At 39.1% G+C, this 1,003,890-nt stretch overlaps 2 protein-coding genes and 6 long non-coding RNA genes across 11 annotated transcripts; 6 read left to right on the forward strand and 2 right to left on the reverse strand.

The window, feature by feature from the left end:
- Positions 1 to 9,198: 9,198 nt before the first annotated feature.
- On the forward strand, positions 9,199 to 33,477 carry LOC145523303 (uncharacterized). Its single transcript, XR_014066475.1, has 7 exons — positions 9,199 to 9,434; positions 23,330 to 23,515; positions 24,437 to 24,627; positions 29,254 to 29,739; positions 30,489 to 30,603; positions 31,055 to 31,373; positions 31,587 to 33,477. It is a non-coding gene; the product is annotated as an uncharacterized LOC145523303 (long non-coding RNA).
- A 578-nt stretch (positions 33,478 to 34,055) lies between these two features.
- Positions 34,056 to 133,045, forward strand: LOC145523304 (uncharacterized). Its single transcript, XR_014066476.1, has 3 exons — positions 34,056 to 34,331; positions 48,291 to 48,373; positions 129,614 to 133,045. It is a non-coding gene; the product is annotated as an uncharacterized LOC145523304 (long non-coding RNA).
- A 2,836-nt stretch (positions 133,046 to 135,881) lies between these two features.
- Positions 135,882 to 759,698, reverse strand: GRM5 (glutamate metabotropic receptor 5). The gene is made up of 10 exons (XM_081533344.1): positions 757,697 to 759,698; positions 743,105 to 743,965; positions 535,243 to 535,492; positions 311,606 to 311,841; positions 247,003 to 247,249; positions 242,206 to 242,374; positions 237,313 to 237,439; positions 207,900 to 208,839; positions 155,648 to 155,743; positions 135,882 to 137,618 (listed from the first exon to the last, which is right to left on the reverse strand). Exons 2-10 carry the CDS (start codon positions 743,763 to 743,765, stop codon positions 136,787 to 136,789), a joined length of 3,558 nt encoding a protein of 1,185 aa, XP_081389470.1. The 5' UTR covers positions 743,766 to 743,965; positions 757,697 to 759,698; the 3' UTR covers positions 135,882 to 136,786.
- On the forward strand, positions 289,809 to 299,879 carry LOC145523311 (uncharacterized). Its single transcript, XR_014066483.1, has 2 exons — positions 289,809 to 289,892; positions 298,041 to 299,879. It is a non-coding gene; the product is annotated as an uncharacterized LOC145523311 (long non-coding RNA).
- On the forward strand, positions 375,585 to 385,819 carry LOC145523310 (uncharacterized). Its single transcript, XR_014066482.1, has 2 exons — positions 375,585 to 375,618; positions 381,948 to 385,819. It is a non-coding gene; the product is annotated as an uncharacterized LOC145523310 (long non-coding RNA).
- Positions 705,928 to 708,008, forward strand: LOC145523309 (uncharacterized). The gene is made up of 2 exons (XR_014066481.1): positions 705,928 to 706,015; positions 707,461 to 708,008. It is a non-coding gene; the product is annotated as an uncharacterized LOC145523309 (long non-coding RNA).
- Positions 759,699 to 782,344: 22,646 nt separating the features above from the next.
- LOC145523312 (uncharacterized) lies at positions 782,345 to 805,713 on the reverse strand. The gene is made up of 6 exons (XR_014066484.1): positions 805,655 to 805,713; positions 797,454 to 798,256; positions 790,612 to 790,784; positions 789,260 to 789,409; positions 787,976 to 788,066; positions 782,345 to 782,489 (listed from the first exon to the last, which is right to left on the reverse strand). It is a non-coding gene; the product is annotated as an uncharacterized LOC145523312 (long non-coding RNA).
- A 54,187-nt stretch (positions 805,714 to 859,900) lies between these two features.
- Positions 859,901 to 980,111, forward strand: TYR (tyrosinase). 4 transcript variants are annotated; one of them, XR_014066485.1, is made up of 6 exons: positions 859,901 to 860,880; positions 874,334 to 874,550; positions 909,648 to 909,795; positions 961,715 to 961,896; positions 978,271 to 978,452; positions 979,478 to 980,111. XR_014066485.1 is itself a non-coding variant. In XM_081533346.1 (5 exons), exons 1-5 carry the CDS (start codon positions 860,062 to 860,064, stop codon positions 979,702 to 979,704), a joined length of 1,593 nt encoding a protein of 530 aa, XP_081389472.1. In that variant the 5' UTR covers positions 859,901 to 860,061; the 3' UTR covers positions 979,705 to 980,111. The 4 variants fall into 4 exon arrangements, 2 of the variants coding, with proteins under 2 accessions (XP_081389472.1, XP_081389473.1); XR_014066486.1 differs by lacking the exons at positions 909,648 to 909,795; positions 961,715 to 961,896; positions 978,271 to 978,452; positions 979,478 to 980,111 and adding exons at positions 877,518 to 877,647; positions 879,428 to 879,706; positions 880,562 to 881,214; XM_081533346.1 differs by lacking the exon at positions 978,271 to 978,452.
- The last annotated feature ends 23,779 nt before the right edge of the window (positions 980,112 to 1,003,890 follow it).

A 1,003,890-nucleotide genomic window follows, 5' to 3' on the forward strand; every position in this document is an offset into this window, starting at 1 on the left:
GAAAACAGAAATACATTAAAAATTGATATAGAAAAATACACATAAATGCACAAACTGAACATGCCGACCTTAAGAAACACATCATCATCATCATCATAGAATGAGGAGCTAAGAGCTCCTCTCTAAAGATTATTTGTAATACCAGTTGGTAGTATCTGCCTTCTAAAGTCATCTAAAGTATAGATATGAATTATCTTACTTATCTTCTTCATCAGACTGTGACAAACATTAGCCAGGGAGTGGTCTTTTTCTCCTTGCATTTGTGTTATACTATTCCAATGGCTCATAGTAGGTTTCTGTAGGAGTTTGTTGAGCTGTGAGTCAACTGAAAGACCCCGGAGCCCAAACATCTGTCTAATGAGGAGTCCCAGAAAAATCCCATTTCCAGGTCACATCTCAGTTTCTGAGTTTATTTCTCAGATTGAGCTCTTTAGGTGTACACAGCAGAGCTCTTAGGAAAGAGCATATTCTAAATTTAGTCTCTCTGGTTGAACATTAAAATATTGGAGTGGAAGAGTGATGGTAGCAAAAGGGGTTAATTAGCATTTTGTGTACATTAGATAACAGCTGCTTCCAATTCAATGGCCAACATCAGAGGTTCTCTAGAAATATGTTCCATGGAAATTCCCATTTATGCTTGCTTAAGTGGGGTATTGAGAGTTAGGTAAGCAAATTGCATCATTGGGGATAAAATGGAGACAAACACCAACAAAGAATTTAACTCAAGTGCTTGCTGGATGGCCAAATAGTTGTGGGAAAAATCAGGGCAGGATCAGTTTTCTGGCAAGCAGCCCCTTTATTCAGTTCCCTGTCTTTCTTTCACTGGATTATAGCAAAGATCTTGGTGTATGGCTATTTCCTTTGCATACCCTTGTCTTTAGCTTAGATATACCTCTGATCATTTCAAATTATCCTGCCAGTGCTGTGTTGAAATGCTACTGAGCACCAACCAAAAGAGATCAGACTGTTTTATAAGATGGGGGTCCAGCAAGCCATGAAGAAAGGGTGCACTAGTCAGTCTGGAAGTATCTGTAGGAGTTACCAGATGTTTTAACTAGAAGAGAATCACAGGCTGAGTGAACAATGGAAAGAGATAAATGATTGGATGACTCATCTCTAAGGAGATGAGAACATGAATGCTCATGGATTTTCCCTTTTTTTAAACACTGTGGTTGGATTAGGTGTTTGAAATCAACTCCTTTATGCCCTATATATTTTTAAACTCTTTTTTTTTTTTTTTTGTGGGGGGAGGAGATTCATGAGTCCTAGTCAAGGATCACTGTCTTTGCCTAGCAGGTTTCTGGTACCTGGATTGGAAGACTCAAGGCAAGGCCATGCCTCTATGTAGGCTGATGCCATGGTGGTGTGATTTCAAGGCCACCAGGAGAGACTTCACTGACATTTCTTTCTCCATGAAGTTCATAATCTCGCCATGAAGGATTCCTTTTCTTCAAAATCAATCAGTATCTCAAACTTTGTTTTAAAATGTACATTCTGGTATAAGGATTTTTATTAAAAGATAAAATTCTGTCTGAATCTCTCAGGGCCTGAGAAAAAGTTGTAGTGACATGCGTCATTGATTCCTGAGAACGCAGCCCATCAGAGTCTTCCCTGATTCCAGATTTTGAAAATCTAGCAGCAAGCAGAAAAAGGGCTTTTAGAAGGGCTTTTGTGCATGTGTGCTAAGTTGCTTCAGCTGTGTCTGACTCTTTGCAACCGCATGGACTGTAACCCAGCAGACTCCTCTGTCTATGGGATTCTCCAGGCAAGAATTCTGGAGTGCGTTGCCATGTCCTCCTCCAAGGGATCTTCCCAACCCAGGGATCGAACTCACATCTATTGTCTCTTGCATTGGCAGGTGGGTTCTTAACCACTAGGGCCACCTGGGAAGCCCTTTGAGGTAGATAGGAAGAAGTAAAAAGAAAGATAAGGGCTCAGAAAGGGAAGGAGATAAGATGAGTAGAGAAGGTCAATTTGGGGTTTTGAACTGATGATTTGACCTTTTTAAGCCTCAGTTTCTTCATCTGTAAAATGGAGCCAATACCATTTTTTTTGGAGATTCTTGGTCAGTGATCAGGGGAGACTCTCTTTCCTTTGTCAGATTAATTAATTAATTTGTTTTTATACAAAACTGTAAAATTCAGAATCTCAAGTGATATATTATATATCGTCAAAATAATCGTTTCCAATATCTCCTGTATTTGTTTCTTGGCTCTCCCTGGTAAGAATTATTTACTTCTTTTAAAGGTATATTGAAAGGATACTCATATCATCTTAGATTAGGGACTGAAGTTGGCCCAAGTTCACAGTTCATGGACATGATTTGATCAGTAATTTGAAAAGACAAGATGATTTTATGCTTTTGTTCTCTTTCCTTGTTATTTAAGTAATTTGGGGGCAAAGTCTTTTTAGATATTGTACTCCAGATTGCTCCCCTAATAACAATTGAAAAAAGCCCAAATTTTTCCTGAAAAGGGAGAGTGGTTTCATGTCAAATGTTCATCAGTCTTGGCCCTACAAGCCTCTAGGAACAGCTCAGGATCATGCGCATTACATCTGCAGGTGGATGAGAAAAGTAAACACTACATTATATGTAAAGTGCCTAGCAGAGAGACAACATTCAATATGTATTCGTAACAACCTCCATACTAAACAATTTTAAGAGGTGCTTTCCTAGGTTTGGGGAGACCACTGTATTTTATGCTGCAAAATTGGTTGCCCTTCTTCAATCATTGAATAAATAAAAGATGAACTGACAGGAAATTCAAATTTCAGGACACATTATATTTGTTTCCATGGGCACCCAGAACTGTTGTTACTACTGAATTATCAGTACATTGGATATTAACGTATTAAAGTCCAGCTTATCTGTTTAAAATAAAACAAATCAAAACTGCGTGATTGGCTGACTGGAGACATTGGGATATCATACATTTTTTTTTCATTACCAGTTGGCACAGAATCATTTCCATGTATCGATTTAGACTTTATCGGAAGCCGTTTTTCAATCTGTAGCACTTTTTTAGGTAATGACTTTCAGAAGCTTGCTTCTTGGTGTGTGGACTAGGTCTTCTCTTCTTTTTCTTTCTCCTCTTCCTCCTTTGCTCCTTCCTCCTCCTCCTTTATTTTCTTCTTTTTGTAGTAAAATTAACTGTCAAGCTTAAGTTAGCATTTCCTAGAGCTGATAGATTGAAATTTCCAAATTATGTTCACCTATCAATACGATCAGATTCGGGGAGTATTTTTAAGCATTTTGGTTGTCATCATCTATAGGCTGTTCACAAATATCACATTTCTTATCCTTTCTGTCACGTAGAGAAATTTTACTCCCCACCTACTTTAATATTGGGCATGTGTGTGTGCTAAGTCGCTTGGGTCATGTCTGACTCTTTGCAATCTTGTAGACTGTAGCCTGCCAGGCTCCTCTGTCCATGGGATTCTTCAGACAAGAACACTGGAGTGGGCTGCCACTTACTTCTCCAGGGGATCTTCCCAACCCAGGGATCAAGCCAGCGTCTCTTATGTCTCCTGCATTGGCAGGCGGGTTCTTTACCACTAGTGCCACCTGGGAAGCCAAGGATTGGGGATAGCCACATGATTTACTCTTCCCAGTGAAATCTGAATGAAAGTGGCATATGGGAACTTCTGAGCAGAAATTTTAAGAGCCATGCTCTATTTGCCCCGTCTTTTCTCCTATCAAAGTAATTGAAGATTAAACCCCTATCAGAGTGGGTCCCTGAGGGAATAGTATGAGCAGTGATGACCTGAATGGAAATATACAATGAAGAGAGGAATAAGTCAGCAGTTAAGACTTAGAGATTCAGAAGTTGGTTGTTACTGCAGCATAATCTAGCCTATTGCAATAAAATGCAACCACATTATAGATTTTTAGTCTTATCTTCTCAGACTGAAAAGTTAGTTTCTAAAGATAGTCTTCAAGTCAATGCAAACACATGCCATAAGTTCATTACAAAATCTTCTTGTACTCTTGGCTAGTGAAATCCTGGCTTGAATCCATTTATTTTTTCATCAGAATCCGTATTACCAATCATGTACGGAACAGTAAATTATAGACTCTTAAAGGATAAAATAAGCTATCTAACAGTCTTATTACAGAAAGGAGAAACTTCAGATTTTTGAAGATAAGAAATTTATCTGGGAACATCCAGGTAGTTTTCTTTTAAATTTTTTACCTGTAATATTTTTCTAGGTCTTTGTACTTTGTAACCTACTCCATTCATTTATTCATTCAATTTTTTAGGTTAAAATTTAACAAGTGAATATTTGGTGGTTAGTCTTAATGATTTTTACTAAAGATCAGTGCTGTTTCTAAGCGTGTTCGTTTGCTAGGGCTGCCATAACAAAATACCACAGTCTGGATGGCTTAAACAGAAATCCATTCTCTCATAGTTTTGGAGGCTGGAAGTCCTCAAGCTGTCAGCAGCGTTGGCTTCTTCTGAAGCCGCTGTCCCTGGTGTGCAGATGGTCATGTTCATGTGTGTTCTCACATGGTGCTTCCCCTGTGCACATGCTTCCCTGGTGTCTCTTTGCGTGTCCAAGTTTTCTTTTCTTATGAGGATATCAGTCAGATTGGATTATGAGCCCCCCTCAGAGCCTCTTTTTACCTTGTTGTTGTTGGTTGCTAAGTTGTGTCTGGATTATGGGTTACATGTTTGCACACACACATATAGGTAAATGTAATATTGAACTATATTATGAGGATTATTTTCATCAATAACTCCATAAAAATAAATGTGTGTGTGTGCATGTATCTGCATGCACAGTTGTGTCTGATTCTTTGTAACCCATCAGGCTCCTCTGTCCATGGGATTCTCCAGGCAAGAATACTGGAGTGGGCTGCCATTCCCTTCTCCAGGGGATCTTCCCAGACCCAGGGATTGAACCCACATCTCCTGCATTGCAGGCAGACTCTTTACCACTGAGCCACCTACCTTAATCAGTTCTTTAAAAGTCCTGTCCCCAAGTACAGTCACATTTTGAAGTATTCAGGGTAACAACTTGAACACATCATTTGGGAGACGGGACACAGTTCAACCGATAACACAAAGATATGACAAATTGAAAGCACTTTACATTAAAACAAAATAAAAGAAACCATGATTAGAATCCCATCATGGTCTTCAGCAGCAGTGGTGCACACGGAGTATGAGGTTGGCATAAAATATCTACCAGAGTTTCTTATTATTTGTCCATCTTACCAAACACATTTAATCCCAGTGCCTAGACCATACCCAGCTTGGTACAGCTGACAGCTGAGATCCTTGTGCTAGTTCAGTTCAGTTCAGTTGCTCAGTCGTGTCCGACTCTTTGCAACCCCACAGACTGCAGCACGCCAGGCTTTCCTGTGCATCACCAACTCCTGGAGTTTACTCAAACTCATGTCCATCGCATCGATGATGCCATCCAACCATCTCATCCTCTGTTGTCCCCTTTTCCTCCTGCCTTGTGCTAACCCATCCACAAACTATTCATTTGACTACACCTCTGAAGGGGTATTCTCCCAGTTGCTAAATCAAAGCCACTGTGTAGAATAATCTCACTCCCACGAATGATAGTCATAATAGTTTCTTTTCTCTCTCTTCTCCCCCCTCCTCCCTTTCCTTTTCTTTCATAAAACTCCTGTGAGTACCCTGCCAGTTTCTGTTTCCTATGCTAGGAACTGAGTTTTGGTAAACCATAACCCTGCCATGGTCAGGTCTAGGACAGCAGACAGACAAGTAATTGCATGATCGTAATATAATGTAGTATGTATGATGCTGTAGACTCTATTAAAGCATGGGAGAGGATTTTCTAAGTCACAGTTGGGGTGGGAGAAGAATCTTAAACCCTAAATTTCTACAACTCTTTCTTTTTCAAGGGTATTCCACCATTCTATCCCAGGATGGAGATGGAGCATGTAGTACGAGGCACAACTGCAAAGCCTGGAACTAATGTTCTAACTAATGAACTGGGAAATATGCTGCAAAACAAGATTGCCTTTTTAAAGTCACCCCCTTGAGAGGCTTTGCACTAATTCCAAAGATGCTGCCTTTCATTAAAGCATCTTGAATTTATATTTGGTCGGACTGTGAACTCGCCTAGAGCAGAACAAAGAATATATGATGCATGATTAAGGTTTATAGAACAAGTAAATTAATCCAGAGATAGAGGCACATTTGAAATACCTTGACTGGTGGAGAATACTTGTTCCTGGTTGTTTTGGGTGTCTAGAGATTTACAACAACCACATACAACAAAATCATGATGTATGTTTGGAGTTCATGGTGAAGCATGGCTGTACAGTAACAGAACTGGATTTATTGCAAACCAGCTCCAAAGAAAACGAGAACAAAAGTAAGAATTAAAAAAAGCAGGGTTTGATGAATAGTAATGTCATCCTCAAATGTGAAGAGTGCTGGGTGTAATGTAGGGGGAGATTGCTATATAAAACCATGAGGACTTTCTAAGAAAAGCAGATTGTATTAGAAGTGTAATTTTTCTTGGGAACAAAAGCATCATCCCAGGGCTACTCAGACCCTGTAGGCTTTTGAATAAGCAAAAGAAATCTAGAGCTGAATTTGGGGAGTGGGACTTGATATCACTACATTATTCTCCAAAGGATTTGGAGTTCCTAGGAGCAAGCCAGGAGGCCCATCTGAAAGGAGAAGTGAGTGGGAAAGGGGAAGGGACGCCACCAAGATGAAGAAAGAGCATATGACACCACTGTGTCCTGTGGCAAAAGAACAGAGGTGTCCTGGTTCAAATGGGTCATGGTTTCACACAGGGCTTTTGTTCTTTGCTCCTTACACTGTTGTTACAAGTATGAGAATGATACCAGCATGATTTTGTTGGTGATATTTATTCAGTTCAGTCGCTCAGTTGTGTCCGACTCTTTGTGACCCCGTGGACTACAGCATGCCAGGCTTCCCCCTGTCCATCACCAACTCCCGGAGCTTGCTCAAACTTCTGTCCATCGAGTTGGCGATGCCATCCAACCATCTCATCCTCTGTCATCCCCTTCTCATCCTGCCTTCAATCTTTCCCAGCATCAGGGTCTTTTCCAATGAATCAGTTCTTCACATCAGGTGGTCAAAGTATTGGAGTTTCATCTTCAGCATCAGTCCTTCCAATGAATATTGAGGACTGATTTCCTTTAGGATGGACTGGTTTGATCTCCTTGCTGTCAAGGGACTCTGAAGAGTCTTCTCCAACACCACAGTTCAAAAGCATCAATTCTTCAGCACTCAGTTTTCTTTATAGTCCAACTCTCACATCCATACATGACTACTGGAAAAACCATAGTTTTGACTAGATGGACCTTTGTCAACAAAATATTAATGTCTCTGCTTTTTAATATGCTGTCTAGGTTGGTCATAGCTTTTCTTCCAAGGAGCAAATGTCTTTTAATTTCATGGCTACAGTCACCATCTGCACTGATTTGGGGGCCCAAAAGTTCAAGGAAAAGATTTTATTAAGGTCAAGGAAAACGTCTGAAGCCCTATACCTGAGTCAAAGTGTAATTGGAGGCATTATGCAAGGAAAATGAAATAATCCTTCAACAGAGCTGATTTGTTGGAGCAGGAGCTCAGAGCTAGACATGACATTGGACACCTGAGTCCGCCAGGGGTTCATGGAACTCTTAGAAACAGCTCTGATTGTGGCAGTGGAGTTCTGAGTAATCTTAGTTCAAGACAAAGCATTACCCCAGTTGACTTATGGGTATTATGTAAATGATAACACTAGATGGGCTTTTTTTTTTAAGAATACTTGATTTGAACAAATAGAAACATTTACTCTCCTTTTAATCCTTCTGTTTATTTTGTACAATTTGTTTCCGAGGATCTGTGGTATAATTTGACCCTGGTAGAGGATGTGATGTCATTTGCAGAAAACATGGGACAAGCTTGACATAAAATCTGAGCACCTCAGTTTTGATTATAGAAAGGTGATCTTAAAGTGTTTTTTCCCCAGAAACTTCCTATTCTTTCTTTCTTTTGCTTTATTAAGAAAATTTCCCACCCAGCTACTACCATCATTGCAAAGTTGATCACAGTGTCTGCTGATTGTTCCGATCCCATTGTATTCTCTAGAAATGTCCATTTTAGCACATGTAAAATTTTAAACAGTTTATATCATTACATACACTTTTCTATCCCTTTAGGTTGTGAGTTACTTGAGGGCAAGGAATATGTCTTATTTATACCTGTTTACTCTGAATCTATTGTTCATATCAAATATTCAGTAAATGTCTGTTGTATAAAAGAATGAATTAGTGATTAAACATATATATTTATAATAAGTAAATAAATGATATGAGTATTTATTCTCATAGAATTTATCATCTGAACATAGGAAATTTTAAATAACAAAATTCCAGTGAGGGATCAAATCAAACTGAAATCTTTCAATTGTCAAAAGGAGTTTTGGTGGACTTCTTTTCTAGAGACTGTTTCAGGTTGTTTATTTTAAATATAATTCATTTCCATGTCTTGTTCCTAAAATTTCTGTAAGCCATCACCATCCAAAAAAAAAAAAAACAACCCAAAAGACAAACAAAAAAACTTTTCTCTGAGAAACAAAAGAGGAAATAAGTGAAGTCAGTTTGCATGTCTTGATGAATTTTTAGGATGAAAGAGTAACCTGGAAGCACTTCCTCTTGCACTCAGCTGAACCATTTTTCCATCTACATGTGAAAGTCACTTAGTCATGTCTGACTGTTTGCGACCCCATGTACTGTACAGTCCATGGAATTCTCCAGGCCAGAATACTGGAGTGGGTAGCTTTTCCCTTCTCCAGGGGATCTTCCCAACCTAGGAATCGAACCCAGGTCTCCTGCATTGCAGGCAGGTTCTTTACTAGCTGAGCCACAAGGGAAGCCCAAGAACACTGGAGTGGGTATCCTATCCCTTCTCCAGCAGATCTTCCCCACCCGGGAATTGAACTGGAGTCTCCTTCATTGCAGGGCTGATTCTTTACCAACTGAGCTATGAGGGAATGACCAACTACCTAATTACAAGCTTGAAATATGGTTAGGAATGGAGCAAAATCCAAAGAACCAATTACATCCCCAATCAGGGTTACTGGCAACTTGTTTAGCAGCTTGTGAGAATAAAGAGGAAGTTGCTAAACCAAAAGATGTAGTCAGTCTGTTGATCATGTGAGGAGAAGACCATAATCTTTCCTACTGCTAGTCTCACAGAGGCTCCGTATCACTCAGACAGAGACAAGGGTCTTTTATAAAGAGATCAAAGGTGATAACAGGAGTCCATATGTAAACCTGAACCCTGGAGATGGATTGTTGGGAGAAAACTAGAAGCAACAACTTGCCCTGTTCCCGGCTTCTTCTGAGACCTGTTTTGAAAGCTGGCCAGCAGGAGTCAACTATTGTTGCTTTGCGGTGGACCAGAACACAGTCAATTACTGGAGCGAAAATGGTACCTGTGGGAGGGAGAGCAGCTCTCTTTTGTGGGCCCTGGATTGTCGCAGCACAACAGAGGACCCTGACAAAAGGAAACTAGCTAGATTCAGCTGCTTTTTTTTAAAAAAAAAAAAGGAGAATGCTTGATTTGAACAAGCAGCTCTGTAGCCTCCCTTAAATCCTGCTGTTTATTTTGTACAGTTGGTTTCCAAGGATCTGTGGTAAAATTTTGATCCTGGTGAGGGAAGTGATGTCATGTGAGCTGAAAAAAGCTGATATTAAGACATCATTTTAAGACTGAAAAAGAAATGGAGGCAGGAAGAAGGAGAGGATGTGGCTTAGTGGCGAGGAGAAAGGAGGATGTGTTAGGGGAGGGCCATGTGACATGTGAGATCTAGGAGACAGGAGATCTGCTTGGGGAGGGAAGGGAAGGCTGTTTGTGTAGAGAGCAGCACGGGGAAGCCACTGTGGGGAAGGGGGCAATTACAGCTGTGGGCAGGGGACCGCTGCAGCCTACGAAACCTGAGCTGAGAGCCACGGAGACACTGGCTTCATTGTTGGTTTTAATAGCTGGTGCACGGCTGTGCCCATCTAAGGATGCTGTGAGTAGCATCCTGTTTCTGACAAGTTCCCCTCCCTGGTATATATCAGAATTATTGTTATTATTATTAATTTTTATTTTTAGTTGGAGGATACTTGCTTTCCAGTGTTGTGTTGGTTTCTGCCATACAACAACGTGATATATGTATATAAGCATACATATATCATCTTCCCCTTGAGCTTCCCTCCCACCACCCCTCACCCTCCAACGTCTCTAGGTTGTCACCGAGCACCGGGCCGGGTTCCCTATAGAGCAGCTTCCCACTAGCTATCTGTTTCACACATGCGAGTGTATAGATTTCAGGGCTACTCGGTCAACTCGTCCCACCCTCTCCTTCCCCAGTTCTGTCCACAAGTCCGTTCTCTACGTCTGCATGCATCTCTATTCCTGCCCTGCAGATTGATTCATCAATAGCATTTTTGTAGATCCCATGTGTATGCGTAATACATGGCCAAGGCCCTGACAGTGTATAAAGTCCTCTAGGCAATTTTACTGTGCTTCATGATAGCGGAAGCACCCATTCTGTCTTGTAAAACCCCCAACAGTATTTCTCTACTTCTTCAGCTCTAATGACAATCTGTGGTGTAGTCACCTGCTGCTACATCTGCCTCCCCAAACAGTGGCTTTCTATTTTAAGGTGCTTAGGAATTTCAAGGGTATCTTGTAAAAGAATTTTTTTTTTTTTTTTATAAATTTATTTATTTTAGTTGGGGGCCAATCACTTCACAACATTGCAATAGTTTTTGCCATACATTGACATGAATCAGCCATGGGTTTACATGTGTTCCCCCTCCTGGACCCCCCACCCACCTCCCTCCCCATCCCATCCTTCTGGATCATCCCATTGCCCCGGCCCTGAGCCCTTGTCTCATGCATCGAACATGGAATGGTGTTCTGTTTCACATATGATAATATACATGTTTCAATGCTATTCTCCCAGAACGTCCCACCCTCACCTTCTCCCTCAGAGTCCATAAAATTGTTCCATGCATCTGTGTCTCTTATTCTGTCTCGCATATAGGGTTATCGTTACCATCTTTCAAATTCCATATATATGCATTAGTATACTGTATTGTTGTTTTTCTTTCTGGCTTACTTCACTCTGTATAATGGGCTCCAGTTTCATCCATCTCAGTAGAACCGATTCAAATGTATTTTTTTTAATGGCTGAGTAATATTCCATTGTGTATATGTACCACAGCTTCCTTATCCATTCGTCTGCTGATGGACATCTAGGTTGCTTCCATGTCCTGGCTATTGTAAACAGTGCTGCGATGAACATTGGGGTACACGCGTCTCTTTCAATTCTGGTTTCCTCGGTGTATATGCCCAGCAGTGGGATTGCTGGGTCATATGGCAGTTCTATTCCCAGTTTTTTAAGGAATCTCCACACTGTTCTCCATAGTGGCTGTACTAGTTTGCATTCCCACCAACAGTGTAAGAGGGTTCCCTTTTCTCCACACCCTCTCCAGCATTTATTGCTTGTAGACTTTTGGATAGCAGCCATTCTGACTGGTGTGAAATGATACCTCATTGTGGTTTTGATTTGCATTTCTCTAATAATGAGTGATGTTGAGCATCTTTTCATGTGTTTGTTAGCCATCTGTATGTCTTCTTTGGAGAAATGTCTGTTTAGTTCTTTGGCCCATTTTTTGATTGGGTCGTTTATTTTTCGGGAATTCAGCTGCAGAAGTTGCTTGTATATTTTTGAGATTAATTGTTTGTCTGTTGCTTCATTTGCTATTATTTTCTCCCATTCTGAAGGCTGTCTTTTCACCTTGTTTATAGTTTCCTTTGTTGTGCAAAAGCTTTTAATTTTAATTAGGTCCCATTTGTTTATTTTTGCTTTTATTTCCAATATTCTAGGAGGTGGGTCATGGAGGATCCTGCTGTGATTTATGTCGGAGAGTGTTTTGCCTATGTTTTCCTCTAGGAGTTTTATTGTTTCTGGTCTTACATTTAGATCTTTAATCCATTTTGAGTTTATTTTTGTGTACGGTGTTAGGAAATGTTCTAGTTTCATTCTTTTACAAGTGGTTGACCAGTTTTCCCAGCACCACTTGTTAAAGAGATTGTCTTTTCTCCATTGAATATTCTTGCCTCCTTTGTCGAAGATAAGGTGTCCATAGGTGCGTGGGTTTATCTCTGGGCTTTCTATTTTGTTCCATTGATCTATATTTCTATCTTTGTGCCAGTACCATACTGTCTTGATGACTGTGGCTTTGTAGTAGAGCCTGAAGTCAGGCAGGTTGATTCCTCCAGTTCCATTCTTCTTCCTCAAGATTGCTTTGGCTATTCGAGGTTTCTTATATTTCCATACAAATTGTGAAATGATTTGTTCTAGTTCTGTGAAAAATACCATTGGTAGCTTGATAGGGATTGCATTGAATCTATAGATTGCTTTGGGTAGTATACTCATTTTCACTATATTAATTCTTCCAATCCATGAACACGGTATATTTCTCCATCTGTTTGTGTCCTCTTTGATTTCTTTCATCAGTGTTTTATAGTTTTCTATATATAAGTCTTTTGTTTCTTTAGGTAGATATATTCCTAAGTATTTTATTCTTTTTGATGCAATGGTGAATGGTATTGTTTCCTTAATTTCTCTTTCTGTTTTCTCATTATTGGAGTATAGGAATGCAAGGGATTTCTGTGTGTTAATTTTATATCCTGCAACTTTACTATATTCATTGATCAACTCTAGTAATTTTCTAGTAGAGTCTTTAGGGTTTTCTATGTAGAGAATCATGTCGTCTGCAAACAGTGAGAGTTTTACTTCTTCTTTTCCTATCTGTATTCCTTTTATTTCTTTTTCAGCTCTGATTGCTGTGGCCAAAACTTCCAAAACTATGTTGAATAGTAGTGGTGAAAGTGGGCATCCTTGCCTTGCTCCTGACTTTAGGGGAAATGCTTTCAATTTTTCACCATTGAGGATAATGTTTGCTGTGGGTTTGTCATATATAGCTTTTATTATGTTGAGATATGTTCCTTCTATTCCTGCTTTCTGGAGGGTTTTAATCATAAATGGATGCTGAATTTTGTCAAAGGCTTTTTCTGCATCTATTGAGATAACCATATGGTTTTTTTCTTTCAATTTGTTAATGTGGTGTATTACATTGATTGATTTGCGGATGTTAAAAAAACCTTGCATTCCTGGGATAAAGCCCACTTGGTCATGATGTAGGATCTTTTTAATATGATGTTGGATTCTGTTTGCTAGAATTTTATTAAGGATTTTTGCATCTATGTTCATCAGTGATATTGGCCTGTAGTTTTCCTTTTTTGTGACATCTTTGTCTGGTTTTGGAATTAGGGTGATGGTGGCCTCATAGAATGAGTTTGGAAGTTTACCATCTTCTGCAATTTTCTGGAAGAGTTTGAGTAGGATAGGTGTTAGCTCTTCTCTAAAGTTTTGGTAGAATTCCGCTGTGAAGCCGTCTGGTCCTGGGCTTTTGTTTGCTGGAAGATTTCTGATTACAGTTTCGATTTCCGTGCTTGTGATGGGTCTGTTAAGATCTTCTATTTCTTCATGGTTCAGTTTTGGAAAGTTATACTTTTCTAAGAATTTGTCCATTTCTTCCAAGTTGTCCATTTTATTGGCATATAGCTGTTGGTAGTAGTCTCTTATGATCCTTTGTATTTCTGTGGAGTCTGTTGTGATCTCTCCATTTTCATTTCTAATTTTGTTGATCTGATTCTTCTCCCTTTGTTTCTTGATGAGTCTGGCTAATGGCTTATCAATTTTGTTTATCTTCTCGAAAAACCAGCTTTTAGTTTTGTTGATTTTTGCTATGGTCTCTTTTGTTTCTTTTGCATTTATTTCTGCCCTAATTTTTAAGATTTCTTTCCTTCTACTGACCCTGGGGTTTTTCATTTCTTCCTTCTCTAGTTGCTTTAGGTGTAGAGTTAGTTGATTTATTTGATTTTTTTCTTGTTTCTTGAGGTACGCCTGTATTGCTATGAACCTTCCCCTTAGTATTGCTTTTACAGTGTCCCATAGGTTTTGGGTTGTTGTGTTTTCATTTTCATTCGTTTCCATGCATAATTTTATTTCTTTTTTGATTTCTTCTGTGATTTGTTGGTTATTCAGAAGCGTGTTGTTTAGCCTCCATATGTTGGAACTTTTAATAGTTTTTTTCCTGTAATTGAGGTCTAATCTTACTGCATTGTGGTCAGAGAAGATGACTGGGATGATTTCAGTTTTTTTGAATTTACCAAGGCTAGATTTATGGCCCAGGATGTGATCTATCCTGGAGAAAGTTCCATGTGCACTTGAGAAAAAGGTAAAATTGATTGTTTTGGGGTGGAAACTCCTGTAAATATCAATTAAATCTAATTTGTCTATTGTATCATTTAAAGTTTGTGTTTCCTTGTTAATTTTCTGTTTAGTTGATCTATCCATATGCGTGAGTGGAGTATTAAAGTCTCCCACTATTATTGTGTTATTGTTAATTTCCCCTTTCATACTTGTTAGTATTTGCCTTATATATTGTGGTGCTCCTATGTTGGGTGCATATATATTTATGATTGTTACGTCTTCTTCTTGAATTGATCCTTTGATCTTTATGTAGTGTCCTTCTTTGTCCCTTTTCACATCCTTTATTTTAAAGTCTATTTTATCTGAAATGAGTATTGCGACTCCTGCTTTCTTTTGGTCTCCGTTTGCATGGAATATGTTTTTCCATCCTTTCACTTTCAGCCTGTGTGTGTCTCTAGTTTTGAGGTGGGTCTCTTGTAGACAGCATATATAGGGGTCTTGTTTTTGTATCCATTCAGCAACCCTTTGTCTTTTGGTTGGGGCATTCAACCCATTTACATTTAAGGTAATTATTGATAAGTATGATCCCGTTGCCATTTACTTTGTTGTTTTGAGTTCGTGTTGAAACATCCTTTCTGTGTTTCCTGTTTAGAGAAGATCCTTTAGCATTTGCTGGAGAGCTGGTTTGGTGGTGCTGAATTCCCTCAGCTCTTGCTTGTCTGTAAAGCTTTTGAATTCTCCTTCATATCTGAATGAAATCCTTGCTGGGTACAGTAATCTGGGTTGTAGATTCTTCTCTTTCATTACTTTAAGTATGTCCTGCCATTCCCTTCTAGCCTGAAGGGTTTCTATTGAAAGATCAGCTGTTATCCTTATGGGGATCCCCTTGTGTGTTATTTGTTGTTTTTCCCTTGCTGCTTTTAATATTTGTTCTTTGTGTTTGATCTTTGTTAATTTGATTAATATGTGTCTTGGGGTGTTTCGCCTTGGGTTTATCCTGTTTGGAACTCTCTGGGTTTCTTGGACTTCTGTGACTATTTCTTTCCTCAATTTAGGGAAATTCTCAACTATTATCTCCTCGAGTATTTTTTCATGGCCTTTCCTTTTATCTTCTTCTTCTGGGACTCCTATGATTCGAATGTTGGGGCGTTTCATATTGTCCCAGAGGTCCCGGAGGTTTTCCTCATTTCTTTTGATTCTTTTTTCTTTTTTCCTCTCTGCTTCATTTATTTCCATCATTCTATCTTCTACCTCACTTATCCTATCTTCTGCCTCCGTTATTCTACTGTTGGTTCCCTCCAGAGTGTCTTTTATCTCCTTTATTTCATTATTCATTCTATATTGATTCCTTTTTATTTCTTCTAAGTCCTTGATAAACATTTCTTGCATCTTCTCAATCTTTGTCTCCAGGCTATTTATCTGTAACTCCATTTTGCTTTCAAGATTTTGGATCATTTTTATTATCCTTATTCTAAATTCTTTTTCAGATAGATTCCCTATCTCCTCCTCTTTTGTTTGGCTTTGTGGGCATTTCTCATTGTCCTTTACTTGCTGAGTATTTCTCTGTCTTTTCATCTTGTTTAGATTGCTGTGTTAGGCGTGGCCCTTCTGTATTCTGGTAGTATGAAGTTCCTCTTTGTTGTGGAGGTTCCTCACTGCGGTTGGGGTTGGACAGGTGGCTTGTCAAGGCTTCCTGGTTGGGGGAGCTTGTGTCGGTGTTCTGGTGGGTGGAGCTGGATTTCTGCTCTCTAGAGTGTAATGGAGTGACCAGTATTAATTTTTGAGATGTCTATGGATTTGGTGTGCCTCTGGGCAGCCTGTATATTGATGCTCAGGTCTATGTTCCTGCGTTGCTGGAGAATTTGCGTGGTATGTCTTGCTCTGGAACTTATTGTCTCTTGGGTGGAGCTTGGTTTCAGTGAATTTATGGAGGCTATTGGATGGTCTCTTATTAATTAATGTTTCCCCTGGCTTTCAGTCTTATTCTTGCAGTAGCCTCAAGACTTCTCCTTCCATACAGCCTCAATAATAAAACTTTTAGGTTAATGGTGAAAAGATTCTCCACAGTGAGGGATGCCCAGAAAGGTTCACTGAGTTACATGGAGAGATGAGGTGGGGGGGGGGGGGGTTGAGGTGACCAGGAGGGGAAGAGGGGAATTCAAATGTAGAGAGAGCAATCTAGCCAGTAAGCACTTCCCTCTGTGCTTTCCACAGTTTGGAACCCTCAGAGTGATTCACAGAGATACATAGAGAGGGGGGAGGAAGGTAACAGAGGTAAGCATGAGTAGAAAGGGAGGAATTAAGAGGGGAGAGAGAGATCTGGGCAGTATCCTGTTCCTGAAGTGTTCTCCGGTACCCAGAACACCCTCAGAGATTCACAGAATTGGGTTGAGAAGAGAAGGAGGAGGGTGGGAGATAGAGGTTCCCTGAGGGAGAAGAAAGAGCATCAATAGGTGGAGAGAGTGATCAGGCCAGTGATCACACTCCTGAGTAAGAGTGGGTCCTAAAGATTGGGTTCTTAAATGTACAAAGTTGATATCAAATATGTAATAAAACTTACAATCTAAAAAAAAAAAGAAAAAGAAAAAAGGAAACAGTGTAAAAAGAAAAAAAAACAGTAAAACAGTAAAAAAAGAAACAGTAAAAAAATGTAGAACAGGAAAAAAAACATTAAAAAAAGAAAACACAAAAGGTATAAGATATATGTATGTAGTTTGCTTCAAAAATAGGGTTTTTTTTTTTTGCAAGTTAATAGTGGGTTATGAAAATGAAAGTTAAAGGTGTAATAGAGGACTTGAAGAAAAAGGAAAGAAGAGAAAAAAAAAATTTTTTTTTTTTTAATTAAAAAAAAAAAATTAAAAAAAAAAATAGTAAAAAATATATATATCCCGGACTTTCTCTGGAGCTGTTGTGAGCAGTGTGGGATCTGCTCAGTTTTAGATAGATCCTTATTCCTGCTTATACTTTTCAAGATCTATAGGTCCTTTTCAATGCAGTCGGTATTAACTACAGGGATCTTAATCTGTTGGCCTGTCCCTTCCAAAGCGCTTCCCTCTGTTTATTTGGCTTCTGTTTGGAGATCTCTTCAGTATCTAATTTCCGCCCTGCAACAAAGCGGTGGAGGTGATCTCTTTAGGTTCGCTTGTTCAATCGTGCTGTGGGGAGGAAGGAACACTGCAATTCTGGCGTGCGTGTGGTAAGCTCGCAGTGTCTCGGCCGCACTGGGTTCGCCCCCGCTCACGGCGTGTGTGCTTTCCCTGTCTACCCTGCTCAGGCTTCAGGTTACTCGGCCGGGGAGCGGGCCCTGAGCTGCGTGCACTTCCCAGGTCTAAGCCGCTCAGGTTCAGGCTCCCGGTTACTCCACAAAGGCGCAGACTCGGTTTCGCCCGCGGCTTGTGCCGTTCCCGGTCTGAGCTGCCCAGGCGGCCAGGAGTTTGGCGAGGGCGCTCTTCCCTGTTGGGGCGGTGCGGCTTATCACCTCCCTGGTCCTCGCCTCGGTTTACGGGCGCGCCCGGCTCCGGTGTGCTTTGTGTCGGTTCTGGGGAGCTGGTCTCTGGCTGCGACCCTCCCGGCGGCTGTCGACCCTCCGGGATCTCAGGCAGTCTTTGCTTAGAAACTGGGAGCCTGTTTGCAGTTTGGTAGGGGGTGCCCTCTCTGGAGCCGAGTTTGCCCCTTTCCGGCTCTGGCGGGCCCCGCCTGCCCGCTGTGTCCGGCGGGGGATGGGGCGGTCCACAGCCGGCTAGCTCTCCTCTGGTATCGCTCAGTCCTTTGTTCTGTGAGCGGGCCGGCAGTGCCTTAGAGTTGGGCTTTTCGCGGGATAGTTCTTTCTCTCTCGCTGTCCCACAGTTTAGGTTACTATCTCACGTTAGCTCCCTCAGATTGCCCTCGGGGCACTCGGGCCCGGTCCTTACCCTAGGCAATGCCTCCCGCTCCTCTCCGTTCAGCCCCCACTTGCTGGTGGCGGATGATGCGAGCGTCTGGGGTTCTTTGCTGGGAGTTGCTTTAGGCACGTAATCTGTGGATTTTATTTATTTTTTCCTCCCAGTTACGTTGCCCTCCGAGATAAAAAATCCTCCCCCACACCCGCCGGTGAGAGGGTTTCCTGGTGCTTGGAAATTCCTCCTCTTTTACGACTCCCTCCCCGGGACGGGTCTCCGTCCCTAACTCTTTTGTCTCTCTTTTTATCTTTTATAATTTCTCCTACCTCTTTTGAAGATAATGCGCAGTTTTTGTGGAAGCCTGAAGTCCTCAGCCAGCCTTCAGAAGTAGTTTTGTGAAGTTTGGTCAGCGTTTAGATGTTCTTTCGATACATTTGTGGAGGAGAGAGTGGTCTCCCCGTCCTATTCCTCCGCCATCTTATCCCCCGAGTCCTGTAAAAGAATTTTTAAAAGACAGATTTTGACTTTGTGAATCTGGAGTGGGACCTGCAATGTCAACATTCCAAGAGGTTCCCCTTCTGAACACACAGAGGAGCAAGGGCTTACCCTCCACCTACCCGTGGCCTCGTTCTTGGTTCAATTTTCGTGTCGTTTTTCAGAGTCCAGGCTGTAAGCTCAGACCACATTGGCTTATATTTTGTATCTGCTATTGAGTCTGGACACGTTTATTCACCTTATTACCAGTTTCTTCACCTCTGACAAGAGAAATCAACGCTAGGGCAGTGGTCCCCAATACTTTTGGCACCAGAGACCAGTTTTGTGGAGAACAATTTTTCCACAGACTCGAGGAGGGGATTGTTTTGGAATGATTCAAACTTATCACGTTTACTGTGCACTCTATTTCTATTATTATTACATCAGCTGCACCTGAGCTCTCCAGCATTAGATCCCAGAGGCTGGGGACCCCTGCCTAGGGAATTCCTTAGTGATCCAGGGGATGGGACTCTGCACTCGTACTGCTGAGGACCAAGGTTCAATCGCTGGTCAGGGAACTAAGATGCCACAAGCCGTGTTATATGGCCACAAAGAAAAAAAGAAAGAGAGAGAAATAAACAATAAAGCAAGCCAGCAGCTAGCTTTTTTCTGATTTCTGTGGTATAAATATACCCATTATGGCCAATTTCAAGCTAGCAATATGACATCACTGAACAAGGAGTTCGGAAGAAATGTGCATATCCATAAACAGTGTTTCCACCACAGAGATACAATCAAGGAAAATAACCTCAAGAGAAAAGAGTGAATAGGTAAATGATAAATAGGAATGATGAGTCTGATTATCTACTACCTCTTAAAAATAAAATTTGTTTGATTATATATTTTCATTTTTTTAATAATATGTATGGTTAGCCTCCGGATTACAGAATGTCTGAACAGGTAGTGATAGGCTCTTGTTAGTTGATATAGGCTAGCTCTAGCACATCACTGACTTCTGAAATAGGTGCAGTCACTGCCCTCATGAAGCGTATAGTCCAGAAGTGAATGGGCATGGTTCCTGTGAGGAACTAAGCCAAAGGGGTGACCAGTGGGGTAGACAGAAATTTGACCCCCATAACCTTCACCCTCTGGTTGTTATGCCGATGAATATGTTATGATATATGGTAAAGGGACTTTGTAGATCTCATTGGTTTTATAAAACAGAAGACCAGGAATTCCCTGGTGGTCAAGTGGTTAGGACTTTATACTTTTACTGTCAGGGGCTCAGGTTCAATCCCTGATTGGGGGACTAAGACCCAGCAAGTCATGGCGAGGCCAGAAAACTTTAAAAAAAAGAGTTTTAATTAGATGACCTTTAGACAGAGAGGTTATCCTTGGTTATCCAAGTGTGTGCAATGTAATCACATGAACCCTTAAAACAGAAAAGGGAGGCAGAAGCAGAAACCACAGAGGTTCAAAGCACAGAAAAGATTTGATGCACTGTTGTTTGTTTGAGGAGGAGGGGAATCATGTCACAGGGAAATGGCAACCACTGTTCACTAACCACCAGAAACTGAATTCTGTCAATAAGCAGTAAGCCTGAAAGAGGAACCTCAGCTGCCAGTGAGAACCCAGTCCTGGCCAATACTTTGATTTTAACCCAGTGAGACCTTAAGAGGAGAACCAAGCCACACCATTCCAGACATCTGACCTAGAGAAACAGTGAGGCTTGTGTAAAACTGCTACATGTGTGATAATTTGTTACACATCAACAAAAAGGTAATAGAGTCAGTAAAGACAGGATCAAAGTAATAGTTACTAAAGAAGAGCAGAGGAAGAATATGCCAACACTTTCAGGGATTTAGAGGTGTTTGGAATGTACAAGGGAGCTTCCCCAGTGGCTCAGTCTGTAAAGAATTTGCCTGCAATTCAGGAGACTGGGGTTCCATCCCTGGGTCTGGAAGATTCCCCAGAGAGAGAAATGGAATATATGAGAAGTGAGAAGAGATGTGAAAATGAGATGAGGTGAGGCTGATCCTGAAGAGCCTTTTAAGCCAGGAGAATATTTTCCGAGGGCAAAGGGAGCCAGTGAACTGAACAGAGCTTGCGTTTAAGGAACATGAGGAACGTGTCACAGACTGGGAGCAGGCATTTAGGATCCCCTGCTTTGTCAGTCAGGGAAGCCGGTGAGGAGGAAGAAGGGTGGCGTGAGGGTGCCGAACCCCAGACGCTGACCCGCATATGCTGTTTGTTCTTTCTCATCCCCACTCCTCAGTCACTCGCTGAGCACCAGCCACGTGCAGGGCACCTCGCCAGGGGGCAGGGACACCCACTGCTCCGAGCTCCCAGGCCTCAGCAGGGCCTTTGGTATTGCTTTTGCTTTTCCAGAAGTCATGTGGAGTAAGATAAATATAGTTTATGGATTCCCACAACTAGTTCTGCCACTTATTAAGCACACAAGCCAGGGCAAGTCACTTAACCTTTCTGAGTTTCCCTTCCCTGGTTTGTAAATAACTATTATAGCTACTTCAGAAGGCTATTGCAGTAATCAGAGACAAAGTATATAAAAACTTTAAACGTCATGAAAGCCCTGTTCAGGTGATTGACTTTCCTCTCTGTCTCTCTACCATCCATGTGCTCTAGTTCTTCTCATATTCTTTTTTTTTCTCTCTCCCTTCATTGTTTTCTTTATTAAATTAGTCCAACAAATATTTCTTGCGAGCCTGTGCTGTTTATTCATCTAAATGTCTGTCCATGTTTGCTTTACACACACACATTCCCGTCATGGAGCTTACTCTATGAACACTTAAGGATATATAACAAAGCTCATAATGTATTTTTAAGTGGAAAATAAAAGTGATTACAAAATATGTTAGATTGACAAGCAGGTGTTTTTGTGTATGTGTGTGCGGTGTGAAAGGGAGCAAGAGAGAAAATATATGAATATGTTCATAGAGCCAAAGATTGGAAAATATACTTCAAAACATTAGTAGAGTACCCTTACATGCTTTCATTTGGCTTTGTTTTCCCATTTTCCTGTATTTTTCAAATTTTCTGCAAGAAATACATTTTATAAATAGTAAAGCAGCCCAACATGTTTTAAGAAAAATATAAAATGTCAAATGCTATGAATAAGTTATACATAGGATGTTATGGGAATGGATGTTTCTGAATTAAATGTTGACTGGGTAGAATCTCTATGCTTGGCTTTGAAGGATAAAAAGCTCTTTAGGAAAGACCTTAGTGAATGACATTCAGGAGAAGGACCCAAGGTGTGCAGACCCTGGAGTGGTTAGGAAACAATGTTATGTGTGCAGCTCCTGTCACCTGAAGTGTGTCCTGGGCTGCACTAGGAGATGGGAATTAGATGCCATGCTATGAATCTTAGCTTTTATCCTTTAAGTACAGAGGCATTTAAGCAGAGGATTCATATAGTCAGACCTTCATTTCTATAGATTACAGTGGGTGGCAGTGTGAAATGCATAGTGTAAAGCAGTTAGAAGCAGACAGGAAACACGGAAATTTGTCAGGACACTAGTGTCCAAGTAAAAGACGATAAAGGTCTGGACCAGAACAATGTAGTGAGAATGGAGAGAAATATTTTAGGGATAATTAAGAATTGTTTAAGGCTTATTTCTCATTCTGCCTATGTTATACTATATTGTTAAATTAGCAACACCACAACTTATATAAGAGAGTATACTTAGGTGCCTATATAATATGCCTGAATAATTTTCCAACTGGAAGAAAAGTATTGAAGGGCATGGGAAGGTTAAGACCCAAAGACCTTGGAAGATTTCTTAATTTGGCTTGGGTCTCACTTCTGCGAGCCGAGAGGAGACAGTCAGAGTCAGAAACTGCTTTCCTCTGGCCCAAAACTAAGCTGCGGAGAAACGGGAAACAGCAGAGGGCCTGAGAGACTCTGGAGGAGGACCACCAACGTTAATGGCAGACAAGACCAGATGAGCAACTGTGGTCTCGTGGGCAGTCAGAGAGCAGGCTGTGCAGTGACATGACTTGGAAAGAGAGAGGAGGGTTGTGTGTGTGTGTGTGTGTGCGTGTTTGGCTTTTTCTGAGTCACGTTTAGATTTTATAACAGCAGAGTTTCCAACTGGCATAAAGACAGTCAAGAGTTAAGAGAAAAAGCAAAGCGCCTAAGTGTGTCATGACAGCAGGATGCCAGCACAAGTTTTCTGGCAGTCAGAAGTAGCTTGGCTGTCCGTGCTAAGGAGGGACACGGGTACAGGGAGGAATAAATTCCCGAACTCTTCTTTGGCCCATGTTTTTACCTTGTTGACTTAAAAAATAATCGCAACCTAAAAACTGAGAGTTATGTTTTATTTGGTAGGAATTTTTAGGACTTCAAGCCCAATAGACAGCATCTCAAGGAATCCTGAGAGAATTGCTCCGAGGAGGGAGGGAAGTAAGGGGTCAGGTTATATAGAAGTTTGTAACAAAGGGCTGGTAGCCAGAACATCAAGAGATTGTTGTGAATTAAAGAAAACTAGATCTCTCAAGTTAAGGAGTTTAGCACTTTTTTATGTGTGAAAAGAGAAGGCAATGGCACCCCACTCCAGTACTCTTGCCTGGAAAATCCCATGGTCAGAGGGGCCTGGTGGGCTACAGTCCATGGGGTCGCTAAGAGTCGGACACGACTGAGCGACTTCACTTTCACTTTTCCCTTTCATGCACTGGAGAAAGAAATGGCAACCCACTCCAGTATTCTTGCCTGGAGAATCCCAGGGACGCCGGAGCCTGGTGGGCTGCCGTCTATGGGGTCACACAGAGTCGGACACGACTGAAGCGACTTAGCAGCAGCAGCATGTGTGAAAAGATGCAGGCGTCTGCTCACTGAAATCATTGCCTTCATCATCTCAGCCGGGGTGAGTATCCAGCGATTTTTCACATCCTGAGTGCTTCAGGACGCCCCACAGGGAGTGGCTGCAGCCTTACAGCTGCCAGATCTGTGCAGATATTCTTCTCCTTCCTGAGTGCCCTGGAGGGCGGGAATCCCTGATGACTGTGACCTCCTTGCTTATTGATCTGATAAGAAATACTCCATTTCTCAATCTCATCCAAGTTCTGCTTTATGTTTGCACCAAGTGAGTAAATGCTTTCCTAATGAAATTTTGAGGCTTTTTCTTAAACCCCTCTTTCGAATCATATTCATGGGACGTGTCTAAAATCCTCCAAGTAAGGGACAAATCTTCTTTCATGAACAAAGTGAATATTGATATTGAAATCCAAGACAAGTTTCAGGTGCTCTCAGCCCTCTGGCTGAATGTAGGCGGGGACAACGGAAGCCTTAAGACAAGGAGTCAGGAACACAAGGAGGCTTCATGGTAGAGTGCACAGAGCTGAGTTTGGAGGTCTGGAGCCCTGACGTCACGCCCAGAGAGGGTCACAGCATCTTTTCTCTGAGCTCAGCTGCTTGGGGAAGTCAGGCTGCTAGTCAGGTCAGGAGGGGTTGGACAACCTCAGGGAATCCCTAAGGGTCTTTTCATTTGTATATTTAGATTCCATGGACCAGGAGGACTTAAAATAACAATTATTTGCAGCTTTGCAGAAAATTAGAGAAAAGCGTAAGAGTGAGCTTTCTGCAACAAGATAACAGAGGATTTAAACTGAACCAGCACAGAGAGCCGGAGGTAGAACTCAGAGGAATACTTTTTACAGTGAGATCTGTTCCGACTTTCAAAGGGATATGTCCCCCTCTATCCCTATATTAAAATATACTTGGGGTTTGGGAGGGTGCTGTCTTTGTGTGTTGACTTCTTTTAATGATAGCGAAAATTCTTTCTTAGGCAAAAAAGTCCCAGAGCACAGGAAATATAAGGAGATGGCAGTGGGCGGTGGGGGTGGGGTGACAGCTGTCGTCAGATTGGATACCAGGAAACAACCTGTCACATGACCTCCAAGAACCTGAAGACTGGAGGAATCACTTTTCTGAGAAGACTTGTCCAGCAAACGCCTCACCCACAGCTTCCTCTATCCTGTAAGTCCTAAAGCTCACGGGTTAGCAGGGCAAGAGCATCTACCTTGATCTCTCCTGCCCCGGAGTCCTGCCCTCCAAAATGGCTCAGAGAAGCCAGCAGTTTCCTTTTCTGGTGTTCCTTTCCCCTTTTCTATTGCATTCTACTTCACAGGCAATAGAATTATCGCCTATGAAATAGAATGAAGCTTACCTTATAGTTCTAATTCTGGTTAGGCTCACAGAGACATACAATAACACTTCTCTTGCCTTTTCTTTTTTTAAAGTATATGGGCTGCACTTCTATGAGCTAGGGCTTGTTCTGGGAGTGGCTGAAATTGCCTGAGGGAGGGTGTGTGGGTGGAGTAAGAAAATCTGAGTAGGATTCCTGCCTTGATGAGCAGGTAAAAATTCTGAGTGTGTGTGTGTGTGTGTGTGTCTGTCTGTCTGTCTGTCTGTCTAATCCTTAGAAAAAGTTAATTATATTTCTAAGTACCCAAAGCAGAATGGATGATACACTAAACAATTTTAACATTGCATTTTGATCTTCTATTTGAAATTTCCTTGAAACAATGGCTCTAGGTCTGGTTTCTACAGTGCCTCTGAGGGTCCCCTTTTGTGAAATGCTAAGGGCTGGACAGACTTGAAATCCTCAGATTACTTCCACTCCCCCACCTCCCTGCATTATCATTTCCCTACCATATTCTACAGAGAAATAATGTCATCTAACTTTTTGAGAAAGACACCTGGCAAAATATACCTCTTTCCTTCTCTGGGTTAGAGGCAGATTCTGAGATCCTTCTTTATGTCAAAATGATACCTATATTTCAAAACACAGACAACATACATTGTGAAGCCTCCTCTAATTCTTCCAAACCCAAAACTAAATGAAACAAACTATATGTATATATATGGCTTCCATGGTGTCTCAGTGATAAAGAATCGGCCTGTCAATTCAGAAGGCAGGGTTTGATCCCTGGGTTGGGTTGGGAAAATCCCCTGGAGAAGGAAATGGCAACTCACTCCAGTATTCTTGCCTGGGAAATCCCATGGAAAGAAGAGCCTGGCAGGCTATAGTCCAAAGGGCGCAAAAGAATTGGACACGACTTAGCAACTAAATAACAACAACAACTATATATATATATAAGGTTTCCCTCTCTTAAACTTCTGAGAGAGTCAATTCCTAGGTAGGTTGAGAAGAAGTCCAGGGGTTCCCAAGAGGAGAGGGGTCTGGAATTCTCAAGGAAAGGACAAACTTTTTTTTCCTTTACATTCCTTAGTCTTAGTCACATAAAACGTTTTCATCTTTAAGCCTGGAACTGATGATTACACAACTAACAACTTGGTTTGGACTCTGTACTAAGGATTATATAGCGGTGATGTATCCTGCTTGAGGACAGTCTCTGGGAAAAACCTTCTGACTAATCCTGTTATCCTGAAATGTAAATTATGGGAGTGGGTCTTGTGAGGTCTTTACAACCTCCAGACATTCTTTTGATTCACTGTAATAACTAATTGGAGAGTATATAACTCCATTGCTAACACTAGCGAGGGGGTACTCTTTCTGCCCCCTTCTGATGTCTGTGTCAGAAGCTTTCTCTATCTCCTTTATACTTGAATAAAACTTTATTACACAAAAGCTCTGAGCAATCAAGCCTCGTCTCTGGCCCTGGATTGAATTCTCTTCCAGAGGGGAAGAATCCTGGGTCTTTCGTGGTTCAGCAACAACCTTTCACTTCCAAGTGCATTTACTATTACATAGTTGTGTTTTGTTAATCTATGATGAGAATTTAGTCTATGTCAGGTGCTAGGTTAAGCATTTTACATGTATTAACATTGTAGGTAAATGCAACTTTTGACTCCATCTCGTATCTGAACAAAGAGACCATGTGACTTGCCCACAGCCACTGGAAAATGGTAGTCATTTATTTCCTGTATTGATAGATAGTACTCCATCTTTTGCTAGGTTTTATCATGTTTTATCTACCTTTTGCTTACAACAATAATTGACATTTGTAAGGAGATTAACATTTTACCCATTCATCAGCTCATTAATGTCAAAAATACTTTTGTGATGTTGTTATTACTATTTTCCTCTTTTTCTCAATGAATTTGACTCCCCACATTTCACAGGAGGTATATGGCAGAAATAGTATTCAGCCAGGTGATATTTCACCCTACCTCAGGCCACTGAACTCCCTTGCCTGGCCTTCTGCAAAGTCAGCTTGGTGTTTTCATTGCTTTTGTAGGGCTTGAACTTTCCCTTCACCACAGCTACCAAAAGTCTAAGTTATGGTACCAGGGCAGAGCTACGCAAAGGAGAGAGTGCTCAGATCTTTCTCAAGTTGTCCAGGAGGTCATTTGTATCTGCAAGTTTTGCATCCACAGATTTGGAGAGCTGTCTTCATGGTACTATGCTATTTTATATAAGGGCCTTAAGCGTCCATGAATGTTGGTATCAGTAGAGGTCCTGGAACCAGTCCCTCCCAGGGATAATGAGAAGTGAGCTCTAATAGAATTGTAGTTTCCCTTTATATTGGACTATTATAGGAGAATCATAGAATATAAGCAGCCAGGTCAACATGACCAGTGGCTTTGTATGACCAGATCAATATATCCAGTGGCTTTTATCAGCTGAAATCTTCATACTGGTTTATAGAATGGGTCCTGCTCTTCTCTGAGAATAGAATGAAGATTCAGGTCCATTTGGCCAGCACATACTGAGAAAACCTAAATTGGGTTAAAGAGTCCCTTAACTGAATCCCTGTATAAAGGGCATGTTACAGTTCATTTACCCTTTTAATGAGAAAATAATGAGCACTTACTATATACCAAAATCGATGTGCATATTAGAGCTTTAGAAGTACAACAATTGACCAAGAATTTTTTCACACCTTTGGGATTTTGTCAGTCTAAATAAAGAAGTAAACTGGAACAAGTTCCAATGACCAGAAGTTGAGTTTATTTGGAGATAGCAGATGAATTGCAATTCAGAAAACATGTGCTAATTATGATTGGACTTTTCTGCAGAATATCTAGGCAGGAGACCTGAATCTGCTTGCCAAAAAGAAGAAAAAGTTAAAAAAAAAAAAAAAACAGAAAACATGGGCTGTAGCAAGTTACAGGTGAGTCCATGAGGATCTGGGAAGGCTCTGTGGGTGAAAGCGGGAAGAGGGAGAAGTCCAGTGCGAGTCCAGGCAGGAAGTTCACCAGTTTGAGGATGGGAGAGATTCTTAGCAAATATTCATTGGTCAGGCGGTAAGTCTTAGTTTTTAGTAAAGCAGGCATGTACAGAAATCAGTCTCAGCTCTTAAGTTCCATTCTTTTGAGGGCACATGTATAAGATTTTCCATTTTGTATCATCTGGTTTCATTTTGAATTGGAATCCTTTCATGATTCCATAATCATATGAGAGAAAGATGCAAAAAGGCAGTTACTGTGCAATGTGATGGTCACTCTCAATGACAGAAGCAGGGGTCTGCGCAATCAGAAGAGGATCATTTATACTGTAGGGAGTTGGATAAGGAAGAAGGTGATGATGGAGGGGAGGATAAGGAAGAAGGTGATGATGGAGGGGAGGAATATGATGGAAGGAGTGAGATTCGGGGGAGATACTCCTGGTGAAAGGATGAGTGTGAACAAAATAAGGAGAGAAACTAGAACACAGCCAGGCTGGAGAGGCGGCAGGAGGAGTTTGGCATTCTTGAAATGCACTGGTATACAGCAGGTCTGACTCTGTGCGACCCTGTGGGCTGCAGCCCACCAGACCCCTCCTTCCATGGGATCCTTCAGGCAAGAACACTGGAGTGGGTTTCCATGCCCTCCTCCAGGGGACCTTCCCAACCCAGGGATCAAACCTGCATCTCTTACATCTCTTGCATTGGCAGGCAGGTTCTTTACCACTAGGTTCTTTACCACCTCTGGGATCCAGTCTCCTTTCTGAAGATAGAGCAACAGCTGGTCTTTGAGGGTTATACTGCTTGTCAATGTACTCACCTAACAACATGTTAAAAATCATTTATGTTCAAAGTGCCTACCTAGTGCCTCGCTTCAGAAATAAATCAATGGAGAAGAGTGTTCTGGTAACTATACTGTGTAAGAAACTGTTCTAAAGGTAGTGACTTAAAATGACAATTGTTTTGTTTATGTGGGTCAGGAGCTCATACTAGGTGTTGAGGAAGCCTGTCACACATGCATGTCCGAAGGCTATCTCCTGTTGAGTACAGAATCTGTCTTTGGTAGACCACTTGTCTGTGTAGCGTGCACGGGGCAAGCCAAGGGGCACATAAATCTTCTGGGAGGCAGACTTCTCCTCTAGTTTCCTTGGTTCAGCCAATTCAGCTTGGCCTCCCGTGACCTTCCAGTAGCAGAGCTCCTGCTTGGCACCAGGTGGCATGCCTGGGTCTTTATTCTCCCTCTAAACAAGGCCTTATAAATGGACTTTTGTGAATGGACTGATCTCCTGAGGCCACAGTGGCCCCTCCTGACCACCTTTTTAATCCTGTTTGTTCTCATCTCTTTCCTTCAGCTCAGAACTAAGCATGAGTTGAGATGCCCTGGTACTTTCACAGAAACTGTAGTCTAGGTCCTTGTTAGATTCTTGATTGTTCTCAAACATCTGTTTTTTCTTTTTCTTTTCTTCCACTTCAGCATAATTTGAAGAAGCTTATCAAGCTTTTCAAGTCAAAGCTATGGTTTTTCCAGTAGTCATGTACAGATGTCAGAATTGGACCATAAAGAAGGCTGAGTGCTAAAGAATCAATGCTTTTGAACTGTGGCACTAGAAAAGACTCTTGAGAGTCCCTTGGACTGCAAGGAGATCAAACCAGTCAATCCTAAAGGAAATAAACCCTGAATATTCATTGGAAGGACTGATGCTGAAGCTGAAGCTCCAGCATTTTGGCCACCTGATGCAAAGAACTGACTCATTGGAAAAGACCCTGATTCTGGGAAAGATTGAAGGCAGAAGGGGGTGACAGAGGATGAGATGGTTGGATGGCATCATCGACTCAATGGACATGAGTTTGAGCAAGCTCCAGGAGATAGTGAAGGGCAGGGAAGCCTGGTATACTGTGTTTCATGGGGTCACAAAGAATTGGACATGATCGAGCAACTGAACAACAACAAAAATCAAAGGTAAGAGTATAACTATGTCTTATAGATTTCTTTTTATAATTTTCACTTAAAAATGATTTACTTATTTTTTTTTGAATATGCAATTCATTCACAAAGATCAGAATTCTAAGATGAAAGTAGATAAATACCAAGAATCCCTTCCACGTTATCATGTTCCTCATAAATCTCTCCAGTTTTGCTAGTGTAGGATCTCAAAATTGTCACTGAATTTTAACTGTCAAGTTCCTAGCTGAGTACACTTAGCACATAAGATGGATTTACTGTGCTAAGTGTCAGGAACCCTCCCTTGCTTGGGCCCTGTCTTAGCCTGTTCAGGCTGCTGTAACAAACTACCGTAGACTGGGTGACTTATAAACAATAGAAATTTCTCCTAGTTCTGGATGCTAAAAAATCTGAGCCTAAGATGCCAGCAGGTTTGATGTCTGCTAAATCCTGCTTCCTGGTTCACAGTTGTCTTTTCACTGTGTTCTTACCTGCAACAGGGGGAAGGAAACTCTCTGGGGTCTCTTTTATAATGTTACGGACCACATTCATGCACCGTGATGACCCAATGATCTTCCAAAGGCTCCACATCCTAACACCATTATATTGGGAGCTAGAATTTAACATATGAATTTGGGGAGACATAAACATTCAGTCTATAGCAGGCCACTTCCAGGTCATCTTCTAGGAGCATTATTTTTTTCTTCAGTAATGAATTTTATTTTTAAATTTTTATTTATTTTTTATTATTTTTTTGACTGCCTCAGGTCCTCGTTGCATCATGCAGGATCTTTCACTGTGGTGTGTGGAGTCTCTAGCTGTGGCACGTGGACTCAGTAGTTGCAACACACAGGCTTAGTTGCAACACTCAGTTCCTCTGAGGTATGTGGGACCTTACTTCCCCCACCTGGGATTGAACCCAAGTCCCCTGCATCACAAGGCAGATTCTTAACCACTGAACCACTAGGGAAGTCCCCTAGGTGCACTATTAACATGTTGATATGCCTTGTTAAACTCACAGTCCTAATACATTTTAACCACATGAGTTGCTTATTGCCTTTTTAAGCTCCAGAACCTACAGGACCAGAGTTATTTGCTATATAAAAGTGCTCCATATAAGGCACAAGTAATAGGACATACATATGGAGGAAATAAAGCATTATTGTGGTGGAAGAGACAGTCTATTAATAAGAATATTATGCTATTTTTCTAGGTTTTGTGATGGCTGTATCTGTCATTGCTTTTACATTTGTCATTTTCCCATTTCTTTTGCCATTTTCTAAATACTTGGTAACATGTTTTTAATTTGTTATTTTGTGTTCTGTTTTCTTAGGAACCACACATTAGGAGAACTTTTGGTCCCACAAAACTTTGAGCCTCTGCTCTATAAATAGCCCAGCAGGTGTCTCACTACTTTGATTTACTTGTGGTTTGCCCATCTGTCCAGCGTGAATGACCCAAACAACAGAAGGACAGGCCTTGTTTCTCACTATATGGTCTTGGCAATTTCTTGGCCCTGTTCAAGTCACCAGATACAATCTCCATCATTACCATTAACAACAATCGGTTAAAAATGCAACCATTAAAAATCATCTATGCCAGCGCCTGAGCTGATGAGAGAAGAGGACAAAAAGGAGAAATCTAAAGGCAAGGTGAGGTGGGGGTGGGAAACAGCTTCTCCTTTTTTGCCCTTTCTCCGAAAACTTCCCTAGTTTTATTTCCCATTTGCTCAGCCGTGTATTCTCACACTGTCCTTTACCCTGAGAGCTGACTGTTAGACACGCACAAGAGAAGAACATGAAGGCCTCCAGATAAAGCAGACACTGACACAACACAGAGTCCAAGTCATTTGTTTTCTCTGACAGGGCTTCCCAGGCTGGATGGAAGAAGAAAAGACCAGCAGGGAAGCACGTGGCTCAGGTGGAGTTATAAATCAGCTAGGTCTTCTTCCGAGGATTTATATTCAACTGAAGACGTGTCCAGTGCAGGACCTTATGGGTTTCTGCTTTCTTTTTGCCTACATGGAAAAATAACAGTTAATATGGTCAACTATCCCAAGGCAGAAGAGTATTATTAAAAAATAATACTTTGCAACATTATTGATTTCTCAAGAGACTGTCAGATATTTTAAGATTTGGATTTAATAAACTATAATATGATTTCTTTTATGAGATTTTTATGTTTTCCCAATCTCCATCACCCTTGTGTTTCTTAGTTCATAATGAAAGTATCTACTAAGATCAACTGAACAAATCCTGATCTGAGTTATAAAAACCTTTATGGCCACATTGTCATTTTCTTCCACTTAGCTCTTTCTGTAAGCAGATTTGTGGGGCGGGGGTTGTCCCTGGAGAAAGAGACCCAGACATGGCTTTCTTGACATAAGAGAAGCCATTTTTGGCCCAAGCCCTTTGTGATCTCAGCCTGGCCATAATGCTTGAGCGTGAACAGATCTCAGTGATAAACGGTCTCAAGGGAACAAAAGAATGCATAAACAACGGACTCTTAACGGGCAAGAGAAGTAACAAGAGCAAAAATATTAGATCTGTCGCAAAGACTCTCAGTTCTCTTTTGATGGTAAAGACTAGCCTAAAGCACCGTCTTGAGCCATTTTGCAGAATTTAAACACCAACAACTAGATCAACTGGAATCTAAAGGATAATGGTGTTGACCTCTTCTGACCCTCTTGATTTCAATCAGCTGAAGCTTGGACTCTGCCTACCATCCAGGCCCCTTCATGAATATACATGTACCAATAGCTTAAACTTCCCCAGTTTTGCTGTTCAGAGACACACTGCTTTGGGAAAGATCCCTGGTGTTCTCCTCACTTGTAGCAAGTAATAAGACCTTCTGCAATTTGGCTTTTATATCTTTTGGCTGCTGCTGCTGCTGCTAAGTCGCTTCAGTCGTGTCCGACTCTGTGCAACCCCATAGATGGCAGCCCACCAGGCTCTGCCATCCCTGGGATTCTCCAGGCAAGAACACTGGAGTGGGTTGCCATTTCCTTCTCCAATGCATGAAAGTGAAAAGTGAAAGTGAAGCCGCTGAGTCGTGTCTGACTCTTCGCGACCCCATGGACTGCAGCCCACCAGTCTCCTCCGTCCATGGGATTTTCCAGGCAAGAGTACTGGAGTGGGGTGCCATTGCCTTCTCCATTTCTTTTGGCAATACCACCAAAAGGCAAACCCAAAGTTTAGGTAACAATTCGAAATGATTGAGCCTTCTTTATACTTATTCATATTTTTCTATATACACAGCATTTATTATATATACCCAGTATAATATGATACAGTGTGTAAGAGGAAAGATTGGAGTAGCAAGGATTCCTAAGCTGGTTTGGGGAGTGGGTAAAGAAAACTTGGTCTTCCCTGATAGCACAGATGGTGAAGAATCTGCCTGAATTCAGGAGACCAGGGTTCAATCCCTGGGATGGGAAGATCACCTAGAGAAGGGAATGGGAACCCAGTCCAGTATTCTTGCCTGGAGAAATCCATGGACAGAAGAGTCTGGTGGGCTCCAGTCCATGAGGTTGCAAACAGTTGGACACAACTAAACAACTAACACATACACACAAAGAAAACTTAGAGAGTCATCTGAGCTGGACTGCAATACTCTTTAAAGAAGGACGATGTCTCTTTGTTCTCCACTCTCTACCTAACACATGGGAGCTCCTCTGGTATGGAAGAGGATGTGGAAATGGAAAAAAGAAATTTTGGGGGGTAGAAATAATAGACGTTGTTGTTATTATGTCTCCAAGTCGTGTCTGATTCTTTTGCGACCCCGTGGACTATAGACTGAGTGGTTCCTCTGTCTGTGGGGTTCTCCAGGCAAGAATACTAGAGTGGGTATCCATTTACTTCTCCAGGACATCTTCTTGACTCAGGGATTGAACCTGCCTCTCCTACATTGGCAGGAGGTTTCTTTACCACTGAGCCCCCAGGGAAGTGCAGAAATTATTAACAGACCATCCTCAAAGGAGGAGGAATGACAGAGATTAACATTTACTTTTTATTAAGGCCCTAAAATGTGCTAAAAATGCACAGATTAAAGATAAATTTGAGGAGTGGCAATTAGTTGGTAAGTATGTCCACACCTGGCAGCTTTACAGTTTTCCGTTATATTCAAAAAGAGGTCATTTACTTGGAAAGAAGCAGATAGTTGGCAACATAATTGGGCTACAGCTGAAGCCCTCAAACCTCTAAACTCAATCTGTATGAGGAAATAAATTCCCTTTGTTATTTAAGCCAGTTTCTGTTATTTGCAACTGAAAGCAGCTGAGCTTTATGTCAGATAAGATAAAGGTTAAAAGCAGAAAAAAGTGACAAGGTCTCCCTGTTCTGCTCTCATGAGGTCTAAAGAATGGTAGCATCACCTTAGAACTTGTTAGAAAAGCAAATTCTTGGGCCCCATCCCAGACTTCCTAAATCTGAACCACTGCAGTCCGGAGGGGCACCTGACGTGCATTTCTAACAAGCCACAAGTGTAGCTGATGCCCTTGGAAGGCAGACCCGCCTTTGAGTAGCTCCTCTGAAATACTCCCCTGGGTGGACAATGAGGCTAAGACTGCAGAGCTTTGAGGGATGAACACTAAGTTTTTCTCCTTACCAGAGGTAAGCTCTAACTAATTGTGAACTAATTCAAGCCAATTTCTTTCCAAAAGAGGAGATGAAGCAACTGGGAGAATATTTCTTCTTTGTATCAGCATATCAGTGATAAAGAAAAGTATATTCTGTTGTTGTCAAAAGTGGGGTCTGTTTGCTCTCAGCTCTAAAATCAATAAAGGGGCAAGGGGCAAGGAGGGCAGACGCCTGTCCAAAGGCAGTGTTTCTCCTCCCAACAAGCAGCCAGAGCTTTTAAATGGGATTTTAGGGGTGTATAGGTGGAGGGAGGGGGCTACGTGCAGAGAGAGCACAGTCAGCTCTGATAGTGACTTGAAATTGCTCACGCGGCGGTCTGACCAGCATCATCTTAGTTGTTTTTAGTACAGTTAATCTTCAAGTCCAGGGCTTGTTTGTTTGCATTTCTTTGAGGCCTGTTCTCGGAATTGCTGCAGCTTATATTATGGCTACAGTCTTGTCATTATGTAGTTAATTTCTTCCACTTGGTGAGGGTTTCAGTATCTACAAAACTGCTCAAAAATATGACTCGGAATATTATCTATGGCCTTGGAAGGGGTACTGAAAGCCCTTGACTTTTCTTAATGTTATGATTAAGAAACTATTATTATTCAAACTGTTATTATTTTTTTCTTGTCTGACTGCTTTCCTTGGCTTCTGCATGTTCTTACTTCTCTGATTAAACTCATTCTTTGGCTCATGTTTTTCTACATACTAAATGCAGACTGAGGACATGGTGGGGGAAGAACCACAGGTTCCTTGGCTATTTGCAGGTACAGGTCTCTAAAGATTTTAAATTAGGAGAATAGTTAGTGGACAGATTCTGCAGAGAGGAATCAGGGCAGCTTGTAGCATCAGCAATGTGTGACTGTTGAGTGCTGCCACCAGATGAAGCCCTTACAACTGTCTCATGCTCTTGTGTGCCTTCACACAAGTGCATAAGTGTGTCATTCCCAAAAGAGAAGACAGATTGGCCTAGCTTTGAGCCCCCTGGTCACCGTGTGTTCCGGAGAGAAGGGAACTCGTAAATAGCAGATTCATTAAAAATCACATGAATGGAGTGGGTGAGATTCTGTTCTTCCAAAGGAAGAGTTACCAAACTACAGAAACACAAATGTCCACAATAATGTTTCTAATACAGAAAAATAAAGAAAAAGAAGTATATTCAGAATTAAAGTTTCTATAAGAAAGCCAAAAGCTGAGTTATGCGTGTAGTTAAAAAAAATGCCGCCTGCCCCATCAGTAAACAAAGGATGTGGAGGCCATCAAGACATCAGTCACTGCGCCCCCCACTGTGCAGCCCAAGGGATTCAGGATGAAGGAAACAGGATACTGGCCCCAGAAAGTTAGGGTGCAAATTGAAGAAATTATTTCAAGCAGCTCAGACTCTTGAATCTTCCCATATATGCTGCTGCTGCTAAGTCGCTTCAGTTGTCTCCAACTCTGTGCGACCCCATAGGTGGCAGCCCACCAGGCTCTCCCGTCCCTGGGAGTCTCCAGGCAAGAGCACTGGAGTGGGTTGCCATTTCCTTCTCCAATGCATGAAAGTGAAAAGTGAAAGTGAGGTCGCTCAGTTGTGTCCGACTCTTCGCGACCCCATGGACTGCAGCCCACCAGTCTCCTCCGTCCATGGGATTTTCCAGGCAAGAGTACTAGAGTGGGATGGCATTGCCTTCTCTGCTTCCTGTATATAGAAAAGTACTAAGTTGATTAATTTGAGATGTCTGGTTTTCTTTAATTAGCAGCTATCTTTGATCTTCAACTACCCGACTTTTTGTTTATCTGTTTGAACTCCTGTATATCTTGGCTCCTGTCTTACCTCTTTGGAGCAGCCCCTCAAAGTTAGCTGAGAGGCTGTCTTCTGGGCTTCAGTCCTCAGTGAGTCCATTGAGTAAAACATAATTAGGTTGTGCATTTTTTTTTCAGTTGATGTAAGAACAAAATTTGAGAAGCTATAATACTGATCTAATGGGATATATATACTTAATAACAAAAAATTTTAAAGAGCACATGATAGTTATTGTGTATTCACGGCAAGTGTGAGGCTTGTTTTATATAGCAGAGTTTCTCAGGATCAGTATAACTTATATTTATTGGCTGTGCATTGTAAAGTATTTAGCAACATCCTGGCCTCTACCTAACAGGTGCTAGTAGCACTCCCAGCTCCATTCATGACAATTACAAATGTCTCCAGACATTGCCAATGTACCCTGGGTCAAAATTGCAGTTGTTGGGGGCAGGGCTAAGAGGGCAGAGGAATAGGACGGGGAGACCACTCTCTCCCCCACAAATTTATCGAAAGAACATCTGAACGCTGAGCAAACTTCACAAAACAATTTCTGAACACTGGCAGAGGACATCAGGCATCCAGAAAAACAGCCCATTATCTTCAAAAGGAGGTAGGACAAAATATAAAAGATAAAAAGAGAGACAAAAGAGTTAGGGACGGAGACCCGTCCCAGGGAGGGAGTCGTAAAAGAGGAGAAGTTTCCAAACACCAGGAAACCCTCTCACCGACGGGTTTGGGGGAAGATTTCGAATCTCGGAGGGCAACGTAACCAGGAAAAAAAATAAATAAAACCCACAGATTACGTGCCTAAAGGCAACTCCCAGCAAAGAACCCCAGACGCTCGCTTCCACCACCAGCAAGTGGGGGCTGAACGGAGAGGAGCGGGCGGCACTGCTTGGGGTAAGGACTGGGCCCGAATGCCCTGAGGGCAATCTGAGGGAGCCAACGTGAGATAGCAACCTAAACTGTGGGACAGCCAGAGAGAGAACTATCCCGTGAAAAGCCCAAATCTAAGGCACTGCCGGCCTGCTCACAGAACAAAGGACTGAGCAATACCAGAGGAGAGCTAGCTGGCTGTGGACCGCCCCATCCCCCGCCAGACACAGCGGGCAGGCGGTGCCAGCCAGAGCTGGAAAGGGGCAAACTCGGCCCCAGAGAGGGCACCCCCTACCAAACTGCAAACAGGCTTCCAGTTTCTAAGCAAAGACTGCCTGAGATCCCAGAGGGTCGCAGCCAGAGACCAGCTCTCCAGAACTGACACAAAGCACGCCGGAGCCAGGCGCGCCGGTAAACCGAGGCGGGGACCAGGGAGGTGATAAGCCGCACCGCCCCAACAGGGGAGAGTGCGCTCGCCAAACTCCTGGCTGCCTGAGCTGCTGCGACCGGGGATTGGCACAAACCGCGGGCCCAGCCGAGTCTGAGCCTTTGTGGAGTACCCGGGAACCTGAACCTGAGCAGCTTAGACCTGGAAAGTGCACACATCTCAGGGCCCACTCCCCGGCAGAGTAACCTGAAGCCTGAGCAGGGTAGACTGGGAAAGCACACACGCCGTGAGTTGGGGCAAACCCAGTGCGGCCGAGACACTGCGAGCTCTCCACACACACGCCAGTGATATTGGTTTGCAGTGTTCCTCCCTCCCCACAGCACGACTGAACAAGCGAACCTAAAGAGACCACCTCTGCCCCTTTGTGGCAGGGCGGAAATTGGACACTGAAAAGACCTGCAAACAGAAGCCAAATAAACAAGAGGGAAGTGTTTTGGAAGTGACAGGCCAACAGATTAAAATCCCTGTGGTTAACACCGACTACATTGAAAGGGGCCTATAGATCTTGAAAAGTATAAGCAGGAACAAGGATCTATCTGAAACTGAACAGACCCCACACTGCTCACAACAGCTCCAGAAAAAGTCCTGGATATATTTTTACTATTATAATTTTTTTTTAATTTAAAAATTCTTTTTTCTTTTTTCTTTAAGTTCTCTATTACACCTTTAATTTTCATTTTTATAACTCACTATTACCTTGCACAAAAAAAAACCCTATTTTTAAAGCAAACTGCATACATATATCTTATACTTTTTGTGATTTTCTTTTTTTATATTGTATTTTTTTAAGAGTCTAACCTCTACTCTAGATTTTTAATCTTTGTTTTACATATTTGATATCAATTTTGTACATTTAAGAACCCAATCTTTAGTACCCATTTTTATTCAGGAGTGGGATTACTGGCTTGATTACTCTCTCCCCCTATTGATGTTCTTTCTTCTCCCCCAGGGAACCTCTATCTCCCACCCTCCTCCTTCTCTTCTCAACCCAATTCTGTGAATCTCTGAGGGTGTTCTGGGCACCGGAGAACACTTTGGAAACAGAATACAGCCCAGATCTCTCTCTCCTCTCTTGATTCCTCCCTTTCTACTCATGCTCACCTCTATTACCTTCCTCCCCGCTCTCTATGTATCTCTGTGAACCTCTCTGAGGGTTCCAGACTGTGGAGAGCACAGAGGGAAGTGCTTACTGGCTAGACTGCTCTCTCCACGTTTGAGTCCCCCTCTTCTCCTCCTGGTCACCTCAACACCCCCCCCCCCCCCATTTCACCTCTCCATGTAACTCAGTGAACCTCTCTGGGTATCCCTCACTGTGGAGAATCTTTTCACCATTAACCTCAAAGTTTTATTATCGATGCTGTATGGATGGAGAAGTCTTGAGGCTACTGCAAGAATAAGACTGAAAGCCAGAGGAAACATTAATTAATAAGAGATCATCCAAAAGCCTCCACATATACACTGAAACCAAACTCTACCCAAGAGTCAATAAGTTCCAGAGCAAGACATACCACGCAAATTCTCCAGCAACGCAGGAGCATAGACCTGAGCATCAATACACAGGCTGCCCAGAGGCACACCAAATCCATAGACATTTCAAAACTCAATACTGGACACTCCATTGCACTCTAGAGAGAAGAAATCCAGCTCCACCCACCAGAACACCGACACAAGCTCCCCCAACCAGGAAACCTTGACAAGCCACCCGTCCAACCCCACCCACAGTGAGGAACCTCCACAATAAAGAGGAACTTCAAACTACCAGAATACAGAAAGGCCATGCCAAACACAGCAATCTAAACAAGATGAAAAGGCAGAGAAATACTCAGCAAGTAAAGAAAAATGAGAAATGCCCACCAAACCAAACAAAAGAGGAGGAGATAGGGAATCTATCTGAAAAAGAATTTAGAATAATGATAATAAAAATGATCCAAAATCTTGAAAGCAAAATGGAGTTACAGATAAATAGCCCGGAGACAAGGATTGAGAAGATGCAAGAAATGTTTATCAAGGACCTAGAAGAAATAAAAAGGAGTCAATATATAATGAATAATGAAATAAAGGAGATAAAAGACACTCTGGAGGGAACCAACAGTAGAATAACGGAGGCAGAAGATAGGATAAGTGAGGTAGAAGATAGAATGATGGAAATAAATGAAGCAGAGAGGAAAAAAGAAAAAAGAATCAAAAGAAATGAGGAAAACCTCAAGGACCTCTGGGACAATATGTAACGCCCCAACATTCGAATCATAGGAGTCCCAGAAGAAGAAGATAAAAGGAAGGGTCATGAAAAAATATTCGAGGAGATAATAGTTGAACATTTCCCTAAAATGGGGAAGGAAATAGTCACAGAAGTCCAAGAAACCCAGAGTGTCCCAAACAGGATAAACCCAAGGTGAAACACCGCCAAGACACATATTAATCAAATTAACAAAGATCAAACACAAAGAACAAATATTAAAAGCAGCAAGGGAAAAACAACAAATAACACACCAGGGGATCCCCATAAGGATAACAGCTGATCTTTCAATAGAAAATCTTCAGGCTAGAAGGGAATGGCAGGACATACTTAAAGTAATGAAAGAGAATAATCTACAACCCAGATTATTGTACCCAGCAAGGATCTCATTCAGATATGCTGCTGCTGCTGCTGCTAAGTCGCTTCAGTCGTGTCCGACTCTGTGTGACCCCATAGACGGCAGCCCACCGGGCTCCCCCATCCCTGGGATTCTCCAGGCAAGAATACTGGAGTGGGCTGCCATTTCCTTCTCCAATGCATGAAAGTGAAAAGTGAAAGTGAAGCCGCTCAGTCGTGTCCGACCCCTAGCAACCCCATAGACTGCAGCCTACTAGGCTCCTCCGTCCATGGGATTTTCCAGGCAAGAGTACTGGAGTGGGGTGCCATTGCCTTCTCCGCATTCAGATATGAAGGAGAATTCAAAAGCTTTACAGACAAGCAAAAGCTGAGGGAATTCAGCACCACCAAACCAGCTCTCCAACAAATGCTAAAGGATCTTCTCTAAACAGGAAACACAGAAAGGATGTTTAAACACGAACTCAAAACAGCAAAGTAAATGGCAACGGGACCATACTTATCAATAATTACCTTACATGTAAATGGGTTGAATGCCCCAACCAAAAGACAAAGACTGGTTGAATGGATACAAAAACAAGACCCCTATATATGCTGTCTTCAAGAGACCCACCTCAAAATGAGGGACACATACAGACTGAAAGTCAAGGGATGGAAAAACATATTTCATGCAAACGGAGACCAAAAGAAAGTAGGAGTCGCAATACTCATTTCAGATAAAATAGACTTTAAAATAAAACCTGTGAAAAGAGACAAAAAGGACACTACATAATGATCAAAGGATCAATCCAAGAAGAAGATATAACAATTATAAATATATATGCACCCAACATAGGAGCACCACAATATGTAAGGCAAATACTAACAAGTATGAAAGGGGAAATTAACAATAACACAATAATAGTGGGAGACTTTAATACTCCACTCACACATATGGATAGATCAACTAAACAGAAAATTAACAAGGAAACACAAACTTTAAATGATACAATAGACAAGTTAGATTTAATTGATATTACAGGACTTTCCACCCCCAAACAATCAATTTCACCTTTTTCTCAAGTGCACACGGAACTTTCTCCAGGATAGATCACATCCTGGGCCATAAATCTAGCCTTGGTAAATTCAAAAAAACTGAAATCATCCCAGTCATCTTCTCTGACCACAATGCAGTAAGATTAGACCTCAGTTACAGGGAAAAAACTATTAAAAATTCCAACATATGGAGGCTAAACAACACGCTTCTGAATAACCAACAAATCACAGAAGAAATCAAAATATGCATAGAAATGAATGAAAATGAAAACACAACAACCCAAAACCTATGGGACACTGTAAAAGTAATGCTAAGGGGAAGGTTCATAGCAATACAGGCGTACCTCAAGAAACAAGAAAAAATCAAATAAATAACCTAATTCTACACCTAAAGCAACTAGAGAAGGAAGAAATGAAGAACCCCAGGGTTAGTAGAAGGAAAGAAATCTTTAAAATTAGGGCAGAAATAAATGCAAAAGAAACAAAAGAGACCATAGCAAAAATCAACAAAACTAAAAGCTGGTTTTTCGAGAAGATAAACAAAATTGAGAAACCATTAGCCAGACTCATCAAGAAACAAAGGGAGAAGAATCAGATCAACAGAATTAGAAATGAAAATGGAGAGATCACAACAGACTACACAGAAATACAAAGGATCATAAGAGACTACTACCAACAGCTATATGCCAATAAAATGGACAACTTGGAAGAAATGGACAAATTCTTAGAAAAGTATAACTTTCCAAAACTGAACCAGGAAGAAATAGAAGATCTTAACAGACCCATCACAAGCATGGAAATCGAAACTGTAATCAGAAATCTTCCAGCAAACAAAAGCCCAGGACCATACGGCTTCACAGCTGAATTCTACCAAAAATTTAGAGAAGAGCTAACACCTATCCTACTCAAACTCTTCCAGAAAATTGCAGAAGATGGTAAACTTCCAAACTCATTCTATGAGGCCACCATCACCCTAATTCCAAAACCAGGCAAAGATGCCACAAAAAAAGAAAACTACAGGCCAATATCACTGATGAACATAGATGCAAAAATCCTTAATAAAATTCTAGCAAACAGAATCCAACATCATATTAAAAAGATCCTACATCATGACCAAGTGGGCTTTATCCCAGGAATGCAAGGTTTCTTTAACATCTGCAAATCAATCAATGTAATACACCACATTAACAAATTGAAAGATAAAAACCATATGATCAGCTCAATAGATGCAGAAAAAGTTTTTGACAAAATTCAACATCCATTTATGATAAAAACCCTCCAGAAAGCAGGAATAGAAGGAACATACCTCAACATAATAAAAGCTATATATGACAAACCCACAGCAAACATTATCCTCAATGGTGAAAAATTGAAAGCATTTCCCCTAAAGTCAGGAACAAGGCAAGGGTGCCCACTTTCACCACTACTATTCAACATAGTTTTGGAAGTTTTGGCCACAGCAATCAGAGCTGAAAAAGAAATAAAAGGATTACAGATAGAAAAAGAAGAAGTAAAACTCTCACTGTTTGCAGATGACGTGATCCTCTACATAGAAAACCCTAAAGATTCTACCAGAAAATTACTAGAGCTAATCAATGAATAGAGTAAAGTTGCAGGATATAAAATTAAAACACAGAAATCCCTTGCATTCCTATACTCCAATAATGAGAAAACAGAAAGAGAAATTAAGGAAACAATACCATTCACCATTGCAACAAAAAGAATAAAATACTTAGGAATATATGTACCTAAAGAAATAAAAGACTTATATATAGAAAACTATAAAACACTGATAAAAGAAATCAAAGAGGACACAAACAGATGGAGAAATATATCGTGTTCATGGATTGGAAGAATTAATATAGTGAAAATGAGTATACTACCCAAAGCAATCTATAGATTCAATGCAATCCCTATCAAGCTACCAATGGTATTTTTCACAGAACTAGAACAAATCATTTCACAATTTGTATGGAAATATAAGAAACCTCGAATAGCCAAAGCAATCTTGAGGAAGAAGAATGGAACTGGAGGAATCAATCTGCCTGACTTCAGGCTCTACTACAAAGCCACAGTCATCAAGACAGTATGGTACTGGCACAAAGATAGAAATATAGATCAATGGAACAAAATAGAAAGCCCAGAGTTAGATCCACGCACCTATGGACACCTTATCTTTGACAAAGGAGGCAAGAATATACCTTGGAGAAAAGACAATCTCTTTAACAAGTGGTGCTGGGAAAACTGGTCATTCACGTGTAAAGGAATGAAACCAGAACACTTTCTAACACCAAACACAAAAATAAACTCAAAATGGATTAAAGATGTAAACGTAAGACCAGAAACTATAAAACTTCTAGAAGAAAACATAGGCAAACACTCTCCAACATAAATCACAGCAGGATCCTCCATGACCCACCTCCCAGAATATCAGAAATAACAGCAAAAATAAACAAATGGGACCTAATTAAACTTAAAAGCTTTTGCACAACAAAGGAAACTATAAGCAAGGTGAAAAGACAGCCTTCAGAATGGGAGAAAATAATAGCAAACGAAGCAACAGACAAACAATTAATCTCAAAAATATACAAGCAACTCCTGCAGTGCAATTCCAGAAAAATAAACGACCCAATCAAAAAGTGGGCCAAAGAACTAAACAGACATTTCTCCAAAGAAGGCATACAGATGGCTAACAAACACATGAAAAGATGCTCAACATCACTCATTATTAGAGAAATGCAAATCAAAACCACAATGAGGTACCATTTCACGCTAGTCAGATTGGCTGCTATCCAAAAGTCTACAAGCAATAAATGCTGGAGAGGGTGTGGAGAAAAGGGAACCCTCTTACACTGTTGGTGGGAATGCAAACTAGTACAGACACTATGGAGAACAGTGTGGAGATTCCTTAAAAAACTGGAAATAGAACTCCCATATGACCCAGCAATCCCTCTGCTAGACATACACACCAAGGAAACCAGAACTGAAAGAGACACGTGTACCCCAATGTTCATTGCAGCACTGTTTACAATAGCCAGGACATGGAAGCAACCTAGATGCCCATCAGCAGACGAATGGATAAGGCAGCCGTGGTACATATACACAATGAAATATTACTCAGCCATTAAAAAGAATTTATTTGAATCAGTTCTACTGAGATGGATGAAACTGGAGCCCATTATACAGAGTGAAGTAAGCCAGAAAGAAAAACACCAATACAGGATACTAATGCATATATATGGAATTTGAAAGATGGTAACGATAACCCTGTATGCGAGACAGAATAAGAGACACAGATGCATAGAACAGTCTTATGGACTCTGAGGGAGAAGATGAGGGTGGGACGTTCTGAGAGAATAGCATTGAAACATGTATATTGTCATATGTGAAACAGAACACCATTCCAGGTTCGATGCATGAGACAAATGCTCAGGGCTGGGGCAATGGGATGACCCAGAGGGATTGGATGGGGAGGGAGGTAGGACGGGGGTTCAGGATGGTGAACACATGTAAACCCATGGGTGATTCATGTCAATGTATGGCAAAAACCACTACAATATTGTAAAGTAATTAGCCCCCAACTAAAATAAATAAATTTATTTTAAAAAAAATTGCAGTTGTTTTGGTACCACTGACTTAGAGATTTCAGATCTTTTGGAAAAGACATGATCCAGTATGATTTTCAAGCACTGTTGGGAAAAGAAAAGCTTGACATTGATCACAGGAGGCATGGAAAAGTTGGCATGGCTGTTGGTAACTTTCTACTGATTCATTTAGATGCAGATGAATGTAAATATCCTCATAATTTAGGAGATGTGTTGTTTTTCCAAAGCATGTATCATATAAGGGAAGAATAACTTTAGCAAGATGGCTAACTATTTCTCACTCTTGCTGACTTATCTCAGGATTAAAGACATTTGAAAATAGGACTCTCTCTGAAATGTTGGGTAGGATGTCAACGGAAGGTAAGGGGCTATGGATGCTAAATGCTATTTTCAACATATTTTTCTATCCATAAGATTTTAGAAGAGAAAAACTGTCTTGAAGTCAAACATTTGGCTACACAGATGGTATTGGCAATCATCGGAATTTCTGGAGAATAGCTTAAGATGTTGGAATAATGGACTCTTGGATAATGTAGCCTGTCTCAGTAAAGGAGGAATATTTCTTTTTTTGGTCTGGAATAGTACTTCTCAAAGGGTAGTCTGCGTCAAAATTATTGCCTAGAATAGCAATTCATGGGCCCAACCATAAACCTATGGATTCCATTGTGAAAGGGGGATTAGATACCATTGAATCTGCAACTCTAAATTCATCCTACAGGTGCTTGTTACATTCTGTGGGCTTTGAGAATTCATGGTCTATTAGATAGTTTATCTGTCAATTAAATAGCACCAAACCAGGGAGTCAGTGAGTGAAAATACATTGAGGTATAGTGAAGAAAGGAAAAACTATCAAGTATCTGTCAATTCTTAAAAAAAAAAAAAGTAGTAAACAAGATAAGACCATGTATACGTATTGATTAAATTATGAAATTAAGATTATTACCTGAGATAGTAAATACTAATCTTATAAGGATTATTGAGACTTGCTGAGTTAAAGCTCAAGATTGGAATATGGTGATTTAAGTGTGAGTCTTATCTTTTTAAATGCTTCTTTTAACCTGGGATTTGGAGTTCTGTATATCAAGAGTGTAGACAATGTGGAAATCTGCACACTAGACTTTAGAGCGTATTTTCATGAGGATGGAAGGAGAGAAACAAAGGTGGCATCACAGTGGGTGCCCACTGTGAGGATGAGGAACCAGCTGCGGAAAAGAGCAACACACCGTCAGCAAGAAATACACAGAGCTAGCACGGAGCATCTGTCAAGGCGCTCCTCCGGCTCAGAGAAGAGTTTCTCACACTTTCTTCACTGTCCTTTAGATAAGTTCATCTGCAGAAGAAGATAAAATGTCTCAGGGAACTGATATTTGGGGCCTCACCGTAGAAGGAAAGGAAGGAGACTGGCCTTGGGGTAGAAGCTGCCGTGTTTGCTAGTTGATCTCAGAGCCAGAGAAAGAAAGACCGAGCCAGGAAGTTCAGAGAGAAAAGCAGTCATGACACAGCATCTGAAACATCTGGAAGGGAAGTCTACTAGAAAGATTGCAGTTTTAAAAAAGAAAAGCAGTTCACTTTGTACAGTTGCAAGTAGCCTCAATGAAGAACAACAGGACATGATTTAAAAAATCAGGGGCATTGTATACAGTGCTGAAGTGACCAGTTTTTTTTTTTTTTTTTTTAAGGAGCATGTGTGTGACAGAATAATTTATCAAACTATTAATTTTTCACTTATTTTTCCACTTCCCATTTCAAAAAAAAGGTCAAGATAATTCATTTCCTCATGAATTTTTCTAAATTGGGAGACAGAAAACAATTTTTCTAAATTGGTCTCATGGTTCATGGTCTCATGTCCAACTAATTACAACTTTCTAGGAAGTTCCCCTGATCACAGAGAGAATAGTAAAGAATATCTATATATCTAAATATGAGATATGTTTCATGTCTCTATAAGTTATCCAAGAATCTCTAACATTTTATCATGTAATACTTTTTTCATTTGTTTGTTTTTAATTTATTTTTTTATTGAAGGATAATTGCTTTATAGAATTTTGTTGTTTTTTGTCGAACCTCAACGTGAATATAGGTGTACATACATCCCCTCCCTTCTGAAACTCCCTCCCATCTCCCTCCCCATCTCACCCCTCTAGGTGGATACAGAGCCCATGTTTGAGATTCCTGAGCCACACAGCACATTCCTGTTGGCTATCTATTTTACATATGATAATATAGGTTTCCATGTTACTCTTTCCATACATCTCACCCTCTTCTCCCCTCTCCCCAATGTAATAGTTTTTTTGTTTGCCTCAAGAAGATTTGGTATATAATCATTAATTTTAAAAAATGGAATAAAAGAAAAAAAGCAATATGCCTTTTCTTTTGTCCTGCCCATCCATCTTGGGCAAAATAACCCAGACTTTTTTTTCATGTTTTAGGCCTTTGTTAATATGTGCTGATAATAATTCCTCATTTAAGTCTAAATTATAATCATGAAGTAATTCACATAGATAGCTCTAAAGAAAAACACTATGGGCTTCTTATTTCTTTTCATTAGAAAATAATTTCATTTCTCGGTAGAATAGTACTAATGATGGCAAAGATAATAATAACAATGATAATAACAAATTCTTATGGAATGGTCTAGTCAAAGCTATGGTTTTTCCAGTAGTCATGTATGGATGTGAGAGTTGGACTATAAAGAAAGCTGAGTGCTGAAGAATTGATGCTTTTGAACTGTGGTGTTGGAGAAGACTCTTGAGAGTTCCTTGGATTGCAAGGAGATCCAACCCGTCCATCCTAAAGGAAATCAGTCCTGAATATTCATTGGAAGGACTGATGCTGAAGCTGAAACTCCAATACTTTGGCCACCCGATGCAAAGAACTTACTCATTGGAAAAGACCCTGATGCTGAGAAAAATTGAAGGTGGGAGGAGAAGGGGAAGACAGAGGATGAGATGGTTGGATGGCATCACCGACTCAATAGACATGAGTTTGAGTAAACTCCAGGATTTGGTGATAGAGAGGGAGGCCTGGCGTGCTGCAGTCCATGGGGTCGCAAAGAATCGGACATGACTGAGTGACTGAACTGAACTGAATGGAATGGTCACTGTGTGTCAGACACTATTTTAAGCAATTTGTGTATATAGATTCATTTAATCCTCACAAAAATCCTCTGAATTAGGCACTACTCAACTCCCAAATGAACAAACTATGGTTGCCAGGTCAAATGTTAATCTTGCACAGAAGTAGATGTTAAAAGCATTTAGAAGAAATAAATTTGAATTTAAAAAGAACCATACTACTAAGACATATTCAGGAATTCAAGTGACCAAATGACCAAAGCCATAGAGGGACTTTTAACGGGAACTCCAATACTATTTCACACCTCCCAATGTTTTTATATTGCAAAATACAAGTCTAATTTGATCAGTGCTTGCCACTTTTCACTGGCTATTGCCACATGACAACATTAATTACTGTAAAGCTGTATCAGAAAGCACTCACTTTGGTTACCTTGAAATATGGTACTTAGCCCTGATGATATTTCCTTGGGGCTGTTTCAGTGCAAAAGCAAATGCAGTTTTTGGATTTTTTTTTTTTTTATTGTACCGTGCAGCATGTGAGATCTTCTTTCCCACCGAGGATGGAATGCACACCTCCTGCAGTGAAAGCATAGAGTCTTAACCACTGGATCACCAGGTAAGTCCCTGGACTTTTTTTTTTTCAGTTTGATTCACTGATGCTTAAATTATGTAGATTTTTTTTTTAATCTTCAGATGATGCTAATTTCAAAGACAGTACCCATGCCTGATGACTGAAACAGTCTTTTCTAATGTGGACTAATCATTTCTTGTTTGGTCACTAAGTCATGTCGGATTCTGCGACCCTGTGGACTGTAGCCTGCCAGGCTCCTCCCATGGGGTTTCCCAGGCAAGAATACTGGAGTGGGTTGCCATTTCTTTCTCCAAGGGATCTTCCCGACCCAGGGATCAAACTCATGTCTTTTGCATTGGCAGGTGGATTATTTACTACTGAGTTCCCTGGGAAGCCTGACTAATAATAAGAGCTACTAATTATTGAGTGACTACTCTGCAAAACACAACAGTGCCAGATATCTTACATACTTTGTCTCATTTCTTCCTTAAAACAGCCACACAAATTAGTCTTTATACTACTCCTTTCATAGATGAGGAAAATTAGGTTTGAAGAAGTTTTGTAACTGATCCAAATTTATATGTTTTCTGAGTGACTAAGCTGGGATTCAAAGACTCTGAAATTAGGGAGTCTCCCACACTACCAAACCTCTCTGATAAGGAAACAATTTGCATTTGGTTTTTAAATATTCTGTTTTTGAATTTTGCTGAAAATGTTTTCCTCTGAGGAATATGGACTTTTATATATGTAAGAAAGGAATTTACAGAACTGTATTAGAGGCTATTTGTGAGAATCTCCAAGGGAATTTGTTTCATTTGATGAAATTTCAACTTTGTCATAAAACTTCCAAAGAGAAACTGGTTAGTGAGGGACATATTTTTCTATCTCACGGGATAGATGTTTAGATGTTTTATCAATTGATTTTTCCAATCAAATTGACTAAGTTCATTTACTAGTTGTGTGACACTGGACAATTTTCTTACATTCTCTGTCTCAGATTTCTCATCTGTTAAGTGGGAACATTAACTGTACTGACTTTGTAGGTGTTTGTTAAAATAAAGTTAGGAAATACATGCAAAATCCATTGTAAAGACCTGGCACACAGTAGGTGGTCAAATAGACCTTTGCTAGCTGTTGTGTTTTTTGGCATGTAGGATCTTAGTTCCCAGACCAGGGATCAAATCCATGGCCCCTGCATTGGAAGGTGATTCGTGACCATTGGACCACCAGGGAAGTCCTGCTAGCTGTTATTTTAATGTAAAATTTCATAATGGACTCTACATAAATACAGAAAGTGTGAAAACAGAATAAAGTTGGGGCTTTGATAGCTGTCGTCACCCATCTGATTATTCTCTCCTATAGCAGACAGCATTGGCTGCCCAAGCCCATCTAGCGACTGTTTTCCTCTCCTTTTTGTTTTGAAAGCAGTGTCTGCCTCTCATGATAGATATTTGACATTCTGGATAGTCATGTTCAGCCACTCATGCACATAGAGTGTGGGCATATCTCCATTCCTAATGAATGGGACCTGAAAGCAAGTCTTCTTGGAGACCTAAAGCTAAGTTTTCCCCCGGGAGAGAAAATTTTTTTTTTTTCCTAAAAGAAAATTAGCACTCTAGGAGAAATTGTCCTTTCCTGGATGTGGCAGAATATAGTGCCTGGAACTGTAGCAGTTGTTTTGTGATTATGTGGAGGGATTGGCAAAAAGAATAAGGTTGAGGATGGCAGAGCTTCAACAATGTGTATTAATTTCCTAGTTATGAGCTACTACAACTAAGTACTGTAAACTGTGGGACTTAAAACAACAGAAACCCAAAACAGAAAAGAATGAATTTGAGTTTCTGTTGTTTAAGTCCCACAGTTTATGGTACTGAGTTGTGGCTGCTCACAACTAGGAAATTAATACACATTGTTGCAGCTCTGCCATCCTAAGCTTATTCTTTTCTCCAATCCCACCACTATGGTGTGTAAGCTGGTGGGAAGTTGCTGGTGGGAAGTTGCTGGATAGCACAGGGATCCAGTCTGGCACTCCATGATGCTCTAGAGGGGTGGAGTGAGGGGAGAGGAGGGAGGCTCAGGAGTGATGGGATATGTGTATAATTATGGACGATTCGCATTGTTGTATGGCAGAAACCAACACAGCATTGTAATAGTAAAAAATAAACAGAAACTGATTGCCTCACAATTCTAGAGGTTAGTAGTCTGAAATCAAGGTATCAGCAGGGCCATGTTGTCTCTGAAAACTGTACAGGAATCTTTCCTTGCCTGCTCCTAACTTCTGGTGATTTCTTGGCAACCTTTGGCTTTCCTTGCCTTTTAGATACATTACTCTAGTCCTCTGTCTTGATGGGTGTTTGTTTACAACATGTGTTTTCTCTATGTTTGTTTATAACATTTTCCCTCTGTGAATGTCCACTTCTGTGTCCAAATTTCCCTTTTTTTTTTAATAAGGACTCTAGTCATCTTGTATTGGAGCCCGCTTACTTTATCTTGACTCCCTCTGTTAAGGCCCTGTTTCCAAATGAAGTCACATTCTTAGGCCCTGGGGGTTATGTCTTCCACATATCATTTTTCGAGGATACAATTTAACCCACAACAGAGTGGAAAGACATGGTACTTGTTAATGTCAGTGGGTCACAGCACTAATCCTAGTACCACCTCTTTCCGTGGCTTTCTCTCTTGTGTGAGACATTTTATTACCATATGGTTTAAGCCACTTTAGATGGGTAGTCTGTTACTTTCAGCTGGAATTACCTTCCTCGATCCATGTACCTTAGTTTTAAAATTTTTATTATAGCACCAACATATATTGCACAGAATAATGGAAGATTTGAGTTGTGAGCCCAAATCTATCTGGCTCCAAAGCTAAAGCATTTAATCATTCTTCTATATTGCCTTATTCATTCATTCAAACATGACTGCATCCATCCTTGATAATTCCAACTTAGTATAGTAACTTTTATCTCAGTAGAAACCTAACAGCAATGCAGAACTGAATTTACTTAAAATGAATCCTTCTTCACGGTGAAATGTTCTCCTCATCCCAGAAAGATAATACAGCAATGAAAAAACTATCAACCTAAGACTTTTGATATTCATGTCTTTCAAGGTACTTTCTCTTCCCAAATCCATCTTTCTAGATATGTAGCCCCACATCCCAAGGGAAATATTATTGTCATATAGCGGTACTAGATCCAACTCCAGCTCCCTTTACTATTTACTCACCCTCACCCAAAGCAGGGTAAGTCACCATTCTCTGGAGGCAGCTTAAAACCTTTTCTTCACGTCAATATGGTGACAGAGACAAGTTGGAATCTACCCCATATCTTTAGAATTTTGATCTGAAGTCTGTTAGCTTCCTCTTCCTTTTCTTCTACACAGGTCTCCCTCTTATGGGCAGAGGCAAAGAACATTTTGGCATAGGTTTTAAATCAGAAGACATTCCCTGAGGTTCTGAAGTCAGAAAAATAAAAATATTTTATATAGAATTCCATTTTAGTTCTTTGGGTTCAATCAGTGAGAAAGAAGAGGGTCTTCAATGAGTCCTGGCCTCTCTGCCTTACATTTATCATATTGAATAAGACATATCCTTACTAGAAACTTACACTCTAGTGTGGACACAGCCACTTTAACAAATACTTATAGTACGCAACAAGTGATATCTCTTAGGTATGTACTAGTTCCTAACAAGACACAGAGAGGGAAAAATTAATAGTCAGAGCCTGTAGGAAGGTACACTCAGTTTTTGAAATCTCTGCCATGTCTTGAAGGTTGAGAAATAGTTTGTTAGGCAGAAGAAAGAAAAGAAAAGAAGAAAAATCCCAGGCTGCTCCAGAGTGGGGCGAGTGTGAACAGAGGCATATGAGAGACAGTGTTCTTCAGCATCCTTTTTCACCAGGGAGGAGAGCATGGATGAGGGCCAGCAGGAATTTGAGGCTGGAAAGGGCCGTGGGGGGTATCCCCTGCCTCCTCACTCTCTCTCTGTGCCAGGGCAGACAGATGGCGGCCCGGGAATGAAGAGCCCCACCCTCACCTCACCCAGTGTCCTGCAGCGTCCTTGCTACCATACTTTGTACCACTGCTGTCTGGTCTGCTTCAGAGCTTTCCAGTTGGGGCTCAGGCTTTTTCCCCTCAACCCTTCATATTTGACTCAAGGCATTTTTGCTAGTTTCTGTGCACCTCCTTTTGTACATGACTCCTGTTCTCTCTCCAGGAACATTCCTGAGCGTCCCTCAGGTAAGCACAGTTCACAGTCCTTGCAGGATTCCTCCTTGTCTCTGCCACTGGTGGCCCTTCCTGAAGGCCATATCACAGACACTTTGTGCAACTTGCTAAGGAGTCTGGATTTTATTTGAGGCCAGTGATGAATATTTTATAATCTGTGAACAAAGGAGTGACATGAGCAGATTTGTGTTTGGGGAACTATCTCTGGTTATGTAATAGAGAAGAACAAACCTGACACCATACTGATCTATTCTTTCAGCTCTAACCCTTGTGCTCTGTCGCTTGTGCTAAGAATGACTAAAAGAATGTTGCCTATAGCCTGAAATGTGTATGCTAGTCCATTCTCGAGGCTCTGACTTTTAAAGGTATAACACTTTTCCATTAATACAGAGATAAATAGTTGCAGGACAGAAAGAAGAAAGAAAGAAAGTGAAGTCGCTCAGTCGTGTCCGACTCTTTGCGACCCCATGGACTGTAGCCTACCAGGCTCCTCTGTGCATGGGATTCTCCAGGCAGGAGTACTGGAGTGGGCTGCCAACTTTTGTCTTGTTGGAGGTTTACAGTAGCTTTGTGATCAGAGCCCTGGTGGATAGGTGTTAGAACAAAGGGTTCCTGCACCAAGAAGTTCACAACAAGTGGCCACTCTCTCCTCCCCTTTAAATACTTACAAAAGAAGCCTGAATTCTAACTCAGGTAAGACGGTTCTTTGGAACACTAGTCCCCCATCTTCTTGGTCTGCTGGCTTTCCCAATAAAGTCACTATTCCTTGCCCCAGCAACCTCATCTCTCAATTTATTGGCCTGTCACACTGGGAGTAGTCTGAGCTTGTACTCATATGGTAGCAGTTGCAGTGTAGAAACAAACTGGAAGCTAATAAGAATGGAAGCAGGAAAGTTCACGGGCAAGTTCGTGATGGTTGAGACTACTAATAGTGATGGGTAGGTGATCAAAGGAGACAGGGAGGTGATTCTAGGGTCAATCAGTAGGTTCAGCATCATGTTATCACCAGTCACCATAATGGACTTAGGTCAGTTTTCTCTTTTATTTCTTAAAAGGAACTCCCAATTCCTACACAGCTACTCTTCTTTTATCCCTTAAATTTCTCTCCCCAATTAAAATAAGCAAGCAATTATTAATCCACAGAAATAAACTTTTAGGGCTGACTTTGACATCATCTAAGGCAGTTCTCGCATTAATGACCAAACGGAGGTCACATTTTGCAAGGCCACATGAAGAGATGCCCCCCTGCCCTCTGTCCACTTTTCTTGCCATTACACAACGGCTTTGATTGTTCTTTCCACTCCTTATTTTCACTTAAATAAATTCTCAAACAGAAGCATGCACTGCTTCCATAATCCACACTCTTTCTCCAGGGGGTGGGTAGGTTTGGAGAGATGTTGAGAGAGGTACAGGAAACCCATCCACAGGCAGCAATGGCCCTGCTTACCCGCTGAGCCCCATCCTAAGTCACTGGGCTGCAGTACCCTCTCCTGAGTTGTTAGGTTCTGCACTATAATCCTGCTTCCAGCCCAGTGGTTATGCCTCTCCTTGGAAAGCTCACACTTTTGTCTGTTTGGGGATGGCATTAAACGGAATATCACCCCAGTGCTGCCTTTGCGGCTTTCCATCAGCATCTCCCATTAAGTACAGCCAAGTGGGCACCTGATGGCCTGTGTGAAAGAGGCAGTTTCCCAATTATAAGGAATTCTAATGGTTTAACAGCCTTAAACCCTGTCAAACGCATCTACTGAAAGAAGATACTGTTTTTCAGCTTGTTACAGAATGTGATTCCCTTGGTATAATAGCTCTCTGTATTTCAGTATTAATCTTTAAAAGCCTGCCTGCTCCTCTCATATCACTAGCAGCTCTTGTTAAATTAAATTTCTGAGGAAAATAAACAATTTATCTTTGGGGGATTCGGACCTAAAGAGTTTTGCGAATGTCAAATCACCTTTTCTGAGGTTCACTCCAGGAAGGCTTCACATCTTTTTATCCATACTCTATAACTAATTCCATGGTATGAAGATGTTTCAAAGTTTCTGTCTTAAATATGAACAGAATATTTACAATGCTTGTATTGTCTACATTCCATTGTCCTTGATGCACTTTAGCATTTCTGTAATCTCTCCCATAGAGAAAAAAAATCCCCAGCCTTATTTTTTTTTTCTTCCTGTGAGCTTTCTCCTTTGTACAAAATGAAATGAACTTTTAAAAGGGTCTCAGTAAATAGTATTTCTCTTTCACAGCTAAATACATTTGCAGTCTTTTTTTTTTTTTTTTTTTTTATAAATTTATTTATTTTAGTTGGGGGCTAATTACTTTACAATATTGTAATAGTTTTTGCCATACATTGACATGAATCAGCCATGGGTTTACATGTGTTCCCCTTCCTGAACCCCCCACCCACCTCCCTCCCCATCCCATCCTTCTGGATCATCCCATTGCCCCGGCCCTGAGCCCTTGTCACATGCATCGAACATGGAATGGTGCTCTGTTTCACATATGACAATACACATGTCTCAATGCCATTCTCCCAGAACGTCCCACCCTCACCTTCTCCCTCAGAGTCCATAAAATTGTTCCATGCATCTGTGTCTCTTATTCTGTCTCGCATATAGGGTTATTGTTACCATCTTTCAAATTCCATATATATGCATTAGTATACTGTATTGTTGTTTTTCTTTCTGGCTTACTTCACTCTGTATAATGGGCTCCAGTTGCATCCATCTCAGTAGAACCGATTCAAATGTATTTTTTTTAATGGCTGAGTAATATTCCATTGTGTATATGTACCACAGCTTCCTTATCCATTCGTCTGCTGATGGACATCTAGGTTGCTTCCATGTCCTGGCTATTGTAAACAGTGCTGCGATGAACATTGGGGTACACGCGTCTCTTTCAATTCTGGTTTCCTCGGTGTATATGCCCAGCAGTGGGATTGCTGGGTCATATGGCAGTTCTATTCCCAGTTTTTTAAGGAATCTCCACACTGTTCTCCATAGTGGCTGTACTAGTTTGCATTCCCACCAACAGTGTAAGAGGGTTCCCTTTTCTCCACACCCTCTCCAGCATTTATTGCTTGTAGACTTTTGGATAGCAGCCATTCTGACTGGTGTGAAATGATACCTCATTGTGGTTTTGATTTGCATTTCTCTAATAATGAGTAATGTTGAGCATCTTTTCATGTGTTTGTTAGCCATCTGTATGATAAGCCATTAGCCAGACTCATCAAGAAACAAAGGGAGAAGAATCAGATCAACAAAATTAGAAATGAAAATGGAGAGATCACAACAGACTCCACAGAAATACAAAGGATCATAAGAGACTACTACCAACAGCTGTATGCCAATAAAATGGACAACTTGGAAGAAATGGACAAATTCTTAGAAAAGTATAACTTTCCAAAACTGAACCAGGAAGAAATAGAAGATCTTAACAGACCCATCACAAGCACGGAAATCGAAACTGTAATCAGAAATCTTCCAGCAAACAAAAGCCCAGGACCAGACGGCTTCACAGCGGAATTCTACCAAAAATTTAGAGAAGAGCTAACACCTATCCTACTCAAACTCTTCCAGAAAATTGCAGAAGATGGTAAACTTCCAAACTCATTCTATGAGGCCACCATCACCCTAATTCCAAAACCAGACAAAGATGTCACAAAAAAGGAAAACTACAGGCCAATATCACTGATGAACATAGATGCAAAAATCCTTAATAAAATTCTAGCAAACAGAATCCAACATCATATTAAAAAGATCATACATCATGACCAAGTGGGCTTTATCCCAGGAATGCAAGGTTTTTTTAACATCCGCAAATCAATCAATGTAATATACCACATTAACAAATTGAAAGAAAAAAACCATATGGTTATCTCAATAGATGCAGAAAAAGCCTTTGACAAAATTCAGCATCCATTTATGATTAAAACCCTCCAGAAAGCAGGAATAGAAGGAACATATCTCAACATAATAAAAGCTATATATGACAAACCCACAGCAAACATTATCCTCAATGGTGAAAAATTGAAAGCATTTCCCCTAAAGTCAGGAACAAGGCACGGATGCCCACTTTCACCACTACTATTCAACATAGTTTTGGAAGTTTTGGCCACAGCAATCAGAGCTGAAAAAGAAATAAAAGGAATACAGATAGGAAAAGAAGAAGTAAAACTCTCACTGTTTGCAGATGACATGATCCTCTACATAGAAAACCCTAAAGACTCTACTAGAAAATTACTAGAGTTGATCAATGAATATAGTAAAGTTGCAGGATATAAAATTAACACACAGAAATCCCTTGCATTCCTATACTCCAATAATGAGAAAACAGAAAGAGAAATTAAGGAAACAATACCATTCACCATTGCATCAAAAAGAATAAAATACTTAGGAATATATCTACCTAAAGAAACAAAAGACTTATATATAGAAAACTATAAAACACTGATGAAAGAAATCAAAGAGGACACAAACAGATGGAGAAATATACCGTGTTCATGGATTGGAAGAATTAATATAGTGAAAATGAGTATTCTACCCAAAGCAATCTACAGATTCAATGCAATCCCTATCAAGCTACCAATGGTATTTTTCACAGAACTAGAACAAATCATCTCACAATTTGTATGGAAATATAAGAAACCTCGAATAGCCAAAGCAATCTTGAGGAAGAAGGATGGAACTGGAGGAATCAACCTGCCTGACTTCAGGCTCTACTACAAAGCCACAGTCATCAAGACAGTATGGTATTGGCACAAAGATAGAAATATAGATCAATGGAACAAAATAGAAAGCCCAGAGATAAACCCACGCACATATGGACACCTTATCTTCGACAAAGGAGGCAAGAATATACAATGGAGAAAAGACAATCTCTTTAACAAGTGGTGCTGGGAAAACTGGTCAACCACTTGTAAAGGAATGAAACTAGAACACTTCCTAACACCGTACACAAAAATAAACTCAGAATGGATTAAAGATCTAAACGTAAGACCAGAAACAATAAAACTCCTAGAGGAAAACATAGGCAAAACACTCTCCGACATAAATCACAGCAGGATCCTCCATGACCCACCTCCCAGAATAGTGGAAATAAAAGCAAAAATAAACAAATGGGACCTAACTAAAATTAAAAGCTTTTGCACAACAAAGGAAACTATAAACAAGGTGAAAAGACAGCCTTCAGAATGGGAGAAAATAATAGCAAATGAAGCAACAGACAAACAATTAATCTCAAAAATATACAAGCAACTTCTGCAGCTGAATTCCCGAAAAATAAACGACCCAATCAAAAAATGGGCCAAAGAACTAAACAGACATTTCTCCAAAGAAGACATTTGCAGTCTTTTTAAAAAAGCAAACATTCTCAGCTATAGTGCATTTCTAGGCTTTATGATCTGGAAGGGACTTTCAAGTTTCCATTGTCTGATATTTTGCAAACCAAATCATACTGCAGACTCAGTGGTCATCATCCACCAGATAAAATATAGAATATGTGTCAGGAAGAAGGGAAATCTGAACCTTATACTCCCACAGAGATGAATGGTGAAAAAAATAATCACTCAAGGGTAAACAATTTGCTGAATTGGTCAGTGGATCATTAGAATGGAAAACAGACCTAATTTGCAGAGAATAAAATGAGATAAAGAGAGAGTAAAGACTTGCTCAAGGTCACACAGCTGCTCATTGGCTGTCTGAAGATGCAACCTTGAGACTATGGTTATGCGCTTTGTATTTTATATCATAGCTGCTACTTGGTCCATTATTTAAATCAAGTGATACTTTGTCAGTAAAAAAAAAAAAAAAAACTGAACTGCCTTTCTTTCCTTAAACACCAAACAAACATCTATGAGCGTCTGAGAGGTCTAAGTTTGAATTCTTACTTCTCTACTATGTAACTCAAGGTAATATGCGATAACAGCTTTCTAAGCTTCAATGGTAATATACTAACAGCACACATGTACCATACCAGGTTTACATAGATATTAAATGATAAGTGCATGCAAATGATTTTGTTGAAGCCTGACACTGTTGCAGGAAGAGGGACCCCTTGCAGGGCTCTTGAGTGAGCTTTTGTCTAACACTCAGAAACGAATTACTTGAGGAGACACACACGCTGACAAAGCAAGAGACTTTACTGGGAAGGGGCGCCCAGGTGGAGAGCAGGAGGGTGAGGGAGCCCAGGAGGACTGCTCTGCCATGGGACTGACGGGGGTTTTATGCTGATGGGATTAGCTCCCAGATTGTCTCTGGCCAATCATTCTGTCTCACGATCCTTCCTGGTGACTCATGCGTCACTCAGCCAAGATGGATTCCAGAGAGGGTCCTGGGAGGTGGCAGGGCACCTGGTGCCCCCTTTGGACTTTTCTGGAACTCTTCCAGTTGGTGGTGGCTTGTTAGTTCCGTGTTCCTTACCAGGACCTCCTGTCGTAAAGTGACTCACGCAAATAGTTCCTGCGGTGCCTGCGTCGTGGGCTGTCCCGGTCAGTGTTTCCTCTAGGAACACCATGCTCGACAAAAGTTGTCATGACTATTACGATGTGTAATTTGCCTGTGAAAGTGCACAGCAAATAGGCACTAAAAGCCTGTGAGTCTTGTCCTCATTTTATCTGTCTTTTAAGGTGGAAGACTTCCCTTGCTTCCTCTTCTTTCTTTGGATCCTCAACAAGTACTCCCTTTCTACTCTTGCCTTGGGACTGCCAAAAAAGCAGTCTTATTCCCTTGCGAGTCTCTGGTAATGAGAAGCCCCCACCATTTCCTACCCATCGACCATGACATTTTCCTAGAATGTAATCAAATATCACCACTCTGACAAAACATTGCCAGATGCCTACACCATCTTCTAATAATATGATCAATTGTCTTTATAATCACATTTCTGTCTTAAATATGAACAGAATAGTTACAATGCTTGGCAGGCATATTTTTACCAATTTTTCACCTTGAGCTCATCTGTCACCGAGCCTTGTTGATCAAGCCTTGAGCTCCGTTCCTTCAGAGCCATTGTCAGAGTGTTGTTGCAGTCACTGTTCCCTTTATCTCCAGTGGTTCTCCCTGGAAGTCAGGCCTTCTTCATACTGGCACCAGAGTGGCCTTCATGAAGCACAATGGTGATCTCATCATTTCCTACTTCAAATTCTTCAGAACGCATAGGATGGACTGTCTTACTGTGTGATTCACTGTAGGGTAAAAATCTAACCCTGTACCAAGACAAACCCCTTCCGTCTATAAGCCAGCCCACGGCCACCTCTGCAAACAGCCTTGTTTCCTTTCACCTCTTCTGACAGCTCCCTTCCCATCTATTCCCCCATGCCTCCATACTGTTACCAATTACATTTCCCGTGTTTGAAATGTTCTTTCACAACTCTGTTTATACCTGTGCTCCCCTCTTTGCCACTTTTGTCTTCTTTCACTTCTTTCACTCTTCACATTTTAAAATCATCACTGTGGTAGGCAGAATATTGGCCCTCAAAGATGTTCAACTATTAATCCTTGAAACCTATTGCCACAGGCATATCCTGGAAATATGGTAGATTCTGCTCCAGACCATGGCAATAAAGTGAATATCTCAATAAACAGAGTCATACAAATTTTTGGTTTCCCCATGCATATAAAAGTTATGCTTACACTATACAGTAGTCTATTAAATGTGTTATAGCATTATGTCTAATAAAGATACATACCTGATTTAAAAATCCTTTATTGCGGAACTTCCCTGGTGGCTCAGTGGTAAAGAATCCACCTGCCAATGCAGGAGTCACAGGTTCAATCCTTGGTCCAGGAAGATCCCACGTGCCAAGGAGCAACTAAGCCTGTGTATCACAACTATTGAGCCTGTGCTCTAGAGTCAAGACCCACAACTAGAGAAGCCTGTGTGCCCCAGAAACCATGCTCTGCAGCAAGAGAAGCCACCGCAGTGAGAAGCCTGCACCCTGCAACCAGAGAGTGCCCCTGCTCACCACAACTAGAGAAAAGTCTACACAGCAACGGAGACTCAGCATAACCAAAAATAAATACATAAAATTAAAAAGTATTACTTATTGCTAAAAAATGCTAACCATTATCTGAAAAATGCAGAGTTACCACAGATGCTTTTTCATTTTGTAAAAAACACAGTATCTGTGAAGCACAATCATCTAAAGTGCAATAATAGGAAGTTTGCCTGTATGTGTGATGGTTAATTTTCTGTGTCAACTAGGCCAGGTATTTGGTCAAGTATTATTTTATATATTGTAAAAGTAATTTTTACATGAAATTGACATTTAAATCAGTAGATTTTGATTATCCTCTATAATGTGAGTAGACCTTAATAGAAAAATAAAAATATGAAAACGGACCTCCACTAATGAATAAAGAAAAATATTCGTATATATGTGTATATATATATGTACATATACATCATAGATAATACACAGATTTGTGTATTTATTTACATGTATATATATGTGTGTGTGTGTATATATATATATATGTATGTATGTATGTATGTATGTATGTATGTATAACTTCCCAGGTGGTGCTAGTGGTAAAGGGCTCATCTGACATTACAGGAAACATAAGAGACACGAGTTCGATTTCTGGGTCGGGACGATCCCCTGGAGGAGGGCATGGCAACCCACTCCAGTATTCTGACTTGTAGAATCCCATGGACAGAGGAACCTGGTGGGCTACAGTCCATAGGGTTGCAAAGAGTCGGACACGACTGAACTGACTTAGCACAATGTACATATAATTGGTTTTTTTCTGCCTCTTTGGAGAATCCTGAATAATATACTATGTTACATGAGCTGACAAAGCAAAAGGAGCTTGGTGATTAAGTTAGGAATCTTGTGATGGAAAGATTACCCTGGATCATCCAGAATATCCAGCATAATCACAAGGGAGGCAGGAGCAGCAGAGTTAAAGAGAAGTTGAAGGTGCTACCTGACTGACTTTGGAAATGGAGGAAGGGGTAACAACCCAAGGAACTCAAAGAGGCCTTTAGAAGCTGTGAAAGAAAAAGAGACAGATTCTCCCCTAGAGCCTCCAGGGGAATTCAGCCCTGCCGACACCATGATTTTAATCAAACTAAATCTATTTTAGATTTATGACATTCAAAACTGTAAGATAATAAATTTGTGTTAAGCCACTGTTTGTGGCATTTTGTTGTAGAAGCAATAAGAAGCTAATATGTATTTTGGTATCTGGAAGTGAGCCACTGCTGGGTGAATGCCTAAAATACAGAACCAGTTTTAGAACTGGGCAGTAGGCAGAAGATGAAAGAATTTTTAGGCACATGATAAAAGAAGATTAGATTGTCTTGAACAGACTGTTAGTTTAAAAGTGGGCATTAACCACTCTTCTAGTGAAGACTCAGAAGAAAGTGAAAATCATGGTAAAGAAAACCTGTGTTGTCTTAGTGAACATATAAATCATTATAAACAGACTGTTGGTAGAAGTATGAGCATTAAATATATTGCTGATGAAGGATCAAAACAAAATGAGAATCATGTTGTTGGAAACTGAAGGAAAGGAGAGCCTTGCTATACAGTGGCAGAAAACCTGGCTGAACTGTACCCTACAGTTCTGTGGAAAGCAGAACCTGTAAACAGTGAAGCTGGATATTTACCCCGATACCTTTCTAAGCAGACGATTGATGGTGTAACTTGGTTCCCTCTTGCTGCTTAGTAAAATAAAAAAATAGATTGAGGGAAGAACTTTGAAGCAAAAAGGAACTGTGATTTCATGATTTTGGAACGTTCTCAACCTATCCAGATTGCAAAGGATGCAATGATTAGAAGATTCGCTGTTAGGAATCTGTGCCCTGGACAGAAAGCTAATATAGTTCAAGAGCTTTTTGTGAGTGGCTTATAAATATTTTTTTAGAAAGTCGGAGTATTGAGTCATACAGAAGGCTCTTGGAAGAGATTGGTCATGTGATTCCCTTCAGCTATCTAAATAGAAGCCAGAAATAGAGATGAGGTTACATGAGAAAGACCTGTGGAAGAACTTCTTGTTTAATGGAGTGAATTCTTGAAACACATGGTCTCCCCCCAAATTCTTGAAAATGTTATACCATCAGAAACACAGCATGGAATGAAAAAAGAAAGGGTAAAGACAAAATAAAAGAAGACTTTTAGATTCACAAAATTCTATAAGAGAAAACAGGTAAATTGGAATTTGCTAAGAGTAAAAATTTAAAGTTTTGCACCAAAAAAATATCTAAATGTGTGACGTGAAAAAATATACATAATTTTCAAATTTTAAAATGTGTCAAAGAGGAATTAAAAAAGAGAAGGTAGACACCTTTGAAACAGTTATTAGTGTTTTGGAAGAAAAAGGAGAAATGACCAAACATAATAAAATATAAGGAAATGGTGGCAATGGGAAAAAGGACTTAAAAGAAAAACCCAGAGGATTTAACTTGCTCACAATGGGACTTTTAGAAGGTAAAGTGAAAGTCACTCAGTCGTGTCCGACTCTCTGCGACCCCATGGACTGCCAGTCTCCTCTGTCCACGGAATTCTCAGGCGAGAATACTGGAGTGGGTAGCTTTTCCCTTCTCCAGGGAATCTTTCCAATCCAGGGATTTAACCCAGGTCTCCCACACTGCACGTGAATTCTTTACCATCTGAGCCACCAGGGAAGCCCAAGAATACTGGAGTGGGTAGCCTATCCCTTCTGCAGGGGATCTTCCTGACCCAGGGATCGAACTGGGTCTCCTGTATTGCAGGTGGATTCTTTACCAGCGGAGCTACCAGGGAAGCCCTTTAGAAGGTAAAGGAGCTGAAATAAGAGAGGAAATGGTTAAATGATAGAAGAAAATCTCATTGAATTTAAGAACATCTAAATCATCTTATTTAAAGTCCTTATCATATTCCAGGCAAGATTGGTAAGACAAAGGTATGCACACACAAATGTCCTGGTAAAACACCTACATTCTAAAGGTAAAGATTTTTTTAAATATTAAAAGAAAGATTAAAGTATTAATTTGAGGGGGGGGCTGGGGAAGTTTTTTTTTAATGTTTTAAAATTTTTCTTTTTTTTTTGATTGGAGGCTAATCACTCTACAATATTGTGGTGGTTTTTGCAATACATTGACGTGAATCAGCCATGGGTGTACATGTGTCCCCCATCCTGAACCCCCTCCCACCTCCCTCCTTATCCCATCCCTCTGGATTGTCCCAGGGCACCGGCTCTGAGTGCCCTGTTTCATGCATCAAACTTGGACTGGTCATCTATTTCACAGATGGTAATATGCATGTTTCAAAGCTATTCTCTCAAATCATCCCCCCTCACCTTCTCCCACAGAGCCCAAAAGTCTGTTCTTTACATCTGTGTCTCTTTTGCTATCTCGTATGTAGGGTCATCGTTACCATCTTTCTAAAGTCCATATATATGCCTTAATATACTGTATTGGTGTTTTTCTTTCTGACTTACTTCACTCTGTATAATAGGCTCTAGTTTCATCCATCTCATTAGAACTGGCTTAAATGTGTTCTTTTTAATAACTGAGTAATATTCTATTGTGTATATGCACCACAACTTTCTTATCCATTCATCTGCCAACGCACATCTAGGTTGCTTCCATGTCCTGGCTATTGTAAATAGTGCTGTGATGAACACTGGGGTACATGTGTCTCTTTCAGTTCTGGTTTCCTCAGTGTGTATGCCCAGCAGTGGGATTGCTGGGTCGTGTGGCAGTTCTATTTCCAGTTTTTTGAGGAATCTCCACACTGTTCTCCATAGTGGCTGTACTAGTTTGCATTCCCACCGACAGTGTAAGAAGGTTCCTTTTGCCCACACCTTCTCCAGCATTTATTGTTTGTAGACTTTTTGATGGCAGCCATTCTGACCAGCGTAGGATGGTACCTTATTTGATTTGCATCTCTCTAATAATGAGTGATGTTGAGCATCTTTTCATGTGTTTGTTATCCATCTGTATGTCTTCTTAGGAGAAATGTCTGTTTAGTTCTTCGGCCCATTTTTTGATTGGGTCATTCATTTTTCTGGTATTGAGCTGCATGAGCTGCTTGTATATTTTGGAGATTACTTCTTTGTCAGTTGTTTCATTTTCTATTATTTTCTCCCATTCTGAAGGCTGCCTTTCCACCTTGCTTATCGTTTCCTTTGTTGTGCAAAAGCTTTTAAGTTAATTAGGTCCCATTGGTTTATTTTTGCTTTTTTTCCCATTACTCTGGGAGGTTGGTCATAGAGGATTTTGCTGTAATTTATGTCAGAGAGTGTTTTGCCTATGTTCTCCTCTAGGAAACTATGGTTTCCTATAGTTTCTGTTCTTACATAAAATGTTAAATTTTTCTGCAGAAAAACAAGTTACTTATAAAAAAAATTAGAGTGTTATCAGATATTTCATCGGAAACAGTAGATCTAGAAGATGAAGAATGTTATCTACAGATGACAGAGAAAAGAACTACCACCCTAGACTGTTATAACCAATCAGTAGATCATTTATCTGTCAGGAAAAATGAAAATAACTTTATAGATATTGAAATATTGAGAGAATATATCTATTTGATAAAAATACTCCTGAAAGGATTCTAACAAACCAAGAAATAAAACAAACCAGAGAATCAATTTTTATTTTAGATTTTTGGGGGTTTTTTGGCCACACTCTGTAGCCTGTGGGATCTTAGTTCCTCCACCAGGGATTGAACCCATGTCTTCTGCCCTGGGAGCACTGAGCCTTACCCACTGGACTTCCAGGGAAGTCCCAAACCAGAAAATCAGGATGGGAGAAAGTGAAGTGGTTACAGATGACTCAGTCTTTCTCTCATTCTTAACCTCTATGCGTTTGTCTGTAAATGGATAGTGATAGTCTATAAATGTAGAATAAAAATTCTAAACAGGGACTCTTTATTATAGTTATACTGCAAGCAAGGGAAAACTTGACAATCATCTTTGTTTAAAATCTCTAATTTATCTTAAGGTGTTCAGAAAGTAGGTGACAAGACAGAAATCTTGAAACTTTCTAAATTTCTTATCCTGGAGTAAGCGATGAGCTAGGGAAGCAAAGTACACTAAAATATTTATCTTAACACAGTGTGAAATAAAGCAAGTAAAACAGGGAATTATAGATATAGAAAAGAGTTGGTATCATATAATATTAAGTGTATAGACTTATACATGGATATATAGATTTGAGGTTGAGGAAATGGAGGGTAGACAGTGGTTTGGAAGAACACAAATCCTTTATAATAAAAGGGAGAAATATTGAGTAAATATTTAACAAAACCAAAATAAAGTTCTTAATGAATAAAAAGGAAAATTTATGTAGTCAATACAAAGTAAAATGAGGGGAATAAAACCAAGCATATCATTTGCTACAGCAAATGTAAGAGGCCTCTTCTCTTATTGAAATACAGAGCAATGGGGAAAAGACATCTTTTTCAATAAATGCTTTAGACAATTGAGTATTTGTAGGTAAATAAATAAAAGTGGATTCTTCCCACACTTGAAACAAAAGCATTTACCTCAGAGAGTTTGTAGACCTAAATAAAAATGGAAAAAACTATAATGCTTTCAGAGTACATGAGAAAACATCACCACCAGTATCATGGAAAACTTGCTTAAGTGAAACAAAAAGGGAAAAAAGCTATATGATGAAAGATTGTCTTCGTAAGGAAAGTGAAATGAGACAAAAGACATGTGCAATGTATATATACCTGGCAAAGGGCTTGTCTGAGAATACTTTAATGTCTATAAAAACAGTAAGATAGGAAATTCAACAGAATATTAAGCAGAAGACTCAAACAATTATTCCAAGTAGGAAATGCAAATGGTTACTAGACATTAAAAACAAAAAAGACAATTGTATCTGTACTCAGAAAAGAAAAATTAAACAATACCACTATAGCAGAAAGGTAAACAAAAATAGAAGAGTTTAAGAATATTAAATGTTATCAAGGATATCAACCAAAAGATATTCTTAGTCACTGTTGGTGGTATTGCAAATTGAATCAGTTCCACAAGAAAATGGGCATGTGTGCACCAGCCTTGTTCACAATGGCCAAAACTAGAAAAAGCAAAGAAAGGCCATCAACAGGAGAATGGATAAGTTGCAGTATATTCATAAAAGAGAATTTTATACAGTTCTGAAAATAAATGACCTATGTTCAAAAAAATGAATGAATCTTACAAATATACTGCTAAGGAAAAAAAAGGAACAACTTGTGAAATAATGCATATAGCATAATTCAAAACTATGTTTGCTGTTTCCAACTTAAGGTTGGTAACAGTACCCTGTCTTGGATAGTACATTATGCCTCGCAATTTTTGTACACCTTAATTTCACATTTGCAAATAGTCTCCTGTAAACTCTTCTCAAAATTTATAACTTATGTATACCATCTCTGCTGTATTCCTCTCTGATTCAACTCTTGAAATTATGGTGTATTTAGCTTGAAAATACTGTTGTTGCTGACTGTATTTTACAAAATCAGCCATAAAAGTCTTTCCATCATATGTGCTCTTTCTACAGTAACGTTCCTTCCATAGGCAGGTGAGGGTTGTGTCCTCTCCTTTTAAACTGCCTGGGCTTGAGACAGCTGAGTGATGCTATGTGACCTCTGAAGTTAGGTCAGGAAAGGTGACACATAAGTGCATGCTAAGTCACTTTAGTTATGTTCAATTCTGTGTGATCCTACGGACTGTAGCCTGCCATGCTCTTCTGTCCATGGGATTCTCCGGGCAAGAATACTAGAGTGGGTTTCCATGCCTTCCTCCAGGGGATCTTCCCAACCCAGGAATCAAACCAGCATCTCTTACCTCTCCTGCACTGGCAGGCAGGTTCTTTACCACTAGCGCCACCTGCAAAGGTGACACTACTTCCTCATTTTTGTCTTGGGACTTTCCCTCCAGGAACCCAGTCACTATACATGCTAAAGCCTAATCAGCCATACAGAGTGGTCATTTTAGGTGTTTGTATGCAGGTATAGGTAAGGCTACGGTCTTCTCAGTGGTCACGTATGATTGTGAGAGTTGGACTGTAAAGAAGGCAGAATGCCAAAGAATTGATGCCTTCAAACTGTGGTGCTGGAGAAAATTCCTGGAAGTCCCTTGGACAGCAAGGAGATCAAACCAGTCAATCTTAAGGGAAATCAATGCTGAATACTCATTGGAGGGACTGATGCTGAAGCTGAAGCTCCATTATTTTGGTCACCTGATGCAAACGTGCAACTCATTGGAAAAGTCCCTGTTGCTGGGAAAGATTGAGGGCAGAAGGAGAAGAGGGTGATAGAGGATGAGATGGCTGGATGGCATCACCGATGCAATGGACATGAACTTGTGCAAACTTCGGGAGATGGTGAAGGACAGGGAGGCCTGGTGTGCTGCATTCCAGGGGGTCGTAAAGAGTCTGACATTACTGGGTGACTGAACAACAACAATGTAGGTATGAGGTCCCAGCTGATAACTAGCAAAATCCACCACCCACAGTAAACAGTCATTCAGATGACTCCAGATTTCACCTGTGGAGTCAACCCTAGTCACTGAGCCTTGCTATCCTATGCCCCAGACATATAGAGTAGAAACAACCTATTCTTACAGTAACATTTCTGAATCTCTGACCCACAGCATTAAGGACTACAATAAGATGATAGTTGTTTTATATCACTAGGTTTGGGGTTGTTATGCAAAAAATAGGAACTAGAAGATATTTAGGTACCAGAGGTTGTGTAGTGCTATCACAAAAACCTAAAATAATGATCATTAACTTTGTAATTATACAGTGAGTGAGAGGGCCTCAGAAAAGAGTTATTAGTGAAGCCAACAGTTTTGAGAAGGGCCATCAGTGAAGGCTTGAAGGAAAGTGAGCAACATTTATTGGTAGTGGGAGGAGAGGGGACCCTTGTTACTTAGTATAGAGAGTTTGGCAACACTGTCCCATGCAGCAGTGTGGAAAATAGGACACATATCTGATAAACTCTGTGATGTAGTCATGGAGGTTTCCAGGAAGATGAAAGTGTCATCTGAATGTCTCTCACTGCCATAATAAGTGTGAAAGGAGACTGATGAGCTAAAGGGGTGAAAAAAAAGTTACATGTAAAGGATCCAAGACTTGCTGGGTTTAGAAATACAACTGCATTTTATTCCCACCTTCTCCAGATGTTGAACAATTCTGAATTTATGAAATGAGCGCCAGTTAAAGATCAAAATTAGGATATGGCTGTGAGATCCTTTGTTAAGATACCAAAAACAGGCAAGGCAAAGTTTTATAGAAACTTTCAGATAGACAAAATTGTCTGAAAGAAGGTGCTTTGAAGATCTCCAAGAGGGTTTGTAGACTCACTGTGGTTAAGAATTTTCCCCAAGTGTGTGTTTATTTCACTGCTTTATTACATGACACTGATTTATGTTCTTTAAAAGAAATTCTCCTCATTGAAGACTGTACATATTCTTTATCTGAAACAGTAAATTTTATTTTTTTTAATTACTTTATTTTCTATTTTTTTTTAATAAATGTATTTATTTTCAGTTCAGTTCAGTCGCTCAGTCGTATCTGACTCTTTGCGACCCCATGAATTGCAGCACGCCAGGCCTCTCTGTCCATCACCAACTCCCAGAGTCTACCCAAACCCATGTCCATCGAGTCGGTGATGCCATCCAACCATCTCATCCTCTGTCGTCCCCTTCTCCTCCCACCCCCAATCCTACCCAGCATTAGGGTCTTTTCCAATGGGTCAACCCTTCGCATGAGGTGGCCAAAGTATTGGAGTTTCAGCTTCAACATCAGACCTTCCAATGAACATCCAGGATTGATCTCCTTTAGGATGGATTCATTGGATCTCCTTGCAGTCCAAGGGACTCTCAAGAGTCTTCTCCAACTCCAAAGTTCAAAAGCATCAATTCTGCGGTGCTGAGCTTTCTTCACCGTCCAACTCTCACATCCATACATGACCACTGGAAAAACCATAGCCTTGACTAGACGGACTTTTATTGGCAAAGTAATGTCTCTGCTTTTAAATATGCTATCTAGGTTGGCCATAACCTTCCTGCCAAGGAGTAAGCGTCTTTTAATTTCATGGCTGCAGTCACCATCAGCAGTGATTCTGGAGCCCAAAAAAGTAAAGTCTGACACTGTTTCCACTGTTTCCCCATCTATTTCCCATGGAGTGATGGGACCAGATGCCATGATCTTAGTTTTCTGAACGTTGAGCTTTAAGCCAACTTTTTCACTCTCCTCCTTCACCTTCATCAAGAGGCTCTTTTGTTCTTCTTCACTTTCTGCCACAAGGGTGGTGTCATCCACATATCTGAGGTTATTGATATTTCTCCTGGCAATCTTGATTCCAGCTTGTATTTCTTCCAGCCCAGCGTTTCTCATGATGTACTCTGCATATAAGTTAAATAAGCAGGGTGACAATATACAGCCTTGACCTACTCCTTTTCCTATTTGGAACCAGTCTGTTGTTCCATGTCCAGTTCTAACTCTTGCTTCCTGACCTGCATACAGGTTTCTCAAGAGACAGGTCAGATGGTCTGGTATTCCCATCTCTTTCAGAATTTTCCACAGTTTATTGTGATCCACACAGTCAAAGGCTTTGGCATAGTCAATAAAGCAGAAATAGATGTTTTTCTGGGACTCTCTTGCTTTTTCGATGATCCAGCGGATATTGGCAATTTGATCTCTGGTTCCTCTGCCTTTTCTAAAACCAGCTTGAACATCTGGAAATTCACGGTTCACGTATTGCTGAAGCCTGGCTTGGAGAATGTTGAGCATGACTTTACTAGCATGTGAGATGAGTGCAATTGTGCGGTAGTTTGAGCATTCTTTGGCATTGCCTTTCTTTGGGATTGGAACGAAAACTGACCTTTTCCAGTCCTGTGGCCACTGCTGAGTTTTCCAAATTTGCTGGCATATTGAGTGCAGCACTTTCACAGCATCACCTTTGAGGATTTGAAATAGCTCAACTGGAATTCCATCACTTCCACTAGCTTTGTTCGTAGTGATGCTTTCTAAGGCCCACTTGACTTCACATTCCAGGATGTCTGGCTCTAGGTGAGTGATCACACCATTGTGATTATCTGGGTCATGAAGATCTTTTTTGTACAGTTCTTCTGTGTATTCTTGCCATCTCTTCTTAATATCTTCTGCTTCTGTTAGGTCCATACCATTTCTGTCCTTTATTGAGCCTATCTTTGCATGAAATGTTCCTTTGGTATCTCTAATTTTCTTGAAGAGATCTCTAGTCTTTCCCAATCTGTTGTTTTCCTCTATTTCTTTGCACTGATCACTGAGGAAGGCTTTCTTATCTCTCCTTGCTATTCTTTGGAACTCTGCATTCAGATGGGAATATCTTCCCTTTTCTCCTTTGCTTTTCGCTTCTCTTCTCTTCCCAGCTATCTGTAAGGCCTCCTCAGACAGCCATTTTGCTTTTTTGCATTTCTTTTCCATGGGAATTGTCTTGATCCCTGTCTCCTGTACAATGTCACGAACCTCTGTCCATAGTTCATCAGGCACTTTGTCTATCAGGTCTAGTCCCTTAAATCTATTTGTCACTTCCACTGTATACTCATAAGGGATTTGATCTAGGTCATACCTGAATGGACTAGTGGTTTTCCCTACTTTCTTCAATTTACGTCTGAATTTGGCAATAAGCAGTTCATGATCTGAGCCACAGTCTGCTCCTGGTCTTGTTTTTGCTGACTGTATAGAGCTTCTCCATCTTTGGCTGCAAAGCATATAATCAATCTGATTTCGGTGTTGACCATCTGGTGATGTCCACGTGTAGAGTCTTCTCTTGTGTTGTTGGAATAGGGTGTTTGCTATTACCAGTGCGTTCTTGTGGCAAAACTCTATTAGCCTTTGCCCTTCTTCATTCTGTCCTCCAAGGCCAAACTTGCCTGTTACGCCAGGTGTTTCTTGACTTCCTACTTTTGCATTCCAGTCCCCTATAATGAAAAGGACATCTTTTTTGGGTGTTAGTTCTAGTAGGTCTTATAGGTCTTCATAGAACTGTTCAACTTCAGCTTCTTCAGCATTACTGGTCGGGACATAGACTTGGATTACCGTGATATTGAATGGTTTGCCTTGGAAACGAACAGAGATCATTCTGTCGTTTTTGAGATTGCATCCAAATACTGCATTTCGGACTCTTTTGTTGACCATGATGACTACTCCATTTCTTCTAAGGGATTCTTGCCCACAGTAGTAGATATAATGGTCATCTGAGTTAAATTCACCCATTCCAGTCCATCTTAGTTCGTTGATTCCTAGAATGTCGACGTTCACTCTTGCCATCTCCTGTTTGACCACTTCCAATTTCCCTTGATTCATGGACCTAATATTCCAGGTTCCTATGCAATATTGCTCTTTACAGCATCGGACTTTGCGTCTATCACCAGTCACATCCACAGCTGGGTATTGTTTTTGCTTTGGCTCCATCCCATCATTCTTTCTGGAGTTATTTCTCCACTGATCTCCATTAGCATATTGGGCACCTACTGACCTGGGGAGTTCATCTTTCAGTGTCCTATCTTTTTGCCTTTTCATACTCTTCATGGGGTTCTCAAGGCAAGAATACTGAAGTGGTTTGCCATGCCCTTCTCCAGTGGACCACTTCCTGTCAGACCTCTCCACCATGACCCATCCGTCTTGGGTGGCCCCACAAGGCATGGTTTAGTTTCATTGAGACAGACAAGGCTGTGGTCCGTGTGATCAGATTAGCTAGTTTTCTGTAATTTTAGTTTCAGTGTGTCTGCCCTCTGATGCCCTCTCACAACACTTACCGTCTTGCTTGGGTTTCTCTTACCTTGGGCCTTGGGTAATTCCTCTCGCTGCAGCCGCCGGCCCCAGCCCCCGGCCCGGCCTAGCCCCTGTCGGCCGCCGCCCCTGGCCCCCGGCCCGGCCTAGGCCCTGTCGGCCACCGCCCCCGGCCCCCAGCCCGACCTAGCCCTTCTCGGCCGCCGCCCCTGGCCCCCGGCCCGGCCTAGGCCCTGTCGGCCACCGCCCCCGGCCCCCAGCCCGACCTAGCCCTTCTCGGCCGCCGCCCCTGGCCCCCGGCCCCTGGCCCGGCCTAGCCCCTCTCGGCCGCAGCCCCCGGCTCCCGGCCCCCGGCCCAGCCTAGCTCCTCTCAGCCACGCTTCTGTGCCGAGCCGTCACAGCCACCTCGCTTCTGCTTAAAATAAACTATTTATTTTAGTTGGGGGCTAATTACTTTACAATACTGTAGCAGTTTTTGCCATACATTGACATGAACCAGCCATGGGTTTACATGTGTTCCCCTTCCTGGACCCCCCTCCCACCTCCCTCCCCATCCCATCCCTCTGGGTCATCCCATTGCCCCAGCCCTGAGCATTTGTCTCATGCATCGAACATGGAATGGTGTTCTGTTTCACATATGATAATATACATGTTTCAATGCTATTCTCCCAGAACGTCCCACCCTCAGTTTCTCCCTCAGAGTCCATAAGACTCTTCTATGCATCTGTGTCTCTTATTCTGTCTCGCATACAGGGTTATCGTTACCATCTTTCAAATTCCATATATATGCATTAGTATACTGTATTGGTGTTTTTCTTTCTGGCTTACTTCACTCTGTATAATGGGCTCCAGTTTCATCCATCTCAATAGAACCGATTCAAATGTATTTTTTTAATGGCTGAGTAATATTCCATTGTGTATATGTACCAGAGCTTCCTTATTCATTCTATTTTTTAACTTTACAATATTGTATTTGTTTTGCCATACATTGACATGAATCCACCATGGGTGTACATGTTTTCCCCTTCCAGAACCCCCCTTCCACCACCCTCCCCATCCCATCCCTCCGGGTCATCCTGGTGCACCAGCCCCGAGCAGCCTGTATCATGTGTCAAACCTGGACTGGCAATTCGTTTCACATATGATAATTTACATGCTTCAATGCCATTCTCCCATATCATCCCACCCTCGCCCTCTCCCACAGAGTCCATAATACTGTTCTATTTATCTGTGCCTCTTTTTATGTCTTGCATACAGGGTTATCTTTACCGATTAACTAAATACCATATATATGTGTTAGTATACTGTATTGGTGTTTTTCTTTTTGGCTTACTTCACTCTGTATAATTGGCTCCAGTTTCATCCACCTCATTAGAACTGATTCGAATGTATTCTTTTTAATGGCTGAGTAATATTCCATTGTATATATGTACCACAGCTTCCTTATCCATTCATCTGCTGATGGGCATCTAGGCTGCTTCCATGTCCTGGCTATTATACACAGTGCTGCGATGAACATTGGGGTACACATGTCTCTTTCAGTTCTGGTTTTCTCAGTGTGTATGCCCAGCAGTGGGATTGCTGGGTCATATGGCAGTTCTGTTTCCAGTTTTTTGAGGAATCTCCACACTGTTCTTGATAGTGGCTGTACTAGTTTGCATTCCCACCAACAGTGTAAGAGGGTTGCCTTTTCTCCACACCCTCTCCAGCATTTATTACTTGTAGTCTTTTGGATCGCAGCCATTCTGATGGGCATGAAATGGTACCTCATTGTGGTTTTGATTTGCATTTCTCTGATAATGAGTGATGTTGAGCATCTTTTCATGTGTTTGTTAGCCATCTGTATGTCTTCTTTGGAGAAGTGTCTGTTTAATTCTTTGGCCCACTTTTTGATTGGGTCGTTTATTTTTCTGGAATTGCACTGCAGGAGTTGCTTGTATATTTTTGAGATTAGTTGTTTGTCCATTGCTTCATTTGCTATTATTTTCTCCCATTCCGAAGGCTGTCTTTTCACCTTGCTTATAGTTTCATTGTGCAAAAGCTTTTAAGTTTAATTAGGTCCCATTTGTTTATTTTTGCTTTTATTTCCAATGTTCTGGGAGGTGGGTCATGGAGGATCCTGCTGTGGTTTATTTTGGAGAGTGTGTTGCCTATGTTTTCCTCTAGGAGTTTTATAGTTTCTGGTCTTACATTTAGATCTTTAATCCATTTTGAGTTGATTTTTATGTATGATGTTAGAATGTGTTCTAGTTACATTCTTTTACATGTGATTCACCAGTTTTCCCAGCACCACTTGTTAAAGAGATTGTCTTTTCTCCATTGTATATTCTTGCCTCCTTTGTCAAAGATAAGGTGTCCATAGGTGCATGGATTTATCTCTGGGCTTTCTGTTTTGTTCCATTGATCTATATTTCTGTCCTTGTGCCAGTACCATACTGTCTTGATGACTGTGGCTTTGTAGTATGGCCTGAAGTCAGGCAGGTTGATTCCTCCAGTTCTGAAACGGTAAATTTTAAACAGAACATGTGTGCCATCCTGAGTGAAACAGTAAATGCTGAGCATTTTCAATTATTTTTTTAACTTTAAAAATTGGTTTTAAATTAATTTTTATTGAGTATGGCTATTTTTACAAAGGTGTTTTGATTTCTTGCTGTACAACAAAGTGGATCAGCTATATGTATACATATATCCACTCTCTGTTTTTGGATTTCCTTTCCATTCGGGTCACTACGGTGCACTGAGTATAGAGTTCCTTGTGCTGCACATGAGGTTCTCCTTAGTTAGCTATTTTATAGAGAGTAGTATATGTATGCCAGTCCCAATCCCCCAGTTCATCCCACCGCTCTTCCCCCTTTTGGTAACCGTAAGGACCTAGAGATTGTCACACAGAGTGAAGCAAGTCAGGAAGAGAAGAACAAGCATCATATAACATTTCTTATAGATACATGTTGACTTTTCACGAAACAAAAAATTATGCTAAGTGAAAGAGGTGAAACTCAAAAGAATAAATCCTGTCTGATTGCATTTATATGAATCTTATAATTGGGAAAACTAGTGATAGAAAACAGATCAGTGATTGCCTGCACTGGAAGTTGCCTACAACTTTCAATTATTAATGATAAAATTTTTGAGAGGGTACTTGCATCCAGCTTTTATGTTACTAGCTTCAAGAAGTCACTCATATTCTTGGTTAAAACAATAAATTAGTTTTTCTTACCCAACATACAAATTAATTTGTTTTTACTTTTTTTTTTTAACTAACTTTCACATCATCAAAAAATATTCCAGGCTTTTCTAAATTTTGCACAGAATCAGAAAAATTTTTAGACTGCAGTTCATTGTTAAAGTCATTTTTTTCTCCTATACATTCAGAGTATTCATCATAGTGTAACTCAAGGATAATGATGAATTGGTACTTCACTTAAAGCACAAATTGTTTCATAAACCATCTTTGGAGGAGTCTTGCAACTAATCATGATTTAGGCCAACTGGAAGGCAGTGCTGAGTATTTCACAGATGCCACCATGATGGGAGTCCAATCCCCAAGCATCCTAAAACAAGCAGCATAAACCAGTGAAATCATAGTGTTTATCATTAATTAAGCTTGCTGTGTACCACAAGTATTATTACATTAGTTACCAAGTGGTATGAACAAATTTCAATTAAAAAAACAAGAATGGCCATTTCAATACTGAAATGGTAAAACGAATTTTTGAGAACTTAAAAACCAAGATCATATAAAGGTGGAAGCAAGTAGACTTACGTGGCTATTTTAAGAGTCCAAGCAAATAAGACAGGAAATATATTCTATATGAGATGACAATAAGTGTTGCAGTGAAAAAGAGGAAGCGGGACTGATGGGAGACATTGAGTTTGGAGTTTCCGTTTCATATGGGAAGGGATAGTCAGTGGCAGTCATTCTTTTGTAATAATCCATGTGTGTGCCTGTGCCCACACTCGGTTGTGTCCGACTCTGCGACACCATGGGCTGTAGCCCACCAGCATCCTCTGTACATGGGATTGTGATAATTTAGAGAGCTATAAACTCACAATGTGCACACTTTCCTACTTGTGTTCATTATACTTCAAAAGTTTCGTCTGTTTCACTTGTTTCAGAAATGTACTTAAAACATAAAATTCATAACTTTGAAGTTATTTTTATGGCTTATGTTGATCATGTGAACTGGAAAGGACATTATCTGAAGTGATATATCTAGTTTTATTATATGTGACAGAAGAACAGGATTATTAAAAACTTTGAAAACCTTTCTGCAGATGGTACAGTATAATACTAGAGAAAGAGATGGGAGTTTCAGCCAAGATTTTGAAAGTTTCCAGATGTTTTAGTTGGCACTGTCTCCAGATAAAAGTATCTCTTGATCTTGCAATAATTAAGAAAATCATTTCCATCGTCTTTTTTCAATAAAGTTTATACTTACTCCTAGTCAACATACAAACATCAAGGAGGATTAAATAATATGAAGAGCTAGAAACTGGAAATTGGAAGAATATAAGCCAAATTGGCCAGTTTTCCTGTTCTAGCTAGTGAAGTGGTTTGGTAATGTTATCAGGCCTCGAATACTCAATTTGCTGAAAATTGTGAAATGGATGTCATTAAAAATTTGAAGAATAAATTTTAAGCTAAATTTGGCTTTTCTAATGCTATTTTAACAAATACGCTATTTTTTTCTTTTCACTAAGATCGTTTGACAAAAAGAGACATATCAGTAATAAGCCTCATAGATTAATTCCATAAACAGTTAAAGTGACTGAATGTATAAATCAAAACAGAGAATCCATGAAAGAGAAGTGAAACTCTAGAAATGAACAAAGATAACATACCATGTGAAACAAAACAAAGTAACAATTCCTAGGGGATTAGATTGCTTAACAAGTTATAGGAAAATATGCTTAGAAGATGACTAATAACAAGTTTTGTATTTCTTATAGTTTATTGAGTTCTGAAAGTTGGCTCAATGATATCTGTAAAGTTCTGAGTAGTAAAATATACTTTAATTAAATTAGGGCAACAAATTAAATAAATAATAAATTTATTTAATAAATTTAATAAATAATCTTCATCACTTAACATAATCTAACTAATGATTTTCTATACTTAGTCAAAAGTAGAGAGATTGAACATATTAAAATCTAAAGTAGTATTAAAGATAGTAAGAACATTTTTGAAAATGAGGAAACCATATATAAAAATAATATGTGGAACTCTTTGGCCAAAAACTCCCAAACTTTCAAATCTAGAAGAAATAGATAATTAACCAACAAAATATGTTACAAAAATGACCGCACCCTCCATATGTCATTTGAATCAGTTTCCAAGAAGAGGTGTAACTAAGGTGTATCATTTTAACAAACAATAGGACTAGATGGTTTTATAGCTAAGATCTAACTTTAAAATATACATAATTCCAGTGGTCAATAGTGTGGATCATTGAAAAGGAAGGGTAATACCCCAATTCATTTTAAGCCAGGCATATCAGCTAGGGATCCTTTTAACTGCACATATTAGAAAACCTGACTACAATGGATAAAGATAAATGCAATGTCAGCCTCAAAACAAGCATGTCCAAGGCAGGGGGGTTGCTGGCCTTAGTTCCATAGGTTAGAAAGTTCAAACCAGCAACTCTCCTGTTCTATGGCTTTTCCCTCAAGATGGTTCCTGCACTTCCAGCCCCCAAAGCTTAAAGTGTGATGGTGATTAAAAAGGGCAAAAGTGCATCTCAACTAGTATTCTGCTTATGTCTCCTGGACCAGTGTGATACCACTGTTCCTCACAAGGAGTGGGGAATTGAGGTAGGCTGTTTTATAGCCTCCAGAGTAGAAATAGGTGGCAAATTAAAATTAGATGAGTCAGTCTCTTGTCATTGCTATTATAAGCATAAATAGAGAAACTGCTTGAGACTTTATAATGTAGGGCAAAGTTGCTTTTGACAGAAGAGAATTCTGTTGGAGGAAATCGTACATTTTTAAAAGGGACAAAGCAGAATTATGTAAAATAATCTAATGTCAAAATTGAGAGATCTTTGGAAAAATTTGGTTCCTGGCTGTAGTATGTTCATAAAAATCTGCCACAGAGTTCAGTTCAGTTCAGTTGCTCAGTTGTGCCCGACTCTTTGCGACCCCATGGACTGCAGCACGCCGAGCCTTCTGTCCATCACCAACTCCTGGAGTTTACTCAGACTCATGTCCATCGAGTTGGTGATGCCATTCAACCATCTCATCCTCTGTTGTCTCCTTCTCCTCCTGCCTTCAATCTTGCCCACCATCAGGGTCTTTTCAAATGAATCAGTTCTTTGCATTAGGTGGCCAAAGTGTTGGTGTTTCAGCTTCAGCATCAGTCCTTCCAATGAATATTCAGGACTGATTTCCTCTAGGATGTTCAGATATCTTAATTAAAACTAAGAATTGGGCTGGGAGTTACTGTGGGTCGATGTGCACAGATGTGTGGAGGCTCCCAAGCCTGACACCCCTCCAGAGCTTGCTGTGCCCTGCCGCCATCTCTCTCAATTCATATGTGGTTCCTGCCAAGTCTCTGCTCTAGAATACATCCAGTCTCTTCATTTTGATGATGACTTCAAACCAGACAGGATGTGCACCGTTGAAGCCCCCAAGTGCTGCTTCTTCTATAGCTCTAATTTAGATCCCAGTGGAAGAAGAGCTGATGATGAAATTGAAGTTTATTAATTATGTACATAGATACCGGATTCAAATGGATATGGATTTGACCCCCTCCCCAGTGAATTGTTAACAGTGTGGTCTTGGGTAAAAAATTTAACCTCCCTGAATCTTAGATACCACCCCTGCAAAATATCTCCTACACAGAGCAATACAAGTTAAGTAGTCAGTATATTGGTTGGCACATAGTAACTGGTTAATACACTTTAGCTAAGGCAATGGCACCCCACTCCAGTACTCTTGCCTGGAAAATCCCATGGATGGAGGAGCCTGGTAGGCTACAGTCCATGGGGTCGCTAAGAGTCGGACACGACTGAGCGACTTCACTTTCACTTCTCCCTTTCATGCACTGGAGAAGGAAATGGCAACCCACTCCAGTATTCTTGCCTGGAGAATCCTAGGGACGGTGGGTGGAGCCTGGTGAGCTGCCGTCCATGGGGTCACACAGAGTCGGACATGACTGAAGCGACTTAGCAAGACTAGCGTAAATATTATGACTAGATGATGCTTATGAACAACCAAGTATATTGTTAGGGATTTTCTCACAGCATAGTTTAAAACCATTCAGTCATTTATTCATCATCTTCTGTTGTGCTAGAAACTCTGGGACTCACCAAATGTGGACCTAACAGTTTATCACAAGTATTGATTTAAATAATACATACAGTGACCCTAATGCACTTTTCTTTCTACATAAAAAGAAGCTGAAAATCAGATCGGCTAAGTTACTCGTCCCAAACTAAAAGATCAAAAGTAGGATTACACTTCTCTATTCTATGTACACTACTTTTTTTCGAGAAGTTTCCAAAGGTGGTTGTACATCAGAATTCTCTGGGAAACTTTTTCTTTAAATATCTTTTTGAAAAAAATCAGTTTGTTTATTTGTGGCTGTGCTGGGTCATCATTGCTGTGCTTAGGCTTTCTCTCGTTGTGGTCGGGGGGCTGCTCATTGCAGCGGCTCCTCTTGTTGCAGAGCACAGGTTCTCGGTGCAGGGGCCCAGGCTCAGCAGTTGTGGTGTCCAGGCTTAGTTGCCCTGTGGCATATGGGATCTTCCAGGACTAGGGATCGGTCGCATGTCACCTGTATTGTCTGTCCCAGGCGTCTGCCCCCAGGCCGATTCTTAACCAAGAAACCACCAGGAAAGTTCCAGGAAGCCTTAAAAACACAAAGTAGAAATGCCTGAGACCCACTTACAAAGTTTTCTGATTCAGTGACTTTAAGAGCCACTGCAATACCTTTACTGTCCAGGAGCCTGCTCACTAGTCACATGTGGCTACTTATATTTGAATTAAAATCAAATCAAATTTAAATTTAGTTCCTCAGTCACACTGGCTCCATTTGAAGTGCTCAGTAGCTACATAAAACTAGTGGTTCCTGTGTTGTACCACCTGGATTGTAGAATATTCCCATTGTCACCAAAAGTTTTATTGGACACAGCACTGCCTCTCTGTCTCATCCTTCTCTCTGGGATAATCAGCCTAATTGGGAACAGAGGGAGAATGTTTGCTACCAAATATTCATGCAGGGTGTGGGAGAAGCACTATGAGTTAGTCCTCGAGAACCTGGGGGTAAGATGTTCCTCCAAGAAGAAACCTGTAGAAACAAGGTCATTTCACAGAAATGAGAGGTCTAGCAGCAGCAGCTCCCCAGCCATTGGACTTAACAATAAGATGCTTGATTATAATAACATATTAATGATGGGCTTCTAGAATGGCATTAGATCACTCACTCAAGATTAGGAAAGGAGAATCACAGAGGTACACTTTGGACCATGACCAACTAAGTACTACCCAACGTACTTTATCAAAACCTTCTTTATTATGGTACTCCTACAGTAGCTTAGAGTATAATGTCATACAGCTATAGCTTTATACTTTGCATTCTCTGTAATTCCTCATATTTTAATTCCACATGTTAAAATGATCAATATCTGACATCATTAATATCTGTCTTCTTGTGAAAGTCTGCCAAAAGAGAAAATATGATGAAAGTTCTACTTTAAGTATTTAATTCTCATTGATCGTCATGTCTTGTTATAAATTAGGACATTGGAATTCTGTTCTTTTTCCTGTTTTATTCGCTTGTGCACATGAGTCTGCCCCTGGGAAATGGATCCGTTTCCCCTCTGCTGAACCGGCAAGGCTGAGGTCAGACCTTGAGGTGCAGTAAGTGAAACACACCGAGGTGACAGTGAAACCATAAGGAGGCTTCCTGGCATCCAGGCCCACCTTCTTTGCCGAGAAACCAATGACCTACCCCACCTGGTTCCTCCTGTGTTAGCAAAACTGATCGGCAGACTATGAAATAATTTCTTCCTTCAATAGCTCACTGATTTCCATCACAGAATCACAAAGATATTTTAGTGGAATTTGATATAAGGAAATTTGAAGTTCGGAGAAATATAAAGATTTGATCCATGTCATGAAATTATTTGGATAATTTCATAAGCAAACACCAAGTTTTTCTAATCCTAGCTAAGTTATTTTTCCATTATTTCTTTCTCATTCTGTCAGAACTGAACAACTACCTACAGCCCTGTCAAACCAGAGTTCTATAGCCTTCGAAATCTGTTCTGAAAATTAACTTTTAATTGATTTATCAAGTTCATTTAATCATCACAGTGCAGTGTTGTTTATTATTTCTCTGACGTCAATGCAGTAGAATTCTCTGATGTGTCTGTAGTTTGAGTGTGCTGGAGCTCATTAAGTAGAGAATTTGTCATTGTCTTATGCCATCCAGTCGGAAAATCATCATTTGGAAATTATACTACAGGCTAGTCAAGTGTCGTAAACAGAGTATCTATCATTCATGTTTTCTTAGAATAACAGATCATTTTAAGTTGTGGGTTAAATGGATCCTTGTTAACCAGGACCAGCGTTATCCTGCCTCGCACATATTAGATATCTCTAATATATATTTATTGATGGATGCATGCACTCTATCTCCTTATACATAGAATTTTCTACCGATCACATCCCAAGCTGAAAATCACGCCCAGTGATATGTGAAACTCATGACTTGAAACTCTATACCTCTCCTTGGATTCCTGAGTCCCATATTCTGTTTCAAGTTTCCGGCTGCATATTTCATGCTAATATCCTTTCTATATCTTAAAATCCACATAGCATGAATCAGACATGTTTCATGGTGTCCCTCTACAAACCTGCTTCCCTTGTTCCTAGCTCTCATTTTAGTATCTTCTCCATTACCTGAATAGAAATATTGGAGTCATCTTTACTTTCCTGTTCTAATGGCATCAAAGCTGCCCCCTAAATGCCCCACCAACTTTATCTCTGAAATGTCCCCTTCAATCGTCACAACTTTATACTACTTTTCCAAACACATATCGTGCTTGCTATACGCAAATATTAACACATTTAACCCTCATGAGACCCCAAGGAAGATAGTTGATAGTCTTATTCTTATTTTACAAATGAAGAAATTAAAGCTGAGCTTAAGTAACTCCCTGGGATCATGCAGCTATCAAACACAGAACTGTGTGTATGCGTGTACTCAGTCATTTCTGACTCTTTGAGACTCAGAAAATTCAAATCCCCTATGGCTGATTTATGTTGATGTATTGCAGAAACCAACACAATATTGTGAAACAATTATCCTTCAACTGAAAATAAATAAATTTTTTTAAAAAATCCAAATTCAGGCAGCCTGGTCCTGGAAGCCTTCTCTTAAGGACTGGCTGCCCTGTAGGGCAGCTCTGTTGTCTGCCCGTCCCAGTGCTGGTAATTCCAGCAGGTTCTGCAATCTTCAAACTGGTCTTTCTGCATCTAGCAACTCCCCTCTTCTGAACCACTCAAGAAAGGTGAGAGGATGAGGACAAGAGAAATTCTTCTGACTTTATTTTATCTTCCTCTCACTTAAAATCTTTAAAAACTTTTGTTACCTACGCCTCTCCACCCACTCTCACAATTCTCCCAACTTACAAATTTCCTCCGTAGGATGATCCCAGCCTCCTTCTTGTTACTTTCTTCTAGGTAGCTTGCCAGTTTTGCCAGTGTGCTGTCCTGCCTCAGTGCCCATATGAGTGCTGGGGCCTGCTCTCTGGATGCCTTGATCCACATCCTGCCAGCATGCCTGGTCCTATGAGGTCTCCAAAGCCATGGTATCTTTGAAAGCTCCCCTTAGGAATCTCTTGATTCCCAAATGAAGTTACCTCCCCACCTTCTCTCTTTGTCTGTCTGTCTCTGTGTCTCCACCTCATTCTGGGAGGTGAATGAAGATAGGAAACATAAATCTAGAAAGAAAAATTTGAGGCATGATGTCCAGATGTTTGGACTATCAGCCTTAGGGATGTCACCTACTTCAAACTCCTTATTTTACTGGTACAAACATTTAAAAGATATGAGAGGAAGGGACTTCTTATGAGTTGATAGAAACTACTGATGCTGATTCCAGCATATTTAGTCACTACTATTAATAAGCCTCATCTATACATATAATGAAATGCTATGCAGACATTTCGTTATTGCAAAATTCAGGCTTCAATCAAAGAAAGTAGGGAAAACCACTAGACAATTCACGTATGACTTAAATCAAATCCCTTACAATTATACAGTGGAAGTGACAAATAGATTCAAGGGATTAGATCTGATAGAGAGAGTGCCTAAAGAACTATGGACAGAGGTTCATGACATTGTACAGGAGGCAGTGATCAAAACCATCCCCCAGAAAAATAAATGCAAAAAGGCAAAATGGTTGTCTGAGGAGGTCTTACAAATAGCTGAGAAAAGAAGAAAAGTGAAAGGCAAAGGAGAAAAGAAAAGATATACCCGTTTGAATGCAGAGTTCCAAAGAATAGCAAGGAGAGATAAGAAAGCCTTCCTCAGTGATCAATGCAAAGAAATAGAGGAAAACAACAGAATGGGAAAGACTAGAGATCTCTTCAAGAAAATTAGAGATATTAAGGGAACATTTCATGCAAAGATGAGCACAATAAAGGACAGAAGTGATATGGACCTAAGAGAAGCAGAAGATATTAAGAAGAGGTGGCAAGAATACACAGAAGAACTGTACAGAAAAGATCTTCATGACCCAGATAACCACGATGGTGCGATCACTCACCTAGAGCCAGACATCCTGGAATGCAAAGTCAAGTGGGCCTCAGGAAGCATCACCATAAATAAAGCTAGTGGAGATGATGGAATTCAAGTCGAGTTATTTCAAATCTTAAAAGATGATGCTGTTAAAGTGCTGCATTCAACATGCAAGCAAACTTGCAAAACTCAGCAGTGGCCACAGGACTGGAAAAGGTCAGTTTTCATTCCAGTCCCCCAAAAAGGCAATGCCAAAAATGTTCAGACTATCACACAATTGTACTCATCTCATGCGTTAGCAAAGTAAAGCCCCAAATTCTCCAAGCCAGGTTTCAACAGGAAGTACATGAACCAAGAATTTCCAGATGTTCAAGCTGGATTTAGTAAAGGCAGAGGAACCAGAGATCCAATTGCCAACATCCGTTGGATCATCAAAAAAGCAAGAGAATTCCTGAAAAACATCTACTTCTGCTTTATTGATTACACCAAAGCCTTTGACTGTGTAGATCACAACAAACTGGAAAACTCTTCAAGATCTGGGAATACCAGACCACCTGACCTGCCTCCTGAGAAATGTGTATACAGGTCAAGAAGCAACAGTTAGAACTGAACATGGAACAACAGACTGGTTCCAAATCCGGAAAAGGGTGTATGTTGTCACCCTGCTTATTTAACTCATATGGAGAGTACATCATGTGAAATGCTGGGCTGAATGAAGCACAACCTGGAATCAAGATTGCCTGGAGAAATATCAATAACCTCAGACATGCATATGACACCACACTTATGGCAGAAAGTGAAGAGGAACTAAAGAGCCTCTTGATGAAAGTGAAAGAGAAGAGTGAAAATGTTGGCTTAAAACGTAAAATTCAGAAAACTAAGATCATGGCATCTGGTCCCATCACTTCATGGCAAATAGATGGGGAAACAATGGAAACAGTGAGAGACTTTATTTTTTGGGGGGCTCCCAAATCACTGCAGATGGTGAGCGCAGCCATGAAATTAAAAGAAGCTTTCTCCTTGGAAGAAAAACTATGACCAAATTAGGCAGCATGTTAAAAAGCAGAGACATTACTTTGCCAACAAAGGTCCATCAAGTCAAAGCTGTGGTTTTTCCAGTAGTCATGTATGGATGCAAGAGTTGGACTATAAAGAAAGCTAAGAGCCGAAGAATTGATGCTTTTGAACTGCGGTATTGGAGAAGACTCTTGAGAGTCCCTTGGACTGCACGGAGATCCAACTAGTCCATCGTAAAGGGAATCAGTCCTGAATATTCATTGGAAGGACTGATGCTGAAGTTGAAGCTCCAATACTTTGGCCACCTCATTTGAAGAACTGACTCCCTGGAAAAGACCCTGATGCTGGGAAAGACTGAAGGCAGGAGGAGAAGGGGACGACAGAGGTTGAGATCGTTGGATGGCATCACTGACTTGATGGACATGAGTTTGAGCAAACTCCGGGAGTTGGTGATGGACAGGGAGGCCTGGCGAGCTACAGTCCATGGGTCGCAAAGAGTTAGACACAACTGAGTGACTAATCTGTACTGCACTGAAGCAGACATTTAGCATGATAATAAAAACTTGAAAAGGTATCCATGGAAGCTTGCAAAGAAGATTAATAAAATGCATATTACATGTGTATGATTCCATTTATATAGGATTATGTATATATATATATGTACGTGTGTATGTGTTCATGTGTGTGAGCACATGCATGAGAGAGACAGAGGAGGTACATGTGTACAGAGGACTGGTCATCAAGATTGCTAACCATGTTTTATGTTTAGGTTATTTTTTCTATATAATCTTGATATCCCTTAAAATAATTGTGTCAAGAATGCATTATTGCTTATGATCAGTAAAAACACAAAAAGGCTGAATTGATATTTACAGTGTAAAAGAAAATTACTCCCTATAAAGTTTGCTTAGAGATACATTTTACTAGAGAATCCCTATCGTTTTATTTCCTTCTTAAAATTTCCACTTTATGGTATTTTTAGGAAGAACTGTATGGCCTGGTAGTATACATGGTAGAACTGAGTAGTTTCTCTGCTCCTTTAAATTTAACTTAAGATAATGAAGTTGCTTTAGTGGCTTTTTTGTTGTTATTGTTTAGTCACTAAGTTGCGTGTGAGACTCTTTTGCAACCCCATGGGCTGTAACCCTCCAGGCTCCTCTGTCCATGGAATTTCCCAGGCAAGGATACAGGAGTGAATTGCCATTCTCTTTTCCAGGGGATCTTCCCAATCCAGAGACTGAACCCACTTTTCCTGCATTGGTAGGCGGGTTCTTTACTAACAGAATCCAGTTAGTAGCTTTATTCACAATTAAAAAAGAAAGAGTTATATTTCTAATAAAACATCTTTTATTAGCAAAGCTATATTTTCAGTATTCATATATGAATGTGAGAGTTGGACTATAAAGAAAGCTGAGCGCCGAAGAATTGATGCTTTTGAACTGTGGTGCTAGAGAAGACTCTTGAGAGTCCCTTGGACTGCAAGGAGATCCAACCAGTCCATCCTAAAGGAAATCAATCCTGGGTGTTCATTGGAAGGACTGATGTTGAAGCTGAAGCTCAAATACTTTGGCCACCTGATGCGAAGAGCTGACTCATTTGAAAAGACCCTGATGCTGGGAGAGATTGAGGGCAGAAGGAGAAGGGGATGACAGAGGATGAGATGGTTGGATGGTATCACCAACTCGATGGACATGAGTTTGGGTAAACTCCGGGAGTTGGTGATGGACAGGGAGGCCTGGTGTGCTGCGGTCCATGGGGTCGCAAAGAATCAGACACGACTGAGCGACTGAACTGAACTGAACTGATTCTAGGACCATATCAGCCAAAAGGGTTGAAAATCTCCTCCATGTTTCATTTAAGTAGCTGTGTGATGTTTTTATAAGTAATTTAAAAATACTTACAAAAGAGATACTAATGGACTGAAGGGTCACATTTAAATGAGGCCCCTTTTAAAGGCCACTCTCTACTAACGGTGATCTTCCTGAGATCTTGCAGCACACTGTAACTTTGAACAGCATTCTCGATTGCCTCACTAACCATATTTCACTGAGTCTCTGACTGCTTATCATTACAGGGAAATGAGGATTCTGCCGAAACAAAATGTTTTAACATTTTAAGAGCAACAGATTTTTTTCTTCATGAGCCCATCCTTTGATGGTTTGTCCTGATTTCCCCAGAGAGTACTCACTTCTGCCTAGCCCCAACATCACTCCCACCCACTTTGCACAGCTCACACCAGTCGCAACTCCATGCAGTTTTAATTTGGGCAACATCTGTTATTTCACACTGCTGTAGCAGTGCCAGGTGGTGCAGAGAGCATGGGCCTTGGAGCCAAAGAGACCTGGAACGGTGCTTTGGTCCTACTCACTGCCAAGTAGCCTTGGCTAAGATGTTTAACTTCTTCTGAGCCTCAATATCTTCATGTGAAAGTGGGAGGAATGCTAAATCCTGCTTGTTGTGAGAATTTGGTGAATCAGTGAATGTGTTTATAAAGTTCTTAGCAGTGACTGGCATACTATAGATACTCTATAATGTGTATCTATAAAAAATTGAACTAAAATCACTCTGGAACTTCCCTGATGGTTCAATGGTTGAGAATCTGCCTGCCAGTTCTGGGGACATGGGTTCGATCTCTGGTCTGGGAGGATTCCGCATGCTGCGGGACAACAGATAGCTTACAGTGAATGGTGTTGGATTCATGGTCTCCGAAGAAGAAGATTTAGCTTCGGGACCAGGGACCAGGCTTGATCATTCAAGAGCTTTTGTGTAGCAGAGTTTTTTGTTTTTTTTTTTTTTATAAATTTATTTATTTTAGTTGGGGGCTAATTACTTTACAATATTGTAATAGTTTTTGCCATACATTGACATGAATCAGCCATGGGTTTACAGCAGAGTTTTATTAAAGTATGAAAAGGGCCAGAGAAACCTTCTGACACAGACATCAGAAGGGGGACAGAGACTGTCCCCCTCACTAGTCTAAGCAAGGGAGTTATATAATTTTTTAATTAGTCATTACAATAAATCAAAAGAATGTCTCAAGGTTGTAAAAATATTACCAGACCCACTCCCACAATTTACATTTTAAGATAACAGGATTAGAATTTAACAATAGAAAGATCTGACCAGACCCATTCCCTTAATATATATTCTAAAATATCACCATTAGTCAGAAGGTTTTCAGGAAGGAGAAACTCCTCAAGCAGGATACATTGTTGTTATATAATCCCTAGTACAGAGTTTAAACTGAGTTGTTTGTTGTGTAATCAATCATCAGTGCCATGCTTACAGGAAAAAAAAAGTTTTAGGTGACTAAGACTAAGAAATATAGAGAAAAAAAGGGGTTTGTCCTCCTCCTCCTTGAGAATTCCAGACCCCTACCTCCTCTTTGAGAGCCGCAGACCCCCCCTCTCCTCCTTGGGGACCCCGGACTTCCTATCAACCTGCTTAGGAATTGCCTCTCATGCAGCTAAGCCCGTGTGCCACGACCGCTGAGCCTGCGCTCCAGAGCCCGAGCTTTGTGACAGGAGCAGCCTGCGCACCGCGCCTAGAGAGCAGCCCCACTCACCGTAACTAGAGAAAGTCCCTGCACAGCAACAAAGACCCATAGAGCGAAAAATAAATAATAAAAAAAGAAAAATAAATGCTCTGGCTTCTCCCTTAAGTGATGCCATAGTGTTTCTCTGTAGTCTTTTCTATAATAAAATGAATCATTTGGATTTTTAAAGCATTTTATTTTACAGAGAAGCTCTGCATACATAGTGTTACTACCAAAGTCTATGTGGTATATATGTAAAATACCCCCATTTAACAGATAATAGTAACGAGGCTGGAAATGTTAAGCCTTAGGTAGGAAGTTTTGTTGTTTTTCAGTTGCTCAGTCGTGTCTGAGTCTTTGTGACCCCATGCACTGCAACATGCCAGGCTTCCCTGTACTTCACTATCTCCTGGAGTTTGCTCAAACTCATGTCCATAGAGTCAATGATGCCATCCAACCAACTCATCCTCTGTCGCCCCCTTCTCCTCCTACCCTCAATCTTTCCCAGTATCAAGATAGGAAGAGGGGAGGTTAGTAATAAACCTCAAGCATTCAGAAATGAAGACAAATTTTCTTTATAGCACATTCATACTGCTTCCCTGCTTTAAGTGGTAATTTACAGTGATGGTCACAAGTCTGGAGTGAGGTTGGTCAAACAACCACAATTACCTACTTATATATTTGAAATATATATAAACTTGAGTCTCTACTGTATGTCAAGCATACTACTTGGAATTTTCACAAATATCATAATTTGTAATCTGGGTTGCAACTCTCTGGAATAGGAATCATCTCCACTTTACAGATAAGGTCAGTTGACTTGCCCATTGGCACACCATCACTAAGTGTTAGTTGGATGCAAAAGTGTTTGAAAAATATTGGGCCAAATGGTCCAGAAGTCCTAAGAAGTTCTAAACTTTAAGCTTCTTTACCTTTAAGACAATATTCATGTGAGATTCTTGTAAACTTTTTTTTCAATTTCAATATTTTATTCATATTCACAAAGTGATGTCTCTATTTTTAATATGCTATCTAGGTTTGTCAAAGCTTTCCTTCCGAGGAGCGAGCATGTTTTAATCTCATGGTTGCAGTCACCACTTTGCTGACAAAGATCCCTATAGTCAAAGTTAAGGTTTTTCCAGTAATCACGTACAGATGTGAGAGTTGGACTGCAAAGAAGGCTGAGCACCAAAAAACTGATGCTTTCAAATTGTGGTGCTTGAGACTCCTGAGTCCCGTGGACTGCAAGGAGTTCAAACCAGTCAATGCTAAAGGAAATCAATCCTGACTATTCCCTGAATGGACTGATGCTGAAGCTGAAGCTCCAATACTTGGGTCATCTACTGCAAAGAGCCAACTCTTTGGAAAAGACCCTGATGCTGGGAAAGACTAAAGGCAAAAGGAGAAGGGAGTGGCAGACGATGAAATGGTTAAATAGCATCACTTACTCAATGGACCTAAGTTTGAGCAAACTCCAGGAGATAATGAAGGACAAGGAAGCCTGGTGTGCTACAGTCCATGGAGTTACAGTCAGACATGACTCGGTGACTGAACAACAACAACAAATGGAATTATTAAAGTAATTTCTTATCAAGGATTTACTGGTACTTGCATAATTCTCATTTAAATGTTTGTTCTCATTAATACAGAACCAAAGTGTTCTGAAAGTGAAAGTCACTCAGTCGTGTCCAACTTTTTGCAACCCCATGTACTGTATAGTCCATGGAATTCTCCAGGCCAGAATACTGGAGTGGGTAGCCTTTCCCTTCTCCAGGGGATCTTCCCAACCCAGGGACTGAACCCAGGTCTTCCACACTGCAGGCGATTCTTTACCAGCTGACCCACAAGGGAAGCCCGAGAATACTGGAGTGGGTAGCCTATCCCTTCTCCAGGGGATCTTGCTGACCCAGGAATCAAATGGGGGTCTCCTGCCTTGTAGGTGGATTCTTTACCAATTGAGCTATGAGGGAAGCAAAGTGCTCTGAGGGTCATAACAGTGAGGGCAAAAAAGAAAAATTATAATAGTGGGATGAAATATGTGCTATTTCTCCAACACAGAGGAAGCTTCTAATTAATGATCTTTGAACAAGTAAATGAATACTTAAGCAGTGTGATTTCATTAATCAATTTCTAACTACTGTATAATCCACTAACTGTAAATACGTGTTTGTGTATACAATGAAATATTATTCAGCCTTCAAAAAGAAAAAAATCCTGCAACAGCATTTGGGGCAACATGGATAAACCTGGAGGACGTTATGCTAAGTGAAATAAGTCAGACACAGAAAAATAAATATGGCGTGATCTCACCTGTATGTGGAATCTAAAAGAGCTGAACTCTTAAAAGCAGAAAGTAGAATGGTGGTTGCCAGGGCTTGAGGTGGGGGGTGGAGAGAAGTCAAGATATATTGATCAAAGGGCACAAAGGTTCTGTTTGAATATACATTGTGGAGATCTAATGTCCAGCAGGATGGCTATAGTTAATACTGTATTGTATACCTGAAATTTGTTGAGAGATTTGATCTTAAGTGTTTTCACCATACACGCACACACACACACTCCCACACACAAAAAATCATAACTTTGTGAGGTGGTGGATATGTTAACTAGCTTGAGTGTGGTGATCATTTCACAATGTTTTATATAAATCAAAATACCACATTTTATACCTTAAATATATGAAATTCTTTTGTATCAAGTATACCTCAATAAAGCTGGACCAGGAAAAAGTATCACTTAAAAATTAGAAAATCTAATTATATATTAAATATTGCACTTTTGATATATGGGATTCTTCTAACCTTTGTAAGTAAAGTATTTTCATCATTTCTGAGAGCAGAAAACTAAGCAAGAGAGTGCTAAACAACAATAAGAATAACCTGCGTATGTTCCAACCACAAAAATGAATGTCACAGACACAGTGTTAACTGACAGAAGGCAGACACAAATAGTATTCACTGTTATCATCCAGCTTACACAAGTCATAGAAAGAGGCAGTCTAGAACATGAGAAGCTGAGTGTTCCTCTTTCGGGAAGGCAGAGACTAAAAGGAAGCATGAGGGTGGCTTCGAGGATGTTGGTTACACACCTGTGTGTTCAGTCTGCACTTCTGATATGTACTTTCTTATGTATTTACTATAAATACGTAAACATATAAATATGTAAAATAAAAAATAAAAAACCAAACTTCTAGAGACCCATATTCTTGAAACCACAAAGCTGACATTTCTTGGCTATTGATTTTTTCAAATATGGTTAGTTGAGTTTTAGTCTGGAGCCTCCCTTGGGTAGGCCTTTGAAACAGCACAACCCTAGGGAATCAAGTAAGGATGGACTCATTTGAATGTCTGGGGATACTGATAAAAAAAGAGAGAGAGAGAGAGGAATCTGAGCATAAAGGTGCCTTCTGCAGAGGCTCTCTATTCAAAGAGATGGTGGTAGGGAAGGGAATTCAGTGATGAGCAGGAAAGCAAGGATGCAATCAGTGATTTTCAGCAGAGCCAGGTTAGGAAGCAGATTCAGCCAATTCCAGGCACAGGCTAATAAATGTCAGGAAACAGCATCAAAGAGATTGAGGGTTCATGCTTTGGACAAATTGGTTTTGAGTCTTAGCTGCTACATCAGGAAAACTACTCTAGCTCAATAAGCTTCATCCACTTTTCTAAAACAGGAATATTAGCACAGTGGTGTTGGTGGGATTACATGAGATAAATATATTGCTGGTGAATTTAAGGTTCTTGCTTCATTGTGAAAGAATTCTGAGATGAAGTGATAGGTAAAAAGCAGATTTATTTAGAGAGAAACACACTCCATAGACAGAGTGTGGGCCATCTCAGAGGTGAGAGAGAGAGACCCTTGAAGAATGGAGTAGTTGGTTTTTATGGGCCGGGTAATTTCATAGGTTAAAAAGTGGGAGTGTTATTCCAATTATTTGGGGGCGTGGGGCGGGAATTTCCAGGAATTGTGCCACCACTCACTTTTTGACCATTTACAGTTAGCCTCAGAACTGTCAGTGGCAACCCACTCCAGTACTCTTGCCTGGAAAATCTCATGGACAGAGGAGCCTGGTAGGTTACAGTCCATGGGCTCGCAAAGCATCGGACACGACTGAGTGACTTCACTTTCCTTTTCAGAACTGTCATGGCAGTAGTGGTGTGTCATTTAGCATGCTAAGGTATCACGATGAGCATATGACAAGGCTCAAGGTCTATTGGAAGTCAAATCTTCCAACATTTTGGACCTAGTTGGTTCTAACCAATTTTTATGTCCTATGGTTATATTGGGCTTCCCAGGTAGCACTAGTGGTAAGGAACCCACCTGCCAATGCAGGAGACTTAAGAGGTACTCGTTCGATCCCTGGATTGGGAAGATCCCCTGGAGGAGGGCGTGGAAACCCACTCCAGTAGTTTTGCCTGGAGAATCCCTTGGACAGAGGAGCCTGGCGGGCTACAGCCCATAGGGTCGCACAGAGTTGTACACAAACTGAAGTGTCCAACATGCTAAGTCACTTAGCATGTACTCATGCATGGCTATATCATTCTTTAAAGGCTGTGCCTTGCCCTCTTCTCTCCTGTTTTAATTATACAAAGTATACAGCATTGTGTCTGGCAGGTGGTAAATGGCAATTCTCCCCCCTTTCCCCATGTTCACACTTCCAATTTTAAAATAAAGATTGCATGTTTATATTTGGAATCAAGATGCAAGTGTTTTCCAGGCAGCAGGAAGAACATGAACAAATACGGAAAGATGGTAAGACACAGCCTGTGTCCAGAATACAGATGAGGAATAAAGGTTGTGGGGTTGAGCTGTGGAGAATCTCAAGTAGTAAAGTTCATACTTTGCGTTTCAGTGAGCTTGGTAAGGTTTTAGCAAAGTTGCAGTTAATGGATACACTCAAGATGGAATAACGTTGGAAAACCCCTAATGATGGAGAGACCACTGTGAATAGAATTACTTACAGAATAAGAGGGAGGGCTTACTGTAAAGTGAAATATAATCACTCCCTAAACTCTGTAAACTTCTTTATGGACTCAAGATCCCACTTGAGATATGTCATCCAAAAATTTGACATCAACAGGATTGAATTTCCCCTCTTTCAACAAGATTTATTAGGTGCCAGTCACAGCCTGTCATGTTTCCCAGTTCTGTTAAAATTATTCTATTCAAAAAGTAAAATTTCACTGACAGTGAACTCCGGGGGGATGCCTACACACAGCCCTGGTTGTCCCCAGACCCTGCTTCTGGAATAGATTTTCTGGGTTAGGCTCTCTGAGAAGACACTCAACTTGCTTTCTGGTGGAAAGCAGGGTTTTTACAATAGAGATCGAAAGGAACATGGCATTACAATCTTCTCTTTTGGCCAAAGAAAGAGGCTTAAAAATTGGAAACATTTGGAGCAAGAAAGATAGTATTTTGGCAGTGAGTAAGCTCAGATGGTAAAGAATCTGCCTGGAATGCGGGAGACTTGGGGTTGATCCCTATATGGGGATGATCCCCTGGAGGAGGGCATGGCAACTCACTCCAGTATTCTTGCCTGGAGAATCCCACAGACAGAAGAGCCTGGCGGGCTACAGTGCATGGGGTCCCAAAGAATCTGACATGACTGAGCAACTAAGCACACACACACACAATACACTTTAAATTTTTATTTTTTTTTCTAGTAAGTAAGACACTTTTGATTTAATTTTTTTCTAGTAAGCAGAAATGAACTTTTCTGCCCTAGTCTGGATATACGTCCTTGATGCTGTACCCTTGTAGCATGCCTTACCCTGTAGGTGAGCAGCAAACAAATGTTTCCTTTGGGGTGGAGTAAAATGAGGCTGGCACTCATCCTAGGTAACTGGGCATTGTTCCCCACCCCTCTCACCTGCTCTGCCAGAGCCATTAGCTCAGTGTGATGGCCTCTGCTGAAAGGAGCCTGGGGTAGGAATCAATGTGCCAGTGAAAGGATCACGTGTTCCAGAGGAAACAGCCAGCTGTTCCACGCCACGCAGGGACACTTCAACTTGAGGGCAGCCTTCCTCTTAACAAGGACTTCGAAGTGCCATCTTGTCGTTCACCAAAGACGTGAAGAAGCCTGACATTAGGCCTGTTTCTTTCCTCTGCATCCACCGGAAATCCTGTACCAAAAACGAGTTCGGAAAAAAGTAGAAAGGAACAAGAAAAGAAGTGCCCTGACCCATGTCATTAATCGAGGTATAATTGGGGCTTTAAGGGCTTACTACTTCCTGTTAGCAACACACCACATTTAGGAGAATGCCCGAACACATTCTTTCATCCAATTCCTCAGTCTCTGACCAGTTACCACCTCCAGTCCTGGCAGGAAGCCCTCAGAAGCATCACGGGTTTACCCTCTCCTGTCTTCTTCCTTTAGAATATCATTCGCATCGGTTTTTTCCTCTCTGTGCTGTGCCAGCAGCCTGGACCAGGTCTCAATAATTCATGCCTAGTCTGCGGCCATATTCTTCTGGCTGGCTTCTCCTGGTCATATGTCTCAGCTCAATTCGTATTCATTAATTGCCAATTTCATCCTTGACATTTCTTGATTTAAGTGCCTCTGATAATTTTCTCTTTCCTAAAAGTCTGTGGCTTGGCTTTCAAGTTCTCTGTAACACCCACCCTCATCTCAATTTTGCATCTTCTTTTTTCTAGCACCTCTCGCCTATGTGTGCAGATTCTCCACCCATCCACTGATAAAGAATTGATGGCACACTCCTTCATATCTGCATTTCCCAGCACAGGATCTGCCACATAAGAGAAGTTCAATTAACAATAACCTATTGCATAAACGTGGAGAAGGCAATGGCACCCCACTCCAGTACTCTTGCCTGGAAAATCCCATGGATGGAGGAGCCTGGTAGGCTACAGTCCATGGGGTCGCTAAGAGTCAGACATGACTGAGTGACTTCACTTTCACTTCTCCCTTTCATGCACTGGAGAAGGAAATGGCAACCCACTCCAGTATTCTTGCCTGGAGAATCCCAGGGATGGAGGAGCCTGGTGGGCTGCTGTCTATGGGGTCGCACAGAGTCGGACACAACTGAAGTGACTTAAGCAGCAGCAGCAGCAGCATTGCATAAACGAATCTACGAATCACAGAAATCTCCCCTTTCCCACTCTTTCCTACATGGAATGGCCTTGTCATATCCCATTCTAAACACAGCAATCCTTCCATGTCTAGAGCATGGTCAGACTCCCGTGGGGAAACCTCTCCTTCCACTCTGGTCATTTGACTTCATTTTCTCCAAGTTTTTATGCTATCTGCTGTCTTCACTGTATCATAAAGTATTTTATTAGTCAACCAATTTCTCCTTTAATTCTGTTTTATGATACTCTGATCATTCAAAACAAAGCTGAAATTTTGTGCAGAAAAATAATTTGCCTTGTGCTACTTTGCCACCTTTACATAAATGCACAGTTATTCACGGTTAGGGAATGGTATTGAATAGTGTATTGTGTCTACCCAGCCACAACCTTTTTTACTAGAATTTGTTTACCCACAGTTTTGGCTGAGCAAACACTTAAATATTCTCTTGGCAAATGGCTGTCTAGGTCAGGGTTTACACCTGTATCAAAGTTTGACCCTTCAATCTGCTGCAAAAAGATAAGCTGTAGTTGAAATTTGGTTTATCCTGGACCTAGAGATTGTCATACTGAATGAAGTAAGTCAGAGAGAGAAGGAGAAATATCATATAATATCCCTTGTATGTGGCACCTAAAAAGAAATGATACAAATGAACTTACTTATAAAACAGAAAGAGACTCGCAGACTTAAGATTATGGTTGCCAGACAGAAGGGATAGTTAGGGAGTTTGGGATGGACATGTACACACTGCTATATTTAAAATGGATAAACAATAAGATCCTACTGTATAGCACAGGGAACTCTGCTCAAAATTATGTGGCAGCCTGGATGGGAGGGGAGTTTGGGGAGAATGGATACATATATATGTATGGCTGGATCCCTTTGCTGTCCACCAGAAACTATCACAATGTTATTATTTGGCTATGTTGTTGTTAAGTCACCCAGTCGTGCCAGACTCTTTGCGACCCCCTGGACTGCAGCATGCCAGGCATCCTTGTCCCTCACCATCTCCTGAAGTTTATCCAAGTTCATGTCCATTGCATTGGTGATGCCATCCAGCCACCTCATCCTCTGATGCCCTCTTCTCCTTCTGCTCTCAATCTTTTCCAGCATCAGGGACTTTTCCTATGAGTCGTCTGTTTGCATCAGGAGACCAAAATACTGGAGCTTGAGCTTTGTGAGGTTTGGAGCTTGAGCTCAGTATCAGTCCTTTCAAGAGTATTCAGGGTTGATTCCCTGAAGATTGACTGGTTTGATCTCCTTGTTGTCCAACGGACTTTCAGTAGAAAGTCCTGATTGACCTGATGACCACATCCAATTTACCTTGATTCATGGACCTAACATTTCAGGTTCCTATGCAATACTGTTTTTTGCAGCATCAGATTTTACTTTCGTCACCAGACACATCCACAAATGATTATCATTTCCGCTTTGGGCCAGCCACTTCATTCTTTCTGGGGCTGTTAGTAGTTCTCCTCTGTTCTTCCCCAGTAGCATATTGGACACCTTCTGACAATTCTGGGGGACGCATTTTTTGGTGTCATATCTTTTTGTCCTATTATTCAGTTCATGAGGTTCTCATGACAAGTATGCTGGGGTGGTTTGCCATTCCCTCCTCCAGTGAATCATGTTTTGTCAGAACTCTCCAATATGTCTGGTCCATCTTGGGTGGCCCTGCACAGCATGGCTCATAGCTTTATTGAGTTATGCGAGCCTCTTCACCATGACAAGGCAGTGATTGTGAAGGGAATTGGCTATACCAATCAGTTCAGTCGCTCAGTCATGTCCAACTCTTTGCAATCCCATGGACTGCAGCATGCCAGGCCACCCTGTCCATCACCAACTCCCAGAGTTTACTCAAACTCATGTCCATTGAGTCAGTGATGCCATCCAACTATCTCATCCTCTGTCCTCCCCTTCTCCTCCCACCTTCAATCTTTCTCAGCATCAGGATCTTTTCCAATGAATCAGTTCTTCGTGTCAGGTGGCCAAACTATTGGAGTTTCAGCTTCAACATCAGTCCTTCCAGTGGATAGTCAGGACTGATTTCCTTTGGGATGAACTGGTTGGATCTCCTTGCAGTCCAAGCGACTCTCAATACAAAATAAAAAGTTAGAGATTTTGTTTTAAAAAATTGAGTTCATCCTTCTTGGTGAAGTTTGTTGCTTGAATTTCAGGTCTCTCCATATCTCCTGGCCTCATCTCAGTTTTGCATCTTCTACTTTGTCTAGCAGATTCTCCATCCTTCCTTTCATAAAGGATGTTTGGCACACCTTTTCTGGTCTGCACATCCCAGCACAAGATCTGCCACATAAGAGAGATTCAATTAATACCTGTTGCATAAATGAATCTACGAATCAAAGAAACCTCCCATTTCCCACTCTTTCCTGCATGGAATTAGATAAATGCAGAAAAGAAAGAGGCAAAATGTGGTGGGCCTTCTGGTCAACACTCTTGCCTTTTCTCGGAGCTCCAGCCCAGCGTCCAGGTGCCCAACAGTACCTGGGGGCCTCTCCACCAGTCTTTGAGGCCCCCTGTATCCTGACAACACCCTCAGCCTTTTCTCTTCATTTGGTAGCTCTCCTGTAAATAAAAGCGTCTTGCTTACTCTTTCTTGAGGAAGCATGTTCCTCTGGGAAATGATGGAGTTCCCCTCCCCTCCCTGGCTCCCTGCCACTGTCTTTTGGCTCTCTGCTCCTTGACTCAGTCAGTCTTGCCATTTTTCTCACGCTCTCCCTTCCTTTGGTCATGGGACTTTACTCTGGAACTAGAACTGATGAGACTGAGGTCCCAAAGCAGCAATAAATCATGGAAATTTTATGAGCCATGAAACTCAATGAGACCAAAATTTCTGAGAGAGGCATCAAAACATTTATCACAAATGCCAAACACAGTGCTTCCCAAAAGACTACCATGAAATAATTTGAGCCAAAATTGAAAACATTTCTTTCCTGAAACTACACCAGAGTACAAAAAATTTGTATAAACAAAGATCCAAATGCTCAATTATATTTCAATTGTTTGATCCTCTGACCATAACACTGTTTTCTGGTATTCAAATTCCGTGGTTGAGAGTAACAACAGTCTCTTATGTCTGAGTCATGCTTTATTGATTTCTAAGTGTTTTCACATCCGTGTTAGGAGTTGTTGAGAACGTGGCCTCAAAAGGTGTATTCCATTGCTTACAGCTGTATACTTGGGCAAGTTTTTCTTCTCTGTTTCTCAATTTCTCCATTTTTGAAATGGGAATAAATCAGCCCCCATCTCATAGAGTTAATGAGAGAGTGACGTCAATAAAACGCATAAGGCTTAAAATAGTGCTTACATGTGATAAGAACTTAACTCGCTGTGCCCTAGGAGGAGGAGAAGTTGTTCTGTTTGCTCCATCACAATCAACCTGTGAGGTGGGCTGGGCAAGGATATTTATGGAGACTTTATTTTTGAGGAAATCAAGACCCAGAGAGGACAAACCACTTGTTTAATGAATTTGTATAAAGCAGATCTAAAATCAGGTCTATTAAATTTCAAGTCCAGGGATATTTGATGATAGAAAATTTTGGAACTCTCTTTACAATTTACAGTGATTGTTAAGGGATAAAATGCCTCTTATATACAGAGATGGTCCCTCAAGCCCTCCCAGACCCCAGTGACTAAACCATAATTGGGCGTCTACTCATAGTTCAATTAGAATTCTCTCTTTTTTTTTAAAATTTATTTTTGTTAAGCATTTTTTTTTATGTGGCTATTTTTGAAAGTCTGTATTGAATTTGTTGTTTCTGTTCTGTTTTGCTTTTCTGGCTAGGATGCATGTGGGATCTTTGCTCTCCCAATCACAGGTCAAACTCACACCCCTGCATTGGAAGGTGATGTCTTAACCACCGGACCAACAGGGAAGTCCCCAGTCAGAATTCTTTTGCCAAGCATTTGGCATCTAGAAAGAGAGTAAGAGTAAAAATAAGAATAAAACTAAGAGAGAAAGAGCCAGAGACCCTAGAACTCGGTCATATAAACTTGGGAACTAAGGGTGGACAGGTTCCTGCAGTATCCCCATACTCCACCAGGTGGCTATAAAAGATGTTGTTGAAAGTCACTCAGTCGTGTCTGACTCTTTGCAACCCCATGGACTATACAGTCCATGGAAGTCTCCAGGCCAGAATACCGGAGTGGGTAGCCTTTTCTTTCTGCAGGGGATCTTCCCCACCCAAGGATCAAACCCAGGTCTCCCACATTGCAGGTAGATTCTGTACCAACTGAGCCACCAGGTAAACCCATAAAAGATGAAGACCACTTTTTTTGCTATCTGTTTGCCTTCCCTATTTTCAGCCCTTCCTGAGAGCTGGCTGTATTCCTTCTGCAAAGGGGAGTATTCTGTGAGACAAGAATTAGCTGGGGTAAAGAAATGCTGACTAGAGCAAAGACTTTGGTCTAGGTTGTTTGACTTCAAATCTTACCTCTACCACTTACTGGCCATGTGACCTTGGTTAAAAGCTCTGGTGTCACTTTCCTCTTCTATAAAATGAGGATGAAAATAGTCCCCAGCTCATCAATACTATTACGGATAGGAAATAGTGCCTGGCACTATAGATGCTCAGTAACTGTTAGCTGTACTCTGCTTATAATAAACTCCCCTTGGGAACTTACACCAGGTCAAAATGGCCAGCAACTAAAGTGGTTTAGGACATCACCATTTCTCCAAACAATCTAACTTGAATATTAGAGTCATCTGCCTTCCCTTTTTCTTTAATTTTCCAAATCCAGTCAGTTACTCAGTCCTACCGATTCTAGCATTGTTTAAGTGGTTTAGAACATCATTATCTTCCAAACAATCCAATTTGAAAATCGGAGTCCTCTCCCTTCTCTTTTTCTTTGACTTTCTGAATCTAATCAGTTACTGACTCCTACTGTTTCTAGCATTGTGACGCTTGGTTACTGTCCTCCATACTCCCTCATTTCATCACAAGGCTCGTGAGATCGCAGACGTGTCTGTCTTTCACACTGCTTCCAGGGCAGGTAACTGTAGGCCCAGAACAGCACTGTAGAATGGGGCTGACCTGCCATATCTGAGTAACAAGTGATAATTATAAGTAGGGAATATGCTGTCCTATTCCCCACAGTCGTTACATAGAGGACTGTATCCAAGCTTACTAATCTAGAACCTGAAACCCTTCATGATCTGTCCCCTACACAGCATTCAGTTCTCATTTTCCAACGTATGCTTGACATCACATACACTCTACCTTCTCTAGTCTGATTATTCACTTTCCTTAAAGTCATGTGGCTCTTCCATATCTTGATAACTTGTTCCCTCTGGAATCTTTTCTGCCTGTAATAATCCTATTTATTCCTTAAGCTGGAATCACAAACTTTATGTTCCAAGAAGCCTTTCAGAATGTCCCAGGCTGACTGATGATGCTTCTGCTGTGCACCCACCTCTCATACACCCTCACCATGTCTGTTCTTAATCTCTTGGTACAGGGGTTACTTCCACATACCTCTCCCACCACTAAGCTATACCATAAGCTTAATGAGACAACTAAGCCGTCTTTCCTCCAGGAAGCCTTTCCTGACCCCCCCTTTCTAGGTTTTCTCCCCTCATCCACTCTCCCACAGTACCCTGTGTACACTTATAGCACAGACTTTTTTTGTGTACTGGACAACATCTGTTCACATGTTCACTTCTCTAAACTGTAAGCTCCCTGAGGGCAGGGAATACTTTTTTTTGTTTACCTTTGTAAACCTATGTGTGTAGCACTTACTTACCTCCGTTTGCTGATTTAACTAAACTTGAGGGGAAATATTGACGCTTTTGAGCTGTGGTGTTGGAGAAGACTCTTGAGAGTCCCTTGGACTGCAAGGAGATCCAACCAGTCCATCCTAAAGGAGATCAGTCCTGGATGTTCATTGGAAGGACTGATGTTGAAGCTGAAACTCCAATACTTTGGCCACCTGATGCAAAGAGCTGACTCATTTGAAAAGACCCTGATGCTGGGAAAGATTGAGGGCAGGAGGAGAAGGGGACGACACAGGATGAGATGGTTGGATGGCATCACCAACTCAATGGACATGGGTTTAGGTAGACTCCAGGAGTTGGTGATGGACAGGGAGGCCTGGCATGTTGCAGTCCCTGGGGTCGCAAAGAGTCTGACGCGACTGAGTGATTGAACTAAACTGAGAGGAGAGAGCCTCTCTAGACCAACTTGGCTGCTCCTTATTCAGCTACAATGAACATTAGTAGAGTCCTTAGAGCAGCATTTCCCAAAGTCTCCCAGTAAGCAGGATCAGTGTCACCTGATACAGAACTCAACAGAGATGTAAATTCTCAAGCCTCCCTCCAGATGCATTGAAACAGAAACGCAGGGGATGAAGCACAGCAATTAAAGTTTTAACAAGTCCTCTGGGTGATTCTGATTCCCACTGGAGTGTGAGAGCTACTACTATCATGTTTACAACAGCTGCCACAAACATTATTTCCATATCTGACTTTGCCTGAGTCTAGCCCCCATATCAGTTTAAACTAACTTACCCGGGAGGGCAGGGTACAGAAAGCAAGTGTCAGGGGATATTTTGATCCAGGTAATGTTTTCCAAAGGTAATTTATATCATCATCAATCTTAAGAGGGGAGAGTCAAAGTAGAATCCCCAAGGACACTTTCGGTCAAAGGCTAGAAAAATTAAATATTGAATTAAAAAGAATTAGATGGATGCAAAATCAGAAGACTCAGAAGGAAGCATAGGGGGGAAAGGTGGGATTGAGTAAAGTTAATTATCTAGAACCTACGTAACTCACAGAAAAATGCTTTTTATCATGACCCTGGTTAATCGCAGTTGGTTGTGGATAGATCCACCATTAGGTATGCAATCTTTGTATAATTATGATTTTCCCACTTTATAGATAAGAAAACTGAGGTTCAGAGTGAATGCTAGAGTAAGTACCAAAATGACTGAGACAGGCGCTCCACAGACCTGCAGGCCAAGCCTTACTATGAGACCCAGGCTATTTCCATTCCGTTCTATAGCTTCATTTGCCAATAAATAAATACGGACTCAAACTGAATGACCTGCAGAATAAAACAGCATCCTCGTCCTTAGAGAGAGTTGCTGTCTCAGAAGACTCCTCTGTGGGCAGTCTGTATTACGTCCCTCAGCATGGGGTTGATTACCTGTTATCCCATTGTTTTCTACATTTTTTTAAATGCATTTGTGGCCTCATTTTCTTGACTTGCTACAAGCTAAGAGTAATGGTACCCATCTGAATGTCAAACGTCATAAAAATTCTTTCAGTTAGGAAGTGGCCTTTGTTGCAGATAACATCAAAATAATCACTAAACAAATATTTACTGTGTGATAACTCTGGGGTTTCCCAGGTGGTGCTGGTGGTAAAGAACCCTCTGCCAGTGCAGAGATGCAAGAGACACGGGTTCGATCCCTGGGTCAGGAAGATCCCCTGGAGGAGGGAATGGCAACCCACTCCTGCGTTCTTGCATGGAGAATCCCTTGGAGAGAGGAGCCTGGCAGGCTACAGTCCACAGGGTCGCAAAGAGTCAGACATGACTGAAGCGACTTAGCACAAATAAACACACAGCTCTGTGGTAGAGTCTAAAATTACAGTGATAAGTTGATAGGCACTCACAACACACAAACAGCAAATTTCGATTGTGTTAAAGAATGAAATTTAAGAGGATGGTAGTGGTCATGTGGTTACTTTTTTACTCCATTCTACCCTAAATGCTTTGTCTTGCGGCAATAGTGGAAATAACTATAATCCCATTTCCATGCCAGTTGAGGTTTGAGGAGCCCATATGAGAACAATTCAAGCCCACTAGCTCTAAGGGAAGCCATCTGCGGGCTCTGGGAAAGGGTTATCTGCTAGAAAGAGGGCACTCCAGGAAGACACGTTCCCTTTCTTCTTCCGGCACTGGTGTATCTAGATGGGACACGTGGCACTGCTGAAGTCATCTTACTATTAATACTTACCCAAGGAGAAAATTCTCAGGGAGGAAGACGACACCTCAGAGAAGCTCACAGTCCTCTCGATGTTTTGTTGGGTGAGATCGTGCGTTTCCTTCTAGGGTAAGCCATGTGGAGCTGACACTTGCCAGTATTTGCCTTTGGCAATATCCTAATGGACCAAGGGATAGAGAGCTATGTCAGGAGTGGTGGTGATGGTTTAGTTGCTCAGTTGTGTCCAATGTGACCCTATGGACTGTAGCCTGCCAGGCTCCTCTGTCCATGGGATTCTCCAGGCAAGAATCCTGGAGTGGGTTGCCATTTCCTTAGTGAGGGTATTATATGGAAAGATGTTGAAGGATCTCACTGGCCTGATTTGTGTTCTACACCTAGTCCTCAAGGCTTGACTGGTCTGGGAATGGGATTACGGTCATTTCAATTGTTGCCTTAAAACGAAGCATGTAGAGTAAAACGAGGTTGAGCTCAGATCAACAAAAAAGCCAGTCTGGAGAGATAAAAAGTGAGGAAGGCTGAGACCTACGTTGGTATTTCTCATATGCTAAATTTAGTAATACCTAAACTGACAATCAGTACTCGTTTAGGCAACACATGTAGTAAACTGACAGTCATCTGGAGAGAATAAAACGGTGCCTAGCACTTGCCTTTCTTTTGCTGGCTTCTATATGCTCACTGGTAGGCTGTAAAACTTTCAGACGTTGGATGGGGAGACTTCATCTCTCAGGTAATATGCCTTTTATTATTTGTTTAGTTAATTGGAATAAAATTGCTTTACAGTGTTGTGCTCGTTTGCAGTACAGCGAAGTGACCCAGCTGTATATGTAAACATATATCCCTTCTCTTGGAGCCCCCCCTTCTAGGTGGCCATAGAGCCCCGAGCTGAGCTCTCTGTGCTCTGCTGCACCTTACAACTTCTGTCTATTACACACGTGATAGTGTGTATATGTCAGTCCCAATCTCCAATTCATCTCCCTACCCATGTGTCCATGACATGTTGCTGAAAGGCTCCAAACTGTAAGATTTGATTTTTTTTAAACCCCGAAACAAATTACAAAAGGAAGATGCAGAGAGATGAATGCCAGACAGTTGAAATCATGTTATTTTCTACTGGATAAAAAAACAAGGCTTTGTGTATGTTATCATCTTCAGATCAAATGCTGGTTCTCCAGAAAGAAACCATAACTCAGACATGTTGAACAAAACAGTGATTTGAAGTGAAAATGCTTCCCACAAGGCATTAAGTATGTCATGTTTGAATGACTGTCCCTTTCCATTTTCAAGAGTATGGGTCTCATTCCATTACTTAAGGTCAACAGACAGTTAGCAAACTGTCCTTGTTACATCTTGGAGAGGAAGTATTTTCTTTGTCTGTCCTTTATGTTGTGTCATGTAAATATTGTTCCTGAAATTTCAATTTTCACCCAGTCCTAGGAGGAAGATGGCATTATTATTTCCATTTTGTAGTTGATGAAACTGAGTATTAGGGGGATGAAGTAACTGGCCCAAGATTCCAATTTCAGTAACCAACACATGATATTATTGAGTTGGCCAAAACATTCTTTGGGTTTTTCTGTCTGTAAAATATTATGGAAAAACCCAAACAAACTTTTTGGCCAAGCCCATGCTAAGTGGAGGGCTTTCCTGGTGTCTCAGTGGTAAAGAACCTGCCTGTCAATGCAGGAGACGTGGGTTCGATCCCTGGGTCAGGAAGATCCCTTGGAGAAGGAAATGACAACCTGCTCCAATATTCTTGCCTGGGAAATCCCATGGACAGAGGATTCTGTCGGGCTACAGTCCATGGGGTCACAAAAGAGTCGGACATGACTTAGCAACTAAACAACGTCAACAATACTAAGTGGAAGAGCAGGGATTAGAATGTAGATGTGTCTTACTCCAAAGTATGTCTCACAGAGGTCCATCTTTGATATCTATAGTCTACTTACATCTAATATTCAGGTTCCACATTTAAAGGCCACATAATTAATACCTAAATTGGGATACTTTTGAGGGTGAAAGTGGATGCTGTCAAAGATTATGCTGAGTCAACAGGCATAAATTGGGACTGTCCTGAGGAAAATCAGGCTGTGTCATCCTAGTTATGTGTCTACTGGAGGCAAGAGAGTAGACTCAGGAAAGAAACAATCTTGGGATTCAATTCATTTTTAAAACCTTGATTTCCTCATGTCTAAAGTGATTATAATAAAATCCTTAAATGAGATATTTGTAGATCATCCAGCATCATAAAAGGGCTTCCCTGGTGGCTCAGTGGTAAAGAATCAGTCTGCCAATGCAGAAGATGCATGTCGATCCTTGGGTCAGGAAGGTCCTGGAGAAGGAAATGGCGACCCGCTCCAGTATTCTCACCTGGGAAATCCCATGGACATTGGAGCCTGGCAGGCTACCCTCTATGGGGTCACAGGGAGTCGGACCTGAGTTGTTGATTAAACAACAGCAGTAGCATCATAAAAACCCAGCATTATAACTAGTGCTCAAGGAAGCTAAGACCTTTTCTACTTTCCTCCTTTCCCATCATGTATTTTTTCCTCAATCATACATTTGCATAGGTATCCATATCGCTATTTAAATACCCTGAGGATGTGAGGTACAAAATCAGATTTACCACTCACAGCATAGGTAGGAAACTTCATTGGCACTCAGTATATATTTTATGATTTGCTTATTGGGGAAATAGATGGCATGTAAAGTTTGACAATAACTATTTTTGGAAAATGGTTTATATCTAGCCTTTCTTGTATACAAATAGATTCCTTTCCATTTCTTTTTCTATACATTTCTGGTTATTCATACGGGTCACTCCTCTACTTTGTTACATCATTAGTGTCAATGGTATTCCATCAATTTCATCACAGTGCCACGGTCAGTAAAATAATAAAATAAAAGGAGAATAATACTCAGCGATCCTTGCTGCTGCTGCTGCTTCTTAGTTGCTTCAGTCATGTCTGACTCTTTGCGACCCTATGGGCTGTAGCCCACCAGGCTCCTCTGTCCATGGAATTCTCCAGGCAAGAATACTGGAGGGGGTAGCCATTCTCTCCTCCTCGGGGTCTTTCCCAACCCAGGGATCGAACCCAGGTATCCTGTATTGCAGGCAGATTCTTTACCACTGTGCCACCGGGGAAGCCTCCAGCGATCCTTTAACCACCTAAAGTGTTCCTTCACACTGACATCCAACAGACTGCATCAGAATCACCTGGATTTCATAACAAATATGGGTTTTTTTAGTTCCATCCCTAGAGATTTTGTTTCCATATTTTTTGGAGTTAGTACATGTGGACTCAGCTTCCTTTTTCTTTCTCATTCTTTATTTCTCTCTTTCTTAAGCCCACCAGCTAATTCTGACAGATTTGCAAGTCGCTTTTTCAGAACCTTCTCATAGCTCTTCTAAATCAGCCATCCTGGTAACTCATCAACAAAGAATTACGTATCATGCGTATGGTGGGCACAAGATGTAGAGAGAGGATAAAGCTGTGAATAAGACAGATGCTGATTTCACAGCAATCAAGGACAGGGGTTTCTTTAAACACCTTAATTTCTAAAGAGCTCTAATGCTAGGGATAGAAATACTAGTTGTAGGATAGACCCTTGCTATTCACAAGGGATGAATTCAGAGATTTTCACAAATTTCCAAAGCCTTGAAGAGAGAACAACAAAGCCACGGGGAGGAAGGCTCATTCATTAGCTAAACGACAGAGACCTTCAAGTGTGTCAGGGAATAGTTGAAATCAAGAGTCAAATTTGTGGATAAAAGTTTCCATTACACTTACAACAAAATGAAAGGGTTTGTCATTGCCTCATTTCTCCAGTATCTGCTCTCTGGGTACCATGCAACCTCATTCAAGACATGAATATCTCTACAATTGAAGTGTCTCCATTAGGTTGTGTAGTAAATTGATTACTATTTGTATCACTGTACTAGAGTGACAACCGACAAGTTTCCTGTTCACCATCATATATACACAGTGTCTACCTTTATACCTTACACATAGTAGACAATCAAAACCATTTGCTGAATGATGAGTGAATGAATTTGTGAGACTCCTGCCCTAGCCATCATCCTAAAACCTTGACCTTATAAAGGATTTTAGAGCACTTCCATTAGCTCTCTTGGGAAACTTCATGCTTCTTATGATAAATCTAGCATTACCAAGTCATTTCTGGAAATCTACAGAGGCTGCTGTGCATTTCATTAGATAAATATCTTCAGTGAAAGCAAATATTTATAATTTAAGAGTGGTTTTTATTTAAAGAAAGAGTCAAAGCTCATGGCTGATAAATATTTGAAAAAATAAAAATATTTACATGGACAGTTTGGTCTGAATTCTTGGGTAAATAGTCAGTCATTGCCAAAATTCTTGCTAGAGACGCTGTGCATTTTATTTCTCCACTCTCAGTGGGACTTGTTTAATTATCTTTTGCCTAACATTAAGATTTATCATTTAAATATGTTTGCCTACATTATCCTAAATGGCTGAAAGCATTTCCCCTAAAATCAGGAACAAGACAAGGGTGCCCACTCTCACCACTACTATTCAACATAGTTTTGGAAGTTTTGGCCACAGCAATCAGAGCTGAAAAAGAAATAAAAGGAATCCAGATTGGAAAAGAAGAAGTAAAACTCTCACTGTTTGCATATGACATGATCCTCTACATAGAAAACCCTAAAGAATCCACCAGAAAATTACTAGAGCTAATCAACGAATATAGTAAAGTTGCAGGATATAAAATTAACACACAGAAATCCCTTGCATTCCTATACATTAACAACGAGAAAACAGAAAGAGAAATTAAGGAAACAATCCCATTCACCATCACAATGAAAAGAATAAAATACTTAGGAATATATCTACCTAAAGAAACAAAAGACCTATATATAGAAAACTATAAAACACACGTGAAAGAAATCAAAGAAGACACAAATAGATGGAGAAATATACTGTGTTCATGGATTGGAGGAATCAATATAGTGAAAATGAGTATACAAAGCAATCTATAGATTCAATGAACTCCCTATCAAGCTTCCAACGGTATTCTTCAGAGAACTAGAATAAATAATTTCACAATTTGTATGGAAATACAAAAAACCTTGAATAGCCAAAGCAATCTTGAGAAAGAAGAATGGAACTGGAGGAATCAACCTGCCTGACTTCAGGCTCTACTACAAAGCCACAGTCATCAAGACAGTATGGTACTGGCACAAGGACAGAAATATAGATCAATGGAACAAAATAGAAAGCCCAGAGATAAATCCACGCACCTATGGACACCTTATCTTTGACAAAGGAGGCAAGAATATACAATAGAGAAAAGACAATCTCTTTAACAAGTGGTTCTGGGAAAACTGGTCATTCACGTGTAAAAGAATGAAACTTCACTTTCTAACACCATACACAAAAATCAACTCAAAATGGATTAAAGATCTAAATGTAAGACCAGAAACTATAAAACTCCTAGAGGAAAACATAGGCAAAACACTCTCCAACATAAACCACAGCAGGATCCTCCATGACCCACCTCCCAGAATATTGGAAATAAAAGCAAAAATAAACAAATGGGACCTAATTAAAATTAAAAGCTTTTGCACAACAAAGGAAACTATAAGCAAGGTGAAAAGACAGCCTTCAGAATGGGAGAAAATAATAGCAAACGAAGCAATGGACAATTAATCTCAAAAATACACAAGCAACTCCTGCAGCTCAATTCCAGAAAAATAAACGACCCAATCAAAAAGTGGGCCAAAGAACTAAACAGACACTTCTCCAAAGAAGACGTACAGATGGCTAACAAACACATGAAAAGATGCTCAACATCACTCATTATCAGAGAAATGCAAATCAAAACCACAATGAGGTACCATTTCACGCCCGTCAGAATGGCTGCTGTCCAAAAGACTACAAGCAATAAATGCTGGAGAGGGTGTGGAGAAAAGGCAACCCTCTTACACTGTTGGTGGGAATGCAAACTAGTACAGTCACTATGGAGAACAGTGTGGAGATTCCTTAAAAAACTGGAAATAGAACTGCCATATGACCCAGCAATCCCACTGCTGGGCATACACACTGAGGAAACCAGACTTGAAAGAGACACGTGTACCCCAATGTTCATCACAGCACTGTTTATAGTAGCCAGGACATGGAAGCAACCTAGATGCCCATCAGCAGACGAATGGATAAGGAAGCTGTGGCACATATACACAATGGAATATTACTCAGCCATTAAAAAGAATACATTCGAATCAGTTCTAATGAGGTGGATGAAACTGCAGCCTATCATACAGAGTGAAGTAAGCCAGAAAGAAAAACACCAATACAGTATACTAACACATAAAAATGGTATTTAGTCAATCGGTAAAGATAACCCTGTGTGCGAGACATCAAAAGAGACACAGATAAATAGAACAGTATTATGGACTCTATGGGAGAGGGTGAGGGTGGGATGATATGGGAGAATGGCACTGAAGCATGTAAATTATCATACGTGAAACGAATCGCCAGTCCAGGTTCGACACATGATACAGGGTGCTCGGGGATGATGCACCGGGATGATCCAGAGGGATGGGATGGGGAGGGAGGTGGAAGGGGGGTTCTGGAAGGGGAAACATGTACACCCATGGTGGATTCATGTCAATGTATGGCAAAACAAATAAAAAAATAATAAAAAATAAATAAATAAATATGTTTGCTTAATGTGTTAGAAACGATTATTTATCACTGTAATGTACAATTCTTTCATTTCTCATAAAACTCAAATCTTTCATATTTGTCACTTGTATTTCTTTTAATTTTTTAAAATAATCAAATATGTTGATTTTTTTCCCTCTTTGTGATCTTTTCCTTGCTTCTAAGCTAAGAAAGTCCTGTTTTTAATCTCAAGCTTACATAAACAGGTTTTTTCTTTTTTGAAACTTCTACTACTTAATTAATTACATTTACAGTTAACACTTCAATTGTGCTTAAATATAACATGGTGTTTGGGGTTTCATAATTCTCTAGTTTCAGTTTTCACTTACCGTATTTTTATGTGGTATGTATATGTTTGTGTTGTATGGGCATTCCTTCTTTATTTAACCTTGTAATACGAAGCCGCTGCTTGGGAAAAAGAGCCTTTCTCTTTCATTTTTCATTTCTTTCCTGTGGCAGGAGAGCTATTTATTTCTATTATCCTTTATCCTGTTTGCAATGGGTCTTAAGGTTCTAATACTGCTTCCACAGCAGGAGAGTGACTTTGAAAGGAACGCCAAGGACGAGAACATGTTGGGCTTGCTTGAATCTCGTGTCTGAGTGTTCATCAAAAATGAAGAGATCACTTTCTCCCATGGAGCTGCCTGACTTGGAGAAAAGATTGGCTGTAACAGAACACCATTCCATGTTCGATGCATGAGACAAGGGCTCAGGGCCGGGGCAATGGGATGATCCAGAAGGATGGGAGGGGGAGGGAGGTGGGTGGGGGGTCCAGGAGGGGGAACACATGTAAACCCATGGCTGATTCATGTCAATGTATGGCAAAAACTATTGCAATGTGGTGAAGTGATTGGCCCCCAACTAAAATAAATAAATTAAAAAAAAAAAAAAGTGAAATTGCTGAAGAATAGAAGACCTTGATTCAACAAAGCATGGATGAGACAACGGTGAAAGACTGGAGGGGGGTAAAATCCTGAAAATGGTGGATTCTTTAGTAAACATACTTACAAGTATTAGATTTTTGTTCCACTTTAAAGATATCAAAACTGATGCTACCATAGGTGACACATTTTGGATCTGCTTTATGTGAGAATAATGATTAGTTTTCTAATCTATGGGCTTTTATTAAAAGACCTTGATCTGACTTTAAAATATGGATGAATGTATATTTTTTTGTTTTAGGTTAAAATAAAACGTTTGAGGTTAAATATTAAAAAAAAAAAAAAAAAAAGATTGGCTGTAGATTGGCATGTGCTCCCTGCTAAACTGTAGGAAAGACCTTTGGTTTACAGAGATGACCAAAAAAAAAACAAAAACAAGAAAACTAATCACCTCATTTTTAGATTCAGAGAAACCCAAGCTTAAAGAACAAACATGATAATATATCTGATAATACCTAGCACAATGCCCAGCATATAAAAAGCATCAACAGATAACTAGTTTGCTTCTTCTATACCAAACGTAAAAGCAAAATTTTCTTTTTTGGAGAGCCTATAGCATATATTCAAGAACATTGGTCTTAGAATCATACTGCCACGTGAGTAATTTCTGCTCAATACTCCCTTCAGTTCAGTCACTCAGTCATGTCCAACTCTTTGTGACCCCATGAATTGCAGCACACCAGGCCTCCCTGTCCATCACCAACTCCCAGAGTTTACCCAAACCCATGTCCATCGAGTCGGTGATGCCATCCAACCATCTCATCCTCTGTCGTCCCCTTCTCCTCCCGCCCCCAATCCTACCCCGCATTAGAGTCTTTTCCAATGAGTCAACTCTTCACATGAGGTGGCCAAAGTATTGGAGTTTCAGCTTCAACATCAGTCCTTCCAATGAACACCCAAGACTGATCTCCTTTAGGATGGACTGGTTGGATCTCCTTGCAGTCCAAGGGACTCTCAAGAGTCTTCTCCAACACCACAATTCAAAAGCATCAATTCTGCGGTGCTCAGCTTTCTTCACCATCCAACTCTCACATCCATACATGACCACTGGAAAAACCATAGCCTTGACAAGACGGACCTTTGTTGGAAAAGTAATGTCTCTGCTTTTAAATTTGCTCTCTAGGTTGGTCATAACCTTCCTTCCAAGGAGTAAGCTTCTTTTAATTTCATGGCTGCAATCACCATCAGCAGTGCTGTGTAATATCAGATAAATTATATAACCTCTCTGTTCTTGGGTTCCTAAATCTAAAATGAGAATCCAGTTCTGTACCACTTCAGATTATGTTTGACAACATAAAAATAAAATCCAGAATTATAGGGGTTTATTTCTTTCTTTTGTAAAAGAATTACAGAGGGAGACCATGCAGCTAATGTATATAGTGTCTTCTAGTATCAGGAACTCAGGTTATTTCTACGTTGCCTCCTTGACAAGTGGCTTCTATCCTTAGAGTCATTTTAGAGTCCAAGACAGCTGCTAGAGTTCCAGTCATTTTATATATACTCTAGGTATCAAGAATCTAAAATCAAATTGGGGCTCTCTTTCTAAGTTGAAAGGAGAGAACATTTAAGGTGTAGAAATCTGGTGGTATCTGCCACGTCATAACTCTTTTGCATGGTTAGTGGGATTGTTGAACAGGATAACGTATGTAAGATGCCAAGCACAATACCGGGGACTAGGAGTTGAGCATACAGGTGGTCCTGGCTAGGGACCAGTATTACAGAGCAAACTGGCCAAATTCAAGACCTGTGTCTACGTTTCCAGATCTTCCCTATTGATCAGTTCTCATGTAATCATATATTAATGGGTAAAAGGTGTTAGGGCACTTAGGGGTTTCCACCAGCTACTAATATACAGGTTTTGAATGAGGTGAAGCTATCCCAGGTCCTCTCAAAGCCTGTAAATTTTCAGGTTCAGAAACCTGATTTTGTTAACATAGTGATAACAGATGTGTCTCTTAGACAGACTCATAGTAAACAAGCCCACATAAGCTAACATAGAGTTGCTGTGTGCTCAGTTGCTCAGTTGTGTCTGAGTTTTTGCTGCCCCATGGATTGTAGCCTGCCAGGCTTCTCTGTCCATTGAATTTTGCAGGCAAGAATATTGGAGTGGGTTGCCACTTCCTACTCCAGGGGATTTTCCTGACCCAGGGATTGAACCTGCATCTCTTGAATCTCCTGCATTGGCAGGCGGATTCTTTACCACTAGCCCCACCTGGGAAGCCATATAGTTACTAGGATGTCAATTTATTAATGTATCCTGAGAAATATAACTTTCAAAGGAAAGAATATTAGAATATTTGGCCCACATGTTCGTTCCCTGTGGTGACCTAAGCCCAAACCAAAACTTTCCCCCCGCCCAAGACATATCTAAATAAATAAATTAATTTAAAAATGAAATGAGCTTCAGTTGGAAAATTGCATCATCTACCTAGATCACTTCTCTCTTGTGCCATGCTGGCATTTATCGTCCTCTTTTTTCCTCCTTAGAAATCTATTAAAATTTACCCCTAAGTTAGTTACTGCCCAACTTTGCTGATCATTTGGTGCTCAATCTTATACCTAGGTCCTGGCTCAAGCCCTTAATCTTAATTTGTACTTAATCTGAATTTCTAGGGACTTCTAGAGAAGTAGCTCAGGAGTCCAGGTATTTAAAATTTACCCCAGATGATCCTGCTGGATGACTCTCCCTGACCTGCGTTGAGGAACTGCTGGTCTGGTCTACAGTTTTCAACACCCTAATAGAGTCAGTGCATTGAAATGAGACTGGAGGAGGCAGGCTGGGGTGGGAGTTCAGGGCGGGAGGAAGGGACAACAAATTTCTCTCTGAAAAGGTATTTTACCTTGCAAAAAAGTGTGGTCTTCTCTCATCACACTTTTTTTTTTTTTGGAAGGGGACAGATGGGTAAGAAGTAGATTTATTGAGAGAGAAACATACTCCACACTCTGTGGAGTGTGGGCCATTTCAGAAGTCTCATTACCCTTGAATCTCCACTATGAAATTCTGAAAGATCGTTTCCCTCCTTGCCTTGAGAATTAATGTTACAATGAGCCAATGTTACTAATTTTGTCTTCGAGGAAAAGACAATCTATCAGTACTTGGCAGACTTACTCAGTAGTTTTAGAAGAGGAAAACTGAGAAGGAGAAATTTGGTGGGTGGGGCAAGGGGAGGAATAACCACTCTTGACTGGATAGGTTAGGCAAGGAGACAGGAAGGCAGTGTTATACAAGGTCATCCATGGCTAGTGGGTGGAATTTTGACAAGTGACAAATGAAAAACAGAAGTACTTAGACACAGAGGCCTGACACTGTAGCATGGTCTCTTTGGAGCTTAGACCAGAGGTCAACTCTGTTCTTTCCCTTGAGTTGACCGTAAGGTCATTTCCCTGAGCTTTGGAGGTATTCCATGTGGGTGCATGATGTCGCCTGTGTTGAAAGGTTGGTTTCTAGAACTTTGAGAGCCTGATCTAAAGCTACATCTTGTGATCTAACACAGAAATAATAACAGATAGGTCCCGTAGTCTGTAGCCCTGCAGGCTCCTCTGTCCATGGAATTCTCCAGACAAGAATATGGGAGGGAGTGGCCATTCCCTTCTCCAGGGGATATTCACTGACCTAGAGATTGAACCTGTGTCTCATGCATTGCAGGCAGATTCTTTACCATCTGAGCCACCAGGGAAGCCCAACAGATAGGAAACTGGCTTGAAATCTGTCCAAACTCCATGGGAGGTTAAAGTTGGAAGTGAATGGTTTCACTGCCTCTTAAGTTGGTCTTCAGAGACTGCAAATTGTTTTGACATATATGTTGTGATTTATTAGAAGGACAGCCTTAAAGGAATAAAAAGACTATGAAGGCTATTGTAAGTGTTTTAGCTTCTATTTTCAGTAAAATCAGAAGATCCCAGAAGGTTTTGAGTAGAAGAGTGTCATACTTATTTTGAAAGAAATTGGTTTGGCTATTGTGCTGAAAAAATTGGGGGTGTGGTGGGGGGGGAGCTGGGTGGGGAAGGAGGAGGGAGAGAGGCAGAGGTGAAAGCAGAGATGTGTTGAAGGCTCTTCTTGAAACTCCGACAAGAGATGGTGAGCTTTTAAACAGGGTGGAAGTAGATTGGTTTCCCTGGTGGCTCAGATGGTAAAGAATCTGCCTGCAATGCTGGAGACCTGGGTTCGATCTCTGGGTCAGGAAAATCCCCTGGAGAAGGGAAAGGCAACCCACTCCAGTATTCTTGCCTGGAGAATCCCATGGACAGAGGAGCCTGGTGGGCCACAGTCCACGGGGTCACCAAGAGTCGGGAACGACTGAGTGATTAACACACACACATACAAGTTGGTGTGAAGTGTTCTGATTCTGTATGTATTTTGAATGTAGATCAAATGACTGTTATGAAGGCATGAAAGAGGGAGGAAGGAAAAAAGAGAAGAATCAAGGGTGCAGTTTTTTCTGAACAATTAGAAGAATGGAGTAGACAGCAGATTGAGAGCAGAAACATTTTAGCATTTTAATGCCTGCTATAACAGCTAATGGCTAATCATTTTATAATTCTTTATAATGACAAGGGCATCTGTATATATTATTACATTATTTTCTCATCCAAGCAACCTTGAGATAGACTTGGCATCATTATCATCCCTGTTTTACAGAAAATGAAACCATGGCTCAGAGAAATTAAATTATTTGGCCTAAGATCTCACAGCTAGTTGGTGATGAGACTCAAATTTTTGTCCAAATCTGTTGGACCCAAATCCAGGTCACAGTCTGTCTGTTTGCCTTTCAATTTCCTGTTTATCCAATGTTTACTCAAACTAAAAGTACTTCTGTTTGCACATTGTTTTCTCATACTCCAACTTATGGGACCAAAGCAACTGACAGCTAATGCCATTCTGGGGAGATGCAGACACAGGGGAAAGGTGAGAGAGAGGAATGCTTAACTGCATGACCTTGCTTCCCTAAGAAACTGACACACTTAGCCAGGCACACTTGTGACCTGGAAATGCAACTTCTTTTGCAAATTGCCAAGGTACAGCAAGAGTTCAGTTAAAAGGAGGAGGCTTCGGGATGTCACAGAGGTAGACCTGACATCAAGACCTAAGGTTAGAAGACCTAGTTCAAGTTTTAGCATTTTATTTTTATTTTTTTTAATTTATTTATTGTAATTGGAGGCTAATTACTTTACAATATTGTAGTGGTTTTGCCATACATTAACATGGATCCATCACGGGTGTACATGTGTTCCCCTTCCTGAAAGTTTTAGCATTTTAGCTGTCTGATCATTTTCCTTTCAAAAAGCCGATACAGAGCTTATTTAGAATGGGATTTTACCTTATTAAAATTAATGCTGCTGCTTAGTAACTAAAAACTCATGACTGACATTGATCACAAATATTATTTTGCTTTAGCCGCCACTAATCCAGCAAAGGAGGATGTCTTACTGATGAGAATTCTGAGACTGTTAGTAAATAGTAAACAGAACTGAGGACACATTAAGTCCATTACTCTTTACAGAAAACTTGCCATACTTAGTATTCTGAAAACCTTGGGCCAAACTTCCATTTCTTTCATCTTCAAGAATTTTGGCTACAATTCATGAACTCTTGATCTATTGAACATTCTAAAATCAAAATGTTAGCTAAAAACTTGCTAAGTTTTATTCTTTCTTTCTTCTTCATCTCTTGCCATCCTTTGTCCAGACACAGTTTGTCACTTATGTCAGGACCAGACAGCTGGCAAGGTGTATTGATACTGAGCTGTTTGCCTGGTTCAAACAGTTGCATTTTCTCAGCACTCTGAATGTCTCTCTGGATGCTCGGCATGTCCTCCCTGAAGAGCAGTGTTCGCAAAACTGACTTAAAAAATTAATCACAGTGGTCCTGGGAGGCCAAGATGGGGTATAATGCATAATCTTGAAAGAGGACCATTTCCCCCATTCCCAGATGCCATTCTATGCAGCTTGCCTATCTGTTGGCAGAACAAATTTTTAGCATATTGTCTACAGATGGATGATGTTAGCAGTGGCTACAATCCCTTGGCCAGGACTTCTGAGCCAGAAGTGTGTCAGCCTCATCTCTGGAGAATGCTAAGGGAAACACTGCTGTATACCATGTCTCACTCCTTTGATGCTAGTTAGTGATTGCATGAGCATATGATATTCTCTAGTTAAGAAAAGTGAGAAATCATCTGGGAGCATCTTAAATTACTCTCTCTAGCAAAGAACTGGATGGAAGAAAGATTTTCAAGTCTGATCCCAATATCCTAAAATCATTTGAATCAGAGTGCCTTTATGACCTTGGCCTGCCAGCTGCTCTGTTCAGCTCCTCCAGAATCCCATCCATTTATGACTTTCAAGCCACCTGTCACCATGGTAAACAGGAGAGAGGCTGCAGCGAGGGGGCGAATTAGTTGTGAATGTCTCTGTCATTGGAAGCTAATGCGATTACATGTTGAGTAAGTAGAAGATTCAAACCAAAGAGAATGAGCATGCTGGAGCAGGAAGCCTCTGGAAAGGGAGCTAGGAAGTAGGTTCCAGTTTAATTCATCAGGGCTTTTGTGTGGATTAAATGCCACTACGTATGTTCCATGTCCAGTTACAGTCACAGAGCAGATGCTCAGTCATTCCCTTTCCTGGTCCTTGTTCATGAATTAATTGTGGCGTTGAACACATCAGCAACACAGTGGAAGAATTGCTAATAATCGAAAGAGTACACATTTAGACACTATGTTGCCAAGCACTATTCTGGGTGTTTTAACACAAATGCTTTCATTTCATCCTCAGAACGCTTATGTTTAGGCATTATCATCATGAGAGACAAAGAAGACATCCAAGGCTCTGAGAATTTTAAAAATTTGTCCAAGGTCATGCAAAATTTGAATTGACAGAATTGGACTCCAATTGATAATGTGGACTCCAATATCAAGGTCAATGAGAGAAGTGGAAATAATGCATCTCAAATTTTTCCTCATGGAAGAGGAACATGAACACATGAAGTCGCTTTACATTTTCTGTTTTTTCTTTAAAATCCATATGGACTTATTTGCATTCTACCCCACAATGTGTGTGCGATTGTTTTATTGTGAAATGAATACCTTATGGTTGTGTTTAATTTCTGTTTCTGTGTATCCCCTTTATGTGTTAGTTCCTAGACAATGTGCACATCCAGAGATGTGGTAATAATAAACTTTAGCAAGTGGTATATACTGTCCCCTTCTAATTTTAATGATTTAGAGCTTTAACTAATGTCACCGGTTGTCAGGCAGTTAGCATTGTAGAGGTGAACAGTTGTCAGTGTCACTTGGAAATGTAATGCCATCTTAATGCAAGGACAATTGGCTCAAGAGTTGTTTATGGCAGTCTCCCTCAGCTGTTGTAAGGGACAAGCTATTAGGATTGATGACCACCTTCTCCTGAGTATGTGTATCTCATGTAGTCAACTATCAGACAGTTCTAGGCAGCCCAGATGAGAAGTGTGGACAGCTTTGATTAGGGGGAACGTGGCATCGCCCAGCTCAGAAAGACCACAGTGCCTTTCAGGTGACCCTCTTGCATAGCTGCAGGTCTTCCCATTCAGGAAACCCTTTTCCCTCTTACCCTTCAGTCCTAGGAGTTATGGCCACTTCCCACTGTTACTTCTCCCTATGAATTCCTAGTTAGTTGCCTAACCCTGCTCATACCTTGATAAATATTTCCTTTGGTGATACATTTTCAATTACCTTTTGCATCAGTCACCTATTACTTGCTGTAATCCTAACTTGTTCTCTTTCCTGAGCTCTACCCCTATGGTCCACTACTATCTGAATGTGTTGACTGTCACTTCACAGTAGTCTCAACTCCCAAACAGAACCCATCAGAAACCTGCTCCTCTTGATGCATTGTCTGACTCAACAGAGATGCTACTTTATATTAGGTACCACCCCAGACACCAAGGTGTCGCCCATTTCTCTCCATCTCACATCACCCTGACCATCACTAATTTATAGCAACTCTCCTTCCTAAGGTTTCTCCAATTTACCACTTCTTCACCATGTTTACAGTTCTGTTCTCATTATGTGTCAAGTGCATTGCCTTCTAATGGGTCCATCTGCCCCCAACTCTCCTTCCCCATTTATTTTCCATTGTTTCGTCTTCTCAGAATCATACATCACAAAGACAAAAACTGTCCCTACCAAGTACTCTATAAAACCTTTAATGGCTTATTGTCACCTTAAAGATAAAGTCTAAACTTCTTAACAAAGCATGTAAGTTTGTTTTTCTTCCTTCCTTCTTTTAAAAAAAAAAAATATTTCTTTGGCTGTGTTGTGTCTTAGTTTGTCATGCAGGATCTTGTGTTGCAGTGTGTGGTTTCTCTGGTTGTGACTCGTGAGCTCAGGAGTTGCGGCCCTCAGGCCTAGTTGCCCTGTGCCATGTGGGGTCCTAGTTCCCCGGCCAGGGATCAAACCCACATCCCCTGCACTGCAAGGCGGATGCTTAACCACAGGACCACCAAGCAGGTCCCCTTCCTTCCTTCCTTCCTTGCTTTTGCTTCCTTTCTTCCTTTTCTTTTCGTTTTTTAAACTTCTTAACCATTTTCCTGGTACTTCCTCATAAGCACTCTATATTGAGGGCTGCCAAATCCTTCCATGTTTATCATAGATGGTTGAAATTCACACTCATGCATTTGTACATCTATTGCCTTTGCCAAGGCGGTCTCTGCATGGTAGTCCTTCAAGCCCTACCTCCAACATAACCCTCTCTAGGCAACCTGCCCGATAACCACAACCCCCGTGACTTGTTTGGGAGCATCTCAAGGGTTCCATTGGCCTCTGTCCCTCAGTTGATGGCATGTGCCAGGGCAAAGTGCTCTGTTCTGCTGGAGGAAATATCTTCACTTTCATAGTGACATGTAATCTCGCAACACCCCTTAGAATTAAAAAATCATACGTTTTAGGTGTGTGCATGCGGTCACTTCAGTCGTGTCCAACTCTTTGTGACTCTGTGAACTGTAGCTTGCCAGGTTCCTCTGTCTTTGGGAATTCTCCAGGCAAGAATGCTGGAGTGGATTGTCATGCCCTCCTCCAGAGGATCTTCCCAACCCAGGGATCGAACTAGTATCTCTGACCAAATTGTTTCCCAACTCAGTTAAGGGCCACTCCATCCTGGCCCAAAACCTTGGAGCTCTTCTGTACTCTCCTTTCTTTAAGGTCCAGCACCCATCCATCAGCAAAGCTTGATGAGGACTTAACACACATACACAAATTATGACCACTTCTCATGACCTCCATTGCCACCACCATGGTCTCAAAGTCACTATTATTTTGTCTGTTTATTGCAACAGTTTCTTACTAGCCTCCCTGCTTCTAATTTTACTTCCTAACAATTTATTCCAGGGCTTCCAGATTACTTCTCTTAAAATAAACCAGATGTTTCTCTTTTCCTCAAAACCTTCAGTATAAAAGCCAACTTCTTTATACCGACTTCCAAGACTTTCATGAGTTGATGCTGGACTTACTGAGATCAGCTCTGACTGCCCTACCTAAGGCTCAGTCTCTTTCAGCCACACTAGACTTGTTGCAGTTCCTAACTTTTCCAGACTTAGTCCTTCCTCAGGCTCTTTGCTTTAATTATTTTCTATGCCTGCCATATTCTGTCCCCAGATATTTTCATGGTTTGCTTCTGTATTTCCTTTAAGTCTTTGCTCAGATATCATCTAAAAGTAAAATCTTTCCTGATAAACATATTTAAAATTACTCCCCTTTCCAGAATTTTTGTCTACTTTACCCACTTTATTTTTCTCTTATCAGCACTTATCATTTCATAATGTATACTAGACCTTTCTTTTTAGTTTTTGTTTTTTTGTCTATTCTACCAACATTCATATTTACACACATAATAAAAAGTAAGGTCCATATAAACATAATTTTAGTTTTGTTCATTGATGGACTCCCTCAAATCTAGAAAACTGCCCTGGCACATGTATTGCAGACACCCAGGAAGTATTTGTTATTTGAATAAATAATATACAAAGGCAAATTTCAATTTTTTCCTATTTATCAGAAAGCTTCATGAAAATTACTCTAAATTACATTCAGAAGCGAAAATCATGTTTTGGTGACAAAAGAAGTCTTGGGATCATTTCATATGTAGTTTAGATATTGGATATAATTTAAAGGTAGGCTGAAATGACACTGGAGCTTCCCAGGTGGCTCAGTAGTAAAGAATCTGCCTACAATGTAGGAGACGTGGGTTAGATCACTGGGTTGAGAGGATCTCCTGGAGAAGAAAGTGGCAACCCCCTCCAGTATTCTTGCCTGGAGAATCCCATGGACAGAGGAGCCTGGTGGTCTATGGTCCATGGGTCCGCAAAGAGTCGATACTATACAGTGTGGCAAAAACACCTTGCTTTCATGATCTAATGTTACAAAATATATCTGGAGTTTAAAAAAATCAAATTACATAAGTGAAAGAGGAGAGTGAAAAAGTTGGCTTAAAGCTCAACATTCAGAAAACAGATCATGGCATCCAGTCCCATCACTTCATGGCAAATAGATGGAGAAACAGTGGAAACAGTGGCTGACTGTTTTTGTGGGGGGCTCCAAAAGCACTGCAGATGGTGACTGTAGCCATGAAATTAAAAGACGCTTACTCCTTGGAAGAAAAGTTATGACCAACCTAGACAGCTTATTAAAAAGCAGAGACATTATTTTGCCAACAAAGGTCCATCTGGTCAAGGCTATGGTTTTTCCAGTAGTCATGTATGGATGTGAGAGTTGGACTATAAAGAAAGCTGAGCGCCACAGAATTGATGCTTTTGAACTGTGGTGTTGGAGAAGACTCTTGAGAGTCCCTTGGATTGCAAGGAGATCCAACCAGTCCATCCTAAAGGAAATCAGTCCTGAATGTTCATTGGAAGGACTGATGCTGAAGCTGAAACTTCAATACTTTGGCCACCTGATGTGAAGAGCTGACTCATTTGAAAAGACCCTGATGCTGGGAAGGATTGGGGGCAGGAGGACAAGGGGACAACAGAGGATGAAATGGTTGGATGGCATCACTGACTCAATGGACATGAGTTTGAATAATCTCTGGGAGTTGGTGATGGACAGGGAGGCCTGGCATGCTGCAGTCCATAGGGTCGCAAAGAGTTGGACATGACTGAGCAACTGAACCGAACTGGATTGAACTGAAAATGTTCATGATTTGTTTCTAAATTAAGCCAGACATGTTTAAACCAATGTTAAGTTGAAAAATAATCAAAAGCAACTCAGTGCCTAATAGTGTTTAGTGCCTAAATGAAGATATACTGAAGCCACACGAGTCTCATTCTTAGCTGTGAATCCTCCCTAGGCTTTCTCAGTGTCCATGCCATTCTGTTGACTTCCCAACACTAGAGTAAGATTTTCTCCCAAAATGAGTATGGCTCTTGGCACCCTCTGGACTTGCCCCACATCCCAACATGAGAGAATTGTGAAACTTTTCACCAGAAAATTTCCTCCCTGGTCCTTCCCGCCTTTGTAGGTGTCCCTCTTGGTGTCTGTTACTCTGGGTTTGATTCAGGTTCACGAGATGTTCTGTTAGGCCCCAGCAGGCTTACTCTGTCTCCTGTCCAGCCTGTTTTAGTTAGACTATGTCATGGTGAGGCTGCCAGTGTTTTTGGTTGAATTCTGTGACTCTCTACCTGGCCTACCTTTGGGTGAAATCTAGATAGTAGTGTCCTCTGCATTGGTTGTTTCTTGTGGAAAAAAATTCAGTTATGCATGATGAATAAATTCTAGAGATCTGCTATACAAAAATGTTGCCTACAGTTAACAATACTGTAATGAACACTTAAAATCGTTTTAAGAGGGTGGGTTTCATGGTAAGTGTTATTACCACAATTAAAAAAAAAAAGAGACAGAGAAATTAAAATGGATGTTTATACTGGCATAAAGGCTATAGAATAACTTTGAAAATCTTGGAAATGTTGACCTAAGACAGCTGTTGCAGCTTATAGAAGAAAGAAGAAGATCTATAAAAAGAGGCTGAAGTGACTGGAGGAGGCTTCAGAACTGAAGCAGGTGCTTGGCCAAAGTTATACACAATGTACTTTGTGTATTTCTAAATCCTTTCTCTTTTTTTTTTCTCCCCAGTTTTAAATATGTCATGCCTTTGTTATATTCTCTGCATTTTTGTTATTATTGAGTATTATTTTTTTATTTTTTATTAATTACTAACCATAGGTGATTTACTAATTTACTCTTCCATTTCATCAAATTTGATTGTAAGTATCAATATCAATTTCTTTCTTGAGTTTATTGTAGTTCTGGTATTTGCTACAGCAAACAATTGTGTACATACGTGATCACGGGTGATTAGGATCCTTCTGAGTTCTGAATGGTTGAATTTAGTTGTGTTGTTAGAAAAAGATGCATATATGTTCAGGAATAAAAGTAGAATAACCAGTTTTACAAAGATGCATGATTACTCAATGGACTCAATGGACATGAGTTTGAGTAAGCTCTGGGAGTTGGTGATGGACAGGGAGGCCTGGCGTGCTGCAGTCCATGGGGTCACAAAGTCAGACACGACTGAGCAACTGAACTGAACTGAATGATTACATGTATTTTAGATTTTATATAGTATTCTGTGAGATCTAAACATCTAGCCCTGCCATTACTAAAATGACTAGTACTACTATTAAAGCAGCTAGCATAGAAGGAACATACACCGTGTGCCCAACACTGCATACTTCATGTACCTTATCTCATTTAATCCTCCCAAGGAGCTCTAGTTATTAAACTAATGCTACTTCCCTGAACACTGTATGCACTTTCTTGTGTCTGTGGATAGGCTGTTTCCTGTGCCTGACTGTTTTCCTTGCTTGTATCTATGTGGTCAGCACCTACTGACCATTTAAAATTCTATTTGGAAATCTCTTAGGGAAGTGTCCCAAGATATTGCTTTCATCTACATTCTTCCCCTTTGCTTCCTTTTCATCAAGCACACTTTACTGTATTTTTGACAATTAAAAAATCATTATTTATATCTTTAAGTTTTCCTACCACTTTAGCAGATCTTATGATGCTCATAGACTTGCCCAGAGTCATGTAGCTCATCTAGTTATTTTTCCTTTTGCTCTTTTATATCATTACGTTGACAATTTTATTTTTATTCTGTTCTGTATGATTTCACTTATTTACTTATTTTTGATTGTGCTGGGCTACATTGCTGCACCCTTTTCTCTAGTTGCCGCAAGCAGGAGTAAGTCTCCAGGTGCGGTACACAGGTTTCTCATGGTGATGGCGCCTCTTGGTGCAGAGCATGCGCTCTGGGGCACTCCGGCTTCAGTAGCTGTGGCTCCCGGGCTCTAGAGCACAGGCTCAGTAGCTGTGATGCACAAGCTTAGTTGCTCCACTGCACGTGGGAACTTGCCAGATCAGGGGTTGAACCCATGTCTCCTGCATTGGCAAGCAGACTCTTTACCACTGAGCCACCAGGGAAGCTCTAATAATTTTCTTGATCTTAATATTTTATGTTTTGATTATTTTAGATTCTATAGGTTAATGAATCTGCTGATAGTAGATTTATTTCCTTCTTCGAAGTATTAATATCTGCTTCTGCTGCTGCATCGCTTCAGTCGTGTCCGACTCTGTGTGACCCCATGGACTGCAGCCCACCAGGCTCCTCTGTCCATGGGATTCTCCAGGCAAGAGTACTAGAGGGGGCTGCCATTTCCTCCTCCAGGGGATCTTATCAACCCAGGGATTGAACCCAGGTCTCCTCCATTGCAGGCAGATTCTTTACTGCTGAGGCACCAGGGAAGCCAGTAATATCTACTTTCTTTTTCTTGACTTAGAGCTTTATCTAGAACATCAAATACCATATTAATAGTAGTGATTTCAAATGGGTCTGTGTTCTGCTTTGCCAGAACAGTGCAGGTATAAACGGTTGTCCCAAGAAAGGCCACTGTCTCAGTGCAACAAATGCTTGCACTTTATTTAATTCTCAGAAAATGTGCTGAGAAAAACTGAAAATGAAATATTTCATTGTCAGTTTAGAATTGTGGATATATGAAGTACATCTTTCATTCCTGATTTAATGGTAATTCTTCTGATATTTTTCTGTTAATATTATGTTTGCTATAGGTTTATAATAGAAATTTTTCATCTTACAAAATTTTCCTTTTATTTTTAGTTGTTTTATTTTAATAAGAAATTGTTTACTTGATCAAATGTTTCTATCTTATCTACTAGATAATTACATTTTAATGTAGCAAGCTATATTAATTGATTTCCTAATATTGAGCAACATTTAAAATCCTAGTATAAACTGTACTTAGTCATGAAGTATTATTAATTTATTAAATTTCAAAATTTGATGTATGAATAGTTTGTATGGGATTTTAAAACTGATGTTTATGGGAATAGTTTATAACTTTCTTTATGCCCTTGCTTGTCTGATTTGTGTACCAAAGTTATAAAAGCCTCATAAAATGAGCTATAGATATTTCCATGTATATCCATATTCTATATCATGATGAAACTAAAATGTTTAAGTGTATTACACTTAGAGTTAAATATTTTTAAATTCCTCTTCATGATATTCTATCATTATTGGTTTATCTGCATTTTCTACTTGTTTTTGTTTCAATTTGATAATTTATATTTTCCTAGAATATTATTTCATCTACATTTTCAAATTTATAAATCGAAAACAAAGTTTTACCTAGTGTTTTCTTTTGCATATCTTCTATATGTTTAGCTATTTCTCTTTTCTCACAGTAGTAATTGTGGTTTCTTTTTTACTTGATTAAGCTTGACAGATGTTTGTCAATGTGCTGGTCTTTACAAGTTAAAAGATTTCAGTTTTAATGATCACTTAAAATTTTTTGTTAGATGTTTGTTTTCTTGTATTAATTTCAATTTATTCAATGTTTTTTACATTTTCTTTGTTTTTTATCGTTTATTTTTCAACTTCTTCAAAGCCATATTTTAAAGCACATATTGGTTCATGCTTATTCTATACTCTGAGTATATGTTTACCAATTTAAAATTGGACATTTTAATAAATTTTAATTTGTATTACTTCTTGCCAGACATCAATATTCCTACACTACTTTTGTTTATTTTGCACTTGTCTCTCTCAGTGTTTTGCATATACCAGGGCTAGGTTAACTGATGGTGTTGCTTTAGCAAATAACATCACTGAGAAACACAACTGCATTATTCTTTCTTAGGGCCTCTCAGTTTCCTTTAATTTATTCAGACTTTTTATCTATTTATTAGCCTAGTCATTCTTACCAGAGAAGGCAATGGCACCCCACTCCAGTACTCTTGCCTGGAAAATCCCATGGAAGGAGGAGCCTGGTAGGCTGTAGTCCATTGGGTCGCTAAGAGTCGGACACGACTAAGCAACTTCACTTTCTCACTTTTCCCTTTCATGCACTGGAGAAGGAAATGGCAGTCCACTCCAGTATTCTTGCCTGGAGAATCCTAGGGACGGCAGAGCCTGGTGAGCTGCCGTCCATGGGGTCGCACAGAGTCGGACACGACTGAAGCGACTTAGCAGTAGCAGCAGTCATTCTTACTTGCATTTTTCTTGGGTTCCTAACCACCACTTTATCAGTTAGAAATGGTTATATCTCAGCCTTCTCTTATTTCTTAAAATTAAATTTGGGGGGTTTTGTTACTATGCAAAGTATAAGAAAGTATTCTTGCTCTCATACTGACTGAATAGAACTAGTCACAATAGTCCCCTGATTTTGTTGCTTATTTGTCTTGGATTATTAGGGTGGGTATTTGCAATCCCAGAGCAAGACCTTTTCTCTCTGTATACATTTAGAGGGTTTCATGCCTTCTTGAAGAGTGGGGTGAATTTAGTAGGACTAGTGATGTGACTTGAGCTCTTTAGAGAGAGAAAGCACATGACAGAGAGTACCCCCACATACAGGGAAGTAAAAGGTGGAAATCATGGCTTTGAACATGCTGGAGTAGGAACACGTTAGTATGGTACACGTGTTAGGTGTGGCCATGTAATTTTGATTACTTAGGCAAATTAGAAAACTTGTGATAAGAGTTTCCAAAATAAGTTCTGGATAATACTCCCATAGCCTTTTACTGCTCTTGGAATACAGTTCACTGGCTACTTAATATCTACTACTGCTACTATTTCATGTATAGCTTCATCTGAGGCTGGCAGAGTTAAGGAAACCATCCAACATGTTGATTGAAAAACAAAAAGTAAATCTTCTGCTTGACTGCTGGAGTAAGTTAAAGTGCTGGTAGAGCTCTGAGAAATCAGAAGACAGGAGGAAAGTGGATAATAAAATGAAGAAAGGCATTCCATGATTCAGTAGACTGGCTCTGAAAGTGATGATAGAATCTATGTTTTCTTCTCTGAAATCCTTAAGAGAGCATCATGGAAATAGCAATTAATTTTCAAGACTGAAAGAAAAAGTTGTCTACAAATTATAAATTTTATATCATAGCATTTTTGAAATTCATTCTATGAAGTTCTACTCTGAGGAGGCTACTCATAAAAAAATAAAAGTAAAAATACTTCCAAGGTTAATGTGTATTAGCATATTTAAAGAAGAGTGGAAAATTCTGAGGTAAAGGCAGCCATTAAACTTGGAGTTACTATGATTTCCAAGCATTGAAAACTCTAAAAACCATTACTACTTAGCAGTTCAGAAAAGCCAATTTATATATTAAATTATAATTTTCATGAACATATCAGTCATAAATTTATTATATAACATCTATCCTATTACAGAAACATGCTAGTTACATAAGGCTTTGCTTTATGTCAATGAGACAAAATACAAGTTATATATAAATAAGCCAAATGTGTCTGGTCTATATACCATATATTTGTATAAATGTTCATACAAAAAGACTGACATGTCATGAAAAAATAAGTGTGTTTGGTCTGGAGTTAAAGCTAATTTAAAATATTTATTCTTGTGGAGGTTCAGCTAAGTTTTCCTGTAATACTTTTTGCTTAGGTATCTAAACATGGCCAGAAAACCTGAGTCTAAAGTTTTCTTCTTAAAACTTATCTATTGAAATTATTCTTAAAAAATAATGTAGTAACTGATTTCATATTTCAAAATACTTTGAGAAAAAATATGTAGTTACTGTGTTTTTAAGGGGATAATTTCATTAATATAATCCTATTTACCTACCTACCTGGGGCTTCCCTAGTGGCTCAGCACTAAAGAATCTGCCTGCAGTGAAGGAGCTGTGGGAGACACCAGTTTGATCCCTGGGTCAGGAAGATCCCCTGGAGGTGGGCATGGCAACTCACTTCAGTATTCTTGCCTGGAGAATCCCATGGACAGAAGAGCCTGGCAGACTAAGATCCATAGCATCACAATGAGCTGGACATGAATGAAGTGACTTAGCATGCGTCTACCTATATATAGCTAGCTACCATAAAAAAGTAAATGTTTGAGAACTGTTAATTTTTACAAATTGATCATTTACATACTATACCCCAAAACTGGCCAGCATTCAGCATAGACTATAACAGAAGAAAAATGTCCTTTCTGTGATGCTTAAGATCAATTTACTAAGTCATCCTAGATGGACAGTTCCAACCTCAATAGGCTTTCCCCTGCAATGATATATGCCTTATATATCACTGAATTTGTTACCGCTCCACAAGTAATGGAAAATCCCATGGACGGAGGAGCCTGGTAGGTTGCAGTCCATGGGGTGGAGAAGAGTTGGACACGACTGAGTGACTTCACTTTTACTTCTCACTTTCATGCATTGGAGAAGGAAATGGCAACCCACTCCAGTGTTCTTGCCTGGAGAATCCCAGGGATAGAAGAGCCTTGTAGGCTGCCGTCTATGGGGTTGCACAGAGTCGGACATGACTGAAGCGACTTAGCAGCAGCAGCAGCAGCCACAAGTAATATTGGACTTAACATATCTAAGCTGCTTCCTGGATATTAACTGTATAAAAAACAGTATGTTGCCATTGATAGCTATCACCTATTAAGCATTTACCACATACCAGGAATGCTGGAAATGAAATAAATTTCACAGGTTATTGTTATTCATGTCTGCATTTAAATAAAAACGAACTGAGTTACAGAGATGTCAAGGTTATTCATCCAAGATCATATGGGACAGGACGATAGAGACTGACTTTTAATCCTATTTAATGCTATTTCTACTGCATCATCTGGTTTTATCTGACCTCCTGTGATTCTATGGAGTCTTACTAAACTCTTTTGATCTTTAGGAGATAATTTTCTGTATGTAGTCCAGGTATTTCATATCAACCTGAAGTTTACATAAACATATGCCCATTTGGATTACTTAGAAGACTGAATTAGCAAGTGTGACAAAAAAAGGTTTTCTTTTGTAAGTTCAAACATGGTTTGTATCAACTTATACATATATATTTTCATTATAGGGGACTGGACTGCAAAAGTAGGAAGTCAAGAAACACCTGGCGTAACAGGCAAGTTTGGCCTTGGAGTACAGAATGAAGAAGGGCAAAGGCTAATAGAGTTTTGCCACGAGAATGCACTGGTAATAGCAAACACCCTATTCCAACAACACAAGAGAAGACTCTACATGTGGACATCACCAGATGGTCAACATCAAAATCAGATTGATTATATGCTTTGCAGCCAAAGATGGAGAAGCTCTATAGAGTCAGCAAAAACAAGACCAGGAGCAGACTGTGGCTCAGATCATGAACTGCTTATTGCCAAATTCAGACTTCAATTGAAGAAAGTAGGGAAAACCACTAGTCCATTCAGGTATGACCTAGATCAAATCCCTTATGAGTATACAGTGGAAGTGACAAATAGATTTAAGGGACTAGACCTGATAGACAGAGTGCCTGACGAACTATGGGCAGAGGTTCGTGACATTGTACAGGAGACAGGGATCAAGACAATTCCCATGGAAAAGAAATGCAAAAAAGCAAAATGGCTCTCTGAGGAGGCCTTACAGATAGCTGGGAAGAGAAGAGAAGCGAAAAGCAAAGGAGAAAAGGAAAAATATTCCCATCTGAATGCAGAGTTCCAAAGAATAGCAAGGAGAGATAAGAAAGCCTTCCTCAGTGATCAGTGCAAAGAAATAGAGGAAAACAACAGATTGGGAAAGACTAGAGATCTCTTCAAGAAAATTAGAGATACCAAAGGAACATTTCATGCAAAGATAGGCTCGATAAAGGACAGAAATTGTATGGACCTAGCAGAAGCAGAAGATATTAAGAAGAGATGGCAAGAATACACAAAAGAACTGTACAAAAAAGATCTTCATGACCCAGATAATCACGATGGTGTGATCACTCACCTAGAGCCAGACATCCTGGAATGTGAAGTCAAGTGGGCCTTAGAAAGCATCACTACGAACAAAGCTAGTGGAGGTGATGGAATTCCAGTTGAGCTATTTCAAATCCTCAAAGGTGATGCTGTGAAAGAGCTGCACTTGATATGCCAGCAAATGTGGAAAACTCAGCAGTGGCCACAGGACTGGAAAAGGTCAGTTTTCGTTCCAATCCCAAAGAAAGGCAATGCCAAAGAATGCTCAAACTACCGCACAATTGCACTCATCTCACGTGCTAGTAAAGTAATGCTCAAAATTCTCCAAGCCAGGCTTCAGCAATACGTGAACTGTGAATTTCCAGATGTTCAAGCTGGTTTTAGAAAAGGCAGAGGAACCAGAGATCAAATTGCCAACATCCGCTGGATCATCGAAAAAGCAAGAGAGTCCCAGAAAAACATCTATTTCTGCTTTATTGACTATGCCAAAGCCTTTGACTGTGTGGATCACAATAAACTGTGGAAAATTCTGAAAGAGATGGGAATACCAGACCATCTGACCTGTCTCTTGAGAAACCTCTATGCAGGTCAGGAAGCAACAGTTAGAACTGGACATGGAACAACAGACTGGTTCCAAATAGGAAAAGGAGGACGTCAAGGCTGTATATTGTCACCCTGCTTATTTAACTTATATGCAGAGTACATCATGAGAAACCCTGGGCTAGAAGAAGCACAAGCTGGAATCAAGATTGCCGGGAGAAATATCAATAACCTCAGATATGCAGATGACACCACCCTTATGGCAGAAAGTGAAGAAGAACTAAAGAGCCTCTTGATGAAGGTGAAAGAGGAGAGTGAAAAAGTTGGCTTAAAGCTCAACGTTCAGAAAACTAAGATCATGGCATCTGGTCCCATCACTTCATGGGAAATAGATGGGGAAACAGTGTCAGACTTTATTTTTTTGGGCTCCACAATCACTGCTGATGGTGATTGCAGCCATGAAATTAAAAGACGCTTACTCCTTGGAAGGAAGGTTATGGCCAACCTAGATAGCATATTTAAAAGCAGAGACATTACTTTGCCAACAAAAGTCCGTCTAGTCAAGGCTATGGTTTTTCCAGTGGTCATGTACGGTTGTGAGAGTTGGACGGTGAAGAAAGCTGAGTGCCGAAGAATTGATGCTTTTGAATTGTGGTGTTGGAGAAGACTCTTGAGAGTCCCTTGGACTGCAAGGAGATCCAATCAATCCATCCTAAAAGAGATCAATCCTGGGTGTTCATTGGAAGGTCTGATGTTGAAGCTGAAACTCCAATACTTTGGCTACCTCATGCGAAGGGCTGACTCATTGGAAAAGACCCTAATGCTGGGTAGGATTGGGGGCGGGAGGAGAAGGGGACGACAGAGGATGAGATGGTTGGATGGCATCACCGACTGTATGGACATGGGTTTGGGTAGACTCTGGGAGTTGGTGATGGACAGAGAGGCCTGGCGTGCTGCAATTCATGGGGTCGCAAAGAGTCGGACACGACTGAGCGACTGAACTGAACTGAACTGATACATATATAAGAATAAATGTGTATATACATATTAAATGGGTACAAATAATACAAGGGAGTAGAAAGAAGATATATTTTAAATATTTACATTGTCTTTCTTTTCCATACATCATTCATCTAGTCTACATTATGCTTTTAGATTTTAGCTAATTTGTGTTCAGGGAGTGTAAATTTGCTTAAGAATCTATCAAAGTAAAAAGTGATTTAATAAGTAATTTCTTTTTCTGGAAAAATTATATAGATATGCCCATACATACACACATAAACATACACATACAAAACTATATAGATAGATTCAAAAGTCAAATATCTATGTTGATGTGTGTAAGTCTGTATACATATGCAGACACATATATGTATATATATACATACAGATAATCTATATTATTTTTGTGATGTTACTTCTATCAACACAGATAACTGTGGAACTACACCTATAATTTGTATTGGTATTTTCAGACACACAAAAGACTTTTATTCCCTACATGCTTCCTTGTTTTAATATAAGTATTTATTTATGTCTTGAAAGGTATTTGCAGGTGACTTTGGGGACAGCATCTCTGGTGGTTTTGTGCTTAGTTTACATTTACATTTTAATCTATTGTCCACAGGCTGCTTTGTAAACCCCATAACTCGAATGTTCATCATTCAGAATATAAGGTGAATTAATAGTATGGCTCTTTGGGTCACAGAAAACACTATTAAGACAACAATCTAAACATTTAAGGGGAAGAATATTAAAGTCATATCATAGTTTCTTTTTTAATATTTTTCAAAAAGTAACTGACTTCACAAATACCAGCTCTAACATGATTTAGACAACTGAGAAACAGGCAAGTATATTTTAAAGTACTAAAATAAAACACATTTATACAAGTACAAAGCAAAACAGTGCTGATAGAAATGTTAAACTTTATGAAAAAATCATTTGCAACTCACATCAAAATAATTTAACATTCTCTATCATTTTAATAGCACAAGCTGCAACAACAGAAAAAAAAGAAAAAAGAAAAACATACACACACACCATCTTAAAACCAAATCAGTTAAAGTGCAGAAAAAAGTAAGTACAAGCACTTGTAGCCCACACAAATCTTTTAGGATTGGCACCATCTCTCTAAAACATCTATATTCTATATAGATTTCTAATTACAACACCACCAGCAGCTGCCATTGAATTCTAGAAATACACACAATATACATAGTATATTTGTTCACATTGGGAAGATCAGTGAAATTCAGCCAACTATTTTATACATGCCTCATTCTTCAACAGATAGTAGAGCATCTCTCAGGCTTCAGACCCTCTTTAAAGTGAATTCCAACTTATCTTTACGGTTTTCACTGATCTGTATATTTTTTCACAGTATAAAATTGTAAATGGTAACTATAGAGATTCTGACAGCTTGAGGGTTATTAATAAGCTGTGGCTAAATGTGAACTCAGGTAATAACCTTTGAAGTCTCCGAAACACATACATTTTGCTGGGAGACTACTACAGGAAATTTTTTTTAAAGAGTTTTATTCCTGGTTTGGAAGTCACAGAATTGCAGCAGAGCCATTATACAATTCACTGACAGTCAGAAATAGTTCCTAGTCTTTCTGATCACATGCTGGTAACAGCAGAAACTTGGGAAAGACTGTTACTAACAAGGATTAGCACATTCAGGGGTCTGCTTTTTTCTCTTTGCTTCAGTCAAATCTCACATGGTTCTCCTTTCCACACTGCCTTTCTGCTCTGTTCCCCACCCCTAACCCAGAGAGGTGGGTCTGCTGCTTCCTGGTTAGGCACGGTCTTCTCAGGCGGTCCCCACCGCTTCCCACAATAGAGAATGGGTGGACTGCTTGGATAGTCTGTACAACTTGATCGAACCAGGTCTTCTCTTTTTAATCCTGGGACCAAACTGTCCTTTAGGGTGGCTTTTCTGAAACTCAGCATTTCACTGTACTTTCCCCTTCCCTTGAGTCATGCTGGTCCCACCTGAATTATCACTGGGCACCAGGAACAGATTGTTTTCTAGGAAATTCAATGAAAATAGGTACTCAAATGAAGTGTGAAGTTCATATCCTAGCCCTAGAATGAATATTCAGTTCTTTTTTGTACTGTAGATTTAACTTGGAACCTGGTATTAGAATTGGCAAAGAGACAGAGTTAGTATCATTCCAAAATAAAAGATCCCAAGAATGCATTATCAATAATATTATATATTATACAATGTATTGAATGAAGTGGCAAAGGGTTATATAAATACACAGAAAAATACCTCTTGTTCTCCTCTAATTAAATTATTTTTCTTATGTCAACTATTAATTCATATAGAATTATATGATGGCAATTTATTCACATTAAATTTTAATTTATAATGAATTTTCTCATATGGTAGTATAGTTTTAAAGGAAATATGTTACTAAAAAAATAGAAAAGAATTTGGTCATGGAGAAAGTTTTAAAAATGTCTTCCTGTTGGTCAACACAGTGAAACTTGTATTTGAGAATACAGTGGAAACCAACATAAGGGTTCTTTGAAACAAATTTAAAAACTTAGAGCATACTTAGGAAGGTTTCAATGCCTAAGAAATCAAGACAGTAACCCCCAGGTGAATGCCACCCTTTTGATGAGAATCCAAGGATATTAATATTTACTTCAAAATATTTACATTTGTTTTTCAAGTAGAGGCAGACATTTGCTTTTAGTGAAACCACAAAACTTAGCTAGATTGACTGTTTCAAGAGTCTCATAATATTTGGGATCAAGGGGCTCCAATGATGCTATTTTCAAATTTGCACAGGAGGTTTGATTTTTTTTTTAAATTATATTTTAGTAAATTAATGTTAGCTTTTAATGTTTTATATTGGGAGATTTGATTTAATATAATTTAATATGAGAATAGTTATCAGGAAAGGTAAAAGTGTTTAATAACGTTTAAAGTAGAGAATGATAAATTATGCTAATAGATTTATTTTCATTTCTCAATTCCTTCTTTTAAGTAGATGTGAAATAAAAAATACCAAATAAGGATATTGAGCAAAAAGAAAAAGGTTTTTATTTATTTTTCTCTCTGCTAAAAATATACTTCTGCCTCACAGCAAATCTTTCTCATAAGGCTATCTTTAGTATAAGGCTGGGTCAACTAGACTTTAAATTTATAGGATACCTCCTCCTTTTATTACTATCCTTATTTAAAAATCAAAAACATTTGGCACCTGAGGATAGCTGTAATGGGAGGAAGAAAGAGATGACAGTGGATGCAGGTCTTGAGCTGAATTCTATCTATAGGAGCCTATCAAAGCACAGATATGTCTATTATAACTTTAAATCTCTTTTCTGCAGTTTTTAAAAAGTGACAGTATGAAGTGCACAAAATTATATTCATAATTGTTTTAAAAAGGAAAATATTAATAATTGCTTTGCCTCTTTTTGGAATGGCTAAGAAAGATTGTGTGGTTTGTATCTGTTAAGGTTCCTCTGTTTTAGTTTTCTGTATTGCTTTGAAAAATCTACATGTGTCATAGTTCATAGCTGCCCTGTTTAAGCAGCCAAGAAAAGTTAAAATCACTGCTCACTGGCATAGCTAAATCTCTGCTAAGCCGACTTGACAGTTTAAAGTCTCCAGTGTATTAAGATTGTGTTAATTTTTTGAACAGGCCCTCCAATCACGACAGTGTCTTCATTGGGTCTACGGACCATTCTTCCAGTGGTGGGACTTGAAAAGAACAGAGGAGCTCTTTGTGCATCAGGTTCTCAAAAGAAAGGAATGAAGAAGCCCAAATGCATATTTTAAATATTTTAGCTGGCAATGCATTCATAATGAGTGGCCACATTTCATGAAAGAGATAGCCAAGCTGGAGCTCAAGAATTATTATTATTAGAAAGAGAATTTCCAGCTACACAACGCACCCCAGTGAGGGAATTACAAAACAGTATTCCAGAAAATATTTTTTGCTACTCCAGTATTGATTGGCAACATGGTGAAATAGTCAAGAAATCTTCCACTGGTTTTCTTCGTTAATGGAGGTGAACTGAAATAACTAGGTGGAGTCCAGGATGCAGGCTTTTGGAAAAGGAGGTCACGACCAAATTGGAAAGTGTCTGGTAAAAGCCCTATGTACATCAGCGCAGCCCTCATCACACAGTTGGGTGTTGCCCATGGGACACACTCCTACCAACGCCTCAGCAAATACTGGGCCCAAGTCTGCTTTCCAAGGTCTTTAAAGGAAAGGAAAAAAAAAAAAAAAGAGGAAGAGAAAGGTTGATGTTTTGGTCCCAGATTTTGAGTTTGTTAGAAAATGTACATTCATGTTTGGTGAATCAAAGAATCTTCTGGGAAAAGAATTAAAGTAAACAAACAAAAAAACTTTTTTTTTTTTACAGTTTCTTATTAACTGTGCCTTTTCAACCCTCCGTTTTGCTGTTTCACACTCCTTGCTTCCCTAGAGCAAAGCACTTGGGATGTAACTGGTTCAACAGACTCCTCGTGAGCCCTCAAAAGTAGAAGCGGTGTTTCTTAAAAGCCCATGTTTTCTAAGGCCACTAGAAGAAAATCTGCCGAAAGATTTGTGGTTGGTGTCTTCGTCGGTGGATGGTAGATAGCACTCTTGATTTCTTGTTTCCACTGCGGGTGTACGCGATGTCTTCCACCTCGGGGTCTTAAACAGGCGCCCAGGCCTGTCCTTGCTGTCTGTGGGGACACCGGAGGGTCTCGGCTCCTTGCGGGGCCGGGGGGGAGGGGACCCCAGCGTGGTTTCCCAGGACATTCACAAGGACGAGGAGCTCTGGGTGTAATCTCTGATGATGAGCGTGTCGTACTTGGGAGACGATGGGATACACAGGGCCGACTCGGACACCGGCGAGTTGGGGGTGGTGCTCCCCGAGTCCACCGAGTCCCTGAAGGGGGACGGCGGCGTGAGCGCCACCAGCTCCTCCAGGTCCGCCTTGCCGGCCGCAGCCTCGGGCCCGGCCGCCGCCGCCAAGGGGGGATCCCGGGCGGCGCTCTCCGCCGGCGGGGCCGCGCCGCCCGGGCTCTCGGCTGCGGGCGGCGGCTGGATCTCGGCGAACGTGGTCATCACGGCGGCAGGCAGCTGCATCTCCGTGGGGATCAGGTAGGCCGAGCAGAGCGCGGTGCCCGCGCCGGGCGCCCCCGGGGCGGCCAGCATCATGGAGTTGAGCTCGCTGATGTTGGCCGTGAAGCGGGTCACCACGCTGCTGATCTGCTCCAGCAACGAGCCCTGCGACGAGCTGCTGCGCGCCGCGGGCTCCGAGCGCAGCGAGCGCGCGTCCTCGTCGTCGGGGAGGCTACCCGCGCGCCGGCTCAGCGTGCTGATGGGCGACGGCGCGCGCGGCACGGCGCGGCCCTCCTCAGCCTCGGCCGCGGCGGGGCGCGCCTTGGGGCCGGCGTCCGGGAGCTCGGGCCCGCCGCCGCCCGCGCCCCCCGCGCCGCGGCCCTCCGTGCTCTTGGGGAAGGGCTTGATGACGGCCGTCTGGTTGGGGTTCTCCTTCTTGTTGATGTGCACCGACAGCCTCTGCCACAAGTGCTGCCCGCGGCTGCTCTTCTCGTTCTGCGCCCAAGTGACCGACTTGCCGTTGGAGCTGCGGGGAGAAAGCAGACAAGAGGTGACTGCGCGCTCCCCCGTGGTGGTGGTGGGGCTGGGGGGCTGTGGGACTCGGACTGGGGACAGGAGGCATCTAGGGACACCAGGGGAAGAGATCTGGGAAGGGGCTTTTTGCTGCCTTTGAGTTCAAGGCTGCTTTCTTGTCTCTGGCCTTCCGTTCATCATTACCGCGAAAGTATGTCGAAGGGGACACTAGGAAGGTTAAAGGGGTTGTTCATGGGAACCCTGGAGGAGGAAATGGCAACCCACTCCAGTATTCTTGCCCAGGAAATCCCATGGACCGAGGAGCCTGGTGGGCTGCAGACCACTGGCTCTGAAAACCATCCAAGAGGACTTGGCGACTAAACAATAATGTCAGTTCCACCGTAGTTCTAGCCTACCCTGGAGTGCGGCAGTTGGCTAAGTTGCAAATCTAGAAGCAAGGGCTTGCAGTATTGTGGTTGTATGTAGACGTGCCCAGTACAGAGTAAGAGCTTCCTAAAGTTGGGAGCCTCTGAAAGGAAACGTTACAACTAGGAGCACCCCTCAACCTGATCATCAGAGGGGACCATAGAGGTAGGAGTCGAAGGAAGGAGATAGTGGTTCCAATTCAGTTTTTATTCTGCAGGCCAGTGGTTGGTGCATTTAACTAGCATTTTCTGTAAGAACTCCTGACTTGGAACACTATTTTTCTTAGTCTGACTTTTGGGGTGGAAAATACAAATTCAGTGAACGCTTACACTGATTTGTAATTAGAACTTTTTTACCTCCTAGAAACTTTTCTCACGCATTTATTTTTAGGCCTAAAAATTGAATAACAATTCTGCCAGGGAGCATGCAGTATTATTGCCCTTGGCACCTGGCACACTACGTTCAAGTTAGGGTCTTGATGAGTAGTGCTTGATTGACATGGTTTCTTAGAGCCTTTCTCCCTCCTCTCTTTCCCAAGTAGTCCTTTCTGGTCTCCCCTCTGGGAACTGAAATCTGCTCTGGTGAAAAAAGCCTCTAATGAGTTGATACTTCAGCCTGACAGACGGCCTGTACCCTCCGTCCCTCTAAAAAAAAAAAAAGAAAAATGAGACAACTGCCTCTCAGAACACAAACTTTCTATCAAGAAGTTCACCTGTGTTCAGAGGATGTGGCCTGACCTTCATTGAGGTGATATGGAGAGATCCTGGAGTGATTTACCCCCAGGAAGGAATGTGAGAGCTCTGTAACTAGGGTGTCTGTTATGTCCAGACAGCTCTGTTCTAGGTGCTGTGGACCAAGAGATAGCCCTAGGCAGTCTCTAAACAAAGGCTTTAGCCACCCAATTTGATTATCTCAGCTGGTGGTTATTAAACTTAATAGCATATAGGACTCACCTGTGGTATTTGTCATATGCCCGGGCGAGACCTCAGTACCCGGGCGAGACCTCAGAGATTCTGATTGTCTAGATTGGGTTCCATGGATCCATGCGTTTGACAAGCACTCTGCTTCCCTAAAGTGATTCTGCAGTCGGTGTTTCACAGGCTAATAAACTAACAAGAAGTTATCCTTTTTCTCTGGGTTCCTGTTGTTCCATTGGCCTCCTAGCTGGAGGGCTGGCCGGCCTTTGCCAGGCAAGGGACCAAATTGTGTTTGGAGCCCACCTGCCTTGGGACTGCCAACTGCAACTCTGAGAGCCTCTCTTGCTTGCGATGTCCACGCCCTTGAAAACAGACCAGTGTTTACAGCCCCTATGACAAGCATACTTCCTGCCTCTCTGCCACACTGCTTCCCATGTCTTCATCTGTCCCTTTCCACTCTGTGGTCTTCCTATTTTTGCTCTTTCCACTGAAATCCCAGTCCATTTAATCTACCCTGTGTTTTGCCACCTGGTGTCCTTCAAAATTCTGGAATATGAGATATCCCCCACACCCTGCCCCAATGGACATTATTTCCAGGTATTGAGGTTTTATGCATCCCCAGTAACAGAAGGGACCCTGCTAAGCTGTAGACTTTCCAGAGAGTTTCAGGGTTTTTTGTTTTTGTTTTTTACATTTTTTGCATTAACCTGACCTGCCACCCTTTATGTTTTCAGTGCATCACTTTTCTTCTTCCCAAGTGTCCACTAACTTCTGGAACACGGCACAGGAGAAACGGGCCAAATGATGTATGGGATTTGATTGGGAACATGGTTGCCAGCAACCCCGTTTCTCTCCTGCTGGCAGGATAAGAAACATACAAGTCTGGAGGGACAGTTAGTCTTTCGGGTAGCTGAGACCACTTTTGCTACAAAGCACAGGTTAGAAGCTAGAAGTATAACTGGATTCACTCTACCAAGCTTTACTCTAGGGGAGCTCTTGCCCCCAGCACACAGAGGTTTTGATGGAACATAACCCTAACAGTGGCAGTCATGGGAATCCCAGGAAGCTGGGCTCCAAGACACGAGAGCAGGTTGAAAAACCTTTGGGTGAATGTGTGAGAAGGAAACGGTCCCAACCGAGCGTCGGGAATGAGCGAACTAGCCAGGATGGGATGGTCAGGCTCTCCCGCCCCGCCCTCTCACCGCATGTTTTGTAAATAATGGTTATGCAACAGCTGAGCTGTTAGGGCACTGTGCATGTGCCTCCTGAGGCACTCACTGCCCACAGGCTGCTTTTGTTCTGTAGGTATACAGAAAGTGAAAGTGAAGTCCTGTCCGACTCTTTGCGACCCCATAGACCGTAGCCCACCAGGCCCCTCCGTCCATGGGATTTTCCAGGCAAGAATACTGGAGTGGGTTGCCATGCCCTTCTCCAGAGGATCTTCCTGACCCAGGGATCGAACCCAGGCCTCCCGCATTGTAGGCAGACGCTTTACCGTCTGAGCCACCAGGGAAGCCCCAAGGTATGTATAAGCTCCACCTTAAAGAGCCCTTGGGGTGGTGTTAGGGCTGTGCTATGGCTACGTTAGGCTGGTGAGGCTGCGGAAGGGCTGTGTCCGCTGGGTCAACCAGGAGAGGAGAGAATACAGCACGTCTGCTGCAGCTACAGCCGCAGTGCCTGCCCCCAGAGAATAAACGTGTCTGCAATTCCTAGGGCTCCTCGCGTTTTCTTCCAGCCTCTTAACTCGCGCCTTGCTCACCATGGGTTCAGAGAACAGTGCGAACAGTGTGATCAGCGAGACAGTTGTTATGGCCGGCAGGATCGGCCAGACACCAGGCAACCTGCGCAGGGGACTGCCGCCTTTCCTGGCCATGCCTTTGCTCACAGAGTGACGCGGCCTGTGGTCACACGGGAGAGAGCGCGCCGGGCAATCTGAATAACAGTGGAAATGGACACAGGAGACGCCGGAGACACGGAGTCCTTAAATGAGCACTTCATTTCCTTTCTTGGGTCATGGAGTATTTTTTTTCCTCCAAAGCACATGGGAATTAAGAGAAAACCGACCCTAGGACATTAATCAGTTTACTAGTAGAATGTGGTTTCCATGAAGATAGGGACCTATTCTGTCTCCATCATTGGCACACTGCAAGATCTTAATAAGGGTTTGATGGAAGATTAGGATTTTTAAGCCAACAGGGCCATTGTGTGGTGTCCTGGAAAGTACAATGGACGAAGGATTCTAAAATCTGGGTTCTAATTCTGGATCTGTCATTCTGGATGCTTACAAAATAATAATCTCCTTAAGTCTCAATAAAAAAGCAGGTGGCGTAGACTTCATTTGGTAAAGACTGTTCTGAGGATTAAATGAAACAACAGAAGTAAGAAGGTATCTAAGAAGTGATTTTTTGCATTCTATGTGAATGCTAAGTTTCAAGAAACAAAAATAATATCTACAGTTGGCCCTCTGTATCTGCAGTTTCCCATCCATGGCTTCAACCCAAAGCAGTCAGGTCTGCTGTTGGTTGAATCTGTGGATGCAAAACCTGAGGATACTGAGTGCCAACTGCATTCATTTTACTGTGCCGTTTATGTCAGGAGTTTGAGTAGCTGGGCCTTTGGTCTCCATCGGGACTCCTAGAATCAATGACCAGAGGATACGGAGGGCCCACTCTTCCCTGTGCTGTCTTGAGCTCTGCTTGAGGAAGAGAGAATTCAGTGCAAAGTCAGTATTTATGGTAATGCCATAACATATTTCTGGTTGTTCCTCCTTAACCTGACCGACTGTACCCAGCTGTGGAGTTACATAGGGTTTTATCTGCCGCATGCCTTTTCTCATCCTAGCTGTCTCCTTGGGTGATCACCTCTACTCCACTAAATTCAACATTATTCCACTTTCAAAGTTTACTTCTTCCTGCTCTTTCATTTGCACTCCCTCCTCTGCCTTTTTCTTCCTTTTTGCCTAAGTAGTTCCTTTTTTTTTTTTTTTTTTGGACTTTACCTTAGTTGCTTTTCTTGAAGGGAGTTTTCCTGACACCATCCCTGATCGGGTTAGATTCCTAGAGTCCCTGCCTTAGGCACTGAGTAACTCTTGTGATATGTCCATCTCATCTGTGGGATGGAGTGTTTTCAAGACAGAGACAGAGGGTTCTTTGTTTCCTCTTATACGCATAATACCCAGTGCATTGTTGTTGTTCAGTCGCTAAGTTGTGTCAACTCTTTGCAACCCCGTGGACTGTAGCCCACCAGACTCCTCTGTTCGTGAAATTCTCCAGGCAAGAATACTACAGTGGGTTACCATTTCCTTCTCCAGTGGATCTTCCTGACCCAGGGATTAAACCTATGTCTTGTGTTTAGCAGGCAGATTCTTTTCCATGGAGCCACTGGAGAAGCTCCATTGCCTGCTTAGTAATATTTTTTGGCTCATAATTGAGTGGATAAATCCTTTCCATTCTTAAAAAGTCATACATTCATAATTATTTTTGTTAGAATTAAGTGTGAAAAATTTAATATTAATGACATTTTATTTTGTCATATGGATTCATCTTTTTATATAACTCACTGTAATTAGTACTCTGTGTAGAGAGAAAAGATTATTTCATAAATGAAGTACTAAAACACAGATCTTGATATCTACCATGAAATACACAAAGGAAGTGTTGATTTCTTTTCTGTAGTTCTGGTATCTGTTTGAGTGAAACTTCTCAGTGATGAAAGCTTATTGAGGCAGTATGAGTAGGGGACCCAGAATGTGGCTACAAGAGCTGGCCCTGATTGATGTTGTGCAAATCACTTAATACCTTTGAGCCTCTTTGCTTAGTGGTAAAAAATAGAAGAACCACTCTTCCTCATCTCACATGATTTCTGGGAGGAACCAAAAGGGTAACTATATATTAGGGTACTTTATGAAGCAGAGCACCTCTGCAAGGGGTTAGCACCATCAAACCTTCTACTCAATAGAGGTAAAATGTTGTTTATTATTAATAGTATTTAGGCTGATATATTTTATACATATGTATATATACTGTTGCAGTTCATGGAGTCACAGAGAGTCAGACATGATCTGAAGACTAAACAACAACAACTATATATATAGATAGATAGATACATATAAAGTGTCAGGATTGTACGTTTGTCCTAGCACGTGAGGTAAGAGAAAAGAATGAGTTTTTCCTTACTTGTCTATGGCACTTCACTTTCTCAGGTAATATTTTGGGCACTAGCAAAGGAGGAAGAGGAAGGAGGATTGGAGGGAGAGACAGAACCAGTGTTTTGCTGCATCTGGGAAGAACAAACTGGCCAAAAAAAGAGAAAACAAGGATCTTGCTCTTTGCAGGCCCCAGTTAGCCCTATTGCCATATGTAATACTGTTGAGTCTGTGGTCTAATGTTCTCTTTTTTTATGATGATTTGGTCTTTATCTCTGGAAAAACAAAAACAGCAATATTCAACATTTCAATAATGTTATTAGAGGGTTGGATTTTTTGTTTGCTTTCTTTTTGTTTACGTTCTGGGCCTGCCAAAATGACCCTTTCTACTTCTATTCTCAGTTTGTTCTCCCAACTTCTTCTCTTCCGTGTGGGACCCTTGAATAATTTATTCATTTCAGGCAGGCTCTTGAGTGTCAGCCCAATGACCTCTCCCGATTCCTCGATTCATCTGCCAAAACCTGCAGGAATTAGAGCACACTGCCATGGTACGCCATCATTAGGAAGCAAAAATTAATAGAGAGTTTGACTGTCAGTAAGGTCCATGGAATTTAGAATTTCTGTGTTCATTTTAAATGGCCATTGAATAATCTGATTTTTTTCCCCCTCAGAACTCATTTCGGAGAAGGCAATGGCAACCCACTCCAGTACTCTTGCCTGGAAAATCCCATGGACGGAGGAGCCTGGTAGGCTGCAGTCCATGAGGTCGCGAAGAGTCGGACACGACTGAGTGACTTCACTTTCACTTTTCACTTTCATGCATTGGAGAAGGAAATGGCAACCCACTCCAGTGTTCTTGCCTGGAGAATCCCAGGGACGGGGGAGCCTGGTGGGCTGCCGTCTATGGGGTCGCACAGAGTTGGACACAACTGAAGCGACTTAGCAGCAGCAGCAGCGGAATTCATTTAGTTTTATTAATGGTATGTAAGCAATGAAAAGTCTCAGACTACTTTACTAAATTTAAAAAACTGGGCCTTTATCCTCTCCTTTGTTATGTGGTTTATTAACACTTTCCCAAGTCACACAGTTGTAGGGCATAGGAAAAATTAAATATTGAATATATCCTCTGAAAATCCAAAAATTCTTGTTATGAAAAAATTATCATTACTGACCCTCTTGTTTGTGATTTTGAATTCAGGGGTAGCCAAGAGAGAGGTATAATAAGGTTATACTTTATATAAAAAAGAACTTCCTAATATAAAAATGTATTTAAAAAATACAAAAACCTTATAACATCGTTAGAAAATACGTCTTTAGAGTTACATTAGACAACATTAGATCAATAAAATAATTTCAGTATTATAAGCAGAAAATTTGCAATTGCAGTTCCATTTTCTGAGCATTTTCTTAAACTTTTAAAAATAAGTCTATGTTGCTTTCAATAGTTTTGAATTACAAAGTATGGAAATACAGTTTTTTAAAAATACTGAGATATCTGATATTGTTTCTATTCAGACATTGTAAATTAGATGGAAGAATTTCTTTCTGAGCTTTGCCTAAAACCTGACATCTTGATTTTGACAGTTACACTGAGAAACGCACCATAATATATAAGAAAATGGCAGAATCATCTATATAAATTTACCCAGTTACAGCGTAAATGGATGTAAATAGCTGGCTTGCTGTCAAGAGCAATTTTAATGGCCAGGATGATGTATGCATTAGAGATGCATGTATAGAGAACAACACTTGAGTAAATGGAAATGAAGTCAAGGACTAAATTACCTGATAGAGACATAATAATCAAAGCAATAACATCTATTTTCATAGTGCTTTACAAAGCACTTTTAGAAACACTGACTGTCAGAAGTTGATAGGATCACAGTCTTTATCCTCCTTCCAAAAATAAGAAAAACAAGGCTCAGTAAGATTAGGTGATTTTTCCAAGGTTACACAGAAAGTGTCAAAGTGTGGACTAATATGTCATGATTTTTCAATTCCATTTTCCATGACAGTACATTGCCAGATTTGCTTTCTGAAGGGAACTTTCCTTATTCCATGGAAGAGCAGCCTCATATGTTATCTGGTGATGATATGTTTTTAAGGAGATAAGTTATTGATTTATATTCTCTTTTATTTACCCCATATCTCTTTACTTTGCATGTATTTTGCAATTTCAAGAAAACACCCTGCATATCTCTTTGGTTGCTAACTCAAATAGCACAGGTTGATTGAGCACCTGTATTGGTCAAGGATAATGATGAAGACTTTTGAAGCTTGCAACCATATAAGTTAATATTATCAGCCTTTTTTTCATGCTGTGATTAAACAAGAGACAGTTGTCCTCTGTATGTATACATACATGCTAAGTCACTTCAGTCGTATCTGACTCTGTGTGACCCTATGGCCCATAGCCCTCCAGGCTCCTCTGTCCACGGGATTCTCCAGGCAAGAATACTGGAGTGGGTAGCCAGTCCCTCCTCCAGGTGTCCTCTCTATAGTACACTTATTTTCTCTCTGACTTATTTTGAAATACCAGTAAATGAGAGGGGTATAATGTCAGGGATAATCTTAAATCTGTGCTGTTTTGAAAATTTTGGTATTTCAATTAATATTGGTAATAAGGTCTTTGTGATATGTTTGGCAATGATTTTGATTCACCTGAGCTTTTTATTTTGTGGTTGAGAGTTCTTGATATGAGACTTCCCTCAAAGAGGGTATAACTGAATTCAAGAGAGAGCACACTTATGGAAGAAGGCTAGCACTGTGAGTTACAGGATTCTGATAGAGGTTGTTTTTCTTTTCCCTAGGACCTTGAAATGAGGAAGCAGATGGAAAGAAGGAAGGATGCTAAGGATGAGCTGAGTGAGGGATGGTGGAGCGTGGAGACAAGCGGTCAGTTTATTGAGCTATTAGAGGGTACAAATCACAAGAGGTTCAAAACCTCACAGGAGGAAGAAACCATTTCCCGTGGGAGGGGGTTGGCCAGGGAATGCTGCCTGCATACATGAGACAGTGCATCTAGGTTTTGAATAATTAGTAGGTTATGGCAAGATCCAAAGAGAGAATGCCAGGAATTGCTCTCCAGAAAGGTTTGCAGTGACTGAAGTCCAGGAGTCCACAAAGAACTTTCCAAGAGATAACCAGTTGTCCAGTTTGACTATCTGGGAATAGAGTTAAGAAGTTGAGGAATCAGAAGGTGGTGTTTAGACTTTTTGTCTGTTGTAAAAAGTCTTCTTGGCCATCCCAGACCTACAAGAACCTTCTTTCTTCTACTTTCTTTTGCTCTTTTAATAACTCAGTAGTAACCAGCCTTGAGCTTATTATTAATAGTACCTGGGATAGATGGGTGATCTGATATATTAGACCAGGGAGATGCTATCATTGTCAGTGTGAGCATGCTCAGTCTCTTCAGCTGTGTCCCATCTCTGAGAAAATGATATGTTGGGAAAGGAGGAAAGAAGAAAATGTCTTAGCTTCTTTGAGCGCTAGTTATAATGCTGGGTTTTTATGATGCTGCTGCTATTGTTTTGTCAACAACTCATGTCTGGCTCTCTGTGACCCCATGAACTGTAGCCTGCCAGGCTCCTCTGTCCATGGGATTCTCCAGGCAAGAATACTGGGGTGGGTTGCTATATCCGCCTTCAGGGGATCTTCGTGACCCAGGGGTTGAATCTGAGTCTCCTGCATTGGCAGATGGATTCTTTACCAGTGAGCCACCTGGGAAACCCCTCATTATTAGATACCCATGTAATCTACAGGATTGATCAATCAGTAAAGGAATATGTAAAGAAATACACATGGCTTTTCTGTGTTAAACTTCAACTGTAAGAATCCCCTTCTGTTCTTTAATATTTTATGCATTTGATCTTTCTTGAGCTCAACAAAAACAGCTGAACACAGGAACCATGCATGCTGTAATCTTCTTTAACCTTCACCACAGCTTCATCCATTGACCTTACTCCTCATCTGGTCCCTAGTCCTGGCCCTACTTCAGGAAAATATTCAAGCCTAACTAGTATTTAACTTAATTAGTCCTTCAGGCAATGAGAAGAAGACTGACATAAAACATAATGGTACCCAGGGTCGATTTAAGAGCTTGTTTTAAGAGGGTAGGATCCAGTGTGAAGATGCTAACAGGTGTAGCCAAAATGAGGATAGAAAGGAACATATGGATGTGAAAACTATTGTGGAAAAAAACAAAAAGACATTTGTCCTTGTGTGTTGAGTTTTTCTTGTTGGTATTAGAGGAATTCAGAGAAGAGGTTGCTCACCGGGGAAGAAGCTCAAAGAAGGATTTGCAAATAAAGTGGAGCTTACCGAGGCCTGAAAGCCTAGGGAATGTTGAAATAACATGGATAAACAAAATCCAATTAATATGCGTCATGCATATATGGCGAAGAAAACAATTGCATGTGTTTAATCCTATGCAGCCCTTCCAAGAACCCCATGGTGGACTTTTGCCTCTTTTAAAGTAGCTGGAGTGAGAGCAGTGGCTGCATGCGTCTAACATGGTTCTCTCAGAGGACATCTCTTAGTAAGCATTTAGTCCCTAATAAAACCCTGGTGGGAGGAGAAGCATTCAGCCCTATTTTAACTGTCTTTGGTTGAATAGCAGCAGGAGGCCTTTTCAGTACATCCCAGGTCCACTCAGGTGGGTTATTAAAGTGACTGATGGTCTAGTATTGCTGCTGCTTTAAAAAATATATATATATATATTTTTTTTAATTACTTTTTACCGAAGTGTAAATAGTTGATTTGCAATATTTTATGAGTTTCAGGTGAATACCAAAGTGATTCAAAATTTTTATAGATTATATTTCATTTAAAGTCACTACAAAATAATGGCTATCTTTTCCTGTACAATATAGCCTTATAGCTTATTTATTTCCCCCTTCCCTAGCTTATTTATTTTATACATAGTAGTTTATAGTATTGTTGTGACTTAACCGCAAGATTTTATAAAGAGGAAGCATCCAATGAAGGACAGGCAGGAGTGTGTGCCAAGCAGAGGCAGTTTGTTGAATGATCACAGAGTTTTCTTTCTCAAGCTGTTTCTTTTGATCCATAATTCAATAACCTGGACTCTAAACCCTCCTCATACTGAGATATAGGTTCTAGGCTTAGCTGAGGTGCTTCGGCTAAGATGAGACTTTTTTTTCCAAAATAGGAAATGATTTTTTTCCCCCTAGCAGTCACTGTAATGCCCAGATTGCAACTGAGTAGAGAACAAAAGAAGACACAGCTGTTTTGCGCCTCTGCTGCACAGTGGAGTCAGGAAGACTTTGCAGAAGAATCCAGCTTGTTTTAAGCCTTGAATAAAACATGGGCTTGGGATTGATGGCAAAGGAGAGTCCTGGAATGATAATAGCTCCCATTTGAGTAGAACTTTCTACTTCACAAGGTGTTTTTCCCTATATTGTTATATTTGACCTTCACAACAGCTGTTTGACATGCACTTAGCGATATAGCATTTTTCATGATAGGTCTGCTCCTGAACTAACCTGGAACCCTTCTGGGCAGCAACTGCATGTGTCTCCTGTGCTTAGTATGGTACCTGGTACCGAGTAGGGGGCTGGGAGTATCAAGAAAAAGTGAAGTTGCTCAGTTGTGTCTGACTCTTTGCGACCCCGTGGACTGTAGCCCACCAGGCTCCTCCTTCGTGGGGTTCTCCAGGCGAGAAGACTGGAGGGGCTGCCATTGCCTTCTCCCTTTCACTTCAAGAAGATGAAGTCAGTTCTTTCACTTTGAATGCTTGGTATAGACAGGTATTACTAACTTGTGTTATAGGTGCAAAAACTGAGGTTTATGGAACTTAACTAAATTGTCTAACTCAAAAGGCAGAACAGGACCTCAAATATGACCCTAAATGAAGATCACAGCCACCTTGCAGTATTGTCTCTGCAAAGGGCCAAGATGCATGCTGAACTGAGGGGCTGACAAGACATACCTTTGTGGAGCAGCAAGGGCAATGGCAGCACCAGAGTCTGTGTCTGTAAGATGACCTGCTGATAAGTTCCAAAGCTCTGTATCGACATTCACCTGAACATTGCAGAGATGACTCCTGAGGGACTGTAGGATAAGAGAACTTCCCTGGAATTTTACAGTGGTTGCTGAAAAACTAATTTCTTCTTCTTTTTTTTTTGGTCACTCATTGTGGCATGTAAGATCTTAATTCCCCAACCAGGGATCAAACCCATGCCGCCTGCAGTGGAAGCACAGAGTCCTAACTACTGGACTGCCAGCGAAGTCCCCAAAACAGTTTCCATTTAGACAAAAGATTCCTTTTGACCTTAGCTGAAGCACTTCAACTAATGCATGTAGCTTAAATCTGATGTATGAAGAGTACTTGAGGTTCGCGGCTTGAATCCCACTTGGACGTCTACCACTGACCTGCTTATTATTAACATCAATAAAAGAGCTCCTCATTTAAGAAAGCAATTTTTTGGATTACTTTTTCTTACTGCATAAAATGGACACATGCCACAGATGGGAGGCACTCAGTTCCAGTTCCATTCCCTTTGGGGTGCTTCATGATAAATCTCTGCAACCTTTCCTTCCTCTCTCCCTTCCTTCCTTCCTTGTATTATGGTAAGCACACTTAAAATGAGACCTACCCTCTTAAATTTTTTAGCAGACATCATGGTGTTATCACATCATACCTGTTAGGATAACTATTAAACAACAACAACAAACCTCATAAAGGATAATAAATGTTGGTAAGAATGTGGAGAAATTGGAACCCTTGCACAGTGTTGGTGGGAATGCAGAACATCTGTGGAAAACAGTATGGAAGTTTCTTAAAAAACTGAAAACACATTGCCACCTGATCCAGCAATCCTACTTCTGGGTGTGTGTATATATATATATAGATATAGAAATATATAGATATATATAGATATAAAATTGGAATTAGGATCTCAAAGAGCTATTAGTACCTCCATGTTCATTGAAGCATTATTCACAGTAGCCTAACAACCTAAATGTCCATTGATGGATAAATGAATAAAGAAAATGTGTCCTTTCTGAAGAATCATTTTTCCAAAGACATACAAATGGCCAAGAGGTGCATGAAAATGTGCTTATCATTATTAATCATCAGGGAAGTGCAAATCAAAACCACAATCATGTCATGCCTGTTAGAATGGCTACTATCAAAAAGAGAAGAAATAACAAGTCTTGACAAGGAAAGGGAGCAAAGGGAACCCTTGTTCACTTTGGTGGGAATATGAATTGATGCAGCCACTGTGGAAAACAGTTTGGAGGCTCCTCAAAAAATTAAAAAATCACACTACCATGTGAATCCAGCAGTCCCACTACTGGGTGTTAATCCCAAAGAAATGAAATCAGTATCTTGAAAAGGTATCTGTACTCCCATGTTCATTGCAGCAGTATTTACAATGGCCAAAATATGGAAGCAACGTAAGAGTCCATGGGCTTCCCAGGTGGCGCTAGCAGTAAAGAACCCACCTGCAAAAGCAAGAGGTGTAAGAGATGTGGGTTCAATCCCTGGGTTGGGAAGATGCCCTGGAGGAGGAAATGGCAACCACTCCAGTATTTTTGCCTGGAGAATCCCAAGAACAGAGGAGCCTGTTGGGCTACAATCCATAGAGTCACAGAGTCGGACACAACTGAAGTAACTTAGCACCAGCACTAAGGGTCCATTGGTGGACAAATGGATAAAGAAAATGTGGTTAAAAAATATTATTCAGCTTACTCTATTTAAAAATAGGAAATCCTGCCATTTGTGACAACATGGATGAAACTCGAAGGCATTATATTAAGTGAAATAAGCTAGAGAAAGACAAATACTGTTATGATCTCATATGTCCCATGGAAAGGAAAAATATCTTGCTTATAATGTTCTTGTGAGGACTTGATGTATAACATTTGTGAAGGGACTACTAGTGTCTGATGCATAGTAATTACAATAATGGCAGCAACTGTTATTAGTGTTATTTGTTTTAGACCATCTCTGAATATGTTAGAAGGTTACTCTGAAGTTGATGTTGGGGAGGAGTGAAGACAAGACTACTGCAGCCATCCTCACCTACTGCTTAGTGACCTGCTGGCCACTGCTATGCTGCAAAGCCGGACTCTCTCTCTCCTGTGGACTCTGAAGTTTTCTCATTGTATAGTGTCCTTCTTTATCTTTCTTCATGGCCTTTGTTGTAAGGTCTGTTTTGTCTGATATGAGTATTGGGACCCATGCTTTTTTGTTATTTCTATTTACATGAAATATTTTTTCTAACTCCTCACTTTCAATCTGTTTGTGTGCTTTGCCCCAAAGTGGGTCTCTTGTAGACCACGTATTGTAGGCTTTTCTTTTTTAAACAATCTGCCACTCTATGTCTTTTGATTGGAGCATTTTATGGACTCTGAATTTTGTATAACTGTGTGTCTAGCCATTTCTGAACATTTATTTTTATTTAGTTTCTATTACTCTTAATTCTGTTTGCACTGGCATAGGTTACTGTATATGATATTAAACAAGGAGTTAATCTGATAAATAATTATCCTATGGGGAAAGAGTTCCACATTGCTTTGCAGTGATCTGTGTTTCTTACTGTTCCTCAATGGACAGTGGATTTTCAGAGGCATTAGTCTTGACTTGGTCATCCATTCACCTTGAGTCTTGTCAGTGCTTGGCTGATGAGCATTACATGGAGGAAGAAGTAATTGAATGAATGAAAGGCAAAAGAATCCTAGCACAGATATCATGTTTTTGGGTTACTTTCAAATCTGAGTTCCTTATTCATTTAATAATGACTCTTATGACATCACTGTTACTGGATTCTTCAAGGAATTATTAAATATTTATACCCACTAAAATTAGAAGCTGCATCTACTAGGTGAAAATCAGTTAATCAACTGATTGGGGATTGATCTTTCTTTCACATAATTGATATCATGACATAGCAACAGTAAAAATCACCCCTCACCACCCTCCTTCCCTCAAGCACTGAATGGGGTCTTTAGATCTATTTCATTTGTTGAAGGAGGGTCCTTTCTCAGAGACTGGGAGACTCAGAATGGCTGTGCCTCTCCATCACGGAGTCTAACATGAGCACATCAGAATGCAGACTTAAGAAGCACAGAGGTGGAATCCCCCTGCTGAGATGGGCAGTGATGACATTCATTGTTGAGGTTCTAGCCATTCCTGAGGGTGAATCATCTCTGTATGAACTCCCATGTTACAGGGTTTAGAGAATTCCTGTTTCTCAGAGCATCTCCCTGTTTAGGACTCTCTTTCACTCCTCCTCCAATCAGGAAGACTACTCTGAAACACAGACTGTCCACTGTGAAAGTATGAACAAATGACAAATTATGCTACAGTCAGACGGAAAAAGAAAGTTCACCCAAAGGTAAAACAGTGACACAGTGTTTTGGGAAGCTGTTTTGGATACCTACAGTGTTCCGATTCCTTTCCAAGTGTGGGAGGGGGTAGGAGGAGGAGGGAGAGGGGAGGGGGTGTCTCCAGGGCCTGCCAGCGCTGCTGATAAGGTCATGCTGTTCTGGGCCGTGACTGCATGCCTTGTACAGCTGCTCCTCCTCTCCTGCTAAGCAGTGTGGCTCAGCAAGGACCTCCCCAGGCATAAATTCATAGGATCCAGTCCACTCTGTAGTTTCATCATAGAAACTGTGGGCAGTGAGATGCAGGCTGACGTTCCTGGTTTTCTGTGGTGGTTTGAGCTTCTCTGAGCCCCTCCCTGGGACTGGTTGGACTTGATGATGGCCACAGAACCACCCCAGATGTTTGCAGAGTAAATATTATGTGTGCTTGTGACTCTGGGAAGCAACTGGGGGATCGAGTGGGAGTGGATAGGAAAGAGGGCCTTATCAGCGGATATGAAAAGTATCTACCAAAGTCTCACGTAGGTGTTCTGTTTCCAGCTCTTCCATTCTGTTTCTGAGCAAGCAACTTGAGATTAACTACTCTAACCTCGTATTTGGAAATAATTTACACTGTAGTTGTCTCCCCTCTGATATCTTAATATCTTTCTCTTAATATTCACGTTAAGCTTATTTCTTCCGGATAAATATATTTGTGTGTGTATTGATATGAACAACTATAAGGACTCCTCCCATACCCTTTCTCTCTCTTTGTCAGTTTTCACTTGATGCTAAAGAAATGAGAAGAAAAAGTATGAAGGGAAGGTCATTTGTTTCTTAACTGTTCTTATCTGTGGGGCTAAGGTGTTTGCTCCAACAGAACTGCCTTTGGTGCAGCGTACACTGTTCCCCTCTGCCTGCCAGGACATAGCAGTGTAATAAGCCTCACCATTACCTTGACTGCATATAAACAAATGCTAAATGATGTCTTCCTATTGTATGGAAACAGACCATTCCAGTGTAGACACACTGCGTGGCTACCTTTGTAGATCTGGACCTGAACCAAGGAAGCTGGCGTCCCCTTACTCACACAGTCTTCTCCTCACCTGTTTTCAATCAAGGCAGCCTTGAACAAATCTAATTGCTAGGCTGATCAGACTTGAGAGTTCCAGGCGCTGACCAAACACTCTTAAGAATACTGCACGACAGAATTGAAACCTAATGTTTGCCATGAATAGCTCCACGTCATCTCCTACACAAATGGATTATTTCAAAATACAGGTTTATGGACTGACTAAACCAGAATGACCTTGGAAACTTGTTATACTACAGATTCCTGGGTTGTGCCTCAGTATACATATATTTTAAACTTTTTATTTTGTATTGAGGTAAAGCCTACTGACAACATTGTGATAGTTTCAGATAAACAGTGAAGGGACTCAGCCATACATATACATGTATCCACTCTTCCCCAGACTCCCCTCCCATCCAGGCTGCCACATAACATGGAGCAGAGTTCCATGTGCTATATACACTAGACCCGTGTTATCCATTTTTGCCTTAGTATATTTGATAGGCAGTCAGGTTTGCTAGGTTTGGGAAATCCAGTCCGAGACAGTGCTTCAAATCAGAAGTCACTTTGGACAGAGCCCCTGTGCTCATTTGGTGCAGTCTTTCACCTTTTCCTGCCAACTCTGACACTGTTTGAATGATTTTCAAGTACAGGAATTATGCCACTTCATCACATCTGAATGGAAGGACACTAGGAGCCCTGGTAGCACTCTGTTGAGTGACCCCCACAAAATGATCCACTGGGGCCTATCTTCCAGATACACTGGGATCTAAAGATGGCTGTATAAAGGGGCATAATGCCATCAGATATACCCGTGTGCACACGTACGTGCCTACACATACACATGCTCTCACTGCCTTGTGTCTGGAGCAGTGGATGAAGTCAGTCAAGCTCTTGACCAGGCTGCTAGGAACAATGGCTCGAGCCATACCTCACACAGGTCAGGACACCATTTTCACAGACTGCGATGTGAATGGCCTTCCAAAAGTTGTGCTGTGTCCTTGTAGAAACTTAGGCATTATTTTGGAAACAAAAAGAAACCCACTGCTGAGGAATCAAACAATGCTGGGGAGTGAAAGTTCAGTGGGATTGGATTCTCTCGTTGCTATGCAGCAGGATCACAGGCTCTACTCTCAGCACATGCACACATATGTGTGCACACTGCACTCTCTGCATGTCCCCTTTCCTTTAACCCAGGCTGATTTGCGAGAGCTTCCCTTCCACACCTGTGTACAACAGATGGACTGGGAAATGCTGCAGCAAATTAGGGGTGGGGAGTTAGTTCATGGTGATTAGTTTCCCAACTCAGGGCCCCTCCACCTCCTGGAACCACTTAATGCCTGCCTTGACAGTCTTTATCTCCAGAGCCCTCTTCTTTGAAACCCAGTCCCATGCAATAAGGCACGATTATTTCATGCAACACAGCTCAGTCAATGCTCATGGTTCCAAGGACCCCCGTTTCCTGGGCACAGCTAGATTGGGAAGGCCTGACAGGAAGGAACATGCATAGCGCAGCGACATGGGGTGTTCACCATCAAACACAGAGGAGGAAGGGAGCTGCAAAGCTACAGTAGCTAGAGGAGGACTAGCTTTCCTGGTGTCAATTCACAAAAAGCCTCCGGCCTCTGTGGTTTGCTTGTTTGGCCTGGCATTTGCCCTTGGCTGTGAGATGACTTTTCATTCAATGCAAGTCAGATTAATTCCAAAGCTTGTGAGATCAGGGCTGAATCTTTCCCTCCATTGCAGTCCTTCCCTCAAAACCAGTCCTAGGCTTTTGCCGTTTAATTTTTGTCAAGTGACTGGACAGTTCTGAGTTTCCTCCCATCTCTTCCACTTTGCAAACTCCACAGAAGCATTTGACCAGTAATTTAAGATCCACAGGGACACTGACTGTGAGCTAAGGCTTCAGACATGCAAAGCGCACAGCCCTGGGGAATAGCAGCGTCTGGGACAGGAGGCTCCCATCACTTCTAGTGAGGATGATGTGGGTTTTGCAAAATCAAACACACACAGAAACCCAGCGGTGGCCCAGGTTGGACACACTGCCTGGGAGGCAGGGTTGAGTGAGGACCCGGACCAGGGAGCCACCTGTTCCTGTAGCTTGCAGACACTTAGTTCACACCACCTCAGGCCACTCACGTTTTGCTTACCTGCTCATGGTTGCTCTCCCACCATTCCCCATACTCCCTTTGGGGGTGAAACACTCTATTTCCGACTTGTGCTGGGCCAGTCTCCTGTCTTTGTACCTGGTGAGCGTGAACAAGGACAGGAGCAAACAGAAAGATGTGATTGTGGGCTTCACTGGCCAGGCTGAGGGAGAGCTGGGCTCTTGAGGGTGGCCCCGCGGCTGGACAGGGCCCCTGCTTTCACTGCGGTGGCTGACCAGTGACACTGTAGATAGTTGTCATGGTATGTGGATCACACTGCGGGGCCATTTTGTTACTTCTTGGTTGAGCCACGTGTGGTCTACCCTTTTAAATTGCCTATTGATCATATTTAATAATCTATGGTAAAAGGAACATAATTTATAGCATCTAAGGAAAAGATGAACATCAGCAAGTTAGAATTTACTTAATGTTTACCATGTGTCAGCCATGATGCTGGAATTTGACCTAAATGCAGTCCTGGTAACAACTCGTGGCAGAGCCTCTGTTTTAATTATATCCATTTTACCAAAGTAGAAACCTTAGATTATAAGGATTGAGCAGACTGATCAAGGATTTGAACACAGGAAACTAAATTCAGAACCTGCACTTTTAGCTATTATAATGTGTTGCCTCCTATCATCCTTAAATGTTTAAAAAGTCATCTGTATCATTAATGAACCTTCACTGAGTGGTACTATGTCTGAGCGTTATATTGGAAACTGGTGATGCCCAAAGAGAAAAGAGATGTTCTTTCGATGTAGGAGGTTTATATAACTGTTAAACTGACGTGTGACTGAGCTGCCTGCATTGTGGAGGGTGGTTCAAACAGCTTTTACCTCAGAGTTGGCAATTCAGCACTCCTGGAAGGTACTAGAAGTTTCAACTAAAATATGTGATTTCCAACATTTGTCAGCTACGTGATGCATATAGATGAGCCCTTGTATGACAGTTTTGAGAGCCTACATGCTTTTACAGAAATAATCTCTTTTTTATTCATCAGTTTAAGCCTGTGGGGGTAATTAAAGAGGCACTGTTATCTTCATTTGCCAAATGAGGAAACAGACTTACTTAACTAACTTGACCAGAATCGCAAGCCTACCTAGTTGAGAGGAATCGTCCATAGAGCTTGTAAGTGTCCAAGACTCTTAAGATTTATTGTGTTTATTATGTTTTCCCTCCTAAATCAGGAGCCTGATCTGGTGCCATGTCATCCATGTTCCTGGTATCCAGCAGGTAGTGATAAAGTGTCTTACTTTCAGAAGATGTGTTTGCCCTTGATATAGTCACTTTTTAGAAAAGTTTCTTTTCCTTCTGTTTCAATATTAATATTAAATAAAACAAAAAGCAATAAAATTATAATCATTATTTCTCCTGGGATAAAAGCCTTCCTCATAACGTTATTTTCTTTTAAGATGTTAAAAGTATTTAGCATCTGAGTGAAAGTGAAATGGCTTATTAAGTGAAGCAAAATGGATTACTGTCTTTGGTAGATGTTAGCTGAGCATCTATTAAATTCTAGAAATTGGGCTTTGTCCTAGGGATAGAGCGATAATTAACTCACAGGTGTTGCCTCATAGAGCTCGGTGTCTCTTGGGAGAAGGAAGGAGAGAAGGCAGTATGTACTCAGTAACTTTAGGTCTAGGCCATAAAGAAGAGAGGAAAAGAACTTAAAGACCAGATTGAGCAGCCTTTAATGCACCAAAGGAAACACCTCAGAAGAGGATCCTTTGTGAAGTACCAGTCATCATGTTGCAGTAGAAAACATTTTGTATTTATTTGTGAATTGAATTACACTGAGTTACACGGCTTTAGAGAGTAATTTAAGAGAATGTTAATAGAATAATAGAATTATTCATGGTTCCTTAAAAAGAGGTCCTTAAAGTATTTTTTAATATCTTCTGTTAGGCTAATTTCCAGTTAATTTAAATATTTTAATAGATAATTTAGGACATCTACACTTCCTGTTCAAAAACTTCTGTCTTTGTTTGTCTGTCTCACTTATGTGCACACATACATACACACACACACTTCCAAGTGCCCCTGCTTATGAAACAGATCCTAAACATTCTATTCTCTCATAACCCATTCTCTTTTGGTAAAAAATTCTATAAACAATATAAAAATACAAGTCCCAACTTAATTCTAGTAAAGCAAGAGATACATTAGACTTATTTGGAACCTCCAAATAGTTCTTGTTTTCAGAGTAAGGTGAAGATGTCATTTACAGACTGGGAAGCTCATCTTTGCTATCAGATGGGACCCTCCCTCTTCCTGTCTATAACTATAATTACAGCTTAAGTATGTTTACCAGATGCCTAAATAGACCACATTTTCATTCATTCACTTATGCATTATTCCATTCAATGATAATGTACGGTTTAAAGTAGCTAATAATGCTTTTATAATCTCTGCTGCAGCTGCATAATTCTTTCTATTTGGGCTTATTTAAAAAATAAAAAAACATCAACTAAAAATAGTTGAAGCTTTTCAGAATGTATAATTAATAAAATGTCAGTGAAATTTATTTCTCTTATGTAATAAGTTCATATATCTTTTAGGCACCTACTAAAACCTAGGTACACATGCGTATATCCGTATGTATCCACACACATGTACATATTTGTGAGGACTGTTTTAAATGCTTTACAAATATTGACTCACTTTTCAAATAAAGTGCTTTGTAATTATTGTCAAGGTCACAATAAAAATAATAATAACTATATATATATGTAAATACCTTAATCACTTTGTTATACACAAGAGACTGACACAACATTGTAAATCAACTATGCTTACATTTTAAAAAGTCCTAAAAAAGAAATAAAGATAAAAGAATATTGAGTGTACCAGGTTCTTTTTGCTATATTATCCTCAGTTCTTAAAACTACCCTAAAGAGTGGGTGCTATTATCATCCTAAAGAGGCAGGCATTGAGGATGAAGATGAGTAAACCCAGGCTCACATGGTTTATGAGTGGGGAACTCAGGATGAGAATTTGTGCCTCTGATTCCTAAGCTCATCTTATTTCCATTCGACTTCCATATAGGTAACAATGTCAATAATTTTAAGAACAAGACTATGACTTATTAACTTTAAATTGTGTTCCCTTGTTTGGGTTTAATTCACAACATTCCTGTTTTCTGAATACTCTATGTGCAAGGTACTGTGATAAGGAGCATGTGGGTAACTCATTGATATGTTCACAATCTGGAGTGGGATGATGAACTGTAAACAGATAATTTTTAAAGAAAGTGAGAAGTTTTATTGTAGAAACATTCAAGAAGGACTCTTAACCTACACTAGGAGGGCTGGAAAAACTTCAGCAAGATATGATCCTACGGTATATCGTCAAAGATGAGAAGGAATACAGTATGAAGAGACAAGTAGGCAGGCAGAAAAAAAAATCAAGCATAAACACGTGAGAGGCTTAGCCACATGGTGTAGATGGGGAAACAGTGCTTTTCATTTTTTTTTCCCACTGTGATGGTGGTTTAGTTGCCAAGACCTGCCCAACTCATTTGTGACCCTCTGGGCTGTAGCTCACCAGGCTCCTCTGTCCATGGGATTTTCCAAGCAAGAATCCTGGAGTGATTGCTATCTCCTTCTCTAGGGATGTTCCCAACCCAGGGATCAAACCTGCAGCTCCATGTAAAATAAGACAAGGTAAAATGCAGAGTGTAGATGGAGAGGGATATAAAACGTAGCTAATGGATGAATTTATACTGTATGTTGTGAGATTCTACTGTGAGATCTTAAGGCTAAGGGAAAAAAAAAACATAGAGTTGACATTTAGATAAAATACTGTGGACTTGAGTATAGACTTGAGATAGACTACTTGAGATAGACTCATTCTACTGCAGTAGTCATGTGAGAGATGATGAGATAATTCCTTGGGGTAGTGATGATATGGAGAAAGAGTAGATAACAGTTGCAAGAATATATGGGAAGTAAAATGAGTAGGATTATTGATGAATTTGGGCTTCCCTTGTGGCTTAGCTGGTAAAGAATTCACCTGCAGGAGACCTGTGTTCAATCCTTGGGTTGGGAAGATCCCTTAGAGAAGGGAAAGGCTACCCACCCCAGTATTCTGGCCTGGAGAATTCCATAGACTCTATATTCCATGGGGTCGCAAAGAGTTGGACACGACTGAGCGACTTTCACTTTCACTTTTCACTGATGAAGAGAGACGTGTAGAATGCTACCTCAGTTACTGCCTTGGGTGGTGCACTTAACTAAGTTAAGAAAATAGCGGAGAGGGTATATATTTGGAGGAGGAAATAAAAAGCTTCATTGTGGAATATGGGGCTGCTGGAACATACAATTGGACACATTTAGTAGGCACGTGGATTTAAGAATCCAGAAGTTATGGGACTCTTACATAGTTGGGAGCCATCAACATACAGATGATTGCAAATACCATGAGGATGGTTGAAAGTACCCACAGAAAGCAGATAAACTATGGGATGGTCGAGGGAAGGGAATTACATACTCACTCAAGTCTACCTGTTCAAAAACTTCTATAACACTGTTTATGTAAGCATTCCTGATAAACACTTTTTGAGTACCTAGTATATGTTAGATGCTGAATTCAGGGTTCTTCAATCTGCTATTTTTTTTTTCTTCATACTCTTTAGACTTATAGATCTGTGCTCAGTATAGCTTTGACACACACTTTGGTTTCTACGCCATAACTCTGGTATGAAAAACTGTCTTAATAGTTTTTAAATATTTAAGAATGAATTGTTCTGAAATTAGCTTTAGTTACCTTCTGTAAATATTTTTTTATTGTTCCTTTTGTATCTCCTTTGTTCAGGAAGCTCTAGTTCCTCTTTTCTTAGTTCTACAAGAGACCATGTTTATCTGGTGATAAAATTAAAAAATAAAAAAATTAAAATATAAATAAAATTTTAAAATATGGGGGGGTAGTCACTCAGGAATGAATAGTAAATATAATTTGCTGATAATTATTTGAATAAAAATTCCATTTCTTTATTTCCTTTCCCCTGTTTTTATCAGTGTCTACTAGACATTGGATTACTGAAATTTCTATACAGGCTGTGTGGTTCAAAATGGGTAAATGAGATGAAAGATTAGAATAAAATGAATATATTCAAAGAAAAGTGTGTATATTAGGTGAGATAGCAGATATTGTGGGGATGATGCCTAAAGTTAAAAAGAGAGCATTTGATATTAGAAATAGCTATGTGATGGAGAGTCAAGTAATAAATTTATCAGAGGTAGAGTGACTAAAATGATAATTCTAATTGTATTAGAAGTTAATCATTACAACTGAGAAATGAGCCTACGATGATAGTTCGTCCTTTGTTGTTGTTTTGTCGCTAAAAAGTCATGCCTGACTCTTTATGACCCCATGGGCTGTAGCCCTCCAGGATCCCTGTCCTTGGAATTCTCCAGGCAAGAATACTGGAGTGGGTTGCCATTTCCTTCTCAAGGGGATCTTCCCTGACCCAGGGATTGAACCTGTGTCTCCTGCATAGGCAGATGGATCCTTTACCACTGAGTCACCTGGGAAGCCCTAGTTTGCCCTTTATATAGCCATTAGAGTAACTCAGAATGGTAGCAGAGCTTGGAGTAGACAGAAATTCTTTGCCCAGAAGTAGATAGTACTTTTAACAAAGTATAGCAGTAGATAGTACTTTTAAACAAAGTTGAAGGATAGACAGATAACTAGATGTCAGGAACCTCAAAGCAGGCGGTTTTTCACTTTTACGTTTCTACACGACATGTGGAATGTGTCTGGAGGCAGTATGGAGTTGCTAACTCCCAGCTGTGTGCCCTGAGGAATATGTGGTGCTGAAGGATAAGTAACCTTCTATGAAAGGCCTATAAGGCATGTCCTTAGATCCACCTTCAACTTCAGCCTCTTCATCAAACACATCCTTTACTCTATTTTCTTTAACTCTCAAACCACACTAGGTATCATTCAGTTTAGTGAAATCCACAGGGAGATAGTTTATCCTATGTGTAGAAACCATTGTACACATATTTTACTTTATTCTATCATCCTTTAAAATATTTAGAGGAAAAGAATCCAATGTAGTCTATCTTAGAAGTCAGTGAATTATTAATAATTCATTTATTTGATGTATATTTTCAACCCACACACTGGAACTCTTTTCCTGGTGATCTTGTGTAGTGGAGATGTTTGTTGAGTCCTCTTCATCAAAACTAATGCCTTTTAATTACATTAGCATTTTCTACTGGAAAGCATTTGTTCCATGAAAACATTTGGCATCTCTTAATTAATTTGTTGTTCAGTTGCTCAGTGGTATCTGATTCTTTGCGACCACATGGACTGCAGCACGCCAGGCTTCCCTGTGCTTCACCATCTCCCAGAGATTGCTCAAACTCATGTCCATTGAGTCGATGATGCCATCCAGCCATCTCATTGTCTGTCACCCCCTTCTCCTCCTGCCCTCAGTCTTCTTCAGCATCAAGGTCTTTTCCAATGAGTCAGCTCTTTGCATCAGGTGACCAAAGTATTAGGGCTTCAGCATCAATCCTTCCAATGACTATTCAGGACTGATTTCCTTTAGGATTGACTGGTTTGATCTCCTTGCAGTCCAAGGGACTCTGAAGAGCCTTCTCCAGCACCACAATTCGAAAGCATCAACTCTTTAGCACTCAGCCTTCCTTATGGTCAACTCTCACATCCATACATGACTATTGGAAAAACCACAACTTTGACTATATGGACATTTGTCGGAAAAGTGATGGCTCTCTTTTCAATGCACTGTCTAGGATTTCTACAGCTTTTCTTCCAAGGAGCAAGTGTCTTTTAATTTCATGGCTGCAGTCACTTTCTGCAGTGATTTTGGAGCCCAAGAAAGTAAAGTCTCTCACTGTTTCCATTGTTTCCCCATCTATTTGCCATGAAGTGATGGGGCTAGATGCCATGATCTTAGTTTTCTGAATGTTGAGTTTTAAGCCAGCTTTGTCACTCTCCTCTTTCACTTTCATCAAGAGGCTGTTTAATTCCTTTTCACTTTCTGCCATTAGGGTGGTTTCATTTGTATATCTGAGGTTATTGATAGTCCTTCCAGCAATCTTGATTCCAGCTTGTGCTTCATCCAGCCTGGCATTTCTCATGATGTACTCTGCATAGAAGTTACATAAGCAGGGTGACAATATACAGCCTTGATGTACTCCTTTCCCAATTTTGATCCAGCCCATTGTTTCATGTTCTGTCCTAATTGTTGCTTCTTGACCTGCATACAGGTTTCTCAGGAGACAGATAAGGTGTTCGGGTATTCCCATCTCTTGAAAAATTTTCCACAGTTTGTTGTGATCCACACAGTCAAAGGCTTTAGTGTGGTTAATGAAGCAGAAGTAGATGTTTTTCTGGAACTCTCTTGCTTTTTTGATGATCCAGAGGATGTTGGCAACTGGATCTCTGGTTCCTCTGCCTTTTCTAAATCCAGTTTGTATGTCTGGAATTTCCCAGTTCACACACTGTTGACTCCTAGCTTGGAGGATTTTGAGCATGACCTTGCTAGCATGTGAAATGAACCAATTGTATCGTAGTTTGAATATTCTTTGGCATTGCCTTTCTTTGGGATTGGAATGAAAACTGACCTTTTCCAGTCCTGTAGCCCCTGCCGAGTTTTCCAAATTTGCTGGCATATTGAGTGTAGCACTTTAATAGCATCATCTTTTAGGATTTGAAATAACTCAGCTGAGGAATTCCATCTCATCCACTAGCTTTGTTAGTAATAATGCTTCTTAAGGCCCACTTGACTTCACACTCCAGGATGTTTAGTTCTGGTTGAGTAACCACACCATTGTGGTTAATATGGGTCATGAAGATCTTTTTTTGTACAGTTCTTCTGTGGCATTCTGGCCACCTCTTCTTAATATCTTCTGCTTCTGTTAGGTCCATACCATTTCTATCCTTTATTGTGCTCATAATGCATGGAATGTTCCCTTGGTATTTCTAATTTTCTTGACTAGATCTCTAGTCTTTTTCATTCTACTGTTTTCCTCTATTTCTTTGCATTGATCACTTAGGAAGGCTTTCTTATCTCTCCTTGCTATTCTCTGGAACTCTGCTTTCAGTTGGGTATATCTGCTCCTTTCTCCTTTGCCTTTAGCTTCTCTTCTTTTCTCAGCTGTTTGTAAGGCCTCCTCAGATAGCCATTTTGCCTTGTTGCATTTTTTGAGGGAGGGGATGCTTTTGATCACTGCCTCCTGTACAGTGTTATGAACTTCCATCCATAGTTCTTTAGGCACTCTATCAGATCTAATCCCTTGAATCTATTTGTCACTTCCACTGGATAAGTAGATGATGTTTGATTTAGGTCATACCTGAATTGCCTAGTGGTTTACCCTATTTTCTTCAATTTAAATCTGAATTTTGCAATAAATAGCTGATTATTTGAGCCACAGTCAGCTCAGCTCTAGGCCTTAATGTTGAGTGGTTTGCTTTGGAAACAAATCAAGATCATTCTGTTGTTTTTGAGATTGCACCCAAGTACTGCATTTCAGACTCTTGTTGACTATGAGGCTACTCCATTTCTTCTAACGGATTCTTGCTCACAGTAGTAGATATAATGGCCATCTGAATTAAATTTCCCCATTCCCATCCATTTTATTTCACTGAGTTCTAAAACGTCCATGTTCACTCTTGCCATATCCTATTTGACCACTTGCGTTTAACCACTTCCTTAATAATAGTTTCCAAATGTCTTTAATCCAAAGAAAAGACTTAAAGCTTATTTCCCTGTCTTAAACACACCTGAAGAACAGGATGTGCATGTTTTAGGGATAAACTGCTTAACCATCCCTTGGTCTATTTATGTATAAGATTGCTTTTTGCAGCACATACCTTATTTTAAATGATGCACAAACTGAAGGCATTAATAAAATTAAAAAGTCAGTGAAAGGATCATGGAAAATGTTGGGAATTTCATGTATGTTTTCTGTGTAAATTCAATATGAAATGGACATCAGTGGGGCAGGAGAGGAGCACTGTACAATTAGTGTGTAGGAGGGTGTTCTTTAAGGAAATCTCTCATTTAAATGATCATAAATGCATCCCATTTACAAAGTAAATTTAAATCTTATTTTTATTCATCTGTTTTCTCTTATTCAGGATAGACATATGTATGAACTGTGCAAAATGATATGAGAGAAAAGAATCTTTTTGGCCAATAAAGTACCGAAAAAAATGAGAATTATTGAAGCAGTTATAGAACAAATCATCTCGAATGTCAGAAAACCCAATAAATGATTTTCACACCAAAATTGCTGTCAAGAAGGCAGAGTTTTGAGGCTAAGATTAAGTATAAATATGGAAAACTGGAGAATTAAAAAAAATGATCAGAGTCAATAAAACTTGTGAATGAGTAAGTGGATGAATAAATGAATAAAATGGAAAGGTAACTTGAGGGGTTATCAGATCTTCAAAGGGCTTTGTTGTTGTTCGTTTTGCTTGGTTTTGTTTTCAATAAATGGAAACTGAAGCAACTTTGTAGACTTATGTCAAGAGACCAAGGAAGAGAGAACAAATGAAAGATGTTTGGGGAAAGAGAATAACTAATATAGTGTTTTGAGATAATTACAGAAAAAAAGGAGGAAAGAACACACTGTTTTCACTTATAATTCATCATTAATCAGTTGGCATATACTGCAGGCTTCATTTTCAAAACAGAATCTGGCCATTTACTACTCTGGTCCAAGCCACTGTCAATTTTTTTATGAAAATTACAACAGTTTCCCAAACTGGTCCTGCTTCTGTCCTTACTAACCCCTTCCTCTTACTCAATCCAACCCAACTCAGCCAACCCAACCCAATCTCTACACAGCAACCTGCATAATCCTTTCAAAGCAAAAATCTTTTTATATTACTTCTCCGTGGAAAGCTCTTAACTAGGTACCCATCTCCCTGAGTAAAATCTAAATTTATTATAATGGTTTACAAAGTTCTATACAGTCTTCTCCATCCTCTATTATTTCTCTGATCCCATAACTTACTCTTTTCTCCTTTCTTGCTCACTTCTCCTTGAAGACCCTGGGCATCCTCCTACCAAAGTGCCTTTGCTGTGGCCATTTCCTCTGCCTCAGGGCTTTTCTCCCAAATATCCTGAGAGAGAATCTCTCTCAAATCTTTTCTCAAATGTTGCTTTTTCAATATAGCCCTGCCATGACTACTCAGTTTAAAAATGCTACTGTTACCTCACTCTTCCTACCATTTCCTGCTTTTCTCTTATCCAACATAATTTATATTTTTACTTATTTGTTTTATTTACTGTCTGTTTTTCCCAGCAGAATCTTCAAAAGCATGTGAACTCTATGAAGTCATGGATCTTAGACTGTTTTCTTCACTGCCATCCTTCCAGCGCTGTGACATTGATGAGCTTATTACAGGTGATTAATTTGTTCAATGAATACACGTATTCATGAATGAATGAATGAAAGGAGAGTCATATAAAGGGAAAATGTTCAGCTGGGGAGGAGGAAAGAGTAGCAAGTTCATAATAAATGACATTAAGTCTCTCAGAGTTGGAGTGATAATAAGAGTAGAGGGGTTGAATTTGAGGTTTGTGAATGTATGGGTGGAAAGGTGAAAGAGCCACTTAGGGCAGGAAGCTTATGGAGTAAGCAAAAATGTAGGGAAAATGATTGGCAGGTGAAACACCGAAGACTGTGCAAAAGATCCTTATTTTTAAAAATGTTTTTGCCTCTCTTTCACATAATCCCATTCTTCACACCAAGCTGTCCCATTCTTGCATTCAGGTTAGACTGAGATGATAATGGTAACCGATGTTACTTGTCATTGTCAGCCAGTGACCATGAGAGGAGGTATTCTGGAGATTTCTGATGATTTTTTTAGTCTTATCAATAAGACACTGGAAAACATGGCCCCTTTTGCTGTGGATGGTTGTTTGGATGTTATATCTGACAATGTTACAATATGCTGTAGGATAAAAGGAGTGAAGCCAACTTTCCAAAAAATGGCGGCATGGAAGACTAAATGAATGTAGGTCCTAAACAGTGTCTCTGAGCCACTGAATTAGCCTCTTGAACCTCAGAACTTTCTTTATGTGAAGTTAGTTTCCTTATGATGTAAGTCACTGTGAATTATGTCTTAGATACTCTGATGCCAGCACCCTCCTACCGCTTACCTTGTCTCATTACTTTCTCTACCAAGGCTCAGTTCAAAATTTCTAAGGTTGTTTATGGCATTTGCTGATGTTTAGGTATTTATTAAGGAGTGTGTTTATAAGTATTTATGAAAATCCTAAAGAAGCAAGTTACTACCAAATACTTTATTCTCACCTAATCATTTGCAATCTTTTAAATATTGTTCCTTTTTATACATATTGTTGTATATAAAAACTATGAGAGTCTTCATAGACTTATATTTGTATAGAAAACAAAAGTGGGACATAGACTGAGTAAAAACAAGTATTGTGATGTCAATAATCCAGATTTGGAAAATGCCTAAACATTTGGCCCTCGTAACCGTGGTACAAACACCACTCTTCACTTATCAGAAGCTATGCTAATTACAGTTATAACCAGTACAATATCATGATTTATAAGATTTCAGATCACCAAAATGTGTGTTTCATATATATTTGGTCTTCCTCCACTATTCCTGGCTCACAGCTCTAAAACCTCTTGGAATTTTCTAAGTATTGAGAGTGATAAATGTGTCTTCTGTGATGTTAATAGGTGACTTTTGAAACAGCTAAGGATGCGACTTGGTTGCCAGTGGACCTAACCATGTGATTAGAAGGTTAGAACTTCCAATCCCACCCTTTTGACCTCCAGAGAGGGGAAAGGGGCCGGAGATTGATTTCGATTGCCGGTTGTTAGTGATTTAATCAATCAGGCCTATATGATGAAACCTCCATAAAAATCCAAAGGATGGGTGTGGAAACTTTGGTGTCTTGTAGAGATGATGGGAGAATGCAGTGCCTGGAGAGGAAATGGAAGCTCTGTGTCTCTGACCACATACCTTGCTTTTTGCATCTCTTCTGTCTGGCTGTTCTGAGTTCTGTCCTTGTACAGTAAATTAGTGATCTAGTAAATACAGTGTTTCTCTGAGTCCTGTGAACCACTCTAGCAAATTTATCCAGCCGAGGAGGAGGTCATGTGAACCTCTGATTTATAGCCAGTCAGTGAGAAATACAGATAACAACTTGGACTTGGGACTGGCCCTGACATCCAAGGAAGGGGTCGTGGGAACCTCCAGTCTTATTGGTTGGTGATAGCTGTAGTGGGGAGGGCAGACTTGTGGGACTGAACCCTTAGCCTGTGGGATCTGATGTTATCTTCAGGTAGGTAGGGTCAGAATTGAGTTGAATTGTCGGACACCAGTTGGTGTTCAAAGAATTGCTTGTTTGTGTGGGGGGACCACCCCATAATTGGAACTGGGTCCAGAAACCCAAAATAACCAGTCACTAACTATGTATTCATTGTTGCATTCTCAAACTGCTTTAACTAGTGGAACTATCACAAGTCCAAGAACTTATAAATCCTTAGATAAAGTTTTTGGTCACATATGTTTGCAGAATTGGCATTGGCTGGCAGGTATTTTTCAAATATTTCCCTCAAATACCTTTCAAGTCACTAGACTAGGAAAGTATCAACAAACACAAAATGAAGAAAACAAAGCTTAGTGTTTCTATGTGCTTATCCCTTACCTAGTCAGTTAAACCATTCATGTAAAAGAGGGCTTGGCTTTACTCAGTGATGATTTTGGAATTCTTTTCCAAGTGTGAAAGTTGCTAACTCGTGTCCAACTCTTTGCGACCCTATGGAATAGTCCATGAATTCTCCAGGCCAGAATACTGGAGTGGGTAGCTACTCTTTTCTCTAGAAGATCTTCCCAACGCAGGGATCAAACTCAGGTCTCCTGCATTGCAGGTGGATTCTTTACCAGCTGAGCCACCAGGGAAGCCCTTTTCCAGTACCCTGTTATTTGAGCCCGATTATAGTAAGTTAAGGAGCCAGTTTTATTTCTTAGTTCTTTCACTTTGCCTCCCTGGCTTTGGACAGGATGTTTCTGCCTTTGGTCTTCAATTTTAACTTTGGTCCAGTCAATGTCCCCACTTCTCCTGTCTACAACCTTTATAACAGCTCTGGGCACATTCAGCCTTCTTCCTATGTTTTCTCCTCAACCACCAGGCTAGACCTCAGCTTTTAGACTCCAGGCAAAGTTTGGATCGATCCTACAGATATACGCTAGGTGATCTCTGTAGTGGTCACCCGGAAACACAGTTTCTACTTTTATTTTTTTTAATTTATTTATTTATTTTAAAATTTTTATTGGAGTATAGTTGCTTTATAATGTCATGTTACATTCTGCTGTACAGCATAGTGAATCAGTTATACATATATCCCCTCTTTTTTAGACTTTCCCACAGTTTCTAATTTTGAAATGAATGAGGCAGAATGTAAAACTGCATTTTATTTTTCAGATTTGTTGCCATGTTACCTTTAGGATCATCCTAATTTTGGATCCTGACAGTGATAAAGTAAGGAGAGAAACTATGATATACATTTGAATAGCATTTAAAATATTGCAGAAAGCTTTTCCTCTACCATCTAATTCTCTCAATAAAGTAAAGTCATTATTCTTCTCCTTCAGATAAGGAATCTATGGCTCAGAAAGCTTCTCCATTCTGGCCATGGCCCCATAAGTGGTAAGTCACAGAAATGGGGCTAGAAACCAGATGTCTTACCTCCAAATATCATGCTCCTTATTAACACCTCATTTTCTTCATTTTATGCTGGAAAAAATGCCCTTATCTAAATAATTTGATAACCCATTTGAGGGACTGAAAAGGTCACACATGAGAGCAACAGTGTGTACTTAGTAGAGTGAGGATTTGAGCACAATATAAACTTATTTTTCCAAAGGTCAAATTCGACTACATAGTGGCCAGGCGGCATAAATCACCCTCCAGGGCCCTGGCCATTCCTCTGACAGCAGTTTGCAGACCCAGGACTATGCAGAAGTCTCAAACCCGTGGCAGAGGCTTCTTGGAGAAGAGCATCAGTGTTGCTGTGTGGGACGCTGTGCGACAGCAGAGACAGACGGGGGGAGTGGGGGATACTGGAGAGGGCTGAAGCAAAAGCCCGAGCCATCCTTTCAGATCGCACTGATCAAGGGAGAATTCTAGACGTAAGTGGAAGGAGAGTTCTTATGAGTGAATCTTCCGAGGGGAAGGGGAAGGCCAAATCTGGCTCATTATCACCAAGTAATACTGCAGAGTAATTCGCTGCTTCAGTCTCATCCCTCTGCCCTCTGTGAGCCACTATGGAAGTAAATACTTTGGAGTGCTTTACTACGTGTTCCGGCAGATCTTGTGGTCTCCATCTGCAGAAAAGCAGCATTTGCCCAGACTTGAAATGTCAGCTTGATCCATTCAGAGATTTCAGATTAAAAACAAAAATTGAGCATGATTAATAGGCTCAGAAAAGAATGTCAGAATTGAATATGCGTTGCGAAAGTATTTGAGAAGCTGCCAGGGAGCATATGGTTCTATCCTCTATTAAATAAAAGGAAGTAGAAGTTGACAGGTGGGGAAGCAATGCAAATAAGCACTTAAAATGTAAAGAATCAGCCATCTTGACCCAGTAATTCTATTCAGAGGAATTCATTCTAAAGAAATAACTGAACAGAAGCTTGAAGGCTTCTTGCAAAGACTTCTCTCTTCAGTGATACAGAAAATGGAAAAAACAATACAAAACAAGAACAAACCACTGAAGAACAGTTTAATAAATTACAGCACAGCAACGTTATGGAAATGCGTTAAGTTTTGTATTGGGTAAAGCCTTTCATCGAACTTCCAGAGAGTTCCCAAAGGATGTATTTTAATCCCACTTACGATGAGAACTTGTTTTCAGATATGAATCATCTTAAGTCACTGCCTTTCCATTGTGTACTTTCCTTCGATGTTGCTATTTGTTTCACAATCGGTAGAAACTCAGGAAAATGCAGATTTTACAACTAATTCTAATGTGCTTTACAAGCTTACGCAACATCCTCAAGGAGGACTTTGCAAGGAGGGGCAAAATGTTGACCAGAAGGAGGGTTTTCTTAGGAAAACAGGGTCAGCCAGAAGAAACTCGCAGTAGCATTAATTTAATATTGCTGGCTGAGATCTTCAGGCTGGGCTTCCCAGGTGGTGTTACTGGTAAAGAACCCACCTGCCAATGCAGGAGACAGAAGAGACACAGGTTTAATCCCTGGGCCAAGAAGATGCCAATAGGAAATGGCATCCCATTCCAGAAGTCTTGCCTGGAAAATTCCATGGACAGAGGAGCCTGGTGGGCTATAGTCCATGGGTCACAAAGAGTTGGACATGAATTAGTGACTGAGCACATCTTCGGGTTGAAAAATTTTTAGACTAAATTATTTATTCTTTCTAAAGACAGATGAGTAACTTTCCAGCAGGAATCTTCCCTAACATTTTTGTGCATGGAAATTGGAAAAGCTTTGGAGTCAGACCAAGCTGGGTAATAATGACAGTGAGAGCCAATATTTACTGAGCACTTGTAATAGATCAGACACAGTCTATACCCACATTTTTACTGATTTAATCATTGATTATATTCTTTGCAGCCAAAGATGGAGAAGCTCTATACAGTCAGCAAAAACAAGACCGGGAGCTGACTGTAGATCAGATCATGAACTCCCTATTGCCAAATTCAGACTGAAATTGAAGGAAGTAAGGAAAACCACTAGACCATTCAGGTATGACCTAAATCAAATCCCTTATGATTATACAGTGGAAGTGAGAAATAGATTTAAGGGACTAGATCTGATAGACACAGTGCCTGATGAACTATGGACGGAGGTTCGTGACATTGTACAGGAAACAGGGATCAAGACCATCCCCATGGAAAAGAAATGCAAAAAAGCAAAATGGCTGTCTGAGGAGGCCTTACAAATAGCTGTGAAAAGAAGAGAAGTGAAAAGCAAAGGAGAAAAGGAAAGATATTCCCATTTGAATGCAGAGTTCCAAAGAATAGCAAGGAGAGATAAGAAGGCCTTCCTCAGCGATCAATGCAAAGAAATAGAGGAAAACAACAGAATGGGAAAGACTATAGATCTCGTCAAGAAAAAATTGGAGATACCAAGGGAACATTTCATGCAAAGATGGGCTCAATAAAGGACAGAAATGGTATGGACCTAACAGAAGCAGAAGATATTAAGAAGAGGTGGCAAGAATACACAGAAGAACTGTACAAAAGAGATCTTCACGACCCAGAGAATCACGATGGTGTGATCACTCACCTAGAGCCAGACATCCTGGAATGTGAAGTCAAGTGGGCCTTAGAAAGCATTACTATGAACAAAGCTAGTGGAGGTGAAGGAATACCAGTTGAGCTATTTCAAATCCTGAAAGATGATGCTGTGAAAGTGCTGCACTCGATAAGCCAGCAAATTTGGAAAACTCAGCAGTGGCCACAGGACTGGAGAAGGTCAGTTTTCGTTCCAATCCCAAAGAAAGGCAATGCCAAAGAATACTCAAACTACCATACAATTGCACTCATCTCACACGCTAGTAAAGTAATGCTCAAAATTCTCCAAGCTAGGCCTCAGGAATATGTGAACCATGAACTTCCAGATGTTCAAGCTAGTTTTAGAAAAGGCAGAGGAACCAGAGATCAAATTGCCAACATCCACTGGATCATCGAAAAAGCAAGAGAGTTCCAGAAAAACATGTATTTCTGCTTTATTGACTATGCCAAAGCCTTTGACCATGTGATCACAGTAAACTGTGGAAAATTCTGAAAGAGATGGGAATACCAGACCACCTGACCTGTCTCTTGAGAAACCTGTATGCAGGTCAGGAAGCAACAGTTAGAACTGGACGTGGAACAATAGACTGGATCCAAATAGGAAAAGGAGTACGTCAAGGCTGCATATTGTCACCCTGCTTATTTAACTTATATGCAGAGTACATCATGAGAAATGCAAGGAGGTTAGAAAACTAAGATCATGGCATTCGGTCCCATCACTTCATGGCAAATAGATGGGGAAACAGCGGAAACAGTGACAGACTTTATTTTGGGGGGTCTCCAAAATCATTGCAGATGGTGACTGCAACCTTGAAATTAAAAGACGCTTACTCCTTAGAAGAAAAGTTCTGACCATTCTAAACAGCATATTAAAAAGCAGAGACATTACCTGGAGGAGGAAATGGCAACCCACTCCAGTATTCTTGACTGGCAAATTCCATGGACATAGGAGCCTGATGGTCTACAGTCCATGGGGTCAGAAAGAGTCTAACATGACTGACCATGTGCATGCGCACATGTGTGCACACACACCACCCCCCCACAATCTATACCCATGTCTTAGAAGTCTTCCTTAATTTAAAAAGAATTTCATTAGTAATCACACTATTATACCAAATGTTAAATAGATTATTTTCAAGCACCAGGCTAAAATCCAGCTCAACAAAGGCTTACTGGATACAAACTATGTGTAAAGTTATGCCAGACTATTTAATATTAGAAGTCAATGAAAACAGAAAAGCAAGGCACAGTTCTTAAAGGGGAGGAAAGACTGGCAATATTTAATAATATTAATCTATTTTTTAATGTGAGTTGTAACATATTTTTATAACCATATATTTTGTTTCATCTGGAAAATAAGACCCAAAGTATACATAAGGCATTTTATTCTCCAATAAATATCGTGGCTACATATTAAAAAAATAAATAAATAAAAAGCAGAGACATTACTTTGTCAACAAAGGTCCATCTAGTCAAAGCTATGGTTTTTCCAGTAGTCATGTGTGGATGTGAGAGTTGGACCATAACGAAAGCTGGGTGCCATAGAATTGATGCTTTTGAACTGTGGTGTTGGAGAAGACTCTTGAGAGTCCCTTGGACTGCACGGAGATCCAACCAGTCCATCCTAAAGGAGATCAGTCCTGAATATTCATTGGAAGGACTGATGCTGAAGCTGGAACTCCAATACTTTGGCCACATCATGTGAAGAACTGACTGATTGGAAAAGGCCCTGATGCTGGGAAGGATTGAAGGTGGGAGGAGAAGGGGACAGCAGAGGATGAGATTGTTGGATGGCGTCTCTGACCCAATGGACATGAGTTTGAGTAAGTTCCGGGAGTTAGTGATGGACAGGGAGGCCTGGCATGCTGCAGTCCATGGGGTCTCAAAGAGTTGGACATGACTGAGTGACTGAACTGAACTGATAGATATTCGTATAGCTGATTCACTTTGCTGTACAGTAGAAATTAATATAACATTTTAACTATAGTACAATAAAAACTAATTGAAAAAACAAACAACCCCTCCCTCCTACCCCTAAAAGAAGCTATGTTATGTTAGGAGATTTGCTGATGCTTTCTGAGTTATCATTTCCGTATTTGTAAAATGGAAATGTAGGGAATCAGGTGAGGTAATTTATGTAAAATTCTTGATCTTAGCAGGTGCATATTAATGTTATTCTGTCGTTCTAGTAACTTCTGTGTCCAGGCAGGTTTCCCTTAGACAATTCTGATACAGAATACTTTGGCTTGTTTTCTCCACATGTTCCCCTAATACTTATGAAACCATTGACCCTTCTTCTGGGTATGACATGTATCATCTCCATTAAATCTTGTGGTTTAATAAATCTTGTTTTTTAACCCCATCCAGACCTGGTTCACATGCTCCTACATGCCCTAACTTAGGCAGCTGTGATTTAGGCTGGATTTGAAAATAATCTGGAGACAGATGATGGTCTCTTTATTGTATCTCAGCCCACCACCCCTGTTAATCTGTATTAGAACCCTATTCTCCTCCTTCATACCATCATTTCAAGTTATAAATAGATATTAGTTTGCTTATTAGTCTATGATCTATTTTTCTCATTAGCCTGTAAACTTCATGGAACCAACGGCACATCTGTTCTTTTCACAGACACCCAGCATAAGGCCAGGTGCATAGTAGCAACTCAGCAAATGCTTTTTTGCATGCAGTTAGCCATGAAGATGGTAAAGGCAAGAACATTTATTGGAGGTGAGATACTACTATTTATCCAAACGTGGCTCCATCCACACGGGCTCTCCCCTTCTGTTGTACACAGACATTCACCAGTTCTTTGTATCTCAGCAGAGTGGTTCTGTTAGTCACTCTCCTTTCCTCCTCTAGTCCTCTTCCTTCACCTTGGTTGTTCCCATCTCACATCCATACACACAATGTCCTTCTTTTTTCTCTTCCTCTTGTATGGAGGAACACACAAAGTGTTTACAAATATTGTGGAAAAAACCAATCTTAGGTCCCATTTCACTCAGGTTTAAAGATTACTTGCTTTTTGACAAAAGCAAGATGTAGTAGTGGTGGTCGAGGGAGGCTGGGGAGTTCCCAGCCCCTGTAGGAATGTGGGGCGTGAGGATGGGAGAGGCGGCAGAGTGCCGACAGCACCCGCAGAGGGAGGCAGTCTCTCTGCAAGTCCTCGGTCAGCTGAGGGTGCTCTTACATGAGCTTCAGGAGAACCATCTCTGCTCCATGTTACTGGGCACAAGATGCTAATCACAGGTCGATGGCCAGGGACTGTCTGTCCACTTCCATTCTTCATCCCATTGTTTTAATAGTATCATTTTAATAAAGGGAATAATATTTCTTCTGGTTTTAGGATAATGTCTTATGGTTTATTATAATCACATGTAATTACAACAGAAGTATTTACTCATTTTGCCCTTTCTAAGCAGGTTCCTCATTGTTCAGTGCCTAATATCACAAAAACTCTAATTGAGATTGTTTTAATTTCATAATGGTAGATGAAGAAACATTACACAGAAACGATGCTATAAGGCCTTATCTTTAGAGTTTAGTCTCTTGTATTTCTTAAGGACTTATGTACCAGATACTGAACTAGGAGTTGCATGGTGATCTAGAAATCCAGATGCTGCTGCTAAGTCGCTTCAGTCATGTCCGACTCTCTGCGACCCCATAGATGGCAGCCCACCAGGCTCCTCTGTCCCTGGGATTCTCCAGGCAAGAATACTGGAGTGGGTTGCCATGTCCTTCTCCAAGAAATTCAGATAGAATGTAATAAAATAATTTATGCTATTATACAGCATCATTATACTACATGTATAACATAATAAACATATTACACATATATACATACAAATATACATATCTTTCTATAATCAGATACAAATACACAAATGTATATATCTCCAAATATAATATATACAGATATAATATATCTCCAAATTTTTCTAAATGCACTGGGCTTGTTTGCTTGAGATGGGCTATGAATGTATGTATGTACATATGAGCATGTGTGCTCAGTCATGTCTGATTCTTTGTGACCCCAAGGAGTGGCGATTGAATGTACTGGCTTTGGAGTGAATCAGCATGGGTTTGGTTCCTAGCAATGCTACTTAATTGCTATATGATTTGGGGTAACTTATATAGCTTTTCTTAAATTTCATCTTTAAATAATGAGAGCAGTGTTTCTTAGCTCACAACACTGATGTTTTACATTGGATTTTAGCATTTATTTTCACAAAGACTATAAAGTTGGTACTGTTGTCTTCCCCATTTTACAGATAAAGAAACTGAGTCACAGAGGAGTTAAATGACTTGCTCAAAGGTCAGAGAGGGCAAAGTCAGACATATCTGGGCTGTAGAGCAATAATGTTTGTACTCTAGGGCATTAGATTAAAGAAAATAACTGAAATTGCCAAAGGGATGACTATACGAGAAAATAAAATTCAATTAAAAGAATCAAGAAGAAATCAAAGAATATGAGGAAACATGTACAAGGCACTGTTAGGAGTTTTTAGACTTTGTCTCAAACATCCTTACAACCCTGGGGTGGGGTCATGATGACCTTTTAAGAAAGAGAATTACAGTTCACAACTACAGCTGATGAAAGCTGATACTGGAATTCAATCTAGGTCCTTCGGATTATAAATGATATACTGAGATACATCTTGTGTATCTAGATACATAGCATAGTTCTGTAGTTGGCATTAGGAAAATACGTTTCACAGGCTCTGAGCTCAAGGAGCTTAGAGTCTAATGCGGATGACAGACATGGGTGCCACAAGCAAGGAAACACGACATTCATGGTGAAGATGACAACACCCATTGTGTGGGCGGCTAGGATGGGAAAGATCCTAGAATGCAAATGGAAAATGTCATGATGGACCTTGAACTTCACCTGGACCGAGAGCCCGAAGCTTGGCACATCGTGCACAATCAGTTTGTTGAATGCCTAAGTGATCAGGAGAGTTAAGAGAAAAGACATAGCTCTTTTCCTATTGCCTTTCCTCCTCACACAGGGCCTGTTAGCTTTCTCCTTCAACTCTGTAGAGGGCAGGAGGGGGGATCCCGCAGAGGCACACTCACTGCCTTGCCATTAATGCCAGGTCAGAGACCACATCTGTATCAGTGCCCTCCACAGTGAATGGAGCCTGTAGGGCTCCATGAAGAAACGTGCTGGATGAACGAATAAATGAGTGAGACAAAAAGAGATGGATTATTTCAGGGAAGACCTACAGAAATCAGAGAGGGGAGGGAAAAAAAAAATCACGACCAGGATCCATACCATTATTATCCTTTCTTTGAGGTCTCTCCCTTCCCCTCTCACGTAATTGTTTCCTTTTCTATGCTCCTGCAGTCCTCCTACAAAGACTTAAACCTCCTCCAACCCTCTACTGACATTGTTGGCTTACATCTCTGGCTCTACTAAGAGGAGAGGAGTTATCTAGAGGGAGGAAGGTATCGTATTCATCTTTATATCTCTAGTGCCTAAAATACCATCTAGCTCAGCAGACAACATGATGAATAATACATTCTCAGCAAATAATGCCTGTTTATTATTGCAGTTTGGGTGATAAACATCACTGAGTAGAGAACGTTACTTTCCTGTGATTGACTTCTGCCCAAGTCTCCTCCTGCTAACTTGTGTTTGTTGCCTGATATGCAACTTACATTTTTCTACCTCTTGTATTACTGTGTATTAAATTCACTACATTTTAATTTTGATTCCATTCTCTATAAAAGTGTGTATCGCCCCCTTGTGTCTCCTTCAGTGAAACTGCCCGCAAGGGTCCCCTTTTAGGCGTTTCTGCCCCCTCCTGAGGGACTCTGCTGCCCCCTAGGGGGCCTTGCTCACCACATACGTCTCCCGACCCGTTTGCTCTGCGCTTGACCCTCCAGTCCATGGTTGGGGTTGTTGCCCTCATGGCAGGGCTGCCGGACTCCGAGGCTCCTTACCTGCTCCTGCAGCCCCCAGTTTATAAACCTGTGGCTGTATAGTGTAATGGGCTTAGGGATATGAGCCTGGGGCATAAGCAAGCAAGGAAGCTGTCAGAGATTGAATCCCATCCCAAGTGGAGCTTGTGAGGTGGCAGCCACTGGGTCCTGGGGCTCTTGGTACCAACAGGATCCTCAGCTGTGAGTATCCCACCTGTATCTTGGAGAAGTGAAGTGAAGTGACGTCACTCAGTCGTGTCCCACTCTGCGACGCCATGAACTGTAGCCTGTCAGGCTCCTCTGTTCATGGGATTTTCCAGGCAAGAATACTGGAGTGGTTTGCCATTTGCTTCTCCAGAGGGTTTTCCCAACCCAGGGATCGAACCCCGGTCTCCTGCATTTCAGGCAGACTCCTTACTAGCTGAGCCATGAGGGAAGCATCTTGGTAGTCTGCATATTATGTCAAAGTTTATTCTTTGGAATCCAGTATCCAACTAATGAGAGTGTGCTACCTGGTAAATGAATGATGATTTCCATCTTTGCTTGGGCCTCTGTGATATAAGGAACTTCCTGAAAGAATTGCAGCTTCAGTGGTTTTTTTGGGTAAACCAAAACAACATCTGGTTACCATATCCGATGGTGATGAGTCGTAACTCTATCTAATTTGACTTCTCTGTAACACTGGAACTGTTGATCACTCCACTGTCGGATCAATCTTCCTACTTTTGTGTTATCAGTTGTGTCTAGGTCTCAGATGTACTTAATACTAATATTCAGGAATTTTTTGTCTACTCATCAGACTTTCCTTTATCTAGTCTGGGCTCTTTATCTAGAGGACCCTGACTTTTGCTTTTCCAAACTGTACTTCAGATACCAAACTCACTAGTTCTGCAGGCCAGTTTTTCCAGCAGCTTCTTGGATGTGTTCACTTTGATGTCTCTTAGGATTCTCAAATTTAACAGTTCCAAAATGAAGCTCATTTTCCTTCCAATTTTCTCTCCTTTATCTTACCATCCTTGCTCCCAAATTTCTGCTCATTTAGTCTGATTATCATCCAATGCAAATGATTCCCCCAGCCCTTTTATTTTAGTGTCCATCCTGGACTTTTCTGAGCTCATCAGACATAGTATTAATATTGACAAAACTTCACACTTCATTTTATCCTTCAAGATTCTCATCTCCAAGTCCAAACTATATAGGTCCCAGTCCCCCAATTTTGATACAGCTCAAAAATCTACGGCTTATCTTTTTCTTTGTCCTTCACATACACATAACAATGATTAAGTCCTCTTGTTGTACTTTCTATTTGAAACCATCATAATCTCTAAGCCTAGCCCATCACAATGGACATCTAGCTGATTTCTCATTTCTCTTCTTTCCACTCTACATTCTGTTCTTTCTATAGAAACCAGAAGGATCACTTTAACATATCAGTCTCATCATGTAACTTCTCAAGCCTGCCAAAGCATCCCATTATACTCAGGACAAAGTACAAAATCTGTATCTCGTGTGGTCTGATCTCCACGTGCCAGTCCACATTTTCCTCTGACCATCATCGCCCCTTCTTAGTCTACTCCACCCACAGTGGATCTTGCTTGTCCCCCAAAATGATCATCTAGCTCCTGCCTCAAAATCTTCTCACTTGCTGTTCCCTCCACCTCCCCAATCTTTATGTGTCCTGTTTTCTCACTTCATTTTACTCTCTGTTCAACTTACTCAGAGAGGCTATTCATGACACCATAATTAAAAATGTCTGAAATCACTGTCTATCCAGCACGCTCTAGTTCTTCACTTTTCTTCATTATTTTTAATAGCAATAATACCTATATAGAATTGCTTTGTTTACATTTTTTTGTTATTCTCTGTGACTGCAATTGAAGTTCTGTGAGGGTTGAGATTTTGTTTTCTTCACCATTTTATCCTCAAAGAGAGAACAATTCCTGCTACACAGCACACTTTCAGTGAATCATTGCTGGATGTAGTGGTGAGCAAATCTGGGTATTAAAATGTATGCCAAGTTCTCTGTCACATAACTTTTGCTTTATCTTCAATGGGGACTATATATATGTATATATGTATGTATATGCAATATATATATGATGTATTATGTATTAGTATAATACTTTTATTGCAGTAGTTGAATGGTATAGTTTTTATACAAATATCTTTCTAAAAGGAAGAAAATTTTATTTATACAAACTATAACCAAACTGCATTTTCTTCCTTTTAGAAAGATGTTTGCATAAAAACTATAGCATTCAAAACTAAGAATTTTTTCTATGTACTATAAAGAATTCATAAAAATTGAAGGTATGGAATAAATTTAAAATTTTTACTACAGAGATAAGATATCACACACATTATAATAGCTTAAATGATCTCTACCATATATATATATATATATATATATCTCCATATAAATGAATGGTGAAGTCATTAATAATGGGGTATATGTGTTTAGAACTTTTGTAGACTAGATGGTGAATAATGGCTTTATAAATGGCATAAGCTGGATCAATAAATATGAGTGAGGGTGAATTAATTTCGTCAGTAAATAATATATAGAAGCAGCAATGTAAAGGAAGTGTTTGTGGTCCATAGGTGATGCAACTTGATTTATGCAGAAGACTAAAGCTCAGGAAGAGCATGAAGGAAGGTTGGAAAGGGAAGAAGATAACCTGAAGACGTTCTGAAGAGCCTTGAATTGTCCCTAGTATGTTTTTCATCATATAGGAACTTAGGAACTGAAGAAACATTGACAGTTTTTGAGAAGGTCAAATGTGTTGGATTTATCACCATTGCAGTAATTCAGATGTACAGAGATAAAGTAATGGATTTGTGTAGCAGTTATGGAAATACAAATGAAGATAAAAAATGTTTGAAAAAACATTTTAAATAACATGCAATATCTCACCAGCATCTAATCTCTAATTAAATATGTTTCAGTTGAGGACAAAGACAAGTTAAGCATGGCTAACATTTTGATGGTGGCAAGTAGCACTTGTTACATTTAACAGAAACACAGAGAAAAGAAATCATTAAAGCACTTATTTGATATAAAAGAGTGAGTTTTGGTAGGTGTTGAGATGATGCTGGGTATGAAGATGGAACTATCCAGCTGCCATCTGGCTACTTACTACTTGACCTCAAGAAAGAACCCTTGAGATTTGAAGGCACGATGATAGCTGAGTTCTCTGAAGAAGAGAACACAGCGGCAAAGGAGCCAGGGACCATGGATTAACCTTCGTGACAGAGAGAGCTGGGATACAGGAAGTGGCCCCAGACAGCCCTGACCTCTGAGCCTTTGTGTCTGCTGTTCTCTCTTGTTGGAACTTCTTTCCCCACCTAAGCAACTCAGACACTTCTACTTATCTTTCTTTTCAGTGTTATCTCCTTCGTGAGTCTCTTTAGCATGTTACTGAGAGTTGAAATTCTATGACTGATTCTCCCTTTGCGGATCCACAGGAATCTTTTTCTGGCTTTGAGTAATGGAGGATATAATAAGGCATTATATATATATGTGTGTGTGTGTGTGTATAGATGTATAAAATAATATATATAATGGGAGGAATGCCAGACAAATTGTGGGGGAAATAGGGGAGCAAACGACTCAGGAAAGGTAGAGAGCTTATTTTCTCCAAGAAGTTAGAGAAAAGGACATTTTATCTTTACCAAGGGAATAGATTTGAGGGAGGAGAAGGAATTGTTAACTCATAGATGTATGCCTGAGACATACTCTTTTTCTGGTATGTTCTACAAGAGATATGACTTGCATGCCCGGATATATATGATGTAGTTAAGCCACACAGGGCTAAAATAAGAGGAACATTTCTGGATACAGAATTTTGACAAAAATGCTTAGTTTACCCCACCACCCAACAATTTATATCAGTTAATCAAAAACATTTTAATCAAATTCAAGTAGTAACAAATGAAACTACTAACATTACATGCAAATTAAAATTCACTGTAATCACAGCATTCAAAAATATCAATTCATTATACAAAGGGAGTGTTTTAGATGCAATTCACCAAAATCATCCAGACATAGTCTTTTATAGCTCCACAAATATACTTCAATTATTGCAGAGCCAAACCATTTAATTAATTATTTCAAAGCATTTCTCTTCCCCCAAATTAAACACCTGAAACACGTTATTCATAACACTATAACCCACCAGATCTAAATCTTCTTAGTATTTGCTTTTCTACATGCCCAGTGAAAGACAGAAGTACATTTAAATGGTATCTGAGACAGCGGTAGAGTGAGACTTAAAAAGTTGGCTTATTCTTTTGGAAAATGAACTACCATTGAGTGTTTATTCACTACTAGGGGAGGAACTAGGTCTTCACCAGAGACTACAAAAGTAAATTTTTGCTGCCTATTCCTCACATATTTACTGGAGAATCTGTTTAAAAGGTATTGTGTTAGTTACTGGTGATGGAGACACAGAAGTCAGTGCCTACAAGAAACTTAGTCTAGCAGGGAGAAGGAGACACAAACAACACTATAATACAACTTGAAGAGTTCCGTATGAGGAGATCCAGAAAGTCCAGGGGAAATGCAGTTTTTAAGGAGGTGTTACATTTGGGTGAGAAACTGGAGGGTAAAAAGGTGTTTTCTAGGTAAAAGGAAGAGAGGTGAACGCAGAACTTAGTAGAGGCAGAAAGAATAGAATATACACAGCAGGAGTATGCCAAACAAAGGAACGACTAAAGTGTGGAGTATTGGGAAATTATATGCAGTCTGGCCTTGCTAGGATATGTAGTATGTGTTGGGAAGAGCAATGTTGGGGTGGGGGAAAGGTTGGGTGAATTGGTGGAACAGATTGGTGACTGGGCCTCAGGTTGAGAAGATCAAGTTTTCAAGGGCCAGGTCTTAAAGGGTTTGTGAGCCATGGGCAAGAGTTTTTGATGTTTATATTTTAAGGCATGTATGCCTGCCAATTTAAAGGCTGGGTAATGTGATCAAATTTGTACTTTGGGCAGCTGTTGAGACAGTGTGTTGCATGCATGCTCAGTCACTAAGTCTTGTCCGACTCTTTGCAACCTCATGGACCGTAGCCTGCCAGGCTCCTCTATTCATGGGATTCTCCAGGCAAGAATACCAGAGTGGGTTGCCATTTCTTCCTCCAGGGGATCTTCCCGACCCAGGGATCAAACCTGTGTCTCCTGTGTCTCCTGCATTGGCAGGCTGATTCTTTACCACTGAGCCACCCGGGAAGATTGTTGGGACAGGTGTATATCAATCATAGAGATTTAGGACTTTTTTTTTATTTTTATTTTTTTTATTTTTTTTTATTTTTTTTTATTTTTTTATAAATTTATTTATTTTAGTTGGGGGCTAATTACTTTACAATATTGTAATAGTTTTTGCCATACATTGACATGAATCAGCCATGGGTTTACATGTGTTCCCCTTCCTGGACCCCCCACCCACCTCCCTCCCCATCCCATCCCTCTGGGTGGTTCAGACAGTAGTTGATGGAGTCCTGATCTACAGTCGTATCATTAAGAATACAAAAGATGAAGTAAAACAAGTAGAAAAAAATGGTTGAGGGAAGAGTCAAAAATGGCACTGGGTTGGGCAACTAGGTTGAAGGTATAGCTTTTATCTAAAGTGGAGGTATAAGAGGAAGAAGAACCTTTAATGACAACTCCTATTCTTTTTTGAGAAGTTTTCATTTTATTCATTGTCAAGTTTTTTTCTTTTTAAATATGCAAGATAATCCCAAACTTCCCATTGGAGCAATAAGAGTTAAGTATTAAACCTAGTAGCTGGAAGCTCCAGTACTGGCCACCTAATGTGAAGAGCTGATTCACTGAAAAACCCCCTGATGCTGGGAAAGATTGAGGGCAGGGGAAGAAGGGGGCAACAGAGGATGAGATGGTTGGATGGCATCACCAACTCAGTGGACATGAGTTTGAGTAAGCTCCAGGAGATAGTGAAGGACAGGGAAGCTTGGTGTGCTAGAGTCCATGGGGTCGCAAAGACTTGGACGTGACTTAATGACTGAACAACAAATTGAAACTAGCACCCAGTCTCAAGCTGCAGAAATAATAGTGAAAAGAGCCACTTTTAAGGCAGTGATAACTGCACATAGTTTCTGACAAGTTCTTTCATTTAGCACTTTCACAAGTAATGATGAAATCATTATTTAATTTCTTGGTCAAAATAATACTTTCCTCTGATTACGTGTCGTACATCTTATAATTATCCAGGATGTCAAATACACTTAATTCTAAAAATATGACTGAAATATTTGCATCAAGTAGGTGCTAAAGAAATCTCTGGTGAATTTCAACTATATCTGCTGCTGCTGCTGCTGCTGCTAAGTCGCTTCAGTCGTGTCCGACTCTGTGCGACCCTATAGACGGCAGCCCACCAGGCTCCGCCGTCCCTAGGATTCTCCAGGCAAGAATACTGGAGTGGGTTGCCATTTCCTTCTCCAGTGCATGAAAGGGAAAAGTTCAAGTGAAGTGGCTCAGTCGTGTCCGACTCTTAGCGACCCCATGGACTATAGCCTACCAGGCTCCTCCATCTAGCCATTTGTAAAAGAAACCTTCACCATTTCAAACGTTTTTAAATTGACAGCTTTAGAAATAGTCTTCATTTGAAGAATGGGAAGACAAATCATAAAAATAAATCATTTATTTTTATATTTATAAATATATTACTTATAATATACTTATATTTATTTTTATATTTATGAGTGAGTGAAGTTGCTTAGTCCTGTCCGACTCTTTGCAACCCCATGGACTGTAGCAGGCTCCTCCATCCATGGGATTTTCCAGGCAAGAATACTGGAGTGGGTTGCCATTTCTTTCTGCAGGAGATCTTCCGACCCAGAGATTGAACTTGGGTCTCCCGCATTGTAGGCAGACGCTTTACTGTATAGGGAAATCTATAAATATACATTTTTATATTTAAAAATGAATCATAACTAAGAAAAATGGAACCATGTACTTAATCTGAATCTGCCTTTAGAAGATATATCCCTTTCCTTGTAGCAATTTAGTTCAAGTCAGTGCTGTCTGCCTTATGCAGACATTTCCACCAAGACACTGAAATGTCCTTCTCTTGTGTGTTTGCTTTAATGACCAATCAAGATTGGCTCTGGGCTTTAACTGGATTAACTAGAGTGCTCTAGACCAGGGGTCCCCAGCCCCCGGGCCACAGACTGGGACCTGTGGGTGGTCTGTCAGGAGCCAGGCTGCAGGGCAGGAGGTGAGCGAGGGAACCTTCCTCTGTGTTTGTAACCACCCCCACCTGTGTTTATGGCATCCCCTCCTGAGCGGCAGCTCCTGTCAGAGCGGCGGCAGCTTTAGATTCTCATAGCAGCTCAGACCCTCCTGTAAGCCGTGCTTGCAAGGAGGCTAGGTTGAGAGCTCCTTGTGAGAACCATCCTGAAAGCATTTCCCCACCCCCATCTGTGGGAAAATTGCCTTCCTCAGAACTGGTCCCTGGTGCCAGAAAGATTGGGAACTGGTGCTCTAGACAGGGGCTTTAAGACTTCTAGAAAGAGGGTGGGTGGGAGAGAGGCTCAACAGAGAGAGAATATATATATTATATATATATATATGTGTGTGTGTGTGTGTGTGTGTGTGTGTGTATAGATATATATATATGACTGATTTGCATCGTTGTACAGCAGGAACCAACACACTGTAAAGCAATTATCCTCCAGCTAAAAAATAAAAAATAAATTAAAAAAATCAAATTACGGTGATGGTGACACATTCTCAAATGACTTTCTTGATCCTGCCCTTTCGTCAGTTCCTACTAACTCTTTACTATCCTTTCAAATACAGTCTTCATGTTTATAATTTCTGATAGTGAAGGCCACGGACTGCTTGGATTAGAATTCAAGGTTCAGCTCCTTTCCAGATATCTGTCCCTGGGTGGGGGGCTTCCCGGCTCTGTCTCTCAGTTCACTCATTGATAAAATGGGCTGCTCACGTTGCCTCCTTCAAGAGGCTGTCTCAAGGAGTCAATGAATGTTTGTGAAGAACTGATAATAGTGCCTGCAATGTGCTAAGTGTTCATAAAAGTAAGCTGTCGTCATCAGCGTCATCACTGTGATTGTCCTTCTTTCACATCCTACGCGGCACCTTCTCTTCTCTAGGTTCTGCCTGTTTAAACGTTGAGCTGGAGTGTCTCCGGCCTTGATGTCACATCGAGCAGGAGTGACTGCCTGACCCCGTCCTCAGCGTCCTTTCTCACCCCCTCCCACCCCAGACCCCATCCCCATCTCCCTTGCACTGAGCCCCAGATGTGAAGTGCTGCATACAGTACCTGACTCATTAATTTTCACTCAAGTCGAAGGCTACGACCTGTCTCTTCACCATGCTTTGTTCCTCTCCAGAAACAGTGGGACTAAGCATGTGACACAGCAGACTGGCTTATCAGGCTTTAGAGAAAGCCTTACATTTGGGGGTGTCTTAGGGCTGAAGTTCTTAACTGCAGCAACTGAGTTCAAGCCCTCAGGTAGCTGCTCACCCTGGTGGGCAAGAGTCTTTATCTCTCTAAGCCTCATTGGCATAGTGGGCATACTGATCCTCCTGAACAGGGTTGCTATAAGAAACATGTTGGATGAAATAAATCACACTCACGGGCACTTGGTGCATCGTCAGTAAATGGAAGCTCTTGAGATTCCTGAAGACTCAACACTGGTAACATGACCTATTGGATTTGAAAGGCATTTCTGGTGGCAAAGTGAGCGGCAGGAGAATATTTAGGTAAGGCTCTTCTGTGATATGTGAGAATAATAGGCATGTTATAAAAATCTAGCATTCGTATGCTAGGAAATAATGTTGATTTTTTCCCCCAGCTTTTATACGTTTTATTATTTTTGTGGGTATAGAAATATGATAACAACAATGACAAGGAAATGAGCATGTTGGTATGAGCAGTCTCCTTCAGTTGGTACAGGCAGGAGTCAGAACATCTGCTGTTAGCAGTGCTTCCACAAGAGTTAGCGTCTGGCTCCGTGCAGCAGGCTATTTGCACGAGCCCATGGTGGCAGTCCCTTATCCCTGGTGTGCAAGGTGAGAACTCCTGCGGCAGAAACACGCTGTCCCATCTTAGATGCCCAGACTCCCCCCTGGCACCTAGTGTCAGGCGAGGGACCTGGTCCTCTGACTGTGGCGGGTGGGGCGAAGGTTGCAGGGTGAGAAAGAAGGAAACAAGGGGGGCATCTGGAAGCAGCTGACACCCAGAGTCTGGTCCTTCGCCAGCCTCTCCCAGGATGGTTAGAGATGCCCTAGAGTTTAGAGGCTGTCTGCTAGCTTGCGCTCTGTCTGGCACGGTTTTCCCTGGAGAAGCAGTCACAAAGCAGTGTCTGCACAGTGAATACAATTAAACGAAAGCCTCTGGAAATGTCCAAGGGGAAATTAGATAACATGTGCCTTGATGCAGGGATCTGGAGTTTGAAGGTGAAAGAGACAGGCCAGACGCCTGAAGTCCGTGTCCGCTTGGCTCCTGTTCGGCACATTAGCATTCTGCCGAGGTGTCTTTGCAAGCTCTCCACTGAAGTCAGTGTGCTCAGGTTTTCTCAAGTATCATCAGATATTGCAAACATCCTTTAGATTAAAACAAATCCTGTAGTTAGACTTCAGTTGTGAGTGGAGGTTGGAATCGATTTTTCCTTAGATATTCATTAGTGAACTATTGAAAGGGAAAGGCGCTTGCTAGTCCGCTTGCGGGCTGGAACACTTGGTTCTCAGTGTGCTGCCCTGGCAGCCGCCAGCTCTGTGCCCGGAGGAGAAGAGCCTGCTTTTGCCCAGGTCCATTCTTCCAGTGATGGGCTGCACTCTTGGCTGTGCCCGGTGGCTGGAGAGTACCTGCGAGACGTGTCCATGGTCACTCTGGACTCAGGTCTCCCGCGCCCCTCCTCCTGCTGTTCCCGCAATGTCACCGTGTTTCTGTCTGGGTTGGAGTACACTGTCCGTGGTGCCAGGCTCTCCTAGTGAGTCAAGTGGACCCTGCTTCTGACTAGGACTCCGCTGGGATCTGGAGTACCGTGGGCAGGACATAACTTCGGGAGAGACTGAGATGGAACGGGTAGCACAGTGGGCCCTGTGGATACTCAGAGGAGCAAAGCTGGGGCTCAGTAGGGCTTGATTTCCATTTATTTCCTCTGTGACCACAATAACAATTTACCAAGTTTCTGCTAGGGGTGATGAGAAACATAGGGATTGAATAATTCAACCTAGGGATGAATAAGAAAATGGTCTTGTCTCAGTGATCTCTAGTTGTGTGTGTGTGTGTCTCACACTGAACCAGAATAAAACCTTGGAGAATGTCATGGAACCACACAGGAGTTCTGTGTAAAGATGAAAATCTCCTCTCTGTCTGCTTGAATCAAGATATCTTTTCAGGAGTGTTTATGCCCCAGATCTTACAGGAGGTGTGTGTTTTCTATTGCTTCTATAATGAATGACCACAAAGTTAATGACTTAAATTTACTATCATACAGTTCCATAGATCATGAGTCCAATAGGGCTCCCAATAAGTTAAAATCATGGTGTTAAGACGACTTCATTCCTCCTGAGCCTCTAGAGGATGATCCATTTCCTTGTCTTCCCAGCTTCTAGAGGCTGCCTTGTCCTCTAGACCCTTCCTCCATCCTCTAAGTCAGCATCTTCAGTTCGTTCTGACTCTGATATCCCTGCCTTCTGCTTGTAAGCCTGTGTACTCGGTCATGTCCAACTCTTTACGACCCCATGAACTGTAGCCCACCAGGCTCCTCTCTCCATGGGATTCTCCAGGCAAAAATACTGGAGTGGGTTGCCATGCCCTCCTCCAGGGAATCTTCCTGACCCAGGGATCGAACCAGCATCTCTTGTGCCTCCTGCATGGGCAGGCAGATGCTTTACCACCAGTTCCAATAAGGACCATTGTGATTACACTGGGCTCACTTGGATAATCCGGGATAATCTCTTCTCAAGATCCTGAACATAGGCACATCCTCAAAGTCCCTTTGCCATGGAAGATAACATACTCACAGGTTCCAGGGAATGGGGCATTACCATGTTTTGGAATCATTATTCTGCCCATCACAGCAGGCATCCATGCTGATACTGTGCCACTCTGTATCTTCCTTGTTCTACCCATGCTATCTGAGCCTGAAGAAAGTGTCTTTGCTTGTCTGCTTTTACTCCTGTTGCTCTGGCAGTGTTATGTGGTGACTACACCCTGGGATTCTGGCCAGTGTGTGTCCCGAGGCCTTTTCGCATTCCCGCTCGTTCACCATAGCCCCCAGCTGGCACTGAGGCCCTGCGTATCTAGACCTGCGTGCAGAGGAGCAGCTCCTGATCTTGGACACTGGCCCTGGGGGGGCATATGGGCAGGGCCCACAGTCAAAAGTGGGCAGAAGGAGGAAGAACATGTTAGGGTCGTTTCTGAGACTGCTGTGGCCTTTACCAGGTATGTGGAGAGCAGAGAGTATGCTGAAGAGTCCAGCCAATAGCCAGCCTCTTAGAGTTTCGTGAGTCCACAGAGCAAAAGTCCTAATGGGGGCAGACAGAAAGGGGGGGGACAGTTACCCATTTGATATGTCCTCTTCAGGACTTATCAGTGATGCTGCTGTAGAAAAAACATGGTGTTTAGACTCAGAGGACCCTGTTTGAATACCATCCATTTCCCTTAACAGCTGTGCCGTCTTGGACAAAACAACCTCTTTGCACTTGAGTTCTCTCACTTTTAAAACAGAGAATAATAATATAATACTATTGACTTCATGTGGTCGCTGTGAGCTTAGCATATGGAAGTGGGTGGTTCTCAAAGCAAGAGGCCTGTGTCAGCAGCCTGTTAATTGATACCAACCAATATTATCTCTCAAAGGTGGTTGGGACTTGCTTAACAGACGTGGATTGTACCTTTCCTTATCTTCCCCGGGAGCTTTGTTGGGTTTACCACGCTTTGTTTTCACTTATTGTCTGTTTATTGGAAGAGGAAGGTCAGTGCCCCATCTATTTGTTTCCCAACTCAGGTTCTCTCTTTTTCTCTCCCGTTAAAACAGCCACATGAATAACAGATCAGAGAAAACAGAGTGATTAGTTTGCATTTTGGGCTCTGCCATTTTAAGTCAGCAGAGAGAGTTCTCTGGCAGCTCCTGGGATATCCCACCACCTAGGGTATCCGTTGTGTGCCCCAGAGCCAGCTGGGCAGCTACCTTGTGCCCATCAGGGATGTGGTTACTCTTTCCTTCTACTGCTTTTTCTTTTTTGGTTCAACATAAATGAATAATGTGAGCATGCTGTTGCCTCACCAAACAGAGCTTCATATTATGTTATGTATAAGATTTACCACAGGGGTTTGTCATCTCGTTTCTATACATTTTGTGAAGTGGAGCTGCATATTCTAGGCCAAGTTAAAAGTCAAGTTATTTTTTTTTTCATGAAGAAGTATAAATGCATTACCAAAACCACAAGGAGAATGACCAAAACGGCTAATTCCTACAAGTCACATTGAAACTCTGAGAAAGACTTGACTTCTAAAAAAGTAGTTTAATGGAAATTTCTTAATGCACCACTTAAGAATATGATGGAAGTGTGGGGGCGGGGGGCAGGAGCCCCCAGGATATAGCAGTGATTTACCAGTAATTCAGGCCAGATTTGGGCCTCCTAGGTGGTGCTAGTGGTAAAGAACCGGCCTGCCAGTGCAGGGGACCTAAGAGACTTGGCTTCATTCTGGGGGTTGGGATGATTCCCTTGAAAAGGAAATGGTAACCCACTTCAGAATTCTTGCCTGGAGAATTCCATGGACAGACGAGCCTGGTGGGCTATACAGTCCATGGGGTCGCAAAGAGTTGGACACAGCTGAAGTGACTGAGCGCACACATACAGGCCAGATTTACATGGTCAAACATTTCAATTTCAGTAACTTTCCCAAAGAGTGATGTTATGGAGCCTCCTCATATTGTGTCCCCAGGGCTGTGTATGGGGTCGACAGGAGCTGAGATGACCCCATGATGAGGGGTCACATCTCACGAACCTGGACATGCTCCATGTCATGCTCTCAATGACCCTGTGAGCTTAATGCAGAGAGTGGTGTGTGTTATTGTCTTCACCAGCCAGAGGCTCTGGCTAAGACCCCAGCTTGGACAAGGCAGAGCCACCAGGACTGGAATCCATGTCCCTGCTGACCAGGCTCACTTCCCCACACCACATTGCTTCTGCCAAGTCGGAACATAAGTGGCACCAAAGGCTACCTCGTTGCATGACGTCACCTCAACTGATCTGTCTCTGTATCAAAAAAGGTTACCTTTGGGGTCATTTCCCTGGGTGTAAAATCAGAATCAAAATATGAATGTTGTGTGTGACAAAAATATGTTCACAGTGCCCTTATTTATGAACAACAATAACATGGGATACATGGTTGAGAAAATGAATGTTTAATTCATATTAGAATGAAAAAAAATGAAAATCTATAGACTTGGGTTTGAATCCAAAACTTACTACTTATTAAATATGCACTAAATTAAAGTAGCTTCACCTGTACACATCTCACTTTACTATGTTTTCTTACCCGTGGATGGGGATAATGCTTTCTATTATATAATATTGTGTGAAGACCCAATGAGACAATGTATGTCAAAGTGCCTGGCACAGTGTCTGTAGCAAAGTAGTTGCACAATAAGTGTTTGCTACATAAAGGATGAAGCAGGAAATCAGTCCTGAATATTCATTGGAAGGACTGATGCAGAAGCTGAAACTCCAATACTTTGGCCACCTGATGCGAAGAACCAACTCACTGGAAAAGACACTGATGCTGGGAAAGATTGAGGGCAGGAGAAGGAGACGACATACGATGAGATGGTTGGATGGCATCACTGACTCAATGGGCATGAGTTTGAGTCAGCTCTGGGAGTTGGTGGTGGATGGGAAAGCCTGGCGTGCTGCAGTACTTGGGGTCACAAAGAGCCGGCCATAACTGAGTGATTGAACTGAACTGAGATCACTAGTAATCAGTATTGTAGAAACACAAATGAATCTGTCTGTTGTCTAGCAGGGAGAAAGGGTGGGGAGGCGTCAAATTGATGTTGGAAGGTGGCTGCAAGTGTGAGGAAATTAGACATTTAAGGTGGGTGTTAGGTACTTCCCTGGTGGTCCAGTGGTTAAGAATCCACCTACCAGCACAGGGGACACAAGTTCAATCCCCGGTCTGGAAAGATCCCACATGCTGTGGGGTAACTAAGCCTGGCACCCCAACTACTGAGCCCGCACCCTAAAGCCCAGGCTCCACCACAAGAGAACCCACCACAGTGAGGAGACTGTGCACTACAGCTAGAGAGTGGCCTCCACTTCCGGCAACTAGACAAAACCCATGCACGGCAATAAAGACCCAGTGCAACCAAAAATGAAACAAGTCAATAAATAAAATTATAAAAAAAATAAATAAAGTGGGTGTTAAACAAAGAGGTTATTGGAAGGAAATCGAGAGAGCAAGGAGATGGTTGGCAGAGTGTTCCTCCGGCTAGACCTCTTCCCCGTCAGCCTCTCCAGCCCACTTCCTGTAAAGCGTTGGCCCACGTTTCATACCCTCCCAGTCCCTGCATGCACTGCTCGGCTCAAATCTCTGGGCTCTCATTCATACTCTTGCTCAGAACAGTGTACCCCTTGGTTTTCACCTAACTTGTCTCATCTTCCATCCGTCGGGATTCAACCCAGGTATCACCCTCCTAGGAAGCCTTTCTGAGACCTTCATATTGGGCAAAGTGCCCTTTTTAGTGACCTCTGCCTCCCTGTGCGTTCTTTATTACTTCATGAAAGTTAATGTGAAGCTGTGTTCCACTCTTTGCGACCCCATGGACTGTAGCCCACCAGGCTCCCCTGTCCATGGAATTCTAAAGGCAAGAGTACTGGAGTGGGTTGCCATTTCCTTCTCCAGGGGATCTTCCCAACCCAGGGAAGGTCCCTGTGGTGGGTTCTCTCCCACATTGCAAACAGATGCTTTACCATCTGAGCCACCAGGGAAGCCCCTTATTACTTCATACACTATAAAAATTAATACACAGCTACTCTGTGAGCTGCTCCTAAGGTCAGAGTTTGTGTCTTATTTATTTTTATACTCCTAGCTAGAACTCAGCAATGTGGCTGGTATTAAGGGATTACTTTAAAAACACTGGTTGGAATTAAACTGAACTGGACCTAAGTGGGAAACATCAGGATTACTTGCCTGTTTCATGCGATTTTATAGGAGATTGTGTGTGTGCATGCTCAGTCGTGGCTGACTCTTTGTGACGGTAGCCCTCCAGGCTCCTCTGTCCATGGGATTTCCCAGGCAAGAGTACTGGAGTGGATTGCCATCCCCTTCTCCAGGGGATCTTCCTGACCCGGGGATCGAACCCACATCTCCTGTATCTCCTGCATTGGCAGGTGGATGCTTTACCACTGAGCCACCTGGGAAGCCCTTATATGAGATTAGACAGAGCAAAAGAAGGAGGGGGAAGGGAGAAAGGAGGAGAGGAAGGAGAACTGTTATTATACATGAAAGTAGTATAAATCCTCGTAATTCCTAGTTATAATAAAATGATATTATTAAAAGCATAATAAGAGGTAAAAATGGGTCAGCCAGATTTTTTTTCCCTTACAAGCAGAATCTATACAGATATTTTAACTTCACCACTCATTGAGAAGATTTCAGGCAGCCGTTAAACTTCAGATTTCATCTCACAGGCCTCTGTATACATTATTCATATGTAGCATGAACGTAAATCATCTCAGGCTCAGCTGAAGGTATGACCACATCCAGAAAATACAGTTCAGTAAGGAACCAGGGAGCAGTTCTCAGGGAAACTCCTTGAAGAAGAGTCCTTCTGCACACCCATGCAGTCTTGTTTTTCCTAAGTTCAGGCCACGGTGTATAAGAGCTGGAATGGGGAATATCTGTTTAGTAGTTAACACACATGGGCTCTGAAACTAGCCTGCCTTTCTCTTAATCCTGCCTTTTCTACTTAGTCTGTATGGATACAAGCAGATAAATTCACCTCTGCTTGCCTCAGTTTCCTCATCTGTAAAATAAGGATTAAAAGAGTTACTACTTGTAAGGGGTTTAGAGCAATACCTTGCCCATAGCAAGTGCTCAATAAATGCAATTATCCACTATCTTTAGTCCTTCTTTTTTCATTGTCAAATGCCAGTGTAGCTCAGACATCATTTTTTGTTATCTGTCCACCCATCCAGCCATTCATCCATTCATTTAACAAGTGTGTTTGAGCACTGACTATGTGTCTGGTACTGTGTTGGGTGCCAACTACACAGAAAATGAGTAAGACATGGCTCATGTGCTTAGTAAATTCATGGTATTGTGTGTATGTGTGTACATGTGCACACATGCATGTGGGTAAGGGGGTCACAGTTAAGCAGGTAATAATATCAAAGATGATAAATTCTGTGTAGGGAGAAGCTCATTTGGACTGTGAAGAGAGAGACCTAATGCCCCTGTAATGTCCCAGATGGTCAGGACAGAATTTCCAGTAGAAATGATATTAAAAATGGGTCTGAGTTGGCCAAGTGAGAGCTGAAGGTGAGTGGGCCAGGTATATTTAATACCAATGGAGCCACCTTGATAGAGGCCTGAAAGCTGGAAACTTGTGAGCAGGTCGGTATGGAGAGTCAAGCAGGGAGGGATGAGATGCAAGGCTGGCCAGGGCAGGAGTTGTCATATTACCAGGGGCCTTCCCTGCCAGGAACAGAGAGCCCTTCTTTGTCCTATCTTAGCCAGTAAAGAAGGCATGAGGACATCTAAGTAGAGATTGAAATGTTTAAATAATCTTTATCATTTGAATTGATTCCTTTGAACAGTTTTGCTAATTCTTAATGTGTACAATTTACTGCTTCTACCTTTGGGCCCCTCTATACCCCTGTAGACTCTTAATAAGTATCCTGTATCCCTTTACTAAACTTCAGTCTATTCAGCTCAGTCGCTCAGTCATGTCCGACTCTTTGTGACCCCACGGACTGCAGCACGCTAGGCCTCCCTGTCCATCACCAACTCCCGGAGTTTACTCAAACTCATGTCCATCGAGTCGGTGATGCCATCCAGCCATCTCATCCTCTCTCGTTCCCTTCTCTGAGCCATCAATATTTCCCAGCATCAGGGTCTTTTCCAATGAGTCGGCTTTTCGCATGAGGTAGCCAAAGTATTAGAGTTTCAGCTTCAGCATCAGTCCTTCCAATGAATATTCAGGAAGTATTGATTTCCTTTAGGATTTGACTGGTTTGATCTCCTTGAAGTCAAAGGGATTTCCAGAAGTCTTCTCCAACACCACAGTTCAAAAGTATCAATTCTTCAGCACTCAGCTTTCTTTATAGTCCAACCCTCACATCCATACATGACTACTGGAAAAACCATAGCTTTGACTAGACAGACCTTTGTCGGCGAAGTGATCTCTGCTTTTTAATATGCTTTCTAGGTTTGTCATAGCTTTTCTTTTAATTTCATAGCTGCCAGTCATCACCCACAGTGATTTTGAAGCCAAAAAAAAAATAAAATCTGCCATTGTTACCCTTTTTCCCCTTCTGTTTTCATGAAGTGATGGGACAGGATGTCATGGTCTTAGTGTTTTGAATGTTGAGTTTTAAGGCAGCTTTTTCACTCTCCTCACCCTCATCAACAGTCTCTTTTGTTCCTCTTCAATTTTTGCCATTAGGGTAGTATCATCTGCATTTCTGAGGTTATTGATATTTCTCCCAGCAGTCATGATTCCAGCTTGGGATTCATCTAGCCTGGCATTTTGTATAATGTACTCTGCATAGAAGTTAAATAAGCATGGTGACAATATATAGCCTTGGCATATTCCTTTCCCAATTCTGAACCTGTCTGTTGTTCCATGTCTGGTTCTAACTGTTGCTTCTTGACCTGCAAACAGGTTTCTCAGGAAGCAGATAAGGTGGTCTGGTATTCCCATCTCTTGAAGAATTTTCCACAGTTTGTTGTGATCCACAGAGTCAAAGGCTTTAATGTAGTCAATGAAGCAGAAGTAGATATTATGCTGGAATTCCCTTGCTTTTTATATGATCCAGAGGATGTTGCCAATTTGATCTCTTGTTTCTCTGCCTTTTCTAAAATCCAGCTCATATATGTGAAAGTTCTTGGTTCACATACAGTGAGCTTGAAGTGTTTTGAGCATTACCTTGCTAGCATGTGAAATGAGTGTAATTGTCCGGTAGTCTGAACATTCTTTGGCATTGCCTTTCTTTAGGATTGGAATGAAAAACTGGCCTTTTCCAGTCTTGTGGCCACTGCTGAGTTTTCCATATTTGAGGGCATATTGAGTGCAGCACTTTCACAGCACCATTTTTTTTTTTTTTTAGGATTTAAAATAGCTCAGCTGGAATTCCATCACTTCCACTAGCTTTGTTTTTAGTAATGCTTCCTAAGGCCCACTTGACTTCACACTCCAGGATGTTGACTCTAGGTGAGTGACCACAACATTGTGGTTATCCATGTCATTAAGAACTTTTTTTTTTTTTTAAACAGTTCTGTGTATTCTTGCCACCTCTTCTTAATCTCTTCTTCTGTTAGGTCCTTGCTTTCTGTCCTTTATTGTCCCCATCTTTGCATGAAATATTTCCTTGGTATCTCCAATTTTCTTGAAGAAATCTCTAGTCTTTCCCATCTTATTGTTTTCCTCTATTTGCATTGTTCCCTTAAGAAGGCTTTCTGATCTCTCCTTGCTATTCTTTGGAACTCTGCATGCAGTTGGATATATCTTTCCCTTTCTTCTTTGCCTTTCACATCTCTTTTCTCAGCTATTTGTAAGGTCTCCTCTGACAACCATTTTGCCTTCTTGCATTTCTTTTTCTTTTAAATGATTCTGGTCACCGCCTTCTGTACAATGTTATGAACCTTCATCCATAGTTCTTCAGGCACTTTGTCTATCAGATCTAATCCCTTGAAACTATTTGTTACTTCTACTGTATAATCATAGTAGATTTGATTTATTTGACACATGAATGCCTTAGTGGTTTTCCCTATTTTCTTCAATTTAAGTCTGAATTTTGCAATACGGAGCTCATGATCTGAGCAACAGTCAGCTCCTAGTCTTGTTTTTGCTGACTGTATAGAGTTTCTCAATCTTCAGCTGCAAAGAATATAATCAGTCTGATTTCGGTGTTGACTGTCTCATGATGTCCATGTGTAGAGTCCATGTGTTGTTGGAAGAGGTGTTTGCTAGGACCAGTGTATTCTCTTGGCAAAATTCTGTTAGCCTTTGTCTGCTTCATGTTGTACTCCAAGGCAAAACTTGCCTGCTACTCCATGTATCTCTTGACTTCCTACTTTCGCATTCCAGTCCCCTAAGATGGAAAGGACGTCTTTTTTGGTGTTACTTCTAGAAGGTCTTGTAGGTCTTCATAGAACTGTTCAACTTCAGCTTCTTCGGTATTAGTTGTTGGGGCATAGACTTGGATTACTGTGATGTTGAATAATTTGCCTTGGAAATGCACCAATTTCATCTGTCATTTTTGAGATTGCCCCCAAGTACTGCATTTCAGACTCTTCTGTTGACTATGCAGGCTGCTCCATTTCTTCTAAGGGATTCTTGCCCACAGTAGTAGATATAATGGTCATCTGAATTACATTTGCCCAGGGCTCTCAGGTGATGCTAGTGGTAAAGAATCTCCCTGCTAATGCAGGATACATAAGAGATGTGGGTTTGACCCCTGAGTTGGGAAGATCCCCGGGAAGAGGAAATAGCAACTCACTGTAGTATCTTTGCCTGGGAAATACCATGAACAGAGAAGCCTGGTGGTCTATAGTCCATGGGGTCACAAAGAGTCCAACTGAGCAACTTAGTACACATGCATGTACCTCTTAAAAATATATATGTGTATGTTCCTTTTCAGATTCTTTTCTGTTGTAGATTATTACAAAATATTGAGTAGAGTTCCCTGTGCTATACAGTAGCTACTGGTTGGTTATCTGTTTTATATAGTGGTATATGTTAATCCAGATACTTTTAATATCTCATTAGCTAGGTTGTGAAACTATTGTGTACATACACAAAACAACCCTCACATCCCCAGGACCTAGAACAGTGCCTGGCAATCCTCAGTTCTCAGTAATTGCTTGTGAATAAATAATAAATGAAGAAGGTGTGAGGAATGCATGCTGAAAGTTCTGAGTCCAGATGAGGAAAAGTCTGTGAGGTAGTTTAATCTCACAGGGTTTCATTGAGGAACCTGGGCCTTGGAAGATAAAAAAGATCTGGAGAGAGAGAAGGAAGAGGCAGACAATTCTAGAGAGGGACAATTAGCATGCAAATCACTTCATCAAGACAAATCACCACTTAATGTAATCTAAGCAATTGGAAATCTTCAAAGCTCTAATAGTTGGATATATTGGAATTCACACAAGATAGCCAATTTTCTGGGCAGATTGTAATTCAGGGGATGAATGTGAAAGGGCTTAGCCAGTTGCTTCAGAAAATGGCCTAAAGTGGGCCTTCACGACAATGTTAATTAGACCAAAGTTAATTAGTTAATTAAAACAAAAGTAGCAAATGATAGTTTCTAAAATTAAGGTGGAGACAATGCTAATGTCTCTGCTAATGTCACCTGACCAGAATCCATGGGGAGGGTTTTACCTTCTGAGAAAATTTATCATTTAGGGCTCTAGGCCTCTGTCATTCATTTAGCCGCCAGAGGCCCACTGCTTCTCACAACCTCAGCCCCATGACCCTGGCATTTCTGACTGTTGAAGGGCCAGAACTTTAGACTCATCAAGTTCAATGCTTTATTTAGGTCAGAAGTGGCTTTATGTTCATTTGTCACTTTGCAGCTGAAGTGAAGGCCCTAAACAGAAGCATGGTATTATCTTCCTGACAGTGATTTGACGCTCACCATGTCGTGCTGGAAAATTAGGGTCTAGAACCAAAATGTTAATCACAGGGACCTCTATACATTGATGGCACAAATAATACATTTCTATATATAAAAAAAAATCTGTAGTGACTCACTCTCTTTTAAATAAAAATCTCCCCTTGCTATTTCAGTGAACTGAATGACTGACTCCAGGCACTTTTGTTTTTTTGTGCTCTAGGAGGAGCCTGTTTAACTTCTCAGGAAACTTCTTGATCTGTTAGAATTAGGCTCTGTGCTTCCCTTCGGTGCTCAGAGAACAAAAGTGATTCTCTACATGATTGGAGGTGGAATTGGCTCTTTCTAGCCTCCTCCTCACTGAAGACAGGAACTATTCTTCAGGCCCCCTGAACCATTTCTTCTTTTTTGGCTATGGTGATGGTTTCCAAAGAGGATCCTGCTTGTAGTATCAACTCTCCACAACGTTAAGAGAGTTACTTGAAAAAGTAGTGTTATGCCCAGTAAGCTTGGGAAGAAATGGAAAAGAATTAACAAATGAATGATTGGTGTATACACTGCAAGACGTCTCAGTATTTATCTCCAGTAATAGTTTTTTCAAGCTTGTTTGACCAAATAACTTTTTTTCAAGAAACGGTTGGTGACACTAGCTTACCAAAGAATGTATTCTGGGAAATGCTCTGCTCCGAAGCCAAAAAGCTAAGGCCTGAGTTAAAGGCTGCTCCATCACTTACTAGTCATGAGACTATGGGCAAGTGTCTACCCACTCTGGACCTCAAACCCTTCTTTTGAAAAATGGGAATAATTGCTGCTTCTACTTTAAATATTTTGTGTTGTTGTTGCTCAATCACTCAGTTGTGTCTGACTCTTTGCAACTCCATAGATTGCAGCACGCCAGGCTTCCCCGTCCTTCACTGTCTCCTGGAGTTTGCTCAGACTCACGTCCATTGAGTCAATGATGCCATCCAACCATCTCATCCTCTTTTGCCCCCTCTCCTCCTGCCCTCAAATCTTTCCCATTATCAGGGTCTTTTCCAGTGAGTCAGCTTTTTGCATCAGGTGGCCAAATATTCTATGATCACTAGACAATTCTATTAGTATTACTTTGTGTGTGTGTGTGTGTGTGTGTGCATGCTCAGTCACATCTGACTTTTGTGACCCCATGGATGTAGTCCACCAGGCTCCTCTGTCAGTGGGATTTCCCAGGCAAAAATATTGTAGTGGGTTGTCATTTTCTTCTCCAGGGGTATCTTCCTGACCCAGGGATTGAACCTGCATCTCCTGCATTGGCAGGTGGATTCTTTACTACTGGGCCACCTGGGAAGCCCATGAGTATTACTACTACTGCTAAACTACTAAGTGCTGCCACTGTCCATGGCAGACACTACTCTTTGCATAGTGTACTCTTTGCGTACAAACTCTTTGCATATCCAACAAGCACCTGACACCTCCTCCCTCCCTTTCAGTTTCTGTAATAGAAGATATGAAAACTAAATGAAACACATGCTTTCTTACACTCTTTTGCAGCTAGGGGTAGCTATTATATGAGACAGTCTGGGCCAATAAGACCTAAAGGCAATTCTCAGGGGACTCTGAGAAGAATACTGCTTTCCCTCATAAGGGGGTGCCATGCATGGGGCTCTTGCACATACATCAGTAAGAGGACTGAAGAAGTTGGCTCCAGCATAGGTGAGCACTGGAGGAATGCCAGGAATGGTCTATCTGCATACTTTTTGTACCACGTGGAAATGAAAAGCAAACAAGTCACAGAAGTGTCTGAAAAGCAAGTTTACTTGCAGCTGAACACTCTTCTAAAAGATTTATCTACCGTCTATTGAGTGCTTTCCTTGTGTTCCTAGGAAGCATTTAATACATATGAATTCAGCCACTCCTCACAACACTGTAATACCATTTCACAGGTGAGGAAGCAGACTCAAGTACCTTGTTCAAATTCACACAGAGGATGGACTAACCTTTGGAAATGTAGTCATTATAACCTCAGAATTTATTAATGTTTCTCACTTTAAATGAGGCAGTTAGTGTCCTCTTTTAAAACGGAGCCCTCACCATCTGCCATGAGATGTGGAAGTTCAGTTCAGTGCAGTCGCTCAGTCGTGTCCGACTCTTTGTGACCCCATGAATTGCAGCACGCCAGGCCTCTCTGTCCATCACCAACTCCCGGAGTCTATCCAAACCCATGTCCATCGAGTCGGTGATGCCATCCAACCATCTCATCCTCTGTCGTCCCCTTCTCCTCCCGCCCCCAATCCTACCCAGCATTAGGGTCTTTTCCAATGAGTCAACCCTTCACATGAGGTGGCCAAAGTATTGGAGTTTCAGCTTCAACATCAGACCTTCCAATGAACACCTCGGATTGATCTCTTTTAGGATGGATTGATTGGATCTCCTTGCAGTCCAAGGGACTCTCAAGAGTCTTCTCCAACACCACAGTTCAAAAGCATCAATTCTGCGGCGCTCAGCTTTCTTCACCGTCCAACTCTCACATCCATACATGACCATTTGAAAAACCATAGCCTTGACTAGACGGACTTTTGTTGGCAAAGTAATGTCTCTGCTTTTAAATATGCTATCTAGGTTGGCCATAACCTTCCTTCCAAGGAGTAACTGTCTTTTAATTTCATGGCTGCAGTCACCCTCAGCAGTGATTCTGGAGCCCCCCAAAATAAAGTCTGACACTGTTTCCATTGTTTCCCCATCTATTTCCCATGAAGTGATGGGACCAGATGCCATGATCTTAGTTTTCTGAATGTTGAGCTTTAAGCCAACTTTTTCACTCTCCTCTTTCACCTTCATCAAGAGGCTCTTTAGTTCTTCTTCACTTTCTGCCATAAGGGTGGTGTCATCCGCATATCTGAGGTTATTGATATTTCTCCCGGCAATCTTGATTCCACCTTGTGTTTTTTCCAGCCCAGCATTTCTCATGATGTACTCTGCATATAAGTTAAATAAGCAGGGTGACAATATACAGCCTTGACGTACTCCTTTTCCTATTTGGAACCAGTCTGTTGTTCCATGTCCAGTTCTAACTGTTGCTTCCTGACCTGCATACAGGTTTCTCAAGAGACAGGTCAGATGGTCTGGTATTCCCATCTCTTTCAGAATTTTCCACAGTTTATTGTGATCCACACAGTCAAAGGCTTTGGCATAGTCAATAAAGCAGAAATAGATGTTTTTCTGGAACTCTCTTGCTTTTTCGATGATCCAGCGGATGTAGGCAATTTGATCTCTGGTTCCTCTGCCTTTTCTAAAACCAGCTTGAACATCTGAAAGTTCACGGTTCATGTATTGCTGAAGCCTGGCTTGGAGAATTTTGAGCATTACTTTACTAGCATGTGAGATGAGTGCAATTGTGCGGTAGTTTGAGCATTCTTTGACATTGCCTTTCTTTGGGATTGGAACGAAAACTGACCTTCTCCAGTCCTGTGGCCACTGCTGAGTTTTCCAAATTTGCTGGCATATCGAATGCAGCACTTTCACAGCATCACCTTTGAGGATTTGAAATAGCTCAACTGGAATTCCATCACCTCCACCAGCTTTGTTTGTAGTGATGCTTTCTAAGGCCCACTTGACTTCACATTCCAGGATGTCTGGCTCTAGGTGAGTGATCACACCATCGTGATTATCTGGGTCGTGAAGATCTTTTTTGTACAGTTCTTCTGTGTATTCTTGCCATCTCTTCTTAATATCTTCTGCTTCTGTTAGGTCCATACCATTTCTGTCCTTTATCGAGCCTATCTTTGCACAAAATGTGGAAGAGACATGTATAATAAGCCTTTTCAGAGACAGGGCCCGCACCCACTGCAGGTTTACAGCAGCCAGTGAGGGTTTACAGCAGCCAGTGCGGGTTTACGACAGCCAGTGTGGGTTTACGGCAGCCAGTGAGGGTTTACAGCAGCCAGTGCAGCTTTATGACAGCCAGTGCGGGTTTACAGCAACCTGCTTCTGTACACACCGGATGGAGGGGAGTAGAGCCAGGCCAGGCCTAGCATGGCAGCTTCTCCCCAGAGACTGACATCCACAGACTTAGGCTACACCCTGAAGCTCACTCTAGATCCCAGTAGTGGGCTCATTGGCATATTACAGGATGCAAACCTGAGAAGCACAACTCATGAAGGTAATTGAGACTAAAATGTGAAAATATTTGGAGCACCCAAGTCCACTTGTTTGCCTTTAATTAAGCCCCAGTGTGACAGGTAAGGCAATATACACTGGCCTCTAGAAAACTATAAAAGGAGACAGAAATCTATACATAAACAGTTATGTCTACAGTGTTCTGAACTTGATTTTTGACCACAGAGAAGGAATACTTAGTTTAAGGGCTCATGGGAGATATAGAGGGATTTTTGTTGTTGTTTAGTTGCTAAGTCGTGTCTGACTCTTTGTGATCCCATGGACTGTAGCCTGCCAGGCTCCTCTGTCCATGGGATTCTCCAAGCAGGAATATTGGAGTGGGGTGCCATTCCCTTCTCCGGGGGATCTTCCTGACCCAGGAATGGAACCCGTGTCTCCTGCATTAGCAAGTGGATGCTTTACCACTGAGCCACCAGGGAAGCCCTGTAAGAAGAATTTTAATTTGTATCTAATTTATTTCTTAGAATTATAGCTTCAAAATGGGTAGCTGCTGTGGAATATAAGTGATGCAAGGGTATGCTAGCTTTCTCTGACCTTTCGTCTCCTTTATGTCAAAAACAGGTTCCAGCCTGAATATCTTGGCTAATGGCAGGAAGAAGTTTCTGTATAATCAGAGTGTAGCCTATCTCAGCTATAATCACATAGACAGACCAGCATTTGCCAAGGCTGCATATAGAAAAGCCAACACTAGCCAAAGTTCCCTCTGTAACTTTCTAATACCCAGATGTACTGACTGCAAAATCTAATCATTAATAACTACATGACCCCATAGGGGAAACAAGTTAAAATACTGCCCCAAACCTTGAGAACTCCTATTTTGCATGGACTTCCCAGGTGGCAGCGTGGTAAAGAACCTGCCTGCCAGTGCAGGAGAAGAAAGAGACATAGGTTTGATCCTTGGGTGGGGAAGATCCCCTAGAGGAGGGTATGGCAACCCATTCCAGTATTCTTGTATGCAAAATCCCATGGACAGAGGAGCCTGGCGGGCTACAATCCATGGGGTCACAAGAGTCAGATATAACTGAAGCAATTTAGCATGCATGCATGCATTAGCATTATCAGTGAATTTTGTTGCTTATGTTGCCATTATAAATGAGATAGTTGAAAACAGTAATCTAATGTTACTAGAGGAACATTAGAATTATAGCAAAACATGAGATCTATGGATGGGATTAATGATCCCAGTCTTGAGCAGAAACTGATGACCCTAGAAGTGAGTGCAAAGGGTATCTGTAATACAGATCACTGCAGGCTTGATCTTATGAAAGTTAGAACCACTTGGGGGCAGTAGTGTGCACACTTGAAGACAAGCAAAAAATAGCTACCACATTACTACCTTCTCCAATCCATTCATTCAACAGACATACCAACGAATGATTACTGAGTGTCATCTATGTGTCAAGCACCCTTCTCAGTAATTATAGGCCCAGGAGGCACAGTGATGAACAAGGAAGACAAGGCCTCCACTCCCAAGCTTACCCTGCAAAGGCTGTGCTCTTTAGTCGGGCATGCAGCTGGATGAGGTGAAACAGAGATACTTGAGCAGGCCCAGGCTATATAATCAATGTATCTACAGGTCTGTTCTGCCTTTTATGATGCTCTCTTTGTTATTAAGATCGTCCTCATTGCATACCCGACACAGAGACTATCAGGTGTAGAAAAAGACGGACAGTTGTTAAGTTAGTACACATCAGCAAAGTCACGCTCAAAATTCTCCAAGCCAAGCTTCAACAGTACATGAACCAAGAACTTCCAGATGTTCCAGCTGGATTTAGAAAAGGCAGAGGAGCCAGAGATCAAATTGCCAACATCCATTGGAACATCAAAACAGCAAGAAAATTCCAGAAAAACATCTACTTCTGCTTTATTGATTATGCGAAAGCCTTTGACTGTGTAGATCACAGCAAACTGTGGAAAATTCTGAAAGAGATGGGAATATCAGACCACCTGACCTGACTCCTGAGAAACCTGTATGCAGGTCAGGAAGCAACAGTTAGAACTGGACATGGAACAACAGACTGGTTCCAAATCAGGAAAGGAGTATGTCAAGGCTGTATATTGTCATGCTGCTTATTTAACTTATATGCAATATACATCATGCAAAATGCTGGGCTGGATGAAGCACAAGCTGCAATCAAGATTGCTGGGAGAAATATCAATAACCTCAGATATGCAGATGACACCACCCTTATGGCAGAAAGTGAAGAAGAACTAAAGAGCCTCTTGATGAAGGTAAAAGAGGAGAGTGAAAAAGTTGGCTTAAAACTCAACATTCAAAAAACTAAGATCATTGCATCTGGTCCTATCACTTCAGGGCAAATATATGGGGAAACAATGGAAACAGTGACAGACTTTATTTTGGGGGGCTCCAAAATGACTGCTGATGGTGATTGCAGCCATGATATTAAAAAACACTTGCTTCTTGGAAGAAAAGCTATAACCAACCTAGACAGCATATTAAAAAGCAGAGACATTACTTTGCCAACAAAGGTCCATCTAGTCAAAGCTATGGTTTTTCTAGTAGTCATGTATGGATGTGAGAGCTGGGCCATAAAGAAAGCTGAGCACTGAAGAATTGATGCTTTTGAACTGTGGTGTTGGAGAAGACTCTTGAGAGTCCCTTGGACTGAAAGGAGATCCAACCAGTCCATCCTAAAGGAAATCAGTCCTGAATATTCATTGGAAGGACTGATGCTGAAGCTGAAACTCTGATACTTTGGCCACCTGATGCGAAGAACTGACTCATTGGAGAAGACCTTGATGCTGGAAAAGATTGAAGGCAGGAGGAGAAGGGGACGACAGAGGATGAGATAGTTGGATGACATCACCAATTTGATGGCCGTGAGTTTGAGGAAGCTATGGGAGTTGGTGATGGACAGGGAAGCCTGGCGTGCTACAGTCCATGGGGTCGCAGAGTCGGACACGACCGAGCGACTGAATTGAATAATAATAGCAAACACTTCAGTAGTACTTGCTGTTGTCGTTTAGTCACTAAGTTGTGTCCAACTCTTCGTGACCCTATGGACTGTAGCCCAGCAGGCTCCTCTGTCCTTGGTACTTACTGTGTGGCAAGCACTTACGTATAGTTACTCATTTAGTCTTATAACCACTATATGTAATAGTGTTTCATTCATCAGAGGAGGAAATAGAGGTATAGAGAGGTCACGTAATTTGCCTATGGTTGGTTATACATACAGCTGGTCAGTGATGCTGCTGCTGGTCAATTCCATGCTGCCCAGCTCTGCACTATGCTACCTCCAGTAATGTGTCTACTGTCTGCCTGGCCTTTGCACACACTATTTCTTTCACTCTTGACAATCCTGTGAGGTAGGTGATAGGATCTCAGTATGGCAGAGGAAGAAACTAGGGCTCAGAGAGAAGAAATGGCAGTGCTAGTGTTCAAACTTAGGACAAGCTGGCTTCAAGGCCAGTGCTCTTCACCATTGCTCCACCCTCTCTCTAACGAGCCTACCCCGGTGAATTTTGGGGTACTTAGGTACAGACTCACAACTTTCCCTCCAGCAACCCATTTCTTTTATCTATCAGGATGCCCTGGAAGATTATATTTGAAGAGAGAGTTTAAAGAAAGGCTGATAAAATGAGATCTTGGAAAAATAAATTTTCTTAGACAAAATAAAAGGCTGATCATGCAGAGTTGCAGAAAAAGAATGTTTGAGAGTGGAGTCAGGAAGATAGATGGAACTTATGCTGGCAGTTAGATATGTGGAAGGTCTTCTGTGTATATACCATGGCATTTCCAGGATTTATTGAAGAAGTAGAAGAGGTTATTTTTACCAAGGCTTACAAGTTAGTTGAATACCTTTCACAGTATACATGGAAAGAGATGAGAGGCATACAGGAATCAGAAGAGAATTGAAAGAGGCAAGGATGCAAGGTAACGATGCAAATGAGTTGGGCCGTGTGGATAAACTCCAAGCATTTTGTGAAATCTGTTTTAGTCCTCAGCAGACACAGTACCTTAACCATCACTCGTCATTCAGGCTTTGAAGAATTAAGGCTGACTGGAAAGTAGGACTTTTCATGCTGGCTAAATGATGGGGTAAGAGAATTGTTCAAGGATTTGTGTTTAGCTATTTATCTTCCATTTGAAAAGTATTTCTCTCCCACGTGTCTATCTAGATTTTAGGAAAATTCTCAAATCTCTCTAAGTTACCAGATGATATTCTGACTGGTTCTTTTGAGATATATTCTTAAATATTATTCCCAGTAACAGTCTATGTAGCCTTTTTAACACCTCCAAAATGGTTCTCAAACCACTAAGATGATCTCATTGCCTTTTGAAGTGCTTTAGTCCCTCTTATGGGGGAGGGGGGACAGCCTTGGCTGTTGGCTTCAGATTCTTTTCTGATGGCAGTTGGCCAATAACTGTTAGCTGGGACACTGACCTTGGTGGGTAGGGTGGGAGAGCAGGGAGTGTGGGAAACTGGCTGCTCATTAAGGATGATTATATGCAAAGCTACTCTGTTGTTCTGCCCCTTTCAGCTCCTTAGACATGTCCCAGGAGTTTAAGTTGCCCCTTAAGAATGAAAAGACCAAGTCTACACTCTTGCATCTCTGTGGCACAGGCAGGCAAGGGTTCTTCTGGGCTCGAGAAAGAGTCAGGCCTGTGTAAGTGCAGATGTGTAAGGCTCTTGGTGCTCTGCTCTTGATACAATCTTTTCTGCTCCATTCTAGTGAATTAGAATTGAGTCCACAGTGGATCTCTGTCCCCCTCAGGACCCAGACATCCTGCCTTGCCTTAGTGACTGAGCAGTGCCCTCCCAGTTCTTCTGACCTCACTTCCCTTTTGCCCTAAGTCTTTGCTTTTTTTTCTTTATCTCAATTTTTAAGTTTCTAGGCTTAGGCTAAGTCACTAGATCCCCTATCCATTTATAGGTCTGTATCTAATTCCTTCCATAAAATCCATTCAAGGAGGATGTCCAAAACTCTTAACCAGCACCCCGCCTCCTCTAGTTTTAGTTCCTCAGCTATTTCCCGTATAAAAGCCCCAGGAAACAAAGGCCACTGCTTCGGCCACTAGGGCCAGGCCCCCCGCCCGCCACAGGCTTTACCTTAGGGTTTCCCCAGAGGAGCCCCTCCTCTTCCACAGGTTGACCAGGCTGCTGGACCTGCTGGCGGCCGAGGAGGACTTGCCGTCGCCCACGTGCATGCGTACCACGGTGGACGTGGTGAAGGCGCTGCGCACATTCCTCTCGGGTTTCGCCAGGATGATGTACACCTTGGGCACGAACATGCAGCCGAGCGCCACCGTGGCGCTGAGGCTGACAGAGAAACACATGGTGATGATCTTGTAGTTGCTGCCGAAGTAGATGGGCACAAACGCCAGCCATATGATGCAGGTGGTGTACATCGTGAAGGCGATGTACTTGGCCTCATTGAAGTTCGCCGGAACGTTTCTGGTCTTGAAGGCGTAGAAGGTACAGCTCAGGATCAGCAGCCCGTTGTATCCGAGAGGGGTGACGACCCCCAGGTTGGTGGTGTTACAGATCAGGTAGACCTCTCGAATGCTCGGGTAGTCATGCATTATATCCGGAGGCTCCATGATAAACAGGGCGACGATAATGCCCAGCTGAATGCATATGAGGATGAACGCAATCACCAGCTGGGCGCAGGCACTCATGAATCGGGGCTTTTTGGTACAGATCTTCTTCTTGCTGCCAGCCAGGATCCTCGCAATCCGATTGGTCTTGGTGACCAGAGCCGAGTAGCTCATGGCTGGGGAGAGACCAATGCCTATTCTTTGCAGGTAGCAGTAAATCTGTTTGGGCTTCGCAATGAGGCAGAAGGTACACAAGTAGCCCAGGCAGATGCCAGCAAGGATAATGTAGCAGAGTTCCCTGCTGGAGGACTTGACTACTGGCGTATCTCGGTAGATGATGAAGATCGCGGTGACAAACAGGGTGGCCAGCAGGCCAAGGCAGGCAAACACCACGGCTGCGATGGGCTCGGGGTCACCCCAGCGGAGATACTGCACTGGGATCAAGTCACAACCTGCAGAGACACAGACACACATTGAAGAAGAGGGAAGAAATGTAGATGTGGGTCACCTGTGCCTAAGGTACAAGCAAGTGCTTGTGACTCTTTCAGTTGGTCTCCAGTCGACCCTTTTATTTTTAGTATCCCTTACTGCTCCTTTCCTCAGATATTCAGTCATCAAATATTTATCTTTGGGTTATGAAATGTATACCCTGTGACAGGAGCTATTCTGGGTTCTGAAAACAAAAGGATAACGTATTCCCTGCCCTTAAACAAACAAACAAACATGGTGGGGAAGGGGCACTTTTAAAGACTTATGGGTGGGATAAGGGCCATGTTGACGCACAGCATGGATCTTGACTCCATCTGTGGGTAGTGAAGCCTCCTTCAACAGGAATGAGCAAATGCAAGCTTTGTAGTTTGGCTTCCTTTGTGGATTTGGTTGGTTTGGCAAACACAAATCAATTGTACAGAAAGAGCTTGGGGGCGTGGGAGGAGGTCACATACAGTAATGTGATGAGTAGCCTAAGATAAGCCCAAGATGTAGGCAAGAGGGGATCTTGCAGGGCAAAGAGTCTTAGATCAATGGGAAGTCATTGCAGGGGTCTATGCAGAGTAGAGGAATGAGGTGGTCAGATTTGTGTGTGTGTTTTAAACAGTCTTTGGATTGCTGTGTGGATTTTGGATGAGATAAAGGTGTAGAGAGATTTGAGAGTTATTTGAAATGATACAGACTGTTTACATGGATGAGAGGGTATGTGAAAGGTGAAGGCATCGAGGATGACCAACATTGGAACCATCTATGCTGTCTTTGACTCTGCTGCAAAAAAGCACAACAATTTGGCAACATTTGGGTCATGTGCCTTCTTTTATAATGTCTTTAGGACAGTGATTCTCAAACTTGACTACACACTGTAATCGCTTAGGTATTTTTTAAGAAAACTGTGGCTTAGGTTTCACTGCCAGAGTTTCTGATTTTCCTGGCCTGGGCATCAGGATTTTTGAAAGGCACTCCAAGGGCTTCTAAGTGTGTAGCCAGAGTTGAGAACCATTGCTCTAGAAGGATAATTCCTGTCAATTAGATGTTTAAAACATAATTGATATATCTTTATTGACTGAGTAGGAGGGGAGTTGGTTTTCCTTGGTGGCTTAGTGGTCAAGAATCTGCAGTTCAGGAGACTGGGGTTTGAATCCTGGTTTGGGAAGATCCCCTGGAGGAGAGCATGGCAACCCACTCCAGTGTTCTTACGTGGAGAATCGCGTGGACAGAGGAGAATCCCATGGACTGCTGGGCTACAGTAGTCCATGGGTTGCAGAGAGTTGGAGATGATTGAAGTGGCTAAGCAGCAGCAAGAGAGGAGTTAAGTAATCTGGAGCATTAGACAGTTCAGCAATGTAGCAGAGATTACTAACTGCCTGCAAATATCCATTCTCCCCTTCCTCCTCAGCAACATATCTCCAGTTTTATTTGAGGGGGTAAAGGATGCAACTAAAATGCCACATTTGCCAGCAGCCTTGCAGTCAGATGTGCCATGTGACTAGGTTTTAGCCAGAAAGATGTAAGTAGAGAACTCCTTAAAGGAGAGTGATTCACATAGGAAAGTACCTTTTGTGCCCTTCCCTGCTTTCTCCTTCTGTTGACTGGACTATACATGTGACGGCTAGAGCTCTAGCAGTTATCTTAGACTCTGAGGTGACATTCAAGTCAGAAAACATGTTTTGAGATTTGGAAGAGAAAAATATAGGGCGTCTGAGTCCCTGTTAACCATGGAACCACTAACTAGCTCTGGATGATGTATGTCATATTTATCTTGTGTAAACTACTTTTATTTCCCTGATATATGCAGCCAATGGAGAAGGACATGGCAACCCACTCCAGTATTCTTGCCTGGGAAATCCCAAGGCCAGAGGAGCCTGGCGGGTACAGTCCATGGGGTCATAAAAGAGTTAGACATGACTGAGTCACTAAACAACAACAGCAATGCAGCCAGACCAAATCCTAGCTGATATAGGGGTAACTTCCTATATTTCATAGTCAAAGGTGTTGTAGTAAGTGACTGAATGTCAATGGTTAATTGAAGCTAAGGGAGGCAGCAATAACAGTATGTAATGATGGTATAGGGAAGCAGAATTTGCTACCCCAAAATATGTCTCTTTGACATATTAATTATTTTAAGCTGGTTAGTTTCTAAGAAACAGCAGACAAAGGAAAAACTCTGAAAACCAAATAGGAGGAGACGTCTTTTTGTCAGAAACGTTCGCATTCATAAGGGAAATGTCTCTTTGTAAGGGGATCTCCCTCACTGTATAAAAGAGGAGGATGAACAAATCGCTAGAAATTCTAATTGGTGGAGAAGGCAAAGACTTAAATCTGCATAATGACCTTTGTTCCCCTTATTACTGTGCTTTTTCTCTGCTAGCTGACTGTCACCACCCTTAACATCTTTTGTCTTTAACTGAGGATGGTATTTAAGGTAAGGGCTTTGGCCATTTTGGTGAGTTCCTCATTTTTCCTGAGTCTCTCCCCTGTCTACAGGTTATTAAGCTGTTTGATTTCTCTTCTTAATGTCTCGTGTCAATTTAATTCCTAGACCAGCCAGAAGAACCTAGAAGGGCAGAGGAAAATTTCTTTCTCCCTGATGGTGACAAAGAAGTGTGTGTTTCTTTCAAAATATGTTTAAGGGCAGCTCTGTTGTAAAAAGGAATGGAAACATTCTTTTTCCTTTCCCTTATTTCTGACTTGCCAGTCTCTTTTTTCAAGATCTTAGGTTTCAAATAGTATCATTAGTTTATAATAAGATCCATTATGGGCTTAATAGGATTTGTGAGTTAGCTTAGGATTCCTGGAGAAGGAAATGGCAACCAACTCCAGTACTCTTGCCTAGAAAATTCCATGGATGGAGGAGCCTGATGAGCTACAGTCCATGGGGTCACAAAGAGTCGGACACGACTGAGCGACTTCACTTTCACTTTAGGATCCCCAGCACACTTTACAAAGTAGTTTCTGTGGGAAAATATATGCTTATTTAAAATATCTGTGCTTTTAACTTTAAAAAGTGTGTATGTGGATAGCCCAGAGCAAATATGACAGTTATTTTATATAGTGTATAGAATTATAAATAAATGTATATCTCATTGCTGATGAATATGTGTGTTAGTTGTTCAGTCGTGTCTGACTCTTTGTGACCCCATGGACTGTAGCCTGTCAGGCTCCTCTGTCTGTGTAATTCTCCAGGCAAGAATATTGGAATGGGCCATTCCCTTCTCCAGGGGATCTTCGGACTCAGAGATCGAACATGGATCTCCTGAATTGAAAGCAGATCTTTACCGCCTGAGCCACCAGGGATGCCCGCTAATGAATATACCTGTAGCCATAGTTTAGGCACCCATGTTCACATATGCTGCTTATATGTAGGAATTCAACTTCTGAGACTTTAGTATACCATAGGGTTTAGGTTCATATTTACAAATTTGTTTCTCATAGAGACTATTTTACAACAAGAAAATAGGGACCAATCATGCCTATCATTATTCTTCCATAACAGTTTATAATAGTGATATGACAGTGAAATTTATTGTGTACTGTAGTTAATTCTCCAGGAGTCTATTTCCCCTGCTAGGTCCTGAGCTACTAAATGACCATAGTAATTTACTTATATGGGAAAGATATTATGTGGTACATGAAGCAGAAATCCCTTCATTAGTTAAAGAGAATCATTATATATATACATTTATATATATATATACACATTTATATATATATATATACACACTCATATATATATATATATATATGATTTCCCTGGTGGCTCAGTGGTAGACTCCACCTGCTGATGAGGGAGATGCAGGTTCAATCCCTGGGTTGGGAAGATCTCCTGGAGAAGGAAACAGCAACACACTCCATTATTCTTGCCTCAGAAACCCCATGGACAAAGGACCTAGCGGGCTATAGTCCATGGACTTGCAAAGAGCTGGACACGACTTAGCCACTAAACAATAACAGCGAGGGCTTTCCCTTGACTCCCTTCTTTTTGTTACCCCATACTGTTTTACTAAATCTTAACTGTTTTTGTATAAATGTAATTAGCACACTAATTACTAAATGCTTTCTATATAAGATTCACCACTATTTTTATGTCAAATATATTCTTGAACTCTTCATGTGCAACCTATTAACATCAATGTGTGAAGCTGAAGAAAGCTCCACTAGATATGTGTTGGAAGAAATGTGTATAAGGGATGCCTCTAATATGTTGTAACTATTTTCACAAACTTGTAAGAATTTATACATTCAAATGAGTGGTTTTTTTTTCATTTGACATGAACCACTCCAAAGACTTTATGTTGAGTTTAGTGATGCTGCCATTGCACAAAATACTTTTGAAGCTATTCTCTTGGAATAGCAAATTGGATTCTGATTAGAGTGTTATAATCACTGAATCTTATAATTGGATAAGATCTTAGAGTTTCCAAAAATGAATGTGCATCATAGTCAATTGGAGAGTCTAGAAAAATACAACTCAAGAGTCTAAACTCAAGAGATTTTGAATCAGTACATAGGGGATGGGACAAAGGATTTTTTTTTTGAGTAAGAAGGCTCAATAACGGATATGAGAGTTGGGTCATAAAGAAGGCTGAGCACTGAAGAATCGATGCTTTCGGACTGGGGTGCTGGAGAAGACTCTTGAGAGTCCCTTGGACAGCAAGAAGATCAAACCAGTCAGTCCTAAAGGAAATCAACCCTGAATATTCACTGGAAGGACTGATTCTGAACCTGAAGCTCCAATACTTTGGCCACCTGATGCAAAGAGCTGATTCATTGGAAAAGATCCTCATGCTAGGAAAGATTGAGGGCAGGAGGAGAAGAGGGTAACAGAGGATGAGATGGTTGGATGGCAGCACCAACTCAGTGGACATGAAACTGAGCAAACTCTGGGAGAGAGTGAAGGACAGGGAAACCTGGCATGCTGCAGTCCATGGGGTTGCAAAGAGTGAGACACAGCTGAGCAGCTGAACAACAACAGCAAAGTTCAATGACTGTACAATTGGCCCTTGGTTGGCAGCCCAACCATAGAGATCATCAAGCTGACTTCTCATCCAGTATGTGAATGTCTTATATGATAATTCCCTAACCCTACCTAAGGATTTCCATGAACTATGGTGTCTCAAGCCAGGACTAGAAGGAGGGGGAAGATAGATTGGAAATTCAGGAGGTCTGGATGGCGGGTAGAGACTAGAGGTGAGCTAAATGGTTAGAAAGCTATCACAATAGGACTGTCAAGGGGTGATAGGGCAACAACTAAAAGGCACTGTCCTGAGAACATTCAGCTGGTAAGGATATTTCAGGGCTAGTACTGAAAGAAATGATGAGGTAGATAGACAGCAGAGTCAGGATAGAGGATTTAGGCATCATCTGTTTGTGAGCAGAAATTAGAGACATGGAAATGAGTGTAATCAACAAGGAAATTCATGGATATAGATTTAGAATTCTAGAGAGCCTACAAGTCTGATGTGACACTGACCTCAAGGAATGGCAGCGGAAGATGACATGACAGGGAAGACATAAGCTAGATCAGCTAGAAGGAAGGAAGGATGTCAGAAGCCAAAGGAAAGTGGTTCCCTGGATGACCCACCACACCCCTCCTCTAAAAATACAGTTTAATTTGTTTTCTTTTCTTTTTCCTTCTTAAATCCTCACCCAAAGAACTTGCACAGATCTTTGAGCTTCAGTTTTCCAGATCTCTTTCCTAATGGCGTATCACTCTCATATTTACCCCTTTTCCTACACATGCTCGTGCTTCAGTTGCTTCAGTTGTGCCCAACTCTTTGCATCCTGTGGACTGTAGCCCACCAGGCTCCTCTGTCCATGGAATTCTCCAGGCAAGAATACTGGAGTGGGTTGCCACTTCCTTCTCCAGGGGATCCTCTCGACCCAGGGATCAAACCTTCGTCTCTTATGTCTCCTTCATTGGCAGGTGGGTTCTTTACCTCTAGTGCCACCTGGGAAGCCCCCTGCTTTTCCTACTATTACATCTAATTACTTTGAGCAAGGAGGGGTATCCTTCCATATTGCTGTATTCCTGTCATGGAACATGTTCTATCAAATCTCAGAATCTTGAGATACTGTTAACATTATTATACATTTAGATTTTCACTGATTACTGTCCCCACTTTGCATTGGTTTACAAACATCTGAATTCCCTGTTATTCTTCCTAAATCTCTTCCTTATATTCTTTTGTGAATTACTGGGCCTTTTCTCCATTAATGGTTTTCTTTCTTTTTTATTTTAATCCCTGTTTCATTCTTAGTATAATGGTAAGTTATTGGCAGTACTCAGTGTACTGGTAAATCACAACTGGAAGGGTATGTAGAGGTTAACTAAGAATGTATGGAATGTGTACTTTATATTTTATTATAAGTTTAATTAATTTAGCATATGCTTTCATATTTTAAATTAAAGAATCTTGATCATATCAGTGAAGTTCCCTCCTAACAAGCATATTAGAGTTTCTCAGAAGATGCACAAGTATTTCCTTTCTGAAAAGCACAGGAGGCATAAATTACAAAATCAAGGCCTGTTTTCTGATGACATTTATTTAGAAAGGTCTCCATTTCTCACTCCCCACCCCGCCGCCCCCACTTTCATGCCTGATCTGTATTCTGTGATTCTCTAGTGTAATCCATCCTTTCATAGCTTACAGTGACATATACTGGAGATAACCAGAGTTTTTTCCTTTTCCATTACAGTTTATTACAAGATACTGAGTATAGTTCCTTGTTGTTTATCTGTTTCATGTATAGTAGTTTCTATCTGCTAACCCTTAAATCCTAGTTAATCCCTCCCCTACCCCCTTTCCCCTTTGGTAACTATAAATTTGTTTTCTTTGTCAATGAGTCTGTTTCTGTTTTTAAAATAAGTGCACTTGTATCATTTTTTAAGATTCCAAATATAAGTGATATCATATGATATTTGCTTTTCTCTGACATACTTCACTTAGTATGATAATCTCTAGGTCCATCCATGTTGCAGAACATGCATTATTTTATTTTTTATGGCTGAATAATATTCCATTATACATATGTACATATATATATCCATATATATGTATACATCTGTGTCACATCTTCTTTTATCCATTCATCTGTCAATGGACATTTAGGTTACTTCCATGTCTTGGCTGTTGTGAATAGTGCTGCTGTGGACATGGGTTCATGCCTCTTTTTGAATTAGAGTTTTCCCCAGATAGATACTGAGGAGTGGGATTATAGGGATCATTTGGTAACTCTATTTTTGGTTTTATAAGGAACCTCCATACTGTTCTCCATAGTGGCTGTACCAGTTTACATTCCCACCAACAGTGTAGGAGAGTTCCCTTTTCTCTATACTTTCTCCAGCAAAAAATACAAGTTTTTTTTAAGGGATAGTGAGGTGCCAAAACTGTATTATGCAAATTATCCTGTGATTCCCCTTGTGTGCTGCCCATACATCTGATGAGAGATGGATGGCTCACTGATTTCCTGGACACCTAAAAACGATTACTGCTTAGCAATAACTGGTACTCATTCTCACTGTTTGGGTGTTAGTCTTACAGGATAAATATTCCTGTAGTTAATAGTTCCTGGACTGTTGAGTTTTCAAACCCTCTTCCAAGTCTTTGTTCAGGCAGAATGAATGAGGAGTCAGAGATCCTAGACACGTGCCTAATGGTCTGCAAGTTGACTTGGCAGGAACTCCTTACTGAGCTCCACACTTCCTGTATGATTTTGGAGGAAAAGAAGATGCGCTGAGAATATCTGAGAGTCAGATTGTGTGTCCTTTGCTGTCAATCAGGGCATTTTAGGTGTACAAAACTCATGTGGGGCTCTTGTGGGACTCTCCTTTGACACATGAACAACTGATGTGCCCAGAGTGCGAGGAGCTGACTGGAACCAACACCATCACACCTGCTTTCAGTCGTGACCACTGGTCTGCCTTTTCTTCTTTCTTTACGTGTCTGGATTTGGATCTCTTGGATGCTGACTTGAGATCACAGCATGATGCTGACTCAGAATTCTTTCTGCATTGTTCATAACCCTGATCATTTAATATTTTCTCATCATTTAGCCTAAGCTGAAGTTTTTCTGCTTCGATATTTCAGAAGAATTGGAAGTGGTGTGTGTGTGTGTGTGTGTGTGTTATATTTATTGTTGTTTAGTTGCTAAGTTGTGTCCAAATCTTTGCAACCCCATGGACTATAGCCTGCCAGGCTCCTCTATCTATGGGAGTTCCCAGGCAAGAATACTGGAGAAGGTTGCCATTTCCTTCTCTAGGGGATCTTCTTGACCCAAGGATCAAACCCATGTCTCCTGCATTGGCAGACAGATTCTTTACCACTGAGCCACCTGGGAAGCCCATGTTGTATTTAGATACCTTATTTTTCTTTATATTACTATAAATACAATCTGTTTTGTGTGTATATGTGTGCATATGTGAGGGGGGGTTGAGAGAGAGGTCATATTGTTTAGGTCTATCCGCTCTACTTTACTATAAGCACCCTGATGTCAGAGACGACTTTGCCTCTTTTGCTCACAAATGGAACCCTGTACTGAGCACAGTGCCTCACTCATATGGTTAGCTTAGAATTGACAAATTAATATACAGTACCTACTATATAATCAAAGTATATAATTATCATCGTGGTATATAGATCAAGTCATTCTCAGCAAACCTTTTTGTTGCCTTTAGGAAATCCCAAGTTACAGAACTGTTATATACTGTTGTAGATAGAAATTTAAATTTGGTGTTTTACACCTGAATCTTAGAGTCGGGATTCTAAACCAGAGAGGGCAAAACTAAGTAAGCACCTAAGGGGCTTCCTTCTGCCTAGTGGCGTGATGGGTCTCACATTAGAAATGTTCCTGGTACTGACTTGGCAGTGATCAATAATTGTGCTTGACTGATTAATTCTGAGTAATTCACTGGATCTGGGAATTATGAGTAGAAGAAAGTGGGTGGCAGTCACAAAAGTCATTCTTTAACAAGTATCATTTACTATAAAGTTCAGATACACTGTTAGGCCAGAACAAAAGCCCCTAGGTCTTCTTCAGGAAAGGCATGTTCTAGAGTTGATTGATTTTTCCTTTCCCTTAGCATGAAACAAAACATATCATGAACACTCCCTCAAATAAAAATTTAGTCTCTATTCAAAATGTTAGGTAGGTTTTACAGACACTCACTCAATGGGAAGCCACTTTATTCTTGTTTATGCCAGCATTGAAAAAAGGAGAAACTGACATTTATTGAATGCCTACTAAATATCCTAGATATTTTAGGTTATTTTCATAATAAACAAGTCAGGTAAGCATCATTAACTCTATTTTACAGAGAGACAAAATGAGGTTTAATCTGACTTGGTGCTGAGATTAAAACCCTGTGAAAGTTTTTATTGATTGATTAACTGATTGACTTAGCTATTCCCTTCTCCAGGGGAATCTTCCAACCCAGGGATCAAACCCAAGTCTCCTGCATTGCAGGTAGATTCTTTACCATCTGAGCCACCAGAGAAGCTTATGTTAATCAGGGGAGCCAGACTGATCAAAGTGTTCCTTTCAAAGGGCCCCTGAGATTAATTAGTAGGAGAGAGAATCATGAATTATCAGCAGTGTCTGCCATGGGCAAGGAGGGGTTAGTGGTGACATAGGTATTTGATGTTTGTTAGTAATAGTGTTAGTCACTCAGTCATGTTCAACTCTTTGCAACCCCATGGTCTGCAGCCCCTCGGGCTCCATTGTCCATGGAATTCTCTAGGTAAGAATACTGGAGTGGGTTGCCATTCCCTTCTCCAAGGGATCTTCCAGACCCAGGGATTGAGTCCAGGTCTCCTGCATTGCAGGTAGTTTCTTTACCATCTGAGACATTGATATTTGTTATCCTGATATAAATCTATGCTCCCATCTGAGAAATCTCATTGGTTCAGAGTCTTCAGCAAGTTCCTCATCCTGGCTTATATGTTATCCTGAGGGTTGCTAACTAGACACAGATTAGTAAGTTAGTCCTTTTGTGTCCCTAAAGTTTCCTAGCGTGGACATTTTTTTCTGAATGCACATCCAGTACCTATAGCACATGGGGACAAAAATTGTTGGTAGAACACAGCTAACATTGCCACATAGGGGACTCCCAGCCACACATTTGTCATTAGATCCAGCCTATTTCACGCCCTTCAAGGTTTAGTACATATTTTTTGTTTTCAGTTCAGTTCAGTTCAGTTGCTTAGTCGTGTCTGACTCTTTGCGACCCCATAAATCACAGCAAGCCAGGCCTCCCTGTCCGTCACCAACTCCCGGAGTTTACCCAAACTCATGTCCATAGAGTCAGCGATGCCATCCAGCCATCTCATCCTCTGTCGTCCCCTTCTCCTCCTGCCTGCGATCCTTCCCAGCATCAGGGTCTTTTCCAATGAGTCAGCTCTTCGCATGAGGTGGCCAAAGTATTGGAGTTTCAGCTTCAACATCAGTCCTTCCAATGAACACCCAGGACTGATCTCCTTTAGGAGGGACTGGTTGGATCTCCTTTCAGTCCAAGGGACTCTCAAGAGTCTTCTCCAACACCACAGTTCAAAAGCATCAATTCTTTGGTGCTCAGCTTTTTTCACCGTCCAACTCTCACATCCATACATGACCACTGGAAAAACCATAGCCTTGACTAGACAGACCTTTGTTGGCAAAGTAATGTCTCTGCTTTTAAATATGCTGTCTAGGTTGATCATAACCTTCCTTCCAAGGAGTAAGTGTCTTTTAATTTCATGGCTGCAATCACCATCAGCAGTGATTTTGGAGCCCAGAAAAATAAAGTCTGACACTGTTTACACTGTTTCCCCATCTATTTCCTGAGAAGTGATGGGACCAGATGCCACGATCTTAGTTTTCTGAATGTTGAGCTTTAAGCCATCTTTTTCACTCTCCTCTCTCACTTTCCTCAAGAGGCTTTTTAGTTCTTCTTCGCTTTCTGCCATAAGGGTGGTATCATCTGCATATCTGAGGTTATTGATATTTCTCCCGGCAATCTTGATTCCAGCTTGTGCTTCTTCTAGCACAGCATTTCTCATGATGTACTCTGCATATAAGTTAAATAAGCAGGGTGACAATATACAACCTTGACGTACTCCTTTTCCTATTTGGAACCAGTCTGTTGTTCCATGTCCAGTTCTAACTCTTGCTTCCTGACCTGCATACAGGTTTCCCAAGAGGCAGGTCAGGTAGTCTGATATTCCCGTCTCTTTCAGAATTTTCCACAGTTTACTGTGATCCACATAGTCAAAGGCTTTGGTGTAGTCAATAAAGCAGAAATAGATGTTTTCTGGAACTCTCTTGCATTTTTGATGATCCAGCGGATGTTGGCACTTTGATCTCTGGTTCCTCTGCCTTTTCTAAAACCAGCCTGAACATCTGGAAGTTCACGGTTCACATACTGCTGAAGCCTGGCTTGGAGAATTTTGAGCATTACTTTACTAGTGTGTGAGATGAGTGCAATTGTGCAGTAGTTTGAGCATTCTTTAGCATTGCCTTTCTTTGGGACTGGGATGAAAACTGACCTTTTCCAGTCCTGTGGCCACTGCTGAGTTTTCCAAATTGCTGGCATATTGAGTGCAGCACTTTCACAGCATCATCTTTCAGGATTTGAAACCGCTCAACTGGAGTTCGATCACCTCCACTAGCTTTGTTCGTAGTGATGCTTTCTAACGCCCACTTGACTTCACATTCCAGGATGTCTGGCTCTAGGTGAGTGATCACACCATCGTGATTATCTCGGTCATGAAGATCTTTTTTGTACAGTTCTTTTGTGTATTCTTGCCACCTCTTCTTAATCTCTTTTGCTTCTGTTAGGACCATACGATTTCTGTCCTTTATTGAGCCCATCTTTGCATGAAATGTTCCCTTGGTATCTCTAATTTTCTTGAAGAGATCTCTAGTCTTTCCCATTCTGTTGTTTTCCTCTATTTCTTTGCATTGATCGCTGAGGAGGGCTTTCTTATCTCTTCTTGCTATTCTTTGGAACTCTGTATTCAAATGGGAATATCTTTCCTTTTCTCCTTTGCTTTTCACTTCTCTTCTTTTCACAGCTATTTGTAAGGCCTCCTCAGACAGCCATTTTGCTTTTTTGCATTTCTTTTCCATGGGGATGGTCTTGATCCCTGTCTCCTGTACAGTGTCATGAACCTCCGTCGATAGTTCATCAGGCACTCTATCAGATCTAGTCCCTTATATCTATTTCTCACTTCCACTGTATAATCATAAAGGGTTTGATTTAGGTCATACCTGAATGATCTAGTGGTTTTCCCTACTTTCTTCAATTTAAGTCTGAATTTGGTAATAATGTGTTTATGATCTGAGCCACAGTCAGCTCCTGGTCTTGTGTTTGCTGACTGTATAGAGCTTCTCCATCTTTGGCTGCAAAGAATATATAATCAGTCTGATTTTGGCGTTGACCATCTGGTGATTTCCATGTGTAGAGTCTTCTCTTGTGCCGTTGGAAGAGGGTGTTTGCTATGACTAGTGTGTTCTCTTGGCAAAACTCTGTTAGCCTTTGCCCTGCTTCATTCTGTACTCCAAGGTCAAATTTGGCTGTTACTCCAGGTGTTTCTTGACTTCCTACTTTTGTATTCCAGTCCCCTATAATGAAAAGGACATCTTTTTTTGGGTGTTAGTTCTAAAAGGCCCTATAGGTCTTCATAGAACTGTTCAATTTCAGCTTCTTCAGCGTTACTGGTTGGGGCATAGGCTTGGCTTACTGTGATATTGAATGGTTTTCCTTGGAAACGAACAGAGATCATTCTGTCGTTTTTGAGATTGCATCCAAGTACTGTGTTTCGGACTCTTTTGTTGACTATGATGGCTACTCCATTTCTTCTAAGGAATTCCTGCCCACAGTAGTTGATATAATGGTCATCTGACTTAAATTCACGCATTCCTGTCCATTTTAGTTCACTGGTTCCTAGAATGTCGACGTTAGATTCCCTTGAATAAAATTCCATCAGGGAAACAGCAACTCAGGGCTATAGTTTTTATTTATTTATTTTTTGCTGGTTTATTTTATAGGGGAATTTGAAACTGTATGCAAAGATTTATTTCACAGTTAAGACAATAAAGAACGATTTAATAGTTCTGCAGAGTGCTGAGAGGGGGGATTATCACAGATGCACAGTGGTAGGGAACAGCTTTGCAAAATATGACTTCTGGTCATACTGAAAATGAATAAGAGAGGGAAAACACAGCATATGAATTTAAATAATAATAAAATGTGCTGGCTGCGATACTTCGCTCCTTCTTTACCTTTCCTCTCTCCCTCACTAGCTGACTCATTACTCTTTCATTTTCCGGCTCCTCTTTGAGCATGGCTTTTCTGATTCTTGGAGCGACAGGTTCCTCCCATGCGGTCAGACAGATCCTCCTGCCTGTCATGTCTCTTGCACACTTTTTTCGCACATGATAGCACAACTATGATGCTCATAGTTAGCTTGTCAGTCTGTTTCATGCAGTAGGCGGAGAGACTGAGCGCAGGAGACTGCATTTTGCTCTGCTGTGCCAGGCACTGTAGCCAGCACACAACGGGCCATTAAACAGGGTGAACAAATGAATGATTCTGCCAATGGCAGGGAGACCAGCTGAGGACTCGGGAGACACACACTTCACTTCCGGCTCATGCGCAAATACTTCCTGTGATTATGGGGGTCTTCCTCTGCTCATCTGCATCTCCATTTTTCTGTACAAAAAATGGAAATAACGCAAACCTCCTTTCCCTAATGAAAATTTTAATATAGAGAAAACCTTGTAGAAGAATTTGCATATGAGAAATTTAAGACTGATTTCCTGAAAAGCCCAGTGAGGCAATTATTCAGGACTGAGAAAATAAAATACTTAAGACTGTTTTTGTATTTTACTAGAATAAAACATTGAAGTAATCAATGTTAAAACAACAGACAATGGAATTTTACAGACATGATTTGAGCTATAATGAGTGCTTTACAATTAATTTCTATTTATTTCTGTTAATTTTCTGGCTTGCCAGACTCTTTAAGGTCCCTTTCCTCTGCTTTCAGAGTCTTTTTTTTTTCACTTTTTACAAATAATCTGCATAGACAGTAAAAAGCCTTTTCCTCTTGTGATTGTTCTTCCATCCAAATTTTCAAAGGGTTTCGGATTTTGTGACTCAGAATTCTTGCTGCCACTCTCTAGATTTGATGGTACTCCTGTATTTCCATAGACCCTGTTATACTGTCTTGATTTTTTTTTTTCCTTTGTGATATATCAGACTGTTCTAGGGCTTGGGTTTACATTACATTTCCTAAGATTGGCTGCACAAATTCAGTGTATACCCTGCCATGGAGTTTTACCTCCTGTTTCTCCTCCTCAGGCTACAGTTTCTGAATTTTAAGTATTATCATATTATAAGGATTCCTCAGGTAAGCTACTGGTATATATTTAAGTAACAACAATGCTCATATTTATTATAAAATGAACATATGAGAAACAAAGCCCCCATGTGAAAGTGCACTGAAAATTGTTCACTGAGCATATCTAGTGTGTTACACTCCCCTCTTAGTTCATTCACATGATTGAGTGCCTGTTCTGCCCAAGGTCCTGAGTCTGCACTGTGTCTATATAAAGGCAGTTGTTTACTCCTTTAAACTAGTCTGCTGGCCCAGTGCGCAGGCTCTGCTCTGCTGGGCACCACCCTGAGCACTCTACACTTATTTCTTTACGATCCGCAGCCTTCTATGAAGTGGGCCCCGTTGTTTCATGCATTTTCAATCAGGGAAACTGAGGTAGTAGGACTAGAATTTAGCATTTGAAAAGGAACCACAGGAGGAAAAGAAGAGACAAAGGGGGAGAGAAAAAGAAGAAATGTAAAGGGAACAGCCAAATTTATAAGTCAGATGTACAGAGGAAGCCCTGTACAACACAGTGATAGAATGTCATGAGGGAATTATAATATTTCTGGGAATTACTACTGAGAGTTCAGGTGGGAAATCAGTAAAAGCTTTAGGAGGGAAGATAATAATACCTTCCTGCCTACATCTCAAGGATTAGAGTGAGGACCATATAAAATAACACGTGACTTCAACAGTGGTGTAATAATTATGAAGTGTGAAAAAGTGGGGAAAGAGATGCACATTCATAAAACAACACTGAGTCAACAGCTGCTAAATTGCCTGTGTGTTTTATTGGATTGTGCTATGTTTTGCTGGGGAAAAGCCAGGCCTATTTTATCTTTCTATCCTGTTTATAGCTACACGACCCAAGTAAATTGCATTGTATTGTCTTAAGTTGCTTGTAAGTACAAGGCGGCACATAGGCTCTCTGAATTTTTCACTCAAAGTGATTTTTTAAGAGGTGGCAAGATAGGAGACATTTATCTACTTCATATTACTCATGTAATACACCAGTGCTTTATGAAGCATTTTCCAAGTGGGTTAGATAATGTAGTGGTAGGCAGTGTTGTAATGTTTTATGTTCTTGGTGGGGGGTGGGGGGATGTGAGAATTTATTTTGGCTAAGCTATATTTATCAAAAGCTGAAATCAATGAAACCACAGTATTTTCTTCAGTCTGGTTATATCAGAGTGGTTTTTGACCATGATGACATTGTTTTTAGCCAGACCACAAATTTGTCATTGTGAAGAGGAACGTAATGTACATTTTTCATTGCTCAGTTTCTGGCAAGATGCAAAGTGGTTTATGTTCTCTTTGAGGACCTGTTTTGAGAAGGTCCATTGAGAGAGGGAATTTTAGCATTTATTTTTCCCAAAGGAAATGGTGTTTACATTTATAAGGATACCATCTTTTTGACTCATCTGGTGGGATACATAAGTTTATAAGTTACTGAGAAATGAGAATAGTAAGGAGGCATTTTATAGTTTATCAATATACGAGCCCTGGCACCTCACTGAAGAAAATGTTCTTTTTAGCAGTGACTGAAACAACTTCGTCAAATTCATTTATTTGAAAAAGACCACTGCACAAAATTTTTCACAGCATTTTAGAGATTCCTTTAGAGAGAATCCAGCAATTAGTGGCCATTTTCTTGTTGCCTGCAGCTTCTGATTATCAAGGATAAAAAGCATGAGTTTTCAAGGAAGATTTTCAGACTAAGGCTTGAGGCTTACTCCTGCTACTTACTGTGTGATCACAAGTATGAATATTCTACATTTTCAACCTCAGTTTTCTGTAAAATGGAGATAGTGATTCCAACTTTTCTGGATAAGACCTTTCAGTATAAGGAGGATTGGGGGCAGAACATTCCTATTATAGTGAGTGACAAGCACTCAATACATGGGGATTTGTTGCCTTTCTTCTATTCTGTAATTTATTTCTTGGCAAATATTTATTGAGTGTCTGCTGTGTTCTAGAAGCCTGTTTTTCCCAAGTGGACAAAACATGCAACCCCCACCCCCACTCTTTAGCTTGTATTCTAATTGGGGAGACTGACAATATGTGATCAGCAAAAATAAATGAACACATTAGCAACAGAATAGAATAAAAGGTTATATGTGAAGTGGGGAAAATAAGAGGTGGAAGAGGGTAAAGAGGGACAACTGGTAGTCCTAAGCAAGTTGGTCAAGGTAGATATGTGAACAAGGACTTGGAGGCAAGCGTAGTAGCAGTATGGGTGTCTAGGGTGAAGCATTCCAGGCAGAGACCCTGGGATAAGAGCCTTCCAGATATTTAACAGAAGAACAAAAGGACCAGTGTTATCTGGGGACAGAGAGAGATGAAGTGAAAGGGAAAGTAGTCCAGATACATAACAAAGGGCCAGGTCTTATAGAACATAAATGTGACTTTGAATGAGGAGTAACTATTGTGTATTCTTGGACCATGGACTAACATGATCTGGCTTACTTTTTAAAAAGGTATCTTTGCCGAGGTTATTGAGAAAGTGGCTTTAGGTCAGGGCAAGGGTAGAATCAGGATGATTAGTTAGGAGATTATTTCACTAGTAAAGGTGATTAATCATGATTACTAGGGCCCGGATCTATTTCTCCCCGGGGAGGTAGTGAGACGTGGTGGACTTCTATATTTGAAGGAAGAGTCAATGGAACTTCCTGACCAGTTGACCAAAGGATAAGAGAAAATTCAAAAGATGATTCCAAAGTTACTTGCCTGAACTACTGAAAGAATGGATTTGCCATCCCATGAAATACAGAACACTGAGGATAGAGCAGCCTTGGGGATCAGAAGGTAAAGACCTGGATTTCAGTTTTGGAAACGTAAAATGAAATATCTATTGCACATTTAAATAATTAGGTCAAGTAGGCAGTTGAATATTCAAGTCTGAAGGTTTATGAGAAGTCTGGGCTATATATTTAAATTCAGAAATTTACAGCGTATGACCGAGAATGAGACAGAGTAAGATCACCAGTGAAGCAAATGTAGATAGAAGAGGGTGAAGACTGAACCCCGGGACACTGCAGAAGTCTATCCTTAGTTCTATTTCCAACACACAGTTAGATGTAAATGTAAAAATACTGAAGGCAGTAGACGCTAGATTTCCCCTGAGAAGGTTAATTGTTTCGTCATTGAGGAAAACAGTAAAAGCGAATAATGATTCCGTTATTATCCACTGAAACCAGAAAGACTTTTGATCAGGGAGAGTGATTAAAAAAATAGCCGGGGGAAAAAAAAGAATCTAGTTTCAAGCACAAGAGGAATCAAAGCATCAGTCTTGGGAATAGATTTCAATCTGGAATGGAAGACAAAAATAGGCACATGTATGAAAATATGTTAATTTTAGTGTTCACATAATATGTTTTTAATGTACTTTGGCAAACTGGAAACAACCAACATTAACACAAAATAATAAATGTAGTTAGTTTATGTGTCCAGTTGTCAATGTACAGGCAGTGATTATTGTACTTGTCATTGATGCATTGATAATGAAATAGCAAAATATATTAATTAAAAAAAAACAGTAGAGACTGGGCACTGTAGCTGAGTTTATCAGCACTCCAGAACCTAAAAGAAATAAATAGGAAACAACAAGAAATTAAAAATAGAAAGATAGCATATGCTGTTTAGATTTGTTATAGCTCATGACTATGATATCTTTTTGGAGCTTCCAAATTGCATTAACCTTGTGTAAATCCATTCATATGGAATCAGAAATCATTTGGAATATTCTTAGATTATCTAAGGGAGGTTAAAAGAGAAGTTTATAATAGTTCAACAAATGCAAATTCATTGCCTATCCTGCGCCATTTGCTGGGCTAGACAATCATTGACTTAGAGGGTATTACTTTAAAATGTGAAAGACATTCAATAGAGGTTGGAACTTTTCCCAGATTTTGTCATTTATTTTTAAATCAGTCTATTTCTACATTCACTTTTCATTGTTTTTAAACTTAATTAACACTAGTCAATTAAGTGATGCTAGTGGTAAAGAATCCATCTGCCAGTGCAGGAGAGACAAGAGAGGCAGGTTCAGTCCCTGGGTTGGGAAGATCACCTGGAGAAGTATTCTTGCCTGGAAAATTCCACGGGCAGAGAAATGTGGCAGGGGTCACAAAGATTTGGACCCGACTTAGCAACTAAACAACCACCACCACAAAAGAGTGATAATCATTAACATAATTGAATTGTTAATAGGTACCAAACAATTTGTGTGCTATTTAATCTCTCCTGCTAAGTCGCTTCAGTTGTGTCCAACTCTGTGCGACCCCATAGACAGCAGCCCACCAGGCTCCGCTGTCCCTGGGATTCTCCAGGCAAGAATACTGGAGTGGGTTGCCATTTCCTTCTCCAGTGCATGAAAGGGAAAAGTGCAAGTGAAGTCACTCTGTCGTGTCCGACTCTTAGCAATCCCATGGATTGTAGCCTACCAGGCTCCTCCATCCATGGAATTTTCCAGGCAAGAGTACTGGAGTGGGGTGCCAATTGCCAGTAATTCTATGAACTAATTACTACTGTTACCTATATTTTTTAGGTAAGAGGAAGCTGAAGCTCAGGGAAGGGAAATTTACATTTTCTTAAAGTCACACAGCGAGTCACTGATGGAGTGTGGATTTCAACAGGGATGTGTCTGACTCCAAGCCTTTTGATTTAAACCACTGTTATTGGAAGATAATAAAGATGAATTGTTCCAGACATGTTTCACACGCAGTCAGAAATCTCAGCTATATTTTTTTATACTACATTTGTCATAAATTTCGCCTTTCTTAGATAGCACTGGTGAATCTGTGTAACAAATGTAAGGAAAATCTATTAAGAGAAAGTGCTTAGGGATCCAGGAATTCTATTATTAAAGTATTTTTTTCTTTTTTACAACTGGCCACCATTATGATGTCTGATATTCAGAAAAGGATGTTTTCCATAAACAGGCCTTGATAGGAAACTAAATGTGAAATAGTGATTCACTTTCCTCAAAATAGCTTGGTTATATTAGAAAAAAATATTTTTTAATACACATTCCTTAGAGTTTTTCTTTCTCCTTGAAAATTATTCTCTCTTTTACCTGGTCAGCTTCTCATTTGGACATGAATGGATTCCATTTCCTCCCATAAGGTACCACTGAACTTCCAAGACCTGGTTACTTTTTTCTCCTCAATGTAATCGGTGCTTACTCTCATGCAAGCAGTTTTGTTTTTCTTCCATCTTCCTTCCTTCCCTTTGTTGTTCTGCTAATTCATTCATTCTTTCCCTTATTCCTCCTCTCTCTCTTATTATTAGACAAACATTAGATTAGTTTCCATATATGCATGGCATATTTAATGTATTGAAATTGCTATTTATTTGTGTGTATGTCTGCCTAGGCTCTGGAATACTCAAGGGTAGGAATTGTGACTCCTGATCACTGTGTGTCCAGTGTCCAGTGCTTTGTTTGAGCCACATTGGAGCTATTTGCTAATGAGTATTTCTGTCCTTTGTGCCACCAATGCAAATTTAATTATTGTATGTATTATATGTTGTACTCTTAATGCAGTTATTTAAGTCAACCTTCTTCTACTGTGGACATTTGATGCATAGAAATGGAAGGTAAGGCACTTAACGTATTTATTTTAATCAAAGAACTTAGCACAGTGTTGAAAACAGTGTAGAAAGTTGATTAACAAAAAGAACTTTTGCTGAATGAATAAGTGATAGGATAGCCAGCTTGTATAGCATGTGTTTCTATTCAGATGATTACATAACTTAGAAGCCAAGAAATTAGAGGTTGCATTATGAAAAACTATTACATTTAAAATATTAACAGGAACTATTTATTACCTTTGTAATTATAAAAAATAAGTAGAACAGTATTATGAACTCTATCGGAGACGGCAAGGGCGGGATGACATGGGAGAATGGCATGGAAACATGTAAATTATCATATGTGAAACGAATTGCCAGTCCAGGTTCAATGAATGATACAGGGTGCTCGGGGCTGGTGCACCAAGATGACCTGGAGGGATGGGATGGGGAGGGAGGTGGAAGGGGGGTTCTGGAAGGGGAAAACATGTACACCCATGGTGGATTCATGTCAGTGTATGGCAAAACAAATACAATATTGTAAAGTTAAAAAATAGAAAATAAACTAATTAAAAAAAAATAAGCATATTTCTTATCTAAACTTGTAACAAATTTCCTCTAAAGAATTGGAAATACATCATAAGTGGAAAGGGTTTTTTTTTTTATCCTTTCCTCATCCAAACTGAATTGTAATAATCAAATAGGCAGCACTTTTTACAGACATTTCAAATGAAAAAATAGCTGGATTTTTTTCTCTTTCTATAATTTCCTGAAAATACGGGGCTCCAAAATGTAATTGTGAAGAGAGACATGTGGTGTAGCATAAAATGGTGGAATCGTAGTGCCTGGGCTTGATATTCCACTAGCTTTGTGACCTTGAGCAACTCATAGAATCTTCCTGGGTCTTAATTAATTCAGTTGTAAAATAATAATATGTACCTCATAGGATTCAAAAGGATAATGCTTAAGATAGTTAAAAATATTGGTGATGAAAAGCAATTCTTCCCATGTTTTTATTTACTTGTTAAAAGGTAGAAAAAAAAAGTTCCAAGAAAAGTAGGGCAAACTGAGGAACACAGATGAAGGCCACATTTGTAAAAAGAGAGTAACTAAAATGCCAGAGCTGTACAACTCGTCAGTAGTTCTGCCTCCTTGGAGCTCATCTCCCCCCCTCCACCCCACCAGGGTTCCCACTAACTCCCTTTTGTTTGACTCTGTTCTCTTTTTTACCCCTGAAGTGAAGATACAAAGGTTCCAAAGCAATTAGGTAACTTAGGGAACCACAGGACTTCCTAGAGAATGTTCCTACTGGCATTAAAATGTAGATGGGCACTGCCCTCCTTCCATTTTACAACTTTGCAGTTTAAATAAGTTATATTTCTTTATGAGTGAAAAGCAGGAAATCAGTCTTTCTGTCATAAAGCTTCCCACTGACTTACTTCTTGAAAGTCATGTTGTTGTTGTTTTTTTGCTTTTTCCTTTTACCTGGGTTTGTTGGAAGGCTGCCAGAGTTGGCATACCCACCTGAAAGGGTTTCCCTGGCTTGGCTTTGGCCTGGGCAGCTCATGATCTGCTACTTATAACCCACCCTAAATTCTTTGAAGGAAAACAAAGATGCTTTCTAGTACAATATTTGCATGTATCTGGTGGGGAGTTGTGTTCAGTGAAAAAGTTATCTTGGCAGAAAACTGAAGGGAGTTTTCTGAGTGCCTAGCCCAATTGTTGCTTTCCACTATTTCTTCATCCTTCCTCTTTCAAACCAGACCTCACTGAAGTTACATTCTTGTCTCAGGGCAACAGTGACCTCCTCCTATTGACTATAATTTCTGATCTCTTCGTTGCCCTTTATTCCCACTGCATCATCACAGTCCAAACCACCAACAGATTCACACTGTGACTTGCAACATTTCATTCCCATGGTTTTCTCTCCTCCTTCTTTCAAAGTCCCCAAATGGAGTCTTTATTTAAAAATTTTATCTGTTAATATTCAATTATTTAAATAGCTCAAATAGTATAAAGTATTTTCAACAAATTTTAAACACCCAGGGAAGTGTAGAACAAACATAAACATCTGGGTTCAACAGATATTGATATTTTATCATTTGTTTCAAATTACATACACATACAACTTACAGATATAATTAAAACTTCTCTTGTAAATCCTACCAGACTCCTTCCCATCTGTTTCCAGATGAAACCACTATTCTGAAATCAACATCCTTTCTACTCATGTTTTTAAACAATACTAACACTTTACAGTGACTATATGAATAATATTTATAAAGTAGTCCATCATAATTGCAGGTATCCCTGGTGGCTCAGTGGTAAAGAATCTTCCTGCCAATGCAGGAGACTTGGGTTCGGTCCCTGGGTCAGAAGATCCCCTGGAGAAGGAAATGGCAACCCACTCCAGTATTCTTGCCTGGAAAATTCCATGGACAGAGAAGCCTGGTGGGCTACAGTCCATAGGGTTGCAAAAGAGTCAGACAAGACTTAGTGACTAAACAACAACAGTAGCAACTATCGTGATTGCACTTCCTTTTCTTATTCAATTTTTGGATATTCCTGGAAATAATACTTGCCCTGTTTAAAACTATTCTCTCTGCGAGAATGTAAACATAAGGTCAGAGAATTTTATGTTTTGGTCAGAGAAATGTTGATATTTTCAGTACTTAGAACATTGCCTGGGATAAAGGAAGTGCTAGTTATGTAACTTGAATGAATGACTACATGACTGAATGAATATGTATAATGACTCTTAATTTCCTGTAGAATAAACTTTAAAATAGTTACCATGCCTTATGAAGCCCTGCAAGAATTGGCCTTTGCTTGGCTTACCTGTCTCATTCCCCCATATGCTCTCAGTTCCTCCTCAGTTTTTCTATTCTAGGCCCCCCACACTCTGCTCTTTCATTTGAATTTGGCCAACGTCTGTCTTTAGTTCTTACATGGATATGCAGTTCATTAGGAGGCAACTTTATCCAAGTAGCTTCCAATGATACAGGCTCCTATACCGTTCTAGTCTTCTCTGTTGACACTCAGCATCTTATTACTTGTCAGTATTTAGGATGATAATCACTATGAGGGCAGCAATCCTGTTTATCCTATTCACTGCCAACATGGATACCTGAAGATTATTAGACAAGCTACTCGCTGTCCTTAATGAAAATGATTTGAATTAGGAATATTGTCTATGTTCTGCCCTCATCCTCCATCTAAAATCTTCTTTCTTTCTTTTCTCTCTCGTTTTCCTGCCAAGTTTTCTTTCTTTCTAATTCTTGGTTCCCGGTTACTTTCAGTTTATGATGGCTATTAAAAATATTGCTAGCCTGATATTGGGGCTTCCTCAGTGGCACTAGTGGTAAAGAATCCACCTGGACCAAGAGATGTGGGTTTGATCTCTGGGTCAGGAGGATCCCCTAGAGTAGTGAATGGCAATCCACTCCAGTATTCTTACCTGCAAAATTCCATGGACAGAAAGGCCTGGTGGGCTAATAGTCCATGGGGTTGCAAAGAGTCAGACATGACTGAGGGTGCATGCACACACATACACACACACACATTTATTTTAATGGAGTTATTGATGAAAATACATTCTCATAATACAACATTATATGCATCTGTGTGTGTGTGTGCAAACAAGTAACCCACAATCCTACCTCTCATAAACATTTTTTCTTAACAATAGGTAACATTTATTTCAAACATCCTTCTGTGAATATATATAAGGAAATGGCTAAATATAATATAGACATTAATGTCAGTTGACTGCCTCTCCTAGTTGTTTTTGCAGCTATTTAATTCTAAGATCTCAAACTGGGCTAACAGTCTTACAGAGTTGTATCGGAATTAAACAAATTAACATTTATATGAGGCTTCAGCCAGTTCTGGCACACAGGAAACATGTGTATGTTAGTTGCCATTATCACAATGAGGGCACTGACCCAGTGACCTGAGCTGTCATGTTATAGGCTGAAGTGGGGCAACTGTAAGCCTAGTGGGTAGGAGAAAGACCCAGCATCTCTGTAACAAGCTTTGGAATAGCTGAAGCCATCAGAGCAGTCCTCTGGCTTAGCTAGCAGTGCCGGGTGCCAAGTGACTTTGAATCAGAGTCAATGAGATAGCTGCAAACAGCTATAAGCTCTTTGGAAAAGTGCTGTAGATCTTAATTAAAACTTAAACTCCATGTACTGTCAGTGTGGAGACCTTTCCAGGTTTAGCACTTATTCACCCTTCTCCCCTTCCACTTTCTTCCCCCTATCCCTGCATATACACACAAGCTCACACATATGCCTGTAGCAAGAGGGAGGTCATTTCATTCTTCTGCTTGAAACACTTCCCTGGCCCCACACAGTCTATAAGATTAGGTCCACACTCCTTAGTTAAAGCTGTCTTCAGAGGATGGGCCTAATACTTCCATCTTCTTTTTTAACACTCCGCATCATTTATTGCTGATTGACACACACTTACTGAGTGCCTCCTCTGTGTCAGGCATGGTATTAGATGCTAGGGATGCAAAGATGAGTGAGATACAGTTATGTCCTTGAGAAACTAAATGATTCAGTGGTGGAGGGGAGGGAAGATAAGGATACAGGACCTTAAAATCCAGTTTGAAAATGACGTAAAGAGGGAAGCAGAATTTGCTTTAGAAATACAGAATAGGGGACTTATCAGTGTCTAAGTACAGCAAAAAAAGTATCAGAGAGGTGACATCTAGGCAGAGGTGAGCAGGAATTATTCAAGTAAATAAGGCAGGGAAGGTAACACATGTACCGACATGGAGGAATAAAATAATGTTGTGTGTAGATGAGAATTATAAGCAGCCCTTGATACTAGAATATAAAATGAGAATCATAAAGTGGTGGTGAATGAAATTAGAAAGGTCATAGGAGGGTGAGGGAACTCTGTATGCCAGGTTGAAAAACTTGGATATATCCCATAGAGTTATGAAAACACTGGTAACTGTTGAGCAATTAAATAAAATGGACAGATCTGTATTTTGGATACGTTATCTACTAGCGAGATGATAAAACAGACTTAGAAGCATGTAGCATAAATTTGGGAGTAGAGAAATAACCTGGGAGATTACTGCAATAGTCAAATGTGAGATGATAACTTAGCCAAGGGAAAAGTTTTACAAATAAATGGAGAGGAGAGGAGGGATAAAAATATTTAGCAGTGCCAATAGGAGAAGTTGCTAAGTGACTGGATATGGGTGGCCAGGAAGAAGGGATAGTTTATATGACTCACTTCTTTTTGTTTAGAGAAATGAGGAGAATGATGGTGCCATTCAGAGTCTCAATGCTGCATACTCTGCATACTCTTTCCAATATAATCCTCTTCACTTTAAAATTTTTTAATTTTATTTATTTTTTCTTTTTCTTTTGTGGCCACACCATGCAGCATGTAGGATCTTAGTTCCCTGAATTAAGGGGGAATTGAACCTGTGCCCCCTGCATTTGAAGACCACTGGACTACCTGGGAGGTCCTCTTCTTCACTGTTTTAAAAGTGAACTTAAAGACAATGCCTCAAAACTAAACCTTCTAAAATTTCTCCAGGGTTAGGTGTGCCCTTCTCATAATACTTTGCTCATTCCTCCCCTATAGCACTTGGTCATGAATAAACAAATATAATTTTTTTGTCCTATGTTTTGTAAAACTATCACAATGAACATGGTCTACTTTTTCATTCAACAGAAAAGAATTTTATTATTACTATTTGAACTATAATAATGTGCTGGGAAAACTGGGGTTAAAAAACGGACATTGTTCTTATATAATTTACCATCTTTTTGGGAGAGAGATAAGACTCTTTCCCTCTCCCAGGAGAGGTGGTTATTGTTTACATGCTTTTCTCCCACTAGGTTATTAAGTTTCTTGGAAACTTAGGCTAATTTTATATTTCCAGTTTTTCTATTTTCTGTTACATTTTCTGGCACACACTAAGGTCTTGATTTGTTAAATTAATTCATACTTGAAAATCTCAAAGACATCTCCAGCTGATCTAGTCTAAAACCAAACTACTGATCTTTATCAAAGAAAGCATTTATTTCTCCAGTCCTCAAGGCAGAAAACTGGGCAGCCTTGCTTAATATCTATTGCAACTAATCATCTGTATGTCCTGTTGATTCTACTCCAAAGTATATCTGAAATCTTCCAATGCACCGTTCAGCCCAAGACACCAAGAACTTTTGGTGCCTGCAGTGGCAACAAGCGGTAACCACCCCATCTATCTCCCTGGTTCCGCTTTCCATTCATCTCCAAATTATTCTCCCCTACAGCAAACAGAATAATATTTTAGAAATATGCATCCAATCATGTTTTCTTCTTCTACTATACTCCCTGCAAAGGTTTCTCATTGCACTTAGTATTAAACACGCAAATCCTGAACCTGTTCTATAAGGCTGTATGTGAACTAGCCCCTGCTATCTTTATGATCTCTTATCACATTGTTTTTTCATTGGCTTATCCATAAATAAACCTTTTCTCTTAGCCAGAAATGCCCTTCTCATTATTTTTTGATAGCTATGTCTATATTTATCACTTAGGTCTCTGCTAATTTTCACTTCTTTAGAGAGATCTTTTATGATCACAAATTTAAATTATGTCGCCCCTACTATATTCATTTTCTAAAAAACCTTATCCTTTTGCTTCATACTCCTTAACACAATTTGTCTGTGCCTGTGTATGTGGGACAGGGGGAGGGAGGGAGAGGGAGAGAGTCCTATCTCTCTCCCAACAAGATGGTAAATTACATAAGAACCATGTCTAGTATTTAACTCCAGTTTTTTCCAGCACATTTGTCTAGTGCAAATAGTAATAATAAAATACTTTTCTATTGAATGAATGAAAAAGAAGACCATGTTTCATTATGATAGTTTTACAAAACATAGGACAAAAGTTTACACCGGTATATTCATGTTCAAGGTGCTTAGCCATGTAGATAGTTGAATCTGTGAAATTGTTGTTCAATTTAATGATAATCCATATTGAAATTAGAAGTTATAAATAGAAAAAAAGTAAAGAAATAGTATAAAGGAAAAGATCACCAATACTGATTTTTATTTCCCTCACAAGAGAACCAATCATATTTTTTTTTCTTTCTTACATTTTTACTGTATGTGTGTGTGTGCTTTATTTCATCTGTTTAGCTAAATTTAATAAACACTTTGTATTCAGCCCTGACTTGGCTCTGGGCACACGGGGATTTATGAGTATCAGAAAGCTTATCATCTATGGTGAAAATAGGACTCAAATGCTGTCACAAGGTACTTGGGTGTTTTATTAAATCAGAATTTTTATTTTATTTTTTAAGAAAAGGAAAGTTTTCTGCATAAATACCACTCACTGAAAACAAAGTCTTAATGTGAACTGGTTTCAGAGGGCCCCAAATCACAGGATTTTTAGAACCAGGCTTTTGCAATAAGCTAATACAGCTACTGTGGATAATATCTTGTCCTGTGAAGGGTTGAGTCTAACACCAATGACATTATAATCTAGCCTCTAGGAGTTTGTGTTAAATCCGTCTTAATTGTAAAATGATTAGATGACCTGACCTACCAGGTGGGCCCTCTGCCTGGAATGTCTTTTTCTCCTATTTTCCTGGAAAACTTAGTTTCACAGGTCCCCTTCTCATACTCTATGTTCACAAATCTACGTCCTTTACTTTATTGTAATCACACTTTTACTTTTCGCCTCTCCCATTAACTTCTTGACAATAGAATGGCATATCTTTATTTTTATATATTTCAGTGGTAAGCAAATAAGTGGATAATATGCTTTTACTAAAGGTTTATTGAATAAATTGGAAGGAAAGATGGAAGGGTATCCTATTCTGTTTTCATATTGTAAAGATTAGAAATAGCTATAAAATACCATCTTGAGAAGACAATGACAATAATTTCCTAACATTTTTGGAGGGAAAAACTCCTAAACCAAAGCATCACGAAAACAACGATAAAAAACAACCCTCCCAAAGTCCCTCCCAGACCAAGGAGAGACGAGTCTTACTCTGTGTTGACATTATTTGAAAACTCATTAGTTAGAGGTTTCTGGTTTAGATTAAGGGTAAGCACTAAGGGAAACAGTTTTAGACCAAAGTCCACCTAATTCTGTGCTATCCTTTGGTCCTTGGACTTGTCATGACATATTTTAGTCTCTTCCTGGCTCATGTTTCTCTCTCTACACCTCTAATCACAGTTAACTGGGGTCCTTCCTAGCAACTTCTGGGACTATCCTGAAGATGGGCTGAAAACGCCCAGCAGACAACCTAAGGATTCTGATCCCGTTTAGCGCGAAGGCAGGCATGTAGGCTGATTTCCCTCTGAGATACAGGATTTTCATGATTGGCCCAGGTGTTGGGAAAGCTTCTGTTCCCAAGGGAATTCTTTGTTGCAGAAACAGTTCCACTAAGATGAGGACTGCCTGGAGATGTACCCCCCCCGCCCCCGCCGTCTGTGTCCTGTCTGGGTTTTGAGGGAGGCGCCTGTGCTGCCGTGGTGATGCGTGTACCTGTGAGGTCATCGGTGGGCCAGGAGCCCAGCTGGCACGCCTTGCAGGTGTACTCGTCAAAGACGTACTCGTTCTCCTTACAAGGGGTGCAGGTCCAGCAGCAGCTCACTTCTCCCTTCCGGATCACCTGCGGCAAATGTTGACATTTTTGATTATTTTTTTTCTCACATAGATAAAGATACAGCAATCTTTTATTCAAAGGTACTGCTTTACAAAGCAGAAAGGGGCTTTCACATAAATTATTTCAAATGTTTTTGGTTAGGCAGTGTGAATATGCTGCTGCTGCTGCTGCTGCTGCTAAGTCGCTTCAATCGTGTCTGACTCTGTGCGACCCCATAGACGGCAGCCCACCAGGCTCCGCCGTCCATGGGATTTTCCAGGCAAGAATACTGGAGTAGGGTGCCATTGCCTTCTCCGTATGAATATGGATATTCTCATTTTATAATTAAAGAAACAGGCTGAGTTTAAGCAACCAGTCCAACATCATAAAACTTGCTGGAGACAGGGTCAAGAATGAAATTAAGTGTAAATCTCTGGATAATTAGCTTTAGCTACCTGTATTAATGAAGTGACTGTATCTGTGCTCACAAGTATATATGTATACATTTCCATACGTGTATATGTAACTGAATTTCCCCCAGAGTTTGTGCCTTTCTTTGCTTCAAATTAAGAATTTTTGCTTTCTGGATTTCCCTTGGCTTCCCACCACTAGTTGAATAATTGTTAGGGAAAAAAAGCCCCTCATCGTATGTCTGTTAAAGTTTAAAAAATCTATCTATATTGATAAACAAAGCAATTAGGAATTTGTTTTGAATTCAGAGGCGGCTGCTGCTAAGTCGCTTCAGTCGTGTCTGACTCTGTGTGACCCCATAGACGGTAGCCCACCAGGCTCCCCCGTCCCTGGGATTCTCCAGGCAAGAACACTGGAGTGGGTTGCCATTTCCTTCTCCAGTGCATGAAAGTGAAAGAGAAGATGCTTTTTCTGGAGATCACTTCTTAGACTGTTTCTACTAAAAATCTGGCTCAACAATTCATCCTATTCCTTCCTATTCTAGTAGTTTTGATTTGCTTGGGCTGAAGATGGATAAGATCACTGAGACTATTATATTCCTCTTCATCTGTTTGATGTTTTTTAAGGCAATGGAAAATAATTGAAATAATTTAACAGCTAAAAGAGTCCCAGATGTTATTCTTTAGAAATGGATCTCTTTTTTTTCCCCCACCAACTGGTACATGAATAGCCTCTGTGGAATAGAGACAGCATTCATTAAACATTCCTATAAATAATTAAATCTGTGATTAATAACTAGACACAGAAGTGATTACACTTTAGATTCCTTGTCTGAGATGCTGACTCTGTTAACGACCTTTGATAATAATGTCTGGATTTCTGTAGCCAAACACAATTGTAAGCTGGCACGCCTTTCTTTTGTTTTGTACTGTCCCTTGTGCTGACTTTTGGCACTGCAGCAATACAAGTAGGAAATGATGACAGAAGGACCTGAAACATCTTTTCCCTAAAATAACCAGATAAATGAGGCAAAATTGCTAATCAGACCTGCTTCATCTATCTAAAGCTTCCTTCATAAAAATATTGACTGTTTAAAGATAATTTAGTGCATGCCATATGGTGTCATCTCATTGAAACATTGGAATAGCTCTGTATAAGGTAGCTAGTTTTATTTTATTCATTTTGGGGGGAATGGGGAGAAAACTAAAGCTTAGAGAGTTTGCACAACACGTGGGTAAATGAGAGATCAAATAATGCCTGTTGGACTTCGAGGTCATCCCTATCTTGATATAAACCCTTATTGGTTTATATCAAGATAGGGTTCATGATATTTTGAAATAGGTGGAGGAAAGAGAATCAAGGGGTACCAAAGTTCCAGTCTTACTTATGATGTTGTTCAGTCACTCATTTGTGTCCGACTCTTTGTGACCCCACAGAACAGTAGCTCACTAGGCTCCTCTGTCCATGTGATTCTCCAGACAAGAATACAGGGTTGCCATTGCCTGCTGCAGGGGATCTTTCCAACCCAGAGTTTGAACCCAGGTCTCTTGCATTGGCAGGCACATTCTTTACCACTGAGCCACCAGGGAAGCCATCTTACTTAGAGCCACTAAATAATTGTGTAGCCTGGAGCAGTCTTCCAGCCGATCCTCTTTCTTCCAACCAAGACTAATGTTTTTGAAATAAAACCTGTGTTTAGAGTCCCCTGAGGATTAAATCCATGGAGAAGGGAGTGGCAACCCACTCCGGTATTCTTGCCTGAAAAATTCCGTGGACAGAGAAGCCTGATGGTCTATAGTCCATGGGGTTGCAAGGAGTCAAACACAGCTGAGCGAATCGAGTATCATGATGATTTGTAAACTGTGTGTTTGTTAGTCGCTCAGTTGCCTCTGAGTCTTGCGACCCCATGGACTGTAACCCGCCAGGCTCCTCTGTCCATGGAATTCTCCAGGCAAGAATTCTGGAGTGGGGAGCCATTCCCTTCTCCAGGGGATCTTCCCAACCCAGGAATGAAACCCAGGTCTCCTGCATTGCAGGCAGATTCTTTACCATCTGAGACACCAGGGAAGCCCTTGTAAACTGTAGAATACTTTTAAATATTAACTATTTTATTAGTAATATACATATAAATACCCACATAAAGATATAGATTTCATTGTCAGGGTATTTTCAACCATACTTAGTAAAAAACTATCATTGGGACAGTTACTAGATTTTGCAATGCAAGGAGGCACATTTCAAATGCTGAAGGATTCTCTCTTAGCAGCCTGGCAAACAAAAGCACTTGGATTTTTCCGCTTAGAAATATGCTGACTTTCTGTACTCGCATAGCTTTATAAATTTCAATTTTTTACCAGAATAAGCTCATGACCTTTTCCAAGATTAGTTCCAATTATAATGATCTTTTTTGAATTAATAGGGACAACTTAATGTCTTCTTCTGATCATTCAGAACTCATTTGTTTTACCTTTTTTCACTTGTTATGTATGTTCTGTTTCACACTCATTTTGAATACAAGAGGTGGTGACAATTCTCTTTCAGACTAATTTCCAATCTTTTTGAACACCCTAGAAGTAGTGTGCTTTCCTAATGAATAACAATATGTAAAATATTTGACCCTTTGCCAGACTAAGTGTCTTTTCATGGACCTTAAATTAACAAATCTGATCAATGACATCATTTAGGGAAGCTGTTCAGCAGCCACTTTAAGCTATATCAAGAAACTGTAGTCAGTTATATATTTAATGGAGTGAAAATGAGATCTGGTTAGGAAAATAGAATTTGGGATTAAAAAAGACATAAACATTGCAACAAATTACTAGTATTGAAAATATGGTAACAGGGAGTTAAGTTCTTCCACTGGGTAAGTTATTCCCAGGAGAAAGGGGTAGAAAAGCATATATAAAGAAATTTCTTGAAACAAGCATTCAACATTTTGAAGTTATAGGTTTAAACTGTGAAGGGTCAAAACAGACCACTTCCATGTGGTAATTTATACAAGCTAATCTTTATATGGGAAGGACTGGAAATTATGAACAATTGATATTTTAAGTGAGTCTAAAAAGAGTTTCACATGAAGAGTTTAATTGCAAGGTGATTGGCCAAGATGCAGATGGTCACTGAATATTAGGAGTTGGCAACCTTTTTCTGCAAAAGACCAGATAGTAAATATTTTAGGCTTATGGTTTATAGCCAGGGCTGATCAAGGCTACCTCTATAATGTTTCTTTCAAATCCCTCCTCTACCCTTTTTCTACTCTGCTTCTTCCATGATTCAGGGCCCTTGTCACCACTGTTGTAGTGTCCTTTTAACTTGTCTCTTCTTTTTTTATTCATTTTTCATAACTCTTCTCATGAATCTTCACTACTCAAATGGTAAAGAATCTGTCTGCAATGCAGCAGACCTGGGTTTGATCCCTGGGTTGGGAAGATCCCCTGGATCTCCAGTATTCTTGCCTGGAGAATCCCATGGACAGAGGAGCCTGGTGGGCCACAGTCCATGGGTTCACAAAGAGTTGGACATGCTGAGTGACTAACACTTTTGCCTTCATATGTCAGCATCTTGGACAAAATTATTTTCAGACTCCTTGTTAAAAATAATTTCAACCTGTTTAGTATGGTATCCAGAACTCTCCACAAATACGGCTTCAATCTATCATTGCAGCTTTCTCTTTCACAGTAACCATTTGGAGCACTGCACTTATTTCACTGTTATTCCAGAACAATCTGACCTCTTCTGTACCTTTCCTGTTGTTCGTTCTTCCCTCTATACAATTGATGACTTCCCTGCATCTCTCTCTGATATCATAATCCACTTTTCATGGTTCAGTGTCTGACATTTTATTGAGAAGACATTTGTTCCTTTCTTCTGTAAGAACTTATTTAAGCTCCCTTTTATTTTCTTTCTTTTAATGAAGTCATCACATTTTATATAACATTACTTCTCTGTGCCCACACTGTTTTTCCTCATCGAGACTATTAATCTTATGAGAGTAAATGTGTCTTACTTATTTTTGCCCCACTGATGTAAACTATTACATTAGAGGAGTTTGATAAATATTTGTTGTTAATTAGAAATTGATGTGAATTCCAGCTGTGAACTCTTTATTCCCAGGAAGCACGTCTTCTAAAGGCTTACATGAGTAGAGAGGGTGTAAGCATGACTCACCAATTGGTTCAGTCAGTCCAACTACTAAGACTGTTCTGGGTTTTACTACATATTGAAAGGACTTAATAAGAAAAGAATTTAAAAAAAGGTTTTTGACATTAGAAGCTTACTGTGGAAAAGGCAAAACAAATGTCTCAACTTGTTAAAAACATTCAGTGATAATGAATACTTTTGAACTTACAACAAAAATGAAAGAAACGCAGACTCTATTTTACCTTTATCTGGCCTTTTTCACATGGTTCACTGCACACAGATCTGATGATGTGGCTTTTCTTGGCCCATACTTCATCATCATCCATTTTTAATTCTCCATTGTCCCAGCTTCCAACATTGATATAATCAAAATAATCTTTTCCCATTTCTTTGAAATTCATTATTTCATACCTTAGAAACAAGAATATAATGATTATTCAGCTAAAATATAAATATTCAGCTACTAACAAACAATAGATTTCTGTCCTCCAAAATGTACCTATTGTCATATTAGTGACACTGGAATTTTCCATGACAGTACACTTAGAATAACAAAAAGCCTGTCTGTTTCACTTTCTCTTCAGGGACCTTTTTTTTTAAGCTTTCAAGCTTACACCTGAAATAGGAAATAATCCCATGTGAGAAGGTGACTTGACCTCAGCATGATGAAAGACAGTTTTGGAATAACTTCAGAAAGTTTAAAGAAGTACTTCTTTAGGCTTCTTAAAAAGACAGCAAGGTTTTCATCTCCTCTGAAATAAAATGATAAATTTCCTTTGTTAACCAAGTGAGAAATTTGGTAAATCTTTAATCTTAGCTTCAGCTTTAGAGAATGTAGAGGTAATTTGGATAGGACCTGATCCTTTCTTATTTTATCCTTTATCAATGGCTAAACTCATTGTATAAAGATACTTTAAGGAATGATGTTTACAATAGTTCTGAAAATTGATAGCTTCTAAAGTACCTTATGCAATGTAGAAATGCTGGAAGGTACTAGTACCTTGTGAATTCTCAGCCTTTAACATCTATTGTTCTTAGGCCATGCTGTCTGTTTTATATGCTTATACTTACAAACACCCACAATATAATGTTTATATTTTTGCTTTAAATAGTGAGTTGTACTTAGTCTGACATTGATTCTCCATGTCTCCTCTGCCCAGTTATGGTTATTCTCAGGCATCAGCGTGTGTGTGTGTGTATGTGTATTTGTGCATGCATGTGTATGACTCTTTGTGACCCCATGGATTGTATCCCGCCAGGCTCCACTGTCCGTAGGATTCTTCAAACAAGAATACTGGAGCGGGTTGCCATTTCCTCCCCCAGGGGATCTTCCCGACTGAGGGATTGAACTCAAGTCTACTGCCTGTGTTTCCTGCATTGGCAGGCAGATTCCTTACCACTTGAGCCACTTGGGAAGCCCCTGGTGACAACAGGGCCTCTTAAACCTTATTTGTCAATGGACTCTCTATCTATTGGGGTCAGAAAACTTTGCTATAATGGACAGACAGTAAATATTTTAGGCTTTGTGAGATGGACTCTGTTGAAACTATGCAACACTGTTAGAGCAGTGTGAAATAGCCATAGACAGTCTCTAAACAAATGAGACTTTTTGTTGTTATTTAGTTGCGAAGTTGTGTCCGATTGTTTGTAACCCCATTAGGCTCCTCTCTCCATGGAATTTTCCGTGCAGGAATATTGGAGTGGGTTGCCCTTTCCTACTCCAGGGGATCTTCCCAACCCAGGGATCAAACCTGCATCTTCTGCACCAGCAGGCAGATTCTTACCACTGAGTCACCAGGAAAGCCCAAAATAAGTAAAACTGTGTCCCAGTAAAACCTTATTTACAAAAACAGCAGACCTGATTTGGCCTATAGAGCACAGTTTGCCAACCTGTGATCTATCCTGCTGGTGATAAATAGTAAAGGTCCATATTTCTTATCTATAATTCTAAAATCCTTAGAGCTCTTAAAAACCACAAATTTTTTCATAATGCTGCTTCTGTGGCTAAGTCGCTTCAGTTATTTTCACAATGCACTTGGCAGCAAATCATGACCCATTCTGAACTTATCTAGTGACAGAATTTGACCCACAGTGTCATGAGACTTATACGTCATTTATCACACGTAACTGTGAATATGCATATGTTTTGCAGTAGAAATATTAATGCATTGTTTAAGGAGTGCTGCTCCACAGTATGCTGGAGGCATTATATGACTGTATACTTTTGTAAATCAAAAATTCAGAATTCTGTAACACACTTGGCCCAAGGGTTTCATTGAAGAACTGTATACCGATAATAGTCTAGTTATGTGAGACAAAAACAATGATTGAATTTGAGTCTCTAACAATCTGTAATTACATGTGCCAGACTAAGTTTTCACCTCTCCTAGCTTTCCCTATTTAGGATCTTCCTCTTGTGACCTCAGCATTTTAGGGGAACCCCGACTTACCCTAGTCTCCTCTGGTTTATGGCCCAGGTTGAAATGCCTTTGATCCAGCTGCAACTTTTACTCCAGAGAAATAACAACACGGTGCCTACAAATACATTTCCAGGAGAATAGGGGCTTTTTGATTTTGATCCTATAATTGGCAGGCTGTTGTATTAGGTTAGGAGTTGAAGTCCAGAAGACTGAGTTAGAATCTTGACTCTATCGTGTACTAGGCTATATTGTCGGGCAAGTCATTTAACCTTTGTAAGCCTCAGTTTGTGAGCCTTCAGCTAGAAAAGAGTATGATAATATTACTTACCTCATAGGATTAAAATGTAGAGGATTTAGCTAAGTGTTTGCCTCAGAACACACACTCAGTAAATATAAGTTGTAATTATTTTGTAACTATAACTGGATTTGTTGGAAAATCAGATTTTGCAAACCACTTTTTTCTGAGTTTGGCTTGTATGCTCAGGGGCCAATTCTGATCATTTATTAGTAGATTACTATTCTATCCAACCTTAGTAATGAATGAGAAGTCTCTAAAACCACTGTGAATTCCCAGAAATTGTTTGCAAAATTTTATGGATATTGTCCATGAGAGAATACTTATAAATCTCACTTGAGTCTTAAAGAGATTCCTGTTCCACAAATGGTTAAGGGCCAGTGTCCTAATCATCTCCCATTCCAGCATATTTGGGAGATTGTGAATGAGACAGTGATGTTCAGATATGTTAAGCTTTCCCACTAGAATAGAGCTGAGCCATCTGAGCTATTTCTTCATTGTCTGGTTTCTGGAACTGACTTAGTTACATGTCATGAAAACTATTTGAATGGATGGAGCTACAGTCAACAAAGGCTATGAACAAATCCCAAGCTGATGTCAGTGCTCCAGGGATGCCCACAGGAATCATAAATCCACGGGAAAATGTCAGAGCCCAGCCTTGACCTGAGCCTAAAGACTGAGCTCATTCATTGATCTGCCTGCCCTAAGAAGTTCTGGAGAAGGAAATGGAAACCCATTCCAGTATTCTCGCCTGGGAAGTCTCATGGACAGAAGAACCTGGCAGGCTACAGTCCATGGGGTCACAAATGACATGACTTAACAACTAAACACCAAACACCACGATGCCTTACAACAAATGTGAAGTTCTCTTTGGCCCCAAGAAAATGCTTACATTTCTGCCAAGTAGAAAACAATATATGAAAAGTCTTATCTTGGCAAACAGCTTGCATGGAGCACTACTCATCAACTCTCTAGAACAGAGAAAGTATCCAGCTTTCCTCTTGGCTGCGTGACTTGGAACTGCTGTCACGTACAAGTTCAGCTGGTAACAGCTGCATCAGGAACAAACTCCAGCTCACATCAGGCTAGACCAAGATGGCTGGTACCATGTGTGGGCACATGGCGTGTGAGTCATGGAGAGACTCATGGGACCTTCTCTTGGTAGGATCAGCTGCAAACAGTGTAAACACACCCTCTACAGGCATACCTGTCAAGCAAAAGCTGTGGCTGGAAAAATAGCAAGGGTTTTACAGTGGCCAACCCAAGGACCCTGAGTGTCCTGCTGCTGCTGCTGCTGCTGCTAAGTTGCTTCAGTCGTGTCCGACTCTGTGTGATCCCACAGACGGCAGCCCACCAGGCTCCCCCGTCCCTGGGATTCTCCAGGCAAGAACACTGGAGTGGGTTGCCATTTCCTTCTCCAATGCAGGAAAGTGAAAAGCGAAGGTGAAGTCGCTCAGTCGTGTCTGACTCTTAGCGACCCCATGGACTGCAGCCTACCAGGCTCCTCCATCCATGGGATTTTCCAGGCAAGAGTACTGGAGTTGGGGTGCCGTTGCCTTCTCCCTGACTGTCCTAATGCAGGGCAGATCAAAGACTCAGCCCTGCTATAAGTCAGAATGTCACTTCAGTGACATTATCCCTAATGGATTAAAAGTCTCATATGAAGAGTCACTTAAGAATTTAGAGTCTTAGATGTGAAAGATGGTAAGTTCTAGGTACTTAATGACTTCCCTGGAGGCTGGCCTATAATTATGAGTGACTTCATTTTTCTTAGGCTCCTCTCTATAAGTGAAAGGTAAAATTTTAGAGAGAAAGGGCATTTAGTCCTCAAGAAGGGAGAAAGTGTTCCAGCTGGAGGATTCTAAAATAAAATATGACTTGTAACTTACTGTACCTACAACAAGCAATATAATAACACCTCAGTCCTGTTTCTGGATTACCAGAAATGGAATTCTTCCTGTTTCAGAATAGTTCTGTGACCCAAGAAGAGATCAGAATATGTAGAATAACAGGGCAAATATGTACAGAGAAACCATGAGCTGGCTTTTAATTATCCACCTATACTGTGAGGCTCCTGCCTCTAAGTTTGGGTCTCTGAAGTGTGGTGATGGTTCCAAGAGCATGTTTTAGACATAAGCATCCACACTTTTTCCTGGCCACAGGAAATGGGGCTTCCTCTCTCTGCCTTTACTCACTTTGTGACGTCAGAACTAAGCAAACATGTCCGGGAAGCACAGATAACCACAAAGGAGAGAAACAGGCTCCACAGTATCAAGAGACAGATTGATTAGGCTCTCGTGTCTAGAGGAGAATTGTAACAGTACCTTCCTGGAGAGTCTCCGTTCTCATCAAATAGGATCATGTCTCCAGAAACCCCAGTAAAATTGGTTTTCATCAGAGAGTCCAAAAGTTTCCGTCCATCAATTGGCTTCATGGCATCACAGAGGCCCGCGTAGCCTGGACAGAGGGACATCTGCATGTTGTGGAGCCCATAGGCCATGGAATAGATTGCATTGATCACAAATCCCATTTTGGAGTCTTGCACATGATGTGTTCTCAGAGTCAGAGAACCTGTGGGAAAACAAATTAGGGATTAACTTTGAGATTTAATCCTATTATAGGTCTTTATGGATTCTGAATAAGTTGACAATGCATTAGAACAGTTTATAAGAATTAGAACTGGAGGAAATACCAAGAACATGTGCCAAAATAGGATTCCAAATACTATTAGTATTTCTAATTCTCTTCTATGTTCATGTTTTTGCCCAAGACCTTAAAGATCTGAATCCCCTCCAGTACCAAGATTCACTTCCTCTATTACCAAATTCTGGGGATGAATGGAGTATAGCACTCCATCAAATTCCACAAAATTTATCTTAAAGACAGATTAATCTACCAAGTACTTAGCTGTGATAATATACTTCCTTGGTTTAGATATCCTCAACAAATCTCCAGTTTCGCCAATTAATCTCCAACAAATCTCCAATTAAGTCTTAGCTGAGCAAAGTAGATACCCTGTTGTCTTGCCTCAACTTACCTAGTTGGATTTATCACCTACTACTTCCAACCTCAAAGTATATGTGCTCCATAAATTGACCTATTTGGAAATTCTGAAATACAATATTTAAGCTCCATTAATTTAGCCATTAATTAAATATTTACTGGAGTCTGAGTATACATAAAGCTCTGTGTATGGTGATCTAAGGAAAATATAAAAATGAATTGGAGATGGATTCTGCACTTAAGAGGAGACTTGTTCGGTAATAGAGATAAATTATGTAACACTGAAAGGCAGAAGGTGATAAATCTATAACAGATGTGGAGTTAAAATCTATTAAGGTCCAAAGAGGGGGAAATCCCTTCCAATGGAGGGCCCTTGGGAACATTTCATTAAAGAACTAACATTTGGGATGAATTACTGGTTAAACAAATGGAATGAGTGCCTGTCAGTTCTGACTGCTCAGAACTTGCTGAAAGTGGGGAACATAATGTAGAATAAAATAGACATGATTATTGTTTTTGTTTACTTAGAGTCTAGAGGGCAGATAAGCATCTAAGCAGGCTAAGTGCTAGGGCAGGACTGAATAGGGAGGAGCAGTAGACCAAGAAACTCACTGATGCTGAGCATTGTGGCTGAGTATCTGCTGGATGAAGAGTGGAGGAGAGCATGTTTGAAGGTTCACAGATGAGATCAAACATACTATGTTTGGGAAACTTTAAAATGGTTGGAATGTTTGGAACGCAGGGTAGGAGGTAGGAGAATGAGGAGAACTGAAATAGTAGAGGAAGGCAGGATTGCTTAAACTAGGTTAAGAGTCCTAGGATCCTTTGTTGTGTTTAAAATAGGAAGAAACATGATCAGATTTCTAATTTAGAAAGATCAATCTGACTACACTGGAGAAACATTTAAAGGGCTACAGGAGTGGAGTCATGAAGACCCATTAAGTGGTAATGCAGTGATCCCAGGGACAGGTGAAAATGCCCTTGCTGAGGGTAGAGGTCATGATTATGGACAGAAGTATTTAGGAGATGGAATCTACTACAAGGCCTGGTGATTAAGGAATGGAGAGGAATGAAACACGTAGGAAGAACATGGGTATGACATAAAAGTAACAGATGAGGTAAAGAAAGAACATTTCATATGGGGAGAAGTTTTTATTTAAGAGAGATATATAGGAACTCTCCAAAGATGACATGATTTATTATGACTTTCAAAGTGTACTGGCATAGAGGCTCCTGGGGAAGCCAGCATGGTTCATCCTGCCATAAGTATAAGATGGGTACTCTTGTTTCCATCTCAGGACAAGACACTAGCCCGAGGCTACTTTCCAACCAAATCTTACAATTTCCTTTTCTACACAGACTCTATTCACACTTTGATATTTCACCTCATACCACGGGAAATGTCATTCTTCTAGGTGCTAACTCAATACTTGGGAGTCACTTTTGACTTTTTTTCTTTCCTTCATTAATTGTCTACTTTTATTTGCTCTATCTTCAAAATATATCCAGAATTAAATTATTTGATACAGATATACTTCTGTCAGGTTCAAGATATATATCCTGTCTGGATTACAGTAGTAGTCTTTTAACTAGATTCTTTCTTTCTACCTTAAACTATTTTATACCCACTCCAGTAAATTTTTAATGCAATAACTATAAAAATATTCTTAAAATAAGAGATTATGATACTCCTCTGATCAGACTTTCTAGTGGCTCCATTATTACTGAAAGAAAAAGCCAATGTCCAAGCCATAACTTTCAAAGACAAACAGGATTTTGACTCACGGTGTTCCACCTCTTGTCCTTCTGACTTCTAATACTCTTTATTTAAATTATTCCTCCCTGAATATTTAGCAAGAAAAGGCAATGAATTACATACAATTAAGAATGTTAAAAGACAAATACTAAAATAATCTGTACCTATTAATACAATAAGGAGTTGAGGGGTACACAAAATTAAAAAATGTAAAATATGACATCAGAACCCTAAAATGGTGGGGGCTGGTGGTGGTAAAAGCATAAGCTTCTTAGAATGCATTTGAACTTATAAGATCACTAACTTAAAATAGTCATCTATAAATATAGATTGTTATATAGGAACCTCATGGTACACAAACCAAAAACCTATAATAGATACACACCAAAAGGAGAAAGGATTCTGAACATAACACAGCAGTTAAAAAATCAGAAGAGAGAAAGGAAAAAGGAACAAAAAAGAACTATGGAACAACCCCAAAACAATTAACCAAAAGACAGCGAGCTAATTGCTGTTAAGGTTTAGTTGCTAAGTTGTGTCAGACTCTTTTGTGACCCTATGGACTGTAGCCCACCTGGCTCATCTGTCCTTGGGATTTCCCAGGCAGGAATACTGGAATAAGTTGCCATTTCCTCCTTGAGGGTATCTTCCTGACCCAGGGATCAAATCCATGTCTCCTGCATTGGCAGGCAGATTCTTACCACTGAACCACCAGAGAAACCCAATAAGTGAATACTTATCAATAATTCTTTAAATGTAAAGGGACTTTAGTCCATATATGTTCCAATCTTAAGGCTTAGAATGAGTGGATGGAAATACAAGACCCATGTATACGTTGTCTATAAGAGACTCACTTCAGGTCTAAAGACACATGGAGTGAAAGTGAGCGGATGGAAAAAGATAATCCACGCAAATGAAAATGAAGAGAAAGCTGAGGTATCAATACTTATATCAGACAAAATAGACTTTAAAACAAAGACTGTAACAATAGACAAAGAAGGAGATTACTTAATGATAAAGGGATCAATCCAAGATGAAGATATAACAATTGTAAATATATATGTACTCAAAATAGAAGTATCTCAATATATAAAGTAAATAACTGACAAACACAAAAGGAGAAATTGACAGTAATTCAATAGTAGGAGAATGCTTTAAGACTTCACTTAAATCAATGGACAGATTATCCAGACAGAAAGTCAATGGACAGATTATCCAGACAGAAAGTCAGTAATTATTGGCCTTACATGATATATTAGATCAGATGGATTTAATAGCTACATATGGAACATTCCATCCAAAAGCAACATTCTTTTCAAGTGCACAGGGAATATTACTTAGGACAGAACACATACTAGGCCAGAAAACAAGGCTTAATAAATTTAATATTTATTAGATAAATAAATTCTGATCATAACAGTATGAGACTAGAAATTGACTACAAGAAAAAACTACAAAAAATACAAACAGCTGGGTCTAAAGAATATGAAAATAAACAATGGTCAATGAATATGTCAAAGAGGAAATTATACTTAGAAATAAGTGAAAAATGGAAAAACAATGATTTGATTCTAAGGAACACAGCAAAAGCAGTTCTAATAGGAAAGTTGATGGTGATACAGGCCTACAGCAGGAAAGAAGAAAACACCAAGTTAACAACCTAAATTTACACTGAAAGTAACTAGAGGAAAAGGTCAAACAAAACCCAGAATTAGTAGAAGATATAAAAGATCAGAATGAAAATAAATTAGAGACTAAGAAAAATAGGAAAGGTTAATGAAATTAAGAGGTGCTTTTTAAAAAATAAAATTGATAAAAATTTATCCAGATTAATCAAGGAAAAAAGAAGTGGTGTAAATAAATAAAATATGAATGAGTATAAGTTACAATTAACACCACAGAAATAGAAAGGATCACAAGAGATTACTATGAATAATTATATGGCAATAAAATGGACAAACTAGAAGAAATGGATAAATTTCTAGAAATGAATAATCTCCTAAAACTCAATAAAGATGAAATAGAAAATATGAGCAGACCAATTACTGGTAATGAAACTGAATCAGTGACTAAATAAAATACTCTTAAGCAACAAAAGTCTAGGACCAAATGGCTTCACAGGTGAATTCTATAAAACATTTAAAAGAAGAGTTAAAACCTATCCTTCTCAAAACTATTTCAAAAAATTTAAGAGAAAGGAACACTTCTGAACTCATTCTATGAGGCTAGTTTCACCATGATACCAAAGCTAAAGACACCACAAACACAAAAAAGAAAATTACAGACCAATATCACTAATAAACATATATGTTAAAATCCTCAATAAAATACTAGAATGTAGAATTCAAAAGTACATTAAAGGGATCATATATCATGATCAAGTGGTATTTATCCTAGGGATACAAGGGTGTTTCAGTATTCATAAAACAATGTGACAACACCACATTAACAAATTGAAGTAATATGATTGTCTCTATAGATGCAGAAAAAGCTTTTGACAAAGTTCAATATCCATTAAACTCTCCAAAAAGTGGTGTAGAGGGAATGTACCTCAACATAAGGGTAATATTGGACAAACCAATAGTCAATCTCCATTGACCATTTTATCTCCTACTGTGGGAAAGAATCCCTTAGAAGAAATGGAGTAGCCCTCATAGTCAACAAAAGAGCCCAAAATGCAGTACTTGGATGCAGTCTCAAAAACGACAGAATGATCTCTGTTCATTTCCAAGGAAAACCATTCAGTATCACAGTAATGCAAGTCTGTGCCCCAACCAGTAATGCTGAAAAAGCTGAAGTTGAACGGTTCTATGAAGACCTACAAGACGTTCGAGAACTAACACCCCAAAAATATGTCCTTTTCATTACAGGGGACTGGAATGCAAAAGTAGGAAGTCAAGAGATACCTGGAGTAACAGGCAAATTTGGCCTTGGAATGCCAAATGAGGCAGGGCAAAGGCTAACAGAGTTTTGCCAAGAGAACACACTGGTCCTAGCAAACACTGTCTTCCAACAACACAAGAGAAGACTCTACACACGGACATCACCAGATGGTCAATACAGAAATCAGATTGATTATATTCCTTGCAGCCAAAGATGGAGAAGCTCTATACAGTTGGCAAAAAGAAGACTGGGGGCTGACTGTGGCTCAGATCATGAGCTCCTTATTGCCAAATTCAGACTTAAATTGAAGAAAGTAGGGGAAACCACTAGACATTTCAGGTATGGTTTAAATCAAATCCCTTATGATTATACAGTGGAAGTGACAAATAGATTCAAGGGATTAGATCTGATAGAGTGCTTGAAGAACTGTGGATGGAGGTTTGTGACATTATAGAGGAGGCAGTGACAGAGACCATCCCCAAGAAAAAGAAATGCAAAAAGGCAAAATGGTTGTCTGAGGAGGCCTTAAAAATAGCTGAGAAAAGAAGAGAAGCGAAAGGCAAAGGAGAAGAGGAAAGATATACCCCATTTGAATGCAGAATTCCAAAGAATAGCACAGAGAGATGAGAAAGCCTTCCTCAGCGATCAATGCAAAGATAGAGGAAAACAATAGAATGGGAAAGACTAGAGATCTCTTCAAGAAAATTAGAGACACCAAGGGAACATTTCTTGCAAAGATGGGCACAATAAAGGACAGAAAAGGACCTAACAGAAGCAGAAGATATTAAGGAGAGGTGGCAAGAATACGCAGAAGAACTATACAACCAGATCTTCATGACCCAGACAATCATGATGGTGTGATCACTCACCTAGAGCCAGACATCCTGGAATGCAAAGTCAGGTAGGCCTTAGGAAGCATTACTATGAACAAAGCTAGTGGAGGTGATGGAGTTCATGTTGAGCTATTTCATATCCTAAAAGATGATACAGTGAAAGTGCTGCACTCAATATGCCAGCAAATTTGGAAAACTCAGCAGTGGCCACAGGACTGGAAAAGGTCAGTTTTCATTCCAATCCCAAAGAAAGGCAATGCCAAAGAATACTCACAATTGCACTCATCTCACAGCTAGCAAAGTAATGCTCAAAATTCTCCAAGCCAGGCTTCAGCAATACATGAACCGTGAACCTCCAGATGTTCAAGCTGGTTTTAGAAAAGGCAGAGGAACTAGAGATCAAATTGCCAACATCTGTTGGATCATTGAAAAAGCAAGAGAGTTCCAAAAAAAAAAAAAATTCTGCTTTATTGACTACACCAAAATCTTGAACTGTGTGGATCACAACAAAGTGTGGCAAATTCTTCAAGAGATGGGAATGCCAGACCACCTTACCTGCCTCCTGAGAAATCTGTATGCAGGTCAAGAAGCAATATTTAGAACTGGACATTAAACAACAGACGGCTTCCCAATTAGGAAAGGAGTATATTAAGGCTGTATATTATGACCCTGCTTATTTAACTTATATGCAAAATACATAAGGCGAAATGCTGGGCTGGATGAAGCACAAGCTGGAATCAAGAGTGCCAGAAGAAATATCAATAACCTCAAACAGGCAGATGACACCACCCTTATGGCAGAAAGTGAAGAACTCAAGAGACTCTTGATGAAAGTGAAAGAGGAGAGTGAAAAAGTTGGCTTAAAACTCAACATTCAGAAAACTAAGATCATGGCATCTGGTCCCATCACTTCATGGGAAATAGATGGAGAAACAATGGAAACAGAGACTTTTTGGGGGGGGGACTCCAAAATCACTGTAGATGGTAATTGCAGCTATGAAATTAAAAGATGCTTGCTCCTTGGAAGAAAAGCTGTGACCAACCTAGACAGCATATTAAAAAGCTGAGACATTACTTTGTCAACAAAGGTTCGTCTAGTCAAAACTATGGCTTTTCCAGGAGTCATGTATGGATGTGAGAGTTGGACTATAAAGAACACTGAGTGCTGAAGAATGGATGCTTTTGAACTGTGGTGTTGGAGAAGACTCTTGAGAGTCCCTTGGACTGCAAGGAGATCCAACCAGTCCATCCTAAAGGAAATCAGTCCTGAATATTCATTGGAAGGACTGATGCTGAAGTTGAAACTCCAATACTTTGGCCACCTGATGTGAAGGACTTACTCATTTGAAAAGTCCCTAATGCTGGGAAAGATTGAAGGCGGGAGGAGAAGGGGATGACAGCGGATGAGATGGTTGGATGGCATCACTGACTCAATGGACATGAGTTTGTGTAAGCTCTGGCAGTTGGTGATGGACCGGGAAGCCTGGCGTGCTGCAGTCCATGGGGTCACAAAGAGTCAGACACGACTGTGCCACTGAACTGATAGTCAACCTCATACTCATCAGTGAAAAACAGAAAGTATTTCTTCTAAGATCACGAAAAAACAAGAATGCCCACTCTTTCCACTTTTATTCAACATCATATTGGAAATCATAGTGACAGCAGTCCCATAAGAAAAAGAAAAGTAATCCAAAGAGGAAAGTGAATGTGAAAGTCACTCAGTCGTGTCCTACTCTTTGCGACCCCATGGACTATACAGTCTGTGGAATTCTCCAGGTCAGAATAATGGAGTGGGTAGCCTTTCCCTACTCCGGGGGATCTTTCCAACCCAGGGACTGAACTGTCTCCCCCATTGCACATGGATTCTTTACCACCTGATTCACAAAGTGGAAAAGAAGAAGTGAAACTGTCACTGTTTGAAGGTGACATGATACTATATATAGAAAACCCTAAAGACTCCACCAAAGAAACTATTAGAAGTATAAAAAGTATTCATTAAATTTGCAGGATACAATTTTTCTGGAATCTGTTGTGTTTCTGTATACTAATAACAAATGATCAGAAATAGAAATTAAGAAAACAATCTCATTTTTAATCACATCAGAAACAATAAAACAGTAGGAGTAAATCTTACCAAAGTGGTAAATATTTGTACTCAGAAAACTGTAAGATATTGATGAAACAAATTGAAGATGACACAAAGAATTGGAAAGATCCACCCTCCTCATGAATTGGAAGGGTTATCATTGTTAAAATGACCATACTCCTGAAGGAAATCTACAGCTTGAATGTAATCTCTATCAAAATTTCAATGGTATTTTTCATACAACTGGTAAAAAGAATCCTAAAGTTTGTATGGAACCACAGAAGATGCTAAATAGCTAAGGCAATCTCAAGAAAGAACAAAGATGGAAGAACTCCCTGAGTTCAAATAATAATACAAAGCTACAGTAATCCGAACAGTATGGTACTAGCACAAAAACAGACTCATGGATCGATGGTACAGAATAGAGAGCTCAGAAATAAACCTACTCTTGTATCAGCAATTAATAATCTATGACAGTGGAGTCAAGGATATACAAAAATATTTTCTTCAATAAATGGTGTTGGGAAAACTGGACAGCTACTTTGAAAAATTTTAACTGGATCTCTTTTGTACACCATATGCAAACATAAACTAAAAATGGACTAAAGACTTAAATATTAGACCTAAAAATATAAAACCCCTAGAAAACATAGGCAGTATACTCTTTGATAGTCTTAGCAACATTTTTTGTATCTGTTGCCTCAGGCAAGAGAAATAAAAGCAAAAATAAAGAAGTGGTACTATATCAAACTAAAAAGCTCTTGTGTAGAAAAGGAAAACAGTAACAAAATGAAAAGGCAGTGTATTGAATGGGGGAAGATATTTGTAAACAATGTATCTGATGAGAAGTTAATATCCAGAATATATAAAGAATTGGTATAACTCAACATCAGGGAAACAATCAAATTGGAAAGTGGTCTGAGAACCTCAGTGGACATTTTTCCAAAGCATACACATGGAGTGCCAACAGACACATGAAAAAATAATCAACATCACTAATCATCAGGGAAATGTAAATGCAAACCACAATGAGTTACTAACGCACACCTGTCAAAATAACTATCATCAAGTAATATAAACTGGTGGCAAGGATATGGAGAAAAGGGAGCTCTTGAGCATTGCTGGTGGGGTTGTAAACTGGTGCAGTCACTATGGAAAAAGAGTATGGAGGGCCCTCAAAAAAAATAAAACTCTCATGCTTTCAGCAGTTTCACTTCTAGGTGTTCAGTCAAAGAAAACAAAAACACTAACATGAAAAGATATATGCACCCCAGTGTTCATTACAGCATTGTTTATAATAACCAAGATGTGGAAGCAAGCTAAATTCCATAAGTAGATAAATGGATAGAGAAGATGTGGTACACACACACACACGCACACACACACACAAAATGGAATGTTATCCAGCCACAAAAAAGAAATCATGCCATTTGTGACAACATAGATGGATGTAGAGGGCATCATGCTAAGTGAAATAAGTTAGAAAGACAAATGCCTGCGATCTCACTTACATGTGGTATCTAAAAAACAAAGAAGTGAAACAGAACAAAAATAGGCTCATACATATAGAGAACAAGTGGGTGGTTGCCCAAGGGCAGGGTGGTGGTGGGGTGTTGGGTGAAATAGGTAGAGGAGATTAGGAGGTATAAACCTCCAGTTCTAAAATAAACAGGTCATGAGGATATAATATACAACATAAGGGATGTGGTCAAAAATATTGTATTAACTTTGTATGAGAGTAGATGGTCACTGGACCATGTGGTGACCATTTCCCGATAATTGATTTACATAAATGTTGAATCACTATGTGCCACCTCATGTGAAGAGTTGACTCATTGGAAAAGACCCTAATGCTGGGTAGGATTGGGGGCAGGAGGAGAAGGGGACAACAGAGGATGAGATGGTTGGATGGCATCACTGACTCGATGGACATGGGTTTGGGTAGGCTCCGGGAGTTGGTGATGGACAGAGAGGCCTGGCGTGCTGCAATTCATGGGGTCGCAAAGAGTCGGACACGACTGAATGACTGAACTGAACTGAACTGACACCTGAAACTAATATAATATTGTGTATTAAGTATACTTGAATAAAAATAGGTAAATCACTCAATCAGTCAATCCTCTGCAGCTACACTGTCCTCCTCCCTGATCCTCAAGCATTCTAGGCACGCTTCTGCCTCTGGGCCCTTGAATTGGGTTGGCCAAAAATTTCACTTGGGTTATAAGTGGTTCGGGAAAACCTGAACGAACTTTTTGGCCAAGCCAATACTTGCTGTACCTTCTACCTGGGGAATATCTGCCTCAGAGATGTGCAGAGCTATTCCCTCCCCAGTTCAGGTCTTTCCTCAAATATCATCTCCTCTGTGAGATTTCTCTGATATCCTGTCTAAATCTCATCTCTGTTCCACTCCCCTCTGCCCCCCCCCCCACACACTCCCTATCTCCTTTCTCAACATATTTTTTCTCCTTACCACTTCTTAGAACAGTTCCTAGAACACTTCCTGGCACATAGTAGGCCCTTGATAAATATTTGTTAAATGAATTAAAGAACCAACTTGGACTATCCCTTCTGTTTTCTTTTCTTCCCTAACCCTACTAACGCTAATCAATGTTTCAAGACTCCAAGAGCACTTCCTTCCTGAAGCCACCACAGTTTCAGATACTAAAATTAATCTTGCTCTTCTGATCTCCCTATCATTTTCTCTATACAAGCATACCTTGTTTTATTCCTCTTTGTGGATATCATGTTTTTCATAAGTTGAAAGACTGTCAGAACCCTATGTTGAGCAAGTCTATGGACACCATTTTTCCCAACAGTATTTGCTCACTTCATGTCTCTGTATCACATTTGGTAATCCTAATTTCACACTTTTTCATCATTATCATACTTGTTATAATATAATAATAATCACTGCAGATGGTGATTGCAGCCATGAAATTAAAAGACATTTACTCCTTGGAAGGAAAGTTATGACCAACCTAGACAGCATATTAAAAATCAGAGACATTACTTTGTCAACAAAAGTCCGTCTAGTCAAGGCTATGGTTTTTCCAGTAGTCATGTATGGATGTGCGAGTTGGACTATAAAGAAAGCTGAGCGCAGAAGAATTGATGCTTTTGAACTGTGGTGTTGGAGAACACTCTTTTGAGAGTCCCTTGGACTGCAAGGAGATCCAACCAGTCCATCCTGAGGGAAATCAGTCCTGGGTTGATGTTGAAGCTGAAATTCCAATATTTTGGCCACCTGATGCGAAGAGCTGACTCATTTGAAAAGCCCCTGATGTTGGGAAAGATTGAAGGCAGAAAGAAAAGGGGACGACAGAGGATGAGATGGTTAGATGGCATCACTGACTCAATGGACATGAGTTTGGGTAAACTCTGGGAGTTGGTGATAGACAGGGAGGCCTGGCGTATTGCGGTTCATGGGGTCGCAAAGAGTTGGACACGACTGAGCGACTGAACTGAACTGAACTGAACTGATGGTGATCTGTGATCAGTGTTTTTTGCTGCTACTGCTATGACTTACTAAAAGAACAGATGATGGTTGTCATGTTTTAGCAGCACAGGATTTTTGAATGAAGGTATGTACATCTTTTTTTAGACATAATGCTATTGTACTGTGTATGTATGTACTGTAGGCTACAGTACAATATCTAAACATAATTGTTATATACACTCGGAAACCTACAAGTTTGTGAGACTTGTTTTACTGTAGCATTCACTTTATTGTGATAGTCTGGAACCGAATTTGCAGCATCTGCTAGATTGGCCTATACCTCTGTCAGGTACCCTTCCCACTATGTTTTAGAAATGTGGGCATACTTAGAGCGAGGAGGATTTGAAACATCCAGTTCCCAAGTTAGTCCAGCTCCCTTCTTCCATGTAACTCCCTAATTGGAGGTAGTTACTCACCTGATTGATTCTCTTTCCAGGTAGTCTTTGAGGCCATGCTTAAGTGCTTCATATTGAGCCTAAGCCAGGTACTACAACTCAGCCTCCTAACCCACTATCAGGGTTTAGCAGTAGGTGCTTTTGTGGCTAGTAAAAGGTGGTAGGTAGGTACATTGATTCTCATTCTTTTGTTTTTTCTCTCATGAGCAGAAGAAAGGGATCTAGGTTTAAATTCAAGCTTGATGTCTTCGTAGCTCTGTGACTTGGAGAAGTTACTTGGATTCTCTTAAAATTCAGCTTATCCATCTGTTAAAAATGGTGACCTTTATCTTGAAAAGGGGATGTGAGAATGAAATGTTACCTTGCACACAGCCTGGCACAAGGTCGATGCTTCATCAAGATTAACTGTGGCAAGATGTAAATCATAATAACGTTTAGCCACTGTGTTTTGTGGTTAAGACTCTGGAGAATAAAAGCAAGCCAAAGGTCTCTCCTGATGTGATGCCCAGGAGAGCTCTCCAGCAGTCATCTTTCAGGTTCCCTTCCTGATTTTTCTTTGTGACTCCTGGACAACAGACAGCAATTGGCACAAAGGCCAGTTGGAGCCTTACTCATCTGTAAATCAAACCATAGTGCTCAGGGCCCAGTTACTGTACTGTTTGTTGAATTGAATGGAGGCAAGTATGAAAACTTGCATTTGTATGATACTTTAAAAAATAATTTTTGCATTCATTAGCTAGGTGCATCAATACTGTTTCCATCCTGTAGAGATAAAGAAGCAAAGGTGCAGACAGGTCAAGTAGGTTTCCACTTTGGGAAGTAAACAGGATTTATAATGCCAAGATCAGTGTCCTTTTTGATATATTCTATTGCTTTGCATTGGAAATATGCGCTTCGGAACAGTTTTATTGTATCACGTTTTAAAAATATTCTGATTAAGATATAAAGTTAGGGAAAAAAACTGATAACAAGCTCAGGTCTTTCCTGGAAAGTGATGTGTTTCTGTTCCCTCAAATAATGCCCATTAGTGTTGCCCAAGACCTGGGCCTGGACTATGCAGAAGGAGCTGACCAAGTGCAAGAACTTGAAACCCAAGCGATACAGTGTTCATGCACAGTCTGCCAAGTCCTTTGGTTTTGTTAGGCATCTGGGAACAACTGACCTCTTTGGGCAACATTAGAGTCTTGTAGATGTCCCGGTGACTATCTTCCCTTGTCACCCAAACATTCCAAATGATTACAAATTAAAAAAAAAAAAAAAGAAGGAAAAAATATGCCAGAAGAAAACCAATGGAAGTGTAACCTTTGTAATTTCTCCTTAAGTCGTTTTGATGCATGTAGTTTCCCACCCTCCTTCCCTGACTTGTCTCTATTTATCTGTCTATTTTTATGAAGTATAGTTAATTTACAATATTATATTAGTTTCAGATGTGAAGCATAGTGACTCAGTATTTGTGTGTGTGTGTTTTAAATAAAGATATCTTAATCTGTTTCAGCATTCAGGATGCAACAGGGGGTCAATTCAGTGCAGTTCAAGTTTGAATTTTGCTTACACTATTTCATCTACTTTCTAGTCTTATCCCTCCATTATAAGAAGCAGCCATAGATGGGCTATGAACTTCAGGTTGCTAAGAAAGCTGTGTTGAAATGTGAGCTAACAAATAAGTGCTTTAAAAACATTTAAGTATCATAAGACTCAGGGAGCTAGGAGCTATTTCCACTATAGATGAAGAAACTAAGGAAATCAAGATGACTGACAATAGTCGACAAACTTGTCTTTCTGTGGATGTAGAGGGGCATCTGATACTCATATGTAAAAGCAATTTATGCAATAGACTCAATATTTGTAGCTACTGGGGAGATATTGGCTTCTTAGGGGATTCTTATGCCTCTTATCTCTTTAGGCTTAGATCTCTGTCTATCGCCACCCCTCCCTAATGCCACATATCTGAAGGGGGTGAATCTGCATGATGTTGTCTTACTTTGTGTTAGAGGGTGCAGATCAGCTACTAAGAGCAGCAGAGTAAACAGGACGAGAGTACAGATTCTGGGACAAGGCAGCAGGTTAGAGTTACGGCTCTATTACTTACTATTAATGGTTGTGTGACTGTGGCCAAAGTCATTAGTCTCTCTGTGCCTGAAGAAAATGTGCTTAATAATAGTTTGTAACTAATAGATTTATACAAGGAATAAATGAATTTATACCTATAAAGCATTTGATAAACTGATCAATGTTACCTGGTTCCTGACCCAAGCTCTCTTACTGATGATTATTTGTCTCTTTCCATTCAAAATATAAACATCTGGGAGAAGTGTGTTGCCAAGAAGCTACTGAGTTCTTTGAGGAATATAAGAAAGGCTGAAACAGTGAGGGAGAGGAAGAGAGGCAGGATTTGAGGTATGTATGGAAGCTAGGCAGGGCTGTATGGTATAGGTTTGGGGTTTTTTTTCTTTTTATCAGAGAAAGATCATGATCTCATTTTCATTTAAAATTTTTTTTTCATTGAGGATGGAAAATAGAACAAGAGTGGAAAAAATTAGGGAATAATGAAATAGGATGCTAAGAGGTCATGGTAGCTTAATCCAGGGTAGGATTCTAATTATATATTGAAAGCAGGGAGAATAGGATATATCAGTGGATTGGATGTGAGTAGTAAAGGAAAAAGAAGAATCAGTAGTTAGTCTAGGTTTTCATTTTTAAGCAATGGATTAGAATGACATTGAATGTGAGAAATAGGTTGGTGGGGATGTCGGATCAAAAGTGCTGTTTAACCTGTTAAACAGAGAGGTCAATGTCCAAAGTGACTGAGCAGACAAGAGGTATTGGTGGCTTAGATTGGGCTGATGGCAGTTGAGATAGGGAGAAGTGTTCAGATTCAGGACATATTTGGAAAATAGAACTGACATGAGTGACTGGATCTATCTCAGACACCAGACTTCTTTTTGAGTTCCTGATCACTCCTTTAAAACAAGCAGAAATGCTAGATTAATTTTACTGGCTGTATAGTGTTCTCTTGTATGGATATATTTTTACTGGTTTCAGAATGTCTTAAAAATTCTTTGCTTGGGTTACTACAACAGCTAACTAACAGCACTGCCTCTAATCTTGCCCTGCTCAAATCTGTGTATTTCCAATGTAGATATATAGTGAGTGGTCTTTCTTAAGCACAAAAGTGATTTTGTTAGTCTTCTCTTGGAACCGTTCAGTTGATAAACAAATTATACCCTAAATATTTTATTCTGACCTTCAAGATCTTTCCTCTCCTGCCCTGTATTCACTTCTCTGCTCTGATCCATCATACACCGTGCATCAGCTGTTTGGAACTTCTTGCATCCACATAACAAACTCTTCGCTTCTGTATCTGGGCCTCTGGGCATCTCACTCCATACATCTGGAATATACTTTCTGGTAGATTTTCTACTTATTAATTTGTGTGTGTCTAGGAATCACCTCCACTTAGAAGTTGTTTAGGGTCCTCCTCCAGTTCAGAATTAAGGTTTTGCTCTGTTCTCCTCTAGCCCTGGTGCTCAGTCAACATCTGATAAACATCAGTTTATCATACACTAAACATCCTATAAGGACATTTCCTGCTTACATATCTGTCTCTAATATAGACTTAAGGTTCTGCTTCATCCTCTCGTAGCACTGGTGGTGACCTGTGGCTGATATCTAGTACACTGTGAGCTCCCTGGGGACAAGGGTCCTATGCCTTTCACAGAGGTAGCCCTTGTGCTTACCATAGCATCTGACACATAATTGTCACCATTAAAATACGTTAGGAATATGAATGAGGTCTGATGCTTGACCAGCTGTCTCAAAGCAAGTCACCAAATACCAGGTCTGGTTTTCAGATTGTCAAGTCAGTTTATTAGAGTAATCATTGCTTTGCAGAATGGCACCAAACAAAACTAAATATCAATGTCCGTTTACAATACAATCTGCCAGGTGAACCATACAATCCCAGGAAGCAATCTTCTGTGCTTTCACCATCTAATAACATTTCGTGGGAAAAAATTCTGGTCTAATCAAAGTGGAGTAAGCACTGTCCACCATGTTTCTCTCATGGAGTGTAGTTGAAAATCCTGAATGGAATGACTGGAGCAGCTTTCTGAGCATTCTGAAAAGTAAATGGTAATGAGTGGATTGGGGAAAAAACCAGAATTGAGAACACTACTGAGTCATGCATGAGATTTTTGGATCTTTTCCTTCAGAGTGTCTCCAGAGCTAGAATCAAATAAAGAAAGTGAAAGTGTTAGTTGCTCACTCATGTCCAACTCTTTGCGTCCCCATGGACTGTAGCCAGCCAGTTTTCTTTGTCCATGGAATTCTCTAGGCAAGAATACTGGAGCAGGTTGACGTTTCCTTCGCCGGAGTATCTTCCTGACCCAGGGATTGAACCAAGGTCTCCTGCATTGCAGGCAGATTCTTTACTGTCTGAGCCAGCAGACAGCCCCAAATGTGGAACTGTGTACCAGACAAAAAGAGCTCTATGAGAGGTCCTCCTTTGTGGTCTGTGGAAAGGGGCACCCTACAAGTCAAGGAGAGTGGGAGAAATTCCATTTTTGTTTTTTGTTTGTTTTCCTGTGTAAGTCCTGGAGCAGCCCTGCAGAGATGGTGATGACGAAGGCCACGGTGGCTGGGCAGGTACCTATAATTCAGGAAGGAAACCCTTCTCCATGACCTGAGGAAGTGTCCCCAAAAGTATGGGGAAACTCCCTGTTGCTTTTTTTTTTCCTTTCTCGAGCCTCTCCCCACTTGGCTCCCATGGCAGTCTAGCTGGGGAACAGGATGTGTGGGGCAGAGGTAGAAACTAAAGCCTTTGACTTTTGCCCAGAAGTCCTCCAAGAACGGGATGGAAGAGACTGGGAGCTGGGAAGTTTCAGGGAGACCGTGAACAGGGCAGATCTCAAGAAAACGGCCACATGAAATTGAACATGAACTCCTGGGCTCCCTGCTGAGCTGTGCAGGGATGGCATTGACCCTGGTCAGCACACTAGAGTCCTGAGAAGTGAACCACAGCATAGAACTCTGCCTAAATCCCAGACTCACTCAATGAGGCACACCTTCAGTAAACTCTGATCAAACTACAAAGGCTCTGAAAACTGCACTGACAATGGGACCACAGCCCACAGAAGGCAGGTATGAACTCACAGCCTAAAGCAAACCAGGCTGATTTCTAATTTTTTAAAAATCAGTATTTTCTGTAAGATAACATTATACCTGAAATATCCAGAACCATGAGATGACACTGGAGTAAAGGGACTGTCTGTGATCACTGGGGCTGCTGTGAGTGTCCCACCACCTTTCAGTGACCTTCTGTCTGTATTCCCAAACGCTCTACTTTGGTTGGCCTAGACTTTCTTTAGCTATCTTAATAGAAACTTAGAATTATATTCCATTGTTTTTTATCTTGCTGCTTAGGCCCTATAGAGAAATCCTGGCTTCTTAACTAATTTATTTGTTGACTCACTCAGAGATTAAGTTACTGATTAAACAGACATTTATTAAGCCCTTACTGTAGGTCAGATATTATGCTGCAGGTGTCCCCAACCCCTGGGCCATGGACCGGTACTGATCAGTGGCCTGTTAGGAGCCAGGGCCACACAGCAGGAGGTGAGTGATGGTCAAGCGAGCTGTATTTACAGCTGCTTCCCTTCGTTCTCCCTTCACCCCCAGGTGGAACCACCTAGTTGCAGGAAGCTCAGGGCTCCCACTGATCCTGCATTATGATTAGTTGTATCATTATTTCATCATATATTGCAATGTAATAATAATAGAAATAAAGTGCACAATAAATGTAATGCACTTGAACCATCTCGAAACCATCCCCATCACCCCTGTCTGTGAAAAAACTGTCTCCCATGAAACCGGTCCCTGGTACCAAAAAGGCTGGAGGCTACTGTTTTCCTCGATGCTGGCGATCCCAGCTTGAGTGACATAGTATCTCTCTCTTCAGAAACACTCAGCCTGTAAGGGACTGGCTCAGAGATAGAAGTGTGTGGTGGGCCTAAGAAGTTTCACCTCATTAGGGAAGGTTTAAAGTCAATTCTAAAGAAATCAACCCTGAATATTCATTGGAAGGACTGATGCTAAAGCTCCAATACTTTGGCCACCTGATGCGAAGAGCCAACTCATTGGAAAAGACCCTGATGCTGGGAAAAACTGCGGGCCGGAGGAGAAGGGGGCAACAGAGGATGAGATGCTTGGATGGTATCATTGACTCAATGGACATCAGTTTGAGCAAACTCTGGGAGACAGTGGAGGATGGGGAAGCTTGGCGTGCTGCAGTCCATGGGGTCACAAAGAGTGGGACACGACTGCACAGCTGAACAACAACAAAAAGCCCTGAGTGCTCATTTATCCAGGCTTCTTTTCTTATCCACTAAGTGGTACGGAAGAGAGGGCATGTCATTTAGTTAGCATGTTAACGCACAAAACAACTAGACTTCATTTAGCCATATTTGCTTTGCTCAAGGATGAGTTTTTAGGGTCTCCTGAAGGCCAGGCCCAGGGTCAGCATGAGGATCTGTGCAACTGCGAGCTTGCCAGCTGCTCCCCCAGGCTGGGTCTGTCCGTCAACATCCTGGAGAGGAAGAGGAGGTGGGGTAGCATGGCTCTTCCCGCTTTGTTTCTTTCTTCAGAGCTGGGTTCTCTGATTTAGAACACTTCACATTCCATCCTAATTTTACTATTGTTTAATCAAATCAGAAGGCTCCAAAGGGATAAGCAGAAACTGAAATCCTTCAATCTGTGATCACAGTTTAATTTTACAGCACTCAAAGCCTGTTCTTTAATTCATCTGGGGAACCGGAACTTTGAAGCTGCTGTTAAACAAAGGGAAATCAGACTCTTAATGCAGAATCAGAGAAGGTCTGAGATCCAAGGGACATCGACTAGAGAGCATCTATCTATTTCTGAAGCTGCAGAAAGCAAGCCCTTGGGCTGAATCTGGCCTTTAGTTATGTTTCATTGGGCCTATGTGCTTGTGTGTGGAAATTTCACATAAAAATTGAGCTTTGTACACTCTCTGAGAAAAGTCAGAAGTCATCACAATACTGGCATCAGATTCTCAAATGGCAAATGCTGACCTGTTTCTATCTCTTACATTGTTTCTTTGACCCTATACTCACTGGAGATTGGTACCTCATAATCTGGTCCAGCAAACTCACTGGAGGAAAATAAGGCCAAGAGAGGGAAAAGTACATCCCTAAAGTCATACCTGTGGTTAGTGGCAGCTGGCCCCCGACCTTTTGTGTCCAACCTCTTGGACTGAAGCTGTTTTCATATGGGAGGCAAAGGAGACCATGATTTAACACTCTCTTCAGCAAATGAATTTATGACCAGAGAGTAACGAAACCAGCAACAATTTATTTTAAAAAAATCCCAAAGTTGTTCTTTGTGTTAGCCCTTATACTAGATACTCTGGGATCATCTTCATTATTTCCTTTCTACTCACCAGTAGGAGAAAGATAGTAAAGGGAAGGAGGATATAAGGGAAGGGATTCAAAGGGGAAAAAAGTGAAAGTGTTAGTTGCTCAGTCTTGTCCAGACTCTTTGCAACTCCAGGGACCGTAGCCTGCCAGGCTCCTCTGTTCATAGCATTCTCCAGGGAAGAATGCTGGAGTTGGTTGCCATTTCCTCCTCCAGGAGATCTTCCTGACCCAGGGATCTACTCTGGGTCTCCATCATTGCAGGCAGATTCTTTACCATCTGAGCCACCAAGGATTCAAGGGAAGGAGGTCATAAATCTACAAGAGTCCGTTGGATAACATATTGTAACATTGCAGTGAAACAAATTCTCCCCACTCTCATTTATTTTCTACTCATTCCTTACGCATCTGGCAAATGGATTCCATTTATACTCAGTGGATAAGACAATAATTTGTTTACTGCCGTGACAGAAGGGCAGAGCATCCCCCTAGCCAGAATTAATCTTTTGCCATTACACGCTCCTACAGAAATGTGTTTATACCTCTATTACGACACAAAATGCTTTCTGCCATGCATTAGGATTATCTATGTGCTTGTCTGTGCCCACCACAGAGTTTGAGCATCCTGAAGACTTAAAACTGTCTTGTTTATGCTGTATCCTCCACAGTTCCTAACACAGTGGGATTGAGTGAACAATCCATTCTTTCACTTAACATTTACTAAGCACCTCTTTGGTGCAAAAGCTTCCATAAACATACCATGGGATTCAGGGATTAATTCAGAATAAGATTAGTTCAGAATAGTTCAACTTCATGCAGATTGGGCCCACACTGATTCTGCATATATTGCATTTCTTGTACCCAGAACAATGGTCATAATATAGTGGTTGGTTATATGAATGATGGACTTCCATCATTCATAGGTGGTGCAGTAGTAAAGAATCTGCCTGCCAGTGCAGGAGACATAAGAGACACTGGTTCAGTCCCTGGGTCAGGAAGATCCCCTGGAGGAGGACATGGCAACCCACTCCAGTATTCTTGCCTGGAGGATCATATGGACAGAGGAGCCTGGCAGGCTCCCGTCCATGGGGTCGCAAAGAGTGGGACACGACTGAAGTGACTTAGCACACAAATAAATGATGAATGAATATGAACAGACTTACTGTATAGTGATTCACACAGAGAAATGAATGTTATAATGAAGATGCAGATGCAGGTAAGTTCTCAGGAGTGTAGGTTAAGATTAGTAAAATAAAGAACTGGTTAGGACCAGTTAGGTGATATAGGCCTTGAACAGGGACTAGTGATGTCAAGCTGGAAGGCACAACCTACAAAAGGGTTGAAAGAAACTGATGATATCATAGAAATCATTCAGCCTTTAATCTTAACAGTATACGTGCCTCTTCTGTGTCAGGAAGCAGGGCAACATTGGGAACCCAGAGCGTAGCCATAAGCCTAGAGAGACACTGGTTTGTAATATCTGTAGCTACTCCAATTTAAACTGTGCCTGAAATACAGGCAGTTGACCCCTAAAATGCTCACATTGAAATGCAAATGAAGGCAGCATCTGCAGAGAGAAGACATGTCTTCAGGGAGCTACAGAAACTCAACAGGGATTGTACACTTCTACGTGCAAAACATCAAATTTTAAATTTAAATGATTCACCATGAAATGCAGGTTGGCAGCCCTCTGATGGATATGTTATTTCAAATAGCATATCCCTTTTAGTCACATTGCAGATTTTTGAGGAACTTCCATATGGTGTATAAATCAAGGAAGAATTTCACAGGGATATGAAAGCTGGTGGTTATGATATTATTTAAAAGACTATGTTGCAAAAAGTCCTAGCATTCCATTCTCCTTACTATACTAAGGCCAAATTCCTAGGCCAGGCCTTTCCTACTTGGCTGTACATCCTATTTGGTCCATCTTCATCACCACTATTCTTTTTCATTTTAATTGTGTTTCATAATATTTCCTGAAGACTTGACTTTCTCATTTCTATTTGATGAGCTTCCTATCATATTTTAAAACATGGTTTAATGATCACTTTAGTGTGCAGCTTTGCTAGAGTTATTCAGGTAGAATTCTTTTTCCAGGGCTTCCTCATTTGGAAAATAAAGAAAATAATACCTTCTTGTAGAGTTGTGACAATTAAAGACAATATATGTAGAAGTCAACCCTGTAACGGGTACTTGCTGTTGTTGTATATCTAGTACAATTTAATACAAGAAGTCACTAGGTTAGTGTAAGATATTGGTAAAATTAGCTCTCCCACCTTTGAAAATTTCAGAATTACTATATTTTTTATTCACAAAATGTTCCAGAGTTTATGCTTCTGAAAATAAGTGATGCTAAAAATTTAAGTTCCATTAAGACTTTTACTTCTAATTAAAAATAACAAGCATGCTAAATGAAAACCCATCTCATATAATAAGCACTAGAAGTGAAGTAGAAAATAAAAAAAAAACTACACTGCAGTGGATAAACCTGTAAATAGTTCAAACACAAATGCAGAGTTCATAAATTGTACACATGGAAGATTAATTATCATGTCTAATACAACAGACTTGATTAGGGTAGGAGGATTTGTATAAAATGATAGACATTGGATCATTTTTATCAAAATGTTTTTATGAAGCACTTTCTTTTGAGTATGCTACTTATGAGTGGCTACTACACCACTTGTACCAGCTTCTTTATTATAGAGGGTACTTTAAAATGACAATAATGTCACTTTCAAGAATGACAATGATTATTTTCTATAGATGACTTTATTTTGAAAAGTTCAAAGGCAGTCACTAAAGGAGAAGAGATGGGAGAAGAAAGTATCCCACATGTGCCAGATGCTATGTGCTTGACATTCATTACCTTATTTAACCCTCACAGCAAACATAAAAGCTCGATAAACATTGTCCTCTGCCTTGGTTTAGATGAGAAAATTTGGACTCAGAGAGTTAAAATAAAATGCCCAGTAACATAAGACTAAAACTTAGAGTAGAATTTCAAACTCAGTATCTCCCCTTTTTATAAACGTAACAAGCTTAGTTTTGTGACTATCATTTTCCTTCACTGGAAAACAAGAATAATCATCCCTACTAACTTCTGAGGACAGCACTTGACCAAATAAATGAGAGGTTATATGTGAAAGATTCTGATTAATAGTAATGGGCATATTTATTGAGAAATGACTATTATTCTAATTTAGCCATTTCAAAAGCCCTGTAAGTAGTTACTATCATTAGTCTCACTGTATTTTTTTTTTTAACAAGGAAGCTGAGTTTTGCAGACATTTAAACACTTTTTCTAAGAACTCACAGGTCAAAAGGGCTTCTCTGGTGACTCAGATGGTAAAGAACCCTCATGTAATGCAGGAGACCAGGTTCGATCCCTGGGTTAGGAAGATCCCTTGAAAAAGGAATGGCTAATCACTGCAGTATTCTTGCCTGGAGAATTCCATGGACAGAGGAGACTGGTGGGCTATAGTCGACAGGGGTCGCAGAGCCAGACACAAATGAGCCACTAACACTACTACTACAGATTGAAAACACATCAAATTGCTTGTATTTTGACTGAGCATTTTTCAAACACTGCAGCACTGTATTAACATAGAGAATCATTGAGGGGTTATAAGAAACCATTCTTTGAAATACTAACTTTTTTATCTCCTAGACTCAGTCCCAACTTAACTCTATGCCATCATGTCACCAGACATGTCATCAGAGTGCCAGACAGACACAACACAGCCCAGGTATTTTCCAATGGATTGGCATCTAATACAATGTATTGAAGTCAAAACCCAATAACATGGGAAGGACTAGAATAAATCCCCTTGAGACTACTCAATGAGAGACTGACTTTTCTTGCTTTCCATCATTCTGCAATTCCATGTTGGATTCAGTGGTGTCCCAATATTAGCAACTGGACAACCACTTGCTAATTACTGTATGTGAGTTCCAATTCAACTATTCATTTTTATAATAATTACTATTTTGGTTCTATCAAGTGTCCCATGAGTTTGTTTTGCATTTACTGAAGGCAATATGATATAATTAAAAGAATGTAATTAAAATACCATAGATTCAGATTTTAGCTCTTTGTCAGTTATATGCCCTTTCCTGGGCAAGCCAGGAAACCTCTTTGAGTTTGCTCATCTGTAAAATAACAACAATAATATCTGAGGATCAAGAGAGGGCCAGTGAATCAAAGAGAAAGAGGAACCAATGAACCATTTTTCAATTCTAATAATTTAGTGTTATTGTTTTCTAATCTATAGATCTGAGAATAAGATCTCCAAGGAAATATTTGGGCTGGCTCATTCTGGTCTGATTACTATTTACAATGAAGCAGTTCAGAACTGAGACCTTATTGTCCTTTGAAAAAAATGTCTGACTTTTTAAGTCTAATTTTTGCTTAAGTCTTAAGCAAAATTTAAGTTTCTTAAGTCTAATTATTGCAGGAGGTTAACGTGGAACCTGTCTTTGGGTATGTTAACTGTGGCTCATCCATAGATGTCTGTCCAGTGTCTAAAATATTCTTCATTTCTTAGTCTCCAGGACTGATCCATTTTTTAAAAAGTGGAGTGGAAAACCATGGAGTTAAAGCAATAAATATTCACAAAGATATTCCAACTGTATATAATCTTTTATCTAAAGAAGCCATTTTTTAAAGCATTATCATGTATAAGAAGTAATAAAGATAAGCAACTGCTTAAATACACAGTTTATTGTATCATTATGAATATACATTCATTTCATTATAACTTGGACTTCAATCCTTTTGTTTCATGGGATCACCAACTCAGCACAGGGTTCAGACTGCATACTGGGGGGAACTATGAAGGGGAGGGGACATCTGTCTCTTGACAGGTGTTCTAGTAAATATGTAATACTGTTGTTGTTCAGTAGCTAAACTGTGTCTGACTCTTTGTGGCCCCATGGACTGCAGCATGCCAGGCTTCCCTGTCCTTCACCATCTTCTAGAGTTTGCTCAAATGCATGTCCATTGAGTTGGTGATGCCATCCAACCATCTCATCCTCTGGTGTCCCCTTCTCCTCCTGCCTTCAATCTTTCCTAGCATCAGGGTATTTTCCAATGAGACACCAGGTGGCCAAAGTATTGGAGCTTCAGCGTCAGTCCTTCCAATGAATATTCAGGCTTTATTTCCTTTAGAATTGACTGGTTTGACCTCCCTGCAGTCCAAAGGACTCTCAAGAGTCTTCTCCAGCACCACAATTCAAAACCATCAATTCTTTGACACTCAGCCTTCTTTATGGTCCAACTTTCACATCCGTACACGACTACTGGAAAAACCATAGCTTTGACTAGACAGACCTTTGTCAGCAAAATGATGTCTCTGATTTTTAATATGCTGTCTAGGGCTCCAAACTCACTGCAGATGGTGACTGCAGCCATGAAATTAAAACTAAAGCTTTTCTTCTCCTTAGAAGAAGTAGTCACGTATGGATATGAGAGTTGGACCATAAAGAAAGCTGAACACCAAGAACTGATGCTTTTGAACTGTGGTGCTGGAGAAGACTCTTGAGAGTCCCTTAGGCTGCAAGGAGATCCAACCAGTCAATCCTAAAGGAAGTCAGTCCTGAATATTCATTGGAACGACTGATACTGAAGCTGAAACTCTGATATTTGACCACCTGATGCGAAGAATTGACTCATTGGAAAAGACCGTGATGCTGGGAAAGATTGAAGGCAGGAGGAGAAGGGGATGACAGGATGAGATGATTGGATGGCATCACCAACTCAATGGACATGAGCTTGAACAAACTCTGAGAGTTGGTGAGGGACAGGGAGGCCTGGCGTGCTGTAGTCCATGGGGTCGCAAAGAGTTGGACATGACTGCACAACTAAACTGAACAGAGTTTTGTCATAGCTTTTCTTTCAAGGAGCAAGTGTCTTTAATTTCATGGCTGCAGTCGCTGTCCACAGTGATTTTGGATCCCAAGAAAATAAAATCTGTCACTGTTTCCACTTTCTTCCCTTCTATTGGCCAAGTAGGGATGAGACTCGGTGTCGTGATCTTAGTTTTGTGAATGTTGAGTTTAGGCCAGCTTTTTCACTCTCCTCTTTCACCCTCATCAAGAGGCTCTTTCATTCCTTTTCACTTTCTGCCACTGGAGTGATATTGTCTTCATATTTGAGATGGTTGATATTTCTCCTGGCAATCTTAATTTCAGCCTGTGATTCATTCAGCCAAGCATTATGCATTATATAATGTAATATACATTTCTTTATTCATTCAACAAGTATTGAGCACCAACTATATACTCCAGCTGTTCAAGCCAAGTTTTCAGCAGGTACTTGTTAAGCACCTGGTGTATTTAATAATCTATAAAATTGCCTAGTGGCAGCCGAGAAATCAACTCCATGTGAGTGCACATGCTTTAACTTATTTGGAGTTACACAGCCTGAAGTTTGGTTGCTTTGCCACTTACTAGCTGTGTAATCTTGGGCAAGTCATTTAACCTCACTAAGTATTTTTTCTTCCATTTTTTTCCATAAAAGAATGCTAAAGTTAGCTATCTCATAAGATTGTTGGGAGCTTAAAATGAGACAGAGCCTAGCAAGCAAATAACTGCTTATTAAGTGTTAATTATGATCATGATGATGGTAATGAAGCCACTTATATCACTTCCAATTACTGAATTAAGCTATAGTAAACTTCACTGTTTGGTTGCCTAGAATCCAAATCCTTTCCTAATACTAATGAACTCCTCATTGTACTTAGATTCTAGAAGACCATATATTCCTTTCATTAGGGAAGCTGAAGTAGCCATTTCCTCCTGCATTCTCCATGCCCTGGTTGCCAGGTAATAGGAATGTAACCCAGGCTCAAGGAATTGGAAGTTTTTCCCAGGAATCTGGAGAAAGTGAAGCAAATCAAAGCATGGCCACTGTTTATTCAAAATAAAGTGAGTGGATAGGGTCCAAGTGCAGTTATACTCTAGCCAAACTGCTGAAAGCTGAGCTTCTTGTTTCATGGCCTTTGGGAACTGGTCCAAGTTTACCAACTTAGTCCTCCAGCTACCAGTAGATTCTGGAAGGCCACAATATTCTTCCAAATAATAGTATTTATTTACATTTATATGTATTTATTTTACTTAAGAGAGCCAAGCTAAAATTGATTTCCAGTGATTACAACCCAAATCCTGACATGTGTCAGATTCTTGTTTGGAAAAGCAACCTGTTATCAGCTGGACAACTAATGACTAATTATTTGAATTCTAATTATACTGTTAATTTTTTGTAATAATTACTGGTTTTACTCTATCTAGTATTTCATGGGTATTTATATGGGTGACTACAGTCCAAGAGAGGCAAATTATTTAATTTTATATTGAAGTAGAACCATGGACCAAAAGATTTCCGGAACTGAATTATTTGACAAAGAGAATGCGGACATCAAATTTAACTCACAATTCCTCATCTGGAATAGCAGATGTGTTGTACCCTGGAAGCTGACCTCATGATGGAGAACATTCTCCAGTTACCTGTGACTATTTGAACCAGCTAATTCAGTTTAGAAAGAATCAGCACATGACTTTTCTTCTCTCTCATCACTAACTGAGGTTTAATTAAACATTTCCTGAGAACATAAAAGGAAATCCTGGTCCATGCCTACTTCTTTACCTCCTCCAAAGAAACTAAGAGACATGGAAGGAAGAAAAAATAACATCAGATAAAGTGGGATAAGAGGCTTAAAATTTCAGGCATCAAGGGAACTCCCATGAAACAAAATTTGCCATGTGCTTTTGAGGTAGTCAGTTCAAATACCAATTTTGTTGTCCCAAATCTCCCACATGATGTCCGATTACCCTTAGTTATCCAGAATTTTAAAGAAACATCCACTTGAAGGAATTTACTAAATGCCAAATAAAGTGTTTTAGAACCATTAAATACCCTTGAATAAGGTTTTTATATTTTGCTAGAATTTCCCACGGAGAAGGTAATGGCACCCCACTCCAGTACTCATGCCTGGAAAATCCAATGGATGGAGGAGCCTGATAGGCTACAGTCTATGGGGTCGCTAAGAGTCGGACATGACTGAGTGACTTCACTTCACTTTTCCCTTTCATGCACTGGAAAAGGAAATGGCAACCCACTCCAGTGTTCTGGCCTGGAGAATCCCAGGGACGGGGGAGCCTGTCTGTGGGGTCGCAGAGAGTCAGATACAACTGAAGCAACTTAGCAGCAGCAGCAGCAGAATTTCCCAGATGCAACATATGCCAATCCAAGCAGAATCTGGAAAACATTTTGACCTGGAACATTTGTGGAAGCAAGGGTTTGTACATGGTTCATAAAGGCACAGACCTCTTGTGTTTCTACTGTACCGGGTAGAGGTGTGTGACTCATACTTGTTTGAGTTGCATTTTTCATACATTGTAAATTTTGGCAGAATTCTTAGAATCACATTCTTTTATTTTATTTTTTTTTGTTCTTAGAATCACATTCTTATATTTATTCTGAAATGCTGGAATTCGTAAGAAGCTCTATGAAATTTCTAGAGAAAAATACTGTGCAGAAGAAAATGCTACTAGTGATATGATTTTTTGAATTTTACTAAATGCTAGAGACTATGTGCTATGGACCAACTTGTGTCCCCTCAAAATTCACACGTTGTGATCCTAACTGCCGGTGTGTTGACAGGACCTTTGAGGGGTATGTGGGATGGGGACTGTGAGATCCGAGGGTGGGGCCCTCGTCATGGGATTAGAGTCCTTATAAGAAGAGACACCAGAGAGCTTGCTCTGTTTCTCTCTGCCAAGTGAGGAGGTGGCTGTCTGCAAGCCAGGAAGAGGTCCTCACCACAGCCCAACCATACTGGCACTGTGATCTTGGTCGGGCTTAAATATCCCAGCCTACAGTATTTTGTTTTGTAGCCTGAACTGAGACACTGTTAAACTTCATAGGTACTAGTGTATGTTCTTCTCATAAGACCGCTATCAAGTAGGCATTTACTATCATCCCAAACTTACAGAAGAAAGTGTGGAGGGAGCATTTCAGTAACTTGTCCAGTGTTGTTGTTTCATCAGGAAGTCGTGTCTGACTCTTGCAGCTTCATGGACTGTAGACCCACCAGACTCCTCTGTCCATGGGATTTTCTAGGCAAGAGTACTGGAGCAGGTTGCCAGTACTTCGGTACTTTCATTCTTCAGGGGATCTTCTCGATCCAGGGATCAACCCCAAGTCTCTTGCATCTCCTGCATAGGCAGGTGGATTCTTTACCAGTGCTCTGCCTGGCAAGCCTTTTGTCCAGTGTAGCAAAGCTTCTAAGCAGAAAAGTCAGGAAGCTTCTAAGCAGAAAAGTCAGGATATAAATGACTTTGGCATTTGACAGGCTAGTCCAGTGCCAGCAATTGCCTCTCTATGACGATGTCTTAACTTTCCATTTGTGCAAATTCACCACTCAAGAATCAGTCACATTTGTCATACACAATATATTTGTCACAATATATAAATTTACGTCATAGTTCTTTGTGAAACATTTTTAGGCCTCTAGTGGTCCCTGATCTTCCTGCAGTTACTGTCTGAAACAGATATTAAACAGATATTAAACAGATATTTGCCTCAAGCTTTGAGTTCTTCATGCTTCCAGGTTTCCAGTCTTCTACTGACTGTTGGTAACTTTGCTCCGGGGGCTCTCCATCAGCGCTGCATGTCACTACAGTACCGGATCCACTTCTCTCATTCGTCTTCACACGTCTGCCTGTGTAACTTCAAACTTGAAATATTTTGCGGGAAACTCATCTTCTTTACCCACCATGTCTCCCTTTTCTCTTTTCCCTATTAACAAAATTTTCTTGAGAACCTATAGTTGAAATCCTGAAGTCACCTTTGACTCCTCTTCTCCCCTCAGCCCTGCAGAACATCACCAAGGTTACACCACTCTTGTGTCATTCGACAGCAAATGCTGTTACACCCTCAAATTCCCAGTAGCTTCACGCAATAAAAGTTCATTTCTTGCTCACATCCAGTACTGACCTCTATTTCATCCAATGAGCTTCAAAGGATACTGTCAGATTAACGTTTTTAAGTGTGATTTATAGCATATAATTTTCTTGCTCAAATGTTTTTGTAAATTAAGATGTAGAAGAAAACTCCCCCTGTCATGGCTTGGCATACTTGATCCTTAAGACATCTTTTCCCACTTTCACGGCCCAGCCTTATCTGTTGTTCCATATGACACTTCCACTCTGGTGGAACCAAGTTTACCCTCCGTTATCTTAACCAGCCTTGTATTTTCTCAACTCCATTCTTCAATTTTTCTAGTCTTCCAAGCTTGGAACACTCTGCCTCAAACTCTCCCCCTCGCAGCCCAACCAAACTTCAGGACTCAACTCGAGTGCTAATCATACCGTGAAGCCCTAACGTCCCCAGACGCAAGCATTTTCTACCTTGCTAATGCCTAGAGCTCTTAAGGACCATTTCACTTAGTTTCTACTTAACATTTATAGCTTTATTATTTTTTAATTAATTAATTATTGGCCAGGCTACAGGCTTTCTCTGGCTGCTGTGAAGGGGGGCTACCCTCCAGTTGCAGTGTGCGGGGTTCTCATTGAGGTGACTTCTCTTGTTGCGGAGCACCGGCTCTAGACGCCAGCTTCAGTAGTTGCAGTGCATGCGCTTAGCTGCCCTGCAGCACATGCAGTCTTCCTGCATCAGGGATTGAACCCATGTCCCCTGCACGGGCAGGTAGACTCTCCACCAGGACCACCAGGGAAGTCCTGTGTAACCTTATTTTAAAGGTATCTCCAGATAAATTATAACGTACCTGGAAAGAAGAAAGAGATCAATTGCTAGCTAATCTTTGCATCCTCTCTTAACAACTCTTGAACGAACTCATGGGCATGTTTAATGGATGTTCAAAAAATGATAACTGGGTAAAGAAGCTATAGCAGAAGTTTAATAAATGCCCTGCACTTGGATTAATACTTTATTTCTTGGAAAAGAAATCATGTGCCTCTTCAGTCATATTTAATATCTGCTCTGATAGTCATGAAGCTTTGAATTAATCAGTAAATATGTTGGAAGCAACAGCTCCTTGGGAGTCGCCATGGAAACAGATGCATCCTCTAATTTCTGTAGTCACTTCGGAGTGGTGAAGCGTTTACGCGTCTCGATGAAAGCCTGGGAGCTGCTGCCCCTCAGCAGTTGTGGGAAGGTATTAATGTATCAAGTCAGAGTAGTAAATATACCTTCTGTGACAATCCTCAGATTTCTAACAGCTTCATAAAAGTTTATTTCTTGCTCACACAACAGTCTAACATAGATGGTGAAGCATTCTATCACACGGCTTGTGGGTTGGAATCCTGTCTTGATTGTCCCTAAACAAGTAGAAGCTCCCCTTTGTAATGGACTCTTCTACTCCAGCACTGTTTTCTCTTTGCTTGGGCTACTTTGGCCTGACCCCTCCTCTCCACTTACCCATATTACATCCAAGCTGTCCCTTCCAAGTCTCCTTGGATACCCTGATCCGTGCTCATTTCTCCTACCCGTAGACTTCCATGAGTCTTACTGATGGAGTCACACATCCCTGTAGTGTTTTAAACCTGAGAGAACTTGTGGCAGAGTGCGGACTCTGGAGTCAGACTGAATTCAATAAGTGTGGTGCAACTTATCTTAGAAAAACTAGTGAATCTGCCCAAGCTTTAGTTTCCTATTGAACAAAATAGTTATACTACTACTTGTCTCCAGGCAAGAATAGCGGGGTGGTTTGCCAAGCACTCCTCCAGGGCATCTTCCCTGGTTTGCCAGGAGGGCCTGTAGTCTTGCCTGGAGAATCCCATGGACAGAGTCTGATGGGCTGCAGTCCACGGGGTTTCAGAGTCAGACATGACTGAAGCGACTTAGCACGCACTGTCCGTAGAACTATGTGAAGAACAAATGTTAACAACTGTACTTGAACCTCCTTTCACAGTGTCTGGAGTAGAGAAGAACTCAGCAAGTGGAGGTTCCCTGTATTTGACTTTCACTAATTAAAAATACCCATTGCTTCCACTGCTACTGTGTGGATCCAAGGCATCATATCTCATCCTGCTGTTTCAGTAGTCTTCTAATTATCTCTGTGCTTTCCTTTAGGCCCATGCCTACAATCTATCCATTTTTTGTTTAAACTTTTTATTGTGTATTGGGGTATTGCCAGTTAACTATGTTGGGATAGTTTCAGATGAACAACAAAGGGGCTTAGCCATACATGTACATGTATTTGTTCTCCCCTAACTCCCCTCCCATCCAGGCTGCCACATAACACTGAGCGGAGTTCCATGTGCTGTACATCTACCATCTGTTCTTAACATAAAGTGATCTTAAAAAAAAAAAAAAAAGTCAGTGCAAGTACTTCCTTTGCCCAGTCCTCTAAATGTTTCATGTTTCATCTGAATAAAAGCCAAGGTCAATGCAGTGCCAGTCGACCCTACAAGACCTCCCCTCTATGACCTCTTTGCCATCATCTGCTAGGTTCCCTGAACTTTGCTCCAGCCACACCAACCTTCCAACTGCTTTCTCAAATATGGCAGCTCATGCCCTTCTCTGGACTTTGTACCTGTGGTTTCCCCCTCCTGGAATCATCTTCCTTCATGTCCACCTGTTTCCCCCATGTTACTCCCTCATCTCCTCCTGGAATTTACCAAGTCTCATCCTCAGTAAGATTGTCCCTGACCACTCTATTTAACTGTGCTCTGTCTCAGTTCTAAATCGCATTTCCCTAGTTTATCCTCCTCTTAGCAGTCATCATCATCTAACATAGTATAACTTACTCTACTCTATTTTTTCCTGTCTTCCTCTAACAGGGATGTTAAGCTCCATTAAGGAAGATATTAGTATTTTTGTCTGTTTTGTTTCCTGCTATAGCTCCAGAACCTAAAAATAAATGAGGGGCACATAATGGGCATTCAGTAAGTATGTGCTGAAGAGATAAACAAGTTACTAGTTTTAATAGTACATCTTTTTATTCATTTATATGGATACCCTGAAGTCAAGTACCAGAGCATGTGTTTCCCCTGGATTCTACCCTGGCATGTTGTCAGGATGCAATCACAATTTACTAATTCACATCATCTTTTAATGGTCATGTTCTTTCGCATCATTTTCTCAGTGACCGCATCTTTGATAGAAGCTCTCTTGTCACCTCAATGCCCACCACAGCTGTAGGGAACAGTAGCTTCTTTATTTAGTAGCCATATGGCCTGGGTGCCCGTTCTTGACAATTTTTAAAGGTTGTGACACCGGCAATTACTGAAATGTCAAAACTCCAGTCCAAGCATGTGGGCTGTGACAACAGTTATCCCACACATTTGCTATGGTGATGTGGATAAACTCATATATAGCATCTGACACTGAGCCATAAGGTTACAATTGAGATTTGCTTTCTATAGTGTCTCCAGGGAATGGCACTTGTTATAAGGCAGGTATACTAGACTGAAACACCTACGTTAATATGAAGACTAGGGCCACTACCAAGCAGAGGAACCCATCTGGTTTTTTATATTGTATTCTAATAATATGTGGGCTTTCCAAGTGGCAATAGTGGGAAAGAGGCCACCTTCCAATACAGGAGATAGAAGAGACGTGGGTTGAATCCCTGGGTTGGAAGGATCCCGTGGAGGTGGGCACAGCAACCCACTGCAGTATTCTTGCCTGGAGAATCCCCATGGATAGAGGAGCCTGGCAGTCTACAGTACATTAGGGTCGCAAAGAGTCAGACACGCTGAAGTGACTGAGCACACACACAGTCATCACGTGTAGCCATGAGATTATTAGAAATTATATTTAACCATACCACCTGGTATATTTCTTCTTCACAATAATGTAAGCATAAGTATTTTTTAAAGCACAATCTATTGTGATAATTTATAAGCATAAGTACAATAGAACATTCCTAGAGATCATTTTATTAGAATCTTTACCTATACCATCTTGTTTTATCTTCATAATGACTCTGAAATATAAGTATTATTTACATTGTATCATTAAAGAAGGCAAGGCTAAGTGACTGGCCCAAGGTTACAGAGTGAGTGAGTGGTGGAGCTGAATTTAACACAGCTCCTCGGTAGGCTTCTGTCTATCACTCAGCACAGCCTCCTGAGTCAGCTCCACTGGGCAGCCCAAAAAGGATGAGCTTAGGGATGAAAAGCAAGAGGGAAAAATATCTTTCTATAAAATCAATTTCTATTTGGCTCTGGGCCTCAAAATCACAAGAGATATGATAGAGAGCTTGGTTATTTGCTAAACTTCTCTGAAGCCTGAGACAAAGTCTGGGAGAAAATGATGCATTTTTATATAATATATATTTTATACCTATCCTAATATGGTATATTAATATAATTTGTATAATATATATTGTTATATAATTTTTATGTAACACTTCCCAGGTGACTCAGTGGTATCTTTTATTGAAAAGAATAGTGTTGCGTGATGGGGAAGGAAAATAAACATATAATTTATACTGCCACATGCATAATGGCACATCCTCTATTCTTCCATCACCTAGAAATCATAATTCTAGTATCCTACTCTCTGAATAGGGGCTTCCCAGGTGGTCATTGATAAAGAATCCGCCTGCCAATGCAGGAGACCACAGGTTTGATCCCTGGGTCGGGAAGATTCCCCTGGAGAAGGAAATGGCAAGCCACTCCAGTATTCTTGCCTGGGAAATCCGATGGACAGAGGAGCCTGGTGGGCTACAGTCCATGGGGTTGCAAAAGAGTCGGATACAACTTAGTGACTAAACAACAATTATCAATATATATGTACTTAAACACCCCTGCTAAGTCACTTCAGTCGTGTCTGACTCTAAAGAGCTTTATTAAGATAAAATTGGAAGCTGTGGTACATATACACAATGGAATATTACTCAGCCATTAAAAAAAATACATTTGAATCGGTTCTACTGAGATGGATGAAACTGGAGCCCATTATACAGAGTGAAGTAAGCCAGAAAGAAAAACAACAATACAGTATACTAATGCATATATATGGAATTTGAAAGATGGTAACGATAACCCTATATGCGAGACAGAATAAGAGACACAGATGCATGGAACAATTTTATGGACTCTGAGGGAGAAGGTGAGGGTGGGACGTTCTGGGAGAATAGCATTGAAACATGTATATTATCATATGTGAAACAGAACACCATTCCATGTTCGATGCATGTGACAAGGGCTCAGGGCCGGGGCAATGGGATGATCCAGAGGGGTGGGATGGGGAGGGAGGTGGGTGGGGGGTCCAGGAAGGGGAACACATGTAAACCCATGGCTGATTCATGTCAATGTATGGCAAAAACTATTACAATATTGTAAAGTAATTAGCCCCCAACTAAAATAAATAAATTTATAAAAAAAAAAAAAATTGACATACAATGCACTGCACATATTGAAATTGAGCAATTTGGTAAATATAAATTTTCATTAATGTTTTCTTTTGTGAAATCATTTCAACAAACAAGATAATGAATATATCCATCACCTCCAAGAGTTTCCTCATGGACTTTCTTAATGCCTCCCATCCCCTGATGGGATCTGATGCAACTACTAATCTGTGTTCTGTCCCTGGATATTACTTTGTATTTTTCTAAAGTTTCATAGAAACTGAATCATGCAGTGTTTATCTTCCTTTTCCTGGTTTCTTTCATTCAGCATAATTATTTTGAGATTTGCTACATAGGTATATCAATAGTGTATTGCTTTCTGTTGAGTTTCCAGTAAACTAATGGCTATCCAGATTTTCCAGTGCCATTTGTTAAAAAGCCTATCTTTGCATATGGCGGGTACGTGCTCAGTCATGTCCAACTCTTTTCAACCGCATGGACTGTAGCTCACCAGGCCCCTCTGTCCATGGAATTTTCCAGAAATAGAAAAAGAAATACTGGAGTGTGTTGGCATTTTCTTCTCTAGGGGATCCTCCTGACCCAGGGGTTGAACCATCATCCCTTGCATCCCCTGCATCGCCAGGCGGATTCTTTACCACTTGCACCACCTAGGAAGCCCAATAGTTGAATATTGAGTTCTTCTGAGTATTCTAGATACTGTGCATTTCCATAAAATATATTTAATCAGTTTTTCAATTTATGTTTCAAAAAGATTGCTAGGATTTTGATGATTAGAATTCTTCAAATCCATAGATCAATTTTGGGAGAATTGACATCTTAATGTTATCAAGTCTCATGATATGTGCACACAGTGTATCTTAAACAACAGAAAAAGTTGTTTCAGTCATCTTTAATTTTCTGAGCAATGATTTGTAGCTTTTATCGTAAAGAGCTGCATATCTATTGCTAGATATACCCTGTAGTATTTCAAAGTTTTAAGATTATTTTAAACGGTACTAATTTTTAATTTTACTTTCTGTTCACTGTTACTGTAGATAAATAGAGTAGATTTTTGTATGTTAATCTTGCAGACTTAATACACTCCCTAGAACTTTTTGTAGATACCACTGGATTTTTTTTAGGCAAGAAATCATGTAATTTGTTAATAAAGACAGTTTTATTGTTTCAAATCTGGGTGCATTTAATTTCCTTTCTTGATGTATATTTCACTGACTAGACCCTCTTGTAGTAAGAGCTAATCTCTTTGTCTAATCATAGGGGGATATCTTATTAGCTTGAGGAGATTTATATCTAATTCTAATTTTCTGAGAATTTTATCAGAAATAAATATTAGGTTTCAACACGTTTAACAGTTTTGTAGGTTTTGTGGCTCAGCTGGTAAAGAGTCTGCCTGCAATGCCAGAGACCTGGGTTCGATCCCTGGGTTGGGAAGATCCTCTGGAGAAGGGAAAGGCTACCCTCTCTGGTATTGTGGCCTGGAGAATTCCATGGACTGTAGAGCCCATGGTGTCGCAAAGAGTCGGACACAACTGAACGGCTTTCACTCATAAAATTACTTTGATGAATCTTTGACTATTTAATCAGTCTTACATGTGGGGATAAATCATACTTGTTCATGACATAATATACTTTTTACATTTGTTGGATATGATTTGCTAAAATTTTGTTTGGAATATTTATACCAATGCCTATAAAGCATATTGGTTTGTAGTTTTCTTGTCATCATCTTGGTCTGATTTTTGTACAAGGCAATGAATGCCAGCTTCATTGATCGAACTGGGAAGTATTCTTGCCTCTTTAATTTTCTGGTAGAGTTTACACAGAATTTATATCAGTTCTTCCTTAAATATTTGGTGGCATTTCACCAGTTAAACCATAAAGCTTAGGGGGATTTGTGTGTGTGTGTGTGTGAGAGAGAGAGAGATAAAATTTTTAACTACTACTACTTTATCATACTGCTACTATGATAAAGTTTTAACTAAATTAAATTTAAATTTAATTTCTTTAAGAGATACAGGACTATTTAGGCTGTCTGTTCTTCTGTGAAGTCCTGTAGTTTTTGAATTTCAAGGAACTTCTCTGTTTTATTTAAGTTAACATTTATTAGATGTTTTAAAAAATATTTCTTTATTTTCCTTTTCATATCTGTAGACACTGTAGTGATGTTACCACTTTCATGCCTGACAGTGGTAATTTGAGTTTTCTGTCTCTTCTTGATCAGTCTATGTCTTCAGTTTTATTGATCTTTTCAAAGAACCAAGCTTTAGGCTCATTGATTTGCTCTATTGTGTTTCTGTTTTATATTTCATCGACTTTTCACTCTGATTTTACTTCATTTCTTCCATTTACTTTGGGTTTAATTTTCTCTTCTTTTCCAAATTTCTTTTTTTTTTCTTAAGCTGGATCTGTGGTCACTGAGTTGAGATATTTTTCTTCTCCAATATATTCTGTTCACGCTATATGTGCTGTGTATATACTTAATTGCTCAGTTGTGTTTGACTCTTTGCAACCCCATGGACTGTAGCCCACCAGGCTCCTCTGTCCATGGGATTTTACAGGCAAGAATATTGGAGTAGTTGCCAGTTCCTTCTCCAGGGGATCCCCCCAACCCAGGGATTGAACTGTCATCCCTTGAATCTCCTGCGTTGGCAGGTGGATTCTTTACCTCTTGCGCCACCTGGGAAGCCCTTAATGCTATATAGTTTCTCTTAAGTATTGTTTCTGCCCAGTGAATTATAAGTTTTTCCATTCCAACTGCTGGGGACAGACACTGTTCTTGTCCCATATGGGTGCCAGGAGACCTGATCTCTCTATTCCTTCGGGGTGGTTCTTTCTTGGGTCTCAAGTGTTATCCTCACATGCATATAGTGATCAATACTCAGCTGACTACTCAAAAGGGAGCCTACACAGATTCCAAGTTCTCTTTACATGCCCTCTTGCCTCTTTGTTCTGTGCTCTATGAACTCTAGCTTTCATGGTCTCTCTGAACTCACAGTTCCATCTTCTCAACTCAGAGGGCTCACCTCATTTATTTCCTATGCCTTAAGAATAAACTGTCCTCCACCTCTTGATGTCCAGTATCTTGAAAACTATTGTTTTTAGTGCTTTGTCTTATTTGTTGTTGTTATTTTAAGCAGGAAAATAAATCCGGTGTCAGTTGTTTCGTTTTTGTTGGAAGCAGGCGTTTTCTTCCCACACACCATCCTATTCAATCCTGTCTCAAGTCCTGTGAGTTAGGTGTTGTTTTTAATAATCATCCCCATCTTGCATGTGAGAAACTGAGACTCGGGGAGATATAGTATCAGCTACTGGTTAAGTTTTCTTTATAGATCTTTGGAATCTAAATCCAGTGCCTCAAGTGACTGATTGAGCAAACTGGTTGGTTTATTTTAAACATCTTTAATACATCTTGGGTTTCAGTCCCAGTGTATTAAGAGTTTATAGATTTTGCAGTTTCCTAATGCAAGGACTTTCTTCAAAGGATCTCTTGGAGTACATTTTTTTTTGTTTGTTTTGCCATACATTGACATGAATCCACCATGGGTGTACATGTTTTCCCCTTCCAGAACCCCCCTTCCACCTCCCTCCCCATCCCATCCCTCCAGGTCATCCTGGCGCACCAGCCCCGAGCACCCTGTATCATGCATTGAACCTGGACTGGCGATTCACATATGTTTCACATATGATAATTTACATGCTTCCATGCCATTCTCCCGTATCATGGCTCCCTCGCCCTCTCCCACAGAGTCCATAATACTGTTCTATTTATCTGTGTCTCATTTGATGTCTCGCATACAGGGTTATCTTTACCGATTGACTAAATACCATATATATGTATCTTGGAGTACTTTTGATGGCGGGTACTCATCATGGAAAATTACATACACTAACACTTGGATGGATAATTACTCTCATTTCTTAAACTCTGGAATTGAAATAAAAAAATGTGACAGCTAATACTTCTCAAAACTTTGATGAGTTAGTATCTGAGGTCTTGATCTGGCTCTATGTTCCATTTCCTTAAAGTAGACTCCAAGACAGAAATTTTTATTTACCCTGGCAATGAGAAGTAGTGTCAAAGCATAAAAAATCCAAGAAGTATATTAAGCCAAAATTGTCGTGTCAAATTTTACTTAACTTAAATCTTTGGCTAACAGAAAGACAAACATGGACTTCTGTTCAGCACAGACCCTGATTCTGGGAAAGACTGAGTACAGGAGGAGAAGGGGGTGACAGACGATGAGATGGTTAGATAGCATCACTGAATCAATGAACGTGAGTTTGAGCAAACTCCAGGAGATGGGGAAGGTCAGGGAAGCCTGGCGTATGCAGTCCATGGGATCGCAAAGAGTTGGACACGACTGAGTAACTGAACAACAGCAGCAACAACAATAACAATACTAGTATAACGTGATGAAATTTCTTCTTCAATGTATGGTCATTAATACTGTTCTGGTATAGTCTTTCCTGAAGTAGTGCTAATCAGTATTACATAAGCAGATGAGTTCATACATAGTAAAACAAAGAAAAAGGAAGTGCTGGATTAAATAAAGACAATTTTCTTTTGGTTTTTTATAAAATTTGACCTTTTTCAATGTGTTGGTGGATTTTATGATGAGAAATCTCTAATTCAGGGGTAGCAGTGACACTTAGTTTATTTTGTTTGGCCCTCGTGATAGTTTTCCTTTAGTCCAGCTTCTCTTACCAGACAGTTCTTTCCTCTCAGCACACTGTTTTGGCTTTTCCAGTCATGCTTTCAGACTGCAAGATGCTGAAGTGTTTTGAGCAATGGGTAAACCATTAATAAGCTTTTTTAAATCAAACAAGGTGGTAGGAAAGAAATTCTGAGGAAGTATCCTGTAACTAACCACCTCAAAACCTCATGAGACATTTTTATCAGAGAAAATGTGGACAGCTCCAGCTGGAAACGTACAGTAACAGAAAGGGGAAAGAAACTCTGCCACACTAATGAAACCAGCCTTTTTAAATAAAGAAAATTGTTTTAATATCAAAAAATTCCATGCACTTCATAAATGTTATTTGTACTTTTAGTATTTTTTCTTACAGAAAACATAGTAATGAGAAATTACTGATTTCAGTCACTTAACAATTAATTTTAATTTGCTAACTGCAGCAGCTTGTGCATTAAAAATAAGGCTCATGTATGTATAAACACATACATGTTTATACAAGGAGATGCAAGGTATAATTTAGTATGCTGACAATGCTCAACCATATAAGAATTCTAGACCCAGTCAACAAGTCAACAGTGACCCCTGAAACCTGCAGCCCACAGACTGAGAAGCACTGTTTTAGATCCTCTAGCCACTGTAACCCCACCTCGGTTTGAGGGAAATAAAGCCATGTTTGTTTAGCAGTATCTTCCAAATTCTTGCCACATACAAGGCATTGTGCTAGGAATTTGGAAAGCAGAGATAAGCAAGACATTGTTTTCTCCAGAAATCTATAGTTTAATGGAGAAAAAGGAACGTGTTTATATGCTGGTGTAACAATATGAGATTTCCATTTGTGTGTTGGTGTAATTCAGTGGAAAAAATTACATTGCTGTAGTTGCATTATCCCCCGTGGGGAGGGCATCATTTTTTTCCTCTGCAGTAAATGGCCTTCTGTGTGACAGAGTAACTTATTTATTTTGGTGTGTAGAAATGCTGAGAAGAAAGGAAGGAAGAATTGCAGAGAAAGCAAGGGAGAAGAATCAGTCATCATGGTGGCAGAAATCTGGTTGGAGGCACAGGAGTGTGCAGGGGAGAGTGCTGTGAATAAAAATGTGGACTGGAAGAAATGTTAGACTGGATATAGTGGTCATAGGACTTTTATCTGGATAGAGGGTTAAGGGGAACTCTTATGAAAACATTAACACAGGAAAGTGTAAAAATCATAACCATACATTAGTTTTTCTCAAAACACACACATCTTGGCTCAAGAAATAGAGCATTATTAGAACCCTAGAAATGCCCTAAGGGCCAAAGTACTTTTTTATTGTTCTGAACCTATTTATCTCATCCTCATTTTGTTGATAGTAGTTTGGTGCACACATAGATGCCTGTGTGAGTAGTTGTGCTGTGCTGTGCTAAGTCCCTTCAGTCGTGTCCGACTGTTTGGGACCCTATGGACCATAGCCCGCCAGGCTCCTCTGCCCATGGGATTCTCCAGGCAAGAATACTGGAGTGGGTTGCCAGGGATTGAACTCGTGTCTCCTGCATCTCCTGCATTGGCAGGGGTTCTTTACCACTTGAACCGCCTGGGAAGCCTGTGTGAGTGGTTACTTGGTGGCATAAAGCTAAGGAAGCGGAGAATCTGTGTTCAGTATCTGGATTGTACGTGACAAAAAGAAGACAAACACACACAGGAAGTGAAATGTGAGGGAAACAGTTTCTTTGAGAATGGACAACTAGAGTTGTTAGAAACCAGGAGAATGTGAGCTCAGTGGAAGTGACCAATAACTCGAGGTAGGCTTTTCACTGAGCAAGACTTAGCATGTGCAGAAGCACAGGGACTTAAGTGGGTGTGCCGCTTTAAAATGCAAGAGCACAATCAGTGAAGAGGCTGGAGCACAGATTTCATGGGTTTAAGGAATTAAAGAGGAGGCATGAAACATGTAAATGATGAATTTGAAGAGTTTTGACTGGAGCAGAGGAGTTGGGATTCCTTTTTGTAGCCACTGCAGAACCAAAGATCTTTAAAAATGGAAGTAATGTGATAAAACCTGTTCTTTACATGGACAATTTAAGGACTAGTTTTCAGCATAAAAAGCAGGAGGAAAAAGCCAGTATCAATCTAGAGGAGTGGGATGGGGTGGGAGGTGGCAGGGAGGTTCATGATGGAGGGGATATATTATACCTATGGCTGATTCATGTTGATGTATGGCAGAAACCAACACAATATTGTAAAGCAATTATTCTCCAATTAAAAAGAAATAAATTTAGTTAGTTTTTTTTTTTTTTTAAAGAGAGAAGATCAATAGGGAGATTATTCTAATTCCTGAGGTGACAGATGATGAAAATCTAAACCACATCAATAGTATAAAGATTTGAATTCAGGCAGCGATGTAAAGGAGGGAACAGATGTAGAAGGTGTTCAGACAGGAGAATTCGTAGTATTTGGTCACCAGTTGGCAGTGAAGATGACATAAGGGGATACAGGAGGATCCCTTAGTCCCACATCTTAGGAGACAGAGTGGATGAGTGTATCATCTACTTAAATTGGAGAGGTGAAGAGAAGGAACTCAAACTTTGGGGCCGTGGTTGGAAAAAGTATAATGAGATTAGTTTTGGACACATAAGTTTGAGATGCTCTCAGGATATGGAGGTGAGAATGTTTGTATGTTAATGTCATAAATAACACCACTGGAAGTAGCCGGAGGTGACAGGGAGAAATCATAGCAAGGAGACAGTAAATGAATGTGAGTGGGTGACAGAGTATAACTGTAAAGGAAATAGTCCTCAAATTAGTCCCCAAATAGAACAGCATACTGTTACTAGAAAACAGTTTTATTTTAATTCTCTAGCTTTTCTTACTGGATTACTTAAGTGAAAAATTAGGAGAATTAAATTATATTCTTAATGCTTTAAATTTATTAATATTCATTTAATTTCTAATTTAACTCTGACGTAATTATGCATTTCAAGTAAAGTTTACTGAAATCAGGCTCACTGTTACCAGTAGATAAAGCTGTGTTCTGACAATACCAGAACAATACCAGTTTAAGTTTCTGAGTGCTTAAAAATAAAACAAAGTTGACAAAAGTATAAGCATTATAGACATTATAAGTTAAAGGTTTTATTTAGACATCAAAATTGGGATGGGGTGGTAGCAATTAATAAAGAGTAGAGGAGGAACTTGTGGTGTTAGGTAGAATGGAGAAGAAAGCAAATGAACACTGTTTTACTGTTATGCAGTACAATACAGTTACTGTGCAGTAATTTAAAAAGTCAAAAAATGCAAAAACCAAAAAAATTAAAGGCAGTGAAGATGTATAGAAGCAACAAAGTTAAAATGAACTAACAGAGAGGAAACCTGTGCAAGTGGATGGGAGTTGCCAGCTGCTTTACTGGCTGAGTAGACTAAGTCGCTTCAGTCATGTCCCACTCTTTGTGACCCCACAGACTGTAGCCCACAGGCCTCTCTGTCTGTGGGATTTTTCCAGGCAAGAATACTGGAGTGGGTTGCCATTTCCTCCTCTAGGGGATCTTCCCAACCCAGGGATCTGACGCACGTCTCCTAAGTCTCCTGCATTGGCAGGTGGGTTCTGTACCACTAGCTCCACCCAGGAAGCCTCTTTACTGTTGGAGGGTATCTTCAGATTCTGAACTCAGGCTGATGATCCAGCTTGGTTTAAATGAAGGGTCATTAGTTTCCTAAGTTTTCCATACAAAGTGCCACAAAATAGGTAGCTTAAAGCAACAGAAATTTATTCTCTCCCAGTTCTAGATGCTAGAAGTTTGAAATCACAGTGGGAGCAGGGCCTTACTCCTCTGAGACTCTGTAGACTCTTCCTTGCCTCTTCCTAGCTTCTGGTGGTGGCTGTTAATCCTTGGCATTCCTGAGCTTTTGGCTGCATCACTCAAGCTCCCACCGTGTCTTCCCATGCCGCTTTCCCTCGGTATCTCTCTGTGTCCCTTCTCTCTCTCTCTCTCTCTCTCTCTAAGGATTTATTTATTGGCTGCATGTGGGCTTTCTTTAGTTATGGCAAGTGGGGGCTACTTTCAAGTTTCAGTGTGAGGGCTTCTCATTGCAGTGGGCTTCTCTTGTTGGGAGCATGGGCTCTAGGATGAGCAAGCTTCAGTAGTTGCAGTGTGCTGGCTCAGTAGTTTGTCTCCCAGGCACTAGGGTGCAAGCTCAGAAGTTGTGGCACATGAGTTTAGTTGCCCCGTGGCATGTAAGATCTTAGTTCCCAGACCAGGGATTGAACCACTAACCCTTGCATTGGCAGGCAGATTCCTAATCATTGGACTACCAGGAAGTCCCTGTCCCTTCTCTTCTTTTTGTCATATTGAATTACAAGCCCATCCTCCTTCAGTCTGACCTCATTTTAACTAATTACACCTACAGTAACACTATTTCTAATGAAGTCACATTCTGAGGTTCTAGGAAAGGATATGAATTGGGGTTGGGAGAAGGGGAGGTATAATTCCACCTAGTATATGACACTGCTGCAAAAAAGAAACTCAAAAAATGTTGGGATATTGAAATGACCTGGTGTGTGAATTTGTAAATTCCAGGAGACCTAAATGCATGATAGTCATTTGACCTCATGCTTCATTTGTTGATTCTGGAAGCTGCATGAGAGGCTCATGACTTTGAAAAAGAAGACTGAAATGTTACATTGTTTTGTAATATTTTGGAAAAAAAGCACCACTTGAGGAATGAAAACTGCTCAAACTTCCATTAGGTTTTTACTCATGCTCTATTTAGAAACACTGTGGTGCAGGAGGTTAAAGGATAAAACTCAAAAATATAATAATCTAAGTCATCCATGTTAGAGGATATGTTAGCTAGTTGTTGTTGCTTAGTTGCCAAGTTGTGTCTGACTCTTGTGACCCTTTGGACTGTAGCCCACCAGGCTCCTCTGTCCAAGGGATTCTTCAGGCAAGAATACTGGAGTGGGTTGCCATGCCCTCCTCCAGGAGATCTTCCTGACCCAGGGATTGAATCTGTCTCCTGCATTGTCAGGAAGATTATTTACCACTGAGCCACCAGGGAAGCTCTCATGCTAGCCAGACTCTCAATTAAAATTCCATGCCAACTGTCCTGTAAATATGTTCTTAATCAGAAGTTGATTGCTTCTGTCTTCTGCTGCAACCTACTCTATCTCAGTTATTTTGAATCTGGAAAAGGCAAACAATCACTGGGGGAAAAGTAAAATCCAGTAGATACAGTTACTTTATATTCAATATCTGGCATTAAAAAAAAAAAACAAACCAAAACATACTGCAATGTGTCAAGAAGCATAAAAGGTGACAAGTAACTGAGAAAAATAAGTCAATAGAAGTAGACTGACAGAAGATCTTGGATGTTACAGTTTGAAGAAAAGGACCTTAAAGTATCTATAATTAATATGTCCAAGCAAATTGAGTAAAGGATTGAAAAACGAATGAGGAGAACTTCAACAGAAAATTGAAATTATAGAAAGAATTAAGTAGGCATTCTTGGATTGTAAAATGCCATATCTGAAATTAAGAAATTTTTATTATGGTTAACAGCAGACTGGACATAGGAGAAGACATGATCAGTGAAATCAAAGAAAGAAAAGCAGAAAAAAGGCAAACTGAAACACAGAGAGAAAGAAAGAGAGTCCAGAGAAAATGTCACGTGTGAGAGAGTCAAATGCAGGTGTAACTGGGTACTCTAAGGCGAGAGAGAGAAATGTGGCAGAAGGAATGTTTCAGGGAACAATATCTGGTGAATTTTCAAAACAGATGCAAGTCTTTAATCCACAGGTTTAAGAAGTTCTAGAAACCCTAAAAAAGAAATACATAATGGAAATCACAACTACTTTCATTATAGTCAACCAAAACATTTTTAAAAAGCCATCTTAAAACCCTAGAGAAAAAGACACATTTGCATCAGTGGAACAACACAAAGAATGACAGCTAATTTCTCAATGAAATCATGAACTTAAGGGAAAAAAGGAAACCTGTTTTTAAAGGAAAAAGAAAATTGAGAAAATGTAAATGAGAAAACCTACCAATATAGAATGCTATATTTAGTAAATATATCATTCAAAAAATAATACATTTTGAAATGTATCGGTTCAGTTCAGTTCAGTAGCTCAGTCGTGTCCGACTTTTTGTGACCCCATGAACTGCAGCATGCCAGGCCTCCTTGTCCATCACGAACTCCTGGAGTCCACCCAAACCCATGTCCATTGAGTTGATGATGCCATCCAACCATCTCATCCTCTGTCGTCCCCTTCTCCTCATGCCCTCAATCTTTCCCAGCATCAGGGTCTTTTCAAATGAGTCAGCTCTTCATATCAGGTGGCCAAAGTATTGGAGTTTCAACTTCAACATCAGTCCTTCCAATGAACACCCAGGACTGATGTCCTTTAGGATGGACTTGTTGGATCTCTTTGCAGTCCAAGGGACTCTCAAGAGTCTTCTCCAACACCACAGTTCAAAAGTATCAATTCTTTGGTGCTCAGCTTTCTTTATAGTCCAACTCTCACATCCATACATGACTACTGGAAAAACCATAGCCTTGACTAGACGGACTTTTGTTGACAAAGTAATGTCTCTGCTTTTTAATATGCTGTCTAGGTTGGTCATAACTTTTCTTCCAAGGAGTAAGCATCTTTTAATTTCATGGCTGCAATCACCATCAGCAGTGATTTTGGAGCCCAGAAAAATAAAGTCAGCCACTGTTTCCACTGTTTCCCCGTCTATCTGCCATGAAGTGATGGGACTGGATACCGTGATCTTAGTTTTCTGAATGTTGAGCTTTAAGCCAACTTTTTTACTTTCCTCTTTCACTTTCATCAAGAGGCCCTTTAGTTCTTCATCACTTTCTGCCATAAGAGTGGTGTCACCTGCATATCTGAGATTATTGATATTTCTCCCAGCAATCTTGATTCCAGCTTGTGTTTCTTCCAGCCCAGCGTTTCTCATGATGTACTTTGCATATAAATTAAATAAGCAGGGTGACAACATACAGCCTTGATGTACCCTTCCCCTATTTGGAACCAATCTGTTGTTTCATGTCCAGTTCTAACTGTTGCTTTCTGGCCTGCCTACAGGTTTCTCAAGAGGCAGGTCAAGTGGTCTGGTATTCCCATCTCTTTAAGAATTTTCCACAGTTTATTGTGAGCCACACAGTCAAAGGCTTTGGCATAGTCAATAAAGCAGAAGTAGATGGTTTTCTGGAACTCTCTTGCTTTTTCCATAATCCAGTGGTTGTTGGCAATTTGATCTCTGGTTCCTCTGCCTTTTCTAAAACCAGCTTGAACATCTGGAAGTTCACGGTTCATGTATTGTTGAAGCCTGGCTTGGAGAATTTTGAGCATTACTTTACTAGCGTGTGAGATGAATGCAATTGTGTGGTAGTTTGAGCATTCTTTAGCATTGCCTTTCTTTGAGATTGGAATGAAAACTGACCTTTTCCAGTCCTGTGGCCACTGCTGCGTTTTCCAAATTTGCTGGCATATTGAGTGCAGCACTTTCACAGCATCATCTTTCAGGATTTGAAATAGCTCAACTGGAATTCCATCACCTCCACTAGCTTTGTTTGTAGTGATGCTTCCTAAGGCTCACTTGACTTCACATTCCAGGATGTCTGGCTCTAGGTGAGTGATCACATCATTGTGATTATCTGGATTGTGAAGATCTTTTTTGTACAGTTCTTCTGTGTATTCTTGCCACCTCTTCTTAATATCTTCTGCTTCTGTTAGGTCTCTACCATTTCTGTTCTTTATTGAGCCCATCTCTGCATGAAATGTTCCCTTGGTATCTCTAATTTTCTTGAAGAGATCTCTATCTAGTCTTTCCCATTCTATTGTTTTCTTCTATTTTTTTTTGCATTGTTTGCTGAGGAAGGCTTTCTCATATCTCCTTGCTATTCTTTGGAAATCTGCATTCAAATGGGTATATCTTTCCTTTTCTCCTTTGCTTTTCACTTCTCTTCTTTGAAATGTATAGAAATATCAAATAACAAATATCAAGTCAAACAGATCATATTTGTGGCCAGAAGAGGGAGAGGAGGGAGGAGAGGGCTTTGGATGATGGCAGTCAAAAGGTACAAACTTACAGTTATAAGATAAATAAGTACAGGGATGTAATGTACAATATGATAAGAATTATTAATAACACTGCTCTACAGTGTAAAGGAAATCTGTTGAGAGAGTAAATCCTAAGAATTCTCATCACAAAGAGAAAAACATTTTTTTTCTATAAAGTATCTAAATGAGATGATGGATGTTCACCAAACTATTGTGGTAACCATTTCATACGGCTTCCCTGGTGGCTCAGATGGTAAATAATCTGCCTTCAATGCAGGAAACCCAGATTCAGTCCCTGGGTTGGGAATATCCCCTGGAGGAGGAAATGGCTATCCACTCCAGTATTCTTGCCTGGAGAACCCCTGGACAGAGGAGCCTGGAGGGCTACAGTCCATGGAGTTGCAGAGTCAGACACAACTGAGTGACTAACACTTTCACTTTTCATGATGTATGTAAGTCAAATCATTATGTCCTACACCGTAAATTTATGCCACACTGTATGTGAATTTTATCTCCATAAAACTTGAAAAAATAAAGGGAAAATAAACATATTCTGAGGAAAAAATATGATATAATTTGTTGACAGTACCCTACATTATTGTAGAAGGCAATGGCAACCCACTCCAGAACTCTTGCCTGAAAAATTCCATGGACAGAGGAGCCTGATAGGCTGCAGGCCATGGGGTCCTAAGGGTCGGACACAACTGAGCAACTTCACTTTCACTTTTCACTTTCATGCATTGGAGAAGGAAATGGCAACCCACTCCAGTGTTCTTGCCTGGAGAATCCCAGGGACGGGGGAGCCTGGTGGGCTGCCGCCTAGGGGGTCGCACAGAGTCAGACACGACTGACGTGACTTAGCAGCAGCAGCAGCCTACATTATAAAAATCACTAAAGGAAAATCTTCAGCCTGAAAGAATCAGAGATGAAAGCAAAGACATACCAGAGGGAATGAAGAAAAAGTATGAGTAAATCTGACTGTTGACCATTCGAGCAACAATCATGACAAATCAAATAAATCATAACAAAGTAGTATATATAATACATAAAAAATAAATTATATGGCAATAACAAAAAAACAGTGAAAGCAGATAAACAGGTATAAATATTTGTAAAATTCTTGAATGTAAACAAGAGCCAACTTAACATAGTTTGTATTAAGGACTCATTTATTGAAAACTCAAAATGAATTGTACTGAGATGAAATAAAAATGTTCATAGATGTGACAAAATAGGATAATAAAAAGTTCTTATTAATCCAAAAGAAAGTGGCAAATAGGAAAAAAAGAATTAAAAAAATTAAAGAAATATTGGACAAATATGAAAAAATAGCAAAATAAATAGCAAATGAGAGAAATAGGAAACAGTAATAAGCTACACTCCAACTGGGTGATTTTCATGGTATGTATATCTAACCAAAGACTTGCATCCATAGGATATAGGAAATTTTAAAATATATATTAAGAAGTAATCAACTCAAAGAAATATGCAAAAAACTGGAAAAGATACTTTACAAAAGAGGATACCTATATTTCCAATAAGCATTTGAAATTGAACTTAGCTTCCAAATGCATAATGGAAATGCCAATCAAAATCACAATATAATAATCCAACACTAACAAAATGTTTAAAGTGAAAAAAGATAATACCAACTATTGTGAAGGGTGCAGAGAAACTTGACCTCTTACACATTTCAGTGGAGTTTAAATTAGTTCAGTTAGTCTGGAAAACTGCTTGGTAATATCTAAGAACGCTAAACATATGCTTAGTTTATGACCTAGCAATTTACAGGTATACAGTACATTTAACAGGAATTAGAATATGTGTTTGCCAGACAGTATGTATAAGAGTGTTGATAAAAGCTTTATTTATAATACTTAAAACTGTAAATAATCCAAATTTCCATCTATAGGAGAACTGATAGATAAATTCTGCTTTATCCATACAAAGGATCACTACACAATAATAACAAAGAATAAACTACTGATATATGTAACGACAGGGATGAACCCTACAACATTATTTCGAGGGGAAAAGGCCAGACACAAAAGGTAAACAACATATGATTCCATTTATAGGATGTACAAGGGTAGGTGAAACTGATGGGCATCAAAAATTTTTATATTGGAGGAGAACAAGATGGCGGAGGAGTAGGTGGACGTGGAGTACATCTCTTTCCACCGATATATCAGGAATACACCTTCAGACACAGAAGTGCATGCAGAACGCCAGCTAAGAGTGGACAGGAGGACCTGACCAGTGTAAAAGAATATATAGAACATGCAAAACTCAGTAGGACAAAGGAACTAGGGTGAAAAACAGGAGTGTTAGTAGGACTGGACGTGCCCTCGGCGGGTGGGGGCACTGACGCAGGGGTCCGATCCCCACAGAGGGGCAATTGTCTGAGTCAGAGGAGAAACCTTTAAGGCTGAGAGTGAAACAGCTGACCTGTGGCAGCCTAAATGGAATGAGAATCAGACTGGCCTTGCCACAGCCATACATACCCTGAACAGGGATGCAGTCTCCTAGAGGGCGCAGCAGCTGGAAGCTGGAGTTTAGGGATCGCAGAGCAATTCCAGGGCGAGGGCTGCTGTTGACTGCAGAGAGAAGGGCTGAGGGGATGTGAGGGAGGAGACTGTGGTGGGAAATGCCTGTGGAGGAAAGCCAGGCAGCCATGGAAGCAAGGTGATACCGCTGAGTCATGCGTAGGAGGTGGAGCCATCACCATAGCCTCTCTTTCCCCACATGCCAGCATCAGCAGCTTAACAGTAGAGAGGCTGGGCCATCAAACGCCTGACTCACTGAACTACAGAGTAGGACCCCAGCCAGGCTGATCCTTTAAGTGCCTGATGCACTGATCTACAGAGCAGGACCCCAGCCAGGGAGCCCTCTAAGTGCCTGAATGGGCAAAGCTACAGAGAAAGACTGGCCAAAGAGGCCTTCTGATCGCCAGCTATAAGAGGTTGAAAAAAGACTCTAATAGGGCCATAACTCCTGCAAAGACGGCAGTCCGTGTCCCTGCACACTTGGTGCCACAAGGGTATCTGCAACCCAAGCAGCTGCGCCATCTTCATGCTCAACCCTCACTGGGGCAGGCCGGCCAAAGGCAAAAATAAGCTTGCGGCTATGCACACAGGGTCACTTCGGTCATGTTCAACTCTTTGCAACCCTGTGGCCTGCCAGGCTTCTCTGTTAAGGGCTTTCTCCAGTCAATAATACTGGAGTGTATTGGCCAATACTGGTTGCCATACCCTTCTGCTGCTGCTGCTGCTAAGTCGCTTCAGTCGTGTCCGACTCTGTGCGACCCCATAGATTGCAGCCCACCAGGCTACCCCGTCCCTGGGATTCTCCAGGCAAGAACACTGGAGTGGGTTCCCATTTCCTTCTCCAATGCATGAAAGTGAAAAGTGAAAGTGAAGTCGCTCAGTCGTGTCCGACTCTTTGGAACCCCATGGACTGCAGCCTACCAGGCACCTCCGTCCATGGGATTTTCCAGGCAAGAGTACTGGAGTAGGTTGCCACTGCCTTCTCGCCATACCCTTCTAGAGCACTATATTTCCTACTACCCTAGCTGCCAACCCCGCTGAGTGCTGCCAGATCCCCTGAGACCCAAGAAGCTGAACCACCTCCACACCTGGCCTCACTGGGGCAGACCCAAGTCCTCCAGGACAGCCTCGGGAGCAAACCCCAGTGGAAGACCCACATGCAGGGGTGGAAATAAAACCACAGTTGAAACCCAGGGTCAGTGTGGCTAAGGAAGAAGACTCAAAATCTTCCCCAAGCTGTACAAGCCGCAGATTAAATCCACACGATCAACTAGGCAGACTCTGTGTCTATGGAATATATAAAAGGACAATGAGAGCTCTCACAAAAGAAAACACACTACTTCTGATAGCTATGGACATTGGAGGCAAGAACACACAAGAGTAGGACCAGATTAGAATCTGAGCTGCCCCCACAGCAGGTCCAGAGACCAGTACAGCGTTGGAGGACATGCTAAGGAGGTGAGGTGGACTGTGACTCCCAGCGAGAGAAAGCTCTCTGACAGCAGTGACTCAAGAGAAACATCTATTATTCTTATGTTTTGACTTGTTCTTTAGATTATTTTGGATTTTTTTACTTTTTTCTTCTTCCTTTTCCTTTTTTTCCCTCCTGCTCCATTGTAGTTGTCAAATTTTATTGGTATGATGAACTCTAGTTAAGCTTTTGAATTTTGTTTTATTTCCACTCAGTCACATTTTTTATTGTTGTTATAAACCTCTGTCTCTACTTTGGGCTTTTGCAGTTCTGTGGAGTTTTCCTTTTTTTTTTCTTCTTCTTTCTTCTTCCTTTATCTTTTTTTAATTTTAATTTTTAGACCTATTATTATTTTTCTACATTTATTCCATTGTTTACTCTTCCTACTGTTCTTTTCCCCCTGCAGTTAATCTTTAATCTATATAAATCTTCATCTACCTCTATTTTCTTTGCATATATATTCTTTCTTTCCTTTCCTCTCCACATATTTGTTAGTTTTGTGTTCATTGCTTTATTCCCCACTTGGCACCTTGCTTTAGTTTTGTTTTCTAGTTTGTGCATTAGTTAGTTTTGTCCTTAACTGGTAGATATAATTTTTGGTTTCCTTTGTTCACTAGGTAAATCTATTGTACCTTCTTTTTGTTGAACTATTTTGATTTTACTTATGGGTGTATCTGTGTATATTCCCTTATTTTAATTATCATTTGCCTGATTTATAACTGCCATTTGTCTGGGGTTCATCTTTGGTTTCTCATTTTTGGATATCTGACTTAATCTCATTTAATGCCATAACAAACCACTTGTGGAATCTTCGTTCATGACCAGAGATCAAGTCCTGAGCCTTTGGAGTGGGAACGCTGACTCCAAGACCCTAGATTATCAGAGAATTAACCCTAGGGAGTATCAGATAGTGAAAACTCACACAAAGGAAACCACTTGAATACAAGAACTGGCACCACCCAACCACCATTAGCACACTTTGCAGGATTCCTCATCTAAACAAGAAACAAAACAAAAATACAAACCCAGTCATCAGCAGACAGGACCACCTGACTCAGCCTTGCCCATCAACAAAAACTCAGCACAAGTCTCACCCTATACGAAGCTTATACAAACCACTGGACCAAACTTAGGAGGGCAGAAACCAAGGGGAAGAAGGAACTCAATCTTGAAGCCTGGGAAAAGGAGACCTCAAACACAATAAGTAAAAAAAAAAAGAAAAAGCAGAGAAATACTACACAAATGAAAAAACAAACTAGAAACACAGAAGTCCAAATAAATGAAGAGGAAATTACCTGAAAAAGAATTCAGAATAATAATAGTAAAGATGATCAAAAGCCTAGAAAACAGAATGAAGAAAATACAAGAATCAATTAACAAAGACCTAGAAGAATTAAAGAATAAGTATACAGAGACAAACAACACAATTACTGAAATTAAAAATACTCTAGAAGGAATCAGTAGCAGACTATCTAAAGCAGAAGGATGAATCAGTGAGCTGGAAGATAAAATGGTGGAAATAACTTCTGAAGAGCAGAATAAAGTAAAAAGAATGAAAAGAACTGAGGATAGTCTCAGATACCTCTGGGACAATATCAAATGCACCAACTTTCGAATTATGGGTTCCCAGAAGAAGAAGAGATAAAGAAAGGGTATGAGAAAATTTTTGAAGAGATTATAGTTGAAAATTTCCCCAACGTGGAAAAGGAAACAATCAAGTTCAAGAGGCACAAAGAGTTCCACATAGGATAAATCCTAGGAGAAGCATGGCAAGACACATACTTATCAAACTAATGAAGACTAAACACAAAGAAAAAAATATTAAAAGCAGAAAGGGAAAGGCAACAAGTAATATCCAGGGGAAACCTCACACGTTTAACAGCTGATCTTTCAGCAGAAACTCAGCAGGCCAAAAAGGAATGGCAGGATATAAAGTACTGAAAGGGAAAAACCTACAACCAAGATTACTGTACCCAACAAGGATCTCATTCAAAATTGATGGAGAAATCAAAAGCTTTTCAGACAAGCAAAAGAAAATAATTCAGTACCACCAAACCAGCTTTACAACTAATGTTAAAGGGACTTATGTAGTCAAGAAATACAAGAGAAGAAAAAGATCTATAGAATCAAACTCCAAACAATTAAGAAAATGGCAATAGGAACATATATATCAATAATTACTTTAAATGTAAATAGATTAAATGCTCCAACCAAATTACACAGACTGGTTGAATGGATGAAAAAACAAGACCCATATATATGCTGTCTACAAGAAACCCACTTCAGACCTAAAGACACATATAGACTGAAAGTGAGAAGATGGAAAAATATATTCCATGCAAATGGGAAGCAAAAGAAAACTGGAGTAGCAATCCTCATATCAGATAAAACAGAGCTTATAATAAAGAATATTACAAAGAAGGACACTTCATAATGATTAGGGGATCAATCCAAGAGAAAGACATAACAACTGTAAATATCTATGCACTTAACATAGGAGCACCTCAATACAAAAGGCAAACACTAACAGACACAAAAGGAGAAATTGGCAGTAACACAATAATAGTAGGAGACTTTAACACCCCAGTCACACCAATGGACAGATCATCAAAACAGAAAATTAATATGGAAACACAAGTCTTAAATGATACATTAGATGAGATGGATCTCATTGATATCTTCAGGAAATTTCATGCAAATGCAGAAGAATACACCTTCTTCTTAAGTGCACATGGGACAGTCTCCAGGATAGACCACATGTTGGGTCACAAATCAAACCTCAGTAAATTTAAGAAAATTGGAATCATATCAAGCATCTTTTCCGACCACAATGCTATGAGACTAGATATCAGTTACAAGAAAAGAACTGTAAAAAAACACAAAACACATGGAGATTAAACAATATGTTTCTAAATAACCAACAGGTTACTGAAGAAATCAAAAGAGAAATCAAAAAATTTCTAGAAACAAATGCCAGTCAAAACACGACAACTCAAAACCTACAGGATGTAGCGAAAGCAGTTCTAAGAGGGAAGTTTATGGCAATACAATCCTACCTCAAGAAACAAGAAAAACATCAAATAGACAACCTAACTTTACACCTAAAGCAACTGGAAAAAGAAGAACAAAAAACTCCACAGTATTAGCAGAAGGAAAGAAATCATAAAGATCAGAGCAGAAATAAGTGAAAAGGAAATGAAAGAAACAGTAGTAAAGATTAATAATAACAAAAGCTGGTTCTTTGAGAAGATAAACAAATTTGAGAAACATTTAGCCAGACTCATCAAGAAAAAAGGAGAGAAGAATCAAATCAACAAAATTCGAAATGAAAAAGGAGAGGTTACAACAGACAATGCCAAAATACAAAGGATTATAAGAGACGCTTATGAACAAATTTATGGCAATAAAATGGATAACCTGGAAGAAATGGACAGATTCTTAGAAAAGTTCCGTCTTCCAAGACTAAACCAGGAAGAAACAGAAAGTATGAACAACCCAATTACAAGCACTGAAATTGAAGCTGTGATCAAAAATCTCCCAAAAAACAAAAGCCCAGGACCAGATGGCTTCACAGGAGAATTCTATCAATAACTAGCAAAGAGCTAATGCCTGTCCTTCTAAAACTCTTTCAAAAAATTGCAGAGGAAGGAATACTTCCAAACTCATTCTACGAGGCCACCATCACCCTGATACCAAAATCAGACAAAGACAACACAAAAAAAGAAAATTACAGGCCAATATCACTGATCAACATAGATGCAAAACTCCTCAACAAAATTTTAGCAAACAGAATTCAGCAACACATCAAAAAGCTCATACACCATGATCAAATTGGGTTTATTCCAGGGGTGCAAGGATTCTTCAGTATACACAATCAATGTGATACACCATATTAACAAATTGAAAGATAAAAACCAAATGATAATCTCAATAGATGCAGAAAAAGCTCTTGACAAAATTCAGCACCCATTTATGATTACAACCCTTAAACAAATGAGCATAGAAGGAACCTACCTCAACATAGTAAAGGCCATATACGGTAAGCCTACAGCAAACTTTATCCTCAGTGGTGAAAAACTGAAAACATTCCCCCTAGGATCAGGAACGAGACAAGGGTGTCCGCTTTCACCACTATTACTCAACATAGTTCTGGAAGTCCTAGCTACAGCAACCAGAGAAGAAAAAGAAATAAAAGGAATCTAGATCGGAGAAGAAGTAAAGCCCTCACTGTTTGCAGATGACATGTTACTGTACATAGAAAACCCTACAGATAGTATCAGAAAATTACTAGAGCTAATCAATGAATTTAGCAAAGTTGCAGGATAGAAAATCAATACACAGAGATCTTGTGCATTTCTATATACTAACAATGAAACATCAGAAAGAGAAATTAAGGAATCAATCCCATTCACCACTGCAACAAAAATAATTAAATATCTAGGAACAAACTTACCTAAGGAGACAAAAGAACTATACACAGAAAATTATAAGACACTGAGGAAAGAAACCAAAGACAACATAAACAGATGGAGAGATATTCCATGTTCCTGGATAGGAAGAATTAATATTGTGAAAATGACTATAATAACAAAAGTAATCTACAGATTCAATGCGATCCCTATCAAATCACCAATGGCATTTTTCACAGAAGTAGAACAAAAAAAAATCACAATTCATTTGGAAACCCCAAAGTACCTGAGTAGCCAAAGCAGTCTTGAGAAAGAAGAATAGAGCTGGAGGAATCAACCTTCCTGACTTCAGATTATACTACAAAGCTACAGTCATCAAGACAGTGTGGTACTGGCAAAAAAACAGAAATATAGACCAATGTAACAAGATAGAGAGTCTAGAAATAAACCCATGCACCTATGGGAACCTTAGTTTTGACAAAGGAGGCAAGAATATACAGCGGGGCAAAGACAGTCTCTTCAGTAAGTGGTGCTGGGAAAACGGGACAGCTATATGTAAAGAATGAAATTAGAACACTTCCTAACACCATACACAAAGATAAACCCAAATGGATTAAAGACCTAAATGTAAGACCAGAAACTATAAAACTCTTAAAGGAAAACATAGGCAGAACACTTGATGACATAAATCAAAGCAAAATCCTCTATGATCCACCTCCTAGAGTAATGGAAATAAAAACAAAAGTAAACAAGTGGTACCTGATTAAACTTAAAAGCTTTTGCACAGCAAAGGAAACTATAAGCAAGGTAAAAAGACAACCCTCAGAATGGGAGAAAATAATAGCAAGTGAAACAACTGACAAAGGATTAATTTCCAAAATATACAAGCAGCTCATACAACTCAATGCCAGAAAAACAAACAACCCAATAAAAAAGTGGGAAAAAGACCTAAACAACCATTTCTCTAAAGAAGACATACAAATAGCTAACAAACACATGAAAAGATGCTCAACATTGCTCATTATTAGAGAAATGCAAATCAAAACTACAATAAGTTATCACCTCACACCAGTCAGAATGGCCATCATCAAAAAGTCTACAAACAATGCTGGAGAGGGTGTGGAAAAAAGGGAATGCTCTTGCACTGTTGGTGGGAATGTAAATTGATACAGCCACTATGGATGACAGTATGGAGATTCCTTTAAAAACTCGGAATAAAACCACGACATGACCCAGCAATCCCACTCCTAGGCATATACCCTGAGAAAAACAAAATTGAAAAAGACACGTGCATCCCATTGTTCATTGTAACACTGTTTACAGTAGCTAGAACATGGAAGCAACCTAGATGTCCATTGACAGGTGAATGGATAAAGAAGTTATGGTACATATACACAATGGAATGTTATTCAGCCATAAAACGGAACACATTTGAGTCAGTTCTAATGAGGTGGATGAACCTAGAGCCTATTTTACAGAGTGAAGTAAGTCAGAAAGAGAAAGATAAATATCATATAGTAACGCATATATATGGAATCTAGAAAAATGGTACTGAAGAATTTATTTGCAGGCCAGCAATGGAAAACAGACATAGAGAATAGACTTATGGACATGGGGAAAGGGGAGGAGAGGGTGAGATGTATGTTGTGAGTAACATGGAAACTTATATTACCATATGTAAAATAGATAGCCAATGGGAATTTGCTGCATGTCTCAGGAAACTCAAACAGGGGTTCTGTATCAACCTAGAGAGGTAGGATGGGGAGGGAAATGGGAGGGGATATATGTATATCTATGGCTGATTCATGTTGAGGTTTGACAGGAAACAAAATTATGTAAAGCAATTATCCTTCAATTAAAAAATAAATTAATTAAAAACATTTTTTAATTTTATATTAATGAAGCATGTTATTGATTGGGATTGGGTGTGAGAGAACTTTCTGATATTGTTGCTTTGGATGGTATTTACAGAGATATGCACAAATATATATATAAATTTATAAAACATAAATTCACTTGAGTTGTATATTTTATATAATTACTATTAATATATATACATTATTCTATGACATACATGCACCACACACATTAAAATGAAAATGCCTCAATCATGTGTGTTGGGGGTGAAGTTTCCTTAAATAATAATTTGAAAATGTGATTTTTTTCTTTTTTGGGGGGATAAGAAATAACTTATCCTCATTCTGGAATGTTTGGAAAATACAGAAAGAAAAAGGAAGAACATTTGTATTTTTATAATTAATAATGAGCATGAACTTTTCTCAATAATGAGTGAATTTTTCTTATGTTTATTAATAATTTCTAATTGTTCTGTGAAGCATTTGCTAATATATCCATTGTACATTTGTCTGTTTTTTTATTTTTATGTTTTAAAGTTGGATGGGTTTTTCTTGTAAGAAAATAAATATCTAGACTGACATATTGGCCTTTTTTCCCTTTTAACTTTATTATGTTTTTAACACATGGAATTTAAAACTTTTTATTTAATTAAAACCACCATGGAGAAGGAAAGGGCAATCTACTCCAGTATTTTTGCCTGGGAAATCCTATGGACAGAGGAACCTGGCGGGTTACAGAACATGAGGTGGCAAAAGGGTTGAACACTAACTTAGTGAATAAACAACAGCAACATGGAAAAAAAAAACCACCAAATATTCTCAGTCTCATATATTCTATCATTCTTTTTCTGAGTAAAACCTTCCTAATCTGTATGCAGGTCAAGAAGCAACAGTTAGATCTGGACATGGAACAACAGAATGGTTCCAAATCGGGAAAGGAGTACGTCAAGGCTATATATTGTCACCCTGCTTATTTAACTTATATGCAGAGTACATCATGTGAAATGCTGGACTGGATGAAGCGCAAGCTGGAATCAAGATTGCTGGTAGAAATACCAATAACCTCAGACATGAAGATGACCCCACCCTTATGGCAGAAAGCAAAGAAGAACTCAAGAGCCTCTTAATGAAAGTGAAAGAGTAGAGTGAAAAGTTGGCTTAAAACTCAACATTCAGAAAACTTAGATCATGGCATCTGGTCCCATCACTTCATGGCAAATAGATGGGCAAACAATGGAAACAGCAATAAAATTTATTTTCTTGGGCTCCAAAATCACTGCAGATGGTGACTGCAGCCATGAAATTAAAAGATGCTTGCTCCTTGGAAGAAAAGCTATAACCAACCTAGACAGTATATTAAAAAGCAGAGACATTACTTTGCCAACAAAGTCCATCTAGTCAAAGCTATGGTTTTTCCAGTAGTCATTTATGGATGTGAGAGTTGGACTATTAAGAAAGCTGAGCACTGAAGAATTGATGCTTTTGAACTGTGGCGTTGGAGAGGACTCTTGAGGGTCCCTTGGACTGCAAGGAGATCCAACCAATCAATCCTAAAGGAAATCAGTCCTGAATATTCATTGGAAGGACTGCCACTGAAGCTGAAACTCCAATACTTTGGCCACCTGATGTGAAGAACCGCTCATTGGAAAAGACCCTGATGATGGGAAAGATTGAAGGCAGGAGGAGAAGGGGACAATTGAGATGGTTGGATGACATCACCGACATGATGGACATGAGTTTGAGTAAGCTCTGGGAGTTGGTGATGGACAGGGAAGCCTGGCGTGCTTCAGTCCATGGGGTCGCAGGAAGTCAGACACGACTGAGCGACTGATCCGAATTGAATCCTTCTACAGTGATTTCTTTTGTCTCCATAGTTTTCTTTTTCACACTTAACTATTTTGCTCATTGTGTATGTGTATACATATACAAGTGTGTGTGTATATACACTGTGGTATGAGGCCACACCAACTTTTTTTCTCTGTAGTCAGCCAGTTGTACCAATATCTGATTTCATAGGTGTTATGGCTATTTAGTGGAAGTCCTCCAGGCACTGGCATTGCGATGGCTGCCTTTCTCAAAGATTGTTGTTACATGAGTTTTCTATTGTTTTACTTTTGTTATTGATACAGTCATCAATACTTTAATGGGAAACCAGAAGAGGCTGTATGAAAGACTGCTATCCAGGTGTTACTATAAATCATTAGTTTAAAGAAAAATAAACTGTCCTTGGAAAATTGTACTAAGGTAATGTTAGTGGTTTTGCCATGAACATTGTGCTGTTAATATTAGTCACAATGGTTTTCCATCCAGATTTTTTTAAAAATCACTTAGCTTTAGTCTATTGGGAATTAATTTCTAGGAGTTGGTCTCTAAGATGGCTCTGCTACTTATTCAGTGTTAAGTGTTTTCCTTAAACTTTCTGGTTACTCAGAGCTTTTCTTTAGCTCATTCTGTATAAGGTACTGCTAATTTTAGATTCAGATTCATATACTTCTCCTAGCACTTATACTTTGCCTTTCAAGAAGTTTCTAAAAAAAAAAAAAACCAGCAGTTTTTCAGTTATGAGTATTTCGACTCTTTGTATCAAGTCATTTTGCTTTTTGAAGTATCTATTTGGGTACTATAGAGGGTGAATAAGGTGAAGATTTCTTGCCTGTCATGAATTGTAAACTGCAACTTACCTCTCCAACTCAAAAATGGCTGTCTTATGCACACTGCTTGATGAAAGTATATTAAGGAAATCACTACTCATATTCAGTAGTGTTACAGAATAAACTACCTGGGGTATTTTTGAAAATGTAGATTGGGATACTGAAAGGACATTTGAGTAAATAAGGAAATATGGTCAAAAGTAGAGATTACGGAATATTGAGGTATCTATTACTGCATTCCATAGTTATATAGAAATAATCTTAATATTTATTTTTTTTTGTATTTTTGACCTATACGTTAACTATTATAGAATGCAAATTTGATCATGATATTTAAAACTAAAATATTCTCTCTCTTTAGTGTAGCATGGACTTCCCTTGTGGCTCAGCTGGTAAAGAATCCACCTGCAATGTGGGAGACCTGGGTTCAATTCCTGGGTTGGGAAGATCTCCTGAAGAAGGGAAAGACTATCCACTTCAGTATTCTGGCCTGGAGAATTTCATGGACTGTATAGTCCACGAGATCGCAAAGAGTCGGACATAACTGAGTGTCTTTCACTTAGTGTAGCATATAGACTAAATATAAGACAAATATTTAGACAAATCTGAGTTTGATTCTCAGTTCTAGTGTTTTCCTGAGCAAGTTGTTTTGTCTCTCTAATTCTTGGTTTTGTTATGTTTAATGATAATGACAGTTCTTCTCTCATTGAGAAGAATAACAGAGGTATTACATATCTGTGTTCATCTTTATGTACAAAATGACACCTGTTGACAGATAAGATTCCACAGGGGTGGGACTAAAAGAATGCTTTTCCATAACTAGAGTGAGGAGCAGCTCCTGAACAGAGAAATCACATCAGGGTGCTCATAAGAAAGGCAGAGCTGTAGCAACAATTTCAAATGGAGAATTTTATAGAATAATTTCCACAGAAATAATGTTTCCATGGAAATCAAAGAGTTTTTCAAGACTGTATGTCAGTAGGAAAAAAAAAAAGTAAGAGAAACAAAGAATTATTTCCAGGAGAGGACATTTCAGACAAAAGGGAGTTGGGCAGGAAGAACATTAGTACAAAAGAGGGTGAAGACCAACTGGAAAAATTTACTTAGCCACACTGGTTAGGGGTTGTCAGTAACTCCTCACTAAAGAGGAACTGGAAACAAGATTGGATCTGCAGCTGACCCTCCAAAATGCCTCCAATGTAGCTCCATAGAGTTATCTGTATACAATCATAGGATCAGTGCATAGAGGCTGTATGCTCCCCAAATCTCAAGGGAAGAAAGAAGTTTGTGTCCTTCAGAAACTGGATAGACTTTTTGATGATGGCCATTCTGACTGTTGTGAGATGATACCTTGTTGTAGTTTTGATTTGCATTTCTCTAATAATGAGTGATGTTGAGCATCTTTTCATGTGTTTATTAACCATCTGTATGTCTTCTTTGGAGAAATGTCTGTTTAAGTCTTCTGCCTAGTCTTTGCTTGGATTATTTTTCTGGTATTGAGCTTCATGAACTGCTTGTATATTTTGGAAATTAGTTCTTTGTTGGTTGTTTCATTTGCTGTTACTTTCTCCCAATCTGAGGGTTTTCTTTTTACCTTGCTTTTAGTTTCCTTCATAAGCTTTCCTTGCAAAAGCTTTTAAGTTTACTAGGACACAGTTGTTTATTTTTGTTTTTATTTCCATTACTCTAGGAGGTGGGTCATAGAGGATCTTGCTGTGGTTTATGTCAAAGAGTGTTCTGCCTATGTTTTCCTCTAAGAGTTTTATAGTTTCTAGTGTTACATTTAGGTGTTTCTTTAATCCATTTTGAGTTTATTTTTGTGTATGGGGTTAGGTAGTGTTATAATTTTATTATTTTACATGTAGCTGCCCTCTTTTCCCAGCACCACTTTTTGCATTTAGGTTGGTTCTAATGTGGTGGACAAACCTAGAGCCTATTATACAAAGTGAAGTCAGAAAGAAAAAGACAAATATTGTATTTTAATGCATATATATGGAGTCTAGAAAGATGATACTGATGAACCTATCTACAGGGCAGCAGTAGATGCAGACATAGAGAACACACTTTGGACACAGTGGGGGGAGAGAGAAGGTGGGATGATTTGAGAGAGTAACATTGACACATATATATTGCCATATGTAAAGTAGCTAGCCAGTGGACGTTTGGGCTTCCCTGATGGCTCAGACGGTAAAGAGTCTGCCTGCAATATGGCAGACCTGGCTTTGATCCCTGGGTGGGGAAGAGTCCCCGGACAAGGGAATGGCAACCCACTCCAGTATTCTTGCCTGGAGAATTCCATGGATAGAGGAGCCTGGCTGACTACAGTCCATGGGGTCACAAAGAGTCAGACATGACTGAGCAACTAATGCACACAGTGAGAATTTGCTGTATGACACAGAAACCCAAAGCCAGTGCTCTGTGACTACCTAGAGGGAGGGGTGGGATGGGGTGGGAGATGGGAGGGCACTTAGGAGGAAGAGGATATATGTATACCTATGGCGGATTCATGTTGATGTATGGTGGAAACCATTACAATATTGTAAAGTAATTATCCTCCAATTAAAGGTAAAATAAAAATTAAAAAAAAATTAACAAAAGAAACTGGATAGAACTGTGAAAAATATAAACTTGGGTATAAAAATTGTGAAACAGAAGTCACAGTCCTGTGTATTCACACACATTTATTTTTTCATGAAAATAAAACATAAAAACAAAGGAAATAAATAAGCATTTGAAGATTCTGGACAATAGTTAGCAGTATTTAAAGCAGGAGAGAAGCAAATGTAGTTTTACACCAGGGTTCTGTGATTTCTGGATTTCATCGGGCAGTACCATCCCACACTCCAGCATTCCTCTCCACCATTGCTAGATTAGGAACTTACATGAGGCTGCCATGTTCTCATTTTTCCAAATACTGACATTTGAAAGTAATCACAGACCAGCACTTACTACTACATTCATTTCACAAAAGAAGGGACTGATAGAAAAAAACACAGTATGGATGTGAACTCAGGAGATGCATTATAAAAACGTCCCTACGTTGTTCCTATTTTCCTCATTTTGGTGCTGGTGACAGCTTCTCTGTAGACTGGAATTAGTTCATGGGCTAGGATTTCAACCTCAGCTTCTGCTCCAGTGCACTCTTCTGTTCCAGCATCATGATAAAGGCATTATACCACCAACTAAAACATTTCACTCCTTTGCAAACATATACGAGGTGCTTGTTACACAATGTGGGATAAATCAGTCTTAGCAAACCCTTTATTGGTTTTAACAAATCTTAACCTTTGCACTTTGACTTACAGATCGATATTGACCCTATCTGATTATTAAGAGTCAAGATTCCCTTTGGATTTGCTACAAATAAAACTGACCAAACCCTTTGTTTAAAGTTCCTGTTACGTCACTTACAACACTGAATTGCAATTTTTGTTGGCATTGTGATCTCCCTAACTAGACAGTAAATCCCTTGAGGGCAGGATCTAGTTTTCCTCATCTTGTTACTACAACTAAAGCAATATTTGTTATGCTGTGAATCCTTATAAATAATTTGAATGGCTCTGCTTAGTTTATGTCTCCTGGAACATCATAATTATACATAGCAAATCCTTGCTACTGTTTTATAGTTTACTGATGGAAGTAGGAATTGGCTCCGTCCTTCAACATTCACTCATTCATTCTTCAGACATACGTGAAACCCTTGCTACGTGCCTTCCACAGTGCTAATTGCTAAAGATAATCAAAATAACCAGAATGTAGTTCTTGCCTTCAAAGATGTCAAGAAGAGTTCCTTTCTGGAGCTCACGTTAGCTTTGTAGCACACTGCCAATATTCTGAATGATAGAAACAGTTTGAAATCTTAATAGAGTGAACATTTACTCTCTTATGTTTTCTTATCCCTCTAAGAAGCAATATCCACTCTATATAACAGCCCTCATTTCTAACAGATGACAGCCACTATCCTCATAACACAGTTTACTTAAATTGGAGCCTTAGCCTTACCCACTTTAAATGAAAGAATAAATCTGCTTACTATTGCAAGTCTTGTTGTATTTGCTGTTCTCCTGTGCAAACCCTTCAAGCCGGCACTGAAAGCGATGCTGCCAGAATTCTTGAAACCAAGGGTTTCGGAGGTTTGTTTCTGGCCGGAGCTTCAGATAATAATCATCAAACCACTTGACGTCGGGAGACTGGAGCTTGATTGTGATTCCACCAACAGCTTCTCGCTGATAGCCATCTGTCACATCATACCTGTCAGCCCAGCCGTCACTGTGGGGAAACAAAAACCCCTCAGCTCAGAACAGGTCTTGTCTGAGAAAATGATGCCGTTTGCTATCGTTTTGAAAACATTCGTCAGTAAATGGCACTCAGGCCACACTATGGTCTTACATTATACTATGTGAATATTGAGATAGCAGTTTGGTAGGATAAAAAGTGCAAAATACAGTGGAAACTTTGCGTCTAAGAATGATAGAAGATATCAGTCTGACTTACCTTGAACTGCAGAGAATAACCTTATGCTTTTGGCAGAATTTCACTGGTTGTAAAATATATTATAAGCATGAAAGCTGTATATCAACGTTCACACTATTTAATGAATGTTTAATAGCTAGGTTAAATTAATTTTAAGTATATTTCTTTTCCTTTACTTAATAATAAATCATGATAAGGATCATAAAGTAAAACTGAAAAATATTTCTAAAATATATCTAATGTTAATTTAACCATCCTATGATATTCATTTTTCCCCTACATTTTACATATAATGATGTGTGAGTGTGTGTGTGATCACTTGTGTCTGACTCTTTCTGACCCCATGGACTGTAGCCCGCCAGGCTCCTCTGTCCATGGGATTTTCCTCGGCAAGAACACTGGGAAGAGTTGCCATTTCCTACTTGAGGGTATTTTCCTGAGTGGTTAAACATGAGAAACTTTCTGATTATGGTCATTCTATTAAATATTGATTCATCAGAGCCCAAACTGAAGTCCTTATAGTCCATATCCTCTTTCCTATCCCATGGTACTTCTCTAATAAGGATACATGTAAAATACACATGTGAAATCATGTTTTATAGTATCAGTATCAGTTCAGTCACTCAGTCATGTCTGACTCTTTGTGACACTATGGACTGCAGCATGCCAGGCTTCCCTGTCCATCACCAACTCCCAGAGCCTACTCAAACTCATGTCCATCACGTTGGTGGTGCCATCCAACCATCTCATCCTCTGTCATCCTCTTCTCCTGCCTTCAATTTTTTCCAGCATCCGGGTCTTTCCTAGTGACTCAGTTCTTCGCATCAGGTGGCCGAAGTATTGGAGTTTCAGCTTCAGCATCAGTCCTTCCAATGAATATTCAGGACTGATTTCTTTTAGGATTGACTGGTTGGATCTCCTTGCAGTCCAAGGGACTCTCAAGAGTTTTCTCCAACACCACAGTTCAAAAGCATCAATTCTTCGGCACTCAGCTTTCTTTATGGTCCTACTCTCACATCCATACATGACTATTGGAAAAACTATAGCCTTGACTGCTGCTGCTGCTGCTAAATCGTTTCAGTCGTGTCCGACTCTATGCGACCTCATAGATGGCAGCCCACCAGGTTCCACTGTCCCTGGGATTCTCCAGGCAAGAACACTGGAGTGAGTTGCCATTTCCTTCTCCAATGCATGAAAGTGAAAAGTGAAAGTGAAGACGCTCAGTTGTGTCCAACGCTTAGTGACTCCATAGACTGCATCCTACCAGGCTCCTCCATCCATGGGATTTTCCAGGCAAGAGTACTGGAGTGGGTTGCCATTGCCTTCTCCTAGCTTTGACTAATGGACCTTTGTTGGTAAAGTAATGTCTCTGCTTTTTAAAATGCTGTTTAGGTTGGTCATAGCTTTTCTTCCAAGGAGCAAGCATCTTTTTACACTAGAGTCATTGAAAGAACTTCTTAATATATAGGCCATCAACAATGGTGACAGGTATCCTACTCCTCAACGTTAATATCATTCTATGTACTGATCACTCAAAGTAACCTAGGAATTTCAAAACAAGAGTTTGAAATTGGAGAGTTTCTATTATAGTAGTGTAACAGAATAAGGAAGAGTATTCTAAGCTTATTTGGAAAATACATGAGATAAATTTTTGGAAATAAAAGACATGAAAATGTGTTTCTATGAAGTCTGGACACACCTTGGGACCTTCAGGGAAAAAGTGACTGACTTCTCCCATCCTCCCTGTCATTTAGAATATGCACAGCTTATGCTGTGTATCTGCTGGGACCCAGCGGTACTAGCTGTCCTTTAAAGAGGCACATGTGCCCTTTCAGGAGAAGTAAATAAAGTCAAGGGAAATTTAACAATGAAAAAAAGGTAACAAAGAAGGAAGAGATGACATGGAGAGAGTTGAGGGGAAGAGCAGAATGGAGCCTCCTGAATGCAAGGCAGGAAAGGGTTTGGAGATAAGCTGGGTGAGGGGGAGTAGGTACTGGGAAAAGTTGAGTGAAAGGGTTTACATTAACAATCATTATTTGTTTCACCAATATCCAGGTATTTCTATTTATTGGAATGCTCATTTCTTTTTATCTTCCTCCCAGTGCATTTTTGTTTTTTATACTTTTTATTTTGGTAAGCAGAGGGCATGCTCCAATATTTTGGATATAAAAATCTGTGTATTATGTAAGGTATTATGTAAGAAATATGTAAGTAATAAATTAGAATAAGTAAAAAAAAAGCATGTACTTTTTTAAGTATGTTCTGCTATACTAACTCTGACTTAAAAATTGATAATGAGAGTTGTTCCAAAGGTCATAGATTACTCATTAAGATATCATAGGGGCTTAGGATAACTTGAGATTTTTCCAAAGGCATCAGTGGGTGAAGGAGAGAGAAGGAGGAAAAATAAACAAACAGAAAAAATAAGCAATTTCTTCTTCTTAAGTCCTCCTTGACAAGAAAAGATTTTATTAAAAATGATCTGTGTTGAAATTTCAAAAACTTTCATGGCAGATCAGGAAAAAAGTAATGGAGTATGTTTTGTCCCCATGTTGAATGTGGTTACTTCACACATTGTCTTCCCTCAGGTTTTTCATTTTCAGCTGCAGAGATTTTATTTAAAGCTGACAAGTTGAAATGAAGTGGGCTTGTTTGCTACATTTTCTTGCTCTGTTTTGGAGGGTTTATTATATCACTGATAGGAGAGTGTGGGTCTCACTGGCACTCGAGGAGATGCATGGGCGTTCTGCAAATGGGACAGGAAGCCCTGTTTGTCAGGCAGAGCAGCGTTCTCCAAGAAGGGGAAATTTAAATTGCTCCTTTTGTTAGTGCTAGCTTGCTCTTATGTAATGCTGTGATTATGAGTATTACATAAGAAATGTTAAGATTATAATGGGTCCAATTTACTCTTCACAATTCATTCACTGAATTTAATGGGGATTGTAAAAAGCCTGTCTTGATAAACTTTTCTGGAGGTAATGTTTCCATTAAAGAGAAGTCAGGACCAGTTTGTTAATTTACTCCTCTCTCATAACATTCTTCAGCTTTTTTCTTTTTTTTTTTCCAGGAATTAATTTCTACATTTAATTTAGCAAAATATGATCTTTTTTTTTTAGTAGTATACAAGTAAGGTGATTTTTAAAACCGGCTTGTTCTAAGGATTTCCATTCAGCAACAGAATAAAAATGTAACTGTAACATAGTTTGTGTGTAAACAGAAAATTCCAGTATCTGTGTGACAGAAAAGGGTTATTCTGTTTAAGCTTAGCAGGGAATATTTGCCATGTAAGTCTCAAGAAAGTTCAATCCATATTGGCTAAGTTGGATGATGCTCTATTGACTTTAGCTTATTAAATATTAACATTTTCATAAAAATGTGCTTTTAAGGTTTGCTTTAAGATGACAGGGTATGTCTAAGTAAGGAATAATGAATCCAAAAATGAACAGTCAAGAAAAACTTGAGCTTACCTTTCTACTATCTAATGCTTTCCATTGCATTGTTAGAGTGGACTCTTAGGATTCTGGCACTACTGTAATGCTTTTGGGTGACGTGTGTGTGTGTGTTCAGTCATGACTGCCTCTTTGTGACCCTGTGGACTGTAGCCCGCCAGGCTAGTCTGTCCATGGGATTCTCAAGAATACTGGAGTGGGTTGCCATTTCCTCTTCCAGAGGATGTTCCTGACCCAGGGATGGAACCCATGTCTCTTGCATCTCCTGCATTGGCAGGCAAATTTTTTACCACTGCACCACTTGGGTGACATAAATTTTACCAAGTTAGATAAAAAAGTAGGGGGAGATAAGGAAAAAAACTGAAAATGTACCACATTTAAAGCAATTTTATAGATTTAGTATCTATTCTTTCTTCCTTCCTTTCTTTCTATCTGTCCATCCATCCATCTGTCCAGTTTCTCTCTCTTCTAATTGGTGGGCATTTTAACCAGCTCCTTATAATCCATTTCATTACTTTCTTTCCAATTCTTTGATATGCAGTCATTCTTCATTTGGAGAAGGCAATGGCACCCCACTCCAGTACTCTTGCCTGGACAATCCCATGGACTGAGGAGCCTAGTAGGCTGCAGTCCGTGGGGTCGCGAAGAGTCGGACACGACTGAGCGACTTCACTTTCACTTTTCCCTTTCATGCATTGGAGAAGGAAATGGCAACCCACTCCAGTATTCTTGCCTGGAGAATCCCAGGGACGGGGGAGCCTGGTGGGCTGCCGTCTGTGGGGTCGCACAGAGTCGGACACGACTGAAGCGACTTAGCAGCAGCAGCATTCTTCATTATTTGCAGATTCTGAATTTGCAAATTCACAGGCTTCCTAAAATTTATTTGCAACCCCCATTCCAATACTCATGCCACTTTTATGGTCACTCTCAGACCTGCACAGAGCAGCAAAAAATTTGAGTCTCCTGATGTGCATGTTCACAGTGGAAGCTGGACCAGGTGAACCTCTGCTTTCTTGCTTCAGTTTTGCTACTATAAAGAAGTTTTCTTCATTGTCTATTAAGTCCCAAGTTTTTGTATTTTGTGTTTTTGGCATTGAAATATATACATTACCACATATTAAACAGATAGCCAATGGGAGTTTGATGTATGATGCAGGGCACCCAAAGCCAGTGCTCTGGGACAGCCTGGAGGGATGGAGTGGGGCGGGGGCCGAGAGAGCTGTTCAGGATCTAGGGGACACGTGTGTGCAGGGCTGAATCATGGTGATGTCTGGCAAGACCCACCGCAATACTCTAAAGTAATTAGCCTCCAATTAAACTGAATTAAAAATGGTTTTGCTGTTTAAAATAGCCCCCAAGTATATAATATATAATACTGATATGTTATCTAGAGTTCCCAATGGCAAGAAATCTGTGATATGCCTCACATACCAAGTCAGATGCATTCAGGCATGAGTACAGGGCTGTTTTTCTGTGAATTGAATATGAATTCATCAACTATATATATATATATATAATAAGTAAACTGTTTTTAGATTCGAATATCCATAAAACAAGGTTATATATTGACTCAGTTCAGTTCAGTCACTCAATCATGTCTGACTCTTTGCAACCCCATGGACTGCAGCACACCAGGCTTCCCTGTCCATGACAAACTCCAGGAGTTTACTCAAACTCATGTCCATTGAGTTGGTGATGCCATCCAACCATCTCATCCTCTGTTGTCCCCTTCTCCTCCTGCCCCCAATCCTTCTCACCATCAGAGTCTTTTCCAATGAGTCAGCTCTTCACAACAGGTGGCCAAAGTATTATGGAGCTTCAGCTTCAGCATCAGTCTTTCCAATGAATATTCAGGACTGATTTCCTTTAGGATTGATTGGTTGGATCTCCTTGCTGTCCAAGGGACTCTCAAGAGTCTTCTCCAACACCACAGTTCAAAAGCATCATTCTTCAGTGCTCAGCTTTCTTTGTAGTCCAACTCTCAGATCCATACATGACTACTAGAAAAACCATAACTTTGACTAGATGGACTTTTGTCAGCAAAGTAATGTCTCTGCTTTTTGATATGCTGTCTAGAATGGTCAGACCTTTTCTTCCAAGGAGCAAGCATCTTTTAATTTCATGGCTGCAGTCACCATCTGCAGTGATTTTGGAGCCCAAGAAAATAAAGTCTGTCATTGTTTCCATTGTTTCCCCACCTATTTGCCATGAACTGATGGGACTGGATGCCATGGTCTTTGTTTTTTGAGTGTTGAGTTTTAAATCAGCCTTTTCTCTCTCCTCTTTCACTTTCGTCAAGAGGCTCTTTAGTCCTCTTTGCTTTCTGCCAAGAAGGTGGCATCACTTGCATTTCTGAGGTTATTAATATTTCTCCTGCAATCTTGATTCCAGCTTGTGCTTCATCCAGCCCAGCATTTTACATGATGTACTCTGAATATAAGTTAAACAAGCAGGGTAACAATATACAGCCTGATGTACTCCTTTCTCAATTTGAAATCAGTCCATTGTTACATGTCTGGTTGTAACTGTTGCTTCTTGACCTGCATACAGATTTCTCAAGAGGCAGGTCGGGTGCTCTGGTATTCCCATCTCTGTAAGAATTTTCCACAGTTTGTTGTGATCCACACAGTCAAAGGTTTTAGCATAGCCAATGAAGCAGAAGTAGACATTTTTCTGGAATTTTCTTGCCTTTTCTATGATCCAACGAATGTTGGTAATTTAATCTCTGGTTCCTGTCTTTTCTAAATCCAGCTTAAACATCTGGAAGTTCTCGGTTTACATACTGTTGAAGCCTAGCTTAGAGAATTTTGAGCATTACTAGTGTGTGAGATGAGTGCAAGTGTGCAGTACTTTGAACATTCTTTGGCATTCTTTTTTTTGTAGTTCTTCTATGTATTCTTGCCACCTCTTCTTAATATCTTCTGCTTCTGTTAGTTCCATAGCGTTTCTGTCCTTTATTGTGCTCATCTTTGCATGAAATGTTCCCTTGACATCTCTAATTTTCTTGAAGAGATCTCTAGTCTTTCCCATTCTGTTGTTGTCCTCTATTTCTTTGCATTAATCACTTAGGAAGGAATTCCTATATGTCCTTGCTATTCTTTGGAACTCAGCATTCAGATAGGTATATCTTTCCTTTTCTCTTCCATAAGCTTCTTATCCTTATCCTTCAGAGGGCAGACAGAATGAAAACCACAATCAGAGAAAACCAATCAGACTGATCACATGGACCATAGCCTTGTCTAACTCAATGAAGCTATGAGCCATGCCATGTAGGGCCATCCATGATGGACTGGTTATGATGGAGAGTTCTGACAAAACATGGTCCACTGGAGAAGGGCATGGCAAACCACTTCATTATTCTTGTCTTGAGAACCCCATGAATAGCATGAAAAGGCAAAAAGATAGGACACTGAAAAATGAACTCCCCAGGTCGGTAGGTGCGTAATATGCTACTGGAGATCAGTGGAGAAACAACTCCAAAAAGATTGAAGAGACGGAGCCAAAGCAAAAACAACACCCAGTTGCAGATGTAACTGGTGATGGAAGTAATGTCCGATGCTGTGAAGAACAATATTGCATAGGAAACTGGAATGTTAGATCCATGAATCAAGGTAAATTGGAAGTGGTCAAACAGGAGGTGGCAAGTATGAACATTGACATTTTAGGAATCAGTGAACCAAAATGGACTGGAATGGGTGAATTTAATTCAGCTGACCATCATATCTACTACTCTGCACAAGAATCCCTTAGAAGAAATGGAGTAGTCATCATAGTTAACAAAAGAGTCCAAAACGCAGTACTTGGGTGCAGTCTCAAAAACAACAGAATGATCTCTGTTCGTTTCCAAGGCAAACCATTCAATATCACGGTAATCCAAGTCTATGCTCTTCCCAGTAAAGCTGAAGAAGCTGAAGTTGAATGGTTCTATGAAGACCTACAAGACCTTCTAGAACTAACACCCCAAAAAGATGTCCTTTTCATCATAGGAGACTGCAATGCAAAAATAGGAAGTCAAGAGATACCTGGAGTAACAGGAAAATTTGGCCTTGGAGTACAGAATGAAGCAGGGCAAAGGCTAATAGAGTTTTGCCAAGAAAACACACTGGTCATAGCAAACACCCTCTTCCAACAACACAAGAGAAGATACTCTACACGTGGACATCACCAGATGGTCAATACCAAAATCAGATTGATTATATTCTTTGCAGCCAAAGATGGAGAGGCTCTATACAGTCAGCAAAAGCAAGACCAGGAGTTGACTGTGGCTCAGATCATGAACTCCTTATTGTCAAATTCAGACTTAAATTGAAGAAAGTAGGGAAAAACCACTAGACCATTCAGGTTGGCCTAAATCAAATCCCTTACAATTATACAGTGGAAGTGACAAATAGATTCAAGGGATTAGATCTGAAAGACAGATTGCCTGAAGAACTATGGACAGAGGTTCATGACATTGTACAGGAGGCAGTGTTCAAGACCGTCCCCGAGAAAAAGAAATGCAAAAAGGCAAAATGGTTGTCTGAGGAAGCCTTACAAATAGCTGAGAAAAGAGAAGCTAAAGGCAAAGGAGAAAAGGAAAGATATACCCATCTGAATGCAGAGTTCCAAAGAATAGTAAGGAGAGATAGGAAAGCCTCACCTGGTAGGAGAGGTTGTAGATGAGTGCTAGAGAATCAAGTTAGAAAATACGCATCAGTGGTTAAGGAAACTAATGGACGGTTGTATTAGCAGTGGGAATGAAGAGGTTATTTGTAAGAAATTCTCAGAAATCCAAGGACTACTTATGTGGAGAATGGTGGGTAGAGGAAGATGTTTATGGTCTATGGGAAACATTAATGAACTGTAAGTGACATTGTCACTCCATATCCTACGTTAAAATATAGAAAAATAGGGTTCGAGTTTGAAAAAGGAGAAAAATGAATACAAGTAGGGGGTCTGCAATGATCCAATTTCCTTTTGTATGCTCTCCAGCACTTGGCTTCTCCTGGATTTCTGTTCTCTGCATATATAATTAATGAGTGTAAAAAAGTGCAGGTTAAAAATTTTCTTTGCTGTGGTCCAGTACCATATCAACCCACCCTATACTATTGTATTTAGCATTTTGTATGCTGAGAAACGGAGAAGGCAATGGCACCCCACTCCAGTACTCTTGCCTGGAAAATCCCATGGACAGAGAAGCCTGGTAGGCTACAGTCCATGGGGTCGCTAAGAGTCAGACACGACTGAGCGACTTCACTTTCACTTTTCCCTTTCATGCACTGGAGAAGGAAATGGCAATCCACTCCAGTGTTCTTGCCTGGAGAATCCCAGGGATGGCAGAGCCTGGTGGGCTGCCGTCTGTGGGGTTGCACAGAGTCGGACACGACTGAAGCGACTTAGCAGCAGCAGCAGCAGCAGCAGCATGCTGAGAAATAGCTGTCTGCATGCAAAAAAAGATAAAACTAATGAAAATCATAGCACTCTAAAGATCTGATGCTCTATACAATTATATCCTTATAAACATTTTAACTTTAGAATTGCTATTTTTATTATTTTTGTATTAACTAATAGATATTTAAAGCAGGTCAATGATCATGGCTGTAATATAATTACTGCAGGGTTTACAATCTGTAGACTTAATTGCAAAATATATTTCTGGAATGTTGAATCCGCTAAGGATCCATGGTAATAAAATATTATTGGAAAATTATGAAGGAGAAAGGTTTACTAATTATTGAATGTTAAACAGAGTTGCTCAATAATTTAAAAATTTGTCTTTTATCAAAATATAAATCTGTACAATGCATACAATATGCTCTTTCTTTTCTTTCCTCATTTCCTATTAATATATCTTTTTTTTTGTTTGTTTATTTTTTAAACTCCTGGGCCACAGGGGAAGTCCCCTGGCTTCTCTTTGTTTAGTCAATTAATTACTTTATTTCTATTTTTGCCTGTCTGGGTATTTGTTGCTGTGCACAGGCTTTCTCTAGTTGCACCAAGCAGGGGCTAACTTCTACTTGTGGCATGCAGGCTCAGTAGCTATGGCCGATGCGCTTAGCTACCCCATGGCATGTGGAATATTCCCAGACCAGGGATCAAACCCATGTGCCCTGAATTGGCAGGTGGATTCTTAACTACAGGACCACCAGGGAAGATCCTCAATATATGTTTAAGTTATTGCTATGGAAAACAAAAAATTGTGTAACACAGAAATTTGAGTCAAGTGATCCTCCAGTAACAGTCTCCATGTTCTTTTTATTCCAATTAATTAATCTAATAAGCATTTGAATGCATATTATGCATATTCTGTACATTCAAATTGCACAGATACTGTGGTAGCTTCCAATTCATGCCCTCAAGGAGCCGGTAGTCCATTAGACACAGCCTGCTTGAATGCTGACTTCTAGCCCCCTGGAAGTTTCCTCATTTATCCTTTAGACTGAACATCCTCTTCTCTTTTTACTCAATCTTCCTATTAACAGTACAATTCATTAGGTTCCCAGTCACTGAATCGTCACTTACTGAAAATTGCATTCCAGTCCTGCCTTCCTGAGATTTATTCTCCCATCACCTCAATTAGTATTCTGGGTGTTCCCAAACTCTTCGTTCTTACATTTATTGTCTCTTGATTTATTTACATGGAAGGCTAATCACATATAATGGGTAGGGATTTCATTAGCTGAACTCTCAAATGGCAACATGATTATTTAGTATAACTCTGCAGAGTTCTTGGGGAGACATCTGCCATGGGCAAACAACATAAATAAATCATCTCAAAATGTCAGAAGGAGCAATACCAGACCAAAAATGTAGGCATCAGAATGACTATTACTAGAAGTTGTGCTGTGCTTAGTCGCTCAGTCGTGTCCGACTCTTTGTGACCCCATGGACGTTAGCCTGCCAGACTCCTCTGTCCTTGGGGATTCTCTAGGCAAGAATACTGGAGTGGATTGCCATGCGCTCCTTCAGGGGATCTCCCCAACCCAGGGATCGAAACCTGGTCTTCTGCATTGCAAGTGGATTCTTTAATGTCTAAGCCCAAGAATATTGGCGTGGGTAGCCTATCCCTTCTCCAGGGGATCTTCCCGACCCAGGAGTTGAACGAGGGTCTCCTACATTGCAGGTGGATTCTTTATCAGCTGAGCTATCAGGGAAGCCCATTCTGAGAAGTCAGTAGTCATTAACTTTGTGTCAGGTGTGAGTGTGTGTATTAGGGAGGTGGGGGAAGGGTTGTGGGTATGCCAGGCACATACAGTTATTCTTGATCACTGAACTCTTTAGTCTTACTTAGCATGATGATATTGGTACTGCTGAGGCTGTCACACACATACTGTGTACTGGAGACACTGTACTTGATTCTTATTCCTCTAATACATCAGACTTTCACACCTCCAAGCCTTTGAGTATGCTGTTCCCTCTGCATGGAGAGTCACCCCTTCAACCCCTCACATTTTTCCTGATTTGATAAAGTCCAATTCATCTATCAAGCAGACCGACTGAACTTGAATGCAGCTTATTAAAACCTTTCTCAAGCTCCCATTGGTTTAATAGTTCCTTCCTCTCTGCTTACAAAATTCTGTGACGTTTATTTCTTATTCACTGAACAAGTATTGGGTAACTAATAACTTGTTAGATATGTGGGAACAGAGGGGTCAACCAGGAGACAAGATTTCTGCTCTCATAGAGGTAATATGTTGATGCTTTTCGTTTTGCATTTGTCATCATATTATAATTAGGTACCTTTATTTATGTTTTCTCTAAATTGACTATAAATTTCATGTTTTGGACATCTTATCCTTAATGTTTATTATAATGCCTTGAACATGCTAAATACTTAACATATGTTTAACATAACATTAGAAAATTAGACTTTAAAAAGCCAATTTCAGTTTATAGAGAATTCTTTGCAGATAACTGCCTATATTTATTTGTAACTGAGAAAACGACACTGTTGGATGTGCCTTATAAAATGACTCTGAAGGGCTGAATTCATACCCCCTCCAAACTGGTCCTCTTCTCTACCTGATGCTATTAAGGTTAATAAGTACATTCATTAGGCTGCATCTCAGCATTTTTTTTTTCAAAATCTGTTCACAGCCCACATAATTATTATGGAAACTGCTGTTCTACTCACGTGTAATCATCATCTTGCCAAATCTCTTACCAATAGCATTTTAACAGATATTTGGGGACTTTTTTCTAATCCTAGGAGTCTACTGACTGGTTCTCTGTCTTTATATAATATTCTTTGCTTCCTCCCCTGGGGGAGTAAGAGATTAGGGTCCCTAAAAAATAGTGAAAACAAAGAAAGATACTGAGCTTTTAAATGAAAGTTCTTATGAATGTACACCAGTTAACACTAATGAACTAATTCCAAAATGAACTGCAATGTAGATTTCTTGAGAAAATGGTTAGGTTATTGACTGAAAATCACCTTATCTCCAGGGCTTGTAAATATTAGTTTTTTCCCATTTCCAAGGATAAGTAGATAGGACTTGGAGGAGCTATATCGGAACATTCAAAAGAAGGAAGAAATGTCAGGAATCTAGTTTGTGGACTTGTGTAAATTAAGTGATTTCCATTATATTTGTGTTAGTCATTCAGATGTGTCTCACTCTTTGCCACCCCGTGGACTGTAGCCCACCAGGTTCCTCTGTTCATGGGATTTTCCAAGCAAGAATACTGGAGTGGGTTGCCATTTCTTTCTCCAGAGGATCTTCCTGACCCAGGGATCAAATGTGGGTCTCCTGCACTGCTGGCAGATTTTTTACCATCTGAGCCGCCAGAGAAGCCTGAAATTCATTACACTACTTTCCTAATTATCTGCAGGCCTTAGAGGTAATAATTAGCTCTAGTTTTTACCATTGAGGACATTGAAAGTGAAAGTGAAGTCACTTTAGTTGTGTCCAACTCTTTCTGACCCCATGGACTGTAGCCACCAGGCTCCTCTGTCCATGGGTTTTTCCAGGAAGGAGTACTGGAGTGGGTTGCCATTCCCTTCTCCAGGGGATCTTCCCAACCCAAGGATCAAACCTGGGTCTCCTGCATTGCAGGCAGATGCTTTACCCTCTGAGCCATATTGAGGCTCTGAGGAATTAAATAACCCACTCAAAATCCTACAAATTTTTCTCACTCCAACACTCTAGCATTTTCCATACTGCCTAGAGCCTCCAAAGTGATGACATACAGTGACAGTAGCTCTGAGAAATGTTTGTTCAGTGGATCATATTTAAGAGGCACATGACGGAGGACAGGAAGCAGAGTGCAGAGCCAGGGATACATGAGTAAGACTCTCAAGCTGGTGCAGTCACACCTTTTACTGCTTCAGTCAAAGACTAATCTAGATTGGTGCTGCTGGGAAGAGATCTTTAAAATATAATTAAGATTCCAAGAGGGCTTCCCAGGCACTTGATAATGCAGGAGACATAAGAGACATGGGTTCAATCCCTGGGTTAGGAAAATCTCCTGGAGTAGGAAATGGCAAACAGCTCCAGTATTCTTGCCTGGAGAATCCCATGGACAGAGGAGCCTGGTGGGCTACAGTCCATGGGGTCACAAAGAGTCGGACACAACTAAAGTGACTTAGCATGCAGACAAGATCTCAAGAAAAGTAGCCTTGAAATAGGGAGGTAAGTCTTAGTAGGTCTCACATAATCAGGAAAGTCCCTGAAAAGTGAATGGCTTTTCCTGACAAAAGAGATTGAAACATGAGTAGGATTTGGCAGGAGAAAGAGTTCGAGAAGGACTTCCCTGGTAGCTCAGCTGGTAAAGAATCTGCCTGCAATGCAGGAAACCCCAGTTGGATTCCTGGGCTGGGAAGATCCCCTGGAGAAGGGATAGGCTACTCACTCCAGTATTCTTGCCTGGAGAATTCTCATGGACAGAGGAGATTGATGGGCTACAGTCCATGGGGTTGCAAAGAGTTGGACAGGACTGAGCAACTAAGCACAGCACCGAGCTGCAGGAGACACTCCAGTACTGGCTCTGAAGATGGAGGGAGCTGTCCAGTAAGGAGTGCAGGTGGTGTGAGGAGCTCCGTGTGCCCCTGGGTCATGCCAGCAAAGAAATGGAGACTCAAGCTGCATCTCAAAGGAACTGAATTCATCAAAATTCGAATGAGCTTGGTAGCAGATTCTTCCAGAGAGCCTCCAGAAAGGCATGCACCTTGGTTTCAGCCTGTTTTCCTCTGATTGGAGAACCCAATTATGCTCTACATAGACTCCTGATCTCCAGAAAGTTCAATAGAATATTGAAAAATTGTTTTAAGTAGCTGAATATGTGGTAATTTGTCACACAGCAATAGAGAGTTCTTACTTACTCTCCACCTCTTTTCTATGTTTCCTCACTTGGAAGGCTTTGTTGTGGTTGTTCAGTCGCTAAGTCCTGCCCAACTCTTTGTGACCCCGTGGACTGCAGCACGCCAGGCTCCTCTGTCCTTCATCATCTCCTGGAGCTTGCTCAAATTCATGCCCATTGAGTCGGTGATGCCATCCAACCATCTCATCCTCTGCCGCCCTTCTCCTCCTGCCTTCAATCTTTCCCAGTGTCAGGGTCTTTTCCAATGAGTTGGCTCTTTGAATCAGGTGGCCAAAATATTGGAGCTTCAAATGAGTCCTTCCAAAGAACATTCAGGGTTGATTTCCTTTAGGATTGACTGGGTTTATCTCCTTGGAAGGCTAAAGCATGTTAATATCAGAAGTGATAGAATCTGACATAATTCTGGGTTTGATCTGAGGAGACCAACTTCCAGAGACTTAGGGATCACAGAAAATGATGGAAGGTATTACATACAGAATCCTTGAAACATCCATCCTGCCTTCATTTAGGATTTAAATTGAGGTAGGTATTTTCCTCTCTGGTTAAAAATTTTATCCCTCCATGGATGCTTCCTTACCATACACATCCTTCACAGAGAAGCTAAGAAAAATCATTGTAAAATAGATTGAGAATTACACAATCTATTGTTTCTCTTGTCATATTACAGCCATTTGGAGAATTGCAGAAATTGCAGCAATTGTGTAAAATGTGCAATATAGTGAGCGAAATGATTCGGTTAAATAGAGAAAGCATGTTATGAATAAGCTATTGTATCCATCACTTTACATAACCTTCTTTTTTCCTGAAAGCTTCCTTATTTAGGGTAACCTGCCAGTTTTCAGTCTTCAAACCCCTTCCCACTGAATTGAGCTAATTTCTTCTGTTACTCTATTAACTGAGCACGATGATCAGCTGGGTAGTCAATTATTAGACATCTATTCAATTCCAAGCAGTAAGGCAGACTTTATGATGATGTTGGTGATTATAATTCCCAGTGTCCAATTTGTTTTCTTCCGCTTACTCCTTATAACAGGTCACAAAGGAATTCACAATTTCAGATCTAAGATGTTTTTCTCTTACTTTCTTCAACTTCCTCCAGTATTGGATACTGTTTATTCATTTAGCTGAATCTTGTGACCAACACTGGTCATGCCAATTTTCCTGCAGAGTACTGCATAGGAAGGATCAAGAAAAGAAAAACTAGCATTCCCTACCCACTCTTGAACATTAGATTCGGGCAAACGAATACTTACAGAGTGTTAACAAGTGTGACCTTGTGAGGTAAATATTTTTACATCTTCACATTTCACTTGAGGCAACTTCAGCTTGAAAAGTAGGAGGTAACCTTGAGTTAAAGAGGATTCAGTAAATTCAGCCTGCCTAAATCTAGAAAACAAAACTGAACCAGTACAACCTATCACTGTGGTCTTTGATCCAAATCTGTATCCAAACTTTTCTGATTTTGTCCATGAAAATGTAGAGGGGGAAGTATTTTAATTTGTTACACACACACACACACACACACACACACACACACACAGAGGGGGAAGTATTTTAATTTGTTACACACACACACACACACACACACACACACACACACACACACACACACACACACACACACACACACACACACACACACACACACACACACACACACACACACACACACACACACACACACACCCTACCTTTGGAATTCATTTCTTTTTTTCCTGAGACTATAAATAAAGAATTACCTAAATCACTGCATTCATCTTCTGATAAAATGCCCATCTTTGTAGTGTTAAAATACACTGGCAGAGTTATTAAGAGTCTCTCTACTGACAAGGTAAAGGGCTATTAGCGATGCTCAGGAGACTGGTATCTGTACATAAACAGAATGAACTCTCTTCGGTTCCCATTTTGCTTGAAGGCAACATGTTCTTCACTGACCAATTATCCCCATGACAAGCACTGAAACCAAGTCCACTGTTAACTTCTCACACCTATCAGATCTGGTTTACAAATGAACACAAGCTGTAGAAGATCAATAAATAATCAAAGATTGTTCAGGGTGTGACATTAAGGTTTAGAAGTAGTCATTATGTAAGAATCCAGGTAAAAGTCACAGCCTGAAAGCCTGGAAAATTTAGATGCCACACACCCAATAATTAATCCAAATAGACTGAAATGGTAAATCACATATTAGAAACTGAACTACTTCCATTTCTAGCTACGATAGATTAGACAAACCTTCCTCTGAAGACAACTACAAGGGCTAAACTTAAATGTATTTAAACTATCAGCAAGCTATTTAGACAGCTAGAACTCAAGTGACCAAAATCCTGGGGAGGAAAAAAAAAAATGATGTACTGAGGTAAGGCATTCCCTTGAGGTATGTGACACATTTACTGAAAGACAAGAATGGCAGGTGAAGAAGTAGGATCAAAAGCAGTAGGTGAGGCTCAAGAAATTATTCTCTCATAACTGAAACTTGGTACCCATGGAGCAGTAACTGCCCATTTTTCCCTTTCCTCCTCATCTGGCAAGTACCATCTTACTTTCTACTTCTATGAACTTGACTGTTTAAGATACTTCATAGAAATGAAATTGGGCTTCCCAGGTGGTGCTAGTGGTAAAGAACCCACCTGCCAATGCAGGAGACATTAGAGGTGCAGTTTCAATCCTTCCGTTGGGAAGATCCTCTGGAGGAGGGCATGGCAACCCACTCCAGTATTCTGGCCTGGAAAATTCCATGGACAGCGGAGTTTGGTGGGCTACAGTCCAGAGTGTCCCAAAGATCTGGACATGACTGAAGCAACTTAGCATGTACATAAATGAAATCATGTGACATTTATCCCTGTGATTGGTTTATTTCACTTAGGACAATGTTTTCAAAGTTCATCCATGTTTTCACATATGGCAATAAGGTGCAACTATCATTGAACAGAGTTTGGCATTTCCTAAAACAATGAAAATATATTAACATATGATTCAGCAATCCCATTTGTGGGTATTTATCCAAAATAATTAAAATCAGGGTCTCAGCAAGATACATGCACCCATGTGTTTTAAGCCACAATCTGAAAACAACATCCATTAATGTCTATCAGTAGACGAATGGATAAAGAAAATGGAGAAAGGAAATTTGAAGTTTAATATTTTAAAATCAACCAGTTTAACTTACCATGTTAACAAAATAATGGAGGAAAATATCTGACAAATTCAACATCATTCTGATAAAAAGTCCTCAGCAAACTAGCTAAAAAAGAGAACTCCCTAAATCTGTGCATGAGTTTTTATAGTAAACATCATACACAAAAATTGCTGAAAGATTTCTTCCTGATATGGAGAACAAGTGAAGGATGTCTTCTCTTACTTTTATTCAATATTTTATTGAATCTTCTAGGCAATTAAATAAGGAAATAAAAGGAGTAAATTGTTATTATTTAAGACAAGTCGATTGTTTACATAGAAAATCTGAAATTGTATGGATAAGCTATTACAATAAGTAGTAAATGAATTTAGAAAGTTTGGTGAACATTAGTGCAGCCTACATAAATGAGCTAATTTTTATATATCTCGAACATACAATTAGAAAACTGCTTTTAAAATACTACTTAAAGGCCACCACATAGTTAGAAAAAAATCTAAGGAAGATAAATAATATTTATCCATGCATGTAAGAGCAATTATGGAAGACTTAAATGAATAAAGGAAATGCTACATTCATAAATTAGAGGAGTCAATAAAGTTCATTTTCCTGAAATTGATCTATAGATTCAATGTTATCCTAATCAAAATTCCAGCAGATTTTTTTCAGGGGAGGGAGCATTGGAGGAGACATGTGGAGGATATTTATAAAGAAATTATAAAATGTTTGTGGAATTTTAAAGGACCAAGTATAGTCAAGATAATACTGATAAAGAACAAAGTTGGGGAAATAAACTATTAGGTAGTAAGACATTATAAAGATACACAATTTGTTTATTTTCAATGATATACAATTTGTAGGGATAAACAGACTAATGGAACAGAATTCACAGGTACTTAGAGAATTGATTTTTGACAAAGATAACACTGCAAAGAAGTAGGAAAAATACTCTATTAAATAAATGATTCTGGGTAAATTTATATTTGGGCTTCCCTGGTGGCTCAGGAGGTAACAAATCTGCCTGCAACACAGGAATTCAGTTCAGTCGCTCAATCGTGTCTGACTCTTGGGACCCCGTGATTTGCAGTATGCCAGGCCTCCCTGTCCCTCACCAACTCCCGGAGTCCACCCAAACCCATGTCCATCGAGTTGGTGATGCCATCCAATCATCTCATCCTCTGTCGTCCCCTTCTTCTCCTGCGCCCAATCCTTCCCAGCATTAGGGTCTTTTCCAATGAGTCAACTCTTCACATGAGGTGGCCAAAGTATTGGAGTTTTAGCTTCAACATCAGTCCTTCCAATGAACACCCGGGAGTGATCTCCTCTAGGATGGACGGTTTGGATCTCCTTGCAGTCCAAGGGACTCTCAAGAGTCTTCTCCAACACCACACTTCAAAAGCATCAATTCTGCGGCGCTCAGGTTTTTCACTGTCCAACTCTCACATCCATACATGACCACTGGAAAAACCATAGCCTTGACTAGACAGACCTTTGTTGGCCAAGTAATGCCTCTGCTTTTAAATATGCTATCTAGGTTGGTCATAACCTTCCTTCCAAGGAGTAAGCGTCTTTTAATTTCATGGCTGCAATCACCATCAGCAGTGATTTTGGAGCCCCCCCAAATAAAGTCTGACACTGTTTCCACTGTTTTCCCATCTATTTCCCATGAAGTGATGGGACCAGATGCCATGATCTTAGTTTTCTGAACGTTGAGCTTTAAGCCAGCTTTTTCACTCTCTTCTTTCACTTTCATCAAGAGGCTCTTTAGTTCTTCTTCGTTTTCTGCCATAAGGGTGGTGTCATCTGCATATCTGAGGTTATTGATATTTCTCCCGGCAATCTTGATTCCAGCTTGTGTTTCTTCCAGCCCAGCATTTCTCATGATGTACTCTGCATATAAGTTAAATAAGCAGGGTGACAATATATAGCCTTGATGTACTCCTTTTCCTATTTGGAACCAGTCTGTTGTTCCATGTCCAGTTCTAACTGTTGCTTCCTGAACTGCATACAGGTTTCTCAAGAGGCAGGTCAGATGGTCTGGTATTCCCATCTCTTTCAGAATTTTCCACAGTTTACTGTGATCCACACAGTCAAAGGCTTTGGCATAGTCAATAAAGCAGAAATAGATGTTTTTCTGGACCTCTCTTGCTTTTTCAATGATGCAGCGGATGTTGGCAATTTGATCCTTGGTTCCTCTGCCTTTTCTAAAACCAGCTTGAACATCTGGAAGTTTACGGTTCACGTATTGCTGAAGCCTGGCTTGGAGAATTTTGAGCATTACTTTGCTAGCTGTGAGATGAGTGCAATTGTGTGGTAGTTTGAGCATTCTTTGGCATTGCCTTTCTTTGGGATTGGAATGAAAACTGACCTTTTCTAGTCCTGTTGTCACTGCTGAGTTTTCCAGATTTGCTGGCATATTGAGTGCAGCACTTTCTCAGCATCATCTTTGAGGATTTGAAATAGATCAACTGGAATTCCATCACCTCCACTAGCTTTGTTCATAGTGATGCTTCCTAAGGCCCACTTGACTTCACATTCCAGGATGTCTGGCTCTAGGTGAGTGATCACAGCATCGTGATTATCTGGGTTGTGAAGATCTTTTACACAGGATACCAGAGTTCAATACTTGGGTTTGGAAAATCCCCTGGAGAAAGGAATGGCAACCCACTCCAGTATTCTTGCCTAGAGAATTCCATGGACAGAGGAGCCTGGCAGGCTATAGTCCATGGGGTCACAAAGAGTTGGACATGACTGAGCGACTAACACTTTCACTTTCAAAGTTATATTTGGGGGAAAATACATTGATAAGAAAGGTTTCTCTAGCACATCACATAAAAGATTAAACATAAAGTCAAGATTGTTAAATGTATTTACAATAAGATTGATAACTTATTTTCATCAAGTAAGTTACAGTGTTAACAGTTAAAATATTGGTTCCTTTTGATGAGTATGTTCCAGGTTTCCCACCTTTATGGATTTCTTGTTTCGTTCCATTGCTGCATTTCTACTGTCTTAAATTCATTAAGACTTTTTATGGCCTAACATATGACCTATCCTAGAGAACATTCTGTGTACACTGAGGAAAATGTATAATATGCTGGTGATAGAGGAATGTTGTACATGTGGCTGTTAGGACCCTTTGATCTATAGTGTTGTTCAGATCTTCTGTTTCTTTATTGATTTTTCTATCTAGATGATCTATCCATTGCTAAGAGTCAGATATTAATGTCCCCAACTACTACTGTTTTGATGTTTACTTTTCCCTTGAGTTCTGTTAGTAATTGCTTTATGTATTTAGGTGCATAATACGTGCAGGTTCATGTCAGGTTCATAAATATTTAAAATTGTTATTTCTCCTGAGACTGAGCCTTTAATTATTTTATATGGAAATTCTTTGTCCTTTTTGATCATTTTTAACTTAGAATCTATTTTGTTTGATATAAGTACAGCTCTCTCTGCTTTCTTTTGGTTACCATTTGCTTGAAATATCTTTTACATGCCTTCACCCTCAGTTTATACATGCCTTTAAAGCAAAACTGAGTCCTTTGTAGGCAGTGTATATCCTTGGATTTTGTATTTTTTTTATTCATTCAACCATTCTATGTCTTTTTATTGGATGATAAGTCTCTTCAGTTGTATCCCACTCTTTGTGACCCTATGGGCTTTAGCTCGCCAGGCTCTTGTGTGTCCATGGGATTCTCTAGGCAAGAATACTGGAGTGGGTTGCCATGCCCTCCTCCAGGGAATCTTCCCAACACAGAGATAAAACCACCATCCCTTATGTCTCCTGCATTGGCAGGCAGGTTCTTTAAAACTAGCACCACCTAGGAAGTCCTTTTTATTGGATAATTTAAGCCATTTTTGTTTAAATAGTAATTGATCCATAAGGCTTTAATACTGTAGTTCTATTGTTTTCTGACTGTTTTGTAGACTTTGTTCCTTGCTTCCTCTCTTGCTATCTTCCGATGTGATTTGGTCAACTTTTGTAGTCGTATTCTTTGACCCTTTTACCATACTTTTTTGTGTATCTACTACTGATTTTTCCTTTGTGGTTACCATGAAGGCTTCCTAGGTGGTTCAGTGGTAAGGAATCTGCCTGCCAATGCAGAAGACACGGGTTCGATCCTTGGGAAGGGAAGATCCCCTGGAGAAGGGCATGGCAACTCACTCCAGTATTCTTGCCTGGAAAACCCCATGGACAGAGGAATCTGGTGGGCTACAGTCCATGGGGTCGCAAAGAGAGTTGGACGTGACTGAGCATGAATGCACAATACTATGAGACTTACATGAAATGTTACATTTATCACATCCTATTTTAAGCTGATAACAACTTTACCTTCAATAGCATACAGAAATTTTAGACCTTTAATTCTCCCCCCTTACATTTTAGGGTACTGATGTTATCATTTCCATATTTTTATATTATGCATCCAACTTCAGATCACTGTAGTTATGGTTATTTTAATGTTGGTTTTAAAGCTTTAAACCTAGAGTTGTAAGTGAACTATGCACCATCATTACAGTGTTAGAGAATCTGACTTTGACCATGTACCTAACATTACCAGGAATTTTTCACATTCATATGTTTTTACAATGTTAATTAACATCCTTTTACTTAAAGAACACCTGTTAGCATTTCTTATAAGGCAAATCTAGTGGTGATGAACTTTAGATTTTATTTGTTTTGAAAAGTCTTTATCTCTCCATTTCTGAAAGACAGCTTTGCTTCGTATTGTATTCTTGGTGGACAGTTTCCACCTCTGGTCAGAGGTCTCTGGCTGTGTTCTATGGCAGGGCAGGGTCATTGCGTGGAATCTAGACTGGACGGGGCTGTGGGCTCGACTCAACAATTTCTCCTGGTCATGTAGAATCTCAGGCTGTAATTCTCAACCATACAGTACCTCTGACTGAACTCTGTGTATGCAGGGCTTCCTATTTGTTTCCCTGCATGAGTGGGGCTTTTGAACAAGCTCCAAGGCCAGCATAACTCACTGTGACTCGAGCCAGGCCGAACTGCCCACCGGGCTGCCTGAGCAAACAGGGCGCACAGCTCAGCTCTGCAGATGGATAGAGCCTCTGGGTGGACTCTCCACGGGGGCCCAGGGCAAGGAGCAATGTGTTCTGCAGAGATCTGAGCCCTAGTCGCTTCCCTACCGTCCTTCTCGGTTTCTGTCTGATCCTCAGTGTCAAGTCCCACAGATTTCCCGGTGAGCTCTGTGAGGCAGGACCCAAGTGTCCCTGCTGGGAAGCTTCCCCCAACACTAAGGGAGCAGGACGCTCCCCCCCCCCCCGCCCCCGAGCTCCTTTCCCACTGGAGAAGCTATAGGCTCCGAGAGGCCCTCTCTCTGCGGTTCGTACTCTGCTTGTCTGCGGAAGAGGTGATGCAGTCAGAGTGTAACTGCTCCTCTTAACCTTCTGTTGGTTCCTTCACAGTCTCTGTGCTCTGGGAAGAGGGGGAGGGCTTTAGTCTCATTCCTAGGCTCTAAGATTTTCACACTGCTGTCTTACTTATGGATAGTTGCTAATTGGGCTTCTTGGAGCACAACTGAAATAAAGAACTGCCTGTGTCTCCATCCTGAGGTGATACTCTGGCCAGCAGTTTCGTTTCTATAGAAATTTTACATGAACATGATACAGTTCAATCTATAGTTTTGATAGATGATTCTTCTCTACAAATACATTTAAAGAAAGGCACGTAAACTTATTAGGAAGTCCCCACAATAACTTAGGTGAGGACTGATGAGGGTTTGAAAAAAAGAAGTGATACCAGGGTGAAAAGTAATGGACTATGATTTTCTCCAGTTAGATGTCCAGGAGTGGGATTACTGGGTCATATTGTAGTTCTATTTTCAGGTTATTAATGAACCTCCATACTGTTCTCCATAGTGTTTGTATCACTTTACATTCTCACCAACACTGAAAGAGGGTTCGCTTTTCTCCATACCCTCTGCAGCATTTACTGTTTGTAGATTCTTTTGATGATGGCCATGCTGACTGGTGTGAGGTGATACACATTATAGTTTTGATTTGTATTTCTCTAATAATTAGTGATGTTGAGCATTTTCTCATGTTCTTGTTGCCCATCTGTATGTCTTCTTTGGAGAAATGTCTATTTAGGTCTTCTGCCCATTTTTTGATTGGGTTCTTTTTTTGTTATTGAACTGCATGAACTGTTTGTATATTTTGGAGTTTAATCCCTTGTCAGTTGCTTCATTTGCAAATATTTTCTCCCATTCTAAGGGTGTCTTTTCATCTTGTTTATGGTTTCCTTTGCTATGTAAAAGCTTTTAAGTTAAATTAGGTCCCAGTTTTTGTTTGTTTTTTTTCCATTACTCTAGGAGGTAGGTCAAAAAGGATCTTGCTGTGATTTATGTCCAAGAGGGTTCTGCCTATGTTTTCCTCTAAGAGTTTTAGAATATCTTTCTTACATTTAGGTCTCTAGTCCATTTTAAGTTTCTTTTTGTGCATGATGTTACGGAGTGTTGTAATTTCATTCTTTTACATGTAGCTGTCCAGTTTTCCCAGCACTACTTACTGAAGAGACTATCTTTTCTCCATTGTATATTCTTATCCCCTTTGTCACAGATTGGTGACCTTAGGTCCATGGGTTTATCTCTGGGATTTCAATCATTTCCCATTGATGTGTATTTCTGTTTTTGTGCGAGTCTCATACAGTCTTGAGCATTTCAATTCACCCCAATAGTTCACTGCAGCACTATTTACAATTGCCAGGCAGGGAGCAATCTAAATATCCATCAACAGAAGAATGGATAAAGAAGATGTGGTATGTATTAATATATACAATATTACTCAGCCATAGAAAGGAATGAAACGGCAGTTTGCAGAGATGTGGATGGACCTAGAGACTATCTACAGAGTGAAGTGAGTCAGAAAGAGAAAAACAAATATTGTATAATATCACTTATATGTGGAATCTAGAAAAATGATACAGATGAACTTATTTGCAAAGCAGGCATAGAAACACAGAAGGAGAGAATGGATGTATAGATACTGGAGGGGGTGAGAGGGGTGGGATGAGATGGAAGAACAGGACTGACATATGTGCACGGCTGTATATAAAAGACATGACTGATAAGAGCATACAGTACAGCACTAGGAACTCTCCTCAGAGCTCAGTGGTGACCTAAATGGGAAGGAAATCCAAAAAAGAGTGGATATATATGTACATATAGCTGATTCACTTTGCTGTGCAGCAGAAACTAACACAACATTGTAAAGTAACTCTACTTCAATAATTTTTTTTTTTTTTAAAGCAGGACATTGAGGTCCTGATGTTCCGTCTCCAGTCATGAGAACAAGGGAATGAGACTGAGACAGAAAGAGACCAAGCAGGTTTATGTGTAGCCACAGAAAGAGAACTTCAGATAAGTCTTAAGATCAGTTGAAATAAATCTGACAGACGTTGAAGATGACATACTTTTGAATACATTTAGTTCAGTGGTTCAGGAATTCTAAGTAAGAACAAAATAATTAAAAAATCAAACATATTTCTAGTTGCCCATGCACAGCGGAGCTAGCAAGAGCCAGGAACTTGTGTTGTAAATGCTAACAGGTCAGAACAAGTTCAATACATTTTTTAAAACTTTGGTAAGATATAACATATACACAAAGAAATAAAAGTTGCAATGGAATAAATATTGGTAAATATATTTAAAAAAAGGAAAGTAATGGACTAAAGTAAGAATTACTATTTTAGAGGTTCAGAGAGACAGTGTTGTTGATTAATATTCTTTGGAGTGTAAGGCAGAAAAAGGAGTCTAGAATGACCAGATCTTCTTACTTGAGTGATCAGTACCATTTACTAGTGAGAAATGTGTGTTAGGGTAGTTCAGTTTTAGATATGTTGAATTTGAATAATTTGTGAGACATTCAAGTAGATTATGTCAAGAATGCAGTCACACATATAATCTGAAACTTAAAGAGAAATCTTGTCTGAGATATTTCATTTAAATGTCAACAAATCGATACTTGGTAGAACTAATAGAAGAAATGTGATCACCAGTGAGCGTGTTCTGTGTTATACGAATTAAGTCGTAAGTGTAGAAGTCCAGATAATACAAATATTTAAGGAATATGTGGAAAAGAAGATACTGTTTTAGGAACTTGATAAAGGAAAGGTGTAGAGGGAAGAGGATACCTATGGAGAATAGTGAGGGGGAGTGGAGTGCTACCACCAAGTCAAGAGAGGCAAGAGCTTTAAAAGGAACAAGACAGATGGCGATGTCAGATCTATCAGAGGACACAGGATTTAAAATTGTTTTTAGAATCTGGCAACATGATTGGGGAGTTCTGGTGAAGATGTAAGGATAGAAGCCAGATTTTACTGGAGGAGGCATTGGAAGACGTGAGGAAGAAGACAGAGCTGATGTGAATCATGATGAATAGAGCTGTATGTTTTTATCTAGTAATTCTACACAGTTTAGAAATAGGGGTGCACAGGTGAATTACAGAACAGATTTTGCTAAATGATCAGGTTTGTGAGAGATTTGATGATCTGGCTGAGAAAGTGGTTTGAATAATTAACTATGGCATAGGATCCTTAAAGTCTGACTGGCCTGGAAAAAGCTGAGATATTGGGGAAAAATGGAGAAATTGTAAAACAAGAGCATTCTCTGAGAGCAAGGGCATATGAAAAGGCAATGAAAATAAGACATAGTAAAAGCAAAATCAAGAGTTGATAAAAGGGTGCTCATTCAGAGAGTTGTTGTTTAGTCGCTAAGTTGTGTTTGACTTTTTGTGACCCCATGTATTGTAGCCTGCCAGGCTCCTCTGTCCACGGGATTTTCCAGGCAAGAATACCAGAGTGGAATTTTCTCTGCTAATTTCCTTCCCCAGAGGATCTTCCTAAGCTAGGGATCAAACCCATGTCTCCTACACTGGCAGACAGATTCTCTATCACTGAGCCACCTGGAAGCTCCTATTCAGAGAGTAGGATACTGGAATTATGATTTTTAGGTGATGGAAGAATTGAAGATGTGCCATTATGCATGGGGCAGCATGGATTGGACCCTTATTTCCTTGCCCATCATGCAACACTGTTCTTTTCAATAAAATTTCACTTCAACAAATTCTCTTAAGCACCTATAGATTATGTTAGATTAACAAAAATTTTACTTGAACAGGCATCAGTAAGCAAGATTTTAATAACAAGGAAACAATTTTGTTATTATTTTTACTTGTTCATTTGTTGAATTGTTTTAACCCAATCTGATGCTCATTTGATGGACAGAATATTTTTATCTAACCTAGTATATGACCCACTGGTCTTCTCTGCTAACCAGAAAAGCATTGATGGTATCTGTCTAGCAGAGCACTTGGGATTTTGCATGAACAATTACACACAAGCACACATATCAATACACATACTAACACACACAGACACACTTATGTGTTTGCACACACACACATGGATGTCACATACACTTTCACAAGGAAACAAAACCTGATATTTTCACCTCACTTGAGATATTATCCCTCATAGGATACTTTTGAAATGGGCAAACAGAAAATCGTTTGTTCCAAAGAGCTGGGACAACATGATGATCTTCAGTTGTGAAATTACTGGCAATGAGGACTACAACATTTTAGTCACAATTTGATACAGAAGGGTCAGCAACAACAACCATGTAATCAACATTGTGAATTGAGGCAGTTTACTCATTTTGCTCTGGACCTGTGTCTCTTATTAAAGTTGCCCTAGAGAAGCCTGGCAACTTAAAAGTAATTTATTTCTGAGAAATAGACTGATTTCTTCCTCATCTTACCAAATTCATTTATTACAGATGTCTTTTAGGTTAATGAAATCATCTTTCTACTTTGCTATTGCCCCTAAATGGTTTAAATGTACTAGCTGTGCATGCCTGAATATCCAGTTAGAGCAAAAGTCATGTTTCAGAGGTAGAAAGGGAGGAAAAAAAGCATTCAGGGAAATGTATTTTATGTTTAGTAGAAAATACGAATCAGACAATAAGAACAGAGGAGAGGTGGACAGGGCCAGATGGTTCATAGTTTAATATCTGTAATTTCAGACCAGGAAATACCACACTATTAAGACAAGGAGTGTAATTATCAAGCATCTATGTGGGACTGGGTTGCAGCGTTTGTAATAAGCAGATGTGAGGCCAGGACCATTTAGAGAGAAGCACTGAGAAGACTCAGAGAAGTACCGGGGAAGCTTGTCATTCATTTGGTGGATCTAAGAAATATCAGAGTGTAATGGAGACTCACTCTGTGCCATGTTGGGATGGGGAAGGGGTGCTGAGGGTCAGTGACCTCTGCTGCACTTTAGACAGCTGAACACTCTCTCCGTGAACACCTCTCATACTGTGCTAACATTCTCTTCGTGACCCGCTCCTCACTGCCCCCGGCCTTCTTCAACCTCTGAGCAAGTCTGTCTGCTTACACCTCCACCTTACAGATTAGTGCTCATTGAGGCTTTATCCTTTTTAAATCGAGATATAATTGACATTAGTTTCAGGTGTAGAACATAATGATTCGATACTTGTATACATTGTGAAATGATCACAATAAGTCTAGTTATGTCCGTCACCATGCATAGTTACAGAATTTAGTGTGTGTGTGATGGAAACTTTCAAGATCTACTCTCTTAGCAACTTTCAAATATGCAAAACAGTATTATAACTGTAGTCAAAATGCTATACATTCTGTATTATACCCTCTTGACTGACTGACTTTATAACTGGAAATTTGTACCATTTGACTCCCTTCACCCATTTCACCCACCCAACCCAGCCCCACCTCTGATGACCACTAGTCTGCTCTTTGTATCTATGATTTTCTTTTTAGATTCCACATTTAAGTGAGATCATATAGTACATGTCTTTCTCTGTTTGAATTATTTCACTTAGCCTAATGCCTTCACGGTTCATCCATGTTGATGAAAACAGCAAATCTCATTCTTTTTTATAGCTTAATAATGTTCTATTGTGCATGTGTATGTATATATGGATATGCATATATGTATATGCCACAATTTCTTTTGTCTTTGGTATTTTTACCTCTGCTTTTTTTTCATAATTACTTATTTTTGGTTCTGTTGGGTCTTCATTGCTGTATGGGCTTTTCTCTAGTTGTGGCGAGTGGGGACCAGTCTCTATTTGTGGTGCATGGGCTTCTCATTGTAGTGGCTTCTCTTCTTGCAGAGCACAGGCTCTGGGTTGTGCCGGCTTCAGTAGTTGCAGCACGTGGGCTCAGTAGTTGCGGCTCCTGGGGTTTAGAGCACCGGCTCAATAGTTGTGGTCCAAGAGCTTAGTTGCTCTGCTGCATGTGGGATCTTCCCGGATCAGGGATCAAACTCGTATCTCCTACATTGGTGGGTGGGTTATTTACCACTGAGCCACCAGGGGAAGCGTTATCTCTACTTGTATATAGTCTCTCATTTACATTTCATGCTGTAACTTCAACTTCTATTTTTGTCTAATTACTTCTAAATCTCTGAGTCCAACTTTGTTATTCTTCCCACTCTAAATCAGAGGATTTCACACCTATGAGATAGCTGAACCCAAGCTTCCCCCAATACAACTTCACCCAAACTAAAGTCCTCATCATTTCCCCCAACAGAAAGTGGTTGCCTTTTCCGCTGTGTGTCTCTAGATGGGTTCTACCATTATTCCTTCAATTGTTTAAACTAGAGCCTAAAGGTGTGGGTAGCATCAATCTTCCTTACCAAGGATCTTCTCCTTCCAGAGACAAAGTCATGGTGACTCCATGCCCTTACTATCTTGAGAATCTATTCCTTTTCCTATGACCATCCCAGAGATGAGTTTATTTAGGAATTCATCCTCTCTCACATGGAATAGGTGCTGCCTATCTTCCTTTGCTGTTATCAGTGAGATTTATAAAACACAAACTTAATAATACTACACCTCTATATAAACATTTTCTTTGGCTCTCTTTGCCTTTAAATAAAGTGCAGACTCCTTGACAATCACCAATCACATAAGATCTTTCATTATATTGTTCTTCCTTAGTCTCTCATCATTCTCCTGTTCTTTTTATATGCCTTGATTAAGTTCTCAGAAAACATCATGGTTTCTTACTAATTCTCCCAACAGCTAGTTTTAATAATCATTCATGGTTGCTTAGTCACATTCTTCTTTCTTCATTTTATTAACTTCTACCTGTTTTTTTAACCTCGTTTCAGAGCCTTCTCTTCTAAGCATTTTGTGACTCATCCAGTCTGAAAGAAATATGCATTTTGTACCTAAAACTCTCAGTGTTTAATTCTGATTTAACATGCATTGCATTGCATTTCATTTTTTATATGCTTTTCTTCAAGAAATGGTGAAATTCTGAAGATGGTGTTTTAGTTCCATAAGTCCAGCACATAACCCATTGCTTGTCACTAAAACAGGGACTCCATAATATTGGATAACAGGAAGGCGTGTGGCAGTTGTTAAAGAAGAAGGACATTGTTGTGAGATGGAAAAAAGAGATATGCTAGCAATTTAAATGGATAATGATTTTGGAAAATAGATTGAGGTTTAAGGCCTTTGGGGGATTAAGAGAAGAAATAATATTTTCTGTCTTCGAGAAAATTAGTCTTCTTGGTTGATACACTTTTGGTTCACAAACTAATTTAGAGCAACCTAAGGCTATCTGTTGTGCTTCCCTGGTGACTCGGATGGTAAAGATCTGCCTACAGTGCAGGAGACCCAGGTTCGATCCCTGGGTCAGGAAGATCCCCTGCAGAAGGGAATGGCAACCACTCCAGTATTCTTGCCAGGAGAATTCCATGGGCAGAGGAACCTGATAGGCTACAGTCCATGAGACTGCAAAGAACTGGACACGACTGAGCAATTAACACACACAAGGCTATCTGTAAGCAAATGACAGCTGTTATGATACACATTAAAAGAGAAGCTTAGCAATAGGGAATATTTACAGGAATAAGGATAAGTGAAGCAGGCTCTAAAGAAAAGAAAGGACTTGAACTGAGTCTTGATATATCCACAGGTTTTGTATAGGCTGAGAAAAAAATTTTTTTTCAGACAAAGGAGCTATCAGGTACAAGGAAGAAGATTTTTATGGCATGTGTGAGTAATGCTAAGAATTCCATTTTAACTATTGCATTTATGAGGATCCAGATTCTCTCCAAAGATTCTGTCCCACAATTATAACTATTTCCCTGATGGTTCTATCTAGGTGTGTCCCATCCTCATCTGAAACTCTAGATTGAAACTCATCTTCTTTTTTCCCTAGTCAGTTTCTCTGTCTTGACTTCTTTTGAGTCACCCAGACATCAGAGCAGGGACCCACTCTCACACATCCCTGACAAAGTCAAGTAATGGTTTGGGCGCATAACAGGCATTCTATAAATGCTTGTTGAATCAACAAAAGAACTGGGAGTCTAGTGTGACCACGTGAAGGTTAAACACAGGGATAATGGATTGAGTTTGGAAATGCAGAAGGAACAGCTGGTCATAACTGAGGGTCTGGACATCCTCACATGCAAGAGAATCAAACAGTGTTTGGAGAGAGAAACAGGTTCTGGAAACTACAGCTCTGCTTTCAAGAACCCTTGGATGAAAGCCCTGAGGTTAATTATAACGAAGAACTTGGCAACTGGGCTCATTAGGAAAGTCAAAGTATTTTATCCTTTAGGGAATTTACCAGTATTCCATAAAACTTAATTTAATGTCTTGAATTTTATCATAACACTCTCATAAAATTCAGTCTATCTAATTCAGTGCTTTATTCCCTTAATTGATTGGTTTTATAACCACGATTGACTGGAATTCCACTCTAATCCCCTCCAGAAGAATTGAGTGAGCTATAAAATTCTCCAAAGGACATTATTAATTCATTCTTCAATGATTATATGTAAACTTAACAAATCTTTATTAGGCACTTACTATATATCTATGCTATCATTTGAGTTACAATGACAAATAACACATTCTTTATCCTCCTTCATTCCCACCCCACCCACACTTAAGTTCTTTGGGGACAGGTATTATATCTTTTTTTTTATATTTATATCCCAGTATTTGACAAATAGTAAACAATGAATAATATATATTGAATTAACGGATGACAAATTAAGCATTATAAATACTATGATTTATATATGCACAGGATGCTATAGGAAGTATAAGAATAATGACTTTTTTATTACTTATTTTTACTTATTACCAAGAATAGTGTATTTCAGAGAGCAGATTTTCAATTTAATTGGTATTTTTTTTTGATGAGTAAGTGAATGAGACACAGTGAAATCCTCAACTCATATACTCCATTACTATGAAGCTGCTAGATAATAAATGTGATTAAAGTGGAAATTCATTAATTTAATCAACATCTATTTATTTTTTTTAGAACCTACTGTGTGCTAGGCAAAGCACTTAACGTGTGTGGCCAAATGGTGACCAAGACATGGTTATTTTTGTTGAAAGAACTCAGTGGTTAGCCATCTGAAATTATATAAAAGCAACATGTATTTGAGAAATGAAAATAATCTCTTCTCATTACCAAATTGCTTTATTTTTTTTTATCTACTTACATTAAAACTCAGCAGAACATTATTTTATTAGAGTATTAAATCCAAAGTTTCCATTACAGTTATATCCTTTAATTTTGCAAAATATAATAGGAGCACAAATCCTTGAAGAGAAATAATTTTTTTTTTAATAAATTTATTTATTTTAGTTGGGGGCTAATTACTTTACAATATTGTAATAGTTTTTGCCATACATTGACATGAATCAGCCATGGGTTTACATGTGTTCCCCGTCCTGGACCCCCCACCCACCTCCCTCCCCATCCCATCCCTCTGGGTCATCCCATTGCCCCGGCCCTGAGCCCTTGTCTCATGCATCGAACATGGAATGGTTTAAAACATACTTGAAATCTGTGGAAATGCAGTTAGAATAATTGAGATAACAAGTTGCTATGTAAATTAATTAATAACTTAAAAAAATTTTTTTGGTGGAAAACCCTTAGTTACATTTTTATTTATGCTAATGTCCAAAAGTTAATTTTACTATATGCGTTTATGTGACTAGAGGCATATGTGCAAGCATACACACACACACATACGCACACACACACACTGTCCTCTCTTTTTAGTTGTATGTTTGCAGCATTATCCAAAAGCCATAACTTATAATGAGCAGTGTTTTCTTGTCAATATTACTCCTGTACTCCCCTGTAATAAACACAACTCCAAGGCTATGTGCCTATTGGTTTCCCTTGTTGCCACAGTTATTGACTGAGGTAACCTAAGTTAATATAATTAGACTTTATATTTCTCCTTCGCTGGGAATTGTGGGATGCACACATTCTCTTTGTCCATATGGACAATGTCACATGAGATTGTAAACCTGCTAAATGTTATTCTTCCACCATGACAGAGAAACGAGCCTGATAGTGGAACTAAAATTTGAAGGGTCCCTAAGAAAGAGAGTTAGAGTCCTGGTCACACCTTACCAAATCCTGACCACCTTGGACTTCTTCATTACACAAAATAATCAATCCTCTTGAATGCTGAAGTCAGTCTATGTTGAATTATGTGCTATTTGTGTCAAAAACAAAAACATTAAATGCTACAAGTAGGTGTTAAATTGAAACGTGGCTGTTAATTCCTCATTGATCATAAGATGGTGTCTTTGTGTTTGATTTGCTATGTTAAATGTTTAATTGGAAGAAAGAGAATTTAATTTTACTGAACACTAAAATTTGGCAAATTTTTAGATTAGTGGTGCATATTATCACGTTCTGTCAGTTCAGTTCAGTCGCTCAGTCGTGTCCGACTCTTTGCAACCCCATGAATCGCAGCACGCCAGGCCTCTCTGTCCATCACCAGCTCCTGGAGTCCACCCAAACCCATGTCCATTGAGTCGGTGATGCCATCCAACCATCTCATCCTCTGTCGTCCCCTTCTCCTCCCGCCCCCAATCCTACCCAGCATTAGAGTCTTTTCCAATGAGTCAACCCTTCACATGAGGTGGCCAAAGTATTGGACTTTCAGCTTCAACATCAGCCCTTCCAATGAATACCCAGGACTGATCTCCTTTAGGATGGATTGATTGGATCTTCTTGCAGTCCGAGGGACTCTCAAGAGTCTTCTCCAACACCACAGTTCAAAAGCATCAATTCTGCAGCGCTCAGCTTTCTTCACCGTTCAACTGTCACATCCATACATGACCACTGAAAAAACCATAGCCTTGACTAGACGGAATTTTGTTGGCAAAGTAATGTCTCTGCTTTTAAATATGCTATCTAGGTTGGTCATAACCTTCCTTCCAAGGAGTTCAGTTCAGTCGCTCAGTCGTGTCCGACTCTTTGCGACCCCATGAATTGCAGCACGCAAGGCCTCCCTGCCCATCACCAACTCCCGGAGTCCACCCAAGCCCATGTTCATCGAGTCGGTGATGCCATCCAACCATCTCATCCTCTGTCGTCCCCTTCTCCTCCCGCCCCCAATCCTACCCAGCATTAGGGTCTTTTCCAATGAGTCAACCCTTCGCATGAGGTGCCCAAAGTATTGGAGCTTCAGCTTCAACATCAAACCTTCCAATGAACACCCAGGATTGATCTCTTTTAGGATGGACTGGTTGGATCTCCTTGGAGTCCAAGGGACTCTCAAGAGTCTTCTCCAACACCACAGTTCAAAAGCATCAACTCTGCGGCGCTCAGCTTTCTTCAACGTCCAACTCTCACATCCATACATGACCACTGGAAAAACCATTGCCTTGACAAGACGGACTTTTGTTGGCAAAGTAATGTCTCTGCTTTTAAACATGCTATCCAGGTTGGCCATAAACTTCGTTCCAAGGAGTAAGCGTCTTTTAATTTCATGGCTGCAATCACCATCAGCAGTGATTCTGGAGCCCAAAAACGTAAAAAGTCTGACACTGTTTCCACTGTTTTCCCATCTATTTCCCATGAAGTGATGGGACCAGATGCCATGATCTTAGTTTTCTGAACGTTGAGCTTTAAGCCAACTTTTTCACTCTCCTCTTTCACTTTCATTAAGAGGCTCTTTAGTTCTTCTTCACTTTCTGCCATAAGGGTGGTGTCATCCGCATATCTGAGGTTATTGATATTTCTCCCAGCAATCTTGATTCCAGCTTGTGTTTCTTCCAGCCCAGCGTTTCTCATGATGTACTCTGCATATAAGTTAAATAAGCAGGGTGACAATATACAGCCTTGACATACTCCTTTTCCTATTTGGAACCAGTCTGTTGTTCCATGTCCAGTTCTAATCATTGCTTCCTGACCTGCATACAGGTTTCTCAAGAGACAGGTCAGATGGCCTGGTATTCCCATCTCTTTCAGAATTTTCCACAGTTTATTGTGATCCACACAGTCAAAGGCTTTGGCATAGTCAATAAAGCAGAAATAGATGTTTTTCTGGAACTCTCTTGCTTTTTCAATGATCCAGCAGATATTGGCAATTTGATCTCTGGTTCCTCTGCCTTTTCTAAAACCAGCTTGAACATCTGGAAGTTCACAGTTCATGTATTGCTGAAGCCTAGCTTGGAGAATTTTGAGCATTACTTAATAGCATGTGAGATGAGTGCAATTGTGCGGTAGTTTGAGCATTCTTTGGCATTGCCTTTGGGATTGGAACGAAAACTGACCTCTTCCAGTCCTGTGGCCACTGCTGAGTTTTCCAAATTTGCTGGCATATCGAGTGCAGCACTTTCACAGCATCACCTTTGAGGATTTGAAATAGCTCAACTGGAATTACATCACCTCCACTAGCTTTGTTCGTAGTGATCCTTTTTAAGGCCCACTTGACTTCACATTCCAGGATGTCTGGCTCTAGGTGAGTGATCACACCTTCGTGATTATCTGGGTCGTGAAGATCTTTTTTGTACAGTTCTTCTGTGTATTCTTGCTACCTCTTCTTAATATCTTCTGCTTCTGTTAGGTCCATACCATTTCTGTCCTTTATTGAGCCTATCTTTGCATGAAATGTTCCTTTGGTATCTCTAATTTTCTTGAAGAGATCTCTAGTCTTTCCCAATCTTTTGTTTTCCTCTATTTCTTTGCACTGATCGCTGAGGAAGGCTTTCTTATCTCTCCTTGCTATTCTTTGGAACTCTGCATTCAGATGGGAATATCTTTCCTTTTCTCCTTTGCTTTTCACTTCTCTTCTCTTCCCAGCTATCTGTAAGGCCTCCTCAGACAGCCATGTTGCTTTTTTGCATTTCTTTTCCATGGGGATTTTCTTGATCCCTGTCTCCTGTACAATGTCACGAACCTCTGCCCATAGTTCGTCAGGCACTCTGTCTATCAGGTCTAGTCCCTTAAATCTATTTGTCACTTCCACTGTATACTCATAAGGGATTTGATCTAGGTCATACCTGAATGGACTAGTGGTTTTCCCTACTTTCTTCAATTGAAGTCTGAATTTGGCAATAAGCAGTTCATGATCTGAGCCACAGTCTGCTCCTGGTCTTGTTTTTGCTGACTGTATAGAGCTTCTCCATCTTTGGCTGCAAAGAATATAATCAATCTGATTTCGGTGTTGACCATCTGGTGATGTCCACGTGTAGAGTCTTCTCTTGTGTTGTTGGAATAGGGTGTTTGCTATTACCAGTGCGTTCTCGTGGCAAAACTCTATTAGCCTTTGCCCTTCTTCATTCTGTACTCCAAGGCCAAACTTGCCTGTTACGCCAGGTGTTTCTTGACTTCCTACTTTTGCATTCTAGTCCCCTATAATGAAAAGGACATCTTTTTTGGGTATTAGTTCTAGAAGGTCTTGTAGGTCTTCATAGAATCGTTCAACTTCAGCTTCTTTGGTGTTACTGGTCGGGGCATAGACTTGGATTACCGTGATATTGAATGGTTTGCCTTGGAAACGAACAGAGATCATTCTATCATTTTTGAGATTGCATCCAAGTACTGCATTTTGGACTCTTTTGTTGACCATGATGGCTACTCCATTTCTTCTAAGGGATTCTTGCCCACAGTAGTAGATATAATGGTCATCTGAGTTAAATTATCATGTTAGATGAATGTTATTACTGTTTTCAGATCATCAGTTACTGACAATTATGCTGTATATGTTTCAAACTATTAGAATTAACATATAGTATTGATAATGAACTTGCGATCTGTACTAAGTAAAAAGTACAACACACAGAAGATTGTGGACTTATGATTACAAACATGATAGTTTTTAATAGGTCTAGCAGCCCTTCCTGAACCTCTCCTTGCTTGTCCATTATAACCACACCATCCAAATTGCTGCTTCTTTAGTCTGCTGGCCATCAGCACTCATTTTCCAGCTTTTAATACATTTCAGCAATTGGCAAATTCTTTCCTTTCTATAATTTTCTCCTTTATCTAGAAATTCCTTCATTCAACACATTTATTTAGCAGCCCCTAAATGCTATGCAATGAACTTACATACGAAACACCCAATATAACAGGTAAGGTATATTTGAGGCCATAACAGTGAATACAAATATTAACATCAAGATCACATAATAATTTCTAATTACAAATTAATTGCAAGAAGGGAAAGAAGTACGATGAAGAAATATGAGAAGCTATTTGACCGTGTCTCGGGAACAGGAAGACTTCCATGAAGCCAGTGTTTAATCTGAGCTCAAAAGATGAGTGATAATTAACCATGTAATGAAATATGCCAGTAATAATTAACCAGGTAAAGCCATATCCTAGGAAGGAGTATCCTATTTGAAGTCATTATTTGAAGTCCTTAAGATAGGAAGGATCATGATTCATTCATAGAAATGAAGGATAGCCATGGCAGAGGCAGAGAATGGCACAAGGTGCCAAAAAACACATCCTAGGTCCCTCACAGGCCAGGTTAAAGATTTTAGTCTTTGTCCTAGAGACAACGAAAAGTCTTGCTATTTGCAATGATACAGTCAGATTTGCATGTTAGATTTGCATCACTCTACACACTAGTTAAAATATGAAAAAACATTAGTGGTGAGAGGTAAAAGTAGAAGATGTAGTTGCAAATGAGGATGCAGTGAGAGAGGTCACTGCAGTGTGGATGATGGTAGTGGAGATGGAGATAGAGAAAAGTGAAGGAATTTGAGAGACAATGAAGAATGGAATCATAGGATTTTCAGACTCATTGGCTATAAGAAGAGAAACAGAGGATTCTATGATTTTCAGACCTCCTGCTTAAACAACTGGAGGGCTATTTGTAGCATTCATCGAGAAAAGGTTCACAGAAAATAATCATTTTGGGAGAGAAGATTATAAATTCTATTTTAAATATGGTGACTTTCTAATATACAAGTGGAGATGTTAGAGATGCTAGTTGGAATTCCAGAGATTTTGCATTGGAGACATGAATCTGAGAGTGAGGAGTCTAGACTTTAAGGTTATTAAAAAATAAAATACAGATTAACTGTGTAAGGACAGGTATGTATGCATTTATACTAATTATTCTGTCCATCTGCCTGCCTGTCTTTGTCTACCTGATGTCTGTTGCCTTATGTTATTGAGAAGTCCACTTACAGAGTTAGCTTTATATTATCACTATAAACTGGAAAACAAATTACTTTATTAACTCCTTTAATTTAGAAGTTGGGAGGGAAGCTGGATTAAATTGGCTTGAAAGCTATGTGGACAGGGAATAAATTGAAGAACAAGTGACAGACATTATGCTGATGAACATGTCTATTGATGCCACTTAACTTCACCATACTTGATTTGCACTAATTAAATTCAGTAAAACAGAAGCTTGACCACAGATCCATTTTAAGTAAGGTAATTTTTTACTTCTGAGTTCTTAAACGTGGAACCTACTCCCTCACCTGTATATTTCATGGCACTCTCCTTACTCTTCACTTTTTCCTCGACCATTTAATAAGAAATAAACCCCCAAAAGACCTGATAATTGCTATAATTTTAATGGTTAAACTAATATTTTACTTAAACAGGCTTCCCTGAATCCTCCTGCAATGCAGGAGACCTGCGTTCGATCCCTGGGTTGAGAAGATCCCCTGGAGAAGGGCATGGCAACCCACTCCAGTATTCTTGCCTGGAGAATCCCATGGACAGAGGAACCTAGCGGGCTACAGTCCATGGTGTCACAAAGAGTCGGACATGACTGAGTGACTAACACTTTTACCTACTTACACAAACCTATCCTATTCGCTTTCTCCTGGCTTCTCCAGATGCTCTGTGGATATTCTTTCTATGAACAGTCATTTCAGTGACATTCTTAGCATTAAATAAAAAATTCCCACCTTCTTGATCTTTCATCGTGTTTACACTTCACTTCTATCATATCACCCTTACCATTTTCCTTCTTGAGCCTTCCTGAAAAGCACGAGGAAAGAGGTGTACAAGGAAGTGAAGGTGGAATGATGACATGGATTCCACTCCATCTAGAGGACTTCATGATATAAATGTCCCACTTGACTCTCAGGAGGTCCTCGAAGAGGCTACTTCTTTACACAAAAGGTTTTTTCCTAATCTAGAGTTAGACTGAGAGATCCCTTGAATGAAGAGGCCTATATAACTTAACAAAAAGGAAGAGAGTATGTTGGAACAAATTTGGAAATCATAAATCCATCATGGTGTCAAATACTATGTGATAAAGGTAGTTGAGAATTACAGATGAGATTACAACAGGAATTTTGCAAGATTCTGTAGCTTCTGTAAGATGTCATCATGACTAAGTCTAATATTCAGTGTCCTTCATTGTCTCTACATCTTAGGCCTCCCACTTCAAGACACTTGAGTGGACTTGCTCTCAGAATCCTTGTCAACATTTTAGTTTTTCTCTTTGTATTCCCTTCTTTCCTAAGATCTCCAAATTGGCAGAGGTCTCAACATTTTAAAAAGTATCCCTGCCAGTTACAACATATTATAACTTTTTATTCACTTTCAAAAATCTATTATGAAACATACTACTTTTTAAAGTCATCTTCAACTCTTCCTCCAAAAATTGTTTTGTAAAGTGAATAAATGTTGACTTTTTTGCAGTTTTTGTCCTTTTTCCCTTGTACTTCTCTGCAGTCCTTTCTTCTTGAAACTCCCTTCTCTTTAGTTTTGTGATCCAGAGCTATTTAGCTTAGAACTACTTTTCCTGACTCCTCTTCTTACTTTTCATTTGTCCCCTATATTTCCTCTCTTATTCACAAGCTAGAGGTTGAGTACTTCTCTCTTTGTTAATCATGTCACATGTTCTTTCTCTTGAGAAATATTACTGTTCTCATGAAAACTGCTTGTCCTACTCGCTGAATTATCCAAATTGTAGCCATCAAATGCTTGTCAAATATTTATCTATGAAAAATCTAGTGTTCACTAGATTACCAATATTGTGGGTGCAATTTAAAATTGATGGTTACTGTATGATTTATATTCAATAAACTGATTTAAACCAGGAGTCAGGGCCCAAAATAGATAAGTTATATCCCTATATGTCAGTACATGTCTACAGGGCTACTGGAAAGTTAGCGGAAGAGGCAGAACATGAAAGATGCAAGAGGTATCTTACAACTTTCTTGTGAATATAATATAAAAATTTAGCAAAAATCTATTTTTGGAGAATAATTATTTTAATAAAAAATTTTAATACTGAGCTTACAATTCAAATCAGTAAAAGTAAACATTGATTATAATCAGGTCTGGTGTTATATGTAATCATATGCTACAATAATATATATGACTGTGGACTACCTACTATTTAGCTCCATGGAAGCTACCCCCATAATATCTATTAGTTATTCAAAAACTAAAAAAAGATTGTGTGTGTACCATCTCTCTTTTGTATTTAGGGCTTCCTTGGTGTGGCTTAGATGGTAAAGAATCTGCCTGCAATGTAGGAGACCTGGGTTTGATCCCTGGGTTGGGAAGATCCCCTGGAGAAGGGAATGGCTGCCCACTCCAGTATTCCTGTCTGGAGAATTTTATGGACAGAGGAGCCTGACAGGCTACCATCCATGGGGATGCAAAGAGTTATTTGTCCTTTAAGGACACATTCTGGTATTAATTACTTCCTGACACTTTACACAATCCTCCCTTCTCTCTCAGTAATGAATTGATTTTTTCATGCAACTGCTTGTGATGTTTTGTTTGTATGCCTATTAATGCACTTATTTCTCATTCGAGTTGGACAGAGCACAGTCCAATGTTTACTTGTATATACTCAATAATTTGTGATCTTCGTCAGTTAAAGGAGCCTTTCTTCCTCTATCTTTCCTACTTTTCTTCCTTCCTCCCTTTCTCTCTCCTTTCATTCTTTGTTCGTATTTTCCCCATGTCTGGCTCGTTCTAGCTGCTCAATAGCTTACTTGTGTTTAAATTGAGCAGTCTTATTCATTCACTGACATATTAGGCAACCATTTTGTATCAACCTTTTCAATGATGTCAATTTCATAACTAACTTAGTTAATTTCTCAGCTCTGAAACAAAAGCAAAATACTTCCCTCCCAACTCATGTGAACATTACGTTATTCATAAAGTTTTAATCCTATGTTCAAGGTGCCTTTCCTCCCAACAGTTTCTGACAATGAGTCACAGGAGCAGTGCCACCACGGGTGGGTCTCAGGGGGTCATTGTCACCACAAGGCAGTGCATTAACGTCACACTGTGGTTTATTAATGGTATTGTCAATACCCCCTTGAGGTATGGGTGTTTGTGAATCCCTGATGTTTCCTGATTACTTGGCTTGCATTCTATTCCTTTACCAAGAATTCCTTCCCACTAAGTTGTCAACAGGAAAAACAGTGCCTAACGGCATGTTGTGTAGCTATGCACACAATCATCTTCTATTACCTTAGCATTTTATATCGTACCTGTTAATTTTATTTATTTAGTTATTTTTCTTCTGCTGGACTAAAACATGTTAATGATTTTCTAGTTATAATGTGGTAAGTTATGCGTGGAATTATCAGAATGAGTCTGTCAATTGATACTGTCCTCAAACTCATTAATACCCATTCAAAATATCTTTAATAAGTTTTATTATTTGCAAATTAGTTTTCTATATATTAATTTATAATTGGTAGTGTAAAAAGAAGAAATTGTTCTTTCAGGCAAGATTCAATAACTACGTTGGATAAATGAAAACTGACTACATAGGACAAAATCATTCAACAGTTAAAAAATATTTAATGAGACCTCTTCTATACAAAGCATTGACTTAGGCACTGGCAAATAGGAAGAAAAGAGATAAGAAGGGTGACTTCTCTTCTGGAGTGCCTTTCAGAGGGACTGGCAGAAAAAAAGAATTCAGATACACACAGATATACATATAATAACTTTAGATAGCAATGTTTGCTGTAATAAAAGAGTAGAGTGCAATGGATTAAATAATATGGTGGAAGGAACTGTGGTACTTCCGCTAGAGTGATCAGGAAAGAGCATTCTAAGTTAATGATATTTGAACTCAGACCTGAATAATGAGAAGGAAGCAGTCACACAGAAGTCTGGGAAAAGAATATTCTGGGCAGAGAAAATTCAAGGGCTTGAAATTAGCATTTTGTTCCAAGAATAGATTGAAGAACAATGTAGCTGAGGCATAATGAACAAAAGGGAGACCGGGTTAGAGATTCCTTTGAAGATGCAGAGAGAGATCCAATCGCATCGAACTTGGGGGCCATTTTGTTCTAAATGTGATGTGAAAACTTTTGGCTGTTTTAAGCAGAGGAATTACATGACTGATTTATGTTTAAAGGTGATTCCAGCTATTCTGTGGAGAATGTACTATAGGGAATCAACAGTGGAATGAGAGAGCTCATTTGGGATATCAGTATAGTCGTCCAGGTAAGAAATGATGATGATGGCTGGGGACTGAGAGGTAGAAATGTTAGTAATACCAATTACTGCCCTGGATATATATACATATATGAAGCTTAAACAGTGCAACTTGCTGTTGGACTGGATAGCAGGAGTTATAAATAGGAGTGAAGGGTAAGCTCAGAGTTTTTGATTTGGAGAATGCCTGGTAGAAACAGAATTAAAGTGGGGATGCCTGGGGGCGGAGCAAGGTTTAGAGGCACAGATTAAGTTACCTATATTAATATGCTAAATATAAAATGCCTATTAGACATTCATGATGAGAAAACAGCTCAACAGATGAATCTGGAGCTCAAATGGAGAGTTCCAGCCGGGAGACAGTAAATTTGAGAATCACCAATATATGGCCTTCAGAACCACAGGAAAAATGAGAATATGACACAGGAGCACAGGACAGCTGCACTCTACTTTGCACGAAGTCTTCCTCCCTCTCTTCCTTCCTTCCACCCTCCCAGACCCCCACCCCCTTCAAGATTGCTCAGCTAGAAGTGGTCCTTCTCCAAACTCCCTTCAATTCGTCCCTTTCCCATGTCATGGCACTCTCACGGCACTGACTAGATTTAGCTTTCAATTAATGGCAACCCACCCCAGTGTTCTTGCCTGGAGAATTCCATGGATGGGGGAGCCTGGCGGGCTACAGTCCATGGGGTCACAAAGAGTCAGACATGACTGAAGGACTAACACTTCACAGTTAGGTTTTATCTTTATTTCCTTTATGAGACCCTCAGTCAGGAGTCCCACATGGAAGCTTCTGATTTTCTGTTCAGTTTGCCTAGAAATGGTACTTCCTTTCTCCAGCCCTGCTCTTGGCCAAGCATTTTATCTAGCCTACATTTTTTCTTTGGGCAGGGCCCTTCCTTCCCCAAACTTTCCCTTACCTCCCAATCTAAACGAGGCTCTGGCACAACTCCAGACTCAGGGCTTCCCACAAAAGGAAAGCCAGATCAGATATCCATCAATAAAAAAAAAATATGCATTTCACACCTGTCTACACATGATGGTGGGAAATGAATTATATCAAAACACACTGTGCATCTAAATGTATTTCTATATAGTTTCACTAAGAAAAATGGGGATTTTTGATTCAATATGTGTATCTGTGTGGTGTTTTATATTTAGAAAAGTCCCCTCACAAACATTATTTAATTAACTTATTAGGCTTCTCATACCAGTTAACTATACAGTTCAGTTCAGTCGCTCAGTCATGTCCGACTGTTTGCGACCCCATGGACTGCAGTACGCCAGGCCTCCCTGTCCATCACCAATTCCTAGAGCTTGCTCAAACTCATGTTCATCGAGTTGGTGATGCCATCCAACCACGTCATACTCTGTCCATCCCCTTCTCCTCCCAACTTCAATCTTTCCCAGCATCAGGGTCTTTTCCAATGAGTCACTGATGCAATGATGCAAAGAGCATCAGGTAGTGAAAGTATTGGAGTTTCAGCTTCAGTCCTTCCAATGACTATTCAGGACTGATTTCCTTTAGGATAGACTGGTTGGATCTCCTTGCAGTCCAAGGGATTCTCAAGAGTATTCTCCAACACCATACTTCAAAATCATCAATTCTTCCGCACTCAGCTTCCTTTGTAGTCCAAATCTCACATCCATACATGACTACTGGAAAAATCATACCTTTGACTAGACGGACCTTTGTCAGCAAAGTAATGTCTCTGCTTTTTAATATCCTGTCTAGCTTGGTCATAGCTTTTTGTCCAAGGAGCAAGTGTCTTTTAATTTCATGGCTGCAGTCACCATCTGCAGTGATTTTGGAGCCCCAAAAATAAAGTCTATCACTGTTTCCATTGTTTCCCCATCTATTTGCCATGAAGTGATTAGACCAAATGCCATGATCTCAGTTTTCTGAATGTTTAGTTTTATGCCAACTTTTTCACTCTCTTCTTTCACTTTCATCAAGAGGCTCTTTAGTTCTTCTTCACTTTCTGCCATTAGGGTGGTGTCATCTGTGTATCTGAGGTTATTGATATTTCTCCCAGCAATCTTGATTCCAGCTTGCGCTTCATCCAGCCCAGCGTTTCTCATGATGTACTCTGCATATAAGTTAAATAAGCAGGGTGACAATATACAGCCTTGACATTCTCCTTTCCTGATTTGGAACCAGTCTGTTGTTCCATGTCTGGTTCTAACGGTTGCTTCCTGATCTTCACACAGATTTCTCAGAAGGCAGGTCAGGTGGTCTGGTATTCCCATCTCTTTCAGAATTTTCCACAGTTTATTATGATCCACACAGTCAAAGGCTTTGGCATAGTCAATAAAGCAGAAGTAGATGTTTTTCTGGAACTCTTTTGCTTTTTCTATGATCCATTGGATGTTGGCAACTGGATCTCTGGTTCCTCTGACTTTTCTAAATCCAGATTGAACATCCAGAAGTTCATAGTTCACGTACTGTTGAAGCCTGATTTGGAGAATTTTGAGCATTACTTTGTTAGCGTGTGAGATGAGTGAAACTGTGTAGTAATTTAAACATTCTTTACATTGCCCTTCTTTGGGACTGGGATGAAAACCGACCTTTTCCAGTCCTGTGGCCACTGCTGAATTTTTCAAATTTGCTGGCATATTGAGTGCAGCACTTTCATAGCATTGTCTTTTAGGATTTGAAATAGCTCAACTGGCATTCCATCACCTCCACTAGTTTTGTTCATAGTGATGTTTCCTAGGGCCCACTTGGCTTTGCATTCCAGGATATCTGGCTCTAGGTGAGTGATCACACCATGGTGGTTATCTGAGTCATAAAGATCTTTTTTGTACAGTTCTTCTGTGTATTCTTGCCACCTCTTCTTAATATCTTCTGCTTCTGTTAGTTCCATACAATTTCTGTCCTTTAGTGAGCCCATCTTTGCATGAAATGTTCCCTTGGCATTTCTAATTTTCCTGAAGAGATCTCTAGTCTTTCCCATTCTATGGTTTTCCTCTATTTCTTTGCACTGATCACTGAGGAAAGCTTTCTTATCTCTCATTGCTATTCTTTGAAACTCTGCATTCAAATGGGTATGTCTTGTCTTTTCTCCTTTGCCTTTAGCTTCTCTTCTTTTCTCAGCTATTTGTAAGGCCTACTCAGACAATCACTTTGCCTTTTTGCATTTCTTTTTTTGGGGGATCGTTTTGATCACTGCCTCTTGTTCACTGCCTCCTATGCAATTAACTGTTAGTATGGTTATACTATGGGGCTCCCCTGGTGGCTCAGTGGTAAGGAATCCACCTGCAATGACACAGGTTCGATCCCTGCATCTGAAAGTTTCCCTGAAGAAGGAAACAGCAACCCTCTCCAATATTCTTGCCTGGGAAATCCCATGGACATAGTAGCCTGTTGGGCTGCAGTCCACGGGGTTGCAAAATAGTTGGATATGACTTAGCAACTAAAACAACAACAATGATTATACTATTTATGAGAAAAATAAACATTAGGAGACTTTAAAATTTTTATCTAACTTATAAGATAGTAGCAGTACTGAGAGCCAGATCCAGAACTCTCCTACAATTGCAGTTTTCCTTCCACCCTAACAATTTGTTCAGAAGTCTCAAGTTTTCACTTTAGCCTTGATTTAATTTCTAATCTTCCTTCCTTTCACCGTGTATATTTACATTCACACCTTCACAGGTGTTTGCATATACATACTCATGAGAATAGCTACCCACTGCAGTATTCTGGCCTGGAGAATTCCAGGGACTGTATAGTCCATGGGGTCGCAAATAGTCAAACACAACTGAGCGACTTTCACTTTCACTCTTTACGTTAAGTGGTCAAACAGGCTAGACAATTTAGGAAAGTCGTGGATGAGAAGTGAGAAGGGCAGTATGACCTATAAAGTAAAGCTCTGTAAAGATCTACCTGAGGTACTGCACTCAAATATAAAAGAGTTAAATTCTGGAAATAAGATTGTGCAAGCTAAGTCACTTCAGTTGTGTCCACCTCTTTGCAACCCTAGGACATGTAGCCCTCCAGGCTCCTCTGTCCATGGGATTCTCCAGGCAAGAATACTGAAGTGGGTTGCCATGCCCTCCTCCAGGGGATCTTCCCAACCTAGGAACTGAACTCGGATCTTTTGTCTCCTGCATTGGGAGGTGTGTTCTTTACCACTAATGCCACATGGGATTAAGACCACTGGGTATTTAAATAAATGTCCTAAAGGTACTACATAGTGGGTAAAATAAATTTACATCTTAGTACCTCATTGTTACATAACCTCTTTCAAGTTTCTTTAATTGCATTTAATTTTAAATCACTGTATTCCCAGTAGGTATAATTAAGGTACAAGTAGACAACAAACAAGTTATTTTCTGATGCTCAGGTTATAGAAGACCTAAAAAAGAACTCAGAATTATATTCTCCACATTCAGTACAAATCTTAAGAGCATTCTTAAAATACTGACCAAGAGTGGGATGTCTTATATTTTAACAAATTTTATTTTATTTCAAATTAAATATTGCCTAGTGAAAGCCAGTTTTTAAGGCACATAGAAATAACCAGTTTGAAAACTTTTCAGTTACCCTGAGACTATTTTTTGTTATCTAGATGCATTCTAAAGGGAAAAAACTTACCCAGATATTTTATTCACTAGTCTCAAAGTCATAAAAAAGGGACAAGATCTCTATAATTTATCTGTTCACCAAGTAAGGGAATTATATTAATTATAACAAATATTCATAGATGCCTAGTAGAAAAAGGATTGACTCTGAAACAGAGAGCACTGAGTTTGATTTGATCTGTCCCCACAACTTATTAGAAGATGAACTTTTGAGTAGTTAACTTCCATGTAACTCACATTCATAATTTGCAAAATGAGACAAAAGCACCACTTCTAATAGTTATAGTTAAAATTAATGTTAAAATACAAAATGAACCGCACAAAATAAGACACTATAGGGAAGGGTCATTGTGTAGATAAGATTAACATTCACAATATAATGCTCACAATATCTAATATTTTACCTGGCCCCTAATAAGCCCTTGATAGATATTTGTTGAAGAAGGCAAACTGGTTGTCTAAGGAGGCCTTAAAAATGGCTAAGAAAAGAAGAGAAGCAAAAGACAAGTTAGAAAGGGAAAGATAATACCCAACTGAATGCAAAGTTTCAGAAAACAGCAAGAAGACATAAGAAAGCCTTAAGTGAAAAATGCAAAGAAATAGAGGAAAACAATAGAATGGGAAAGACTAGAGATCTCTTCAAGAAAATTAGAGATTCCAAGGGAACGTTTCATGCAAGGATGGGCATGATACAGGAGGCACAATAAAGGACAGAAACAGTAAGGACCTAACAAAGGTAGAAGAGATTAAGAAGAGGTGGCAAGAATACACAAAAGAACTATACAAAAAAGATCTTAATGAAAGGGATAACCACAACGGTGTGGTCACTCACCTAGAGCCAGATGTCCTGCAGTGTGAAGTCAAGTGAGCCTTAGGAAGCATTACTGCAAACAAAGCTAGTGGAGGTGATGGAATTCCAGCTGAACTATTTTAATCCTAAAACATGATGCTGTTAAAGTGTACTCCAATGTTCATCTCAGCACTGTTTGTAATAGCCAGGACATAGAAGCAACCTAGATGCCCATCAGCAGACGAATGGTTAAGGAAGCTGTGGTACATATACACAATGGAATATTACTCAGCCATTAAAAAGAATACATTCGAATCAGTTCTAATGAGGTGGATGAAACTGGAGCCTATTATACAGAGTGAAGTAAGCCAGAAAGAAAAACACCAATACAGTATACTAGCACATATATATGGTATTTAGTCAATTGGTAAAGATAACCCTGTATGTGAGACATCAAAAGAGACACAGATAAATAGAACAGTACTATAGACTCTGTGGGAGAGGGCGAGAGTGGGATGATATGGGAGAATGGCATGGAAGCATGTAAATTATCATATGTGAAACGAATTGCCAGTCCAGGTTCAATGCACGATACAGGGTGCTTGGGGCTGGTGCACTGGGATGACCTGGAGGGATGGGATGGGGAGGGAGGTGGAAGGGGGGTTCTGGAGGGGGAAACCATGTACACCCATGGTGGATTCATGTCCATGTATGGCAAAACAAATACAATATTGTAAAGTTAAAAAACAGAAAATAAACTAATTTTAAAAAAAAGAAACCAATTAAAAAAAAAATGCTTCATTCAGTACGCCAGCAAATTTGCAAAACTCAGTAGTGGCCACAGGATTAGAAAAGGTCAATTTTCATTCCAATCCCAAAGAAGGGCAATGCCAAAGAATGTTCAAACTATCAGACAGTTGTGCTCATTTCGCATGCTAGGAAGGTCATGTTCAAAATCCTTCAAGCTAGGCTTCAGCAGTATTTGAACCAAAAACTCCCAGATGTAGTTAGTTAGTTCAGTCGCTCAGTCGTGTCCGACTCTTTGTAACTCCATGAACCACAGAACGCCAGGCCTCCCTGTCCATCACCAACTCCCAGAGTTTACCCAAACTCATGTCCACTGAGTCAGTGATGCCATCCAACCATCTCATCCTCTGTCATCCCCTTCTCCTCCTGCCCTCAATCTTTTTCCCAGCATCAGGGTCTTTTCAAATGAGTCAGCTCTTCACATCAGGTGGCCGAAGTATTGGAGTTTCAGCTTCAACATCAGTCCTTCCAATGAACACCCAGGACTGATCTCCTTTAGGATGGACTGGTTGGATCTCCTTGCAGTCCAAGGGACTCTCAAGAGTCTTCTCCAACACCACAGTTCAAAAGCATCGATTCTTTGGTGCTCAGCTTTCTTTATATTCCAACTCTCACATCCATACATGACTACTGGAAAAACCATAGCCTTGACTAGATGGACCTATGTTGACAAAGTAATGTCTCTGTTTTTTAATATGTACAAGCTGGGTTTAGAAAAGACAAAGACACCAGAGATTAAATTGCCAATATCCATTGGATCACAGAGAAAGCAAATGAATTCCAGAAAAATATTCACTTTTGTTTCAATGACTACACGAAAGCCTTTGACTGTGTTGATCACAACACACCATGGGAAATTCTTAAAAGAGACAGGAATATCAGACCACCTTACTCTCCTCGTGAGAAATTTGTATGTGGATCAAGAAGCAACAGTTAGAACCTTACATGGAACAATGAACTGGTTCAAAATTGGGAAAGGAGAATGACAAGGTTATATATTGTCATTCTGTTTATTTAACTTCTATACAGAGTACATCATGAAAAGTATGGATGAATCCCACCAGGCTGGATGAATGCCAAGCTGGAATCAAGATTGCTGGGAGAAATACCAACAACTTCAGATATGCAGATAATACCATTCTAATGGCAGAAAGTAAAGAGAACTAAAGAGCCTCTTCATGAGGGTGAAAGAGGAGAGTGAAAAAGCTGGCTTAAAACTCAACATTTAAAAACTAATGGCATCTGGTCCCATCAGTTCAGTTCAGTCAATTCAGTCGCTCATTCATGTCTGACTCTTTGCCACTCCATGGACTGCAGCATGCCAGGCTTCCCTGTCCATCACCAACTCCCAGAGCTTTCTCAAACTCATGTCCATAGAGATGGTGATGTCATCCAACCATCTCATCCTCTGTTGTCCCCTTCTCCTCTCACCTTCAATCAATCAGAGTATCTGGGTCTTTTCCAATGAGTCAGTTCTTCACATCAGGTGGCCAAAGTATTGGAGTTTCAACTTTAGCATCAGTCCTTCCAATGAATATTCAAGACTGATTTCCTTTAGGATGGACTGGTTGGAACTCCTTGTAGTCCAAGGAGTCAAGAAGTATGTGTATCAAATGTCTGGTCTGTCTTAGGCACTGTGTGGGTACAGTAGACATGTGTAACTTTCATACAAGTTAGTAAAACAGATACCTGAATAGGCAATTTCCATACACTGTGATGAATTCAGTAAGCACAAGAATAATATGAACTTCTAGGAAGCTCCCAACTTGTTTTGAGGAATTTGTTAAGTTTTCTCCGAGAATGACTGAGATGGATGAGCCTATACAAAAATAGCAGAAGAACTGGGGTGATAAAAGCATATTATAGGTGGAGGGAACATGTAAACACTAGAGAAAACCTGCTCATTATGGGCCTGTAGAGCAACAGTGAGGAAATTATACACTGTTAAAACACTTGCTCATTTCCGTCAGTTTGTGTCACCCTCTGGGGTGAGAGCCACTATTGCTCTCACTTGCATCCGGAATGACCTTCAGCAGATCACCAGCTCTGTCTTCTACCTGCTCAGCATTGAGGTCGTGCCTATTCCTGCAAGGAGGTCAATCCAGCCCATCCTAAAGGAAATCAACCCTGAATATTCATTGGAAAGGCTGATGCTGAAGCTCCAATACTTTGGCCACCTGATGTGAAGAGCCGGCTCACTGGAAAAGACCCCGATGCTGGGAAAGACAGGGCAGGAGAAAGGGATGACAGAGGATGAGATGGTTGGATGGCATCACCAACTCAGTGGATATGAGTTTGTGCAAATTCCGGGAGATGGTGAAGGACAGTGAATCCTGGCGTGCTGCAGTCCATGGGGTCACAAAGAGTCAGACGTGACTTAGTGACTGAATAACAACGCAGACTATTCCTGCTGTTGTCTGACGTCAATTCATGACCCTTCTCTGGCTCCCTTCCTATGCACTGCTCTTGGTATGAAGACAACGGTTTGCCCGTGCAGGCTGGTGATACACTTGATCATCAGACACCATCCCAGCCTAAGCTGTGGGGGTAAAAATGGTCCTGATGCCCTTAACCTTGGAGCTTTTTTGGTTTTTTATTAATTGAGGAGATATGTTTGAAGTTCCTTTTTTATGCCAGACACCATCATAGATACTGGGGCATCAAAACAACCTGTCCTTCAGGAGCTCATTATCCAACTAGGTAAATGACATGAGAACAAATGAATAGCACAGCAAGAGAGGCACTGATGAAAATCTGTGCAAAGGTCTAATAACACAGAGACAAGTCTTATCAAGCAGTCAGTTTACTAATGCAAATAAACTAGAGTGCAGTTGAGCATCTATACCACAAATGCCTGCATCAGGCATCACGGTGTTGTTGTTTTTTGTTTATTTATAGCTAAATCAACCCTTTTATATTGCAGAATCAGTTTTGGCATGTAAGCAGCTTTCTTGAATCTGAATTTCAGATAAATGATTCAGAATATTTGATTCTAACTTAATAACTCACATTTTAATTTTTGAACTCAGTGTGTTGATTTTTTGGGGGGGAGGGAGTGGGGGTGGGTGGCAGAGAAGAGAAACTCCATCCTTGTGGGAATGCATATGATAAAACTTAAACAAAAAACTGACGTAAATCCATTCATTAAATGGATTCACTTGAAAACTAACATAAATCCATTCCTTAAAATAGGATATTGTATGCAATTTGCCAATGAAATTTTCCTTCACATTGATTTATCTTTGTAAAAAAAAAAAGTGACTTCTGGCATGAATTACAATTTATTTAAAAGAAATAGTTCCTAATTCACATGACTTGTCACCATTTGGCGCTGGTGGCTGAGTAACTAAATTCCTGTTTTGTGTTTGATGCCACCTGTGGTGCTGGTGGAAATGATATCGATGGCAGGGCCCCGTCCTCAAGGAGCTGTCAGTCTGGTCACAGAGATTGAGGTTGTTCTGGTGTGGTGTGGCAAAGGGCTCCTCTAAGTCAGGCTGGGGCCGGCAGGGTGAGGAGATCTGGAAGGTTTTCTGGCCAGAGGAGTAACCTGAATTGAGCTTTGGAAGCAAATTCTACAGTTACTGAAGCCACATTCAATGTTGACCTCATATTTGTATTCATCTCTTCGTTCAGCAGTTTGGGGTAGCTTTATAGATGGGACTGGCATATGTGGAGTTTGGAAGTGCATCAGTTTGAAACCAGGGTATGGACACATTCACCTACTCTGATGGGTGAAGGTTGTGGAACACGAAGAGGACTCTGCTCCTTTGATTCTTCTTTAAATAAGGTGCCACTACTTTTTTTTTTCCTTTCTTTCTTTATTTTTTATTTGTTTTGCCATACACTGACATGAATCCACCATGGATGTACATGTGTCCCCCTTCCAGAACCCCACTCCCACCTCCCTCCCCATCCCATCCCTCCGGGTCATCCTGGTGCACCAGCCCCGAGCACCTGTATCATGCATTGAACCTGGACTGGCAATTCGTTTCACATATGATAATTTACATGCTTCCATGCCATTCTCCCATATCATCCCACTCTCGCCCTCTCCCATAGAGTCCATAATACTGTTCTATACATCTGTGTCTCTTTTGATGTCTCACATACAGGGTTATCTTTACCGATTGACTAAATACCATATATATGTGTTAGTATACTGTATTGGTATTTTTCTTTCTGGCTTACGTCACTCTGTAAAATAGGCTCCAGTTTCATCCACCTCATTAGAACTGATTCGAATGTATTCTTTTTAATGGCTGAGTAATATTCCATTGTGTATATGTACCACTGCTTCCTTATCCATTTGTCTGCTGATGGGCATCTAGGTTGCTTCCATGTCCTGGCTATTATAAACAGTGCTGCGATGAACATTGTGGTACACGTGTCTCTTTCAATTCTGGTTTCCTCGGTGTGTATGCCCAGCAGTGGTATTGCTGGGTCATATGGCAGTTCTATTTCCAGTTTTTTGAGGAATCTCCACACTGTTCTCCATAGTGGCTGTACTAGTTTGCATTCCCACCAACAGTGTAAGAGGGTTCCCTTTTCTCCACATCCTCTCCAGCATTTATTGCTTGTAGACTTTTGGATAGTAGCCATTCTGACGGGTGTGAAATGGTACCTCATTGTGGTTTTGATTTCCATTTCTCTGATAATGAGTGATGTTGAGCATCTTTTCATGTGTTTGTTAGCCATCTGTATGTCTTTGGAGAAGTGTCTGTTTAGTTCTTTGGCCCACTTTTTGATTGGGTCATTTATTTTTCTGGAATTGAGCTGCAGGAGTTGCTTGTATATTTTTGAGATTAATTGTTTGCCCGTTGCTTCATTTGCTATTATTTTCTCCCATTCCGAAGGCTGTCTTTTTACCTTTTTTATAGTTTCCTTTGTTGTGCAAAAGCTTTTAAGTTTAATTAGGTCCCATTTGTTTATTTTTGCTTTTATTTCCAATATTCTGGGAGGTGGGTCATAGAGGATCCTGCTGTGGTTTATGTCTGAGAGTGTTTTGCCTATGTTTTCCTCTAGGAGTTTTATAGTTTCTGGTCTTACATTTAGATCTTTAATCCATTTTGAGTTTATTTTTGTGTGTGGTATTAGAAAGTGTTCTAGTTTCATTCTTTTACAAGTGGTTGACCAGTTTTCCCAGCACCACTTGTTAAAGAGATTGTCTTTTTCCATTGTATATTCTTGCCTCCTTTGTCAAAGATAAGGTTTCCATAGGTGCGTGGATTTATCTCTGGGCTTTCTATTTTGTTCCATTGATCTATATTTCTGTCCTTGTGTCACACTTCTTAACGAGAAGGTTACAAGCACAGTGCAGTTCTGCAGATAGCAGAGGTGATCGGATGGAACCAGAAGAGGATATTCTATCTCCAGTGAAGCTGAAAAGGGGCCTGGTCAAATCCTTCTCCTTTAAGCACAGTTTTTTCTTTTCTCTATTACCAGAGAAAGGATCACATTTAATATTAACGTATTTTAACTACTGTCCTTATTCATGTGATCATTTTCCTACATTCCTGAGAATAATGTGTAGATGTGTAATAATTCTGGTGTTTGGTATTTCAGAAGAATAACAGTCTTTGCTCAGCCACGTAGAAAGGAAGACCCAAGGGTGACCTGCTTATTATACTTTTAATTATAAGTAAGAAGCATCATCTGTGCAGTCAAAGCAATTAGAAATAAGGTTGCATGTAAACTAGATCCCACCTATATCCATCTGCTAGTCACTGCTGTCTCTCTATAGGGGACTATGTTATACTTCCTGACCATACTCCTCAGCTACTCGCTACCGTGTCTGCCCACCACAACTTGGATATTTCACAGACACAGCAGTCTCAACATCTGCACTTACAACTTATTGCCCCAAACTTCCTTATCATCTTATGTTTCATAATATTGTTGATAGATGCTACCATCCACCAAGGTCCTTAAGCCAGAACATTAGTAGGAGTTCCCACCTTCTCCTCTACTATCTCTACCATGACCTTTCCTATTAACTCCTAATAAAATAAGCATTGAATCAGAGCCAAGGCCTGTCATTCCGTCATAAATGTCTCTCGGATTAGTCTCTTCATCTTATTGATTCTGATTAGACAGAAATACTTCAAGCCTATCATCTAGTTCCATGGTTCCACAATTAAACTTTTATGCTGTAATTGATGACATCATCCTCCTGCTTAAGGCAGCTTCCTGTGAGCTACAGGACAAAGTCCAAAATTACTTACTTACTTAATGTGTTTTGTGCTGCTCTTCCTAACTTGGTCTCAGCTCTTAGTCCTCATCTGCTCCCCCTCTTCCCAGAGGGAAACTCCACTCTGGAAACACTGGAAGCTCTGCAGCATGTTTTCTTATCTCCGAGTACTCCCTTAAAAGCCCTCAATGTTAGCTCAGACCTGACTCCTTTAAGAAATTTTCCTGGACCCCAGGCTGGTTAGAGACCCTCTTTCATCCTCCTTTAGCACCCTTCTCTCTTAGCCAGTGTGTTCCCATACTTCCTTTTCTCATCTGTCCTTTCCTATGGGCTCCTTAAGGGCACGAGTGATGATTTGTTTTTTATCTGTCTTTAGCACCTCCTGGACTTCCCAGGTGGCATGAGTGGTAAAGAATCCACCTGCCAATGCAGGAAATGTAAGAGATGCAGGTTCGATCCCTGGGTCGGGAAGATACCCTGGAGAGGGGCATGGCAACTCACTCCAGTATATTCTTGCCTGGAGAAACCCATGGAGAGGGGAGCCTGGTGTGCTGTAGTCAATGGGGTCGCACAGAGTTGGACACTACTGAAGCGACTTAGCACACATGCATATTGGGTTTTGCACAGTAAAAGTGCTCAATATGGGCTCTTTGTGTTAAGGCATAGATGCATGAGTGGATGAATGAATGAGTAAATGAAAGAACTGGATTATGATTAGCTGTAGAATGAACTCCAAGTAAAAAATAATGCTCAGTACCCAGAATCCAACCTTCACACAAGCTCCTGATGACATCCTAAAGACTCTGTTACTGATGTTCCCTGTGACCGCTAATGAGTCACTTAATCTCTCATCTGTAAAGCTTAATTAGTGCTTCAGCAATAAGTGCAAGCCCATAAAATGCTAGGTGTTCAATTCATTGCTTTGGAAATACCATCACGCTCATATTCATTTGGAATAAAACTATTAGATGGGAAACTATACTCCATTTTCAATTAAAAATGCTAGATTCCCTCTTCCCTGAAATAAATTTAATGGCAGCTGTATCCCAGCTGTTTCTGAAGATGCCTCAGCTTCAAACATGGGGATATTACTACATCAGAGATGCAAAGGCCTTTAATTCCACAGCAAGCTTCCATGATGCCTGCATCTGGGGGCAGGTGCAGGCTAAGTAATCAGAGTGAATATGCTATGCTATGCTATGCTAAGTCGCTTCAGTCGTGTCCGACTCTGTGCGACCCCGTAGACGGCAGTTCACCAGGCTTCGCCGTCCCTAGGATTCTCCAGGCAAGAATACTGGAGCGGGTTGCCATTTCTTTCTCCAGTGCATGAAAGGGAAAAGTGAAAGTGAAGTCGCTCAGTCGTGTCCAACTCTTAGCGACCCCATGGACTGTAGCCTACCAGGCTCCTCCGCCCATGGGATTTTCCAGGCAAGAGTACTGGAGTGGGGTGCCATTGCCTTCTCCGATCAGAGTGAATGAAGGGGGGCAAATAGGCAGTTTTCCTAATGGAAGCAGTCAAGGGGCTGGCAGTCAGAAAGCCGGCAGTTTTACGGTTTCTCTACTGGACCTGATGATTCCTCTCCAATGCAGAGGAAAGAAAATGGAGTATGTACTTCCTACAACTTTTAACCAACTAGGGAATTAAGGAAAGTGTACACTATTTTTTTTTAAAGTTTAAAGCTACATATAGAGATGACATGGCACTAAAACAGTTCAGTTCCAACCAATCCAATAAGCCTGTTTTTGAGCTCCTACTGTCTACATCCTAGTGTCTACATTCAGTGCTGTGGGAGGACCACTGATGAATGGATGAGAAATAGCTCCAAGCTTCTGCAGTTTCACATAAGTAGTGGTATAAAGTGTCACTAACATAAATGAACCTGTTTTAATGGCTATATGGAAATACAAAGTATTGTAGGAAGAGCAAAGAGCAAAGTGATTTCTGACTTGAGGTGTGGGAATAGCTTTGCAGAGAGTGTAGAATCTAGTGGCCTGGGCAGGCTTCCAATCTGAACCCTTCATCCCTACCTCATTCTGAAAAACAAAAAACTGAGAAATTAACAGTGTATGGCAAACTATTGCCATAATGACTGAAGACACTAAGCTAGGAGATGAGTCTAATGGAGAGCTGTTAACGCCTCCATGGGGAGCAGGCTGCCAGGTAAGATTTGGGAACTCATGACAGCTCTTACCCTAAAAAGACAGATCACTCCCTACAGAAGAAAGGTAAAGATGAGCTGATCCTCATTATTCCTCCAAAACTTACCAATCAGAAAAGTCACACTACATCCTCAGAGAGAAGCCCAGAAACACTCTAATTAAGCTCCCTCTGAAGAAGGAATCTAGAGCCAGACATCCTGGAATGGAAAGTCAAGTGGGCCTTACTTAGGAAGCATCACTACAAACAAAGCTAGTGGACATGATGGAATTCCAGCTGAGCTATTTCAAATCGTAAAAGATGATGCTGTGAAAGTGCTGCACTCAATATGCCAGCAAATTTGGAAAACTCAGCAGTGGCCACAGGACTGGAAAAGGTCAGTTTTCATTCCAATCCTAAAGAAAGGCAATGCCAAAGAATATTCAAACTACTGCACGATTGTACTCATCTCACACGCTAGCAAAGTAATGCTCAAAATTCGCCAACCCAGGCTTTAACAGTACGTGAACTATGAACTTCCAGATGTTCAATCTGGATTTAGAAAAGGCAGAGGAACCAGAGATCAAATTGCTAACATCCCCTAGATCATGATAAAGCAAGAAGTTTCCAGAAAAACATCTACTTCTGTTTATTGACTATGCCAAAGCCTTTGACTGTGTAAATCACAACAAACTGTGGCAAATTCTTTAAGAGATGGGAATACCAGACCACCTGACCTGCCTCTTGAGAAATCTGTATGCAGGTCAGGAAGCAACAGTTAGAATTGCACATGGAACAACTGACTGGTTACAAATTGGGAAAGGAGTATGTCAAGGCTGTATATTGTCACCCTGCTTATTTAACTTATATGCAGAGTACATCATGAGAAATGCTGGACTTGATGAATCACAAGCTGGAATCAAGACTGCCAGGATTATCAACAACCTCAGATATGAGATGACACCACTCTAATGGCTGAAAGTGGAGAAGAACTAAAGACACTCTTGATGAAGGTGAAAAAGGAGAATGAAAAATCTGGCTTAAAACTTACCATTCAAAAAATTAAGATCATGACATCCAGTCTCATCACTTCATGGCAAATAGAAGGGGAAAAAGTGTAAACAGTGACAGATTTTATTTTCTTGGCCTCCAAAATCACTTCAGACAGAGACTGCAGCCATGAAATTAAAAGATGCTTACTCCTTGGAAGAAAAGCTATACAATACGTTCAACATCACTCATTATCAGAGAAATGGAAATCAAAACCACAATGAGGTACCATTTCACACCCGTCAGAATGGCTACTATCCAAAAGTCTACAAGCAATAAATGCTGGAGAGGATGTGGAGAAAAGGGAACCCTCTTACACTGTTGGTGGGAATGCAAACTAGTACAGCCACTATGGAGAACAGTGTGGAGATTCCTCAAAAAACTGGAAATAGAACTGCCATATGACCCAGCAATACCACTGCTGGGCATACACACCGAGGAAACCAGAATTGAAAGAGACACGTGTACCACAATGTTCATCGCAGCACTGTTTATAATAGCCAGGACATGGAAGCAACCTAGATGCCCATCAGCAGACAAATGGATAAGGAAGCAGTGGTACATATACACAATGGAATATTACTCAGCCATTAAAAAGAATACATTCAAATCAGTTCTAATGAGGTGGATGAAACTAGAGCCTATTTTACAGAGTGAAGTAAGCCAGAAAGAAAAACACCAATACAGTATACTAATGCATATATATGGAATGTAGTCAATCGGTAAAGATAACCCTGTATGCAAGACAGCAAAAGAGACACAGATGTATAGAACAGTATTATGGACTCTATGGGAGACGGCGAGGGTGGGATGATATGGGAGAATGGCATGGAAGCATGTAAATTATCATATGTGAAACGAATTGCCAGTCCAGGTTCGATGCATGATACAGGGTGCTCGGGGCTGGTGCACCAGGATGACCCGGAGGGATGGGATGGGGAGGGAGGTGGGAGGGGGGTTCTGGAAGGGGGACACATGTACACCCATGGTGGACTCATGTCAATGTATGGCAAAACCAATACAATATTGTAAAGTTAAAAAATAGATAAATAAACTAATTTAAAAAAAAAAGCTATTACAAACCTAGACAGCCTATTGGGCCTCCCTGGTGGCTCAGACTATAAAGAATCTGTTCACAATGTGGGAGACCTGGATTGGGAAGATCCCCTGGAGTGGGAAAGGCTACCCACTACAGTTTTCTTGCCTGGAGAATTCCATGTACAGAGGAGCCTGGCAGGCTGTAGTCCATGGGGTCACAAAGAGCTGGACATGACTGAATGACTAACACAAAAATAAGACAGCATGTTAAAAAGTTGAGACATCACTTTGCTGACAAAAGTCTGCATAATCAAAGCTATGGTTTTCTGGTAGTCATGTACAGATGTAAGAGTTGGACCATAAAGAAGGCTGAGCACTGAAGAACTGATGCTTTCAAACGGTGGTGCTGGAGAAGACTCTTGAGAGTCCCTTGGACAGCAAGGAGATGAAACCAGTCAATCCTAAAGGAAATCAACCCTGAATATTCATTGGAAGGACTGGTACTGAAGCTCCTATAATTTGGCCACCTGATACAAAGAGCCAACTCACTGGAAAAGACCTTGATGCTGGGAAAGACTGAAGGCAGGAGAAGGGGGTGACAGAGGATGCGATGGTTGGATGGCGTCAGTGACTCAATGGACATGAGTTTGAGCAAACTTGGGGGGATGTGAAGGACAGGGAAGCCTGGTGTGCTGCAGTCCATGGTGTCGCAGAGTTGGACATGATTTAGCAAATAAATGATGGCTGATTCATGTTGATTTATGGCAGAAACCAACATAATATTGTAAAGCAATTATCCTCCAATTAAAAATAAATACGTTAAAAAAAAAAAGAAAAGGCTTTCTGGAGAAGGTGATACTGCATCTCCTTGTATGTGACTTTTCCTTTAAAATATCTTTCCTTCCAAGCCTGCCAGCTGCAATTTAAGTGCTTATTTTTCCCCCATTATTTCTGGATTGGCACAGGAACTGATTTAGCATATAATTGGTGTCTCATGTGTATACAGTAGGTAGTGTATATCACTGCTATATATAGTATGTTTATAAAATGCTCATCATGGATTCAGATCCTAAATCAGCAATTCTCTTTCACGTGCAGCTGCATCCAAATGACTCTTTCCCTGGAGAAGGAAATATTTTCCCTCCAAGGCCACACAAAGACAGGGACATGAAGAGGAGCTGAGAGAAGGGAGTTTTTCTCTCAGGGAGAGCTGCCTTTTCTTGACAGTATGCTAGAGCAACCTTTGTGTTTGGTTCTGTCAGGATTGATGTACTTTTGTATGGATTCCCAGAGGGAGGAGCATTTACGCTTTGTGATTCCCTGTGAGAATTAGAATAACATTTTGCAAATGCCCACTCAATTGTTGTTATTGTTGCTTTGTTGCTAAGTCATGTCTGACTCTTGTGACCCCGTGGGCTGTAGCCTGCCCTTCAGGCTCTTCTGTCCGTGAGATTTTCCAGGCAAGAATACTGGAGAGGGTTGCCATTTCCTCCTCCAGGGGATCTTCCCGATCCAGAGATCGAACCTGGATCTCCTGTAATGGCAGGCAGATTCTTTATCACTGAGCCACCAGGGAGAAGCTGAGCCCACACACTCAACACTCATTTGTTAATCAAGTAAAATACAATAAATGGGTAACTGTAGCAGCCGTGCAAAGCCATGTTCCCTATCTTTCGACTTTGGATGGTGCAGTGTGTAATTGACACATGGAGCACACATAAAGATTTAGTATTTTTGACCTTAGATCCATGGGCTGCATAAATGCCACGTGCATTTAACTCTACATGGATGAAGCTGATCCAGAGAATACATGCAAAATTGTGAGTTTATAGGAAAGTGCTTCTGTCTGAACAGAGGTTTCATAACTTTCATCAGTTTCTTATAGAATCCACAATTCAAAATTTAAGGACCATATTCAAAACCAAAGCTCTAAATTCATAGAATTCAACTCATCAAATATTTAATGCAAGTCAACTCATCAAATATTTAATCACATTTTGCCTGGAAATGTTTACATGTGTATATCTTGGCACTACTTCCATTCAGTTATAATAACCAAAAACCTAGAAGGTCATTGTAGACATTATCTCTCCCAGATGTAATCTAGCATCAAGTGCTGTCAAGTTTACTGATTAAATCCTTTTCAAATCCATTCACTTTTCTCCAGCTCTACTAAGTCCCATCTACACTCTCATCATCTCCCATCTGAACAGCAGCAATAGCCCCATAACTCTCTCATCATCCAGTCTTGTCCCCTGCCTGTCCAGTCTCCACAGGGAAGTTAGGGGACATTTTAAAGATGCAAACCTGATTACATCCTTCCTTGATGAAGATGACTTCGTAAGTTCTCTCAAGTTAAAGACCAAAGTCCTGAACATGACCCTATATGCTCTGACCTTTGCAGTCCCTCTCTGCTAAACACTCCAACCAGAATAACCTTCTTTAGTCCTCTATATGTGCCATGTCCTCGTCTGCCAAAGGGTCTCAGCACATATTCTTCCCTCTGCCTTGAATACTCCTTTCTATTTTCTTTATCCAGTCACCTCTATTAATACTCCACTTCTCCACTCAGTAGACATTTAGCAAAATCTTCTGTGTCCTCCACGGTTAGGTCAGTTCCAGTCTATGCACCTTCATGGCACCCACCTTTTATCTATTTCAGAGCACTTAGCACAATTAGAGGGTCTTCCCCGGTGGCTCAGACAGTAAATTATACATTTTTATTTACTTTGTGGTTATTTAATAAATATGAATCCTTCCAATTAGACTATTGGCTTCTTGAAAGCAAGTACTTTTTTTTTTTTTTTTAATGTATTTGGCTGCGCTGGGTCTTAACTGCAGCATGCAGGATTTTTAGTTGTGGCATGAGGGATCTGGTTCCCTGACTAGGGGTCAAACTCAGGCCCCCTGCATTGGGAGCACAAAGTCTTAGCCATGAGACCACCAGGGAAGTCTCAAGCAAGTACTCTTTATTGTTGACTTTCCATGGCTTGGCATTCTGCCTGGTACAGAGGAGGCCTCAATAAGTTTCTACTGAATGAATGAATGGATGGTCTTTCTATTGAACTCTAAAGTTTTTAGAAGTAGAAGTTATAGCTGTATAGTAGACTGAACAAATTGAAGGATTTCTAACTATCTGCCCTAAGATCACATGCCCTCTTCCTTTACTTTCTAGCTATGTGGTCTTGGGTCCCTTTGAGCCTCTCTGTTCTACAACTAGTTACAACCTATGAGTAGGAACTACTGTTATTTCAAGATTACAGATGCAGAAAACTGAGGTTTAATAACAGCAGATAAACCATTCCTTGTATGTGTTAGTATCCTAATGTTACAAAGAAAAGAGCTGGATTAGTTACTCTCTAAGGATCATTCGTGATTATGATGTCTAAAAGCTTTGGAGATGAAAGTTTTTGCAGCTTGAGATAGTCTATTATCAACATTCAGTAAGGCACCTGGGAGAGAGAGACTTAAACCTGTAGATAGAAATAGAAGTTTTGAATCTGACTTTTTACTGAAGCTTCTTCAAGTATATAAATAAAAAACTGATCATGAAATCAGACCCCAGGCAAGATTCAGAGTTACCAAACTTCTCTCATTTCCTTGGCTTTATCTCTGTCAATATTATCTTTTAACATATGTATAGTGGTTGCAGTGAGATGCCATGAAGGTCTCTCTCCAGGACCAAGGCATTCATTCTCTCAGATGCCAGAAGTGTTGACTGCTGATGACTCACAATTGAGCCCTTTTCCAGCAGGTAGGTAGGTAGGTGGGGGTGTGTGTGTGGGTAGTCATTAAGTCATGTCTGACTCTTTTATGACCCCATGGACTGTAGCCCGCCAGGCTCCTCTGTCCATGGAATTTTCCAGGCAAGAATACTGGAGTGGGTTGCCATTTCCTAATCCAGGGGATCTTTCTGATTCAGGGATTGATCTCGTGTCTCCTGCATTAGCAAGTATATTCTTTACCACTGGGACCCTAGGGAAGCCCCCTCCAGGCAGTTGCCTCAGCCTAAGGGGCTCGGGAGCTGCCTCACCCAGCACCCAACATCCGTGGGTGCTGCCATCTTCCAGTGACTGGTGATGTGGAGGTACAAAGGCAGACCCTGTTATTCCAAATGGAGACAATTCTGGTGGGTGAAGCAGCATTCTAGTGCAAGATGAGCAAGTGGTCCATTTTGGATCAGGCACGAGCAAGGCCAGCAAGCACTTGTGTGCCAGATATGTAGCTGGTCCAGACTCCATGTCATCCACTATAATAATAAATCAGTAAAATGGCACCCCACTCCAGTACTCTTGCCTGGGAAACCCCATGGACGGAGGAGCCTGGTAGGCTGCAGCCCATGGGGTCGCAAAGAGTCAGACACGACTGAGCGACTTCACTTTCACTTTTCACTTTCATGCACTGGAGAAGGAAATGGCAACCCACTCCAATATTCTTGCCTGGAGAATCCCAGAGACGAAGGAGCCTGGTGGGCTGCCGTCTATGGGGTCGCACAGAGTCGGACACGACTGAAGCGACTTAGCAGCAGCAGCAGCAGCAATTCTCCTGAAGCTAACACCTATGGCTGCATGGAGAGTTTCTCTTGGCACAATAACAGAAGAGAAAAAACCTGAGCTTGTTTAATGGATGAGCTAGTGAATGGGTCAAAGGCAAAACTGGGCTGTTGCTACACCACAGATCTTCTCAGGGTAGCCCTGAAAAATAGTGGTGTGAGAAAATCCTCCTAGCGGGCCACAGTTTGGTGGATATCCATGTTTGTGCAAAGAAAAGGGGCCTAAAGTAGAATATATCTGGATTATTGGATGGTGTTGAATGGCTGGTTAATCAGCAACAAAGAGGTCTGTGGAAAAGACACATTCTGGACCCGTGAGAGTAGTCACAGTGTGAAGAAGTTTGTGCTGCCCGTTACAGCTCATCATAGGCACCAGACAACCGCATGATACCAACCATTCTCTGTCTGCTGACACAGAGGGCTCACAGAGAGGGGAGCTACTTATCACGCCTGTGGCTAACAGCATGGGCTCTCGTTCTCCAAGAATGGTCCAGTTACTGACAGTGTCTAAGGTTTAACCTGTAAGCAGCAGAGACCGTGTCCAAGTCCCCAGTATGGCAGTATCACTCAATGAGACCCACAAGACACTGGATGGCATGTCATCTGTGTTGTCCTTCTTCCATCTTGAAATGAGCAATTTTCACTGATATCAGCGCATAATCCATTTATGGGTTTACCTGTCCTGCCCACAGGGCCTCTGCTGACCTCACTAAATGATGATTTCACAAAACTGTCTGATTCACCAACACAGGGTCCTGCATAATCCTGCACCAGAACACGGGACTCGCTGATCAGCCAGAGAGGTATGGGAGTCACATCCATCCACTGGATTCATGGGTCCCATCACATTCCGCCCCTCCCAGATTTTGCCCCCCTTACAGAGTAATGGGGGGGGGCATCTTGAGGTATTAGCTTAGGTACACTGAGCCACCAGGGAAGCCTGAAATGAGGTCTTAGGGGCTGCTTAATCCAAATGGGCTGGTGTCCTTGTAAGAAGAAGAGATTAGGACACAGAGGGACACCTGGAGTGTGTGTGCACAGACGGACAACCGTGTGCAGAGGCAACAGTGGGTAGCCTTCCGCCACCCAGGGAGGGAGGCCTTGGAAGAAACCAACCCTGTAGCACCCTGCTCTTGGGATTCCAGCCTCCAGAATGACCCTTTCTTTGTTTAAATGGGCCATTTTTTGGTCTTTTGTTATGGCCACTCTAGCAAACTAATATATACAGGGATGTTTTCAATGAGAGGACTGCAGATCCTATTTGTTTAATCAGCAACTATTTTCTCAAGTTGGGTCAACTTAAAGTGGAGAATTCAGCCTAAAATCTTGCTGTATATAAACTCTAAATCATTAGCACATGTCTGTATCCAGGAGAAAGATCTGAGTCCCACCCCCCCACCCCCCCATCCCCCCCATCCCCCCCATCCCCCCCATAACCATTCCCTGCCACATGTTGTAACCTCTCATGGAACAATCAAGATCCCTAAAGCAAATATTTAGAGAAAGAAAGAAGCTTCTTTTCAGTCATATTTCCTGCTTATCTGATTATACTCTAAGTATGAATGGCAATCTCTTTATAAGAAACGTATCACTTTGTATACAGGATTGGACACCTGAGGAAAGGGATAGGAACACCTTGTATTACCTTAATATGAAAAACCTAGACAGAGTATTATAAAGCAGAGACATCACTTTGCTGACAAACATCCATCTAGTCAAAGCTATGGTTTTTCCAGTAGTCATGTGGATGTAAGAGTTGGACTATAAAGAACGCTGAGCACCAAAGAATTGATGCTCGTGAACTGTGGTGTAGAAGACTCTTGAGAGTCCGTTGGACAGCAGGGAGATCAAACCAGTCAATCCTAAAGGAAATCAACCTTGACTATTCATTGGAAGGACTGATGCTGAAGCTGAAATTCCATTACTTTGGCCATCTTATGCCAAGAGCTGACTCACTGGAAAAGACCCTGATGCTGGGAAATATTGAGGGCAAGAGGAAAGGGGGGCTACGCAGGATGAGACAGTTGGGTGGCATCATTGACTCAATGGACATGAGTTTGAGCAAACTCCGGGAGATAGTGAAGGACTGGGAAGCCTGGTGTGCTGCAGTCCATAGTGTTCCAAATAGTTGGACATGATTGAACAACAACAACATTACCTTAAAATGCCTGATTCCCAGTCTTTGATCATAGTGGGACCACAGGTAGGCCTATAGGGCAGGGTCTGGAGCCCGAGAAGTCCAAGATCAAGGTGCCAGCGGATTCCCTCTGGTGAGGGGCTATTTCCTGCTTTACAGAAAACAGACAACTGTTTTCTCATGCCCTTACATGGCTTTTGCTTAGTGCAGGCACAGAGAGAAAGGGGAGGGGGAGGGAAGAGAGAATGCTTCTGTCTCTTTCTCTTTTTACAAGGGCACTAATCCCATGATGGCTTCCCTTGTGGCTCAGCTGGTAAAGAATCCGCCTGCAATGTGGGAGACCTGGGTTTGATCCCTGAGTTGGGAAGATCCCCTGGAGAAGGGAAAGGCTGCCCACTGCAGTATTCTGGCCTGGAGAATTCCATGGACTGTATAGTCCATGGGGTTGCAAAGAGTCAGACACGACTGAGCGACTTTCACTAATCCCATGATGAGGAATCTATTAATACCTTCATGCTGTAATTTAATTTGAAGGCCCCACCTCCAAATACTACTATATTAGGGCCTCAACATGTCAATAGGGTTTGGGGGTAGTGTGGGACAGGGCACACAAGCACTGAGTCCATAGAAATATCCACTGTAAGGAATCTGTTGATAAAGCAGTTAAGGACTTGGCCTCAGGTCACATGAGATATAACAGGGCCTGATTTTAAATCCAGAACTTATTCTCTACTGAGGCCCCACTTTTATGCATGGAGCATCAGTGAATGTCTTCCCTACACAGAGCATCAGACCCAGGACAGGGACCACCACTGATTTCTCTCCTAAAGAAAGCTGCTTCTGGCAGAAAGAGAAAGGCTGGGATATCAGAGGAACTGAACATTTTGAAAATTATTTTCTCATCCCTGAGGCCATTCAGAAAGATGTAATAGGCCTACAAGAAAAAGTGAATGCATGACTCTGCCCGACTCTTTTGCTCTCCTTCATTCGTTCCTGTCTTCCTGTTGTTTAGTCCTTAGCAAAGGCATGGAACTAGTTTATTTGCAAAGTGCTGCCCTCCATGCTAGGGATGCAAGAGTGAACAAGACAGACACAACCGCTTGCTTTCACAGGACATTTTTTCTTATCTCTATTCTTTTCTATTCTCTCCTAATTACTTTTTCTCTGCCTACCAGAGGAAGAAACCAGTATGCATAGCTTAGTAAACCCTGTCCACCCTAGGTCACTGGAATGCATATGTGGTCTCATTTCCTTTTGTTTGCATAAATCTCTTCCTTCTTGGTTGTCTTATTTAAAATTTTTCTTTTCATGTCTTATGTATTCTCCCAGTTTCTAGCATCGGCATACATTTATTACAAAATATGATTTTATATTCAGTGTCCAAGAAGTTCTAATCTAGTTATAAATTCGTGTGTATGTGTGCACTCGTGTGCTTAGTCATGTCCAACTCTGAGCTCCCACAGACTGTAGGCTGCCAGGCTCCTCTGTCCATGGGATTCTCCAGGCAAGGATACTGGAGTGGGTTGCCATGCCCTCCTCCAGGGGATCTTCCTGACCCAGGGATCAAACCCATGTCTCCTGTTCTCTTGCACTGGCAGGTGGATTGGCATTGGCATTATTCTTTACCACTAGCACCACCTGGGAAGCCCTATAAATTCCTTAGAAACAATATTTATATATTATAGGTAAGACTGGTAATAGGAGTGCTGCCCACATTCTGAAAGAAGTCGGGGACTCACCTTCCCCGTGTGTTCAGAGGAGGGGGCTGGATGAGATCAGTGGTTGTTCTCTGTCGAGGCTGCCCATTACAGTCACCTGGGGAGCTTTGAAGACACCTCAGAGCTTGAGTCCCACTTCCAGATCCCCTTCCTTAATTGCTAAAGTGTGGGACCTGGGGATTGGTATTGTGTGGGATGTCAATAGTAGTCAGTGTAGACAACCACTGGACTGAAGGTTCTTTGCAGTTTTAACATTCAGTCACCCCTCAGCAAAACCTTTATAAAAATAGATGCAGAGGGATGGGATGGGAAGGGAGGTGGGAGGGGGGTTCAGGATGGGGAACACATGTAAACCCATGGCTGCTGCTGCTGCTGCTGCTGCTGCTAACCCATGGCTGATTCATGTCAATGTATGGCAAAAACCACTACAATATTGTAAAGTAATTACCCCAACTAAAATAAATAAATTTATTTAAAAAAATAGATGCTAAGGTATTACTTTGCAGCAAAGTATTACTGGCTCAAATTTCATCTCCACACCCCTAATTTGGTTACCAAGCTTTTGTGGTAAGGATCTGCCTCCACTGTAGTGAAGGTTTTGACATGGAGTTAGGTGATGCTGCCTAACAACCTAAACAGAACAGGGTATTCTCCTTCTTACCGCCACTCGCAATCTACTGTGATAGAACTTTTCCTTCTGCCTCCTGCTAATCTCAACTCCAGTCCATCCTCAGCAAAGGAAAGGTTGCCAAGAAAGATTAATCTTTAAAAGTCCAATCTGATCATATCACTCCTCTGTATGTCACTCCCTTCAATAATTGCCGTTTTCCTCAGGATCAAGAGCAGACTCCTTGGGTATGTCACACAAGAAATTGCTCTCCTCTCCTAACTTATATTCACATGCAGACACTCTACTTATTTCAGTCTTATTAAACTAACAACAACCAATCTTTTATAGCACTTACTAGGTATCTAGAGGTTTTTATATGCATTAAATTATTAAAGACTCACAACAACCCTAGATACCATTGATCTCCATTTTATCCATGAAGACACCAAGACTCAGAGAGGTTCAATAACCTCCTAAAGTCACACAGCTTGAATTTCACAGACCTGGTATTCAAAATCTGATACTCTGATTCCGGATTCTGTGCTTCTTGACCACTATGTGTTATATCTCTCCATCTTATCAGACTTCATTTGGTGTTTCTCTGTTCTGAAAGTTCATCTTTCAACAGATCCTCAGATACTGATTAAAATTTTTGAAACTTTAATATGCAGCTAAAGTGTTTTCTCTTTTAGAAACAGTCTCTAAGCCCTCACATTTCATGCTACCTTTAGTACCTCTTCTTTACTCTCCAGGCACCATGTCTCATCTCTATCCTGGCATCTGTTGTACTATATTATAATTTTTATGTATCTCCCTCAAAGTGGAGTGAAATACAGTTTGTGAAATCTTTTGGGGGGAGTGTCTTCCAGTCTTCCATCTGTGTATTGCTGTCACTCGTCACAGTTGAGAGTACAGTTCTGGACAGGGGTGTTTTTGGAGACAGAGTAGCTATGCCATTTATCATCCAACTCAGGACATTTTTGAGGGTGAAACGGGGCAATGTTAACAGTTGTCCAGGGATTAATGGGTATAAACCTGGATGTATAATTACATCATTTAAAAAACTGCTTCCTACAGTGATTTCCCCTATGTCTTAATAGCAAATTCTTAGACAGAATAGATAAATTGATCTGCCTTCAAGTAAATCCTTTTATTTTGCAAGAAAGCTTGTACAAATTCTCCAAGGTACAAATGCTTTTAATTTTACAACATCTATACTTTTTCTCATAGCTAAATTTAAATCAAAACTTAGTAGCTGTGTGTAGAATTGGTATCTCATTAATGGGTGTGGTATTTAGTTAGCAGTCACAAATCATTGGTGTTAAAAGCTCATGAAATTGGGGATCTTACAGTAGGAGAAATGCTGACGACCTGGTATACAGATTGCAGTGTTTGAGGATGAATGAAGTTGAACCTTCTCTCTCTTTCTCTTATTCCCACCAGATGAGGTCCAAAGAATACTTCTGCATCTCTCTGTGTTACTCCTCTCTAAGTCCCTCAAGGGGAACACCAGTGGATAGTCTGACTGATCCTAGCTCAGTAAATCACAGGATGATCACTGGTGCTTGAATGTCTGACGGTGACTCCTAGTTCTGCTGTTAGCTGTGTAATCTTGGGGAAATTAACGTGCCCGAGTTTCCTCATTTATAAAATATTAGTAGTACCTACCACATATAGTTACTATGTTAATATCTCAAAATACTCAGATCAATGGGGCTTCCCAGGTGGCGCTAGTGGTAAAGAATCCGCCTTTCAATGCAGGAGACTTAAGAGACCCCGATTCAAGCCCTGGGTCAGGGAAATCCCCTGGAGAAGGGCATGGAAACCCGCTGCAATATTCTAGCCTGAAAAATTCCATGGACAGAGTCTGGCAGGCTATGGTTCATAGGGTCACAAAGAGTTGGACACGACTGAAGTGACTTAGCATGCACATGTACTCAGATCAATGTCTGCCATTTGGTACGTTATAGATAAGTATGTGGTAGATAAAAGAGCATTGACATTGTGAATATAAAAGCCATGCACACTAGGGTACTAGTTGGCTAAGCCAACCAGCCTGTGCATCTCCAACTACTCTACTTTGTGCATATATGACACCTACCTATATATTTCCCTTTGTGTCTGGCTGAGAATGCTGGCTATTACTTCAAATTTCTGTACTGTGGGGCCTCCAGTAGGTGATGCAATCATGTGGCTCTGATGAGGTTTAGCTGAGAATAAGGAGGACATTTAGGTCTCAAACTCTAGTGGTACATCAGTGGTGCTATGGATCATGACCCAGTTAATAAATCGTAGTATTTTTCTTTGTGCGTAAGTTCTTCAGGAGTCTTTGAAAAGGAAGAACATTTGTTAGTAGGGGATTTGAACATTCTTTGTGCCTTCAAACAACCTCCATATATCTTTGAAACTATACTCCTTTACTGAGGTGATAAGAGGAGGCCGAAGAGCATTAAGTTATGGTGTGTGTGTGTCTGTGTTTGTGTTTAGTCACTCAGTCATGTCTGACTCTTTGCAACTCCTTGGACAGTAGACTGCAAGGCTCCTCTGTCCATGGAATTTTTCAGGCAATAATACTGGAATGGGTTGAAATTTCCTTCTCCAGGGGATCTTTCTAACCCAGGGATCCAACCTTCATCTCCTGCATCTCCTGTGTCTTTTGAATTGCAGGCAGATTCTTTACCCACTGAGCCATTGGGGACATCCATCAATGCAAAGGAAGTAGCCTAACTGGGTGCAATTACCTGCGCACATGTGAAGCAAAGTGAGAGTATCTATTTTATATGATCTAAAAGGACTGATTAAGAAAATGAAATGCAAAAAGGCAAAATGGTTGTCTGAGAAGGCCTGAGAAATAGCTCAGAAAAGAAGAGAAGTGAAAGGCAAAGGAGAAAAGGAAAGATATACCCATCTGAATGGAGAGTTCCAAAGAATAGAAAAGAGAGGTAAGAAAGCCTTCCTAAGTGAACATGCAAAGACATAAAGGAAAAGAATAGAATGGGAGACTAGAGATCTTTTCAAGAAAATTAAAGATTCCAAGGGAATATTTCATGCAAAGATGGGCATAATAAAGGACAGAAACAGTATGGACCTAATAGAAGCAGAACATATTAAAAAGAGGTGGCAAGAATACACAGAAGAACTATACAAAAAAGATCTCAATGACCCAGATAACCACGATGGTGTGATCACTCACCTAGAGCCAGATATCCTGGAATGCGAAGTCAAGTGGGCCTTAGGAAGCATCACTACGAGCAAAGCTAGTGGAGGTGATGGAATTCTGGCTGAGCAATTTCAAATCCTAAAAGATGATGCTGTGAAAGTGCTGCACTCAACATGCTAGCAAATTTGGAAAACCCAGCAGTGGCCGCAGCACTGGAAAAGGTCAGTTTTCATTCCAATCCCTAAGAAGGGGAATGCCAAAGAATGTTCAAACTACCGCACAATTGCACTCATTTCATACGCTAGCAAAGTAATACTTAAAATTCTTCAAGAGAGGCTTCAATAGCACATGAACCAAGAACTCCCACATGTTCAAGCTGGATTTAGAAAGGCAGAGAAACCAGAGATTTAATTGCCAACATCCACTGGATCATGGAAAAAGCAAGAGAATTCCAGAAAAAAATCTACTTCTGTTTCATTGATAATGCTAAATCTTTTGCCTGTGTGGATCACAACAAACTGTGGAAGATTCTTCAACAGATGGGAATACCGGAACACCTGACCTGCCTCCAGCGAAACCTGTACACAGGTCAAGAAGCAACAGTTAGAACTGGACATGGAACAATGGACTGGTTCCAGATTGGGAAAGGAGTACGTCAAGGCTGTATATTATCACTCTGCTTATTTAAGTTCTATGCAGAGTACATCATGTGAAATGCTGAGCTGGATGAAGCACAAGCTGAAATCAAGATTGCCAGGAGAAATATCAATAACCTCAGATATGCAGATGACACTACCCTAATGGCAGAAAGTGAAGAAGTAAAGAGCCTCTTGATGAAAGTGAAAGAGGAGTGAATAAGCTGGCTTAAAACTCAACATTCAAAAAACTAAGATTGTGATATCTGGTCCCATCACTTCATGGCAAATAGATGGGGAAACAATGCGAACAGTGGCAGATTTTATTTTCTTGGGCTCCAAAATCACTGCAGATGGTGACTGCAGCCATGAAATAATAGACACTTGCTCCTTTGAAGAAAATCTATGACAATCCTATACAGCATATTAAAAATCAGAGACATTACCTTGCTTACAAAGGCTCATCTAGTCAAAACTATGGTTTTTCCAGTAGTCATGTACGGATGTGAGATTTAAACCATAAAGAAGGCTAAGCATTGAAAAGTTGATGCTTTTGAACTGTGGTGTTTTGGAGAAGACTCTTGAGAGTCCCTTGGACAGGAAGGAGCTCAAACCAGTTCATCCTAAAGGAAATCAGTCCTGAATATTCATTGGGAGGACTGATGCTGAAGCTCCAATACTTTGGCCACCTGATGTGAAGAGCCGACTCATTAGAAAAGACACTGATGCTGGGAAAGATTGAAGTCAGGAGAAGAAGGGGATGACAGAGGACAAGATGATTGGATGGCATCACTGACTCAATGAACATGAGTTTGAGCAAGCTCCAGGAGATGGTGAAGGACAGGGAAGCCTGGCATGCTGCAGTCCATGGGGTTGCAAAGAGTTGGACACGACTGAGCAACTGAACAACAACAAAAGGATTGAATGAGAAATGGAGTAGAATGAGATTCAGACCTATTTAATGATTTTTCTTTGTATCAATCTCTTGTAGACAGCTCACATTTTGGGAACCACTGGATGGGGGAAGGAAGCTAAAATGATTTTAAGGCTAAAGACTTTGAGATGTATTGGATTTGAAATGTGTCTCTGCTACTTAACATGGTATCTTTCAAACTGTTTTCCTTTTCTGAGCGTCTTTTCATCTGTAAAATTTTGAGACCACTTCTCCACCATAGAGATTAGTGACCATCACACTAGCCTATGTATGTGAAAGATCCTCCCACACATAGCCTTGAACACTGAGGATGCTCAGGGTTGAGGAAATGGCGTGTTATTTCTAGAGTTATATAAAAACTTTTATGGGAAAACTGACTTTAACTCCCAAATTTTAGTAGTCATAAAAACCAGCTTTCTTAGATCTATTGTATATCACATCTGGACACATTAGAAATATCACCTGGTTAACTACCCATAAAATCTCACATGCTTATTAAAGAACAGCAAACAATTACCAGGATCCCAAAATGAACCAGATATAATGGTAGAAGCTACTTTATGCAAAGGATTGATAGAATAGTTACCCTCAAAAGGCCTAATGGGAGAGGCAAGAAAATTGATAACCGTATTTTAACAATTCTAGTTTCCACAAAATTTTTTAACATTTTTGTGAATTGTGAGTTTCATTTATACCTGTACATGATAAACATGGTAAGTACTGTTGTGGAAAGAAGTATAGAGTACTCTGGGAAGGGTAGGCAAGTTTAGACATCAGAGAAAGCTTCCCAAAGGAGAAGATACTTAGTTATGTGGAAGGATAAGTGAGTGGACTGAGGAAGGAGAGTGGCGAGGAAGAGAGTGGCCTGTGCAAAGACAGTCAGATTATTAACTATGTCCAGGGCCCTGCCAAGTATTGTATATATCAGCAGCATGTGAGGGAATGAAGAACTAATTGACCATGAGGCAATGGTTAGTTCTAGGTCAGGTCATATACAGCAAGATTAACTGATCTGGATTTTATCTGAACATTAAAGAATCTTTTAAACAGAGTCTCACAAGCTTGGATTTGCAATATTGATAGATTTTCAGGACTGCTGGCATAAGTAAAGCAGGCAATGACCCAAGGACTGCAGTGAGGAAGGGCATTCTTGGAAATGAAATTTAAGTCCAGGTGTCTGTAGTGAGGTACCCAAAGAAGCCTCTGGAAAAGAAGCTAGCCAAACGTCATCCTGCCTGGTCAGAGCAGAAACCTGCATGTGCTAGTTGATTTGCCTAATCAACCCTAAGTCAACAGAGGCTATATTTCCATGACCATTTCTAGGCAAGTGTGTGCTCCTGGCACCATCACCACATGCCCTGGGGACAAATTTAAATGGTCTTTGAATGTGTGAATGCCCCATTATATCTGAGTGTCTGAAAATCTTTCTCCACAAACACGAACTGTACAAAAGGCATCTGCTCTCAACAGGAAACAACTGTGCACTGGAGTTGGCAGGACAAAGTTGGAAAGAAAGCAAGTAACAGCTCTGCTGCCTACCAAGCTGCCTCTTCTAGCTTCCTGCTAAAGGCCCCTTCAGTTCTCTCTCCCCAACCAGCCAGAGGGAGAGTGCTGTGTACTCACATTCATCAATCTAAACATTTCAATTTAAACTGCCCCAGGAGTTGAATTACCTTAGCTACTGTTTCTCAGAAATGGGGCACTCTGCAATCAAGAGGTTTCAAACAAGATTCCCCGAAGACAGTCATTGTTCCTTCATCTGTTCAAAAATAAAGCACTTGCAAAGTTACAACTGTGTTCACCACAGAAAGTGTTGTTTGGTTTCATAAAAATGGTGGGTGGGAAGAACATATTGGCAAAAAGAAAAAAAGAAAAGAAAAGGTCTGGAAAAGAATAGTTTTCAGCACATCCCTAAGAAAAGTTTATTGAAACCCTTTTATTTTTAGGATCTGAGAGAAACTTTTGCTGAGCAGGTGAGTAGGACGGGCTTGCTCAAGAGCCCAAGGAAGCAGTAATAGCAGGACATGAATTCCCAGCAACTTGGGCTTATTATGGCTCTGTCACGTACTACTTGTAGCATTCTAGACTAATCACTTAAGATCCTTAGAACTCATTTTCTTCACCCTTGCAGAATAAGTGTGGATGAAAATACAGCATGTTATTATAAATCACTTTGCAAAATATAATGAGATATTATTTGACTCTAAAGGATCAAAATTATTTGCTAAATCCTTGAGGAAAGCAGTCTTTTTTGATCCCTACTCCATTAATTAATTAAAAGTTATCATTGAAATTATACGTGCTGGATAGAGACAAGATGGCAGAGTAGAAGGTCATAAGCTCACCCACCTCTTACAAAGGCACTAAAACCACAACTAATTCCACAACAGCCATTAACAACAACAAAAAATGCTGGAACCTGCCAAAAAAGTCCTATATCCAAAGACAAAGAAGAAGACACAACAGGCCAGTAGGAGGGGCACAATAAAATAAAATCACAGTAAAGTCAAATCCCATGTGAGCTACAAACTGGAAAATAATTATACCACAGAAGTTCTCCCATAAGATTGAAAGTTTCAAACCCCACCACCAGGCTCCCCAGTCTTGGGGTCTGGCAATAGGAGGAGGGTCTCCCAGAGAGTCTGGCTTTGAAGGGTAGGGGGTCTGACCTCAGGAATTCCAAAGGACTGGGGGAAATGGAAACCCCACATTTGGAGATCACACACAAGGTCTTGTGCATACTAGGACCCGGGGTAAAAAGCGGTTATCTCATGAGAAGCTAGGCCTGCTAGTATTAGAGGGTCTTCTGTGGAGGCAGGGCACAGCAGTGGCTCCCTGCAGGGACTAAGACACTGGAAGCAGTAGTTCTGGGGAGAACTTATTGGTGTGAGCCCTCCTGGAGGCTGCCACTTTCTCACCAAGACCTGGCACCACCCAGCAGCCTGTAGACTCCGATGCTGGTATGCCTCAGACCAGACAACCAACAGGGAAGAAACACAGCCCTACCCATCAGCAGACAGACCACTTAAAGCTTTTCTGACCACACAGCTGCCTGGTAAACACAGTTGTTGACATGGCCCTGCCCACCTGAGGGACAACACACAGCTCCACCCACCAGTGGGCAGAAACCAGCCACTTCCACCAGGAAGCCTGCACAAGACTCTAGATCAGCCTCATCCACCTGGGGGCAGATAGCAGAAGCAAGAACTATAACCCTGCAGCCTACAGAATAGAAACCACAATCACAGAAAATCAGACAAAATGAGACTGCAAAGGAGTATGTCCTAGATGAGGGAACAAGATAAAACCCCAAAAGAACAACTAAGTGAAGTTAAGGTATGCAATCTACATGAAAAATTCTTCAGAGTAATGACAATAAAGATGATCCAATATCTCAGAAAAAGAATGGAGGCAGAGATCAAGAAGATACAAGAAATGTTTAACAAAAACCTAAATGAACTAAAAAAAACAAACAGAGATGAACAATACAATACTGGAAAAGAAAAATACACTGGAAAGTATCAATACTAGAATAACTGAAGCAGAAGAACAGTAAGTGATATGGAAGAGAGAATGATGGAAATCACTGTCATGGTACAGAATAAAGAAAAAACAATGAAAAGACTTGAGGATCCAGAGATCTCTGTGACAATATGAAACACACTGACATTCACATTATAGGGGTTCCACTAGACGAAAAGAGAAAGAAAGGACTCAAGAAAATATATTTGAGGAGATGGTAGCTGAAAAGTTCTCTAATATGGGAGAAGAAAGTCATCTAATCCCAGGAAGCACAAAGAGTCCCATACAGGATGAATGCAAGGAACATGCTCAGACAAAGAGTAATCAAGTTGTCAAAAATTAAAGACAAAGTATTAAAAATAACAAGGTAAAAGCAGCAAATTACATACAGGGGAATTCTCATAAGGTTATCAAGTGAAGTCTCTATAGAAATTCTCCAGACCAGAAGGGAGTGTCACAATATATTTAAAGTGACAAAATGAAAGAGGCTACGACCAAGAATACTCTACCCAGCAAGGCACTCATTCAGATTCAACAGAACAAAAGCTTTACAAACAAGCAAAAGGTAAGAGAATCCAGCACCACCAGACCAACTTTGCAACAGATGTTAAAGGAACTTCTCTAAGCGAAAGAGAAAAGGCCACAACTAGACTTCCCTGGTGGCTCAGACTGTACAGAATCTGCCTGCAATGCAGGAGACTCGGGTTTGATCCCTGGGTCAGGAAGATCCCCTGGAGAAGGAAATTGCAACCCACTCCAGTATTCTTGCCTGGAGAATTCCATGGACAGAGGAGCCTGGAAACTACAGTCCATGGGGTCGCAGAAGAATTGGACACGACTGAGTGATTATCACTTTCACAGTAACAAGAAAATTACAAAACAGAAAAGCTCACCAGGAAAGGCAGACATACACTAAAGGTAGAAAATCATCCACACAGAAATATGATGTCAAAACCAGCAACTGTGAGAAGACAAGAGATAAATGCAGGATATTGGAAATGCATTTGAAATTAACTCATTATTGACCAGGGGATTTTTTGCAGAAACGAATTCCTGTGGCCAGCAATTTTTCTTTTGGCAGGCCAAGAATTAATTCTTTTATTTCACAAACACTTTGTGAGTTATCACATTCAATAGTTACAGCTCACACACCTATAAAGTCTTCTAATTTCCATGAAATGTTGTCTTCAATCCACTCTTCTGCAGAAGCACAGGAACATTCACCAGCACTGTGAGTTTCATTTTCACTTTCCTTATCAAAGTCAATCACTAAGAATTTTTATCTTTTTGTTGGTCTAATATTCACATTGTCTGAATCAGAACTATATTCTGAAGAACTGTCATCTTCTGAGACACTAGTATATATGCTATGTGGACAGTCGAAGAAAGTATATCATAAAATTCACCAAAAAATTCTTCACTCAAAATTTCATAATGTGTCATTTTTGAAAATTTTACATTTATAACATACACAAGGATGGAACAAAAGTCTAACAGAGCAAAATGTGAATGATAATGACAATCATAAGTTGTATAATTAGCCCTTGATCAGTTTTAAGCTGTAACAACTTGGCACAGTGATGGTGATATTAACAGTGTCACTGTTTAAAAATGTATTGATATATCTCTAGTCAATAATGTTAAGGTAACAAAAGAAATGAGCAAGTGGGAAGAGTCCTGAGGAATTGTGCTTAGAGGAACATGGATATTTAGAAGCAGGTGAAGTAAATGGTTTTTCCAGTGGTCATGTATGGATGTGAGAGTTGGACGGTGAAGAAAGCTGAGCACTGCAAAATTGATGCTTTTGAACTGTGGTGTTGGAGAAGATTCTTGAGAGTCCCTTGGACTGCAAGGAGATCCAATCAATCCATCCTAAAAGAGATCAATCCTGGGTGTTCATTGGAAGGACTGATGTTGAAGCTGAAACTCCAATACTTTGGCCACCTCATGCGAAGGGTTGACTCATTGGAAAAGACCCTAATGCTGGGTAGAATTGGGGGCGGGAGGAGAAGGAGACAACAGAGGATGAGATGGTTGGATGGCATCACCGACTCGATGGACATGGGTTTGGGTAGACTCCGGGACTTGGTGATGGACAGAGAGGCCTGGCGTGCTGCAATTCATGGGGTCGCAAAGAGTCGGACACGACTGAGCGACTGGACTGAACTGAACTGAAGTAAATGAGAAGAAGACTGGTAAAGAGGTTGGAGAAGAAATAGGTCTTGGAGTTTTAAAAGTCAAGAAGGAGAGAATTTCAAAGTCAAGAGAAGAACTGGTCAGAGGGAAGGCAGTAGCTTTAGAAACGATATATTTTTTAATGTATTTAAATGCTTCTATGAGAGGAACTGAGAGACACAGGTTTGATCTCTGGGTTGGCAAGATCCCCTGGAGAAGGAAATGGCAATCCACTCTAGTACTCTTGCTTGGGAAATCCTATGGACAGAGGAGCCTAGCGAGCTACAGTCCATGGGGTCACAAAGAGTCAGACTTGACGGAAGCGACTGAGCATGAGCAACAAAAGACATATTAATGTGTCTTTCATTAATATGTCTGTGGTCAATAATGTGTTAAAAGGCCAGAAACTTAAAACAATCTTGTTTATATATAGACTGTTTTATAAAAACCTCATGGTATGGTAAAAAAAAAATATCTACAGTAGATACACAAAAAATAAAGAGAAATCCAAACACAACCCTAAATTTAGTCATCAAATAACAAGAGTAGAAAACAAAAGAGGAAGAGAAGAAAACAGACCTACCAAAACAAATCCAGAGCAATTAACAATAAGGCAACAAGCACATATATGTTGATAATTACCTCAAATGTTAACAGATTAAATGCCCCAAACCAAAGAGACAAAAGACAGACTGCTGAATGGATACAAAAACAAGATCGATATAAATACTGTCTACAAGAGACCCACTTCAGATCTAGGGACAGATACAGAATGAAAGTGAGAGAATGGAAAAAGTTATTCCATGCAAATGGAAATCAAAAGAAAGCTAGAATAGAAATACTCATGTAAGAAAAAAATAGATTTTAAAATAAAGACTGTTACAGGAGACAAAGAAAGATACTATATAGTAATTAAGGGATCAAACAAAGAAGATATAACAATTGTGAATATATATGCACTTGTGCTTAGCGGTAAAGAATCCACTGAGAACAGGTGCATCTTGGTAGGAGATGCAGGTTCAATCCTTGGGTCATGAAGATCCCCTGGAGCAGGGAATGGCAACCCACTCCAGTATTCTTGCCTAGAGAATCTCATGGAAAAAGGATCCTGGCAGGCTACAGTCCATAGGGTCGCAGAGTTGGACACGACTGAAGCAACTTAGCACGTAATACAGGAGCACCTTAATGTATAAGGCAAATACTAACAGTCATAAAAGGAGAAATCAACAGTAACACAATAATAGTAGGGTACTTTAACACCCCACTTTCATCAGTGGAGAGATCATCCAGATAGAAAATCAACAAGGAACACGGCCATAAATGACATATTAGATGACATGAACTTAACTGATATTTACAGAGCATTCCATTCCAATCAAGATGGTGGAGTAGAAGGATGTGCACTCATCTTCTTCTACATAAACACCAAAATCACAACTAGCTGCTGAACAACCATCGACAGGAGAATGTTGGATCCCACCATAAAAAAAGATACCCTGCATCCAAGGGCAAAGGAGAAGCCCCAACAAGACAGTAGCAGGGGTGCAATCGTGTTTAAAATCAAATCTCAGACCCACGAGGGACGCTCAGAGGGTGCAAACAAAACCTTGTACACACCAGTACTGAGGGAAAGGAGCAGTGATCCCAAGAGACTGAGCTAGACATGCATTTGAGAGTTTGAGTGTCTCCTGCAGAGGCATGGGTCAGCAGTGACCTGCTGTGGGGACAGGGGCTCTGGCTAAAGCAGACCTGGGCGGCCTGGCAGGTGGCATAAGTCCTCTTGGAGGTGTCACCATTAGCCCCACTATAGAGCTGCCGAGCAGGCAACCCATAAACAGGAGAACAATTATACCAAAGAAGTTCTCACACTGTTGCAAAAGTTCTAGGGCCCACAACAGATTTCCCAACCTGGGGATCCAGCAAACGATGGAGCACCATGAGGGAACCAGACTCTTGGAGGCCACAACAAAACCTTGTGCGCACCAAGACCCAGGAGGAAGCAGCAGTGACTCTTTAAGTGACTGAGCCAGGCTTACCTGTGAGTGTCTCTGAGTCTCCGGCAGAGGTGTGGGTCGACAGTGGCCTGCTGCAGGGTCAAGGGCACTGACTACAACAGTCCAGGGAGCTGTGGTGTGGTGGCATATGTCCTTTGGAAGGAGGTTGCCATTATTCCATTGCCCCTACCATAGCTTGGCCTCAGGCCAAACTACAGGGAGGGAACACAGCCCCACCCATCAGCATAAAAATGAATTCCATTCCAAAGCAGCAGAATAAACATTTTTCTCATGTGCCCATGAAAAATTCTCCAGGATTGGTCACATGCTTGGCCACAATGCAAACCTGAGTAAATTTAAGAAAACTGAAATCATATGAAGCATCTTTTCCAACCACAATGCGTTAGAAATCAACTGCAGAGAAAGAAACTGTAAAAGACACAAAAATGTGGAGGCTAAACAATAAGCTACTAAATAATCAATGGATCACTGAAGAAATAAAAGAGGAATCAAAAAATACCTTAAGACAAAGGAAAATGAAAGCACAACAATCCAAAACCTATGGGATACAGCAAAAGCAGTTCTAGGAAGGAAGTTTATACCAGTCAATTTTACCTCAAGAAACAAGAAAAATCTCAGACAACCAAGCCTTACACCTCTACAACTACAGAAAGAACAAACAAAATCCAAAGTTAGTAGAATGAAAGAAAATACAAAAATCAGAACAGAAACAAATGAAATAGAAACAAAGAAAACAACAGCAAAGATCAATGACACTAAAAGTGGGTTCTTTACAAAATTGATAAACCTTTAGGGAAACTCATCAAGAAAAAAAGAGAGATGACTCAAATTAGTAAAATTAGAAATGTCAAATAACTGACTGACACCACAGAAATACAAAAGATCATAGAGACTACTACAAGCAACTATATGCCAATAAAGTGGACAACCTAGAAGACAAGGATAAGTGCTTATAAAAATACAACCTTCCAAGACTGAACCAGGAAGAAATAGAAAACATGAAGACAATCACAAAGTACTGAAATTGAAACTATGATTAAAAATATTCCAACAACAACAAAAATCTTCCAAATCAAACAAAAGTCCAGGACCAGATGGCTTCACAGGAATTCCATCAAATATTTGGATAAGAGACAACACCTATCCTTCTGAAACTGTTCCAAAAAACTGCAGAAAGAACACTATCAATTTCCTTCTATGAGGCCACTATCACCCTGATACCAAAACTGATCAAAGAGTATACACACAGAAATTATAAGCCAGTATCACTGATGAACATACACACAAAAATTGTCAAAAAATACTATCAAATTCCAACAATACATTAAAATGATCATACACCATGATCATTGAGCTTCATCCCAGAGATGGAAGGATATTTCAATATCTACAAATCAATCACTATGATACACCATGTTGACACATTGGACAATAAAAGCCATATGATCACCTCAAATGCAGAAAAATCTTTTGAAAAAATTCAGCACCAATTAATGATAAAAACTCTCCAGAAAGAGGGCATAGAGGGAGCATACTTCAACATAATAAAGGACATATATGACAGACCCACAGCTAGGATCAGATTCATTGGGAAAAGCTGACAGCATTTCCTCTAAGATCAGGAAGAAGCTCGGGATGCTCACTCCTACCACTTTAATTCAACAGAGTTTTGGAAGTCCTAATCATGGCAATCAGAGAAGAAGAAGTAAAAGGAATTCAAATTGGAAAAGAAGAAGTAAAACTGTCACTGTTTGCAAATGACATGATGCTACACACAGAAAATCTTAAATATGCTACAAGAAAACTACTAGAGCTCATCAGTGAATTCAGTAAAGTTGCAGGATACAAAATTAATATGCAGAAATCTGTTGCATTTCTACATACCAACAGCTAAAGATCACAAAGAGAAATTAAAGAAACAACCCAATTTACCACTGCATAAACAAAGAATACTCCAAAAACTCTAAGATGCTGATGAAAGAAAATGAAAATGACAGAAACAGATGGAAAGATATATCATGTTCTTGGATTGGAATAATCAATATTATTAACATGAATCTACTGCCCAAGGCAATCTATAGATTCAGTGCACTCCCTATCAAATTACCAATGCCATCTTTCACAGAACCAACACATTTTTTTTTTTTAAATTTGTATGGAGACACACAAAATGGAACAGCCAGAGCAATCTTGAGAATGAAACATGGGAGCTGGAGGAATCAGACTCCCTGACTTCAGACTATACTACAAAGCTACAGTTATATCAAAAGAATATGGTATTGGCACAAAAACAGAAATATAGATCAATAGAACAGGATAGAAAGCCTATAAATAAACCCATGCACCTATGGTCAGTTAATCTATGATAAAGGAGGCACGACTCAGCAATAGAGGCAAGATAGCCTCTTTAATAAATGGTGCTGGGCTAACCGGACAGCTACATATAAATGTAATTAGAACATTCTTTAACACCACACACAAAATAAACTTAAAATGGATTAAAGACCTAAATGTAAGTTTGGATACTATAAAACTCTTAGAGGAAAACATAGGGGGAACACTCTTTGACATAAATTGCAATAATATATTTTTCAATGTCTCCTAGAATAATGGAAATAAAAACAAAAATAAAACCTAATTAAAGTCAAAAGTTTTTCACAGTAAAGGAAATCATAAACAAAATAAAAAAATACAGCCCACAGAATGGGAGAAAATATTTGCAAACGATGTGACCAATAAGGAATTAATCTCCAAAATTTACAAACAGCTCATGAAGCTCAATATCAAAAAAAACAAACATTCCAATCAAAAAATGGACAGAAGACCTAAATGGACATTTCCACACAGAAGATATCCAGATGGTCAAGAGGCACATAAAAGATTCTCAACATCACTAATTATTAGAGAAATGTAAATCAAAACTACAATGATATATCACCTCACAACAATCAGAATGGTCATCCTCAAAAATTTTTAAAACAAAAAAATGCTGGAGAGGTTGTGGAGAAAAGAGAGCCTTCCTACTTTGTTGGTCATAATGTAAATTGGTACAGCCACTATGGAGAAGAGTATGGAGGTTCCTAAAAAACTAAAAATAGAGCTACTATATGACCTAAAATCCCTCTCCTGGGCATATACCCAGTAAGAGAGGTTTCAAAAGGATACATGCAGCCCAATGTTCATTGCAGCACTGTCTATAATAGCCAAGACATGGAAGCAACCTAAATGTCCATCAACAGATGAGTGGATAAAGGAGATGTGGTACATATATACAGTGGAATATTACTCAGTTATTAAAAAGAATGAAATAATGCCATTTGCATCAATATGGATGGACCTAGAGATTGTCATACTGAGTGAAGGAAGTCAGAGAAAGACAAATATCATATGATATCGCTTATACACAGAATCTAAAAAATGATATAAATGAACTTATTTACAAAACAGAAATAGACTCGCAGCAGAGAGAATGAATTTATGGTTGCCAGGAGAGAAGGGTTGGGGGTTGATGAGGAATAGATTGGGAGTTTGTGATTGACAGTTACACAGTGCTATATTTAAAATGGATAACCAACAAGGAACTAGTATATAACACAGGGAACTCTGACCAGTATTCTGTAATACCAATGGGAAAAGAACTTGAACAAAATAGATACACGTATATGTATAACTAAATCACTTTGCTATACACCCAAAACTAATACAACATTGTTAATCAACTATGTTCTAATATAGAATAAAATATTTTTAAAGATGTAACACTTCTTTACCACAATTTGTATAAAGAACATAAATTATATGTGGCAGGTATATTTATATAATTAGGTATAAGTGTATGTTGCAGGGAAAAGGGGGGGTAGTATAGTATTAAAAAGGCGATATTCCAGGTAGGGGGAACAGGGTATGGAATGTCCCTGCAAAAAAAAAAAAAAAAAAACACCCAGGGAAGTTTGAAGATTTGAAAAGGCCCATATTACAGGAGCACTGAAAATTGAGACGGGAAAAAAATACACTATTTAGGGTGAGTTGGGGGTCAGAGATGTTGAACTTTTTGTATCTTAGAAACCCAGTGTATTTGTCTGCATCTCAGAAGGGAACAGATGGCACACTTAGATTAGGATAATTAGAAAATTTGAGGAAGATTAATAAAGGGGCTGTTTATAAAGATGTAGTCAGGGTGTACTGAAATCATTAGCAATACTGCAGCACCGGATTCTAGTAATAGTGGGGCCCAGTTACCAACCATAAAGCAAGGGAGCAAGAGGAGAGAGTTGTGACTTTAGAGAGACCCAGGGATAAACAGGCCTGAGCAAAGATGGCCAAGGCTTTGGAAAGGATGCAGCCAATAAACCCACTGAAAAAGCGTCCACCAGGGGCATGAACAACCTGAAACCTTTCTCCTTCTTTCCGTCAACTGTTGGCTGGTGCCTCTCACTGGCTGAATCTTTCTGCAGCCAGAGGCAAAAGAGCCTAAGACATAGTCACATGCCTCAGCTCTCAGGGCATCAAGAAGAGGCAGCTATGAATCCAGAGTGATGAATGGAAGGGGTGTTCCCTACAGAGGAATGTGTTGATAACAGCAATGGAAGCTTCTGGGCTTAGAAGTTCAGTTCTGTTGCTCAGTTGTGTCGACTATTTGCTATCCCAGGGTCTGCAGCACGCCAGGCTTCCCTATCCTTTACCAACTCCCGGAGCTTGCTCAAACTCGTGTTGATCAGTTTGGTGATGCCATCCAACCATCTCATCCTCTGTTGTCCCCTTCTCCTCCTGACTTCAGTCTTTCCCAGCATCAGGGGTCATTTCCAGTGAGTCAGTTCTTCGCATCAGATGGCCAAAGTATTGGAGTTTCAGCATCAGTTCTTCCAATGAATATTTAGGGTTTATTTCCTTTAGGATGTACTGGTTGGAACTCCTTGCAGTCCAAGGGACTGTCAAGAGTCTTCTCGCACACCATAGGTCAAAAGCATCAGTTCTTTGGTGCTCAGCTTTCTTTATAGTCCAACTCTCACATCCATACATGACCACTGGAAAAAACATAGCTTTGACTAGACGGACCTTTTCTGGTATTGTCTCTGCTTTTTAATGTGCTGTCTAGGTTGGTCATAGCTTTTCTTCCAAGGAGCAAGTGTCTTTTGATTTCATGGCTGCAGTCACCATCTGCAGTGATTTTGGAACCCCCCAAAATAAAGTCTGTCACTGTTTCCATTGTTTCCCCATCTATTTGCCATGAAGTGATGGGACTGGATGTCATGATCTTCGTCTTTTGAATGTTGAGTTTTAAGCCAGCTGTTTCCCTCTCCTCTTCTGGGCTGAGAAACCTTTGCCTTATAGTTCCCAAGGGTCCTCCTTTTGCTGTGCACTCCTCCACTACAGAAGGAGTGGAGGACTGCCTGTGTCAAAACCTGTACCTTTTAGACCATGGGCAAATCATTTAATCTCTCAGTTTCCTCGTGTGTGTGTGTGTGTATGTGTGTGCACGTGCACATGAGTATGCACTCAGTCATGTTTGACTTTTTGCAACCTCATGGACTGTAGCCCACCAGGCTCCTCTGTCTGTGGAATTTCCCAAGCAAGAATACTGGAAGGGTTATGAATACAGAAAATAGGTTGCCATTTCCTACTCCAGGGGATCTTTTCAACCCAGGGATTGAACCCCCATCTTTTGCATCTCCTGCATGGGCAAGCAGATTCTTTGCTGCTGAACCATCTGGGAAGAGCCCTTTCCCACCTATAAAATGGTACTAACAATAGTAATTTTTGATTAGAACTATTGAAAGGATTTGGAGAAGGCACTGGTGACCCACTCCAGCACTCTTGCCTGGAGAATCCCATGGACAGAGGAGCCTGGTGGGCTGCAGTCCATGGGGTCGCTAAGAGTCAGACACGACTGAGCAACTTCACTTTCACTTTCATGCATTGGAGAAGGAAATGGCAACCCACTCCGGTATTCTTGCCTGGAGAATCCCAGGGACCGGGGAGCCTGGTGGGCTGCCGTCTATGGGGTCACACAGAGTTGGACACAATTGACGTGACTTAGCAGCAGCATTGAAAGGATTAAATAAAATTAAAACATGTAAAAAAAAAAAAAAACATGTAAAGCATTTAGAGCAATATCTGGCAAATAGTAGGCATTAAAAAATGCTTACTGTCCTGATTCATATTATTGACATTTCAAAGAATAAAGAATCGAAGTTTAGAGACTTTTTCAAACATTGCACAACTAGTTGGTGACAGAACCAGCGGGTAGAGATTCCACTACAACACAGCAACTCTAACAATGATGATCTAGACTTCTGCTTGTCACCCTCCCTCCCCACAAGACTGTAAATTCCTGAGGGCAAGGATTATGTTGCATTTGAAAACCCATCATAGTACATAATTTTTGCTTAATAAATGTCTGATGAATGAGTACATAGAGCACTGTGACAGAAGGTACAGAAGTAATTACTGGAGGAGAGAGGAGAGCCTGCCTTGCAAGCCTAAAAACCTTTCCTCTTGTCCTGTATAAATAATGCTATAAAAAACAAAATGTAACTTGGCTTCTTCAAGAAGGCACTGAGCTGTAGTCATAAATTATAAACAACTGACATATTGTATGCCTGCTCTGAAGTCCACAGCTTTGGTTGAAATATTTGAGTCACCATTTCTGAAGTCCTTCCCCTCCTCCATCCCATGCATCAACAGGAAGTAGAGATGCTCTGTGATTGTAGGAACCCACTAGAGCCAGCCTTCTCTGCAGTCCAGGACTTGTTTGGTGGAGGAATGATGCATTACTCAGTGTATCATTCAATGAGACATTTTCTTATTTATTTATTTATTTATTTTAATTGGAGGATAATTACTTTACAATATTGTGATGGTTTTCAATGAGACATTTTCAGTAGTCTCATTGGAGTTTTATTCATTTCATCTGGCCGTGAGGGTGGGGATAACCTGGGGCTTCTCTGGGGGAAATGAAGGCTCTAAGAGCAGAACCTTAGAATTGTGATTTAACGCCTTACTTGTTTGGGAGTAACATAGGCATCTTAAACAGATATCACTTAGTGATCCGAAGTCTTAGAATGCTCTTAGAAGGAATCCTATTCATAGTCTGACGTCAATAAATCCATAAGGAAAAACAGACTAGGAGTCAGAAGACTTTTGTCATATCATTGATTGTTGGACAGGGAAATTTCACTAAATTATAAAATGAAAATAATACCTTGCTACCATCTCAGTGATGGCATTAGAATTAGATGCAATTTTATCTGTGAACATGCTGTGAATGATAGAAAAACCAAGGCAAAACCTCAAAGTTGTTATCTTTCTTTTTGTAAAAACTTTACAATTATACAGTGATTTGGGCAGATCTTAGGAGACAGTGGCAAAATCGGGGAACAACCAGAGTCTGCCATTACGTTGCAGAAAGCACAGTGCCACCCTGTACCTATAATTCACTCTGAACATTTACTCAACATAGCAAATATTTACTGAGCATGTATAAAGAGCCACTTACTGTTAGCCAAGTGGGCTCTAAATAAATATTAACAAATGTCCTCTTTCCCAAGGGAAGTCATGGTTTATTACAGTCCAGTGCAGCAATTAGGAGCAAGAGCTTTGGGTAAGGAACTTGATCCTTTCTCTGCAAGCTTCCATTTTTGTTGTGTCATATCCCATGTCATGAGATAATAATTGTATCTATCCCTCAAGATTGCTATGAAGATGAAAGAGGTTGATAATTATGAAGCCTGAGCACAGTGTCTGTCACATAAGTGCTCAAGTAATGATGGCTTTTAAAATTTTTATTAGGAAAGACACGTAGAGAAACAGATCTTACCATGACATGTGCTACACAGTGACAAAACAGAGGTGGTGTTGTCATCTAGAGCAGGGGTCCCCAACCCTGGGCCATGGACCGATACTACCAGTCTGTGTACTACCTGTTAGGAACCAGGCCGCAGAGCAGGATGTGAGCCACAGGAGAACAAAGTTTCACCTGTATTTATAGCTGCTCTCCACTGCTTGCATTACTATCCCTCACACCCCCCAGTCTTTGGGAAAAGTTGTCTTCCATGAAACTGGTCCTTCATGCCAAAAACGTTGGGGACCACTGATCTAGAGAATCTTTGTATGTATGTGTTCAGTAGCATCTGACTCTTTGTGACCCCATTAACCATAGCCCACCAGGCTTCTCTGTCCATGGGATTTTTCATGCAAGAACACTGGAGTGGGTTGCCATTTCCTCCTCCAGGGGGTCTTCCCGATCCAGGGATTGAACCTGTGTTTACCATGTGCATTCTTTACCACTGAGCCACTGGAGAAGCCCTGTAGAAAATTTTCTACCCATTTTCTTTTTCTGTCCTAGGGTACACACCCATTTTGCTCTATACTAACGATTACGGTGTCAGAGCCATGGATGTGAGGTTGTGTACGTCCCATGGAAGAAAGAAGAATAGCCCTTTTCTCCAGTAGGAAGGATGCAGCTTTGCCTCTGCAGGCATGTGCAGCTTGGCTCAGGCACTCAGGGACATCTTTGGAGACTTTGATTGATCCAGGGGACTAAATGTTTAAAATGCTACAGGAGACAAACACTTCCCTTTGTTTCTAAAAATCCTCCAAGTTGCTGACTTTCTATAAAACTTTTAAAAAGTTACCTTTTTTCTTTCAGTTGAAAGCAGTGCATTTTTTAAGACAATACAGGAACAAGATTGACACTGTGAAATTCTAAGATTTATGAATCTTAAGAGTTATAATTAACTTATCAAAGATTTTTTTTTTTTTTAGATTTCAAATAGGTAGATATTTTTTTTGCAAAGAACATGGATTTTAGTTTTTTCTTTCAGTCATGGTTCCTAACTTGATATAGATCTAAGGGCTTTGTTTTATAACTTCAGTTAACTTTGAAAGAGCAGCACAGAGAATCAACTTTGGAGAAATTTAGCAGGTGGAGGAGCCATCGTGGGTTTCAGGAAACTATGGAAGATTTTCTAAATGATGTAGGCCATGAGCTGGGCTTTGAGGGACAATTAGAACAGTGGTGGGTAGCAGGAAAGGCATTGGAAGATTTCTCAAAGAGCCGGAAAGGCGTGCCTAATGTTAGGCATGCATGGAGATGCTGGGGTGGGAGTGTCAGCTAGCAAGTCAGCTTCGCAATGTGACATCAACATTACTGACTTTAGAAGCACTGTATTCATTCAGGGTGAAAATGGAGGGAAATTATATTGATGGAGACACTCTGGGAAACAGTGATGAAAATCTAGAGCATGTCTTATGGCTCACAGATAAGGCCATATAGCATTGAGGAGCCAGACAGTTCTATAAATCACTGTGGTGCCTTCTTCGAGATGTAGTCGCAGCCTGATCATCACCTAGATGGTCATCAGTTTCCCTCCGCTGCTTGCAAGTGTCACTTCATAAATTTCCTTGTGAACTGGAGTTTGATGAGCACAAGAATGAGAATGGATGCATGTTTCCTGTTGATGTATACTGAATGCATCTACAGTGTAGCTGCCTTGAAAACTCTGCAAAGATGTGACTGCTTGCTTGCTCTTCCCCTGGGACCAGTCAAGTTGAAAAATTCCAAAGGTGTCTATAAATTCCAGTAATCCTGCATGGAAGAAAGAGCCTAAATACAGATCAAGGGACTTTTTTTGGGGGGGGATGTTAGCATCTGCCTGATTTATCTTCAAAATTTGATGATTTTTGGCAAAGGGACATTAGGGAGAATTATTTTCTCAATGACATTTTGGGTTGTCCTATATGATCAGAAGAAAATCAAAGGCAGGGAAGAGAATTAACATTTATGATATGTTTATGAGTACATGAATCCTTTATGTACATTTCACCCTCATATTAATCCTCTGCAATAGGCATAATTATGCCTTATAGAATAAAAGCATCATGAGGGTGGTGATTATTGTCTGTTTTGTTCCCCAAGTGCTTAAAATAGCACCTTACATAATAGATGCTGAAAAAAATACCTGTAAAATAAAAATGAATTGAGTTGAATCTTGTCGTTGAAGAAATAGTGTAAAGATCGGTTAAATGCATTTCCCAGGACTTTAGAGCTACCATGGGCTAAGTGTGGGTGCAGAGAGGAAGATTTGAATGTAGGTTTATCTGACCGCATGACACATGATTTTTTAACTATGTCATAATTCCTCTCCATGACAACATTTTACATGGAAGAAAAAATACATATGATTCTCAGTAAGATAAATGTTACTAATTGAGAATTAGACTAGGAAGCAGTCGGAGCTTCTAATCCTTCTTGGATTATTGTACAATTGAATCCTTTCTGGATTCAGAATGGAGAGAGATTTTACATGAATATTTGTAAGATACCTTAAATCTTTTTTGAAACAAGGATGAGTAAGCACAATACACAAATAAGTAATTCCAAGGATATACTGTGGTTTCATATTCATTTTAACACGTATTTATTAAGTGCCAAGTATAGATTTCTGCACTGGATATGTGCTATTAGTGATCAGAGACACAATGGAAGGATACAATTCCTGCCTGAATTAGCTCATAGCCTTATTTTAGGTGGGAAGATTAGAGCAAATCAGTGTTTTCTAAACCTGGTTGTATATAAGAGTAACTCATGGAGCATATTAAACATACAGAATGCAGCTGTATGGGATTGGGATTGGGCCTGAGAATTTCTGTTTTGATCATAGCCCTAGATCATACTGATTCACAGCCAAATTTAGGAAGCACTGAATTAGATACACATTAAAATCTCTTGCCAGCTTTATAAGTCTATGATTTTCTATCATTCTAAAAGTTTCTTACAAAAATAGTGATAAAAAAGATGCATGTGGAGGCGGGGCTAAGATGGCGGAGGAATAGGACGGGGAGACCACTCTCTCCTCCACAAATTTATCGAAAGAACATCTGAACACTGAGCAAACTTCACAAAACTACTTCTGAACGCTGGCAGAGGACGTCAGGCATCCATCCACAAAGACAGCACGTTATCTTCAAAAGGAGGTAGGAGAAATTATAAAAGATAAAAAGAGAGACAAAAGAGTTAGGGACAGAGACCCGTCCCGGGGAGGGAGTCGTAAAAGAGGAAAAATTTCCAAGCACCAGGAAACCCTCTCACTGGCGGGTTTGGGGGAAGATTTCGAATCTCGGAGGGCAACATAGCTGGGGGAAGAAATAAATAAAACCCACAGATTACCTGCATAAAGGCAACTCCCAGCAAAGAACCCCAGACGCTCACATCCGCCACCAGCAAGTGGGGGCTGAACGGAGAGGAGCGGGCGGCACTGCTTAGGGTAAGGACTGGGCCCGAACGCCCTGAGGGCAATCTGAGGGAGCTAACGTGAGATAGTAACCTAAACTGTGGGACAGCCAGAGAGAGAGACCTATCCCACGAAAAGCCCAAATTTAAGGCACTGCCGGCCCGCTCACAGAACAAAGGACTGAGCGATATCAGAGGAGAGCTAGCCGGCTGCGGACTGCCCCATCCCCCGCTGGACACAGCAGGCAGGCGGGGCCAGCCAGAGCCGGAAAGGGGCAAACTCGGCCCCAGAGAGGGCACCCCCTACCAATCTGCAAACAGGCTCCCAGTTTCTAAGCAAAGACTGCCTGAGATCCCGGAGGATCGACAGCCGCCAGGAGGGTCGCAGCCAGAGACCAGCTCCCCAGAACCGACACAACGCGCACCGGAACCGGGCGCGCCCGTAAACCGAGGCGGGGACCAGGGAGGTGATAAGCCACACCGCCCCAACAGGGGAGAGTGCGTTCGCCAAACTCCTGGCTGCCTGAGCTGCTCCGACCGGGAACGGCACAAACCGCGGGCGCAACCGAGTCTGCGCCTTTGTGGAGTAACCGGGAGCCTGAACCTGATCGGCTTAGACCTGGGAAGTGCACGCATCTCAGGGCCCCTCCCCGGCCGAGTAACCTGAAGCCTGAGCAGGGTAGATGGGGAAAGCACACACGCCGTGAGAGGGGGCGAACCCAGTGCGGCCGAGACACTGCGAGCTCGCCACACACACCCCAGTGATACAGGTTTGCAGTGTTCCTCCCTCCCCACAGCACAACTGAACAAGCGAACCTAAAGAGACCACATCCGCCCCTTTGTTGCAGGGCGGAAATTAGATACTGAAGAGACCTCCAAACAGAAGCCAAATAAACAGAGGAAAGCGCGTTGGAAGTGACAGGCCAACAGATTAAAATCCCTGTAGTTAACACCGACTGCATTGAAAGGGGCCTATAGATCTTGAAAAGTATAAGCAGGAACAGGATCTATCTGAAACTGAATAGACCCCACACTACTCACAACAGCTCCAGAGAAAGTCCGGGATATGTATTTTACTATTATCTTTTTTTTTTTTTTTATTCTTAAAAAAAAATTTTTTTTTCTCTTCTTTCTTTTTTCTTTAAGTCCTCTATTACACCTTTAACTTTCATTTTCATAACCCACTATTACCTTGCAAAAAAAAAAACCCTATTTTTAAAGCAAACTGCATACATATGTCTCATACCTTTTGTGTTTTCTTTTTTTACTGTTTTTTTCCTGTTTTACTTTTTTTACTGTTTCTTTTTTTACTGTTTTACTGTTTCTTTTCTTTTTACACTGTTTCCTTTTTTCTTTTTTTTATATTGTAAGTTTTATAAGAGTTTAACCTCTACTCTAGATTTTTAATCTTTGTTTTACATATCTGATATCAATTTTATACATTTAAGAACCCAATCTTTAGGACCCATTTTTACTCAGGAGTGTGGTTACTGGCTTGATTACTCTCTCCCCCTATTGACGCTCTTTCTTCTCCCCCAGGGAACCTCTATCTCCCACCCTCCTCCTTCTCTTCTCAACCCAATTCTGTGAATCTCTGAGGGTGTTATGGGTACCGGAGAACACATCGGGAACAGAATACTGCCCAGATCTCTCTCTCCCCTCTTGATTCCTCCCTTTCTACTCATGCTCACCTCTATTACCTTCCTCCCCCCTCTCTATGTATCTCTGTGAACCACTCTGAGGGTTCCAGACTGTGGAGAGCACAGAGGGAAGTGCTTACTGGCTAGACTGCTCTCTCCACATTTGAGTCCCCCTCTTCCCCTCCTGGTCACCTCAACCCCCCCCCCCCACTTCATCTCTCCATGTAATTCAGTGAACCTTTCCGGGTATCCCTCACTGTGGAGAATCTTTTCACTATTAACCTAAAAGTTTTATTATTGATTGATGCTGTATGGATGGAGAAGTCTTGAGGCTACTGCAAGAATAAGACTGAAAGCCAGGGGAAACATCAATTAATAAGAGATCATCCAATAGCCTCCACATATACACTGAAACCAAGTTCTACCCAAGAGCCAACAAGTTCCAGAGCAAGACATACCACACAAATTCTCCAGCAACGCAGGAACATAGCCCTGAGCATCAATAGACAGGCTGCCCAGAGGCACACCAAATCCATAGACATCTCAAAACTCAATACTGGACACTCCATTGCACTCTAGAGAGCAGAAATCCAGCTCCACCCACCAGAACACCGACACAAGCTCCCCCAACCAGGAAGCCTTGACAAGCCACCCGTCCAACCCTACCCACAGTGAGGAACCTCCACAATAAAGAGGAACTTCAAACTACCAGAATACAGAAAGGCCACGCCTAACACAGCAATCTAAACAAGATGAAATGGCAGAGAAATACTCAGCAAACAAAGGAAAATGAGAAATGCCCACTAAACCAAACAAAAGAGGAGGAGATAGGGACTCTATCTGAAAAAGAATTTAGAATAATGATAATAAAAATGATCCAAAATCTTGAAAGCAAAATGGAGTTACAGATAAATAGCCTGGAGACAAGGATTGAGAAGACGCAAGAAATGTTTATCAAGGACCTAGAAGAAATAAAAAGGAGTCAATACATAATGAATAATGAAATAAAGGAGATAAAAGACACTCTGGAGGGAACCAACAGTAGAATAACGGAGGCAGAAGATAGGATAAGTGAGGTAGAAGATAGAATGGTGGAAATAAACGAAGCAGAGAGGAAAAAAGAAAAAAGAACCAAAAGAAATGAGGCAAACCTCAGGGACCTCTGGGACAATATGAAACACCCCAACATTCGAATCATAGGAGTCCCAGAAGAAGAAGATAAAAGGAAAGGCCATGAAAAAATACTCGAGGAGATAATAGTTGAACATTTCCCTAAAATGAGGAAGGAAATAGTCACAGAAGTCCAAGAAACCCAGAGAGTTCCAAACAGGATAAACCCAAGGCGAAACACCCCAAGACACATATTAATCAAATGAACAAAGATCAAACACAAAGAACAAATATTAAAAGCAGCAAGGGAAAAACAACAAATAACACACAAGGGGATCCCCATAAGGATAACAGCTGATCTTTCAATAGAAACTCTTCAGGCTAGAAGGGAATGGCAGGACATACTTAAAGTAATGAAAGAGAATAACCTACAACCCAGATTACTGTACCCAGCAAGGATCTCATTCAGATATGAAGGAGAATTCAAAAGTTTTACAGACAAGCAAGAGCTGAGGGAATTCAGCACCACCAAACCAGCTCTCCAACAAATGCTAAAGGATCTTCTCTAAACAGGAAAGACAGAAAGGATGTTTAAACACGAACTCAAAACAACAAAGTAAATGGCAACGGGATCATACTTATCAATAATTACCCATGGCTGATTCATGTCAATGTATGGCAAAAACTATTACAATATTGTAAAGTAATTAGCCCCCGACTAAAATAAATAAATTTATTTAAAAAAAAATGAAAAAAAAATAAAATAAAATAATTACCTTAAATGTAAATGGGTTGAATGCCCCAACCAAAAGACAAAGACTGGCTGAATGGATACAAAAACAAGACCCCTATATATGCTGTCTACAAGAGACCCACCTCAAAACTAGGGAAACATACAGACTGAAAGTGAAGGGATAGAAAAACATATTTCATGCAAACGGAGACCAAAAGAAAGCAGGAGTCGCAATACTCATTTCAGATAAAATAGACTTTAAAATAAAGGCTGTGAAAAGGGACAAAGAAGGACACTACATAATGATAAAAGGATCAATCTAAGAAGAAGATGTAACAATTATAAATATATATGCACCCAACATAGGAGCACCACAATATATAAGGCAGATACTAACAAGTATGAAAGGGGAAATTAACAATAACACAATAATAGTGGGAGACTTTAATACTCCACTCACACATATGGATAGATCAACTAAACAGAAAATTAACAAGGAAACACAAACTTTTAATGATACAATAGACAAATTAGTTTTAATTGATATTTACAGGACTTTCTACCCCAAAATAATCAATTTCACCTTTTTCTCAAGTGCACACGGAACTTTCTCCAGGATAGATCACATCCTGGGCCATAAATCTAGCCTTGGTAAATTCAAAAAAATTGAAATCATCCCAGCCATCTTCTCTGACCACAATGCAGTAAGATTAGGCCTCAATTACAGGAAAAAAACTATTAAAAATTCCAACATATGGAGGCTGAACAACACACTTCTGAATAACCAACAAATCACAGAAGAAATCAAAAAAGGAATCAAATTATGCATAGAAACGAATGAAAATGAAAACACAACAACCCCAAACCTATGGGACACTGTAAAAGCAATGCTAAGGGGAAAGTTCATAGCAATGCAGGCGTATCTCAAGAAACAAGAAAAAAATCAAATAAATAACCTAACTCTACACCTAAAGCAACTAGAGAAGGAAGAAATGAAGAACCCCAAGGTCAGTAGAAGGAAAGAAATCTTAAAAACTAGGGCAGAAATAAATGCAAAAGAAACAAAAGAGACCATAGCAAAAATCAACAAAACTAAAAGCTGGTTTTTCGAGAAGATAAACAAAATTGACAAGTCATTAGCCAGACTCATCAAGAAACAAAGGGAGAAGAATGAGATCAACAAAATTAGAAATGAAAATGGAGAGATCACAAGAGACTACACAGAAATACAAAGGATCATAAGAGACTACTACCAACAGCTATATGCCAATAAAATGGACAACTTGGAAGAAATGGACAAATTCTTAGAAAAGTATAACTTTCCAAAACTGAACCAGGAAGAAATAGAAGATCTTAACAGACCCATCACAAGCACGGAAATCGAAACTGTAATCAGAAATCTTCCAGCAAACAAAAGCCCAGGACCAGACGGCTTCACAGCGGAATTCTACCAAAAATTTAGAGGAGAGCTAACACCTATCCTACTCAAACTCTTCCAGAAAATTGCAGAAGATGGTAAACTTCCAAACACATTCTATGAGGCCACCATCACCCTAATTCCAAAACCAGGCAAGTTTGCCACAAAAAAAGAAAACTACAGGCCAATATCACTGATGAACATAGATGCAAAAATCCTTAATAAAATTCTAGCAAACAGAATCCAACAACATATTAAAAAGATCATACATCATGACCAAGTGGGCTTTATCCCAGGAATGCAAGGTTTCTTTAACATCCGCAATCAATCAAATCCACATTAACAAATTGAAAGATAAAAACCATATGATCATCTCAGTAGATGCAGAAAAAGCCTTTGACAAAATTCAACATCCATTTATGATAAAAAAAAACCCTCCAGAAAGCAGGAATAGAAGGAACATACCTCAACATAATATAAGCTATATATGACAAACCCACAGCAAACATTATCCTCAATGGTGAAAAATTGAAAGCATTTCCCCTAAAGTCAGGAACAAGGCAAGGATGCCCACTTTCACCACTACTATTCAACATAGTTTTGGAAGTTTTGGCCACAGCAAACAGAGCGGAAAAAGAAATAAAAGGAATACAGATAGGAAAAGAAGAAGTAAAACTCTCACTGTTTGCAGATGACATGATCCTCTACATAGAAAACCCTAAAGACTCTACTAGAAAATTACTAGAGTTAATCAATGAATATAGTAAAGTTGCAGGATATAAAATTAACACACAGAAATCCCTTTTATTCCTATACTCCAATAATGAGAAAACAGAAAGAGAAATTAAGGAAACAATACCATTCACCATTGCAACAAAAAGAATAAAATACGTAGGAATATATCTACCTAAAGAAACAAAAGATTTATATATAGAAAACTATAAAACACTGATAAAAGAAATCAAAGAGGACACAAACAGATGGAGAAATATACTGTGTTCATGGATTGGAAGAATTAATATAGTGAAAATTAGTATACTACCCAAAGCAATCTGTAGATTCAGTGCAATCCCTATCAAGCTACCAATGGTATTTTTCACAGAACTAGAACAAATCATCTCACAATTTGTATCGAAATATAAGAAACCTCGAATAGCCAAAGCAATCTTGAGGAAGAAGAATGGAACTGGAGGAATCAACCTGCCTGACTTCAGGCTCTACTACAAAGCCACAGTCATCAAGACAGTATGGTACTGGCACAAAGATAGAAATATAGATCAATGGAACAAAATAGAAAGCCCAGAGATAAACCCACGCACATATGGACACCTTATCTTCGATAAAGGAGCAAGAATATACAATGGAGAAAAGACAATCTCTTTAACAAGTGGTGCTGGGAAAACTGGTCAACCACTTGTAAAAGAATGAAACTAGAACACTTCCTAACACCATACACAAAAATCAACTCAAAATGGATTAAAGATCTAAACGTAAGACCAGAAACTATAAAACTCCTAGAGGAAAACATAGGCAAAACACTCGCCAACATAAATCACAGCAGGATCCTCCATGACCCACTTCCCAGAATATTGGAAATAAAAGCAGAAATAAACAAATGGGACCTAATTAAAATTAAAAGCTTTTGCATAACAAAGGAAACTATAAGCAAGGTGAAAAGACAGCCTTCAGAATGGGAGAAAATAATAGCAAACGAAGCAACAGACAAACAATTAATCTCAAAAATATACAAGCAACTCCTGCAGCTCAATTCCAGAAAAATAAACGACCCAATCAAAAAATGGGCCAAAGAACTAAACAGACATTTCTCCAAAGAAGAAATACAGATGGCTAACAAACACGTGAAAAGATGCTCAACATCACTCATTATTAGAGAAATGCAAATCAAAACCACAATGAGGTACCATTTCACACCCGTCAGAATGGCTGCTATCCAAAAGTCTACAAGCAATAAATGCTGGAGAGGGTGTGGAGAAAAGGGAACCCTCTAAACTGTTGGTGGGAATGCAAACCAGTACAGCCACTATGGAGAACAGTGTGGAGATTCCTTAAAAAACTGGGAATAGAACTGCCATATGACCCAGCAATCCCACTGCTGGGCATACACACCGAGGAAACCAGAATTGAAAGAGACGCGTGTACCCCAATGTTCATCGCATCACTGTTTACAATAGCCAGGACATGGAAGCAACCTAGATGTCCATCAGCAGACGAATGGATAAGGAAGCTCTGGTACATATACACAATGGAATATTACTCAGCCATTAAAAAAAATACATTTGAATCGGTTCTGTTGAGATGGATGAAACTGGAACCCGTTATACAGAGTGAAGTAAGCCAGAAAGAAAAACACCAATACAGTATACTAATGCATATATATGGAATTTGAAAGATGGTAACGATAACCCTATATGAGAGACATAATAAGAGACACAGATGCATAGAACAGTCTTATGGACTCTGAGGGAGAAGGTGAGGGTGGGACGTTCTGGGAGAATAGCATTGAAACATGTATATTATCATATGTGGAACAGAACACCATTCCATGTTCGATGCATGAGACAAATGCTCAGGGCTGGGGCAACGGGATGACCCAGAGGGATGGGTTGGGGAGGGAGGTGGGAGGGGAATACATGTAAACCCATGGCTGATTCATGTCAATGTATGGCAAAAACCACTACAGTATTGTAAAGTAATTAGCCCCCAACTAAAATAAATAAATTTATTAAAAAAAAAATGCATGTTTCTGCCAGCAGAGCATTGCTCTAAGAAGGAACATTAGGGGGAAAAAAGATTAGAGTTGTTGGTGTAAGGAGGAGAGTTTGGTTTGGAAAGTCATGGGCAGCTTGGGCAAGTGCCAGCTCTGATCCTGTGTGGCTTAGGCCAGAGGTGGATTCCCTAGACTGTTCAGGACTGGGCTTACTTGTTGTGACTTTGACTTTATGAAGAGTGAGCCAACCAGTTGCTTGTAGTTCTGCTTCTTATTTAGAAAAGTAGTAAGCCATCATGTAGGTCTGTGTCTTACTAGCCAAGCTACACAATGCAGCGGCTTCCTTTCTTTAGAGAAAAAGCACTCAGTACAAAAACAAGCTTCTGTTCCATAAACTAAGACCCTTAAATAGGAATCAGTTCTCTTTATCAGAGAAAGCCAATATAGCCAATAATGTCTATTGAGTATTTTTATATACTAATGAAAATCACGTGTTAATCTTTGTGTATATTGATTGCTTTATAGATACTGAAACATTAAGAAATAGATGTTAATGTTTTATTTCATATACTTATCAGATTTGTTGATACTGTTAACAATAGCAGTTAACTTATATTTATTGAACATTTACTGACTGCAATCACTATGCTTTGAAACCGTTTTCCACGATTTATCTAATCTTCCTAAGAAGCCTATGAACTGGATCCCTTTGTGATCTCATTTTACTGATGAGGAAATGGAGGTTTATAGAGACTGAGTTCCCTGAGACATCCAGTGGGCAGGTTCACAGCAAGGACTCAAGTGCACTTGTATTTGACTCCCCAGCCCATGTTTTTAAGCTCCAACCTAAATTATTTCCAAGTAAATAAATTATATCTTCCCATAAAACAGAATACTATTCTCTAGTCATTGTGTTTTTGAACAGTATTTAAAGATGTGGGGAAATGTCCATGGTACAATAGTAAGTTCATATTATGTACACTAAAAAACGTACACATCTAGGAAAATGTGTATCTGAGAAACATATCAAAATGTTAGCATTTTTTGTCTGTGTGGGCAAATTACAGATGTATTTGTATTCTGCCCAATACTTCAGTGTTTTTCCATAATTTCTATAATAACTATTTATAGTCAGAAGGATAATTATATGTTTCCAATTAAAATAAAATCTATTAATGTATTAAAAATATTATAAGGAAATTTATCAAAATATTGAGAAGAAGCCTGAGCCTGTTAGTACTTCCCTTGGGCCCAGTTTGCCTCTCTATCTTCCTGTTTTCCACTTAACATTTTTTGTCTCTATGTCTACATATTTCACTGCATTGCAATTATTTATTCATGACCATTTCTCCTACTCTTACATGAGGGAGAGCACAAAGTCTAATTCACTTTTTACTCTAAAGACTTAACTCATAGTGTACATTCCATAATGACTGAACAGACACAGGACTCCTTCCCCAGATAACTCACAGACTCTGGAAAAGACCTCACCCTGAAGGTGACATTGAACTAAATTCTTATCTGCTTCCAGTTGTTATTCCAAAGCCCATACACAGCAAAGCATGCCTGGCCATCCTGTTGGAATGGCTCATTCCCTCCCTCCCTTGTCCATCACTGTCTTTCCCTTCCCTGTTATATTTTTCCTCCTTAGTATTTATTGCCATCTAACATGGTATTGTTGCTGTTGTTTAGTCACTAAGTTGTAGCAACCCTTTAGCAACCCCATGAACTGTAACCCACCAGGATCCGCTGTCCATGGGATTTCCCAGGCAAGAATAGTGGAGTGGGTAAACATTCCTTCTCCAGGGGATCTTCACAACCCAGGGGTTGAACCCAAGTCTCCTGCATTGGCAGGCAGGTTCTTTACCACTGAATCACCTGGGAAGCTCGCTAACATGGTATATACATTACTAACTCATCCCTTTATTGCTTGTCTCTCCTTACTAGGATATCAGCCATATGAAGACTGAGATACTATGTCTGTTTTGTCCACTGCTTTATCGCCAGAGCCTAAAACAGGCCCTGGTATACAGGAGCTATCCAGCTGATATTTGTAGAATAAACAAATGCCATGTACAAAATTACAGCGAGATGCACAGAAGGGGAGAGCAGCATGGCTCTGCTATACAAAATTGAAGACTTTTATTGAATATTGTCTTGACAACCAAGGAGTGGCAGTGAACTCAAGATAATACTCTGAAAGAGCTATGAGCCGGAGTCTATTATACTGACTGCTGAGTGCAGATCTCATCAGAACCTTAGTTTTCCCTAGCAGACAATCAAGTGAAGAGAAGGGTGAGCATCTTTTCATTAAATGGCTGACACATGTTGATGTTTGGTAGAAACCAACACAATAGTGTAAAGCAATTATCCTTCAACTAAAAATTGATTCAAAAAATGCAGATGACCTAGTAAGAGACCACACCCAGCCTTTCATAAAAGGTACTTGCAGGAATATCTTCATAATAACCTGCCGTTCACCTTAAAAAAAACTGCTTAGACCCTGCCTCTCTCACAATCAGATGGTTAAAGAAGGCTTTAAAATTGTACCCCACAAAGCAAAGCCAAAAGTGTGTTAGTTTGACATATACTTCATGCAGATATTACCAGATACCCATTCTAGACAGGGTTCAATCTCCACAAAGCCCTTTCAGAGCATGTGGCTTCCTCCCTGCAGTCCCCCCGGATAAATGGAATGAGAAACCAACAGACTTAACTAGCTGAGTACCTGGGCAACAGCCTGGGAGCAATAACAAAAGATACATTTGTTTTAGATCATTGGCTCATCCCCTTTGTTACTTTCGGCAATAGGAAGCCAATGTAACCTATTGCTTGCTCAGACCTTTCCCAGTTTCAGTTACTAAAACCAGACTGTCTACTGTAAAAGACCACTGGGCATTCATTTCTCTGTAATGGGGAGACATACCAGTTTTGCTAAAAATGAAGCCAATACATTTTAGAAAAGCTAAAAAGAACGTTGGGGAGCATTTCTGTTCATCCTCTCTGAAAATCGTTATGTGCCCTATCTTAAGACCATTCTATGGACTTAGACTCATGCAGTTTCTGTAGGACAATCATTTCTAGGAGAGAGAGAGTGTGTGTGCGCGCACGCGTGCACATGCATGCCTGTGTGTGTGGTGAGGTGTTCCATGTGGAGTTTAAAACCCTTCTTGGCTCAAAACCAGTCCCTATGGAGAGCAACAAATGTTCAGTAATGTCTCAGGTGTTTTTTTCCATAAGGTAAAACAAATATATAGTGGTTAATATAGGTTAGCCATGATGTTGCATTTTAGTATGTGGGTTCAAATCCTGGCATTGCCATTTTACCTCCAGTGTGACCTTAAGTACGTAATTTAACCTTTTTGAAACTTTTTCTGCTTAGCTATAAATTCGATAATAAAAGAAATTCAATGTAGGATTGTTGGAAGGTTAAATGAGAGAATACATATTAGATGTTTAGCATCATGCCTGTAACACAGAAGCATACTCAGTAATGGTTCGCTATAATGGTATTTCTGTCATGGAAAGAACAACTAACTTTCCTTCTTTCTAGAAATTGAGCCTTACTTTGTTGTGAACATGGGGTTGAGAAAGGTCCATAGACCTTTGTAGTCATTATAGCATCTGTTCATTACAGCCACCTCACCAACATTTGGGAATCTGAACATAAGAATGCATTGTTTCATATTTTCTTGATCTTAATTAACTGAGGAGTAGAGAACTAGGAACTGTTCAAAAGTGGGAGCTCTCTTCCTAATTTAGAAAAATATGTTTAGTGCAAATTAGCAACTACAAGAACATAATTTAACATAGGTGTGGCACTATCTTTCATTGTATTGGCATTAATCATATATACTTCTACTTTTAAGATAAATATCAGCAATTATTCCAAACAAGAATAAACCTCCCCAGAATCATAGTGTTATAAATGCACACTTACAATTTTATCATAGTCCATCTCAGTAACTGACAGTTAGTTACTGACACCCAGCCATTGATAGTTTGAATGCAGAGCATATATGAAGCCTCTCTTTGTAATGAAAAATTTATGCTTCCAAGGTTAATGTAGATGAGAATGTCCTATTGTACCAAGATTATCAAATATATGAAAAGAAATTGACAAAGGAAAAGACAGCTCTTGTTCTTCACAAAACCATATGCAAATTTGAAAGACTGTGCCCTTTTATGAAGACACACCTCATTGCTTTCTAATTTCTTCCCAGAAAAACAGTCTGGGAATATAAGGTGTGATGGCATGACTAGTGATATCTAATTATCACAAGCTGAACACATGGCCTGCCACTGAGTATTGGGTCAATTCTCATTTCTAAATCAATTAGCTAAGCAATGAGAAGAAAGCATCAAATAACTGAATATTCTCTGGGTCCACATTTAGTCACAATTATATGGCATGGCTGAGAATCACTAACAGTTAGCACTGTGCATTTAGCTTGTAAACATATTTGACACTGTGTTTGTACCTTTCTCTGGTTTTGGCCTTTTTACTGGGGGCGGGGGCAGGGTGTGGAATTGTAGAATGATTAATAAGCCGCTCCTGTAAAACTGTGTGATAATTTGAGTTGGTGCTACCACCGAGGGCTCTGATGACCTGATGTAACATCTCCCTCTAACATTTATAGCTTCCTGGGGAATCTGCTGGGCTTTTTGACACTGCTCCATCCTGCTCCAGGGCTCTTGTTGTGACCCTCTCTTAGACACATCTCTATGCATTGAGTAGAAAGAAAACCCAGAAGTGCAAGGAATCACTTCATGGTAGCTTTCATATTTTTCAGAGACTGTAACATGCAGAACTCCAGGTACAGTTGCTTCTTACTACCTAAATCTCTCACATTTGTCCAGGAGGTACTGGCACAGTAAATCTCTCCACACTGAGACAAGGGAGAGAGCCCCGGGCAAAAAGCCAGAAATTTCCCATTGTTTGCCATATGACAGAATTCTCTGTTTAGTTTGGGCTTTCTAGCAATTCGTGGCGATGCCATGATTTATTTATATTTTTAAATTAATAGACTTTATTTTTTAGAGCAGTTTCAGATTTACGGAGAAATTTATCAGAAAGTATAGATTTCCCATATATCCTCTCTCTGCACCCCCAGTTTCCCTTATTATTAATGTACTGCATTAGCGTAGTGTACTTCTTACAACTGACAAGCCAGTGCTGATAGATTCTTATTGGCTAAAATCCACTGACGTTTTCATTAGACTTCACTGTATTGTACATTCTGTGCATTTTGACAAGTGTATAATGACATGTGTCCACTATTATAGTATCTTACAGGACAGTTTATTGCCCTAAACATCTTCCGAAGTCTATTCACCTCTGCTCCTTCACTCCATCTTCACCTACTGAAAGCATCTGCATTCCTCAGATCTGCACCAAACCCACCTTTTCCCAGGATACCTTCTCTGGCACTCTGTTCACACTGGGCTCTAAAGCTACTGGCTTCCTAGTACTCCATACTTACTCTTCATGGTATGTCTCATAATCATCATTTCATGGTAATCAATTTGAATTTATCCCACTCTCTAGACAGTATGTCTCATGAGGGTCAGATTTTGTATGCATTTTACTCACTGCTTTATGCTTAGCGCCCATCACAATGATTGGGCATTGCAGGACATCAGTAAGTATTTATTGAGTAAACGAATAGATAACAAACATATATTATATTTCCAGATAGTAACCATAAATTAAAAACAAAATCTTTATCAGTGCAATACTCCAAACAGAAACTTATATTATCCAGAACGACTGCCCTCTTTTAAATGACTCCAAAAAGTTGGTATCAGTCACACATAGCTGCATATACACACTACTATGTATAAAATAACAACATAGACCTACTGTATAGCACATGGAGCTATATTCAATATCTTGTAATCAAATATAATTGGAAATAATATGTAAAGAACACACACACATATATACATATATATATTATATCTGAATTACGTGGCTGTACACCTGAAGCTAAGACAACACTGTAAATCAACTATACTTCAATATAAATAATGTGTGTATGTATGTGTTTATATGTTTGTGCATATGAATTTGCTGACTTCCCCAACAGCTGACAGCATGTGTATCTTCTAGACTATAAACAGAGTGATATGTCCCTTTATGTCCCAGCTTCAGTCTAAGCTGACCTAGGACCACTGAATCAAGGCTCCTGTTGCTAGACACCTCACAAAAATGAGACCAAATGTAAGATTTGTCCAGGTTCTCTCGGGCTGCATCCTGATTCTTCCTTCAGTGATGACACAGTCAATATTCATCCATTTCCATTTTGAAATGTCCCTGTCTACCACCAAATTTGAGCACTCCTTCTGAGCTCCACCCCATACTGAGCATGCCACTGTCACAGCACTTACCAAGTTGTATTAAAATCGTTTGTTGAAATTGTATGTCTCTCACGTTTGACTGCAAGCTCACTGAGGGCAGGACTCTGTTCCATTAGCCTCTAAATTCCAAGCATCTATTCCATGGACATAGCAATCCATATTTTTCAAATGAATGAACCAGTAATGTACAATGACCATATGTACAATAAGTAGAGTGTAGTGTTATGAATAGGTGTTATACATATATAAAAAGCAAGAAATCCACTGGGAAAGATTGAGGGCAGAGGATAAGGGGGTGACAGAGGATGAGATGGTTTGATGGCATCATCAACTCAATGGACATGAGTTTGCGCAAACTATAAGAGATAGTGAAGGACAGGGAAGCCTCGCGTGCTGCAGTCCACGGCATCGCAGAATTGGACACAACTTAGTGACTGAACAACAACAACAAAGAAATCCACACTATTTTTATAATACCATATAATGTCCAACACTGACTCTGGGGAAGAACTGACATTTATTTGAATGTCTACTATGTGCCATGCTGGGTTCTGTCAATATTACCTTGTTTCATCTTTATAATAGCCTGTCAAAGTAGACACAGTCACCTTATTTTTCAGAAGAAGAAACAAGAATTCAGAGGATGGGGTTATACATTTAAGAAACATCTGACACTAACGTTGCCCTTCCTGCACTGAAAGACTATTATTTGAAGAGAAAAATATTCAGAATGGGAGAATCCATGGAGAAAGAAGATGAAGGGATCTCTGATTAAGAGTCAAAAGTAACCCTCCCCATGCAAAACTTTATTGGTCTCAGAACACAAAGTCTCATTCCATCCCCTTGATGGCCCCTGACGAGTCTCTCTGTATCTAAGCAAAGAGAACTCATGCCACCCTACAAACCATGGAAGGCCTGTCCTGGCAGGATTTTCCTAGGACTGCATGACAACAGAGGTGCCTTAATCTAGGATCCCTGTCAAATAATCCTTCTAAAGTGGTGATTACTTAAGTGCATTTTTTTCTGAATTTCTTGAACATTTTAATTTTAGTACAATTTATTGATCATGCCAAATAGATTTCATAGGCCAATAAAACTATTTAGCAATAACATATATAATGTGTGCGTGCTAAGATGCGCAGTCATGTCTGACTCTTTGCCATTGCATAGACTGTAGCCCGCCAGGCTCCTCTGTCCATGGGATTTCCCAGACAAGAATACTGGAGTGGGCTGCCATTTCCTTCTCCAGGGGATCTTCCCCACCCAGGGATGGAACCCATGTCTTTTATGTCTCCTGCATCGGCAGGTGGTTTTTTTTTTTTTTTACCACTAGTACCACCAGGGAAGTCCAATATATATAATAGCAGATGAAAATTTTTTAGTTTCTATAGGATCAAGCAATACTTTGCATTACATTGTGTCATTTCTCTGGGTGTTTACATATTATTTTCCTCATTATATTGTAAGCTCTTTGAAAGTAGGAACCACATTCTGCTTAGCTGTGTATCCTAAACATCTAGAAGAGTATCTTAAATATAACAGGTGTAAATAAAAGTGTTCCTGAATAATGAAAATGTATATATTAGCCTCCCATCTGTTCCTGAAGCTTCTGGAAAGCCTCATCAAAGTAACATACTTTAAGAGATTAATAATTTTTCCCATTATACACACATACACATTTGTGTGTGTGTGTTTGTAAACTGAAATTTTGTATATTGTGAGGGCTGGAACCCACATTTTCTGACTCTCAGTCCTCTCTGTTTGCAATTTAAGCATCTTGGGGGCAGCTAATGGGTGTCATATATTTGGGGGTCTTTTTTCAGAGAAAATAAGAAATGCTGCCAGCTATATATACATGGTATTCTTTGACACATTAACAAGTGAAAATTAAAAAGCTGGAAATAGCAAAGTTTTTGTGGATAGATATTAAGATTTCTGGGAGTTGACCCCACAGGACTGCAGATGTTTTTTTCTGCTTGTCTGTGTTACATAATAGCAGAGGAGCTTCTCAGGAACCAGAATAAATGTTATTATTGCAAATGTTTATGGTTCTGGGGAAGCTCAGGGGAATTAATACACTTTACAGAAGGCAACTGGCTTCTCTAAGAACAAAATGCAGTAGTGAAAGAAAAGTGCAGGAAAAAAGAGTGCCTCTAACCAATCCTCCCGACCCCTACCTTAGAGGTTTCCTCACATGCTAAATCAGCCTTCTCCTGATGCCTGTGTGCTCTGCATTTCTAAGACACTGGGTGAATAATGTTTAGCAAAGTGTAGTGTGAAGACCACTGGGAATATACAAGATAATTTTTAGGTACTTACTGATGAATACTTTTATTTCAACAATGCATTTTTTATGGTTAACCTGTGTTTACTGGATCACATCACTGACTCTATGGACTTGAGTTTGAGTAAACTCCAGGAGTTGGTGATGGACAGGGAAGCCTGGCGTGCTGCAGTCCACGGGGTCGCAAAGAGTCGGACACGACTGAGTGACTGAACTGAACTGTGTTTATTAAAATGAGTGCATTGTTCCATTTATAGAAGTGAAGCAAATTATCCTTCTAAAATCCTTATTTCAGTGTAGAAGTGGTTTGATTCAGAAACAGCAAAGAAATTATTTCTGATAAATGAAATCATCATGACTGACATTTTAAGAAACACTAGATTACAGAATAAGTTGACCAAAGTAGTCTTATCTTCCAACTTCTTTTGCAAAATAAAAGGCCCTCTCAGTTGTGTTTCCTCAACCTGCAAACCTGATTTAAATTTGAGACTATCTGGATCACTTCTGTTAGTGGCACAAATGCTAGAAACCTAAAACAAAAGTTTTGTGAGTTATTTTTCTAAAAAACCCACAACACTTGGTATCAGTTCAGTTCACTTCAGTCACTCAGTCGTGTCCAACTCTTTGCGACCCCATGAACCACAGCACGCCAGGCCTCCCTGTCCATCACCAACTCCCGGAGTCCACCCAAACCCGTGTCCATCGAGTCGGTGATGCCATCCAACCATCTCATCCTCTGTTGTCCCCTTCTTCTCCTGCCCTCAATCTTTCCCAGCATCAGGGTCTTTTCCAATGAGTCAGCTCTTCGCATCAGGTGGCCAAAGTATTGGAGTTTCAGCTTCAACATCAGTCCTTCCAATGAACACCCAGGACTGATCTCCTTTAGGATGGACTGGTTGGATCTCCTTGCAGACCAATGGACTCTCACGAGTCTTTTCCAGCACCACAGTTCAAAAGCATCAATTCTTCAGTGCTCAGCTTTCTTTGTAGTCCAACTCTCACATCCATACATGACCACTGGAAAAACAATAGCCTTGACTAGATCGACCTTTGTTGGCAAAGTAATGTCTCTGATTTTTAATATGCTGTCTAGGTTGGTCATAACTTTCCTTCCAAGGAGTAAGCGTCTTTTAATTTCATGGCTGCAGTCACCATCAGCAGTGATTTTGGAGCCCAGAAAAATAAAGTCAGCCACTGTTTCCCCATCTATCTGCCATGAAGTGATGGAACCAGATGCCATGATCTTAGTTTTCTGAATGTTGAGCTTTAAGCCAACTTTTTCACTCTCCTCTTTCACCTTCATTAAGAGGCTCTTTAGTTCTTCTTCACTTTCTGCCATAAGGGTGGTGTCATCTGCATAGCTGAGGTTATTGATATTTCTCCCAGCAATCTTGATTCCAGCTTGTGCTTCCTCCAGCCCAGTGTTTCTCATGATGTACTCTGCATATAAGTTAAATAAGCAGGGTGACAATATACAGCCTTGACGTACTCCTTTTCCTGTTTGGAACCAGTCTATTGTTCCATGTCCAGTTCTAACTGTTGCTTTCTGACCTGCATACAGGTTTCTCAAGAGGCAGGTCAGGTGGTCTGGTATTCCCATCTCTTTCAGAATTTTCCACAGCTTATTGTGATCCACACAGTCAAAGGCTTTGGCATAGTCAATAAAGCAGAAATAGATGTTTTTCTTGGTATAGTAGGTGCTAAATAAGAGCAGCCAATTATGCATTTTTAAAGAGCTCGTTCGTGTGTCATGATTTATACAGAAAACTGAAAACAGATTCCAGAGTTGTAATTGATAGTATGTGGGAACCAGATGGCTGTGCTGTGTGACCAGGGAGAGACATCATAGATGGAGTTTAGGTTCACTAAATTAAACATTTAATAAGATAACAACATGGGCTTCCTAGGTGGCCTAGTGGTACAGAATCTGCCTGCCAGTGCAGGAGATGCATGAGACACGGGTTCAATCCCTGGGTCAGGGAGATCCCCTGGAGGAGGGCATGGCTACCCACTGCAGTATTCTTGATGGGGAGATCCCATGGATCCTGGCAGGCTACAATCCACAGGGTTGCAAAGTGTCAGACATGACTGAGTGACTGAGCATGCACAGACAAGATAACAATATATGAAAATAAACTCTATAATCTACTCCTAAACTAGTCTGTTATTGAGATTCTGCATTTAATGTGCTCACTCTAAATAAACCTGTTTTAAATTATCACTGCTTTTGTAGCATGAGTTATTCACTCTAATGAAATCATCTCATTATATAACTCCAAGAAATACATTCAATTTAGTGGTAGTTTTTTAAACGTTGGTATTCACCACATTCTCACCCCTGTCTCATGGGCTTCCCCTTTATTCGCCCAAAGATAACTGTTACTTTAACAGTGAAATGAAATCTCTCAGCTTCCCTGGCACTCTATGTTCAATAAACTTAGCCTGAAAATGAGTTTTGCTGGCATTCCATTTTGCTGGAAAATGAAATAAAAACAAGTTCTCAGGATACACATCTTCCATGCCCATTAACTTGTTTAATTTCGCATGAGTAAAACTTTCACTGTGTTCCATGTCGCTTCTTACCTGTTTCTATTCACGCCTGTCAGCTTTGTTTCCACACAGCAATCTCGTTCCCCAGACCCTGAGCCAAGAAGAATCTGGACATAGGCTGCGTTTTCCTTCCCTTTGACAGATAAACAGGGTCTAAAATGTGTCTACTGTCCCCACGCCCAATATTCTGTGTATGAAGACAGCCCGGGGGTACACTGAGCTGCACCTTCACACTTGCATGCACACCCATCTATGTGTGCTTCTGTCTTTCCCCTAGTATACAACTGGAATACAGTTCATCACTTTTTCACCCTATCCTCAAATCTGCAAAGTCATGGTGTAATGCCATTCTCCATCCTTCTGACACACGACAGCCACAGACTTGGGCACTGCCTCGCAGTCCAGAAGAGGGTATGCTTGCAAAATTGTTTGATAACCAGATTCAAAAGAGACAATCATTAATTACTTTTATGCCTAAAGTAACCATAAAGGCTAGTTTTCCTGTGGTATTTCCTTTTACGCCTGTTCTCCCAGAGTAACAGTGCATTTGAGGTGCACTCAAAGTTGTACTGATTTAGACATCCATTGTGGTCACTCTATTTATGTCCTTACAAAAACCTGTTCATCTCTCTTAGCCACAACCAAAGGAACTCAACACTATGGTTTCTAAAGATCCTTCCAGTTTTAACATCCTACAAGAAATAAGGCCCACCTTAAGTATGCAGAAAAATAAACAATTTTAGAAACCAAAATCAAAACAAAACTTTCCTGAAATCTACCATTCTAAGTAATAATATGAAATTTGCTTAAATTTTGGACTCATAGACTAACTTCTCCAGGGATTTTGTGTTTTCTTGTGCAAATTAATCTTATATCTACCCAAGCTTACCTAGGTGAAGAAAGATAAGTTCTGATGGTGCTGGGAGGCTTATTTTCTCTCTGTCTCTTCCTTGGCATCACTTTGCAAGAAACTAGCTGTATGGGTCTGAGTCAGTTCAAAGACAGAACAGGCTGATTGTAGCTTCACTCTGGAGGTCTCTTTCCAGCAAGGCTATTTCCTCAACTAAGACATCTGTTACTACATAGTGGAGCTGGTGTTCCCTGCCTTCCTTTCTAGCTTTCTTACAAATATGTGAGTGTGAAGAAAGCAGGGTCCCACTTTGCTAGCATTTTCCGTGGTGCCTTCCATTTGACCCACTCAGGCATGTTTCTCTATAGGTTGTTAATGGATGGAGAAACTATAAATTGTCTAATTCTCTTTCATTAAATCCCCTTGCATGGCAACAATATAATATACCATGACAAGATTAGAATAGTCATTTCATAGTGTCAGTATCAGGGGTACAAAATTATTTATCATCAGTACACCAAGAATAAGGTATCCCCATTTAGCAAGAGTACTGGACAACTCCCGGCCCCTGCCCCAAGGCTCCCATGTTAAGGCTGTGCAACCTTGTTGTGTAGCCTCCAAATCCATCTCTTCATCTAGGAAGTATTAATAGATGCACTGGATAGATCAAACTAAATTCTGAGCTATTAAGCTACTTAAATAAATAGATTTTGAATTCAAGGATTTTAAGAAGATGCCACTAGAGAAAGAGATAATTTGAATCACAGATATTATGTCTAGATAGGAGCCTGCATCTTGAAGTTCAAGTTTTGAAAAAAACATAATGTCTACTAATAGTCAGTGCCCATAAAGTGTTGCTTCCTATGTTCAGATACAGATTTCAATGTTGATGGCTCTTTCTAACAGTGCAGTTATTAGCATTCACATCTAGGTCTCAGCCTTTTCACAGACAGAGTTAAGAGTTGATTAGATCTGCATATCCAACCTCTAGAACTAAATTGAAGTCAGGAATGGTATCTTTCTCAGGAAGCCCCAAAGTCTTATACCCAGAAGGTATCCAACACTTAAATGTTAATGAAAATTAGTGAAACTTAGAGACATGTAACATATATTGAACCTCCCTTATAAGTTAAGTTCTTTCACATCTTTTCTTTTTTCACAAAAAAAGCTGAGCCTTGGATATTTCACAATGCCTGTATGTGCTAGAGCAAGAATTACTGTTTGTAAATTGCGCATATAGTTATCTGCCCTCCATACAGATATGCCAGTACTGAGGCACATCATATGAGCATGTCAACAAGAGGAGAGCTACAAGGGAGACTTGTACAGGCTATCTTATGGTATTTTATTCCAGGTCTATGGAAAATAAGGTGTGGATGGGGCATCTTGTCATGATTTTAGTCTCTAACCTTCATATAACAGTATCGTTGTTGCTCAGTTGCTAAGTTGTGTCTGACTGTTTGTGACCTCATGGTCTGTAGCATGCCAGGCTCTTCTGTCCATGGGATTTTCCAGGCAAGAATACTGGAGTCACCACTTATTTTTCCAAGGGATTTTCCTGACCCAGGGGTTGAACCCACATCTCCTGCATTAACAAGCAGATTCTTTACCACTGAGCCACCTGGGAAGCCCTTTAGATGGGCCTGATTTTACTTGTATCTTGAAGGACTATTATGGAGATTAAAATCACTCAATAAAAATATAACACTGAATTGATATTAATAATTATTGTCAAATGATACCTGGGTATATTCTTCTAATAGAACTTACTACACTAAAAATGAACATTTTTGCCCATTTTCCACTGTAGGCTATAACCTTCTTGAGGGCAAAGATGGTTTTACTGATCTTAGTACCCAAGAGACAGCAATGATGATTTTGATTCATGGTATGTAATTAAACATGTTTTGAAAGAAAGATTAAACAAAATGTAGAGACCTTAGTTTACTTTCCTATCTTTTGTATCAATTTGCTGCACATCTTTGGAAGATTTCCTTCTCTGGATTCCAGAACAAATGTATTCATTATTTTAATAATTTCCATCAAACTGAACAATATTCATTATCAGTAATGAAAATTCAATTACACAAATGCAATATATATTTTTTGATCAGTGAAATAAACCAAATTTACTTTTAGGAACTAGAACATACATCACTTTAGAAGTGGATGCTTCTAGATACTTACTATGTTTTATTTAGAAAAGAAACTATTTACATGTAAAAGGGTATTTGTTCTAGCATTGCTTAAAACAGTAAAAATAACCTGTATCTCCAGGGGTAATAGAATGGTTAGGGTAAATATGTTTAGTGACATGAGGTAATATTTGTAGTCATTGAAATCAATGCATAAGAAAATTACATAACACACAGAAAAGTATTAAAAGTGTTAAAGTGATAAAAAGTGGAATGCCAAATTCATAATTACAATATTTTTGAAACATACATATGAAAATGAATAAACTAGGATGAAGTTGGAAAGTGAAAACAGATTTTAAAAATTCAGTTATTCAGAAAGTAGTTTAGAAGCAAAACACTGTGAGCTGTTATTAACATTTGAAATCACAAGGCATTTTTAAAATGTTTAAACGCATGTTTCTGTATTTTTACAGTTATCATTTTATTATTTGTATTTTAATATAGTTGTAAAATCTCTTCTGAATTCAAAACATAAGAATAGAATATAAAACGATTTATTATATAATGAATAGCTCGTAACCTAAGTATTATGTGCCAACATTTGTGCAATAAATGGGTATTTAGAAAATGTTATAGAAAAATCAATGGTCAAAGCCTCAGTAAAATGGTGTCCTCAGGTTTGTGAATTGCATTTGACATGCTTCCTTCCTAAATTTGCATTATAATAAGATAATATTATTTTATTTATTATTATTTTTTTTGTATTATTTTCATCTACTTTCAAGCCTTTACTTAAAACTGCCCTATCTATTGTTTGGGATAGCTGAGTAGCAAATGTGTTAGTGATAGAGTTACTCATAGATGACTCTCTTCAGTTCCACCATCTGCCTCTGTAAATGTGAAAATCTCTGAGTTTACAGTTTTTGATTGGTCAATTTGAACATGAACAACTGTTTCACAGTTAAGAGAGCGATGCTCATACTTGCAGACTACCTTTTTTCTCTGAATACTGTACCATCTGATTCTGCAATTCTACTCCTGGGCCTGTATCAGGTAAAACCATAATGTGGAAAGATAGATGCACAGCAACTTCCATGGCAGGACTGTTTACAGGAGACAGGTCACGGAGGCAAACTCAGCGTCCGTCAGCAGATGGGTGGGTAAAGATGTGATGGGGGTGATGTGATGTGTGTGTGTGTGATGGAATACTACTCAGTCATATGAAGAATGAAATAGTGCCATTTGCAGCAACATGAATGGATTTAGAAACTATCATACGAAGTGAAGTAAGCCAGACAGAGAAAAACAAACATCATATGATTTACATAGATATATATATATATAGATAAATAGATATATATATATAGCTTCCCTGGTGGCTCAGATGGTAAAGAATCTACCTGCAATGTGGGAGACCTGAGTTCGATTCCTAGGTTGGGAAGATCCCCTGGAGGAGGGCATGGAAATCCACTCTAATATTCTTGCCTGGAGAATCCCATGGACAGAGGAGCCTGAAGGGCTACAGTGCATGGGGTCACAAAGAATTGTACATGACTGAGTGACTAGGCACACACACACAAATGTATGTGTATCTATCTATATATGTGTGTGTGTATGTATATATATATATATATATATATATATAAACGGAATCACTTTGCTATACACCTGAAACTAACACAACATTGTAAATCAAATGTATTTCAATAAAAAAATTTTTAATGCGAAATAAATAATAATTCAGTCAGTGGTTTACACCATGATCTTCACTTCCACCTCAGAACACAGTCACCCATGTCCCTCTCTACTTAATGATCTTGACATCATTTGTCCAAAATCCTTCCATGGCTCCTTGTCGATAACTGTAAGAAATTATGACATTTGTCACTGTATTCAAGCCCCTTTTCAGTGAAACTCTAACACCTATGTCCCCTTATCGCCTACGAATAGCCTTGTGCCCCACACTGAGCCTCCCAGTGACACTGCCTCCTCTCGGCTCTTTGGTGATGCCATTGCTGCACCCGGACCTCACTCTTCCTCTAAGTTTGCATGTTTTGATTCCAGATGTTACTCAAAGTGCAGCTCAAATGCTGTCTCTCGTTCATGAAGTACTTTTATTGCCATTAAAAGAAAGTTCTCATAGAATTAAAGTTAAATATTTCATAGTATTTAGCACTTTTTACATTGTTATTTTAATATCTTTTACTAGACTATTAGTTTCTGGAGTATAAACCCCTATGTTTGCTTTATGTAACCATCGCTGAATTGGAACTAGTACCTTTCTTGGCATATGGCAAATAAGTTCAGATTTATAAAAATCCCACTAGCAGTACAAATGGTTCTCATGTAGCCATCAACCAGATTCCCCAAGGGCTAACAGGTAACATAAGCAAGTATAATTTTCAAGACCAGGGAACTGACTTCAATTCTAAAGTGATTACTAGTCTATTGAGTTTTTTCAATGTTTTAAAATTTCTCCACTAAAGACCTTTCTGTGGACAAGATCCAGTCTTAGGATCATATACAGCATTTAATTGACACGTCACCCAACTTTCCTTTAAGACAGATCTTCAATCTTTTATTTATTTTTCTCAGTCTTTTATTTTTGATGTCTGTCACTTTTGAAGAATACTGGCCAGTCATTCTGTAGAATATTGCTCAATCTGGGTTGGTCTGCATTTCTTCCTGATTAAATTTAGATTGCGTATTTTTGGTAAAAATGCCACAGAAGTTATTTTGAGCCCTCTGAGGGGACTATATCAAGAAGCACATGATATTGATATGTCTCATTATTAATGATGTTCATTTTGATCACTTGGCTAAGATGATTTTTGTCCAGTCTCTCTAATATCAAGTTATTATTTTCTCCTGGGTAATAGCTAAGTACATTGTAGAGAGACACTTTCAGAATATGAAAATATCCTATTTCTCATAACACACAAATTTTAATGTCTACTGATGATACATGCCCGAAACAACATTATTATGATGTTTATCAGATGATGATTTTTTTTCTATTTTCATCACTTTCACCACCACTAATTCAAATTCTGCCATCAGAAATATCTTTCCACCTCATCCCTCATTAATCGTCTAATTCTATTATTCTCTCATGAATATTGCCCACTTAATATTTTTATAGAATTAAATATATGTTGGAACATCACACATATATATATATATATATATATATATATATTTTTAGAAAATATATGGTTAGGATTCAGATGGGTACTGTTCTGAATGTTCCTATATTTCAACTCATTAATGTTCAAAGTAATCCCAAGAGGCAGGTAGTGTACCACATTCACTTTAAAGATGAGGAAATTGAGACCCAGAAAACTTATATATCTTGCCCAAGTCATTCAGAGTTTGGATTAGAACCTCAGCAGACTGGCTCCAGAGCCCAAGGTTTAAACCAAAATAAATACATTTCCTCTAAAAAGGCTTGGTGAGAATCAGAGGAGTTTTTTTCTCTCTCTTGTCCTTCGCATGTCTATAGCCATGATCAGTGAATACCTAAGTCCTGCAGGGATCTCAGACTCATGGGACCAAGAGACAGAATTTGCTCACAAGGATGAGGGACTTGGAAGTTAGAAGAGAAAATCTAGCTGTCCAGGCAGGTCCTAACAAGGATGGTAAAGCAACAGAGACACAACAGAGACTGGTCTCATTGTGTCCCAAACATTGTGTATTGGTAGCATCTTCCTGCTGCACTGTCTTCATCAAGCTCGTTGCCGTAACCGGTCAGGAGTGTGTACCTGGGTGCAGGATGGGAGAATGGCCACCCCTACGCCAGTTACTGAGTCAAATCTAGAGGACAGACCAACAGTTGAGAAACTAGGCAACAGCCACTTACACTTAAGAGGAGTTCAGTGGTAAACAACTAAAGGATATTTATGATGAAAAGAATTAAGATCCATATCTAGAAATAGGGCTAGTCAAAACCAGGTGAGATCAATGGTCTGGGATACCAGGCAAGCAATCAGGCACACTAAAGAGTAGAGAATGAAAGCAGAATTTCAGTCCCTCACTTGGCCTGGCACAGGAAAAGAAAAGGAACATTGCAACTTGGAAACCTCACAACCTTCAAGGCACCTGCTTCTGGTAGGTGTCACAGCACAGCAATTTCATGGCCAGGGCTCAGCTTGTGGTGATTGGACTTCACACTGAACTTCCTTTGGTGGGGCTGAGACTGCTGATGTGCTGATTGCATCTGCCAGGAAAATGTCTCAAGAACCGGACATAGTTGGACTTATTGATGGGGCTCTTTCATTCATTTATTCTTACATTCATGCATTCAGTCCACATCAAGTGCCTACAGAGCCATGAATAAATGCAGGAAATAGACCATGATCAAGACATGATCTACATCCTCAGAAAACTGATATTCTAGTGAGGGGATGCTCCAGGAATAAACACAGAGTGCCCACAGGAGGGAACAGAGACTCAAACCCGTGGTTGTGTGTCTGGGTAAGAGGGTTAATAGAAGATTTCACAAAGGAAACAGATTCAGCTCTGATGATAATCAAGGCAGAGAAGCTGAGACAAGCACCCACAGAAGCACATACTTGTTATAAATGCAAAGACATTAAAACAATATGAAGTGCCCAAGATGACTACCTCAGTAAAGGAACATCATCAGACCACCACCATGACCTCTGAGGAGCATGTTCAGCTATGTGAAATGGAAGGAAGGTTAGGCTGTGACAGAGGTATTTATAGAATAAAGCATGGCACCAAATGACATTTGTGTAACCCCTTTCCTAATCACAGGGATCAGAGCTGCAAAAGATCTAGGCAGTCATGGAGTTCCATCTCCGATCATTTCTAATTCTAGACAAGGTAGTATAATAATTATTTAAATTTGCATAATACTTTATAAAGCACTTTCATAACCATTTATCTCATTTCATCTTCATAACAATTTTGTGAAATAAGCAGAAACAATCTTATTAAAATCCTCCTTTCCCAGAAGAGGAAATTAAAGGAGCTAGAAGATTCAATGGCTCTAGAAGGAAAAGTTAGGAAGTAGAGCCAAGGTAGCATCAGCTTTCTAATGTCTCATCCAATATCTTCTCCATAAAATCAACTCCTCCAATGTGCCAGTTAATCAAGGGGCAGCTTATACTTTGAAATGGGGAGTATGATGTTCTGTTTTAGCAACTCCCCATCTATCTACCATCTCCCTTCAATGGAGGGTTATGAGAAGGGGGGGTAATAGCATCATACAGAGAAAGTCTTTCAAAGGGTGAGCCCTCTGGAACACCTATCTGAGCTTCTCTTCAAGAATTTATGGAATAGTTGTATTCTTATCCTTACTTCATCCTGGACATGGAGACTCTGGGGGCATGGGGAATGGATTTTCAACAAGCTCATCTGGGAATTTTGATGCACACTGAAATTTGAGAACTGCTTCTACAGAGATTTGGAAGATCTGTCCTCAGAAATCTTCTCCGCCCATCAGAAGAGATGACAGGAGAAAGGTGGGGAGGAGGCACTCAGCTTCTATTGGAGGGGCCTTGGCTCCTTCACAAATTCTATCAACTCTTGTTTTGTCTCTTGAAAACAAATTGAGGGCTTCCCTGGTGGTCCAGTGGTGAAGAATTTCCATTGTTATGCAGGGGACACGGGTTCGATCCCTGGCCCAGGAAGACCCCACGTACCTCAGAGCAGCTATGCCCACAGGCCACAACTACTGAGCCCATGCGCTGCAGCTACTGATGCCCACGTGCTCTAGAGCCTGTGCTTGGCAACAAGATTAGCCGCTTCGATGAGAAGCCCACGCACTGCAACTAGAGAGCAGCCCCCGCTTGCTGCAATTGGAGAAAGCCTGCACATAGCAACAAAGACCAGCACAGCGTAATAAAAAATACATAAAAATTAAAAAAAATTGTGATGTAACTGGCATGCAATGCTGTGTATGTTTAAGGTGTACAACATTTTAATTTGATGCATTTATATATGGTGATATGATTACCATCATTGCATTAGCTAACACCTCTATCAAGCCACATAATTATGTTTTGTAGTGAGAACCTTTAAGGAAGGGCATAACTCATTATTGTTACCTATAATCACAACGCTCTGCATTAGGGATCTTATTTTTCTTCTGACTCTAATTCTGTACCCTCTGACCATCATCTCCCCAATTTCCTCATCCCCCAGGCCCCGGTAACCACCATTCTACTCTATTTCTAAGGGTTTAGCTTTTTTTGATTCCACATATTAAGTGCCATCATATAATATTTGTCTTTCTGACTGATCTCACTTAGCATAGTGCCCTCAAGGTCCATCCATGTTGTCGCAAATGGCAGGATTTCCTTCTTTCTCATGGCTGAATAATAGTTCATCATATTATATATATATATATATATATACATACCACATGTTTTTTATCCATTCACCTGTTAACCAACATTAGGTTGTTCCCGAAGCTTGGCTATTGTGAGTAAAGCTGCAGTAAGTGTGGGGAGGCAGCTATCTTTCTGATCCTCTGTTCTTAACTCCTGAAGGGACATATAAAAATAGGACGCTTCCTATGTAACAGTGTTTTAAGAAAGGTCTCCTAGGCTCTCCTTCTAATGAGACTGCCACTCATTAAACCCTACTTTTACATAAATTCCATATTTGCTCCTGCATGGACTATGACATCATCAGACCCAAGGTTTGCAGGGAAGAGGGTGAGGAACCATCTCATCTTCCCCATGGGACTCTGATAGTAATGAAATACGCAAAGCTCTGAGGAAACCCCCAAACGAAAACATTCACCCAAGCCTCCACTGTTTGGCTCAGAATCTGGGTAACACAACAGATTTCACAATTAAAAAAAAGAAGTTTTTAGTAGCACACACAAAAGATTCTGGGGGAGAAAAGAGTAGTTGGGCAGATGATAATTTGATAACCTGAGTGTGTTAGACATTACCCCACTTTAGCTTTCAAGTATCTGGGACATGCACACTTTACCTCCCACGGAAAATGGTTTGCTACACAACTGCTAGATACTCTCATTGGAAATGCCAAAGCTTGGGTCATCCCCAGAATTTTGAACCCCAATGGCGACCTCTTCTAGTACACTGTCGTTTTCATTTTGCGGGCTCCCCCAGTCTGGGCAGGCTTGCAGGTGACAGTGAGAGATGATTACAAAGCCTTGGTAAGGCTGTGGGCCATTCTGACAGGATGCAAATTATCAGTGAACACAACAGTCTGTCTGGAAGAGGTGCGAGGCAAGGAAAATCACATTGCATCATATCAGAAGCCTAACAACAACTTTCCACAACTAATCACTAACCAAAAATGGCAGATTGTAGCCCCAGACGCAGCAGAGACTTCTAATTAGTTCTAGATGATTGACCACACACACTGATTTGAGCATACACGCTGGAAGGAACTGCCATTAATTGCCAGTGGTAATGGAGCTTATATTGACTAGTTGGGCAAATATCAAAAGTAAAATTCAAGGTGCTTCAAAGAAAGATTGAAATGATACTGAAGACTGGTGAACAAGACAGCTGCTTGCAGATCTGTCAAATGAACATTAATATGAGAAACATGCTAGTAAATTCTCTTCTATATCATAATTACAAAAGGATAATAAGCACACACCCTCCATTTACAAAGGTCTGAATTTATAAATCTAGGGCCAGAGTTAGATAAATAAATTTGCACCTCAGTCTAGCAGAAAGCCAAGTGAGAGCAATTTGATTTACATTAAATATTTCCAACTGAATAATATTAATGAAAGGCCAGAGGGGGGAAAAAAAAGGCAGGACAAGAAAAAATGATACTGAGACTTAATAGCAATGCATTACAAACAGAGAGACATTAACAGCCAGACATTCCATGCAGCAAATCATTATTTATGACAAGGTCACCTTGGCTATAAGTAGATATTCAGCAACCATTGAGTTATAGGCCAGTGGAGACCTGAAAAATTACAAAATCCATCCCCTTCATTTTCCAGCTTCTGCAACTGGATCCCAGGAATAAGGAATGGAAGAGAAAGGAAGAAACTAACAATTATTAAGTACCTATCATGGAAAAGTGCACATTTCTATGCTTTTTCCAGACCCCACTCATTCAATCCTCATATAAGCCTTGAAAGGCATGTATCCCTGTCCCAGGGCACAAAAGAGGAAACCAAGGCTTCAAAGAAGTGGTGGAGCTCCTCCTGGCACTCCACGCTGTCCTTCAGGATGCAATCACATCTGGCTCATTTGCTGAACCAGTGCCAGTGCTTGGCCTGAACTCCGGCCTCAGGAGTGTGTTCATTCTTCACCCAGGAATCAGCCCATAAAAATTCTATCAGAGATACTTTCTAGAATCTCAAAAATAGTGTCTGGGAAAATTTTTAAAGTGTGAGCATCTGACAGCCATTGGGTTTTAGGACAAAGTTGTTGTTCACTCGCTAAGTCATGTCTGACTCCCTGAGATCCCATGGACTGCAGCACACCAAGCTTCCTTATCCTTCACCATCTCCCAGAGTTTACTCAAACTCACATCCATTGGATTGGTGATACCATCCAACCATCTCATCCTCTGTTGCCCTCTTCTCCTGCCTTCAATCTTTCTCAACATCAGGGTCTTTTCCAATCAGTCAGCTCTTCACATCAGGTGGCCCAAGTATTGGAGCTTCAGCATCAGTCCTTCCAATGAATATTCAGGGTTGATTTCCTTTAGGATTGACTGGTTTGATCTCACTACTGTCCAAGGGACTCTCAAGAGTCTTCTCCAGCACCACAGTTCGAAAACACCAATTCTTCAGTGCTCAGCCTTCTTTATGGCCAATCTCTCACATCTATACATGACTACTGGAAAAACTATAGCTTTGACTAGACAGACCTTTGTCAGCAAAGCGATATCTTTGCTTTTCAATATGCTGTCTAAGTTTGTTATAGTTTTTCTTCCAAGGAGCAAGCGTCTGTTCATTTCATGACTGCATGAAAATCCATAGGGATTTTGAAGCCCCCAAAAATAAAATCTGCTACTGTTTCCATTGTTTCCCCATCTATTTGGGATGAAGTGGTGGGACTGGAGGCCATGATCTTAGCTTTTAGGACAGGGTAACTTCTTACTACTTCAGAATAGTCTCATGTCTATGGGCCAATTTAGAATAAGCAAGCCCACTCGGGTTCCTTGATTAATAATCCTGGCTCCCACCGACTGAATATCAACTATATACTTGGCTCTATAACCGCAATTTTACTTTTACTAATACCTGATAGTATAAGTATTATTAGGCCTTTTTGCAGATTAAAAAAAATCAACATATCACAGAGTGTTTAAGTGACTTGCACAAGGTCACATGGTCAAGACGTGGCAAAGCTAGATTTTATACCCTGGTCTATAGGCCCCAAAGCCCTGATTTTGCTTCTCTAACCACTCAGATCTCTTGAAATTCCCTGAATCTCCACTGAATTCCTATAGCATTCTCAGTCTGAATAATTCAATTGGATCTTGATCATGTTATATATCCTGTTACATAAACCTTTCCAAGGTTTTTCTCTGTGGCAGCCCTATGTTCCCAAGAAGATGGCAAACTCAGATACCTCTTTATATTCCCAACACCAGGGATGGTACCTCATATACTTCTGACATAGACCATAGAAATAGTGATGTGCTCAGTTGTTCAGTCCAACTCTTTGCAACCCTGTGGACTGTAGCCTGCCAGGATCCTCTGTAAATAGGATTTCCCAGGCAAGAATACTAGAGTGGGTTTCCATTTCCTACTCCAGAGGCTCTTCCTGACCCAGGGACTGAACCTGCATCTCCCATACTGGCAGTGATACCAGTGGCAAAGGGCTGCTATAGTCAAGCTCTGGGCAGAGTTCCCAGCATCTACCCTCAACTCTGGGTTTTTTATTTAGCTGATTTCCTCCCATGCTGAGAACTGCCTGAAGCATTCAAGAGAAAATCACTCTTAAAAAGTCTAGAGGAAGTGGTTCATGGGTAAACCATAGGGTCTGCTGCTGCTAAGTCGCTTCATTCGTGTCTGACTCTGTGCAACCCCATAGACAGGGCAGCCCACAAGGCTCCCCCGTCGCTGGGATTCCCCAGGAAAGAACACTGGAGTGGGCTGCCATTTCCTTCTCCAATCCATGAAAGTGAAAAGTGAAAGTGAAGTCGCTCAGTCGTGTCCGACTCTTAGCGACCCCACGGACTGCAGCCTACCAGGCTCCTCCGTCAACGGGATTTTCCAGGCAAGAGTACTGGAGTGGGGTGCCATTGCCTTCTCCGAAACCATAGGGTCTAATACTATACAGTTTACTCAGGACCTGTCTTTGCCTATAAACACCCCAACCTTTGTGGGAAAGATGGCAATAGGAGCCAAGTGACTTCAAGTGACTGAATCTCCCAAATGATCCTGTTTTAAAAAGATTTGTAACCTTTATTCATTTCCTTTCCTCTCCTCTCTCATAATCATATCACTTTTCTCTCAACTTCTTTTTTCCTTTGCAGATACTCCACAACCCAGAATCCAGTCTAGAGCAAAAGCCAGTAACAATGAGCTCTGGTCCCTGGGGAAGGCAACAGAACTTAAGAAAACACTTCAAAATGGAGAAGCCCCAGAGAGATCTTCCTCTGCTAATGAGACCAAAATGGAAAACTGTAAGTAGATAAGTACCTAATGACATCAAATCAGTGGTCTAAGAGCAAGGACCAATGACATCTAGGAATCATTTTAAATTCAGGATAAAATCAAGTTCATTTTGAGAAACAAGCTTGAATTAAGTGATGTGAAAGATTATATTCTCCTTACTTTGGTTTTCTACTACGATTAGAAGCAGAATATTTGAAGGAAATGATACTTGTCAAAAATTTTCCTTTTCCTCTTTAGTCTTGCATACAAAAATTTTGTATAATTTGACCTTGAAATATTCAAATATCATTAAAAAGTAATTGTATTTTTCTAGCCTTGATCAAAAATGGGTATTCTTAGCTCTAATATTTGATATGCTTAATGGGTTTTAATATATGTTAAATAAGACTTCAATTTACCTTGGTGAATTGAAATCTGTTGAACAGACACATACTGTTTGAGATAAAATTACCCAACTCCATCACCAGTAAGCATAAAATCTTGAAATGAAACCACTTTTAACTTTTTACTTGTAGAAAGTTTCAGACATATTCCAAGAGAGACAGGATCACATAATGAATCCCCACTTATCCACCACTAGCTTCATTACTCTTCAGAATTTTGCCAATCATCTTGTCCCGCCTAAACTATCTCTCATGTTCTAGTATTTTAAAGTGAATCCTTGACATCAAGGCATTTTACCTGCAAACACATTAGTATTTCTTTCTAAAAGATATTTTAAAAATCTATATTTCAGAATATCATAATCATACCTAATAAAGTATGAATAATCATATATTAATATTAATACTTATTTGATATTCAAAAGTTGGTAAAACCAGTTTTCATTGTGAATGTAGTTGGGACATCTCTGGTATGGTAAGATGAGGAATTATCATTAATGTGGCCAGGGATAGCCAGAGCCTGACTGACTCGACTGAGAAGCTTCTTTAGTTGGTTCCATCTGGGACAGAAAATAGCTTTCTGACTGTGTTTCCACCTTGCTTTATTCTCTGTTTTCTGAATTAATGTGTTCCTAAGTTCTAATTAACTACTGAGATTTGACTTTCTAGTTGCTGACATACACTCCTGTATGAACACTTATTCTAGATTGCTTCCTTGGTTCTAGCATTTAAGTTTACCTTGGTCCCATTTTCTGTGGAGAAAATGATCAAATGCTCAGTCTTTGGCATTAGCTTAGGTTAAACAAATTTTGGTTTCTCCCTTTACTACCTATGTGACTTTGGGAAATGTTTTTAGCCTCTCTGTGTCTCAGTTCCTTCATCTGTAAAATGAATATAATAACACTATTTATCTCAAAGAGTTGTTTGAGAATAGGAAATAACCCATTGCTGAGAGCCTGGTATACAGTAATCACTCAATAAATGTTGACCATTATGGCCTCCTTTGCTTCCAGCCTTTGCTGTGAATTTGATAATCTTCAGATTCCATCCACTCCTTTTTGGCCTCTTCAGTATGTCCCAACAGACACCTGCTTTTTCTCTAATTCTCAAAAAACACTTTGAGATAAGTATTTTTATTATATGCATTTTATTTTTTTTAATTTTTTTTTTTAATTTTAGTTGGGGGCTAATTACTTTACAATATTGTAATAGTTTTTGCCATACATTGACATGAATCAGCCATGGGTTTACATGTGTTCCCCTTCCTGGACCCCCCACCCACCTCCCTCCCCATCCCATCCCTCTGGGTCATCCCATTGCCCCGGCCCTGAGCCCTTGTCTCATGCATCGAACATGGAATGGTGTTCTGTTTCACATATGATAATATACATGTTCCAATGCTATTCTCCCAGAACGTCCCACCCTCACCTTCTCCCTCAGAGTCCATAAAATTGTTCTATGCATCTGTGTCTCTTATTCTGTCTAGCATATAGGGTTATCGTTGCCATCTTTCAAACTCCATATATATGCATTAGTATACTGTATTGTTGTTTTTCTTTCTGGCTTACTTCACTCTGTATAATGGGCTCCAGTTTCATCCATCTCAGTAGAACCTATTCAAATGTATTTTTTTTCATGGCTTTGTAATATTCCATTGTGTATATGTACCACAGCTTCCTTATCCATTCGTCTGCTGATGGACATCTAGGTTGCTTCCATGTCCTCGTTATTGTAAACAGTGCTGCGATGAACATTGGGGTACACGCGTCTCTTTCAATTCTGGTTTCCTCGGTGTATATGCCCAGCAGTGGGATTGCTGGGTCATATGGCAGTTCTATTCCCAGTTTTTTAAGGAATCTCCACACTGTTCTCCATAGTGGCTGTACTGGTTTGCATTCCCACCAACAGTGTAAGAGGGTTCCCTTTTCTCCACACCCTCTCCAGCATTTATTGCTTGTAGACTTTTGGATAGCAGCCATTCTGACTGGTGTGAAATGATACCTCATTGTGGTTTTGATTTGCATTTCTCTAATAATGAGTGATGTTGAGCATCTTTTCATGTGTTTGTTAGCCATCTGTATTTCTTCTTTGGAGAAATGTCTGTTTAGTTCTTTGGCCCATTTTTTGATTGGGTCGTTTATTTTTCTGGAATTGAGCTGCAGGAGTTGCTTGTATATTTTTGAGATTAATTGTTTGTCTGTTGCTTCGTTTGCTATTATTTTCTCCCATTCTGAAGGCTGTCTTTTCATCTTGCTTATAGTTTCCTTTGTTGTGCAAAAGCTTTTAATTTTAATTAGGTCCCATTTGTTTATTTTTGCTTTTATTTCCAATATTCTGGGAGGTGGGTCATGGAAGATCCTGCTGTGATTTATGTTGGCGAGTGTTTTGCCTATGTTTTCCTCTAGGAGTTTTATAGTTTCTGGTCTTACGTTTAGATCTTTAATCCATTTTGAGTTGATTTTTGTGTATGGTGTTAGGAAGTGTTCTAGTTTCATTCTTTTACAAGTGGTTGACCAGTTTTCCCAGCACCACTTGTTAAAGAGATTGTCTTTTTTGCATTGTATATTCTTGCTCCTTTATCGAAGATAAGGTGTCCATATGTGCGTGGGTTTATCTCTGGGCTTTCTATTTTGTTCCATTGATCTATATTTCTATCTTTGTGCCAGTACCATACTGTCTTGATGACTGTGGCTTTGTAGTAGAGCCTGAAGTCAGGCAGGTTGATTCCTCCAGTTCCATTCTTCTTCCTCAAGATTGCTTTGGCTATTCGAGGTTTCTTACATTTCCATACAAATTGTGAGGTGATTTGTTCTAGTTCTGTGAAAAATACCATTGGTAGCTTGATAGGGATTGCACTGAATCTACAGATTGCTTTGGGTAGTGTACTCATTTTCACTATATTAATTCTTCCAATCCATGAACACGGTATATTTCTCCATCTGTTTGTGTCCTCTTTGATTTCTTTCATCAGTGTTTTATAGTTTTCTATATATAAGTCTTTTGTTTCTTTAGGTAGATATATTCCTAAGTATTTTATTCTTTTTGTTGCAATGGTGAATGGTATTGTTTCCTTAATTTCTCTTTCTGTTTTCTCATTCTTGGAGTATAGGAATGCAAGGGATTTCTGTGTGTTAATTTTATATCCTGCAACTTTACTATATTCATTGATTAACTCTAGTAATTTTCTAGTAGAGTCTTTAGGGTTTTCTATGTAGAGGATCATGTCATCTGCAAACAGTGAGAGTTTTACTTCTTCTTTTCCTATCTGTATTCCTTTTATTTCTTTTTCAGCTCTGATTGCTGTGGCCAAAACTTCCAAAACTATGTTGAATAGTAGTGGTGAAAGTGGGCATCCTTGCCTTGTTCCTGACTTTAGGGGAAATGCTTTCAATTTTTCACCATTGAGGATAATGTTTGCTGTGGGTTTGTCATATATAGCTTTTATTATGTTGAGATATGTTCCTTCTATTCCTGCTTTCTGGAGGGTTTTTATCATAAATGGATGCTGAATTTTGTCAAAGGCTTTTTCTGCATCTATTGAGATAACCACATGGTTTTTTTCTTTCAATTTGTTAATGTGGTGTATTACATTGATTGATTTGCGGATGTTAAAGAAACCTTGCATTCCTGGGATAAAGCCCACTTGGTCATGATGTATGATCTTTTTAATATGATGTTGGATTCTGTTTGCTAGAATTTTATTAAGGATTTTTGCATCTATGTTCATCAGTGATATTGGCCTGTAGTTTTCCTTTTTTGTGACATCTTTGTCTGGTTTTGGAATTAGGGTGATGGTGGCCTCATAGAATGAGTTTGGAAGTTTACCATCTTCTGCAATTTTCTGGAAGAGTTTGAGTAGGATAGGTGTTAGCTCTTCTCTAAAGTTTTGGTAGAATTCCGCTGTGAAGCCGTCTGGTCCTGGGCTTTTGTTTGCTGGAAGATTTCTGATTACAGTTTCGATTTCCGTGCTTGTGATGGGTCTGTTAAGATCTATTTCTTCCTGGTTCAGTTTTGGAAAGTTATACTTTTCTAAGAATTTGTCCATTTCTTCCAAGTTGTCCATTTTATCGGCATATAGCTGTTGGTAGTAGTCTCTTATGATCCTTTGTTTTTCTGTGGAGTCTCTTGTGATCTCTCCATTTTCATTTCTAATTTTGTTGGTCTGATTCTTCTCCCTTTGTTTCTTGATGAGTCTGGCTAATGGCTTGTCAATTTTGTTTATCTTCTCGAAAAACCAGCTTTTAGTTTTGTTGATTTTTGCTATGGTCTCTTTTGTTTCTTTTGCATTTATTTCTGCCCTAATTTTTAAGATTTATTTCCTTCTACTGACCCTGGGGTTCTTCATTTCTTCCTTCTCTAGTTGCTTTAGGTGTAGAGTTAGTTGATTTATTTGATTTTTTTCTTGTTTCTTGAGGTACGCCTGTATTGCTATGAACCTTCCCCTTAGTATTGCTTTTACACTGTCCCATAGGTTTTGGGTTGTTGTGTTTTCATTTTCATTCGTTTCCCTGCATAATTTGATTTCTTTTTTGATTTCTTCTGTGATTTGTTGGTTATTCAGAAGCGTGTTGTTTAGCCTCCATATGTTGGAATTTTTAATAGTTTTTTTCCTGTAATTGAGGTCTAATCTTACTGCAGTGTGGTCAGAGAAGATGGCTGGGATGATTTCAATATTTTTGGATTTACCAAGGCTAGATTTATGGCCCAGGATGTGATCTATCCTGGAGAAAGTTCCATGTGCACTTGAGAAAAAGATAAAATTGATTGCTTTGGGGTGGAAAGTCCTGTAAATATCAATTAAATCTAATTTGTCTATTGTATCATTTAAAGTTTGTGTTTCCTTGTTAATTTTCTGTTTAGTTGATGTATCCATATGCGTGAGTAGAGTATTAAACTCTCCCACTATTATTGTGTTATTTTTAACTTCCCCTTTCATACTTGTTAGTATTTGCCTTATATATTGTGGTGCTCCTATGTTGGGTGCATATATATTTATGATTGTTACATCTTCTTCTTGGATTGATCCTTTGATCTTTATGTAGTGTCCTTCTTTGTCCCTTTTCACATCCTTTATTTTAAAGTCTATTTTATCTGAAATGAGTATTGCGACTCCTGCTTTCTTTTGGTCTCCGTTTGCATGAAATATGTTTTTCCATCCCTTCACTTTCAGCCTGTGTGTGTCCCAAGTTTTGAGGTGGGTCTCTTGTACACAGCATATATAGAGGTCTTGTTTTTGTATCCATTCAGCAACCCTTTGTCTTTTGGTTGGGGCATTCAACCCATTTACATTTAAGGTAATTATTGACAAGTATGATCCCGTTGCCATTTACTTTGTTGTTTTGAGTTCGTGTTGAAACATCCTTTCTGTGTTTCCTGTTTAGAGAAGATCCTTTAGCATTTGTTGGAGAGCTGGTTTGGTGGTGCTGAATTCCCTCAGCTCTTGCTTGTCTGTAAAGCTTTTGAATTCTCCTTCATATCTGAATGAGATCCTTGCTGGGTACAGTAATCTGGGTTGTAGATTATTCTCTTTCATTACTTTAAGTATGTCCTGCCATTCCCTTCTAGCCTGAAGGGTTTCTGTTGAAAGATCAGCTGTTATCCTTATGGGGATCCCCTTGTGTGTTATTTGTTGTTTTTCCCTTGCTGCTTTTAATATTTGTTCTTTGTGTTTGATCTTTGTTCATTTGATTAATATGTGTCTTGGGGTGTTTCGCCTTGGGTTTATCCTGTTTGGAACTCTCTGGGTTTCTTGGACTTCTGTGACTATTTCCTTCCTCATTTTAGGGAAATGTTCAACTATTATCTCCTCGAGTATTTTTTCATGGCCTTTCCTTTTATCTTCTTCTGGGACTCCTATGATTCGAATGTTGGGGCATTTCATATTGTCCCAGAGGTCCCTGAGGTTTTCCTCATTTCTTTTGATTCTTTTTTCTTTTTTCCTCTCTGCTTCGTTTATTTCCATCATTCTATCTTCTACCTCACTTATCCTATCTTCTGCCTCCGTTATTCTACTGTTGGTTCCCTCCAGAGTGTCTTTTATCTCCTTTATTTCATTATTCATTCTATATTGACTCCTTTTTATTTCTTCTAAGTCCTTGATAAACATTTCTTGCATCTTCTCAATCCTTGTCTCCAGGCTATTTATCTGTAACTCCATTTTGCTTTCAAGAGTTTGGATCATTTTTATTATCATTATTCTAAATTGTTTTTCAGATAGATTCCCTATCTCCTCCTCTTTTGTTTGGTTTTGTGGGCATTTCTCATTTTCCTTTACTTGCTGAGTATTTCTCTGCCTTTTCATCTTGTTTAGATTGCTGTGTTAGGCGTGGCCCTTCTGTATTCTGGTAGTATGAAGTTCCTCTTTATTGTGGAGGTCCCTCACTGTGGTTGGGGTTGGACAGGTGGCTTGTCAAGGCTTCCTGGTTGCGGGAGCTTGTGTCGATGTTCTGGTGGGTGGAGCTGGATTTCTGCTCTCTAGAGTGCAATGGAGTGACCAGTATTAATTTTTGAGATGTCTATGGATTTGGTGTGCCTCTGGGCAGCCTGTCTATTGATGCTCAGGGCTATGTTCCTGCATTGCTGGAGAATTTGCGTGGTATGTCTTGCTCTGGAACTTATTGGCTCTTGGGTGGAGCTTGGTTTCAGTGTATATGTGGAGGCTATTAGATGGTCTCTTATTAATTAATGTTTCCCCTGGCTTTCAGTCTTATTCTTGCAGTAGCCTCAAGACTTCTCCTTCCATACAGCATCAATAATAAAACTTTTAGGTTAATGGTGAAAAGATTCTCCACAGTGAGGGATACCCAGAAAGGTTCACTGAGTTACATGGAGAGATGAGGTGGGGGGGGGGAGGTGAGGTGACCAGTAGGGGAAGAGGGGAATTCAAATGTGGAGAGAGCAATCTAGCCAGTAAGCACTTCCCTCTGTGCTTTCCACAGTTTGGAACCCTCAGAGTGGTTCACAGAGATACATAGAGAGGGGGGAGGAAGGTAATAGAGGTGAGCATGAGTAGAAAGGGAGGAATCAAGAGGGGAGAGAGAGATCTGGGCAGTATCCTGTTCCCGGAGTGTTGTCCGCTACCCAGAACACCCTCAGAGATTCACAGAATTGGGTTGAGAAGAGAAGGAGGAGGGTGGGAGATAGAGGTTCCCTGGGGGAGAAGAAAGAGCATCAATAGGGGGAGAGAGTAATCAGGCCAGTGATCACACTCCTGAGTAAAAATGGGTCCTAAAGATTGGGTTCTTAAATGTACAAAATTGATATCAAATATGTAAAACAAAGATTAAAAATCTAGAGTAGAGGTTAGACTCTTATAAAACTTACAATATAAAAAAAAAGAATAAAGGAAACTGTGTAGAAGAAAAAAAACAGTAAAACAGTAAAAAAAGAAACAGTAAAAAAAGTAAAACAGGAAAAAACTTTAAAAAAAGAAAACACAAAAGGTATAAGATATATGTATGCAGTTTGCTTCAAAAATAGGGTGTTTTTTTTGCAAGTTAATAGTGGGTTATGGAAATGAAAGTTAAAGGTGTAATAGAGGACTTGAAGAAAAAGGAAAGAAGAGAAAAAAAATTTTTTAATTAAAAAAAAATTAATAATAATAATAGTAAAAAAATATATATCCTGGACTTTCTCTGGAGCTGTTGTGAGCAGTGTGGGGTCTGCTCAGTTTCAGATAGATCCTTGTTCCTGATTATACTTTTCAAGATCTATAGGTCCTTTTCAATGCAGTCGGTATTAACTACAGGGATTTTAATCTGTTGGCCTGTCACTTCCAAAGCGCTTCCCTCTGTTTATTTGGCTTCTGTTTGGAGGTCTCTTCAGTATCTAATTTCCGCCCTGCAACAAAGGGGTGGAGGTGGTCTCTTTAGGTTCGCTTGTTCAATCGTGCTGTGGGGAGGAAGGAACACTGCAAACCTGGCGTGTGTGGGAGAGCTCGCAGTGTCTCTCTCGGCCGCACTGGGTTCGCCCCCACTCACGGTGTGTGTGCTTTCCCCGTCTACCCTGCTCAGGCTTCAGGTTACTCAGCAGGGGAGTGGGCCGGGGAGTGGGCCCTGAGATGCATGCACTTCCCAGGCCTAATCCGCTCAGGTTCAGGCTCCCGGTTACTCCACAAAGGCGCAGACTCGGTTTCGCCCACGGCTTGTGCCGTTCCTGGTCGGAGCTGCTCAGGCGGCCAGGAGTTTGGCGAGCGCACTCTCCCCTGTTGGGGCGGTGCGGCTTATCACCTCCCTGGTCCCCGCCTCGGTTTGCGGGCGCGCCCGGCTCTGGTGTGCTTTGTGTTGGTTCTGGGGAGCTGGTCTCTGGCTGCGACCCTCCCGGCAGCTGTCGACCCTCCGGGATCTCAGGCAGTCTTTGCTTAGAAACTGGGAGCCTGTTTGCAGTTTGGTAGGGGCTGCCCTCTCTGGGGCCGAGTTTGCCCCTTTCCCGCTCTGGCGGGCCCCGCCTGCCCGCTGTGTCCGGCGGGGGATGGGGCGGTCCGCAGCCGGCTAGCTCTCCTCTGGTATCGCTCAGTCCTTTGTTCTGTGAGCGGGCCGGCAGTGCCTTAGAGTTGGGCTTTTCGCAGGATAGTTCTCTCTCTCTGGCTGTCCCACAGTTGAGGTTACTATCTCACGTTAGCTCCCTCAGATTGCCCTCAGGGCACTCGGGCCCGGTCCTTACCCTAGGCAGTGCCGCCCGCTCCTCTCCGTTCAGCCCCCACTTGCTGGTGGCGGATGATGCGAGCGTCTGGGGTTCTTTGCTGGGAGTTGCTTTAGGCACGTAATCTGTGGGTTTTATTTATTTTTTCCTCCCAGTTATGTTGCCCTCCGAGATAAGAAATCTTCCCCCACACCCGCCGGTGAGAGGGTTTCCTGGTGCTTGGAAATTTCTCCTCTTTTACGACTCCCTCCCCGGGACGGGTCTCCGTCCCTAACTCTTTTGTCTCTCTTTTTATCTTTTATAATTTCTCCTACCTCTTTTGAAGATAATGCGCTGTCTTTGTGGAAGCCTGACGTCCTCTGCAACCTTCAGAAGTAGTTTTGTGAAGTTTGCTCAGCGTTCAGATGTTCTTTTGATAAATTTGTGGAGGAGAGAGTGGCCTCCCCGTCCTATCCCTCCGCCATCTTAGCCCCGCCTCCCTCGAGCAGCCTTTATTATATGCATTTTAAAATAAGTTTTCAAAATTCCAGAATTCTTGTTATAGCCAGAGAGAGTTTCTATTATGGCTAAAATAACCATTCACATATCAATGCTAATTTCAAGCAGAAAAATATATTTAGCATGTCAGCATTTGAGAATGAAGAATGATTGTTCCTGTTGCCATAATAAAAAATTTTAAATGATAATTAAGTCAAGAAATCTAGCCAGAAAAATGCGAACTTTGCTAATCATGTGTGTTAGAACCTATATTTTCCCTGGAATTTTCAGGCACAGAGATTATCCAATTTATTTTTTTTAATGCTATATATTTTTTGAAATTTAGAAATTAAAGTTTTTTTTAATAGCAAATGTACAATCAGTATCACACTGTGATTCCATAAGCCAGATACCCTCTTTAATATTTTAAATGAGAAAATCCCATCTGTGTTCACTTTCTGTTTCTCCATGAAACCATAGGCCCCTAAATTGGTTTCCCATTTCTTGACAGTGAAAAGGTAAGACATCAAAACTCTTTCCAAGAGAATAGGAACATTGTAGAATACAGCATCAAATGTTTCCCATACATATGTCCAAGAAGAAGTCTTAGGGAAGTAATTTTTTAAATGAAAATGAAACAGTAAAATTTGTAGTAGGCAGCAAAAGCAGACCTTAGAATGGAGTTAACAGCACTGAATGCTCATACTAGAAAAGAAGAACTATTTAAAATCAATAGTCTAAACCTTTACCTTCAGATACCAAAGAAAGGAGAGAATTTAATCTAAAGAAAGGAGAAGAAAAGAGGTAATAAAAATTTTGCACATTTCAGTGAAACTGAAAGCAAGACTCACTAGAGAAAACAAATGAAACCAAAAAGCTGATTCTTAGAAAAGACAATAACAATTATAAACAAGTATTCAAGCTAACCAATAAAAGATAAAGACACGTCTTACTAACATCAGAAATGAAACAGGGATGATAACTGCTGATACCACAGATATTAAAAGGTAATAAAGGAATATTATGAACAGCTGTGTGCCCACAAATCTGATACCAAAGGGAATAGAAACAATTCTTTGAAAGATACAAACAACCAAAATTCACAGAAGTTTATAGAAGAAGATGTACTTCTGAATAGGTTTATGACTACTTAGGAAATCGAATCAATAATTAATAATATTACCCCTAGAAAAGAATTTACCCAGCCAGATGATTTTCATGTATGCAAGGCTGCTATGTAATTCATCACATCAATAGACTATGGAAGAAAAACTCATGTCATCACATTAATCGATGCATAAAAAAACTTATAATAGTTGTTATAAAATATAGTTGTTATGTTTTCATGATTAATTGACCCTTTTGTTATTGCATGATAACCTTCTCTGTCTCTTGTGATAGCTTTTCACTTAAAGCCTATTATATCTGACGTAAGTATAGCCAACTCTGCTCACTTTTGCTTACCATTTACATGGAATATTTTTGTGTCCCTTTGATTTTAGATTCTGTATGAAAGCTCATGACCCACATAACAAAAATGGTGTGATCACTCACCTAGAGCCAGACATGCTGGAATGCAAAGTCAAGTGGGCCTTAGGAAGTATCACTACGAACAAAGCTAGTGGAGGCAACGGAATTCCAGTTGAGCTCTTTCAAATCCTAAAAGATGATGCTGTGAAAGTGCTGCACTCAACTTACCAGCAAATTTGGAAAACTCAGCAGTGGCCATGGGACTGGAAAAGGTGTTTTCATTCCAGTCCCAAAGAAAGGCAATGCCAAAGAATGTTCAAACTACTGCACCATTGCACTCATCTCACATGCTAGCAAAGTAATGCTCAAAATTCTCCAACCCAGGCTTCAACAGAACATGAACTATGAAATTCCAGATGTTCAAGCTGGATTTAGAAAAGCCAGAGGAACCAGAGTTCCAATTGCCAACTTCCACTGGATCATTGAAAAGGCAAGATAATTCCAGAAAAAGATCTTCTTCTGCTTTATTGACCATCACTTATGGCAAATAGATAGGGAAACAATGGAAACAGTAACAGACTTTATTTGGGGTGGCTCCAAAATCACTGCGGATGGTGACTGCAGCCATGAAATTAAAGGATGCTTGCTCCTTGGAAGAAAAGCTATGACCAATCTAGATAGCATATTAAAAAGCAGAGACATTACTTTGCCAACAAAGGTCCATCTAGTCAAAGTTATGGTTTTTCCAGTGGTCATGTATGGATGTGAGAGTTGGACTATAAAGAAAGCTGAGCGCCGAAGAACTGATGCTTTTGAACTGTGGTGTTGGAGAAGACTCTTGAGAGTCCCTTGGACTTTAAGGAGATCCAACCTGTCCATCCTAAAGGAAATCAGTCCTGAATATTCATTGGAAGGACTGATGCTGAAGCTGAAACTCCAATCCTTTGGCCACCTGATGCGAGAAAAGACCCTGATGCTGGGAAATATTGAAGGCAGGAGGAGAAGGGGACGACAGAGTATGAGATGGCTGGATAGCATCACCAACTTGATTGACATGAGTTTGAGCAAGCTCCAGGAGTTGGTGATGGATAGGGAAGCCTGGCGTGCTGCAGTCCATGGGTTCACAAAGAATCGGACACGACTGAGCTACTGAACTGAACTGAATAAGGCAAAAGGAATGACACAGAAGTACTGTGCTGTAGTCAGTGAAGTTGTTTACTGTGGGGATGTTACAAGTATGATGATACGGATGTAGAAGTATTCCTCAACTGAAGAATAAAGTAAATGGATAGCAGATCATGGAAGCCAGATTTCTTACTGTTGGGCTGAGATTACATAGATCAGCAATGTGATTACCATTCTCCATCAATAGTAACAAGGGCTGCTTGGAAACATGGCTGATTCTAGGTGCAGAAAATATGTAAAGATGAGCCTAAATCATCCTATAGTATCATCATAAAGTAAGGAAGTGTTGACAGACACACACATAGACACAAATTGATGGGGATATATCAAAGGGGCAGTTTCAGTTGGCTTCCAACTGAAAGGACTCCCAATGGACAAAGCAAGACAATCTGAATCAAAAAAAAAAAAGTATTATTAGATTATAATCTAAAGTATAGAATAAAGAGCCACAAGTTCATAATGATACAGTATACATAAATAATTGAACAATAAGTACCAACAAATCTCCTCTACAAAATAATTCCAAATAAATTATGTTAAGTATTCCATCATAAAGGAGGGGGAGCAAAACTCTACAATCTTAAAGTAAGAGTGTGCTGAGTGACTTTCTTCCCCAAAGAGTAAAGTGTGGAAGTCGGGGAGGGGACAGTAACTTTACAGTAGGGAAATCTGATAAACACTCCTTCAGCCAGGTGATCAAGGTCCAGATCAAGAGTCATAAATTGAATTGTGTTGACAGTTTGCATCCTTCATGTGATGTGATTAAAATGGCACTTTGCCTCTGTGTTCTACTTTCCAAAAATCTATAACCCCAGTTAACCATGAGAAAAACATCAGTCAAATCTCAATTTGGGAATATTTTACAAAAGACCTGACCAATACTCACTGAAATTCTCAAAGTCATCAAAAACAAGGAAAGTTTTGAGAAACCATCACAGCCATGAAGAGCCTAAGAAGACGTGATGACTAAATGTAATGTAGCATCCTGTATGGAATCCGAGAACAGTAAAAGGACATTAGGCAAAACCCAAGGAAATCTTAATATATGGACTTTACTTAATAATGATATATCTATGTTTTAATTAAAAGAATATACCATATTAATTTAAAATTAATGTATTATTTAAAGATGTTCAGAGGGGAAATTGTGTATTTAGATGGTAATAAAGAATTCTACCATTAACTCATTTTTTTCTATAAATATAAAAATTCTGAAACATAGCCTATTTATAAGGAAATCTATTGAAAAAAATTCCTTGCTTTTAACTAATGGGTGAAAATTCCAAATGTGTTAACATGGAAATCAGAGATTGTGTAGGCTTGGTTATGGATTTGTTTTATTACTTGGTGATTGATAGTTTGTGTCACTAAAGCTGAACAGAATTTTATCACATGAAAGAGTAACAAGAATATGCTTCCGGCAAAGAATGTATTCTTGACAGAAATTGATAAGGGTTACAGTTCTGGGGCATCTAATGATTTAAATCATTTACAACATATGTATTAGTAGAATCTGGCAGAGTGTTAATTTAAATATAATCATTTTATAATGTATTCAGTTCTAAAAAGAATAACAGAGGGACATTTGTCACTTAGTCTCAGAATGGATTCCTGGACAGATATGACCATATTGCCACTCAGCAGTTGCTAAGCAATTTAAATATCCTTTTCTCATTTTTAACTCAGTGAAATCAGAATTTCCTCCCTTGCACCATGGTAAACCCATGTGCCCATGAAAAATAATATTCAGTAATAATAATTTTAAAAAGTGGCTACATATGTAGTTAATACCACAGAATGAGAGATTTTTAGAGATAATCTAGCCCTGAGCTGTCCAGAATGGTAGTCACTGGGCATATGACTTGTCACTGGTGGTTGAATTAAGATGTGCTGAAAGTGTAAAACACACTCATGACTTTGGAGACTTAGTACTAAAAAAGAGAAAGCAAAATAACTTGATACTTTTTATACTGATTACATGTTGAAATGATAATATTTTAGGTATATTAAATATAATATTAAAATTTTCCCTTTCACTTTTATAATGTTTTCCTTAGAAAGTGTAAAATTATACATGTGGTTCTGCTGGACATCTTGTCTTTTATATAAGGGAAGAGACTATGACCCACAGAACCTAAGTATGATCAATTCAAGGTCCTGTTCTTAGTCAGCTGGATATTTTTAAACAGAGATGTTTCTCTGTTAAAATGGGGGAAAGATTTGTTTCAAATCATGTGTCATTTAGGATACTTTCACTTAGCTTTCATGAAGCTTAAATATATTTTATATAACACATCCACTGCTCTCTACTGAGGCAAGATATTATCTGCTGCTCTTCTGGGTTAAATAAAATGAGCTACCATTTACTGAAGGCCTACTCTATCTAGACCAGGGCTGTGTTTTGTATAATAAATAACTTGCAGAATTTATGGAGTTTAATTCTTGCCAGAATCCTTGATGGGTGAAGAATTTAATGCTCAGAGAGCCACTGAAGGGACCATCCTAGTCAGAAAGTGGTGGACAGGGTATTCAAATGGAGGTGTTCAGTTTCAGGTTGTGTACCATCCACTGTTTTCAACTGCATCCTAGAGACAAGAAGTGTCTATCTAAGACGTTGGAACTGTAAACGAGCCCTACAAGGATATTTTAGCCTTTCACGGATATTTGGGAGTAGAAGAGAAGTTGAGATTCCTTCAACCTCATCTGGCTGAATCTAGCCACAGTGGCATTTGCTCTGAAGAAAATAAGCGTCCCGTGTTTTGTTCTCTGGTGTCTTAAATCTGTCAGTGTGTGCTGGGGATAAGGGTTCATGCTGTCACAGGGGATAAGGAAACAGAAGAACCGCTTTGAATTGGACTGGTGTTCAACTCTCCTGCTATTTAGAAAACCCCCAATTATCTGAAGGTTTCAATAATAGCCTTTTGTTCTGTGCTCTTTCAGAAGAAAGAAGAAATGACATCAGAGCTTTCTAATTTCAGAATTAAAGAAATTAATATCCTCACACACCCACCTTCTTGCCCACCCACACATATAGCTCTGGAGAAGTTTCTTCATTCTTGAAACTGCTCCTCCTCCTAACTTGTATATTGCAGTTACAAACTTTATTTGGTGCTTAATCAACAAAAAGCAAAAGCCACATCTCATTTGCCACAACTCATCTTCCACGGCTTCGCATCAACCTCCTTCACTCTACAGGTTAACGCTGTCCATAATTACCAACTCCACAGCGTCTCGTTTGCCTCTCCTCTCTCTTCTTGGGCATCAGGACCACCCTAGTCATGGCCCTCATTACCTCTTTCTAGACTAGTGCTACAGTGCTTCTGCCTCTTGCTCTCCATTTCTAGTCACCCTGCGGTTTTCATTTCCTGGAAAATGAGCTGCTGCTCCCTATGCCTGGAATGTCCTCCCTACCCCTTCTTTCTCTACCGAAGTCTCACCCTTTCTCCAGGTTTCCATTTTTCTGCAGAATCCTTTCTTGCAGAAATAAGGGCGATTAGGAAAGTCTTATTTGAATAGACTCTCATGGCATCCTGTGTGTTTTCTTCATAGCATTTGTAACAATTAATTGTCCAGTTATATTTTAGCACTCATCTTGCTTGCTGGAATGTGCTTAAATATCATGCTAGGCTGCTTCTCCACGCTAGTATGTGGCTTTTTCTAATAAAGGGCTTCTTCTACTATTTCCATCTTTGAAAATTTCCAAAACATGAGTAAAAGTATTAAGTGTTTTAGAATTCTTAAACTACTACTACAGATGGCTGTTAGCATCGTTTAGACTACTTATGACTTTAGACTCCTTTTCTTAGTCTGGATAGCATTGACCAAACTACTTTCCAGTCACATCATACTGAGAAGTTGTCTTAACTTCTTGGTGTTTTGGTTTGCTCATCTGGAAAATGGGGACACTAATAGCACTGAATCTATTTTAGAGTGAATTCAGGTAATATATTCAGGTACATACATAATGTCCATCAATGCTATCCAATATCCAAAATGTCTGAATTTTCAGAATATCTATATATTTAGGAGGTATAAATATACCCCAGATCAGTTCTTAGAGACACAGAAAACCTGGCAAGCTCTCAAAAATAAACTGCCATTGCTGCTGGAAGCAAATCTCAAGAGTGAGAAACATTTACATCATTCTTTGAGCTATTCACACATCTCATTTCTGCAGTCATTAAAACCTGGAGTTTTTGTTTTTCACTAGGAAATCTTAAAACTTCTTGGAAAATCACTTTAGGCTGATCCTGTTATTTCTAAGGAGTTGTGTATGGCATGAAGATTTGAAAAAACAAATTAATGGGATAGTAGAGAAGCAATCAAGCTATTGCGTTCTGTATTTCTAAGCCTTTTGTGCAAGGCTTATTTTGAAGAGTCTGTTGGGGGTAGGGGTAGTTAAGAAAGGAAGCATGAGGGGAAGAAAAGATTCAACATTTTTAAGATCTGTCTCTCTGACTATCAGCACTATTTGCATCTAATGCCAAAGAATCCGCGAATGGGTTCTGAACATTGGCAGCAGAAAACTGAAAACACTACGTTAACAGAGATGAACGTCACAAGATATATATGAGTATTTACCGTATACGCAGGGCTTCCCAAGTGGTGCAGTGGTAAAGAATCCTCCTGCCAATGGCAAAGACGCAAGGGATGTGGGTTTGATCCCTGGGTTGGGAAGATCTGGAGTAGGAAATGGCAATCTGCTCCAGTATTTGTGCCTGCGAAATCCCATAGACAGAGGAGCTGTGGGGCTACAGTCAATGGGGTCACAAAGAATTGGACACAGCTGAGCACCCAGCACTGTATAGGCTCACAGTTCATTTGTTCCCAGATACATGCAGAACTCAAACCATTCCATTCGTACTTCTACACACACACAGTATGCTGCATGTACAGTTAAGTGACATAAAGGTATATATCCCTTGGAATTTCCAAGTAGGTTGGATTTTCCCAGCTGTGATTCCAGCCATCATAACTACAGACTCTCACAGATGGTCCCCTGGTTGCTTCCAACCAGGCCCATTTGTCAGGCAAATAGTGAACACGTTCTGCTGCCCAGCGACTTTCAGAAGGGTCCCTGGATTCCTGCCAAGTGTGAACATAGAAAGGAGCCTTCAAGGTGCTGAGCATACCACAACCCAGGCATGGCATTCTGCCTCACAGGGGAACCAGCATCCTGGGTCTAATCGCTTCTTCGCTCATTGACACCTGTTGAAACTGACAGGTCGACAGAGCTGAGATCCCATGCTGTGTGGAGGAATTAGGGACACTCCTAGCTGCCAACAACATTGCTCCAAGACAGCAGAAGCCTGAGAATCACATCGACATGGTACTGGATTTACAGATGTCATTTCTAAGTCTTCTTCGTATGCTATCTCTCTCGGATAAAAATTTTGCTTTTATGCCCTGACAAAATATTGTGATCCATAAAATTATAATTTTATTTGCTTAGATTTTTTACATATTTTCTCCTTATATCACACGGTATTTATTAAATGTATTACTAGGTTTAATTTTCCCCCCAAACTAAGAAGAAACTGGTATTTTAAATAAGAAAACATCAATAATACTTGCAGGACACATGTGCTCAGTTGTGTCTGACTTTGCAACATGATGGACTGTAGCCCACCAGGCTCCTCTGTCCACAAGATTCTCCAGGCAAGAATCCTGGAGTGGAGTGCCATTTCCTCCTCCAGGGGATGTTCTCAAGCCAGGGATCTAACCCACACCTACTGTGTCTCTTGCTCTGACAGGGAGATTCTTTACCACTGAGCCACTTGGGAAGCCCAATACTTGCAGTAGTAGTGGTAACAGTGGTAGCAGCAGTAATAGCGACGTAATAGTAATGATACATATTTTGTGCCAGACACTTCCCTGTGATTTTTAAATGTATTGGCTCATTTAAGATTGTTTTTATTATAAATGCGGCTGTACCTCACTATGCTCTGGGTACTGGAAAATGTTAGGTTTCACTATGTTATGGGGGAGAAATTGTTTTTATTACCATAATGCCCAAATAATTAAAATGTCAATTCAGATGATTCAAGACTGACCAATTTTGGTTCCAACAGCTTCCAAGGAAACATCAGTAGTGACACTGGCAGCACACACTCATGGACCACTCACTAAGTAGGCCAGGCCAAGTGCTGAGCCTTTGACAGACCTTGTTGGTTTTTATCTTTGAAACAAATTTATTAGTTAAAAATTAATATTGTTTTCATTTTGCAGATGACAATTGAGGTTTGAAGATATTTACTTGGGATCACCATGCTTGACTGTGACAGAGCAGAGACTGAAACTAAAGTCTTTCTGACTCCAAAGACTGGACACTAAATCATGATGCTGACTCATACACAAACTATTTTCTAAATATTATGTTTGTTTGCACACTTTCCATATTACAGTGAGGGCATCTTTACATACAGTTAAGATATGGATGCTGTCTTTTAGATTTAATGAAGTTTAACCATCCTTTTACAATAATCTTCAAAGCTATCTTCAAATTAAACTCAATGTAATAGACTTAGTTCAAATGATTTGCTCACTAGAATCATCCTTGAGTCTTCAGGATCCTGTAAACAGTGGGGCTTCCCAAATGGCACTAATGGTAAAGAACACACTTGCCACTGCAGGAAATGTAAGAGATTAAGAGATGTTGGTTTGATCCCTGAGTCAGAAAGATCCCCTGGAGGAGGGCACGGCAATCCACTCCAGTATTCTTGCCTGGAGAGTCTCATGGACAGAGGAGCCTGGTGGGCTACAGCCCATAAGGTCACAGAGTTGGACACGACTGAAGTGACTTAGCATACATGAGTGCACACACACACATTCACACACAACCCAGCATTAAATATTGGGTCACTTCCTCATTGTTCGTATACATTATGACTGAGCTTCTATTATATAACAGTCGTCCATTACCCCAGATGATGTCTGTATGTCAGTACAAGTTGACTATTTAAACTTCTCCAGGCTCTAGAACACCACAATAAGAAGGAAATAAGAATGCATGTAGGTAGGTGGGTCTCAGCAGAAATCAGAGTAGAAAGCAAAGATGAAGGAAGTGATGAAACAGGATAGAAGTTTAAGCAGTATGTCTATCCCAGAATTAGGTCTGAAGTGAAAGTGAAAGTTGCACAGTCGTGTCCAACTCTTTGTGACCCCATGGACTGTAGCCTGCCAGGCTCCTTTGTTCATGGAATTCTCCAGGCCAGAATACTGGAGTGGGTCGCCATGCCCTCCTCCAGGGGATCTTCCCAACCCAGGGACTGAACCCAGGTCTCCCGCATTGCAGGCAGATTCTTTATCAGCTGAGCCACCAGGGAAGCCCACCCAGAATTAGGTCTACTACAGAATAACCATGACTTTCCAGAAACCTGACTTCTAATTTTTCTTTCCTTTTCCTCTCTCTGAGTAAGGAGGACAACTCTACCCACGTTCATCTTGAATACTAGAACACACTTATGACTGAGGCAGCAGTTGATGTATTATGACAGAATCAAAAGAGCACTTCTAGGTCATATTTTTTCATTTGCACTTAGAATATATCTTAACCTTCGTTCTCTTATCTCTAAAATGTATAAAAACGCCCCTTTTACAGGGTTTGAGGAGGATTAGATGGGCTAGTACTTGCAAAACACCTTACATGCTGGGCACGTAGGAAACACTATGTGATTCCTTTTACATTCTATCTTTTCATCCCATAAATCTGGTAGCAGTGAAGCCTTCCATACACAAAGGAAAAAATAATTCCCCATAATCAGTGAAGTGCTGTGCCAGCCTCATGCCAGTTTACAGAAGCCCATTTTGGTGCACATTTCTTCTCAAGTTCTTATAATGTTACAAACTGAGTTCCCTCCACGTTTTTCTCCCAGAAATCCATTTGTTACACATTCACCAGTACAACACACAATTTACCTTCCACGTCGTTCTATCTAGGAAATCATATAGCAGCAGGCAGGGTAGAAAGCAACTACTAGGAAGCAAGTAAGCAGATATCCTGTTTGGGTTCACAACAATCTCATGCTCTGCTTAGGTGTCAAAGATAATGCAGTGTCACCAAATCATATACCAATCCATTAGACAGGGTGCCCAGGCACTCAGTGTAAAAGTCTACTCATTCAGAACCCCCCATAGGAGCATATGTCTACTCGCCACTTTCACGTCCACTGGAGGGCTCTTTCCACTAAGCCCACTTTTACTTAGGTGCCAGATTTTGTGAATGCAAATCACCTTTAATTATGACAGTGAGATTACTATCATAGAGCCATAGAGATTACCCTCCACTAAATGCAGAGGAGGAAAATTGAATTCAGCGAGACTGAGGGAATAACCCAATGTCACAGAACTTGACTGGTGAGAACACAGGTCGTCAGGCTCCAGAGCTGGTACTTTTTATCGCTGTTATTATACCCTCTCCCATCCTGCTGAATCACAACTCTGTTGACATGGGTAGGTGTTATTCATAACACGAGTGAGGATAACAGAGGCATTAGAAATGAGAGTTTTTAAAAAAAAATGATCCCATAAATGCAGAATGTCATTTGTCCTTTCAGAATTATCCAAAATACAAGTCCATAAACCCGATTAGCAGATAAAGGGCTGTCCATCTTGGGGAATGTTAATCTCTGGTCACATGCTGCAAATATTTAACTGTTACCACCATCACATAATCCCTTTTGGCAATTTTATCTTCAAACATTTTTACAGCTCCCTCTGTGACACATAATTTACAAGAAAAGACCCAGCCTAAGCTAACACGTTGAAACCATTCTCAAGAGATCTTCAGATGTAAAATTCTATATTCAATTTATCACACTGTGGTAACTAACACACTGAAAAAGCAGAACATTTTGATTACTGGCATTAAACAGAGCTCTTAAAAGATTCCAAATGCATTCTGCAGAGGGTTGTCAGTGGAGGTGGAGTGTATGGGATTATCATTCTATCTCAACTGAAATGATTCCATGGTTAGCATGTGGTTACTTAGTAACATTAAAATTGCAATTATGTTCCCTTATAATTAACGACCTTCAAATAAATAGTTTTGTGAACAAATTACACACTTCACCAGAATTTTATTCTTTCTGTATTGGGTAGCTATTTCACTCAATCGCTAAATGTAGAGAGCATGATCTTCTCTAAAGGTTTTTCTACATTCTGAAGAAGAAAGGTTAGCTTATGCTAAAGCTCAAAGTGGAGATGAATAGAGTGAAGGGAAACAGACTAAAAAAAAAATGAATTGAGAAAGATGGAATGAAGGTTTACACTGTAGTATTCCCTGTGACTTCAAAACACCTACACTTTAAGAAAAAGTTAAGCACTTAAGGCAGCTGGATAATCGTGTCTAAGAATATCGTGTGTGTAGTTATGTGACGAAAAACACGTTTGGCAAATGATATATAATCCTCATCCACATGACATTATGCAGTCAAGGCATTCAGCTGCTTGACCTAATTAGTCACTTTCACTAATGATATTTGCAAATAATACATGTCTAGGGAAGTCTTGCTATAACTGATGAAGTGAAGCCTCAAGTTATTTATTTATTTTTGTCTTCATTTATCTATTTGGCTGCACCAGGTCATAGTTGAGGCATGTGGGATCTAGTTCCCTGGGAGCCCCCTGCTTTGGAACTTTGGAGTCTTAGCCCCTGGACCACCAGAGAAGTCCGGAAGCTTCAGATTTTTATTGACAATTTTAGCGGTAAATAAATTAACAAGAAAAGAGTATCTGTATTTTTGTCTTTTTTTTTTTTTTGACATGGCTAGCAACAGTGATGGGAGAAGGCAATGGCACCCCACTCCAGTACTCTTGCCTAGAAAATCCCATTGACGGAGGAGCCTGGTAGGCTACAGTCCATGGGATTGCTACGAGTTGGACACGACTGAGCAAGTTCCCTTTCACTTTTCACTTTCATACATCGGAGAAGGAAATGGCAACCCACTCCAGTATTCTTGCCGGGAGAATCCCAGGGACGGGAGCCTGGTGGGCTTCCGTCTATGGGGTCACACAGTGTCGGACACGACTGACGTGACTTAGCAGCAGCAACAGTGATAGTGACTGTGAACCATTTGGCTGCAGGTGGGGTGAAAGATAACTACTGGAAAGAAAAGTGAATATCGTGCTTTTATTGGCAGCACCCTGGTGCTCTTCTCAGGTTCAATAATAATTAGTATCATCTAAACCTATATTGATATGTTAGATGAGATGCTCGATCACTTAGTTTGAAAATCTGCTAGTTCAGCAGCATCAAGAGCAAGCATTCATTTCCTAATCTCCATTAATGGCTATCTGTCCAAGAGACATCAAGTATTTGCCATACACTACACCAGGTTTTGAATATACAGACATGAATGTGACTTGGTCTCCAGCACCAAGAAGCTCATGGCCGGAAGCAGATTATAAACACATGGCATAATGAAATGAGAGTATATATAAGATATAGTGGCAGCATGAGGCCACACTTGGGGTGTGATTGGAAGGATGGGTAGGAGCTTGATAGATAAAAGAACATCATCTCAGCTACCATTTCCTCCAGGAACTCTCTGCTGCCTCTGGCCATCCTGAACCATCCAGAATGATTTGAGATGATACCCCTGGGCTCCCAGAATGATTAATGTATTGTGCTGCCATGATTTGTTATAATTAGGTACCACTACAAAATTCTCTCAGGGCCTCCTATGTTTTTTAAAAATAAAAGCCAAAGTGCTCACGATTCTTTCCTTATTCAGTCCACTAGCTGTAGGTTTTTGTACTTCCCCCTTTCAGCTCTTCAGATCATCCATGCCACGTCAGCCATCCTGGGTTTCTCACTGCTACTGACATATGAGGAGCATCTCTACTTCTGGGCCCCTGTTTGTGTGCCCTCAGCCTAGACAGCTCTCCCTACAGGTACCAGCACGACTCCCTCCCACCAGTCCTTTAAGTCTCCTCAAATATCACCCTCTCAGTAGTCAGTCCTGACTGCCTTGTTAAAAATACCGCTGTCACATGAGTCTCCAAATGTCCTTTTCCTGCTCTGTTTTACTCGTATCATATACTTTGCTTTTTGTGTTTATCATCTATCTCCCCTCCCTACTGTTAGTTGGGGCAGTGATATGGATAAGCAAATCAAATTTTATCCAATAATTCCATTTACCATAAATTAGAATGTAATTTCCATGAAGGACTTTTGTTTTGCTAATTGCTGGATCTCCATGGGTCATGAAGAGTTTTGGACACATGGAGCACACTCTACAAATGTTTATAGGATAAATTAAAATGAAAATCATGCATTTATTTATTGAAAATACATATTAAGCCCGTACAATATTTCACATGCCCATTAGAGATGACCTTTAGATGGAAGAGACTGACAATATACATTGGAATCAATACAATCAAGGACATAGTTATTTACATAAAAATATAGTGCATGTGTGTGTGTTGATTGGGGCAAGAATCACTCTTGGAGGAGATGATGTTTTAACTGAGATCTGCTGTCTAAGATGGAACATAGAGCTGGTGAGCAGGGATCAGTAGCAATCAAAATAAGGGATGAGACAAATATAAATGTCCAGGGAGCAAAGGGCTGCAAAAAAATTTTAAATGTCAGGACAGCTGAAAAGACGAAGGTGGATGACAGGAGGATGAGTAAGGCTATTGGTGGAGGCCACATCAGGCAGGGCTTTGGGAGACATGATAATGCACTGGGGTTTTTTAAAGGTGTCAAATGGTTTCAATTAAGATGGTATGATCTCTTAGTAGTTTTAAAATAAGTCTTCTGGATTCTTTGGGGTGAGTAAATGGGACTGCTGCAAGGATGGAGCTAGAAGGCTCCTACAGCAGTTCAGGTGGATCCAACTGTTTGGGTTTGAAGGAGAGCAGAAACAAAGGTAAGAAGTTAAGTATATTTAAGATCTACTTTAATGATAAATTAGCAGGTGTTGCTGGTGGATTGAATTTGAGAGTTGAAGAAAAGAGATGACCTTTCATTTTCTGGCCTTCGTCATGAAATAATATTATTTAGTAAAATGGGGACTCTGACCCCATTTAGGAGGAGAGGAATGGAAATCTAGTTGTTTTGTTTGTTTGTTTGTTGATTTGTTTGTTTTGACATTTTAAGTTTGAAAGGCCTGTGTAATGTCCAAGTGGAGATGTCAAGTAAATGGGTGGATATGTAGGTTCCAGCTATGCCTGTCTTCACCATTAAGCTGTGAGTTTTTCAAGGGAAGACAGTTTACTTTATTCATCTCTGTGGCAAAGTGGGTGTTTTGTATGTTGTTGCAAAAACTATTCTCTTTATATCCTGCTTTTAGCAGCTCAGGCGACTGAATATTAGGTCTGAAAGAACCAATTTCATTATAAATACGAATCAACAATCAAAACTCTCCAGACATGAGAACAAAGATGAAAACAGAACAACAGCACAACTGACCTACGATGAAAAGAAAGTTTAAAAAAAATCCTTAAAATTATACTTAGTATCTTTAGAGAGATTCAAGAAGATATTCATTTATAAATAATAATAATATTAGTTATAATAAATAGAGACCCCAATACTACTAAAGACTTCATTAAATAAGGAGCCCTTAGAAACTAAAAATGTTATTACCTAAATTGTTTTTTGTGTTTTTAATTTATTTTTAATTGAAGTATAATTGCTTTACAGAATTCTGTTTTTGTCAAACCTCAACATGAATCAGCCATAGGTATACATACATCCCCTCCCTTTTGAACCTCCCTCCCCATCCCACCTTTCTAGGTTGATACAGAGCCCCTATTTGAGTTTCTTGAGCCATACAGCAAATTCCCGGTGGCTATCTATTTTATTTATGGTAATGTAAGTTTCCATGTTACTCTTTCCATACATCTCACCCTCTCCTCCCCTCTCCCCATGTCCATAAGTCTATTCTCTATGTCTATTCCTCCACTGCTGCCCTGTAAATAAATTCTTCAGTACCATTTTTCTAGATTCTGTATATACGCGTTAGAATACGGTATTTATCTTTCTCTTTCTGACTTACTTCACTCTGTATAATAGGTTCTAGGTTCATCCACCTCATTAGAACTGACTCAAATGCCTTTCTTTTTATGGCTGAATAACATTCCATTGTGTATATGTACCTCAACTTCTTTATCCATTCATTTGTCGATGGACATCTAGGTTTCTTCCATGTACTAGCTACTGTAAATAGTCCTGCAATGAACAATGGGATACATGTGTCTTTTTCAATGTTGTTTTTCTCAGGGTATATGCCTAGGAGTGGGATTGCTGGGTCATATGGTGGTTTTATTCCTAGTTTTTTAAGTAATCTCCATACTATCTTCCATAGTGGCTGTGTCAATTTACATTCCCACCAACAGTGCACGAGTGTTCCCTTTTCTCCACACCCTCTCCAGCATTTATTGTTTGCATACTTTTTGATGAGGGCCATTCTGACTGGTATGAGGTGATTATCTTATTATAGTTTTGATTTGCATTTCTCTAATAATGAGCGATGTTGAGAATCTTTTCATGTGTTTGTCAGCCCTCTGTATGTCTTCTTTGGAGAAATGTCTGTTTAGGTCTTTTTCCACTTTTTGATTGGGTTGTTTGTTTTTCTGGCATTGAGTTGTATGAGCTGCTTGTATATTTTGGAAATTAATCCTTTGTCAGTTGTTTCATTTGCTATTATTTTCTCCCATTCGGAGGGTTGTCTTTTTACCTTGCTTATAGTTTCCTTTGCTGTGTAAAAGCTTTTAAGTTTAATCAGGTCCCACTTGCTTTCTTTTGTTCTTATTTCCCTTACTCTAGGAGATGGGTCATGGAGAAGGCAATGGCAACCCACTCCAGTACTCTTGCCTGGAAAATCCCATGGACGGAGGAACCTGGTAGGCTGCAATCCATGGGATCGCTAAGAGTCGGACACGACTGAGCGACTTCACTTTCACTTTTCACTTTCCTGCATTGGAGAAGGAAATGGCAACCGACTCCAGTGTTCTTGCCTGGAGAATCCCAGGGACGGGGGAGCCTGGTGGGCTGCCGTCTATGGGGTCATACAAGAATTGGACACGACTGAGGTGACTTAGCAGCAGCAGCAGCAGCAGCAGGAGGTGGGTCATAGAGGATCTTGCTTTGATTTATATCATCGAGTGTTCTGCCTATGTTTTCCTCTAATAATTTTATAGTTTCTGGTCTTAGATTTAGGTCTTTAATCCATTTTGAGTTTATCTTTGTGTATGGTGTTAGGCAGTGTTCTAATTTCATTCTTTTACATGTAGCTGTCCCGTTTTCCTAACACCATTTATTGCAGAGGCTGTCTTTGCCTCATTGTATGTTCTTGCCTCCTTCATCAAAAATAAGGTAACAATAGATGCATGGGTTTAATTCTGGGTTTTCTGTCTTGTTCCATTGGTCTATATTTCTGCTTTTGTGACAGTACCATACTGTCTTGATAACTGTAGCTTTGTAGTATAATCTGAAGTCAGTAAGGTTGATTCCTCCAGCTCTATTCTTCTTTCTCAAGACTGCTTTAGCTATCCGGGGTCACTTGTGTTTCCATATGAATTGTGAAATTGTTTGTCCTAGTTCTGTGAAAAATGCCAATGGTAATTTGATAGGGATTGAACTGAATCTGTAGATTGCATTTGGTAGTATAGTCATTTTACAATATTGATTCTTCCTATCCAGGAACATGTAATATCTCTCCATCTCTTTATGTCATCTTTGATTTGTTTCATTAGTGTCTTATAATTTTCTGTGTACAATTCTTTTGTCTTCTTCAGTTCAGTTCAGTCACTCAGTCGTGTCCCACTCTTTGCGACCCCATGAATTGCAGCATGCCAGGCCTCTCTGTCCATCACCAAATCCCGGAGTCTACCCAAACCCATGTCCATCGAGTCGGTGATGCCATCCAACCATCTCATCCTCTGTTGTCTCTTTCTCCTCCCGCCCCCAATCCTACCCAGCATTAGGGTCTTTTCCAATGAGTCAACCCTTCGCATGAGGTGGCCAAAGTATTGGAGTTTCAGCTTCAACATCAGACCTTCCAATGAACACCCAGGATTGATCTCTTTTAGGATGGACTGGTTGGATCTCCTTGCAGTCCAAGGGACTCTCAAGAGTCTTCTCCAACACCACAGTTCAAAAACATCAATTCTGCGGTGCTCAGCTTTCTTCACTGTCCAACTCTCACATCCATACATGACCACTGGAAAAACCATAGCCTTGACTAGACGGACTTTTGTTGGCAAAGTAATGTCTCTGCTTTTAAATGTGCTATCTAGGTTGGTCATAACCTTCCTTCCAAGGAGTAAGCGTCTTTTAATTTCATGGCTGCAGTCACCATCAGCAGTGATTCTGGAGCCCCAAAAAATAAAGTCTGACACTGTTTCCACTGTTTCCGCATCTATTTCCCATGGAGTGATGGGACCAGATGCCATGATCTTAGTTTTCTGAACGTTGAGTTTTAAGCCAACTTTTTCACTCACCTCTTTCACCTTCATCAAGCAGCTCTTTAGTTCTTCTTCACCTTATGCCATAAGGGTGGTGTCATCTGCATATCTGAGGTTATTGACATTTCTCCCGGCAATCTTGATTCCAGCTTGTGTTTCTTCCAGCCCAGCGTTTCTCATGATGTACTCTGCATATAAGTTAAATAAGCAGGGTGACAATATACAGCCTTCCTTAGGTAAGTTTATTCCTAGATATTTAATTCTTTTTGTTGCCATGGTGAATGGGGTTGATTCCTTTATTTCTCCAATTTTTCATTGGTAGTATACAGAAATGCAAGTGATTTCTGATTTTGTATCCTGCAACTTTGCTAAATTCACTGATTAGCTCTAGTAATGTTCTGATACTATCTTTAGGGTTTTCTATATACATTGTCATGTCATCTGCAAACAGTGAGAGCTTTACTTCTTCTTTTCTAATCTGGATTCCTTTTATTTCTTTTTGTTCTCTGATTGCTGTAGCTAGGACTTCCAGAACTGTGTTGAATAATAGTGGTGAAAGTGGACACCCTTGTCTTGTTCCTGATCTTAGGGGGAATGCTTTCAGTTTTGCACCATTGAGAATAATGTTTGCTGTAGGCTTATCATATATGGCCTTTACTATGCTGAGATAGGTTCCTTCTATGCCCATTTATTGAGGAGTTTTAATCATAAATGGCAGCTGAATTTTGTCAAAGACTTTTTCTGCATCTATTGAGATGATCATATGGTTTTTATCTTTCAATTTGTTAATATGGTGTATCACACTGATTGATTTGCATATATTGAAGAATCCTTGCATCCCTAGATTAATCCAACTTGATCATGGTATATGAGCTTTTGGATGTGTTGTTGAATTCTGTTTGCTAAAATTTTCCTGAGGAGTTTTGTATCTATAGCTCATCAGTGATATTGGCCTGTAGTTTTCTTTTTTTGTGTTGTCTTTGTCTGGTGTTGGTATCAAGGTGATGGTGGCCTCGTAGAATGAGTTTGGAAGTGTTCCTTCCTCTGCAATTTTTTGAAAGAGTTTTAGGATAGGCAGTAGCTCTTCTCTGAATGTTTGATAGAATTCTCCTGTGAAGCCATCTGGTCCTAGGCTTTTGGGTTTTGGGAGATGTTTGATCACAGCTTCAATTTCAGTGCTTGTAATTGGGTTGTTCATAATTTCTATTTCTTCCTGGTTCATTCTTGGAAGGTGGAATTTTTCTAAGAATCTGTCCATTTCTTCCAGGTCATCCATTTTATTGCCATAAATTTGTTCATAATAGTCTCTTATAATCCTTTGTATTTCTGCATTGTCTTTGTAACCTCTCCTTTTTCATTTCTAATTTTGTTGATTTGATTCTTCTCTCTTTTTTTCCCAATGAGTCTGGCTAAAGTTTTGTCAATATTGTTTAACTTCTCAAAGAATCAGCTTTTATTTTTGTTAATCTTTACTACTGTTTCTTTCATTTCTTTCTCATTTATTTCTGCTCAGATCATTATGATTTCTTTCCTTCTACTAATTTTGTTTTTTTTTTATTCTTCTTTATCCAGTTGTTTTAGGTGTAAAGTTAGGTTGTCTATTCAATGTTTTTCTTGTTTCTTAAGGTAGGATTGTATTGCTATAAACTTCCCTCTTAGAACTGCTTTTGCTACATCCCATAGGTTTTGAGTTGTTGTGTTTTAATTGTCACTTGTTTCTAGAAATTTTTTGATTTCCCTTTTGATTTCTTCAGTAACCTGTTGGATATTTAGAAATGTATTGTTTACTCTTCATGTGTTTTGTGTTTTTTTACAGTTCTTTTCTTGTAACTGATATCTAGTCTCATAGTGTTGTGGTCACAGAAAATGACTGATACAATTTCAATGTTCTTAAATTTACTGAGGTTTGATTTGTGACCCAAGATATGGTCTATCCTGGAGAATGTTCCATGTGCACTTGAAAAGAAGGTGTATTCTTCTGCATTTGGATGGAATTTCCTGAAGATATCAATGAGATCCATCTCATCTAATGTATCACTTAAGACTTGTGATTCCTTATTAATCTTCTGTTTTGATGATCTGTCCATTGGTGTGAGTGGGGTGTTAAAGTCTCCTACTATTATTGTGTTACTGTCAATTTCTCCTTTTATGTCTGTTAGTGTTTGTCTTATGTTTTGAGGTGTTTCTATGTTGAGTGCAGAGATATTTACAATTGTGCTGTCTTCCTCTTGGATTGATTCCTTGATCATTATGCAGTGTCCTTCCTTATCTCTTGTAATATTCTTTATTATAAGGTCTGTTTTGTCTGATATGAGGATTGATACTCCAGCTTTCTTTTGCTTCCCATTGAAATGGAATATATTTTTTCATCTTCTCACTTTCAGTCTATATGTGTCTTTAGGTCTGAAGTGGGTTTCTTGTAGACAGCATATATATGGGTCTTGTTTTTGTATCCATTCAGCCAGTCTTGTCTTTTGGTTGGAAAATTTAATCCATTTACATTTAAAGTAGCTATTGACATATATGTTCCTACTGCCATTTTCTTAATTGTTTGGGGTTGATTTTGTAGATCTTTTTCTTCTCTTGTATTTCTTGACTATGTAAGTCCCTTTAACATTTGTTGTAAAGCTGGTTTGGTGATATTGAATTCTTAACTTTTGCTTGTCTGAAAAGCTTTTCATTTCTCCAACAATTTTGAATGAGATCCTTTCCAGGTACAGTGATCTTGGTTGTAGATTTTTCCTTTCAGTAGTATAAATATATCCTGCCATTCCCTTCTGGCCTGCAGAGTTTCTGCTGAAAGATCAGCTGTTAAGCATATGGGGTTTCTCTTGTATGTCATTTGTTTCTTTTCCTTTGTTGCTTTTAATATTCTTCGTGTTTAGTCTTTGTTAGTTTGATTAGTATGTGTCTTGGTGTGTTTCTCCTTGGGTTTATCCTGTATGGGACTCTTTGCATCTCTTGAACTTGATTGACTATTTCCTATTCTATGTTGGGGAAATTTTCAACTATAATCTCTTCAAAAATTTTCTTATATCCTTTCTTTTTCTCTTCTTCTGGGAACCCTATAATTTGAATGTTGGTGCATTTTATATTGTCCCAGAGGTCTCTGAGACTATCATCAGTTCTTTTCATTCTTTTTACTTTATTCTGCTCTTCAGAAGCTATTTCCATCATTTTATCTTCCAGTTCACTGATTCGTTCTTCTACTTCAGATACTCTGCTATTGATTCTTTCTGGCACAACTGTGTTGTTTGTCTCTGTGTGTTTATTCTTTAATTCTTCTAGGTCTTTGTTAATTGATTTTTGCATTTTTTCCATTCTGTTTTCAAGGTTTTTGATCATCTTTACTATCATTATTCTGAACTCTTTTTCAGGTAGTTTGCCTATTTCCTCTTCATTTATTTGGACTTCCGTGATTCGAGTTTGTTCCTTCATTTGTGTAGTATTTCTCTGTCTTTTCATTATTTATTTTTTTTAACATATTATGTTTGAGGTCTCCTTTTCCTAGGCCTCAAGATTGAGTTCTTTTTTCCTTTTGGTTCTGCCCTTCTAAGCCTGGTCCAGTTGTTTTAGGGTGAGATTTGTGTTGAGTTTTTGTTCGTTTGTTTGTTTTTCCTCTGATGGGCAAGGCTGAGTGAGGTGGTAATCCTGTCTGCTGATGATTGGGTTTGTATTTTTTGTTTGTTGTTTGGATGAGTCGTCCTGCACAGGGTGCTACTCGTGGTTGGTTGGTGGCCTTATATTTAAGTGGTTTCCTTTGTGTGAGTTCTCACTATTTGATACTCCCTAGGGTTAGTTCTCTGGTAGTCTAGGGTCTTGGAGTCAGTGCTCTCACTCCAATGGCTCAGGGCTTGATCTCTGAAAAGTTCCACTCTGTGGTTTAAATTCTGTTCTTGGGCCTTCTCAGGAGTCTTTCCTTCTCTTAGCTCTAGCTTCTCTCTGTGTTGTTTCCACTTATGGCAGGTCCTCCAGTTAGGTAGACAGAAGGCTGCTGACAGCACTAGACTCATGTTTCATCCTCTCAGCAAATCCAGCTATTTTATTAGTCTTATCTTAGTTTGAACTTTTTGTATTCAGGAATGTCCAGTAATATTAGAAGTCCCACTTCCCCTAGCTTTGCAGAACTCCATGTACATCCACGCCCCTAGTGTGTTTCTGCAATTTCCAATTTTCTTTCATTTTAACCCTGCAATACCAGTGGCTAGATCACTGAATTCAGGCTCTCTCAGATGTAAAAGGGATTACAGCATGCTGCTCCAGCCGTGATGCTGACTCTTTTTCTACACTGCAGCCTTCCCAGGTTTCTGCCTAAAATTTTTTATTTAATGGACAGCCTGAGAAAAATTTTGAGGAAGTCTTCCAGAACACAAGGAGAAAAAAAGATGCAAAATAAAGTAAAATATTGTGCTAAGAGACATAAAGGCATAGTGCATGAGATTCAAAGTCCATCTAATAAAATATCCCCAAATGAGAATAAAATATGCAAATGAGGAAATAAACAAGAAATAAAGAAACTTCATCTTGATACATGCAGGACAAGCATGCAATAAAATCCAACACTTTTCAATGATTTTTAAACTAATATATTAATGAAAACTTTTTTAACACAATAAAGGCTATATCTATCCAAAAATAAAAAAAGAAACATCGCCTTACTCTTCTTTACTCCTTAGATCAGAATACTTTTAAAAAAAGTTTTCTTTGTTTTGTAAAGTAAACCTGATGGGCCTTTGGTAATGCCAAATAAATCTGATGATAAATTTTTAGGAGAAACAAAGCAGATCAAACACAGAAGTATAATTGTATGCACGAATATTTGAAGAATTTTGGATGAGAGGATCTAACACTGAACAAAAAAGAGTGAGAATAAAGAGGAGAGAGACCACGGACAATTCCAGACAGTAAAGTGTATTTAAAATGTTGGGGTGGTGGCAAGGATATTTATCAATAAAGAAGTCATATTTATCTAATAATTCTATCACCAAAAATACTGAAATGACAATTTTATATTGTGTCCATGGGAGATATCTTGTGTTTCACAAGATATCTCTTCTAATAGTGAACAAGACAGACATGGTCGAACTTAGCTATAAAAGTAGTAAGAGTAAATTACTAAAAATATGTTTACATTATTTGAGATCTCAGAAAATGTGTCTATGATAGGAACAGGTTAATTTTTTTTTTCTTATTTTCCAGTTCTGTTTAAAGAAACTGTGTAGTTTTCAAATTCAGTCAGTTGCTAGGGAAACTGGAAAGGGGGCTATTAAATTGTAAATGGAAAGCTATATGATTGCTAAATACAAGTGGAGATGTAAGCAGCTAGATATAACTTTTTAGAATCAATAAAATGCATTATAGCCTAAAGGAATGATGAAAGATCCTATATAATCAAGACACACTGGCTTATAATGTTACATAAGTTTCATACATACAGTATTTTATTTTGACTTCTGTCTGACTGAGAAGTTTCTCCATCTCCTCCATCGCTTTTCCATGCTTCTTTGATGTTATTGTCAACATCACTCGCACAGCAGCCTTCACATGTTCCTTGATCCTGTCCTTGTTCTTTAGAATCATGCTGATAGTTGAATGATTCATGTTATAAGAATGAGCTCCACTCTCAATTATTTTCACTTTTGTTTCCATTGTTATTGTTTGACACTTAGCAGTACCAGCTACATCACCACAGCTTTTATGCTTACTTCCAGACATCCTGGGCTGGAAATAAAGATACTGTACTACTGTATATCATAATGTACCGTAAAGGACACAAAAGCACAACTACTTGTAGAGGATGCACACTCGTGACAATGTATACCAGACACATGAACTTACATGACTGGACATGTGAATGCACGTTCGTATCTCTAAAGTTGGCAACCTGATGGTTTGTATGTAGGGGACTTGCTGTATATATATACACACACCATATCTTTACTCATTCATCCTTCAATGGGCACTTAGGTTGTTTCCTTATCTTGCTTACTGTAAATAATGCCATCATGAATGTAGAAGCACATACATCTTTTTGCATTAGTGTTTTTGTATTCTTCAGATAAATACCTCGTAATGGAGTAGCTGCATCATCTGGTTGAAGTATCTTAATTTTTTGAGGAACATCCATACTGTTTCCCATAATGGCTGTGCCAATTTACATTCCTACCAACAGTGTAAAGGGTTTACCCTTTTCTGAATATCCTTTACAATACTTGATATTTGTTGTCTTTCTGATAATAGCCATCTAACAGGTGTGAAGTAACATCTCTTTGCATTTTTGACTATTTCCCTAATAGTCAGTGGTGTTGAACATTTTTTCATGTGCCTGTTGGCAATCTGCCTTTTCTGGAAAAGCATCTATCACAATACTCTGCCCATTTTTTGATTAGGTTGTTTATGGAGTTCTTTATGTGTTTTGGGTATTAATGCCTTATAAGATACATGGCTTGCAGATATCTCCTCCCATTCATTAGGTTGTTTTTTCATACTACTGATGGTTTCCTTTGCTGTGTAGGAGCTTTTTAGTTTGCTGTGTATCAAAATTGACATTCTGGTGGAGATTCTACGGCACCTTTACCATAAACTATCAGTATTTTTGTGGGCATCCATCTTCTTATTGGCCTCTTGGGGAGGGTGATTAATTTAGAAGAAAAGCCAGGATCTTCTTGGATTAACAGTACTACTAGAGGAAAGATCATTGAATTAGAACCATGCTACAAACCAGGCCCAGATGTGAAATTAGTAAAGTTAGTTATCCTCTCTGGTCTTCAATTACAACATCTGGATAATAATGAATACAGGACAAATAACTGCCAACCTTCCTTCTAGCTATAATAATCTATGATTGACAGGTGAACGTCAACCTAAAAAGTAAAGAAGGATAGTATCCTTAATAAGAAGGAAATTGTGGGTAGTAAGATAAACTGTCAGAATTTGGAGGCAAAGTTCAATTTAAGTAGCAGAGTAGCCAAAAAATATCTGTAAGTAAAAATTTAAGAATGAGTTATTTAGAAAAAGTTTACCTGTTAGTTAAGCTATCTGCCAAATATAATACTTTTCATTTTGTGTCATAAATTGAAACACCAAGTTTACTATATTTAGCCATTTAAAATATTTTTTAAATGAACAAGATAATTTATAAACATTTATAAAATATTGTCATGAGTTCTATCTTTTGGGGTGATAGAAAACTCTTAACTACCTCCTTCTGTACAAAATCAAAGACACAAGGGAAATTTTCAAAGTCTTCAAACCACATACCTGTGGGGTTCCCTACTCTACAGAATAGCTATTAGACAAAATTAAAAGTTCACCAGATCCAGAGATCTTTATTTCACTTCTCCCTGTAGTAAATTCTATGCTGGAGTGATGTCAAAGTACTTACTGCTTCCCAAATAAACAAAGCTTAATTTTTTTTAATTCCCTCATGGTTTTGCACATAAAATTGCTCTGGCCTACAATTTCTTTCCTTGTATTTCTACCCAAACTGTACATATTCTTCAAAGTTTAGTTGTTATCACATACCAAAAAAAGTCTTCCTTGATGCTATTAAAAATCACTCACCAATCAACTGAAATCATTAAACCAATTCATCTCACAATTATTTCAGACCATTGCCAGGTAACTTCTATGTGTTCTTGCAGACCTGCTATGTGCTTTTTTCACTATATTTTATTTTCCCATCTATATACACATTCAGTTCAGTCGCTCAGTTGTGTCCAACTCTTTGTGACCCCATGGACTGCAGCACGCCAGGCCTCCCTGTCCATCACCAACACCCAGAGTCTGCTCAAACTCATGTCCATCGAGTCAGTGATAAAATCCAACCATCTCATCCTTTATCATCCCCTTCTCCTCCTGCCTTCAATCTTTCCCGGCATCAGGGTCTCTTCCAATGAGTCAGTTCTTCGCATCAGGTGGCCAAAGTATTGGAGTTTCAGCTTCAACATCAATCCTTCTAATGAATATTCAGGACTGATTTCCTTTAGGATTGACTGGTTGAATCTCCTTGCAGTCCAAGGGACTCTCAAGAGTCTTCTCCAATACCACAGTTCAAAAGCATCAATTTTTCTGCGCTCAGCTTTCTTTATTTATAGTCCAACTCTCACATCCATATATGACTACTGGAAAAATCATAATTTGACTAGATGGATCTTTGTTGGCAAAGTAATGTCTCTGCTTTTTAATGTGCTGTCTAGGTTGGTCATTCCTTTTCTTCCAAGGAGCAAGCCTCTTTTAATTTCGTGGCTGCAGTCACCATCTTCAGTGAGTTTGAAGCCCAAGAAAATAAAGTCTCTGTTTCCATTGTTTCCCCATCTATTTGCCATGAAGTTATGGGACCGGATGCCATGATCATAGTTTTTTGAATGTCGAGTTTTAAGCCAGCTTTTTCACTCTCCTTTTTCACTTTCATCAAGAGACTCTTTAGTCTTCTGTTCACTTTCTGCCATAAGGGTGGTATCATCTGCATATCTGAGGCTATTGATATTTCTCCTAGCCATCTTGATTCCAGCTCATGCTTCATCCAGCACCCATATACCCATTGCTGTTGCTACTGCTAAGTCTCTTCAGTCATGTCCAACTCTGTGCGACCCCATATTAGTTCACTCATAATATATGATTCATATTATTTGCACACATGTGACAAACAGCACACTGTACTGTACTTACCAATTTATCTGACTGTTTTCCCCATCAAATTCTAAATTCGTTCACTACCTAGATTCTGTCTTACACATCTTTATTGAATAAGCAAATAAACAATAAACCTATATGTGAAATAATTTTTTTTTTACCACATCCTGTGGCATGCAGAACTTCCCTGACCAGAGATCAAACATGAGGCCTCTGCAGTGGAAACTCAGAGTCTTAACCACTGGACCACCAGAGAAGTCCACATGAAATAATTTTAAATATTATTATTCTGTAACAGCCACAATGATCAGCAATATTTGCTCCACTAAAACCTTACCCTATGAGATTTATAACTTCAGATGAAGCATGAAACTTTCTCTTTTAAAATATTTTTTAAAAAATCAATGGGAGATAAGGTGTAATAAGTCGTTTTCAAAACACACTTGTGTGTGTGTGTTAGTCACTCAGTTGTGTCCGACTCTTTGCGACCCTATGAACTGTAGCCCTCCAGGCTCCTGTGTCTATGAGATAAGTCATTTTCAAAACATCCATATGGGGTTAAATGTCTATGACATGGAAACAGACTTGCAAGATATGGGATGGGGAGGTGGGAGGGGGGTTCAGGATGGGGAACACATCATGTCAATGTATGGCAAAAACCACTACAATATTGTAAAGTAAGCCCCCAACTAAAATAAATACATTTATTAAAAAAAAAAAAAAGATATAATGAGAAGACGGGATACCTAAGATGGAATAGAGAGAAAAATCATAAAGTAAAAATGAAGAATAAAGATAAAGGGAAAGGTCATTTTAGGTAACAGAGGTAATGATACAGATGTAGGGAATAATCTGATATACTCTGAAAAAGTGAAGTTGGAGTATGTGACAGCAAGAGTAAACATAGCAAACAATGGGTTAGAGAGGGTGGCAAGGGCTAGACTGTGCAGACCTCTAAGTGCCGTGATAGATAATTGGAACTTTGGCAATGGGGGAGCCTCTGGAAATTGAGCAGCAGAGTTAAATTTTAGAAAGATCACTTTGGCAGCAACAAAGAAGATGAATTGCAAGGGTGGTGGATGGAATGCAGGAAGACCAAATTCGAAACAACAACAATGGCCAGAGGTGATGAAGGTCTGAAAGCAGCAGGAGTATAAAAGCAGAAAAATGAACATACAGGAATGAATTAGACATTAGGGTTAAGGTTTTTAAAAAAAGTTTCTACAATGATTCTCATTTTTCAAGACCGAAACGTCCAAAGAAGGCAGGTGGAGCTTTAGATGTTGATAACTTTGCTTTACTCTAGCTGAATTTGAGGTCCCTGAGAAAAATGAATTTAAAATTGCATGTGGGTGAAGATCTAGAAGAGAATTGTGGGTTGAAAACACAGATGTGGGAAAACATAAGATGCTTCATAAGAGCAACTTTGTCTTATTTTCTCTGTATTTTTAATTTAAAATCTAAAGCCTAGAACTTTCAACAAATGCTAAGCTGCTTTCATTAATGTTGAGCTAATAACATTACCGACCTCCAAGTTCTCTTGATTAGCTAGGTAATAGATGCAATCTCCTGTTACAAAGTAGGAGCTCAAGAAATGGCTATAATCATAGATAACTTGGACAGCTGAGTTTTTTCCTATTATCTCAGTTTATGAAATATCAATATAATAATGGCCATCATCACAATATGCACTGAAGTATATAGGGGAATAATACTAATAAACAAAGAAGAGCTAAATTATTTTAAATTTAAATTTAAATCTGAACAAGGAAATGGCAACCCACTTCAGTGTTCTTGCCTGGAAAATCCCATGGATAGAGGAGCCTGATGGGTTACAGTCCATGGGATCACAAAGAGTTGGACATGACTGAGCAAATTCACTTTCTTTTCTTTATATCAATCATTTAAAAGCTTACAATTTAGGGGACTTCACTGATGGTCCAGCGACTAAGAATCCACCTGCCAATGCAGGAGACACAGGCTCCATCCCAGGTGGAGGAAGATTCCACGTACTAGGAGCCAACGAAGCCCGTGTGCCGCAATTACTGAGCCTGCAGGCCTTACCACCTGTGCTCTGCAACAAGAGAAGCCACCACAATGAGAAGTCCATGCACCGCAACTACACAAAGCCTGTATGCAGCAATGAAGATCCAGCATAGCCAAAGATAAAATAGTAATAAGAAAAATAAAACAAACTTTAAAAAGCTGACAATTTTGTGGGATGGTTAGAAACGGAATTGACACTAATTCACGTTTAGTCTATGGATAGAAATTTGTATTCCTTCAGTTAATTCATGTTTACTTTGTGCTCTTGTAAACTCATTTGTTTTTCTCTGAGCTTTTCTGTCAGTTATTTCCTACGAAATTCTTTGTAACAACCCGTTTTAGCTTCGCTGGAAGGACAGTAAAGTCGATTAGAAGGCATTAATCAGGATACTACCTGATCATTTGCAAACTAGGCAGAAGGACATCTGTGGAAATCAAAGGAAGTTGGGAGAATAAGTCAGGTAGAATGGAGAATCCCAGGAGCAAGCTGACATTTAGGCTGCTTCATCTCAGCACCCAATTTCATTACCAAAAACCTGATTTTTTTCTTCTTATTCTTGTGGAGGCATTAGAGGGTTGAGTCCTGCAGTCAAACCAATAGCACTATTTACTTAGTGGGAGCCTGATAAATCTCACAGATGTTTATATACTAGACATAGTCTATCTCATCCTTAGAGGAAGCTGCATGTATGAGTCTTACCTGGGCACAATCAGTCATGGGAAATTGAGACAATTGTTTCATTATTCTAATTTGAGCTATTTATGGGCCAGAATTACCATAATTGATGCCACGTCTCAAAGAAGAAAAGAAATAAAGAAATGTGGAGGTCAGGGAAACTATTCTTTTTATGACTTGCCATTAACATACTGTATTCAAAGAAAGCAAAATATGCCTATGTCAGAACTTCTATAATTTCTGGTACTGAGCAGATGAGAGTGACATTGAAAGGGGAATTTTTAGATATCAGACTGATAGAGCTCCAACTCACATCTCTGTTGTAAGAAGGAAATTTGAAAGTCAAGAATTTCAACAACTCTCAACAACTCAATCACCACTTAGCTGGTAACTAATATTTAGCCTGCCCTACCTGATTTTTCTGATACTTTAGAAAAGGTAAGTAAGTTCTAAGACATGGTTTTGATCATAAACTACTGCCATCTGATAGTATTTTCTTGAAAAAGAGTTTTTTAGTGGTCTCATAGGGAATCATACCACCTTGCATGAGAACTAAAAAAAATTCTCATAAACTTAAGAATATATGCGCTCAGTCGCGTCCGACTCTTTGCGACCCCAGGGACAGCAGAACCAGGCTTTTCTGTCCATGGAATTTTCCAGGCAAGAATACTGGAGTGGGCTGCCACTTCCCTTTGGCAGGCAGATTCTTTACCACTAGCGCCACCTGGGAAACCTCTAAGAATATATGGATGAATTGTTTAAAATCCTTAAAAACTTCAAACTGTCAATCATGGTATGGAGATAAAAATTAGCATATATTTCTGAGTAAGGCCTAGAATCTCTATTTTATTATATAGTCATTGTCTAATATTTCAGGATCAGAGTTTAGACAAAACTACGAGGAGGGTCAACCATGTTCACTCACTTTGGAATAGAGATGCATTCAGGCAGTGAGGCCAAAATGAAGGAACCAAACTCATCAGGAACAGGTGGAGAAAGAACAGAGAAGGAAGAATAACTAACCTTGGAATTTTCACTCTGTCTGGAGCATGTCCATTTTTATGTGTTCATATCTGTACTAGCCTCCTTTAGGGAACAAGCATCTCTCTTAGATTGATATAATAACCTCCCAAATGGCTTATCTGCCTCTCATATTACTCAGTCTTTCTCTTTTCTATATCAGGCTATTCTTTGCACTGAAATTAAAACCACCTTTTTAATAAAGCTATTTTATCTCCTTCTCCCCTTCTTTAAAACTCTTCTGTTGATACTTTTTTTTTTTCTTCTCATTTTAAGTCAAAATTATTTACCATGGCTTAAAATTTCTGGGCAATCTGGGATAGTGTGGTGAGCCTGGGGCATCAGGCTGGGGCCAGATCAAAGACTTTTGGATGAATGATATTTTGAGAGGAATATTCTGCTAGAACTTTAGAAGATGAATCAAGGTGAAGACCCTCTGAGCTGAAATTAGCAGTGAAAAATGGATTACAATGAGATGTTAAGAACCTGAAGCAAAGGGAAGCAGTGGGAATGGATGTGAGAAGCATCATGGAGGTAAACTCAGTCAGACTTGAAAACAAAACATATGGATATTCCAGGAGATTCAAGCCTGAACATTGAAGAGGATGATGGCGCTATGAAGAGTATTAAGGTTTGGAGTCACATCCTGTCACTGTAGGGTCATTGTGCCTTGTCTATTTACACAAATAAATGGGCCAAAAAGTACATTTTTATCCTCATGGACCTGCTGTCTGCAGGGTCTACACGAAGAGTCCACATTTTCCATAAGTCCTGAGCCCCGTTGGTAAGACAGCTAGGACCACTGTGGATGTAAAGCCCAGAGAACTCGGATAGGGCCTGATTGCCACCCACAACGTGCATTACCTGAGAAATCACTTCAGTTATGTAGCTCTAGTGATGAAAACAATGACCAAAGACCAAACTGCCTTGAGTAGAATTTATAAAAATTTCAGATCAGAATAAGTAAGAGTATTTTAATACTCAGAGCTGGAGCATGTGGAAAGAGGGTAGGGTCCCCTCAACCCCTGTTAGAGGAATAGGAGAAGGAAAGGGATGGGGAGCCCCAACTGTAGAATATCACAAGAGAGATAGCAGCAGGTTGGAGCTAAAGGGGCCTTTACTTCACAAGAGAAAGCAGCATCCCAGGGAAGAAGTGACTTGGCCAGGGTTATATGGCTGCTGACTGTAGCAAATCCAATGAGATGCACACCCCCACGCCCTCCATACGACATAACAGTGGGTGCTCAAGTTCAAGCAGCAGTGTGATCCCAGAGAACACAGAGGGGAGGCTTGAGCAGGACAATGCAGCTGGAAAAGAAGGGGAAGTAACTTGACCATGAACATAGATTGTCTATTAAGATGGAATATGCCATGTGTGTGCTCAGTCCCTCAGTCATGTCCGACTCTTTGCAACCTCAGGGACTGTAGCCCACCCCGCCTCTCTATCCATGGGGCTTCCCGGGTAAGAATACTGGAGTGGGTTGCCATTTTCTACTCCAGGGTATCTTCCTAACCCAGGGATTAAACCCATGTCTCTTGCGTCTCCTGAATTGGCAGCTGAGTTCTTTACTGCTGCGCCACCTGGGACTCCCTGGAATATATAATAGAGAAAGGTAAATAATGCTTTTCATGGTATTACTATCAAGAAATCTGTGAAGTCATTAGAAATAACTAATTACTGGTAATAATAACAATGATAATAATGATAGTATCTATAGTATTATACACTTATTTTGTGCAAGGCACTCTGATGTGTTCTTAGCCTGGATATTATTCTATCTTTACAGCATTCTTATCAGTTACATACATTTATTACTCCTTGTTTTACAAATGAGTAAACAAAGGCTTAAAGAGATTATGAAATGAAAAGAATGAAAGTAAAATTGCTCAGTCATGTCTGACTCTTTGCGACCCCATGGGCTGTAGCCTACCAGGCTCCTCTGTCCATGGGATTTTCCAAGCAAGAATACTGGAGTGGATTGCCATTTCCCTCTCCAGGAGATCTTCCCAACCTAGGGATTGAACCTGGGTCTCCCACATTGTAGGCAGACACTTTACCGTCTGAGTCACCAAGGAAGTCCAAAAAAGAGATTATGTGACTTTCTCAAAATAATTTCTCTAGTAAGTGCATGAACTGAGACTTGGAATTCAGTCCATGTTTTAGCCACTTTGCGATACTGCCAGTGTGCTTACCATGGTGGGTCTCTTAGCCTGAGAAAAAATATTTCGTACTGTCACATGTCCCGACTGCAGAGAAGGGCCCTAGAGAGCCATTTCAAAAGCTCTCTTGGTAAAAAACAAAAACAATTAGCCAGTCTTCAGAATTGTTACTTATTTAATGAAATGTATTAGTAATTTGAAATGGACTACAATGAATTACTCAGAGAAAATGGGTTCAACTAATTGGTCCAGAAAATCATCTCAAGGATATAATTAAATTGCCTAGTGTACTATTACTGCTAACATAAACACTGTTACTGATCTTCAGGACTGCTTGCATTTCCAGCATAATTAAAAATAAGTGGTGGGAAAGACAAGATCCATGAGCAAAATGTGGTTCAAGGAATCAGTCCTGCGGTTAGCTAATGAAAGCAAAGCAAGGTCATTATTTGAATTGTTTCCAGCAGTTGGGTTTCCTGCTATATATTTTAGTTCTTAGGAATCATCCATTTAAAATAATCATCAAACTCTAAGGATTTTTTCTTATGAGGGTTACCATCTTTTTGAAGACCATACTTCTGAGTCCTAGGATGTTGTTGGAATCAAAGTTGTTTAATAAACATATTTCAATAAAGTAATTTGATTTTTTTAAAGAAATATTTTCTTCCAAATTTTATGGAATACACAATTTAAAATACATATATGGTACTTACCATATTCATTAGTGAATTTAAGCTGCTTCATGCTGATGATAAAGAATTGGATCAGAAAATCACATATGGCTTTAATTCAATATTGTCACTTCTATAGAAATGCATGGTGATTAAAAAAAAGAAGTCAGGTAACTAATAGTAAGGAATGCAACTATTTTTTTAAGCACCCAGATGTTTTTCATGACTTATTTCCATTGTACATAAGAGCTCACTAAAGAGAGACCAATCGTGTCTGCCATGGGTCCTCCATTATACGTGCCTGAGTCTCTGCCTCTCTGTGTGCATGCTCAGTCATGTCTGACGCTGCGCAACCTCACGGACTGTATCTCATCAGGCTCCTCTGTCCACGGGATTCTCCAGGCAAGAATACTGGAGTGGGTTGCCATTTCCTACTTCAGGGACTCTTCCTGACACAGGGATTGAACCCGAGTCTCCTGTGTCTCTTGCCAGCAATTCTTTACCACTAGTGCCACCTGGGAAGCATCTGCCTGATTCATAGCCGAAAAAAATTGAACTTGGTAGATAGAAAACAATATCCTTGAGCTTTTAGTTATGGTCATACAAGTTTCTCCTTTATCACACGTTATCTTCTGTGAGGGCCCATGAAACACGGAAAAGATGCAGAATATAACAGGTGCCTGCATCGCTTTTCCTGATGACTTAGGTGGAAAGAGAGTATACCTATACATTTAGGAAAGGGGTATAATTTTATTACACTCTTAGAATCTTGATTATTTCTTGGTACAGAGTAGGCAACCAGAAAATGTTTTCTATTGAATTAATGAATGCCAAGTTAATTCCAGTGGCGTGAACATCATTTCTGCAAAATGTAGGTGTTCAACATGAGAAGAGGGAGGTTTTCATTATAAAGTCAGTTAAAAAAAAAATCAAAGATCTAATTCCTGAGAAATGCCAAATATAACAAGTGTGTCTTAAGTGATCTAAGCAGTCCAGAGGGTCTTACCATTGAATTCTTTTAAGATTTGTTTGAGACCATATCCAAAACACTGTGATCCACCAAATCTAAAACCTAATAAATCAAGCAATACTAATTTCACAACGCTGATAAGAGACTCTTCCGTTTGGTTTTTAAAGTAGGTTTTACATGTTCTTGATTCTCCCGCTTGATACAGTGCAGGAACCTAGTATGGTATAAGACATTTGAGCCACATGTTCAGTTCAGTTCAGTCGCTCAGTCATGTCCGACTCTTTGCGACCCCATGAATTGCAGCACGCCAGGCCTCTCTGTCCATCACCAACTCCCGGAGTCTACCCAAACCCATGTCCATCCAGTCAGTGATGCCATCCAACCATCTCATCCTCTGTCGTCCCCTTCTCCTCCTGCCCCCAATCCTACCCAGCATTAGGGTCTTTTCCAATGAGTCAACCCTTCACATGAGGTGGCCAAAATATTGGAGTTTCAGCTTCAACATCAGTCCTTCCAATGAACACCCAGGATTTATCTCCTTTAGGATGGATTGATTTGATCTCCTTGCAGTCCAAGGGACTCTCAAGAGTCTTCTCCAACACCACAGTTCAAAAGCATCAATTCTGCAGCGCTCAGCTTTCTTCATCATCCAACTCTCACATCCATGTTAGGATACCTATATTCCTATCTTGATTTTAAAAGTATAAATTACAGTATATACTTAAATGAATAGTTTCATGAAATGCTGTTGTTAACATAAACATACAGGCATGCTCTCTTCCTCGCCTTGCCCATGGCCCAACTTATCTTTTAATTTAATTGGTGATATGACTTAAGTATAGAAAATAATAAACCTAAAATATCATGGTATATGATAAAATGCCATGCTGTTCTTTCCTTCTATGAATTTTATAATATGGGGTTGGCCAAAAACTGCATTAGGGTTTTTTCATAACTTTTTATCCTGTGCTTATGGTTTTTTACCCTGTGCTTCTCTCACTCACTGAAATCCCATTTCCTTTCTTGCCTGCTCTTTCCTCTCTCACTTAGCAAATCACAAACTCTTATTTAGGCCTTACATCCCAGGTCCATATCAATTTCTGATGGAATTTTTTTTCTGCCACCTAAATGCTCTCTTTCCATTAAATTAGTATCAGGTGGCTTTCCACTCTACTCTCAATCTTATCATTGACTATGACATCATTTAATTAACTTTTTTTCCTTCAGTTCTTATCAACTGTCTGAAAAATCATTTGAGGTAGGTACTATGTCTTACTATATTCTATCCACTCATTTCAAAGACTTTTACTGAACATTTATTATGTACAAGGTACTGTATATGGAGCTAGAAATTCTTGATCTTAAATTTAGTATGTTACACAGAATGTAGTGTAGTTATATGGAGTGAATGAGTAGGAAACTGTAGTAAATCAAGAACATTTTAAAATGCAGTTCACTTTAAAGAAAAACTTAAATGGAAAGTTAGTCATTACAGGGTGACTGTCCAGGTAGGATAGAAAACAGCACTCTTCACCTCACATCATTAAATCCATTCTCTGTTCAACAAAAGTGAACTTTTTATCTTTAAATGTCACACCTTTCCTACAATTTTAGTAACACTGGTACAGAAATAAATGAGAAAGTAAATATGCAAGTTTTTAAAAAGCATACAGTGTTGTAAAGTATTAACATGGTCCCATCATTTCATGGCAAATAGATGGGGAAAAATGGAAACGGTGACAGACTTTATTTTCTTGGGCTCCAAAATCACTGCTGATGGTGACTGCAGCCATGAAATTAAAAGATGATTGCTCCTTGGAAGAAAAGCTATGACAAACCTAGACAGGATACTAAAAAGCAGAGACATCATTTTGCCAACAAAGGACCATACAGTCAAAGCTATAATTTTTCCAGTAGTCATGTATGGTTGTGAGAGTTAGACTATAAAAAAAGCTGAGTGCTAAAGAACTAATGGTTTTGAATTGTGGTGTTGGAGAAGGCTCTTAAGAGTCCCTTGGACAGCAAGTAGATAAAAAACAGTCAATCCTAAAGGAAATCAGTCCTGAATATTCATTGGAAGGACTGGTGCTGAAGCTGAAGCTCCAATACTTCGGCTACCTGATGCAAAGAGCCAACTAACAGGAAAAGACCCTGATGCTGGGAAAGACTGAGGGCAGGAGGAGAAGGGGCAACAGAGGATGAGACAGTTGGATGGCATCATAGACTCAATGGACATGATTTTGAGCAATCTCTGGGAGATACTGAAGGACAGGGAGACCTGGCGTGCTGCAGTCCATGGGGTTGCACAGAGTTGGACATGACTGAGCAACAGAACAACAATTGTTTTATAGATAGGGATGTTTATGAAAGAGCTGGGATTTAAAATCCTGGCTTTTCAGTCAAAGTTGTGATTCAGTGCTCTTTCTTAATCTTACAAAATCATGAAAAAATATAATGTGGAACCTATCCTGTATGAAAAGCTCAAGAAAACTCAAAAGGAATCAAAGGTTCAATCTTAACACTTGTTCTAAGATAGCTCTGCATGTATAGTAAATGAGAAAGACATAAATGTTAAAAAAAAAAAAAAAGGCAGCTTTATTTTTCACTAAAATTAATTGCTGTTCAGTATCCAGTGTAAACAAAGATGTGAAAACAGAGACTTAACTGTCCTTTTTTAGGGCATATTGGTAATGTGCATATGAGTTCTAAAAAGTAAGTAGTCTTTAATTCAGTATGCTATTATAAACTGGTCTTCAAACTGTCTGCATCTTTTCATATGAGAGTATTCATTAGGTTTATGTTTACAATTTGATGCAACCTATATTTTCATATTGACTTCCTAAATTCTTTGTGAAGATTTAAAGTGAACATTTAAAACTAACCATTTACCATGGAAACTCTTCAGCAGTAATTAGGAACTACAGAGCAGTGTATTTTAGTGCTATCTCATTTTCATAAAAGTTTATGTGAATGTATATTTCAAGGGAATTATGTATATTACATATATGATAAACAATGGTATTCATATGTATGTACATGGGAAATTCTTAAGTATAAGATCCAAATTATCAGTCCTATTTCTTTTTTTTTTTTTTCTTTTAGGCCATGTAGGATCTTAATACCCCACCCAGGGATTGAATCCCCGTCTCTGGCAGTTGAACCACAGAGACTTAACCACTGGACTGCCAGGGAAGTCCCTAGTCCTATTTTTTTCTTTTTTTGAGGGAGTGAGGTTATGGATAATATGGATAAACAGAAAGTGAAATAAATAATTAGAAGTGCATACCATAAAGACATTCCAAACATAAAATACAACACTCAGCACCTTTAATGGAAAACAGATATAATTTCAGTCTCAGTTTGTATATGGACATACATATATGGCCACCTGCCCTGGGTTTCTCAGGAGCATTGTTGGCTCTCTTGTACCTATAATCACAGTAGTTCTAGGATAATAGAAGTCAAAAGATCTCTCAATCCACATTTTATTATCCTTTACCCACAGAATGAGAATGGCAAGAACAGTTTAGAAAGTGCCCAGCTCAAACCGAATACTGGATAATACAGTGAAGTCAGTATCGGTAATCGCAACTGAAACTGTCTGGGCTTTGGTCCCAGACCTCCTGGCAAACAACAGACTCTGTGGGTCGAGAGACAATGGGAATCAGAGCCAACCTCCCAGTGAAAAGAGACACTGACATCATGAATGAGTTCCTACTTGAAAAAAACCTAAGAAGCAATTTCTGAAAACAGCCCTACAGAGAGTTTATGCACATCTGTGAGAAAAGCAAAATAGATAAAATAAAATAAAACCTTGGGGGCAGGAAAGTAACTTACCAATCATTTAACTTAATCCTTTCATTTCACAGATGAAGAAATTGAGTCCCCAAAGAGGAAAAAGTTGTCAAACTCACTCTGTAAATTAGTTCTTTAAAATCAAATCTCCTAATCCCCAAATTAGTACAGTTTGTATCTAATAGGACTCCTAAACTAAAGCACTGCTGGTTCTGTGGGTCATGTAATTATCTGGACAAAAGGAGATTATGTCACATCAAATCCTTTTCAGATCATCCCAGGCAGAGTTATGCAATATTTTGTTGTCATAATGTCCTCTTTTTAAAACTTTTGTTACATTACTTGCAAAACACAATCACTTATTTATTTAACTGTCATTGAAAAGTAGGTGTTCCTTGAGGATAAGGATCATATTTTATTCACCTTGAATCCCCAGTGCCAATAACACTGTCCAGAATATAGCAGGCACTCAGTAAATAGTTCATAAATGAAGGGATGCTTTTTCTCTATTATAGCTGGTGATGAGAGGAATGCTGAATTGATTAACTAAGGGATATCATGATATGATGGAGTCACCTCTCATAGTTGAGAGCCCTGGATTTAAGTCTCATCTGTACCACTTCCTGAGTGCAAGATTTTAGGCAAGACTCTTAAGTACCCTGAGCAACATATTCCTCACGTATAAACTTGACGAAATGATACCTGCTGGCCATCTGATGTGAAGAGCCAACTCATTGGAAAAGACCTTGATGCCAGGAAATATTGAGGGCATGAGAAGAAGTGGGTGACAGAGGATGAGATGGTTGGATGGCATCACCAACTCAATGGACATGAGTTTGAGCAAGCTCCGAGAGATATTGAAGAACAGGGGAGCCTGGTACAGTGCAGTCCATAGGGTCACAAAGATTTGGACATGACTTAGTGACTGAACAACAATTCTACTTCCCAATTTAGCCGTGAGGATCACATGTGAAACATCTGAAATTAAAAATGCTGAGCTGTGTTGTGTTTAGTTGCTCAGTCGCTCAGTTGCGACCCCACAGACTGTAGCCTGGCAGGCTGCTCTGTCCATGCGGATTGTCCAGGCAAGAATACTAGAATGGGTTGCCATGCCCTCCTCCAGGGGATCTTTCCAACCCAGGGATCAAACCCAGGTCTCCCATATTGCAGGCAGATTCTTTACCATCTGAATCAACAGGGAAGGCTGGAATTAAAAATACTTTTATTAAGAGCAAATTGTTACATGAATGGAAGGGATGTGGGTATTGGCAGGGGGCTTTTAACCATGGTCTAGCTTTTAAAGGACATGTCATTCAGATATGATATCCACTGTATATAAAATTCAATATTTAAGACTGCTTCTACTGGTATATGTCTCAAGTATGCTCTGCTGTACAAGGTTCATGACATTGTACAAGAGGCAGTGATCAAGATGATCCTCAAGAAAAATGAAAAAGAAATAAAATCCCCAAGAAAAAGAAATGCAAAAAGGCAAAATGGTTGTCTGAGAAGGCCTTACAAATAGCTGAGAAAAGAAAAGAAGTGAAAGGCAAAGGAGAAAAGGAAAGGTATACCCATTTGAATGCAGAGTTCCAAAGAATAGCAAGGAGAGATAAGAAAGCCTTCCTCAGTGATCAGTGCAAAGAGATAGAGGAAAACAATACAATGGGAAAGACTAGAGATCTCTTCAAGAAAATTAGAGATACCAAGGGAACATTTCATGCAAAGATGGGCACAGTAAAGGAAAGAAATGGTATGGATCTAACAGAAGCAGAAGAGATTAAGAAGGGGTAGCAAGAATACACAGAAGAACTATACAAAAAAGATCTTCATGATCCAGATAATCACAATGGTGTGATCACTCATCTAGAGCCAGACATCCTGGAGTCTGAAGTCAAGTAGGCCTTAGGAAGCATCACTATGAACAAAACTAGTGGAGGAGATGGAATTCCAGTTGAACTCTTCCAAATCCTAAAGGCTGATGCTGTGAAAGTGCTACACTCAATATGCCAGCAAATATGGAAAACTCAGCACTGGCCACAGGGCTGGAAAAAGTCAGTTTTCATTCCAATTCCAAAGAAAGGCAATGCCAAAGAGTCTTCAAAGTACTGCACAACTGCACTCATCTCACATGCTAGCAAAATAATGCTCAAAATTCTCCAAGCCAGGCTTCAATAGTAGACGAACCGTGAACTTCCAGATGTTCGAGGTGGATTTAGAAAAGGCAGAGGAACCAGAGATCAAATTACCAACATTCGTTGGATCATCGAAAAAGCAAGAGAAAACATCTACTTCTGCTTTATTAACTATGCCAAAGCCTTTGACTGTGTGGATCACAACAAACTGCAAAATTCTAAAAGAGATGAGAATGCCAACACCTGACCTGCCTCCTGAGGTATCTGTATGGAGGTCAAGAAGGATCAGTTAGAACTGGACATGGAACAACAGACTGGTTCCAAATCAAGGCTGTATATTGTCACCCTGCTTATTTATCTTATATGCAGAGTACATCATGCAAAATACCAGGCTGGATGAAGGACAAGCTGGAATCAAGGTTGCCGGGAGAAATATCAATAACCTCAGATATGCAGATGACACCACCTTTATGGCAGAAAGCAAAGAAGAACTAAAGAGCCTCTGGATGAAAGTGAAAGAGGAGAGTGAAAAAGTTGGCTTAAAACTCAACATTCAGAAAACTAAGATCATGGCATCCGGTCCCATCACTTCATGGCAAATAGATGGGGAAATGATGGAAGCTGTGAGAGACTTTATTTTTCTGGGCTCAAAAATCACTGCAGATGGTGACTGCAGCCATGAAATAAAAGACGCTTGCTCCCTGGAAGAAAAACTATGACCAAACTAGACAGCATATAAAAAGCAGAGACATTACTTTGCCAATATAGTTCCATCTAGTCAAAGCTATGGTTTTTCCAGTAGTCGTTTATGGATATGAGAGTTGGACTGTAAAGAAACCTGAGCGCCAAAGAATTGATGCTTTTGAACTATGGTGTTAGAGAAGACTCTTGAGAGTCCCTTAGACTGCAAGGAGATCCAACCAGTCTATCCTAAAGGAAATCAGTCCTGAATATTCACTGGAAGGACTGATGCTAAAGCTGAAACTCCAATACTTTGGCCACCTGATGGGAAGAACTGACTCATTGGAAAAGACCCTGATGCTGGGAAAGATTGAAGTTGGGAGGAGAAGGGGATAACAGAGGATGAGATGGTTGGATGGTATTACTGAATCGATGGACATAAGTTTGAATAAGCTCTGGGATTTGGTGATGGACTGGGAAGCCTGGCGTGATACAGTCCATGGGGTTGCAAAGAGTTGGACATGACTGAGCAACTGAACTGAACCAATGCTCTGTTGAGAAATCCAAAGGTACTTGTTATACAGTCCTGTGAGAATGGCAGTTCAAGGCTTATCTGTCAACTCTGACATTTGAGAGTGATACATCCACAGATTTTGGGTTTCCCAGAAACTTTAAAGACTTTAAATTCTATTTTTTTTCCTAAAACACATAATATTGGCAAGTGGAGGATAAGAAAAGATGTTATGCAGATAGCTGGCAACTGGCAAAAGGACTTTTTCCTCTATAACTTTGGATTAAGTACTCCTACTTGTATCTCAGTACAGCAGTAAACTACTCCATATTGCAGACTGCTGGGTCCCTTTTTTCATAGAGGACATTGCACACGTTAAATTCAAGAACTTCAACATCACATGGTTAAAACAGAGACCAACGTAGTTCTTTGGAGCAAAGGAATCCGCTGTAAATAATCATTCATCCAGGTCCTATTGGAAGTAAAATTAGGGCTCTCTAAGTATACCAACCAACCTAAATTCTGTGAATTGATCTCTAAAGCCTCATTGGTTTTTTCTTAAATACCAAAGGTGGGTAGCAAGCAGATAATGGGGGGAAGAGTAAGGTGTAGCCCCAAAACCCATATATCAAAAATAGGAAAATTAGATTTCTTTCACACAGAGAGTAAGTGTAGCAAAATAAAAGGCACACTGGCTATGGAGACAGACATTCCCAGCTCTGGACTTAAATTCCAGTCCTGCCACTTACTAGATATATGTGTATGTGTGCTAAGTCACTTCAGTTGAGTCTGACTCTTTGCGACCCTACAAACCATAGCTGCCAGGCTCCTCAGTCCATGGGATTCTCTAGGCAAGAATACTGGAGTGGGTTGCTCTTCTCCAACCCAGGGATCTTCCCAACCCAGGGATCAAACTCGTGTCCCTTATGGCTCCTGCATTGGCAGGCAGGTTCTTTACCACTATCACCACCTGAGAAGCCCACTAGATATACAGTTGATTCAGGTTATAAAAGTCAACTAGATATACAGTCCAGCTGAATTTTATAACCTGCACGAGAAGAAAAGCTCACATAGGCCATGCTGAAAGGAGCCAGAGATTTTGGTATCAGAGCAGAGGTTAAATCCTTCCCTGGTTGCTTCCATGTGCATGATGCAGTAAGGTCCAGGAATATTCTCAGGCTGCAGAAAACCTCTTCTCTTGGTTGGCCAAGCATGGACAATTGTGGGGAAAAGAAAAGTAGGGGATGATTAAGGATAATTCTTCTAAGCTTCCAGGAGACAAATTCTCTCTCTTTTCCTTGGTTTCCTTGAATTTTTTTTTTTTCCAACTTTTGCAATGAGAGGGATGAGATCATGGATCAAGACTTAAGACTACAGACATAGAAAAAGGACCAAGAATAACATTTTTTCTGCATTTAGTCTAGGTTTTTAGCCTAGGTTTTAAGGCTCTATGACATGGAGCTCAGCTCATTAAAAAACAGACATTCCGAATTGAAGCTGATGCTGAAAGCTCAATTGCAATAAATTCAGTATTTTTTTTTCTTTGTCCAGTGTCTTCCCTGTAAATGCATGCAGTGGAGGCCTAATGGGGACCATTGCAACCATTGGTAGGTGGCTTATTAAGAAACTGGAGCCTGAAGCTCTCTTTTTATTTCACAAGCTTTTGGATGTATCAGCTCATAAATGCTGGCATTTCTCTCTATACTGATAGAAAATAGAAAATTCTGCTGCTGTTTAATACACTCAGTGTTAGTTTCCAGAAAAATTGGGCAGGTTAACCACCTGCATAGTTTGATTCACACAAAAGAGAGACTTCAAGGGAAATCAAATATTATTGATATATCAATCTTCACACTTCCAGTAAAAAAAATTTTTATTAAAAATAACAACTCTAAAACCCCAGAGAGGAAAGCCTAGGTAGGCTTCACCACTTGCCTTCTCCTTTCTCTTGTTCTCAGGAATCAACACATAATAAATGCTCAATAATGTTTATTACAGGCTTCTCTCGTGGCTCAGTGGTAAAGAATCTGCCTGACAATGCAGGAGATGCAAGTTCGATCCCTGGGTCGGGAAGATCCCCTGCAGAAGAAATGGCAACCCACTCCATATTCTTGCCTGGGAAATCCCATGGACAGATAACCCCGATAGGCTACAGTCCACTAGGTCACAAAAGAGTCTGACATGCCTTAACGACTAAACAAAAGCAACAACAAAATGTTTATTGCATGAGGGAATCCATCTCTCTACCTTGTTTTGTTCTAGTTAAGGAATCTTTGAAATGTTGGGAGTAGTCTATTCTCTTTGCTTTCCTGCATTATTGCCACTGCCATTTTAAATTTCTGATCAGAGTTTTTATTCTGTCATTAGCTTTGATTTGCTAGTTCTTCCCCATGTCTCTAGAGATGAAGTCCTTCAGAGGCAGCTGTTAAGTACTGCCAAGAGCACTGAAAAGAAAAATAACAATTTAAATCCCAGCTCTATCATTTATTAGCTGTATGACCTTGAACAATGTACTTAATCCTTCTGGACCTCAGTTTCCTCATCTGTGCAATATAGACAATGAATTTTGATGGTGGTTCTTAACCAGGAAGGCACCCTGAAATCACCTGTGGTACTCTATTAACATACACAAGTCCAGGTACTTCCACAGGGATTCTGAATCTGTAGGTTTAAGGAGAGAGTATTTCTAAGACGATCCACAAAGTTCTTTCAAAAGTAAGTTTGAGGTCCTAGAATGTTCAGATTTTTCAATCATGTGTTCAACAAGATTACTATAAATAACTGTATTTCTAAGATGATCCACAAACTTCTTTCAAATTTAAATTTGAAGTCCTAGGATTTCCAGAATTCTCAATCATGTATTCAACAAGGATTTATGAAACAGGAATAGTGTTCTCTGTATTATTCTAAATTTTCTGGAGGGAATGCATTGGCTGTTTCAACATTAATCCAACCATTAATTTTAATTATCCTATTAATCATTAATTTTAATGGTCAATTTAATTATTAACAGATGAGTTCTCATTTATTTGGTCGCTGCCTCTAGCTAATTATGTTCTGGAGCCAAGGATGCCATACGCAATGTACACTCTCATTGCAGTTGGCTTCCATTGTGAACAGTAACTAGCTCCCGGGAATCGACTGATGATGGAGAGAATGCAGCTCTGCGGTTAGTACTACTCAGCTTACTTTAGGTGGAGTTGAATATATGCCTACTTATGATGTGGGTCAAATCCATCCACTCTGACTCCCTCTGTTACCTTCAACACTCTTGTCCTGAGTTTCCACAAGGAAATAAGTGTCGCAGGCTACCTGTCTAGTGTCCTATGACACTTGACCCAAATTCTTAGACCTGTATCGATTTAACATGTTATGGTCCTAATAAATCAACGGTTCTGCAGGGTCATTAATGGCTAGTACTATTCCCTGTCCTTCTCCTACCCTAAACTGTATCCTAGGGGGCTTCCCCAATGACTCAGCAGGTAAAGAATCCACCTGTAATGCAGGAGACACAGGAAACATGGGCTCGATCCCTGGGTCAGGAAGACCCCCTGGAGAAGGCAATGGCAACGTACTCCAGTATTCTTGCTTGAAAAATCCCATGGACACAGGAGCCTGGTGGGCTACAGTCCATGAGGTCACAAAGAGTTGGACATGACTGAGTGACGAAGCACGCATGCACATACCCTGACTGTAAATCTTAAAGGAACTTCACATCAAGACTTTTTTCAAATATTACTTCAGCGAAGTCTTCCCTGACTTGGCTTAGCAAACCAAAGTTCTGTTTCCTCTGAGCCGCCTCTGCATTTTATATGTTGTATTAATTATCTGCTGACATTGATTTCTCCCTTGACTGTAAGTCTCTCAATGTTAAAGACATTGCCTTTCTATCTCTGTATCTGTAGGGGCTTCCCTGGTGGCTCAGAGAGTAAAGAATCTGCCTGCCAATGCAGGAGACACAGGAGATTTGGGTTCCATCCCTGTAGGGGGAAGATCCCCTGGAGGAGGGCATGGCAACCTACTCCAGTATTCTTGCCTGGAGAAGCCCATGGACAGAGGAGCCTGGAGAGCTACAGTCGATGGGGTCACAAGAGTCGGACACAACTAAGCAAGTAACACTTTCACTTTTATGTCCCTGCATTACCAATCATAATTTTGGAACAGAGTCAGCATTCAAAAATTGCCAGTTGAACAAATGAATGAATGGATAAAATGAGACTTGCAGACAGCTTTTACAAACTTTCCTAAAACTCCAGGCACCCTTTAAAAGGGCAATGGGATGATCCAGAAGGATGGGATGGGGAGGGAGGTGGGTGGGGGGGTCCAGGAAGGGGAACACATGTAAACCCATGGCTGATTCATGTCAATGTATGGCAAAAACTATCACAATATTGTAAAGTAATTAGCCCCCAACTAAAATAAATAAATTTATTAAAAAAAAATAAAATAAAATAAAAGGGAACATTGAAAATCCCCTTACAATGGAGCATGTTGGTAAATCTGTACTCCACATTTTCTGAAAGAAAGAAATTATATCATCAAATGACTGGATTGTTTAGGTAAAGACACAGCATCCATTCATTCATGCCTTTTTTTTATCCAGGCCAACTGCATCTGCAATCCCATTCAAGACAGGCACTGTAAGATGCAGAGATGAGTCCGAAGTAAATTCTCCTTTCAAGTAATTTATGGTCTAGTGGGAAGAATAAAACACATAAATGAATAATGGTAATACAAAGTTGTAATTCAGGTACAGAGAATGTCTTACAATGATTTGGAGAAACCGATTAACAAAGGAATTGAAGGAAAAGTGAACTTGGATCCTGAAATAATGTAATATTTGAATAAGCAGAGAATTGGCAAGGTTATTACAAGCTGAGAGAATACATATACAAAAGCGAGGGAAGCAAAACACATATGGGGTTCATACATATTTCCAGAGGTGGAGAAGGGTTTGAAAAGGTGTAGAATGAAGGCAGATCGTGTATAGCTCTGAGGGTGTGCAACTGAGTTTGAATTCTGTCTTCCTGCATCAGTGGGAAACCACTGGACTTCTCATCAGGAGAAATGACATTATCAGAAAGAGAAAAACCTATCACATAAGACAAACCTAAATTCAATGATCAGCTCTGCCATTTTTTAGAGTCATTTGCACAAGCGAAGTTACTGAAACACTCTGAGAGCCAGCTCATAACCTGCTTTGTTAGTTACTGTAAGGATTAAAGAAGCAATCCCTTTAAAGCACAAAATACTGTGCTTAGCTTCTAATATTCACTCAATAAAATCTTGTCGGTGTATTTTATTTTAGAAAGATTGTCCTGTTTACAGTGAGGATGTTATTTTGAAATACAAAGAGATAGGAAAAGGAAACTGTTTAGAGGACTTCTGCTCAAATAGGAGGTAATTAAGGCTGGGCTAGTGCTCTAGGGGAGCAAGACAAGGACAAAGGTACCCCAGTACTTAGTACCTGGGAAGACAATTATGGCACTGTTCTGCTATTGTTATGTGAAACACTTCCCTGCTCTGCCAAGGGATAATGTGACATTTACCATCAATCAAACCCACGACCAGAGAATACACTACTCCAGTGAGCACTCACTGCCAGGCTCCTGAGCCAGATCTGATTGACGCCTGACATCTTTTTGAGAAACCTGCAAACTGCAGGTAGTCATTGGCCATCAGGCTGTTAAGCAATTGTGTTGCCGAATGAGAGATCTGATATGTAAATTCTATGTAGTGTGTCCCAAAATAGAGAGTAAGCAGAAAGTTTCTCTTAGTTTTTAAGAATTCAAAAGTTAGGAAATGCATACACTTGTGCTAAGAAGTTAAATGGTATCTACTATCCAATTTACAAGTCATGTCTGACTTGCCATGCAGTTCTTACAACAGGTTAGAACATTTATTTCTCAGTATTTGTTATCATTTGTTGAGTTCTGATATTAATCCAAAAAAGGCATATTGGACATTTTGTGTCATATATTTTGGTAAAATATTCAATTATAAATTTCTAGATTTGGGTTATTTATCCTATAATATGCATATCATTGCCTAATATATATTATTTATTTATATTGGTTGTTACAGTATATACACTATATACTGGCATTTACATTGCATAGACAGATTTACAGAACATATATATATATATATATATATAGTGGCTCAGTTAGTAAAGAATCTGCCTGCAATACAGGAGACTTGGGTTCAATCCCTGGGTAGGGAAGATACACTGGAAAAGGAAATGGCAACCCACTCCAATATTCTTGCCTGGAGAATTCCATGGACAGAGGAGCTGGGCAGGCTACAATCCATGGGGTTGCAAAGAGGTGAACACGACTAAGTGACTTTCACATTTTTCATATATAAATATGGAATGCACTTGGACATACATATTAAAACCCTGTTTTCTAATATCTGATATTTGAATTTTCTACTGGAAAATAAATTTTGGAATGATATCATTTTCTAATTTCTAATTATAATACTAAAATTAACAACATATGAGAAAATCTGTCATTAGACACTGTATATATTCTTTGAGATGTAGCTATATATCTCAATACTTTATGGTCATAGAATTTTAGATGTGCTACATAAAGTGAGTATTCACTATGGGCAAACAGCTTTTTGAAAGAGCATATAGGCACACAAAGAATCGAATGGAAAACATACTAAAATTACATGCTGTATTTGCGGTATTTTAATTTCTCCACTTTAAAAGGGAGAGAAAAACAGAATGGCATGAATTTTTAAAGTCCAATAGCTTTTATAAAGTAAAAAGTAAGTTTTCCTACACTTTATTAAGAGGTGACTGACTTCTAAAAACACATTTCAACATAATGACTGTGGAAAATGACACTCCTAGGTGTCAGCGTGATACGCTGGAATCTAAAATATGACTACAAGAATACTACTAATAGTAACAGTATCAAAATTAACTATTTTAACATCTCCTTTTCTTAATCTCTCAATCTTCCTGGATGAACCGCTGGCTTGGCAGAAATCACTGAATTCTGTTCTAGCCCTGTTCACTAATACTAATCAAGTTCCCTGAAGTATGATCCTCGAACATGAATTCATTCTACTTGCCAGGACGCAGTTTTGTTTTTCACATTTCATGAAGGTTTATGAGAAACAGTTCTGTGGCATTTATTGGCATCAGTGTTTTACTAATTAATGTTCTTGTGTATCCATGGAGGAGAATGGACACAGACTTACAATATACTTCCTTTATCTCTGAATAGCCTGTTTGTTCCTGTGTAAAGACTGTTAATTAGTTTAACCCAAAACTCCCTAACAACATTGTTTTTAAAATTCTCAAGTCACTGAAAAGAAACTCTCAAATTAAGAACATTATTTCATATATTTCTTATAACTGGGGAACTACATGTAAAATAGTCTCACCATGAAGGTAGTGGAATATCCAACAGGAGGATAGAAGGTGATGAGTATATGTATTTTCTTCACATCGGACTCTCTCCCTGCAGGGCACGTTACAAAAAGTCTTTGTAACCAGCTGACTCAAGTTTAAGTTCCCAGTTTCCCTGTGTGTTGGCTCTGTGATCTTAAGCAAGCTAATTAGGGTGACGGCAGAGGAGTGTAGAAGCTACAAGTTTCATTTCATCATTTGTTTGCTTTTGTCTGTCAGGGAGTTTGTTTTATGTAGTTCATCCCATTTAATCTTTGAAACCACTCATCAAAGTGCTGTGCTTAGTCTCTCAGTCATGTCCAACTCTTTGCAACCCCATGGACCACAGCCCGCCAGGCTCCTCAGTCCATGGGATTTGCCAGGCAAGAATACTGGACTGGGTTACTATGCCCTCCTCCTGGGGATCTTTTCAACCCAGGGAATGAACCCAGGTCTCCCTCATCGTAGGCGGATTCTTTACTGTCTGAGCCACCAAGGAAGCCCAAGAATACTAGAGTGGGTAGCCCATCCTTTTTCCAGGGCATCTTCCTGACCCAGGAATCGAACTGAGGTCTTGTGCACTGCAGACAGATTTTTTACCAGCTGAGCTACCAGGAAAGTCCAATGTTTCTCTAACCCCTAAGGTTTAGTGCCTCCCACGAATATTTATTGCTTTAAATATAGAAAATATCACTCACGAAAGTAAACAAATGTTATTTTTTGCTTAAAATATTCTTTTCCCAATCATAAAGGAAACTGAATATACAATTTTTAAAAGGAACTTTCTAAGGAAAAAGAATACAGTGATTGAGTGGGAATGGAGAAAATAAATAAGCTTATGTCGGCAACTGATTTTATAGCATAAACCCCCTAAAACAGAACTGAAACTGCATATTCATCAAAGAAGTTGTAATTAACTCTGTTATAAACTAGAAAATTGAAACCAGGAGAGAATAAACAAGTTAATAAGTGGTAAAGATAGTAACCATACACCTGGACAACTCTGAGGAACCAATAAGGTAATAAGCGTGCTTTGAAAACAATGCAACATTACTGACATGTAAAGTACTGCATCAGATAAGGTCACTGAATCAAGATTGATTGAGACCAGGTATCATGCAGTTAATATGTCAAAAATGTTGGGAGCGATACAATTGCCAGATTTAGCAAATAAAAATACAGGGGCTTAAATCTGAATGTCATTAAAATGACAATTTTTTTTTAAGTGTAAGTATTTCCCAGGAACTATCTGGCATTTTGTTGTTGTTCAGTTGCTAAGTCATGTCCAACTCTTTGTGACCCCAGGCCTCACTGACCCTCACTATCTCATAGAGTTTCCCCAAATTCATGTCCATTTAATCAGTGATACTATCCAATCATTTCATCTTCTACCGCCCTCTTCTCCTTTTGCCCTCAATCTTTCCCAGCATCAGGGTCTTTCCCAATAAGTCAGCTCTTCACATCAGGTGGCCAAAGTATTGGAGCTTCAGCTGCATCAGTACATCCAATGAATATTCAGGATTGATTTCCATTAGGATTGACTGGTTTGATCTATCTCCTTGCTGTCCAAGGGACTGTCAAGAGTCCTCCAGCAGCACATAGTTGATATTAAACAAATGTTGGGTTTTTTTTAATCTGACATTCAAAATAAAGTGAGTATCATATTTTATCCACCAGCCCTACTCAGGGCACTTCACCTACAAGAAATAAAGGCTAACAAGAACTTTGCTAGTGAGGACAGAAACTCCAGGAGGAGCTTATATGATTCCTATGTTTGGGTTAGACCTCTGATATGATGACCATCAATCTTAGAAAAGAGGCCCTAAGTATGAAGAAGATTTCAGAACAAAACATTTGGATAAATCTATGTGGATAAAACTGCAGTTTAGATCAGCGTGTCTGAGTTAATGGACAAGTACTATGTGTGGTTGAAACTGAAACTCCAATAATTTGGCCACCTGATGCGAAGAGCTGACTCATTTGAAAAGACCCTGATGCTGGGAAAGATTTAGGGTGGGAAAAGGGGACGACAGAGGATGAGATGGTTAGATGGCATCACCGACGTGATGGACATGAGTTTGAGTCAACTCCAGGAGTTGGTGATGGACAGGGAGGCCTGGCGTGCTGCAGTTCACGGGGTCGCAAAGAGTCGGACACGACTGAGCGACTGAACTGAACTAAGTGTGGTGGTCTCACCGGGATCCAGGAAAGTCAGTAATTATGAGGTGAGGGTAGTTGAGAAAGGCTTTGTGCAGAATCCTGAATGATGAGTAGGATTTAGGAATCTGAAGAGATATAAAGCAGGATCAGGCTCTCCCTGAAGTATTAACAAAAATCAAAATATGAGACTGAGTATTAAACATCAATGCTATACTAATACCTTGGTAGCTCTGTAGGAAGAAACAGCTGAGAGGAAATGCCCATAAATAATAAACAAGCTAGAGGAGGGCTTTTGAAAAACAGGGATTGAATCAGGAAAGAAGATTCAAAAGATAATTCAGGGACTGTTAGAGTAAGCATACTGCAGAAGGCATCACTGACAAAATGAGTCTTCCTCATCTCTCCAACAGAGACTGAACAGGAAGAAAAGAAACAACTTTTACTGACAGCTTATATGTGTGTCAGTACTTTTACATGTTGTCATAATGAAGTTCCTAAAGCAAAATCAGTGTGACCAGGATTGCTGTATATGAGTTTTTCCTAATCCATTTGTCACCAAGCAGCCAACCACATTCAAGAAAGAAGTCTATACTGACAGATGCTCTCCTTGTCCTTGAAGAGTTTACAAAATTATCTCAGCATTTAAGAGAATCAGAACTAGAGTCTGAAAACTTGACTCTGCAACTAACATATTAACAGTTTTTTTCCCTATAACATGGGAATAAAATTACTTCAAGAAAGATCATGAAGATTAAATTAAACATGGTTTGAGCAAAAATTACCTGAGCTCTAATATTCTGGGTTTACTCCTTTGGAAAAGCCATTGATCTAGAAATGACTTTACTGTTCTTTCCAAACTATGATTTTCTGAGCAATTAGGACAATTTAAAAGTTAGAACACCTAGAAGGACAACAATTCAATTATCCAAATGTGTCTCCAGCAGAACAAAGACTAAGCTGGTGTCTTAAGGACAAATAATGAAAGATCTTTTCCAAAAAATATTCCAAGTAAGTTTTAGTTGATTTTATGACACACTGAAGAAAGAGGTTAGATAGAATAAAAGGCTTAAAATGAAATCTAGAATATAAAGAAACAAGGACGTTGATAAACTGAATAAGGAAACATAAATTCAAGTTTGAATATTTTATAAGAAAACAAGATCTTTTATGGAACCTGCAGCATTTTCTAGTATTCAGTTGTTGTTGTTCCATCACTAAGTCATGTCCAACTCTTTGTGACCCCATGAACTGCAGCACACCACGCTTCCCTGACCTTCACTATCTCCCAGAGTTTGCTCAAACTTCTGTCCATCGAGTCAGTAATGCCATCCAACCATCTCATCCTCTGTTGCCCCCTTATCCTCCTGCCCTCAATTTTCCCAGCATCAGGGTTTTTCCACCTCTTTGCATCAGATGGCCAGAGTAGTGGAACTTCAGCTTCAGCATCAGTCCTTTCAATGAATATTCAGGGTTAGTTTCCTTCAGGATTGTCTGGTTTGATCTCCGGGTGGTCCAAGGACTCTCAAGAATCTTCTCCAGCACCACAGTCCAAAAGCACAAATTCTTCAGCACTCAGCCTTCTTTATGGTCCAACTATCACATTCATACATGACTACTGGAAAAAGCATAGCTTTGACTATACAGACCTTTGTCGGCAAAGTGATGTTTCTACTTTTATTACACTGACTAGGTTTGTCATAGCTTTTCTTCCAAGAAGCAAGTGTCTTTTAATTTTGTGGCTGAAGTCATCATCCACAGTGATTTTGGAGGTCAAGAAAATGAAATCTGACACTGTTTCCACTTTTTCCCCATCTGTTTGCCATGAAGTGATGGGACTGGATGCCAAGATCTTCATTTTCTGAATGTTGAGTTTTAAGCCAGTTTTTTCCCCTCTCCTCTTTCACCTTCATCAAGAGGCTCTTTAGTTCCTCTTCACTACACATAGCAAATTCTGACTTCTGATCCTTCCAAACATAGAGAGAAGACAGGATTCCTGGAGGGCTCTCTGAGAGACACAGAAGAAAATGGTTTTGTCTGACGTCAGCTATGGTGTACATCTGAAGATCAAATGGGCCTACTCTGCCTTGAAAAGTGAAAGTAGAATGGATTTTTCAGAGTTAGAGAGATTTACATCTCTAACAAAATACAGGCTTGGGAAGTTGGGGGAGTAACAATAGAAAATATATATGTATGTGTGTATGTATGTTTGTGTTAGTAGATCAGTTATGTTCGACGCTATGCAACTCCATGGACTGTAGCCCACCAGGCTCCTCTGTCCATGGAATTCTCCAGGCAAGAACACTGGAGTGAGTAGCCATTCCCTTCTGCACTGATCTTCCTGACCCAGGTATCAAACCTGGGTGTCCTGCATTGCAGGTATACTCTTTACCATCTGAGCCACTCGAAAGCCCACAATGTATATTTACTTTCATATTATTGAGTGAGTTATCTTAAACAAAGCATACCACAGGCACACAATAAATGATGATTTCCTTCCTCCTCCAATCAAATCTGTCCTTCAAGTCCCAACGTCCATGCCCTTCCCAGGGTATAACATGCAAACAAAAAACAACAACAAAAAACCCAGTACCCAGTGGTACAAACTTACAAATTCTCAGAGATACTGGTTAGGAATGACATGATTTGTTTCTGAAGAAAGTCTTTTTTCCAGAGTTTAGAGAAAGAATTAGGTTAGTTATATAAGACTCAACGTTAAATGTGCACATTCTAAGCCACTTTTAGGAAATATCTAGGTGATACAGCTATGTGGTAATAAGAGGAAGGTTAAGTTAATTTCCTTTGCTTCAGAAGTTATATGTTTTGTAACCCTGAAGAGTGCAATATTATAATGTTAACCTACATAAAATCTTAACCATTTTCTGCCAAAAGAAACACTATATTTCAATAGTATTTCCATAAATATCCAAGAGAAATTGTCCCAATATTCATACATACTGCAGTTGGCTCAGCAGGAAGAGCCATTTCAGTGATGCAGCTCTGAAGTGTCCCCACAAACTTGAGATAATTACATGTGATACATCAACTACCAAAAGCACATTGGTGAGAGCCGCTCAATTATGTATGAATAAGAATCTTAGAATTTTTGAATGCTCTCGTTGAAGAGGATCACTCTCCAATTGGAGAGATAAGACAACTGCTACCCGGAGATTGTTCAGGGTTGTCCTATAAGTGGAAGAATTGGTCCTGAACCAGCTCTCGACATATTCTTGAGCCACTAGGGAAGCCCCATTCTTTCCAGTAATAAACTATTATTGATAATACAAATACATATGATTCTTTGTCTCTACTTTGAAGTTATTTAGAAGAAGATGAAACAAAAAACCCTACTAAACACTTTCAATAATAAAAGCCAAAATTACATTCTCCCTCAAATCTAGGTTTTAACACAGAAAGCTTTGAATTCTAGGAAGTAAAATATTCCTTTTGAAGATAGAATAGAAAAATATACACCCAGTTTTTCATAGGGAGAAATGGAAACATGAATATTTTAAATGTTTTGAACATATTTTCACATCCAGAGATGACTTGAATCAAGGGTTTCTTAATTTCAGTCTCTGCATTTTATAGTCATCATTTATATACTTCCTTACCTAACTGCTGGAAAAGTCCTACTTTCCCGTTCTACCTCTTTATTGTCCTCACCCCCAATTTAATATATTTATATTCAACATTTTGTTTTAGCCACAGTGTAAGACTTTATGTTTATCTCACTTTAATATGTCATTTTTTTTTCTTGATTCAGTACACTGCATTAGCATTCTCAGTTCAGTTGACTTCAGTCGCTCAGTTGTGTCCGACTCTTTGCGACCCCATGGACTACAGCATGCCAGGCTTCCCTGTCCATCACCAACTCCCGGAGCGTACTCAAACTCATGTCCATTGAGTCAGTGATACCATCCAACCATCTCATCTTCTGTCATCCCCTTCTCCTCCCACCTTCAATCTTTCCCAGCATCAGGGTCTTTTCAAATGAGTCAGTCCTTCGCATCAGGTAGCCAAAGCATTAGAGTTTAAGTTTCAGCATCAGTCCTTCCAATGAATATCCAGGACTGATTTCCTTTAGGATGGATTGGTTGGATCTCCTTGCAGTCCAAGAGACTCTCAAGAGTCTTCTCCAACACCACAGTTCAAAAGCATCAATTCTTTGGCACTCAGTGTTCTTTATAGTCCAACTCTCACATCCATACATAACTACTGGAAAAACCATAGCTTTGACTAGATGGACCTTTCTCAGCAATGTCTCTGCTTTTTAATATGCTGTCTAGGTTGGTCATAGCTTTTCTTCCAAGGAGCAAGTGTCTTTTAATTTCATGGCTGAAGTCACCATCTGCAGTGATTTTGGAGCCCAATAAATAAAGTCTCTCACTGTTTCCACTGTTTCCCCATCTATCTGCCATGAAGTGATGGGACCAGATGCCATGATCTTAGTTTTCTGAATGTTCAGTTTTAAACCAATTTTTTCACTCTCCTCTCTTTCATCAAGAGTCTCTTTAGTTTTTTGCTTTCTGCCATAAGTGTGGTGTCATCTGCATATCTGACATTATTGATATTTCTCCCAGCAATCTTAATTCCAGTTTGTCCTTCATCCAGCCCAGCATTTCGCATGATGTACTCTGCATATAAGTTAAACAAGCAGGGTGACAATATACAGCCTTGACGTACTCCTTTCCCGATATGGAACCAGTCTGTTGTTCATGTCCAGTTCTAACTGTTGCTTCTTGACCTGCACACAGATTTCTCAGGAGGCAAGTCAGGTGTTGGTATTCTCATCTCTTTTAGAATTTTCCAGTTTGTTGTGATCCACACAGTCAAAGGCTTTGGCATAGTTAATAAAGCAGAAGTAGATGTTTTCTCTTGCTTTTTCGATGATCCAACAAATGCTGGTAATTTGATCGCTGGTTCCTCTGCCTTTTCTAAATTCAGCTTGAACAACTGGAAGTTCATGGTTCACGTACTGCTGAAGCCTGGCCTAGAGAATTTTGAGCATTACTTTGCTAGCATGTGAGATGAGTGCAACTGTGCGGTAGTTTGAACATTCTTTGGCATTGCCTTTCTTTGGGATTGGAATTGAAGCTGACCTTTTCCAGTCCTGTGACCACTGCTGAGTTTTCCAAATTTGCTGGCATATTGAGTGCAGCACTTTCACAGCATCATCTTTTAGGATCTGAAATAGCTTAACTGAAATTCTATCACCTCCACTAGCTTTGTTCATGTGATGCTTCTTCCTAGGTCCCACTTGACTTCACATTCTAGGATGCCTGGCTCTAGGTGAGTGATCACATGATCATGGTTATCTGGGTGATAAAGATATTTTTATATAGTTCTTCTGTGTATTCTTGCCACCTCTTCTTAATATCTTCTGCTTCTGTTAGGTCCATACCATTTCTGTCCTTTATTGTGCCCATCTTGGCGTGAAATGCTCCCTTGGTATCTCCAATTTTCTTGAAGAGATCTCTAGTCTTTCCCATTCTAGTGTTTTCCTCTATTTTTTTGCATTGATTGCTGAAGAAGCCTTTCTTATCTCTCCTTGCTATTCTTTATAACTCTGCATTCAAATGGGTATATCTTTCCTTTTTTCCTTTGCTTTTAGCTTCTCTTCTTTTCTCAGTTATTTGTAAGGCCTCCTCAGACAGCCATTTTGCCTTTTCGCATTTCTTTTTCTTGGCAATGGTCATGATCACTGCCTCGTGTACAACGTCACGAACCTCCCTCCATAATTCTTCAAGTACTCTGTCTATCAAATCTGATCCCTTGAATCTATTTTTCACTTCCAGTGAATAGCCCTGCCTAACAAATTTATAAACCAAGACCAGTAAGGATCAAGCTTCTTTCAACTAACTGAACTTTATCCCCAAATAATAATGAATACCACAAAGAAAAAAAAAAAAAAACGTATGGAGGACAGATAGAAAAACAGGCACCCAGCACAAAGAGAAAATTTACATTACCTGTATTCCAATAAAAAGAGTTACCAGGCATGCATGATAGTAGGAAAATGAAATCCATACAGAAATAAAAAGATTAATCAATAAAATCAGACCCAGAATTGAAAAAGTATTATACTATATCAAAGTGTCAGTTGGACAAGTGGACACAATAATCCTAAACATCTAAGCACCAAATAACAGGACTTCAAAATACATGAAGTGAAAATCAATGGAACTGAAGAAAAGACACAGAAGAATTTATAACTATAGTCAAGTCAAAATTTCAAAACCCCTTTATCAATCACTGAAAGAATAAGTTGATTGAAAAATACTAAAGGTAGAGAAGACATGAACTGAGTTAACCAACATGAACTAGTTGAAACTTATAGAACATTCTACCAAAAAATAGAATTAAGAGAATTAGCATTATTTTAAAGTATGCATGGAACATGTACAGAAACAGACCATATACTTGGCCATAAAACAAACCTTGAGGGGGGAGGGCAACACAGGGATGGGCAAGTGGGAGGTATAAACTATTGGGTGTGAGATGGACTACAAGGATTACACAATATGAGGAATACAGCCAATATCCTGTAATAACTATAAATGGAGTGCAGCCTTTAAAATTGTATAAAAATTTTAAAACTCAACAAATTAATTTTAAATAATTTAAGCCACACAAAGTATAAGTGAAGTCACTCAGTTGTGTCCGACTCTTTGCAACCCCATGGACTGTAGCCTACCAGGCTACTCAGTCCATAGAATTTTCCAGCCAAGAGTACTGGAGTGGGTTGCCATTTCCTTCTCCAAGGGATCTTCCCAACCCAGGGATTGAACCCTGGTCTCCCGCATTGCAGGCAGACGCGTTACCATCTGAGCCACCAGGGAAGTATATTTTTGACCAAAACCGAATTAATTTAGAAATCAATATAGAAGGATATTGGGAAAATCCTTCTTTATTTGAAAACCAAGTAACACACTTAAAACAATGCACCAAAGAAGAAATAATAGAAATTAGAAAATATTTTGAAATAAATGAAAATAAGAATACAGCATGAGAAATTTGTGGATTTCAGTAGAGAACTATTACATAAGGGGAAATTTAGGGCATTACATGGCTGTATTAGAAAAGGGGTCACAATCTAAGACCTTATCTTCCACCTTAAGAAGTTAGAAAAAACAAATGAAACTAAAAGTAAACAGGAAAAAGTAATAAGAAAGCAGAAATCAATACAAGGGAAAGCAGAAAAATGCCTGAGAAAATCAGTGAAACAAAACCTTTTTATTAGAGATCAATAAAATTGATAAATCTTTGGCCAGACTGATCAAGGAAAAACAAGAGCAAGAAAAGACACAAACTACAAATTTGAGATATAAGAAGTCACATCATTGTGGATTCTACAGACATTAAAAGGTAATAAAGAAGCATTATTAATAACTCTATTCTAATGATGTTGACAAAATAGATGAGATGGAAAAATTCCTTCATATCTCATTCAAGAAGAAATAGATTAACTCAAGCAGATGTAGTGATTTAAAAATGCATTTGTAATTTAAGACTTTTTCAGTAAACAAATAAAAAACAGCTCATTGCCTCACTGCTGGAGCTTATTACAGTAACTTGAGATTAGTTTAACATACAAAAATCAACTCATTTTATAGTATATATTAACACATTGAAAAAATATGATTATTTAAATAGACACAATAAAGGTATTTGACAGTATCTAGCATCCATTCCTGATTAATTATCTCAGTAAACTAGGAATAGAAAGCCTCTTATTCAACCTGATAAAGGGAATTTGCAAGAAAATTAAAGCCAATATCATATTTATTAGTGAAAGACTGAATGCTTTCCTCCTAAGATGAGGAAGAAGAAAAGTATACCTTCTGTCCACATACCTACTCAGCATTATAGTAGAGGTTCTATCCAATAAAATAAGAAAAGAAATTAAAGGCATGTAGATTGGATTACGGAGAAGGCAATGGCACCCCACTCCAGTACTCTTGCCTAGAAAATCCCATGGATGGAGGAGCCTGGTAGGCTACAGTCCATGGGGTCGCTAAGAGTCGGACACGACTGAGCGACTTCACTTTCACTTTTCCCTTTCATGCACTGGAGAGGGAAATGGCAACCCACTCCAGTATTCTTGCCTGGAGAATCCCAGGGATGGCAGAGCCTGGTGGGCTGCCATCTATGGGGTCGCACAGGGTCGGACACGACTGAAGCGACTTAGCAGCAGCAGCAGATTGGATTAAAGATATGCTCATTTGTATATTTTAAAATGTCCAGTTAATTGTATGTCAACTATACTTCAGTAAAGCCATTAACAAATATTACCAGGAAACATATCCATGTGTGTATACAAAATAAATTAATGCCTATGAAATAAAAGAACAAACTACACAACCAAATTATCAAGACAAAATTTGTCTCTGTAATGCTCTGCAGCTGTAGTTCACATAGATTGGTCCTAAGGATTGGAAGTGTATAGTAGAAAAACAGGTGGGAATTTTCCACAAATAATTTTGAATATATTTGCTTAGTTCTGCCACTGAAGTGTAGCCAGGGTACAAAATGTCCTCTTGATTTAAGAAAGTTTAATATTATTAAGTAATTTTTCTCCCTTTTTTACGCATGTTTTTTTTCTTGCTAAATGGTCTTAAACTTGTGACCTACCCAGCTTTCAGCTGTACTTAAAAACAATTCCCAAACCCTGAAGAACTAATTGGTGTCATTATATCAACTCAAAAGTATGAATATTTTACCATATTAAAAATTTTACATTGGATTCTAATTACGTTATTGATGTTATCATCATAAGCATCCATGAGCACAATGGAACAAGTGGTTCACTGACATTTCCACTACTTAAACAGATAAAAACCTCAATTCCTCTTCATTTTGCAAAGGAAGATTGCTTCTGAAACATAAACATACAGCCTACAACAGGGGTCCCCAACCTCCAGGCCACGGACCACTACCTCATGTCGGATCAGCAGCAGCATTTGAGTAGAAATAAAGTGCATAATAAATGTAACACACTTAAACCATCCCCAAACCACCACCCCCCAAATTGGTCCATGGGAAAAACTGGTCCTGGTACCAAAAAGATTGGGGACCGCTGGTCTAAAGGATCTGTAATAGTCCTATCTTGATGATGCCTTGGAAGACATAGACTCCTGCACATCTAAGTTGGAAGAGCATATTTAGTTTACCTGCCATCATTATCTCTAGCTTTATTCAGCAATAGGTTGTACTTGAGGTATTGACAGGGAAAAAAAAATTGGCCTTTGACATTCTATAAATGCCTCTACTTTATGCAGAAGTATGGTGTACCTATATTTTGAAAGTATGTTCATGAATGATGAATGTATCTTTCAAATGTGATTAAGTCATACTCTTTGTGGTAACAGGATTAGACATAAATGTATGGCTACTTCGATATTCATACAATTTGCTCATTGCTGTTAAACATTCATTATGTAGGAATTATTGTTTCACGAATTGTAACAGAATGAAATATTCAATCTGTATGTAGGCAGTAGGTGTTATTCAACCCTAAGTTGTTCTACATTAAGTTCTCAAATTTCTCTCCTCAAAGTAGCTATAATCACTCAATTCATTTTAAGAACAAAGCTGACTAATAATCATATCTCTCTAAATCATGGTTTCCTATACAAATGTTCAATAAAAGCAGCAAAGTAGATATCAAAAGTATTAAACAAATAAAGATTTCAATTCTATAAAGTAGGAAAGGAAATAAAGACAAAGTATTAATTATATTACCAAAAAATTCTTATAGTTGTGCATAGGAACTTCAAGGTCACTGACTCCATTAATTGAGCCTAATTACTAGAGTTTATATTTACCTCTACTAAATTGCATCTGTCTAAGTTCAACTTCTCAGTCAGGAAGGTTTTCTCCTTCAGTTGTGGATTCTGTCATTAGTTACATTAGTTGAAACTTGCAGCTCTATGTGAAGGACAAATTTGATAAGCAACACTTTTGTGACTTCATACAAATCACTAATACAAATGTTTCCAAAGAAAGAAAGGCAGTCTATGTAGACAGAAAAGAACATAGATCTTGGAATCAAAATAACTAGGTTTGAGGCTTGATGCCATAATTTCTGAGCTTGTGACCTTGGATAAAATGTATAACATTGTGAGTCATAGCCTTTTTCTCTGACATAGAGATAATGTGAAAAAAATATGAAAATACCTCATCAACTGCAAATGACTATATAAATGTACAGATGGTGTTCATATCATACAGTAGGTATATCACTGAAGACATCTCTTAAATTGATAATAATCTATAAACATTATTTTAAAAATGAATTCATCTAAATTCATATTTACCAACTCATCTAAATCTATACTTTTATATCATTATTAATAATATTTGTACAGATATTTACCAGATATCTTGCTAAATTCAGTATGTAAATTGCCCTTTTTTGAAAGAATGATTGAAATAATGTATGTTGTTAATGGCAAAATCATTGAAAATGTAAGAAAAAAATGATTACTTTTGTTTAAGTCATTCTTAGTGATTATATGTGATTCCTGTGCATCACGTAATTCCTTTATATAGGCCCAAAGCCAAATTTTTGAAAATAAGCCAAAATAAACATAATCAGCAGATTTAATGTTCCTATAATTTCTACTCTTCTCAACCATCTTCCTTTCAAAAATGAGGCATTTACTGGTCCATTGACTCATTTGCAGTTAGTTTGTAGGGAAAGAAGTTTGGAATTTGAAAAACTATGATCTAAACCTGACTCTGATATTTATTATCCATGCAAGTAGCCTGGCTTTTCTTAGAATTGGCTTCTTCATCCATAGAAATGCATAGCATTTTAACTTTCATTGTTCTGCATGAAAATTAAATAAATGTGCATTCAGTTGTACTTAATATCTGAGCCATACCAAATGTTACCCACCTTACATTCCCTCCTCCTTCCCCCCTCTTCCCTGAAAGAAATGAGATATTGCTGGGTATATGGTTTGGAGGCATGGTTTCCTAAATATATATTCTAACTAGGAAATACAGTGAACACTAAGGGAATGACTTTTCTAAAATTTGCATAAGCCAACAAAAGCACCAAAATTGGTATTGTCAACAGCCTTTTTCCTTGGGGCACCAGACAATTTAGCCTCATACAGGATAGGCAAAATTCTCTTTGTTCAGACATGTAGGATCTCATTTGAGAAATATATACAAATAGAGGGTACTGCCTGCAGACACGCATCACTGAAGTCAGGAAGTTTGTCAGCAAAGGTAATGATCCAACGGCCTCAGCTGAGTTCCCAAAAGGTCTCTACATCAGTGCTAAAATGGCCATAAATAACAAGATAATTAAGCATCTGTCCTGAAAATCCATCTGAAAAGGGCTGCTCTAAGCTTCTGAGAGTAAGTCATCAAAAGGAGAGAAGTGAAAGCACACAGTTTGGGCTCTTAAATTTCCTGGCTTCCTGTTTCCTATTTTAAAAGATGCTCGTAAGTCTTTCAAGTTGATTGCATCTTTGGGAATTTTCCTGAGGAGACAGAAAGAAAGGGAAGAATAAAGCAAGGGGCGATCAGGCACAGGGCTGAACTGGTAACCACCTGAGCAGGTAGCCCTCAGTTCCATGATCAGCCCCAGACAGGAAGAAGCTCAGTTTTCACTGCTACCTCCCTTCATGCTGCACAGCTATGATACATAGTTTCTCTGCTCTCCCCTTATTAATACTATACCTCAGGCCCTTAGCAGATCCTGAATTACTGCAATGGTATTCCCGCTGATTATTCCCATCTGTGGAGTCTGGCTCCCATTCTGATTCCCTTCCATTTCACTGTTGGAATGATCCTTAAGATACCAAAACTGCTCCTGTATTTCCCCTGCTTAAAATGTCCCATAAGTCCACTGCCTTCAGGATGAAGTTCAACCTTCGGGGAAAAAAAGAACTTTAATTTTCAACTTAGTATATGTTTCCAGAATCTTTTGCAGCCACAGGGAAATTTGGACTTGAAAAGGCAGGCCCTTAAAAACTGGTAGTATTATGGAGAGGGAGCTTCCCAGGTGGCTCAGTGGTAAAGAATCCACCTGCCTGTGCAGGAGATGTGGGTTTGATCCCTGGTCTGGCAAGATCCCCTGGAGAAGGAAATGGGAACCCACTCCAATATTCTTGCCTGGAGAACCCCATGGCCAGAGAAGCCTGACAGACTACAGTCCATGGGATTGCAAAGAGTCGGATATGACTTAGCAACTGAACAACAGCAACAAAACAGTGTCCTCAGTAAAAAAGCAGTAAGGGAAGCAAAAATGAGCAACAGAAACCACTATTATAGTGGGCTTGATATGATTTAAGACTCTTAGGGTGACTTTAAAGGGTAGAGAAACTACATTAACTAAGATGAACGATGAGAAAATTCCAAGGCATGAAGGACATTCAGATATGATTCTGAAGGAAGTAGAAAGAGAGGTAGAGTCTGCATGAAATGACCATAGCATTTACCCACATACTTCACTTCTTTCCCACCAGGAAATCACTTGTCCTTCTTGGATATGACGCATGATAAGTCTATAAGAAATACTTGGCCATCAAAAGATGAATGGATAAAGAAGATGTGTCATATTTACATACACACAATGGAGTTTTACTCAGCCATAAAAAATAAAATAATGTCATCTGCAGCAACATGGTTGGACCCAGAGATTATCATACTAAGTGAAGTAAACCAGATGGAGGAAAACAAATATCACATGATATTGTTTATATGTAGAATCTTTTTAAAAAGATATAAATGAACTTATTTACCAGTCAGAAGTAGAATCACAGATATAGAAAACAAACTTATGGTTACCAAACGGGAAGGAGGAGAGGAGAGAGATAAATTAGGAGGATGGGATTAGCATATACACACTATATAAAATAGATAAACAACAAAGACTTACTGTATAGCACAGGGAAATATACTCAATATTTTGTAATACCCTAAAAGGGAAAAGATTCTCAAAAGAGAATATTTATATATATTCACTGTGCTGTATACCTGAAACTAACACAGCATTGCAAATCAACTTTACTTCAATTTAAAAAAGAAATACTTGGTGAAGAATGAGTTACTGAATAGTAGATTTCCTCTTATTTGATACACAAATTTTATTATGAAGCAGCTTGTACCTAATGCTTTACAGAGAAGCTTACCTTTTTGATGCCTCTTCTCATGGAAAACAATTTCAGTGGAAGTTGTTATTCAGGTATCTTTTGATAATTCCTCTCAGATTGTTTTTGGATCAAGTATTTAAGTGACTTCATATAACATATATTCTTTGATTAACTACTAAATGCCAGGCACTGAAAATGCATGGTAAACCACACAGACCTAATACATGCCCCATGGAATTTATGTCTTGCTTGGAAGGAAGATTACAAAAATAGGTAATTTCAGCAAGGATGATTCATGATTTGATAGAGAACCATAATTTGTTAGGTGGTCCTAGCCATGGTACTAGGTTTAGTGGAGATAATCTTGTGAATAAACCTGAAGATAAAAATGCCAATTAATATATAATTACAAATCATACAAATGCAGTGATTAAAAACTGCAGGATTTTATATTAATAAAATCATGCAACAAGGATGGAGTTATTTTAGGTAATAAGGTAAAAATTCATTGATGAAGTGACATCTGTATTGACATGTGATGTATGTGTAGGAGCTAGCTGAGATGAAAACTATGAGAAGAACATTCAGATTGAAAGAACAGCATATGCCAGCATTCTGAGGCTTATTATATTTTAAGAACTCAAGCAATTATAGCTCAGCTAGTACATGGTTAAAAAGCAAGGTAGCAGACAGAGTTGGAGTAGAATTACCATCTTAACAATATCGACTCTTCCAATTTCTGAATGTGGCATATCCCCGCATTTCTTTATGTTTAAATATTTCTCAGTGATTCCTAATTCCTAATTCTTTAGATTTTTCTTTCCTCCCCCACTTTCCTCCACTCTTTCAACTCCCTTTGGAAACGATATATCTTCTCATTTTCTTTCCCCACTTACCAGAAATTTGACAAAAACATACCTCAATATCAGAAGAGAAGGGAGGGATCCCCACCCATTGTGCTATTCAGAGGGCATTTCAGTCCTGAAATTCATGTTCTTTAGTTCTGGGAAATTTTCTTGAAATATAGATTTAACGATAGAAAGAAAGAAAGTGAAGTCACTCAGTCGTGTCCGACTCTTTGCAACCCCATGGACTGTAACCCACCAGGCTCTTCCATCCATGGAATTTTCTAGGCAAGAGTACTGGAGTGGGTTGCCATTTCCTTCTTCAGGGGATCTTCCTGACCCAGGGATCAAACCCGGGTCTCCTGCATTGCAGGCCGACACTTTACTGGTAATCCTTTTGTCTATTCTTTCTCAAACTTTTCTTATTTAAATGTTGGGGCATCCAGGATCAGTCATATAGTTTTCTTTTATGTTCTCGCCTATATCATCATTCCTTTCGCCTTTTTGTTTTACATTTTCATAAAACATACATTTATTCATACATTTGTATTGTTTATTTCTATTATTGCATATGCTTTTTTGCTTCAGAGTCTCTTATTCTATTCCTTTGTGCAGTATTTTCTTTTATTTTCAAGGATGCAATATTTTACCATGCCTTTGAAGATACTATGGTTCTCTATCTGAACTTGTCATCTCCCTGAAGAGTCCCTATCTCCTCTAAATGACCTTTTATGTTGACTGGGTCTGTGCTCTGTCTTCCTTGTTAGAGGCTTTTCTCAGATGTTCAGGAGTGTACAATGGTCTTTTCATATTTAACGGTGGGACATCAAAAAAAAAAAAAGTTGGAGACTCTGTGTCTGAGGCTGTCTAGAAAGATTGCAGATAATAGTTGAGTTTTTTTAAAAACTGAATTCTAATTGACATACAATACTATTTTAGTTTCAGATGTACAACATCGTGATATAATACTCATCAAAAACATCAGGAACTAAAGGGCTAGATTATATGAGGGGTCTTTTCATCTCTTTGAACCTCTATATGCCTTGCCCTTCCCTGCGCCAATCCATTTGTTGTTTAGTCACTAAGTCATGTCCAACTCTTTGCAACCCCATGAACTGCAGCACCCCAGGTTTCCCTGTCCTTCACTATCTCCCAGAATTTGTGAAGGTCAAACTCATGTCCTTTTAGTCAGAGGTGGCTTATTTTGTTGTTGTTTAGTCATTAGTCACATTCAACTCTTTTGCAACCCCATGGACTGTAGCCCGCCAGGCTCCTCTGTCCATGGGATTTCCCAGGCAAGAATACTGGAGTGGGTTGCCATTTCCTTCTCCTGGGATCTTCCTGATCCAGGGATCAAATTCACCTCTCCTGCATTGCAGGTGGATTCTTTACCAGTAAGTCACCTGGGAAGCCCAATGGTTTATTTAGAAAGCTCTAAATCATTAACCAGCTTCAGCATGTATGTTTAGTTGGGTATACATGTGCATATGTTAAACTTAATATCCTTAATTACCCTTATCCTTCAGGAGTCATATATTTTTATTGTATCTCATTTTCAGTTATAGATATTACATGCATAACCATATGTGTAAAAATTATATATGTTTTAATCTTTGATATATAAATACTTGGATTAATAAGTTCATGTGAAAACGACCATTTCTGACTATGAATGCAGTCAGAAATTTTGTACCCTACACAATTCTTACTGCCTTAGTCTGAAGTGTTTGTTTTTCCTTATATTTTCATCTGCAACTTTTTATTTTTATTACCTTTCTATTAGTTATTCAATTCACTTTCAGGATATTTGCATACTTTCAACTAACAGGATAAAGATCAATGAAATTGGATTTTTAATCCTTTGTTTGAGTTAAGGTATGTTCTTTTCTTAATTATTGCTGAGTTTCTTCTTTCTTGACTTACTTTGTTTGTACCAGTGATAACAAGGTAAATACCACCCAAACGAGGCTGAGAGGTTTTTGTTATGTATGTTATCAGATGTCTTTAGCTTTTCCATCCAGAGGTATTATATTAGCACTAGCCCAACCAGTTCAAGAATACTAGAAGCAGTCTTATTTGCTTTATTTACCACTCTGTCATCATAATTATATTAATTCAGAAATGAGTTATGTCTTAAATCAGCAAATCAACCTTTCCTGTGACTTCTTTCAAGATGAAGACTGGATATCATTTGACATAGAGCCATGGGTATCTCTCATAATACCTCAATGATCCTTATAAAATGAGATTGACAACATAAATCATAAGCAGGGTGCAATGAATGTGAGACATCTGAAAAAGCTGCTTTGTGTTTTAAATAAGAATAAATCACTCAAAATGTGAATGTAGAAAGACAAGCTGGACTGGAATGATGACAGTTTTTGGAATTAAGATTAATTAGGGCAAATGCTAGCTCTAGCCAATAGAGAGATTATTACAATTTTTATACATCTGAGTGCTATAGAATTTGATGCTTTTGAACTGTGGTGCTGGAGAAGACTCTTGAGAGTCCCTTGGACAGAAGGAGATCAAACCAGTCAATCCTAAAGGAAATCAACCTTGAATATTCATTGGAAGGGCTGATGCTGAAGCATCAATACTTTGGCCACCTGATACAAACAGCTGACTCATTGGAAAAGACCCTGATGCTGGGAAAGATTGAAGGTGGGAGGAGAAGGGGACATCAGAGGATGAGATGGCTGGATGGCATCACTGACTCAATGGACATGAGTTTGAGTAAGCTCAGGAGTTGGTAACGGTTAGGGAGGGCTGGCATGCTGTGGTCCATGGGGTCACAAAGAGCTGGACACTTGGCGACTGAACAACAACAACAAATATATATTTGAAGGAACACGGAAAGAAATTAAGGCAGCTTGGGTTTTAGTGTGAATGACACTACATGCTTTCTTTGGTATTTTCATTCATCCTAATGTTATTTCACTTTTAACATTGTATGACTTAAACACTATTATAAACGCAAACCATACTCTGCATTTTAATATAGAACACAAATATGTTGTATTTTGTAGAGAGTTACTGGATTATACTTAAGAAGTAGCAATTACATTCATGTAAAATAAAAGAACAAGTCACACATAAGTTTCCAAGCTGGATCTCAACTCATCACTACTCCCTCTGGAATAATATCTTCAGCGGTATATGCACATTACTGGCAGCCTTGAATGGGGGTTCACAAATACCATTGTGATTATAAATTATTTTAGAGCTAACAGAACACTGGCAATTCAATTTTCTATTTGGAAACCTTTCAGCAAATTACCATTAATTATCATCATCACTTAATATAAAAATATTCTATTTCCAAAAAATTTAAAAAAAGATTTGCTCACTGTACTTATTAAACTTTGATTCTGGACAGCAAAAAAAAAAAAAATCAACATATTGAAAAGGCATCATATGGAATGGGAGAAAATATCTGGACGTCATCTCTCTGGTAAGGGGTTAATGTCGAACAGACATTTCTCCAAAGAAAACATACAAATGGACAACAGTTATAAGAAAAGATGCCCAGCATCACTAATCATTAAGAAAATGCACATCAAAATCAAAATTAGATATCACCTCATACCTGTTAGAATGGCTATTATCAAAAAACAAAGAATAATAAATATTGGCGAGGATGTGGAAGAATTGGAACCCCATATATTGTTGATAGAAATGTAAATTGATGCAGCCACAAGGGAAAACAGTATAGAGGTTTCTCTAAAAGATAAAAACAGAAGCACCATATGACTCAGCAACCCCACTTCTGAGTATATACCCAAGCTTACTGAAATCAGGATCTTGAATAGGTCTCCGTGCTCTCATGTTCACTGAAGCATTATTCACAATAATTAAGATATGAATGAATGAATGAAAGTTGCTCAGTCATGTCTGACTCTTTGCAACCCCATGGACTTTAGCTGCCAGGCTCCTCTGACCATGGAATACTCTAGGCCAGAATACTGGAGTGGGTAGCTATTCCCTTTCTCCAGGGAATCTTCCCAACCCAGGGATCGAGCCTGGGTCTCCTGCATTGCAGGAGGACTCTTTACCATCTGAGCCACCAGGGAAGCCCAATCAAGATATGGAAAACCTCAAATTTAATTTAATGCAGTATTATTCAGTCTTAAAACAGAAGGAAATTCTGCCAATTATGACAATATGGATGAACCTAGAGAACTTTATGTTAAGTGAAATAAGCCAATCACTGAAGGACAAATGCTGCATAATTCCATTCAAAGTCATAAAAATAAAGAAAAAATGCTGGTTGCCAGGGCCTATGAGATGGAGAAATGGGGTATTTTTTTTCAATGGGTATAAAATTTTAGTTACGCAAGATGAACGGGTCTAGAGATTTGCTGTAGGCACAGTATATATTGTTAACAATACAATATTGTGTACTTTAAAATATGTTAAAAGGGTAGTTTTCTTACCAAATCACACACACACACACACATAAGAACACAAGGACATTTTTGCAGATGATAGATGTTTAGTACTTTGGTTGTGGTGATGGTATCACAGGTTAGGTATATGTACAAAGTCATTAAGAAGGACTGATGTTGAAGCTGAAACTCCAATACTTTGGCCACCTGATGCAAAGAGCTGACTCATTTGAAAAAGACCCTGATGCTGGGAAAGATTGAAGGCAGGAGGAGATGAGGATGACAGAGGATGAGATGGTTGGATGGCATCACTGACTCAATGGACATGAGTTTGAGTAAACTCCGGGAGTTGGTGATGGACTGGGAGGCCTGGAGTGCTGCAGTCCATGGGGTTGCAAAGTGTAGGACACGACTGAGTGACTGAACTGAACTAGTTATGACTTACATACTGAATATGTGCAATTTTTCATATATCCCTCCATAAAGCTAAAAATCAAAGAATTAAATAATTAGTTCTTATTTTTTGCTTACTTAAACCTTAAGCTGCAGAAGGACAGGATCATATTGGTCATTTCTGCTCTATCATATTTAGTGTATAGTGGTGGGGAAGATCCCCTTCAGGAGGAAATGGCAACCTGCTCCAGTATTCCTGCCTGGAAAACTCCAAGGACAGGGGAGCCTGGAGGGCTACAGCCCATGGGGTCGCAAAGAGTTGGACACAACTGACCATATGCACTCACACCTATAATGTATTACCAAATAAATACTTGAAGAAATAAATGAAAATATTTTTTAGAAAAGTAACAGCAGCCAGTAACTATACACATTCACATGTATATGTACAGATAATTGTCTGTTTATATATTTATTTATCCATTTATCTCTTTAATTTCATTTTGGACCTTTGAAACTTTCATTAAAGCTTTCTAAGGGCCTATAAGTCTGTATTTGGTAGGCACTAGTCTAGTGTTTATTTGGGTGGCTGATGTCCAATTCGGCCATCTGGACATATTTTCACTGATGACTATCATGCATTTACTGAACAAGGAGGATTAAATGGAGTAATGCATATAAATGCATTTGTAATCTGTAGAGCACTACAGAAATATAAGGTATTAGCATTTCTGTGGTTATGATATTGCCTCAAAATGCACAGCAGTAAAGTCTAAGCTAAAAAAAAAAATCCTCCTGTGTACTTAGAAATCAAGATTATGTAGCATTTTTAGAAATGAAATTTTCCCACAGGAGTTTCCACCACTGTCTTTTTTTCAATTGTTTTGCCACATAATCTAGCCTACTATAGAAACTGCAAAAATATAAAAATGGAATTGTCAAGCTATAACCATCTCTTGAGATTACCACAGTAAAGGTAGATACATCTTTAAAAGTTTTGGGGCATATCATGTAAACTAAGATCCTGTTACAGGGAACAAAATGCTTTTCTGTAATGAATTTAAAAAAAATAATGCTCTTCTTCTCAGGCTAAGTGATTTGTACAATTGTCAAATGTCTTTTTTTTTTTAATTATTTGTTTGGAGTATGAAAATTCTTAATACTAAAAACAGTGTCAGTCACTCAGTCGCATGACTCTTTTGTGACCCCATGGACTGACTGTAGCCTGCTAGTCTGCTATGTCCATGGGATTTTCCAGGCAAGAATGCAGCAATGGGTAGCCATTCCCTTCTCCTTGGGGATCTTCCTGACCCAGGCATTGAACCCAGGTCTGCTGTATTACAGGCAGATTTTTTACTATCTGAGCCACCAGGGAAGACCAAAAACACAGAAACAGCAAATTTTATGCAGATAACTTAATCAGTGACCTATTAGCAACATGAATACATGAATTAAACATGAATACATCTCTACATTAATTCAGTCACTCTTTCCTAGGGCCAAGTCTTGGGCCATGACCTGGACACTGCTCCACACCAGCCCTGTTACATTTTCGTACCCTAATCTTCATAGACTCACACAATTCATCTCCACGCACATCCTCATATTTCATGGAGATCTCTAGCACTCTTAATTTTTAACTTTCTCTTAACTATATCAGCCCCCTCTTCCTAGCTAAGGCTTGTTTGGGGACAAAGGAAGATTCATATGGTCAAAGAGAGTTTGGGTGAGATGAGGATGGTGGAAACAAGAGAACTAGCTGAACTTTTTTGAAATCATAAAACTACACACTTGCCTGGGGATGTGAAACTTGCTTCTTCTCCCCACTCCACTATCTCTCATCTCAGCTCATTCAGGATTTTAGCCTGGAAAAAGTTTTTTAAAAAATCTTGCCTGCTAACATAGGGGTTAAAAGTTTTCCAGCTGCTTATTTTATTAAGTGCTTGTTATATACCAAGTATTTTTCCAGAGACAGAGGAGAGAGCAACAAACAGATAAAAATTTCTACCCTCCTGGAGTTTATCTTTTAGGACAGACTACAGTGACAATAAATTGAGTGAATAAGAAAATTACATAGTGCATTAGAAGGTAATGTGTATTGTTGACAAATATAAAGTAGGTAGGTAGTGAGACGTGTAGGTGGGAGTGCATGCTTCATGTTTAAAGGTAGTGTTTCAGGAAGTTTCACTGGGAAGGTAATGTGTGAGTGAAGACTTCATGATAAAGAATCCAGGGAGGAGGTATCTGCAGGAAGATTGTTTCAGGCTATGGAAATAGTAAACGCACTGGCCCTTAGGTGGAAATGGGACTACAATTTTTTGAGAAGACCATTGTGGCTGGACTATAGTGAAAGAGGAGAGGGGCAATAGGACACGGGTGGGAGGGGGAAGTAATATACTTGGGAGTCCAGAAAAATACTGTAAAGATTGGCTTTTACTTTAAAGGAAATGGCAGGTTAATGGATTTCTGAAGCAGGAGCACAGGTAATGTGCGTGTTTGGGTTGCCACCTTAAGCCAGAATCAAATTAATTTTTAAAAGAATTCTTAGTGATAGAGCAAATTATAAACACACCACTTAAGCTTTTAACTTCATATCCAATTTTGTTTATTCTTGTTTGAGTGTGTGTGTGTGTGTGTGTGTGTGTGTATTTGGATCTGAAGATATGAACACCCAGCATGACTAAAATAACAATGTAAGAAGAAGAAAATAAGCAAATACTAAGGACAAAAATAGAATATTTCATTCTAAATAGTAAAACAATGAACTAATCTCATTAAAATCAAGTACAGAAAGGGATACTTATTATCACTATAATTACTAAACAATGTCTTAGAGATTTTAGTCAATGTCATAAATTCAGGAAATGGCATAATTAGTATAAGTAAAGCAGAGGAAGTGACTCAGCTAATTTGCCTTGATAAAATTATTGCATATCTACAAAATCCAAAACTTCTGGAAAAAGCTATAAATAATTAAAAAGGAATTTGAATTATAAAAATGTTAAGTTGCTGTTCTCTATATTAGCAACAACTAGCTAGAAATTAAAAAATATGCTAAGAAAAACTACAAAGCACAGTAATAATTGAAAAAATACACAATCTTTATAAAGCAATCTATCTTTACTGAAAGATGCAAATATGTGAGTAAAACTCATTTCCAATTTTTGGATTGAACATTTAATATCATTAAATTTCAATTTTCTAAAATTAGTACTTAGAAAACTAATTTTATAATTAGAAAAGAATATTGTCTTTATAGACAAAAATATTTTAATAAAATAATAAAATTGTGGATATAAGAATAATTAGGGTGACATACCTTACCAGTTATTAAAGTATTCTAGAAAGACAGTGTAATTAAAACACTATGCTTCTAGCATTAGAAAAAACAAATAGAACAATGACATCAAAAAAAGACTCTGAAATTACATACTGGTATACAGAAAATATGCAATTTTTAAAAGGTAAAATTTAATATATGAAATATTGTTATTTCAGTGTGAAAGGAGTACTTATTTAATAAATCACTCACTACAGTATTCTTGTTGGAAAAAGTCTATGGACAGAGGAGCCCAGTGGGCTATAGTCCAGGGGGTTGCAAAGAGTTGAACATGACCAAGTATGCATGCATGCACGATGGTTGATGCAGGCACATCTATCTTACAGAAAGTAATGTTGGCTTTCTCCTTTATGAATTTAATTTAAAAACTTCTGGTTGGATTAGATGAATAAAGGTAAAAAACAAACAGTACTCTCCTGGTTTCAGAGATCAAGGAAAAAATCCCAGAAGCTATAAAAGAACCATATTTAATTATGGATACAAAAACAAGTTACAAAATCTAACATAATCAGAGTCAAAATCCCCCTAAATTGGAGGGAAATATGTATGTCAATGATTATAAGACCAAGAAGAAATGTGAGAAGAAAACAGCCAAGATATTCATGATGGTTACAGGATAGGGCTCAGGTAGAGGAAAAGAAGGGAGTGAGGTAGGGTGAGAAGAAAGATGTAAGAAAAAAAAAGAAATACTGGAAAAACAGGGAAATAAGTATTAGTGTAATGTCTACTTACATGTCTACTTACTACTACACATTAAGATCAATGAGCACATTTCAAAGCCTCAAATTTGAAAAAGTAAATGAATAAAAACAGATATTTGATTTTGAGACTGGATTTCAGAAAATATTCAGAAAGGGTGAATTTTTAATCCGTGTCATCAGTCCATGACAGCAAATGAAAGGAGTAAACATAACTATACTAGAAAGACTAACATTTATACCCAAACAGTACATTCCTTGTTAAATTTATTTTAGATAAAGTTAAATAATTCAAAACTGAGTGGGTATTCAAAGGAGGTATTTCCAATGCACTGTATGTTCCAATTGCTTCGGACATTATATTTCAAGATAATCAGGAAAGCTCCTTTATTCTTGGTCTCCTCTCCACTGTTTTGTTTTTTTAATTGGAGTTATGATTGCTTTACAATGTTGTGTTAGTTTCTGCTGGACAGTGAAGTGAATAGGCAATATCCTGACTCAACCAACAGTTCTATAATTTTCTGATCCCATGACCCAGCAGCCGCCATTAAACCTCAAGGAGAATTGAAAAGGAAGTGGAATGTATGTAGAAATCATGAATGCTGCTGAATAAATATCCAAAGCCTAAGTCCTAATAAGCTGTGTAAGTAAGGAAAGCCAGATTCACAAAAAATAAATAAATAAAAAATAAACTCTCTAGATTAGGGGTCAATAAATAAATAAATAAATAAAAAATAAACTCTCTAGATTAGGGGCCAGACAGTAAATATTTTAAACTTTATGACACATACAGTCTCTGTTGCAATTACTCAACTGTATTATTGTAGCTCCAAAACAGTCATAGACATTGTATAAATGAGTGTGGCAGTTTTTCAATAAAACTTTATTTACAAAAATAGGAGGAAAACTGGATTTAGCCAATGGCCCTTAGTTTGCCAGCCACTGATTTAGAATGATTTATCAGTGTCCTCCAATTAACAGAAACATGTACACAAGATGGTCATTCTACCAAAACATTTTAGTCTTCTGGAAAACACTGGAAGAACAAATGAATTTCTACCTGGTTTCACCACAGAATAACATTTGATGTTTGCCTTCATTTCTGCACAGATGTTTGATCATTTTTATAAACAACTTTAAACTTTTCTCTTTCCTGAAAGCTAAATTTTACTAGAGTGTTTTCCTAATAAGTTGTGCATGAAAAAATAGTCACGCAGATTGAACAGCCCATCTCAGTTCAGTTCAATCGATCAGTCGTGTCTGACTCGTGTCACGTCAGGCCTCCCTGTCCATCACCAACTCCCAGAGTTTACCCAAACTCATGTCCATTGAGTCGGTGATGCCATCCAACCATCTCACCTTCTATTGTCCCCTTTTTCTCCTGCCCTCAATCTTTCCCAGCATCAGGGTCAGCTTCAACATCAGTCCTTCCAATGAAAACCCAGGACTGATCTCCTTTAGGATGGACTGGTTGGATCTCCTTGCGGTCCAAGGGAACAGCCCATCTAATCATTGAATTTTTCTCATTTACAGAAGGTTAGATTGCTCCAGGCTTTATTTATCTTACTTAAAAAAAGAAATCTTTCTTTTAGAATCACCTTTAATTGCTATTATTTTTTTATTAAAGATGGAGAAAAATATTTTATATCACATGAATCAAACATATACTGACATTAAGAATTGTCAAAGATCTAGATAGTTTAGCACAGGGGTTAAGCATACAGTGCGCTCTCTGCCACTTCCTGCCTTGTGATTTTGCAAAAATTCATTGTCTCTCTGTGTTACAGTTTCTTCAGGAATAAACTCATGTTAATAACACTAACTTTCAAATTGGAATGTTATGAAAAGTCAATAAACACATGAAAACCAACCACTTAGAACAGTGTTTGCCACACAGAGAACACCTCATGAAGAGCTACTATTACCATCCAATTATTTTAAAAATTCATCTAAACAAAATTTTAGAAGAGCAATCAGCCTTAAAGCTACCAGACCCCTTTGGGTTGCAGATGCCTCCAAAGCACAAGCCCAAGTACTGGAAGAGCCTTTGAAGACATCGGTTAGTTTCATCTCTTACAGAAGAATTCTTCTCTGTGGAATAATACAAAGACCTTCTGTTCTCCTTCTGGGCATTTCCACTTGTCATATTGATAGCACCTTACAAAACAACTGGTTTTATTTAAATTTCAGATGGTGACATTGATGAGACAAGGGATGTCTCTGAGCATCATAGTCTTCATCTGAAAGCAAAGTTAATATTATCTATCTGCTTCAGAAGGAGAATAAATCTCATTCTTTACACTTCAAAAAGGAGTATTTCAGAGGACTTTCCCACTCGGCAGGGGTTAAAAAAAAAAATCACACAGAATGAAGACACACAGATTTTCTCCTCTATTACCCTCTCTTCTGCACGAGAGAATGACTGACATCTGTTTGGTGAGACTGGACCAAGTGTTGACCACTCAGTCTCTTCTTTTTCGAAGCAAACTATCCCTCTGAGCCTGAGCATTTTCCTATCATCATCCTTAAGGCCGTTTCTAGAGGAGGGAAGTTCTGTGCTGTCCAGCCGTGCCAGGGCTCCTTTTGTCGTTCAGTCATGTCCGACTCTGCGACCCCAGGGACTGCAGCTCAGCAAGCTTCCCTGTCCTTCAGTACGTAGGAGGGAGGTCTATTTGGTCACAGGCTTAAGACTTGGTCTCTAGTTAGTGAAGATACATGAATCTCCATGACTTGCTCCTCTTGGTTTTTAATTTGAGATCAAGGCTGTTGTTCAATCAACCTTTAAAACCCTAACAGAGAGAATTCATTACAATACTTGATATGACCACACATGTACAAATGTTAAATTTGTGGTTATTGTAAGAACGTGTCTTCATTACAGTATAACCAATCTTCTTCTATTATTCATAACAAATGGAGTAAGAAAATGTAAAGATAATATACAAAACGATTTATCAAAAGTACTGTTTTCTTTTTCTCCTATCTCCAGTGACAACTCCTCAGATCACAGGCACAAAGCCCTCCTAACACACACACGCTCTCTCTCTCTCCCCCTTCTTGCCTCTGAATTTACAAAGGAAAGAGGGATTACTAAATGAGTTTCCTATTTTCAAACTTTTAAACATACCTACCTTTGCCCCTGACATAAATTCTTTCTGTTCCAAATCTGGAGCTGACCTTCTCAGCTTCCTCCCTCTTACTTTACCCACACTGTAAATGTCACTCATTTGCACATTTTTACAGATTTGATACTATAAATTGTCCCCCCATTGATTATATCCTCCTATTCTACCTGGATCCTAAAGTTAAACAACCCATTAAGAAAATCTCTGTGACAGGCCTCTGCATGCAATATACAAATTGCAAGAGTCATAGAAGAAAAATGTGAAAAAATAGCTAAAGTATAAAGTTTGGTATTGTTCCAAATGCCGTAAGTAAAGTCAAATTAAATTACAAGACAGAAAATATCTGCTACACATGTCAATAATCTACTTGCCTTAATTTATAAAGAACTTTTATATAAACCAATAAGCAAAAATAAACAAAAGAATAGACTCGGTGCATGATTAGGTAGCTTGCAAAAAAATATAAACATATATTACCTATTGACTAAAATACGAAAGATGTACAATCTCATTCATAATTAAGGAATTAGGAATTAAAACATGATGATGCTAAATTTCACCTATAACATTAGTAAACATCAAAACATTTAATAATGCACTGTGTTGCTACGGATGTGAAACTAAATGCTTTTAATTGTATAGCTTGTTCACTGTTTAAAATACTTTTCATGATCATAAACTACAGTTTTGGAGAAAAAGTAATATATTATGTTAAAAACCTCTCTCTTGACCTCATTTTCTCTCAATATATAGTTCTATCATTCTTCATTCCTTAGTTTCACTTTCCAAAGCAGTGGCTTGTATGCTCTGGGTTTGTTTTCTCACCTCCTACTCACTTCTTAGCTACTTCATTATGACTGTTTTTATTTCTCCATTCACTCAACACTTGCTAAATCATCAATTACTTCCACTTAAAATAAGGTCCTCTCAAAATTATTTGCACTGGTCTCCTAGAATCATTTGACACTGGTGGCCTCTACTTTAAACATGCTCTTCCACTGGCCACAGCACTGTCAGGGTTTTCCTCCCCAATCTCTGAATTTGCTTTTTCTCTATCTCCTTTGTTGAGTTCATCTTTCTTCCAATCATTCAATGTTGAGGTCCCTCAAAGACAATTTCTTAGACTTTCTGTTTTAATTCTACATATCCACATCTTCCATTAATAAAGCTAAATTTTTCAGATGCATTGCTTATTTTATTTACAGCCTATATATCTCTTTTGGGGTTTCCCAGGTGGTGCTGTTGGTAAAGAATCTGCCTGCCAATATAGGAGATGAAAGATACATGTGGTTTCAATCCCTGGGTCGGGAAGATCCCCTGGAGTATGAAATGGCACCCCATTACAGTATTCTTGCGTGGAGAATTCCATTTGCAGAGGAGACTAGCTGGCTATGGGCCACAGGGCCGCAAACAGTCAGAAATGACTGACTGAGTACACATATTTCTCTTTTGAGCTCCAGATTTACAAATTCTTTTGCTTTCTTGGCTATTTCTATGTTTGAAATGCACATTAGATCACCTTATCCAAACTGAACTCATGATCTGCTCTCCACCTCATACCTGGTTCTTATCCACTTGTCTTCATCTCAATAAAAGTACCATCATCTATCTTGTTATACACTTAATAATCTAGAAATCAGCAAGCGAAGAAGAACTAAAGAGCCTCTTGGTGAAAGTTAAAGAGGAGAGTGCAAAAGCTGGCTTAAAACTCAACATTCAGAAAACTAAGATCATGGCATCTGGTGTCTGCTGCTGCTGCTGCTGCTGCTAAGTCGCTTCAGTCGTGTCCGAATCTGTGCAACGCCATAGATGGCAGCCCATCAGGCTCCACCGTCCCTGGGATTCTCCAGGCAAGAATACTGGAGAGGATTGCCATTTCCCTCGCCAGTGCATGAAAGGGAAAAGTGAAAGTGAAGTCGCTCAGTCGTGTCCGACTCTTAGCGACCCCATGGACTGTAGCCTACCAGGCTCCTCCGTCCATGGGATTTTCCAGGCAAGAGTACTGGAGTGGGGTGCCATTGCCTTCTCCAGCTGGTGTCATCACTTCACAGCAAATAGATGGGGAAACAACGGAAACCATGAGAGGCTTTATTTTCTTGGGCTCCAAAATCATTGCAGATGGTGACTGCAGCCGTGAAATAAAAACACACTTGCTTCTTGGAAGAAAAGCTATGACCAACCTAGACAGCATATTAAAAAGGAGAGATGTTACTTTACCAACAAAGATCCGTCTAGTCAAAGCTATGGTTTTCCCAGTAGGCATGTATGGATGTGTGAGTTGAACCATAAAAAAAGCCAAGTGCCAAAGAATTGATACTTTTGAACCTTGGTGTTGGAGAAGACTCTTCGGAGTCCCTTGGACTGCAAGGAGATCCAACCAGTCCATCCTAAAGGAAATCAGTCCTGAATATTCATTGGAAGGACTGACACTGAAGCTGAAATTCCAATCCTTTGGCCACCTGATGCGAAGAACTGATTCATTTGAAAAGACCCTGATGCTGGGAAAGATTGAAGGCAAGAAGAGAAGGGGATGACAGAGGATGAGATGGTTGGATGGCATCATTGACTCAATGGACATGGGTTTGGGTAAACTCCAGGAGTTGGTGATGGACAGGGAGGCCTGGTGTGCTGCAGTCCATGGGATCGCAAAGAGTCAGACATGACTGATCAACTGAACTGAATCTAGAAAACACCCTTGACATCTCCCTACACTCCTTATTATCCAACACATCAGCAGCTCCTACATACTTTTTCAACTTCATTGAGTTGTGCATGATATACAAAATGTTGCACATATTGGATGTATACATCTTGGTGAGCTTGGACACAGACATATATTCCTGATGCTATCATCACAAACAAGGCAATATGCATATTTTAATTAGTAAGGAGGGCATGGTCTGTTGCCTTTTCATCATACACATTGCCGTGGTCCTCAATAGTGTAATTTTCATTAGAGATACTGTTCCTCTACATGCATCTGACTTCGTCTAATTCATAAGCCATATCCTGGGATTATCTTTTGGAAAATAACACCTATCATATTCTCATATTCCTAAAAAAAGCCTTCTCCAATGATGGAATAAATATCAAAATACTACAAGGCTGAAAATACTGTCTCCTAGGTTGCTCTCCAAATTTCTTCACACATACTCAGTGCTCAACCCATATGGTTCAGAGAGTTTTTCATATGATCGGAGGCACATGCATCTAAACAATGGGCTGATTATAGACCGAACATAATGTAATTCATCTGGTCTTTCCAACTCAAATGAAGATAAGGAGTAAAACAACTCCAGGCAAAGTAGGACATAGTTTGCCTGACTTTACTTGCATTACAAATTCATCACAAAATTTACAACAAGTTTTAAGGTATTTAAATTCACTAGGCTTATTTAATTTCCAGAGGATAACCTAAAAGAACAAAAACAAAGCTGAATCAAAATTAGATTGAAGTTATCATGTGCTGTGTGATTGGTTACTCAGTCATGTTCGATTCTTTGTGACCCCATGGACTGTAACCCTCCAGGCTCCTCTGTCCATGGGGATTCTACAGGCAAGAATACTGAAGTGGGTTTCCATGCCCTTCTCCAGGGGATCTTTCCCACCCAGGGATCAAACCCAGGTCTCCAGCATTACAGGTGGATTCTTTACTGTCTGAACCACCTATAACCAGGAAAAGTGAAGTCGCTCAGTCATGTCCGACTCGTTGAGACCCCATGAACTGTAGTCTACCAGGCTCCTCTTTCCATGGGATTATCCAGGCAAGAATACTGGAGTGGGTTGCCATTTCCTTCTCCAGGGGATCTTCCCAACCCAGGGATCGAACCCAGGTCTCCCACATTGCAGGCAGATGCTTTAACCTCTGAGCCACCAGGGAAGCCCCATAACCAGAGAAGTTATCATAAATATACAAACACTTCTGTTACTAAAAGACTTCTCTCTTTGTGATACTTAGAACAGCCACTAGGATAAACTAGTGTGACCTTGTCCAGTCATTTAACTACAGTGAGTAATCAACTGTCCATCAACAGATGAATGTTTAAATGGAATACTATACATAAAAACAATGAAATAATGCCATTTGCAGCAACATAGATGGATCTAGAGATTATTTAAGCAAAGTAAGTCAAAAAAAGAAATACCATATGATATCACATATATGCTGAATATAAAATATGACACAAATTAACTATAAAATGGGGATATTAACAAGAATTGATGGTTTTGAACTGTGGTGTTGGAGAAGACTCTTGAGAGTCCCTTAGACAGCAAGGAGATCAAACCACTCAATGCTAAAGGAAATCAACCCTGAATAGTCATTGTAAACACTGATGCTGAAACTGAAGCTCCAATACTGTGGCCACCTGGTACGAAGAGCTGACTCATTAGAAAAGACCCTGATGCTGGGAAAGATTGAGGGCAGGAGGAGAAAGGGATGACAGAGGATGAGATGGTTTGATGTCATCCCTGACTCAATAGACATGAGTTTGAGCAAGCTCCGGGAGTTGTTGATGGACAGGGAAGTCTGGCGTGCTGCAGTCCATGGGGTCACAAAGAGTCAGACACAACTGAGGGACTGAACAACAACAACAAATTACCAAACTTAAAGGCATCTAAAACTTGAAATATGCAACGCTGCTTAGAACATTAAATTTCCACTCCCCCCTCTTTCCTCTCCTGCTGACCTCCTCTCCTTCCCACTCTCTTTGTCTTCTAACACATAACAGGAACTCAATGAAAACAACACTTTTACCTAATAAAAGATAGACAAAAGATGAATAGAGATAGTTCACTAAGAAGTATGTTTGTACTTTAGCATAAGAAAACAAAGATTAACCTTGTGCAGAAAAAAATAAATTCAAATTATATTACATGGAGATATCATTTTTTCAGTATCAGATTTACAAATGAAAAGCTTGATACATATCCTGTCAGACAAGTTGAGGGGAAATAGCTACTTTCCATACATCACTGAAGGGAAAATAAAATTGTTTAACAGGAATTTGACACTATCTAATAGAAGTACATACGTATTTATCTTTTGATCTAGCCAATCCCACTTCTGAGAATCTACCGTGAAGATTCATCACTGTAAATGTGAAACAGCACATGCCCGTGATTGTACATTACAACATGTGCGTGTATGCATGCTTGCTCAGTCGCTCAGTCATGTCTCTTTGTTTGCAACCCCATGAACTGTAGCCCAGCAGGCTCCTCTATCAGTGGGATTTTCCAGGCAAGAATACTGGAGTGGGTTGCCATTTCCTCTTCCAGGGGATCTTTCCGACCCAGGGATAGAATCTATGTTTCCTGCATTGGCAGGCAGATTCTTTATCGCTGAGCCACCTGGGAAGCCCTATACATTACAACCTACTTTATAATAATAAAAGACTGGAAACAACCAAAATATCCATGGAAAGGGGGAATGGCTGAGTAAACCGTGATACATTCTGTGGTAAAGTGTTAGCCAAGCCCTTTTCCCTTCTTCTGTATGAGTGTTTAAGTTCTGCCTAACTATTGAGCACTGTACTTCTGTTAATATGGTAAAAGTAGAATTTCAACTATATCCCAGCATTATCACCTCTGATGAAAATAACCTCTGCATCTGGATTGAGAGGAATTGTAAATAAATTATAAATATTTCCCAAAACACAACTTTTTTCACACTACAATTAAATCACACTAAATGACCCAATGGAAATCAAGTATACTTATTTACAAATATAATAAATACTCTGGTGAGATACAAGTATAAAGACTAATGTCTACTTCTACATAATAGCTACTATCTTAGTTTTACTAGAACAATAGTGTATAATTCTATCCACAAAGATGTTTACTAAAGTGAGCTCTTATCTTTTCTATCTTGAGAAATATTGATGCAGCATGACCTCCTATGAGAAATACTGACAAACATCTCATACAATAACAAAAGAACAAACAACCCAATCAAAAAATGGGCAGAGGACCCTCAATAGACAATTCTCCAAAGAACACATACAGATGGCCAACAGATACAGGAGAAGATGCTCAACATCTTTAATTATTAGAGAAATGTAAATCAAAACTGTAGTGAGATATCACCTCACATTGGTCAGAATGGTCACCATTAAAATGTCTACAAGTAGCAAATACTGGAGAAAGTGTAGAGAAAAGTGAACCCTCCTACACTGTTGGTGGGAATGTAGTTGGTGCAGCAATTATGGAAAGCTGTATGGAGGTTCCTCAGAAAAGTGAAAATAGAGTTGCCATATGATCTAGCAATCCAACTCCTGGGTATATATCTGGATAAAACTGTAATTCATACATGCACCCCTATGTCTGCACCAGTACTATTCATAATAATCAAAACATGGAAACAACTTAACTGTCAGTCAACAGATGAATGGGTTAAGAAGATGTGGTATATACACACACACACACACACACACACACACACACACACACAATGTAGTATTACCCACACATAAAAAAGAATGTAATGATGTCATTGGCAGCAACACAGATAGACCTAGAGATATCATACTAAGTAAGGTAAGTTAGAAAAAGGAAGACAAACACTGTATGATATCGCATCTATGTTGGATCAAAAATGTGACACAAATGAACTCATCTGTGGAACAGACTCACAGACACAGTGAACAGATACCTGATTGCCAAGAGACAGGAGAGGAAGGGAAGGATAAAGTGGGAGTCTGGGGTTAGCAGATGCAAACCAGTACAGAGAGGATGAATAAATGACTATATTCAAATACTGAGATAAACCAAAATGGAAAAAATATGGAAAAAGTATATATATATATATATATATATATATATATATATATATAACTGAATAATTTTGCTATACAGCAGAAATTAACACAACATTGTAAATCAACTATACTTCAATTTAAAAAAATTAAAAGCTAAAAACAGTAGCTTGAAATCAATAACCTCTGGGGGAAAAAAACACTGGTAATAATTCCAATGAGTCTTGAAATTTAAATACATTCCCTCTTGTGTCCTGGTAACAATCAAATCCTTAATTCAAATAGCTAAATAGTTTTAGCTAATCATAGACAAGGTAAAAAATAATCTTTAAATTATTAATTTGTTGAAAACTGGTCCTTGTTTCCAAGTTAACATTTAGGTTTTACAAGTTGTAAATAATACATCTCAAACAATATTTTCCCAAGTCAAGATCTAAAACACTGTATCCATTCTAGAAAAAAAGCCCCTTTGTTTCTGTTCAGATTACTGATCTCATCCTGCTGTCAAGGCTAAGGTGTTTAGCGAGACTATTTCCGGGACCTAGACAGGACATTTTTCTTGGCAATGAGACAACAGATTATCCAGAGCTCAAACGAGAAGACCCAGTGGCCAGGTCCATATCACTCTAACATTCTACAGATGAGCAGCACAGATGGTGAGATATACTGATTGATGAGGTTGTCTTGGAGGCAGAGTTATCTTAGACCTGCCTAACATTTTAGTTGAATAACCTATTAAACATGCCTGTCCCAAGGCAGCTGGATAGATTTTTAAGTAACTATAGTGGTTAAATGTGGAGCCCTGTAGGAAGTTCTAAATATAGTCTTTTCTCTTAATTTTGACTTCTTGTGTCTAAGATCCATTTGAATTGGGGGTAAGGAGCATAAAGAGAGACCAGGGAAGTATATGTAAACAGAATTACCTTAAAATACTAGGAGTTATACGGTGAGCTGAATGGGAGTTTTTAGGAGGGAACGTTAATATAAAAATGCTATTTTCAATCGGAATCATCTAGGGTAGTAGGGTAGTTTTTTTTTTTTCTTACACCAAGGATCTATGAAGAACCAGGAATCTGCTATCAATTTATAACTTTTCGCCTTTTCCTATTCTATAGGTGACAGTAGAAAAAAGTACAAGATTTTGAGTCAAGTAATTGGGTTCTTGTGGGACTTTGACCATGTCATTCACACACTCGGGTTATCCGTTTCCTCATTTATAAAATGAGAGTGAATAGATGATCTAAATTCTCTTTGTTGTTGTTTGTTGCTGGAAGTAGTAGAACACAGTGCTGACTGCTCAGTCTCTAGAGTTACACAGGCATTTGAAATTCTGCCTTCAAAGCATACATCTATCTATGAAGACCTACAAGACCTTTTAGAACTAACACCCAAAAAAGATGTCCTTTTCATTATAGGGGACTGGAATGCAAAAGAAGGAAGTCAGGAAACACCTGGTGTAACAGGCAAATTTGGCCTTGGAGTACAGAATGAAGCAGGGCAAAGGCTGATAGAGTTTTGCCACGAGAACGCACTGGTCATAGCAAACACCCTCTTCCAACAACACAAGAGAAGACTCTACACATGGACATCACCAGATGGTCAACACCGAAATCTAATATTCTTTGCAGCCAAACATGGAGAAGCTCTATACAGTCAGCAAAAACAACACCGGAAACAGACTGTGGCTCAGATCATGAACTCCTTATTGCCAAATTCAGACTTAAATTGAAGAAAGTAGGGAAAACCACTAGACCATTCAGGTATGACCTAAATCAAATCCCTTATGATTATACAGTGGAAGTGACAAACAGATTTAAGGGACTAGATCTGATAGAGTGCCTGATGAACTATGGACAGAGGTTCGTGACACTGTACAGGAGACAGGGATCAAGACCATCAAGCAAAAATGGCTGTCTGAGGAGGCCTTACAAATAGCTGGGAAAAGAAGAGAAGCGAAAAGCAAAGGGGGAAAGGAAAGATATTCCCATCTGAATGCAGAGTTCCAAAGAATAGCAAGAAGAGATAAGAAAGCCTTCCTCAGCAATCAATGCAAAGAAATAGAGGAAAACAACAGAATGGGAAAGACTAGAAATCTCTTCAAGAAAATTAAAGATATCAAGGGAACATTCCATGCAAAGATGGGCTCGATAAAGGACAGAAATGGTATGGACCTAACAGAAGCAGAAGATATTAAGAAGAGGTGACAAGAATACACAGAAGAACTGTACAAAAAAGATCTTCATGACAGAGATAATCCAAATGGTGTGATCACTCACCTAGAGCCAGACATCCTGGAATGTGAAGTCAAGTGGGTCTTAGAAAGTATCACTACCAACAAAGCTAGTGGAGGTGATGGAATTCCAGTTGAGCTATTTCAAATCCTCAAAAATAATGCTGTGAAAGTGCTGCACTCGATATGCCAGCAAATCTGGAAAACTCAGCAGTGGCCACAGGACTGGAAAAGTTCAGTTTTCATTCCAACCCCAAAGAAAGGCAATGCCAAAGAATGTTCAAACTACCGCACAATTGCACCCATCTCACACGCTAGCAAAGTAATGCTCAAAATTCTCCAAGCCAGGCTTCGGCAATATGTGAATCATGAACTTCCAGATGTTCAAGCTGGTTTTAGAAAAGGCAGAGGAACCAGAGATCAAATTGCCAACATCCGCTGGATCATCAAAAAAGCAAGCGAGTTCCAGAAAAACATCTATTTCTGCTCTATTGACTATGCCAAAGCCGTTGACTGTGTGGATCACAATAAACTGTGGAAAATTCTGAAAGAGATGGGAATACCAGACCATCTGACCTGTCTCTTGAGAAACCTTTATGCAGGTCAGGAAGCAACAGTTAGAACTGGACATGGAACAACAGACTGGTTCCAAATAGGAAAAGGAGTACGTCAAGGCTGTATATTGTCACCCTGTTTATTTAACTTATATGCAAAGTACATCAAGAGAAATGCTGGGCTGGAAGAAACACAAGCTGGAATCAAGATTGCTTGGAGAAATATCAATAACCTCAGATATGTGGATGACACCATCCTTATGGCAGAAAGAGAAGAAGAACTAAAGAGTCTCTGGATGAAAGTGAAAGAGGAGAGTAAAAAAGTTAGCTTAAAACACAACGTTCAGAAAAATAAGATCATGGCATCTGGTCCCATCACTTCATGGCAAATAGATGGGGAAACAGTGGAAACAGTATCAGACTTTATTTTTTTGGGCTCCAAAATCACTGCTGATGGTGATTGCAGCCATGAAATTAAAAGACGCTTACTCCTTGGAAGGAAGGTTATGACCAACCTAGACAGCATATTTAAAAGCAGAGACATTACTTTGCCAACAATGGTCTGTCTAGTCAAGGCTATGGTTTTTCCAGTGGTCATGTATGGATGTGAGAGTTGGACAGTGAAGAAGGCTGAGTGCCGAAGAATTGATGCTTTTGAACTGTGGTGTTGGAGAAGACTCTTGAGAGTCCCTTGGACTGCAAGGAGATCCAACCAGTCCATCCTAAAGGAGATCAGTCCTGGGTGTTCATCGGAAGGACTGATGTTGAAGTTGAAACTCCAATACTTTGGCCACTCATGCAAAGAGTTGACTCATTGGAAAAGACCCTAATGCTGGGAAGGATTGGGGGTGGGAGGAGAAAGGGACGACATAGGATGAGATGGTTGGATGGCATCACCGACTCGAAGGACATGGGTTTTGGTAAACTCTGGGAGTTGGTGATGGACAGGGAGGCCTGGCGTGCTGGGATTCACGGGGGCGCAAGGAGTCAGACATGACTGAGCAATTGAACTGATCTGAAAGTCCTTGTCTGTAAAATAGAGATGAGAATGGTATTCATCATGCAAGTTTTTCTTAGATTTTTTTCACAGCACTTATTAACTTCTATCTAACTTATCATCTTTACAGTCCACAAGGGTAGTGATTATTCTCTATTTTCTTCACTAATATGGTCCAAGCACCTTAATAGATACTATGTCTAGTGGCTTCGACTTGTCCGACTCCTTGCAACCCATGGACTGTAGCCTGCCAGGCTCCTCTGTCCATGGGATTCTCCAGGCAAGAATAGTGGAGTGGGTTGCCATTTCCTTCTCCAGAGGATCTTCCAGACCCAGGGATTGAACCCGGGTCTCCTGTAATGCAGGCAGATTCTTTACCATCTGAGCTATAGGGAAGTCTCTAGCAACTTAATATTTGTCAAATTAATAATTAAATGAAACAATGCACTTAAATGGTTAATGAAGAAACTGGCATACAGCAGCTGATAAATGATCCTATAATTGGTCCTGATAAATGGTGAGGACCCAAAGTGCCTTTTCAGTATGAGTAAATAGGAATGGAGGAAGTAGGGATTTCCAAGGGAAGATGAAAGGGCTTAAGAACCGGACTATGGTTTCCAGATATTTGAAAGAGTATAGCATATTACTTTCAAAGAGAAGAATATGATCCAATATGTAGAAACTACAGAGAGATGCTTTTAAAATTCAGAGAAAGGAAGATTTTTGTAACAGAACTGCTCAAGATGAACTGGTGCTCAAGTAAATGTCGTATTATTATTAGCCAATCAATGAGAGAACTAAGAGATCTAGTTCGGAGAAGGCAATGGCACCCCACTCCAGTACTCTTGCCTGGAAAATCCCATGGACGGAGGAGCCTAGTAGGCTACAGTCCATGGGGTCGCTAAGAGTCGGACACGACTGAGCGACTTCACTTTCACTTTACCCTTTCATGCACTGGAGAAGGAAATGGCAACCCACTCCAGTATTCTTGCCTGGAGAATCTCAAGGACGGCAAAGCCTGGTGGGCTGCCGTCTATGGGGTCGCACAGATTCGGACATGACTGAAGCGACTTAGCAGCAGCAGCAGCAGCAGCAGCAGCAGCAAGACATCTAGTTAAGGCTATGGATTTATTATTTCATGAAAGAAATGATTTGAAAAGCTTCTTATCAACAGCACATACAGAATAAATTTTAAAATATACAACATATTGCATTTTGGCATTTGATACTATTGGCAAAAAAATATAGATGGAAAATGGCAAATATAGCACTTACCAACCTATTTTTCTTGGTTATATGTGATCAGAATACATTTGTTTGTTGACATAACATATGGCTGATAAGCAAGTGCTTCGGATTTGTCTTATTTATGTTGGCAAAGCAGCAGACAGGAGCTGCAGAATCCCTTGTCTGTCTCCCTCCCCATAAAGAAAAACAGGACTGTTTAAAGCCAGCTTCTTTCTTGTTCTTTTCATCCCACTATTAACACTGTACTTTGGAACATCAGAATATTGGCAGTGAGGACATTCCTGAATGGTATGAAACTAACTGATGCGTCACTCTTTACAACAAGGGATGATTTTAAACAAAACGTATGACACCGATGAGAAAGGAATCTCACTCCTATCATTTTTATGAAGGATGGTTGGCCTCATATAAAACAGTCCCATCAATCTACTGCCATCAGCTCAGACAGAAAAGAATTAGGTACATAAACCTGCTGTCATAAAATGGAGCCAAGCAGGATCTAAGTCTCATCACAGAAGGTCAGTTAAGCATTTGGAAAATAAAGGAAGTATGTTTTCTCTAATGAGCCATCAAAAGCTAGTAACAAGTTAGCTGGCTTTTAATTTGGACAGTGACACTAAGAAAGATGGAGTGGTTCTAAAGGTTTTCTCTCTTCTTTAAATTGGCTACCTAGTGAGAAAAGATTTGATAATATGATGAATTTTTAAAGGTCTGAAATGGTAAGCTATGTTCACCTTTTCAAACTATGGTGTTGACTTGGATTGTGATGGATAATTTTACGTGACATCTTGATTGGGCCTTAGGGTGCTGAAACATTTGACCCAATATTATTCTGTCTACAAGGATATTTCTGGATGAGAATAACACTTGTATGGGTAGACTGAGTAATGAAGCTTCTTCTCTAAGGTGGGTGGGCCTCATCCAATCAATGGAAAACCTGAAAAGGGTTGAGTCAGAGGGAACTCCTCCTTCAAGACTGCTTGAGTTGGGATATTAGTCTTTTCTGGACTTCAGACTGAAACTGAAGCATTCGATTTTCTTGAGTATCACACCTGCCAGTTTTTGGCCCACAGCTGTAACTGTGATTCTCCTGGGTGTCTCTTTTCATAGATACACATTGTGGTCTCTGTTTCGATGCAAAACACTAACTAATATACCAATTCAACAAGATCAGGAGGAAATGAGATGAGTTGTGCCAATCAAGTATATCATCTGGATAATTAACATCAGTCTCTGTAGAAGTTAATCTTTCAGAAACTCATCTGGTAACAATGTGAGTGATCAGGCAATGTGATAACACTTGCAAAATAAAATAATGAGCCAAATTACCAATGCCTTAAAATTAGTTCTAAAAGCAATTCCTCCCATTCCAGCCCCAAATTCTAAAATGCTATGTTATAAAGCAAGCTTACACAGCCATTCTTAGAATCAATTTCAGAAGAGACTGCATAAAGTTTGACATGTGTTTACTTACCAAGGGGGATTATGCAAGTTATTTTAAACGCCTTCTCATTTCCTTACAATTCTTTTTTGGGGACTTAAGGATTCCTCATTTTCATATGTTGATTTCTGTTGTCATCAGTAATCAGCACATGGCCTATCTACTTATTTTCTGTGATAATTTTCAGGCTCTGGTGTTTATGATTTTTAAGCTCTACTTGCACTACAACAGGTTAAGCTTCCAAAGCAAAAAGTACCCTCTGAAGCTGTCAAATTCCTGACATTGTTACATGCAGGTGAACTGTCTCCTTGGCACTTACCTGCCCAGAAGCAGGAACTCTCCGGCCAGACCCAGGCGCCTCATGGCCATCAGCAGCCCTCTCACGGTCATGCCCTCGCAGAAGCAGGCCACCACCCGAGCCTTGGGCAAGTGACTGGTGAGCTTCTTGAGCAGTTTATCGAAGCTCTGCTCCCCAGCATTGCTATAGATTTTGTAAGAATGTGCGATGCAAATCCCTTCCTTGGCTGACATATCTTTGAAAGCTTCCATCCCACTTTCTCCATAGTTGCCTGTATGGAAACAGAGAAGCAGAGGAGAGAGTGTTGGAGTCACTGGGTAGAGCTGGAATGCGGTGGGGCTGGGAGTGGGCAGGTCGCCTGGGAGTGCTGGATTTGGAACTTGGAAGACCTGAGTGAGATTTTGTTCTTTCACTGATTTGCTTATTTGGGCAATATACAATCAAACTACAGTAGGCATACACACATTGATATTTTAAAACTTTTCCACTGAGAGAATATCACAAACAGTACTAACAATCTGACTCCTCCTTTGATTCCAAAAAGCTAGTATGTGATGATAGAAAATATTTACCTGCTGTTTTTTCATTCTGTCACACTTTCTCATCTCTGGTCTCATTAGATGATCCTCTCACCCCACTGATTCAGATTTTTGTGTTTAAAGCCATAATATACAGATGCAAAACATATACTTTATGTAGAATAGATGTACAAATATCTTACTATTTTACAGACTGTTAGCCATATATTTTATTACTAACCATGAGAGTTTATGGTCTTATTGCAAGTGAAAATTCCAGATACTTGATTGAAATTTTAGTCTTGTCACAGATGAAAGTATAAACACATTTAAAACATTTTAAGTTTTATACACCATTGGAAAGTTACTGATATGGGGGGAATAACTCCAAAGTATTTAGCAAAGTTCTGGGGTTAAGGACTGATGGTGATCTTTTAAAATTACAGAACATGGGGATCAATATTAATGACCATTTATCAGCCAGGAAGTGTATGAAGATATATGTGACCTCATTTAACTTTCAGAATAATATATTTAGCATATATTATGACCTCCTTCCACAGATAAGAAAACAGATGAGGCAGTTAGGTTTACAGTTGCCCAGAGTTACTATCCCCAGGAGGTGGAAAGCTGCATTCCATTCACAGATCTGTCCAAGACTGAAGATTCTACCCCCTCCACTCTTCTACCACTGACTTTTAGGAAACTCAGAAGTCCAATTATATCTGCATTCCTCTTTCCAATTTAAAGGTCATGATGCTTCAATTTCAGGTATTTTTGGAGTTGTTTGAGGCCCTATAAATCATGACAGGTTCATTTTTTGAGTTTTCTAAGGTGGGGAAGGGCAATTAATTTGAAAAATACAGGAGACAATTACAAGGCAACTGAGCTGTGGGACCAAGCTGTGGGATGGAAATGGCCTAGCAGTCAGGAGATGGAATTTCACAAGGAGGGGTTGATCTCAAAGGAATAAATGCATACAAGTCATTCACCTGCATACATTTCACTATAAGATGATAAGAGAGATAAATTGTAAATAACTATACCTTGTAACATTTTGATTTATGGAAAGTTAATTCATACATTTGAGCTCAATGTCCCTTACATAAACTCTGTGATAAAGGTACTATTATCTTCTTTTTGCAGCTGATGCAACTGGAACTTGGAATTAGCAGGTAGATGCAGAGTCTGGGTTTGAACATCTATCTTCTCTCTCCTAGCCCTATGTATGCTCCATCATAGCATGGGTGCCTTGCTGCAAATAACAGCCTCAGACATTGAGGGTGGGTTTTTGTGTAGTTTCATCCTTATGAACAAACTGTAAAGGGAAAAGCAGAACTAGTCCCTTTGTAGCAGCTTGAGCCCCAGCCAAAAAACACTAGTAGGCCATCTGCAAGGAGAAGCCTCTATGATGATAGCAGGTAGGCAATTTGGTTATTTTTCAATTAACAAAGTTTAAAGGGCTCTTCCTGAAAAATGTGCCAAGGGGGCTACATTATTAGTCTTACACTAACCTGAGTAATCTATTTTTCTCTGATCATTTTTAGCCAACTCTACTTTTCAATTGACAATCTTGCACTTGGTTGAATTAATGCTGGGATGTAAGGAAGCATTTAACAGGAGGCTTCCTGTATGCTGTTTTTAGTCTTGCATAAATCCTTTGTTCCTCATTAGCACCTGAATGCAGATGCTAGAGGAGCTGCACTCGGTTCTGGAACAATAGGAATTTATGTATCTTGTTCGTATGAAAAGTAGCCTTTCCATACAGTGAAAAGTAGCCATTTACAACTCTCTTCCCTTCTGATATGGAAAGTAACTTTTACAATCCCCTCTCTTGAAAATGATTCTAGCCTCAGGCTTCCTGGATAACTTGTAAGATTTTTGATCCCTATCTCTGCTAAAAAAGCTGTCTTGTAAGACAGTACATATATGCCCACAAGATGTTGAATGAACGCCTTTGTTCCATCAGAACACTGGTCCCCATGTCTTTCTTCATCTTTCTCTCTCTCTCTCTGTGTCCCCTTCAGGCTGCTCAGCCTGTTTTCTTCCTTTTTTCACTTTCTCATCATTGACTCTGTATCCCCAAGTTCCGGTCCATTAAAGGAACACAACACTGGGGACATTTTTGCAAAAATAATTTGATATTAGTGCCTAATGATTGTGATGGCAATAATGAAAATTCTCAATATATTCACAGTTAAATGGAAAAAATACCTTTACAAAGTAATAATCTTTAGCACCCCTTCTAACAGCCCTGTTTAAACATCATGTGTTTACACAGTAAGTTATATAGAAGCAGCCTGTAATAGAGAACTGTGTAATTAGATCTGGGTTCTAATTTAGCTTTTATCGTCTCTAAGTCCCAGTTTTATCACCTGAAAATCACAGATAACACTGCCTAATATATGGGTTTTTGTATATCGTAATTTATGAATGTAAAATATATTATGGGCTTCTTTGGTGGCTCAGTGGTAAAGAATCTGCCTGCCATACAGGAAATGCTGGTTCTATCCCTGGATTGGAAACATCCCCTGGAGAAGGAAATGGCAACTTACTCTAGTATTCTTTCCTGGGATATCCATGGACAGAAGAGACTGGCAGGCCACAGTCCAGAGGGTTGCAAAAGGGCAGGACATGACTTAATGACTAAACAACAGCAAAATATCTTATAGGCAGCCTGAACCTAATAACACTGCATGTGTGCTGAGTCGCTTCAGTCATGTCTGACTCTTTCAGACCCTACGGACTGTATCCTGCCAGGCTCCTCTGTCAATGGGGATTCTCCAGGCAAGGATACCGGAAAGGGTTGCCATTTCCTCCTCCAGGGGATCGTCCCGACTCAGGGATCAAACCCTTGTCTCTTGTGGCTCCTACACTGCAGGCAGATTCTTTACCCTGAACCACCAGGGAAGCCCCAATAATTGCATACATAGGGGTTATAAAGAATATTCTAGTATAGTTGAGATGCTCTCTCTTGGAGCAACTAAAATAAATCATGGAGCAAATGGCATTAATCCTGAATACTAGGCTAAAAAATAAACTTAAACTAGTGAGGGAAATATGATTTTCTCAGAGCAAAGTTCAAGCAGTATTCTTTAAAATTAAAATAGAAAAGAGTTGTAGTGTATGCTTAACATAAAAATTCTGCAGAATACTAATTTTAAGTTCATAAAAGAAACCTACTGTACGCTTGGAATTTACAAATGGGAGTATATGCACCAATGAAATTGGAAAGCTTGAAGTGTTTAGATTTTTCAGCAGTTGATATAATGACTATATTTTGGAATTGTACACTTAAAAATAAAGGAGAAACTAAAAAATTTAATAGGCTTCTTGAAGAAAATGAAATTGATTTCAAGTAGGGTACAGAATGAGAAAAAAGGTGAGGAAGCAAAGATTTATTTTTCCAAAAAGGAAACAAAGGTGATGGAGAAAGGAAGATGTGGTGTAAAATAAGCAACTAGTCTGTGGCTGCATTTCAAGCCACTGGTTAAATGAAGAAAGAATCCATTTGACATTTTTCTTCAAGTAGCAGAGGCCCTGTGGCTTGGAATTATAAGAAAATGTAATCATAGTCCAGTTTACTTTCAGTCCACATTAGTTATAGTTGTAATGATGCAAATATCAGTTATTGATTTTCCAACCATATAAATCCACACATACACAAAGTTCAGTTCAATTCAGTTCAGTTGCTCAGTCATGTCCGACTCTTTGTGACCCATGGACTGCAGCACACCAGGCTTCCCTGTCCATCACCAACTCCCGGAGTTTGCTCAAGCTCAAGTCCTCGAATCGGTGATGCCATCCAACCATCTCATCCTCTGTTGTCCCCTTCTCCTCCCACCTTCAATCTTTCCCAGAATCAGGGTCTTTTCAAATGAATCAGTTCCTTGCATCAGGTGGCGAAAGTATTGGAGTTTCAGCTTCAACACTACACAAGGTAGAAAACATATTATGTAATAGAAAATACTATGTAAGCAATCTTTCCATTGAAAATTAAGGAGAAAGATTATAGGTTGAGCTGTGGAGGTAGGGAGAACTGACCAGAAAGGGAAGGGTATTCAAATACTCCACTCACTGTTGGTGGGAATGCAAACTAGTACAGCCACTATGGAGAACAGTGTGGAGATTCCTTAAAAAACTGGAAATAGAACTGCCATATGACCCAGCGATCCCACTGCTGGGCATACACACTGAGGAAACCAGAATTGAAAGAGACACATGTACCCCAATGTTCATCACAGCACTGTTTATAAAAGCCAGGACGTGGAAGCAGCCTAGATGCCCATCAGCAGACGAACGGATAAGGAAGCTGTAGTATATATACACAATGGAATATCACTCAGCCATTAAAAAGAATACATTCAAATCAGTTCTAATGAGGTGAATGAAACTGGAGCCTATTATACAGAGTGAAGTAAGCCAGAAAGAAAAACACCAATACAGTATACTAATGCATATATATGGTATTTAGTTAATCAGTAAAGATAACCCTGTATGCGAGACATCAGAAGAGACACAGATAAATAGAACAGTGTTATGGACTCTATGGGTGAGGGCAAGGGTGGGATGATATGGGAGAATGGCATTGAAGCATGTAAATTATATGTGAGACGAATCGCCAGTCCAGGTTCGATGCATGATACAGGGTGCTCAGGGCTGGTGCACCGGGATGACCCAGAGGGATGAGATGGGGAGGGAGGTGGGAGGGGGATTCTGGAAGGGGAAAACATGTACACCCATGGTGGATTCATGGCAATGTATGGCAAAACAAATACAATATTGTAAAGTTAAAAAATAGATAAATAAACTAATTAAAAAGATAATAAAGTTATGGGAAGACTAAAAAAAAAAATACTCCACTCACTATTTGGAAGTCAAGATTCACAGAAAACAAAAGAGAGATGATTAACAGAATTATCTGAATCTTAATAAATGAGATTAATAATATAATTATACTAAGATGAAATAATATATGTGAATTAGTAGATGTCTTATGCTGAAGCTCCAATACTTTGGCCACCTGATGCAAAGAATGGACTCATTGGAAAAGATCTTGATGCTGGGAAAGACTGAGGGTAGGAGGAGAAGGGGGTGACAGAGAATGAGATGGTTGGATGGCATCACCGACGCAATGGACATGAGTCTGAGCAATTTCCAGGAGACACTGAAGGACAGCGAAGTCTGGCGTGCTCCTTTTCATGGGGTCGCAAAGAGTCAGACATGACTTAGCGACTGAGCAACAACAACAAAGGATGTGTATTTTCCATAAATTAAAAAGTAGGCTTTAAAAAGCAAGGATATATTCATACTGCTTAGAAATATGAAGGTGAAAAAACAGAAAAAAAAACCCTAAAATTTTCTTTCTTACTTTAAGCCATTCTGCACAATATGATTTTGAAAAATATTAAAGTACAAGTTTGATGAAAAAATTTAAATAACATACTTAAAAGTTACTGAAATAGGAGAGTAGATATGGACAGTTTTAAATGGAATGCCAAGTGAATATAACTGAATAAAGAAAATCATCCTGCTGATAGGATAAAATTTTTTCTATAATTCCTTTGAATCAAACATAAAATAGTAAAGATTAATTATAACTTTTAGATAACCTGGCTTATTTCTGATAAGAGACACTCATATGAAATTATTATAAAACAATCTCAATAATAAAAATAACTTGAGAATTTAGGGGAAGCTAATTTTGTAAACAGTATTATTACAGAGAAAAACTGATCCGAATCAAACGTCATCTCAAACAACTGCTTAGATATCATCTTATTTAGGTTCTATGTTTCTATCACATTAGTTAGATTTTGCTACATTGTTTTTCAAAACTTTAATTGGTATGCATTTTTTTCCATTTCAACCACAGAATGAGAACCTAATGAACGAAAATGTAAAATAGGATCAAGGTTATTCTTTTTCTTATATCAAGAAAGATACCAATTCTGAAGCCACGGCAGAATGCTTAATTCACATATATTCTAAGAGCAGTTGCTCTACTTAAAATCAAATGAGTCATTTCACCTCTAGTATGCCAGAAAAACTTTACAATGGAGATGTTTTCCACAAGATGTTGTACATCAAAATTAAAATAGGAAAGTCCAGTTAATTTGTCTCCCTCCTGTCAAATGATCTCTACTTACTGTTGGTATCTGCTTATTTTAATATTAAGCTCAAGGAATTCTTCTGTAAATTCTTCCCAACCTATGTATCCCTGCATACATTCTTCATTCAGTCTTTCAATAGAGAATTGGTTTTACTTGTCTTTGCTCCAGTAAGACTATATACCTTCAGGACATGAATATTATTCTCTTTTGTATTCTTAAGTCCTTAAAGGTGCCTGGATGATAGCTAGCACAAGCAGAATAAAAAAAATAAGTGAATGAATGAGCAGGTACAAAGTTATCAACATTAAGAGGAAATCTGCCAGATGAAAATATTTGTACAATTAATTATCCTACCTGAAATCAGAATTGCAACAGTTGTGTCTAGAATGTATCACACTATTGAATGATTATATATTATTCCACTAAAAACCTGAAGGACAGAATTGTACCACAGTCAAAACATCTAGATTATTTCCCAATGGCTTTGATATTCAGATAATAAGAGATTCTAATATTTCACACTTGAATGTCATTTAAAGCTAGATGGTTTCACTCGTACTATTTGACTCATACTGTTTCAGGTAGGATTTGGAAGCATCTGCCTCCATTTGTGCCTATAAAGTACACAGTGAAAACAAGACTTGCTAAAGAATGACTTTAAATCTTTCTTTTAACCTAAGAGAGATTATTTATTTGAAATTTATAATTTCAAATTTGTGTTTAAAAGCATAGGCACGGAACAATTTTTTAGTATGCAATGCATAACCACAGATAACTACTATTTCAGGAGGCACCAATTCACTATTGGTAAAGACTGTGCTACTGTGGCTCAAACATGCTTCAGGATAGATAATAAAGTATGGTGACATTGATAAGCTATATCTGATAAATGAGTTTTTTTCTGGCAAAATGTCCATTGGAGGTATGATTCAAATAATAAATCTGTGTGTTAGAGAAACTGATCATAAAAGTTAAACTAAATAGAATCATACTAAAGAGATACAAATAATTTTCTCTGACAGTTATTTCCTTTTTTCCATTGTACTTTTACTTCTCCCACCATAATCAGACCCTCATTATTACTTACTTGGTAGCATAATCTCTTATCATCTCCTATCTTTCATTTTGGGGGTCTTACTTCTTATTATGTTCCTTCATATGGAACATACCTCACATCTTCCTACTTATTTAATTTTATTCATGATGCTCTTTCTACTTGGAATACCTATTTCCCATTTCGCTATGCTGAAATCTTACTGTTTCTCTATGTTGAATTCTTTCTGTTCCAACTCAACTGCCCAGGGTGTAACTTAAGATGTAGACCACATCTCCCTAGTGCCATCCAGCAAATGCTTGTGGAACAAAACTGACCTGCTCCATCATGCTTTCCAAGGATCTCCCTAGAGGGATAGTATAGCCTAGATATTCATTTGACAAATATTAATTAATTAATTACATACAAGTATAATACTAGGCACATGGTAGACTCTATATATTAACACATTGGAGCCTGTTGATCTATTTTATAACACTGAAGTGCATAATTTTTGCTATTTGTAATTACTAGAAAAGTTTATAATTGTATTTCCTTCACTTTTTTCCGTTGCGGGGGAGACTACACCATGCAGCATGTGGGATCTCACTTCCCCACACAGGATCTTAGTTTCCAACCAGGGATGAAATATATGCCCCCTGCATTAGAAGCACAGAGTCTTAACTACTGGACTGCCAGGGAAGTCCCACTCAAGGATATTTTGAACAGAAAGATAAAATTGTGGAAGAGTACATTTATTTGTTCAAATATAATCATCAAGTGGATACTAAAAAAATGTAAAAACTGGACTTCCCTGGTGGTCCAGTGGTTAAGAATCCGACTGCCAGTGCAGGGGACGTGGTTTCAATCCCTGGTCAGGTAAGATCCCACATATGGTGGAACAGGGAGGCCTAGGCACCACAACTATCGAAATCTGCAAGCTCTAGAGTAACTAGTAACTCACTGCAACTAGAGAGTGACCTCTGCTCCCCGCAACCAGAGAAAGCCCACGAAGACTCAGTGCCACCAGAGATACATAATTTTATTTTAAAAAATGTAAATCTATTCTTTCAGAAAGTATTCACTTTAGGAAATGTAATTCACTTTAAAAAAAATACTGAGCTTGGCCTTCCACATTAAGAGATTATTTTTCCCCTTTTATTTGACCCAAATTATTTTTTTTCAAAAAGGAAATGAACATTTTCAATATAAATAATAATTTATAAATACATTCCAAGTGGTTTTTACTCCTAATTTCCTGTTGCTATTATAAACAGTATATTTTGTTGGCAACTACTGGTGAAGGAAAACGCTGCCATTTTTCATGGGAGTTATTGCCTGGCATGATACCATCCTCCAAAATATGTGTGGGCAGGATTAATCAGTGGCGCCTAATCACCACTTCCCCTCGGTTCATGGGGCCATAAGCATTCATCAAGCGATCTTAGACAAAACTGCCCATATTGAGTGGGCGGTGTCTTGGGTAAGCTGGTGATTAATTAAACAACCGGGAGCAAGAAAAGCCGGAGAGATAAACACTTCTTCGTATTTCATTACCATCTCCTTTTGAAGTTGTTCCCCTTTTCAAAAATGTATGTCTCTTCCCATTACAGCCCCATACACAATAAGCAGAGCAATTTCAAACTCTCTATTGTACTCGTTTGTTTCTGTTTACCTTCTGGCACAAGACAACAAAGTTCTTCAAGGTAGATGTTTCTCTCCTCAGAACAAAACAATGTGACATATACTCTCATCGAGACCCCACAAATTATGGCAAATGCCTTTGCTATGAAAACCTTTGCTAACAGATTTCCAAGTTTTGGCCACTTACTTCAAATCTTACCCTGGAGTCTGTCTATGACATGACCCATAGAGCAGATTATTCACTGTGAGGCAGGACATTATTGAATCTCATCCAAGACATTTTATGATTGGAAATACTAGAAGGATTTCATTCAGCAAATTCACTGGAGACATTATACTAGGCATGGAGTATATGAGCCATATTTAAGCAATACTCCAATAGATAATTCAGAAAAATAAAGCTAGTATAGCATAACAGTAATTTGGATTTTGAAATACACACAGAAATAATAATTATGAAATCCTAACCAGGGATATTAGAATTTGTCACAAAAGTATGAGCCAAGTGCATTGCTGAGTAGTATAATGTGTTGCTGAACATTTTTTTTTTTTTTGGCTACCAGGCATGGTGCTAGAAAAAGAAATTTGATCTTCAGAACAAAGGTACAAGTTGACCATACAAATCCATATATGGCAGGTGTCATGAAATCAAATAAATGAAATAAAAATATATGGGAGCTGACTTGTGTAAAAATCACACATCAATTATAGCCCATGTGAGTGCCATCTTGGGTTCTGTAATGTGGGTTCCTGTGGGTTGGAATAAAAAATTGTGATAACTAGCCCTTCCAGTAACTCTAGTTCATACAATTGGGTTGAACTGAGATAGACAAAACTGCAAGAGAATCCAAGTTAGAAAAAGTATCAAGTTTTAGAATTTATTTTAAATTTATTTTAAAATTTCTGCTAAGTAGAAATGCCAAATCGGAAATTGAATAAGGACATTCTGGCTCAGAAAACAGAAGTTAAAATTGGAACTATTTGAGATCATCAGAATATGGCCAGCAATAGTAATAGATGAACGTGTAGGATGCAAAAAGAAAAGAGCTCTGATTACACCCTAAAGAATTCAAATATTTATGCATTAACTGAAATGGCAAAGCTATCAAAGACAAAGGAAAAGAAACCAAGAGAATGTACGTCTATGGGAATGAAGCTAACAGTGTGTTTTACTTTCTTCCGGACATTAACAGTGTGACTACTAAAATGAGATGCATAGTGGAAAAAATTCACTGATTTTGTCAACACAGTCAAAGCCATAAAGGAGTAGACTGTGAGTAAATGGGAGTCAGAGAGTGAAAACAGTATATACAACTTTTTTGAGAGATGCTTGGCAGTGAAGAAGAGCTAAGAAGTATGATGACAATAGGAAGAGAATGTGGAAGCCCAAGGAGGGATTTTATTTCTAGATATGGGTACCTTGTGTGTGTGTGCTAGGTTGTTCAGTCATGTCCGACTCTTTGCAGCTCCATGGGCTGCAGACTACCAGGCTTCTCTGCCCATAGAATTTTCCAGGCAAGGATACTGGAGTGGGTTGCCATTTCCTACTCCAGGGGATCTTCCTGATCTAGGGATCAAACCCACGTCTCCTGCATCTCCTGCCTTACCACTAGAGTCACCTGGGAAGCCCACAGAGTACCTTAGGGAAAGTTATTAGACCAGAACATGGGGCAAAGTAAGCACTCACAGTATATGACGGTTTTAATCATCATTATCAACAACATTTACCTAGATCCCGTGGAATTAGCTGGTAAAAGGTTAATAGTATGTACCAAATACTGCACTAGTCACTTCAAATTAAACTAGTAATAATAACTGTTACTGCTACTATTTAAACCAACCAATTCTACGAGGTAGCTATTATTTCCCACATTTATATTACAGAGCATTTATGCTGAAATAATTTGACAAATAATTGATATCTAGTGAGTGGAAGAGCTCGAATTTCACCGTTCATCTGTTAAATTTCAAAGTCATGCTCCTTTCCTACAGTACATTACTGCCCTTAAAGCACTGAGCGAGAATTGCTCAATTTAGTTCTGTGGCTCTTCCAAAGGCATTCACCCACCACTAAATGTTTCATCTGAATCCAATTCCAGATACTATCAAATAGAATTCATCTCAGCAAACATGTTATTTAACAAACAGAGCTCTTTTGCCCAATTTCTAGATATATTATAGACATGTATTATTTAGTACTAAATGACCCAATCCATATCATTACTGAGAACTGGTGTTTAAATATCAAAGTCTTCCTACAAAATACGCAATGCTTAACTATAGCTTTTCTATAGAAAAGGCCAGGCAAATAAGAAGAGGCTTTTGGAAATAGACACGCCATCACACTTATTATTAAATACTTAACTAAATCTTTGTTGCAGAGGAAGGAAGGACTTCAGCGGCACAGTGGGAACAGAAAAACCTGGTTCTGACGTTTAAAGGAATACAGTATTTTAATTGTTACCTTGCTGCTGCTGCTATTGTTTTAGTCAATGCCCTATCTGTACTCTTTTGCAACCCCACGGACTGTAGCCCACCAGGCTCTTCTGTCTATGGGATTCTCCAGGCAAGAATACCGGAGTGGGCTGCCATTTCCTTCTTCAGGGATCGAACCCAAGTCTCCTGCATTAGCAGTTGGATCTTTTTCCACTAAGCCACCAGGGAAGCCCCAATTATCTGGTTAGTATAATTTAAACTGAGATTTGAAAATGAAAACATATCAGTTTATTAATCTTCTGAAAAAATAACAGTGTTTTTGCCTTTGTTCTTTTTCTGGTTATTCTTCCTAGAGGAAAAGGAAAAGTTGAGACAGAAGCTATGACCCAGATTCCCACCGTAACCCTGCAGAACTCAACTGCCTTCTGCTTTCCTTGTAAGCTGTCAACTTCCCAGCTGAAACCTGCAGTACATGTCTCATTAAGAGTGATTCCATTTCCACAGAAAGGACACATCTCTATACGGAACTGTGTGTCAGTGGGTTGGGTGGGTTGGTGAGCTATTCACTGTGCCTCTGTTTTAGCTCACTAGTCACCTCTGATCCTCGATTCTAACTGGATCTAATGACAACCCAGAAATTCTCCCATCGCCAGATGAAGGCAGAAAATCCTCTGCAGCACAGCCAAAACCGTTCAAGCTTGACAGCCTTTGCTGAAAAGAAGAAACCTCTTTGACAGCAGCTCCCTGGCCTCTACCACCTTCTCCAGTGCAGATCTGTACTGTGTGGGTTCTGTGGTCGCCAGTTCCCCTCTGGAAGGACTCAGTGACTCCCACGGTACTCAGAGGAGGAGCTCAGTTTGGAAATGTCTGTCTGTACCATCATTCATGGCAGGATTCAGAAATGAGTAGAAAGAACTGAAATGCTGTGTAATGGCTGCGCTGCTGCTGTTGTTGCTGTTGCTAAATTCTAAGGTCCATTCAGGAGGGGGTCAACCATGCTGTATTCTGGGATTATGGCCCTGGTGATTATCATCTCAAGTTGAGATCTTTGCTGTCCAGTATCATAGCCACTGGCCACATGTGGCAAATAAGCATTTGAGAAGTAGCTAATTCACACTAAGGCACTGTCAGCATAAAACAAAATAGATTTGACAGACAGTATAAAAAAAAAGACAGTGTAAAATATAATATTGATTACATGTTGAAATGATAAATTTTTGGATGTATTCAGTTAAATAAAATATAGTTTAGACACTAATTTCACTTCTTTTTACCTTTTCTTAAAACCATACACATGGCTAGCATTATTATCTTTATTAGAGAGTAATGAATTGTGTATATAAAGAGATTTATATCCTATACATTTCAGTGTAGAATCTAAATTTTTTCAGATACTCTGTGACATCCAGGAGTTTTTATTATCTAGCATCTAGCCTTTTTCTCCAGTCTTACTGCTTTTCTTTTCTTTATGTATACACACATACTTCAGCCATACCAAAGAATATATAGACCACCAAATACACCGTGCTTTGTCCCATCTCTGATTTCACAACACTCCTTGTTATTGCAATATTCCTCTGTTTAATTCCTGTTCATACTTCAAAACTCAGCTGAAAGGGACAGAATTCTTGAGTGCTTCAATTCAAAATAAATAACCTCTACTAAAGACCCTGGTGCTGGGAAAGATTGAAGGCGGGAGGAGAAGGGGACGACAGAGGATGAGATGGTTGGATGGACATGAGTTTGAGTAGGCTCCGGGAGTTGGTGATGGACAGAGAAGCTTGGCATGCTTCAGTCCATAGAGTTGCAGAGTTGGACATGACTGAGTGACTGAACTGAACTGATGCTTCAATGGGGGTCGCAAAGAGTAGGACACGATTGAGCAACTAACACTTTCCCTTTCACTATGCCTTCATTGCTGACCCCCACTTCAATGTCACAAGATTTTTCACGTTTTATTGAAATTATGTTTTTGTTTGACTTTCTAAGATGCTGTGAGTTATTCAACAAAAAGGATTACATCTTAATTACCCATTTTTCTCCAGAGCCTTGGCAGCCTTAAGTATGTGCTGAATAAATGCATTTTGGAAAATGAGTATTGAGTTTTCCACCAGCTTTATAGAGATATAATTGACATATAACACTGTCTAAATCTTTAAGGTGTGAATATGATGATCCTACATACGTATTTAATGCGAAATGACTACCACAATAAGGTTAGTTAACATATCCATCACTTCACATATTTACCAGGATTTTTTTTTTTGGTGAGAATGTTTATCTCACCAAAAGATCTAGTCTCTTAGCAACTTTCATGTGTACAATACAGCATTGATAACTACAGTCACTATATTGTACATTATATTCTGAGAACTTATTCATCTTATAAGATAAAGTTTGTATCTTGACCAACATCTCCCCATTTCCCCTCCTCACCCAGCCACGGGCAACCCCTAGTTTACTCTTTGTGTCTATGGCTTTTTTTCTTTTTTTTCACAAGTAACTAAGATCACACAATATTTGCGTTTTTCTCTGCTTGACTTATTTCACTTAGTGTTATGCCCTCGAGGTTCAAGGACTTTCCATTCATAAATTATTATTGAGCATTGACTATGAATAGCTGTGCAAAGCATCTCTGGTATTGAAGCTAATATGCATTCATTGTGATCCAAAAGGGCTAGAGTTGGACTTAGATCTATGAGGAAGGGCAGCACCATTCAGTAACCTGTACCTTGGACAGAGTGAGGAGATAGTGTCTGAAATCTTGTTCTTCAACATACCACCCACATGGTCTCTGTATAATATGATATGTATAAGGTCCACAGAGTGGGATTTTAAATCTGCCTCCTACATTGTTTTATGAAGTTGCAATGATTATAAAGAGAATTTCACTTTTTCTTACACTTTCTTCACATTTTTATAACATTTACTTGCTTAAATTTCAATTTTCCATTTCTCAATATCTACTCCATTTCAAATTCCATTTTCCATTTTTCAATATACATTCCATTCTGCATTTCATTTTCCATTGTTCAATATATATCTTGAGGCTTGTGGGTAATTTGTAAGCTAAGTTTGCTTTGTAAAATTAAATGTTTCCAGAGTCAAAAATTCTACCTAAAGCAGAGTTACTAGAAAGGTGTCTAGTAACATTAAGAAAACTACCATTCATTGAAGTGGGAAATTTTGTAACTTATGTAACTACTCTTCATTCAATTATTTGTTCTACCTAATTTCTCAGACACTGAATAAAGTATTTGTTCGTCTTTTGAGACATTCTACCTTTTATAAGATCCACTTAGTATGATAAAGATTTTATTTTCCTACTCCATGGACTCATGTCAATTTGTTCAGTGAGTCCAACAATGGCAATAATTTTTCACCAGACACATGACATGCATTTTCCCTATATAAAGCCAAAGAAAATAAAACTCAGTATATACATTTCTAAAAGAATTATAATTTTTGCTGATAATAATTGGAACCTTGTTAGGAAGAAATGTACATTTACTTGTAAATCAGATTCACCAGCTAGTGTTTGTTTTCGTTGCTGTTGTTTGTTTTTTGTTTGTTTGTTTGTTTTAATACCAATAGCTCAGACAATAAAGAATCTGCCCGCAATGCAGGAGACCTGGATTCAATACCTGGGTCAGAAGTATGACATGGCAACCCACTCCAGTATACTTGCCTGGAGAAGTCTAAGGACAGAGGAGCCTGGCGGGCTATAGTCCATGGGGTTGCAGAGTTGGATAGGGCTGAGCGACTTTTTCATCTGTTCTAAAGCAAGGGGAGTATCTCCCAGCCTGGGTCCATAAAGGTTGTGATTTGGGCTCTCTTCTAGAAAGAAGCCCAATTTCAAGCATTTGTGTATTGACTCCAGGGTTTTATATACTTTAAAATGCCACTAAAATTCTTGCTTAATCTAGGGGAAAAATGGAATAGCTGGAGGAAGATTGATCAGTTTACTAGTTTCCTGACCTTAGGTAGTTTCCATTGATCTCAGATTCACATTTAAGAGGAATCTCAGTCAATACCCAAGCACTTATTGAAATGAATAAAACAATAAAAACCATATGAGGCTGCAGGGTGGGTATGTACATAAATCTTTGTTCATATAATATTAATAAGCATATAGAGAGAGTTGGTATAAGAAAGTCCATATACATTATAATGATAGGTATTTTATATATGTCTACATATTATGAAAGATATTCATATTCAAATATGATATACACACATATGTACATATGTATACATATATATGTATATACCATAATAAAGGTTCAAAATACTGGGTGGATATAGGTGTTAGAATTCAAAGGAAGGAAAAATTACTTCTAACTGGACACATCAGGTGATGAAACCTACACTATATACCTTTTGCATCTTCTGTTTCCCTCTTCAATGATGTCTGGGTAATCTTAATGTTTATATTTGCCACGGCAAATAGCTTAGTTACACCCTATTTCAAAGGATCAGTTCATTCAGGTGAAGCAGATGTTATCAAGCTTTTCTCCATCTGTCCCACACGATTATGAAGAGTCCCATAGCCTCAGTCCTCCGTAACACAAGGCTAAGGGAAATCAAGAGACACAGGGAAGCAGAGGAAGTCAGTACAAAAGTGGATTACTGAGGCTGCTTGATTGTTCATTTCATGGGACCATCTTTCAAGAGGCCATTAAGACTGCAACTCAAGGCTGTGTTGAGGAGGAAGAGAGAAGAGTATGTCCTCAGTCTCTTAACTGCCAATGGTTACAGACTGCCTCCATAGAACATTGATTCCCTGGTTCTTCCTTCTTATCATTAGTTGGCTTCCAACTGTCTTAGCAAGGTATTAAGGTAACTCCTGAGCTTCCCTGGTGGCTCAGACAGTAAAGAATCCACTGGCAATGCAAGAGACCCAGGTTCAACCTCTGGGTCAGGAATATCGCCTGGAGAAGGGAATGGCAACCCACTCCAGTATTCTTCTGTCTGAAGAATCCTATGGACAGAGGATCCTGGCAGGCTACAGTCCAAGGAGTCAAAGTCAGACACGACTGAGCAACTAAGCACACACACATCACACATGCAGAGTAGAGAGAGAGGAAGCAAGACATTACTGAGTCATACCCATGACTCGAGTCCATGGAAAGTTGGTCACTGCAATATTGCTGTTCAGTCAATCAACTGTGTCCGACTCTCTGTGACCCCATGTACTGCACCACGACAGGCTTCCATGTCCTTCACCATCTTCCAGAGCTTGCTAAAGCTCATGTCCATTGAATTGGTGATGCCATCCAGCCATCTCATTCTGAGGCCTTCTCGTCCTCCTGCTTTCAATCTTTCCCAGTATCAGCGTCTTTTCCAAAGAGTCGGATCTTTGCATCAGGTGGCCAAAGTATTGGAGCTTCAGCATCAGTCCTTCCAATGAATCTTCAGGGTTGATTTCCTTTAGGATTGACTGGTTTGATCTCCGTGCTGTCCGAGGGAATCTCAAGAGTCTTGAAGGCATGAATTCTTTGACACTCAGCCTTTTTTATTGTCCAGCTCTCACATCCATATATGACTACTGGAAAAACCATAGCTTAGACTACAGGAACATTTGTTGGCAAAGTAATGTCTCTACTTTTTAATATACTGTCTAGGTTTGTCAAGCTTTTCTTCCAAGGAGCAAGCATCTTTTAATTTCATGGCTTAAGTCACCATCCGCAGTGATTTTGGAGCCCAAGAAAATAAAGTCTGTCACTGTTTCCACTGTTTCCCCATCTATTTGCCATGAAGTGATGGGACTGGATATTATGATTTTTGTTTTTTGAATGTTGAGTTTTAAGCTAGCTTTTTCACTCTCCTTCAATCCTTCATCAGGAGACTCTTTAATTCCTCTCTGCTTTCTGCCATAAGAGTGGTGTCATCTGCATATCTAAGGTTACTGATATTTCTCCCCACAATCTTGATTCCAGCTTGTGCTTCTACCAGCCTGGTATTTCACATGATGCACTCTGCATATAAGTTAAATAAGCAGGGTGACAATATGTAACCTTGAAGGACTCCTTTCCCAATTTGGAACCAGTCCGTTGTTCCATGTCTGGTTCTAACTGTTGCTTCTTGACCTGCATACAGGTTTCGCAGGAGGCAGGTAAGGTGTTTTGGTATTCCCGTCTCCTCAAGAATTTTCCACAGTTTGTTGTGATCTACACAGTCAAAGGCTTCAGTGTCGTCAATGAAGCAGAAGTAGATGTTTTTCTGGAACTCTCTTGCTTTTTCTATGATCCAACAGAATGTGGCATTTTGACCTTTTGTTCCTTCTGCTTTTCTAAATCCAGCATGAACATCTGGAAATATGTTGAAGCCTAGCTTGGAGAATTTTGAGCATTATTTTGCTGGCATATGAAATAAGCACAAAGGTGTGGCAGTTTGAGCATTCTTTGGCATTGCCTTTCTTTGGTATTGGAATGAAAATTGACCTTTTCCAGTCCTGTGGCCACTGCTGAGTTTTCCAAATTAGCTGGCATATTGAGTGCAGCACTTTAACAGCATCATCTTTTAGGATTTGAAATAGCTCAACTGGAATTCCATCACCTCCACTAGCTTTGTTCGTAGTGATGCTCTCTAAGGCACACTTGAAGTCACACTCCAAGATGTCTGCTCTAGGTGAGTGATCACACCATTGTGGTTATCTGGGTCATGAAGATCTTTTTTGTATAGTTGTTCTGCGTATTCTTGCCACTTCTGATTCTGTTAGGTCCATACTGTTTCTGTTCTTTATTATGCCTATCTCTGCAGGAAATGTTCCCTTAGTATCTACATTGGCTGGGAGTGAAAGGTCCAGAAATAAGTAAAGTCAAGGTCTGAAGTGGCATGTTAAATAACATCTGTAAAGATGAGGGGAAAACATTGGAGTCATTTATACTATCTGCAAATATCTCTGTTTCATAGCTTTTGACGGAGTTTCCTTGACTCCCAGAATATGAGGGACATCTGGTGGTAAATGTTTAACAACTTCTCTAGAAGGGTGTGTGTGTGTGATATTAATTCTACTAATTATGAAATAAATGTAGCACATAATTTAGAAATAATAATAAAATACACAATCCTCTTTTTATAAAATTCCTTCACTGAATTTCGACAAAATCTCATGTTAGTAATCAATGTATGGTTACAATGGACTAATCAGTGTATTTCTGACATGGATGGTGACTGAAAGTTTTATGCTAAGATATTTGATGAAAGGGAAACCAAATAAGTTGTATATGAGATCTTTGCTCACCAATCCATGACACAAGTAACTCCTGTGCTAAATTGGAAAACAGTTTCAAAAAGTATAATATTCTTTTACATTCTTATATTGTGCTATTGTCAATATGATGGTTATAGACATGACACACTTAACATTTAATCTGAATTGTTAACAATTTCTTCATCACTTTCTTAAGTGCAAACAATAAAAATCAAGCCTCAAGTTTTTAGCAATATTCTTACTATGACTAATTTCAAGCTACCAACATTACATGATTGAATATTGAGCTGGAAATGGATGCATAGTAGCATCCCAATATATAGTATACTGACCATATAAATACTATGGCTGTAAACAGCTTAAAAAGTATAGAAAACAATAAAATGTTGTCAAGTAATTAGCAGTTATTTGTTTTTAATTAGAATTTCCTGATATTTTACTTCTTTAAAATAATTTATTTAATAAAATTTAATGTTTAATTATGATCATGCTTAACAAAAGACTTGAAAATTTAACAGTTCTCTTGTGCATATTTCCATGAGCTATTGCCAGCACCAACACTGGACTACACCAATAGAATCTTCTAAGATTTTTCTCATCAATATCTGTCATATTTTCAGTTACTTCAGGACTTTGAAAGAGCCATTTTGCTTACAGTGATTACAGTAGAGACTTTCTTTGTAAGAAAATACAATACAATAAAGGTGAAATTTTGGTGGTGGAGAGAGGAAGATTATATAACTTCTGTTTGACTATGTCAGGAAAATGTCTGCCCATAAACAGAATTTTAGTTGGGCCTTGCAGAAGGAGTGGATTTTGACAATAAGGAGATGGTATTCCAGGGACTTCCCATGGAGTCCAGTGGTTAGGCCTCAGTGCTTTCATTGGTGTGGTCCTGGGTTCAATACCTGGTTGAGGAACTGAGACCTGCAAGCTACATGGTGCAGCCAAGAAAAAAAAAGTCCAGGTTTTTCGGACTTCCTGCTGGTCCAGTGGCTAAGATGCTGTGCGGGGAGCTGGGGTTTGATCCCTGGTCAGGGAACCAGACCCCACATGCCACAACTCAGAGTTTGCATTCTGCAACTAAAAGTTCCCCACACCGCAACTTAAGATCCCACATGCCACAGCAAGGATCCAAGATCCTGCACGCCACAGTGAGACCCAGCATGGCAAATCAATGAATAAATATTTAAAAATATACTTTGAAAAGAAAAGGAGATAGTGTTCCAGAAGGAGCAAACAGAATGACACAGGCAGGCTGGGGTGGGTAAGTGTGTGGTGAAGATCCGGTTTTCCCACCGCAGAGGTTACAAGCTGGGAGGACCAGAAGGAAGCTAGGACCACAACGCGGAGGCCCTAACTTCTTAGACAAAGAGGTACAAGAGAAGGGGTTTGAGAGAACAGGTGATTTTATGTGAACTGCACTTAAGAAAGAGAACACTAAGCGATAATGAGACAAGAGAGTAGAGTAATGGTCCAGAGAGAAACAATAGGGTTTTATAATTACAAAACTTAGAAGTAATAAGGGACTGAATTAGGATGGGGACAATGGAAACAAAGACATGGCAATATGTGGGGCCACTTGGTAATATTGCTCACAGGGTGTTGACATTCACATGGAACGCAAAGTGAATGATGGTATTTGGAATTATGCTTTGTGATTGTTTAAGAAAAAACACTGACATCACGTGAGATTAGATAAGAGAGAAAGCAGGAAGCTTAGTTTGGAGGTTAATGCAGCAGTCAGGTGAGCGATGATGGTACCTTGAAAGTGGTGGCAGTGGACATTACACCCTACATGGGCTATTTAGTTTTGGTCTTGATCCTAGAGCACTGTTTGCCCAAGTTATAGGTTGAATTGTATGTTCTTCAAGCTTATATGTTGTGATTCTAACCTCTAGTACCTCAGAATGTTAATGTATATGGAGATAGGACCTTTGAAGAGGTACTTAAGATAACATGAGGTCATATGGCTGACCCCCAAATTCACTATGATCAGTATTATTTTAAGAAGAGGTGATCAGGACACAGATATGCACAGAGTAAAAACTATAAGACGACCCAGGGAGAAGATGACCATCCACAAGTCAAGGAGTAAGGCCCTATGAAAGAACCAACAATGCTAACACACTGATCTTAGACTTTTAGTCTGCAGAGCTGTGAAGAAATAAATTTCTGTTGTTTCAGCCACTCAGTTTATGGTTCTTTGTTACTGCTGTCCAAGCAAATTAATATGGTCCTCTGCAGCTTACCAAAACTTCCAGTCACCAAAGGTATTCAAATTCTTAGGCAAAATAAACATGAATACAATTTTGTTGTCACAGGCATCATGATATTTGGAAAGGACAGTGGCTTTTGTAACATACAAAGTCTGAATCTTGCATCTGCAAATAGATAGATGAGCCTAGATAACTTATCTAAATGTCTCTGAGCTTCAGTTTTCAAAATCACCTCAGATACGGTAGGACAACCACCAGCCCAATGCTTGGCACAAAATACATACTCAACGAAGGTTAGTTCATGTCCTAGCTATCTTAGTTTTTCTATTCCAAAGAGGCAGCCACAAAATTGGCCTAAAAATGTCTCTAAAATTAGATTAAGTTTAAATTTCATATGAATTAATCAAACCTGGCTCCATCACTCATTTCAGCGTTTGTGCATCTTGGTTAGACTTTCTAAGCCTTTGTTTCCTTATCTAGTAAATTCTCATAAAGTGGTTACAAAGGTTAAATGTGATTTTTGCATGTAAAATGCTTAGAACAATGTCTGGTACATTAAAAAAGTCTCAACAAGTATAGCTATTATTAATCATACCCATATTTTTATAGGTTCTTTTTGCTCATTCTATTTGCCATCACTGTCTATGACTGACTCTTAGTAGAAACTCTCCCTGCATTGTTGCTTCTATTCTCAACTCTTTGGCTAACACTTACAGCTCTCAATTTATACTCCAGGTAGATACCTGGAATATGTTCATTCAACTACTGCCAAGCATTCTTCCAGAAAATGGAAAACTAAAGCTGCTCATTAGATAGGGTAGTACACTGAGTGTAATGTTGTTAAAAAGTAACAACATTTTAATGTTTCTTAAAAACATGATCACTACTCCTGTTACTTAGGTAGGCACCTCAAAAAGCAAATTAGAATAGACATAACTTCTGTCAACAGGGAACTTAATAGCTAATGTATCTTGATTGGATTCACCCAGCGTTTTCATAATCACTCATGGTCCAATTCTCTTGTCCTCATTTTGCAGCTAATGAAATCCCAGGATAGTACTGAAGTGTTGGCTTTTTTCACTCTGTTGCACTAATGTCTGCTCTTTTCCCCACACTCTAATCCTTTAATCATACCTTTGGGATACTACAGTGTAGTAAACCATTAGGGATTACCTAACACACAGAAATTGCAAAGTCTCCTCTGAAGCATATGGAGGCTGTCCATGTGCTTCGTTCCTCCCTCTCCCTAAGGATATCTATGATTCTTCCCGGGTCTGCAGGGGGCACTTCTGGCTGAGAAAAGTCCCTGATACGGGAGTCCTTTCTACTCCTAATGTTGCACTAAAAAGGCAAGTCAGTTTTAGAAACAATCCTAGGATTCAAGATTATGTTGGGTCATGAACTTACGGCATTGTAGGCCACCTATGGAGAAAAGGAAATGACTGTGGTCATGCTTTAAGTTTAATAAGAACTCATTCTTATTGATACCATCATAGTATTGGTCCTGCTTCCATGTATGGGCATAGCCCCTTTTCCTAGCAATAGACTCCCCTACCTCGCTGTTTATTTGAGATGAGTGTATGGTCTAATTGACATTCATAGCTCTTTAGCCCCCCTGGCCTCAATAATTAGCCTAAAGAGGTGAAATGTTACTTCAGATTCTTTTTGGTTGTATTTTTTTAACTCAAGCTAACATAGCAAATCTCTTTATTCTCTGCAATAATGTAAGCCAAGTGTAGTCAGCAACTATGGTTTTAGACTCATGAAGAAATGAAAACAAAAACAATGTTCCAATGAAAAAGAGAAATTAAGAGGTGAATGGAGTAGATATGTCAATATTGGGCCCCTAGTTTTATGTTAGTTTCCTATACTGCATTCCTGGCTTTCATAATTACGCAAAGAAATAAATAAATTACCTTTACTGGTTAAGCTAATTTGAATTCAATTTCTATCCACTTACAATGATAGCTTCCTGACTGGTGTTCTAGTCAAAGTCAGAAATAAGAATAAGATAAAGGAATAAATGATTTCATAGAGGTGTTAGAACTTTAGTTAAGCCACAGAGAAAGGGTAGTAGAGAAAGTAAATAGTAGGTTTCAGAGAATTCCACATTTGAAACAGAACCTTATATGAAGTTGAGGGGAGGGATAACAGACATGAATTTTATTTGTAGTTGTCATCAGGCTTTTCTGAATCACAGAGTCTATGTGAGTTAACAGTGGGAAAAAGCCCTAAAATACAGAAAGGTATCAAAGCCAGGTAGAGAGCTTCAATCTAATGCAGCAGATGACAAAACCATTTATACATCAAGCAGGAAAGTTCCAGAACAAACATTGTATTAATTTGGGGGGGAAGAGGTTTGTAGCAATGACTGGAGGAAAGAACAGTGAGAGATCACATGAGAAGTTACTGAAGGAATCAACTACAAGATGACAAGAGCCTGAAACAGGACACAGGCCACAGAAACGGAGAAGAATGAGGCATCTGTAAGGAAAAAATGGTGTTTGGCATGATAAAGACTGGTGGAAAACAGATTAGACTTCAGAGTACACAGGTAAGATGAGAAACGGGAGGTACAGAGAATCTTTTTAAAATTTTTTATTAATTTTTCAATTGGTAGAAAATTGCTTTACAACTCTGTGTTGGTTTCTGCCGTACAGCAACATGAATCAGTCATCATTCCCTCCCTCAACTCTCTCTCCTCCCCCCATACCACCCCTCTATGGACTGAAAATTCTAGTACATGGGGATGAAGGAAAGGTGGTAAGCAACCTACATTAGGTAAATCAACGCTATCAAGAAAGTTACTAGCATATTAGGGAACCTTTCATCCCTGTAATATTTTCATTCTTCAGAGTAATATAAAATGCTATTTACTAAAAAAGACTTAACAGAGATTAAACCAAGGGCTAAAATGTTAAACTAAATGACTTCACCTGCATTTTGCTAGCAGGTCAAGATATAGGAAACAAGGCACAAACACGATGTGATAAGAGAAATTCAGTCATTCAAGAATTATAATATAGCATTGAAACATGTATATTATCATATGTGAAACAGAACACCATTCCAGGTTCGATGCCTGAGACAAATGCTCAGGGCTGGGGCAATGGGATGACCCAGAGGGATGGGATGGGGAGGGAGGTGGGAGGGGGGTTTAGGATGGGGAACACATGTAAACCCATGGCTGATTAATGTCAATGTATGGCAAAAACCACTACAATATTGTAAAGTAATTAGCCCCCAACTAAAATAAATAAATTTATTTAAAAAAAAAAGAATTATAATACAGTGAAATGAAAGAAAGCAGGGATAATTTAAAATCTATACTGTGTGGTGTGGGAGTGACTGTGAGGAGGTACCTCACGTCCAAGAGCAAAGGAGAAGCCCCAGCAAGATGGTAAGAGGGGCAAAATCGCATTTAGAGGCAAACCCCATTCCCGCCAGAGATGCTCAGAGGGCTCAAACAAACCTTGTGCACATCAGGACCCAGAGACCCCATAGAGACTGAGACAGAACTGTGCCTGAGTGTCTCCTGCGGAGGTACGGGTTAGCAGTGGACTGGGTGCAGCAGAGCTGGGTGTGACATAAGCCCTCAGGAGGAGGTCGCCATTAACCCCAAGAGCTGCCAAAACTTACACAGAACTGGGGAAATAGACTCTCGGAGGGCACAAACAGAACCTTCAGTGTACCAGGACCCAGGAGAAAGGAGCAGTGACCCCACAAGAGACTGACCAAGACTTGCCTGTGAGTGTACAGGAGACTCCAGTGGAGGTGTGGGTCGGCAGTGGGCTGCTGCACAGTCAGGGGTACTGAGTGTAGCAGTACATGCATGGGACCTTTGGAAGGAAGTCACCATTATCCTCATTACCTCCACCGGAGTTTGGTCCCAGGTAAATAGCAGGGAGGGAACACAGTCCCACCCATCAACAGAAAATTCCATTAAAGATTTACTGACCATGGACCAGACCATCAGAAAAAGACCCAACTTCCCCCTCAGTCAATCTCTCCCACCAGGAAACTTCCATAAGCCTCTTATCCTTATCCATCAGAGGGCAGGCAGACTGAAAACCACAATCACAGAAAACTAACCAATAAATCACGTGGACAACAGCCTTGTCTAACTCAATGAAACTATGAGCCATACCATGAAGGGCCACCCAAGACAGATGGGTCATGGTGGAGAGTTCTGACAAAACATGGTCTACTGGAGAAGGGAATGGCAAACCACTTGAGTATTCTTGCCTTGAGAACCCCATGAACAGCATGAAAAGGCAAAAAGATGGGACATTACCAGGACGGTAGGTGCCCAACATGCTACTGGAGATCAGGGAAGAAATAACTCCAGAAAGAATGAAGAGACAGACTCAAAGCAAAAACAACACCCAGTAGCGGATCTGACTGGTGATAGAAGTAAAGCCTGATGCTGTAAGAACAATATTGCATAGGAACCTGGAAGGTTAGGTCCATGAATCAAGGCAAATTGGAATTGGTCAAACAGGAGATGGCAAGAGTGAACGTCAACATATTAGGAATCAGTGAACTAAAATGGACTGGAATGGGTGAATTTAACTCAAATGACCATTATATCTACTACTGTGGGCAAGAATCCCTTAGAAGAAATGGAGTAACCATCGTAGTCAACAAAAGAGGCCGAAATGCAGTACTTGGATGCAACTTCAAAAATGCCAGAATGATCTCTGTTCGTTTCCAAGGCAAACCATCCAATATCACAGTAATCCAAGTCTATGCCCCGACAGGTAATGCTGAAGAATCTGAGGTTGAACAGTTCTATGAAGACCTACAAGACCTTCTAGAACCCACACCCAAAAAAGATGTCTTTTTCATCATAGGGGACTGGAATGAAAAAGTAGGAAGTCAAGAAATAAATGGAGTAACAGGCAAATTTGGCTTAGGAGTACAGAATGAAACAGGGCAAAGGCTAACAGAGTTTTGCTAAGAGAATGCACTGGTCATAGAAAATATCCTCTTCCAACAACACAAGAGAAGTCTCTACACATGGACATCACCAGATAGTCAATACCAAAATCAGATTGATTATATTCTTTGCAGACAAAGACGGAGAAGCTCTATACAGTCATCAAAAACAAGAACGGGAGCTGACTGTGGCCCAGACCATGAACTCTTTATTGCCAAATTCAGGCTGAAATTGAAGAAAGTAGGGAAAACCACTAGACCATTCAGGCATCACCTAAATCAAATCCCTTACGATTCTACAGTGGAAGTGACAAATAGATTCAAGGGATTAGATCTGAGACACAGAGTGCATGAAGAACTATGGATGGAAGTTCATGACATTGTACAGGAGGCAGTGATCAAGACCATCCCCAAGGAAAAGAAATGCAAAACGGCCAGATAGTTGTCTGAGGAGGTCTTACATGTAGCTGAGAAAAGAAGAGAAGCAAAAGGCAAAGGAGAAAAGTAAAGATACACCCAATTGAATGCAGAGTTCCAAAGAATAGCAAGGAAAGATAAGAAAGCCTTCCTCAGTGATCAATACAAAGAGATGGAGAAAAACAATAAAATGGGAAAGACTAGAGATCCCTTCAAGAAAATCAGACATACTAAGGGAACATTTCATGCAAAGATGAGCACAATAAAGGACAGAAATCGTATGGACCTAACAGAAACAAAAGATATTAAGAAGAGGTGGCAAGAATACACAGAAGAACTACACATTAAAGATCTTCATGACCCAGATAACCACAATGGTGTGATCACTCACCTAGAGCCAGACATCCTGGAATGTGAAGTCAAGTGGGCCTTAGGAAGCATCACTACAAACAAAGCTAGTGGAGGTGATGGAATTCCAGATGAACTATTTCAAATCCTAAAAGATGATACTGTGAAAGTGTTTCACTCAATATGCCAGCTAATTTGGAAAACTCAGCAGTGGCCACAGGACTGGAAAACATCAGTTTTTATTCCAATCCCAAAGAAAGGCAATGCCAAAGAAAGTTCAAACTACCGCACAATTACACTCATCTCCCACGCTAGTAAGTAATGCTCAAAATTCTCCAAGTCAGGCTTCAACAGTACGTAACTGTGAACTTCCAGATGTTGAAGCTGGATTAAGAAAAGGAAGAAGAACCAGAGATCAATTTGCCAACATCCGCTGGATCATCGAGAAAGCAAGAGAGTTGCAGAAAAACATCTGCTTTAGTGACTATGCCAAAGTCTTTGACTGTGTGGATCATAACAATCTCTGGAAAATTCAAGAGATGGGAACACCAGATCACCTGACCTGCTTCTTGAGAAATCTGTATGCAAGTCAGGAAGCAACAGTTAGAACTGGACATGGAACAACAGACTGGTTCCAAATCTGGAAAGGAGTACGTCAAGGCAGTATATTGTCACCCTGCTTATTTAACTTATATTCAAGGTATACCATAAGAAATGCTAGGCTGGATGAAGCACAAGTTGGAAGCAAGTTTTCTGGGAGAAATATCAGTAACCTCAGATACACAGATGGCATGACCCTTATGGCAGAAAGCAAAGAAGAACTAAAGAACCTCTTGATGAAAGTGAAAGAGGAGAGTGAAAAAGTTGGCTTAAAATTCAACATTCAGAAAACTAAGATCATGGCCTCTGTTCCCATCACTTCATGGCAAATAGATGGGGAAACAGTGGAAACAGACACAGACTTCATTTTTTTGGACTCCAAAATCACTGCAGATGGTGACTACAGCCATGAAATTAAAATACACTTTCTCCTTGGTAGAGAAGTTATGACCAACCTAGACAGCGTATTAAAAAGCAGAGACATTACTTTGCCAACAAAGGTCCACCTAGTCAAGGCTATGGTTTTTCCAGTAGTCATATCTGGATGTGAGAGTTGGACTATAAAGAAAGTTGAGCGCCGAAGAATTGATGCTTTTGAACTGTGGTGTTGGAGAAGACTCTTGTGAGTCCCTTGGACAGCAAAGAGATCCAACCAGTCCATCCTAAAGGAAATCATCCCTGAATATTCATGGGAAGAGCTGATGCTGAAGCTGAAACTCCACTACTTTGGCCACCTGATGCAAAGAACTGACTCATTTGAAAAGACCCTGATGCTAGGAATTATTGAAGTAAGAGGTGAAGGGGATAACAGAGGATGAGATGGTTGGATGGCATCACTGACTCAATGGACTTGAGTTTGAGTAAGCTCTGGGAGTTGGTGAAGGACAGGGAAGCCTGACATGCTGCAGTGCATGAGGTTGCAAAGAGTCGGACACGACTGAGCAAATGAACTGAACTGATACCTTATCAAAATAAGTGTTCTAAATAGTAAACTCTCTTTCAAAACCTCTGTATTTTATAAAACCAGAAATCATGAAAGTCCTAGAATAAAACATAAGCAGTATACTCTTGGACATTAGTCTTAGCAATATTTTTTTTTTTGTAAATGTCTCCTCACAAAAGTGAAATAAAAGAAAAAATAAACAAATAAGACCTCATCAAACTAAGGAGCTTGTGCCCAGTGAAGGAAACTATCAATAGAACAAAAAGGCTGCCTGTTGAATACAAAGACTTATTTGCAAATGAAACATCCTACAAGGAGTTGATATCAATTATACAAAGAACTCAAGCTCACACAATTCAATCTCAAAAAATGAACGATCTGATTAAAAAATGGTCAAAGGACTAGAATAGATGTTTTTCTAAGGAAGATATATAGATAACCAACAGATACATGGAAAGATGTTCAACATCACTCATCATCAGGGAAATGAAATAAAAATCGCAATGGAATATCATCTCACACCTGTCAGGATGGCTGCTATCAAAAAGACAAGAAATAATAAGTGCTTGCTAGTTTATGGAGACAAGGGTATGCTCATGTGCTATTGGTGGGATTATAAATTAGTACAGCCACTGGGGAAAACAGTATGGAGGTTCCTCAAAAAATTAAAAATAGAATTACCAGATGATCTACCCAATTCTGATTCTGGGTACTTATCTGAAGAAAACAACACCAAAAAATAATTCAGAAAGATATATGCACCTCTATGTTTGTTGCAACAGCATTTACAACAGCCAAGTCATGGAAGCATTCTAAGTGTCCATCTCCAGATGAATGGATAAAAGAAGGCACAGGGCATATGCAGGCACACTAGCTGAAATACTACTCAGCCATAATGAAGAATGAAAAATTACCATTTGTGACAACATGGACAGATCTAGAGGGTATTATGCTAAGTGAAATAAATCAGAGAAAGACAAAATCATATGATGTCACTTATATGTGGAATTTAAAAAGCAAAATAAATGAACAAACAAAACAAGGGAGAAATAGATTTATAGATACAGAGAAAAACTAATGGTTGTCAGAGGAGAGGCAGTGGGATATTGGGCTAAATAGGTGAAGGGGATTAAGAGGTAGAAACTTCTAGTTAAAAACTAAATAAGTCATGGGGATATAATGTATAGTACAGAGAATACAGTCATAATATTGTACTAACTTTTTACGGTGACAGATGGTTAGTAGATGTGTTGTGTTGATCAGTCTGTAATGTTGTCAACATATTATCCCCAGTGGTACTTTATATCAACTATACTTCAATTTAAATGAAATAAAAAACCTCTATATTTTAAAGAGGGAGCTTTTAGAATACATAAAAATAATTTCATATGGCAATTATATTCTGAGTATTAATGAAAGCAAAATAGACCATATAAAATGTTCTACGGTAATCAAATCTACCTTCATAGGGTAAGGCATGCAATTACAGTGCTTTGAAGACATCCATTAAATGACAATAAACTGAAAGATGAAATGATCAAAAACTAAACAGTAAGTATTTATTGAGCATTTATATTGGGAGGCCCTGGGCACTGAGATGGGTATACAGAATGCTGAGATAGTCCATGACTTTGAGAAGCCTACATTACACTAAAAAAAAAAAAAATGCCCACTTAAAAATAGAAATAACAATTCAATACAATATATGATAAAAGAAGCAGGCTGCAGATTTGGATACTAATTCATAAAACTTCAAGTTCAAGAAAGAAGGCACTGCATATGAAAGGAGAGAGACACAAAGATGAAGGGGTATAAGCTTATTTTCAGTCAATAATGTGTTATCTAGTTTGGCTTAATGTGAAATAATGCCATAACACAAGAGAAGGTTATCAGACTGAAAATACAACTTAAAGGCAAATTACAGAGGATGTTGAGTATGTGTTGAGTAAATTAGCCCCAGACCAACTAGTCTGAGAATCTTTTTCCCTAATAGCCAGTTGTCACTTATATGTACATTGACCATTGAGAAGTAAAGAGATGTGTTCTGTCTACTCTGCCTTTACAGGGTTTCTTACCTGGTCTCCATAGCCTCAAAGAGTCTACAGGTAGAATTCATTACATTCATGAATTTGGTTAGGCAAAATTTTATGAAATATACCAAAACTGTAGAATGAAGCATATCAGTGTTTAGAAGGAAACTGATAGCAATAAATCCTTAAACTTGAAATGAAAAAAGTCTTAAATCAATAATCAAACCTTCAACCTTAAAAAAATAAGCTATGTTCCAAACTTAATAAGCTAGAAAAAGAGTGAACAAGTTAATTCCAAAGCAAACAGATGGAAGGAAATAACATACATAAGGACAGATTTTAATAAAAGCTAAAACAGAAAAACCATTGACAAAATAAACAAACCCAAAGTTGAACCACCTAGCCATACTGACCATGATTAAAAGGGGGTGAGGCAAATCGCAAATAACCAGGGATGAAACAAGGAGATCACTAAATACCCTACAGGTATTAAAAGTATACTAATAGCTCTGAACAAAAATTTGACAACTTCGATGAAATGTAATAATGGATAATTCCTATAGTGTTATTTTTGGTAAAATAGTAAGTCAATATTTAAAATTCCTCCAAAAATAAAGCTCCAGGCTCAGATCATTTTACTACTGAATTCTTCCAAACATTTAAGTTGGATATAATACCATTTCCATACAGTCTCTTTCAGAAACTAGGATAAGAGAAAGCAATTCACAATTCATTTTATAAAGCCAGAAATATCCTGAACCAAAGTGTGAAAAGATATTATAAGAAAACTACAGACCTATACTCCTAATGAGCATAGACAAGAAAAACCCTGAATAAAATGTTAATGAATTCCATCAATATATTAAAAACACCACAGACTATGACTTCTTACTCTAGGAATGCAAGACTAGTTCAATATTCAAAAGTCAAGTAATATAAACCACCAAATTAACAGAATAATGAAGAAATATAACATGGTCCTCACAATATTTGCAGAAAAACTTCAGGTAAGATTCAATATCCACTCATAATAAAACCTCTCAGAATATTAGAAATAAAATGAAATTTATCTTCAAGTAATTAGCTGGAATGAGTGTTTGAAAAGGAGATTTGAATTTTTATGGTCTTCAAGAATAAAGCTGGGATACAGAGATGGAATGCATAAGAAAGGATTTTTTTCTTCATTCACTACTGTCATTCAGAAACAGCTCTTTCTGAGCTATTCAGAAAGAGTGTATCCGATTTCACGAGATCATAAAAAAAAAAAATGAAATTTAATCAACATGATAAAGGACATTTACTTAAAATATACAGATAACACAATGTTTCCTGTAAAAGACTGAATGCTGCTAAGTCACTTCAGTCGTGTCCGACTCTGTGCGACCCCAGAGACGGCAGCCTAGCGGGCTCCTCCATCGCTGGGATTCTCCAGGCAAGAACACTGGAGTGGGCTGCCATTTCCTTCTCCAATACATTTAAGTGAAAAGTGAAAGTGAAGTCGCTCAGTCGTGTCTGACTCTTCGCGAGCCCTTGGACTGAAGCCTACCATGCTCGTCCGTCCATGGGATTTTCCAGGCAAGAGTACTGGATTGGGATGCCATTGCCTTCTCTGAAAGACTGAATACTTTCCCTCTAAATCAAAAACAATGAAAGTGTGCCCTTTCTTATCATTATGATTCAACATCATACTGGAAAGTACTAACCAGTGCAGTAAGACAGGAAGGTAAATAAAATAAATTTAGATTGGAAATAAAAAATAAAAAAAAAATATCTCCTCTCACAGACATTGTTTCAACATAATAGTCTAGGCAAAATATCCTTAAGAGTCTACAAAGATACCCCCTAGATTAAAAGTCTAGCAAGATCACAAAATATAGGATCATTTTACATAAGAAATCACATTAAGTATTAGCAATGAATAACTAGAATGCAGTTTAAAAAACAATGACATTTACAATAGCACCCCACACAAATTAAATACTTAGATACAAATTACACCTGAGCAAACCAGTGTTGGATTTGTATACTGAAAACTATAAAAACTGGATGAAAGAAATCATGGGAGGACGGATCAAGAGTGAGTGTACATCCGTATACCTACGGCTGATTCATGTTGACATATGGCAGAAGCCACCATGGTATTTTAAAGCAATCAGCCTCCAATTAAAAATAAAAATGTAAGTTTTAAAAAAAATGAACATGGAAAAATATTTAAACAATTAAACATATATACGTAGAAAAATGTTTATGAATTGGAAAACTTCCCTGTGGCTCAGATGGTAAAGAGTCTGCCTGCAGTGCAAGAGACACACATTCAACACCAGGGTTGGAAAGATCCCATGGAGAAGGCAACTGTAACCCACTCCAGTATTCTTGCCTAGAAAACACCATGGAGGAAGAAGTCTAACGAGCTACAGTCCATGGGGTTGCAAAGTCAGACACGACTGAGCAACTTTCACTACTACTATGTTTATGAAATTGAAAACTCAATATTTTTAATATGTCAATTTCCCCCAACTTTACCCAGAGATTCAACAAAATCACCGTCAAAATTCAAGATATTTTTGTAGATAGTGACAAGTTCATTTTAAAATTTATACAGAAAGGCAAAAGTGAAAGTGAAGGTGTTAGTTGCTCAGTCATGCTCTACTCTTTACAATCCCATGGACTGCAACCCACCAGGCTCCTCTATCTATGGGATTTTTCCAGACAAGGATACTAGAGTAATTTGCCATTTCCTTCTCCAGAGGATCTTCCTGACCCAGGGATTGAACCCAGGTCTCCTGTACTGCAGGAAGATTCCTTACCAACTGAGTTACCAGGGAATAGTCAAAACGTTTTTTTTTTTTAAATGGAGTACTCACACTGCCTGATATCAAGGCTTACTATAAAGCTACACTGATCAAGTGTATGGTGAAAACACAGATATACAGATCAATAAATCAGAGAAGAACATACTGGTCATAGCAAACACCCTCTTCCAACAACACAACAGAAGACTCTACACATGGACATCACCAGATGGTCAATACTGAAATCAGATTGATTATATTCTTTGCAGCCAGCGATGGAGAAGCTCTATACAGACAGCAAAAACAAGACAAAGAAATGACTGTGGCTCAAACCATGAACTCCTTATTGCCAAATTCAGACTGAAACTGAAGAAAGTAGGGAAAACTACTAGACCATTCAGGTATGACCTAAATCAAATCCCTTACGATTATACAGTTCAGTTCAGTCACTCAGTCGTGTCTGACTCTTTGTCACCCCATGAACCACAGCACGCCAGGCCTCCCTGTCCATCACCAACTCCTGGAGCCTAACCAAACCCATGTCCATTGAGACGGTGATGCCATCTAACCATCTCATCCTCTGTCGTCCCCTTCTCCTCCTGCCCTCAATCTTTCCCAGCATCAGGGTCTTTTCAAATGAGTCAGCTCTTTGTACCAGGTGGCTAAAGTACTGGAGTTTCAGCTTTAACATCAGTCCTTCCAATGAACACCCAGGACTGTCTATCACTGTATAGTCATAGGGGATTTGATTTAGGTCATACCTGAATGGTCTAGTGGTTTTCCCTACTTTCTTCAATTTAAGTTGATTATACAGTGGAAGTGACAAATAGATGCAAGAGATCAGACCTGATAGACAGAGTGCCTGAAGAAGTATGGACACAGGTTTGCAACACTGTACAGGAGGCAGTGATCAAGACCATCCACAAGAAACAGAAATGCAAAAAGGCAAAATGGTTGCCAGAAGAGACCTTACAAACAGCTGAGAAAAAAAGAGAAGGTAAAGGCAAAGGAGAAAAGCAAAGATACACCCATCTGCATGCAGAGTTCCAAAGAATAGCAAGGAGAGATAAGAAAGCCTTCCTCATGGATCAATGCAAAGAGATGGAGAAAAACAATAGAATGGGAAAGACTAGAGATCTCGTCAAGAAAATTAGAGATACCAAGGGAACATTTCATGTAAAGATGGGTGCAATAAAGGACAGAAATGGTATGGACCAAACAGAAGCAGAAGAGATTAAGAAGGGGTGGCAAGAATACACAGAAGAACTATACAAAAAATATCTTCATGACCCAGATAACCACGATGGTGTGATCGCTCACCCAGAGCCAGACATCCTAGAATGCAAAGTCAAGTCAGCCTTAGGAAGCATCACCACAAACAAAGCTAGTGGAGGTGATAGAATTTCAGTTGAGCTATTTCAAATCCTAAAAGATGATGCTGTGAAAGTGCTGCACTCAACATGCCAGCAAATATGGAAAACTCAGCAGTGGCCACAGGACTGGAAAAGGTCAGTTTTTATTCCAATCCCAAAGAAAGGCAATGTCAAAGAATGTTCAAACTGCCACACAATTGCACTCATCTCACAAGCTAGCAAAGTAATGCTCAAAATTTTCCAAGCCAGGCTTTAATAGTACATGAACCCTGAACTTCCAGATGTTCAAGCTGGATTTAGAAAAGGCAGAGGAACCAGAGATCAAATTGCCAACATCTGTTGGATCATCAAAAAAGTGAGAGAGTTCCAGAAAAACATCTACTTTTGCATTATTGACTATGCCAAAGCCTTTGATTGTGTGGATCACAGCAAACTGGAAAATTCTTAAAGAGATGAGAATACCAGACCACTTGGCCTGCCTCCTGAGAAATCTGTATGCAGGTCAGGGAGCAACAGTTAGAACTGGACATGGAACAACAGACTGGTTCCAAATTGGGAAAGGAGCATGTCAAGGCTGTATGTTGTCACCATGCTTATTTAACTTATATGCAGAGCACATCCAAAGAAGGCAATGGCAACCCACTCCAGTACTCTTGCCTGGAAAATCCCATGGACGGAGGAGCCTGAGGGGATGCCATCTATGGAGTCACACAGAGTCAGACACGACTGAAGCGACTGAACAGCAGCAGCAGCAGAGTACATCATGCGAAATGCTGGGCTGGGTGAAGCACAAGCTGGAATCAAGACTGCCAGGAGAAATATCAATAACCTCAGATATGCAGATGACACCACCCTTATGGCAGAAAGCGAAGAAGAACTAAAGAGTCTCTTGATGAAAGTGAAAGAGGAGAGTGAAAAAGTTGGCTTAAAACTCAACATTCAGAAAATTAAGACCATGGCATTTGGTCCCATCACTTCATGGAAAATAGATGGGGAAACAATGGAAACAGTGACAGACTTTATTCTTTTGGGCTCCAAAATCACTGCAGATGGTGACTGCAGCCATGAAATTAAAAGACGCTTGCTCCTTGGAAGAAAGGCTATGACCAGCCTGGACAATGTGTTGAAAAGCAGAGACGTTATTTTGTCAACAAAGGTCCATCTTGTCAAGGCTACAGTTTTTCCATTAGTCATGTACAGGTGTGAGAGTTGGACTATAAAGAAAGCTGAGTGCTGAAGAATTGATGCTTTTGAACTGTGGTGTTGGAGAAGACTCTTTAGAGTCCCTTGGACTGCAAGGACATCCAACCAGTCCATCCTAAAGGAAATCAGTCCTGAATATTCATTGGAAGGACTGATGCTAAAGCTGAAACTCCAATACTTTGGCCACCTGATGCAAAGAACCAACTCATTGGAAAAGACCCTGATGCTGGGAATGATTGAAGGTGGGAGGAGAAGGCCATGACAGTGGATGAGATGGTTGGCTGGTATCACCGACTCTATGAACATGAGTTTGAGTAAACTCCAGGAGTTGGTGGTGGACGGGGGGGCCTGGCGTGCTGCAGTACATGGGGTTGCAAAAATTCAGACACGACTGAGCAACTGAACAGACTGAAATCAGAAAAGTCTAGAAACAGACCCAAAGATATATGGTAAACTGATGTTTGACTTCATTGCAAATGCAATTTAAAGGAGAAAGGACAGTATTTAACAAATGTTGCTGGAACAATTGGGCATCGATATGTAAAGAAATGGACCTCTAACCAAAACTCATACCTTATTAAAAAAATAACTCAAATGGGTCATTAAACACACAACCTAAACCTGTAAATCTTCTTAAAGAAAGAAGGGAGCATCTTTGTGATTATGAGTATATAAATAATTCTTATGTGCCTTATCTGAGTATGATTCAAAAAAATTAAAGCAACATTGATATACTGGGTTTCAGCAAAATGAAATATCTTTGGATGTGAAAGATATTCTCAGAAGTTAAAGAAGAGCCATTGACAGGGATAAAGTATTTGCTAATCATAAGTCTGACAAAGGATTTGTATTTAAATGTGGAGAAAACTTTCAAACCTCAACAACAGGAAAAGAAATAATACCATTTTTAAAAATACACAAAATAATTTAATTTGTAACTTACCAAAGAAGATATGTGAATAGTAAATTAGCACATGAAAAGATGTTCAGTATCATTAGTCATTAGGGGAATTTAATTAAAAACAAAGAGAATTTCACATAAATATTAGAAAGGCTGAAATAAAACAAAAAAACAGTAAGTGTTAGCAAAAATGTGAAGCAAGAAGAATTCTCATATATTGCTGATGGGAATACAAAATGTAGTATAACCACTGTGAAAAGATGTCTGTCAGTTTATTATCAAGAAACACACCATGTAACCCAGGAACCCTACTGTCTTTACCCAATATAATTGATATTCATGTTCATGCAAAATTTACATAATGTTTGCTCTCACCAAGTATATATAAATGTTAAATTTTGAAATAACACAAATATTCTTCAACACGTGAACTAGGCCATGCATCTACATAGTGGAAGACCAATCATTGATAAAATAGATCCAATAATGAATACATGAAATGACTTGGATGGATCTTGAATATATTATATTAAGCAAGAAAACAAATTCAAAATGCTTCACATTATATGATTCGTTAAGACTTGCTGGGAAAGATAAAGCTGTGAGGATGGAAATCAGATCAGTGTTTGTGAGGGACAAGGGAATGTGGTCACAAGCCAATGAGGCAAATTTTAGGGAGTGAAGAAACTTTTCTGTTTTAATTTTCGTTATGAAAGTCTGTGTATTTTTCAAAATTTATAGATTGATTTTTATCAAAATGAATATATTTACTGGATATAAATTTAGAAGATAGTATAGGATTTTATAATTGGAAAATTTTTTGAATATATACACCAAAAAGTTTAAACCTTTAACTTTAAAATGTACATCAATTCATTAGAAAAAATGTCCATGACAGTAGAAACGTAGAAGTGAAAAATGACAAATCTGTTGTTTAGTCTCTAAGTTGTGTTCGATTCTTTTGAGGCCCCATGGACTCTAAACCGCCAGGCTCTTCTGTCTGTGGGATTTCCCAGACGAGAACACTGGAGTGGGTTGCCATTTCCTACTCCAGGGAGTCTTCCCAATCCAGGGGTTAATCTGTGCCTTCTGCACTGGCAGTATGGTTCTTTACCACTGAGCCCCAGGGAAGCCCAATAACAAGTTACAAAAGATAAATTGAGAGTAATAAATAAATGTAAAAAAAAAAAAAAAACCACTGCAGTTTTGTTGACTGTCTAACAAATATAAAAGTAAAGCAATACTGAGACATATCCTTTTCTTTGTAAATTGGTCAAGACTTTAATAAATTTGAAATTATTTTTCAATATTTTTAATATTTTATACCTTTTTCTTTGACTAGTAATCCCACTTCAAAAATTACTGTTAGGTTTTTCTGTATTTATAGGCATGTCAAGGATTTCTTTCTGATGTCCGAATAATATTTTGTGTGTGTGTATCACATCTTTATCCATTTACCCACTGAAGAGCACTTAGCTTGTTTCTGTAACTTGGATATTGTCAATAATTCCCAGCTGGCTCAATGGTGGGTTCGATCCCTGGGTCAGGAAGAGCCCCTGGAGAAGAGAATGGCAACCCACTTCAGTATTCTTGCCCAGAAAATTCCATGGACAGAGGAGCCTAGTGTGCTACTGTCTATGGAGTTGCAAAGAGTGAGACACGACTGAGCACACACACATGCACATGCAAATATTCTAATTGTCAACAACACTGCACTAAACATAGGGCTGCAAACATCTCTTTGATATCTTGTTTTCATTTCCTTTCGTTACATACCCAGATATGAAATTATTGGATATTTTAATTTTTTGAGAAACCTCCATACTGTTTTTCATAGTGGCTACACCCAATACATTTCCTGCAACAGTGCACAAGGGTTCTCTTTTCTCTACTTTTTTGCCAACACTTGCTATACCTTATTGCGAGTAGAACACACTTTGATAAGGAATGGATCTAATCTTATATTTTTTCATCCCTACTTACTCCTTGGAAGGAAGGTTATGGCCAACCTAGATAGCATATTTAAAAGCAGAGACATTACTTTGCCAACAAAAGTCCATCTAGTCAAGGCTATGGTTTTTCCAGTGGTCATGTATGGATGTGAGAGTTGGATAGTGAAGAAAGCTGAGCACCGCAGAACTGATGCTTTTGAACTGTGGTGTTGGAGAAGACTCTTGAGAGTCCCTTGGACTGCAGGGAGATCCAATCAATCCATCCTAAAAGAGATCAATTCTGGGTGTTCATTGGAAGGACTGATGTTGAAGCTGAAACTCCAATACTTTGGCCACCTCATACAAAGAGTTAACTCATTGGAAAAGACCCTAATGCTGGGTAGGATTGGGGGCAGGAGGAGAAGGGGACGACAGAGGATGAGATGGTTGGATGGCATCACCAACTTGATGGACATGGGTTTGGGTAGACTCCGGGAGTCGGTGATGGACAGAGAGGCCTGGCGTGCTGCAATTCATGGGGTCGCAATGAGTCAGACACGACTGAGCGACTGAACTGATATAAGCACAGGACTTTGCAGAGTGCCTTGTATATAATGCTACTCAGTAAAATATATATGACTGAACAGGGGCTTAAGTATTCGAAAATAAAACTTCGGTATTTTAAAAAAGGATAAATGATCATTAAAGACTTCTGTGTTGTCAGAGAGTTGTAAGTTCTTTGAGAACAAATGTTGGGCCTTATTATTCACTTTTGAATAATAAGATTTAGGGCACATTAAAGAAACGCATAGCATGTTCAGGACTATAAAAGATGTGAATGCAAACACACACACACACACACACACATATATATATAGATATATATATACCTATAAGTGGGAGATTAACCCAAGCAGATAACTATATTTTTTTAAGTCAGATTAAATTTGTCATGAAGGGAAACTCATTATTAACAAATTATATTTAATGAAAAGAAATTATCAAATTATATTAACTATAAAATTGTAAAAACTGGTTGAGAACACTTAAAACTAAAATATTACAATGAAGTAAACATCTGCATGTTAAAAAAATTCAAATGACATTCTTCAAAATGTTTCTTGGATAAAAAGTAAATTCTTTATATTCAAATTACATTATCACTTCTATGTCAGACAGTTATTCTAATATATGATAAAAATGGGATGCTTAAAATAAACATTTCATATAAATATGGATGCACCAAAATGTTAGAATTTCTGGATGTTCGTAACGGTAAAGAATCAGCTTTTACTGGAGAAATTTGACATAATAAAATTTGAGATTTGCCCTTGTGATTAAGTATGTAGAGTCAGTATTTTGATAAAAAAATTTATTTTGAAAAAAGATATCAGATAATTGGCAGGTTAAGGTAGTCATTAAGGAAAAATTGTTTAGCTTTAGCCATCATGTTTGAATTGATGTCACATCTTAGACTTCAGTAGCACTAGCTGGTTCAGTTCAGTCGCTCAGTCGTGTCTGACTCTTTGTGACCCCCATGGACTGTAGTATGCCAGGCTTCCCTGTCCATCACCAATTCCCGGAGTTTATACAAACTCACGTCCATTGAGTCAGTGATGCCATCCAACCATCTCATCCGCTGTCATCCCCTTCTCCTCCCGCCTTCAATCTTTCCCAGCATTAGGGACTTTTCAAATGAGTCAGTCCTTCACATCAGGTGGCCAAAGTATTGGAGTTTCAGCTTCAACATTAGTCCTTCCAATGAATATTCAGGACTGATTTCCTTTAGGATGGACTGGTTGGATCTCCTTGCAGTCCAAGGGACTCTAAAGAGTCTTCTCCAACACCACAGTTCAAAAGCATCAATTCTTCAGTGCTCAGCTTTCTTTATAGTCCAACTCTCACATCCACACATGACTAATGGAAAAACCATAGCCTTGACTAGACGGGTCTCTGTTGGCAAAGCAATGTTGTCTCTGCTTTTTAATATGCTGCCTAGGTTGGTCATAACTTTTCTTCCAAGGAGCAAGGGTGTTTTAATTTCATGGCTGCAGTCACCATCTGCAGTGATTTGGGGGCCCCCCAAAACTGTCACCATTTCCATTGTTTCCCCATCAACTTGAAGTGATGGTACCAAATGCCATGGTCTTAATTTTCTGAATGTTGAGTTTTAAGCCAACTTTTCACTCTCCTCTTTCACTTTCATCAAGAGGCTTTTTAGTTCTTCTTTGCCTTCTGCCATAAGGGTGGTGTCATCTGCGTATCTGAGGTTATTGATGTTTCTCCCAGCAATCTTGATTTCAGTTTGTGCTTCATCCAGTCCAGCATTTAAATATAATTTAAATATATATATATACCCTGTATTTTATTTAAATAAAATACACCCTGCATATAATTAAAATATACAGCCTTGACATACTCCTTGCCCGACTTGAAACTAGTCTGTTGTTTCATGTCCAGTTCTAACTGTTGCTTCCTGACCTGCATACAGGTTTCTCAAGAGGCAGGTCAGGTGGTCTGGTATGCCCATCTCTTTCAGAATTTTCTACAGTTTATTGTGATCCACACAGTCAAAGGCTTTGGCATAGTCAATAAAGCAGAAATAAATGTTTCTCTGGAACTCTCTTGCTTTTTCGATGATCCAGTGGGTGTTGGCAATTTGATCTCTGGTTCCCCTGCCTTTTCTAAAACCAGCTTGAACATCTGGAATTTCACGGTTCACGTATTGCTGAAGCCTGACTTGGAGAATTTTGAGCATTACTTTACTGGCATGTGAGATGAGTGCAATTGTGCGGTAGTTTGAGCATTCTTTGTCATTGCTTTTCTTTGGGATTGGAATGAAAACTGACTTTTTCCAGTCCTGTGGCCACTGTTGAGTTTTCAAAATGTGCTAGTTCAGTTGATCAGATAATGGTTTACTGGAGCTCAGATTCTCTGTGATCTGATGATTTTTCCTTTTAGAATTTTCAGGAAGGTTTAAAACACTTCTTTGAGTATTGCCTTATTCCTTTGGATATGCCTGTGGTTCAATGCACACATTCTGGAGTCAGACAAGCTTAGGGTTTAACCTTGGCTTATCATCTGCTGGGACAAGGCAATGGCAACCCACTCAAGTACTCTTGCCTGGAAAATCCCATGGACGGAGGAACTTGGTAGGCTGCAGTCCATGGGATCGCGAAGAGTAGGACACGACTGAGTGACTTCACTTTCACTTTTCACTTTCATGCATTGGAGAAGGAAATGGCAACCCACTCCAGTATTCTTGCCTGGAGAATCCCAGGGATGGGGAAGCCTGGCGGGCTGCTGTCTGTGGGGTCGCATGGAGTCGGACAAAACTGAAGTGATTTAGCAGCAGCATCTACTAGCCGTAGTTACTTGCTCAAATTCCTTAAACTCTCTGAATTCGCATTTCTTATCTACGAATTTGGAGTAGTCCTTGTCTAAGCAATGCTTTATATGTAAAACTCCCTGTACATTGTAGATACTCTAACAAGCAGTTGGTAATATACTTTAAGACATCTTTGCTACTTTTTTTGCCTAGAGAATCCCGATTCATCCCTGAAGTCAAATTTTAATGTTACCCTAATATTTCTCAATTTTAGTTCTATTTCCTTCACAAGTCTATGGATAGAGGCATACCATTTTAACCTCTACACCCCCTGGATCTAGCATAGTGCCTGACAGATGCAGTAAATATTGCTGAATTATATTTGATCACACAGACCACCTACACATGGTTTCTATAATAGATGTGAGAGATACATTATTTGTAGTACATGCCATTGAGCAGCAAATATTTTCACAGCAGAGGCAATTTATAATAGTTCAGAATGTTGACATTGTTATTAATTAAAGGTTAGCATGGATGCCAAGAAAGCAAGTAAAACCATACATTTTTTCCTCAGACTTGTCTCTGTCTATTTTTGCCCTGGATAATAGGCAGAGTAGCTTGCATAAAAGTAATAATGGTGAATAGTGATTATTTTATATTCTTTATAGCTCAAAAATGCTTGTAAAATCCAATTATAATAGTCAAAATATACAGCTACCTATCCAAAATTCTTTAACAGATTATTTTTATTTGATCCTCATGATATAACTAAGAGATGGGTACAATTATCATCCAATTTGCTGTAAAAGGTCTGTCTAGTCAAAGCTAGGTTTTTCCAGTAGTCAGGTATGGATGTGAGAGCTGGACTATAAAGAAAGCTGAACACCAAAGAATTGATACTTTTGAATGGTGATGTTGGAGAAGACTCTTGAGAGTCCCTTGGACTGCAAGGAGATCCAACCAGTCCATCCTAAAGGAGATCAGTCCTGAATATTCATTGGAAGGACTGATGTTGAAGCTGAAACTCCAATACTTTGGCCACCTGGTATGAAGAACTGACTCATTGGGAAAGACCCTGATGCTGGAAAAGACTGAAGTCAGGAGAAGAAGGGGACAATAGAGGATGAGATGGATGGATGTCATTACCAACTCAATGTATATGAGTTTGAGCAAACTCTGGGAGATGGTGAAGGACAGGGAAGCCTGGCGTGCTGCAGTCCATGGGGTTGCAAAAAGTCAGACACGACTGAGCGACTGAACTGAATTGAACTGATCATCCCATTTTTACAATGAAAGAAACAGCCATACTGAAGTTAAATAATATACTCAAGGTTACAACATTGCAGGTTGTGATTCAAAATTCCAGTCTGGCTATTGCCAAAACTCATTCAAGTTCATGCCTCCTACAACTTAACTGAGAAGTAGTTTTCAGGAAATCTGAACTTTATAGATTAAAATACATCATAGAGTTTATCTGATAATTCTGCAGTATAAATTTCCCCAATCTAAAATCACTGGCATCTGCAAAGAATAAATCAACTCAGTTTTTCTTTTAAATATTTTTGTGAGTTTTTTTTTTTAGTGGTTCCTGTAAGGCTTGCAATACACACCTTAACTCATCAGAATCAACTTCAAATTTATATTAACTATTTCCATAAGACATAGAAACTTTCCTCCCAACATTATTGTCCACATTTATTTGGCTTTCAAATAAATATTATTTCACTTCAATTTTGGTTTGAAGTTTCACAACTCAAATCTGGAGAAATTAGAAAACACTTCTTTCACCTCTGTATTTGAGTTCGCACTTAAACTTATATTCTGCCTGTGAAAGGCAGAATAACGGCCCTCAAATATGTTTATGCTGTAATCCTCGTATCCAAGAAATGTTACCTTACTTGGGGAAAGAAACTTTGCGGGTATGATTAAGGCTAAACACCTTGAAATGGGGCACTTATTCTGGACTATTCAGATGTCTCAGTCAAATCACATGAGTCCTTAAAAGTGGAGAACCTTTCCCATGTTTGCAACAAACCAAATAGATAACAAAAAAAGAAATAAATGTATGTTCTAATTGTTCACATTGCTATCACAATGCCCAGAACAAGCTACATATCTTATCAAATGCTCAAAAATGTAATAAAGATTAATGTTTTAAAAACTGTAATTTTTCCTATAGAAGACAAATATAAAAATAAAACTTTATTCTTCAAATATTGATGAAAAATCAATATAATTAAGATGTCTTTTTCCTCTGTAGCTTAATATATTAAGATATATTTCATATTGTTAAAAGAACAACACCCACTAGGGTAGTAATTAAGAATAGAGTTTGTGATAATTTCTTCATCTATAAATTTATTTATATGTTAATTAAGCATGACTATTGCTAAATATTTGTATTTTAAAGAAAGACAAAAAATAAATCAAAATTCCAAAACATAAGCATATATGTGTGGTATTTTGTTTTTTATGTAAGGCATAGTATTAGTACAATGTTTGGGAATTCTAAAATTGTGCGTATGCATTTCTATACATAATTATTATATATTTCTTTGTATGGTCCCATAGAAGATTTTTTAGAGTCTTCATATATGATTTTAAAATTTCTTCTGTTTTGGGATATGAAACTGAGTAGAAGCATTTGGCTTTATCTAATTATCAACAATAATAAAGGGGAAGAAATTCTTCCCTTTCTCAGAACAATAAATCCTATACTTTTTTCAGGACATTGAACACAAGCACACCAATGATAAAAATTTTCTAGACTAGTTTCCCCACAATCAACATGGGTTTTAAATTTCACTGTTAGACTCTGAATAGGAAAATGAAATATATAGGTAGAGTCTGAAAATATTTGAGAAGTGCTCAGTAAAACGTGGAGAGGAAACCAGGTGTATCCTTACAAGGCAGGATGAAGTTGTCAAAATTGTGGCATCGGGCAATAAGTACTTGAGTGCTGAGTGTCAGGGAGCTATGACTGCCTGGAACGATCAGAAAATATCTTGTTTTTAAGCTCTACCATCCTGCACACAAGGCAACTGAGACCCCCATCTTCATGAATTTAAAAACAAAACCAAACAACAACTCCAGGGGCTAACAGCCATGTTAGCTACTTGCTCAAATTAAACAGAGATCCTCAAAGACTCCTTAAGACAGAGCTAATTTTATAGCTGGAATCATTTTCAAAGCCTTTAGATTTAGCGTGAACTCACAGAGTTTTCTAATACAAGAAAGCACTTTCTTTACTTTTCCACCTTAAACTCATCCTTAAGGATGTGGGTAAAAATCACTTCCTCTGTGTAGGAGGAAACGTGGGCTTTGGAGCCAGAAAAGGATGATTGTGAGTCACTACTTACTAGCCTTATGTTTTTGCCCAGCTTTATTAGTTTCCTAGGTTGCCATAACAAAGTATCACACACTGAGTGGCTTAGTTTAACAGAAAGTTACTGTCTCACAGTAGGCTAGTAGCCCAAAACTTCGGGGCCCTGATCTGCTGAAACGGGCAATTTCAGTATGAAATCCAGGCCTATATCGAGCTTCCAGTGCTTTGACAGCAAACTTTGGCATTTCCTTTTCAAATAAATGCATTACTCCAGTCCCCTATCTGACATGTCTGTCTTCTCATTGTCTTCCTTCTGTGTATACTTGCCTCTGTATTCAAATTTCTTCCATTTATAAGAGTACCAGTCATACTGAATTAGGGCTGACCCTAATAGCCTATGTTTAACGTGATTGCCTCTGTACAGACTATTTCCATATGGTCACATTCTGAGATGCTTGGTGTTAGGATGTCAACATATCCTGTAGAAAGGACAAATTTGACCCAAACATCAACTTAGCTATTTTCCTTAGCTCCAGTTTCTTTGCCTGTAAAATGGAAATAATACTGTCTGCAGTATTATTGAGAAGAGCGGAAGAAATAAGCTGGAGGAAACCAACTAGCATAACAGCTGGTGTATCACAGGTGCTCAAATATATAGAATTTTCCCTTTTCATTTGCATTTCTCCCAGATATTTATATCTCCTAAGCATTCACACAAAGCATGATGCAATTTTATTCCCAAGTATTACATTCTATTGAAAGTGCATATCTATTTGTCTAACTTGGTACTATTTTTGAGCTTAGAGACTGTCACAGTAATTTTTAGATACTTAATATACAACTTAGTCTACTCATTAAGGATTCATTGATTAAACAGAAGGAGGAATGAACAAATAGATGGATAGATGAAACATGCCTAGACTTTACCAAAATTATTTCCTTTCAATCTTAATTTCTCTTAGTGGGTCAGAGTTTAGGCAGTTTCAAAGTAATCTTTGGAATATACATATTTTGCTTTGTTACTGCTTTCCTTATGTTTTCTTATCTCCTGTTAGTTTGCTAGCTTACTAACTGAAACCTTTAGATCTTTTCACTACTCCAGGAGCTTAGATTTTTAAAATCCTAATGGTATCCACTGCAGTTTCCTGGGAGTTTCCTTTTAGAATATCTGCCCAAACAATTAATTGTTCTCTCAGGTTATTTCATTTTCAAATACATCAACACCCTGTGCAGGAGTGTATATGGGGAGAAATCTCATAAGTAATGTTCTTGGTTATAATTCAGACATCTATCACAGTTAAATGTTATCTAACACACTTGGAAAAGGCAGAGATATGGAACCAATTTACATTTTGCAATAAAAATTATTTCTTTCCCATTTACTATATTTGGAAGAAAAATCTATTAGCTTCACTGATTATTTATGAGTAAAAGGACTGAGAACAGTATTGTAATAGAATTTTAAAACACACCCATATTCTTGAAGTAACGACAGAGGAAATGGACTGATTTATCACTAAAGACAGATTTATAATAAAGACCTGCAGTTCAAAATCCAGGCTTCATTTAGGGACATGAACAAATTATTCTTAATACTGGAATAGCCTGAAATAATCTGGCTGCATACAAATCAGAAATTAAGGGGGAAAAATCCACCCCTTTCCCATGTAAAAGGGTATAAAACAATCAGAGCCTTATACTTCCCCCCAAAATCCAAACACCTTAATTCCACATATTTTGGTCCAAATGAACAAGACCAAGAAAAGGTTTCATCAGGCTAATTAAATTCATCTATACTTTTAGCAATATCCCTGTATTCTAGTTTCACAAAGTTTTTTTTTTTTTTTGCCCAGTTCACTAAACTTTGATCTACTCACAAAGCTAATCCTCTCAACTACTATTTAATAAACCTAAGCAACTTTAAAAGGTAAACTAGGAAAAGACCAAGGTAGACATATAGCCTGTTTCCATATTAATTCACTATTTATTTTATGGGTGTCTGTTATAAATGCAAATAACTCTGCTGGGAATTATTTACAGGCATCTAGGTGGTATAAAGAATGAAATGGACACAGAAAATTATACACAGCTTTTACTTTAGATAGATAAAACATTGAACGCAAAACTACACAAATCATAGTGGATTTAGAATCTCATATGCAGTGATATTCTGATAAAGGTATAACAACCTGCTTTCTGGAAAATAAAAAACCCTGATATATAGCATTTGTTGATTTCCATGGCATAAAATATTCCCACTGTTGTCAATTTCAAGCTGTCAACATGAAGCTGCTGAACACTGAGTTGTGAAGAGAAGCACAACTTGTGAGTTGTGAGTGGGCCTTGTGAGTTGATGGGAACAAACTGCAATGCACTGCTGCTTAGACATAAATGTGTAGAGCAAATGATTATTTTGCTAGATATAATATTAAGGAATCTACGTGAACTTCAACTAAGACAATAAGTTCTATGCATCCAAAAGAATGGTGGTCAAGATTATAATTTTGAATATTTACATTTGCACGTGCATGCATGTGTGCTCAGTCATGTCCAACTCTTTGGGATCCCATGGACTGTAGCCCACCAAGATCCTCTGTCCATAGGATTTCTCAGGCAAGAGTACTAGAGTGGGTTGCCATTTCCTTCCTCAGGCGATCTTCCCAAGCCAGGGAATCAGCCCACGTCTCCTGCGTCTCCCACACTAGCAGGCAGATTCTTTACCACTGAGCCACATGGGAACAGTCATCCTTTTAACTGATGTTATTAAATAAAACAAAGTAATGACATTCTCTATGGAAGATATTAGGTTATTTTCAATTATATAGAAAACATACTATGTTTCTGACACCATTACTATGAACAAGTGATTCAGAGACAAGCTGGGCATTGCATCTGCCCTGACATTCTAGAGAGGGCCACTGGTGAGAAAAGCAGTTCCAGTAGGTCACGGAACAGGTAGTAACGTGGAGGTGATCACCGGTTCTGCAGTGCTGAGAGGGATATTTAGCCTAGTCTGGTTCAGGACGGCTTTCTGGGAAAAGAGTGCCATCAGAGTCGCATTATGAAACAGATTCTTTTATTTTAGAGTCATTCTAGTATCGCCACCCACACTCAGCCCTCAGACTTGAAGTGATCTCTGAAGACTTCCTTGAAGATGAAGCAAGTCCATGATTTTGTGAGGATGATAAACAGAAGCTGAAAATCGAATAGAAATTTAGGTCATTTATAGATCCTTAATGATCCTAAAGCCATAAGGGGTGATGGCGAGATGGAGAGACCTGGTGGTAGGTTGGTGGACCAGGAAGTTAATGAATTCCATGTATCGGCTTAGTCATTTTCCCCTTACCTGTTTCCTTATCAGTGAAATAAATAGTTTGGGCTGGATAATAACAAAATAATAGCTGTTTTTTATTGTGTGATTTTGATGGTGTTAAGTCCATCAATGCATTAATTCTATCCACAGACCCATAAGTGGCTATCTTTATTTCCCTTTTTATATTCAAGAAATTTGAGATCATTGTAAGCTACATAAAATCCCCAAATTAAAAATGGATGGAAGTAGAATTCCAATCTAGTTCTTCCTGACTCAAATCTGTCAGACATCTCCTGAGGTAGTTCCTAGGGTTAACTTTTTTTTTGTTTTAAATCTCAGAGCTGCCCTGGGACGTTCTCTTAATTGCTGTACTGGCAATACAGCAAAGCCAGGGGTAACCAAGGAGCCAGGCTGTGCTCCATCAGGTATATGTATCTTGGTGAATAAGCTTGATGGCAGGGAATTTTGCCATCAAGTCTTCACATTAACTTTTCAGCAATATTCCCCAGTTCACTAATTAGAAGGGAGGTCTGTCTTCTCCTTGGCCTTTGAAAAAATGATCATCTGCTTGATTGCTCTCATCAGAGATCTTCCCATTGCTTCTGATATTTTCTTTTCATCTCTTCTGGGTTGTTTATTTTTAATTACTTAACATTTTTGAAACCTCCTTTTCTGAATGCATCTCAAACGTAGGGCTAAACAAGCCAAATGCTTCAATTTGTTCCCCCATTTTCTATGCAAACAGCCAAAATGAATTCTGCAAATGAGCTATGTTTTCCCACAACTCTGGAATTATGCAGGCTTTGTCCACTTCTGGGAGTGGTCCTATCCTTTTGCTCTTTTTTTCCCATAGTTTATTCTCTTTATTCTGTGTGGTTTCAATGATCCTATGAGAGGCTCCCAAAGGATCCCCGTTTTGACTCTGTTTTAACCCTTATCCTATTGTATTACATGCAGCTTTCTCCTCTCATAAAGCTATCGGCTGCCTAAAAGCAGAGAAGGGTTTTTATTAAATAAAAACAGTTTGGCTCCTGCACCTGGTAGAAGGCGAGTGATGGTGGGGAATATACGTGGGGAATATTAGGAGGAGAGAGTGGGCATGAGAGTGTGATAGACATTTCAGGCTTGTTGGCCAGGTAAGAACTGTGGATTCCATTCTGAGTGAGATGGAGAGCCATTTCAGAGTTTGGAGAGAGATTATGACATGAACTAACAATGCTTCAGTTGAGAATAAAATAAATAACTGGGAAGAAGGGCAGTCAAAGTGTCTAGTAGCCAGATGATAAAAAGGAGGCATTAAAATAGATGAAGTTTAGGAAATGATGAATTGATGAATGAGATATTAACAGTAAAAGTAGACTGAACTTGTGCGAAGGAACCTGTGTGAAGGAAAATTAAGACAAAAACACTGTGATGAATCTAAGGCTGTAAGTGTATGTATACATGCTTGGGTTTAGTTATCAAGTCTCAAGAACCTTTGACCATTTATTTTATTTTGCTTTAGGAGCTCATACTTTAAAACATTCTATTCACCAAAAAGAACTTATAATCAATTCATCTTACCATATGTTATTCACCAAAGCCATAAGCAACCATCGATTTGAACTTCTGACTGTTGGGAGCAAACCAATGTCATCTTCTCCCAGAATCACCATTCTAGCCAAGAGCAAATCCAAGCAAGAGCAAATGAATCTCTGATTTTCATCAACCTGTGTTACTTTATTGCAAACATCATATGCTATCTCTTGGGTTCTTTTAAATATTGAAAATAACTTTATAGACCGGTTATTTCTTTGGTGGAATCCTAGGAATCTATGAGCCATAGATTTGAGACTAAACACTCATGCAAACCGGCAAATATATATATATATATATATATATATGTATACCTATATTTATATAAACATATATAAAGTTCTGTCTTGCATAAGGCACTATATATCTTAATAAATCATATGTATGTATATAATACACTGTATTTCTAAAGCATATGTACATATTGTGTATATGATGCTTCCAAAAAAGGTAACATTCACAGGCCCTGGGGGTTAGGATGTGGAATATATTTTGGGCACCACTTCTCAACTCCTACTGATATATATATACATATGTGTATGTGTATACACACACAAACACACACACACACACACACACACACATATATATATATATGTATAGCTTCCAAAAGATAGACAGACAGATGTGGACAGCCACTGGAAAAATGGAATGGAAAGGAGAACTATCAAGCGGCATTAACTGTTAAGCATCTATAACTATTAGGTTAATAATGTCACTTTTGTTAGTATATGATTATTTGACTGAATCACAGGTTCCACAGGGACCATGAAAGTATCATACACACATCTGCATCCAATCAGAAGATGCAGGCCTGTTGTGTTTATATACTTTTATCCATCGATCTTACAAAAACTCTGTGGGGGAAGAAGAATGTTACCATTGCAGATAAATGATTTTCAGTTGGGAGAATGATTAGAAGGTAAAAAAGAGTGGGAAAATTATGTCTGAGTATATATTCCCAAAGACAGGGCAATATTTATTAATAAATTTGGCCTGACAGCAGACCATGTCAGAAAGCAAAAGACATGCCACAAGAACCAAGAAGACAATGTACTAAAGAGGTTCGGATCTCATTAGATTGGTTCTCCCAGAAGCCTGTCTTAATGTTGTCTGTCTTTGAGTGCTGGGCTCCTTTACTATCTCTCAAAAGCTCACTCCAAGAGGCATTCATTAGAAACCTAGTAAATGCCAGATATTGAGATGATCAAATGAACACAATAAAGTTTCTTGCTCTGCTTGAGTATTAGGTTGCTTCAGTTGTTTCTGATTCTTTGCAACTCTAGGGACTGTAACCTGCCAGCTCCTCTGTCCATGGGATTCTCCAGGCAAGAATACTGGAGTGGGTTGTCATGCCCTCCTCCAGGGGATCTTCGTGACCCAGGGATCGAACCTGTGTCTTTTACATCTCCTGCATTGGCAGGCAGGTTCTTTACCACTAGCACCCCCTGGGAACCTCTAGAGTAACATAAAGCTTGGAGTAGGCAGGGTTGTAGGGGATGGTGGGGCCTTGGGGAGATACATACACGTTGACTGCATTCAAGAAATACAGTGCATCATATACATACATATGATTTAGTAAGATATATAATCTTAGCATACTTTAATTTTTTCAGCATATCAAAAAGAAAAAGAAGGGAAGTAGAAACAAAGAACATAATCTAAATACTGCTAAGAAGTTCAAAAATACATTCAAAATTCTGAAGAACCCTTAAATCTACTTAATATACAAAAGAGTAGAAAATGAATTATACTGGCCGTCCATGTTTGCTAAACATGAATTAATTTGAAAGCATCTCTGTAAGGCAGATAAAATAATTGATATTTATTCACAATTAAATCAAAGATATTTAAAATTATTAGCTTGTTAATTTCAGATACTCTTGCCTCTGAAATTCAAGTTTCCAGCATTAATACTGGGCCATTTTGATGAAAAAAATCAGGGCAGTGCAACAAGAGTGTCTCTCAAGTCATTGTTCTAGCAGGTGAGACATATTTCATTACTTTATTTGCTATTCCCAAATTTTGAGGAATAAATCCAAGAGTTATCTTCAAGAAATGATCTCAGTAGATATAGTGCTGGGGTACAGGCAGCACTATGAAATACTGCTTTTCATTTGGGAAAAAAACCTTCATAGAAGCTTTTTCTGTCTGTTTTCATTTTACTTTCTAGGCAGAAGTGAACCTACATTCCTATGAAGAGCAGATGTCAGTAAGTTTTCAAGAAATAAATATATGCCAAAATACTGGAAATTACCTTGGTTAAAAATGACCACAATCAGGGTATAATGACTATAGCATCTGACTTGGAGTTGGGAAATGGGGCATAAATTTTGAGCTTTGTCACATATTAGCAATGTGACCTTGTGCAAATCACTTAATCCTACTTAAACAGCTTCTTCCGCTGCTCAAAACTGAGTGCATCATCACAGCACAGTTAGATGGATTAAAACACACTGCCACTTCTGCAAGTGGAAAGGAATCCACACCAGAACAGGTTAAGGTTTAGGAGATGATCAGTTACTATTCTTCATGAAAAGAAGCAGTAAGTAATTCCAGGTTCTCATTACTATTTTGAACACTTATAACTGCCAGTAACTACCTTTATTTTGTCTGTCTGTTCTAATAATTTAAGAGTTACTTTGAGGAGTTGCGGTAGTTCGGCTAATGTGAGGAGAATGCTGGATTGGAAGCAGATGTAAGAGTTCAAGTTCTAGCTGTTCCATTTTTCTGGTTATGAGACTTTGCACAGGTTATTCGGCTCTTCTGTACTATAATGACCTCAGCTATATAATAGGGATGCTTGTGAGAATTAAGTAACTACACTTACAGGCTTGTCTGGCCTATAGTTGTTGTTGCTTAGTTGCTAAGTCATGTCTGACTCTTTTGTGACCCCATGGACTGCTGCCTGCCAAGCTCCTCTGTCTATGGAATTTTCCAGGCAAGAATACTGGAGTGGGTTGCCATTTACTTCTCCAGGGGATCTTCCTGACCCAGGGGTTGAACCTGCATCTCCTCTTGGCAGGCAGATTCTTTTATCACTGAACCACCTGGGAAATCCAGTAGTCACGGGAGAGTTAAACTAAAACCGTGCTAACCACTGGGAGGTCACAGGTGGTCACAGGGCAGCATTCCACAAAAGCCCCACAGGGAACTCCTCTGCCTTCTGGGTTCCGATTCCATCCAGGGCCTGCGGCTTCTGCCACACATGGACACTGAGAGCCACTGGGAGAGAGAAGACCAAGAGAGAGAGAAAGGTGGAAACAGAAAAAATGCTATTTCATTACACTAGAAGGCAGAGCACTGGGCCACAGCTCCAGACCTGGCCTCTAGTGCCCCATTTTACTGCTAAATGTTCGCGTGACTAGAAAATGTCACAAGTTCTCTGCAGCTGTTCTCATTCAGCCATATATCTGAAATTATTCTAATTACATGGAATGTTTGTAGGTTTTACCATTAGGTTTTACCATGTAGGTTTTACTAGAGCTTTGGAATCAAACAGATATGGATTAAATCCCAGTTCTGCCATCTATTCCCTGTGTAATCTGGGAGATTCACTTAAATTCTCTATGCCCCAGTATCTTCATTTGGAGAGTAGTAATTATGACGTGTTCCTCATGGAATTAGTCAAGATATAAAGAAACGTCTCTAGGCACATATACATAGTTACAGTAGCAGAAAATTTGGCAGTGGTGGTCCTCACAGCTCCCAAAGCATTTGACATATTCTGTCTGTTGTGACTTGTACCGTCCTCACATGATCCCACTACTACTAGAATAACTATTATCTGAGCTAAAAGCAAAGTAAGACACTATTGATGAAAGTGTATTATGTAACAATAGCACACATATACACAAAATAGAATATGTCCTAAAATACTAACCATAGCTATCAACATGAGATTAAAATTTGGGGGCAATGTTTCTTATTTACACTTTTTACATATTTTGTCACCTTTCTATAAATACTCTATTTTCAGTATTTGAGCAAATGGCATGTGCAATACAAATAATTGTGAACAGAGTCCCACATGAACACTGCCCATTTTTCAGTGCTGTTCAGCGTTGAGTAAACTTTCTGTTCCCTGCCTTCTGCCTGGTAGCTGCAACAGGAGGGGTTTCACCTGAAATGCCTAAGATGGCATGATCGGGTTTGAAAGTAATAGTCATGATTCATCATCTCTCCTTACATGATGAAATAAAAAGCCAATTATTAGACTCTTTCCTAGTAACATGAATAACAATGATCATTTCGGGTCTGGTCAGTAGTAACCACGCTTCCCTGATAGCTCAGTTGGTAAAGAATCTGCCTGCAGTTCAGGAGACCCTGGTTCGATTTCTGGGTCAGGAAGATCCACTGGGGAAGGGATAGGGCTCCAGTATTCCTGAGCTTCCCTGGTAGCTCAGCTGGTAAAGAATCCACCTGCAATGCAAGAGACTTGGGTTCAATCCCTGGGTTGGGAAGATCCCCAGGAGAAAGGAAAGGCTACCCACTCTAGTATTGTGACCCGGAGAATTCCATGTATCGTATAGTTCATGGAGTTGCAAAGAGTCGGACACAACTGAGCAGCTTTCACTTTCACTTTTTTCACTTCAGTAGTGACTGCATCCTTGCTACCCTTCCTGCCATAGTCTCGTTCCTCTTTCATCTTTCACATATAACCCCCAGATGAGGCAATTATTTTCCTCTGAATTTGAAAATGATAGCCCAAAGCATAAAAGCTAAGGAGGGTAATTCTGGGGTCTATTTTTCAAAAGAAACATGACTTAAATTCCATTTTCAGCTTATCTTACTATACTTTCTTCTATGATCATATTCGATTTTCTAGGTATATATACATAAACCTTTGGTCATCTACTCCTTCTGACTGGTATACGTTATTCTTCTATTATTTGCCTGTGAAAATCCTTTACATATCTCAGATTAATCTAACATGCCCCCATAGAGTAGATTCTAAACTGATTTAGATGTAGGTCAGATTTCAGGACACCCACTGCACAGGTTGCAATAGCAAAGAGTAAAGTCACTGCAAAGCATGCAGTTGTCCCTTCTCTCCACTCCTCACATAATCCTATCAGCCTAGTTTTCTTTGCCTTTTCTTACTCCCTTGGTGCTCAGGAACTCTCATCACTCTAAACTTGGCAGCCAGAATTGGTTTGGTACGACCAGGACTTTGATGTAGGAAGCTTAGCTTGGGAGTATTGAGAGTAATTCACATATTCTAATCCAGTTTTTTCAACAAGTTTCATTGGCAGTTGTAGGCACTAGCTTAAGTAAAATTAAAGTGGAACTTTGATTTCTCATTATTCATTGTTCATTGAGGATATAATTACCTTGGAAGCCTCAAGGGAAATAGATTATTTATAAGACATGGTTCGAGCAATCCTGAGCTCTTCTGGCCAAATACAATTTAATAGAAATCTAAAATTCATCTTACACTTAACATATTACTGAAGCTGGCATCTTGCTCTTCCTCATCTGCCTCCTCTCTCAATGTGGATAGTGTGTGAGGTACACTGAGTCTCATGGTCCATTTCTATTATTATTCTTTCTTTATTACTTGCCACTACCATGTGGCTGAATGGCTAAAGTACCTTGCCATTCTTATTTCCTCTGATTCTGCGTTTTCTATGACTTTTCCTTTTACTCTGAACCATACATTTCCCTTTCATGCACTGGAGAAAGAAATGGCAACCCACTCCAGTATTCTTGCCTGGAGAATCCTAGGGATGGCAGAGCCTGGTGAGCTGCCGTCTATGGGGTCGCACAGAGTCGGACACGACTGAAGCGACTTAGCATAGCATATAGCATATTAGCATACATTTCTTAAGAAAGAGAAACTTGCTCCATCCTCATCCCCCCAGTACACACATGGACAACACAAACACGCTCTATTTCCATCCCCTGTTTCTCTCCTTAATGGCAATTACTGCAACTTATATTTTTCTCTTTTTGTCTCTGTTTGCTTATTGTTTCTCAGCCTTCCCCACTGGTACATAAGCTCCAAGAGGGCAGAAGGTGAGTCCTATCTTATCATCTCTGCAACCAGAGCCTCCCTAGCAATGCCTCACATAGATAAGGAGCATGATAATAATCAATACATTTTCACTTTGTATCTGGCATCCAGAGCCCTGCAGTGGGCAGCCACAGATATTTCACTCACAGTCATTTTGCAGGCAAATAAGATTTTCCCTAGTATTTCCTTTCTTACTCCTCTAGAGATGTTGGATATACTTCATTCTTTTCTAAACTGTGATATTTTTCATTAATTACATGTACAGTGTTGTATAGCCATCCTCACCATCACCAAAATCTTTTGACCCCAAACAAACTCTCAACTATTAAACAACAATTTCCCATTCCCCCTTCCCTGTCCTTGGTAACCACTAATCTACTTTCTGTCTCTATCAATAGGCCTATTCTAGATTTTTCATAAAAGTAGAATCACGCAACATTTGACTTTTTGTGTCTAGTTTATTTCTCTTAATGTTTTCAAGGTTCATCCATGTTGTAGCATGCATCAAAGCTTCATTTTTATGGCTGAGTAACATTACATTGGATGGCTATATTCCACATTTGTTTATCCATTCACTTGTCCATGGACACTTGAGTTGTTTACACCTTTTGGCTATTGTAAGATGATGAGTTTACAAATGTGGTGTGCAAGGATCTTTGTGAGTCCCTGTTTTCATTACTTCAGGTACATACCTAAAAATGCCATATTTGGGTCATATGGGAACTCTACATTTAACCTTTTGAGGTACCCCAAACTGTTTTCCATGGCAGTTGCACCATTTTACATTCTGGTGGGTGTAATTTCAATTGTTTTTCCCTTTAACTGAGATTGTGAGGAGGGGATGGATTAGACAAAAGCTTAATATATTTTCTCATATATATGTCTAAAATTGTCAAGCAGTTAAGACAAAGAGAAATATTGTCACTTATGGCATTTGAATCAGTAGCTGTTACAAGCAAAACTATGAAAAACAGCTGAGGTATTGAAAATCTAATTTAAGCAGGAACTCAGTAGCTGAAATATCCATTCACAGGACATATATATATATATATATATATATATGCCTATGTGCTAGGTTGCTTCAGTCATATCCAACTGTTTGATCCCATGGACTGTAGCCTATCAGGCTTCTCCATCTATGGAATTCTCCACGCAAGAATACTGCAGTAGGTAGACATTCCCTCCTCCAGGGGATCTTCCTGACTCATGATCGAACCCACATCTGTTATGTCTCTCTCATTGATTGGCAGGTGGGTTCTTTACCACTAGTGCTATCTGGGGAAGTACACACACACACACACACACACACACACACAGACACACACACACATATATACACAGCAGAACATTTTATTTCAGTTTCAAATAAAAGTTCTAAAATTCCATGCCACTCGAAATCTAACAAATGCTTAGGAATTCCTGGTTTCTGTCCTTTTTGATGGCTATGAAATGGAAAGGGAAAGGAAATTCAAATTTCTCTCACACTCTGAAGTATTAAATCTTCTACTGGTATGAATATACACCCTAAACTAACAAGTAAGCGATGTTATATTGGAAACAAAATGGTTTCTTTATAAATAGGAACATTATTTTTTTTTCCCTAGCTACTTCATGATTTTTCCACCTACTCCCAAAGAGACGAAAAATATTAAAAAGAGATGAAAGATTAAAAAGAGATGGAAAAGATTAAAATCCACAATATAGAGTCTAACAACAATAAAAGTGACTGGCCATTTTGTGCACAGCTGAATTCCGGGTATAGGGATAACTGGGCTGAACTCTCTGGAGACACATAAAAATAAAAAAACCGATTCACTTTTAACAAGTCATTCGCCTACTCAGTACTGTAATTGCGTAGCTTGTGTAGGTGTCTATATCTTTATTTATTTATCTATCCTGTTTCCTGCTCATTCCCTACTGAAAGAAAAAAAGAATGATGGCATCAGCAAGGTGAAACTAACATAAGCAAATTAGAAGGCATGTAGATACGAGTACTCAAAGGCGAAGTTTTCTCTCTCTGTTAAAACACTCCAGACTTTTCTATTGGTATGATTGACAGTCGGAGTAGTTCTCCATGTACCAACAAAACTTTAGACCAGGCAGCATACTATACTCAAAAAAGCACTGAGGTTCACAGCCTTGGTTTTTATGCTGATTGTGTTTCTAATGAGCTGTGTGATATTGAATGAGCCACCAAATCTCTCTGAGCTGTGTTTTTTATTGGTAAGCTAAAGAGGTTGAACTAGATTGTTGATTTAAATGTTGGGTTATCTCAGAAGTTAAAATTAGATGTGAAGTGTTGGTAAACTGGTGAGGCTCTGGGCTCTTTTTCTTCACTTCAAACATAGTGGTTTTACTTTTATTTTTCTCATACTTCTAGAGTCTGGGACAATTTTGTTTGAAAAGAAGAAAAAGTTCTCTTATTGGAGGCAGTAATGGGGAAACTACAAATATGAACTAGTCAGTAATAATAAAGTATCTGTTATCTAAATATGAACTTCTTTTAATAAATAAGTTTATTTCTGTATATTAAGTTTAAGTAAGTGTTAGTCACTCAGTCGTGTCGGACTCTTTGTGATCCCATAGACGGTAGCCCCGTATGGTCCTCTTTCCATGGAATTCTCCAAGCAGGAATACTGGAGGGGGGGGTGCCATTCACTTCTACAGGGGATCTGCCCAAACCAGGAATCAAACCCCAATCTCTTGTATTGCAGGCAGGTTCTTTCCATTTAAGGAAGTCCTTATTAAGTTGAATTTAATTTAGTTTATTATGTTAATAAAAACTTAATAAATACAAACCAGCTAAAATGACAGCATCAGCCATTTGGGGGTGCTGATGAACAGTAAGTTTTAAGCTATGCTGTAAGTGTGCAAAGTTAGGTTCAGAGAAACATGTTTCTACATAACATCCTAAAATAGCCAGAATGATGAGTTGAAGATGGCTCAAAATTTAAGACTGTAGAATATAGGTTAAATTTCTAATTTTCAATAGTTTGGGGTCTTTTCTATATCAAGGTAACACATTTTAAATTTACTTTAGTATAACTAAATGATAATGTTATATTGACAATTAACTGTCTTCAAACAAATCCATGTTTATTATTTTCAAAAAGGAACTTCTTTGCTCCTCATATTTTGTGGGAATAACTATACACTGGGAATCAAGCTGCTATGATTCTGAATTTGGGTCCCTAAACTAACTTTAGAGTCAAATGCTGGCATTCACTCTCCAAACAATTATCCTGTATTTCTGTATATTGTCACTTTTTTGTCACACTGTAACAATACAAACAATATAAATGAAGAGACGGACCCAAAGCAAAAACAACACCCAGTTGTGGATGTGACTGGTAATGGAAGTAAAGTGTGATGCTATAAAGAACAATATTGCATAGGAACTTGGAATGTTAGGTCCATGAATCAAGACAAATTGGAAGTGGTCAAACAGGAGATGGCAAGAGTGAACCTTGACATTTTAGGAAATCAGTGAACCAAAATAGACAAGCATTGGTGAATTTAACTCAGATGACCATTATACCTACTACTGTGGGCAAGAACCTCAGAAGAAATGGAATAGCCATCATAGTCAATAAAAGAGTCCAAAACGCAGTACTTGAGTACAATCTCAAAAACAATAGAATGGTCTCTGTTTGTTTCCAAGGCAAACCATTCAATTTCACAGTAATCGAAGTCTATGCCACAACCACTAACACAGAGGAAGCTGAAGGTGAACGGTTCCATGAAGACCTACAAGACCTTCTAGAACTAACACCCAAAAAAGTTGTCCTTTTCATTATAGGGGACTGGAATGCAAAAGTAGGAAGTCAAGAAATACCTGGAGTCACACGCAAATTTGCCCTTGGAGTACAAAATGAAGCAGGGCAAAGGCTAACAGAGTTTTACCAAGAGAACACTCTGGTCATAGCAAGCACCCTCTTCTAACAACACAAGAGAAGACTCTACACATGTACATCACCAGATGGTTGATACTGAAATCAGACTGATTATATTCTTTGCAGCCAAAAAAGGAGAAGCTCTATATAGTCAGCAAAAACAAGACTGGGAGCTGACTGAGGCTCACATCATGAACTCCTTATTGCCAAATTAAGATTTAAATTGAAGAAAGTAGGGAAAACCACTGGACAATTCAGGTATGACCTAAATCAAATCCCTTACGATTCTATAGTGGAAGTGACAAATAGATTCAAAGGATTAGATCTGATAGACAGAGTGCCTGAAGAACAATGGATGGAGGTTCGTGACATTGTACAGGAGGCAGTGATCAAGACGAGCCTCAAGAAAAAGAAATGCAAACGGCAATATGGTTGTCTGACGAGGCCTTACAAACAGCTGAGAAAAGAATAGAAGCTAAAGGCAAAGGAGAAAAGGAAAGATATACCCATTGAATGCAGAGTTCCAAACAATAGCACAAAGAGATAAGAAAGCCTTCCTAAGTGATCAATGCAAAGAGAGAGAGGAAAACAACAGAACAGGAAAAACTAGAGATCTTTTCAAGAAAATTAGAGATACCAAGGGAACATTTCATGCAAAGATGGGCACAATAAAGGACAGAAATAGTATGGACCTAACAGAAGCAGAAGATATGAAGAAGAGGGTACAAGAATACACAGAAAAACTATACAAAAAAGATCTTCATGACTCAGATAACAATGATGGTAGGATCACTCACCTAGAGCCAGACATCTTGGAATGTGAAGTCAAGTGGGCCACAGGAAGAGGTACCACTACGAATAAAGCTAGTGGAGGTGATGGAATTCCATCTGAGCTATTTCAAATCCTAAAGATGATGCTGTCAAAGTGCTGCACTCAATATGCCAGCTATTTTGGAAAACTCAGCAGTGGCCACAGAACTGGAAAAGGTCAGTTTTCATTCCAATCCCAAAGAAAGGCAATGCCAAAGAATGTTCAAACTACCACACAATTGCACTCATCTCACATGCTAGCAAAGTAATGCTCAAAATTCTCCAAGTGAGGCTTCAACAATACGTGAACTGAGAACTTTCAGATGTTCAAGCTGGATTTAGAAAAGGCAGAGGAACCAGAGATCCAATTGCCAACATCTGCTGGATCATCGAAAAAGCAAGAGAGTTCCAGAAAAACACGTACTTCTGCTTTATTGACTACGCCAAAGCCTTTGACTGTGTAGATCACAACAAACTGTGAAAAATTCTAAAGAGATCAGAATACCAGAATACCTGACTTGCCTGCTGAGAAATCTGTATTCAGGTCAAGAAGCAACAGTGAGAACCAGACATGGAACAACAGACTCATTCCAAATAGGGAAGGGAGTACATCAAGGTTGTATATTGTCACCCTGCTTATTTAACTTATATTCAGAGTATATCATGTGAAACAAGCTATAATCAAGATTGCCTAGAGAAATATCAATAACCTGTGATATGCAGATGACACCACCCTTATGGCAGAAAGTGAAGAAGACCTAAACAGCCTCTTGATGAAAGTGAAAGAGGAGAGTGAAAAAGTTGGCTTGAAATTCAACATTCAGAAAACTAAGATGATGGCAGCTGGTCCCATCACTTCATGCCAAATAAGATGGGGAAACAATGGAAACAGTGACAGACTTTACTTTTGGGGCTCCAAAATCACTGCAGATTGTGACTGCAGCCATGAAATTAAAAGATGCTTGCTCCTTGGAAGAAAAGCTATCACCAATCTAGACAGCATATTAAAAAGCAGAGACATTACTTTGCCAAAAAAGGTCCATCTAGTCAAAGCTATGGTTTTTCCAGTAGTCATGTATGGATGTGAGAGTTGGACTATAAAGAAAGCTGAGCACCGAGGATTTCTTGCTTTTGAACTGTGGTGTTGAAGATGACTCTTGAGACTCCTTTGGACTGCAAGGAGATCCAACCAGTCAATCCTAAAAGAAATCAGTCCTGAATATTCATTGGAAGGACTGATGCTGAAGCTGAAACTCCACTACTCTGGCCACCTGATGTGAAAAACTGACTCACTGGAAAAGACCCTGATGCTGGGAAAGATGGCAGGCAGGAAAAGGGGACGAGAGAGGATCAGATGGTTGGATGACTTCACCAGATCAATGGACATGAGTTTGAGCAAGCTTCTGGAGCTGGTGATGGACAGGGAAGCCTGGCGTGCTGCAGTCCACGGGGTCACAAAGAGTCAGACAGTACTGAGGGACTGAACTGAACTGAACAATATAAATATGGTAAGTCAGAACAACTATAATAATGTGAAAGCAAATGTCTAAACTATTGGCATCATGACTATATATAAAAAAGACCTACAAGACCTCTACATACAAAAAGACCACTAAAAGCATACCTCATTGCTAACATTTATCTACCTACCTATATCAACCTCAAATTAGTCCTCTCTAATTAGAATAATACATCATTTCCTGATAAAATTTTCACCAAAAAATGTTAATCTATAATCCTTAGTGTTGGAAACATTCATATCGTTCAACATTTTACTTAATCCTTTCCATAACATCTCTGACAGATTGTAGCTAAATTCAGCACAGGCAATTCCAGCTTATAGGAAAGATCTTCTGGTGTTAAACAGATCAACTTAAAAAAAAAAAACCCAAGAACACCAAACAAAGAATATTTGATAAAATGCTCTACCTTGGATCTGGGTTGTACCATCTTAAGATACATACTAAGCTTTACCTGTTGACCCCATCATCCACATGCCAGTTCTTCAAATGTTTGATGGAGTTAACATGTTCCCAGGGCTGCCTACATGGGCATACAATCTGGGAGCATGATTTAGAATGGCAACATGCTTGGTTTAATCCTCTGATGTCACTGTCCTGACAGGTTTAATGATTTTTGAACACTGAGCCCACAACTTCATTTTCCAGTGGGTCTTGCAAATTATATAGCCAATTCTGTATGTTTTCTCAAATCATGTATTCTGAAACTCAATAACCCCAGTTCCTACATTCACAATGACTTACATGAAATAGCTTGTATGACCATGTAAAATAGTGCCCAGAAAAAGCACAGCGTCCCAGGTATGGCCTGATCACTGAGAAAATCAGAAGTATAATTCTGTTGTACGGTGCATATCCACTGGGTCTCCCTGTTTCCCTTCACTGGCACTTCACTGGAGTGCAAGGCCCAGTCTCTACACTTCTCTGCCCTGCTCTATGGTCTAGGCCCAAGAAGGCTGACCCCTAAAGGGGGCAGTGGTAGGTGTCCCTTTTTGCCTGGCTTTTAGTTGGGTTTGGCTAATGGGAGGCAATAGGGGAGGGGGTGTAGAAGAGAGTTTAGCATATTTTTCTCTCCTCCCTTCCCCTTTCAGAGTCGCATCTCTGAGAGAAGCGACATTCCTTCCTTAGTAGACTTCCCATTGGAGGCCCTTCTTCTACAGCTTCCTATCTCCCTGGACTCATATTACTAGTTCTCTCTCCTTGATCACAGCTCTTGTGGGTAGTATTGGTCTCCTGTTGTTGCTGGTTCCCAGCCTTAATCACACTTCAGTATGGAGTCCTTTCATTAAAGTACTTTCTCTTGAACCTTATGGGGTAAGTTCTTCCAAGACCCTAAATGATCAACCTTATGGCAGGAGAAGACCATGTATCAATTAATGCAACAAGTTTACATATTTTTTTTGAAAATTTCTCTGGAAGGCTGAAGTTGACTTTCTTTGATTCACCCAATAACTGATCTGTCTTCTTCCATGTTTTCGATCACTGTCTGCATGCTGATAATACTCAAAGCACTAGCCTTCGAACAAATGCTTCCAGAATTCATTCATTTAAACAAATGTGAAGAAGCAGTTATCATATGTCAAGGATTCTTCCAAAAGCTGGGGATATAGTAATGACCAAGCACATACAATACACTCATCCTAACGGAGCTTATATTCTTTCGAGGAGTGACAGGTAATAAACCAGAGGACTCTAAGAGGCTAAATGATATGACTAACACAATTTAGAAGAACTATTCAGGCTGCTGTATTGAGAACAGACTGCCAGAAACCAGGGGCAGAAGCAGGAAGGACAGTTAGAAAAATCCCGGGTGAAAGGTCAGGCAGCTCAGGCCAAGGTAAGGGCAGCAGGATCGCTAAGGCTGATCCTAGACCTCAGCATCCCTCTTCCTGCCTCTACTGCCTTGTTCCACTGAATCCTAAGGTAGGGTCCCTATCCCATCTGCACGTCACTTGTTTACTTCACACAAGGTATGAAAAGTGAAAATATTAGTCACTCAGTTGTGTCTGACTCTTTGCAACCCCATGGACTGTAGCCTGCCAGGCTCCTCTGTCCATGGGATTCTCCAGGCAAGAATACTGGACTAGATTGCCATTTCTTTCTCCAAGGGATCTTCCTGACCCAGGGATCAAACCTGGGTCTCCTACACTGCAGGCAGATTCTTTACCATCTGAGCCACCATGGAACAAGGTATGAATAACTGCATAATGGATTAAAGGTCGATAATGCACACTTCAGAAGGACAAGGAAAGTAATTTCCCTTTTTCTTAGCAATATTTATGACTTTGTCTCTTCTCAAACATGAGAAAATGAAATTATAACTAGCTGCCTAAGGGCCATGACAAAATTAAAAATAAAAGGCAAATGAAAGACCTTTTATTGAATTAGTCATTGAACATTGTCTAAAACGAAATAAAAAGAAGCTTATCATCTTTAATTGGTCTCAATGGTCAGATAAGACAAAGAAAATATTCAGATAAAGTTTCTTCAATAAGATTTATAATATCTTTTCAAAAACCAACTTTTAAGAAAAAGAGAGTGTCCATATTTTTCAGGGGATAGAATAATTGATAATGATAATACATAGAACATTGAGTACGAATAGTACCACATACTCTTTATAAAATAAAAAATTTAATCTTGAATTATGTTGCAAGCAAAAGAAATGTAAAAGAAAAAGAGGGAGGGGAAGGAAGAGTAGGAAAAGAAATATCAATTGCTCTTCTTTGAAGCAGTTCTCCAAACTGCCTTGTAAAGCTTTTCTCAAGTAACCTCAGGTTGTGGCTTCACACATAAATCATAGAGGAATTCACTCCTTAAGGGACCTCAATCTTGAGCCCACAAAAACATAAGTTCTATGAGGACAGCTCCATGCTCTGTTCACAGTTGATCCCAAGTCAAGAATGGATTTTCACCTCTGCAAATACTATATATACAAGGAATAAGAGCACCTAGCCTCTCTGTTTGAAATAACTATTTAGCACTTATATTTCAACTATGCTATGCTATGCTATGCAAAGTCGCTTCAGTCGTGTCCGACTCTGTGCGACCCCATAGACGGCAGCTCACCAGGCTCTGCCGTCCCTAGGATTCTCCAGGCAAGAATACTGGAGTGGGTTGCCATTTCTTTCTCCAGTGCATGAAAGGAAAAAGTGAAAGTGAAGTCGCTCAGTCGTGTCCGACTCTTAGCGACCCCATGGACTGTAGCCTACCAGGCTCCTCCATCCATGGGATTTTCCAGGCAAGAGTACTGGAGTGGGATGCCATTGCCTTCTTCGATATTTCAACTACTTAATATTTAATTAACAGTTAAGTATAATGAGGTAGCTATTTACATATTGAAACCATTTACACTAAAATGGTATGAACTACTGCTTTCCTATTTCATGAAGCTTTTTTAGCCTTTCTTTTCGGAAGGCTAGAACCTTAAGGCATATCATACTAATTGATTTTCAGGCTCATGATGTTTTGAATAAAGAAAGCCCTCTTTATCAATCACTGGTTTGGAAGAGCTTAGCTGAGTCCACCAGGACAGAGGATGTACCAGAAGGAAGGAAGTCAGTATAGTGGTTCAGGAAGCTCTGGCCTCCTCTTGGCCCTCCCCCAGTTCTACTAGTTCTTTGCACAAAGCCAAATACCCCAGAATTGAAAATTCAAGACTTCAAAATTTTGGCAGCGTGAGTGTATTCTAGAAGTAAGACTTCAGTGTTAGGTTGTTTTGACTGTCTGGGAGAAAGCACCATTATTTAGAATTTTCAATGTGAATGCTGACCCAAAAAAAAACACAAAACCAAACAACCAGGCAAAAGGAAAAAAGCACCCTCAATTTGAAAGCTGCCCATATTTGTCATCATTTAGAAAGATAATTAAATTTTAAAAGGCCTAAATGTTTTAAGTAGAATTTTTCTGCCACAAAAGACAGCATTTTATCATAAATCTGGCATTTATCAGACCACTGAACATAATTTAACTGGGCCAAACTTTGTCTCTTGGCAACCAGAATCCACATGAATTGGTAGGCACTGTCTCTGGAGGAAGATCATGCTCCTCAATATTTATGAGCTACAGTAGTAACTCCTCTACCTTTTCTCAAACTAAAGGCTGTCGTTACTATTGAAACACCACAAAGTCAAGCCACCAATATAGTCAGGAAGGATTTTCACTCTCTGTTTTCTCTTGTTTTCTTTGCTTATTTTGTTTGTGTGTGTGCTCAATTAATTTCAGTGAAATAAGAGTGAGATTTTAATTCCTTAAAGACATTCTCCAGGATGCTATTTACAGCTCAAATGAAGCCTCTAATAAATGCATATTATATCAAGTGCTCCCTTTTAACAATCAAGGGAAAATATACTTTAAAATATAGTTTTGCAGCCTTCAGAATGGGAGAAAATAATAGCGATTGAAACTGACAAAGAATTAATCTCCAAAATATACAAGCAGCTCAATACCAGAAAAACGAACAGCCCAATCAAAAAGTGGGCAAAAGAACTAATCAGACATTTCTCCAAAGAAGACACACAGATGGCTAATAAACACATGAAAAGATACTCAACATCACTCATTATTAGAGAAATACAAATCAAAACCACAATGAGGTATCATCTCACGCCAATCAGAATCAGTTCAGTTCAGTTCAGTTTCTCAGTCGTGTCTGACTCTTTGCGACCCCATGGACTGCAGCACACCAGGCTTCCCTGTCCATCACCAACTCCCGGAGTTTACTCAAACTCATATCCATTGCGTTGGTGATGCCATCCAACCATCTCATCCTCTGTCGTCCCCTTCTCCTCCCACCTTCGATCTTTCCCAGCATCAGGGTCTTTTCCAATGAGCCAGTTCTTTGCATCAGGTGGCCAAAGTATTGGAGTTTCAGCTTCAACATCAGTCCTTCCAATGAGTATTCAGGATAGATTTCTTTTAGGATGGACTGGTTGGATCTCCTTGCAGTCCAAAGGACTCTCAAGAGTCTTCTCCAACACCACAGTTCAAAAGCATCAATTCTTTGGCCAGTCAGAATGGCTATCATTAAAAAGTCTACAAACAATAAATGCTGGAGAGGGTATGGGGAAAAGGGAACCCTCTTACACTGTTGGTGGGAATGCAAACTAGTACAGCCACTATGGAGAACAGTGTGGTGATTAGTAACACACAGAAACATTTAAAAGCATCCCTCAATTCATTATAGTTTTTGATCAACCAATACTACTGAAAAAAAAAAATGACAGTTAAGTGTGGGCTATGTCAAAACATACTGAAAGGGCTAGTCCAGATAACCACTTATCAGTAAGCATTTTATGACCTGGTAAAGTTGACCTATATTTATCAATGAGACTTCACAGTTTTGTGTGAAAAAATAGGGTCAACTGATAACAAATTAAATGTGTTTATCATTTTCTAGTGCTATAAATGTCTTCTAAATAAATATACATGATCTGATCAAAAGTATAAAAAAGAACTAAATTGAGAACAGATTTCCCCAGTTCATTTGGACTGAATCACTATGTACATAAGTGATATATGCATTATTCTCATCCACTTCTGTTGTGCTTAAATACACCCAAGATCTTAGTTTGCTTTATTACCTGAGTTTTTCTAAAAATATCACTGGGTCAGACTTGTATTACAAAGACATAAATTAATACATAAATAGTTGAGTGAAGTTGTTAGATACAAAGAAGAAACTCATCTCCAAACTTTACTGCTGTCAATGTTTATCAACCCCTCCCCACCTCAAAATAAGGCATGCCAAAGAAAGTTTGTCTGTGTTAATTTAGGAAAAGATAATCTGGCGCATTACACAAAGGAAAAGAAACTCGACTTGGATTATATGACCTTCAAATATGGTTTCATGTCATATTCCTACTCCTTGAAGGTAGAGAACAAAAGGAAGTAGACAGGTAGACATAAGAACTATTTCAATTATAGGTAAAATAGTGGTAGCTTTTGCTTAAAAAAAATGGTGAAGGAGTGTGGTTTCTGATTTAATTATTTCTAGCTGTGAAAATTTAGGTCAAGTACATATTAATAAAAGTATATAACACTATTCTAATGACAGAATGAAAAAAATGCTATTATATATGCTACAGATATGTAGACGTGGTATTATAATAAAGAGATGCTTTTCTTTGAAAATAGTCAAAGAAAAATTTGAAAAATTTTCGTGAAAACAATTCAGTTAAGAAAAATCAAAAACTTTAGAATATTACAGGCTATAAAAATAAGCATTATAAATAAATGGTATATCTTATTCATTCAATAAATTTTCCACATTTTATTATTTTATGGTTGATTTACAGTGTTAATTTCTGCTGTACAGCAAAGTGATTCAGTTGTACATATATGTTTATTATTTTCAGATTAATTCCCATTATGATTTGTCACTGTGCTACGTGTTGTTTATCCAATCTACTTACAAAAGTTTGCATCTGCTAATCCTAAACTCCCAATCCATCCCTTCCCCAACACCTCCCTCTTGGCAAGCAGAAATCTGTTTTCTATGTCTGTGAATTTATTACTATTTTGTAGATAAGTTCATTATTCAACAAATATTTTTAAGTATGTGCTTTGTCAGGCAAAGTTCTGGATATATTGCAAATGTGAATAAGATAGATTCTACTTCCAGTGTCAGTAAGGATGTAGGGAAATACGTGTCATGAACTACTAATGGGAGTGTAAACTGGTATGAGATTACTGGATGATAATTTATCAATCCTATCAAAACCTCACTATTTTTATATCTTTCTGATACAATAATAAAATAATGCTGTTTCAATGGAATATGTGTTTTGACTCAGTTCTGCTTCTGACAACTTATCCCAAAGTAATGATTTAAGGTGTATGAAAGATCTGATTACAAAAAGTCATCTTATGTATATGCTGGATATGCATCTATAAATGATATATGTGTATCACAATAAATTTAGAAATAAAATAAATACCTAGAGATAGCTGTGACAGAGTCATCTGTACCATGCTGACATATTCTTACTACAGATATTAATTTACAATGTATATGCCTATAATAAAGGATATGGAAATATTCATGATATGTGCAAGTGGTGCTTAGCATAGTTCCTTGCATACAGTGAGCATTTGATCCTGCTTAGCTATTGTTACTTTTCTATTAGCAACAAGATGTAAAATATATAAACAGCAAGAAGCAAGCTTTATATCTGTATATACAGAATGATCATAGAAAGATAAATGGTCATATAAATAACAATATGTTAGGTGTTGTTATATTTAGGTCATGATATTACAGGGATGTAATAATCATTCTTTGTTTTACAAATAGCTGGTACTCTCTATTTTTCTAAGGTTATGAATATATTTAATTCACATTGGCTGACTTCAGATTGAAATCCAATCTAGAAAAAACTGTTTCATGGAAGTTTCAGTGCCTTGTTGATTCCTTTAAAAGCTGATGTTACCAAAATGCCAGGTAGGCTTTTCTTAAAGACCTCCTAAATTGTTAACATTTAATTTGCAATTACTTATCTACTTGCCTGACCCATGTACCTCTAAGTCATGTAGATGACCTTTTTATAAATCAATTTTATTTGGAAAAACATACTCTTTGAAATTCCTTTAAGTTGTCTCAGAGACAAGCCTTCCAAATGGGCAATTCAGAAAGGTCATTCATAGGTAATTAACATTTAAACTTTACATATTACTTCCTATCTTTAAATAAACTAGAAAACTTGGGAGATTTTCAGAAAATATCTCAACCCTTAAATTCAAATGTTTTTGGCCATTCTTTTTGCTAAGCATATGCTTTGATTTGCCAGTTGAAAAGAAATGTGTCTTCTTTTCCCTCAACTAACATCTAACTAAATGTGGACTCAAGATAAAAAATTAAATAACAGAAATGAATGCTGAAGTAAAAGTCCACAAGCTGGTGTTTTTCTATTTGTTAAATGTCTTTGCTACCTTATCTGTGACTTTCCCATCTCACTGTTCATTCCCAAACTTCTTTTTCAACTGTTCATACTTTCTCATTTCTCAAAATCCATGAACATGCTATTCTTTGGACATTTTCCTTCACTTTTAAAATTGTAAATACTTTCATTTATATTCTCATTTATCATCCCATGTCATATAGTCAATTCATTCTCACTTGTTCAATCTTGGGTCTTAAAAATCAATCCAACACCACACAATCGCCTATGTCAAATTTGACATTTTTCCTAATCCCATTCATTACTTACTCTTGCATTAGATTCAAATCATGAGAACCTAGAAATCATACATGCTTAAAAATATTATTTAATTCATTCATTTCCTTATACATAGGCTGCCTAAACTGCTCCTGGGAAATAGGAGTGAAGCAGCTTTGAAAATATTCTTCAGAGATTTAAATCACTACTTCCTTCAGTAAATGACTTGGAACATCTATTACATATGCTAGGCATTAAAGGGAATATAAAAGTGAACCAGACCTGGACCCATTAAAATAAAAATGTACCCTGAGATACGAAAAAAGGAAAGCGTTCTTCAGGTCTAGGGTAATAAGATTGATTTTTATCTTACTGATAATTTTCTTTTTCTTCTTTCAAGAGGGGGCTTAACATAATAAAAGTCTTGTTTCTTTCAGCATGACTAAAAAAAAAACAAACCAAAAGAAAACCAAAATCCTTTACTTTACACTGCCTTGCAACTTGCTTCTTGTCTATTTTTTCCTATCTTAATAACATCATCAAAACAACTACGAAAGGCTTTATTTTTTATTCTTGTAATAGTCTTTGAATAAGGAAGAATTTTCAAACAGTGATCTGCTATTCTTTGATAACAGGGCTCATAATGAAGTCAAACTTTGTCAGTTGATTTCAAAGATAACCCAAAGAAATCAATAGCTCTTATTTTCTGGATAATTAATAGCCAAATACTATTGGGCACTTCAGTGGTCAAGCCACATCTAATTATTTACTGTGCGTTTTTTTGAGGGAAAAAAGGTGACACACAATATGTAGATAATGCATTTGTAAAAGTTAATGTTAAATCATACTTTGACCAAATGCACAAACAAAAGATTTGGATAGTTAAAGAAAGGTAACAGGAGACTTGAGCTATAATACACAACAATGAGATAGAATCATGCTAAATACAAAATTATATTCAATGTTAAACTCATTTAAACTCATGTAGCACACTATGATTTAATTTCAGAAAAATAGCATCATCAACCAATATAAATGAATGACTTTATTTGAATTTTATTGGCTGTTAATTCATTTAAGCTTTATTTGGAAATCTGCTCCACTTATAATTGGATAGGCATTATAAACATTAGCATTTAATTCATAATGTACTGCTTTTGTATTTTAAATATTGCTAATACAATTTTTTTAAAATGTAAGTCAGTTTTCATTCCAATCCTAAAGAAAGGCAATGCCAAATAATGTTCAAACTACTGCGCAATTGCACTCATCTCACACGCAAGTAAAGTAATGCTCAAAATTCTCCAAACCAGGCTTCAACAGTATGTGGACTGTGAACTTCCAGATGTTCAAGCTGGTTTTACAAAAGGCACAGGAACCAGAGATTAAATTGCCAACATCCGCTGGATCATTGAAAAAGAAAGAGAGTTCCAGAAAAACATCTATTTCTGCTTTATTGACTATGCCAAAGCCTTTAACTATGTAGATTACCACAAATTGTGGAAAATTCTTAAAGAGATGAGAATACCAGACCACCTGATCGGCCTCTTGAAAAATCTGTACACGGGTCAGGAAGCAACAGTTAGAACTGGACATGGAACAACAGACTGGTTCCAAATTAGGAAAGGAGTACGTTAAGGCTGTATATTGTCACCCTGCTTATTTAACTTATACGCAGAATGCATAATGAGAAATGCTGGGCTGGGTGAAGCATAAGCTGGAATCAAGATTGCCAGGAGAAATAACAATAACCTCAGATATGTAGATGACAGAAAGAGTCATCTACATAGGTAGATGACATTATGGCAGAAAGTGAAGAACTAAAGAACCTCTTGATGAAAGTGAAAGAGGAGAGTGAAAAAGTTGGCTTAAAGCTCAACACTCAGAAAACTAAGATCATGGCATCTGGTCCTATCACTTCATTGCAAATAGATGGGGAAACAGTGGTAGACTCTATTTTTTGGGCTCCAAAATCACTGCAGATGGTGACTGCAGCCATGAAATTAAAACACACTTATTCCTTGGAAGAAAAGCTATGACCAACCTAGACAACATATTAGAAAGCAGAGACATTACTTTGCCAACAAAGATCTGTCTAGTCAAGGCGATGGTTTTTCCAGCAGTCATGTATAGATGTGAGAGTTGGACTATAAACAAAGCTGAGTGCCGAAGAATTGATGCTTTTGAACTGTGGTGTTGGAGAAGACTCTTGAGAGTCCTTTGGACTGCAAGGAGATCCAACCAGTCCATCCTAAAGGAAATCAGTCCTGAATATTCATTGGAAGGACTGATGTTGAAGCTGAAACTCCAATACTTTGGCCACCTCATGCGAAGAACTGACTCTTTGGAAAAGACCCTGATGCTGGGAATGACTGAAGGCCGAAGGAGAAGGGGACGACAGAGGATGAGATGGTTGGATGGCATCACCGACTCAATGGACACGAATTTGAGTAAACTCCGGGAGTTGGTGATGGACATGGAAGCCTGGCGTGCTGCAGCCCATGGGGTCACACGACTGAGCAACTGAACTGAACTGAAGTCAGTGGCAAGGTTCCACTCTTCTTCTTAATGCTTTCCCTCTTAAAGGAGCTGAAACTTAAGTATGAAAAACACTGGGCTACAATAACAGACATCAGTGTGCAAGATGCTTTGCCAAACTCTACAATTTAAAGCTCTGAGGAAGGAAAGGGGAGTGGCAAACTAACATATTTCAATTGTCAATTGTAGGCCTACTCTATGCCCAACACAGTGCTAATTTCTACTGTAATTAACAACTTCATTTAATGTTCACATCAACAATGTACAATTGTAATTATTAATATCCCCATATGACAAAAGAGAAATTTGGAGTACAGAAAGACTACATGAGTTCACCAAGGTCCCAACTTAGGAGATGACAGAGCTAAGATTCAGATTTTGATTTTATTTTTTACAACCCCATATTTGATTCTTAAGGAACTGTGATGGCTGTCAATTTTCAGATGAGACGATGCCAAAAATAAAATAAATGTATATGATGACAGGTGTGAATAGAAGAGTGGAGAGAGATGATGACATAGATGATAAGAAATTATATATACATTTGAAGTGAAAAAGTGAAGTCGCTCAGTCGTGTCCGACTCTTTGCAACCCCGTGGGCTGTAACCCGCCAGGCTCCTCCGTCCATGGGGTTCTCCAGGCCAGAATACTGGAGTGGGTAGCCTCTCTCTTCTCCAGGGGATCTTCCCAACCCAGGGATCGAACCCAGGTCTCCTGCATTGCAGGCAGAGGCTTCAACCTCTGAGCCACCAGGGAAGCCCCAATTTATGTATATAAAAATGTATACATACATTTATATAAGCACAAATTGTCATTCATCCAATCCTTGTAATGACTTCCCATTTTGCAAATAAGGAAACAAGGCTGAAAAAGCTACATGGTTTTAAGACTTAGAGTTGTAATTACTAATCACACTTATCTAGATCTAAAGTGCGGAGAAGGCAATGGCACCCCACTCCAGTACTCTTGCCTGGAAAATCCCATGGACGGAGGAGCCTGGTAGGCTACAGTCCATGGGGTTGCTAAGAGTCGGACACGACTGAGCGACTTCACTTTCACTTTTCCCTTTCATGCACTGGAGAAGGAAGTGGCAGTCCACTCCAGTATTCTTGCCTGGAGAATCCCAGGGACGGTGGAGCCTGATGGGCTGCTGTCTATGGGGTCGCACAAAGTCGGACACGACTGAAGCGACTTTGCAGCAGCAGCAGCAGATCTAAAGTGACACTCTAGTTATTATCAGCAAGTGAAAGTGATAGTTGCTCAATCCTTGTCCGACTTTGCAACCTCATGGACTATAGCCTGCCAGGCTCCTCTGTCCATGGAATTCTCTAGGCAAGAATACTGGAGTGGGTTGCCATACCCCTCTCCAGGGGATCTTCCTGACCCAAGGATCGAACCTGGGTCTCCTGCATTGCATGCAGATTCCTTACCATCTGAGCTACCAGGGAAGCATATGCTTCCAAATAAACAGGAAGGAATTCTGCCAACTGTCAATGGGGTTTAGGCATTAAGTTCACCCATTACTAAGGTGTGAGGGGCAGATGACCCTCCCCAAGAGCAAAGAGTAGATGGGTCTCAAGCCTCACTCCTTCACTGGAACAATGGCAGGGAAGATGCTCTATTCAAAAACATTCAAAGAAATAGAAATTTTATAGAATGAATAACCTTTACAAGTAAACGATAAGTTTCATGTTTTTCATATGCTATTTTCTGTTCATTATACTTTTTCTAAAAAGTCTTTAAATTGTACTTTTCCTAAAAAGTGTTTTCTTTAAAAAAACACATTCTATGATTCCTGCAAAGATACGACTGGCTGATTAGTGTAGTATATTTTGGGATAGGGATAATTAAAAACAAAAATAAACTCCAACTAATCCTGATCTCTTTTGACAATATTTAGCTGACACAAAGATTACATCTATTTTAAGGTTTTGTTACATCTTCCTCCTTAAAGTGTACCCCACATTTCCTTTTTCTGATTATTGGCAGTTGGGAGGAACTGCTGATTATTAATGGATACAAACAGAAAGAGTGCAGGCAGCTATAGAAAGAGTTATAAGAAAGATGAAAGACCAGTGTTCAAATCCTATCTCAACTACCTAGTAGCTCTGTGACTTGATTACTTTATTTAAACTCTGTAGGGTCTAATTTCCTCATCCAAATAGCCATCCAAGTCCTCCTTGCAGGGTGATTGCAGAGATTCAAAATGACATATGTAAAGTACTTAACCAAGTGCCCGGAATTGGCAAAAAGTCAACATATAGTGACTACTGTTATTGCTCAGGAGACCATTATTTTAAGCATAAGTCAAAACTTAATGATGAAAGCCCTTGTGGAAGGTAGCGGAGGCTTGGCTATCAAGGACAGTAGCAATAAGACACATCTGAGTCACCCAGATCTTTCTCATTATTGTTCTCACACTTTCTTCTGTTTACTATCTTGTCAAAGGAAGAAATGAAAGTTGGGAAAATATGAAAAACAATGTGAAATAAAGTGGCATTTAACATACAACCAAGGAAAGCTGACAGATTAACTAGATAAGACATGTGGTAAGAACAAGTACTTTATACAAAGGGTGAAAATGTGGATTTTTAGCCTTTATGGATATTAAAACTAGAGTTAAAGATCCCACATGTAATATTTTAATTTGCTAATTTTAAACCATAATTATGAATGGTGCAGAAATATCATTAATCCATTTGTTCACAATTAACAAGGCACAGGGCACCTAAAGAGCTCAATCACTTCCTTCAGTCAGTTAGTTTCATTTGAACCAACTAGACTTTTAAAATTTAAACCTACCATTGAGAGAAGGAGGTAGCTCAGATACAATTTATTAAACATTAGTCAGTTTGATCATTACGGTACATGTACCTCTTCTAGCATTTGAAGTATTGGTAGAGGGAGTTGGAAAAGTTAGAATCAGGAATACTAGTAAAGAAAGAGTGGGTCCAATCTTGGTCATACTATAATTCATAATTTATTACAGAAGATAATATATAAATGACATTGGTGTGAGTGGTTAAACACATTCACACACATACACAGACACATGCAGTGTATCACTCAAAGTCAGTCTAAAGAGAAGAATGTTTATTTGGGACTGGAATCTGTAAGAAAGAAGGTAAGTACTCAGCTTAATTTGAGCACAGAGGAACCAAGCTGTCTTGACCTTCACGCATGGAGATGTCATCAGGATTTCTTGTACTAAAGATGTTTTTTCTCATATAGACTTGCCTTTAAGGTGCTTAATATCAAAGAGTAAATGACATTATCATGATAGTCTCTGAGAACAAATGGAACATGAAAGTAATCTGAGGATCAGATAAAGCAATATTTACATTTGTTATTCTTTCTTTTAAATTTATTTTTAAATGGAGTATAATTGCTTTACAATGCTGTGCCGGTCTCTGCCATATATCAACGTGAATCAGCTATAAGTATACCTATATCCTCTCCCTCATGAGTCTCCCTCCCACACCCCCGTTCCACTCCTCTAGGTCATACACTTGCTGTTAACAGTTCTCTCCTTTCATCATTTATAATGACCTGGAAACCTGATAGATTGCTCATGTTTGACACGGACAGTGACAGCAGGGCCTTCTTTATTTCTGATATCAATTCATATATCACAATGTATCAGTATATAATAAATGAACAGTAGGATAAGAAATGAACCAAATGAAAATAATTATAGTAATGCTTCTTTTATCTAGCATTCCTATGTCTCAAACTCTAAAATAAAGGAAATACACTCAGTAACTAGAAAAAAAAAAAGATTTCTAAACAAATTCTGTGCCACAAAATCCTTCGACTCTGTACATCTCTTTCAAGAGAATGTCCAGGACTCACTTTAAGTATATGTCCTCTTATTTTATAAGCAGATCTTAAAGCAAACCCAGTCTAAGAATACTGTGGAATAGAAGCAAAAAATTAAAAGAGAAGATTGTTAGAGTCATACATTAAACCAATAAGCAAAGTAAATGAATATATGGGAAAAAAAATGGAAAATAATGAATAAAACTCTATGACATACAATCAGTGTCATTTACAATAGGGACAAACAGTTGCAGTGCTTCAAAAAAATTACACATTATGGCTTTAATAAAACAAAAATGTAATTACAAATAATCATAACAATGAGATTTATGAATAAGATTTTAGCCTTTACTCTTTTTATTCATTTTAGGAAGATAGGCAAGTTTCAAATATGATCTTTTGTTTTCTAAAAATAGATTATTATTTAAATGGTGAAAACTTATTTTTATACTTTTAATCTTTGAACATCCTTCATTTAGAAAATGTACCTAAAGAGCCTGATCTTCAACAAGAAAAATGATCATCACTAGGCATGTATTATATTACAGGTTTTATACAAATGCTTTTCACAAAACTTCTGATATAATTCATACAATATTATTGTGAGAGAATTTTTATTATTCCTTTTTTTAAAAGAAAAAAATCATGCCTCAGAGAAGTCAAGTAATTTGTCTAATTCAGTAAGTTTGTGGTTCAGTCAGTAAGGCATGTCCAACTCTTTTGCGACCCCCATGGACTGCAGCCCATCAGGCTCCTCTATTCACTGGATGGCCCAGGCAAGAATACTGGAGTGGGTTACCATTTCCTTCTCCAGGGATCTTCCCAACCCAGTGAATGAACCTGCATCTCCTTCATTGGCAGGTGGATTCTTTACTGCTGAGCCACCAGAGAAGCCCTTAATTCATTCTGACTCTCAAGTACCTCTATAAAAAAACTCACACTTACTGTTTCTTATCTCACCCATTCTTAAAGAGATGGGAATACCAGACCACCTGACCTGCCTCTTGAGAAATCTGTATATAGGACAAAAAGCAACAGTTACAACCGACATGGACCAACAGAATGGTGCAAAATTGGGAAAGGAGTGCATCAAGGCTGTATATTGTTACCCTGCTTATTTAACTTATACGTAGAGTACACATGTGAAATGCCTGGCTGAAACACAAGCTGGAATCAAGATTGCTGGGAGAAACATCAATAACCTCAGATATGCAGATGGCACCACCCTTGTGGCAGAAAGTGAAGAGGAACTAAAGAGCTTCTTGATGAAAGTGAAAGAAGAGAGTGAAAAAGTTGCTTTAAAATTCAACATTCAAAAAACTAAGATCATGGCAGCTGGTCCCATCACTTCATGGCGTATAGGTGGGAAAACAATGGAAACAGTGACAGACTTTATTTCCTTGGGCTCCAAAATCACTGCAGATGGTGACTCCAGCCACGAAATTAAAAGATGCTTGTTCCTTGGAAGAAAGCTATGACCAACCTAGACAGCATATTAAAAAGCAGAGACATTACTTTGCCGACAAATGTCCATCTAGCCAAAGGTATGGTTTTTCCAGTAGTCATGTATGGATGTGAGAGTTGGACCATAAAGAAGGTCGAGCACCAAAGAATAGATGATTTTGAACTGTGGTGTTGGAGAAGACTCTTGAGAGTTCCTTGGACTGCATGGAGATAAAACCAGTTAATCCTAAAGGAAATCAACCCTGAATATTCATCAGTCCCATACTGAGGGACTGATGCTAAGCTGCAATATTTTGGCCACCTTATGGAAGAGCTGATTCATTGGAAAAGACGCTGATGCTGGAAAAGATTGAAGGCGGAAGGAGAAGGGGATGACAGAGGATGAGATGGTTGGATGGCATCACCAACTCTATGGACATGACTTTGAGCAAGCTCCGGGAGATGGTGATGGACAGGGAAGCCTGGCGTGCTGCAGTCCCTGGGGTTGCAAAGTCAGACATGTCTGCGTGACTGAACAACAATCCTACCTGAAGCAAAACAGTGTGGCCATCTGAATGTGATTTATCAACCAACTTTAAACTTTGGTTATATTTTTACACATGTGTGTTGGTATCAAATATATAGTTGAAGCTATTTTTGATTTCCTAAGCTATACTGGCTTTTCATCTTAAAAACAAACCATCCCCATCAATACATCCCAACACAGATTCTAGTCCATATTCTCTTTTATCCTCATAACTTGGAATTTGTGCTGTGTTTGCTATCCTACTGATACTTGCCTAAAAATGCCTGATTGCACTATATTATAAATTCACAATTGCTCTATTTTTCATCTCCTGCAATAATTTTCCTTGCATATTCTATATTTTTAGTTGATGACTAATTCATCTGTGGATGACTCAAGAATTCCTTTTTATTCTGGCACATCTGACATAATCTCTCTCCTCCTGAGATCACCACAACATGTATCCCAATGCCAACTGAGTGACACCCAATGCCACTGCTAAGGGCTGAACTGTTTACTCAATTTTATTTTGCTTTGTTTTTAATCACCCAGAACCTTGCCACCAGGTCTACCTACTTTAAAATAATCTCTTTAGAATACAAAACAACTAATTTTCACAGCAAAAAGTCAAGGTTACCCATATTAATTGCATTTTCATGAAGCTCAAACAAGTAAGATGGACCAATATTATGCTATCATGGCTCATGGGGATAGGTCTAGAGAAAAATAGGCCAAAAATGAATCAAAGGAAACTGAAGCTAAGGACATTTGAAACTTGTAATTTGTGCATTTTATCTCCACATGCAAGCTACAAAGGAAGAAACCATGATCATTCCTCTTTGGTAATTTATACTTGGTTATTTAACAAAAAATTATTGGACACCCCCAAGTGTTAGCATTTTGCTAGACCATTAAGGCCAGTCCTCAAAGAGCTCACAGTTTAGGACAAATAAACAAACATTAAACAAACTTACAACAATTGTGAGTATGTCTGTCTTTGGTGAAATGAAAGGAGCACACCTGGCATTTAGTAGGCACAGGTAAACACATGCTGAGAGACAGGAAGGAAACAAAATATCTGCTGTCTTGTATTTAAATTAGTAGCTCGCCAGTTGAAAATAGTATATGTATTCTAAGCAATGGACAAAAGCAGAGACATGAGAAATAAAAGGGTGTATGCAAGGACCAGGACACATGTCGGAGTGGCTTAATGGAAAGAACAAGTAAGATAATGTGAAGAGTCAAAATGCAGAAATAGGAGCCAGATCGTAGATGGTCTGGTATATTTTGATGGTCAAATTGACTTGGTCAAATACCATTCAACGGGGTTTAGTAATTTCTCCCAGATCTGGGTGCCCTAGTTTTAAACTTGGAACTTCTTAACACAAAATTAAATAAGCCTGTCTGTACACATCAGAACAGGCCCTATTAGTGGCTCAAGCCTTAGCTGATACACTCCAAAATTCTCCAGAATAAACCGATGGTGATTTTCTTTCTTCTTTGTGCTTTAGCTTCAACATGCAACATTATTTGAATGGCCCTATTTTTTCTGATCTGACATCTCCCCACGCACTGTGACCTTGTCCCAGGTTTCTATCTTTTTGGATGAACTTTAAAAGCATTTTGACCTCCAGGGAGAATCAGGGATTATTTTTTACTTCACTTGCTTGGGAAAAAGGAGAATGTTTTTTATTGGAATAAGGGTAGGAATAAAAAACAGTTCCCTGAGTTTATAATTTTATGTAGCTGTAACTTTAGAATAATGGAAAGGATCTAATGATATGGGAGAATGGCATTGAAGCATGTAAACTATCATTTGTGAAATGAATCGCCAGTCCGGGTTCAATGCATGATACAGGGTGCTCGGGGCTGGCGCACCGGGATGACCCAGAGGAATGGGATAGGAAGGGAGGTGGGAGGGGGGTTCGGGAAGGGGAACACAGGTACACCCATGGCGGATTCCTGTCAATGTATGGCAAAACCAATACAATATTGTAAAGTAAAAAATAGATAAATAAATAAATTTTTAAAAAAGACAAAAATATAGTACATATATTAGGGAAACAATGGCTGTAAAACCTATCTGAAATGTAACACAAGGATAAAAAGAACTGGAAAACGACCTTAAAGTTTGTTTAGATGATTTAAATTGTAGTGGAGTTGGCGGTCTAATCTGAAACCTTTTTGGGAACATTGTGAGATTATAAATATGAGTAAACATGGTTATTTTGGGAAGCAAGACTATTAGTGTAGGAGAGAAACATAAACATCAAAGGGAGGAAGGGGAGAAAAAACCCTGTGGCATTGAATTTCAGTGTGAACTATCAGTAAAAACACATTAATGCTTGTGCTCATGTGCATACATGTGTGTACACGTTTGTCCCCAACTGAACCCTTGAAAGGGCCCCAAAGCTATAACACACCAAAGTAAATAAACATCCAGAACTTAGATCTTTGTTTCTTTAATCATCATTTTCTAATAATAAAACCAGAGCTTCTTGGAGAAATGGCTGATTCCACTCTGGGGCAGAAAAAGGACAATATGAGCCTGGAACATCTTGTTGTGCCAGAAAACTAGGAGATGCTCAAAGTCTAATGGAGAAACAACAAAAGGACAAGGACGTCAGTTTAAAGGAGATCCCACCACCAAAACTGGGACAAACTGAATGGCAAAAAGAATAATGATGATAATGGAATAAACCATATTCTAATTGAAAACAGAAAGATACCACGTGTACACAGGAGTGAATGAGAGACAGGCAGAGAGAGAGAGAGAAAAGAAAAAGGAGATGAGAAGGGAAGAGACTGAAGTTCTTATACAGAAAAATGACAATATTACAAATGTTAAAACAATGTACTAGTAATAATGACTTTAGACAAGATCACTACACCATAGATTGAACTGCTACTAGGGAACAAGATATCAATTTTCATTTTATCAATACAAAATGGAAAAACTACCTCTGCAATGAAGGTATCTATAGATCCTCATCTTAACCAAGTAGGGGTACATCTTGTGCCTGCACCATGCCGTGAGAGATGCAACGTCACCAATAGTGTTCTTGCTTGAAATGTTTGCCATTAAGTTTACTCATGAGGAAAAATAATCAGGCGTACCCGGACTATGAAGTATTCGAAGGACAACTGGCCTGGAGTTTTTTTTAGTAATTCAGTGATATGGAGAAATGATGTGACTGAAAGAGACTGTTGCTTGATCAAGAGAGACTGATGAGAGACAGAGGAACACTGTGGTTGCCAAGGGGAAGCAGGGTGGAGGAGGGATGGATGGGGAGTTTAAGGTTTTCAGATGCAAATCACTATATGCAGGATGGATAAACTACAAGTTCATACTGTACAGCTCAGGGAACTATATTCAATGTCCTGTAATAAACCATAATGGAAAAGAATATTAAAAGAACATATATGTATAACTGCATCATTTTGTTGTTTGGCAGAGATTAACAAAACATTGTAAATCAACAATACATCAATAAAATAAAAAAATACAATAGACTGAACAGAAAAGTGATGAGAAATAATGTGAATATATGAAACTCAATGGAATATTATACATGAAAACAAAAGAGAAAAAAAACACAAGTTTATAAAAGCAAAAACTATAGCCATAAAGAAGAGTTCTTAGATGGAGAAATTTGTACAGACTGTGTATGGGTGATGTTATTGAATTAAGGTTGATTTCCTTAGTTGTTTAAAGGTGCTGTTGGCTGAAGTTGCTCATTCTTGAAAGATGCATGCAGAAGTACTTAGGGGTACTAAGAAATGTTATGACATCTGTAGACATTTTCAAGCGGTTTGACAAAAGAGAAGTACAAGGTAAGATGTTAACAGATGTTGAATTTGGTGAGAGGTATATGAGTATATATAGTACCAACTTTCAACATTTTTTTAGCTAGATATATTTTTAAGCGAAAAGATAACAAGTTAAAGACACTAATTGAACATTCACTTCATCCTAATCCCAGAGTATATACTCATTATCTATTTCCTTCTCAAAGCTAACTGCACTAGAGGCTGGCTGCTCCTCTCCCCCACAACCAGTTTCTTACATCCCTCAAAGGTTCTCTCAGGATTATACATTCATAAATTAAATCTGAACACATCACTAAACTAGTTAAAACACTTGAAGTACTTCCATTGCCCTACTGGACAACTTTTAAGGTTAGCACAGCATACAAGAGCTTCCATTTGAAGATCTGATGACCTAGATATCTCATTTGTACTTTAAAAGGACAGTACTGAAATTCAAAAATATAACATGACACTGCTGAACTTTGAAATTACTTTGATGCTTTGAGTTTGGCTTTCATAATATGTCATTTCCTCTTTTAATATCTCAACAAATGGGTTTCAACATCATTGTCATCCCAGGCCTCTCATTTTTTTGCTCTAATAAATTTCAGGATGCAAAGTAGAAACCTGTCAAAAGTTTTAGATTAATGCATGTATCAGGCAAGTAACTCCAATTGTGCTATTCAAATGGCACCATTTCGTGAATCCTTACAACCCCCTAGGAAGCAAGGAGCAAGTGGTCTCATATGAGCACATTATGGCTGTTGTTACTAATAACTGATATTACTTTGAGGTTTAGAAGGATTAAGTATTCTGATATGTCTTCCCATAGGAGTCATTAGTAAAGAATTCAAACTCTATGATCAACATTATCCCTCCTCTCATATATTAGGTAATCACTTTGATTCTGTACAGCTTAAAAATTTATAGTAGTCATTTGATACAACTTAACTTTCATTTGTGAAAATTAAATGATGTGAAAATTTATCTGGACAACTAGATATCAACACAGAATGGATCTGGGTCTCTCTTCTCTATATTACCTTCAGAGTTAGCAGCAGTTGGATAATCTCATCCATTTCTTCCAGCACATAAATGCATGATGGTGGTGGAGACAGTTGCACAACTCTGTGAATATATCAGAATGTGTGCATGCACGCTAAGTGATATGAGTCATGTCCAACTCCGTGTGACCCCATGGACTGTAGCCTGCCAGGCTCCTCTCTCCATGGAATTCTCCAGGCAAGAATACTGGAGTGGGTTGTCCTTCCCTTCTCCAGGAGATCTTCCCGACCCAGGGATCGAACCCATGTCTCTCACGTCTCCTCATTGGCAGCTGGGTTCTTTACCAGTAGCGCCATCAGGGAAGCACTAAATGGATAAATGCTACTAATTCTGAGTTCTGAGTATGGCTAATTTTCTATTGTCTGTATCCATCTCAACAATAGTATGCAATATTGCTATTGTTAGGTGCGGGCTCAGTCATGTCCAACTCTTTGCAACCCCATGGACCGTAGCCCTGTCAGGCTCCTCTGTCCATGGAATTTTCCAGGCAAGAATACTAGAGTGGGTTGCCATTTCCTCCTCCAGGGGATCTTCCCAACCCAGGGATCAAACCTGCCTCTCTTTGTGTCTCCTGCATTGGCAACCAGATTCTTTGCCACTGTGCCACCTGGGAAGCCACAATGCTATCCCTCACTGATATGATAATATTTCAAAATAAACATAAAGATTATTTTCTTCCCATGAAAATATTCTATGTTCTGTGATATTTTCATCAACAAATGATGTTTCACCGGCCTTCCAAGTGAGAACTCTTTGATGCCCTCTGCCTCTCTCTTGCCCATTATGAGTGTAGAGGAAATAGCAAAATAATAGATATTGATAGATCCGGAATCGTGTCAATAAATATGCATTCAAATTCTGTTGCATCTTGAACTGAGACCATACCCTCACTTGTTTTGGGTCTCAGATTTCTCTTTTCTAAAAGGGACATGACAAACCTTATTCAAGAAGTTGTTGTGAATAATAACTCTAAATAATCAGTGTCAAATGCTTGACACTTTGAGAGTGTTAGCCAGAGAACAGATGTTCCTAAAGTTGTGTGACCTAAAGCAAGACATATGTGAAGGTTAAACTGACCATTGCTGTGACCTCTTGAAAAGGCTTTTTTTTTTTTTGAGAGGGGCACTGTTTCATCCTTACAGGTTTATCTTATGACAGGATGAGCAAGAAGTTTGCTTTGATAGGTGCAAAAGGTGCAGGGACACAGAGGCAAAGCTGAAGCTGGAAAGACAGGGAGAGGCCAGATTGTAAAGGAACTATGACAAACTCAGGATTTTGGATGATCTAGAACAAGTGAAGTTTTATAAGGGGAAGAAACACAATCAAGTTGGGTACATCTGTGTGTGTGTGCATGTGTGTCTTGGGTCAGAGGGGGAGAATAAATTGTTTAATCATTCCTTTATGGTTTAAAAGAAGACAGCTGTGTGTAGCTTGTAGCTACACTTCTATTCTAACAATTTTATAATTCTTATTAGCTATTTTGACCCAATTTCTAGGTAGAAAATGTGCTGGATCATAAAGAGCTAAAAACAAAGACTGCAATTCACAAGGATGTTTGGAATTTATAAATTATCAGTTAACTAAATACAAACACCAAGTGGATGTGTAATGGTTTCCTTAAGTCTTCCATGTCATCTATTCTGGTTTTGTCTATGCAAACAAAGTAATCAATTATCTGAGGCACCAAACTGTCATGAACTTTTCAAAAAATATCATTATGATTGTTTTAGGTTAGTTATTCAACCTGGCTCCTCTACAGGGCTCTGGGAGCAGATGAGAGCGGGATGGCATTCAAACTGCTGATGGACTGCCAATCAATGAAATATTATCACCTGGAGCATTCTTAATCTAACTACTTTATTACTTCCTGTGCTTTAACAGGAGTGAGAATGTTTACCAACGGGAAAAATCTATGCACAGGTAGACTCACTGAAAAATCTTACAACTCCATCAATAAAATGCTCTTTGGCTTTAAAAACGGGTTGAACATACTGAGTTTTTTAAAAAGAAATGGGAAACACATTACTGATAAGACTTTTAATAGGATAACTAAATGAGAGATTATAACTAGAATTCTGAAAAGTGAGTCCCTGTGATTGCATCACTTGTGAAGCCTCAAGTATGACTTAAATATACAGCGTTTATTATCCTATCTCCTGCATTAATGGCTTCCCTGATGGCTCAGTGGTAGAGAATCCACTGACAAGGCAGGAGATACAGGTTTGATCCCCTGGAGAAGGAAATGGCAACCCACTCCAGTATTCTTGCCTGGGAAGTCTCATTGGACAGAGGAGCCTAGTGGGCTACAGTCCATGGGGTCGCAAAGAGTCAGACATGACTTAGCAACTAAACAACAACCCAACAACTTACATTAATATTTTGATGTTCTTGCCTATTAAAATTGATAGAAATCTCTATTTTGAGTATGCTTGTTCTTTCTGTTGAAAATGTTTGCTGAGTGAATATTGGTAAAGAAAACTTTCTCAAAAAAAAATTGTATTTACTCATATGCCAGTGCCTCCCATACAGAGATAAATGTAAACTCCTCCTTAGGACAATGAAGTCACTCACAGGTCTTTCCTCCTGACTGAATTCCTGTATTGATCAATGCACATGCACGCCAAAGAGCTTCAGCCATGTATAATGTGTTATTTTTACCTCTGTGCCCTTGGAATGGTTATTCCCTTTTCCTAGTACCTCTTCCACACTCTTCCCTGGGTGAACTCACCTTTCAAGTCTCTGCTTTAACTTTAAAACACCATCTCTTGTTTTCAAGTTAGCTTCCCATTCTGCTGTTTTGTGTGGTTCTGGTGAACAGATACATTAATATCAACCATCAGTAATGCAGGAAAAGATTTGCTTTTTGCTGGATAGTGAGGGTGGGACACGAGGATTCATCATCTCTTTCTGAACAACCTTGTTCAGAGCTGAGGAAAGAGCAGCAAATGAACAGTCTACTACAAACCTCATTCGTATCCAAAAACTACCAACAAGAATATCAATAATTTGCATAAGTGTCAAGATGTCCCTTGGAAATGACTATAATGTTAAGGGCTAACCTCTGGAGCCAGAACCAAAAAATTAGATTGTGCAGCCCTTGGCTTTCAAATGAAGAAGAAATCTTGATTCTGTGCAAAAGCTCAGATGTGACTGGGAGACTGGGAGGAGGAAGAAGCCCAAAAAGGGAAGGAGAGGAGAAAGGAGGTGGCCTGTGGCAACCCGATTCCAGATTCCACCTCACGCAGAGCTGTTTGATATGCTGACTTTCAGTGTAAGAATCCCTCTCTAAAATGAAAGAAAAGGAGAAAACTGCTGGTTTTTCTTTAATTTTGAAAATCACTGGTATTAACATTCTGCCTTCCCGTATTAGTGGTTCAAAGCATGAGGAACTTTATTCCCCAATTAATGAATCAGGTATTGGTATTCAAAGAAGTCTGAGACAGGGGCCAGTTTCTCTAATTAAGCTCCCAGTGTGGTTCACAAAAGCCAGATGGCTACAGTTTCAGTGCTTTGGTTAAAGATGACACAGTGCTTCCAGTCTACACAATTCTCCAATGACCAGAAACGAAATTTTACCTATGACAGTACAAAAATGAAACCTTATTCTTTCCTTCTTTTACACATTAATGAAATTCACCTGACAAGGCAGAAAGCATCATGTTTCTTGGTTAACTTAAGAATAACCTGGCTGGACACAGAATTCAAGTCTCGAAGATCTCATATAAAGTTCCTAGAAGTTTTGAGTCTATAATACATGGAGCAAATATTTTTTCAAAACTATGATTCACCCCATACCCTTTTGCTGCTCTTGCCTGTTAAGATTCATAGAAATCTTTATTTTGAGTATATTTGTTGTTCAAATACTAATATGCACACACACTTTTCATTATAATTATTAGTAATAGAGTAATTTCCAAAAGACAGGATGAATTCAAGAAATACTTATTGGTCTCCTATTATAATATATGGAAAATAACAGATCTCAAAGAGATGAGAGTTAATCATGTAAACCATTCAAAGAGCAGAATTAAAGGGGAAATAAGATTTGAACTTAATACAAAAGAGAAAGAAGAGTAATAAAAGCAAAGTACAAATAAAATGAAAAGTGAGTAAAAAGAACAATTGCTTTCAACTGGGGCAAGTGATGCGAAATGAAACACAGCCACCTTCCCATTTGTATACCTAGAATAACATTACTTTTGCTCCCAAACTAAACATCAAGACCAGAATGAGTTTTCTTCACTCCTTCATTACTGTTTGGATGATGACACTTTTCCTGGCTGTCCCTTGAAGCTATCCCTCCTAGGATATACAAGCAATCTCAGCCTACTATAATTATGGTTTTATAATAAAAATAACATGGATCAACCATCAGACCTTAGTTTAAATCTGAGTGATGTCCACAGGGAACTCACCTTCTCTCATGCATGAGGTCACATTCTTCTCATTGTTTTCCCTTCCCGTTGCCCTCTTCTATCTTTGTGCTCCTTCAGCTCTGAATTTCTTCCATCAATAAAATCAACACACTAGTCTATCTGGTGGTTTACTATGTCTCTTCCATTACCATAAACACGATGAGGAAAATATTAGGTTCTAGTTAATTTTCATTACATCCCCAGTGTGTACCCCAACTTCTGAACTGTATTAGGTAATATACTAGCTAAACATTTGTTAGATGAACAAATTTTACCATAGAAAGTATAATCATGAAATATTATTCTAACTGAAGAAAAATTTCAAGCAACTGATCAGATCAATGGTTGAGCCTGAGGCACTGTAACATGGACAATTCATAAAGTGCCAGTTAGATATTATAAGATACTAGACATATAAATAGTAAGACACACACTTTCACTTTTAAGAAACTTAAGGCTAACCTTAAGGAAACCTTTGAAATGTATTACTTTAAAAATAACTGTGGATGTGTTATAAAAGATATAAATGTGTTATATCCTTATCTGTAAGGATATTCATTGCAACATTTAAAAAACAGCAATATATATGTGTGTATATATATATATATACACACATATATATATCTAATATATATACCCCTACAACAACAGTATGTAACCATCAGAAGCAATATTTTAGAAACCTAAAATGGTGACTATATTACTTATGATTAAGTATTTCTTCTGTTTGTTATTGACTGGACTCCATTAGAATAACTACTCTTTCTCATTTATAACTGTAACTCTTCAGCAAAACTCCTGGTGCCCAATAGTAACTCACTTGAATCTATGCAGTACTGTCAATTGCAAAAATAACAAAATATTTATAAAAAGAACCTATTAAGAGAGTATGTGATAAATGATGGGTGTACATAGAGAGCTATGTATGTATACTATGTAAGTCTGTGTGTGTATATAATGTGCATAGATACAGAGACAAAGGGAAACAGAGAAGGGGGAGACAAAGTAATAATGAAAGAGACAATAGCATAATTGTCCCTGGAGAAACTTTATTATTTTAATCAGAAATACCTTCTAAATTTCCTGCAATGAATATATTAAGTTTAAGAAAAAAATTAAATACAAACTTTGAAACTAGTATTAGTGTTTATAAGGTGATATGCTTTTACATGGGACAATCTTTTGTTAGAATGGCAAATAGAAGTACAAGACTAAGAAATCAGAAAAATACTAAGAAAAGCTATTGGGGATTCTACTATATAGTCAAAAATACCATCCTGTCCTATTACAAGAAAATTCTTCTTTTGGCATTATTCTCTTTGATCTTCAGAGTACCTATCTAAAAAGCTACTTTGTAGCAAACCTCGTTCTATTGTGATCACTGAAGAGAATTTTCACCTCTCAAGTCTAACTCACATTCGATTCACAGGTCTATTGTTAAGATCAAAGGAGATGCTACTTGTGAAAGAAGCTGGAAATACCTAAGTGTACAAATGCACCCATGAATAACATGCCAGCTATTTGCCCATCACTGCTGGCAAAGAGACAGGACTGAAACCAGAAAATGAATTTCTTTACTACAGAAAATTGGTCTAGGAATTTCTGTTCCACAATTTCTCCTCCTCAAATGGCAGACACATTTGCGCCCGTGTGTGTGAATAAGACAGACACAGAACGAGTTTATCTCATTTTTTAAACCAGTGAATAGATTCGTATCTCTCTCTTTTCTCCTTTGCAGGTAAACTGGGTTGAATCCAAACCAGAGAGTGATAATGTTAGCAGCATCAATTCCATTTCCAGAACTGCTTCAGCTTTCAAACATTTTATTGAAGAACGATGAGGTAAGAGCTAAGGTTTGAATGTAAGAAAATTATCTCTGGGTTAACTGGAGTATTGATAAATCAGATTTTGAGAAGCATGAGAAATTAAAGGGAAAGAGCTTTCACCTTGCTCAGAAACCCAGGTCTCCCTGGATTAAACTGCATGTCTCTGCCCCTTACTAGGCTGATCCCTCTCTTCAGTGTGTTGGGAGGTAAAAACTGACTCATGCTGTGTTTGCTTTTCTAATCTAACAAACCTCAGTAGTGGTTCATGTTGGTTCTCCTGGTCAACACTTAAATAGAGAAGGACTATGCTGTATGGTTGACACAGGATGGGTGTTTAGTGAAGAGAGCCCTGTGTTATTCACTGAACAGAGAGGCCTGGGAAAGAGGCTCTGTCAGCGTCAGTATTTTCTGGACTATAAACAGGGATGTCTACACTGCAGGAATTTGGAGAGGCTAAAGATATTCTATGAGCAATTGCTAGTATACATATTAAATGCTCAGTAACTAAGTGCTGTTATGATTACTGATGACAAATTCTGACCTAAATATGTCAGTATGTGTCTGTATTTACTCATCATTAAACAGACTATGTGTTACTGCATCTTCCAAACGTGGTGGGTTCATTCAGTCCATTCAAATGTGATTGCTCTGTACAGACTCTTCCTATCAGTGTTCAGTCGAGGAATAACAGAAGACACTTCTGGCAAAATGGTCTTTCTAAAACGCAATTCTCTTCCTGCCACTCCCCTCATTAGAACTCACGGAACTCTCCCAACTTTCTTTGCATGCCTTTTCGATAAGGTGATCCACCTTCATGGGAGGGCCTTTCGGTTACACTTTGCCAGTATCTTCACTATAGGCTCTCAGCACAATCCACTGGTCTTCAACCACCACACACACACACTCACACACACACACACTCACACACACGTGGAATGCACCACATTCTCTGCTTTTCCTTTGAGCTCACTCACACTATCTTCTCTTCCTGGAACACCAATCTCTGTTCCTTCTCTGAAAATCTGTTCATTTTTCAAATTTCTTCACTGAAGGCTTTTCTGACCTCCTAGGTTCTTTAAGGGCCTAGACAGTTCCTGGATGTCTATTGTCTCTGCAGTATCATCGGCTATACTAGATTATAACTGCGTGTTTAACTACATGTCTCGTACACAAGCCTTTAACCTGGACAAGAGCAGAGATTTTTCTCCCTCACCCACCATCTAACTGCCAGTGAATTATACAGGCTCCTTCAGGGATCACAGCCTTGTCATGGCGAAGGGGCTTGAATAACTCAATGAAGCTATGAGTCATGCCATACAGGGCCACCCAGAACAAATGGGTCATATTGGTGAGTTCTGAAAAATTGTGGTGCATTGGGGAAGGTAATAAATGGCAACCCACTCCAGTATTTTTGCCCAGAGAACCTCATGGACAAACCGCATGACCAAAACCATTCCAAAGAAAAAGAAATGCAGGAAAGCAAAGTGGTTATCTGAGGAGACTTCGCAAATAACTGAGGAAAGAAGAAAAGCAAAAGGCAGGGGAGCAAGGGAAAGATATACCTAACTGATAACAGAATTCCAGAGAATAACAAGGAGAGTAAACAATGCAAAGAAATAGAGGAAAACAATAGAATGGGAAAGACTAGAGATCTCTTCAAGAAAACTGGAGATATCAAGAGAATATTTCACATTAGGTGGGCACAATAAAGAACAGAAAATGATAAAGACCTAACAGAAACAGAAGATATTAAGAAGAGGTGCCAAGAATACACAGAAGAACTAGACAAGAAAGGTCTCAATGATCTGCATAACCACAATGGTGTGATCACTCATCTAGAGTCAGACATCCTGGAGTTTGAAGTCAAGTGGGTCTTAGGAAGGATTACTATGAACAAAGCTATTGAAGGTGATGGAGTTCCAGCTGAGCTATTTCAAATCCTAAAAGACGATGCTGTTAAAGTGCTGTACTCAATACATCAGCAAATTTGGAAATCTCAGCAGTGGCCACAGGACTGGAAAAGGTCAGTTTTCATTCCAATCCCAAAGAAGGGTAATGCCAAAGAATGTTCAAACTACTGTACAATTGTGCTCATTTCACATGCTAGCAAGTTCATGCTCAAAATCCTTCAAGCTAATCTTCAGCAGTACATGATCTGAGGACTTTCAGATATATAAGCTGGGTTTCAAAGAGGCAGAGAAACCAGAGATCAAATTGCCAATATTCGTTGGATCAGGAAGAAAGGAAGGAAGTTCCAGAAAAACATCTACTTCCAACTGAGAAATACTGAAGATAGAATGGGAAGGGGCAGCAGAGGATGAGATGGTTAGATAGCATCACTGACTCAATGGACATGAATCTGAGCAAACTCTGGGAGACAGTGAAGCACAGGGAAGCCTGGCATGCTGCAGTCCATGGGGTCACCAAGAGTCAGAATTGAACAACAACAATTTAAAACGTATATTGATAGGAAATGAGGAAAGGAGGCAAAGAGCATATTGTCTGCATCGTATAGATTTAGATTGAGAAGACAGAGGAGCCTGGTAGCTATAGTCCATGAAGTCGCAAAGAGTTGGACACTACTTAGCAACTGAACAATGGCAACAAACTGTACACAGAATGGCACTTGGCATACACTCAATGAATATTGGTTGAATGGTTGAACAAATACTCTAATACACAATTTATATTCCAAAATGTGGTAAAAACTTCTACCATCAACTTCTCAGTCAACGACCTCCTCTAAATTTCACAGTAAGTGGGAAAAGGACCACTGGAGATAGAGAGCTCTTCTGACCAGCAATTCTAGTCTGAGAAGGAACAGGGGCGCAGGTGCTGTCCGATTGTCTACTGCCCTATCACTGCATATGGCTAGAGGAAAACAGACATGGGTATTTTTTCCAAAAAATAGATCAGAACAATTTTTTTTTTGGTTGTCTATTTATTTTACTGTTTTAAAATTTATTACTATTTTTTAATCTATTTTTCAATTGAAGGATAATTGCTTTACAGAATTTTGCTGTTTTCTGTCAAACCTCACCATGAATCAGCCATCAGTATACATATGTCCCCTCCCTTTTGAACTTCCTTCCCATCTCCCTCCCCATCCCACCCCTCTAGGTTGATACAGAGCCCCTGTTTGAGTTTCCTGAGCCATACAGCAAATTCCTGTTGGCTATCTATTTTACATATGGTAATGTAAGTTTCCATGTTACTCTTTCCATATATCTCACCAGAACAACTTCTCTCCAGTCTTGGGCATCTGTTTCCATTTCTTACATGAGAATAATAATAAAACAGAGGAACAGGTATCTATTTCTATCCATTACCCCATGATTGTTTTTATATGTAAAACATCTCTTAATATGAATGGAGAGAAGATGGAAAGAAAATATAATTGTAGGGGTCACTGAATTTGAGTGTTAGGACTATGGATGACTTTTTCTTCTGTTTTCTAAAGTTCCTATAATCTTAAATTGTCTTTATGGTTATGGTGAAAAATGAGAGTGAAAGTCGCTCAGTCGTGTCCAATTCTTTGCTACCCCATGGACCATACAGTCCATGGAATTCTCCAGGCCAGAATACTGGAGTGGTAGCTTTCCCCTTGTCCAGGAGATCTTCCCAATCCAGGTCTCCCACATTATGGTTATAGATAAAATGGATAGAAAGCACAGAATACACCCAGGTTTCCAAACTGCCATTTCCCCTGTTAGAAATAAAATAAAACCCCTAGATGTTATAGATAAAATTCATTGCAGACCATTAGAGCACCTTGCAGTTGGCAGAAGTCTCGTGTTTACTGATTGAACGTTATGAAAAAAGAGGAAGGATCAAGAAACGAATAGCAACATACCAGTTTCTAAACTAATTTTATTCATTCATTGTGATGTATACACACACACAAACACAAACACACACACACATCACTGCAAGTAGATTAAAATTTCCTCGCTTAAAACTGGGCAGAGAATAAGTTCTCAAATGACAACTAAAGAAGAAACTAACCTGTTTTTTTAAATGGCAAAAGCCTATTATATCATATGTTTCTTCACTAATAGAGTATCTTCAAAGAAGTACAAGAAAGTGTGTTAAGCAGAGATATAACCTGGATGTATATATTCTGATGGTTCCTTAAAGTCACATGTTCTGATCGCTCATAAGTCATTAGACTACATGAACCTGCCCCTTTCATTTGCTTCCCTGTCCCTTTGTTAATGGGGTATTATTGCAGGGCTCCATGGGATGTTCTGGACCCTGAATAAATGTTGCCAGTCAGCCTCCATCAGGCAAGCACAATACTCACAGAATCCTTAGTATCTACAGCATCAGCACTGCCTAACATGGCAATTAGATTCCAAATCTTTGCTGCTTAGTCATGTAAGTTATAGGAAAAAAATACAAAAAAAATGTCATTTTATGGAGAAAGAAAAAGGTATGAATTCGGAGCAAGGCAGAAAATTATATAATTGAACGTTTCATGCTACTAAAGATATTTCAGCAGAGATTTGCATATGACCTTTGTAATGTGGCTTCCTGCCTTGCAAGGTTTCAAGAGTGTTTCACCTAAATGTGTGTGTCACATAGCAGAGGCTTATGTAAACACCTCTGAAAGAAACACACTCTTCTTCATGTTAACTCAGTCCTTAGGGTCACAAATAGTATAGACAAAGTTAGTATTCAGATAACATAGTTATCAACATGCTGTTTGACTTTGTTAGGGTAGGATCACATTTCAGCCATTTTTCAGCAGTTTTATTCAAAGTATGAATCTGTAGTTTAGCTAAAATGCTTTCCCTTCTCAGCTGAAGACTGAATAAAATACAATAGTCAACCATGTTTTCCCTTTCATATTAACTGTATCAAAAATCTTCCATGTAAGATGCAATGATATACTAAAAAAAATGCACTAAAAAGAAATCAGTGCTAGACTCAAAAATCTGCCATCAAACCCATGAGTCCCCCCACATGATACAGTTATACCTGACACTTTAGAATGGTATTTAATACAATGTTGAAAGGGACTTTAGCTAATATTTCTTTGTATTCCCCCTCAGGTCATTAAAGCCAGTGTCATTATTTTATCATAATGTTACATAAAGAGAAGTGATGCTCAGAGAGAAAAGATAATTGATAAGTAATTATTTAACAACTTAGTACCCCAGGCAGGCCTAAGGTTAGAGTATAACACTGTCCAACACAACTTTCTTCAATGATGGAGATGTTCTGTAAACCTGAGCTGTCTAGTATCAGTGAGCACTCAAAATGTGGCTAGTACCAACAAAAGAACTGGATTTTTTATTTATTCAGTTTTAATTAATTTAAGTTTAAACAGCCACATGTGACTCATAGCTACTGTCTTGGATAGCACAGTGCTGTCCAATCCTCTCTTTGATCAGTCCCATTATCGGCAAGATGGTTCTGATACCACTGTTGGGAACTCGGCTTGCTTGCAATGATGGTTCTTCAGCCTGAAGAAAGCTCTGGTGATGAAGGAAAGTTGGGATGGCAAAACTGAGGGATCAAAATTTAACAGGGTGAAGAGTAAGGATCCTTGAGTCCATTATCCCTTCCAAAATTGTATGCCTTTTCCATTCACCAAGCTTCTGAAAATGGATGTGGACAAATTTTATAATGATTTATGACCTTCCGCACTGGACATCAAACCAGTCAATACTAAAGGAAATCCATCCTGAATATTCATTGAAAGGACTGATGCTGAAGCTGAAGCTCCAATATTTTGGCCACCTGATGTGAAAAGATCCCGATGCTGGGAAAGATTGAGGGCAGGAGGAGAAGGGGGCAACAGAAGATGAGATGATTGGATGGTATCACCAACTCAATGGACATGAGCTTGAGCCCTGGTGGAGGACAAGGAAGCCTGGTGTGCCGCAGTCCATAGGGTCGAAAAGAGTTGGACATGACTTAGTGACTGAACAACAACCACACTTTATTTGCACATTAACAACAACAGTAACAAGTCTATAAGAAAGTAATTTTGTATTGCCTTCATACACATGTAAACAAAAGCTAAGCTAAGGGTCCTTGTTCAGGGATGTAACCATGAGGGGTACAATATCATGAGTCTTCAAGAATAAGAAGGATGGTGAAAAGTCTTTAAAAACTAACTCTACAAAAAGTTTTGAACAATGCAGCATATGTTTTACAGTTGTATTGGGTTGGCCAAAAAGTTCATTTGGGTTGCTGTTAAGATCTTACTGGAAAAACCTGAATGAACTTTTTGGCCACCCCAATACATTGATCATTCCTGTGCATAAATGATGATACTGAGAAATCTCATGCCAAGTATTCAAGTTTCATAAGAACAGTATGTATGTTTAATTATTCTATCCTGAAAATCAGTAAATTTTGTATGCCACATATACTGCCTCCTGATAACTAAAACTATATAATATGTAATTATAAAAATTTAAAATATCTGCATTTTCTGAGCACATAAGAAATTATCTGCCACTCTTCTTCCTCTCCCCTCAACTTCATTAGTTTAAAAGCCTATCTTCTTTCTATCACATTTCTTCACATCACACCTACTCTCTAAACACACCCTGTTCCTCTCCATGTTCCAAATTTACCCTGAACATTTTTTGCTTTTCTACCATTATATATGGAGTTTCCTTCCCACCTGCCATCCACCTACAAAATCTTACATTTTTCAGCACCTAGATCAGATGCCTCCCACTAAGAGCAAGTCTTCTCCTTCATCAGAATTCATCACTCCCTCTTCAGTGTTTCCTTAGCAATTCTGACCTCAACATCATGTTTTGCACGATAGATAAATGTCTGAATGCATTTGTTACTAGTTAGTAGTTGAAAAGCACCTTGCGGTGAAGACTGTTTGAATGCCTGCCTATAAAATTGATTCTTACATCAGTTGTAAGGAATCTTTTAAAAATCAAGAAGTGAAAACAGCACTCGAGATTCACTTGTTTTTGTCTTACTGACTCTAGAACATCAGTTTCACAAAACAGCATCAAAGGAAATTCAAAACCTCTACTCAAGCATTCTTGATACTACTCATAAATGAGAACATGGAAGTGCAAGGCTTAGCGTAGCAAGTTGACATAGGATCCCCTCAGTTTGATAAATCTTTCAGAATAAATAATCACTTAATACTTTGCTTTAACAAGCCTTGCACATAAAAACTAGAGTGTTCAGAATACAACTCTCTTAACAGAATTCTTAAGTAAAGCAAAGAATAAAATAAATCTTGGTGATAGGTGACATTTATCATAAAACTTATTCTAATTAGTGAGTTTCTTGGCTGCCCAGTTACTATCCTAAAAAAAAAAAAAACCGTTATTTAGCAGGACTTTCTTCATTTCTTTCATAAACACTTTCTTCGTTTATTCCACAAATATTCATTAAGCATATATTTATATGGTAGGCACTCTGCTAGGCTAGAGATTGATTATAAATATTACATTGTCCTTATTCTTAAGAACTCAAAGTCTGGTAGGGGAACAAAATCACATAATAGTTCAAAACATAACCTTAAGTACACTGACTTCCATTTATTTCCTGGCTTGATCAACTAATCATTTAATTTGGGGAAATTCCCTTTGCTCTTCTCCAGCCTTCTTTATACTAAAAGAACAACCCTTGTTGGGTTGTTATCTGAAATAAGCCAAAGTATATCAATATATAAAATACTTCCTCCAATGTTTGGAATTTAATAAGTGCAATTAGTAATAATAATTGTAATTCAAGGCAAAAAGTGCTATGATCAAAGAATACAGAGTCTGCTATGCAAATGTGAAAACACAAGGATCTCATTCTGTCAGAGTTGAGTGGAAGAAGCCTTCTCAGAGGGAGTGATGTTGAAAGTTAAGACTTGAAAGATGAGTAGGAATTTTCCAGGAGACATCACTGGGAAAGAGATGGCTGTTTTCCTTTAAGGAAACATACACAGGAGACTATATTCAGAGATCTGTGAGCAGCACAGAGTAGCTGGAGTGGAAGGCATGTGGAAAAAGAACCGTCAAACATGGCAAAGGGATATGGTAACGAATTTCCATTTTACAAAGATCGGTATGGCCACACTTCACACACTTTAGGGAGCTGATGCTTTAAATTAGAAAATAAGTTGGAAGGTCACAAGCCATCTATGACAAAACATCAAATTTCGTTACATAGTTAGAGGTAAGGGAGAGATGCTGCTGCTGCTGCTGCTGCTGCTGCTGCTGCTGCGTCGCTTCAGTCGTGTCTGACTCTGTGTGACCCCATAGACGGCAGCCCACCAGGCTCCCCCATCCCTGGGATTCTCCAGGCAAGAACACTGGAGTGGGTTGCCATTTCCTTCTCCAAGGCATGAAAGTAAAAAGTGAAAGTGAAGTCGCTCAGTCGTGTCGACTCTTAGTGACCCCATGGACTGCAGCCTACCAGGCTCCTCCATCCATGGGCTTTTCCAGGCAAGAGTACTGGCTGGAGTGGGGTGCCATGGGGAAGAGTCAAATGATGGTAACAGGAGTTGAGACATCACCACGCTGGAAGAAAGTATATTCCTTAAGTGAGCTATTTTTCACCCATTTGCTATAATGAAAATGTACACACAAATGCTTGAATGGTAATTACTAATAGTAAGTAGTATAATTCAATCTTTGCCTGGGACCTAACTGCCTGTCCTCAGTCACTCAGTCGTGCCTGATTCTTTGTGATCCCATGGACTGTAGCCCACCAGGCTCCTCTGTCTGGGATTTCCCAGGGAAGAATAGTTCAGTAGATTGCCATTTCCTTCTTCAGGGGATATTCCAATCCAGGGATCGAACCCACATCTCTTGCATCTCCTGCCCTGGCAGGCAGATTGTTTACCACTGTGCCCCTCCCCGGGAAGCCTCTTGAGACCTAACTGGATCATATTAGAAATGGTGGGGAGAATTTAGTCCAACAAGATGTGTGCTATTCTGATCAGGTTACTATGTATGCTGCTGCATGAGAATTTTCTCAAGTATTATATCTAACAATAAGACATATTTCTGGGTTACAAGGACATACATACTAAAAGTAACAAAACATTAACTAAGATTACTCAAAATAAAAATAAAAAGCAATACCATCCCCATGGGGGGAAATCTGTTAAAGCATTATCTAGTCCTGTAATACTCTTCTATTTTCTGATAAGCATTTATTTAAGAATCTATTTATGAACTGAGAGAATTTGGTGTAGTGGAAAGTGCATGATTTGGAGGTTTGAATATGTCAGTGATTAGGAGGCCTTTGGGGATGTCACCTACCCTTTTCGTTCATTCATATAGAAATTGAGGATAATAATACTGAAATGCTTAGATGGTTAAGAGGCCACAATAACCTGCAAATTTAAAGTAACTGGCATAGTCTGGCTATGTATTAGGTGCTAAATAAATGTAAGGCCCTTTCCTAGTACCATCCATTATAGAGATAATAGGTATTTCAGTTTCCTCAAAATTGTCCTAGTTTATCCTTGTTATCCTGGTGTCCTTGGTTTAGTTATTCCTCTTGGATTTTTTGCTTTTAATTAAAGTATTATTTTAATGATTGCATTAAAACCTCAAGGAAAATATTGTAGGGGCTCTTGGGCATAGTTATGCATAAAGTAAGATATTTAATTTAATACAGTTCTGAGACCTGGCTAGTGAGAATTCTTCTTTCCTTTGACAATGTAATTCATATCACTAGCACAATCTTGGTTTCAAGTAGTGAGTTTGTGGTATCTTCCCCATTACATTTCCTAGCCTATATTTCTTAATCTTACTTGCAGCTATGGGTATCCATGACTATCGTCTTTCAAATGGAATACAAGCAGAAAAGAGGTACAGAGCTTCAGTATTACCTCTTAAGAGGAAACTGCTTGCCCTACACTTTTTTCTTTTCCCTTTCTGTTCAAATGTGAATGGTGATCATCAGCCAGCTTCAAGCATGAGATGAAGGCAACACCCTAAGAGACTGGAGGGCAACCAGACAGGTGAAACCTATGGCCCTCAGTAATCTGACAGAGCAGAGCCCCCTGCTTGCTCCAGACTGAAACATCCTTCTCATTTTGGAAAAAAGCCTATATTAAAGGAGTTGAGATTATTTGTTTTATTAACTTTTTTATTTTATATTGGAGGATAGTTGATTAACAATGTTGTGATATTTTCAGATGTACAACAAAGTGATTCAGTTTTATATGTATATGCACTTTTTCAAATTCTTTTCCCATTTAGGTTGACACATAATATTGAGTAGAGTTCCCTTTGCTATAGAGTAGGACCTCGTTGGTTATCCATTTTAAATACAGCAGTGTGTACATGTCAGTCCCAAACACCCTAACTATTCCTTCCCCTTCCCCTTTCCCCCTGGTAACCAGAAGTTTGTTCTCTAAGCCTGGAAGTCTCTTTCTATTTTGTAAATAAGTTCATTTGTATCATTTCTTTTTAGCTTCTGCATATAAGTGGTATCAAATGGTATTTCTCTTTTTCTGGGATGGTTTTGACAGACCTCTATTTTGTACTTCTACCTTTGTCCAAAATCTCATCTAGTGAAGTGTTTAAAAAAACATGCAATTAACAGTTTCCACTTAACAGATGGTTAAATAAGAAAGAAACTAGTTATTTTCTCCTCTGATGACTTTTCAGATACAATATAACTAACTTTCTTTCAAGGGCAGCACACAGGAGCCTTGCTGACAACCCACAGCATTTTTTGACATGAGTAGCTAGGGACAGGTAACTTTTTCCAGTCTGTGTTCCTAGCGGATATGTTTGATGCTAGTCTAGTATGTGTTGTTCCATACAGTCAGCTGCATCAAGGAAAGTGGAAAATGAATAAGTTAAGTGTATGTGGAATATGTTTAGTAAACAGAGGTCAAGCAGTCAATGAGTCTGAGAGAGTAATTTGAACTCTTTTACTGCAGTAGTTTGGTCACTTGAGGATGGGATCAATCTGCAACTATGCACACATTTGATTACACTGTAATGCTTTTTTATTTCATAAATAAACTGTTTCAGTAGAAATGACCTAAAAAATAGAGGTGCATGTTTAATTAAAAGTTACCATTCCCATTTCTATGGAAATTGATGTATAATATAAACAAACTTTTGCTTGGATGCTTATCGTCCAGCATGACAGTCATATCACTGATCAGATGAAAACTTGATGACAGAAACTTTCTAAAGAAGCCAGCATCTGCTTCTCAGGTTAGTCATTCATTTTAGAACACTATGTCCAAGACAATAATGCAACCCACATATAGACACAGAAGCTGCATGAATTTTCATTTAGATCAAATAACTGTGTTCTGTAGTAATTTTGCCCATTTTCATTTCAAGCTGTCTTGTGTCGATAAGAAAAATAAAAGCATGGTAAACAGGTTAACTGCAATAGTTTAATGACACAGTTCACAACAGAAGCATTAGAGGCTTCTTAATTTTTTCTTCCACTTCATGGAATAAACTTTTTGAAATGCTTTCCACTGAAGGTAAAATATCTGGCAGTATGGTGAATGAGATAATAAGTTCAGTTTAAAAGATAAGAATTTGAAGATAAAATGACTTGTTTCTTTAACACAAATGAAGTTCTAATTTTTATGGAGCACAGTACCATGGAAAAATAGTATTCATACTATATAAGAAAAGGACCAGAAATCTACTTGCAAGTTGTTGTGATACACACATAAATTATGAAAGCATGAAAACAAGCTGCTATATTCTACCAATTCAAGTACATATCTATAGTTGTCATAAGTACAACTACATATTCAAATGGTAACTGAACTCTGAAATATTTATAATGTAGCTGAGAGTGAGGGGAACATTTTTAAGGACTTCTATTTTAATTTTGGAAATTTATATTTTATAACACAAAGGATTGACTGAATTTGACAAAATATAGAACTCTTCAGAATCTAAAATTGTTAAAATAATTTAAAAAATCATAGAAACAATTTGTTTGATGAATTCACTTTACAAAATTTTTTTAAAGATCATACCTATAAGATTATTTCAACTTAAATATGTATGCACCTCTATATAATAAAACTGAACATGTCCTTCACTTAGTAGAATTTATTCTGATGTCTACAGGGTATACTATTGAGTAACAAGAACGGCTTTTGTTTATGTGGGTGATATATTGATATTTACGAAATTAGGAATTTAAACAATATATTTACTTATTAATTTACTTAAAATAATAATAAAACTATTACATGTTACCACAAATATTTTGACAAAGATTGGAATATTTCTATATAAAATTCTGGTAAGAAAAGTGGCTTCTTTTTTTACATTTTCCTTTTATATAGTATCTGATATACAGAAGACAGCTGGATTTTCTTATTTGCTTCTGATTCAGCCTATTGTGATACCATATCAAGAAGCCTATAGAAAATTCTACCATGTATTTATGAGGAAATGAAAACCAAAAAGGTAATGATACATATATATTGATATATATGTGTGTGTGTGGTTTTGATGTCATGGACTCCATGAAAAGATTTTTGAGACTCCTCTGAAGTTTTCAGACTATATTTTGGTAATTGCTGCTCTTCATCGAAAAGTCAATTGAAGATATCACAACTTAAACTTTAGCAACCTGAAATGCAGTTTTGAGATGATTGTAGCAATTTTACAGAAAACTTAAAAACTGACATCGGACTGAAATAAATATATTCAGAAAAATATCAGTGATTCTATTAAAGACAGATATAACAGAGACTGATAAAATTATATAAAATGTTACCACTAATAATTATTCAACTTACATAATTTTTAACATTCAAGTACTCAATATAAACAGTTTTTAAAATTAGCTTTAACGCATATTTGCTGTTTGCTAAGTAGTTTCAGTCATGTCTGACTCCGTGCGACCCTATGGTGTGTAACCTTCCAGACTCCTCTGTCCACGGGATTTTCCAGTCAAGAATACTGGAGCAGGTTGCCATTTCCTCCCTCAGAGTATCTTCCTGACCCAGGGATCCAACCTGCGTCTCCTGTGTCTCCTGCATTGCAGGCAGATTCTTTACCAGCTGAGCCATTTTTAGAAATAATTTTACATTTCACATACATTTGAAATTCTAATTTTAAAATGTTAAGTCCCAGAGAAAATACAGTTTTACAGCTATGAATTGCAATTGCAATACAGATACTCATTTCAAAACTGTAGTTTCTTACAGCAGTTTTGAGAAATTCTTATTTTGGGAATGGATCAAAAGTCTAAACCCCACCCCCCAACATGCACACACAGAAACGCATAAACACACACAAGGTTTACCTCTTATTTGGGAGAGTGTTGAGGTACTGACCATGGTTGAGTCAGCCAGAGACACAGAGCTCTGGGTTAGCACCACTGCCCAGCCAACAAGGAGGAAATGTGATAAGAGGTCAGTGTACAGCTATTCATCATAATACGGACCTCTAAGCTTAGACGAGATGTGGTGGAATAAATCATGAAAGCAAATGAAGTCTTCTTGATGGGAAAAAAATACAGTTGGAACTTGGAAAGATCTTCTTCTCTTATTTTATGTAGAACATGTTCAACTCAAAATACAGTGTTCAACAAAGGCTATCATTAATGATAGTTGAGTAAACATCTGAAGGAGGAGAGAGAGGAAACGAAGCAGGCTGAGACAAAGTCTGTTGTAGGCAGAGGAAACTTCACTTGCAAAGGATTTGAGGCAGACTTGTGCTTGGAGTTTTTGAGGAAGATCAAGTAGACTAATTTACCTTAACGGGTGAATGAGTGTAGTAAGGGCATGAGGTCAGAGAAGTACAGAGGATCAGAATGTGTGAGTTGATTTACACTTACTATGAGTGAGTTTGGGAAATGCTGAGAGACTGTAAACAGAGCAGAGATATTATCCAATAATTAACATACAACAATTACTATGTGTTAGGTAGGGCTTCCCAGGAGGTAACAGTGGTAAAGAATCCACCCGCCAATGCAAGAGACACATGAGACGTAGGTTCGATCCCTGGGTCAGGAAGATCCCCTGGAGGAGGAAATGAAGACCCACTCCAGTGTTCTTGCCTGGGAAAGCCCATGGACAGAGAAGCCTGGTGGGCTACAGTCCATGGGGTTACAAAGAGTCAGACACTCCTAATCACGCGTGCGTGCACATACACACACACACATGTTAGGCAGTATTCTAAATACTTTATGTAAGCTTATCTAATTCTCACAACAACCCTAAGAAAGAGGTACAATAACAATATTGATAAATTACTGCAACTTGTTTGCTAAGAGAGTAGAATTCAGATGCTCCTATCATCATAAAAGAGGTAACTATGTTAGGAGATTTGTTAATTATCTGGACTTTAGTAATAATACATATATATATAATCATTTTGTACATATATATTGTACATCTTGTACATATATTATATATATATAAATCATCTTGTACATCTTAAGTATGTACAACTTTTATTACAAAAGAATATTGCTAAATACCAAAACTGCTTTCTAAACTATCTATAGACCAAGGAAGTTTCCTAGAAAGGAATGTCCACTGCTAACTGAAGTTGATTTTTGGTTAATGCTTCAGTGAAACAGAACTAATTTCTAATGTAAAAGGACCATGCTGCATGCTGAGAATAAACAATGACAGAAAAAATGTGGAAGCAAGAAATTTGGTAAACAATATTCAAGAATTTGGGGATAATCAGGAAACTGAGAGATAAAAATGTTTTGGTTGATTTATCTTGGATTCTTCATCACTGCTGGAGATCTAATAGAGTTAGCTGCATTTGATAGCACAGGACAAATAGAGCAGTAATGGAATCCAGGAGATCTAAAGATCTAAATACAAGTACCCAGATCCAAAATCCAATCTAGAACCCAGACCTACAACCAATCCTACAGGTTTTAGTTAGTATAAATGGTATGCGCAGAGTGGATGGAGGTAAAGTCACCTTTTATTTATGATTCCATTGGTGTATGGAAAATAAATATTCTAGACCCATCAGAGTAAGTGAGTCAACAGGTACAGGCATTTCTGTGATACTGAAAAAGATACTGATAAGGCTCAGAGAGATTAGGCAGTATATACTAAAGGACACATATCAAACAACTTATAAAATTTTGATTTGAATCCCTTTGGGTTAGACTTCAGGGCCTAAAATTACTGTTATATTAGATCATTAACCCCTTTATTTATAGTTGCAGGAGCCTCTGAATCTCTGGGTGAGAACTTTTTCAGGAATAACCTAAGTAAATAAATCAACTTAACCTAGAATCCTTGACCAGAGACAGGAGGTATAAAAGAACACTGAAACTAGGCAACATACCTGAATTTATTGTTTTAGAATATTGTTCTTATTCAATATTTAGGATATTGCCCTTGTGGACAAGTAAGTAAACAAATGGGTACAATGGATAAGCATCTCAGCTGTTCTCAATGATTAACGTTTTTAAGTCAAAACAATTCCATCAAGTTGTCCTCCGAGATGTTACAGCATTAAAAAAATATTTTGCTTACTTTTGAGAAAACTGGCAAGTCCAATGAGACGCAGCAGCCAAGAACTGAGGTTGCCATTTGCAACTGCGCCAGGGTCAAAGTCACTGTCTGTCCTTGGGCTATTCATTCAACTACTGAGACCTCACTTTTTTTTTTTAAAGTTAAATGAAACTCCTGCTACTTATTTATTTTTACTGTTAGATTCTTGAGATAAGTGGCAATATAATGAGAAGTATGGGCAAGATGTTATCATCTGCTCTTGCTAATTTAATCCTACTTCTCATTACCTCCCAAACTCTGACATAACATTCCAAGACTCGCTTGACTTTTAATGATCTTTCTCTTTTTTCAGTTCCTCATTAATTTGTCATCTGGCACTGAGCGTTCCCCTCGTCTTAACAGTGGTTATACTTTAATACATATGTCCAATCTACTCAGAGTAACTGGGAGATCCTAGATGGCAGAGCCAAAATTATATATACGTGTCCACGTTGGAGAAGGCAATGGCACCCCACTTCAGTACTCTTGCCTGGAAAATCCCATGGATGGAGGAGCCTGGTAGGCTGCAGTCCATGGGGTCACTAAGGGTTGGACATGACTGAGCGACTTCACTTTCACTTTTCCCTTTCATGCATTGGAGAAGGAAATGGCAACCCACTCCAGTGTTCTTGCCTGGAGAATCCCAGGGACGGGGGAGCCTGATGGGCTGCCATCTATGGGGTCGCACAGAGTCGGACATGACTGAAGTGACTTAGCAGCAGTCCACATACGTGCAGGCATCAGTCAGACACTGTGCGGGAAACAGGAGCTGACTAAGTATTTGATGATGATGATAATGATGACTGTAATAGCGACTACTGCTTACGGAACATATGCTTTGCATCAATCACATTAGATAGTGCCTTATTTCCCCTTCACAAAATACTTTCAAGGGACCTAATATAATTTGATTTCAGAGAGGAGGAAATTGAGATGCATGAAGTTTAAGTAACAGAAGAAGCAAAGAGAAAGTGGCAGAGGTGTGATCAAAATCCAGGCTGACTTTTCTATCTCCCAAAATGATCCAGTATGGCAGAAGGGTCAATTCAGATGTGTATTGTGAAATGTTGTGCTTAGTCACTCAGTTGTGTCTGACTATTTGCAACCCCTGGGCTGTAGTCTGCCAGGCTCTTCTGTTCATGGGGATTCTCCAGGTAAGAATACTGGAGTGGATTGCCATGCTCTCCTTCAGGAGATCTTCTCAACCCAGGAATGAAACTCAGGTCTCCTGAATTACAGGAGGATTCTTTACCATCTGAGCCACCAGGGAAGCTCTTACATATGTATATGTGTGCATGTGTGTTTATATCTATATACATATACATATGTATATGTACAGAGAGAGATGCATATAGATGTATATATATATATAGCTATATCTATGATTCATTCACTATTCACTCACCAATACATGTATGTATATGTATCCATTTATGCATCAGTGATTCATCCATTCACCCACTTTCCCATCTATCCATTCATCCATTCATACATCCACTCATTCTGTCATTCATTCATTCACTCTCATACCAACCAATCATGTAACCCATCCATTCATCTAACCATTTATGCACACACTAAATAATTCATTAATTCATCAATCTTCTCACCCATCCAATTATTCCCTAACTCACTCATCAATTTCACCACTCATCTTTATATCAAAGCTCTTGAAAATCTGTCCATTTATTCAGTCACCCATTCATGTATTAAGTTACTTATTTCTAATCTATTCATTCACTCACTCACTCACATCTTCATCTACTAATTAAAAATACATTCATGCACTACCATTATTAAACTCATTTACAGCATACGTTTGCTAGACACATAGAATACCACAATGAGTAAGACACATTTCTGCTCTAATTTAAAGAATCTAGAAAAAGTATTAGGTGGCAGAGGAGAAAACTATGCAAAGAGAGACAAGGTAGCTTAATAAAAAAAAAATTTTCAAACTAGGTGACATACAAATGCAGTTTCAAAAGAAATATGAGTTGACAAGTTGGAAAACAAGGGAAACAATCATCTCAGGCAATGGGAAATATGAAGCCTGGGTAAATAGTTAAGTGAAATCAAATTTAAATTTTCCAACCTCTTTTGGGCAGTTAAACATTGCCACTTTTATAAATTTTGATCATGGAATGTGAGCAGGAGTGATGTGTGCAATATCTATATTATGTTTTAAGTGGAAAGAATCATATCTTTCTCTTTGTCTTCCTTTTGGCTGGAATGCCATTGTACTATTGAACCATCTTGAATCACGCAGATAAAAGCAATCTGCTAGAGATGGCAGAGTAATAGGAGAGGAAAATCCAGGGCCTCTGAGGACTTTGTGCTTTTGAACATCCCCTATCTTGGGCTTTTACCTTTTATCTCATACCACATGCAATCTATTAACTCCGATTTTTTAAAGGTATGTGAAACTGTATTCTAAACGGTTTATAGTTTGGTACCATATTATGAAATGTTCTCTAACAGAATATAAAATATGTGGTATTGTCTTTGAGGTAGTTGAACAGGCTGTGAGTGCACAGGTAATATATTCTGGAAACTTGATAACTCTCAGTATGTTGTGACAAGTATTTGGTGAAACTTGTCCCAATACCTAGAAGGAAGACCACTTTCTGCAAGTCTGTGCTGAAGAGGAAATGACTGGAAGTATTTAAATACTGGTATTTATTGGGCTCTGATTTAATATTTTAGTAAAGGCCCAAGAGAGATGGATGACACTAGGCTGGAGCTAAACAACCCAGATTGATGACTATACAGATATGCTGAGGCACTCTGTTGATGCAGCTTACAATCTGACTTGATAGAAAATCTAGTAACTTGTGTCCTAAGGGGTTGGAAAGGTGAACTGATATTTTTATCTTAAACAGTCACATTAGGAAGTTTTATAGGATGGGATGGGGAGGGAGGTGGGTGGGGGGTCCAGGAAGGGGAACACATGTAAACCCATGGCTGATTCATGTCAATGTATGGCAAAAACTATTACAATATTGTAAAGTAATTAGCCCCCAACTAAAATAAATAAATTTATAAAAAAAAAAAAAAAAAAAATCTAAATCTGGAAAAAAAAAAAAAAAGGAAGTTTTAAAAAAGCACCTTAGTGGAGAAAAAAATGTGGCACCAGATTTTTTTAATTAAAAAAGTGTGACACACTGGAGCCACTACAGTAGTAAAAGTCAAATTAAGGGATTTGTTTTCCCATCCAAATCTGTTATTCCAGATGACTCTGGGATAGCTGCACCATTTTAAGGAAGAGTACAATAGATAGAATTTATAGAGGATTTTAAAAATGCCAAATTTTCCAGATTTACAACTATACTAAGTTCCATATTTTGTTCAAGGATGTTGAGGGCCAGAACGTGTGCAACTCCCAATCTAACCACAAGAAAAAGCCAGGCAAACAACAAGTTCACAAATTCTGTTGAGCTCATCAAAGTGCTATAAGGAACCAACTGTCCCAAAAACTACAAACAGAGAGATACCTGCAGAGATAAGTGAAACATAATAATTGTCCAAAATTATTGATAGAAGACAAATCACGAATCCAGGGAGCTCAGAATAAGCAGGATAACTACCAAAAATATCATATTTAGGCACATAGTATTCAAGCTTCGGAAAACCGTGGACAATTTCTTCAAGGTACGCAAAGAACAAAGTCAAATTATATTCAGTGGAATAAGAATAAGAATTATAGACATATCTTCAGAAACCAGGCAAGCTGGAAGATGATGAAGTGACATCTTCAAAGTGCTGAAAGAAAACTGAAAATTCTCTTTAAAAACAGTGCAGTTAACCCAAGAGGAGTCAGAAAAAGAAGAAAAATCAAGCAAAGAACAGATGGAACAAATAGAAAACAACTAGCAGATGTGTAGATTTTAATTCAACCATATTAATAAAGATAATATTAAGTGGGAATAGTCTAAAAACATCAGTTAAAATGTTGTCAGATTAGATAAAAATTCTAAGGCTATGACTATACTATCTATAAGAAGCTCATGTTAAATATAAAGCTTTCTATATGGCAAAGCATATAAGACAGTCCAAAATACAAGGATAAAAATGCTTTTTACAGAAAGAAGAAATAGACAAATCTGCAACTGTGGTTAGAGACTTCAATACTCTTTTCAATAGTTTATAGAACAAGTAAGCAAAAAATCAGGACACTCGTAAAAGAACTCAAAAACACTGTAACCTACTTGACCTAATTTACACATCATAGAGTGCTCTACCCTCAAACAGGAGAATACTCATTGTTCAAATACACACATGGAGTCTTCACCAATATAGACCACAAACTGAGAAATTCAAGAAACCTTAAATTTACAAAAGTAGAAATCATATACTTTTATTATTGAACCCTAATAGAATCCAATTAGAAATAAATAGCAGGAAGATATCTGGGAAATGCTCAAATATTTGAAAGTAAACATCATGCTTCTAAATAACACACTTTGACAAAGAGAAAGTCTCCAGAGAAAAAAATTAACTGAATCAATATGTAAATAAGATACATCACAGTTTGTAAGATGAAGTTAAACAAATTTTAGAGTGATTGCATTAAATGCTTACCTTATGAAATAATAAAGATCTTAGATCAGTAATCCAACTTGCAACTTGAGAATTTAGAGTATGAAGAGAGAATTAAACTCAGGATAAGCAGAAATAAGGAAATAATAAAGTTATAAGTAGAAATCACTGAATCTGAAAACAAACAATGAAAAAAATAAATTTAAACAAAAGCAGCATATTTGAAAAAAAGTTTTAATTGATTAAACTCTAGTCAACTGGTAACCGAAAAAGAGAAAAGATGCATATCAGAAATAGAATAAGAAATATCACTATATACCCTCAGACACCGTAAAGAACAATACGGAAAAACTGAGCAAATTAGCGTCCATAAATGTGAAACATTAGACGGCAGTGTTGCTGTAGCTGTCCCGCCCCTGGTCCGATGCTGCACTTTGTGTATGTTAGGGGGTCACTGGCTCACAAAGATCCACAGCTAGACCTGCTAGAGTCGAGTGCTCATAACCTCGAGATCATGAACTTCAAGCCAGGTGTAGTAACGGGATGAGCTTCTGAAGTTGTCTTTGTTGGGTGTAAGATGGATGACATAGGAGGAAGGGTGCACAAATGCACGTGGGTGCCTGAGCAGTGCACTGGGCCAGTAACGCCGGCCATCCTTTCATTTGTGGTGTCCTCTTCTTTCATAGAATAAGAGCCATGATTTTTAGTCGTGTGCATGGCCAGTCAAAATAATAACTATTCCCCACCATCTTTTACAGCTAACTGTGCCCATGAAATTAGGCCAACAGAAGTGAAAAAATGATGTGCGCAATTCAGTATCATGTTCTCTATCAGGCATAGGTCAGCTATTAACACAGAGACCAGTCTGTTTTAATCAGAAGTGTCTTATGGAATAAATTTGTTGCATAATGGTAAAACATCTGGGAAGCCAAACACAAGCGATTTCCTTAAAAATCACAAACTATCCAAACTCACTAAAGGAGATATAAGATGAATAGTCATACTACTGTGAAAGATTAGTGGTAGAAGGACACCACCACAACTCACGAGGATAAAAGGATAACAGGAAGACAGCAGAAACCAGAGCTTCCTATTGACAGCTGTGTGGGAACCGAGAGAAACGGCAGAGATGGTGGTGAACCTTGAGTTATGGAGTCCAGGTCATCTAAAACCAGGGGTGAGAGGAAGTACAGCTGCTGTGGATGCCACTCAAGGCAGACAGGGACAGGAGAGCTGCCTGCCTGCAAAGTCATTGCCTGGGTTACAGGCAGAACAGGAAAAGTAAGACATGCATCTTACAGCATTAAATGAAAGAAAGAAAAAGGAAAGAAAGTGAAGTTGCTCAGTTGTGTCCAAGTCTTTGCGACTCCATGGACTGTAGCCTACCGGGCTCCTCCATCCATGGAATTTTCCAGGCAAGAATATGGGTTGCCATTTCCTTCTCCAGGAAGTCTTTCCGACCCAGGGATCGAACCCAGGCCTTCCGCATTGCAGGCAGATGCTTTACCATCTGAGTCACCAGGGAAGTCCACAGCATTAAATTAATGACCAACAAATACACATTGAAAGGATAGCTGGTCTAGCCCTTCCTTTGGGTTGGAATCTGGATGTGATAGAAAGTTATCTGTTGATGGTAGAACAGGAAGAGAGAAAGAGCCTGAGCTAGTGAAAGCTTAATCAAGGCTTTTATGTAAAAAAATAAAATAAAAAAGCCCAGGTTTTTATAAGAAAAGGAAATACATATATGTCTTATTAATCCATGGTTAATTTTGAATGCCTCATTCAATATTCAGTCTATATTAACATGGTGTTGTGTTACAATCAAAACTGCATAGATGGAAAGGAGGGTTTGAGAGATGGAGTATGAAAAAATGGGAGTTTAAAAGCAGACAGGGACATATTGTCTGGAATCCTATGCAATGACCAGAATTAGTAAATCTCCAGAGAAATAAAGTAGATTAGTGACTTCCAGAGACCAGGAGGACTGACTGCTAATAGGTTCAAGGTTTCAGTGATAGAAATGTTCTGGCATTGGTATGTAATGATTGTACAACTTTGTGAATATATCAAAACTCACTAAATTATACACTTAAAAATTTAAAATAAACTGAAAACCAAGTAGGCAAGAGGCATGTAATCAAAGGGCTTTTATGCTATGCCAATAAATATTAAATTTCTTCTATAGGGTATGATTAGCCTTTGCAGGGGTTTTTAGAGGTAGTAACAGTCAGATCAGATATTTAAAAAGAAAACTCTAGCATCTATGTGGAAAGCATAAGACAATCTAAGAGGCAAGGTAGTTGGTTAGCCCAAGTGGGAAAAATGAGAACCTAAATTAGGGTAGCCAATATATCCAGTGGGGAAGACAATGAACTCAAGACCAAGCTTTCTGTGGTCATAGTGAGGAGTTTGGTAACACAGAGACAAGATTGATGAAATGAGTAAATTCAATAAGGATAATAGAAGACCAATTTCTCACTACTGAAAATCAGATTTCTGAATATGGAAAAGAGATGATGTTGGAAAGCAATTGGAAGCATCAATGTGAAATATGATCTAATATGGTATAGCCCCATTCAAAATTAAGGTAAGATATAGAAATATATAGATACATGCAAACAAACATATAATTTACAGATTTTTCTTATCTCAGTCTGTTGCAAAGGTATAGACACAATGACATTCTAGTCACAAATAGAATATAGAGTGTCCAAGTATTTATTTATAATTGCCAAGGATGAAGAGTTTCCGAAAGGAGTATCATTGACTTCAGGGCTGAAGCAGGAAAAATACAAGATAATCTGAGAACATCGTGTTGTGCCAGAAATACTCAATGGACATATCAAAAGGACACAGGGACCAGCAACTCCCACAAGCCAAGCCTGGGACAATTTGAACATCAAATAAATACTGATGATGACAGGTTGTAATCTTTTGAGTTAAATAAGAACCCATGAGACTGTATTAATATAAAAACATAAATGGGTACACATATAAATGGGAGAGCACAGAATACTTCCATGCCAACTAATAAACCTAAAGTGAATTATGTAATTGGAAGGTTTGAATATCATTTGACAGTCATCATAGTGATAACTGATTTGGGCAAGTATCATCAGTGGATGCTAAATCTGGTGTGTGAGATTTAGGCTGATGAGAGAGGATACTGACCTGCTTTCAAAGTAACTTCTCAGAAGATACATTTTGGTTGTTTATTCATTAATAAATATCACATGGTTATTAATGGATTTCCTAGTGAGAAAATTTGACAGGTCTCACTAACCTAATGATAAATGTTGATGTCATTGACAATGACACCTATCAACATCGTGTGCCTTCAGATATGGAACACGGAGCCCAGCATCACTCTTGGGGTATTCTCACACAGAATATGCAAACTCTTTCATCATAGCAAACATCAGACAAGCCCAAATGGCAGGACATCCCACACAGTAACTGGACTACATGCTTTAAAAACAATAAGACCATGAAAGGTAAGAAAAGACAAAGGAACTATTTCAAATTGAAGGGCATTAAAGAGATATTATAATGAAGAATACTTGATCCTGGATTTGCTGACAGACTTTAAAAAGGATATATGTGGTATTACAAAAATCTGAACAGGGTCTGTGGTCTAAGTAATATTACTGAACCAATATTTACTTCTTCATTTTGATGGATATATTATGCCTATGTGACAAAATGTTCTTATAAATAGGAAACATATATTAGAGAATCAAGGGCTATGGTAAATGCAGAGAAGAAGGGAAGTGGCTCAGTCATGTCCGATTCTCTGTGACCCTATGGACTGTAGCCCGCCAGGCTCCTCTGTCCATGGGATTTTCCAGGCAAGAATACTGGAGTGGGTTGCCATTCCCTTCTCCAGAGGATCTTCCCAACTCAGGGACTGAACCCTGGTCTCTTGCATTGCAGGCACATTCCTTACCAGCTAAGTCATGAGGGAAGTTCATGGTAAACAGAATAATGATCTAAAGGAGTCAAGGGCCTGGTACCTACAACATGTAAGTATCACCTTATAAAAGGGTTTTTTGTAGATGTGACTAAATTAATTATATTGAGATAGGGAGATTATTTTGTATTATACAGGTGGCCCCTGAAATAAGATTACAGATGCTCAGAGAGGAAAGGGGAAATCTGACACAGAAAAGACAGTGTGAAGATAGAGGCATTTACTGGAGCAATGCGGACACAGGCCAAAGGAAGCTGGCCCCACAGCTGCTGGAAGAGGTGAGGAAGTGATCTCCGCTAGGGCCTCTGGAGGGAGCACAATTCCACTAACATCTTGATGCTGGCACAGTAGTACTAACTTTGGACTTCTGGCCTCTGGAAATGTGAAGGAAAAATTTCTGGCTTCTGGAAATGTGAAGGAATAAACTTCTGTTGTGTTAAGCTACCAAGTTTGTGGTGATTAGTTATGGGGCCCACAGACAGGGATAAGAGGGCATCATATCTAAAACTTGTTCTCAAGCTTTTCAGAGTAGGAGAAATGCTAACAAAAAATCTAGGTTAAGAAATATATAGGAGCACTATATACCTTTCTAATTTTTTAATAAATTTTAAGTTGTTTTAAAATAAAAAAAAACACTTTAAAAATTAGATGACTAATTTGGTATAGGTTAAAAGCTATGACTCAAGTAACATGAAAATTGAGGAAGATAAAAATTCTAGAGACACCCAGACTTCTAAATTTCTACCATTTCATCCTCAGAATCTTTAACTGTATCCTAAACTCTTTACTTCCTCTTTATAAGGTAGTTGTAATACTCACAAATAACACATTTGCCTTCAAGATCAGCAGTGACATAGAAGAGGAAAAAGGATCATCCCAGTTGAATCTATTCTTTTTATCAAAAAGCAGAACTTTTAGAGCTATCCATAAAAAATTTCCGTTTCAATCTCAATAGCTAGAACTGTATCCAGCTGAAGAGTCTGTGGATGTGAGCACTGACATTCCCAGTTTCCTGAGTGGAAATCACAATGGAGGAAAGACTGAAAATGTCAGCTGAGTTAGCTAATAAACCATATGCCTTACATGTAGTTGTTTATCTCCCCTTCTAGACTGTCAGCTCCTTGAAAGATCTGTGGTTAAAGATCCTGCCATAATGCTTTAAATATGTGCTCATTAATTGCTTATAGAATTAACTCGTGCATGTATGAATGATATGTGAATGAACAGATTAATGAAGCTAATACTTCAAGAATGTTAACAATGTGAATAAATGTTAACAGTGTTAACATGTTAGTGTTAAAAATGTTAACAATGTGAATAAATATCAGCTTTACTAGAACACAGTCCGCAATGCAGAATCATTTAAAAAGCATCAGTATTTTAGAATACTTGAATACCTATGCTGTCATTTGCCTTTTATCATGTAAGTTTTATATTGCGTCATGACAATTTGTCTGTAGATTCACTTTTTGTGCCCGCTATAATGGTATAGACTAAAACTGTATTAAATTCTTGCCTGAATTGTTGAAATAGTCTCTTAGCTTTACTTTCTCAATGTCTTGTGTCTTACCCCATTAAATGAGGCAAGTAATGAGACACATAAAGAAGAGGGGAAAATGGGAAAGGTAAATCTTGGGAAATGTTAAGTATAAGGGGTTGTTAATAAGGTACTCAATAAATATTCTGAAGATCCTGTCCTTGATAACTAAGTGGATGGGAATACCAAACACAGGAAAAGAGATTAATTGATAAGAAACAGATTATGTAAAATTGATGAATGATGTTTAGGCATAAAGTATGATTTGCTTGTGGGATATCCTTCTGCAAATGAATAGTTAAGAATTAGACATCTGAACCTTAAACTAAGAGAAGTTAGAACATGAGATAAAAATTTGGCATTTTTCTGCATGAAAGTGATAGCTGAAGCTTGTGAACAGAGAAGACCAAGAAACCATGTAAAATATATATATGTATGACTCAGTCAATTGCTGTCCACCTGAAACTATCACAACACTATTAATCAGCTATACTCCAAAACAAAAAAAGTTAAAAAGATAAAAATTTAAAAAGGAAACCATGTAGAATGTGAAAAGAAAACTATGAATAAAACTCTAAAGATTCACAAAGCCTAATGACAGCTAGAGAATTGAAAGAAAAATTATAAGGAATTGTTACTATAACAAGAGCCACCATTTACTACTACGTGCAAAGCACCACTCCAGAACTCTTGCCTGGAAAATCCCATGAACGGAGGAGCCTGGCGGGCTGCAGTCCATGGGGTCACTGAGTCGGACACGACTGAGCAACTCCACTTTCACTTTTCACTTTCATGCCCTGGAGAAGGAAATGGCAACCCACTCCAGCAACCCACTCCAGCAACCCACTTGCCTGGAGAATCCCAGGGACGGCAAAGCCTGGTGGGCTGCCGTCTATGGGGTCGCACAGAGTCGGACACGACTGACGCGACTTAGCAGCAGCAGCAGCAGCAAAGCACCATGATGCTAGGTACAGATCCTTTATATAGGTATAGATCCTTTATATACTGTACAAGATTACTGTCATTGTCTCTACAAGTAAGGAAACAGAAGCCAGAAAGTTAAGTTACTTGTCCCTGATTAGCAACAGAGTTGAGAGTCTACCAGCCAATGTTACTTGAACAAAAGGAACACTAAAACAGAAAAAGAGCTTAGGACTTCTTAACCAATCAATGGTGTGAGGATGGTTCACAGGTTAAGGATGAAAAAGAGACCTTGGATCTGAAATTTGGAAATCATTGGTGATATTTGCCCATGAAATGTCGGCTGAAAATATGTGAAGAAGGGGTTTTATAAGCTCTAAAAGGAATTTAAATGATTTCAGTTTTGAATGGGAGGAGAAGATGTAATGAATGGTCACAGATTTGACTGTGAAATATATTAGTTGGAACAATGATATATGATAGATGAGAAAAATAGAGACAGGGAGACGTTTTGTGGGAGTGGAAATAAGGAGTAAGGAGATGCCTTAGGAAGAGAAAAGGCATGTGCCAAAATTCAGTTCAGCATGTTTTTTCAAGAAAATACTATTGCACGCTAACTAAAATATTTCCAAATCAAATAAAGCCCATCACTGGAAATAAGTATGTAGGTTCTGGTGAATGTGAATTTTTCTTTCTGGGTACCTGGCTATATTAAAAATGAGGATACAGCAAAATAATGTCATGGTGAAATTTACAGGGTCAGAATGTAATTCAAGAAGAGAATTAGCTTGTAATATATATGTTGTCCTTACTGTGATCAGTAAGAGAACTGAGGGTTCTGAAATGATAAGAGATTTAAATCCTAGATAAATATTTCAGGTAAGAAGAGCTAGCACTTTCTGAAAGTTTATCATGTGCCACACTTTGTTAAAACCCTCCTATGGCTCATTTTCTATGGCCTTCAGAGCATCCTTTGACTGATTACTCTTCTCAAGCCTATGAACAGATGAAGAAATTGATGCTGACAGTTATATAATAACTTGCCCATGTTACATAGCTTGTAAGTAGAAGAACTTTGATTCTAACTCTGGCCTGACTGGCTCTTCATAATATATTCTTAATTACTCAGCAATACAACCTGCTGTTTATATTGGGACCTCATCAACATCTCTCAGAAGATAATAATCATAGATCAAAGTATGCACTTCCCTGAAGATGGGGGGAAACAGCATAAGCAGGAGAAAGAAGTGCAGATACTATAAAGCAGAACCTAGAATTTCAGGGACATAGGAAATCACCTATTTTCAGCTTTCTTTCAAAGCAAAATCTCCTCAATGATATACATTCTCAGAGCATCTAACCTGAGCTTGAAGAACACCCCACTTAACAGGCAAGCCCGTTTAATTTTTGGTCAGTCATCCCTCATTTTTGTTTTAATTACTCTCTGAACCACAATTTACCTCCCTCCAACTTGGCCCCAGTTTTATATCAGTTTTTAAATATTCATTATCTTTAATCAGCCAGCATCTGCACACACTCAATGTATGTATTTTAAGTTGTAATTACCTAGGAATCAATTTATTTCCCTCCTCTTGAGGTTCAAATCAATAATCATTAGCTGGAATCATTTCACTTACAGCATCATTAAATTTACCAAATTAACTAATCAAATAGGTGGAACCAACATAACAAATAAGCAATTTCACAAGCAGTTCTGCAGTAGCTGCATCTTGAATATTCATGTAAAAATGAATGTCAGACTGTTCAAAGGGAGCTAGGCACATTACAGTCACAGCATTACTTCATTTTTAGAATAACCAAGAGAGGATGCTATGAAAAGTCCCCATTTTATCCATGCAGAAACTATGGCTAGTGGAAGCTCAATTCACTCCTGCATATTTGACTTCAAATCCTAATTTTTCACCCCACAGTAAGCTGGATTTAAAAGAAGATCAATACTGCCATTTCAACAGATGAGAAAACTGAAGTCCTGTTCAGTTGAGCAATACCGTCTAGATTGCAGTGCTTGTCAAACTTTAATGCCCTTATGAATCACCTGGAGATAATGTGAGACTGCTGTTTCTGACTCAGAAGACCTGGGCCGGAGCCTAAGATTTCACATTTCTAACTAGCGTCCAGGGGACGAGGTTGCTGGCCCTTGGGCCACATTTTGAGGAAGCTAATTCAATTAGAGTCTTGAGATTTAAAGTTTGTTTCAGAAGGTGGATCAAAGTGATCTCTGAGACTTTCTTAGAAATTCAAGCTCTCTGACCCACTGAATTAGAATATCTGGGCATGGGACCTGGAAATCCATGCTTTACCAGTGCTACAAGGTAATTCATGTTCACACTAAAACTCAAGAAGCATTAACTTTGCACGTTGAATAGTATCAGAACATGAAACTTTGCCGCCTCAGTTTTCTGAGCAGTGCTTTTTCCTATCTACCAGACTCTTCCTCCCAAAGCTGGAATTAGCTGCACTAATCAAGCCATATTGGTCTACAAATGTTTCTCCCTAAAGTTGACCATGTGGTGGTTTTAAAATTAGGTCAGCAAATTTTTTGATGGGCTTCCCAGGTGGCACAAGTGGTAAAAGAACCTGCTGGCCAATGCAAGAGACATAAGAGACGTGGGTTCTATCACTGGGTCAGGAAGATTCCCTGGAGGAAGGCATGGCAACCCACTCCAGCATTCTTGCTTGGAAAATTCCATGGACAGAGGAGGCTGACGGGCTACAGTCCATGGGGTTGCAGAGGCAGATATGACTGACAAGACTTAGCATGCATACACACACACCCTCTGCTTCAATGCTGACTGGGTGACTGGGATGACTAACTAACAAGTAGAATGCAGCAGAAGCGATGATCTATCATTTCCGTGATTAAGATATAAAAAGGTTAAAGCTCCCAACTTGGGCACTCTGTCTCCGGAAAACTAGCTAACATGTTCTGAGGACATTCAGGTAGCCCATGGAGAGGCTCATGTTGTAGGAAACTAGAATCTCCAGGCACCAGTCATTAAAAAACAGGAAAACAAAACCAAATATATATTAACACATATATATGGAATCTAGAAAATGGTACAGATGAACCTATTTGCAGGGAAGGAGTAGAGATGCAGACACAGAGAACAGATATGTGGACATGGTTGGGGGAGAGGCAAGAGATGAACTGGGAGGTGAGGTGACCTATATATACTTGTTGTTTAGCCACTCAGTCAAGTCCAACTATAGCCCGCCAGGCTCCTCTGTCCACGGGACTTCCCAAGAAATAATACTGCAGTGGGCTGCCATTTACTTCTCCAGGGAATCTTCCCAACTGAGGGATCGAACCCGCGTCTCTTACATCGCCTGCATTAGCAGGCCGGTTCGTTACTGCTGAGCCACAAGGGAAGCCCCCATATATACTGCGCGTGGGTGCTAAGTCGCTTCAGTTGTGTCCCTACCATGTGTAACATAGATTTCTAGTCGGAAGCTCCTGCACAGGGCAGGATGCTCAGCTGGTGCTCTGTGGTGACCTCAAAGACGGAATGGGGGGTTGGGTGGGAGGGAGGCTCAAGAGGGAGGGGATAGAGGGAGGGGATATATGTATACACATAGCTGACCCACCTCATTTTACAGCAGAAACTAACACAGTAATGTAAAGCAACTATACCCCAATTAAAAAAAGGAAACAGAGCTTTCAAGAAACATGAGTGGGCCTGGGAGAGCCCGCTCCCTGTGTCAAGCCTTCACACGAGACTCACGAGAGGCCCTTGCACCCGAACCACGCAGCTGAGCTTCTCTCAGATTCCTGACCTACAGAAACTCAGAGGAAAGATATATTTTTTAAGTTGCAAAATCAGAGGTAATTCACTACAGAGCAATAGAAAACTAATATAGAAAGCTCAGCAGTTGGTTTTCTTTGAAGGGATCATGATAACACATAACTCTTAAAACTTTCTATATTTTGAGCATTTCTTGAAGAAATAATCCATAGGACTTTTCCCCTCTTGCCGCTTTTAGTCTTCACTTTTTACATCAATTGCCTCAAAACATGATCATATTTTAAGAGTCATTCAAAAAGCTGAATTCTGAATCTCTTAACCCTGAGGAATTAGTCATATAAGGTTACAAGCCTTTTGCCTACTAGTATTATCAAAGCAAAACGTATTATGCAAAACACCCCTCAGAAGTTAACAACTCTCTGCCACACTAATTAACAGATTTATGGCACTGAATACATTACAGGATAGATCAGCACACTACCAGGGCAATGATGAGAGTCACCCACCTTGACTTCCCCGTTGTCTAGCAAGGAACAGTCAGAGAGGAATATGGCTGGACTGAGCCATAAAGGATGCTATCACTGGAAACACCATGCTGTTTTGCTCCTACAAAGTTGGAAGTGAATTTTTATGTTGTCTCACTCTCTACTTTATTCTTGTCAGATGATCAGATCCTGTGTAAACACTTCAAGTGCTGTTACCCTAAGGCCTCTCATTCCATGTTTTGTCATTTTACCTGCTCAAAGATCGAAATAGTTTACATCTAAACACAGCTTCTCTGAAGGTTCCCATCATCAGGTAAAACACATAAAAGATGTGCACAGGTTGAGATAACGGTCTTAAAAGGATAGTGTCTAGGAGAGGCTTTGCTCTAGGCATCTGGAAGACTGTGCAGCCGGAGCCAAGAGCAGAGGCCAGCTAAGGAACACAGGTCTGATGAAGATCACAAGGGTAAACCTGCCAGGGGTCACATCAGAAAAAGTACTCGAGAGCTGGGAGAGCTAGCTTGTTCTAGATCTAGTGGATTGACAAGCTTCAGGGTCTCATGAGGAAAGGGAGTTAGTAAACATGCTGGAAGAAATGCTAAACAAAGTTGACCGTAACTCAGTAACTGTTTGCCTTCACTCGCCTCCTCAACTTTTATATTGCTTGAAGGAACTCCTGTTGTTGTTGTTTGGTCACTAAGTCATGCCTGACTCTTTATGACCCCACGGACTGTAGCCAGCCAGGCTCCTCTGTCCATGGGATTTCCCAGGCAAGAATACTGGGGTGGGTTTACATTTCCTTCTTCAGGGAACCTTCCTGAACCAGGGATTGAACTCACATCTCCTACATCTCCTACACTGCAGGCAGATTCTTTACCACTGGGCCACCAGGGAAGCCCCTGAAGAAACTGAGGATAAAGCTAATAATAGAGAAATGCTCAAAGGTCTGATGGGTGAAGTCTGCCACTCCTTAAGGCAGGGGCCTTAAGGATTACTAATGATTACAAGATTATTAGTATTAATGGTCACTGATGATTACAAGATTAATTACTGTATACATTGTATTTATACCTGTATACATTGTATACAATTACTTTATACATTGTATACAATGTATTACTAAATACATTACTAATGTCCTCTTTGAAGGACAAGTTACTGAGTGGATACTGCTGAACCCAAGGGTCTCACACTCATCAAATGTAATCTAGAAAGTTTCCTAAATTTTTTTGTTTTATGAGATTCAGTCACAGCCACTACCTAGAGTATGCATTGGCTTTTTTGTTTCAAGGATAAATATGTTCTTTAATAACCTGTATATAAAATTTACAATATTAGATTATCCTTATGCCTCAGTTGAGGTTTTGAAATGAGTTTTACCAGGATTTCAAAATGAATCTATTTTAGTTTTAAAATATAGAAGGGATTGCTGTGCAAAATTTGTATTTTAATAATTCACTGCTATCCTCCATAAACTCAAGCTGATCAAACACTACAATTTTATTCTAGACATGCTTCTAGTATGTGTATTTGTGTGCACATGTGAGTATATATGTGTGGTAATGTAAATACTGTATGTAAATGTGTATAAATTTTCAGACGGAAAGTAACAGGAAGTAAGGCCATCTCTCCAATGCTTATTTACCCTCAAACTTTTCCTGTATTTTTGACAGTCATCTGCTATCTGCCTGAATGTTTCCAGTAATGAGAAGCTCGGTACCTTATGGGAGAAGGCAATGGCAACCCACTCCAGTACTCTTGCCTGGAAAATCCCACGGACGGAGGAGCCTGGTAGGCTGCAGTTAATGCGGTCACTAAGAGTCAGACACGACTGAGCAACTTCACTTTCACTTTTCACTTTCAGGCATTGGAGAAAGGAAATGGCAACCCACTCCAGTGTTCTTGCCTGGAGAATCCCAGGGACGGCGGAGCCTGGTGAGCTGCCCTCTACAGGGTCGCACAGAGTCGGACACGACTGAAGCAACTTAGCAGCAGCAGCAGCAGTACCTCATGAGACAGTTTATTCCAATTCTCCAATCTTTCTTAATAATCTGAAACTGAATTAACTTACTAATGTTTCTGAGTCTCTCTCACAGCGCTGTACGTATCTTATGATACCCATTAATCAATTCTTCTTTAAGCCAAATATCTCTAATTTCTTCAATCTTACCTAAGCGGCATAGTATTGAAACCTGTCAAGTTGCTCTTTTGTGAGACATTATCAGCTTGTTTCAGTCCTTCTTAAATACGAGCCCCTGAACTCAAAATGAAATACAATTACACTGGCTGCTCAGGACAAAAAACCATCATCATTATCAACATCACTACCATTTATTAATTGTCTCCCATGAACCCAGGCATAAGGTGGACAGATCCTTTACAGAGTACATCCATTGTATTATCACTCCTAGAGCCTTCTGTGGTTATCATGAAATGACCACCATATTATTGATTCATGTTTAATTTCCAATAAATTAAAGTCTTTATGGTTGCTTTAATGAGAACTTCAGGAAGTCACAGATACCTTATTCTGTTCTTACTCAAGGATAGTATGTTTTAACCCAAAATTAAAAATAAATTATTTATACTTATAAAATTCCATCTCATTACGGACAGTAAAATGTAACAGAAAGACCTGAGCTTTGGTGCAAAGTAGATGAAGCAGATCTGGGCCTTTGTTCCCCAGGACTGCTATGATCTGGCTGTTTGACTGAAAGTCATTTTCTTGACCCTGTGTTTGTACTTGCTAAGTCACTTCAGTTGTGTCCGACTTTTGGTGACCCTATGACCCCACCAGGCTCTTTTGTCCAAGGGATTCTCGAGGCAGGAATACTGGAGTGGGTTGCTATGCTCTCCTCCAGGGGATCTTCCCAATCCAAGGATCGATGGATCCCAAGTCTCTCACGTCTCCTGAACCGACAGGCAGGTTCTTTACCATTAGCGCAACCTGGGAAAGACTGAAGGAGGAGAAGGGGATGACAGAGGGTGAGATGGCATCACTGATTCAATGGACATGAGTTTGAGCAAACTCCGGGAGATGGTGAAGAACAGGGAAGCCTGGCATGCTACAGTCCATAGGGTCACAAAGAGTCAGACACAATTGAGCAACTAAACAACAACGCCACCTGGGAAGCCATGGACCTCTCAGTGCCTTAAATCCTTCATGGGTAAAAGGAGGAAAATAATGCATACTCTTCTATGTTACTGTGATAACTACAGGTAATGCATAAGAAGCATCTGACATATAATTGGGGCTCAGCAAATGATACTATACTTTAATTTTTATTGTTAGTATTGTGTCTAATATGTCAGTGACAATATCTCAAAGGTTGGAATGATTTCAAGTTTCATCAGGACTCTATCTCTGCCAGTATTCAAATCAATAAGGCATATGTCCAGCAGGACATGCCTGAGATTAGAGTTGATGATATATAATTTGATAACTTCCAGGTTGTCCTAGATTATTTAATTTATCATAGTAAAATCTAAGACAAATGTGTGACAGCTGTTCAATAAGGGAGGTACCATAATGACCGTACAAAGAAACAGGCACAGTAAGGAGGGCATATATGAATCTAGAACCCAAACTCTGAACCACCACAAAATCTACATGTTTATTAGCATCAGAAAACAAGTTATAAATCTACCAGAACCCTCTTTCTCATATTAGATGTCAGACTACTCTATCTTATTAAATTCCTTGCCAAAATCCAGATATAATGTGCCTATAGATTCTCATAACTTTGTATTTCTAAACTTTCCATTAAAAAAGGATATGAGCTTTATTGAAACTTTATTATTGTTTCATTACTGTTTCCCTTTCAGAACTCTCAGATTGTCTTGAATAATAAGCTCTAAATCCCTGTTGAAATTTAATTCAGTCTTATGAGTCTTACAAATCTACTATTATCTCTCTTTTCTTAAACTCTATTTAAAAAAAAAAATAGGACTTGGCTAACCTGAATCTTATTTTTCAAAGACTTGGTTTCTTTATCTAATAAATAGGGATAATAACATCTAATAAATTAGGTTATTATAAGAAGTACACTTAAAAATCCAAGGGCTGAACACCAGGTTTGGCACAAAAGGAATCAATAATAGCTGTTATTATATAAAACTTACCCACAATAGATCTGTGAAGAAGTTGATGATGCTAAGTTTTCAACACTATATTATACATAGAAGCAACCCAATAATTGTTTGCTGACTCTTAATTCAAAGTTTTTATATTGTACCAGTGCAATTTAGCAGTAAATTGAAAAACATAAATTTCCCTTTATTCAGACATAAAAATGAAAGTTCCTTTAGTGAACTGCAAGTGAAGACTTCTCAATGAAGTTTTCCTACAAATACATTTAAAACGTTTAGGCATTCTAATTTTTCCTCTAGGCTTAGCATATTTTTCTTGAATTATCCTGCTTAGAAGAGTAAATGTATAATTGCATCTCTAGTAAAGCAGTCACTGTTGGAGCACTTAGTTTAATTTTCTCATAGATTGAATGAAATATTATTTCTGGGGTGCCTAGAAGGAAAGCCCAGCAAAACTGTATTTTCAAACAACAGATTCATCTGAAAATGTTAAAAATTCCCCAGTGGCTCAGATGGTAAAGAATCTGCCTGCAATTCAGGAGACAGTAATTCGATCTCTGGGTCGGGAAGATCCTCTGGAGAAGGGAAAGGCTACCCACTCCAGTATCCTTGCCTGGAGAATCCGATGGACAGAGGAGTCTGGTGGGCTACAGCCCAGGGGGTCGCAGAGTCAGACACAGCTGAGCGACTAACACTTTCATTTTCTTTGCCAAGTGAAAAAACATTTAAAAAAATAAATGAGCTGGTGAAATTCATCCCAGATGCTTTCAGTGTAAGACACCTTTAAATAACAGATAATTAATGATAGCTTAAGTCTTTAAAAGAAAAAAACTGGCTTTTTTTTTTTTCAATAAGTTCAACCCAGAATGTACAAGTTTCAGTTTCAAGGGTATTATCTCCTTGTTATCAGATATGAAGGTCTTGACTATCTGAAGCAGTGCTGGAGGTTGATACTAGCTCTAGCAAATGACCACAGCAGGTAAGAAGGACACTCTCCGCAGCTGCAAGATGCAGAGATTAATTTAAGCTATCACATTGTGTCACCTTCAGAGTTTAAGGATAGGCCATTTGTTATGGAGAAAAATATTGAACAGGATGACATTTAATATGCATAGAATTCCCTCAACTCTTAGGTTCTATATCAGCATTTGATAGGAGTGTTATTTGACTTCAAAATGCCCTGGTAATGATGGACAGAGAGGCTTGCTTTCTCTTGCCCATAGATGCAACTTCACTGCCAAGGCATTCAATCTCACAGAAATCTTGCAAAGAATTTTTAACTTCCCCTGACATTTATCATTTCTGCTTATAAATAGTTAGATTTATAACAATTTAAATTTGCTTTATCTATCACCGTACAGAAAATTCTGCACATTTTCATTTGTAGCAGCTCTTTTTATTTGCACATATTTGCATAAATTTGTTTGCGTATTATTGGGACTTCCCTGTTGGCTCAGATGGTAAAGAATCTACCTGCAATGTGGGATACCCAGGTTTGATCCCTGGATTGGGAAGATCCCCTGGAGAAAGGAATGGCTACCCACTCCAGTATTCTTGCCTAGAGAATCCCATGAACAGAGGAGCCTGGTGGGCTATAGTCAATGGGGTCACAAAGAGTCTGACGAGACTGAGTGACTAACAAACACAGTTGCGTATTATTATTATAGTTGATATGAAAGTTTCAGACATTTTCTTTAATGTTGTTTTAAGTTTTTATTGGAGTATTGTTAATTCATCATGCTGTGTTAGTTTTGGGTACACAGCAAAATAAGTCAGTTAAACATATGCATATATCCACCCAATTTTAGATTCTTTTTCCCATATAGGCCATTACAGAGTATTGAGCAGAGTTCCCCGTGGTATACAGCAGGTCCTCATTAGTCATCTCTTTTACACAGAGTGGTGAGTATGTCAATCCCAAGCTCACAATTTATCCCTCCCTGCCTCTTTTCCTCCTGTAACCATCAGTGTGTTTTCTACATCTGTGATTCTATTTTGTAAATAGGTTCATTTCTATCCTTTTATTAGATTCCACATATAAGCACTATCATGTGATATCTGTCTTTCTCTGTCTTACTTCACTCAGTATGACAATCTCTAGATACATCCATGTTATTGCAATGACATTATTTCATTCTTTTAACGGCTGAGTAATAGTTCATTGTATACAGGTACCACATATTCTTTATCTATTCCTCTGGTGTTGGACATTTAGGTTACCTGCATGTCCTGGCTATTGTAAACAGCACAGCAATGAACATCGCGGTGCATTTATCTTTTTTAAAAATCATTTTTATCTGAGTATGGTTGCTTTACAATGTTGTGTTGGTTTCCACTGTACGGCAAAGTGAATCAGTTAAATGAAACATATATCCCCTCTTACTCTACTCAATTAAGTTCCTTCATTTATAGCAGATCAATCTTCTTCACAGTTAGTCTGCCCTAAAAGACTGACGGTGGAGAGAATAAAGAGCTAATACCGTGAGTGTCTCCTACGTGTCAGCTTCCACATGAGGAACTGCAGAGCTGTTACATCCTGGAATTCTCTCATCCTCTATTAGGAGTATATTATCTCCATTTTACTGGTGAGAAAAGTGAGGCAAAGAATGAGTAAACAACTTGTCGAAAGCTGCCAACCCAGTGAATGGAAGTTGAGATTCAATGTGTGATTCCTAACTTCAATTTACAGGCCTTTAAAACTGCAAGACCTTTACTGCTTTAGAGAAGGCATAACCTTAATAGGGTGTCTCAAGGTCCTTCATGCACCTCCTGGTTTCTCTAAAAGAGTCCCAGTTCTAATAAAAATCCATTTTGCAAAGACCCAAAAGAAATTCATTTTCTTGCTCAGCAATGCAATTTCATCCCCGATGCAGCTAGTAACTCTTTCATAATCTAAACCTAATGAATGGCTTTCCTAAGGTGCAGGAATCATAGGCGGGTGACAACAGGAAGGCCCTGGAGTTCTGTGATGAATGCTTAGCTAACCCTGAGAGCAAACTGACTGTTAGAGCAACAGAAGCCTCCAGTGTCATGGAGAGTCAAACATCTCACCATTGTGTTGTCACACCACCTGGAGGATCTAACTCTTGATTCCAACAAATAAACTGAATAATTTCTTGAGATACAGGAACCAACCATTTGCTGGAATAAGGAGCTAAACACTTATTATTTAACTTCATTATGAATATACACATCAAACATAAATGTTCTGTGAGTCTGATATAAATTTCCAAACCATTTCCTTACAGATATTTGAAAAAATGATAGTCCTTGCTAGGATATATTTGTATTGGGTTGACATTCATTTTTATACATGTCTGATCATTGCCAGTGATCTCTTGAGATCCCCGTGCCACTTATACTGTCTGAGGGACTTTCCTATTATTGCAGAAAGGCCTTCAGGTTTGCTAAGAGTTGTCTTCTGGTTCATCTGCTAAACACTCTGGCTGCCCTTCTTTGTGTTCAACTCTGATGCTTCTGTGTATTCCTGTCTGTTGCTGTCATGCACTACAGTATAGAGGAGTCATTTTAAACTCCCTTTGTGGGAAAACTCACTTCCTGATAGGAGTCTGGGGTGAAACTGATGGGTAACCAAGAAGACACACGGAGGTTTGTAACAAATATGAATGTATTTTCCAATCCAACATCTTACTGTGGAGCCCATAACAGCTTATCCATAGCAAAAAGCTCAAAAATCAAAGGCATTCTATTGCATGAGTTACAGCGTAGAAAGATGCTCCTCCCGTGTAGAGGTGAGTCCTGCACACCTGTTACACTGACTAAAGCTTCTGTGCACATTTTGGTAATTACTTCCTGCTTTATATCTTTAAAAAAAAACTAAAAAACACTGGAAACATTAATGACAAATATAATATGTCAATTGCCCACTCAATTGGAATAGTTACAAGCAAGAATTTAAATTTAGGTAAATATTGTCTGGTTAACTAACTAGATCTAAATTATATTTAAACAAGTGATGTAACTGAGAGGATTCTTACTGAATTCGTTTTCTGAACATTGAGTGGGGCAGAAAAGTCTTGACTAAACTGAAATAGCTGCTGGATGTGGATGAAAAATGAAAGTCTACAAAACACATCCCCAAAGGGTTATGTTGATAAAAGTAAAGCATTCTTGCCTTTCCTAGTAGTTCCTACATTATAAAAATGATATGACCAGTAGTAGTTTAGTTAAAAATCCTGTACAATGCTCTTTCATTGTTTTGACAAATGTAAGAAGCTAATATTAGGGGAAACTGGGTGAAAAGTATGCCAGAATTTTATGTACTATCCTTGCAAATCTTTTTGTAAATCTAAAACTATTCCCAAATAAATGAGCTTTATTTTTCTTAATCTATGAGTAGTAACTATCCCTTACCCCTATTCTTTCCTCAAAGATTAAGCTTTTTGTTTAGGAATACAAAGTAATCTGGGTTTCCCTGGTGGCTCAGAAGGTAAAGAATCTGACCACAATGTCAGAGACCTGGGTTCAATCCCTGGGTCGGGAAGATCCCTTGGAGGAGGGAATGGCAACCCACTGCAGTATTCTTGCCTGGAGAATTCTATGGATAGAGGAGACTTGTGAGCTACAGTCCATGAGGTCACAAAGAGTCAGACACGACTGAGCAACTAACACACACACACCCCCACACACACACCCCCACACACACACACCCCAACCCGCCTCGGGATCCAGCTTCTACTTTCTTTTCAGCTCAATCTCGTGTCAGTGGCTGCATGCTTTTTTTCCTAGTCAATGTGATGCAAGTGTGGATTCTATGCCCTTCACTTCATTAACATTTTAGATATACCATCTCATTAAAAATTTCTAAGAACCTTATTATTAGCTGTATTTTACAGATATATTCAGTAAAGCATTAACATGTGTAAGTCTATATAAGTTCAAATCCTAGATTCGAAACTGTCCATCTTGAAATGGTAATGAACCAGCATATCTTAAAGTTGAATTGTAAAAATGGCATATATTTCATATGAAAGATTATTCTAGTTAATAATGATCTTTTACCATTTACAAACAAAACACTGGAATACATTATCAAAGGATTGCTTTCCAAATAATGAACCAAGATAGTCATTTGTTCCGAATGATTTAGACATTTATTATTCTCAAACAGTATGTAGAACTAAAAACTTTCTCAAGTCACTGTGCCACCATATGCACACCACATTATTTTAAGGTTACAGAAAGAAGAATTAAGAGAAGTTCTTATTTCCTAAGTGGTTAAATGAGATAAGGCAGGTAAAATGTTTAGAGAGAAACTGGTACCTGGAAGGGCTTCCCAGGTAGTGCTGCTGCTGTTGCTAAGTTGCTTCGGTTGTGTCCAACTCTGTGAGACCCCATGGACCGCAGCCCACCAGGTTCCCCCGTCCCTGGGATTCCCCAGGCAAGAACACTGGAGCGGGGTGCCATTGCCTTCTCCTCCAGGTGGTGCTAGTGGTAAAGAATCTGGCCTGCCTATGCAGGAGACACAAGAGACATGAGTTCGATCCCTGGGTCAGAAAGATCCCCTGAGAAGGGAATGGCAACCACTCCACTATTCTTGCCTGGAGAATTCCATGAACAGAGGAGCCTGGTGGGCTACAGTCCATGGGGCCACAAAGAGCCAGACACAACTGAGCGACTGGCATCTGGAAGGTCAAATTAAGTCTAAAAATGAGCTACTTTCTACTATTGATCAGACATGCTGGTTTCTTATTCCCCTTAGCACTCGTAAAATGCAAGACACATAGCATTTTTTCTCCTGAATTTACCATGATATATTGCCCCAAGATGTAAAACCTTGGGGAAAGCAAGTAAAATAGCATTTCAAAATCGTGGCATTGGTACTGGGGAATCAGTACTTTAGCAAATCAAATGGATTATAATTCTCTGCTTTTATCAAAACTGAAGGAAGATTTATCAGGTCAGTTGGTCATTAAATACTTCCTTATGTTCATCATGTGGTTTTGGCAAATAATTCAGAAGGAGTTCAAAGAATTTACTGTCATTTGAATAACAGAACTTCTCTGAGCCCATCTCTTTATTTATGTAAACAGTATTTCATGGTCCATACATTTATAAAATTAAAAAATAAGAAAAAAGTGACACATAAATCTTTTGCTAACCTAAGTCTCAATCCTAACATTAAGTAATATTTAGCCCTGGGTTTGTGAATAATAAGGGGGAAAAAGCTTCATCCATCTTATAAATTAACATTTCCAATAAATAATTCTTTTATATGTGTAATAATTATATTTCATAATTTATATTATATTCATAATGTTTTATAACATTTTGATAAATTGAATACTAAAATATTTATGAGAATAACTCAAATCTGGATAATTTTAATCACAGGAAACACACACATAATTTGTCTGCATTTCCTGTTGTTGTTTTAGGAATATACAATAGATTAGAAATAAAAATATATTAAGATAAAACTAAAAATTTTTATGTTAAGATAAAGTTTTGTGAAGGAAATAGAATGGAAATACAAATTCAAGAAGAACTAACAGCAATATTAATTTTATGGACATTAATAAAAATATGTACCTGTATTTTTAAATGGCTCAATGCTGTATATTAAATCACTATATGTTTTAGATTTCACTGATTACATTTAAATCAAAGATGTTATGGTTTATCTTTTATCATTATAGATAAGTTTTTTTCTTTTTTAAATTTTATTTTATATTGGGGTATAGCCTATTAACAATGTAATAGTTTCAGGTGAACAGTGAAGGGACTCAGCCATACATATATACATGTATCCATTCTCCCCAAACTCCCCTCCTATCTAGACTGGCACACTGTTATGGTTTATTTTAAAATGTAAATACAATATAGTAGCAATTGCATCCTTTGCACTCTTAAAATTTATAATTAAACATTTCAGAGAACAACATAAACATGTTCAAAGGTGCGTGTATACATATACATATATATTGTGTGTGTGCATGTGTAATTCTTTTAGGGTCTATGTGAGCAAGAGTTTGAAAACAAATGAGATAGCACTTCACTGGTGCAATATGCTGGTTTTAAGTAAATAGTTCTGGGGCAATTTGGAAGAGTAAAGACTCATGAGGCTACAGGGGAAGGACTCTGAAGACAGAAACTAAATCCATCTTACTTGCTATTCTATCCCTTGAGTAATGCCTAGAACACAGTAGGTACTCAATAAATCACTTTAGAATGAATGAATAATTTATTGTAGAGTTCATGTTAATCCACACAGCTTTAGGACATAGTTCTTCAATATCTTTCCCTGTTGATTTTCTTCTTCCAGAGAAGTAAAACTGTAGCTAACCTACAGTTAGCTACGTGGTTATCCTGCTTTTTCAATTCTTCTTTTGCAAAGCATTCATATTTACATTTTTCAGGTTATGCTGTTAACAGTAACTCTGCATTCAAATGGGTATATCTTTCCTTTTCTCCTTTGCTTTTCACTTCTCTTCTTTTCACAGCTATTTGTAAGGCCTCCTCAGACAACCATTTTGCCTTTTCACATTTATTTTTCTTGGGGATGGTCTTGATCACTGCCTCCTGTACAATGTCATGAACCTCCGTCCATAGTTCTTCAGGCACTGTATCAGATCTAATCCCTTGAATTTATTTGTCACTTCCACTGTATAATCGTAAGGGATTTGATTTAGGTCATACCTGATGGTCTAGTGGTTTTCCCTACTTTCTTCAATGTAAGTCTGAATTTGGTAATGAGGAATTCATGATCTGAGCCACAGTCAGCTCCCGGTCTTGTTTTTGCTGACTATACAGAGCTTCTCCATCTTAGGCTACAAAGAATATAATCAATCTGATTTTGGTGTTGACCATCTGGTGATGTCCATGTGTAGAGTCTTCTCTTGTGTTGCTGGAAGAGGGTGTTTGCTATGACCAGTGTGTTCTCTTGGCAAAACTCTATTAGCCTTTGCCCTGCTTCATTCTGTATGCCAAGGCCAAATTTGCCTGTTACTCCAGGTATGTATTGACTTCCTACTTTTTCATTCCAGTCCCCTATAATGAAAAGGACATCTTTTTTGGTGTTAGTTCTAGAAGGTCTTGTAGGTCTTCATAGAACTATTCAACTTCAGCTTCTTCAGCATTACTGGTCGAGGCTTAGACTTGGATTACTGTGATATTGAATGGTTTGCCTTGGAAACGAATAGGGATCATTCTATATTTGAGATTGCATCCAAGTACTGCATTTTGGACTCTTTTGTTGACTATGATGGCTATTGCACTTCTTCTAAGGGATTCTTGCCCAAAGTAGTGGATATAATGGTCATCTGAGTTAAATTCACTCATTCCAGTCCATTTTAGTTTGCTGATTCCTAAAATGTCGATGTTCACTCTTGCCATCTCCTGTTTGACCACTTCCAATTTGCCTTGATTCATGGACCTAACATTCCAGGTTCCTATGCAATATTGCTCTTTACAGCAACAGAGCTTCCTTCCATCACCAGTCATATCCACAACTGGGTGTTGTTTTTGCTTTGGCTATTTCTCTTCATTCTTTCTGGAGTTGTTTCTCCACTCTTCTCCAGTAGCATACTGGGCACCTACCGACCTGGGGAGTTCATCTTTCAGTGTCATATCTTTTTGCCTTTTCATACTGTTCATGGGATTCTCAAGGCAAGAACACTGAAGTGGTTTGCCATTCCCTTCTCCAGTGGACTATGTTTTGTCAGAATTCTCCACCATGACCCGTCTGTCTTCGATGGTCCTACACAGCATGGCTCATAATTTCATTGAGTTAGATAAGGCTGAGGTCCATGTAATCAGATTGGTTAGTTTTCTGTGATTGTGGTTTTCAGTCTGTCTGCCCTCTGAAAGAGAAGGATAAGAGGCTTATGGAAGTTTCCTGATGGGAGAGACTGACTGAGGGGGAAATTGGGTCTTGTTCTGATCTGGAAGCCCTGCTCAGCAAATCTTTAACCCAATTTTCTATTGATGGGTGGAGCAGTGTTCTCTCCTGTTGCTTGACCTGAGGCCAAACTGTGGTGGAGGAAATGGAGATAATGGCGACCTCCTTCAAAAGGTCCCAACTTCAAGCCCCCCCTCCCCCCTAAAAAAAGGAGGTCAAAAAAAAAAAAAAAAGGTCCCAATGGCACACTCAGTGCCCCTGACCCTGCAGCAGGCCACTACCAACCCACGCCTCCACCAGAGACTCCTGGACACTCACGGGCAAGTCTGGGTCGGTCTCTTGTGGGGTCACTGCTCCTTTCTCCTGGGTCCTGGTGAACAAGGTTCTGTTTGTGGCCTCCCAGAGTCTTATTTCCCAGTCCTGTTTAAATTCTGGTGGTTCTTTGATGGGGTTAAAGGCGACCTCCTCCAAGAGAGCTTATGCCACACCCAGTCCACTGATGACCCGAACCTCTGCAGGAGATACTCAGACACAGTTCTGGCTCAGTCTCTGTCGGTTGGGCATGTGTTTTGTGCCCTTCCCAGGTCTGAGCAGCTCAGGTGACCAGGTGCTTGGAGAGCACACTGTCCCAGGTGGTCCGTGCATCTTAATTACCTCCCTGGCCCCGATGCTTGGTTTCCCGGGTGCCCCGCAGGAGCGCTGTCTCAGGTGTGCCGTGTATCTCCTCTGGGGGGCTGATGTCAAGCTGTGACCTTCCTGGCAGATGTCAACCATCCAGGATCGCAGGAAGTCCTGGTTAGCAGCTGGGAGTCTGCTCACAGTTTGGTGGAGGATGCCTTCTCCGGGGGAGAAGGCAATGGCACCCCACTCCAGTACTCTTGCCTGGACAATCCCATGGACGGAGGAGCCTGGTAGGCTGCGGTCCGTGGGGTCACTAAGAGTTGGACATGACTGAGCGTCTTCACTTTCACTTTCATGCATTGGAGAAGGAAATGAAAACCCACTCCAGTGTTCTTGCCTGGAGAATCCCAGGGACAGGGGAGCCTGGTGGGCTGCCGTCTATGGGGTAGCACAGAGTTGGACACGACTGAAGCGACTTAGCAGCAGCAGCAGCAGCAGCCTTCTCTGGGGCTGAGACTGCAGCAGCACCTCACCTGCAGCCTCTAGCTGTCTCAAGCCTGCTTCTCTGCCTCTGGGAGAGGAGGGGCCGGTACACAGCCTGCTAGCTCTTCTTTGGTATTCTCTCAATCCTCTGTTCTGTGAGCCAGCCAGGCTGTGCCTTAGGTTGTTAGGTTAGAGCCTTTCACAGGAAGGTTCTCTTTTCTGCAGTTGCAGTTAGGCATGTATTCTGGATTTAGAAAAGGCAGAGGAACCAGAGATCATATTGCCAACATCCCCTGGATCATCGAAAAAGCAAGAGCGTTCTGATAGCTTACGGTGAACAATGTTGGATTCGTGATCTCCAAAGAAGAAGATTTAGCTTCGGGACCAGGGACCAGGCTTCACCACTCAAGAGCTTCTGTGTAGCAGAGTTTTATTAAAATAAGAAAAGGGCCAGAGAAAGCTTCTGACACAGACATCAGAAGGGGGATGGAGAATGCCCCCCTTGCTGGTGTTAGCAAAGGGGTTATAGACTGTTTTAATTGGTTATTACAATTAATCGAAAGAATGTATCGAGGTTGTAAAAATTTTACCAGACCCACTGCCACAATTTACATTTTAGGATAACAGGATTAGAACTAAACAATAGAAAGATCCTTCCAGACCCACTCCCATAATATACATTCGAAAATATCAGGATTAGTCAGGTTTTCAGGAAGGTGAAACTGTCAGCAAGCAGGATACATTGTTGTTATATAATCCCCAGTACACAGTTTAAACTGAGTTGTTTGTTGTGTAATCATCAGTTCCAGGCTTAAAGAAAAAAAACCTTTTATGTGACTAAGATTAAGGAATGTCGAGGAAAAAAAAGTTTGTCCTTTCCTCCTCCTTGAGAACCCCAACCCCTCTCTCCTCCTAGGGGACACTGGACTTCTAATCAATCTGCCTAGGAATTGGCTCTCTCAGTTCCAGAAGAACATCTACTTTTGCTTTATTGACTATGCCAAAGCCTTTGTGTTGATCACAACAAACTGTGAGAAAATCTTAAAGAGATGGGAATACCAGACTACCTGACCTGCCTCCTAAGAAATCTGTATGCAGGTCAAGAAGCAACAGTTAGAACCAGACATGGAACAATAGACTGGTTCCAAATCAGGAAAGAAGTACGTCAAGGCTGTATACTGTCACCCTTTTATTTAACTTCTATGCAGAGTACATCATGCGAAATGTCGGGCAGGATGAAGCACAAGCTGGAATCAAGATTGCTGGGAGAAATATCAATAACCTCAGATACGCAGATGATGCCACCCTTAGGGCAGAAAGTGAAGAACTAAAGAGCCTCTTGATGAAAGTGAAAGAGGAGAGTGAAAATGCTGACTTCAAACTCAACGTTCAAAAAACTAAAATCATGGCATCATCTCCAAAGTCACTGCTGATGGTGACTGCAGCCATGAAATTAAAAGATGCTTACTCCTTGGAAGAAAAGCTATGACCAACCTAGACAGTATATTAAAAAGCAGAGACATTACTTTGCCAACAAAGGTACATCTAGTCAAAGCTATGGCTTTTCCAGTAGTCATGTATGGATGTGAGTGTTGGACTCTTAAGAAAGCTGAGCACCAAAGAATTGATGCTTTTGAACTGTGGTGTTGGAGAAGACTCTTGAGAATCCCTTGGACTGCAAGGAGATTCAACCAATCCATCCTAAGGGAGATCAGTCATGAATATTCATTGGAATGACTGATGTTGAAGCTGAAACTCCAATACTTTGGCCACCTGATGCGAAAAACTGACTCATTGGAAAACACCTTGATGCTGGGAAAGATTGAAGGCAGGAGGAGAAAGGGACAACAGAGGATGAGACGGTTGGATGGCATCACCAACTCAGTGGACATGAGTTTGAGTAAACTCTGGGAGTTGGTGATGGACATGGAAGCTTGGTGTGCTGCAGTCCATGGGGTCACAAAGAATCAGACATAACTGAGCGACTGAACTGACTGACTGTAACAGTAACAGGTCAGTCTTTGCAATGTGAGCATAATAACTTTTAAATCCATCCATTACAAACTTCTCTCTGATAGCAATTCTCTGCCTAGTTTAAACGGACACATGAATAAAACTATCTCCTCCTTGGCTGTTTTCCCAAAGGATTTTAATTAGCAACTAAAGCTTCCATGTGTAAAGCAACTATATATATATTATGCAACTAATTAGCAATATCTTTATTCTCTTTAAGAAAGTTACTTCTCTAAACTTAAAGAAAGATCATAAAACCCAGCTAAATGAAGTTCACTTTACACTTGTAAGATATATATTTTTTTAATCTAAAGGGTTTAAAATCTATTGAATGCCTAGATGGTTTATTAAAAGCACCAAGAGAAAGGAAGGCTAAGATTTGAATTGCAGTATTACTGGGAAAACCTAAAGACAGCCTTGAGGCACTTTTACTTGCCAGGCATAGCATCTCAAGGAAACATTCCATTTCATTTCTTTAAATCTAGGAACTTGCCTGATGATATCATGAAAAGAAAATCTTTTATTTTTATCTAAGATTTTCTGTTAAACTGCCACTTGAACAATTTGAGTCATTTTCTTTCTGATTGTATGATTATTTGTAACTTAAACACTGGTATTCAATTTGACTCAATTCAACTTAATTATTGCGTGCTTTTGACATTATACCCTAAGGATGTACACAAAGAGTCATATACGCTACTCTCCAGGAAGAAGGTCTGCTATTCCAACTCTCACCCTCAGTTCTCTTAGCCGCACATGTTTTTTTAAGACGTGGTTGCAGTGTTATCATTCTTCTGGAAATTATTTTCTGACTACCCACGTGCTCACAATTTCCAAAAGTTAAGTGCTCCATCTCATGCCACCACAGCAACACAAGACTCTTTTTACTTGTTCATGTATCCCCAGAGTCTGGCAAATTGTAGGTACATAATAAACATCTTTTACATTATTTCATCTTAATAATGATTATGGGACTAGATAAAACATTAACAGTAAGTGAATATCCAAACACAAACTGAGGCAGTTCTTTAAGACAATTAAGAAAATTAAAGCTATAACTCATTTTAACAGGGGAGTTTTGTGGGTCTCAGTAAAACCCCATCCCCAGCAATGCACACTTGGGACAACTATTTAATAAACAAAGTTTCCTGATACAAAGTAAATTCAAATTCTAATCTTAATCAAATTCTAATCATACTAAGAACACCAACAGAAAGTTCTCCTGTTTTATATCATGCTTTAATTCAACAGTTAATGACCAAGCACCCTGGGGGTCCTGAAGACTCTTTCAGAGGATTCACAATATTGAAATTATTTTCATAATATTACTAAGGTGCTGTTTGTGTTTTTTCACTATATGGATACTTCCACTGATGGTACAAAAGCAATGGCTGGTAAAACTCCTGGGGCATTAATATGAATCAAGACAATAGTGTGAAACTGGAAATGTTTGTTTTTTTACCATCACACACTTTAATAAAAAATTAAAAGAAAATTACAGTTTTACTCACGTCAACCCTTTTCAATACACATCTTTGAAATATTCTGTATGATGAGTATAACTGAGTCACTTTGCTGTACAGCAGAGATTGGCACAACATTGTAAATCAACTATATTTTAATAAAAAAGAAAAAATATTCTATATAATGAAGTGACAGATATTAATAAGACACGTTGCTGCATATCAAAGCAGGGTGGTTATCTCCAGGAACAGCCTTTGTGAGACTGAAATGGGAAATGAACTAGCCACATTTTTCATGGAAGTACAACTTTCTTTGAAAGAATGACTGACATACAAGTGATGGTTTTTAGATTCAGATATCTAGTGGGTATTTTATCCAAGTTTTATTAAGTAACTTCATCATTTCAAAGAAAACAGCTGTCTCTATTTTATGCCAGTAATAAAACTTGAGATTAGAAGGAAAAAACAATTTTGGAAAACTTTTACCCACTACTATGAACTTAATTTCTCAATACTTAAATACTATTCTAATGTGATCAATAGTGATATTAACAAATGAGCTATTTGAATGTATATAACAAAATATTTGTAAACATTTTGAAAATGTCCACAACTCATGAACAAAAATTTTCCAAATGATGAATGGATGGAGTTACAAAAGTTGCAAGGGTAAAGATTCATTCAAAGTCCAAAACTGGCCAATGGATTTAATGCCAAAGAGCATAAAATTTTCATTGCTAAACCTATCAGATGCTACACTGCAACTAACCTTTCAGCAGTTGCTACTTGCAACCTTTCATTGCAGAAGCAATGAGGAATATCTACAATTATTTGAAAGACTATGAAATATTCCTCTCTTTTTCATTTATATATCTGCGTGATGCTAGAATTTCTTCAAATACTTAGATCAAAACGATATATTAAAAAGACAATTCTGAAGGAGTTATGAGAAATGAGATGTCTTCTCTTAAGCCAGATATTTGAAAGGTTTGCAAGTATGTTAACAAACACCACTCTTTTCAATAATTATTTTGTTTTGGAAATTAATATTATTTTTAAAATTGTTATTGATATAACATAATTGTTAAATTATTGTTCTAAAATTAACTTATAGAATACTTAAAACATTTCTGTGTTAATTTTAATATGGTGAATATCAATAAATAAAAGCCATATAAAAGCTTTCTGGGGACCTGTTATTTTTTAAGACTATAAGGAAGCATGGAAATAGAAAAATGTGATAAATGCTTTATTAATTTATCTTACTTTATTTTAGTCCCCCAGTGATATATATGTTAAGGAAACAGATCTACAGAGCTTAAGTGAAATGATAAAAATCATACAGCCAGAAAGTAAAGAAGCAGAATTCAATCTGGAGTTTTAGAATTAGTAAAAATCACTTGCCTTTGGTGTGAATTCATAATACAAGGCACAAGAAGAAAATAAAGATGGTTTTTGCTTTATCTCTTCAAAAATCTATGTGTAATGATATTCATATCTACTATTTAATTACAGTAATCAAGACAAAGTGGTATTGGTGGAAGGAGACATGTACAGATCTTTAAAATAGAATGTTCAGAAATAGAACCACACAAATATGTCCAATAAATTTTTGACAGAAATGCAAAAGCAATTCAGTAGAGGAAGGATGACCTTTTTACAAATGATGTTGGAGTAAACAGACATTCATAAGCAGAAGAATGAACATCAACCTAAACCGTTTCCTTAAACAGAAATGAATTCAACAGATAAGAGGCCTACATGTGAAACATGAAATTATAAAACTCTAGGAAAAAAACCAAGAGCAGATGAGAAAATCTTCAGTATCTAGGACTAGACAGAGTTAGATTAGACTTGATACCAAAAGGATCATCCATAAAATCAAAATTGATAAATAGTACAGTGGAAACAGTGTCAGACTTTATTTATTAGGAGCTCCAAAATCACTGCTGATGGTGACTGCAGCCATGAAATTAAAAGACGCTTCTCCTTGGAAGGAAAGTTATGACCAACTTAGACAGCATATTAAAAAGCAGAGACATTACTTTGTCAACAACGGTCCATCTAGTCAAGGCTATGGTTTTTCCAGCGGTCATGTATGGATGTGAGAGTTGGACTATAAAGAAAGCTTAGCACTGAAGAATTGATGCTTTTGAACTGTGGTGTTGGAGAAGACTCTTGAGAGTCCCTTGGACTGCAAGAAGATCCAACCAGTCCATCCTAAAGGAGATCAGTCCTGAGTGTTCATTGAAAGGGCTGATGTTGAAGCCGAAACTCCAATACTTTGGCTACCTGATGTGAAGAGCTGACTCATTGGAAAAGATCCTGATGTTGGGTAAGATTGAAAGCAGGAGGAGAAGGGGATGACAGAGGATGAGATGGTTGGATGGCATCACTGACTCAATGGACATGAGTTTGGGTAAACTCCAGGAGTTGGTGATGGACAGGGAGCCCTGGCATGCTGTGGTCCATAGCGAGTGAACTGAACTGAAGCTAAGTCGCCACAGTCATGTCTGATTCTTTGTGACTCTAAGGACTGTAGCCCACCAGGCTCCTCTATCCATGGGATTCTCTATGCAAGAATACTAGAGGGGTTTCTGTGTCCTCCTCCAGGGGATCTTCCCAACCCAAGGATCAAACCCATGTCTCAGGTCTCCTGCAATGGCAGACAGGTTCTTTACCACTAGCACCACCTGGGAAGCCCAGGAGGAAGCACAGGTTTTAGATTAAAATACACCTGAATTTGAGTTTCTCCTACACATATTTTAACTCTGTAACCAGAGGTATGACACTTAACTCTGAGCCTTGATGTTGTCTTCTATTAGAGAAAAAAAAGGACTATCATTATTACTTTATAGCTTTTCTGTGAAATTAAATGAGAGGAAATACCTCAAGCATCTGGTAAGATGCCTGACACAAAAACTCAATTATGCTATTATTAATTTTTATTGTTACTTTTAAATTATTGTCACTATTACATATTTTAATAATGTTTAAGTACTGGTCTGAAAGAAAACCTGAAAAAGCTGGCTTAAAACTTTCATTCAAAAAACTAAGATCATGGTACCTGGTCCCATTACTTCATGGCAAATAGAAGGGGGAAAAGTGGGAGCAGTAACAGATTTTATTTTCTTGGGCTCCAAAATCACTGGGAATGATGGCAGCCATGAAATTAAGAGATGCTATCTCCTTGGAAGAAAAGCTATGACAAACATAGCCAGCATATTAAAAAGCAGAGACATCACTTTGATGAAAAGTTCCATCTAGTCAAAGCTATGGTTTTTCCAGCAGTCATTTATAGATGTGAGAGTTGAACCATAAAGAAGGCTGAATGCCAAAGAACTGATGCTTTTGAACTGTGGTGTCGGAGAAGACTCCTGAGAGTCTCTTGGACTGCAAGGAGATCCAACCAGTCAATCTTAAAGGAAATCAACCCTGAATATTCACTGGAAGGGCTGCTGCTGAAGCTGAAGCTCCAGTACTTTGGCCGCCTGACATGAAGAGATGACTCAATGGAAAAGACCCCTGAGGCTGGGAAAGATTGAAAGCAAAGGGAGAAGGGGGTGGCAGAGGATGAAATGGTTAGATAGCATCACTGATTCAGGAGACATGAATTTGAGCATACTCCAGGAGATAGTGGAGGACAAAGGAGTCTGGTGTGCTGCAGTCCATGGAGCCCCAAAGATCAGACACAACTTAGCAACGGAAAAACAACAACATTGATAAGAAAATAATTTTGACATTATACATCCTATGAAAGGGTCTTTACCCTTCAGGTGTCCATGGTCATGAGATCAAAAAGAAAATCATATAAAACAAGGAAACACTCTGTTGATGTTCTTGCTATGATTAGGATTCAATTAACACTAGGACTTGTATTTACTTTGCTGGCAAGGCAGTGTTCAGCTGAGAGCCACAAAGCTCCCCAGCTACAATGAGTTATGACTTAAGTTATCTTAATTATCCTGGGAAATACTTCACCAATAACTTGCCTCTTAATTATACTTAGAACCTTGACCTACTTTTTCATGTATTCCCATAACCATTGTTAATATTAATATTAAATCATTTAAAGGATATTATGTACCCATAAGTTGCCAGACTACGGAAATACAGAAATGAACCAAACTAATTCTGTCTACCTATAGGCCACCTAAACTTTAAGAATTGTGGGTCTGAGGATAAACAAAATTTCTCAGAAGATGAGAAAACTACAATCAAGATTTTTAAAACTTGGGAGAGATTTGGGAGTCAGAGTGGAACAGCAGGTCTTTAAGCAGAAAGAATAGAAAATAATTGGCACTTACACAGGAAAGGACCTAAAATGGGAGAACCGAGAAATGGCTGGACAGGCAAAGGCTATGTGAAAACATGTGACTTAAAATAAGGCCAGGGAAGTACACAGTGCAAAGCATGGAAAGAGTGTGTATACTACATGTTGTAGAAGATGTTATAATGCATTAATGCTGTGGGACATAGTTCAGTCAGGAACAATTTAACCTGAAGACTGGTTTGGGCTTCCCTAACGGCTCAGAGAGTAAAGAATCTGCCTGCAATGCAGAAGACCCGGGTTTGATCCCTGGGTTGAGAAGATCCCCTGGAGAAAGAAATGGTAACCCACTCAAGGATTCTTTCCTGGGAAATCGTATGGACAGAGGAGCCTGGCAGGCTACAATCCATAGTGTCGCAGAGTCTGACATGACTGAGTGACTAACACTTTCATTTTACTGGCTCGGTTAAAAACTATGATGGCTACTGAAATACCAATATAACAGGGTGCAAATCATTTGACATGTCTCTAAACACAGTTCTCATTTCTAATAATATGACTGAAAAGTAATTTATAAGGTTTATCAAACAGGGAGGGGTTCCCATCAAGTTCTAGATCTTGAAATTCCAAGTGATAAAACATGTATAAGTGCCTAGTAGTAGTAGTTCAGTTGCTAAGTCATGTCCAACTCTCGCAATCCCACGGAATGTAGCCCACCATGTTCCTCTGTCCATGGGATTCTCCAGGCAAGAATACTGGAGGTTGTTGCCATTTCTTTCTCCAGAGGATCTTTCCAACTCAGGAATTAAACCCCAGTCTCTTGCATTGCAGGCAGATTCTTTATCGACTGAGCTACGAGGGAAGCCCACAAGTGGATAAAGAGTGATCATAAACTGAAGCCTTGGGCATGGAATAGGGAGGAATCATATGATTGCTTTCCTCACCTGAATTCTTCATCCAGAGATTTTCCAGAAATTGACAGCTACTTCAGACATGATCTTTAAAACCAGAGACAAAAAAAAAAAAAAGAACAAACCTCACAGATCAGAGGGACAATTACACATATTTGTTAGAAAAAATACACACTTGTGTGAGAGCTTACAGCCTCACATTTCCCAGGGAAATTTTAATTATCATTCAATTTATTAACTTCATAGTTCAATTCAGCATGAAAAACCCTGTGGGAGATTTTTACTACAAAATGGCATATTTTCTATGCACAAAATTTGATTACAACTATGTCTGTCTCTGAAGTCCACGAGAAAAGCTATCTCCATTTGGAAAGACATACTTCATCTTCAAAAACAAAAGGAAAAATGCTGATGAGCTTCTCAAGGACTCCTTTGAATGCCTCTGAAGAGAAGAAATGATGGTTTTTGGTGAAGCTGGGCTTTACAAACCATGCAGGATATTCAAGTTGAAACAACACGCACTTAACACACATAAGCACATGCATACAGACACACATACATACAGACACTGTGTGTGACTAGAACTAATTTCTGAACAAACGTGCATGGTAATAACGGTTCCCAAGTGCCATAAATAGATGCTCTCTTTTTACCTTTGCAATTAAAGACGAAAACAATAAATGGAAACTTCTACCCTTAAAAAAATATGAATCTTTACCCCTTATCCTTCCTCAATTGCTCTATTTGTCTATTTCAAGTTACCTGGGGAGTGTCAGATACATAACAGAAACTAATTCAGGACAGGGGCTCCATTGAGACATGTGGAATGTCAAAAACTAAGAACATTATCACAGGTCACACATGAAAGTAAAGATGTTAGAAGCCAGGATAGATTCCACATGGTATCAAACCAGCAGGTGCCAGAGACAGATATTAAAGCTGGGATCTGAGTATATGGCCAGTAGTGAGATCAGGAGTAACATTTATACACTGCTGCGGCTGCAAAATTGCTTCAGTCGTGTCCGACTCTGTGTGACCCCATAGACGGCAGCCCACCAGGCTCCCCCGTCCCTGGGATTCTCCAGGCAAGAATACTGGAGTGGGTTGCCATTTCCTTCTCCAATGCATGAAAGTAGAAAGTGAAAGTGAAGTCACTCAGTTGTGTCCAACTCATAGCAACTCCATGGACTGCAGCCTACCAGGCTCCTCTGTCCCTGGGATTTTCCAAGCAAGAGTACTGAAGTGGGGTGCATTTATACATTACCATGTGTAAAATAGAGAGTTGGTGGGAACCTCCTGTATAGCACAGGAGGTCAACTCGGTGCTCTGGGATGACCTAGAGGGCGTGGGATGGGGAGGGTAGGAGGGAGGCTCAAGAGGGAGGGGGTATAAGCATACTTACAGCTGACTCACTCCATTGTACAGCAAACACTAGAACTATTAACCACACAACACTGTAAAGCAATTATACTCCAATAAAAAATTATATCTCCCCCAAATAAATTTAAAAAATAATACACCTAGCATCTATTAAACATTAAAAAAAAAAAAAAAGCTTGGGTCTGAAGCAAGATTCAGGACCAGGTTGAAAGAAACAAAATGCTATTGAGAATGGAAGCACAGGACAAAGGGAGGAAAGGTTAGTGTAGCATCTAAGAGAACTGTCCAGTAGAGTCACTATGGTTTAAACACGGCATTCAGGAATGTGTGGTATATGGCTTAAAGCTGTGACTTGCAACTTCATTGACCGATGGAAAGAAACATATTTTAAAACATATCCATCATGTGTGTATTTAGAACAAAAATTATGAAATATATTTATTTTTACTACATTGAATGTACTCTGATATTTGTATGTTGTTCTGTCCTATAGTTTTGCAGTTCATTAAAAAAATTCTGGTTTTGTTCACAAAATTGTTTCCAAACCCACTAATGGGCCTCACCTAGCATAGCTAAAAAAAATAAGAGCAAATTGAATATCCAAATGTAACAAATAAATGTGGTTTTCTAGAGGAAAAAGAGGAAATGGAGTAGATAAAGTGTATATTATTTGTATTTCTTTTAGAATGTGAAATCTACAATTGGCCTTAAGAATTATCTAATTAAAGCCTTGGTTTGACAGATGAAAAAAAGTCACTAAATTAAGTCACTTGTCCAAGTTCTCACAGATAATGCCAGTGAAAGTGAAAGTTGCACAGTCGTGTCCAACTCTTTGTGACCCCATGGACTCTACAGTCTATGGAATTCTCCAGGCCAGAATACTGGAGTGGGTAGCCCTCCCTTCTCCAGGGGAATCTTCCCAACACAAGGATGGTACCCACATCTCCCGCATTTCCAGGGGATTCTTTACCAACTGAGCTATCAAGGGAGTTCAGTTCAGTTCAGTTGCTCAGTCGTGTCCAACTCTTTGTGACCCCATGAATCGCAGCACGCCAGGCCTCCCTGTCCATCACCAACTCCCTGAGTCCACCCAAACCCATGTCCGTCAAGTCGGTGATGCCATCCAACCATCTCATCCTCTGTCGTCACCTTCTCCTCCTGCCACCAATCCTTCCCAGCATTAGGGTCTTTTCCAATGAGTCAACTCTTCACATGAGGTGGCCAAAGTATTGGAGTTTCAGCTTCAACATCAGTCCTTCCAGTGAACATCTAGGACTGATCACCTTTAGGATGGACTGGTTGGATCTCCTTGCAGTCCAAGGGACTCTCAAGAGTCTTCTCCAACACCACAGTGCAAAAGCATCAATTCTGCGGCGCTCAACTTTCTTCACCGTCCAACTCTCACATCCATACATGACCACTGGAAAAACCATAGCCTAGACTAGACAGACCTTTGTTGGCAAAGTAATGTCTCTGCTTTTAAATATGCTATCTAGGTTGGTCATAACCTGCCTTCCAAGGAAGAGAGCTGCATGTAAAACTCAAATTGACTGTCTTCTGGAACTCTTTCCATTTTAGGTATATATGTAAGTTTTTCTAAGAAGCTTTATAGAGAAGCAAGGAAGGATGTACTGGAATTATATCTAAAAGGTCACAGAATTCCAGGTTAAAGTATGCTGAACTCAATCTTGTGGGTAATGGCAAGTCATTAAAGTTATTATCAGGAAAATTAAATGCAAAATGTGTTTATGAGATGCATGTGCAATTTCACATGGGTAGACTGACAGAGCAACAAGACTGCTGCTGCTGCTGCTGCTGCTAAAAGTCGCTTCAGTCGTGTCCGACTCTGTGACCCCATAGATGGCAGCCCACCAGACTTCCCCGTCCCTGGGATTCTCCAGGCAAGAACACTGGAGTGGGTTGCCATTTCCTTCTCCAATGCATGAAAGGGAAAAGTGAAGTGAAGTTGTTCAGTCATGTCCAACTCTTACAACCCCATGGACTGCAGCCCACCAGGCTCCTCCATCCATGGGATTTTCCAGGCAAGAGTACTGGAGTGGGGTGCCATTTCCTTCTCCAAGCAACAAGACAGAAAGACCAATTAGGCAATTATAGTATTCCAAGAACAAGCAATTAGGGACACAGGTTACACTGACAAAAATAGAATAACAAAGGAAAACAAAGATGACAGAGCATCATGAATAAAAAACTGGCAAAACTTGCTCCATAATGAGGTACAAAGGGTGAGAGAAAGAGTTGAATTAGGTTTGATTGATATTAAGTCTCAGTGGGAGTGGTAAAGTGGTATCTATGACATTGAAGTTGGATCAGGAAAAGAAATGTGTGGTTTTTAATAAAGAGATTACTGATTAAGTATTATGATGTGAAGATTTAGGGGTGATGACAGATACCTAAGGTATGCCCTTTTAACAGCTTTCTTGAGGTATAATTAATAGAAAAATAACTGCAAGACTTGATGAGTTTGGACACATGCAAAACCTACGATACTATTGCAGCAAAGTAAAGGACAGACCCAAAACTTCCCAGAGTTTTCTTATGTCTCTTTTGTTTTGTTTGTTTGGTTATTGCAATAAGAGCACTTAACATGAGACTTACCCTCCTAACAAAATTGAAGTACAAAATGCTAACTACAGGACATGTTGTATAGCAGAACTCTAGAATTTATTCATCTTGGATAACTGAAATCTTAAACCCGCTGAACAACAATTCCCCATTTCTCCCAACCCTCAGCCCCTGGAAACAACTATTAGATTCTTTGCCTCTGGGAGTTTGACTATTTTAGATATAAAAGTAGAATTATGTAGTATCTGTCGTTCTGTGACTTAGATCATGTCCTCCATATTTTCATAATATACGTCTTATAATTGAAAGCCTAGAAATAGAAGAGAAGCTGGGATGGGTTTGAACACTTGAGAGGGATCAAAATGAATAAGATCTCTTTGAAAATAAGTGTTTTAGAAGAAACCCAGCACACCAGCCGAAACAGGCAAATACCTGCAAGCAGAGGTCAAAGGCAGGGCCTAAATAATCAGCAAAGAAGCTTATTATTATTGAATTATGTTTTTTTTTTTGAGCAGCTAGTATATTCAAGAGATTATATTAGATAACTAGGGTCAAAAAATAGTGAAAGATGAAGTAGAGTAGGGCTTCCCTGGAGCCTCGCTTGGTAAAGACTCTGCCTGCAATGCAGGAGACCCAGGTTCCATCCCTGGGTTGGGAAGATCCCCTGGAGAAGGAAATGGCAACCCACTCCAGTATCTTGCCTGGGGGATTTCATGGACAGAGGAATTGCAGTCCATGGTATTAAAAGAGTTGGACACAAGTTAGCAACTAAACCACCACCACCATCAGATACAACAGGATAATGCTTCATAAAGGAAGTGCTTCAAGAAGAAAATTGATATGCAAATTTAAAAGTATTCTCCTCAAAAAAAAAAAAAAAACCAATAAAAAAGTTTCCAAATGGTGTCTTCCCGCAGATCATATAAACTATTGTCTTACCAGTTATGAGAACACAACTCTCAATTCTTAATTCACCAACTTGCATCTTCCCAGTCAAATGAAATTCTCCACTCTACATATGAAATTAATGTATAAGATAACAAAGATTTATATTTTCCTAAATGATTCAACTGTCAAAATTTTCAAAACTGTCAAAATTTTCAAAACCAAGTCCCAACTTTTGTTTCTGGGAAGATGGAATGAATGTACTTTTTCTTACTCACCTCACTAGGTAAAACTAAAATTTTATGTATTACATAAAAAACAAGTATTAAAACATCTTAAGAGTAGAAAGAGGGAGAAAGCATGCCTATGAATACCAAGACTTAAAGAAGAACATGACATTGAGTTTCCCGAGTTTACTTTTCGCCTCATGTATCCCAGATTTGGATCTAAAGAAGGTGGCAACCTAGAAATACCAGGGTGCCCAATCAAAACAGCCTTAACAAAAGCCTGCTCCCTCTAGCCACTGGATCAGAAAAGGAGTAGCCTGACAAAAAAGAAAACTTTTAGATAATAATCCCTCTACTCAACCTAAAAATCGACAGCAAAACCGCTCCCCTCTCCTCCATTTATGCTAGCAAAGGCTACGCCAGAGACTACACCTCCAACCTTGTCAAGGAGTAAGGAAGGACCCAATTTCCCTGTCATTCACATCAATGGAGAGAAAGAGGGTAGAGCAGAGAAAGTACTGGAATAAACAATGACTTGAAACTTCCCAAATATGGCAAGAAACAGCCGACAGATTCAAGAAGCCCACATATCAGTAAGAGATTTGTGATCTCCACTAATAGGGTACCTCACTGGAGCAAACTCTAAGCATTACAAACCCAATGATATCCATTTAAATGAAACCTGTAACACAGAGATAAAAACCCTTAAAACAGTAAGACTGAAAGGCCTCTTTACCTAAGAGGAAAAATAATCTGATTGACAGTAGATTTCTTGTTGGAAACTAAGGAAACCAGAAAGAATTAACAAAGTATTTTTCAAAGCCTGAAAGAAAAGAACTCTGAATCCAAAACAAAACAAAACAATTATCAGAGATAGGGCAGGACATTAGATAACAATAAAGAGGGTAATCTAATCTAAATATGCATGCAACAAACAATAAAGCTACTGATTAGCACTAACACTAAGTCCTGTCTGACTCTTGCAATATCATGAACTGTAGCCTGCCAGGCTCCTCTGTCCATGGGATTCTCCAGGCAAGAATACTGGAGTGGACTGACATTTATGTGAATCAAAAACTGATAGAATTGAAAGGAGCATTTGACAAACCCACAATTTTAGTAGGAAACTTCAACACTCTGCCCTCAACAATTTTGACAGAAAAACCAGACAGAAAAGCAGTAAGGATAAAAAACAAATGAACAATACCATAACATAACAAGAACCTAATGAACATTTATAGAACATTCCATGCAAAAACAGCAGAAAAAAGCTTTTCTTTTTCAGGTGCCCTTGGAACACACATCAGGATAGACCTTAATCTGGTCCATAAAACAAACCTCAACATAAGGGATTTGAAATCATGCACAGTTTATTGTTTTATTATAAAGAAATCAAGCTATAATCAACAACAGAAAGATAACAGGAAAATCTCCAAACACTTAGAAACTGAGTAACAAATTTTTAAATAATCTAAGGGCCAAAAAGAAGTCTCAATAAAAATTTTAAAATACACTGAAAATAAAATAGGGAATATAACAAATCAAAATTTTTGGGGCACAGTTAATGGAATTCTGAGACATGTATAGCACTTAAAAGCTTACATTAGAAAAGCAGAAGTCTCAAATAAATCATTTAAACCCCCACCTTGAAAAAGAAGTGTAGAGGAAATCTAAAGCAAGCTAAAGGAAGAAAATAATAAAATAATAGCGGAAATCAATGAAACTGAAAATAGAAACAAATCAAGAAAATCAATGCAGCAAAGAATTAGGTCTTTTAAAAAAAGATCAATAAAATTGACAGATCTCTAAGAAGGCTGATATGAGACGATGCAAATTATCAATACCATAAATGAAATATTGGATCTCAACACAAAACCTGAAAATATGCAAAGGGTCACAATGGAATACTATGAACAACTTTATAAACATAAATTTAACAGCTTAGATGAAATGGAGCAATTCCTCAAAAAACCACAACTCCCCCAATTGGAAATAGATAATTTGAATACTCTATATTTATCAATGAAAATGAAAGAGGAGAGTGAAAAGGTTGGCTTAAAGCTCAACATTCAGAAAACTAAGATCATGGCATCTGGTCCCATCACTTCATGGGAAATAGACGGGGAAACAGTGGAAACAGTGTCAGATTTTATTTTTTGGGGCTCCAAAATCACTGCTGATGGTGATTGCAGCCATGAAATTAAAAGACGCTTACTCCTTGGAAGGAAGGTTATGACCAACCTAGACAGCATATTTAAAAGCAGAGACATTACTTTGTCAACAAAGGTCCGTCTAGTCAAGGCTATGGTTTTTCCAGTAGTCACGTATGGATGTGAGAGTTGGACGGTGAAGAAAGTTGAGCGCCGAAGAATTGATGCTTTTGAACTGTGGTGTTGGAGAAGACTCTTGAGAGTCCCTTGGACTGCAAGGAGATCCAACCAGTCCATCCTAAAGGAGATCAGTCCTGGGTGTTCATTGGAAGGACTCACGTTGAAGCTGAAACTACAATACTTTGGCCACCTCATGCGAAGAGTTGACTCATTGGAAAAGACCCTAATGCTGGGAAGGATTGGGGGCAGGAGGAGAAGGGGACGACAGAGGATGACATGGTTGGATGGCATCACCGACTTGATGGACATGGGTTTGGGTGGACTCAGGGAGTTGGTGATGGACAGGGAGGCCTGGCGTGCTGCGATTCATGGGGTCACAAAGAGTTGGACACAACTGAGCGACTGGAATGAACTGAACTGAACTGATATTTATCAAAGACATTAAAGTCATAATTTAGAATTCAAAATAAAGAAATCTCCAGGTTCAGAGGGTTTCATTACAGAATTCTACCAAAAATTTAAGGAAGAATTAAAACATGGTCTATACGATTTCTTCCAAAAAAAAGAAGAGGAAGATTCCTTTCCCAATTTAGTTTAGGAATCCAGTAATCTATGATACCCAAGCTAGAGAAAGTAGTCCTCTGACACCAAAACCAGTGCCAAAATTAAAAAAGAAAGAAAGAAGCCACTGAAGATCAATATTCCTAATGAATATACATGTAAAATATTTACACAAAATTCTAGCATATGGAATTCAGCAATATATAAAAGGAATCAAGCACCATGACCAAATGGTGTTTATTCATGGATACAAAGCTAGTACAATATTTGAAAATCAAAGTAACACACCATATTATATGATCATGCCAGTCAGTACAGAAAGATCATCTGGCAAAATTCAACATTAATTAATTAAAAAGAAAAAAAAAAAACTCTGGAAAACAGGGGAATTTCCTCATCTTTGTAAAGAGCACCTATAGAAAAACAACACCTACTGTTATATTAATGGGGAAAGATTCAATGCTTTTCTGTAAGGTTGGTCATAAAGCAAAATGCCCAATCTTCCCATTTTTATTCAACACAGAGTTGTTCTAACCAATGCAATAGGTAATAAAAGTAAATAAAAGATATAAAGATTTTAAAGGAATAAATAAAATTATTCCTATTTGAAGATGACATGATTGTCTAAATACAAAATCCCAAAGAATCTACAAACATATGCCTAAACTATTAAGTGAGTTCAGCAAAGCTACAGTATATAAGACAAACATATAAAAATCAATTGTATTTTTATACACTAGCAAATAAACATGTGGCTATAAAAAGGAAAAATACTATATCAAATATAATCAGTCAAAAAATGAAGTACTTGGGTATAGATCTAACAAAACATGCACAAATTTTTGTAGACACAGGAAAGATAACTGTAAAATTTATATTGAGAAGTAAAGAAACTAGAATAGCTAAAACAATTTTGGAGAGGAAGAATAAAGTCAGTCTACCTGGATTCATGATCAGAGAACTCAGAAATGAACCCACACAAACACAAATATGCCAACTGATCTGTGAGAAAGGAGTAAAGTAATTCAATGGAGGAAATAGAGCTTTTTCAATAAATGATGATGGATAAGTCATCACCCATAGGCCAAAAAAAGGAGGGGGGTGGAGAAGAAGAAGAGCACCCACCTAAACTCACATCTCATACAAAAAATAATTCAAGATAGATCATGAAGTTAAAGAAAAACCTGAAACTACAAATTTTTTTAAAACTATGAAAAAATTTTCATACCTTAGTGTTAGGCAAAAAGTGCTTAAATTTAAAGTAGAAAGCATTCAAGGAAACATGATAAATGGTACTTCATCAAATTCAAAACTGTGCTCTGCCGAGACCCCATTAAAAGGGTTTGTTCAAAGGACAGCTATAGAAAATATTTGTAAAATATTTCTTGGAGAGGGAGAATAAAGTCAGTCTACCTGGAGAAAACATTTGTAAACCACATAGCCAACAAAGGAATACTATCTAGAATATATACAGAACTATTGAACTCAACAGTCAAATAAAATATTCCAATTAGAATATGGGTAAAAGTCCTGCTGAGATATTTCACTGAGAGGATATGCTGACGACAAGCATATAAAAAGATGTTCAACATCAACAGCCATCAGGGAAATGCTTATTAAATATTAAAACATCACTACACACTTCAGAGTGGCTTAAATTGAAAAAAATGAATAATGACACAATCAATTATTTATGTGTTACTAGCAGGAATGTAAAATGGGTACAGCCACCTGGAAAATCAGTTTGGAGGTTTCTTGGGGCAAAAACAAAAGACCAAACTTTCCACTATCTTACAACTGAGCAATTGCATCTCTGGGCATTTATCCTAGAGAAATGAAAACTTATGTTGACACCAAATCTGTACTGGAATGTTTGTGGCAGTCTTATTAATCATTGCCAAAATCTGGAATCAGATCAGATGTCCTTCAATGGGTGAATGGTTAAATGAACTTGATGTACCTATACCATGGAATATGGCCATCAGTAAAAAGGAACACTCTGCTGACACATTCAACAATCTACATAAATCTCCAGAGAATTATGCTAAATTAAAAAAAAAAAAAAAAAGCTAGTCCCAAAGGATCACATACTGTATGGTTCTATTTTTATAACATTCTTAAAATGACAAAATTACAGAAATAGAGAACAGCTTAGCAGTTGTCAGGGGCCACATGGTGGAAGTGCGAAGGCAGGTAGATGCAGCTAGAAAAAAAAAAAGGCATGAGAGATTTTTGCAGTGGTGGAGCTTCACTGTATCTTGACTGCATCACCATCATTATTACTACCACTATGCCATGCTGCACAGCATGCAGGAACTTAATTCCCTAACCAGGGATTGAACCTGTATCCCCTGCAGTGGAAGCATCGAGTCCTAACCACTGCCTTGTGAGGGAATTCCCTTGACTGCATGAAAATCACTATTCTGGTGATGTCTGCAAAACGTCTCCAGTGGAGGAAACCGCATAAAGACCGCAGGAGATCTCCCTGTATATTTATATTTCTCACAACTGCATGGGAGTCAGTGATTATCCCCAAATTATAACAAAGCCCCTAACATCACCATCTGACTTTATTAAAAAAATAAATCATGCAAAGACTACAAATAACATCACACTAATCATAATAATATCAACTATATATATATATATATATATTCTTTTTTTAAGGCAGATTGTCATTATTGAAACAAAAATGCCACCTCTATTCATTCTTCATGTTCTCACTTCAGTGCAACTCTTACTTATATTAAATCAAGGAGCACCTATATTTCCTGGAACTCGAGCTATCTTTGCCCCCAGGAGAGTTCTGGAAATGTGGTGATAACATTTTAAAAGACATGTGGACATAAAACAAGTGGATGGTATGCATGTCCTCTTCTAAACTTCTTGGCTTCAATGCATTGACTTCTATTTCAAGTGTATCTATTTTTGGCTTGTTATTTTTTAAAACTGGATCTAGGTTAAGAATAACGTAAGATGCTAAAGTAGGGACCATTAAGAATTCCAAAAGATTATACTTTATATAAACTCATAATAAGGAACTGAAGTTTATAAAAATGCGTGTTATTTGCATCAAGGAAAGAGCTGATGGATATATTTAGATGGCCGGATGTGCATTGATCTTGCCATTTAAGAACATTAGGTAAAGTAGGCAGAAAATCCTGTCTTGGAATCCTTATTTCCTAAAAAACACTGAAAAATGAGAAGCTGCAAATGCTAATAAGTAGATTTGTTGCCTCTAATTCTTACATAAACCCATAACACTTTTTCAATGAATTCTGGTAGATTGGCCCCTTGGTAACCTCTCATTCAAGTTCATTATCTCCTTTATTCATCAAGTATATGATGTGTGTATCTGGTGAATGTATTCACCAAATGTATTATTTGCAACAAGAGCAACCTTGTTTTGCATGTGTCCAGCATCAGTAAAATACACAGAAGCAACAGAAATTGGTATTTAATAAAACAAACTATTGGACACTTTTACAATCAGTAAATACAATACTGTATTTTCATTTATATAAATGCATATATATAAATATACATATTTATATAAGTATATATGTATAAGTATATATTTTAGCATAAATCAGATCATCTCAAGCTTCTGTTAGAAGCCCTCTAAAGGTTTCCCATCACTACCAAGGATCCTGCACTTTTCTCCACTTTTCAGAATTCTCCTCCCTAGATAGCCACAAGCTCTCACCCCCTTGAACTCAAGAGTCCAAAGCCCTCTTCCCAGTAAGGCTTGCTCTGGGAACCTTATCTAATGTTTGATCTGGCCAATCCCACGCTAATGTACATCAACATTCATTTATTACCTTTATTATCCATCTTTACCCACTAACATACAAGCTCCAAAGAGCAGGCTTTTTTTTTTTTTTTTTTTTGCTTTTTCCACTGCTCTATCTTCAATACTATTTTCATAACTAGGAACAGATCACGTCCTTGAAAAAATGTGTTAAATAAATGGAAGAATTTAGGTTCCTCCTGCCCTGCTGTATTTCCACCAACATTTGCTTAGTATTTATTACGTTCCCAGCATCATACTAGCACTGGAAGCAACTATGTGCTTGACACAGCCTTTGCCCTCGGGGTTCATACTATGGAAGAATAAGTTGGAGCTGGGTGAGGAGCAGGTACTGAAAACAGACAGACAACTGCAGCACTTCCGCTCAGCATGTGCCATAGTGCCAGGCTTCTTCCTCTCGTTAAATCCTGGGATATAAAGACAAACAGAGCACATCACGGCCTTCAATATCCTTACCCTTAGGGATCAAAGTGTCTACTGTGTAATGGTGTAAAGAGAGAGGGAGGTGTAAAGAGAGAGGTTGGGAGGAAGGAAAAACAAAGGAAGAAACAACACTGTGTGCATTAATATGAACGCAAAAACTGGGGATTCTTGGAGCTTGGAGGAAGGCCTGTTGAGATGGCATGGGTAACTCTAAAAGTAACACTTGAACTGGGCCTTAAAGGATTAATGATACATTTTTACTAGTGCTTTGCAAATTGTAAAGCTAGAGTGAGCTGCCAAGGGAAGCTGCTGAGACACTCTCCTTGAACATTTAAACAACTTGTTATTGGGATGGATCAGTCAGGGCAGCCACGCCGCACGTGCGAGTGGCGACACCATGGTGAGCCCAAGTGAATGCCTCTGTCCGTGCTCCCCATCCGGTTAGTGCAGGGCACGGTCCACACAGCTGACCGTGGAGCCTTGGTGCCGACAGAGCAGATGAATTTTCATGCTTTTATGTTTCATAATTTGCAAAACACATTAACATTTGTTATTTCATTAAATCTTACAATATGGGCAATAGATATTACTGCCTCCTTTCTTAAAAGATAAGGAAGTGAGGTTTAAAATATTTACTTTTACCTAGTTCCAAACTTCATAGTGAAAGCTATGGTTTTCCCAGTAGCCATGTACAAATGTGAGAGTTGGACCATAAAGAAGGTTGAGGGTCAAAGAATAGATTCTTTCTGATTGCGGTGCCGGAGAAGACTCCTGAGAGTGCCTTAGGCTGCAAGGAGATCAAATCAGTCAATCCTAAAGGAAATCAACCCTGAATATTCACTGGAAGGGCTGCTGCTAAAGCTGAAGCTCCAGTACTTTGGCCACCTGATACGAAGAGCCAACTCATTGGAAAAGACCCTGATGTTGGGAATGATTGAAAGGAGGAGAAGAAGGGGGCAATAGAGGATGAGATGGTCAGATAGCATCAGTGACTCAATGGACGTGAGTTTGAGCAAACTCCAGGAGATACTGAAGGATAGGGAAGCCTGGCACATCCACGGGGTTGCAAAGAGTCAGATACAATTTAGCAGCTGAACAATAGCAATGTCCAAAGTTATATAGCTAGCTGATGACAGATGGAGAACTTGTGCCCAACTTTTCTGACATCAAGTCACACAAAGTCATCTTTTTAAAACCTACCATTCTCAATAGCTGATACATTTCATGAGGAGAGGACCCATGTGCCTAGACCCGTAATCCTTAAGACCTTGTGTGCTATTAATCTATTAAAACAGAAGGGAAAGCAAAATCCACGGGTAGAAAACCAGAAGGTTTGATGGATGTGTTGCTGAGTGAATTAAGATTTCTCCTGATTTTTTCCACTTTCTCAGTGAAATAAGAATCAAGGACATTACTCAGCATAAAGAGAAAGAGAAACAGTACATTTTCCAGAAGAGAGAAACAGGTGTGAAATAGTAAACCAGGATGGTGGGAGAGTGAATTGACTAACAAAACGTAGTTGCAGGACTGACAGGCAGTAAATTGAAACCACATAAGGTTTATGATCACAAATTAAAGTGAAACCAATCAGTATCATTGTGTGTTTACTCCAGCCCTGTTCAGCAGTTCTGGGGCATGTGTTAAATGGGAAAAATTGGGATTAACAAAGCTGGAGTCATGCCAGGGAAGTTACAGAGGCAGGAATGATGTATAGGGGAAAATTAAGATCTGCCAATGAGTGATTATAAAGTTGAACTCGAAATATAGGTTAAAGAAAATGGAAATGAAGACTTGAGAAGGATAATGGACATTAAAAGGTAAGTAAGGTCATGAGTTGTAGGTCCTCACAGAACCAAAGAATAATTGGAGCTGGGCATACTAAAGGAACACAAGTAAAAAGACGGAAAGAATCAGTTTTTGTTTAGCTGCTAAGCTGTGTCCAGCTCTTTCAACACTATGGACTGGAGCCTGCCAGGCTCCTCTGTCCATGGGATTTTCCAGGCAAGAATACTAGAGTAGATTACCATTTCCTTCTCCAGGGGATCTTCCTAACCCAGCGATTGAACCTGTGTCTCCTGCATTGGCAGCAGCTCTTTACCAGAGAGCCACCAGGGAAGTCCAGGAGGTATCAGAGGTCCTGGCAAATGAGTAGGTGCTAAATGCTATATTTTATGGATAAGTTCACCACAATTTTCTCCTAAATGCCAGAGGTTGGACCAAATGATCTATTATCCCTTATGTTAAATTGCAAGAGAGATTTCTAAGGCAGGTTTCTCATTTCACTCAGGAAGAAAATATGTTTTGTAATCTTTTGACATATGATTGTATCAGGGGTAGATTATTAAATGCAAAGAAGCCTGAAAAAGTCTCTAATATTGACATTTACATTCTGCAACTTAAATAAAATTGAATTTCTCATATTATTTTACATTTCTACTTTTGATTGTCTCTCTAAAGAATCTATTGCACTTGGATTGAAGGGCTATCATTCTCCCCACCCTCCTTGGTTAACCAAGACTGGGACTACTGGTGAGGATGGTACAAAGACACATCATGCAAAGAAAAATTACAGGCTATGGGGATATTTAACCTGAAACCAAACGGGAAAATACAACAGTGCTAAGATACTAAAGGAAAGCTTGTATAGGACAAGGGCTTAATGTTTAAAAGCTTAGGCTCTGTGTATGGTGTTAGGATAAACTCAAAATGGATTAAAGATCTAAACGTAAGACCAGAAACTATAAAACTCATAGAGGAAAACATAGGCAAAACACTCTCCGACATAAATCACAGCAGGATCCTCCATGACCCACCTCCCAGAATATTGGAAATAAAAGCAAAAATAAACAAATGGGACCTAATTAAAATTAAAAGCTTTTGCACAACAAAGGAAACTATAAGCAAGGTGAAAAGACAGCCTTCAGAATGGGAGAAAATAATAGCAAATGAAGCAACAGACAAACAATTAATCTCAAAAATATACAAGCAACTTCTGTAGCTGAATTCCAGAAAAATAAACGACCCAATCAAAAAATGGGCCAAAGAACTAAACAGACATTTCTCCAAAGAAGACATACAGATGGCTAACAAACACATGAAAAGATGCTCAACATCACTCATTATTAGAGAAATGCAAATCAAAACCACAATGAGTACTGGAGTGGGTTGCCATTTCCTTCTCCAGGGGATCTTCCCGACCCAAGGATCAAACCTGGGTCTCCTGCATTGCAGGCAGACGCTTTACCCTCTGAGGCACCAGGTAAGCCCTTTATAAACTACTAAAGAGAGAAATAAGGAGTCAGCAGGGAAGCAAAACGTGCTATGAAATCATAAAGCGCAGATATTACCAAAGACTAGGAACATGAAGCAGCAAATGGTTGGAGAAGACTTTCAGGATTTCACTGCATGGAACAGTATTGTAATGTGAGAAAACAGTAAATGAAAAGTTACAGCAATGTGAGAAACCCAGCACGGCAGAATATGGAAAAACAGTAGCATGGCTGACAAAGAATATGATTTAGAATTAAGGGACCTGGATTCTGTGGCTTGACTATGCCAACGTTCCTATGGGACTAAGTAAATTTACATAACTTTGAAGCCTCAATTGATTGATCTGTATAATGGGTTTTATAAGATCAACTTCCTAGCATGGTTGTGAGGCTTAAATGAGATCATACATTTTACTCCAGAAATATATCTCTTTTTATACTGACCATTGGCAAACTAGCATAAGTATAAACTGATGTCCTCTTTGCTGGACTCTAGCCATTAACTGTAACTCTCCCCTCCATCCAAATGGACCCTTGCTTCTAACTAATTCTCTATTATGCAGAAGAAGAGTCTTTCAAAATAAATATCAAAGTTACACTTTCATTGTTATTGTTCAGTCGCCCAGTCATGTCTGACTCTTTGTTACCCCATGAACTGCAGCACGTCAGGCTTCCCTGTCCTTCACCATCTCCCAGAGCTGGCTCAAACTTGTGTCTATTGAGTTGGTGATGCCATCCAACCATCTCATCCTCTGTCGTTCCTTTCTCCTCCTGCCTTCAATCTTCCCCAGCATCAGGGTCTTTTCTAATGAGTCGGTTCTTCACATTAGGTGGCCAAAGTATTTCATTGAAAAACCCCAAATGACTTCCTAGTGAAGTTGATCAGTTGTGTCCGACTCTTTGCAACCCCATGGACTGTAGCCTGCCAAGCTGTTCTCTCCATGGGAGTTTCCAAGCAAGAATACTGGAGTGAGTAGCCATTTCATTCTCCAGGGGATCTTCCTAACCCAGGGATCAAACCCAAGTCTCCTGCATTGCAGGCAGACTCCTTACTCTCTGAGCCACCAGGGAAGTAATGACTTCCTATTGCCCCTCAAACCCAATTATTAATGATAAGCTCACTGGTTCTGCATGCTTTGTTCCCTGTCATGCTGAAGTCCCTTTCATGAAATCTCTTTCCCTATTCTGTGTTCTAGCCACTCCAGCCTTCTTTGAGTTCACACATATCTATTCCCCCTCCAACTCCATACTTTGCATATTACTTCTACATTGCACACCTATACCTCCCACTCTGCCTACACAATTTCTAATCATTCTTCAACTCTTGTATTAAATGTACCTTCCCCATCCTCTCTGATTAGTCACATGCCCCATCACAGAGTCTCCTAGGACTTGCACCCAAAAGAAATGAAACTTTTCATTTGCTTGAATCATAACATTATCTCGCCACCCTCTGATTCCCAAGACTGCAACTCCAAGAGGGAAGGGAATGTGCTTGCTGTTGCTTGACCTATACGACTAGTATTCTTTGCTTGCCTATGGATACCTCTGCAAAGTATAATGCCAAGAATGCCGTAGGCATTCAGGAATTAATTCCTGATTAGATAAATAATGAAAACACCAAATCCAGTGTTCAATCACACAGCTGGTAATGAATCAATGGGCAGGGTTTTGTTACTATTATTGTTCTGCTGTTATTTCACGTTTAGGTTTTTTATGAAAAACAAAGATGTGAGGCAATGAAGAAGGAAAAATAATGCCTGAGGTAGTAGGACAGGAATAGGTAATGGAGCATTTGTATGCCTTGCTAAGTAATATGGGTTTTATCCAGGCGTGTGCTGCTGCTGCTGCTAAGTCGCTTCAGTCGTGTCCGACTCTGTGCGACCCCATAGACGGCAGCCCACCAGGCTCCGCCATCCCTGGGATTCTCCAGGCAAGAACACTGGAGTGGGATGCCATTTCCTTCTCCAGTGCATGAAAGGGAAAAGTGGAAGTGAAGTCGCTCAGTCGTGTCTGACTCTTAGCGACCTCATGGACTGTAGCCTACCAGGTTCCTCCGTCCATGGGATTTTCCAGGCAAGAGTACTGGAGTGGGGTGCCATAAGAGGAAGCAATTAAGGGGTTAAAGAAGAAGACTGTTGTGAGTAGATCAGTGTTTAAGAACTTTCTAGGCTCAGACTACAAAACTGCTTGGAAGGACAAAGGGAAGGCAGGGGAGTGATTTAAAAATCTCCTCTGTCATCAAAGTGAGAGTAGAAGAAGCTACTGAACAAGCCTGAGGGTCCTGAGTTCCTCAATTCTCCAATCTACCTAGATCCACTGCTGTGTCATTAATAACTGCTCTTGGATGGCTGAAGCGGCAATCCCTAATCAATTACGCCATTACCTACAATAGTAAAGGATCTATAACCTCAAATGAACAAAAGCAGTCCCAGGACCATTCAGAAAACAGAATTCCAAACTTTAGTATGATCAGTACATACTCGGAAAATACTTATCTTTGCTATTAGATACAGAATAAAATTATGTTTTTCTTTTTGTTGAGTCTTGATTAAAAAGGAATCCATAGAAAAATAACACTGTTTAGAAGTACTAAGAGAAAAAGAAGTCTCTTTGGATCGAAATTTATTCTTTGATATTCTATGTTGCAAAAATGGCTTACCTAGCACAGATAAGTAAACAAATATTTACTACTTAAGCTGTTGATTTTACTAAAATAAGAGCTAATAGTCAGCTGGATAATTACGCAAATGTTCCAAGTAAAATTAGAGTATGCTGAGATTTCTATCTTAAGTTCATAAGTAACACATTTTCTCTTTTATTTCTCTCCATTATATGTGAATAAACAAGAACTATTTTCCGGTAAAACTGTTCTACTACACAGTCTATAGTCAAACATCTAAATGTTATTCCTCAAGGCTATGGTTGTATAGACATCAAGACTGCAAAAGATTTATTTCTGATAATAGCATATACTTTGAACTAAGGCTAGCGTAGACATGATAATTCATAAATAGCTAGACTTTTCAGTGGTAACTGAACTCAAAAAGCATAATAGTTTTGTTGTTATTGGTTTAATTCTAAACTTAAATTCTCTAGTTTCACACAATAAAAATTTCATTGTAACATCTGATGCTGGAGAAAACAGTTTGACCTATTCCACTCTCTTGTATTTCCTAGTTTAAGTTTAAAGATGTCTCATTTTATTTCTGATTCAAACTCAAGACATATTTTGTTTCTCCACATTACACAGTGAGTTATGATTTGCAGCTGCTCACATATAAGTAGGGGTTTCAGTAAAAGCAATCAAGAGAAAGTACACTTAGGAGATGGAAGGAATAAATGTACACAGGTTAAAACTGCTGCACTTTCATTTGCTTCTGGTATTTCTTTGTTTCCCAATTAAAGACACTGGCATATTTTTTTAGGTAAATGACAAAGGATACCTCTGTACTTATCAGTAATGAACAGTCTAAACTATCTTTAACTCTATCATTTAAAACACTGTATAAAAGAGACTGTCAATGACTAATCTCCCTCATGCATCTTTTCTTCTTTGCAGCCCTCAACCAAAAGCAAATTACAAAGAAAAGCTAAAATTTAGAGGATAATTTCAGTATTAATAATTCATTTTATGAACTTGAAATCAAACTAATTCATCAATGAAAGGTAAACTGACATGTTAACATACAAGATGAAAGACATTAAATTGTAAATCAAATAATTACAGTCTTTATTCTTAACTCGTTTCATTCTTTTATATTTGACTTTTCAAGCTGAATGAATTTGAATTTTGTAAAAAAATTCAAGAGTCAAGAATCAGATTATATATGGCCTCATTTTAATTACTAATTAACCTAAGTTTCCTTGAATGAGAAAGAGCAGTCCATTAAGAAAACTATAAGCTTGGAGAAATGCAAGAATTTACCCAAACTCATGTAACTTAATAGGTAACAAAACTTGGACTCAAACCACAGCCATTGTGTGTGAAGTGATGAGTGTGTTAATTAACTAGATCAAAGGAATCCTTTCACAATGTATATGTATATCAAATCATCATGATATACACTTCAACTCTCTTATAATTTTAATTGTCAATTATACTTCAACAAAGCTGGGAAAAAAACATAGCCATTGTATCCACTGGTAACAATAAGACATATATAAAATTGTTGAGACTACCAAAAGTGCAAAAGACCTAAACAAAAACAATTATCCTCTCTAAGCCGTGCAGGCTTCCCTAGTGGCTCAGTTGATAAAGAATCTGCCTGCAATGCAGGACACCCAGGTTTGATCCCTGGGTAGGGAAGATCCCCTGGAGAAGGAAATAGCAACCCACTCAGTACTCTTGACTGTAGAATTCCATGGACAGAGGAGATACCCAGGCTACAGACCATGGGATTGCAAAGAGTCGGACACGACTGAGAGACTTTTACTTTCAAGCCATGAAAATCTGCAAACTAAAACATACACCAAGTAATTAGTTATAACTCTCTGTATATACAAACACAAGACATATCACATATATCTGTACACTTACATGCATGCTTATATTAAGGTGATAACAAATTTCTTTTTAAAACTCAAATCTCAGAATTATAAAATACAAAAATGTTTTCACATCTTTAGCAACAGAAAACTTCTTAAAATATGGAATGTAACTGTATTAAACTATGAATGTTATTTTGAGAAAAGCATGTACATGTAAGGATGTCCAGGGCTTACAAATGTCTTAAGATGGCTTTGACATGTATTATTATTACTCCTGTTTAAAAATTCAGAGCTACTGTGAGCACACCATATCATAGTTCACACCATGATCCAAAAACAGAAAGTGATGATTTGAGGATAACTTAGAATGAGCTGAAAGAAGACCAAGATTAAAGACAGGAAGAGAGAAGGGGAAAGAAAATGCAAGGCTAACCAAAGCAAGCACATTCTTAGATTTGAGAGGGGATCACTTGTTAGGGATTGAGGTCAGTACTGGGCAAATACTTTTAAAAATTTTTTACACTTCAAGATCACAAACCATTAGATTTTTTACAGTGAAAATAGGCTCACAGAGTACTTTCCCTTAAACTTGCTGAGTGACTATGTGAAGGAACCAGAATTTGGACAGATCTGATTCTGAAGGCCAAGATTTTTCTACAACTACATTATCCTAGGAAGACAACCCAGAGAAACTATGAAACTTGCCCAAATCTCACAGTGAATCCAAAGCTAGAAGAAGTACAAAATAGACATACCTGAGTCTCAAAATTCTTTACTAGAGCATTTGTACAAACATTTTTCCACTAGACCCTAAAAAGCTAAGTTATTTGACAGAAAAATTTTAAATGCCCAAGGATCACAGAATTAAGAAGTTATGATGGACAACAGCATCACCTAGAGTAACAGTTCATAGCCTAAGGTCAATACAGATGTATGAGCTTTAAGGAAGTATGGAATTATTGAAACTCTACATAGGTATATTTCATAAGATTTGTACACCTCTGGCATGAAAATTCATGGGTTCCATGGTATTATCAAAGGGGGTATTGATTAAAGACATTGAAGAACTAGTCATATAAAACAGCTGCAGCATATAAAACAAACAAATTTTTATGGATAAACTGGAGACACTGAGAGCTAAAGTGACTTCTGGTGACATAACAGCTGGACAATAGAAGAACGGTACTAGAGCACAGGTCTCTTCCTTCTATTTCCAATACCCTTTCCCATATTATAGGGTCACATGTAATAACCCACAACTCGAAGCTGGTATCTGCAGAAGATGGCACATAAATATGAGAAAGTAAGAAGATTCAGTGGTGTTAAGGATTCCTAGAGTGATCCTTCGGAGAAGGCAATGGCACCCCACTCCAGTACTCTTGCCTGGAAAATCCCATGGATGGAGGAGCCTGGTAGGCTGCAGTCCATGGGGTCTCGAAGAGTCAGACACGACTGAGCGACTTGACTTTCACTTTTCACTTTCGTGCATTGGAGAAGGAAATGGCAACCCACTCCAGTGTTCTTGCCTGGAGAATCCCAGGGACAAGGGAGCTTGGTGGGTTGCCGTCTATGGGGTCGCACAGAGTCAGACACGACTGAAACGACTTAGCAGCAGCAGCAGAATGATCCTTTCTTTCTTTGTCCCTCCTTTCTTTGCTTCTCAAGAGGTTAATAACAAAATCTGCATTCAGTTTCACGTGGTTCAATGTGTAGACAGAAACAGTATCTTCTGCTTTATAAATTATGGTGCAGGACTAACTATGGCCATTTTCTAAGAAAGCTCAATGACTTAGAACCTGCTAACCTCAGTAAACAAAACCTCAGTGTGCTGTAATTAATGTTCATGGTGCCTCTCCTTAATTTTCCTAATCTATTAGTCTTTTTCCTCATTTTAAAGCTCCTGTAATTCTTCATTAGCTTTATTTTCAGTAGTTTACAGTCAGGTTTCTTATCTTATTGTAACGTTATAGTGCAATGTTATTCTGGATGTTTGTTTTTGAGGATAGAGGGATGAAAAAAGCAATTTTAAAAGACATATAGTCATGAAGGTCTTCAGGCTAACATAGTCATAGATTTTATAGGAATAACTTAAAGGAGAGATGACATCTCCATTATCAGTTCAGTGGTGTTGAGTATTGCGAATTGCAAAGAAATTGGCAGGAGCTGCTCAGTTTATTCATGTGTAAAAATTAGTCCTAAGTCATTAGTGAAAACTAAAACTTTACACATCACTTTTCAGTCATGATGGCGTCCCAATGCTGATGACCTGAACTTTGCAACACACTTTCAAAGGGTACTAGAAAGCACTAGGAAGCACTAAAAAGCACAATTTTCCACTGTTCCTCCCACCACCAACACTACCACCAGAGCAGCAACAGCAGGCCCAGCATCTTACTGTCACCCAGCCTGCTAGATGCATTGCATACATCATTCTATGTCCTGTTCATGACATTGCTATTACATGGATGCTATTACTCCTATTAATATGTATATAATAACACTGCCATTTCATAGATAATTTCATAGATGAGAAAAGTGTTAGTCACTCTGCCATGTCTGGCTCTCTGTGACCCCATGGACTGTAGCCCGCCAGGCTCCTCCGTCCATGGGATTCTCCAGGCACGAATACTGGAGTGGGGTGCCTTTCCCTTCTCCAGATAGATGAGGAAACTTGCATCTAATGAGGTTAAATGATTAGTCCCTTCCCACATAACTGGTAAGGAACAGAGTCTGGATTTGATTTCAAATTACTTTGATTCCAAAGTTAGCTCTATTAATCACCAAGTTATTTTTTTTTCTTCCACATTCCATATATGATAGCAATAATGCGCAGGTTAATGAATGTAATTTTCATATTGATTAGAAAAGACAAAAGGGAGGGAGGAAGGAAGACAGATTATCATAACTTTTAAGTAAGTAAGGCAGGACATCAATGATCAAAGGAGAAGGAGCTGCAGATGAAACAAAGAGCAGAGTAAGAGTAGACTTTTATTGCAATGGAATTTGGGACAAAAGAAGGCAAATATGCCTGCAAATAATACTTGCAATTGAATATATGTAGTGGTAGCAGGAATCTAATAAACTAGCTCACATTCTTTAGGTCAGAGAATTCAGATCCAGCCAAAGAGCTCTGGCATCAAATTACCATAAGCAAAGTCTGGACCATTTAAGTCTGGACCATTTAACCTAGCATGCTAAGAGAATTAATTTGGTTATTCTGCTCATTGCAAATTGGGGCCTATTTGGTAAAAGCTATGACAAAGGAACCTAGTGGGCTACAGTCCATGGGGTCACAAGAGTTGGACATGACTTAGTGACTAATCCACCACACCATGGTAACGGGAAAGTTATAAGTGCCTTATAATTCCACCTTGAGTACACACAGAATTCTATCTCCAGGACTATGTCTACTAAGAAGCAAAAGCTGCTACTGCAAAGAAGCTTCTGACAACCCACAACCTAATATTAAAAACAAAGAAGTGCATAGGAGACAAGCACTCAAAGCATACACAAAACTGAACAGAACTGAAGACCCTACATAGACAAAACATTAAAATTTTAAAAAGCTTTCAGCGCAAAAGCATGCTAGCCAGCCCAAGCGGTCAAAGAGCCAGAGAGCAATGCTCAAGAACAACTTTAAGAAATCATCCCACACTGCTTGAATAATTTCACAAATTCATTTGGTATTCTATTATTCGCCAAAGCACTGAGAACTTGTTTGCTATTACAGATGGTGGAGAATTTCTAGTCTGCATAAAAATCAACATCCCATGAAATCTTGGGAAAAAAAACAAACATATGTTTGCAGATGATTACCCAAAGATAGCATCAGAACATTCATTATTCATTAGCTGCATCATTACAAATGTAATATGATCCATTCTCCATATTTCAGTGAATCTAAGTCCTTATGGACCAAGTTGCTACATGCAGTTTTATTTTCCTTTTCAGTTCAGATCAGATCAGCCTTTAGGATGACATGTGTGCTCGCCTTATGTGAGAATTTTGTAAATGTGGTAAGATAAATGAAAAACGTAAGAAGTAAAACAGCCACTTGTCATTTCTCTATATTTGTCAGTAGCTATTATAGGGAAAAATATTTAGGCTCTCCTCATCTATGTTCCTGCCGTGGCCCAAGGGGAACAAACGTCCACAAACACTTCCACCTTCTGGGGATATTAGAAGGAAATATCTCTGTCTCTAACTTCTTTTATTTTTAAAAAAATAGCACCAGAGAGAGGGGGGGTAGAACTCTACATGTGACACTTGAATAAAGCTGATTTATGCGCCCATGCATTGACTTTATGGGCATCATATTTTGATCAGGATACTAGTGAAGAAGAGAGTGAATAATAAAAATCAGGCAGCAAAACCCCAACTCAGTTCCCCAGTAACACAAAATATTCTGAAGTGTTTGCAGATCTTTACCTACAAGGGCAGAATTACCCACACACTACTTTCAAGCAGGACGCCTTCCGCTTCTGGTTGCAGCAATTATTAGCTGTAAACTGTGAGGACTTCTCATCATACCATGTGAGCATCTTTTTCACAATTAAGAGTTTAGCCCAATGTCATTTCTACTGACACATGGTTTTTACACACAACTCTAAACTTAACGTCCTTCTTCTGTGACCCTTCAGCAATTGTAACCCTTTCACAGCACTTATCACAAACCTGCCAGATGATTATTGAAATTATCTGAGTATGTGCTTTGGTCTAGAATGAGTGTGTCTAGTGAGTAGAGGTGATACAACATGCCTGTAGAATTGCTCAGTCCTTACAAAGTATATCATACATGAAAGGTATGGACCTATTTCAATTTGTCAGGCTAAATACATTTTTACCCTAAGTCAGGAAAGACACAGTGGCCAACTTTCAGTGAATCAGGTCTTCTACAGAACACATTCACTAGCACAGTCACTCATAACACTCCTGGCCACAACCATCTACCCACATATGAGTGCATGTATGCCTCCACTGCACAAACACAAGCCCTCCGACATACACCCACACACAGTGCTACAGACATCTTTCCTTATCATCTCACAGCATTTGCTAGTAACTCAACCTCTATTTCTTAATCAAAAATTTCGCCTGCTTCAGGAGAGAAAATTGCAAAGGTCATGGGCCATTTCTGTGATACAGTTTCACAAAACGTGGTAGAAAAAACAATTTGTACCCCTGGTCAACAATGCTGCCATATGATAAGAGCACCAGGAAAAGTTTCTTAAGCTGATATAAACCTGTCTTAAAAGCGATTGCCTACATTCATTTCTCCTGCAAATGGGGCTGCAGCAGCTTCTTTGCTTTAATTACTCTTGAATACCTGGTCCTGGTTCCACTAACTTTCTGTGAGCAGAGTACCCACTGCAGGTGCTCACTCGGGAGACCAGCACCCCTTCACCTTTCACCAAGGCTGACTCAGTGTGGCCAGGGCCTTGTGAAGGACTATTTCCTGTTGCTCATGTCAATCAATCAAATCACACAAAACACAGTATAACATGATTCAGTGAGGACATGGAAAAAAGGGAACTCTTACACTATTGGTGGGAACTCTTACACTATTGGTGGGAATGTAAACTGGTATAGCCATGGTTGAAAACAGTATGGAGGTTTCACAAAAAAGTATTGTATGACCCAGAAATTTCACTTCTGGGTATATATCAAAGAAAAAAAAAAACGAAAACACTAATTTGAAACGATATATGAACCTCAATGTTCACAGCAGCTTTATTTAGAATTGCCAAGATGTAGAAGCAACCTAAGTGTCTACTGGCAGATGAATGGATAAGGAATATGTATGTTTATGGAATGCTATTAAGCCATAATGGAGAAGGCAATGGCACCCCACTCCAGTACTCTTGCCTAGAAAATCCCATGGACAGAGGAGCCTGGTAGGCTGCAGTCCATGGGGTCGCTAAAGAGTCGGACACGACTGAAGCAACTTAGCAGCAGCAGCATTAAACCATAAAAAGGAATGAAATTTTGCAACATAGATGGACTTGAAAGGTATTATGCTACGTGAAATAAGTCAGACAGACAAATATTGTTTCATATCATTTATAAGTGGAATCTAAAAAATACAACAAACTAGTCAATATAACAAAAAAGGAGACTCACAGATACAGAGAACAAATTAGTAGTTGCAGTGAGGGAGGGAGGGAAAATACAGGGGTAGGGGAGTGGGAGAAACTATGGGGTGTAAAATAGGCTAAAACATGGGGAATATATCAAACAGTTTGTAATAACTGTATGTGGAGTATGTCATTTTTGTTTAGTTACTAAGTCATGCCCAACTCTTTCACAAACCCATGGACTGTAGCCCACCAGGCCTCCCTCTGTCCACGGGATTTCCCAGGCAAGAATACTGGAGTAGATTGCCATTTCCTTCTCCAGGGGATCTCCCCAACCCCGGGATCAAAACTGCAGCTCCTGCATTGGCAGGTGGATTCTTTACCACTGAGAAAGTATAGCCTTTAAAATTGTAAAGAAAAAAATAAAGATTACTATAGACTTTTTTGAAAAGTAAAATGAAAGAATATCAAATGAATCATAGAACCAGGTGTCAAAAGACCTGGGATTTTAATAACATTCCATAACTTAATATTTATTTGAACTTGAACTGGCCACTCAGCTTGCCTAAACCTCAAATCCCTTATTGGTTAAATCAGCACCATTCTAAAGTTCCATAGATTTACTTCATGAGAGTGCTACACTACATAATTTTGTAAATTTTATTATATAAAAGTCAGTGATATCAGATCATATAATTTAAAATTTATGACAAAAGACAAATTGCCATATACCACTTACATGTGGAATCTAAAATATGATAAAATCAACATATATCTGAAACAAAAACAGACACACATATATAGAGAACAGACTTATAGTTGCCAAGAGGGAGAGGTGGTAGGTGAGAGAAAGAATGGGAGTTTGGAATTAGCAGAGACAAACTATTATATACAGGATGGATGAACAACAAGGTCGTACCGTCTAGCACAGGGAACTCTCTTCAACATTCTGTGTTAAACCATAATGGAAAAGAATATAAAAATGTATATATGTATAACTAAGTCACTTTGCTGTACAGCAGAAATTAACACATTGTAAATCAACTATACTTCAATAATTTTTTAAAAAATAATATAGATACTTCGGAACACCAAGATAATAACACTGGTGATAAGCCTGGGAGAATCATTCAGAATGAAAAGTACAAGATAAAACATATAGGCAGCTATCACATTACTTTTGTCTCCCTTCACTGTGACATAACTCATGACATCACTTTGGTGCCAGCTCTGAGGGGCTGTGATGCCTGTTTATCTGACTGTACTTCTTCCTGCCACTCAGTGCTCAGGACTGAAAAGAAATCAATGCGGCCCACTGGCAGGATTTAGAAGGTATAGTCCGTAGGTAACATTTAGAGGTAGTTACTCATGGGCAAACAGAAATTGTTTCAGAAACTCATTCTGAATATGAGTCTGCCCTCATGTGGATATTTTAGAGCTTAATTCTGCATCAGGCAACTGTCAGTTCATTTTTTTTCCTTTGAAAATATTAAATAGAGGATAGGCAAATACTTTCTTCTGTGTATTTTTTTAAGAGCAAAGATAGCACTAACAGCCATTTCCTAATATAAAATATTAAGTACTTTGGAGGGTATTCATTGAACTTTCCATTAGAATAGCTTCCTGACTGGATAAAAGTTATTTGAAAAGAGTTTCATAAGCTCTCATTAAAACTTGAAGTGTGACTCCACAGACTAGCTTGGAAGAACACTAGGCAGCATCTGGTTGTTCTCACCTTGAATCTACCAATACTAACAGTGTGATTTAAGGAGCATGTCATTTAATCTCACTGCCTTCATTTTTCTCTTGAAATAAAAGGCATGACATGTTTGTAACTGAGGTCATCTAAAAGTGATCTAATGAGGCTTATAATAAAAGGAGCAGATTGCTGAAATTGAACAATCAAAATTCAGTTACAAGGAAAAAGAACTAACGGTATCAATCATCTAAGGGAAAATAACAGTATATTTAAAAATTTATTTTAGCACTGAGTTCCCTGGAAGTTTAGGTAAAAAGAAAAAATCTTTATCTCTCTTTATCACCATTATTTATGTTATATACTATATTTATATACTTATATACTTACTTATACATAACATAAACCATGTTATATAACATAATGATATATGTTACATTTATTATGTATATTATACATATATGTTATATGTTTGGAAAGATAATGCTTTTTCCATATAGACATATTTTCATAAAATTTGTTCCAGTCAAAATTTTTTTTCCTCCTGATTTTCCTTTATACAAAGCTTTGAACAAGATTTATATTGTCTTTAAAGATACTCTTTAATTTTCCAATACTTTGAGGGTGTGGTATTTGCTGGCCAAGTGAAGTTCTTTACATATATACTATAGTCATTTAAATAGCTCTGAAAAGTAGATATTGTCCTCTCCATTTCTAGAAGGGAAGAAACCACCTCTTAGATTATAATCAATGAGCTGGTACAATACAAAGCCATTGTCATGTGGCTGTTTCCGCATATCTGGGCATAATCAGTAGACATGCTTCTTTTGAGAGGCCAACTCAATGAGGAACATAAAGAGATGTGAAACACGGATACCAATTTCTACCTCTAGAGAGGCAGAAGGATAAAATACTTGAACATAGTCTTCAACTTAATCCTAAAGTATTTCTTCCACTCAGTTTTTCACAGGCAAATGGAACTGAATAATAGCCACCTGCAGACAAACTTTTCTGATGAGATTATAAAATGGGGGTATTTTAAATAGCTGGTAGAAAGTAAGGCTTCCTATTTTTGCTACAGATACAAGCAGCAAGACTGGCATATCAATAAACACCAAGAAGTCATTCATATTTTCATATGGATGACTACACAGAGGTGGATATAGGAAGAATGAACTTGAGGAGCAGTCAGATCCCTTCCAACTGGAAGATTCAGCCACTACAGAATAGACTATACATAAGAGTAAACCTGTGTTTGACTATACTGACAGTGAAGAATTCATCAGTGCATTCTGGTTCTAGTATGAGCCTTAGACTGTCCAAGCCAAATGACTGGACTTCTGAGCATGAACAGGGCTCCCATCTGCAAATAATGCACAATGAATAGAAGATAAGTTGACACATCTGTTAATACTATTTTCTCCCTACAAAATAAACCCTATTGAGAATGTTCTTCATGGGGTAAGTGCATTCAAAAAAATTAAAATTCAAACAAGGCCCAGGAAAATATATGAAAGTTGAAAGCTGGCTTTCAGCACAATTCCTCCTCCCACCAGCCCCCATGCTTTTATCTTCCCATGGGTAATAAAAATACTGTTTACCATTAATCAAATAAATACCATAAACCCACTGCTTGACATATATCTTTAATCCTCCCAATAACCTTGCAAGAGAAGAATGAGAATTTCCACTTACAAAGAGGAAGCTGGAACCTGACTGGCCAAAGTAAAAATGTTATTAATTGCAGACCCAGGATACCAGGGTGATGATCTCTCTGAGTCTAGCTTGAAAGCTTTAAAATAACAATGGACTTTCTCTCCTAAGCACTGCCAGGTGCATAGTTGTTACTTGGTATTTGTTGAGTACTTAATACTGAATTTCTATTGAAGAAGGAAAAGAAAAGCTTGAGAAGAAAATCTACAGAAGTTTTGGTTTCTCAGTTCCTTCAAAGAAAGGGTGTAAGTGAAACAAATTTTCAGGCAAAAGTCCAGGTCAACACATTCATCAGTAGCACACCGTCACCCCCTCTCCATTTTCTCCCCTAACTCTTCCAGTTGTATATCCAGTGCTCACAACATGGCAAACTCTTCTTACATACCTTCAGAAAAAGTTACTTAACTTCTCTGTCTCAATTTCCTCATCTATAAAACAGAACTAAAAGCATTAAAATAGGCTTCCCTGGTGGCTCAGATGGTAAAGAATCTGCCTGTAATGCAGGAGATGCAAGTTCAATTCCTGGGTCTGGAAGATCCCCTGGAGAAGGAAATGGCAACACACTCCAGTATTCTTGCCTGGAGAATTCCATGGACACAGGAGCCTGGCAAGGTACAGTCTATGGAGTTGCAAAGAGTCTGACATGACTGAAGTGACTGAGCATGCATGCAATAGCATTAATATATATCCCAAAGTTGTTGCATGGATAAAATCAGTTAGTACACTACAGCAACTAGCACAATATATGGCTATATGTATTTATATAGTAAATATGCAATCAATGCAAATTAGTAGTGTTATCTTTGTCATGACACATTTGTTGAATGAATGTGTGAATTAATGAATGAAGCCCATAGGCAGGACATATGGAGTAACTATAGGTGGAACATCTGTGCTTAATATCCACAGGTCTCTGTGTACCATTTTCAATCCCTAGAGTGGAGCCTTGCCCTTCAGAAATGAACCACTTGCTAATGATGATGGTTTCAGTGATGTAACAACATGTAAAATGTACTGTGAGCAGGACTGTCAGTCATTGCCCTTCTCCAACAGCATCTCAGCATATGACAGTTCATGGCATCTACCGGCCAACCATCCCTGCCCCTATAGCTTTTCATTCATTTCAAAAACATCTAATTATTTTAACTTTGATTTGTCTAATGTTTTCATCTATTCTACCACTTACTGAACATTTATCTCTAAGGTCTCCCATACACTCTGGATGGCACTAGAATATAAAGATAAAAAACCACATTCCTGTCCTTAAGGAGTATTTAGTCTTGTGAAATAATTGTAACACAATGTAATATGGAATAGACAGAAGAGGCTTATAAAACGGTGGTAGGTGAGAGGAAGTTGTGAGATTTTAGGATTACATAAAAGGAAGGTTTCCTAAAGGAGTGACCTGAATTGTGAAAGATAAGTTAGAATAATGATGATTTAAAACTATTTTAGTTTTAGATTTATAGAATTATTGTGAAGATTGTACAGAGGTTCCCCATATGTCCCATACCCAGTTTCTCCTATTGCTAACATCTTTAGTGATACATTACTATTAATTAAAGTCCATATTGTATTCAAATTTCCTGTTTTTTTGTTTGTTTGTTTGTTTGTTTTTCTACCTAATTTCCTTTTTGTTTTCTAAGATCCCACCCAGGATACCACATTATATTTAGTTGTCATGTCTTCGTAGGTTCCTCATGACTGATTGATTCTCAGATTTTTCTTGTTTTCTTTTATTACTTTGGCATTTTTGAGGGAGTATTAATCAGGTATTTTGTATATACCCTTCAAAATTGGGCTTCCCTCATAGCTCAGTTGGTAAATAATCTGCCTGCAATGCAGGAGACCTTGGTTTGATTCCTGGGTTGGGAAAATACCCTGGAGAAGGGAAAGGCTATCCACTCCAGTATTCTGGCCTGGAGAATTTCATGGACTGTATAGCCCATGGGGTCGCAAAGAGTTGGACACGACTGAGCGACCTTCACTTTCAAAGTTCAGATTCTTCTACTGTTTCTCTCATGATTAGATGGGGGTTATGTGTTTTGGGCTTCCCTGGTAGCTCAGTAGTAAAGAATCTGCCTACCAACGGGCAGGGAAGATTCCCTGGAGAAGGCAAGAGCAACCCATTCTAGTATTCTTGCCTGGGAAATCCCACAGGCAGAGAAGCCTGGTGGGCTAGAGTCCCTGGGGTCACAAAGGAGTCGATACAACTTAGCAACTGAACAACAACAGCATGTTCTGAGAAGACCAAAGAAAAAAGTACCATTCTCATCACATCACATCAAGGGAACATGTTATCAGTATGATTTATGACTTTCGTGGCAAACTTGATCACCTGACTGCAGTAGCAGTTGTTAGATTCCCCCACTGTAAAGGTACTCTCTCCCACCCACGCTCCATGGACTTTTAGTGCAGAGAAAAATGCCATCTCAAAAACATTCCCAAATACACCCCAAATTTCTGAGTGGGAGAACTATATCTGATGCAGAAATGTTTCTGCCATAAAATAAGGTGATGAGTTGGTGACCTTTGGTTTAACTATTCACATGATTTAAATGGAAGATGATGCATTGCCTGAAAAAAGTGACACGACTCGGGAAGGCACTCTCATTACCACTTTCTTCACACAGACACAGGGCTCTGTTTTATGGGCTGTAGCTACAGTATCCTTAGGATGTGACTCATAATCTTATCATGGTAAAATCTGGGCAGAGAGAGGGGTGGCACACAGCTACGCAAGGTTTGTGGAAGGAGATAAGCAAACACATTAACAGTTGTTAATTTCTGTCTTTCAAGGTGATGAATATACATTATCTTATTTAATTTAGCCTACCTAATAACCTTGTGAGGTAGGCATTGCTGGCCTTATTTTATAGCAGAGTAGTGCAAGTTAGATCATACCAGACAGCAAGCAGCAGAATTCGGGTGTTTGGAGTCCCATCTTTACAGCATCAAAACATATTTTAAGCAAATATGTTTGTCAGATTTTGGGGTTTATGGAACTCAAATCTTCCAGAGAGAAGAACTGAACCCCCTGCCATCTTTCAGGACTGAAGAGGGAGAGATTGGCCAAGCTCTAAATGAAAACCCTCTGAATTAAAGCATTCACATGTGGTCTGGAATGTGAAATGTGTTTGACGCTTGGTCATGGCCAACTCTTTGCAACCCCATGGACTGTAGCCCTCCTGGCTCCTCTGTCCAAGGGGATTCTCCAGGCAAGAATACTGGAGTGGATCTTCCCAACACAGCGATCAAACCCAGGTCTCTTGCATTGCAGGCAGATTCTTTACCATCTGAGCCACAGGGAAGACCACTTTTAAGCAAAGACCCAACTTTAACACATATTCCATTCTTTGTATCACCACAGAAATTGTACAGTGTGCTCATTGGTAGAAAACATTCTTAAGCTAAACCTTCATCTTTCCCGTGAGTGAAGAAAAATAAAAGAGGTTCATTGAGAATGTGAACCAGGGCAGAATTTAGTCATAGACTCTTGGAATTATGAAAGATTGGTGGGTGTTAACAGAAAAAAACATAACTATAATACTATTATCAAGAGGAACAAAACCAAGCCAAAGTATGGCCAAGATGACGCTCATTCAATTAGTCTAGCAGGTAGCCTTTTTAAGGACCTCAGGCTAACTTGGCCAGCATGACCTTGACACAGAACTGCAGGCAGCAACAATTCCAGCTCTGGGCCCAGTCTAGGTTTGAAGGATTTCCAATCTGATATACCTGGGACTGCGTTCATTATATACTATCCTATGTTAAAATAACTGGAGAAGGAAATGGCAATCCACTCCAGTACTGTCGCCTGGAGAATCCCTTGGAAGGAGGAGCCTGGTGGACCACTCATGGTGGATGGTCCATGGGGGTCGCAGAGTCGGACATGACTGAGTGACACAGTCTAATACACTTTAAGCTGTCCCATGCCAAACGTGGTTCTAAGGTCCTTTACCATCACTATCTCACTTAATTCTCAAATATCTCTGCCACATAATCATGATGAATCCCATTTGACAGAAAAACTAAGGCTGAGTGAGGATAAAGGCTTTCCAATGGTAGCAGAACTAGGACTCAAATTCAGGACATTCTTCCTAATAAGCTTATTCCCTGTCCACAGCATGTGAGAGCCCCATGAAGAAGGAATTACTTCATTTCACCATCTAAGTAGTATCTTTATACAACCCCATTAGTTTATAATCAGTGAATTTGTTACTATACCAATCTGATACTCAATACTTTGAAGCTAATGAGAAAAAGGTCAGAATTAAATGACTCTATTATAAAAGAACTAAACTGAATGAGATTGAATGGATATTTGAAGTCCTGTTCAAAAAAAGAAAAGCTTTCTAAAATTCTTCATAAGCCTTCTTCTCTCAATATCATGAACAGAAATCAAGCTATTCAGAAAGGGGGAAAAATTATTGCTGCCAAGAAAGTCACCCCATTACCTGCACAGGCCTCTTTAAAAACAACCTCATAGCCAAAGTTCCTGCTGTCAGTTTACTGGACTGGCAATGCATTGGCTAGCTGCTTCCTTAATCCCATCTTTCTGCTTCCTTGATTCAGTTCAAGGAAGCTTCCACAACCTAGGACTGCAGATAACCAAAACTATTGGAAGAATTGATTCTATGCAAGGTCCTGGCAGTCCTAGGTACTTTAATACATAGAAATGCTTAATTGCAAAGTTCCCTAACATTGTGAGCAGAGAGTTTTCAAGCACAGGCAATCTGTAGTGAGGACTGCAGCTCAAATTCCTGTGTGCCCTTGGAAAAAGAGAGATAGAGATACTAACGGGGAAAAAATCACATGGAGACAGATGGTACTAGCAAGGAATACAAGCTTTGGAATTATAAAGATTTTTAACTTGAATTCTAGGCTCTTTATCATTTAAATTCTTGAAGCCTCAGTTTCCTTACCTATGAAGGGAGTTAAAAATGTGTTCCCCACAATGTTTTTCACCCTGGAAGTCATTCATCCATTCAAAAATATTTAATGAGTGGGTATTATGTACCAAGTCCTCTTTTAAGCACTGGGGATACAGCTGTGAATATACTGGGCAAAGTTCCTACTCTGAAGGGGTTGGGAGAAGGGTAGACAAAAAAACAAATGACAATGAAAACCACATGACATTTTGAGATAACGATAAATGTTCTTAAGAAAATAAAACAAGAGTAGGTGGTAGAGTGTCTTGAGGGTTTGGTTGGATGAGATATGGCATGGCAGGGATGGAGTGGCATGGAGAGGCTTCATGAGAGATGTAAGGAAACCCAGCGTGTATGTTTCTTAGGGACAGATGCCGTATCACAATTTTCCCTAGTGTATCACATGAAGCCCGGTTTGCAGCCATTACTCAACATAAATTTTAAATGAATTAATGCCTGGCCCCCAATAGGAACTCACTTCATGAATGTTCTGTGAAAGTTGGTTTCTATGGCCTAAAGCATTCAATATACACTATACAGGGTAAGTGAAAATTCAAGCATTCTGGTATTGTGTGTGTGTGTGTGTGCATGTGTGTGTGTGTGCGCGCGCGTGTACTCAGTCGCTCAGTCGTGTCCGACTCTTTGCGACCCCATGGACCATCTCCCACCAGGCTCCTCTGTCCACGGAGATTTTCAGGCAAGGATACTGGAGTGGGTTGCCACTTCCTACTCGAGGGGACCTTCCCAACTCAGGGATTGAACCCATGTCTCCTGTGTCTCCAACCTGTATCACAGGACCTTAAATCCATAAGCACCAACTATTGAATATGATCCACTGCAAGCTAGGAGTTTTGCAAGATTTCAAAAAACACAGTAAGACAAAGTCGTGTTCCTTATTAGTCTGGCTAGGGACTTGAAATGTGTGCCAACAGAATTGTAATAAAAGACAGTGCCTTACAAGGTCCCTTAATCCTTAGCGTGGTATGAAATGCTTTCCCTATGTCAAGAGGAAGAAGAGTCCACTTGGGTTCCAGGAAAGTTGAAGGGGGAAATGGGTTTTGAATTGGGTCTGGAAGGATTTAAAAATGAGAATGTAGGATCAGATGCTTCTCAAGAATTATGTAAAATGAAATCCCCAGGGACTTAATTCAGCACTTCTCAAACATTAGCCTTCATCAGAATGCTTAAAACACAGATCACTGGGCCCCACCCCCAAAGTTTCTGAGTCACTAAGTCTGGGGGGGCAGAGCAAGAATGTGTATTTCTGACAGGTTGCCAGGTGATCCTCATTAAAGCCTGCATGTATTTCTCCCAGTGATGTATGTTAGTGCAGGGTGATGGTACCGCATCCCTGGTTCTATTATGACGCACGAAAAAAATACATGTCAGGGATATGTGGGATCACATGTGTGTATGTGTGTGTGCTTTTATTAAATGCGTAGTTGAAAAATATTGGAATAATATTGGAGAATGGTCCATAATATAATACTACGGACAAATGTTATCCCTTTGGGAACTCTATTTTCCATTTTGTTCAACATGGACCTATCATCTCTTCTTCTGCCTTTTCCTGCCACTTCCCAGACTCGTCCTACCTACCATAAATAGAATTTGCTCTTAAACTGAGATCAGTAGTCAATGAAGTCATCAGAAACACTCTAGTCTCAAGGTAACACAGGCTAGTTTGGAACTCCAGGCCCAGACACACCAAGGGCTTTCCTTGATCCACCTTATGTGATCCATCAGTTCCTTGATGGTATTTTTCCCTAGAGTGGGTTCCTTAATAAATATTAAAATATTCATCTTACTCTTGAGGTTTCCCCTCATATAAAAAAATGCCTTTCCTCTTATACCAGTGATACTCACTGAAACATTATACACATAAAGACTCAGGGAGCTAGCCCTGCCATGCTCTAGATTCTGAGGGAGAGATATGCTGAATGGGTCCCTGCTGTATTATCACTGATTTAAAATATCCCCCAGCCTGAATCTGATTTCAGAATCCATATGTCACAAATAATTATGATATTCCACCAGTTAAAGAGGCAGCTTGCTTCAGCATTAAATTAGTATTTGACTTAACTCTTCCAAAAATAGAATTTTTTTTCAATTGATATAGACCTTGCTAAACACAAAATACCAGCAGACATGTTCACTCTCGCCACTGTATTACTTTTTTTTAGCTCAGAGATCTCAAGATCTCAAAGTCAAAATAACAGAAAATATTTGTACTCTACTCCAATCAACTATGAGGCTTCCCAGGTGGCACAGTGGTAAAGAATCCACCTGCCAATGCAGGAAATGCAGGAGACACTGGTTTAATCCCTGGGTTTGGGAAGATCCCCTGAAGTAAGAAATGGCAACCCACTTCAGTATTCTCATCTGGAAAATTCCACGGACAGAGGAGCCTAGCCGGCTACAGTCCATGGGGTCACAAATAGTCAGACATGACTGAGCGACTACACACACGCCCCAACATACTATAGCCCACATAGCTGGAAAACAATGTGTTCTACTTTGTTCAGCTTTCTAATGACAAATTTTCAATTGTTGTTTGTATAACTGGAAAGATCAAACAGCCTGGTCTGCTGCTGCTGCTAAGTTGCTTCAGTCGTGTCCGACTCTGTGCGACCCCATAGACGGCAGCCCACCAGGCTCTGCTGTCACTGGGATTCTCCAGGCAAGGACACTGGAGTGGGTTGCCATTTCCTTCTCCAATGCATGAAAGTGAAAAGTGAAAGTGAAGTTGCTCAGTTGTGTCCGACTCTTCTCGACCCCGTGGACTGCAGCCTACCAGTCTCCTCCCATGGGATTTTCCAGGCAAGAGTACTAGAGTGGGTTGCCATTGCCTTCTCTGACTGCCTGGTGTATAAGCTTGAAATTTATCAATCAAGCCTTGTAACCTGATATTGGGCTCTAACACTAATTATCTTCTACACCCTGGCCCAGTCCTGTTTTATAGCAGATTCCCTAAATAACCAGAACTGGCTGTCCTATGGATGACTATCTCAAATGACAAGTAATCAAATCAATTCTACAACATGATTAAGCAACTCTTCCACCAAGAAAGATTAATTTCTCTCCTCTTGATGTCTTTCTTTAGCCAGAAATCTTTAAGACACTGACAGGAGAGAGTGAAAGCTGAAATCCAAGTATAGGGAGACAATATCTAGAAAGTCTTATTTATGTTACACAGGCTTCCTTTTCCCTCTACATCCTATGATATGAGGATGTGTAGAGCAGTGGGCTATGGGGAAAAAAGAACACGAACAATGCTTTTCCTTTCTGAGGGTAAACTTGTGTTTGCATTCCTGACTGTCAGGGTAAAAACGTAGTCTATTCAAGTCATAATACTTTGTATCTGTAATTTTGGCTGAAGATAAATTGTGAGCTCAGTACCTGAGAAGGACACAAACTTATGTTTAGAAGTCAACGGAGGATGGCAATAAGAAACATGGTAGAAAGGAAAAGTATAGCTCCAATGCTGATGATATCATCAACAGTAGAAATATGACACAAGTAATACAGACAGAAAGAATGTAGCCAATAGAATTACACTCACAAAAAGAGCAAAGCACATGGACAATGACCTGGAATTGATTTACAAGATGCAACACACTGATGTGAAAAAGAGTCCATAACATATTGTTGCTTTAAAAATTAAGCTACAAAAGAAGGTAAACATAACTGAATTTTTCTTAAAAATATTACTTATCAAAGTATAGAGGAAAAGAGGGAAGGAGAAAAAGAAACTGATTTTGAAAAAAATACAAAGAAAAGTTGGAAAGTTACACAGAAAACAAGTCACTAGGGGTACCTTCATGAATGGAATTAGAGGCTCAGGATTTCACAGGTACCCTTTATATTTCTGTAGCATTTGACTTTGGAACATTAAATATAGCATGATATAATGAAAAGAGTCTTTGGAATCAGAAATTGGCAAAAATAAATTTTGTCTCACTCATAATGTAACCTTATAAAATTATTTGTTTTCTTTATACTTCAGTTTCCTTGGTGCCTATAAAATGACAATCATTGAATGTGCATTACCAGTCAACAGGAAGATCAAATGAGATCATATGTATGAAATACTATACAGAATTGTCATTCAGTGTGTGAGATCTGCTATTGTTTGTCATATTCTCAGTCCTTGTTGGAAGAAAGGAAGATGAATACAGTAGATTAATCATTCTTTTATTTTCCTCTGTGAATCAAATACAATGTAAGAAAAAAAAGATCTATAATGTAGCATGGAAAGTTATCTGGGCCAATCAGTTTTTATGATTATGTAAATGCTGTAAATAGTCTTACAATACCCCACATACTATTGAATCCATATGTTGCAGTAACCCACTGGACAAAGTGGAAGTCTTCAAGTAAAGAACGGTCAAGTGATTGCATATTGGATAAAAGGAAAAGGGTTTCGTCACATTGTTTCAAGCAGCAGGGACAAGTTTACTCTCACTCCTCACCCTCCACTTTCTCTTTCATAATGGGTGAGTGCTCACTAACCACGCCCAGCAACACATAGTTGTTCTATACCATATCTGGCTACTCACTCAACTCTCTTAAAGTCTAGTAGCAACTGGTAACTAAGTTATGGCGCTCAACAGGCTACTGAAACAAGGGAATCCAAGAACATTTTGTTTATTAGATAAAATTAATTTATGACAGAGTTTCAGATTTTCATACTGGTTGGAAACCAAATAGCCTAAGGCTGCAATACAGAGCAAACTTACACAAATCAATTGCCAAGACTAGCCCACAAAATACACTGTGACTTCTAGGTCCTAAAAGGAAAATTTTCTATATAATTTAGCATATTTATGTCCTTATTAGAATATATGGTGGTATTTAAATTCAACTTTGAATAAATGTAACTCAACATGTATTCGTTCATCATGTACTCAAAACTACAGCAAAGAATGAGTTGAACTGAAGTGGATGCACCTAGAGTTTGTTATACAGAGTGAAGCAAGTCAGAAAGAGAAAAACAAATATTATATATTAATGCATATACATGGAATCTAGAAAAATGGGACTGATGAGTCTATGTGCAGGGCAGGAATAGAGATGCAGACACAGAGAAGAGACTTGCAGACACAGTGGGTGAAGGGGAAGGTGGGAGGAATTGAGAGTGTAGCATTAAAACATACATATTACCCTGTGCAAAACAGAGAGCTAGTGGGAAGTTACATAACACAGCGAGCTCAAACCAGTGCACCGGGACAAGCTGGAGGGGTGGGATGGCGGGGAAGGGGGCAGGCCCAAGAGGGAGGGGATGTATGTATATTTATGGATGATTCATGCTATTGTATGACAGAAACCAACACAACATTGTAAAGCAATTATCCCCCAATTAAAAAAAAAAAGAACTATGACAAATGTTATGAAAGACATCTGAGGAATTTTTCTTCCTTTACTGAAAGAAGCTTCCACGCTCATGAATTATAATTAACATCTATTTAACACTTTACTCCCTCCAAGAGAATTTTTATTACTTAATTTTTAACAATTCAAATACCAAAACTAAACTTGTACTTTCAACTCAACTGGTACTTCTTAGCTTATATGTCAATGACCAAAGTATTTAGTGGCATTAAACAAACACACAACATAATGTTAGTTGTTAAAGAGAATAAGTGCCTTGATACATCTCAAATGGAGTTTCTCTGATCAAGACATTACAAAATTTATAACACAAATAAACCTAAGAAGTTAATTAGGAAAAGAAAGCTAAAATTATTTGGTAAATGTACTATTAAAATATTTTTGGATTATTCTGTCAGTATAGTATTTTTTGAGGAACAAATCAATACAACAAGAAGCAAACAATGTAGAAAGAATCAGTGACATATAAGAAAGTTAGATATTGTATATTAACCCATCTATAAATGGAACATTAATACAAAACAGGTTTCCTTAAAAATCAGTGCTTTTTCCTAAGATTCTGATACCATTTGATCACAGGTAACATTCATTTTTTCATGCAAACATTTTAAAAAGGGATGTTCTGTTTTATGTGAGCTATTAATTTGCCTTGTCTTAGCTTTCTTAGAGGAGATGGCTTTTAGTTAGAATATTATATGCAAATATGCAAATTGATTTTTCAATAATAAATTTGCCAGATACATGAGGCTTGGGATTCCTTTTTCTGAAGATGAATCCAAGTTCTAACTTTATAAAGATCTTTTTCAGGTGTATAACATAGTAATTCAATATTTTTATAGAGTATACTCCATTTAGAGTAATTACAAAACAGCAATTATATTTTCCTTGTGCTGTATAATACATCTATTTTCACACATATGTATGTGGAGATATATATATATATATATATATATATATAAAAGCTTGTATCTCTCAATACCATATCCTTGTCTTGCCTCTTCCCTTTCCCCCTCCCCACTGCTAACCACTAGTTCGTTCCCTATATTTGTGGGTCTCTGTTTTGTTATTTACAATCATTTGTTTTATTTTTTAGATTCCACATATAAGTGATAACATACAGTATTTGTCTTTCCCTATGTGATTTATTTCACTGAGTGTGGTTCATCCATGTTGTTGCAAATGGCAGAATTCCATTCCTTTTGTGGCTAAATAATATTCCTCTGCAAGTATGTGCATGCACAGACCGCATCTTCCTTAGCCATTCATCTGTTGACGGACACTCACATTGCTTACATTATCTTGGCTACTGTAAATAATGCTGCTATGAACGCTGGGGTATATGTATCTTTTCCAGTTAGTGTTTCCCTTTTCTTTGGCTATATCCCCAGGAGTGGAATTACTAGATCTTATGGTAGGACTACTTTTACTTTTTTGAAGAACCTCCATATTTTTTCAACAGTGGCTGTATCAGTTTACATTTCCACCATCAATATACAAGGGTTTCCTTTTCCCCATATCCCCACCAACATTTCTTATATATGTTCATTTTAATGATAGCCATTCTGATAGGTGTGAGGAAATATCTAGTCATGGTTTCAATTTGCATTTCTCTGATGATTACAACTTTTGAGTCTGCTGGCCAGCTGAATGTCTTCTTTGGAAAAATGTCTATTTAGGTCTTCTGCCCATTTTTCAAAATGAGTTGCTTGTCCATTTGATATTGACTTGTACAAGCAGTTCATATATTTTGAATATTAATCCCTGGCTGACCATATAATTTGCAAATATTTTCTCCAGTTCAGTAAGTTGTCTTTTCATTTTGTCAGTGATTTTCTTTGCTGTGCAAAAGCTTTTAACTTTAATCAGGTCCCTTTTGTTTATTTTTGCTTTTATTTCTTTTGCCATAGGAGACAAGAGCCAAAACAAACATTGCTACGATTTATGTCAAAGAGTGTTTTGCCTGAGTTTTCTTCTAGGAATTTTATGGTTTCAGGTCTTACATCTAAGTCTTTAATTAACTTGGGGTTTATTTTTGCATATGGCATGAGAAAATGTTCTAATATGTTGTTTTACATGTAGCTGTCCAGTTTTCCCAGCACCACTTACTGAACAGAACATCTTTACTCCATTGTAAAATTTTGCCCCTTTGTCATAGATTAATTGACCACAGGTGTGTGGGTTTATTTCTAGGCTCTCTATTCGGTTCTACTGTATTGATCTATGTTTCTGTTTCTGCAGCAGAGGTTGTATTCATTTTGAATGGTAAGTGTTTTTTCCTCGGACATACATATTTAAAAGTAAAAACTTCAATAAATTTACAGAATAAATTCCTAGTCTTCTATCACAAACACTGACATTAGAAGAACACCTGCTAACATTTAAATATTTGGTTCTTTGAGTTTTTAAGTAGTGTTACCACGGGAATAATGTGTTCTCGGTTATTCTAGATGCAACCCTAATCAGATTTTGCTGAAGTCATTGTGGTGCTGCACAGTGATGATGATGTAAGCAAAAACTTTTTGTTTCTTAAATGCCTTGCATTTTTACATCACATAGTCAAAATTTCCTACAGAATTCGCCACAAAATTTATTTACTGCAGATTGACAGTAAGGTGGTAAGCTGGTTATAGACAATAGTGAATGCTTGCCTATCTGAAGAGTATAAAAAGGAGAGTAAGGAGACAAAAACAAAGGAGACAACAGAAGCCACACATATTATGTTATATAAAAATTTTTATGCCGACTAAGTTGTTATTTATAGCTTACTACTCTAATTTATTCTTAAAGAGACACAGCCTCCTTTAAAAATTCTAAAACAGACATGAGTGATGACATGTCATTTACCACAAAACCTGGCAACTAGAATTCACCCTTTTTCCAGATACTACTACTACAATGGGTGCTAGTATGGGACCTCATACCAGTTTTAATCATCTGACCTTAACACATTCTCTGAATGACAAAATTTGGATATTTGGGTTAATTCGTAATTATTCTAATGTATTACTTTTTCAATAAAATTGTCCTCAGAATAGTTACACTTCATAAGAGTGCCCAAATGAGATTTTTTTTAAATAAATTATAATTGTCTCATTAGCTCTATCAGTGACTACAAAGCTTTGTGTCAATTCCAAAGTGTCAACATGCATCCATAATGGGGAAGTTTTCTCAAACAAAAGGAGAAAAAGTAAGGCAGCAAGAATCACATGACCATGAAGGCTATTTCAGGGAGCATTCTGATAAATATATTCTTTTATTTAGTCCCTTTTTGCCTCCATTTCCTCATCTATTAAATGGTAATGATAATTTTACCTAACTCAGAGCATCATTGTAAGGACTAAACAAAATAGAACCACAACTCCTGGAACATAATAAATACTCAGTTTTAGCTACAGTAATGAGATAACAACAACTACCATCCCAGGAGTCTTTTTCTTTACAGTAAAATATGCAGATCTTTATTATATACTTCAGTGAATTTGGACAACCATATACACCAAAATAACTACTACCCCAAAGTACAGAGCATTTTCCTCACCCCAGAAAAGCCCCCTGGGGCCAGTAGTGTGTAGGAGGTAGCTTCTATTCAGACAATTTCAGACATCTCGTCTAATTAGTTTCTTAGTTCCTCTTTGCTCTAATGGCAAAAAGCAAAGAGGAACTGAAGGGCTTTTTGATGAGGCTGAAAGAGGAGTGAAAAAGCTGGCTTAAAACTCAACATTCAAAAAACTAAGATCATGGCATCCGGTCCCATCACTTCATAGCAAATAGATTCAGAAAAGTGGCAACAGTGGCAGCTTTTATTTTCTTGGGCTCCAAAATCACTTCAGATGATGACTACACCCATGAAGTCAAAAGACACCTACTCCTTGGAAGAAAAGCTGGGACAAACCTAAATAGCATATTACAAAGCTGAGACATCACTTTGCTGACAAAGGTCCATTTAGTCAAAGATCTTTTTCCAGTAGCCATGTACGGATGTGAGAGTTGGACCATAAAGAAGGATAAGCACCAAAGAATTGATGCCTTCGAATTGTGGTGCTGAAGAAGACTCTTGAGAGTTCCTTGGACTGCAAGGAGATCAAACCAGTGAATCCTAAAGGAAATTAAACCTGAATGTTCATTGGAGGGACTGATGCTGAAGCTGAAGCTCCAATACATTTGGCCACCTGCTGCAAAAGACTGACTCAGTGGGAAAGACCCTGATTCTGGGAAAGATTGATGGCAAGAGGAGAAGGGGGCAACAGAGGATGAGATGGTTGGATGACATCACTGACTCAATGGACATGAGTTTGAGCAAACTCCTAGAGATGGTGAAGGACAGGGAAGCCTGGCGTGCTGCAGTCCATGGGATGGCAAAGAGTCGGATATGACTTAGTGACTGAACAACAAATACCGCCCCCCATCCTGTTGTTACCTTAACGTTGGCCGTGACAGGAAATCAGCAAATATTACAAACCATATCCCCCTGAGAGCCTGTTTACCAGCAAAATGCTGCTCATGCCCCTTCTCAGTCAATTTATAGTAATCTTAAAGAACAACTTTTTAAAAATATATAAACAAAGACCTTAAGATGTGCTATATCATGTTTCCAAGATAGTTTAAAATTGAGAATCTCAGATCGAGATATTCTGATTCCAAATTCTATACTTTCACCCCCTTTTATATTTCATTAAGACAACAGGACACAGACACAAAATTGCAAAGCGTTATAAAGTATTATAATAATGGGGACAAACACTGCAAAGTTTAAGATAGAAAATGGAAAAGAATGCTATACATGGGCTTAAGGAGCCCATGGAGGAAGCTGGACGAAACATGGCTTCAAAGATCGATGAAAAGTGATTAGAAGAAGGTCATTCAGTGCAGGTGGATTTAAAAGATAGTCCCACAGGTGTATGCATGTGCTCAAACTCACTGAGTTGTAAATATCAAATATGTAAAGTTTTTTGTATATCAATTATGACTATTCATAATAAAGGAGGAGTATGACAAGAGTGGCAATAAAATGTATGTGTATGGTTAAGAGTAGGACTTACGAAGGAGGATGATTTACCATAAAGATGAGGTCTCTACGGTAGCTTAATAACAAACCTCATAACTGGTGCACATTCCATATATTTAAATCTTCAAAATTTATTTTATAGTACCAAAAGCTTTAATTGAATACGACTTTGATAGAGCCATCTATTATGTGCATGCTTAGTCACTCAGTCATGTCTGACTCTTTTCGATCCTTTGGTTTGTTGTCCACCAGGCTCATCTGACCGTGGGATTTTTCAGGCAAGAATACTGGAATAGGTTGTCATTTCCTCCTTCAGGGGATCTTCCCAATCCAGGTATCAAATCTGTGTCTCCTGTGTTTCCTGTGTTGCAGTCAGATTCTTTACCCACTGAGTCATCAAGGAAGCCTAGGGTCATATATGGGCAGGGAGAAATGCAATGCTTTACTTCCTAGGAAAGTTAGTATTTAGTTAAATATACTTACATTACCTGAACTTTTTATGCCAGCAATTATTTAAAAATTCACAATCTTGCTGTATTATAATCAAATACTGAGTCTTAAAAGTTGTTCATGCCCTTTTAAAGTTAATACAGGAATTTAATCTTTCTTCTTACTTGTGGCATTTGTAATAGTTGTTGTTATTAATTTATGAAGAAAAACTTTCTAAATACAAAGGTAAACACCACATAAAATATGTTCATTTACACACTTTCCATAATTGTAAAAAATAAAAACAGTCTAAAGGCCCTCAAATCTGTAATGTTGTGGAGAAAAGATAATAGATAACCATGGTTAATAATGTGCATAAAGGGTATGGAAAATAAAGAAATTGTTCTCTTTACACTGCTAAGTTTAAAAACTTGAACAAAAATTGCAGAATTTAAAATTAGTTGTAATTAATTATTAAAATCACGCATAAGAAAGGTAAAAAGAGAAGATATCAAAATGTTTTATTTCTGTTATATAATCCCATGGATGGAGGAGCCTGGTAGGCTGCAGTCCATGGAGTCGCCAAGAGTTGGACACGACTGAGTGACCTCACTTTCACTTTTCACTTTCATGCATTGGAGAAGGAAATGGCAACCCACTCCAGTGTTCTTGCCTGGAGAACCCCAGGGATGGCAGAGCCTGGTGGGCTGCCGTCTATGGGGTTGCACAGAGTCGGACATGACTGAAGCAACTGAGCAGCAACAGCAGCAATGACATTTTAAATTATTTTTTACTTTATTCTTTTCCAAATGTTAAATAATACCTATATATTACTATTGTATCTGGAAACAATATATATTTTTAAATATATCATTTGTGCCTGTCTTCTTTTCACTTAGTATCATTTGTTTTCAGCCTCCAGAATGATAGGATGGGAATGCTTCAAAGTGCAAACACAGCCCAAGAAGTTACATTTGAATCCATTAATAGGCCAAGAAAAAAATAATTCTAACTAAATTAGTACTAATGGATGATATTTACTGACTGCTTGCTATGAACTGCACACCATAAATGTTTTATATATTTAAAAGGCTCATTTAATTTGTACAATAACTAGTTGATATAGGTCAACCAGTATTCCTACTTTCTGTGACTCAGTTTCCACATCTATAAAACTGAGATAATAATAGTGCTATCTCATACGATTGATGTATTGAATGAACCCATGTATATACAAGACCACGTATGTACAAGAACACAGCAAAGTGCCTGGACATCTGAGAAACGCCTTGCAATGGCTCGCTATCATCATCAGCACCATCAACATCATCAATCATTGAACAATTGAAGCTGAGATTTACAGAGGTTATGATGTAACTTGTTCAAATTTTGGCCTATTTAGCCATGGATAGCATATTAAAAATCAGAGAAATTACTTTGCCAACAAAGGTCCGTATAGTCAAGGCTATGGTTTTTCCAGTGGTCATGTATGGATGGGAGAAGGCAATGGCACCCCACTCCAGTACTCTTGCCTGGAGAATCCCAAGGACAGAGGAGCCTGGTGGGCTGCAGTCCATGGGGTCGCCAAGAGTTGGACACGACTGAGTGACCTCACTTTCACTTTTCACTTTCATGCATTGGAGAAGGAAATGGCAACCCACTCCAGTGTTCTTGCCTGGAGAACCCCAGGGATGGCAGAGCCTGGTGGGCTGCCGTCTATGGGGTTGCACAGAGTCGGACATGACTGAAGCAACTGAGCAGCAGCAGCAGCAATGACATTTTAAATTATTTTTTACTTTATTCTTTTCCAAATGTTAAATAATACCTATATATTACTATTGTATCTGGAAACAATATATATTTTTAAATATATCATTTGTGCCTGTCTTCTTTTCACTTAGTATCATTTGTTTTCAGCCTCCAGAATGATAGGATGGGAATGCTTCAAAGTGCAAACACAGCCCAAGAAGTTACATTTGAATCCATTAATAGGCCAAGAAAAAAATAATTCTAACTAAATTAGTACTAATGGATGATATTTACTGACTGCTTGCTATGAACTGCACACCATAAATGTTTTATATATTTAAAAGGCTCATTTAATTTGTACAATAACTAGTTGATATAGGTCAACCAGTATTCTTACTTTCTGTGACTCAGTTTCCACATCTATAAAACTGAGATAATAATAGTGCTATCTCATACGATTGATGTATTGAATGAACCCATGTATATACAAGACCACGTATGTACAAGAACACAGCAAAGTGCCTGGACATCTGAGAAACGCCTTGCAATGGCTCGCTATCATCATCAGCACCATCAACATCATCAATCATTGAACAATTGAAGCTGAGATTTACAGAGGTTATGATGTAACTTGTTCAAATTTTGGCCTATTTAGCCATAGATAGCATATTAAAAATCAGAGAAATTACTTTGCCAACAAAGGTCCGTATAGTCAAGGCTATGGTTTTTCCAGTGGTCATGTATGGATGGGAGAAGGCAATGGCACCCCACTCCAGTACTCTTGCCTGGAGAATCCCAAGGACAGAGGAGCCTGGTGGGCTGCAGTCCATGGGGTCGCTAAGAGTTGGACAAGACTGAGCAACTTCACTTTCACTTTTCCCTTTCATGCATTGGAGAAGGAAATGGCAACCCACTCCAGTGTTCTTGCCTGGAGAATCCCAGGGACGGGGGAGCCTGGTGAGCTGCCGTCTATGGGGTCGCACAGAGTCGGACATGACTGAAGCGACTTGGCAGCAGCAGCAGCAGCAGCATGTATGGATGTGAGAGTTGGACAGTGAAGAAAGCTGAGCGCCGCAGAATTGATGCTTTTGAACTGTGGTGTTGGAGAAGACTCTTGAGAGTCCCTTGGACTGCAAGGAGATCCAACCAGTCCATCCTAAAGGAGATCAGTCCTGGGTGTTCATTGGAAGGACTGATGTTGAAGCTGAAGCTCCAATACTTTGGCCACCTCATGTGAAGAGTTGACTCATTGACTCATTGGAAAAGACCCTGATGCTGGGAAGGATTGTGGGCAGGAGGAGAACGGGAGGACAGAGGATGAGATGGCTGGATGGCATCACCGACTCGATGGACATGAGTTTGGGTAAACTCCAGGATTTGGTGATGGACAGGGAGGCCTGGCGTGCTGCGACTCATGGGGTCACAAAGAGTTGGACACGACTGAGCTACTGAACTGAACTGAACCATAGAATCTAAGCCCTTAGACTCAATGGTAAAAGAAGTAAATAAATCTCTCAATTATAACAAAAACACTATTGCTTGTAAAACTGAGTGTCCTTAAAATAAACGTTCTCTGAACATTAAATTTCCTTTCCAATTGGTGTCCTGGCACCAGGAAGTCTGCTACTTTATAGACAAGTTGCTTAAATTTCTAAACCCTAAGTTTCTCTTTCCTAAAATTGAGGTTGAAAAAAGAACACAAAATAACAACAGCTAAGATTTTTTGAACTCTTATTGTTACACTTATTGTTATTTGTTCTTACTGTGGTGAAAACATTATTAACAAAGTCTTTGACTAGCATCTAATTTTCACAGTACTGTACCCAATATTTTGTAAAAGCATAGTCCAAGTATATAGATCTTGGCACACAGTAAGCGTTCATTTAATATTTAATTAAGATATCAGGCAGCTTTAGATTTACAAAGTGCATTAACTGATTATTCAATTGACCATCATAACAAAACATGAGTACAGAAAGTGCAGATGTAGTCTTCTGTCATCTTGCAAATGAGGACACATGTATTCAGAAAGGTTCAGTGAACTGCCCAAGGTCATCCCAAAGTGGGAAATCAAATATGATCTCCGGAATAATTCCAAGATTAATGCTCTTTCCACTGATCTCAAAACCAAACTCTTTGTGGTACCTGGATCAAAAGTCAAGTTTCCCATATTCAAATTCAATCACTTCAGCATTCCTGCTTTTCTTCAGGAATGGTTAAGACATTTCAGAAATTATGTACAATTTCTGAAAGTCCAATAATGACCACTTTAGTGTATTGCATATGAAGAACTTGGGAGCTTATTTTTCTTCTTCATGTTTACAAATGATATTCTTTCTTTCTATTGATGGCACAAGTATTATATTCTCCTCAGTCTCTTTAAACCTTCTCAGTTCAGTTCACTTGCTCAGTAATGTCTGACTCTTTGTAACCCCGTGGAATGCAGCACACCAGGCTTCCCTGTCCACCACCAACTCCCAGAGTTTACTCATACTCATGTCCATTGAGTCAGTGATGCTATCCAACCATCTCATCCTCTTTCATCCCCTTCTCCTCCCACCTTCAATCTTTCCCAGCATCAGGGTCTTTTCAAATGAGTCAGTTCTTCGCATCAGGTGGCCAAAATATTGGAGTTTCAGTTTCAGCATCAGAGCTTCCAGTGAATATTCAGGACTGATTTCCTTTAAGATGGACTGGTTTGATCTCCTTGCAGTCCAAGGGACTCTCAAGAGTCATCTCCAATGCCACAGTTCAAAAGCATCAATTCTTTGGCGCTCAGCTTTCTTTATAGTCCAACTCTTACATCCATACATGACTACTGGAAAGACCAGTAACCATATACAATAAATAAACCTTCTAACCATATACAATAATTTGCCATCTTCTGACAAAGTGAAGGTAAAACAAAAGCATGTAAGAGGCTTTGAGGCTAGGTTCCTGACAAACCCAAATCACTATTCCCTAAAGTCACAAAGCAGCACAGCCTCCTGAAAGAAAGGCACTTTTCAAGTAAGTGAAACCAATTCAGTACAACCATTAATTCCAATGATTACTCAAAAGAACGACGCATTTTAGAGAGCTTAAGACTCAGAAAAGATTCAGAGATGAGGGGGAGGTTTGAGAATTTAAAGAAAAATCCAGATACCACATAACATCAAAATTCGAGATAGGTTTGAGATAATGAATAACTCTGCTCAAAGAATGCTAAGTTTGTACCAAGAAAAATGTAGTATGAATAAAAGGGATAAAAGGTTTATTTATTTAAGTTTTCTGAGGGTTCCCCATAACTAGATAATTATCAGAAGTCTGAAGTTCAGAAAATAAATTATTTCAATTTTGTTAAGCCAGAGAATATCTTAATTACTAGTGATAATGTACGATAATGTATTTCACAGCTTATTGTTTGCGGTTATCTGCTATATCCATCAGTGAGGGAGATTCAAATCTTTCCTTTTTATTAAATAAAAAAAGCATTTTGCTGGCACCTAGATCAGATCTCCTATCTTGAGTGGAACAAAAACTTCATAATAGACCAGGGGCATTAAACAATATTAACAAAACCAAAACTAGGTCACCAATGGCACTTCACATGGCTCCCTTCAATTCCAGAATACTAATCACAAGGCAAGTATACAATCATGTTGTGTTAAACAAAATGATGGGACACACTGCTTATTTCTTTTTATTTTTTTCTTTCAACAGAGATATCCATCTCTTTTCATCTTAGTCTTGTAAACATTCTGCTTCTAGGATCACATATCTCACTGGTATTATTTGGTAAGGACTGGTAAGTGGAGATTGCTTTGAGGAAAAAAAAACTTTATATTCTCTATAATTTTCTAAATTATATACACTTAATAAAGACTTCTTTCAATCAATTTGCTTAATACATTAATCTCTTGCCAGACAGGTGCACTTTATGAGTTCCTGCTTACACATACCCTATTCTTTCTATAGGTGTATATTTTACCTTAGTATGAGATCAGGGTTTGGTATATATCTGAGAAAAGTCGTATGCTGACAAGTGTTTCCATCTTACATTTTTCATATTGTGTATGACAGAGTCTAGCACATAGTATATTCCCAATAAATGTTTAATGAGCAAATTAATTCATTTACTATAGCATCACATGGACCTCAAGCTCTATTAAGCATGCTTTTCTATACTATATAGTTGTACTGAAATATATTGCACTTTGTCAAAAATGTATAATACATTTTATGTAAAATTTCCTCTCAAATCAAAAATTTTGACCCAGTTTTTAATTCTTTTTATAATTTTGTGCAATTCAGTAAATGAAAGTACCTACAAATTGCCAAATAATTTGGAATTTTTTCATTATCAATAACAGTTTACTATTATTGATTGCATATAAATATAAATTTATATTCATGCACTGGAGAAGGAAATGGCAACCCACTCCAGTATTCCTGCCTGGAGAATCCCAGGGATGGCGCAGCCTTGTGGGCTGCTGTCTATGGGCTCGCACAGAGTCGGACACGACTGAAGCGACTTAGCAGCAGCATAAATTTATGTAATTAATATTACCAGCCTGATTCATCAGCATATATTTTTAATAAAACCTAAAGTTTCAACATTAATTGTAAGAAAATTAATTATTGTTTACATTTTTTATTTCCTCTGGACAAAAACTAAGAATTATTAATAATTATGCTCGTCTGTAAGGGATAAGAGTACTAACTTGGGAACCAAAAACAATCAAATTAAATTTGATCACAAATAATATAGCCAGATAGCTTAACTTTTTCAGTGTCTCAATATAGTTTTTCTCTTTTCTCAATTTACTATAATAAAACCCATCATGAACTTCATTTTTAATTTAAATTTTTTTCAAATTTCATAAAATTGAAATTAAACTAACATAATATTTTAATATGTCTTACTTTTATATTTCTCCAGCTTCTTTAAAGGCTATAAAGCCATCATACAGCAATACAAGAATACAACTTTCCTTAATAATAAATGGCCCTATACTCTCATTAAGGAGAATCAAAGATTGAATTCTGAACCAAAATCTGGTGAAAAACAGATATATAATTTCTAAAAAAAAGTTACACAACAAATAAAAAAAATGTGATGAAGGAATTGTCAAAGATACAAATTCTTCTGTTTTTAGAGACTTGAGAAAAGGAAAATAGACATACCCTTTTTGCTCTGCTTATTTGCTATCTACTTTTCATTGTAGCTATGGGTAAGACTGACTTTCAAACAATATTAATAATAATGTACTAATAATAGCATAAACATTTGTATCTTGATACCACTTCACAGATTATAAAAAACATGTAATTTCTGATAACACATTAAATACTTGATAAATAAGTTATTATTACCATCATTGCTATATCTGAGTTTTAATGATGTGTAAGATAGCATCTGTTTTGTTTATAAACTAGAATAGACTATTAAATATAGTCTGTCTATTCTTTATTATTAAATATTTATTATTAATTAAATTTATTATTATATTATAATTTATATTGACTAATATTTGTAGTATATTTACATCATATATTATATTATATATTAATATTAATTATGATATAATTATTAACTTACATTAATACTTTATAACTTATTATTTATTATTATTTATTATTAGATATAGTCTTTTATTTCCTGAAGTCCATGTTATATCCTTTCAGCTTAAACTGAAGCCTATGGCATGCCTCAATGTGCTACAGCTTAGCTTTCATTAACAAAGTTGCAGTTACTGATGAGTGAAGGTGATGGAGCAAGTCCAATTTCAAATTTATAAAGAAGTTATGGAACCATTGTGCTTTTTTTTTTTTTACTACAAAAGATACTGATGCTTTTTATAAAAGTGACAGTTCAGAAGTGCTTACGGTACAGCATCAACTTTGCATCTTTATCTTAATCTCTTGTTTATACACCCCGATTCCCTCCTGGCCCCTCCACCCATACCCCCACACACTGGAGATAATGGTGTAAGCAGTCTAGCGAGTACTCCTCAGACCTTGCTCATTATACTACACTACACAGTGCATCTCAGCTACTGGAGGAGAGGTTGTAGGATCTAGTTACAATTGTTCCAAAGCACTAAGCACCCTATGTTGTAATACATGATTACAGACCCAACTTCCAAAAGGAAAATCAGAAAGAATCTAAAACTCACTATATTTACTGTTCACTTTTCTGGCTAATTTTCCGTCTCATCAAATAATCAATTTTAACCAACCAAAGCCAAACTGAAACATTACTGATGCATTTTTCTTCATGCCCAAGATAAGGAAAGGCAAGTCCCTGGCAGGCAAATTTAGAAAGCACTTATTGAGCACTTGCTTTGTACCAAACGTTAACTGTTTCATGTTTACTTTTCAAAACAGGCTTATGGGGCAGGAATTATTATCTCAGTTTAATAATGAGGAAACTAAATAACTTACTTGTCCAAAATCCCTCCAACTAGCAAGACTATTATCAGGAATTTCACTCAAACCTGCCTGTGTTCATGCTACTAGAGTGATCTAAAAGGTCAAGAAATGTAAATTCTTGAAATGTCTTTGCAACACACTGGATTAAGGTTATGACTCCACTGCAGCTTGCCTATTTCATGGAACAACTTTTATTTCTAAAAGCACTCTCTCGTGTTTTATCTAACATTTTTTTAGTAATGGTATATGACCTGATCTTCACATTCTAAAGAGACTTTAAATTTGGACCTGACTATATTATTAAATGAAATTAAACATCTAATTATTGGAAACTCAGAGAAAACTGAAAGAAGACTGTCACTTTATATGTTTAAAGCTGTGTCTTATTAAACACCTTATCTCGTGGTGCATCATGATTTTATATAACCAACGGATCACCTTATAAACAGTACAAATACTTCACATTGTATTTTACGTGTGTGTGTGTGTGTGTGTGTGTGTGTGTGAGGGAGTTACACATGTTAATGTGTTTTGTATAAACTTTTAATGCCAAAATTATATACCTTTTGACATTTATTTCTTATTATATTGGACCGAAATATTCAAAACATAAAATGTTTATTAGCAATACGTGAACCGTGACCTTCCAGATGTTCAAGCTGGTTTTAGAAAAGGCAGAGGAACCAGAAATCAAATTGCCAACATCTGCTGGATCATTGAAAAAGCAAAAGAGTTCCAGAAAAACATCTATTTCTGCTTTATTGACTATGCCAAAGCCTTTGACTGTGTGGATCACAATAAACTGTGCAAAATTCTTCAAGAGATGGGAATACCAGACCACATGACCTGCCTCTTGAGAAACCTGTATGCAGGTCAGGAAGCAACAGTTAGAACTGGACATGGAACAACAGACTGGTTCCAAATAGGAAAAGGAGTACGTCAAGGCTGTATATTGTCACCCTGCTTATTTAACTTATATGCAGAGTACATCATGAGAAACGCTGGGCTGGAGGAAGCACAAACTGGAATCAAGTTTGCCAGGAGAAATATCAATAACCTCAGATATGCTGATGACACCACCCTTATGGCAGAAAGTGAAGAAGAACTTCTTTGATGGAAAGAGCCTCTTGATGGAAGTGAAAGAGGAGACTGAAAAAGTTGGCTTAAAGCTCATCATTCAGAAAACTAAGATCATGGCATCTGGTCCCATCACTTCATGGCAAATAGATGGGGAAATAGTGGAAACAGTGACAGACTTTATTTTGGGGGGCTCCCAAATCACTGCAGATGGTGACTGCAGCCATGAAATTAAAAGATGCTTACTCCTTGGAAGGAAAAGTTATGACCAACCTAGACAGCATATTAAAAAGCAGAGACATTACTTTGTCAACAAAGGTCTGTCTAGTCAAGGCTATGATGTTTCCAGTAGTCATGTATGGATGTGAAAGTTGGACTATAAAGAAAGCTGAGCGCCGAAGAATTGATGCTTTTGAACTGTGGTGTTGGAGAAGACTCTTAAGAGAGTCCCTTGGATTACAAGGATATCCAACCAGTCCATCCTAAAGGAGATCAGTCCTGGGTGTTCACTGGAAGGTCTGATGTTGAAGCTGAAACTCCAATACTTTGGCCACCTGATGCGAAGACTCGACTCATTAGAAAATACCCTGATGCTGGGAAAGATTGAGGGCAGGAGGAGAAGGGGACCACAGAGGATGAGATGGTTGGATGGCATCACTGACTCAATGGACATGAGTTTGGGTGGGCTCCAGGAGTTAGTGTTGGACAGGGAGGCCTGGCATGCTGCAGTCCATGGGGTAGCAAAGAGTCGGACACTGAGTGACTGAACTGAACTGAACTGAACTGGGTTTCCCTGGTGGCTTAGCTGGTAAAGAATCTGCCTGCAATGCAGGAAACCTGGGTTCGATCCCTGGGTTGGGAAGATCCCCTGGAGAAGGGAACGGCTACCCACTCCAGTATTCTGGCCTGGAGAATTCCATGGACTGTATAGTCCATGGAGTCACAGAGTCAGACATGACTGTGCAACTGTCACTTTCAGTCTTACTTTGATCTCTGATAAAAACTAGTACTGGAAAGTTGCCTCTAATATCCTCAACTAGTGTCCTTGACCAGAGATGGCGATGGCACCCCACTCCAGTACTGTTGCCTGGAAAATCCCATGGATGGAGGAGGCTGGTAGGCTGCAGTCCATGGGGTCTCAAAGAGTCGGACATGACTGAGCGACTTCACTTTCACTTTTCCCTTTCATGCATTGGAGAAGGAAATGGCACCCCACTCCAGTGTTCTTGCCTGGTGAATCCCAGGGATGGCGGAGCCTGGTGGGCTGCCGTCTATGGGGTCACACAGAGTCAGACACGACTGAAGAGACTTAGCAGCAGCAGTAGCAGTGTCCTTGACATTGTCTCATATTGATGCTCATGCCATTTATCACTAACCATATATGACTTATTTTTATTTTGCTCCAAGTTTCTACCATTTCCCACCCTGAGTACTTTGGAATTCTTGCTTGTTTCTAATAAGACTTAAACCCACCTATCTAGGAGAGACAAATCAAATGACATTGTCACAGAAGAATAAACATCTGTATGTGAATTGCATTTCTCTAAAAGAGAAAAGCAGAATTAGTTGCTTGTAAGCTTTTTTTTTTCTTTTAGCAGTAAGACACAGTAAGGAAAATACTGTAAATGGCAACCATATACACATATGTCTATAAGCAACTAAAGATAAAAATTTACAAAGCTGTATCTACTCTATCATGTAATATATTGATATTTATATTCTACTATATACTAATTTCTGGTCTCAAGCAACTAAGTTGGTTTTACAAGGAATTCATGCCCATGATGTATTTTTAGGGGAAAAATAAACACTGACTAGATATTTTTCTCTTTTTAAAAACCCTTTCTGAATATGTAAAAAAATGATGCAGAAAAAGCATCACTGGGGCATGATCTCTGGTTTCAAGGTCCCCTAAGATGAACATATCTGACTATTACATCTCTTGCCAAAATACATCAATTCAAAATTTGGTTAAATTGAGAAGTCTCTCTGGAGTATTTGAAAATGTGCCAAAATGAGGTTTTATAACTCCTAGTTCTGATGAATTCCAAAGAAGTTTTTCATACATAAGGCTACAACATTTAACAATATGTCTTCCTGAGCTGAAAAAATTTGTACCATACGGCTTCCTCCCATAATTGGCATCTGAAGGACGGGTTGTGGCGTCTGCAGTGGAGATGAGAATAGAAGCAACCAGGTACAGTCTGTACTTATCATCAGACTTACAGAAAGGTCTTCTATGAGGTCAACTTGTTGCCACATGCCTCCTTCTTAATTTCTTTTTACTATAATTAAATCCTTCCATGGGAACAAGGAAAGGTGCTGCTTTCAAAGCCAGCTAAAAAGATACAGGAAATATGCCCAAAAGATTTTCTCAAAAGGGGAATGAATAGTGTCTTGTTTCCTATGAAGGGAAGAGACTCATAGATGTGTATCCTACTTTTCCTTGAAGCCACACCTATCCCAATATACAGGGAGGGAGTCTGGGCTTAATTAAAGAGAGTTGTGTGTTAAGTCACTCAGTTGTGTCAGACTCTACAACACTATGGCTTGAAGCTCACCAGAATCCTCTGTCCATGGAATCCTCCAGGCAAGAATACTGGAGTGGGTAGCCATTCCCATCTCCAGGGGATCTTCCCGACCCAGGGATCAAACCCAGACCTCCTGCATTGCAGGCAGACTCTTCACCATCTGAGCTACCAAAGAGTTGGCCTTGGGTCCAAATCCTTGCTCTGTCACTAAGTACCTGGAGTATTACAGGAAAAATCACTTTCTCTTTCCATACCTCTTCTCTAACCTAAAAAAAATGGTAGCTTTATCATACTATGTGATGGGATAAATGAATCAACTAGAAAATTAATGACACAGTATAGTATAAATGACCATGCTTTAACTCATAGAATAACAGATTCTCGATTAAACAACATTTGGTTGTCAAGAAAGGGAGCTATCAAAAAGGACAAATAATCCAACTTCCTCACTGCCCAACTGAGGTTTAAGTTCATTTTTCCAGAGCCTATCCATGAGGTTATTTATTCCCACCTTGTACACAGGAGTTATCAAGAACTTACCCACAACCTCTTAGAGTCATAATTCTTTCATTGAATGGGAAACAAAATTTTGGACAGGAATCTTAAGTTGTGAGACTCAACTTTGTTAATGATCATGTAAAATAAGGCCAAATTATTTGTCCTTACTGTTTCTGTTTCCTCAAATGTAAGATAAAGGGGTTACTAAATGCTTGTCTAAGATGCTTCCAATGTTAAACTTTGTATAAAGTTAACAGTAGTGTTTCTGTCTGAATTAACATCATGACTATATGAAGATTGATCTCAACTCTCAACACTATACAACTCCTGAAAGAAGCAAAATGAAACCCCCTTAAAAAGTACTCAGTAGGGCCCCTGCTGATCTTTCTCATCTTTCCAAACTAATAGTTGTCTTCATAGAATCACAGTTAGTGTCACCAAGTCCAAGCTCACCCTGCTTGCCATGTGATCGCCCAATAAATCCAAGAGACAAGATGTTGTGGCAAGGAGTATGACTTTATTCGGAAAGCTGGCTGACCAAGAAGACGGCAGACTAACCTCTCAAAATAACCACTTGTTGGGGCCTCTGTGCCAGGTTCATTATGGATCAGAAATGGTGGAGGTGAGGAAACAAAGTGAAAAGATCTTTTCTTGTCTGAATCTCCTAGAATGGCAAGCCTCAGGCAAGGGGATGTACTAGTTTCACTCCCGTACCATTTCACAGGTGCTATGAAATCGAGTGTCTCCTGCCATGTCAATGAACAAGGAAGCCACAGCTGTCTGTGCTTCTGGCCCCACAAAGTGAAGGTCTGAGCCACGTCAGTGAGCAGCAGATGAGGGGCTCTAATCTCACACAAGGAACTTAAGAATGTCACAGTTCTTCACAGGTGGGCAGTGAGCTAAAGAAACTACGTTAGTTTAAGGGTCAGGGAGCAGGGCAGGACTCCCTGAAGCAGGGCATTATGTATGCTACAATAACAAAAGCAGCAAAACACAAGGATTAAAGTCACAGAAATAAATGTGGAGTCAAAATTAACCCTTCCCAGTTACAGCAGTAGAAAAGATGTGATGGGAAATGATTGTTTCCACTTTTCAGAAGTTGCTAAACACAGACTATGAATCACATTAAAGGTCTTTCAACCAAAGCTTGATTGTTATGGAATTTTAAAATAATTGTTGGAAGAAACATGTCATCACCTGAAAGTTAGCCTGAAGACAATGTTTTAATGATGTCACATTACCAGTACAGTACAACTTACTGGTACACCCCTGGAGCATCACTCAGATATTTCGTTGTTTTCTTTGGCTAAAACAAATTAGCATTCCTTTATCATTAGGTGGAGGTAACAAATTCAAGAACAAAAGCATAAACAAAAAGTGGAGTTGGGTGTGAACAGGATTTTACAATTAATCAAGGGAGGCATTTTGTCACCTCATTTTTATAAAGAAGCAAAACTGTGAAAAATTGCAAGTGCCTGCCATTTGTCCACATGCTATATGTTCATTAATAGTGTGCTGGATACTATTTTGACACAAATACATTCATTCACCAAGTAGTCTTTGAGCATCTATTATATGCTAGGCACTCTGACAGGGGCTGGTAATGTGCAGTAGAGTTTCAACTAAAGTCTGCAAAACTGTGAAGTGCGAAAATGCTGTAAGTCAACCATAGAGTACAATATACATGCTTTGTGCTTAAAAGTCAATTTATAATTACTTTTCTCAATGAAACTGAGCTATATCAAAGGGAAGCATATAATAATGGAATATATGCAAGTGTCTGATTATTTAAAACATTTGTACTTTAAGGAAACTATCAAATCTCTAGCTTTGAACCAGACATATGGGTGAAGCATTTAAATGTTTTTTCTTGCCCATGCCATTTATTCCATTGAAAGCTCAAGAATATTAATGTATATTAATATATGTATTTTTGTTTTGTTTTGATTTTGAAGTTTAAACATTATAGTAGTATCCTATTCAGCAGTAGGGTTCAAGTTTAAAGTCACTGGAATGAAAATCCTTATTTTGGAATCCATCTTGAAGGCATCTATTATTGTACAAGAATTTAACTTATATACAGAGTACACCATGCAAAATACCAGGCTGGATGACTCACAAACTGGAATTAAGATTGCTGGGAGAAATATCAACAACCTCAGATATGCAGATACCACCACCTTTATGGCAGAAAGTGAAGAGGAACTAAAGAGCCTCTTGATGAAGGTGAAAGAGGAGAGTGAAACACCTGGCTTAAAACTCAACACTCAAAAAATCAAGATCACGGCATCTGGTCCCATCACTTCATGGCTAATAGATGGGGGGAAAGCAGAAACAGTGACAGACTTTGTTTTCTTGGGCTCCAAAAATCACTGTGGATGGTGAGTGCAGCTACAAAAATTAAAAGAAGCCTGCTTCTTGGAAGAAAAGTTATGATAAACCTAGACAGCATATCAAAAAGCAGAGACATCACTTTGTCGACAAAGGTTTGTATAGTCAAAGCTATGGTTTTTCCAACAGTCATTTACAGATGTGAGAGTTGGACTATAAAGAAAGCTGAGCACCGAAAAATTGATGCTTTCAAACTGTGATGTTGGAGAAGACTCTTGAAATTCCCTTGGACTCCAAGGAGATCCAACCAGTCAATCCTAAAAGAAATCAACCCTAAATGTTCACTGGAAGGACTGATGCTAAAGCTTCTATACTTTGGCCACCTGATGCAAAGAGCTGACTCATTTGAAAAGACCCTGATGCTAGGAAAGACTGAGGGCACGAGGAGAAGGGGACAACAGGAAGAGATGGTTAGATAACATCATCGACTCAATGGACATAAATTTAAGCAAACTCCAGGAGACAGTGAAAGACAGGGAAGCCTGGCGTGCTGCAGTTCATAGGGTCTCAAAGAGTTGGACATGATTCACCGGCTGAACAACAAATAAAGAATTTATGGTTAGGGAGGTAATGTTTATAGTTTCGGTTAGGATCTACTAGATGATTGAAATTGTGGGTCAGGAGAGCAACTGTGTGACTCTTGACTGGGTGCTCTCACAAAGCTGAGGTCAAGTGACCTAAGGTGGCCTCATCTGGACAACCGAGCAGCTCTGATCCTTTACGTGCTAAAGACAGGGTTCCAAGACAGAGAGACTAGGAAGAAAGGACTCATTTCTACCAAGTTCTATTGACCAAAGCAGTCACACAGCTAGTGTCAAAAGAGAGTGGAAGGGAACTATCAAATTACAAAGCAAAGAAGTCATTAGTGGAAGTCATCAGAGCCAAAGCAATTGACCTGCCACACTTATACACAGGAAGCCCCACTCACTCTGTCAATGGACACATGTACCAAGGTTTCCAAATGTATGGCAGCAAAGGATCCTTTAAACTTTCTTACAGCAGAGACAGTGGCTACTGGACTGACTCCTTTACAAGGAATACAATTTTTTTCTTCTTAGTCACTGCACATTCCTTTCCTCCACACAGCTCAAGTGCTGGAGTGGTCTGTCTTTAAAAATATTTTTTCTTTTTTTTTTTTCATACATTTAATCTCTTTGCCTTGAAGGCCTAGGCAGTATTTCTGCATAATATAACAAGCCACTGTATATTTACTGTAACCTACAAATGGAGAAGAAAATGGCAACCCACTCCAGTAGGCTTGCCTGGAGAATCCTATGGACAGAGGAGCCTGACGGGTTACGGTCCATGGGGTTTCAGAGTCAGACACGACTGAAGCGACTTAGCACAACCTACAAAAACTGTAAATAAATGAAATGCAAGTGTAGGAGATTAACCTTGAAGTTGAAATCCGAGTCTTCTTGTGCTCTCCTCTGAAATTCAGTGATACCACATGCATTCTCCAAGGAAGATCTTGTGACAGCCGCCAAGAGGACTGAGTGACAAAGTACTGCCACATTTAAGTATAAAGTGAACAGGCAACGCGGGGGGACAAAAGATGTTTTCGAAAAGAAGACATCTGTTTACAGACCTCAATGTCTTGTGTATAAAGCATTTGGAAATTTCCATACTCTTCAAGAAGGAGGAGTATCAACTGAGTGAAAGAAGATAATTATTCAGACATGGGAATAAGTTTGAGATACTGGGGTAGGATGACCTACAGCTAGAGAGAACTGCCCTAAACCAGCCAAGAAAAAGGCTCAAGTAAGACTCAGTGTTGTCATTTCATGGAAAATCCCCCAGGGGCTTCCTGAAGGGGCAGGCAACAGAAAGCCAGGCATCCCTTTGAGGACTTCCAGGGTATCCAACAGAGTTATATTTTGCTATACTCAAGCACTTTTCTGACCCTGGAGGTAAGTTTTACTTTATAAAACTTCCTACCACACTGCCCCTATGCTAATACATTTTAAGACAGAACACCATGTAACTTCACTAGCCACTTACTTGCTGAGGAGCCAAGCAATATAAATACCTCTTGATTAACCACATAAAACAACAAACCAAAGAGCATTTCTTCCAATCTTTAATGTTTGTATCCCATTGGTATCTTCCAAATATTTTCTCCAAATTTGTCAACAAAATTTCTATCGGCCTATTTTTGAAAAAATAATTAAATTTGCCTAAATTTGGCAATCAAGCTTTTATTCCTTTTTTGCCCACAAAGAGAATAGTTTCTGTTAATTATTAAGCTGCAGTAGGTAGCCTACACTTGTAACACACAACTTCAAATGTTTGCATATAGATACTACATAAGAAAAGAAAGTCTTCCCTTCCACCCTATTCCTTAACTCCTTAGCATCCCTCCCCAGAAGGAACAACTGTTATCAGTTTTACTCTTCTCGAGAACAATTCTATGAATGTTCAATCAAATGGCTTTTATAAACTCAATTTTATACAAATAACACACTATTTACATACAACTCTGCTCTGCTTTTTTCATTTAAAATGACTGTGGAGATCATTATGATTTCATCATCTATAAAGTGCCTCATTTATTTTAATAGCCATGTAATAATATATTATGTGGACATATTATAATTTATTATATCATTCACTACCGGTGTACACTTAGGTTAAAAAAAAAAGTTTAAATTAGTAAGAATCAATGATGACTAGTTTCTGTTTGAATACAATCTTGGATTAGTATTTCCTACAGACGGATCAACTCTTCTGAAGCTAGACGGAAGATACTGTCTCATCTTATATTCTCTCATGTCCTTTAATGAAAACCCACAGCTTCTTAATTTTCACCAATTGTCAGTATTCATCCAGTTAACATTTCACTATCAAATTCATTTTCTTCTCTAAGATTTCCACCCTGGCCTCCATCACCATGGAGCAGGATGTGATTTTTTTTCTACTTCAATTTACTTTGGAAACATTTGCAACCCTGGTCATCTTGAATTAGGATTATGTAAGTATTAGTGCATGCTCCACCTCCTCTGCCAGATTGCATGCCCACTGAGGGCAGTAATGCATGAAACATACTGCCATCCTTCACAGAATATTAGTATATTATTTGCATATTGGGACTTAATAAATATGTGCTGCATAAGTATATCCTCTGGGTGTATTTCTATTGGATTCTACTAAATTCTAACAGGGTACTGAGTTAGAAATTTGTAGCTATGAGCCCCCCTTCTGCCTCTGAAGTTGCTATCACATATTTACGGGATGAATTATTTAAATTCTTGAAACATTTGTATTTTAAAATGGAAACAAAATATCTGGATTGTCTGTATCACTGCTTATTGTGAGAATCAGATGAATTAGTGTTTCTGTAAGAAAAATCTCAGCATTATGGAAAAAAAATTTCAAAGGTCTCCTCGTTCAATCACCGTTGTGCAAAACTTCTATACATCAATATCTCTATAAGTAATCCATAAAATTATGTATGAAAATTTCCAGAGGCATAGAAGTCTTAATCCTTATTATTTTATGTTTGTGCGACTCTGAATATTATTGAGTGGCCACAGAGTGAAATCCATATTATGCCACTTGATAATGAATGAAAGGTTTGCTAAATCTAACCGGTGATTGGCTCCCAACCTATGAAGTAGTCTTATTCTGGCCATTTCATCAATTTCCTAATAACTTAATCTCACAGTTTACAAGACTAGATTGTTTGGAACATACTGACTGTTATTGCAGAATTTTAAAATCTCAGCTAATCCTAACAAAGTACTGTGTATCTTCTTTGGTACACCACAGTGTTTAGCATAGACAGCATGCTTTCTTAGAAAGAGTGTAGCATAATGAGCAAACCTCATGATTTGGGTGTCTTAACCTCTGTAGGTCCAATCAAACCTATCATTCAAACAGTCTTGGTTGAGAATTAACAAATTATACAAAAGAATTTTAAAAGCACTACCAACAATAAATAAGGCTAATATTATCTGGTACAAGACCTCAGTCATGTTTTCCTCCCTCACGATGCTTTCAGCATAAGGCAGCAATAAATTTCAAAGCCAACTAATATTAAATTATTAAAATTTACACTTCCAGAGAACATCTCATACAAGGATAGAACTAACTCATACACATCTCCGTTTCAGATTTAACCAGACACACTATTGAAAGATGGTTGTTAGAGTAAACTGTTTGGTAATTTCCTTTTATCACATACCTGGACCAGGTGTGGCTGCCTTGAGGCCTGATGTGTACTTAAGTGTACCTCCCTTTAACACAGAGCCTCTCAGAGGGCACTCAAAGCAACTGTTAAAAATGTCAGGAGTTCAGTGAAGATCTAGAACTTAAAAGTCCCTAGCATCATTATAGAAGATGTACAAATAATGTAATAGCAAGCCACACACACACACAAAAGTATGCATTTTGCCAATGAATGGCCAGGTAACCAGTCACCTTAGCTTAAATCTGTATTTCTCTAGACATCTGCTATCCTGTCCCTTCTTATATAACTGGTATAACGGAGACACCCAGAGAATCTCAAATGATTAGGACAATTTCAGTCCTCTGAGCCTTATAATGTTAACTGGGAAGCTAGAGGGAAGAGACACACTCAGCATGACAAAGACGTACCTTCTGTGTGCACTGCCGACACGTAGGTCCAATTATATCTCTTCACGATGTCCACCATGGCACGTGCCTGCTGGGCATCGGAGGGCACGACCCTCATGAAGTACTTGAACAGCGTTTTGTCGCTCAGATCCATGCTTGTGGCCGAGTAGGCGATTTGAGGTATGTTGAAAAGCTGGAGCAGGTTCTGGACCTGAATGGCCACCGAACTGGAGCCGGGCCCGATGACCCCCACGATGGGCTTCTTGGAGCGGAAGGACGACGAAGAGCCATCCACGCAGCGCACCAAGCCTTCCTCTTCCTCCGAAGAGATGAGCGAGTCCCTTATGAACTCGATGCTCTGCTCCAGGGCCACGGCTGAGTGCCAGCAGGAGTCCCGGATCTCGCAGCCCAGTGTGATATTGGGCAGGAGCGTGGGGTCCGAGTTGATCCTCTCCAGGGTGTGCAGCATGGCCTCCACCCGCTGGATGCCGTACTGCTCCCGCACAGCCCCGCACTTGCGCTCGTGAACCTTGTCCACCGTGGGCTGGTGGTGGACCGAAAAGAGAGCCCCAATGATGATGTCACCCGGCATGTGCGCCACCACCCTCCTCTCGCTGGACTGTGCGCTCCCACGGACATTTTCTTTCAAAAGCAGGACTGACAGGATCAACAGAAGGACCATTTTAGGGAAGGAGTTCAAGCTAATAAAGACAGCATGGTGGGGAAAATTTAGGAGGGTTCTGACAGATGAAATCCAACGATGTCAGATGGTGAGTGGCAACCCAAAAAGTCAGCCAGTACTTTAATGTGCTCTCTAAAGGACCATCATGTCTCCAGAGACCATGTGGTTAGACGCATCCATGTGATCATGATCTTCAACACCTGGAAAAGTAAACAGAAAGGGGATTTAACAACAGAAGTATAACCAGTTTGGTAACTTCTGTTTATAGTAGTGGAGAAAGAGAGTGCTTATGATGTAACTTGAAAAAAAGAATCCCAAAATCTTTTTCTTATCCTCTTTCTGATTTTGTGATTCAATACAAGCAGCTTGTTAAGCATTTTGATCCTACTTTGCTTAGGTTAATTTTTTTCTTTATTTGTTTGTATGCAATTAGTTGCTCAGTCGCGTTCGACTCTTTGCAACGCTATAGACTGTAGCCCGCCAGGCTCCCGTGTCCATGGAATTCTCCAGGCAAGATTACTGGAGAGGGTTGCCATTTCCTTCTCCAGGGGATCTGCCCGACCCAGCGATCAAACCTGGGTCACCTGCATTACAAGCAAGTTCTTTACCATCTGAGCCACCAGACAAGCCCTATATGGAGTACCCAAAACCAAAAATTATGTGTGGGAGGTCAACCTATATTATGACACAGAGGCGATAGAATGTATCCTAAAATAAGAAGTATGTCATGAGCAAAAATCTTCAAAAAAAATCCTAAAATGTTAAAACACTGGTGATATCCAATAAAAAATGATGGGTTTTTTGTTTGTTTTAGAAATGTTGTTTCCTTCCAAATTTCCAGCATTGAACATGTGTTGAGTATGCAATTTAAAAAAAAGTTACTAGGGGGTTCTGGAAGGGGAACACGTGTACACCCATGGTGGATTCATGTCAATGTATGGGAAAACCAATACAATATTGTAAAGTTAAAAAATAGATAAACTAATTTAATTAAAAAAAAAAAGAAAAAAAGTTACTTCAAAAAAAGCCTACATACTCCCTTTCAAATACAATATAAAGCAAGTTGGAATACAAGTAAGTATTAAGTTTAGTTTCCATATAATAACAGAAAATAACAAATGAGGCCAGATTGATATTTGCACATTAAATGAACTATAGGATAGGAGGAAGAGGTTTGGAAGATCTATAAAGTAAAGCAACCCTAAGTACATAAGCATAGTGAAATGGATACCAACTTTTGCAGAAAATAATAATTCAAATTCCAGTTCTGCTACTAAGAACTGTTACTAAATTGTTTTAACCTCTCAGCACCAGAATTTTGTCATCTGAAAAATGGGGATAAAATGTGCTAGGCTGCTCTTATGGGAATTAATATAAGATACCAGTTATGCAAATGTTTTGTATATTGAAAAGGGCTATATAAATTCAAGAGATGATTTTTTTTCTGTTATTAAATTTCCAAGAGCATTCAGTGGCTAGGAGGTGAGGACAGAAAATTCTCTGGCAACCCACTCAGTTCTCCAGAGTCTTCAAAGTAATTACAAAGTCTTGTAATAAAATTGACAGTAATCAGTCCTTTACTCCTGATTCAGGAAAAATTTCCACATCATGAAGGGCTGGAAGGAGGAGTATGTAGAACTACACTTCCAAGTAGAAACTTAAGACAGCTATGAATATAGTCATCTGATTCAGTTTAAACTCCTGGGAAGAAGAAAAAATTGTTCCAAGTTGCCTACAGCAAATTCAAGCATGATTTGTAAAAAAAGGACGGACAGATTGGTGATTTGGGTTATTTAAAGGGTTGCTTAAGAGACTTATTTTGTAAGATATCCACTCCTGCAGCCAAGGATCTCAAATTGTTTCAAAGTGGCTAACTCCCTAATCATCACCTTTCCAAGACAGGTGATGTTGCTTCAGGAATTTATGTAATTATGATGCTTCTTCAAGAATACTAATGGTTTTCAAAACTCATCAGATCTGCAAAAATTCTAGTCCAGACACAAATGAATATAACCTGAATTACATTTCTAATCACTCTCACTTTCATTTTCACCATTTCCTTCCACTTGCTCCTATGGCAACAGAGAAAGTCTTCCTCTATATATTGCCAAACACACACACGCAGACACAAACCTCTCATCAAAATAGCTAGATGTTCCAGAACAACTAGATTTTTAGCAATATTTAAGGGAAAAATCAGCTTTGGTATGGAAGTTGACACTATAAGCAAGCGGGAAGGAAGCAAAGACTTTTTGTCACTGGGAAATTATTTGAATATTCTCAAGCTTTCCCTTCACTTTACTTAGCAAAGACTTGGGGACCAATGCTTATTCTCATGATCATGTGAATTCTACTTCAGACAGAAAAAATCTGAAGTAAAAGCAATCTCTCATTAAATCCAGAATGTTAGTGAGCAAATCTAGTAGGGAAACAGGGCTCATTTTTATTATGTAAGAACATCAAAGTGATGTGAGGCTAGAAGCGGCACATCAAACTGATGAATTTAAAATACCAGTTTCATGTATTTATTAGTTATTTCCAGCAAGCCCCATGTACTGAGAATATATACGTATATATATATACAATCTTATGATAGGCTAAATTATTTAACTCATTCAATGAATATCTATTAACTATGGAGTGGGAGAGACTAATATAACAAAGAAGTGCAGTGAAGTACATTGATGATAACCCTTATTATCTTTCATCAAGCACTCATCATACACCAGGCATTTATTCATTAACTCATTGAACATATATTTATGGCCCATGCTATGACTCTCTCCTGGGAATCAAATATTCAAGAGAGAACAGGGTGTACATGCTTGCCACATGCGTGGAGATTACAGATGAGTACACTCAAACCTGACTTTAGCTGGAACCTGATGAATGCAAACAGTAAAATGAAGAATGAAACTAAGTCAGTCATGTGAAAAGCGTGGCTAGAACATAAAGCATGAGTGCAAATATTGTATAAGATGAGATTGGAAAAATAAGAAAGGGCCAGACCATGTAGGGTCTGGTAGGCTCTTAAAAGCAATTTGGAGCATAAGTGCAACAGAAAGCCATTGAGGAGGTGTAAACAAATGACTGGAACAATGAAGTCTTAGAAAAGACTGTCAGAGCTGCTCATCGTTCTGGATAGTGACTTGATAAGGAGAAATAATACTCGAGGTAAGACATGATAATGACTTGGCTGTGACTGGTGACAATGGATATGGAGAGAGTGGACACAATCAGATATCTTTTGCAAGTAGTATCAACTGGACTTGCAGATGGATTGGATCTGGGTAAGGTAGAGGGGAATTAGGGTCTACTCCTGGGTTTTGAGTCTATAAAACTGGCATATTTGGGATACTATTAAGAGAGATAGGATTGACTGAAACAGAAGCAGACGAAAGCAAAGGAAAACAATGATTTTTCTTTTGAACATGTTAAATGTGAGATGCTTTGGAAGCACCCAGATATAGCTGTCAAAGAAAAAAGTAGATATATAAGGCTGGACTGAGAGAAGCATTTTGGTTTACAGATGTAAATTGAGGGTCATCAATATATAAATCCTTTGGAATGAATATTACCTGAAGAGCAAGCGAGAAAGTGAAAGTGAAGTCGCTCAGTCGTGTCCAACTCTTTGCGACCCCATGGACTGTAGCCTACCAGGCTCCTCCGTCATGGGAATTTCCAGACAAGAGTACTGGAGTGGGTTGCCATTTCCTTCTCCAGGGGATCTTCCCAACCCAGGTCTCCCGCATCGTAAGCAGACACTTTACCGTCTGAGCCATCAAGGAAGACCAAGTATAAATAAAGACAGAGTGCAGCTGAAAAGTAAGTCCCACAAAGAGGCAAGATTGTGGTAAAGCAGGCAGCTCAGAAAGTAAGGGGAGAAAGTAAGAACATATGATGTCATAGAAGACAAAACCCAGTTTCCTGAGCACTTTATAAGGGCAGACACATCCAAGGCTCTCTTTCTCTCATCCCCACAGATTATATACTATGTGCACTGTAGATCTAGGTCTGAATGTGGGTATGCTTTTGTATGTGTTGTGTGTATATCAAAAATTCTTATAACAACCCAGAGACATAGGTATTATTATATTATCTCTATTTTCCTAATGACATAATGGGATTTGCTAACTTAAAAACAAGCCAATCATTTAAAGAGTGGTGGGGCTAGAATTCATGTCTACACCTAGTAACTCTATAACATACTCTCTGTATCATCCCTGGTCACAGTACTGATACTTCTTTCAAAAGATGTTATTTCCAAAGTCCATGAAAAATGAGAGGGGCCACCTAACACAGTTTGAGCTTCCAAGGGACACAGAATCTCACACGAGTTTGCTTAAAAACTAGAGTGATGAATATGCCATCTTCCACTCAGCTCACAGAAGGTACAAAAGTGTATGAATATCTAGCACAAATGTATTTGTATTGCCCTGGCATCCACTACTAGATTGTGACCTGCCAGATGATAAATCGATGATTGCTTCATCATCTGCCTTGAACACACACAGGAACTGTATGTTACTGACACTAGCTATGAACCTCAGATACCTGGAAAGTATTGGGTTGGCAAAAAGTTGGTTCAAGTTCTTCTGTTACATCTTATGGAAAAATCCAGATGAACTTTTTGGCTCATGCAATATACTTTGAAATAAATTATGGCTTAGAAATTTGACAGAACTGTGCTATGACTCAGTATATTATATAGTTAGGCAACAAGTCATCCCATGTGCTTCCAAAATACAAGAAATTAATAGAGCATAAATTCCAAATAGATCAGTAGAGTATATCCTAACTCTGACAGCATCACTCATTTGTCTAGTAAGTCTTTATTAAGTAACTGTTCTGTAATAAGCACTCTTCTAGTTGCGGAGGATTCAATCGTAGACAAAGAAGACACAAATTCACACTCTCACTGGAGCCTGTAACCCAAGGTGGTTTGTCAAACAAGGTAAGGAGGTAAAATATTGTATGCTACACGGTAATGATTACAGAGAAACAATAATGCAGGAAAGGAAGTAGAAATGGTCAAGAGGTATGAAAAAGAAAAATTTTTAATGTAGCAAAAGAAGTTTAAACTGTAAAATTGGTGAAAGAGACTGAGTCATGCAAATATCGAGGGAACAAAAATTCCAGGTTAAAAAAAAGTAAAGGCTAAGTCCCTGAGGTAGGTTTATACTTAGTGTGCTGAGAAACAGCAAGAAGGCCAGCATGACTGAAGTGAAGTAAAACTGGGGAGAGAGGAAGAAGGGATGTCTGAGAGCTAGAGTGATGACCAAAGCCTTTTTGGACTTTAAAAGATGTTGGCTTTAAAATTGTGTGAGAGTGACTTTCTGGAAGAATTTTCAACGGAGGAGGGACAATGACCAACTGTTTAAGGAGTTTTTAACAGAGGGACACAAATGACCAACTCTTCAACAAGAATATGGGCACAGAGGCAGAACCAAGAAAGTACTCAGGAAACTACTGCAGTAATTCAGGTGGGAAAGATGACAGTGGCTTGGCTCAGGGAGATGGTAGTATAGGTGGTTGAGAACTGATAGGATTCTGAATCTAACTCGACCATAGAGTGGAAGTATTTGCTCTCAGATCTGACTGGGGCTACAAAGGAAAGAGAATCAATGAGGACACTAAGGTTTCAGGTTGATCAAATAAAAGATGGTGTCATGTTGACAGAGAACTGTGGAAGAACAGACTTGGGTGGAGATAACTAACCAAAATTCAGTTTTTAATACATCAATTTTTAAAGCATGCGACTCTTTGTGACCTCGTGGACTGTAGCCTGCCAGGTTCCTCTGTCCATGAGATTCTCCAGGCAAGGATACTAGAGTGGGTTGCCATTTCCTCCTTCAAAGGATCTTATCTACCCAGGGGTCAAACCCACATCTTCTTATCTACCTGAATCAGCAGGCAGGTTCTTTACCACCAGCACCACCTTAATACTTGGTAGAAATTCAAAAAGAGATATTTAATAAGCATCTGATACTGAAGTTCTACAGAGAGGTCTTCATAGACATAAATGGAGGGGGCATCGGTATGATTTTTTTTTTTTTTGAAGACCACGAAACTGAATGAAATGACCTAGGAATTAGAGAAAGGAAACTAGTTATGAAACTAAGCCCCCAAGGAATTTCAATGTTTAAAATGCAAAAGACCCAGAGACAAGGAGAAACCAGTAAAAGAGACTGAAAAAAAAATTGAATAGAAAGCTTATCTTGTAAAGTGTATGTGTGGTGGGTGGGGAAGGGAGATGAAATGTGAACTATATACATCATATTGAGAAAAATTAAAAAACAGATATGGCTGTGCTTTCACAAGAAATATTATGAGTGTGGGTGTATGCACACATGGTCTGGAAACGTTGCTGTTCGGTCACTAAGTTGTGTCCAACTCTTTGTGACCCCATGAACTGCAGCACACCAGTCTTCCCTGACCTTTACCATCTCCCAGAGTTTGTCCAAACTCATGTCCATTGAGTCAGTGATGCCATCCAACCATCTTGTTCTCTATTGGGCCCTTCTCCTCCTGTCTTCAATCTTTCCCATCATCAGGGTCTTTTCCAATGAGTCAGCTCCTCACATCAGGTGGTCAAAGTATTGTAGCTTCAGCATTAGTCTTTCCCATCAATACTCAGGGTTGATTTCCTTTAGGATTGACTGGTTTGATCTCCTTGCAGTTTGAACTGATATAATGAGATGTCCACTGGGTGGTGGAAATATGCATAATTTTTTATTTCTTCTTTGCTTTTTACCTTTGTTTTGTAATTTTCTGAATTTCTGCTATCAAGACTACTCGTTATTTGTAGTATTTTTTAAGTGTTGGACTGAGCGATCTGCTTTCCAAATTTCTGTCCCAGTCTGCTTTTTGCCCTGATCTCTCCTAAAACTGCCCCCTACTTGGGTGTCTGCTGAAGGTGAGTCACTCAGTTGTGTCCAACTGTTTGTGACCCATGGACTATACAGTCCATGGAATTTTCCAGGCCAGAATACTAGAGTGGGCAGCCTTTCCCTTCTCCAAGGGATCTTCCCAACCCAGGAATTGAACCAGGGTTTCCTGCATTGCAGGCAGATTCTTTACCAACTAAGCCATGAGGGAAGCCCAGGGTGTCTGCTAGTCAAGTTAAATTTTTTTCTCTTCTGGGTGTATATCCCTTTTCCCCAGTGGTTCTGTTCATGCTGGTTCTTAGCCCTGATATGCTCTTGCTTCATGGCCTTTAAGGCGGAGTTTTTTAAGAGCATCGGCTTGGAGTCAAGCAGACCCGGGTTTGAATCCTGGCACTGCCATGCGCTGACTGTGCCACCTTGATCACTTAGTCTCTCTGATCCTAACTGGAATGAGAACAGTACTTACCTCAAAGGGTTTTAATGGGATAGAATGAAGTAATATTTGTAAATAGTCTCTTTATAAAATCTCCCTAGGTCCCTGTCCTTGCAGGATGTACTCTATTTTCTGCATTCAAGAGGCATTTGCATCCATACTTTTTCATATGATTTATTAAGCAGCTAATAGTATAGTTATTTATGGGCTTCCCTAGTGGCTCAGATGGGAAAGAACCTGCCTGCAATGTAGGAGACCCAGGTTCAACCCCTGGGTTGGAAAATATCTGGAGAAGAGAATGGCTACCCACTCCTGTATTCTTGCCTGGAGAATCCCATGGACAGAGAAGCCTGGTGGGCTACAGTCCAGGGGGTCACAAAGAGTTGGACACAACTGACTGACTAAATAACAACACTATCACTATTTATATACCAGTTTTGTCTTCAAACCGAGTTCAGAGCCTTAATCTTTAGATTAAATTTGTGCCATACACAACACCTGATATAATCCTTACACAAAACTGATATTCAATAAATTCTGCTGAATGAACAAATAAAGGGAACTGCCTCCACCAGACTTTTTGGTCAGCTACTTGACTGCGATTTAAAGACAGTGCCCCCATCCCACTATGGAAAATTAAAAAGTAGATCATGAAAATCCTCCTGTCCAATGGGTCCAGGCAACAGAGAACATCAAAAAGAGAAGTACAGACTAACCGAAGTAGGAGGGAGAAACCTCTGGTGCTCCACGTGGCTACTCGATAATATGAAGAAAAACAGCAACAGAGAAGTAGGAAGAGTCTTATATGATATAGTTTAATTGAGACTCATGAAGAATAATGCTTTTAGCAGAACTAGGACTCAGTTCAGCTGCTCAGTCATGTCTGACTCTTTGCGACCCCATGGACTGCAGAGCGCCAGGCCTCCCTGTCCACCATGAACTCTCGGAGCTTACCCAAACTCATGTCCATTGACTGGGACTAGAACCCAGCAAAATATCATCTCAAAACTGATATTTAATCACACCCTGAAACTTGGTTCTGCTCTTCTATAATTCTCTAAGCATATAATCTTTAACACAGAGATTTCTTTTATTTAAATGGAATATTAGTATGAAATCTACAATGCAATATATTTTATTCTTCTCTATATAATATATTATAAATATCTTTTGAGATTAGTTCATTTTGAAGATGGGGATAATGATAAGATTATAATTCATGACAGCTTACTATGTTCTAGGCACTGTGCTTAGCATTTCACATGAAATGTCATTTAACTATCAAAAAAACTGCAAGATAGATAATTTTATGCATATTTTCACTTGACATATCTAGGACTCAGAGAGATAGGATGGTTTGGCTAAGATTCTAAGGCAAGTGAATAGCAGAGTCAAGATTCACACTTAGAACTCTTATTTCTTTCAAACAGCTGCATCATATTCAATTATATGAATGTACAGAAATTACTCCCTATTTTTGTTTTTTTTTTAATAAATTTATTTATTTTAGTTGGGAGCTAATTACTTTACACTATTGTAATAGTTTTTGCCATACATTGACATGAATCAGCCATGGGTTTACATGTGTTCCCCTTCCTGGACCCCCCTCCCACCTCCCTCCCCATCCCATCCCTCTGGGTCATCCCATTTTTGAATATTTAGATTCCTCATCGATTTTACTACTATCATAAACAGTGTTGCACTTTAATTACTTTTCAATGTGTTTCTATAGGACAAATGCATGATGTTGCTGGCATAAATCTTTTCACGTTTTACAATCTATGAACTTAGACTGTAAAAGGCGGCATTAACTTCACTCTCAGTCCTTTCTTCTTAAGCTTATTAATTCTGTGTACCACACAGTGTTCTTTCCATAAGAACCTGCTCTCTCTTGCTTCTATACAAGTTCATGAGTAAGGCCCTTTCTCCCTAGCCATCGCATCAGGCGGTCCACTCATTCATTTAGCACGAGTCTTATAGGAAAAAAAAAGGATAGTAAAATCATATTATTTTATTTTCAGCATACAGAGCCTTTTCCCTTTTAATCCCATTTTAAACTAAACAAAATTACCACTAAGAAGATCTGATTATTGCTATTTCATATATCAGAAAACAGAATCCCCAAGAGAACAAATTATTTGCTTTAAATTATAACTCTGATGTGGTAGGGGTAGCTATATATTTTTAAATTCATATATATGTGAATATATATTCTATATATTTTCTCTTGCTATAGATAATGGGAAGAAATTAATTAACACAGTAATTTTAAAAGCTTTCAAAATATTATAGACCTGTGATCTAAAAATATGGAGTACTTTATAATTCAATCAAAAGTAGTAAATAATAAGAGTTTACATAAATACTATAACTTACATGATATTTTGGTTCAGGGTCCTATTTTCAGAAGCACTAGGCTACTTTATTCAATATTCTAGGTACATACCATAATAAAATCAATCACTACCCCATTATTGAAAATAGACATATATTTAATATGCATAAAAGTACTGTGCCTCAGGGAACCATACGGTCTCATATTGTATCCTAAGTGAAGATGGAGAAGAAATTATTGGTGGATAGAATTTAGCATAAACAGCAACTTACATAGTAATCAGATTCACAGTCGCATTGTCTTATTCTCAACAATTTTCTCAAATGCTGACCATCTTTCTGGCACAGATGTCTCTTATATAACTTAATCCCCACACAAGCAAATCACACAGCTCAAGACATCCGCACTAAAATGATTCCTTCTGCCTGAGCAACAGCCTCCTCACAGATAGGGGTGTCAATACTGCATATGTCATGGATGCCTCGGATACATTTTCCTGAAAACAAGTGCATCCCATAGATAAGAGACACTCTGGGGTATAACGATACTGAGAGCATCGTAGTTTGCGGAAAGCTCCATTGTCGTAGCTATCTCAAGCACACATCTGTGACCTTGCAAATAGGAAAGTCCAGCACCTCCTCCATCTAGCCCAGGACAAAAAATATGCCATATTTAAACTGAAATCCCCTTAAAGCAAAAAGGGGCCATAAAATAACATTTTGCAAAAGTGAAGTCTGTAATTTCATGCATTAATTAAAAGGTGCCGGCAGTAGAATAAAGCTCACTAAATCATCTTAAATCATTACACAACTGGTTTAGTAGTCCATGAAGACCTAAAACAGCCTTCTACAGCAAAGCAATAAAAATGATGTGATCGGCTGTTAACTAGTCTCAATTTAATTATCAAGCAGGGATTCTAAACTTCTTCCCATTTTGCAGCCTTCAGCTTTCTTGTTATTTACGGCACACCTTGAAAGACTGTAAAGCATTATTGTGCATATTATATCACCTAGCATCAGGTGCTTGAAAATGTGGTTTTGCATTTCTAACTCAATCTCTAGTAACTTATTAATAGCTAATATTTATTGAGTGCCTACTTTGTGCTAAATAATATATAAACATAATTTAATGTAAGTCTCACGACGACCTTGTGGGGTAGGTATGATTCCTACCTACATTAAATCTCTCTTGAAATTGAGGTTTAGAGGTGCAGAGTCTTGCCAGAGGTCTCACACATATAATGAACAGCAGAGTCAGGACATGAATCCAGTTCTCTCTGGCTCCAAAACCCACACTCAACATAATCAGATGCTACTGCTTCCCATCCAACCAAATGGGATGGTTAAACCTTACACATTGGCTACAATTGGGAAATCTGACTTCCCACTAAATTCTTATGTAATGTGAATCAGCTACATTCAGAAGCCATACAAACAAACCTAATAAATATAGCTAACTCTGTTTCATAGAGTCATTTAGATTAAGGTTTCTTGACCTTACACCTGTTGCCATTTTGGACTAGGTAATTTTGAGGGTTTTGGCAGGCTGCCATCCTATGCATTGCAAGATGTTTAGAGCATCCCTAATCTGCAGATGCCAACAGCACACACCTCCTCATCCTTGTGATGAATAAAAATGTCTCTAGACGCTGTCAAATGTTCCTTGCAGGTCAAAGCCATTCCCAATTGAAAACTGCTGATTTACTTGAAACTCATACTGTCAAGGTCTATATAATCATCAAAAAAAGAAGACAACTAAGAGCCATCTGGATGCGTCAGTCCCACAAAGCCTTTTTCTGAAATGTCCTAATAATTTGGAGAGTAGCTTGGAATAGACTTGCCTTTCTCCTTCTTTACATTGTAACTTGTTTCTGGCTGCATTTCTTGTTTTGAAGCTTAGAATATCAATTTGAGAAATACAGAGTAAACTGTCAAAGATGATATTGGTGGTGGTGGTTTAGCCACTCAGTTGTGTCCGATTCTTACGACCCCATGGACTGTAGCCTGCCAGGCTCCTCTGTCCGTGGGGTTCTCCAGGCAAGAATACAGGAATGGGTTGCCATTTCCTTCTCCAGGGGATCTTCCTGATCCAGGCATCGATCCCAAGTATCTTGCACTGGCAGGTGGATTCTTTACCACTGAGTCACCAGAGAAGCCTATTTGTGTAATTAATTCACCATAATCACTCAATGAGGTTAACAGTGTTACAACCTGTTCCTCATTTCAAAAATGAGGAAGAGAGGCAGAGCAATGCTAAGTAACTTGCCCAAGGTCACATAGCTAATAAGCCACAGAGTTGGGATTCAAACTCAAGCAATCTTTTGCAAGGGTCTGTACTCCCAATTGTATCACAAGTCACTGGAAACCACAATGAAATCATTCCATGGTGTTTAGTCACACCACAGATTAAAGTTACCTAATGGTTCAGCAGTAAAGAATCCACCTGCCTATGCAGGAGACCCAGGTTCGATCACTGGGTCAGGAAGATCCCTGGAGAAGGAAATGGCAGTCCACTCCAGTATTCTTGCCTGGAAAATCCCACGGACAGAGGAATCTAGTGGGCTACAGTCCAAAGGGTCTCAAAGAGTCAGACACGACTTAGCAACTAAACAACAAAACAATATAATGGAAAAAGGATAAGTCTAAGTTCCAGACAAATCAGATGTATGTAAGTGTGTGTGTGGAGAGAGTTATGTATGCAGGTATGTGTATAAAATTATATACACATATAATTTTATTTTTTCCACTTCTCTGCTACATGACAATGGAAGGAAAAAACCCTCAGTTTTAATGACAGAAAAATCACTGCCTTATATGATTATTACATGTATTAACCAACATATTTAGTACTTGGCGTGGTGCCTATGCTCAATAAATGATAGTTGTAAGAGCAGAGATAAGCCTGCATCAAGATCTTCGCTTGCTTTCCCTTCCGACTAAAGGTACATACAATTTGAATGAGATTAGAGCTGGTAAAATCTAAATGCTTTTCCTCCTGTTTGAGAATTTAAAGGAAATGAAAGTAAGCTTATGACACAATGTTTTTTTAGAACTGTGTTATAGAACTACATTTTAACCAACTGAGGGAAAGAAATATCAAGAAAATATTTTCTTAGTTTCAAATAGTTAAAATGCAAAGTCAAAATTTAAATTTTCTTACGTTATACAAGCCGTTCATACGGTAAAAATATTTCTTTTGATGCTCCTATATGCTTATATTCTCCAAACTCTACTCAATGAAAATGATAACTAAATGATGCTTTGGGACTAGTATTAACATTTCTGTGAATATTAAAAGTGACACATATTTCTCAATTGTAAGAAGGTTTCTGCTTTGTATTAATACATCTTCAATTTATCCAAACTCCAAACTGATCAACTTCAGCATATATTACCATATATCAAAAAACAGTTCACTGTTTTATGAAGTTAGTTTAAACTATCTACTAAAATAACACAGCAAAAAGTATAAGGAGGAATAAGTGTGTCTCTTCATCTCATGAGGACAGAAATCCTGGGAAAAAATGGTACACAAAGAAGTGCAACATTTTTCACCATTAACTTTATCTCACATTTTTCTACTTTCATTGGCACTTAATTTAGTTTTTCTCTATAAAATGCCCTGAAAATCCCATAAGAGACAATATAGTACAACTCATAAAACCTTCAACATGTTTTGAAGCAATGTAAAAAAAAATTAGAATTAGTAAAATCCTTTAGTCATGAAAGTAAATATGTTTAATGAGATAAATCATTGAATAGGTAATATAACAATATCAACAAGCAGAGTAAAAACTGAAAATACTATGTAGGTACTTCAATATTCTCAAAGTTTGCATATTTTGTACTGGTTGGACATATCAAAATTCACCTATGAGTGAATTTTTCAGTTTTCAACTTGACATTTGTCATCATGTCCATAAAAAATGTGTACCATGATGCGATGGCAAAGGCTTATCTACCTATGAAAGGAAAGTGAAGAACTGAGCAAGTACTTGAATATTCAAATACCATCCCTCTCCTCCAAACAATCTCAACATGCCCTTTAATAAATGAACATTAAAGAGTTCGGTTTCTTTTTGAGCATAACCTACAGCCAAAACATTACCTTGGGATAGCAACAGTCTGGGGAGTGCAATGAAACTACCTAAATAATATATTTGGAGCTTAAATGGTCAGGGAAAGCTTTTCTCTTAAAGAAGCAGTCAAGCAGTTATGTAGGAAATACTATATTCTATTCACAGTCTACAAAAACAAACCAAAAAAAACCTCCAAACCTTGTAGGATCTGTCCGGAGTGCTGAAAAGGTTTCCGCTGGAGAAGGCTGGAGTCTGGGAGACCAAGTAACCTGATGAGTTCACGAAGCAGGATTTTCAAGTCCCAACCAAAGATCCTTTTAAACAGAAACTGACGTCCATAAAGGACAAAAACAGTCACAACTAAATTTTAAATGTGTAACTGCTTGGATATAAGAGAGAAATTGAAGGAGGAGATGCCCTGTGCTCCATGAGAGGAATGAGGCACGCAAAGCACACCTAACAAGAGGTGGCATGCCTGAACACTCCGAAACTCAAGAGACTGTCTAGAATGTTGCATAGCCGAGAGGATTCTGCAGAAAACCTAAGCTGAGCCCCACGGGGGTGCGGTGGGGGGCTGCATAGAGCCCACGCCAATGATTTCTCGGCTGCCTCAAAAGGCCAGCAGTGACCATTAAGGACACAGATGAGCTCTAGCCCAGCCTCACGGGACTCAGAACAATGACACATGTAGGCAGTCAAGACGAAGGCAGGAAGCCAGTGCCCACCGACCGGCCTGGGTCAGTTTCTCAGCGGAGAGTAAACTATGGGAGAATCTATCTGTCTGCTCACTCGAGCATTCTATTCAGCTTAGGGAGCACCGAGATGGTGCCTGAGTGAGCACAAGCACTCGTTACCCGCTCCTCAATTTCCCTTCCCCACAGCACCTGCTCCGGAGGGAGACCTAGCCCCAGCACCTGCGCCCTCCAAGTGGACTCCTCCCTTCCCTCTGTGAGGTCCCAGGTGCAGGCGAGGCTCTGGTCACCTGGCTAGTTCGTGGGCCTGCTTCGGTTCTTTCCCAAGTGGCCGCAGCGTGGGCAATGCCGCTTGGGGGTAACTAGCGGGCTTTGTGTCCGAAGGGCAAGCGACATCCAGAGGACAGCAAAGAGCCGGAGGGCTGGGACCGGGAGCGGAGGGAGTGCTTTCAGCACCACCCGCTGTCCTCCGTGCTCCCGCAGCAGGAGCCGCGGTCACCGCCGCCAAGCGGTTCTCCCCTCTTCCCCTCCGCCTTCGCATCTCTGAATTCTGAGCCCTCGGGCGGGTCGGCGGAACCCAGTCCGAATTCTAAACGCCCGCCCCTGGCCTTGGGGCGCGGGAACTCGCCCTCGAAGGCATGCAGAATTCCTCGCCAGCCCCTGCGGCCATTCCCTCCTTTCCCCCGTTGCTCTCGCCCTGTCTCGCCAACAGGTTTAACCGAAGCCACCCGCGAATGGAGCAGGCTTCGACCTCGAGGTTCTGGCCACCTTCACCGCTCCACCCGCGACCCCCTCCCCCAAACCCAACTGGGAGCGCCCCGCAAGCTTACAGCTCCTGCGTCCTCGGCGGGCCCGGGGACCCTCTAGGCACGCAGACACTTAGCAAGCTTACCCCCTGTTGGCGGCGCAGCAGGCAGGGAGTCGCGGTCTAGCCAGCTCCCCAGAAAGTTGGGCCGCGCTGATCAGCGGGGCAGAGTCGGCCTCTCCGATCCCGGGCTCCCCCCGCCCCAAGATGATCTTAAGCTCATCTCCTGCGCTCCGTGAGCGCAGAACAGCAGAGCTGAGGGCGGCGTGTGCAGCAATTCTCCCTGCTACTGAGAAAGGGGGGAAGGGGGGGAAAGCGCGGAGGAGGGAGGGGTGGTAGTTTGTATTTATAGAGAACAGAGTTCTCAGCGCAACTTTTTGGTGCCACCAAGTGGCACAGTGAGTTCCTTTAGGAACACAGACTTCGGATCGAATCTGGATGGGTAAACCAGCTCCACAGCCAGATAGATGCTCCCAGGGTCGGGGGGATTGGGGCACATCCCTAGGATTTGAGTTTCCCCATGTGCACTTTCCCATCTCAATGCCTGGGATTCAGATCCTTAAATTCTAAGGATGAGCTTGTGTTGAGGGGGAATGGGCACCTGTGCCCTCTTCACACAAGTGGTAGAGGTGTCAAGGACACTAGGCAGGTGTCAGTAGCCTCCTAGGAGTCTAGGAACTCTTCTCTCTGCAAACCCTTCTGCCCTTGAAATTACAGTATTCTCAAACATCACTCTCAAACCGTCCTGCCATCACCTGAGTGCCCAACCTTTAAAGTAGGATGCCATTCATTTTCCTTGCACTAGAATCAATTCCAGAGTATTTCCCAACCCTCATTCAAAGAACATCACAGCTTGCCACCCAACTTTCTTCTTTAATTGCTACCTTTAAAAAAGCATGTGACTTTAGAACTCTGTGGATCTGAACCTCTCCAAACCAAATTCAGAACTCCAGATTCTCTTGGCTATAGGCGACGTGTCTGATTGTCCTTCTCAGCCATTTCTACAGACCTCTCTGTATCCATTACACCAACAGCACAGCCAAGAGCTTGCAAATGCCTGTAATACTTTACCCTGAAGCTCCCTTGATCCAGATTTTCTGGGTGCTCTTCCTTCCTTGTATGCAGATCCTCAAACCCATTCGATCCTAGGCAGACACTGCTGCTGCATGGGACCTTAGTGACCCAAAACACAGAAGAGCCTATACATTTCTACATGTTCAAGGTCACACGTTTTCCTAGACACCAGCCTAGAGACTACTAACCCAGGATGATACCAAAGAAACACAGTGATGGCAAACCTGACTCCCAGGCTCCTGCTCCTTCTGGCACTGTACACAGCCCATTCAGTCATGTTTAGCTCTCCTCTCTTTCCGCTCTCTCCATCACCCTCTGTCGGACCCCATCCTTTGCAAAGTCCCATAAAGGAACCTGGAGTAAGGGTGTTTTCCTAGCCCCAGTGGGAGTACATAAACTTGAGCTTAAAGGTCCAGAGTCGCAGGTGTACCCCCTTAAAATGGCCCCTGTTCTAGAAAACCGCTCCTTCTCGGGAATGGAGTCATGGAAGTGTCATTTTAGAAATGGAACACTGGCATTTACACCCAACGAGATCCCTCTTTTGCTGTCTCTTTTCCAGGGCGAAGCACCAGCAAACGCTCTTATGAGCTCCCCCATCAACACCTAATGGCTTCAAAAATAGAGAATCCACCTCCTTTGCTAAATGTGCCCCTTTGTGCACATGTATCGGTATGCATGAAAAGAGACAGAGAGATGTCTAAACCCTCCCTTTGGCTCAGACATTTTTTTTTTTCTCCTCTGATTTTTTTTTAGTTCATTTTCTATGGAAACGAGCCCACTTAAATTCCTCACTTATGCAAATACGAGCAAAGCAATCTTCATAAAGCTCTCATTGGAGAGACGCCGCGGTAGCCTGGGCTCTCGAGATTCCTGTCTGGTTCACCCAGCACACGTCCTTGGCGGGTGACTTTTCCAAACTTGCAGGACCTCGCACCGTCCCTGGCTCCCTCGGCTCTCCGCCTGGCCACCGCCCGCCCTCCCGGGTGCATCGCCCCGGCTCCCGCCCCGTGCCGGGCGGCCCTCCATCCCTGCGCTGGGGGAGGGGCCCCGGCGGGCTCCCACCGCCACCGCGACCCCCGAGCCCAAAGAAGGAGAAACGCGCTGCGCTTACCGGGTGCGCGCCCGGAGCCCGGCGCCCCCGCAGCCGGCCGCTTCTCGCCGGCGGCCCGCGGTCGCCGAGCGGCCTGGGCTGCGGCTGGGGCGCTAGCGGCAGCGGTGCGGGCGGCGGCGGCGGCGGCGGCGGCGGCGGCGGGCGGCGCGGAGGCCTGGGCGCTCGCGCTCTCGGGCCCGCGCCGGGAGCACGTGCCGCGCTCGGGCAGACGCGGCTGGAAGCGCTGCGCCCGCCGGCCCGGCTTCAGCTGCGCGCGGCGGGGCCGGGGAAGCGAGCGGGCGCGCACACGCCGGGCGACCGGGCTCTTGAAGCCTCGTAGACTTGGGGTTCGATCCAGGATCGCCTCGGGCTCCCTCTGCAGCGCCTCGGCTTCCCTCCGGGAGCCGCGGAAGGAGCAGAGCGGTGCGGACAGGCGTGGGTGGCTCGTCACTCAGAGAGAGGCTGGGGGAGCAGGTAGATCATAAGCTTCTCCCTGACGATGGCACTTCATCCCCCGACCGGGATTGGGAGAAGGGGTGTCACTGAGGGAGGGTGCTGAGGACCGGGAATTCAGGGAACCCCAAGAGGATTCAGAGGGGTGAATGATTAGAAAGAATGGGCTCTTTAATAGCATTATTTAATAATGCCATTTTGCATTTGCCTGCACTTCTTGCAAAGGATTCTACGTCCATTAAAATTTCTTCCTCTATAGCAATTAAGTATCTTTTACCTCGTTAAATAACTTGACTCCCTTTTCCCCCCACTACCCCTGTAACTGACCAATATTGTAAAAACAAACAAACAAAAAAACGCTGAGGTTATCTTTAAATTCCCAAATCAGACTTCATTTCTGCCTCTGAAAAAAAGAAATTAGTATAAATTTATTGCGCGGCTTATAGAAAAGAAAGACATTACAGCAGTATGATTATTGTGCCCCCCTTATGTTTCCCTAGCCATGTGCTTGCAGCAATTAGGTGAAAGGTTAAAAGATGAGGACCCTGAAGTCAGGCAGTTGGTTATAAGGTAGACACTGCTAATGTAGGTTTCACACAAGACTCTTGAAAAACAAGGCAAGTTGTTCTTTGATAGCTTCCCTTTCGAATTCGACAAGAAAAAAAATATGTATCTCACACCCTGTTGGTCTTTACAATGGCATCTTTCTTCTCCCCCTTTTTCCTGTGTACTTGATGGTAGCATTCTTTGTTTTTGAGATTCTTTGATTGCAATCTGCAAAGCAAGCTTTAGTACTTTGTAGAGAGGCCAGCCGGAGAAGGCAATGGCACCCCACTCCAGTATTCTTGCCTGGAAAATCCCATGGACGGAGGAGACTGGTAGGCTACAGTCCATGGGGTCGCTAAGAGTCGGACACGACTGAGCGACTTCACTTTCACTTTTCCCTTTCATGCACTAGAGAAAGAAATGGCAACCCACTCCAGTATTCTTGCCTGGAGAATCCTAGGGACGGCGGAGCCTGGTGACCTGCTGTCTATGGGGTCGCACAGAGTCGGACACGACTGAAACGACTTAGCATAGCATAGCATAGAGAGGCCAGCAAAGCTCTGGTGGACCTTCCTGAATAAGAAAGATAAGGTGGTATAGAATACAAAAATAGTGAGGAAAATAAAGGGAAACTAATGAGTAGATGATTCTGGAAGTGTGATTAAGTCTGATGAAGAAAATGATTTGCTAGCCCAGTCGACTGAGGCTTGGTGATGAAGACACGGTCATAGATTTGATCCTTGTGTGGGGCACTTAGCTTTGAATGAGCATGGAACACAACAAGTTCCCTGTGTTTTTTCATCATGCGAAACTAGCTTAAAGCACGCAAGTGGGCTGAACCTATGTAAGAAGGGGTTCTCACGCTGACTACTCAGTCACTTAAATTCTTCAATTTCCTGCACATCTTTCTTGCAGTCTCCCAGGGTTATGGAGAGGATGGGACGCAATAGGACATCTTAAAGCATGTCAGAAATGATAAAGTACTCCATAAATGCATCATATAGTTTATCAAGACATAGCCACTTACATGCTGTAAAAGCTAGAACTAAAGGACATTCCTCATGTTGAGCAACAGTGATACTTTCAGTTGAGAAAGGAAAACAGTATTACATAATCTTAAATTGCTCAGTGACATTTTACAATACAGCTTTAACCTCACAATTGCAAAGTGATGAATTAGGTAAAAATTAAAGAGCTTTGTTTTAAGTCCCCAAAGCAAATTCACATTGCAAATTGCTCAAGGGTAAGACTTTTACCTTAGGATTAGCTATGAATAGGGCTTCCCAGGTGGCACTAGTGGTGAAGAACCCTCCAGGCAATGCAGGAAACATAGTGAGATTTGGGTCTGGAAGATCCCCTGGAGGAGGGCATGGCAACCCGCTCCAGTATTCTTTCCTAGAGAATCCCATGGACAGAGGTGCTTGTTTGGCTGCAGTTCATGGAGTCACAAAAAGTCAGACACACTGAAGTGACGTAGCATCCATGCATGAGCTATTACTAATCAAAATATTGGAATTTTTATGTATAATAGTGAAAAAGAATGAAAAAGCTACTTATTAAGTTTAAAACTTGAAATTTCCCTTGGTTCTTTTCTTTCTCTCACACATGACAATGGCAGGAAATCCTCTTGGCTCTTCCTTCAAAATCTATCCAGAATCCTACCACTATCTAACCGCTTTCACAGATACCACGTTGATTCGAGCCACCATCATCTTTTATCTGGGTGCAGCAGTAGCATCCAAACTGGTCTTTCAGCTTCTTCACTTTTTCACTACAATCTAACATTCAACACAGCAGTCAGAGTCTTCTTTTTAATAGCCTAACTCAAAATTCTCCAGTAATTTTCCATTTGACTCAGAATCAGTTGGAATCTCTACAGAGTCTGTTCCCACTTCATTGCCCTTCCGACTTCATTTCCTAGTATTCGTCCTCTTTCCTCATTCTACCGCAGCCACTGGGACTCGTTTGCTGTTGCTTAAAACAAGCCTGGCATGCTCCAACACTGATGGCCTTTGCATTAGCTGTTTCTTCCTCACGAAATGCTCTTTCTCAAGTAATCATTGGGCCCTCTCTTCTTCTTCAAATCTTTGCTAAAATCTTACCTCCTTGCCTTACTGTATCTCACTGTTCACTGAACTCAGGGTAGGCGAGGCATGAGCCAAGAGCCGGGAAGAAAACTCAAGGAGCCATAGGAACTGCAGACCTAGTCTCTTCCGGCCGGCACAAGAACCGAAGCAGCAGACACGATGCCTTCACCAAGGGCATTTCAGGTGGAGCTTATATACGCTTATAGAACAAAAGTAGCCCGTGGCCAGGCACGTACCTCGTGCCACGCATCACAGTACTAGACGTGATCTCGGTTGTTAACATAACCTTTATTCACAGACGTGGGGCGAGGGCCGAGAGGATGAGGGGCGAGAGAGCCTGACCTCCTTAATGAAGCCTTCCTGGACTAGAATATTTAGTACTGTAATCTGTTCTCCCTTACAGTCTCAGTACTCCTGATCCCCTCTACCCAAATCTGTTTTCTCCTGTATCTCTTAATCCTGTCCCATGTGACATAAAATGTACCCATTTGTTGTGATTATTGTTTATTGTTTGTGTCTTCCCTTCCTTTCCATTAGAATGTGGGCTCCTCAAGGAAGGAATCTATATTTGTTTGATGTATTCAGATTCTTAGAAAACAATTCTAGAACCTAAAAGCCACTCAATAAATATGTTTGAGTGTTTAAATGAATATTTATGAAAATAGAGGTATACATGGTACATGTTGTCATTCATTTTCTCAGCTAACATCACTGACAATAAATTAGGTTTGTAAGAGATATGCAAGATTACTGACAGTGCCTTTTTCCAACCTGGGCACTCTTACTCACCTTTCACATTCTGTTTTTACATCTGTGCTTCAAAGACTTTACCTGCTCACGTTCTAGACTCCAAAGGGGTTATTGAAATTCTAAAGGTTTTGCAGCTATGTTTCTCTGAGCCCACCAGTTAACAGATTGTTAAGTGGCTTTACAAAATAATTTATTTCAGAGAATTTTATTTTCATTCATTTAGTGAAAACTTATCAAGACTTTTTCTTTTCTTTTTGTCAGTTACTATACAAGGGACTGCAATAAGAATGATAAAAAAAATAAGTAAATACTGGCTTAGCTTTAAAAAGCCAATAGCTATTAGGTATGCATATATGAACGTTTATATGTTTATTGATTTGTTCATGCCATTGATTAGGTATTTTTTAAACTACTGGGTGTCAATCATAGCTAGATATTGGGGTTCAATGGTGAAGTAGAATTAGTCCCTGTCGTCATGGAGCTTACAGTCAACTAAGGAACACAGAAACTTAACTAATTTGTCTCTCAACTTGTAGATTGGAGGCAAAGAAGAATTGGACAAGGTAAGTTGTAAAGAATAGCGTGACATGAGGAGGGATCTTGGTGTCTTGTTTGTATAAAACATTAAAAAATAAATGATCTCTGAGGCATTAATAACAGGTAAAGATCCATTCCAATCAACTATGCAATAAAGGTTCTCTGTGTGCTTGTGTTTGTATGTTGGTGGTGGGGAGGTATGGTTTACCAGAGAGAAGGAAGAAAGGAAGGGTTTTGACAGGCATAGGGAACAACAAATATAACCTCTGAAGTAATAGAATACTTGCTGTATTTTGAAAACCAAAAAGACATTGGTGTCAGTAAAGTGGATCTTGGACAATCTTTCAGCATATCTCAGTTTGCTTAATTGCAAAACAGTTTGTTATTTTATCTGATTTTATTCAATGCATTTAGTCTGCCAAATTTCTAAATGTGAGTGAGATATAAAAGTCACTAAAAACATAAAATGAAAACCGTGTAGAAAGAGGAGGTGACAAACACCCAAGTGGTTTTTTGTTAGTGTAGTATCAGTGGTTTATGAAAACCGTTTAGTGATGAGTTCAGTAGCAGAACAAAGAGAAAAGGGAAATGTCTTAACTAGTATTTAAGAATATAAATTGGATATTTCTTATAATTAGTATAAGATTTCTTGTAAATTTCTTTATAATTTCTTATAATAGATTTCTTATAATTATAAATTTCTTATAATTACTACAAGAGTAATTATAAGAAAAAGAGTTTTGTTGTTCTTGCTATTTCTGAATACTATTATTATTACATAGACCCTTATTTAAATGACCCTTAAAAATTCAATGCTTTCAATGGGGATTTTTCCAGTAAAAATAGTCACCTTTTTCATTTTACATTGTTGTATATAAAACTTCAATCTAAGTTCTAGGCATAACTTGGAAATTTAACTCAAAGAAGTTGTTACTTATGAGTCAAGTGTCACTTATGTCTTTATTATTCTCCAAGCAGGACAAATGGAGAAGATCACTCTGGGAATTTTTTAATTTGTCTTGATACTGGGTAAAAATACAATAATAAAAGAGCTTTTTTCCCTCAGTACATGGGAAACCACAAGTACTTCAGTCGGTGTTCTCTAAGATAAAGCCTTTGTCCAACCAGTGCTCTTGACATACATGTGGCAAACAAAGATCCTTATCTTCACTCTACAATCCTTGGCTGGCCCTACTTAAACTGTCATGGCTACAGGCAATGCGCTTCTCTGATAGCCCAGAATGAATACCCAGATCCACTTAGATTTTGAGTCCCAATCCAAATGGTTTATCTGACTCTTACTTGACAAGGGAACTCGGACAAGCTATTGAACTTCAGAACCTCATTTCCTTATCTGGAAATGGGAAAAATGGAAAATATAATTTAGAAACTAATTCTCCTGGTTATATATAAAGTCGCTTTATAAACTAAGAATTATTATGGCTATCGCAGGAAAATCATGGTTACTTCTTCTCACATTCTCTCACAATCTGGCTCTATTGTTCCAGTACAATACTGTGTGGAGGCACGAATTTTGGTAATACTGTTGGATTATTAGGATCATAAATAACAAAAGAAAATTCTTCTCAATTTTGCTTTCAAATTGGTCATAGATGTCTTATTTTCCTTCTCTAAAACATAAATAATAGTGAGGTTGCTGTGGATAAGCAATAAGGGGTGTGAAGCAATTGTACGGTTCCTGAAATACAGTAAGTGAATGATATTTGGTGATGATAATAATGGGAATGAAGACTAGTTTATTTCAATTTTCAGTTACTTACATCTATACAGAGTGGACAAGGTGCTAGACATGTAGCTTGGAACTTGAGGTCTACTCTTTGAGACACTTGGAAATTTGAAAAACACCTTCCAGTCAACTAGAGTTCATCTCTTTGTTAATGCATTTAAATTGGGTAAAGTCTTGTGGTATTCTCAGTTAATACTTTTGGCAAAGGCAGTGATTTTTTTCATCTACTATCAAAGATTAAACTTTATGGCAGCAGCATTCTGTTTTGCATTTAAATGAACAAGTAAAGTTATACAGAGGATTTTTTTTTCTTCAAAAACAGAGCCTTGAAATTGTTGCTTAATAGAATCCCTGGAAACTTTGCATTGCATGCATGAGACAATTATGCTCTCAATGGTGTACATACAGCTGTTGCAACTATTATAATGCATTTAATTATAAAGAGTCTTAGCCACCTGAAATTCAACATTGTATCTAATTGATTGCAGTAATTTAGGAGATGTCTATTGTTTGCAATGTTTCATTTTCTTAGAAGTAGCTTATTGAGCTAAATGATTTAAAGTTATGTGGTGATCAGAACAGTGCCAGAAACTTGGAGACTGATGAACTGATACCTTCTCTTATGGTACTAAATATTTGGGGTTTTTTTCATTTCTTTAAGATTTAGCAGGGATGTTGAGCTGCTCTAGATAAACGCAGACATATGGATCCATCAAGAACTCTGACTAATAGACTGAGAGCCCACGTGCTAGTTGAAGTAATATAAAGCATTTAATTCTGTTCCTTACTCTCTTTATCTGTAAAATGGGGAAAATCCAGTTCCGTAAGTTAATTGTGAAGATTAAACAAGTTATACTTGTAAAACACAGAGCTTGGTACATGGTAAGCATTTGAAACCTTGTTAGTTACAATTACTGTAGATGAGATGCTGTGTACCACCGGAGTAAGAGCACGCTCTCTGAAGCTGGTCTGCATGGAGTTGATGCCTGGTTGTGCTGCTTAGCAGGTGTGCGTGCATGTGCGTGCTTAGTAGTACCCGACTCTTTGCGACCTCATGGACTGTAGCCCACCGCTCCTCTGTCCATGGGATTCTCCAGGCAAGAATACTGGAGTGGGTTGCCATTTCCTCCTCCAAGGGATCTTCCCAACCCAGGGATAGAACCTGCATCTTTTATATCTCCTGCATTGGCAGGCAGATTCTTTACCACAGAGACACCGGAGAAGACCAAATTAGTGAATACATTCTACAAATACATTTTATTGATCAATCCGGATTCTCATAAACTAGATTCCACAGCAAGCTAAAATGAGTTCAGATCTGTGGACTTTCTAGTTTTGGGGTCCTGAACTTTGGATACACGTTAGACTCATCTGTAGCTTTAAAAAAAAAAATCACTGACTTAATTGGTATCAGGTGGAGAGCCAGGGAATTCGATTTTTAGAGAGCTTCACAGATGATTCTAACATGCAGCCAATATTCAGAATTGCCAGCTCATTTAAACCCTCTGTATTTCTTTTTAACTAACTTGACATAAATTATATCAAATAAGAGTATAGGTACCATGTTATTAGGCAAAGCATAATTTGACCACGAGAAAATAAAATAACTTTTTTATGAGATCAATGTTCTTTTACCATCTTCTGAGTACTGGAATCTTTTAAAATGAACTCCCTATTTCACATTTATAAACACTTTAAAGGTGCACTTTTAGTCAGAAGGACACATATCATCTCCAAATATTCTTCATATCAATTGTTGGAAGTAGATGGTAAAACTACTTAAAGTTTGTAGTAGTAAAGAAGTTTGCCCTATCTCGCAAGTTTGAAATAGCAACTCCAAAAAGTAAAATAACATCCAGAAGCCCAAACCATGTTATTTCCAGTATCTTATGCTGCCTCTCTTTCCTGTAAATATCCCTACCTTTTGACACATAAATTGTATAAATTTTAAATATTAACATACTATATTAACATAATCGGGAATAAAATATTTTTATTATAAACTTTACTAAATAAGAACCATTTTATTTCTAGGAAAGTGAAATAAAATCATATTAGCAATTCATTTTATGAAAATATATTCAGGAATAATGGTTCAAAATATTGCAAGAGGTTTGATTCAATGTCCTAAGTGAAAGCAAAGAAATGAAGAAAAAATATTTCTGTTATGCAGAAACTTTGAAAGAAAGCGACTGGCATTTAATTTTCAATTCCTTAAAATTATATGTGTATATGTTTGTGTGCCTGTATGTGTGTATTCTGATGGATCTGTAGACTTCTTAGGCAAATATTAATTGAGAAGCTATTACATATCAGCCCTTGCACTAAGGTTACAAAGTGCAATAACCTCACATTCTGAAAGTCTAGTTACCTTTATATTGTACATGAATATAAATTGTATTTTAGTTGTTTTACTTGAAATTGTTTTCTAAACTATTTCCTATATTTATAAATGTATTTATATAGTTATATATATTTATATGTTATATAAGATTTATATTTATATAAGTTATATATATTTATATGTTATATATATGTTATTGTATTTATATAAGTTATAATATAAATGGATTTATATAAGTTATAAATACTTTTATAAATATGATTGATTACTTTTACTACATATCATTCTACTTAAACCATTTATAATTATATAAGGATATCCTGGGGAAAAAATCATCATTTTTAACAATTACGAGTTAACTCTGATCTAGCTGGAATATTCGCTCAGTCTGAATATTTAAGTGATATGTTTTCCAAGTATTGCTTTCATTTTAGATTTTGATATGTTGCATTCTCTTCCACTTATGATGGCTACTCCATTTCTTCTAATGGATTCCTGCCCACAGTAGTAGATATAATGATCATCTGAGTTAAATTCACCCATTCCAGTCCATCTTAGTTCACTGATTCCTAGAATGTCGATGTTCACTCTTGCTGTCTCCTGTTTGACCACTTCCAATTTGCCTTGATTCATGGACCTAACATTCCAGGTTCCTATGCAATATTGCTCTTTACAGCATCGGACTTTGCTTCTATCACCAGTCACATCCACAGCTGGGTATCGTTTTTGCTTTGGCTCCATCCCATCATTCTTTCTGGAGTTATTTCTCCACTGATCTCCAGTAGCATATTGGGCACCTACCGACCTGGGGAGTTCATCTTTCAGTGTCCTATTTTTTCGCCTTTTCATACTCTTCATGGGGTTCTCAAGGCAGGAATACTGAAGTGGTTTGCCATGCCTTTTTCCAGTGGACCACATTCTGTCAGACCTCTCCACCATGACCCATCCGTCTTGGGTGGCCCCACACAGCATAGCTTAGTTTCATTGAGATAGACAAGGCTGTGGTCCATGTGATCAGATTAACTAGTTTTCTGTATTTATAGTTTCAGTGTGTCTGCCCTCTGATGCCCTCTCGCAACACTTACCGTCTTACTTGGGTTTCTCTTACCTTGGATGTGGGGTATCTCTTCACGGCTGCTCCAGCAAGGTACAGCTGTTGCTCCTTACCTTGGACAAGGGGTATCTACTCACGACAGCCCCTCCTGACCTTGAATGTGGAGTAACTCCTCTCGGACATCCTGTGCCCATGCAGCCGCTGCTCCTTGGACCTGGGGTAACTCCTCTTGGCTGCCGCCCATGGTCTCGGGCATGGGGTAGCTCCTCTCGCTGCCGCCCCCAGGCCTCCAGCCAGTAACACTGAAAAAGCTGAACTTGAATGGTTCTATGAAGACCTACAAGACCTTTTAGAACTAACACCCAAAAAAGATGTCCTTTTCATTATAGGGGCCTGGAATGCAAAAGTAGGAAGTCAGGAAACACCTGGTGTAACAGGTAAATTTGGCCTTGGAGTACAGAATGAACAAGGGCAAAGGCTAATAGAGTTTTGCCAAGAGAACGCACTGGTCATAGCAAACACCCTCTTCCAACAACACAAGAGAAGACTCTACACATGGACATCACCAGATGGTCAACACCAAAATCAGATTGATTATATTCTTTGCAGCCAAAGATAGAGAAGCTCCATACAGTCAGCAAAAACAAGACCAGGAGCAGACGGTGGCTCAGATCATGAACTCCTTATTGCCAAATTCAGACTTCAACTGAAGAAAGTGGGGGAAATCACTAGACCATTCAGGTATGACCTAAATCAAATCCCTTATGATTATACAGTGGAAGTGACAAATAGATTTAAGGAACTAGATCTGATAGACAGAGTGTCTGATGAACTATGGACCGAGGTTCATGATATTGTACAGGAGACAGGGACCAAGACCATCCCCATGGAAAAGAAATGCAAAACAGCAAAATGGCTCTCTGAGGAGGCCTTACAAATAGCTGAGAAAAGAAGTGAAGTGAAAAGCAAAGGAGAAAAGGAAAGATATTCCCATCTCAATGCAGAGTTCCAAAGAATAGCAAGGAGAGATAAGAAAGCCTTCCTCAGCGATCAATGCAAAGAAATAGAGGAAAACAACAGGTTGGGAAAGACTAGAGATCTCATCAAGAAAATTAGAGATACCAAGGGAACATTTCATGCAAAGATGGGCTCGATAAAGGACAGAAATGGTATGGACCTAACAGAAGCAGAAGAGATTAAGAAGAGGTGGCAAGAATACACAGAAGAACTGTACAAAAAAGATCTTCACTACCCAGATAATCACGATGGTGTGATCACTCGCCTAGAGGCAGACACCCTGGAATGTGAAGTCAAGTGGGCCTTAGAAAGCATCACTACAAAGAAAGCTAGTGGAGGTGATGGAATTCCAGTTGAGCTATTTCAAATCCTGAAAGATGATGCTGTGAAAGTGCTCCACTCGATATGCCAGCAAATCTGGAAAACTCAGCAGTGGCCACAGGACTGGAAAACATCAGTTTTCATTCCAATCCCAAAGCAAGGCAATGCCAAAGAATGCTCAAACTACCACACAATTGCACTCATCTCACACGCTAGTAAAGTAATGCTCAAGATTCTCCAAGCCAGGCTTCAGCAATACGTGAACCGTGAACTTCCAGATGTTCAAGCTGGTTTTAGAAAAGTCAGAGGAACCAGAGATCAAACTGCCAACATCTGCTGAATCATCGAAAAAGCAAGAGAGTTCCAGAAAAAACATCTATTTCTGCTTTATTGATTATGCCAAAGCCTTTGACTGTGCGGTTCACAATAAACTGTGGAAAATTCTGAAAGAGATGTGAATCCCAGACCATCTGACCTGTCCCTTGAGAAACCTGTATGCAGGTCAGGAAGCAACAGTTAGAACTGGACGTGTAACAACAGACTGGTTTCAAATAGGAAAAGGAGTACGTCAAGGCTGTATATTGTCACCTTGCTTATTTAACTTATATGCAGAGTACATCATGAGAAACCCTGGGCTGGAAGAAGCCCAAGCTGGAATCAAGATTGCCGGGAGAAATAACAATAACCTCAGATATGCAGATGACACCACCCTTATGGCAGAAAGTGAAGAAGAACTAAAGAGCCTCTTGATGAAAGTGAAAGAGGAGAGTGAAAAATTTGGCTTAAAGCTCAATGTTCAGAAAACTAAGATCATGGCATCTGGTCCCATCACTCCATGGGAAATAGATGAGGAAACAGTGAGAGATTTTATTTTTTTGGGCTCCAACATCACTGCTGATGGTGATTGCAGCCATGAAATTAAAAGACGCTTACTCCTTGGAAGGAAGGTTATGACTAACCTAGATAGCATATTTAAAAGCAGAGACATTACTTTGCCAACAAAGGTCTGTCTAGTCAAGGCTATGGTTTTTCCAGTGGTCATGTATGGATGTGAGAGTTGGACGGTGAAGAAAGCTGAGCGCCAAAGAACTGATGCTTTTGAACTGTGGTGTTGGAGAAGACTCTTGAGAGTCCCTTGGACTGCAAGGAGATCCAATCAATCCATCCTAAAGGAGATCAGTCCTGGGTGTTCATTGGAAGGACTGATGTTAAAGCTGAAACTCCAATACTTTGGCCACCTCATGCGAAGGGTTGACTCATTGGAAAAGACCCTAATGCTGGGAAGGATTGAGGGCAGGAGGAGAAGGGGACGACAGAGTATGAGATGGTTGGATGGCATCACCGACTCTATGGACATGGGTTTGGGTTGACTCAGGGAGTTGGTGATGGACAGGGAGGCCTGGCGTGCTGCAATTCATGGGGTTGCAAAGAGTCGGACACGACTGAGGGACTGAACTGAACTGAACTCTTTTCCACAGTTCTTGGCAATATTCTTCATTTAATTCTTGGTTGTGCTGGGTCTTCATTGCTGCACGCAGGTTTCCTTGGTTGGGGAAGCAGGGGCTGCTCTTCCTTCCTCCCTGTGCATGAGTTTCTCCTCAGTGTTTCCCTTGTTGCGGAGCACGGGCCCTAGGCACGCAGTCTCCGTAGCTGCGGTTCACCGGCTCTCAAGTGCAGGCTCAGCAGTTGTGGCTCAGGGGCTTAGTTACCGCACAGCGTGTGGAATCTTGCCGGACTAGGGACTGAACCTGAGTCCCCTGCACTGGCAGGTGGATTTTCAACCACTGGACCACCAGGGAAATCCTCTTAGCAATATCCCAAGTGTAGAAAAGCCAAGGGAGTCTTCTCCTGTCTTCTTTCTTGTCACACGTGCCACCATAAATTGTTCATCAAAAAATAAAGAAAGAAGAAACAGGAGGAGGAGGAGCAGAAAGAGCAGGAAAAATAATGAAAGAAGAAAGAAAGGAAAAAGAAAACTTGAGATAAAGAGAAATAAAAGAAGGGAGGAAGGGGGGGGAGGAGAACTAAAAGAGAAAGAAAATAGCTCAGGGTAGAATTGTACAAAAAAAAAAAATCAGATTCCCAAGACTGTAACCTAAAATAAATCACACAACTTATGAAGAAGTTATCCTCAGATGAGGGTTAAAATCTATGTCAGTGTTCCAAAATTAAGACTCAGAGTCTCAGCTCAAGACCTCTCTTCTGATTTCTTGATGTTCCAGAGACTCCTGTCTGGTTTCCATGGTGACCACTTTCATGAGTCTTTTAAACAATAAGAAAAATCTATCTTACCATTTATTATCAGAACCTTAGGAGGAATCCTTCCTGCCTTCCTGGCATCCCAAGGAAGGTTGTCTTTGACTTAAATGCCCTTAACTTAGGTAATAAATTTTCATATCAATAAAAAAGTGTGAGTAAGAGAAGTAAAGAGGTATGGAGCTCGACAAGTTAATATTTTAGATAAATACATGATAGTTAGATGGAGTAAAATAGCCTTGTAATTATTTCTCTGATCAAATGCACATAAGCTTGGAGTTCCTTTTTCCGTGGAAACATAGGAATTATAATCAGTAAAGAGCCAGTGAGGAAACAGAACTGTTTTGAGGGAATAAGCTGTGCTTTAGAGGGATAAAGTTAATAACCTATAACCAATTTTTTTAGATTTTTTTAAATTTAAAACATTCTGAAGATGGCTCTCCTACATCAAATAATACTCAAAATATAATTAAGAAAGTTTCCTAGATACCTTGGCATTCTCTCCTATAAACATGTCCATCTAAACTTAAGCCCTTAATTTTTTTTTTGGATCCATAATTGTTGGCTCCAATTCTTTTTTACTTGATAATTCTATATATTTTATTATAAAGAATCAATTACCACTGAAAGCAGGTAAATAATACATTAAATCTAGATATGAGTAATAGGAAAAACTAAAGACTTTTCTTGTGTAACCTTGATATCTCTACTTCACTCATATTACTTGACTACTTTGCTACTCTGAAGTACTTAGCAGATCTATTTTGTTCCTAAAGTTCCACAAAGTTTTATAATCACAGAATTCCACAATATAGGTATTAACGGCTTATTGTTTGGATCATCCAGTGTTATTTCTAAGAACATATTGCCAATTTTATTTCTATGAATGCTCATTTTCTTCTCACTGTTATGTCACCATCTTTGTTTAGGATTTTGCTTAGGTTAGGACTGGCACATTTTAGCATCTGAACAAATCCTTACTGAATGAATGCATGCACTGATTTTCATTTTCTTTGATAAACCACAAATTCATGAAAAAACTGAAATTAATACCTAGTAAGACTATGGTTAAAAAAAACAGATCTTATAAAATCAATAGATATATGAAATAAAATGTGGTCACAGTGCTCTTTCAATGAACGTATTTATACCCAACATGTGATACATTTTGAATTGTTTAACAGACCTATAACACTAGGGTTTCTACAGTTTACGTTATGCTGCAATAATTCCAGTGCTGCAGTTTACTTTATGCTGCAGTAAGCCCAGATGTGAAAGCCTACCCATCTACACATAAAGACTTATTCCCATGTTTTATACGTGTGTGTGTATGTGTGTCCCTTAATGGAGCTTCCCATGTGGCTCAGTGGTAAAAAATCTGCCTACCCCTGCAGGAGACACAGGAGACATGGGTTTGATCTCTGGGTTGGGAATATTCCCTAGAGAAGGCAATGGCAACCCACTTTAGTATTTTTGGCTAGGAAATCCCAAGAACAGAGGAGCCTGGCAGGCTACAGTGATGTGGGGTTGCAAAAAAGTCGGACATGACTGAACAACTGAGCATGCACACATAACCCATAATACAGTATTTGATAAAAGGACTGACATAATTTTTAAACTTTCCATTGCTACTGATTATATCATGTCCTTTATCGTTAAATAATATTTAAAAACAGAATTATAGTATCTTCAGGTTTTAAGACATTTTTTAGAGTTTATAGAAAAAAAAACAGAGAAAGCTGAGCTAAATTTCAATTTCAGATTAATGAGTCGTTTTTCTAATCTAAGTATGTCCCAAACACTTTATGGTACATACTTACACTATATTTTTTTTTCTGAAATGCAAGTTTAACTGGGTGTCCTGTATTTTTACTTAATAAATCTGGCAATATTAATCTGTATATTCAAACTCTCTTTCGTTCTGGGAGCCTCACAGTCTAGAAGGCAACATGAGGAGCAAACAGTGACAATGTGGTGAGCTGAGTGCCAGGATCGAGCAAAGTAAAGTTGCCGCCCGTGGGCAGGTTACACTTTGAAAGCATCCAGGAGAAACAAATTTAGGATCTTGTGGTCAAATGTCAGAAAGCTGTGGTTACACATAATTACTTATACTAAAATTTAAATACATAAAACTGGAAAGCAAAAGCAGTATCACAGGGGAGGGTCATAACAAAATCCTTTCAGAAATTTTGAAACGACCCTTTCTCTTTTTTAAGGTGCCTCACAGACCTGCAGTTCATTATATCAAAGTTGATATCAAAGAGGCATCATCAAAGAGCAGCACCCAGACTAATACAACATAGCCATTGATAAGCTTTTTAAAATGCATGAAAGCACCAGTAATGAAGCCTGTGGCACTTTCTATGAAAATTTGGAAATAATTTTGATGAAAGGTCCTTTAATAATATCTGAGTCCTAGATAACAGCAACCAGGCTTTCCTCCTCTCAGTGTTTCTAACGTAGTACGCTGCCTTACACTGAACAATCAAAAAATATTTTTAGGATTAATGAATGAATGCCTCCTGTAGTTATTCAGTATATCCTCTCTGCTTTGTCTATTTCTTGGTTCCTTTTTCACATTAACTGGGATTCTCAGCCAGGAAGCAAACTCACAGGGACTGTGGAAAATGGCCATATTGTAGAATTTTCCCCAAGGAGTACTTACAACTAGAATCTTTGTCTATAATGACCAAAGAGGGTGGGAAAGTTGCGCTGGGTTTGAGTGTGCTTCACCATCGGGGGGAAGTAGTCTGATATAGACATAGAGGTATACGCACAGAGGCGCTGAAGTGCCTGATAACCCTTGAAGTCAGGTAGAAAGAGGCAGCTAGTTCCAGTTGATCTGCTGGGGCTCCAAGAAAAGGAAATATCCTGTATGCCTCCGGTGGAAATGGTCAGGTTAAGGTCATACAGTTTTCATTTTAAGACAGGTGTACTGGGTTTCATTCGATTCAACCCTAGGAAGACACTTCAATGTGGATACCATATGGCTAAATACGACATAAAGGTAGAGGGAAAGAGTGTCATTCAGGGGTATTAGATGCAGATTTATTCCAGGATGAATTAAGAGTCCCCTAAAGAATCAAATGAATAAGGAACACACTCATATAAAACTCAAAATAAAACTTGTAAGTATCTGCTAAAACAGTACAAAAAGTCCTACATAGTTCTTATTTATCCCCATGATGTCTGCCTCAATATTTATTTTAAATAGCAAATATAAAATTTAAAATCATTTTATACCACAAGGCTACAGCAATCAAAACAGTGTGGTATTGGTACAAAAACAGACATATAGATCAAAGGAACAGCAGAGAAAGCCCAGAGATAGAAACACACACCTGCTGTCAAATAGTCTTCAACAAAGGAGGCAAGAATATCAATAGAGAAAAGATAATCTCTTCAGCAAGTGGTGTCGGAAAAGCTGGACAGCTGCATGTAAGTCAATGAATTTAGAACACTCCCTCACACCATATACAAAAATCAACTCAAACTGGCTTAAAGACTTACATGTAAGATACAACACCATAAAACTTTTAGAAGACAACATAGGCAAAACACTCTCTGACATGAATTGTAGCAATATTTTCTTAAGTCAGTCTCTCAAGATGAAAGAAAGAAAAGAAAAAATACATAAATGGAACCTAATCAAACTTACAAGCTTCTGTACAGCAAAGGAAACCATAAACAAAACAAAAAGACAACCTATGAACGGGGAGAAAATATTTGTAATGTGACTGATAGGGTTTAATTTCCAAAATACACAAACACCTCATACAACTCAATATCAACAACAACAACAACAAAACATTTAAGAAATGAGCAGAAGACTTAAATAGACATTTTTTGAAAGAAGACATACAGATGGCCAACAGGTACATGAAAAGATACTGACATCATTAGTTACTAGAGAAACGCAAATCAAACTGCATGAGGTACCACCTCACATGGGTCAGAATGGCTATTATCAGACAGTTTGCAAATAATAAATTATGGAGAGGGTGTGGAGTTAAGGGAACCCTCCTACACTGTTGGTAGGAATATAAATTGTTGCATCCACTATGGAAAACAGTATGGAGCTTCCTTAAAAGATCAAAAATAGAGTTACCATATGATCCAGCAATCCTACTTCTGGGCATACATCTGGAAAAGATGAAAACTGTAAATTGAAAAGATACATGTAGCCCAATGTTCATAGCAGCACTGTTTATCATGGACACAACCAAAATACCCATTAACAGATAATTATTTTAAGAAGATGTGATATATATATATATACACAATGGAATATTATTCATAAAAGAATGAAATATTGCTGTCTGCAGCAACATGGATGGACCTAAAGAATACCATATTAAGTGAAGTAAGACAGACAAAGACAAATATTATATGATATCATTTCTATGTGGATCTAAAAAATAGTACAAATGAATTTATTTATAAAGTAGAAAGAAACTCACAGACACAGAAGGCAAATTTCTGGTTATCAAATGGAAGGGCAGGGGAGGGATTAATTAGGAGTATGGGACTAACAGATGCACATTACCATACATAAAATAGATTAACAAACCAAGGACTTCCTATTCACTCTACAGCACAAGCTGGAGTCAAGATTGCTGGAAGAAATATCAATAACCTCAGATATGCAGATGGCACCACCCTTACGGCAGAAAGTGAAGAACTAAAGAGCCTCTTGATGAAAGTGAAAGAGGAGAGTGAAAAAGTTGGCTTAAAGCTCAACATTCAGAAAACTAAGATCATGGCATCTGGTCCCATCACTTCCTGGCAAATAGATGGGGAAACAGTGGAAACAGTGACAGACTTTACTTTTTTTTTTTTGCTCCAAAATCACTGCAGATGGTGATTGCAGCCATGAAATTAAAAGACGATTACTCCTTGGAAGGAAAGTTATGACCAACCTAGACAGCATATTAAAAAGCAGAGACATTACTTTGTCAACAAAGGTCCATCCAGTCAAGGCTATGATTTTTCTAGTAGTCATGTATGGATGTGAGAGTTGGACTATAAAGAAAGCTGAGCAGATGCTTTTGAACTGTGGTGTTGGAGAAGACTCTTGAGAGTCTCTTGGACTGCAAGGAGATCCAACCAGTCCATCCTAAAGGAAATCAGTCCTGAATATTCCTTGGAAGGACTGACGTTGAAGCTGAAACTTCAATACTTTGGTCACCTGATGCAAAGAACTGACTCATTGGAAAAGACCCTGATTCTGGGAAAGATTGAAGGCAGGAGGAGAAGGGGACGACAGAGGATGAGATGGTTGGATGGCATCACTGACTCAATGGACATGAGTTTGAGTAAACTCCGGGAGTTGGTGATGGACAGGGAGATCTGGCTTGCTGCAGTTTATGGGGTCGCAAAGAGTCGGACACGACTGAGCGACTGAACTGAAATGAACTGATAAAGCACAGGAAACTATATTCAATATGTTGTAATAATCTATAATGGAAACAACTAAAAAAGTATTTATACATAAATACATATGTGTATATATAAATATTTATGTATATATATGTATTTACCATATACCTGAAACTAGGACAATATTGTAAATCAACTATACGTCAATAAGTAAATAAAATATAAAATTTACTTTCTTTTGCTTTTTATGTGAAATGAGGATATTTCATTAAACTTTCTTTGTGTTCAGTTCAGTCCTCACTTTGTTTTAAACTAATTGGTTTTGGTAAATTAACTTTCAGCTTAATACATTCTCTTATCCTTTGTAAGTACCTTTTTAGACAGCATTAGAGTTTAATGTGCTCAGTCATGCCCGCCAGGCTCCTCTGTCTATGGGATTTTCCAGGCAAGAATACTGCAGTAGGTTACCATTTCTTCTTCCAGGGGATATTCCTGACCCAGGATAGAACCCTTGTGAGTACCTTTATTTGACTTCAAAAATTTCTGAAAAAGTGATTAGTTTTTATAGTAAACAATTATATGAAGTACAAAAAATAAGAATTTTATATACTTCCTAATGTGTATAACTCTTTCCATTCTTTGTCCAATTGCATTGTCCAATACTCACAAATGATGCTACATAATAGTGGCAGTAAAGTGAAGTCGCTCAGTAGTGTACGACTCTTTGCGATCCCCTGGACTGTAGCCTACCAGGCTCCTCCATCCATGTAATTTTTCAGGCAAGAATACTGGAGTGGATTGCCATTTCCTTCTCCAGGGCATCTTCCCAACCCAGGGATCAAACCTGGGTCTCCCACATTGCAGGCAGATGCTTTACCATCTGAGCCACCTGGTTTTAGTGAGAATACTCTTTTCTAATACACATGGCACATCTCTATCTATTGCTACTTTGTCAGAAACAGATGCTTAACTCTGATCCTTTATGTAACATTTTTGAAGGTTTGTCATTTGTCAAATAATCTTGATAAAATTATGAATAGATTACCCAATAATAAAATATTCTTTCATTCTGGACTAGGTTTCATTTGATAATGGTTTATCATGCTTTAATTATTCTATTAGATTCTATTTATTAATTGTTTATTTAAAATTTTTGCATCAGTACTCTATTGTATTTGAGCAAACACTTTAAACTATTATATTATCAACTGTAGAATCACTTTTTGTATTGTGATAAATATATATAACATAAAATGCATTATTTTAACCATTTTAAAGTTACTCATTGGCATTAAGTACTAGGTAAGCATTTTAATCCCACAATTCATAATTTTGATGTAATCCTCAAAGTTATCTATTGCTAATTTTAAAAATAATTATGTGGAGGTTTTTCTTCTTCCTTTTTTGTTTTCTTCTGTTCTTCTTAACTTTGTTCTTTCATTAAAACAATCTCATGGACCATTCCTAAGTTCTCATATTTGTACATTGAAATAACCGGGAGGGTGGAAAAGAATGTCACAAATACAGCATGTGTCTTTTGCCTTGTATTTCATCCCTCTTCATATCTCTTTCATGTTTATTTTCTTATTTGAATCTCAAAACAGTTCCTATACAGGTAGGATGCCTATTGTAAACATTGGTTCATTTTTGTAAATGTGATATAACAATTGCAATGCATATGGTCATATTTGGACAATGTGCAATAAAAACAAACTTTAACTGTTTGTTTAAAAGAAAAACTGAATTTATCTACTTAATTTGAAGACAAGCACAGCATAGCCAAAAAAGTGTAGTGCTAACATGGACATTGCTATGTTCTTTATATTCACTACAGAAAGGACTAAACATGTAATCACATGTAGTCTTTGGTTGAAAGCTCTTTGGAAAAAAAAAAAGATATTTAGAATCCTTACATCATGTTCCTGCATAGCATTCTAGTTTTCGTCCCTGACTTGCTTTTTTTAAGTTAAAAATTATCTGATGCCCTAGACAGGTTTATCCCCCCCCCCCAAAAAAAAATGTAGATGGAAGCAAATGATTTAAATCACATTTAGCAATTTGGTCATTAATACTGAAGCCAAGCAAAATAATTACTGACTCACTCCTATTCATCCTTCAGGTCTCCGCTTAAAGAATTACTTCAACAGGGAAACCATTCATAACTCTTCCAGCCAAGTCAGGCACCCCTATTATATACTCTGTACACTCTATTCATTACTTTTGAAACCCTTTTTACAAAGAAACTAAATAAGCTTTTGTTTTGTTATTTATTTATGTGTGTTTCTCCTGCTAGAGTAAACTCCATGAGGACAAATAGTGTGACTCCTATTAATACATTATGATATATATTAGTATATAGTGCATTATGAGTTGTATATACACCATCATTATTAGTACACCATCATTATTCTAGATCTAGTACAGAAATTAAATAAGTGAAGTATCCAAAGTCCATAAGCTCCCAGCCCAAGGCAATTGTAAGACAAGTTACATAGACACAGCTTTTACTGTGCAGTTTTCACGATCAGGGATGCAGAAGACATTCCTGTGAAGTAGATTTGAAGTCACTCAATAAGCATTCATTACACATATTCTGAACAACACTACCATCTCGGTTCTGTGAGATAGGCAGAAGCATCAAAACGGTATAGAGATACAAGTTACAGAGCCAGTGAATAAAACAGTGACATGATATTTTTCAAAAAATACTTTTACCTTCTGAAGGAGCAGCAAAATGTGACTTGGAAAGGACAGAGTGATAATGGTATGTGTACAAGGGAAGAAGTAACAAATTCTTTGAAGCAGAAGGAAAAAATATCACTTGGCTGGCTCAGTTTCCCTAGTAGGAAAAATGAGAAATGGAATTAGTCAGCTTTGCTCCTTCAACAATGCATGTGATTTTTAACAAGAATGGAGAAGGGGCTCTAGAGAATTTAAATAAAAACAGAAAAAACTGATTTTATTATATTTCCATGACACAAATCACATACAACACAACACACCTAAACTGCCTTAAAGTCTGGGGAATAAGCATGTTCTATAATCTTCAAGGGTTCCTTCGCTTCTCAGAATCATAATGATTATGAAAGTTTGCAGGCTTCATCTAGCTTTACCAGGACCAATCAACTACAACTATAGGCGTAGTTCTTGGAAGCAAGGTGTTTTTTGTTTTTGGTTTTTTTTTTTTTAAAATAATCTAAAAGGTAACCCTGAGGAGCAGTGGTAAGCACCACAGATGACAAGGGATGTGTAATAAGGGCTTATTAGCCTCATGCTTGCACTGGAGGAGGAAATGGCAACCCACTCCAGTATTCTTGTCTGGAGAATCCCAGGGACAGAGGAGCCTGGTGGGCTGCTGTCTATGGGATCACACAGAGTCGGACACGACTGACATGACTTAGCAGCAGCAGCAGCTTTAAAATCTAATAGGTGATTCTTTGTAGTGTTTTCCACAAGTATGCTTGTCAGGCTAGCTAAAACAGAAAACAGACCTTTAAACAGCTCAAACCACAATAACTAAGTGTCCATAAAATTAAACACGCAAATATATGATACAAAACTACTATATACATGACTCCATGCTGACCAGTGCGTTTGTGAGTTAGAGAGAGATAGTGTTGGCAGAGACATTACTTTGCCAACATAGGTCTGTATAGTCAAAGCTATAGTTTCCAGTAGTCATGTACAGATGTGAGAATTGTACCATAAAGAAGGCTAAGCACTGAAGAATTGATGCTTTTGAACTGTGGTGCTGGAGAAGTGTCTTGAGAATCCCTTGAGATGCAAGGAGATCAAACCAGTCCACCCTAAAGGAAATCAGTCCTGAATATTCATTGGAAGGACTGATGCTGAAGCTGAAGCTCTAATACTTTGGCCACCTGATGTGAAGAACTGATTCATTTGAAAAGACCCTGATGCTGGGAAAGATTGAAGGCAGGATGAGAAAGGGACGACAGAGGATGAGATGGTTGGATGGCAGCGCCAACTCAGTGGACATGAGTTTGAGTAAACTCTGGGAGTTGGTGATAGACAGGGAAGCCTGGCAGTCTGGAGTCCATGGGGTCACAAAGAATCAGACACAACTGAGTGACTGAACAACAACAGCAAATGTTGGCATAGAGTGGAAAATTAAAAAGGAAAATAAAAAAGAGAACAACAACAACAAAAAACCTTCTGCCTTCTAGACACTCCTAATCTAAGGTGAAGGAAAACCTTTCCTATATCTCAAGAATTCCTATCTCACAGTGACTTTTGCAAAACCAAGGAATTATCATTGAGAATAGTAACAAGGGAGAAAACGCAAGCTCCCTAAACACTGAGAAAAATTTTGTTACATTGTACTATGTAGAAATGTTACAGTGTTAGTGTCATGTATTACTAGCATCATAATTTATACCCTATGAGATCTGAACTATAAGATTTCCTATCTAACAATGTCATTGCTCTGAAGATGACCAAGCATCCATAGGCACGTTAACAGATAAGTCCTTAAACTTCAAAAAGACTTGTTGGTTGCTATGTTAGCTGTGACAGCAAGACATTTGGGGATTGATTTCTTTTCTGCTGGAAATGGTATCTTTTCTGCTACACATTAATTTAGGACCCACGTTGCTTTCTAATTGTGCCACTTATTTTCAATATATAGTCCCCAACTGTCTATGGAGTTGAAAGGGGGAAGGTGAGGGTTTTGTGATCAGATCTGAATGTGTTCTCAATTCTACCTTCATTTTGTTCACCAGAATTAAGTCAAATGGACTGACTTAATTATAAGGGAATTTGGAGTTTCCTCCTTTATGCCCAGGAGGAAAATGAAATGAATGGTTGAACATCTGGCAGGGAAGCTCTATCTAACCCATAAGAAAAGTGAAGGATCTGAGTGTGCATGCACGCTCGGTCTCTAAGTCGTGTCCAATTCTTTGCGACCCCATGAACTGTAGCCCATCAGGCTCCTCTGTCCATGGGATTTCCCAGGCAAAATACTGGAGTGTGTTACCATTTCCTTCTCCAGGGGATCTTCCCCACCCAAGGACTGAACCTGCATCTCCTGCATTGTCAGGCAAGTTCTTTACCACTGAGCCACTAGGGAAGCCCAAAGGATCTGAGAGGCAATAACAAAACATAGAAACAAGGTATACAGTTTACATTCTTTCCTTTGTCTGTGATTTTTTTTTTTTTAATGCTGTCTCGATCCCATTTTGAGGCCTCGATGAGAGGCCAGTCAGTTTCCTTTCAATGGACCATCAAGTTCACACTCCGAACCAGCTCCCACATCAGGTTCTCACACTCTGGGCCACTGTTTGTGGCTATTGTTTAGTCGCTAAGTCGTGTTTGATTCTTTGCGACCCCATGGACTGCAGCCCACCAGGCTCCTCTGTCTGTGGGATTTCGCAGGCAAGAATCCTGGAGTGGGTTTCATTTTCTTCTGCAGGGGATCTTCCTGACTCAGGGACTGAACCCGCATCCCCTGCACTGCAGATGGACTCTTTACCGCTGAGCCCCCGGGGAAGCCCCGGGTGACTGTGTACCTGCCTTAATTGTCCCAAGACCAGATATCAGACAACCAGAGGCAGCGCCTATGTCTGAAAGTCAGCTGAAATTACTCAAAGTAGCTAATCCTAAACTTGCTTGCCCACGGCAGCCACAGCAAAGACATCAAGCACAGCTCCCAGGTCTCCTGCCTCATGACCGGCCCAGGGGCTTCCCCTGAACGGCACTGGGTGTTGTACTGTGTTTCTCCCAGGGGACTGTGAGTGACGGAATTATAAACCACGTTCTGCTTTCCCTCTCTTGATCGGTGGCTGACCTCACCATACCTCGCCCACAGTAATGTGGTTAAAACTCTGTTGAAAGGGTATATAAATGTTTGATCCATTTTCAACAAAAGCATATTCTGTTTCAGAGCCTAATCAGCTGATACCTCTCAGAGCATCATATTGTCAATATTGAGCTAATAGTCTGGATCCAAACTGACAAAGGAAACAAAAACATTCTCATCTGTTAGGCAAAGGAGAGAGTTGGAAATATTGAACCAGTTGAACGTCTCCATCCAAGCCAGCCCTTAAATGAAAACAAACGCAATGTCATCAGCCTACAGGAGGATTGCACTCAACTCTGGAAACGACAGAGGAAAATATGTTTTTAACTGATGAGAACATTTATGTTTTGTTTGTTTGAAAAATACACCAAGAAGACTTTCCTGAAATTTGTCGTAAGCTATTCCCTCTAAAATGTGTGAGTATAAGTGTGTCAAAATAAGAAAATCTATGACAGAGAATGAGGTGGTTGGATGGCATCACTGACTCGATGGACATGAGTTTGAGCAAGCTCCAGAAGTTGGTGATAAACAGGGAAGCCTGGCATGCTGCGGTCCGTGGGGTCGCAAATAATCAGACAGGACTGAGTGACTGAACTGAATACAAACTAAATGAAATAATAGCTTTGCAGTTTATAAAACTAGCTGAAGGTTGGGTGCCAGTTCATTGAATGGGTTCTTTTGTGTCTTATTTCAATGCACTCTTTTCTGAGGTTTATTTTTGAAGTGACTTAAGATGCCTGAAAAATCCCATGGATGGAGGAGCCTGGTAGGCTCGCTAAGAGTCGGACACGACTGAGTGACTTCACTTTCACTTTTCCCTTTCATGCATTGGAGAAGGAAATGGCAACCCACTCCACTGTTCTTGCCTGGAGAATCCCAGGGACGGCAGAGCCTGGTGGGCTGCCATCTATGGGGTCGCACAGAGTCGGACACGACTGAGGTGACAGCAGTAGCAGTAGTAAGATGAGGGAATAAAAAAGGATAGGATGTGTTTCTATCCCAGAGTTTGCCATTAACCTATTCTGTAGCAGTTGTGTTTCTGAGGCATCTGTATGAACCCAAGGAGGTTTCAGGTTTGATATAATAACACTATGAATTACTATGAAATATACTTATTATTGTGTAATTTACCTAGTTCTAAAGAAGGTTCTCTGGTGGGAAAGTGCTACTAAAATAATTTATAATTTCAATTTGTGTCCTACTCGTAGCCTGGAGTATTAGGTAGTGTGTACTGACTCATTACTCTACTAGATAAGCCGTACATGATTTGTCTAGGACCATTTTGTTAAATATTATTTAGCTAGTTCTAATTTTTGAAAATGCCTCATCAATTTCCCTGGAAAAAGGACAAAATAAAATACCTGTAGGTTAGTGTGCAGCTGGACCTCAAGGAGCTGACCTGAGGTTGAATTCTAGGGACTAGACTTAAACAGATCTTTCAAGCTTGATCTGATCACTTAAAATCTCTGAGCATCTCTTTCATGCCTTTCAAGTATTAACAATGATATGTTTCTTCTCTAGGAGTGTCAGAGTTTAAAGAGTTAATGCATATAAAATATTTCTTGTAAGGCCTTCTAGATAGGAGGTCTAAATAGTTGGAAGAATTGGGATGAAATTCATCCAGACTCCACATATTTATATCTTAATGTCAATTTAAGTCAAAAAGGACAGATTTGTCTGTGCCAGTCTATCAATGCCTAGACCCAAACATACCATACCATCTCAGATACAATGCAGGCCATGTTTCTGGATACTTTTAATACTTGAGTGCTTGCCCAAGTTTTTGGCTTGGAAACAATTGTTTTTAGTTTAACAAGATAAAAAATAACAATGTCACCATTTACTGAGCATAGACTAAGCGCCTAGTCCCATGAAGAGCCTTTTGCTTTAATATTCAAAACAATCCCATAGATATGGATTAGTAAATTCTCCCCTCTCCCCCACTCCTTGTCCTTCTCTCTCCTTTCTCCCGTTCTTCCTTCTGTCCTTACACCCTGCCCCATTGGTATCTGCCATGTAGTGTTTACACAGAAAAAGACATCCGACCCTTGTACATGAGTTAGAACTTGATCAGAGTTTAGCTGCCTAATTTTAATAATCCATGCCTGCTAAAGCATTTGGTTGTCGATTGTTCCTTTAAAAAGTGAACACATTAGAATAGTAAATAGTAAATTTTACCATTTAAGACACTTTTGGAGGAAAACTATGTATTTTCCATGAAATTGTTGCCTAGGAAACAGTGATTTCATCTTATTTTTGGCATAGAACTGTAGGTGTCTAAAAGCTCTGAATCAGTCTGCACACAGCACGAACGCTGATATTTATGAAGCCAGCAAGACAATAAGGGCGTTTTTACCTTGCGGTCTCCAAAGAAGAAATTTTGTCTAAGAATTTTTTGAGTGATCAGCTGGACGAGAATATCCCTTCAAGTTACCAGAAGATAAGAAGGACTGAAGTAGCTATTTCTTTAAAGAAGATATAAAAATGGCCATTAAATATGTTAAAGGTACCAGGAGGAGCTGGGGTGAAGGCCGTCATAGAGGCAGCACCAGAGGCGGGATTCAGTCTGTTGTTCCAACTGAGTGCCGGACCCCCAGTAGGCTGAAAGACATTAAAAACGTTTTGTAATGCTCAACATCACTAATCATCAGAGAAATACAAATAAAAACCATAATGAAATATCACCTAATGCCAATTTGGTTAGCCACTACAAAAAAAAAAAAAAAAAAAACCAAGATAAAATAACAAATGCTGGTAAAGAAGTGGAGAAATCAGAACCCTTGTGCACTGTTGATGGAAGTGTAAAATGGTACAGATGGTCTAGAAACCACTATGTAGAGTTCTTTAAAAATTAAAAATAACCATATAATTCAGCAGTCCCACTTCTGGGCATTTATCCAGAAGAATAAAAATAAAACAAATTCTCAAAGAGATATTTGCGTATCCATGTTTGTTGCAGCATTATTTAAAATAACCAAAACACAGAAACAGTCTAAGTGTCTATCAATGGATGAATGGATAAATAAAATATGATGTAATAAATAAATATATATATATATATACACATACACATATATATATGCACACACACATACACAATGGAGTACCATTCAGCTTACAAAAAGGAAATCCTGTCATATACCACAACACAGATGAACCTTAAGGACATTATGTTGAGTTACATAACCCCATGGCTAAAGACAAAAATTTCATGATTCCATTATATGAGGTATCTAAATTAGTCAAACTCATAGAAACAGAAAATAGAAAGGTGGTTGCCAGTGATGGGAGAAGGGGGATAACTGCAAAATGGTGCCAGAGAATCTTTTGGGTTGGTGGTAAGATTCTATATCTTGATTGTAGCATGGTTTACACAACTGTATGTGTGCTTGTATGCTAAGTTGCTTCAACAATGTCCTACTCTGTGTGACCCTATAGACTGTGTGTAGCCCGCCAGGCTCCTATGTCCATGGGATTCTCCAGGTGAGAATACTGGAGTGGGTTGCCATGCCCTTCTCCAGGGGATCTTCCTGATCCAGGGATCAAACCTGCATCTGCATTGGCAGGTCAGTGCTTTACCACTAGCACCACCTGGGAAGCCTACACAACTACATACAGTTGGCCAAACTATAAGTGCTACAAGATGATCGCTGTGAATACTAGATAAATCTAACTGTAGCAAAAGGACCATAGCTGGTGAATTTAAGAATTATTTTATCCAAGTCAAAGCTCACATCTTTCCTATCAATGAGACCACAGGGTCTTATATCATGTGTAGTTCTAGTTTTTCTCACCTGTAAAATAATGGTCGTACTGTTTTCCACTGTGTAAAGCTCTTTTGGAACAGTACTTGATATCAGCACGTATTTTTTTTTTCAAACTTCTCTTCTTTTCATGCCAGTATTTTTCAAAGTTTGACTTTCGGACTCCTAGCATCAAAATTACTGTTGAATATTAAAATGCAACTCTTGAGAATAAGATTGTAGAAAGTACATTTTGGCAAATGCTAAAAGCAAGTTTGCAGTGATGCTCTGATCCACTCAGGCTTCACTGGTCCCCAGTCGCTGCCACATTTTATTCCATAAGCAAAATTCCCACTTGAATGATCTTCCTCAATCCCTAAGAATGATTTTAATCTTGAATCATGAAGGACTTGCTTTTATGGTTTTTTGTTTTGTTTTGTTTTTTCTGTTTAAATGTCATGAATGGACTTCCTGCATTAGAATATCTTGGGAGTGCTTGTTTAAAATCCGAATGTTTGAACCACAATCCATTCCCTCTAAATTATAATTTCTAGGGTTGGGATTCAGGAATATGCATTTAAACAAGCCTCCTGGGTAATTCTTAAAAACTTTGAGAACAATAGCCAAACCCACCAATCATACTAACTAAAAGTGAGACTAATCTTGGGCCTAATTTTGATAATTCGATTCATATCTACAGTCCTATACCTGGTTCTCACTTCTAAGAAGCAGGAATGAAGGATTACATTGCATTTGTAATGGATGATTCTGGTCCCAACCTATAATCTAGTGATCAGATTCTGATTCCTAGTGATATTTCTTTATTCTGAAAGTGTTTGTGGAGCAAATAATAGGTGTTGGGCCCCAATCTAAGTGTTACAGATAGAACAGTGACAAAAAATAATGGCCATGATCTCCTGCTTTTCTAGCAGCATATACAGTTAATAAAATTAAGCAATTAAATATAGTCTGTTAGATAACTAAATGTTATAGAGAAAAATGAAACATGAAAATAAATAGAAGTGGGAAGATTATAATTTTAAATCAGATGATCAGGAAAGGTATCATGGAAGATGCTGATCTACCTGCTTCCTAACATGGTCTAATGGAAAAGGATCTTTATGTCACTCATGTACTGTCTACTCTTTTGAGGGGAGCATGCCAGTAATTGAATGGGTCACTGCCTGATATGATTGTTTGTCTGATCCTACCACCTGAATTCTCTCACCATCGCCTTGAGATGTCAAATTCTTGGATTGGGCTTGTTTTCCTAAACCCTGGAGCTGGAGCTGACTATGAAGTCCTGCCCTATGTCATTTTCCCCAATTTGGCCCTTACCAACCATACCTAAAGATGACAGATTCGCCCGGATTTAAGGGCTAGTTGCAGTGATAGACTCTCACCAGAAGAGGGTAGCAGAGGGTTGCAGAGTAAAAGCGGCAGGCGTAGGTCTTCCCCCAAGGAGATCAGTTCAAACAGAGCGTTAAGGTAGTCCAAGAGGTGAGTCCACTGGGGAAAGCGTTGGCCTCAGCAACATCTTTTATAAGAGCTGGGACTAGTATGGAATTGACATGCCCTGGAAGGAAGGGAGAGTGTAGCATATTGAAGTGACAATTTGAGAGCACTTTTCTAATAAACTCTCTTGTTTAGTTGTTAAGTCATGTCTGACTCTTTTGCGACCCCACGGACTGGAGCCCGCCAGGCTCCTCTGTCCATGGGATATCCCAGTCAAGAACACTGTCGTCGGTTGCCATTGCTTCTCCAGGGGATCTACCTTACTCAGGGATTGAACGCTGGCTCCTGCATTGCAAATGGATACTTCACCACTGAACCATCTGAGAAGCCCCAAGAAGCTCCGTTACCTATTAACATGCATTCTATTTCTTGCTAAATAACATGACAAGTGTCTGTCCCTGCGGTGGCCCCTCTTTACTCTATTCCTGTTAAATTCCACCTCATTAGCAACACAATGGCTTCTAAGTGTTCTGAGAGACCTTAAAACCCAAACCTTTTTTTTTGTCTTCTCTGGTAAACATTTGTTCATCTTGAGTCCCCAGCTTAAGCTGAGCCTATAAAGATTTAAAACTTGAGTCTCAGAGCCTCCCCTAATTTGAGAACTACATGAAGGCAGGAATAAGATCACCATGTGGGATTTTTCTCTGCAATCCCAGCAATAGCCCAGTGCCTGGTACCTTATAGATACTCACTGCTATTTATTGCACTACTTCATATTATTGCAAAAAGTAATTAACCCAGATGGTAATTTTTAAAGTTTGTCTTCCTAAAAAAGGGCAGTGGTGTGACAAATTTCTTTGCTATCTTATGCTCAGCAGAAACCAGACATAACTCTTCTTTTGTCAGCAGCACCAAGAAGGAAGCCTCTCACCTACTTATCTCTCTTAGGGCAGCAAGCTGACAGTGACACTGAATGAATGAAGCTAAACTGCATTAAAGGAAAGCAGAATGTCCTTAAAATGATCATCCCTCGACCCGTGGTCCAAACAAGGCCTAAGATCTGTACTCTTTTCTCTGCTTCTCATGGACAGGATCCTGCTGCCTGTCAGCTACAGTACATTCACCGTCCTGACTCCCATGACCAGAGCTAACAGAATTCTGGGCAAGAAGGAAGATAATATTCTTGACTCCCAGAGCCAAATATATGAGAAAGGAATATGAATAGAATTCATTGAGTCTATTCTTTTCATGCTGCAAAAAAAAGAAACTAATTCAAAGCATTATTTCTCTTAATTTTTATTACAGATCTGTAGAAAAATATTATTATTTTCTTTTTTTTCAGGAAAAATGACAAACCTAGATGTGTATTAAAAAGCAGAGACATCATTTTACAGACAAAGATCTGTACAGTCAAAGCCATGGTTTTTCCAGTAGTCATGTATGGATGTGAGGTTTGTACCGTAAAGAAGGCTGAGCACCAAAGAATTGATGCTTTTGAACTGTCGTACTGGAGAAGACTCTTGAGAGTCCCTTGGACAGCAAGGAGGTCAAACCAGTCAATCCTAAAGGAAATCAACCCTGGATATTCATTGGAAGGACTGTTGCTGAAGCTGAAGCTCCAGTACTTTGGCCACCTGATACGAAGTGCTGACTCATTGGGAAAGATTCTGATGCTGGGAAAGATTGAGAGCAGGAGGAGAAGGGGACAGCAGAAGAGGAGATGGTTTGATGGCATCACCAACTCAATGGACATGAATCTGAGCAAACTCAGGGAGATAGGGGAGGACAGAGGTGCCTGGCATGCTATAGTCCATGGGGTCACAAAGAGTCATACAGGACTTAGCAACTGAACAACAACAGCAATGTTTTTAAGAATCAGTGAAGTAAAGACAGGTCAAAAGACTCATTTAAGGTCACTTAACAGGTCTATTAATGTTAGGGTCCATGTTTTGTTTATTGCGCCATGTTTCAATTCAATTTTGCCCATGTATTAGATTTTAAATTTTGCAAAATATATCAATACTGATTTTCTAATTTACTCATCACAAGCACCATATTGGACAGATAAAATATTAATTCTCTCTTCAGACAGATGAGGATATTAAGGCCAGAATGAGAGCATATACATTTTGAAAATAAATCCTATCTTCCTTAAACAAATGGCCTGCCCTTGTTAAGTAGGTCAGGCTGTTCAGCTTATAACTAAGATCAAACAGGCGGTCAAGATAAGATGTGTCCTTTCAGTCTTAGATGGATTCTTAAAAGCAACTCAACTTGCCCATTCATGAGGTAATTAAAACATAACAGAACTGCATTTCCTTTACTCAAAATGCTGAAAAGACATAAAAACAAACACAAAATAATCACATGTGTGGAGAGGACAGGGAGGTAAGTGGCAGGGACATAAACACTCTCAGATGGGAAAGAGAGAGAGAGAAAGCAAAGGGTGAGGCGGTCCAGTTTTCTGGCGGAGTGCATTAGTGGAGTTTTGATGATGTGATTATACAAACCTGAACTATAGAGCAGAGTGTGGCAGCAGGGTCTAGTAAGGACTAAATTTTTACAGAAGAAAATCAGGAGGATGTGCTTTGCTTTGTTTGAATTGACACTGAACAGCAACAAAGAGAAAAATCCTGAAATTCACACAGAGAACAGTATCGAACAGAAATGAAGGCCAAGATGAAATGTGACTGTGAGAACTGGCCTCTCTCAGGATTTCAGAAATACTGGAGAGAAAATATGGTATGCAACAGGGGGATTCAAGCTGATCCAACTCAGGTATTCAGAAGAAAGGAGAGTCTGATGTCTAGATTATACCTGTAACCCATGGATGACTTTCAATGCATTTTTCCATACATGGTTTTATCCAATTCTCACAACTCTATTCAGTGAATATAATGATCATTAGCATTTTACAAATGAACAGTGAGGCTTGGAGATACTACTTAATTTTTCTGAAAATCCCGTGAAAAATAGAATCGGTATAGAATCAGATAGGTCACCTGAAGTTTTTAAGGTGTCTGTGACCTGAAAAACTGTTCTACTCCGTAATTTCAAGAACTTGCAAATATAATTGTAGTTAGAGCAGAAACTTTTTTATCTCTAAATTATTCACTAATTTAGATTCAAGCCTGTCACATAGCGCTAACGTGACTTCCAAGAAATATGCTAATAGAGCCATTAGTTATGATGCTTCCTAATTATCACCATTTAAAACATAATCAAAATGAGCTGTTCTAATAAAACTCTCACACAGTTTGCAAACTTTTCTTCATTATGCCCAGGAAGTAAATGTATATTTCAAGGAAAATCTTAGGTTCCTATTTAACTTTTAGAAATTTTAACCTCTGAGGATAATTAGTATGATATAATCATTTAACAAAAACTCTCAGGAGTCTCACATTTATATCATGGGAGCAGCCTCAAATACGTAAAGGAATAGTGGTGCTTTTATGAAAGAAAAAGTGATAGTCATGTCTCTTTGTGACCCAATGGACTGTAGCCTACCAGGCCCCTCTGTCCATGAAATTCTCCAAACAAGAATAGTGGAGCAGGTAGCCATTCCCTTCTACAGGGCATCTTCTTGACCTAGGGATTGAACCTGGGTCTCCTGCACTGCAGGCAGATTCTTTACCATATACCTAAGGGTACTTTGGAAATGTTCAGTTCAATAAACTGGTCTTTAAGTTGGGCTCTGACTGGTTGGCAGGTAGGATTGGGGATAAGAGAAACAGATCAAAAATAAGAATACTTGGGTCTTGGACCAGGAGCAATTCATAATGATACTTCAAATTAGGAGCCTAGTTCCTTACATATTACATACTTGGGGAATTTTTCAAGAAAATCCATTAGGAAATGATAATATGATGCTATAAAAACATAAATACCTACAAATTGATGATGATTTCTATTACCAGACACTATGGAAGAAAACTTTCATATTTTATTGTATCTATTCCTCATTGACGGCTTTATAAAGTCTTCATTATTTATTTCTATTTTGCCAATGAGGAAACTCAGATTCTAACATGGGCATGGAGATAATGCAAAGGGGAAGGAAGGGCTTGAAGTCTGAATCCAGGAGGCAGTCATCCTTGTTACTCCCAACCTGGAATCTAGTGTGACTTTGATGTATTACCTTCTAGAACAAAGGGGCCTACTTTCACCTACCCACATCATCATGCCATGTAGAGTCTCCCTATATCTTAATCATTCTAGAAGGGCTTTGCTGGGTGGTGAATAGATCAGCCAGCAGTGTTTGGGGATACAAATAAAATTTATTAACCAGTGACTTAAAATACATAAATTATGACTCTCCTATAACAAGCATCTTACAATAAGATGCTGATGTCGGGGCTTCTCTTCTGGCTCGGTGGTAAAGAATCCACCTGCCAGTGTAGAAGATGAGGGTTCTATCCCTGGGTTGGGAGGATCCCATATACCGCAGAGAAACTAAGCCTGTGAGCCACAACTTCTGAGCTTGTGCTCTAGAGCCCGGGAGACAGGAGTACTGAAGCCCATGTGCCCGGAGCCTGTGCTCATGACAAGAGAAGCCACTGCAGTGAGAAGCAGATGCCCCGCAGCTAGAGAGCAGCCCCGCTCTCCACAACCAGAGGAAAACCCACACAGCAACCAAGGCCCAGCACAGTCAAAAATAAATACATAAAATAAAGATGCCGATGGAGTGATTCAAAGGCCCAGTGAAAACACTGTCAACATTTCTACCACTGTATCATGCTCTTGACTTTTTCTCATCATCACATGGAGACTGCTCCAACTTCATGCATCATATCGGCATCCATCCACAGCAGTATGAAGGAGAAAAGGGATGAGTTCACCTTTGTGGCTCTCCAGCTAGCTACAAAACTAATAGCATTAATATTAATAGCTACAATAAGAGCAGTAATAATTATTTCAGTGCATTTATAACTGCACATATGCTAGATTGTATAATTTTTTTTTTCTATAGATTGCCTTACATAATCTTTCTGACTATTCTAGGTACAGTTATTTTTATCCTCATTTTACATACAATAAAGTTGAGACCCAGAAAGGTAAGTTCATATATTCAAGGTCATTTAATTTGCAAGAAAGGAAACACACTGTTTCAGATCTGTTCTCTCTGGCTCTCACTATGATGCTCTCAATCCTTTGTTGTACTGTTTCTTAGAATGAGCGATCGAATATATTGGTGTGTAACTATACTTACAAACCTCTTTCAGATCACATTCTCCATCATGCCCTTTGAGATCCACCATTCTTTACATTCTTAGTTCCCTCTTTTCAATTTCTGTTTGTTACATCTCTTATGGTGTCTTATCCATCATTCTATGAGGCATTTGTCACATTTCCTTATTTTTTGTATTCTGTTGTAAGCAATGGTCCATGCCCACTGCTAAGCTCAAGCACGTGCTAGGTGTTTAGAAACACGTCCCTAAGTCAACGGAAACTCTCTCATTGACCCTGCGGCCTGCTATTTTATAAAGTGTGCCGGAATCTGAGGTTCAGTTTGCCCGAGTCCAACTGGTTGGCATCCTTTTACCATTGCTAGATGTGCTAGTCTTGAAACATAATTTATGATCTCTGGGAATATAAGTGGGATATAGCAGTTTTATGTGCTTCCCAGGTGGTGCGGTGGTAAAGAATCTGCCTGCCAATGCAGGAGACACAAGAGACTCGGGTTTGCTCTCTGGGTTGGGAAGATCCCCTTGGAGAAGGAAATGGCAACCCATTCCAGTATTTGCGCCTGGAAAATTCCATGAACAGAGGAGCTTGATGGGCTATAGTCCATGGGGTTGCAAAGAGTCAGACATGACTGAGCGTGTGTGCACATACACACAGAGTTTTATAACTATCATATTCAACTAGTCCAGTCATTCATCTCCAGAATAGAAAACACAGCTTTTTTTCCTACGAAAATTAAAATTTGCTTCTATATTAAATCAAGGGGTATGTCTTGGTGATAAGTTAGATATTTCTATTTTAAAGTAGCAATACATTTAAGAACACTATAATAAAATTGTCACTTCTTAATTGCATATTACATCTCTTTATTCTAGAACTTAAGTTTATTTTTTATTTTGTATTTCCTATTCAGCAGGTCTCCTGAGAGTGCTTTCTCATCTTTTCATTCTTTCCTTAAGCCAGAAAATATTTATTAATAACACCTATTCCATGTATGGCACTCTAGGAAGCATTGGGAATAAAGAGATATTGTACTATTATAGACATCAGGAAGAATTATATTCAAGGTGCATTAGCAGGCAAAAGAATGAACCAGTTTTCTTGAAAGCATTATGGAAGGCATTACAGAAGAGGAAATATTTGAGGAAGGATGAGAAGGAGTTTGTTAGCTGGACAAGAAGACAATAGGACAAAGGGAAAATTCGATACAAGCATATAAAAAATATGACACACTGGGGAAATATAAGTAATTCTATGTGGGTGAAGTATGGGTTGTAACACAAGAATGATGGAAACAGAGTTGACTTAGCAAGTGGGCAATAAATCACAGTGTATCTCACTTACCTTGTTAAGGTTCCTGCAATCCTATCAGGAATAACAGTACAAACCATACAGAAAAGCCATGTTTAGATGCTACTGTTGCTCAGTGGGTATAATGTAACCTACTATCTTCTGTTTTATTTTTTATCTGGTGAAATAATAAGACAGCTTGATGCTCAGACCAGCTGTCTTGTACATCATTACTTTTCATAAGTGATATATTAATTATTTATCTTTGTCTAATGAAGTACTCCCAACTTATCCACCTAAATCAACATTTTTTTACCTGCCGTTTCTGAGGAGCACAGATCCTGGAGCAGGTTAAGTGAATATTTTTGATCCATGGTGTGTCATGAGATTTCAGTCAAGCTGTCAGGTAGGACTGCAATCATGTAGAGGCTTGACATGGACTAGAGAATCTCATTCAAATATCGATTCCATAGCATTGCTCATAACATCGTAGGTGGTTTCCAGTAGTGAAAAAAGAGAAAGAGAGAGAGAGGAAGGAAGAGAAAGAATATATATTCAATTTTTCTGACCTACAGTGTCCAAAGTTTCACAATGCTTCTTCTGTTGTATTCTATTGTACACACAGAGTATCTACAATATAAAGTAGGTAGGGAATATACAAGGACATGAGTACCAGGAGGTGGGGATCAGTAAAGGCTATGTTATTAATATGTTTCTGTCTGGATCCAGTGACTCATATCACTCCTATATCAAAACACACAAAACACATTCAAGGCCCCTCAAAGCTTTATTCCATCACTCCAAATCTTTGTTGTGACGAGACAAGAACCGAGGAGCATACACTTGCCTGACAATTCCATTATAGTGTCTGCTTGAAGTACATAATCTGGTCATCTAACTAAAGTCCAGTTGTCAATAAGGATCCTCAGATATAATTTCACGTTGAAATCCTGAAGTTTAGTTCCTTTCAATTTGAAGTCATAAACTAAGGAAACTAGTTATCTGCCCTCATAAAGCCAACATAAACATACAAGAATGTCTATGTATACTTACATCCTTTTTCAAAAAGGGAGACATGAGTGGCACATAGGAGTCATGGTTCCTGGAAGTTCTCAGATCCTGCTGAGAAAATGTTGAAAGTTTTTTTTTAATTATTATTATAAATCAGTCAGTCCTACTCCTCTTCAGGAGTTATGTTCCATAGCTTTTGAGCTTGCCTTCTAGGCTCTTGTTTACACCAAGCCACTCTTCCTTTTCCATGAGAGTCAGTACAGGTAAGCTGTCTTATCAGCCTATTTCCTCCTAGTGGAGTCTGAGACTAAAAAGGTCTTTCATTTTGTCCTCTTTCTGCCTTTTGCTCCAAGCTGACATTGTTTCTACTGATATAATCCTCTTAAAAACTTTTTGGGTCCCCTGTTAATCTTCTTGGTGTTCATTAGACAAAATCTACAGTAACAAATGTCTTTGTAATAAACCTTTCTCTTCTGTGGGTCTCTGTCCAATGTTGGGTGATGCTGATATACAGCACTCTTAATTATCCCAGAAACCCCATCTCTCTGGAGGGTCTTCTGCCTCCACAGGTACATAGAGATATCACCTTCAATCTACCTGAAATCTTCTCAAAATATTTTTCAGTTACAGTATTTGTTACATCTTTAGTTTTCCTGGAAGTGGCCTGGATTGCTTAATATTTTTTAAAGATTTTTTTCCCATGTGGACCATTTTTAAAGTCTTTAGTGAATTTGTTTCTGTTTTATGTTTTGGTTTATTGGCTGCCAGGCATGTGGGATCTCAGCTCCTTGACCAAAGATGGAACCTGTACCCCCTGCATTGGAAGGCGAAGTCCTAGCCAATGGCCCATGAGGGAAATCCCAAGGAATGTTTAATTTTTTAATTAAGAAATAACTTCTTAATTTTAACATCCTCTGCTATCTTCAGAAGCTTAATAATTTTAAAACAATCAAATCCTAGCCTTTTCACATATTACAGTTTTTGCTTTTGTTTACCACTTTTCTTTTTGAATTACTATAAGCAACAAGGAGAAAAACATCTTGTCCAAGAATCTCCCTACTGGGTCATTTAGTTCAATAAGCATGTTTCCTACTTTTCATATTCAGTTTGGTTCAGTTCAGTCACTCAGTCATGTCTGACTCTTTGCGACCCCGTGGACTGCAGCATGCCAGGCTTCCCTGTCTATCACCAATTCCCAGAGCTTACTCAAACTCATGTCCATTGAGTCGGTGAAGCCATCTAACCATCTCATCCGCTGTCATCCCCTTCTCCTCCTGCCTTCAATCTTTCCCAGTATCAGGGTCTTTTCCAATGAGTCAGTTCTTTGCATCAGGTGGCCAAAGTATTGGAGTTTCAGCTTCAGCATCAGTCCTTTCAATGAATATTCAGGACATTATTGTAGATTAAAATTTTGCTAAACTTTTAGCTACCACATAACTAGGGTCTTCTTTCCTGTTTTCCAGTATTATCCTCATGCCCCTTTATCCCATCACAGGAAGCCTTCTCAAAATCCATGATGTCTGGCAGACAGTTTCCTCACTAAAACTCTTCTTATCATTCCAGCTTCTAACACTTTCTGGTTCCAAAGCCACTATCAATTTTTTAGCTATTTGTTATAGCATTCCCACATCCAAATACCAAAATCAGTATTAGTTATCCAGTCTGTATGAAAAATTACTCCAAGACTTGGCAATTTAAAACATTAAACATTAAATATCTAGCACAGTTTCTGAAGATCAGGACTCCAGGAGCAGGCTACCTGGGTGGTTCTAGTTTAGGAGCACTCGTGAGGTTTCAATCAAATTTTTGCTGAAGTTGCAGTCATCTGGAAACCTGACTGGGGCAGAAGACTTCACTTCTAAGTCACTCATATAGCTGTTGGCAGGAGACCTCAGTTCCCTGTGACAGGGACCTCTCCATATGACTTCTCAAACAGTTGTAGCTGACTTTCCCCCAGAGTGAATAATTTGAGAAAGAGAGAGTGAGCAAGCAAACAGGAAACTTCAGTGGCTTTTATGATCTATGGTCTTCAGAGTCAGAAGCTGTCATTTCTTTATTTCTGTTGTATTCTATTGGGCATGCAGACCGTACCTGATATATTGTTGGAGGCAGGTAAGCAAGGTTTTCGGTATCAGGAGGGAGGATCCTTGGTGTCCATCTTAGAGACTGGCTACTACATAGTCTTGTCTTCCCAGGTGGCGCAATGGTAAAGAATCTGCCTGCCAGTGCAGGAGATGCAGTAGACACGGGTTCCACCCCTGGTTTGGGAAGATCCCTTGGAGCAGGAAAAGGCAACCTGCTCTAGTGTTCTTGCCTGGGAAATCCCATGGACAGAGGAGCCTGGAGGGCTACAGTCCATGGGGTCCCAAAAAGTCGTACACAACTGAGCACACACACATGCACACACATACTACATAGTCACAGGCTATTTTCAATACCTTTCCATGTGAAGGCAGCCCACTTACTTGTGACGTAAAGAGCATAGATAAGTAATTAGTCACTTTCATTCTGTTTAATCTCTGTGCAGCATGGGGAGAAGGGTGGAAGCTGCGAGTCTAATCCAGCAAAGCACAGTGGAAAGTATGTCTTACTGCTATACTTTTACGAAAAAGCTTGTAAGCAAGTGAATTGTCTTCTAGTCCCTCCCTCTAAAAATACTGTTACCCCATTGACTAAAGTGCAAACTCAAACTATCCTCATTTATTCTTGAGTAAGGAGAAAGAATAGAGGACAGGAAGTAACATTTGGTAACCGCTTGATGGGTAGGGACATTATACCTTATCTATATCATGGTCAATCTAATTCGATCATCACAAAAACCCAGTCAGGTAATGATAATATCCATCATTTTATACTTGCAGCTGCAATTTTGGAGGCAGGTACCAGAACAAGGAAAGCTGCTTAGAGTGGAAGAAACTACATAGAGAGCCGAAAAAACCCTTTGTAGAGGGCTTCCTCCGAATCTTCGGCTGAGTACAGAACTGTGCGTGAGTGTGAGATATTACTCACGGCCAGGGCAAGGGTCGCCATACAGGGGCACACGGAAGACTCTGGCCAGAAACAATTTTCCTTCGCACTAGCCAGGGTGGAAAACATTATGTGTTATGAGGCATCAGGCCGAGGACTCGGGTAATTAATGTTACCTGAATATTATGGAAAAACTTAACCTTGCTCTAGACCAACTTCACAAAGCTAAAAAGTGAGCCTCAGAGGTTGAAACTGATCTTAAGAAAATAAACTGCTCCACAGATAAAAAGTCAGAAATATTTAAAGAATCTACTATCTTGTACTCAACAAGATAAAGTCCACCATGCCTGCCATTTAATAAAAATTTAGCAAGTATAAAAGAAGCAGGAAAATATAATCTCTGAGAAGAAGAAAAACTGAGTAATGGAAACGAAAAAGGCACAGATAACAACCTTAACAGTAAATAAGGACATAATCGAGAGTATATCTCATATGTTTAAGGAAATAGGCAAAACCATGACCACGTTAAGGAGAGATATTAAAAACAGAAATACGCAAAACTATATTTCTAGAGTTAAAAAAATGTATTGTCTGACGTGAAAACTATATTACATTATATTTGGTTAAGAGAAGAGTACACACTTGGGATGGGGCAGAATATTAGTGACTTGAGGCACGAAAAGAAACAATCCAAAATTTAACCAAAAGGAGAAGCCAAGTGCTTTGGCATTCTCAATTTATATACTTACAGGACTAAAGCAGTTCAAGGAAGATAAAGATGCATAATACCAACACTAAAATAACCACTGAATATTGAAATAAATAAGTAAAACTAGTAAGTTAGCAAAGAAGATAAAATGGAATAATGACTAAAAATATTCAGTTAATCCAAAACAAAGAAATTAAGGGAAATTGTGATAAACACGAAGAGGACCAATTGAAACAAATAACAAAATGGGAGATTTAATCCAAACCATATCAATAATTATATTGAATGTAAATTATGTAAACAAGCAGTCAAAAAGTATAAAAGGCATACTGAATTTTATAAAAAAGGTCCAGCTATATGCTGACTAAAAGAAATTCACTTTAATTGTAAGAACACACATCAGATGAAAGGATGAAGAAAGATATGTCAGGTTAACATGATCAAAAGGAAGGTAGAATGGCAAATTCAATATCAGAAAATGTGTATTTCAGAGTAAGGATTATAACCATGAATAAAATAGTCATTTTATAATGATAAAGGAATTAAATCATCAAGAAGACATAACAGTTTTTTTTTTTAATAAATTTATTTATTTTAGTTGGAGGCTAATTACTTTACAATATTGCAATAGTTTTTGCCATACATTGACATGAATCAGCCATGGGTTTACATGTGTTCCCCTTCCTGGACCCCCCACCCACCTCCCTCCCCATCCCATCCCTCTGGGTCATCCCATTGCCCCAGCCCTGAGCATTTGTCTCATGCATCGAACATGGAATGGTGTTCTGTTTCACGTATGATAATATACATGTTTCAATGCTATTCTCCCAGAACGTCCCACCCTCACCTTCTCCCTCAGAGTCCATAAGTATAAAGCTGAATTTATCCTTTGATATCTCATTTCCTTTTGTACTATTACAATACCTTTCTATGTTTTCTTCTAGATGTTAGTTTTTAGCTCTTAGATTTCAGGCCTGTAATCCATTTTGAGTTAATTTTTATAAGTGGTAAAAAGATTTATTCTTCTAGTACTAGCTTGATTTGATGTTTGCTATAACATTGCTTAATTCATTTAGACATTTTTGTGTGTAGGGTAAAGGATGGATCAAAGTTTATAATTTTTTTCAAATGGTTAACCAATTGCTCCAACACCATTTATTAACAAGCTTATCTGTGACACAGTGATTTGAGATGCCACTTTTATCATTCCATATTATTCAGGCTCTACTTTTCCTTTTGTTACATTTCACAGTCCTCTCTATTCTTGTTCCAATACCATACAGTCTGGCAATCTACATTAACACATGATTTTATGCCTCATATATGAACAAATTGACCTTTTTTCCCCTGATCTATGAAAATGTCTTTACTGAGTTTGCCGCTATAAAATTAAATCTCAAATTTAACATTTTATTTGTTCCCTTTCCTTCCTTTTCCAAGTGAGTCACTGAAATACTAAAAACTAGCAATCCAGTAATTTCACTACTTTACAGTAAAACCACTTAACACAGAGGAATTCTTTTCTCAGGTGAGGTGGTCTTGTTATTATTTAAGTGTCTCCTGGATACTGTTCTCTTCTCAGCATCATTGCATAGCGCTCGGTGGTTCATCCTTTATCCAGCAAGAATTTCTAACACATGATATTCAGAGCTAGTGGTTTGATGCTGAAATGAAATTTGGAGTGGTGACCTCATCAATTTTCTCTTTTGAGTTGTACAAATGTAAAGGGTCTGAAAATCTGGACACATAACTCAAAATGACTTCTTTTCACTTACTCTTTGATAGGTGATGCAACTACTTCTTCAGTTGTTAGCAAGCAAAAAGGGAGTAGCCAGTTTAGCAAGACATTAAGCAACAGAAAAAATCTAAATGTACATTCCCTTCTGCATTCTTGGTTGGCCTCATAAGTGCCATGGAAGACATAGAGGTTGTTTAGATAAGGTGTTAAGTATTTTTTATTTTGCTATTTAGTGTCTAAGAACCCACACATTAATTTAATGTCAGGAAAAATATTTGTTCTTTCCAAGACTAGATGCATTATATATAAACAGATTACTTCACAAGCTATATCAAAAGTTTTTGGAGGGGTGGGGAGCAGGGAGTATGGCATATAAAACAACAAAACAAATAGATATATGCATATTCATATGCTATTTGGAAATAGGAAAGTACTTCCTTATTTAACAATAATCACTGAGGAGAGTAGAATGGTAGCAGATTAAGGACAGATATCTTTCAAGAGAAAGTTAGGGAGACCATGAAAGGTAAAATTAAGCACATCAATTATTCAGATAAGACAAAAGTCAAACATATCTAAAAGCCAACATCACTGTGTAACAAAAATTTTCTCATAAAACAAACTTGCTCTAGGTTTTGAATGCAATGGAAAAGAATTAGTTAAAATATTAAATTATAAGTATATTAAATTTCTTTTCTGTGCTCCCCACATAGCAGAGGACAGATTTTTCAGATTGTTGCATACTGCATGAAGATTATTAAAAGCACATGAACTTAAATGACTGATTATGTAGACTTGCCACTTAAGGACTAGATATGTCGCTTGATAATTAAAGTGTCAATGAAATCGAGATTTTGAAGTCTTATGTGATGAAATTATTACCTGAGAGCTGTTGATTTTCCATGTAAATAGTGTCTTAAAGATGACATGTGCAATTGCCATATATAACCACATTCATGTTTACATTCTCAGTATGCTAGATGACTTCAGGATTAAGCATTTAAAACAGAGAAGATGAACACTTTAAGAAATATTACATTACCCTGTCAAAACAGGGGGGGGAAACTCCAAGATTCTAGCATCACATATCTTTTTCTCTATGCCTTTTACTTGGGAAAGCTCATACACTTCATATTATGTCTATCCTATCTTCCAAATAGATATCTTTAGCCTTCACATTTTTGTGAACTATCAGCACCAACTTTTAGTTGTGTAATGGGTAGCTTCACTTGCGTACAAAGCATGGCCATCAAATTTCACTAAGGCAACTTCCAGTTTCTGGTCTGGCATGTAAGGAGCTTGAAAATTGTCACTTCATCCTAACAACATATGAAAAGCTGAACAAACTGGAAACCTATAACTCCTTTTATATCCATAAGAAAAGTGAGGTCATAGGGAAAACTGCTGTCCCCAAACTTGGAGAGAGACAGGCAGATACAGACAATCACAACTTACCAGAGCAGAAACCTCTGAGGGAACAAGCCCTGGGGTAGGGAAACCTACTGTAATTGGTGAATTACTGGAGTCTTAGTGTGAGTGAGTTTGAGGGTTGAAAACTCCAGGAGCCCCAGCCATGGAGAAGGGGGGGGGCTACTCTTTTATAAACTCAGGAGCTCAACCAGGTTTTCACAGTAAATATGGGAGAAAAATCCCCTCCTCCTTTCCGTAGAGGAAGGGGAACAAGTACCATTTTAAAAGATCAAAGAGCACTAGTCTGTTTTTCTTAACACATTCTGCCCTCAGTTCAGTTCAGTTGCTCAGTTGTGTCCAACTCTTTGCTAACCCATGGACTGCAGCACGCCAGGCCTCCCTGTCCATCACCAGCTCCTGGAGTTTACCCAAACTCATGTCCATTGAGTCAGTGATGCCATCCAACCATCTCATCCTCTGTCGTCCCCTTCTGACCTAGTAGAGCGTATTTAACTAGAGACTAATGTGCTGGGGTTTTCCCCAGAGCTGAGCCTAATCGACCTGGAGAAAAAGCAATACCCAACTCCAGCCATTTCTAGCTTCCACAGGAAGGACATTCTAGTCTTCCATGTGGGAGACAGGAAATGCTCACTTCCAACCCACTTTGGCAATCTTTTCCCACCTGAGGGCAGGGGGAACTCAGAAGCGCTTGTGAAGTCAACACTCCAGAGGCCCTGACTCATTAAAAGATCAAGATCTGGTCATAGGGCCCTAGAATGTTTCCCACCCCCTGACACCTCATCACCACGTTGTTATTGTTCAGTCACTAAGTCATGCCCAGTTCTTTGTGACCCCATGGACTGAAGCACGCCAAGCTCCTCTGTCCTTCACTACCTACCAGAGTTTGCTCAATTTCATGTCCATTCAGTCTGTCACCACGTTACTACAGGCCTATTTACAGTTCTCTAACCCAATACATTGCGTCCAGGTACCCAGAAAAAATTATAAAACATACAAAAGGGTGGAAAAATACAGTTTTAATTTTAAGAGACCAAGTAAGCAACACAACCAGATTCTGATACAGCTGGTATGTTAGAATCATCAGACTGTGAAAATTCAAAACAACTATGATTAATATAAGAACTCCAATAAAGTAGACAGTGTACAAGAAGAGATGGGGTTTGTAAAATAGATAGCTAATGGGAAATTGCTATATAACATAGGGCGCTCAACCTGGTCCTCTATGATAACCCAGAGGGGTGGGACGGGGTGGGAAGTGGGAGGGAGGTTTCAGAGGGAGAGAGCATATGTATCCTTAGGGCTGATTCATGTTGTTGTAAGGCAGAAACCAACACGACACTGTGAAGCAGTTATCCTCCAATGGTAACGATAACCCTATATGCGAGACAGAATAAGAGACACAGATGCATAGAACAATTTTATGGACTCTGAGGGAGAAGGTGAGGGTGGTACGTTCTGGGAGAAAAGCATTGAAACATGTATATTACCATATGTGAAACAGAACACCATTCCATGTTCGATGCATGAGACAAATGCTCAGGGCTGGGGCAATGGGATGACCCAGAGGGATGGGATGGGGAGGGAGGAGGGTGGGGGGTCCAGGAAGGGGAACACATGTAAACCCATGGCTGATTCATGTCAATGTATGGCAAAAACTACTACAATATTGTAAAGTAATTAGCCCCCAACTAAAATAAATAAATTAAAAAAAAATAGATTTAAAAGAAAAGAATAGATGGGGTAACATAAGCAGAGAGATGGAAATTCTAAGTAATAACAAAAAAGACATGCTAGAGATGGAAACAAACTGAAGAATGTAAGCCCATTGGCTTACTAATACAGCGGACCCCTGAAGAAAGAATCTCTGAGCTTGAGGACATCTAAATAGAAATTGCCCAAACTGAAAAGCAAAGAGAAAAGAAGACTGAAAAAAGAAACAAACCCAGAATAACCAGAAATGTGGGACAATTATAAAAGATGCAGCAGGGACTTCCCTGGTGATCCAGTGGCTAAGACTCTGTGCTCCCAATGCAGGGTTCAACCCCTGGCCAGGGAACTAGATCCCACATCCTACAGTTAAGATCCAGCTCAGCCAAATAAATAAAGGTGCAACATACTTGTAATAGGGAATATCAGAAAGAGAAGAAAGCTAAAAAATATTAAAAATATTTGAAGCAATAATGACTGTGAATTTCCTCAGTCTAATGTCAGACATCAAATCACAGATCCAGCAACTTAGAGAACATCAAGTAGGATAAATGCCAAAAAAAAAAAATTCATCTCTACATGTCATATTTAAATTGCAGAAAAATCACAGATAAAAAGAAATCCCTAAAGAAGCCAGAAAAAAAAGACAATTACGTCCAACTTCTCCTTAGAAACTAGGCAAGCAAGAAGAAAATACAGTGGATAAAGTGTTGAGAGACAAAAATTACTAATTTAGAACTCTTTACCCTGTAAATGATCCTTGAAAAATAGACCCTTGTTTCTTTCAGCATGATGAGTAAGGCAGAGAACAGTAAGAGACAATGCCAATGAGATGGATAAAATGCAGATAAAAGATTGTTAGGTGAGTCAGGTGAAAAATTAATTAATCCTATAGTCAATACTAATAGCCAGTATTTTTTGAATGTTTACCATTTTCTGAACACTGTGGTATTTTTAACATACTTAATTGACTATGCTAAAGCCTTTGACTGTGTGGATCACAACAAACTATGAAAAATTCTTAAAGAGATGGGAATACCATACCACCTTACCTGCCTCCTGAGAAACCTGTATGCAAGTCAAGAAGCAAGTTAGAACCAGACATGGAACAATGCTGCTAAGTCACTTCAGTCGTGTCCGACTCTATGCGACCCTGTATACAGCAGCCCACCAGGCTCCCCTGTCCCTGGGATTCTCCAGGCAAGAACACTGGAGTGAGTTGCCATTTCCTTCTCCAATGCATGAAAGTGAAAAGTGAAAGTGAAGTCACTCAGTCGTGTCCGACTCTTCGCAACCCCATGGACTGCAGCCCACCAGGCTCCTCCGTCCATGGGATTTTCCAGGCAAGAGTACTGGAGTGGGGTGCCATTGCCTTCTCCAATGGAACAATGGACTGTTTCCAAATTGGGAAAGGAGTATATCGAGGCTGTATATTGTCACCTTGCTTATTTAACTTATATGCAGAGTACATCATGCAAAATAGTGGGTTGGATGAAACACAAGCTGGAATCAAGATTTCCAGGAGAAATATCAATAATTTCAGATATGCAGATGACTTAAAACTCAACATTCAGCAAACTATGATCATGGCATCCAGCCCCATCCTTCATGGCAAATAGTTGGGGAAACAATGGAAACAGTGACAGATTTTATTTTCTTGGGCTCCAAAATCACTGCAGATGGTAACTGCAGCCATGAGATTAAAAGACACTTGCTCCTTGGAAGAAAACCTATGACAAACTGACATAGCATATTAAAAAGCAGAGACATTACTTTGCCAACAAAGGTCTGTACAGTCAGAGCTATGGTTTTTCCAGTAGTCATGTATGGATGTGAGAGGTGGACCATAAAGAAAGCTGAGCACTGGAAAAAATTGATGCTTTTGAACTGTGGTGTTGGAGACGCCTCTTGAGAGTCCCTCAGACAGCAAGGAGATCAAACTAATCAATCCTAAAGGAAATCAACCTTCAATATTGATTGGAAGGACTGATGCTGAAGCTGAAGCTCCAATACTTTGGCCATCTGATGCAAAGAACTGACCCACTGGAAAAGACCCTGATGCTGGGAAAGAGTAAAGGCAGAAGGAGAAGAGGGTGACAGCAGATGAGTCAGTATCACCGACTCAACAGACATGAGTTTGAGCAAACTCTGGGAGTTGGTGACAGACGGGGAAGCCTGGCGTGCTGCAGTCCATGGGATCGCAAAGAGTTAGACACGACTGAACTGAACTGAATTGAATCTTACTTAAATCCTCACAACAACCCAAGTAAGAAAACTGGGATAGAGAGAAATTAAACAATTTTTAAACTACAATGCTATATTGTAATGGGGTGTCATTGAAAGCTTTTAAGTAAGAAAATGATGCTTCTATGTAAATATTATTTGTCTTCTATTACTGATTCCTTACTGGGTTCAAGCTAAAATGGACCTTGGAGACCACATAGCTCAACTATTTTAATTTACACAGTAAGGAACTGAAGCTCAGAGAGGACCATCAAGCTCATCAGGCCATAGAGATTTGGTGGTAGGGTACAATTAGAATCTAGATCTCCAGACTCAGTCTACACTTTCATGTTGTATTCCTTTTGCTAAAAGTCTCTTCTTAGGTTTTTAAAAATCATTAATTCAAGCCAGTAGCAATCAGTGTAATTCTAACCCTACTGACATCACCTTCTGCCCTTCTTTTTCCACATTTATCATATCTGACATCCAGTGTGAGACAGAAAAGAAGTAGACATTGGTTTTTCATTATGTGGAATTAGAATAGTTGACATTCTTTAATGCTCACTTAGCCATTTCAAACAAAATTGCTTTTATCCTATTAGAGCTTTTAGGCTAAACTCTTGATAATCACCTCATTAAATTTCACTCTTCCAACAAGCCCCTTGCAAGTTGTTGAGAAGTCATCTCTGAGATGATATTGGAAAAAGATTGAGAGCTTATGATCTCAATCCACTACTTATAAGTCAAGTGATCTTGGACGAATTACTTACATAGTTTGGTGAATTAGTGACAAATTAATACCAACCTTGCCAAACTGTTTTGAGGATTAATCTCCTCTCATGATAAATAGGCATATCTTTTATGTTCAACAAATGTTTTCGAGGAATCTGTTAAATTTTTGTTGTTCATTAACTTGTTGAAAGAGAAGTGATAATATAAGTAGATACTGAGAAAGTTTAAGGCCTTGATTTATTTTATTAATAATAATTAACATATATCTGGGTGGCTGGTAATATAAAATTTTTTAAATTATATTTAAGTGAGAGAATTTGCCATTTTAAAGATCGATTTCCTTTCCAAAGCTATTATTTATGCAGAATATAACTTTAGAGTAATTAAGATAAAATTATTCAAAATATGGAAATAGCACAATATGATTAATTCATATTTTTAAATGTCACATTGTCTAACAGACCCAGCCAAGAATTCAAAGAGTATTTGAGAAGTAAAGATGTATAGTCAATAAGGAAAAGAATACAGAAATAAGTTTGCTAAATTAGACACAAAACACATGATTATCTTATTTCCTAGGTGAATGTATATTTAACGTACTATTTTCTATTTATTAGGGCACTTTTCTGGAGAAGGAAATGGCAATCCACTCCATTTCCTTGGAAAGTATTCTACTTTCCCAGGCGAGTATCTTGCCTGGGAAATCCCATGGACAGATTCTATACTGTAAAATAGAATTGCAAACTTTTTAAACCTTCAGAAATTTCCTAAATTGAAAATATTTTAATCTGTGTAAATAAAAAATAATGGTTGTCCAAAGAAAAGACAACCCCAAACATTATAGTATTATTTACATGTAGGATATGTCAGTTTTTTTTTTTTTAAATCTAACTTAGCAAATGCATTTACACATTTATCTTCTAGCTTAATAAATAAATGTGTTCCACAAATTTTCTTTGCTTTTTTGGGGATGTTAACAATAAGTGTCAGTTCAATGAATTTTCAAAAATTGAATTCGCCCAATGTAACCAGCACTCAAATCAGGATGCAGACTGCAGCAATCATCAGAGAAGCCCCTACAAACATAGTTTACACACAAAATGAGAGCTGCCACTTGACTTCTAATCATGATTATTTTTGCATTATACATAAAATGACTATGTATGTACACATATAAAGTACCAGTTGTGTGTTTGCAAAGCTTCTCTGTATCACATATATCATATATCATTATTTTATATATATATAGTCATAAAGGGGAGAAGGAAATGGCAACCCACTCCAGTATCCTTGCCTGGAGAATCCCAGGGACGGCGGAGCCTGGTGGGCTGCCGTCTATGGGGTCTCACAGAGTCGGACACGACTGAAGTGACTTAGCAGCAGCAGCAGCAGCAGTCATAAAAGATGTGCTCTTTCCTATCTGACTGCTTCAATTCAACATTAAATTTGTGAAATTCATCCAAGTTCTGTTTTTCCTCTACAGGAATCCATTATATGAATCTTTTTTATTGAGGTATAATTGACATATAACATATAACATAATATTAGTTTTATGTGTACAACATGATTCAATATTTGTATACATTGTGAAATGATCACTACAATAATGTATCCATCACCACACATAGTTACAATTCTTTTCTTGTTATGAGAACTTTTAAGAACTATTCTCTTAGCAACATTCAAATATGCAGTCCAGTATTAAGTATAGTTGCCATGCTACAGGTTATAGAGTTATGACTTAGTTTTCTACAACTGAAAGTTTGTTCCTTTTGATCCCCCTCACCCATTTCAACCACTCTGCACCCTTTGCCTCTGGCAACAACTAACCTATTCTCTGTGTCTACGAGATACAAAGAGCAAATGTACTTTGAACCAGATTTACCACTCTATTGGCTCCTCAAAGAATTAAATTTTGAAATGTGCTTGATATATATTTGTATAAGAATCACTATTTTTTAAGTTAAAAAAATTTATTTTGACAGAGTGGACCTTTCTAATGTCATTGTTGCTATAGGAATAATTGCTTAAATTTTCTCTTCTAGCTAAGATTACAAAAGGGAAAATCATTCTAGCTAGAAAAAAGTGGACTAAACCATTACTGGTAAGTTGTGGTTTAACTGATAACATCTATTTCATATCACTGATAAATGGGTCAAAAAATATCTACATAGAGGCAAGGAGCCTCAGAGAGAAAAACGTAAGCTAGAGTTTATACTCAATTCCTCTCTTTCTTAGGCTCAGTTTTATTAAAATTTCTCTGGTCTCATGGCTTGAAATCAACCAGGCTGGGAATGCTGGCTGAAAGGAAATCAAGGTCATCCAAGGGCTACTCACTTGGAATTGTCCAGGCAAGTGAATCAGGCTCATTACCAAGACTGAGTGTTTATGGAGAAAAAGGATGTCACAAAGAAAAAAATGTGTGGATAAGGCTGAAAACCTTCCACTCCCACCCCTGACATCCCAACTACTTTGGTCCAGAGGGAGTACTCTGGGAATAGTCACTCAGCTGCTGCTGCTGCTGCTGTTAAGTCGCTTCAGTCGTGTCCAATTCTTTGCGACCCTATAGACGGCAGCCCACTAAGCTCCCCCGTCCCTGGGATTCTCCAGGCAAGAACACTGGAGTGAATTGCCATTTCCTTCTCCAATGCATGAAAGTGAAAAGTGAAAGTGAAGTCGCTCAGTCATGTCTGACTTTTCGCGACCCCATGGACTGCAGCCCACCAGTCTCCTCCAGCCATGGGATTTTCCAGGCAAGAGTACTGGAGTGGGTTGCCATTGTCTTTCCGAGTCACTCAGCATATCAGGTCAAATAAAAACCAGTAATTCTGGAGATCACAAGGCAGACTGATTCTGGCTGTTCTCCAACTAAGAGTCACTACAGACTGTGACGGGATCTACATCCGCCTGGGTTGTTCAAGCACAGTCAGGTTGACAGCCCCAGCTGTCCATATGGCCACGACTGCCAAGCATAATATTTTGTAGAAACCATTTCTTTCCCATCTTATAGCTTTAGAAACGCCTGTCTGACCAGTGGAGGAGCCACTGGAGTAGTGGGTGACTCAGAACATCCTTACTGTCTAGGGTCTCCTTACAACAGGGACATCAGGTGTCAGTAAAAGAACAAAGGCAGCAGGGGAAAAAAAACACTGCTACACTGATCAAAACCTTTCAGTTTCTTGCACTGAATATTTTCCAGTAGACTGGCTTGCAGGACTGAATAAATTGTGGGATTATTAATCAGTGTAACTCAAGGAAGGAAGCTACACTAAAAGAGATCATATATTTTCTACTAACATAGGAAAGGTAAAAGCAAAATGAATTACTGAAGAGATGTGATATTTAAGTATCTTTAAATAAAGTTTTAAATATGGACCTATTCTAGTTATGGGTTGAATCATATCCCTCGGAAAGTCTTATGTTGAAGACCTAACCCCCAATAATTTGGAGATAGGATCTTTACAGAGATGATGAAGTTAGGTCATTTGGTTGAAGCTTAATCCAATATAACTGGTGTTATAAAAAGGAAATATTGGGACATAAACATGCATATAGAGAGAATTCCATGTGAATATGAAGAAGGCCACCTACAAGCCAAAGCATCTAAGACTCTTCCTTCTTCTCTAGTTATAGACCAGTGACTCTATTGCAAGCACAAAGGTGGACATATGCCAAGGCTTGCCAACTGTATTATCCCCTGAACCCAGCCATTATGATTCATCTGGTCATGAAATGTTTTCAAAGATAAACGCTTCCATTGCTTCCTAAGAAATCTTTCTTCCACCTATTTTATTAATTTATTTTAAAATATGCTTCTTTATTTGCAACAAAAATTACAAAGTTTCCATCAATACATTCTTTCAAAGATTGTTCTCCCAAATTAATACTCTTAATGGCTAAATCTAGATTATAAATCTTAGGTTTTTTGAAGAGGATCATTTGGCCTTATAGAATTGGAAATTTGGATGACTTACCTATAATTGCACAGTTAGGAGAGGAATTAGAATTAGAATCTAGGTCTCATAATTGATAAAATAACAAATTATGAGCTTTTGGAGCTGAAAGGAGCAGTAAAACTCACCTATTCTAATTCCCAATGTAACACTTGAATGCTTTTGATAAAATCCCTAACAAATATCAAATTAATGTTTCATGATTATAGTTATTGGAAATTGTTTTTCATAATTATTGAGAATAATAAATCATATTTAAATCTCACTATACTAAATATTTCAACATTCAAAAAACTAAGATCATGGCATCCAGTCCCACCACTTCACGGTAAATAGATGGGGAAACAATGGAAACAGTGACAGACTTTATTTTCTTGGGCTAAAAAATCACTGCAGATGGTGAATGCAGCCATAAAATTAAAAGATGCTTGCTCCTTGTAAGAAAAGCTAGGATAAACCTAGACAGTGTATTAAAAAGCCAAGACATTACTTTGCCAACAAAGGACTGTCTATTCAAAGCTATGGGTTTTTCAGTAGTCATGTATGGATGTGAGAATTGAACCATAAACAAGGCTGACTGCCAAAAAATTGATGCTTTTGAACTGTGGTTTTGGAGAAGACTCTTGCAAGTCCCATGGACAGCAAGGAGATCAAACCAGTCAACCCTAAAGGAAACCATCCTGAATATTCATTGGAAGGACTGATGCTGAAACTGAAGCTCCAGTACTTTGGACACCTGATGCAAAGAGCTAACTCATTAGAAAAGACCATGATACTGGCAAAGACTGAAGGCAGGAGGAGAAGGGGACAACAGAGGATGAGATGATTGGAGGGCATCACCGACTCAATGGACATGAGTTTGAGCAATCTCTGAGAGAGGGTGAAGGACAAGGAAGCCTGGCGTGCTGCAGTCCATGGGGTCACAAGAGTTGGACACGACTGAGCAACTGGACAACAACAACAAATACTAAATAAGGAAAATAGTAATGCTATTTGATGTCAAACATATAGTATTATAGTTTATAAAGAAATGGATCTGATTACTTACAGGACTTAGATTTTATGACATTCAGAATCTCCGAAGATGTGCCATCTTCTTGATTAGATAATCATCAAGCTCCTCATGGAGAAATAATTTTAATATCAATAATGATGATGGTAATAATAATACTTACATAATAATAATTTTCTAAGATAGTTTAGAAATATTGATATGTATATGCCATATCTCTTCTTTGAGATATACAAATTTGTATTTCTTTGGTCTGGAGAAATTTTTTAAAAATATTAACCCTCTTGCATCAAATAGAACAATGTGGTTGGTATAAAATAATCCTGTAGAGCCATTATTTCTTTAGTGCAAGTCTAGAATATCTATTCCCATGTAGCAGAGGATAAAGAATATCTAGGGCTGAAGCCTCACACCCGACAGAATGCTTTTCAATGATCACAAACTAAAGTTAGAACTCTGGAATTCTGTCAACGAGCATGTCCTTTAGTGCACTGTGGAAGAAATAGTTTTGGATCCCACTGTCATAGATCCTTCTTACTAAGGCAGAATTCAATAAATTATAAATAAGATAAAAAAGGCAATACTACATGGAATAATTTATAAATCATATTATTTTGACTCTTCTGCTTCTACCACTTTCTTTCCATCCTGGATAAGATAGAGCTCTTTAAAAGAATCCATGGTTAAAAGAGCTATACTTATCCATTACACATTTTTTATGTACCAAGTATCATTCTAAGCACTCACAGTGTATGTTTATGTCAGAGGTTATTGATTCTACCTAGTATCCACTCTCTTCCTCCTTTAAGGTAACAGAACATTTGATATTTGGCTAGATACATGCAACCCAAAATGAGGACTTTAAGTTTTAATTAATAGGGTATTCATTGAAAACATGGTACAATTTTCAGGTTTACTTTTAAAGGGAAGAGGTCTCTTTATCGGCTCAAACTTTAATCTATTTATGATCCATCTGGAAATAAATATCATAGAATGGTAGAACAAAAGATGAAAGGATCCTGGGTCTTTGACCATTTCAGAATGTAACATCATCATATCAGCCTGGTGTTTTAAGTGAGGAAGAAATACATTTCTGTCATGTTAAGATTTCAAAACATTCTTTTTTCTCATATTCAGCCTTACAAACATCCTATGAACCAGTATAATCTAGCATGCTTCTATGGAATTATAGACCCTCTCTACAGAAAAGTGCATATCCATGTGAATTTTGCTCAGATTTTAGTTATTCTTGGATAAGCTGAAGTCTGTCCATGTGCACTTGGATCTCAGGTTATGGATTATTGGGATAATAGATGAATTTCTTATTAACCAAATATTTCCTGAAAAAAATAATCCTGATTGCCCTTAGCTTTCAAGACTTGATAGTTGATACTGCAAGAAGTAGCTCATTAAAACATACTGCTTTCAAGTAAATAAATTAAATTGTTTTGTTAGTGATGGTGCCAAAAATAGTTTGTGGAGGGCTTTAGTACTTACACCTAAATAATCTCCAGGAACACCCAAATCACAACACCAAAAACTAATTTATAAAGACAATGGATATTTCCTCAACTTTATGTAAAACTGAAAATCATCATTTTTAGAAAGTGTACGTACCCTTTTTGTATATTTGTATATAAATATACAATATTTATACAAATAATATTTGTAAATAAAAACTGTGTGCATTCTATGTACATGCAGATTTAAGACCACCTTGGTCCACCCTTCCATCATATTGCTGCTCCAAAAACCAAGCTGTGTGGGAATTTTGAGCTGCTGCTAGGGACGGCCTGGTAAAATTTATCAAAGCAAAGACAAGTTGGTAGGAGTAATATGAATTCTTGGCATAGTGGAAGTCTGAATTCTATTTTCTTTCCTTTTCTGTTTTCTTAATGCAGAATATAGAGAAAGTAATAGTTCTCTGAGGGCAATGGGGCAGAAAAGTGAATTATAACCTTCCCTGTCAGGTCAGACAACTCAGGATGGGTGGACAGAGCCTGTGGCCAAGTCAGAGAATATCTGACTGCTTCAGAGATAAGCGGCTCTAGCCCTTTGATGTTCAGCAAGGGCTTCCAGCTCTGAAATTCTATAATTCTTTCATAAAACCAAAGGTTAAAGTCAAACCAATCAAAAAGATTCCAATTGAAGACTCAGAGTAAGATGAGAAATAAAAAGTGAAAATGCATGAGAATAACAAACTTTTAAAATACTAAGTACTATTTTTTTTAAAAAGTGCTCTTATGATGAAGGTTGATTTAAGGTATACTTTAGATTACATATGTTTCATAATAAATCATCCTACAATAAGATGAGATATATATAGTATATATAGTATAGTATATTATCTATATACAATACCTGAAAATAAAAAAAAATATATATATATATATATACACTTAGACACATAGAAACACTCAAGGCACATACACATACAGATATGTACTCTATCAATTATGTTTGAGTTGAAAACTATGCACAAAGACTAAATAGCATATGACTTATATTGTAAACCACTTCCCAAACCATAATTTGATTATATATATATATATATATATATATATGTACACACACACACACATATTTTATGCACACACACATTATAAAATCTCCTGAGAGTTAGAAATACTGCTGTCAGTAATTACTAGCAATTCAAACTCTTAGCATTATCTATTTAAGGTCTTTGTACATATTCTCAACTCAAACCTGATTGATTATATGCACATGTGTGCATTTGTGTTTATATGTGTGTGTAAAGGAAATCAACCCTGAGTATTCATTGGAAACACTAATGCTGAAGCTGAAGCTCCAATACTTTGGCAGCCTGATGTGAAGAGCTAGCTCATCAGAAAAGATCCTGCTGCTGGTAAAGATTGAGGGCAGGAGAAGAAGGGAACAAAAGGATGAGATGGTTGGATGGCATCACCAACTCAACGCACATTAGTTTGAACAAGCTCTGAGAGACAGTGAAGGACAGGATGCCTGCGTACGTGGTCCATGGGATCACAGAGTAGGACACTACTTAGTGACTAAACAACAACAATGTATGTATATGATAATTGCTTTTCAGGTATTACATATTACATAATTATATACCCTTAGTATAAGTTTACTTATATAATGTTTTATAGAGTTAAATGTGCAACAGAAATCAAGGAAAATGTCACAACATGGGTATACAAAATTGACTAATCAAATTTAGAAAGTTAGAACAAAAGAAGAGGCCAAAGCAAGACAAACATATGAATTTAGAGAGGATTGTCAGATGAAGGTATTCTGAAAAGGGGACCTTTGAACAGAGAACAGAAGGAAAAAATTGAGTAAGCTGAATCTAGGACACAAGCATTTCAGAGAGAGGGAACGAGAGCCTGTCTTCAGTCCACCTTTTATCCAAGTTTCAAGTAATAGAGGAATGATAGAAATAATAAACACAGAGGCAGTCTAAATGAAAATCAAAGAACACATTTATTAACAGAGAAGTTCAGTCAGTTCAGTTCAGCTGCTCAGTCGTGTCCAACTCTTGTGACCCCATGGACTGCAGCATCCAGACTTCCTTGTCTGTCACCAACTCCTGGAGCTTGCTCAGACTCATGTCCATTGAGTCGGTGATGCCATCCAACCATCTCATCCTCTGTCATCCCCTTCTCCCCCTGCCTTCAATCTTCCTCAGCATCAGGGTCTTTTCCAAAGAGTCAGTTCCTCGCATCAGGTGGCCAAAGTATTGGAGTTTCAGCTTCAGCATCAGTCCTTACAATGAATATTCAGGATTGATTTCCTTTAGGATGGACTAGTTGGATCTCCTTGCAGTCCAAGAGACTCTCCAGAGTCTTCTTCAACACCATAGTTCAAAAGCATCAATTCTTTGGTGCTCAGCTTTCTTTTCAGTACAACTCTCACATCCATACATGACTACTGGAAAAACCATAGCTCTGACTGTACAGACCTTTGTCGGCAAAGTAAAGTCTCTGCTTTTTAATATGCTGTCTAGGTTTGTTGTAACTTTTCTTCCAAGGAGCAAATGTCTTTTAATCTCATGGCTGCAGTCACCATCTGCAGTGATTTTGGAGTCCAAGAAAATAAAGTGTGTCAGTGTTGCCATTGTTTTCTCATGTATTTGCCATGAAGTGATGGGGCCAGAGCCCATGGTCTGTTTTTGAATGTTGAGTTTTAAACCAGTGTTTTCACTCTCCTCTTGTACTTTCATCAACAGGATCTTTAGTCCCTCTTCACTTTCTGCCAAAATGGTAGTGTCATCGTCATATCTGAGGTTATTGATATTTCTTCCGGCAATCTTGATTCCCAGCAGAGATGTTAATGTTCAATTATTCTCAAATGTAGGATTTCTGGAATACTGGGTCAGAGTGTGTGGATTTAAATTTTATTATAACGGGCCAGCTCACTACCTCCTGGAAAGTAAACCTTGGGGCACAGTGATGGGAATCAGATTTGTAGGGCAAGCTTTATCCACTTTGTGTGGCATTTGCTCTTGTACCAAATTTCCTGCAAAAACAGAAAATGAAAGAATGGCTGGCCAAATTCTAAGGGACAAATAGTAAAATCAGGAGGTGGATCTGTCCTTGTCTGATGATGTGTTTATTGAGTGGAAACAGTGTGTGTTTGAGAACAAAAGAGAATACGAGTGCCCACCAAATAACAGACCATTGTTTACATGAGAAGTGAATTTGAATGCAGAGCACCAACTTATAGAGGAGAATATAGCTTATTGAAGGAAAAATTCTCACCGGTCCAATTACTTTTTCTTATTGATACAGGTAAAAATGAGTGTGAAGGAAAGGAGGTGGGGTTATAAAACAGAAATTTTCCTACAGCACTTCTCCAGTGAGGCTAAAGTAGAAGATCATAGAAAGAAAGAAGGTTTCCCTTCACAGTCTTCAGATTTTAGTCTTTTATCCAGATAGTCAACAGTGATATCTATGGTCAACCAGTAGTATTTGTAAGCCATCAAGAAAAAAGACCAATGATAAATCACACTTGGTCTGCACTCACCTTCTTCATGTTGCTCCCTAATCTCTGCTTTCCTAGAACAAGTTGCCTGTCTTTCAGTGTTTATATATTCAGATGAATCTAAAATGGATGAAAAGAAGTGTATTAATTACATTTTATTCCAATTTAATTTCGATCTTAAGTTTTCCTTGTCATTGTAGTCAAGTGTGTCTCACAGGACATGTAGGACAGTGAGTGCTGGGAGCCAGCATATTTGAAATAATACAGTTGTTGCAATATAAAAAATTCATGTTTAAAGATTATTAATTCTCTCCTCTTAGTAAGAAAACTTAACTCCAAAAAATGAAATCACCCACACTTTCTGGCTAAAAGAAATTCAAATCAGAACTTTTCAATGACTTAATATCTTAATACATTCAGTCTCAATTCAAAGAATTTCTTTCAAATAATATCTGGGTTCCTCAGCATAGCTGTAACTCCTTCAGCATCTTCAGAATTATATTAATCCTACTCTAAGTCTCTTGTAAGTTCCACTTTTATAAATACTTGAAAAAAGTCAAAGAATATCACATAATCAGCTCTATAACTAGACATGCATTTTCTCTCTAAAACATTGCAAAAACAATATAGTACTTTAAAAAATTATGCTGAGCAAAATTTTGCTTCTAGCAACCATGACTAAGAACAGTTTAGACTATCATTTCAAAATAAAATAGCAAAGATATATAGATGATATTTGGGGAGCTGTGAATTAGAAAGGAAAACCATTTGAGAAATCTTAAATGCTCTTGTACTCTTTCAAAACTTAAAAATATGCAATAGTATCATATTTAGACACCAGACATCTTACTGAATCTACCCTATGGTGTTTTCCTACATCATGTCCAAATGTTTTCCAGCATCAGTATCTTAGTTTTCCTAGTCTTATCTAAGGTAGGTCTTATTTAAATGGAACATGGTTTCATTTATGATGGTTACCTTCTGAAAACCCAACTTTTCTTATTTATTATGCAATTTCAAAGAATCAGGATCAATTTAGCCACAATAGAGCAACTGCCACACTCTTTTCCAGCATTCCCTATGACCAATACACCAACATGCTAGAGATCACGTGGGTTTGGGAGGTTCTCCACAAGTTCTATCAGGAAAATTGAAACAAAAATCAAGAAAATAAAATGAAGTGAAAGCCTTTTAACAGTCAAGCAATGTCTCTGATGGCTCCAGAGAACAAGTCTCCCAAAAGTATACTAAAGAAAGTGGCTTAGGTATAAGTCAAATTTTATAATCTATCCATATTAATAGCCTGGAACACCCACCTATGTTATGGGCTTCCCAGGTGGCTCAGTGGAAAAGAATCCGCCTGCCAATGCAGGAGATGCAAGAAATGCTGATTTGATCTCTGGGTTAGGAAGATCTCCTGGAGAAGGAAATGGCAACCCACTCCAGTGTTCTTGCCTGAAGAATTCCATGGACAGATGAACCTTGAGGGCTACAGTCCAGGGGGGGGTTACAGAGTCAGACACGACTGCACAGGTACATACACACACAAACACACACACCACACACACACACACAAACACATAAACACACACACAATTATGGCAAGGAGTTCACTTTATCAGCTTCAAATAATTCAGGCCTTTCACAATTAAGAGTCAGGGAAAAGAGGGAGGAAGACATAGAGACAGAGAATACACAAAAACAGGTAAGGAGAAAGAGGAGGCAATGAGAATCACACACACACACACACACACACACACACACACACATTCAAAGATGAAGAGAGACAGAGACAAAGAGAGACTAAGGCTACTCTTTTAGAAGGCAGTTTTAAGACTCTGACCCTAGATTGTTACCACATGGAGGAAACGTCTTCACTGACCTTCCTTCTCATCTGTGAGACAGGCAGTGCAAGGAAAAACAAAGCGTCTTTTTTAATATTTAGGCAAAGAACTCCTAACAGCTAGTAGAACAGTGTTGCTCATTACATGCCAGTGTCACATAGTAGGTTAACTACTCTTTCTCTTCTGAACGGTACAAGTAGGGCCATTCACAGATGATGGAAGCTGCCATCTTAGTGCAATGTCAGAGGACACGTGATCTACAGGAGTGCCCTCCTCTAAGAACCCACACTGGAATCAGGGGAAGGAAAAAAGATATTTCTTACTTTTTGGGAACTGCTGACCTAAACCGCCCTCCCACTTGTGCCATGAATGATAATAAGTGCTTGCTTGATTTGTCTCACAACAGCAACCCTGTGCTGCTGTGGAAAACTAACATGGAGAATTCAGGAGGGGCCACAGCAAGGAGAGGCCACCAGCCCATAATATGTCCTGCCAACCTCTCAGAAATAGTCATGCTGGAATCCGTCTTGGCTAGGAGATGCACATACCACTAGGAAGGACTCTGAGTCAGACTAGAAATGGGGACAAGGAAAATGGGGACAGAGACAACCTGGAAAAGTAACCTCATTGCCCTAAAACCCGACCGTGAGTCACATGGCAAAGACGTTCTCCTGGTTCCCTTAGGCTGCTGCACTCTGCTAGAGTGCCCCTTCCCAATAAAGTCCTTTGCTTTGTCAGTACATGTGTCTCCTCAGAAAATTTCTTTTCTGAGTGTTAGACAAGAGCTCATTCTTGGGCCCTGAAATGGGTCCACCTTCTGGCAACATGGTAATATCCACCATGTATTATAATTCCATGTGGATCTCTGCCATGAGTGATATGAGTCTGAAGCCATGAGCAGAAAGAAGTGACTGGTACATATCAATGTTGCAGATTTTTTTTTGCAGAGGTGCAATCTGACATTTGACATTTCAAAGATGCTTTGAAAGTTACATAAGATTTTTATGAGACCGTCAAGTTGAAAAAGGCATTCCAAGTCACAGGAGCAAAAGCTTAGAGATGTAGAGTATATGTCATTTGGCAAATAGTAAAAATTCAGTCAGAAAAGGCTCAAGTTACTGGAATTGGCTCAGTGATAAAGAATCCATCTGCCAATGCAGGAGCTGTGGGAGACATAGGTTCAATTCATGGATCAGGAAGATCCCTTGGAATAGGAAAAGGCAACCCATTCTAGTATTCTTGCCTGGAAAATCCCACAGACAGAGGGGACTAGGTGGCTACAGTCCATGGAGTGGCGAAGAGTCAAACATGACTTAGCGAATGAGCATGCACACACTGCAATTGACAGAGAAGTGGAGAGGGAGAGAGAGTGTGTGGGTGTATGGGTGTGTATGAATATGCGTGAAAAAGACAACTTATTCACATATTATGGCACTTTTTTAAATGTCACACTAAGGATCTAGATTTTTATCTTTAGCAAATGGAAACCAATAAAGTATCTTTAAGTAGCAGAATGACATAATCTGCTTAGTGATTTAGGAAAAAAAATATCTCTGGTAGACATTTGGAAGTTAAGGATGGATGGCTAAAGATGATGTGATCACAGCATAACTGTGATCAGGCCCAGGTAATCCCATTGGTATTGTTGTTGTAATGTTCCCCATCGGCTGTGAAGTTTTGTGATCTTTTCATAGGGCAAAACCTCTCTGAGAAATTTGAGCCTCTATAGCTTTTGGAAATGCTCTGAAGGACTCAAAAATCTAGATATGGCGTTAGCAGGGATCACTGATTTACATAATGGATCAAAACAAAGACAACAAGAAAGATATAGACCAATGCTAACAAGACTCAGAGATTTGCAGTGAGAATAACTCCCAACTGATGGACTTAATCTCCCCTATTCTTTGGGCCTAATGACCAACTAGCTATACGATAGCTCTAAACTTGGGGTAATACCACCACCCTGAGAGTGACTGGCAATTTATTGGGATATTTTAAATTACCAAAATCACTAGGGCGTGAAGCTGACTGTTAGTGAACATGTTAATGCAAGGTCATGTACCCTATGCACAGTGAGGCCAAACAATCTGAAACACAGGAGTCTGGAGCAGAGAAAGGATCATGCAAGTTGATGAGGTGCAACATGTCTCTAAAATCCTCAAGTTCCTTGAAGGGTTTCAGCAAAGCATTTTCAAAGCCAGATAAGGGAGAGGGTATCAGAGGGTATGTGATCAGATCATGCTGCTGTTGTTCAATCTCTAAGTCCTGTCCAACTCTTTGTGACCCCATGAACTGCAGCACACCAGGCTTCCTTGTCCTTCACTATCTCCTGAAGTTTGCTCAAACATATGTCCATTGAGTTGGTGATGCCATCCAACCACCTCATCCTCTGTTGTCTCCTTCTCCTCCTGCTCTCAGTCTTCTCCATCATCAGGGTCTTTTCCAATGAGTCAGTTCTTCATATCAAGTGGCCAAACTATTGGAGCTTCAGCTTCGGCATCAGTCCTTCCAATGAATATTCAGGGTTGATTTCCTTTAGGATGGACTAATTTGACCTCCATGCTGTCCATGAGACTCTCAAGAGTCTTCTCCAGCACTGCAATTCGAAAGCATAAATTCTTCAGTGCTCAGCCTTCTTTAGGGCCAACTCTCACAACCATACATGACTGATGGAAAAATCATGGCTTTGACTATATGGACCTTTGTCCTTATAGAATATGTACAGTTCTCTGACTGATGATGAGGGAACAGGGTGGTGTCATAGGGGTTTACTTTATTAGTCCTTAGGTTCCAAGAGGCCTGGGGCTATGTGTTCAGGGTCATCAAGTAGTTAACACTTCCATTCAGTGGGGACGTGGGGTCTTCATATCTGCCAAACAATTCGGGAAATGTGGATCGAATCCTATTATCTACATAGTTCAGAGAGGAGCTAAAGCAGAGGATATGGGGGGAAACAGGGCTCAGGGAGGCAAAATTTCCTGAAATATGTGGGACAGACCTTTAATAATAATTGTCATATTGTCATTGGACATACCACCCAAAGTACAGTAGTTCTCCATCAGAAGCATTGCTATACCAATATTTGCTAAAGTGCCTTGGGCTCCAAAATCACTTCAGATGTAACTGCAGTCATGAAATTAAAAGATGCTTGCTCCTTGGAAGAAAAGCTATAATAAATCTAGACAGTGTACTATAAAAGCAGAGACATCAATTTGCCAGCAAAGTTTCCTATAGTCAAAGCTATGGTTTTTCCATTAGTCATGTATGGATGTGAGAGTTGGACCATAAAGAAGGCTGAGTGCCAAAGAATTGATGCTTTCTAATTGTGGTGTTGGAAAAGACTCTTGAGAGTCCCTGGGACAGCAAAGGGATCAAAACTGTCAATCCTAAAGGAAATCAACCCTGAATATTCATTGGAAGGACTGATGCAGAAGCTGAAGCTCCAAAACTTGGGCCCCCTGATGCAAAGAGCCAACTCTTTAAAAAACACTCTGAGAACTAAACAGACATTTCTCCAAAGAAGACATACAGATGGCTAACAAACACATGAAAAGATGCTCAACATCACTCATTATTAGAGAAATGCAAATCAAAACCTCAATGAGGTATCATTTCACACCAGTCAGAATGGCTGCTATCCAAAAGTCTACAAGCAATAAATGCTGGAGAGGGTGTGGAGAAAAGGGAACCCTCTTACACTGTTGGTGGGAATGCAAACTAGTACAGCCACTATGGAGAACAGTGTGGAGATTCCTTAAAAAACTGGGAATAGAACTGCCATATGACCCAGCAATCCCACTGCTGGGCATATACACCGAGGAGACCAGAATTGAAAGAGACGCGTGTACCCCAATGTTCATCGCAGCACTGTTTACAATAGCCAGGACATGGAAGCAACCTAGATGTCCATCAGCAGACGAATGGATAAGGAAGCTGTGGTACATATACACAATGGAATATTACTCAGCTATTAAAAAAAATACATTTGAATCGGTTCTACTGAGATGGATGAAACTGGAGCCCATTATACAGAGTGAAGTAAGCCAGAAAGAAAAACAACAATACAGTATACTAATGCATATATATGGAATTTGAAAGATGGTAACGATAACCCTATATGCGAGACAGAATAAGAGACACAGACGCATGGAACAATTTTATGGACTCTGAGGGAGAAGGTGAGGGTGGGACGTTCTGGGAGAATGGCATTGAGACATGTGTATTGTCATATGTGAAACAGAGCACCATTCCATGTTCGATGCATGTGACAAGGGCTCAGGGCCGGGGCAATGGGATGATCCAGAAGGATGGGATGGGGAGGGAGGTGGGTGGGGGGTCCGGGAAGGGGAACACATGTAAACCCATGGCTGATTCATGTCAATGTATGGCAAAAACTATTACAATATTGTAAAGTAATTAGCCCCCAACTAAAATAAATAAATTTATTAAAAAAATAAAAAAAATAAAAAAAAATACATTCACCCTAAAAAAAAAAAAAATAAAAAAAAAAATAAAAAAAAAATAAAAAACACTCTGAGGCTGGGAAAGATTGAGGGCAGAAGGAAAAGGGGAAGACAGAGGATGAGATAGTTTGAGACGGTTGGATGGCATCACCAACTCAATGGACATGTGTTTGAGCAAACTTTGGGAGATAGTGAAGGACAAGGATGCCTGGTGTGCTGCAGTTCATGGGGTCGCAAATAGTCGTACATGACTTAGTGACTAAACAACAACTAAGTGTCTTCTTTGGAACTTTTGGTCTGAGGAAACTCTATGAAAAACAAACCAACAATGCAAAAAACAAAATATTAGTGCTCTGTAATAAGTGAGTTTGTTTAGTTCTAAATAACATACCATTTCTTAAAGAAGCATTTCATGTATTTGCCTATTAAGAGTACTAAACAGTTTGCACAGAGTCGGACACGACTGAAGCGACTTCAGTTTCACTTTTCCCTTTCATGCATTGGAGAAGGAAATGGCAACCCACTCCAGTACTCTTGCCTGGAGAATCTCAGGGACGGGGGAGCCTGGTGGGCTGCCGTCTATGGGGTTGCACAGAATCGGACACGACTGAAGCGACTTAGCAGCAGCAGCAGCAGCAAACAGTTTTGTTTAACTTTGTATAATTCAATATTCAAATATATTTCTCTGTAATATCTCCAGACCACTTTCAGAAATTGCTTCAGAAATACAGAAAGACAGACCAGAGTCCAGATTTTGCCTGCCTAACTATCTCTGAGGGTAATTGTAACCAAGCAGGACCCTGTGGGGCCCTCCTACAAATTTTATCCACGACCCCATTTCTTATTTGTAGGATAAACTGGCATGGTGGTAAAGAATCTGCCTGTCAATTCAGGAGATTCAGGAGCCACAGGTACAATCTCTGGGTTAAGAAAATCCTCTTGAGTAGGAAATGGCAACCCACTCCAGTAGTTTTGCCTGGAAAAGTCCACGGATAGGGGAGTCTGGTGGGTTAAGTCCTCTGGTGGGTTACAATCCATGGGATTGCAAAGAGTTGGACACGACTGAGTGACTTAGCATGCATACACAGTCTTTACTCAGCCTCCTAGACCTTCCCTGATTTCCAAAGGGCAGATTCAAACAGTTGCTAATCAAGGAAGTGAGGGAATGAAGACACAAAAGAGGAACATTCAAGAAACAATAGTGTAACAAAACATGCATACAAATCCTTGTGAGTTCTTCTGCAGAACTAAGGCCTCCACCCAGGTGGAGGATGGTTACAAAGCTGAGCACAAGATTTCTGGAGCAGTCCTCTTACCCCACCACCAATCTATTGAAGAAAGTTACACACCCTGAAGTCCTCATTCCAAATTTTTTCTCTAAAAACTTCTCTCCCCCAACTATTGGGAGTTTGAGCCACCCATTTTCTTTGCTTGGCCTTTTAATAAAACTTTCTTTGCTCTAAATTCCAACATTTGATTTGTTTGGCCTCATTGTGCATTGGACAAAGGAACTTGCATTTGGTAACATTACTACTGGTGAAAGAATCACTTTAACTAGCAAAGGATACTGTTGATTCTCAACCTTGTCTGTGATTAGAATCAACTGGGAGTCTTAAAATATCTCTGTGTGTGTGTGTGTGTGTGTGTGTGTGTGTGAGTGAGCACATGTTCACTCCCCACCTCTGAAGATTCTGGTGAGGCTTATGTATCAACAGTAAGAAAACAAACAAACTTCCTAGATGATTTTAATATCCAGCCAGATGGACATCCATTTTTTTAAATGATTACTGCTTCTTATTTAATGAGTAACCCACTTATAATATCATGACAAATGCCAATGGGATTTGCTCATTTTTTGCGTGTATTTATTTACTTAGAAGCTGTCTGAGTTTGAATAAGTATAACTGATCAGCATGTTAGACAAAAAAAAAAAAAGAAAGAAAGAAATCTGTATTATAATCATGAAGCAAGAAGTAGGTGGGCCCCCCGGGGTAAAGCAACTGGAGATTCATTCCCTATGGACCAAAATTCTAAGACAAGAATAGCAGAACAATTAAGAGAGAAGCCTGGGCCCTGTGCAGACCACATATTTCTTGTTCTCGAAGTCAGGAGACCTCCCTGATCACACATGTGCTGAAAAGGCTCCTTGGAGGTCAAAGAGGGAGCTATGCCAAGGGATTTTCTCTATCCATATGCCTTTTTGGTAAAATTCTTCTTGTCTAAGAGATGTGTATGTACACATGGGTGGTCCTGAGGTACACTACATATGGATTGTGAACCGGCAAATCAAAATGACTGGCCAAAGGAAACCTGAAAGAAATACCCCACAAAAGTAATTCAAACTGCCACGAGGGCATGACTCAGTGACTCTCTCTCTCCCTGAGCCTGCCCAAGGGTCTATCCACACGCACTGTACTTTTTTCCTCTTAATAAATACTTTACTTGTGTACTACTTTCTGTCTTTGTGGGAATTCTTTTCTGCAAAGCCAGAGCCAGAGCCCTTGTCACTGACCACTGGTCTAGTGTCTAGGATCTGATGTTCTCACCGCCAAGATCTAATCTCAGTCTCTGGCTGGGAACCCAATCACCACTCCAACTGATTTCAGGCTGAGGTCATCCAAGATCAATCATATTTTCTGATCTAATTTCAGATCTCAGAGCAACCTCAGGCTTGTATCTGTCGATTTTCATTTTTCCTATTGGAGAAATGACAAAATAAGCAGGCACTGATTTATCACATGATGATAATAATTGAAAGAGAAATAAACCTTACATTTGTTTACTGGAGCATAGTTTGAAGAGCCACTGCAAAAACTCTATAAGTAAAAGAAAGACAGGTTTAGGCATATTTTTAGAGAGAATACTCTAGCAAATTATCAGTTAGAGAAATAGATGCAGGATCAGAAAGTAAAGGTGTGGAGAAGAGTTGGGTGATGGTTTCACATGTCCAGACAAGAGATGATGACTTTTTAAAGAAGAAGCAGTGCACTCAGGATGAAGGAAATGAGTCAGGGAGTAGTATTTTTGAGGTAACATCTTGATTAGATGTTGTAAAGGAGGAAAAGTAGCCTCTCTTTCTAGTTCTTGGATTAAGACCATTTCTTCCCCCACTCCCCATAATAAAAAGATTAACAGGGAAAAAAAATGAGCAGCAGTTTATTAACACGAATACCTCCTGTATATGTGAGAGATACTCAGGAAGACTGAGAAACTGAAATGACCCAGTTCAGTTCTGTTCATTTCAGTCGCTCAGTCTTGTCCGACTCTTTGCGACCCCACGGACTGCAGCATACCAGTCTCCGACTCCCGGAGTTTACTCAAACTCATGTCCATTGAGTCGGTGATGCCATCCAGCCATCTCATCCTCTGTCATCCCCTTTTCCTCCTGCCTTCAATCTTTCCCAGCAGCAGAGTCTTTTCCAACGAGTTAGTTCTTCGCATCAGGTGGCCAAATTCTCTCCCATCAGGAAGTTTGCATAAGCCTCTTATCCTTCTCCATCAGAGGGCAGACAGACTGAAAACCACAATCACAGAAAACTAACCAATCTGACCACATGGACCACAGCCTTGTCTAACTCAATGAAACCATGAGCCATGCCATGTAGAGCCACTTAAGACAGATGGGTCATGGTGGAGAGTTCTGATAAAATGTGGTCCACTGCAGAAGGGAATGGCAAACCATTTCGGTATTCTTTCCTTGAGAACCCCATGAACAGTATGAAATGGCCCAAGTCACCACCTTAAACACAATCTCCAGTTAAATACAAAAAAAAGATTTTGAGGGGTCGGGAAGAGTGAGTTATGGAGGGCTGTCAGGAAAATCCAGTTAACAAGGGTATAGTTGCTAATGTAGGTTTAATTCCTTCCCTTCGCCATCACCATCAATAAGAGTTTCTAGATAATTTGTCACCCTCCTCCCTCCAGAGACAGTCGTCCTTAAGATGAAGATTTCCCTTATAATATGTGTCTTTTACAAAAGGATAACTTCTACTTGGTTTTCAGAGCTTTTCTGTGTCTGCTATTTCAAAAAAAAATAATAACCAGATTAAGACAATCTTTATGCACAGAGGCATATTTTGGGGGTGGCAAGTTCTGCTCCCTTTCACTGCTTATTGGTTTAAACGGAAACATCAAAAAATTCTACAAATAGCTCCTAGATTTTTCTGCTTAGGAAGTGAAAATATAAGAGAAACAATTTAGGAGTTACAGATTTGGAAATACTTTTTAAAGAATATTTAGAACTATTCAAGTTTAGATATCCTCCCAGGGAAAGAAAATAAGTATATTAAAGGAAGAAATTGAGAATAGAATCTTGAGAAATCTATTCATAAGTGACAATAATAGGAAGAAAAGCAAGTGGAGGAGCAGGTGGAATGATCAGGGAAGGAAGAAACTATGTATAACCAAAGTGGGGAGATTTTCAGTAGAGAGGAGAAAGATAACATAATCAGTGTGCAGAGAGACGTCAAAGAATAAGAACTAAGGGCAACTCATTGCTGCAGCTCTAGGGATCTGCCCCTGACCTGTGAAAGAGGTGTTTACTACCTTGAAGGAAACTACAGTCAGATTAGAAGATGAAGGGAAGTGGCAGTGAAATGAAGGCAGGGAAAAGCCATCCTGAGAGAGTCAAGAGAAAGTTTTTCTTTGAAACTCATCAAGCTTCTTCTTCTACAACTGAAGGAAGAAAGATTTGATGAGTTTCAGGGTGGAAATCAAAGACTGTCACAGCATACAATATGGGCAGGGGGGCAGGACTTGAGAAGAGGTACAAAAGAGCAGAAGTGCATGGTGCAAGAGAAATGAAAGGATGGGATGGGACTCCCTTGGTGGTCCAGTGGTTAAGAATCTGCCTTGTAATGTGGGGGATGCAGGTTTGATCCCTAGTCAAGGAACTAAGAGCCTCCATGTCCTACATGTTGTGGGGCAACTAAGCTCTCATGCCATAACTACTGAGTCCACAACTAGAGAGTCTCTGCACCACAGGAAAGATCCCACACGACACAACAATCTTGCATGCTACAACCAAGACTCAACACAACCAGATAAACATTGAAAAAAGAAAAAAAGAAGAAATAAAATAATGGAAAGAAGGGTACAAATGCTTCTTCCTCTGAAAAAGGGAGAAATTTTCTAGCTAAGATAAAAGAGCAAGTCCTCTGCCAAGAAGTGTGTGTGTGTGTGTGTGTGTGTGTGTGTGTGTGTGTGCATGTGTGTGTGTGTTTAAAGTTTGGAGTATTTGTAGGAAAGATGCAAAGGTGCACTCAAGGTCCAGTTGAAGTTAAATAAATTTAATTTGTATTTGACTAGAGAGTCACAGAACTGTGATTTTTTTTCCCTAGTGATGTCACTCTGGGAATCTAGGAGAAAACATTATTAATGAAACTTACTGGATTTTGAGTAGAAAAAGATAGGGAGGAAGTACTTAGGAGATTAATAAGAATGCTTTCTCTATGTATTAAAAGATATGAAAAAAATCACAACATCAGTGCTTTTAGCACTCCACCTTCTTCATGATCATAAATCAGATGTCAAGAAATAATCATAAGCATTTGATGGAATTGGATCATTAGTTCAGTAACCATTCTGAAATTGTTGTGACTGTGCAATTTCTCATCTCAGGGGAAAAATAATCCCTGTCATCAGCTTTCTATAGAAGTGATTTTGACACCTTCTCAAATACAGTAAGAATTCCAGGTGATTTATTATCTATCATAACAGATTCAGGCTCAAACTCTGGATACACCTTACTTAATGTCAATCTGATCTGTAGAAGATACGTGGGGTTCTTGAGGTTTCATGGTCAGGGAGGGAGAAAATCAGGAACGGGGGAGTTAACTATAAATATTGCAAAATTTATTTCTTATTGCTCCAGTGCCTACTGCTATAGCATGCTTGAATATAAGTTCAGAAAGTAGTGTGACTAAGAGAAAGTAGTGTGACACAGTAAATGAGAAAAAAAAAAAACATACACAGGGTCCTCTCTGACAGATTCGGGGCACATCGGTCTTTAAACTCTCAGAGATTTCATTCTGAAATCTTCAGAAGCTTCCATTCCAATGCTTAATTCTTTCACCTGATGAGGCTTTACTAAAAATAAGATGAAGAATTAAAGTTGATTTCATAACAATATTGAAGCCTATAGTGACCCTAGAGTGGTTTCAGAAATAATCACCTGTTTTTTCCACTAACTAGGAACCAAGAGTGTTCTGTTACAAGTATCCACTCCATCCATTCCCTTTTTTAGTAGATACAGCCCTTTTGAGGGGAAGGGGACATTCTAAAATGGGAAAATAATCTAGAAAGAAATGAAAGTCATTTGCCTGGCAGATCTTAGGATTTTTCCTGATATGTAGCCTTGCTTAATTAGACTAAGCCTAATTGAGAAAGAGGGGATTTTACAAGGGCTTCCCTGGTGGCTCAGGTGGTAAAGAATCTGTCTGCAATCCAGGAGATTCAGGTACAAAGATTCTGTATGTTAAAATAGCTAAACACCACCAGAATCCCCCTCTCCAATTCTTTCATCGTTTCATTATTATGGAAATCCATATGATGCAAAGGATTAAGAGCAAAGATTTGCAATCTTAACTTTTCCGATGGCCTCCCCTAATCTTTCTAAGACTTACTCCAGTTCAGTTCAGTTCAGTCGCTCAGTCGTGTCCGACTCTTTGCAACCCCATGGACTGCAGCACACCAGGCCTCCCTGTCCATCACCAACACCCGGAGTTTACTCAAACTCCTGTCCATTGAGTCGGTGATGCCATTCCAACCATCTCATTCTCTGTCATCCCCTTCTCCTCCCACCTTCAATCTTTCCCAGCATCAGGGTCTTTTCAAATGAGTTGGCTCTTCACATCAGGTGGACAAAGTTTTGGAGTTTCAACTTCAGCATCAGTCCTTCCAAAGAACACTCAGGACTGATCTTGTGTTTCTTTAATATTCTTTAAAATGTATTGGAAAACATGGAGAAAACATAAAAAGTGAAAATCTATTATGATAGCAACATTTAAATTTTAGTTTTATAAAGACATTAAGAACTTCCAATACTTTATAGCCAGCAGCAATCACAATTAACAAGCCAAAGTGTTAGTGAGAAGGTAGGGAGAATGTTAACACTGATTCAAATTTAGAAATGTTATATTCCAAATACTAGCTATATTAGAGTACAGTCCCCTAATTACTAACGAAATCAATAAATTGTAAGCACTTGAGCTAATATCACCTTTTCTCAAATTTCAGCTACTTTATCTGAAAAATGAAAAAAATATTCCTCCACAGGGTTATTTTAAGGGTTATTTTGAAAATCTTATGAAATAATGTTTATGAGAGAAATATTAAAGTGTATATGTATGATAAAAGCAAGAGATTTATATTAATATTGTTTAGATGAACAGTGGGTTTTTCCAGTAGTCATGTATGGATATGAAAGTTGGAGTATAAAGAAAGCTGAGCACAGAAGAATTGATGCTTTTGAACTGTGGTGTTGGTGAAGACTCTTGAGAGTCCCTTGGACTGCAAGGTGATCCAACCAGTCCATCCTAAAGATCAGTCTTGGGTATTCATTGGAAGGACTGATGTTGAAGCTGAAACTCCAATACTTTGGCCACACCTGATGCGAAGAGCTGACTTGTTGGAAAAGACCCTGATGCTGGGAAAGATTGAGGGCGGGAGGAGAAGGGCACGACAGTGGATGAGATGGTTGGATGGTATCACCTACTCAATGCACATGAGTTTGAGTAATCTCCAGGAGTTGGTGATGGACAGGGAGGCCTGGCATGCTGCGATTTATGGGGTCGCAAAGAGTCAGATATGACTGAGCGACTGAACTGAACTGAACTGAGATGAACAGTGATGGTTTAGAATGAATAAGATCCCATATTCTCAGCCAGAATTTAGCCTAGAACTTATTATTCTTATTCTATGACATTTAACCCATGAACTCTACTATCATATTTATATAACAGGGATGCAAAAATTCTTAAGAAAATATAAGTATATCAAAACAGTAACCTATAAATAGTAAAATACATTAAGTGGAATTTATCCCAGGAATATAAGGTTTAATCAGTACAGCAAGTGAAGGAGATAAAAACACAGATTGGAAAGGAAGGCATAAAAGCTGTTGCTTTTTCCACAAATGACATGATTGAATATACAGAAAATCTCAAAGAGGCACCAAGATATTTGTTGAATATTTATGCAGTAGCAATGACTATTCGAAAAAAATTAAATTAGATAAATAGTACCATTTACAATTGTATCAAAATGCATAAAATTCTCATGGATAAATCCAACAGAATATGTGCGAGGATGTGCAAAATTTGTATGCTCCATACTACAAAATATTGTTGAGCTTAATCAAATCTCTGCCTTCATATTAGCATCTTCTGGGGATGTTAAAACATTAATCTTAACTTGAAAATTAAAGTTTCCTGACTTCTCTCTTGTTCTCTTGAATGAAAATCTTTAACAATGGAGCCTGAGAATCTGCATTTTGCCAGAGTTTGCAGGTGATTCTCCTGCAGTCAGGTCTGTATTCGGGTACTGCATTCAGGTACATTTCTGAACTAAAGCAAAATTATTTTTTCTGTTAGTTTGAAAAGAGGCTTTTACTTCCTATTTCTTCCCATGAAGTACCTTTTCAGTATGTTTCTTATTCTCCAAAGCATTTAGCAGATAACTTTATCCAATAAATGAATATTGATTTGAATAGAATGTTTTCACAGTAAGCACCAGTGAAAGGGTAGGAACTAAGGTATTTGGAAGATCTTGGTTTTCAATAGTGCTCTACTTATTATCATGCTAAAATTATACTCTGGAATCCGAGTATCACTAACTTGTTGGGAGTGGCAATGTGAAAGCTACTGCACATGGAATCAGATTGTTGCCAGACCAGCCTCTGGTGGTGAGGAGAGAGGTGTCTGGGAAGAGGTAAAAGCCTGCATGCATAGCAGTATCACCGAGTTAATCACCATTAATGGTTTGAGGGAGGATTAATGGGAGTGGGAGAAAAATCTCACAATGGAAAGGGCTCTGAAGGGGCCTCACAAGAAAACACACGTGGGCAATCTGCTTTCGGTTTATAGATATTGTAGGCAGACAATTTTCAAAGGCTTCATATCTTGAATTCTTTCAAGTTTCTCACAACAGGTAGGGATGAAGGGTTTAAAGGGCATTATAAAAGGGTCAAGAAAACTTGACTCTATTCCTTGTTTTGCTCCTATCTGACTGTAATTTTGACTATTTTATTATATCTCTCTTCCCCTTAATTTCCTGCTCTAGAGAATGAATGGAATTATTAACACATTATCTTTAAGTTCCATTATTTTCCCCACACACAAAAAAAACCTATGTTTCAAAAAATTTTGGTATTCATACTGAATGCCATGGTACATGAAACTGAGATTCAGGTGAATAAGAAATGTGTCACTTAGCTTTAGAAAATGGACACCAAAATCTTAAGGAATTCTTTTAACTTCAATAAGTATAAACGTTTCTGAGAGGGAGGGAGGGAGAAAGAGAGAGAAATAGAATACACAGAAAGAAAAAGAAGGGCATATAGAAGGGGTGAAGGGAGAAAGGGAGAGAGAGGACAGAGCCCCAGAGAGACACAGACCAAGTGAGACAAAATTCAACTCTGGATCATGTGCCAAAAACGATCTACCATATGATACCATTCTGATGCTATCATAGTAGCGATAATCTGTACTGTGGCACCAAGAAAGAGATAGTACAAGGCACATTTTGAAAAGCTTGAAAATTGAAGCAAACAATTGAACAAGAAGGAGGAATTTGTTGTTGTTCACACTGCACTGACTCATGTATTTATTCTCTTTTCTGTATCTCTTTGAGTTTGCATATTGGGACCTGTCCATGGGAGTCAAAGAGATACCAAAGAAAGTGGCAGACCGCTCCGGACTGGTAGGAGGCTAGTTTAATAAGCAAGGAAACTTACATATGAAGCTTGCCTTGGTGAGTTTGAGATGAGTACATTTCCATACCTGCCTGACAGATTCTCATATACACACATAAGTTTATATAGAGGCATTAATGTGAATAATTAATCACACATACCATCCAGAAGGTCTCAAAAACACATTGTTCTCTCAGAGCCGGGTCCTTGAAAATGGCTCCTATTGTGGGAACAGTGGGCAGATGTGCTTTCCAAGGACAGGAGAAGGGTGAGGACCCTCTGATTGCCTGGGGCTAACTCAAGGGTCAATCAATGGTCTAGTCCTCTCCATGACCTCCTCCAGCAATCCTCATAGTGGCTCTCATGATCTGGGGCAGGGGAGGATTGGTGTTCAGCAAGTTCAAAGAGACTTCTTCCTTTCCTCTATTACATCAAATGTTGCTGTCTTTTAGAGCTGCTTATTTCTTTTCTTTAACTTTTCTTTTTTTCAGTTTTTCCTCATATTTCTCTTCAATCTGAAAATAATCTGAGTCAAACCCAGTTGCATAGCCTTCAATTTTCTCAGAAAGCCTATGATCTTAGAGACTTGGATGAAGATTTTAGATGGAGACTGAGAGAGAATATGCCTTGTGGACAATGTGATTCAGGTTAATAGGAATTGGTGATGATTGCAGTCCTAATTTGTTTTAGATCCCTTATCCTCGCTGTCTCAGAACACAGGTATAGAAGCATGGATGTGGATTATTCCTTTTTGTAACTGGGTAATATTCTACTGTAAATGTGTACTGCATTTTGTTTACCCATTCATTCATTCATTAATAGACCCTTGGTATGTTTCCACTTTTTTGGCTGTTTTGAATAATGTTTCCATAAACATTCATATACACATTTCTATGCAGACATATGTTTTCATTTCTCTTGCATATAAACCTAGGTTTAAAATTGCTGGGTTATATGGTAATTCCATGTTTAGTGAAAACATTATGCAAAGTGGAAGCAGCCAGTAACAAAGACTACATACTATATGATTTCACTCATTTGAAAGTACAAAATAAATCTATAGACAGAAAGTATAGTAATGATGGCATAAGGCTGAAAGTACTGGAGAGAATATAGGGGATAATGGTTAAAGAGTGTGGGGTTTCTTGCTGAAGTGATGAAAGTGTTCTAAAACTGACTGTCCTGACGGCTACACATCATTGAATATATTAAAAATCAGTACCCATGTAAACTAGATAGCTAGTGGGAACCTGCTGTATAACATAGGAAGCTCAGCTCAGGGCTCTGTGATGACCTAACGGGGTTGGATGGGGTTGGGGTGGGAGGGACACCCAAGAGGGAGGGGAATACATGCATAGATATTATTGATTCACTTCATTGTACAGCAGAAATTAACACAACATTGAAAAGCAATTATATTCCAATTAAAAAAGGAAACAGCAATGATAAAAGAAACTAAATACAAACAGCAACAACAACATAAAACCCAAAACCAACACATTGTACACTTTAAGTGAATTGCATGGTATGTGAATTATATCTCAATAAAGACATTAAAAATTAATTGGAAAAAATATTTTCATCAAACTAAAAAAAATTATGTGGGAGACTTTGGTTCTACTCTGAACCCTCTATCAGTGTTTGACCCTGGTTATTTTTTCCAGGAACACTCTCTGATTGCCTAGGTTTGTGTGCATGACGCTCCTCTGTGCTGGACGTTATCACAGCTCTTTCCACTTGCACAAATTTCATGGTTTCACGGCTGTCTTCACATTAGATTGTTCTCCATTTGGGAGTTGAAGTAATACCATATTAATAATCATTTCCCTAGGATCAAACACAGAGTCAGTACATAGTGATGAAAAATAAACAGTTTCTATGGATGAATACTTCAAGTCATTTTTTCTCACTAGAGAGTCAGAGAGTTTTAGTAAAGAAGCTAAATGTTTAACTTAGAATTTTAATATGGAACTGCCTATTCAATTAAATGGCAACTTCAACTTCTTTGAAGTGGTACTTGACTAGCGAACTCCATATGCAGCCTCTTAAACTTACATCAAAGTACTTTTAGGGACACAGACAAAGACAAATATGCATACCATCACTTAATGGACACTGTCAGCTTAAACGCTAAGAATTTCCACTAATTATAAAACTGATATAACTGGGTAAGATAAACCAATTCACAAACAAATATCATTGTGTCCTATTCCTGAATTATCTCTTGAAGGACAATCCTACACAACTGAAGTTAGGGAGGTAATTTCTGTCTCACTCCTGTTGATTTAAAATTCTTCCATTTAGAACCCCAGGTTTTTGTCAGAGGACAATGAGCAACTGCCTCTTGTTAAATGCTATGTCTGATATGCGAGATTATCGTTCTTCTCTCGATGCCCCCCGATATGAAAATACCCATAAAGATTTAACAATTCTAAGGAAACATTAAAGAAATGGTTGACACTTATCCTGTTACCCAAATATAACTGGGACAGTTTGTGGACAGTCTCAGAGACATGGTATGCCATCAAAAAGAACTAAACATTGATGTCACAATCTCAAAAAATTATGTATACTTAGTGAAGTATTTTAAAGAGGCAACAAGAGGAAAATTACACTTCTAGACTTCATAATAATCTTCTTTACCAAAAATTTCCTGAAGACCTTTTAGCAGGTACTCAATGATATTTCTTCTTCTCCTCTCTATAAAATCTTTACAAAATTCTGATCTTTTCTATGAAGATGAAAAGAATCTTATAAGAATCCAAATAGATAAAATAAGTTATCTGTAAAGAAATAAAAAGGAGGTTGGCCTCATACTTCTCTGTAAAAGCTAATATCTGAAGTTCATATATATTCATCTTTATATTCTGATGGAGAAATCTGACATTAGGTGCTTCTGGAGGACAAAATAAAACCTTGTATCAGTTAGTTCAGGGTCACAGTTACTGTCACCTCTTTGCTTTTGTCTCTTTCACATTAAAGATTTCTTTAGGTATTGTGTGATCTTTGCTCACACTTCAACTTGAATTAAAAAAAAAAAAAAAAGCTAATTGGAAAACATGAGCCACTGGGAGGAGGGGCTTGTAGCCTGTAAGGTTAATCACAGGGAGTCAAGTAGCTTTTCAGAAAGCTTTTCAGAAGCACTGAGTTCTTACGGCTGGTAAGATTTTTCAAATAATATTTCCAATCTCTTCTCTAGAAGTTTAAAAAAAAAATTCTGTTCAAAATCTAATAGCCAAGGAGAGGATAAGGGTTGATGTTTGGGGGCTCCTTTTCGAAAACTGGATGGGCTTTTCCCCATTTCCTCTGTTTTTAACACAATACTCCACCCTCACTTGTGCACTTCCTGCCCTTCTCAGAGAAGAATCTTCTGACTTCCGCTGGCAAGACCATGGAGTGCAGAGGAGATATAGTCTCAGAACTGGGCTTAAAGATCTTAGAATTCAACTGCATCTTCAAAAGACTTTCAAATAATCAAGGTGTTTCCAGGTTACCCTCCAAACTCACTTCCAGGCCTGTACTGTGTGTCAATTGCTGAGCCCTTTGGAATGTCTATGGGCTTCCCTGATAGCTCAGCTGGTAAAGAAACTGCCTGCAATGCAGGAGACCTGGGTTTGATTCCTGGGTTGGGAAGATCCCCTGAGAAGGGAAAGGCTACCCACTCCAGTATTCTAGCCTGGTGAATTCCATCGACTGTATAGTCCGTGGGGTCGCAAAGAGTCAGACAGGGAGCGACTTTCATTTTCACTTTGGAATTTCTACTGTCCATATTCTGTAGCTTTGTTGATTTCCTTTCTTCTGCCTCAGGTTCAATTTCATAGGTGTTTTTGTTCATCCTTTACATCTCTCCCTTCCGTGATATGTCACTGTCTCTCCTTTGAGTCATGTCCTTGTGAATTTATTCATTTAAGAATCCCTTTTATCATGTATTTGTGTTTAATGTTAGCAGTAAGTGAAATTAAGTAGGCTTTAATGAAACCTAGTAATTAATATATAGTTTGAAATTATCTTCTAATTACTAAGGTAAGTCCTCCTAGTTTGTCATAACATGTTGTTTTTTGATTACTTTGCTATTTTTCTTTGCTAAAATTGAACTTTTTTCATGATTTCTATAAATGCTAATCCCCTACTGTCTTTCTATCTCATATTATCTTGGTTTAGTTTTGAAATAAACTGAACTAGACTCATAAAATAAGTTATAGCATCGTTTCCAATTTTTATTATTTGTAATGTAATATAGGGGATATGTGTTCCTAGATGTTTTAATTAAACAATTATAAGACTGGAAAAGTTGCTTTTTTGAAAATACATAGATATATTATTACTGACTAAATTTATTTAATGGTTTTAGAGTATATTTATATTTTCTATTTCTTATCAAGTCAGTTTTGTTTATTGTATTTTCCCCTAGATGTATACACTCCATTTTGAACATAAACATTTAAACTTAAGAATTTGCTTAATGCTCTCTGGATTTATAGTTATGCTTCTTTTATAATTTAATAGAGTTAACTTATAATTTCACTGGAGTTTCTTATCGATCTTAGAAATTTAACTACTTTACTAGTTCTCAAGAAAAATACTTTTTTTTGTTTAATTGTCTTAAAAATCACTAATTTAATTCTATTTATTTTCTTCTACTTTCTTTGGCTTCTTTTCGTTTTTCCCTTTAATTTCTTCAACTGAACACTTAAATCACTAATTCTCAGTGGGACCTGTATTGAAATATATGCATTTTGAAATATAAATTTCTTTCTAAGAAACATTTTTTCCTGCATCCTCCAGGTTTTGTTACATATAACTTGTGTGTTAACTCCTAAATATATGTTAACATCTATTTTAATTTCTTCTATAATTTGCATGTTTATAAATATATGTTTTGTAGCTTTGCCTTTTTTGTATCTAATTACTTTATTGTAATATGGTCAGAAAAGTCATCTCTGTGATTTTATTTACTCAGTACAGTATTTTTGAGATTTAATTTTTGGCCTGATTGATGGTCAATTATTGAAATGTTTAATATTTTACTAAAATGATGAACTTTGGTGTAATAGTTTCTGAAAGATCCCTGCTATGATTTTAAACATTTCAATATCAATGTTCAATTTGGTCAGTGTTCACTTGATAAATTTGGGGAAATATAAAAGTACAGAGAATTTGTGTATTGCTGATGCAAAACTATAAAATATTTTAAATTATACAACAAAAACAATACAATTAAATGTTTATTATACACAGAAGATATTATTAAATGTAAATTAATAATCTTGAATTCATATGGTAAGAAATTGTTCCTTTTATTGTCAACAGTAACTTTCTTTATCCTTAATAAATCTTTTATCTATTTTATCTGACAAAGCTACCACAGATTTTGGTTAATAATTTCCTAGTTTTCTTCTTCTTTTCTCTGTATTTCAACCTTTTGGTAACTTCACTTTTGGGATTTGGGTTTGAACAATAAACAGGTGTATTCAAATTGAGAACATTTTTACTTTTCTGGTAAATAAATTGATTCTGGCATCTTTAAGAAATGACTATTTACCCTTAATAAAGCTTTTAGCTTAAAGTTTGTATTGTTTGTTAATTAATCTTAGAGTTCTACCTCATTTTTAAATCACTCAAATTATTTAATATTGTGATTGATTTTACGGTCAATGTATTCATAACTTCCCACATCTTTCAGTTGGAAACCATTGCATCTTTCTGAATTTTTCCCTTCAAGTGACATCCATTCATTTGTTTACTCATTCTTTCCCTGAAAATCTGGGATGGCACATATTCTCAGAATTTCCCCCAAAATGGCTTTACTTCTTATAGTAAATTAAACTCTGAAATTCTATTATGTTGTGAGATTATTTTCTCTTAGTACTTTGCATATATCTTTTTATTTTTTCTGTACTTTATAATTGTCTCAGTATTCTTTTGTTAAAAGTAATGTCTTTTTTATAAAATTCTTTTTCAGAATTTATGTTTTGCTTTGATTTTCTTTTACTTTAACATTTCTACAAGTCTATTTTATTTATTCAGTTTTCAGTTCGATGTGCTTCTTTAAGTTGAGGACTCATGTTCTACAATTCTGTAAAAGTTTCAGTCATTTGTAATTGTTAGTCATCTTTGCAATTTCTGTGTGCTGGTATGTGTGATGTCCTGTCCAACCTCTCCTCCCTCCTGGCAGCCTTTTCCCATTGCCAACTCTGTGCAAGGATTTTAATTTCATTTTTCCTCTTTTATAGGTCAGAGACCAAATTTCATGTCCTGCTTGGGTGTTGAAACCTTACCTCCTACCATTAAGTCCATATCTATATTATTAACCAAGTATTTCCCTTTCTGCATTCTTTCCATCCATCTTTCCTTCCTCTTTGCCTTTCTTTCTTTCTGGGGGGGAGCAAAATGCATTACCCCCAAATATGCCACTTTGGCACATTGACTATTTTGAATTAAAGTTACTTAAGAAATAACCAATGCAAGAAGGACATTTTAACCTTCCTTTATCCTTTGAAAGCATTAAATAATATCATGTGAAGGTATCCTCCCTACACCTTATCACCAGACAGGAAATTCAAGGACAAGAACACTGTACAAAAGAACTTTATTACTTCATTCATTGCTACTCCAAGCCCCAGTCCCTTTATTTTGTCAAATCTTCACAAATAAAAGATTCTTTGTCTAAAATGCATGAAAGTTGACTGCTTTGGTCACTTCTCTGAGGCTCACATTTTTATAACCTTCTGTACTTACAACGGTAAACTTGTTTTTCTCCTGTTAATCTGTCTCACATCAGTTATTAGACCAGCCTAAGAAACTAGACTCCTTGGAAAAGACCCTGATGCTGGGAAAAATTGAAGGCAGAAGGAAAAGGGGACGACAGAGGATGAGATGGTTGGATGGCATCACTGACTCGATGGACATGAGCTTGAGCAAACTCCAGGAGTTGGTGATGGACAGGGAAGCCTGGCATGCTGCAGTCCATGGGGTTGCAGATTCAGGCACAACTCAGAGACTGAACTGAACTGAACTGAAGAAACTAGAAAGGAAGATGGGAAATGTTTTCCTATCCTACATTTCTTTCTTCCCCCCACCCTCCCTCCCTTCCATCCTTCCTTTTTCCTTCCTCCCTCTTTCCACCTTCTTTTTTTCTTTTCTTTTCTTTCTTTTTTTTTGACTTCAACCTTGTAGGGCTTCCCTGGTGGCTCAGATGGTAAAGAATCTGCCTGCAATGCAGGAGACCCAGTTTCAGTCCCTGAGTCAAGAAGATCCCCTGGAGAAGAGAATGGCAACTTACTCCAGTATTCTTGCCTGGAAATCCCATGGACAGACAAACCTGGCAGGATAAGTCCATGGGATTGCAAAGAGTCGGACACACATGAGTGACTAACACTCATGTAATATATTTTTCAATATCTTTTTTTCAAAACTTAAATTTCTTTTAAAGCAGCTGAGTGTCTGCATCAGTTTTTTACTTCATGTTTCTATAAATATATATATGTATAAGCTGGAAGAAAATGAAATTAATATTCACATGTATCCCTAGAAGTTTAATAACAAAAAGCTTATGTCTGACATAAGTCTGACATAGTCTCTTATTTCTTTACCTGATATTCTGAAAATCATGTGACTTTCATTAAGGAGATAAGTCTATTAGGCCAGCTCTTGGCTGGAAAGATTCTAAGCCACTAAATAGCATCGTAGACAAGGTAACTGAGCCTGCAGTAGGGCCTAGGCTGTCAGATCAAAGGAAAATTGCCTTTTCTTCAGTCATTCTGACACAGTTCTGATGTCCTTCACTCGGCCTTTGTAGAGTGTGGCCTTTGGGCTTTGCATTTAACCATTATTCCTCAGTGAAGTTGAGCTGCGTCATATAGTCGGCATGAAAGCTGTCAGTGCTCTGTATGTTTCTAGTTGATAATAAACTATCATCTCTACAGGGTGAAAGGAAGCAGGTTGGTTTTACAGTCAAGCCAGTGGGAAGACACACATGAAGTGAAGTGTAGGTGAAAGTTCCTGATTTTATGGAAAGCTTGCAGATTTTCTTGGAGTTTCTCTTTCCTCAGAACTAGTTCATAACATGAACTGAGTGTGAGGTATTTGCCTTATTTCCAGCTTATTCCAGGCTAAGTTAAAGCCAAAAAAGTTGAGGCTGAATCAGAATCGCTTGCCTGTGGCATAAAGCATGCTTTCTATTTCACTCCTTTGATCATATGATGTAAATATGCCTTTGAGTACAGTAGTGATTTTCATATGATGCTATCAAAGGGATTTAAAAATATCAGATCCTTGAGGAGTAAAGTGATTAGAAAGAATGAGGAATTCTATGCCTGGGAATTTAATTACAACTATGAAATATGCAGAAGATCAGAGAAAAGTTTCTTGATATCTTAGATTGTCTGATTCTTTAGCTTATAAAATAGGAATAGTGTGATGTATAATCTTAGTAGTATAAAGATATATTTATCATTAAGCTCGGTTATTAATAAATTCAGATAACGTGAGATGAAAGAGAAGTTGATAATTTAAAATTCTGTATAATTCTTTCATGTTCATTGCCTAACAATCTTTTAGAATTGCTTAATTAAAGGAACAAACTGAATGTGCATGGTTTCTACATTTTAAAACAGTACCTGTCTTTTTAAAAGTCAAACAATGGCATGTCCTCCAGAAAAGAAATGTATAGAATACAAGAGGAAAAGTTATGGAACATTTTAGGGCTGAGGGATTGAAGTCTTTGGTTTTAAAAGCACTGTCTAATTTAGTTCTTACAGTAATCCTGTGAACTGATTTTATTACTCTTATTTTACCATAAACAAATAAACCAGGGCTCAAAATGAGGCAAATATTGTATGAGACAAAACTTTGGTTTTGTGTGATGGACTCACTTGTTTCAAAGCCTATTTTTGTTTATATGTTGGATTTTGATATACATCATGATTGGCTCTACATAGAAAGACTGTATCATTAGCCACTGGATAAAAGGGAAATGTTTGACAAAAATAATACAGTTTATATCTAAGTGGTGTGGGCACCAAGCTATAACAAATGTGCTATTATAGAACTTTGGAACTAGAAGTCTCATTAATCTCCTCATAGACCTATCATTATTGATTGATTTTTTTCATGTATGTAATATTTAATGGGATTAGATCTATCAGCCACATTAATAGCACAAATTATTATACTCTGGGAAGTAGTAAAAATTATAAATTTTATCATGATGAAACTTCTAGAAAATGATGGCCTCATCCTTGAGAGTGATGAATTGGGGAATGGTAAGAGTTGGGTTTCAGTAATGAGGAAGCATGTTGTGTCACTGGTCATGATGATGGCCTTTTTATATATCTCCTCTGCTCTTATTTTCATTGAAAATAATCCTATGCATTTGTCCAGATGAACTCCAATATCTATATGACATGAAGTAATAGTATCCAGTTTTTTTCTTTAATTTATTGGGGTATAGTTGCTCCACAATATTGTGTCAGCTTCCACTGCACAACAAAATGAATGAGCCACACACCTACATATTTCCTACCCTTCTGGGTCACCAAAGAGCACCAAGCTGGGCTCCCTGAGCTCTACAGCTGGTTCCCACTGGCTATCTATTTAAAACATAGTAGTGTATATATGTAAATTCTAAACTACTAATTCGCCCCACCCTCAACCATGTCCATGCATCCATTCTCACTTTTGCTTCTCTATTCCTGTTCTGCAAATACATTCATCTGTACCGTTTTTCCACATATGTTAAAGCATCCAGTCTTTAACTCACCTAAAATGCCCTAAATACTAAATTCTATCAGCTTTTCACACTGCTTGAATAGAAATCATATTTTTGTTTCTGCTTTGTTTCTGCTTTGTCTGTTCCAACCATAATCAATTAATTGCATCTGTGATCTCTGAATTTTGCTGCTCCCTCTACCTACACTGCACTTCCTTCCCTTCATCTGTTCACTTAGATCAGTCCTCCTTCAAAGTTCAGTTCAGGTATCATCCTTCCCCAGGAAGCTGTTCCTGACAATATTGTCTCCGAAGGCCTTTTCACAGGATAGTATGGGTCATGTGTCTCCACTGTGTTCCCATGAGTCCCTGCACATAAATCCCAACAGATAGACTTGGTGAAAAGGACAGAGATAGTGTATTAAACCCTGGATTCATCAGTTATTAGTTGCATACTCTCAGATAAGTCATCTATTATTTCTGAACCTCATTTTTTTATCTGCAGAATTAGAATAACCACTTCATTCAGGTTTGTTGTAAAGATGCATAACACTATGTGAAAAGCACAGAACTGGCATTTGTGCTGAATATCATTCCTTTGGTCTCCCAGGCCCATTTTTTTGCCTTCTCCCTGTTCTGGGCCCCAAGTAATACACAACCGACTTATAAGATCTGGATTAATGGGCTCCTTGCTCCTCTGGCTTAAGCTTGGCTTCATCCATAGAGGTGCACAGACAGAAAAATCAGAAAGCAGGAAGCAAGTGGAGTCAGGGGTCAGTGTATTTAATCTCCCAATCCTTCTTTGCCATGAAGCAAGGGGTTGCCTGCATCTTTCTACAAGGCCACAGCTCCTGCCAGCTGGCTCAATCAATACAGTAACCTTCTCTGTCTTCCAGTAATTGTTTCCTCCCCTTGCCCTTCACGTCCAGGGTACAGCATTATCCCATGTTCCTTCCCTTTAACACTGCTGCCAAAATTGTAAATAGTTCCTTTATTAAACTCTCTTCAAAAAGTCAACTTGAGTGTGTCAGCTGTTTCCTGCAAGGGCCCTGACAGATACCATATTCACTATTATTAACAATATGCACTTAACAAACTGTTCCATAATTGTCTCTTGATTTCTCTGAATCCCTTGCCAAACTGTGAACTACTTCAGAGCAGGGACCACGGCTCATTAGTCACTCTTGTCTTCCATTGTCACATACATTACTGGGCAAAATACAAGCCTTAATAAATGTATGTTGGTTGATTAAATGAAAAAAATAAGGCACTGCCCTTTATTCTTCTGAGTATAAGCTTCACAGTGAATAATATAAATAAATATTTGCTGTAATGAATGTGAATTTGCCCAGAAATAAGAGCATAATATGATTAAAAGGAATGTTTCTGGGCAAATTGATCTTGGGAACACTCAAAAAGCTATTGGATTAAGTGTCATAAAAAATTAGCTTAAAAGGATAGTCAGGACTCACTGAATGCTATAGAGAGGACATAAAAGTTGAGATTAGGTGAGTATGTTCATAAACCCATACTTAACTTTAGTAATTTATGCAGCTATTTGGAGAAAAGTGAAATGGGAAAGAAAAAATTCTGTAGATTATTTAGGTAACATTTTTTCAACTGTCATGTTGCATAGAACATTATTCTGCTGCATCCACTTGGAAAGATATCACCTCAAGCATAATCACTAGGTTAATTTTTTTCTATTCACCATAAAAGATATGCTAATGATGTTAACTTGGCTTGGTAAGACCTATGTTGGGAATTACATTTTTTATTCATTGAACAGATCACAGGATACTCAGGAACAAGAGGAGCTGCTCAGGAAAAGACAATTGATTTAAAATGGCCAATCAGAAATTGTGAGCTGTAATGAGGGCTCAGATTTTGGATGAAACAGTTTAAACTTTAAGAGACAAGAAATTGAGTTTTTGTTATCTAAAGCTATATATAAAAAAAGAAAAAAAAGCAGCAGCACATTAGCAACCTTTGGAAGCAGATAAGGCAGGTCGCCACCACTGCCCTAGCCAGCCAGTCATGTGCAGCCCAGGCCAGTGGACTTCCTGCTCTGTGGCCCCTGGGCTGCCCGCATGGCCCGGAGAACACCCCCGGGTCTGTCTGCGGTTCGCCTCGATGGCCGTCCCAGTCCTCAGAGGCAGCAGGCAGTCCTGCATTGGGTGCCCCAGTTTGTGGTGCCAAAGAGCAGGCAGGTTTCCTAGTCAGAGGTGTATACCATTAATGTAAGGCAGTATAAATTGACAAGCAGATCTTAAGATTCATACAGCAGGGCAAAGGACTCAGAATAGCCAAAAGAATCCTGGGAAAAAAACAAAGTTGAAGCAATCATTCCACCTAATTTCAAAACTGACTACAAAACTACAATAATCAAGGGATTTACCCTAAATAGACACCTTGACAAATATTGGAATCCCCAGGGAATCTGACATTGAAGGGCAGAGGGATTTAATTACAGAACTCCCACAGGACTGGGGGAAACAGAGAAACCTCGCAGGCACAAAAAAACCTCGTGTGCACCAGGACCCAGGGAAAAGGAGCACTGACCCCACAAAAGACTGAGCCAGACCTGCATGTGAGTGTTTGGGGGGTCTTCTGTGGAGGTGTGGGTCTACAGTGACCTGAGGTGGGGTCAGGGGCATTGGTAGCAGCAGTCCTGGGAGACATGATGTGTTGGCATAAGTCCTCTTGAAGGAGGTCACCGTTTACCTTACCATAGAGCCTATAGCCGTACAATAGAGACTGCAGACTCCAGGACTGGGCTGCATTAGGCCAAACAACTAACAGAGAGGGAGCACAGCATCATCCATTAGCAGAAAATTGGATTAAAGATTTATTGAGCATGACCCTGCCCATCAGAGCAGGACTCAGTTTTCCCCACAGCTAGTCCCTCCCATCAAGGCACAAGTCTCTTAGTCTCATCCATCAGAGGGCAGAAAGAAGAAGAAAGAACTACAATCCCATGGCCTCCAGAATGAAAACAACAATCACAGAAAATGAACCAAAGTTATCACATGGATCACAGCCTTGTGTAACTCAGTGAAGCTATGAGCCATGCCATACAGTGCCATGCAAGACTGATGGGTCATGGTAGAGAATTCTGACAAAATGTGGTCCACTGGAGAAGGGAACGGCAAACCACTTATTCCAATATTCTTGGCTTGAGAACCCAATGAAAAGTACTAAAAGGTAAAAAGGTATGACATTGGAAGATGAGCACCCCCCCCATACAGGTCAATAGGTGTCCAATAGACTATTGAGGAAGAGCGAAAATATAGCTCCAGAAAGAATGAAGAGGCTGAGCCAAAGCAGAAACGACAGTCAGCTGTGGATGTGTCTGTGGGTGAAAATAAAGTCCAATGCAGTATTACGTAGGAACCTGGAATGTTAGGTCCGTGAATCAAGGTAAATTGGATGTGGTCAAACAGGAGATGACAAGAGTGAATGTCGACATTTTAGGAATCTGTAAACTAAAATGGATGGAAATAGGCGAATTTAATTCAGATGACCATTATATCTACTACTGTGGGCAAGAATCCCTTAGAAGAAATGCAGTGGTGCTTATATTCAACAAAAGAATCCAAAATGTAGTACTTGGGTGCAATCTCAAAAACGACAGCATGATCTCAGTTCATTTCCAAAGCAAAACATTCAACATCACAGTAATCCAAGTCTATGCCCCAACTACTAATGCTGAAGAAGATGAAGTTGAACGATTCTTCTTTGAAGACCTACAAGATCTTCTAGAACTAATGCCAAAAAATAAACCCAAAAAACCCAGATGTCCTTTTCATCATAGGGGATTGGAATACAAAAGTAGGAAGTCAAGAGATACCTGGATTAACGGGCAAGTGTGGCCTTGGAGTACAAAATGAAACAGGTCAAAGGCTAACAGAGTTTTGCCAAGAGAACACATTGGTCATAGCAAACACCCTCTAGCAACAACACAAGAGATGACTCTACACATAGATATCACCAGATGGTTAATACTAAAATCAGACTGATTATATTCTTTGCAGTTGAAGATGGAGAAACTCTATTCAGTTTAATTGCTCAGTCATGTCCGATTCTTTGCGACCCCATGGACTGCAGCACACCAGGCTTCCCTGTCCATCACCAACTCCCAGCACCTGCTCAAACTCAAGTCCACCGAATCGGAGATGTTATCCAACCATCTCATCCTCTGTTGTCCCCTTCTCTTCCTGCCAGAGCTCTATACAGTCAGCAAAACAAGATCTGGAACTGACTGTGGCTCAGATCATGAACTCCTTATTGCCAAATTCAGACTTAAATTGGACAAAGTAGGGAAAACCACTAGGCCATTCAGGTATGACCTAAATCAAATCCTCTATGATTACACAGCAGAAATGGCAAATAGATTCAAGGTATTAGAACTGATAAACAGAGTGCTGGAAGAACTATGGACAGAGGTTCATAACTTTGTACAGGAGGTGGTGACCAAAACCATTCCAAAAAAAAAAGAAAGGCAAGAAGAAAAAATGGTTGTCTGAGAAGGCCTAACAAATAGCTGGAAAAAAAGGAAAGAAGCAAAAAGCAAAGGAGAAAGGGAAAAGATATTCCCAACTGAATGTAGAGATTTAAAGAATAGCAAGAAGAGACAAGAAAGCCTTCTTAAATGAACAGTGCAAAGAAATAGAGGAAAACAATAGAATGGGAAGGACTAGAGATCTCTTCAAGAAAATTGGAGATACCAAGGAATATTTCATGCAAACATGGACACAATAAAGGACAGAAACTGCAAGGACCCAACAGAAGCAGAAGAGATTGAGAAGAGGTGTAAAGAATACACAGAAGAGCTATACAAAAAAAGGTCTTAATGACCTAGATAACCACAATGGTATGACCACTCACCTAGAGTCAGACATCCTGGAGTATGAAGTCTAGTGGACCACAGGAAGCAATACTATGAACAAAGCTAGTGGAGGTGATGGAATTCCAGTTAAGCTATTTCAAATCCTAAAAGATGATGCTGTGAAAGTACTGCACTCAATATACCAGAAAATTTAGCAGTGGACACAGGACTGGAAAAGGTCAGTTTTCATCCTAATCTCAAAGGAGGGCAATGCCAAAGAATGTTCAAACTACTGCACAATTGCACTCATTTCATATGCTAGCATGGTAATGCTCAAAATCCTTCAAGCTATGCTTGAACCTATGCTAGTATGTGAACCAAGAACTTCCAGATGTACAAGCTGGATTTAGAAAATGTATAGAAAGGAACCAGATATTAAATTGTCAAATCCGTTGGGTCACAGAAAAAGCAAGGGGATTCCAGAAAAATAGCTACTTCTGTTTCATTGACTATGCTAAAGCCTTTGTCTCTGTGGATCACAACAAACTATGGAAAATTCTTAAAGAGATGGGAATTCCAGACCACCTGACCTGCCTCCTGAGAAATCTGTATGCAGGTCAAGAAGCAACAGTTAAAACCAGACCTGGAAAAACACACTGGTTCAAAATTCAGAAAGGAGTACATCAAGGCTGTGTATTGTCACTCTGCTTATTTAATTTATATGCAGAGTACATCATGCGAAATTTTGGGCTGGATGAAGCTCAAGCTGGAATCAAGATTGCTGGGAGAAATAATCTCAGATATGCAGATAACACCACCATAATAACAGAAAGTAAAGAGGAACTAAAGAGCCTCCTGATGAAGGTGAAGAGGAGAGTGAAAAAGCTGGCCTAAAACTCAACACTGAAAAAAACTAAATAATGGCATCTGGTCCCATCACTTCATGGCAAATAGATGGAGAAAAATGGAAACAGTAGAAGATTTCATTTTCCTGGGCTCCATAATCTCTGCAGATGGTGACTGAAGCCATGAAATTAAAAGACACTTGCTCCTTGGAAGAAAAGCTATGACAAACCTAACGAGCATATTAAAAAGCAAATTTTGTTGGCATCACTTTGTTGACAAAGGTCCATATAGTCAAAGCTATGGCTTTTCCAGTAGTCACACATGGATGTGAGAGTTGGACCATAAAGAAGACTGAGTGCCGAAGAAGTGATGCTTTTGAACTTTGGTGCTAGAAAAGACTCCTGAGAGTCCCTTGGACTGCAAGGAGATCAAACCACTCAATCCTAAAGGAAATCAACCCTGAAGAGCTGATACTGAAGCTGAAACTTCAATACTTTGGCCACCTGATGTAAAGATCTGTCCCCTTGGAAAAGACCCTGATGCTGGGAAAGATTGAAGGCAGGAGGAGAAGGGGTCGACAGAGGATGAGATGGTTGGATGGCATCACTAACTCAATGGACATGAGCTTAAGCAAACTCTGGTAGATAGTGAAGGACAAGGGACCCTGGTGTGCTGCAGTCCATGGCACTGCAAAGAATCTCACATGACTAGCGACTGAACAACAACACAGGCAGGCACTATGACTTCTAACTGAAGAAGTTTACAATCAGAGTGTTTGGGTGCTTTGCCCAAAGTCACAGAGAACGTGGCAGCACCAGAGTTACTTTGGACCATTCTGAGGCCCACTGCTATCCACCTACCACATAACTCTTCTAACCCAGTGCTGACTGAGATGAGCGCGATGACAAAGGCGATCCCATAGTTCAATGAGGGAGTAGAGGAAAGTCCCATGACACATCGTTGAAGGAGGTTTGTACGTTAGCAAGGTCTTCCTTAATATCTGAGCTGAATCTTTCATTGTAACGAGACTATGGAAGTGAAATAAAAAAGGAAGGATTTTTATCAGGGAAGGATCCTGTGCTAAGCTCAGAGTCCTGAGGAAGCATGATTTCTCAGTATAATGACAAAAGTTTAGTATCTTAGAAAATACACATTTAATTGAAGGGAAAGGGCAAGTGAGGCTTCTGGAAAGAGAAAAAGGGGCCAATTTATAATAATGGTATTTAATTACATCTAATAAAATGGCTATTTCCTACCTCTTTACACTGAAAAGATATAGAACTAATGAGAACCCTGTACTGATGAACACAATCCATACCCAATTTGTGGTCTTTAGTAATAACAGTTTCAACATTTATTGAGTACTTAATAGGTGTCAGACCTTATGTTGAGTGTTTAACATGTATTATACCATTTAAGACTCAAGAGAGCCCTATTTGTTATGGCTGAATACACTGAAGCTGCAACAAACGATATTACTGAACAAGATGTAACTATATACTTATTCCCTCCTCCCTTTTCTCTTGCCATGGGGCCTATGAATGGATAATTCATAGACCTTAGAATAAAAAAAAGTCTGACGTCAGGGCATCAAATCCAGGGGCAGCTGAGGCCTGTGACTTATACAGCTTTGCATTTCTTCAGTATTTAGTACAGGGTCTCAGGCATGGTACTTGCTCAATATTTACTGAATAAATTTAATGAGTTTAAACTTAGAATGTAGAGGGTTAATGGTTACAGTTTTCCCCCTTCAGTTCTACACTAGCATTGACCTAAACACAATCATAATAATGTCTAACATATCATAATGTAGTTTGGCTAATGGCCACTAATAAATTGAATATTGAGCAAATATGCATCAATTTTTACATCTAAAGGAAACACATCAAATACATAAAACTCCAGAAGTCTTCATGAGAGTTAAAACAAAAATACAGGTTCTGTTTAGAGGTTGTTATGGCATCAAATCATTATTCTGAAAATCAGTAAACCAGGGGTAAGAATTGAACATTTACCCCACCTTTCTTGTACTGAGCATATTTCAGAATAGCCAAATAGTTGGTGAGGAAAAGTTATTTTTTACAAAAGAATCACATTTAATAAATGCAAGTGGAGAAGTATAATTACAAAATTACCTACTCTTGTAATCTTTAGTTGAAATTCTGGATGTAAGAAACAATTAGTGAATGATGAAGCCATGAGGTAAAACTTTGTTAGTTCAGTTCAGTCACTCAGTCGTGTCTGACTCTTTGCAAACCCATGGACTGCAGCACGCTAGGCCTCCCTGTCCATCACCAACTCCCGGAGTTTACTCAAACTCATACCCATTGAGTCAGTGATGCCATCCAACCATCTCATCCTCTGTCATCCCCTTCTCCTCCTGCTTTCAATCTTTCCCAGCATCAGGATCTTTTCAAATGAGTCAGCTCTTTGCATCAGGTGGCCAAAGTATTGGAGTTTCAGCTTCAGTATCAGTCTTTCCAATGAATATTCAGGACTGATCTCCTTTAGGATGGACTGGTTGGATCTCCTTGCAGTCCAAGGGACACTCAAGAGTCTTCTCCAACACCACAGTTCAAAACATCCATTCTTCGGTGCTCAGCTTTCTTTATAGTCCAACTCTCACATCCATACATGACTACTGGAAAAACCATAGCTTTGACTAGATGGATCTTCATTGGCAAAGTAATGTCTCTGCTTTTAAAAACTATATAATAGAGAAGACCATCTGATATCACCTCAAACCATGGATCAATTTAAAAACTAACAGTGCAAAAATAAGACAACAGTTTCCTCTGATGTCTTTAAATAAACAGTACACAAGAACACATATGAAGTCATTCTAAACAAAATAAAAGCAAAATTGTGTTTGAATCTAATCAAATCTCCTATTTCTAATTCTCTAATTATAGAAAATATGAGATTATTAGTGAATATTCATGAAGTGATAGGAAATATGGATAAAGAAACATTAAATGAAGCCACAAGGATAAAATTAGTCAACCTCAAAATGTGGAGAATTCTATAGAAGAGAATTTAGTTTCTTCTCTAAGTATTTTATTTGGAAGAAAAAAAGAAGAGAAACATTGGTTAAAAAGAAAACCTAAGAAATATATCATCCAAAAGCAATGTATAGGCCTTATTTGGATCTTGGAGAAAAAATACTTTTAAGATAATTAAATTAAATTAAGCATAAACTTAAAATTGGATGATACTAAGGAGTTATTGTGCTCTCTTTTGGTCTGAGATGTTGTACTACTTCTCTGTATGTATTTTCAAGTCCCTAATTGTCAACTATCTTCACTGAGATATTACAGGCAAGATATGCTATCTGAGAGTTGTTTTAAAACACTAAAGAATGTTTTGGTTTTTTTTTTGTGGGTAGTTCTGAAGAAACAGTACCTAGAGAAAGATGATGGTTGAAGAAGATTGATGATAGGTACATGCTAATTCATTATATTATTTTTCCTAACTTGAGTGTATTAACTATTTGCATCAGTTCAGTTCAGTCACTCAGTTGTGTCCGACTCTTTGTGACTCCATGGACTGCAGCACACCAGGCCTCCCTGTCCATCACCAACTCCCAGAGTTTACCCAAACTCATGTTCATCGAGTCAGTGATGCCATCCAACCATCTCATCCTCTGTCGTCCTCTTCTCCTCCCGCCTTCAATCTTTCCCAACATCAGGGTCTTTTCAAATGAGTCAGTTCTTTGCATCAGGTGCCCAAAGTATTGGAGTTTCAGCTTCAGTATCAGTCCTTCCAATGAACATTCAGGACTGATCTCCTTTAGGATGGACTCCTTTAGGATGGATCTCCTTGCAGCCCAAGGGACTCTCAAGAGTCTTCTCCAACACCACAGTTCAAAAGCATCAATTCTTCGGAGCTCAGCTTTCTTGGTAGTCCAACTCTCACATCCATACACGACTACTGGAAAAACCACAGCCTTGACTAGCCAGACCTTTGTTGGAAAAGTAATGTCTCTGCTCTTTAATATGCTAGTTACATTTATTTTAAAAATGGTAACTACTCAAACTGAACTAATTATGTTACTTATATTCAATAAATGGTAGCTATTGTTAAAATTTAGAGGAGGGGTCTAAAAATGCTGGAGATGAAGGTTCAAGTCACCATCAAATAAAGAAGCAGAGGCAAGTGGTCAGAGTGAAGGAAAAGCTCAAAGTTGGCTAGGTCACAACCTGTGAGTAGCTGAATTATCAGTGCAAACAGCAGAAAAGAGAGGACAGTTGTTTGTTGCTAGACTAAACTTAAACACTCAAATTCAATATGTCTAAAACTGAAACCATCTTCAGTTCCCACATTTTACCCTCTCCAAACCAGAAACCTAGAAGTCAATTCCAGATCCTCTTTCTCTTCACCTCTCATGCCTCTTGAGTTCATCACTTGTGTATGTCTTAAATTCCTTCACTTCCCTTTATCACAGGGATCATCACTCTGGTCCAAGCCACATAATTTATTGTCTGGGTTACTCCAATAATCTCCTAAGAATTATTTCTACATTTACTCTGTTCTCATGTCAGCAGCTTGAGTTTTATGTTTAAATGTTTTAAATGTGCACATGATTACATCAAAACTCTGCTTCAAATCCTTCAAGTACTATGGCCCCATCCACACATACTTTCTATACATATATCACATCTCTTTGGGGGTTATAGCCACTTTAGCTGCTTAGGATCCTTGAACATGCCACGCCGTTTCCAAGTTGGAACTTCTGCATATTGTGTTTCCTCGGTCTTGAAAGCTTACGCTCCTATTATTCTCTTCACCAAACAGACTTCTACTAACCTTTTGGACGTCTCTTGAAATATGCTGTGCTGTGCTGAAATGTGCTGAGCTGCTCTTGGTCTCTCAGTCATGTCCGACTCTTTGCGACCCTATGGACTGCAGCCCTCCAGGCTCCTCTGTCCTTGGGATTCTCCAGGCAAGAATGCTGGAGTGGGTGGCCATTCCCTTCTCCAATAAATATTATTAAAATTACTAAAATTAAGACATTATTTTAATAGGCTATATGTTTCATGAGGGTAGAAACCTTTCATATGAGAAACCAAACCTTACATCGTGCTTCCCATAGTATCCCTTCCTCTGATAGTATGCCTGATAATTGATGCTCCATAAATAATTGCAGAATATCTACAGAGCCCTAATTCTGACTAATATAGTCTCACATTAGCTAGGTGTTAACTCATACAATAATCTCCCAGGATAGGACAGAACACTTTCAAATTATATAAACTGGAGACACTTAGTAAATGTATATCTAGAGTTCAAGGAGGAACCAATCTAGATGGGGTTTGACAAAAAGTTTGAACTTTTTAAAAATTGAAATATAGTTGATTTATGATGTTGTGTTAGTTTCAAGAACATAGCAAAGTGATTCATATATATATATATATAATTTTCAGATTCTTTTCCCTTATAAGTTATAACAAAATATTTTTTCCCTGTACTATAGCGCAGATCCTTGTTGTCTATCTATTTCATGTATAGTAATGTGTATATGTTAATCCTGAGCTCCTAATTTATCCCTCAACCTCTTTTCCCCTTTGGTGATCATCTCTTTGTTTTCTATGCCTGTGAGTTTATTTCTGTATTTTTATGTAAGCTCATTTGTATCATTTTTTTATTTTTAGATTCTACATATAAATGATATCAAATGATATTTGTCTTTCTCTGTCTGACTTAGTATGACAATCTCTAGGTCCATCCACATTGCTGCAAAAGGCATGATTTCATTCTCTTTTATGATTGAGTAATAGTCCATTGTATATATGAAGCACTTCTTCTTTATCCATTTATCTGTTGATCTATTTTTATACTGCTTCCATGTCTTGGCTATAGTAAATTGTGCTGCAATGAACATGGGGGTGCAGGCATCTTTTTGAATTATGATTTTCTGTTACTATATGCCCAGGAGTGGACTTGCTAAATCATATGGTAGCTCTATTTTCAGTTTTTTAAGCAACCTATATGCTGTTCTCTATAGTGGCTGTACCAATAGACATTTCTCCAAAGAATTTTGTAATAGCAATAAGACTGTTTTACAAATAGGACAGAAGAGATAATGTCCTATATTTGAGACTAATAGAGAAGTCTACTGATTAAGGTTATCAGTTTTGCAAATGAAATTAAGAGGACAAAGTACATTAGGAATTCCTCTAAGCATGCTCCAAAGAGTATGAAAAAGAGGCTTGGGTGAATAGACACAGAAGCCCAGTGGTGTAATGGAGGCTTTCTAAGTTATTCACTGGGAAGCCTGATGCGGGGGTGCTGGTGGGTGATATAAAGCAAAATTTCTAATTAAATTGAACATGAGAAGTTAAGTTCTGTCTGTGAGTAGATGGAACAGAATTATAAAAGGCCACATATGCTTATAGGTAACATAGAACCAAGACTTCCCAGGGACAAGAAGCCTTGTGTTAATCTCTGTGACGCTGAAAGAAAGAAGAAAAAAGATTAAGCCTCCTTGTGGAGATCATGTGATGACTTCCTGATCCAGCCAGAGGCAGCATTTCCATGGAAACTTTTCTCTTCCTTTCATGCACACACTACTTCCTTCCACCTAAGACGGCTAGAGTCTCAAGACAGTTGTAGGGTGGCCTTAATATATATTTTTTCTAAATAGCAAGACAAACTCAAGTAGAATGGGAAGAGAACAGAAAGGCTGACATTCCAGCATCACATGTAGTGATGACCTTCTCTGCATCCCTGCCGGTTTTTCAGTTTTCACTTTCTTGCCTTGTTCTGCAAGTTCAAGGGGCCGCTAGCTTTAAGTACGGAACAGGATAAGGAAAAAAGCCTCACAGGGACAACTTTGACTTGACTGCTCTTATCTTCTAGCTCTTCAACTCAACTTTAGTTCAAACCACTTAGATTTTAAGCCCCTCCATGGATTGGATCCCTGGTGCCTCAGATGTAAAGAATCCACCTGCAATGCGGGAGACCTGGGTTCAATCCCTGGGTTGGGAAGATCCGCTGGAGGAGGGCATGGCAACCCACTCCAGTATTCTTGCTTGGAGAATCCCCATGGACAGAGGAGCCTGGTGGTCTACAGTCCCTGGGGTCACAAAGAGTCAGACACGACTGAGCAACTAAGCATAGCACAGCACATGGATTGGGCCCAGGTTTAATTCCTTATGGCGTGGGTGCGTATATGAAGCTCATGCTCCAACTCAGCAGATGAAAAATACAGCTCTCATCTCTCTACAGGTTCCCCTGCCTGAAGTATTGTCTCCATTCTCATTTGTCTTTCCAACTTATGCCTATCCTTTAAAGCTTGATTCAGAGGATACTCCTATTAAAAAACTCATGCATTATTATTTCAAACTATTCAATCTTTTCTATATCCTCAATTCTCAAACATGTCTCTCCATCAAAAGTCTGACGTTCTTATTTTCTATACTACTCATTTAAAAACTAGTATAGTGGTAAAATGATATTTCTATCCATGCATTTGTTTATCTAGCTCACTATACACACAGAGCCAAAAAATATTGAAAGAATTTGCATGATCAGTAAAAACTTGTTGAATAAATGTATCAGACCTTATTCACTCACTCCCTACAATGAGAACTCCTTCGCAAGACCAAATTGCAAACAAAACTACAAATGAATTACTGATTTCTAGAACTTATGGGTGAAACAAGGTGGTGATAGGATTAAAATAAGAAAAGTACAAACTATTATATATATATAATTCTATATATAAATAAGCAGAAATACACATTGTGCAGCACAGGTAATACAGCCAATATTTTATAATAACTTTAGTATAACACCAAAATGTTGAATCACTATGTTGTATACTGAAACTAATAAAATATTGATAACCACCTACACGTCAATAAAAAAATTTCCTTTCAAATGTGTGCTGTGTTCTCAATCACTCAGTCATGTCTGGAATGTGTGCTGTGTTTTCAATTGCTTAGCCATGTCTGATTCTTTGTGACCCCATGGACTATAGCCCACCAGCTCCTCTGTCTGTAAGATTTTCCAGGCAAGAATACTGGAATGGGTTGCCATTTCCTCCTCCAGAGGATCTTCCCAACCCAAGGATTGAACCTGTATCTCTTGATTCTCCTGCATTGACAGACAGATTCTTTACCATTGAGCCACCTAGGAAGATTTCTTTCAAATATTCACCAGAAAACGTTTCCGAATTAAAGCTGACAACCCAGCTATCAGAGTGATATATCCTTAGCAATATTCAGAAAATGAGCAATTAGACAGCAAGCAAGCAGCTGGTATCAAGATAATCAGGAAGCATATCAGAAAAAGTTTTAATCTTCTGATACTTTGTATAAAATAAATAAGCTTCAGATATAAGAAATAATCTCCAGGCTCTGCAAAATATCTCTTGCTGCAAAGCCAAATCCTACCAATGCCTTGGCCTATTTATTAGTTATGGTCTTTGAGAAACAAACCATCTTATGTCCAAAATCTCTATTGCTATCTGACTTTTCTTAATAAAGAGGCTCTATTCCTGACATGACTTCTTATTTTCAAATTGAAATATCACTAATTATATAGCCAATTAACTGGGTTTATGTAGATCAGGTGGTATTATTACTATTATTCTAACCATAAAACTTAAACTACTAATGGTGAACAGTGTTTCTCACTGTAACATAGGCCTATCCCACTGATGGGATTTATGCCAACTCCAGAGAAAAGTTAGTCATGTGGTTTTCAGAAGATGAAAGCTTAAATAAAGGCTGAGAGGGTTTAATGCTGGAGGTGGGAGTGGTATTATATAGATCTTAGCCAAAACATGTGATAGTCACTGAGTGGGTAGCTGGAAAGGGAAGAGTGTGGCTCAATTAACCAGCTCAGGCAGACCGTGTGAGGACCGGCGGAAGAATGCTACTGGCTGCTCTCTACTGCCTGCTGTGGAGTTTTCGGACCTCCGCCGGCTACTTCCCTCGAGCCTGTGCCTCCGCCAAGAGCCTGACGGAGAAGGAGTGCTGCCCGCCCTGGGCGGGCGATGGGAGCCCCTGCGGCCGGCTCTCGGGCAGGGGCTCCTGCGAGGACGTCATTCTGTCCACGGCACCACTCGGACCTCAGTTCCCCTTCACGGGGGTGGACGACCGCGAGTCTTGGCCCTCCATCTTTTATAACAGAACCTGCCAGTGCTTTGGCAACTTCATGGGATTCAATTGCGGACGTTGTAAGTTTGGATTTCGGGGACCCCGCTGCACAGAAGGGCGACTTTTGGTGAGAAGAAACATTTTTGATTTGAGTGTCCCAGAGAAGAACAAATTTCTTGCCTATCTCACTTTGGCAAAACATACCACCAGCCCAGACTACGTCATCCCCACGGGCACCTATGGGCAAATGAATAATGGAGCAACACCCTTGTTTAATAACGTCAGTGTTTATGACCTCTTTGTCTGGATGCATTATTATGTGTCAAGGGACACGCTGCTTGGGGACTCTGAAGTCTGGAGAGACATTGATTTCGCTCATGAAGCCCCCGGTTTCCTGCCTTGGCATAGACTCTTCCTGCTGTTGTGGGAACAGGAAATCCAGAAGCTGACCGGGGATGAGAACTTCACGATTCCATACTGGGACTGGAGAGATGCAGAAAACTGCGACGTTTGCACAGATGAGTACATGGGAGGGCGCAACCCTGCAAACCCTAATCTACTCAGCCCAGCATCCTTCTTCTCCTCTTGGCAGGTAAGGTGTGCAAGACATACAATATCAAAGCTTAAAAGAACCTTAACCATCACTTCTTCTGGCAGGCCTTCAGAAACCTCCTTTCCCATCTGTTTTTCTTCTGCCAAGCCTAAAAAATATCCCCTGTCAAGAACTCTCAACATACTTTGTAATTTTCCATTATAGCACACTTCACAAATGCAGTTCCATAGAGGTTTGTGTGGTTCTTTGTCCAATATCCTATACTTGGGTCCTAAAATCTAATGAATAAGAAGTACTTGGTTCATCACTCTTTCTCCTAGCACATAATATGATGCCAGGCAAATTGTAAGAGCTCATGAAGTATTTGTTGAACAAATGGATGAATGAGTATTTAGATGATTAAGTAAAAAAAATGATTTAGGTCAATATTTCTGAAATTTTATTCCCAATAAAATTCAGTGCATAAATTGAAAATACAAATTCCTGGCCATATCCCAGGAATCTTATTGATAAGAATCTTCAAAGGAGGGTCCTGGGAAGACATCATTTACTAAATGTCTATAGTGATTATTACCATTAGGAATTTAGGGGAATATTACTTAGATTAAATCTTCTTTTAAAGAAATATGAATACTCAGGCTTAAACAGGTAAATAGTGAAAATAGCTAATATTCATTGATCGATCAGCAAGTGTGAGGCCCTGTTCTGAGTGGTTTTGTGCATTCACTAATTCATTTAATAATCTTACTAACCTTCTCCATGTTAAAGAATTTTTTTTAAAAACCTGAGGTATAGAGATATTATGTAACTTGTATAGGATATCAAAGCTAGTAAGTAGCAGAGACAAAATTTGTTCTCAAGTAGCCTGGCTGCACAACCACCCTATAATATTTCCAAGGACATACCTGCGATGATATCTTTCGCCAAAGGATCTGGCCCATCCTGACTCACTTTTTTCAATAGGATGCAGAAGAAATGAGCATTTTTCCTGAACGTGTGTAAACTTTTGAGGTATAGGATGCTGCTAAGTCGCTTCAGTCGTGGCCGATTGTGTGACCCCATAGACAGAAGAGGTATAGGATAAGAGATTGCTATTTTGAAATTTAATTTCTATTTTTCCTATTCTGATTTTTTCACTTTGGATTAGGGGCAAAAGGTAGCCAAAGAAATATGCTTTTAATTATTTATTATTTTAAAACTATAAGGTAGAAGGAATGCTTGTCTGCCTGTGTTCCAAACATTTCTAACACAGCACTTTTGACTAGCCGTGCTTTATGGAAATAAGCTCAATATTTAAATATGATGGGAAGAATCTTGCCTTCTCACCTGGAACTCTGCAATTTTGAAATGTGAACTGCTTCCCACACACTCCCCCTCCCTCACCCTCCCAACCCTACACTAAGTTCCTACAACTTCCAAATGAACCTATTGAAACTCGTTGAAAATGGCCACTGTAATATCTGGTGTCACTAATGTCAGCTATTTACCAAGAGCAAGGAGTGTATTTGTGCAGGAAAGGCTGGAAAAATGTGCTTCAAAAAAATCTATTTCAATAAGCCTTCAGACCTCCTACCTTAATCTATATAGTGCAAAACTCATCTAACTCTCACATCATCTGTTACTGCTTAAAATACCGTTAAGCTTGAACATGGGATTTTTCAGTTAGTTATAATGCTTTCCTTACCTGTACAGCTTTTCTTGACCTAGAAAAACCGGTGGATTATCTAAATTACTGAAGAGTTACAACATCCACACTGAAGCTTCATAGACAAATACTAATTGATATTTAATTACATGTATGTGTGTCTGTGCTCAGTTGTGTACAACTCTTTGTGACCCCATGAACTGTAGCTTGCCAGCATCCTCTGTCCATGAAATTTTTGTGGCAAAAATACTGGAGTGGGTTGTCATTTCCTCCTTCAGGAGACCTTCCTTACCCAGGGATTGAACCCATGCCTCCTGCATCTCCTGTATTGGCTGGCAGATTCTTTACCACTGAGCCACCTGGGAAGCCACTTAATTACATGAGAAGTACCAAATTATGTTAACTTTTTCTATTCATTTATTGATTATTGAGTGGAATTTTTCTCTTTTTCTTTATGATTGTATCCAATTTTACTTCTAAATAGTTTTTTTGTGTCTAATGTGTAAACACTCGGTTAAAATAGTTGCAGCATTAGATTTAATATCATTCTATGATTAAACCACTGTGGAGTAACTGGTGTTAAAAATAAAATTAGGAAATACAGGGGACAAAGACCACTGATGAAAAGTGAGCAAACAATAATTTAAGGAAGGAAGGTGAAATGAGTGAACATTTATGTCCACCTGCTGTGAGCAGTGTCGCTGTGTGTGGTTACAGTCAAACTCAGTTCCAGTTGGCCATTTCCATTCCTTTGCACATTTCTGGGTAAAGTCCTTTAAAAATGAAGATCAGTTATTTATATTGATTTAATGCAATTAAATCAATGCAACTAACCTAACTCCAAGAGATAGGGAAGGACAGGGAAGCCTGGCATGCTACAGCCCATGGGGTCGCAAAGAGTGGGACATGACTCTGCAACTGAACAACGACAATGCAGCCGTTCTGAGTATCTTCTAAATCACTCAATTTTAGAAACTTAAAAATTTGCATGTGCTCCACCATCTACCTTCTGCCAGAAAATCATATTCAGGAGATCCACTGTGAAGTTCAAGCATCTGTATTTTTAAAACCTTCTACTGTAATCCTAATGCAGAGCCAGCCCTAAGAATGACTGATTTAATTAATATGGATATTGTTTTGGTATCTCTTTCACTTTACAAACTTAGGTTCTATGATAAACATATCATTAATTTAAATGCTTTTGCCTGAATCGAATACTCAAATAAAAAACTAGATTGTGTGAGATGGTGAGAATAAATAGCTTCCACACTTGGTGAGTTCATTAATATCTTCCTAAGTAGTTATACTCAGCCCCTTTGTTAAAAAAAAAAAAAGCCTCCTGCTTTTTCTTGACTTCAGATATCTTTTACTTCACACACAAAAAATGGAGTTTTCAGAAATTCATAGAATTTATTAACTCTTAGCTGAGAGACCAACATTGGTGTGTAGTGTTGTACCTACATTTTGTAAAAGATAGTGAGGCCCCCAAAGGTACAATAATTTATCTAAGGTCACACAGCTGAGGACAAAAAACCCAGTGCCTCTGACTCCAGGGCTATTTCAAGTCAACCATGCAGTTTCCTATTTATAAAGGGCCATTTAGGCTGAGAAAGGATCAAATGAGCCACTAATTCATGGATGTAAATTCTGACTTGTAGTCACTTTAACTCTCTTAAAGTTCATTTGCACAGACAATTGTGGCAGATATTCTGAAGTAGTCCTTTTCATTCACGTTATAGTGAAAATATTCCATTAGGTGTTTGTTTATTCACAGCCCTTATTCAGGTAGAATTGACCTTCACTCTTGTGTACTATCATTATACTTTGTACAGATTTTATAACATTGTACCTATAATTTTTCAATTCTTCAATACCTGCCCTTATTCAGGTAGAATTGACCTTCACCCTTGTGTACTATCATTACACTTTGTACAGATTTTATAACCTAGTACCTGTTATTCTTCAGTTTTCAGACCTGTCTTTATCTAACAGACTGCCAGCTGTTCCAATGTAGAGACCATTTCTAATTTATCTTTATATCCACAGAACCCAGGAACATAATATATACATAGAATGGCTTTTATCAGTATATGCTAAATCGAACAAAGTTGAAAATCATAGAAACATTAGCTCCAATGCTAACACACATAAAAAACTAAACTCTGTGTAGACATAGCTAGATTTCTAGAACCTTAAACCATACTTTATAGCACTGGATAACCATGGCCAAGAAAACAATGATGCCAAAGTAAGCAGCAGTTTATAATCTGGAATAAAACATTTTTGGTAGCTTTCTCTAGGTGTGTGTGTGTGTTTGTGTGTGTGCCAAAAAAGGAAGCACACATAGAGAAGATCAAGCATGTTATAACCCAATCTGAGTTTTAAGTGAGACTAATAATATTTACTGACAAAGTTTATTACTAAATAAAGTATGGCAAAACAAATACAATATTGTAAAGTTAAAAATAGATAAATAAACTAATTTAAAATTAAAAAAAATTACTTAATTACTAAATGTTACTTTTTATAGAAAACTTATTTTCAGTATTCTTATCTCTTTTGTGTATTTGTTCATTTATTTTTTTGGTTTGTTTAATTCCAAGAGCTTCTAAACTAGAAGCATGTTTAAAAGTGCTCCTGAATTAAAGCAGTTCACTGATTTTGGCAAACTATGCTCAACACAATTAGATCCAATGTTATGCAAGCAGCACATGAGCTAGCTGTAAGAAGAAAAGGTATTTCAAGAATAGCTGTTATGATGGATCAAAATAAAGAGAAAAAAAAACATTTCCAAGATGATGGACATGAGTGAAGTATGGCCAGGGAATTCACTCATCAGGTGAAAAGCATATCACATGGAAGCAAACAGTAGGAAGAAAAAAAGTTACATTTCAGCAGAGAGTCATGGGTTTTAGGTAACCATAGCAACAGCTCAGTGAAATAACAGCTTCTCTTTTTGTCTTTATGAAAAAGATTCTGTGGAATGTCGTATGTTTTACATTCTTTTAGATAAACCTCTAATGCCATAATAGAATTTTTGCTCCTAAAGCTTTTAATAACTGGGCTTTTTTTCCTGCTATTTCTTTAACTTTAAGAGAACACTGAGCTCACCTTCTCCATTAATACATCCGTTTCTTCTTTCTCTTTTTCATTTGACTTGGGACACTTGATTTTTCCCCACATTATATAAGTTACCTTTGTTGAAACAGGAAAAGAACAAAGTCCTCACCAGAAGACTTTTGTCACTTACCAGATTCTACCTCTGCCACTTATCAGATGATATTGGACAAGTTATTTGTAATCTTTGACCTTTGGCTTCTTTTCTCAACAGAAAAAAAAGGGGTGCAATTAAGATATATGTATGCTTTCTGTGCTAATGAAAATACTAAGCTGAATGGAAAGCAGATTAATGAAGTGGAAGGGGATAGTCTTTTAAGCCATAAAAACATGATTTTTGTAACTTACTTAGCTACAAGATCCTGGAGAAGTTACTTAATTATCTGAGACCTTTTCCTCCTGAAAATTAGAATAATATATTTTAAAGCATTATTCTGAAGGGATTCAATGAAAACTGTTAAGGTAAAATGACTAGCTTAGTATCTGACATATCCTTTCAATTCTAAGTATGGAATTATTGTCACAATATATCCTCATATGATATATTGATGATAGCTATTATAATAATGATTATTCATCCTGTGTAATAGAGTAAGGGTTAACAATTTGGTGGCCTGCCCAATAGTCTTGTATGCAATAATAATATAATAGCTGTCATTATTAAACACTCTCTACTTGGCATTATATACTAAGTGCTTTACATAGGTAAAATTATTTGATCCTTCATAAAAAGTTGTTACAGTCCCCATTTACAGATGAAAAACCTTGATATTAGGAGATTATGTAATTTGCTCAGTTTGAAAACCATGTCTAATTGAAATATCCATGATGATAGCCAGTGCTAATACTTTCTCTTACCCTGCCTCCACTCTGTATCAAATATAAGAACAATGATTTGAGATTTATTTCAAATTATTTCTGGAACTGGGGTAGACTTCCTCCTTGTTACTAATATATTTAGCCATCTGAACATTTAGTCACTTGGCAGTTGTAATTTAAGCAAAATAGTTTCATTCAAACCTCTCTAATTTAACCGAGTCTACTGCAGGGTAGGAGTCTGCTAGGCAGTAAGATTTTTTGTATCTTTTGAAATATCTGGATATGATTTATTATTCAAACAGGAATGAAAGTGTTTCCATCTATATACATACTGTGATGGGTAGTTAATTAACACTATAAAGGGATCTGATATATTACATTTAATGCAAAAATTGTTGTTGTTCCGTCCCTAAGTTGTGTCTGACTATTTGCTACCCCATGGACTGCATACACCAGGCTTCCCTGTCCTTCAGTATCCCCTGGAGTTTGTTGAGATTCATGTTCTTTGAGTCAGTGATGCTATCTAACCATATCATCGTCTGCCGCCCCCTTCTTTTGCCTTCAGTCTTTCCCAGCATCAGGGTCTTTTCCAATGAGTCAGTTCTTCGCATCAGGTGGCCAAAGTATCAAAGCTTCAGCTTCAGCATCAGTCCTTCCAATGAATATTCAGGACTTACTTCCTTTATGATGAACTTGTTGGATATCCTTGCAGTCCAAGGGAATCTCAGGAGTCTTCTCCAACACCACAGTTCAAAAGCATCAATTCTTCAGCACTCAGCTTTCTTTATAGTCCAACTCTCACATCCATACCTGACTACAGGAAAAACCATAGCTTTGACTGGACAGCCTTTTGTTGGCAAAATGATGTCTCTGCTTTTCAATACACTGTCTAGGTGTGTCATAAGCTTTCCTTCTAAGGAGCAAACATCTTTTAATTTCATGGTTACAGTCACCGCTTATAGTGATTTTGGAGTCCTCCAAAATAAAATCTGTCCCTGTTTCCACTTTTTCCCCTTCTATTTGTCATTAAGTGATAGGACCAGACACCATGATCTTAGCTTCTGAATGTTGAGTTTTAAGCCAACTATCTCACTCTCCTCTTTCACCCTCATCAAGAGGCTCTTTAGTCCCTCTTTGCTTTCTGCTGTTAGAGTGGTATCATCTGTATATCTGAGGTTATTGATATTTCTTCTGGCTGAATCTTGATTCCAGCTTGTGAATCACCATCCAGCCCAGGATTTTTCATGATGTACAGTCATCAACATGACACAAGCTTAGGATAGTTTTATTCAACCATCCCTAAGCCATTTATGGGCAGTCATAAATGTATTGAATATAGCTTGCAAATCAGGAAGACTGTGGATAAATGTTCTAATACTGGCTCTGAATATCATATGACATTTGACAAGTCACTCAACAATTCAAGTTCATAACTATACATGGATAATGGATTCAGAAATGTTGAGAAGTGTGAAGAAAACTATAAACTGACATTTGTTGAGCCATAAGCTGTGTTTATTACATTATTAGTATAAAAATATTCATAATATTATTATAGTATTAATATAATAATACAAAATATAAACTGTGGAAAATTCTTAAAGAGATGGGAATACCAGACCACCTGACCTGTTTCTTGAGAAACCTGTATGCAGGTCAGGAAGCAACAGTTAGAACTGGACATGGAACAACAGACTGGTTCCAAATAGGAAAAGGAGTACGTCAAGGCTGTATATTGTCACCCTGCTTATTTAACTTATATGCAGAGTACATCATGAGCAACGATGGGCTGGAAAAAGCACACGCTGGAATCAAGATTGCTGGGAGAAATATCAGTAACCTCAGATATGCAGATGACACCACCCTTATGGCAGAAAGTGAAGAAGAGCTAAAGAGCCTCTTGATGAAAGTCAAAGAGGAGAGTGAAAAATTTGGCTTAAAGCTCAACATTCAGAAAACTAAGGTCATGGCATCTGGTCCCATCACTTCATGGGAAATAGATGGGGAAACAGTGGAAACAGTGTCAGACTTTATTTTTTTGGGCTCCAAAATCACTGCAGATGGTGATTGCAGCCATGAAATTAAAAGACGCTTACTCCTTGGAAGGAAAGTTATGACCAACCTAGATAGCATATTAAAAAGCAGAGACATTACTTTGCCAACAAAGTTCTGTCTAGTCAAGGCTATGGTTTTTCCAGTAGTGATGTATGGATGTGAGATTTGGACTGTGAAGAAAACTGAGCACCAAACAAATGATGCTTTTGAACTGTGGTGTTGGAGAAGACTCTTGAGAGTCCCTTGGACTGCAAGGAGATCCAACCAGTCTATCCTAAAGGAGATCAGTCCTGGGTGTTCATTGGAAGGATTGATGTTGAAGCTGAAACTCCAATACTTGGGCCGCCTCATGCGAAGAGTTGACTCATTGAAAAAGACCCTAATTGTGGGAAGGATTGGGGACAGGAGAGAAGGGGATGACAGAGGATCGGATGGCTGGATGGTATCACCGACTCGATGGACATGAGTTTGGGTAAACTCCGGAAGTTGGTGATGGACAGGGAGGCCTGGCGTGCTGCGATTCATGGGTCGCAAAGAGTCGGACACAACTGAGCGACTGAACTGAACTGAACTGAACTGATCAATATATTTAACGTTGTTGTTGTTAGGGTCACTCAGCTGTGTCCAACTCTTTGTGACCCCATGTACTACAGCAAGCCAGGCTTTCCTGTCCTTCATCATCTCCCAAAGTTTCTCAAACTCATGTCCATTGAGTAGGTGATGCTATCCAACCATCTCATCCTCTGTCATCCTCTTCTCCTCCTGCCTTCAATCTTTCCAGCATCAGGGTCTTTTCCAATGAGTCTGTTCCTCACATCAAGTGGTCAAAGTATTGGAACTTCAGCTTCAGCACCAGTCCTTCCAATGAATATCCAAGGTTGATTTCCTTTAGGATTGACTGGTTTGATCTCCTTGCTGTCCAAGGGACTCTCAAGAGTCTTCTCCAACACCACAGTTCAAAAGCATCTTCTTCAGCACTCAACTTTCTTTATGGTGCAACTCTCACATCCATGCATGACTACTGAAAAAACCATAGCTCTGACCATACAGACCTTTGTCGGCAAAGTAATGTCTCTGCTTTTCAATATGCTGTCTAGGTTTGTCATAGCTTTTCTTCCAAGGAGCAAGTGTCTTTTAACTTCATGGCTGCAGTCACTATCTGCAGTGATTTTAGAGCCCAAAAAAATAAAGTCTATCACTGTTTCCACTGTTTTGCCATGAAGTGATGGGACTGGATGCGATGATCTTAGTTTTCTGAATGTTGAGTTTTAAGTAAGCTTTTTCACTCTCTTCTTTCACCTTCATCAAGAAGCTCTTTAGTTCCTCTTCACTTTCTGCTATAAGGGTGGTATCATTTGCACATCTGAGATTATTGATATTTTGCATGATGTACTCTAAGTTAAATAAGCAAGATGACAATATACAGCCTTGATTTACTCCTTTCCCAATTTTGAACCAGTCTGTTTTATATCTTTAATGTATATTTATATATAAATAATGTTTTTAAGTATATTTTAAAAATAAACACATGTAAATATGATACATATTAACATTATATTTATTATTTCATATTACAGTTGAAGAAAGTGAGACTTAGCAAGCCTAAATAATATATTTATTGACACATTGCTAGTAAGTAGCTGAACCAGAATTGAAGCCCACATCAGTGTGAATCTGGAACCTAATTTTTTTCTAACACACAACCCTTGAGGTTAATAAGTGATATCTTTGTGATTGGAAATTAAAAGCTTCTCCAAGTGTCTGTTGTGTAACACAGTAGCAGCCATTCTTGGGGAGCAAGGCTCATGCAGTTCTATTTGATGGTGATTTAACTTGGTGGCATTTGTGGTAAAGAACCTGCCTGCCAATGCAGGAGACATAAGATGCATGTGTGATCCCTAGGTCGAGAAGATTCCCTGGAGGAGGTCATGGCAACCCACTCCCATATTCTTGCCTGGAGAATCCCATGGACGGAGGAGCCTGGTGGGCTGCAGTCCATGAGATTGCAGAGTCGGACATGACTGAAGCGACTGAGCACAACAACATAACTTGATTTTACATTCTTATAGATTGCCAACTCATTGGAGTATGACACTGATAGAATTGCCTTGATTATTCTTAACAGTGATATAAACAGTTGAGCAAGGAGACTCACTTTTAAAACATTGTTCCATGTACCTTGACTGTTGCCCATAAAATTATTAATCATGATACAGGGCGTTAGATCCCACCAGCCTTTTACACTCTTCCACACTCAGTTTCCTCATCATTAAAATAGGAATAAAATGATATAAACCTACAAGGTCATTTGTGAATTTTAGAATGAGTACACAGAGATGCCTTTCCTGTTGAGAGTGGGGACTCAATATATGTTTAATACAAATGACACATTTTTGAAAATATCTTTTAGGGCTGATGTTGGTACCAATAACAGAACTAGGGAAAAATGGTGTTCAACACATGTTGGTAGTTGAAGAGTCACTGATTCTTCCATTGATTTTTTTTATTATGCCAGCAAATATTTATAGAGTCTCTATTCTAGATTCTGGGGATGAACAAAAATGAAAAAAATAGTTATCTTCGTGGAGATATTATTTTTTTTTTTAAAGGAGGTGCTACTGACTATCAAGGGAGATTAAAATGAGTCAAGTTTGAGTTTGACAAACAACCCTATTATCTAGTCAGTGGGCACAGGCCTTTTATGGATTAAGTGCTATTGTGAATAGTCACAAATGGCAAGGTGAGCTCTCCTGTACTTTATGCTTCGGTTTAAGTTTGTTATCTTCCTACCTGTTTAATTGCCCTCATGGAACTTAAGGCATCAATGATTTTTAAGCTGAGGAATTAACTTACATACCACTGAGAAAAAAATATCTGCTAATTAAATTATAATGTGATATTTTTAATCACTTAGCATTTTTATTTTGTATTTATTGAAAGAACTCCTTTTGACTTGTCAAATATTTTGATCATAGTTTATTCTTCTGCCAGCATGTAAGTGAGGGCTTCCCTGGTAGCTCAGCTGGTAAAGAATCCACCTGCAATGCAGGAGACCTCAGTTTGATTCCTGGGTCAGGAAGATCCCCTGGAGAGGGGATAGGCTACCTACTCCAGTATTTTTGGGCTTCCTTAGTGGATCAGACAGTAAAGAATCCTCCTGCAATTTTGGAGACCTGGGTTCAATCCCTGGGTTGAGAAGATACCCTGCAGAACGGAACAGCTACCCACCCCAGTACTCTGGCTTGGAGAAGTCCATGGACAGAGGAGCCTGGCAGGCTTCAGCCCACGGAGTCACAAAGAGTCAGAGATGACTGAGTGACTTTCACATATAAGCGAAACTGTAAGCAAAATAAATTGGCAAAGGATCTCAAACTTCTTCAGATTTTAGAGTCGGACAATTTTGAATTACTTTTTAAGTCACAGTTGACTTTTTTTTTTCTCAAAATATTGGTTTAACCTTGAAGACTAAGTAGAATATCAGATAAACAGTCAGGAATGGATGTGCTTAGGCAGAAACAAAGGCATGGGATGGAGAAGCACAGGTGATGCGCAGAGAAGAGTAGCCAGTCTGACTTCCTCAGTTGGATCACAGAATTTGTAAACAAATAGAGATTCAAGATGTATTCTGGAGGTAGAATGGACAAGTTTGGCTGATGATTTCAATGTGAAAAATAAAGGGGAACAAGATACAAGTGATAACAGTCTTTGGCTATAAAATGAAGATTTATGGACTTTTGGTTTAAGTTTCAGGATAGTTGATGTGACTGGAAGTATAGGGAGAGGAATACAATTTTTTAACCTTGTTTTAATTTCAAGTTTTTTTTCATTTTTTAACTTCTTTTTAAATTTAATTTTTATAGTAAAGTGGCTCGGTGGTAAAGAACACACTTGCCAGTGCAGGAGACACAGGTTTGATCCCTGGGTCAGGAAGATCCCCTGGAGAAGGAAATGACAACCCACTCCAGTATCCCTTGATGGGAAATCCCATGGACAGAGGAGCCTGGCAGGCTAAAGTCCATGGGGTCACAAGATTCAAACACAACTTAGCAACTAAACAATAATAACAACATAGTTGATTTACATAGTTGATTTACAATCTAGTTGATTTACAACACAGTTGATTTACTGTGGTGTGCTAGTTTCAGGTGTACCCCAAAGTGATTCGGTTATACGTGCATATATATATCTTTTTTCAGATTTTCCCCCTTGTTAGCTATTACAAAGGAACAATTTTTTTTTTTAAATACTACATTTGAGATGCCTGTGAGATAACACTGAAATGTGAAGTCAAAGATGGATATACACGGTTAGAGCTCAGAGGAGAGCTTTTGAACTTGAGATAGGAATTACAAAGTTCTTATCATGCAGTGGCGTATAAGCCATGAAACTGGTTATTATAACCAAGGAGGCAGATAGAGAAAGAATTAAAAGAAGGGGGTACAGACCTAAACTCTAGGCCATGGCTAGCTTCACAGGCATATGCCCAGAGAAGTCACACAATGGATGTTTAGCAAATGTTTGTCAAATTAATTTTTCTAACAAATATTTGACCTCAATTATATGAAGTAATTATTATTATCCTCATTTGCTAGATGAGATCTATGGAATTTATTTTCTTAAGTGGTAGATGCAAGACTAGAACTGTGGTCTGAACTGTAACTTTCATGGGTTACATTTAGTCTGCAACCCTCAGAAAGCTGCTTCCTTCAACAATTTAAGACATGAATCTCCTGAGGGTTCAGTTCAGTTCAGTTCGGTCGCTCAGTCGTGTCTGACTCTTTGCGACCTCATGAATCGCAGCACGCCAGGCCTCCCTGTCCATCACCAACTCCCGGAGTTTACCCAAATCCATGTCCATCAAGTCAGTGATGCCATCCAACCATCTCATCCTCTGTCGTCCCCTTCTCCTCCTGCCCCAAATCCTTCCTAGCATTAGGGTCTTTTCCAATGAGTCAACCCTTCGCAGGAGGTGGCCAAAGGATTGGAGTTTCAGCTTCAACATCAATCCTTCCAATGAACACCCAGGACTGATCTCCTTTAGGATGGACTGGTTGGATCTCCTTGCAGTCCAAGGGACTCTCAAGAGTCTTCTCCAACACCACAGTTCAAAAGCATCAATTCTTCGGCACTAAGCTTTCTTCACTGTCCAACTCTCACATCCATACATGAAGACTGGAAAAACCATAGCCTTGACTAGATGGACCTTTGTTGGCAAAGTAATGTCTCTGCTTTTAAATATGCTATCTAGGTTGGTCATAACCTTCCTTCCAAGGAGTAAGCGTCTTTTAATTTCATGGCTGCAGTCACCATCTGCAGTGATTTTGGAGCCCCCAAAAATAAAGTCTGACACTGTTTCCACTGTTTCCCCATCTATTTCCCATGAAGTGATGGGACCAGATGCCATGACCTTAGTTTTCTGAATGTTGAGCTTTAAGCCAACTTTTTTACTCTCCTCTTTGACTTTCATCAAGAGGCTCTTTAGCTCTTCTTCATTTTCTGCCATAAGGGTGGTGTCATCTGCATATCTGAGGTTATTGATATTTCTCCCGGCAATCTTGATTCCAGCTTGTGTTTCTTCCAGCCCAGTGTTTCTCATGATGTACTCTGCATATAAGTTAAATAAGCAGGGTGACAATATGCAGCCTTGATATACTCCTCTTCCTATTTGGAACCAGTCTGTTGTTCCATGTCCAGTTCTAACTGTTGCTTCCTGACCTGTATACAGGTTTCTCAAGAGACAGGTCAGATGGTCTGGTATTCCCATCTCTTTGACATCCAAATATCCAAAATCCAAATAAGGAGTCCCAACCTTCCCCCTTTTACAACACTCCTTTAACACAAAGGCATTCTGTGCAGATTGTCTGCAGCAGACTGGAGGAGTACAACAGTCGCCAGGCTTTATGCAACGGGACGTCTGAGGGACCATTACTGCGCAATCCTGGAAACCATGACAAAGCCAGGACCCCGAGGCTCCCCTCCTCAGCCGATGTGGAGTTTTGCCTGAGTTTGACCCAGTATGAATCAGGTTCCATGGATAAATCTGCCAACTTCAGCTTTAGAAATACACTGGAAGGTAAACGCTTTTTCTTTTTTTTTTTTCCACTCATTTAAATTTTCTATTTTTCTGAATTTATGTTTACAAACTCATCCAAAACCCTGGGCCCAGAAGTCTTTGAGAATATGATAATATAAATATAACCAATCACTCTAGCAGAATGTGGGTGGCATACATATTCCAAAACATGAATAACTCTTCAGCAAAATGTATGATTATACCTACTGTGGCAATAAATAGAAACAATAGGCAGCCTAATGGAGAATAAAGTCTGGTTTTACCACTAAAATATATGGGTGCCAAACAAAATAACACATTTTTAGAATTTTTGTATTTTGGAATCATAGCTATAGGACTGTGGACCTATCATATTTTTCTAACTTTTAGTATTTTTATCTAGTTTAAAATATTCTGAACACAAGCTTCTTTGAGACAAGTCCATGTTCTTAACTATAATAAGGATAAAATCCAGAGGTCCGGTTAAGGTCCCATCCTGTTATCCCTCAAGTGTTCTGTGCTTTATCAGAGATCCCCTCTCACAGCCTCTTCTAAGGCCTACTTACTTCTCCTGCAAAGCTCTCAACCTTGCTTGCACCTTCCCTTAAGTACCTGTTCAGCCTTCTCTGCTCAGCGCCATCTCAGTCATGAGAACCCATCTCCACCACCTCAATTTTCATTGTGGAAACAAACCTACAAACAAAGAGAAAACAGGAACATTCACTCAAGTTACAGATTTAATTTGAGTTCCAGGAAGACATAGGCTGCCAATTTGTGGTAAGGCAGATACTCAACATTTATTGCTAGATATTTTACCTCTTTGGCACATTACCATGGAGATGAAACTTTCTCTTTTCCTATTTCCTTCTCCTTAACCTCCTTAACTTTTTGCTTGATTCTCCTCATTGTGGCTGCTGCTGTGTCCTCTAACTTCTGTTGCTGAGCTACGCAGAAGAGTTTCATTGTCTCTTTCATTTTCCTGTATTCTTCTAATCCTGAACACCTTAGAGCCTTGCTTTTTCCCAGAAGAATTTAAATAAGGAGAGTATCAACTTAAAGAGGAAACATGGTGCAGCTATTAAAATAAAAATTTTGTTTGTTTTCCTTAAATAGTATTAGTAATTAATGTTTTCCAATAATCAGCATGTGCAAGGCACCATGCCAAAGATTCTGTGTAGCACTGTCTCAATTCTTACAACCATCCTCTGAGGAAGTAGCATTGTTATTTCCAATTTAAAGAGAGGAAACAAGATCAGAGATATTAACTAAATTGGCTACCATCCATTTGGTAAGTGGCAGAGCTAAATATGTCCCTAGACTTGCCAAGTGCCAAAATCCAGGAGTCCTTTCTATTGTACTCTGATGATCCTGAGTGAAGGTTGAAGGTTGAATATCAAGCTGGTCCTACAGTAATATAACATGAGAAGGCAACGTATGGTGCACAAGAGTCTGAACCTACAAGCTAAGAGAAAGGCACACAGACAAGTTGGTGGTCACCACATGGGAGGACGGGGCACACTGCTGGATTTTGTAGGGGTTAATAGCTAGATTCCAGATGTTGACTTAAAGACATTATAAAGCAGGGCTTGATTCTTAAGGGAATTATAGTCCATTTACAGGTTCAGTCAGTTCAGTCGCTCAGTCATGTCCAACTCTTTGCAACCCCATGAACTGCAGCACGCCAGGCCTCCCTGTCCATCACCAACTCCAGGAGTCCACCCAAACTCATGTCCATTGAGTCGGTGATGCCATCCAACCATTTCATCCTCTGTCGTCCCCTTCTCCTCCTGCCTTCGATCTTTCCCAGCATCAGGGTCTTTTCAAATGAGTCAATTCTTTGCATCAAGTGGCCAAAGTATTGGAGTTTCAGCTTCAGCATCAGTCCTTCGAATGGACACCCAGGACTGATCTCCTTTAGGATGGACTGGTTGGAACTCCTTTCAGTCCAAGGGACTCTCAAGAGTCTTTTCCAACACCACAGTTCAAAAGCATCAATTCTTTGGCACTCAACTTTCTTGTAGTCCAACTCTCACATCCATACATGACTACTAGAAAACCATAGCCTTGACTAGACAGACCTTTGTTGGCAAAGTAATGTCTCTGCTTTTCAATATGCTGTCTAGGTTGGTCATAACTTTCCTTCCAAGGAGTAAGCGTCTTTTAATTTCATGGCCGTAGTCTCCATCTGCAGTGATTTTGGAGCCCCCCAAAATAAAGTCAGCCACTGTTTCCACTGTTTCACCATCTATTTGCCATGAAGTGATGGGACCGGATGCCACGATCTTAGTTTTCTGAATGTTGAGCTTTAAGCCAACTTTTTCACTCTTCTCTTTCACTTTCATTAAGAGGCTCTTTAGTTCTTCTTCACTTTCTGCCATAGGGTGGTGTCATCTGCATATCTGAGGTTATTGATATTTCTCCCAGCAATATTGATTCCAGCTTGTGCTTCACCCAGCCCAGTGTTTCTCATGATGTACTCTGCATATAAGTTAAATAAGCAGGGTGACAATATACAGCCTTGACGTACTCCTTTTCCTATTTGGAACCAGTCTGTTGTTCTATGTCCAGTCTGAAATACAGTACTTGGATGCAGTCTCAAAAACAACAGAATGATCTCTCCTCATTTCCAAAGCAAACCATCCAATATCACAGTAATCTAAATCTATGCCCTGACCAGTAATGCTGAAGAAGCTAAAGTTGAATGGTTCTATGAAGGACCTACAAGACCTTCTAGAACTAACACCCAAAAAAGATGTCCTTTTCACTATAGAGGACTGGATTGCAAAAGTAGGAAGTCAAGAAATACCTGGAGTAACAGGCAAATTTGTCGTTGGAGTACAGAATGAAGCAGGGCAAAGGCTAACATAGTTTTGCTAAGAGAACGCACTGGTCATAGCAAACCTTCTTCCAACAACACAAGAGAAGACTCTACACGTGGACATCATCAGACGGTCAGTACCCAAATCAGACTGATTATATTCTTTGCAGCCAAAGATGGAGGAGTTCTGTACAGTCAGCAGAAACAAGACCGGGAGCTGACTGGCACAGACCATGAACTCCTTATTGCCAAATTCATACTTATATTGAAGAAAGTCGGGAAAACCTCTAGGCCATTCAGGTATGACCTAAATCAAATCCCTCTCAATTATACAGTGGAAGTGACAAATAGATTCAAGGGATTAGATCTGATAGACAGAGTGCCTGAAGAACTATGGATGGAGGTTTGTGACATTGTACTGGAAGCAGGGATCAAGACCTTTACAGATTATTCAGACATATTTTCTAACAGTGAGAAAGCATGAACTTTGTTAAATTGGGCTTATCTTAAAAATAACGTAGGGACCCTCATTCCTCTGGATCTCAGGTCAAAAAAGAAAACTGGCTTGAGTCATGTCAACAGAGCCAGTGGCTTTCAAATAAGTTTCTAATGTGCAGAATCAATAGAAGACATCAGGCTTATTGTAAATAATTTGTTAATACTAATAAGCTATGTTTGTAAATTATTTTTTTCCTATAAAGCATTCTTATGTATACACAATCTAGTATTCTTTCTTGAGAAGGAGAGAAAAGACATTATAGAACATAATATTAATAAGTATTCAATGTGTGTTTGATGATGAAAACATAAATATTATCTAAACCTCTTCCAATTGCACCTAACCCAACACTTAGTTTGTCTATACCAATTGTATGAAGCTATTTACTGGTAGCAAGATGTCAGAAAACATTGATCTCAGCCACCAGCAAGAGCTTTTCCTTACAAGGGACACATTTATTTATTCTTATCTTTAAACTAAGAAATAATGTTAAGCTTACAGAAAAATTACAACAATAAAATCTTTAACCACACATATGCTTTCTATTCAGATTCACTTACTGTTTACATTTTAAGTTTTTTTTTCTTTCTCTCATTCACATATATACTTTCTACTCAGACTCACTTACTGTTTACATTTTATCTTTTTTTTTTTTCCTTTCTCTCTTATTCTGAACCATCTGAGGATAAACTGCATAGATAAATTGCAAGGGTAAAGAATACTTTACCCTTAGATATTTCAGTGTATCATTCTCTTACATAAGCATAGAACAGTTAACAACTGCAGTAAATTCTATATAGGTGTAATGCTTTAATCTAATCTGCTGTTTATATTGCAATATTTTTAATCACTAATAATATCCTTTATATCATTTTTTCTTCTCTGTAACAGGGTCTAGTTTAGGGTCAGGTGGCATTTAGTTGTTCTGTCTCTTTGAGCTTCTTTTAATCTGAAATATTTTCACTACCTTTTCTTAAATGAGATTCACAATTTTTACAGAATATAGTCTCCCAATTTTAAATAAAATGTTCCTACTTTTAGTGGGTGGGCCTCCCAGGTGACTCAGTGGTAAAAAACCTACCTGCCAATGCAGGAGACTCTGGAGATGTGGATTCAGTCCCTGGATCGGGAAGATCCCCTGGAGTAGGAAGTGGCAACCACTCCAGTATTCTTGCCTAGAAAACTCCATGGACAGAGGAACCTGGTGGGTTGTAGTCCATGGAGTTGCAAAGAGTTTGTCATGACCAAGCATGCACACAACACATTTTAAATAGAATTTATAATAGAATGGATCCAGATAGTGTATTCTTAGCCAGAATTTTATAGAAGTGGTTTTGTGTCTCTCTAAGAGACTATAACAACTGAAGGCACATAGTGAACATCTGTCTCACTTAGGAAATGTTAATTTGATCACCTGCTCTAGTGTGGCCCAGATTCCCCACTGCACAATAACCGTTCCATATTTCACCACTGAGCACACCTTTAATCTGATTCTTGTAACTCTGTGTCTGTGTTTCATGACCCTATGATTTTTAGTGTTTTCTTTCTTTTTTTTTTTTCTGGTGCAAAAAAATATTCTAGATTCATCTTGTGCCTACACTGCCCAAAGCCTGGAATCAGCCATATCTCCAAGAAACATTGGTTCCTTTCAGTGGGGAAGGACAAAGACAAAGATCAAGATCGAGAGAATAGTTTGCTCACTGGAGAATCACAGTTCATCTCAAAACCAGGATAGGACCTAAGGATTCGAGGTGTCTTGGACTTCAGGGGGTGCTCAAGTGGGTACAGCTGCCAGGAGAACAAGACTGGAGAAGCAGGAGCACAGGCAAACACCGCTCTCTGCTCCCTCAGTTAATGCAGGTGGAGTTGAACTGTGGGTTTAGATTGAACCTCACAGTTATTGCTGCCTTTTTTTTTCTTTTGGGTCTTGTCAGAGGTATGTAATGTACTCCCCATGAAACAGATGCCCACAGTCAGTCCTGGGATGGAGGAACTGCAGCTTTCCTCTTAGATTTAAATGCTGAAGTAAAGATTGAAGATGTGCGATTTATGAATTGCATAAAAGATACCCAGAAAGCAAAGAAAAATTAGCATGCATTATAAAAGGTAGTCTCTGATTAGGTGGTCCCTGTGGAGTGCGGGCTATGGGTTCAGAGAAGAATCTTCTCATGTGCAAATCTCTGATACCCATCGTGTGTTGCATTGCACACTTTATAATAATGTTAATGCAAAATTCATACTGGAGTGTATACTGGAGGATGGGTATGGGTTGGCAGTTTAGCAAAGTAGTTAAAGGCAATCAAGGTGACTGGGATTTGATTTAAATTCTACCACTTCCTACATCTGTTAACTTGAGTAAGCTATTTAACTTCTCAGGGCCTTAATGTCATCATCTGGGAAATGTAGATAAGAATAATAACTTACAGGGTTCATGTAAGGATTTAATAATACAATACATGTAAAGAACATATAAGATTTCTTCAATGAATGGCAGCTATTATTATGTTAAACTGGAATTAGTTTTTGAGAACTTGGTTATCAGTCATTAATTTTTCTGACAATTAGCTTAGAAGCAAAGACTGAGTCCTGAGAAAACAGATTATGATGTGCTAGGTATAGAGAAAAACATAGGGAGGAGCAAGGATAGAAGAGAAAATTTCTTGAGATAGACTCAGGGAAGGAGCATTTCTGGAGTTAAAAGCTATTGCTTTTCAGGGTTAACTCCCAGAATCAAGGAGAAAAGAGCAAAAGCAGCTTCCATTACCTAAAACAGAAGAATGTGCAGGAACAAGGAACAACTCTAGTTGAATGGTATGTTTCAGCCTCAAGCACATGGCAACATAGAACCATGGGACTTATAGTTAGAAGACTCTTGTCAACATATTCATTTCAACATCTCGCATTTTGCTGACATGCCCACTCTAATGGTATGTCTATGTGGCCATTTAAGGATACAGATCAGCCTGTCTCATTAGGAAAAAAAAAGGAGGTTGTTTAGGTTAAGATGAAATCTAATTGCATTCAACTTAAAGAGTCCTCCATGAACCTGGTACTATGGGAAATTATGAAAGTTCAAAGACATACAAAGATGACTCTTACACACTTTCTGACCTTGAGAAACTCACCATCTAGTGAGAAAATATCACACAAATCCACAAGGAAAACACAATATGATGGTCAATATAAGATGAGATAGAAACCCAGAGCTAAACCAGAACTATCTCCCAAGCTGGTGAAACTGGAACTGAAAGTTGAAATGTCAGTAATTGCTCACCAAGAAAATAAGGGAAGGAAAAGCATTTCTAGTAGAGGAAACTACTTATGCAGTGGAATAGAAGTATGAAAATATAAGTGTAGATAAAACAAAATGAGAAAATATATATGGCTAGAATGCTCAAACTACCGCACAGTTGCACTCATCTCACACGCTAGTAATGTAATGCTTAAAATTCTCCAAGCCAGTCTTCAGCAATATGTGAACCGTGAACTTCCAGATGTTCAAGCTGGTTTTAGAAAAGGCAGAGGAACCAGAGATCAAATTGCCAACATCCGATGGATCATCAAAAAAGCAAGAGAGTACCAGAAAAACATCTATTTCTGCTTTATTGACTATGCCAAAGCCTTTGACTGTGTGGATCCCAATAAGCTGTGGAAAATCCTGAAAGAGATGGGAATACTAGACTACCTGACCTGCCTCTTGAGAAACCTGTATGCAGGTCAGGAAGCAACAGCTAGAACTGGACATGGAACAACAGACTGGTTCCAAATAGGAAAAGGAGTATGTCAAGGCTGTATATTGTCCCCCTGCTTATTTAACTTATATGCAGAGTACATCATGAGAAACACTGGGCGGGATGAAGCACAAGCTGGAATCAAGATTGCCGGGAGAAATATCAATAACCTCAGATATGCAGATGACACCACCCTTATGGCAAAAAGTGAAGAAGAACTAAAGAGCCTCTTGATGAAGGTGAAAGAGGAGAGTGAAAAAGTTGGCTTAAAGCTCAACTTTCAGAAAACTAAGATCATGGCATCTGGTCCCATCACTTCATGGCAGATAGATGGGGAAACAGTGGAAACAGTGGCTGACTTTATTTTTCTGGGCTCCAAAATCACTGCAGATGGTGACCGCAGCCATGAAATTAAAATACACTTACTCCTTGGAAGGAAAGTTATGGCCAACCTAGACAGCATATTAAAAAGCAGAGACATTACTTTGCCAATAAAGGCCTGTCTAGTCAAGGCTATGGTTTTTCCAGTGGTCATGTATGGATATGAGAGTTGGACTATAAAGAAAGCTGAGCGCTGAAGAATTGATGCTTTTGAACTGTGGTGTTGGAGAGGACTCTTGAGAGTCCCTTGGACTGCAGGAAGATCCAACCAGTCCATCCTAAAGGAGATCTGTCCTGGGTTTTCATTGGAGAGACTGATGTTGAAGCTGAAACTGCAATTCTTTGGCCACCTGATGCGAAGAGCTGACTCTTTGGAAAAGACCCTGATGCTGGGAAAGATTGAGGGCAGGAGGAAGAAGGGACGACAGAGGATGGGATAGCTGGATGGCATCATCGACTCGATGGACATGGGTTTGGGTGGACTTGGGGAGTTGGTGATGGACACGGAGGCCTGGCATGCTGTGGTTAATGGGGTCGCAAGGATTCGGACATGACTGAGCGACTGAACTGAACTGAGAAAAGTGTTTATAGTGAAAGTGAAATTTACTCAGTTGTGTCCAGCTGTTTGCAACACCATGGACTATACAGTCCATGGAATTCTCCAGGCCAGAATACTGGAGTGGGTAGCCTTTCCCTTCTCCAGGGGATCTTCCCAACCCAGGGACTGAACCCAGGTCTCCCACATTGCACATGGATTCTTTACCAGCTGAGCCATAACAGAAGCCCAAGGATACAGGAGTGGGTAGCTTATCCCTTCTCCAGCAGATCTTCCCGAACCAGGAATCAAACTGGGGTCTCCTGCATTGTGGATGGATTCTTTATCAACTGAGCTATGAGGGAAGCCTATGTTTATAGTGAGAAATAGCAAAGACATATAGAAGGCGGATCATAGAAAAAGCAAGGGAATTCCAAAAAAAAATCTACTTCTGCTTCATTGACTATGCTAAAGCCCTTGACTGTGTGGATCACAAAAAACTATGGAATATTGTTAATGAGATGGGAATACCAGACCACATTACCTGACTTTTGAGAAACCTGTATGCAGGACAGGAAGCAACAGTTAGAACTGGACATGTAATATGGAACTGGTTCAAAATTAGGAAATGAGTACATCAACACTGTATATTGTCACCCTGCTTATTTTACTTATATGCAGAGAACATCATGCAAAATGCTGGGCTGAATGAAGCATAAGTTGGAATCAAGATTGCTGGGAGAAATATTAACCTCATATGCAGATGACACCGTTTCACTGGCAAAAAGTGACAAGAACTAAAGAGCCTCTAGATGAACATGAAAGAGGAGAGTGAAAAAGATGTCTTAAAACTCAACATTCAAAAAACTAAGATCATGGCATCCAGTCCTATCACTTCATGGCAAATTGATGGGGAAAATATGGAAACAGTGTCAGATTCATTTTCTTGAGCTCCAAAATCACTGCAGATGGTGATTGCAGCCATCAAATTATAAGATGCTTGCTCCTTGGAAGAAAAGCTATGACAAATCTAGACAGTGTATTAAAAAGCAGAGATATCACTTTGCTGGCAAAGGCCCATATAGTCAAAGCTATGGTTTTTCCAGTAGTCATGTATGGATGTGAGATTTGGACCATAAAGAAGGCTGAGCACTGAAGAATTGATGCTTTTGAACTGTGGTGTTGGAGAAGACTCTTGAGAGTCCCTTGGACAGCAAGGAGATCAAACCAGTCAATCCTAAAGGAAATCAACCTTGAATATTCATTGGAAGGACTGATGTTGAAGTTGAAGCTCCAATACTCTGGCCACCTAATGTGAAGAGTTGACTCATTCAAAAAGACCCTGTTGCTGGCAAAGACTGAGGGCAAGAAGAGAAAGGTGTGACAGAGGATGAAATATTTGAATGGAATCACTAACTCAATGGACATGAGTTTGAGCAAACTCGGGGAGATAGTGAAGGACAGAGAAGCCTGACGTACCACAGTCCATGGGGTAGCAAAGTATTGGACACGACTTAACGACTGAACAAAAACAACAATAGAAGAGGTAGAATATACTAATCAAAAAGCTGTGGGAAGATGATGAATGGTGAGGACTTTATCCAAGGTAGGATGAAGGAGATGAAGATGAGTTGGTTGGAGTATAGAAACTCTTGTTGACTCTAGAGTACCGAGTATCATAAACACTTGGTGATTATTTTAGGAGGCAGAAAGGTAAGCATTAGATTGAGAATTATGAAACTTCTGCCATTGACTTCTAATAATTGGTTCTTGTTTTGTCCTCTTAAGCTGTACAACACTAAAACATCTAGTTTATGTAGCAGCTCTTCTAAAAAAAATCCTTCTATTATGATTCTCTGGAATCTTTTCTTCATGCAGTCTATCTACCCTTTCTATTTTGTTGTGACTACCTGGAAAGTATCTTCGGAGAGGGCAATGGCAACCCACTCCAGTACTCTTGCCTGGAAAATCCCATGGATAAAGGAGACTGGTAGGCTGCAGTCCATGGGGTCACTAGGAGTCAGACACGACTGAGGCGACTTAGCAGCATCAACAGGAAAGTATCTTACCTTTTCATTTGCAGAATTTTTTGAGGAGCAGTCTGGTGGTATTTTAGTTGCTCAGTCATGTCCAACTCTTGTGACCCCAGGGACTGTTGCCCACCAGGCTCCTCTGTCCATGATATTTCCCAAGCAAGAATACTGGAGTGGGTTGCCATTTCCTTCTCCAGAGGATCTTCCTAAGCCAGAGATCAAACCTGAGTCTCCTGTGTTGCAAGCAGCCTTGTGCATGAAAGTGGATTCTTTACCACTGAGCCGCCAGGGAAGCCAGTCTAGGAAATGGTAAGTTAGTTCTGGGTTTTCATGAAAGATAACGGGAATTTTGAAATTTTGAATAAAGTCTTAAGGTAACAGTGTTTATATACCAGAAGAGAAAGGTCAGTGACAGGTCACAATGACATCTCAAAGGATGTTCTAGTTTCCAGTCTCCCTGCCTGAGAAATGGACTTTCTTAGTATATCCAGAAATGGTCACGCAAACTCAAAATATAAATTAAACTGAGAACTACTGTGTAAACCAGAATACCAAGGAGATTGATTAACTGCGATGAGCCATTCTAGTAATGGGAAGGCTCAGGCTTTTCCTTACCCATCTTCTTTACCAGTGCTGAGAAAATCAGAAAACTAAGTAGGTTGGTATAGATTGATGTACTCTGACTTAGAATGAGGTGGAAGGTTTTGAGAAAAAGTTCATGCAGACCAGGAAAATCTTTCTTTGCCTGGATTGCTTAACTCCCCAGAATTATCACCTTGCTCACCTTGTTGATACTCTGAATAGGCAATGATCCTGATCATAATAATAACAATAAAATCCAACTTTGTTAATATTCTGAACAGGCAATGATCCTGCTCATAATAATAAAATCCCCTTTGTGCCAGACTTCTCATTTCCCACAGGCTATATCACTTAGTCCTCGCAACACTATTGCAATATTTAATATTCACAAATTAAGCTGAAGCACCATCTTCAGTGAAGTAGTTATTCCAATGAGTTTAGGAGACATCCTGCCTCCTTCTAGTTGAATGAGCTGATTCGACTAATTTGACTCAAAGAATATTCTTTTTTCTCTTTACTTCAAACTCTCAGTGCAAATAGGATCCTTTATATTATATGTAAGAAATTTAAATAAGTATCCTGGATATTATTGTCTGAGTGAGTTTGCTTTGAATTGGGATTCTTTTATTAGGAGGTAATGTTACCTTTTTTAAAAGCCTGAAATAATATGGAGTGCTGTATTATGGAGAAGGTTTTGTGGATATGCAAGCATGTTTTTAAGATTTCTAGGGCAGAAGCTGCTCATGGAAAGAGTTAATACTTATGTATTACATTCACAAAAAAGCAAATCAAACATAATTCATATATATATATATATATTTATATGTATATGTGTATATATACCTTTTAAATTCTTGATCAGTGCTTTGCTCCCCAAGGCCAAAGGGTGGCAAGACCAGACTGTGTTCATTTTATCTGGTCATTAGAAGCTGTCTAGTCAGGGTGCGGTGAGAGCCTGCTGAAACTATGATTGTTAGAGCATTAGGGAGCATGTGAATTTTTGCAGAGAGAATTGTTTTTCTAGACCCATGATGCTGTTCAGATATCTAGATGGTAGAAAAATCAGTTTTATATTTTTCTCAGAAAAAAAAACAAAACTCTTAAAAGCAGAACAAGCAGTTTAAAGTTTGGGGATATTATTGCTTGATATTCAGGAAACTTTTAGCAACAAATGTGGTAATGATACAGCCTGGAGCTCCCTCTATAAAAAAGAAAAAAAAAATGGAGTGTCAGTCCCTATGTATTTATATATTTTTAAATGACTTCTGATTCTTTCCTCTTCTACTGGTTGTCTAGGCATGTAAATTGTTCTTGCCAAATATTAATGTTGAAAAAGTAATTTATTTAAGACACATGTAGTCTGTGCTATGAATTAAGAGGTTCCGGTATCATATACTGGCAAACACCATTTTAGAAAGCTACATTAGAGAAAGTACTAAGTCACTTCAGTTGTGTCTAACTCTTTGCGACCCCATGGACTGCAGCCTGCCAGGCACCTCTGTTCATGGGATTCTCCAGGCAAGAATACTGGAGTGAGTTGCCATGTCTTTCTCCAGGGGATCTCCCCGACCCAGGGATCGAATCCATGTCTCTTATGTCTCCTGCATTTGGTAGGTGAGTTCTTTACCACTAGCGCCACCTGGGAAGTCTGCTGCTGCTGCTGCTGCTGCTAAGTCGCATCAGTCGTGTCCGACTCTTAGCGAACCCATGGACTGCAGCCTACCAGGCTCCTCTGTCCATGGGATTTTCCAGGCAAGAGTACTGGAGTGGGGTGCCATTGCCTTCTCCGCCTGGGAAGTCTAGAGAGGAAAAATATCTCATATTGGGACAGGGCCATTTAAAAGGGATTGAGAAAATAATTTTGAAGGCATGTAGCTATATGCTTGAGCATCAATTCTAACATTATGAGCACCTTCTCCCTCATTTAAAAATGTATTTAATAATTACATGTCGAGGCTATTGTGAGGATGTACACATCCGTACCTCTACTCTGACTGTGTGTGCAAGACGTGTTTCCTTTTCCCCCACACCTGTCTTCTTTGCAATCTCATTAGTCATCCCAACTTTCCTTATAATTAGGCATAGGTTACTAGTTTAATGATATGTATTTACTAATAATAGATAGTTTTCATTTAGTTTTTTTTACCTTTTGAAGGTAAAAAATGGCAAACAGCCATTTTCCACAGGATAATATTTTTTTTCCAATAAATATTTCAACTTAAGGGCCTAGAAGATCTTTAAGGAGAAAGTTAACAATGTATCTTTTCTAAATGTAGAGTCAGTCATTTGGCCTGTGGAGATTTCACTTCCTTGGGACAAATCTTGGGGAAAATGCCATCACTCATTAGCAATAAAAACACTGCAAAGAAAAAACAGAGTTCTATTTTATGCTTTTGGTCACTTAAAAATTATGAGTTGGTAGACTTGAGGAACCAAATACAATTTGGCTATGCCTCAAGTATTTGTACGACTGCTTTATAATCTTCTACAGCGATTGATCTAAAATACTGTATTTTGGTTTCAGTATCTACTTACAAATCTTATAATGTGTGAAGAACTTCAAAAAGCTTTTTTTTATGTGGGTTATGTTGATAGCTACTTGCCATTTTTAAAGCTAAAACATAAGATTTGAAAATATTTATATAATATTAGTCATTCCATGCTAGTATAAATAACATAATTGCAATATATTTTCAAAAAAGTAGTAAGTGGCATGACACTGATTTATATATTTGCCCCCCCAAAAAAGACATCTGAATTCTATGTCTGCTTCCATACTCAACATATTATGAGAAGATGTTTAATTGAAGACCTTGAAGACCTTAATTGAAGAAAATACATCTTCACACATATAAAATTGGAATAGGAACAGTGTTTTAAAAATATTTTTTGATAATTCTGGATCTTCTTTATCTTTTTCTAGCAAAACTTAACTAGTGTAATTTCTTAAATGTTCGGTTGTACTGTCAAAGCTGAAAGCAGATCAATAAGCTTTTTGTATTTGTTATATTAAAATTTGTTGATCTATCTTACATTATGAATGATTTTTATCATAATTAGTTTGTAATATCACACATGGATCATTTGCAAAATACAGGTTCACTGCAATATGTAGCTCTTTCAAATGCTGACATTTTTCATTGTACAATACTAAATGTCAAATTTATTAATATCACCAACAATCTCGTGAGGAATGTCTTTAAATACTGAGAATCTGGCAAAATTATAGTGATGGAATAAAAGATTCCAAAATTCTAATTTTTGCCTGAAAGCTAAAATTTTCTCGTTGGCAAAAAATATCATCAGTTGTGTTAAGTGACATACTTACTTTGAATAAATTGTCTACAAAACTGCCTAATTCTGAATAATCATAGTTAATTTCTCAATTGTGCCTTCAGGTAAAAATGGCATTCCTTGGAAAGTACTGTATATGGTTACTTCAATTCTCAGCACAAACACAAGTGCTTTTTCTCTAGGTAACCATCATATTTCAAAATGCTGCAGAAATATTACATATGTAAAATATTACATGTATATCCCCTTCTGGCTTCTCTAAGTTGCCAGAGCAGAACTTAAAGCTCTGATACACTTCTGATCCTGCATCTGTTTTATGGTCCAGCACTAATCACTCTACTCTATGTGGCAATCTTAGAAGAAATTCTTTTGTGAAAACAGTGGACATTTTAGATGGCCAAAAATATAGAAGAATCATAGTCAATATACTAATAAAAGTACACAGATTTCCACTTCTGAGAAAGTAGATTAGATATACTTTTCCCTATTCCTCTTTGTTCTTTGACATGAGTCTCAGCAATATATTTCTGAATGTGTCTCCTCAGTTAAAGGAAACAAAAGCAGAAATAAAAAATGAGACTATCTGAAGCTAAAAATCTTCTTCACAGTTAAAATAAGTAACAAAACGAAACGACAACCTACTGAATGGAAGAAGATACTTTCAAATCATATATCTGATAAGGGGTTAATATCTAAATTATACAAAACTCAACAACAGCAAAATGAAAACAAAAAACACAGAACCTAATTTAAAAATGGACCGAGGAGTTGGATAGACATTTTTTCAAAGATGGTCAACAGGCAGATGAAAAGATGTTCAACATCAGTAATTATTAGGGAAATGCAAATCAAAACCACAATGAGATATCACCTCATACCTGTTAGAATGGCTTTTATCAAAAAGGCAAGAAATAAAAGGCACTGGACATGGGTTCAATTGCAGGTTAGGGAACTGAGATTGTGAAAATAATGTGACTTGGCCAAAAAAGAGTGTTGAAGAAGATGGGAAGAGACAAGTACCCTCTACAACTGCTGGTGGGAATGCAAGTTTGTGCAGCCTCTGTGGAAAACAATATGAAGATTCCTCAAAACAATTAAGAATAGAATTACTATATGAACCAGCTATTCCACTTATGAGTACTTATCTGAAGAATAAGAAAATATCAATTTGAAAAAATATATCCCCTGAATCTGCCTTCACTGCAGGAGACCCAGGTTCAATCGCTGGGTTGGGAAGATCCCCTGGAGAAGGAAATGGCAACCCACTCCAGTATTCTGGCCTGGAGAATCCTATGAACAGAGGAGCCTGACAGGCTACAGTAAAGATGAGATAAACACACACACACACAATGGTATATGACTCACCCTTAAAAAATAGAAAATTTTCCCATTTACAAAAACATGGATGGACCTTGAGGGTATTATGCTACATGAAATAAGTCAGACAAAGAAAGATATCCTATTATTTTACTAAAAAAACAAACAAAAACCAAATAAATAAACAAAACAGAAGGAAGATAAATAGATAGATACAGTGAACAGAATAGTGGTTACCAGAAGGGAAGGGGTTGAGAGACAGCAGAAAGGGTAAATGAAGTCAACTGTATGATGACAGATGGAACTCAACTTTTGCTATAGTGTGTACAGAAGTTGGATATAATGTTGAACACATGAAACACATAACATCACAAACCAATGTTACTTCAAAAAATTTTTAAAAATAAACTTTTGACTTTTAAATCTCAAGAAACTTACTTAGGAAAATCTGGTCTTTTAAAATATAACAGCTACAAATGCCAAGGGTTAACTCTAGTCTCCATCTTTTTAGAGCCAATCAATTTCATGCCAGAGACTATCAATAATTATCCTTTCCTTTCAAAAGTGAAATTTAAGAGGATGAAAGTGATTATTTATTTATTTAGGTCAGTTTCAGCAGAAATTTATATTACAGCTTTAGCCGGATCCAAGGTAATACATGTGAAATAGGAGCTTATCTTCACTGCTGAGTGTGTGGTGAGATACCACTTTCCTCAAGATAAAAGCTATTCAATTGTATTTTAAAAAATTCATTAAGGTTACTACATTGTACAACTCTAGGGGCAACATCCAAATTTTATTGTATTGTGCTAGGGAATGAAATTATCATAAAATACAACATAAATGGTACTCCCTAGGGTTGTGTATTTTTATTGTACTATAAATCTATTGTCTCAAAAATTAAAACTCAAAAAGAACTAACAGCTAACATTTATTGAGAGGTTACTACTACTAAGGTATTTTAGTATACAATTTATCTGCCTGATATCAGCCTTGATTTCTATTTATTATCCCCTTTTCATAGATTAAAAAAAAAGTATGTTGGAAGCCATCTGCTTGCAGCACATAAATCATAAGAGCTGAAATCCAAATGTAGAACATAAAACCTTGAATACAAATATCAAATTCTGAGCTCATAATCTCATTGGGAAATGCTTAGAAATATAAGGATACTATAATCCTTGAAGAATGACTGCTACTCATCTCAAGTCCCTGTGCCCAATGCACAGTGAGGCCAAATGATACCAAAACATCAGAGTTTGGAGCAGATAGAGGTTTATTGCAGAAGAGGGGTGGTTCAGGCCTTAAAAAAAAAACAACTCCCAGAGCCTTGCAGCAAAATCCTTTAAAAGGCAAGGTGATGGAGGGATGTGGTTAATTGTTGCATACTTCTGGGTGTTGGATCCTTTGTTCTTGCAGCTGACCATGTGGGTCAGGTCACCATATGCTTGTAAACCTCCAAAACAACAAATACTATTATCTGTTCCGCAAAATTTTATTTAAAAGTATAATAAAAAAAGTTTAACAACCAGAGAAGGGGCTCAGGGAGCCTCCCTCAGATGTCAGAACAGGCTCCTGTCGCACCTGCGGGGCAGTTCGTGCGAGGCCAGGCAGGAGGTCACCTCTGCCATGGACGCTCCTCACAGTAGCCCACAGGCCGCCACTCTCGCTTGGGGCTTCCCGCCGGCTGTCACTGAGGGCGCCACTGTTTCGGAACTTTTAGAGGCCAAACAAAGGGCCCCTGCCCTGCCCGGTGTCCACGCTGGCGGGCAAATGGTCCAGGTTCCACAGACTGCCACCCTGGGAGACTGCTGCCTTGGGGACCACTGTGACTCCGACCGTTAGTGGAGCGGGACGGCTAACGGCAGCGCGCTAACGGCCAGTCTCGCGATAACACTCACACGCTAACAGCTGCTCCTGTTACATGCTCTCTTGAGCTCAAGACTTGAGACCTTGTGTAAGTCATTGAAGTTCACAGGCCACATCTTTTTCGTTTATAAAATGGAGATAATATTTCTGTATTATCTCTGAATGTCCATGTATCAAATAAGATAATTGCTATTTAGTCAGTAAGTTGTTTCCAATTCTTTTGTGACTGTAGCTTGCCAGGCTCTTCTGTCGGTGGGATTTCCCAGGCAAGAATACTGGAGTGGGTTGCCATTTCTTCCTCCAGTCAAATAAGCTGATGTTTGTTAAATGTTAAATATTACAATGAAGAAAGTATTGTTTAGAATTTTTTCAAAGTATTGGAATTATTACCTTTGGTCATTAATTTTAACCCTAACTGTATTTATTTCTCTTTTCCATACTAGAATAAATTCAGAATCTTGTGACAGTGACTTCACAGTAGGTGACTTGACAATAAAAGCTTTGAAAGCTTGTGAACTTGAAATTATAACTTTGGTGTTTAAAAAGGTAGAAAAGAATATATTGATAAAAAGGATCAGTTGTAATAAATACTTGAAGTATGGTAATTAATCAAGATAAGAAGCCCCGTTTGTATATACACCAAAAGCAACTGTGATTTTAAGTATCCCTTCTGAGATTCCTTCCATATGCCATGAGTTTCATAGGACATTGCTGAATTAGTCGATTTCTCCTCTGTTAAAATATTGTAAGAAAAAAACCCAAAATAATGTGACTCTGAAAAAGTGGTTGTTTATTTTGTGCTGATGAAACAATGCAGAGGTAGATGATCCAGAACTGCTTGTACAATTCTATGGTCCTTGATTCCCAACTTCCACCTCTAGAAGGCATTCTAATGCCTTCACCCTAATCAGTAGGAAGCACACAAAATGGGGAAAGGAGTACATGGCCATTTCTCTTTAAAGACCTACGTTGGAAGAGTTTCTTATCAATTCTATTTTATCCCTATGGTCACACAGACATGGCCACGCTTAGCTCTAAAGGGAAACTGGAAAATAAAATCTCCAGCCAGTAGCCATGTGCCCCACATTTATTATAGTCATTACTTGGAAAAGAAAGGAATTAGTATTGGTAAAAAAAAAAAAAAAAAAGTAGCAGCTTCTGTCACAGTGCCTTTTCCTAGTGTTCACTGAAGTGCATAAAATTAAAATCATATACCTTTACCACAGTATTATGTCTGGGTTTCATTTAAAACCGCACTAATTCTCTAGTGGTAAATGAAGTGTCAAAATATTCTTTTACTCCAGACTTTTCAAGTTATTAAACTTATGAGCATTTGTTTTACAACAGGAAATTAGAATGTGTGAAAGAAACATGCAAGGATATTACAGACTGAATGTTTGTGTTCTCTCCAAATTCTTGTGTTGAAACCCTATCTCCTCCCCAATGGGATGGTATTAGAAGTTGGACCTTTGGGATTTAATGAGGATTAGATGAGGTCATGTGGGTGGAGTCCTCATGAATAGGATTAGTGCCATTGTGATGGTGACTGCAGCCATGAAATTAAAAGACACTTACCCCTTGGAAGGAAAGTTATGACCAACCTAGATAGCATATTAAAAAGCAGAGACATTACTTTGTCAACAAAGGTCTGTCTAGTCAAGGCTATGGTTTTTCCAGTGGTCATGTATGGATGTGAGAGTTGAACTATAAAGAAAGCTGAGCACTGAAGAATTGATGCTTTTGAACTGTGGTGTTGGAGAAGACTCTTTGAGAGTCCCTTGGACTGCAAGGAGATCCAACCAGTCCATCCTGAAGGAGACTAGTCCTGGGTGTTCATTGGAAGGACTGATGTTGAAGCTGAAACTCCAATACTTTGGCCACCTGATGTGAAGAGCTGACTCATTGGAAAAGACCCTGATGTTGGGAAAGATTGAGGGCAGGAGGAGAAGGGGATGACAGAGGATGAGATGGTTGGATGGCATCACTGACTCGATGGACATAGGTTTGAGCGACTGAGTTGCAACTGCAAGTAACAACACAGTTTACTTCCCCTCTCTGCTCTCTACCATGTGAGGGTATACCAGAATGTAGCAGTTTGCAACCTGAAAGAGTGCTCTCATCAAAACTTGATCATGCCAGCACCCTAATCTCAGACTTTCAGCCTCCAGAACTCTGAGAAATAAATTTCTGTTGTTTATAACACTCAGTCTATTGTACTTTGTTATGGTAGTCCAAACTGACAAGTTGTAGAAGCCGTAACAAACAAACCCAGTGGCCTAACCTAATAAAAATTGCTTGATTTCTTGCTCACACCAAGTCCAGTTTGGATGTTAATGGTTGGTGAGCAGTCTTTCAAATGACCATTTTAATGGCTTCTCTAAACCCCATCTCCCTGATGATCTTCTGCATCTTCTGGGAGATAAGGGAAAAGCGTGTTTGGAGGGTCCTAGAGGAGGAATATATGGGCCAAACCTGGAAGTGATCCACCTACCTACTGCCCACATTCTACTGTCCGCAATTCATTGACAAGGCCACAACTGAGTATGAGTTTGGTTGTGCGTACAGAAGTTTGAGGAAACATATTAACAGATGTGTGTTAGGTCTTTCTGTTTGAGCCTTTTCAATTTTTTACCCTTTAGGATCTAGTAATTCCTCGGGATTTTAGTTTTGGTCTAGGATGCCTCACTTATGTTGAAGCCTCAATTTTTGGCTGAGAAAAAGTAAATGATTTTCTCTCACATGCCATTATTTACTTTTCTCCATTTTCTGTAAAATTTTCCCACTTAATCTCAATTTCCAACAAGTATAAAAAGGCCATGAAATTCTGTTTTCCTTAGCCATTCCATGTCCAATGGAACCTCCCAAAATATATTCCATTATTTATGGGTGAATAATTATTTCTATTAATACGGTTGTTTGAAAAAAGAATTTCCTATCTCTTCTCTGCTAACATCTATTATCATCTACATGCTAAGCAACACCATACCTATTTTTCACACAAGCTCAGGGTCTTCCCTATATGTAATTAATTATTCCATCAGGAGAATATTGATAGGATCACCTATTAAATAAAAGCATAAGAGCCAATTCAGGGCCAAGATCCATTTTACTCAGTCAGAAACCTTGGAATACTAAGGACATGTTCCAAAAACTGCAGCTTAACTGATTTTATAATTATGCTATTGTACTTGAAAATTGTTTGTAAAAATAAATCAAGAACTTAAATTTAAAATAAAGTAAGGTCAATAAAATTATGCTAGCAACTGGAGTTACATGGTTTTAGAAAGAAAAATAAATATTCCATATTTATTCAACAAACTTTTATAAAGTGTCCACTCTATGCAAGCACTTTGCTATATGCTAGAAATTATTGTTGTTCACTCTCTCAGTCATGTCTAACTCTACGACCTCATGGACTGGAGCATGCAAGCCTTCCCTGTCCTTCACCATCTCCTGGAGCTTGCTCAAACTCATGTACATAATGCCATCCAACCACCTCCTCCTTTGTTGCCCCTTCTCCTGCCTTCAGTCTTTCCTAGCATCAGGGTCTTTTCTAATGAGTTGGCTCTTCGCACCAGGTGGCTTGGATTGGAGATTCAGCTTCAGCATCAGTCCTTCCAATGAATGTTCAAGGTTGATTTCCTTTAGGATGGACTGATTGGATCTCCTTGCAGTCAAAGGGAATCTCAAGAGTCTTCTCCAATACCACAGTTCAGAAGCATCAATTCTTCGGTACTCAGCCTTCTGTATGGTCCAACTCTCACATCCATACATGATTACTGGGAAAACCACAGCTTTGACCTCATCCATCAGAGGGCAAACAGAGTGAAAACCACAAGCACAGAAAACTAATCAAACTGATCACAGCCTTGTCTAACTCAATGAAACTATGGCCCATGTAGGGCCACCCAAAACAGATGGGTTATGGTGGAGAGTTCTGACAAAACATGGTCCACTGGAGAAGGAAATGGCAAACAACTTTAGCAGTCTTGCCTAGAGAACCTCATGAACAGTACGAAAAGGCAAAAAGATATGACACTAGGAATAACTAGGGAATATGATGCAGATGTTTCTGTCTTGGAATTTACAGTCTAATTAAGAACTGGGCCATGAATAACTAACTGTAATCTAAAGAAAATAAATGACTGAAAGGGGGGAATTATCAGTGTTATTAAATAGAGGGGACCTAAACAAGTGTTTATTGTCAGAGAAACTCTGAGGATCTTATATCCTCAAAGATGAGCTGGAATATGTCAGATAAGGTCCAAAGAAAAAAAAAGGGGATAAAACACAAATTTTTTCAGTATGCTAAAAAACAGACTTGCAAATTCCCAGAGTCCCTTATAATTAAACACCACTGCTGACATCAATGTAGCCCTACATTTTCAGTTCCTAACAGCCTTTCACATCCATTATCTTAATTACTCCTTTCAAGTGACTAATACCATATTCATTATTACACTCGTAGATCAAAGACTGAGATTTAGAGAATTTAACTTGATAAGGTTACACAGCGAATAGGTAGTAAAGTTAGATCATCACCAGGGTAGGTCATATCTCCAAGTCTTCCAGTAGAGTTTTATAGGAAACATAAAGTTGTGGTTAACAGATTTGTTGTTGTTGTTTAAGCACTAAGTTGTGTCCAACACTTAGAGGATCAGGCTCCTCTCTCTGTCCATGGGATTTCCTAGGCAAGAATACTGGAATGGGTTGCCATTTCCTACACTGGCAGGCAAATTCTTTACCATTGAACCACCCCCAGGTGGTTAACAGCCTGGTTAACAGATTCAGTTCAGTTTAGTCACTCAGTCGTGTCCAACTCTTTGCGACCCCATGAACCGCAGCACACCAGGCCTCCCTGTCCGTCATCAACTCCCTGAGTCCACCCAAATCCATGTCCATCAAGTTGGTGATGCCATCCAGCCATCTCATCCTCTGTCGTCCCTTTCTCCTCCTGCCCTCAATCTTTCCCAGCATCAGGGTCTTTTCCGATGAGTCAGCTCTTCGCATCAGGTGGCCAAAGTATTGGAGTTTCAGCTTCAACATCAGTCCTTCCAATGAACACCAAGGACTGGTCTCCTTTAGGGTGGACTGGTTGGATCTCCTTGCAGTCCAAGACTGCAAGACTCTCAAGAGTCTTCTCCAACACCACAGTTCAAAAGCATCAATTTGTCAATGCTCAGCTTTCTTTATAGTTCAACTCTCACATCCATACATGACCACTGGAAAAACCATAGCCTTGTCTAGACGGACCTTTATTGGAAAAGTAATGTCTCTGCTTTTAAATGTGCTGTCTAGGTTGGTCATAACTTTTCTTCCAAGGAGTAAGTGTATTTTAATTTCATGGCTACAGTCACCATCTGCAGTGATTTTGGAGCCCAGAAAAATAAAGTCAGCCGCTGTTTCCACTGTTTCCCCATCTATCTGCCATGAAGTGATGGGACCAGATGCCATGATCTTAGTTTTCTGAATGTTGAGCTTTAAGCCAACTTTTTCACTCTCCACTTTCACTTTCATCAAGAGGCTCTTTAGTTCTTCTTCACTTTCTGCCATAAGGGTAGTGTCATCTGCATATCTGAGGTTATTGATATTTCTCCCGGCAATCTTCATTCCAGCTCGTGCTTCCTCCAGCCCAGTGTTTCTCATGATGTACTCTGCATATAAGTTAAATAAACATAGTGACAGTATACAGCCATGACGTACTCACCTTCCTATTTGGAACCAGTCTGTTGTTCCATGTCCAGTTCTAACTGTTGCTTCCTGACCTGCATACAGGTTTCTCAAGAGGCAGGTCAGATGGTCTGGTATTCCCATCCCTTTCAGAATTTTCCACAGCTTATTGTGATCTACACAGTCAAAGGCTTTTGCATAGTCATTAAAGCAGAAATAGATGTTTTTCTGGTACTCTCTTGCTTTTTCGATGATCCATCGGATGTTGGCAATTTGATCTCTGGTTCCTCTGCCTTTTCTAAACCAGCTTGAACATCTGGAAATTCACGGTTCACATATTGCTGAAGCCTGGCTTGGAGAATTTTGAGCATTACTTTACTAGCATGTGAGATGAGTGCAATTGTGGGGTAGTTTGAGCATTCTTCGGCATTGCCTTTCTTTGGGATTGGAATGAAAACTGACATTTTCCAGTCCTGTGGCCACTGCTGAGTTTTCCATATTTGCTGGCATATTGAGTGCAGCACTTTCACAGCTAACAGATTACCTGCGTTAAAATCCTGGTACTATTACTTACTAATTAGTTGACCTTTGGTCACTATCTTGACTTGAATTCATTTACAAAACAGGAAAATCACAATACCTACCTCATACATCATTGTAAAATTTGCGTGATCTTTACAGGTATCTGTAAATACTTATCTATTAATGGAAAAATTTCATTAAGTGATAAAGTCACTGTCTTGCATGTTGATGTATAGTCTATTTTCTAACCCCATTTAGAAAGTAAATTCTAAACAATGGAATAGACCAGTATTTGAGAACTCCAGTGGACAAAAAATGTTTCAGAAAAACATTATTTCTAAGCTGAGCTGATATCCAAATTGTAGCAAAATGATAGTACTTTCTACTTAGAAAGACTCATAAAAACAATCTTTGAGATGGAGTTATATCTCTATTCTAGAAACCTGTTTTAAAATGAAATACCAAAAATTTAAATAAAGACAGAGTCGGTATTACTGATTTTTCTTTTCACCTTGCACTCTGATATGGCTTTGCATGGAATTGATGCTAGTAAACAGCCCTCTAAAATAGGAACTAGAACCCTGCATGGCTGAAAAAAAAGCAAAATGGAAAAGAGCAAATGCCTAGGAAGCTGATGGATGGGGTGGGGTGATGGAAGAGAAATTGACAACAGCAGCAAGTGACAATGAATATCAAGGGTAAAGGAGGAAAAATACAGTCTACAAACGTTTGACATTCAGTAAGGGAATTGCATTTGACAGAGACAAACACTGGATAAACATCTGACCTTGTATATTGGTGGCATTACCGAAGAATTCCAAACTTCTCGGTGTTTTGTGACAAGAACCTGATTGATTCAACTGCCTACATGCCTTTGAGGTCTTATGATAGGAAGCTTTTAAGGTACTCATCTTAAAGAAGAGAGTGGGAATGTCCATAATATCAAGGGCTTTCTCTATGCTGCATGAGTATATTATAGAAAACTGGGCTGGATACAATGCCTTGTGCTCTTTGTTTGTTTGTTTTTTAAGATTTTTTTTTAAGTGGACCATTTTTAAAGTCTTTATTGAATTTGTTGCAATACTGCTTCTGTTTTATGTTTTGGTTTTTTGGCTGCAAGGTATGTGCAGCCTTAGCTCCCTGACCAGGGATCGAACACACAACACCTCATTGGAAGGTGAAGTCTAAAGCTACTAGACCACCAGGGAAGTCCTTGATGCTTTGGGTTGGTTTGTTTGTTTCAATTTTTTTCATAAAAAGAATTAAGGGAATTCCTTAAAAAGAATTAAGGGTATTGTTATAACTAGAAAAGAAAGTCTGTTGTCATCTTAATGTATTTATATTTCAGTATAATTAATAGTTCTACACCAAGTAAGGGAGTGTAACAGAATGATTGAGAGCAGAAATCTGATAGATAACTAGCCCCAAATTCTGGCTCCACCACTTACCAGTTGAATGACCTTGGATAAACCATTGAACCTTTCTAAGCATTGGTTTGACCACCTGAAAGTTGCTTCAATTGTATCCTCTTTACAGAGTTACTGTGAGGATTGTTTCATAGGTATATAATAAAACAGCCTACTACACAGGGGTGAAGAGCATAGTAAAAGCAGTAATCTCTGTTGCCAAGTGGTAATTAAGTCATGACAAAGGTATGAATTATATTTCCATTTATAATTAAACTATGAAGATGAGGCTTTGTAATTTGTTAGCATAGGGAAGACTCTATAGAATTTTTATTGATTATACTTCCCTGTGGCTAACTTTGTGTGCTAAGTTGCTTCAGTCATATCTGACTCTTGTGCGACTTCATGGGCTGTAGCCCACCAGGTTCTCTGTCCATGGGATTCTCCAGGCAAGAATGCTGGAGTGGGTTGCCATTTCCTTCTCCAGGGTATTTTCCAACCTAGAGATTGAACCCACTTCTCATCTCTTATGTCTCCTGCATTGGCAGGTGTGTTCTTTACCACTAGTGCAACCTAACTTTATTTGATATTAATTTTTTCTCATCCGTGCATATGTATGCTCTTACACATTCATAGCAATAACTCTTATGTACAAGTTTCTAGATATGAAAGAGAAGAGAAACAGAATGATTTAAGGGGAAAATATGGCATTTAAAATGAGATGATTGATACAATTTTGGAATTAGCCATTCAGAAGACATGTGACTTTTAATGTGTTATCTAGATTTTCAATCTCACTAACTTTATTGGTAGTATAGGCATGCTGAACTTTGCTCTATCTCCTTTATGTGAGGAACATACAAGGGTGTGCTAATTCATATCTGCTTTGAGAGTTGACAAGATCTTTTCCCAACCCTTTGCTCAATGAGAACCAATTGGTACTTTGAAAGAAACAATCATGGGACTATTTACGTTATGGAAATTGAAAGACAGTACAAGTCAACATATTCTCCACTACCACCTTCATTTTTCCTCTGAGATCTGGTTAATATTTTTCTAGTACATTACTAGGAATGTCAAATTAAAAAAATATACTTTATGAACTCTTAACATGTTATGCAAATATGTTATAATATTCATTACAGAAAATTATAAATATAGAGACAATCTGTGACTTGCATATGAGAGTATCATTAAATGATCTTGTCTGATTAAAAAGTAAAGACATAAATGAGCTTTTAGGATACATTTAAAAGATTTAATAGACTTGTGTATGATAGAAATGCCCTATCAAATCAAGCTGATGAAGGAATATTATATATAGAAATTTTTCAGTGTGACTAACCATCCTTGTTTGCCCAAGACTATGGGGCTTTCCAGAATTAAGATGAACTATATAATTTCCAGAATATATCACAAAATGAAAACATGAAGCAGTTCTTTCAAAAATTATTAAAAATTTCAAGATAGCAACAGCAAAGCATTAAGCCAAGTGTGGATAGGTTTGGGTGAGAAACACTCAGTTGCATGCCTATAAAGCTGGCTCTACCTAGGATCCAGGACTTTCAGTGCTAAAATCAGAATAGACTGCGGCAAACAGAGACTAAAATGGTTGTGACTCTACCTTTTCTTCAAAAATAGTTAGCATTAATATTAATGTATTATCAAAGATTTATCACACCTAATGAAGTATACCAAATGTAGGAGGTACTATCAATTCAGTCATAAATAATAACAAGGAAGAGAAGACGGCTTGAATAACACTTTGCCTATAAGATCTTTGCTTGATTCAATCTGTGCCATTTAGTGAACTAAATGATTCTACTGTGACTCCTGAGTTTTCCTGAATGCACAAGTCTAAGAATATGGAATGCCATTTAAAATTTTACCTTAAAACAACCTTCAGACAAATTGTAAATGAAGAATGAACCATTATGATTGATATGTAAGAAAACTTTATAGATATGTTTATAAACTGGAGATAAGATCTAAGAATTGTTGAAAAAAATCACTGGATAATGTAAATCACATGTATACTGTTTAAATATAATATGTATATAAAGAAAAGGACTACATGTCATTTTCTTTACATACACACAAGTATACATATACACACATGAACATTGATGTTACCATGAGGAGAAATTAGTCTGATGTTTAAAACAATAAACAATTTCAAGTGATAATACAGGAAATAATTCTACTTTCTTTATTGAATTCATGGAGATGACTACAATTTTGACTGATTTCACCATTGTCTTTGGGCAAACAATGAAAATTAGAGCAGTGGTTCTCTAATGCAGACATTAGTGTACATTAAAATCACCAGAAAGACTTTTAAACACAAATGGTGAATCTCAGTGACTTTCTGATTCACAGTTTTTGGTAGGGTTTGAGTGTTTGCATTTCTAAGAAATTTACATAATTTGTGGATCATTTGTGATCTTTTGTGCTGCCCATACTGTGTCACTCAGTCGTGTCCAACTCTCTGAGACCCCATGGAGGGCTGTATGTAGCCCTCCAGGCTCCTCTGTCCATGGGATTCTCCAGGCAAGAATACTGGAGTTTGCCATGCCCTCCTCCAGGTGATCTTCCCAACGCACGGATCAAACCCAGGTCTCCCCATTGCAGGCAGATTCTTTACTGACTGAGCCACCAGGGAAGCCCAGGAATACTGGAGTGGGTAGCCTATCCCTTCTCCAGGGGAACTTTCTGACCCAGGAATTGAAGCAGGGTCTCCTGCATTGCAGGAGGATTCTTCACCATCTGAACTGTGACCTTTTAACTGCCATCTAATAATTACACGGTAAACAATAGCCCACAACAGTGTTTACTTCATTGCTTTGTTCCCCATAGTTGAAGAGGCTTCCTGAGTCAAATTAAAAATATTTTCTGATAAACATAAATGCTGATTAATTATGTCTATGACTGTAGAGCTAGCACTTTGTGTAAGAAACCTTGAAGTTGGAATTAAAGTCAATGCTTCATTGTAACTAGGGACTTGCATAGATCCAAGGATCCTTTTTGATCTACAGTATTATATTCTGCTGCGAGTCATCTAAATTATAAACTTTTAAAAAATATTCAACCATGAAATACAACCTCATAAAATCATTGTGTGTAACCCTGTGAGGCTATGCACTTCATAGTTCCAGAAGAAAGCTGCACCAGGAGAGTGAATTGGAAAACATTGGGGGGGGGGTCATGGCAGGGGGTTCTTGTCAACTGTCCCTTCTCTTTGATCTTTACATGCATCAATGTACATTTTTCTATCTTCTGTTTGGTTTTTTCTCCAGTTATACCCCTGAAACTCTATGAAGTGTTAAAATAGGTTAGAGAAGCATTTAAAATTAAATCAAATAAATTCAATGTACTCTGTTCTAAAAATTTAACCATGTATTTTTTCACATTTTAGACTCCAACAAGCATGATAAAGTGTAACATTTATAGCCCAGCTTCCTAGAAAGGAGTATACTGAATTAGATAATATATGTGAAAACACCTACCTAATGCCTGCTTTGTAGTAGTTGCTCAATTTTTTAAAACATCATTTTCATGGGTACACATTGAAGTAGTTATCAATATGAAAATATTTCAAGGTAGAAGTTCATGATGTGGAATTTTAAAGGCAGAAGCATTTTTAGACTGTCACAATATAGGAGGAAAATATTTTAGGTGAAGGAAATAATATATTCAGAGGTAAAGTTTTTAAAGTGCGAGTTCAAGTTTAGAGGTTAGAGAGCAATTTTGCTTAAATCATTGAATTTCAACCCTGTTTGCACATTAGAACCGCCTGGGGTGTTTTTAAAACTCCAAGTGCCTGAGCCCCACTCTGTACCAATTAAATCTGAATCTCCAGGGCTCAGAGATAGGCATCAATATAAAAAAAAAAAAAATGAACAAACACAAAAACTCTCCAGAGTACTATTGGGGAAGAAACGAAAGAGAAAGATAGATGGAGTGACAAGCTGAAATTTCCTATTGTTATCATCAGCCTGAAACTGTGTTTATTAATTTCCCATAGGAATGTAGCACGCAGACTTGAAGGCATAACACAGAGTAATTTGGGCAACTGTCACTGCCCTTCACAAAGAACTTTGAGCCATTTTGGCATTTGTGACTGCTAACAAGGTCCCTGCTGGCTTATTAGACTTTCCATCCATGGGGAACCCTTGGACAAGAGAGAGGCAATAATGCATGCTGCACCTTGCTGATGATAGTCAATGAATGAAAATAGTAAGTCACTAAATTCATCTCATAGTGCATAATAAAGGGTTTTCAAGGTGTGTCAGCAAGTCAATATGAACACTACCCCACTTTAGTGTGCAGAAAAGAGCATGAGATTTGAAATCAGTCAGAGCCATAGTCAATTCCTTGATTGCCTCGGTTTCTAGCTTGAATTTAGGTGTGTATTTTAACTTCTATTAAGTCTTCTTATCTGAAAACTTGGGACAGTGATAATATTCACCCCTGGGATTCAAATGAGATCATGTACATGAAAGACATTTGAAAAGTTTGACCTATAAATTACTATTATTTGTGCCTAGAAGTCCTCTTGGACTCGCTCTTCCAAAAGGGAATAAAATCTTGGCAAGAGAAACTACTGATGATATTATCTTTTCTATTTTTTCAAGGTGATTCACCAGCCAAAAAATGAATTATGTGAAGAAGTAAAATAGAAAATAATTTATTCACATTTTATATTATTTACATCCATGACATTTCCTTTATTTGGTCACTTAACAAGTAGGAGCATAGAGCTCTTTAAAGGTCACTTGTAGATTTTATGGAGAGAAATGTTATTTTTCCTCCTCCCAATTTTTACAGGATGGTATCAGTGAAGAATTGAGAAATATTTTTAAAGGCTTTTTAAAAAATTGATGTATAGTTACTCTATAATATTATATAAGTTACGGGTGTACAACATACTGATTCACAATTTTCAAAGGTTATCTTTCATTTATAGTTATTACAAAATATTGGCTATACTCCCTGTCCTGTACAATATATCCTTGTAGCTTATTTTATACCCAATAGTTCATACTTATTCACCTATCCCTATACCGGCCCTGCCCCCCTCCTCTCCTCACTGATAGTCTCTAAATTCTTCTCCATATATGTGAATCTGCTCCTTTTTTGTTATATTCACTAGTGTGGTATATTTTTTAGATTCCACATATAAGTGATATTATGCAGTATTTGGCTTTCTCTATCTGACTTATTTCACTTAGCGTAATGCTCTCCAAGTCCATCCAAGTTGCTACAAATGGCAAAAGTTCTATCATTTTTAGGGCTGGAATAGGATTCCATTGTGTGTATACAAACACACACATATATACATTGTACATATCTGCATATATATATACTATGTTGAGAAATATTTTATATTTTCTTTTAAATGCAAAGAAGTGCAAGGTTCTGTTTCTGACTATGGAAAATCAAAGCAAAGTCTTTGGTCTCTGTTTCTGAGGACTTTCCAGTCCTATTTTAAGAGATTAGATACACATAGTCCGTTTAAAATTGTTAATATAATCAGATTGCCTGTATTAACAATTTGGTACTTATCACAAAGAGTTTGGGTGTTTGTCCAACCTGTACCTTTAAACTATTTTTGAGCATATAACACAATGTATTCTGACAAACCCCATGTGCTTCTTATTCAAATACCCTTCATAAGAACATTGGAGACTTTCCTAGATGCATCATCCAGCAAGTTAGCAAAAGAAATGAGTAAAGAAACTCTAGCCTGGCTGAAAACATGCTTAGAATAGCAATCTAGTTTTCAGGATCACCCTGACGCATCTATTGTTGGCTGAGGGCAAGCAGGCAGGCTTTTGCAGAGAAATCAGTTTAGGAGGGGTTTCCCGAGTGGTGCTAGTGGTAAAGAATCTGCGGCCAATGCAGGAGGTGGAAGAGACATGGGTCTCATGCCTGGGTCAGGAAGATCCCCTGGAAAAGGAAATGGCAATCCACTCCAGTACTCTTGCCAGATAAATCCCAGGGACAGAGGAGCCTAACGGGCTATAGTTCATGGGGTCTCGAGTCAAGAAGTATCTGGTGCTGGGGTGGATCCTTAAGGTGGAAATTTTTGGCGAAAGCAGTTTTTCTGCGGTTGGAGTGGACCATATTCTTGGTTAGCGGCTCTCTGAATAGGCACTGATTTATCAGATGCAGCAAACTTGCAGAAATGATAGGTACTACTCAGGAAGCATTTGTCTTGTACTAGATTCTATACTAATTGCATCACACTTGCTATAAATGTGAGAGAAATTGTTTGATAAATAGATAGATGGGGAAACAATGGAAACAATGATAGACTTTATTTTTGGGGCTCCAAAATCACTGCAGATGGTGACTGCAGCCACGAAATTAAAAGACGCTTGCTCCTTGGAAGAAAAGCTATGACCAACCCAGACAGCATATTCAAAAGCAGAGACACTACTTTGCCGACAAAGGTCCATCTAGTCAAAGCTGTGGCTTTTCCAGTAGTCATGTATGGATGTGAGAGTTGGGCTAAAAAGAAAGCTGAGCACCAAAGAATTGATGCTTTTGAACTGTGGTGTTGGTGAAGACTCCTGAGAGTCCCTTGGACTGTAAGGAGTTCCAACCAGTCCGTCCTAAAACAAATCAGTCCTGAATATTCATTGGAAGGACTGATACCGAAGCTGAAACTCCAATACTTTGACCACCTGATGCGAAGAACTGACTCACTGGAAAAGACCCCGATGCTGGGAAAGATTGAAGGCGAGAGGAGAAGGGGACGACAGAGGATGAGATGGTTGGATGGCATCACCGACTCAATGGACATGAGTTTGAGTAAACTCTGAGAGCTGGTGATAGACAGGGAGACCTTGTGTGCTGCAGTCCATGGGGTCGCAAAGAGTCAGACACGACTTAGTGGCTGAACTGACTGACTGGGCGTATGAGAGGTGGGTATTAATTATTCCCTCTTTTACCAATGAAGAAAACAAGGCTCACAAAACATAACTTGAGAAAAGTAATACTTTCAGTAAGAAACGTAGAATTTAAACCCAGTTTGCTCTTCTCTAAAAGTCTTTTCTCTACAAACAGTATCTTCAAATTGCTAAAAACACCACTACAGTTTCACTAAGACACTTAAAGGGTACATGGCACAGAGAGTTTTAAGAAAATTTATTTCCATATCTTCCTCCCAAATATACTTTACTAAAATGAGTCTGAATGAGAAATCTCCTGAAGTTCTTCTTTACCACCTACTCTTGCATAATCTCCCTTCAACTTTTCAGAAGCAAGGTGTACCTCTAGCCTATATCCATACTTATCACAGTACACTCCCAGAGGGGTAAAATCATTCGAGGTACTAAAACAGCAGAGAACTTGGAATATTGGTGCCAGTGTTGCTGGAATGAATGGCTCTAATGAAAAGTAGCGAGTATCTTTAAAGTTAAGTGCTTTGTAAATAAAAGCACTTATAGCTACTTTCATCAAAGAATTTTTGTTTGAGTTGTCACTGATGGATTAGATTATTTTGATGCTGAATCAGCTATGTCATTTTTGGCATATACTAAAAAAAGACTTTAAGTAATTAAGTGAAACTCCTATAATCTTTTTATTACCATCTAGTTTTTTATGAGAATAAAGTTTTCAGGACTAATGATTTTTTTAAAATTTAGAATTGAAAATATGCTAAGCCTTATTCTTTCTAGCAAGGACTATTGCAGGGTATTGTAGATATCTGCAATAACTTTTAACTAACAGATGTTAGTCACTCAGTCATATCTGACTCTTTACAACCCCATGGACTGCAGCCCATCAGGCTCCTCTATCCATGGGATTCTCCAGGCAAGAATACTGGAGTGGGTAGTCATCCCTTTTCCAGAGGATCTTCCCAACCCAGGGATCAAGCCTGGTCTACTGCATTGTGGGCAGATTCTTTACTGTCTGAGCCACCAGGGAAGCCCTTTCATAAATATTGTTAAGAAATGAATTTTCAATAAAACTTTCCTTTTTTATTTAATAACTTATTTTGTAAAATGTTTAGTGTTACATCATTCTAATAAAATATGTATTACTAAAATTTTTAATGACAATCTAGATTATATTGTCACATGAAGTTTTTAAAAGGTGATTTTAACTTCTATACCTAGTTTTGTTGCAGAAAAGTATGATAGGCTGATGAAGTTTTAAAAAATATTTCAAGCATAATATATAACATTTTGGCATACTCCTGTGAGAAAACAGAATAAGAACGTGAGATCTAGTGAAAAAAAAGGAAATCCTATAAAATTTAAGACTATAAGAGAAGAGTTTGTTTAGGTACTTTTCATATGGATGATGGCAAATATCAAACCATTACACTGGATACACTTTTATAAAGTGATTTCAAATTTTTATTTTAAAATTTATACTATTTGCAATATCTACCCTTGAATTTTTTCCTCTAAAACTATTTGCAATTATAATTAAAGCAATTTAGAAACTACTTAAAATATGTGAGAGCATACATAAAAGATGGTTTTAAAGCTTTCATTTTGTTCTACTCAAAGATAAAAGCTTAAAGACCATTGCTCTACAGAAATTCCTCCCATGATATATGAATTATTACTAATAGGAAAAGCAATAAACTAATGCATTTAAGAGCTTAAGTTCTGGAATAAAACAGGTTTGTGTTCCAACCTTAGCTTCTGTTATTTGCTTTTTAATCTTAGGCAATTTGCTTAAACTCTCTAAGCTGTTTTATCCAAATCTACATAACAGAGATTATGAAGATATCTAATTTGTAGAATCATTCTGAAGGTTACATGAAAATAATCATGCTAAGCTTTTAGAAAAATCTCTGCACATATTAAGAACCATGTATATACAATCTTAGGCTTCTCAGGTGGCGCTCGTGGTAAAGAATCTCTGCCAATGCGGGAGAAGCAAGAAATGTGGATTTGATCCCTGGGTCAGGAAGATCCCCTGGAGAAGAAATGGCAGCCCACTCCAGTACTCTTGCCTGGAGAATCCCATGGACAGAGGAGCCTGGTGGGCTACAGTCCATGGGTCACAAAGAGTCAGACATGACTGAGCAACTGAGCACACACACACATACACAATCATAAAGTTGTCATACACAAGCGATGTCAGAGGGGAGAGAGAAGTGTATGGTCTTGGGCTAAGCTTCCGGAGGTAGCTGGGCTTGATACTGTCTCTGAGAATGAGTATAAAAGCTCGAAAGGAGGAGACAGACATCAGCTGAGGGGGCAGAGATACTGTCAGCCACAACGGTAGGAGAACACAAAGCATTGAACTCAAAAGTCAAGAGATGCACTTTAAAAATGGAGCTGACAACAAAATAATCCTAATTGTTTGAAAGGAAGCTAGTTTCCCTCTGCCTCCTATTGTCTGCACTGTTTCTATCCTACCTTTTAAAATAAAATTATAACCTCACAGTTTCTGTTTTCCTGCTAATGCTAAATTTTGAAATTCCGTATGTCCTTGGCATTTTCCTTTAGCTTGGTTCTGATTTACAGTTTAACTCCATTCCTCCCCCTTTGTTTGATTTTAAATCTGAATTCTACTTTTGTTTTGGGTTTTTCCTGAATGGACACTGAAATATCATACTTCACCTATTCCCTGGTAATGTATGGGAGAGAACATAGAATATCAAGAGCTCAGATGTTGCCGTCTAACTGATATGGGTTAAAATGCCCAATCTGCTACTTACTACCTGTGCAAGCTTGGAAATCTCAGGACTTTTTCTGAGCTTCATTTTTCTCTTCTTTCCAGTGGGGATAATGTCTAATCAGCAGAGCTGCTGCAAAGACTGAAGGACTTATGTCACAGAAAGCATTTAGCTCAATTAACATACAGAAAAAAATAACTCTTATCATAATTATTTTTCCTGGTGCATTGAATAGAGCCATTTAATAGAGTCCTGATTAACTTTGAAATATTTTGCAAAATGAAACACATTACCTGAAGTCCTCCAGACTGTCAAAGATGAATTGTAATGTCAGTGGTCACAAGTTTTAATTTTTCTCTGGAATCAGAAATAAAAATTAAAAGTAACCACCAGAACTGGAAAGCAAGAGGACATGTAACAGCTGGAAAGATCTGTTTTTAAGTGCTGTTACAGACTGAAGTGAGAGTGACTGTGCTGATTATTGCAAAAAGGTCTTATTACTTTTTAGGATCTAAAGGAAGAATACTAGGCAGAAGCAACAGGATGGAACACAGACTGGCTTTGCCAATTCCATCTGGTTAATCAGTCCATTGTGACCAGAGTAACACCATTCAACTCTACAAAGATTTATTAAATGCTCACTGGGTATCTAGAATATAAACAATCCCAGTACAGAATGCATTTTATGATTGACTTTATTGTTTTGAATCAGGCAATTATTTTTCAAGTGCAGTTGTAAACCAAACGAGAAACTCACTTAGATTTTAAATCATTAAAACTACTTTTTTTTTTTTCAATTTTCTTTTTGCCAACAGGATTTGCTAATCCACTTACTGGGATAGCAGATGCCTCTCAAAGCAGTATGCACAATGCCTTGCACATCTACATGAATGGAACGATGTCCCAGGTACCAGGATCTGCCAATGATCCCATCTTCCTTCTTCATCATGCGTTTGTTGACAGGTTGGTTGGCACTTCATAAATTATGTGCTTATTGGTTTTAAATGTAGTGGACGTCAAGAAAATGTACAAAAAGCCAACAAGTACATAAAAAGATGCTCATCACTAGTCATTAGAGAAATGCAAATTAAAACCAAAATGAAATAGTACTGCTTGTTAGAATGGCCATCAACAAAAAGACAAGAGATAAATGCTGGCCTGAATGTGGAGAAAGAGGAATCTTTGTGCAGTTTTGGTGAAATTTGTAAACTGATATAGCCATTATGGAAAATGCTATGGAGGATCCTCAAAAAATTAAAAATACAACCACCATATGATCCAGCAGTCCCAATTCTGGGGATATATCCAAAGAAAACAAAACACTTAACTTGAAAAGGACACTCCTACGTTCGTAGCAGTATTATTTACAATAACCAGGATGTGGAAACAACATAAGGGTCCATCAATGATGAGTGGTTGAAGAAGTTGTCACCATCTCCACCTCACTCATGTTCCCAAGAACATGGATATATATCAAATAAGTAAGTGAATATTTGCCTGGAAGATTATTAAGCAGATTTTATTGCTTTCTTGGCAACTTTAATATTATAAGAAGTAAGTAATATCCCATATCAAGTTTTATTCAGAGATGAGTTTTCAAGAAAATATGTAAACACCAAAATTATGATAGCAAATAACATCAAAACCACCAAACCTAGACATCAAGGCAGAAGGAAGAGTGTTGGGAAAAATATCCCACCAGAACAGGTTAAACTGTTTGCTGTTGTTTGGTCACTCAGTCATGTATGACTCTTGGCGACTCCATGGACTGCAGCATGCCAGGCTTCCTTGTCCTTCACTGTCTCCAGGAATTTGCTCAAACTCATGTCCATTGAGTCAATGATGCCTCCCACCATCTCATCCTGTTTACTGAGTCATTTGTATGTCATATTATCTTTGTGAATTTTTGGCATTTTTTTGATCTTTGGTGCCATCCTGTGAACTTTAAAGAAACCTACATTTCCTAGATCTCTTGATGCCCCAGGCAAGAATCATGCAAACTATGGCTTTTAGGCCATATCTGTCCCTTACCTTATTTGTAAATAAGATGTAACCACAATCATTCATCTACATATTGTCTATGGCTGTTTTCATGCTAAAATCACACAGTTGAAACAAGACCATATGGCCCACAAAATAGAAAAGATCTAGTTTCTGGTCCTTTACAAAAAACATTTCTTGACTCCTGCCAACCACCGAATTCCATATTTTAAGCCAGGTGAGAGAAAATGGTTGATCTTTATCTATCCCACCTTGATATATATTTATAGAAAATGCTATAATTTAATTCAATGTTTGGAGGCATTTTTAATGGAGGTAAAGCTATTATGAAGATCTACAACATTTACAAGCCTCTTCCACCTTTGAAAATTAACATTTTCTTCTTTCTTAGAATTATTTATTAATCCTATCTTACAGCTACTCAGTTGTGTACAACTCTTTGTGACCCCATGGACTGCAGCATGCCAGGCTTCCCTGTCCTTCCCTATCTCCTACAATTTCCTCAAACTCATGTCCATGGAGTCCGTGATGTCATCCAATCATCTCCTCTGAAAAGCATCTTTATAAAGAAGGATAGAGACCGTGGATTGCTGCAACATCTGAGCCGTCCTCTTAGTTCTTGGCGTACAGAGATGCATTTTCCAATCAGATGCTCTATTTATTACTGTTCAATTATTCACAAACATATTTGTTGAATACCTGCTGTGTGCTGAATACATTTGCCTGAATGTTCCACACTCATTACTGCTGCTATGCATTGCTTTTACCAGTCTCCAAATCTGGAATGTATTTTCCATGACTAATCTAATTACTATACAATCTTCAAAACTATTTTCAATTTTAAGCTCTTCTGTGATGAATGACCAGACTATGACAGTCTAAAACCATTTCTCCCATCCAAAGGCATGTTGGAGCCAGCCCCGAATCACTAGCAAGGTTGAATTATGTACAGATTTTCACAACTTTGCATTCGGTGATCTCAATCATAGCTAGAAACCAGTATTGGTAGGAGTATTTACATTAGGAAACTGGCAAATTCTACAAATCAAGGCTTTCACTCTGAGAGAGCTGGTTGTGAAAATAATGGCCAGCATAATCCTGCTCCTATCTGTTAACACACATCACTTTCTCTACTTCTTATTTTGAACACATCATTTGTATCATTCTTATTGATTGTGTGTTTTTTTTATTGATTGTGCTTTGTCTCTACCACTAATCTCTGAGCTACTATGGCAGGACCCATGTCTTGAATTATATCTGGTTTTTTTTTTTCCAAGAACATTTTGTCTACTTTGTAATTAGAAGATCTCTAATAAATTTGTATAAAATAAATAAATAATTGAAAAAGTCTTAGCAAGTTACTTTCATCATAGCTACAAAGAAAACTACAGAGAAGTCATTTTAGCTAAAAAATGTTTTTTCAAGTCTGGTAAAGCACAGATCATTCAAAGCTATAAACTTGTTTCAAGATTTAGCATGTTTCTAGACCATTAAACCTTGTTCTTGGCATTGGCTAAACAGAATAATGAGAAAAGATCACTGGCTTAACAAAGCTTAGTCTAGTGGGAAATACAAACAAGTAAGCAACTGTAGTATATTATAATTCATGTGATCATTACAGCCATTCTTGGAAAACTACATAAAAAGGATGATATATGAAGGGAACTCTGAAGAGCAGCAGGCCTAGAAGACAAGAAGGGTATTTAGGATCGAAAGAATAACTCTTACCTCATTGAAACCAGGCACAAGCTAGAAATATGAACTGAAGAAGAAAATGGAAGCTTAGGGTCCCAAACAAGGAAATTTGCCTCAAGGCCCATGTGTAGAGAAAGTGAGAAGATTCCAGTGACAAATTAGCTTACCACCAAAATGTACCATTGTTGGGCAATTAAAGACATCAGTTCAGTTGTTCAGTCATGTCCGACTCTTTGCGACCCCATGGACTGCAGCATGCCAGGCCTCCCTGTCCATCACCAACTCTCTCAGCTTACTCAAACTCATGTCCATTGAGTCAGTGATGCCAACCAACCATCTCATCCTCTGTCATCCCCTTCTCCTCCATATTCAATCTTTCCCAGCATCAGGGTCTTTTCCAGTGTGTCAGTTCTTCACATCAGGTGGCTAAAGTACTGGAGTTTCAGCTTCAGCATCAGTCCTTCCAATGAATATTCAGGACTGACTTCCTTTAGGATTGACTGGTTGGATCTCCTTGCAGTCCAAGGGACTCTCAAGACATAGAGTAATTCCAATTCTTTCTACCACTTTAAGTTAAAAAAAGAAAAAAAAAAAAAAGAAAATCAGAGAACGAGACTTCTGTGGTTGTCCAGTGTTTAAGAATCCACCTGCCAATGTAGTTGACACATCCCTGGTCAGAGAAGATCCCACATGCCACAAGGCAATTAAACCAGTGAGCCACAACTGGCAAGCCCATGAGCTGTAACTACTGAAGCCCTTGCATGCTAGAGCCTGTGCTCCGCTGCAATGAGAAGTCCATGCACAGCAATGAGAGTGTAATCCTTTCTTGCTGCAACTAGAGAAAGTCCACAAGAAGCAACAAAGATCCAGCTCAGCCAAAAATTTTAAAAATAATGAATTAATATTTTTTCTAAAAAAATAGGAGAATGGATCTAATACAGTAATTCTAAAGGATAATATGTATTTAGTTTTTACTATGTGCTAGGCACTGTTCCCAGGTGGCTCAGTCAAAAAGAATCTGCCTGCCTATGCATGAGACTTGGGAGACGCAGGTTTGATTCCTGGATCAGGAAAATCCCCTCGAGGAGGAAATGGCAACCCACCCCAGTATTCTTGTCTGGAAAATTTCATGGACAGAAGAGCCTGGTGGGCTACAGTCCGTGCAATTGCAAAAGAATTGTACATGACTTCCGACTGAGCATGCACGCATGCAGGTGCTGTTCTAAACTCTTTACAAGTTTTATTTCATTTAATCCGCAAGTCTGCAATGTTCTAGTATTATCCTTACTTTATATTTTAAAAAAGAGAGTTGGAGAAGTTCTGTAATTGTCTCAAGATATACAGCTAATAAGAGAGCAGAACTGAGAGTTAAACAATGCAGTCTTACTAAAGAGCCATGTTCTTAACCACATTGGAGAATTCTTGGAAAGTCCAAAGATGAGTTTTCCTTTTGACTACTCTTCAGTTCAGTTCAGTCTCTCAGTCGTGTCCGACTCTTTGCAGCCCCATGGACTGCAGCACGCCAGGCCTCTCTGTCCATCACCAACTCCCGGAGTTTACTCAAACTCATGTCCATTGAGTCAGTGGTGCCATCCAACCATCTCATCCTCTGTCATCCCCTTCTTCTCCTGCCTTCAACCTTTCCCACCATCAGGGTCTTTTCAAATGAGTCAGTTCTTCGCATCAGGTGGACATTTGTCTTTTCAAATGAGTCAGTTCTTCGCATCAGGTGGACAAAGTATTGGAGTTTCAGCTTCAGCATCAGTCCTTCCAATGAATATTCAGGACTGATTTCCTTTAGGATGGACTGGTTGGATCTCCTTGCAGTTGAAGGGACTCTCAAAAGTCTTCTCCAATACCAGTTCAAAGCATCAATTCTTTGGCACTCAGCTTTCTTTATAGTCCAACTCTCACATCCATACATGATTACTGGAAAAAACATAGCCTTGACTAGACTTGACTACTCTTAGATTGAGGATAAATCATTTTCATTAAAAGTTCATTCATTCATCAAGCATTTTAAGTTTTTACTATATTCTAGATACTATGCCAGTAACTGTGCCTTTTTATCTATTGGTATGAATAAAGAGTCCTGACCTCCAGATGCTTTGGTGTTGTTTAGTAGCCAGGTTGTTTCCAATTCCTTGCAACCCCATTGACTGTAGCATGCCAGGCTTCCTTGTCCTTCACTATCTCCCGGAGTTTGCTTGAACTCATGTCCATTGAGTCAGTGATGCTATCCAACTATCTCATCCTCTGTCGCCCCCTTCTCCTCCTGCCCTCGGTCATTCCCATCATCAGATCTTTTCCGATGAGTTGGCTCTTTGCATCAGGTGGCCAAAATATTGGAGCTTCAGCTTCAGCATAACTCCTTTCAATGAATACTCAGGGTTGATTTTTTTTTAAGATTGACTGGTTTGATCTCCTTGCAGACAAAAAGACTCTCAAGACTCTTCTCCAGTACCACAATTTGAAAGCATCAGTTCTTTGGCTCTGAACCTTCTTTATAATCCTTCAAAAAGACAGGAGACAAAAACACATAGCAATATAACACTGTCACCTGCATCTCCTGGATTGCAGGCAAATTCTTTATGGCTGAACTGCCAGGAAAGCCATTGAAAGAAATGTAAGAGGTATGTGAATCTAGAGAAGGAAGAACTTAACTTTGTCCTGGAAATTAAATGCTTTCTAAAGAAGACTATGCATAGATTGATTCTTAAAGATGAGGAGAAATTACAGACATGAAAGTATATGTCATACTAAGGTAACAAAATAGATAAATTGTAAGATAAAGGAAAGCAAACTGAGGTATTTGGCCAGGCTGGCTGGAGAATAGTTTTACATGAGAAAAAATTGAGAAAGCTAGGGTCAAATTTAGGGAAACCGGTATGTTCTTGATTTCTTTGAAGGACTTCCTTTAAAACTCTATGAAAATATGTTAGTTTTTCTTTAATTTTAAATTAAATCACACACACAACTTGAGGAATAAGCAAATTGAGGAAAATTGCCTGAAGTCTATACTACCATATAAGTAGAATAAATAAATTTTAAATGTTTAGAAAATTTTAAAAAGTAGAGAAAGGAACAAATTAACAACATAAGATAAGTTTCACATCACCATTATTCTTTGGTATTTCCAGAAGGAAAAATATTTGTCTTGTATGCACAAAGTTGTCTTGATTCTGTACTTTTCCCTCTATTTAATAATCTGTATCAGATATATTTCTATATTAGTACATACAGATCTATCTATTTCCTTTTAAAGGCTTCATAGAATTTTGTTGTAAGCCACAGATTGGGAGAAAATATTTGTAAAACACACATATGGTAAAAAAAAAAACAGTTATCTAAAATGCACAAAGAATTCTTAAAACTCAACAATAAGAAAACCATCCCAAGTAAAAAATGGGTCAAAGTCTTAGCAGACACTTCACCAAAGAAGATATACAATGGCACACAAACACATAAAAAAGTGTTTCATGTCATATGTCATTGGAGAAATGCAAATTATAACACAAAGATACCACTATACACTTATAAGAACTGGGAGCATCTGACAACACCAAATGCTGGTGAGGATATGGAGCTATGAGAACTCTCAGTTGTTGCTGGTGGAAATGCAAAATTATGCAAGCCACTTTGGAAGACAGTTTGGCAGCTTCTCATAAACTAAAAATACTCTTATCGTAGGATCTAACAAACATGCTTCTTGGTATTTACACGAAGGAGTCGAAAACCTATGTGCACATAAAATCCTAAACATAGTTGTGTATAGCAACTTCCAACTTTCAAACTTGGAGGCAAACAGAATGTCTTTCAATAGGTGAATGGATAAATAAATGCAGACAATAATATATTATTCAGTGATAAAAAGAAATGAGCTATCAAGGCATGAAAAGACATGAAGAAACCTAAATGCATATTACTAAGCAAAAGAAGCCAACCTGAAAAGGCTGTGTATTGTATGATTTCAACTATAGAACATTCTCAAAAAAGCAATACAATGGAGATTATGAAATGATCAGTTGTTGTCAGGGTTAAGAACAGCAGGAATGAACACAAGTAGAATACAGAGGATTTTTAGGGCAGTAAAATTTGTATGATAGCATAATGATGGTTACAACATTATACGTTTGTCCAAACCCACAGAACGTACGAGGCCAACAGTGAACCCTAAGGTAACCTACAGACTTTGCTTGACTGTGGCATGACATTGTAGGTTCATCAGTTATAGCAAATGCACCACTCTGGTGGGGGATGTTGATGAGGGGAAGGTTATGTGTGTGTGGTGGAGGGAAGGGCATTGGGAAATCTCTGTCTTCCTTTAATTTTGTTGTAAGCCTAAAACTTCTCCTTCAAAAAAGTCTTTAAAAAGAGGTAAGTATGGTTGTAGCCTACCTAGCACTTTAAATAACTGAAATTAAGACTGGTAACAACATAATGTTGTTGCCTAATATCAAGCAATATACCATCAAGACTCTGTTAATCAGAAATGTGACATGGACAGTGAGGCACTGATGAATCTCTAGGAAACTGTAACAAAGCACAGAAGTCAGAAAAAGTTAGTGGCATTGACTCATACCAATTTAACCTAGGCAGCCTTAGTAGCTCCTTATTTGAGAATTTTTCTCATGTAACTCATCAAACGTAACTAATGAATGAGCCTAAGTATTTCTAGCATCTCTCTTCTTGTAAGGTGAAGCAACAAAACTTTGTTGTTTTCTGAGAACCCTCTAAGAAATCACAAAGGTAATTTAAAAGATATTCTACAAGATTTATTTGACGTTTTCTATATGGAGGATCTGATTTGAGCAAGGCAAAAGTCGAAGGAGGAAATTTGGGCATGACTAAGTAGGATTATGAATGCCTGAGAAATAATATTTCATTAAATTTTTAATCAAAGTGTCAATAAAACATTTTAAAATTTTAAGAAGAAGCTAACAGGATTGTAAAGAATCGTGGTTCTTTTGTAAGTGAGGAACAAGAAACCTTTGCTTTTTTTCCTCTCTTAAACAATCAAAATTATAGTAAAGGCTACATAAATCTCAGGAAATTCTTCTAGTTAGAGACAAAATATCTGCTATCTAGAAAGTTTTTTAAAAAAATCCTTTATATTGTAGGCAAAGGTTGTAAGCAATAAGCCAGTGAGTAAATAAATAAATAAATAAGTCTGTCAGTAGGTAAGCCAAGACAAAATTGAGACCATTTTAAGGTTTTAAAAAAATTTATAACTTATTTTTCAAACTTAGGTATTATAAATAAAATTCACTTTCCAAATTTTATCCTTCATTAATTCCTTCATATCCTGGAACACGATGGCACTTTAAGACAGATTCTAGGGACTCTGCAAAGTCAGCACTAATTTCATTATAATATTAAGATGTCATGGCTGATTCATGTCAATGTATGGCAAAAACCACTACAATATTGTAAAGTAATTAGCCTCCAATTAAAATAAATAAATTAATTTTAAAAAGATGTTATTAACATGCAGTGTTAATCTAGTCACTGTTTATCTTTAAGTGATTCAGTATTTAAAAAATAGAATTCTATTGTATTGGATGCAACATTCTTTAGTAATCAGATTCAATCCCAGGGTCAGGAAGATCCCCTGGAGAAGGAAATGGCAGTCCACTCCAGAATTCTTGCCTGGAAACTCCTGGGAAATCTTCTGGAAAGAGAATCCTGGCGGGATACAGCTCATGAGGTTGCAAATGAGTCAGACATGACTCAGTGACTAAACACAACAACAATCACTTATAACAGGCATTTTGATTGTTTCTTTTTTTCTATCTTTTTTTGGTAAAAAATATACATATATTATATAATATAATACATATTTATAAAAATTTAAATCATATATATATATGATTTTGGACATTTGTGAGTATAGCCAAAGAATAGATTTTTCATATTGGAATTAAAAGGTGAGAGGTTAAATACATTTAAAATTTGTTAATATTTTCAAATTGCCATCCAAAACTGGTTGTGCTAGCTATTTACACATTTCCACAAATAGAGAAAGTGTGTTGGCCAACCTGTACTCTCATTTGCACTAGCTATTCTCAAATTTATTAATCTTTGACTCAAGTGGAAAAATATTTATCTGTATTTTCTGTTTCCTATGCATGTCTATTTACATTCTTTGCTAAGTTATATTAGATTAACTTGTCATTTTATTATTGAATTGTACAGGCTCCTCATAATTTCTTAGTTGGTCTCTTTTGTCATTAACCTTACGAATATTTTCTGCAGTTGTTAATTGTCATTTAAATATTAATGGTATGTTTCTTTGTATTCAGAAGTTAATATATGACCATTTATATAATTTTTCATATTCGATATAGCTTCAGAGTCTTTAACTCTTTGTTCTTCAGTATTCTTCTTTGTCAAAAGAATGGGCTGATCTCAAACTCCTTGATTCTTTCTGGACTTTAAAGTCCTCTGGATAATGTGCTTTTGATGAGATGACAGTAGAATGCATTAGGACAATTACAGGGCTTGAGCAAGTTTCTTAGTGACATTGTAATCATGCTTTAAGTTATGATTAATAGGCAACTGGCAAATAGATAAGTCCAATTTATAGTATAAATTATTTTTCTCTGCTATAAAGATTAAGATCTGACAAGGGACTCTACACTGTTCTCAGATCTGTAAAAAATTTTCTCAAAAGAAGAAAGGATTGAAGAGTGATTTCCTAAAAAAAGCGAATAGTTTGGAATGTTGTTTATTCTTTTTCTCTAAGAAGATCAGATTTTGGGTATGCTAAACACAGAGACATTTGAAACTTTAAAGCAACCTAAGACTACAACACCCATCAAGCCAAGCTAATGTTTTTAGCTATGGAATCTGAAACGTTTACGCTCATAAATGCCTCCAGAAGGAAGATGAACATTGATGCCTGAGGGTACTCTATGGATAACTGTCAGAGAAACAGAGAGAGAGCTTTAGAAATACTTCCTTTTCCTTAATACCTCATTACTCAGGAGGGCTCAAGGGGACAAAAGCAGGCACATCTCTGGATGCATGCATTCATTCAGCTGTTAATTCAACAAACAAGTCCTCTCTCTGCTTTGTGTGCTGTATTATATATTAGGCCACCGGGATGCAGCAGTCACTAATATTATTCCTCCCCACCTAATGCCACTGATCCAGATATGTAAAAACTGAGTAACATAAAAGAAAATGTAACTTCTGCAGGGGTAGTGGTTTAACAGGCCAGAGTACATGAGAGTGAAGAGAAGAGCATCAAGGAAGTAGGGGCCACAAGATGGTCCTCCTCAACCCCTGGATCTGCAAGACTGAGCAGCCTGCCAGGTGCAGAGCAGAGAGTCAATGAATAGTTGTTACATTCCACTGTTTGGAATTCTCTTATGACTGGTGACTTTATGAAGAATGAGTAAGATTTTGACTTGTGAAGTTTGGTAGTAAAAATTTCAATTTATGAGAATCAAAACAAGAAAAATTCAGAAACTTTAGGAAATAGGTCATTGTTAAAACCCCAATAAAATACTGAAACCACAGCTCAACTCGAGTCTTCTGAATTGCAGGCTATCTCTTTACCATTTGAGTCACTAGAGAGCCCTAATGTGAGTGCTTCAGTTCAGTTCTCTTCAGTCGCTCAGTCGTGTCCAACTCTTTGTGACCCCACGGACTGCAGCACACCAGGCTTCCCTGTCCATCACCAACTCCCGGAGTTTGCTTAAACTCGTGTCCATCGAGTTGGTGATGCCTTCCAACCATCTTGTCTTCTGTCGTCCCCTTCTCCTCTTGCCTTCAGTCTTTTCCAGCATCAGGGTCTTTTCAAATGAGTCAGTTCTTCGCATCAAGTGGCCAAAGTATTGGAGTTTCAGCTTCAGCATCAGTCCTTCCAATGAATATTCAGGGTTGATTTCCCTTAGGAGGACTGGTTGGATCTCCTTGCAGTCCAAGGGACTCTCAAGAGTCTTCTCCAACACCACTGTTCAAAAGCATCAATTCTTCAGCACTCACCTTCCTTTATAGTACAACTCTCACATCCACCACCCATGACTACTGGAAAAGACATAGATTTGACTAGATGGATCTTTGCTGGCAAAGTGATGTCTCTGCTTTTTAATATGCTGTCTAGATTTGTCATAGCTTTTCTTCCAAGGACCAAGCGTCATTTAATTTCATGGCTGCTATCACCATCTTCAGTGATTTTGGAGCCCCAAAACATAGTCTGTCACTGCTTCCATTGTTTCCCCATCTATTTGCCATGAAGTGATGGGACCAGATGCCATAATCTTAGTTTTCTGAATGTTCAGTTTTAAGCCAACTTTTTCACTCTTCTCTTTCACTTTCATCAAGAGGCTCCTTAGCTCTTCTTTGCTTTCTGCCATAAAGCTGGTATCATCTGCATATCTGAAGTTATTGATATTTCTCCTGGCAATCTTGATTCCAGCCTGTGCTTCATCTAGTCCAACATTTTGCATGATGTACTCTGCTTATAATAAGCAGGGTGACAATATAGAGCCTTGATGTACTCCTTTCCTGATTTGGAACCAGTCTTTTGTTCCATGTCCAATTCTAACTGTTGCCTCTTGGCCTGCATACGCATTTCTCAGGAGGCAGATCATATGGTCCGATATTCTCATCTCTTTAAGAATCTTCCACAGTTTGTTGTGATCCACACAGTCAAAGCCTTTGGCGTAGTCAATAAAGCAGAAGTAGTTGTTTTTTGGAACTCTCTTGCTTTTTTTGATCCAACAGATGTTGGCAATTTGATCCCAGGTTCCTCTGCCTTTTCTAAATCCAGATTCAACATCTGGAAGTTCACAGTTCATGTACTGTTGAAGACTGACTTAGAGAATTTTGAGCACTACTTTGCTAGCATGTGAGATGAGTGCAATTGTGCAGTAGTTTAAACATTCTTTGGCATTGCCTTTCTTTGGGATTGGAATGAAAACTGACATTTTCCAGTCCTGTGGCCACTGCTGAGTTTTCCAAATTTGCTGGCATATTGAGTGCAGCATCATCTTTTAGGATTTAGTATGTGAGTGCTTATTGTGTACCAAATGCTAAGGGCATCCTTTGACTGACCCTTTTAATAGTTACAACAATCCTACCATTTAAGTGCTGTTATCATCCCCATCTTAGGGAGAATGGACTAAAGCACAGAGAGGTTAAGTAACCTGTCAGGATATGAACCCATGTTCTTATCCTGTACTATTTGCTGCTTCATAAAGGGTTTGGAGAACAGAAGAAGTATATGTCTATACACAGAGAGAATCTAATCTTTCCCCAACGTAAGAACAGGAGCTAACAGAATAGGCGGTTATCTTGAACCCTAGCAAGCAGCATGGTTACTGCAGCAGGAGGCCAGTCAATTAAGCAGAATAAGATGGTGAAAAATTTAGCAACCTCAAACTGGACAGCATGTGGGGTAACAGGGGGAGGGTGGGGTGGGGGAAAGGTGCAGGGGGCAAGTGGAGGCTAGACAGTGAGGAATGGGAGATGTGAAGGGTAACAAAAACTGGGCCAAATATTTGGGGAAAAGGTTTCAGTTTAGAGTGCCCAAAAGCTTAAGCCTGCAGTTTTAACTGATCCTCTCTTTTTAAAAATTGTATTGAAATATAATTGATTTATAATGTGTTAATTTCAGATGCACAGCAAAGTGATTTAGTTATATATATATATATATATAAAACTGAAAAATATATGTATATATTATTTTTACATTCTTCATTATAGTTATTACAAGATATTGAGTGTAGTTCCTTGTGCTATACAATAGGTTCTTTTTTATCTATTTTATATATGGTAGTGTGTATATTTTAATCCCAGACTCCTAATTTATTCCTCCTCTCCTTTGTCCTTTGATAACAATAGGTTCATTTTCTATGTCTGTGAGTATGTTTTGTAAATAAATTCATTTGTATCTTTTATTTTAGATTCCACATGTAAGCTATATCATATGTTTATCTTTCTCTTAGTTCGTTTAGTATGAGAATCTCTCGATCCATCCATGTTGCTGCAAATGGCATTATCTCATTCTTTTATGGCTGATAATATTCCATTGTGTGTATACTACACATTTTGTTTAGTTGCTAAATTGTATCCAACTCTTTTGTGACTCCATGGACTGTAGCCCATTAGGCCCCTCTACCCATGGAATCTCAGGCCAGAATACTGGAGTGGGTTGCATTTCCTTCTCCTGGGGATCTTTCCAACCTAGAGGTCGAACCTGTGTCTCCTGCAATGGCAGGTGACTCTTTACCACTGGGCCACCAGGGAAGCCCATACTACACACACACACACACACACACACACACATATAGTACAGAAGTCTGCAACCACATTAGTTTTTGCCCAAAATAGAATAACTTATCCTTAACTTTGCAAAGGTTTCCAATGTAGACTCCAAATTCTTCAAACATCCCTTGGACATACCCTGTGGCATATCATGTAATATATTTTGACTCTATTCCATGCATCTAAGATGTCATTTTATATGCCATATGTCATATATATATATATTCATACAAATATATATATATATATATATATAAAACACATCTTCTTTACACATTCATCTTAAACCCTCCTCTGATGTAGGTAGGTCTCATCTTTGCTGAGCAGGCACTGAGTCAGGAACTAAGGGTGGCAAAGTTGGAGAAGGCAGGAAGGGATGCTCAACCTCTGGAATCTCATAGCATAGTTCCTAGACTCTAAGCATGGATGAGAAGTCCTCTAGTGGAAGAACCACAAGACCTGGGAGCAGAAGACCTGGGAGCAGAAGACCTGGGAGCAGACCTGTGAGCAGATCCTAGCTCTGCTTTGAGATACATATATGATCCTGGGTAGGTAGCTGACCTCTCCCCACCTCCATTTCCTCACTCATAAAGTGTGGTAATATTATTACTTTTCTCATAGGAAAGTGACTTTACAGTTTATAATGCATTATACAAGAACTAGGGCTTCTCTGGTGGCTCAGTGGTGAAGAATCTGCCTGCAATGCAAGAGACACATTCTCGGGTTCAATCCCTGGGTCAGGAAGATCCCCTGAAGGACAGCATAGCAACTCGTTCCAGTGTTCTTGCCTGGAGAATCCCATGGACAGAGGAGCCTGGTGGTCTACAGTCCAGGGGGTCGCAGAGTCAGACACATCTGAAGCAACTGAGCACACACATATGACTAGTTCTTGTAGAGAGAGTAGAGTGTAAGGCGCTTTTATGAAGCGTATGTAATACTTTTGTTCTTTACTCTCTATTTTCAAGTTCTCTCTAGCATCAACAATACTTCCTCAGTTCTCCTGTAGTCTGTCTTTTGAGGGCATGGGAATCCCAGCTAGGTACTAACCTGAAACAAAACATTCCAGGGATGCCAAGCCTGCCTCACTCCTCAGCTACAGATGAACTATATCTTTTGGAGTGTCTTCTTGGCTGTGATTGCTAGTGAGGCTTCCTTTCCATTCTATTCCTCAAGCCTCCCCTGGGTCATCTTGCTAAGAAGGCTGCCCTGACCCACATGCCTGCAAACCAAATGCCTTGCCAACTTGGCAGCTCAGAAATAGTCCAGGCAGAAGGCAGGTCCCTGGAGCTTCAGGAATGAACAGCAGATTGCCTGCCTGCTGGTGATTGCAAGGCTGAAGCTTGCTTAGAAAGACAGAAATCCCAGGGTTAGGGAAGGAGGTGAACTCAGAAATCAGAGGAGTGTCTGAAATTCTGCTCTAGGAATCAGATCAGATGATAGAAGAGGACCTCCTTGTTTCTTAGTTTCTTTTCATACTTTTGGATTCTACCAGCTTTAAAGATGCTCCCTGGACTTAAATCCCTAGAAAAAATAGCAGTTATACCATTCTAGTCATGCTTATCCATATTTCCACAACTGATTTTATTGTTGCTGTTATCATTGGCTTTAACTCTGACATCAGTTGCTTTGACTAGACATATCATAGGTTTGTCTGTATCTCCCACTCAATTTTGAACTCTTTTAAGGCCACATCTGGGCTTCCTCCATGGCTCAATTGTAAAGAATCTGCCTGCAGTGCAGGAGACATGGGTTCAATTCTGGTTCAGGAAGATCCCCTGGAGGAGGGCATGGCAACCAACTTCAGTATTCTTGCCTGGAGAATCCCATGGACAGAGGAGCCTGGCAGACTACAATCCACAGGATTGCAAAGAGTTGGGCATGACTGAAGTGACTAAGCACACACGCACATGGCCACATCTATGCATTGATCATCTGTAGCATCTCAACACACACCAAACACGTAACAAAGACCCAAGCACACAGGAGACATTCATGAAATACTTATTAAAGCGTTGTTGTACTTGATTAATTGGTGAAGAGGCCATGTGCTATAACTAAATCCATAAAGAATGACCCTCCTACACTGTGGGGAATCTCCCAACTCTTTACAGGATAAGTATGTCTTAGTAGTAGGGAAATTAAATTGCTGAAGTTAAAATCATGATAACTTAAAAGTCCCAAATGAAAGCCAATAAAGAAACATGAGTTGTGACTATTATTGCTGAACTTTTAAATCTGAAAGAGAGTTTTAAGAAATTGAGGCCCAGAGAGTGTAACTTACCCAAGGACACACTTTTTTGCAAAGTAGAGGGAAGGGTGTTTCAAGGTCTTGTGGGGCAGGGGAAGAATGGAATATCTAACATGATGGGAGATTTAACCAAAGAAGGCAGAAGTAGTGACTATAGAAAGGTCCTCACCATAATCATATAGAGATTCAAAGTTTAGGCCTGATGAAATAGCACCAAATATCAGATTCAAGGGATGAACAGGACTGTAAAATTTATCAAAAGGTCAGAAATCAGGAGACTCAGAGGTGGTAAATCATGTGATTAAAGTCACAGATTTTAGCATCAGATATGTGTCATTTTGAATCCCAAGACTGTTACATCTAGCTACATGATCTCTGGCAAGCTATTTACTCTCCTCTAAGTCTTACTTTCCTCAGCCATTAAATTCTGCTCATTTGGTAACTATCTGAAGTTGGAACTTTAATACTGAATATTATACTTTTTATAAATGCATATTCAAGTTGCTAGCACACAATTACAAAATTGATAAGGTCTTTGACATTAAGATGCTTACGTTCTAATTTTCTCACAATTCTGGAGGCGAGAAGTTTGAGATCACTGTGTTAGCAGTTTTAGTTTCTCTCTCCTTTGCTTGTATATGGCTGTCTTCTCTCAATATTGCCACAGGGTCTTCTCTCTGTACATGTCCATGTCCTAATTTCCTCTTCTTATAAGGACACAAGTTATATGGGTAGAGGACCACTCTAATGGCCTCATTTTAACTTAATTACCTCTTCAAAGACCCTATCTCTATATAGTTACATTCTATGGTTCTACCAAAGAATGCTCAAACTACCACACAATTGCACTCATCTCACATGCTAGCAACGTAATGCTCAAAATTCTCCAAGCCAGACTTCAACAGTATGTGAACCATGAACTTCAAGATGTTCAGAGGAACAAGAGATCAAATTGCCAACATCTGTTGGATCATTGAAAAAGCAAGAGAGTTCCAGAAAAACATCTATTTCTGCTTTATTGACTATGCCAAAGCCTTTGATTGTATAGTCACAACAAACTGGAAAATTCTTAAAGATATGAGAATACCAGACCACCTGACTTGCCTCTTGAGAAATCTGTATGCAGGTCAGGAAGCAACAGTTAGAACTGGACATGGAACAACAGACTGGTTCCAAATAGGAAAAGGAGTATGTTAAGGCTGTATATTGTCACCCTGCTTATTTAACTTATATGCAGAGTACATCATGAGAAATGCTGGGCTGGAAGAAGCACAACCTGGAATCAAGATTGCCGGGAGAAATATCAATAATCTCAGACACGCAGATGACACCACCTTATGGCAGAAAACAGAGAGGAACTAAAGAGCATCTTGATGAAAGTGAAAGAGGAGAATGAAAAAGTTGGCTTAAAGTTCAATATTCAGAAAACTAAGATCATGGAATCTGGTCCCATCACTTCATGGGAAATAGATGGGGAAACAGTGGAAACAGTGGCAGACTTTATTTTTGGGGGCTCCAAAATTACTGCAAATAGTGACTGCAGCCATGAAATTAAAGACCCTTACTTCTTAGAAAGAAAGGTATGACCAACCTAGACAGCATATTAAAAAGCAGAGACTTTACTTTGCAACAAAGGTCCATCTAGTCAAAGCTATGTCTTTTCAAGTAGTCATGTATGGATGTGAGAGTTGGACCCTAAAGAAAGCTGAGCACCAAAGAATTGATGCTTTTGAACTGTGGTGTTGGAAAAGACTCTTGAGAGTCCCTTGGACTGCAAGGAGATCTTAAAGTCCATCTTAAAGGAGATCAGTGCCGAATATTCATTGGAAAGACTGATGCTGAAGCTGAAGCTCCAATACTTTGGCCACCTGGTGCGAAGAACTGACTCATTTGAAAAGACCCTGATGCTGGGAAAGACTGGGGGCAGGAGGAGAAGGGGATGACAGAGGATGAGATGCCATCACTGACTCAGTAGACATGAGTTTGAGTAGGATCCAGGAGTTGATGATGGACAGGGAAGCCTGGTTTTCTGCAGTCCATGGGGTCGCAAAGAGTTGGACATGACTGAGCAACTGAACTGAACTGAACTGAACTGAAGGTTCTGTAGATTACAACTTTAACGTGAATTTGGGTTGTGGGAGCATAATTTGAATCATATCAAGTGATGAGGATGTAAGTCAAACTATAGTAGAATGAGAACAGAATAGAAATTGAAAATGTCAAATTACGTCAAAGTTTTTTAAATGTGGTAACAAACTAAAACAGAAAAGACAGCAAATTTTTTGAAGAGAAGAAAAATTAAGAGAAAGATCTTTTTGGAATGGCTTTTCTTTCCTTTAACAAACCATAAGAGATACATGCCTGAAAATATAATTTAAGGGAAATATTGCTAAGGAAATGAGAAAAAAAGAAGCATTAAAATGAAGCATGTTGAAATGCTTCAAAAAGTAAACTAAGAGAAAAGATAGATGGTTTCAATTCTAAAAGATAATCATCTAGGGGAAATTATCCCATATTTTTCCCAAAGAAAAAATTAATCAAGAATGATAACTAATGTGCAAACTATCCACAGGAAATGCTATATTCAGAACCTCATTTGTCAAATTATTCATAAAATGTCTTTTTGCCATATGCCTTTGTTTTATTAAGGTAATTTAGATGATATGAAGATTTCTGGAAATATCAAAACAAAGTTTTTGCATGTAGGATTGGCAAAGCAGAGAACAGAAAAAACCAAGGATGTATGATACAAATGTTATTTCCATCCTGAAGTCAACAAGGCCCAAGATAACTATTGTCAAGCACAAAATGTCACAATAGTCTAGAAATAGCAGTGAGGATGAGAATCTGCTGGAATCTCAGGAAACACATGTTACTAGACTCACAATGTCAAAAATGGCAGTAATGAAAAGAGTTTTCTGTAGCTGTATCCTTAAACAGAGGAGATTGTTTCTGGAGAAAGAGAACTATTTACCAAAAGAAAGATCGTTTCTAAAAAAAGAATCCTTTCCTCAAGAACGGAAGCAGCAGAGCCCCTTTAATTTCAGTGGGAAAACAGAAATCAGAACAAACTTCTGGATTCATTCCTGGGTGTGTTGCTAATGTCAGTTACAGCATGGAGTCTGGTGGGAGAATTCTTAGCCCTCTCCCATAGGCAGCTAATTTTTGTCTGATGACAAGGCGGGGACAGGAGTGGAGGTGAAATGCTTCCCCCTGCTGAAGGAGGTCATCAAGAAGATGTGACTCCTGTGGCCTTCTTTAGAGCTGAAACTGGGCAATCAGAGGCTCCTTGCCCATATTAGGAATGGACAGTCTGCCTACAATTCGTTGACAGTGGGAGCTATGCCCAACACCTAGACTTGAGACAGTCTAGATAGTTCAGTCCCTCAGTTGTCTCCAACCCTTTGCCACTCCATGGACCGCAGCACGCCAGGCCTCCCTATCCATCACCAACTCCCAGAGATATTCAAACTCATTTCCATTGAGTCGGTGATGCCATCCAACCATCTCATCCTCTGTCATCCTCTTCTCCTCCTGCCTTCAATTATTCCCAGCATCAGTGTCTTTTCCAATGAGTTAATTCTTCACATCAGGTGGCCAAAATATTGGAGTTTCAGCTTCAGCATCAGTCCTTCCAATGTATGTTCAGGACTGATTTCCTTTAGGATGGACTGGTTGGATCTCTTGGCAGCCCAAGGGACTCTCAAGAGTCTTCTCCAACACCACAGTTCAAAAACATCATTTCTTCGGTGCTCAGCTTTCTTTATGGTCCAACTCTCACATTCATACATGACTACTGGAAAAACCATAGCCTTGACTAGATGGACCTTTGTTGGTAAAGTAATGTCTCTGCTTTTTAACATGCTGTCTAGGTTGGTCATAGCTTTTCTTCCAAGGAACAAGTGTATTTTAATTTCATGGCTGCAATCACCACCTTCAGTGATTTTGGATCCCAAGAAAATAAAATTTCTCACTGTTTCCATTGTTTCCCCATCTATTTGCCATGAGATGGTGGGACTGGATGCCATGATTGATCTTAGTTTTCTGAATATTGAGTTTTAAGCCAACTTTTTCATTCTCCTCTTTCACTTTCATCAGGAGGCTCTTTAGTTCTTCTTCGCTTTCTTCCATAAGGGTGGTGTCATCCACATATCTGAGATTATTGGTATTTCTCCCGGCAGTCTTGATTCCAGCTTGTGCTTCATCCAGCTCAGCATTTCACACAATGTACTCTGCATATAAGTTAAATAAGCAAGGTGACAATATACAGCCTTAACGTACTCCTTTTCCTATTTAGAACCAGTCTGTTGTTCCATGTCCAGTTCTAACTGTTGCTTCCTGACCTGCATACAGATTTCTCAAGAGGCAGGTCAGGTGGTCTGGTATTCTCATCTTTTTAAGAATTTTCCAGTTTGTTGTGATCTATATAGTCAAAGGCTTTGGCATGGTCAATAAAGCAGAAATAGATGTTTTTCTGGAACTCTCTTGCTTTTTCGATGATCCAACAGATGTTGGCAATTTGATCTCTGATTCCTCTGCCTTTTCTAAATCCAACCTGAACATCTGGAAATTCATTGTTCACATACTGTTGAAGCTTGGCTTGGAGAATTTTGAGCATTACGTTGCTAGCGTGTGAGATGAGTGCAATTGTGTGGTAGTTTGAACATTCTTTGGCATTGCCTTTCCTTGGGACTGGAATGGAAACTGACATTTTCCAGTCCTGTGGCCTCTGCTGAGTTTTCCAGATTTGCTGGATTATGCCAGATTATGCCATATCCAGTTATGCCAGATTTTCTGGCATATTGATTACAGCACTTTCACAGCATCATCTTTTAGGATTTGAAATAGCTCAACTGGAATTCCATCACCTCCACTAGCTTTGTTTGTAGGCCCACTTGACTTTGCATTCCGGGATGTCTGGCTCTAGGTGAGTGATCACACCATTGTGGTTATCTGGGTCATGAAGATCTCTTTTGTGTAGTTCTGTGTATTCTTGCCACGTCTTCTTAATGTCTTCTGCTTCTGTTAGGTTCATATTATTCCTGTCCTTTATTGTGCCCATCTTTGCATGAAATATTCCCTTGGTATCTCTTATTTTCTTGAAAAGATATCTAGTGTTTCCCATTCTATTGTTTTCCTCTATTTCTTTGCATTGATCGCTGAGGAAGGCTTTCTTATCTCTTCTTGCTATTCTTTGGAAATCTGCATTCAGATGGGTATATCTTTCCTTTTCTCCTTTGGCTTTTGCTTCTCTTCTTTTCTCAGCTATTTGTAATGCTCATTTGAATGCTGAGCAACTTCCACAAAACAACTTCTGAACACTAGCAGAGGACACCAGGCATCCAGAAAGGCAGCCCCATTCTCTTCGAAAGGAGGTAGGACAAAATATAGAAGACAAAAAGAAGGACAAAAGAGTTAGGGACAGAGACATGTCATGGGAAGGGAGTCGTGAAACAGGAGAAGTTTCCACACAGTAGGAAACCCTCTCACAGGCGGGTCTGTGGGGAGTTTTCAAATCTCAGAGGGCAACATAACCGGGAGAAAAAAAAAGAAAAAACCTACAGAATACAGGCCTAACTGCAACTGCGGAAAAGAGAACTTTCCCACAAAAGGCTCTAACCTAACAACCTAATGCACAGCCTGGCCCACTCACAGAACAAAGGATTGAGCAAATACCAAGGGAGAGCTAGCAGGCTGTGTACCGCCCCTCCCCGCCTGAACGCAGAGAGGCAGGTGGATGACAGCCAGAGCCTGCAGACAAGGGGCTGCTGGAATCTCAGCCCCAGAGAAGGCATCCTCCACCAAACTGTGAGCAGGCTCCCAGCTGCTAACCAGGTCTTCCTGAGACCCTGGATGGTTGACATCTGCCAGGAGAGTCGCAGCCTGAGATCAGCCCCCCAGAGGAGACACAGGACACACCTGGGACGGCGCTCCCGTAGGGCACCCGGAAAACCAAGCAGCGGGACCAGGGAGGTGATTTAGACGCACACACCACCTGGGACAGTGCACTCGCCAAGCACCTGGTCACCAGAGATGCCTGGACGTGGGAAGGGCACAAAACGCACACCCAACCCACAGAGACTGAGACAGAACTATTTCTGAATGTCTCCTGTGGAGGTTTCAGTCAGCAGTAGCCTGCTGCAGGGGCTCTGGGTGCAGTAGACCTAGGTACGGCATACATCCTCTTGGAGGAGGTTGCCGAACCCACCAAAGAGCTGCCAGAACTTACACAGGACTTGGAAATAGACTCTCAGAGGGCACAAACATAACCTTGTGCACACCAGAATCAAGGAGAAAGGAGCAGTGACCCCCACAAGATACTGACCCAAACTTGCCCATGAGTGTCCAGTGGAGGCGTGGGTCGGCGGTGGCCTGCTGCAGGGTTGGGGTCATTGAGTGCAGCAGTGCCTGTAAGGGACCTTTTGAAGGAGGTCGACATTATCTTCATTACATCCACCATAGTTTGAACTCAGGTCAAGCAACAGGGAAGAAACACAGCCCCCCACCCCACCCCCGTCAATAGAAAATTGGATTAAAGATTTACTGAGCATGACCCCACCCATCAGAACAAGACCCAGTTTCCCCCTCAAACTCTCCAATCAGGAAGCTTCCATTAGCCTCTTATCCTTTTCCATCAGAGGACAGACAGAATGAAAATCACAAGCACAGAAAACTAACCAGTCTGATCACATGGACCACAGCCTTGTCTAACTCAATGAAACTATGAACCATGCCATGTAGGGCCACCCAAGACGGTTGGGTCATGGTGGAGAATTCTGACAAAACATGGTCCACTGGGGAAGGGAATGGCAAACCACTTCAGTATTCTTGCCTTGAGAACCCCATGAACAGTATGAAAAGGCAAAAATATAGGACACTGAAAGATGAACTCCCTAGGTCAGTAGGTGCCCAATATACTACTGGAGATCAGTGGAGAAACAACTCCAGAAAGAAGGAAGAGATGGAGCCAAAGCAAAAACAATACCCAGTTGTGGATGTGACTGGTGATAGAAGCAAAGTCTGATGTTGTAAAGAGCAATATTGCGTAGGAACCTGGAATGTTAGGTCCATGAATCAAGGCAAATTGGAAGTGGTCAAACAGGAAATGGCAAGAGTGAACATAGACATTTTAGGAATCAGTGAACTAAAATGGACTGGAATGGATAAATTTAACTCAGATGACCATTATATCTGCTCCTGTGGGCAGGAATCCCTTAGAAGAAATGGCGTAGCCATTATAGTCAAAAAAAGAATCCGAAATGCAGTACTTGTATGCAATTTCAAAAACGACAGAATGCTCTCTGTTCATTTCCAAGGCAAACCATTCAATATCACAGTAATCCAAGTCTATGCCCCGACCAGTAATGCTGAAGAAGCTGAAGTTGAACAGTTCTATGAAGACCTACAAGACCTTCTAGAACTAACACCCAAAAAAGATGTCCTTTTCACTATAGGGGACTGGATTGCAAAAGTAGGAAGTCAAGAAATACCTGGAGTAACAGGCAAATTTGTCGTTGGAGTACAGAATGAAGCAGGGCAAAGGCTAATATAGTTTTGCCAAGACAATGCACTGGTCATAGCAAACACCCTCTTCCAACAACACAAGAGAAGAATCTACACATGGACATCACCAGATGGTCAATACCAAAATCAGATTGATTATATTCTTTGCAGCCAAAAATGGAGGAGTTTTATATCGTCAGCAAAAACAAGACTGGGAGCTGACTGTGGCTCAGATCATGAATTTCTTATTGCCAAATTCAGACTTAAATTGAAGAAAGTAGGGAAAACCACTAGACCATTCAGGTATGACCTAAATCAAATCCCTTACAATTATACAGTGGAAGTGAGACATAGATTCAAAGGATATGATCTGATGACAGACTGCCTGAAGAACTGTGGACAGAGGTTCATGACATTGTACAAGAGGCAGTGATCAAGACCATCCATAAGAAAAAGAAATGCAAAAAGGCTTGAGATAGTGAGGTGCTATTGAGAACATCTGAACAGCATACGTGATTGAATTCAGTTGTCCAGTTGCACTGCTGCTGCTGCTGCTGCTAAGTCACGGCAATCGTGTCCGACTCTGTGCGACCCCATAGACGGCAGCCCACCAGGCTCTTCTGTCCCTGGGATTTTCCAGGCAAGAACACTGGAGTGGGTTGCCATTTCCTTCTCCAATGCATGAAAGTGAAAAGTGAAAGTGAAGTCGCTCAGTCGTGTCCGACTCTTAACGACCCCATGGACTACAGCCTACCAGGCTCCTCCGTCCATGGGATTTTCCAGGCAAGAGTACTGGAGTGGGGTGCTGTTGCCTTCTCCAGTCCAGTTACACTACCATATATAAAATAGATAAACAATAACGACCTACTGTATAGCACAGGGAGCTCTACTGAATACTCTGTAATATGGGAAAAGAATCTAAAAAAGAGTGAATATATATATATATATATATATATATATATATATATAGTATTTCACTATCTTACTATGTGTTTATATGTGTGTGTGTATACATATATACACACACGGGATTCCCTTGTGTCTCAGCTGGTAAAGAATCCGCCTGCAATGCTGGAGACCTGGGTTTGATCCCTGAGTTGGGAAGAACCCCTGGAGAAGGGAAAGGCTACCCACTCCAGTATTCTGGCCTGGAGAATTCCAAGGACTGTATAGTCCATGGGGTTGCAAAGAGTAGGACACAACTGAGCAACTTTCCCATACAGTATGTACAGTGGTTGGAAATATTGTATTTTTTGATCTTCCCTTGTAGCTCAGTCGGTAAAGAATCTACCTGCAATGCAGGAAACCCAGGTTCGATTCCTGGGTTGGAAAAATCCCCTGGAGAATGACAACCCACTCCACTATTCTTGCCTGGAGAATCCCATGGACAGAGGAGCCTGACAGGCTACAGTCTGTGGGGTCACAAGAGTTGGACATGACTTAGAGACTAAACTACTACTATATATATATAGTATATAACTGATATCACTGATTTACTTTGCTATACACCTGAAACCAACACTACATTGTAAATTAACTATATGCCAATAAAAATAATTTTTTAAATGCCTCTCTATAAACTTTTAAGGTTCTGCTGAGCAGATGCAGAGATGTACTCATCTTGCAGCTACCCAAGACAAGACTGCTTGCATGCGTGCTAAGTTGCTTCAGTCTTGTCTGACTCTTTGCCACCTTGTAGCCTGCCAGGATCCTCTGTCCATGGGATTCTCCAGACAAGAATACTGGTGTGGGTTGCCAAACCCACCTTCAGGGGATCTTCCTGACTCAGGCATCAATCGAGTCTCCTGAGGTCTTGCATTGCAGGCGTATTCTTTAATGCTGAGCCACCTGGAAGTCCTCAAGACCAGCCTCCGTGATGTAGATCCCTTGCATATTAAACCTTCCACCCACCAGTCAGAAGTGGTCTGCCTCTTTCTTCTGGCTCTCCCAGCCCTCTGCTAAGGGGATGAGCTTCAGATTACAACGGGGAAGTTCCCAAGGTGGTTTTTGAACCAGCACCTTCCATTTCCCAGTAGCTTTCTTCATATGAAAGAAAGATCTGTGGTCTGAACACAGTTAACACCTTTGCCCCTGAGCACAGTGGGCCCTCCAAGTGCACCTCCTTCACCTTCAGAACACAGGCAGGGCTCCCAGTATTTCCATAGGCATCCAGTGGAGTCCTGGGGAACAGAACTGGCAAGCAGTTGTGTATTCCTCTGTCTGGGATTCTCAGGACTCCTAAACTGTTCCATAGCCCACACGTAGCTTAATCAATTTGTTTAAATTTCAGAGGTTTCCCTCTTACCCATTTTAATGACTTTTATCCTTTCCTCTCATATTCTGCCAAAGGTGAAACAGTTCACATATCCTGTCTCCCCTCAACATGTTTTGTCACCCACCGTAATCAGTTTGCCTGGTTTCATTGTGACTCTAGCTCTTGGATGAGATGAACATATATGTATTTTTTAATTATTTTTTTAAGTATTAATTTTCTCCTCTCTTCTCAGTTACAAGTAAAGGCAATACCAGTGCCAGTGGTAAGTGTAAATATGAAAGCAATCAAGCAAAGACCTTGGGACAGAGAATAGGGAGTGAGGAATCCTGAGAGATCAATGAATGATAGCTAAGACATAAAAATGTGTTCAGAGGCGGAGACAGAATTGATGTCAGAGGAACTGCTGAAGCAGAGTGTTGTAAACTCAGGAAGCAAAGTTCATGAGTAAGTATCAAAGCTCAGAAACAAAAAAAAGAAAATAAAGGGGTCAAGTGCTGCTGTGGTCCCAATTTCCATCCAAAATATTTCTCGTGGTGCACTGTTGTTATGATGGGATGACGTGAGAGAACTGTGTTCCCCAGCTCTGTCAGTCTTGTGGGCACATGGGAAGTTAGAACAAAGATCGAAAATGGAAATATCATTGAATAGTGGTATTTTATTTGCATTCTGATCTTTGGCATCATATGACTGCCACATATAGCTCAAAATTTATATTTAGATGTTGTTATATCATCGTAGTCTAATATAAGTAAGAAGGCTAATGATCTAGGTCTGCAAATGTGACTTCTGAGCACTGGAAATTTCACTAGTGCAACTCAAGATGTAATTTTTAATTTTAATTCAAAAATGGATGTTATTAATAATGGATGTTATTAAAAAACTTGTATGCTTGGAACAATTTGAGTATGTGAATATACATTTTCATCTGTAAAATATATGAAATCTAAATACATCTCAAGTATTTGTGGTACTGTCCTATGTCTTATATCTTCAAAATATGCTCTATGATTACTGACTGGGTTTTTCTTAACTTTGTATGAAAAAAAAAATTAACCCATGATCAATTAGCCAATAAGAACTTAATTTTCTGTAGTTTATTATAAAAATGATAAGGATTTGTTTGTGTGTTTCATATCAGATTAGAGAATTAAAAAGTGAAAAAAGAAATTGCAATAATATATCCAGGGAAAGGAAGTAGACGAAACAGTACCCACTCCAAGGCTGAGGGGAGATACGGGGATGGTTAGAGATAAGTGGCATTTGGAGAAAAAGGGCTACAGTCCATGGGTTGCAAAAGAGTTGGACATAGCTTAGTGACTAAACAACAAAACACAGAAATGGACTCAGACTTCTGATGGAGGGTATTGTTCAGCTAGTATAGGTACCTCGTGGTATTTTGACATTGGAAGAAGGGCCTCATAGAGCAGGAATTCAAAAGTTTCGTAGGGGCTCTAGTCAGCTGGTCTTGATACTTCAGATGTTCAGCAGCATTTTACAGAACTAGATATCAGACTTTGGTGGCGGGTTCTAGACCAACAATGTTGAAACTTCTTAGAGGGAGTGGAGATGATGATTCTTGGAGTTTGGATTAAAAAGCTAAAGGCTGGACTCTACTGCCTTTCTTAAAAAAAATTTTTTTTTACTGGATTATAGTTGTTTTACAGTGTTGGGTTAGTTTCTGCTGTACAGCAAAGTGAGTCAGCTGTGCCGTATACATATATCCCCTTTTTTGGAATCCCTCCCATTTCGGTCGCACAGAGCACTGAATAGAGTCCTGTGCTCTATAGCAGGTTCTCATGAGCGATCTTTTCTGTGTGTAGTATCATTAGTGCATGTATGTCAATCCCATTGTCTCAGTGCAGCCAGCCCCTCCTTTCTGCCTTGGTATCCATACATCTGTTCTCTACATTTGGCTGCCCTTCTGAGAGTAACGAGCAGTTGCTGAAATAAACAAGGATGAGCAAGTCCCTTTTCTTCTTCCAGTCTACTGGCAGTGTTGGTCAGGGATCCAGTTAGCAAAGGAGATGTGCAGATTACAGAGTCCCATTCCCAGTAGAAGTAGAGTAGGGTATCTTTGGGACTGAGAAACACTAGCTAATAACAAGCGGAGTCCAATCATTGGCTATTTAACATCGAAATTTTATTCCTAGAGAACCTGAATTTTAAGTTGTTTTACCTTTCTCTGGTTACAATAGTCTTCCACTAATTCATTAGTATTTAATGTAGAAACACTGAAAATGCCCCAGAGAATTCCCTGAATATCTTACATAGTGCTTCCTGCACTCCTGTGTGGAAGAAACTCAAATATACCTTAATAATCAGGATCATTCAACATAGAATCATTAACCAATATAGTAATCCTCTTTCATATGCATATACTTGGCATCATGAAGCATCTAAAATATTTTTCAATTAAATTTCCAATTCAATGCAATATTTCTATGCACCCATGTGGAAGCAGTTCTTCAGAAAATTAATACCTAAAAACCTAAAAACCAGACATTTTCAAAATTACACTGACAGGAAAAACATTTGTAAGTGTGTTATAAGATGTTATTGTGAAAGGAACCATTTCCATTTCCACTCTTATTTCTAGTGACTGTAGAGAATATACACGGGAGAATATTGGTCAGTACTTCAAAGCATATACTGTCTTTATAAAACAGAGGACCTCAGCTCTTTAGGATGCGAATCCTCACTGCCACCCTAACTGAATCCTCAGTGGCCAATTCATTATTTTATCAGGCTGGTTGCTTTTTGATAGGAATACATGGTAAAACTAGTGAATTTCATAGGAAATAGCTGTGTTGCATTGATTTTGCTGTGAGATGGATTCCGGAGTCAGAAGTAAGGTTGAGTGGGAGAATGTAACAATAAAGAAACATTTCATGGGTCTATGGGTGGTGATGGTTGCAGAAGAAGTACAGAGAAAGTACATCTATACACAAATTTTCATCTGTTCTGGTGAAAGCAATTGTGGTATACTTTATGATGATAGGAGTCCAATATAATCAACATACCAGGTAGTAAATTATGCTCTGCTTCAAAGGGTTGTTATTTTATCAGAAACTCATAATAGATCCCTGGTGTTAGCAGATTTGGCACTCAGTGGTGGTAGCTAGGTCAGCCTTCCTGAGAAGGAAAACTGTATGAGCTATATGGTTGAAACCATTTCCTGGCCTCCATCTCTGTCACTACAGCTACTCTGTACATGAATTTATTGAGCAAACATTGTTGCAACTTGGCAAAGAGGATGGATGACGTCAACAGAATATATCGATTTGTCCACCTTATTATTGATAGTGGTAGGGTATATTTGGGTCTGTAAAACAATAGTATAATAACTATCACTGGATCTAAATATAAGATACTTTTCTATAGCATCTAATCCCCTCAATAAAAATTCCCTCAGAGACTCCTCTCTTGAGAATTATTTCTATGGAGAAAGGGAAGTAAAGTATTCTTCAAAGTCTCATTCAGTCCCTCTTAGACTGACAAACCCCAAAGATTTTTGTATGTCATGATGAATCGTGAAGCTTCTTCCTATTTGCCTGCTAACTGCTACTACTAAGTCGCTTCAGTTGTGTCCGACTCTGTGCGACCCCATAGACGGCAGCCCACCAGGCTCCTCCGCCCATGGGATTTTCCAGGCAAGAGTACTGGAGTGGGGTGCCATTGCCTATTTGCCTACAGGCCTCTAAATGCAGAGAAGGGCAGTACACAACCTTTGAGGAGAGAATGAAAAGTAAGTATCTTAACTCAGGGCACCAAGAGTTGAAGGCAAAGTATACGCACCAACTCCTTAAGATATCCTCGCGTGGAATCATCACAAATGTACCTCGCTCCACGGAGCCTTTGTGCAAACTGGAATCTCTTCCTCAAAATTCGCCACCAGTTTCTCAGTCTTCATTTATCACCTGGTCTCCTAGCAGCCTTTTGATCTCCAGCTCAAACACTGTTACTTTCTATTTCCTTTCTTTCAATAGAAGCTGATCACTTCCTCCTTTTTACTGTCTCTATCCTGCTAAGTCGCTTCAGTCATGTCCGACTCTGTGCGACCCCATGGACAGCAGCCCACCAGGCTCCACCGTCCCTGGGATTCTCCAGGCAAGAACACTGGAGTGGGTTGCCATTTCTAGTGTACATTAAAATAGCATATTCACATACCTGTCTTCCTCTCCAGACTGTGTGGCTTTTAAGTGCAGGAAATATATTTTTAAGATTTTTATGTGTAAGAATCATAGTAGCCACTCAGAAATATTTGCTGAATTTTCAGGAGGTATTTGAATTTGGGGATTAACAAATACTAACTCTTAATTGCAGAAGGAGAATGTGCTGAATATAAGGCTTCTATTCTAGGCAGCGGAGAAGGCAATGGCACCCCACTCTAATACTCTTGCTTGGAAAATCCCATGGACGGAGGAGACTGGTAGGCTACAGTCAATGGGGTCGCTAAGAGTCGGACACGACTGAGCAACTTCAGTTTCACTTTTCCCTTTCATGCACTGGAGAAGGAAATGGCAACCACTCCAGTATTCTTGCCTGGAGAATCCCAGGGATGGCGGAGCCTGGTGGGCTGCCGTCTATGGGGTCGCACAGAGTCGGACATGACTGAAACGACTTAGCAGCAGCAGCAGCATTCTAGGCAGGGGATGGATAGATAACATTGTATTAGTTGCAGTTGAAAGGGACAATCTGTTTAGAAATGAAAATTGCTTACTCAAGTAGATTCAATTCAAGACACCCAATTGTCATGGGAAGTTTTTTTTAGATAGATAGAGACTCAATTCTAGAAGAACTTCAAAAATAAGTTAATAAGATAGTAGCCAGATCAAGGAAACATGGTAGAAAAGAAGCTGAGTTATTGGAATAGATATATCAACAAACGATCAGGGTTAGTCTATGGTAGGACTTAAGATCTACTGTAGTGATGTCCCAGGTCTTCCTGGGCTTCCCTGGTGGCCCAGGGTAAAGAATCCACCTGGCAATGCAGGAGACACAGGAGTTGGGAAGACCCCCTGGAGAAGGAAATGGCAACCCACACCAGTATTCTTGGCTGAGAAATCCCGTGGACAAGAAGCCCGGTGGGCTACAGTCGATGCTGTTGCAAAGAGTTGGACACGACTTAACAACTGAACAACAACAACAACCATAACCAGCTCTTGCTACTGAGATAAAGATCAGTCCTCAAAACTGGTACAACCCTGAACTCTGGGCAGAAATTAGCAAGATATTCATGAAAGGGGCCTGTTGGGGCTGGAAAAATAGGTCAGTGTTTATTTACTTTGTCTACAATGAACTTCATAATGATTATGAGGTAGGCAATAAAAATACTCCATTTTTTCTCAAATCCATCCAATATCTATCAATTTATGTTTTGCTTTTGTTTATTGATTTATTCACTCTCGCAATCATAAATTCATGAGATTTTCCCCCAAATACTGTCTGTGATGCACATCATCAAAGGTACCAAAAGAGGTGACCCTTAAATCCTCATTTCTCTAGTCTAATATCTAAATAGAAAACCTTTTTATTTTTCACACTGAATAAGCAGCATCCCCAGGTAATTTTGCTATTTTTCCATTTTGCACATTTTACTTTGGCCAGATGTTGGCAAATAGGTGATGGAAATTTTTCCTTATTTTCTTTAAAACAGGTTACTCTATCCATCAGACTTCTAGCAAAAAAATCAATTTTCTTTTTATTCTTGCTTGATTTGATGCAGACAGCTAATATGAAAATGCAATTTTTCCTTCTCATTGCCTTCAAGATATAAGGTGTCATGATTCTTCAAGTTATAATAGTAAAATAAACAAAGACAAAAAACACAACTTGTTTTCATCTGTGTTCAGGGAGAGACCGTCTGAGAAGGTTTTCACCTTTCACCACAGCAATCAGTATGCATCCCACTGTCACAATGCCACTCCCTCAAAATGAACCAAAAGACATAAAAATAAATATTTTGGAAGCAATTAGAGCAACCTCTTTGATTTTATTTTTACCAAAACACAATAACACATGTTAAATTTTATGAGAACTGTGAATGGCTTATTTTTTAAAAATCAATTAGTCAGTAGCTTTGCAGCTCCACTCAGCTTGAGATACCTAATGTTCTGTTCAGTGTCTGTCTCATTCATTTTATAAATCAAACCTAACAAAATAGGCTATTTACTATAAAAGTGCTTCTTAATTCTTGCTGCTTAAATCCATGGGATACTTTTTTAAAACATACCCAGATACAGAACCCAGACATAGAACTTCTTAGTTAATAAATATGGAAGCTTGGGCATCAGCATTTTAATGCACTCAGAACCGTTATGTTTATGCCCTTGATGAGTAGGTTAGAATTAGCACCGTTCATATTACTACAGACTTGGCAAAATGAATTTTATGAACACAGATATCCACCAACATACAGCATTCTTTAACCTCTTCTCTGTACATCTAGACTTCTTTCTTTCAAGCTTGTTGTTTAGTCCCTCAGTCTTGTCTGCTTGTTTGCAAACCCACGGTCCGCCAGTGTCTTCTGTCCATAGGATTCTCTAGGCAAGAATTCTGGAGTGGGTAGCCATTTCCTTCTCCAGGGGATCTTTCTGACCCGAGGATCAAACCCAGGTCTCCTGCATTGCAGGCGGATTCTTTACTACTGAGCCACAGGAGAAAATCTTCATATTGAAAATCAAATTCTTCCTTGTTATGAAGGATATTTGGCTAGGATGCTAATATCTTGCCTAACTCTTCTTAGCATCTTTTTCAAGAAGGTTGACGCTATTTAAACCTCCATTACAGATTTAAACTGCTATTTAAATCTGCTTGATTTTAAAAATATCAAGCAGACAGACTGCCTACAACTATAACCTTAGCACTCATCTGTCCCTGACCCATGGAAATTAAATTTGGTCCTTCTGCAAAAAGAAAAAAGTATAAATAGTACCAAATATGACTTTACTTAAGTATCTAATGTAGCTAGGTTTGGGGGGGGGATATCATTCATATGAAGGGTTGGAAGAAATAGGAAGACCCAGGAATGACTTTTCAATATCTGTGAATTTGAGTAAGTCAAAGTCAAACCAGAGTCCATCACATGCCTTTGAATGCTTCTGTTTAGATCCCTGAGTTCCCTGTTTAGGGTTTACCTACTAAAGGCCAGGGCAGTGTTGAAACTTCATTTACTTGTGACTACATTCTTTTGTTCCAAGCTGAAATTCAATTTTCCAAATGTATTTGTTGACCTAACATCAGTAGGTAATAACAGAAACATTTGGAACTTCTTAAAACATATGGCACTATTGTTGTACTGAATTTCTTCTAATGCTAATTAAAAACTACTATTCTCATTATTTAATCCTATTATTCTCTTTTGTTAGGAGATCATGAGTGAACTCCATTAATTGATTTTGGGATGTTAAACCAACCTTGAATTCCTAGGATAAATCCCACTTGGTTACTCTGTATAATTCTTTTTATGTATTTATAGATTTGGTTTTGTAGTATTTTGTTGAGTATTTAAAAATTATATTCATAATAATGAAAAGACAGTGTATCCCGTACACAAGGAAGAAAAAACAGTTGATGGAAACTGTGACTAAGGGAATCTAGACGTTAGACTTTCTAGGAATATACTTTAATAAATTATTTTAAATATGTGCAGGGAGCTAAAGGATACCATATATAAAGAATTAAAGGAAAATATAAGAACGGCAACTTACCAAACAGAGAATATTAATAAAGAGATAAATCTTATTAAGAGGAAATTTTAAAGTTGAAAAATGATAGGTACACAATATATACAAATGTAGTTTGGGACATACCAGCGTAAAGATGAGGAAGCGTTCCATAGGAGCATTCCAGGTTAGGTGACAGATCACTGACCTTTGTAAGAAATATATTCACCAGTCTTTCTCAAGTTGAATAGATTAGAGGAGTAGGAAAGGAAAGATTAGGACATATTCATAAATGAAGATTTCAGCTGCAGAAAAAAATAGTGATTAGATGGGTATATAACTACTATTTTAAAGAAAATCACACAGAAAATGATCTCTTCTTCAGGCCTTTACCTATGTTTTCCTCGGCTCTTTCCTTCCAGCAGTCAGAATCATTAGTTGTGATTAAGATGTCAGATTGTCAGCTCCAGATGAATTTGCTTTCTAAAGGATGTTTTACATTATCTTCTTTGTTCATTATGCTAGTCTTGAACACATTATATATTTTTTCATCTAAATGGCTAATGATATTAGTATTATTACTTTATAAATTATTTATGCATTTGTGTTGCATATGTTTCTATAATTATACAACATCATAAATACTCTTAGGCGTGCATGGAATATTTGCTGTTCATTGAAATGCAGTATTTGAGCTCAGAATGATTTTTTCCCTCTGCCAGATGGCATCCTTGGTGTTAAAACATTTGTGATCTTCTTTGCTCTCTTATCTCATTTACACACATTACCTTTGATTTTTCTTACATTTTTAGTAGAGGCTTGAAGATGCTTAACTACCCAGAAGTATGTGTTGGTCTCTTGCCTCTAATCTCTCTAACCAAAAAATCCTCTAATTCCCCCCAACTAAAAAAAGTGTGACACTTTCATATAAATCCTTTTATGCATAAGGCTTTTTCATGTCATTCACCTTCTCAAATGGCAACAGAGACTCATTACATATGGAGAAGTGCAAATGCCTTAAGCTGACAATCATAGATTTTTGTCTTGTCGGCTCACTTTCCTCATTACTCCCTTTTAAAATCCCCATGTACCAAATTAACCTATTCAGTTTTCTCATTATATGTTCTGGAAAAGAGATGGAGACCAGAAAATATGCAGGCCAGGTATGGATACTGATAAATTGACAAATACCCTATTAGTGAGCCAAGATGAAAAATGAGGATCTTAGTAATTTCTATTAACATGGACTCTTAGAGCCAGCAAGGGATATAAAATTGATTTTATAGTTTTTGTTTAACTGTGAATGCACCTATCTCTAGGTTGTGATGTAGGCTATTAGGTGAAGGAATAATTCCATAACTTCTCTGAATTCCCATCAAACCAATATCAATTCCATGAGAGGCTGAAATTGTACGAGACGTGTCTGAAGGGCACTATGCCAAAATGGTAGTAATATCCTTTTGTCTGGAGGAAGGAGTTATCTTTCCAAATGAAGGGGTTCTCTATCTATACAGGTAATACAGTTTAATGGACTTTCCACTGTGACCATCAGAATGAGGTGAATCCTACCATCATCAGGGGAAAGCAGTAAAGCCGTTAACATCATATTGAAAGTGATGCTTATGGCATGAGCTTGTGCTAGGTCACTTCAGTCGTGTCTAATTCTTTGTGACCCTATGAACTGTAGTCCGCCAGGCTCCTCTGTCCATGGGATTCTCCAGGCAAGAATACTGGAGTGGGTTGCCATCCCTTCCTCCACGGGATCTTCCTGACAGAGGAATCGAATCCACAACTCTTACATCTCCTGCATTGGCAGATGGGTTCTTTACCACTAGCGCCACCTGGGAAGCTCCTAGTACATAGAGATAATGGTATTGAAAACATAATTCACAGGGAAAGTTGGAAACCCAGAGTATTGTCTGGTGTTCATGAAAAGAATGTTAGGTCAGTGAAACTGTATTTATACTAATTATGCCCACCTTGAACATATTGTTATTATCACGAAGGATGACTTTTAAGTATCGATACCTAAAAAGGCTTTTCACGTCATATACAGGTCCTAGAGCCTTGACTAAAGGAAAGATATGAAAAATATGTGTAAATGGTATAAATCCTTCCTAAACATTGCTTATGGAAAGGACTCTGCCTTTTGTAGCCTTTTATCTTCCACATTACCATGTATACTGCCTGACTTGCCTGCATGGGGAGATGCTCATTAAATCCCCATTTAGTGAATAAACATTCACTAAATATCTGGAGAAGGAAATGGCTACCCACTCCAATATTCTTGCCTGGGAAATCTCATGGAGAGAGGAGCCTAGTGGGCTGCAGTTCGTGGGTTGCAAGAGTCGGACATGACTTAAATACTAAACCACCACCACCATTCACTGAATATATACAATATATTCTCCATATCCCTCTGGGATAGTTATTTATCCAACATTTATTGAGTGCTAGCTGTGTACAGATGCTATTCTAAGTTCTTTGAATATAGCAGTGGACAGATTGAGCTTTCATTTCTAATACTCAGTCACAGAAAATCTCTGAGACTCAAAATCTCTTTTCCAACATCCTTTTTCTTCTCCTGACTAAATTGGAAAATGTGCAAGTCACAGAGGTCTACTCTGTGTGTGTGTGTGTGTTTGCAAAACACACAACTGGAAGCATTTATGGGAAGCGCTGAGTGCAGCAAACCTGAGTTTGAGTCCTGCTGCTACATTTATTAACTAAATAAACTGAGGAAAGTTATTTAAACTCGTGCTTTTTGTTTGCTTGTTTCTTTTTCTGTATTTTAATGTGAATACCGCCATGAGGCCGTACTTTGCTAAGGCTAAGAGCAGGTACTGAGATCAGGCTGCCTAGATTTGAATCCTGACACTCCTGTGTTTGAATCCTGCCAAATCCTGAATTTGAATCCAAGTTGTGTGACCTTGGGCCATTGTCATAACCATTCCATGGTTCAGTTTTCTCATCTGCAAAATAGGGATAACAACAGGACATTCCTTATGGAATTATTTTGGGGATTAATTGAGTTCCCATATAGGAGTACCTTGAATGGTACCTGATATATAGTGAGTGTTATATGAGCTAACTCTCACTACTGCTACTATTACTAATACCTCTCTTGCAGTATTGGTGGATAAATAATATGATGATATATGTCAAAATCCCAAGTGTAGTACTAGATACATGACTATCTAATAAATGGGATTCATCACTGAATTGATTAGTTGTTTACAAGCATCACTCTGATGATCAATAGTAGAAAGTGATGGAAAAGTTTAGGAGAAGAGAAATTCTGTATGAAAGAGTGGCAGTGTAACTACCTGGAGAAAAGTGATAATTGTCTGCATGTGTTTCACTATTGGCCCACTGTTACACTGTGCGATCTTCAATAGATAGAAGTAATAGATGCTGATTTATTGTTATTTCAGTTCAGTTCAGTTCAGTCGCTCGCTCAGTCGTGTCCGACTCTTTGCAACCCCATGAATTGCAGCACACCAGGCCTCTCTGTCCATCAGCAGCTCCCGGAGTCTACCCAAACCCATGTCGATCAAGTCGGTGATGCCATCCAACCATCTCATCCTCTGTCGTCCCCTTCTCCTCCTGCCCCCATTAGAAAATTCAAATTCAGTCGTGTTCACTCCTTATCAAATGTACTTAGATGGCAAATTAACTCTGAGGATGGAGTTAAAACTACTTCCCCATCCCTACAACTTTCCATCTCCTTGGTGGACAGATGATCTTTTAGAGTCTGACTCTCCTCACCTTTCTTGTCTCACTTCCTGTTGATCCTGCACAACTCCATATTCCATTCTGACACACCAAGCCACTTTCATTTTTCAGTAGCATGAATGCCCAGGCTCCCTATTGGTCTGTGCAATGAATAATCTATTCATCTAGTTTAAATATCATCCCTGCTGTGAAACTTTCCTTGACTCCAGCAGTTAGCTGCTTCTTCTGTAATCCCATAGGTTTTATACACATGCTCCCCCTAAAGTGTCATTTACATTGCTTTGAAATTTTATTTATCTTTTTATCATGGTATGGAGTGAGTTCCATGAGAATGGGAACTTTTCTTTTCCATCCTTGGAGCTTAACATGGAGTGGGTTCAAGATACAATGTTTAACGAATTAGAAAATGGGCACCATAGTGAAAGGAACAAGGTGAGCTTTATTAGCGTAACTTCCCAGGTAAGAGCACAGAGACTTTGCAGGTCAATCAGTAGCATCTGCTGAGAGCCAAATGAATAGCCTTCCTCTCACTTACACTGAGCATCATTGAGAGGGCTGGCTCTTTAGGACACCTTTTTCACAAATTCAGTCTGACTAGCTCTGGTCTGTGAGTGCAGCTTGGCTCATTTGATTTCAATCAATTTTTGTTTAATGCAGTGTCTCTCAATTCTGGATGCATCTTATCACCACATGGGAAGCACTATGGCTCGCTTTTTTTCATGTTTTTAAAAATATTTATTTTTAATTGAAGGATAATTGCTTTACAATACTGCTTTGGTTTCTGCCATACATCAACATGAATTAGCCATAGGTATTCATATGTCCCCTCCCTCTAAAAACTCCCTCTCACTTCCCACCCTTTCCCATCCCTCTAGGTTGTTACAGAGCCTTGGTTTGAGTTCTCTGAGTCACGCAGCAAATTTCCACTGGCTGTCTATTTTACATATGGTAGTGTACATAGTTCTTAGTAGGGTACCTTGCCACTTAAGGACACCGGTAAGTATTTATGGGAAACGAAAAAACAGTGACTTCTGAAACTGCCTTTTTTCCCCCTTCTAGTGTCTTCTAGAAGACAGACTTCTAGTTTGCTGGTTCTTTTCAGTTCATTATCATTGATATTTTGGTTTTTACTGCAAGTTCCTTCAAGTTTCATCATTAGCTCAAATGATTTTAATCTGGTTTTCACTCCCTACCCGTTCCCCAAAGACTTCTTTGCCCTTTCCTCAACTAAACTAAGAAATTGTAGAGTATACATTTGGAATTACAGTCAGCTGAGGTTGAATTTCTTAGCTGTATAGCAGGCTTTTCATTTGCAGCTACTCACTCCTAACAATTTATGCTCTTAAAGTGTCCATTTCTTTTAAAAAGTATTGCTTTTCAGTAAAAATTTCCAAATTCTCCTTAAATGACTTCTATAATATCATTAAGCCAGCAACATGAAGAAGAGGAATTACTGGGACATTGTAATTTCAAACCCAAAGAAAGGCTCCAAGTTTTTCCACTGGTCTCAGCAGAAGAGGAAGGAGGCAGAAGGAGAAGGGGATGACAGAGGATGGGATGGTTGGATGGCATCACCGACTCAATGGACATGAGTTTGAGCAGGCTCCAGGAGATGGTGAAGAACAGGGAAGACTGGTGTGGGGCTGCAAAGTGTTGGATGTGACTGAGCGACTGAAAAACAGCAACAACCATGCTTATTACATGCCAGACACTGTGCTAACTGGTGTGGGTCAGAGAGGAACACCACTTACAGAGATAACCAACTCAAAATACATCATCAGCATCTCTTGGATTTCTCCTTCTCAGTTCTAATAGTTAACCACTAAGTAAATGATTCTTTAATATTTAATTCATGCTCTTTCAGAATTTGATAAAATGTGGGCTCTCTCCCAAAAAGACTACAAAATTCTCATAAATTTTACATATTTTTGATCTACATGAATCTAGCCCTCTTGTTAATGAGAAGGCATGGTGATGGACATTTGGTACCCCATCATTACTCTCCCTGGGTTCCCCATATACTATTGTAGAATGACACATAATCAAATAATTACAAGCTAGCATGATATATGTAGTGATCAAAGCAGGGAAACAGTAAATCTGATTGATGTTTTTAAGACCTAAGCCTTGAAGAAGCAAAAGATACAGTGGCAAATAAAAGTTTAAGGAAATCATAAGAAAAGGGGTTTCCCTCGTGGCTCCATGGTAAAGAATCCACTTGCAATGCAGGAGTAATGGATTCCATCCCTGGGTTGGGAAGATACCTTGGAGAAGAAAATGGCAACCCACTCCAGTATTCTTGTCCGAGAAATCCCATGGACAGAAGCATCTTGGTGGGCTGCAGTTCTTGGAACTGCAAAAGAGTTGGACATGACTTAGCAACTAAACAGCAACAGCAAAGGAAGAAGAACTCAAAAACAGACTTAAAACTCAAGAACACACAAAAAAATAGATAATGGACTTGTGGACACAGTAGGGGAAGGAGAGGGATGAACCGGGAGATTATAACTGACATATATTCACTACCACGTGTAAAATAAACGGCTAATGGGAACCTGCTGTATAGCACAGGAGGCTCAGTTCAGTGCTCTGTGATGACCTGGGGGTGGAAAGGAGTGGGGCAGGAGGGGGGCATATGTATACACAGAGCTGGTTCAGTCTCTTCCACAGCAGAAATGAAAGCAACATGGTAAAGCAATTATACTCCAATAAAAACCTTAAAAACAAAGTAACTATAATTTTAATAAAAGTAACAGCATGCTATATTCTATTATATGTATTATTCTAAGTAATTTTACATATATTTATTCACTAAATACTTACAAGAAACCCTTTGGATAATGAGCTGTTGTGTATTAATCCATCATGGCTACCATGACATAGTACCATAGACTTGGTGGCTTAAACAACAGAAATTTATTTTCTTGCAATCCTGGAGACTAGAAATTTCAAGATCAAGGTATGAGCAAAATTGGTGCTTTTTGCGACCTCACTTCATGGTTTCTTCTTGACTCTCTTTTCCCTGGGTCTTCCTTCTGTTGTACCTGTCTGTGTCCAAATTTCTCCTTATAAGGGCACCAGACATAATGGATTAGAACCAACCCCAAGGATCTCATATTAACTTAATTAGCTCTTTAAAGACCCTATCTCTAAATATAACCACTTTCTAAAAACCAACACATGAATTTTGGGGAGGCAAAATTCAACTCCTATTATAGTTGTCATTTGACTGGTAAGGAAACTGAAGCACACGGAGGTGAAGTAGTTTGCCCAAGTTTGCACAGCTTCTGAGTATCACAACCAAAAGCTGAATCCAAGCAATCCAGTTTCAGCATCTGTGAAGCTAACATCTATAATTAATTCACTCTCTGTTCATGTAATTTCTTTAAAACAAGAAATAAAATTCACTGACACATTTGTTTGTTAAGCTAACTCCATCCTTCTTGTGATACACCAAAATTCCCAAGGAACAGAAATATAAAACCTCTGTTCTAACGGAATTCAAATTGGCTCCTTATATTAAACTGCAGAAATGATGGCTTCTGATGGGTGTAAGAATAACAGCAACAGTTACCTGCTGTTGGGTGCTTACTGTGTGTTGGCACTGTCCTGGGTGTACTGCACACCTAATCTCAGTTATATCTCACTGCATTTTGAAGTTTATTATCCACATTTTACAGATGAGTAAACTGAGGCTCACAGAGATTATCCTCTTTCCCCTCACAAAACCAATACCAGAAATCTGAATCAAGGTCTCTCAAGAAATTTTATGTTTTTGGATTCTTTTTGGGCCCCCAAATCCCAGCGCCCAAATTAGGACTTTTTATTGAACCTTTGGGCTTCCCAGGTGGTGCTAGTAGTAAAGAACCCACCTGCCAGTGCAGGAGACATAAGAGGCAAGGGTTCAATCCCTGGGTCGGGCAGATCCCCTAGAGGAGGACATGGCAACCCACTCCAGTGTTCTGACCTGGAGAATCCCATGGACAGAGGAGCCTGGTGGGCTACAGTCCATAGGGTCTCAAAGAGTCCAACACGACTGAGCGAGTTGGCACCCACTCAGACATTGAAACTTTGCTTGTAAATGGTTGAAGCTGGGTTTTTGCCCTTTGTCTGCACACCCTGTGGGGCTCCCCTGTGTTCACAGCATGCACTGCACCTCTTCCCTTAGCTCCTCTTTCTCCCACGTGCCTGCAGTGAGTGTCAGCTCCTAGGTAAGACTCAGCACTTCCAGAGTCACTTCACTGGTGCTCACCGGCCTCCCTCAGGAGGAACTCTAAGTTGGTCCTCAAGGATAGGTCAATGCACAGACCCAGAATCCCGTGCCAAAGCCATTCTCTTTGGCCCCCTTCTCTGTTGCCGCTTTGTGACCTACGAAGCCGTGCTGGTCTATGGGTTCTCATGGCCTTTTGGAGGAAGTAAAAGGATCTCAGTTCCACAAAGAAAAATCACAAGTCTTTAGGCTATTGATGTTAATATTTCACAACTCTTCTCTGCACTGTTGAGAGATTTTGTAATAAAACGTTCATTTCTCAAGTAAAGTAAAATGACAAAGGACACCAAGTTCTCACTTCTGTGCGCAGCTCTAAGATGCTTAGTGCATGCTAAGTCACTTCAGTTGTGTCCGACTCTGTGCGACGCTATGGACCGTAGCCTGCCAGCCTCCTCTGTCCATGGGATTCTCCCGGGGATCTTCCCAATCCACGGACCAAACCCATGTCTCAAGTCTCCTGCATTGGCAGGTGGGTTCTTTTCCACTAGCACCTGCAGCAAAGCATTAATACTTTCTCCATCTTTCTGCTTTAAATAGTAATCACTAACATTTCTCTTGTTATTGGAAGAGTATTTAACTTAGAATAGAACACCTGGGCTCTGGCCACAGCTCTGCAAGTTGAGTATAATTGTAAAACTAACAGAAATCTGACACGAAACACTGGATTCTCTACCACAGTCTTGTTGGGTCAGCATTGACAGAGTTTCAACTCTTTGAGTCAATATTCTCTTCTGTAAAATGGAATCAATATAACAGATGCCTCCTTGATTTGTTGAGGCTTAAGCCAATAAGCAACATACACCGAGAGGTTGTGTTAACAGAAATGGCTTTATTAAGAACTCATTCTCCTGGGTGAGATTATAAACTCAGGAGGGCAGCAGCAATGATCATGTAAATATTGAACACCTACTATGTGTTAGGCACAGAGAAAAGGAAAATTAAAAAGATGAGGTTTTGTAGCTAGTAGATAGTACTGATATTTTCCAGCATACTTTTGCTTGCTGTGAAAACGTCTCTATCTCAGTCTCGATTTGTTCCTCCCACAGGGAAAGAAAATAGAATGATTATAGACTATAGTCTATGGCTATATTTTCTATTTTCAGGATAACTTCTGAAATGGAGTCTTTAACTGATATTCTAGCATCTATTTTTCTCTACCTTTCTAGTCCTGTTGCCAAACTCTGCCCCCGAATGCAAGGCTTAGTCAGTGACAGAAGAATTTCAGAATCCACTTGGGGAGAATAAGGAAGAAAAAAATACAATCCCCGGCAGAGGTGACTGGAGTGTCAGAGGAAGAAGCAGCCCAGGTATATCAGCCCAAACACCTGGGTTCTTATCTGCCTCCAGGACCTTACCAAATTTGTCCAGTTTCTTTTTTTTCTGCTTCTGTTTTGATTGCAAGTCCCCTTTAACCAGAAAATGTGGAGTCTTCTGTGATGCCTCACCCCTGAGTTGTACCACTTGGAAAGCTACACATCATTTTTTTAAGGTAGATACATTTTCCTGCTGATTTCCTCATCCCTTGTTCCCTGCACATCAGTTCTGACTATCCTCCACTTCTTTCTTCACAGGGCAGTCTGTGTACTCTAAAAAATGATCTTTTCACATTGTCTCTCACCATTGCAGATACAAACAGTGACTTCCTATTGCTCTTAGGAGAAATTGCAACTATTTTTTGCATGTCTTCAACTGCCCTTCTTGATTTTGCCCCTGTTTCCTTTCTAGCTTCATCTCAAACTGTTCTCTCCATAGATACATTGGTCACTTTTTACATATTCTGGCTGGACAGATATTTTTATTTCCAAAGTTATAGATCAGTGGAGAAGGGTAGCATGAGGAAGAGATGTTAATGTCATGATTTTTGAAGGTTCTGTGTGCTGTGCTTTAAGATCCTTTTGAGATATTCCAATGAGGGTGCCAGTTGGGCAGCTGGAAATCTGGGCTGAGATTTCAGACCAAGATTTACTCTGTAAGTATAAATTGAGAAGTCATCAGCTGTAGATAATAAGTGAAGCTATGGGAGGAGTGAGACAGATAAGAGAATGTAGCATCCCATTGAAAGTTCTTGCAAATTCTATTCTCTTTTTCAGAAACACTCATATATCACTTCTCTAAATAGTCATTCTTTAACACCATCAAAGACTTTCCCAAAGGTGGCAGAAGCAATTAGACCTCTTCACTAAATTGTATTGCCATGTTGCTTTTGTATTTGCCAGTCTGTAATTAAAGATACATTTCTGAAATTATTGGTTGTTATCCATCTCCACCACTAGATCTAAGTACTACAAGGACACAGAACTACACCAATACCTGACAGAGAACCAGTTTATAATTGCTTAAATGTATTCAACTATTTATGAAATGGTTGAATAAATCAATGAAAAAGAATTCTATTGTATTTATACAATTTTGTTGTAACAGTAAATGTGCTAAAGCAAATCAGTTCGCTAATATCCAACCACATTAGGTTTCTTTGTTGTTCTATTTTTAAAAAGGAAATTTAAGAATAATTTTCTGTTTACATACCAGAGTTTACATATATCTCACATCCAGTTTCCCCTATTCTTAATTTACATCAGTATGGAAGTTTTGTCACAATTCATGAAACAATTTTGATACATTATAATTAACTATAGTCTATTAAGATTAATTCTCCATTTTGGCTGCAAAAAATATAATCAGTCTGATTTTGCTGTTGACCATCTGGTGATGTCCTTGTGTAGAGTCTTCTCTTGTATTGTTGGAAGAGGGTGTTTGCTATGACCAGTGCGTTCTCTTGGGAAAACTCTATTAGCCTTTGCCCTGCTTCATTCTGTACTCCAAAGCCAAATTTGCCTGTTACTCCAGGTGTTTCTTGACTTCCTACTTTTGCATTCCAGTACCCTATAATGAAAAGTCAAAGATGGAGAAGCTCTATACAGTCAGCAAAAACAAGACCAGGAGCTGACTGTAGCTCAGATCATGAACTCCTTATTGCCAAATTCAGACTTCAATTGAAGAAAGTAGGGAAAACCACTAGACCATTTAGGCATGACCTAAATCAAATCCCTTATGATTATACAGTGGAAGTGAGAAATAGATTTAAGGGACTAGATCTGATAGACAGAGTGCCTGATGAACTATGGATGGTGGTTCATGACATTGTACAGGAGACAGGGATCAAGACCATCCTGATGGAAAAGAAATGCAAAAAAGCAAAATGGGTGTATGAGGAGGCCTTACAAATAGCTGTGAAGAGAAAAGAAGTGAAAAGCAAAGGAGAAAAGGAAAGATATTCCCATTTGAATGCAGTGTTCCAAAGAATAGCAAGGAGAGATAAGAAAGCCTTCCTCAGTGATCAGTGCAAAGAAATAGAGGAAAACAACAGATTGGGAAAGACTAGAGATCTCTTCAAGAAATTAGAGATACCAAGGGAACATTTCATGCAAAGATTGGCTCAATAAAGGACAGAAATGGTATGGACCTAAAAGAAGCAGGGGATATTAAGAAGAGGTGGCAAGAATACACAGAAGAACTGTACAAAAAAGATCTTCACGACCCAGATAATCACGATGGTGTGATCACTCACCTAGAGCCAGACATCCTGGAATGTGAAGTCAAATGGGTCTTAGGAAGCATCACAATGAACAAAGCTAGTGGAGGTGATGGAATTCCAGTTGAGCTATTTCAAATCCTGAAAGATGATGCTGTGAAAGTGTTGCACTCAATATGTCAGCAAATTTGGAAAACTCAGCAGTGGTCACAGGGCTGGAAAAGATCAGTTTTCATTCCAATCCCAAAGAAAGGAAATGCCAAAGAGTGCTCAAACTACCGCACGATTGCACTCATCTCACATGCTAGTAAAGTAATGCTCAAAATTCTCCAAGCCAGGCTTCAGCAATACGTGAACTGTGAACTTCCGGATGTTCAAGCTGGTTTTAGAAAAGGCAGAGGAACCAGAGATCAAATTGCCAACATCCGATGGATCATTCAAAAAGCAAGAGAGTTCCAGAAAAACATCTATTTCTGCTTTATTGACTGTGCCAAAGCCTTTGACTGTGTGGATCACAATAAACTGTGAAAAATTCTGAAAGAGATGGGAATACCAGACCACCTGACTTGCCTCTTGAGAAACCTGTATGCAGGTCAGGAAGCAACAGTTAGAACTGGACATGGAACAACAGACTGGTTCCAAATAGGAAAGGGAGTACGTCAAGGCTGTATATTGTCACCCTGCTTATTTAACTTATATGCAGAGTACATCATGAGAAATGCTAGGCTGGAAGAAACACAAACTGGAATGAAGATTGCCGGGAGAAATATCAATAACCTCAGATATGCAGATGACACCACCCTTATGGCAGAAAGTGAAGAAGAACTAAAGAGCCTCTTAATGAAAGTGAGAGAGGAGAGTGAAAAAGTTGGCTTAAAGCTCAACATTCAGAAGACTAAGGTCATGGCATCTGGTCCCATCACTTCATGGGAAATGGATGGAGAAACAGTGCATACAGTGTCAGACTTTATTTTTGGGTGCTCCAAAATCACTGCAGATGGTGATTGCAGCCATGAAATTAAGAGACACTTACTCCTTGGAAGGAGAGTTGTGATCAGCCTAGACAGCATATAAAAAAGCAGAGACATTACTTTGCTAACAAAGGTCTGTCTAGTCAAGGCTGTGGTTTTTCCAGTCTTCATGTATGGATGTGAGAGTTGGACCGTGAAGAATGCTGAGCACTGAAGAATTGATTCTTTTGAACTGTGGTTTTGGAGAAGACTCTTGAGAGTCCGTTGGACTGCGAGGAGATCCAACCAGTCCATTTTGAAGGAGGTCAGTCCTGGGTGTTCATTGGGAGGACTGATGTTGAAGCTGAAACTCCAATAGTTTGGCCACCTCATGCGAAGAGTTGACTCATTGGGAAAGACCCTGATGCTGGGAAGGATTGGGGGCAGGAGGAGAAGGGGATGACCAAGGACGAGATGGTTGGATGGCATCAGTGACTCGATGGACACGGGTTTGGTTAGACCCCAGGTGTTGGTGATGGACAGGGAGACCTGGCGTGCTGTGATTCATGGGGTCACAAAGAGTCGGACACGACTGAGCGACTGAACTGAAGTGATTAAGATTACTTCAGTTCAGTTCAGTTCAGTTCAGTCGCTCAGTCGTGTCCGACTCTTTGCGACCCCATGAATCACAACACGCCAGGCCTCCCTGTCCATCACCAACTCCCGGAGTTTACTTAGTTAGATTACTTAGGTAAGTTTACTTAGTTAAGATTACTTAGTTGTTATCTAATATCTCTTTGTGTTTCAAGGTGACATCCAGGATCTCATATTGTGTTTAGTGATCATGTCTCCTCACTCCTTCTTGACTGGCAATTTTTCGAACTTTGCTTGTTTTTTATGGCCTTGACAGTTTTGAGGAGTACTGCTCAGGTGTTTTATAGCATATCCCTCAACTGGAATTTTGTAGACTGGAATTAACTGGGGAGGAAGAGGACTGAGGGGAAAGCACTTTTCTCTCCCCATCATATCAAGGGTACATGCTATCAACATGGCTGACCATGGGCAGTGTTAGCTTTGATCACTTGGCAGATATAATATTCATCAGTTTTCTCAAACCTAAGGATTTCCCTGGTGGCTCTGATGATGAAGAATCTGCCTGCAGTGCAGGAGACCTGGGTTTGATCTGTGGGTTGGGAAGATCCCCTGGAGAAGTGCATGGCAACCCACTCCAGTATTCTGGCCTGGAGAATTCCATGGAAGCCTGGCGGGCTATAGTCCATAGGGTTGGCAAAGAGTCGGACATGACTGAGAGACTAACACTTTCACTTTCAAACTCCTAAATGGTTCCACCACCCTTCTATCCTGTACTCTTTGGAGGAAAGCTACTACAGACAGCCCACACACAAGGAGTGGGAGTTGTGCATTGCTCCTTTATGTGCTCAAAGTGTCTACATAATTATTTGGAATTCTTCCACATGGTAGATGTATGTAGGTATGCATATCAGTTTGCATTCATCTATATTTATTTTACACTTTTGCTTATAACATGTATTCTATGGCTCAAATTGATAATATTCCACAGAGACTATTATTTTACACTTTTGCCTATAATCAAACATTTATTCTATGACTCAAAGTGATACTATTCCTTGGAAACTATTTATCTCACAGATATTTTAGTTATAATCCACTCTTATCATACTAGAACTCTGTTGGTATCATGGTAAAGTACAGGAGAGGGAAAGTGTTCTATAGTATTCTGATTAAATTTTGATCTTTTAGTTGGCCAGTGTCTTGGGGCTGTGACTGTCATGAGTGTTTCTGCAGTGGTATAGCTCTTGATTTTTCCACCTCTGATCTCTTCTCCCTTTTTAGTTGTCATATTCCCAATCTGTTTCCTTGAAGCCCTGACCCATGTGGCCTTAAATGAGACAGGAAGGCTGAAAGAGGCTGGACTGAGAGGAGTTCCCTTCCTCCTACTGGAGTAATACTCTGGTGGTTATTTCCTATGGGTTGAAGGGCTTTGGTGTGGAGAAGACCTCTGGGCTTATTTCACAATGGATACTCTCTCCCTCCCCTAACACAGCCAGGAGAGGATCTTTCTCAGATCTTTATTGTGAAAATCGGACAGAGTTCCTGGAGGTAAAAGCCCCACATGCATGGGAATCCCCCTAAGACTATGGGTCCCAGGAGTGTCTCTCATCATTAGCTGTCCATCTCATCACTAGCTTCTCTCATCACCGATCTCCAGGCATTTATCAAAGTGTTTGGGTTTATAGATCCAGCTTCTCTTCCTGAAAAGCGAATAGCAGTTGAGTTCCTCTGCTTGCACTTATCTCTGCAGTTTGGGGAGAAGTAGTCTGCTCTGTGACCTCAGTTCTCTCATGAGTCCAAGAAAAGTTATTGATTTTCCACTTATCTAGCTTTGTCTTACTGTAAGGATGGAAGTGACCAGACATCCGTGCTATTTTTATACATAAAACACATTCCTCCTTGTTTTTGTCTGTGATCAGCTTAACCTTTTCCTAAATCCTCTCTTGTGCATTTCATTGTTGCTCAGGCTTCCAGAAAACCATCTAGATACAGGTTAAATAAATCTTTGGTAAGAAGATAATTTGCTTCCCAAAATGTCTGTGTGCTTATCCAAGTTAAACATTAGTATTCTGATGTGAACCATTCTAGACATGGTTTGATGAAATTAACTGAAGATGAGAACCACTGATGAAGAATTTAAACAGGATTAATACCTTCATTTTAAAAGGTGGGTGAGCACATTAATGGTTTCATCCATTATATCTCTTGGTGCTAAGAATTGATGTCCTTGTCCTATTTAGGTAAAGAATGTTTATTTCTTGGCAGAAATAAGATTGTATATAAACTGAACTATAAGAGTAATTTTTCTCAATTGACGAAAGGCACAGTGTTTGCCTGAAGCTCTTATCTAATAGCTCATTGTATATTGGACTGTTTCTAAATCAGCCAAAGTTTAATAGGGATGAGGAGAGATTAATTATCAGAGGGCCTCCTTCTCATTAAAAAATAGATTTACCACTTGAAAACTGCTGAACATTGTTTAAACATGTTTAAATATCACTTCAACATTTAGTACTAATAAAAAGTCTTATAAAATAGTGCCTATGTTATAATTCTTTTTGTTAAAATATGTATACAATGTTTTATTTTAAATATATGCATATTTTATGCATATTTATGCATATTTTAAAAACTAACAGAAATATTGAGCAAGTATGGTGTTTCTTTTTATTTTTTCCTTTCTGCATGTTTCTATTTTCTGAATTTTGTGTAATGAACAAGTAATACATTCATGAAAAGAAGAAAACCATAGACATCAAAATAAAAAGAATAATTCATAAAATACAAGACTTGAAAAGAATTTGGGATTTATTTGTTAAACCAGTTAAGCCAGTTCCTAATTTCTTCAGTTGAGGAAATGGAGGTACACACCAAAAAAAAAAACCAATCCTCTTGAATACTGTTTCCCCATTTCTGCTTAAAGAATAATAACCATTTTAAAAGAGCTAGTTCAAATATGCACAGCTTTGGCATTTCTATGATAGCATGTCTCACATCTCTCACCAGTTGTAACGTTCTTCTAGTATAACGTAACCATGAAGAAGAGAAAGAGACGCTGTGGGGATGAGGACGGCTTCTGCTCACCATCTGTCCAACGCTTAGCCATATATCTTAGTTGTTGTTGCTCAGTCACTAGGCTGTGTCGACTCTGAGGCCCCATGGACTGCAGCACACCAGGCTCTCCAGTCCTTCACTGTCTCCCAAAGTTTGTTCACATTCACGTCCATTGAGTCAGTGATGCGATCTAACTGTCTCACCCTCTCCTGCCCCCTTCTTAGATTTCAGTCTTTACCAACATCAGGATCTGTTCCAATATCTTACCTATGCTATTTTAATTAACCCTTTAATCTTTTTAATTAACTAATTTTTATTGACGTAGAGTTGGCTTACAATGTTTCAAGTGTACAGCAAATTGATTAGTTTATATTGTACATATATATGTGCATACCTTGTTGTTATTTAGTCACTGAGTCATGTCCAACTCTTCTGCAACCCCATGGACTGTAGCCTGCCAGGATCCTCTGTCCATGGAATTTCCCAGGCAAGAATATTGGCATGGGTTGCCATTTCCTTTTCCTAGTGATCTTCCTGACCCAGGGATTGAACCCGCATCTCCTGCATTGGCAGTCAGATTCTTTACCACTGAGCCACCAGGGATGCCCATGTGTATATATACTTTTCAGATACTTTTCCATTATGGGTTATTACAAGACATTGAATACAGTTCCTGTTAGAGGTTATTATAAGACATTGAATACAGTAAGTAGGTCCTTGTTTATCTATTTTATGTATTGTAGTGTATATCTGTTAATCCCAAATTCCTATTTTACCCTTCTACTCCGTTCCCCTTTAGCAACCATAAGTTTTTCCTATGTCTGTGAGTCTATTTCTGTTTTATAAATAAATTCATTTGTATCCAATTTTAGATTCCACATATAAGTAATATAATATGATATTTGTCTTAATCTACCTATTTAATTCACTTAGCATGGTAATTTCTAGGTCCATCTATGTTACTGCAAATGGCATTATATCATTCTTTTTTATGGGCTGAGCAATATTCCATTGTGTGTGCATATATATACTTATACATACATATATATAAATATATATCACATCTTCTCTATCCATTCATCTGTCAATGGACATTTAGGTTGCTTAATTAATCCTTGCAATACCTTCATGACTTAAATATTACTTTCATTTTTCAGATGAATAAAAGGAAAACTAAACAGGTTAAAACATTTTAGAGTCTTAAAGTTAAGACAACTTTATCAAAACCCACAGAACTTGAGTTTTACATAGTTACATATTTCTTCAAAACTTAACATATAGTAAATATTCAGAAAATGTATTTAATAATATTTTTCAGCAGCCTACTGATCCTTCAATTAATTCACACTGAAAACAACTTTGACCACAACTAGCATTTGAAGTCCAGATTTTTTCAACAAATAGAATCTTTTTCATCACCAAAAGTGATCATCGTTGCTGCCATCTGGCTTCCTTGTTCTCTTCTTTATTGTACTTAAAAAAAAAATTTTTTTTTAACTTATTTCTTTGCTTGAAACATCACTTTATTTTTTAGACACTAGCTTCTTGCACTAACCTTCTGCCTCTGAGCTTAAATTCTAGAGCTAAACAACAATAGCTTATATATTTAGCACTTTGCCAAAAACTACCACGTTGGATAATTTGTTTGGAAAGAGATGGGATAGATATTATTACTTTCATTTTAGAGATGTGAAGGCTAAGCCTTCAAGAGTTTCTGTGATTTGCTTATGAGCTTATACAACTTATACAGCTCTTAAATCACACATCTAGGACCCAAGGGAAGTTTTCTGATCCCAGATCTAGTGTTCTTCCCTCTGTGTTATGTGGTCTGATCATACAGAGGCATTCTCTTTGTCACCCCTTTAATTACCCACTACACGTTCTGTTATACTTAGTTTCACTTCCCTCCTTACTGGACAGTTTTGATCTCTTAGTTTTTTAGCTTTTGTTCCTGTCAGGGTCTTTAATTGCATGCAACAGAAACTCACTCTGGCTGAATTAAACAGGGAACAAATGTGCTGAAAGAATAGCGGATAATTCAGGAGATCGTGGAGATGCAGGTTGAGAAACAGGTAAGAACGAGAGAGGAGGGCAGCAGCCAAATCATCTGCCGGAGCTGTGCTCTTGAACACAGGGTACCTCTGGGCAGTGCTTACCTTTACTGATACCTCTGATCTCATGCTTATAAACAGGATGTTGTTAGCACCACTGCCCTTGCCCACTGCTAGAATGCTTTTCCACTGTCCTTGCTTCTTTGTGTCAGTATCTCCTGTTTCATAGTCTTGAATGGGTATGTCTGATTGGCTGAGTACTCTAGCTTCCTGGGAAGTTGGGAAACGGCAAGTGCTAAGTATGTCTTTATCATGGAAGGTGAGCTCTTTCTCTCAACAAGACTCATGAAGTATGTGTGCGTGCATTCTAAGTCACTTTAGTCATGTACGACTCTTTGTGACCCCATGGACTATGGCCCGCCAGGCTCCTCTGTCTATGGGAGGCAAGAATACTGGAGTGGGTTGCCATGCCCTTCTCCAGGGGACCTTCCCAACCCAGGGACTGATGCATTGCAGGCAGATTCTTTACCGCTGAACCAACAGCCCTCATTAAGCATATACTTCTCTAAATATAACAAGGAGGTTGAAATAAAGTCCCCTACCATGACCAAAAAATAGCCAACTTCTAATACTGATTCCAACTTAGTTTTGCATGCTCTTTCTCTGGGTGAACTTTCTTTGAGATAAGAGACATATATAATTTATGGCTATGTCTCGGTTGTCACTCAGCCAATAATCACACTTGCTCTGTGGCATTCTGAAGGGTTTTAACTTGTCATTTAACTTTCACTTATCATCTAAGAACTTCCTTTTCCAAAATTATCCTCTAATATTTCTCTCAAATGAGTGGATTTCATCAGGGCCTGACAGTATGAACTGTGGCTTTACAAAATCTTTTCAAAGCATGAAAACTATGTTTGGTATATTTCCATGGCTTTAGATTTTAAGATATGCCTTGTTATTTTACTTTAAGAACTCCAAATATTTCTTCAACAACAATATGTTTCTGATTCTGAATAATCCTTTCCTCTGCAGTATTTTTGAACAGTGGCTTCGAAAGTATCATCCTCTTCAAGATGTTTATCCAGAAGCTAATGCACCCATTGGGCACAACCGGGAATCCTACATGGTTCCGTTCATCCCTCTCTACAGAAATGGTGATTTCTTTATTTCATCCAAAGATCTGGGCTACGACTATAGCTACCTACAAGATTCAGGTAAAGCTCAGTTTCTTTCATATGAATTGCTCAGTCTGATGTGACCAGTCTTTTTTGAGAGTGTGCAAAACCTCATGATTTTACAGTGTTATCCCCTAATATGTTAACTTGGAAAGTGCATTATAATCCTTAGTTCATCACTGATTTATTATTACATGGCCCAAGCTGCAAGAATCTTTAAGCTCTTATCCATTCTACTTAATATAAGGCATTCTGTGTGTGGCAATCTGGGAAGAGCACTAGAATTAAAATCAGAAAACAGTGAGCGTGAGACCTGATGCTTTAAACTAACTTCGGTCTGACCTTGGGAATTCTGACTTCAATTCCCTGAATTTCAGCTTCTTAACCTAAGATATTGGGAATATAATACCTCAAAGAGATATTGTGATAATTAAGGGCATTAAGAGCCCAGTGCAGTTTACACAAGAAAAATATCTACCAGTTTTAGAATCGTCTTTGGGAACTTCCTGCTAGGGTTATCAAGAAAACTTGTGAACATTTTGATATTATATCCAATGAATAATGATAATGCTAATAGATATAATAATAATAATTGCTATGACTCCTGAAATTAAAAGACGCTTACTCCTTGGAAGAAAGGTTATGGCCAACCTAGATAGCGTATTTAAAAGCAGAGACATTACTTTGCCAACAAAAGTCCGTCTAGTCAAGGCTATGGTTTTTCCAGTGGTCATGTATGGTTGTGAGAGTTGGACGGTGAAGAAAGCTGAGCGCCGCAGAATTGATGCTTTTGAGCTGTGGTGTTGGAGAAGACTCTTGAGAGTCCCTTGGACTGCAAGGAGATCCAATCAATCCATCCTAAAAGAGATCAATCCTGGGTGTTCATTGGAAGGTCTGATGTTGAAGCTGAAACTCCAATACTTTGGCCACCTCATGCTGAGCGACTGAACTGAACTGAACTGAACTGATGATTAAGGTAGTGTTAAAAAAGCCTAGGATTGTAACTATTTCTAGGCTTTAAATAATCTTCCTTAGTTTAAGTATGTGTATATTTTCTTGATAAATGAGGAACAGATAGCAATGTTCCCCCACAATCTAAGAGTCTACTCCATACTATACATGTAATATTAGTCAGTATATATTAGGTAAGTATTATTATCCCTAGAGTAAGGTGAGGACATTGATGCTAAAAAAATTTTAATGACTTTCCCAGTATCAAATACCAGCATATGTAAGAGCCGGATTTCAATACTACAGGGTCCTCTCCACTTAACAGAAGGTGGCCAAAAGCAATAAAACAACACAGAGTTTGTGGATAAGAGGTATTCAGCAAGCACTGATGTTTTATTATATTCATGGATAATTCATGAAAAGGTGAATAAATTAGTAAAATTACATAAACAGATAAATGACATTTATCAACTTCCTACCTCTTGTTAGACCTTAGTGACACATACATTAATGACATACTTCTAGCCTCAAGGAGCTCTAAATTCAGTGTACAAGTCAGAACATTGTGCAAGAAACAATGAAACATCAGGCTGTGTTAAGTAAAGGAGTCATAAACAGAATACTACAGGAGCACAGAGGAGAAAGCAATGACTTCAGAATAGTTCAAACTAGAGAAACAAGATGAGGCCTTGAAGGGTGGGCAGGCAGGGAGCAGATGGAAAAGTGTAGGGAATATTCTAAACTAAAAGAATAACAAAACAGGGGTATAAAGTGTACTATGTATTTTCCGAATGCTAAATTCTCCAATTTGAGAAGCATGAGCAATGGAAAATTCAGTTCAGTTCAGTTCAGTCGCTCAGTCGTGTCCGACTCTTTGCGACCCCATGAATTGCAGCATGCCAGGCCTCTCTGTCCATCACCAACTCCCGGAGTCTACCTAAACCCATGTTCATCGAGTCGGTGATGCCATCCAACCATCTCATCCTCTGTCGTCCCCTTCTCCTCCCATCCCCAAACCTACCCAGCATTAGGGTCTTTTCCAATGAGTCAACTCTTCGCATGAGGTGGCCAAAGTATTGGAGTTTCAGCTTCAACATCAGACCTTCCAATGAACACCCAGGATTGATCTCTTTTAGTATGGATTGATTGGATCTCCTTGCAGTCCAAGGGACTCTCAAGAGTCTTCTCCAACACCACAGCTCAAAAGCATCAATTCTGCGGCGCTCAGCTTTCTTCACCGTCCAAATATCACATCCATACATGACCACTGGAAAAACCATAGCCTTGACTAGACGGACTTTTGTTGGCAAAGTAATGTCTCTGCTTTTAAATATGCTATCTAGGTTGGCCATAACCTTCCTTCCAAGGAGTAAGCGTCTCTTAATTTCATGGCTGCAGTCACCATCAGCAGTGATTCTGGGGCCCAAAAAAATAAAGTCTGATACTGTTTCCCCATCTATTTCCCATGGAGTGATGGGACCAGATGCCATGATCTTAGTTTTCTGAATGTTGAGCTTTAAGCCAACTTTTTCACTCTCCTCCTTCACCTTCATCAAGAGGCTCTTTAGTTCTTCTTCACCACCATAAGGGTGGTGTCATCCGCATATCTGAGGTTATTGATATTTCTCCCGGCAATCTTGATTCCAGCTTGTGTTTCTTCCAGCCCAGCGTTTCTCATGATGTACTCTGCATATAAGTTAAATAAGCAAGGTGACAATATACAGCCTTAACAGACTCCTTTTCCTATTTGGAACCAGTCTGTTGTTCCATGTCCAGTTCTAACTGTTGCTTCCTGACCTGCATACAGGTTTCTCAAGAGACAGGTCAGATGGTCTGGTATTCCCATCTCTTTCAGAATTTTCCACAGTTTATTGTGATCCACACAGTCAAAGGCTTTGGCATAGTCAATAAAGCAGAAATAGATGTTTTCCTGGAACTCTCTTGCTTTTTCGATGATCCAGCGGATATTGGCAATTTGATCTCTAGTTCCTCTGCCTTTTCTAAAACCAGCTTGAACATCTGGGAGTTCACGGTTCATGTATTGCTGAAGCCTGGCTTGGAGAATTTTGAGCATTACTTTACTAGCATGTGAGATGAGTGCAATTGTGCGGTAGTTTGAGCATTCTTTGGCATTGCCTTTCTTTGGGATTGGAACGAAAACTGACCTTTTCCAGTCCTGTGGCCACTGCTGAGTTTTCCACATTTGCTGGCATATCAAGTGCAGCACTTTCACAGCATCATCTTTGAGGATTTGAAATAGCTCAACTGGAATTCCATCACCTCCACTAGCTTTGTTCGTAGTGATGCTTTCCAAGGCCCACTTGACTTCAGATGCCAGGATGTCTGGCTCTAGGTGAGTGATCACACCATCGTGATTATCTGGGTCGTGAAGATCTTTTTTGTACAGTTCTTCTGTGTATTCTTGCCATCTCTTCTTAATATTTTCTGCTTCTGTTAGGTCCATACCATTTCTGTCCTTTATTGAGCCTATCTTTGCATGAAATGTTGCTTTGGTATCTCTAATTTCTTGAAGAGATCTCTAGTCTTTCCCAATCTGTTGTTTTCCTCTATTTCTTTGCACTGATCGCTGAGGAAGGCTTTCTTATCTCTCCTTGCTATTCTTTGGAACTCTGCATTGAGATGGGAATATCTTTCCTTTTCTCCTTTGCTTTTTGCTTCTCTTCTCTTCCAAGCTATCTGCAAGGCCTCCTCAGACAGCCATTTTGCTTTCTTGCATTTCTTTTCCATGGTGATTTTCTTGATCCCTGTCTCCTGCACAATGTCACGAACCTCTGTCCATAGTTCGTCAGGCACTCTGTCTATCAGGTCTAGTCCCTTAAATCTATTTGTCACTTCCACTGTATACTCATAAGGAATTTGATCTAGGTCATACCTGAATGGTCTAGTGGTTTTCCCTACTTTCTTCAATTTAAGTCTGATTTGGCAATAAGCAGTTCATGATCTGAGCCACAGTCTGCTCCTGGTCTTGTTTTTGCTGACTGTATAGAGCTTCTCCATCTTTGGCTGCAAAGAATATAATCAATCTGATTTCGGTGTTGACCATCTGGTGATGTCCACGTGTAGAGTCTTCTCTTGTGTTGTTGGAATAGGGTGTTTGCTATTACCAGTGCGTTCTCGTGGCAAAACTCTATTAGCCTTTGCCCTGCTTCATTCTGTACTCCAAGGTCAAACTTGCCTGTTACGCCAGGTGTTTCTTGACTTCCTACTTTTGCATTCCAGTCCCGTATAATGAAAAGGACATCTTTTTTGGGTGTTAGTTCTAGGAGGTCTTGTAGGTCTTCATAGAACCATTCAACTTCAGCTTCTTCGGCGTTACTGGTCGGGGCATAGACTAGGATTACCGTGATATTGAATGGTTTACCTTGGAAACGAACAGAGATCATTCTGTCGTTTTTGAGATTGGATCCAAGTACTCCATTTTGGACTCTTTTGTTGACCATGATGGCTACTCCATTTCTTCTAAGGGATTCTTGCCCACAGTAGTAGATATAATGGTCATCTGAGTTAAATTCACCCATTCCAATCCATCTTAGTTCGCTGATTCCTAGAATGTCGACGTTCACTCTTGCCATCTCCTGTTTGACCACTTCCAGTTTGCCTTGATTCATGGACCTAACATTCCAGGTTCCTATGCAATATTGCTCTTTACAGCATCGGACTCTGCGTCTATCACCAGTCACATCCACAGTTGGGTATCGTTTTTGCTAAGAAGCGAGGCGGCTGCGACGGCTTGGCGCAGAAGCGTGGCAGAGAGGAGCTAGGCCAGGCCGGGGGCCGGGAGCCGGGAGCCGGGGGCGGCGGCCGAGAGGGCCTAGGCTCGGCCCGGGGCTGGGGGCCGGGGGCGGCGGCCGACAGAGGCTAGGCCGGGCTGGGGGCCGTGGGCCGGGGGCGGCGGTAGACAGGGGCTAGGCCGGGCCGGGGGCCGGGGGCCGGGGGCCGGGGGCCGGGGGCCGGGGGCGGCCGAGAGGGGCTAGGCCTGGCTGGGGGCCGGGGGCAGCGGCCGACAGGGGCTACTCTGGGCCGGGGGCCGGGGGCTGGGGGCCGGGGGCGACGGCCGAGAGGGCCTAGGCCGGGCCGGGGCCCGGGGGCCAGGGGCGGTGGTCAACAGGGCCTAGGCCGGGCCGGGGGCAGGGGGCCGGGGGCGGCGGCCGAGAGGGGCTAGGCCGGGCCGGGGGCCGGGGACGGCGGCTGACAGGGCCTAGGCCAGGCAGGGGGCTGGGGCTGGCGGCGGTGGCGGCGGCTAGAGGAATTACCCAAGCCCCAAGGTAAGAGAAACCCAAGTAAGATGGTAAGTGTTGCGAGAGGGCATCAGAGGGCAGACACACTAAAACTAAAATTACAGAAAACTAGCTAATCTGATCACACGGACCACAGCCTTGTCTATCTCAATGAAACTAAGCCATGCCATGTGGGGCCACCCAAGACGGATGGGTCATGGTGGAGAGGTCTGACAGGAAGTGGTCCACTGGAGAAGGGCATGGCAAACCACTTCAGTATTCTTGCCTTGAGAACCCCATGAACAGTATGAAAAGGCAACAGGATAGGACACTGAAAGATGAATTCCCCAGGTCAGTAGGTGCCCAGTATGCTAATGGAGATCAGTGGAGAAATAACTCCAGAAAGAATGATGGGATGGAGCCAAAGCAAAAACCATACCCAACTGTGGATGTGACTGGTGATAGACGCAGAGTCCGATGCTGTAAAGAGCAATATTGCATAGGAACCTGGAATGTTAGATCCAATGGAACATTACACAGATGAGATAAACTGAGTCACTTCATAATAGCCAACACATTATGAAGCTTTTTAGGTGTCATGAACTCTTCGAGGTGTGCTGTATGCATTATTTACTTTAACCTTCATAACTACCCTTATGAAGATACTATTATTTCTTTTTCCAGATCATAGATGAGAAAATAGAGGCTTAAAGGATATGAATAACTTGTCCCAGGCCATCTAGCTAGTATGTGGCATAGCAGAACGATGCTTTAAGGTCAACAGGAGAATCTGTATTTTATTAATATCCTCTTGCCCTTTGGGGAGCCATTAGTTGGACAGAGATGGGTTTGATTGACCTGTGCTGTTTTATCTGAAGATCATAGCCAGTGGAAGGAGTACTAAAATGGTTGGTGGAGGAGATCAGTTCTTTGCAAACCTTGAGATCACTATGAACAGGGTGAAGGTGTGATAAGGGTGGAGAGTGGAGAAGGGATAAGGAGAGTGAATTCCTGTGAGTCAAAAAGAAGGGTCATTCTCCAGTGACATGATTTCCCTTCCTTCTAGAAACACCCATAGTGCATAAAGAAAGGAACATGTTGATAACAGTTTTTCAAAGATTCACCATCAGGATTTTATGATTTCCATTTCCAGAACATAAGAAACTCTTTCATGGGCTCATGCTTTTGATCACACTATTCTCTCTAGCTAAATTCTGATCCTCTTCATCTATTTGTCAAACTCTCAGATATGAAATAATTATATATAAATATACATATACATATATACACATAGTCATGGTTAATCACTCGTTTGTTAGAATTGCATGCTATTTTTTCTACATATGATTTGTCCCCCTCTCTACCTTGGCTGTTGTAGAAGGAAACAGCAACCCACTCCAGTATTCTTGCCTGGAAAATCCCATGGACAGAAGAGACTGTCGGGCCACAGTCCACAGGATCACAGAGAGACAGACACAATTGAGCGACTTCACTTTCTTTCTATCTTGGCTGTAAGCCCTGCAAAATCAGAATTGATATCTTGCAAGCTTCTCTAGTCTAAATGCCAAAGAATATCTGGGGTAAAATCAATGAATTAAATTGAATGCAAGTGATATTTATCATGAAGAATAAATGCATGTAAGTATGGCTTACATGTAATTACATACAAATAAAGTATACTTAACCCACTCCAGTATTCTTGCCTGGGAAATCCCATGGACACAAGAGCCTGGTGGGCTACAGTTCATGGGGTCACAGAGATGACACGATTGAGGGCCTAACACTTTCTTATGTATAGTACAATACATGTAAATAAAGCTTGCTAGAAAAAAAAAAAAAACGCCTTTTAATACTCAGATCATTTTTAGACATTTTTAATGTATTTCAATCCTTCTATTGTACCAGGTATTTTTTAGGTGATTTTATTGGTTTATTTATTCATTTTACACACATATGTTTAGTAACTATCTTGTACAAGGCATTCTTTTAGACACTACAGATACAGTGGCAAACAACATAGTCTCCTCCTAATGAAAGAGAAAGACCTTAAACCACTACTTACCTAATGACTCATTTATTTAAAGACGTGCCTATCTCTAGGAGTCAATGAATTGACATTTCAGAGAATATCCATGACAGGAGGAATTCATTAGTTGAAAAAGGAGTCTTGATTATGAATGTGGGCCATATTGCTAGGATAACAGAGTCATTAATGAATTTTAAACAAATCACGGTCGAATTTGAGTTTTCATAAGATTATGTTTGCTGCAGCTTGTAGGAAGTTTTATGGCAGTTGCAAAGCACATTCAGGGGGGCTGGTGAAAATGTTGTTACAAGTATCCAGGGGAGAGCTGAAGGAAATCTGAATTGCAGCGGCAGTGATAGGAGGCGAGGTAGAAAGGACAAAAGAATTTGAAGTTATTTTGAAAGCAAAATTTATGGAACTTGGAAAATGATTTATATAATAGGTGAGAAAGAAGGAGATATTAGAGATGACTTTAAGCTTTCTAGCCTGTGATAAATGGTGTTTGAATTCATTAAGACAGTAACAATAGGAGCAGGGACAGACATGGAGAGACTCTCAAGAGACTTTCACTATCCACTACATAGTGAAACGAGGTGAATGGCACATCAGAGTAAAGATGTCTCTGAGGTAGCTAGATGGCATTGAACCTCAGAAGAGATTGTGGCCTGCAGATACTAATGCGAGAGACATCAGCATATAAACTGCCAGCCTTTACAATCCTTTGCGATCACAATGTGGTAGTGACTTTCATGTTCCACCTCACTGTGTGCATGCATGTGTGCGTGCTCAGTTATGTTCAATTCTTTGCAACCCCATGGACTGTAGCCCACCAGGCTCCACCTCATTGTTTCTTCCCTAATGTCCAAGTGGGTACTTTTTACCGAAAAGGCAACAAAAACTGTTGGAGAAGAAAAGGGAAAGGAGTATCACATTAAGGGATTAATGGTATTTATTATTTATTTATAGTTAGATTTTTAAAAATAAAATTGACTTTAAATGTTTTATGTATTTTGGGTATTTTCATAAGGCTGTAAATTTGCACAAGTTTTGGAGAAGTTTTGTTTTAAAATAAACAATAGTTGCCTATTTTCCATTTTATGAATTATTCTATTGCTCCTATAGTACTTTCAAGGAGTTTAAATTTTATATCTATTTATTGCTAAACTTTAACCTTACTAAAAAGGTCTTTAAATTTTTTGATATAATTTCGTTCAGGCAGTTAATTATTCATCATTTAGGCAATCATATTTATAATTACTCAAGTGTTTTCCATAAAAGGCTGCTGATGACTTCTTGCTTTAGTCAAACATTTTCTCTTATAATTGACTTTAGCGATGTTTTTAAAAATCGAGTAGCAGGTCATTTTGTCACATGTATAACTGGTTAAAAGATGAAACCAAAATGGGGTGAATCTTGTTGGCCAACGTACTCCTGCTTTCTTATGGTGCTACTTTGATAAGAGCTTCCTTCTAATATATTCCAAAAGACTTGACATTTGATTTTAAAAATGAGAGGAGGATGCACGTGACACTTTCAATTCTGGTTTCCTCGGTGTGTATCCCAGCAGTGGGATTGCTGGGTCATATGGCAGTTCTATTTCCAGTTTTTTAAGGAATCTTCACACTCTTCTCCATAGTGGCTGTACTAGTTTGCAGTCCCACCAACAGTGTAAGAGGGTTCCCTTTTCTCCACACCCTCTCCAGTATTTATTGCTTGTAGACTTTTTGATAGCATCCATTCTGACCAGCGTGAGATGGTACCTTGTTGTGGTTTTGATTTGCATTTCTCTGATAGTGGGAGATGTTGAGCATCTTTTCACGTGTTTGTTAGCCATCTGAGTGTCTTCTTTGGAGAAATGTCTGTTTAGTTCTTTGGCCCGTTTTTTGACTGGGTAGTTTATTTTTCTGGTATCGAGCTGCATGAGCTGCTTGTATATTTTAGAGATTAACTCTTTGTCAGTTGCTTCGTTTGCCATTATTTTCTCCCATTCTGAAGGCTGTCTTTTCACCTTGCTTATAGTTTCCTTCATTGTGCAAAAGCTTTTAAGTTTAATTAGGTCCCATTTGTTTATTTTGGCTTTTATTTCCATTACTCTGAGAGGTGGGTCATAGAGGATCCTGCTGTGATTTATGTTAGAGAGTGTTTTGCCTATGTTTTCTAGAAGTTTTATACTTTCTGGTCTAGGAGTTTTATAGTTTCTGGTCTTTCATTTAGATCTTCAATCCATTTTGAGTTTATTTTTGTGTGTGGTGTTAGAAAATGTTCTAGTTTCATTCTTTTACAAGTGGTTGACCAGTTTTCCAAACACTACTTGTTAAAGAGATTGTCTTTTCTCCTTTGTATATTTTTGCTTCTTTTGTCAAAGATAAGGTGTCCATAGGTGCATGGATTTATCTCTGGGCTTTCTATTTTGTTCCATTGATCTATATTTCTGTCTTTGTGCCAGTACCATACTGTCTTGATGACTGTAGCTTTGTGGTATAGTCTGAAGTCAGGCATGTTGATTACTCCAGCTCCATTTTTCTTTCTCAAGATGCTTTGGCTCTTTGAGGTTTTTTGTATTTCCATACAAATTGTGAATTTATTTGTTCTAGTTCTGTGAAAATACCATTGGTAGCTTGATAAGGATTGCATTGAATCTATAGATTGCTTTGGGTAGTATACTCATTTTTACTATATTGATTCTTCAGACCCATGAACATGGTATACTTCTCCATCTATTTGTGTCATCTTTGATTTCTTTCATCAGTGTTTTATATTTTTCTATATATAGGTCTTTTGTTTTTTAGGTAGATTTATTCCTAAGGATAAATGGCTCAGCTGGTAAAGTGTCTGCCTACAGTGTGGGAGACCTGGGTTCAATCCCTGGATTGGGAAGATCTCCTGAAAAGGAAATGGCAACCCACTCCAGTACTCCTGCCTGGAGAATCCCATGGACAGAGAAGCCTGGTAGGCTACAGTCCTTGGGGTCGCAAAGAGTTGGACACGACTGAGTGACTTCACTGTCACTTTCACTTTTTATTCCTAAGGATTTTATTCTTTTCATCACAATGGTGAATGAGATTGTTTCCTTGCACTGTTTACAATAGCTAGGACATGGATGAACCTAGATGTCCATTGGCAGATGAATGGATAAGAAAGCTGTGGTACATATACACAATGGAATATTACTCAGCTATTAAAAAGAACACATTTGAATCAGTTCTAATGAGGTGGATGAAACTGGAGCCTATTATACAGAGTGAAGTAAGTCAGAAAGAAAAACACCAATACAGTATATTAATGCATATATATGGAATTTAGAAAGATGGTATTTACGACCCTATATGTGAGACAGCAATAGAGACACATATATAAAGAACAGACGTTTGGACTCTGTGGGAGAAGGCCAAAGTAGGATGATTTGAGAGAATAGCATTGAAAAATGTATATTACCACATGTGAAACAGATCACCAGTCCAAGTTCGATCATGAAACAGGGCACTCAAAGCCGGTGCACTGGGATGACCCAGAAGGATGGGTTGGGGAGGGAGGTGGGAGGGAGGTTCAGGGTGGGGAACACATGTACACCCATGGCTGATTCATGTCAGTGTATGGCAAAAACCACCACAATATTGTAAAGCAATTAGCCTCCAATTAAAATGAATAAATTAATTTTAAAAAATGAGAGGAGGAGGCATGCAGAGTAATTGGAATATTTCATTCTGCACATGGGATTTGATGAGGGCTCTGTCGTTCATGGATTTGTTCACTTACGCTTGCCTATGTGTATGCAAAGGTATATCCTGTTCCTTCTGCCAGGGATGGCTTGCCATCAACATGCTACATTCAAGCTCTAATTCATTTTTCTACTCAGTGGGATAGTCTCCTGTGATGCCTTCTCTGACTCCCCAGGCAGATAGAGGAGGTCTTTTCCCTATGATCCCATTGTATCTTTTACATACTTTCATTAGAACAGCATTGTTCATAAAACAATTTTTTTTACTTGTCAGTTTCCTCTTCCAGTTATTGTTTCCTTCAGGCCAGGGGCTCTGATCCTTTCACAGGTGTGAACCACCAACTGGCATGTACTGTGTCTCAGTAAATGTTGCTGCATGAATGAATAAATAAATGAATAGAAGAATAAAAAGATAAATAAAGATATACTACTTGCTGCCAAGAGTTTGTGATCAAGTTTGAAAAGTAAGACACACTTATAAATAACTATAACACATAGATAATTGGGCCATGTGTCACAAAAGAGCATAGAAGGAAAGAATCTGGGAATCCAAAGAGCAAATTGAACAAAATCAGTGACGCAACCAAGTTTGAAAGAGATAAACTTTTATTGCAAGCTGATTCATTTGAAATATTGAAGGAACTACTTTGGAATAAGAATTCAGTTCAGTTCAGTTCAGTCGCTCAGTCATGTCCAACTCTTTGTAACCCCATGAACAACAGCATGCCAGACCTCCCTGTCCAACACCAACTCCCGGAGTCTACCCAAACTCATGTCCATTGAGTCGGTGATGCCTTCCAACCATCTCATCCTCTGTCGTCCCCTTCCCCTCCTGCCCTCAATCTTTCCCAGCATCAGGGACTTTTCCAATGAGTCAGCTCTTTGCATCAGGGAGCCTAACTATTGGAGTTTCAGCTTCAACATCAGTCCTTCCAATGAACACCCAGGAGTGATCTCCTTTAGGATGGACTGGTTGGATCTCCTTGCAGTCCAAGGGACTCTCAAGAGTCTTCTCCAACACCACAGCTCAAAAGCATCAATTCTTCAGTGCTAAGCCTTCTTTATAGTCCAACTCTCACATCCATGCATGACTACTGGAACAACCAGAGCCTTGACTAGATGGACCTTTGTTGACAAAGTAATGCCTCTGCTTTTTAATATGTTGTCTAGGTTGGTCATAACTTTCCTTCCAAAGAGTAAGCGTTTTTTAATTTCATGGCTGCAGTCACCATTTGCAGTGATTTTGAAGCACCCCCCCCAAATAAAGTCAGCCACCATTTTCACTGTTTCCCCATCTATTTGCCATGAAGTGACCAGACTGGATGCCATGATCTTAGTTTTCTGAATGTTGAGCTTTAAGCCAACTTTTTCACTCTCCACTTTCTCTTTCATCAAGAGGCTCTTTAGTTCTTCTTCACTTTCTGCCATAAGAGTGGTGTCATCTGTACATCTGAGGTTATTGATATTTCTCCTGGCAAACTTGATTCCAGCTTGTGCTTACTCCAGCCCAGCATTTCTCATGATGTACTCTGCATGTAAGTTAAATAATCAGGGTGTCAATATACAGCCTTGACATACTCCTTTTCCTATTTGGAACCAGTTTGTTGTTCCATGTCCAGTTCTAACTGTTGCTTCCTGACCTGCATGCAGGTTTGTCAAGAGGCAGGTCAGGTGGTCTGGTATTCCCATCTCTTTCAGAATTTTTCACAGTTTATTGTGATCCACACAGTCAAAGGCTTTGGCACAGTCAATAAAGCAGAAATAGATGTTTTTCTGGAATTCTCTTGCTTTTTCGATGATCCAGTGGATGTTGGCAATTTGATCTCTGGTTCCTCTGCCTTTTCTAAAACCAGCTTGAACATCTGGAAGTTCACGGTTCACGTATTGCTGAAGCCTGGCTTGGAGAATTTTGAGCATTACTTTACTAGCATGTAAGATGAGTGCAATTGTGCGGTAGTATGAGCATTCTTTGGCATTTCCTTTCTTTGGGATTGGAATGAAAACGGACCTTTTCCAGTCCTGTCGCCACTCCTGAGTTTTCCAAATTTGCTGACATATTGAGTGCTGCACTTTCACAGCATCATCTTTCAGGATTTGAAATAACTCAACTGAAATTCTATCACCTCCACTAGCTTTGTTCATAGTGATGCTTCCTAAGGCCCACTTGACTTCACATTCCAGCATGTCTGGCTCTAGGTGAGTGATCACACCATCGTGATTATCTGGGTCGTGAAGATCTTTTTTTGTACAGTTCTTCTGTGTATTCTTGCCACCTCTTCTTAATATCCCCTGCTTCTGTTAGGTCCATACCATTTCTGTCCTTTATTGAGCCCATCTTTGCATGAAATTTTCCCTTGGTATCTCTAATTTTCCTGAGGACATCTCTAGTCTTTCCCATTCTGTTGTTTTCCTCTATTTCTTTGCATTGATCAATGAAGAAGGCTTTCTTATCTCTCCTTGATATTCTCTGTATCTCCGCATTGAAATGGGTTTATCTTTCTATTTCTCCTTTGCCTTTCGCTTCTCTTCTTTTCACAGCTATTTGTAAGGCCTCCTCAGACAGCCATTTTGCTTTTTTGCATTTCTTTTCCATGAGGATGGTCTTGTTCCATGTCTCCTGTACAATGTCATGAACCTCCATCCATAGTTCATCAGGCACTCTGTCTATCAGATCTAGTCCCTTAAATCTATTTGTCACTTCCACTGTATAATTACAAGGGATTTGATTTAGGTCATACCTGTATGGTCTAGTGGTTTTCCCTACATTATTCAATATAAGTCTGAATTTCTCAATAAGGAGTTCATGATCTGAACCATAGTCAGCTCCTGGTCTTGTTTTTGCTGACTGTATAGAGCTTCTCCATCTTTGCTTGCAAAGAATATAATCAATCTGATTTCAGTGTTGACTATCTGATGGTGATGTCCATGTGTAGAGTCTTCTCTTGTGTTGTTGGAAGAGGGTGTTTGCTATGACTAGTGTGTTCTCTTGGCAAAACTCTATCAGCCTTTGCTTTGCTTCATTCTGTACTCCACGGCCAAATTTGCCTGTTACTCCAGGTGTTTCTTGACTTCCTACTTTTGCATTCCAGTCCTCCATAATGAAAAGGATATCTATTTTAGGTGTTAGTTCTTAAAGGTCCTGTAGGTCTTCATAGAGCCATTCAGCTTCAGCTTCTTCAGCGTTACTGATCAGGGCATAGACTTGGATTACCGTGATATTGAATGGTTTGCCTTGGAAACGAACAGAGAGCATACTATTGTTTCAGAGATTGCATCCAAGTACTGCATTTCGGACTCTTTTGTTGACTGTGACTCCATTTCTTCCAAGGGATTCCTGTTCACAGTAGTAGATATAATGGTCATCTGAATTAAATTCACCCATTCCGGTACATTTTAGTTCACTGATTGCTAGAATGTCAACGTTCACTCTTGCCATCTCCTTTTTGACCACTTCCAATTTCCCTTGATTCATGGACCTAACATTCCAGGTTCCTCTGCAATATTGTTCTTTACAGCAATATTGCTTTGGACCTTGCTTCTATCACCAGTCACATCCACAGCTGGGTGTTGGTTTTGCTTTGGCTCCATCCCTTCATTCTTTCTGGAGTTATTTCTCCACTGATCTCCAGTAGCATATGGGGCACCTACTGACCTGGGGAGTTCATCTTTCAGTGTCCTAACTTTTTGCCTTTTCATCACCACAATCACAGAAAACTAGCCAATCTGATCACATGGACCACAGCCTTGTCTAACTCAGTGAAACTAAGCCATGCCTTGCAGGGCCACCCAAGATGGCTGGGTCGTGGTGGAGAGGTCTGACAGAATGTGGTCCACTGGAGAAGGGAATGGCAAACCACTTCTGTTTTCTTGCCTTGAGAAACCCATGAACAGTATGGAATAAGAATAGTAATTAACAGTTATAAATTACTTTTTATGTGAAAGGCATCATAACAATGGTTACACATGCTTTGAAGAGTTTAAATATTACAGGCAAGTTTTTAAGTTGCAGATTAGGAATTCATTAAATTAGGATAATTATTCCTAACTACTTCATGCATTTCTTGTATAGGTAAATGGGCATGTGAATATGCTTTGGAAATGACAGAGCACCAAACAAATAGAAAACTATATGATTATTCTAAAGAGAATAGGTAACAAGAAAAATGAAATTCTAAGTAGGTAAAAATAATAGAAATCTTTTGATATTAAGAAATAATTTAAAGAAGCACTATTGGGGCTGAAAAATAACTGAGAAGGAAAAGTCAAAAGTTTAGATTGATGCCATTAAGAAATATAGGTTGTTTCAAAGAAGATAGTCCACTGGTGACAGTAAAATTTAAGACCACTTGAAACGAACCAAAGTAGAGAAACAATAAAATAAGCTGGACAGCAGAAGGACAGATAAAGAAATAGTATTTTAAAATTTTGAAAGCATTTGAGCAGAGCAGCAAACAATAAAGAAAATCATAATTATTATGTAACCTCTATATAATCTGCATTTTGTCACAGTTAAAATGCATGATATATTAAGTGATTAATAGCAATGCAAGCTAAGAATGTGTAGTCTCATTTTTAATATGATTTTTAAATGTATTAAAACAGTAACTTTTATGTTTGATGAAAATATTTTTCACATTTTAAAATTTAGTTTTGTTAGCTTTTATTTCTTAGATTTAAATCAATATTAATCCAAAGTTATAAATTTTTGTTATTATTATTTATTTTATAATGTTAATTCTTTGCAGCTTATTGCCCCTTCATGATGAAGAGAAACATTAATTGGCTATATTTTTCAAATTATGCTTAATGGAGCCTAAGAATGTTAGAAGTATCTTAGTGAGAGCTGGCAAAAGGCAGTGCGAAGGACAGAAAGGCAGACAGTAACAGGGGAAACAGACAGGGTGAGCTCTGTAGTCCCACTTAAGTTGGGGAAACGCCACTTTTTTCTTCTTTGAATGAAGATTGAAATATAATATAAAATTAATTTTTAACAAATTCTCTTGGTTTAATTGCTCTGAGTTCTTGAGTTTATGGTGAACCTTGAGACTCTCATTTTGCATTTCACAACATGTTGCTACCCATTCTTTCCTAGATATTTTATAAAATAATACTCATTTTCTTTTTATTTGGTTGATGTAATTTTTTTTATGATAACATAGCTTTCATATAACTGTAATTTCAGAGTATCCTAAGGTACTTACTCCATCTTTTATTATTGCAGGAATCTAATTAACCTTTAAAAATAATTAGGACTTTTTGAAGTGCAAATGTCAGAAACTTCATAGAAACAAGATTACATAAAAAGATAATTTATTGGTTTACAAATCCCAAGGAAGGAATGAACACTAGAAATGTAAAAAAGACAAAAATGTAGCTGAGACTGAGGAACAGTGGGAACCAGGAAACAAAGCAATCTAAAGATTCATCTTCTCTCCCTCTCTCTTTCCCTTTCTCATTTCCCCTCCCCACCCTTTCTCTAGTGCTAAGACTGTTACCAGCTCCCGAGTCACTGGACTCAATTCTGCACAGTGAATTCTGAGTAATGGCCAATTTTGATTGGCCCATCTTGAGTCAGTGGTTCACTCAGAACTAGTCAATTGTAGCCAACAAACTAGATTATAAAAAAAGCTGTTACAGTTCCCACATCAGCAACAGTGGGAAGGTAAGTTTGGTGAGTAGATATAGGCTCAAATATCCATGGCCTAGATAAGTTAGTTTATTTATTGCTCGAATAGCAGTCTTAGTATATAGTCAAATACATGCTCCATAATTTCAGGGACCAGAGCTGCTGCTTTCTTGTAGGGTAAGAAAAAAACCCTTGTAAGACCTAGGGTTTACCCTTGATCACATGATCTGTGCTGGCTCACCAGCATGCCGTTTGCATTAGTTGAAAGGAGAAAAGGGACAAGGAGAAGGCATACTTCTTCTTTTTAAAGGAACTGCCCCAAAGTTACATGCATTACTGTTGGTTAAGACTTGAGTCACATAGTCATATTTTCTTGCAAGGACTCTCTTCTTTCCTTTGTATCACAAAATGGATATTTTAGAGTGTCTTGTAAATAGGGATGGTTCCTTTAAAATCAAGCAAATATATATATATATATATATAATAAATCATTAACTCCAAGAGGAAAATGATGTGAGAAAATGTAATCGTAATGTAATCATAGAATACTATTAGGTTCAATTGTGAATCAAATTTAAATACTAAAAATAATGAAAGCTCTAGATGTGGATTTGACCCCAAATCATGATGTTATTATACTGAAAAGATGGAGAAAAGGGAAGTTGTGAGAGAGCTAAAATCATTGCTTATGCATGACAAACTCCAGAGATAAACTTGAGAAATCAAGAGATAGTAGTATTTACCTATTATTTAGAAATATGGAGTCAAATGACAATAAATAGCTAGAGGAGTTAGAGTAGCTGGCAGGGAGCAGGCACTATATGATTTACAGATCAGATACTATCTACGAAGTTTGAAACATCCAAACAAGGTGGTATTGTTTTCCTATTTTCCTGTTGGAGACACTGAAGCTTGGGGTATTAGGTGTAACTTTCCAAGCTCTTATAGCTAGGAAGTAGCAGAGCTGGCATTCAGACTTAAGCTTCTGACTCCAAAGTATGGAGCAAGGATGATGGTGATGATGATGATAGTAAAAACACTGGGATGTCTTTCTATTTCAGAACCGGACATTTTTCAAGATTACATTAAGCCCTACTTAGAACAAGCACGTCGAATCTGGCCATGGCTCATTGGGGCAGCTGTGGTTGGGTCTGTCCTTACTGCTGTGCTGGGAGGACTTACTAGCCTGTTATGTCGTCGAAAGAGAAACCAGCTTCCAGAAGAAAAGCAGCCCCTGCTCATGGAAAAAGAGGATTACCACAATTTGCTGTATCAGAGCCATTTATGAAAGGTTTAGGCAATAGAGTTGGGGCAAAAAAACCTGACCACACTATAACTTAAATGATGTTAAAGTCCCCAGGGGATGTCCCAGCGGAAATCCTTGGCATGTGTCTATGGAGACCATTATCAGAACTGTTATCATTACAAAATGTACCCCTCCTCCTACTCAGGTAGAAGCCACCTGTGCTTGCTTTGCTGGATTTTGATCATTCCCTGAAGAGTTCTCCTCAAGCTCATATTTCCATGGAAAGGATGCCATTTGGTAATAAGTAACTGCTAGTTGTATCTGAATGAAAGTGCTCTTGTAAAATATGGGAACAGTTGTGATTCTTTTCCTCTTGATTGTGGAATGACTTGTTTCTTTTATTATCCCTTTTCTTCGATTTTAATAAAATAGCAACAAATTTACACTAATTGATTCCTTTGAGCTTGATAAATACATTCCAATTATCTTAAGAAAGCATAATGTTCCCCTTATATTTTTACATTCTTGCTCCAAAATATGTTATGGACTTCAAGTAGAAAATAGTCTTCAGACCTTTCCTGCCATAGTTTTGACTGTACATTTGAAGGTCATTGACATCAAGGACATTTCTCCTGCAAAGAATCAAGCTAAGTACCTGTCTCAAGATGTCCTCACTAAATGCGTTGACAATAAAGATAATAATCTTATTATAGCACTTTTAAAATACCTTCTAAAAAGGACTTTATTTTATTAGAGAATGTTTAAAATGCTGTGAAACATTTGCTAGTAGAAAACAATTACATGAATATTAGCCTGTCTGTAGTTTTAGTAAAATAACTTATTTCTATTTTTCCTGGCAATTAAGACCTTAAATTAAGATGTCCAGATAATCTTGCTACTTGAATTTTTGGTCCAGTTGAATTTCTAAAAATAATCCAACATTTATTCCATTCCTATTATTGTTATGCACAGCATAAAAGACTGGAACAAGTGGGTGGAAGTTATTGGGGATCCATTTGGGTGTAATAAAAGAAAAAACTGTTCAGTATTCAGAGTTTTCCAAAATCAAAATGGGCATTTTTCGAAAATAATAAGTGTTTGCCACTAGAGTTCTTTACATAGAGGTTGGATGACAAATTTGACTTGAATTCTAGAAATAGTCTATAGTCAAATTGAGTCTATAGTCATACTTATTTACATTGGCCCAGAGCTTATCACAACTCCCCACTCAGAAATGAGGCCAAACGTGATCTAGAAAAAGTCCCTTTGACTCAGCCACAGTATTTCAGGGTGTTTCACCAGAGTTCATCTTCTACCGTCTCATCCAAACTCAACAGCTCTGTGCTTGAGTCCCTAGTCTCTTTTAGTTCCCTTATGTCTGCTGCTGCTGCTAAGTCGCTTCAGTCATGTCCTACTCTGTGCGATCCCATAGATGGCAGCCCACCAGGCTCCCCTGTCCCTGGGATTCTCCAGGCAAGAACACTGGAGTGGGTTGCCATTTCCTTCTCCAGTGCATGAAAGTGAAAAGTGAAAGTGAAGTCGTTCAGTTGTGTCTGACTCTTAGCGACCCCATGGACTGTAGCCTACCAGGCTCCTCTGCCCAAGGGATTTTCTGGGCAAGAGTACTGGAGTGGGGTGCCATAGTCTAGTTTGTACTTAATTGCTCAGCATTTTTAGGTATGTATCTCCATTTGACTGCTTGACTTATACTTCCAGCTTCATCCCTAAACACTCTCTTTTCACTCGCTCTCTCTCTCTCTTGAGATGGCCATGCTTTTAAAACAGAATTATCCAAGCCAAGCTCCAGAAATCCACCTGAGTCTGACACCTAACCTCTACATCTCTGGAATGGTACTTAAGAGAGGACCCATTGACCTGTATGGTACCTTTCAATTAAAATATCCTACAACTCCTATAAGGCATGCCATGTAGTGTTAGACTGTTTATGAATGCACTTAGAAATTCAGAGAAAAGTAAAAATCATCTTGCTATATACATTGGTCAAATGATTTTGGCTAATTTTCATCTAGAACAAATAAAAATGTACAATTATTGAAGTAATGCCATCAACTCTCAGAGATCACTAATAGTTAATAAACTCAGTTTATATAGCAACATTCATCTTCTAACTCAATTTAGCTGTCAGTCATCATTTGCTGGCTTATCTAATTTCTGATGCCCAGAGGAGAAAATCAGGCCAGGGATAGGTAGCAGCATGTTTATCAACACAGAGGAAGGTCTGTGTGATTAGAGGGCAAATACTATGGTTTATGTCTTCTACTTGGTACACAACCAGAACTACAAGATTTGAAATAAATTAGCAATAACATTTGAGGAGGAATTTTGTTGTTGTTGTTGCTCAGTTGCTAATCTGTGTCCAACTCTTTGTGACTGCATGAACTGCAGCATGCCAGGCTCCCCCGTCCTTCTCCATCTCTCGGAGGTGCTCAAACTCATGTCCATTGAGCCAGTGATGCCATCCAACCATCTCATCCTCTGTCGTCCCCTTCTTCTCCTGCTCTCAATCTTCCCCAGCATCAGGGTCTTTTCTAATGAGTCAGTTCTTCGCATCAGGTGGCCAAAGTATTGGAGTTTCAGCTTCAGTACCAGTTCTTCCAATGAATATTCAGGACTGATTTCCTTTAGGATGGACTGGTTGTATCTCCTTGCAGTCCAAGGGACTCTCAAGAATCTTCTCGAGCACCAAAATTTGAAAGAACAGAAACTAGTAAAACAGAGGAAAGTGTGGCAAAATAAATTTTGATGAGGTCTGAAGAAAATTCAAGAAACAGGAATAGTGATTGTGGTTGCCTTTAGTCTGATCTCAGAATGCAAAATAATTATTTAGCTAAGTTTGATTTGAAAGAAATTTTCAGTCCAGGTGATATTTTGAATCATTTTTACAAAGCATCTTGAATCAAAATCTACCCAAGAAAGTTTTATTGCTGCTGACGGGATCTGTACAAAGTCATTCTCTTCCTTATCACAAGGCAATTCCCTCTTTTATCACTGAACTTCAACATAGAATATCATTTTGTTTCTCTAGAGGCTTAGGTTATCCACTTGTGTAGCAACAACATCTGTGATAAAACCACCACCACATTGACTCCGTGGTTTTCTCAGTAAGATACCAAAATTGCATAACTGATATTTTAAGATACTTGGCAGTTTCATTAAATGCTAATCAGCATTATATTCTGTGGCTTTATTTTATAGTGTGGATTTTATAAATTGCTTCATTTGGGGCTCTGCTGTTTTTCCATTACTACGTTAGAAGTCACATTTTGTTACAGAGAAAGAAAGAAGCAGCTGCCTCTCTCTTTGTTCCTCTCTCTGTGCTTTAGTTTTTAAAGACTATTTTTAGTACCCAACCTTTCCAACAAGTCAAATGTATAATTCTCCATCTGTAGAAATAAATATGTGATGGGTACGAGTCATTTCAACAGTGTCTCTTGCTGGCTGACAACTGGCTTTGATTGTGAATGTTTTAAAATAGCCTTTCCCTTGTTTATATGGGCTTTGATTTGTAGGAACAGTTTTCTTTGTCATGATAAAAAAAGGCCTCATTGGGGCCACCTATTGTGAGCTTGTGTTATTTTGGAGGGCATGTCAGTAGAACAAAGGTCCACTGGCCTTCTGATTAGACTCCTTCTGAAAGCTGCTAAAATGCAAGTAAGAGTTTTTTAACTTTGTGTTGCTTATTTTCAAAAGCATTTGCCAGTTTGTACAATATAATGAATATAAAATTGCCTTTGGCAACCACTGGAGGACTTAAGGGCTTTCAAATCCTTCAGCTATTTAAAATTGTAAGAAATCCTTTAAGTATTTTCTTTTAAATCAAAACCTTATTAAAACTCTAGCTAGCCTACATTTATCTGTTTCATGAGTTCTTTTCTTAATAGCAGTATTCTTGTAACTTCATGTTAATCTACCAATTCTTGTATGTTTTTAATCATTTTTATGGTGATTTCTAATTTCTTCTTTTTAAAATGAATAGCAAAGATGTTAATTCAGTGAGTGGTGATGATGTTCCAAGAACTGTGATAAACACAGCATATTAACACATGTTAATTCATCTAGTCTTCATGTTGTCAGTATGAGAGTATTATTCATATTTTTAACTGAGGAGACTGTGGCTTAAATAGGAGACTTGCCTTCCCTATTTACATATGTGTTCAGTAGTTTAGGTAATTTAGCTGGGATTTGAATCCAGTTCTTCCTCATGATTATAAATTTCATTATTTGTTATTCAATTATATTGACATGTCATACTTTATCAACTGTCTTTCCTGAATATGTAGATATCATCTAGCTCTAAATTATTGCTATAATGAATATCTTGGTGCATTTTGCATCTTATTTCACTTCATTTGTTTTCCAGGAGTAGAATCTCTGGGTCAAAGCATTTGAATACTTTCATGGTTTTTGTAATGGATTGTCATATGCTTTTGAAAAGGGTTGCATTGATCAAAAAATGCAAAGAGATGGAGTCTAAAAATAAGAGATCAAAAGAAATGAAGAAGAAAATGCAAAGGTGAAGAACTTAGAAGAAGAAAGAAGTGTTGCAAGTCTCTCTGAGAGGAACTGAAGACTTAATTGCCACTTCACTTGCTGCTTCTTCTTATGAAACTTTTTCAAATTATAACATTTATGTAATGAGCATTTTCTCTCATTAAAATCAGAAGAAAATACAGACTGAGACCATTTCAGAAAGGTAGGGAGAAACATGCATGTAAATTGGTTCTCAGGTAAGATATTTTTAGAAATGAGTACATCTTGGTTGGGTAGAAACATGTGCGTACCTTTCAGAATCATACAGGAATGAAAACAGCAAAACCAGGAATCCATACTTGGAAGAATAAGCCCAAGGCATCAAAATAGCCTGAATGAAAGCAGAGTCAGGGTCAATGATTAGGATAGACAGGAGATCATGTGACAGGGTAGGGAAGGCTGGAAAGGGCTGAAAACCAAGCCCAAGACAAGTTTGAACTGCTTGTTTTTACTGCTTTTTGAGAAAGCTCTGCATTCTCCCTGGAATTTGGTCACATGTGCTCAGTTACTTCAGCCATGTCTGACTCTTTGTGATCCCATGGACTGTAGCCTGCCCGACTCCTCTGCCCATGGGATTCTCCAGGCAAGAATAATGGAGTGGGTTGCTATGTCCTCCTCCAGGGGATCTTTCTGACCTGACCCAGGGATTGAACCCAAGTGTCTTATGTCTCCTGCACTGATAGGCAGATACTTTACCACTAGTGCCACCTGAATTTGGTCAGTCTTCCTTATCAAATCATGTCATTTTAAAACATTCTTGCCAGAGGAATTATAAAGATAGATGTGTCTGTGTGAGTATTCACATATGTGTGGAGAGAAAGAGGGAGAAAGGGAGACAGAAAATACAGAAAGAATGAAAATATTTCTACTCTGTCTAATACTGGAGGGAACTTTGTTGCTGATTATATATTTTCTATTGCTACTGCAGGGGGCTCCCTGGTGGCTCAGTGGTAAAGAACCTGCTTTCTGATGAGGGAGACATGGTTTCGATCCCCAGGTCAGGAAGATCCCCTGGAGAAAGAAATGGCAACCCACCCCAATATTCTTGCCTCAGAAATCCCATGGACAGAGGAGCCTGGAAGGCTGCAGTCCATAGGTCGCAAAAGACAGATATGACTTAGCAACTGAACAGCAACATTGCTAGCGCAATAAATAACCACAAACACAGTGGCTTAAAATGCTGTAGGTTTGTTATCCTGTAATTCAGTTGACCAGAATTGCGGGTTCTACTGTTACAGGTTTCAAAGGGCTGAAATCAAAGTGGCAGTGAGGTTATGTTCTTTGTGGAGACACCGGGAAATAGTTCATTCCCTTGCCTTTTTCAGCATCCTGAAGCCACCTACATGCCTCAGCACATAGTCCTCTCCCTCCCTCTTTAAAGACAGATAGCATTGCCTCCCTTTGATCATTATCCTGTGATCACATCTCTCTCTCTCTGACTGACTGCAGCAAGGAAAAGTTTTCTGCTTTTAAGCAATCAAAATAGTTTGTGTCAACCTGGTACTCCTAGATACTCCATTTCAAGGTCCTTCACTTTAATCATATCCCCAAAGCCCTTTTTGCTATGTTAGTAACATGTGCATAGGGTCTGGGTATTAGGGCAGAGGCATTTGAGGGGAGATGGGAAAAAGCATTATTCTGCCTACAATATTGACATAAAAACTAACAAGAATTGGTCAGATGATAAATTCTTCTTCGTATGTGATTAACATGGCACAGGCTGTGATATTCAGTACATTAAAGATACAGAAAAACCTTTAAAATACATGGGGTCTGAAGTCAGACTCTATGAATTTCAGTCCTGGCTCAGTCTCATTAACTGTATGACCTTGTATGAATTATTTTACCTCTACATTCCATGGTTTTTGCATTTTTAAAATGTAGACTGTAATAGAACGTTCCTTATCATAGTCTGCAGAATAATACAAGCATTTATTAATGGCAGGAAAAGGATGACAAACCTAGACAGTGTGTTGAAAAGCAGAGACATTTCTCTGCTGACAAAGGTCCGTTTAGTCAAGGCTATGGTCTTTCCAGTGGTCACACACGGCTATGAGGATTGGACCATAAAGAAGGCAGAATGCCAAAGAATTGATGCCTTCGAACTGTCATGCTGGAGATGACTTCTGGATCAAACCAGTCAATCTTTAGGGAGATCAACCCTGAATATTCACTGAAACGAATGATGTTGAAGCTGAAGCTCCAGTATTTTGATCATCTTGATGCAAACAGACAGCTCATTGGAAAAGTCCCTGATGCTGGGAGAGATTGAAGGCAGAAGGAGAAGAGGGCTTCAAGGGATGAGATGGCTGAATGGCATCACCAATGCAATGAACATGAACTTGGGCAAACTCCGGGAGATGGTGAGGGACAGGGAAGTCTGATGTGCTGCAGTCCATAGGGTCACAAAGAGTTGGACATGACTGGGTGACTGAATAACAGCTTAAGTACTCAATATTGTTATTTATCAAATTCTCATAGAGCACATTAACTTAGCACAAATTAACTGTCTTTTAAAAAGAGAGACAAAATATAATCATACATTTTGTTTCTGCAAACTCATTTTACATAATATGAATGTAGTAGATCTATTTAATGAAATGATATCATGATAAATGGTCTTCTATAGGTGGTGCTAGTGGTAAAAAATCTGCCTACTAATGAAGGAGATGCAAGAGATGTGGGTTCAATCCCTGGATTGGGAAGATCCCATGGAGTAGGAGATGGCAACTGCCTGGAAAATTCCATGAGCAGAAGACCCTGACAGGCTACAGTCCATAGGACCACAAAGAGTTGAACATGACTGAGCACACACATGCATCATGATAAATAGAAGTGTATACCTTAAGACAGAGAAGCATTTGAGATATAGAAATACACATCATGCCAGTAACAGGCTCACAGTTCATAAAACACTTGTGGCTATTAAACTACCTGTGAATGTGGTAATGAACTTGAATCTAATAAACATCTCAACTGCCCCAGCAGGAAGGACTTCTGTTTGAGTTGGACAGTAATGGTTCATACTTTGCTTATTCATTCATTCAATGAACAATTATTTGTAGGACTTCTACTCTATATTGTTATTGTGCTAAGGATATAAATGTTAATAAGATTTGATCTCCATTCTCAGTGAAATCAGAATAAAATACATAAATTATTACATAGTAAGTATTTCATAAATATTGTAGGTATTTTAAGAATACTATAATAATACCATTTGTTATTGTTATTTAATCTCAAAGCTGTGTCCAATTCTCTTGTGACCTCTTGAACTGAAGCCCACCAGTCTCCTCTGTCCATGGGATTTCCCAGGCAAGAATACTAGAGTGGGTTGCCATTTCCTTCTTCAGGGGATCTTCCTGACCCAGGGATGGAACCTGCATCTCCTGCATTGGCAGGTGGGTTCTTCACCATTGAGCCACCAGGAAAGAGGTACAGTTAATATGATCTTGGGAGATACAGAAGACTTCAAAGATAAACTGATCATTGAATTGAACTCATCAAAATCACCCATGAGATGAGATGGTTGATGGTCTCAACAAAATCATGGCGTGGATAAAAGCAAGTGTGGACAAGTGATGGCCCATGGCCTAAATCAGGCCTGCCATCTGTTTTTGTTCATTAAATTTTATTGGAACACAGCTGCACTCATTCATTTACATTACATACTGTCTATGGCTGTTTTCATGATACAATGATAGAATTGGATAGTTGCAGAAGAAACCATATGGCTCACAAACCTACAATATTTACTATCAGGCCCTTTATTGAAAAAAGTTTGCTGTCCCTGGCCTTAAACCAAATCAAGAAATTCAGGGTAGCTGAAGAAAATGTAGTTATAAAATCATGAGAGTTCCACCTTAACAATTGTGACAATCGTTCATTAGCATTCTTGCTAATTTCACTTTTTTGCCAGTTTATTAAGATATAAAGTTCTTTGGTACTGATATAGATATAAACATACCTATAGATATAGTTATAGGTATGTATATGATATTAATATCATACTCACAATATTAAATTTTGTGAATAAAGTATATGAAACTCTTGTTGTTTTTGAATAAAGTATATGAAACTGCCAAATCGGAAATCCTCTATTCTTCTGCCAGAAACTCGATAAACATCCTATATCTCAGTTTTACTCATCTTTTTTTTAACCCCTGCTGTTTCTATGTATGTGACCTTCCTGTCTCATGTCTCTATAATCTTGAGATCCCAACCCTCCTGAACTTCCTGGGGCCTTTGCTTCATCAGTTTTCCTCATCCTTCCCTGCATCCTCAGCTCTTCCCACTCTGTAGGATCCTTATCCCTCCTGTATTTAGACATGCTCATATTAAGAAGAAAATTGCTCTCCACTGATATCATTTCCACTCAACTTTTCCCCTGTTTCTTATGTACAGTCAAGCTTCTTAGCGGTTTTAAATTTGTGTTCTCTTTGTCTCTTATGTACTACTCAACCCACCCCAGCTTATTTTCTGTCCCCATCTCTCCATGAAGCTTCTTACCAAGGTCACTAATGGTCTCTACATTGCCATATCAGAGGATTTTTTGTGATGCATTTACTTGATATTTGGGCACCATTATAACTTCTTATTGCTCTCCTCTTGAACAATTTTCTTGTGGTTTCTGGGAGACAATCTGCTTGTGATTTTCTTTCTTCCTTCCTGACTTTTCTTTCTCAGCATCTCTTATAAGTTCAACTCTTCTTCCTCTAAATATGGGGGGATTCTTAGTTGGGGTTCTCTGAGAAATGGACTAAGACAAGTTTTCATGCAAGAGTTTTGCTAGGGGGTACTTGTAGGATTACCACCTCTAAGAGAGAAAAGAAAGTAGGATGTGGAAATAAGAGAAAATGTAATACAACAGAGTCCTCAGCTAATCCTACAGGGAGCTCTGCAACTAAGATGACTATCTATTGTCTCTCCATCTACCTATCTATTTGTTTATTATAAGGGATTATCTTATACAGCAACACAAGACTGATGAAATAAATCTGAAATCCTTATGGCAAGTAGTTAGAAAAAGAAGATAAGCAAACTGGAACCCCAAGAGCACGAGGTGAAACTTGTTCACAAGGGGGAGTCTCTTACTCAACAAAGTCCAAAACCCTATAGAAAAAGGCTTTACAACTGATTGCCAGAATAGTCTCCTTCTTGATTAACACAAAATCAACTGATTAGAGAGTTTAATCATATCTGCAAAATCCCTTCACAGCAGCATTCAGAATAACATTTGACTGACTAACTGGAGAGAATGTATGAATGCTACAAAATACTTCCTCCAGCTCTCTGAGAGAATATTCCTTTTGTTCCTTTTCCTAGACAGGGGACTCAGGGAACTGTGGTTCATCATAGCCAAGTCAACACAGCAAACACCATCACACATGATAGGACTAAGCCCTTCATGCTCAGAACCATTCTCAGGCCACAGCTACTGGACTTGCTCATTCACCATCAAATTGCCAAGCCAGCGGCTTCTTGGTGGTGGACCACTGGATCCCACGGTCACATGCCCCCAATTCCATCCTTTTTTGAATACAGTGTTAGTATCCTATGATTCCCCTCTGGATTCAGTGATACCAGTTCTAAAACTACATCTCCTACAATTAGCCTTGACTTCCAGAGCACAGACACCACTGAGCATCTCAAAAATACGAGTTTCCTTCTCATTTAGCAATTCTTTATCATCTTGGCAAACAGAGATTTCTGGAAGCCTTACCATGTGATGTCATCAGAGGTGGTTTTCCTAGCCTCATCTGTGATGTCCATTCTGACCTGCTCTGTGATCTTCCCTTCACCAACAGCCATGGAAGTTCTGACATTGCTCTTTCATCTAGTGTGGGCCATAAATCTCTACTTTAGTTCTGGTCTAAGCCGTCATCATCTGTTGCTGAAACTACTACAGTAACCTCTTGACTGGATTCTACCTTCTTCATCTACCTTTTTCTTTTTTTTTTTTTCAATATTTATTAATATTTATTTGACTGTGCTGGGTCTTAGTTGTGGAATGCAAACTCTTAGTTGCAGCATGTGGGATCTAGTTCCCTGACCAGGGATCAAACCCAAGCCCCCAGCATTGGGAGCTCGGAGCTTTAGCCACTGAACCACCGGGGAAGCCCCCCCATATATCTTTTCCTAACACACATAGTGACTGAAGTGACTGCTTTCAAGCATACTTATAACCTGTTAGAACGTTAACATTTTCCTCCAGTTAAATTCCAGATACTCAACAAAGAGCTCCCTGATGTGGCCCCTGCCAGTCTTTCCAGTCTATCTCACGCAACTCTGCACATTGCCTGCAGTGCTCTAACCACATAACATGTTTTAGCTAATTAAACATGTGATTTGTTCTGCCACTTTAGGACCACCGTCTCACTTCACCCCACACTTTTCTCAAATTCCTACTCATATTTTAGGTCTATTCTTAAATGCCACTTTCTCCAAACTGCCTGAGAATTCTCAATCTAATTCCAATCTTTCTTTCTTAATCTCTTATCACATATTTTACTTTCCTTTCATAGAACTTACCATACTTTTCATCATATAGCTATTTGTGTGCATTAAGTTTAATGTATTTTCTTCCCCCCAACTATGAACTCCATGAAGACAAGGCCTGCAAGATTTTCAGACATGATATTTCTAATGCCTGACACCTGGTAAGCATGTGATGGAGGGTAAATGGAAGAATAAGAGTGCAACTCACAAAAGGTTGGACTTCAGCAAAAAGAGAAAAATAAAAATAAAAGAAACAGTTTATACTTAGAAAGTAAGATCAGTTTCACTTCAGCATATTGAGAACTTCCATAAAGTAAGGGCTGCTGATAGCTCTAGAAAAAGTCACACTTGACTAAAATGAAGAAATACTCCTAACAAAAGAAGACAGAAAACTGAACTTGGTGAAAAGAGTGACCTGAGAAGACAGAAATGCTCACAGAAAAGATTCTCAGCAAGAACTGAAAGCATAACGACTTGATAAATCTGCTAGTGGTTCTAGAAGACCATGTTCTAAGATATACATGGTGAACATTCCTATTAGAGATTCTGTTGCATGATAAGTCATGATGAAAAGGCCATTAATTATAGACAATAGTGGAATCGTGTATTATTTTTTTTTAAAAAAACTTTAATTCAGAACAATTTTTGGTAGAAAGAAATGGATGGAAGCTTGAGCTGAAATTAGGCATCCCCAAGCTTGGATTTTTGCAGATACAGAAATGAATAGACAGAAATTCTGCCCTTCAGATGCTTAGAGTCCATGAAGAAATGTAAGAAATATACACACAAGCTATAAACATATAGCAGATTTGGCTTATAGTCAATGGAGAAGAATTACAAACGTTGAAAGATTTTATGGGCTTAATATTTCGATAGAGTTTTATCATATGATATGTCAGCATCTGGTGTTTAATGCATTTGATCTCATTCCACTGTCACTAAAATTCCGAGTTTAGTATTATCTTTACTTTCCTTGAAAGATAAGGAAACTAGAATGCCAAGAGGCTATGCCCAAGGTTGTACTGCTAGTATGAAGTTGTGATCCAAACCTACATCTGACTCCAAAGTTCATGTACTTTCTAACATTCCATGTTGGTATAGCTTATTGCCATATGTATGTTACTGTGTGTTGTGTATGTGTGTGCATCTGGTGTAGCATCAAGAAAGGTTCAAGGAAGAAAATGTATTTAAGCTAATCTTTCTGGCTATTTAATGACTAGTGTGTCTTGAATCAAGATTTGAAAACAAAACAGAAAGGAGTGTGTTTGAGAATGTTGAATTTGTTTCCTTTGATAATAAGAGATATTTCTAGCAAAGCAAAAGTAAACAATGCTCTCCTGATCCTCAAATAGCTATAGATCACTGCGATGAGCATCCTGGAAAATCTTCATTAAGATACATCTCGTGTGTGCTCAGTTGCTCAGTTGTGTTTGACTCTTTGCAACCCTATGGACTGTAGCTCTCCAGGCCTCTCTGTCCATGGTATTTTTCAGGCAAGAATACTGGAGTAGGGTACCATTTACTCCTCCAGGGGATCTTCCTGACCATGTGATCGAACCCATGTCTCCTGAGTCTCCTACATTGGCAGGCGGATTCTTTACCACTGAGGCACCTGGGAAGCCCAAGATACGTCTCAGTTGCTGCCTAAAAGAATTTTGAGTGTGGCTGGTGGTATTAAGTAAAAGAGAAAGCAGAGAGATAGTGATATTAATATTTTAATAAAATGCTTTCAAATACACGTGGAAAAATCATTTCTGTTATGTTATGTGAGCAGTCTCAAACTTAATGCTGTTCTATATTTTGGCCAATGAGTCAGTGAGCTGGTGTGTGAGGTTGTATCTACAACTAAGATGGTGGATAAGGAACAAGAAAAGGACAGAAGCAAGAAATTCCAAAAAAGGAAAAAAGCTAAGAGGACCTGGTGCCATAAGGAAGAGAGAAAACTAATCAAAATTAGTATTCAAGTTTTTAAGTCTGATACTATCTTTTTCTTCATTACTCAAATAATTAATGTGTAAGTGCTAAAAACATAATCTTTTGATCATATAAAATTTTAACTGATTCCTTCTAGCTTTTCTTTATAATAGCTTTCTTTCTTGAGGACAGCCAGTTTAGAATTCTTTCTGTGGTTATGAATATGTCTTAACAGTACCCAATATTTCCTATTAGTTACACTCCTTAGTTGCAATAGCACAATGGGAATTAGATTTAATTTAGCAAACAGTTACTGAGAACCTATCGAGGATCAGATATTTTGCTAAGACCTAGAATACAAAGATGATTAAGACCATAAGATTGTGCACTTCATTGAAGAAATGAACAATTAGTGGAGCTGACAGGGAAGCAGACAAATAACTACGAAATTGTAATGGAAATGTAATTATCTCAGAGCAATATTTTAAAGCACATTTTCATAAATAAGATAATACGGAAAAGGCATGAATTATCAATGGTCTACTACCTGATTTCTTCAGATTATTTATTTTCTCCCATAATAATTATAATAGTTACCTCTTTATCTATTTTATGCTAGACATAATTCTAAACAATATTATTTTATAATTTCTGGTTCTCACATACCCTAAAAGTGGATTTTCACCTTAATTTTAATAAGGAAAAAACGTGAACAAAAGATACCTGCCCAAAAGTCACAAATCTAGTAAGTGTGTGGAACCAGGAATTTTAATTCATACCTTCCTGCTTCCAGACTTTCATACTTATCTTTCTGTACTTATTAAAATTGTTGCTATTATTAATAGCAATGAGTACTTACTTAGTGTCCCTAAATACTTCACATCTATTAACTTATGTAACCTTCATTCTACAAATAGGAAAACTAAAGCTGACAAAAGGTTTCTTAAAAAATGGCCCACATAACAGAGCTCACATTAGTGGAGGTAAGATTTTAACTTAAGCAGTAAGAGTCTAAAATTCAGGGGGTTTGTCTCAAAAGGAATTCTAACTCCATATTGCATTATATAGCCAATGTGGAATTCTGCAGGTCCAGAAAGATATCTATCTATGAAGTCAGCTGAAACAAATCATCAGCCTTCTTCTTGACAGGAACCTTGGTAAGGTGTAATACCAAAAATACAACATCTGATAAGCAAGTAAAACAGAATCACCATGTTGTGTAATGACTAAAACTACTGTCTCAGGTATAGTGAGTCTTCTGTGTTGAAATAAATCAAATTTGGTGGGAAAATGGATAAGTAGTGGTTTTCAGAAGTGTAATAGAGTGGCTAATGGGGTAGAGCTTGTTTTTCTTGGGAATGTAACCTCTTCTGTAGGTCACAGTTGGAATTAAGAGATCTGACTTAATCTTAAATCAAAAAGAGATTTGACTTAATCACTAAAGTGATGGGCTGGAGAATACAATGAAGATAACAAAGAGAAAAAGGAATATCTTAGAGAACAGCTAATTCTACCAACACAGATTACATTCACTACAATCCACTCAAAGGAAACATGGTAATAAATAGGTTGAAGAAGAGGATGAGAAGAAAAAGGAGGGAAACAGACAAGGAGTATTAGTGCTTTGGGGAGTATTTTAATAATTTTCAAAGGGGATCAAAAAATGGTTGGAATCCCACATTGCCTCTGCTTATCATCCCTTATTTTTGCATGTCAGTTTTTGTTCAGTTCAGTTCAGTTCAGGCGCTCAGTTGTGTCTGCCTCTTTGCTACCCCATGGACTGCAGCATGCCAGACCTCCCTGTCCATCACCAACTCCCAAAGTTTACTCAAACTCATGTCCATTGAGTCAGTGATGCCATCCAACCATCTCATCCTCTGTCCTCCCCTTCTCCTCCCACCTTCAATCTTTCCCAGCATCAGGATCTTTTCCAATGAGTCAGCTCTTCGCATCAGGTGGCCAAAGTATTGGAGTTTCAGCTTTAACATCAGTCCTTCCAATGAACACTCAGGACTAATCTCTTTTAGGATTGAACTGGTTTGATCTCCTTGCAGTCCAATGGACTCTTAAGAGTCTTCTCCAACACCACAGTTCAAAAGCATCTATTCTTCGTGCTCAGCTTTCTTTATTCTCTTTATTTAACTCTCACATCCACACATGACTACTGGAAAAACCATAGCCTTGACTAGACGGACCTTTGTTGGCAAAGTTATGTCTCTGCTTTTTAATATGCTGTCTAGGTTGGTCATAGCTTTCCTTCCAAGGTCTAAGAGGTCTATACAGTACACAATATTAGAAGAGGAGAGAAAGTGGTGTTAGTAACTGGGCCAGTGTCTAACTCCAATTTGGAGTTTACTGGTAAACCTCGGTTGGTGCATGAGGCTTAAGAAAGTCTCACATGGAGTCTTCAACTGTTAGTAAAGGATGAGTCCAAATCTGGGGCATTTACCACTCTTAATCTGTCAGATGGAAAAAAAGAAAGTAAACAGAGAAAAGAGATACAACAAAGAAGAGAGCAAGGGTGTCAGCTCTATGAATGGAAAGGAGACCTGAGGGTAGGGGAAAGTTCCTATATCCACTTCCCTCTCAGGCACATAGAACAGTGAGAAGACAAGGTATAGTGGTCTCAGTGTGCATGGGAGATTGATTCCAAGAGCCCCCATGGGCACCAAAACCTGCAGATGCTCAAGCTCCTTATGTACAATGTGGCACAGGAACACAGTCAGCCCTCCAAATCCATGGGATTCACACCCACAATTTCAGCCTAACTTGTATCAAAGTAATCTGATTAGTTAACTCCTCAGGTACAAAGCCAGTGGGCACTCACTGTACTAAGGGTCATGCAGGTTGTGGCAGAGGAGCCCAGTGTGACTTAGGTTTCATGATTCTTATTTAGAACTCACAAGCTTTGGCATGTAATTGCACTCACAGCTAAAAATTACTACAGCAAAAGGATACAGAGCAAAATCAGCCAAGGGAAAAGGTGTGTAGGGTGAAGTCCAGAGGAAACCAGGCACTTGCTTCCAAGAGTCTTCTCCCAGCAAGATCATATAAGACACACAGAAGTCCTCCAGCAATAAGTTGTGACAAACTTTGTGAAATGTTATGAGCCAGTGAAGGTCATTAGAGAGCGTCCAAGGTTTTATGGGGGGTTGATCACATAAGACCTCTGCCCAGCACTCATCAAAATTCCAGGCCCTCAGAAGGAAAACAGGTGTTCAGTACAAACCTCATTGTTTGCACAAAAGTTTAGTTACACTGAGTCCCTCTTAGCAGTTAGGGTGGTGGGAATTCTCCTGAAATTTAGGTTCCCAGATGGCCAATCCTGCAAGAAGGACTTCATAAGAAAAACAGCAGCCTCAGTCCTGGCATGTTAACCTTTGCTGAACACAAGTGTATACACACTTTTAACACATAATAACACGTCTATTGGGGTCACGAAGAGTCAGACATGACTGAGCAACTGAACTGAACTAATAGTAAATGAGGCCTAATTAAACCTTCATAATCTATCCATGATGTGCCTTATGGAGAATATACATGTGTTAGACAACCTTCATTCAGGCATGAGTTATAGTGCTGCTGGTTGTGAATTCAACACTAATGAATTGACGATATATATTAAATAAAGTGTCTTTAATCAGAAACACACAAACATACAGGTCATGTATTGATTAGTTGATAAAAATATTGGAATCAGATGCTCACAAGAACTAAATTGGGAGCAAAGGTTCAGTATTCACGAATTCAGTGTGTGTGCTTGTGTGATCTTTATAGAACAGAACCACCAGGGAAAAAAAGAAGACTCGATTGTACTTGCAGCATCACTTTCTATGTAAATAAACTACTGAACAGCCTGCCATAAAGACATCTGATTCTGTAATACATTGGTATGTGACGGGCAACTACTGCAACCAGGGGCTCAGAGGGGCTGTTGCTGAGCAAAGCCAGTGCATGGATGATTTGCCCAAGCCCTGAGGGAAAGGAAAACTTGGAACCAAGGATAATAGGCTAATTCAGAAGATGACTGGGAAACATACAGAAGCAGAGCCTGGACCCAGGTGGTGAAGTGGTAAAGAATCTGCTACCAATGCAGGAGACGCAAGAGACGTGGGTTCAATCCCTGGGCCGGGAAGATCCCCTGGAGTAGGAAATGACAACCCCTTTCCAGTATTCTTGCCTGGAGAACCCCATGGAGAGAGGAGCCTGGCGGGCTACAGTCCAAGTGGCCACAAAGAGTCAAACGCGACTGGGTGACTGAGAACACACAACAAGTGCTGAGTATAGCATAGAACATCAAGGTTCTAAAGTCTATAGCTGAGCTGAGGAACCAACAGGAAAAAATAAATGAAGGATTCTTTTTTTAACTTTTTGTAAATTTATTTATTTATTAACTGAAGGATAATTGCTTTACAGAATTTTGTTGTTTTCCGTCAAACATCGACATGAACCAGCCATAGGTATACATACATCCCCTCCCTCTTGAAACTCCTTCTCATCTCCCTCCCCACCCCACCCCTCTAGGTTGATACAGAACCCTTGTTTGAGCTCCCTGAGATATGCAGCAAATTCCCATAGGCTATCTATTTTACATATGGTAATGTAAGTTTCCATGTTACTCTCTCCATACATCTCACCCTCCCCTCCCCTCTCCCTGTGTCCATGAGTCTGTTCTCTGTCTTTCTCTCCATTGCTGCCTTGCAAAAAAATTCGTCAGTACCATCTTTCTAGATTCCATATATATGCATTATATACAATATTTATCTTTCTCTTTCTAGCTTGTGGCTCAGCTGGTAAAGAATCAGCCTGCAATGCAGGAGACCTGGGTTCAATCCCTGGGTAGGGACAATCCCCTAGGGAAGGAAATGGCAACTCTCTCCAGTATTGTGGCCTGGAGAACTCCATGGACTGTATAGTCCATGGGGTCGCAGAGTGGGACACAACTGAGCGACTTTCACTTTCACTTTTTCACTCTGTATGATAGGCTCTATTTTCATCCACCTCATTAGAACTGACTCAAATACATTCCTTTTTATGGCTGAGTAATATTCCATTGTGTATATGTACCACATCTTTATCCATTCATCTGTTGATGGACATCTAGCTTGCTTCCATGTTCTAGCTATTGTAAATAGTGCTGCAACGAACACTGGGGTACATGTGTCTTTTTCAATTTTGGTTTCCTCAGCAGTGGGATTGCTGGGTCATATGTGGTTTTATTCCTAGTGTTTTAAGGAATCTCCATACTGTTTTCCATAGTGGCTGTTTCAATTTACATTCCCACCAACAGAGCAAGAGGGTTCCCTTTTCTCCACACCCACTCCAGCATTTATTGTTCAAAGACTTTTTGATGATGGTCATTCTGATCAGTGCTAGGTGATATCTTTGTAGTTTTGATTTGCATTTCTCTAATAATGAGTGATGCGAGCATCTTTTCATATGTTTGTAAGCCATCTGTATGTCTTCTATAGAGAAATGTCTGTTTAGATCTTTTTCCCATTTTTTGATTGGGTTGTTTTTCTAATATTGAGTTGTATGAGGTGCTTGTATATTTTGGAAATTAATCCTTTGTCAGTTGTTTCATTTGCTATTATTTTCTCCTATTCTGAGGGTTGCCTTTCACCTTGTTTACAGTTTCCTTTGGTGTGCAAAAGCTTTTAAGTTTAATGTTTCAGGATAAAGCTGGATTTAATGAAACAGGTGAGGAATGGATTTTATATTAGACAACTGAGAAGAGAAATTGTAGTCGCAGTTCAACTTCAAAGTATGGTCATCACTCCCAGGGCTCGTCTGCCAGCTTATCTAATTTGGGGTACACTTCCTGTTACTAACAGATAAGGGTTAAAGAGTACAAGCAACTATGCCATGGCAAAGCTTAACAGAAGCTACACAGTTGTAGAACATTGCTAGAAATGTCATTTCCATCTGCTTTGGGAGACAAAAATGTATTTTTCCCCCAGTATCCTATTACAGATTTAAATATATAACTAACCATTTCTCACCACCACCATAAAAGAAACCCAAAAGTGAAAGTGTTAGTCATTCATTGGTGTCTGACTCTTTGGGACCCCATAGGTTATAGCCTGCCAGGCTCCTCTGTCCATGAATTCTCCAGGCAAGAATACTGGAGTGGATTGCCATTCCCTTCTCCAAGGGATTTCCCTGACTCAGGGATTGAACCTAGGTCTCCTGCACTGCAGGCAGATTCTTTACCATCTGAGCCACCAGGGAATCAAAAGAAACCCAAGGCAGAGAGCGATTCTAAAAACTTGAAGTCTAAATTTGCCTACTAATCAATACGTCCTACAGAAGTCTTCTGTCAGCACAAACCTGGAATTAAATTTCAGAAATCATCTTGTCAAAATGTATATCAGGTGACTTGGAAATCTGTCACAACTAACAGTCATTCTAAGTCAAAAATATTATTTATACAATACCATGGGGTCTATATCTGAGATTCAAAAACAGGTTTGGATATTGGCTTATATCTCCCTGTTGATGACATATTTACCACCAAGCTGCAAACAGGGTTTCTGCAACACAAGCCACTTAAAAAGATTTCTTGTATATTTCATTGTCTAACAAAAAGCCTGATGAGAAACTTTTATTGTCATACATTTTCATATTTTTGAGCTCTGGCAAACACATTCCTGACAGTAAGGTAATCAATATGAATAAGGAAAGGCATTTTAAAGGAACTTTTAATCTTCAAAATTGAGGTTTGCATCAAAGTCTCCTTGATTTGCACACCCTCCCAAAGCATTTTTTCTCAATTATCTTTTGTGTTCTTTGTGGCCGCTGCTGATGAGTAATTTTACAACACGAATGCTATTAAAACATGCACTCATGACCCCACTGTGATACAAAGCAAATAATGCACATGGGGAATGCAAGCACATAACTGCTAATCTTGCTTTTTAAATGCGTCTGAACTTGACCTATTGGAATGCTCATTATAGAATGCATGACCGCTTGGCAAAACACAGGAGGCAAGACACCATCTTAGGAAGGCAGATACCCTGAAAATAAGTCCCCTGAAAGTTTGTAACGTGGTAGGAATTGATTGAGAAAAATGCAGTTCCACGTAGTGAAGTAACCTGCTTAAACCCTACAAACAAGTCGCTACTCCTAAAAGCTCTATAAATGAGGGCACTGTGGCAGCTGATTTGATCCACGAATGGCTTTTAGATGAAAGAAAACAATAAATAACAATGGAACATCAAGAGCATACATTTAGAGATGCAGACAGCATAACCTCTTTTGTTGTTGTCATTGTTGTTTAGTTGCTAAGTCATGTCCCACTCTTTGTGATCTCATGGACTGTAGCCCACCAGGCTCCTCTGTCCATGGGATTTTCCAGGCAAGAATACTGGAGTGGGTGGCCATTTCCTTCCCCAGGATATCTTCCTGGTGATTGAACTCTCATCTCCTGCACAGACAGGCGGATTCTTTACCACTGAGCCACCAGAAAGTCCTTTACTCTGAAGCAAATATTTTTTTATCCTGATCCAAGAAGGTTTTCCAATTTTGGATGCCTTAGAACCTAAACGTGACCATAATCATGTATACTGAAGCATTTTTACTCATTCTGTTCACTCTAAAATGACAGGTTCACAGCCAGCACAGAAACACAAGATGGAATAAATCTTAGAGAAAATTCTGGTCTGCATTTTTCTGATGGGGAAATCACACAGCTAGTTTTCAAATGGTACGGGAACACGGGTATCTACCACAAAGCAAACCGCTCATATTCCACCTATGTAAATGTCAGACATACCTGTGAGCTATTATCCTATTACTCTTTATTTTGTGAAATGCGTAAATTTCAAGAAACGGAGATATGACATATTGGGGAAAATAAACCAAATTCTTTAAGCAGAACTTTCTGTATGAGTGTAAATATTTACAGTATAGTCAGTGCTTAGGCAAATAGAAATTGTCAATAATCAAGTATGAAAACTCATCATTAGAATACATAATGAACATATTATATTTTATTAATTTTTCTAAAGAGAAATATGCATAGTTTTGACATCTTCAAATTACAAAAATATTTCAGTGTTTTAATGAGTATAATTATGAGCTTGGAGAATAATGCCAAAACACAAAGAATCAAAAATAAAATCCAAACCCCAAACCCAGCATAGTAAGTTTAGAGACTAGAATTCCATAATTCCCAATTATACATCCTGCTGAACTGACAGTTACAAGAAGCTTGGAATTATACTACATTCAAAATCTCTCAAAGGAACATTTCTTAAATATCACTCATTTAATATCTTCACAAGTAAGACTAGTGTGATCATTTGGTCTTTCATTGGATGAAAAAACGCTAACATACTCAAAATCCTGGGAAAAAATTCTTGATTATTACTGCCAAAGGCATGAAATTAGTTTATGATGAAAGAAATTTTAGGAATATTTACCCAACCTTTATTTGTTTAGCAAAACAATGAAGGTTTTCTACAATGTACCATAATTCTACAACAATAAACTTACATATATAAATAAGTGTATTTTTTCCCAATTCTTTAAGTATTGAATCTGACGTAGTGCTTCTTCTCCAGTACTGTATAAAATCACACTTCCATTTAGCTCAACAAGAATCAAGTGCCTAGAATTCTGAGCATATCACATTGTGATAAGTGAACTATGTTTTCTCCAATTGTGAACCTGCCACTATTGAATGCTTATTAATGAAAGTTGAAAAGTATCATTACACATTATTGTAGAATGTCATTTCATATAGGCAATTTTTCCTTAAATCCATCATAAAAATATTCTCACATACATATGCATATACATAATTTAAGTACAAATATCTACAAAGCTTTGATGAAAATATATAATACGATATCTTTGTTAAGAGAGAGAAAAAAGATAATTTTATTTCCATCCAGGAAAAAATAGCTACAACGCAGGTGCTTTGTATAATTATTCCTACAAAGCTTTTTTAGAATTATTTCTAGTTCTAAGATTAAGGCCTTGTTTTAATTCACTAGGATGTCTCAAAAGCACCTGATTTTTCTCCATCAAAACTTAAATAAGCAGGTAACTTGTATCACCCTCCAACAATTCCTAGTTCAACTCTCATAGATAAATACAGCTATCTCCAGCCACATTGTGCCTGATCTAAAATACAAAAGAGGAATTCAGAAGGCAGTTATACAGGACAAAAAGGTAGCTTTGTTTATAGAAATCTCAGGAGAGAGAGATAGTGGTGCCCATTTGCTTGTGGGTACTTCTCTACTTGCCCAGAAAATATAAATTCTTTTAGTTAACAATGGCTGTGACTCAGAAAAGCCTGTGTTTTTACATAGAGAAGTGTTTTATTTTTACTGTATTATCAAAACACCTATTAAGGAAGATTTGCCTGGAATGTATCCTTCTTCACCAACCTCTCCTCCTCTCCTCCGCATACTTGCCATAGTGCGTCCTTGTGAGTTTAGCAGAGGTAGATATTATTTCTATTTTTATGCACGTGGTTGAACACTTTTCAGGGCTAAAGGCTACAAGTCTTCTGATTTCTAACCCAGGATCCTGTTCACTCTACACACTGGAGATGGCTGAATAAAATGATAAAATTAGCACACTCTCAGGGAAGAACAGAACTGCTGCCAATTATTCCCACTTTTTAAAGTGATGTTTACTTTTCCCAACTCTGAACTTAAATTTTAATGAAAAGAACAAGACCATAAAGACACTTTTCTCCTAACGCCATCTGGTGAGCAAATATTGGCCACCTTTAAATAAGAATATAATTGTACCTACTGGGTACCCGGGTAAGTGATTCACGATGCCAAGCTGACTCAAGAGCTGGTATTTTCCTGAACTGGATAGTCTCTGGGGGTTTGCAGCTTAAACTGTGTAGCACATCTAATCACTGAGCCTGGCATGCAACCCAGGTCAGATTCCAGCACGTGTGTCATAAGGTATTTTGCATTCCTTAAGGCTGAGCTTCCCAGGTGGTGCTAGTGGTCAAGAACCCATCTGCCAATGAAGGAGACTTAAGAAACATGGGTTAAATCCTGAGTCAGGAGGATCCCCCAGAAGAGGGCATGGCAATCCACTTTAGTATTCTTGACTGGCGAATCCCTATGGATAGAGGGGCCTGGCGGGCTACTGTCCATGGGTCGCAAAAAGTTGGACACGACTGAAGCAACTTAGCACGCAAGGCTCAGCTGCCGAGCTGAGTATATATATAGCAGCCATTCCACTGGCTAAGGAGAAAGTGGTTAGATATTCTAACGTATCCGCTCCAGCTAAGCCTTATATATATATATATATGTATATATATATATATATATACACACACACACATACACACACACACACACACACACACACATATATGGGCTTCCTGGTGGCTCAGATGGTAAAGACTGCACCGGCAATGCCAGAGGCCTGGGTTTAATCCCTGGGTTGGGGAGATCCCCTGGAGAAGGGCATGGCAACCCACTCCAGTGTTCCTGCCTGGAGAATCCCCATGGACAGAGGAGCCTGGAGGGCTACAGTCCATGGGATCACAAAGAGTCAGACACAACTGAGAAAATTGTGCTTGTGTGTATGTATGTATATATATATATACTGTGCTGTATATATACAGTAGGCAAGCTTGCCTCCCATATTATGCCTTGCGGATATTTCTCACCACTAAAATGAATTTTATAGTTATCCTAAAATGATAACTATCTTCAGATGAATGTGCTGATGTAGGTGAACAGATACACTGTTGATACAGCAGAATTTCTTTCTCAGCATCTGCTTTTTTAGGAAGGTTTCACTCTCTGGGTAGAAGGATAAGCCCTGAGAAATATGACCTTGCAATGACAGAATGTCAATGTGCAGTGTGGGCAGCTGAAGCAGTGCGTGGCAGCCTCCCTTTATTGCCACATATACTAAAGCATTTATGTGGTGCTGGTCCTCATCAAAATATCAGGGTTGTCTCCAGGTCAACCGGCCACTTATCAAAGCTCTAACTCTTATAGAAGTCAAATAGAATTCTGATCAAAAGTAAAGCTTCTACAAAAATTCAAGTAACAATAAAAATGAGAGGATTCCTAAAGATGAACCAAACACAACATTCTTTACATTTTTCCAAACCAGAGTAACAGCTAGTTTTGCCACACATTTGAGCATCTATGCTATGAAAAAATAGCATTAACATGTCCTGATCTGTTAAACAGTTTTTCTTTGATTCCCTTTTTCTTCCTTCCAGTTTTGCTCCTATGAGGCATTTTCTGCCCTTATCAATTCTTAAATTAC

The sequence above is a fragment of the Giraffa tippelskirchi genome, chromosome 10, assembly GCF_054371585.1.
Source record: "Giraffa tippelskirchi isolate mGirTip1 chromosome 10, T2T-mGirTip1v1.2.pri, whole genome shotgun sequence".
Lineage (NCBI taxonomy): Eukaryota > Metazoa > Chordata > Mammalia > Artiodactyla > Giraffidae > Giraffa > Giraffa tippelskirchi.

Bases quoted from the DNA above. Each gene is read 5' to 3' on its own strand.
- GRM5 (XM_081533344.1), bottom strand. From the start codon at position 743,765: ATGGTCCTTCTGTTGATCCTGTCAGTCCTGCTTTTGAAAGAAAATGTC. The intron at 311,842-535,242 runs GTAAGTGCCAAG...GTTTCCCCACAG, and splicing joins GAGTTCCTGCTTCTGGGCAG to TGACGGCTGGGCTGACAGGT. The intron at 208,840-237,312 runs GTACACGCATCA...GTGTCTCTGCAG, and splicing joins GCCCACCGATGACCTCACAG to GTTGTGACTTGATCCCAGTG.
- TYR (XM_081533346.1), top strand. From the start codon at position 860,062: ATGCTACTGGCTGCTCTCTACTGCCTGCTGTGGAGTTTTCGGACCTCC. The intron at 909,796-961,714 runs GTTGGTTGGCAC...TTTCCTCTGCAG, and splicing joins CATCATGCGTTTGTTGACAG to TATTTTTGAACAGTGGCTTC. The intron at 961,897-979,477 runs GTAAAGCTCAGT...TTTCTATTTCAG, and splicing joins TAGCTACCTACAAGATTCAG to AACCGGACATTTTTCAAGAT.